The sequence below is a fragment of the Ambystoma mexicanum genome, chromosome 7q (genome assembly GCF_040938575.1).
Source record: "Ambystoma mexicanum isolate Mex_15411 chromosome 7q, UKY_AmexF1_1, whole genome shotgun sequence".
In the NCBI taxonomy this organism is placed as follows: domain Eukaryota; kingdom Metazoa; phylum Chordata; class Amphibia; order Caudata; family Ambystomatidae; genus Ambystoma; species Ambystoma mexicanum.
This window is the reverse complement of record NC_090941.1, coordinates 506928577-508082009: the sequence shown is the minus strand read 5'-3', so window position 1 is coordinate 508082009 and position 1153433 is coordinate 506928577. Positions and strand designations below refer to the sequence as shown.

Genomic DNA, 1153433 nt, shown 5'->3' with positions numbered 1-1153433 from the left:
CTCCCCCACCCTATTCCACTGACAACACCATTGAGTGTGAGAAAGGTCAGGGAGCAGACCAACCTGCCTCCAATTTTGGTATTGGATTGGAGGTTATAAGGAGTTTACAATAAGCCAGTGGGCAATCCAATGACGATGGAAAGGAGCAGGGGTCAGAACCTCTCCATGATCTTGGTGATAGGGAAGACGTTTAGGAAGTACAGGGATTCTCTTCAAATAAAGAAGAATCATGTACAGGGGCCTGAAGAAAATGCCCAGACACCTGTAAGACTGTCCCCACACCCTGCAGCCCTGAATGCACAGGATTTTCACCCCAATCAGCATTGCCCCAGCTAAGGAACAATCAGAACTGGATAAGAAAGACAATCCAAATTGGGCATGGGAAACTAATTGCTAAGGTCCAGCTGCAACAGGCGGCACTGTCTACTATTGATTTACAATTAGAATATATCATTGAGGAGGCGGTGCTGTTGGGCAGCCTACAAGATGGCTCATCTCCTTGAGCTCTGCACTCCAACGCAGCGCCAAAGCGGCCATGCCTGGAATCCTGTTTGTCCAACTCCTGAATTAAAACTGATGTTGGGACGTGTGGGGAGCGATCGGGTCGACTTTTGTGAACATAGACCCCTTACAGCCGTTGATAGCAATGTGGAAAGGAGCACATCGCCAAGAAGGAGTTCAGAGGCGGCTGCCCCTGCAATGTCTGTGAGGGTGGGCGGAACACAGCCTGGTGCTCTGGGCAGTCACTGCACTGTAGAGAATGGTGTGGGTGGCCCCCCTGTGGTGGGTTGGGCCACCGTTGGTTGCTGGAGGCGGTGGGAGCTTGAGGCGGGCCCCTCGGCCCGATTGTGAAGGCAGTGATCTGGGAGCCCGGAGGCTGGGAGGAGACTCTCGAGGGAGCCCAGAGGCATGTTTGCCCCCTTGATCCTGCGTACAGCACTGATCTCCTTAAAGTGGGGTGAGTGAGGAGCGGACCGCCTTCCAATGGTTTGGTAATGATGGGTGCAGCCGGTGGAGACTGTGGCAGCATCAGTGGTGAGATGACTCCTCCCCCCTTGCAGCAGTGCGATCGTAAGCACCCTAGGAGGGGACAGGGGCTTCCAGCCTGGTGGGATGCGAGAAGAGGCAGCAGGCCCCTCTCCGCCTTATACTTGTTGGATGTTGGCAGTGCTGCTGGGGGATTGGCACTAGGTGGCCTTCTGGAACGTTATGGTACTTCTGGCTAGTGGACTGGGCTCATATATATCCCTGAGACCTTGGCATCGAGACATTTGGCTGACTTTACAATTTAGGGCACCCCACCTTGGTTGGTATTTTTCATTTTTGGCATGCTGGTGAGTGCGAGCAGGCCTTGGACAGTGAGGCTGTGGGTGGATAATACCTTCTCTTCTTCCCCACTGCAGATTCCATAGGGCGATTACACCCTCTTCGGCTGGACTGGTAAGGGCCACCATTGAGATCATGTGCCTATACCTGGTGCAACAATGATGAAGGGGAGTGGAGGCCAAAAGAAGCAGAGCAATATTGACTCCTTTGCTAGACAGGCAATCAAAGCATGTTGAGACACTGGGGGTGAGCAGACAGAGGTCTTCGCCTCCGACATGCCGGACCTGCAACAGATCATGGACAGTATGCAATCTGCCTTTGCTGCAGTGAGTGGTAAACTTAATGATATCACCACTTCAATCCCCACCATTAATGCTAAGCTGGAACGTGAAAGTGCACGGGTGACAGAGGAGGAATCTTGCATTGGGACGGTGGATGACAACGTGTCAAGAGATCTCAAAGGGGCTCTTCAGCAATGTGATGATTTGGAATCATGGTCCAGGCACAACAATATAAGAGTGGTGGAGCTGCGGGAGAGCTTTGGCAGGAGCCCCATGGATCAAGCTGTCGAGAACCTCCTTAAGGACTTGCTCAGCGACCTGCCATTTTCAACCTCCTTTGTAGTGGAAAGAGCTCATTGGTCGCCGACATTGCGCCCCAAGCACGGCAAGCCAGGATGATATCTGTACCTTCTTTAACCATAACAACCCAGAGTCTACATCACAGGACATGCTGTGGCAAGTAATTAAGGCAGATATTAGGAGGATGCCATCTCCACAGAATTTGGGGTTCTCAGGTCGATTAGATGTGATCTTGAGGCCTGTGAAAAGTATTGTACGTTTTGACCGTATCTAAACGGTTGCACGTACAAAAAGGTCTAAAAATGGTAAAACCAAAAATGTGTACACCAAAAGTTCAAACGTTTGATGGTAGCATTGCAGGTAAGTAAAATAAAAAAGACTGCGTGGGCTGTGGAGGTGTCCCCCGCAACACCCTGCTCACTATACTGTGTGGTATAGTGAGTGGGGTGTTGCGGGGGACACCCCCGAAGCCCACCTGCCAAAAAGAAAAATACATTTTTAAAAACGGGGCTGTAGGGGTGTCCCCCGCAACACCCCGCTCACTATGTGGTATAGTGAGTGCGGTGTTGCAGGGGAAACCCCTGAAGCCCCCATAAAAAAAAAGAAAAGGACCCTGCAGCGCTGGTTCCCGATCACAGAAGTGAAAGGGAACTGGTGCCACAGGGACTCAGCGTGAAGAAAAAGGTAAGTGGGGTTTGTTTATGTTCGGGGTGTGGGTGGAGGTGTGTTGAGGGTGTAGGTGGGGGGTGTGTCATGGGTGTGTTGTGGGGGTGTGGGTATGAACGTGTGTTCACATGAGAAAGGTGCAAACTTTTGGTGGTTCGCACCTTTCTCATGCAAACTTTCCGGCTGCGGGCAAATCAGCTGCGGTCGGATCACGTAGACCCCGTCGGTCTTGCCGGAAGTTCTGGTTAAACTTGATGTTTTTTGAGGCCCATACTCAGCTGGAAACTGCATATTTTGCAAAGGCGATGCAGCGTTACGGGTTAGGTGATCTGTCAGGTAGGATGCTGGCTCGACTGCTCTGGGTGGAACATGGCCCCCCACAAGTGGATGAGATCTTGGATGATAGGGGGAGCTCAGGCACTCGGATCGCTAGATCCTCGGCGTTTTTGAGTGCTTCTATGAAACCTTATATCGGGCGAGCTCGATGCATGGGGAGCCGGCTATCCATTCCATGCTGGAGGGTATACCAATGTCCAGACTGTCAGCCAGTGCTAGGGATTGGATCAATATGCCATTCACTATAGAGAAAATCTTGGGTGTAATCAGGGATCTCCCCAGTGGCAAGGCTCCTGGTCCCGATGGGCTGACCGCTAAGTTCTATGCAACATACAGGACGATACTGTCTCATCTCTAGCGGGTGTGGAAAGATGCCCTAGACACTACTATCCTACCTGCATCACTCCGAGAGGCCACCATTACCATCCTGCTCAAGCCAGGCAAGTGGCTAACGACTGTGGATCGTACAGATCACTGTCATTAATAAAAGTAGATACCAAAATATTCGCTCAAATCATAGCAAACAGACTGCTCCACTTGATGCCGCATCTGGTACATTGTGACCTAGAGGGATTCATCCCTGGAAGGTCCACGACACATTGAAGGGACCTCAGGTCAACCCAGAGGGACCCAGAGGGACGGTATGTTGTATTGCATGGGTGTCACGATTCAACCCGCCTTCCACCCAGCACTGTTACATGTGCCCATAATTGCGCAGTTAAAACCTACAAACTGACTCTGCAATCATTTACTTGTTTTACCGCTGCAGTTTTGGACCAATCTAATTTCATGTTTCATTTGGGGTTTTCGATTAAACCAGCAGATGCATTGTGGTACATGTAGACTCCAAGACACTTAACAACATTTAAAACACGATCCAAGCCTGCATGGCAGCCAATGGGCTTCGCCTTAATTTGGACAAGACAGAACTACTAATGGTTGGTTAAAAGGAAACCCTTAAGAACCTTGACCTGAAATTCTGCCACTTTATGATCGACAGCATTAAAATCCACATAGCCAGCTCAGTAAAACACTGGGTGTCTATCTCGACTCCAACCTAACAATGACAAGACAAGTCAATGCCATTGCCTCATCAGCGGCATACCATGCCAAGCTCCTGACAGCAGCCAGAACCTTCCTATCCAAGGACAACTGCATCACCATTGCCAGAGCTATCACAGGATCAAGATTAGACTACTGCAATGCACTGTTCTTAGGTACTTCCACTAAAAACATGAACAAGCTGCAGATAATACAAAACAACGCTCTATGTGCAGCTACAGGAATCCCCAAAAAGTAACACATCACAGCCACCAGGATACAGGCACATTGGCTCCCATGTCGAGAAAGCATCCTCTTCAAAGCGCTTGCCCTCACTCACAAATGTATCCACCATACCTCTCTGAAAGAATCCACTTATCAGTCTCCACAAGACCAACCAGAACACAATACGCAAACATGCTCACAGTTCCCAAAGTTAAGAGGCCCCGAGCCGGGGGTGTTAGCTTCCCTTACCTTTCAGCTCTGCAATGGAACGCACTACCACCACCCTTAAGAGGAGAAATCTCCCACCTAGCATTCCGCAAAGCCATGACAACTGTGCTCTTCACTTAATTCCTGCCCAAACGTAATGCTTTGAAAGAAAATTGCACTAAATCCCTACATATAGGGAGGATGTCAGAAAGGATGTATCCTGTATTATGATCTGTTCGAGTATGCTATGCAACTTGTATTGTACACCCTGTATTGTACGTAACTAAGTCTGCCACAAGTAACAGTGCTGCGATGCCCCTGGGCTGTATGTGCGCCATAAAAATGCAAAAATAAATAAATAAATACTGTCCAAGAGGCAGAGGGCTGGAGGAGGCATACTGAGTACATTTGTTTGCAGCAAGCTACTAGGAGGTGGAGAGGCCCTGATTGCATTCAACTGTTGCAAGCTACTGCAGGTTAGGCTAGGCTACCAAGAAAGGGTGAGACTTTAATTGCACACCACTGCTGTAAACTACTGAAGCCTGGACTGGGCTTGATTGGACACAGCTGCCTCAGGCTGCAATCAACGTCACCCTGTTGGGCTGTTGGCTGGGACAGCCATTATTAGCTCACTTCGAACAGAAGCAGCTGTTCAGTCAACTGCTTCCACGGGGAGTTGACTTCTGAAACCCTTTCCTGTTTTGCTGTTAAAGACATTCAGTGCTTTACTGTTATCTTTTCTGCCTTTCTGACTTTCCCTAAACACCCTGTTTTCTGTGAGCATTTTTGCTTTACAGACTGTTTCTGCCCAGTGTTTCTCTTGTTTGTTCCTTGCCTGTGATATTACCAGACTTCAGTCCATAGTTCTAGTGCCTGTTCTTAGTGCTCTGAGTTTCCTGAACCTCTCATATTCGTTATGTTGGCAACTGTGAGAAACCAAAGGGTGTCTCACCATCTAGACCCCCGGTATCTCTTGCTCAGGTGGCCAGGGCATGGCCATCGCCTTTGGATCCAGACCCTGGGTGTGGACAAGTGTGGGAGGATCACCTGAGTGAGAGCGTACGCTTGGAGTGGGGGTGAGACATCCGATGGCAAGACGCGGTATCCCCCTCTTCACAACACACCTCTACCCAACACTTCCTCCACCTTTATAGTTTGTTGTAGGTCGTGTCCTGTTGCTCCCTCCCCAATTCCAACAGGTACCCATGTCAAAGGGAGGCATAGGAGAACAAACACAACACCCTATATCTCACAACAGAATCAATCCCCTTCTGATGAATCATTCCCACCTGAAAACTGTTAAGCCTCCCAGTCAGTATAAAAGGTAGAGCACACAGACAGACTTTGAGCAAGCTGACGATGCTGGATGGTGCCGGAGGCGGAGAGGAGAGAATTCGAGCTGGAGAGACCTTGGAAGGCCTGGAGAAAGAAGGACTGCTTAATTGATGGGCCTGTGAGTACAGGGGAGGCTGCAGTGTGGTGAGGAAGTTCAAACTCCAGGGGCAGTTGAGGGTTACCTGGCGGTGCCCATACCAGAGCTCTTCCCCTGGGCAAAACGGGAAAGCCTAGGCCTTTGAGGGACAGGTGGCGAGACCCTGACCTCAACAAGTTATCCTCTTTACCTCATGCAGCTCCCCAAACCCCGGAATGCTGTATAGGGGAGCTGACGAAGTGGGAGCAAAATAAGAAAAGTGCATTCTGGGACATGAAGTCCAAAGACTTTAAAACTTTTCAAATCAAGACGGGTCTGAGCCCAACTGAGCAAGACCCATGAGAGGACAGAGCAAAAGAGAACAGAGCCTCCAACATTGCATTCTAAAGATAGCAGAAGCCCTACTTGGTGAAGGGCTGAGTTGGGGAGGTGAAGCCGCAGCTGTGGTATCGTCTTTGGCTCCCAAATCAAGGATATGTACAAAGAAACCAACACAGCCAGTGAGTTGAAGCGAGCAAGTGATGAATAACAAAGATACAGTATAACAGAGTGGTCCGGCATAGCGACAGTGCCTAGTCGAAAGGGTCTGTTGAGCGAGCACTGATGTGAGCCTAAAGGATATGAACTGTGTTTGGTTTCAAGTCAAGAGAAGCCTAAGGAAAGAGAGTCACATTGAGTTGCAAAGTGAGAGGCCCAAGCCCAACTGACGAGACCTGTGATGAACTGAGTAATTGAGAGTACCGAGCCCAGCAGAAGCAGACCAGCAGCAAACTATGATACACTGTAAAGTGGAAGGTCCGTGCCCAGCAGAGGGAGACCTATAGCGAGACCTATAGCGAACTGTGAGAAATTTCAAATGGAAGGTCTGAGCCTGACCGAGGGAGACCTTTTGTGAATTGTGAATCCTGGAAATGGTTAATTGTGAGTGAAGGTCTGAGCCTGACCGAGGGAGACCGATTGTGAATTGTGAAACCTGGAAGTTATGAACTGACAAAACCTGAAGGAAAGTGATTATATGGGACTTTCAAAGGAACTTTTATTTGTTGAATAAGATCAAGGCATCCTGCGAATAAGAGACTTAGTACGAAAAAGAGACCTTTTTGTGGAAAGCCCTGGCTGTGTCATGAGCTGTATCCCCGTGCCAGAAATCCAGACTGTGTTCTTAAGACCAGAGGGTGCCACCTTGTCCTGTGCTAAAAATGTGGTGAAGGGAGTTTGTTTGCTCAGCCACTTTGACATATTATTATTTAACGCTGTTTTCCTTTCCATTCACCTTTTTCCATGCACCCATTTATTGTACTAGCGTAAGGGCAGGCCATATGTTTATTTAGTATAGGCCACTTTTGTTTTGACAGACATGGCTAGGGCTGTGCTCTTTATTATTTGATGGTAGAGTGTGCTCCCATCTTTAGATATAGGGCCAGATAGGAGTTTTTTCAACCCTTGTTCATCGCCTATGGATCCAGATCCTGTGGGTGGACCATTACGGGCATATCACCTGGGTGAGGGGTCTTCAGGGAGTGGGGGTGAGATAGCCGATGGTGAGATGCGGTATCCCCTGTTTTTTGTTCATCGACCCCATTCTATTTTGTAGGATTTTCAAAAGTTCCAACCCCCCCTTTTTACACAAACATTGGGCCGAGGAAGAGGGTAACAGAGTAACCAGACTAACTCTCTCACATCCTACTGGACATGTCCCGTTAATCGGGTCTGGCAAAGTCAGGCACTTTACACAAAGGGCATACACCTGACAAATTAATTCTCCGCACACAAATAAAAGGCAACACCTAAAGACACACTGTGAGCAAGATGGAACACAAGTATGAGCAGAACTTCCGGGACGAAGCACACCTACTGTAGCAGAGTAACGGACCAAGGGACGAGAGTAGAGGGCCGAAAACCCCAAAGGTTCCCTACTGCAGGTTGTTGCCTCCGACAGACCCTGAAAGACATGTGGAGAAAGCCAGAGCCCACAAGTGAAGATTGCACTGTGTTTCAAGGACGCCAGCGACCCTTCCGTGTGAACGGCAGAGTTGGGGAGGCGAGGCCATGCCTGTGGTACTAACCTTGGCTCGTGAATTGGAAATAGCCAAACAAGAAAAAAGCAAATACAGCCGGTGAGTTGGCAAGCGACCTGAGAGACTGGTGTGTGTTAAAGTGAATGTAGCAACATTATATCACAAGTAAAGGCTGCACGTGTGTGGATGAGATGTGAAGAAAGCAAAACCTGTGAATGAACTTTGAAGTAAAAGGCAGCTGTGAGATCAACGATACTAGGTAACGGAATGGTCCGTCGAAATGAAGTACCCCATTCGAAAGTCTCTGTGAAAGGTACATTGTTTGAAGCTATAAAGCGAACAAACAGCAAAAGTGAATTAAGCGAGAGTAAACGTGAACTTTGTGTCAAAGTATGCCTGCAGTGGTCTGTAAAGAGAACCACGCACATTTGAAAGTCTTTGCCATCCGACTGGCGGCCAAGCCCGATTGAGGGCAACCTGAAGTACAATAAGCTTGGGAAGGGAGCTCCCTGCAAGTTTGTGTTGAACTGTGACGTGAGAGGTCTGAGCACGACAGAGGGGGACCTCCGTGATGTGTTCGCTGTAAGGTCTGAGCCTGGCAGAGGGGGACCTTTGTGAACTTTATGTTCTGATACAATTTTGGAAGTCAAGAAAGAGACTTTAACGTGGAAGGCCAGGCGTGCCTCAATCCACGGTTTGGAACTGCTTAGAGTGTCGGAACCTGAGCCAGAGTGTGTCATCCTGCATAAAAGGAGAGCCTTACTATGTGAGATTTACGGTGATGAGGAGAACTGGTTCAGCTACCTTTATTCTTTTGAACACTGATTTTTCCTCTGCATACATTTCTCATTGTTAGCCTTTTTGTACAAGAGATAGAGCAGGCATTAGGTTTTGTTAGCATAGGCTATTTTGATTTGACAGACACTACTAGGACTGTTTTGTTTATCGTTTGATGGCCGAGACTACCACCATCTTAGTTTTAGGGCAATATAGGAGTTTCTATAACCCCAACATTTTCAATAAACGTTTTACAAATTGTATCCATTGTGTCAGTGTCATAATTGTGATGCCATGCCTTCCCTACACTATGCAGGAATCGACCAGTTAGCATGGTGGTAAACACTGATCCACAGGTCTGTGGCAGAACATACTGGATAGCTTTATGGTTGGAGGGAGATGCGCTAACAGTGTTTAACAGTTTGGCACACTTCCTGCAACACCCCATATACTCCGAAGTTCTAATGGAGTATGTGCAAAGCATCACAAAGTATTGACATTATACCACTGTGCCGGTCTAAGACTCTAAAGCCATTACCTGCAGTCAGCACTGTATATTCTTTATCAGTCAAATGTCGGGATGGAGATCTCTGTTGGCTGTTTTGAAAATGTATGCAAACAATCGCAAGCAAAATGATCAAATGGTGACCAGATTAATTAACAAGACGTTATCTAAGCTATGTAGATCTTGCAAAATGTTGACAGTATGCCAAAAATGTAAATGTGTGTCGTCTATCTAGTGATACATGTATCAATAAAATTACTTTTTAAGAATCAAGAAGCGCTGTGTGTTATTATACATTATAAAAAAGACAACGTAATAAAGAACAAGTCCACTTTATGATTTGAAAACAAAATGTATTTATAAAAATAAAGACATATTTAATACAGAAAGGAAAAAAGTTATACCATAAACATTTCAATACAAAAAGAAAATAAATGTTTACATTCAGACAATGGATGGCTAGCATTAGTCATACGCTTTGGAGGTATGAGTGTTGGGGGTGTCATAGATTTGTGAGAGGGTGGGTAAAGACACCATCAGGTATACCACCCCTCTTCGGGGCTTGGGGAATGAGATCTGTTTACTGGGATGACTGCTCCAGGTGGATGTAGAAGGCTGTGTTGTTGGCATAGGGTAGTGGGGCACCAGTTTTTAGCTGCTCCAAAATGCATTGCTGGGTGACATTACCGACAACGGATGTTGGGATATTTAAATCAGTGACTGCTTGCATGAACTCTTTCCAGCCGATGGGGGCATTTATTATAGAAGTAGGCTATGGATTTGTAACATCTCGTACTAGATTGTGCAGGTTTGAGCCCCTTACATCCCTAGCTCCATAGATAAACTCCCCGCTATCGGTCCATGTGGCCACATCAGTCCAAGTTCCAGCTTATGTATCAATAGGTCTGCACTAGGTTTATCGGATTGTCTAAGGGTATTCACCACTTCGACCACAACCGTGTCTTCGATTTGTTTTTTTATGCATTGCCATACTGGGCGTGTTTTACGTTTTTATGCAGAAGGGCCATATATAAGTCCACTTTATCATGCGCCGGTAAATCTGGTCTGTTTAAAACATCCTTAATTTCCGAGTTGAGCCGCATGATGGCAACCTTCCGTATATCCCAATCCGCAGGGAGTCGCCAGATTATCTAACTGCTGCATGTCTACCAAACACATTTTATGGGTGTGCACCATCACTGCCCCCAATCAAGTTGGTGATTTATGCCTGTGAGAGATCCTAAGAATCCACCAACCTGAGGGGCCAGTTATCTTTTAGCCCCTAGGGAAATCTGCCTATTGGCCCGTTTCTTGATGACACACTTTTTATTTTTCAACCCGCTTACTTGACGGTGTGTTAGGAGGACGTGTCCCTTTAAAGTGTTCTGCACGGTCTCCGAAATAGCGGCCACCAGATCGTCAGAGGCCGTGGCTAGAATGGCCTTGCGTTCTTGAGGGGTGGCATCTACAAGCATTTTCGTACAGTGCAATGTTTCTCAGTATGCTTGTCGACATGGTGCAAGCACGGCCAGCTACTGACGAGGTATTGTGATTCATGTTTTTAGATGTCTTTTTAGGAGTATAAACCGTGGGTAGCGCTGGCAGGAATATATCGGTGCACAATCTATAATCCTCTAGAGTGGCTGTTTTTAAATAAACCAGCAGATATCTGAAGGGTTAACTGGTCGTGTCTTCAAAAGCATACATAAACACGGCTAGTTGTTGTTTATCCTAGGTGTTTTCAAAAAACACTATATAACTAGAGTTTAGCATTATAGATCTGTTGCACTTGCCCTTGTTGAATAAGTTCTCCACGATATAACAAATGCTTAGATTGCCATGATACGAATATTGAGTGAAGGCTTTTTCTAGCTCAGCACTCTGGCCAAACTCAGTCATCATATCGTCCATGATGATCATATTCACCATGCTCGGCAGCAGTAAACTATCGTTATTGAGACTGTCACGCATACCCTCAACAAAACGAAGATGATTAAACTGTTGTTGAAAGGTAGTATAAAGAGGTTGCCAATAACTATATAACCGAACAATATTATTGGGAATTTGTCTCATCATGCAGTGGGCATTTTCAAGATGTTTTCTGACAAAGTAACTCTTGCAGCAGCTGGCAGGCCCTGCCAGCACACACGCAAACGGATGTTGTAGACTGGTATCTATGACAACGTTTACAAATCATTAATCACCTCTTTGAAATATTCGGATATGATTCCTCATCTGCAGTAATACATAACATACTGCAGTGTACCGCCCACAAGTCCAATGCCACACCATAGCACTTGCCCCCCTTAAAAAATCAACATTTAAATCAGTTTGTGTGAAGGAATCTCAAATACACTGCTTCATGTGTGATCTTTGACAAAAACTCTAATACCACTGTGCATGGCCTGTCGGGAATTGCTAGTTTACAAAGCCCTGTAGCTTGGGGCGTATCAGTATTGTGTGAGAAAGGGCTGTAGTTAAAACTGTATTTTAAAAAGGCTATCCCATGCAATCTCACTTCTATCTCAAAGCTCTGAGCTTCCCTTGCACACAGACGCTAGGCACAAAAGCTGCATAAGCTTTTTACCACTTTGCTTGCGCTGAACAAAAAATGTAAAATGTACCACTTTGCGCACACAAAGCAATCTAAATTGTAACGCATACTTGAAAATACAAATTGAGTCCAACAGCATCCTTTGGACATAAACTGAAACATTAACTGATACAGTCATTGCAACTTGAAAGAAGCCAGCTTTTACACATCACCAGCAACCTCTTTGAAATGTTCAAATACAATTTTCCACCCACCGCAATACATAACAGGCTGCGGAGTAAGCCCTTGCATCTTAACTCCGATGTAACACCTTAGCACTTGATCCCTTACAAAATGTCGACAATTCAGATTGTGTGAAAGAATCTTGGCTACAGTGCTTCATCAAAACGTGTAATCTTTGACAAAAACTCGAACCCCACTGTGCACAGCCTGCCAAAATTTGGAGTTCACAAAACCCCTGCATCTTTCATAGATAGCAACCCCAAGGGTGTCAAATCAGGTCATAATCAGTCGGATTAATGAGGGAGCAGCCACTTTGAATATTTAAACACTTAAAATATTTTACAATCACTAGCACCATGCGAGAAAAAAGAAGCAAATATGCAAGAATATGTTGTGCGCATATGTGTGCGATGCATGACCTTATTCCTTGATTTGGGGAGGTTTGGACCCCTGCAAAGATTACATTTTTCTCTAAAATGTAATCTCTACAAGGGTGCAGAGATATATTGTGTGAAGGGCCTGAATTTGCAAAGAGTTTGCATTATTTGAAATAAGACCTCCCCCGCCCCAATTTGTACAGGTAAATCTGTGTAGGCTTAAACAATTGCAAAGCATCACACACTTTGGGTGAACAGTGAAGCAGGGATTTTACCCCCTGTTTAAATTCCACCTAATACTTTCCAAGCTTTAATATCTAAGTTTTGGATTTCAGATTGAGGGCGTGCTCATTTTAGATATCTCTCAATTAAAGAGAAAGCCTGTGTGTAGAAGCTTATCAATTTGTAGACCACCTTCCTCTTAAATCAATTATATCATTTAAAATGCACATTGACTCATGTTTAATTGCAGAGCCTGTTTATTTCTATTTACTAGGCCTGTCTTGCTATTTTAGAATTGCATATGTGTGAATTTAATTGTTTTAAAATCTACAATGTTTGGCCATCTTTTAAAGGCAGTCTTAACACGTTAAGTAAAATTTGCTTGCTTAAATGCTTGATTGATTGTGTGACCATCCCATAACCACTTTCAAAAACCTTTACACAATTCCAGCCTGGTCCCAAGTGCTGTAGTCAAAATCTCAAAACAGTTCTAGAACATAAGCTCTGCACCCATTAGTACCACTTCTCTCACGCACTACAATACAAAGATACAATCCATCTCTGCCAGAGACGCCTTTTGCAGACCCATTTTTCTCTGCACCTGTTCATCACCTATGAGTTATCCTAGCAGAAATGAAACTCCATCGGCTGAACACAGGGTAGCTAGCGCCTGTGACCAACTTCTAAAATCACTATAAACATATTTAACCAGACTGCCTCAGAAATTATATGGAGTACCAGTAATTGTAGTAACAAAGGTGTCTTTGCACTCCACAATAAATGTATTCTAAATATTTCAAAAGTCAAAACACCCACCTCCTCAACATCTGAAACTGTACAATTTTAAAAATACAAAACCCAATATAGTGAAACACAGGTCTTAAAATACCCCCTAAAATCATATACATGTTTAGTTTGAAAATAAAAAGCAGCTCACCCGAAGCTCTGCCAGCTAGGTTTTTGAAGTCAGCTGTTATCCGATTAGTAAATACAGGGCTGGCTTCCAATCAATGCCCGGCAGGTGGTCGCAGTCCTCTGCCCTGATGTCCCTGAGCTGCGACAGATCAACTTAACTCCAGATAGGCCAGATTCCTCACCGGTCCTTCCAGCAGATCTAAGAAATTAGTCACCCAGCATGAGACTCCACACAGGGTATTTTCCAGCTGTCAGAAATTTCAACTTCAGGTAAAAATCCACACGTGTCCAAAGAGATGGCCCTGCACTGGTCAGAATTGCACCTTTTAAGGGTTAAAGACACATAGCTCACACCCGTCCCCCTACTGCTTCCTGGGTCACATACGCATGATGCATCTACACTTGTCCGCAAACCCTAGATTTCCTGCCCCCATATATTTCCTGCTTGCATTGCAGAAAAATGCCCTCTGGCTTCCTGTGTCACTATAGAAGAATCTGAAGTTAGACTGTGTCCCTCAGGGCTGGTGTTTCCTGTCTCTTTCATATCACTCCCATCATCATTTTATCATAAACTGAAAATTGCCCTCCCATCACTGCTGGGGTCTGAAGAATGCAGAAATACCTATGTGAATCATCAGAATTCCTGTCATTCCAGAAACCACGAATCACTGTATTGCGTCAACTGGTCTCTCAGCTTTGCTGAGCCCAAAAAATCTGCGCCACAGCAGCAACCCCTGATTATCTCAGCTGCACCTACAGTTCAGTCATTTATATTTGCCTGTTGCATGGGGCATGGGTCTTGAGCTGCGCTTGCCACTAGAAAGTAGCATGGGGTTTCTGCAGGCTGCGGAGGGGTGGTGTAGAGCCAACTAGCTAGCCGCAAACAGGTCTGGGTCTCTACAACAGCCCTTTCCCTCGAGGCTATGCATTGTTTTAAATTAAAAGAAACAAGCACTGCCCAAGGCAATAGATTTGGTCTTTTGTATTGACACTGGGAAAGTGAATTCAAATAGGGTTATTTTGGCTGCCATCAAAAGGTCTGGGGTTGCCATGACGGCATCTATTTATACTCTACACACAAAGTATATCAAAGTTTGATGTTACTAGGTAATGGGCAAACTCAACTGTCTAGGGTTATTTGTAGATGCCGTCAAACGTCTGGAATGCCATGACGTCATATGTACTATATAGAGATTTTCCATCCAGTTATTATTACATTTAAAAGTTGCCACTTTTCACTTCTTTAGCCTTTCCTTATCGGTTCCTGTTCTCCCTCACCATTTACTAATTTATAGCAATTTTCACCCGTACTCATTCACTCCTTTGCAGTTTCCACCCCCCTAGTCAGGGCAGTCTTTGCTCTACCCTACTATAGCTCTACTTGCTTTTCCATTTTGGCCACTCTCTGCTTTCTGACTAAAAAGGATACTTCTGTCCAACCCCAAAATCTGGTGGAACGTGACTGATAGAAAGTGTTTGTCCATCAGTTTTTACAGTTTACTGTGCGAGGGTCCAGCGCAGGCATGGGCCAGCTTTACCCGCTGCATTCTGCGTATGCAAAGCTGCTTGCATTGTTGAGCTAGAGCCCAGAGTGAAGTGGCACACAGTTCTAGGGAAGTTCAAGAAAGTAATTAAAACAGATCTCCACACAAGGGCGGCAAGTTTTAAATATTTATATCCAAGCTAAGAGCAGAAAGAGGGTATTTTTCTAAGCAGGTTTCTTGTTCCTTGCTGTACTCGTCAGGGACCGTAGCTTTTAACAATTGTTACCAGTCGGAAGCGGTGGCGGAGAGGTATGGATGATTGTTATTTATTTCATGTAGGTTAAAAGAAAAGGGAAAATACCCAACAGTGTCTTTGTGATCCTGCAGTCATCTCGACATACACACAGAGAGTCCTAGAACTACAAAGCACCAAATATGCTATTAGTCGCAACAAGAGGTTCTATCGCAGAATTTGCAATATATGACACCTAAATTACTCCTTATTGCTGCCTTACTCTAAAACTGGCCCCGCATTTCTTTCTGTTCTTCAGGTTGAGAATGGGATTGCGAAATTCAGAGGAATCAGAGAAAACTTCTCTGACGATTCAAGCATGCATGGATCTGCTGAAGAGAGCCAAGAGAAGGGGTAGTCATTTGCAGCCTAACCGTGTCAATCCGAGGGGCGCACCTAGCAGAGTTAGAGTTTGAAAACCTAAGAAACTCAGAACTATTATGGTGTTAAGCACCCGTTCCAAGGGCTGAAACATGTGGCAACGAACCGGCGGCCTGAGTTAAAGGCCCGAGCAAAGCAATGACATTTAACGAGGGCCGCAGGATGTTACACCCATTCCAGCCCTTCTAATGGGTGTTTAATGCTATTAGCACCCGTCCCAGGAGCTGGGACGGGGCTTGCAGGAAAGTATTTTCTTTCTGTGAACGGGGCGCCTCGTTCAGGGAAAATAAATATTATACAAAGGTGGCCACCATGGAATTGGAAGGCGGGGCTCTGTACGGACGCCATGGAAAGCCATGGTGGCCAAACGGCACAAGGAGAGAAGCTGCAGGAGCTGCTGCAGCAGCAAACAGGTAAGTGGAGATTGGGGGGTCAAAATGACTGCAGCATCAGAGGAGAAATATGGCGGGCTGGAGAGCCGGCGATCATGGTGCTTGGAACGCAGGCTAGATCGGGAGTATCAGCCCACATTTCTAGCCTACTGATTGGCTGGGTCCCACCCACAGGGTGCTAATTAAAGTTTGTTACTGAAGCTAGAAACGCTTCCTCCAAGGAAACACATGGCAACAAATAAGGACCGTCCTGCATTGGGTGATTGCTTCATCATTCTTTGTGCAAAAGCAAAAGAGATACTTTAAATACGTTTTGTTTTTTCTTAGTTAAATCAGATCTTCAGCACAGCTGATGTTCCTTTGTGTGCCATTTTAGGACATAGAAAACGGTCCGGGAGAAATCAATGTGTTATATCAGTCGATGTTAAAGAAAGTTTCACGAAAGCCTTAAACACCATCTGCGGCTTCTGAAGTTCCATCTCCAGTGCAGAACTTGAAGCTAATTCTAGTAGTCATTACACAACCTCTTGTCAGGCTTTGAAAAACATCAATACAGGGTCTTAGAACACCTTTGAGCTTGAAAATTATCCTTTGAAGTGACAATTAAATCTACCAGGAGAGTCTGTGAAATGCAGCAATTTCGCCCGATGTTCTTTCTAAAACTTGGCTTAATATTTTCCTTGATCAACATCAGAATTTAACCTGCGATTTATGAACTGAGGTGCAGGAAACCACGTTAATGTCCTGGGGCCCGAGGCATCAAAGAATCCCGAATTCAACACTCTCTCACAGCCAGGTTAGTGTTGGGTGCAGTTTACGGAATTTTTGGGGGCAGTTTGTCCCTTCAGAAGTCTGTTTACCTAAGGCTGGGCAAAACTGTCAAATCCACCTGTGGTTTCAGCATGACTCAATAACCTCCAACTGTACTGTTTGTATGCACATTCATAACATGCATACTCATTAAGAATATTCTGAGAACACGCCTGATTTTTAAAACGTATTTTGTGGCTTTCTGCTGACTGCAGGATAAAAAGAGGCCGTAGGCACAATCATGACCCACCATGTCAATGTGCGTACACACACCTAAGCCCAAGAGCTAGGGGGAACACAGCGGAGAGATAGAAGTAGATGATTCCTGGGAATGCTTATCACCTAGCTGTTAAGATAGCTTAGTGGGTTGAGTGCTTGCGGTTTCCGTTTGTGTTTGAATTACAGGTCGCAGGTTCGAATCATGCCAATGCCAACTCAGCCGTTCCTATTTGCGGAGTGAATAAATGCGTACCAACTTAGATTGGGTTATATTGCATGTACATATGTTCTATGTAAAACGCTTTGGCGACAACGCTATATAAATAACACACCATTGTCATTGCCAATTTGTATTTCCTGGTTGCACATTGCCTTCCCCTGGAAAGCAGACTGCCACGTGTGGAGATGTGAAGGGTTAACTGCTCTATGTGAAATCCGAAGAACGTTTCATGATCACCAACGCAGCCTCGTTCTGAGGAAGATGAAAGCAACACTTGGGTGAAGATCAGGGCCACGAGCGCATTACCACTGCTGGTCGTTACGCCACGAGTCTCAATAATGTAAATGCCCATCGAGGTCATAGCAATCAACGTGTGCAACATGTCCACTCGCAGCTCGAATGACAACCTGTCAACTGAGGGTCAGGCAGCTCAATAAGGGGACATTGCTTCTGCAGAGATGCTGCAGGCCTTGGGGGCGCGCGGGGGCACCTCCTCGCCGTTCTATCTATAATGACATCTTCGCACTGAGATGAGACAATGCCCTTCTAGCCATATTTCTAATAGCTTCAGGTGGGTTGCCTTCAGCCAGCACATGTCATTTAAATGTGAGATTAAAGGCGCGTTAGCTACTGAAATGTTCATGCAGCGTGTTTACAGGAAGAACTTCTAACCCCCCACGCCCTCTGGAAACCCCTTTGCGGGTCTCCGGAGTAATTATTTGGCACTCCCATAATGAACATCTATTGTACCCTAGTGCTTATGCTTCATTACATTTATATTGCAATCACTGTCACTTTGCACCTTTTCATTAAACAGGCCTCTTTAGGCTGAATTAAAGAAACGTTTTGTGTCACTCAAAAAGGTTAACCATTCGTTCCCTTTTGCAGGGACTACTCCTTCATTGTCTCAAGTTGTGTTCTCTCTCCGTTTATTTAACATGTGTTGGCCTAGATCCCTGTGATACCTTAGACAGTGGCAGAGCCAGGCAGGGTCGGACTGGGACAAGAAATAGGCCTGGACACCCAAAAAAAAATGTCCCACCCCTCGCCTCACGACCCTTGACCTCTGATGACATCACCGGAAGTGATGTCATTTGACCCCATCCCAAATTGACATCCCAGGAAGCGATGAAACACGACCTTTCACCCCTTGACAAAACAGGAAGTGGCATCAAATAGCATTGTTCCTAAATGCACTACGAAAAATATGGTTATGATTTCACTAATGTGATATACATTTCACACAAGAATGGATCACCATATGTATCATTGATATATGTGTGTACAGATCCATATTGTCAAATTACTGGATTGCAAGCAGACGTCCAAGGCCAAATGATAATGTTATTGGATAGCACTTACGCTTAAGCTCTTTTTTATAGAACAAATATGCATACAATATGACCCAGCCTGTGTTGGTACTCATTTATCGACCTAAGGAGGATGAAAGGCTGAGATGGCCTTGCTGGGATTTGAACATGCAGATCACACACACATTGCAGCAGTGAGCGCTCAACCCACTGAGCTATCATATTGGATATGGTAAAATGAGCAATTATTCTGTAGTGGATGCCATTAAACTGGTAACTGAGATTTAACAGCAGACCAGTTAAGTTCATCTACAGGTCTGGTGCAAAGTTGGCCGCATGTCAAGCCTGCATGCATCTACTTTCAGGCTTCAGAGGTTGGTAAAATAGGGAAAGCAGCGCATCTCACAGGACATCCCATAGTCAGAGCATGCGTTTCCTCATACATGCAAACAGACATCCTGAACAGCATGCCAGTGAGATGGGAAAGATAGACACATTACAACAAAGCATTCACTGTGGCACAAGGAAGTCAATGGCCACTTGATGTGCTATGGTCAAATATTTCTACACTGTACAGAAGCTTTTAGGCACAAGGATTTTGTCAAGTGACCAAGGACACCAAGATGGAATGTCTTGTGATGATCGTAACAGAGACAATGGCAGAAAAAAAACATGCTATTACTGCAACTTGCGAAAGGCAAAATACATAGTGCGAAACAGAGTCTTATTCTAATCTAAAATTGGTTGTTTATCACTAATATCACTAATACATATTTATCACTAATACAACGGCACAGCAACTTCAAGGGGCACCGTGCCCCCTGGAGTGGCAGCACAGTGACAGACGCTGGCCCGGAAGCAGCCCCTCAACTTTGCATGCTGCAGCAGCATGTGAATGATGAATGCTTCACAATTTATGATGCACACATCACGAATGCAAATAAATAATCAAAGCAAGGTAACATTTGTTACCTTGCTTTGATGAATTGTGCTATTGCAGGTATTTTATTTCTCCAAAAAGATATTATTTTTTCAAAATGATTTTTTAAAAAATATTTGTTTTGTCCAAACCGCCCCAGGCATGGCCAGAAACTGGCCCCTACTCCCCATGGACGATTTCGGCCCGGCCACGGGCCGAAAGGTCGATGGGCGAATCCAACCCTGGAGCCAGGGAGGCTGGATCACCCTTCCCCCAGCTCCCCCATGGTGCCCAATGCTCTCCAAAGCCTTCCGCTGGCACCCAATTAGCTGCCCCAGGCACCAAAAGCTACCTCTGCCACTGCCTTACCATGGACGATACTGATTAGTATGTATGGCAGTTGTAGGCCAAAGCATATGAAGATGTACAGGTTGCCTAAACCTGCCATACACCCTGTGCCACAGAACCACACACATACTTGTATTTGCTTTTGTATTACCCTTCTTGGCTAAAATGCAGACTACACCTGTGTCTCGGCAACCAACGTGTCTCACCTGTAAAATGGACCATGGCCTGTCCATTTACTTGGAGGATGGATCCCATGCTGGGACGACTAGCTGTTCATGCTTCTGAAGAGCACCAGAGTCTTGTAGATCAAGGGAGTGGCCAAGAGCAACCTTTCGGTGGTAGCTGTTAGGGAGAATTCTCAGAAATGTGCTAATTCCTGTCTAACTTAGAGACCCCCAGCAACTGGATTTTAGGACTCTTAATTTTTAACCTGGAGACAGTGAGACCCTTTTTCCCACTCTGTCATGTATTTTTAATGTGATTTGAACTCTGTGTTTCTTTGTTAAGTATGGAGTCTGACAAACTCCATAGGCATCATCATTACACTGTGTGACACAGCACCTTCGGTGCAGTGGCATGGGGAATTCTTTCAGATTTCCCAAAGGTTTAAATACCTTCTCTTGGATAAACTACTGTTTGCAAGAGCAGTGAAGTGAAATTGACTTTACTTACATTTGTAACTTTCTAGACCCAGCACACACTATCTTACAATAGGGGCTGGATGAGTTACTTAGTATCCCATTTGTCTAGCTTCTCATGTAACATTTTCATGTTAACCTTTCCTTGATAAATGGCTGGTGGCAGTGGTTTACTTTTAACTACCGTGGTGTGCTTTTACCACGGGCTGCGTTCGCAGCTACAGTAAAGCACCCAAGGGTGCCATATTTGTCAAAATGGCCCTGTTCTTCTTTTTCCCCCCCCATTTCTTTGTGGAAAGTTCATTCTTGAGATTGACTCTGCGTGCCAAACCAGGTTTGGTACATTTGTTCATTTTGTCTTTGGTGGGATTAACGAGTGAAGCCTGCCTATGGCTCCTGGATTTCTGAAGGGGGCAGGGAGCGAGGGCGGTGCCCGGAACCCCCTGTGCTTAGTCTCCTTGGACAGAGGAATGCACTACTAGGTGATTGACCAGCTGTCTGTCCAGAAAGGACAGCCACCCCGCTGGGTGACTGACAGTTAGGCTGGCATGGATGGGAGAAACCTGCAAAAAAGGTGAGGCTTTTTGGCTTGGAAGGCAGAGTCGACCACTGGACAAAGGAATCTGAACAAGAACTGGGAAGAGACACCTGCTGCAACTCCTGGACCATTGGTTTGCCCGGTGAAGCCCTGCTGCTATGCTAAAGCTCCGAATCCGTCTGAACTAGAGAAGCCCTGCAAGGACGACTTCTCCCCTTTAGTTGGTGGGACCAATCAACTCCAAAGTAAGCCACCTGGACATCCTCTCGAAGCTGATTGAATTTGCACTGCAGTTGCTGCTGGAAACCAAAGAGCCAGGGAGAGGAACACCAGTTTGCGTGTGTTGCTTTTAAGTTGGCCAAGAGCTCCAGGAAGATGCTCTGGACCCCCAGGAAGCAGGACTGACCGAGCCTGAGGCCCTCAACAGAGTGCTGGACCCCAGATGCAAGGAAAGCCCATCTCAACAGCCAAGAGTCTGCAGTGGTGCTATTTGCTGAGACGCAAGGAGATGAAACTGCAAAGTGCCACTGAATAGAAGTTGGTCCTTTTCTGTCGCTAACCTTCCTATTGCAGTGCAGGAGTCCTCCATACGTCCTCCCTCTTGTCCCCATGACTGATGCCCAGGAACACAGGATCTGCAGAGCTGCACAGGAACAGAAGCCAGCTGGAACCATTTCTTCTAACCAAAGGTACTGTACAGTCTATGAGAATTTACCTCTTGTTGTGTAACCTCACTTGTTCTCAATTGAGACTTGTCTTGGTTGCTTCTCTAGAGTTGCTAACAGCTTCTTTACCTCACAAGCCTAATGAGCTTGTGCCCCTGCATTGAGTTCTTCTTTTCTACAAAGACGTCTAAAACATTGTGCAAGACTTTTACCTTCAGCTCAAATAGAATTTTGTCCAATTGACTTTGGCCTGGCCTGGCTCCATGAATGACTCTTCTTCCCTCTGACAGTGGCCCTCATTACGACCCTGGCGGAAAGCAACTGACCTGACCGCCATAGCGTAAATAGCGTTTCCGCCATTGCACGACAGAGTAAAGTGCGGCTAATTCGGACCCATCGGGCACGAGCACTACGCCTTGGCGGAAGTGCAAAGTCCGCGATGGCGGAAATGTCCCCAAAACGCCCCTCACCGCCGTCGTACGGCGACCTAGGTGCAATTCCGCCACCGGACATAGCGGTCACCGTAATGAGCGGCAATCGGAAAATACGGTGACCGTAAATATACGGAAACGGAAGCAAAAACATGGTCCCGGAACGGGAAACAGCACGCCGTACACCTATAAAATCAGAATATTCACACAACCATTAAAAATACTACCCTGAGAGACATCCCAACCCGTCATCCACCCTAGTGAAACCAAAACAATGGGAAAAGTAGCGAAAAAAGCGTGCGACCGCAAGCGGCAGGTCCACTTCTCACGTGAGGAACTCACGGTGCTCACAGAGACCCTCCAGGAGAATGCTGGCGTCGTCTTCTCGACGCAAATGACCAGGACGGCACTTGCGAACAAGAAGGCCATATGGGCCCTGGTGGCACAGCGGGTAAGTGCGGTGGGGACCGCACCCCGCAACCCACAGCAATGCAGAAAGCGATGGGACGACTTGCGGATACGCGTACGGAGCATACTATCCGCCAACCGTAACATTGCCACAGCTACCGGGGGAGGATCGGAATCACCCATCAAGTTGACCCCCTGGGAAGAAATCTGTGCCTCCACCATTGGAATGGAGACCATAGAGGGAGTCGGAGGGATGGAGAAAGGAGTGCAGACATCCGAAGAATCAGGTAGGTGGGCCAAATAAAACTATGCTAAAACCACAATGTCCAATCATGTGAAGTACCATGTGTCCACATAGTGCAACAGAAACACATGTCCAGGAGAACGTCCACTTACATTGGCCTGATAGCGGACATTAAAAGTCAAATTAAATAAATAAATAATTAAAATTCCTAAAAACACCCTCTACACGTGCAGCAGGCACCCCCTGACTGCAGGCTGCAATACAACTGCACCCTCAATCCACACAAAAATGAAACCACCTCCAAGGCCCTGACCCAAATCACCCTCAGGTACCACCCCAATGCATGTGATACATTGCCATTCCAATTTCCACAGACCCATTAATAACGCTCGCCCTCCTTTACTCCACCACAGGGTCCGATTCAAACGACGAGCTCCAGGACACCCCTACCAGCACACCTGCAAAGAGAGCCAAGACCAACGGCCAAAGACCCTCCACCTCAGCTGCACGGATCAAGACACGGCAGCAGCACAAATCAAGTGGCAGCACACAGGAGGGGACTTCAACAGGCACCCCAGCAGCCAGCATGGCCACAACACCACCACCACCACAGGCCCCCCCAATGGATGCCACAGAAGGCACTGCTTCTGGTGGCAGCAGCACCATAGGTGACACTGCATTAATGGCAGCATGCTCCGACACAGAAAACGGTGATGTCGATGTACGATCCATCCATGACCTGTCTCAATCCCCCTGTTTGTTTCATCCCGTACACCATGAGGATACCACGCAGGGGCACTCACAAGACGACGACTGGCCATCCCCCACAAGCCCTGTGTCAAGGCAACATGAGGTGATCAGCCCCTCTGTGACACCACCGCAAATGGCCATGGCCCAGCAGAGGCAACAGTCCCTGGACCAGGTGATCGTGCAACAGCAGCAACTGGCCACGCTCCTCAAGGACCATGCTGATGAATGTGGGGGTACCAAGGCAGCCATAGAAACATGTACAGAGACACTAAGGGCAGAAATGGAGAGAAGCACCGAGAGCCTGAGAGTACAAATGGAGAGAAGCACCGAGAGCCTGAGGAGGGAACTGCATGCGACGTCCAAAGACGTATGTGCTGAACTTGCCGCTGTGCGCCGTGTGCTCACTGAGCTCTCACAAACCCTTAGGGACATGCATGGACGTGAGCAGGCAGAGACATCATCCGTTGCAAGTTCCGTCCAGGGCAGCCCCCAACGTAGATCTGGGAGGAACCTGCGCTCCACAGGCAGGGGTGCCCCTGATACCCAGAGAGGGGGCTTGCAATAGCGTCTGCCCACTGACAATGAGCATCCTTGGACACTGGTGTTCGGGGGGGAGGTAGGAGGGTGGAGGGGGTGTGTTGGGCTTACTTGGGTGGCGGGTCGATGGGGTGTGTAACACAATTTCACATATGCTATAAACATTTCACAATCATCCAATGAGATGTGTGGACATTGATCTTTGTGTACGAGGCCATCATAGGCGTACAGTCCATATTGTGCATGTTCCAGACACACACAGTGCCACAAGTCCCATGTCCATGTATCAGCCACCAGGCGTGAGTGCTAGAAGCATGAATCTATGATAATCTGACGAATTTCACGGCCCTCCTGTGCCTCGCGGACTCCTTGAGGTTCTGCCACATCCCCACCCACATCATGACCATATTCAGGTGCTTGCAGTTCTGCGTCAGGGGGCATGGGCACATTTCTACGTATGCACATGTTGTGTAGCATGACACATGCCATGACCATCTTTGCAACCTTCTCATGGCGGTACAGGAGTGCCCCGCCAGACCTGCTGAGGCAGCGGAAACGACCCTTCAGTAGGCCGAATGCCTGTTCTATGACTACACGGGTACGTGAGTGGGCATGGTTGTAGTCCTCCTCATGCTGGTTCTGTGGGTTCCGGAGTGGTGTAAGGAGCCATCTCTTCAGTGGATACCCGGCATCACCTGTATGTGGACAATAAAGGATGTTTGAGGAATTACATTGCTACGTAAGCACCCCCCCCCTTCCTGCCAGGTCATTGCCGCATCACATACCCCACATTATCATGCATGAAATGAGACTCACCGAGTAGCCAGGATCTGTTCCCTGCATGTCGCTCCATGTAGCGTGGTATTGTAGAGTTCCGTAAGACCATGGAATCATGGGTTGATCCAGGAAATCGGGCACAACAATGTGTAATGATCCTGTTTGAGTCACACACCATTTGTACATTAAGAGAATGATATTGTTTTCGGTTGCGGTACTGGGCCTCCATGGCATGTGGGACAACCAATTCCACATGGGTGCAGTCGAAGGCACCAATGCAACCCGGTATGCCGGCAAGTGCATGGAATCCCACTTTTGTGTCCGTAATTTCCTGCTCCGAGCGTGGTAGAGAGATGTAGTCGTCTGCGTGCTTTAGGAGGGCATCAAGCACTTGCAATAGTGTCCGTGACAACAGTGGCTGTGAAATGCCATGCAACTGTCCGACTGTGTGCTGGTAGGTGCCTGTGGCCAGGAAGTGGAGTACAGACACCACCTTCAGTAGGGGTGGGATGGCGGTTGGGCTATCTATCATGCTGACAAGGTCAGCGTGTGTCATGTCCACAATGGCGGTTATGGTGTCCCGGTCCAAACGGTAGAGGGTGTGGATCTGCTCATCAGTGAGGTTGAACGGATGTGCTCGGAGGCGTGGGATTGCGGGCTGCCTGCGTGGTGGTAGTGGCTGTGCTGGTGGGCCTTGCTGGCCCTGCCTTGCCCTCCTCCTCCTCCTGCGTCTCCTCTGTGCGGCCGGTTGTTGTAGTAGTTGGTGTTCGTCTTCTTCTTGAAGTTGGAGTACTTGCAGTGCTATCAGGTCCCCCAGGGCCAACATCGCTAGTCCTGCCGGTAGCATTTTGGAGTGGGTTTGGTTGTGGGAGGGGGTTGGGTGTGCAATTTATGTGTTTTCAAGCTGTATAGCCTCCACCTGTGGTGATTCATTCCACCTGTGCAAGCTGCAATCCCCTTTGGGCGAGCACGTCCCGCACACAACGCTGCAAATCGACGCATGGCATCTTGCTATTACAATCATGTATTTCATCCCGATGGCAGTGAGATATTGCTTCATATGTTAATTCTGCTATGGTCCCATTGTTTCACATACTATCTTTGCAGTCGGGAACAAACTTGTGAAGGGTCAGTGGAATGTAGTACTCGATTAACGGTGGACCCTCATGCAGCGCTGTACCGCGGTTCACCGACGGGCGGGGCGTCCCATTTGTGAGTGAAGCCAGTTGCCATTTTCACACACTGCCGCACTAAATGGATGGATTTGTGATTTCAAGCGGTCACAGATGCCTTTTCGACGTGATGTTGCAAATGAGGAATTCGAAGGACAGCGCTTTCGGTTTCCAGCTAGCGGCGAGGAGACGCCCACAGGTCTGACTGCAGATAGAAAGTTCTATTGTTTAATGTCCTTGGGACAGGGGCCATGCCGAGAATGCAATGATTGATATGAATAGTATGGGATGCGCAATAGCGTAGTGGAGGATAAGGCAGGACGTTCCCAAATACATGTTACTTCACAACACTAGAATTCCGGCCTGGAGCACAGTGGATTTTGCAGACTGCATTAAGCACAGATTCAATGGAAATTTCAAATGTTATGTGAGTAAATAATGAGGCGTTTTTATACCGGGGTGAGGGAATGATGTATGGATGCATGGACAGATGATTTAATAGAGAGTCTGCCATGTACATGGCTTTTTGGAATCTATCAACTTCCTCTGCGCTATGTGATGCAGGGCTGCCATAGTGGGACCATCGTCTATCTGCCCTTGTTGAACCCTCCCTGTCTCGACGCGCCTTCAAACACTTGTGTCTATGCACGTTACTAATCCCATCTAATGGATTCTGTTTTAACAGACGCATGCACACAAACACTCGTTTGTAATAGTGTTTTCACCTCGATTTATATAGTTATGATTCGCAAGTGATTTTTGGGTGCGAATAATCCTTTTGAGTGGGCTAGCATGCATATGGCTGTGGATTTAGTGTGATCTTTGAAGTGAGTAATTCAAATGGAGTTCAGATGCCCATACTATTCTTTTTCGTTTCATTTGGGTGACAGGTATCTCCTCCCCTTTTGCCGCTGCCATCTGTATGCCACTCCTGCAGATGGCTTTTACTCCCGACACCTGCTGCTTCGTGTTAATCAGTGGAGCACCATTACGATCTTATGGGACGATCGCCAATGGCCCACATGCCCTTACGCAGTACTAGTGGCTAGGAGCAACATTTCGAGCTTTCAGCTGGACTAGTGCCTACCTAATGGGACGGCCCTGCGGTTCTAGGCGCTTCCATGTTGCCTTTTTGAACGTGAATGTAGCCCCTGTGTACCATGGAGGAACAGGGCGTCACACAAGAAGAAGCTGGTCATTTATTGCGGATGCAGCCCACAATTATGAGATATGATTTGGAGTTCATGACCTAATAGCTGTATGGCCCGGGTGATTTTGTTGTGCATTAAATTTTGATTATGATATTGACCGTGTAGCGTTATTCTTTGCAAGTAATGTAGCATATTCCTATTTGTGGAGCGATGTATTGTGAGGAGATCTGCTTTGGGTTCGGCCTTCTGAGTATAGTTGCGTGGTACTGTACTGGGCGCGTTTGCCTACGAAGGCCAGTAAGGTCAGGGATAGGGGATGCAATTATGTCTGTTTTGATGATGTCATGCTCATGGGAGGGGGATTAGCTTTTGTGTAACAGATGCCGGTCAGCCAGGTGGATTGGTGGAATGATGTGATTTTCAGAATATGGCTGGTCACAGGTGCCTGTGTTTGCGTGCGTTTCTTGGAGGGAGACTGAGGTCATGTCCATTGGCATAGCTTCTGTATTCGTGCCATCTGTGCCCTGCTGCTCCCATTGGCCCCTCTTGAGATGTGCCTGGCTGCTCAGTCACTCTGCCAACTTGTGTGGTACATGCTTATGCTGATGGTTGGTTTGTTTACTGGCAGGAGTACAGGGCTGGTGCAGTCTCACTCAGGATATTGCTTTGTATGTTGCCTTACACTGGTGTCAAGCGATGGGGGGCCTGTTTTTGTTTGTCTCAGTTTTCAGTTCATGTTGCTGTACTTGAAGCTTCACATGCCTGTGCTGCATCAGTACGGCAATGGTGCCATGGCTAATATGGATGGCCACTCACAAGGCACTTGGAGCCCCTACATTCATTTGTTCGTTGGCATGCATGGGTGACTTGTACATTTCACTGGTTGCATTGTGTGACTTCATTGCACCTACAAGGAGTTGTGCAATGTGGCCGGGGAGTGGTGTACAGGCACTCAGTAGGGCCTTTTACGGTTGGTTTGCGATGCCGTACTTCTCACCATGGCGGAATGGTACTTTCCGCCATGCTTGATGGCGTTAGGTACATGTCCGCTAGGGTCAGAATTCCCGTACCGTTGCGCCATGGTGGTAATTACGGTTTCGCAGTGCGCGCGTGCGCGTACTTGGTGCAGTTAGCGTTGGCGTTCACTACGGTGTCGCTAATGGCATCGTACTTTACGGTGACGGGTCATAATCGCACCGAGCGGTATTCGATGGCGGTATTGCATTTCCGCCATCGTTTTTCGATTTCCGCCAGGGTCGTAATGAGGGCCAGTGTGTTTTGTCTTCTTCCAGGAAGGGGTTAACTTACTTTGCATTTGGGGTTACCAAAAGTACTTTATTAATGTCCACAGTGTCCAAGCTATTTAAGTCACGTGATGGTGTAGGAAGTGTTTGTGTGCCATCCCAAATGGGTACTTGCTAATTTAGAGAAACTAAGAGTGTGTATTTTTGGAGTGTATTTGTGTGTTACTATTATATTGCCCCTTTTGAAGAAGGCTTACTCAAACTGACTGTTAAATAAATTAATAATTGTTTAATCGAGAAACCTTGTGTGTAAGAGTTTGTTTGAATACTTGTCACTGTGAGTCTCTGTGTAACTCCCCTACTGCTCACATTGACCCCTCTTGAGATAAGCCTGGCTGCTCAACACGCTACCAACTTGCTTAGTTCAGACTTATACCAAAGGTTGGGTTCCTATTGCCACGAGGTCAGGGTTGTTGTAGTGCATCCAAAGGGTACTGCATACAATTTTGCCTAACAGTAGCATAATCTTGTAGATCAAGGGAGGGGTCAAGAGCACCCTTTCATTGGTAACACAGTCTGGTAGATCAAGGGAGGGATCAAGAGCATCATTTCGTTGGTAGCATAGTCTTGTAGATCAAGGGAGGGGCCATTACTGCGGGGTAGTGCCCTGCCCCAAGTTATTGCATGAGGTATAGCTATCAGCTATAAATGGGATGAGGGGAAATATCTCAATTGATAATTACCTCTTCCCAAGTCTATGCCACTATAAGCACGGTGTAAATGCACTGTACGTTTAGTAATTTGTAACACTCACCTGGCATCCACGGGGACGTCACTCAGCCTGTTCTGACCTCTTACGACCTCAAACCCTTCCCTGGAGTCTACTCGACTGGAGACTGGGCCTTGTTTTCTGGGAAAGTGTGCTCTCCGTCCTGCTTTCAGCACAGGGGCGCGTTGATTGATGCGGGCTCGTTGCTGCCTAGTTACTTCACTGGCAAGAGTCCGACAGGTAAGTATAATGAGTCTTTTGAACAGTTCTCCAACTTCGTTCCTTTCCTTCCTTAGATGATGGCCGGAGTCCGGGGATGGCGATGTGCTGCTGAGATGAGTAGCGCTGAAGGTGAGTGAGGGCGCGATGCTCGATGCGACCCTTTCGTATTTGTATTGAACGGAGTTCTTTTTCTGTGTCTTTTAGGTGCCGTGACGTTTTCAGCGTGGATGCCAGTTATGAAGAAGAAATGCGGTGAGTAAGCACGGTATGCAGCGCCTCCGGATGTTTCCACACTAACCTGGAGTGTCTTTTCCCTCTTGCAGATGGATGAGAAGTTCCGGAGACAGAGTTCCCCCAGAGCGGCTCAGATTCAGGTAAGCGTTTGAAGCTCGCACAGTCTTTAAAAATAATCGAAGATTTGCTGAATGCTTACTAATGCCTTTTTCTGTTCTTTTCTCTTTTCCTTAGGAAGCGGCGTGCCGGGATGGGAATGACACCGCCGAAGATGCCCGCAGAACAGAAGAAGCGATGAATGATGGGCAGAAGCGCCGCAAGGTAAGGCTGTTCCTAACGGTGTTCTTGTTCTTGCAGGAGCTGAGCGCAGAAGAAAGATGCAGGCCTACTGGAGACCGATCCGAACACGGTGAGTGTCACGCTGCAGGTGCAGAAAACACAAAGCATGTTTCTTAGCCTGGGCGTGGCTTAAATAGTCTCTGGGTATCCCAGGTGTCTCTGGGCTGAACCACACCCAAAAGACTAGACTGCACATGCAATTCTGGGAACCGAAATATGTGGGGGCATCCATCTTGTCCCCATCAATGCACTACAAGTCCAATCCCCAATGTTATCCTATGGGAGTGAGTGAGTCGGGTGCCACAAGCGCCAAGTCTGACTCCAAGTGGGTCTTTGGAGGGATGGAGAGGCCCTTGAGGGCCATGTAGGTGATTGTGGCCTGGCTCCAGCCTGACATCTTGGAGGGCTGGGGACATGAGGGGCAGGAATCATGACAGCACTCCCACCCAAGGCCCCTCTCAAGGTGGCTCTTCTGTCTGGTCCTGGTTTGTTTGGATGGTTTTGATGAAATCGTCTAAGCAAGCGAGGTGCATGGATGTACTCACAAGGCTCCCATGTCCTGTCTTGTGGACCATACCCGTTCCAGTCTACTAAGTAGTATAATTTGGATCTGATGTACTTTGAATCCAGGATGTCCTTGAGTTTGAATTCTGGCTCCCCGGCGACTACTACTGGCTGCGATGGCATTGCTACCCAGGTCCCAAGTTTAATAGGTTTAAGGAGAGACACGTGGAACAAAGGATGAATCTGCATGTTTGATGGCAAAGCTAGTCTGACCGCCACAGGATTTATCACGGAGGTGATGGTGAATGAACCCAGGTATCTTGGACGGAAAGTTTGGGTTCCTTTAATGGACACGTGTTTAGACGCCAGCCAGACTTTGTCTCCCACTTGGTAGTTGGGGGCCTTTGCTCGGTGTTGATCAGCAAACTTCTTTTGGCGCTTCTTAGCTTGAAGTAGGTGTTCAGCTGCCCTTTTAAAGGTTTGAGAAATGGTCGTGTGCAAGGTTTTGACTGCTGGCATTTCCAGGGTTGTAGGAACGTCCAACTCAAAAGTACGTGGGTGCCTGCCATACATAGTATAAAAGGGTGTCTGCCCAATGCTGGTGTGTAGGGAATTATTATAAGCATATTCAGCTATCCATAATAGGTCGAACCCGCTTCCTTCAGCTTGGTGTAACATGCAACGCAGATACTGCTCGAGCGTCTGATTTGTCCTCTCAGTTTGACCATCCATTTGGGAATGGTGACTGGTGGATAGCCAGATGTCGATCTGGACCATAGAGCAGCATTTTCTCCAGAAGTTAGATACGAATTGAGTACCTCGGTCAGAGACTAAAACTGAAGGAAACCCATGGAGCCATATGATGCCTTCAAGAAATACCTTTGCCAGAGTGGAAGCATTTGGGAGCCCCTTAAGAGGAATGAAATGTGCCATTTTTGAAAATAGGTCCACGACCACAAGAATAGTGTTAAACCCTTGACTGGGTGGTAAGTCAGTAATAAAATTGAGGGACAACGTGTGCCAGGGTGCTGGTGGGATTTCCAATGGTTGTAATAGCCCAGCCGGTTTCTGTTTGGATGACTTGTTTTGAGCACACACTCCACAAGATAGGATGAATTGGATAATGTCTTTACGCCACGTGGGCCACCAATAATTTCGTTTTACCTTGGCTAGGGTTTTAGCGATTCCGGGGTGGCCCTCGATCAAGGAATCATGATAACCGGACATGACTTGTTCTCATGGTTCTTGGTTTGGTAAGAATAAACAATTCCTGAAGTAGGGCAACTGATCTTTTATCATGTAATGTTCTCCTTGTGCACTATACGCCTGTAATTGCTTCGGACTCATCAGGTTTTGGATTTCCTCTTGTAATTCTTTCTAAGTTATGGTTGCTGTGATTCCTAGGAGCTTGTCACTCGGGATGATTGATATTGGGTCAGGGGTCTAATACCCTTGCTCTTCCACCCCCATACGGGAAAGGGCATTGGCCTTCCTGTTTTTCACCCCTGGTCGAAATGTAAGCACATAGTCATATTCAGCAAAAAAAAGAGCCCAAGGTAGTTGTCGTGAGGATTGGGCCTTTGCTGTTTTTAGGTACTGGAGGTTCCGGTGGTCAGTTATTACGGTGATTGTGTGTCTGGCGCCCAAGAGGTAGTGCTGCCAGGCCTTAAAGGCTGACTTTATGGCCAGGAGTTCTTTGTCTGTGATAGCGTAATTGAGTTTAGGGGGTGTGAATTTATGCGACCAGAAGGCAACAGGGTGTAACTGGCCCGTTTCGGGGTCTTTTTGTGAGAGGACGGCTCCCATAGCCATGCTTGAGGCGTCCGTTTCCACCAGGTATGGGAGATCAGGGCGAGGGTGGCGTAAGATTGGGGCAGATGTGAATCTTGCTTTGAGTTCCTGGAAAGCTTCCTCGGCTTCTGTTGTCCACTGGAACTTTTTGTTGCTTTTCCTTAGCAATGACGTGATGGGATGCACGATTTGCGAAAATCCTGGGATGAACCGGCGGTAGAAGTTTGCAAAACCCAGCATACTTTGAACCCCCTTGAATGAATTTGGGGATGGCCAGTTCAGGATAGCATCTACCTTGTGTACATCCATTCGGATTCCATTCGGGCTGAGAATAAAGCCCAGAAATTCCACCTCGGAGACGTGGAATGAGCACTTTTCGAGCTTGGCATAGAGCTGGTGTTGACGGAGTTTCTCCAACACGGATTGGACGTGTTTAACATGGTCCTGCTTTGATGCGGAATATACTAGAATATTGTCGATGTACACTAGAGCACAGGCATCAATCAATTCCCGTAGGACATCGTTCATGAAGTATTGAAATGCTGCAGGTGCGTTGCAAAGACCAAAGGGCATTACTTGATATTCGTACAAGCCGTATTTGGTGCAAAAAAGCGGTTTTCCATTCGTCCCCCTGTTTTACGCGAACAAGGTGATATGCCCCCCTCAGGTCTAGTTTTGTATACATTTGGGCATCTTTGATTTGATCAAGCAATTCAGGGATCAGTGGCAGGGGGTAGCGGGTTTTTACGGTAATCTGGTTCAGTGCGTGATAGTCAATGCATGTTCTCAAGTCCCCCTCCTTTTTCGGTACGAAGAATAGAGGACTGACTGCTGGAGACTTCAAGGGACGGATGAACCCGTTGGCCAGGTATTGGTCAAGATAGGCCTTCAGGTGCTGGTTTTCTGGTTCCGCGAGTGCGTACATTCGCCCACAAGGGATTTGTGCACCGGGTATCAGGTCGATTTGGCAATCGTATGGTCTATGCGGTGGCAGGGTATTAGCCTGTTCTTCCTGAAAGACATCTTGAAAGTCCTGGTATTCACTTGGTAGGGTGCCGATTGCCACAGTCGAAAGCGTGGAGGTTCTGGTGTCTATTGGTTGTTTCTCTTGGCGATAACATGTGTGGGCGCAAGTCTCGGGAAAGGCCAATTCTTTTGCTCGCCAATCAATTCGAGAATTGTGAGCTACCAACCATGGTATTCCCAAAATCAACTGGAACTGTGGTGCCTTAATGAGGTCAAAAACGATAGATTCTTGGTGTCCGTCCTGGCACAGAAGGGTTAAAGCTGCAGTGCATTGGGATACTGGACCAGAAGCTATTTCGGTGCAGTCGACAGTAGTAACAGTGTCGGCGGTTGATTTAGGGCGTAACGGAAGCCCCATCTTTGCCGCAAGATGCTGGCCGATGTAATTCCCAACGGCTCCACTGTCAATGTACGCTCTTACTGCGTGCATCCGAGATGGTTGTTGGTGATTGATCAAGACCACAGATGCAAAATGGGAGGTCTGTAGTTCACTTTCTTAGCTCGACAAGTGGACCCCTTCACTTGCCGGGCTGGGGAGTTTTCCGATTCCTTGATGGTATCTTCCTTGTCCATGTCCCCTACCGTCCTCCTTGGTGGCTTCACAGGGCACTCTTTAAGGAAATGACCTGACCTTCCACAGCACAGACATAACTGCTGCTGTCTCCTTTTATCCCTTTTCGCTTTAGTCAAGGGGGATCTGACCCCCCCCCCCCGATTTGCATTGGTTCGCCTGAACTTTCCGTTGTGCGGGAAATAGTGTCCTTTGAACGCACATACATAGGGCGAGGGTCCGGTCTGGTTCGATCTGCTCTTCGGTCCTGCAACCTGTGATCCAGTTGAACAACAAGGACAATGAATTCTGAGCAGTCTTTCGGGGGTTCACCACTTGGGCGAGAACATCCTTGAGCTCCCCCCGCAACCACTGATGAAATAATGTGGTTCTCTTCTCCACTGGCCATTCTGCTTCAACTACGAGTCTATTGAACGTGGCTATATATATTAATAGGTCTTCATTCCCTTGGCATAGGGACAGAAGTTTGTTGTCTAATGCCTGCCCATGAGTACGACGGGCGAACAGCTTTTCCATCTCCTGCTGAAAGCCCCTGAAGTCATGCAGCAAAGGATCGTCTTGGGCCACAAAGGGTACAGACCAGTCCGCGGCGCTACCACTCAGGTAGGATAGCACAAAAGCGACCCGTGATTGGTCATTCAGAAAGGCCCCTGGTCTACAAAGGAAGTGCAGGCGGCACTGGTTCATGAATGTTGCAAACCTCTTGGGATCCCCGTAAATCGCTTGGGCGGGGCCAAGGGAACTGCCCCAGGAAGGGTTATCTGAACGGGATTGGCTGATGGTGCTGGCATCGAGGTGCATGCCCTGCTTGTGACTGGAGAAGTTGCAGGCTTAAATCATCAGTGCGTTCTTTGGCTACTATCAGCTCTCTCCTCAGGGTGTTGGTCTCCCGCCTAGCTGCATGTACTTCAGAACGTAGCTGCCCCAACATGTGAGCTAACTGGTCGGTTTCTGACGTTTCCATGACGCCCAGGTGGATTTTGATGTGAGGCTTTGTGTTCTGTAACTCTCACCTGGTATCCACGGGGACGTCACTCAGCATGTTCTGACCTCTTACGACCTGAAACCCTTCCCTGGAGTCTACTCGACTGGAGACTGGGCCTTGTATTCTTGGAAAGTGTGCTCTCCGTCCTGCTTTCAGTGCAGGTGCGCGTTGATTGATGCGGGCTCATTGCTGCCTAGTTACTTCACTGGCAAGAGTCCGACAGGTAAGTATAATGAGTCTTTTGAACAGTTCTCCAACTTCGTTCCTTTCCTTCCTTAGATGATGGCCGGCGTCCGGGGATGGCGACGTGCTGCTGAGATGAGTAGCGCTGAAGGTGAGTGAGAGCACAATGGGCGATGCGACCCTTTCGTATTTGTATCTTTTTTTGTGTCTTTTAGGTGCCACAACGTTTTCAGCGTGGATGCCAGTTATGAAGAAGAAATGCGGTGAGTAAGCGCAGTATGCAGCACCTCTAGATGTTTCCACGCTAACCTGGAGTGTCTTTTCCCTCTTGCAGATGGATGAGAAGTTCCGGAGACAGAGTTCCCCCAGAGCGGCTCGGATTCAGGTAAGCATTTGAAGCTCGTACAGTCTTTAAAAATAAGCAAAGATTTGCTGAATGCTTACTAATGCCTTTTTTTCTGTTCTTTTCCCTTTTCCTTAGGAAGCGGTGTGCCGGGATGGGAATGACAGCGCCAAAGATGCCCGCAGAACAGAAGAAGCGATGAATGATGGGCAGAAGAGCCGCACAGTAAGGCTGTTCCTAACAGTGTTCTTGTTCTTGCAGGAGCTGAGCGCAGAAGAAAGATGCAGGCCCATTGGAGACCGATCTGAACACGGTGAGTGTCACGCTGCAGGTGCAGAAAACACAAATCATGTTTCTCAGCCTGGGCGTGGCTTAAATAGTCTCTGGGTATCCCAGGTGTCTCTGGGCTGAACCCCACCCAAAAGACTAGACTGCACATGCAGTTCTGGGAACCGAAATATGTGGGGGCATCCATCTTGTCCCCATCAATGCACTACAAGTCCAATCCCCAAGGTTATCCTACGGGAGGGAGTGAGTCTGGTGCCACAAGCGCCAAGTCTGACTCCAAGTGGGTATTTGGAGGAATGGAGAGGCCCTTGAGTGCCATGTAGGTGATCGTGGCCTGGATCGAGCCTGACATCTTGGAGGGCTGGGGACATGATGGGCAGGAATCATGACAGAATTGTGATTTTGAAGTACAACATTAGTTTAATAGTGAGTAAAGTAAATACAAAAACAAGTGTTAGCAAAGTAAATTAAATACAAGTTTATTATGTAATGTTTAAATCACAAGGATGTCTTTTATTCATTTTAAGCTTGGTTAAACTTGTAGCTGTCATGGACCTTCATGTGTGTCCCGGCAGAGATTTTAGGGATATGACACACAGGTTGAGAACCACCTGCCTCTGGGAGGACTGCTGTGTCCTATTGTCTAGCTTCAAGGGCAGTCCCTCAGTGGTCCTTTAGGAAGTGGCAGGGATAGACCCTACTGATCTCAGAGTGGATACCACCCTGAAAAAGAATGTTGCAATTGCTCATCCAGCTAAGAGACGATGCACCTACACATCCTATACAGTGAAATCCCTCTTGAAGATTTCCAGCTCATATACGATTTGATGGAGGCAGTGGGCTATCCTCCCCTGCCTCCTGATTGGGCTGATTGAATCTAATCACCTGTAAAGAGATTTTCTAACAGATCCCGCCTTTAATGGGGCACGAGTGGAAGCCATAATGATGGGATCTTCAATCTCAGCAAGTAGGCAGGTTCATGTTAGAGATGAGAAGATGGAAAATGCCCAACATTCAGTTGTTGTATGACTACCCTTCCAACTGGCAAAACTGTTTAGGGATAATTTGAAGAAGAAGATCCAAAAGAAGGCAAATATGGAGACACTCTGAGGGAAAGCTTCCTCTCATCCCCAAAAGTCTCATCTAGAGCATAGCAAAAACACCTTGCTTGCGCTCTATGGCAGGTCAAGGCCGCCCCATCTTCAAGTGTAGGCACCAACTTCCTCCACCTTAGACCAAGACAGGCATATACTAGTTATCTCTGAACCTTAATAGGTGGCGCATAGAGTCCCATCATGGTATATTTCAACACAGAAGCATCGAAGACAAGAGTGCATTTCCATGGATGTAGGTAACTGTAAATGTATGTAGCGTATATGGACTAGTGTAGCATGGTTTGAGTTTTAGTGTGCCAGCACATTTATGTTCTGGGTGGAAAACCTGAGCTGATTGTCCACAAAATCTTAGGGTGCTACTCGACGATCTTGGTCTGTGTATGTCTTATACCTCTCTTTTGCCTCCTTTAGATTTTTTGTGGTATAATGTAAAGCTGTTTTTGTGCACACTAATCTTCCCAGAACTGCTGATGTGGTTGATGAACTCGCTGATTGTATCATATGTGGGTAGTAGCTATATTTGATAACTAAAATGCTTAGAGTTTGGTGGACCTGTATACATCATAGTTGTAGGCAAGTTGTATTAATACATTGCATGAAGGATCAGCGGTATTGACCAATGACCTGTCTGACTCTATGTCTAACCTTAAGAATGTGGAGAGATGCTGATAGACAGAGGAAGGATAGCTCAAGTGCAACACGTTTGTCTTGGAAGCAAGACAACGATGCGCAACACAGGTTAAAATCCCAATCCTGCGCTTAGAAACCACCCAGCTGGTGTTAAGCACATCATAAAAGAACAATTATAATAATAACTGCATTTGCATTCCTATTCCTTTGCAGAAATTGGTCCAGAAGTGAGTATAGGACCAATTGGTCCAGATAACTCAGGGGCAACGTACTTGCCTTGGAAGCGAGACGACGTGGAGCAACACAGGTTCGATCTTGGAAGCAAGACGAGGTGGAGCAACACAGGTTTGATCCCTGGGTCTGCGCTTAGAATAAGAGTGTTATAAATAACCAATTATTATTATAAAACTTTAAAGTGAACTGTGGCCATCTATACAATTTTATGCACTGCAGGATTCTGTGCAGGCAAATCACATGTTGCAGGAATAATTCTGCTGGGTAGCGAGTACTCTGAGAACTTTGCAGGGCACAAAGTTACCCATTGTGGTCAGTAGATCTACTAGCACCAGTGGAGTGTTGAAAACCTAGGCTACAAACGATTCCACCATGAAATCTAAGGTCACAGTGTCCTAAACCACTGATGATGTTGCGGAAGCATCTTGCCAACAGGTTTTGCCCAATCTGTTTTTGGTTTTGCACATACCCTGCAAGTCGTGAGATAGTTACCCACTGAAATACTAATTCCTGGACACTAAAAGTGCTAGGCCTCATTAGGGGTTGGGCGGAGTGTTACAAATGTGGCTGTAATAGCATTACTGCCGCATTACGGCTCCGACCAATCCTGGGTTTGGGCGGAAAGTTGGAGAATTACCTCCAGCTTTGATCTGGAAGTAAATCTTGCTACTTTCCGCCTATTTTTGGAGCAAATACCTCGGTGCAAGTTGCACCAGACTGAGTTATGGTAACGCTATTAGCATTGGGCAGTATTCCGCCGCATTTACAGCCGGATACCACCTAACTTCTGATGATCCCCTTAATGTTTTTACTGCCCTGGGTGTCCTGCTTGGCATCAATGAAAAGCAAAGCTTCCTGCCCTAGTCCTTTTGTAGACTGGAATGAAGCTGTTCTAAGATAGGCTAGGCTGTCAAGTACTGTCCTGGCATGGTAAACCCACCTGCCACTCAGCCAGGTCCTGTGCTGTGAGTTCCTTTCCTACCTGCTTTTGCACGGCATCAAATATCTAAAATATGAGTGCCAGAGGTATGATATGCCGGTATTGTACGATTAGACCAACAAAAAGGTCCGACTGTACAATACGACCGTAAAATGCTACCAACAAAGGTTCGAACACCAAAAGTTCGAACCTTTGGTGGTAGCATTACAAGTAAGTAAAAAAAACAAAAAAGACTGTGGGGCTGCGGCGGTGTGTGGTATAGTGAGTGGGGGTGTTGCGGGGGAAACCCCTGCAGCCCCCGTAGCATGTAAGTGTGTTCATATGAGAAAGGTGCAAACTGTTGGAAGTTCGTACCTTTCTCATTCAATCTTTCCGACCGCGGCAAAATCAGCCACGGTCGGTGTTATGCTGGAAATTCATCGGAGGGACAGGGCCTCCATATCCTAGTCCTTTACTGCTTTTTATTGTGTGTTCTGTTGTGTTTTCCACGCAGGATTTCATGTGGGACTCCTGGCGGTGCAGCTCTCTCTTTTGGTTTTGGTGAACAGACCCATGGGATACCCTTATGGGACCCATGGATAGGGGTGCAACCCTGTGCCCCTAGTGTATGTTTTTGGGCACCTGTGTGTGACCCACAGAGCAGAGTATGTGCTGGTGGCAGCTCTGTGCTGAATTGACTGGTGCCCTGAGCGTCCTCAATTTTGGGATGCCCAGGCCCTGTCATTGGAATCGGTAGATTCCTGATGGAGACAAGATGGCCCCCATGGCCCCTTGCCTTCCATTGCCTGTTACCTTGATCTTCCCAAAGTCCGGGAAGCCCTGACTCTGTCCCTTCCCCCTGACTGGCTGTTGGGTGGAAGTTCCAAATAAGGTAGTGTGGGGAAGTGCTGACCAGACTGGCTGGAGCCTTCTCAACGACCGTATGTTGTGGGTACGTCTGTGGGTGGGACCTGGGTGAATGGAGTGTGTGACGAATACGCATTCTATGTTGTGGGTGTCTAGTATCTGGTGTTTGACACAATGACTGGGACAGCCCTGCCCGAAACCGGTATGAATGCAGTGTGGCGTGTTGAATGGCTGGGTACTTGTCCCAATACACATAACTTGTTGTGAGTGTCTGGAGAGAAGTGAATGGTCTGAATGCACTGTGTGCCTGATTGGCTGCCTGCATGCATGAATGCCCTTCGCCGTGATTGGATGCTTGAGTATGACCCGGCAGAATGAATGGGGGATCAACAGTATATCTGGGGGCCTCTCACTGCTAGAATTCGTGTTCAGAAGCTGAAGTCCACTACGACGAGTAACTGGAGTAACTGAAGCTTGAACCTGAAGCCCTGCTGGACAAGAAGAATTGCTGTTGCTCTCCTTTACAATCTGAAAGCTGCTGTGTCTCCAAGGACTGACCCAGAGAGGACCTGGTAAGGCGCCCTCTTCCCGAGCTATGAGGGACCATCGTGCACCAGCTGATCTTTGCCAAAGCTCCCTGGTAGACAGACCTTCGACAGGCTGCCGACCCGAGACAGGGACCGGCGCGGAATCACCAGGAGAAGCGCCCAGACTGTTGTCCGCCACTGTCGCCCACCGCCATCGCCGACCGGAGCGCCATGCTCCCGATTGCCTAAGAACTTTCGAATCCAAGGACGCTCTCGTCCGCATCGTCGCTGATGTATCCTGCTGGAGAAGGCCTGACTGTCGACGTGCCGGGGAGCATCCACCGGTGGGTTTCCCGCCACCCAAGGACCACAGAGACGCCGACGACTCAACGCCCTTGCTGGGCCACAGTTCTTCAAACTCTTTGCGGTCCAGAACTATCGACACAGGTGCCCCGCACGCCTCTTCCTTGCAGGACGTTTACGCTTCCCCGTCAACGAGCACCGCTAGGAACAAAGCTGCCACTTCACCGTCGTAGCTCACCCTGTTCTCTGCCGGGCGTTCGATGACCCGTGACTCCTGCCTTAAAGGGAGGGCACTCAAGAAGGGCTGTCGATTCCCCGCCGAGGAACGCTACAACGCCAGGTACTTTGGGGTTGCAGAACTATTGGGAAGTCTAGTGGGAACAATATATGGACTGGGCTTGTATCTTTATTCTACAGGTTGCCCAGGTGGGGGGATCTCCACATAGAGCTGTGTTTAACAGTAGTGACCAGTATTCTGCCAATTGTTCAACCATCTTGCTTTCCTTCCTCTCTCTACTGCTGGTTTCCTCTTTATTGATCTGTGTGACATTTTGACAGTATAGTTGATGCACTTTAATGAGATCTGATAATAGTTGTGGTACCACTGTAGAATTGTATATATTTACCATTGTTGATTTTCTGAGCACAAAGTGAGTTATCGTGATAGTGTACATAACCTTGAATATTAATTGTATAAAGACTGTGTTTTAACTGATACAGTGTGCGGACATTCCTTTGTGGGTGCTTGTGGACTACACTGTACTTAAGAACCAGACTGCATCACCTCCTGAGAAGCTATGCCTTGATTGCTCAACCACGTACCAATAATAGAGAATCTTGGCTGGGGTCCTCTGTGCCTCTCCTCTACCATATAGATAGCAGAAGTACAGACAACCCCTTCCAGTCTTTACACTGGTGGCAGCGGTGGAATGCTTATGGTTTTAAGAATCAGTGTATAACCGTGCCACTTACGAAGGATATCTGCACTTTGTTAAATTAAAGTTTAGTTGTGTACAAGATAACTGCATTACAAGCAATGGAATCTATTGCGAATGGTAAATTCACTCGGATGAGCTAAGAGGCTCTCCAGAGTGCTTGTGAAGCCAGGGAGTAGACTTTGTGGATAAGTCTAGGGCTGAGCTGATAGCTGCCCTGGTGGACTACCAGACTGATTGTGAAGCTCTTGAAGGGGGGATGCAACCAATGAGGACTCTACCCCGAGGGTTGTCACCGAATCTGATTCTGGGAATGCCACCATTCCTGCTGCCTCTGTTCCAAACCCCAGCACTTCCTTGGAGCTTGAGTTATTAAGGATGAAATTGCCCTTTGAATATCGCAAGTTGGCAATAGATGCTGACCTTAAGAAGGAGGAGTTGGCACAGCAAGTGGAACTCAAGAATAGGGATCTTGAACTCAAAGACAAGGTCACTGAATGTCAGCGAATCCAGTTAGAGAAAGCTTGAGTGGAGACTTCAGCCAAACCAGTCGAGAGTGTCAAGTCCCCAGCAAGTTTATGAAAGATTTGGTTGGTGTGTATGCAGAGGGTTCTGATATCCTCCAATGGATTGAAGCGTTTGAAATGGCTTGTGCAATTCACAATGTTGATAAGAGAGATTGGGCTAAGTGTTTGTTAAGCAGGGTTCCTCAAACTGGATACGACTGTATTCTGAAACTGAGTGTGGAAGAAAGGGGTCAGTATGAGTGCATGAAGTCTGCTTTAATTGCCAAGTTCGGCAAGACGCCTACCCAATACCTTAAACGGTTCAGGGATTTTAAGAAACGAGAGAATGTGTCTTGGATTGACTGGGTGAGTGCTGCGCACATGAACATGATGGGTTGTATTGATGGTTACAAAGTGAAAACGTTTGTTGAATTGTCCCACCTTTTTGAGCATTTTCTGGAAGCCTGTTCACCAGAGCTGCATCAGTATGTTGCTGACCAGAACATTTTGGACCCCTTTAAGCTGGCTAGGTTGGCTGACAAGTGGGTCTCCCACCGGGTGTCCCCTAATGACTCCAGTGTGAAGGACATGGACAAAGAAAAGGGGGCCTCTCAGAAAGCTGAGGATTCCCAAAAGCAGTCACAGTCGGGTAAACCAAAACCTTCCTCTCTGAAGACCCAACAACCTAGTGGGGATAAGTCTGTTGTGGGTGGGAGTAAGAGTAGTGGTCTGCCTGCTGCAAAGCAGGCTCCCAGTGGTTCCAGTAACGTACCCTGCACTCCTGGCACTTGTTGGGATTGTGGGGCTCTGGACCACCGAAGGGGTGACCCCAAGTGTAAGGGTAAGGGACTTGGAGTACAGGCTGTCAGCCTGACCTATCCCTACTCCATACCTGAGGTGGAGGCCACTGTCCTCCCCTCCTCTACTGGGATAACCTTCAGTGCTCCCATAGAGATTTCCTTAGTGTCCCTTGGGGCCTGGGACCAGTACGCAAAAGTACTGCTGACTATCCCACAGAACACTCGTAGGTTTTTGAGAAGTGTCCTCTTGAATGGCCAGCCTTCTACTGGTTTGAGAGATACTGGGGCAAACATGACAGTGGTGGACAGGACCCTGCTCAAGCCAGAGGACTATGTAGGTGCTCCTCTGAGAACCACCAGGTTAGCTGGTGGGCCTCCCAAATTATCGCCTGTAGCCTTAGTCAACCTTACGATTGGAGACAAGAAAGCGAAGCTTCCGGTCGTGGTTCAGGACAACGTGCCTGCGAACATTTTGTTGGGAAACGATTTGGTCGAGTTGGGGATGATCACGGATGGTCTACCCATGGCTGCTGTGGTTGTCACCCGATCGCAGGTCACGCAGGGTCCGGCTGCGAGCCCGGTACCCTCACCGATGGGGAAACCCATGGCGCGAAGGAAACGGCAGAGTAAGAAGGCCACCTCTGTGGAGGGAGTCCCTGCTCTTCCTGCTGTCCCGAGAGCAGACATTGGGATCCATGCTCCGGACGGGCTGGGTCCAGTGGAAAACCCAAACTCAACTCCCGAGGGAGAAGAGGCAGAAGACTCTCCTGTGGGAGAAGTTCTCAACCTGGAGGATCATTCCGACCTTCAATGCTTGTTAGCTGAAGGGGGATCCTCCCGGGCAGACTTCTGAAAGGGACAGAGAAAGTGCCACTCTCTCGAGGGTCTGAGGAAACAGGCCCTGTCCCAGGCAGGCACAAGGAGAAGTGCCTAGGACCTTCCCAAACTACTGGGAGGGTGAGCTCCTTGTTAATGAGCCCACTAAGCCTGAATCCGGTGCCCTCAAGAGGTTGGCTGTACCCCAGGTTTACAGGCCCTTCCTGCTGCAGTTGGCACATGAGGTGCCCTTAGCTGGTCATATTGGTACCAAGAAGACTAAGCAGAGGCTCTCTGCCCATTTCTACTGGCCCCGGATCGGAGTAGAAGTGGAGTCCCACTGCAGGACCTGCCCAACTGGTGAGTTGTCTGGCAAGACTGGAGGCAGTGTCATTGCCCTGCTGCAGCCAGTGCCAGGGGTTGGCACACCGTTTGGGAGGCTGGGCATCGACATCTTCGGTCCCCTTGACCCTCCCACTTCAGGTGGACATTGGTTCATCCTGGTCTTGGTAGATCATGCCACCAGGTACCCTGAGGCTATGCCCCTTTGGACTGTAACTGCCAAGGTGGTTGCCAGGGCTCTCCTAGGCATTTTCACCTGTGTTGGATTCCCTAAGGAGGTTGTCACTGACAGAGGATCCAACTTCATGTCTAGTTACATGAAAACCATGTGGAAAGAGTGCGGGGTAACCTATAAATGATCCTCCTCTTACCACTTCTAGACCAATGGTTTGGTTGAGCGATTTAATAAAACTCTCAAGGACATGATAGGTGCTTTGGAAGAGCCCCTAAGGAGGAAATGGGATCTCCTCCTGCCATGCCTGGTGTTTGCTTACAGAGAGGTACCTCAAGAGGGTGTTGGTTTCAGCCCCTTTGAGTTGCTCTTTGGACATCCCATGAGGGGCCCCCTTGCCTTGATCAGAGAAGCTTTGGAGGCCACCCCTCCAGGGCCAACCAAGCAAGTGGGGGACTATGTGTTAGGCCTCAGACGGAGAATGACACAGATGATGGGTCAGGCAACAGCGAATATCAAGGGCAGCCTGGAATTGAACAAGTACTGGCATGACCTTAAAGCATCACAAGTGGATTGGACTTCGGGACAGGAGGTCCTCGTGATGGAGCCTACCAAGCCTCGAGCTTTGGCAGATAAATGGACTGGACTCTTCAGGATCATCTCCAAGATGGGCGAAGTAAATTATATGGTTGACATGGGAATCCCAGGGGTAGCTCCTTAGGTATTCCATGTTAACAGGCTCAAGCCTTTCCACAGGCGAGCAGAAGTCTCATGTCTCTTGCTAGCTTCAGAGCAAGAAGAGGATGAGAGTGAGCCCCTTCCTGATTTGCTGCATAGTAACCCTCAGGATGGCTCAGTGGAGGGAGTACCTCTCTCTCCCGATCTGACAAGAGAGCAGCAGAAGGCCTGCAGAGCTTTGCTCCGGCATTATGCCTCTCTGTTTTCACTGACGCCAGGCCTTACACCGTGGTGTAGGCACGAAATTGACACTGGTGACTGTGTGCCTGTCAAAAGCAGGTGCTACCGTATGTCAGATACAGTTAAGAACCACATCCAGGCTGAGGTCGCCAAGATGTTGGATCTGGGTGTTATTGAACCCTCAATCAGTCCCTGGTCCAGTCCAGTGGTCCTTGTCCCCAAGGCAAGTTCCCAGGCAGGTACCAAGGATTGGAGGTTCTGTGTGGACTACCGAGGAGTCAATGCCGTCACCAAAACTGGCGCGCACCCATTGCCCAGGGCTGATGAGCTCGTGGACACCATAGGTGCTGCCAAATTTGTGAGCACCTTTGACCTTACCTCAGGCTATTGGCAAATAGCTCTGACGGACCATGCCAAGGAAAAGACGGCGTTCTGAACACCACAGGGACTCTACCACTTTAGGGTCATGCCTTTTGGGTTGAAGAATGCACCTGCCACCTTCGAGAGATTGGTCAATCATGCACTCAGTGGGCTGGAGGCCTTTTGTGTGGCCTACCTAGACGATATTGCTGTCTACAGTTCCACCTGGGAAGAGCATTTGACACACCTGGATAAGGTGTTGCAGGCCTTGAAAAGGGCCAACCTCACTATCAAGGCCACCAAGTGCCAGATAGCTCAGGGGAAAGTCACGTATCTTGGTCATGAGGTAGGAGGGTGTCAAATCCAACCTCTCCCCAGTAAGGTACAGGATGTACATGACTGGGGACTCCCACTACTCAAACCCAGGTGAGAGCCTTTTTTGGGCCTCACAGGGTACTATCGCAATTTCATGGCAGACTATGGAACCATAGCTGCACCCCTGACAGCTCTGACTTCACCCAAACAACCTAGGAAGGTTAATTGGACTGAAGACTGTCAGAGGGCCTTTGATGGCTTGAAAGAACATCTGTGTAGGGCACCTGTGTTGTGTGCGCCTGACTACAGCCAACCCTTTATCGTCCAGACGGATGCCTGCGACACCGGAATTGGAGCTGTCTTGTCACAGTTAGATGACAAAGGAAGGGAACATCCTATCATATTCATCAGTAGACAACTCAAGGATAGGAAACTCAAGGGTAGGTGGGCTACTGTTGAAAATGAATGTTTTTGTTACACTCACCTGGTATCCACAGGGACGCCACCCAGCCAGGTTACTCGCTGGTATGCTTCTCAGCTTTGCCCTGATGTGGTCTGCGGGGAAGGTTCTGCCTGAAAATACAGGAGGACTGTGTTCAAGACTGACCGACTGGGGTAAGTATCCTCCCTCCACCCCCATATGATTTCAGTCCCTCTGGCGCCCTCTTCTCACCTTGTGGTATAATTAGGCGTGCTCTCCGTCCTGCCTTCTTTGCATGGGAGCGTTGTCTTTCATGGGCGAGTGCGGTCCAGTTACTTCACTGACGCCAGCCCGTTTGATATTGTTCATGTAGGTCTTATTGCTGTTCTTTAGTTTTGTTGCTATCCTGCATGCCTTTCTTTGTTTAAAATGTCTCTTTTTTCTCCCTTAGGTATGCAGAGCTTCAGCGTGGCGAACTGGCTTGGTTGAGGCCCGCTGGTAAATGTTGGCGCATTAAGAGCGCTATGATTGGGTAAATAAGCGCTATGCGAAGTGCTGCGAAGTTTTGCCTTTGCTAACCTGTGTTTTCTTTCCTTGTAGGTCGCGGTGTTCTTCAGTGCGAGTGGAATGTCCTGAGTGTTGCCAGCCGAGAGGCAACCAGCCAGGTAAGCCTTTTGAGCAGTTCGTAATTTGTAAATGTCTCTACTGCTTTCTTTAATGTTGCCTATATCTTCCTCTTTCAGGTCGTTCTGTCTGGGAGGCGTGCATTTCTCAGTAGCTGCAAGTGTTTAAAGATGAAGACTGCAGGTGAGATGCTGCTGCTAATGATGTTCCTTTTGTCTCCTTGCAGGTTCTGCTTCTCCGAGGTTCGAGGGAATAGCTGGACACGGTGAGCGTCATGTTGCAAGCTGCAAAGTAACGCGAAGCGTGTTGTCTTGATCGGGTGTGGTTTAAATAGCCCCAGTAAAATAGTCCAGGAAAAGTAGTCCCTAGGCTACCACACCCAAAACACTAGACTGCATAGCTTGGGTATTAGGAACCAAGCTATGTGGATGCATCCATGTTGGCTGAAAATAATAAAGTAGCTCCCAAGCACATTGTTCATTCATGGTGTATGAGCCTGGCCCCTTGAGGGCTTTTGAAGAGGATGCCAGGCTCTAGAGGCCCGAGTCCTGACTCCACCTGGCCTATGGGTTTGCCAGAGGGGGTTTTGGGCGAGGGTCGTGACAGCACTCCCCCCTAAGGCCCCTCCCATGGTGTTCCTTCTGTCTGGCCCAGGTTTGGTTGGGAAGTTCCGATGAAATTTCCTGATTAGACGTGGTGCGTGGATATTCTCACTGGGCTCCCAGGATCTATCTTGTGGTCCAAATCCTTTCCAATCGAGGAGATCATATAGCTTGGACCTAGAGTATTTAGAGTCCAAAATATCTTTGACTTCGAATTCTGGTTCTCCGTCAACAAGTAGGGGTTTAGGTGGTGTCCAAATCCGTGTGCCGGTTTGCATTGGTTTCAGGAGGGACACATGGAATACCGGGTGAATGTGTAGATTAGATGGTGAATCCAGTTTCACGGCTGCTGGGTTGAAAATTGCGTTAATGGTAGGGTCCTAAGAATCTGGGATGAAAGGTCCGGGTTCCTTTGATGGGTATCAAATCCGCCTGGAGGCACTACCTTCTGGGGACCAGACACACCATTACAGTCATCACAGACCACCGAAACCTGCAATATCTCAAAACAGCCCAGGCCCAGTCCTCGCGCAATTACGGTGGGCCCTTTTCTTTACCGAATATGATTATGTAATCACATTTTGACCAGGAGTCAGAAATGGCAAGGCGGATGCCTTATCTCGCATGGGCATAGATGAAATAGTATATACAACTCCAGACCCAGTACCTATTATACCTGAAGACAAACTCTTGGGTATCACGACAGCCTTAACACAAGCAGAACTACGAAAAGAAATCCAACAGACAATGAATCCTGATGCTTTAAAGGCTGATTTGATAGCCAGGAGTTCCTTGTCCGTGATGGCATAATTAATCTCTGGAGGTGAGAACTTTTTTGACCAGAAGGCCACAGGATGCAGCTGGCTGGTTTCCGGGTCTCTCTGTGAAAGGACAGCCCCCATTGCGAGACTGGACGCATCAGTTTCAACAACATAAGGGAGGTCTGGACGAGGATGTCGCAGGATTGGAGCAGAGGTAAACCTTCGTTTAAGTTCCTGAAAGGCTTCTTCTGCTTCTTCGGTCCAAACAAACTTTTTATTGTTTTTTCGTAATAGTACTGTGATTGGGTGCACAACCTGAGAGAAGTCTGGGATGAACCGGCAGTAGAGGTTCGCAAAGCCCAGCATGCTTTGTACCCCTTTCAGAGACGTCGGTGAAGGCCATTTCAGAATGGCATCTACCTTGTGCACATCCATTCTGATGCCTCCTGGAGTAAGGATAAAACCAAGAAATTCTACTTCGGTGACGTGAAAAAAACATTTTTCAAGCTTTGCAAACAAGCGATGTTGACGGAGCTTGGGGAGGACTGAACGAACGTGCCTGACATGATCTTGTTCCGAGGCCGAGTATACTAAGATGTCATCTATGTACACTAAGGCGCCCACCTCAATTAACTCCCTTAAAACGTCATTCATGAAATACTGAAATGCCGCAGGAGCGTTGCATAACCTGAAGGGCCTGACCTGATATTCAAACAAGCCGTACTTAGTACGGAAGGCGGTTTTCCATTCATCTCCTTTTCTGACTCCGACCAGGTGGTACGCTCCTCGAAGGGCCAATTTTCTATAAATCTGGGCATCTTTAACTTGGTCTAGCATCTCAGGGATAAGTGGCAAGGGGTAGCGGTTCTTCACGGTGATCTGGTTCAATGCGCGGTAGACAATACAGGTTCTCAAGTCTCCTTCCTTTTTCGGTACGAAGAACAAAGGACTGGCTGCGGGGGACTTCGAAGGACAGATAAATCTGTTTGCAAGGTACTGGTCTAAATAGGATTTCAAATTAAGGTTTTCTGGTTCTGTGAGAGCGTAGATCCTGCCGCAAGGAATTTGTGCACCAGGAACAAGGTCGATCTGACAGTCATTGGGCTTGTGCGGCGGCAATGTATTGGCTTGGTCCTTTCGGAAAAAACATCCTGGAAATCATGGTATTCACTTGGCAAGGTATTAGTTGCTCCCAGGGTTGATACTGTCGCTCCGGGAGTCATGGGGATACATTCACGGCTGCTGGGTTGAAAATTGCGTTAATGGTATAGGGTCCTAAGAATCTGGGATGAAAGGTCCGGGTTCCTTTGATGGGTATCAAATCTGCCTGGAGGCACTACCTTCTGGGGGCCAGACACACCATTACAGTCATCACAGACCACCGAAACCTGCAATATCTCAAAACAGCCAACAGACGTCGGGTTTCTCCTCTTGGTAATAGCAGGCAGGGGAGCAGTCACCGGGGAAGGTTAATTTTCGTGCCCGCCAGTCTATCAAAGGGATGTGAGCAACCAACCATGGCATCCCTAGTATTAGCCTGCACTGAGGTGCCTTGATGAGATCGAATGAAATAGACTCCCGATGTCCGTCCTGGCACTGCAAGGTTACCCTGGATGTACACTGGGTTACTGGTCCGGAAGCGATTTCTGTCCCATCCACGGTGGTTACCTTGTCCATAGTTGGCTTAGAACACAAAGGAAGCCCCATCTCTGCTGCCAGTTCTTGATCAATATAATTTCCAACTGCTCTGCTATCGATGTATACTTCAACGGCAGGCATTCTTGATGACTGTTGGTGGTTAATTAAGATCAATGGTATTGCAAAGTGCGAGGTCAGCAACTCTTTCTTCTCACTCGACAAACTGACCTCTACATTTGTCGAGCTTGGTAGTTTTCTGAATCCTTAGCTTCATCGTTCTCTGTGGCCCCGACTGTTCTTTTTGGGGGTTTTACTGGACAGTCCTTCAGGAAATGTCCTGGTTTCCCACAATACAAACAAAGCTGTTGTTGTCTTCTTTTGTCCCACTCTTGTTTTGTTAATGGATGTCGTATCCCTCCAATCTGCATGGGTTCTACAGCATTTTCAGGTACACGGGGTGTGTTTTCCCTTGGTCGAACATACACGGTCTGAGGGTCCGTCTTAGATCGGTCTGCCTTTCGGTCCTGCAACCGGTGGTCTAGCTGCACGACCAGATTTATGAATTCTGCAGTCTCTGGATGGATCAACCATCCGGGCTAACACGTCCTTTAATTCGCCTCGTAAACCTGGATGGAGTAACGTGGTTCTTTTGTTTTCTGGCCACCTAGCTTCGGCAACCAGTCTGTTGTAGGTAGCAATGAACGTTAACAAGTCCTGATTCCCCTGTCGGAGGGACAAGAGTTCATTGTCTACTGCTTGTTCCTGGGTAAGGCGAGCAAAATGTTTTTCCATTTCTCTCTGGAACCTCCCAAAGTCATGTAATAGAGGATCGTCATGGGTTAGCAATGGCACCGACCAATCTGCTGCACTACCACTCAGGTATGATAAGACAAAAGCTACCAGAGCTTGGTTGTGTGGAAATGCTCCAGGCCTACAAAGAAAATGAAGGCGGCACTGATTGATGAATGCTGCATACTTCCATGGGTCGCCTGAGAACCTTTCTGGTGTTGCCAGGGGCACTGTTCCAGGTATCGTGATCTGTACCGGAGTGGGTGGTATGGCAGGGTTTTGCATCGTTGGATTGCTTCCAGGTAGAGGCGTCTGTCCTGCCTGTGATTGCAAGTATTGCCTGCTAATCTCTTCAGTGCATTCTTTGGTCACTATTAGGTCTCTCCGGAGGGCATTAGTCTCTTGTCGGGCAGAATGAACCTCAGCACAAAGCTCTCCTAGTAATTGGGCCAATTGCTCCATTTCTGATGTCTCCATGGCGCCCAGGTGGATTTGTTATGGGAGGCTTTGCGTTCTGTTATGCTCACCTGGTATCCACAGGGACGCCACCCAGCTGGGTTACTCACAGGTATGTTTCTCAGCTTTGCCCTGATGTGGTCTGCAGGGAAGGTTCTGCCTGAAAATACAGCAGGACTGTGTTCAAGACTGACCGACTGGGGTAAGTATCCTCCCTCCACCCCCGTATGATTTCAGTCCCTCTGGCGCCCTCTACTCACCTTGTGGTAGAATTAGGTGTGCTCTCCGTCCTGCCTTCTTTGCAGGGGCGTGTTGTCTTTCATGGGCGAGTGCGGTCCAGTAACTTCACTCACGCCGGCCCGTTTGATATTGTTCAGGTAGGTCTTATTGCTGTTCTTTAGTTTTGTTGCTATCCTGCATGCCTTTCTTTGTTTAAAATGTCTCTTTTTTCTCCCTTAGGTATGCGGAGCTTCAGCGCCGCGAACTGGCTTGGTTGAGCCCCGCTGATAAATGTTGGCGAATTAAGAGCACTATTATGCGGTAAGTAAGCGCTATGCGCAGCGCTGCGAAGTCTTGCCTTTGCTAACCTGTGTTTTCCTTCCTTGTAGGTCGCGGTGTTCTTCAGCACGAATGGAATGTCCAGAGTCGTGCCAGCTGAGAGGCGACTAGCCAGGTAAGCCTTTTGAGCAGTTTGTAATTTGTAAATGTCTCTACTGCTTTCTTTAATGTTGCCTCTATCTTCCTCTTTCAGGTCGTTCTGTCCCGGAGGCGTGCAGATTCGAGGAAGCTGTTCTCAGTAGCCGCAAGTGTTTAAAGATGAAGACTGCAGGTGAGATGCTGCTGCTAATGATGTTCCTTTTGTCTCCTTGCAGGTTCTGCTTCTCCGAGGTTCGAGGGAATAGCTGGACACGGTGAGCGTCACGTTGCAAGCTGCAAAGTAACACGAAGCGTGTTGTCTTGCTTGGGTGTGGTTTAAATAGCCCCAATAAAATAGTCCAGGAAAAGTAGTCCCTAGGCTACCACACCCAAAACACTAGACTGCATAGCTTGGTTCTTAGGAACCAAGCTATGTGGTTGCCTTCATGTTGGCTGACAATAATAAAGTAGTTCCCAAGCACATTGTTTATTCATGGTGTATGAGCCTGCCGCCATAGGCACCAGGACTGGCCCCATGAGGGCTTTTGAAGAGGATGCCAGGCTCTAGAGGCCCGAGTCCTGACTCCACCTGGCCAATGGGTTTGCCAGAGGGGGTTTTGGGCGAGGGTCGTGACAGTTTAGGTATAGTTTGGAGCCTTAGGCGTTTTAGGCCCTACCTTACAGGGTCTACCTTCAAGGTCCAAACAGATCATAAGCCCCTGAAGTGGCTTATGCAGATGAAGGGTGGGAACCCGAAACTGCTCAGGTGGTCCATTAGCCTGCAAGGGCTAGACTTCACCATAGAGCACAGACGAGGGAAGAATCACGATAATGCAGATGGACTTTCCAGAAGGTATGTTGACCGTCTGGATGAGGGTGTCTATCTCGTGGGAGATTAGGCACCCTAACCTCAGTCTGGGGGGGCGACTGTGAAGCTGGAAATGCATCGGGGGACAGGGCCTCTGTATCCTTGCCCTTTACTGCCTTTTATCGTGTGTTCTTCCGTGTTTTCCGCACAGGAGTTCGTGTGGGACTCCTGTCGGTGCAGCTCTCTCTTTTGGTTTTGGTGAATAGACCCATGGGATACCCTTATGGCACCCATGGGTAGGGGTGCAACCCTGTGCCCCTAGTGTATGTTTTTGGGCACCTGTGTGTGACCCACAGAGCAGGGTATGGGCTGGTGTCAGCTCCATGCTGAATTGACTGGTGCCCTGAGCGTCCTCCATTTTGGGATGCCCAGGCCCTGTCATTGGAATCGGTAGATTCCTGATGGAGACAAGATGGCCCCCATGGCCCCTTGCCCTCCTTCGCCTGTTACCTTGATCTTCCCAAAGTCCCGGGAAGCCCTGACTCTGTCCCTTCCCCCTGAGTGGCTGTTGGGTGGAAGTTCCAAATAAGGTAGTGTGGGGAAGTGCTGACCAGACTGGCTGGAGCCTTCTCAACGACCGTATGTTGTGGGTACATCTGTGGGTGGGACCTGGGTGAATGGAGTGTGTGACGAATACGTATTCTATGTTGTGGGTGTCTAGTATCTGGTGTTTGACACAATGATTAAGACAGCCCTGCCCGAAACCGGTATGAATGCAGTGTGGAGTGTTGAATGGCTGGATACTTGTCTAAATACACATAACTTGTTGTGAGTGTCTGGAGAGAAGTGAATGGCCTGAATGCACTGTGTGCCTTATTGGCTGCCTGCCTGCATGAATGCCCTTCACCGTGATTGGATGCTTGAGTATGACCCAGCAGAATGAATGGGGGATCAACAGTATATCTGGGGGCCTCTCACTGCTAGAATTCGTGTTCAGAAGCTGAAGTACACTACGACGGGTAACTGGAGTAACTGAAGCTTGACCTTGAAGCCCTGCTAGACGAGAAGAATTGCTGAGATGGGGACTGGCACGGAATCACCAAGAGAAGTGCCCAGACTGTTGTCCACCACTGTCGATGACTGCCGTCGCCGACCGGAGCCGCCATGCTCCCGTTTGCCTAAGAACTTTCGAATCCAAGGATGCTCTTGTCCGCATCGTCGCCGCTGTATCCTGCTGGAGAAGGCCGGACCGTCGACGCGCTGAGGAGCATCCACTGGTGGGTTTCCTGCCACCCAAGGACCACAGAGACGCTCACGACTCGACGCCCTTGCTGGGCCACAGTTCTTCAAACTCTTTGTGGTCCAGAACTATCGACACTGAGGTGCCCCGCATGCCTCTTCCTTGCAGGACGTTTACACTTCCCCGACAACGAGCACCGCTAGGAACGAAGCTGCCACTTCACTGTCGTAGCTCACCCTGTTCTCCGTCGGACGTTCGACGACCCGTGACTCTTGCCTTAAAGGGAGGGCACTCAAGAAGGGCCGTTGATTCCCCGCCGAGGAACGCTACAACGCCAGGTACTTTGGGGTTGCAGAACTATTGGGAAGTCTAGTGGGAACAATATATGGACTGGGCTTGTATCTTTATTCCACAGGTTGCCCAGGTGGGGGGATCTCCACACAGAGCTGTGTTTAACAGTAGTGACCAGCATTCTGCGAATTGTTCAACCATCTTGTGTTCCTTCCTCTCTCTACTGCTGGTTTCCTCTTTATTGATCTGTGTGACATTTTGACAGTATAGTTGATGCACTTTAATGAGATCTGATAATAGTTGGGGTACCACTGTAGAACTGTACATATTTACCATTGTTGATTTTCTGAGTACAAAGTGAGTTATCATGATAGTGTACATAACCTTGAATATTAATTATATAAAGACTGTGTTTTAACCGATACAGTGTGCGGACATTCCTTTGTGGGTGCTTGGGGACTACACTGTACTTAAGAACCAGCTTGCATCACCTCCTGAGAAGCTATGCCTTGATTGCTCAACCACGTACCAATAATAGAGAATCTTGACTGGGGTCCTCTGTGCCTCTCCTCTACCATATAGATAGCAGAAGTACAGACAACCCCTTCCAGTCTTTACAGTCGGATCACTTAGAATCGATATGACTACCTAGAGCGTTCTGGTGATTCACCTTTCCAGGCTTTTCTTGGATTCACATGTGGCAAGATAATATTGATGGATACTTTATAATATAAGACCATGGTTTTTAACATCCACAATGAGACCAGTCAGTATACAAAACTATCCAGAGATCCACCACCAGGGAATCGATAACCTTTTATAGACCATATCTCATGTACGATAGAGAAAAATGAAATTCCTAGGAAAGAATTGGACTACCTTAACTCCAACAACCCAAATACACCTTCAATGTATGCACTGCCTAAATTATGGAAGGATTCCCAGATCCTTCCAGGAAGAACAATAGTGTCCTGGTCTGTCTCCATCGTGGAGCCCATCGGCTAGTATTTGGATATATTGCTGTAACGCTTGAGCCAGAAAACCTAGGAGACACCCCCTCCATCATCCAAATGTTGGAAGGTGTTCCATTTGTTCCTGAGACATGACTTTTGGGCACTTTATATATTTCACCATTACATGCTGATATTTCACAGGTTGTAGCTATTGACTGTATTAATATGCCTTAAATAACACAAGGTGAGAGCAGGACATCCAAATAAATGTGTTCTCCATCTTATGTGTATTATTATTATTATTATGGTATTTATTAAGCGCGGACCTAGCTTAGAGAAGCAGCAAAGCACTTTTCAGAGGTATACAACAGAACAGATATACAGCAGGAGTTGGATACAGAGGGGTAGCGAGGAGGGGTACAGCTGTACAGGGTGGCAGGGAGTAGAGGATTGAACAGCGATTTCAAGTCTGCACATTTCCTGGCTTTTGGTGGTGCGCTGTCTGCCAGAGATGCTGAGTATCTCTGCGGCGTTGCTGGGTGACTTGAGGTCGACTGCCTTTTAGATGATGCAGCAGGACTTGAAGGTGATTTGTGCATGCAGTGGGAGCCATTGAAGGTCAGTGAGGTCCAGGGTGATGCCATCATATCTGTGTAGACCCTTGATGAGGCATGCGTTTGTGTATAGGACACTTCTCAGAGACACAACGGAGGCCTTTGAGGAGGGCATTGCCCCCACCCAGGTGAGATACAACCAGACCCAATGGCATCCATAGAAAATAAGGAGTGGCATGTGGCGGAGAGCCCACAGTTTGAAGTAATGAAGATTATCCTATAGAAGAACAATAATGAGGGTCAAAGGAAATGTGAGCGGCCCCTGGCGGACCGGAAAGGGAGGATGAACAAATGATGCCATATATCAATGCAGAAAAAGAGCAGGACAATGGGTTTCGGTGGCCAACAGAGATGGCCTTTTGCCCCATGAGCAAAGAGGGCTGGACGGAGCAGGTGGACATGTCTGTGCCTTGGAAAAGAAATTGATAGAGGAACCAAAGAAAGGGCAGTTCAGCCAGATGGATGTGAAAGGCATGATTGGCTGTCATTTGTTCTCCATGGCCTACTGAGAGAGCGGCCAGTGACCAGGTATTCACCATGCAAGATGCTATTTGGGAGAAATATGACAAGCATTGACAAGTTGTTGACACTGCCTGTGGTGCACCTAGGGACTGGGAGGTACTAGAGGCTGACTATATACTGGAAAGTAAGAGAAGAATGGACTTTGACTAGCGCACACAAACACAACAGACACATGAAGGAGGTGTTGCTGGATGTTAGAGTGACAGGGATGCTCAGAGCTAGAAAGGGAGGGACATGTAGTTATGACTTCATAGATAATGGCTGATGCTAATAAGTGGGGGGGTGTTTATACAGTACAGTGAAATAATGGCTTTAAAGGATTTATGACATAAATTACTTGTCTTATTGTGATCATATTTTTAATGTTTTGCTTCCTTATTGAGTATGTATATATCTGAATAGTTTTATTGCAGTGTGTTTTAAGAAGAAGTAGTGCAAGGTTTTGGACAGCTATTATAGTGGTTCATAGATAAAATTAGAAGAGAAAAAAGTGGGCACATGTTACCATCTCTGACACTGAACTTTCTTTTGGTTTCTTTGAGGTACATCGAATGCAATGGGACTGGCCTAGAGACTTGCCTAAGAGACTGGCCTAACACCTGAATACCCATGTCAAGCGAGGTTGCAGAGCAGAGCTGAGCTGTGGAATGCGTGATGCCTGAGGCTGATGAGGCCAGTTCAGGGCCCAGCTGAGAATGTCCACAGCAACGCTGCTGGCTCAAATCCCAAGGCCAGAGGCTGCTTTGCAGTTATGACCATGCCTTTTGCAACTGCAGGCTGGTCGGTGAAATTGACCTTTTTGTTATATGCCTACTGTATCATGGGTGGGGAATGGATTTAGCCACTCCGTTTGTATGAGCCAGCACCTGGGAGGGGCAGAGCAGTGTACTCCCTCCCATGCACCGGTGTGTGTTTGCATTACAGCCCATTTCTCTCTACTTCTGGTCTCCTCTGTATTATTTGTGACCAAGTGCCGAGTGCCTGCTGTGCCTAAGGTGTGGGGGCACACTGGTATTGTGGGGAGCAGGACGAGCCCGTAACACCCTCTTACTCGAGTAACAGTTCGATCTGTAGGCTGAAATCGCCCATGACAAATATGTGCACACTGGACGGGCCTGACCCAACTTCCTAGAGAGTTTTAGATCGTGGATCCTATTTAGCACCATCACTGTCTTAGGTCTATTGTACACATTAAACGTCAGAACACAATGTCCATCAATAGTATGTGCTAGCACATTTTGAAGAAAGGCCAGGTCTGTTGTACTGGCTCTACGCGGCAGTTTAAGATGGAATCAACCCAAATAAGCAAGCCCTCACTAAGGCGTCCCCCTTGCACTTTTTTGAGCCATGATCTGAAAAGACTGGTACCCCTGCATGACCACCTGATGCATGGCCCACGTCACCTGAATTAAAATTAATCAGTGTTCCCTAACAAAGACACGCAAGGATTTCGTAAAAATCATGGCACTAATTTGAATGGGTTTATTCTTAGATCAGTTCAGTCACTTGCTTGGAGTGGAAGGATCAGGGCACTTTATGTCGCTACCATCGATATGTCAGCAGCGTTTGATAAAGTGAATAGAAGACACTTGTGGAGCAAGCTGTCCAGATGTGGATCCCGCAAGGCCTTCGAAGTCTCATTAACGCACTGCACACACATTCAAATATCAGAGTTAGACTAAACTATCAAGGTCCCCTGGCAAAGAAAATAACAACATATACAGGGGTCAAGCAGGGGGGCATTTTAGCCCCCTGCCTGTTCAATCTATATGTGTCAGGCGTACAAGAGACGTTGGATAATGTGGCATTTACGCCACCAAAATTTAACAAGCAAAAATGTACGTGGCTCTCCTGTGCTGATGATGTCCTGTTGTTCGATATAACGTCCCTAGGGCTACCAAAGGTAACTGATGGCTTTGGGGAATAAGTGTCAATAAATATGAAGAAAACCCAAGTAATTCAATGGGCGATGACAAGAAAGGTGAAGAGTTTCATATGGCGAAGTGACGAGAATAAGCTGGAGATGGTGAACCACTTTATCTACCTGGGATTTCCTACCTTTAGTAGGTCGAATAAAGCCAAACAAAGGAATACATCTGGGTTCAGGCAAGGGGTTTGATTTATCACATTTGTAAGGTAGACAGGACATTTGGCAAATGTTCTATTATACCAGCACTGAAATATTTTGAGGGGATGGCCTGTGCGCTTTGCCACCTCAGACACATTAAGAGGATCCTTGACACTCACACTAGCAGAACGTGCTTTGCCCTGCACAGCCCCCTCAGGAGCAATACAATTGCAAACAACTCCAACAACCACAGAACCACACAATTGGCCCCTGCAGCAACACTGAATGTTATTTTCTTGTGCTTAGCCAAATGTTCATGTTCCTTACTCCCTTTCCCCACCTCAGGGCCTCTATCCTCTAGGTCATGGATGTCTCTGTTAAAATCTCTCATTTCTAAAATGAGAACATTAACTTCCTTATTTGGCAAAAACATTTACAAAGAAATGTTTGGCCGGTCTTTAGGTGAAATAGAAGTTATAACTTTCCTTTAAGAAATGTTTTGCAAGCACCACAAAACTGAATGCAACAATTAGCCAGAGGAAAAGAGCACAAAGCTTCTCCAGGGTTTTATCAACAGCAGCAGAATATGTGCTTGGGGATTATCAGCAGAGGCACCAAGCTGTTACCAAGCACTCCAGCAAAGCACAGTACAGAGCGAGGAACGCCCGATAGCTTAGAGGGCTGTCCGACTCCCTCCCCTCGCTCCCGAACTGGGATGGTGGACTTGCTAACCTACTATCAGCAGCACTGTGTCAGAATGTGAAAGCAATGAAGCAGCACTTGGGTGCACTTGGATGCACTAACATAACAATGTCACAGCTCCTCTCGCAGAGCATCACGGGTATTAGTGTAATAATGTAAGCAGGCTGAGCCCGAGAGCTACACACACACTCCAGTCAATCAGCAGAGCCGTGGCAAAGGGCAAGTCCCAAAGAAAATCGACTAGCATCCAGGGCCAGTGCAAGGAATGTTCCCACTTTAGGCAAACTGTCAGATTTTTGCCCTCTACTCCAGGTTGTGATTGACCTCTGAAAAAAGGGGCAGACGCTGTCCACCCACCTGTATTCTCGACATGTGCCCTGAAAATCAACACAGGACCAGAACCAGCTAAAGTAACCTATCCAGTCTCCAGGATTGCAACCTCTCTTGACATATCCTGGGAAAATAGTGAATACTCACTTTCTCGCTCGTCTTTTCCCCTCTAATCCCATGTTTGGCTTTCAACAAGACTCCATTTTATAAAGCTAACATGACAAGTGCCCAAACCATAGTAAAGTACTCAAACAAACATATAAATCCTTAAAAAGAAATGCTAGGTAAAACGTTTTCAACAGTGGCATTATCCTCTCCCCCCTCACTTTGAATGAAAGACTACAAATACCAGAATGCAATTCAGCAGAAGGCAAAATATGGCCTGTTGATTTTGAACGTGTTCTTTCAAGACATAAAGGGGGTAATTCATAGAATTCAGCGCACAAGTGGCGCACGTGGCTGGCGCACAATGTGCGCGTGCGAATCCATGCGCCAGCCGCGTGCGCTAAAATCCATTTCCGCGCACAGCGTATTCATGGATTCCAGCCACCAAAACCAGCCGTGGCGCACAGTGGCGCAGCGACCCTGCAGCAGCGCCAGTTACGCCCCCAAGAACGCCTCTCGCGCAGGGAAAAGCCATCAAAATCCCCAATCCAGCGCAAAGGGCTGCGCTAACCCTGTACCAGCACGGCAAGCGGGCTACATGTATCACTGGGGTGCGCGGGAAGTACCTCACGCGATTGGCCCTGTGCGAGCAGGGTACGCGTATTTCAGGGGTGCGCGGGAAGTTCCACACACGATTTCAGCAGGGTACGTGTATTTCAGTGGTGCGCGGGAAGTTCCACACGCGAATGGCCCCGTGCAAGCAGGGTACGCGTATTTCAGGGGTGCGCGGGAAGTGCCACACGCAATTTCAGCAGGGTACGTGTATTTCAGGGATGCGCGGGAAGTTCCACACGCGATTTCAGCAGGGTACGTGTATTTTGGCATGCGGGGGAAGTTTCACACGCGACATCAGCAGGGTACGTGTATTTCAGGGGTGCGCGGGAAGTTCCACACGCGATTTCATCAGGGTACGTGTATTTCAGGGTGCGGGGGAAGTTTCACACGCGACATCAGCAGGGTACGTGTATTCCAGGGGTGCGCGGGAAGTTCCACACGCGATTCCATCAGGGTACGTGTATTTCAGGGGTGCGCGGGAAGTTCCACACGCGATTGGCCCCGTGCGAGCAGGGTACGCGTATTTCAGGGGTGCGCGGGAAGTGCCACACGCAATTTCAGCAGGGTACGTGTATATCAGGGGTGCGCGGGAAGTTCCACACGCGATTTCAGCACGGTACGTGTATTTCAGGGTGCGGAGGAAGTTTCACACGCAACATCAGCAGGGTACGTGTATTCCAGGGGTGCGCGGGAAGTTCCACACGTGAATTGCACGTGTGGGTCCTCCCAGGTGTTCCCTCTACACCCTCAACGGCCCCTACAGGTGGCTCACACCACAGGGGCCTACCCTGCACATGTCCTGCAGGCACCCCATCCACCATGGCCATGCCCCCCAGCCAACCCACATGTCAACCTGCACTACTGACCACCAACGCATGTCCCCCTGCACCCCCAGCCACCAGGGGCACCCTCCACCAGGCCCCCACCCATGTCCAACTCATGTTCCCCACCCCCCCACCCCCCAGCACTGTGGGGCACCTGCCAGCCGGCCCCCACCCATGTCCAACTCATGTTCCCCACCTCCCCCACCCCCCAGCACTGTGGGGCACCTGCCAGCAGGCCCCCACCCATGTCTCCCACCCCCCACCCCCCAGCACTGTGGGGCACCCTCCACCAGGCCCCCACCCATGTCTCCCACCCCCCCACCCCCCAGCACTGTGGGGCACCCTCCACCAGGCCCCCACCCATGTCTCCCACCACCCCCACCCCCCAGCAGTGCAGGGTCACCCTCCACCAGGCCCCCACCCTTGTCTCCCACCCCCCACCCCCCAGCACTGTGGGGCACCCCCCACCAGGCCCCCACCCATGTTTCCCACCACCCCCACCCCCACCCCCCAGCAGTGCAGGGTCACCCTCCACCAGGCCCCTACCCATGTCCAACTCATGTTCCCCACCACCTCCACCCCCCAGCACTGTGGGGCACCTGCCAGCAGGCCCCCACCCATGTCTCCCACCCCCCCACCCCTAGCACTGTCGGGCACCTGCCAGCAGGCCCCCACCCATGTCCAACTCATGTTCCCCACCCCCACCCCCAGCACTGTGGGGCACCTGCCAGCAGGCCCCCACCCATGTCCAACTCATGTTCCCCACCACCCCCACCCCCCAGCACTGTGGGGCACCTGCCAGCAGGCCCCCACCCATGTCCAACTCATGTTCCCCACCCCCACCACCCCCCAGCACTGTGGGGCACCTGCCAGCAGGCCCCCACCCATGTCCAACTCATGTTCTCCACCACCCCCACCCCCCAGCACTGTGGGGCACCTGCCAGCAGGCCCCCACCCATGTCTCCCACCACCCCCACACCCCAGCAGTGCAGGGCACCCTCTACCAGGCCCCCACCCATGTCTCCCACCCCCCACCCCCCAGCACTGTGGGGCACCTGCCAGCAGGCCCCCACCCATGTCTCCCACCACCCGCACCCCCCAGCAGTGCAGGGTCACCCTCCACCAGGCCCCCACCCATGTCTCCCACCACCCCCACCCCCCAGCAGTGCAGGGTCACCCTCCACCAGGCCCCCACCCATGTCTCCCACCACCCCCACCCCCCAGCAGTGCAGGGTCACCCTCCACCGGGCCCCCGCCCATGTCTCCAACCCCCCCACCCCCCAGCACTGTGGGGCACCTGCCAGCAGGCCCCCACCCATGTCCAACTCATGTTCCCCACCACCCCCACCCCCCAGCACTGTGGGGCACCTGCCAGCAGGCCCCCACCCATGTCCAACTCATGTTCCCCACCCCCCTCCCCCCAGCACTGTGGGGCACCTGCCAGCAGGCCCCCACCCATGTCTCCCACCATCCCCACCCCCAGCAGTGCAGGGTCACCCTCCACCAGGCCCCCACCCATGTCTCCCACCCCCCCACCCCCTAGCACTGTGGGACACCTGCCAGCAGGCCCCCACCCATCTCTCCCACCACCCCCACCCCCCAGCAGTGCAGGGTCACCCTCCACCAGGCCCCCACCCATGTCTCCCACCACCCCCACCCCCCAGCAGTGCAGGGTCACCCTCCACCAGGCCCCAGCCAATGTCTCCCACCCCCCCACCCCCCAGCACTGTGGGGCACCTGCCAGCAGGCCCCCACCCATGTCCAACTCATGTTCCCCACCACCCCCACCCCCCAGCACTGTGGGGCACCTGCCAGCAGGCCCCCACCCATGTCTCCCACCCCCCCGCCCCCCAGCACTGTGGGGCACCTGCCAGCAGGCCCCCACCCATGTCCAACTCATGTTCCCCACCCCCCCACCCCCCAGCACTGTGGGGCACCTGCCAGGAGGCCCCCACCCATGTCCAACTCATGTTCCCCACCACCCCCACCCCTCAGCACTGTGGGGCACCTGCCAGCAGGCCCCCACCCATGTCTCCCACCACCCCCACCCCCCAGCAGTGCAGGGTCACCCTCCACCAGGCCCCCACCCATGTCTTCCACCCCCCCACCACCCAGCACTGTGGGGCACCCTCCACCAGGCCCCCACCCATGTCTCCCACCACCCCCACCCCCCAGAAGTGCAGGGGCACCCTCCACCAGGCCCCCACCCATGTCTTCCACCCCCCCGCCCCTCAGCAGTGCAGGGTCATCCTCCACCAGGCCCCCACTCATGTCTCCCACCCCCCCCCACCCTCCAGCACTGTGGGGCACCCTCCACCAGGCCCCCACCCATGTCTCCCACCCCCCCACCCCCCAGCACTGTGGGGCACCTGCCAGCAGGCCCCCACCCATGTCCAACTCATGTTCGACACCCCCCACCCCCAGCACTGTGGGGCACCCTCCACCAGGCCCCGACCCATGTTTCCCACCACCCCCACCCCCCAGCAGTGCAGGGTCACCCTCCACCAGGCCCCCACCCATGTCTCCCACCACCCCCACCCACCAGCAGTGCAGGGTCACCCTCCACCAGGCCCCCACCCATGTCCAATTTAAGTCCCCACCACCGCCACCCCCCAGCACTGTGGGGCACCTGCCAGCAGGCCCCCACCCATGTCCAACTCATGTCCCCACCGCCCCCCCGACCCCCAGCACTGTGGGGCACCTGCCAGCAGGCCCCCACCCATGTCTAACTCATGTTCCCCAGCCAACATGTCATCACAATCTAGATCCCTGGTCCCTATGGTCAGCCTCCAAATGCAAAACACCCACCCGAGTATTGCATCCACCCACTCATAATTGGCAATTACATGACAGAACACCAATTGCAAGTTCCGAAACAAACACATTTCCCTCACATACACCCAATGGGTGTCAGTGAATCTCAAAACCCATATCCTGATATGCATGAAACCAATGAGATACTACACATTGAAGTTCACCAAAAAAATATGTATTAAAGGAAACATAAATAGAATCAAAAATAAAGAAACAGAAATGGGAATGTACAAAAATGAAAAGAAGCATGTCCGTGAAAAAAAGCAAAACCAAAAATCATAATCCAAAGTAATGGTGTCCAAAGTCACTGTCACAAAACAAAATCCAATGGGAAATAAAATTGAAAGCCATTGCTCCATGGTTAAAATGTGAAAGAAAAATACAATCCAAAAGTGAACTATGCACATACGAACAAGCCAGGGTCCATTATCCCAACCAAAGAAATGAAACCTATCTAACTACACTAACTAATAAAATAAACTATATACAAAAATGTGGCCAATGTCCAAAAGGTCCAAAATAAATCCAAAAAAAAGGAAACCTAACACTACCTACATAACTATGTACAGGGGCAGCGGGCTAGTTTGACGGCTCACTTTTGGATGTCCCGGGCCAGGGCATCATCGAACTCCTGCTCAATGTCCCGGAGGAGGTCCTCCTCCATGGCCCCGAGGGTCCGCAGGGCCGTCGACGTGTCCACCTCCAAACCCCTGCGGATTGCCTTGAGGCACTCGGCCCGCCTCAGGGCCCTCCGCATGGAGTTCTCCGCCTTGACCATTGTGAGCCGTGCCTCTTCCGCCCGCTGCCGCTCCGCATCTATGGCGTGGCCCAACCGCTGCCACACGGAAGACACTGTCTGTCCTCGGTCCTCCTGCCCTCCGGCCGATGCCTGCCCCTCCGATGTTGAAGGCCCCGAGCCTTCATGGCTCCCACCACGTTGCTGCTGCTGCTGTGCCTTTGCCCGTGCACTGCCTCCTGCTGCCTGCACATCCTGCGCCGGCTGGGGTGCAGTCGTTGATGTGGCCACCCCTGCTGGACGTCCGACTCCCGACTGTGGCAGGGATGCCTCCTCCACCAGCCTGGCCGCACCGTCAGAGGCAGCTCCACAGGGCACCCAGGTGACTGATGGGTGGGAAGATGGCACGGAGGACGACTGGCGCGTAGGGGGTTCAGTTGAGGAGGGGGTCGTAGCAAGCCCCATCATACGGAGGAATCCGGCCTGGGTGACCTGTCCCAGCAGGCTGACGTGGTCAACGAGCCATTCGAGATGACGTGCAGTCTCCTCATGAAAAGACTGCAGGTCACCTCGCATGGCCCGTTGACGCAACGCCACACCAGTCAGAACAGGCTCAACCCGGACCGGATAGCCACGTCCGCAGGCAGAGGAAGGCCATTTGTCGTGAGCTCATCCCCTGCCTGAAAACGGGTCTGGACGTAGGCATCCCTGCTGGTGCAAGATGATGCAGGGACAGGATCAGGGACAGGATTGCACACAGGCACCTCCGCGGCGGCCTGTGCTGCCTACTGTCCCTGGTCCTGCACTGCACCACTAGCACCAGTGGGATCCCCACCTCCAGACCCCGTCTCTGTTGCTTGCACGGCCTCCTCCTCCACCAAACCCCCCACCAACCTGGATGACTCCGTGCCATCTTCCCCCGTTGGGCCCTGTGGGGTCCCAGCTGCCCCTTCTGCTGCCGAGGAGTCCAACTCCAACCTCCGCCTCTTGGACCTCCCCCCGGCATCTGCGGCCTGGGACGCGGCACCAGACTCCTCACTCCCCGACGAGATGACAACATGGGAGGGGAGCCGGGCCTTGCGTCTCTGGCTGGTGGTGGGATCCCCGCAGCTGTGCTCCACAGCACCTTCTCCGCCCTCTTCATCAGTTGACGCTGCAGACAGGGAGAAATAAAACACAGGCATCAGGACACTGTACAATGGGCACATACACACATGACAGTTGTACATGAGTGGCATTGGCAAACCTCAGACATGTCATCACAATCCCCAACACACATGTCATTTCAACTCGCACACATGAGCCATACCACAGCCATATCGCAACTGCCAGCACCATCCATACACATACAACAGCATGAGCAGGCAAAGGTGAGCCAGACATCACATGCAACACAGGAAGTGCACCACACATGTACACACACCACCACACTTGCTTGCATGTGTACACCTCTGCCAAGTGTCGCAGTGTTCAGATGGGCATCCATGTCACATCTGCCGATCAGGCTTCGACATACCGCTGTCACATGCATCCATGTTGCATCACTGTTGCACCCTTGTCAAATACACACAAATGCACATGTACACAGTGCTGATACATGCAGCTGAAAACAACATACATGCGTGACATCACGGACATGTCTACTTACATACACATTCATCCAAACATGTGTGCCCACACAACTGCATTTGGCATGCAAGCCTACACACACAAGCACCATCCATGTCTCACACATTCCAGCCCTTGCATGTCTTAGCCCCACGGCCCTGTACACCCCCACCCATACTCGACCCCATACAAACAGATGTGCAACCTGCACACTACTGAAAAATCACCACACGCACAGCTCACAATCAAGATGCATGTACACTTACCGCTCTTACTGCCTCTCAAGGACCTGGACGTGGAGCGCTGGGGATATGCGTTCCAGGACCCTCATCTGTTCTTCCGACAAGTGGCACCGGCGCCCCTTGGCATCCGCTGCCTTCAAGAGGCGCCGGGCCTTGTTCAGGGTCCTGGACCTGAAGTCCTCCCAGCGCTTCTTGACATGTTGGAAGTCGCGGACTGCCACCCCCTCCGCGTTGATGGCAGTCACGATGTCAGTCCAGATCCGAGTCCATCCTTCCTTGTCAGTGCGGGAACTTCCGAAGAGGGCATCATACTGCCCCAGGACTTGCTCCACCAGGACACCAACTTCGGTGGCACTGAAGCTGGTGCCCCTCTGCCTCTCTGGCCGGGGGTTGTCAGTGGTCTCAGATGGTCTTTGCCCCGACATGACAACCCCAGAGGCAGGAGTGGGTGGGCAACTGGGTCCTGGGGCTGGGCTGTGGAGCGATGGAATACCAGTCGGGAGTCTTCGGTTCCAGCAGGGGTGGTCACAGCAACAGCATCCCTGGCTGATGTGCAGGCAGCAAATGGCAGGGCACGTGGGCAGCAGGCAGTCAGGCAGCAGCAGATGGCAGGTGGGAGCGTGCTCGGAGCTCTGGGGGGCAGTAGTTCGGCCTTCTGGGCAGGAGCGTGGTCTTCCGTGTGCTTATGCGTGGCCAGCTTGATACGGAGTGATTTGGCACGTGAAAATTCGGCACGTCAGCGTATAATTCGAGGAAAGGCCCTTAGCGCGTAAGCGCGTCTGCATGCATACGCAATTTCATTGGACAGAAGGCCCCTCAAGCGCAAGCGCCCCTGTGATGTGACGCGTACAGGCGTGCATGGGCATTTCAGCACGCGTGAAAAAATTCACGTCCGCGTGTAATACGAGGAAAGGGCCCATGCGCGTAAGTGACGTGACACGCGCGTGCGTTTCCCTCAGCACGGGTTAAAGGTGAGCGGGCCCAGCAGTTCGCTGTACGTGCCTTTCGTGAAGACCGACGTGTGTTGCTGCTTCCTGTTGTTTCGCGCGCCATCACAACTTCACAGCTATCAAGGACGTATCTCTTCTTTTGGTGGGGGTATTGGCTACGCGTGTTTTTCTGCATCGCGCTAGTCAGACGGTGAGTCGCACACGCTTTTTTTCCACTGCGGGTGCCCCTGTGTATCGCACCCATTTTCGATGTCATAGTAGCCTGCATGTCCCACGCGTACGCGTTATTCGTGTTACTGGGTGCCACCGTGTATTGCGTGAGGTTGAATCCACGCACGTAGGCTGCAGGGTTGCGTGCACGGTTTTACTGCAGTTTTGGGGTGCCTGAGCGTTGCGTGAACCGTCACCACATCACCGGGGTCACATACAGCCTTGCAGGTGCAGGGGGGCTGTTAACATCTTGCTTCCCACCCCCTTTACCCCAATTGCCCAGGTCAATTGTGGTGTACACCTCCCATTGGCACCACTCCATCTGTGCCAGCACTACTACATCAGTGCCATGGTTGGGAGGCCACCAAAGGTGAGGGGCGCCTCAGCTGGGCATCCTCCTCGTGGCGGGCGTGGTCGGGGACATGGCCGTGGTGACCAGGGAGTAGGGGGACTCCAGGGTCTCCAGGGCGGCCACAGAGGGGGAAGAGGCAGGGGTGCGCCACTTGAGCACAATGTTGTGCCATGTGTCGGTGCAGTCATGCCACCACCCCCTGTGGTTCCGGGGGATGCAGCTCCTGCATCTGGCACTGGCACCCATTCGACCCGGCAGTCCGTTCCATCGACTGCCACGGGCCCAAGGGTAGTGGTAGCCGCAGGTGCAGCTGTGGACACCGCCACCCAGGCTCAGGGTTTGCCAGCGCAGGCTGCGTTGGCACTTGAAGAGCCCTTGGTAGATCTCCAACAGGCCAGGGGGGAAACCATAGGGGCAGGCCGGGCTGCTCAGACCAAGACACGTGTCCCTCGGGCAGTCATGTCATCTGCTCATGTCAGAGGCAGCAGGCAGAGGAGAGGTTTGCACAGCTTGAGCGTACGATCTCGGCTGAGCTACAGGCTTGCCGGCAGGTGCAGCGGTTGTCCAGCCAGGCCTTGCAGGAGGAACTCCGTGTTACATGTGCTACCTTGCAAGAGGAAGCACGTGTATCACGTGAGGTTCTGCATGCAGGCCTACGTCACATCGCCACACAGAACCAGGCTCACCCGTCCGGCAGACTTGCTGCTGACGAGGGGCAATCTGCGGCTAGGCGTGGCAAAGCTACTGTGCCACGTCCTCCTTTCCAGGATGAGCCAGACTCGGACGACCATCTATCTCCCACATAGGTCAGGCTGTGCAGGCGTTGAGCCCATGGAGGTTTTTTTTTTGGCTCAGCATCATCGCATGTGGATGTTGAGCAGCACCTCCCCCCTCCTGGGTGCCTCCCCTCCCCCCCGGGTCATATGTGGCCATTTTTGATTTTTCTTTTATTTTAGTTAGTTAAGTTTCTGTTTGATAGTTAGTTTAATTAGGTAATGTAGGTTTTCCATTGTTAGTGTAATTAGTTAATAGTTGATTTAGTTTAAAATTGCTAGTCTATTGTGCTTTCATGTGACGGTGCGGTGCTTTGTGGCTTTTGAAGGCATCCACTGTCTGTTCCAGCTGGGCCCTTCAGGCTTGTCTTGTGTATGTGTTTGCTGCTTGGGGTCCTTGACTCACATATGCCACTCCTGCCTCCCTTATCCATGGGCTCGCAAGGATGGTTCGGTGTTACAGAATTTTACACAAGTGCTTTGGACTGTCATATCTGTGGCATGTCTGGTGCTGTGTGACTTGTGTTGACACCCCTAGTGGGGATGATTTTGGTGTTATTGTCCACTGTTCAGCTTTTGCTAGATGGGGTGTGTCATGATTAATGTATACATTAATTGCTATGCATTGTGTAGTATGTTTCATATCTTTACTGTTCACGTGCTTGTTGCAATTCATGCTGTAGATAGTGTTCCACACTTTGGATATGAAAGACGGACTGATGGTGTGATTTGTGATGTGACTCTCTGACATGGTGAAGTAATGAGATGCCTGATGAGACACACACAGATGACTTTGAAGCATTAATCATGTGTTTCATGCCCTTTCTGCAGGGGGATGAGCCTCCAGAGCACCTTTGCCAGCAGACATGGCCCATTGGACGACGGAATTCTGGACACGTTTGTTGGTGCCCACATGCACATGTGTGCACAAGCAGAGGCACAGGGATTGCAGACCCACATCCTAGAACTGCTGACATGTTCCAAGGAACTCCAGGCAAGGTGAGCAGCACAGGGGGGCCACGACACAGCAAAGCTTGCACCAGGCGAGTTGCACATGCAGGCTTAGTCACAGCACTGAGGGTGAGCTTAGACGAATATTGGTGTTGAAGCACACAATGCAGCTCAGATGTGTTGGTGGACTGATGGCTGTTGATAGTAGGGTTGTCTGGGACACATGCAGGGGCAGTGGCACATACCCTCCGGTACACCAAGGTCCATTGAGGCACTTGTATCAACCATGTAGCCTTCCGAGACATGGAAAGGGGCAGCTCACAGGGACATACAGCAAGGGACATACTCGGGTGCAGTGCATGTCTTTTCCATGTACTTTATGATAAATGCACTGCCAACTTTGTTTCGGTCATGGTGGTACGCAACTTGCTCAGAAGTCATGGCTTGCTATATGGGTCTGTCTGCTTACCCAGGGAACATTGCATGTTGTGTGAATTGTGACACATTGGTGTTCCATTTGCCACGCACCCACCGGCGGCTGACTTACTGCATTGACTGTGTATGACCCGTCACAGGGGTGATGTTATATATGGGTACGAAGCATCTACACCAGATTGTCTGTTTGTAGAGTAGTTTGTTGCTATGGGGCATGTTTGGTGTTGTGTTTTTGTGTAATTGGCACGTACAGGTTGTTGACTGTGGCTCTCTTTGCAGCATTGCAGTGCTCCTGTAACCGGACCTGAGAGTCCGCAGGCAGGAGGCCAGCACTCAAAACCAGAGCTAAGTGTCTTGTTGTTTTTCTTTCGAACTGCTCTGCATAGGCTTGCTGGGGAGTGTACTAATGCATGGATGTATGTGTGGTTCAATTTGGTATGTTTTTTCTCCCTAATCACCCGTAATCCTATGCAATTTTGAACCCTGTACCCTCTACCCGGTGTTCCTGCTTCCCGTACCTATCCAAGAAATGTTCCCTGACCCTCTTTCCCCGCTGGGGTTGCGGATGCCTGTGTAAGCCCCGAACTTGCAGGCGCCAAAACCCTAGAGGGGGTGGTTGGTTCGTACCACTCCTGAGCCTGGACTACAGAAGGCCATGACAATGATGTCCAAGTTTGTTTGGATTGTATATGTGTTCATGCAGGTAGTACATTTTCGTGCATTCCCTAGTTTCATGTGTCATTCCTCCTCCCCTCTCCTGCCACTCATTCCAGTCATCCAGTGTGTCAACACCTGTCCCGACTGCATATCCCTGAACCTCCTTCCCCACCAGGGTCTCAGGGGCCTGTGTGAGTTTGACCTTGCAGGCACCCGGGACATGGTGGGGGTGGTTGTTTTGTGACACTCCCGCGCCTGTACAGGGGACCTGTGACAGTACACATCCGTTCATGGTGCATCATCCTATGTCATGTACCACACATGTTTCACATCCTGTTGTGACATTGTTTTACTGTGCTACCTTGGTTGTTGCATCATTGTGGCAGTACTTGGCCTTTGTGAGGTACTGCTACGTCAGGTCATGTACTGGAGGGTGTTCTGGTTCGTTTTTTTCTGGCTTGGATTTTGTGATTTTGGACATGAGTGTGGATTATGAGGGTGCCGGCACCTTTTTGACGAAGGGTAAATGTGATCCTGTGGCCAGGTGGAATTGAGGTTTGAAGGCTCCATGACCCAGGTGCAGTTGTTCAGTGGGTCATGGTCATTTGTGAGGGAGGGGGGGTTGTTGTTGATAGTTGCCTTGCCCTGCAGTGTGATGGGAACCCTGACATTGTAATGGTGGTATCCTATGTACATGTTGTGTTCTGCTGATCAATGCCTGTTCATGTGTTGTGTTTACCTTTCAGGTGCGAGGGGATAGTTGTGGTTTCACATGCTGGGGTGTACACATGGTGAATGTTCACATGTGATGTGTAGAGAACACTAATGGTCACTTGAGTGCACATGCATATGTGGAGTGCATGTCCTTGCAGAACCACACACTTGCACTCTGATGCACTACATGTACTCCCACCCTTGCATATCCACGTGTACACTGTTTGCCTTCTGGTGCCCACTGTGTCCCTGCAGCACATGTTCTGTGACCGATTATGGATCCTGTACATGCATAATTTGCTGTTTGATGTGGTCTGTCACTTAGATGTGATGCTCAGGGTGTGCATCACACACAATGGCTGTTCACTGTGATGTGCACTGAGCAGTGTGTTGCAGGAGTAGGACACAGCACACATGAGCTGCAGTGTTGATTTTGCAATGCACAATGTGCATGTAGACAAGCATTCATTGTTATGTTACGTCTACGACTCTTGTAATGCATTTGGAAATGATTTATTTTGGGTGGGAGATTTTGTTGGTCTGTCATTTCATCTGATTCCGGGTCAGGCATCATTGTCTGATGCCACTGTACATTTAGGACATGGCAATGTGTACCTTATCGTTACTGTGTTGGTGTATGGGTATTGCTTGCCATGTCATGTTGTGGTTTGGGAGGGTTTGAGTGACATGACAGTGATGGCCATGGCCTGTTTTGCAGGTGTGTGTGATGCACACCTTGCATGTCAGGGTCATCCGCTTCTCAGAGCAACTAGCTGGGGGTAGATTTCTCTCCGCGGCAGGGCCCTCCCTCTGGAACAGCCTTCCTGCCTCACTTGAACTTGAGGGGAACCATCTCCAGTTCTGGAAGCACCTCAAGACCTTCCTCTTTGCTTCTGCTTTCTCTCTGCCTCTCCCTTGCAGAATTCTTCACTGGAACTGCACTGGAGCTGCAACTGGGCCACTCTCACCGACCTCAGTCCCTGGCCCAGCCACTCTCCACTTGCACTGCCTCCCTGGCAACCCCTGCACTGTGGTACTGTCTCTCTATCCCTACAGCCCACCCTTCCCAGCACTTGTCTGCACTTACCTTTGCAGTTGCCACCAGCCGACCTATGTATTTTTTTTTTGGTCTACTTCCCCTGTACTGCACCCCCCCCTTCCCCTTGCACTTTTCCCTTCCCCCTACCCCTGCACTTGCACAATCTCAAGAACACCTGGCCTAGTAGTACCGTTGTCTGTCTTCCCTTGTTCCCCCCTTCCTGCCTCATCGCACCTTGAAATACTTGTGTATAGGCCATATCATGTCATATGTCATATGTGTGCCTTTTGGTCACACGGGATAGCTTGTCTTTAAGTAGCTAGGGATGCAGACGATGTGGCACTTCCATGGAAACTATCTCAGGGTGGTAGGGTTGTGACAGTTGACTGTCTCTTTGTCATCATCGATTGTCACCTGGCATGTGCCAGGCCTGTGTGCACTCTGCAGGGGTGGGAGTTTAGGTGAAAAATGTGGCCACAAGCTGGGTCCAGGCTTCCTCGCCACGTGCCCTGTCCCCTCCCATGGGCAGCGCCTGTGCCTGTGGTTGGAGGTGTGGGGGCACCACCATGTCCACCGGGACGCCCTGCCGTGTTGCAACATTGTGCAGGACACATGCTGCCACAATGATCCTGCACACTACTGGTGGTGCATAGAGTAGTTTCCCACCAGAGCGGTCAAGGGAGCGGAAACGTGATTTGAGCATGCCGAATGTGCGCTCCACTATGCCCCTGGTTGCAATATGGGCGGCGTTGTATCCTACCTGGGGTGGTGTGGTGGGGTACCGGATTGGCGTCATCATGTGGTTGCTCAGAGGGTAGGCACTGTCCCCTGTGGAAGTGATAATAGTTGGGATTATTAGGGCTTGGATATTTGTCTGTGTGTGACTTGCATGCATGTGCAAGGGCATTTGTACTGACCTAGGAGCCATGTGTCGCCATGCTGCCCAGCTTCCAGGGCCCGGCTCATGGGTGGAGCCAGGGTAGTTTGCATAGACAGAGGTGATGATTCCCTTTGCATCGCATACCACCTGTACATTGATGGAATGCCAGTGCTTGCGGTTTCGGTAGATGTGCTCAGTGGCCCTAGGTGGACGTAGGGCCACATGGGTGCAATCTATGGCACCGAGCACTTTGGGGAAGTGTGCCACCCTGAAAAAATCCAGGACCATGGCCTGCCTGCCTTTCTGCGGGTGTTCTGGGCATGTATATGTGCCTGCGGACTGAGGGGCGCGCTGTCATGATTGCCAGTACCTGGTGTAGGCAGCGTGACTGCGTGGCCTGTGAGACCCCCCCCCCCCACTATGGCAGTGGTCCGCTGAAATGACCCAGTGGCCAAAAAATGCAGGACATTGAGCAGCTTCTCCAAGGGGCTCAATGCTTGGGAGCAAAGGGTGGGGGATGTAAGGTCATCTTCCCACTCCCTGACCAGGTCTAGGATGATATGGGGTGGAAACCTATACCTGCCATAGACCTGGTCGTCAGGCATCCCAAAAAGGCTTGTCTGTGGTGCGAAAATGCGTGCCCTGGCTATTCTCCTCCTCCTGCGGTGTCCCACGATCAGTGCTGCGACAAATGGGGCATTCATCGTAGCTGTATATACGCGTTTGTTGTTTGCGTGCACTTTTATGCTGTGCGCGGGGACGCTTCCGTCTGCCTTCGTGTGGCCTTCGGCGGACGCGTTGACGCCTGTGCGCGTCTTTTGCCGTGCGCGGGTTTCCCGTATTCGGATCCATGAATACGGGTTGTTCACGTGCGTGTGGGCGTTCCGTGTAGTTCCCTGCAGTACTTCCCCAGTTACGCCTTCTTTTTCACGCGTTGTTCCCCATTCCCGTGTTACGCCCACTGTTCTGCCCACTTTGGTTGTGTGCACTGCGCTATGTGCGCTTTTGCTGTGCGAGTAGCGCATGCCGTGTATGCCTGCGTGCGCCATGGCTGGATTGGGCGCACGGACAGCGGGAAACACGCGCAGCGTCTTCCTTGAATCGCACACGTGCGCTGCGTTTCTCACGCTTGCGCTCCCTTGCGCCTGCTTGCGCATGGATTTTCGGCGCACGTTTGTTCCATGAATCGGCCCCAAAGACTCCTAACAAAATGTAATGTGTGAAAAGGTTACCTGTTTGTGTTTCAATGTTTGACAAAGGCATGCTTCATTCATAATATGAGGAAAATCTTAAATTGTACCTAAAATAATCGCTTTTTGGTGTTATAAATATGAGCATGTGCAAATAAGGCAGATCATTTAAACCGTTTTAGGGGTATGTTTAATTGTGCTGGAGGAGTGGGAAGAAGGGACTTATTGCCCAGATTCATCACACCTCTCAGGCTCATGCTAGGGATCTAAAGTGGCCATTCCTGGAATAGGTTGTGGCCGCAGCCCCATGAAAATGGTAAAGAATGCTCCTGTGCAGTGTACTGTACACATACACATACCCCAGCCGCACCTTGTTGAGACCGAACTGGGCTTTGTTATCGGGCCCTTTTTGTCCCGTCAGTTGTCGCTGCGTATCAGAGGGCGAGGAGGGCTTGGAGCTGGGCATGTAGATGGAGCTCTCCGCTTATGCAGCCATTTTCATCGTGCCCACGGGTTAACCCCCCTAAACACATTTGTTAAAACATTTTCCAGGTGGGGATTTCTCACCCGCTAACGACTGGAACCTAATTATTTTGGGCTCACGTGCTATGTGCAGTTGCTCACGCTAATTTGAGAAAACATTTAGTTCCTTCCACTGAAAATATTCACCAGACATGACTGGCGTAAATCTTGGAATTTACTGGATTGTTTTATCTTGTGATTTCCCTATAGAATGAATTGTAAATGATATGCTTTTGTAAAAATCCAAAACTTGTGCTACAAAATGCATCATTAAGCACATTACTTTAGGAAAAAATCGGAACTTTACTCCAATCAAGAGAACTATTCAGGCCCCTTCACTGAAACCATTCACCACTCATGAGGGCAAATCTATAAATCATTTGGAAACCTGGTATCCACTCATGAGCAATACCCATGTGTGCCCCTTTGCAAAAGCTGCCTCCTCTCCAGGTGCTTCTATCTGACCACTTCCTTGACGTCGATGATGGATCAGAAATGGCCAGGTGTTGGCTACGTCTCCTTGGTTCAATGCGTTCCTGTATCAGCGTTTTGCCCATTAAATTAGAGGGGATTGCAGGCCCCCAAAATGTATGTTGCTCTTTCCACCTGTAGCTCTTTTATTTTAATTGTTCTGAATCTTTTGAAGAGTGCCACTCAATGGAAACGGAAGTGTGGCCTAGTCCGCTTAGTGGAAAGGCCTGGGAGGGATGATTCAGTTTCCGTTCCTTCCTGCTCCGGAGGTATGATGGCACATGCGGAGGCAGCGCCAGCTGCATTAGCCACTCAGAGTCACGCCGCCTGCAGCTGATGGATCTTTCCTCACAGGAACGGGACTGTTGCAGCAGATTATTGTGAAGACGAGAACTATTCTATTCAGATCTGGTGGTGCTTTCTTTTAACACGAAAGAAAGACTGCCCAGACGATTGTGCCTCTTCCCGCTAGGTGAGCCAAGCAAGGATATGCCTGCATACTGTTTACTGCATGGGCAAAGGCCATTAACCGATTTAACTATACTATGTACGTATTGAATTGAATTTAATTGATTATTTATATAGCGCCAATACACAATGTGTTTCAAAGCGCTTCAAGGCAGGGAGGGAACAAGGGAGAATACAGTGACATTCTTACTAGTCCTTGATACATTAAGAATGAGAAAATAACTACCATACTCGGCCTAGCGACATTTCTGATAGTGCAAGAGAGTTTGACAATGATAAGGAGAGTAGGGGGGGTGGGAAGGAGAATGAGACAGACAAGCAGCTATCTTACTAGGCCTGACAACAATTGAGGTAGTGCCGGAATTTAACAAGAGGTGGGGTTGGGGGGGAGCAGGGAGAAGGAGAAGAGCAAAAGAAACTATCGTACCAGGCCTGATGACAATTCAGATAGTTCGGGAGAGGGAGGAAGAACAAATGAGGGAGGGGAGGAGGAGACAAACAAGCTGCTATCATACAGGTCAGGTGATATTTCTGATGGGAGAAGTGCAAAGGATGATACCGAGAAGGGAGGGGGAGAGGAGAGAGGAGGGGACCACAGGAGGAGGGAGACAGACAACCCAAGAAAGCAGCAGGTGGGAGAGATAAACCAGGCAAGCGAACAGGCGACAGGGGGGGGGTTAGAGAAAAGGAAAGAAGAGAGGTAAGGGTGGGTATAAGATGATTGCAACTAAGCTAAGTGCATCGAGACACAGAAAAATTAGATATATGCTAAATGCATCAACACAGCAAACATGAAATCTAATAGGGGCATCAGCACGGCAAAATTGAAGTATGCTAAATGCAACAAAACACAGTCACAACTGAGAAGCACCCAGATACAGAAGATAGCAGTGGGAGTGAACAAGTATTGTAATCAGAGGTGCAAACATAGGGGAGCAAGCAGAGAAGGGGGCTGAGGCAAGAAAGGGTAAAAGTGTGACCAGAGCTGGGAATGTACCCAATGTTATGGAGCAGTGTTTTGGGAGTCTAGAATTCAAACAGAGTGAGGTTTGCGGCTTCAGGACGTTAGGGTGCAGGGGTGGAAAGAATCTCCAGTCCCGGTCTGGTAGCAGACAGGGGCTTTCGTTGTGTGCCTTGTTTGAATGGGCCGGCTCCTGCCTCCCGGTTGCAAGGATTGGCTTAACAAGCCAGGAGCAGCCAATGTGAGGGGGAGCAGGGCAGGCCAGGCCTGGCAGAGCAGGACAGATGGAAAACAGAGTGGCCATGTTGGAAGGCAGGAGCAATGAGGAAAAGCCAGCAAGAATACTGGCAAAGATGAGTAATCACCAGTGAGGACACGCACCGTCCTGCAAAATCAATCCTCGCCATGTGCTTTAAAAGTTGGCAAATAATACAGCGATTTCACAAATTTTGTTTTCTTCTTTTTTTCATTTTCCCCCAAAAGTCACAACATCAATATGTGCTCACAAGCAGACCAACAGGCTTGGGGACCCACTCTTCAGTGGAACTGGTCACAAGGTTTGCTGGGGAGAACAGTGGTCGGTGCTTTGCAGAAGCATATCCGCACAGACTTGTGAAACCCACAGCAGCAAATGGGGCCATCCATATCTGCCAATGCCAGAGGCAAGAGGCACTGGAGATGATACCCTGCATTCTGTGTGGATTGGGCCCCCTATCCCTTCAGATCCACATCTTCCTTCCCACAGCAACCTGCAGTGGATTATTATTAAGAACAGTGAACAATTTCTGGCGTAGAGTACCAGTGTCCGTACACCATGCTTGGCTTTATTGCTGAAGGGTAATTGCACAAATCAGCTTCTAAACCAGAAACTGGTATTGAAGTCGATTTTTTCTTTTACTTCTGCATGTTTTGGTGACTTAACAGCCTCCCCGCCACCACTTCTACTCCTGTGCACCCATTCACCCACTTATAGTTGTTACAGTACAAACCCACACTGTCATTACATTATGTCATGCTGTGACCTGGCTGACTGACCTGTTGGCTGCTACTGTCACTGCGTGCTAATACTAGCCTGGCCCTGGGCTTCATATCACAGACAGTGTACTTTCCTTGCAGCTCTCAATTTCTAGCTGGGCTTCTTGAATGAGCTGTCCAGCCAGGCCTGTCCTCCTCCTGTCTGTCTCAGGCAGGATCGCCGAGCTACAGAAGGCTGCAGCCAGTGTGTGGAGGGCCTGGTAATATGGTCAATAAGTTAGGAGGAGAACGTTCGCATGAGTGTCCCAGGCAGTGCACGTCCGTGAATGAGGCCCGTCCTGTGCATGGCATGCCCCCTGTTTGTGTTGGAAAAGGGGGGCAGTGTTTTAGAATGTTCTACGTGAGAGGATGGGGAAAAGGTGTTGAAAGAAGGGGGATATTGCATCTCATCCATCAGTGTCCCACTGCCACTTCCCGAGGACCCCCCATCCAGGTGATCCTCCCTCACTGGTCCACGCCCAGGAACTGGATCCAATAGCGATGGCCGTGTCCTGGCCACAAAGATGACACATCCCCAGGGACCACCTTCAGGTTTCTCACATACCCTTCCCCTATGCGAGGTGGATAGGCTTGTTCTTTGGTCAGGTTTCTTGTTGTTACAACCTGGTAGACAACAGGGATGGGAGATGTTGACTATTCCACTGATCAGTTTTAGTAGGTGGAGTGGTTTCATCAGTCTCTTTACAATAACCTATGAATTGGGTTTCAAGAGTTATCTTGGGTTTTATTGGCTCTGTGTTTTCCCAGTCCCATACTGGAGAGCTGTGGGAGTCCTAGTCTGCCTGCCAGGATCTCTGGGGTAGAAAATCCCTGAAAGGATGTGGAGATTCCTGTAGCAGAATAGAGAAGATGGGGAAGTCTTGCCCCAAAATAACTTCTTCAGGGAGTCTGGGAATTACAGCTGATATCTCACAGGGCTCACCCCGGATTTCGAGCTGTACTGGTATTTTAGGGTAGACTTCGTTGTCTCCATGTACACATGTCACTCTGACTAGGGCCACGTGGTCTACGTCTTTTGTTGTAACTAAATCGTTCTGTATAGTGGTTTGTTTACTACCGGAGTCGATTAAGGCCATTACCTGTTTCTCGTTTACCCAAGCTTTTTCATAGATGAACTCAGTAGGAGTTTGACACAAACAGATGCTAAAGGCCCTAGTTCTTCCTTGTGTTCTTCCCACTCGCCACCCTTTAAACAACCTATTTCCACAGGTTTATCTTCAATATTCTTTGGTCATCGTCTAACTAGATGTCCTGTTTCTCTACAGGAAAAACAGACTGGAGGAGGTGGTCTGCTTCCTTTTAATTCCTCCCTTCTGCTCTCATCCTTAGCCTCTGGATCAGTTTTCCTAATTTCCACCGTTTCTCGTGGTATCCCGTCCTTGACCCTATATGTTCCCCCTTGTTTATCTATTCCCTGGGGTTGACGTCGGTGGATGGGTTTATGATCCCTCCATTCTTCCCATCGACGGGTTATGTGGAAATGTTTAGCTGCTTCCAAGTGGTTCTGCGCAGTCTCAATGGTCATAATTAGGGTAGGCCGATTTAACTGAAAGACAGATTTTTGCTAAAAAGGGTGTAAAGGAAATTGTAAATTGTTCTAGGGTAATCATCTCTGTCAAAACTTCCAAAGTTGTATTATTAATCCATAGGGACACCGTGTTTTTGACCCTTTCCCCCAGCTCTAAAGGAGTTTATCCCGGGTTCAGCCTGATGGCTCATAATTTTTGCTGATAAAAATTACAGGTTTGCCCTATTCATTTTAATAATCCTTCCTTGATGGATAGGAAGGAGGCTCCCTGTGCGAGGTTGAGAAGCTGATAGGAAGTTTGGAGTTCACCTTTCAGCAAGGCACCCAAATGGCATCTCTTAAGGTTCTCTTCCCATCCTAGTTGTTCAGCCAAGCGTTCAAAGTTTAGGGACACAATTCCCAAATCTTCGCCTTAGAGATATGGTTGAAATACATCTTGTGGTAGTAAAGGCATTGGTTTTAAGTCAATTTTTAAGTCAATAGTTACGTTTTCTTGGAGGTGGTTTTAAGCCTGTATCTGATGGGCCGCCAATTGGACGATCATATCAGCTTGGCCATTTCTTTTGGGGGTGTAAGGGTTCGCTCTGTGGTGTTTGGATCAGAAAAGAACAACTTTTGACTCCTTTGGACAAGGTTTCAAAATCCTCTGAGTCTTCTGAGTCTGATGAAGGAGTAGACTGGGGTAGATTAATGTTTAACCCTAGGCTCTCACATCCTGTCTCAGCAGGTTAACCTCTATTCCTACTGCATCAATCTTTGTTTCCAGTGCCGCCTTCAGATCTGCCATTGCAGTCCCCCATGAGGATTTGAGTTCTGTGATAGCTGCGAGGATCAGATTATCATCCCTTGGCGAAGTCGTCTCTCTCTGTGTAGTGGCCATAGCTTGTGCAGGTCTGGTTGGGGACTGCTGCGCTTTCGTGAAAATATCCATTGGCGGCTGTTTGCCTTTGGCTTTGCCCCCTTTGAGAGCCATTGCTATGGGCTTCCTTGGTGCAGTCCGTCCACTGGTGTCCACTTGGTGCAGATGCGTCACATCTATGGTATGTTTATCCCAGTGTCAGTCCGCAATCCTAACCATGCAAGTGCTGGCTTCCCTGTGGCGCTGCCTCCTCTGTACTCCTGTTCTTTGGTGTGCGGGTTCGCCACATGTGGTATCTTTGGTTCTCATCCGCTGGCCTTCCAGTCGATGCTGGTGCAGAATGCACAAGCAGCCTGGAGAGCGCAGTGAAAACAAACACTGAAGTCAACACAACCAATGCCAAGGAGGTCCACATACTGAAACAAGTGGCAAATCTGGAAAACCGAGGAGAGGAGGCGGAAGTACGAGCGAGACGCAATAACATATGCGTAGTGGGCCTACCGGAAGGAGAAGAAGAAGGCTTGGATCCCACGGATAATGTGGAGAATATAATCCAAGAAATAGGGGCTAGCAAGCTCTCCCAGGGGTTTGCGATTGAACGGACGCACAGGGCCCTAACAAGAAGGCCTCAACCTGGGGCCCCTCCCCGTGCAATCATATCAAAGATATTGAGCTACAGAGACAGGGAAAAGATCCTGGAATTTTTCCAGAAAGGAGGAACAATAACTTGGCCATCTGCGACGATCACTGCATACCCGGATTACACGATGCTGGTGCAGAGACAGCGTTACAGCTATGTGGCAGTGAAAAGAAGACTGCGAACAGCCAGACTTAAATATATGCTTCTGTACCCTGCGAAGTTTAAGTCCTAAATAAAGACAAGGTACACTTCTTTGAAGCTCCGGAGGAGGTGATACACTGGCTGGCTGCCCATGGTTGCCCAGAGCCAGGAGACGGCCAAGAGCAAGACAGACAGGATAAGTGAACCGGCTCCATGATTATTACTGCTGCGGGCGGGCGATATTGCAGCAACAGGGCCTGAGTGGGGCGTAATGGGCATGTTAGAAAAGTGCAAACGCTAATTAACTTGCGCACGCATCAGATGGACTAGATGGACTGGAATATAGAAGTGTGCAATCTGTGCAAATCTGATATGAGCTGTAAGTGCGCTGCGATATACAAACCAATATAGGAGGCACAGGATGCAAGTGACCCATCCCCAGTAGTTAGAGAAGGTGAAGCGCCGGTAGGGTGATAACTCCCTGCTGTGTCCCGCGTACTGGCAATAGCCAAGAAAAGGGCTAGATGCAGGGGTGCCTGAGATCCAGGGATGGAGCTGGGCATCAGTTGGGGATTATGTTGGGGCTGGGAAGGGAGGAGGGAGTTGGGAGGGAGGGGAGTTTGGGGAGTTGCAGTGGGGTTGGGTAGGGGTAGATTAAGATGGGGAACGAGCTTACATACACGAGCGCTGACGCTTCAGGAGGAGGCTAAGGAAATACCAAGGGGGGAGGGATAAGGCTGAAATATGGGAGACCTTAAGGTCATTTCCTAGAATGTCAGGGGGCTCAACAGCTACCTAAAAAGAAACAAGGTCATAATGTACTTAAGAAGGCAAAAAATAGATATTGCCCTAATTCAGGAGGCTCACCTCACAAAAGAAAAGCTAGTGATAATCCAGAAGAAGTGGAAGGGGACTGTCATTGGTGCAACATATTCGGTTTATGCCAGAGGAATGATCTCTTGGGTGGCACTGCATGTCCCATTCCAATTACTGCAGTCCACAGTTGATGCGGATGGGAGGATGGCAGCAATAAAAGGGCTGATGGAAAATAAAGAAATATGCATTATAAACACATATGCCCCGAATGAGGACACAGTGACATACTTCAAGACCCTATATAATAAAATGAGCTCGTACCTAGGAGGGGAAGTGATCTGAGGGGGGGGCGATTTCAATTGCACATTAAACCCAAAGGTAGACAGGTCAGACAATAAACTAGACAGACCTGCCCCTGCTGCCAGAGCCCTGCAGGCTCTGTTGACGGACTTTCAGTTAGAGGATATATGGAGGGTGCAACACCCACAAGACAGACAGTATTTGCATTATACCGCTCCACAGAACTTATACAAAAGGCTAGATTATATGTTTACCACAAAGGAGATGATGGCAGAAATAGCACAGACAGAGTACAAAGCAAGGATCTTATCAGATCACTCGCCATTGATCCTAACATGGCAATACCGACCCCCATGGCCAGGATTCCAACGTGGCGACTTAGAGCTGAAGCAATGAAAAATACAATGTTCAGGGAGGACCTGAGAGAAGAGATAATAAGCCATTTTGAAACCAATACTGAGAGTGTTGAATCAGCCGGTACGCTATGGGAAGCTTTTAAAGTTATAGTGAGTGGGATAGCTATGGCCAAGTCTAAAAGGCTGCAGGGAGAAATATTAAGGGAGTTACATAAGGCAGAAACCAAGCTAGAGACAATTTTGGGTAGGGGTGGTAGCACCAGGGAGGAAGCTGAAGCGATAAACCAACTGCGACAGGAGTGTCAAGGACACTGGAGAGATTGTGCAATCTAAACTATAAAAAGTATATAGAGAGGCAACATGCGGGTGGAGACAAACCAGGGAGGATGCTGGCTTGGTTGTACAAAAGTGAGACCCCCAGAACCACGATCAGAGCAATAGCAGGGGAGAATGGCCAATTAGTGGATACCCAAGAAGGCGTAAATCGGGAGTTCCTTGAATATTATAAACAATTGTATGAGGACAAAGAAAGGAGTGAGGACAAGGAAATAATGGAACCCTGGAGGACATAGGCTTGCCACGAATTAGCACAGAAAAATGTGAAGACCTAGATGCCCCAATCATTCTAGAAGAACTAGTAAAACTCCGGGGGCTGATGGACTCCCCAGCAAGTTCTATAAAATGTATAAAAATGAAGTGCTTCCCCCGTTGCTAGCAACGTTAAACGAGGCATTCGAAACTGGGAAACTACCAGAATCCCTGAGAGAAGCGATCATTATTCCACTCCCCAAGCCCAATAAACCAGGCAAAGATTGCAGATCATTCAGACCACTATCGATGCTGAATCTAGATAGTAAAATGCTTACAGCGGTGCTAGCAAATAGAATGAAACGAATCAAAAATAAGTTAATACACCCCGATCAGACCGGATACGTCTCGAATAGGAACATATCCGATAACCTTCGAAGACTTCACCGGGTTATTGAACACACAAAAGGAGACCTGGGCAAAATTGCAATTGTATCGCTGGATGCAATAAAAGCCTCTGACTCTGTCAAATGGCCCTGACTGATTGCAGCTCAGGCTAACTATGGGATAGGGCCTCGCTACCTCAAATGGGTCAAATTATTGTATAGTGCGCCGCTAGCCAGGGTCAAAACAGGAGCGATCATTTCGGAAAGGTGGCAACTCAGTAGGGGTACTAGACAGGGATGCCTGTGGTCCCCGATGTTGTATATCTTAGCACTGGAGCCCCTGGCGATATACCTGAGGCAACAATACGGGGTAATAGGGATTAGCATAAAAGGGGAACCACATTAAGTCTTGCTATATGCAGATGACATGCTGTCGTACTTAAGATATCCTGAGGAAAACCTCCAATATATCCTGGAAATGATGGAGCGATTCGGGTCGCTATCTGGCATAGCGGTGAACCCCAGGAAATCATGCATATTTCCTTTGGGGAGGTATGTGGGGGTCCCACATGATCGATTACCAATCTTACAAATACCATGAGAGATTAACATGTTCAGATACCTGGGTATAGACATTTATCATACAGTGGAGGCAGAACACCAGCACAACACTGAGAAGGCGGTGGAAAATCTGGACTAAACTCCCCCTGACGATGATGGGAAGAGGGGTGCTGCTGAAGATGGTGGTGTTGCCAAGATTATTACATTTCTTTGGGAACATACCATACCTGATACCAAGGCGATTTTTCACCAAGTTACAGAGCATATGTAGGGGATTCCTATGGCATGGGACTAGAAACAGAATTGCCCTTTGGAAGTTGCAGAATACATACGATAAAGGGGGTATAAAGCTACTATGAGATCTATTACTTAGCTAGCCAATTACAATATGTGGCTAAATGGTTATCAGAAGACCCGACCTCTGAATCGGTATTGCTAGGACTCGAGTGTGCCCAGTTCTTCTTGAAAGAAGTGGTATGGCTGCCCAAATCAGAGTTGAAAGAGCATCCAAAGATGATGGTACTGGGATGGAAAGTATGGCATAAAGACTGCCAGGTCATGGGAAACCCAACCCTGTGTTCCCCGCAGGTGCCGCTGGTTACATTGACGGGAGGTGATGGGCAACTAATGAAGATGATTCGGAAGCACTGGGAATCAGTGGGGATTACAACAGTGGGTGACATATGGCATGAGGGGGAGATATTTGGAACGCTGGTGGAGGAAACCGGGTTACATGTGGGGCAATATATCACATATAATAGAGTGATACAGCGGATCAGAGAGACATGGTCGGAAATAACACTGGAGGAGCAGCCTGATGAGGCAATAGAAACGATATATGATATAGTGGAGGGAGGGCACGAGATTTCCAGACTATATGAGATATTGATGTCCAGAGTGGGAAAGGAAGTGGCAAATCTGAGACATGATTAGGAGGAAGAAGTCGGGGTACCCATGAGTGACGGGATGTGGGAATGGGCCCAGGGGTCACAAGAAAGTGTCTAGAAATGCAAGACTTCAGCCATACAATTATATATAACCCATAGAGAATATATGACTCCCCAGAAAATAGCAAAATCCAAGAACGCAGGGCAGCAAACGTGCCCCAAATGCGGAGAAGAAAACGCTGGGATGTCACACATGTTCTGGGCATGTCCAGAAATCGGGAAGTTCTGGGAAGAAGTAGCCCAACGGCTAGAGAAAGGGGTCAAGATAAATGTTGGGCATGTCTGATAGGAGGGTTCCCTAGACCACGTAAATTAAAACATATGAGTAAATTAAAGGACTTAGCATACATACTTGCCAAGCGTAGAATTGCTATGGGATGGAAGGCATGTAATAGACCAAGGATAGTAGTATGGTGGAGAGATTTACAGAAATGGACTGAAGCCGAAACAGCAATGTGGCAGGAAACAGGTAATAAAGATGGGGAAGAAGAAGCAGAAACCCTGACGGCCTGGAAACACTTAGTGGTTACACTGTACGGGCCCACCCATGACTGGTCGAGCGACCAGGACTCTGCTGAGAACGCAGAAAGGGATACCCCTCAAGAAGAACTAGATGCTGATCGCGAAGTGGAGTAGGCTCAAGTTGGGGGGAGGGAAAGGGGTAGGCAGTAGACATTGAATGATATATGTAAACCTTGGAATAATTATGACATGTACTGCAAGTTTATTGTTTGTTTGTGATAAAATTAATAAAACAGTTTTTATTAAAAAAAAATAATAATAAATAATGTGGGATAGTATTCAGGAGAAAGAATGAAGTGTTCACAAATAATATGTCAGGATGCGGTAGCCTGGGTCACCCTTCCCCATGTTTTGAGCTAGGGCAAGGTGGGATCTTGGAGCAAAGCACACTCTCGAGCTCACCCAGCATGAGATCACAGTTCCGTTTTCAGCTATCAGGGCCATCGATGGCCAAGTCTCATTTCTCTTGAAAGTCTCTTGCGTTCATGGACCTGATGTACTTAAAATAACAAAATAAATGTTCCTTTAACAAATAAAAGTTTGTTTCATTATGGTTCTTAAGGTGCAGATTCTTCACCCCTGGGTCCCCCTCTTCCAGACGCAGACCCCTCTGCACTTTCCGCCACCCTCCACCGGATTCACTATGGCCTTTTCAGCATTTACAAATCTTAATGTCTCTTTAAACAGTTCTCCGTGAGCCATCCCTCTGCCGCGTTCACTTTTGTCAAAAAAACTTTGTTGGGACTTTAGACTTTGTCCCCCTTTTCTGGCATTCCTCCGCTGGGTTCACCCTTGCCACATCACAATTCTTTTGCTTTCAATGATTGTGGGATTCACTTCCCTTGCTTTCTCTTCTTTTTAATTAATCTGTTTATTGTTTACATAGCAGAACAAACAATGCACAACAATAGTACGACTTATGCGCATTATATTAGAATCCATACATATTATTTATTAGTGATGCCATGTGAGCGCCACCTGCCAGGGCACCGGTGAGGTGAGTTCATAGGATGAGTGTTCAATGTCTGGGCAGCCCATCCTGTCGGGCCACTTAACTGACACCTTCCCACTTCCCCCATATCTTCCTGAATTTCCCTGGGCAACCCCATGCTCTGCATACTAGTATTTCTAGGGCCATACAGCGGCCCAGTTCCGCAGACCACTGACTTAATCTTGAGCGCTCTGCTGAGCCCCAGGATGTTGCAATCAGTCTTTTAGCAAGTCCCATTACTACAGCCAGGAAGGTTTTCTCGTGTTTCATGGAATCCTTGTCCTTCCATATTCCCAGTAGTCAGTTTCGGCTCCAAGGGGATCCAGGCGCCCATCACGGTGGACAGTTTTTGTGTGCATTTAGCCCAAAAGATTCTGATTTGTGTACATTTCCAGAGTGTGTGGCAAAAAGTACCCCTTCCCTACCACACCTGAGGCATGCGTCACTGTCTATCTTGACCCATTTGAAGAGCATTGTGCGGGAGTAGTATACCCTATGAATGATTTAAAATTGTATTAGGCGAATCAGTGCCGCCATTCCCACCTCTCTCAAGAACATCAGGGCCTCCACCCATTCCTCTGGTTCCATCCTTCCGAGGTCCTGCTCCCACTTCTCTCTCAGGCTGGTGAGTTCTACAGCCCCAAATGCCGTAAGCACTTGGTATAAAGTGGACGTGACCTTAGCAGAAATTCCCACTATGAATAGGGTTAGCCTCGAGCAGGGAACTATTTGGGACTTCTCCCAGGGAGGGGAATTGGGCTGGGATGGAGTGAGATATTTGCATGTTCTGAATCTCTCCCCTGTTGATAGGTCGTATTGCCTCTGTAGCTCCTCAAACGACCGGAGGCGTCCGTCTTGTATGATGTGCGTGAAGGTGTCTATTCCGCTCACCGCCCAGCTCTCAAAGTACCCTATCTTCATCAGTTCCCTTAGGTGCACGTAAAACCATATGGGCTGGTCAAGAGTCGGTTTCCGGCCCCATCCCATGTCTTGGTGAGCCTCCACCCACACCTGGCACATGTGTCTCATTGGCCATGGCAGGGTCCTCATGTATCTCTTCCTCCCATATAGGGCTTGTCTGGGCGTCCGGCCCCTCAAACTTTTCCACTCCACCACAATGTGCGGGAGTGATTGGTCTCTGTGTAGCCAGTCACTTACCATCCCTAGCTGGGTTGCTCAGTAATATTTGCGCAGGTTGGACAGACCTATTCCTCCTTCCCACACTGACCGCTGGAGTGTCTTTATTGATATGATATGATAGTTTATTTATATAGTGCCTATACACAATGTGTTTCAAAGCGCTTCAAGGCAAGGGAGGGAACAAGGGAAAATACAATGACATTCTTACAGGCCATGAACAGTAAGGATGTGAAATTAACTATCGTACTCGGCCTGACGACATTTCAGATAGTGTAAGAGCTAAGGCATAGATAAGGAAGGGAGGGGGAGAGTGGGAAGGAAATGGAAACAGACAAGCGACTACCGTACTAGGCCTGATGACATTACTGGTAGAGCCGGAAAAAACAAAAATTGAGGGAGAGGGGTGCAGAAAGGGAGGGGAGGAACAAAACAAGCGACTATGGTACTAGGCCTGACAACATTTCAGATAGTGCTGGAGGGAGGGGGGATGGGGGAGCGACAGACGAGTTTGCTATCATACTAGGTCCAGGGACAATTCTGATAGAGTAAGTGCATAGAAGAAAGTAAGGGGAGAAGGGGAGGAGGGGAGGAGATAGGAAAAGGGAAAGGGGAGGGGAGGAGAGAACAGAGAGTAAGCAGTCAAAAAGAGTGGAGAAGCAAGAGGGGAGAGCGAATACAATGGCAGAAGTCAGTAGTAACACACTTACACCTGCTCCCCAGCTGCAAAGGAAAAGAGGCTGGAGGACTCCTTAAGTAGGGAAAAGAGTGGCAAGCAGGAAGGCACCAGGTGGGCGGGCTTGCTAAGTGGTGAAAAAGAGCGGCAACCAGGAAGGTACCAGGTGGGCGGGGCTTAGGCTAGGTGACCTAGATCCACTTACACCTGCTCCCCAGCTGCCGCTCATGGTTGTTTCCCCATATAGAAGCCCCCTTAGGGATCCCTCAATTTCCACAAAAACCTTCTTTGGGATTGGGAGTGGGGCGTTCTGTAGGGCATGTAAGAATTTGGGTAGCGTAAGCATCTTAAACAGAGCCGCCTGTTACGCTCACCTGATATCCCCGGGGCGTTTGGAAGGCTCTGAGATCTGGAACCCTGGATGTGCAGTTGCCCAGTGCTGAATAATGAATCTGCAATTACAGAAGGGAGGATTTGTGATAACTGTCTCTAAAGGGTGAATCTCCCACCTACCTCAGACCAATTCCCTTCCCACTAGGTTCTTTTCTCACCTTAGTTATTTGTAGGGTGAGCTATCCGTCCTGTGTTTCTTGTGCAGGGGCGCTTGATGTTTGTTGGCGAGCTGCCCGAGTTGCTTCACTGGTACAGTACGCCTTCCTTGGGCCCAGGCCTGTTGTGACCCCGAATCTGCTGATAGGCAGGTAGGTTTGTTAATTGTACATTTTTGTTCTGTTTATGGTGGGAATTTGTTAATGTCTTTATCTCCTTCTTTTCAGGTGTGAAGGTGTTGATGCTGGCATGCCGGATGGAGAGGCACGTTTCTAGGTGAGAAAGCACGAAGCGTAGTGCCTTTGTCTTTTAAAGCTAACCTGTGTTTTCTTCTTCTTTTCCTCAGAGGCCGCTGTGGTGCTGCGAGTGTATGAGAGCGTGATGAAAAACAGGCCCCCGGAATCCGTTAAGGTAAGTACATCGCTGTGCGGTTGTTTAATATTGAAAGCGAAACTTAATATTTCTCTTTTTCCTTTGCAGATGTTGCTGTGGTGCTCCGGATGGAAGCGCAACGTAGCGTGATGGAATTCAGGTAAGACTGATGGAATTCGATGTTTTGGAAGCGTGCACATTCTAATATTGTTTTTCCTTTTCTCGTTATTGCAGGTCGCAATGTTCGAGCAGCAGCTGTGATAGCGGTTCACCGGAAGTCCTTAAGCTAGTACTCACAGGTGAGTGATGTTTCTTCTTCTCTCGGTTTCCACAGATTGCAGCCCGGTTGAGATGCTGAGTGCTGGATGGTGTTTTCTCAGGAAAGACAGAATAATCTTGTTCTTGTTCTTGCAGGACTGCAGAAGGATGCTGAAGACCAGGAGCTGGACATGGTGAGCATCATGCTGCTGGTTGCAGAATAACACGAAGTGTCTTCTGCAGTCAGGGTCTGGTTTCTATAGCCCAGTTAAAGTAGTACCAGGGAAAGTAGTTCCAGGCCTGCCACACCCAAAACACTAGACTGCATGGCTTGGTTCTTAGAACTAGGCTGTGTGGGTGCTTCCATGTTGGATTTAAAGGCCCATGTACATAAATGGGACCTAGTTTGAACAGCCCTTCCTTCCTACATATGAGCCTGGTGCCAAAGGCACCAGGACTGGCTCCATGAGCCCTTTTGCAGTGGTTTTAAGGCCCTCAGGGTTTTGGTGGGAGCCTGTGTGTGGCACAACGTGTGCCCCCTCACAGTGGTCATGACAGCACTCCCCCCCAATGCCTCTCTCATGGTATCCTTCCTGTCCGGTCCGGGTTTGGTGGGGTTATCCAGGTGAAACCTCTTAATCAGACGTGGTGCGTGAATATGTTCACTTGGTTCCCAAGTTCTGTCTTGAGGCCCGTACCCTTTCCAGTCCACTAAATAGTGTAGCTTAGATCTGGTACGTTTCGAATCCAGGATGTTTTTAACTTCAAATGCAGGCTCTCCATCAACTAGCATAGGTTTTGGTAGTGTTAAGACTCTGGTTCCTGGTTGTACAGGTTTTATAAGTGACACATGGAACACTGGATGAATTTGCATGCTTGGTGGTAAGGCTAACTTGACGGCCACAGGATTTATCACTGATTCGATGGTATAGGGTCCTAGATATCTTGGACGAAAGGTCTGGGTACCTTTTTGTCGGCACATGTTTTGATGCCAACCAGACTTCGTCTCCAACTTGGTAATCGGGAGCTTTCTTTCGATGCCGGTCCTTTTTTTGTCTGTCTTTGGCTTCCAGTAAATGTTCACTTGCCCTTTTGAAGGCTTGGGTTATGCTTTTGTGTAGAGTCTTTACCGCTGGCATTTCCAAGTTTGTGGGGGAGTCTAGTTCAGAGGTACGTGGCTGTCTTCCATGTATTATGTAGAACGGGCTTTTTCCAGTGCTGGTGTGTATGGAGTTATTGTATGCATATTCCGCTATCCATAACAGGTCTTTCAATTTCTCTTCCACTTGCAGCATGCAACAAGATACTGTTTTAATGTCTAGTTTGTTCTTTCTGTTTGCCCATCTGTTTGGGGGTGACGGCCAGTGGATAATCAAACATCAATTTGTGCCATGGTACAACATTTCATCCAGAAGTTGGATACAAATTGGCTTCCACGATCTGATATTAGGACTGAGGGGAAACCATGCAGTTTTATAATCTGTTCAAGAAATGCTTTTGCCAGACCGGTAGCTTTAGAAAGTCCTTTGAATGGAATGAAATGTGCCATTTTAGAGAACAGGTCTACAACCACCAGAATGGTATTAAAACCTTGACAGGGAGGTAAGTCCGTAATAAAATCAAGAGAAAGAGTATGCCAGGGAGCAGGTAGAATATCCAGTGGTTGTAGGAGGCCAGCTGGTTTCTGTTTATGTGATTTATTCTGTGCACATATCCCACAGGATAGAACAAATCGAGCAATGTCCTTATGCCAGGTGGGCCACCAATAATTCCGCTTAACCTTGGCTAGAGTCTTAGCAATTCTGGGATGGCCTTCGATCAGGGAATCGTGATAACCTGACATGACCAATTCTTGCAGATCTTTACTTGGTAGATATAGTCGTTCCCTGAAGTAGGGTAATCCGTCCGGAACCGTGTGATGTTCATTTTGGGAATTCCCTTTCTGCAAGATCTCGGGGTTCGAATCTTATCTTGAAGTTCACTCAGAGTCAATGTGGTTGTGAGTCCTAGTAGTTTATCACTTGGGATGACGGCAGCAGGGTCCAGGGTACTGTTCATTTTCTCTTCAACACCCATACGAGACACGGCATCGGCCTTCCCATTCCGAACTCCCGGTCGGTATGTTATTACGTAATCGTATTCTGCGAAGAATAAAGCCCACCACAACTGTAGTGATGATTGGGCTTTTGCTGACTTTAGGTATTGAAGGTTTCGGTGATCTGTGATTACTGTGATGGTATGTCTGGCACCTAATAGATACTGCTGCCAGGCTTTGAAGGATGATTTTATTGCCAACAATTCTTTGTCTGTAATTGCATAGTTAAGTTCTGGTGGTGAGAATTTACGTGACCAAAAGGCCACGGGGTGTAATTGGCCTGTCTCTGGATCTCTTTGAGAGAGAACTGCTCCCATGGCTACGCTGGAAGCATCAGTTTCCACTACATAGGGGAGATCTGGGCGAGGATGTTGTAAAATTGGCATGGAGGTGAATCTTTTCTTGAGTTCTTGAAAGGCCTGTTCCGCCTCTTCAGTCCATTGGAATTTTTTGTTGTGTTTTTCTCAGTAACTATGTGATTGGGTGGACTATCCGTGAGAAATCTGGAATAAATCGGCGATAAAAATTCACAAAGCCGAGCATGCTTTGGGTTCCTTTAAGTGAAGAAGGTAATGGCCAATTAAGGATGGCATATACTTTGTGTAAATCCATCTTGACTCCCTTTGTCGAGAGAACAAAACTGAGGAACTCAACTTCGGTGACATGGAAGGAGCATTTCTCGAGTTTAGCGTACAGTTTGTGCTGGCGAAGTTTTGCAAGGGCTGAGCGAACATGTTCCACATTATCTCTTTCAGAGGGGCAATACGCCAGGATGTCGTCAATATAGACCAGGGCACAGACATCGATTAATTCCCATAATACATCATTCATGAAGTATTGGAACGCTGCGGGAGCATTGCACAGCCCGAAAGGCATTACCTGATATTCATACAGGCCATACTTGGTGCGAAATGCGGTTTTCCATTCATCCCCTTTTTTTACACGTACAAGGTGGCATGCTCCTCTGAGGTCTAGTTTGGTGTAGATTCGGGCATCCTTGACTTGGTCCAACAGTTCTGGGATAAGGGGGAAAGGGTAGCGGTTTTTTCTGTGATTCGATTAAGTGCGCGGCAATCGATGTAAGTCCTCAAATCTCCTTCCTTCTTGGGTACGAAGAATAAGGGACAGGCTTCCGGTGACTTTGACGGGCAGATAAACCCATTAGCCAGGTATTGATCCAGATAGGACTTCAAGTGGAGATTTTTGGTTTCCGTAAGTGCATATATTCGACCACAAGGAACCTGTGCGCCATGTATCAGGTCGATCTGACAGTCATAGGGCCTATGTTGTGGTAATGTGTTAGCCTGTTCCTTCTGAAAAACATCTTGATAATCCTGATATTCTTTTGGTAGGGTGTCCATTGGTTCCACGATCCCCAAAGCTATTCCTTGAAAAGATTTCAGGTTTGGCTGTGGTATAGATTTCGGGTAGCAAGCGTGTGTGCATTCGTCGGAAAAGGTCAGTCTCTTTGTACGCCAGTCTATGTGGGGATTGTGAGTTACTAACCATGGCATCCCTAAGATCAACCGGAACTGAGGTGCTTTGATGAGGTCAAACGTGATTGCTTCTTGATGTCTATCCTGACACAGAAGGGTTAATTCTGTTGTGCATTGTGTTACTGGTCCCGAAGCGATTTCTGTACCATCAACAGTATTTACCTTTTCAGTTGTTGGTTTTGTGCATAAGGGAAGTCCCATTTCTGTTGCCAGATCTCGATCTATGTAATTACCAACTGCTCCGCTGTCCATATACGCCTCTATGGCATGCATCCGCAACAGTCGATGATTGATCAAGATTACTGGTAGGGTGAAATGTGAGGTCTGTTACTCATCCTTCTCGCTCGACAGGCGGACCTCTACGCTTGCCGGGCCTGGTAGTTTTCCGATTCCTTTTCATCATCATCTTTCTCTGTAGCGCCTACTACCTTCCTTGGGGGTTTCACTGGGCATTCTTTGAGGAAGTGACCTGATTTACCACAATACAGGCATAACTGTAGCTGTCTCCTCTTGTCTCTTTCAAACTTGGTTAAAGGGGGGTCGTACTCCTCCAATCTGCATGGGTTCTGTAGTATTTGCTGATGGACGTTGAACATTGTCCTTTGAACGTACGTACATGGCACGGTTTTCGAGTCTACTTCGGTCTGTTCTTCGATCCTGTAATCTGTGGTCCAACTGCACTACAAGGTTGATAAACTCTGCACAGTCTTTAGGTGGGTCTACCACTTCAGCAAGGACATCCTTCAGGTCTCCTCTTAGGCCCTGATGAAACAATGTGGTTCTTTTGTCTTCAGGCCACCCCGCTTCCACGACCAGTCTATTAAAGGCAACAATATAAGTCAGCAAATCTTGATTTCCTTGGCGGAGGGACAGGAATTTGTTATCAAGAGCTTGTCCATGCAAGTGTCGAGCAAATAGCTTTTCCATCTCCTGTTGAAAACCCCAGAAGTCCTGCAGTAACGGGTCATCCCAGCTCACTAAAGGTACCGACCAGTCTGCGGCACTTCCACTCAAATATGATAACACGAAGGCCACCGTCGCCTGGTCATTTGGGAAAGCCCCAGGTCTACAAAGAAAATGGAGACGGCACTGGTTCATGAATGTTGCGTACCTTCTGGGGTCTCCATTAAATCGTTCTGGTGGTGACAGAGGTACTGCTCCCGGCAACGTTATCTTTACTGGGTTGACTGATGACGGTGTAGGGACGGATGGGGCGAATCCAGGCAATGGAGCTTGCCCCGCCTGTGTTTGTAGTAGCTGTTTGCTTAGTTCATCAGTACGGTCTTTCGTGACTATTCATTCTCATCTTAAGGCATTGGTTTCTTGCCGGGCTGCGTGTACCTCGGTGAGTAATTGTCCCAAAAGCTGAGCTAACTGGTCAGTTTCAGATGTCTCCATGATGCCCAGGTGGATAAGGTTTAAAGGCGTTGTGTTCTGTTACGCTCACCTGATATACCCGGGGGCGTCTGGAAAGCTCTGAGATCTAGAACCCTGGATGCGTAGTTGCCCAGTGCTGAATAATGAATCTGCAATTACAGAAGGGAGGATTTGTGATAACTGTCTCTAATGGGTGAATCTCCCACCTCCCTCAGACCGATTCCCTTCCCACTGGGTTCTTTTCTCACCTTAGTTATTTGTAGGGTGAGCTTTTCGTCCTGCGTTTCTTGTGCAGGGGCGCTTGACATTTCTTGGCGAGCTGCCCGAGTTGCTTCACTGGTGCAATACGCCTTCCTTGGGCCCAGGCCTGCTGTGACCCCGAATCTGCCGGTAGGCATGTAGGTTTGTTAATTGTACGTCTTTGTTCTGTTTATGGTGGGAATTTGTTAATGTCTTTATCTCCTTCTTTTCAGGTGTCAAGGTCTTGATGCTGGCGTGCCGGATGGAGAGGCACGTTGCTAGGTAAGAGAAAGTGCGAAGCGCAGCGCCTTTATTAGCTTTTAAAGCTAACCTGTGTTTTCTTCTTCTTTTCCTCACAAGCCGCTGTGGTGCTGCAAGTGGATGAGAGCGCGATGAAAAAAAGGCCCCGGAATCCGTTAAGGTAAGTACAGCGCTGTGCAGTTGTTTAATATTGAAAGCGAACCTGAATATGTCTCTTTTTCCTTTGCAGATGTTGCTGTGGTGCTCCGGATGGAAGTGTGGCGTATCGCGATGGAATTCAGGTAAGACTGATGGAATTCAATGTTTTGGAAGCGCGCGCGTTCTAATATTGATTTTCCTTTTCTCGTTATTGCAGGTCGCGATGTTCGAGCAGCAGCTGTGGTAGCAGTTTGCCGGAAGTCCTTAAGCTAGTACTCACAGGTGAGTGATGTTTCCTCTTCTCTCTGTTTCCACAGATTGCAGCTCGGTTGAGATGCTGAGTGCTGGATGGTGTTTTCTCAGGTAAAACAGAATAATCTTGTTCTTGTAGGACTACAGGAGTATGCTGAAGGCCAGGAGCTGGACATGGTGAGCATCACATTGCTGGTTGCAGAATAACATGAAGCGTGTTCTGCAGTTAGGGTGTGGTTTATATAGCCCAGGTAAAGTAGTACCAGGGAAAGTAGTTCCAGGCCTGCCACACCCAAAACACTAGACCGCATGGCTTGGTTCTTAGAACTAGGCTGTGTGGGTGCTCCCATGTTAGATTTAAAGGCCCATGTACATAAATGGGACCTAGTTTGAACAGCCCTTCCTTCCTACATATGAGCCTGGTGTCAAAGGTACTAGGACTGGCTCCAAGAGCCCTTTTGTAGTGGTTTTAAGGTCCTCAGGGTTCTGGTGGGAGCCTGCTTGTGGCACAACTTGTGCCCCCACACAGTGGTCATGACACTGCCTTGCCCAGTTAAGCTAATGGGAGGGATTGTCAATGGGTAATATCTTGTGCGAATGTGTTCACTACAGGGGTTAGGTTGAGCCGGATATAGTCCTCTAAGCAAGAGTTAAGGTGGATTCCCAGGTATTTAAAGCCTGTTTCTGCTATCATGTATGCGCATTCCTGGGGAAGCCATACTATCTCTCCCTGCAGTGGGAAAAGGACAGATTTTTGCCTGTTTCTTTTGAGCCCACTAAAGCTGTGGTATTCCTGCAGTATTCCCGCCACGACTGGGCACAAGGCCTTGGAGTTGCTCATGTATATTAATAGTTCATCCGCATAGAGCGAGACTCTGGGGGTCATTACGAGGTTGGAGGTAAGGGAAAAACGATGCCGGTAATGGATTACCGGCATCGCTTACCGCTCCGCACGATTATGACACACCAACCCGCTATTAGCGGAACCGTAATTAACAGTGCCGCTAATAGCGGCAGGGGCGCGGGCACACGACCCTTCATGCCGGCAATACCGGCACGGCGTAAACAGGAGAACATCACGAGTCAGGCGGACATGCAAATAACGGCCTACTGAAGCCCGAAAAGTACCTTACCGGCATGGAGCAAATACCAGCATCGCGGACTACCCGTAAACGGCCATGTGCAGTGTTTCCAACTTCCACAGGTGCACACAATCAGCACAGGTGGAGGCAATATAGACTGGGCCAGCACAAAAGGAGCACACCCCAACCCTTCCCACACCCAGTCACACACTAAAATGTTTCCCATACTACTAGCAATGCTGGGGCTGGAGGACATGATTGCAGTGGAACTCCAGCAACAACAACAACAACATCAACAACAGGCAGCACAGAGGAGACGCAGGAGGAGAATGAGGGTTAGGCAGGGCCAGCAACCCCCACCAGTGCAGCCAGTGGTACCACACAGGCAGCCCCCAATCCCTTGCATCAGAGCTAGTCCATTCAACCTAACCCCTGATCAGATCCACACCCTGTACCGTCTGGACCGGGACACCATCACCACCATTGTGGACATGATACATGACAACATTGTCAGCCTGACTGAAATACGCACCGCCATCCCACCCCTACTGAAGGTAGTGTCTGTGCTCCACTTCCTGGCTACAGGCACCTACCAGCACACAGTGGGGCATATGCATAGCATATCACAACCATTATTTTCACATACGCTGAACCAAGTGCTTGATGCCCTCCTGAAGCACACAGGCGACCACATTTTCCTACCACGGACAGCCCAGGAGATCTCCAACACCAAAGTTGGTTTCCATTCACTGGCCGGCATCCCTGGTTGCATTGGCGCCATCGACTGCACCCATGTGGAATTGGTGGTCCCACATGCCATGGAGGTAGTGTACCGCAACTGTAAGTTATACCACTCCATCAACGTGCAAATGGTATGTGACTCAAACAAGATCATCACACATTGTTGTGCCCGATTCTCCGGATCAACCCATGATTCAATGGTCATGCGAAACTCCACGATACCACACTACATGGAGCGACATGCAGGGCAGAGATCCTGGCTTCTTGGTGATTTGCATGTGAGGCTCAGGAAATGCAATGTTGGTAGGTGATGGGGGAAGAGATGCATACCTCACCTGGCTGAGATGGGGGGGAGAGAGATGCATACTTCACCTGGCTGAGATGGGGGGAGAGATGCATACCTCACCTGGCTGAGATGGGGGGAGAGATGCATACCTCACCTGGCTGAGATGGGGGGGGGGGGTGCATACTTCACCTGGTTGAGATGGGGGGGGAGAGATGCATACCTCACCTGGCTAAGATGGAGGGGGAGAGATGCATACTTCACCTGGCTGAGAGAATGGACCATGCTCATACCCCAAAGCAGGCCAGAGTGGACCTGACACCTGAACCCAAAATGCAAGACGTAAACTGCCATACCATGAAAATGATGCAGTGTTACAACCATTCCATAGCCATCAACATGTGCACTGTACATAATCAGAGCGTATCCCCCACAAACACAATGCAGCTACAAGCAATTAGTATGGCCAATGCACAGCACCAAATACCATCAACAGAAAGGGCAGTCCTCCATTACTGCGTACAAAGGAGTCACATGAGGGCCAAATACATTAAAACACCACTACACTAACACAGAGGTCCACCAAAACTGCATGTCACCATTTGTCGTGCATAGTGAGATCATCATGAGGCTGCCATCAACGGTGACAGGATGAAAGCATGGAAATGACAGCACATCAGCCAGATCAGGGGAACAACCAGTGTGGATTTAGTGCATGAGCACTCACAAGGAATAGGGCCCCCCTGCACCCACTAGACGATGGCACGCACACCTGTCCATAAGAGGAGTACACACATAGCAGTCACATCGTGTGTCTCTATTCATGCATGCATATGTGTTGCAAACAGGAAATAAATGCATGCTATGGTGTCATTGATACTGGTCCCATATGATGTGATGACTTACACATAAACATTGTTGCCCACATGCAGGTGATGCAGGCTATCCCTTGAAGAGGTGGCTCCTTACCCCAGTCCGGAACCCGCAGAACAGGCACAAGGAAGACTACAATCGTGCACATACTCGTACCCGTGTGGTGATAGAGCAGACATTTGGCCTCTTGAAGGCACAGTTTCGCTGCCTCAGCAGCTGGTGGGACACTCCTGTACGGCCATGAGAAGGTGGGCAGATCGTCATCGCATGTGTCATGCTACACAATATGTGCATCAGACGGAATGTGCCTCTGCCCCCTGACGCTGAACTGCAACCACCTGATGATGAGGATGAGGAGGGTGGAGATGGGGCTGCACTTCAGGGAGGCAGCGATGCACAGGAGGGACATGCGTCTGACTCTGATTAACCAAGGTTTCTAGCACACATGGATGAGGAGTTTGATATGGAGGTGGGACTCAGGGCACTGGGTGTGTCAGTGACATGGACACTGTAGACTGTTCACCAATAAAGCACACGTACACAATAAGCAATGTCCGCATATGTGAATTATAATTTTCCAACAGGTGTATTAAAGAAACATAACAAAGTGCACAAGCCCTCCACCCCACACACCCTCTCCCCCCACCACCTTCAACTACCCCACACACCCTCTCCCCCTGCCCCCTCAACTCCCCCACACACCCTCTCCCCCCCTCAACTCCCCCACACACCCTCTACCCCCTCCCCCCTCAACTTCCCCACACATGGTGTGCACTCGCATGCACCGTAAGTCAACATGAGTTCAGGATGCCTGCCAGAACCTACACCCCTTCCCCTCTTCTGGCATCAGGTGGACCCTTGGCCGACCTGCGCAGGTTCCGCCCAGACCTACGCAGGGGGCTGGACCTCGTGGAGCTGGCATTCGACGATGTGGCAGGTTGTTCAGCCACCTGTGCCGGAACCAATGCCTGCATTGCTGCCACCATTTGGGATAGGACCTGCCTCATTGCTGCCAATTCGCTACAAATGTCTTTGGAGCTTGTCTCAATAGCAGATTTGATGGAAGAGGCACATTCCCTCATCTCATCCCTTGCATGTCCACATTCTGTGATATGCTGGGTTAACAGCCCTGCCAGCTCCTCCTGCTGCTGTTGAATTGCCCTCATCCTCTCTTGGCTGTTTGGGGCACTGGTGGAGCTTTGAGGTGCTACTGCCATTGTTGCTTACTCATACAGGCTTTGCGGGGGGCTGAAACTGGCAGCCCATGACTCCCCGGGAGACAGCTCATGGCTGTTGATGTTATCAATGCTGGTTGGTGAGAGTTGTGGCGAATGCAGTAGTCCTGTAGCAGCAGTTGTGCCTTGTGTGAGACTTTCTGCCTCATCGTCGGACACGGCTGCTGTGGCAGCTGTCTCCCCAACAATACTGCTGGCACCCGAAACAGTGCCTTCAGCCACTGGCTCCTGGGGGTTGGTGGCTGGTGTGGGTGCTGTGGTGTTGGCCGTAATGGACATTGGTGCTGGAGGTAGTGGGGTTGTCTTGCCCTTGTGCAATACTGCAGGTTGCCCTCTTCCCCTTGATGTAGAGGGGCAGTTTGGTCCCTCCATGCCCCTGGCCTTCTTGTGGGCGGTTGAGGCATCCTCCGTGGTGTCCTGGTCATCGGTGTCTGATTGCGTGCCTGTGGGGGAGCAAGAGAGGGAGGGCATTAGTGATGGGTCAATGTGCATCAGGCATGCATTGGGGTTGCTCGTTTTTTATGGAATGGCAGGAGATTGCCATTGGGGTAGTGACATACGGGTTGCTTGGCTTTTGGGTGGGTAATGAAGGGATGCGTCTGGGAAGAGACATATATGGGGTGCATCATGCATGTGGACGAGTTGGTGCTGTGCACTGCCTGTAGGCAGTCTTGCAAAAATGGATCTGGTGGACCCTGCCTTCCATCATTGCACTGTCAGTTCAGGGGAACATCATCATGTTGTACTTTAGAGTGTTTATTTTGTGACACCTACCTGCATCTGCCGATGACGGGGCTCCTCGCTGCATGTCCCCCACTCCTTCTATGGCCTCCATCCCAATTGTGCTTGCGCAGATCTCCTCCCACGGTTGCAACTTGATGGGGGAGTCCACACCACCACCTGTAGCCATCTCCTGTTTCCGGTTGTCTGCGAGGATGTTGCGCACGCGCAAGCGCAGGTCGTCCCAGCGCTTCCGGACGTCTTTCGGTGTGTGCGGGGTGGTGCCAATGGCACTCACTTTCTGCGCCACCTCCGCCCATATGGTCTTCTTGCACAGCAATGCGGGTCAGGACATGTTGGTTGAAAAAACAACATCTGCATGTTCCTGCAGCGTCTCGGCGAGCATGTTAAGCTCCTCCTGTGAGAAGCACTCCTTGTGCAGGCGGTCTGCGCTTTTTTAAAGTGATTTTGGCATTCTTATATGCTGCAGGTAGTGGTACAGGTGTGCTAGAGGTGTGGTCGGGATTTGGGTCCTGGTTACAGAGGATGGCAATGGATTGTGTTTTTAAAGATGGCTGCCGTGCTATTTCCCGTTCCTGTGCGATGACGCTATTTCTGGTTCCGCTTATTAGCGGTCACCGCTAATAGCGGTCACCGCTAATACAGATGGCTTGGATGGCGGTGGAGCTATCTACACTTTGCGCAATGCCGGTAAGGGTGAATTTTCGTGATTTTCCGGCAGGGCGGTATGGTCGGTACCGGCATGGCGCAAAGCTTGTGCCCGCGAAGTCGCAATAGGCCGCTTTTAGCGGTCTACTACCAGCACAGTCACAGTATTTGCTCCATGCCGGTAATGACCGGTACTTACCTCCAACCTCGTAATGTTGATCCAGAAAAACAGACACCCTTCGATCGTGGGGAAATGTACTATGTTGGCCGAAGACCAACCGTCTCATGCTCTTAGTGTTAGTAATACATAATCCTAAACTTGACCGAAGTGCGGCCATTTTAAGGTGACAGAAATCGCCATCTTGTTTTCTCTAACGTTTGCTTATTGCTTTCTGTTCTAAATGCTTCGCTGACATGATATTCTGCTTTACCAGTGTGCAATGCAAGGCCAAGGGAAATATGCTGAAACATAACGTAGCAACCCTGATAGAAATACCCAGTCTCCTCCCGCGCGCTATCCTTGAAAGAGGGCAGCGAGGCATCCTCATCAGCCCACAGATGCCAGTGTGTCTCGAAAACACAGTGAAAATACTCAGAATGAACATTAAATTGCTTGAATTATGTTCTTCTTTGCGGCCCCCCTTCTCGAGCCCTGTAGAGTCCTGGAGAGCGAGTTGACCCCCAGGACCCAAATAGAAACTAGGAGATAGGAAGGCCTGGAATGTGGCTCTCCCCCCACATGCAGCTTGCTAGCGAGAACAGAAGCATTCTGTTCTTTTCAACAAAGACTTATATCTGCAGCCTTACAAAATTGCAAACTGTTGCTAAAACAAATGTTTGAGGTGTCATACTCGTCACGATTGTCAATCATCGTGCTCAGTTCAAAGGAGATGTGCAAGGGGCGGTTTTTGATGTGACACTACTGATTGTAAGATGTTAGTTTCGTATACATGTAACTGATGTTTGTGTCTCGCTCTCTTGCGTCTCCCGAGGTCTGTTAGACACACGTCGTGGGGCGTAAAACCAGTTGGCCAACTGAGACTATTTACTTTGCAATAAACCCTTTTGGGAATACAACCTTGTGTCTGGCGTATTAGTTAGTGTGTGGTGACTGTGCCTTGTTTCCACATTCGAGGGTCCCTCAGGGGCACCTTCAGTAATGAGGCCCTCTGTCTTCTCCCCCTAGGGCCACCTGAATCCCCCCCAGTTTGGGCTTTCCCTGAGTCATATAACTAGGGGTTCTATTGCGAGGATGAATAGCAGCTGCAAGGTCCCTTTCTTTCTCTTGATGCAGGATTCACTTCCCTTGCTTTCTCAACAGTTTGTCGGTCAAAGTCTTTCGACTGTACAGGGATTTTGCTAGACCTCCTCTATGACCACTTTGATCTGTCTTGGCAGCTTTCCTACAGCCTTCAGGTATCAGTAGTTTCAATCAACATGGGATCAACCTTTAACAATTTACTCTTTTTTTAACTTTTCTCAATATGCCACTTTGTGACTTTCATTCAACACAGTTTGGTTCTTATCGGTTTTCCCTCTGACTCACCGGCTGTGATGAACAGCTTGGCTTTCTTTGTATCTGGAGTCAAGGCTGCTACCATGGTAGCAGGAGTTTCCCTTGCACCTGCATATCAGCGTAGGCACGCACCATGTACCGTTGACATCTGCTGCAACACACTTGGGCTTTTGTCCCCGGCCTTACGATTCCTTCTTCTGAGGTTTTGCGGGTCTGAGTCGAAAATAGCAAAGTCATGTCTCTCCTTGTCTGCCTCTCGATATTCGCCGTCTTTCTCCTCCTCTTGAACTGCCGTGCTTGGATAGCTGTCTTATCTTGCGGTCTGCCTTGCTCGTACTGTGCTCTTGTGTTCCACCTTTTATCCTTTGTTATGCTCACCTGATATCCAGAGGGAAGCCACCCAGCCGGGTTACTCACTGGTATGCTTCTCAGCTTTTCCCTGATGTGGTCTGCGGGGAAGGTTCTGCCTGAAAATACAGGAGGACTGTGTTCAAGACTGACCGACTGGGGTAAGTATCCTCCCTCCACCCCGGTATGCTTTCAGTCCCTCTGGCGCCCTCTCCTCACCTTGTGGTAGAATTAGGCGTGCTCTCCATCCTGCCTTCTTTGCAGGGGCGGGTTGTTTTTCATGGGCGAGTGCGTTCCAGTTACTTCACTGACGCCGGCCCGTTTGATATTGTTCAGGTAGGTCTTATTGCTGTTCTTTAGTTTTGTTGCTATCCTGCATGCCTTTCTTTGTTTAAAATGCCTCTTTTTTCTCCCTTAGGTATGCTGAGCTTTAGCGCGGCGAACTGGCTTGGTTGAGCCCCGCTGGTAAATGATGGCGCATTAAAAGCACTATGATGCGGTAAGTAAGCGCTACGTGCAGCGCTGCAAAGTCTTGCCTTTGCTAACCTGTGTTTTCCTTCCTTGTAGGTCGCGTTGTTCTTCAGCGCAAGTGGAATGTCCAGAGTGGTGCCAGCCGATAGGCGACCAGCCAGGTAAGCCTTTTTAGCAGTTCGTAATTTGTAAATGTCTCTACAGCTTTCTTTAATGTTGCCTCTATCTTCCTCTTTCAGGTCGTTCTGTCCGGGAGGCGTGCAGATTCGAGGAAGCTGTTCTCAGTAGCTGCGAGTGTTTAAAGATGAAGACTGCAGGTAAGATGCCGCTGCTAATGATGTTCCTTTTGTCTTCTTGCAGGTTCTGCTTCTCCGAGGTTCGAGGGAATAGCTGGACACGGTGAGCGTCACGTTCCAAGCTGCAAAGTAACACGAGTCAGGGTGTGGTTTATATAGCCCAGGTAAAGTAGTACCAGGGAAAGTAGTTCCAGGCCTGCCACACCCAAAACACTAGACCGCATAGCTTGGTTCTTAGGGAACCAAGCTATGTGGATGTCTCCATGTTGGCTGACAATACAATAAAGTAGTTCCCAAGCACATTGTTGTTCATGGTGTATGAGCCTGGCGCCATAGGCACCTGGACTGGCCCCATGGGGGCTTTTGAAGAGGATGCCAGGCTCTAGAAGCCCGAGTCCTGACTACACCTGGCCAATGGGTTTGCCAGAGGGGGTTTTGGGCGAGGGTTGTGACATCCTTGTGGGGAAGGGAAAGGGCAGTCAGGTGTGTGTGTGATTCTGGTTCATTGCCTGGCTTTGCCTGACCCTTGTATTGGGACATGTCACGTAAATGGCTCTGGTGTTAGGCTGCTGTCTTTCGTGTTGTGCAAAAGTGTTTGTGTCGGCAAAGGGGGCAGTGTTTTTGAATGTCCTATGTGAGAGGATGGGGAAAAGGTGTTCAAAGAAGGGGGATTGCCACGCCCCACTCCCACTCCCTGAGGTTCCCCCAACCAGGTGATCCTCCCTCACTGGTCCACCTCAAGGAACTGGATCCAATAATGATGGCTGTGTCCTGGCCACCTGTATGACAGATCCCCAGGGACCAGCTAGGGAGACACCTTCAGGTTTCTCACACCCATGCATCAGGCAAATGCAAATGACTGAACTGTGGGTGCAGCTGATATAACCAGGGGTTGTTGTGGGGAGGATTTGGCTCTGCGAATCTCAGGGATCAGCTGATGCAATACATTGCCTCATGGTCTCTGGAATGACAGGAATTCTGATGATTTGCATGGGTATTTCTGTATTCTGCTGACCTCAGCAGGGAAGGGATGGCAATTTTCAACTCATGATAGAATGATGACAGGGTGATATGAAAGAGACAGGAAACACCAGCATTGAGGGACACAGGCTAACCTTAGATTCTGCTACAGTGACACAGGAAGCCAGAGGGCATTTTTCTGCAAGGCAAGCAGGAGATACACAGGGGCAGGAAATCTGGGGGGTTTGAGACAAGTGTAGATGCATCATGCCTAGGTGACCCAGGAAGCAGTAGGGGTAGGGGTGGAGGCTACGTGCCTCTAACCCTTGAAAGGTGCACTTATAAATAGTGCAGGGCCATCTCTTTGGACACATGTAGATTTTTACCTGAAGTTGAAATGTAGAGGTATTTGAAAATTGGTTATGGGGTGGTCACACAATAAATCAAGCATTTAAGCAAATTGTACTTATCGTGTTAAAATACTGCCCTTAAAAGATGGCCAATCATTTTACATTTTAAAACAATTAAATTCACACATATGCAATTCTAGAATAACAAGACAGGCCTAGTAAATAGAAAAAAACAGGCTCTACAATTCAACACAGGTCAATGTGCATTCTAAATGATATAATTGACTTAAGAGGAAAGTGTTATACAAATGGACAAGCTTCTACACACATGCTTTCTCTTTAATTGAGAGAAATCTAAACCGAGCACGCCCTCAATCTGAAATCCAAAACTTAGCTATTAAAGCTTGGAAAGTATGAGGGCAAATTCATAGAGGGGGTAAAAACCCTGTTTCACTGTTCACCCAAAGAGTGTGATCCTGTGCAATTATTTACACAGATTTAACTGTACATATTAGGGGTCTTATTTCAAATAAAGTAAACTCTTTGCAAATGCAGTCCTTCCAACCCTATAAATGTGCACCCTGGTAGAGATTACATTTTAGAGCAAAATGTTATCTTTGCAGAGGTCCAAACCTCCCCAAATCAAGGAGTAAGTTCATGCATCGCACACACATGCGCACAACTTAGTCTTGCAAATATGCTTCCTTTAGCTTGCGTGGTGCTACTGATTGTAAAATATTTTAAGTGTGTAATTATTCAAGCAGAAGCCCACTCATTAACCAGACTGATTATGACCCAATTTGACACTCTTGAGGTTGCTATCCATGAAATATGCAGGGGTTTGTGAGCGCCACTTTTTGGGCAGGTCATGCACGGTGGGATTTAAGCTTTTGTCAAAGATCAAACATTGTGATGAAGCGGCGTAGCCAAGATTCTTTCACACAAGCTGAATTGTTGACATTTTGTAAGGGATCAAGTGCTAGGGTGTTACAATGGACTTAAGATGCAAGGGCTTATCCCGAAGTATGTTATTTATTTATTTATTACATTTGTTATACGCCCAGACCCTCGGGTATCACGGCGAGATTGCAGGGGCTTTATTCAAAAGATTACAAGGCAATTAATCACAAAGTTACACATTGGGAATGAGCTGCTGGGATAGGGCAGTCATAAAAGCAGTGGAGAAATCAGAACAAAGTTAAACGTTTTATACATCATGAGAGCAGATACAGTTATATTTACAGTCGCTCAAGGTTTTGGCCTTCCAAATTAGTTGAAAAGCCATGTTTTCAGTGATTTTTTGAAGCCTGAAAAGGAGCCCTCTTCTTTGATATTCTTGGGCAGGGAATTCCAATGTTTGGGGGCTAAGTATTTGAAACTACTGCCGCCTGCTTTGATATTCTTGTAGCAAGAAATCTAGAGTAGTTGTTGGTTGTGGGATCTAAGTATTCTTAGGAAGGTTTTTTTTCCAGTACTTTGTTAAGGTAGTTGGGATCTGAGCCCTGTTGGCATTTGTAGGAAATGCGCAGGGTTTTGAAGATGATCCTTTCTACAACTGGTAGCCAGTGGTGATCTCTTCTAGTCCTAGAGATGTGGTCTGATTTCCTGATGCTGAGGGCTGCTCTAAGGGCTTTATTTTGTATGAGTTGCAATTTTTTCAAATTGGCTTTAGAGGTGCCTAATAGTAGTACATTACAATAATCAAGTCGTGATAGAATAAGGACTCTGGACAGAGGCAGTTTGCAGGGGTGAGGAATTGTCTGCTTAATTAAATCAATTTCGCTGTGTAGGAGGTGTTAGATGAAAGGCTGCTGACAGGTTCATAGACAGGTTGGCATCTAAGTAAACTCCTAGAGTTTTTACTTGTTTCAGGACAGGTATCAGTGTGCCATCAATGTTGATCGACCCATAGTCAGAGTGCAGGGCATTGATTTTGGTCTGCGAGCCCACTATGAGTATTTCGGTCTTCTCGTCGTTAAGACAGAGACTGTTTAGGGCCATCCAATTTTGGATGATCGCATATATTCTGTTGATGAGTAGAGGATCTGGGTGTCATCCGCAAAGTTGGTGTAGATGACACCCATACCATCTAGCGCTGCAAAGAGGAGCTTTGTGTATGCGTTGTACAGTGTGGGAGAGAGGCAAGAGCCTTGGGGCGCTCCTATGGGGATGGGGTTGGGGTCTGCAGCTTCCTTGCCTAGGGAGACTCTGGAGGTGCGGTCAGCTAGGAAGGATTTGATCCACATGGTGGCATCCATAGAGAATTTAAAGTCTTTAGTTAGCGTGTTACATAGTTAATCATGGTCAACGAGGTCAAAGGCTGCAGAAAGGTCTAATAATAGTAGGATGCATAGTTTGCCTGTATCTCTAATGATGTCCATCTGAATTTTGAGATCCAATAGTGCTGTTTCTGTACTATGGTTTGGCCGGAATCCAGATTGTCTTGAGCCGAGGAGTTGGTAGGTTTCTGGATGAGATTGGACTTGGTTGTACGCTATTTTGTCAATGATTTTAAGTAAGAAAGGAACTGTTGTTATTGGACGGTAGTTGGTGGGTACGGTTGGGTCAAGCGTGGGTTTTTTTAATAGTGGGGTAACCCATGCTTCTTTGATACTAGTTGGGACCAGATTGGCTTTGAACGAGGGGTTCATGAAGTTGGTGATGATAGGTGTGAGAGAGTGGGTGCAGGATTTAACTATTTGTGCTGGGACAGTGTCTCCTTTTCAGTTTGATGCTTTGAGTTTGGAGATAGGGTCACGGACGAAATCTTGGGAGACTGGAGTGAAGGCAAAGGCTGGTGGTACCAGAGGTGTTGATATCATTTTTATCACTGGATGGTTTGCTTGCTAGTGCAGTCATTTTAGTGGTGATTTTAGATTGTAGCAGTTTTATTTTTGTTGGCTAGAGCATTTTGAATGGTGGTACACCAGTCTTTGCTTGTTAGGTTGCATAGGGTTGGCGATTGGGATTGGGTTTTCCAATTCTCTCAGTATAGAGAATAGTTCTTTTGAGTCAGATTCAGCGTTGCTAATCCGTGTATTGTAGGCATTAGCTTTGGTGAGATTATGGCTGCTTTGTAGGTTTTGTTTGACTGGAGGAATGCATTTTTTGATTCAGGTGAGGTGTTTTTCCTATAGTTATGTTCAAGTGCATGCTTCCTTCTTCTGAGGGCAACCAGATCCTCATTAAACCAGAAGCATGAGCGTTTGTCAGAGCGTTTTGTTTTAGTGGTTAGTGGTGCTACTATGTTGATTGTGGAGGTGAGACAATTTTTGTAGATATCCGCTAAGAGGCATGGGTTGTCACTGGTGATTGTTGCAGTATTTAAAGCTTTGTTGAGCAAGGTATTGATGTTATCGGGTGTGAGCTTCTGGAGGTTTCTGACTTCATGGGTGTGTGTACATTTCTGTTCAGCGGGGTGGGGTTCTGCAGTGGTAATGGTGAACTGAATGATAGAGTGGTCCGTCCAGCTGAGTGGGGAGATAGAGTCAATGTCGATGGTCAGATTATGTGTGAGAATCCAATCTAGGATTCTACCCTTAATATGGGTGGGCGCATTGATGTGTTGTTTAAAGTTCATGTCCTTAAGAGCTGCGTGGAGGGCTTCGGCTTTGGTGTCACTGCTATCATTGAAACCTAAATGTATGTCTCCAAGGATGACACATTTGGTGTTAGGTTTGATAAGTGGGGCGAGTACAAGGGGGATGTCTGATTCGGGCTGGCTGTTTATGTTTTGCGCTCTATATATTACTATAAAGTTAAAGGTGGTTTTATCACTGATAGGTAGTTTGGTGTGGAGGAGTTCATAGACATCAGGACTGTCGATTGGGCAAGCTCTCAGATGAAGGTTGTTCTTAGTAATGATAGCAACTCCGCCTCCCTGCAAATGGGGTGGGTGGAAAATTGTATTTGAACATTTCAAAGAGGTGATGAAGATGTGTAAAAGATGTGTAAAAGCCGGCTCTTTCAAGTTCCAATGACTGTAACAGTTAATGTGTTAGTTCATGTCCAATGGGGCTATTGAACTAATTTTGTATTTTCAAGTATACATTACAATTTACATTGTTTTCTTTGTGTGTGCAAAGTGACACATTTTAAATGTTTTTTTTGGCATGAGCATAGTGGTGAAAAACTTCTGCAGCTTTTGTGCCTTGCTTCTTCATGCAAGGGAAGCTCAGAGCTGTGAGATAGCCTTTTTAATATACAGTTTAAACTCCAGCCCTGTCTCACACAATACTGACACGCCCCAAGCTACAGGGCTTTGTAAACCACCAATTCCGGCAGGCCATTTACGGTGGGATTTGAGTTTTTGTCAAAGGGCACACATTTTGATGAAGCAGTGCATCTGAGATTCTATCACACAAAGTGATTGAAATTTTGATTTTTTAAGGGGGACAAGTGCTATGGTGTTACATTGGATTTAAGATACAGGTGCTTATCCCGCAGTATGTTATGCATTACTGCGGGTAGGGAATTGTATCCGAATCTTTCAAAGAGGTGATTGGCGATGTGTAAAAGTTGTTATGGATACCAGGCTACAACACTTGTTCGTGTGTGTGCTGGCAGGGCCTTCCAGCTGCGGCAAGAGTTATTTTGTCAGAAAACCTCTAGAAAATGCCCACACTGTGCAAGTCAAATCCCAGTAATATTGTTTGTTTATTTAGCTGTTGGAAAACTCTTTATACCACATTACAAAAACAGTTTAAGCCCCTTCATTTTGTAGAGGGTATGCCTGACAGTCTCAACGACAATCGTTTACTGCTGAATATTATCATCGTGGATGATATGATGACCAATGGGGGCCAGAGCACCCCACTAGAAAAAGCCTTTACTCAATATGCCCATCACCGCAATCTAAGCATTTGTTATATTGTGCGGAACTTGTTCAACAAGGGCAAGAGCAACAGATCTATAATGCTAAACTCTGGTTATATAGTGTTTTTAAAAAAAAACTAGGATAAACAACAACTAGCCGTTATAGCTAAACAGATGAATACATCCACAATGCATTTTTTTTATGCATGCCTTAGAAGACGCGACCAGTAAGCCCTATGGATATCTGCTGGTTGATTTAAAAACAACTACTCTAGAGGATTATACATTGCGAACCGATATATTCCTGCTGTTTATACTCCTAAAAAGACATCTAAAAAACACTTTTAATTGCAATATCTCCTCAGTAGCTAGCCGTGCTTTCACAAGCATATGGAGAAACATGGCACTGCTCAAAATGCTTACATACGCTACCCCTGAACAACGCAAGGCCATTCTAGCCATGGACTCTGACGATCTGCTGGCCACTATATCAGAGATTGCCCAGAACTCTTTAACGGGACACAGCCTCCTAACAAACCGTAAAGTAAGCTTGTTGAAAAAGAAAAAGGGCGTCACCAAGAAGCTGGTCAATAGACCGATATCGCTAGGGGCTAAAAGAAAACTGGTCTCTCAGGCTGGAGGATTCATAGGATCTCTCATAGGTATAGCCCTACCGCTAATCACCAGCTTGCTCCAGGGAAAGGGTTGGCGCACACCCATAAAATGTATTTGGTAGACCTACAGCAGTTAGAAAGTCTGGCGACCCCCTGCAGATTGTGATATATACGGAAGGTTGCCACCATGCAGCTCCACTCGGAAATGTAGGATGTTTTAAACAGACCAGATTTAACGGCGCACGATAAAGCGGCCTTATATACGGACATTGTGCATAAATACTTAAAACACGCCTGGCACAGCAATGCAGAAATAAACCTAACCTTATATAACGCTGCTTGAACAATCTAGTGGTGTAAAGACCTTGTTGTGGTGGATGTGGTGAATACCCTTAGCAAGCGCTGTAAACTTAGTGCAGAACTATTGATACACAAGCTGAAACTTGGACAGGATGTAGCCGCATGGACTGATAGGGGGGAATTTATCTACAGGTGTAGGGATTTAAGGGGCTAAAACCTGCACAATCTAGTATGGGGTGTTACAAATCGACAGCCCACTATTATAATAAATGCACCTATCAGCTAGAAGGAGTTCATGCAAGCGGTCGCTGATTTAAATATCCTGGCATCCGTTGCGGGTAATGTTTCCCAGCAACGCATTCTGGAGTGGCTAAAAACTGGAACCCCACTACCCTGCCCCCACAATACAGCCCTCTAGATCCATCTGGAACAGTCACCCCTGTAAACATATTCCGTTCCCCCAGCCCCGAAGAGGGGTGGAATACCTGATGGTTTGAAGAATCTTTACCCACCCCCTCACAAAAACCCTGAAAGCCACGTCTTAACTGCACCCTGTGGCACCTTCTCGCCGTCGGTTCGCAGTTTACGACACAGGCAGTCAACACCTCCGTAACTAACAACACCCACTTAATCATAATATTTTTTGGACAGCTTCACACCCATAACCACTGAACATAAAGACGCAACCAGGTTTTATAAACAACAGATTTTTATTAACATTTAAGACATGCTTTTTTATTCAAAATGTATCCACATTAAATAGTTTGGATTTGTCAGCTGCTGTGCGAAGATAAATCAGGCTATAGATTCCTTAGCTTTTACTTCACAGACACACTGCATTCCACCACGTTGATAAGTAAACATGACGACATTACATTAAGTGTTCATTTTTTATATCCTTTAAGTAAGCGTAAATACATGACAAATATCTACAGTCTCAATCTCTGTGGGACAGTTTCCTCAATCATGAATTATCCACTTCTACTTGCGAGCTGTTTTCTCAATAATGCTTCTAACAACCATTGCACACATACATCTAAATTGCTTCATTTTTAGAAGGGTTTATTTGCCGATTCTATAGCCCATAATGTTTTAGACACCCATTGTTCAGTCCCTCTTCCAAGCCTTATCTGTATTTAACGGCTGCATCAACTGCATCAATTCCAAAAGGTGTTTAGGGCTCAAGACTTAGCATATTTCATGTCGTGAATTATCCACGTAAGATATTTATTTCCAAACATTTGTGAGCATCCTGTTGGGGATTATCAATTTAATGTCCGTAGCACCATCTGTAAAAGTGCTGTTTTAAACACGCTCCCACCACTATGGCCATAAACACTGTGAATAGCCCTGATATCTGCGTGGGGGAGAACCGTTGTGTCCATATCAGTCTCTATTAGAGAGATGCTTTAGTACACAGGCTGGTATTACGATCCCCTGGGTTTTCAATTTGGTTTGAACAGCAAGCACAATAAATAATAACATGGTCTGTAATGCTATCAGTCTCCATTAGCAAAATACAATTCTTGCCTACGTTATTAGCATGATCCTCCAGGTTTTCAAGTTGATTGAACAGTAAACACAGTAAGGGCCTAATCACGACTTGGGCGGTAACGCCGGCGCTATTAGCACCGGCGCTATCTGCCCTACGGCCGAACTCCCCGGCGCTAATAGCGCCGGATCATGAGTTCGGCGGTAATGTTAATCCCCACTCCCCATTGAGCCCATTCGGGAATGCCCCATTCCCCATTGGGCTCAATGGGGAAATTTCGCGCTAATACCGCCGGCGGATTTCCCGCCGGCGGTATGAGCGCGAATTTTCGGTGGATTTCCCCCCAGCTCAGAGCTGGGGCGAAATCTGCCATAGTTCTGATTTGGCGGACCCTTAAATCCGGCGGTAATAGCGCAAATGCCGGATTTAAGCGTTACCGCCAAAGTCGTGATGAGGCCCTAAATATTGATTTGAAATAGGGAATTGTATCCGAATCTTTCAAAGAGGTGATTGGCGATGTAAAAGTTGTTATGGATACCAGGCTACAACACTTGTTCGTGTGTGTGCTGGCAGGGCCTTCCAGCTGCGGCAAGAGTTATTTTGTCAGAAAACCTCTAGAAAATGCCCACACTGTGCGAGTCAAATCCCAATAATATTGTTTGTTTATTTAGCTGTTGGAAAACTCTTTATACCACATTGCAAAAACAGTTTAAGCCCCTTCATTTTGTAGAGGGTCTGCCTGACAGTCTCAACGACAATCGTTTACTGCTGAATATTATCATCGTGGATGATATGATGACCGATGGGGGCCAGAGCACCCCACTAGAAAAAGCCTTTACTCAATATGCCCATCACCGCAATCTAAGCATTTGTTATATTGTGCGGAACTTGTTCAACAAGGGCAAGAGCAACAGATCTATAATGCTAAACTCTGGTTGTATAGTGTTTTTAAAAAAAACCTAGGATAAACAACAACTACCCGTTATAGCTAAACAGATGAATACATCTACAATGCATTATTTTTATGCATGCCTTAGAAGACGCGACCAGTAAGCCCTACGGATATCTGCTGGTTGATTTAAAAACAACTACTCTAGAGGATTATACATTGCAAACCGATATATTCCTGCTGTTTATACTCCTAAAAAGACATCTAAAAAACACTTTTAATTGCAATATCTCCTCAGTAGCTAGCCGTGCTTTCACAAGCATATGGAGAAACATGGCACTGCTCAAAATGCTTACATACGCTACCCCTGAACAACGCAAGGCCATTCTAGCCATGGACTCTGACGATCTGCTGGCCACTATATCAGAGATTGCCCAGAACTCTTTAAAGGGACACAGCCTCCTAACACACCGTAAAGTAAGCTTGTTGAAAAAGAAAAAGGGTGTCACCAAGAAGCTGGTCAATAGACCGATATCGCTAGGGGCTAAAAGAAAACTGGTCTCTCAGGCTGGAGGATTCATAGGATCTCTCATAGGTATAGCCCTACCGCTAATCACCAGCTTGCTCCAGGGAAAGGGTTGGCGCACACCTATAAAATGTATTTGGTAGACCTACAGCAGTTAGAAAGTCTGGCGACCCCCTGTAGATTGTGATATATACGGAAGGTTGCCACCATGCAGCTCCACTCGGAAATGTAGGATGTTTTAAACAGACCAGATTTAACGGCGCATGATAAAGCGGCCTTATATACGGACATTGTGCATAAATACTTAAAACACGCCTGGCACAGCAATGCAGAAATAAACCTAACCTTATATAACGCTGCTTGAACAATCTAGTGGTGTAAAGACCTTGTTGTGGTGGATGTGGTGAATACCCTTAGCAAGCGCTGTAAACTTAGTGCAGAACTATTGATACACAAGCTGAAACTTGGACAGGATGTAGCCGCATGGACTGATAGGGGGGAATTTATCTACAGGTGTAGGGATTTAAGGGGCTAAAACCTGCACAATATAGTATGGGGTGTTACAAATCGACAGCCCACTATTATAATAAATGCACCTATCAGCTAGAAGGAGTTCATGCAAGCGGTCGCTGATTTAAATATCCTGACATCCGTTGCGGGTAATGTTGCCCAGCAACGCATTCTGGAGTGGCTAAAAACTGGTACCCCACTACCGTGCCCCCACAATACAGCCCTCCAGATCCATCTGGAACAGTCACCCCTGTAAACATATTCCGTTCCCCCAGCCCCGAAGAGGGGTGGAATACCTGATGGTTTGAAGAATCTTTACCCACCCCCTCACAAAAACCCTGAAAGCCACGTCTTGACTGCACCCTGTGGCACCTTCTCGCCGTCGGTTCGCAGTTTACGACACAGGCAGTCAACACCTCCGTAACTAACAACACCCACTTAATCATAATATTTTTTGGACAGCTTCACACCGGACACGTTCACCCATAACCGCTGAACATAAAGACGCAACCAGGTTTTATAAACAACAGATTTTTATTAACATTTAAAACATGCTTTTTTATTCAAAATGTATCCACATTAAATAGTTTGGATTTGTCAGCTGCTGTGCGAAGATAAATCAGGCTATAGATTCCGTAGCTTTTACTTCACAGACACACTGCATTCCACCACGTTGATAAGTAAACATGACGACATTTCATTAAGTGTTCATTTTTTATATCCTTTAAGTAAGCGTAAATACATGACAAATATCTACAGTCTCAATCTCTGTGGGACAGTTTCCTCAATCATGAATTATCCACTTCTACTTGCGAGCTGTTTTCTCAATAATGCTTCTAACAACCATTGCACACATGCATCTAAATTGCTTCATTTTTAGAAGGGTTTATTTGCCGATTCTATAGCCCATAATGTTTTAGACACCCATTGTTCAGTCCCTCTTCCAAGCCTTATCTGTATTTAACGGCTGCATCAACTGCATCAATTCTAAAAGGTGTTTAGGGCTCAAGACTTAGCATATTTCATGTCGTGAATTAACCACGTAAGATATTTATTTCCAAACATTTGTGAGCATCCTGTTGGGGATTATCAATTTAATGTCCGTAGCACCATCTGTAAAAGTGCTGTTTTAAACACGCTCCCACCACTATGGCCATAAACACTGTGAATAGCCCTGATATCAGCGTGGGGGAGAACCGTTGTGTCCATATCAGTCTCTATTAGAGAGATACTTTAGTACACAGGCTGTTATTACGATCCCCTGGGTTTTCAATTTGGTTTGGACAGCAAGCACAATAAATAATAACATGGTCTGTAATGTTATCAGTCTCCATTAGCAAAATACAATTCTTGCCTACGTTATTAGCATGATCATCCAGGTTTTCAAGTTGATTGAACAGTAAACACAGTAAGGGCTTCATCACGACTTGGGCGGTAACGCCGGCGCTATTAGCACCGGCGCTATCTGCCCTACCGCCGAACTCCCCAGCGCTAATAGCGCCGGATCACGAGTTCGGCGGTAATGTTAATCCCCACTCCCCATTGAGCCCATTCGGGAATGCCCCATTGGGCTCAATGGGGAAATTTCGCGCTAATACCGCCGGCGGATTTCCCGCCGGCGGTATGAGCGTGAATTTTCGGTGGATTTCCCCACAGCTCAGAGCTGGGGCGAAATCCGCCGTAGTCCTGATTTGGCGGACCCTTAAATCCGGCGGTAATAGCACTACCGCCGGATTTAAGCGTTACCGCCAAAGTCGGGATGAGGCCCTAAATATTGATAGTCTGTGCTACAGCTTGGCGCTCCTCACGCACCGGCATCATAGCCACACTTGCCTGCAAAACCATAGATTGATAGATTCATAGTCATTTTCTTCAGAGTTCACTTTGCCCTCAGATATTGTTGTGGTCCTAGGACTCTTCGGCTTCATAGTCAGCCATCAAATCCTGAGCATCTTCCATCCCATCATACACTGTAAGACAATCAGTGGTATAGCTATTGTTGGAGTCCCCGGAGATGTTTTCCCCTCATCGTAACTATAGCGGTTTATAATTGTCATTTTTCTTGGATACCACGCCTGTTAGCCCTTGGGAAGCTGGAAGAGCGCACATGTTTCCCAGGCCTACCAGAAAGCTATATAGCAGCATTATAAGTCTGTCCCAGAGCGTCATCATAGCCTTAGAACTGCCCATACCTATTTATAGTTTGATCAATTTATATCAAATTTATATCAAAATTATATACATTTGATATCAACATTTATATTAAAACATATAACATTGTAAATAAAATTGATAAGAAATTTATTGTGGGTCTTGTCAAATGTATATACAAATTATTGGGGTTCTCATCATAAATAATAAAATTAGGCTTCCAAGATGGCCACCTTTAGTTGAGCACAGTGATCGGTGTGCTCTCGCCTACCGGCACCTAATGCATTGATGAAATAGAACATTAGCCCTCCCCAGGTAGTGATAATAAGAAACAAGCAGCAGGGGTCGATGAGCAGAACCTGGTGGGAGTGAGAGCTGACTGCATGTTACTATAACGAAGTTCATAGGAGCCCCCCATCCACTGCAGCAAAAGTGGTGCAGAGCTCGGGCAACCCACGCTGTGGACCCTGAGCGGACCACAGCAGTGATAAGAGGAAGCACCGTCGGAGGCGTGGAAAGTGGCATGCCACTGGGGTAGCTACCAAGCAGATCAGGACCAGATTTTGCCCGCAGCCTTTGGCAGTGACAAGGAGCTGGGCCAACGGACGTAGCACCGGGGAAGCGAGAGAGTAAGAAAAATCGGGGGTATCCCGTTGGCTAGAGATGAGCAAAGGTGCAGCTACACTTCCCTGCGGCCTGGGAGCAACATTGGAGTTATTGGAGGCTGCCGGGCAGATGCTCTGACACTTTCCTCAGCCGTCTCCGGGTGACACCATGTGTTCCCTGTGGAGGTGAGAAGTGGGGTGGGGAAAGGTGATCTAGTCCCAGAAAAAAGGGGCGAAGACAGCCGGGTTCAGATTCACTGCCTGCACGGTGTGTGGATGATCAGGAGCCGAGAAGCACCATCCCCACCTAAGTCCAGCGCATTGAGAAATGGAGGTGGAGACCCAAAGCCAAGGGCCCGTCTGGATCGCCTTTAGAGGCATGGGAAGCGCACCTGTATCCAGCACATCATGGTGGGAGCCTGGGAAGTCGGGTTCCGCTACGGACCACCAGAGGATAGAGGGGTGAGCAGAAGAGGAAGCAGCAGAGTTATCTGGCAAGTGTGGGCTCCGTAGAGAGGCTGGGGCCAGAAGCAGAAACTTACCACTCCACAAAGGCCCGCTATCAGCACAACCAGGAAACAAAAGCACAGTACTTACAGTGCCACACACCCGGGTTGCAAGGGTAGAGACGCAAAGGCAAGCAAGAAGGAGAGGCGCAGACCCTGAGTCAGGAGGGAGTGCAAGGTGCCCATCACCCTACCAGAGGAAAAGTAGACAAAGGAGGTTTGGCTGGGTCCAGAAAAGAAAAAGCAGCCCAGGGACCCCCTGGAAGAGTGCTGCAATGGACCACTTTGAAGGAAAGAATGGAGCTCCCACAAGAAAGCGCAGAGGGGTTGGGCCGTGACAAGTGAAGAAGAGCCTGGCATGGGTGGACCCCAGGACTCTAGCAAAGTGGCCCATGGGAAGAAGAAGTAGGTACGGGATCTCAAAGACCCAGCATCAGCGAAGAGGGGAGGGGGTCCACCTGATTAAGCAAGGAAGATCTCTTGCTGTCAAAAAGCAAAAACAAAGACATGCAATCTGGGACCAAGTCCTCAAGAAAGGCACAGGAGGGCAACTTGCAGAAGCTCTGGAGGAAAGATGGCGAGGGTGGTAGTCCCCCATGGAGAGAGAGTTGGATGGATTGGCAGCTCCGGCAAGGGAGCAGGTGGTCACCAAGAAGTCCTGAAGCAGTGTTTTCAGGACATACGTGACAAAATTACTGAAACACTTCAGTCGCAGCTGAGCAGCATGCAGGTGGATCTCTCCTATGCATTGCAGGAGATAAAAGGGGATATAGCGAATTTGGAAGAACACGCTCTCTTCTAGCAAGTTAAGAATTACCCTGAACGATTTGTTTTACCATGTATGTTTGTAAATGTTTGTTTTGTTTGTTGGTGCCCTCATGCCTCAGGGTCAATGGTGCGCAGTACAAATAAAATAAAATAAAATTTAAAAAAATCAAGGACTCTCGACCTCAGATCTCCAAGTCGACATCAGCAATCACTAAGACTGCATCGCTACAGGATCCCCAATTTGCTGCCTAACCTTAGGGAATAGCCCGACCATGTTGCTGAACACCTCCATTAAGCAGTCGCTATACCAATCCAAATCACCCCCTACCAACGGCATACCTATTATTATGCCACCACCCGTTCAGCTGCTGCCCCCACCAACAACTCCTGACTGCCGCCTATCCTATTTCTCACTGCCCTCAGGCCAATGGGTTTATACAAAGATGCCCACAATGCCTCCCGTTGCAATACCCACAAACGTGCTCCCGCTACATCTCTCGAGCTACAACTTACCCACTAATTTGGCCACCAACACTTCCGCTGCCACCCTAAGTCATCCGATTACTGCTGACGTTGATGCGACTAACACATGATTGGCAACACAACCGTCGATGAACAGAATGGCCTCACTGTACACCTGTCTATCTGCCTAAATGACTTGCATGCCGCTCATTGCATTGGCCCCACTGGCCTTGTTACTAAGTGAGCCCACTCCACCAAATGTCTGCCTGTATACCCTGATGCTAATGTCATGTATTATAGAAAATGCGTGCTTTTGTTTGGTGACCCAGCCACTGTTAGCATTCCCATAGCCCCGTTTTCTGTTCAACATTCATTTACTCACCTCCTAACATCAGATGTCTGCATCACCTCCATGCCTAGCTATCCGAATTGGATAATACTTCTACCAATATACCCTAGCACGCACAACTTTGACCTAGATGAAAGCCCCAGCGCTTCTCCCTCCACCTCGAATAATGCATCCCGCAAACACCCTTCACGCCCATCACCACCTTCTGCATAGACGGTGCCCATATGCTCGCCTGCTCACTGTAGGAACGCAATAGCACTATCAGACATACACATACGTGCATGCATGGACCACCTGGCAGCCACAATGGACAGCTGCCACTACTCCACTAGCCCAATGACCATGGCACCCATCAGCCCCCCCACTCACACAAGGCCCAATGAAGACACCACATCTCCAGTATTAACCTTACGCTCAACTGTTCTGTGTACTGTCCCTGCAAACAGCTTGCACATCAACCCCTCACCCACAAATGACAGCACAAGGACAAACCTTCTCACACCATGAAGGCTTCTGAGCAGACCAGCGGCCTGGTGAAACCCAAACCCACATGCACAATGACCACCCACAACTACCATCCACGCATACCAAACCAGCCCAATACCACCCCAGTCCCCTTGCCCACACCGTTCCTGCCTCCCCTCCAAATCACCTCACACAATTGCCACACCTCTCTGCTCAATACTTCCACACCAGAAACCTTACCCTACACAAGGATATCCCGTCTGGCAAGGCTTGGAAATAGAAGATTCCTACAGCCCCGCACACTGTATCCACTCCTCCTGCTTGGTATTCAAGGCACTCCGCAACCATGCCTTGGTGAATCATGACCAGCTCGACTCAGATCCAGAACATCCCCCATCCACCCCACCCATCCCACAAACTTCAAAGAGGACACCTAAGCCCTCTCTCCCATTCCTCCTGCACCAAACTGCCACACTAAAGTCACAACCAGCACTCAAACAACTCAATGGCCTCAAAGGTGACCTACTGAACGCCCGCTCACTGGGAGCCTACGCCATAGACATCAATGACCTAATACTCGAACACCAACTCAAATTGTTTATTGTTTACCATCACAGAATCTTGGCTCCATGAAGCATCCGGCCTACTTCTCTCCATGGCCATCCCGCCTAACTACACCATCCTCTGGGCTGATCGCCTCAAGACCTCCAGCAGCAAAGTAGTGATCATCACTAGATCCTCACTCCAGTTTAGAGCTTGCCCCATCCCGGAGACACCAGGCCATGAAATACTACTAACTAAATTGTCCATCAACCCTAAAACCAACATCATCATATTCCTTATCTACCGTCAATATAACAATTCCAGTCATCCCAACCTAGACATTCCTTTACTTATCACCCCATTCCTTAAACCTGCTACCAGATGTATCATCTTAGGTGATATCAACTTGGGATTCAAGGACATGGCCGACCGGAGAGCAAGGGCACGTACCCTTGTGCTGGATCACACAACTAATTGATGCCCCACCCATAACAAATGCCAGACACTCGACTGGCTGCTCACATCTAGTGTCACTGTTGACATCACTGCCATACATGCAATCACATGGTCTGACCACTTCCTGATCCTCTTTGACCTTGCTACTGCTGCACCTATCACCACCCAGACCGCCAAGCCAAAATCTATATTGGTTAGGAACATTAGGAACCTATCACACGAGTCCCTGAAACCCACCTTGACAGCTCTTCTGCAAGTGGACCCCCACTTAGACAACCTGAATCCTACCAACATCGCAAACCATTACCATAATTGTCTCCTCACCACCATGGACAACCATGCCCCCTGTTGGGAAAAAAACCTTAAACCCATAAGACAATCAACACTTTGTTTACCCTTGACTCCCTGCACAGAAGAAAAAGAGCCCTAAAACACCTCCACAAAAAAAGCCCTCCTCCGGCACCAAACCCACTCTTGCCACTGCTAATTTCTATTACAAATCAACCGTCATCACCACCAAAGCTAATACCTTTAATGAGCACATTAATAATGCAAGCTCATATACCAAAGAACTCATCATCCTGAGAGAGCTCGAAAGCCCCACCGCCCACCCTTGCTGATAAATCCTGGTGTACCACTATCCAAGATGCACTAACGCACAAATTCACCACCCTATCCACTAAGGCACCCGCCACTGCCTCACCAATATTGCCTCCTAATGCCAACCCTGCCAATATTCCCCATTCAAGTTCTACACTGTCTCACTAGATTAAGTACTTTCAGCTATCTGCTCCATCAAACCCTCCAATTGCAAAGGAGACGCCTGCCCAGCCCATGTAGTCAAACTCTGTGCGCCCACCCTGGCCCTTACCATCACAAGCTTTATCAATGCCTCCTTCCTAACTAATGAAGTACTGCTCAACATTAAAATCGCATGGATGACCCCTCTCCTAAAAAAAAAAAAAAACACAACTCTACCATCCAAACTAGCTACCGTCCAATCACCACTGTGCCTTTTCTCCTCAAAATCCTTGACCAGATGGCCAACTTTCAAATGCAAAATTTCCTTGAACATAACCACCTACTTGGTAAAAGATAATCAGGCTTCCGGCCCAAACACAGCAACGAGACCGCTCTCCTAAACCTCAAAAATCAAATAGACAACTCCTCCTAGACCATTCCATTGCCTTCGAGGTCGACCACATTACACTCTGCCGACATCTAAAACAGCATTTCCACTTCACCTCTGAGGCTGCCACCTGGATACGCACTTTTCTTAGCGACTGGACCACTAGAGTCTTCACAGGGGAAGCATCTGCCGATCTCTTAGGTGTTCCACAGGGATCCTGTCTCTCGCCCACAAACTACAATGCCTTTACTAAGCCGCTTTTGGACCTCCTGGACTCCATCAGTGTCATCTACACCATCTTTGCAGATGACACCCAAATACGTATTCCCATCTCAGGCAACTTTTATCAAAACTCCATCACCATAAATTCTGTGTACAGCACCATTCAAAACTGGATCACCACACACAATCTATGCTTGAACAATTAGAAAACCGAGCTTCTCGTTGGCGGCTCCCCCCACCGCCTCAAACACCTTGACCCTTCCTTCTCATTCACATACATAGATGGCACTGCCATCCCTGTCTTAAAGAATGTAAAGACTCTAGGAGTCTATTTTGATTGAGTGATTTCGGTCAAAGTTAGGTCTTATTCCTGGGCGAGTCCTATCTTTTAGTTATTTTTTCCGTTGTCAGCACGCTTGGACCCCATTAATTGTGACCAATGCAATAATATACAGTATTCTTTTCTCCAAACTGAGCCCTGTTGCAGTGCACCAACTGTAAATATTTATGACATCTTAGAAATGAGTTTCACTGGTACATGATTACTTTGATAACCAAAAGGAAACAGATGTATTCCTTTGTTTTTTTCCAATACTTTTTTCTTCATATAATTTTATTCTGAATGCACCTTTCACAAGTCAATTGTATCTTCATTGATTGTTTTCACATTCATATGATTATATTCACTAATCCACCTTTCACAAATTAATTATTACTTAATTGATTATTTTCACATAAAAAATCCTCCATGTGATTAGATTTTAAGTAATCCCAAATGTATCTCTTCTCTCAACACGTGTTTCTCCATGGACTGGTTTCCATGGTTCTTCAGGAGAGACTCTCACTGGGAAAGAATTCAGCATTACCAATGTATACCTCATTTTCCGCTTTATTCTCTTCTTTCTTTCTTACCTTTTGTTCCTATATATTTTCTTTATATTAGTAGTGTTTCTAATGCCTGAGTGAGCGCACCCTTGGGTTAGATTATCCAAGCAGCGTCCATTCCGCGCCTGGCGTCTATCTTAAAGCTGAACTGACCAATGCAAAACCTGTGACTGCATTATCCTTCTCCACGGCCTACAACTTCTGCACATCTCACTGAGCACACAATTTCTGACACCAGCTAACTGCCTCGTCCTACCACATGCATTAATCCTCTCAAAACTGGACCATTGCAACATACTCCTCATGGGCACCTCTGCAACTAACCCAGCTAAATTGCAGCTTCTGCAGAATAAAGAGTTCCGTGCCACACTAGGAATCAAGCACACAGACCACATTTCCATTATAAGAGAGGTACACTGGCTTCCTTTAAAAGCCTGGATTGACTTCAAAACCATATCCCTCACAGACAAATGTGTTTATCAAGTAGCACTCTCCTACCTCAATGACTCGCTTAACAAAAAACACAGATTCAGAACCCTTAGGTCAAACGCTGGCCTTTCTCTGGTCACCCCCGTTTCAGAAACAAAAGGGCAGGTATCTGCAGCTTTGGGGTCACTGCACCCACTCTCCTGAACACCCTCCCAATGAACATCAGAAACAAACAATCTTACAATGTCTTAAAAAAAAACGTGTAAAAACATGGCTTTTCAACAAGTATGACTAACATTGTATGTATGTAACCAAAATTCCTTAATGAAATTAACGCTGTGATACCTCAGTGTTTGGGTGTTATATAAATACCAAAATAAAAAACATTTTTTAAAAAAATGGGGAATAGGGGAGGTTATGCTGGTATAAGGTGACTCCCTTGGAGACCTCCCGACGAAAGCCCAAAGGAAAGCTTGCGTGATGCTTCATATAGCAGCCTTGCTATGAGTGCCTCAAAAGTGGAAGCAGAAAGTTGCCCCAATGGAAGACGAGTGGATCACTAAGATCTGGAATGGGTGACTTATTCGATTCAGGGGGAGCATCTGAAATTCCGGGCGGAATGGGCCTTGATTCTGTCATTCCTTCAAGATGACTTTCATGTGGTTTAGTGCCCACAGAGACTTTGAGTGTTGGGTTTGACTTCATAGGATCTCGTATGAGAAAGGGGGTAACAGCAGGCTGTCCACGGGGTAGGTTTGTTGTGTCGGAGGGGGAATGGGTAGGGTAGAAGGGAGGAGGGGTAGTTTATCTTTGTTGAAATGTCAATAAAACACATGAAAGAAAATAATAACATGTTTATAAAATTGATATAAAATGCATATAAAAATGATTGGGTTCAGTAAATTTGATATAAAAAAATGCTGAGGGTCTTATCAAATTTATATAAAATGTATATTAACTTCATATCAACTTGATGTCAAAGAAGCAGGAGTGGGAAAAGGGGCAGGGCCAAGACCGAAATGGGGCAGGCCACCTGTCAAAATTTAACATTGAAAGAAAATGGAGAACAGGAAGTGCTGCAGAACAGCAAATGAGACGAGCAGGACAGTCTGATGGGAAAGCAGTTGAGACTGGAGTTGCTGGGACACTTGCAAATACTGCTGTTTGAGAGGGGGAAAGGGCAACGTAGGGCAGGCAACAAATGCTATACGGTGAGAGAGAGGGAGGGTGAGGGCAGGAATGGAAGGGACAGTGCAGGGACTTGTTCCTGACCATGACGCAGTCACATGAAATCATCACGGAGAATGGCACAGGGGCAATAAGAGAGGGACTCGGAGAGTGAAATGGGAAGGCAGATGGAGAGAACATTTTCTGCTGGGAACTGCTGCGTTAACCTCCCTCTACAAATAAACTAAATTTAGAACACGCAACTGTGTTTCAAGTGGGTCAGTTAATCTCCACAATAACAATGAAGATTAGATGAATTACAGCGTGCGATAAACCAACCACTAGAGAGAAAAGTGCTTACAGAAAGAAGCGTGCAGTCAGTGTTGGGAGGTGCATAATGAGGGCGGCGCCAAACATGTCACAACAAGTTACAGCACCTCCAGCATTTTAGCCACTCCACATGCACACTAAACATTCCCCGCAAACCAATTAAGATATTCGGCGTATTCCTACACGATACTAATTGCAAGAAGCAGCAGCAAAGTGAATGGCAGACACTCCAATAAATGCATTGGGCATAGAAGGACAAAAGGTATTCTCGACACTTCCAGAAAAAAGGACGAGGATGGTGCAGCCATAAACAAGTAAGAAAAGGCACTGACAAGGAAAGCTAGGAAATTGTATGTGAAAAGAGGAATGCTGCACAAAGGCTGAGCTCCTACAACAGACTTCCAGGTTAAAGTGAATCTGCAGAAAACGTCTTAACAACCAGAAGGGAACTGGCCAGCCTTTGCCAATCCTGGAACACCCAAGTCATCATGCTAAGAGTCTTGATGGCAGGGTCGAACTGGGACAAGAAATAGGCCCCTAGATTAGAAAAAAGGGGCCCTCAAACCATCATCTGTGAATCGCGTCAATTCACAATGTGCTCTAGAACCTTGAAACGTCTCATGTGCTTGATGGATTTATCAATAATCATCTCAGACCCTAATAACCGGATGGACTCAAAGAATATGGCAAAGTACTACTTTATTGTCAGCATGAATAAAGTAGGGAAATCGGGTGAACAAAAAGTTCACGCACTCACACTTCGCTTTTAGTTACACAAAGGTTTTATACCAAAATGTACGTCAGCTATGACTTCATCCTATGTGGCACACTTTAAAAACCTATTAAGGGATTAGTTAAGGGAACATATATACCTATATATCATATAATTATTAGTACTTCCCCTGGATGCCCTTTATCTGATAGGCACACCTTGAACCACCTCTAAATACGTATAGTACTGATTATAGCAGAATAATAGCAGTGGATTAGCCCTTGCAATATTGTATAGCATGTTGCTACATAGACCTTATTGGTTGGCATTCTCTCCCATCCTTGGACCTTCGGCTTGTTAGCAGCATGTCAGCAAAACGAAACTTGGGTGCAGAGAACAATGTCAGACTACTACCCACTTGCCCAATTAGTCCATCATCTCTCATCGGTCAGACCCTGAGCCGAGGCTTCTTCTTTATAGTTGACCTTGTACCCTGCTCTCTGTTCTGGGGCATTCAAGGGAGTGTAGGTACATCATTATCTTCATCTGAAGCTTAATGAATAGTCCTTGTTTTTGACTTCTGAATCACGTGCATGTTTTTAATGTTGCTCTATTGAATACTAGGTCACTGGGGAAATCAGCTTTTGATATCCATGATTTTATCCTGGACAATGATATAGACATTCTAGTTCTTACTGAAACTTGGCTTAAGGACTCCAGTGGCCCCATCATTGAGGCAGCCACTCCCAGAGGCTTCTACTTTTTTTGGGCAAAATAGAGAATGCGGTACTGGTGGTGGCATAGCACTTTTTGCTAGGGATGAAATTAATTTCTCACAGGCATCCACAACCTGTGAGGGTTGAGAACTGCTTCACCTGAAAATTCATTCCTCTCCTGATCCTGTTCACTGAATTAATTTTCTTGTGATCTACCGCCCCCCAAATGAGAAGCCAAACTTTAACGAGGATCTCATGGCTATCCTAACTAACTTCAATACTCCTAATTCATCCACCTTACTCAAGGTACATTTTAATAGCTGGAAGGGAAACCCCGCTGATAAAGAAGCGATCTCCCTTGAATTGGATTTAAAGAGCATCAATATTTTAATCCACAACAATGAACGGACACATGGGTAACATTCTGGATTACTTTGCAACAAGAAATATGAAGGTCTACTTGATTCAAACCATCCCCTGTGTCTGGTCAGACCATTTCTCTGTGGTTTTTTTAAATAACTTTTCCTGAAAAATGTATTTCTCCACTGAAACCCTTCAGAAAGGAACATGAACAGTGTGACATCAAAATATACATTCTTAATAACATTGGAACACACATCAGATCTTGATCCAATGGACCAGCTACTTGCAAAATATGATTCTGCCATGAGCGATATGTTGGATAGGATAGCTCCTGTTAAAACAAAGGTGCTTAGAGATAGGCAAAATCACCTGAGTTGGTTTTCCCCTCAGCTTATTAAATTAAAACAGGAAAAACGACGAGCAGAACGCAAATGGAACAAAGCCCAGATGGACGAAAAAAAACTATCTGGAAAAATAGGAGCATAGGGAAAATATTTTTTATCCTAAAAAAAACTTTTATATGGCTGAAATTGAGGGATCTTCCAAAAGTACAAGAAAACTTTTTCAAATCTTGAGAACCCTGGAAAATCCCCACCTTTAATCAGATTTAGCTTCACCCACTAAGGAAGATTGCTGCAAGGTTCAACAAGCCTTCTGAGACAAGATTACCACAGCTCATGTGAAAATGTTGGCAGATTCAGCTTCAATCTCTGAACCTGTCCACATAAAGGCCACCTTAGGTGAGGATACAATATTTTTCAATTTCTCCACTTTCTCTGTGCAAACCATGGAGGAAGTCCTTAAGAAAATGTGCCCCACTTGCTGTAATGGTGATGCTCTTCCAGTCAAAATGATTTTACACAATATTAGCATCTTTTCTCCTTTCTTAACCCACTTTCCTGATGCCACTTTTCGACACTGCACGATTCCTAAAGAGGTTAAGAAAGTTGTAGCCTCCCCATTATTGAAGAAGACAGGTAAAGACCCTACAAATCTCAATAACTATAGACCTATTATGAATGTGCCTTTCCTCCTGAAAGTCATGGATCGAGTAGCCACTTTGCAGCTACAAAAACATCTCGAAGAGGCTAATATCCTTCATTCTAGGCAATCTGGCTTCAGAAAGCACCATGGCATGGAAAGCGCGCTACTTGATCTTCAGAGCTAGATGATGGAATGTATGGAGAAGAGTAAAGCAGGAATATTGATGCTTCTCGACCTACCTGTGGGTTTTGTCCTACTGGACCACAAGACACTTTTATCCACACTGTCCTCAGTAGGTCATTGCTCTCCATCAGCTGTGAAATGGCTGAAGTCTTTTCTGTCTACCTGTGGAGTGCTGCAGGGAGCTTGTTTATCCCCTACACTCTTTAACATCTATTTACGCCCCCTGTGTAATATCTTGGATAAAGCAGGGGTGAATTTACTAACTATGCTGACGATACTCAGTTGTTGGTAGAACTAAGTGGAAATTATAGTGAAGACTTGAAAACTATACAGAATATCTATCGAATCATCAAGGATTGGATGACTCAACTTTGGCTATGTCTCAATAGTGGAAAGACTGAGCTGCTGGTTTTTGGATCTTCCCAAGCAAGGTCAAAATTGGGGCTGTTAAATACAGAACTTAACATTGATGGCCATTCCATTAGGGTCTTAGACCAGCTCAAGAAGTTGGGAGTGATAGTGGATCAGTCACTGGGTGCAGATTCTCATGTAGCAAATGTTGTAAAAAAAAATCCCAGTACCACCTGAGGTACCACCTGAGGCTCCTTAGGTTGGTCAAACCATATGCTATCAGTCAAAACTGCAAGACCTTGGTTAGAGCCATAATAATGCCACGCATTAATTATTGTAATGCCTTACTTGAGGGGGGCCAGTAAAAACTGGATACAGAAACTCCAGGTCTTTCAGAATGATGCGGTCCATATTGTAAAAGGTGTCTCCAAATGGGAGCATATAACCTCGGCCAGGAGGGAACTTCATGGGCTCCCTGTTGCCTTGAGGATTACCTTCAAGATTTTGACTCTGACACATAAATGCCTCTATGGGCTTGCCCCTATCTATCTGAAGACTTGCCTCACCCATCAAACACAGGGTAGGTCAACCAGATCAAGCAACACCAATCGTCTTGTCTGCCCCAGGATTAAGAGAAGCAGAGGCAAAGGTCGCTCTTTTTCAGTAACAGCCACTCTTGCTTGGAATGATCTTGCAGCCAAGATGCGGATAGAGGAGAGCCTATTAATCTTTCGAAAAAAGGCTGAAGACCCTTTTATTTAACTAAGTAAATCCGACTCCACCCAATGACTGCTTCTTGTCCAGAACTCTCTTTTTCTGTAACCCCTTGGCTGCTTGTGTCCTTGTCTGTGATCTGGTTTTTGTCTAATGTTATATGTGCGCCCTGATGCCTGCGGGCTCTGGTGCACTATAAACATAACATAACATAAGAGGAGACCACAGATTTGTCCATTTCGTTCTTCTATTTACTACTATTTGATCTCATTAAGCTGAGTGTCATTACCCTCCTTGGCCTCGGAAGTCTTGCTCACTCCACATTGCATAGGCTTTTAGCATCCTTAATTGTCCTATACGTGGCTCTCACAGATGTTTTCATCTGCGCTTAATCTAAAGGAAATATGTCTTATGCACATGGGCTATCCTTGTGACTCCCTTTGTGCTTTCCAATTATTCCTTGATATGGCATCTTTGGTCCTAGGCCAATAGACTCACACAAATCTGTTTTTTCAGCGCCTCTTGATTCTGCAGCCCTGGTCTGTCTTAAAGGTAGCTTGAATGGTTTTAATACAAGTCCAGTGTCCATCTTTCTGTCATGGCCACTTTGGCCACACTATACTTTCTTCTGCAGCAAGCTTCTATATGTCTCAGCTACCTTGCGTTTTCTGCATGTGTACATTCACTTCATGTCTTCTCACTTACTACTCTAGTGCATATCATTTCTTTGTCTTCAGATAGCACAGTGAGTAGAGCGCTCGCTCTGACATCCGTGCAGAGCCTGCTGAAGCAGGTTTGAATCCTGGCAGGGCCAAAGTCAGCCTTACAGCCTTCCGAGGTCAATAAATGGGCACCACACCATGGGAAATAAGCAGCGCTCAGATACCTGAGTGTTGGTAGCGCTATATAAATGCACAAACAAAACAAACAAATATTTCTCTTATTACTTTGTTACATCGTCATCCTGTAAGGATTTGCATATCATGTCAGTGTGTGTCACTTATTGCTCTTCGATACCCAATGGTGTGTGCAGACATCCTTACACCCTTTCAGTGCGAGGGCCCATTCGATATGGTTGTCTGAGTGCATATCGTCTCTCATACACTCAATGCAGTAATAGGATGATACCTGGGGTCCCACATAGAGCCATTCTCCTAGTATTCCAGTATGACAGAGGTGAGGGGTGGGAGCTACTGATGACGTGTCTACCTTCTCCTCTACATTCCCCCTCTGGTTGATTCCACGACCACCTCTTCTTCTTCAATCTTCTTTATCTTCTCTTCCTAATTTTATTTCTTTGGGATGCATACTTTTGTCACCCCCCTCATGTCACCTAGATTGTCTATATGCTCATTCACACTCCAGGTCATGTGAAAGCATTCCTCAGTCGATTGACAGAATACCCAACGCCCAATATAGTTCTTATGATCCTTTCGGTAGTAAAACCTCTTCCCTGGGTGTGCCAACCAACTGTTCTTTATATTCTCACGAGTGATGTCTTCTGTCTGCTGTGTATGGTCACCATTCACATCTATCATGATCTTCGTTCCAACAGCTTTCTTAGCAATCTTCTTGCATTGCCCTAATATTATCCTCATGAGGCAGAATTCTAGCAGTACCAATACTAGTATTGCTCCAAGTATCCTGAAGGCATTCCCCAGCCAGGTCAGGTCCATGAAAACAGAGACAAGAACCAGTCATCATCATCTGGCTCATCAGCTTCATCTTCCATCTTTGTATGCTGGGTTGTCAGGAAACATATTGCTTCTGTCAAAGCTCCATTTCCTCAATCATGGGCAGGTGTAAATGTACAACAGGAAGGCCCAATCATGGTGCACACGCCTCCTTCCATTGCTGTAATTAAGTCCAGTACATACCTGTTCTGGAGGATCAACAGTCTGATTGCCCTAAATTCTTCCTTGCTTGCTTTAAATCCTTCTATTGTCGCATCGATAATTTGTAGCAGATCCCATCTGGTTATTTGTAATCACTTGGCATTCACTGCAGTCTGGAGTCATGGCATAAATATGGATGTAAATAGCATTGCTGTTCTGCTGAACAATCTATGTTCCTCTTGAATGTCGTCATATGTTTTTATTGACTTTGATGAGAAGTTGTTCTCCCTCTTCAGCCAGTGGAGATTGAGCAACATCATTTTCCTCTGTTACTCATTTATTTTTGGGAACTCATCAATATGAAGATCACTTTGGAGAATCACTAATGCAGGAACATGTATGACCACGATAGACCATATTCCTCCCCAATTCTTAGGCAGCTGCATGCTCTGAATCCACAGGCCCAATATTGATCCATCAGCACAACAGTTCCTTCATTCATTCCTGGTACCTCAAGTATCTGCTTACATCCTTTATTTTCTCCAACTAGAACAAGGCCTTTGTTTCTGAAGCATGTTGTCACATTAGTTACTGGTTTTATAGACATTGGTCCTGCTTCCTTATCAACCATGTTAGCAGCTTCAAATACGTTGCCCATGACTTTAGGCATATATTCACTATTTGCACTATGCTCACTGGTTCCTTCTTTAGTAAGTGTTCAGTATAAGATAACATTCCTTCTTCCCATCCTGTACTAGTGGCAACTTGTCCATATACCAATAGCTGAGGTCTCTCGCAGCATGCTGGTACTCCTGCTCTTTCCACTATGTCTGAACATTCCATCCTCTTAATTTCAGCAACCTTTATTTGTTCTCCAACCTGGGATGGGTATATAAGAATCTTGCTTGTCCAACCTATCTCCATTTCCATCTTCTGTGTTTTCACATAGGCATCTTGATATCAGAATGTTCTCCTTGATCGCCATCATAGGTTTGCCCATCTTCCTTCGAATTGTGCATGCTGCTAGATGTCTGAGGCACTTCGCATCATGTGCTGTTATTTCTCTTGCAATAAATGTTCTGGCTGCATTCATAGCATAGGGGATGAGAGCACACACGTAGCAGCCTTCATCTGATGTACTCTCTCCCACCTCCTTCATGTGCTGATACCGCGTGTTACTCTTCAAATGGGCCAAATTATCAAGATATGTAGTTATTTTATAGCTTCATTATCTTCAACTGCATCGCTTTTAAATAAGAAAATGTATTTAATAACATCAGGGAATATGCTACACATGTTTTTATTAAGGATTACAGGAAATGTGTCATTGTCAACCACTGCATCTGCATTTCTAATCATTATGTGCCTAAATGGCATAATAATAAGGAAGAGAAGACAAATCATAAGGCAGAATGAAATCATAATCACCTTTCCAGAAAAACTCATTGACATTGATGGTAGTGCACCTCTCATATTTGGAAACCTTCCCATTTTGTTTTAATTCAATATGTAGCTTTGTTGCTCTTTTTTTAAAATCACACTTTTATACCAAAAACTGCAAAATAATAGCCACTATAATTCTTAAAATAAGATAATTGTTTTTGGGATTGCTAAGAAATGTCACAATGTCCACGTGTCGTCTTATCAGAGCTAGGTAAAACCGTAATATGTAAGTAAAAACAGCATAAAAGAATGTGTATAATGTTATTACAATGGGTAGCATAGGAAATGCAGTGTGCTCTGTTTCTTTCAGCTCCGGTACTTTAACGCATTGTTCCTTGTACCTACCTAAAAAAGTGCCAGGATTGCTGCAAGTCCATTAATCCTTTATGAAATTCAAGAAACACCAGTGTTTATTCCGAAGTGTTTTTAAACTACATAAATTCCCTTTCTTTAATCCTAGTAACCGATCTGGTCTGCATGCGCTGAACTTCTTCTCTTGCTTCACTGTCAGCAGATGCAGGAAGGGTCGATATGTCTCCTTTGTACAATTTGATGTCGTGTAGGTGCAGCCAGGCTCATCTTCTTTGTAGCTTGACAGCTGTGGAAGTTACTTCTTTTACTTCATAGCGTCCCTCGAAATAGGGTTTATTCCAAGCGCAGACAAATTTGCGTACCAGCACCTGGTCCCCTGGATATAAACTGTGTGACTTTAGTAGATTATCAGGATTTATTTTATTTTATTTTGGTATTGTTTTATAACATGCCGGTAACTCTACAAGCATCAGGGCATAGATCACAAACACTCGAGACCAAAAACACGGGACAATGGCGATGGTCCTAACGGAAAGGGAACTTTGTGTTGTTATTCAAATAGATGAATTTTCAGATCCTTTGCAAAAAGCAAAAGGTTGCTTTCTAAGCACAATTCTAGTGGAAGGGTGTTGCATGCCAGAGAGGCTATATGAGACTGATATAAGGTAATTTTCTCTTTCAAATAGCCAGGAGCATTGCCATATATTGTTTTGTGCACAAATACAAGCATCTTAAAAAGTATTCTAGCTTTGTTTGGCAGGCAACCAGTGGAGGGATTTTCAATGTTCCATGATGTGTTCTCCTCGTTGCACTTGTTTTATGATACAATTTGAAGGGCATGCAGGTCTTTTCCTGAAGACCCACCCAGAAGGGCATTACAGTAACCCATCCTAAATAGGATGGTAGCTCTCACCAGTGTTTCACAATTTAGGTCTGATTTTCTTAAAGGTAATCCATGTAAGTCTCAGTGTTTTTACTTTAGATAACGTTTTTATAATAGTTCCATCAAGCTGGGAGTTTTCATACCTGGAATCTAGTTTAGTTCTCATATGAGTGGAGCCAAAGATCAGCAGCTCTGTTTTTGCATCATTGAGACACATCTAGTGATTTCATATCCATTGCTTTACTGTCTTCAAAACTGCCTTCAAAACTGCATTTAACATGGAGCTATCCTGTTCATAGTCTCCAGACAGTTCTAACAGTAACTGAGTATTGTCAGCATAGTTCATAAACGTGACGTTTGCATCCTCCAGCAGTTCACAAAGTGGTTCCACGTAAAGATTAAACAAAGTTGATGACAGGCAGGCTCCCTGTGGGACTCCACATGGGATGGATTCAAAAATCCGATGACATGTCACCCCAATGGATGGCGGATACTCTGTCCGCCAGGAAAGATTTAATCCACTCTATTGCTCCAACTTTCTCCAAAGCAGCCAGTAAAATATGATCTAGTAAGTCGAAAGCTGCTGATAAGTCCAATAAGACCAGCATACCACCTCTCCCCGAGTCAACTAAATCTTGCATATTTCATTGCAGATCTAATAAAGCACTTTCCGTGCTATGTTGTGTTCTGAAACCAGATTGTTTAGGCTAGAAACCTTTATTTTGTTCTAGAAAGTTCTGCAATTCTTTGGTCGCCATTTTGTCTAATACTTTCAGTAAAAATTGTGTATTAGTGTTTGGACGTAAATTGGCACCATCATCAGGACTGTTATCTATGTTATCTATTTTTTTTACGTTTTTGATGCTTTTCAGTACCTAGTTGTGGTTGAAGGAGGCATTTATAAAAACGGAACAGAAAGGGACCAAAGATGTTCTTATGAGTGAGGATCATCTTAGATGGGATACTATCTCCTAAACAGGAGGTTGGGTGCATGCAATTAATTGATTGCATAAGTTGTGCAAGACATATTTCTAAATGAGAAAAATAGTTATTTTGTTTATGTATTTGGACATTTAAAGAGTTATCAAAGAGAGATGTTCTAATTTTATCACAAGCATTTAGAACTTTGTCCCCAAATGCCTTTTGGACTCTGATACAGTCCTCCACAGAAGGGATAAAGGAGCAAGGTTGTTGACATGGTTATTCAATTTTGTTTGAGATGCTAAATATGTGCTTAGTTTCATTTCTTGCATTTGCTATTTGCTGCTAGAAATACTTTTTCTTGGTTTCTAGTATTTCGCATGTGTACGTCTTAATGTCGTTTTCTGTGTGAGGACTGCTGTCATAACTTCTCAATTTGAATGAGAAAATAGGTAAAATACTTTATGATAGTCTGGAATCCCTAGCACAGGGGCTGTACTGATTACTGTTTTTAATTCTTTAAATCCTTCAGACATTTCATCTGTCCATCTTATATTACTTTTGTCTACCTGTGCTTCTTTCAGTTGCTTTAAAAGTGGTCCAGTATATGTACTGTAATCGATAACCCAGGCCCTGAAAAATTACATAGGCCTAATAAGTGTTGCATTTCTCTCCCTGTTTTAGGTTCTGAAGTTTTCATAACTGCTTCTGCTCTATCAAGTGTCTCTTCTCTCCATTCTTGATGGATCTACTGTCCTATATACAGGACCTCTTCCTGGCAGTATTGTAATTTTTCTTTGTCTACTTTATATCCCTTTTCTACTAATATGGTCATAAATCGAACTGAGTCTTCTCTACATCTTTCTTCTGTCTCATTGCATATTAATATGTCGTCTACATACTGAACTATTACACTTTCAAGTTGTACATTACCTAGGTCCATCTGATGCACCCTGTTAAAGATTGAGGGGGACTCACAGTACCCCTGGGGCAAATAAGTGTGTTTCAGACGCATATTTCTATACGAAAAGGACGTCAAATCTTCTGAGTCCTCATGAAGGGGTATTCAGAAGAACACATTTTTCATATCTACAACTGGAAAATATTTAGCCTCGGATGCGATAGTAAATAATATTGTAGCAGGATTTGGAACTAAAGGAAACTGCTTCGACAATATTGCTTAGGGGCGGGTATCCTGAATAAATCTCCATGACTCCCCAGTTGATTTCTTCACAGGGTATACACAGCCATGTTACATGGAGACTCAGATGGCACCAATATTCCCTACTTCATTAAAGCGGAAATGGTCTCAAATATGCCTTCATCCGCTTCTCTGGACATGGGATATTGCTTTGCTCGTGGTAAGATTGCTCTGGGTTTAAGCTTAATTTTAACTGCTACTACTCCTTTCAATAAACCCACGTCATATGGAATAGTAGTCCATAAAATATTAGGAACCTTTTCGAAAACCTTCCTGGAAAAATTATGGTTTCTTCTTTACCATCACCATTCTCTGTGGTATTTCTTTATTCTCTAATTTAATCCAATAATGGGATTTATGAAAAATACCAACTCATCTGAATAATCATCTCTAAAAAACTAATCTGTCAAATCTGTCAAATCTGTCAACCTATATCCTTTACGAGGGCTCTCTCACTTCTCTCCATCCTCTTGCCTCATCCTCTGTCCCATGGACAACTACCCTTTCATCTCTGACCACTGCTGCTTCCAATTCCAAGGGAATAATCTGTCCATCATCCATAGGTATTTCTGGTCTAAACAAAAACTCTTCGGGTATCCTCTATATTTTACCTACAAACCTGGGTAACCACATCAATAAAACAGTCTTCGTTCCAACAGCTTTCTTAGCAATCTTCTTGCATTGCACTAATATTATCCTCATGAGGCAGAATTCTAGCAGTACCAATACTAGTATTGCTCCAAGTATCCTGAAGGCATTCCCCAGCCAGGTCAGGTCCATGAAAACAGAGACAAGAACCAGTCATCATCATCTGGCTCATCAGCTTCATCTTCCATCTTTGTATGCTGGGTTGTCAGGAAACATATTGCTTCTGTCAAAGCTCCATTTCCTCAATCATGGGCAGGTGTAAATGTACAACAGGAAGGCCCAATCATGGTGCACACGCCTCCTTCCATTGCTGTAATTAAGTCCAGTACATACTTGTTCTGGAGGGTCAACAGTCTGATTGCCCTAAATTCTTCCTTGCTTGCTTTAAATCCTTCTATTGTCGCATCGATAATTTGTAGCAGATCCCATCTGGTTATTTGTAATCACTTGGCATTCACTGCAGTCTGGAGTCATGGCATAAATATGGATGTAAATAGCATTGCTGTTCTGCTGAACAATCTATGTTCCTCTTGAATGTCGTCATATGTTTTTATTGACTTTGATGAGAAGTTGTTCTCCCTCTTCAGCCAGTGGAGATTGAGCAACATCATTTTCCTCTGTTACTCATTTATTTTTGGGAACTCATCAATATGAAGATCACTTTGGAGAATCACTAATGCAGGAACATGTATGACCACGATAGACCATATTCCTCCCCAATTCTTAGGCAGCTGCATGCTCTGAATCCACAGGCCCAATATTGATCCATCAGCACAACAGTTCCTTCATTCATTCCTGGTACCTCAAGTATCTGCTTACATCCTTTATTTTCTCCAACTAGAACAAGGCCTTTGTTTCTGAAGCATGTTGTCACATTAGTTACTGGTCTTATAGACATTGGTCCTGCTTCCTTATCAACCATGTTAGCAGCTTCAAATACGTTGCCCATGACTTTAGGCATATATTCACTATTTGCACTATGCTCACTGGTTCCTTCTTTAGTAAGTGTTCAGTATAAGATAACATTCCTTCTTCCCATCCTGTACTAGTGGCAACTTGTCCATATACCAATAGCTGAGGTCTCTCGCAGCATGCTGGTACTCCTGCTCTTTCCACTATGTCTGAACATTCCATCCTCTTAATTTCAGCAACCTTTATTTGTTCTCCAACCTGGGATGGGTATATAAGAATCTTGCTTGTCCAACCTATCTCCATTTCCATCTTCTGTGTTTTCACATAGGCATCTTGATATCAGAATGTTCTCCTTGATCGCCATCATAGGTTTGCCCATCTTCCTTCGAATTGTGCATGCTGCTAGATGACTGAGGCACTTCGCATCATGTGCTGTTATTTCTCTTGCAATAAATGTTCTGGCTGCATTCATAGCATAGGGGATGAGAGCACACACGTAGCAGCCTTCATCTGATGTACTCTCTCCCACCTCCTTCATGTGCTGATACCGCGTGTTACTCTTCAAATGGGCCAAATTATCAAGATATGTAGTTATTTTATAGCTTCATTATCTTCAACTGCATCGCTTTTAAATAAGAAAATGTATTTAATAACATCAGGGAATATGCTACACATGTTTTTATTAAGGATTACAGGAAATGTGTCATTGTCAACCACTGCATCTGCATTTCTAATCATTATGTGCCTAAATGGCATAATAATAAGGAAGAGAAGACAAATCATAAGGCAGAATGAAATCATAATCACCTTTCCAGAAAAACTCATTGACATTGATGGTAGTGCACCTCTCATATTTGGAAACCTTCCCATTTTGTTTTAATTCAATATGTAGCTTTGTTGCACTTTTTTTAAAATCACACTTTTATACCAAAAACTGCAAAATAATAGCCACTATAATTCTTAAAATAAGATAATTGTTTTTGGGATTGCTAAGAAATGTCACAATGTCCACGTGTCGTCTTATCAGAGCTAGGTAAAACCGTAATATGTAAGTAAAAACAGCATAAAAGAATGTGTATAATGTTATTACAATGGGTAGCATAGGAAATGCAGTGTGCTCTGTTTCTTTCAGCTCCGGTACTTCAACGCATTGTTCCTTGTACCTACCTAAAAAAGTGCCAGGATTGCTGCAAGTCCATTAATCCTTTATGAAATTCAAGAAACACCAGTGTTTATTCCGAAGTGTTTTTAAACTACATAAATTCCCTTTCTTTAATCCTAGTAACCGATCTGGTCTGCATGCGCTGAACTTCTTCTCTTGCTTCACTGTCAGCAGATGCAGGAAGGGTCGATATGTCTCCTTTGTACAATTTGATGTCGTGTAGGTGCAGCCAGGCTCATCTTCTTTGTAGCTTGACAGCTGTGGAAGTTACTTCTTTTACTTCATAGCGTCCCTCGAAATAGGGTTTATTCCAAGCGCAGACAAATTTGCGTACCAGCACCTGGTCCCCTGGATATAAACTGTGTGACTTTAGTAGATTATCAGGATTTATTTTATTTTATTTTGGTATTGTTTTATAACATGCCGGTAACTCTACAAGCATCAGGGCATAGATCACAAACACTCGAGACCAAAAACACGGGACAATGGCGATGGTCCTAACGGAAAGGGAACTTTGTGTTGTTATTCAAATAGATGAATTTTCAGATCCTTTGCAAAAAGCAAAAGGTTGCTTTCTAAGCACAATTCTAGTGGAAGGGTGTTGCATGCCAGAGAGGCTATATGAGACTGATATAAGGTAATTTTCTCTTTCAAATAGCCAGGAGCATTGCCATATATTGTTTTGTGCACAAATACAAGCATCTTAAAAAGTATTCTAGCTTTGTTTGGCAGGCAACCAGTGGAGGGATTTTCAATGTTCCATGATGTGTTCTCCTCGTTGCACTTGTTTTATGATACAATTTGAAGGGCAGGCAGGTCTTTTCCTGAAGACCCACCCAGAAGGGCATTACAGTAACCCATCCTAAATAGGATGGTAGCTCTCACCAGTGTTTCACAATTTAGGTCTGATTTTCTTAAAGGTAATCCATGTAAGTCTCAGTGTTTTTACTTTAGATAACGTTTTTATAATAGTTCCATCAAGCTGGGAGTTTTCATACCTGGAATCTAGTTTAGTTCTCATATGAGTGGAGCCAAAGATCAGCAGCTCTGTTTTTGCATCATTGAGACACATCTAGTGATTTCATATCCATTGCTTTACTGTCTTCAAAACTGCCTTCAAAACTGCATTTAACATGGAGCTATCCTGTTCATAGTCTCCAGACAGTTCTAACAGTAACTGAGTATTGTCAGCATAGTTCATAAACGTGATGTTTGCATCCTCCAGCAGTTCACAAAGTGGTTCCACGTAAAGATTAAACAAAGTTGATGACAGGCAGGCTCCCTGTGGGACTCCACATGGGATGGATTCAAAAATCCGATGACATGTCACCCCAATGGATGGCGGATACTCTGTCCGCCAGGAAAGATTTAATCCACTCTATTGCTCCAACTTTCTCCAAAGCAGCCAGTAAAATATGATCTAGTAAGTCGAAAGCTGCTGATAAGTCCAATAAGACCAGCATACCACCTCTCCCCGAGTCAACTAAATCTTGCATATTTCATTGCAGATCTAATAAAGCACTTTCCGTGCTATGTTGTGTTCTGAAACCAGATTGTTTAGGCTAGAAACCTTTATTTTGTTCTAGAAAGTTCTGCAATTCTTTGGTCGCCATTTTGTCTAATACTTTCAGTAAAAATTGTGTATTAGTGTTTGGACGTAAATTGGCACCATCATCAGGACTGTTATCTATGTTATCTATTTTTTTTTCGTTTTTGATGCTTTTCAGTACCTAGTTGTGGTTGAAGGAGGCATTTATAAAAACGGAACAGAAAGGGACCAAAGATGTTCTTATGAGTGAGGATCATCTTAGATGGGATACTATCTCCTAAACAGGAGGTTGGGTGCATGCAATTAATTGATTGCATAAGTTGTGCAAGACATATTTCTAAATGAGAAAAATAGTTATTTTGTTTATGTATTTGGACATTTAAAGAGTTATCAAAGAGAGATGTTCTAATTTTATCACAAGCATTTAGAACTTTGTCCCCAAATGCCTTTTGGACTCTGATACAGTCCTCCACAGAAGGGATAAAGGAGCAAGGTTGTTGACATGGTTATTCAATTTTGTATGAGATGCTAAATATGTGCTTAGTTTCATTTCTTGCATTTGCTATTTGCTGCTAGAAATACTTTTTCTTGGTTTCTAGTATTTCGCATGTGTACGTCTTAATGTCGTTTTCTGTGTGAGGACTGCTGTCATAACTTCTCAATTTGAATGAGAAAATAGGTAAAATACTTTATGATAGTCTGGAATCCCTAGCACAGGGGCTGTACTGATTACTGTTTTTAATTCTTTAAATCCTTCAGACATTTCATCTGTCCATCTTATATTACTTTTGTCTACCTGTGCTTCTTTCAGTTGCTTTAAAAGTGGTCCAGTATATGTACTGTAATCGATAACCCAGGCCCTGAAAAATTACATAGGCCTAATAAGTGTTGCATTTCTCTCCCTGTTTTAGGTTCTGAAGTTTTCATAACTGCTTCTGCTCTATCAAGTGTCACTTCTCTCCCTTCTTGATGGATCAACTGTCCTATATACAGGACCTCTTCCTGGCAGTATTGTAATTTTTCTTTGTCTACTTTATATCCCTTTTCTACTAATATGGTCATAAATCGAACTGAGTCTTCTCTACATCTTTCTTCTGTCTCATTGCATATTAATATGTCGTCTACATACTGAACTATTACACTTTCAAGTTGTACATTACCTAGGTCCATCTGATGCACCCTGTTAAAGATTGAGGGGGACTCACAGTACCCCTGGGGCAAATAAGTGTGTTTCAGATGCATATTTCTATACGAAAAGGACGTCAAATCTTCTGAGTCCTCATGAAGGGGTATTCAGAAGAACACATTTTTCATATCTACAACTGGAAAATATTTAGCCTTGGATGCGATAGTAAATAATATTGTAGCAGGATTTGGAACTAAAGGAAACTGCTTTGACAATATTGCTTAGGGGCGGGTATCCTGAATAAATCTCCATGACTCCCCAGTTGATTTCTTCACAGGGTATACACAGCCATGTTACATGGAGACTCAGATGGCACCAATATTCCCTACTTCATTAAAGCGGAAATGGTCTCAAATATGCCTTCATCCGCTTCTCTGGACATGGGATATTGCTTTGCTCGGGGTAAGATTGCTCTGGGTTTAAGCTTAATTTTAACTGCTACTACTCCTTTCAATAAACCCACGTCATATGGAATAGTAGTCCATAAAATATTAGGAACCTTTTCGAAAACCTTCCTGGAAAAATTATGGTTTCTTCTTTACCATCACCATTCTCTGTGGTATTTCTTTATTCTCTAATTTAATCCAATAATGGGACTTATGAAAAATACCAACTCATCTGAATAATCATCTCTAAAAAACTAATCTGTCAAATCTGTCAAATCTGTCAACCTATATCCTTTACGAGGGCTCTCTCACTTCTCTCCATCCTCTTGCCTCATCCTCTGTCCCATGGACAACTACCGTTTCATCTCTGACCACTGCTGCTTCCAATTCCAAGGGAATAATCTGTCCATCATCCATAGGTATTTCTGGTCTAAACAAAAACTCTTCGGGTATCCTCTATATTTTACCTACAAACCTGGGTAACCACATCAATAAAACAGTCTTCGTTCCAACAGCTTTCTTAGCAATCTTCTTGCATTGCCCTAATATTATCCTCATGAGGCAGAATTCTAGCAGTACCAATACTAGTATTGCTCCAAGTATCCTGAAGGCATTCCCCAGCCAGGTCAGGTCCATGAAAACAGAGACAAGAACCAGTCATCATCATCTGGCTCATCAGCTTCATCTTCCATCTTTGTATGCTGGGTTGTCAGGAAACATATTGCTTCTGTCAAAGCTCCATTTCCTCAATCATGGGCAGGTGTAAATGTACAACAGGAAGGCCCAATCATGGTGCACACGCCTCCTTCCATTGCTGTAATTAAGTCCAGTACATACCTGTTCTGGAGGGTCAACAGTCTGATTGCCCTAAATTCTTCCTTGCTTGCTTTAAATCCTTCTATTGTCGCATCGATAATTTGTAGCAGATCCCATCTGGTTATTTGTAATCACTTGGCATTCACTGCAGTTTGGAGTCATGGCATAAATATGGATGTAAATAGCATTGCTGTTCTGCTGAACAATCTATGTTCCTCTTGAATGTCGTCATATGTTTTTATTGACTTTGATGAGAAGTTGTTCTCCCTCTTCAGCCAGTGGAGATTGAGCAACATCATTTTCCTCTGTTACTCATTTATTTTTGGGAACTCATCAATATGAAGGTCACTTTGGAGAATCACTAATGCAGGAACATGTATGACCACGATAGACCATATTCCTCCCCAATTCTTAGGCAGCTGCATGCTCTGAATCCACAGGCCCAATATTGATCCATCAGCACAACAGTTCCTTCATTCATTCCTGGTACCTCAAGTATCTGCTTACATCCTTTATTTTCTCCAACTAGAACAAGGCCTTTGTTTCTGAAGCATGTTGTCACATTAGTTACTGGTCTTATAGACATTGGTCCTGCTTCCTTATCAACCATGTTAGCAGCTTCAAATACGTTGCCCATGACTTTAGGCATATATTCACTATTTGCACTATGCTCACTGGTTCCTTCTTTAGTAAGTGTTCAGTATAAGATAACATTCCTTCTTCCCATCCTGTACTAGTGGCAACTTGTCCATATACCAATAGCTGAGGTCTCTCGCAGCATGCTGGTACTCCTGCTCTTTCCACTATGTCTGAACATTCCATCCTCTTAATTTCAGCAACCTTTATTTGTTCTCCAACCTGGGATGGGTATATAAGAATCTTGCTTGTCCAACCTATCTCCATTTCCATCTTCTGTGTTTTCACATAGGCATCTTGATATCAGAATGTTCTCCTTGATCGCCATCATAGGTTTGCCCATCTTCCTTCGAATTGTGCATGCTGCTAGATGACTGAGGCACTTCGCATCATTTGCTGTTATTTCTCTTGCAATAAATGTTCTGGCTGCATTCATAGCATAGGGGATGAGAGCACACACGTAGCAGCCTTCATCTGATGTACTCTCTCCCACCTCCTTCATGTGCTGATACCGCGTGTTACTCTTCAAATGGGCCAAATTATCAAGATATGTAGTTATTTTATAGCTTTATTATCTTCAACTGCATCGCTTTTAAATAAGAAAATGTATTTAATAACATCAGGGAATATGCTACACATGTTTTTATTAAGGATTACAGGAAATGTGTCATTGTCAACCACTGCATCTGCATTTCTAATCATTATGTGCCTAAATGGCATAATAATAAGGAAGAGAAGACAAATCATAAGGCAGAATGAAATCATAATCACCTTTCCAGAAAAACTCATTGACATTGATGGTAGTGCACCTCTCATATTTGGAAACCTTCCCATTTTGTTTTAATTCAATATGTAGCTTTGTTGCTCTTTTTTTAAAATCACACTTTTATACCAAAAACTGCAAAATAATAGCCACTATAATTCTTAAAATAAGATAATTGTTTTTGGGATTGCTAAGAAATTTCACAATGTCCACGTGTCGTCTTATCAGAGCTAGGTAAAACCGTAATATGTAAGTAAAAACAGCATAAAAGAATGTGTATAATGTTATTACAATGGGTAGCATAGGAAATGCAGTGTGCTCTGTTTCTTTCAGCTCCGGTACTTCAACGCATTGTTCCTTGTACCTACCTAAAAAAGTGCCAGGATTGCTGCAAGTCCATTAATCCTTTATGAAATTCAAGAAACACCAGTGTTTATTCCGAAGTGTTTTTAAACTACAGAAATTCCCTTTCTTTAATCCTAGTAACCGATCTGGTCTGCATGCGCTGAACTTCTTCTCTTGCTTCACTGTCAGCAGATGCAGGAAGGGTCGATATGTCTCCTTTGTACAATTTGATGTCGTGTAGGTGCAGCCAGGCTCATCTTCTTTGTAGCTTGACAGCTGTGGAAGTTACTTCTTTTACTTCATAGCGTCCCTCGAAATAGGGTTTATTCCAAGCGCAGACAAATTTGCGTACCAGCACCTGGTCCCCTGGATATAAACTGTGTGACTTTAGTAGATTATCAGGATTTATTTTATTTTATTTTGGTATTGTTTTATAACATGCCGGTAACTCTACAAGCATCAGGGCATAGATCACAAACACTCGAGACCAAAAACACGGGACAATGGCGATGGTCCTAACGGAAAGGGAACTTTGTGTTGTTATTCAAATAGATGAATTTTCAGATCCTTTGCAAAAAGCAAAAGGTTGCTTTCTAAGCACAATTCTAGTGGAAGGGTGTTGCATGCCAGAGAGGCTATATGAGACTGATATAAGGTAATTTTCTGTTTCAAATAGCCAGGAGCATTGCCATATATTGTTTTGTGCACAAATACAAGCATCTTAAAAAGTATTCTAGCTTTGTTTGGCAGGCAACCAGTGGAGGGATTTTCAATGTTCCATGATGTGTTCTCCTCGTTGCACTTGTTTTATGATACAATTTGAAGGGCATGCAGGTCTTTTCCTGAAGACCCACCCAGAAGGGCATTACAGTAACCCATCCTAAATAGGATGGTAGCTCTCACCAGTGTTTCACAATTTAGGTCTGATTTTCTTAAAGGTAATCCATGTAAGTCTCAGTGTTTTTACTTTAGATAACGTTTTTATAATAGTTCCATCAAGCTGGGAGTTTTCATACCTGGAATCTAGTTTAGTTCTCATATGAGTGGAGCCAAAGATCAGCAGCTCTGTTTTTGCATCATTGAGACACATCTAGTGATTTCATATCCATTGCTTTACTGTCTTCAAAACTGCCTTCAAAACTGCATTTAACATGGAGCTATCCTGTTCATAGTCTCCAGACAGTTCTAACAGTAACTGAGTATTGTCAGCATAGTTCATAAACGTGACGTTTGCATCCTCCAGCAGTTCACAAAGTGGTTCCACGTAAAGATTAAACAAAGTTGATGACAGGCAGGCTCCCTGTGGGACTCCACATGGGATGGATTCAAAAATCCGATGACATGTCACCCCAATGGATGGCGGATACTCTGTCCGCCAGGAAAGATTTAATCCACTCTATTGCTCCAACTTTCTCCAAAGCAGCCAGTAAAATATGATCTAGTAAGTCGAAAGCTGCTGATAAGTCCAATAAGACCAGCATACCACCTCTCCCCGAGTCAACTAAATCTTGCATATTTCATTGCAGATCTAATAAAGCACTTTCCGTGCTATGTTGTGTTCTGAAACCAGATTGTTTAGGCTAGAAACCTTTATTTTGTTCTAGAAAGTTCTGCAATTCTTTGGTCGCCATTTTTTCTAATACTTTCAGTAAAAATTGTGTATTAGTGTTTGGACGTAAATTGGCACCATCATCAGGACTGTTATCTATGTTATCTATTTTTTTTACGTTTTTGATGCTTTTCAGTACCTAGTTGTGGTTGAAGGAGGCATTTATAAAAACGGAACAGAAAGGGACCAAAGATGTTCTTATGAGTGAGGATCATCTTAGATGGGATACTATCTCCTAAACAGGAGGTTGGGTGCATGCAATTAATTGATTGCATAAGTTGTGCAAGACATATTTCTAAATGAGAAAAATAGTTATTTTGTTTATGTATTTGGACATTTAAAGAGTTATCAAAGAGAGATGTTCTAATTTTATCACAAGCATTTAGAACTTTGTCCCCAAATGCCTTTTGGACTCTGATACAGTCCTCCACAGAAGGGATAAAGGAGCAAGGTTGTTGACATGGTTATTCAATTTTGTATGAGATGCTAAATATGTGCTTAGTTTCATTTCTTGCATTTGCTATTTGCTGCTAGAAATACTTTTTCTTGGTTTCTAGTATTTCGCATGTGTACGTCTTAATGTCGTTTTCTGTGTGAGGACTGCTGTCATAACTTCTCAATTTGAATGAGAAAATAGGTAAAATACTTTATGATAGTCTGGAATCCCTAGCACAGGGGCTGTACTGATTACTGTTTTTAATTCTTTAAATCCTTCAGACATTTCATCTGTCCATCTTATATTACTTTTGTCTACCTGTGCTTCTTTCAGTTGCTTTAAAAGTGGTCCAGTATATGTACTGTAATCGATAACCCAGGCCCTGAAAAATTACATAGGCCTAATAAGTGTTGCATTTCTCTCCCTGTTTTAGGTTCTGAAGTTTTCATAACTGCTTCTGCTCTATCAAGTGTCACTTCTCTCCATTCTTGATGGATCTACTGTCCTATATACAGGACCTCTTCCTGGCAGTATTGTAATTTTTCTTTGTCTACTTTATATCCCTTTTCTACTAATATGGTCATAAATCGAACTGAGTCTTCTCTACATCTTTCTTCTGTCTCATTGCATATTAATATGTCGTCTACATACTGAACTATTACACTTTCAAGTTGTACATTACCTAGGTCCATCTGATGCACCCTGTTAAAGATTGAGGGGGACTCACAGTACCCCTGGGGCAAATAAGTGTGTTTCAGACGCATATTTCTATACGAAAAGGACGTCAAATCTTCTGAGTCCTCATGAAGGGGTATTCAGAAGAACACATTTTTCATATCTACAACTGGAAAATATTTAGCCTTGGATGCGATAGTAAATAATATTGTAGCAGGATTTGGAACTAAAGGAAACTGCTTCGACAATATTGCTTAGGGGCGGGTATCCTGAATAAATCTCCATGACTCCCCAGTTGATTTCTTCACAGGGTATACACAGCCATGTTACATGGAGACTCAGATGGCACCAATATTCCCTACTTCATTAAAGCGGAAATGGTCTCAAATATGCCTTCATCCGCTTCTCTGGACATGGGATATTGCTTTGCTCGTGGTAAGATTGCTCTGGGTTTAAGCTTAATTTTAACTGCTACTACTCCTTTCAATAAACCCACGTCATATGGAATAGTAGTCCATAAAATATTAGGAACCTTTTCGAAAACCTTCCTGGAAAAATTATGGTTTCTTCTTTACCATCACCATTCTCTGTGGTATTTCTTTATTCTCTAATTTAATCCAATAATGGGACTTATGAAAAATACCAACTCATCTGAATAATCATCTCTAAAAAACTAATCTGTCAAATCTGTCAAATCTGTCAAATCTGTCAAATCTGTCAACCTATATCCTTTACGAGGGCTCTCTCACTTCTCTCCATCCTCTTGCCTCATCCTCTGTCCCATGGACAACTACCCTTTCATCTCTGACCACTGCTGCTTCCAATTCCAAGGGAATAATCTGTCCATCATCCATAGGTATTTCTGGTCTAAACAAAAACTCTTCGGGTATCCTCTATATTTTACCTACAAACCTGGGTAACCACATCAATAAAACAGTCACTCCATCCAAAAATACTTTTGATCCAAAAGGAACTTCTCGTTATGCCTTCTGGCCTGTAAAGGCTAATATTAACTCCTTCACATTCACATAATGTATTCCTGGAATAGAGCACACTATCCCTTTGTCAGTAAAAAATATGGACATGTTAAGTTTTGTCATGAAGTCGCGCCCTAATATGTTAACTGGTGTCTGCCAGAATATATAATAATGGCATGGACACCTCATGTTCTTTCTATAGAGATTGGTAATTCATCTGTAAAAGGAACTAAGCTCATCACCCTAGAGAATCCCCATGCATTCATGGCTATGCCTGACATTGGGTATTTTCCCTCCGGACACAGGAACGAGTTACTCCAGTGTCTACAAGAAACAAGAATGTCTTTGCCTCCTATCCTCACCTTGACACTTGGTTCCTCTTGGGGATCCGTTGTCACTGATAGTACTGAACACACCAGGTCGCTCTGTGGACTGTACTATTGTGGATATAAATGCATTCCTGTACCCATGAAAGGATTTCCTCCTACCACGGTCACAATCCTTATTTTAGGTGTGAATGTTTGCGATACTCCTGTATTCATATTCCATTGTTGTACCATGGCCTGTTGTGTTTGCGCTTGCTGGTTTTGTAACTGCTGTCTTTGCATAGGCACTCGCTATGGTTGCCCTTGTGGCACTGGTGTTTGTTGTATTTGTGGCACCTATATCTGATTCTGTGTGTGATCTTAGGCATAATATTCCTGTGGTTCTGTATTGAAGAACGTAACCCACCCCCTTCTTGGAGCTTGCCAGTTTTGCTGCATACCCCCTCTACTTCTACATGTTCTGGCTATGTGTCCCATCCTCCCATGACACCAACATTGTTGTGGCTGTCCGCCATAAAATCCTCCGCCTCCCTGAGGGTTTAGAAATCCACCTTGTCTGCCTCTAGACCGTCCCCTCTTCATCTAGAGAACAAATTGCACCCGCTCTGATCCTAACGGTGTACTACATTGCTTTGCTGCACTGGTCGCAGTTCTTGTGTCCTCACACTTTCACTTTTTGTCAATACTGCTCCCTTTATAGCTAGTTTTGAAACAAATTTCCAAACTAACTTCACTTCCTCCTGCTTTCTACGCTCAGCTGTCTTCTTATTATTCTCCTGCAACAATCAGCACTGATGTACGATAGCCCATTGTATTTCTGACCATGGCTTCACTTCCATCCCTACCTGTTTCTTCATCTGCCATTGCACTGGCTCGGGCAATCCCTGACATAAAATGTGGTAAAATAATGCCACCATATTATCCCACAGTTCTCATCTCCAGACGCCATCTCTCTTTGTGAAAACAAAACCAAAATATCGAGGCTGAGTACCCCAAAAGGAAATACACCGAACACGGGTTACAAAGGAACATACAGAGATCTTTAATTTATACTGAATCAGTTACAAAGAAAAAAACAAGATCAGATAGCTATCGGCCCTCAGTGCAACACAGCGAACTCCAGCGTGATTCGGTGTATTCAGTGAGAGACGCTGTACATTAGAATTCGTTGCTCTTTTATACCATTTGCGAACACGATGTCCAACCCTATTTCGGGTTAATATTCCTCTAATACATTACTGATCTAGGGTTCATGCCGAGTTCGCATATCCACATGTAGCTAGTTTGCCTTTAATACATACGTCAAGAAGCCTACACGGCAACTGTGTGTTTTGGGATTTCCCATACAGGTCTTCTCAAACATAAATACAATGTAGATAAACAAGTGTTCTCATTTCAGTATTTGAATACATTGTTCTTAACATATGCTCGCAGATTAGTTTCATTGACGCAAGTAATCCTTTACACACAGGTCAACGAAGGACAAGGTCCCAGTTCACGACCTCAACAAGTGGCCTGCAGGCAAGTTACATATTAGCTACACACAGAGGTCAAAACGGCCATGTTGTATTTCAGAATGACATCGTCCACCATTTTAACTCACAGGGTGACTTTACAAAGCAAACCTAAAATGGCAGATTGACCTAAAATGGCGGCTTACATTGATTCTAAGGTCAGGACCTTGCAACACGGATTTCTTCGGAAGCGGCTTACAAGCAGCTTGGCATAGGCCAATATACATATATTCATTGCAATAGGAGGCACAATATAATTTCTCATTTGACAAACCCTCCTTTTGGCCTATGCCAAGTGCTAAACTACTTCTGATCTCCTTGCAAATAACTCCATGCATTATCGTCCATGCACCCTGAATCGCTGTCAGAAATATCTATTGCCATCAGGTAATTCGCTAAAATGTCTTTTAACACGTATTCCTTGGAAGTTTTATCCGGGGCATACACTTTATGTCCTATCGTACCTATCGCTTGTGCTAAACATCCACCTAGCATCGAACATATACTAGGTAGACACTGAATACAACAACAAAGGAACAACAGAATTCCCAAAATGATCAGTAAGACCAAAAGTACCTTCCAACCCCAAGATCGCAAGAAGTCCCAGAACCAAGCGCTAAGATCCCAGTTTCCCTCGGGAACATGCACTTCTGAACTAAGGACGTGCAGATTCTGTATTGCCTTGAAGATAGTTGGGGAGGAATCTGGCACAAAAACACAGCAAGCGAACCCAACTAATTTACACACTCCACCACGTTCAGCCAGAATGACATCTAATGCCATTCGGTTCTGAAGCGCTACTAATCTTATCGCTTTTTGTTCTAATGTCATATTATAGAGTATGTCCGTGGTCCGGTTGATGGTTCTCTCCAGTACTCTCGCTAGTCTTCTGATATCCTCGGAATTCGCTATTTGTCCCCAAAATGGCACACCTGATTTTGCTATATCTCCCAAGATTTGTGCTGGCGTGTCACCGTTCTCATCCCGCCGTGGACGAGCCTTTGAAACTTCTATTGTACTAGCTATAAACACCCCAGGTAACAGAATCCCTAAATAACAGGTTCCCTGCCAGTCCCTGGGCAACCATGGAAATGCTACATTACCGCAAACAAAGTAGACAGGTTCGCCAACATACAAAGGTCTGTCTTCCTCAGTCAAATTAGCAACGTTGGCACAACCTTTAAAATCTCCCATTGACTGAGTACCATTCCTCTGTATGCAAAAAGAAACTAAATCAGGGCTATGGTTAACAGTGTAAGAAGGAGGCATGGCATCCTTATTGCCTATCGGAGCCATCTTAAAGGAAATCAAATATTGGAAAGGACGAGACAGTCTATCAGAAGGCCTAATAGAAGCAATGTTAGGCTTACTCCTATTTTTGAAAAGCGAGCATCCCAGAGGAGTCAGAACACGTTTCTCAAAGCTATTCAAATTAGTGCCATCAAAGTTCCCCGAGATGCTATCGTTCCAACGGCCAAAGAACAATGCTCTAAGAGAAGCATAACAAGCAGTTGTCAAAGGTAAAGGATGAATATACCAACCTACCCCATTATCCCCGTGTTGCGGTAAATGTGAGCAGACCCAACAGTTAGACTTATTAAAAATGGCATGCGTAGCATTCATGATAAGTAGCAGAGTATTATTGTGGTACCTTTTTCTATGCTGGGAGTCCCTAGGGGACAAAGTATGCAAATGTACAAAGGGAGTAGGAACAATGGGTGCATTTTCAGTCGAAACAAGGACTCTAAAGAATACGTTTCTTCAAGGTACCATAAGCCTAGGACAGTGACTATTATAAAACCAAATATCATTATAGAAACACAGCAATATGTTTTTCGGGGCCCAGGTGCATTGTCCATTGTCCCGGCTGGTCACACAATCATTTACAAGTCCCATACGAGCGGTAGCGGTGGCAGGCATTGTAGTTTTCAAACGGAAACCCCAGTGTTTTTAGCTGGCGACTTCCTGGCCGTGCGACTTCTTAGTCCTTCCACAACCCTAACCAACAGAATCCCCTTTCTCAAATTTGGGCAAAAACAAGCCCTCGATGATCCTTTCCTTCTCTGAAAGCACAGCCGAACCGTGCCGTAAGTCTATCAGATGCACAGCAAAAACGTGCCGTAAGTCTATTTTCTTGGACGCAGATTGTACCTTGCTTTTCCCGGTACTGATTGATCCGGAAACAATGTGTCATCACTTCCTATTGGAAGCAACGTATCAGAAACAAGTGAAGATGCCGAATTTGAAACAGCAGTTTCCGGAAGCAAAACCTTTGGAGAGTGTGTAGACGAAATGGCTGGTTTCCCAAGCCTCACAGGCTCAGAAAGATTCTCTGATACACTCTCAGTGCTATCTACTGCTTTGGGATCGTTGGTTGCAGCGTTAGTGAAGGGTTCTGTTTCTTCTGTATCGTGTGGCACTGGGTGAGGAAGTTTCTTGACGTGCGACGCGTGGATCCAATTCTTTCTTCCAGAAACCCGCACCGCCGTTTGCGTGACCAACAGGACCCGGAATGGGCCCCGCCAGCAAGGTGCAAGGCAGGAAGAGCGCTCAAATGCCTTGATGAGCACCCAGTTTCCAGGCTGTATGCTGTGGCCCGGGACCTCGTATCGCACAGGTAAAGCCTTTTGCACCTGGTGATAAATCAAATACAGGTTTTTAGTCAATTGGCTGCAATAATCTGAAACTAATACATTTTCAACATTTCTCAAGTATCTACATTTAGGAAGGTTCCAGATATTGGCAGGTCTCTCCATTACCACCTCAAATGGAGAGAGCCAAGTCTTAGTTTGAGGGGTTGTGCGCATGGATAATAACACGATCGGTAAGGCGTCCGGCCATTTTAATTTAGTGCCGGCACACATCTTAGTGAGCTTTGTTCTTGATGATACCATTGTGTCTTTCTACTAGTCCGGCGCTCTGAGCGTGTCTGGCCGAATGGAACCGTTTGTCTATCTGTAATGCCGCACATATCTGCAGAATTACAGCAGCGACAAAATGTGGACCATTGTCCGACCAGATGAATCTTATTAGCCCGAACCGTGGGAAGTACTCTTTTAACATGGTTTTTGCCGTAGTCATGGCTGTAGCATCTTTGACAGGGAAAGCCTCAACCCATTTACTAAAAGCACAGATGACCACTAATATGTACTTCATATTATTACAGCGTTCCATTTCAATAAAATCAAAGTGGATGACTTCAAAGGGGACAGAGGGTGGCCCAAAACTTCCCCTTGGAGTTGCTGTCCCCTTTCCCACATTGTGCTGTAGGCAAATCATGCAATCCTGAACATAGCGTTGGGCAGTTTTCGAAATTTTGTCATTTACCCAAACTTTCTCTAACATGTTCGTTACTTTCTGGGCACATACATGCGTGGGACCATGGGCCATGATGACCATCATCATTACATACGCGTCAGGGAGTAGCCATTTCCCTTCAACTGTGTCCACCCAACACCCGTCATCATCAAGTTTCCCCAAGCCTTCAGCCCACCTCTTGGATTCTTCTAACGTGGCATCAGCTTGGATATCCCGTACCGACCCAACACCCTCGTCCATTGCATAAGTATTTACAGTCTCCCTTGAAACATGCATCTCCATAAAGAGATCGGTAGCAGTTTGTCTAGCTATCTGATCAGCGAAAGCATTCCCTTTTCCTATGTTATCTGTAATCTTTCAATGTGCTGCACATTTCATAATGGCTAACTGAGTAGGGAGCACAAGCGCTGAGAGCAGTTGTACTATTAGGGAGCCATGTTGGATCTTAGTGCCATGTGAAGTTAAGAACCCTCTCTCTGACCAAAGTCTCCCAAAGTTGTGAAGCAACCCAAAGGCATACTGACTATCAGTATATATGTTTACTGCAAGCCCTTCGGAAAGTTCACAAGCTCGGGTCTATGCTATAATCTCTGCGGCCTGCGCAGAGTTATGCGTGATTCTCTTGGTCTCCACGACCGTGCTTAATGTGGTGATTGCATAAGCAGCTGTGGATGTACCATCTGGACGTTTGAAGCAGGAGCCATCACAAAACAGCTCTCCTTGCAGATTATCCAAAGGAGTGTCTTTCAAATCAATTCTACCCTTTGTCTCTTGTTCGGTAGTAATCAGACAGTCATGTGACTCTTCATCGCTGCAAGTAGTACCTTGTGTGAAAGGTAGGAGTTCAGCCAGATTAAGAACACAACACCTCTTAATTTGGATGTGAGGAGCAAACAAGATAAATTCATATCTCACCAACCGTGTGGAAGTGAGGTATTGCGTTTGGGTTTGATTCAGTAGAACATCTACAGAGTGAGGCACCATCAGGGTTAGTTCATGGCCTAAGACCATTCCCTCACTCTGTTTTACAGATGCAGCAGCAGCAGAGACAGCGCGCAAACATCTTGGCAAAGCGCATGCTACAGGATCAAGGGCGGAAGAAAAGTAACCGCACGGCCTATTCTTCCCTCCATGTTCCTGCGTTAATACAGCCAAAGCACATCCATCACATTCATGCACAAACAACACAAAGGCCTTTTCATAGTTTGGTGTGCCCAAAACTGGTGCAGAGCATAATGCAGTCTTGAGCAAATCAAACGATTGCTGGTGTTCCGCGTTCCATGGCAATGGCGAAGAAATGCCCTACTTTGTCAAAGCCAACATCGGTTTGATCACTAGTGAAACATTCGGGATCCACAACCTACAGTAAGAAGCCATACCTATCAAGGCTCTAACTTCCTTCTGTGTATTTGGGACAGACATGCCAGAATGTGTTTTATTTTTTCAGGTGTTAATCTTCTTCCCTCCTTTGACAGGAGATAGCCTAACTAGGCGACCTCCTGGCAACAATATTGAAACTTTTTGTGACCATGCTTAGCTAGGTGAATAAGCAATAACACAGTGCCCTCCTTACAGGCGCTCTCAGAATCAGCAGCTAAAAGCAAGTCATCAACATACTGAAGCAATGTACAAGTAGAGGGCAATTCAAGGGTATCAAGCTGCTCTTTCAAAGCCCTACCATAGATGCCAGGACTCTCTGTGTACCCTTGAGGTGCACAAATAAATGTCAACGAGCGTCCCCCTAAGGTGAACGCGAACAAGTATGTACTATCCTTGTGTATAGGAATACTAAAGAAAGCATTCTTTAGACCCACAACACTAAAGTAAGTAGCTGTATCTGAATCATGGTCAATATTGTCGTCCCATCAGGTACAATTGGAAATTGCAGAGCAACAACTTTATTAATGGCACGTAAATCAATTATGAAACGGAATGGAATTGCATTATCGCCTTTCTTGTACACGGGTAAAATCGGACTGTTGCACAAACTTCCTGAAATCTCTTCATTCAACCCGCGATGCACAAAATCGGAAACAATGCATTTCAAAGCTTGCTCACCCTCAACTGAAATCTTATACTGGGGAATGCGTGGCAGCGCAATCCCATGCTTCAAAACTATCTTAACAGGCTCAATCTTCAAAACACCGACATCGTTGTCGTCAACAGCCCATAAGCTCTCTGGTACATCAATGAATTCTGGAGGCAAAGGCCTAGTCAAGAATTGCCAGACAGAAAATTGCTGTGGTGAAATCGTCAAGTGCACTCCATCAGAAGAACAATAAATCATTGCATTTAATTCTTTTAACAGTTTCAACCCCAGAAAATTCTCTCCACAATTCAAAGTCAAAAGGAATGGACAGTGGTCCATAAAGGGACCCAAAGAAATAGGTACCGGCCAAGAAACTGGACAAACAACTGGTGTGCCAGGAAACCCTACAGAAACATTGGTTTGCCCTGCCAGTGGAATGTTTGGAACCCGTGAATGATCAATGGGACACTTCTGTGCTCCAGTATCTATCAAAAACTGATGTTTCCTACTTCCCACCACCATTTCAACGTAGGGACCTTTCTGATTGAAGGAAATAAGTGTAGGTTCCAAACCCTGCTTCGGGTGAACGAAACAGAATATCATCAAAAGGAAGCTCTTCAGATAGATATGCAGCAGAAGGATGATCAAATATGTTCCTAGTGTCCGCACTCGAAGTCTGATTATCCTGTGAAAAAGGTTGCTGAGGATCCTGTGCAAACTGACCTCTACCAGGGCCCCCTACACCTGGGTGACCTCTGGATCGTCTACCCATATTCCCAAATGTGTTATTCGACCTCTGTCGAAGGACGGGGAATTGTGCACGCCAATGACCCTCTTGTCGACAATAGGCACACTGGTTAATGTTCACAGGACCCAAGGGCGCATTCCCCTGTGGAACATACTGACCTCTAATCTGCGAACTACCCCCTCTGGGGCCACTAACAATTTGCTGTAATAGTACTTTAGTCTTTAAATCACCTTTTCGTTTTTCAACTATATCTTTTTCATTATTGACACGATTTCGTAGTAATGAGCCATATGCAGTACTTCTGATTGGGACTTCGCCTGCCAAGCACTCTCAGAAGACATCATTTGTGATTGGATGTCAGGCAGCAATCCACGCACAAATATGTCCACAAATAACCTTTTCCCAGACTCTGTGCCTAAGTCTTGTCCGGTAAAATCCGAGAATACCTGTTCGAACCGATTAAAGAACTCGGTAGCACCCTCAGACTTCCCTTGGACACAGGCTGTAAGTTTGTCCCAAATAATTATTTTCTCAGGGATTATGGTTTTCAATGTTGCAATGATTCTATCAGGCAAAGTTAGTATCACCTGGGGCGGTCTTTCACCAGCTGGCCTTTCTCCATCGAATCTAGTTATGTTCGCCCATGTATCTCCCAACCCTGGTATGTCGTCTATAGTCCTAACTTGCTTCCACACATCTACGGGCAGGAGTACTGGAAATAACAAATCAATATCGCCTAAGGTGAACACTGAGGACTGCAAAACGGACTCTATTTCTTTATAGAATCCTGTCGGATTTTTCCTAATATCAGGAATAGATTGTCTGATAGTATTCACTTCTTGTCTAGAGAACGGGACGTGAACAAACTGTGATATATAATGGGCAGGAATGTTCACAGCGACTATACCCTGTGCAGCATCGGCCACAAACTCGACCTTCGGGACAAATGTCGGAGGAACCTCTCTCATACGCAAGTGAGAAGTAGGTGACTTACTAAGCAACAGAGCTAAATCGAGCGCTAAGGCAGTCGAAGAAATGTCAAGTGAAAAAGCTCTCTTATAAATACTCAATAACTCTGTGGGACAACTAATCTTTCTTTTTACACAATCATCCTGTAGGTACTCTATCATTACCTGTATCACTTTCCTCTGCATTTCTGGCGTCTCTGCTCATTTACTTTCTCCACAGTGTCTCTTGAAAAGGCTAAAGTGTTTAGATCCCTTAACCCTTGCGGGAGATCTGTATTATTTAATTTTCCCCACATTACACATAAATGAATCCCTTAACCTTCAATAAAAACATTTTTCTCAGGAAAATTATCCATATTATAAAGTGTGGCAAAAACATTAACAGTGTCTCTTGAAAAGGCTAAAGTGTTTAGATCCCTTAACCCTTGCGGGAGATCTGTATTATTTAATTTTCCCCACATTACACATAAATGAATCCCTTAACCTTCAATAAAAACATTTTTCTCAGGAAAATTATCCATATTATAAAGTGTGGCAAAAACATTAGCTTGATCGTCCCTCTCCATACAATGCTTAGTCCCACACCTTGATCGACTACAAGCGGCACAAGACCACTTGGAAGAGAGGGAGCAGGCAAATTCAATGGAGGTACTGTTACTGGTTCGATAGGAAGGGGTGGAGGAATAGGAGGAGGAACAGTAACTGGAGGAAAAGGAGCATTAGGAGGAGCAGGAACAACAGGAACAACAGCAGGTAGAGCAGGAATAGCAGCAGGAAGAGGCAAAGCAGCAGGAAGAGGAACATACGGAGGTGGCGCAGAGGCACCAGGCCTTCATTCATTTAACACTTTGTCTATGAATTCGTCGGAAACACGAAGGTCTTTAGAAGGATAGATTTTCTGAATTCCAAGTGAGAAAGCCCTATCCATATTCCTAGTCGACTCAGAATCTTTATCTTGGTCATACAATAATGCTTTAAGGCGTTCGTCTTATGATGGCGTGCATGTTTTTCTCTACTTTTAAGTTGTTGCAACGCTTCTTTTTTCCAATTCTGTAAAACATCAAATGCTGCAGGTCTAGCCTTTTTTTTTAATAGAATTGACTCTAAATACTCAATACAAGGGATTTCAAAACTACCATTGATTGGCCACTAAAGTTCGGAGACATGTCTGGTTTGTCTGTGCCAAATATCATTAAACACTATACTTCCAATGCCATGCTTACAGTACATAGTACACGCCGGCGACCCTTCCTGTGGTGCCGGACGGCTAAATTCCAAAGATTGTCTATCACTGCGGAATAACGCCCTGAAGCAGGTAGACAATTTCCCAGGCATATCAAATTATTGGTGTTACCTGGTCAATAATTGTGTCTGCAGATATAATACGCCAAAATCAAATTATCAGGATATTTTAAGAGTCGGGTCACGACTCACCTGATCGATTTCCTAAGGAGGTCCGATCGGATTTCAAAGAATCTTACCTAACTAATCTTACCTCATGTGTGGTGATTTTGGCAAATCTGCCCGCCTCGATAAGTGGACCCTCGTCAAGATGCCATTCTCGGACCACAAGCTAATCGTCCAGGGATCGGGTCATGCAGCGCTGCTGAGGTGTCGCGTCTCATTCAGTGGGGCCCCTTTTTGTCACACCGTCCGATCCCGGTCCGATAGCGAGGGTCAACCTTTGATAATCCGGCATCAATCTTGAGGGTCCCTATTCAGGCGCCAACTGTGAAAACAAAATCAAAATATTGAGGCTGAGTACCCCAAAAGGAAATACACCGAACACGGGTTATAAAGGAACATACAAAGATCTTTAATTTATAGTGAATCAGTTACAAAGAACAAATCAAGATCAGATAGCTATCGGCCCTCAGTGCAACACAGCGAACTCCAGCGTGGTTCGGTGTATTCAGTGAGAGACACTGTACATTAGAATTTGTTGCTCTTTTATACCATTTGCGAACACGATGTCCAACCCTACTTCGGGTTAATATTCCTCTAATACATTACTGATCTAGGGTTCATGCCGAGTTTGCATATCCACATGTAACTAGTTTGCCTTTAATACATACGTCAACAAGCCTACACGGCAACTGTGTGTTTTGGTATTTCCCATAGAGGTCTTCTCAAACATTAATACAATGTAGTTAAACAAGTGTTCTCAGTTCAGTATTTGAATACATTGTTCTTAACATATGCTCGTGGATTAGGTTCATTGACGCGAGTAATCCTTTACACATAGGTCAACTAAGGACAAGGTCCCAGTTCATGACCTCAACAAGTGGCCTGCAGGCAAGTTACATATTAGCTACACACAGAGGTCAAGATGGCCATGTTGTATTTTGGAATGACATCGTCCACCATTTTAACTCACAGGGTGACTTTACAAAGCGAACCTAAAATGGCGGATTGACCTAAAATGGCGGCTTACATTGATTCTAAGGTCAGGACCTTGCAACACAAATTTGTTCGCAAGCGGCTTACAAGCAGCTTGGCGTAGGCCAATATACATATATTCATTGCAATAGGAGGCACAATATACTTTCTCATTTGACATCTTGATTACCTTGAATAAAGGCAACAGGATCTTCATCCTCGTCATAATCACACCCATGTCTGATGTATCGGGATATTGCACTTTGAGCACTCGCCATACAACTGTTCTACAATGGTTAAATGGTGCTCTATTGTGTGTCGTGTTTTGTACAGTCACATCCGCATACCCTGCTCACTTCCAAATGTCATCAGCTCTCTCCGCTAGAAAGGCTCCCAGTAGGCCTTTAATGTCACCTATTGCTAACATCATTCCTGATGTCATTCTCCCTAACTAGTAAATCCATTTTCCCGCACCTGAAGTCAAGCTAGGTAATTTACATTTCAAATGATCTTTATCCATTTGTGGCCACGGTACATATTTTTGTCGTCCCCCCTTTCACTAATAATGGGAATTATGAAAATCCTGGTCCGTAATCATATCCACCTACGCTTAGTATTTTCCAGGTGTGGCTAGTTTTGCCCATTAGTCTCCATCCTGATAGTGACCTTAATCTGCTTACATAAGGTGGGGATATGTCCCCCGCACTTTACGATCGTGCTTGAGATAGCTCAGTGTATGGGTCAGGTTTTTTTCTTTAGCGTCCTCAAAGTCTGACCATGTTACCCCTTTCTCTAGACTTGAGTCTTTCGAAAAACTGCATGTGCCCTTTCTCCATGCACTGATTCTGTTTCCTTTCTTCATCTGACATAATTATTCCCCAGCTTGTATGGCTATCGTCCCTTTCCACATCATCAAGATCTAACCTACTTAAAGACAACGCTCTATGTTCGACTGTTAATACATGGTATCAGGTATTAATATCGCCACATATATGGTCGCCGTAAATAATATCGCCGGGAAAATGTTGTGGCAATATTATTTGGGTGACCATATATGTGGCGATAGGGGCAGAAAGGGAAACAGAATGAAGGTCAGCTGATGTATTAGGTTCCATGCAATAATGTCGCCACAAAAAATGACCATTTTTCGGCGATATTTTTGTATGGCGATATTTTGTGGTGACAGTATTACATGGAATCTAATACATCAGCTGACCGTCATTCTGTTTCCCTCAATAAAGATCCTTCCACATTCGCTTTTATTTTATACCCATCCTTATCCCTCATTTGTCTATATAAATCCCCAATCCTTTTCCCTATGTTTTCTGTTTCATACTCGTCAGCCCATGTCTCTATTCTCGGTATACCCTTGCAGCTCCCGATGGGGCTGTTGTGGAATAGATGATCTATTTCATCATTCCCTTTGTCCTCTACTCCAGTTCATCTCTTCTGCCCTTATCCTCATCTCTCTAATCTCTTCTTCCTCTTGCCTTCTTTGCAACCTACATACTTGCATTCTCTCTATTTCTATTTCTTCCTGTTTCTTCTCTTCTAGTCTCTGCTTTTCTTTCCTTGCCTTCTTCGTTCTTCCTTTCTCTTCCTCTCCCTTTCCTTCTCTTCCTTATATACATTCTCTTGTTCTCTTTCTTTCTTTTCCTGCTCTTCTCTTTCTCTAACCCCATCAATACCTTTGTCATCTAATTTGAGTAATTTCTGTCCTCCTATCGATTAGTTCTGTACTATTGTCACTTCCTTAACTTTGTCTTTTACTTCTCTTTGTTTCTTTGCTTCTTCCTCTATCTCTGTTTGTCTGTTCAGTCTGTCCTTTCTCTCATCATGCCATTTACTTTCATCGCATGTTGACGTACATTTGCTCATATGTCAGATTAACATACCCTTCTGCTGCTTTCAATTCCTTTAAAGGATAAAATCCCTGTTTCCTGTATCTGTGCCCTTGTTCTCTTTATGCTGATTAAGCATCCACTCCTTCTCAGGCGGATCTTCCTTATGGCTCAGGTACATTTTTCACAACTCTAAAACTATCAACTTTTTGTGTAACTTTTTCCCCTTATAGGTGGCATGCAAATATGTTGTCATATGTCGCAATACTGTTTTTGACAACAAACCGTCTTGGGGCCACGGCACAAGTGTTTTATTAGTCGTTCCCTTCACCCACTCAGCATGATACTACCTAATTTAGATGTATATCTCGGCAGTGTCCTGCATAGATGTAAAAGAGGAGTGTCCCCCATGGTGACAAGTCAATTTTGACTACCAATACTTACCAGATCTTTTATTTACTTTATCAACTACCCCATCCTGATTCATTTGAGCAGGCACCATCAATCGCCGCCCAGTACCAAAAAAACTAATCTTTTAGCAAATTTTAAAAATCTATACAATAATGTTGTTTTTACTCCTTCGTTTACACTTTATATCAATATTTACTGTCTTGTTGTTTTATTATTGTACTTTAAGAATCTCTTTATTTCATAATTTTCCTTGGATTTTCCTCCTAATTGACTTCAATCTCTTCATTTAAAACTCTGACTGCAAGAAGCTCCACAATCCCTGGCTAATGGCAAAAGCAGTCTATCATCCGAGAGTCTGGATCTAGGCCCAGGTCAACTGGACCAGCACCATTTGCAACACTACCAAGATGTGATCTAGCAACTTGAAGCATCTCATGTGCTAGCCTGAATTATTAATAATGATCTCAGACCCAAATAACCGAACAGACTCAAAGAATACGGCAAAGTACTACTTTATTGTCAGCATGAATAAAGTAGGGCAATCTGGCGAACAACAAGTAGTAGTTCACACACCAACACTTCACTTTTTGTTACATAAAGGTTGTACACGGCAATGTACATCAGCTATGACATCATACTATGTGGCAAATGTAGAAACCTATTGAGAGGAGGGATTGGTTAAGGGAAAATATGTACCTACATAGCATAAGTATAAGTACTTTCACTAGATGCCCCTTATCTGGTAGGCACGCCTTGAACCACCTCTAAATACATATAATACTTATTATGGCAGAATAATAGCAGCGGATTGGCCCTTGCAACATTGCATAGCATAGCATATTGCTACACAACATGTTGCTACATAGACCACCTTATTCTCTCCCAATCTTGGACTTTCGCTCGTTACCAGCACGTAAGCAAAACGAAACTCAGATGTAGAGGACAATGGCAGAGTACTGCCCACTTGCCCAATTAGTCCATCATCTCTCATCAGTCAGACCCTGAGCCAAGGCTTCTTCTTTATAGTTGACCTTGCAGCCTGCCCTCTGTTCTGGGACATTTAATGGAGTGGAGTGATTATCTTTATCTAGAGCTTAATGAATAGCCCTTGTTTTCGACTTCTGAATCACGTGTGAGGAGACCACGGTTTTGTCCATTACGTTCTTCTATTTACTATTTAATTTAATTAAGCTGAGTGTCATGACTCTCCTTGGACTCTGGATACTTGCTCACTTCACCTTGCATAGGCTTTTGGCATCCTTCATTGTACAATACTTGGCTCTCGCAGAGGTTTTCTACTTCGCTTGATCCAAGAGAAATATGTTGTATGTACATGGCCTATCTTCTTGACTCCCTTTGTGCTTTGCAATTATCCCTTGATATGGCATCTTTGTTCCTAGGCCAATAGAATCCTCTGTGTTACTCACACAAAACTGTTTTTTCCAGCGCCTCTTGATTCTGCAGCCCTGGTCTGTCTTTGAGGTAGCTTGAATGGTTTGAATACAGGTCCGGCGTCCATCTGTCTGTCATGGCTGCTTTGGCCAGGCTATACTTTCTTCTGCGGAAAGCTTCTATATGTCTCAGCTATCTTGCATTTTCTTGCACACAGGTGTAAATTCACTTCACCTCTTCTCGCTTACTGCTCTAGTGCATATGATGTCTTCGCCTTCGATTACCTATTTCGATTACTTCAGTTACATCTTCATCCTTGTAAGGAATTGCATATCATTTCAATGCGTCTACTTGTCTTTCTTTCCCAACGTCACTATGCTCTTGTTAGATTTCACTCACAGCTCTTCAATATCGAATGGTGTGTGCAGACAATTTTCTACCCTTTCAGTGCAAGGGCACATTCAACACGGTTTTCTGAGTTTATATCATCTCTCATACACTCTATGCAGTATTGGGATGATACGTGGGGTTCGACATAGAGCTCTTCTCCTACTATTCCAGTATGATGGAGGTGAGGGGTTTGGAGCTATTGAGGACATGCCTACCCGCTCCTCTACAATGACTTTACAGAAAATGCCTCTGATAGTTCAGTACTTCAGCAAGTACTCCAGTCAGCACCCATTAGGAGCCAATGCTTGCATGACACCTCAACCCTGGAGTGGTCAGAGATTGCATAGGTCCACAGGAAAGGCTTATAAGTAGCCAAGCCCTCTATACTGACTACTCGCCTCACAAGGCCCACACACCTAAAACCTTCAGTCTCCAGACAGGTGGGTATATGGGTAACTGACGCCCCCTCTGGCCTGACAGCAAGCATCAATCAGGTCTCACACAGGCACACATGTACTACCTCAGATAACCAGACAGCATTGCCATTGTAAGTCATCTTTATGCAGCTGTGCCAATTATATACTGCATCATTGTCAGTCTTAATCATATCATGAAACTGACTTCATAATAAATGCCAGCATTCATACTATCTATGCCATTATGCTCAATGTAATTAACTTATGAAGCTGTGAACACAATCTAGGCTTGTATGGGCACGGTAAACCATGTGGATGAAGCTGCAGCCACGATCTACTCCAGAATTCTCAACACAGCAGATTGAACGATGTTGCACAAGCACTAATAGGTACCATTGTCAATATCAGTAATGTATGTGATGCAGCTCCTTGCCGCCAATCACATGGATGCAATGCGCAACCCACACAACCACCCCCCGCCCCATAAACATCACTTGCACAATAAATCGGATGCAAGAAACAGGGATATGTGCAGACTTGTACTCAGTCAGTGTAGGAAGGAAAGCATCAGAAATCAGGCCTTCACCGGCTATGTACCCAGACTCTGGAACCTCCTCCCTGTCAACATCAGACGCCCCCACTTCCCTTTTACATTTCAGTACGAGCTCAAGAACCTTCTCTGCAAGGAATGGCTTCTACTTAAATCCTAGGTCCACACGCCCTCCACTCTCCAAATAACCTGAGACTGGGCTATCTGCTCTCCCCTCTGGCAACTCACCTGGTTACCTGTAGATCCCTTAGGGCCAAATTGCCCCCCTCCAACTCCTCCATTGTTAGTTCCTCACTCCCTTGCATTGATCCCTTGCGATTGTCTTCCCTCCGCGTGTACTTCGCCATATGACTTGAAAAGCGCTCTTCTGCTTCCCGAAGCTAGGTCCATGTTCAATAAATACCCTAATAACAATAGTAATAATAATGAGACACTGCAAACATGTATTTTGGGTCACTCAGCATGATCTCAGGTGGGCTTGTTTGAATCCAGTCTGCATATTGTAAATACATTTCTCTGGCTCAGTTTGTAAAACAATGGCTGTTTATAAATAAAATATTCTCTCACTTTATAAAGAAATTAATAAGTGAATAAATCTCCCTCTTTCTGTGAATAAATCTCTAATGGGAAAGGGTATAGGGATAAATGCCACAATAGTTTCTGGCTGCTTTGCATAAAAACAGAGCATTTTGGGACCATACAAATGGACATACATTTTTATATTTAACACACAGACTGTGATAATGATGTGACCATGCAAATATTTTGAACGCACAATGGGCCTGGTTTGCATTTGTCACAGTACTCACCCCAAAAGTAAAACGTCTGCAAAATATGAGTCAAATATATCAATGTGGAGGGGGCGTGGCAAGCAAGCCATGTAGGAGTAAGAGCGGATCTGGAGCTCCCGAGGATGCGGAAAACATCCTGACAAAGCCTGCCTTCTAATCTGCTGAAAACTGGACAAAAACCCAGGCAAATGCATGCAAAGTGATACGGCACAGAATGGTAGGCTCGGCTGCTGCAACAGTGTGACACCGGAGGAACCGCAAACATTGAGACGAATGACCCGTAACGAAATAAGGAAACAAAATGGCCGCCCTGGACAACAAAGGATTTGAAGGGCCGGAACTGGTGATTTGGTGCGGTCACTAACGCACAGCAGAGCCGCCACGAACCATTCCCTGGGAGAAGGGGGAGCAGGAAGCATAAAACAGGGCACGAGGACAACCAGGAGGTGCCTGCCCCGTATTCGAGCAGAAGGGGGCCCAACATGTGGCTGCCCTGTCCCAGGGCGCCCGACCCCCAACACCAAGCGAGCCGTGGCACCGGAGCAGGGACGTGCCGGGCGGTGACCCAACACAAGGGGCCGGGACATTAACTGCCCCCACCACCCCCAGAGCTGTGTGTGATGCTCACGTGAGCCGGTGAAAGGGCTGACCGCACACGCTGTGTGTGGACCCCCGCCCGAACGCTGAAAGGAACTGGGACCATAAGAGGGGCTCCGTGGGGCCTCGCGAGGAGGATCTCGGACCAACACTGGGGCACACATCCTCTGACAATCCGGGAGGCGTCGGCCCTTTGAGGGAGTGGACCGGGGAACCATAAGTGGGGGCTCTGAGGCTTGCACACTTACTCCCAGTTGCCAGAAGAGCTGCAGTGCTGCAGCGAGGGCGCAGAGTGCGGCAACCACATACGGAGGCCGGGACCCTCCCACCCCTCCCCCCTTTTTGGGCACATAAGGCAACACAAGCAAGAGCCGGGAAGAGGACCGGCTGAGAGCCCGCGGTGTGGGAAGCACCCGCCTAGCTCCAGGTAGCGGACTGCGGCATGCCGGGGGGGGCCCTGCGGGGCAGGTTAAACAAAGCACAAGCGGGGCGGGTGAAACAAAGCACAAGCGGGGCTGGGAGCGCAGCCCCAGAAGACCCACGGGGGCTGCCGCAGCACTTTACAACCCGCACCCCACTAGTCCAGGATTTAAGACCCTTTCAGAAACACAACGTAGACCCACTAATTAAGGATTGAAACAGGAAAGAGGGGCCACAACAACAAAGGGCACGACACCTGGTGGGGCGCCTACATATGCAAATATAGCCCGGCCACAGACACATGAGTGCAAGGCTGGAGCCTGATTCCATGTTAAGGCAAGCAATCTATACGAAAGCCCAGGGCTGGGGCACCAGTAAAAGGCACTGTGTGGGGAGTGGCGGGAGCAGACTCACCCACAGACGAGACACCGCCTGAGGCCCTCGCGGACAGGGGACCAGGCTGGGGTGGGATAGCAATTGAGAAATAAGGGGAACATCAGCGCTAGAACAATACACAAGACGCTATACAACGAAACGCCCTAATCAATCTGGGACCCACCACTCTTATGAGCAGGAAAGTCTGCGATGCCAAGGGAGCAAGAGACACAAATGGGAAGGACCTCAAACTACTAAAGCTTGGGACACAGCCAGCAAAGCTGGAACATTGGTAGGGACAGCAATAATCCTATACATGCAAGGCTGAGTCTCTGATAGCGGCAACACACCGCAACATCTGGAGCAGGGAGCCCGCTCACTTGGCGCAGCCGAAGACATGGCAACCAAGTGCAACAAAAAAAAAGGGAAACAACCGACGATGGAGGACTACGCAAAGACCCCGCAATCAACGGAAGGTGCCAGAAGCAAGGATAAAAGCGCCAAGTTGGACGCATCCCCAACGCGAGAAGACAGGCAAATCCTGGAAGCTATTGCAGACCTGAAAGCGGTGTGGGAAACGAAACTGGAAACCGCCAGGACCACATTGAAGGTGGCGCTGGAATCCAAAATAGACGCAGTACAAATAGACCTAAATCTCCTGAGACAAGATGTAAGGGCAATAGCGGACCGCACGGGAGAATTAGAAAAAGAAGTGGGGGCCAACACAGCGGCATGCGCCTCGCACACCTCAGAGATCCACACGCTGCGCCAGCAGGTAGGCAACCTGGAGAGCAGGGCTGAAGAAGCCGTGGGACGGGCATGAAGGAACAATATACGCACTGTGGGGCTTCCCGAGGGAGAAGTGGGATCGAACCCCACGGAGTACATTGAATCCAAGTTGTTGCAAGAAATAGAAGGGGGAACACTTACTTAGGGATTTGCAGTGGAATGAGCGCATAGAGCCCTGGCAAGGAGGCCCCCCCGGGGGCTCCCACAAGACCCATTATAGCCAAAATATTAAATTATCGTGACAGGGAAAGGATCATGGAACACATTCGCAAGGGAGGCATGATCCAAAGGGCGTCCGCCTCAGTTACAGCGTACCCTGACTACACACTCCAGTTGCAACGGCGGTGACTCAATTTCAGGGCAGTAAAGAGGAGACTACGGGAGTGGGTCACAGATACATGCTGATGTACCCGGCGAGACTGAAGGTATTCCGCAGGAACAGGACACTTTTTTTTGACACCCCGGAGGAGGTATTGGATTGGCTAGATGCACAGAACTGCCCGGAAGGGAAGGAAGACCAGAAGGGAAGCGGTGCGGAGAAATGATGCAGAGATACCAGAGAGCGAGAGGCTGTATAAAATGCAAAAATGGGACTTGATTATGGTCATTTTATATAATGGGAAGGCAGCGTAATGTGGCACATAACAGGGAGATACAGAGGACCCGAACTCACATCCCCTTGAATAGGTTAGTTGAGTTACCAGTAGAGCGATAACCCCCTGCTGGGTTCTCGGTATCGGCTTAGCTGGACGGGACCAAATGCTGGAACGCCTGAGATCCAGGGATGGAGCTGGGCAACAGTTGGGGTTGGAAAGGAGGGTGAGGGAGGGGAGTTGGGGAGTTTGAAGTGATAGTAGTTAGAGAACGAGCAAGCACCTGCGCGCCTCTGCGCAGAACCCACACTAAGGATTCTCGGGTTAAAGAACATGTGGGGAGGGATGGGACCGGAAGGGTAATGGGTGATCTCAGAATAATGACCTGGAACGTCAGGGGGCTTAACACCTACCTGAAGAGAAATAAGGTGATGATGTACTTGAGGAGGCAAAAAGTAGACATAGCTTTGCTGCAGGAAACTCACCTCACCAAGGAGAAACTGGAGGTAATTAAAAAAAAAAGTGGAGAGGCACTACCATAGGAGCAACATATTCAGCATACGCTAGGGGGGTGATCATTTGGGTGGCACCACAGGTGCCTTTCCAGATATTACAGACCATGGTGGAATCAGATGGTAGGATGGTAGTGCTCCAGGAACAGGGAACTAAGCATTATAAACACATATGCCCCCAACCAAGACACAGCGACCTACTATAAAACGTTATATAGAAAGATCAGCCCTCTCACAGTCGGAGCGATAATATGGGGGTCGGGGGACCTCAATTGTACACTAGACCCTAAACTAGACAGATCTGATACGAAATTAGGAAAACCCACCCCGGCAGTGAAGGCGGAATGGGCTCTGCTGAGAGATTTTGGGCTTGAAGACATTTGGAGGCGGCAACACCCGACGGCAAGACACTACTCACACTACACGGCCCCATATAATCTGTATACGAGGCTGGACTATGTGTTCACTACTCCCGACATAGCGGGGGAATGGTGAGCTCAGAATACAGAGCCAGAATACTATCAGACCATTCCCCTTTGGTTTTGGAGTGGCGACACCAGCCCCCAAGAGCCAGAATTCCAACATGGAGGCTTAGGGCCGAAGCACTGAGAGACACCACATTCCGAGAGGACCCAAGGGAAGAGATAATAAGCTTTTTTGAGAACAATACTGGAAGTGTCTAATCGGAGGGAAGCCTATGGGAGGCCTTCAAGGTGGTAATAAGGGGGGCGTCCATATCCAAACCTAAAGAGTTTCAGGGGGGTATAGAGTGAGAGCTACAGGATATAGAGAAGAGGCTAGAAACTATAATGAATAAAGATGGGACCTCACAGGAGCAGGCAGAATGTGCGAGCCAGTTGCAATTGGCTGGAGGGGAGCTATCGGAGAGGCTAAGCAACCTGAATTACAAGAAATATATCGAACGGCAACATGCGGGAGGTGACAAACCAGGGAGGCTTCTGGCATGGCTATACAAAAACGAGGCACCAAGGCCTGCAATTAGAGATAGTGGGAGAGGTGGGACAAGCCTGGAATACTCAGGAAATGGTGAACAAGAGCTTCCTCAGATTTTACAAACACTTCTATGCAGACATGGGGGAGAATATGGAGAGGGAGACGCAGGAGATCCTGGAGGACATAGGATTGCCCAAATTAAGCGTGGAAGATAGAGAGAACCTAGAAGCCCCAGTTACACTGGAGGAACTAGAAGCAGTGGTGATGCATCTACCCACGTGCAAAGCCCCAGGTACGGATGGGCTCCCCAGCGAGTTTTATAAAACATACAGACAAGAGATCCTTCCCCTGCTACTGGCAATGCTAAATGAGGCATATGAGAAAGAGAGACTGCCGGAATCTCTGAGAGAGGCAGTAATCATACCCCTCCTTAAACCAGACAAGCCGAGCGCAGATTGTGGGTCGTATAGACAATTATCCATCTTAAACCAAGATTAAAAATCCTCAGGTCAGTACTCGCGAACAGACTTAAGCTGGTGATAAACAAACTAATACACCACGACCAAACAGGGTACGTCCGGGGCAGAAGCATATCTGATAACCACAGGAGGCTCCACCACATCATACAGCAGACAGAGGGCGACCCAAACGAAATAGCAGTGGTCTTGTTAGATGCAGTCAAGGCCTTTGACTCGGTTCGGTGGCTGATGGTGGCTTTAAAGGAATATGGGGTGGGACCTGGGTACCTGCGGTGGGTGAAAATGTTGTATAGATCCCCCACATCCAGGGTAAAACGGGAGCGATAATCTCAGAAGGGTGGCAACTGGGCAGAGGCACGAGACAGGGCTGCCCATGGTCCCTAATGCTATACATCCTTGCAATTGAGCCACTGGCAATCTATTTGAGACAGCAATACAGCGAGGTGGAGGTGCGCACTAAAGGGGCACCGCGTTTGATATCACTGTATGCAGACGATATGCTCCTATACCTGCGTTACCCGGTGTCAAGACTTGGCTCCTCTTCCCTTAGCTCCTCCTCACCTGATTCTTCTAGTATCTCCTCCAACCTTGCTGCTTTCTTTTTATTCTTAGTCTTTGTGCTTTCTACTGGCTTTTTCTCCTTCTTCTGACGTAAGTAGGGACGCACTCCCTCAGTGGCCACCTTGATCTGGATGTTTTACAGATCTTGGGGGTCCCCGAGGAGCATGCCCTTCGTGCTGGGAAAAAGCCCAAAGGCAAAAAACCCTGATAGGTGTTTACTGTCCGTCTTCAGATATGGTTGATAGTATTTTCCAATAGTCCTTGAGATAGGATAATCAGCAAGTGTCCAATGTACCCTCCGGTACGATACTGGAAGAGCAGAACCTCGAAAATCCAAGGATTCCAGATATTATCACAAAAACAAGCAGGAACCGGAACACAGGTAAGGGAAGAAGGAGGAAAGAATACATGCTAGATGACGAGGAAAAAAGATAGAGTAAAGTGAAAAGACTCACGATACCTAGAAAGACGGTAATAGATTAAAGCGAGAGAGGCTGAGTGAGATAGCCGAGACAGACACATACACGGAGATAGCGTCAGCCGCAAAGATAGTTAACGCTACATGCATGAAAGAACAGTGAAAGGAACCAACCGTTACCTTACCTGAAAACCTGTAAGTACCCTGCGTGAGGAAAAGTTTGTAGATTAAACATAGACAGGAGGGAAGGAAAGGGAACACGGAGAAAGGCTCTGTAAGGCGAGTCACTTTGGGAAAGAGACTGGCAGCGAACTTAACAAAGTTGATACAACACGCCGAGCGCCAGAATGCATTGCTGTTTATAGGTTCCGGCGGCCATGTTGGATACAAACTAGCCGTCAACCTGGAACAATCGGCACCATGTTAGTAGTATTTCCACTGGTGCAAGATCTTCCAGGGCTGGTGCATGACACCTGGGAGGAGAACCTGCAATACATCCTAGAAGTGATGGAACGCTATTCGGTTCCATCGGGGATAGCGGTCAACCCCAAAAAATCAAGCATGTTCCCCTTGGGCAGATACAAAGGCATACCACAAAAAACCTACCCACCCTGCAGATAGCTTGGCAGACCAAAACGTTCAGATACCTGGGGATCAATATTTACCATACGGTGGAAGAGGAGCACAGGCCATCCAGGGGATGTAGCTCCCCTTGGCCATCGTGGGGAGGGCGGCCTTGCTGAAAATGGTGGTCCTACCTAGGCTGCTGCACTTTTTCACAAACATCCCGCACATGCTGGCCAGGCGCTTTTTCACTAAATTACACAGCCTGTGCACGAGAAACAGAGTGGCCCTGTGGAAACTACAGAATGCGTACTACAGAGGGGGGATAAATCTACCGAACCTTGGGATATACCACTTAGCAGCACAACTAAAATACATAGCCAGGTGGCTGGTAGAAGATGAGACAGTAGAATTCAGGCTGCTGAGGGATGAGAGTTCCCCATACTTCCTACGAGAACTAATATGGCTACCCAAGTCAGAGATGCAGGGTAGACCGATATTGCTAACACTGGGCTGGGAGATCTGGCATAAAGCGTGCCGGGCCATGGGAGGCTCGACCCTGTGCTCCCCGCAGGCGCCACTTGTGGCGCTGTGCGGTGCAGATGACCAATTAAGAAAAGGGATCCGAAAATATTGGGAGCCAGTGGGCCTAGCTACCCTAGGGGATATCTGGCAAGAGGGGGAGGCTTTGGATTTTCAAACAATAATGGATGGAACTGGGGTACATGCGGGACATCTTATTACATATAGCAGAATAGTCAAGAGGGTGAAAGAAACGTGGTCGGAAATAGCGCTACCAGAGCAACCGGATACAGCCATTGAAATGATGTATGACATCTCGGAGAGAGGGCATGAAATATCCAGGATATACGAATTAACGATGTCAGGAGTGGGAAAAGAGCCGCTTCAAACTGCGGCAGGACTAGGAGGAGGAAGCGGGAGAGGCCATGCAGGATGGGCAATGGGAGAGGGCCCAAAGATACCATAAGAAGGTGTCTAGAAATGCCAGATTACAACAGATCCAACTATACGTTACCCACAGAGCATACATGACCTCCCAAATGATAGCAAAATTCGGGAACAAAGAAGCACAAAAATGCCCCAAGTGCGGGGAGGAGGGAGCAGGGATGATCCACATGTTCTGGGCATGCCCGGAGGTGGTGAAGTTCTGGAGGGAAATTAAACTCAAGCTATCTGAAAAGGGAATTAATTTAGACGTGGAATCTATATAGGCATGCATATTGGGGGGGGATTCACCAGGTCACGGAACTTGAGACATGTAAGTAAACTTAAAGACTTAGCATGCATCCTGGGCAAAAGGAGAATTGCCATGAGCTGGAAGGCCGCCCATAGAACCAGACTAGAGATATTGTGGAAGGACCTCCTAAAATGGGCAGACGCCGAGCAAGTTACATGGTATGAAGCGGCTAGCAGAGGGGAGGGTAAAGAAGTGGGACCACTGATAGAATGGAGACAAATGATAGCCTCGTTGCATGGGCACACCCAAGGTGACCACAGTGATGACGACACACCCGAGAACCAGGAAAAGAACTAAGCCTGAGCAATGGGAGCCAGGGGCACAGAGGGGAGAGCTTGAGTTTAAGGGGAAAGGAGGGGGGAAGACAAACAAGGAAAAAACGTGTATTGTAAGCTATGATATTTGTAACTGAAAATGTCGGGAGTGCAAGTTATGTCTTGTTCGTTGGAAAATTAATAAAAAAATGTTTATATATATATATATATATATATATATATACATATATATGTATGTATGTATGTATATATATATATATATATATCAATTTGGATATGCTTTTCATTTAGTGTGAGGTTTGCCCTGAGCAGTAACCATTTCTTGCTTTGCTCATTGAATTTGTTGTGGTGACCATTATTTCGGGGAAGCTCTAGTCTCTTTTAGCCCACGTGTCGCACCCAATTAAAATTGACATAACAGCTTTGAGCTGGTGAAGGATCGGCTGTGGTTATGCGCCAAACAAAACATAACAACTTTTCTTAGGTGCATGGCTGCGTTTCTGTGTTCTGCTGTGCAAAAGACAAACATTCCCATGATAATCTAGACGCCTCCCACCCCCTTTTCGTTTATCTAGGACTTTCCACAGAATCAAGGAACAAGATCACAGCCTCATCAGTTCACACAATGATGCTATTGGTGCACACATGTTCACCAAGGAAGCCACATTCTTTGCATCATTGCTCTAAGAGACGGCTAATCCATAAAAAAAGATGCTAAACATGTTGTCATGTATCAGTGAGAAAGCAAATCATTTTAGACCCTCCTATTCCTTATAATATATGGCCGTGTTAGCAGGTATGTGCATGGCCCAAAAAAACATAGATAGCATCCTTCCTTTGTCCGTTTAGTGTTGTACAGCTTAGTATACACCAAAACAATGCTTTTTCTTCCTAACATATGCAGGTGCTGGGCTTTCACAGTTGAACGTGGTGGGGGAGCAGATCATTTTTTAATGGGCCCCGCGCCTCTTCAGTCAGTCCAATGTACTACCGTCTTTTAAATTTCCAAACAAAATCTCAGGTAATCTAAAACCAGTGCCATGTTGTGTTTTAGTAGTGTCCCAGAACCACAGGTTGGTCTGGAACACTAGAGCGTTGAAAGGAGAGGCTGGTGGAGGTGCTAACTGTTATCTGCGCTCTCCTGCCCAATAAATACTTACCTCTGCAACCACTTGCGTCCGTGTGTTCATTGACGCCAACATTGGCGACGAGGATCGGCAGGCAGGGAGAGCGCAGAGGTAAAGTGGCGAATCCCAGAAGGGACGGCTTCAGAGGACCGATCTCCCGACTACCGCAACCCCAGGTGAGAAGGGGGGTGTGCCGCTGCTCTGCAGAGGGCGGCAGCTGTGGCAGTGCTAAGTAGGGTGGTGCCAGCCCTCCCAAAAAAAAAAGGAAAAAAAAGAGAAGAGGCAAAAGCACCAACACAAGCACAGGAAGTTACGCTCAGGGTTACGCTCAGTAGCGCCTCCCTTGCATCAACAACACCAACGTGAGCGTTGACAGGACAACGCCATGCATTAAGCACTCAAGTGCCCCCTCCCTTCACAGGATGCCCGGACAAATGTTGCCAAGGCTCTGCAGAGAGCGCAGGGAAGAAGGCAACAGCTCAGTAAAGCTGAACCTTCCAGACAAAATACAAGGATTCAACAAGGAACACTGCAGCAAACAGAAAGAAAAAAAAAAGGACAGTGCACAGCAACTCACTAAGGAATAGTGTCCAGAATATTAAGACCAAGCCAACTCTGCAAACATGGCCACTGCAACAATACCACCTCCACCCCTGTTCCTGGCTGAACCAGGAACACCTCCAATAAGGTGGGAAAGTTGGAAGATGTTTGAGACATACATTGTGGCCATGGGTGGAGATAAATGTAATGCTGAAAGGAAACAATCACTCTTACTCCATAATTTGGACCCAGAGGGCCACAGTGTCTTTGATGGACTGACAGAATCGCAGGGAGAAGAAGCAGGGTATCTTGATGAATTTACCTTGGCTATCAAAAAAATCAAAGAACATTTTGAACCAAAAAAGAATGTGACATTCGAAAGACAAATTCTTTCAAAGAACACAAGATCCTTCGGAACCGGTGGAAGGGTATGTAGCTATACTAAGGACAGTGAGTCACCCATGTTAATTCGGCACTTTGACAAATTACCTAATCCGGAATCAACTGGTGAGGTATACCAACAACCCAAGGGTGCATGAAAAGTTACTGGCAAAAGACATGACCTTAGAACAAGCTGTAGAGCTCACCAGAAGTATTGAACAAACAATGCAGTATATGAAAGAAATGAAGGGAGAAAAGTACAGCCAAGAAGTATGTGCAATGAGGGAAAAAGGGGTGCTGGCACAAAGAGGTAGTGGCCCAAGTACAAGTGCTTCAGATGTGGAAACGCGAGACATGCATCGACGAGTGTGTTTTGCCCGGTGAAGAATGTGGAGTGCAGACGTAAGGGCTACTTTGCACGCATGTGCAATCAAAGTCAACAGGAATAAGAAATAAGAGGAACCCCTCAAGGCGAGGACGGGAAGCCCCGGAACATATTTGAGATAGCGGCAGTGTCTGGGTGGATGGAAGGTCCGGTGGACGCCTTTCACATTGATGGATCCAGTGTCTCAATGAAAGTAGATAGCGCTTCGCCATGACAATTATTTCAAGGGAGACCTTCACAGGGACACTGTCAAGAGGAGTGCAAGAGTTAGCACCACCTGAAGTACAACCGTGTGGTTATGCCAAGACACAGATCGAACAAGTAGGGAAGTTCCAAGGATGTGCTGGGATGGGAGGAGCAAAAGAACCAAGGGGTTTGAATACAGGCGAATGCACCCATTCCGGTAACGATAGCAGAAGAAGCAGACAGTTGGGCCTTTGAACATTGTATCAAAGTGAAAGCAAGAGCGCAACCAATGGTACACAAAGTACGATTTTTCTTGATACCCAAGGAACAGCTACATAAGGAACTTGATGGACTTTCACAGAGCGGAGCAATAGAGCGAGTACATGGCATGGAGTGGTTATCGCCCGTAGTGCTTGTAGCAAAGAGCAATGGGAAGATTTGCTTATGTGTTGACTTGAAATAACTTAATAACAATATTTTAGTAGAGAGGCACACCTTGCCAGTAATATCCAAAGTGTTGGGAGAAGCAGGTTGGTTTAAAGTGATGGATTTGTCCGCTGTCTATCCCCAAGTACCTCTATCACAAGAGTGTCAAGATGTTACAGCATTCATCATATCAGAAGGGGCCTTTTAAATACCTTAAATTGACGTTTGGGTTAGCGTCAGCCGCGGCTGTGTTTCAGCGTGTGATGGAGAAGGTCTTGGAGGGCGTCAGTAATGGGATTGTGTTTCAGGATGACATTCTCATTTTTGCCAATTTTGTTGAACAGCATGACAGAGCATTGAGGAATGTGTTGGGAAGGTTGAGTGAGGCAGGGCTCACAGTGCAGTGCAGTGCAGCAAATATAAGATTTGGTGCGTGAAGTGGAGTATCTGGGGCATAGAGTTATAGCTCAATGAGTTTCACCCAAAAATAAATTTAGTGGAAGCAATTAGTAAGGCTCGAGCTCCGCAAACTAAAGATCAGTTGAGGTCATTCATGGAAATGGCAGAGTTTTACCACAAATTTTTCAACAATTTCGCTGTCATCTCGGCTCCTTTGAGAGCATTATTCAAGAAAGGTGTGAATTTAGTGTGGTCGAATGAGTGTATGGAAGCGTTTCAGGAGATCAAGGAAATGATTTCCAATGCACCCTCTTTAGGGGGGTTTGTGAGTGGTCGCAAAACAGTGTTGACTGTAGATGCCAGTTTAATGGTCCTGGGAGCGTCTTTGTAACAGTTAGACTGTGGAAAAGAAGAAAATGTTATAGCTTTTCCAGCTAGGCCATTGAGGGGTGCTGAAAAAAACGATTCAGTCATGGAGAGAGAAGCCTTGGCAGTACTTTGGGCTGTCATATATTTTAAATCATTTCAGTGGGGCCAACATTTTACGGTTAAAACTGATCACAGACCATTGGTACAGATGTTAAATGGTGGAAATTCGTCTAAGGGCTCACCCAGAATTTCGAAATTGGTACTAGGATTACAAGGATACGATTTTCAAGTGTGCTATTTTCCGGACAAGGAAAATGTAGTGGCGGATTGCAAATTGCCTCTCTCGTCTGCTGGTGGGCTGTGGCAGCGAAAGCGTTCAGGGAGAAAAAAAGGATGAAGAAATGATTGTGGGCAGTATTGAACAGGGTTCTTTAAATGAGGAAGAATGGAGGTCGGCTGAGGGAGACGACGTGGTGCTTATCAAAGTGATAGAACGGACAATGGAAGCATGGCCTTGCAGGAATGAGGTGGACAAGAGGTTTGATCGTTTTTTTTAAAGTGATGGAGGAGTTATCATTATCTGGAGGGAATCTCAGGAGAGTAAATAAAGTGATTCCTCCTGAGGGTGTTAGGAAAAAGCTGATAGATATAGCTCATCAAGGGAATTGCAGAATTAATTGCACAAAAAGGATGTTAAGACAGAGTTACTGGTGGCCAGCAATGGATAGTCGAGTTGAAAGGCAGTTGTGGAGTTTGTTTGGCAAGTGATAAATGCAGAGTGGTATGAAACACCACTTCGCCCTGTGCAAGTAACTGGGGATCCTTGAAAAAAGGTTGCAGTGGATTTACTAGGTCCCATCCAAGGGTTGGGTGATGGATTCAAGTTCATAGTAGTTTTAGTGGACTATCACTCGAAGTGGATATAGTGGGAAGGACTGAGAGAAAGATCCACGGTGGAGTTGGTGATGTTTTTTGAAGAAGTGTTTTTCCATGAAGGTTTCCCCACAGAGATTGTAACAAATAATGGTGTGCAGTTCTGTTCAGGTACGATGAAGGAGTTTTTGGCACAATTTGGCATCCAGCACACACGCGCGGCCATGTATCATCCTAGAGCTAATGGGATGGTGGAACAAGCAAAAAGGTTTCTTAACGGGCATTCAACTGGCCATTAGGTTGGGGTTGGCTTGGAGTAATGTGTTGAGACACATGGTATGGAGTTATTGCATTACACCTCACTCAGTAACAAAGATGTCTCCCTTTGTGTCACTAAAGGGGAGGCAACAGGCGACAAAGTTATGCCCCGGTTGGCTAGGGCTGGTGTGCAGTGTGAATGTCAATTGGAAGGAAGTGATGAGGATAGTGGAAGAGGCACAATGTCAGTATAAAGAAGTGTTTGATAAACACTTCAAAGTGAAGGAAAGAAAATGGAGAGTTGGGGATTGGGTACTGATTAAAAAACCCAGGTATGGGCTCAAGTGTCTAGAGAGCACATTTTTGGGACCAAAAAGTATTGCTGTTGTGAGGACTAGTGTGGTGGTGGTTGATGGGGGAGAAGTATGGTCCGGCAGGTTGGCATAAAGTGAGGAGGCGTCAGGTGAAGAAGGATTGGAACCTTGTATGGAAGGAGATAATGCAATGAAGTGTAGAGGTGAGGAGGTGGAAGTAAGGAGTGCAGAAGTGGAAATAAAAAGTGTTGGTGAGGAGGTGAAGAGTGCGGGTGGACGTGTCAGTGGAAGAGTTAAAAAAGTCCCAATTAAGTTGACACATTTTCTTTGTGGTTGATTATAAATATATTATTGCATATTGGTTTCTTCGGATAGTAGTTCTTTAGTTTAGTTTTAAAGTTCAGTCATGTTTGGGGGTATATGTATTTGTGGTTATTTTCTTGCTAAGGGGAAAGATGCGTTGTGTTTTGGTAGTGTTCCAGAACCATTGGTGCTTCTGGAACACTAGAGCGTTGAAAGGAGAAGCCGTCAAAGGTGCTTACCGTTATCTGGGCTCTCCTGCCAATAAATACTTACCTCTGCAACCACTCACGTCTGTATCTTCATTGACTCCAACATGCCACTTTTGCAGTTGTGCGATAATGAAAGGCACCTCTGAAACGTGATCAACAGTCAAAGACACATAGGGCCCATCATGCATCCCTGCCCCCACAGACCTTATAAACATCTCGGTAAGCAGGGGCAACCGCCTGTACTCCTGCATCGAGAATCTCCCTGGCAATCCACCTTGTGAATACTCCCAAACGTTTGCTACCATTACTGCCATAGGTTATGAGTTAAGTTATGATCACTCTCCATTTAGAATCCCTATGTGAGTTCAGTTGGGATTGGAGAGTTTACTGACAGAGGTAAATCCACCAGTAGCAAGTTGGTGGACTGGAATAACAGGAGGCAATCCAGTTTCTGCCTGTTTTGTTCCACCAAACTCGTCATGAGACTTAAAAGTCTGACGCAGCAAGCACGAGCGCCTAGAAACCCTAATGTTGCTCAGTGGAGCTCTGCAAGCTCTAGAACAATGATATGTACCTAAAGCGCCTCCCTTCTCACTCACTGGGTGGAGTGAGTCTCGCACTTTTACAAGCAGTCTCGCTTTTAGTAGCCTCGACAGCTTTACAGAGTTTAACCAACGCAGGAGAACATGGTACATTTTCCATGAAAATCACAGTTCGTTCCAACATACAAAGCACCTCACATCTCTTAATTTGGGCACACTCCATGTGACAGAGGAAAGCTGCACAAAACAAATGGACCGTAAAGGGGACGAGTAAAGACTTACTGAACCAAGGGAAAGGAAAGGGAAGACAAGGAGATGCTGGCACCGCTGCATGTTGCTCCTGGGTCCTCTTCCCGCCCTGGCCTCATGCCAAGGCCAAGCTACCCCTTCCCTGCTGCTGCAGTCTGCAAACACAGTGCACTATCTGCAGAGAGAGAATGGTCACACAGATATGGATCAGGCTGGCCTTCCCTGGTGCCTCCTGGCTGCCACGCCCTGCTGGAGTCTGGTGCCCAGACCCAGCAGAAGGGGAAACAAAACCAAATGTGTGACCCCGGCCTGCCACGTGCCATGATGCCAAATGGTTGCTTCTCTCTCTGCACGGCAGGCTGCCTGGGAGGGATGGTGATGTTGGCGCCAAGGTGGCGGGCAGGGCAGAGGAAAGAGGACAGAACAGAGAGAGGAGCAAATCACAGGGATCGGTGGGGCGGCCGGCCTGTAACTGTTATTTTGGTACTAAGCAGTAACCCAGGCCCAGGTTACTTAACAGTACGATCACAACAAAAGATAAACACACCAACCGGCTGCACGCCAGCGCAGACAACCAGCCCCATCAGGTTGAGGCAGCTGAGCCTGAGGAAAACGTTGTGTATATAACAGTGCCACTAAGCACCGATATATGGTGTGCATTTCTTCAGCCCCCACGCTCCTTGTACAAAAACGGTCCACACACAACATCTCAATCGGCCCGGGCTGAATAGCCCAGTGGCCAATCCACCCCTGCTTAATGGCAGTGCAATGTCATAGGGGCTAGGGTGTTGGAATTGCAAGTAAAAATACCACCGTGCAGAGCCGGGAATGGGCTACACCGCAGAGACAGAAAGAGTGGAAACATAACACTAAGAAAGACTACCAGAGGAAACCACAAGAAAGAGACAGGAAGAAGAAAAACACAGACTATGAAGAATAAAAAAACAAAGATGGAGTGTTTTAGATGTGAAGTGCATTTACATACAGTCAGATTGTCCTGCGCAAGGCAAAAGGTGTGCAAAATGAAAGAAGATAGGACACTTGGACAAAAAGCACAACAGCAGATTGTTTGATTAAATTGTATTAGAAAGTAGCGACAGTGAATGGACAGAGGAGGACATTCAGTGCATGGAGAACCATGACAGACAAGAGGAAAAACAAGAGTCAGACTTTTTGTGAATTTGAACCAGATGGGAAGAAAGTCAGAAATATGGCAGATTCTCGAGCAGATTTCACCTTAATTTCCAAAGACAGGTTCAACCTATTCTGGTGAAGAGAGCAATGCATGTTCAACCAAGCAGGGTGCTATGGAAGGAGCATGATACAATTATAGGCTATACCAAAAGCAAAATCGCATTTAATGTCAAAATAACAGAAATAGTTTACATCTTGAACAAAGGGGATTTTCTCTTGTGGTGGTCGCCGCACCAGTGGTGATTGAACTTAAAAGTATACCCTCATGGTTATGAACAAGTAATGACAGTAACAAGCAACACAGCACATGAGGTATTCAGACCATCCGTAGGTACAACAAAGGACAAGGTCCATGAAATGAAACTCAGAGAAGAAGCAGTCCCCGTGATGCAAAAGGTGAGACCTATCCTACTTACAGAACCAGAAGAAGTGCAAGAATTATTTAACACTATTATGGCAGAAGGCATGCTAAATATAGTAGAAGCCACCAAGTGGCTACCTCCGGTAGAGATAACCAGAAGAAACAATAATAGTAAACTACACTATGTATAGACTGAAAAAGTTTGAATCAAGAAATTGTAATGATGGCTTTGCACCAAATTAGAAACAAAGAAATAAGCATGTCGCCATATGTTATTATTAATATTATGGCTTTTATTGAGCGCAGACCTAGCTTTGAGAATCAACGGAGTGCTTTACAGAGGTATACATCAATACAGATACATAACCGAGCGCTTTACAGAGGTGTACAATATTACAGATGCATAACAGAGCGCTTTCAGTGGTAATAAACATAACAGATATACATCGGGGGATAGGATACAGAGGGGAACAGAGGAGGGGTACAGCTGTACCACGTGGTGGGGAGGAGAGGAGCAGGTGGTGTCTAGCAAGTCAGGTGGCGCAAAGGGCAAAATGATGGTGTAGCTGTTGAGGAGAGACTCCTTGAAGTGGTGAGTTGAGTTCTTTTCTGAATTGTAGGAGTGTGAGGCCGATTCTGATGCAGACAGGGAAGAGGTTCCATAGTCTTGGGGCATAGACAGAGAAGGTTTGTTTTCTGGTACTTTCCTTTTTGCGGTGGTGGATTTCAAGTCTGCACGTTTCCTGGCTTCTGGTGGTGTGCTGTCTGCCGGAGATGCAGTGTGTCTCCGTGAGGTAGCTGGGTGACTTGAGAGCGACTGCCTTATAGATGATCCAGCAAGACTTGAAGGTGATTTGTGCGTGCAGTGGGAGTCAGTGAAGGTTGATGAGGGCCGGGGTGATGTGGTCGTATCTGTGTAGACCCTTAATGAGGCATTTGGCCACATGTAGGACACTTCTCAGGGGCAAAAGAGAGGTTGACGGGAGGCCTTCAAGGAGTGCATTGCCTCCATCCAGGTGGGATAGGACCAGTGCTTGAATGGTGAATCTAAAGCTGTCTGGAGGGAGGAAAAGCTTGACTTTCCACAGTAGGGATAGGGGATGTGAGCTGTCTGAGTTTTCTTAGCTATGTATGTCTTGAAGGAGAGGTGTTTTTCAATGTGGAACCCGAGGAACTTGGTGCAGGAGGTGAGCTCAGGTGCGACGCCTTCACAATTCATGGTTGATAGCCAGGCCTGTATGTCTGGGTGTTCGGTGATGTTGTTGAGGAGTAGGAATTCGGTCTTGGAGGGATTGAATTTATGCAATGGACATTCAAGAATGGATCAGTGATGTTCTTGATGGAGTAGATTTCGAGATATAGCTGTGTCATTGGCGTATTGATGAATGTGGATTTTGTGTGTGTCTAGGATGGCTCCCAGCAGCTCCATGTATAAATTGAGGATCACTGGGGAGAAGATGGATCCCTGCGGGACTTTTATAATTGTTCTTATATAATAATTGTTCTTTTATAACATGCTTAACCACCAAGTGGTTTGTAAGCGTGGGATCAGGATTCGAACCTGTGTGGTACTGTGTTGTCTTGCTTCCAAGACAAAAGTGTTGCCCCTGGGCTATGCTCCCTCCCTGGTGATGGGTAGCATTGGTGAGCTAAAGGAGTCCATCTGAACAAACTGCTTGCGATTGGTGAGGTAGGACTTGAAAAAGCTTAGGACAAGGTTGGTGATCCCCATGCGCGATGTAGGGTGTCCGTAAGCACCTGGCGGTCTACTGTGTCAAAAGTGGCCAAGAGGTCAAGTAGAACCAGGAGGCAGGGGTGGCCGTCATCAAGGATGTTGAGGGTGTCATCGACCACCTGTATGGTTACTGTCCCTGTGCTGCATCTGACTCTTAATCCGGATCGGTAGGTTTGGAGGAGATTGTTGGTGTTGATGTGTCGCCACAGTTGCATGGCTACCACTTTCTCGATGATCTTACCTGGTGGGTGATGGCTCGATAGTTACCTAGGTTGTCAGGATCCAGAGTGGGTTTCTTTAGTAAAGGGAGGAATTGTCCTGTTTTTAGGGCCGATGTGAAGGTGCCTTGAGTTAGGGAGCTGTTGATGATCTCTAGGTGGGGAAGGAGAGCTTCTGCAGGGAGTGTCTTGAAGATGGATGCTGGGAGGATGTCATCTGTATATGATATAATACATCATATATCCACGCTCCTCACTGCTTCTGAAACTCATTTTGGACTCAGTAGTACACACAAATGGCTCAGCTGCATCCGTTTTCCAAAGGCTGTTGGCAAGATAATGCATATTCCAAAATTACAATATTTTTAAGGTGGTATTTTAGGATCTGGCTTAATAATATTGGAAGACTTGTTAACCAGATGAGACAAAGCCTCAAGGGTTAATCCACTGGGTTGACAGGGGATCTGGGGTGTATGGATGCTAAACCACCATGTGAAGAAATACCTTGAGGCTGTATATGGAAGATTCGCAGACTCCCTCTTCAGCACCTCAATTATACTGAATGAGACGATCCCAGATTGAAGTGATTCAGTTCTCCCGGATCCCCGGGTAGGGAAAATATGTCACCTGCTGAATATTACAAATCATTCAGTCTAAAGTGGGCAGGAAATGAGTTTACACTGCCTCTGAGCATCTGACCAAGAGGTAAGGACATCACTTTAGTTAGTAACAAACAATATCCTATGAGAGTATCCCTCATCCCGCCTGTCACCCAGAACATACTTTAATGTACTTGCTGGAGGGATGACTTTGCTTCTAGGTTTGACATGCAAGATTACATTTTCCCTACCCAGGGATTGGGGATTTTGGTTGAACTGCAGAGCATTTTTCTAATTAGGCCTCAACCAGGCCGAACAGAGTGCAGAGGAGGGGCATAGTAGGATCCTCTGTGAACTGCCTCGAGATAGCTTTCAATATGGTATGCTGGAATCCCTGGTCCCCAGAAACTGTCAATGCCCCGAATGAGGATTATCGCATGTAACTGGCACATACCTCTACCTTACTTCCTAGCCCGACAAAGCATCAGAAAACACAAACTGTGCTGACAAGCCAGAGCACAGACTGTTGCTCTAAATTCAACTGCACAGGAAATGGAAAAACACACACGGTAGGTACAAGCAGTTGTCAACACATGCAAAGGCACCAGGGAGACGTCAATCCTCAATGCAAAGCCACATACTTTGAAAGCCACTTCTTCCTGATTTCAAACTGGCTGCAAAGCCCACAAAGCTCTTAATCACTGCCACTCAAAGTTCTATGAATGCCAATTACTTAAAAGAGAGCATTAGCAAGCCCAAACTCAGAACCATTATCAATTTAGAGATAACAGTTGGTCAGTGAATATTGCAAAGGGGGAGTAACTGATCCCAAGCAGTGTGACACAGGAGGAAGAGGCACTGGCTATCAGGAGGATTATTAGGCAATCGAAGAAATCCAGAGCACAGTAAAAGAGTCAAGGGATCAGAACTTGTGTCACAGACAAGATTACTAACTGAGGAGAGTAGTACTAGAGAGGAAGCCTGACACTGCAAGAGGTCACACACAGAGAGTGGAGAGTGCAACATGATAACCGGCTACATCTAATGCAATACAAATACATACTGCAAACTACGCACTAGCCTAGTCAAAAATAACAGACCTGCCTGTCCCTCGCCACCAAAACTGAACACTCGCCTTAAAGGAGCACTTATTAATGTCAGGTCATTAATAGCCCATGGCACTGAAATTGCTGATATCATTCAAACAGGTAACTATGACTTCTTAGCTATTACCGAAACTTGGCTACACCAAGCGGCTGGCCCGGACTTGATGCTTGCTATGCCCCCCCAATTACACTACCTTCAGAGAAGATAGAACTAAATCCAGAGGAGGAGGCATAGCCGTTATTGCTAAAAATAACCTAACCATAAAAGTAGAAACACACCTGCACACTAAATCATGCGAGTCCTTAACTGCCAAACTCCTAACATCTACTTCTCAAACTATTAACATACACCTTATCTATAGGCCACCAGGCCCTATTGGATCATTCGATGAGGCCATCTCTACGATCCTTTCAAACAACCTAAAACATTCATCACAAGCCCGCCTATTAGGAGATTTGAACTTAGGATTCAATGACCATAAAGATTTGCTGGCGACTAACATAGCCAATGTCGTTTCAGAGCTTAGTTTTACCCAAAGAGTATTACAGCCTACCCACGAGAAAGGTCCAACACTCGACTGTGTAGCTGACCACAAATGGAACATAACCATTACCTCTATCAGCCCACAAGTGTGGAGAGATCATGCTCTTATAGCCTTCTCTATAGACGCTAAAAGTATCCAACCTCAGGAAAATACACTAGCACCACCCATGCCAACAAGAAATTAAAAAAATATAACTACTGACAGGCTATTACAACTGATCCTCCCTACCTTAAACGTGCTACCTGACACACTAGATCCAACATCTCTAGTTAACGAATTCAACTCAGCCATGGCCAACGCCCTGGACACTATTGCCCCTCTGAAAATGAGAAATAGCAAGCCTAGAGCACATCTAAATGTCTGGTTCACCCCATACCTCAAATCACTAAGGAAAGAAAAACGCAGGTGTGAATCCTCTTGGAGATCGACACCATCAGAGGTAAATATAGCAGAACCTCATCAGCGCTTCCACTAAATACAAAACTGAAATATGGAAAGCCAAAAAATAAAGTTTTGACAACAGAATAATGCAAGCAAAATCTGGTACTAAGGAGTTATTCACAATACTAAAGGAACTAGAGAACCCTATCCCGGTAACTGATAACTGTGTCAAAAATAAAATGTGGTGCTCCAACATACAGAAAGCTCTTAACGATAAAATTGCTACCCTCCAACTCAAAATTGACAAGAAAAAACGAAATATACCTCCCGCTACCAACCATAGGGACGCACCACTCACTACCTCAAAACCTGAGCTAAGATTTAACTTCACAAAAGTATCCAACTTAGAGGTTGAGAAAATAATACTCTCGCTCAAACCGCCAAACTGCCGAGGTGACAACTGCCCAGCACAATTAATAAAAGATGCGGCTAGAGATCTATCACCATTTATCTCCAAACTCATCAATGCCTCATTTTCCTCAGTATAGCATTGTGTCGAAGAAAAGTGACTGTGGCCCAAGAGGGCAACCCCTGGCTGGTGGGTTAAAATAACAGATCCTGACAAAACCCCTCAGCAAGAAGGAAGAAATAATTCCTGGTAGGAGTGTGTCAAAGGTATTGTTATTCTCCCAGGAGGGCAACTCACAACCAAAAGTGGATGGCGTAAGAGTCTGTACTGAACCCTAAAGCAAGGGGTGGGAAGCGGAATATACTTGCTGGTAGGCAAAGTCAGGAAGTGAGCTGGGTGGTATAACTCTGAGGCTGTAAGTTGTAGCTGTGTATCTTGCTAGGTGCTCTATACCCTGGGACTGCTATGGAATCTTCAGGAAGATACTTATTCCCATTACACAGGTAGTATGGCTCAGTGGCAACATGCTTGTCTTGGAAGCAAGATGATGCAAAGAAACACAGGTTCGAATCCCGGATCCCCGCTTAGAAACCTCTTTGGTATTAAGCGTGTTATAAATAACCAAGTATAATTATAATTATAGGTAAGCCCTTGAATCAAGTTTTGTGAACCCACCCCACTTCCCCTAGATCTTCCAGGAGTTAACCCCACCCAGTCATATATGTCTATTGATCTTCACTGATGACACCTGTGTTTGCCAATGCTTTGACACACAAACTAGAAACAATTTTGTCTCACCTGAGAAAGGACTAATATGTGTTTTTGCAGGACATGCTAGACTCCTAAAATATACATTATTGGCAAAAGAAATTGAACCAAAGGAAAGTCTTGTGAATTACATAAGTGAAGCACCAGAACCCAGAGATAAGGCCCATCTCAAACCCTTCATTGGCATGGCAGAATACTACGCAACGCATGTACCGGATTTTTTGACTAAAACCGAATGCATGAAACAAGTAATAAGGATAGGGAAAACAATATCAGTGGACTGAAACATGCAGGAAATTATTTGAAATTATAAAACAGAAAATAGCAGAAGTTACACGTCTACGACCGTTCAACAGAGAATGTAAAACAGTCATAGTAGTCAATACCAATACATATTACTGTCATGAACCACCGATTCCGGCCCTTCTGGACTTCGTGGTCCATGATGCACCGCAACATCAGGTCGGCGATCCTCCCAACAAGCTCGATCTTTAGGGTGCCCATCACCTCATTCGGATAAGGGAAGGTGATGAGTGGAAGACAGCCTTCAGAACCCCTTTTGGCCATTTCAAATATCTAGTGATGCCCTTCGGTCTCGCCAACACCCCTGCGGTCTTTCAGCGGTTCATGGATAGAGTCTTTTCAGATATGCTGTTCCTTTTTGTCATTGTATACCTAAATGATATACTGATCTATTCCAATGACCCCCAAGTCCATCAGGAACATGTAAATGGAGTTTTACAACGATTACGAGAAAACAAACTCCTAGCCAAACCTGAAAAATGTCTGTTCCATGTCCAGACCGTTCATTACCTCGGATTTGTGCTGAGTTTCAAAGGAATCGGAATGGATCCTGCCAAGGTTGCCTCCATACTCTCTGGGCCAGTGCCTACTACAGTAAAACAGATTCAATCCTTCCTGGGACTTGCCCATTTCTACAGAAAATGTATCCCTACATTTTCAGACATTGTGCATCCCATAGTCGCACTCTTAAAAAAAGACACACCGTTTAATTGGTTACTATCCAGACGTGGACCCCTTGCTCATTATTCTTAGAGAGGCACAGATCCACCCTACTGATGAGGTCCAACCAGACCGAAACACGTGTCTGGGGTTTCTGTTGGTACTCTTGTTCAGAGGAGAATTGCCTAGCATTTCGGTGCTGGACTGCCCCAGGGCAGGACAAAGACTGATATGTTTGGGATATTTCTTCTTTGTGAAAGATAGTGAGCTAAAGACTCTGGGTAAGTCTCTCGTAACCAGGACTAATGTCTGGCAGAGGGACTCCCAGGACCCCCCTTGTTAATCTGCATATTTAAGTAACTTTGGGTCTCACCCTAAGTTACTAGGGGAATCCAGACGTGGACCCCTTACTCACTATTCTTAGAGAGGCACAGATCCACCCTACTGATGAGGTCCAACCAGACCGAAACACGTGTCTGGGGTTTCTGTTGGTACTCTTGTTCAGAGGAGAATTGCCTAGCATTTCGGTGCTGGACTGCCCCAGGGCAGGACAAAGACTGATATGTTTGGGATATTTCTTCTTTGTGAAAGATAGTGAGCTAAAGACTCTGGGTAAGTCTCTCGTAACCAGGACTTATGTCTGGCAGAGGGACTCCCAGGACCCCCCTTGTTAATCTGCTGCTCAAGAGACAGCCTTCCAGGAACTAAAACGAAGATTCACTCAAGGTCCCATCCTGGTTCAGCCTGACATAAATAGGCCCTTCCTGGTAGAAACAGATGCCTCAAACTACGCCATTGGGGCGGTCTTAAAACAAGAATTCAAAGACAAGAGGGAACATCCTATTGCCTACCTATCCCGCACCTTGACTCCCAGTGAGACCCACTACTCTGCCCTGGGAAAGGAATTACTGGCCATACGACAAGCCTTTACCGACTGGCGCCATCTACACTTGGGCGCCAAACATCCTGTGCAAGTGCAGACCGATCATAGAAACTTGCAAGTCCTACAGTCCCTGGAATGCAGAAATAGTCATCAAGCCCGTTGGGCCTTCTTTTTTGCCCAGTACCAGTTCCGCATTCACCACTTTCCTGGAACCAACAACATTATAACAGATGCCTTATCCAGGCGTCCTGACTATGAGCCTGTCGAAGCACGTGCCTTCCCGAAGATGTTTCCTAATACAGTGTTTGTCGCCCAGGCCAATTCCTTCCTGGAAGACGTCCGTGCCGAAACACCTTCTTCAGATCTCTGAGAGGACTACATCAAGACAAATTAATGGAGCCTGGTTTCTAAGGATGGCTATCTCTTCAAGGATAAGAGATTGGTGGTACCCACACAAAGACTGAGAGGCAAGATCATAAGCCTTTGTCATGGCCGAGGATGATCGATGGTGTAAGAACTTACATCCGAACCTGCGCTATTTGTAATCAAAACAAGTTTGATAACAGAAAACCTGCAGGTCACCTACACCAACCCGCGTTACCAACACGCCCTTGGGAGACAATCGCCATAGACTTCATTGTGGAATTGCCCCATCCAGGGGATATACTACTATAATGGTTGCTATAGATCTGTTCCCCCATATGGCTCACTTCACACGCTTGTACAAGCTACCATCTTCACTTGAATTGGCAGGGATATTCTTAAAACATATATTCAGGCTTCATGGATTACCTACCAAGATCATTTCCGACCAAGGACCTCAGTATATATCCCAGTTCTGGAAACATATATACCAAATGTTAGGCATCCAGCGTGCATTGTCCTCGGGGTATCATCCTCAGACTAACGGAGCAAATGAACGTGTAAACCAGACCCTGGAAAAATACCTAAGCTGTTTTGCTACTAAGGTCCAGGATGGTCACTTTTGATTCCGGTAGCTGAATTCGCTTACAACAACTCTGATCATTCGGCTATCAAGACTAGTCCCTTCTTTTGCAGTCACGGGTTTCACCCTTCGGTTCTGCCATCTGTTCTACCACATCCGACCCTGGTTCCTTCAGTTGATTCCTGGATCGAAAGACTGGTAAACGTACATAGGGACACCAAAGATCACCTGGAGAAAGCCAGGATAGAAGTCCAGAGATATGCAGATACCAAGCGGAGACCCAGCCCTCCATATGAAGTTGGGGACAAAGTCTGGTTATCCTCGAAACTCCTACCTCGACATCTACGGCCAAACAAACGGGCTCCAAGGTATTATGGACCTTTCTCCATTAAGGAAATCATCAATCCAGTGGCCTTTCAAATTCAGCTCCCAGAAACCCGGAAGAAGATACATCCGGTCTTCCACACTTCCTTGTTGAAACCGTATGTACAGTCCACCAGATCAACTCCTAAGCCTAGCCCTGTGCTTGTCAATAACCAGATTGAATTCGAAGTCTCCAGGATATGTGATTCTAGATACAGACAGGGTCGACTCCAATACTTAGTGGACTGAAAAGGATACCCTCCCAGAGAACGCACCTGGTAACCAGTCTCCAACATGAATTCCCCCCGTCTAGTGCAAAAGTTCCATCGAATCCATCCAGGCAAACCCGGTGGATCAAGATTTAAGAGGGGGCATGCTGTCATGAACCACGGATTCCGGCCCTTCTGGACTTCGTGGTCCATGATGCACCGCAACATCAGGTCGGCGATCCTCCCAACATGGTCGACAGCACGGAGATGCTGTTCTCTAGTGTCCATGCGCAACGCATTGCTTCCTAGAAAATAGGCACGCCCCCGCGGCACTGCACATCTCAATGCTACTGATCCGACTTGTTCGGCATGTGTATTGTTCCCATCAATCTTCCAGTTACCTACCCTATCCTCCTTCATGGAATCCCTTCTTTTTCCTGCCTTGCTTCGGTAAGGCCATTCTCCCTTTCATCCCGGAATCCGTGTCGTGCTCGGTGCTGCGGGCTCCCCCCGGCACCCGCTGAGCATTGGACATCAGTTTTCCTTCCTTCCTGGATTCCTCAGCGATAAATTCCCTGGATACTGAACGCAACCTCCTTGAGGCAGTCAGCACTTCTCACACTGGAACCCGAAGACTCACTTCCCTTCCTGTACAAGTCCCAATCAGTGAGGAAGAAGGAAGGAGTGCCCAAGAAGACTGCAATCAAGGACAAACAGGTGAGAAAGAGGGAAGGGTGTGACAATTACGGACTAGGAACAGCATTGATGCAAAAGAGAAAATAGATCATCCATGCAGGAGCATGTGCATCCAAACCACTGACAGAAACAGAGCAGCATTACTGAGTAACAGAGTGTGACATTTCTTGGGTAGAAAATTATGGATACGTCGAGATCACAAAAAATCTAATGAGTATTGTTAGACACTGTAACATAGAAATTCAAATGGCCAGAATAGCAAATCTAATTTACAAGATCAAAGAATATAACTAGATTATAGAACGCATTCCTGACTGCCAAAACCTTCAAGCAGATTGCTCTTTTTGAGTTTCTAGAGGCAGTTTGGAAAGACAAACGTATCTCAGTGAAAAACCTAGCAGCCATTGTGACAGACCTACAATCCCAATTATAAGGCCGGGTCTCACTAGAAGAATGCGAGGCTGGTATGAGAACAGATTACACACTGAAACTGATGAACAAATATGCCACAAAATGATGCCTGGAGGAAAGAAGACTGAGCCAAGGGCTACAGACCTACAAGAAACTAACATCTGAACTACACAAACATGGACACCTGCTTATGATAAAAGCAATATTTTTCACATACGCAGCAGGGGGAGCAGATTATGTTGGGACATTAGTGGCACATATGCACAATGCTCATTAAGAGAAGGATCAGAGAACAATAGTGGTGGCTGCAATTGGACACAGAAGTGGAACGACAAGTAAGTTCATGTAATTTCAGAAAAGAAAATGTCAAAAGGTTAGTGACCAAACCTCCTCCACTTCACAAAATAGAATATGTCTAAGATACGGACATGGGTAGGAGGATATTTTATACTCCTAGCGAAGCACTTAGGACCAGAACAAATGTGTGCCATAGTAATGTTAGACCAAACATCGAAATGGGTTGAAGCAAAATTTACTGACGAAAGTCCAGATCAACAATGTTATGTTTTACCCATGTGTTCAGAAGAGAACTGTATCCCCTCCCATCATTGTGACAGACAAACCAAGTGCCGTTTATGACTGAACAATTAGACTATTTCTGGAACAGAATGGCATTATTCACATAAAAGGAGATCCCTATCATCCCCAAGGCAATGGACAAGACGAGAGAGCAAATAAGTACCTAGGTCCTCATTATGATTTTTGGAGTAATTCATGATAAATTACCTCTAAACTTGATCACTGATGTTAATTACTGATACTGCCGCTCAGTCAGGTGAAATTACTGCCGGATTACAAATGGTGGTTTGTCAGTGTTAGTCCCCATTTCTAGAAGTTACCATGGGCAATATTTTGCACTTAATAACTCGTCTTGTTTTGGATGTTAAAGTAGAGGATTTACCTCCAGCATTTGGCTGTGGGGTAACTCCTCCACTTAAATGCTGAACTCAAACTTCAACTGCATCTCTCCAGTCCTTAAATCTCTCCACTGGCTCCTGGTTGCTGTGAGGATCAAATTCAAGACCATCTGCATCATCCACAAGGCATTCTGGGGCCTGGGACCACACTATATCTAAATACGTCCCCACTAGAACACTTCGCTCACCAGGTTCGAACTCTGCAAATCAGACTTTTTTCCATCAGAGTGGGGGGGGGGGGTTAGATCTCTCTCTTCCGCAGGTGCCTCCCTCTGGAATGGCCTACCCACCTCTCTAATACTTGAACCGGATCACCTTAAGTTCTGTAATCTTTTCTTTTCTCTTCTTCCTTTCCCCTCACTTAATGTCCCAGCTGTCTGTGACTGGTGGCCTGGATCCTTCAGAATCTTACTGGGTGCCAGGCGCTTAACTTCCCAGTCTACCTCTGCACTTATTCTCATGTCCCTGCCCCTCATCCTGCACTTGCCCTCAAGGTCCCAGTCCTGCGAACACTTAGTTGGTTTGCTTGCACCCCTTGGAGCCTTCCAGACCCTCATTTTAACTTAGTTGTGGACCCCCCCTTACTCTCTTCTTCCAGCTTAGGAAGGTCAGTTCCTGCACTTATCCACCTCCCTTCCCCATGCATTTCTCATTACTGCACTTGCATGATCTGAATGTCGCAAGGTCTATTATGAGTGCTACTTTACCCCGTCCTGTTCCAACACCCCCCCTCCGCACCCTGCCTTGCTGCACCTAAAAACACTTGTGAAGAGGAGCATTACAACTGAAAAATAAATAAATAGTTTGGTGGCGTGGCAAAACTGGCAGTCATTTTGTTATTACCAAAAAAAGTGGTAGCTGGTAATGGAATTACTACCAGATATTTATCACACTACCAAAATCTGGCAGCAATTCTCTCGCTGCCAAAAAAATACTGTTACCAGGAAATCCAACATATTTTTGCTGCCTTGCCTATAGAATGGATTATTCAAGGAGCACTTGCCAGAAAACTAGATTGTGCTGAAAAAGTACAAAAAGTAATAGCAGATCATAGTGTTCTCAGAATTAGCATGACAGAATTAACACCATTCTATATGACGAGGAAGAGAGAAGCAGATGCCTCCCTGGATTACGGAATTCTGTACAGTTGCAGAAACAGATATTGGAGAAGTGCAAAGCAGAGTTAATAAAGTACAGATCGGGGAGAAAAGAAAACACAATGCTTGCAAGGCCACTACATCACACAAACTAAAGGTTCCATGCAATAACGTCCCCTCAAAAATATCCTAAACTGTAATAAAATATTCCTACAGTTAATGTGTTCTATATCCATATGGAGTTTGACTTCTTTTATATATCTATCATTTACTTAATGCAATCCAGACCTGATGTTCCATATCTTTTTCACTCAGTATGCATTCAAATTTAATAATTCATCCTGATTTTCAGTCATTAATTACGACTCGTCTCTTGAACAGTACCAAAAGGGTATAATTCATCGTTATACAAATAAATCACATTTTTCAAAAAACATTAATTTTCATTAAATTGTGGAAATGACAATAGTGTCAGAAATGGCGGTTGCTCAATGTACCACCACTTATTCTTCTAGTTAGAAACGTTTGTTTTCGCATTCACTCCCATTTCTCAAAAAAGTGCCTTTTTTGTGGGGACATTATTTCATGGATCATGCGTGGGACACCCCTGCAACTCCCAAACCCTTTTTTTCATGTGGAGCGGGGGACACCCCTGCTCCCCCTTTCCCTATATATATGGTCACCTATATAATGTCACCACAACCGTTTCCCGGCGACATTATATACGGCAACAATAGGGATATTATTACCTGATACCAAACTAAATGTCTGCGTGAAGATAAGACTTAAAAGGGCATCTCCAAGGTATCTGCAAGAAATATATAAAGAGAGAGAAAGCTGCATAAAAACAACTGAACACAGGCAACAGAAAGCGTCGAACTTTACAAGAGAAGAGAAACAAATAAAGAAGCAGAAGATGGAGAAAGGACTCGAGGGAAGAGTGAAAAATAAGCACAATGGTTCAGAAACACCACATGGGACCAACATAAGCCATGAATAAGACTTGTGAGAGAGCTCTTGGAGGAGAGTAAAGAACCATGTGACAAGCCAAAATGCAGGAAACCAACACAGAGAGAGTCCCAGCTGCTTACAGAAACGCTAAAGATCAACAGCAAGGCACCACGACATAATTACGGGTTGACTAACATTCCCACAAATGGGGGCAATATGGAGACTTGTTCATGATTCTGAAGCCAGATTCATGACATAATAAAGGAGTGTGGTGCAGTGGAAGGAATAAGAGGAAGGGTGAGGAAATGTATCAGGAAAGTGCGGGAATGCAGATGGAAAGAAAGACTTCTGCCATTAGCTCTTATGATGAGCACATTTTATTCTTAATTAATACGTAGCAATTTTACAGAAACGTGTTTGAAGTGGGTCATTTCGCCTCCACAGACAGAGCAGGAGTAGGGTCTAAGAAAGAAGAAAGGTACCTGCAAGGAAAGCAGAAAAAAGACAAGAGATGGGAAAAGCTGCTGTAAATAGATGTTTATGATTTAAAGAGAGGGATAAGTCGAACTTTCTCATTGTTTTAAGAATACAGAGGAGGCTTGTAAGGTCTTTGTGGGCAGACCCCTCGGTCAGGGATTACACAGGGCACCCAGGTAGTTGTTGGGTGGCTGTGCTGATGTAAGGAAAGAGTCAAGCGCATACAGCAGGAGGCTAAACAAGAAGCAAGAATAGACAAGGTAATTCAGAACAACGGAACAGGAAGAAAGGGCAGACCTCAATAGTAAACAAGAAGGCAAAATGTTTGTGGCGCAATTGACTGTTGTAAATTTCACTGCAAATGCAAATTTACTGCGGCCAAACTCTGCAAATCTCTGTCCCTCCACCCCCCAAACGATCCCCTCATACCCCTCCAATAGATCCCCCCTCACACCCTCCACTTAACTTTTCCTGGGCTGCTGCCTCTCCTGCCCCTGCAGCGTCAGTTCCGTCCTTCTAACGCGGGTCTGATCCGACGCCGCAGGGCCCCCTTTACTCCCCCGCCTCCAATCTTCAGGAAGCAATGGACACCACTGCAACCCCACCCAAGGACAAAAGTGCCAAACATGGGGAGCCGGGGAAACCCCTGCACTCCATGTTCTGCATTTATTACCCAATTTGATCAAATGTTATCCATCAAATGGTACTGGCCGAATTCGGTCGGATGTACCATTCGATCAATAAAATTTGATCAAATTGGATAGTACCTCCTTAGGTATGCCGTTCTCCAAATTGACTTTTCTTTAGGCCTGCAGCTCAGGCTCAGTGACTAGCATTTCCTTATGACCCCAGTACAAGAGGTCCCACACGTCATAACAGAAGGTAACTGTAGCCTCACACACACACTAAGCCAGACACCAGACAGAGATCATAAACATATGTAGTATAACTAGGAACAGAGGCAAGAACCCCCTCTAGAGTAGCAGGCCAGTACAACAAAGTAGCAAGGTAAAGCCTCTCTGATCTGGAGCTCACATGCTAGATCATTTATATTAGCCCAAATACCAAAGGAAATTGCAGCAGCCAGCACATTAAGAACACTGGTCCATCCTCTTCTACACCACAGCAGCCAGTCTGAGTTGGTGTCCATTCTTTGTATAATTACCAGATCCATTCTCTGTGTAGTGTTTCATCAGCCCAACTTCACAGTGCCCAAAAGCTATAAAAGCTAAGCGCTGGAGGTAAGGACAGGGTGTAAGTTTAAAGCATAGGATGATCTTGACTGCCTGCTCATCTTCCTTTTCTTCGTGAACCTTTCTGGCATTCATCCTTGGCACAAGCCAAGGTTGCCGTAGTTGAGTTTCTTTAGGTAGAACTTGCTGCTACTGCACCCAGCACCAACAAACAAAAAAAACGTTTTATTCAGGCACAGAAGAGGGATAACAAACCCGAGACATTTTGTAGATTGGAGACTGTCCTGCATAGTTCCCCACTAACAAGGCTACAGGGGCATCATGAGGAGTTACTAGCGCTCCCAAATACAAACCTTGTATTCCACCATTATGAACACTCTACCATGACCTGACATGCAGTCAAACATGTTTGGGGATGCTTGTGGTCTCGTGCAGAAGGAATGTGACCAAGCGGTTCGGGCTGGACTGCCCCTTTCGGGGTGGGACCACCTGATTTGCATATGGTCTTTCCCCTTTTGTAATGGCTTGGCAGGCTGAAAAACAATGGTCTGGAGGGTTGCACAGAGCAATGCCAGAGGTTAGGATACATTCTAAACCTTCCAGCCATCATCCCTTTTGTTTTGCTATTGATAAGCAGTCTGCCATTATTCCCATTATTCCAGAAAAGGGGCCAGAAATGTGCATTTAATGGCTATATCCACTCGCTTCAGAAGCCATTTTCACATTTTGTCCTACCCTTAAGCTTGCCTAACTGCCCCCATTTGAAAGCACTTGATAGATATGTGGGACAAGAGGCAGGAATGGGTTCTCCCGTCTTGCCACACTGGGAGGCAGAGCAGCACCTGGTGTAGAAGAACAATAAGGCAAAGTATGCACTTTGTGTCCCCTCTGCCACTTTTCAAAACCTTTTTGAGGTATGGTGGGATATTGTTTGCCAAACCCTACTTAGAGTTGTTTTGCTAATTTTGTTCACTCGTCAGTGACCTGATCACTCTGCAAGCCCTGTAATGTTGGAAAAATGATATCAATAGATAAAGGTTGGCAGTTGAGGGGAAACATTCCTGTCATTTCAGATTGCTATTTTTGTACTCTGAGCATTTCACTCCTGGATCCCTACAGCAGCCCAAGATTCCTTATAGCAAGCAAGCAATCCACTGTGCTGCCCTTTGACAGAGGTCTGCTTCTTTTGCCCACCTGATCCTCATGGTGGACCGATCAGGAAAAAATGGCACCCCCAGAGACCATGCATCAAAAATATATGCATCATCCTAAAAGCATAACCGTGCATCTTGCTATTGACATCCCTTACCAAGTCCTTACATGATTAAAGCACCGGCCTCTCCCACAGACACCATCTATGAACTCAAATCCTCAACCCCTAATCAAAATTTCCCCTATAAGGTCCACCCAGCATCTCAAGCGGCCTATGAACTACCCCTTCCCACAAGACTTCCTGTATGTTTGCCTGTCCTTCGGACATTCATTGAAGACCACGGTGGTCCTGAGTTTTCTCCTTTCAATTTTTCATTTTTTTCTCATTTTAAATAAGAGGCTTTGATCACTGTATGGCTTGGACCCAGGCTCTGGGGAAGGATGCTTCTACCTGTCGGTAAATGAAGAGCACTATCAGTGCCATGCTCAAGGGAGGGTCGTTGTGATTAATTACCATCTGGCAAGGTTTTGAAAGCCCTCGCCCTTTTATTGTTATTACTTAATAAAATGATGTAGGTAATTCTATCTCTGAAAGGTTAATCTGCTGATCAGATGCACATTTCATAAACTCCATGCCAAAATCATAGTGTGTATATGTGTCCTGCTTCATCAATATCCTGATTAGCAGCACCTGCTCTACCAGTGGCACAGAGCAGGCTCAGAGGCCACAGTTGCCCATTTGACAGCTGCAGTGAGAGTCAGGTTTCTGCAGCACAGGGGCTGCATTTAGGATATGCCCTGCACCAAAACTATAATGATCATAAGCAGCCCATGGTGTTGGCAGGGTAGTCTCTAAATATAAGCTATGCCTGAGTTAAGGCATGGTACATGGCACTACTCATGATCATGGCAGTCGCATCCAATTTGATATCAATAGGTGTCAGCTACTGTGAGCCAGCTCAGTTTGGGAAGGTGATGTGGTCTGGACAGGCTGATCCTGCCAAATGACAGAACAGAAACCTGAATGGCCATGCCCCTTGTTTGATCTCTTTGTGAGGGCAGGTAACGCCCTCCTTCACAGCTGCACAACATGCAGCTGTCCTGGTCCCAGGCAACAAAGGAGCACACCCATTCAGAGGGAGTAGTCTCCAATAAGGGTGCTGCATTTCTAAAGTCCATTGTTCCTGGTGAGAAGGGAAGGGAGCTGGCTTAGAGTAGACAGGGGGGCTCTGTACAATGGAGGCAGACGTCCACCATCTTGTTTCTCTCTGCCTCTCTCTCCTTCCTGTCCCTTCCACTTCCTCTAGGACCAAAGCATGTTGGTGCTATGTCAGAAGAGCAAAGTCCACTTCTTTCAAGTACAGAGATTGGACCACTAAGGCAGGCTAGCTTTAGTCCAATTACCTGTGGACATTTACCTTTAAAAGGAGAGGTCTCACACCACTTCTTTGAACTATCTTGGAATAATATTTCGGACTCCAACCCTTAAAGAAGATTTCATTTGGACCCTGCTGGGACAGCCTTCCTTTCCAGTGTCCTCCAGTTGTGAGGTGAAGACAGGTGTTCCTAGGCAGTGGCAAGATCTGTACCCTAACCACCCCCAGGGACCATTGGGGATTAACCTTCTGCTGGGACAAGGCCTGTCTTTCTGCCAGCCACAGCCGTGTCTAGGACCTCACTGTGTTGAAGGACCCCTGCAGTTGTGTGTCAGTCTCCCCTGGAATAGGACTCACAGCAACCGGAGGAGTCAACTGATGTGAGAGCAAGACCTGACTCTCTGCCAGCCACAGCAGGACCCAGAACCTCACCATATTGAATGATGCCGTTGTGTGCCAGCCTCCCCCATGTTTGGTAGGCAGAGAACAATGACCCATCTTGTCCCTGAGTCCCGGGAGTGGGACTCACAGCAACCTGAGAAGTGACTTCCTGCAGGAGCAAGACCTGCCTCTCTACCAGCCACATTGGTACCCAACACCTCACTGTGTTGAAGTACCCCTTCAGTTGTGCGACAGCCTTCCATATTTATGGGAGCCAGAGAAAAAGCCTCATCTTGCCCCGAGCCCAGGAATTGGGACTCGCATCACCCTGAGTGCCAAGAGAGCCAGCAGCCTAGTGTTTTTTATTGTTGAACCGCTTAGGCCTGTGTTTCAAGAACTGTTCAACGCATTTGAACCCCTAGGACCGTCCAATGCTGCCTTTTGCACTCTCCCAATGTTTGAATTGCTCGCACAGCACCAAGAAGTCTGATTCGGTGCTGTCGAACCACCAGAAAACGCAAAAGTTACTATTGATTGCTAACTGTCCCCATTGGTCCATTTTTGGGATGCGTACTTTCCAATCTTGGGTTTCAGAAGCTTGGCGCACAGAGGAAGCATTTTCCGTTCAGGCTTCTCCCATTTGGGCTAAAGTGAGCTTCCAGAGTATTTGAATTAACAATCTTGTATGGCGCAGGCCTGGCTCAGAGGCATCAGAGTGCTGTACAACCATAAAAGTAATCTACAATACAGGACAAATTACAATTTGAAAAAATAAAAGAAATGGTCATTAAAACTAACTAAAAGGTAGATGAAAACTCAAAGCGATCTTGAAAGAACGGCGAGTATAAACAAATGAGTTTGAAGTGCCCTTGTGAACTCAATACAGTGGGGAGCAAACAGATAGAGGGGCACAGCATTTCAGGCATGGGTGGAAGCTGCCATAAAAGCCTGTGCCAAGAAGCACAAGGTCAACACTTGTGATGGTTTGTGATACCTCAGAGATATTCAATTTGGATTCAAGGTAGGAGGATTAGCCCAACACTACTATCTTATAAGTCATGCAGCAGATCTTGAAAAGTGATCAGAGGCGATTTAGGAGGCAATGAAAAGAAATTAAGAGAGGAGTAATGTGTTCTAACTTTCACAAACCGGGAATCAACTGCACAGCCGAGTGAAACACAGTCTTCAGTGAGGTCCAGTTGGAAGAAGGAAGGCAAAGAAAGTCCATAAAATGGCATTTCCACCATTCAAGCAAGAAATAACTGAGGCCTGGATGGTGGTATGAAAGTCCAAAAGGAAGAATGCAAGGTTTACTTTTTCAAAGAACAATAACTGAAACAAACAAGATGGTGGCAAGCAAGGAATATGCTAAGAAGAGAAAAAAGTCCAAGTCCAAAGATTATACAGAGGCCACAAGGACAAATGTGATACAGCGTAAGGAAGAGGAATGACCCACTCCTGAAATTGTGAAAGGGAGGAGGAAGAAAAGGACACAGTAAAAATTAAGTTTTAGTAGGGTTTAGCGCGGCCATGTATCATCCTAGAGCTAATGGGATGGTGGAACAAGCAAAAAGGTTTCTTAACGGGCATTCAACTGGCCATTAGGTTGGGGTTGGCTTGGAGTAATGTGTTGAGACACATGGTATGGAGTTATTGCATTACACCTCACTCAGTAACAAAGATGTCTCCCTTTGTGTCACTAAAGGGGAGGCAACAGGCGACAAAGTTATGCCCCGGTTGGCTAGGGCTGGTGTGCAGTGTGAATGTCAATTGGAAGGAAGTGATGAGGATAGTGGAAGAGGCACAATGTCAGTATAAAGAAGTGTTTGATAAACACTTCAAAGTGAAGGAAAGAAAATGGAGAGTTGGGGATTGGGTACTGATTAAAAAACCCAGGTATGGGCTCAAGTGTCTAGAGAGCACATTTTTGGGACCAAAAAGTATTGCTGTTGTGAGGACTAGTGTGGTGGTGGTTGATGGGGGAGAAGTATGGTCCGGCAGGTTGGCATAAAGTGAGGAGGCGTCAGGTGAAGAAGGATTGGAACCTTGTATGGAAGGAGATAATGCAATGAAGTGTAGAGGTGAGGAGGTGGAAGTAAGGAGTGCAGAAGTGGAAATAAAAAGTGTTGGTGAGGAGGTGAAGAGTGCGGGTGGACGTGTCAGTGGAAGAGTTAAAAAAGTCCCAATTAAGTTGACACATTTTCTTTGTGGTTGATTATAAATATATTATTGCATATTGGTTTCTTCGGATAGTAGTTCTTTAGTTTAGTTTTAAAGTTCAGTCATGTTTGGGGGTATATGTATTTGTGGTTATTTTCTTGCTAAGGGGAAAGATGCGTTGTGTTTTGGTAGTGTTCCAGAACCATTGGTGCTTCTGGAACACTAGAGCGTTGAAAGGAGAAGCCGTCAAAGGTGCTTACCGTTATCTGGGCTCTCCTGCCAATAAATACTTACCTCTGCAACCACTCACGTCTGTATCTTCATTGACTCCAACATGCCACTTTTGCAGTTGTGCGATAATGAAAGGCACCTCTGAAACGTGATCAACAGTCAAAGACACATAGGGCCCATCATGCATCCCTGCCCCCACAGACCTTATAAACATCTCGGTAAGCAAGGGCAACCGCCTGTACTCCTGCATCGAGAATCTCCCTGGCAATCCACCTTGTGAATACTCCCAAACGTTTGCTACCATTACTGCCATAGGTTATGAGTTAAGTTATGATCACTCTCCATTTAGAATCCCTATGTGAGTTCAGTTGGGATTGGAGAGTTTACTGACAGAGGTAAATCCACCAGTAGCAAGTTGGTGGACTGGAATAACAGGAGGCAATCCAGTTTCTGCCTGTTTTGTTCCACCAAACTCGTCATGAGACTTAAAAGTCTGACGCAGCAAGCACGAGCGCCTAGAAACCCTAATGTTGCTCAGTGGAGCTCTGCAAGCTCTAGAACAATGATATGTACCTAAAGCGCCTCCCTTCTCACTCACTGGGTGGAGTGAGTCTCGCACTTTTACAAGCAGTCTCGCTTTTAGTAGCCTCGACAGCTTTACAGAGTTTAACCAACGCAGGAGAACATGGTACATTTTCCATGAAAATCACAGTTCGTTCCAACATACAAAGCACCTCACATCTCTTAATTTGGGCACACTCCATGTGACAGAGGAAAGCTGCACAAAACAAATGGACCGTAAAGGGGACGAGTAAAGACTTACTGAACCAAGGGAAAGGAAAGGGAAGACAAGGAGATGCTGGCACCGCTGCATGTTGCTCCTGGGGCCTCTTCCCGCCCTGGCCTCATGCCAAGGCCAAGCTACCCCTTCCCTGCTGCTGCAGTCTTCAAACACAGTGCACTATCTGCAGAGAGAGAATGGTCACACAGATATGGATCAGGCTGGCCTTCCCTGGTGCCTCCTGGCTGCCACGCCCTGCTGGAGTCTGGTGCCCAGACCCAGCAGAAGGGGAAACAAAACCAAATGTGTGACCCCGGCCTGCCACGTGCCATGATGCCAAATGGTTGCTTCTCTCTCTGCACGGCAGGCTGCCTGGGAGGGATGGTGATGTTGGCGCCAAGGTGGCGGGCAGGGCAGAGGAAAGAGGACAGAACAGAGAGAGGAGCAAATCACAGGGATCGGTGGGGCGGCCGGCCTGTAACTGTTATTTTGGTACTAAGCAGTAACCCAGGCCCAGGTTACTTAACAGTACGATCACAACAAAAGATAAACACACCAACCGGCTGCACGCCAGCGCAGACAACCAGCCCCATCAGGTTGAGGCAGCTGAGCCTGAGGAAAACGTTGTGTATATAACAGTGCCACTAAGCACCGATATATGGTGTGCATTTCTTCAGCCCCCACGCTCCTTGTACAAAAACGGTCCACACACAACATCTCAATCGGCCCGGGCTGAATAGCCCAGTGGCCAATCCACCCCTGCTTAATGGCAGTGCAATGTCATAGGGGCTAGGTTGTTGGAATTGCAAGTAAAAATACCACCGTGCAGAGCCGGGAATGGGCTACACCGCAGAGACAGAAAGAGTGGAAACATAACACTAAGAAAGACTACCAGAGGAAACCACAAGAAAGAGACAGGAAGAAGAAAAACACAGACTATGAAGAATAAAAAAACAAAGATGGAGTGTTTTAGATGTGAAGTGCATTTACATACAGTCAGATTGTCCTGCGCAAGGCAAAAGGTGTGCAAAATGAAAGAAGATAGGACACTTGGACAAAAAGCACAACAGCAGATTGTTTGATTAAATTGTATTAGAAAGTAGCGACAGTGAATGGACAGAGGAGGACATTCAGTGCATGGAGAACCATGACAGACAAGAGGAAAAACAAGAGTCAGACTTTTTGTGAATTTGAACCAGATGGGAAGAAAGTCAGAAATATGGCAGATTCTCGAGCAGATTTCACCTTAATTTCCAAAGACAGGTTCAACCTATTCTGGTGAAGAGAGCAATGCATGTTCAACCAAGCAGGGTGCTATGGAAGGAGCATGATACAATTATAGGCTATACCAAAAGCAAAATCGCATTTAATGTCAAAATAACAGAAATAGTTTACATCTTGAACAAAGGGGATTTTCTCTTGTGGTGGTCGCCGCACCAGTGGTGATTGAACTTAAAAGTATACCCTCATGGTTATGAACAAGTAATGACAGTAACAAGCAACACAGCACATGAGGTATTCAGACCATCCGTAGGTACAACAAAGGACAAGGTCCATGAAATGAAACTCAGAGAAGAAGCAGTCCCCGTGATGCAAAAGGTGAGACCTATCCTACTTACAGAACCAGAAGAAGTGCAAGAATTATTTAACACTATTATGGCAGAAGGCATGCTAAATATAGTAGAAGCCACCAAGTGGCTACCTCCGGTAGAGATAACCAGAAGAAACAATAATAGTAAACTACACTATGTATAGACTGAAAAAGTTTGAATCAAGAAATTGTAATGATGGCTTTGCACCAAATTAGAAACAAAGAAATAAGCATGTCGCCATATGTTATTATTAATATTATGGCTTTTATTGAGCGCAGACCTAGCTTTGAGAATCAACGGAGTGCTTTACAGAGGTATACATCAATACAGATACATAACCGAGCGCTTTACAGAGGTGTACAATATTACAGATGCATAACAGAGCGCTTTCAGTGGTAATAAACATAACAGATATACATCGGGGGATAGGATACAGAGGGGAACAGAGGAGGGGTACAGCTGTACCACGTGGTGGGGAGGAGAGGAGCAGGTGGTGTCTAGCAAGTCAGGTGGCGCAAAGGGCAAAATGATGGTGTAGCTGTTGAGGAGAGACTCCTTGAAGTGGTGAGTTGAGTTCTTTTCTGAATTGTAGGAGTGTGAGGCCGATTCTGATGCAGACAGGGAAGAGGTTCCATAGTCTTGGGGCGTAGACAGAGAAGGTTTGTTTTCTGGTACTTTCCTTTTTGCGGTGGTGGATTTCAAGTCTGCACGTTTCCTGGCTTCTGGTGGTGTGCTGTCTGCCGGAGATGCAGTGTGTCTCCGTGAGGTAGCTGGGTGACTTGAGAGCGACTGCCTTATAGATGATCCAGCAAGACTTGAAGGTGATTTGTGCGTGCAGTGGGAGTCAGTGAAGGTTGATGAGGGCCGGGGTGATGTGGTCGTATCTGTGTAGACCCTTAATGAGGCATTTGGCCACATGTAGGACACTTCTCAGGGGCAAAAGAGAGGTTGACGGGAGGCCTTCGAGGAGTGCATTGCCTCCATCCAGGTGGGATAGGACCAGTGCTTGAATGGTGAATCTAAAGCTGTCTGGAGGGAGGAAAAGCTTGACTTTCCACAGTAGGGATAGGGGATGTGAGCTGTCTGAGTTTTCTTAGCTATGTATGTCTTGAAGGAGAGGTGTTTTTCAATGTGGAACCCGAGGAACTTGGTGCAGGAGGTGAGCTCAGGTGCGACGCCTTCACAATTCATGGTTGATAGCCAGGCCTGTATGTCTGGGTGTTCGGTGATGTTGTTGAGGAGTAGGAATTCGGTCTTGGAGGGATTGAATTTATGCAATGGACATTCAAGAATGGATCAGTGATGTTCTTGATGGAGTAGATTTCGAGATATAGCTGTGTCATTGGCGTATTGATGAATGTGGATTTTGTGTGTGTCTAGGATGGCTCCCAGCAGCTCCATGTATAAATTGAGGATCACTGGGGAGAAGATGGATCCCTGCGGGACTTTTATAATTGTTCTTATATAATAATTGTTCTTTTATAACATGCTTAACCACCAAGTGGTTTGTAAGCGTGGGATCAGGATTCGAACCTGTGTGGTACTGTGTTGTCTTGCTTCCAAGACAAAAGTGTTGCCCCTGGGCTATGCTCCCTCCCTGGTGATGGGTAGCATTGGTGAGCTAAAGGAGTCCATCTGAACAAACTGCTTGCGATTGGTGAGGTAGGACTTGAAAAAGCTTAGGACAAGGTTGGTGATCCCCATGCGCGATGTAGGGTGTCCGTAAGCACCTGGCGGTCTACTGTGTCAAAAGTGGCCAAGAGGTCAAGTAGAACCAGGAGGCAGGGGTGGCCGTCATCAAGGATGTTGAGGGTGTCATCGACCACCTGTATGGTTACTGTCCCTGTGCTGCATCTGACTCTTAATCCGGATCGGTAGGTTTGGAGGAGATTGTTGGTGTTGATGTGTCGCCACAGTTGCATGGCTACCACTTTCTCGATGATCTTACCTGGTGGGTGATGGCTCGATAGTTACCTAGGTTGTCAGGATCCAGAGTGGGTTTCTTTAGTAAAGGGAGGAATTGTCCTGTTTTTAGGGCCGATGTGAAGGTGCCTTGAGTTAGGGAGCTGTTGATGATCTCTAGGTGGGGAAGGAGAGCTTCTGCAGGGAGTGTCTTGAAGATGGATGCTGGGAGGATGTCATCTGTATATGATATAATACATCATATATCCACGCTCCTCACTGCTTCTGAAACTCATTTTGGACTCAGTAGTACACACAAATGGCTCAGCTGCATCCGTTTTCCAAAGGCTGTTGGCAAGATAATGCATATTCCAAAATTACAATATTTTTAAGGTGGTATTTTAGGATCTGGCTTAATAATATTGGAAGACTTGTTAACCAGATGAGACAAAGCCTCAAGGGTTAATCCACTGGGTTGACAGGGGATCTGGGGTGTATGGATGCTAAACCACCATGTGAAGAAATACCTTGAGGCTGTATATGGAAGATTCGCAGACTCCCTCTTCAGCACCTCAATTATACTGAATGAGACGATCCCAGATTGAAGTGATTCAGTTCTCCCGGATCCCCGGGTAGGGAAAATATGTCACCTGCTGAATATTACAAATCATTCAGTCTAAAGTGGGCAGGAAATGAGTTTACACTGCCTCTGAGCATCTGACCAAGAGGTAAGGACATCACTTTAGTTAGTAACAAACAATATCCTATGAGAGTATCCCTCATCCCGCCTGTCACCCAGAACATACTTTAATGTACTTGCTGGAGGGATGACTTTGCTTCTAGGTTTGACATGCAAGATTACATTTTCCCTACCCAGGGATTGGGGATTTTGGTTGAACTGCAGAGCATTTTTCTAATTAGGCCTCAACCAGGCCGAACAGAGTGCAGAGGAGGGGCATAGTAGGATCCTCTGTGAACTGCCTCGAGATAGCTTTCAATATGGTATGCTGGAATCCCTGGTCCCCAGAAACTGTCAATGCCCCGAATGAGGATTATCGCATGTAACTGGCACATACCTCTACCTTACTTCCTAGCCCGACAAAGCATCAGAAAACACAAACTGTGCTGACAAGCCAGAGCACAGACTGTTGCTCTAAATTCAACTGCACAGGAAATGGAAAAACACACACGGTAGGTACAAGCAGTTGTCAACACATGCAAAGGCACCAGGGAGACGTCAATCCTCAATGCAAAGCCACATACTTTGAAAGCCACTTCTTCCTGATTTCAAACTGGCTGCAAAGCCCACAAAGCTCTTAATCACTGCCACTCAAAGTTCTATGAATGCCAATTACTTAAAAGAGAGCATTAGCAAGCCCAAACTCAGAACCATTATCAATTTAGAGATAACAGTTGGTCAGTGAATATTGCAAAGGGGGAGTAACTGATCCCAAGCAGTGTGACACAGGAGGAAGAGGCACTGGCTATCAGGAGGATTATTAGGCAATCAAAGAAATCCAGAGCACAGTAAAAGAGTCAAGGGATCAGAACTTGTGTCACAGACAAGATTACTAACTGAGGAGAGTAGTACTAGAGAGGAAGCCTGACACTGCAAGAGGTCACACACAGAGAGTGGAGAGTGCAACATGATAACCGGCTACATCTAATGCAATACAAATACATACTGCAAACTACGCACTAGCCTAGTCAAAAATAACAGACCTGCCTGTCCCTCGCCACCAAAACTGAACACTCGCCTTAAAGGAGCACTTATTAATGTCAGGTCATTAATAGCCCATGGCACTGAAATTGCTGATATCATTCAAACAGGTAACTATGACTTCTTAGCTATTACCGAAACTTGGCTACACCAAGCGGCTGGCCCGGACTTGATGCTTGCTATGCCCCCCCAATTACACTACCTTCAGAGAAGATAGAACTAAATCCAGAGGAGGAGGCATAGCCGTTATTGCTAAAAATAACCTAACCATAAAAGTAGAAACACACCTGCACACTAAATCATGCGAGTCCTTAACTGCCAAACTCCTAACATCTACTTCTCAAACTATTAACATACACCTTATCTATAGGCCACCAGGCCCTATTGGATCATTCGATGAGGCCATCTCTACGATCCTTTCAAACAACCTAAAACATTCATCACAAGCCCGCCTATTAGGAGATTTGAACTTAGGATTCAATGACCATAAAGATTTGCTGGCGACTAACATAGCCAATGTCGTTTCAGAGCTTAGTTTTACCCAAAGAGTATTACAGCCTACCCACGAGAAAGGTCCAACACTCGACTGGGTAGCTGACCACAAATGGAACATAACCATTACCTCTATCAGCCCACAAGTGTGGAGAGATCATGCTCTTATAGCCTTCTCTATAGACGCTAAAAGTATCCAACCTCAGGAAAATACACTAGCACCACCCATGCCAACAAGAAATTAAAAAAATATAACTACTGACAGGCTATTACAACTGATCCTCCCTACCTTAAACGTGCTACCTGACACACTAGATCCAACATCTCTAGTTAACGAATTCAACTCAGCCATGGCCAACGCCCAGGACACTATTGCCCCTCTGAAACTGAGAAATAGCAAGCCTAGAGCACATCTAAATGTCTGGTTCACCCCATACCTCAAATCACTAAGGAAAGAAAAACGCAGGTGTGAATCCTCTTGGAGATCGACACCATCAGAGGTAAATATAGCAGAACCTCATCAGCGCTTCCACTAAATACAAAACTGAAATATGGAAAGCCAAAAAATAAAGTTTTGACAACAGAATAATGCAAGCAAAATCTGGTACTAAGGAGTTATTCACAATACTAAAGGAACTAGAGAACCCTATCCCGGTAACTGATAACTGTGTCAAAAATAAAATGTGGTGCTCCAACATACAGAAAGCTCTTAACGATAAAATTGCTACCCTCCAACTCAAAATTGACAAGAAAAAACGAAATATACCTCCCGCTACCAACCATAGGGACGAACCACTCACTACCTCAAAACCTGAGCTAAGATTTAACTTCACAAAAGTATCCAACTTAGAGGTTGAGAAAATAATACTCTCGCTCAAACCGCCAAACTGCCGAGGTGACAACTGCCCAGCACAATTAATAAAAGATGCGGCTAGAGATCTATCACCATTTATCTCCAAACTCATCAATGCCTCATTTTCCTCAGTATAGCATTGTGTCGAAGAAAAGTGACTGTGGCCCAAGAGGGCAACCCCTGGCTGGTGGGTTAAAATAACAGATCCTGACAAAACCCCTCAGCAAGAAGGAAGAAATAATTCCTGGTAGGAGTGTGTCAAAGGTATTGTTATTCTCCCAGGAGGGCAACTCACAACCAAAAGTGGATGGCGTAAGAGTCTGTACTGAACCCTAAAGCAAGGGGTGGGAAGCGGAATATACTTGCTGGTAGGCAAAGTCAGGAAGTGAGCTGGGTGGTATAACTCTGAGGCTGTAAGTTGTAGCTGTGTATCTTGCTAGGTGCTCTATACCCTGGGACTGCTATGGAATCTTCAGGAAGATACTTATTCCCATTACACAGGTAGTATGGCTCAGTGGCAACATGCTTGTCTTGGAAGCAAGATGATGCAAAGAAACACAGGTTCGAATCCCGGATCCCCGCTTAGAAACCTCTTTGGTATTAAGCGTGTTATAAATAACCAAGTATAATTATAATTATAGGTAAGCCCTTGAATCAAGTTTTGTGAACCCACCCCACTTCCCCTAGATCTTCCAGGAGTTAACCCCACCCAGTCATATATGTCTATTGATCTTCACTGATGACACCTGTGTTTGCCAATGCTTTGACACACAAACTAGAAACAATTTTGTCTCACCTGAGAAAGGACTAATATGTGTTTTTGCAGGACATGCTAGACTCCTAAAATATACATTATTGGCAAAAGAAATTGAACCAAAGGAAAGTCTTGTGAATTACATAAGTGAAGCACCAGAACCCATCTCAAACCCTTCATTGGCATGGCAGAATACTACGCAACGCATGTACCGGATTTTTTGACTAAAACCGAATGCATGAAACAAGTAATAAGGATAGGGAAAACAATATCAGTGGACTGAAACATGCAGGAAATTATTTGAAATTATAAAACAGAAAATAGCAGAAGTTACACGTCTACGACCGTTCAACAGAGAATGTAAAACAGTCATAGTAGTCAATACCAATACATATTACTGTCATGAACCACCGATTCCGGCCCTTCTGGACTTCGTGGTCCATGATGCACCGCAACATCAGGTCGGCGATCCTCCCAACAAGCTCGATCTTTAGGGTGCCCATCACCTCATTCGGATAAGGGAAGGTGATGAGTGGAAGACAGCCTTCAGAACCCCTTTTGGCCATTTCAAATATCTAGTGATGCCCTTCGGTCTCGCCAACACCCCTGCGGTCTTTCAGCGGTTCATGGATAGAGTCTTTTCAGATATGCTGTTCCTTTTTGTCATTGTATACCTAAATGATATACTGATCTATTCCAATGACCCCCAAGTCCATCAGGAACATGTAAATGGAGTTTTACAACGATTACGAGAAAACAAACTCCTAGCCAAACCTGAAAAATGTCTGTTCCATGTCCAGACCGTTCATTACCTCGGATTTGTGCTGAGTTTCAAAGGAATCGGAATGGATCCTGCCAAGGTTGCCTCCATACTCTCTGGGCCAGTGCCTACTACAGTAAAACAGATTCAATCCTTCCTGGGACTTGCCCATTTCTACAGAAAATGTATCCCTACATTTTCAGACATTGTGCATCCCATAGTCGCACTCTTAAAAAAAGACACACCGTTTAATTGGTTACTATCCAGACGTGGACCCCTTGCTCATTATTCTTAGAGAGGCACAGATCCACCCTACTGATGAGGTCCAACCAGACCGAAACACGTGTCTGGGGTTTCTGTTGGTACTCTTGTTCAGAGGAGAATTGCCTAGCATTTCGGTGCTGGACTGCCCCAGGGCAGGACAAAGACTGATATGTTTGGGATATTTCTTCTTTGTGAAAGATAGTGAGCTAAAGACTCTGGGTAAGTCTCTCGTAACCAGCACTAATGTCTGGCAGAGGGACTCCCAGGACCCCCCTTGTTAATCTGCATATTTAAGTAACTTTGGGTCTCACCCTAAGTTACTAGGGGAATCCAGACGTGGACCCCTTACTCACTATTCTTAGAGAGGCACAGATCCACCCTACTGATGAGGTCCAACCAGACCGAAACACGTGTCTGGGGTTTCTGTTGGTACTCTTGTTCAGAGGAGAATTGCCTAGCATTTCGGTGCTGGACTGCCCCAGGGCAGGACAAAGACTGATATGTTTGGGATATTTCTTCTTTGTGAAAGATAGTGAGCTAAAGACTCTGGGTAAGTCTCTCGTAACCAGGACTTATGTCTGGCAGAGGGACTCCCAGGACCCCCCTTGTTAATCTGCTGCTCAAGAGACAGCCTTCCAGGAACTAAAACGAAGATTCACTCAAGGTCCCATCCTGGTTCAGCCTGACATAAATAGGCCCTTCCTGGTAGAAACAGATGCCTCAAACTACGCCATTGGGGCGGTCTTAAAACAAGAATTCAAAGACAAGAGGGAACATCCTATTGCCTACCTATCCCGCACCTTGACTCCCAGTGAGACCCACTACTCTGCCCTGGGAAAGGAATTACTGGCCATACGACAAGCCTTTACCGACTGGCGCCATCTACACTTGGGCGCCAAACATCCTGTGCAAGTGCAGACCGATCATAGAAACTTGCAAGTCCTACAGTCCCTGGAATGCAGAAATAGTCATCAAGCCCGTTGGGCCTTCTTTTTTGCCCAGTACCAGTTCCGCATTCACCACTTTCCTGGAACCAACAACATTATAACAGATGCCTTATCCAGGCGTCCTGACTATGAGCCTGTCGAAGCACGTGCCTTCCCGAAGATGTTTCCTAATACAGTGTTTGTCGCCCAGGCCAATTCCTTCCTGGAAGACGTCCGTGCCGAAACACCTTCTTCAGATCTCTGAGAGGACTACATCAAGACAAATTAATGGAGCCTGGTTTCTAAGGATGGCTATCTCTTCAAGGATAAGAGATTGGTGGTACCCACACAAAGACTGAGAGGCAAGATCATAAGCCTTTGTCATGGCCGAGGATGATCGATGGTGTAAGAACTTACATCCGAACCTGCGCTATTTGTAATCAAAACAAGTTTGATAACAGAAAACCTGCAGGTCACCTACACCAACCCGCGTTACCAACACGCCCTTGGGAGACAATCGCCATAGACTTCATTGTGGAATTGCCCCATCCAGGGGATATACTACTATAATGGTTGCTATAGATCTGTTCCCCCATATGGCTCACTTCACACGCTTGTACAAGCTACCATCTTCACTTGAATTGGCAGGGATATTCTTAAAACATATATTCAGGCTTCATGGATTACCTACCAAGATCATTTCCGACCGAGGACCTCAGTATATATCCCAGTTCTGGAAACATATATACCAAATGTTAGGCATCCAGCGTGCATTGTCCTCGGGGTATCATCCTCAGACTAACGGAGCAAATAAACGTGTAAACCAGACCCTGGAAAAATACCTAAGCTGTTTTGCTACTAAGGTCCAGGATGGTCACTTTTGATTCCGGTAGCTGAATTCGCTTACAACAACTCTGATCATTCGGCTATCAAGACTAGTCCCTTCTTTTGCAGTCACGGGTTTCACCCTTCGGTTCTGCCATCTGTTCTACCACATCCGACCCTGGTTCCTTCAGTTGATTCCTGGATCGAAAGACTGGTAAACGTACATAGGGACACCAAAGATCACCTGGAGAAAGCCAGGATAGAAGTCCAGAGATATGCAGATACCAAGCGGAGACCCAGCCCTCCATATGAAGTTGGGGACAAAGTCTGGTTATCCTCGAAACTCCTACCTCGACATCTACGGCCAAACAAACGGGCTCCAAGGTATTATGGACCTTTCTCCATTAAGGAAATCATCAATCCAGTGGCCTTTCAAATTCAGCTCCCAGAAACCCGGAAGAAGATACATTCGGTCTTCCACACTTCCTTGTTGAAACCGTATGTACAGTCCACCAGATCAACTCCTAAGCCTAGCCCTGTGCTTGTCAATAACCAGATTGAATTCGAAGTCTCCAGGATATGTGATTCTAGATACAGACAGGGTCGACTCCAATACTTAGTGGACTGAAAAGGATACCCCCCCAGAGAACGCACCTGGTAACCAGTCTCCAACATGAATTCCCCCCGTCTAGTGCAAAAGTTCCATCGAATCCATCCAGGCAAACCCGGTGGATCAAGATTTAAGAGGGGGCATGCTGTCATGAACCACGGATTCCGGCCCTTCTGGACTTCGTGGTCCATGATGCACCGCAACATCAGGTCGGCGATCCTCCCAACATGGTCGACAGCACGGAGATGCTGTTCTCTAGTGTCCATGCGCAACGCATTGCTTCCTAGAAAATAGGCACGCCCCCGCGGCACTGCACATCTCAATGCTACTGATCCGACTTGTTCGGCATGTGTATTGTTCCCATCAATCTTCCAGTTACCTACCCTATCCTCCTTCATGGAATCCCTTCTTTTTCCTGCCTTGCTTCGGTAAGGCCATTCTCCCTTTCATCCCGGAATCCGTGTCGTGCTCGGTGCTGCGGGCTCCCCCCGGCACCCGCTGAGCATTGGACATCAGTTTTCCTTCCTTCCTGGATTCCTCAGCGATAAATTCCCTGGATACTGAACGCAACCTCCTTGAGGCAGTCAGCACTTCTCACACTGGAACCCGAAGACTCACTTCCCTTCCTGTACAAGTCCCAATCAGTGAGGAAGAAGGAAGGAGTGCCCAAGAAGACTGCAATCAAGGACAAACAGGTGAGAAAGAGGGAAGGGTGTGACAATTACGGACTAGGAACAGCATTGATGCAAAAGAGAAAATAGATCATCCATGCAGGAGCATGTGCATCCAAACCACTGACAGAAACAGAGCAGCATTACTGAGTAACAGAGTGTGACATTTCTTGGGTAGAAAATTATGGATACGTCGAGATCACAAAAAATCTAATGAGTATTGTTAGACACTGTAACATAGAAATTCAAATGGCCAGAATAGCAAATCTAATTTACAAGATCAAAGAATATAACTAGATTATAGAACGCATTCCTGACTGCCAAAACCTTCAAGCAGATTGCTCTTTTTGAGTTTCTAGAGGCAGTTTGGAAAGACAAACGTATCTCAGTGAAAAACCTAGCAGCCATTGTGACAGACCTACAATCCCAATTATAAGGCCGGGTCTCACTAGAAGAATGCGAGGCTGGTATGAGAACAGATTACACACTGAAACTGATGAACAAATATGCCACAAAATGATGCCTGGAGGAAAGAAGACTGAGCCAAGGGCTACAGACCTACAAGAAACTAACATCTGAACTACACAAACATGGACACCTGCTTATGATAAAAGCAATATTTTTCACATACGCAGCAGGGGGAGCAGATTATGTTGGGACATTAGTGGCACATATGCACAATGCTCATTAAGAGAAGGATCAGAGAACAATAGTGGTGGCTGCAATTGGACACAGAAGTGGAACGACAAGTAAGTTCATGTAATTTCAGAAAAGAAAATGTCAAAAGGTTAGTGACCAAACCTCCTCCACTTCACAAAATAGAATATGTCTAAGATACGGACATGGGTAGGAGGATATTTTATACTCCTAGCGAAGCACTTAGGACCAGAACAAATGTGTGCCATAGTAATGTTAGACCAAACATCGAAATGGGTTGAAGCAAAATTTACTGACGAAAGTCCAGATCAACAATGTTATGTTTTACCCATGTGTTCAGAAGAGAACTGTATCCCCTCCCATCATTGTGACAGACAAACCAAGTGCCGTTTATGACTGAACAATTAGACTATTTCTGGAACAGAATGGCATTATTCACATAAAAGGAGATCCCTATCATCCCCAAGGCAATGGACAAGACGAGAGAGCAAATAAGTACCTAGGTCCTCATTATGATTTTTGGAGTAATTCATGATAAATTACCTCTAAACTTGATCACTGATGTTAATTACTGATACTGCCGCTCAGTCAGGTGAAATTACTGCCGGATTACAAATGGTGGTTTGTCAGTGTTAGTCCCCATTTCTAGAAGTTACCATGGGCAATATTTTGCACTTAATAACTCGTCTTGTTTTGGATGTTAAAGTAGAGGATTTACCTCCAGCATTTGGCTGTGGGGTAACTCCTCCACTTAAATGCTGAACTCAAACTTCAACTGCATCTCTCCAGTCCTTAAATCTCTCCTCTGGCTCCTGGTTGCTGTGAGGATCAAATCCAAGACCATCTGCATCATCCACAAGGCATTCTGGGGCCTGGGACCACACTATATCTAAATACGTCCCCACTAGAACACTTCGCTCACCAGGTTCGAACTCTGCAAATCAGACTTTTTTCCATCAGAGTGGGGGGGGGGGTTAGATCTCTCTCTTCCGCAGGTGCCTCCCTCTGGAATGGCCTACCCACCTCTCTAATACTTGAACCGGATCACCTTAAGTTCTGTAATCTTTTCTTTTCTCTTCTTCCTTTCCCCTCACTTAATGTCCCAGCTGTCTGTGACTGGTGGCCTGGATCCTTCAGAATCTTACTGGGTGCCAGGCGCTTAACTTCCCAGTCTACCTCTGCACTTATTCTCATGTCCCTGCCCCTCATCCTGCACTTGCCCTCAAGGTCCCAGTCCTGCGAACACTTAGTTGGTTTGCTTGCACCCCTTGGAGCCTTCCAGACCCTCATTTTAACTTAGTTGTGGACCCCCCCTTACTCTCTTCTTCCAGCTTAGGAAGGTCAGTTCCTGCACTTATCCACCTCCCTTCCCCATGCATTTCTCATTACTGCACTTGCATGATCTGAATGTCGCAAGGTCTATTATGAGTGCTACTTTACCCCGTCCTGTTCCAACACCCCCCCTCCGCACCCTGCCTTGCTGCACCTAAAAACACTTGTGAAGAGGAGCATTACAACTGAAAAATAAATAAATAGTTTGGTGGCGTGGCAAAACTGGCAGTCATTTTGTTATTACCAAAAAAAGTGGTAGCTGGTAATGGAATTACTACCAGATATTTATCACACTACCAAAATCTGGCAGCAATTCTCTCGCTGCCAAAAAAATACTGTTACCAGGAAATCCAACATATTTTTGCTGCCTTGCCTATAGAATGGATTATTCAAGGAGCACTTGCCAGAAAACTAGATTGTGCTGAAAAAGTACAAAAAGTAATAGCAGATCATAGTGTTCTCAGAATTAGCATGACAGAATTAACACCATTCTATATGACGAGGAAGAGAGAAGCAGATGCCTCCCTGGATTACGGAATTCTGTACAGTTGCAGAAACAGATATTGGAGAAGTGCAAAGCAGAGTTAATAAAGTACAGATCGGGGAGAAAAGAAAACACAATGCTTGCAAGGCCACTACATCACACAAACTAAAGGTTCCATGCAATAACGTCCCCTCAAAAATATCCTAAACTGTAATAAAATATTCCTACAGTTAATGTGTTCTATATCCATATGGAGTTTGACTTCTTTTATATATCTATCATTTACTTAATGCAATCCAGACCTGATGTTCCATATCTTTTTCACTCAGTATGCATTCAAATTTAATAATTCATCCTGATTTTCAGTCATTAATTACGACTCGTCTCTTGAACAGTACCAAAAGGGTATAATTCATCGTTATACAAATAAATCACATTTTTCAAAAAACATTAATTTTCATTAAATTGTGGAAATGACAATAGTGTCAGAAATGGCGGTTGCTCAATGTACCACCACTTATTCTTCTAGTTAGAAACGTTTGTTTTCGCATTCACTCCCATTTCTCAAAAAAGTGCCTTTTTTGTGGGGACATTATTTCATGGATCATGCGTGGGACACCCCTGCAACTCCCAAACCCTTTTTTTCATGTGGAGCGGGGGACACCCCTGCTCCCCCTTTCCCTATATATATGGTCACCTATATAATGTCACCACAACCGTTTCCCGGCGACATTATATACGGCAACAATAGGGATATTATTACCTGATACCAAACTAAATGTCTGCGTGAAGATAAGACTTAAAAGGGCATCTCCAAGGTATCTGCAAGAAATATATAAAGAGAGAGAAAGCTGCATAAAAACAACTGAACACAGGCAACAGAAAGCGTCGAACTTTACAAGAGAAGAGAAACAAATAAAGAAGCAGAAGATGGAGAAAGGACTCGAGGGAAGAGTGAAAAATAAGCACAATGGTTCAGAAACACCACATGGGACCAACATAAGCCATGAATAAGACTTGTGAGAGAGCTCTTGGAGGAGAGTAAAGAACCATGTGACAAGCCAAAATGCAGGAAACCAACACAGAGAGAGTCCCAGCTGCTTACAGAAACGCTAAAGATCAACAGCAAGGCACCACGACATAATTACGGGTTGACTAACATTCCCACAAATGGGGGCAATATGGAGACTTGCTCATGATTCTGAAGCCAGCTTCATGACATAATAAAGGAGTGTGGTGCAGTGGAAGGAATAAGAGGAAGGGTGAGGAAATGTATCAGGAAAGTGCGGGAATGCAGATGGAAAGAAAGACTTCTGCCATTAGCTCTTATGATGAGCACATTTTATTCTTAATTAATACGTAGCAATTTTACAGAAACGTGTTTGAAGTGGGTCATTTCGCCTCCACAGACAGAGCAGGAGTAGGGTCTAAGAAAGAAGAAAGGTACCTGCAAGGAAAGCAGAAAAAAGACAAGAGATGGGAAAAGCTGCTGTAAATAGATGTTTATGATTTAAAGAGAGGGATAAGTCGAACTTTCTCATTGTTTTAAGAATACAGAGGAGGCTTGTAAGGTCTTTGTGGGCAGACCCCTCGGTCAGGGATTACACAGGGCACCCAGGTAGTTGTTGGGTGGCTGTGCTGATGTAAGGAAAGAGTCAAGCGCATACAGCAGGAGGCTAAACAAGAAGCAAGAATAGACAAGGTAATTCAGAACAACGGAACAGGAAGAAAGGGCAGACCTCAATAGTAAACAAGAAGGCAAAATGTTTGTGGCGCAATTGACTGTTGTAAATTTCACTGCAAATGCAAATTTACTGCGGCCAAACTCTGCAAATCTCTGTCCCTCCACCCCCCAAACGATCCCCTCATACCCCTCCAATAGATCCCCCCTCACACCCTCCACTTAACTTTTCCTGGGCTGCTGCCTCTCCTGCCCCTGCAGCGTCAGTTCCGTCCTTCTAACGCGGGTCTGATCCGACGCCGCAGGGTCCCCTTTACTCCCCCGCCTCCAATCTTCAGGAAGCAATGGACACCACTGCAACCCCACCCAAGGACAAAAGTGCCAAACATGGGGAGCCGGGGAAACCCCTGCACTCCATGTTCTGCATTTATTACCCAATTTGATCAAATGTTATCCATCAAATGGTACTGGCCGAATTCGGTCGGATGTACCATTCGATCAATAAAATTTGATCAAATTGGATAGTACCTCCTTAGGTATGCCGTTCTCCAAATTGACTTTTCTTTAGGCCTGCAGCTCAGGCTCAGTGACTAGCATTTCCTTATGACCCCAGTACAAGAGGTCCCACACGTCATAACAGAAGGTAACTGTAGCCTCACACACACACTAAGCCAGACACCAGACAGAGATCATAAACATATGTAGTATAACTAGGAACAGAGGCAAGAACCCCCTCTAGAGTAGCAGGCCAGTACAACAAAGTAGCAAGGTAAAGCCTCTCTGATCTGGAGCTCACATGCTAGATCATTTATATTAGCCCAAATACCAAAGGAAATTGCAGCAGCCAGCACATTAAGAACACTGGTCCATCCTCTTCTACACCACAGCAGCCAGTCTGAGTTGGTGTCCATTCTTTGTATAATTACCAGATCCATTCTCTGTGTAGTGTTTCATCAGCCCAACTTCACAGTGCCCAAAAGCTATAAAAGCTAAGCGCTGGAGGTAAGGACAGGGTGTAAGTTTAAAGCATAGGATGATCTTGACTGCCTGCTCATCTTCCTTTTCTTCGTGAACCTTTCTGGCATTCATCCTTGGCACAAGCCAAGGTTGCCGTAGTTGAGTTTCTTTAGGTAGAACTTGCTGCTACTGCACCCAGCACCAACAAACAAAAAAAACGTTTTATTCAGGCACAGAAGAGGGATAACAAACCCGAGACATTTTGTAGATTGGAGACTGTCCTGCATAGTTCCCCACTAACAAGGCTACAGGGGCATCATGAGGAGTTACTAGCGCTCCCAAATACAAACCTTGTATTCCACCATTATGAACACTCTACCATGACCTGACATGCAGTCAAACATGTTTGGGGATGCTTGTGGTCTCGTGCAGAAGGAATGTGACCAAGCGGTTCGGGCTGGACTGCCCCTTTCGGGGTGGGACCACCTGATTTGCATATGGTCTTTCCCCTTTTGTAATGGCTTGGCAGGCTGAAAAACAATGGTCTGGAGGGTTGCACAGAGCAATGCCAGAGGTTAGGATACATTCTAAACCTTCCAGCCATCATCCCTTTTGTTTTGCTATTGATAAGCAGTCTGCCATTATTCCCATTATTCCAGAAAAGGGGCCAGAAATGTGCATTTAATGGCTATATCCACTCGCTTCAGAAGCCATTTTCACATTTTGTCCTACCCTTAAGCTTGCCTAACTGCCCCCATTTGAAAGCACTTGATAGATATGTGGGACAAGAGGCAGGAATGGGTTCTCCCGTCTTGCCACACTGGGAGGCAGAGCAGCACCTGGTGTAGAAGAACAATAAGGCAAAGTATGCACTTTGTGTCCCCTCTGCCACTTTTCAAAACCTTTTTGAGGTATGGTGGGATATTGTTTGCCAAACCCTACTTAGAGTTGTTTTGCTAATTTTGTTCACTCGTCAGTGACCTGATCACTCTGCAAGCCCTGTAATGTTGGAAAAATGATATCAATAGATAAAGGTTGGCAGTTGAGGGGAAACATTCCTGTCATTTCAGATTGCTATTTTTGTACTCTGAGCATTTCACTCCTGGATCCCTACAGCAGCCCAAGATTCCTTATAGCAAGCAAGCAATCCACTGTGCTGCCCTTTGACAGAGGTCTGCTTCTTTTGCCCACCTGATCCTCATGGTGGACCGATCAGGAAAAAATGGCACCCCCAGAGACCATGCATCAAAAATATATGCATCATCCTAAAAGCATAACCGTGCATCTTGCTATTGACATCCCTTACCAAGTCCTTACATGATTAAAGCACCGGCCTCTCCCACAGACACCATCTATGAACTCAAATCCTCAACCCCTAATCAAAATTTCCCCTATAAGGTCCACCCAGCATCTCAAGCGGCCTATGAACTACCCTTGTCCCACAAGACTTCCTGTATGTTTGCCTGTCCTTCGGACATTCATTGAAGACCACGGTGGTCCTGAGTTTTCTCCTTTCAATTTTTCATTTTTTTCTCATTTTAAATAAGAGGCTTTGATCACTGTATGGCTTGGACCCAGGCTCTGGGGAAGGATGCTTCTACCTGTCGGTAAATGAAGAGCACTATCAGTGCCATGCTCAAGGGAGGGTCGTTGTGATTAATTACCATCTGGCAAGGTTTTGAAAGCCCTCGCCCTTTTATTGTTATTACTTAATAAAATGATGTAGGTAATTCTATCTCTGAAAGGTTAATCTGCTGATCAGATGCACATTTCATAAACTCCATGCCAAAATCATAGTGTGTATATGTGTCCTGCTTCATCAATATCCTGATTAGCAGCACCTGCTCTACCAGTGGCACAGAGCAGGCTCAGAGGCCACAGTTGCCCATTTGACAGCTGCAGTGAGAGTCAGGTTTCTGCAGCACAGGGGCTGCATTTAGGATATGCCCTGCACCAAAACTATAATGATCATAAGCAGCCCATGGTGTTGGCAGGGTAGTCTCTAAATATAAGCTATGCCTGAGTTAAGGCATGGTACATGGCACTACTCATGATCATGGCAGTCGCATCCAATTTGATATCAATAGGTGTCAGCTACTGTGAGCCAGCTCAGTTTGGGAAGGTGATGTGGTCTGGACAGGCTGATCCTGCCAAATGACAGAACAGAAACCTGAATGGCCATGCCCCTTGTTTGATCTCTTTGTGAGGGCAGGTAACGCCCTCCTTCACAGCTGCACAACATGCAGCTGTCCTGGTCCCAGGCAACAAAGGAGCACACCCATTCAGAGGGAGTAGTCTCCAACAAGGGTGCTGCATTTCTAAAGTCCATTGTTCCTGGTGAGAAGGGAAGGGAGCTGGCTTAGAGTAGACAGGGGGGCTCTGTACAATGGAGGCAGACGTCCACCATCTTGTTTCTCTCTGCCTCTCTCTCCTTCCTGTCCCTTCCACTTCCTCTAGGACCAAAGCATGTTGGTGCTATGTCAGAAGAGCAAAGTCCACTTCTTTCAAGTACAGAGATTGGACCACTAAGGCAGGCTAGCTTTAGTCCAATTACCTGTGGACATTTACCTTTAAAAGGAGAGGTCTCACACCACTTCTTTGAACTATCTTGGAATAATATTTCGGACTCCAACCCTTAAAGAAGATTTCATTTGGACCCTGCTGGGACAGCCTTCCTTTCCAGTGTCCTCCAGTTGTGAGGTGAAGACAGGTGTTCCTAGGCAGTGGCAAGATCTGTACCCTAACCACCCCCAGGGACCATTGGGGATTAACCTTCTGCTGGGACAAGGCCTGTCTTTCTGCCAGCCACAGCCGTGTCTAGGACCTCACTGTGTTGAAGGACCCCTGCAGTTGTGTGTCAGTCTCCCCTGGAATAGGACTCACAGCAACCGGAGGAGTCAACTGATGTGAGAGCAAGACCTGACTCTCTGCCAGCCACAGCAGGACCCAGAACCTCACCATATTGAATGATGCCGTTGTGTGCCAGCCTCCCCCATGTTTGGTAGGCAGAGAACAATGACCCATCTTGTCCCTGAGTCCCGGGAGTGGGACTCACAGCAACCTGAGAAGTGACTTCCTGCAGGAGCAAGACCTGCCTCTCTACCAGCCACATTGGTACCCAACACCTCACTGTGTTGAAGTACCCCTTCAGTTGTGCGACAGCCTTCCATATTTATGGGAGCCAGAGAAAAAGCCTCATCTTGCCCCGAGCCCAGGAATTGGGACTCGCATCACCCTGAGTGCCAAGAGAGCCAGCAGCCTAGTGTTTTTTATTGTTGAACCGCTTAGGCCTGTGTTTCAAGAACTGTTCAACGCATTTGAACCCCTAGGACCGTCCAATGCTGCCTTTTGCACTCTCCCAATGTTTGAATTGCTCGCACAGCACCAAGAAGTCTGATTCGGTGCTGTCGAACCACCAGAAAACGCAAAAGTTACTATTGATTGCTAACTGTCCCCATTGGTCCATTTTTGGGATGCGTACTTTCCAATCTTGGGTTTCAGAAGCTTGGCGCACAGAGGAAGCATTTTCCGTTCAGGCTTCTCCCATTTGGGCTAAAGTGAGCTTCCAGAGTATTTGAATTAACAATCTTGTATGGCGCAGGCCTGGCTCAGAGGCATCAGAGTGCTGTACAACCATAAAAGTAATCTACAATACAGGACAAATTACAATTTGAAAAAATAAAAGAAATGGTCATTAAAACTAACTAAAAGGTAGATGAAAACTCAAAGCGATCTTGAAAGAACGGCGAGTATAAACAAATGAGTTTGAAGTGCCCTTGTGAACTCAATACAGTGGGGAGCAAACAGATAGAGGGACACAGCATTTCAGGCATGGGTGGAAGCTGCCATAAAAGCCTGTGCCAAGAAGCACAAGGTCAACACTTGTGATGGTTTGTGATACCTCAGAGATATTCAATTTGGATTCAAGGTAGGAGGATTAGCCCAACACTACTATCTTATAAGTCATGCAGCAGATCTTGAAAAGTGATCAGAGGCGATTTAGGAGGCAATGAAAAGAAATTAAGAGAGGAGTAATGTGTTCTAACTTTCACAAACCGGGAATCAACTGCACAGCCGAGTGAAACACAGTCTTCAGTGAGGTCCAGTTGGAAGAAGGAAGGCAAAGAAAGTCCATAAAATGGCATTTCCACCATTCAAGCAAGAAATAACTGAGGCCTGGATGGTGGTATGAAAGTCCAAAAGGAAGAATGCAAGGTTTACTTTTTCAAAGAACAATAACTGAAACAAACAAGATGGTGGCAAGCAAGGAATATGCTAAGATTAGAAAAAAGTCCAAGTCCAAAGATTATACAGAGGCCACAAGGACAAATGTGATACAGCGTAAGGAAGAGGAATGACCCACTCCTGAAATTGTGAAAGGGAGGAGGAAGAAAAGGAGACAGTAAAAATTAAGTTTTAGTAGGGTTGATTTTCAAACACAGTAAGTGCATCAAGTCCTCGATGGCACAGAGATAGTCTGTGAGTTGGATATCAACCACAGAGGCTGCTCTAGGGTAGAGGAAAGTCATCTGCATACTCTGTAGCTGTTGAACAACTTTGGGGGTCGGATTGAACCATGAGGGACTCCACAACACATGAGCAGGGCAGCAGATCTCTACTTAATCCAACCTTAATAATTGTGAACAATTCTGCAAGAACAGGGTGAACAAGGACAGAAACCGGACCGCCAAAACATTGCAGGAGAATTACATGGTAATCAGCACTCTGTGGCTGACCTTAGCAGACACAGCTCAGAGATCCAGCAGAACAAGCAAACAGATCCCACTGAAATACAGCATGTGCATGACATTTTCTATCACCTGTGGGGTCACTGTCTTGGTGCTACATTAAGGATGGAAGCATGATTGATTTGATAGTGCTGCAAAAGAGAGTTACCATATGTGATGAGAAAGCTGAACTGATGCTAAGAAATATTCCTTAAATAAGCGAGGTGGTGATCCAACGATAATTGACATTATCAAGCAGATCAAGGCCAGACTTTTTTTTATAAATTTTTTTAGTGACTCGGGAAAGCTCTTTTGTTTAGAAGAAGCATTGACTAAAGACAAGCAGAGAAATGAAAGGAATGAGGAATAGATATGATGACATAAGCAGGAAGAGAATCATAAGAATAAGCTGATCCTTTCATCGAGAATAGCAGAGTAATAAAGTCAGAATCAGAGAGAGGGGAAACAGTATCCTAGACAGTAACAGAATGTGAGATGACTAATCCAATAAAAATAGTAGAGTTTGAAATCTTTGAGGCAATATGATCTTGGATGCTATGGATCTTATCAATAGTGTCGGGATTGAAAATACAAGATCTTCCTGTGTATAAAACAAAGAAGGCTGAATAGGGATGGGATTCCCACAATCTTTTATAACCTTAAATAATTCACATGGACTGATAACAGTGTTCATAAGTCGAGTATGAAAATGTACAGATTTTACCTCCATCATTTATGCTTTATAAGATAAATGTTAAGTGCAAAGATGATGGAGGAGATCGGAATTTGATGTTTTACGCAAGCCTAATGTGTTGTTGTTCTGATCCGAGCTATGTCAAAAGGGCAGAAGGGTGCAGTTTAGCTTTCAATAAACATTTGGGTGCACCCTGGCCAGCAAAAGAGGAAACAAGAGAATAATATTCAGGAGCTAATACAGTAACATTGTTAAACTCAGAAAGAGAAAATTCAGAGCATAATGAAGAAAAGGATTCTGACAGTGAGGCAGATATAATGTTTGTGAAGGAGCGAACAAATAAGGATTGTGTCGAGATGGAGGAAGCAGACACAAAAACAGGAAAGATATGAGAAAAAGAAAAGGCCAGATGATCTGACCAATCGACAGTGATAGGAGAATCCCTGGAAACTTGGTTTATCAGATTTGAGCAAGTAAAAAATATTGCCATGACAATGTGTGGCCGATTGAAAAAAACGGATGAAGATTAAGACCAGTAAAATAATCAAGAAGTAGAGAATTTAAGGCATAAACAGCCAAATTCCAGTGTAAATTAAGGTCACCTAAACATATAGTAATAGAATGAGTAGTAGACTTACTAGCCACAAAGTCACAAATAGCTTCAACATAAATTTGGATACATGGTGAAGCATATGCAAAAGATGGTAATATAAACAAGAAATTGACTGTTGATGCTAAGAAAATGAGAAATACCAAAGTAGAAGCTCCGATATGCAAGAGGGCTGTCCTGCTGCACCCATATTTGGCCAATTGGTTTCTGCATGGCCCCTTCAGACAGAAGGTGGGAGATTTTGCAACTCTTCGGGATCTCACTAGCACCTGATTAAGGAATCCCAACTCAAATAAATCCTGGATATATAATTTATTGGAGCCTTTTTCAGAACAGATGTAAGAACCATCTTCCTCCCGGGACCCTGAGTAATCAACCTGAGGGATCAGCTGTCATGTTTGGTTCTCAGGGACAAATCATCAGGCAGAAATTGGCTTTGAGTGAACAAAGACATGGCAGAATGTCTCAGCATTGCACCATCACCATGGCTTCACCTGGCATTCTTGGTCTGGCATCTCTTAAATCATTGAGATCAGGTGGCTCAGAGATTCAAGGGTTTGTCCGAGTTTCACAACAGATTAAGATGGAAATACAGTGATGGATGGGTCATCAGAATCTGTGAAGTGGGGTTCCAACCTGTTAACTTCCCCCATAAGCATTATTGCAGATGCCAGCAGGTATGGTGGGGGCCACTCTGGGATCTCTTATGGAACAGTTTCTCTGGCTGGAGGAGAAATTGCCTCACTCTTCCAACTGGAAAGAAACAGAGGCAGTGAGTTTGTCCCTTCTGGAGTTTTTGCATCTCATCTCAGGACAGGTGGTGGTGGTGAAATAACATACACTACCATGACTAATGCCTTCTTGAACATACAGGGGATCTGTCATTGGCTTATCTGTGACAAGAATATCATCTTGGACAGAGTTTCAAATCCTCTGTATATCTGTAATTCATCTCACAGGGGTAGACAACAAGAGAGTAGACAAATTGGAAACATTTTTTCCGCATTCCAGGAGTTCTGCTTCTCAGTGGAGGTGTTCTGGTTGATATTTAAGAAGTTCAAGCACACAAGCTGGATTTGTTTGAAGGTTCTCCAAATGCTCTTCTTCCTTGTTTCCTTGTCAGGTTTCTGACAAAGGACGCCTAGTCTTTGGATGCAGTGTTATCCTCCTGGCCTCGCAGTTTGCCGTATGCAATCCTCCCTCTCTTCCTCGTTATTGCCAAGACTTAGCTTGTTTTCAGCGAGAGGGAGCTCAAGCGATAGAAGTGGGTCCATCCTTGCAACCATTGGCATGAGTTTGCTTTCTGAGACTGATGACTAACTCGGAAATTGATATTTTGGATTCTTCTCTGACTCATTGCCCTCCAAGGAGCTCACTGCTGTTAATCAAGTCAACATTGGAGACTGTCAGTTTGGAAATGTCCAGGTTGGGCCTTCAGCCATTAGGCTTTGAGTGACCTACTGAAGCTAAATAAATATAGACCTTTTTTAAGATCATATTCCAATAAACTTTCAAAGCCCTTGCACAACATGCCTAGATAACCTTAAATGCAGAGGATTGAAAGCCACTTATGGTCCTACAGTTTCCTGTGAAATGGCTTTGACAAGTCTTTCCATTTTTATGCTTCACTTCGAATGATCAGTCATAAAACCTTTCCAAGATGCATGGGTGGACTTCAATCTATTTGCATTTTTGTTTGGAAACTGCTGGCAGTGTTCTCCTTTTCCAGATCGAACACTAAGTTGAGGCCCCCTTCATAAGAATGGTCCTTTGGTTCTGGCTGCTTAACAGGATGTCAGAAGGTGGAGAGTTCTCTTCAATTGAACCTGCAGATGATGTAGCAATAAGGTTCCTCTCCCCTGAGATATTTTCTGATGGCCATCTCAATACCCAAATGTCTGGGGAACTAGGGGCCTTGATATCATGACCCCATACCTGAAGGTTTTTAATGACCGGATGATTCTCCAAGCAGGTTGGGGTTTTAGCCTTAAAAATGTATCTACCTTTTATTCCTAACATGGGGTCACGCTATGCTACATTTTCACCTTGCCTGAGGAGGCTAAGAGACATTTATTAGACTTACCCATTGCAGTGACTATCTACTTTAAATGTTAGTTCCGCTTTTAGGAAATGCAATTTGTATTTTGTAAATTTTGCTGTGGCTGGTAAGAGGTAGAAGACTTCTTTTGATTTTCTGGAGTAACTGATCAATTCCTACGGCAGAGACGAGTTTGGAAATTCTTGAAAGGGTCCAAGGAAGATCCAGCATAGGTTTGTTAGCCTCTTCGGTGCAGTCAGGGAGTGCTTTCCTTCCAGACATTAGCAGAGCAAATATCAGGTGTATTCCCTCATCTTTTGTCTCCCAGAGCACTTTGGAGGTGGTATATTCTGCACCTTTGGATTTTTGAACTGCTGTACTGCCTGCATTACAAAATTGTAGTTGTGATGTACAGTATTAATTTCCATAGATCATTAAATACTAGATGTATTGCAATGACTGTTGATGGTGTGTTTTCATTCATCTTCTTGGGTGGATGCAGAGGCATGCCATTTAGTTATCTCCTCAACTACGGAAGGACGTGGACAAGGTAGGAGGTAATAAGGTACCAGTATATCCTCATTACTCTGATTCAGCCTACCTCATCCTAGTACAACCCTCACACCTGGAACCAGGTAGCATCTGTGTACATCACAAATCTGTACGAGGTGTCTGCGAGGGCAGGCTAATGCCTCAATTGTGTAAGGACTGTAAAGGGTAAGGATGAGTCAGAATAATCAGAACTACTGTGACAAATCAGAGCATTGTAACACCCAACATCAGGAGATCCTCAGACTAAAGTAATCAGACATTGCTTTACTAGAACCCCTGTTCTTGTGCTGGCCTAGCAATGTGGTTGGACACTAGATCCTACGTTTAGCATCTGGAGCATTCTCGTGTTCACAACCAAGATACAGGTTGATGAGGATTATTTGGGGTGCATAGGCTCTAAATATAAACAAATTGTGAAAAATGAACTAACTGAAGCCAGCCCTTTCTTAAACTGCACATGGTTACTCCATTTATTTCATCTTATGGAAGATATACGTGGTATTACCTCGAAGGACATTGTGAGTTTAGAATTACCTGCCTTGTTAAACCGTAATCATATAGTGCCTCCTTATTATGAATATTGGCCTAAGCCCATTCGCGTTATACGGAAAACCGCGTTGCAAAGTTCCAATTTTGGGTTAACTTCGCCGCCATTTTAAGACTCATCCGCCATTTTGATTTCAACTCATGTTCCAGGTTCAAAAATGGTGGACTGTGTTTTCGTCTTGCAGTCGAGCTGAACAACCTTTGAGTTCTGTTAATGTTTAGGCTGTCCGGAAGCCGACTGTTCAAAGAGAACTTGCGCCTCATACGAACTGTCATTTAAGTATTGTCTGCGCTCACAAGCCTCATCCTTGTATAAACATCGAAACAATGAAGAGTAAACGTCGATCGTACGTCTTAGCTGAACTACATTGTAGTGACTCTTGAAACAAGGTTTACCGCAGATCCAAGAACCTACAGCACCATTATATTTTTATGAAAATGCAAATCTGTGTAATCCTTTGCATAATATTGTAACATCTGTCATGTGAACTAGGCACGAACTCTAGCCCGTGAAACATTAACGTGAAGAGAGGCTGGACAATATTGTAGACATTTTATAAATATGCTTGTGTTTAGATGTCCAGCACTGTCTCTCTCCTCACTGTGTCGGCTGGTACACACTGCAAGATGTTGGGAGCCAGATAGCCATCTGTTTTGCTTTGTAACCTGTACAGTAATAAAAGATACTTGTATCTTCTCAGCCCGGTATTGGTGTATTTCATTCGTGCTACTCAGCCTCGATATTTCTTTGTTCTTTCAGCCTATCATAGTAATGTTAATTGGGCGTTGATCTCTCTGGTTTCTCCTTTGATAGCCGAGCGGATTTGTAACAATGCAAATCTTTTTTAAGATCTGGGTTTTGATGTGTTCTCCTTTTATCCTTTCTCTGCATATCCAGCTCCCAAGTACAAGGCCTGCCTACATTATGATGGTGTTTACTGTTCTATTGCGCAAGATATGGTGGTGCGGCAGATGGGCTCAAACCAAGAGCAAAAGAGAGCTGCTGGCTCTTGGATGAGGGTAATTGATGACATGGGTTGAATTGAAGACCCCCCACCCCCAAAGAGAAATGTCTTATGTTACTTCTTGGAACATTCATGGTCACTATTTTTCTTCTGCTAACTTTTATGATTGCAATGAACTCGTGCATAGTGACCATGCCATATTGAGGACGTATTGTAACAAGTTAAACCCTGATGTTCCGCACAGAATGAGATATACATCCATGGTAAATATGCAGAGTAAAAGACCTTTGCGGCCACCATCTATTACAATCCAAAAAGGCCATGCACCAAATCGCATGAACGGGGCACAAATTACAAGTGCAAACGGCAGAGCAAACATTAGCTATTGTTAGTTGGAACATAGCCGACGCTGTATCTAAATTTAAGGACTCAGATAGAGTGGCCTAATTGAAACAATATGATATTGTTTTATTACAAGAAACCTGGCCTTTGGAGGATTTGTTATTAGATGGGTTTGTTTCTTTTCTTGTAAAGGCCTCTAAGAAGAAAAGAGGTTGTTGCTACGGGGGTCTGGCAATTCTGATAAGGTCTTCTTTGAACTATCGAACTAAGGAAACAATAACCAATTCTGAATATATACAATATGTGACCTTGCTTCCCGAGCGTGGAGACAAATTATTAATTATTCATTTCTATCATAGTCCCCAGGCTCCGGACACCAACAGGCATGAGATATTGAAAAGGCTAGTAGAGGGTACCATTTTGGATTTCCTTGATTGCCATACAGTGCTGGTTTTGGGGGGTTATTTTAATGTTAAATTGGGCAATGGGATACCGGCAGACCCGTATGATATGAGTGAGGATAATGCTTATGGCATTGCTGAACTGCAGCTGTTGGATAATAGGATATGCTCCAAAGGTTTACAAATGGGTACGTGGCTGTTGGATTGAGGAGTGGGTTCCTTAACTGGTGGTTTTAAATCCAACGCAGGGGGTGCATTGCTATTTAAAAACACACATGGGTCACCCACCATTGTCTATTTTTTTATGCACGTGCTTTCGTTGAAAGTTGACATTGGAGTTTAAGGTGGTACAAGACATTTTTAGTGACTACTTTCCATCAAGGTTGATCCTCGAGTGGGAATGTCTCCAGGTGACCCCAATATTTAATCCTCAGCTGTATTTGTGTGAAAGTAATCCTCACTGCAAATGCAGGTTGAAATGGGCAAAATGTGATCCTATGATCCTTCAGCAAATAGCGGTGTCATCGAACGTACACCTTGTCGCATCAATGCTTGATTTAAATACACCCCCAGACCACGTTTTATAGATGTTCACAGACCCGATGAGGTCTCTGACCGATTTTTGGAGTGCCAAAACAAAGCTACTGAAGGTGTTAAAGGACCCAGCTAGCTCCAGAGGAGTAGTTATTGGAGCAAGGGCTGAGTACAAATCAGCTATACAAATCAGAAAAGGTTGATTGGATAGTCAGGCTTGGGAAGTTTTCCTAATTGCAGTATCCTCTTGAAACTCAAAACCATTCTGGGGAATTGTGGCAGGAAGCCCTGCATACAGGAGAGCACAGACATCTAAGGAAAATGATGTGGTGGCCAAAGCCTGGGTTGATAATATTTGGTCTCTGTATGAGGGCCCTGATATTGTGGAGGAGGGTGGGACCTCCGATTCATCTGTCAATAGGGAAGGTGAAGGAGGCAATTTGTTAGCAGGCACCAAATCGAGCACCAGGCCCGGATGCAGTGCCTGTCGCTTTGTATACGGGAGAGACTGATTTATGGGCTCCACTGTTGACCATTTGTTTTAACTCATTCCTTCCAACTGGGAACTTTCCTCAATCCTGGAAAAGGGTCATCATACAGCCAATATTTTAAAAAGGTGATTGCAAGAGTCCCTTAGCTTATAGGCCAAAATCTTTATTGGATACGTCCTTTGAGATATTTGGGTACATTATACTGAGGCATGTTGAGGAATGGATATCTACTCACAGAATCCTCACAGATATTCAATATGGCTTCAGACCAGGTTTGGGGACCCAAGAACAGGGACTCAATTTATATTTGGTGGGGGCGCACTCTGTATTTGTTAGGTGGGAACCCATTTACTTGGCATTCATGGACCTCAGCACTGCGTTTGATAAAGTTAATAGAAGGAAATTATGGCAGGTGCTGGAGTCCATGAGTTGCCCCATTGAGTTACTGAGGATTCCATCGCTAACTCCTGAGGGTAACAGTGCTTGTGTGCATTTTGGCGACCAGGGGCAATGCACCAGATATTTTGGCATTAGGAGTTTGCCAAGGCTGTGTTTTTGCCCCTGTTCTATTTACATTGTATATCAATGGCCTTTATAAGGCATTGGTTGACTCAGGGGCAGACTTTCTGCAGATTGGTAACAAACCATCCAGCTCTTGGCTTACACTGATGACACTGGCATTCTTGCTCGTACACCCAATGCTCTACAGAAACGTGTTAAATTCTATACTGACCATGCCAAATTTAGACCTAAAAATAAACATAGCTAAGTCAGCGATAATGGCATGTACAACGGGGAGTGCTAAAAAGTTGAAGATGCGAAGTATACACAGCAATGGTTCTGCTATCCCGCAAGTAATAGAATTTGATTACCTGGGTATTTGCTTCTCTGAAAATTGGAAGGGGTCAGCACATATACGTGAACAACACATTAAAATGAGACACGCACTGCAAAGTGTATTTCGTTTTTATAAGAATGTGCCAAGGGCAGCCACTTGGAATGATCTTGGAAGTTTATCAGTCACAGACCAAAACAGCAACCAACTATGGTGCCTCAATGTGGGGCTTTGAAAATGTATCTGTTTTCGAGTCTACAGAAAATAGCTTTCTTAAGAAATTGCTGGGTTTGCCTTGCTCAGCACCAAATTATGCAGTGTATGTGGAGCTTGGGGCCCCACATGTTGGGGATGAATGGCGTGGGGCCCCACTCATGCACTGGCTGAGTATTTGGTTGAACCCGAGAGCCTCTGTGACTCAAGAATTGTTAAGAAATGTAATGTGTGGTGCCTTTTGGAGGAGGATATTGTGGCTGAAATATATATATATATGACAGCTTAAATCAAGTTAACATTACTAACCTCCAGTGGCCTGTGAATTTTCAGACTATGGAAGTGAGGAAGTTTTATAAAAGGTTTATACAAGACTTTATTTATTAAAGGTAGGCGTGAATCAAGGGGGTGGTTGTTAGGCTGAAACAGGAAACGCACTATTATATCAAAAATAGATGTGCTACTGCCTTATTTTATTTGACATTTAGTAATAACCTTGCAGACCGCAGGATTTTGACCAGCGCCCGCTTTGATTTATTGTTGTTGTGGGAAACCACAAAGAATTGGCAAGGGTCTGTACAGAATTATGTCTGCCCGTGTTGCGAGGCCGCAATTGAGGATCTTCTGCACTTTGCTATATTTTGGCCTCGTTATGTGAAAATCCAGAAGAGGGCAATTATGCCTTCATTAATTCTTGCCAGATTCACTCAATGCCGTCCGGCCCTCACTTTTTTGATTCAGGCTGACTCGGTTATCCTTGCTTGGAGTTTTCTTATATATTTGAGGAGGGCCTGGAATCTGAGAAAACGCACTATGAATATATGATATGAAATGATATGATATGATATGATATGGCATTTATAACGCGCCTATACACAAGTGTTTCAACTTGCATTTATGCATTGGTGTAGTATCACAGTGTATTATGGATATCTTGTATATGAAGTAGTTTTATTTTTTAGGGAAGCAATGTAGTTGTCTAGTCTAACTTTACAGTATGTTTTAACCCGCATAGCCAATTTGAAGTATTTTATGTGTTTTATATGCCGATTTGCACGAAAACGTTGCTCTGTATACGAATTGCAGTAAGATTTTAGTCATGGTATTTTTCTTACCGAAATAAAGTTGATATGATGACATACATAAAAGCCCTTAAGATTTCCAGTGAATCACTGATCTTGCAGTTGACTCCAACTCTAACTCTTAGTGAATTGGAAAACCTACACCCCAGGACTTGAGACACATTGTTTCACTCTTATCTGTCACTGCAAAATAACGACTGCTCACCCATATACCTCCTATATAGAATATTCAAGCCATATCCTTTCAGGCCATTCATTGTAGTCACTACAGTGTTGCCCTTTACTATTGATCCACTGTGTGCATTGCATGGTGCCCTGCCCCTCCTCTCTCCCCTCAGCCCCGACAAAGGGACCACAGGACCGTCCACAACCACTCCACATATGCTCCCATCCAGTGTGTAGCCTGTTATTCTTATATGTGCAAACCACAACTGCAAGGCAATAACTAACTCGCTAAGGTGGAATGTGCGTCACAGAGATGAACAGTAAAAGAGCACGTGAATAAAAGCAAGAGAGATAGGACACAAGCTAAGAATCCAAGAAGGATATTGGTATGGCGCGACAGTTTCATCGCATCAGAGTTTCACAGCGGTATCGGCGAAATAACAAGCAGATGTTTAGATATGAGCAGGGCCGTCATCACAGCCGCAGCAGCGTGCGATTCCCAAACAATTACAGCGACGGAAAACGGATTGATGCAGTGCCTGCTCGCGCTGGGTATTAAGCAACAGGGGGGCGCCTCATTACCTCGAAAATTACCTCGTAAAATGCAAATGATCTATCGCCACAATAGGCATAGGCGAGGCGCGTACTCAACTCGGCAGGAACAATAATCCGGACTCGGAATTTTAATATTGAAATGTTGGAAGAAACAATGATTTTAAGACTTTGTGGGGGGAAAAATGCACAGTGATTCAGAAACATAAAATCAAGACAGAGGATTCGAATAAAAATGGAAATCCTTCATGCATTTGCCATAAATAGCAGAACAAAATGTCTATGCTTGAAAATCCGAAATATTCTTTTAGTTTGCGATTATTTTCTTGGCTCGTTTGCATTTCTCTATTCTGTTGGGAATCATGAAATATTAGGGTAATTACCCCAAAACGTGCAACTTTGCTGTCCTAACTCCTAAATATAACTGCATAGTGAATGAGTAGCAGCAGGTGGTTAGTAGGTTGATATAATGGTGAGAAGGCATCTGCTGCATGATGGACATCAAACCTAGAGTTAACTGAGAAGCAAGAAGTCAACAGCGTGAACTGCTGAACCCCACCCTCCCAGGTCCAACTGCTAGAAAGCAGCACCACAGTGCACCACACACCTATTCTCTTGCACAAGAAGAAGATACACTGGAGAACACCCTAACAACTCCAAAAGGTGGCCCTCTACTAGACGCAGGAGAGGTACCAGCAGGGCCAGTGCAAGCGCTAGGCCCACTAGGTCACTGCCTAGGGTGCTGGCCAGCAAGGGGCTCCGAAGAGCAGGGGGCTCCCTCTGCTTTCATGAAGCACAAAAGATATATAAACCAATCAGAGTTAAAGTATCGTCATAATGTCCTCCTGCAAATCTCGGTGCCCACATTTCTAGGGTTCTCTAACATGGTAGTGGTAGCAGGGCTGTTGCCTATTGGCAAGTTTTGAACATCACAGTACAGGATCTTCTAGCTCAAATAAAAACACCACCTAGGCCTAGCAGAAGGAAATATTGAGAAAACGTGGTCAGAACCGGAGGAATCACACTAGGTAATTCCGGAGTCAGGATAGAACCCTCCTGGGACTTCGGGTGGCAGGACATGGTTCAGGTGCAGTAAGCCAATCTACTTAACATTGTTGACCTGGGCCAACCCGCAATATTGATGCATTTAGATCTCTCTTCCACCTTTGATCTTGTTGATCATGCTATCTTGGTAGAAAGATTACAATCTCTAGTGGGATGCTCCAGTTTGGCTTCACTGTGGATCTCCTCTTTTCTTGGGCCACGACTTGCCAGAGTTTCCTGCGGGGAAGCCCACTCTATGCCCACTCCTATTACCTGTGGCGTGCCGCAGGGGCCGTGTATCTCACCATCCCTGTTTAATGTTTACATTATCCCCCTTTTTAGACAGTTAACCTTAACAAAATTTACATTGCCATTCACAAGTGGATGGCCATCAATTTTGTAGCACTAAACTCAAAGAAAACCGAAGTTCTCATTGTGGCCACCGCCTCAAAGCTCAAAACCCTACCTCTGGAGTATGGCAGCTTTACTATTCTCAATGGTGTCAATCCCGTGGCTAAAAAGGTGAAAACTATTGGTGTTAATCTTAACTCTGAGCTAACAATGAAGCAGCATGCCGCACAGGCCAGGGCTCCTGCGGTCTTGTCAATAAACTTCTTGGCAATATCCAGCCTTGTGTGCCTCACGGCTATGACACCCCCTTGCAACGGGTTCTCGTAAAATTCTCACCTGGATTAAATTTAATAGCTTTCGGAGTGGTTGCTCCCAGACCATTATATCGTCTCACCAGGTTACTCAGAATGGTGCAGTTTGTGTCATCTGCGGCCTGTCCAAACGTGTTCATGTTACAGCCGCAAGACGGGACCTATACTGGCTTCCCATCAAGCACAGAGTGACCCATAAGCTTCTTACCCTGACTCACAAGTGTATTTTAAACACAGCCCCAAATATCTCTTTGTTCGTCTTCAACACTACACTCCAGCGTGCACCCTCAGATTCAAGAATCAACTTAGGCTCATACAGCCCCGTTTCAAGCTTGCCAAAGCAGGCGTCACTAGCTTTGATGTGCTAGGCCCTACTGCTTCAAACTCACTCCCATTAACCCTTAGAGCCACCAACATGACCATTGACTTTAAAAAAGGGCTGTAGACCCTGCTTTTTAATGGTCCGCCCGATTAAGTACCTGGCTGACCTTCTCTGTATGATGCCACCTTCTGAGGTAATCCTGTTCTGATCCTTTGTGTTATCCAAATTAGTTTTTCATGCTCCTGTTTTGTGTGCGCCCTGAGGCCTGCGGGCGTGTGGCGCGATATATACACATTCAAATAAATAAATAAGTAGTTCACAAGTTGGAACCGGAGGGAGATCGGCTGAGTGTAGGGGCCTAATGGAAGTTCGCAAACAATAAGTTAAACGGTCTTAACCATATAATCTCAGGATAGATCAAAGTGTGCGGTGCTTGCCTCACGTTTAATCTGAAACATTTTCTTTTGCATGAACAACCTGATAGATATAACTTTAGGCAATTCAGGAAGGGCTAACTCAGAGTACTGCCCCCTGTGGTGGGTCAGGAGGAGGACACAGACACTGTGATGACCTTTCCACTAGTTATTAAGGCAGCCTATCTTTCCCTATTGCTATGTTATGTAATGTTAAAGGTTCTTATACCACGCACTGTTGCCACATGCGTGGTTTCTTGGCGCTTTGGCGTGGAATACGTTTAAATTACTGAATAAAAAAAGTGAATGGGATATTTATTCGAATTTCAGTTGTATGAAAAATACAAATAGCCGAAAATGTGGAATAGATATCCCATTCGGCGCTATTATAGTAAACAAGGAGAGCAGGGGTTGCGGTGGTGTCCCCCGCACCATTGTTCACTATCGCACCGGGGGTTGCAGGAGTGTGCCCGCAACCTAAACAGTAAAGTAATTTAAAAAAAAGAAGAAAAAAAAGGACCCTGCAGCGTCGATTCCCATGCACGTAAGTGAAGGGAACAGACGTTGCAGAGGAATGGAGGAGTCTGCGGCACACAGTGAAGTTTGTCGCCATAAAGTAAGTAACGGGTGAGAGGGGTGCCGGTTACCAGAAATGTCAGCGGGAGAAAATAAACGAAAGTCATTTTCTTTTAAATGACTTGTTTTTTCTCCCTCTGACATTTCTCATTTGATCTAATCATGGACAACCCTCTGGCGTATCTGAAAGGCAAGGAGGGAGGTGGGTAAGTTAATAGGACTGAGCAGGGAAAAAGAGCAAGAGAGCTGTGATGTGCTGTTGCCAGCTTCACTTCGGTGACACTGTTCACTGAGCGTGAGTGTGCTTTTCAGTTGGTAGCCGCCATGTGGTGTTTGGAGAGAATATGTGTGGGTTGTATTGTTGTTGTGGTGGTGTTGTGAAGTGTGTGTGGTTTGTTGTGCTTTAGAGGTATGGTTGCATTTAGTTCAGAGTTTCAGAGGTGTACGCAGAAGGGTGAGTTTTAGTAGGGTTAGTTAATGACAGTACCTTTTCTACCCCTGCTGTTCCAACTAAAGGCCACCCATATCCCTTCTGCTTTAGTACATTCAGGTGTGCCGCAGTTGCTAATCCCACGGGTTCCTCCAGGGTGGGGGGGTGTTCCTTGTCCCCCGGTGGTCCATCCGTGCAAGAGCGAGATGCCTCTCTCTCTTCCCCTGTTTCCATCTTAGGCCCCCTATCAGTAGTTCAATTAAGTCGGACCCCATCTTGCTCCCCTGTTTCCCCTTTGGCCCTCTATCAGGATGGGCACATCCTAGGTCTCAAAACAACCCCTTCCATTCAGGTGCCTCTCTTATCCCCTGCCCTTCACTCATATCCACCCTACTCCCCACTGCTTCTCAAGTTATGTATTCACTTCATGGTGTGTGGATGTTGTTCAATCGTTTACATCCCATTCGTAGCTAGAGAGACAGGTTTTTAGAAGTTTTCAGAATTTTAGGTGGTCCTTCATAGTAAATATTTCTCTGTGGCGGGAGTTCCATAGTTTTGTGGCAAAGATGAAGAATGCTTATCCACCATGTTTTTTCCTCGTGTATGGTTTAGGTTCTAAGCGGATGTCGTTGCTGGATCTGAGTGTTCTAGTCAGCTGGTAGATGGTGATTTTCTTTTGTATGATTTCCGCTCCTAGGCCGTGGATCGCCCTGCGTGTTATGCACATTGTTTTGAAATAGATTTGTTTTTTGATTGGGAGCCAGTGTAGCATCCTTAGCACTGGTGTGATGTGGTCCCTTCGTGAGATGGGGAGATATTTGGTGGCTGCGTTCTGTATTTGTTGCAGTTTCCTCAGCAAATAGTCCGGCACTATCCCATTTACTTGTGGTTCAAGGGTTAACTCGTTGTCCAATATGATTCCAGGGTTTTTGACAACTTTGGATGGTGTGGGTGGTGTTTCCAGTTCTGTGGGTCATGGGATGTATTGGTTGCTTCCTTGGTTGTTGGATGTAATCATGACTTCTGTCTTGTCTCGGTTAATTTTGAGGTTTAGTATTCATCCATTGGCAGAGTTCTTTGAGACAGTCTATTAGCATTGTGTTCTCCTCGTATTTATCACCAATTTTGTAGATGATTTGTGTATCATCTGCCTAGTTGTAGAAGGTGAAGCTGTGTCTTTTGATGAGGTTGATTAGTCGCGTCAGATAGATGTTGAATAGAAGCCGGAATAACAAGGATCCTTGTGGTACTCCAAAGATGTCGTCCCGCGATGCGGATTTGAATAGTTTTATCCATACCGTTTCTGTTCTTTCAGAAAAGAAATATTTAATCCAGAGCAGCGCTGCGTCAGTGATCCCTATTTCTTCCAGTCTCTTGATGAGGATGTTATGGTTGACTGTGTACGAGTGTTCCCAGCCCATATAAATAACTAAGGTGCTCGTCAGTAAGTCTCAAATTAATCAGTTTGACATCCCAAGTTGGTTCTAGATGGCCCTACCACTATTCTAACCAACTTAAATGTTATGTTATTGTGATTTATACCACGCACCGCTGCCATTTTCATAGTCTCCAGGCGCTCTGGAGGATCTGAAAAGGAAGGAGGGCTGGGAGGTCTTGGTTATAAGTTCAGGTGGACACCTCCTTCATCTTGATTATGTTATGGCAATTTCTCTCCTTTTCAGGACTCCTTGTTAGTGGGCTATTTTTAAATACTCTCTTGTCACGTTCTGTATCAGCTCTTGCCACTCATTCACAATGTCTTTGGGTCTTCCTTCTCTTCTTTAGGGATACTTTTCCAATATCACGCTTATACTCTCTTGCTTCTTCTCAGGTTCCAGTTGATATACCCTTTTGAGTTCAGTAACATATAGCTTATTAGCTGGGATATACTGTTTTAGCTCTCAGGGTTCCCCCTTTCCTTGGGCCGTTGACAATGAGTATCTTTTCACTTAAGTGGTTCCCTTAACTTCTTTTGATATTCATATAAGTCTCTCTCTGATATTCTCCACTCTTTACTTCTTGGGTTATGGGGTATTTTCCCCTCTTCCCTGGGTATTTGTACCCCTTTTGTAATGCTCTCTCTTTCAGGTTTATTTGCGAACCTCTTTCTTACATTAATATAGTTCCACTTTATCGACTTCAACTTCAATGTGTCGCCAATTTCACTGGGACGAGTTTCTCTTGCTTAATTATTCCCTGATGGCCGCCCCATTCTCCCGTTACCTCTGAGTCTACAGGAGAAAGTTGCCAGAGCATGCAGTTGCTCAGGTTCGATTTGTTTGCTCCAGTTCTCCATCTTGTCAACTCCTTCGGCATCCCGCTCTAGGTCCCCTTTCTCCCTAGGACCAGGATTGGCTGCAGGTAAGCGGACGTCTCATTGCCTCATTGGCATAGTGATTCTGGCGTCGTTGGAAGGGCACACTGTCCACCACGAAGTCTTTGTGGTCATGCCACCACAAGGATTTGGATTCCTGTCTCCCTCTCTCCTCAATGAATGTTGCTGTTTGGCCTCCAGCATCTTGCTCTCCCATTTAGGCCACTTCTGAAAGTCATGGGCTCTGCAGCCCTCCCTCTAGCATGTGTCACAGTGTCAGGGTGTTTCCCCCTGCTTGCGCTCTCCGTTCCCTCTCTGGACTTTGTTACATCTCGACAAATACTGTTCCTCTTCCTTTTTTATCATTCTACTTGTCTTGGTTATATGGTGGTCTCTCCTTAAAGAGACAGATCTTCTTTCGTCTTTGCAGATGTCTATTTCAGTTTTTGCTCTTGGCCAATCTCTGGCTTCAATAGTGTTCTGCATATCTGATAGTCACATATATGCCACCATGGACAATGGCTTAGGGAGTTCCTCACAGGAACGGGAATCCTTGTCCCCAAATGGGGAGTCTTGCCCGGTGAGGTCCCACTTGCCTCAGTCCCTAGGAATGTTGCTGCAGAGCAGGCTCACCTCCCTAGCCTCACAGGGGAGGGTTACCCTTGGGGAGAAGGGATGACTTCCTTCGATTTGTCACACCCTACAATTGATTTGTTGCTGCATTTTCTCTCAAGTAGAAAACATGCATATTAATTCATGAATGAGAGAGTTTATTTTGGGCACAAGCTATTTGAATGTTGAAATTCTTTGTATCTTGGTGGATTCACAACTGCATGCATTATCTAACATTTATTAACCTTTAAATGGTAATTTGTCTGCGGCGTGTTATCTCCACAACCAATCGCCTCATGTCTCCTTAATAGAGCACAGATGTAGTCCTGTCACGATGAATAATCCTTCTCTATCATGCGAGTGTCATGATGCCCGCTCCCGGGGAGCCGGTTCAAGCCCTGCGTCCCCGAAAGCGGACATCCAGTCCCCAAGGAAGGACCCAGCAACCCCATATAGGGGCCCTTTGGACAGTGTCCTGGCGCCTATGGCGCCAGGCTCATAAAAGACATTAGTCCTGGCGCCATAGGCGCCAGGCTCATTATGGAAGTGCTTGGGTGCACTTACCTGATGCTGACCATGCTGCAGGATCCCGGCCTCCTTGAGGCCTGAAAGGAACTACTTTACCTGTGGGACTAATTTACCATCCGGGCGTGGTCGGGGAAGGATACATACCTGATTGGAGGAAGGATACATACCTGGAACTTCTTCCAATGCTATTTAAACCCCACCCGAACAGCCACACATGCTTCGCGTTGTTCTGCATCTAGCAGCTGGACGCTCACCGTGTCTGCTCCTGCATCCTGACTTCTGCCACGCCTGCCAGCATCCTGGATCACCTGCAAAGGAAGAGAAGAAAACAGAAGAAGGAAAAGTCCTTACCTGCTAAATCCGCATCCCGGAGACATCTCGCCGACAATCCTGAAAAGGAAGACTTTTATTTAAAAGCTCATCGCGTCGATCGCTGCAGCGCCGCATTCCACTCACCTTAACAGGGCGCCTCCATGTTCAGCAGCGATCATCCGGATTTGCAGTCACGCCCCAGCGCCTAGGGAGAAAAAGACCAGAACAAAAGGTGAGAGAGAGAAGGGAATAAGGAAAGCTAAATCTCCATGTTAAGACTTACCTGTTGATTCATTCCCTCTTCATTTCGGGTCCGCGCCGCATCCTGGCATTTCCGGACCCCGGCCCCTAAGGGGAAAAAAAGACATCAGCGTTAAAGAGCAAATGAAAAGACATTACCAAAAAAATGCTCATTAAAGACTTACCTGATTTCTACAAGGATTTCACCTCTCATCTCGGGTCGGTGCCTGTTCCCCGGCATTCCGTACCCTGGCCCCTATGGGGAAAAAGACACTAGCATTAGTACATTAATGCATGGACACAAGGGGAACCTCTTATCAAAAAACTTACCTGGAAGCTAAGCAAGTTTGGCTCTCACCAATCCGAAAATCCAGTGAAGTAACTGGATACCAACGCGCCCCTGCATCAGAAGCAGGATGGAGAGCTCGTCCTTCCAGACCCTAAGGTGAGACGCTACGAGGAATCACAGAAGGGTTTCGAGGAGGGTGAGAGGGGAAAGTGGGAGGCTGATTGCATTACCCCACAGACAGTTAAGCCCCTATTTTCGCCTACAGAAGGATACTTCTGCGAGCCAGACAAGCCAGATTTGGGGGCCCGGTCCAGTCCGTCTTCCGAACCCTGCACATCACCTTAGAAGAGGTCACAGCAGCGCGAACCAGGCCAGCGCCTCCGTGGGAGTCAGGTGAGCGTTACAACTGTCAACACCCTACTATTTCTCGCTCCTTACGATCGGGCATCGCTATCCCAATGGTCGTCGCAGCTTAATCGACGCTCAATGTCTCTCTTCGTCTGACTGCACCATGTCGGGGCTTGGTTATCCAGTTTTCCACGTTTTCTGAGCTGACTCTGAAACCGTTGGCTATACGATAGCTTGTGGGATCTACATCCGTGCTCTATTAAGGACACATGAGGCGATTTGTTGTGGAGATAACACGCCGCAGACAAATTACCATTTGAAAGTTAATCCATTTAGCAATTGTGTTGCACACCAACCCTGATCACATAGTGTTGAAAAATAATTTTTAAAGAGAAACTACACTGAAGAATGTTCATGCATTCACAGCAAAGAAGAACTGAAACATGTTGGGAAATTGTTTTTGTAGACACTTTTAGAGTGCCTAATTGCGTATGTTTATGTCATTAGTGTCTGCAAGTTGGTATATGTGGGTGAAGAGAAGGGTCTATTTGATATGATTTTTTTTCTATTTTCTGAATTAAATTAAACCAATGAGTATTATTTGTATGAGATGTGCACTGTGTTCATTTTTTTCAGGACGTTCAGTGTCAGAACAATCTAGCACCTGTGTACTGTAGATGAGAATATTGTTTGTGTAATTGCATATATTTCTCCTTTATGTACGATTGGAAATAAAGGTGCGACATTCCCAAGTGATGCCACTTAAAAGCAGGGCCAGAGAAACGAAAAATCCACTGGGGGTACTATTGAACATTAAGGGATGCTTTGCACTTGCAGAGCACTTGCACTCCAAAGGGCCACCTATGCTCCAACCAAGCTGCACTGCCCTGTAGTCTTAGGACTTGCTCCCTCCCTACCACTTCATTGGACAGCCTGAGATTGGCTAGTGGGCAGACTTGGCAGATGACACATTTTGCAATGGGCAAGTGTATGTGCGTGGGTGCCTGTTATGCATTCCAGCAACAGCTGTGCTTACCACCCAATCTTCTTCACCTGGCCCTTCCACCCCACACAAGTAAGTATGACTTTGTGCGATTGATGAGACAGAGTGCAGAAAGCAGACATGCTTGCACAGTGCATCCACTGTACCTGCCCACTCCCCAACCGGCACAGGGTCACTGGTAAAAGTTGCTGATTGGGTCAGTGGGTCATATGAAAGCAGAGCTCTCCACAGGCATGGAAGCTAGCAGGCTGCATACATCTAGGGCTCATGCTTCACATGTTTCTTGCAAGTGAACCTTGCACTATCACAGCCTATGTTGTGTATGTTGTCTTTTGAGGGTGCTTGCCCTGGCTCTGGCAAAGCTGTACCAGTACTAGTCCAGGAGGAAAACCTGCACAGGCCTTGCACAGGCTGCACCAGTGTGGGAGGGATGCAATGCTGTACTTGTGCATATTTGTGAGGGAAACGTATACTGGCCCTAGCATTCTGTGCCAATACCTGTTTGCACAGAACTTGCATTGACCACGCCCATGCTGTAGTGACCCTTCTCACACTGTATCTGTTTGTGAAGAAAGCTTGTCTGGCCTGACATGTGCTGTCCACTTAGACATTTGATATGAAAACATGTAATAGACTTGTCGATACTATACCTATAGCCACTTGTGAGGGAAACATGCCCTGGCCTATCCACTCTATACCTGTACTTGTTTGAGAGGGACGCTTGCATTGACTTCTGTGCAGCTCTTCAACTTCACCATGCTGAATGTTTATGAGAGATGTTTTCTCTTGTATAAATGCTGTATCTGTTTGAGTGGAATCTTGCACTAGCCCTGTCCATGCTGTATGTATACTTGGTTATTCTGGAAGCTTGTGGCGACCCTGCACATCCTGTACCTGTTTGTTGAAAACATCCACTGGAAAGCTTGCAATAGACTGGTCTATGTTGTAACCGTTTGAGGAAAGCCTGTGCTGGTCCTGTCTATGCTGTTCCTGTGCCGGTTCTGTTTGTGAGGGAAGCGTGTGCTGGTTCTATGCACATAGCAACTGGATGTGCTGTATTTATAAGGAAAGCGTGTACTTTTGGAAGCTTTGCAGCACTGCTACCTAGACTGTGGCATATGGATGCATGTTTGGGAATTCAGGCCTCCTGCTTCCCATGCGATACCTTTATGGTTTGTGATAGTAGCTTGCAGTGTTACTGACCATGATGTATCTGTCCAGTGTGAAATTGAAGCTTTCAATTCTCCTCCCTATGCAGTTCCTGTTCTTTGAGGGTCACTTGCACCCATATGGCAACTTTCTTGTTTGTCGGGGAAGTTTTAACTTCTGCAGCATGTGTTGTCTTTGCTACATGTGAATACTGTGTGTGCTGATATATATTTAGCGAGTTAAAGAAGCAGTGTAGAACACATTCATGAAACACAACAAATGACTTTACACAGAAAAGAGTTCTACCAGGAGGACCTTTTACAGAAGTGGGACATTTTTTATTTTTTTATTTTTTATTTTATACGGTTTATACAAACCTTTAAAATCTTTTACAAACACATTAACAAGACAACATGAATCATGTGTCAGTTTACATCTTATCACAAGTTCCTCCCAACTTCCTCCTCCCTCCATCATCCGATTCGCCCTGCTCTCCTTCTGGCCATTTCTTGTTTGTTAAGCGGCATCAACCAGACTTAGACGCTCTTCGATTATTCTTAAGAAGAGGGTCAGAGGGATTAACAATTTGAAATCAGTTCCATTGAACATGTGGTTCCACCAGTCATCCGCCTCCAATGAGGGTTGTTTATCCCGCCAGGGGGCCCAGATGTAACGTTCTTTCATTGCGGAAATTAGTACAAAACAGAACCAGATGCTTCAATGTTTCCGGTTTACTTGTACAAAATCTGCAAGTGAGATTCATGTTACTGCTCCCTTTCCACCTCTGTATTCGCTCTTTAGTTTTGAATAAATTCATGCAAAATAACATAAAACGTCCACGTGCCTCAGGGTCTGGAAAAAGATTGATGTAGCGTTGTGCCTTGGCAAATGCACGAGCTTCGGCTGGGACGTCTATCATCAGTTTCGCTGCTGATCTTTCTGCGCATGTTCGCTCCCAATCAATATGCCATAGTTTTGTTTTTGCAGCGGTCGGGTTTTCATGTAATGTGAGTATCTTAATGTCGAATTCAGTTAATAGGCTCTCACATCTCTGCATCCACATGGACACTAGATTCTGACCGTTTTCCGATGCGCTGTGGAGGATTTAAAACTGCGGAATGTTTTCTTGTACTCTGGTCTTATGGAACAAGGATAGTACATTCCAAGTGATTCGAGCCTGAAGTGAAATGAGAGAAAGTTCATATCTGATACAAGCCGTCTTTGTTCCTCTTGGGAGTCCCAAAACTTTCGTCCAGAATTGATTCTCTAAAGAGGACCATAGTTCGTGTGTGCACCCCAGCGCATTTCCGGACCCATAGATCAATACTGGAACGACCTTCTATTGATAAAACAGCATTAAAGGTTCAAGAGAGAACTTCCCGAATTTCTTTTTCATGATTACTGCTTGGCTGGATAGTTGGACGCATTTCCTCTTCGTGTCCGTTATCCAGGGACCATCATTAATGCAGGAACTTAGTGTCATTCCCAAGTATTTCACACTTTTCGATATCTTTAGAGGAATTCCACCCAAAGTCCAACTGCACTTTTTACTTGATTTCAAGGAACCTCCTTTCAAGTTCTTAAATACCAGGATTTCACTTTTATTTGAGTTAATCAACAGCCAATTCTTTTTTACATAGCTCTGGACGGCATCTAGTTTCTTTGTAGTACAATAGGCGTTAAGTCCATCACAACAAGATCATCAGCATAAAGCAACCAACTTATGTGAGATCCATTTATTTTCTGCGGAAAAGAACGTATTGCGCCTATTGAGGTGCCAATATCCACTATAAACAGGCTAAAGATGTCTGCGGCAAGCGGGCAACCCTGCTTTACACCATTGCTTGTAGCTGTTGCCGATGATAGCCTTCCGGCTTGGTCATTGGGACATTTTAAAGAACATAGTGCCTGTAAAATGGGTTAAAACTCCCAGCTGCACTGTACACTGAAGGCCATATTTAGAAAACCTGGAAGTAGACCGTTCACCTCATCTCCTCTCCATGTCATGGTGGACTGACCAGGAGGCAGAACCAGTGTCCCATTTTTATATCTGTCCCTAATGGCAGCCCATTGGCAGGCATCTGCTGTTAAAGAAGGTTCACCTGGTGCATTCCCTGAAACAACAGATGGTGCTTTGAGTAGTGTACTACCTACTTGGGGATGGCGGAGGATGGCTCACCCCTGTTCTGATCTCCATCTCTGAGATGCCAAAGGAATTCCCTGCACTCACCTGTGAATGTCAATCAAAGGGTATTTTTCTCTGTTATCCAAGACACCTGGAAAGAGGATGTGAGTGGGCTACCACCACCCAGAGCTAGCGGTTGTGGGAGCAAAACTACTGTGAGCCACTAGCAGCCTCTCACTTACAGTGACTCGAGCAGCGGTTTCTGCCACTCTCTTTAGTGGAGGCTTAATGGCTGCAGGTGGAGGCAGGGCAGAAATATGGCAAATAAAGCAAGTGGCAGTTCCACCTCCAAATTGGGTGTGCTTGCAGACAGCCGGTGGGGTTAGTGGAAGTGGTAGCCTTCTTACAACCACCTTTAAATAGACGTCTACTGTATGCAATTAAAGTGGCTCACAATAGCACAGAGAACACAATAGCACAGAAGCGCGTTTGCGTGCGTGTGTATATATATATATATATATATATATAGAGAGAGAGAGTTGGAAGGGGACATACGAGTATCATTTTCAATTCTACTGATGTCAGATATTTTGTGAGTCTGCCTATTTGTATTGCTAATCCTTCCTGATCTGATCAAAGTTTCTAATCTAGCCTGTATGTTATATATTGGGTGTATAAGAGGGATTGATGTCATTTTACCTTGTTATGAAAAGGTCTAAAACATTATGGAGAAACTGCAGCTTGTGAACTTTGTGGGAAAGACATGTATGTGAAGTGGTGAGGAAACATCTGGAAGGAGGGTGTTGTTTAATCAGGACACATGGGGTTGGTAGTGGGGGCAGGAAAATGAACTCTTCAGGGCCCCACTAATTCCGATAGACACCAGGGTGCGACTACAGAATGCTTCAACCCTGCATGAGTCACTATCTCGCATGGGTGCTACAGCACACTCACAGAAAGGGGTAACTCCGGGCAACCAAGGAGGGGGCTACATTTGTTGTGTTTTTGCAAACTAGAGGCGGCTTAGAGAGTGTGCTTTTGCAGTCCATGCAGCCTAACCAGAAACCCTGGAAACAAAGGGGTCTTTGAGATGCCGGGTATTTGTTTCCAAGGGGGAACTATGCACCCTTTGACAATACAAGACATATACTCAGTGATCAAAGTGGGTGGGTGGGAGCGAGTGATGCTCCTCTACTTAAAAAAAAAATCAAAAACAAATAAAAGGCGGTTTACTGTTCCTATACTTTTATTTGAATGGTTCATTTTTAAAATAAAAGTGTAGGAAAAAGTTTCAACTTGCACTTCAGTGCACTGCACCGTACAATCGCCTTAAACAGCAGGGGTGTTTGTGAGTTTGGATTGCACGTGGGAGGGGGCGTAGAGGTTTGTGGGGAGCGAGGGCAGGCTTTACTCTCAGGTAGATGTAATCAATGCCATTTAGTTGGATAATAGTAACACTATTTATAGTGGAAGGGTGCAGATGAAAACACTACATATGGAAATGAGTAACTATTGCGTGCCACACACTGGCTGCACCGCTCAAAACCAGGTCTTTGCCAGTCTCATCTACCCTCATCAAGGGTCTGCCTACAAGCTAGAGCCTGTCAGATGGCTGCACCGCTCAAAACCAGGTCTTTGCCAGTCTCATCTACCCTCATCAAGGGTCTGCCTACAAGCTAGAGCCTGTCAGATGGCTGCACCGCTCAAAACCAGGTCTTTGCCAGTCTCATCTACCCTCATCAAGGGTCTGCCTACAAGCTAGAGCCTGTCAGATGGTGTGCCTTGGAATGGACAGCTTGGCTGCGCCGGTTACTATTTATGTTTGTCTCTTTTTGCTGTTTTATTTTCGAACTCATCCCAAGTATTCAATGTAATGTAATTCTTTTAAGAATGCATGTATATTTCTTAGTGGCACTGGAGTATACAGCTGTTATAATTATGCAGTTTTAAGTTTCAAATTTTTGGGCGGGATTTAACTTCAGCCTTTTTCCGTCATTAACATTGTTCGGGCTCTTGATTCTTTGAAAACATCGTCACTTATGGTTAAGAAGCCGGGGTACTTCTAAGTCCAGTTGCTCTGTTGTTGCTGAGTGTTCTGTTGAGTCAACCAGGGAGATGTGGCAAAGGTGAGGACCAATCTGCACTAAGCTGCGTCAAGCAATCACACTCAGTTCAGCTCATAATAGTTAGCTCACTCTACCTGAAAGCCACAATGAATTCCATCTGCAATGAATGTACTCTAAAAGCCAATGACATATCAAAACACAATATGTATAATTAATGGAAGCGTAAAAGTGGAGCACCATTTAAGTCAATGTCGTAGGCCTTGCAGTTTGGGGGAAGGGTTGGCATACTTGGCACTGCACTCAATAAGTAACGCCTAATGGTGGTTGGCATTTTTGGGTATAATGTGCAGAAAGTGGCCCAATGACTGTCGATAATGACGAAATAGTGTAGTGTCGTAATGTAACGCTGGAATGCTGGCTCGCGTTGCTATGCGGTCAGCATTACAGGCCTCATTCTTGATGGTTGGATGGGGGCTGAGTGGCAGTGCAGCCACCGGGTCTGTATCGGCAATAAACAAACTTACCTTACTACATACCACCTCCACCATTACTTCACTGGCGATGAGGTTTGATATGGTAAGGTACAGACCCCATTTCACAGAGATGGCTGGGTCATCGCTGTTGTCCCTCTGCCTTCTGGTGACAGCGGTAGCAGAAAGAGGAAGCACTGCGGCCCACACGGGAACAATGGGGGCCAAAATCCAGGACACATCAAGCCCTGAGTATCGGAGCTGGGGAAACTTTGGTGTCGATGACACGACACTAGAGGAAATGAGATAGCGACGTCGATTCACCCAGCGGCCATCATTTGTTGCCTAGCAATGCCCAGGAAAGCATTGTTATGGCAGTTACTGGTAGTGCAGCTCAGGAGAACGGCATGCGTAAATAAAGAACAAGGTTACTAAAACGTTTTAGCAGCCAGCATTGGAGTTTGCCAGACCAGAAGTGTCAAGTAAAGGTACTGTTATAAGAGAAAGCACTGTGCTATTGTGTCACATCAAGTGATATGGCAACACATCAATCTAATAAACTATATTCTGTACTTTAAGGGGGCACATGAAGTGAGGGAGCACAAAAGTCAGTGATCAGCAAGACATGCCATGCACTTTTGTGCAAGTTGCACAAGCATAGTGGCTGGAGCGACCTCACCCAATTGTGCAGCACAGCAACGCCAGGCCTCCCTCAGTGTTTTTAATGTCCCCAAGCGAACCCCCAGTCTTGTGGGATCTATGGGTGGACGCATTCAAAGTGTATATGAGAGCAGCTGGAAGAGTGAGGTACAGTGATGATGAAAAGGAGGCGGCATTATTGAATTGTCTTGGAAATGAAGGACTTTGAGTGTTCAGGCATCTTCCAGGTGAAGAAATGTACATCCCTGGCAGTAAAGAGGGGGAGAGAGTAGTGAGTGCGTATGAAACAGCTCTCAAGAACTTAGGACGACAATTTGGGAAGAGACCCAATGTGGTACTTGAACATTACCAGAGCACAAGGGGTTGGGGAAGGTATTGATGCGTATGTCACTGCCCTGCGTACTCTCATGGCCATGTGCAAGTTTACAGGTGTACAGGAGGAGTACATCAGATACCAGATCATGATAAAGGCGAGCAATTCCAAGGTCAATGGATGGTTATGGATAGACAAAGACCCACCTTTGGACAACGTAATAGACATTGTGAGAGCCATTGACGAGTCACGTGCCAGTGTTCAGGTTGTCACTGAGAAGACTGACAGGAATGGTCAAGGGGGGTTAATCCAGGCAGTGTTGCCACCATTCAAGAAGTGCAGCAGCGATGTCAGGAAAAAGTCAGGGAAGGTTGAGGGGCAGTCTAACAGACCTAGTAGAGTGAGCCATGGGGGTGAGATGAGGAAGGCATGCAAGAAGTGCTGTTGGTTGGGTCATCCAACTGGGGCGAAGGAGTGCCCTGCATGGGCTGTGGGACTCTAGGCGTTGTAAGACTAAAGGGCGATGTGCAGGATGAATGGTGAGGATGGTGGTGGCCATGGGAGATAAAATGTGAGGATTATTGAAGCTGACAGTGTTGCAGGAATCACTAGGACCCTTGACAGCAGTGTGATGAGGGAAGGGGTGATACTGCACGTCATGGGGGGTCAAGAGAAGACTGAGACATGTTGACAGTGAATGGTGTGCGACTGGAAATGTTGTTGGACTCAGGTTCTCCTAATACCATGATCTGTCCAGAAGTATACAGAGAGAACTTTGGCAAGGAGGTGTCTCCTCTCAAAGCTCCGGACATTAATCCCAGTGCATATGGTCAAGTGCCCATAAGAGTTTTGGGGGTATGAATGGGTGGAAATTGAATTCAAGGGACGCAGCATGGAAGGAAAACTGTATGTGGCACATAAAAGTGCGAGTGTGTTGAGGTGGGATGAACAAGCAGCCCTTGACAGAGAGACATCTGGGAAAGAGTGTGCCCGTGTTTAGTGTGGAGGAAGTGTCTGATGACATGTCTGCACAACTTTTATGTAGCAAGTATCCTACAGTGTTTGTTTGCAGAGCGACTAGGTATGTTGCAGGGATTCGCACAAGACTGTACTCAGGCAGTGTCTAAGGTACACAAAGTCAGGAATGTTCCGGTGTTGGCCAGGGAAGGGTTGAAGTTGGAATTGGAAAAATTGAAGGAGGTGGGAATCATAGAGGAAATTGAGAGTTCAGCGTGGTTGTCCCCTGTGGTGTTAGCGTGCAAACAGGACAGAGAATTAAGGATGTGTGTGTGGACTTTAGGGAGCTGAACTCCAATATTTGGGTTGATCGCCATCGTCTCCCCAATATCAATGAATTATTGTTGACAATGGGACATGTAAAGTGGTTTTAAACCTTTGATCTTTCATCGGTGTATCACCAGATTAATCTGCATGAGGAGTTACAGTCTTTGACTTTGTTTGTGACACCTTTTGGTGCGTACAGGTTTTGTCGTATGTCATTTTGTTTGCCATCTGAATCTGCAGTGTTTCCGCGTTTGATGCAGGAATTATTTGGGGGTGTGCCAGCAGTGAGTTACTTTCAGGACGATATTTTGGTGTGGGGTGAGAACAAACGTGAACATGACAAGAGGGTACATCAGGTCATGCAGATTATGTGGCAGAGTGGTTTGACGGTGTAGTCCTCAAAGTCTCAGGTGGGGGTGCCCTGCGTGACATATTTAGGTCACATCCTTGATGCTAGTGGCATAAAACTTAGGGAAGGGTTGGGTAGAGTAATGAGGGAGGATCCTTCCGCAGTGAATAAGGACCAACTCAGGTAGTTATTGGGAATGGCGGAGTATTACGTCAAGTTCATATCTTTGTATGCAGAGAAAACCGTATGCATGCATGCATTATTGAAAAAGAATGCTACGTTTGAGTGGTCTCAGGAGTTTGTACAATTGCAAGAGGATGTGGATAGGGCGCCATGGTTGAGTTCGTTTTTACCCAAAGAATAAAACGGTGTTCACAGAGGATGCTTGTGAGGTTGGTATAGGTGCAGTTTTGGAGCAATGGCAGGATGGAGTGTGTGGGCCAATTGCATTTGCATCTGGGGCGCTTAGGGATGCTGAGAGGCGGTATGCAGTTATTGAGAGGGAGGCATTTGCTGCTTCTTGGTCTTCAAAGCATTTTAGGACATTTCTGTGGGGAATTCCGTATGTCATCAGGACAGACCACAAACCACTTGTATATGTCCTCACAACCAAGGCTGTGGGATCAGTGTCCCTCAGTATTGCGAGGTGGATTTGCAGGAATTCAATTTCAGGGTGGAGTATTTACCAAGCATAAGGAATGTGGTGGCAGATTGTTTATCGTGATTGCTGGTGGAGGCAACAGAGATGCAAGGGGAGTGTGATGTGGGCACCCAGGTGGCGTGTGTGCTTCCTGCTGTGGATAAGAACGAGTGGGAAAAAGAATCAGTCAAAAATTCTGAGTTTGCATGGACCAGAGATGCTCTGCGCGTTGTCTGGGAGGCAGTCGATGGCAGGGAGGAAGGAAGGGGTTACATGCATGTTTTGAGTGAACTGGCAGAGGGACTGTGGGGTGTCACGAGAGGAGATAGGCTGGTGCCTCTTGTGAGTTTGAGAGCAAGGCTTGTCAAGCTGGCACACAAGGGGCATTTGGGTAGAACCCTAATGAAAAGGAAGTTGCGGGTGTCATATTGGGCGCTGGGTATGGATGATGAGTGTGTGGCATGTGTCACAAGTGACAAGAGCAGAGTTGTGTGCCCGCAACCAGTGTACCCGGTTGATGTTCTCAATGATATATGGTCCTCGGTGGCGTTTGACATCATGGGTCCCGCGGAGTGCTTTGAAGGTGGTTTGAAATTTGTGGTGGTATTGGTCGACTATAGATGGCGGTGGGTCGAGGCTGCTACTTTCAAAACGGTAACCACGGATAAGGTGATTGGTTTCCTCAAAAGGATATTTGACAGGGAAGGAGTGCCTGTAAGTTTGGTCACCGACAATGGGGTGCAATTTGTTTCACATCGTATGCAGGAGTTTCTGACAAACAATGGTATTAGTCCTCATAGGACAGCTTTATATAATCTGTGTGTCAATGGGTTGGTGGAAAGGATTCATGGTTTTGTGAAGGGGCCATTCAGTTGGCCATCGCCAACGGTTTGTGTTGGCAGGAGGTAGTTTCAGAGGCTTTGACTGCGTATAGGCGGACACCTTCAACATTTACTGGCAAATCACCATTTGAGCTCATGAGGGGTAGGAAAGCCGGGTCAAGGTTAAGGACAGCTGCCCTTGGTAGGGGAGATATCACGAAGGTGAACATGTCGGAGGTGTTGGAAAGAGTGCGTGAACACCAGGATCGCCTGAGGGCACAGCAGAGTGAGAGGAAACCCATTGAAGACAAGGTTGGGGATCGTGTATGCGTAAAAAAACCCTAGGTTTGTCCCAAAAGGGAGGAGTACATTCATTTCGCCCCACGTTGAGGGTAGGGACAGGTTATGTGGTTGTGGATAATGGGACAAGGTGGAGCAAGATAAGAATAGTTGTGTTTAGGGGTGCTACAGTGGTGCCAGAAGTACAGGGTGGTTCTGTTTTGGAACCTCATTTAAGCATTTTTTCAGTGGAACAGCAAGTGGGTGGATCCGCTGGAGACTTGGAACTGGGATCCAGTGAAGTGCCCACTGGTGATGGTTGTGGAGTGAGTGTGGCATCTGAGGAGTGTGTTGTTCTTGCATCAGGTGGTAGTGATGGGGGGGTTGTCCTTTGAGGGTTCCAGTATCTCCTTTTAGAATGAAAGAAGGGTGGGTGTGAGTAGTGCGTGCGTGTGTAGTGCATGCGTGTTGTTGGGTGTCCTGACCCAAGTTTGAGCTATCATGCTGCAACATTTGGTGCTGTGGGCTTAGAAAATCCAAGATGGCCAAAAAGCCCACAAGTGCGCCAGAATCCAGGAGAACCACGCAGTTTGTGCGTACACCAAAATGGTTACCTAACTTGCCACCCACCAGTGTAAAGAAAGATCTTTGTTAACAAAATCCACTGTTACTGATGTCAAAAAGTTGCTGAAATCGTGACTCATTGGACCACTTTAAAGATTCAACCCTTTTGTGGGGTTCCACATAACCATCTTACTGTAAGGAGCCCCATCAAAACAATGTTAAGCAAGGATTATTTACTGCCATGTAAGAACCATTCCTGTTTAGAATGCATTAATCCAAGAAAGATCCCAAAATTGCATGCAGTACCAACAAAATCCTCAAGGCGGCGCTAGCGGTCTAAACTCTGACAGGAGAACTGAGTGCAGTTGCTGACAAAGGGATTTGACTCAGCTGACTTCAAAGGCTGCATTTTAATTAGAAATTACCCACATGCTGTTCCCAGAGGCCTGAAGCCTGGGAAACCCTCTCACCTCCAGAGATTCACACCAGGAGTTAGAATCTCACATGACCTCTTGATTGATAGAAGGCAGACTGGCTGGGAGCCTCCTGGAGACCACACAATAGGCTCTTGCAATTGAATAGGATATGTTGATTTTGACTGTTTCCTGTCAACAAAGGCCTGCCTGCCAGAAGACACATGTGACTGACCCACCCAAGTCTTGGAGGCGGACTCCAACACTCTGAGAACTGAATTGAAAGCAAAATATATATTTTACAGAAACACTGATAACTCTTTGTAATCAAATGACAGAAATTTATAACTTTGAGAGCCTTAATTTAAAAAATGTACCTTCAATTCAAGCCCAAACTCCAATTTGTGTGATGTTCTTGGGCAAAACCCTGCTATTTATGTATACTACAGACTCTGTGTTTAAGCTAGAGACATGTTAATTTACTGGAGTATGTATGGACAGGCCGTGTACATGTGTACAAATCTGGAGAAAAATCTGATGTTGCAAAACCACTCAAAAGCACAAAATATTGCCATTTCTGAATGCAAGCCCCCAGGAAGAGCAGAGTTTGAACAGGGGCTACCATCAGTAAATGCATGATGGATGCATGTAATTTCAAACCACTGTGTAGCCATGAAATATGTCTTTTTGATCAAATATAGATTGTGTGTAAAGTTGAAAGGGGTGGGTTCTCTGTATCATAAACAGACCTCATCATGATGACACTTCATTTCATTCCCCCAATCAAGGGGAAGAGGATGAAGTGGCCAATGACAAGTGGAGAGGGGTAGGGCCTAGGAAGCTAGCCTTTCCACCCATTTTCAAAACACATAAAAGCAGACAGTCAGGACAGATAGGGACATTCAATTCCATTTGCTGCGGAGCATGCTGCCGGACCATACCACATCCAGAGATCCAGACTTCAAATCCATCAATCTCCAGAGAAAGCTGTGCAGAAAGATCCAGAAGCAATGCTGTACCCAGAGAGAGCAGAGCTGACCCAGACCACTGTTAGCAGAACCAGAGAGCTGACCCAGATCACTGTGAAGTGCCGAGACCAGACCAGAGTCCAGTCTAAAACCTGACCAGATCCGTGTCGAGGCCCATTCTATTTCTAAATATATTGTGAGTACCTAGCAGAACTGTGCAGAACAAATCTCTTAGTTAAAATAATATAATTCAATCTATTTTCATCTAAGTAGAACTGCCTCCTACCTGTCACCTGTCATGTCTAGTTGCTAGCTGTCAATTGTCACTTTGAACTTTAAAATTTCAAATCTGAAAAACGACCTTTACCATATCGCTCATATCTCCGTGACCGTTTGTCTTAGAGACTTGCAGTAACATTCCTCTGAAAGCTGGGAATCTTGGCTTTTCAACAAACCTAGAACCGCATTCCTATTCCATACACTACTGCCGCAATTGCGAAAAACGCACTCGCGAATTTTGCCGCGATTTGCAAATTTCTCCACATGTGAAAACAACAGTTTCCTTGCTTTCCTTGCTAAAAATTTGTTTGCCTCTTAAGAACCATCCCTGAATCATTGCTAGAGTGAGCCTGGACTAATATTAACTAGATACCACTCACCCTGAACCTCTAGAGGGAATTAAAAGCATTTTAACATATTTTTCATTTCATTGCCAGCACATATAAAAGCATTGTGGGCCTGTGTTTCAAACTTCTGTAGTCTAAGCTTGCTGGGGTGAACTGAATTACATTTGATTGCATTTCTGAGAACTGTGTGCTTTCCTTCCATTTCCTTGCATTGCATAAAGGGGGGAGGGGTTTGCCAGAGAAAAGTGATTACATTGTTTTGTTGAAATCATATTGAGTATTTTCTGTATTGCATTTTCATTCAACATTACATCCATCTGAACCCTATAAAGCATTCTCTACCACATTATTCTTCTGTCCCTATTTACCAGTGTTGCTATCTTATCCATCCTATAACCACTCATCATTGATTATAAAGAAGTGTGCTAGTGCCGGACTATCCATTATTGATTACTGCTCAGATTAAGTGTGATATTCAATTATTAATTTATTATAAAGTGTGATATATTTATCTATTGTTTAAATTATCAAATAAACCTTTTAACTTGCAAAACAGAGCTACTTCCTGGCTCAGTGGGGTCAGAGGGATTCCAAGAGAGGGGTGTTATATAGGGGTAGTCATCCAGAACGCATGAACTGGACATAAAGATATATCAATAAGGGTTTTCATTCAGTATTCTAGACTAGGTGTTGACTTAGCTGTAGTGTTGAATTGGATCCTCTTACAGTGTGAGTTCACTAAATTGATGTATGGTCACAAAATTGCATTATGTTCTCATGGTATATCGTATGGTATATTGTTATGCATCTTGTTTGTTCTCATTTTGTGGGTGTTTCCACAGTATGTTGCATTTCGTGGGTTTTTATGATTCTTTGGTGCTTCCTGCCACCAGGAAGTATTTTTTCAGTTCTATTCAATGTTTCACAAATGGTGTCCTCATTTTGTTCTTGTGGTTATTGCACTTTCTTCTCCTTCTGTTATTGGCCAATTTGGTATTTTGTTAAGGGAGGAGAAGTGTTGTAATGTAACGCTGGAATGCTGGCTCACATTGCTACGCGGTCAGCATTCCAGACCACATTATTGACGGTTGGAGGAAGGCTGAGTTGCGGTGTGGCCTGGGGTCTGTATCAGCAATAAACAGACTTACCTTACCACATACCACCTCCACCATTACTTCATGTGCCTCACAAAATGTGGAACCTACTAGGTTTGAATGCCAACATGATGAACATGTGCTGTAAACCAGGCTTCAATGGAAGTCTGTGCTGATTGGAAGTTGTGGTCACAGCAAGAAACACATCTCAGCACTGGAGCCGGTATGATTCTGTATGTTCTGTGCCTTCTGTCCCACTTTAAGTGGAATCACTGCATGCGTACAGAGTGCTAGTTTAGTTTAAAATTGGTCATAGACGTTCATAGAGCAATGATTTTATGTCCAGAGCTGACGCAAGCAGGTAGAGATGGGAATACACCATTTGACTAGAATGTATTCAGGATCTGGTCATAAAGGCGTACATGTGATGAATTGACTCCTGCTTGCAGGAGAACAAGGATGAATAGAGGCTAAAGCACCTACTTATTCCTCACACTTGTACAAACCAAGAGTCAACACCATCAAAGATAAAACAGGCACAGTTAAGAGATGTACTTTCTTCACCTTTTGTTGTAACAGGGGCCGAGGGGTGGCTACACTCTCAACAGGGGTGTGAATGTGGTTCGGTAGCAACTCAAAATGTGAAGTATAACAGTCCACAACACCAAAATGTTCAATCAAGGTTGTATAAAAAAATCTCAACTTCAATTAAACACGCCATATGTAAAAATAACTAATAGAAACACCACAAAAACCCAGCCCTGTAGAAGAAAGACAGAATATGCAAGATATCATGATACGACACTCTGGGTAATAAGACAGGGGGAGAAAAGGCAATAAAAAAAACACAATGTTCAAAAAGGATATGTTCTTGATTTGCAAAAAGTAATGAATGTTACTGAGCCAGTCTCCAGGGCCCAAAATGGACCAGGGGGCAGTCGTCAGGCAATACTACCTTTTACAGTGTCTTGGCGGTTCGGCAACAGCAAAATCAAGCTTCTCAGTGCTACTTCGGAGTTTGAACCAGTTTGAGATGTGGCATACGTGGTCCTCCAGCAGTATCTCGGGCAGGGGTCGAATTGAAGCAAACTTCAGTTCAAAGCATTATCCAAGTGATGCAGATTTGGGGGGTCACCAGGTTCCGTTCGGTGTTCGAGGATCGATGGCAGTCAAGCTGGAGACGGGATGCACAGGTGAGTTGGTTTGATGCGAGGGCTCGAAGGATGCGGTTCAGGGAAACAGCCAGGGCACCACTTTGTTTGAGAAGGGGGAACGACATGCTTAATTTGGTGCAGTGTGGTAGTGAACAGGAGTAACTGCAATTGAAATGTCATAGAATGCCAAAAGGCAGCTCCAGAGAATCCTGTGGTTCAAACTGGGTCGAACATGCTCAAATCATAGCTCGAATCCTGGCTGTCTTGGCTCTCAGAAGCTGCGAGTCACGCTGCAGGGTCTCAAGGACAAGATGGGTCTTTTTGTCCGTCTCCCAAAACCGGATGACGCTGGCACATACCTTCAACACTGTACAGGCCTTATTGCAGCAGCGGTTCACCTCTTATGGTCCCTCATGATGGTTAGGGGACAGAACTTGCCTCTGCCTTAAAGCATCTGCCTTGACCAGGCAACTGGAAGACTTTGGAATGGCCTGCCCTCTCAACAGGGTCCAACAAAATCTTCTTGAAGGTTTGAAATCCAGAGACGACTCAATAAAGTGATGGGAGCCCTCAGGTGATTAGACTAAAGTTAGCCTGCTTTAGGGGGTCAATCCCTGTTCTTGGAACAAGCTGACTTTGCCTTCTGACATCACACACAGAGTGTTTTGTGACACAAAAGTGCAGGGGACAGGAAAGAAAGCTAGAGGCAGAGAGAAACATGATGGTGGAACCTTCCTCCAGCAGTACAAATCTCCCTCTGTCTTCACTGACCCACCCATTCCCTTCGCAATAAAATTAAAGGCCTTTTGAAATGCAGCACCCTGGGGTGTGGCTACTCCTTTTGAGGATGGGTGTGCCCTTTGATTTCTGTTCCCAGGACTGCTTCCTTTGGAGTGGATGTCTCTCCCGAGAGGGTGTTACCTGCCCTCACTAAGGAACAAAGAGAGGCAATCTCCAAGGCTACAGTCTTGCTAGCAGCAGCAAAGACAAGCGGTCGGGGGAGAATACACATAATCCGTCCACAGCTGAACTGGGCGACACATGTGATATCAAAGTGATGTGGCTTGAATAACTTGGAGACATGCTAGCCACCATACCATAAACTCAGGTATGGCTTATATTTACAGTTGTGTGTGCCACCAGGACAGAAATCTCACAATGATGTCGTTTTTGGAACAGGTGTGCATATCTTAAATGCAGCACCCGCGAAGCAGAGACTTGATTATCACTGCAGCTATTAAATGGACCAGTGACCTCTGAACCTGCTCTGTGCAACTGGAGAGCTGGTGATAAAGAGCTGGCTACTGCTGCAGGGGGGCACATGTGTACACTAAGCTTTTGGCATTGAGGTTTCAAAAGTGGACTCTGATTAGCAGATTGCCCTTTCAGAGGTGGAATTACCTGCATCATTTTATTAATAAAAATTAAAAAAAGCCAGGGTTTCTACACCCTGGCCAGATGGAAATTCCTCACAGTACACTTTTGGACAATCAAAGCCCTAACAATGATCAGGACTTGATGTTTACACAAACCTTAATGCAATGACCTCCCAGAACCTAAAATTGTACAGGCAATCATGTTAGGTTTCATTTTATACCTGTGCCGCTCCTTACCTGCTTCTACTTTAGCAAGGCAGGCCCACAAGATATAAAAGAGCTGTACATCTGTGTACAGGTGGATCATCAAATTATGAGTTCTAATGAAGCACCGCAGTGGAATCGCTTACAGAGGCAATGCAACAAATAGTCCTGAAACTGCCTCGGACTTACCTATTTGAGCATGAATGCACTCAAGGAAAAGCCCAGACAAAAAGGCATTACAAAATGCATGAGCCACCCTGACTGGCAACAGGTGCATTGGAAGCCCCTTCCCTTTGGTTAGTGTCAGCATAGGCAACACAAGATTAGTTTGTGATTTAAAACACTCTGTGGTCAAAGTAGAAATTGCGAGCCATCCAGATTGTGCACAATTCTGTTAGGAGTCAGAACTATTTGAGAAAGCATTTGACCAGACGTGTTTCTGACCGTCAGCAAAAATTACTAAATCTGAAAACCAAATATAAATATTGTTTATTCAGGGAGCTTGTAGCAGGTCCAACAGGTGTCATAGCACTGTGCAGAGACTTCTTAATAACAGAAAATGTCTTACTAAACCTTCTAGCAGAAATAACAGAAATTCCAATATGTATATTGTCATTAGTCCTGCTCAAACCTAGGCAAAAGTAATCCATAAATAACATGGAGTACCTTGACAGATCAACTGAGGCGCCACACTCCAGATCTCAACATCTAACAGTGGCTCAGGCAGGTCAAAGACCCTCATCTTTAAAGGCCATAAACGTACCACGAACCACGGAATAAGGGACCAAGAGTGTGAAGGTTGTTCAGAGCAGAGAAGTGGCGAGAACGGATGAGCTGTTGCACAAGAACAAACCTAACACACTAAAGACACAGAGGAGGTCCCACTGATTTATTACAATACTACACCGACAACAAAGGGAACGTCTGGTCATCAGGGAAGACTGTTTGAGGTGCAGAATCATAGGTTACTATGGATAGGTCTGCCACAAGGCAAGGGGCAAAAGAAGCAAAACAAGAGAGCCTGATAGTCAAGACTGCAGAATCATGTGATTCAAACTATCTATTAACCATAGGAACCAACTGGAAGCAAGGGCCCTCAAGTGATCTACACATAGATGGGAAACCGTTGCGATTTTACTAGACTCAGGCTCACCCTGCACTATAGTTGATACTGAGATGTTCAAGCCCAAGTTCGGTAGGAAGGGCAGGTGAACTGCTGGAGTCTATGATCAATAACCTATTCTCATTTTGAGTAACACGTGGGTAACTTTGAGGTTCAGAGACAGAGCTATTGTGTGCAGGATGTAGGTCGCGCAGAACGGCTCAGCGGTGGTAGGCAGGGATGAGCAAGGGGCTCTCCAAGTAAAACTCCACCCAGGTAAAGCGTTTCAATTCACAGTTTCAGAGCACAGGACATGTGACTTTAAACGTCTTTAAGAACAATAACCAGTGGTATTTAATAGCATTAGACTGTTCATCAGATTTAAGAACAGGATAGTGTTAAAGAGAGTGCGTCCTGTGATGCATAAAGCGAGATCTGTGCCTGTTGGTGTGATGGAAGGTTGAGCAGGGACAATGTGATCAAACCTGTAGAATCATCAGAATGGATGGAACGCATAGAAATTATGAAGAAACTCAACAACACAATATGCATGTGAATAGACCTCAACACAAACATCTGAATGTACCACCAACCTCTACCCATGATCAGCCAAATATTGTTAACCATGGAGTCTGCAACATTCTTCATGATGCTAAACTTTTAATCTGCCTAACATTCATCTGAACATTCACGACTCCCCCCATCATTTGTAGCCCCTTTGGGTGGGGAATACAAGGTGCCAGTGGATGCAATTTGGACCTTAGAATATCTTTTTGAAAAACTATTTGGCAGGATGAAAAGTGTCTATATCTTTCAAGATGAGATCTTGGTAACAGGAAAGTGTAATGAAGAACCCAGTACTCGCTTGCAGGCAATTCTGAGCACCATCAGGGCTACAGGAAAATAGACAAGTGCAGCACTGGAGTAAAAACGGTCTGTCTTGCCAAAACAATGTGCCGCAAGGGATAAAGCCACTCAGCAAGAACCTGGTGGATACCATGGTGGGGGTTCTTTCTGCTTTAGAAAAGGATGGGTTGACGCCATTCCTCGGGATGGCAAAGCACTACCCTAAGCTCACTGCACATTTTACACAAAGATAGAACACATGACATGGGGAGAAATGCAAATTCGTCTGGTCAGAAGCACGTCAGAAAGAATTGAGGGGGAAAACATGGACATCAAAAGGGACCTGCACTGAAAAACGTTGACAAAGCATTGTATACAATAACTGTTGATGCTGATGGCAGCCTCCACCTTGCTGCAGGAGAGAAGGTACCCCTCATCTTCATCATGGGTCATCTTCTACTGACGCCTCTTTGGGGCTCTCCACTGCTCCCCCTCCCTCCTGAATTGGACGGTCAGCGCTGTAAGGGCAATGACAAGGGTCTGCTGACAGTCTGCTTGCAGTCCTTGGGGTTTCCCACTTATGGGCATGCTCGTTGAAGGGTATCTCTATTTAAGGGCACAGTTCTACCCCATTGGTGCTTGTATTGACTGGTCACCCAACAACTTCGAAAAGGTTCTCTCCATGCTCCAAACATCTACCACTGCACAAATTCTATGATGTTTCTTTTTCATCAGGCACCTTTTTCCCCTGGGCACTGCCGACCATCTTCATTAATCGCTTTGTGCACAAGTCTTTTGTCTCCTTTGGGTTTATTTCTTTCAGCTGTTTTGTTCTCCTCTACCTCCCTTTTCTCTCTTAATTATCTTTGACTCTTAACAACATGTCTACACATATATTCCAAAACTGTAACTCCAACAGATGTTCTCCCCCCTTGTTTCGTACACAGGATGTATCCAACCTTTCTCCCACTCCCTCTCCTCTTTCCTCTTTCCCACCCTCTTTGGTCTCTACTGTACTATAGAAGGAATGTTCAGTCTGCAATACATTTCATTCTATTTTTGATCTCGTACACATATTTAATATTCACTGAGCAATGAATTACCTGCTCCAAAACTGTTACCCTGCCTGTCTCTCCTTCACCATTACTAAGTTCTCACATTCCTCCAGCGTTACTTGCAAAGGCGACAGAGTAGGCATCCTATTTCAATCTCTCTAGTCCCCTTTCCCCCCCTCCTCCTCCTCCCAAGCTACTGTTTTACAATACCATCAAGCATCATTTTTCCTCTTTTTCAAAACCTCACCCTCTGGCTTTTCATATTATATATATGCCTCCTGGCCCTCTTCTCACTTTTTGCAAGGAATTGACACTATCCTTTAATTTCTTTAAGTGTTCAAAGTCAACTTCTTTTTCTTGGCGAGTTCAATGTCCAACTTAACAATTCCAACTCTACCTTTCCTGTTCTCTCCCTCCTTGATTAACAGCATCTTAATTATACTCCTTCTCCACCCTCTCACATATCCGACTCTTCACTTGATCTCACCTTCTGTTACTTCCCCTTTGATGTTCCAGATTCCACTTACCCGGTATACTCCTCTGACCACCATCTGCTTTCTTTGTCCCTCTTGATCGGTTCCTCTCCCATTTCTACCTCTCTACCTCCATCTTAGCCTAGGCACTTTTAGGGCACTGTTGTTTTTCCCCTACAACACAAAAGGCATGGCAGACTAAAAATAGCTCCTACAGGCAGTATTTTACAACTCTGGACCCAGTTTACACAGTAGCCTAGGCTTTTACAAAATGGCGTAATCTTTTCCGGAGAGATGCCATTTTTCTCAGTTGCCGGGGTCCTACAAGCTTCATCTTTGTGTTTTGTGAATGTATATACATGTCTATACATTGGACAGGGTAGACTAAAAGAGCTCTTACAGGCAACATTCTACAACCCTAGAGTCAACTTACACAGTGGCCCAGGCAAAATGGCTCATCCTATCTTGACAGATGCTGTTTTGCTCAATTTTCAAGGATTTACAAGACTCTCGTTTGTATTGCACACCCACAGTTTACATTTCTCTGCTGTTTTAGCATCAGACTGAGGGAGGGCAATGCACTATTGATTTTGTGGTCAGTAAGGGCACATACAGCCGCTGCACAGTGCACTAGCGAGTAGGGGATACTTCCCTCAGACATCTTATCAACTTATGTTCAAGTTGTAAATGCAAGCGCACAATTCAGTCTTTCCCCCCAAATACTACAAAGAGACGGCATGACAGCCTCTTGCCTCCTTCCTAACTTCTGTAGTGTAAATAACTGTTAAGGGGTGAGGGGTTAGCTTCCCTGGCTCCAGGGACCACCTGTGGGGGACAACTCACCCATTGTGCATATGGCAATCCGGGACAGGCCCTCCCTACCATTGGCAGTGCAGCCCTTAAACTCTGGATGAATAAAGCATGGCTGTTTTTCCCTGCTTCCGTAATTTAGCTGTGGCACAAGTAAGAAAAAACCCTGAGACCATAAGCCAGGGAGACTGAAAACTCGAATTTGCAGTCTTATTGGAAAGTCCATCAGAGCCCTCCACCAAAACCCACTGTCTGTCACTGCCAAACCACTGCTCTTCCCCATCCTGCAGCTGTAACACTCCCGATTCACTTTTTTAGATCAAGGTACTGCACAGTGGTTTGAGGAATCCTTCCATCTTTTTTGCTCCTCATTTCATCGTGAAGAACCCTGTGCAGAGTTGTAGCATCACAGACGGCCTAGTGCTGCATCAAAACCAGGTGGCTTGTGGCTGTTCTTGGTGGGGGATTGGAGAAGGGACAGCGCAAGAAGAGTTTGGGGTTTGTGGTAGACACCAGGGTAGACCTCTGGGCATACCTATCAGTGATTATGGCACCTGCCCCAACCAATGAGAGCAGGGTAGACCTCTGTGGAAAAAAGAGCCAGGATTATGTGCCCCTGCCCTGACCATTGGCTGATGAACGCCAGACACATGCCTTGGCCTTGAGGGACAAATGTCCCAGCAGGCCACTGAGAATGTTAGAGCAAGGTTTGAGGCATCTCTCAGTCTGACAAAGGCAGGTGAAATGGGTGAATGCAGCCCTTACATTCCAAGCTGCCATTCCACAAAGACTTTAGGTTCCTCCCTCCCATAACACACAACATGTAGCTTATGGTAAGGACTGAGTTTTTACACCGTCACTTTCCCTCATCTGCCAACTAGCAGATGCTTGTATTATTTGTCATGGGGTACAACGCATCTATTTGAAACAGAAAGAGTTGCCATTGGAAGATCGAGAAATGGGACCTGTGTGCAAATGGGCATGGATAATGTTGCAGGTTGTTTTGCCTTGTAAGTCCTACTCAACCGTCCCCAACTAACCAACTCCCCTCTGAGATCTAACATCTTACACTATCCAAACCCCCAAAGATTTTCACCAAAGGCCTAGCCATTAGCACATATAGACTAACCGAGCCATGACTAAGCTCTCCTCTTTAGCTCCATCACACTCTCCCACATCTGCAGCATACCATATCCAAAGCACATCAGTCCATCAGATCTTGGGCTCTTCCCTATGGATAACATACGCCCACATTTCTATGCTAAACCCAAAGAAAGCAGATTGGCATTTAAGAAGTGGGTACTTATGGCCTGCCCCACCAACAGGTTTCACATCTGCCACTCCGTCTAATGAAGCAAGGCCATCAATATTGGCAGAAGGGTGCCTTAAAAGACCACCTATATTACATATTTTCTTATTGTGACCTGTGACTCTTCGACCCACCTCTGTTCATCTGTTCTCGTCACTCTTCTCTCCAGTGCCTAATAACCTTTCGCTTCTGTCTGCTGATCAAGCCGCCTCCACTCTACTCTTGACTCACTCGTTCCTTCTCAGCCTTTTTCCTCCTCCCAGAAAACTCCCCAACCATGGCTGTCCCCTAATCCTCTCACCCTTAGGACTTCCATTTGCTGTGCTGAAAGGTGGTGGAAAAAGACTCTCCACTGTTAATCTTGATCTCTTTTTATTTCTCCAACCACTCAATCTCCGATCTCAGACAATAGATGCCTACCCAACTTCTTCCATGATGTATCTGCTATCCTTTTCTCTGGTCGCATAAGTCTATCCTTTACATCCCCATATCTAGCATTCCTTTCCTATCTTTTGCTCTCCATCTCTTCCTTCCCATCTCCTTTCAAGCAAGCACTTATGCTGCCTATTCAAAACCCCTCCAATGATCCTACTCATTCAGTTAATTTTCACCACATTTCACTACTTTCTTTTCTCTCTAAAGTACTTGAGCACATTGTCAAGTTTATTCCTTCCTGGACCAATACTATTCTTCTTCCCTTCCAGTCTGTTGTCCACCCTTCTCATTCTATGGAAAGTTACCTTCTTCACGTCACCAACTCTTTATTTGCTACTACTCATGCCAAACTTTCTTCTACTCTTATTCTCCTAGATCTACTTACTGCTTTTGACAGTTGTCAACATCCTAGCGTAATAAACACAATCCTCCCTTGGGTTCTTAGGCTCGTCGCACTCCTACCTCACAAATAGGACCTATTCTACCTGCTGGACCTGAAGCATCTCCACCCAAAACCTCTCAAATTCAGGGTTACCGTAGGTTCCGGCCTAGTCACCCGCCTTTCTTCTGTGAGAAACCAGAAGGTGTCTCAACCACTAGTCCCCAGGGATCTGTCATCGAGGTGGCCAGGACACAGCCAACACTTTTGGATTCAATTCCTGGGGGTGGACCAGTGAGGGAGGATCACCTGGGTGAGGGGTCTTCACGGAGCAGGACACCGGATGGTGAAATGCTGTATCCCCTTCCTTATAACACCTTTACCCCATCCTACCAAGTAGGATATTTAGGAACACCAACCCCCGCCCCCTTTACAACACAAACACTTTCTCACGGACAGCCTGCTATGAGAGAAAACGGACTAAAACCCGAGCCGTATACCTGCATTATCCCAATGCAATCGTCAGGCAAGGTCAGGCAATTACTGACCATCACTCACACCAGACTTCCTTTAACCTTCTCCGCATGGATAAAAGGCAGAGCACAAGAGCACGGCAAAGCACACGAGGAAACAGCAGTTCCAAGATGGCAAGTTAACAAGAGAAAAAGATGGCAAAACAGAAGGGGATTGCAAGGAGGTAAGTTCCCTGGACATTTTCGACAAGGAATCGTTACTTTCATGAGCCCTCCAGGTTGGAAAGCGTAAGGCAAGGAAAACAGGTTGGAGAGTCCTGTATTGTGTGTCAGAGATATCCGGTGCCCTCCCGCGTCAAGAATCAAGGCGGGGAGAATTACCAGCTGCCGTGGTGCTGTCCTTGGCTCCAAGAACAAGGCAGCATCAGTGAAATCGACACAGCCGGTGAGTTGGGGATACCAATGCAAGACCGGTCTGTGTTGAGGCCCGGATTGCAAGCAGCAGCATTGTATGGCGAGCGCTGGAATGAACATTGTTTGAAATACATGTGACAAAGGACGCAAGTAAAGATGAACTGCTGATGAGTGATTGAACATAGATACAATACCTTTGACAGAGTGGTCTGGCACCACATAGGTGCTCAGTTGAAGGTCTCGGTAGGGTATCGAGTTGAAAAGTGAAAGAGTTGTAGAGAATTGTGAATCGAAGTGATCCTGCAACGGGTCAAGCAAAGCCCTGCGCACAATCAAAAGCCTTCGATGTTGATACAGTAAAGAACATTTGTGGCGAAGTTGATAAAGTTGGTCCGAGCCCGGCAGAGGGAGATCAATTGAAAGCTTTGTGTTAAGAAGGTGGGTTTGAGCCCGCTGGAGTGGGATCCAGGGTGAACAGATAATCACCCTAGAATGTGTATGTGTGAAATCCCAAGAAGGTGAGTCTGAGCCCTGTGGAGGGGCACCTAGGGTGAACAGATAATAGCCAGAGAATTTGTACGTGTGAAACCCTTAGGAGAAAGGAACTTTGTTGTTTGTCGTGTTGCATCAGGCCCTCTGAAAAAGAGACTTTGAATGTCAAAGAGACTTTGGCACAGAAGGCCATGATGTTGAAGTTTTGAACTGCACCCTCAAGCTAGAGAAGCCAGAGACTGTGATAAGCTTGAGTGTGCCGCCTTGTCCCGTGCTGAAAACATGGGGAAGGGAAGCCAACAGCTTGAATACCCTGACATATCATTTATTGAACACTTTTCTTTTGCATCACATTGTTTCCCACCCCATTTGAATTTAGAAGGATTGGCAATAGGTTTATTAGTATAGGCCCTTTTATTTTGACAAGACACCACTAGGACTGCATTATTTTTATTCGATGGTCGTAGCTTGCTCCCATCTTTAGAGTTAGGTTTAGATGGGCATTTTCAAACCCAATTGACGTTCAATGAACACCCTTGAACTGTGATCACTTGTGTCTCTTACTGTTTGATACCATGCCTTCCTTACACTTCTCTCCATGCCATTGCTTTCTGCTCGTATTGCCTCATTTAATATCTTGTGCTACTTGTATGCTGAATCTTAGATCTTTCTTTCCTTTTCTTCCTTCTTTGTCGCTCTCCCCACTATTTATACCCGTCTCTCTGCAATCCAATCATTTTCTCCACCTCAATCTGGCCAACACCTAAGAACTGTTCTTTCCTGCCACATCCCTTCCCCCTTCTTTGCCTCTCGGTGCTCTCCCATTCCCACCCTCATCCATACTTCTTTCTACATCTGCCTGTAAACTTGATGTCTTTTTCAACTCCTTTCTTTTTCTCTGTACATTTCTAATATCGCTCAGACATCTTGCTTCCATCCTCATAATAAGCCCAACCCTTCCTTTCAAGCTAGTAATCTCTTTTCTGATTTTCTCAATTCTTGACTATTGTTCCACTCTCTTTATAGGGGAGTTCCTGCCTCTCAAATAAACCCTCTTTGCTCAGTCTTTAACTCTGTTCATCTTCTCTCCCTTTCTCCTGTTCCTCTATTAATCCTTCTTTTCTATTTCTCTACTTCCCTTTGACTCTCCCGTACTATTCCAACTCCTCTGCAAAGTATACAAATGCATGCATGATCTTGCTCTATTTTACCTTTCCTCTCTTATTTCCCCTTGCCTACTCTCTTTGCTTCCAATCACTACACCACCTTTCTTTCCCCAAACCTTCCTGTGAGCTTTCCTGATTCAACCCTTTTTCTCTCCTCACCGCTAAACACTAGACTTCAGTGCCTCTTTGTATCTGCTCTTCTACATCTTTCCACATCTTCTGCACTTGCCTAAAAGCTCATCTTCTCGCTTCCTTCGTTATATAGTAGCCACCAATCTTGGTTTTATGGACCATCACTACATATTTATTGTAGAGTTTGTTACTAATTGTACAGGTGAAAGCATTATATAAATCCCAATAAAATACAAAAACAAAATACAACACCAGATAAGGAAAGAAAGGAGGTGACCACAGCATTTGCAGTCTGTGCCCTCAGAGGGCCGAAATGAACAATTCCACTTGTAGAGTGGGACGTCATTGACGTGTGTTGGTGCCTGAAACATTTTAAAACCTTATTATGGGGCTTCCCGGCAACCAACATGATGGATCCTAACCCCTTTCTTGATATGTTCATCTCCCCAGCTAATCTGAGAATGTGTCATTGAAGAATGGAAATCATAGTATACCACGCCAAAGTGGTACATGTGCATGGAAAAGAAAACCGGGTGGTGGATTGTTTGTCTATGCTGCCAGACAAGCCCATCCAATCTGCAACTAGTAGACAACCGGAAGGGCAAGTGGGAAATTAATGTTTGGTGTGACAAAGTTCCCTGAATGGTACTTCATTTGATGACCATGAGCCTGGCAACTCAGGGAGCGGAATATTTAGCCAAACCAGATACCAAAAGGTACATTTCCTAGAATGACTCAATTGAACAGAATCAAAACCTGGAAAGTATCCAGTGAATGGAATTTGGGACTTGGCACAGTCAAGTAAGCCAGGTTTACATTAGCCCAGTCGGGTCAGGCAAGCCAGGGAAGACATCAAGGAGACCAGTCTCAGGGCCAATTGCACAGGGAAATTACCCTCAGTTGGACTACATCTCCTTAAACATCGCTTTTCTCCCAACTGGAAAACCAGCAACTGATAAGGAACATTAAATTATGCCTCCAACAACAGGGAGAACTTAGATAAACCCTTCAAGAACAGGAAGACCATGGGGGAAACCGGACCACTCAAAGCCCCCCTCACCCTCCCGACAAACTTCCCTTCCAAACAGCTATGTAGCAGGATATCTTCAACACAGCCATCTTGCCTATCCTCTCCATGCACACACAGTTTCAAAAAGGCCACCAGGGCTCTTAGATTTAGCCCATCCTCCACAGCCTCATTCTGACCAGCAGTAAGTGAGAGTCTAACCAATCCCAACTCTCATCCCCATTTGGCTCACAGCTGCATACCATCATCTCTAGTTCCAATCAGAGGGGGTGGCGGGACGTGGGCATGTTACTACATAGGCCAGGCAGCCCAGTTCAGTGTGGTAGGTGACAGGAGCAGACAGATTTTTCTTGCAGAACATTGGACAAGGATAACTCCTGGAGAGGCGATGTGGAGACATGCTACAGAGACTTTGGAGCATAGAGGAGACAGGACAGTACTGCAGAGGAGAGCTGCACAGGTGGCAGGAGGATAGAGGATGTGACCTCTACAGGAGACTGGTAAGAGTTAAGGGGATGGAAGAGGGGGGAGAAAATATCACATCGAACGAAGGAGGAAGGCAAATCAGGAGTCGAGTATAAGGTGTTGGTAGGAACAGTGGAAAAGGGGGTATAAGTAAAAACAGGAGTAGGGTGGCAGAAGGAGAAAAAGGGAGAGGGAAGGAGGGAGGAAATAAAACATGGAGTGGAGTTGGAAGAAGTAACATTTGAAGCCTGGAAGACGTAAGCCCCGAATAAAAGTGGAAGGTGGAAACAGTAACTAAAGAAGTGGAGGTAATCAGAGACAAAGAGAAGGTGGTAGAAGAGAGGGTTCGGCTATAGTGGAATAAGGCTGTAAGATCAAGCGATAAGGAAGTGACTTCAGGAACAGGCCATGGTGGTAGTAAGGTGACAGTGAAGGATCAGCTGGAGGAGGAAGTAGGTGAGAGAGAGGAGACTGAGGATGAGAAGTCTTCAGATGAGGAGAATGAAGAGCAATGGCCAGGGGTTGATGATGAATGGAAGAGAAAAAGAAAAGAACTAGGGATAAGAAATCAGGATTTAATCAAGATATTGAAAAGAGAGGCAAAGGGAGAGAAGCCAGTTGGTCAGCTAGAGCTAGGATGTTCTGGAGAATCTAGAGAGAAGGTGATGATAACTAGAGTCCGAAAGGAAGACTAGTAGGGATTGGTCCTTTTGCCTCTATCCTGGCTGACCCAATGACATCTAAGAGAAACCTGAGGGCCCTACCGAACATCACATGCTGGCTTACTCTAGAGGTAAGGGTCCTCCAGAAAGCCTGCACCTAGGCTCAAAGGAGCAGTAGAAGGGCTCAGGATATCCTGGAGCCTGTATTATGAGAGATGAGTGAGGTGACTCTTTGGAACTGTGATGAATAAGATTCGAAAGCCTGACCACTTAACGCTGAGAAGGGAAAAGATGGCATAAGAGACATCTTTTATAAGAAGGCAATCCTAGGTTTTGTCATTTCTTTGGTGAGGATCCCAATTATATTTAGGTGGTTCCACCCCTGCATACAGTCCCTAATACAAATCTTGAACTTTGAGCATCTTGTCTTTGAGTACTTCTTGGTCCCACATGTCCAATCTGTGACATTGGTTGCAGCAATTTTGAAGTGCATCACCCAGGTAGAGTGCTAACCAGCTACATAAAGGCATTAAGGAGAGACGGAAGGGTGTCAAGTGCCCAAGTCTCTCCCGATACTTTGGGTGGTCACTGGATATCATGAGAGGTGATCACCTCATTCCTCCTATATGTTTCCATTACAAGGCAATGGTGTCTCAAAGTGTATTTGGGCAGAGACATAGCAAAATGTTGCAATCGAGAGAATAATTGATGGCCTGTCATGTTCCCGGAAGTGTTGTATGTACTGGGTGTGTCCCATTTTTGTGTTACCGGGTGGCCTGTCTCATCAGGGAATAGAGGAACCAACTAACATACAGAGGAGACAAACATCCCTGCCATTCCTCACATAAGTGGATGGATACAGACTATGGAAAAACTGATGTTTACCACTCATCAGAAGGGCTACAGAACAAAGCACCATTACCTGTGTGACCACCTTCAGCCCGGACACCACCAAGATTAAACATATAATCCAACAGTTTTGGCCGTTGGTCCAATTTATCTACCTGACGAACCTAGCCCCAGGATGGCGTTAAACCGTTTGAGAAACCTAAAAGAATATCTCACCCATGCCAGGCTGACCAAAACTACAACTCGAACTGGACCCTGGAGCCTCAGAGACATCACAGGACACTTCCCCTGCGGATCATGCACCGCCTGCAGATTTACCAGCAAAACTAAGACGTTAAGGTGGCAGGCAAAGATTGGATTTTAAGACATTTCTCAAACTGTAAGACCATGAACGCCATCTACGTCATAGAATACCCTTGTGGTATTAGGATGTGAGTCAGACAGCAAGGAAAGTCAACAAGAGAAATGGTGAGCACCGCTCAAGAATCTGCTGCAAAACCCAAAATGCGCCCCTGGTTTCTCACTTTATTGAGTACCAGCATAGCCTAGATGACATCAGATGGCAGGTGATCGACAGAGTCCTCAATAACACCAATGTCAGCAATGCCCTTAACTATAAGGAATCATGGTGGATGTTTAAACTTCAATCCATTACTTTAGGACTGAACGAGGTGAGACCAGCATGCCCGTAAAGTTGAACTGCACCCATTCATTGCTACATTTCTTTAATCCAGCACTTGAGGACTTGATGAGGCTATATCAGAATATACCAGCATGTCCCCACAGCTGAATTGAGCCTCTTTTCATTGCATTTTTCTGTGTGGGCCCCAACAGCATGAGGGTTCCCAGTTAGGCTGAGGCGCTCTCCTCTAGCCCTCCTGCAACCCTATTTCGAACATGTTAGAGTTTTGCTTCTTTTCCTCCTCCTTCAGGGCCCGATTGAGTTCAATGACACAGCAGGGTTCACAGTAATTTGGGAGCCACAACAGTACTGCCGCCATTACACTCCTTCACAACGCCATAGCGCAATTTACCTGACTTTAATTTAGTTACCTTTACTTACAACTTAAAGCACAGCTTGGTTTCCATAGCACCCTTCCTAACAGGGGCGTCCACACCAGTAACATATTTCAAACTATGTATGCTGAGTAAGGTTCTCCCGTGTATCCTGGCTAAACTCCATGCACCTGTTGTATCTTCCTTAGTCATTAGCAACATCGACTACTGTAACACCCTCTATTTGGCTCACCCGAAATATCTCTTGCGTCGTCTCCAGCTCTTACAGAATGCAGCTGCTAGGGCTATTCTTCATCCTACCTGGGGAGCTCACATGACCCTGCTGCTGCGACAACTCCATTAGCTCCCTGTTGAGTAACGCATCAGGTTCAAAGCACTCTGTATTGTACATAGGGCTGTTTATGGGTTGGGTGCAGAATATCTTCAGAAGAAATGTGTTTTGTATACTCCTGCTCGACCCCTTCGGTCTCAGGATCTTAGGTCCTTACAACCCCCGAGGTTCAGGCTCTCCCGTACGGGGGGCTATGCATTCTCAGTGTCAGCAGCTAAAGCCTGGAATCAACTCCCCTTTTCGCTGTGCTCTTAAGACTTTTCTGTTCTAATTCTGTGTTCCGTAGTAACACCGAACCACTGAAAATGTTTTGCGTCGACAGATTGACTACCAGCCCACCGCCCAGCAGGAATTGGGACTTACTCACTAGGCGCAACAACCCCTATACAAGACCATCAACCAATGCACTGCCTTGACAAAGACTACAGTCGAAACACGTGTTGGCTCCCCTCTCACATGAACCCAGCATCTTCTGCTAGGGCATGTGGATTATTTGTGTAACAACATTAAAACCTTCACTGATGACAAGTCAGAAGTTGCTCCATTATTTCAACAACCAAGAATCAAGTAATCCATGGCTACAACCATTGGTTAAAACCATCCAACAGCGCCTCCACTTAACAAGGTTTGCCAAATAAACCGTCTCAGTACAGGCAATACTTACGTTTCCCTTCCGCAAAACAAACGTTGTGAACAAACTGCATGTGAATTTTTGGAGGCAGCGATCTCTTGACCACATACGTGTGATTGCAAACGGTATAGCTGAAAATGGCAGTCAGCAATATCAGTGCCCAATGGGATAGCCGTTCAGAGGTGGTATATTAACAGTCATGAGGCAACCCATACACTGCAATGAGGGTAGGCTAGCACAGGTAACAACTAGTTCTGCCTTCCTAACTAATGGTTTGAATGAGCCATCAGTAGCAGACACTAATAAGGAGCGATTTTTGCTTCACTTCATACAGACGCTCACGCAAAAGCCTTGCTATGAGACAACACAGACTGGGTAGAAAGATGGAGAATAACAGGATCTAGTGCTAGGTGTAAAGACTCTGGATGGAAGCGGGTCCTTAGCACCGGTTACTACAAATAGTAAGGTAACTTTTTCACAATTTGAAATCGTATTATGGGATGAGTGACCACCTGAACAGTAAGAGAATAATACCTCCTTTTTGATTCTCAGTAAGAAACGACTGAACACACAAAATGATGTTGTGCCAAGAAGTGACTTGCCCAAGAGACGCAACAGAAACAAAAAGGTGGGTGGTCAGATACGGTTCATAGAAGTGGGTTCGATACACAGTGTAACACCCTATGGTCAGGATTTTAAATCTATGTTTTTTGTTTTAGTGTTTAATTGAAGGGGTTCTTCATCATTGGGGAACTTCATCTGCATCGGTTTCTAGTTGGGTGTCTCAAGGAAGGCTTGTGGGGATCAAATATTTTGCGAACTGATGAAAGACACAATCGTCGCCCTAGCCAGAAATACAATGTGTCGACATTGATGGTGGAACTTCTGTGACCCTTTTACTAACCTCACTTAGATGTATGAAACATGTGCAGCAATTGGCTCACACATGTAATAGGTGAATGGGTTTTTACCACAGCTGTTTCCAACGGTTGTTGATGTGAAAATATTGATTGACGTCTCTACTCTGTGATAAAATAGTGTAATGAATTATGTATATATGTTTTTGATATTGAGAAAAGTGTTTTGTATAAATAAATTGTTTTTACTTTTCTGACCATGTGTACTGATAAGGGGTAAACATGTATTCCATAGTGTATATCAACCCCCTTACATGAGGAAGGGCGAGGAAGTTTGTCTCCACTGTACTTTAGTGTGTTCCCGGAAGTGAAAGATCTACTAAGGGACTGTCAGCCATGCGAGGTGATTGACAAGACTATGAAACGACGGCCAACCACACCTCTACAGCATGTCAAAGTTCCCCATGCAGTATGCGGGAAGGTAGCACTGATATCAAAAGGCCCTTTCGAAAACCTTAGGGTCTGTGACATTTTGCATATTGATAATTATGGATTACACTACTAAGCCGGTGAGGTCCAAGACCGTGTACCCACAGATACGGTTACTTAGTTATTAGCCAAAATCTTGGACAGGGAAGTAATTCCCGAAGAGGTTATAACTGAAGATGGGGTACAGTTTGTGTCTGAAGAAAGGCCACTTGCATGAAGCACTTTCACAGGGTGAAAGAAACTTAAGACCTTTTGCATATTCGCTCCCCAGAATGAGCTACCAGTGACAGCCAGGGTGGCATGTCAGCTTGGAAAGTGCAGGCAAACGGTCTTATAAAATAGAATGAAGAAGGTAACAGCATGGCAGGCAGGTCCCTTCTTTTCCAGACACCGCAGGAACAAAAGAGAAAGGCTGCCCCCGATGTGGACGTGGCAGTCCAAGAAGACCCCATCAAGAGGCAGACGCCTGTTCCCAGCAAGAACAGTGACTTTATATACCAGTCTGCTTTGTGTCTTTCTCTGCAGGCCCTTTTTTGCCCACATCTGCCTTCTACTTCCTGTATTTCTCTTTCCCACACACTAACACCTAGCCTGGTGTTTTATTTTGTGTTCTCTGTTCCTTTCATAGGGAGAGATGTATGGTATTGAGAATGTTGTTGTACAGTGGTTCCACATTCTGGCCAGCACAACATGATGCAGAATGTTTTCCTTACAAGTGGAAATTGGAGAAAGCCAGTTGCTTTAAGGGCCATTTGAATAAACACTGTATTCAAAACCTAAGCATCATAAATTACATATCACCGATTCAATACAGCACCACCACTAGTCTGAACCATCTACTGCAATTCCCTTGCCATCCAAAGCAGGCACCGTTTATAGTACCTGCAAACGTCTGACCATTCCGCGAGCCCTTCTGAGTTTATTTAGCTACATAGTTACAGAACCGGTTATCGAAATGTATACGTTTCACTTTATTTTCCTTGGCTGAAATATTGGTCTCCAAAAGTAGTTCCTAATGAAGATGGTGACCTTGAAAAGGCTCGTTGTCCCAGATTTTGGGTGCTCGACAACAAGAAGCTAGCAGTCCAGATCCAGAGCACGAAGTAATGAGAAAACAAACTAATGCCTTCCTCCTTTTTCCGAATCAGAATCCTGCATTCCCGTGGTCCTTCACACATTGAAACAAGCATTGTGAAACCTAACCGTTTGGGCTTTTGGGTAATGTGACAGAGATGTGCTAGGCACTGATATTATGGTACTACCTGGCCATAAAATGACAACAGCAGCAACGATAAGTGATTACTGGCATAGATTGCCAGTACCTGCCAAATATAAATGTCTATTTAAAAAAAACAAGCCACAACTGTTGGCTTTGTCAGTGCTTGTTTTTTAACAGGACTTCACTTCATGGAATAGAGAGAAATCAAGTGGCTGAAGGCAAACTTGGTTTAGACCTTTGTTTATTACACCAGTATCAATTTACAGCTGCAATTAAAACCTTGATGTTCAGCAGACCGCTTACGAATAAGAATTGGAGGTTAAAGTTTGATGTTAATTCTTGACAGATTGAGCTGAAAGAGATCCCAAGAAGATGTGTTTTGGGGAGGCTAGTGGGTGGGAATATTCAGCGGGACTAGCATGGACCCTGGCAGTCAATGGGTGGTTAAATAATCTAACACCCATAAGGTGGGCATCCCTCCAAACATGTCATTGCCCTCCTTCCTGTACTCCAATGGTGCTTACTGTTACAGGCTCGTCCTGCTCCCCACAATACCAGTGCTCATCCAGCTCCCACACACCACCTCAGGCACAGCAGATACTCGGCACCTGGACACAAATCATACACAGGAGACCAGAAGTAGAGAGAAAAGGGCTGAAATGGAAAAACACACCAGTGCATAGGAGGCCTGTATTCTGCTCTGCCAGGCCTGGCCCATCCTTATGTACATTGGAGAAGCTAAAACTATTCACCCATAAAACAGCGCATATAATGCATGTATGATAACAAACAGGTCATTTTGACTAACAGGGGAAAGAAAGTACATTTCACAACTGCAGGCTGTTTCTACGAGGTAGGCTCTGGCAGCCTCCGGATTTGAGCCAGCAGCTTCTTCGCGGTGTACTTCTCAGGAGGGCAATAGCCATTCATGCCCGGGGATCTGAGGCATCACATCATTCCACAGCTCCGCTGTGCTGTGCTCTGTGACATCACTTGGCATGGGTGGTCAGCTGCTAGGCCAGTCTCTTAAGCAAGCCTTTAGGCCAGTCCCTTTGCATACGATGAATCTCAAAGAAACCAAAAGAAAGTGCAGAATCAGAAAGGTAGCATGTGCCCAGCTTTTTTCCCCTCTCTTCATTTCATCTATGAATTGCTGACCAAAGCCTTGCACTACTTCAACACAAGGCACACTGCAATAAAACTATTCTGATACTATTCTGATATTCTCAATAAGAAAACAAAAAATAAAATGATCAAACCAAGGCAAAGCCGTTAGTTTCAATATTGCACTGCATAAACACTGCCCCGCCAATTAGTATCAGCCATATTCTTGGGTGCATCTAAAACAAAAACAGTAATTAATGCATGTCCCTCCCATTCTAGCTCTGAGCATCCCTGTCACTCTAACATTCAGCACCACCTACCTCATGTGTCCGTCATGTTTGTGTGCACTGTACACGCAGTCAATGTTTCTCTTACTGTCTAGTATATAGTCAGCCTCTAGTACCTCCCAGCCCCTAGGTTCACCAGCAGTCAGTGTCAGCAACAACCTGTCAGTGCGTGTCATATTTCTCCGAAATAGCATCTAGCATGGTGAATAGCTGGTCACTGACCGCTCTCTCAGTAGTCCATGGAGAACAAACGGCAGACAATCTTCCCACTGTGTGCCTTTCACATTTATCTGATTGAACTGCTCCTTCATTTCTCATCTTTCTGTTTTTTCTTCCAAGTCACACAAATGTCCATGCGCTCCTGCCAGCCTTCTTTTGCCATGGGCCACCAGGCCATCTCTGTCGGGCACTGAAACACATTCAGCCTCATTATGAGGTGGGCGGTAAGGGATTACAGGCACCAGTAAGGGCATCAGTGCCAGTAATCCCTTACCGCCCTACTACGAGTTCCCTTTGCGGGTCCTTCCTTAACGCCTGGTTTTTTCAGGCATTAAGGACGGAACCCGCAAAGGGACTCTAGAGCTAATAACAGTACCGCAATTTGCGGTACCATTATTAGCGCCTTGCCCATTCCCATTGAGCTCTATGGGGGCTCAAATGGGAATGGGGAATGGCCATGGGGAATTACCGGTCCCGCCAACCTTGGAACAGACCGGTAATTGCTCCATTCACCAGGGCGGAGTCGGAACGAGTTTGGAGGCAGCCATGGCGCTAACAGCGCCATGGCTGCCTCCAACCTCGTAATGAGGCCCATTGTTTTGCTCTTTCTCTGCATTGATATATGGCATCATTTGTTCATCCTCCCCTTTCCGATCAGCCAGGAGCCAGTCACTCACATTTCCTTTGGCCCACCTTCTTTCCCTTCTGTAGGATAATCTTCATCACTTCAAGCTGTGGGCCCTCCATCACAGGCCAATCCTTATCTTCTATGGGTGCCATTAGCTGTGGCTGTAGGTCATTGGCGGGTGTTATGGGCCACTCTCACTTAGATGGAATTATCTTCTTTCTTCTTAGAACCAAAACCTGTGGTTGTAATTCACCATACTGTGTACTTTCCCCCCCAAACACTATTGAGTCATGCTGACACTGACCACCTTCTTTATATGTGGGCCTGTCAATGTCCCTCTCTGGTGCACATGCCCTTAAAGTGTCCTGTTGTGTTTTGACAATCTCTGACATGAATTCGCCTGACACTACCCCTTCCACTGGCATTTTGTTCACTGCCCCGTCTAAGGTGCACACTGCACAGTCACCGATCCTTCCGACATCCACTTTATTTCTTGCCCCTTCGTCCAGGCATGTCTCCCTCCATGCTGTCAGGACCCTGTTTTTGTGTGTCAGAATGTGGGTGGTACTCCTAGTAGCTGCCGTCACCACATCCATTGGGACTACCGGTATCCCTCCCCCCTCTTCCTGCAGGCCGCTATTTGCCAAATCCATCAATGCAACCCTTTTTTCCAGAATGTCCTCCCTTCCCTCTGTTGCACACAGTTGCCTCCCCTAGAGGCTGTTTCTGTGAGGCAGGCTCTGGCAGTCTTGGGATTTAAGCCAGCAGCTTCATCACTGTGTACTTCTCAGGAGGGGCTATTCATGCCCGGCAGTCTGAGGCATCACAGCATTGCACAGCTCAGCTGTGTTGTGCTGTGCTCTGCGACATCGCTTGGCAGGGTTGTTCAGCTGCTAGGCCAGTCTCTTAGGCAAGTCCTTAGGCCAGTCCCTTTGCATCCGATGAATGTCAAAGAAACCAAAAGAAAGTGCAGAATCAGAAAGGTAACACACGCCATCTAGTAGCCCAAACTAAAAAACACATTACGAAGGTAAGAATGCAAGTGGTTCCTGACTATCAAGCTACGTACTGTAGCACATTCGAACATTTGTTACACAGTGCAGATTCTTAAATACAAATTGGGAGATGCTTTCTCAGGGGAAAAAAACGAAATTCAAAATCACTATAAAACAAAACAGTGCTGAAACAATCATTCAAAGGTGGGGGACACTTTTCTGCAGTCGTTCTAGTCTGTAATTGGCCGAGCAGCATTGAAGAAAAGAACATGAGTGTGCTCCGAGCAATATACTACTGATCGCATTGCAGCCAAGGGCACATTAAATGTTGGCTAGTATTACAACTGTCAATGACATGTTCTGCAATAGGTACTTTTCAATTCTTGGTTTCATACCAAAAATGTCTTTAGCAGGCTTACCAGTGTTTACTTGGGAATGTGAATCTGCAGAAATTGAAAAACAAAGGACCCTAGGAAGTACTCAATTTGAGGAATGCCATTCTTCCAAGAGTCAAGGCTTCTAAGGATCCCAGTTAAATCTATTCTGCTTTAATCTGACAGTAATGGGCGTACATTTGCATTGTACAAAAAAATCGAAGGAATATGGAGCATAAGATACATTATCTTTTTTTTATTTATTGTGATTTTAGTCAACATTTTGACTTTTTCCACAACACATATTCAAATAGTACCTTCTAAAATGCAAACCAAAATATCAATCCAAAATAAAAATAGAAATACATACTAGTAACAAGAATAATAATTCTAATTATACTGTAACATTTCTTTCATTAACGAAACAGTAAGACCATTCTTAGATGCTAAAAAAAGGGAATAAACCCATTTCAAAACAATCTATAACAGATGTAAATATCAACCTTTACAATATATTACAAGGAAAGACATTTCATTTAAGTTGCACTACCAATTAATTTTAGTTCTTTTAGAAGACATGTCACTTTTGAGGTGAGAAAGGTTTCATGACCTTGCGTCAATCTTCGCCAAGACATTGTCATGTTTAACATTTTAGGCTCATGAATAAATCTTCAAAATCTTTTCAGTCTAGTGGTCCAAGTCCCCAAACACTCTGATAACAAATGAGCAACAGTTTGTTTTACCCCATCTTCACATTTAGTAACAGGATCTCTAATATGTTGTATTTCCAAAGAAAGTATCAAATTTAACGTGAATCTTAAAAAGTTCATTCTGGCCCCTGGGTTTGATGATTTCATCAGGTAAGCCGGAAGAGAGGACCTAGGTTGATCAATTTCAGTCCATGACGCAGATATTTTTGCGGCTCTCATCTTTTCTATTGTTCTAATCCAATCCATACGTTTAACAGATTCTTTTACCTTCAATGGATTCTGGATTAAGATTTCTATCGATGTATCTGCAGCCTCTAATAAATTGTTACAATTTAATTTTAAGGTATTTTAAAAGAGATTATTATTCAAATTCATTTGTTGTGCAACTTCTACATATAAAGATGCTTTTGGTGGCAGCAAAATCAGCAGATATAAACTCAACCACTTCCATTCCATTACTGACAACATTGAGCCAAGGTCCAGTTCCTATCGAACACATGAGATTGGAATTGAATCTGGTAAAACTAATACATCTTTCCATATCTTACCTTATATCTTTTCCCAGTTAATATTGAAAGCCTGCAGGTTACATTCTAGACCATAAGTGATAGATGGAAACACCTTAATATTTGATAAGTGGCAACAAAAAGAATCTACAATGTTTAGAGTACACTCTCTTCATTTGGGCGCCCAGGTGGATCATAGTGGGATAGGCCGCAATCTGGCAGCCCAAATAGGTTACTTCTTTGTCTGTTGGGATGATCAAATATGTAGAAATGGGAGGGGGTTTCTCCTGGATATCTTGCTTTTTTACTTTGAAGAAATTACTTTTCCACGCTATTTGTTGCGTTTTTATCATTTTTCACGTGTTTCGACCCGTAGGTCCTTATCAAGGCTATTGGTTCTGGTACGTGCCCCCTGTGGGGTCCTAGTGGTGAGAGTTCTGTTGGTTGTCCTGACTAACAGCAACATAAACGGACCATGCAACATGCAGATCCAGGGCCCAACAGGAGCCACTCTATATACGGGACAATCGACAGAACTCTCACCCCTAGCACCCCACAGAGGGCACCGTACCAGAACCAATAGCCTACGGGTCGAAACACGTGTCGGCTGACCATATGGGGATTTAAGAGCCCCGGAAGTACTGTAATGTGTACCATAAATTCAAGACAAACAAACCATTTTTCACGAATAAAAACGATATAAAACGCAACAAATAGCATGGAAAAGTAATTTCTTCAACAAAAAAAGCAAGATATCCAGGAGAAACCCCTCCCATTTCTACCTAAAAAACGAGGTTATGGCTAGACCTCAAACAGTAACCTGTGATCTTGCGACCAATTACTCCTAACCTGATGAACCACGAATAACAGAGCTTAGCAAGGTCATTTCCAACTCTAGAGCCAAACCTGCCACCTTGATCAAATATGTAGATGCCGTGCATAATATTTAGTTATTCTATATGTATGTTTAAAAATAACAATTTTCGACTTGTCAGGATTGATTAACAAGTCATTCAAGCAAGCATATTCAGCTGGAGCTGTTAATAGTCGCTGTAGGCCGACTTGAGTGTGGTCCATAACCACAATATCATCGGCATATGCCAACAAGGTAATTTTTTCATTTCCGATTTTTCGAGCCGCCACACCCTTTTCCAACAACCACTGAGACAAATCTGCCATAAACAGAATAAACAAGAAAGGGGCCAACAAACAGCTTTGACAGACACCCCTCTCTATCTTTGAGCTGGAGAGATGTCCCGATTTTGTCAATCTTACTCTGAGTGCTGAACCTTGGTGCAGATGAATAAGAATATTTAACAGGCAGTCTGGTAAACCCCAGTTATTTAGTTTATACCATAGTTTGTTCCTATTTATGGTGTTGAGGCCTGGGAGAAGTCAACCCATGCAGCAAAGAGCGGAGGACCGGCCTTTGCCAATGAGCATGAAGTAATGCATCTGAAAATCAATATATTCAATGAAGTGGATATCCCTCTCCTAAAACCAGTCTGTTCCCTTGGTAATATATCCTTGGACTCTGCCCAACTTTCTAACTCCCCAGAATTAATCCACAGAAGATTTTACCATCTGCATAAAGCAATGATATGGGACGGTCACCTTTTTTGTATATCAGGATGATAATTGCATCTCTCCACAAGTCCAGGATTGTTTGCGAATCAAGGATATTATCAAATCATATCTTAAGAACTGTTGCCCAAATAGTTGGATTTTTCTTCAAAATTGAGTTTGCCATACCATTTGGGCCTGGTGCCCTCGAGTTGGAAGATTTCTTTATAAGACGCTCAATATCATCTATCGCAAAGTATAGAGACCATTTTGACTCTCTGTGACGATAGAGGACTTGAGAATTAGCCAGAGCGTAAACCTTCAAAAAATGGTCCACCCAAGTTTTTTCATCAATAACTGACATTTGTGGAGAGTCAATTACAGAACGTACTGAGTTCACAATTGTCCAGGAATTCTTTGAATTTCGCAAAGATAGAACTTTCAGCATTTCTTCTCCATCTCTGTGGGACAGCATGAACCTACACATTCTTACCCAGTTTATATAAGCATTGTTAATCTGTTTTATTTGAGCTGTGTAATTCTTAATGTCTTTTACTGTTTTTTTAATTCTATATTTTTCAGCTCTTATTTGCCTCTTTTTTTCGTAGATCTGATTATCGAAAAAGTGTTTGTTTTTTAGGAGGCTTACCGCTCCCTATTTTAGGGGCATTCAAGGCCCACAGGAAGTTAATATAATTGCTCGGTTTGCACTGCCCTATCAGTTGATAATTCGATAAGTTCATGATTGCCTTTCCCAGATTATCATTAAGGGTTTGACCCCCCTTTTTCAAACTTCACAACTCGATTACCCTCTATATTAACTTCAAATGGTTGAATATACTGAGAAATTCGTGAGGTGTCCTCAATTCTAAGAACAAAATCCAACATTGCATGGTCGCTAGCTTCAGTTTGTACAATATTGAGAGTTAAACAATTGTTACAAATATTCCTTGAAACATACACATAGTCAATTGTCGAAAAAGCACTGCCTCGCCTCCAAGGAGGTGCACAAGGGATATCTGTTACGCTCACCTGGTCTCTGTGGAGCCATTGGGGCACGGTTGCAGCCCTCCCGGGGCTGAGGTCGCTCGGGTAAGACTTCACCCTCTGCGCTTATGTGGGGACTGGTGGTAATAGGTGATGCTGCTCGGGACTGCTCCTGCGGGAAAATAGAGGGTGTGAGTATGCCAGCTTGTGCGCCTGATCCCCTTCCCCCAAACTGTGGTACCCGTGGGATGCACTGTCCCTGGAAAGCTCACCTGTTGATTAGTTTTGGCAAGCACTCTGTCCTGCTGCTTCTGGCAGGGGCGCTTGTATGATCTGGACCGAGTTCCTTCACTGGTCCGTTGCACGTGGTAGTCCAGTCCTGCTGCGACTAAGCCACTATACTTCAGGTAAGAGTTCCTGTTTGTCTTTGTCTTTCCTCGTCTGTTTTTGTTGTATTGTAAAGTTTGTTGTCTTGTATTGCTGTCCATTCCACTTTTGATGTTTGCTCTTTTGCTTTCTTCCCTTGCAGGTGATGTTGCCAGCCCGGCAGAAGCTGCAGAGCTCGAGGTGGCAGCTGGAGGGAATGAAGAACGAAGCTGCAGCGGTACAGTAGCTGGTAAATTGTTAACTAGGGGGCGCGCGGGGTTCAAATGCGGCACGGCCCTAGGACGGATGTTCTAACCTTGTCTTTCTTCTTCTTAACAGGGTCCGAGTTCGTGGATGCGGAGTGCGGTGCTGCGGCTTTCTGCAGATCACTGGATGTCGGGAAATGAGTCTGCAGATGAAGCACCGGTTTCCTGGAGGTGAGTATGCAGGAGAACGCCTGGTTTCAAAGGTAAGTAAACTGGTCCAAGCGGCGGTGAGCGTCACGTTGCACGCGAATACACAGTACCACGAAGCACCGGCCTTAAGGATGGAGCAGCTTATATAGCAGAGCTTCTGAAGCCACGCCCAACAGATGCAGCCTGCCTGCCACACCCGATGAGTCAGCACATGAAGACCAGGCCTAGGGAGCCACACCCGGTGAGTCAGCACATGAGGATGTTCTCTGGAATAAAGGCTTTCAGCTCCTGGAAAGTTCTTGTAAAATAAAAGCACTCCTGCACTGAAATAAAGTAAAAGCACTCCTGCACTGAAATAAAATGTTCCTGCTCACATCTCTATATGAGCCTGGCGCCAAAGGCGCCAGGACTGAGTCCAGCCAGGCCCCTGTGTTTATGGGTGCCAAAGGGACATAAGTGAGTCATGTGACCCATTGCCCCCATCACTAGATGGTATGGTTTTTGGGTTCTGGGGCCTGTGGCCTTGAGTGCACTCCCCCTCAAGGCCCCTCTCATGGGTGGTTCCCCCCTGGCCCTGGTTTAGTGGGGTTATTGCGGTGGAACTGCCTGATTAATAGTAGAGCGTTGACATGCTCACTGGGTTCCCAGGTCAGATCTTGGGGTCCATAACCTTTCCAGTCTATAAGGTAGTCTAGACCTGGTGGAGTATCGATCTCAATGGTTTTAGGAGGGAGACATGAAACACTGCGTGGATCCGCATGTGGGCCGGTAATTCTAATTTCATTACCACAGGGTTGATCATAGCCTTGATAGTGTAGGGACCCAGATATCTGGGACGGAACGCCCATGGTCCTTTCAGGGGAATGTTTTTGGATGCTAACCAAACCTTGTCTCCGACTTGGTAGTTGGGAGCTTCTCTTCGGTGCCGATCCGCAAACTGCTTCTGTTTCTTTTAGCTCTGGCAAGATGCTCTGCTGCTTCCTTAAGAACCTGGGTGATGGTTTTGTGTAAGGTCGTTACAGCGTGCATTTCGAATGATTTGAGTGCGTCGAAAACGGATGTCCGTGGATGTCGACCGTACCCTATGCAGAATGGGCTTTGTCCCGTACTGGTGTGAATGGAGTTGTTATATGCATTTTCTGCTAACCAAAGTATGTCCTTCCAGGTATCCTCGGTTTGTTGCAGTATACACCTTATGTATTGCTCAAGGGTCTGGTTAGTCCGTTCGGTCTGGCCGTCGGTTTGGCGGTGATGGCTTGTAGATAACCGGAGGTTGATTTTGGCAATTTTACAACACCTTTTCCAGAATGCAGAGACAAACTGAGTTCCTCGGTCTGATATCAATATTGATGGGAACCTGTGTAGCCGGACGATCTGTTTGAAAAAAACACACCAGCAAGAGTAGAAGCAGTTGGGAGACCTTTCAGGGGAATAAAGTGGGCCATTTTGGAAAACAGATCTACGATGACTAAGATGGTATTGTATCCATTACAAGAGGGAAGGTCTGTAATAAAATCCATTTATAGCGTATGCCAAAGTGCTGGGGGTACTTCTAAAGGACGTAGCAGACCTGCAGGACTTTGTTTTTGGGACTTGTGTGGTGCACAGGTGCTATAGGTTGCTACGAACTGTACAATGTCCTTTCGCCAAGTTGGCCACCAGTAATTTTTCTTTATTTTAGCTTGGGATTTGGATATTCACGGATGCCTTTCTACTAATGAATTGTGATAGTTTGCGATGATTTGATTCTGTAATTTCTTACCCGGGATGTACAATCGTCATTGGTAGAATGGTAGGTTAGCCAAGATCGTATACCGGTCTCCATTCCCTAGCCATTCCTGTTGCGCTGGTGGACTCATCAAGTGTTGCAGGTCAGATTTTAAGTTGTGTAGAGTGGTGGTTGTGGCAATAATGCCTTGGATTCGTTCTTCAGGGATGATGGTGTAGTGAATGCCTCTTCTCCCTCACTTATGCGAGACAGGGCGTCCGCTTTTCCATTGCGTGCTCCGGGTCTATAGGTGGTGACAAAGTCGTATTCCGCAGAGAGCCCAGCGGAGTTGGCGTGATGATTGCGCTTTAGCGGTCTTCAGATATTGTAGATTGCGATGATCTGTGACGACGGTGACTGTATGTCTAGCTACAAAAAGATAATGTCTCCAGGCTTTGAACGCTGCCTTAATTGCTAGCAGTTCTTTATCAGTGATTGCATAATTCAATTCAGGGGATGAAAACTTGCGAGACCAGAATGCCACAGGATGCAACTGACCTGTTTCAGGGTCTCATTGTGACAGCACTGCTCCCATTGCTATGTTGGAAGCATCAGTTTCGACCAGGTATGGTATTTCTGGTCGAGGATGCCGTAGAATTGGTGCTGTGATAAATGCTTGTTTTAGCTCCTGGAAGGCTTTCTTTGCCTCTGAGAACCAATTAAATTGTTTATTTTTCTGTGGTAAAGAGGTGATTGGGTGGACAATCTGGGAGAACCCGGGAATGAACTGGTGATAAAAGTTGGCGAACCCGAGTACACTCTGCACTCCCTTGATGAATGACGGTAAGGGCCAGTTAAGGATAGCGTCTACCTTGCGCGTGTCCATGCGTATGCCCCGTGGTGTGAGAACAAAGCCGAGGAATTCTACCTCTGTCACATGAAAGAAGAATTTCTCCAATTTGGCATATGGCTGGTGTTGCCGCAGTTTCGCCAAAACTGCCCGGACATGGTTGATGTGGTCCTCCTTGGTGGTCGAATAGATAAGAATGTCATCAATATAGACAAGAGCGCCGTCGTCCAACAGTTCGCGGAGCACGTCATTCATGAAAAATTGGAACGCCGCCAGGGCATTACATAGTCCAACCTGATATTCATAAAGGCCATATTTCATGCGAAAGGCCGTCTTCCACTCGTCTCCTTTTTTTACTTTTACTAGATGGTAGGCCCCTCGTAAGTCTAGTTTTGTATATATCTGAGCGTTTTTGACTTGATCCACGAGCTCGGGGATAAGCGGTAACGGGTACCGTTTTTTTACCGTGATCTGGTTAAGTGCTCTGTAGTCAATGCAAGTTCTCAGATCTCCCTCCTTTTTAGGCACAAAAAAAGAGGGGCGAGGATGCAGGGGACTTGGACGGACGAATGAAGCCATTTGCCAGATACTGATCGAGGTAGGTTTTTAGATGTTGGTTTTCCTGTTCTGTTAGGGCGTAAATCCTGCTGCTGGGAACTTGAGCTCCAGGTACCAGATCAATTTGGCAGTCATACAGTCTGTGCCGAGGTAGGGTGTTTGCTTGCTCTTTTTGAAAGACATCTTGGTAATCCAGGTATTCAGGTGGTAGTGAACTGGTGAGGCCCAGTATGGTTTCTTTCTTCGACGAACCTGGGTTGGTAAGACCTTTTAATGAGAATCCCTTGCTATAACAGGTGTCTGCACAGTCTTGGGGAAAGGTCAGAACTCGTTTACGCCAGTCAATCCTGGGATTTTGGGTATCCAGCCAGGGCATTCCCAATATCATCTGGAATGGAGGAGCGCTGATGAGATCGAAGGTGATGTCCTCTTGGTGACCCTCCTGACACAGAATAGTGACCTTCTTGATGTAATGCGTTACTGGGCCGGATGATAACTGAGATCCATCAACTGCTGTGATGTTTTCTGAAAACCTGCTTCTGTCAGAGAGGAAGGCCTATTCAGGTCGCCAGATTTTGGTCCATGTAATTTCCCACAGCTCCACTGTCAATGTATGCCTCCAAAGCATGTATTTTCAATGGTTGCTTGTGGTTTACCAGGAGCACAGGGATGACTAGATGTGAGGTCTGTATAGGTTCCTTTTCACCGCTCGACAAGTGGACCCCTACGCTTGCTGGGCGTTTGAGTTTCCCCAAGTCCTGTTCTTCTTCTTCACCCTTGTCAGTTGCTCCAACTGCTTTCCTGGGTGCTTTCACCGGGCATTCTCGGAGATAGTGACCTGCCTTTCCACAGTACAAACAAAGCTGCTGCTGTCTCCTTTTCTCCCTTTCTGCCTTGGTGAGTGGGCTCTGCATGCCTCCGATTTGCATTGGTTTGAACTGGTCGTGTGATTTGGTTTGATTCTCACAGGGTCGCACGTAGACCGACCGCCCCTCGGCCTTGGCCCGATCCATCTTCCGATCCTTCAATCTGTGATCAATCTGCACTGTCAGGTCGATGTATTCAGCACATCTTTCCGGGGGATTTACTACTTGGGCTAATACGTCGTTAAGTTCCCCTCGCAAGCCTCAGTAAAAGAGTGTAGTTCTTTTCTCCTCTGGCCAGTTAGTTTGTGCTATCAGACGATTGAAGGAAGTGATATATGTTAGTAAGTCTTGATTACCCTGCCGTAGTGATAACAGTTCATTGTCCAGAGCCCGCCCTTGAGTATGCTGTGCAAATAGTTTCTCCATTTCACACTGGAAACCTCTGAAGTCTCGAAGCAAAGGATCATCCTGGTTTACCAAGGGTATTGACCAGTTCGCTGCACTACCTCCCAAATATAAGAGTACAAATGCCACTCTCGCTTAATAATTGGGGAATGCCCCAGGTCTGCACAAGAAATGTAGGCGATTCATAAAGATGCTGTACGGATTCAGATCGCCTGTGAAGCATTCTGGTGGGGCCAGGGGAACCCCCCCTGGAAGAACCACCTTTACTGGCATGGGCTGTGGGGGCGTGGCAGGAGGGGCATACCCCGGCAGTGGGACCTGGCCTGCCTGTGCCTGGAGCATTTGCCTTGCTAGTTCATCTGTCCGCTCCCGGTTCACAATTTCATCCCTCCTTAGGGCATTGGTTTCCTGTCTTGAGGCATGAACTTCAGGTCGTAACTCTCCCAGTAATCGGGCCAACTTGTCCGTTTCAGAAGTTTCCGTAATGCCCAGGCAGAGATTCGAAGAGGCTTTGTGTTCTGTTACGCTCACCTGATCTCTGCAGAGGCAGAGGTCCCGGGGGTGAGGTCACTCGGGTCAGACTTTGCCCTCTGTGCTTATGTGGTGACTGGTGGTAATAGGTGATGCTGCTCGGGACTGGTCCTGCGTGGAGAATAGGGGGTGTGAGTATGCCAGCTTGTGCGCCTGATCCCCTTCCAGAACCCTTCTCCCAAACGTGGCACCCTTCTCCCAAACAGTGGTACCCGTGGGATGCACTGTCCCTGGAATGCTCACCTGTAGATTAGTTTTAGTGAGCACTCCGTCCTGCTGCTCCTGGCAGGGGCGATTGTATGAACTGGACCGAGTTCCTTCACTGGTCCCTTGCACGTGGTAGTCCAGTCCTGCTAAGCCACTATACTTCAGGTAAGTGTTCCTGTTTGCCTTTGTCTTTCCTTGTCTGTTTTTGTTGTACTGTAAAGTTTGTTGTCTTGTATTGCTGTCCATTCCACTATTGATGTTTGCTCTTTTGCTTTCTTCCCTAGCAGTTGATGTTGCCGGCCCGGCAGAAGCTGCGGAGCTCGAGGCGGCAGCCGAAGGGAATGAGGAACAAAGCTGCAGTGGTACAGTAGCTGGTAAATTGTTAACTAGGGTGCGCTCGGAGTTCAAATGCAGCGTTGTGCTAGGACGGATGTTCTAACCTTGTCTTTCTTCTTCTTCACAGGGTCTGAGTTCGTGGATGCGGAGTGCGGTGCTGCGGCTTCGGGATCAAGATCACTGGATGTCAGGAGATGAGTCTGCAGATGAAGCGATGAAGCACCTGTTTCCTGGAGGTAAGTAGACTGGTCCAAGCGGCGGTGAGCGTCACGTTGCACGCGAGTGCACATAACACGAGGCACCGGCCTTAAGGATGGAGCAGCCTATATAGCTGAGCTTCTGAAGCCACGCCCACCAGGTGCAGCCTGCCTGCCACACCTGATGAGTCAGCACATGAAGACCAGGCCTAGGAAGCCACACCCGATTAGTCAGCACATGAGGATGTTCTCTGGAATAAAGGCTTTCAGCTCCTGGAAAATTCTTGTAAAATAAAAGCACTCCTGCACTGAAATAAAGTAAAAGCACTCCTGCACTGAAATAGTGTTCCTGCTCACATCTCTATATGAGCCTGGCGCCAAAGGCACCAGGACGGAGTCCAGCCAGGGCCCCTGTGTTTATGGGTCCCAAAGGGACATAAGTGAGTCAAGTGACCCATTGCCCCCATCACTAGATGGTGTGGTTTTTGTGTTCTGGGGCCTGTGGCCATGACAAGATCACCCTTCACGTTACCATTTAACATTGTCAGATCCCATTCAGCCATAAAATCATCCCAAATATAGCCATTTTGTGTTTTCTTTTTTGGGGGAAAAGACAATAGTTTTGTATTCATGCATTGCATGTTCAAATCACACAGGAGTGTCAATTCATCGGACAGAAATTGAGAAACAACAACCTGTTACACTCACCTGGTTCCCACAGAGGCGTCGATTGGACCCGGAAAGCTGCGGTCTCCACCAACGTGATGCGTAGTGCCCAGAAGACTGTCTGGACTGGCCCGCCTAATCTCGTCTGCTTGATCCGTAGAAGTATTCTCCTGCAAGTGGAGAAAGGGATTTAGCCACCCGTGGGTATGAGTGATAGCTCCCTCCCACTGTTCTCGTTCTCCCTTCTTGTCACCTCCGATATCCTCTTTTAGGAACCTCACCTTATGTATTTAAATGATGAGCTCTCCATCCTGCGTGGATTGCAGGGGCGCGTTGATGCCAGTTACTTCATTGGTTTGAAGGCGTATGAGAGTTCCGGAGAGTATTGACTCTGAGGTTTCCTGGCAAAGTTCGGTAAGTATCAAGTTCATAGAGTTCAATATGTCCGATGATTCACTCTTGTCCCCCCTTCCTTCCTTGCCTTGCAACTAAGATCATGAGAAGATACCCCTCATGGCAGTTGGTGGCGCTCAGGTAAGAGTCTGTATTACCTGACGCCGTCCGGTAAATGTTGCCGGTGTTTAACATGTTGTTTTCTCTCCCTTTGCAGGTGCTGCACATGAAGATGTGGAGAGTAATAGAATAATGCCTCCGGTGGTAATCAGGTAAGTCTATGATGATAAGTGTTTTATTTGTTGGTTTTCTCGGCTCACCTTGTTGTTTTCTTTTGTCCCTCAGATGCCAGTGTTCGGTGAAGCAATGATGGAGGCAGTACCGAATCGAAAGATGCTGCGAGGACTGGTGAGTATGGCACAGCGCTGCAGCTGGAGATGCGACGCGTACAGAAATGATGTTCTTTCCAGGTCCGGAGGCGAGATGGAATCCGAAATCAGGTGAGGAATTCGAAATAGTTCGTTTTCTAATCTTGTCCTTTTCTTTCCTCATGGTTTTAGGAGCTCCGGATTCGAGGCGGGCGTGGCAGAAGACTGGATGCAGACTGCAGGCACGGTGAGCGTTACGCTGCTGGATGCAGAATAACGCGAAGCGTGTGCTGTTGTTCGGGTGTGGTTTAAATAGCCTCCAAAGTAGTTCCAGGTAAGAGGTTCCCTAGAACCACGCCCAAGTAAAAAGTTGTCCCAGTAGAAAAATAGTTCCATCCAGGCCTCACATTGGCTTGGACTCACTAGCAGCATGGTCTGCATCAGGTAAGTAAAGTCTATGAGCCTTGTGCCTATGGCGCCAGGACTGATTTCCATGATGAGCCTGGCGCCTAAGGCACCAGGACTGAACCCAAACAGCCCCCAGCCGGGGCTGTTGGGGTTTTAATAAGTATCTGGATGCCTGCTCCCGGAGCTGATGGGCTTGTGTCATGATGCCCGCTCCCGGGGAGTCGGTTCAAGCCCTGTGTCCCCGAAAGCGGACATCCAGTCCCCAAGGAAGGACCCATCAACCCCATATAGGGGCCCTTTGGACAGTGTCCTGGCGTCTATGGCGCCAGGCTCATAAAAAACATCAGTCCTGGCGCCAGGCTCATTATGGGAGTGCTTGGGTGCACTTACCTGATGCAGACCATGCTGCAGGATCCCGGCCTCCTTGAGGCCTGAAAGGAACTACTTTACCTGTGGGACTAATTAACCATCCGGGCGTGGTCGGGGAAGGATACATACCTGATTGGAGGAAGGATACATACCTGGAACTTCTTCCAAGGCTATTTAAACCCCACCCGAACAGCCACACGTGCTTCGCGTTGTTCTGCATCTAGCAGCTGGACGCTCACCGTGTCTGCTCCTGCATCCTGACTTCTGCCACGCCTGCCAGCATCCTGGATCACCTGCAAAGGAAGAGAAGAGGAGAACAGAAGAAGGAAAAGTCCTTACCTGCTAAAACCGCATCCCGGAGACATCTCGCTGGCAATCCTGAAAAGGAAGACTTTTAATTAAAAGCTCATCGCGTCGATCGCTGCAGCGCCGCATTCCACTCACCTTTACTGGGCGCCTCCATGTTCAGCAGCGATCATCCGGATTCGCAGTCACGCCCCAGCGCCTAGGGAGAAAAAGACCAGAACAAAAGGTGAGAGAGAGAAGGGAATAAGGAAAGCTAAATCTCCATGTTAAGACTTACCTGTTGATTCATTCCCTCTTCATTTCGGGTCCGCGCCGCATCCTGGCATTTCCGGACCCCGGCCCCTAAGGGGAAAAAGAGACATCAGCGTTAATGAGCGAATGAAAAGACATTACCAAAACACGCTCATTAAAGACTTACCTGATTTCTACAAGGATTTCACCTCTCATCTCGGGTCGGTGCCTGTTCCCCGGCATTCCGTACCCCGGCCCCTATGGGGAAAAAGACACTAGCATTAGTACATTAATGCATGGACACAAGGGCAACCTCTTATCAAAAAACGTACCTGGAAGCCAAGCAAATTTGGTTCTCACCAATCCGAAAATCCAGTGAAGTAACTGGATACCAACGCGCCCCTGCATCAGAAGCAGGATGGAGAGCTCGTCCTTCCAGACCCTAAGGTGAGACGCTACGAGAAATCACAGAATGGTTTCGAGGAGGGTGAGAGGGGAAAGTGGGAAGCCGATTGCATTACCCCGCAGACAGTTAATCCCCTATTTTCGCCTACAGAAGGATACTTCTGCGAGCCAGAGCCAGATTTGGGGGCCCGGTCCAGTCCGTTTTACAAACCCTGCGTATCACCTTAGAAGAGGTCACAGCAGCGCGAACCAGGCCAGCGCCTCCGTGGGAGTCAGGTGAGCGTAACAGCTTGGTCCTGATGCCCGGAGGTAGGCATCATGACACAACCACCAATAAATCAGTCAGAGACTGTAAAAAGTTTGTCAAAGAAATAACCATTGGGTTCCAATATATTATTATCACGACCCATTATGAGATATTCCTGTTTTCTCTAATCTGCACTCTTACCACCAAGGAGCCCTGGACTGTATTTGATATCAGAGTACACTCATAGAAAAAAACCTCTCTTCTACGCCAATAGCAAACCTCCACTTGGGCGTCCACACCCTCTATATTCAGTAAGTTGTTAAAAGACAAAAAAGCCCTCAATGCCCAATGCCTCAATGAGCCAAGTTTCTTGTAATGAGATCAAATCAAAATTCTGAAAAATTAAACGTCTCTAAGTATCTTTAGAAAAAGAGTTATACCCTCTTGAATTCCCGGAGAGGCACCTTAGCTCCTGTTTGGCTAGAGCTTCTGTTCAGGTGTTCAGGCAGACCCATTTTCTGAAACACTTGTGCTATGATTTCGGGCACCATTTCCCATAGATTCAGTGAACCCCCCAGACAAGAGGACTCATTCAAAATGTTTGGGTTTTTCTCCGCAAAGCCCCTATTTGAAGCATTTATATCAATAATGGGCGGGTTTCTTTTTTTTTTTTCAATACGTTTTTATTAAGGCTTTTCAGAGAACAAAAACAAACAAACAATGCCCCATTGCCCAACGACCCCCCCTAATGCCCCCACCCCATCTCCCCCCGATCCAAAGGGTCCTTTGAAAGCTCTTAAACATATATAAACAAAATAGTAACACGTTGCATGATTGACCGGCCGGGCTAGTTAACTAGTTCGTTGAGCTACTTTCTTAAGACACCTTCTTGGGAGAATCGCTGCGATAGTGTTCACAAGTCTGACTCATCCTGGGGGCTAATTATGCCCAGTAGCTCCATGGCCTTGGGGCACCAGGCTCGGCGGGCTCCCATTCTTAGGTATGTTAGTAAGTTGGAAAAAGTCTGAGATGAACCGCAAATGGTCCCCTTGGATTGAGTAGGTGAGCCACTCCAGCACCACCAACAACCAGATTTTAGCACTCTATTCATGTTCTAGCGGTGGGGACTTTGATTTCCACTTTCGGGCCAGGACCTGGGATGCTGACAGCATCATAATCACACAGAGCTTGCGGTTCGCCTTGTTAGCGAGGGATGCCAGAGTCCTGTTAAGGTCCAGTATGTCAAGCCCTCTATTTTGACCCAGCCTGACTCCCAACACCTGGGGGACCGCCTGCTGAACCTGAGTCCAGAACTGGTCAATTTATGGACACTTCCACCAAATATGAGCCCAGGAGCCCACTGCACCGCACTCCCTACAGCACCACCTTGAGACATTAGGGTATATTTTATTTAGCTTGACTGGAGTTAGGTGCCGCCGTAGCATCAGTTTCAGCCACATCTCCCGGATCTGGACTTATCTTGTGAGTTTCGGCATCTGAGACCACAGCCTCACCCATGCCTGTTCCTCTATGGCCGCCCCCACGTCCTGCTTCCATTTAACCATATCATTTCTGGGTGGCAGGGTTTCCCCCATTTTGATAAATTTATAAATGGAAGCCAAAACACCCTTGTCGCCCGTGTCCGTGTCTAGGTACTTTTCAAACATGGTTAGAGGACGAGACCCCCCCTGCCTAACCTCTGGCTGGGAAACCCAATGCCTAATCTGGAGGTAAGAAAACCTCTGCTTCTCCCTTATACTGAAGTCTTTCTTGCACTGCTCAAAATGTTTAAGTTCAACTCCAACCAACATGTCCCGCACCATCCAGCAACCCCCTTGGAAACACGGGTCGAAAGCCCACGCATTGGTAATTGCTGGGGTAAATTGTGGATTACCATGCAGGGGAGTATACGGAGAAGGGAAAGAGGTAGTGTTCGCCCTTTTCACAGCTTGGTCCCAAGCCTCCCCTGTAGTCGCTTTTATAACACTGCAGTACATTTGGGAAGGTCTGTCCGGCCTTGGCAACCACAGAACCACCTCTAAATTCCCTTCCGCCACCGCCCTATCCTTCGGTCTCCACACTTTGCCTCTGTCATTCATTTGCCAGTCCCTGATAACACGGATCTGGGCCGCCAGATAGTAAACTCTAAAGTCCGGCAACCCCACCCCCCTGTCTGGGAGCGCTTTCATGAGGGAAGCTGACACCCTCGGGCGTTTACCCTTCCAGCCAAAACAATTTACTAGTCTCTGCATGGCCTTGAAGAAGGTTGTCGGGACTGGCACAGGGAGCGCTGAAAAATGATATAGGAGCAGGGGCAAGATCGTCATCTTCAAGGCATTAATTCGACCCAGCCAAGAAATCTCGAGGGGTCCCCAGTCCACCAATTTGGATTTAATCTTCTGAAGAAGCAGAGGGTAATTTGCCTTGTAGAGGTCCCCAATGACCTTAGTCAATTGAATACCCAGATACTTTAGCGAAGTGTCGACCCATCTGTACCTATAGGCCCTCTTGAGGTCTTGCTCGGCTCTGGATGTCAGAGAGAGAGGTAACACTTTGGATTTGTGAACGTTGATTTTTAGCCCTGCCACCTGGCCAAACTTATCCAGTTCCCTAGCTACTGCCCGCAAGGAGGTGACCGGGTGAGTCAGCGACAGAATCATGTCATCAGCGAAGGCCGCCACCTTGTGGACATGACCCCCGAACAGGACCCCCTCTATATCTTCGCCGCTTTTACTGCCGCGAGGAATGGTTCTAGGTGAAGCGCATAGAGGAGGGGTGACATTGGGCATCCCTGTTTTGTGCCTCTTCCTACCTGCACCGGGGCTGAGATTTGGCCATTTATTGCTAGTCGAATTAATGGATTCTGGTAATTCGCCCCAACTCGGGTGATAAATCCTGGGCCAAAACCCATCTTGCTCATAGCAGTAAACAGATATCCCAACTCGACCCGATCAAATGCCTTCTCAGCATCGATCGCCAACAGTAGGGCCGGGATATTTCTTCTCTGTGCCTTTTTGATCAGGTGGGCCAATCTTCTGATATTATCAGATGTTTGCCTGCCACTAATAAAACCCGACTGACCGTGGTGAATTAATTTAGGAAGGATTGCCTCAAGGCGATTGGCGAAAACATGTGAATTTTTGCATCCACATTTATTAAAGCTATTGGGCAGTAGGACCCACAGTCGGTCTGGTCTTTGCCCTGCTTGTGAATCAGGATCACTTTGGCTTCGTTCATAGAGTTGGGGAGTACCCCGGTGGACCCTATACAATTAAATAATTTGGTAAGGATGGGAATTAAGATTTCCTTATGTGTCTTGTAGAATTTAGATACAAACCCATCCGGGCCAGGGGCTTTACTGGAGGGTAGGTTATTAATTACCCTTCTAACCTCGTCGGTAGTAATGTCGACCTCCAGAGCCTCCCTTTCATCCTGTGAGATCTGTCGACCGACTGTTTCATTTAGCTAGGCCTCCTGATCCGCGGATGTAGGGTCGCCAGACCTATAGAGGTCAGCATAGAATTTGTGAAATTCCCCTTCTATATCCGAGTTCTTAGTGTAGAGGACCCCACCCTCCCCTTTTATTTTCAAGATTGTCTTGTCACCTGCCTCTTTCCTTAGCTTTCTGGCCAGAAGGTGATCCATTTTGTTAGCTTTAATATAGTACCTTTGACGCAGCCAGAGTAGATTCCGCTCGACCGCCCTATATTCTATTTTGGTTGCTGCTGACATTTTACTGCCCATACAGACCATGATGTCTTTGAGTCTGGCTTCTAGCTGTTGTTCCTCCAATCTCAACTCCCTTCTGGCCCTGATAACTATAATCCTCCCTCTGATTGTCGCCTTGAGGGCATCCCACCAAAGTTGTGGGGCGGTATCGTCCCAGTTGTTGTGGTTGGCATATTCTATTACTTCCCCCTCTAATTCTTTAACAAGAGTTGGTTCTTTGAATAGCGATAGCGGATATCTCCATTTCCATAACCCTGGGGGTTCCTTTGGTCTAGCTATCGAAAGGGTAAGTGGAGCATGGTCTGCCAGGGCGATTGCCCCCAAGTCCAAGGCCATGGCTCTCCCCAGCAGAGGTTTTGAAAGCCAAATGTAATCGATACGTGAGTGTGACCTGTGTGCGTGAGAATAGAAGGTGTCGCCCTCCTCAACGCTGTGGAGTTCCCGCCACGCATCCACCAAGGCCAAATCCTGCATCTTCTTGATCAGGTCCCCGGATGGTCCCCCCTACGCGTTCCATGAGGTAGATCTTCTGTCCTTCGAGGGGTCCCAGGCTAAATTAAAGTCTCCCGTAAGCAGGATATTAGCCTTGGCAAAATTCCCTAGCCGGGTAAGAATATTTTGTATAAAGGAGTCCTGAACCTGATTGGATGCATACAGTGTAACTACCGTGAAGGACTCAGCCCTCCCCTCCAGGATCACCGCCAGGTACCTCCCCTGACTGTCCTTCTGCATGTCCCTAATGGCCAGGTCGAGTCCATCCTTCAGCGTAACCAACACTCCCCCCTTTTTGCTTGCTTGTGTGGCCTGAAGCACTCTCGAGTACCCCCGGAATTTTATCCTGTGAGTGTCTTTAGTATGGACATGGGTCTCCTCCAGGGTTACTACATGGGGTTGTTCCCTCCCAAGAAACCTCTCCACCTTCTTCCTTTTAATTGGTGAGTTATGCCCATTCACATTTAATGAAAGCAACTTTAAAGGTTCCATGCTAGCCATCTGAAGAGCTAGTGAGGCTCCGTTTTAGCCCAACGTGCGGCCATCGCCCCCCGGTCAACTGGTCCTAAACTTGGGATTCTATTCTGTGACCCACTGGCCGAGCCTCCACCACTTGGACCTTGGATCCTCCCTCCCCCTCCAGCCTCCCAACCCCCTCCCGCCCCTTCCAGGCGAATCCGGCTGGCACCACGCCCCCCTTGTATTATCCAACCGAGAGCCGGACTCAATAACTGACCCAGAAACACCCCACGCAGGATTTCCCAATCCGTTCCAAGACCCCAGGCCTTCCCCCCTCTCTGCTGCTCACTACTGCCTCTAATGAACCTCCTGCACCCAATTACACTACGTCTGTGGCTGGCGCCCTCCTCGGACTCAGACTTCGGCCACAAGCCTCTCCCTAGATCCTCAAGATCTGCTTGGGGGACTGCTCGCTGTCGCCAGGGATTCCACATCAGGGTTGTTGATAGCTTTCCTGGGTGCGAGGCCCCCCCGCTCTTCCTTGCTCGCTTGGGCCTGACCGCAGACCATTCCCATGGTTTGCGACCTACTGCATGTGTCCCCGCCACCTCCGGGGGGTCTGGGGTCTGTTCCTCCAAGCCCAACAGGGCCATCCCCTGGTCGCAAGTTGTGATCTTGCGGCGGGAGCCCTGCCAAACAAAGGTCAGACCGAATGGGTGGGACCATCTGTAGCGGATTTGCTGAGAACGGAAATATGACAATACTGGGCCCATCCGTGGCCATTGTAGGTAATGCTCGTGGCTCTTCTAGCCTTTTCTAGAACCTTCTCCTTTACTGCATACTTGTGAAAAGCCACCAAACCGTCCCGCGGCCTTGATCCTTGCTCCTATCTTGGCGGGCCCACCCTGTGAACTCTGTCGAATTGCATCTCTGAGTCAGAGTCCGAACTTAGTAGATCTGCAAATATCCCTTTTAGTGTTCAGGACAGGTCTTGATCTTGAACGTCCTCGGGTAGGGATTTAACTCTAATATTTGCCCTTCTTGACCTGTTCACCAAATCCTCAGCCTACAGCTCCAGGTTTTGTGTGGCCACAGCCAGGGTTTCCAGCAAATTGTCGACATTCCTAGCGTCCTCTGTCAATTCTTGGATGGCCCGCTCATTAATGTCCACTCTCTCTTCCACCTTGTTGATGTCCCTTTTGATTTCTCTTAAGCCTTCCGCCAGGTCTTCTCGCAACTTGTCCATTTGCTTCTGACCTGCTGCTGTGATCTTCTCGACCAGCTCCCCCATGAACTGCGATAACATTGCCTGAGAGACCGGCCTATCTTGTTCGTCCCGGGAGACTGGTGCCTCATTATCCTACGAGGGGTGTCCCTTGCGTCTCGGAATCTTTTGCCAAGTATTTCATGAGGGAGCCGTCCATCCCTTTTCTGGGGGCTTTCCCTGGAGCAGACATGTCTTTTGCCTTGTTTCTTGACATCTCAATGTGGAGAGCTTAGAAGTGGTGGTAGCTGGGTTGTAGGAGGACCATTCAACTGGTGGAGCGTCTTCCGCTGAGGTGGGGAAAACCACCCCCCGCCACGAAGGGGCACCCCGGCCCGCAGGGCAGCTGTCAGACCACTAATCGGGGGGCCAGGGCTCTCTCACACTGTTTTACTGGCTACTGCTTCCTTCCCGTGAAGTTCTGATGTTTGGGGCAGTCAGAGCCTCGCAGCGAGCGCTCCGCCAAGTCCGCCAGGAGCCTGGGTCGCCGACTCTTCCACCCCCACTGGGTGTCCCCCAGATCTCCAGGCCGGAGCAGAGGGCCTCTCTGGGATTCCAAGGCCAGCCCCCGGGGAGCTAGGCCAATCTATGGCCCCGGACGGCGCTCACCCCGAGTTGTCTCTCCCTGGGGCTGCGCCACTCGTACTGCGCACCCAGGGCCTGGACCGATTGGTGAAATAGGATACTGGACCAGATGCTTTGATTGTCCAATGGCAGCCTAGGGTTCAACATTAAAAGATAGGAATCTTGCGTCAGATTGTTTTGTTAGTTCCAGACTAGTCTTTGCAGTTTCTAGCCCTCCAGAAATCATCAGTTTTCAGACGTCCGATGTTTGCGAAACTCAGAATTCGGGTGGCAGCTCCAGTGATGCAGATGGTCTCCAAATACTATATCAAAGAAGATTAAAAGATGGTAAAAATGAAGAAAAGGAATTTGACGCTGCTGGGGAGAACGGGGACCTCTGCATTAGAGGTAAACACCACATCAATATGACCAACAGTTCCAATGGTTGGCAGTGCGATGATGTTCCAGTGACCGCAGCAGGCAAGCAGATTTCCCTTTAAAGACCACCCTTATAAAGTTTGTTGTATCAGTGTATCGGAGTCAAGGGGTTGATGGGGCAAGTGAGTTGGTTGGCACCCTTGAGCTAAGATAACTCTCCCGTACTGCAGGAGGCTACAGTGTCTGCAGACACTGGCAAAGCTTCACCGCCAGGAATAGTTTATAGCGGGATGAAAAACCAGCAAAGCTTCCAGACAGTCCTTCCAGGGTCGAGGTGTCCCTTTTTGTGCACCACGGACTTGTCCCAGTATTGAATTAGGTAATGGGGCGAACCTGTCCTCTTTCTGGGTACTGAAGAGGAACTCTGTCGTCATTCACAATGCTGCATTCTTTCAAGTGGTCCCGGCACCTTGACCGCCGTCAAGTAGGCTGCAGGGTTTGGGGGATTCCCACTCCCCAGGACACCAGCGGGTGGGGAGAACTACCGGCGGGGGCGCCTCCCCTGACCCCCACCGGGGCCTCCTCCTTACCTTCTGTGGGGGCGTACCCACCGATGGATGCTGCCTCTCCTGGGTGCCCCCCTCACCAGGGGTGCAGGGCAGACCGCACTCTCTCCTTTTCGGGCCACGGGGGGCTCCGCAGACCCAGCAGTGTTCCCCAGCCCGGGGGCTGCCGACTCGCCCACCGCACAGCTAACTCCCACCGCCGCACGGCTATCCCGGGGAGCGCCCCGCACGCCCGGCCTCAGTGCAGACATTCAGGGCCCGGCCCACTGCAGCGGAATCGACAGTGCTCCCGCGCCACGACCCGCTCTGCTTTCCCCAGGGCCGCCGCTGGGATCCAGACGGCTCTACCCGCTCCCGAGGTCCCGCTCCGCCCGACCCAGGTGCCAGGGAGGGCTGCAGCTGCTGCAGGCAGTGTGTTATTGTCTAGCAGGACAGGAGCCTGGGACGCGACGTCTTCAGCAGAGCGCGGCCATCTTGGAATCTCAATGGGCGAGTTTCTTGATATCATATATCCCCTTTTTTGCCATTCATCCTTAGATCCTAGCATTGTCTCAGAAGCAAGTCTTGATTTCATCAGAAGTTCATTGATGTTTGTATTCGGATAAGCCGGAAAGCCAACTCGATCTATATTAGTTGATGTCAAGTATTTCAACAAGTTCATTGATTTCATTTCTCCCAGTATAACTGGCCGATTAATAGGGTTTTGATGCTTGTTGCTTTCAGATTTGCATAAAAAGATCTTCAGGCTTGAAGCGTTACTGGGGCCATTAATTTCCGCTAGGGAGAAAGCTGAGGCCTTCAACATCACAGGTACCCATACAGGAAAGATGGACTTCAGATTTGTAGAATCACCTTTCTCCCTCTGTATCTTTTCATTAAAACCTTCGTCTATCAGCCTACTATTTTCCGTTAATTCATCTCATTTATCAGAATCAACTTCTTGCGGAATTTCTGAATCGCTTCCCACACTTTGCCCTTTAAGCCCTTGCAGCGCTTGAGAATTTTATTTCAGAAAAATTGGCGCAATTTTCATCAAGGTCAAATTGGATTTTGTTTTTTGTTTAGGAGGTAGGAAGATTGGCGCAATTTTCTTGGGAGGAACCAGAAAATCGGTTTAGCGGCTCACAGTCACTTTAATAATAACTGGAGTGACCTCCTCCATGTTCTTAGTTGTTTCCACCTCAGCAGAATTAGTTTTCTGATTTTTAGTATAGCCCGGCCTAGGGCTTTTCGAGTTCCGTTTTTCTGTTTGATCTGTTGATCCAGATAATTTTTTTTTCAAATTTCGAATAAAATGCTTACTATTCACAGGCTGATGCTCTATAGCCTTTTCCCTTCCAGGAAGCTTATTGTTTTGCGCTAATTTTAGCTCTTCCTCCATCCTTTTCCTCCTTTTTTTTGTTTTTACATTAGGTTTCTTTGTTACTTTATCCAAATTTTCATTCGATGAAATGGCTTCCTTAGTTATGTCATTATTTGGAGTCTGAGATGCTTCATCTTCAGCCAGTTGGGCGAGGCGCATGATTTCTTCCATAACAGAAGCTGATAGTGGCGTGTCTTCCCACTCACTATCCGTTCGCACAGACTCAGAGCTTTTTGGGAGAACAGCTCACCCAGGACTTTTCGGGGCCTGTTCCCATTTTTTGTTCATCATAAACAAGTTCCGCTTTAAATCCGCACCTTGGGTAAACAACATATCCAATTTGTCCAATTAGACTTCCTGTAAAGATTTAAAAAAATTAATTGATGTTTATTTCTCCTCGTTTACGACTGATTTTAATGCCACCATATTTAGATCAACTGATTCCATGTCCTTTGTCAGCTCCAACAAAATTCTTGAATGTTGTTCAACTTCCAATTTATTATTTTCAAAAACCTTCACCAAAGAGATCAATATAAATTTTAGGGGCCAATTATTTCCCACTATTGGTTATTTGATTTAAGTCTTTTTCCAAGTGGCCAGTTTCACCCACGGAATGTTGCTGTGCCGTAATATTTTCTTCCTTTAAGGCTGGCCACAATTCCGATACAGGATTTAGCTCGTAGGAAAGGTCGATATGAGGAACATAAGAGGCATCTTCAGCATTCCTAGTTGTGGAATGCAAACTTTGAGAGCTCTGGTTATTTATTATAGCCAATGGCCGCTGACAGTCTGGAATTTCTTCTGTTGAAAAAGGACTGAGATCTTTTGTTAGGGCAGAAGAGGGTATGTGAAAATGATCTTCATTCGTATTTTTGATAGTGACAGCAGTAACCGTGTAATTCAAATTTGACATTAATAGGGTTTTTGCTGCCAAGTTCATCAGAGTGAATTGAGTTGTATCTTTCACATTATTTATCATTGGGGCACACAATCCTGAGCTTGTGGTGACTTGAGTATCAGAGGGAAAGGTACTCTTCAGTGCTAGGAATCTGCCCCAAGCCGTTTTGTAGGGGTGAAAATATAGCTTTCCAGACATATCTAGCAGATCCACAGAGGCGGGATTTTAGGGAAGCTCAGATTGTGCCACTTTATCCCCCATTAGGCCGCTTCGCAAATTATACGTTTTTGACATTGCCCCTTGCACCTCAAAGTCAGACAGAATAAAAGCTACAGTTGAAGGCGAGGTTATAGGTAAGCAATTAGATACAAAACAGCCGATCAAGTCAAAGGTATGTAACCTGCAGTCCTCAATCAGCTTTTCAATATGAAACCAGTACCGCCAGCCCCAAACAGGAGTCAGCTTACTTTAATAGGTCCTCACCTCCTGGCCTCCCCGCCGACCACCGCCACACACTTTCGCCTCGCTTCTGCTCAGAGCGGATGTTTTATAGAGTGGGCGAGTGCTTCGGTGTTAAAGGTGCCACTCCCAATTTGGCTCACAATAGTCAAAGGTTGCAACGTGATGAGGGTCGTAGCAATTAGTTAAGCACCACTCGTTCCAGGAAAGTATCAGCAGGTAAAGCACAAAACGAAACGCAGCGTCGCCAAACACTTTCGCCTCACTTCCGCATTGTCAACACTGTTGCCAATTGAAAATTTGCCATTTTCTTTAACCTCTATGTCGTCTTCTGAAGAGGAGATTTCTAAACCCTCAGATTAAAAAAAAAATGCATATGATTTACGCCACCCATTTCAAATATTTAAGTTCCTCCAACAATGGGAGCACAAACAGATGGCTCAACCAACACTGCCAGAAAGACTATCATCTGAAAACAAATAAGCTCAATGGATCCCCTAGCAAAGCAATGCCTTCAATCGTAGGAGTTTTTCTGCATGTACACAAAAACTGCTCTGTTGGAAAGGAGAAGGGAAGCACGTGAAAGTGAGCACCCTTGTTGAATCCCTATTCCCACTTCACGTTTAACCCTACTCATTAGCACTTTCTGTTCAGACATATCAAAAAGAATAATGTTTACGCCAGCGAAACATTCAATAAAAGCTTCTTTCAAAAACCCAGGCTATATGGTCAAAAGCTATTTCAGGATATAATGCAAGGAGGATGTTCGCCAGTGCGTAGTCACCAACATAAGATTGGCTATCAAAAGGAATAACAACTGTCGAGAGTTTGGAGGATAAATCGCAACAAATGTATGTAATATTCTACCTGCACCCTCCCCCAATCTTGACATAGCTTCCCTTTAGGTCAGCACTAAAGTCTGTGCAACTGAATGGGACTTGCTTACTAACCAGAATGGCTAGTTGCCTGTTTATAGACTTTGAGGTGAGATATTGGTACAGTAAAATATTGCTCTGGAAACACCCTACGCGTTGCTTAAATTGGCCTTTTTTTTAGATAGTTTAAATGCATTTCCTCAGGACCAGAACTCTTATTGGGAGAGATCAAGCCTTTCACATTAAAAAGTAAGAACTCTGACTATATCTGATCCAATGATTTGAGACTGTGAAACGCCACCTGTGTACACAAACCCCTAAATCACTGCAATAATCTACACCTTGTATCCATTACCCTCGCACGCTTCTTTAAAAAATGACGTGATTAATGACTTCCAAGTCTTCACAGTATTTTACAGAACATCCCTGTTGTTTATTGCCTGCTTAGGCAAGAAGGAAGGCTGTGATGTTGTGTGTAGTGTTGTCCAGTGAATGATAGCATGCATGGGTGAGGGTTCTAGCCCAGGCAGTTAGGAATCATCCTGCCTGGGTGATGGGAGCCAGTGTTTGTCCTACTCCATGTATCTTACTTATAGCCATGTTTGTTTATTGATTTGTAATGCGCGCCGAACCCATAGGTATCTGGGTGCAGAAATTCACAAGAAAGCATGTATACCTTAAGCTTATGTTACAGTCAGCAATAAAGGTAACAAGATACAGAAATTGACAAATCCAGGATACATAGTGAGGATACAAGTCATAGTGCATTACAAAAAAGCGATAAGAGATAGGGTAGCATAATATGTGTGTAACAAATATAAGGCTACAGTAAAGGTAAGTATAGAGGCAGGGGGAAAGTGCCTGGTAGGAATGAGAATCGTGCACCTCAGGAGGCTGCTATTTCAGTCATGGTAAGCAGTGATGGTCGTGGGAGGGGGACAAGTGAAGTGTCTTTGGCGACAAGCCAGTTAATAGTGTTGCGCCTGAAGTGTGGGAAGGGTTGATCCACTCTCAGTGACAGAGGGAGGTCGTTCCACAGTTGTGTCAACAGGACAGGGAAGCTACTACCTCCTGCCTTTTTTTATTTGAATCTCGGCACGATCAGTTTGGCAGAGTTGGCTGTTCTGGTGGGTCGAGAGTTAGCTTTCTTGATAATTTTGTCAGATAGGTAACGTGGGCCCGCACTGTTCAGACATTTCTGGGTAAGGGAGAGAGTTTTAAGGGTGATTTTATCATTGGTAGAGAGCCATTTGTTCTGTCTTCTTACATGTGAAGTGTGCCCTCTTCGAGCAATCCCACAAGCAGATCGCCACGCATTGTTTTGTAAAATCTGGATTTTCTTGATGACACCCTTATTGGCACCTAAATAAAGTGCATTGCAGTAATCCAGTTTTGACAAAACAAGGGCCCTTGCCAGAATCAAGCAGATATTTTTGGAGAGAAAGCGTTTACATGCTCTAATCAGTTTACAGGTGTAAGCTGTAGAGGAAGATATGGGGCTTACTTGTTTGTTTAGAGAGAAAGTTGAGTCGAGGTGGAAACCTAGTGTCTTGACCTCCTTTGCCACCTGGATAATATTTCCATCAATATTGAATGGGGAATAAAATGGGTCAAGTTTGCTTAAGTTGGCTGTCCACTCAAGTATGAGAAGCTCCGTTTTATCATCATTCAGGCATAGGCCATGGGCCGCCATCCATGCCTGAATGATTAGATACATTTTGTTCACCAGAGCCAAGTCCACGCTGTAGTCGCCATTGAGTGGAATGAGGATCTGGGTGTCATCTGCATAGTTAGTGTAGGTGACACCCAGATGGTCCAGCTTATCGAACAGAGGTTTCGTAAAGACATTATACAGTGTGGGCGAGACACATGAGCCTTGTGGCACACCACAGGTAATGGGAATGGAGTTAGCAGCGTCAGTGGTGGAGAAGACTCTCATAGTCCTGTTATTCAAGAAGGATGTAATCCATGTGATAGCATCCTTAGAGAAGAGGGCAGCGCTAGCCAGATGACACAGTACATTGTGGTTGACCAGGTCAAAGGCGGCCGACAGGATAAGGAAAAGTAAGAGGGCTGTATTTCCAGAGTCTTTAAGGGTGTCAATTTGGGTCTTAAGGTCTAATAGGGCTGTTTCTGTGCCATGTTGTGGCCTGAAACCTGATTGGCGGACGCCTAGTAGGTGGTTAGACTCAAGGTGTTTCTGAATCTGGATGTATCTACTATTTTGAGGAGAAACTGTACAGTGGTGATGGAGCAGTAATTGGTGGGTATAGTAGGGTCCAGGGATTGCTTTTTTAGAAGGGGAAGTACTCATGATTCTTTTAAATTCCTAGGGGCAGTCCCTGATGAAAAAGAGGCATTGATTAATTTAGCTATGAATGGGGATAGGTCTCTGGGGGCATCTTTGATAAGTTGGGCAGGGTAGCTATCTCCCTTTCCATTGGAAGGTTTGAGTGAGATGATAGTTTTTTCAACCTCTATAATGGAGACTTTAAAGAGAATGTGAAACTTTGAGCAGATTCATTAGCACGCTCTGGGGGGGACAACATTGTTGTCAGCGGTGGATAAGGATGTTTTTTTGTTTTCAATCTTTTTCTGTAAAAGGGAGATTTTGTTGGAGAGGGCATTTTGGATGCAAGTACACCAATGTTTGTCTTTTATGCAGTGCAATGGGTGCTTCTAGTTCTCTTAGGATTGTGAAAAGTTCCTTTGAACTAGAGCTGGCTTGCTGAATCCTGTTGTTGTAGGTTTCTTGTTTAGATAGCATTTCTTTTTTATAGTGTGCAATACAGTTGACCAGGTTTGTTTTGTTATCTGCTGTAGGGAGGAGTCTCCAAGTGGATACTAGCTTCCTTTTTTCTGCTCTTATTGATTTAAGGTGAGGCGTGAACCAAGAGTTCAGGTGTGCTCTTGGTTTACTTTTACGCAGTTTGAGGGCCGCTACTGTATCCAGTGCATTTGTCATAGCAGAGTTACATGCTTTAACTAAGGTATCAGGGTCGGAGTATTCTGGTAAAGCATTAAGGGCAGGGATCATAATCGGTAGTATCCTGTCTACTGTGATATTCGTTTTGTTACGGGTGGGGATGGGGGGCCCATTGTGTTAAGTTTTGTACTGAGAATATTGCTTGAGAGAGAGAAGGTTAAGAGGAAATGTTCTGTCTACGTTTGAGGTCTTATGGATAAGATAGTTGCGTTACAATTTAGGTCAGCCACACAATCATGTAACTTGCTTGTAAAGTACCTTGAGAACCTGGTAATAAACCTTACAAGTAAACCTAAGAAGGCTGAAGGTCACTTTGTAACAATCCCTAACCCAATAGGTAGCATTTAGCCATTTGTTCACACAAGTGTAAATCCACAGTGTCAGGAAATCACCCTGCAAAGAAAAGAAACACACTCCTGTGCCTGTTCATATTTTATTCTTAGCATGATTGCCATTGCCTCAGAATATTTCATTATTTAAACAATATTGTAGGATTTTATGATGAACCCTTTCCTGAAGCAGAGCAGAACCAGGACACCTGGCTTTCTCACCAAACACCCTCATGGTCAATTAAACAATGTTGATAACATCGCCAAACACAAATCGATCACCTGCACATCTACAGCAACAGGATATAATGTTTGTCGTTCTTCTGTCCTAAACATCCTATCACAACCTACCCTCCTTGTTTCACCACAGATGGTCTGCCTATGACAAGCTAATGATCCAGGAAATTGTTGGGCCTCTTAACTGGTACCTGTAGGATTTCAATTTACAAGATTGTTATTTCCTTTAGTGCGGTCACGTGGTGCTGAAGAGGTCAGAAAGCAACCCTGAAAGGGAATGTTAATTTGATACATTAATATTTGTTCAATCAATTTCACAGCAATTTGGTTCAACATGCTTCAAAAGACGAAAAATATTTTAACATTCTGCAGGAGAATCCCTGTGTCCAGAGCAGGTCTTACATGGACATCATAAGCAAGTGGAAAAAGGAAGGGATGCCAAGCATCAGGAGAAGAAAACACAGGGGGAGATACATCCTTTGAACAGTTGAAATACTACACAGGAGGAAACAAATCAATGGGCAGGGGGCAGCCTTCATGTATTGGTTAAAAGCTGGGCAGGTTCACACACAACCACATCAGGAGCAGAGGTTTAGAAAGGGGAGGTCAGAACAGATGACTCAGAGATGAAGAACACCTGCAGAGTGAACAGGATCACAGCAACACGAAACAGAATGATTGCATCCAGAGGAACGTCTGGATACCAGGCCTGATAAACGTATACAGGTGCTTTGTGTTACCCTTGCGGAAAGGAAGAAAGGTCCTTTTATTCATGCCGGCTGACACAAGCAACAAAAAAACGAAAGCAGAAGTCAGCCATCTTGAATGAGGCTAATCTCTTTGCAAAATGTGAAAGTTACAAGCCTGTATACAGGAAGAAAAGGCATTGACAGCACCCGAGATTCAGGGAAGCAGGGGTGACACAGATGACAGGACACGAGTCTCTATGCCCAGTAATTAATGAATGTTTGCGTGTCGCACATGTTCTGTCACAAGGTCTGTAACGTTTCTAATCAAAGAAAAAGTATGGATGATCTCATCAAAATATGTTGTCACAAATCTGTTGTACCACAAATTCTGCCTCCCCATGGAAAAATGCCAGAAATGCTGGTGACTGAACTTCTGGGAAACTTGTTGGAAATGTAGGGCTTCAAAGGCAAATTATGACAAATTGGGACACACAACCAATGGGTTTACCTCTTAATTATTGGAAAAGGCCCAAAATATTTTGGCGAGATTGGATGGCACCAAATGTTACAGGTGTTGTGGAGGTTAATTGATTGTATTTACTCCCGTTGCACAGTACTGCATTATGATATTGAATAGATATTGCAAACTGGCATGTTTAAAAACTGTTTCTTGATCATGCGAGCCAAAGACTGTAGATTGCAACCAACATGTCTTTGCAATGAAGGCCTCTTGCCTAACTTGTTGGCATGCTCGCCTTCACATCTCTTGCTTCTGACAGGTCTCCCTTCTTGCATATGCAAGCGTGTTTTAGGCTCTCCCTTTCTTAAGAAAAGTGGCACTAGTGGGCAGAAGTTGCCATATTGCAAGCACTCTCACCTGCTTGAAAGCATGAGTGAATCTTTAAGGAGTATATTCACCTTAACTAACTGAATTACGACAGGTTGACCTCTCTGATAAAACTAGCTAACATGAAAGAACGCAGGTGGTGTCAAAGGCTTTGTTCTCTGCAAGAGGAGTTCAGTATGCAAACTTAACCTATTCGGACCACCCCTTTGATTGGAGAGCATGTGTTCCATTGGGTATAAAAACAGAGCCCCTAGGTAAGGGGGAACTTGAATCTGGGTCTTGTTTTGCTGCTGGTCTGTCCTTTTGTTGCTTTTTACTAATAAACTGTTCCGTAATCCACCAGAATCATGAGTGGTAATTTTTTCTGCCAGAAGATTGGTGCCGTGACTCGGATTCCCGCTACTCTGCGACAAGGTCGAAGGGCTGCCGGGCGCACTTCCCGGTGATTCCCGTGGGCCCAGGAGAGACTATTTCTTCAGAGGAGACAGCTGCCCAGAGACTCGAGGAGGGAAAACAGAGCGTTGTGACTGAAAGAGTGGACACGAAAACTGTGGGTCGGTGAACACAGCTAATTGTGTCAACGTATTGTTATGTCCTGTATTGCGTTGTCTGAAATGGGTTGGGGTCAGTGTTCGTCTTTAAAAACTGAAGTCTGAAACCTGTTGCGATTATATGAGGATACAGGAGGGAAAGCAACCGGTCTATAGGACTGCTTATTTGAATAGTGGAAAAGTAAGAGCGGTTGGCCACTGAAATTTAGAAGCAGCGCATCCATGCTCCCCACTGATATAAGACAACATTAAACTGTTGTGCAGGTCAGGGTAGTGTAGTATCGATTATGGATTAGGAATAATGTGTTCTGTATAAGTGAGAAGAAAATATTTTGGATGAGAGCCCTATGATTGTTTTGTCTTAACCGGTACCTTGAAATCCTAAATGTGCGACTCAATTGCAACCCCACCTTATATTTAATACTCTTCTCTATCCTAGTACGGGAGCTGTAATAGGCTTTGTTTCTACCGATTATGTGTCTTGTCTTTGACCCTTACCTACCCATGTTTCTCAAAAGTTGAATACCGCTCTGCATTGTGGGTAGATCAATGGGAGATCTAGGCTGTGAACCCGCAGTCATCTGAATCTAGCCAACACCTGTGGATGTTCCGGAAATGTCTGTAACGAGGAGGAACAGAGGCTGGGTGCGATTCTTGAGTCTCTGAGTAGACGTAGCAGAGCAGTTAAGCTAATGGGCCGTACCCACGTTGCCAGCCACAGGACTAGATAGCGTCCCGAAGCAGACAGAGTTAGGAACGGGCCAGGATCTGTAATAAGCTATACTTTGTCTTACCCAGTGAGAATAGGTTCAGGGCAGTCTAGACAAGTGCCACCTCCTCCTAAAGGAAGACCGACACACTTCATGTTTACTCACTACTTTCCAAAAGCATGCATGTACCTGGAAAAATGGCACGAGAATACACAAAATGAGTAACCTGAACCTTTTCCCCAGAAAGGTACATTCGATTTAGACAGGATAATTAATTTACGTAACATGTACACCAGCGCCAATGGGATAGTTATCTCGACTGGTATAAAAAAGCTACTAAAAGACGGACTGAATCCGGCATTGAAGGACACTCAAAAAAAGCTCCAGGAGCAAGTCATATTTTCTTAAAACAAAGTATTCAAACCTGCAGTTACCGGCTCATAGAGCTGGGTACAAACAATTATACCCTGTACTCCCAGAGCCCAGTTAAAAGAAAGTCATGAGAATATTTTGGGCACTTATAATCCGGCTATTTTTAATGTCATACCCGATCAACAACTGACTAGCCCAGACTCTACGCAACCACCGACCTATCTTCAGTCTACCACAATATATCCTATGGCCGGCCGTTTACTCCAGCAATGCAAGATAAGTTTTCTAGACTCTTTTTGACATACTCAGGAACATTTGAAGGGTTTCCAAATACAACGCTTAATACCAGTACTGGTGCATTTCCGCTGAGACAACTCCCAGGGAGGTGACACTTTAGTTACTGTACATCTCCCCTGGAGCGCTACTGGGTTGTTTAACATTGTTCAGAGATTTCCAAAGATATGAGAATATCCTGTTAAGTTCCAGGAGGAACTTCAGGTCATCATTGACTGCTATCACCCCACTTGTGCTGATCCGAGTCACTTGTAACAAGCAGTACTGCCCACAGATACATTTACTTTGCTTAAGATGCATGTCAATTGGTCAGCTGAAGAACCTGCTACTGCTAGGGATTTGAAAGCATTTACTGCCAGACTGGGGCAAACAACTGCCCCCATTTGCCCTCGAAAGACAGATTGGTCTAAAATAAATGCATTAAAAAGCAAGCAAAGTGAGAACAAAATCGGTCAGATTATCTCAAACATTTGAAAAGGTGCTTTGAACAGTATTTTGGGATTGTGGATGCTACGCTTACAGCACCTCTTGCATTGGTGGCCCAGTTTGTCATGGGATTGCAACCAAAAGTGTCTGAAGGAATTAGGGCAGTGTTGATAAGTTGGGAAGGGAAGGGTTTAGTGGAAGTATTTCTAACTGCACAGCACTTCCTCTTTCATGAGAAGGTCGAGAGACAAAAGGAAACTACTGAAGCCAAAATGATGGTGTTACAGATACAGAGTTTATAACCTCTGCAGGGAACAGGAGGGTTCTTCCCTACTCTGGGTGGGCGGAGACGGTGAAGAGGAGCACCGCAGTCATTTGGACCAGGGATAACTGCTGCAAGGTATTACACAAATGCGTACAGCGATCAGTGTAATTATTGTAAAGAGTTTGGGCACTAGAAAGCGGAGTGCTCACCCAGCACCAGTATGACTGTTGAGGCGGACAGCACCCAACCGCACATAGCGAAATGGCGAGGCTTGCGCCCCACACCACCATTACTAGTAACTGATTTGTAGGATTGCCAAGGGGTCTCTGAACGCGATGCACCACCTATTCCGATTGATCCTACTACCCCTTATGTTGACTGCATTGCTGCAGGTCAAATGACTTCATGTATAGACTTCAGTCTGGCTGGGACCAAGCTAGCTGCCTGCTAGGGGAGCTCGTCTGATCCCAGGCACGGATCACCTACGAGCGGACAGGCCCCCATCGGTCGCGACATGAGCAACGGTCCCTGATGACTGCCTGACCTCAATAAGTACTGGGTTGCAGAGCGTGGGTATGTCGGCAACTCCATGGAGCATGGCACGTCGGCCCTGTGAGAGTGTGCAGGAGGAAACCGAAGAGCCACGGGACGAGGGCAAACCTACTGCTAGAAGAACGATGCAGAGAGAGTGGGTCGCTGCAGTGACGTGAGGAGCCCAGTGCCACTCTTGCAGTGTCTCACTGCGGCCCTGGGGAGCTGCCGTGAGGGGCAGAGGGCCTGTTAACAGCCCCATGGGAGAGTGCTGTAAATCGTGGGGCAAGGCCGGCAGCCCCAGCGGATTGAGCACTCCTCCAAGCTTGGTGCTACCTCGACCACACCAGGGGCTAGAGGAGTGGCGAGAAGCCCATATCCCAGATTTCGAAGAGCTTCGTTAACACAGTAGTATGCAAAAGTGTGGAGGAGTGCAACAAGGGTCCTTCGATCCCACCGCAGCAAGGAACATACTGCACAGTGGAAGAAACGAGGGGAGACATCCATCAGCTGTGCTTTGTCTGTCCTTACCAGTCCAAGGCCAGCTTTGCAGTGCAGGAATGCCGGAGATGCGGTGAGCAGAAACGGCGTCGGAGATGCAGCAAGCTAACTGTCATAATCTGTTCTGGGCCTGATTATGGCTATTAGTGTTGGGTTGGTTGAAGAGTGGGACATATGTCATAATCTGTGCTGGGATTGATTATGGCTATGAGTGTGTGATGGTGGTGATGTCACTAACATTCTAGGTGGAGTGTTGGTGTGGTGATGTCACTGGGACTCTAGGTGGAATGTTGATGTATGTTTGGTGTACAGGGTTCTACTGTGGCAGTTGGACCTAAGGTGCTGGGCTAGATGGATGTCCCATTGCTTTCTCTACTTTATATCTAAGAGAATAAACCTACATGTAAGCTACTTACCTTCTGGTGTTCCTGATTGGTGAAGGAGGCTTAGTGTAAACTAAAGTTTACCCAACCAACCCAACCCAACACTAATAGCCATAATCAGGCCCAGAACAGATTATGACATATCTCCCTCCCTTCCACTGACACATCACAACACCCATAACACCGCCCACCACAAAGATGAACGAACCCCCCAATCATCACACAGAACTAAATAACTCATAACAGCTCAGAAACAGCTCCCAACTGAGTGCTTGTGCTACACCACAATCTAGCCCAAAATCTTAATTGGAAACACACTGTCTATGTTTTGGCCAAGGGGCAGTTAGGTGCTATCTGGTCATTTTAAGGGGAACTGTTTGGTGGTTTCAAGGGGCAGTGTGGTGCTGCTGGTGTTTCTAGGGACAGTGAGGTGCTGTCTGGTTGTTTTTAGGTGCTGTGTGGTGTTTTTAGGACAGTGAGGTGCTGTCTGGTTGCTTCAAGGGGCTGTGAGGTGCTGTCTAGTGTTTTTAGGGACAGTGAGGTGCTGTCTGGTTGTTTGTAGGGGCTGTGAGGTGTTTTCGGGGGCAGTGAGGTGCTGCTGGTGTTTTAGGGGCAGTGAGGTGCTGTCTGGTGTGTTAGGGACAGTGAGGTGATCTCTGGTGGTTTCAAGGGTTAGGTGTTTTTGGAGGACAGTGAGGTGCTGTCTGGTTGTTTTTAGGGGCAGTGATATGCTGTCTGGTCATTTTCGGGGGGCAGTGAGGTGCTGTCTGGTGTTTTAAGGGCAGTGAGGTGATGTCTAGCAGGAAGTGAGGCGCTGCCTGGGTCATGTTAGGGGGCAGTGAGGTTCTGTCTGGTGTTTTTAAGGGTAGTGAGATGCTGCCTGGATTTTAAGGGGGCATTGAAATGCTCCAGTGTGATGTTAAGGGGTAGTGAGGTGCTGCCTGGGATTGTAGAGGTTTAGTGAGGTGCTTGTGTTTTGTTGTTTTAGGAAAGGCAGGAGTTGCATATATTCATTTTAGGGAGTGATTTTGGGGTGGCATAGTGAGGTGCTGCCGTCTTGTTGTTTTAGGTATAAGAGGCAGTTAGTGCTGTCTATTTTTGTGGTTAAGGGGCGGTGAGGTGCTGTTTTTGTTTTGGATTAAGGGGCAGCGAGGTGCTGTCCGGTTATTTTCTGGTGTTTTTAGTGACAGTGAGGTGCTGTTTGGTTGTTTTAGGGGCAGTTAGGTGCTGTCTGATCATTTAAGGGGTAGAGAGGTGCTTCCTGGTGGGTCCAAGGGGCAGTGTGGTGCTGTCTATGTTTTGAGTTAAGAGTTTGTGCTGTCTATATGCTGTTAGGTGGGGTAGCGAGCTGTTGTTGTTGATTTAAGGGCAGTTAGGTGCTGTCTAGGGTCCGGTTCGGGGTAGTTAGTGCTGTCTATATGCCGTGTGGAATTGTGGTGCTGTGTGTTGTTTCAGGAGGTGATGTTTGTGGTTACTAGTGGTGCAGTGTGATGATGCAGTTGCAAAGGCAGTAAGGGGTTGTTTGTTGTTTCAGGAGGTGCAGTGTGGCGATGCAGTTGTTGTCATGATGCCTACCTCCAAGGAGCCAGGCCGGGCCCAGCAACCCCAGAGGCAGACATCATTTTCCCCAGGGAAGTCTCAGCGGGCCCAAGTCGGGGCCCTTTGGACTCAGTCCTGGCGCCTTAGGCGCCAGGCTCATAGCGGGCGCCAGGCTCATAGAAGAGGATATGTGTTTAAGTGCTTGGGTGCACACTTACCTGATGCAGACCTTGCTGCTTCATCCAGGCCCTCTTGAGGCCTGAATGGGACTACTTTACCTGTAGGACTACTTCACCACCCGGGTGTGGTCGGGGAAGGATACATACCTGATTGGTGGAAGGATACATACCAGGAACTTCTTCCAAGGCTATTTAAACCCCACCCAAACAGCCACACATGCTTCGCGTTGTTCTGCACCTAGCAGCTGGACGCTCACCGTGTCAGCTCCTGCATCCTGACTTCAGCCACGCCTGCCAGCACCTTGGAACACCTGCAAGGGGAGAAAGGAAGAGAATAGGAGAAGAAAAGCCCTTACCTGCTAAATCTGCATCCCGGAGTCATTTCTCCAATGGCCCTGAAAAGGAAGACATCATTTTAAAGGCATTTTGTTTCGATCGCTGCAGTGCTGCATTTTACTCACCTTTGCAAGGCGCTTCCATCTTCAGCAGCGATCTTCCGGATTCAGCTACGCCCCGTCGCCTAGAGGAAAAAAAGACAAGAACAAAGGTGAGAGGGAGAAAAGGAATAAGGAAAGCTCAGTTTCCTTTTAAGTCTTACCTGTTGGATTATTCCCACTGCATTTCGGGTCCTGCCGCTTCCTGGCATCTCCGGACCCCGGCCCCTATGGGGAAAAAGACATAAGCATTAGCGCTTGCTGCAATTAGACAACGAACATTATTATTAAGCTTGAACTTTTGAACAGAACTTTTACAGCGCCTTACCTGAACAGTCAAGCTTACCTGAACTCCCATCAATCCTCAATCCAGTGAAGTAACTGGGTTTCAACGCGCCCCTGCATCAGAAGCAGGACGGAGAGCTCATCCTTCCAAACCCTAAGGTGAGGCTTCACGGGGAATCGTGGAGGAGGTATCGTGGAGGGTTGGAAGGGAGTGGGAGGCTTGAGCATTGTTCCACAGTTGGTAATACTCCCTTTTCACGCACAGGAGGGTATCCAACGAGCCGGGGAAGCCAGAATAGAGGGGCCCTTCCTGTCCATCTTCAGAGTTCTGCGCCTTCGACGCCGCGCCTCTGTGGGAACCAGGTGAGCGTTACAGTTGTAAGGGCAGTAAGGTGCTGTTGGTTGTTAGGTGGGGCAGCAAGGTGCTGTTGTTGATTTAAGGGCAGTGAGGTGCTGTCTAGGGCCCGGTTAGGCGTGGTTAGGGCTACCTATATGCTGTACTTAAGGGGTTTTGAGGTGCTGTCTATGTTTTGGTTGAGGGGCAGTTAGGTGCTGTCTGGTCATTTTTAAGGGGCAGTTAGGTGCTGTTTGGTGGTTTCAAGGGGCAGTGTGGTGCTGCTTAAATGCTGTGGTTAAGGGGCAGTCAGGTGCTGTCTATGTTTTGGTCAAGGGGCAGTTAGGTGCTATCTGGTCATTTTAAGGGGTACTGTTTGGTGTTTTCAAGGGGCAGTGTGGTGCTGCTTATATGCTGTGGTTAAGGGGGCAGTTAGGTGCTGTCTATGCCTGGTGTTTTAGGGGCAGTTAGGTGCTGTCTGGTCATTTTAAGGGGTTGAGAGGTGCTGCCTGGTAGTTCCAAGGGGCAGTTAGGTGCTGTCTGGTCAATTCAAGGGGCAATGAAGAGTTGTTTGGTTCTTTTAAGGGGCAGTGTGGTGCTGCCTGTGTTAGGTTAAAGGGCAGCTAGATGCTGTCTGGTCATAGGATTTATTTTTGGGTTCCTTCCACTCTTGTTCTTCAACGGGTTGATAGCGCAGTGGGTGCAGGCTTTGGGGAGGGCCTGTGGTTGGGTTTTAGTTTTGTGTGTTTTCAATTAAGATTTTGGGCTAGATTGTGGTGTAGCACAAGCGCTCAGTTGGGAGCTGTTTCTGAGCTGGTATGCGTTATTTAGTTCTGTGTGATGATTGGGGGTGTTCGTTCATCTTTGTGGTGGGCGGTGTTATGGGTGTTGTGATGTGTCAGTGGAAGGGAGGGTCATATGTCATAATCTGTTCTGGGTCTGATTATGGCTATTAGTGTTGGGTTGGTTGAAGAGAGGGACATATGTCATAATCTGTGCTGGGATTGATTATGGCTATGAGCGTGCAATGGTGGTGATGTCACTAACATTCTAGGTGGAGTGTTGGTGTGGTGATGTCACTGGGACTCTAGGTGGAATGTTGATGTATGTTTGGTGTACAGGGTTCTACTGTGGCAGTTGGACCTAAGGTGCATGGCTAGATGGATGTCCCAGTGCTTTCTCTACTTTATATCTAAGAGAATAAACCTACATGTAAACTACTTACCTTCTGGTGTTCCTGATTGGTGAAGGAGGCTTAGTCTACATCACTAACCCAAGGGCACACAAAGGGAGGCCCACCTGGACCCTCCCCAGATAAGGTGGCTAAAGCACCCAGGAGGTGGGGCCCCCTCCTGAGCCACGCTTTGACCGTAGACCTGTCCAGAGTGTGGTGCATCTACCCCCTCTCCATAAGGTAAGCCTGCCAAGTAGATTTGGGACCCAGTGGACTCAGGGACCCCCCCATGCTTAGGGGAGGGGGGAGAAAGGAATGCCAGCAGAGGAGAAGAGTCAGGGTGGAAAACAACCCGATAGGGGCTTACTGCCATATATGCCACGACACAAAGCCTCAAAGAAGCAGAAATCAGTGACTGTACTGTGGGGCATGGCGGGGGGGCTGAAACATCGAAAGGGAGAGCCAACAACCGGGGGTAGGATGTACAATTGGAGTGCTTATAAAAGCAAACCTGCTTCAATGCATGGCTTCGCTGGAGGAGAAGCTAACCTCATTGGTTAGGAAAGAAATCACAATGGCAACAGAGGGACTTCATAAATCCCTGGATGTCCTAACCAAAGACATGAAGCAGGTCAACACCAGCATACAGGACGCCAAAAAGTCCATTCACTCCCTGCACGAGGATGTGCTCCACTTGCAAGGGGAATTGGCTGGACCAATGCAGGGAATGGAGGAGTTACTATCCACCATTGAGGATTTAGGGAATAGGCATAAGCGTGAGAACATAAGGATCTGAGGTCTGGAGGAGGGGATCAAACAATCCAATCTGAAGGCGTGGGTGCTAAAGTTCTTCTGGGATACCTTTTCAGCAGAATCTTCAGACCCCATCCTGTTGGACAGAGTGTACAGGGTGGGCCAGCTGCGGAGGGGGCCTTGTGTCCAACCTAGGGATATTATGAAATTTCACGCCTATACTGTGAAGGAAGAAACCTTTAAAGCCTCCAGGTCCTGGGGCAAGATTGTCTACGGCAAGCACATACTTTTGATTTTTCAGGACTTGGCTGCTCTTACCCTCCAGAAATGACTAATTTAGACCCGTGACTGGGAAACTTAAACGGGAACAGATTCCATACAGATGGAATTTCCCATTTGGCCTAATATTCAACTGGGAGGGGAGGCAGAGGTGGTTGCAAAGGTCTTGGGGATCTCACTTGAGCAACCCAGGGAAGAGGATGAAGAAAAGAGATGGAGGAGAGCTCAGGCTAGAGGCACCGGGGAGAGGGGACCATAGCGGGGACCAGGAGAGGGGGGAGGTGACGCCCACAGGCTCAGAACAGGATTGTCTGGGGCAGTCCCCCCAGTTGGTGGCTGGGCGTGGAGTGATGGGGGAAACAAGGACAGCATAAGCCAGATGTAGGAAATTGACAGATGTCCCCCACGCGGGAGATGGGGGGTGGCCGGATTCTTCCAGGGAGAAGAGATTTCCTGGAGGATGTTTCCACCTCTACACAATGGTGAGTGGAGGAAGGTTTTGGGTCTTTAGTTGAAGATTTTACAAGTTGGGGATTGTTATTTGGGGTTGATGCATTGCCATAGAGAGGATGAACCAGTAATACCGGGGAGGAGAATGGAGTCACTTAACTTAGCCTGGGACCTTGTTGTGTCTGAAGGAAGGAGGAGGAGGAAAGGGTACAACGCAAGCAGAACCCTCATAATGCGATGGGGGTGCGCTGCCTAACCTATTATTCTAAGGGAGCTGAATTCCCCACAGGTTGAACAGGGCATATATAGATGCATGGTTTCTCCAGGACACCAATTTACGGCGATGTGATGTGAATAGACTTAATACGAGAGACTAATTGGGAGGACGCTGGCTTTTCAGGCTCACAAAATTAGGGATGATAAAGAAGGAAGTTTCTTTTTATGAAGGGGCTGCTGGGAGGTATCAAAGTCACTCGGGCAGTGGTCCATGGGCCTAACACAGGCCAGAACGAGTTTTATTTTTTGGAAGGAAAAATTCAGAGGACACAAATTACAAAAGTAGAAAAGTATTTTTTTAATGAATAAGAATATTGACTACATCAAGAACAAATCAAAAGACCATAATTCAATGCAGGAAAACGAAGAAAAAAAATGTATAATCAATTATTACTCACATTCACACTGGGCAATGTGCCTCCGTCTTAACAAGCATATACATATCCACATTCATTCTATACAAACACACTCCTAAATGACTAACCATCACAAAATGATTGACAATTTTTGGAAAAGTTATAATTTCTCTACTGGAATGGATATTAATACATTTTCGTAGTCTCATTTCCAAGCATTTGAACAGGACCAGCCGGTTTCGAAGTATTTGGCACAATTAAACCACATCTTCATCAGGGGACAGACAGTAATCATAGCATGTTAGCCAACTGGTCTTGCCTCATAGGGCTTAGCTGGAGCATTGAATCTACAGCCACCACAAGCTAATTATTTGTGGCATTGTGGCATAAATATTGTCTTGAAGTAGCCAAGGAATGCATCTGTGTTTTCCTCTGCTCTGTAAAATCACTGTACCACTGCTAGACGTCGCGTGCGGTAGATAACAAGTTTAAACGCCATACTCTCAGGAATCATTCCAGTGCTGCGCTGTTTTACCATTCAACCAGGGCTTCAGTGCCTACAAATAATTACGGATTACTGATGTCGCTTTGACCACGTCCTGCACAGTCAACATTAGTTTCACCCCTGAGCTTCAACAATGGAACAATGTGTAGTGACATACACGGTTTCTTAGCACAATGCTGGGGGATTTTCTGGTGTACCCGGAGGGTCACATTATCGTAAGGGTGATTTTAATCTGCCTATGGACGCCAACTGGGAAAAATCCAAGAGGGACTACTGAGAGGCTACACAGCCCATGGATGCACTTTGGGAGCTTTTGAGGGACTCTTGACCTGGTGGATGCATGGCAGGTTTCCCACCCCAAGGAGAGGAAAAATACCTTATTGTCTCATTCCCATTGCGTCTACTCCAGGATCGACTACTTCTGGGTTGGGGAGAATTTGACCCCCCCAAAACAAATCTGTTGAAATAGGTAACATTCATTACTCCGACCATGCCCCTGTTACCATGCATCTCTCTCTCCCTACGGATAGTGGGGTCCACAGGGGCTGGAGGCTTAACCATACACTACTGAATGATAAGGTGGTAACTGAGGAGGTTGCAGAGGCAATTGCTGAATATTTTCAGATGAATCAGGTGGGCCAGATTCCAGAGGAGGATCGCTGGGGTGCCTTTGAGGCATATATTAGAGGGGTTCTCATTTCTAAAGGCGTCGGGGTGAATCCCTGCAGGAAAGAACAGGCAGCTCTTAGTGAACAGGATATTAAGGACCGGGAAAAGGAATACAGAAATACTGGTTCGTGGGAGGCATTTTGAGCTCTACAGGCAACACAGATGCAAGTGAATATGATGAAGGCTTCTAGGACATATTTGGCTTTATTGAAGGCAAAACAAAAATACTTCAAGGAAGGGAACAGGGCGGGGAAGATACTAGCATGGAAACTGAAGCAGAGGTGTTGGGGTAGTCTTCCAGGGTATACTAGAGGTCATCTGGGGGTCTGCCTGACATTCAAGGGCCCAATTCCCTTCCCCAGAATAAATGGAGGACTCAGTCAATGGCAAGCTAGAACTGCGGTTATTTAAAAAAACCAACAGGGATCATACAAGACAAGATTCTCCAGTACTTCTCAATATCCCATGATGTGCCACACATGATTGGGTATCGAGAGTGGTAACACGTATGGAAGTACCCTATATAGGTTTTTCTACTGGTTCTTGCATGTCAAGTGGCTGCCCTGTGCCGTCCCCAAGAAACAAACTATTACATTGTTGCAGAGAAATGGGTTTACCATTGGTTCTTGCCCATTGCCATCCACCACTGGTTTTCTGTGCTGTGATTGGTTAGAGATGATCTCTCCAGGTCTGGAATTCTATTTGGTTCTCAGCCCTCTGTGCACCTCTTAAAGGTGATGTGAACGATAAAGTGTCTGTATTGCACATTGTACGGCTTGGCTGTATGATGTGCTTGGAGACCACAAATTCAAGCTCTTGAGCTTGCATTTATGAGGATTTATTCAACTTCTCTGTGGCTGGTCCCCTGTTATCTAATGTTAAGAATGCAGCTGTGTAGCTCTGACCTTGGCTGTGCGCCTGCTTTGCTCTTCATGCAGCCTGAATCAGCTCCTCTAGTCAGAGGCTCTGTGGCTTGAGGCCTTCTGTAATTTTCATCAGACTTATATGATTTCTAAATGCTCGCGTTATGCTAGGTAACCTATAAGTTAGTCATACATTGTCCTACCAGTCTCCATATATACTCCTTTAGTTCCATAGGGTTAATGGCCTTAAGCATCTGCAAGCTTGCTCAGGATCTCTTGTTGCCTTGCGTTTCTGCGTTACTGCATTTGGCTACTGATAAAAATAATAAAAGCTTTGACAGTATGTACATGTATCCATCTTCTAGCTATAGAACTGTGTAAGCCTGTTCTTCATGTATGCGTCTGTGTAATGCGATGCAGGACTGCAAGTGCGCTTTATGACTAATGCAGCTATGTCGTGGTGTCACTAGTGATGTGAGCATTGTGGCTTCTTGGTGCTTTAATCAAGACTGTCCATTAGGGTGTTCTCATCCACAATCTCCATTGTCTCCCCTATACCTGCAAGAACGTGCACTGGATTGTTTCTTTATGGTTGATTGAGGGGATATCTTTCCATGTGCATGTCAGCAAACAGCGCACTTGGGTTTCGTCCGAAATAAGATGCGTGTCTGTGAGCATTCCTGGCTCATCGTCCCATCATGCTTCTGGGGGTGAAGAGGGGCATTCTTGGGGCCCTCTCTTCAGTCCACTCTCTGGTTGACCTGTCAACCACATCCTCATATGGTACAACCTTTATCCCGGGTGGACAAATTGTTGTCAGCCCTCCAAGGTGTCCATAGGAGTTGGCATGATCGCAGAAATACCATGTCATGTAACTGCATACTCCTTCTGGGTTGCACCATACACATCTTCCTGCATACTTTTTACCATCATATGGATTATCTAGCTTCATCGTATTGTGTGGGAATATTGGACATTCTCTTATTCTCTTTCTGTTTGTCTCTTTCCTCCACTATCTTGTCCTTTGTCCCTCCGACATTCAAATCCATAATTACCTTCATCCCTATCGATTTCTCTGTTGTCTTGCGGCATTAAGTGATACAGATCTTGATCACACACACAGTGCAACTAGTACCAATATTAGTGCCCCTAGTAATACTTTCAGTCCATTTGCCAGCCATGAAGGCATCCATGACCAGAGGTACGCTATCCAGCTTTGGTCTTTTCCAGTCCCCTTGGCTTCTTCCTCCATTTTGGCATGCATCTTTGAAAGTTTGGTCACTGCTTCTGTCAGAGTGCCATTCTCTGCATCATTGGCAGGTACGAATGTGCAACAGGAACTCCCAATATTTGCGCAAACTCCTCCTTCCATTTCTGTGAGCAGGTCCAGAACATATCTATTCTGGAGTGCCATCAACCTTACTGCTCGGAACTCTTCCTTTATTGTGTTGAATCCATTCACTGTAGAGTTTGTCAGCATCAGCTCCCACCTTGTAATCTGCAGCCATTTTGCATTTATGTATGTCTGTACTGCTGGAACTATTGATGCGAAAAACATTTCAGTTCTGCTAAATAACCTATGTTCTGGTGGCACGTCATCTAGCGTGGTTTCCGATGCATCTGAGAAATAGTTGCTTCTTTTCACTCTACTGACTCCCTCAGACCTGATCTTAATTCCCTTTGCTTCGGTTTTCACTGACCTCTTCTTTCTTGAGTTGGTGTCGACCTTTGGGAAATCATCAAGCTTTATGTCTTTCTGGGGCACTACCAGTGATAGCATATTGATGTGGATCAACGAGCAAATGCCTCCCCAGTTGGGTGGCAGCTTCTCATATGCCTTGGATCCACATGCCCAGTAGTGGTCCATCAGTACTGCGGTGCCCATCTTCATTGCTGGGTGCTTTACGGTGTACTGACATTGTTTTATCTCCAACTTTCACTTGTGCCTCATTCTTGTAGCACAATGCTGGCTTCTTCAGGGGTATTATAGGCATTGTTCCAGGTTCATTTTCTGCCCAAGTGTTCAGCTTTGCACTTGCACCCCATTCCTTCAGGCACTTGTCATTTTCTCCTTGTACTGTATTCACTGGTGATTGTATTAGGTTGTGTGCTTTGCTTCCTACTACTCTGCCTTTCCACCCTTCTTCTGTGTATACTTGGCCATACACAAACATCTGCTGTCTCTCCTAGCATCCTGGTTCTCGACCTATCTCCTTCACCCGCCTCTTCGGGCAGGGCTACTCCTTCAATGTTATTGTTTTCATGTTGCCTTTCTGAGGCCCGTCAGTTATTTACTGATTGGCTTAATCTAACTGCCAATAATTGTTCATCATATCAAGAGTCTTATGTAGCCGTCTTCATACGGGAATGTCGCTTGAGACATCCACCTCAATGTTGCTATTTTCCCTTGAGATCTTCCTCGAGTTGTTTACATAGACAGGTACATCAGGCATTGGGCTTTTGCTGCTGGTATTTCAGTTGCCATGAACAATCTGGAGGCACTCATTGTGTAGGGGATTAATGAGCAGACATGACAGCTCTCCTCAGTGGTTTCCTTACCTACGTTGGTCATGTGCTTGTACCACATGTTATTAGACACTCAAGCAGTGTCAGTGAGATAGAGATCCACCCCCCTTATGTCTGTGTCAGCACTGCACGTACCTCTTATTACCATGCTTTCAGTGTTCCCCTGTCCACTTGACATGGTCGTTCCACCTGCTAGGGTTGGGGTAATGTTAGAAGATACAGCAGTTTTACTAGATATGAGCGATATTCTCCAAAATATGAATGCAAATACCGCACTTGGAAATGAAGCACATTTTTGTATTATTTCACTCGTCTTTACATGTGCTGCTGGATCCTTGTGCAGCTTGAAGATATCAGTTGCCCACTTGAAATGTGCAAAAGTGAGCGTTATTGTGTTTTTATTTGTTTTATTTGTATAGCACTCCAGGCTCAAAGGCATTCAGGCACGTATCTTATAACAACATAGGTGCAGATAAAACAGTGGTTACAGTTACACTGGGATTCATAGCATTATTCATGAATGTAGTGCCTAGAGCGCAGTGAACAGTACACAGTACTCAGTACATAATAAAAGCAGGATAAATAAAGTACATAGAAGGTGCAATAAACAGGTAGTTAATGGAACTGTGGATGATGAACACAAATGGACTATTATGTTGAGAGCAGTTTGTATAATACGGCAGTGTCCAATAGTAAGAAGATGATTGTTAAGCAAGTGTCAGTTAGTCATGTGTGGCAGATAGCCATAGCTTAGTTTTTAGTTTGAATAAAGTTGGGGAGGATAGAGATCTGATGGTTAGTGGGAGTGAGTTCCATAGTTTAGAGGCTAGGACTGGGAAACTTACAGCCCCAGCTTTCTGAAGTTTGTAACTGGGGATTGTTAGGCAATATGCTTGGGCTGATCTGAGTGACCGGGTGGGCACATACTGAGAGAAGCGAGAGGATAGGTAGATAGGGGCCTGATTGTTTACACATTTGTGTGTGAGGACGAGGGATTTCAGTGATATCCTTTGTGCAATTGAGAACCAGTGTCGAGTCTTCCTTGTTTCAGAAATGTGTGCAGATCTGGTGATGTTGAGGGCCGCTCTGAAAGCATTATTTCGGGTGACCCGGAGTTTATTGAGGTTGCGTTGGTTGGTCCCTTGATATAGCACATTGCAGTAATCGAGTTTAGAAAAAACCAATGTCCTGGCCAGTGTAATGCACTGAGTTCGGGCAGAGTTCAGTCTGCGGCAGACTCTGGTGGAGTGTGGAGTGAGGAGCTGCAGCGACGTGTCTTCAACTGATTGCTTCTTTACGAGGGTGTGGCTGGCGGTGTATTACACCTTTAACAAAATCAAGCCCTACCGACTTTAAAAACCTGCCTCAAGCGCGGAGCGCACGCGGAGTTCGGGCAGAGTTCAGTCTGCGGCAGTCCGCGGCTGAACGGAGGCTGCTTGCTGCCCATCATCAACTTTGCTTCAACTGACTGTCGACCCAGGCCCTCGACCGGTGAAGGTAAGAAAAGTATACTCTACCCTGTTTTGGATGGCCGAAAATGGGCCTTTGACCCGAGCTATGGCAAAGCAAACGCTACATCACAGAGACAATTCGGTAAATATGATTCTTGCCGACCTGCCCGGAAAGTCTGGAGCTGGCCTATTAGCCCCTCTGGAGGGCGGGCCAGCTACTGCAGATAATGAAACTCTTACCCAAGGGTGCTCGCTCCCGACGATGGCCTCACTGAGGGGCTATGATTGGGAAAGACAGAGCGAGCCCTGTACGAATGTCCCCCTTTTGCCCGCTGCAATAGTTGAAATGGTCACACTGACAAATCCTTCTGTAGTGAAAGAACTAACAGAGCAACTCTTGAGCAATTCCCTGAAGATAAACCCGTCCCAATCTCCGTCATCAGTAGGACATAACATGGACGGTCTCTCCCAGACAGGGGTGAGGTGTGCACAGGCTTTGGACTCAAACTCGCCCATAAGTGAAGCCACCGCAACAATCGCGCAGAGCCCTGTGCCCGAATCGTTGCTACCACCTCTAACAAATGAAACAAAGCATGCGTGTAGGGGAAGGCCGGTGAGGAGCTCGGAGGTGGAAAGCTTGCCTCTGGCCTATAGTGCATCAAGAGAGATTGTGAACGATAATATTCGTGCTACAAATGGCGTTCAACCGCCAAAAATAGACTTAACAAGCACTGCGGGAATCTTCTCTTTCGATGTCACCGATACCGAACTGCTGGAGTTTGAGATTCGGTCCTCGCAGAGCGGACATGAAATATCTAAATTGAAGTCCCTAGGCACAAAGCACAATGTTATACAAGCGGCGGCGGACCCGCAAACTGGGACAATAGAAGCCGCAAACAATGGTGGGCAAGCGAGCGTTCATGTACAACAAAAAAATGTTGCTCTAGGTCAGAGCCTTATGCATGCAAGCTCTGAAGTTGAGACTGACAAATTGAGTTTAATAAATATGCCACCGACTCCCCTGATGGTGTTGGGTGGAGGGACAATACCACCTTTGACAGCAGTGTGTGGTATTGATGTAAACAACAGTTCACCACAGCCTTGCTCCAATAATGCACTGCATTTGTTCGATCTGGCTGGGCGAGAGGCGCGTCTAACTCAACGTCTGAAGGATGACTTCGAGCAAATTAAGGTTCGGCTGTCGAGCAACCCTAGACCGGTACCAGTGTCTAGTGTTGCGTGTACACCTAACTCCATTCCTGTAAATCAAGAAAAGTCCGGCCTTGCTCATGTACATACAATAGCCGGACCTGGAGCACATGAAATATTGGACAGCTCCTCTGGCTCCCCTTACCTCCCGATGTGTGGTCCATTACGGACCAGGGGCAGAAGCGGGTCCCTCATGCTGAACAAACCGCAAAAGTCTACTCCGAGTATGGCTATGCACTGTTCCACCCCAAAGGTGATGGCGGCCCCGCTCGTCTTGCCTAAAAAATTGGTGGATTGTGATGTTGCCGGTATATGTGCAAATAAGGATACAAGTAAACAAAACTTGATGAATGAATCGACGAAAGAGGCCGCGGCAGCCCTTAAATCAAATTTGTCTGCTGCTGCGGCCCTACAAATACATAACAATGTGATGGCTGCGACATCAGTTGCTCTCATTCCCTTCACCAAATTATACGAGAGCATAAATGACTCAGTGCAATCAAATGGTGGTCGTCTGGAACACATCATGGAACGGCTAGTAAAGCAAGACCAGATCATTTCACTGCCCCAACAAAACCTTGAAAGTGAAAGATCTTCATCTCTTTCCCTGCAAAAGTTAGTGAATGATTTGACAACAAACGAGATCAATGAAAAAAAAGAATTGATGACAGCTTTTTCGTCTTGCTTAAAGCAAATAACCCTGATGATGAACCAGATAGCCCCAAGAGCAAACAGCCTAGATGTTCTACCGCAGGTGCTGGTTGGTCCAGTGGCTGATATTAGTGTCCAGTCAAGGCCAACCTTAATAGACACCGCAGGTAATGTAAATGCGAATGAGAATAGTGAACCCAATCTACCGGTGGTTGAAAAGTCTTCAAAAGGGTTGGCGTTGCCATTGAAATTTACTGTTGCTCAACCGGTTGAGGTTGCTGAAAAGCGTCCAAATTCCTCTATTGAACCGGAGAAAGAAAAATTGACGACTGAACAAAAAAAGGAAACTCTAACGTCTTTGCCTTGTACTATCTCAGTAGCATCCTTTGGCATTTTCAGTGGCCTGGCAAAAAACCTAAATATGGCAAAGGAAAACACTACGAAAGAAAAATCCAAACAACTGACAAATGCCCAGCCAAAAAAAAGGACTGAAAAGTTAAAGAATTGCGACTCCCGAAAAAGGGCTGGCAACGCAAAGAAATGTATACGTAATCTAACGACACCAGTAAAATCGACCCCCTTCTTTAGACTTTCGAAAGAACATTTGACACAGCACACTAAAGGGTCAAAAAGGGCTGTTGTGAAGGGGCCGGCAATTACAGGTGAAAGGGATAACCCAAAAAAACGACAAAGACTTGATTCAGATGATCTGATCAGCGTGGTTGAGAATACATCCATTGACTTATGTAACTTATCTACATACTCTCACGATGATGAGTTTGGAGACCCTAAGATCGATACCTCGAATAGTTCAATGAGTACTCTCGACTCATCTGAGTCACATGAGCCCGAGGAAAGACGGCTGATAAATCCATGGGCTATAAGTAAAAAGGCATGTTTCAAACAAATAGTCCCACTGAGTAAAATTAGTCGGTCTCCAAAACCCGCGCCATCTACATCGAAGTGTAATGCTGGGCCATCCACTAAAGTGGCAAGTTCTGGTGGGGCTTCCTTGACTCAACATGGTAGCACTAAAAAAACGATGGGGCTAAATCTGAAGTTAACAACGGCTCAGCTACTAAAGGAGTCCTTGAAACATAATTATGAATTGCAAGATCCAGGCAAACAGACCGATATCCGAATCGCAATTGTGAATATTTTGAAAGAGGATCGTGACGTGAACAGGAGAAATGTACTGTGCTTACTACACAGTCCCTGCCTTAAGAACGGTAACCTCCGATGATATTGCAATCATCGAATATATGTCGGAGGACTATGCAGACCAGGTGTACCTCCATATAAAATCTCATGCAGTAAGAAAGGTCATCTTGGCATCCAAAGTCGAATTATTGCAACTCGAATTCGACGTTAGTGAGCATAAATCTGTTCCGCAAACAGCTTGCAAACCTTTTCGTGAATCGGAAAAAAGATTAGCACCTCATGAACAAAGAAAAAATAACATAAGAAACCAACTGCGAACAGGATCATATGCAAAATCAATTACGAAGAGAAACACGCACGGTGCCCGGATACACTAGCTGGGGGCTATGAAGGACAAAGATGTGGTTTCCCTGGTCTCGTGGAACACGAGGGGGTTCTCCCATCTGTCTGAGGAATTTCCAATTGATCTAGAGAACAACTTCGTAATTTGCCTACAAGAGACGTGGTTAAGGTCCGTGCCTGTTAAAGATGGATATGTCACCTTGTTAAACTCAGCAGGCAAAAATGTGCATGGACGTCCTTTCTCGGGCCTATTAACCATGATTAGAATTGGGTTTGGATGGACAGTAGTTAAAAGTGTAAATCCTAACATCTTTATACAAAGTACACTACTCCAGTGCAAACCAAGCAGCCCTGGCCTACACCAACATATCTTATTATTAAATGTATACTGGAACCCAGTGATGATAACAACGAAGAATTTCATAGCTGCGGTAACCACAATTCTAGATAAAAATTTGCAGGCCAGAAGCAATATCATGATTATTATAGTTGGCGACATGAACTTAACTTGGTTTGACATAAAAGGTAACAAGTTGCTTAGTAAGGGAGAGATGGAATCCCTACATCATGATAGACGTAAGCACTGGGACAACATCATGAAGACCTACGATTGTGTCATGGTAAATGGGCAAATTGATGGAGACATACCACCAAACACTACTTGGCATAATATGGGCCACGCAAAGGTAATCTGTTTTCACAGATCATTTGTCGGATCCTCTAGAGCCCTGCAGGAAAGCACTTCCTACTCCATGGCTGCCCAAGCCACGCCTGCATCTTTTTTTGTTTCTTGTGGGAATAGAAGGTGCCATATTCGGTGTGGGGCATTGGCTGGTATGCTAAAGATGATAATATGGTGGTCGGACCATGCGCCGGCGGAGATGGAACTTATCAACATGTTGCAGTTTAGGTCAGCAATCCAATCGAGCATTCTTCCCTTGTTATGCGTGGGTTCGAGTATGCGATGTGAGAATCCTAGGTTGGAGATGTTACTGGCAACCCCATTGGCCTGGAGGTTGCTAACTAGTAAGACTTGGGAGTTTCGTTTAGTGTGGTCAGTAAGGATGGAAGTGATATCATCCGAGAAGGAGGTGAGAGGGCTTGGGGGTCTGTAAATGAGGTGCAATGATGCAGTGTTGGTGTGTGAGAGAGTTTGACTGATAGAGATTCGGCAGAGCTAAGTTGTGTGTTAGGGAAAAGTCTAATGTGGATGTTGTCTCTGTGTATAAACGCAATGCCACCACCTTTGGAAAGGTTCGAGTGGCAGTCGTTTCTGATAATGGAGTATCCGTCAGGGATAGCTAGGGCCAGTAGCGGGCCTGAAGCAGCATGTAGCCAAGTTTCCGTGATGGCGATGAAGTCAAGGTTTTTGGAAGTGATGAGGTCTGCGAAATCAAGAGCATGAGCCCGGAGGGATCTAGCATTGATAAGAGCTCCCTTTACCTCTTTATTAGGGGGTGGTCGGGCTGCACCTGCATGGAAGGGAGCAGGTTAATGGTGTGGCATAGGTGAGTGTTGCGCTGAGAGCAAGGTATGTGAGGAAGTCTGGATCTTAATCTATGGTTCCTCATGGGGAGTGAGCAAGGTTGATTAGGTGTAGGTTTGGTTGCGTAATGCTGTAGCCACAAGGCGGGCGAATTCAGGTAGGGATTGGTAGAGTAGTCGAGGTTAGTGTTGGTCGTGTTGCTGTGAGTGGGCATGATGGATGAAGTAAGGTGGTGAACCAAGGGTATAGTGGCATGGTTCATGGTGGAGAAGGGTGTGATGAGATGGTGAGAGGTGGTCCTGGGTGTGGGGATGTGTGTGTGATGCACGGCGTGAGCAGGCTGAAGGAGTGATTGTATGTAGGTGTGCAAGGAGGAGGTATGTGAGGAGATGCAGCAGCATCTCTAGACACAACGGCACTGTAAGTTTATTGGGCATAGGCAGGCTGATAAGGGAGCGGAAATATCACTATTGGTAGTTGTACAAGAAAGTGGGATGCAGAGCCTAAAACATACTGTAAAGAGCTAGCACAGTTGCATGTATGGGTGAGATGGAGGTGTGCAGGCTGTGGCAGTCATACACAAAGTACTAATGCAATGTAGACTGGCGATATAGATAGCAGGGGTTCTTGACATAGCAGAATTATGGCAGTGCAACATCTCTACGGCAGCTGGTTATAAGCGGTACAAATCACTTCTTTGATGTAATACAGTACATGATTCCGCGGTTTAGGTGCCACGTAGTAGTGCTGACAACAGGCGAATGCAGAGGTACAGTCATGTGACAATAAATGTAGTAGACGTGTATCATAAGACAATACAGTATGCAAAATACGTTTTGCGGTAGAGCAAGTTACTGACAATGGGTATTGATAGTGACTGGTGGATACATTGGGGATGGATACATTTGCAGGCCTGGTATACTGCGGGGCTTGATTACACAGTGATCGCAGTAGATAGAGGTATGCAGCGTATACAAATAACAGGGTGATCGATACTCGTTCAATCTGTTAGTATGAAATTCATTTTTTAAGCCCCGTAGACCATGTAGTCATTTATTGCGAAAGCGAATAGCTGCTCCCACACATTCTAATTCCAGGGTCTCTTAGCATTGCAAGAACTGAAGGGTTTCCTCGTTCTAGTTGTGGGTAACCTTGGGCCAAATGTGCAATGAAAACAAGAAAATATACTCTAGTTGAACATGCTCAAAATCGGCTGGGTCTTCTAATAAAATGGACAAATTGTCCCGAAAAGATATCAGGTTGGAAATCATGGGGCAACAAAAACAATCAAATATCACAGTCGGCTTTCACAACGAATGTGTGGACAGAATAAAATAACAGACAGTGTATCCTTACTCTGTATGTGTAGGAAGTCCCTGCCCTAACTCTGCTGCCCTTGAGAGAGTAACCATAGGGTGTCCTACACTCAGCAGTGTAAGTTCAGAACTATCGTTTTGTTCCTCTTGCTGCTGATCGTTGGCTCTGTCAATCTTGTTGCCAGGTGAGGCCACAGCTTTGTAGGGCTTGACGTCCGAGAGGTGGTTCCAAACTGATTTTCCTTCCAACTTTACAGCTCCATGGGCCACCACCTCAACAATATACGGACTAGTGAATCTGGGTACGTCCCACCGTCGGACGAAATTCCTCAAAAGTACACCAGGACAAACAAGTCATTCTGTCAGAGTCCTTTGGTTCATTGACACTGTTGCTTTCTCCACTGTCTTCAGGGCCTCCCTAGTGTCGTATCTGGGGAGAGATAAGAGGCACTAGCAAGCAAGGAACTGATGTAGGTGAACATTTCCTGGCCTACCACAACTGCACTACTCTCTGCATATTTTTGCACCCTATTTGGAGGAGCCTGGGGAAGTCACATGTGCCATCCTGTCACCACCTCGTGTGGAGATAAATGGTGGTCGCACCCGGGCTTATTACGCAATGCAAAGAATGCCATGGGTAAGCAATGGAGCCAATTCTTATTCATACACTTCTTGGTTTTGGCAATACTTTCCTTCAGAAGGCTTTTGAGGCGTTCACACACCCCATTTGCTTGCACGTGATAAGCGCAGGAGAATTTATGTTGAATGCCCAGCAACGTTGTGTTAGGGAGAATTCTCATAAATGTGCTAATTCCCTTCCCCTGAGAGACCCCCAGCAACTTTGCTGGATTTTGAGGACTTGATTTTTTTACCTGGAAAGAGTGCGAGCCTTTTTATCCCACTCTTTCATGTATCTTGATGTGTTTTACTCTTGTGTTCTTTGATTATGGGACCAATCAACTCGTAAGCCACCTGGATACCATTTTCAGAGCTGGTTAGGATTAACCAGGGGGAAGGACACCAGCTTGTGTGCTTGACGACAGCTACTCTAACCGAATATTTTCCATTTTGCCAGCTTGTTTGGCCCATCCCCGTGCAGTGTAGGAGTCCTCCTATGTCCTCCCTCTTGTCCCCACAACTGAGGCTGAGGAACAGCGAGATCTGCAGGAACTGCCAGGAACCAACGTCTTCAGCTGTATCTTTTCTTCCATTTAAGGTACTGTGACAACCCGATTGAGAGAACTTACCTCTCGCGGTGAAGGTTCGTGAAACTTTCCCAACTTGCAGGCCTAATCAGCTTGTGACCCAACATATGATTCTTTTTCATACAATCTACTTCTGAGAACTTTGGCAAAGACTTTACCGTTTACTACAAGAACTGCTGTTTCCTATTCAAGACACTAGCCCATTGACTTTGGCCTAGCCCTATTGAACTGAATCGAGTCCTCTAGTGAACTGAAACTATTTGAACTGACTAAGAAAGTATTTGTGATCTATTCTATTAACTTGTGCCTTTTTACTCCCATTGAAAGTAACTGAAATGCCATTTTGCTCTTCTTTCAGGGGAGCCTAATTTACTCAGAAACATATTGGTTTGGTATTGAAGTATATTTGTGTATATTAGTAAGTAGCATCCTTCTAGTGAATGTTTTCTAAATGACTGTGTAATACATTAATATGTGTTTTACCAAGAAACCTTGAGAGTGTCTACTTGAACCACTGTGATTGTAAAACCCTCTGTGTAACCTCTTTAACTGCTCACATTCCCTCTTGAGATAAGCCTGGCTGCTCAGCTCGCTACCATAAACTGTGTAGTACAGACTTATACCAAAGGTTGGTTTTGCTTACACCTGTAGTTCTAATTTTATGTGCTGGTCCCAGATGGTACTGCGTGCAATTCTGCCTAACACTGGTGGCAAGCGGTGAGGATAAAGTATACTTGTTACGTTGAGAGTGCTGCTCTTACTTTTGTTAAAAATAACCTTCACAAGGCTAAGCACCACTAGAACAGCAATTGTTTTAAAAATGCCCAATATGGATAGCTTCAAACAGGAAGCCCTGATCATTCTAACAGTAGATCAACTGAAAGATATGTGTACGGTCAGGTCTCTCTCTGTTAAAGGCAAGAAAAATGAAGTGATTGAGAAATTGTTAAATCATCAAAGACTGGTAGGTAGAGCTATAACCCCTACCCCCTCAGCAAACGTGGATAGCGTTGATGAGGATGATAATGATTCAGAGTCAAACTCTAATGTTATTGATGAGCTAGAAGAGTCAGAGGAGTCTCAGGATGTGAGACCCACTGCACATCTTCCTGCTTTTAAGCCCTCAATCTATAGCCACAGGGACCCTACAAGGTCCAGTACTGAGTCCAGAATGTGTGTCTCTAGAAAAAATGAGACTTGAGTTAGAGTTTAAAAGGCTCCAAATGCAAACTGAAAGTAAACATCAAGAAATCAAACTCAGAGAAATGGAAATGCATCATGCTCTTGAAATGATGAAATTGTCTCTTGAAAATGGTTCTATCCCAGAGTCTTCTAGGTCTTCCAGTCCTGAGAGACCTTGCATGTCTAAAGAAGCTGCGAGTATGTATGAGGTGAGACTTGATATTATGGATTGGTTGGCTGCTTTTGAATATAACTATGGGATTCAGGGTTTTACAGGGAATCAGTTGATTCCTTGGCTTCTGTCTAGGCGCCCAGGTTGCAACTGATGCCGGGTGCGGGGGGGGGGGGACTTGAAAGATTGGAGTATGAAAATGTGAAGCTAGCTTTGATAGCTAGATTTGGGAAACTATTTCGCAGTACTTTAAGAGGTTTAAGACCCTCAAAAAGCATGTTGGTACCCCTTGGGCTACCTGGGTGTGTTTATGTTTGAAGAACTTAGAAGGTTGGGTAAAGGGTTACAGAGTTAACACTTTTGAAGGAATGAGAAATCTATTTTTGTTGGAATCTATTTTTGATGCCTGCTCTCCTGAGCGGAGACAGCACTTGGCTGACTAAGGAAATTGATCCAAAGAAGTTAGCAAAGGCTGCTGACTTGTGGGTTGCCAACAGGGCTACTCACAAGACTTCTGGGGCAACTCAGAAGAAGGATGATGGGAAGCAGCAAAAGAAAGATGGCAAAGAGACTTCTAATACCTCCAATCCAAAAGAGGGCCCCAAACAGAAAAAGGGTAAGCCACAAGGGAAACCGAATCAGGCTAGTGAAACCCCTGGTGCCAAACCAGAGGGAGGTCAGCAGAAACCCCCATTTGTCAAAACATTTGGAAAATGTTATGCTTGTGGGTCTACTGACCATGTGAAAGGGGATCCCAGGTGCAAGGGTAAACCTTCAGGGGTCCACACTGTCTCCTTAGCCTTTTCCCCAGAGGGAGAAGTACAAAAGGCAAGTGGAAACTTTCCATTACTGGCTGAATACCCCATTGGAGTCTCTGCCAGTGTTTCTTTAGTGTCCTTGGGTCTGTGGGAACAGCAGAATTTAGATGTCTATAATTCAATTCCAAATAACACAAAAGAATATTACAAGGACAGTGTACTTGTGAATGGTCAGGAGACCCCTGCCATTAGAGACACTGGGGCCGGCAGTACAGTGGTGGATGGATATTTTTTCAAACCTGAAGATGTTGCTAAGGCACCCAAATTCCTCCCTAAGCTTGCTGGAGGCCCTGTCCAAATGCTTCCTAGACTACCAGCTCTCATCCAGTGCAACAACATGACTGTCAAGATACCTGGTAGTGTACAAAGTGAGGTGCCTGGGAGAGTCCTGTTGGGAAAGACTTAAAAGCTCTTGGAGTTGTATCAAGCCCCCCCAGTCCTCCCAGTAAAAGGAAACAGGAGCAGACAAGGAAGGCCAGAGAGAGTACCTTAACTGACTCTCAGGGGATGTTACAGAGGAATCTATAACACCCAGTTCACAGGAATTACTGACTGCTATTTATAAGAAGAATGAGACAAAGGGGAAACCCAAGATCTCAAAGAAAAAAACAGAACGCACTCCTGTGCTACCAACAAGGACATCCCCAAGAGGACTGTCCAAAGTCACACCTGTGACTACTCCACCAGCTGAGTGTGAGGAACAACCAGGAAAGGTTGAATCAGCTGCTGAGGATTCAGAGCTGGAAGAAGACCTTAACCCTGTTGGAGATCTGGATCCTAAAGACCATCCTGAGCCGCAGTCATTACTGGCAGAAGGTGGCCCCTGTAGGGCAGACTTCAACAAAAGTGCCCTACTCTTGAAGGAATTCGCCAACAGGCAGCTTCCCAGCTGGACGGGCAAGGGCCGGGGAAGCATAGGTTGTACTGGGAAGATGGCCTCTTCTACAGTGAACCAACCGAGTCTATCCGAGGGGACTACAGAAGACTTGTAGTGTCTCTAGAGACAAGACACCAGTTCCTACAGTTAGCCTATGAGATTCCTTTGGCTGGTCACTTGAGCTTCAAGAAGACCAAGGAAAGGCGTTCTCTGTATTTCTACTGGCCTAGGTTGGGGTCTGATGTAGATACATTCTGAAGGAGCGGTCACACTTGACAGATCTCTGGCAAGAGTGGAGCCAAGAATGTGGCACCTTTTGTGCCTCTCGCAGTGGTGGGAGTCCCTTTTGAGAGGGTAGGATTCGACATTGTGGGTCCCTTAGACCCTCCAACCTCTTCAGGCAATCAATTTATATTGGTTGTAGTAAACCATGCTAATAGGTATCCTGAAGCTATACCTATGAGGGCTGTTACAGCTCAGGCTGTTGCTAAGGTCCTACTTGGTATTTTTACCAGGGTAGGTTTTCCTAAGGCTGTCATCTCTTACAGGGGATCAAGTTATATGTCCCACTACATGCTACATGCAGGCCATGTGGAAGAACTGTGGAGCGACTTACAAGTTCTCAACTGTCTACCATCCTCAGACGAATGGGTTGGTAGAGAGGTTTAACCGAACTATGAAGAGCATGATAGGTGCTTTAGAAGAACCCCTTAGAAAAAAGTGGGACCTTCTACTGCCATGCCTTCTATTTGCTTATAGAGAAGTCCCACAGGAGGGAGTTGGATTTAGTCCCTTTGAGCTTCTCTATGGTCATCCAGTTAGAGGTCCATTGGCCCTAATTAATGAGGGGTTGGAGAGTGTTCCTTCTCCCAAGCCAGTGAGAGTCACGGACTATGTGTTAGGTCTCCGGAGGAGAATGACACACATGATGACAGAAGCATCAGATAACTTAAAAGCAGGTCAGGCTCTGGTGAAGCATTGGCATGACCAGAAGGCCAACATGGTTTACTCAAGACCATCAAGTTTTAATTATGGTACCTACAAGGCAGAGGGCCTTACAGGACAAATGGATTGGACCCTTCAAGGTTGTGGCAAAACATGGAGAGGTCAATTATCTGGTGGATTTAGGCAATCCTAAGGAGGCCCTCAGGGTCTTTCACACCAACCGTCTAAAAGCCTATGGGCCTCATTACGAGTCAGGCGTTAAGGGGTTAACGGCACCGTAAACGGCGCCGACCCTTAACGCCTGATTCCGAGGTCCCTTTGCGCCATGATGACTTTAACGCCTGCTTTTTGCAGGCGTTAAAATCCATGGCGCTAAGGGACCATGGTGCTAATTACGTCACCGTAATTTACGTTGGCGTAATTAGCGCCTTCCCCAATCCCATTATGCCCTATGGGGCAAAAATGGGAATGGGGAAGGGTAAATGGGAAATGGGGATTTACCGCCCCACTCACCTTGGAATGGGGCGGTAAATCCGCCATCCACCATAGTGTAAACGTAGTTTACACCATGGTGGTAAGGGTACGACCCAGGCGGTAACTTACCGCCTGGGTCGTAATGAGGCCCTATGTCTCAAGACCAGAAGTGGGAGCTTTGCTTCTAGCTTCAGCTCAAGAGGAGGAAGAGAGTGAACCTCTACCCGACCTCCTCAGTGGACAACCTTTAGACGAGAAAATAGGAGTTAATCTCTCTTCTAATCTGACACTTGGGGCCAGCATGATATTCTCACTGGTGACTGTTTACCTGCTAAAACCAGAGGTTACAGGATGTCACATCATCTAAGAACCCACATAAAGGAAGAGGTCAACAAGATGCTTGTTCTCGGGGTAACAGAACCCTCTATCAGTCCACGGTCTAGTCCAGTTGTACTAGTGCCAAAGGCAGGATCCAAGGAGTTGAGATTCTGTGTGGACTATAGAGCTCTAAATGCAACCACTAAGACTGATGCTCATCCTTTACCTAGGACAGATGAGTTTGTGGACAAACCTGGTTCAGCCAAGTAGCTCAGTCCATTTGACCCAACATCAGGCTATTGGCAAATAGCTCTGACAGACCATGCCAAGGAGAAAACTGCATTTCAACCCCAGCAGGCATCTACCTATTTAAGGTAACACCTTTTGGATTAAAGAATGCACCTGCAAAATTCCAAAGGATGGTTAATCAAGTTCTGAATGGGATGGAGGACTTCTGCATGGCATACTTGGATGACATTGCAGTGTTCAGCCCTACTTGGAAAGAAGATGTTGACCACTTAGGATATGTTTTGCAGGCTCTTGAGCAGGCCCATCTAACCATAAAGGCAAGTAAATGTCATATTGGTCAGAGCAAAGTGGTCTACCTTGCCCATGAGGTAGGAGGAAGTGAAATAAAGCCATTGCCTAGCAAAGTACAAGCTGTACAAGAATGGGCCATCCCTACTACTCAAACCCAAGTGAGAGCCTTCTTTGGTCTCACTGATTATTATAGGAACTTCTTAGAGAACTATGGGTCCATAGCTTCTCCCTTGAATGTGGTCTCCTCACTCAAATTTCCTAAAAAGGTCAGGTGGAATGAGGAGTGCAACAAGCCATTTGAAGGACTTAAGAAGGCCCTTTGTCAAGCTCCAGTCTGAAGAGCTCCTGACTACAGCCAAACCTTCATTATGCAAACAGATGCTTCCAATACAGGTATAGGTGAAGTTTTGAGTCAGCTGGATGAGAAAGGTAGGGAGCACCCCATCTGCTTCGTCAGCAGAAAGCTGAAGGAACCAGAAACAAGGAACAAGGTGGGCAACCATTGAAAGATAATGTTTTGCTATTGTGTGGTCACTGAAGACGTTTAGACCATACTTCTACGGATCTACTTTTGTGATTTGGACTGACCACAAACCTGTGAGATGGTTAATGCAGATGAAGGGGGAAAATCCTAAATTGTTAAGATGGTCAATCAGCCTACAGGGGTTTGATTTTACCATTGAACACAGGTCAGGCTGTAATCACCAAAATGCTGATGATCTCTCCAGAAGGTTTGACCGACTGGAATAAGGAGATTCATTCAGGGGTGGATTAAATCCTCCTGTCCCTTAGTCTGGGGGGATGAGCGTTAGGGAGAATTCTCATAAATGTGCTAATTTCCTTCAACTTAGAGACCCCCTTCAACTTTGCTGGATTTTGAGGACTTGATTTGTTTTACTCTGTCATATATTTTGATGTGTGTTTTAAATTGATAAGTGTTTTACCAAGACACCTTGAGAGTGTCTACTTGAACCACTGTGATTTTAAGACCTCTGTCTCACCTCTTGTACTGCTCACATTCCCTCTTGAGATAAGCCTGGCTGCTCAGCTCGCTACCACAAAATGTGTAGTACAGACTTATACCAAAGGTTGGTTTTGCTTACACTTGTAGTCCTAATTGTATGTGGTGGTCCCAGAGGGTACTGCATGCAATTCTGCCCAACACGTTGCAATGTGCTTGAACGAAGTGTGGGCCATTGTCAGACCGCAGGACCTCACACACGCCCCATCGTAGGGATTACTTCCCGGGAACAGGAATTTTGCTGCCATGTGGGCATCAGGATGGAAACAGGGGCTTGCCTCAATACACCAAGAGAATAGGCAAACAACCATTCTTATTTAGCGATATCCTTCGCAAACATGGATAATGTCAACATAGTCGACGTGGAGATGTTGGCATGGACCAGCTGGGCGAGGTATGGCTCCTCTCCCAACTTTCAATGTAGGTCCTGCAGTAAACGGTTTACAAGTTAGGCAATTGGTCATAGATTCAGCCACGTGTTCTGCCAAATTAGGACAGAACCATGTTTCTCCAATATAGGCGGCAAACACTTCCTTCCCGGTCTGTTCGATAATGTATGTTCGATAAAGTAACTGAGTCAATGCTGTGTGTAATAATTCTAGTAGCATAACCACTTTCCCTGTATTATTCTGCCGCCATAGGGTGTCTGTTGGAGATACTATACACCCTCTCCTAGTCCACAAGTCTTCTCTTCCCTGGGTGCAGCTCCCTGCAACTCCATTAGTTGTGTTTCTGGCAATACATTGTACCCCTCTTTTAGTACCATTGTCCTTGCATAGTAATGGGCATGTGACGAAGCATCCATTTCTAGGAGCTCTCCAAAACATGCGGCACATTTTGCTTCTGCGTCTGCTGCATCATTTCCCCTTGAGGCAGGGTCCTCCCCCTGCATGTGTGCTTGGCATTTCACTATGGCTATTTGCTCAGGATACTGTATAACTTCTACTGGCCTGCCCAACAAAAGTGCATGTTGTACTGGAGACCCGTCTGCTGTTCTAAAGCCCCGCCTCATCCATCGTGACAGTCCTGAATGTACTGTGGACGTCAAGTATGCGGAGTGAGTAAATTGTCACCTCCTTCCTTCTGCTGTGCTCCAATGCCAATATTAATGCCACTAGTTCTGCTGCCTGTGCTGAATAATGTGAGGGCAATCACGCACTGACAACTACCTCACTTGCTCCATCCTCTTTTAGCCTCACCACTGCTGTTCCTGTATGTCTGACCCCATCTGTCTGGTCAATTGTCGAGGACCTGTCAATGTAATGCAAGTCTCCCCCGTCAAGTGCATCCTCATGTAGCTTGCAGGTATCACTGAATTCTTATATGTTTTCTGTGCCGTCCTGCAAAATGTTGGCAAGAAAAGTCACTGGGTTGATGAGTCTGCACCTCACTACCTTTAGTGGATAGTAACACCTCGTACCCTGAAGTTCTCTGTGTTGTCAGTGTGCCGTTTGGTTTCTCCAGTATTGCAAAGAGGGCGTGCTCCACATAAAGAGTGGTGGTGTACCCCATGGTGATACTTGCCAATTTGTCCACTGCAAATGCTGCAGCAGCCAAAGCTTGTTTGCAAGGATAGTGTCCTCTCATTACTAGTTTCCCACTGTAGTATGTTCGTGGCTTGTGCCCTAAGCTTGTCTTCTGTGTCAGTACTGCTGTCATCACTACCCCATCAGAGTGAGAGAATAAGAATAATTCATTTTTGTAGTCTGGGATCCCTAACACTGGAGCTGTGCATATTGCTTCTTTCAGCTCATCAAATGCCTCAGTAATTTCTGTTGTCCATCTTATTTTCTTGTGTCCTTTTTGTGCTTCCTTCAGAGCACCCATAAGAGGTCTGCTGTAAGAGCTGTAGTCAAAATCCCATGCCCTGCAGTAATTACACAACCCAAAAATTGCTGCCTCCTTCTCATGGTTGTGGGTTTTGCTGTCCTGCGTATTGCCTCCACCCGTTCTGGTGTCACCTGTCGGCCGGTATGTAAGATCATATGTCCAATGTCTAGCACTTCTTTCTAACAGTATTGTAGTTTGTCTTTGTCCACCTTGTCTGCTAACACTGTCAACATGTGTACTGAGTCACTCCTACATTGTTCTTCTGTCATGCTGCAAATCAAAATGCCGTCTACGTACTGTATAATTGTGCTCTCCATCTGTACATTGGGTCCATGTGGAAGACCCTATTGAGTATGAAGGGCGACTCACAGTACCCTTGGAGAAGTCTTATATGTTTCAACTTCTTGTTTCTGTACATAAAGGAAGTCCAGTCTTGTGAGTCTGGGTGTAGTGGTATAGAGAAAAAGGTGTTTTTCAAGTCTATGAGCGTGAAGCAGGCAGCTCCCGCTGGAATACTGCATAGAATTGTCACTGGATTTGGAACCAAAGGATACTCTGCTTCTACAATATGATTAAGAGGACAGCTCCTGGATACAACACCATGACCCCCCCCCCCTTTTGCTTTCTTGACTGGTTACACAGCAGTGTTGCATGGCGATTCTGATTGTATTAGAATGCCCCTCTCCACTAAAGCTGCAATTGTCTTGTGAATGCCCTCGTCTGACTCCTTTGATAGTGGGTATTGCTTGACTCTGGGTAAAATTGCTCCCGCTTTCAGTTTGATCTTTACTCGCCCCACTCCTTTGAAAAGTCCCACCTCCCAGGGACTAGTGGTCCATAAGATGCTGGGCACCTTGGCCAAGTCCTCCTCGAAGGATAGTGGTGCTTTCATCGCCATCCTCTGTGGTACCTCTCTGTAGTGTATCTTCAACCAATATGTGTCACTCAATTCGAACACCATCTCGGGGTCTGATCTTTCATCTCTGAATAGTACTTTATCCGTCACTGTGGTTAACCTGTACCCTTCTGCTACAGTGATCACTGCACGCCATGATCTTCCTGTGATATCCATCCCATGTACCGCTATCCATTCGTCTCTCACAATCACTGCCTCGATCTCCAATGGTATAATTGGCCCTTCTTCCTCATGCAATGGTATCTCTGGTCTGAACAAATACTCATTTGGAACACACCACTTGAATCCCTGGGAACCATGCAAATGCAATCTCAGTCCCGTATTGGAACAGCTCTTCGTCCACTGGCACCCCGCTATGTACCTTCCGTCCACAATAGGCTTGAAAGATTTCCCTTACGTTGAGGAAGGCTAATCCTGGTGTAGAGCACACTATCCCCTTGTCTGTGAATGAGATGGTCATGTTTAGTCTGCTCATAATGTCTCATCCCAGTACGTTTACAGGGGTCTGTCGAGAGTAAAGCAAAGGTAAAGATAAATCGTGTTCTTAGAAAGGGCAATATGGTCTGTAAAAGGAACCACTTCCATAGCCCCAGAGAATCCTTGATTATTCATGGCATTGCCTGACAACATATATGTTCCCTCTTGAATGCAGGACCTAGTCACCCCTGTGTCTACAAGAAAGGAAAATGTTTTGTCACCTATCGCCAACCCTATGCGAGGTTCCTCTGCAGGGATGGGTGTGATCAACAGGATGGAACACATCAAGTCTGCCTGTGGGCTGTCTTATTGAGGGTATAAGGACATCCCATTCCTAGAAAATGGATTGTTCCCTACCATGGTGACCCCCCCCCACACTCCTAATAGGGGTTGTTGCCATGGAGTCTATCTGAGACACTGTCCCGTTGAATGGCTGCACGCTGTTCTGCATCTGCAGCACCTGCTGTATGCGGCCTCGAGTCTGGGGTGATTGCAAATACTGTGGTATGGGTGCTTGCATCTGTGGTAACTGTGTCATGGGCGGGTGTGCGTTTGGTGTCGATCCTTGGTGTTGCGGAGGTTGGTCCTGTGTGTAATAGTCATCCTGATCCCCTTGGTATACCTGCTGATGCTGTGTGCCCACCATTCTGTTGTATCCCCCTGCTTCTGCAAACTCTCAAAATGTGTCCTATCTGCCCATACCACCAGCACTGTAGTGGCTCCCTCCCATGCCCCTGAAACCCCCCTGCATAATCCACTGGGCCTTGCTGCACCTGTTGCCCATATACTCTAACCCCTCCGGGGAAACCCCCTTGGTTGTGATGTATTTGTGGTCCATATCCACAAATGATGGCCCCCTCTTCCTCAAAACCCATGTGGCATGTTCCCCTGCCCCATGAATCATCCCCCCACAGGCGGCGGCGCATGCTGCTGCTGCTGCTGCTGCTGTATCCCTTGTGCTCCTACGCTTGTCAGTACCGCCCCTTCCAAGGCATACTTTGGTAGTTTTCTCTGCACCAATTTAGCTTCCTTTCCTCAGCCTTCTTCCTAATTTTCTCCTGTAACAGCCTGCAATGATGTATTATCGGGAGCTGTATTTCTGGCCAAGGTTTTGCCTCCATGTCTACTAACTTTTTGAGCTGCTTCTGTAAAGGCTCTGGCATACTATGTGGTAAAATAAAGCTACTGTTTTGTCCCACGTTTCTCACATTTCAAGGCGCCAAAGCTCTTGGATCGCCTGAATGTAGTATAAGGGGTCTTCGTCTGGCCCCATCTTGTGGCCCATAATAGCACTAATGTCTGATGTGTCTGGGTATTGTGTCCTTAAAGCTTGCCATACAGCAGCTCTGCAATTTGAAAATGGTGAACCATTGTGCACCGTGTCCAGGATGGTCACTCCTGGGAACCCCACCCTTTTCTACACATCATCAGCAGCCTCTCTAAGGATTGCCATTAGTAGTCCCTTTACGCCCCCCACACCTATCCTCTGTCCCACTGTCATTCTTTCCATTTTGTACATCCATTTCCCTGCACCCGCGGTCAACAAAGGTAATCTACATCTCACGTTTTCCTTATCAATGTGTTTCCATGGTACATATTGAGGTTGCCCCCCTCCCTTTTCCAGTAGGGGCATTTGTGTGAACCCTACCTCTGCACTTGCTCCTCTAGTTAGTCTGATCTCCCTGTCAGCATTTCTAATGTTGGTGTACACATCTATTGGTGCTTCTACGAGCACAGTTGTCAGATCCCCCCATGATCCTTTCTCTAGAACATGCTATAACTGTCTCCCCTTCCTTCGTCCTGGGAGATCTCTCAATGTTTCAACGTATGGTACTCGGTCATCGATATTGCGCAACTTGTTCACTGATCGTGGTGGTCAGCCATGCTTGTCACCCTTAGTTCCCCCTGCACCGGACCCCCTCTCCAATGTCACACATTTGTCTGCACCTTCCCTGTGGAATGAGGCTTGAATCGTTCACTCCCCTCATCCCCACTATCCCTTGCTTCGTTGTCGGAACCAGAGCCCATATTACTGCAAAGTTGGCCACAAAGCTCAGTCTCCTAGTAGTGGTGTCTGTGTTAGGCTTCATGGTAAAGTCAATTTCTGACAAGTCATGTCTACTCCCTCCTCCGCAGGACCCTAGGCCTGTTCTGCCTAATACAGTGGTAGTCCTACACTGTGTAGTTGTGCAGTCTGGGCTCTGCTCGTCTGCCTCCTCCGACTTTGTCATTTCCTGTGCTCACTGTCCATTGTGTCTTTATGTCCCTGATTGCACGCTCCTCCTCCTCTGCCTTGTGTGTGCGCTCTCTTGCTATTCTCTCTACATGAAACCTCCTTTGTTCCTGGTCTTTTAACATTCGTTTTTCCTTCTCATTTGCTTCCCTCTGTCTCTCCATCTATTCTTGCTCCCTTCTCCTCCATTCCCGCTGCTTCCGCTCTTTCTCTTCCTCCGTTCTCTCTGCGCTCCTTCTCTAGTCTCTCTTCTCTTTCCCTCACCCTTCTGTCCGTCTCCTCCATTTTCTCTGCCCAGTCAATTTCTTCACTGCTTTCTTGAAGGCCTTCTATTGCTTTGGCTGCTCCCTCTGCCTCTCCATGAGTCTTTCCTTCTAGCTTGAGGAGGATCTGTCCCCCTACCCACTCATTCGTGGCTATACCTTGTACCCCCCCTCCTTTGTGCTCTTCTGTGCCTCACTGCTTGTTCCCTTTTCACTGGTTTGTTGGCCTATACCTTTCATTTCCTCTTCCTTAGTATATGGTGCTGGTTTATATATCGGGCTTGAATACCAATCTGCTGCTTTTAGCTCTCGTAATGGGTACATCCCCTGCTCGTCAGTGTCCTACGTGTGTTCACTTGCAGGAGCGGGTGGGGGAGTGGAGGGTGGGAGCACGGGCCCCTGTACCTGCTGGCTCAGCATTCACTGACCCCTTGCTGTGTCCTCCGTAACCCCTCCTGAAATATGTTCCACAACTCAAATATTGCCGTTCGCTAGCTTCTTCCCCTTATAGGTACTGTGTAAGTGCGTCAGTAGTAATTGCTGCACATCTTTGGACAATCTTCCGAAAGGTGGCCATGGTTTGGTTAATTTCTCCCTTTGCTTTTAGTCCATTCTATGCTGTATTTGCAAATCTTCTCTTTGTACATTGGGAGGGTCTTACACAGGTGTTGTAGCGGCATGTCACCCCTGCACTTCCCTTGATTCATTGTTTTTGCTCTTACCTGACCTCAAATTGAGGGTTTCAATCATCCGCTTTTAAGGGAAAAAATACAGTGTAATCACAAAGGCTTTTTTAATTCACTACGAGCCTCGCTGGCTCCACAACCTGCCAGGTGTGCTCCATCCACCGCCCTGACAATCACTGTCTCCTCAGGCACACCCACAACTCTTGTGCATGCGCCTTCCGCGCACTGCCACTGGATGCCCTTGTCTGTCAATCTCAAGCCTTCCAATACTAGCTCCTCACCATCTTGTGTTCTCCAAGTCCTATGTGCAAACCTATGTGTGACGTCAGCAGTTTACTGAAGGCAATACTAAGAAGTCAATTACAGCACGCACAATGCTATAATCCTGTTGCCCAAAAATAAACACAATCCGAACACAAACCCCACAGCTGTCTTCCTGCCACCTAGGAGAGTATACAAATATTCTTCTTGTGCTCAATCTGTACCTGCAGCATCGCCTTGCAAATAATACGCCTCCTCAAGACTTAACCAGTCGAATCACCTGTCATGATGCCGACCTCCAGGCATCCAGACCAAGCCCATCAGCCCTGGGAGCAGGCATCTAGACATTTAGTAAAACCTCAGCACCCCCGGCTAGGGGCTATCTGGGTTCAGTCCTGGCGCCTTGGGCGCCAGGCTCATAGTAGGAATCAGTCCTGGCGCCTAAGGCGCCAGGCTCATAGTCATTACTTACCTCAGGCAGACCACGCTGCAAATCACTCCAATCCAACATGAAGCCTGAAAGGGACTTTTTTTTCTACAGGGACTATTTTTTACTCGGGTGTGGTTCTAGGGACTTCTTACCTGGGACTACTTTTGAGGCTATTTAAACCACGCCCGACCAGCAACACACGCTTCGCGTTATTCTGCATCCAGCAGCGTAACACTCACCGTGCCCGCAGCCTGCATCCAGTCTTCTGCCACGCCCGCCTCGAATCCGGAGCTCCTAAAATAAAGAGGAAAGAAAGGGACAAGGTTAGAAAACAAACTTATTTCTATTCCACACCTGATTCTGGATCCATCTTGTCTCCGGACCTGTAAAGAACATCATTTCTGCATGCGCCGCACCTCCAGCTGCAGCGCCACGCCATACTCACCAGTCTTCACAGCATCCTTCGGGTCGACGCTGCCTCCTTCATTTCTTCACCGAACTTCGGCACCTAGGAGACAAAAGAAAACCACAAGGTGAGCCGAGGGAACCAACAAATATAATTCTTACCACCATAAACTTACCTGATTTACCACCGGAGGCACCCTTTTGTGACTCCATATTTTCACGTGCCGCATCTGTAAAGAGAGACAAAACAACACGTTTTCCTCGTGCAACATTCACCGGACAGCGCCGGGTAATTCAGACTCTTACCTGAGCGCCACCAGCTGCCACAAGAGCATCTTTTCATGAGCCAGCTGCAAGACAAGAAAGGAAGGGGGAAACAAGAGTGAACATCGGACATATTGAACTCTATGAACTTAATACTTACTGGTCCTCACCAGGAACCTCAGAGTGAATACTCTCCGGAACTCTCCAGAGCCTTCAAACCAGTGAAGTAACTGGAATCGACGCGCCCCTGCAAATCCACGCAGGATGGAGAGCTCATCTTACAAGAATATAAGGTGAGATTGCTGTGAGGGCATTTCGGATGTGATTAGTTGGGGAGGACTGTGGGGGTGCCATCACGTGAATCCACAAGTGGCTAAATCCATCTCTCCAATTGCAGGAGAATATTTCTACTGGTTAGGCAGATAAGATTAGGAGGGCAGATCCAGTCAGTCATCGCTGCACTACGCATCACGTGGGTGGAGACCGCAGCTGTCCGGATCTGACCGACGCCCCTGTGGGAGCCAGGTGAGCGTAACAGGACGCGAAGCATATCTACAAATCCCCACCCGGGTGTTATGGAAACCTCAGAAACCGACCAACTAGCCCTATTGTTAGGGGAACATAGGGCAGAAGTGCACTCCACGCGCCAAGAGGCTAATGCCCTCAGGAGAGAACTGATTCTGTCAAAGAAGCGCACTGATGATCTTGCTAGACAATTAATGCAAAACCAAGCTGGGCAAACACCATTACCTGGACTCGGGGGGGACTCCAACTCCTGTTTCATCGAGCAATCCTGTGCAAGTGGTTCTACCACGGAGCATTCCTTTAGCTCCACCCAAACGTTTTGCTGGGGACCCAAAAAAAGTTTGCTGTGTTTATGAACCAATGCCGCTTGCACTTTTTATGCAGACATGGAGCTTTTCCAAACTACCAAACCAAAGTAGCCTTTGTACTATCATATCTTAGTGGCAGCGCAGCGGATTGGTCAATTCCATTAGTTAACCAGGATGACCCTCTTCTTCGGGATTTTCAAGGTTTTCAATTGAGCATGGAAAGACTATTTGCCAGACATTCACAGGGACAGGCCCTGGATAATGAACTTTTTTCATTACGACAAGGTAACCAGGATCTACTAACCTATATCGCCACTTTCAATAGGTTAGTGGTGGAAACCGGATGGCCAGAAGTAAAACGAATTACATTATTTCATCGTGGACTTCGGGGTGAACTCAAAGACGTTTTGACCCAAGTTGTGAACCCACCTCAGGATTGTGCAGAATATATAGACTTAGTGGTCCAGTTAGATCACCGACTTCAGAATGGAAAGGCTGAGCTAAGTTCGAGAATCGGGTATTGGTTAAACCCAATGTTACCCTCAAAGGAACAGATGTATCAGAACCGATGCGGATCGGGGGGGCGGTCAAGGGACCCTTAACTCAAAAGGAAAGAGAAAGAAGACGGCAGATGCAATTGTGTCTGTACTGTGGGGCCTCAGGACATTTTCTACGGGATTGCCCTATAAAAACATCTAAAAAAGTAGTCGGAGTTGCTGATAAAAATCAAACAGAGCCTGATTCGGGAAACGACCACGCCCGAAAAGCGTAGAGGTCCGCTTGCCGAGCTTGAAGAAGGATACTCAGACCTCGCACTTCATCATACCAATGGTCCTTATAGATCCAAGGCAGCCATCATGTATGCACGCAGTGAGGGCATACATTGATAGCGGAGCCATAGGAAACTATGTGGACCACAAGTTGGCTTCTAGGATGAATCTCTCTCTCTGCAAACAGACCACTTCGAATGTCATCACCACAGTCGATGGAACTGAAATTGCCTCTGGGCCTGTAACTCATTCCACCGCAGAGATGACACTATTGTGTCAGGATGGGCAATCGAGAGACTATTGTGTGATTTAATCAAAGCCCCGCAGTTCCAAATAATACTGGGGATACCTTGGTTGGAAACACATAATCCTTGTATTGATTGGCGAGAGAAGAGAATAACCTTCCCGGATTGTGCACATACTTGTTACCCAAAAAAACCTTGAACCAAGGCCTGGCCACAGTCGCTACTCCAGTTGTGCAGTTACCTCAGGAATATCAAGAATTCCAGGATGTTTTCCAAAAGGAACAGGCAAACACCCTACCACCTCACAGATCATACGATTGTCAAATCGATCTCACACCCGGTGCACAACCTCCATGTAGTAGGATCTACGCCCTTACGGAACCCGAAAACCTTCACCTACGACAATACTTGGACCAATACCTTGCTAATGGCTTCATTCGTCCATCCAAGTCCCCTGCATCTTCAGCTTTGTACTTCGTGCCTAAAAAGGAAGGTGACCTCAGAACGTGCATAGACTACTGCGCATTAAATCAGATCACGGTTAAGAACCGATACCCATTGCCTCTGATCCCCGAATTACTAGACCAAGTAAAGGACGCTTGCATCTACACTAAATTAGATCTCCGAGGGTCATATCATCTGGTACGTGTAAAGAAAGGTGACGAATGGAAGACTGCTTTTCGCACTAAGTACGGGTTATTCGAATACCAGGGGATGCCCTTCGGGTTGTGCAATGCACCAGCAGCCTTCCAGTATTTTATGAACGATGTCCTTCGTGAACTCATTGACGTCTGTGTTGTTGTATACATAGACGATATTCTAGTGTACTCTTCTTCAGAATCAGACCATAGACGTTCGTGCAGTCCTTGAGAAACTATGCCAGCACAAGTTATATGCAAAATTGGAAAAATGCATTTTTCATGCTACAGAAGTTGAATTCCTTGGATTTATCCTGACTCCAAAAGGAGTCCGAATGGACTCTCGAAAGGTGGACGCAATCCTCAAGTGGCCATCACCCAGTTCAGTTAAAGGGGTACAAAGCATGCTCGGATTTGCTATTTTCTACCGCAGATTCATTCCGGATTTCTCACATGTTGTACACCCAATCACAGCACTTTTGCGAAAAAACAAACGCTTCTTGTGGACCGAAGAAGCTGAAAAGGCCTTCCAAGAGCTGAAAGCTAAATTCACGTCGGCACCGGTCGTAAAGCATCCACGCCCCGAACTTCCATACATAGTTGAAAGTGATGCATCCAGTTTAGCCATGGGAGCTGTCCTGTCCCAGAAGGATCCTGAAACCGGTCAACTTCACCCAGTAGCATTTTGGTCCAGAAAGTTCTCGGCACCAGAGTTAAACTATGCGGTTACCGATAAAGAATTATTAGCCATCAAATCCGTCTTCAAGGCTTGGCGGCATTATCTCCTCGGTGCCAGGCATACCATTACGGTAATCACCGATCACCGGAACTTGCAGTATTTAAAAACAGCCAAGGCCCAATCGTCGCATCAAATTCGATGGGCATTGTTCTTTGCCGAGTTCGATTTTGTGATCACTTATCGACCAGGTTGTAAAAATGGCAAGGCAGATGCCTTATCCCGAATAAGGATGGGAGAAGCATATGCGAACCCGGAACCGGTGCCTATAATTTCAGAACAAAGAATTCTTGGCATAACCACTCTACAGACACTAGAGGATATTCAAGTAAAGATCCAACAACTCTTCGATCCAACAGCCCTGCAGGACTGGGTGAAGAAAGTTCCGGACTACTCAGTCATCAATGACCTACCTTATTATCAAGGGCGACTATTTCTACCACGCAAGGAACTACAAGAACTTGTCATCTCCAATTATCATCACACCCTGATGGAAGGACACCCAGGTATCGCAAAAACTGAAGCTAAAATTAAGAGACAATTCTGGTGGCCCACCTGGCGAAAAGACGTAAAGTCATTTGTAATGTCTTGTGGCATCTGTGCCCAAAACAAAAGTCAGAAGAAAAAAAAACAGCTGGCCTCTTACAACCTTTGGATATTCCACCTACACCATGGCACACCTTATCGTTAGACTTTAATACAGATCTACCTCCATTTAATGGATTTAACACCATTCTAGTTATTGTGGATCTTTTTTCCAAGATGGCCCACTTTATTCCTCTAAAAGGATTACCTTCTGCTTCAATTCTGGCCAAGGAGTTCCTCGTAAACATTGTTCGAATACACAGATTTCCTTCCGTATTGGTCTCTGACCGAGGTAGTCAATTCATTTCACATTTTTGGAAGAAATGTTGCCAACTGGCGCAAATCGACGTGAGGTTATCAACCAGTCACCATCCCCAGACGGATGGTCAGACGGAGAGGACGAACCAGACCCTTGAACAGTACCTACGTTGCATGCTACACCAGACCGAAAGTAATTGGAAAGATATTTATGGATTTCCGAATATGCATACAATAACTACATTCAGGAACCGGACAAAGCCCCTTTTATGACCTATATGGACATCACCCTCGAACCTCAGAACTAGATTCGCCTGAGCATTTAGAAATGCCTGCAGTTAGTCATTTGCATTCTACTATTACACAAGCCTTTAAAGAGGCAACAGAACATTTGAAACAAGCAAAAGAGAAATATAAGAAAAATGCTGATCAACATAGAAGTGAAACTCCACAATACCAGATTGGGGATCAAGTTTGGCTGGCAACAAAACACATACCTCTGAAGGAACTCAGACTTTTAACCCTAGATATTTGGGACCTTACACTATTAAGGCCATTATCAACCCGGTAGCCGTCAAATTGGAATTACCCTCTAATATGCGCATTCATCCTGTCTTTCATGTTTCACTTTTAAAACCAGTTCAACCAGGAACAAGATTAACCAAACCACCCGACCCCATCTTGATAGATGGAGAACCTGGATTTTGAGGTAAAAAAAATATCCTGGACTCCAAGATGGTTAAATCAAACTGTTTTATTTAATCGATTGGAAGGGCTACGGACCACAAGAAAGGTCATGGGAACCTAGTGACCACGTCCATGCACCTCGGTTGGTGAAAAGATTCCATCGGAACTTCCCAGACAAACCAGAGCCCAGGGGAAGAACAACTTTAGGAGGGGCCTTGGGGGGGGGGGAGGGGAGTGCTGTCATGATGCCTACCCCCAGGCATCCGGACCAAGCCCATCATCCCCGGGAGCAGGCATCTAGACATTTAGTAAAACCTCAGCAGCCCCGGCTAGGGGCTATCTGGGTTCAGTCCTGCCACCTTAGGCGCCAGGCTCATAGTAGGAATCAGTCCTGGCGCCAGGCTCATAGCCATTACTTACCTCAGGCAGACCATGCTGCTAATGACTCCAATCCAACATGAAGCCTGAAAGGGACTATTTTTCTACAGGGACTATTTTTTACTCAGGTGTGGTTCTAGGGACGTCTTACCTGGGACTACTTCTGAGGCTATTTAAACCACGCCCGACCAGCAACACACGCTTCGCGTTATTCTGCATCCAGCAGCGTAACACTCTGTGCTTCCAGCCTGCATCCAGTCTTCTGCCACGCCCGCCTCAAATCCGAAGCTCCTAAAACAAAGAGGAAAGAAAGGGACAAGGTTAGAAAACAAACTTATTTCTATTCCACACCTGATTCTGGATCCATCTCGTCTCCGGACCTGTAAAGAACATCATTTCTGCGGTGCCGCACCTCCAGCTGCAGCGCCGCGCCATAATCGCCAGTCTTCACAGCATCCTTCGGGTCGGCGCTGCCTCCATTTCTTCGCCGAACTTCTGCACCTAGGAGACAAAAGAAAACCACAAGGTGAGCCGAGGGAACCAACAAATACAATTCTTACCACCATAGACTTACCTGATTTACCACCAGAGGCATCCTTTTGTGACTCTCCATATTTTCACATGCTGCATCTGTAAAGTGAGACAAAACAACACGTTTTCCTCGTGCAACATTTACCGGACAGCGCCGGGTAATACAGACTCTTACCTGAGAGCCACCAGCTGCCACAAGAGCATCTTTTCACGAGCCAGCTGCAAGACAAGAAAGCAAGGGGGAAACAAGAGTGAACATCGGACATATTGAACTATATGAACTTAATACTTACTGGTCCTCACCAGGAACCTCAGAGTCAATACTCTCCAGAACTCTCCCGAGCCTTCAAACCAGTGAAGTAACTGGAATCGACGCGCCCCTGCAAATCCACGCAGGATGGAGAGCTCATCTTTCAAGAATATAAGGTGAGATTGCTGTGAGGGCATTTCGGAGGTGATTAGTTGGGGAGGACTGTGGGGGTGCCATCACTTGAATCTTCGAAGGGATTGGTTCCTCCGATGTATTCCACATCTTTGACAGACTCCCAAAGCAATACCAACATAAGGAGGTGGGAAAAGAATTTAGAACATTTAGAATGCCCAATCAAATTGCAGAATAGAGGACTGTATTGCCAAAGACCAAATCTTGCCCATGGATAGAGTCCAGGGAATAATGTTTCACAAAAGTATGGACAGAGGACCATGTGGCCGCTTGGCAAATATTGCAAATCGGAACATCCCTGTGCAGTGCAGTGGAGGCAGCCATACCCCTAGTAGAATGGGCCCGTAAACCTACAGGAGGGTCCTTCCCCGCCAAACAATAACGTTCAGAAATCGTCAATAATAACATTCAGAGATCGTCAAGATGATCCACCTAGACAAGGTCTGCTTAGAAACAGCCTGACCTAAACGCCTTCCAGCGTAACCAATAAAGAGCTGATCGTCCACTCTGACCCGGGACATCCGTGAGAGATAGAAACTCAAAGCTCTCCTAGGATCCAATCTATGGAGCCTCTCCTCTTCCTTACCAGGATGTGGAGGAGCATAGAACGCTGGAAGAATTACCTTCTGGCTCAGATGGAATTCCGAGACAACCTTCGGAAGAAAGGAAGGCCGTACCCTAAGGACAACCCTGTCCTTATGGAACACAGTGATGGGTGGTTTGGCGGAAAATGCCTGCAACTCACACACACTGCGTGCAGAAGTAACCGCAACTAAAAATACAGTTTTAAAGGACAACAGTCTCAATGGACAAGAATGCAAGGGCTCAAACGGAGCTCCCATCAACTTTAAAACCATATTCAAATTCCATCCCGGCACCTGGAATGGCGACGGTGCATACACAAGAGTTAGTCCTTTCAAGAACTGAGAAATCAAAAGAATTTTGAAATAACATTCCTCAGACGAGCGCTTAAATATGGATAGCGCCGCCAGGTAACCCTTAATGGTACCTACTTGCAGGCCCTTGCGGGCTAACAAAAGCAAAAAAGACAAAACCAAAGGAATGGAACATTGGAAAGGATCCACCTTCAGTACCCTGCACCAGTCGTAGAACTTCTTCCAACGGCAACGGTACAAGGATTTCCTTGCGGGCCTTCTGGCCGAAAGCAACACCACCATCACTCTTCAGGGAGGTCCCAATCCTTATATCTCAGCCTTTCGGATACCAAGCATGAAGGCTGAGAGACTTGACCTCTGGATGGAGAACTCGACCCCCCTCCCGTGAGAGCAGATCGTCTCGGTAGGAAAGAAGACGTGGAGGGCAGATGGACATGTTTAGAAGGTCCGGGTACCACGCTCTCCTGGCCCATGCCGGAGCAATGAGGATCATCCGGGAACAGAACCTCCGCAACACCTGCGGAATGATGGGGACTGGAGGGAACGCGTACAGCAGTGGGAAGGACCACTCCACTACGAACGCGTCCCCTAAGGCTCCTCTTGGAGGAAATTCCCGTGAGCAGAACCTTTCACACTTCCGGTTGACACTGGTGGCAAAGAGATCCACCTGTGGGGTTCCCCAAAGGGCGAAGAACTCCAAAAGAACTTCCTGAGCCAGCTCCCACTCGTGAAAGACCATGCTCTGCCTGCTTAGAGCATCTGCTGCTGCGTTTTTTCGTCTCCGGCCAGATGAACTGCCGAGATCAAAATTTCCTGCTGGATGGCCCAGAACCAGAGCTGCATCACCTCCCTGCACAGTGGGAGTGACCCTGCCCCCGCCCTTTTTGTTGAGGTAGTGCATGGCCACTGTATTGTCCGGCATAATCCGGACATTCTTCCCCCGCACAGACGGCAGAAAAGCCTTCAGGGCTAGCCTGACAGCCCACAGCTCTAACAGATTGATGTGGAGTCTGGATTCCGACAGAGGCCAACGAACGCCGATGGTCAGCTCACTGGCATGAGCTCCCCAACCCGTGAGGGATGCGTCCGTCACGATCGTCACCTCCGGCCAAGGTTGCCAAAACGGAGCCCCTTTGAACAGATTTCGTTCGATGGCCCACCACAGAAGGTCCTGGGTGACTGAGGGCAGAATCTGAACTGGGTCTGACATCCTGCCACTGAGACCACTGCATCTTGAGAGCCCACTGCAAAGATCTCATCCGCAGCCTGGCCTCTGGCACCAGTAGAATGTAGGATGCCATGAGGCCGAGCAATCTCAAGAACTCGAATGCCGGGAAACTCTGGGCATGTTGGAATGTGTCCATCTGCAGAATGTGGTGAGCCCTCACCTGGGGAGGCGAACACTGCCCCAGGGACGTGTCGAGCACTGCTCCGATGTACTGGAGCCGCTGGGTAGGTGTCAAATGAGACTTCTTTAAGTTGAGGGAGAAGCCCAACCTGTGAAGGGAGTGGCAGGTGACGGACAGATCCAGGGCTTGCTCGGGAGAACGTGCCCTAATCAACCAATCGTCCAGGTAGGGTAGACATGAATCCCCCCTTTCCTGAGATACGCTGCCACCACCACCATCAGCTTGGTGAAGACCCTTGGGGCAGAGGTCAATCCGAACGGCAGGACCCGAAACTGAAAATGTGAGTCACCAACCGCGAACCTCAGTGCTTGGGATGAATTGGCACATGAAAGTAACCGTCCTTGAGGTCGAGAGACACCAACCAATCCTGAAGCTGAAGGGCCTGGAGGATTTGAGAGTAACCATCTTGAACTTTTCCTTCCTGAGGAGCTTGTTCAAACCACGGGAGTCCATGATGGGTCTCAAGCCCCCGTCCTTTTTCGGGATAAAAAAATATGGGGAATACCATCCCTTGTTCCTTTCTGCTACAGGCACCAGTTCTACGGCGCCTTTCTCCAGCAGGGATTTGATTTCCTGCGCAAGGAGCGGATCCAGACTTTTCAAAGAGAGCTTCCCCGGTGGATTGACGTGAGGCCTCTGCCGGAAAGGAAGACAGTAGCCATGGGCTATGATCTCCAGAACCCACACATCGGAAGTAATAGCACGCCATTCTACATGATGCTGCGCCAGCCTCCCCCCCCAACCGGCGAACCATGGGACATGGCCTCATGACTGAGCGGAAGCGGCTGCGGCAATGCCTGAGGGCAAAGAGGCAACTGCCCGAGCAGCTTTGGCGCCTCTAGTACCTTGTTGTCCACCTCTGGTACTCCTACGTTGGCCCCTTTGACTGGCAGCCCCCCTCGAACTACGAAAGGAAAAGTAGTATCGAAAGGAACCTCCCCTCCATTGCTGTCCCCTAGGATGAAAAGGCAGAGGTTGAAATACTGCAGCGCTCACCGACTTCACTGCAGCTTTGGAGGTCTGCAACGTCTCAAGGCTCTCGTCAGCCTTGCTGCCAAAAAGATGGACACCATCAAAGGGCACGTTGAGAAGCCGGGACTGTACATCAGGAGCAAACCCCGACTTCCACAACCACGCAAATCTGCGCATCACGGTGCTCGCCGCCATGGACCGGCTGACACAGTCTGCCACGTCCAGACCCGACTGAACGGATTCAAACAGGGCATCCTTGCCATCCTGAACGAGGGCAAGAAAACCATCCCGTTTGGGAATATGTTCAGCCACCAAAGATATGCAATTCCACAGAGTGTGCGTGATTCTTACAAGGGGACAAACGGAGTTGGCTGCTTGTAAAGCCATACCCCCAGAAGAAAATGCCTTCTTCGCCCAACCGTCAAAGCGTTTGTCGTCCCTATCAGGAGGGATTGTAGGGTACGCCGCCTGCTTCGCTTGTGAAAACAGAAAAAGGATATTGAAGCCGAGTACCCCAAAAGGAAATACACCGAACAGGGGTTACAAAGGAACATACAAAGTACTTTATTTTATACTGAATCCAGTTACAAAAACAGAGCAAAATCAGATAGCTATCGGCCCTCAGTACAACACAACGAACTCCAGCGTGGTTCAGTGTGTTCAGTGAGAGACGCTGTACATTAGAATCCATTCACTTTTTATACATTTACTGGGCGCGATGTCCGGCCCCACTTCGGGTTAATAATCCTTTTAATACATCACCAATCTAGGGTTCGTGCCAAGTCTCAAATAACCGCATATAACTAGTTTGCCTTTAATACATGTATCAACAAGCATATGCAATAACTGTATATTCTAAAGTTTTCCAGGCAGGCCTTCTTAAACATTAATACAATGTAGTTAAACAGATGTTCTTCGTTCAGTATTTGAATACATTGTCTCAACATATGCTCGTGGATTAGTTTCATTGCACGACTAATCCTTCTACACATAGATCAATGAAGGACAAGGTCTCAGTTCATGACCTCAACAAGTGGCCTGCAGGCAAATTACACATTAGCTATGAACAAAGGTCATGACGGCCATGTTGTATTCTGCAATGACATCGTCCACCATTTTAGCTCACAGGGTGACTTTTACACAACGAATCCTAAAATGGCGGTTTGACCTAAAATGGCATCTTACATGGATTTAAGGTCAGGGCCTTGCAACACAGATTTCTTTTGCAAGCGACTTTCGAGCAGCTTCGCGTCAGCCAATATTAATATATTCATTACAATAGTAGGCACGATATACTTTCTATTTCCACACGCTTGGGCCGTAGCCGCCTGCACCACCAAACTCTCCGGAGTGGGGTGAGTAGTCAAGTAGCAGGGGTGGCCACTAGCTGGACGGTATTTATTTGGCAACGACTTACTCACTGCCGGGAGACTCTCCGGAGCAGTCCAAGTCGCTGCCACCCTTCTCTGTAAGGCCATATGAAATGGCAGCACCGAGTCAGTGGGTGGACCTTGGTCAAGGATATCTGTCAGGTCATCCTGCAGAAAATCCACAGGTGTCGGTCGAGAGTCCAGCGGACTTCAACTTACGGGGTTTGGAAACCCTACCCGCCGACAGCTTCTTCTTCCGCTCCCGCAAGGCCTTTGACATCAAAGACTGGCATTCCTCGCAGTCATCCGTGGCGTGGTTCTCACTGAGGCACCAAAGGCAGAGGTCGTGCAGATCCGTCAGACATCATGGAACCGCAGTCCCGACACTTCTTAAAGCCCGACTTCGGGGTAGTAGAAGACAAAGACATACCTGCGTATTAACGCAACGAGATTCAAAGAAACGATTCACAAGTAGAGAACCGAGGCACGCTGAGATTTCGAAGCGAACACGTTCGCGGAAAAAACGGAACTGAGGCTATGGGCGTCATGCGTCCTACTTATAACATCTGGTGCCGTCGGAGGAGGTCCTCGAGGGAGCATATCGACGTAAGACGCGTTCGCCGAAAAAAGTTTTCCGAAGCAGCACAGCTGTGGTAATTACTGTCAAAGATGTGGAATACGTCAGAGGAACCAATCCCTTCGAAAGAAATATATTCCAGTATTGGCACATTTGGCATTGGGCAATGCAAACTCTTAACTGGCAGGAAGCGATTAGACCGCTCATGAGTTTTGAGACGCTAATATTTTCCAGGAGGGTGGATTGCTTTCCAATCTCTATAGATGCTTGAGGGATAAAAAGGATGCAGAATTGCCAGCATATGTGGAAGCCTGGCATAAGGGTTTAGGGTTTGAATTATCATCGAAAGACTGGGCTAGGATTTGCCTGGGGCTTAAGGCAGCATCTGGAAGCGATATAGGCGGAGCGTGGCTTAGGCTTTATTGCTAGGGGCTATCTCAGACCTGATAGAATGAAGAATGTGAGGGGTCAAAGTAATAATGGGCTGTGTTGGAGGGGCTGCAGGGCAGATGGAACATATATGCACATATGGTGGAGGTGCCCGAAGCTCTGTAAGTACTGGACAGAGGTGTTGGATTCCATTAATGGTATTACGGGATCCACTTGCCCGAGAGAGCCGGGGCTGTCTCTATTGGGATTGCCCAGGGGCCGGCCCTTTTCTAGGGTGCATGTGGGCTATTGCATACGCTGCTTCTAGTAGTGAGAACCACAATAGCATGCTTTTGAAGATCTGGCAGGCCCCCCCAAGCAAAAAAGACTGGTGGCCGAACTTCTGGACAATGGTGGCTACCGAGAATGTGCTGTATTATATGGAGAACCAGACTAAATCGTTCTATCAGAAGTGGGGACAGTTTTTGACTTGCGCACAAACCCACAATAGAGACTAACTGTCTTGCTCATTGGCATTTGATGGGCTTGTTGGAAAGCCCTTAGGAACAGGAGGGTATATAGGATTCTAGTAGTGTGCAAGCTTCCCTGTCAGATAGGGATGTACACGTTATTGCCACAGTATTAGCTGGAGGTTACTGCATAAGGGGTGGGAGGGCTTGGGGTGTGTGGGTGTGGCAGTCTGTTGGGGGTTAGGCATGTTGTGTATTATTTTGTGTGTGTCCAGATTTTGCATTTGCTCCTTCCAGCATAGGAGGTACTACAGTGGCTTGAATTATAACCAACTTTGAATGTGCTATACATTTCAAATGCTAATAAAAACTTTTTGAAAACAAAAGATTCTCATGTATGGTTGGCACTGGAGCATCACTCTCCACACTAAAAGCGCCTGGGTTTCCGCAAACAATGCATTCTGATGTGATAAACGCTGTAGGTATAGTGGGAACTCCAATACCTCATGCTGTGTGCACTCCGCTTATAGTTACGATAGGTCGGTCCAACATGACATTTTGCTGAGCCCTTGTTTCCATGTGAATTTGTTTTGATTACATTTATTATGCATGCTAAAATGCTCCATTTACTGTTCCTCTGATGGTGTGCATCTTGATATTCCAGTTCACAAAGAGCACAAGGTGCTGGCAGTATTACAAGAGATTACCCATTTGAATTCTGGGGACAAGGATGAAAGCTCCTGTCCGCGGCATGGGCTGTTAGACCAAGTCCCTGTCAAATTATGGTAACCCATGCAACTGGTACTGGATATATAGTTAATGCTTAGCCAGTCAAAATTACTTTGAATCCTGGCAAGCCCTTGCCATGTATACCTCAATATCCTATTTCCAGGCAGGGTGAAGAAGGTATTCATCCTATGATGGAATCCCTCCTCCAACGAGGCATTATTGTACCAACCCGCTGCCCCTGTAACACTCCTATTTTGCCTAAGAATTCAGGTAAAGAGGTTTATTGTTTTGTTCAGATTTGCGCAAGGTTAATGCAGCAGCACCACCGGCCTTTCCGGTTGTTCCCAATCCAGCTATGATTTTGTTGTGTATTCCTGACACAGCCAAATATTTCACTGTCGTAGATTTGTGTTCAGTATTTTTCTCAAACCCCATACATCCTAACAGTCAGTGCCGTTTCAGTTACACATAAATCAACTAAATACATGTTCACTAAGCTCCCAAGGGGGTATGCAGAAAGCCCTAGCCTGATTTCCCAAAGTTTAAAGAAAGATCTTGATTCTGGACAGTTTCCAGGAGGGTCGATGCTGATGCACTATGTAGATGATCAGCTCCTAGCCTCCACTCCTTAGAATCATGTGAGAAAGATACGCTGGTTCTGTTGAAAGCGCTTGCTGAAAAAGGTCACAAGGCATCCAAAGACAAATTACTTCTGTCTACCCTGTGTGCAGTACCAGAGCCATGAGATTTCTGCAGGAGAAACACTTGTCTGAGGATCGGATTGCAGCGATCCAGAAAGTCCCCAAACCCCAGAGCAAGAAGCACATGAGGGGGTTCCTCAGGATGGTAAGTTTCTGTAGGAAATGGATCCTGAGATATGTATCCATAGTTAAGCTCCTTCAAACCTCATGCATGATTTGATTCCCCAAACTCCTGGCATGGTCTCAGGAAAGAGGATGTCTGTCACCATTAAGCAGGCACTTGCAATGGCTCCGGTGTTAAGTTTGCCAGATTATAGCAAGCTCTTTGTCCTGTTTTGTGATGAGTGAAAAGGGTTTGCTTAAGGTGTGTTGACTCAGTTACATGGTAATAAGCACCGCCTGTTATATCAGTCTAGCTCTAGATCCAGTAGTCGCAGGACTCCAAGCTTGTCTGTGAACCGTCACTGCTGCTGCACTGTTAGAGAAAACAGACTCCTTGGTACAATGATATCCAGTCAAAATTTCTGTCCTCGTGCAGGATTGTCCCTATTGCTTAAGGGAAAGACAATATTTGTCAAACTCTCACCTTACTCAATATAAAAAGTTGCTCATCTCTGCTGCCAATGTAACACTGAATCGTTGTTTGGTTCTGAACCCTGCTTGCATGTTACCAACCGAGGGTGGGGAGCGCCCCACGACTGCCAGGCTGTTGTGGAGACACTCTTGCCCTCCCCCCGTGTTGATTTGTCCAATGTACCCTTGCTGAATCCCGATTTAATTCTTTTAATTGACTGATCTTGTATTCGTGTTCCAGGATATTCTGCATGCATCCCTCATGCTGTCCCAGAAAGAAGCACACCGATTACCGTTGGGAAAATCAGCCCAGGTTGCCAATCTCGTTTTTCTCACCCAGACGTGTACTCTGGCCCGAGCTAGATCAGCCACGATCTAGAACGACTCCAGGTATGCCCACAGGGTGGTCCATGACTTCAGAGTTTTATGGAAGCAACAAACAAGTTACTTTCTTACCTGGTAACGTTCTTTCGATGGGATGGTCCTCCGACGTATTCCACATCTCTGACAGTAATGTCCACAGCTGTGCTGCTTCGGAAAAATGTTCGGCCGTGGTGTCCTGCGTCAATGACGTCGATACGATGTCCCACGAGGGCCTTCGTTGAGCTGACGTCACCGGATGTTATAAGTAGGACGCACAACGCCCTTAGCCTCAGTTGTAGTTTTTTTCCCAGAACGTGTGGCACCAATCTTCTGCCAGTATGACTACAGAAAGCCTTGCGGAAACGTAAGCTGCAATCGCATAAGAAATTCTGTAGAGGGGCAGGCTGGGAGGGTTCGATGTGGAATACGTCGGAACATCCCATCGAAAGAACGTTACCAGGTAAGAAAATAACTTGTTCTTCGAGGGGATTGGTTCCTCCGACGTATTCCACATCTCTGACAGACTCCCAAAGCAGTACCAATGCCTGGAGGTGGGAAAAGAATTTAGAATTTTAGAATGCCCAATCAAATTGCTGAATAGAGGACCGCCTTACCAAAGGCCAAATCCTGCCCATGGATGGAATCCAGGGAATAGTGTCTCACAAAAGTATGGACAGAGGCCCATGTGGCTGCTTCACAGATATTACAAATGGGAACACCCCACTGCAGAGCAGTGGAGGCAGCCACACCCCTAGTGGAATGAGCCCGTAAGCCTACCGGAGGGTCCCTACCCGCCAAACGGTAACATTCAGAGATTGTCAAAATGATCCATCTGGACAAGGTCTGCTTAGAAACAGCTTGACCTAAACGCCTTCCAGCGTTTCCAACAAAGAGCTGATCGTCCACTCTGACCCGGGACATCCGTGAGAGATAGAAACTCAAAGCTCTCCTAGGATCAAACCTATGGAGCGTCTCCTCTTCCTTACCAAGATGCGGAGGAGGATAAAACCCGGAAGAATTACCTTCTGGCTCAAATGAAATTCCGACACAACCTTCAGAAGAAAAGAAGGATGAACCCTAAGTACAACGCTGTCCTTATGGAACACAGTGAAAGGTGGCTTGGCAGAAAGTGCCTGCAACTCATTCTGCGAGCGTAAGTAACCGTAACTAAAAATCCACTCTTAAAGCACAACAGTCTCAATGGACAAGAATGCAAGGGCTTAAACGGAGCTCCCATTAGGAACTTTAGAACTAAATTCAAGTCCCATCCCGGCACCTGGAAAGGTGACGGTGGAAACAGATCAGTCAGCCCTTTTAGAAACTGAGAAATCAAAGAAATCTTAAAATAAGAACATTCCTCAGACGAGCGCTTAAATATGGACAGCGACACCAGGTAACCCTTAATGGTACCCCACTTGCAGGCCCTTGTGGGCTAACGAAAGCAAAAAAGACAGAACCACAGGAATTGAACATTGAACAGGATCCACATTCTGTACTCTGCACCAGTCGCAGACCTTTCTACAACGGCAACGGTACAGGGACTTCGTTGCGGGCCTTCTGGCCGAAAGCAACACCGCCAACACGTCTTCAGGGAGGTCCCAATCCTTATACCTCAAGCTTTCAGATACCAAGCATGAAGGCTGAGGGACTTGAACCGAACCTCCGTAACCTCTGCAACACTTGCGGAATGACGGGGACTGGAGGAAACGCATACAGCAGTGGGAAGGACTACTTCACTATGAACGCGTCCCCCAAGGCTCCTCTTGGAGGAAATTTCCGTGAGCAGAATCTTTCGCACTTCCGGTTGACACTGGTTGTGAAGAGATCCACTTGTGGGGTCCCCCAAAGGGCGAAGATTTCCAACAGAACTTCCTGAGCCAGCTCCCACTCGTGAGAGACTGTGCTCTGCCTGCTCAAAGCGTCCGCCGCCATGTTTTCGTTTCCGGCCAGATGAACTGCCGAGATCGAAATTTCCTGCTGGATGGCCCAGAACCAGAGCTGCATCGCCTCTCTGCACAGTGGGAGTGACCCTGTCCAACCTTTTTGTTGAGGTAGTGCATTGTCTCTCTATTGTCCGTCATAATCAGGACATTTTTCACCCGAACAGACGGCAGAAAAGCCTTCAGAGCTAGCCTGACAGCCTGCAGCTCTAACAGATTGATGTGGAGTCTGGACTCTGATGGAGACCAACGACCGTGGACTGTCAACTCGTTGGCATGAGCTCCCCATCCCGTGAGGGATGCATCCATCACGATCATCACCGCCGGCCAGGGGAGCCAAAATGGTGCACCCCTCATCAGATTGCCTTCGATGGCCCACCACAGAATATCCTGGGCGACCGAGGGCGGCACCTGAACGGGATCTGACATCCTGCCGGAGGACTGCGACCATTGCATCTTGAGAGCCCACTGCAGAGATCTCATCCCCAGCCTGGCCACTGGCACCAGTAGAATGCAAGATGCCTTGAGGCCGAGCAACCTCAAGAACTCAAACGCCGGGAGACTCTGGGTATGTTGAAACTTGTACAACATCTGCAGAATGTGATGCGCCCTCACCTGGGGAGGCGAACACCGCCCCAGGGATGTGTCGAGCACTGCTCCGATGTACTAGAGCCGCTTGGTAGGTGTCAAATGAGACTTCTTTAAGTTGAGGGAGAAGCCCAGCTTGAGAAGGGAGTGGCAGGTGATGGACAGATGATCCAGGGCTTGCTCGGCAGAGCGTGCCCTGATCAACCAATCCTCCAGGTAGGGGTAGACGTGAATCCCCCTTTCCTGAGAAACGCTGCCACCAACATCATTATCTTTGTAAAGACACTTGGGCGGAGGTCAATCCTAACGGCAGGACCCGAAACTGAAAGTGCGAGTCACCAATCACGAACCTCAAGTACTTCCTCTGCTTGGGATGAATCGGCACATGAAAGTAAGCATCCTTGAGGTCGAGAGACACCAACCAATCCTGAAGTTGAAGGGCCTGGAGGACTTGAGAAAGAGTAACCATCTTGAACTTGTCCTTCCTGAGGAGCTTGTTCAAACCACACAAGTCCATGATGGGTCTCAATCCCCAGTCTTTTTTCGGGATCCAAAAATATGGGGAATACCATCCCTTGTTCCTCTCCGCTACAGGCACCAGTTCCATGGTGCCTTTCTCCAGCAGGGATAGGAGTTTCTGCGCAAGGAGCGGATCCGGACGCTTCAAAGAGCTTCCCCGGTGGATTGCCATGAGGCCTCTGCCGAAAAGGAAGACCGCAGCCGTGGGCTATGATGTCCAGAACCCACACATCTGAAGTAATGGCACACCATTCTACAAGATGCTGCGCCAGCTTCCCCCCCAACCGGCGAACCATGGGCCATGGCCTCATGACTGAGCGGAAGCGGCAGTGCCTGAGGGCAAGGAGGCAACTGCTTGAGCGGCTTTGGCACCTCGAGTACCTTGTTTACCACCTCTGGTACTTCTACGTTGGCCCCTTTGACTGGCAGCTCCTCTCGACCTACGAAAGGAAGAGTAGTATCAAAAGTAACCTCCCCTACATTGCTGTCCCCTAGGACGAAAAGGCAAAGGTTGACGTACTGCAGCGCTCAAGGACTTTGCTGCAGCTTTGGAGGTCTGCAACCTCTCAAGGCTCTCATCAGCCTTGCTGCCAAAAAGATGGACACCATCAAAGGGCATGTTGAGAAGTCAGGACTGTACATCATGAGCAAACCCAACGTTCGCAACCATGCAAACCTGCACATTACAGTGCTTGCCGCCATGGACCGGCTGACACAGTCTGCCATGTCCAGACCCGACTGAACAGATTCACACATGGCATCCTTGCCATCTAGAACGAGGGCTAGAAAACCATCCCGTTCCTCCCCTTCAGGAATATGTTCAGCCGCCAAAGATATACAATTCCACAGAGTGTGATTGAATCTTGCCAAGGCACAAATGGAGTTGGCTGCCTGTAAAGCTATACCCCCAGATGAAAATACTTTCTTCGCCCAACCATCAAAGCGCTAGTCGTCCCTATCCGGAGGGAGGGTATGGTACGCAGCCTGCTTCGCTGGGGCCGTAGCTGCCTGCACCACCAAACTCTCCGGAGTGGGGTGCGTAGTCAAGTAGCAGGGGTCGCCACTGGCTGGACGGTATTTTTTCGGTAACAACTTACTCACTGCCGGGAGACTCTCCCGAGCAGTGCAAGCCGCCGCCACCCTTCTCTGTAAAGCCATATGAAATGGCAGCACCGGGTCAGTGGGTGGACCGTGGCCCAATATATCTGTCAGGTCATCCTGCAGAAAATCCACAGGTGGGGCAGACCACCCCAAGTTCTCAGTTACCCTCGACATTAGGTGCCTGTACAATGACTCAGCATGTGTACCAGGCTCAGGCCTGCCAAACTCAACCTCCGGAGAGGTCTCCAGACCACTGGCGTCATGTAAGGACTGACACAGGTCCTCCAACTGGCTGTGACCAGACAACAGGTCATCAGGAACCTCAGGAGGTACAAACCCCATCTCATCTGACCCTTCTTCCACCTCTGAAATGTAATCCAAAGGATGGAATAAATCCTTGGATGAGGGCACAGAAAAAGGCTCAAAAACTGGCCTTACCGATTTACTGAGGGCCTTCCTCATAGTTTCCACCCTCCGGGGCACCTCCGGTAAATCCTCCTCAAAAGGCGTCAAGGGCGCCGATAGAATAGGTGTCTACGTCGACCTAGGCGCTGACGACATCGACAACGGCTTCGAGGCCGGAGCCCCGAGCATGTCCTTCGACGGCCTCAGTGCAAATGGCATCGACTTCCTCGGAGCCGGAGCCTCGAGAGAGTCCCTCAACGGACATGGCGCCGACGGCATCGATACCTTCTTAGAAGGCCTCACAGGCTCCAACAGTCTCAAGGGCGCCGAAGACCGGGACCTGCAACAGGCACGTTTGCTATGGCGATCCACCTTGTCCGATCAGGGCCTCTACGGCTCCCGATGATCGCACGACTGCCCGAGCCCAAAGGCGTGCGAGCGGTGGCCCTAGCTCGCTCCGTACCAGCTTCTCTCGAAGGCGCGGACGGAACAGTGCCCTGCGATTGGAAAATCGCCATCATCTCCTTGCTGAAGGCGTCCCATTCCGCCGGTGATGAATGCTTGGTGGGACAAGCAACCCACCGTCTGGCGGAGGCCTCCGATGAGGACGGGGAAGGTGACCGGTGACAGCACTTCCACGAATGTCAGAAGAGGCAGAGGAATGGCGGGAACCAAACCGGGACCAAGACCCCCTGGATTTAGGCCGATGCTGAGAGTCGCCCCTCGAATCGTCGGTCGAGAGTCCAGCGGATTTCGAATTACGGGGTTTGTCTTTGGAAACCCTACCTACAGACGTCTGCTCCCGCAAGCTCTGAGCATCCCACGGCACTCACATTTCCAGCTTCAGACAAGATGCCCATTGGCTCCCGGTACGAGACAGAAACACCCTCAGATCCCTTGTCATTGTCCACAAATGCCTATCTAACGAAGCCCCCAAATACTTGGGAGACAAGTTCAACAAACACCTCAATCAGACCAACCAGAACGCTGTACTCGCACTGTCTCTCCATACTCAAATTATCACTTATAATAAAAGTAGACGGATCCAGCTTCCCGGTCCTAGCCGCCAAACAATGGAATGTCATGCCACTGAACCTTTAGAGCAGAACCCTCCTTCTGGACCTTCAGAGCAAAAGCGAAGGCCTGGCTCTCCAACAAGATCTCCACCTCGGTCTGACTCACCAACCAATGTACTTATCCTGTGTCTGCATATCGACCACTATGTAACCTGGTCTTCTGCACTAACTGCCATTATCTTGTTTGTCTATTTTCTGCCTGTATTTACTCTGCTGTAACCGCCTCTAAGTCTCCGGTGCCCAGTTACCCTAGGGTTCGGCGTGTAGTAAAAATAAAGAAACTAAACTAAGGCCTTAGATGTCAAAGACTGGCATTCGTCGCAGTCATCAGTGGCGTGGCTCTCGCCGAGGCACCAAAGGCAGACATCGTGCGGGTCCGTAAGTGACATCTTGGAACCGCAGTCCCGACACTTCTTGAAGCCCGACTTCGGGGTAGAAGACGACGAAGACATATTCTCAACAACACGTAGAAGAACTGATTCAACAGGAGAAGAACCGAGGCCGCCGAGATTCCGAAGCGAACACGTTCGTGGAAAAAACGGAACTGAGGCTACGGGCGTCGTGCGTCCTACTTATAACATCCGGTGACGTCGGCTCGAGGGAGGCCCTCGAGGGACAATGTATCGACATCGACGCAGGACATCGACCCCGAAAAAATTCCCGAAGCAGCACAGCTGTTGACATTACTGTCAGAGATGTGGAATAGGTCGGAGGAACCAATCCCCTCGAAGAGGGTATTTAACAGGAGCACCTGTACCCCAATATTAAATGGAAAATATCTATCAGCTTTATTGGAAGCATTGTTGCTTTCCGCAGCAGTAGCCATCATAAAATGTCAGTCCAAGGAAATGATTTAGCTGATGGTGAAGCTTGCTCAGCGGCCTTGAGAGGGCCCTGGGCTTCTAATTACTGTCTTTTCTTATGTTGCAGTTCCACTGTCACCTATCCCATCCCTGTCTAGTCTGGCGATACTCCAAGACCAAGCTCCAGAAGCTGAAAAATTACCTGAATTCAACATAAGTGCAGACTGGGAGAAGACTCCCTGTGGCATTCCCCAGACAGCCACCTGGTTGCACCCAAGGTTCTTCTCATCTACCTGTTCCGTGAAGCACACAGCATAGCCCATTTAGGTAAAAATGCCATGCTCATATTGCTACAACAAGTTTGGATGGCTCAGAGTTACTTTGAAAATTGGATATTTTTAACGTGCAATGTTGGGAGAGTGGCACCCACGAAGCTGTTTGCACATCCTCTTCCATAAGGTCAATTTTTACATGTGCAGACATACTTCATACAGCCTTCCACCTGCGCGTCCTATCTTTATTGCCTATTCGTAGTGGATGTGTTTTCTGGGTGGGTGAAGGCATCACTCTGCAAAAAAGCAGATGCTGTCACTGTGGACAAAAGGAGTTGTTACGAGTTTACAGAGGTACACACTTCACTGGTCAGGCTATTAGAGGTGTGTAAAGTTTTAGTAATAACAGTTCCAATGCGCCTATCACCAGCGCTCAAGCGCACACGTGAATCACCAGAACTGCGACCGCAAGTTAAGGCTGACCAAGGCATGTAAAGAGACCGGGCTGAAATAGCCCAAGCCTTGCCCCTGGTTTTGTTTACCATGAGAAATAACCACCAGCATACACACACGGTTGGCTCATGAGATTCTTATTGGTCGCACTACGAGAATGCAAGCTGCACCCTCAGAAGTTCCCCATATGCAAAGTCTGTCACTGAAGGATGACACCTTGATGAAGTATTATTGCACGTTGATTAAAACTGTTCGATCTCTTCATACCCAGGTTTGTGAAGCCCTACCTGAACTGGCTACAGGACCTTGCCATCCTTGGCTACCAGGACACTGGGTCTTGGCGAAAGTCCGTCAAAGGTGCAGTCCCTTCCAGGTCTTATTCACCACCAACTAGGCAGTGAAGCGTGTCAGAATCCCGGCCTGGATTCACATGGCACATTGCCACAAAGTTGCTGCCTCAACCAATGGCATCTCCTCAGCAGCCACCGATCGTCCTCTGGTTGGCTCCAGTTTCTTAGCGACCACCGACATCACACTCAGTGACGTCTCCGAGTGTTTGCTGATGTCAGTCTCTTCCAGAGTTCCTGGAACAGAGAGACTAGCATCAGGGGCAAGGGCACAACCCTCAATCAGTCATTAAGTCCATGTGTTGAATGAGGATCCACAGCTTCTGAGTCTTTTTTTATGCAGTGAGGGATCAACGGGAGCTGCTGCTAATGCTCCTTCACCAGGCAGTCCAAGTCCCGGAAGGGACAACTCCAAGGCCCCACTGTTTGCATACCACCTCCAGCGTCTGACCCCTCTGGATCTCACAACGCAACCTGCAACAAGTATGCTCTGTGATCCCATGGAAAGATACCAGAGTCAGTCGTTTTGAACAAAGTGGCAATTGGCCGAGTCACTCTCCTCTGTATTTGTCCCACCAACAATGAGTCCCCCTGCTGTTGATTCACTAGCATATGCAGGCTATGGCCCTTGCTACCATAATTTGCTGATTATTCTTTTTGTTAAAATTACCCTCATCTTCTTTTGGCTCTGGTATCTCCAGCATTTGAAATTTTAGACTCTTGGAACATTGATGCATACTTTGTTGAAGCATCGCGGAACCTGAAAAAGTTTAACTGGAAGTTTCGTCTAGCAAATTCCTTTCACCGGACCCTGTATATTACTAGCTGGGATAAACCAAAGTGGACCTTGTCAGCAAGCCACAAACTGTTGTCCTGAGGGAACAAGTTGATTTCAGATGTTGGAAAGTCGAGGAATGGACCAGATGGGAAGAATGTCCAACTTTATTTCTGTTATTGTTGCCGTCATTAGAATATTCATATATTATTGATTTACAGTGACATATATACGTTCTTTACTATGTAATGATGGTCCCTCTGCACCTCCCTGGTATAAAGTGAAAATGCTTACACCTCTCTTGGCAGTATGCCTGTATTTTTAAAAAGACTAATTGCTGGGTATGTGCTCATTTGCCACAATTTATCCTCCAGGTTTCCTATTGCACCCATCCCCTTCCAGTGGGGGTGGAGGGGATGTCGATCTGTATCTCATGCTGGTTACTCAGTCCCAGAACTTGTAGGGAGGTCTTGCTCACTTGTGTTGTACTTGTCCTCCATATATATCCCGACTGTGAACCAAGTACGCATTAAACCAGCAACACTTCACCTTTCCTCCCCAACAGTTTGTCTATTACGTTATACTAACTAAGGGTCTTTGTTCCTGGGAACTAGCAAATATCAGTATGACCTGTCCACTAAATCTAGTTTAGTTATTAATAACATCACATTTGCCTTCAAACAAGATGTTTCATTTTCCCGGGATGGATACACAACATATTCCAGAACTTACTTCATCAGTGGGGACAATGTTTACCCCTGGATTGGGGAGGGAGTTGCTAGATGGGCTATACTCTGCCCGCAGTGCGTCATACCCCTATTTTTCCTGCTCAGTCACGATCTAAGAGAAGCATGGCCTGGGAAAAATGTGTTGCAGGGATGGGATACCAGCTCTTTGGGTCAAGAAAAACAGAGGCCGGTTGACCCAGCTGTCGCAGTTATTGGAGGACATCGCAAATGCCACTGCTTCCTCCTGGACTTTTTTGTCCCACGAACAAGTAGCCACCTAAACTATGGTGCTCCAGAATTGTATGGCTCAAGATATTGTACTGGCCTCACAATGAGCCATCTCTGCAGTCGTAAAGAGCGAATGCTGCACTTTCATACCAGAGTAAGTACACAAGCAATATTACTGACATTACCCACATTTGTCATACTGTAAGTCTCCTTTATACGGATTCGGAGGCTTCCTGGACTTTTTGGTCATGTATCATATGTCTATTGGAACACTTGGGTGTGACTATTGGTCACATCTCGTTTATAGCAGTTGTTATAATCCTAAGCCTAACCTGTCGATCAATGTTTTGCAAGTGCCTTGATTGCCAATTGTGTAATAACTGTTCTGAAGTTTCCAAACTGCTCAAGTGCTTTACTATCATGTTACTGAAGATGTACTGTGTTACGATATGCTGGAATGTGATGCTGTTCTCCCAAAGATGTGTGCAATGAGACTGGAGAGAAGGTCTCATAAGGGGGGGATTGTGGAGGAAAATATATGTTATGTTTTCCCCTTGCACAGTACTGCATTATGATATTGAATAGATACAGCAAACTGCCATGTTTAAACAAGTTTTCTTGCTTATGCGAAGTAGAGACTGTAGATTGCAATGCCCATATCTTTGCAATTAAGGCCTCTCACCTAGCTTGTTGGAATTCTCACCGTCACATCTCTTGCTTCTGATGAGTTTCCCTTTTGGCATATGCAAGCGTGTTTCAGGCTCTCATTTTCTTAAGAAAAGCGGCATGTGTGGGAAGAAGTCATATTGCAAGAACTCTTGCCTGCTTAAAAGCGTGTATGAATCTTTAAGGAGTATATTCACTTTGACTAACGGAACAACAACAGGTGCCTTTCTGATAACACTAACCTGAAAGAACACAGCTGGTTTCAAAGGATTGTATAATGAGGCTGTGTCCTCCATTAGCAAGAGGAGTTCAGTATGCACCCTTGAGCCATTGGGACCACCCCTTCCATTGGAGAGCATGTGTTCCGTTTTTTTCTGCCAGAGGGTTATGAAGAAATGTCCACCTTGTCTAGGACTACCTTATTCAGAAGGTTCTTGGCCGTCTCTATCCAGTCTAGCTTATACTAGGTTCTCACTCACGTTCTTGTGGGCTCCTTGATGGACTGGGAGATGCTCAATGGATGGCATCCAATAGATGGATGGGTAGGAAATACTTTAGGGTGCATCTGAAAGGAACAGAATATGCAGATATCAGTTGCATAATGTGTGGTGTTTTAGGACAATTCTGCATTAGTTAGCAGAGGACAATTTGGGTTCCTATGAAAACAAAGCAATTTCTTATAGGTTGACTTCAGCCATTCTCTCTGCCCACAGGTTTCTGTATTGTATTGTGAGGATAATGCCAGATCCACTACAAGATGTTTTCAGAGTATTTTCCAAATATCATATACATTTTGAGCACCACAATCTGTGAGAGTTGCATTCAGTAGTCTGTATAAAGAGAGAATTTCCTTGAAAAATTCCTTAGGCATTTCATTTTTGGAGTGGAAAAAAAAATCCTTGAAACGGTGTGAAGTCTCATTCTGTAATTTCCTGTTAACTGGGACTACACTGTGCCCCACAGCTTAATTTGTCATAGCATTTGAAGATACTTTTTTAATGTAGCTATATAATGGAAAATAATCAGGTATCATAAAAACGAAAATACTTCATTTTCTTTCAGAAGAGAACAATATGCCGCTGAATGACTTGTTAACAAACAAAGAATTGGTGGGTCTTTGTCATTCAACCCTGTAAATCTTCTGAATAGAGCATGTGCCACAATGAAATCATAATGGGCAAAGAAATGTTGACATTTAGCTGGACAGCTGTTTCTCCAATCCATTTGTTGGAGCACCTGCAAATTGTGATCATCGGTTCTGATCTAGAATGGTTGTTTGGATGTAGCTAAGTGTTCATTCAGTACAACCAAGTTCCATGGTCAAACGTTCTTCCTTCAATACAGTATAGTTGTGCTCGCTATCAGTTAATGTTTTTTGAGAGATTGGCTATTGGATGTTCCACTTGGTCCTTTTTATTGTGCTGCAGGGATGCCCTTGCCGCTCTGAGGCATCACTTTGCAACAATAAAAAGGACATTGGTATCTGGGTGACTGAGAAAAAGTGCTTGGAATGCTACCTCAGCTAGTTTAGTGTATTGAAATTGTATGCTATTCTTTAATAACCGAGTGATAGGTGCAGTAGTATGTGAGTAACAAGGCATAACATTGTATAGGAAGTTTTTCAGTCCAAGGAAGCTTCAAGTCTCCTTGACAGAAGTGGAAGAAGGCTTTCCTAGGATAGCATAGATCTTACATAGGAGGGGTGGTGGGTGGTCAAACCACAGGACATTCTATACCTGTGCTCACATTGAGTTGTAAATGCAGTTTTCCATTCTTCCATTTCCTTGACCGTGATCAGGTGGTAGGCTCGACATAGATTGAATTAAGTGACTAGCCTAGCCTCCTGAACTTCTTCCAAAATGCCAAAAAAGAAAGACAAGGGACCTTTGCCTTTAATGGTGATTATATTCAACCCATGGATTCACAGATAAAGCCTCAACTCTCCTATGCCTTTTCAGGCACAAAATTAAAGATGCACCAACATAGAATTAAGTTTTGTAAAGAGGGAACATACGACCAGAGTGTCAGGTAGGAGGTCTAGGGCACAATCATACTCCCAATGGAGAGGCATAATTTTTCTTTTTGAGATCAGAGAACACATCAAATACTCCTTGAATTTCTGGAGAACAGTAGACAGAGGTTTTAAGGAGTTGCCAGGGACTGAATGATGGTAAACATCCAGAGTAGAAAGAGCCCTGAGGCATGTTTAGAGACAAAACTGAGGGTCCGGCACCAGGGTAAATTCTAACCATTGGATTTACAGTTTGCAGCCAAGGCAATACGAGAACAGGGAAATGGGCTAAGATCAACATATATTGGTGTTTGCGATTATCATAAGACGAGGAGGCAAATGCTCAGTCACCATTTCCAATACCAGGGGTTGTCCATTGATCCGCACAGTTGCCTGTTGCCGTAGCCACCCACTGAAATTCCATGAATAAACAAGCAGCACCACAAACAAGAAGGGCATTGGTTTCAATAATGTTTTAGAATGTTTGGACTGGCCCAAGTAAGCTGAAAACTTAAATGGCAAATAATCCAACTTTTGTTGTCTTTTCTGGGGCATGGATGGCTAGTATGGAGATGCCTGGTCAACTTCTGATCATCTGTCCTCTGTAGAATCGGGACGGCTGTATCCAGCTGTTCCCTTTGTGGCTGGCAGACATTCTCGCATCGGGTGGTCAATGTACAAATTCCTTGGGACAGTCTGTGGTTTCTGTTTTTTCACCATAAATGATCCCTGGGTTGCCCAACTTGCATTGTTCCACGTTCTTTGGAAGAACACACAGAACCTTCAGGTAGATCTCAGAGAGGAGACTATAGCCAAGCTGTAGTACTGGGGTAACAAATTCTGAAAAAGCAGTGGACCGAGGAACTCTGCCCCGTTAGTCGGTCATATCTTCATTTAGCCGCCCTGGTGAAAGCGTGCACCTTCTGGCCACCCAATCTCATTCCCCAATTGTGTAGCACTAGTCGAATAAGCCAATATCTTGAGGTTTCCTTGATGAAAAACAGTCTTTATGAGGAGTATATGCAAGATCTGGTCAATGAAATATTTCCTTCACACCACTTTGAATTCTTCAGAACATCTTCATATGATATGTCAAGTCATTTTTAATGCACCTGTATGCAAGTGTTTCTAGGCGCGACAAGGGAGGGAAGACAGAGGGAGGACAAGGCAAAATATCTTACTAGGCCTTGTGTCATTCAGATCATGCAAGTGCGAGAAGGGGAAAGGGAGGGGAGAAGTGCAAGGGAGAAGGGAGGGGAAAACAGGGCAGCAAAGCTCTGAGTAAGTGCTAGCAGAGCAGCGCAGCTCTGGGTATTGCAAGGAGAACAAGGAACTCCAGAGTTACAGTTACAGCCCCTAAAAGCATGGTAGGCCCAGAGGCAGTGCAAGGGTGACTGATCAAGAAAAAGCCTGGTACCCAGTAAGACTGAGGGTAGCCAAGCAACCAGTTAGGTCTACAGGGGAGGGAGAGAGAGAAAGCAGAGGAGAAGAGAAACGTTTTGAGCTGGTTACGGAACTTCAGATGGTCTGGCTCAAGTTTGACAGGGCCAGGGAGGCCATTCCAGAGGGAGGTACCTGTAGAGGAGAGAGAGATCTACCCCCACTCTCTGCCTGGAGAAGCGTCCAACCCATAGAGAGTAGGAGGTAGCTGAGTGAAGGGCTCGAGAAGGAAGGTATTTTAGAAGAGCGTTGGATGTAGTGCGGGCCGCGGCCCCAGAAAGCCTTGTGGACAAAGCAAAGGGTCTTGAACTTGATCCTTGCAGCCACCGGCAGCCAGTGGAGAGATTTCTGGGCTGGAGAGATACCGTCCCTGGGCTCGAGGCCAAGGGTAAATCTTGCAGTTCTGTTCTGGATTAGTTCCAGAGGGCAGAGAGTAGTGGAAGGCAGATTGCTAAAAAGACTGTTTTAGTAGATCATCCTAGAGAGAACTAGAGCTCTGGAGACAGTGAGCTTCTGGGACAAAGTGAGAAAGGGAAGAGTCCCTTTGAGGGGGTGCAGCTGGTAGTGGGACTTATTGGCAACGTGCGAGATGTGAGGAGAGAAAGGAGCGCAGTCAGAGATAACACCAAGGTTTTTTGCCTCGCAGGAAGGCTAAGGAAAAGGGCCCAAAGCAGGCGGCCAAAGTGAGAGGGAAAGCAGGGGCAAGGGTCCCAATGAGAAGGATCTTCGTCTTACTGGCATTAAGGCAGAGATGGTTGGAGGTGCACCAATCCTAAATCGCGGACAGTCAGGAATGAGCAAGAGAGGAGAGGAGGCTGAGGGGAGTCTGAAGGAAAGCGGAGTCTTATCCGCATAACACTGAAAGTTAGAGGCAAAGGCAGAGATCTGGTGGGCCAAAGGGGCCAAGTAGAGGTTGAAAAACCAGGATGAGATGATAGAGCCCTGGGGAACACCATGGGTAGAGAGTGGTAACAGAGAGAAAGGGACCAAGTTGGAGCTGGGAGGGGTGGCCCAAGAGGAAGGTCGTCAGCCACTCCAGGGCCTGATCCGCGATGCCCAGGTTCTCACTGAGTCAATTGATCAGGATGGCAAGGTTGACCGTGTCGAAAGCAGAGGAAAGATCAAGGACGATGAGAACAGATGGTAGGCTGGAATCAAGGTTAGAGAGCAGATCTTCACAGGTGTTCAGGAAGACAGTTTCCGTGCCTCTGGCAGCTCTGAAGCCAGACTGATGGTCATGGAGACAACCAACAGATTCAGTGTTGAGTAAGTTGGGAGATGGGCAGTTTTTCCAACAGTTTGCCCAGGAAAGAGGTGATGGAGATCGGGCAATAGTTTGCCGGGAAGGCAGGATCAGCAAACGGCTTAAGGGAGTGCTTAAAGGGAGAGGGGAAGTTCCAGTGGCAAAAGAGTGATAACAGAAATCAGCCAGGGCTGGAGCCAGGGCGTCAATATGGTTCTGGAGGAGCAGGGGAGCATCTGTTTGGATGACACTTTCATAGATCCGACTAGTGTAGAAACCTTGTCAGGTGTTGTTAGAGAAAGGAGGAGAGGGAGACATGGCCAAAGGGGGGCAGAGAGAGGAAGAGAAGATAGAGGACAGGATGTCCTGAGTTTTAGCAGAGAAGTGAGAGGTCAGTGCCGTACAGAGGGCCTGAGAGGTAACAGGGAGGTAGAGAGTGCAATAGGAATGGCCAGTTCATTGCAGATTTTAAAGAGTTCAGTCGTATTGTTAGAGGCCGCAGAGACATGGGCTTGAATGTGTGCTCTCTTCTTGGCCAGGACAGCAAGTTTACTGCCTTTGGTGTAGGCAGCAGACCAGTTTGTCAGAGGATGCGCCCAAAGCCCTCCACTTCCTCTCAGCCACCCTGCCCTTGCGTTTCAAGACGGCGAGGTCGGAATCATACCAAGAGTTGCACTTGGAGGTAGGCTTCAGCCAGATTCTCATGACAGGGTGTTGGAAATGGAAAGATGCAGATTAGAAAGGGCTGTGTCAGGAGGCGAGTCAGCCGCAGGAGTAGGAAGAGCAGAGAAAGTAGAGGCAAAGGCATCCACTGAAACATGCTTCATGGGCCGAATGACTGAGAAGGTATTGGCAGTGCTGGGGGCGGGGCTTTGCCTGAGGGATAGTGAGTTTCAGATGAGAGAAGAGTAGAAAGTGGTCAGTCCAAGAGAGGCGATTAGAGAAAGGGCCGACAGCTGCAACAAGTGAAGAACGCTAGATTAAGACATGTACTGACTTGTACTTAATGGTACAGGAGATTTAATGAGTATTTTATTGTTTAAAACACTAACCTAGATCCAGAGCAGCGAAGCACTGTACTGGGTGCGTGTGTAGCAAGCTTTTGGCCTAGCATCTTTAAATAGTAGTGTAGTACTGCGATTTAAGGTATGTGCATCAGTATGTGTATCCATTGGGGTTATTTGTTGGCCAGGTGTGGTTGAAAAAGCCATTTTTGCGAGATTTGCGAAATTGGAGAAAGGTGGGGCCATTTCAAGCAGATACTGCACTCTAGTTCTAGAAGGTGGGTGCATGACAAGAGAAGGATTCTTTGCAAGTTCTCTCTTTGTGGAGAAGAACAAGTTACTTACCAACTGTAACGTTCTTTCGACTGGATGTTCCTCCCATGTATTCCTCATCTTGTGATAAATCGTTATCTCCAGCTTCGCTGCTTCGGAAAAAAAAATTCTCGGCAGAGGGCGCTATGCTCGAGGTCGTGGTGTCGATTGTCCCTCGACGTACTCCGTACTCTGTCGACGTCACTGATGGTATAAGTAGCTCGAGCCGCGCCCGTTGCTTCAGTTCTGTTTTTAAGATGAAATATATATAGGAGGAACACCCAGGCGTGTCCCATGACCGATACATTCTTCGTGAGAGGAAAGTGTAAGAACACGTAAACTGTACTGCGGGGTTGAATGGGAGGGTCGATGAGGAATACGCGGGAGGAACATCCAGTCGAAAGAACGTTACGGTTGGTAAGTAACTTTTTCTTCGAATGGATTGTGTCCTCCCACGTATTCCTCATCTTGTGATAGGCTCCCATAGCAGTATCAATTTTTGGAGGGGGGAGTACCATTTCAGTTTTCGTGGACCGAATGCAGAACTGCCTTTGCAAATAAACCCTCGTTAGAGGAGGCAGTGTCCAAACAATAATGTTTAACAAAGGTATGTATTGTTTTCCAGGTTGCAGCTGCACAAATGTCTGCTGCCGGGACGCCCCTCTTTAGAGCCGCAGAAGTAGCCATTCCATTGTAGAATGGGCACGAAGCCCATCTGGTGGTTCTTTTCCTGCTAATCTGTAGCATTCAACAATGGCTAATATGATCCAGCGGGAAATGGTCTCTTTTGTTACAGAGAAGCCTAATTTCTGACCAGTGTAACCCACAAACAGTTGGTCATCTTGTCTCAATTTAGCCATCCTAGAGATGTAAAAACTAAGAGCCCTCTTGGGATTTAATCTATGTAACCTCTCCTCTTCTTTGCCCAGGTGAAGAGGAGGATAAAACGTAGGAAGTACTATTTTTTGTGACAAATGGAAGTCCGAGACTACTTTTGGCAAAAATGAAGGTTTAACTTTAAGGACTACCATATCTTTATAAAAAATAGTATATGGTGGTTTGCATGAGAGAGCCTGAAGTTCGCTAACCCTGCGGGCTGATGATAGGGCCACAGGGAGGACAGTTTTTAGAGTTAAAAGCCTCAATGGACAGGAGTGCTGAGGCTCAAAAGGTATGCAAGTCAAGAATTTTAATACTAAATTTAAGTCACAGGCTGGTACATGAAAGGGGACTGGAGGGTATACATTAGTGAGCCCCTTTAAGAATTGAATTAACGGTATTTTGAAATATGAAACCTCTTCCGAGGAGCGCTTGAAAATGGACAGCGCAGCAAGGTATCCTTTTATTGTTCCTATCTGGAGCCCCAGATTAGCTAGATGTAGCAGAAAGGAAAGCACTATTGGGGTGCCACACTGAAAAGGGTCCACATCCTTGTCTTTGCACCAGTTACTAAACCTATTCCAGCGACATCGGTACAAAGACTTTGTTGCTGGTCTTCTGGCCGAAAGCAAGATTTCCATTAAGTCATCCGGAAGATCCCAATCCTTGTATCTCAACCTCTCAGAAACCATGCATGAAGGTTGAGTGTCTTGACCTCTGGATGGAGAACCTGACCTTCCTCTTGCGTGAGAAGATCCTCTCTTTGCGGAAGACGTATTGGAGGGCAGATGGACCTGTCTAGAAGGTACGGGTACCACGTCCTCCTGGCCCAATCCGGGGCAATTAGGATCATGGTTTTCCTGAACTTTCTCAACCTCCTGATTACTTGAGGAATCACAGGGACGGGGGAAATGCGTACAGCAGTGGAAACTTCCACTCCACTACAAATGCGTCTCCCAGGGCTCCTCTTTGGGGAAATTCCCTTGAGCAGTACTGATCGCACTTCCGGTTGATCGCGGTGGCGAACAGATCCACTTGAGGGGTTCCCCAAAGGGCGAAGATCTCCAGAAGGACTTCCTGAGCAAGCTCCCACTTGTGAGAGACCGTGCTCTGCCTGCTCAGAGCGTCTGCTGCCGTGTTCTTCTCTCCGGCTAGGTGAATTGCTGACAGAGAGATTCCTTCTTGTATTGCCCAGAACCAGAGCTGCATTGCCTCTCTGCACAGTGGCAGTGACCCTACACCCCCTCTCTTGTTGAGATAGTACATTGCCACTGTGTTGTCCGTCACTATCAGAACATTCTTTCCCTGTACAGAGGGCAGAAAGGCCTTCAGAGCTAGTCTGATTGCCCTCAGCTCTAATAGGTTGATGTGTAGTTTGGACTCCGATGGAGACCAACGACCGCTGATTGTCAGATCGTTGGTGTGTGCTCCCCACCCCGTGAGTGAGGCGTCCGTCACTACCGTTATCTCCGGCCATGGTTGCCAAAAAGACTCTCCCTTGAGAATGTTGTCGTTGCAAGCCCACCATAGAAGATCCTGAGCAACTGCGCTCGGGACTTGCAGAAGATCCGACATATTCCCTGAGAACTGGGACCACTGAGTTCTGAGTGCCCATTGAAGGGATCTCATTCTCAACCTGGCCTCTGGTACTAGAAAAATGCAGGATGCCATGAGGCCGAGCAACCTGAAGGCCAGTAGACGTTGGGCATTCTGGAATTCTGTTACCATCTGCTGGATGTGGAGAGCTCTCACTTCGGGAGGCGAGGCTTTTGCCGATGAAGTGTCCAAGACCGCTCCGATAAACTGGAGTTTCTGGGATGGTATCATGTGGGACTGCTTGAAACAGAGAGAAGCCCAGTTTGTGGAGGAAGTGGCAGGTGATCGAAAGATGTTCCTGAGCTTGTTCTGGAGAACTTGCTCTGATCAACCAGTCGTCCAGGTAGGGATATATGTGAATACCTCCTTTCCTGAAACTTGCTGCCACAACCGCCAACAGTTTGTTGAAAACCCTCGGGGCGGAGGTCAACCCGAATGGCAGAACTCGAAACTGATAATGAGAATTGCCAATCGCGAACCTCAGGTACTTTCTGTGCTTTGGATGGATTGGCACATGAAAGTAAGCATCCTGAAGGTCCAATGATACCAACCAATCTTGGAGTTGGAGAGCCTGAAGGATCTGAGAAAGAGTCACCATCTTGAACTTGTCCTTCCTGAGGAACTTGTTCAAGTTTCTCAAGTCCAAGTTGGGTCTCAGTCCTCCGTCCTTTTTTAGGATTAGGAAATATGGGGAGTACCAACCCCTGTTCCTCTCCGCTACAGGTACCAGTTCTATGGCACCTTTCTCTAGCAGGGTTAAAATTTCCTGCAACAGGAGCGGATCCGGAATTTTGATGGAATTGGCTCCCGGTGGATGATTCTGAGGCCTTTTTAGAAAGGGGAGACAGTAACCTTGGGCTACTGTTTCCAGTGCCCAAGCATCTGAGGTAATGCCCCGCCATTCCTACAGATGTTGAGAGATCCTGCCTCCCACTGGTGTTTTGTGTAACATAGTCTCCGAGGGATTTGCTCACGGCTGCAGGAGTGGCTGAGGGTACAGATGCCGCTCCTGAGGCTGATTTTGCACCTCTTGCCCGTGTTCCACGAGGGAAGTTCCTTTTGCCCCTTTGAGAGGCCTGTCCTCTTCCTCTACCAAAAGAGGAGTAGTATCGAAAAGAACGACCCCTCCAGGAAGATGAGCCGGAATAGGGTTTTAGAGGCTGGCGCAAAGAGGCGCCAAGTGATTTAGCTGCCGCTTTCGAGGTCTGAAGTTTTTCAAGGCTTTCATCAGCCTTTCTGCCAAAGAGCCTCGAGCCATCAAAGGGCATGTTGAGGAGTCTAGCTTGCACATCCGGTGCAAATCCCGACTTCCTCAACCACGCAAATCTGCGTAGCACAACACTTGCAGCCATGGATCTGCTGATACTATCAGCAGTATCCAGTCCAGACTGGAGGCATTCCCCCCATTGCCTCCTTCCCGTCTTTGACTATATTCAGGAAGCCTTCCCTTTCCTCGCCTTCAGGAATATGATCAGCCGCTGCCGAAATACAGTCCCCACAGGGTATGGGTAAACCTGGCTAGGGTACAGGTGACATTTGCAGACTTAAGTGCCATACTGCCTGACGTGAAAACTTTACATGCCCAGGCGTCAATTTTTTTATCCTCTCTATCTGGAGGGATAGTTGGATAAGCAGTTTGTTTTGAAGTGGATGCTGCTTGAATGACTAAGCTCTCTGGAGTCGGATGTTTATTCAAATATTCAGGATCCGATCCAGCTGGTCTGTATTTTCTTGCATACGTGCTGTCTGCAGCAGCAATGGTTTCTGGTTTCTCTCCACAGTCCTTTGAAGGGCCCTGTGAAAAGGGAGAACAGGATCCTTCTGAGGTCCCTTGACGATAATATCCGTCATGTCATCTTGTTCAAAAATGGGTGAAGTATTACCCCAACCCATGTATTCAACTACCCTGGTCATAAGACCCCTGTACCCAGCATCTGCATGCTCTGCAGGATCAGGTTTGGCAAACTCTAATTCTGGGGATGTGTCAACTCCACTGGCAGAATGTAGAGTATGACTCAGGTCTCTCATTCTGGATTCTTGGTCAATAAGTTCTTCAGAAACTTGTCTTGTACCGTAAGTAACTCCCAAAGGAGTAACTTCGTCTTCTTCTGAAGCAGACTCTTCATAAATTGCAGACATAGATTTGAAAAAGTCTGATCTGGGCAAAGGAGTGAATCTCCTTTCTTCCTCTTCCATCTGCTTCGAAGGAAATGGCAAATCCCTCAAAGTTTTCGAGGGTGTCTTCGAAGTTTTCGAAGATGACTTCGATAATGGCGTCGATGACGCATGTGGTTTTGGTGTCGAAATTATCGACGTCGAGGGCGTTGACGAAATCGTCGAAGTCTTCGACGATTTGTGTTTCTTGGCCGGCACTGGAGAGGTGCTCGACTCTCGAAGTTTCTTCGACGGTTTTACGTCGACTCGAGGTTTTTTGTATTCCTCGACGCTACTGGTCTTAGCCATAGTAGCCTTTGACTTCCCTTTGTCGTCCAATGGAGCGACCCTGGGGGTATGGCTTTTTCGAGGTTCTTTCGAGGGGGTCGAGGCCGCATTCTCGAAAACCTCCATCATCTTTTTGCAGAATTCTTCCCACTTACTGGGAGAATCCGATTTAGTCGGGCAACGAATTTCTTCGGTCGACTCTGAAGAGGAAGATGATGAGGGAGATCTATGTCTCCTCTTCATTTTTTTCGATGACGAAGAATGTCTTGATCTACTTCTAGATCGAGATCTCTTCGAGTGCCTATGGCGATACGATCCCTTAGAATCGGTCGCTTTCTTATGTTTTTTTGACAAAACCTTTTTTGAGGCCTCCCTCCCCACCGACAGTTTACCTGCCCCTCACAAAGAGCTTTTTCGGTCATCGATTGGCAGGAGCCGCAGTCGTCGGTTCGGTGGAACCGAGACACCAGAGACAAATCCGGTGGGGATCGGTAATCGACATCTTAGACCTACAATCTGACACCAAGAACTGGTTTTAAAAAGTGTGCAAAGGTGTCGAAGATGATGACATTTTCTTCACAGAAAATAGAAGCGCGCCGTTCTCGATAGCGAAGCGATCGGAAAAACGGGACTAAAGCAACAGGCGCGGCTTGAGCTACTTATACCATCAGTGACGTCGACAGAGTACGGAGTACGTCGAGGGACAATCGACGCCACGACCTCGAGCACAGCGCCCTCTGCTGAGAATTTTTTTTTCCAAAGCAGCGAAGCTGGAGATAACGATTTATCACAAGATGAGGAATACGTAGGAGGACACAATTCATTCGAAGTTGTGTCAAGCAGAGTGGTAAATTTGTTGTGCGAGGAATGTGTTCCACCAAGTAAGTGGAGCTTAGCTGCCAGGTACACTGGTGTGCTATTCGTGACTGCTTTGTAGATGATACATGCAGTCTTGAGCAGTATTCGTAGTAAGACATGCTGCAGCATGGTGGACTACTTTTACGGGAGGTCAGTAAGCAGATTGGAATCCCCATCAGGAGGGCTTTTCCCCCCCATCAATGTGCAAGACCACAAGGGCCTGATCTAAGTCTTGCGGTGAGATGAATGGTTTGATTTTGCGAAGTCTAATGTCTTTACTGGGACATGGATGCCTAATATGGAGATGTCTTGGTCAACTCCTGGTCCTCTGTAGAATCGGGGACAGTTGTTTCCAGCTCTTCCTTTTGGGGCTGGCAGACATTCTAGCAGGGTGGAAATTTGGGGCCAGGCCATTTGGGACTTCTTGGCTATGTGTTCCAGGAGGGACAGGCTGTGGTCATTGGTGAAGCCTAAGGATTTTGCTGAATTAGAGAGTTGCAGATCAAATATTTCTAGGTGCATATCTTGAATGTTGTTCGACAAGTAGTTGTTTAGCAGGGTGACCGATGAGGATTAATTCAGTCTTGCTACGATCTTCACCTTCTTGCCCCTCCTAAAGAGAGAAAGTAGGGCATGTTTTGAAGTCTTCATACTTTTCCAGACCTTGTAATTGTAGGCCACATCTTTCTTTCATAATCAGCTGTGCTGACCCTTTCACTAGGAAATGTTTTTGTAATAAGCCAATTAAGTGCACAATGTGTACACAGTATGTGCTTGAGGGGTTGGAGTCCCATCTCATGGCCATATTTGCTTCACTTCTCTCCTGCTAAAGTTCCTTCTACTTCCTGTTGCAGTAGAAAAGGGTGTGGATTTTCTTCTCTGTTACCTTTCAGTGTCTAAAGTAGGTCACACTCGTCTTCAGTCATGCAACATTGTGTGCTCAAGTCTGAAATAAGACACCAATGGGACCATGTCTGTATGCCATACCACAGGTGCCAAATTCCAAAAGGACACCACCTACCGGGGAACCCTTTTCCTTAAATCAGTCTGATTGTGAAGGACAAACATGCAGTGTCTCGGGGGTGTCCCCTCTAGTGATCTTCCAGTCACTAAATTCCCATATATATTGAAATAACACTAAACATCTCTCCCACACAAGGAATTAATGCAAAAAATAAAACTTCTGTGAGCTAGCTCAGTATTCACAAGAAAAGGTAAAAAGGGAAAGTCAATTAAGCTTTGTACAGTCCCAAATTACCACTATAGTGAACAGGATATTGTGCCCCTGCCAGAGGTAACCAGTCTGAGTAAAAGTATAGGGAGGGGCATAGAGGAGGGGAAAAATGAGGACAGATTTAACAAATGTTGGGAGAGATAGAAGGCCAGGTAATAGAAAGGGCTGGTGTTTGTGACATTTTGGATACTCTTGAATCAACATAGATGGCTTACAAGAGGAGTTCTGATAAACAGGGCAATTCTATGCTGATTTTAATAAAAGGCAATATTGATGTGAAAGCAGGTTTAGTACCCAGTAAGTATCACTAGTAGTGGTAGGTGAGTGGGTTTGCGGTGGGCTTTCGACATGCCCAATGGTCCCTTTGAAGCACAGAGACATGCTTACCATTGTACTGTCTCAGGACAAACCCCAGGATCTTAATCCTGAGACTGGCATACATCCTTGGCCATGTACCGAGTGGTGGCTTAATGTAAACATATGCGAGGATTGTATAGGATGGCAGTTGGGCACATCATTTAATACCTTGGAAGACCGTAATGTGCAGATATTCAGGACAAGAAATTTAAAGAACTGACAGTTTAATTACAGAATAAGCTATTTAAGACCAAAGCTTTACACAGCATTATTTCTGATGTGCTTTGTGATAATGGCTGCAACTAATCCAAAATTAGCATTCTAGCAGGTTGAAATAATTTGCAAAAATCAATCATTCCAAAGTAATGTACAGTAACATTGTTCAAACATCTTAGAATACAAGTATTAATGCCTCTTTTTTCAGTTTTCTATAGTGCCTTTTTTTGTTTCCATGTCCAGTGCTCAATTAACTGGTCCCCACAATGGCTCTTACTTCCCCAGCACACGTAATGGCTAGAAGTGCTCTTCATTGTGTCTGTACCTGGCCAGGCTCTTGACTGATGCCTCTAATGCGCTGCCTGGAGGTGGGGAATGGGGGCACTTCACTCCCTGCTTTGCTGCCCTCAAGTGCCCTAGAAGCACTCTTTGCTCCAGTGGTAGCCTGCGATTCTGAAGCTGGTTCACATGTATGCAGTCTCTCTCTCGTCTCGGGGTAATTGAAAACACTCACCTCGGTATCTACTGTTTCTACTTACACATATTTATTTTCACAACCATGCTGCAAAGTACAATTTGCACTGTACAAGATTTTGCTTCTTAGAGCTACAAATGCTATATTTACTGATGCTCTGACTGTCCTCAAATCAAAGGTCATCCTGAACCTTTAGTTGTCAAAGAGAAAGGAACAAGTTACTTACCTGCAACTGTTGTTCTCCAGCATGGGTCTGGCATGGATTCACATGCTCATGAATATTCCCCGTCATCAGGCTGGGAATCCTCGGTAAAGAAAAAATCGGTATCAGTTTTGTTTCTGATCTGTCTTTCGTAGTAGTGACCAATCACTGATCTCTGCGTCATACTGACCACAGCCAATGACTGCCCTCTACCTAAGCCCCGCCTCTGGCAGCCATCTTCAGATTTGGTAGCACGTGAAGTGGCAGTATGACCAAGTGAAGAGCCGCAGAGGGGTAGGCGGGAGGGTTCGCATGTGAATCCATGCCAGACCCATGCTGGAGAACAACAGTTACAGGTAAGTAACTTGTTCCTTCTCCAGCATGGGGTCTGGCATGGATTCACATTCTCATGAATAAAGAATACATAGCAGTACACACATGCACAACCACGGGAGGTGGCAAAGGCTCAACATTAAGCATTACATCAAACTCAACATTAAGCAATTCTTACCTCCTCACCAGGCTCACCTTGGGCGAACAGGTTGCGCAGCACTGCTTGGCCGACCCTGGACTCCTCCCTGGAATCCCGATCGACGCAGTAGAATTTCGTGAAGGTGTGCGTCGACCTCCACGTAGCAGCCCTGCAGATGTCCAGCAAGGGCACACCAGATAGGAACGCCGTGGAAGCTGCGATCGCTCTGGTGGAATGGGCTCTCGGACGGCCAGGCAGCGGTCGGTTTGCCAACCGATGACAGTACATGATACAGCCGGAGAGCCATCTGAAAATGGAGGCCTTTGAGAGAGCCTTCCCCTGATTGACAGGTCCAAAGTTCACAAAAAGTTGTGACGTCTTCCGAAAACACTTTGTGCGGTCCACGTAAAACTTCAGCGCTCTAGCCACATCCAGCGAGTGCAAAGTCCTTTCGGCAGGCGACAAAGGCGACAGGAAGAAAACAGGCAACACCAAGGGTTCGTTGAGGTGGAAGTCCGACGGCACCTTGGGCATGAAGGAGGGGTGTGTCCTGAGCACTACCCTCGTGTCGTGAAAAGTCAAGTACGGGGGCTTGAAGGAAAGGGCCTGGATCTCTCCCACTCTTCATGCGGAGGTGATGGCCACAAGAAACGCCGTTTTCCACGACAAGAACTTCAACGGAGCCGAGTGCAGAGGCTCGAACGGAGGTCCCATGAGCTTGGTCAGCACCACGTTGAGCTCCCACGCCGGGGCCGGAGCCTTCACCGGCGGGAACGATCTGAACAGTCCCTTCATGAATTCTTTCACCAGACGATGAGACCACAAAGACGTCCGCCCCGTGGTTCTGGTGTATCGGGAGATCGCAGCAAGATGAATCTTGATGGACGCGTGCGCCTGTCCAGCCTTGGCCAGCGTCAGAAGGTACGGCAGTACCTGGGGAGCCGTAATCCGTAGAGGGTTAATCTTCTGTGCGTGGCACCAGACAGAGAACCTCTTCCATTTGTGTCCATAGCATTTAAGAGTTGAGGACGCCCTGGCCTTTGCAAGAACCTCTCTGCAGTCGGCCGGTATGTCGTAACCTCCAAACTCTAACGCTGCAGGAGCCAGGCCTGCAAGTTCAGCGACTTCGGGTCGTGATGGAGGATGGCGCCTCCTTCACTGGAGAGAAGATCCGCGTCCACTGGCAGCTTGATTGACGGGGGCGCTGACAAGTCCAGAAGGTCTGGGAACCATATCTGCCTCGGCCACACAGGTGCGACGAGGATCATCCTGCACCGTGACCTCTTGAGCTGGTTGATGAGCCGGATCAGCAATGGCAATGGAGGGAACGCGTATAGAAACAGGCCCTCCCAGGGGAACGAGAAAGCATCGCCCATGCTCCTCGGCTGAGGAAACCTGCTGGCGAACCTCCGCAACTTGGAGTTCATCGCCGTCGCGAACAGATCGATCTGGGGTGTGCCCCACCGTCGGAAGAGGCGGTCCACTAGATCCCGACGTAGTTCCCACTCGTGGCACGAGCGCAGCTCTCTGCTGAGCGACTCGGCGATGGTGTTTTTTTTATCCCTGCCAGATGAAACGGCACCAGAAACATCCCTTGGGCGACGGCCCAATGCCACAGATCCTGCGCCTCCTTGGACAGGGCTGGGGACCTGGTTCCGCCCTGCTTCTTGATGTAGTACATGGTGGTGGTGTTGTCGGTGAAGATCCTCACCACCTTGCCCTTGAGGGACGGAAGAAAAGACCTGAGGGCCTAAAACACTGCACGGAGCTCCAGGACGATGATATGGAGGGCCTTCTCCGTCGGAAGCCAAAGGCCTCTCGCGTGCAGATTTTCGGTGTGCGCTCCCCACCCTTCCAGGGAGGCATCCGTGGTCACTGTCTCCTGGTGGCCGGGGATCTGGAAGTCCATGCCCGCCATCAGATGCGCGCGGGTGCCCCACCACCGGATCGCTTGTCGGAAACTATCGTTGAGTGTGATCCTCTCCTCGAAGCTGCCCGTCGTCTCGATCCAGCGCGCGTCCAGGAACTCCTGCAACGGGCGCATCCGGAGCCTGCACAGGCGGATGAGATAAATGCAAGAAGACATCATTCCGAGGAGGGACTTGATGGACCTCACCCTGGCCGCGTCCGCAACCAGCATCCGCTGCACCTTGCCCAAGATGGCCCTCGTCCTTTCCTCCGACGGAGAGGCCAGAAGCGACACTGTGTCGAGCTTCGCTCCCAGAAACAGTGCGTCTTGCGCAGGCACCAGGTGGGACTTGGCGTAGTTTATGGAGAATCCCAGGTCCATGAGTAGTTGGACGGTCCTTGCCGTGCGCTCCACGGCGAGCTCCTTCGTCTTTGCTCGGATGAGCCAGTCGTCCAGGTAGGTGAACACCCTGGGTGCCGACCTCAATCCGAAGGGAAGGGCTCTGAACTGGTAGTCACGCCCTTGGAGCACGAACCTGAGAAACTTTCGGTGTCCCTTTAGGATGGGAATATGGAAGTAAGCATCCTCCAAATCCAACGACGACAGGAAATCGCCCTCCTCCAGTTGACCCAGGACGTGTTGGAGGGTGACCATCCGGAACTTCTGTGCCTTGATGAATTTGTTCAGTCGTCGTAGGTCCAGGATGGGACTCCATCCTCCCGTCTTCTTCTTCACGAGGAAGTATCTTGAGTAAACTCCGGACCCCCGAAGCCTCTTTGGGACGAGCTCGATGGCGCCCTTCTTGAGCATCGCCTTTACCTCCAAGAGAAGTTGAGGGACGTGATGTTCTTTCCCGGCCACAGGGGGGACTCGCGGGCACCTCTTTAGAAACTCGAGCGCGTGACCCTGAGCTAGGGCATCCAGCACCAAACGGCCGGTGGAGATGGACTCCCACACGCTGACGAAGCTCGCCAGCCGGCCTCCCACCGGGGTGCTTCGGTGGGGGCCCGACCCCACGGCCGGTTCAGTCCTGCTTCGACGAGGCTTTGCCGCCTTGTCCTCCTTGGCGACGACGGCGGGGTCCGCCTGACCTGCCTCGTCCCCTGTAAGCTTCCTGTGAGGACGAACGGGCCGCTTGACGGTAGGTGGAAAATCCGCCGCTGGAACCTTTGGAGGCACCCCGTTTGCCTCCGCCGCTCCGAAAGGGCGGCCGCCGTTGCTGGAGAACCCCAAGAGCCCGGGCCGCCTCTGTGTCCGCCTTGATGGCTTGAAGGGAATCGTCCACTGTTTTCCCAAACAGGTTGTTTCCGTCGAATGGCATGTCCAAGACTCTGGTCTGCACGTCCTGACGGAAGTCAGTAGCCTTGAGCCATCCACGCCGCCTAAGGCACACGCCGTTGCCCAACTGGCGAAATCCAGTGTCAGCGATGTCCGTCGCAATCGTAATGGCGTGGTCCGATGCCACCTCTCCTTCCTGCAAGATCTCTAGGGCTTCCGCCCTCTTGTCGTCTGGTAGGAAGTCCAGCAGGGGGGCCAGTTTGTACCACAACTCCCTGTCGTAGCGGGCTACGATAGCCAAGGCGTTGGCCGCCTTAATCGTCGTCACTGCCGACGAGATGACTCTGCGTCCCATCGTGTCTAATTTCTTTCCCTCGCCGTCCGGCGGGGAGGTTGACGTAGAGGCCGCGCCCCCCCCCCCCGCTTTCTTCCTGGCCGCCGCGGAGACGACCGAGTCCGGGGTCGGCTGTGCCCGAAGGCACAAGGGGGCCGCGTCCGGGACCCGGTACTTCTTCTCGTACCGATCCCTTCTAGCCGGCGTCGTGGATGGGTTCTTGAGGAGGGCGAGGCCCTCATCCCAAATATCGTCTAGTAGAGGTACAGCGAGGACCGTCTTCCTCTTGGCCTTTGATAAAGGAAACCTTCCTTCTTCTCTTCCGGGCAGAGCTGGAAAAGCTCGGATGCCCTGGCGATCATGGAGTGAAACGATCCAATCTCGTCGGGCGGGGAAGCCCGGGTGGGAGGTGACGACGGGAGATCATCCTCGTAAACCTCGTCGTCTGTACCCGTCGCGGCCGTGTCAGTCCCCGTATCATCCCCATGTGTCGTGGATGGGGAGGAGGGCTGAACAGGGCACGATGGCTGAAAAGGAGGTGGAGGATGAATCCTCCTTCTCTTAGGGGGAGGTCCATTTTAATGCGGGCCATTTTGTTTTCTCCGTCAGGAGATGGGCTTGCTTATCTGGAGGAATAGAACAAAGTGTGTTAAAACCATAGTATGTTGAATTTACATATTTTTTTAAAAAAGACAGCCTCCTTAAACTCTGCTAATTCATCACCTCCATATCAGCAGCAGCCAGTAGTGACCTAGAAAACACCTGTGAAATGTTCCTCTCCCTCACTTCTTCCTCTTCTAGAACCATGATCTCAACTGTGGTCATCAACAGGCTTAAATACTGATCAAGTCTCCTTGTCAGAATTCCCCTCTACCCCTAGGCCCCTTACTTAAGAACTCAATTTTGCAACTATTACTGGTCAATAGTTTTCTTTCTACCCATACCTTAATCCAAAAGCCCCAACGTGGGCTGGCTCTCTAAGCAGCACCAGTGCCTCCAAGTTATTTCTTCTTTCTTTAAATCAATCAGTGGGATGCCCCCCCACCCCAATGTCCCATTACATTCCGACGATTTCAAGCAATTCTCAAACCCTCTGATCAATGTCCACTCATTGCTGAATCTTGCATCTTATCTTCACTCTGCTGGTTAACTACCAATGAAACATGCTCTCTCCAGAAATGTAAAACATAACCATTATTCAGAGCTTCAAGATCACCTTAGAAAAACACTGATCACGTGTAGTTCCGTCACCCCACCACTGAAGTAATCTTTACTGTCCCCAACTGTACATAATTGTTAAATAATGTATATAATGAAAGTGTTAGTGTGTTGATGTACATGCTGTATCCATACAGTTAGTGTGTCCTGTCCCCCCCTTCTCAGATTTCCAACTCCTCTTTACCAACAATTTGGTGTCTCATCCATATTCCACAACCCTTCTATTACAAACCACCTTGAATATGGATTGCTCTGCCTTCTGCTGTCCCCTTATCAGTGTGTTTCTCTGGTTGTGTCACCATGTCACCAACTAAACACAAATACCCAATAAATACTTGCATGTTTGAGTAATCTTTTACTGCAGAGCCCAACCTTCTCAGGTGGGATATATTAAAAGCGTGCCAATCTGCACTTATTTCATGAAAGATATGGTGAAGAGGAGAAAGTGCTCAGAGGTCCGCTCCCTAATGCCAGGCTATAATCAACAGCATTTGACTATTCAGAATCACGTGATGGAGAAAAATAAAGTGCATGCTCCATGGGTCTGTATAAAAAGAATGTGAAATATTCTGTTAACATTATAATTGTATATTGTATTATTTGTACTATGCAAGCAGTGAGTTACTTTGGGGGTGCTAGGAGGCAAAATGGTGGATGGGAAGATGAAGGGTGAAACAACTTAGGAAAGCTCAGGATATACAAAATGTAAGACTTGTGCACCCATGCAGAGTGTGGTACTTCAGTGGCTGAACAATAAATATAATTTATGGTTAGCAAATGTTACTTTATGTTATGGGGATGATTTCTACTGCACATTGCTGCCATTTTCAAGGTCTCCAGGCACATTAGTGAATCTGAGGCATGAGCGGAAATGAGTTGGGTTAGTGTGAAGAGTGAATTACATACAAGACTGCTTTGGTGTTGTGGAGCTACATGCAGACCAGAAGTACCCTGAGATCTGCTCTCAGGTCTATTTCTATGTATTCTTTGACAGGAGCATAATGGCATTTGTTACAAGAAGGGAGGCTTTTGTGCCTGTGGTGTTAGGCAGCATTAGCCGAGGTTGTGGCATGTAAATTGGTTATAGACTTGAATTCTGCTGATGGATGTCTGATGGGCGAGCTCTTTAGAATGTAAGTGACAAAGTTGGTCTGCATTCAGTGCTTTTGAGCGTACAAGTTGAGAATGTTAGTGGGGGGAAGGTTAGGGGTATAGAGTTTAGAGCATTCATCCAATGTGTCCATGATGATGCCTCAGTGGAGGTGCCCCTTAGTTAAGGAGATTCTGGCAACATATCGTATGGCATCCTGGTGTGGGCTTCTACCTCTGGTGGTGTGCAGCAAATGGTTCTGGGAGAGTATGTATAACACAGTAAGGGACAAAACAAGAGATCATGCAGCAGTTGATACCATACTTATACAACATACATTCTCTGATTTATAGCTATTCTTTGAACAAATGTATATTAAGATACAAAAAGAACAGTACTGATATTGATGGGATTGTTTTATGTTCATGTGTGATCATTTATGTTTCATTTTTTGTGAAATAGATGAGATTTTTGGTATATGTGAAAGTATGTAAGAGGAGAGACTGATGTCAAGGAATGTATGTTGTATAAGTATGTTTTGAACAAAGAACATTGAAAGTGTGTGAAAATAAAATGCATGTTGTTTCTATTGTTAAAAACCTTTTTTGCAATTTTGAAAGTATTTTCTCTAGCCTCACTCAGATCTAGGTCCATTGCTTACTTTCTATATATTTTACCTGGAGGACCTATGGTATTTACAGGTACCCTTCTATTTATCCTGCAGTTGATACCAAGACAGATCGAGGCTGAGTCCTGTGGAGAGTGTGGAATAATAATTCTGGAGGGAGCAGCGTCCAGGTGGGCTTTCTACAAGGAACTCTGCATGCTTTGATGTTTCAGATGCAATACATACCAACTGTTTAGGTGACTGTCCAGCTCATCCCTGCAGAATGCCGACTGTGCAGAGTGTAGAGTCTGGGTGACTCACAGAAGATTAGAAAATCTCAGGATATCTAGCCGCTAACACATGGGGCACTATTATTACTGGGCACCCTGGAGCAAATACAGTGGGCGCCAGTCGGAATGGGAATCTTGGGGCAGATCACAGTAGGGGTTTTGGTGCGACATAGTGGGCAATTGCCGGGGAGCCTTGGCTAGCAGAACGAGCTGAAAACCCAGGTCTTTAGGCTTGTCCTAAATACAACGCACTGGGCCTCCCGCACCAACTCTCACATGCAAAACACTCACAGATGCCGGTTTGTCCTGGTTCTGAACCCATCCTATCCTCACTAACCCTAGCCACCCCGCCCTCTCTTGCAGAGCCACACGTGCACCTGTAGACTACCTGTGGGTGGTAGCGGTGCACGGTATAAATCAACATAACCTAAGGAGATACTGGATTTTGTCAATTCCTTTGGGAGCAGGTTCCAGAGTTTACCTGAATAGCTCTATGGGCGATGCAGAGTACTTTGAGTCTGTTCTTGACAGCGAGTCAATAGAGTAATCTTTAATGTGTAGTTAACTTGTTGTCGTGTTCTTGATGCGCTGAAGGTTCTTTGTAAATTAATCTGGCATGCCGATATATATGCTGTTGGCAAACTCAGTTCAGGAGTGGTTAGAGCGAGGTCTGACACCCCCTGCAGGCTTTGTGAGTTTAGCACAGGAAGTCCTGCAAGACTAAAATGTTTAGGGTCTTGATGAATTTCCAATGCTGTTCTAGGAGTCATAGCTTTTTTCCACAGGTCTGCTTGAGTCACCACTTTGTCCATTATTTATTTTCCTGAATTAAGTTGGGTCAAGCATTTCTGATGCCCTGATCTCCGGTTCCTATTTTGGGTGGTGTGAATGGCCAGGGCCACCAGGTCTTGGGGGCATGTACCACAGTATGCTCAGAGGATGCACGGTGTTTAAGCATATTCTTTATTAGCCAGGAAGCTTGCACTGGGACTTTGCGATAAATAACACCAAATTTAAAAGAACAAGCAATAGAAGCTCAAAACAAAAACAATATTAAAAAAGCACACAATCAACAACCAACAAGCGCCACACCTGACATTGTCTTGTAATGGACATTAAAAGGATTAGATAACAAAGCTGCATTTATTAGTTTAGAATTGTCATCAAAGCAATGGGTGTGCTAGAAAGCTTAAAGTTAAAATAACATTGCATTTGGTAATTTATCATCAAAACAAAATCCTCCAACAGCAAGACCCATGTCTTAAAATATCTTTAACAACTTTTATTTGAAGTACTTAATATATATATATATCTATATACACAAGGGCAGCATACAACCAACTGAGTTCAATAGAAGCGGCAGCTTGTGTCCTTTCCTCATACAGTACACTTTAAAAAAAGAACCTGCATGCATTGACATTGTGTTTTTGTATATTATTTATGAAAAAAGAACTATTATGGAAAACAGCTTGCATACTACGATCGTTGAAATATTTTAAATGACTGCCCATAAAAAAGATCCTGTTGAAAAGGTATTGTGGGTTTGTTAATTAAGAAGGGTTCAGTCGCTTTAACATCAAGAAAAGATAAACATTGGGTTTTAAAACCAACTTTAAGTTACTGTATTTATCTAATGAAACCATCCAGTAACAAAACTATTCTTTAAAGTGCCCTGTTCATTTAAATATCTACTGGAACGCTATCAGTCTTATACGGAAGGCTACCAGGTGCCTGCCTATTTACAAATGGCAACTTGTGAAGTGCTAACTTGTATTTTAAATCTAAATCAACAACAAATCTAAATTCAGTCTGCAAATTAAGAGAATGGTGTGTGCCGCTGAATGCAACTGGCTGGTATCTCGAAATGACTCATCATAGGGAACGCTATAAGCCGAAATCCTTCCAATGAAAATCAGGGAATTTCTGCAGGAGTCCTTTGGATGGTGTCTTCAAGGATGTACATACAATGCGATTTCCAGATTATGTGGAGTTAAACGTGTCTATGGCTAGGAGTGTTGAAAAGCATCTTTCAAAAATACTAATTTTTGCTCATGGATACCTAAAGATATCGAAATCACCAAATAAGACTTTTTAACATTAAACACTTGTAATTACTGATGTATATGGAATATGTATTAGGTTTTCGTGCCAATAAGAAAATGCACATTTTCAAATATTTTTGTAAATAACTATTTTGACATTAATGAACACATCCTAGTTTTATCCCGCAGCAGAAGCTTGGTGTATTAATATGTAGCAACACTCAGATTAAAGGTTAAAAACACTAGCATAACATCTCAGAGTGCGGTGTCTGGCAATTGTGTGACAAGAATATACAATTTCAACACCAGGTGGTAAGGTACAGTTTTTACCCGCTTGCAAGACAATTAAAAAAAAACAGTATTTAGATAGTATACCACATAATTAAACAGTTTCAAACAGTCAATCGGTGATCAGATTGGCAACTGAAACTTCACATCCACTTGGGCTTGTCTCGCTAACGTTACTATTTCGGAAAGTTTCACAACCTGGTGGAAAGCACAGAGACTAGTTAAAATCATTTGTTTTATAACAAAAGAATTTTGCATTTTAAAAATATCCTACAATGATAACCATAAAAGACAATTAACAATCCTGACATGGCAAACGTTTATGCAAATTCATATTTCAAAAGTTCGAGTTGCTGTAGTGAATGAACGACACAGGTGAACATGCAGGACCTGATTGTAAGATACCTTCACTGGAGCAAATCACAGAAGCTGCGAGAATCTCAGATTTGCATCTCCTACCTTGTAGCCGATTCTCAAATCCTAAAACTGGAGAATCTCTGAAAGGCCCTCGAGCAACTCTGTGAGAGTCTCCTTTGAAGATTGGCAACCCAAGGTACTACGCATGTCCATATTTCTTCAACTTTATGCTTTGAGAATCAGGTATAAGGAGTAAGGTGCCAATCTAAGATGATCATAAGCAGTGCAAATCTTTGCAAATGAGGCCCATTTAGGTTTTAAATGACATTGCCCACCGTCTGCCAATAGACTATCTGCCCTTGCATCTACGAGGTAAAGCTACTTACCTTTGCATATGCTCGTTTCGTATCTGTGGGACACTATGTTGAGAGATGAGGGACGGCCCCTGATTTGGAGCGTCCCCTCACCGCAAATATAATATGAAACAGAAGGGCATGGTCCAAATTGAAGGCCTACCAAGCACTGTGGTAAAACAAAGTTACACCTAAAAAATGCAGGGTACAAAGAACATATCGAAAAATCAACCATTTCCCAATTTTCTTCATATTGATATTTTTAGTATGTAAAGGTTAGGGTAGTTCAAATGAAAAATATACTTTTACTTGGATTTTTCCACTAAGTGTTGCGGTCCCTTCAATAAAGACAACTGTGCATACTGAAAATAAAGGCTTTGTGTAGAATTGGTTCTTTGTGATCACATGTATACAACAAACGCAACAAGCAGTGGCAAAGCCAATAGTTTTGGCTTTTGTATAGAGATTCTGCAGGCACTATCATAATGGTACCACCTGGTCATAAGACTGCAACAGCTGGCAAATGGCATCAGTACCTGGGAATATTATGTCTGTGGACTGTGGTTTCATTGACAAATTCCAGAGTGGTGATTTATTTTGCGATATGTTAGTCCATGGAGGTAAAACAGGTATACGAAGAAGAATGGGGCAGAGGTTCGACAGGGGGGGTGATAAGTGGGACATAAGGGTTCCCATCCATTAAAAGAAAAGTAAAAATGTCACAAAGAAACCTACTACTCATTGATTTCCATCAATGAAATCACGTATATTCGGACTTCAGCGCAAGGAACAGATGCAAGGGCACACATGCTGCCAATAAATCAAGCGGCTGAAGGCACAGTTGGTTAAGACAATCTTATTACTCTAGGAACTGGTTGATTGTTGCGAGGCTATTTCAAAAAGATCCCCGGGAAATGTGTTTTGAGAAAGGGGGAGTAGGTAATGTGTGGTAATGGCCGTAAGAACTAGCAGGCTGATGGGCAGTTAATGGATGGGTAAACACCAAACACCCACAACACTGTGTGTCCCCCCCCTCATATCTTCTCTCTCTCCAGTTTTTACTTCCGATGACAATAGTTTCAGCTTAAAGGCAGGGCTTACAGCTTACAAAAAAGCAACAGAGGCACCCGAAAATAAGATAAAGTAGGCAGACTGAGGTAGACCGAAAACAGCCAAGCAGGGATGGTCGAGGCAGTCAGACCGACCGAGAGCGGAATCCCCTAGACAGGCAGGCCGAGAGCAGCATTTCCAAAGCTGACAAGGGCCAGTAACCTTGACTCCAAGGCAGACCAAGAGAGTCACAAAGTGGATCCTAGACTAGTAGATATGAAAGTAGATTGATGATTTAAAAGCAGAGAATGAGAGACACATGCGCAACAGGGACAAGAGCATATTTGACAACATAGGGATCCCTGAAAGAGAATATGTACCACAATTAAGTACCATATAAATAACATTGGGCTTTTACATTCAAATCTTGTAGATCGGTAACCTGGATAATCAATACAAGACTAAAGTTCTGGAACAGGAAAGAATGTTAAAGAGAACCATGTAAAGAAAGGGAGTCAAAAAGGCTGACAAAGAGGATCAGGCATGAATATCGTCTTCCTGCACCAGCCCAACAAAATGTGTGCTAATAATCCTCTTCAAATCCTGCATGGAGAGGTTCTGATGCTCTCCCAACAGTCAGATAGAGCTCTTGAACTCCAACGAGCCGAAGAATTGGAGAATTTTGAGCTAGGATGTGTTGTTGAAGAGGATACATTTGGTTTTGTCTGGTAGAGCGCACGTTGCAAGAGCAGAGGAGTGGACAGGCCATGGGCAGCACAGATTGCATTGAGGAGTGGTACAATGGGGGAATGGATAGTAATGGTTTTAGCTGGGACTAGGTCTGGCAGTCAATGAATAGGCAGCACTGGCAAGTCTGGGCGATGGGGTGGGTGGGGGAATATCTACAATAATGTTGGGATGCATGGCCAGAGTTCTAGCAGGGCAAAAAGGTAAATCCTTGAAAAAGCTATTAGCCCGAACCATCGCAGGAGCAGATTGAAGGCAGTGCGTTAAGAAGCACACTCACATATCTTAGACACTCACATATTGCAGCACCGAAAGAGCAACAAAATGTATCATTGTTGTGGTTGCAGAGGTCATAGATAGCAGCATATAGGCCCGGTAGTCATTTGTAGTAATGTGGTATAGTGTGATGTGTGGGAAGAACAAGTTACTTTCTTACCTGGTAACGTTCTTTCGATGCAATGGTCCGACGACGTATTCCACATCTATGACAGGTAATCACCACAGCTGTGCTGCTTCGGGAAACTTTTGGCATCTGTGTCCTGCGTTGATGACGTCGATACGCTGTCCTCGAAGGCCTCCGTCAAGCCGACGTCACCGGATGTTATAAGTAGGACGCACAACGCCCGTAGCCTCAGTTGTTTTTCCGCCAAAATGTGTGGCACCAATCTTCTGCCAGAATGACCTTGCGGAAACGTAAGCTGCAATTGCAAAAGAAATCTGCAGAGGGGCAGGTAGGAAGCGCTGTGGAATACATCGTCGGATTATCCCATCAAAAGAACGTTACCAGGTAAGAAAGTAACTTGTTCTTCGAAGGGATTGGGTCCTCTGACGTATTCCACATCTATGACAGACTCCCAAAGCAGTACCAACGTATGGAGGTGAGAAAAGAATTTAGAATTTTAGAATGCCCAATTAAATTGCAGAATAGAGGACCGCCTTGCCAAAGGCCAAATCTTGCCCATGGATAACATCCAGGGAGTAGTGTTTGACAAAAGTATGGACAGAGGCCCATGTGGCTGCTTCGCAAATGTTACGAATGGGAACACCCCTCTGCAGAGCAGTAGAGGCAGCTACACCTCTAGTGGAATAGGCCCGTAAGCCCACCGGAGGGTCCTTACCCGCCAATCGGTAACATTCAGAAATTGTCAAGATAATCCATCTAGACAAAGTCTGTTTAGTAACAGCTTGTCCCAAACCCCTTCCAGCGTATCCTAAAAAGAGCTGATCATCCACTCGGACCCGGGACATGCGTGAGATGTAGAAACTTAAAGCTCTCCTAGGATCCAACCTGTGGAGCCTCTCCTCTGCCTTCCCAGGATGCGGTGGAGGATAGAACGCTGGAAGAACCACCTTCTGGCTTAAATGAAATTCTGACAACTTTCAGAAGAAAAGAAGGACGAACCCTAAGCACAACCCTGTCCTTATGAAACACAGTGAAGGGTGGATTAACGGAAAGTGCCTGCAACTCACTCGCTCTGCGAGCGGAAGTGACCGCAACTAACCACAACTAAAAATACAGTTTTCAAAGGACAAGAATGTAAAGGCTCAAATGAAGCTCATATTAGGAATTTTAGAACCAGGTTCAAATCCCAACCGGGCCCTGGAAAGGTGACGGTGGGAACACATTAGTGAGCCCTTTGAGAAACTGCAAAATCAAAAGGAATTATAAAATAAGAACACTCCTCAGACGAGCACTTAAAGATGGACAGCGCCCTCCAGGTAACCTTTAATGGTACCCACTTGCAGGACCTTGTGGGCTAACGAAAGCAAAAAAGACAGAACAGGAATGGCACATGAAAAAGGATCCACATTCTTGACCCTGCACCAGTCGCAGAACTTTCTCCAACGGCAACGGTACAAGGACTTTGTTGCAGGCCTTCTGGCCGAAATCAACACCTCCATCACATCTTCAGGGAGGTCCCAATCCTTATACCTCAACCTTTCAGAAACCAAGCATGAAGGTTGAGGGACTTGACCTCTGGATGGAGAACCTGACCCCCGCCCCCTCCCGTGAGAGCAGATCGTCTCGGTAGGGAAGACAGCTTGGAGGGCAGATGGACATGTCTAGAAGGTCCGGGTACCACGTTCTCCAGGCCCATGCCGGAGCAATGAGGATTCTCCGCGAACAGAACCTCTGCAACCTCCGTAGCACTTGCGGAATGACGGGGACTGGAGGAAACGCGTACAGCAGTGGCAAGGACCACACCACTACGAACTCTAAGGCTCCTCTTGGAGGACATTTCCGTGAGCAGAATCTTTCGCACTTCCAGTTGACACTGGTGGCGAAGAGATCCACTTGAGGGGTCCCTCAAAGGGCGAAGATCTCCAGGAGAAACTCCTGAGCCAGCTCCCACTCGTGAGAGACAGCACTCTGCCTGCTCAGAGCGTCCGCCGCCTCGTTTTCGTCTCGGGCCAGATGAACTGCCGAGATCGAAATTTCCTGCTGGATGGCCCAGAGCTGCATAGCCTCTCTGGACAGAGAAAGTGAACCTGCCCCCTCCCCTTTTTTGTTGAGGTAGTGCATGGCCACTGTGTTGTCTGTCAGAATCAGGAGATTCTTCCCTCGCACAGTCGGCAGAAAAGCCTTCAGGACTAGCCTGATGGCCCTCAGCTCCAACAGATTGATGTGGAGTCTGGACTCCGACGGAGACCAACGACCGCTGACTGTCAACTCGTTGGCATGAGCTCCCCATCCCGTGAGGGACATGTCCGTCACAATCGTTACCTCCGGCCAGGGTAGCCAAAATGGAGACCCCCTCATCAGATTGCCTTTGACGGCCCACCACAGAAGATCCTGGGCGACCGAGGGCGGCACCTGAACGGGGTCCGACATCCTGCCGGAGGACTGCGACCACTGGAGCTTGAGAGCCATTTGCAGAGATCTCATCCGCAACCTGGCCTCTGGCACCAGAAGAATGCAGGATGCAATGAGGCCGAGTAATCTCAAGAACTCGAATGCCGGGAGACTCTGGGCATGTTGAAACTTGTGCACCATCTGCAGAATGTGATGAGCCCTCACCTGGGAAGGGAAACACTGCCCCAGGGATGTGTCGAGCACTGCCCCAATGTACTGGAGTGTAACGCTCACCTGGCTCCCACGGAGGCGCGGGCGTGGCTGGGACTGCTGTGACCTCTTCTGCAGAGATGCGTAAGACCCGGAAGATGGACTGGACTGGATTCCCCAACCTGGCTTTTCTGGCTCGGAGGAATATGCCACTGTGTGTGAAAAGGAAGGGTTAATAGTCTGCGGGTGATGTTCTGACCTCCCACTTCCCTTCTCTCCCTCCGTGAAACCCTTTTGGGATTCCCTGCGAAGACTCACCTTAGGGACCAAAATGACGAGCTCTCCATCCTGCTTCTGATGCAGGGGCGCGTTGTGATTCCAGTTACTTCACTGGATTGATGAGTTTAAACTAGTTTGTCCATTCTGTCGTACAGCAAATGTTTATGGCAAGTTTGGGTTTATATTCACTCATCTGTTCTTTTCTTTCGCAGGTGCTGGAGAAGATTCCGGGCTGCAGGCGATTTGGATGAAGCCAAATTCTGGTAAGAATTCCGATATGAGATTCCTTTGCAGTTTTAAGTATCTCCTTTAATGTCCAATGTCTTTTTTCCCATAGGGGACGGGGTATGGCAATGCCGGAGGTAAGGCGCCGACCCGAAAAGAGCTGCTGTCTCTCTCTTGCAAATGGTTAAGTCTTGAGTGAGCGTATTGCTAATGTTTTCACATGCACTAATACAATGTCTGTTTCTTTTCCCCTTAGGGGCCGGGGTGCTGAGATGCCGAAGGTATGGCACAAACCCGAAGGCGGAGAGGGAATTGAACCACAGGTAAGTTCTACTTCGATTCGTGTTTCCCTTCTCACCTCTCTTTCTCCTTCCTTCCAATAGGTGCTGGATGGCGGTGGAAGCTCCGGATGGACGTCACAGGACTCGAAAACGCCACGTGCAGGTGAGTGAAATGCAGCGTGCTGCGCGCGATGCGCGTTTAAAATGTTGGTCTTCTTTGCAGGATCGTCGGCGTGCAGAAACCAGAGTGCAGATGTATCAGGTACGGTTCTTGTTTTCACCTGTTCTCTTCCCTTTTCTTCTTTAGGTGTTTCCAGGATGTTGGCAGGCGTGATGGAGGACCAAGGCCGGAGCAGGCACGGTGAGCGTCCAGCTGCTGAGTGCAGAACAACGCGAAGCGTGGTCTGCTGCTTGGGTGTGGCTTAAATAGCCTTTCAAGTAGTTCCAGGTATGTATTCTTCCCCCAGGAATATGTATTCCTCCACCGGTCACACCCTAGAGATCAAGTAGTCCCTAGAAAAATAGTTCCTTCCAGTCTTGGAAGTTGCAGCATGGTCTGCACAGGTAAGTTTACACCAAGCACTACTCCCAACCTACTTCTGTATGAGCCTGGCGCCGATGGCGCCAGGACTGATGTCCCCTATGAGCCTGACGCCAACGGCGCCAGGACTGAGTCCAAAGGGCCCCCATCTGGGGCTACTGGGACTTCCCTTGAATGCATGGTGTCTGTCTCTGAGGGTGCCGGGCCTGGTTTGGCTCCTTGGAGGCAGGCATCATGACATGGAGCCGCTGGGTTGGCGTCAAGTGGGACTTCTTTAAATTGAGGGAGATGCCCAGCCTGTGAAGGGAGTGGCAGGTGATGGACAGATGATCCAGGACTTGCTCGGGAGAGCGCGCCCTGATCAAACAATCGTCCAGGTAGGGGTAGACGTGAATCCCCCTTTCCTGAGATACGCTGCCAACACCACCATGAGCTTGGTGAAAACCCTCGGGCGGAGGTCAATCTGAACGGCAGGACGCGAAACTGAAAATGCAAGTCGCCAACCACAAACGTCAGGAACTTCTTGTGCTTGGGTTGAATCGGCACATGAAAGTAAGCGTCCTTGAGGTCAAGAGACACCAACCAGTCCTGAAGTTGAAGGGCCTGGAGGACTTGAGAGATAGTAACCATCTTGAACTTGCCCTTCCTGAGGAGTTTGTTCAAACCACGCAAGTCCATGATGGGTCTCAATCCCCCGTCCTTTTTTGGAATAAAAAAATAAGGTGAATACCATTCCTTGTTCGTCTCCGCTACAGGCACCAATTCTATAGAGCCTTTCTCCAGGAGGGATTTGATTTCCTGCGCAAGGAGCGGATCCAGACTCTTCAAAGAGAGATTCCCTGGTGGACTGTCGTGAGGCCTTTGCTGGAAAGGAAGACAGTAGCCATGAGCTATGATCTCCAGAACCCACACGTCTGAAGTAATGGCACGCCATTCTAAAAGATGCTGCGCCAGCCTTCCCCCAACCGGCGAACCATGGGACATGGCCTCATGACTGAGCTGGAGCGGCTGCGGCAGTGCCTGATGGCAAAGAGGCAACTGCCCAAGCGGCCTTGGCACCTCGAGTACCTTGTTTTCCACCTCTGGGACTCCTACGGTTGCCCCTTTGACTTGCAGCTCCCCTCGATCTACCATAGGAAGAGTAGTACCGAAAGGAACCTTCCCTCAATTGCTGTCCCCTAGGATGAAAAGGTGGAGGTTGGCGAACTGCAGCGCATAACTATTTCGCTGCAGCTTTAGAGGTCTGCAACGTCTCAAGGCTCTCGTCAGCCTTGCTGCCAAAAAGATGTTCACCATCAAAGGGCATGTTGAGGAGCCGGGCTTGTACGTCAGGAGTAAACCCTGACTTCCGCAAACACGCAAATCTGCGCATTACGGTGCTCGCCGCCATGGACCAGCTGACACAATCTGCCATATCCAGACCCAACTGAACGGATTCACACATGGCATCCTTGCCATCTTGAATGAGGGCAAGAAAACCATCCCGTTCCTCCCCTTCGGGAATATGTTCAGCCGCTAATGAAACAATTCCACAAAGTGTGAGTGAAACGTGCTAAGGCACACAACGGAGTTGGCTGCCTGTAAAGCCATACCCCCGAAGAAAACACTTTCTTCGCCCAGCGATCAAAATGCTTGTCGTCCCTATCATGATGGATGGTATGGTACGATGCCTGCTTTGCTGGGGCCGTAGCCGCCTGCACCACCAAACTCTCCAGAGTGGGGTGCGTAGTCAAGTACCCGGGGTCACTACTGGCTGGACGGTATTTTTTCGGCAAAGACTTGCTCACTGCCGGGAGACTCTCCAGAGCAGTCCAAGCCGCCGCCACCCTTCTTTGCAAGGCCATATGGAATAGCAGTACCGGGTCAGTGGGTGGACCTTGGTCAAGGATATCTGTCAGGTCATCCTGGAGAAAATCCACTGGTGGCACAGACCACCCCAAGTATTCAGTCACCCTCGACATAAGGTGCCAGTACGAGGACTTGCGCGTCAGGCTCAGGCCTACCGAACCCAACCTCCGGAGAGGTGTCCAGACCACTGGCGTCATGCAAAGACTGACGCAGGTCTTCTAGCTGGCTATGACCAGACAAGAGTTCGCCAGGAACCTCTGCAGGAACCATACCTTCATCAGACCCTTCATCTACCTTTGAGATGTAGTCCAGAGGCTGGAACAAATCCCTGGATGAGGGCAGAGAAAAAGGCTCGAAAACATGCCTATCAGACTGCTGCAGGGCCTTCCTTGGAGTTTCCACCAATACACGGGGTACCTCTGGTAAAGCCTCCACAAAAGGCGTTGAGGGCTTCGATGGAATCGGCGTCGAGTGTGGCGCTGATGACTTCAACACAGGCCTCGAGGGCGGTGCCTCGAGCGTATCCTTCGACGGCCTTGGCGCCGATTGCGTTGATGAATTCCTCAGAGGCGGAGCCTCGAGAGAGTCCCTCGACGGACATGGTGCCGATGGCGTCTACGTCTTCTTAGAATACCTCACAGGCTCCGATGGTCTTGAGGGCGTCGAGGACCGGGACCTGGAGCGGGCTTGTCTAGAGTGATCCACCTTGTCGGACCGGGACCTCGAAGGTTCCCGGTGATCGCGCTGACCTTCCGAGCCCGAAGGCCTGCAAGCGGCGGCTCTAGCATGTTCCCTGCCGGCGTCTTTCGAAGGCAAGGATGGAACGGAGCCCTGCGACTGAAATATTGCCATCATCTCCCTGCGAAATTAATCCCATTCCGCAGTAGAGGAATGCTTGTTGGGACAAGCAACCCGCTGACGGGCAGAGTTCTCGGACGAGGAAGGCGACTGGTGACAGTGCTTCCGAGAGTGCCTCGAAGAGGGAGAGGAATGGCGGGACCCACTCCGGACCGAGACCCCCCGGACTTACACCGACGATGCGGAGATTCGCCTCTCGAGTCGTCGGTCGAAAGCCCAGCAGATTTTGACTTTCGGGGCTTGGACACCCTACCGCCAGAAAGCTTCTTCTTACGCTCCCGCAAGGCCTTCGATGTTAACGAACTGGCAATCATCACAATCATCTATGGCGTGGTCCTCACCAAGGCACCAGAGGCAGGCGTCGTGGGGTCTGTCAGCGACATCTTGGAACTGCAGTCCCGACACTTCTTGAAACCCAGCCGCGGGGTAGAAGACGACGAAGACATCTCAGAAAACTTCACAAACAAACAAGTTCAAAGAACCGAGAGAATAACTCAGAAGAACCGATGCGCGCCGAGATCTCCAAAGCGAACACGTTCGCGGAAAAAACGGAACTGAGGCTATGGGCGTCGTGCATCCTACTTATAACATCCGGTGACGTCGGCTCGGCGGAGGCCCTCGAGGACAGCGTATCAACGTCATCGACGCAGAAAATTTTCCGAAGCAGCACAGCTGTGGTGATTACCTGTCATAGATGTGGAATACGTCGAGGACCCAATCCCTTCGAAAGGCCAAATCTGGTGAAAAATTGAGTCTGCAAGATATCGTGGTAGAAGCAAGGTCAATGTTAACATGGCAGGAGTATCGCCCTTTTGGGTGCTAAGGCCGATGAATAAAATGGACTGCAGCCTGTGATGTGGAGCTGTGGCTCTGTTAGTTCAGCTCTGAAAGCAAATTCCCTTTCTCGTTCCTCAGGAGAGAAGCCAAGGTCAGAAGCACCCATGATACACAGATAGCTGCTAATTGTATCCAGCCGTGGGGCCTGAACGTGGTGGGAATGGAATGTGAGTGGGTAGGGATGATCCCTGTGAAGGACACATTTATGAGAACTGGGCATAAGGTTCTGTGATGCCAAGAGACTAAGTAAAGATTTAAGAGAACTACTACCCTCCCCAAAAGTGGTCATCCCATATGAATTAGACCAAGATACACAACAGAAGCAAATAAATCCCTAAAAGTCTGATCCAAAAGCAGTGCTACAGGCACTTCGTGACTGGGCACCTCGGGCCTGAAAGAGATAAAGGGGGAGGGGTACCTGGGGCCTGAAGGAGATAAAGGGGGAGTTGTGTCTGGAACGCCTTGTGATTTCAGATCGGAGGAGCAAAGGTAATTCCAGTAAACTAAGCACAAGGTTGGGGAGGCAACTTGTGTGCACCACTGCATCTGGTATAATGAGAGAGCCTATTGCTGTATCAAAGTGGAGTTGGTGTTGCCAGTTTAGGGGTGCACATCATATGACAGTCTTGAATTATCAAAACATTATACTTGAGTAACCAATCCGTACCTGGATCCAGAAGTGACAATGTAGAGGGACCATGAAATGAATGGGTTTAAATCGTGTGGCCAATCGTTCCAGGGACTATAGGGGGGCATTAAGACCTTCTGTAGGTGGTAGACAATGAGGGTGTTGGGATAATATTGTAACCTATAGAACCACATTTTGAGGTTTCCCACTGTAAAATATGTAAACTTGTGGGATGTGACAAGCTCCATGTCAGTTTGGTTCTATGGGACCGTCAGACCTTTTTGCATGTAATTAACCTTGTTTTCCCCTTGCAAAGAGTTGCAGTGCTTATTTGGCCTTCTTGGGCTATTTTTACAAGCGGTTTTTGGGTTGTTTTTCCTTTCAATCTCCTGGTGGCAGGCGAGCATGTCCCATTGAAGTGGTGGGAAGACCACAGATCCCATGCTGGAGGACAGAGCAATTATTAAGGATTGGAGCAATTCTGTCATGGCCCCTTCCCAGAGGGAGGAGGAACAACTAAAGTGGCAAAGGTTGTTCAGCTGAACAGAAACTGAAAATGAAAAAGAAAAAACACTGCAAGTGGCCATAATGGATGTGTGCAAAACACACATTCTAACAAACTAAATGCTAAATAAGTCAGATGTTTGAAGTCAAAGGTCACCGACTGACATTTAACGAAGGGATCAAGGGATGCAAAAGGCAGCACAAGCTCTAAGAGACCAGGGGAAGACTATGTGAAAAGGTATGACAGACATACTCAAGGATCCAAAAAAAAAATCCATCTGTAAGAGAAACCCTGAAAGGGAAAGTCGAGAGAGCTGGGTTGGACGATATTTCCTATGTCCCAATGTGCAGTAAGGGACAGGAGTCAGAGGAAGAGAGCAGCACGAATGACCTAGAGACCGATGACAGAGCTGAGGCAGAGGGTTATGAAGCTCTCTTACAAGACACAAAATCTGAAACTACATTTATAGTATGCATAGAGACACACCTCCAGGACTAGCATTTATTTTGTGAGTCGTCCCACAAAAATGAAGAAATGCAGTGCATAGAACATTATCTAGAGAATTGGATTAAAGGAAAATGTATGCCAGGAGAACTGTTACATTTGCTTCAAATAGAAAGAGGTTGTCAATTCCTTGGACTGAGATCACTAATTGGCACCCTGCCCATAGCAACTGTAGCCAAGAACCTCAAGTACAGGGGTGATGAGATTCTTCAAGCCAACGAGCTCAGGAGGACCAGATATATTGATATTTCCAGATTATATATTTGGCATTACAGCAACCAGGAAAGTCCTCTGATGCATCAAGAAAATGCTCAGATACCTGAACATTAGGTCGAAGGTAATATTTCCATCCAAATTGCAGGCCATGAGGGAGGGCAGGACATAGTTCTTCTCAGACTCACAGGAAAGGCAGGAGTGGACACAAAGGATAGAGAAATCCATGAAAAGCCAGTCACAGAGAATTATGTGCAGCCTGAGGATCAAAACATGAAAACAGAGAAGAAAGACAACCTCAAAACGTTCGGATAGTTCATGGAAGATGTTAATCGGGCGCAAAGGATTGATTGAATTGACTGATTTTTTTATTTGTATTGTTCATGTCCTCTCAGAGCCAAGCAGGGACCTGCATTGAGGTGCAGTTGTTCAATTACTACACAGCACTTCGAGCCAAACCAGCAGTGATTATTGAAACAAATAGGACTTCACAATTATTTTCGGAAGAGAGCGAGAGATTATATTTTCCAGAGTTCAGCAGGTAGTGCATTCCAGAGACAGGAGCCCTTAATTGAAAAGCATTGGACACACGGCAAAACAAAGTGGGATGGCTGCACAACCAACAGGTTTTTCCCGATCCAACGAAGAGAATGGGACGGGTAGTAAAGCCTGATTTTAGAAAGCAGGTAACTACGTGCCATACTGTGGACACATTATTAGACAAATGGTTCTAAACTCAATTAGTTTGTAGACAGGTAACCAGTGTAACTTTCTTTTGTGCAAAGACACAGATGCCGTGTTGGTAAGTTTATGAACAAGGCTAACTGCAGCATTATGGGCCATTTGGAGTTGATGCAACTGTAAATTAAAAAATAAAAGAACAAATATTTTTTAAAAAAGAGTGCCGCAGTAATCCAATCTAGAGTTAACCATCTTTGCCTGAACCATGCCACTATCCGGTTCGGAGAGGAATGGCAGAACAGGTTTCAGTAGTCCGAGTTTGTAATAGACAGATCGAATGGCTTCAGTAACATGGTCATTACAAGCCAAAGATGCCTGCCATAGACAGCCCAGATTCTTTACCTTATAAAAGAGGTAGTTGTGGTATCAAAAATGGCAGGGCATCGATTTGTACTATGGAAGTCAGTTAGTGGATTTTTTGGGCCAAAAACAATGACATCGGTTTTAGAGGGATTACGTTGGAGCTTACTTTGAAGCATCCAGCTTTTTATTGCATTGGAACAGGCCAAAATACGTTTGATGACTTCTGGTAAGGATTTTAATCCGACATAGATATGTTTATCGTCCGCATATGAATGATAATTCAATTGAAACCTAGCGAAGATGTCCATTAGAGGCCTAGGGTAGATAATGAAAATATCGGGGACAAAGATGACCCCCATGGGGCACTCCACATAGAACAGGAACCAAAAAGAGCAGATAGAGAATGGAGACGGAAGGTGTAGACTCAGAAACATCAAGGATTGGAGAATGACTGTTGGCAGTAGTGTAGGGGGAGTTAAGCTCCAGAGTTGTTAGGGAAGGATGAGAGGAGTTTTGGTTTTAGGAAGGATGGAGAGGTCAGTGGGGTCATATCTGTTGGTAGGTTTATCTGGAAAATGCATATAGACCATTAAGTTAGGTCATAAGATCTTTGAGGAAGGGATGTGTTATAATAAATGCAAATCAAGATACATGTAGCCTTTAGACCATGCTTGGGGTTGGGATAGAGCTGCAAGTATCACGACTTGGAATGTGAATAGATTACATGATAAAGGGAAATATGGGCATGTAACTCATTATCTAAAGAGGCATGGCCAGACTTTCTGATGCTACTTGAAGACACTTACGGGCACAAAGTGTTGGCTTCTGGGTGGGAACCAATATGATAATGTAGTAAAGACTTGATTTTACTGAAAGGAGGGACGTGGGGCCATCTTAGTGAAAAGATCTTTGACATTTCAGATTCAAGGAATCTGGTGTGACTAGAATGCAGGATAAATGCTAAGGGGCTGACTATGGTACAACTAACAGCATAGAGTATGTGCCACTGATGACTTAGTGGTTTCTAAAGACACTCAGACTTACAGATGGAGGTACCAGAGGGGTAGCTGGTGCTGTGGGGGAATTCATACATGGCAAAAAAAATTGACCACATTAAGGACCGGTTCTTGGCAACACCTGGAATGAGACCTGGAAAATTGGCAAAGGTTTTATCAGCACAGTGGGTGTGTGATTTGTGTAGGGATAAGCATACAGAAAAGCTTTGAGTATCTGCTCTTTTATGCCAAATACATCACCTTCTCGCATATTTATAACTTTTTAATGCCTAAACAGGTTGATAGAGTAGAAAAAAAATATCACTAGTGCTGCTGCTAGATCGTGGGATGAACAGTGGCAGTCTACAAGAGACATGGAAACTAGATGCTAGAAATTGTTAGACCAGGATCAGCAAATGTGCCAAATATGCATCAAAATAATACTTTGAACTCTGGTCAGGTTGCTCAAACATAACATGCAAGGCCTTCAGACCACTCAGGGGTAAGTGCTGAAATGTCTAAATTTGAGGAGAAAACTCATGGAGAAATCACTAGTGAAAGTCAAGGTAAAAGATGGGAAAGGGACTAATTCTTTAAACCTGGGGAAGATACACTATGGATATCGGAAGAGCAAAAGAACGGACAAGGGACCTTGGGACAAGCACTGCGGAAACACAAGTGCTGGTCTCACAAAGAAGGATGCAAGAGTTCAGAGAAAAGGCAAGAAAATGATACACAGAGCAGAAGGATCAGAGCTGGCTGGGCACACTAGGGTAGTAAAGGACAGGGGAGGGCAGATTGTGATAAACTTTCAACGGTTATATATTGCCAGAAGGGAATTATAGGATGACAAGATTGATGGGTTTCTTTGGGATCTATCACTTCCTTAAATTAATGCAGGGTGTTAATGTTTTGGACTGCCATAACATTCATTGTGGAGACGGTAGTGGATCAAATAAAGATCCCAGGTCTGGGGAAGTCCAAAACTGCATCAAACTACATGTCTCGGATTCATGAAAAGACAAAGCAGGAATTCCACCAAAGGAATGGAGAGTGGCCTCATTCCAAAGTAGGGTGAGGTACAAACCAACATGTCATACAGAGATTAAAAAGATAGTGAAGATCTTGGCAAACAAATTGGGCAGGGTGAAATCGGGACAGGTCCATCCCAACCAAAGCATTTTTATACCTCAATGGTCAACTAGATTAAACCGTTGCACAATTATCATGATATTGGACATGGCTGACAAGCAAAGGGATGCTCGCAATTCATTTGTTGGAAGGGGGGTTTATGTACAGAGTATTTGTGGAAACACAACTGGGACAGGATTGCTTGTAATGAGTCGTCTTGCTTGGTTTTTCTTCCCGCTCTCTTTTTCTACCTCGCAGACCCTGCCTCCAGTGGGGGTGTGGGGTGAGCATCACATTTCTCTATGCCAGGGGCCGCCAACCTGTGGCTCTCCAGATGTTCTTGACTATGTCTCCCATGATGCCACACCATGTACTGTGCTGGTTAGGGCTTATGGGAAATGCAGTCAAACATTTGACGAGCCAAAGGTTGCAGACCACTGCTCTGCACTCAGACGAGAGCTAGTAAAATGAAGGGGATCCCAGTTGTCAGAGATTTCAGGATAATATATATGAAGTGGAAATAGGGCAATAATCCTGATTTCTTAATTAAAAAAGCATAAGTCTGTCTTCTTCCCAGTCATAGGTGTGAGGAACGTGGGGTGGAAGGATGTTCCAGAGGTTTTAAGGAGATCTCTGAAAACTATTACAGAATAAAAGCACACCTAAAATAACACGCGTTACTCTATAGATCAATATATGTGGAGGGGTTTGGGATGCCTGACCTATTTAGGTATTTTATGGGCTTCCCATGTTCTGTTGCTCAACTAATACCTATAAATGATGAATCTAGAGCCGTTAATAAGGGTGCAAAGTGCACTGATGGGGTACACTCCCTGTACTCACTTGCACTGCTCAGGAACTGGAACAAGGAACAGAAGAGTTAAAGTGGAAGGCGACAGGGAAAACTACAGTGCCCCAGACTCTCTCTGGACTGGAGAAGTACTAATAGTTAGCACCTTGGAGGAATTCTGAGTTATGGACATGATAGGAATCTGTAGACTGGGAGATGTGCTGAGAGAAAGAGCCCATGAAGTCATTTGAGGAACTTAAAAGGAACATTGTCTTAATTTCCATTTCTATAGATTATTGCTGTTTAGGCATGCTTTGGTGAAATGTAATGTAGTGGTCTTATAGAGCACCCCTCTGCCAATAATGTTGGCTTCGCTGGGCATGGCTCTGTAAGAAAGGAGGCCAGGGTGTGCTAGACTGATAGAGGGAAGGCAGATGCAGACACCTTTGGGGTTAATGGATGCAGGTCGGAAGTACCTGTTACCTGTGTGTCGATATAAAAATCTATGTTCTTTGTGTTGGGTACCTACCAGGCAGGTTTAGTCATATAAGCCACCCCCAAATTGTGGAGTGCAAAAATGAACAGCATGGTTGTTGATGGAAGATGGATAGGGTTTATCTGTAGGAGTGTGGGAGGTGTAAGGATGCAAGATTTTAGTAGTTAGGAGTTAGTTGAGGGATGAGGGGGGTGGAGAGTGGAGTGAGGGTGTTGTCACTGCCTTGCTCTTGGTGGGAGATTTCAATGAGATTAAAAGATGCGGACCAGTGCCACACTGGAGAGGTTTCATGAGTCTGCTTAGTTTCCCGCAGATGGTAGTGCGAAGAGTTTTGAAAAATGCTTGTAGTACATTAGCCCAAGTTTCTGGTGCAGAGTTTTTCGTCACTTGCTATTATTTTTCTTTTCTTTCAAAGTGGTTGGTTGAAAAGGCAAATCTTGAGCGGGTTTCCTGAAAGTCAGGTGGTTCTCCTCCAGGCAAGAGGTTTGGGAAATTAGTTTCTCAGTCTCGTGGCCAGAACTGAAAAAGAGGATCCTCCTTGCTGTTTTTTGTAGAAGTTGGGTCTAGTTCTAGTGGAGCATTTCTGCACCAAAGAGTGTAGTGTTAAAACATACTTTTGAAGGAGGGCCGCCCCCCATGGTATGAACGATGGGCGAGGCACAAGGTTTTGAAATTAACCCTTTTTGATCAATATTGAGTAGAGTACGTAATGCTGGTGTAATATTATCAAATCTCTTAAATCTGGGTTGTCGGACTGGGGGAGGGCTCAGGTGACTCCTAGACCTATTAGACGCATGGATTTCTTAAAGGATTTGTGGGAGGGGAAAGCAAAATGGCTCCTTGCAAAGTGAACTCTGCTGTTTCAAAGGCTAAAAGAAAATGGGGAAAATACCAATCGAGCTGAAAGTACACAAAGGGTTTTTCTGAAAGGCTGAAAAAGGGAGGGAACATCGGAACTCAAGCTAAAACCAATGAAAAAATACCTCAAGCCGGGCACAAAGGGCTTTTTGAAATGCTTAAAAAATAAAGGGAAAATTGGATTTAAGGTAAAAATGAATAAAAACATCTCAAGCAGGACACTCTGCTCCTCTCCACAGACCAACACTGCTCTCCACACAAAAGCCAGTGTTCGGTCGTTCCTGCCTCTGCTTCACAGGACTGGGGGTGGGTTTAGGTGACTTCCGGGGCCTATTGGATGCCTGGATTTAGAGGGAAAAATGCCAATCCAGCTAAATTCAAGCTAAAAACTGAAAAAATACCTCAATGAGGACACTCGCTCCTTCCATGGAAGGAATTCCTGACTGCTCCTCACTAAAGACATGTATATTACAAAATAGGTTAGAAATGAAAGGTATCATTTAATATTCCCCTGGATTGTCATATACTCTTTACGCTCAACTTTATCGATCCAGGGGGGTTTCAAACAATTTGAAGGCACAGTAGAGGCACGAAACAGAATATACTTTCCCATGCTGCTCTCCCTCTACGGCTTCAAATTGCACTATGGTTTTCCACCGGCACATATTTTCATGGAAGCCCTAAGGAATTCCTCTGGAATCCACCTGATTTTTACACCTGCTAAAATCAGGCAGATTCCATAGTAATCTATTGTAAATTATGTCTGCAAAGTGTTATTGCCAGGCATCATTTACATTTTTTCCAAAAGGGATCGGAAAAGTTAAGAGTAAAGCCTGTATTTTAAGATTAACATTTCCACTCTTTTGGAAATGAAAACCATTTCAAATGATTTGGACCTTCCATGCAAATAAGTAAGTCTGTTAAAACAGGTTTTAAACTTTTTTCAAGTGCTTGCAGTGCCTTAGCAGGGCTAACCCTGATGCTTTGAAGTCCATCACAGTGTAGTGGGATGAAGGCAAAGCGATCGTAGAAGCAAAGGGTTTGAGGGAGAGAAATGCCACTAAAGGCTAGTCTCAGAATGATACAACAAAAGTACCTGCACAGTGCAAATTAATAAGATTGAGATCCAATTAGATCGGCATAAGACTGGAAAGTGCAGGCCACTCAAATTTATTGGGTATAGTACAGGGGAGGATTCTTTCATGCACACAACGTGAAGCTGTAAAGTAATACCATCTTACTTGAAGAAACTTTAACAACATTAGAAAGGACAGACCAATGGGAACCAGTCAAAAGGTTATCAGGAAAGTTGATGACTGGAATTCTCGTAAGCACACCAACTGATGGTAGGTGGCTGGCCAAAAATAAAGAGAACCAATCTAGACGCTGAGCTCCTTCCAATGCAAATGTGCTTAGACTGCATCAGATGCCAGAGCAAGTTCCAACATAAGCAGCAAACAGGCACCCTCATCACAAATTAACTGAAACATTGTGTAAGATCTGGAAGCAGCTGTGTCAGCACTGCAGCAAGGAAGGAAATCATAACGGCAGAGTCAAGAGATTGCTCACAATCACAAAGTTGTTTTAGTGAACTGGTGCCACTTCTTCCAATATATTGTCAATAAATGGCAGGGCAGCAACAGGCTGTGACGAACCTGGGTAATTCGTTCCTCCTCCTTAACCCCCCCAATGGGAGCCATCCCCATTGAGGCAAACCCCCTATGCAAGACCCTCCCCTAGGGTTTTGGGCAAGAGGGAACTCACTGGGAGTGACTCACCCCTTAGGGGATGAGAGCTTCCAATCTAAAGCGAGATCTCCCATATAGAAAACTCTGTCTGTATGGAGGCCCAAGAAGTTGTAAAGGTAGCAAGGCCTTTTTTTTCGGTCTGACCTCTTTGCTGAACCCTCCACAGACTCACTACCAAATAATCAACGAGACAGTGCACATAAAACCAGCAAAACCCTCGCCTGGACAAGCAGATTCCCTGATGCCAATCCGAACGGCAGTGCAGCGCGGACGCTGCAACGCAGAATCCAGGAAGCCTGGAGCCAGGACAATCGAGAAGTTGTGGTTAGCCAGGAGCCCGAGAAACTCTGGGAAATCCAGGAACACAGGGGGCGAAAGCCCTGAACACCGACGAGGCCACACGAAGGCAGCAGAGACAAGAAGCACTAGCAGGAAAGGTAGAGGCAAACGCTGCCACTATCAGAAGCACCAATCCTCCCCCACCCTCACCCCTGGCAGAAGCGCTGCGAGAGCAAGTACGCGGGCTGCCCAGGAAGGAGGGAGGTGGGTGGTAGAATGCTACTGGGAAGCAAATCATTCACTGGATAGTGAGCTTCTGAACAACCTGAGCAGGGGCAGACGTGTCCAGAGTGAAAAGAGAACGGCTAAGATTATTCAAAGCCACGAAAGCCACATGGACCCATCCCACAAGGAGGAAGGGACGCAAACTCCAATTGAGATAAACCAGAGAAGCCCAGGGTTTGGAGAACATGTGAATAGCCTGCACAAGGGCTGAGGTGTCTTGGGAGACACAAGGAAATATATCAATATTGAAGGCCAAGATAGCCATAAAACAGAATTGAAAAGTGTAATTCCCATGCTACCCTGGAGGTCGAAGGATCGAGTGAGTGAGTTGGGCATTAAGATACATCATTGCTAGAAGGGAGAGGTTGAGTACCCCATTGGATACAACGTTGAGACCTCTTTTGAACTGAATTAGTCTTTGTGAGCACTTGAAAACCTTTCACGAACTGAGTGACTTTTTAACCAGGTAAGATAGTAATGCTTTGGATTTTGAACTTTACATTGCAAACTTGTGGTTTCTTCTTTTGAAAGACACCACAGTGTCCTGGGATGAACATTTGTATTTGAAATGGTCAGCAGTGGAGGTGGTCAGCATTGAGACGTTGAAAACCTCCAGTGTGGAAGCACTTTCTCTCATTTTGTTTCCTTTTTGTCTAGAGGTAGGGCCAGTTAGTTGGACAGGTTAGGACACAGGACTGATTTTGTGTGATTTGACATCCTCAGGAGCGCCTTGGTTTACATTTTTAGGAAGGGAATCCCCTTTTAGCTATGAGCTATTTCCTTTAATTTCAATAAAGGTTTGCCATTGAACCATGTCCTCTGGTTAGAGCCATCTGGTTTGCCACAAGGCGCAAAATTGGATAAACAATTTAAATGCGTGCAACCCTTCTTCAGTAAGGGGGAACAACCCTAATCTTCAGAGAAAAATACAAACACTTATCAAAAATACTAAAAGACACCCCTGCAATAGACGACATAGAATATGCACCATTTGTAAATCCCCCTCTCCCTTTTTCTCTGATCCCATCCATCTCTGCTACCAAGGTCCACCTGTGGGACCGTGGCACTCCACCCACCTGAATATGACAAGCTGGTGAGGTTATGACATTGTCCACGAGTCATGTCCACTTTAACTATCTACCTCATCTACAGACCTCCTGGCACTCTGGGAACATTTGAGGAAGATAAACAGTCTACTGTCTAATAATCTTAAAATATCCACACAATTGCTCATTCTGGGGGATTTTAATCTGGGATATAATGACCCACTAGACAAATAACAAATATGCCATCACTATGGCCAACACCCTCACTAAATTAGGTCCAACGGAAAAAATCCTAGAACCCACCCACTCTAAAGGGAGAATTCTGGATTGGCTAGCGGATTAGAACTGCACCGCCAACATCACTTCCATCTCCCCGCAACTGTGGACGGACCACTTTGTGTCCTTTGATCTTTCCACCTCTAGACCACCCGCTTCAGTCCCTATCATGGCCCTGCCATGTCCAACTAGGAACAAAAAGTGCATCACAAAAGACGGTGATTCCTGCCATCTTACCCACTTCTCAACCAATTAAAGGAACACTTAGACCCGGAAATGCTTGTTGAAGAGTACAACAAAATTATGTTAACAACCCTTGACAACATTGCCCTCAAACTCAGCCCGAGTAAACCTAAAACCCATCTCAATAAATGGTTCATCCCTGAATTAAAGGATCTACGACAACTTAAGAGGAGCTGCGAATCCACATGGAGGCTAACCCCCTCAGAAGACCATAAAAACAAACTGCTAGAAATCTCCTCCCATTACAAAAAGGAAATCCTCCTGGCCAAACGCAATTCATACAATAAACGCATCTCTAATGCTAATTCGAGCATGAGGGAACAGTTCTCCATCCTTAAGGAACTAGAGTCCACTATTCTGATCCCAGATACATGCTGTAAAGATAAAACGTGGTGCACAGAGATACAAGCACTATCAAACAAAATAGCCTTGTTCCAAAAGAAAAGAGCTATAAAGCAAGCTTCACTTAATCACCCCAGGCCAATACCAACCCACAGCCTAAGGAACAAAACTCAGCTATTCAAGTTAGGTTCGCCAAGACTTCCATCCTGGAGGTAGAGAAAGGCATCCTTTCCCTCAAGCCCACCAACTGTCAAGGAGACTCCTGCCCATCCCAACTCAAAAGATGCTGCCAGAAAACTCTCCCCCTTCATATCCAAACTTGTCAATGCTTCATTCACCTCGGGTTCTGTGCCGACCAATTTGAAACAATCCTGGGTACTGCCTCTGCTTAAAAAACAAAATCTAGACCCCCTCATCCCCACTAACTACTGCCCCATCACGACAGTCCCATTCCTGTTAAAAATTCTGGACAAGATCGCATACATACAAATTCAAAAATTCATAGAACAAACTTTTGGGAGCATGTCAATCAGGTTTCCGACCCCAACATGGCACCGAGACAGCCCTCATCGACTTGAAGGCGCAAATAGATGAGTTACGAGATAAAGGTAAAACAGCCCTCCTCTTACTATTAGATCTTTCGGCTGCATTCGACCTCGTTAGACAAGGTCCTTTGCAGCCACCTTAACTCAGCTGCTCACTTTTCCAAAGAAGCTATAACTTGGTTAGAATCCTTCCTCAGCGATAGGACTGTGAGAGTATTCTCTCCGTCAGCTTCGGCAGACCCAATCCCCATTCTTTGCGGAGTTCCCCAGGGATCCTGCATATCCCCCACCTTATACAACATAATTTACCAAGCCACTTTTTGATGATCTGGACCTTCTTGGTATCACCTACACCAACTTTGCAGATGATACCCAGATTCTCCTCCCACTTTCAGGGGATTACAACAAGGATTCGGCCTTGCTAAATAGGGTGTATCTCATCATCCATGATGATAAAACTGAATTAATCATCCCTAGCACCCATTCAAATCTCAAGAAACTATGCCAAGACTACTCTTCCTTCGAGATTGATGGGAATATGATTAAGGTAGCCAAGGAGGTGAATCCACTTGGTTTTTATCTGGATGCCACCCTTTCCTTAAAAAAACAGGTGAATTCCCTAGCATCAGCTACAGCTTACACATGTAAGCTCATTAGAGCAGGTAAACACTATCTCAGATGATAATTGCATTATCCTAGCTAGAGCACTTATATTGTCAAGGCTCGAATATTGCAATGCCTTATACAATCGGTGCTAACAAATCTGTCCCCCATAGAATCCAAATCCTACAAAATAATGCTTTGAGAGCAGCTCTCGGCATACCTAAAAGATCACATATATCAAAGATAAGGCGTAAACACAATTGGCTGCCTACCCAAAATAAAAGTTGCTTCCCTCACAAAGCTATGAATAATGCTGCACCCTCCTATTTTACAGACAGATTCCTAAAGAGAAGCTCTACCAGACCCTCTAGAATCCATAATGCCAATAGCCTCATCATCCCTAGATTCAAACTAACCAAGGCTGGTGGCGCCAGCTTCCCTGTCCGAGCGGCACAAATTTGGAATTCATTGCCACACCCTCTACGCATCGAGCCAGCCTACCTCAGATTTAGATCCGGCTATATTAACCTTCTGAAGTCTAACAACTAGCTGCTCGCTAGCTCATACCAGTTCCTCCTACCCGGTTTGTACATAACTCCCAACCCCGGCCATCCTCATCCTTACTTTTGATGCCCGTTTTGTGTAACTGCTATTGCCTGTATATTATTACCTGTATTTTTTATCTGTAACCATGTAACTTAAGTTTTGCATATCCTGTACTGCTGCGCCCTGTTACCCTCGGGTTTGGTGCGCATTACAAATGAATAAAACAATCATTTACACGTGGTTCAGTGGCTCTTCTCACTTACTGTGATCAGAGCTCACAAAGTGGTGTTGGCATACATTACACAGAAAAAACATTTGATTGTGAAATGTAGAAGAAATGGTGCATAGCTACCCCGATCACTTTCCTAAACAGTACATCCCAGCATGCCCCTAATATTTTACAAACATTCCATAAACAATATGGTTGCCAGAATTAGAACAGTGAACAATTATTCAGCAACAAAACCAAAGTTTTAAAAATCTGACATTCGTGGCTGCCTGTATAATATATAAATGGGACCCAAGTGTTAAAATATTTAGCACATTGGTTAACTGTTTAACTGTGTTTAGCAGGTGCACGATCAGTTACGTCGAATGCCTCGACATTGGCCATATTTTTATGAGTCAGACAAAACTTGCACCAGTGGCACGGCTGGAACTGTAAATCCAAGTTGAATTTCTTTGTTGCCCAAGCTTGGGTATCTGTGCTGCTGGACACTGCCACGACGTATATGCCACTGTTATCACTTGAAACCATTGTGCCAACATAACTGAGAATTTTGTTAGTCTTTGGGGAAGAGGGTGTCATACCATCTCAAAGAACAAGTTACTTACCCCTGGTAACGTTCTTTCGATTGGATGTTCCTCCCACGTATTATTTATTTTATTTATTTGTATAGCGCAACCAAACCCTGAGGTAACTGGGCGCATTAGGCTTGAGGAACAGCATGAGTTACTGAAGGTTGCACAACAGGGAAGGATACAATACAAAAATATAAGGGACCGGTTTACATATAGGTCCATGTCAGTAGGGCAGTTAAAGATTACAACACGACCGGGTTACAGATCGGTCCACAGCGACGGATAACAGCGAGTTAACAGAGGCGAGTAATAGGCTATCGCTGATTAGAGAGCAGCTCCTTCACCTTGGCTCTGAATGACCAGTATGAGGTGTCAGCTTTGGTAATCACAGGAAGAGCGTTCCAGTATTTTGCTGCCAACACAGGGAAGCTTGCTCCTCCAGCTGTTTTCAAGATAAACTTCGGGATGATAAGTTGGTGCAGATATGGAGACCTAGTTGGTCTAGAAGTCCTTTGTCTGGAGAATTTATCTGATAAGTAGAGTGGGGCTGTTCGAGAGAGGCGTTTATGTGTGATGACGAGAGACTAATTTGATTCTATCGCGGATGGGTAGCCAGTGAACTTCCTTCCAGAAAGTGGAGATGTTGGCCCTGCGAGGGGGTTAAGCGCACATCTGTAGAATCTGTAGTCTGTTCAGGTTGTGGCTAGTGAACCTATGAAGAGTGTACTGCAGTAATCCGATCTGGACAGTATCAGGGCCCTGGCCAGTGTGAGGCAGCGGTTAGTAGATTAAGGTTTACAGGCGTTAATAAGTTTGTTTGTGTAGGCCGTGGATGAGATAGTAGAGTTGATGTTTTTGAGTGCGAGTGTCAAGATACACACCCAACGTTTGGACTTCTTTTGGGACTTTTATGATGTTGCCATCGATGGTGAAGGATTGGTACCTAGGGTCGAGTTTGTTGAGATGGGTCTGGGAGCTGACGATGAGCAGTTCCGTCTTGTCGCAGTTTAAGCAAAGGCTATGGATAACCACCCATGCTTGGATTTCGAGGTAAATTTAATTTAGTTTTGCAGCATCTTCACCATAGCTCCCGGTGAGCGTGATGAGGACATGGGTGTCGCCAGCATAGTTTGCATATGTGACACCCAAATCATCAAGAAAGTCGAAGAGGAGCTTGGTGAAGATGTTGTAAAGCGTGAGGGAGATGCAAGATCCTTGGGGAACTCCACATTGGATAGGCGCAGTGTCGCCGCTGCTGAGGGGGAGAAGACCCTGGTTGTTCTGTCTGACAGGAAGGAACGAATCCAGTTGGTGGTATTCTTGGAGAATGCAGGAGCCGAGAAGTGTTTGGTCAGAACGTGATGGTCGACTAGGTCGAAGGCTGCAGACGGATCGAACAAGAGCAGCATGGCCAATTTGCCCTCATCTCTGGTTTCATCGATTTGAATTTTTAGGCCAACGGTGTCGAAGACTGCTTTGGAAATGTCGCCGTTTACTCAGCACTGCATTCGACTTTGGCGTCGACAGGTTTGACTCTGATGGAGTTGACAAAGTCGTTGAGGTCTTTGACGATTTATGCTTTTTGGTGGTACCAAAGAAGCACTGGGTTTCCGAGTCGACACTCTCGACGACTTCTCGTCGGGTCGAGAAGTCTCTCGATGTAATGCCGGCTTAGTGCACGGCTTTGAAGTTGTAACCTTAGACTTCCCTTTGTCGTTACTGGGAGCGACCGGGACATGGCTCTTGTGCGTTTCTTTCGAGGGGGCATCCCACTTGGCTGGGGAGTCGGATTTTGTCAGGCATCAGATTACCTCACTAGAGGAATCAAATGGTGAAGAGGGAGACCTATGACGTCTCTTCTTCGCCTTCTTTGAGGAAGAAGATGACTGCTGCAACGGACTCTTCAATCGGGACTGCTTCGATTTTTTTACGCCGGGAGTCTCTAGACTGACCAGACTTTTTCTCTCTCTTCGAAGGCGACTTCGAAGCCACCCTCCCCACTGCCAGTTTACGTCTATGCTCCCTGAGAGTTTTCTCCGTCATGGCCTGAAAGGACCCACAGTCGTCGGTATGGTGCCCGGAGCCCAGACACCACAGGCAGACGCAGTGAGGATCTGTAATTGACATCTTCGATCCGCAGTCATGGAATTTTTTAAAACCAGACTTTGGTGTCGAAGGTGTCAAAGAAGAAGAAAAAATTCCTGCGAAAAACTGAAGCGTGCTGTTAATGACTTGAAGCGTTAAGCTCGGAAAAACGGAACTGAAGCCAACAGGCGCTGCATGCGCCATTTATGCCGCTGAAGTCGTTGCTGATCGACGGAGGCCCTCGAGGGACATCGACATGACGACACAGCATACAGCGCCAACTGTTGAGAATTTTTTTTCAAAAGCAGCAAAGCTAGAGATATATAATATGAGGAATACGTGAGAGGACACAATCCATTCGAATATATATCTTAGCTGGCTTTCAAATCAAGCACAAAATGAAAATTATCTACTAGTTTTCTGTCACTGTGAGCTGTTGTAAAACATCCAGTCTCAGTCATCCAATGTAAGTCTAGGATTGGATACATGCCTGCTTAATACCTACAAGGCAAGGCCCTGTTTTTTTAATTATATATCCGAAAAATCTCTACACCGATGCAACAGTGTAGTCCTGAGCCACACTCACAAAGTAAAGAGTAAAAGTTCTGTTATGCCAAGAAGACAGCACCTTAGTCCAGTACGTTAAGATTTCCTTTAATGTTGCACATCATTTTTATAATTTGATTGCTTGAAGCCTGCGCCCAACCAACGAACAACAGAGAGCCAGCAATGTATGACGCGTTTCGCTACACCTCGTAGCTTGGTCCCATGATCTTGTTCACGCAATGGACACACATTTTATTTACTCCAGTCTGATGCCCATACAAATAGAAAGAAGAGTTTCTCTATTTCCCATTCACTATATGTGGGGACAGAATTACGGCCATCCATTGATGTAAACACTCCATATTGTTCTGCCCCAACATACTCAAAACAAATTGTCCACCAATGATGATTTGGTAAATACCATCTATGCATATTATTTCAACACATGTTTAAAATTCCTAATTCGATATCATAAAGTGCAATCTAATGTGCGCATTGCGTCCATATTTTACGTGGGCATAATAAAGTGCACTGTGCAATCCTCAGTACCATGTCGGTATCCAAGTCATATCATAACATCATAAAGTGCATAATGCAGTTACATGTGCAAAGTTCAATATCTGTCTCATGCAATCCTAGTCCAAAGTGTGCAGTTGTATCAAATTACATAATCTCATTTTTGCTATTCCGCTATAACAATTACATGATCATTTGGAACCAAAGCGGATCTCAGTTTCTAGGGTTTCCCTACTGTGAGATGAAACATGCTCGAGACTTATAGACATTTGTGGCAGTACTGGCTTCTTCTATGACTTTCAGCAACAAGATATGCAATAAGTGCTTAACGCGAATAACAACCGTGCAAGGACCATCATGTGTAGTGTCAATAATTCAAACCATTGAAAAGTGCATAGTGCATGACCATATTCTCATGCTTTACAAGGAATTAACAATCTGATAAAATGCCTGATGCAAGTACCAAACCCCTCAAGGGTCATCGTATATATTGTCAACTTGCATCCAAAATGCATAGTGCATCTCCATGGCTTCATGCTTTATCTATGGAATTGAAAGGATGTATTGTATACTATCCTGATCTTGATGTATGTTACATGCTGCACAACAAAACTTTGATGGGCTATCCCCTTATACACATTCTGTTAAATGATATCAACATCTTGCTTCGCATAAAACTTTGTGGACTGTCACTTTAAATTGTCGAGTTTCGGACAACAGCTGACTATATGCTGAATTGTATCTGGAGGAACTGGAGGAAGGTTATACTGTCTATACTGAAAATAGACAGCAGGGGCGGGGTGGTGGGGTGGCAATTATTGCAAAGGATAACCTTGAATTTTTTAAGGTAAACTTCTGCTGCAGTGGGTGTGAAGTTATGCACCTGAAACTGGTTTTCTCGCCCAATAATTGTTTTAATTTAATAGTTATTTACAGACCACCTGCGTTGGTCTCGGACTTTACCTTGGAACTTTGCTCACACTTGACCACATGAAGATCCATAAATGTGTCTACCATGGTGGTAGGTGATCTTAATTTCTGGCGTGGGAACAAGAATAAGGGAGCCACCGAATTAGAAAAAGCACTTAATCCCGATTTCCAGGTTGTAAACGAGGAACCTACTTCTCCTCAAGGGAATCAGCTGGATTGGATGTGTGGGTATAACACACTAATCCAAGATTGTAAAACCACGCCATGTATTTGGAGTGATCATTATTTGGTGTCTTTGACTCTAAAACTGCTAATACCTCCACCTCAACATAATCCTCATGTCCAAGTAGACAGCAGAAATTTTAAAAACTTGAATAATGTACAACTCCAGCCTTGCCTTGACAAAATTATGTGCTCTTTTCTGGAGCAAGATAATTGTGCGACCCTGTTAGATACATACAATAAGCACATCCTAGAGCTGGTGGAGTCAGAGGCCCCTCTTACGACTAAATTAGTCAGGAAAAATAATAACAATCAAAAGTGGTTCACCAGAGAGCTCCTTATAATCAAGAGGGGAAAAAAGGGCTCTGGAGAGAAAGTGGATCCAAGATAAATCAGAGGAAAACAAGATCAACTGTAAAACTAAGGACAAGGAGCATAGAGAAAAGATTAGGGTAGCGAAAGCTAATTTCTTCAATGTAGAAATTGAAAACGCAGCTAATAAAACTAAAACTTGTCGACATATTGAAGAGCATAGAAAAACCTAAGAACCTAACCCCCCCCGTTTATGCCTAGAGACGCTGATTGTAATATTGTACAGAAGGCTTTTCTAACCAAAACAGAAAAAGCCAGACAAAATATTATTAACACTAGAGTATCCTTGAAGAAGACTATGCCGCTAATGGAAGACGATGTCGGTACTGGAGTACAGCCCTTCAAATTTGAGACCGTCACAGAAGCGGAGCTGTTAGAGGTGCTGAGCCATATGAAACCCACAACCTGCGCAGAAAATGTCTTACCACCTAGCGTTATCCTGCAACACAAGGAAATCTTTGCACCCATCCTTTTGAAAATTGTGAATGCCTCCTTTAAGGAGGGCTCAGTTCCTAAGGAGCTAAAAAGGGTCACAATCACCCCGCTAGTAAAAAAAGCGGGCTTGGATCCCAAGGACCCGGCTAATCTTCTTCCCATAACTAATTCAAATTTTGTCCTTAAAAATCTTGGACAAAATAGCCACGCAGCAATTACAATGCTATGTAGAGAACCACTCGGCTTTACATCAGCAACAATCGGGCTTAAGAGCGTCTCACAGCACAGAGACAGCCATGCTGGATCTTCAGAACCAGATGCTGAGTATGGTGGACAAGAACAAAGTAGGGATGCTGATGCTCCTGGATCTAAGTGCGGCCTTCGATCTGGTGGACCATCAACTCCTCATCAAAGCGCTCAGGGAAAATGTGGGTTGTTCTGAAAAGGCAATAGAGTGGCTGGTGTCTTTTTTATCTGACCGCCAAGCCAGAGTTCATTGGGGAAGTAGCTTCTCTGACTCTTGCCCCATTCTTTTCGGTGTCCCTCAGGGTGCTAGTCTGTCACCTATGCTGTTCAATATATATATGCGCACTCTGTGTAGCATCCTGGTTAAGGCCGGGGTGTTTTTTAGGAACTACGCAGACACGCAGCTCATTTTGGAGCTTGAGGGAAATCATTATGCTGCAGACAGTATCATAATAGGAAAAGTCTATAGGATAATAGACAAATGGATGCAGGCCAATTGGATGTGTCTGAATGACACAAAGACCGAATTGATGTTGTTCGGATCCAGTCGCCACTTCGCTAAACTCGGGGCGGAATATAAATCCTTTCAGATTAAAGACGCCAAAATTCTAGTGGCTCCCCAAGTTAAAACCCTGGGCATGATGGTTAACTCAGCGGTTAAGTTAATTCTGACGCCCAGACCAACTATCTACAGAAAAACATGGCTTATTACCTCAGGCTATTGAAATCTATCAAGCCTTTCCTAAATGAATGTAACCTGGCCACCAGAGCCATTGTGCTATCAACGCTCCACTATGGAAATGCTCTTCTGATAGGGGCATCTGTCAAGGATTTAGCTAGATGCCAAGTGATTCAGAATGATGCGGTCAAGCTAGTCAGAAATTTAAAGAAGAGAGATCATGTTACGAGTGAAAGAGTGTCCCTCCATTGGCTCAGAGTTGAGGAATGAATAAAGTTTAAATCCCTCTAGTTGGTGCATAAGTGCCTTTACGGCAAAGCCCCAGATTACCTTAAGAACAGTTTAGTGCCATACACCCCTCTGAGATGGTTACGATCTGTAGGCAAGAGTCTCCCGTCTGTTCCCAATTTCAAATTGAAATCTGGTCTGGGTAGATCCTTTCTGGTTCTGGCTCCACAACTGTGGAACAATCTTCCCGAAGCATTAATGATTGAAAACAACCGCCTGGCGTTCAGGAAACGTCTCAAGACACACCTTTTCAGATAAGGAATTCAATTTGCGAAGCTCATAAGGCTACCTTTCTGGTATAGGAAGCGGTCAGGTCTTAGGCCTGGTTTTTTGTGTTGTACTGTCCATGCGCCCCGATGCCTGTGGGCTACCGGCGCTTTACAAGTATAAATACATACATACAGGATAGTGCCATATGCTGAGTCTAAAAGGCTCACATCAATTAAACTTCAATGATGGGAGCTATTAAAATAACAAGAAGAAAGAAGGAGAGAAAAAGAAATGCTTCATAGGTATAGACAACAAAAGGCCTTACCATACAAATCACCCACAAACAATACTGAGTGAGAAAATGTGTCATCAAGATGATTGGAAAACAACGTGAATTTAAATGTAGAATCACCATGAACGGACTCAAAATCACATGTCAAAGTCACAATCTATGGGACTGATCTCATTGTTCACCCAGAAAGGTATAAAGTTCCTCATCAATGTTATGTCCCGACAGGGATTTACTCTCAAAATCAATGATGTAACGGGTCTCCTATTGCCTCAAATGTTTCTCCCTATTACCTCCCCTTGGTCCAATGTTGACTTGTTGTAATCCAGAAAAAGATAGGTCACGTAACTTGCCCTCATGTTTCTCCCAAATATGCTTGGCTATGAGGTATGCAAAATCTTTATTTTTGATTGCTCTGACATTTTGTTGAATCCGTATTTTTAGTTTGCATTTGGTGCTCCCTATGTACCATTTATTACATGTACATTTGAGTGCATAAACAATGTACTCTGATTCACAAGTAATTCTTTCCATGATGGTAATAGCCTTATGGAGTACAGGATGTTGGTAGAGGGAGCAGTTGTCTGCAAATTTGCATATCTTGCACTTTGTGCACTTACAAAATAAATAAACCTATTTCTTTGTTTCAGCCAAGTCTGTTGATTGGGAATCACTTTGGGTGCCATAAAGCTGCTCACTAGTTTGTCTTTAATGGACTGACATTTTCGAAATGAGATGTTGGGATAAGAGCCTAGTAGTTGTTTAAGATCATTGTCCACCATGAGTGACTTCCAATGTCTCCAAATGATGTTTTTAACTGTCTTAGTTGATTGTCCATACGTTAATACCAGGCGTGTTTCTTTATTTCCTCCATTCCTTTTCATGTTTTTTTGGTCGAGTAGTAATGACAATCTGTCACATTGGCGTGCCTTCAAATACGCCCGTTCTATGATTTATTTGGGGTAGCATTGTTACTTAAAACCCCAGACTGAGATTTTACTTTCTTTGTCATACATCTTGATCTCAGAGCAATTCCTACGTAGGCGAATAAATTCGCTGTATGGAATGCTCCAAATCAGGTTGTTGCAATGTGCACTCTTTGCATGTAATGGAGCATGACTCCTGTGGGTTTGGAAAAGTTGGGTTTTGATTTTACCATCTTCCATGAGGACCGGCACATCCAAGAAAACCACCTTTTTTGGACTATGTGTCTGTGAATTTTAGATTATAATTATTGATGTTCAGATGTTTTACAACGGCGGTCCATTCCCTGGGGGTCCCTTTCCATATAATGAATAAGTCGTCAATGTAATGATGCCACATTACAACTTTGTTAGTGAACCTCTTGTTTTCTTCTTTCCAGGCCTCATACTTTTCCCAGTACCCCATCGTGAGGTTGGCGTAGAGGGGCAAAAGTTGTGCCCAACGCAGTCCCTTGTTTCTTTTTGAAGTATTTTTGATTGAATAAAAATAAGTTGTTTGTCAAACAAAGATGAATCATAGCCAAAATCATTTCTGAGTGTCCGGTATAATTCAATGATCTGGTGTTCAAATAGTGTGCACATGCCTTCATGCCCTGCTCATGGTTTATTGAAGTATATAGTGACACTACGTCCATCGTAGTCAAAATATAATTAGGATCACCTGGCAATTCATTGATTTTTGACAAAAAATCTTTAGTGTCCCTTACGTACGATGGCAATGCGAGTACAAAAAGAAAAAGTGATTCAGCGATGTATTTAGACATATTCTCTAAAAGAGATCCTGTAAGAGTAACAATGGGTCTTCCAGGAGGGTCAGGTGATGCATTTGTGGACTTTGGGAAGAAAATATATCGTTGGCACTGTTGAGTGTGATTTGTAGACGAACATGATGTCCTAATCTTCCAACATTCCCTTTTCTGTCCATTCATTAAGAAAATCTTTAACTTTGAGCTCTAGATTTTTCATTGGATTCTCAATCAGCTTCTCATAACAGGCCCTGTAATTTAGTTGTCTGTTTGCCTCGTGAATGTACTGATCTCTATCCATAAGTACAATATTTTGGCCTTTATCAGATGCCTTGATAATGCATTTTGGCAAGAGACTTCATTCCTTGAGAGCTTTAGTATATTCATTTGCCATATTCGGTTATTATTTTTTTTTTAGCTCTTTAGGTCTTAGTTTCTTCAGATCTTTTATGACAAGGCTTTGAAAGGTCTCGATCGAACTTCCCGTTATGATGGGTGGATTAAATTTAGATTTTCCCTCGAGTTTGCTCGGTTTGTAGCATTCCATATTTATTTCCAAGTCTTCCGGATCAATCTCGATGTCATCGAAGGTGGCTTCTCCACCGTCTTGAAGGAAAATGAGGGTAGATGGTGTGCCCAGATCTTCCTTGGTCCTTTCTGTCCTTCCTCCTTGTTTCAATTTAGGTTTTTCTTTGGTGGTATTTGTGGCAAAGAATTTGGTTAGTTTGATTTTACGAACATATTGGTCCAAATCTATCCTGGTTTGTGGATAATCAAATTGCAGAGCTGGGCAAAAATTGAGGCCTAAACTTAATAGTTGATGTTGCACATCGTTGAGGGTGTGTTACGATAGGTTGATAATCGACATAATCAAACTGGCTTGTAAAGTCTCATTTACTTCCCAGAGCGCAGCTATCTCCCTGAGATGTTCTTTGCCGAGTTGTTTGCCCTTATACCCCACCTCGTTTTTGTCTTCCTCCTCGTCCACATGCGTTTCCTCCTCTGGTCTGCTTGCTCTTCTTCCCGTCTTGACAGAGCAAGCGCATTTCTTCTAAAAAATTTAACCGAATAGTAGGTTCTTCACTTTCGTTTTTTCCGTGACATCGGATTCTGAGGCTGAAGATTCTTCATTGGGGGTTTCAGCAGTTGTGCCAATAGGGGGCATTTTACATGTTTTGGTTTGAATCCTCATTTGATCAACCATCTCGCAAACGTGTAAACCCGGCCATTCTCGTAGTCCTCTTTATCCCTCAAGAATTTCCGTTGTTTCCTCTGTTGTATTTCTTCTTCAAAGGTTTTTAGATTGCTTTCGATGTGTGTTTTTAATTTCAACCCATCCTCAATAAGTTTCAATGTTTCCAATTTCCTCTCAATCCCTGCAATTTAGATAAGATATTTTCCCTATCATTTCCTGCATATCTCACCAGTATCTCAAGTAATTTTTTTTTAACAATAGTTCGTTGCAGCTCCCCACTCCTCCAGCATTGCGGGATCTTGTTCCTCGAAGGAGGGTGTGGTCAATATTATTAAGCCTCTTGGAATTCTTTTGACATCGATGTAATTCTGGAGCAAATGCTCCTCCCACCATTTACTGATTTCTTTTTTGGAGGATTTTTCATATTCCTTCAATAATGTGATTTCATTGCCCTCAATCAGTGGTGGTGTTTTGTTTTTAGTTATGTCTATCATGTTTTTTAATGTTTCATTAAACAAATTCAAAGCTAATTCTCTTCTTGTGGCTTCCTTTGTGGCTTGGGCGCTCATAGTAATGGGATAGAAGCTGCTGGACTGATATAGCAAAAAACAGTTGGCAGAGTAAATCGCCACATATATCTAATTCTTCAGGTGCAAAGTGCCTGTACCCAGTGCTCCAGATAAGATTTTGAGGTGGGAGTATTTTACGCATGCTTTTTCAAATTAGAGAGTAAATGCAATATCAAGAGGGTAAAAATTAGCTTTCTCCTCTGCAAGAGAGTAAAACGTATCCAACACATACTATCGAATAGTATATTTTAAAGCGCAATATGCAGAGAGGTGATGCAAGTCTTTCTTGAAAGTAACAGCTTCAAAGTTTTACTGCATTTGTTCCAAGTACATTTCTCTGAACAAATACAGTAAAACTTTAACACTGCCTGTTTCGGGGAAAGGCTTCCCTTCAAATGTTGGGAGGGGCACCAACTTCAGAGACGGTGGAGGAGTGGCAAACTTACTTGTGTAGGGGCATTTAACTACATTACTCATTGTAATGAGACTATTCCAGTGCAGCTTCAATGTTACAATCAGTTAACTCTCTCAATTTAAGTCTGAAACACCCACTTCTTGCAGATCCTGAAGGTCCTAAAAAGTGTGAAAATGGCAGATGGAGTACAATGAAAAATTCAATATCATAGCATAACAGGACATTGCAAGGTGTGGGGCAGTTCTCTGGACGGCCCAAGCAACTTCAGTGGCTGGGAGCAACAGGGGATAAATGTAATGTTGGTTCTACCACAGTCCGCTATACTAGAATCTCTGGTGCACTGACTGGCTGGTGAGACTGTCTGCCTGACAAATCAGTGTTATGAGACTGGGGAAGGGCCAGTGCAGCAATAATGCAATTCTATATGCCCCATATATAATTGCATTATTGCTGCACTGTGATGTGCCTGTGTTTAACAGTTAACCGCTCACACACGTTTACTGGAAGATTGGCTCTGCCTATAGGAAGGAGGGGCTCAGGGAGAAACTGTCACAGTGGTTGAATACACCTGTTAATGATGTTAAAGCCTCTGCATCACCTGGACGATTTGCAGATTCCACTTGTGAGGCTGCTAGGTCAGACTCTTTGTAATTGCCCGACCTTTGAAGAGATTTACTGCACTGTTAAAGTCAGCTGTAAATGCACAGGAATGTGTGACTAATTGTGCTGCGCTGTGTTGTAGAGCTATGAATAGGTTTGCTAGGGTCACACTTAGCTGTCTGGTTAAAGGCCCTGCTTCTATCAGTGAAGATGGATAAATCATATTCAAATCCATGTTAAAGGCTATTTATACTGTGCACTGTCACGACTGGAGTGTTCCCCTGGCGCTCTGGGGATCTGTTTGGAAAGAAAATTGGGGGATGATCCCGTTAAAGAGTACCCGAAAGATTGGGCTTTTGTCGAGGCAAAATTAACATACCACATCCAAAATAAAAACATGTTATGTCCCTTCTCCATGGATCGAACATGAGAGGTAACAGAAACCCTAAAGCATTCATCTCCAGCCGTATAAAAATTGAGGGACTTGATCCCCTTAAGACCATTTTTAAATAAAATTGCTCTATGGCTTTTGAATAATCCTTGAAGCAGCAGAATATGACCTTTGTTCATTTTTAAAGGAAAAGATAATTCGATTTTGGTAACCACTGATGTAAGGTTAAGGATCCATACCACTGGACACCTTTTGCATTCCTCTTTTCAATTTTCTGCATCAGAGGTATCACTGTCAAGTGTACTTTTATTTCAAAACATGTTTAAGAAGCTTCATTTTTTTTTCAAGAATTTTCTTTTTCAATAATAACTTGTTTTTTATTTTACAACAAAGGTTGTGTCAAATCAGAGTACAAGTGCATTTAAGGCTTAATAGTGTGAGACAATATAGAATAGGACAATATATTTGCAGGGTTTAGTATATTGCACAGTTCCATCGTCAGTGGTCGGCTGCAAGGTATGAGTTTATAAGCGTTAAATGTCTTGTACACCATCAAACTACTGGTAGTTGTCATACTATACTCAGGAATTGTTCGGTCAAGAAAGGGCGACCAGGTGCTGTTAAATCTCCCCATAACTCCCATTCGGGAGGCCGTTATTTTCTCTGCCACCACTGTGTCCATTTCCCCCACTACATGGGGATTGCCAAGCTGTCAGGTTGATTCCATAGCCGGGCGATCGTGATCTTAGCCGCGGTGTGGAGATGGGTAATCAAGTTCGCCAAGTGTCCAGTGAGTGGGAACATCCCCCCCCAGCAACACAATCCCCGGATCCTGTGATTCGCTTAATCGGGTTCAGGACCTCCGCTCAAAATAGCATTGACTTTGGGCAAGACCATAAAAAATGGAACAATGATCTTGTTACTGTACATCCGCTCCAACAAAGTAGGGACAGCTCTGGATTGCATTTGTCTGGATTTCTGGGGTGATACCACCTATAGCATACCTTCACCGCCCCTTCCTTATTCATAACACATTTTGAGGTTTTGTGCATGCGGGTCCACATTTGCCCCATTCTTCCATTTCCAGTTCTCTCCCTAGGTCCCTCTCCCAACTGAGCACTGGTAGATCAGCCTTGGGACCAAGTTAATTTTCAGTGCTACAATTCTCCCCAGCCATGATCCCTCTAGTTTATGCCATCACTCCAGGTCCTTTAGTAGGTTTCGGAGCAGCTGAGGGAAGTTGTCCTGGTATACTCTTTCAGTTTTGTTTGGAATGTTAACCCCTAGGTAGGCGATTTGTGTTTTAGCCCATAGGATGGGGCTAATGTTTGCTAATGCTACCCTGTGCTCCTGGGTAAGGTTTATTCCCAAGACTGCGACTTCCCGTAATTAAACCTAAAGCCCGAGAACTCCCCAAATGCTGAGACCTTTTGTCAAAGTGCTTTGAGCGAGCTCTCAATCTGTGTTAGGGATAGGAGGACGCCATCAGCGTACATGGAGACCTTGTACTGGTTTCCCATCCAGCTGTATCCCCTGAATCCATGCGTGATTTTGAATATTTGTTGCAAGTAGTTCCATGGAGAGAGTGAATATTAGGGGAGATAGGGGGCAGCTCTGGCGGGTGCCTCGGAAGAGGTGTAGCATAGGGGTTTGTATCCAGTTGATTCTTAGTGAGGTGAAGGGATGCTGATAGTTTGCCATGACCCATTTAATTCATTTTGGGCCAAATCCAAAGCGGGTTAGTGTCTTCTGTATGTAGCACCAGTCTAATAGGTCGAATGCCTTGTGAGCATTCGAGTGAGATCACAGCCATTTCTATTTTAATTCTTGAGGCGCTTTCAACCAGGTTGAGGGTACGTCTGATGCTGTCATGGGTACTGCGGCCCGGGATAAAACCTGTTTGGTCCGGATGAATTAGGTCTGGGAGGACCCCAGCGAGTCTAGATGCCAAGATCTTGGAGAAGACCTTTCCGTCATTATTCATTATTGTTATGGGTTGATAGGATTCACAGTCCTCTGGGTCCTTTTCTGGTTTGGGGAGCAGTATAGTGAGGGATTCCTCCATAGATGGAGTGACGCTCCCTGTGGCTAAGAAGGAGTTAAAGAGGGTCGTGAGATGGGGAGCTAGAATTTGACCATACACCCTATAGAACATGGCGGAGAATCCATCAGGGCCTTTCACTTCCAACATTGTTATGAGGAGTTCAAGGGGCTCTAGCTGTCTTAGCTCAGCCTTTCCTGAGGGGGGTGGCTAGATAGTTAGCTTGCAGTAGTTCATCAAACGGGCTCCCCGTCATTACCTCACTATGATAGTTCATCATTGCGCTCCTTTTGTCATCCTCTGAGGTCAGCAAAGACGCATCTTTACCTCTCAGAGTGGGATTATTATTACGAGTGTGGACCTTTTTAAATTTGTATACTAACAACATATTGGCCTTATTGCTCTCTATATAATAGAACTGTTTGGTGTACGCCAATGCTTTGGCGGATTTGTCCGACAGATGCATTTCCAGTGGATTGGTTCTTTTTAAGTGCCCCTTCCATGGCCACACCCCTCTTTTCCAGCCTAGACTGCTGCAGTTGTCCCACACTTTTTTGCGCAATGGCGCAATTTATTATCACTCCCGATTACATGCTTCATGGCGTCCCAGATTACCGCTTACGAGCATCCCACTGAGGAGTTTTCCCCAAAGTAACAAGTAAGTGCATTGGATATTTCCTACATGAGAGTAGAATGTATAGTCGCATTCGCCCTCGTTGGAGAGTCGCCAAACATCGGCTGGCCCGGTCTTCCTCAAAAATTCTGCAAAACCTATTGCTCGTGAGAAATCCTCTCTTGATGGAGGCAGAGTTTTATCGCTTTTCGGGTTGGGAACCAAGTTGAAGTCTCCTCCTATGAGGAGGCATCCTTCCGTGAATGAGATGATGTCCTGTAGGATAGTGTGGAGAAACCGGTTTTGGGCGCTATTTGGGCAGTAGATGGATACAAAAGTTAGGGCTTGCTCAAGAAAGTAGCCCTTTACCAGTAAGACTCTTCCACATAGGGTCTCTATTCACCGTAACCTGTGTCAGTGGTATTTCCAGCTAAAAAGCAGCGCCACTCCCTATTTTTTCTCCCCAGTGGTACCAAAATAGCATTTGTTGAATCGCCTAAAGAGGATGCGCTTCTCATCTTTTGCTAAAAGGTGTGTTTCCTGCAGGTTGACTACGCTGGGGCAGAGTTTGGTTAATTTGCGCTCCACCGATTTTCGTTTTCCTGGAGAGTTAAGGCCCTGCACATTCCAGGTTACCATGCAAAGTTCCCTAGTTGAGTCTACTGCCATATTTGTGCCATTGCCAACCGGCTTTTAGCTTCCGACCTCTGTCCCGTGTGCCAGGGGCCCCCATGCTATTTCTCCTCCTGAGATGCTGTCTGTTTTGAACCCTTATCCAACAAGACTACCTTTCCCCCCCAACTAGTGTAACCCCAAGAAACATGCCTCCGCTCCACCCACCCCCCAAAAAAAACAAGTGACGAGCCACTGAGGCCAGCCCAACGATGATAGGGGCAACCGGCTCAGGTCCTGACAACCAACCTTTTGTGGACAAACAGTGACCATTGGTTAATGCCTGAAAACACAACAGTGGCTTCAGAAGTGTTGTTTACAGTTACAGCTTTCGGTCTCCGACGCTCTTCTCGCTCTCAACCCCGGTCACCTCAATTCCTTCGTTGGGTGCGTTAGTTCTTCCTTTCAGAGATCCTTTTGCCCATTTTCGGTGTGCGTGCTGCCTTTGTTCAGATAGAAGCACCCGAGGCGCCTGCAGGGGTTCAGAGTGGGTAGATCTACTTTGTCAGTGGAATGATCCCTCTCAGGGCTTGGCCCCTTTCTTGCCCGTTTGCGTTGGGCCTTTGAGACGCCTTCTCCTGGTCCAGTCGTGTCCAGGTCTGTGCAACCTCCTTCGATAAATCCTGACGTGTCATCCTTGTTGTTTGCTTCTGCCGGGATCAATTTTTCAGCCTCTTTCATTGTGCGTATTTGCCATTGCGTACCCTCCAGGTTGAACACAATAGTGCAGTAGGGAAACTACAGTGGTAGAGCACCTTTTCGTCTCACAGCCATTCCATTAGAGGTTTTAAAGATTTGTTTTTCAGTAATGTGGCTACCGCGAGTTCTTCATATAGGGAGATTGAGGCGTGTCTGAATTGTATACGTGCAGAGTTCCAGGCTTCTTGCCTGATCTTCTCCTTAACCCTGTAGAAGTGAACTCTTGCCCAGACGTCAGTAGGAGTGGATTGCGCGGATGATGATTGTTTAGCCCTGGTTTGGTGTACTCTGTCCAGCTCCAGCATGGCGATATCTGGGAGCGTTAGGATGAACCTGAAGAGGTCCCGGGTGAAGTTACCCAGTACTGTGTCCGTAATAAAAGTTGGGATTCCGCATAAATGGATGTTATTATGGCGGGAGCGTTTTTCGGAGTCCTCTTGCTTAGATTCCAGGGCTTCACAGCTAACTTCCAGTGCAGTGGTTCTGTCTGCTCCCTCCCCTATTTCGTAAGATTGCTCACATAGTGTTGACTATCTCTGCAGTTCTGTTTCCACTTGGTCCATATGCTTGTCTAGGCCTGAGATTCTTTTCATGAGCTCTTCCATGCCTCTGCTAGGAGGTCCTGCAGCTCTGTCTTGGTGACCCCTTGAGTTGGCAGCCGGAGGTGGGGGGCATCTGAGGGTCCTTTTCTTGCAGCATTGCTTTGTTACGTTCCCCTTTTCTCCCTTTATCTCTGGTTGGCGCTGAAAGCAGCATAGAAATGTCAATTTCTTTAGTTGTTTTGGGAGTTTTTGCCATTGCACCCCTTGTGACTCGGAGAGGAAGACCTTCGTTCACGTGGCTTTGTGTATTTAGGTGCGTTTGTCTCTGTAAGGCCTTAAGTCCCTTGCGAAGGGGTAGGGTTTGTGGGGCCGGGTGCCACGATGTGCTTCTTGTGCTTTCTTCCCCTGTGTATTCCTGTCTTAAACCGGCTGCTTGGCTAGAGACCTGTTGAGGCAGGGGCTAGATTATGGTGTGCTGCCAGACACCAGACTCCTTCACGTGGGTGTAGGTTGATGTCCCCGTCGCCCCAATCCTCAGTGGGGGGGGAGCCCCTTCCTCCTGCGACACAGACCCGCTCCCATGCAGCAGTTGTGGGGGAAAAAGGCAGGACCCCTGGTTAATTGGTGAAAGGAGGGATTACCTTAATGCTGCTCCGGTCCCAGAGCCTGTTGTCCTCCTGGGTTTTTGGGGTGGATTTGTATCTGGGATGTAGCATGGTGAGTGTTCCCCCTTAAACTGCTGAGCAGTGGAGCTGGGGAGGTTTTGCAGGCGTTGCCGGTGCCACCTCTAGAGGGCTGTCTGCTATCAGGATCAGAAGCTGTTAATTTATGGGTTTAGTGGTTGTCCCTCATTCCGTTGACAAAGTGCCATCTGTGAGACACGGAGATTGTATGGTCTGCTTCCAGGGAGCTCCGCTTGGTGCTTGTTCTAGTATGCATGTCAACTCGCTCTGTGGAAAATGGGAATTATCACAGCACAGGAGGCGCTGTTCCGGGAGGTATTCCTGTGCCCGGAGCCGGCGTGGAGAGGTGCACAGGGCTCCACACACCCCCAGGGCCGCCATCTTGCTTTCCCTTTAGGTTATGCCACACTTTGGTGCTGAGGACCCCTCATCAGCGATCCGGGATGTGGGAGCTGAATCACTCCCAAGATGACTGGTGACAAAATATTTACGAGTGCTTTTTGTAAAATGGTGCATGTCGCGTGAAGCACACTTCATATTTGGTGCAATGCTGTCAAGCATGCACAGTGAAATTTTTATTTGCCATTCACTGCAAACAAAGCGTCTTTACAGTAAATGAATAATCCGTTTCTAACATCCCCATACTTGCCAGCAAATGGTACTCGTCCTGCATAAAAACTACTCACCAATGCAAGTGGGCTAGTAGATTTTGCAAGCCCTGTAATAGCAGTAAATATAGGGTTATACAATAATTAATGCTTTGCGCCAATATGCACTTTCCTTACCATTTTAGCAGCTTCGTCTAAGTCATCACAAGCAAGGATTTTCAGGCCACTGTCTGTTATTAGGGCTTTAGCATCATCAACTCTTGTACCTTGAGATTTAAGGAAACAAATAATGAGATTGCTAGAATCTATACATTAAAGTTTATATGCCAACATTAAGTGCCTTACAAGGTACCAATTACAGATATTACATTTCCGGAAAAAAGTTAAAATGATCAAGGACGCAGATAATTATGTTGGCGTATGAAAACTTTTTCAGCTAATTATGTTAACCCAAAAATATCTGGCATAAAATAAAAAACAAAAATGGTACTACATTGCAATCATGTTAACAGACAAAAGAGAACAGCAAGGGAGGATAGTCTGCATGTTCCCCTTCCCACAAGTACAACCCAACACTAAACATTTAACCCCTCTCCTTCTGCCTCACACTACTCTACTCTTCAAGTATGGCACTCAAACCAAACATTTTGCTGACGTTCACACCACACACTGATCAACATGCCAATTACCTTTCTACGGTTACACCAAGACAGACTGCGAGGGTCCCTCTGGCTGCCATCTAGCATGATGCAACTCTACTTAACCTGAGATCTCACCATGCAACACACACATCACCACATTTCTCAATATGTAGATGCTTACCCACGCCAAAGCATGGGTTCCCTGATCTGACTTGCACCATTTTAGCAACAGCAAACATTCCTCACCTGTCTCTGCCCTAATTAACCGCTGCCCACCCTTTGCCAGACTCAAAGTTCCAACAGGTCATGAACATCGCAGGAGATCAGCTACATAACACTTAATAACATAACTGCAAAAGAATAGCATGATGGATGAAACCAGAGAACTATGCTATGTCAAATTAAATTTATAAAGAGTTATATGTTATATGTTTTTGAAGGATCCATTTCAATTTAACGTTTTCAGCAAATGCCCGTCATGCTAGACTCATATATGTATTGATAACATATGCACACTACTAGTTATATAACATTAAACTAGAAATATAAAAGTACATACCAATTTTAAAAAAAGACTAATCCATGAGACCAGGTACTGACTATTAAAGGCAAGCAGGTAAAGAGGCAGAAGAAAGGAAAAGAAAAAAGACCAGAGTGTTTGGACAAAAGTATTAAAGGTTTGACTCCTGTTTCATATCTCAGGATATTCTTCTTGTCTGAGTTGCAACAATTTTTTAAGCCCTATTCAGTCTCACTTAGTTCCCTTTGTGTGGCTTAGCGGTTATTTTTATTTATTTTATTTTAATATTTATATTGCGCCGGTAGCTCGCAAGCCTCGGGGCGCAGAAACACGGACACAAAGGACAAACAGTAACAGGAATTATACAATGAGGACGGGACGGCTACATAAGTTTACTCTGGCTGGGGTTGTTCGCTCTTAGTTCCCTTCCCATGAGGCTTGTTATTTCTTAATCATCTTTTTTGCCTTAGATGCCATACTTTGAATAACAATGCAGCCACTGTAAAGGTAGTTTCCTCGTGTATGTCAATAAGGAGGTAGACCACCATTTCATTCACTGATCCAATGCCTGTCTGTCATCATTGATCAAAGCCTTTTTTCTAATCTGTGTGTAAAGGGGACAAATTCGGACCACACAGGGTTTCTTTGCATCCTAGGCTAGAGCGAAAGTGCTGTTTGTACCTTTGTACCATCCGTTCAAAACTGCCTCCCCTTTAAGTGCATTAGCGCTGGCACCTAATGTTAATGGAGATCTCTTTATGGCACTGCTGTGATAACTTGATTTCTCAGCGTTCATGGTCAGTGAGTCAAAATAAAATGATCTAAAGACTAAAAGCCTTCATTGCCAGGCATCGTCTATCGTGTATTTTACAGTTTTCATTAAACTTATTTGGCAGAATGGAGGTTACGAATGAGAAGTTACAATTGAAATGATCAGCACAAAGATCCAGGTTTGCTGCTTCCAGTAAACTCAAAGTCCAAGCTTGAAACAAAACTGAAAACTGCATTAGTAGCTGGCTCAAGCTCATAAATCAGGCTTAATACGGTCTCTGTGACCCAATGGCCAACACATTTCAGCTGTATGGTTCCAGACTATCTGTACTCGTCAAAGCACTTGGCCAATCACATCGCACAGTGTGTTAATGCTCTTGCACTGTATATCTCGGTCTGATCTACTGTCATGGGTTATATTTTGGCATGGCCAACTCAGCCCCCCATACTTTTAAGGTCAATGAATTGAGCACCAATACATTGGGAAATAATTTCAATAATTAAAGCGCTCAGTATCAGGGCAAATCCAGCATTAAGTTTTATCTAAACCTAATAATAATAATAATGCCCAGGTAAAGGGTAGTGTTATTTTATTGAGCCATGATCTGGGAATAGCCAGACTGACTGCATGTTTATAGTTAGAGGCATATAGTGACAGCTTCTTCAGCTGTCTGCTAATAAAGGCTTGGATGTGGATCCCTTGCTCACTGTTACTAGAAAACCAACTACACCTCACTGATTATGCCCAGAAACGTGTGTGGTGTTGCTGTTAGTACTCTAGCTCAACAGAGAATTGCCTGATCATTTGGAAGGGATTGTCCCTAAAGGTAGGATCAGACTGATGGCCACATATTTTCTGATTTGGTATGGCAGAGAGTTCTTAACATGATTGGGATCCTTCTAAGGGTCAATGCCCATAGCACCTTTTTTTTAAACGTTTGTTTATCCTCAGTGGAGGATTGCTTATATTGCTAGCTAATAATTCTGAATCATTTGAGGGTTCAGAGGTGAGATGGGAGCCCAGAAGTGGACCACTTGCTTCTGAAGCTAAGAGAAGCAGCTGCACACCTCAGCCACACCTCACCGAAGACGCCCAAAGAAGCAACATGTGTCTGGGATTGCTATTAGTACTCGTGCTCAGTGGAGATTTTCCTGGAATTTTGTGCTGGACTGTCCCCATGGGCGGGATCCGACTGACGTGCAAACCCTTGGGAATGACACAGAAAACATAAATGTGGCCGAGATCCTCTGAGAGGGTCACATCGCATTGAACAAGCTATTCCAGTTTGTGTTCATTGGTAGTAGTGAATTGCTTGCATTGTTGACTAATGATACAGGCTCCGTTTTACAAAATTAACTTACTTAGGCCACAGAAAGATAAAGGTACATTAAATCGTCAAAGTGTCCCTCCTTAGATCATGATTTGAAATAAAAGGAAGAGAAAAGGGCTTACTTGATACTACAAAAACTATGTTAGTTTTTGCTCAATGAAGGCAAGACCAGATAGAGCTCATCCAGAAGTTAATATGCTTAGGCCATTCATTCTATGATTTTGAAAATGTTTTCAGTGTTGGGTGTATGTAGAACAATGTAGCTAGATTTCAATGGTATATATACACATTATTTGAAAAAAATATATTACAAAAAAGTAAGGTCTACAAACATTCGAAATAATAAAGTTAAGGTAACAAAATAAAAATAAATAGTGAAAGTAATGCTATGTGCTGTGCAAATATGTGTTTAATAAAACCTAGTGTTTATTTACTAATGTTTTTAATGTGTAGTACATTTGTGGGAATCCTACAAATCCTGCGACTCCAAAATGTCACTTATGCAGAGTACAGCGCCTTTGTGCCATACTAATAACCCGAGCCCCATTACTCCGCCTAATGGAAGCAGGGATTGTGAGGGTGCCCCCGCACCCATTACATGGTAGCGGGGGGACAGGAAATGGTAAACAAAAACGAAAAAAAGAAAACAAAAAAAGGACCCTGCAGCGCCAGCGGCGACCCGTGTAAGTGGGTGGGAATTAACGCTGCAGGGATCGAGGAAAGTCGCCAGCACTCTTCGTGTGTGCCAATGTTAATGTAAGTGGCAAGGGGGCTGGAGGTGTGGGGGAGGGAATGCGGGCCACAGTGGTCTATTTGATCATTGCGCCATACTGTATTGCGGTCATCAACATTTTCTTTTTGTCTTCGGAATTACGGGCAGCGCAGTGATCACATAGATCCCATTTGTGCTGCTTTTGCTATTTACATTTTGTCTTTTGTAGTACATTTAATTTAGCACACATTACATGTTTGCATTTTCTATGCACAGAAGGACTGCACTTTAAATGGTACTAACTGTAAATTATAAATGTATATAAAATGATGTTCATTTTTGGAATAAATGTTACTAAGTTTTTACTGTATATACTATATTTTTTAGTTTAGTGTATCTTATTTTTGTTTTATGTTTGTTTACTAAATTACATATTTGCAATTACATGTACTTTGTCAATTGATATTAAAATACGATATTGAAATGTTTATGCATATTTTGTTATTGTAAATGTATGGTTAATTTACGTTTAATATTTAAAAAATGTTCTCTGCATTTCATTTTTTACATTTTCTTTGAGTATGTATGCTTGGGTATATAAATTAAGTTTGTTATATAGTCATTTTGTATTACGAAAATATGTTATACTTAATTGTTTTAATAGGTGGACATTATACTTTAATAGTTTTGCATTTTATACAATTCCTTACTTCTATGTGCATAATTGTTATTTAATGATAATATTGCATGCTTTCAAGTTTGTGGGTGAGTTAAGTTTACCATGATATTTCATTTGAATACAATATATATTTTTAATTTATTGATAATGTTTATTATGTTGTTGCCTTAAGGTTATTATTTGTAATATGGGTAGATTAGGTTTTTGTTGGTTTAACCAATTATTTTGTAAAATGTTGCTTTGTCAAATAATTTCAACTTTATTTACGGTTATGTGATTGTTTTTGTATTTGTAGTGGTATGAGTGAGTGTTTATACTTCCAGTTTCATTGTTGAATTTGTAGTGGTATACAGTGAGTGTTGATACTTAAATGTTAATCCCACTGTGTTATAATAACCTTAATGTGGCTATTCCCACTGTTTGTACACTATCTTTTTTATTAACCTTAATGTTTGATTTAAAAAGGTTTGTTTTATTTATAATTACATGTTTTTTGTGGGAAGTACGGTGTACAGTGTGTGCATATGTAGTATGAATGTTTACTATATGTCTTGACATACAGCATATGAACAATATGCTTTACATTTACTAAATCTATTCAAAACATTTAAAATGTATAGTAGCATTTATGTATGAAAAGGACTTCTACATGTAGCTGGCCAGACGGAAGGTCATACACCACAGTTTACTCAACACTTATGGTATGTCTCTGTATACACCTTTTATGTTTTTGAACAAGGGTATCACTATTATATTTATTGAGCGCGGACCTAAATTTGAGCAGCAACAGAGCGCTTTACAGAGGTACACAACAGTAAAGATAGTTATGAAAAGCGCTCCTTTATATAACGACAGAACAGCTATACGGCAGGGGGTAAGATACAGAGGGGTACAGAGGAGGGGTAACCGCTGTACAGGGTTGCAGGGAAGAGAGGGGCCGGAGGCATCTAAAGAGGCAGGTGGCACGAGGGGCGACATAATGGCCTAGGTGTTGAGGAGGAGAGACTCCTTGAAGATGTGGGTCTTTAGTTCTTTTCTGAATTGTAGGAGCGTGGGGGCAAGTCTGAGGCTGATGGGGAGGAGGTTCCATAGTCTTGGGACATAGGTAGAGGCGGCTTGTTTTCTTGGCCTTTCCTTTTTGCAGTGGCAGATTTCAAGTCTGCACCTGTAAGGGCTTCTGGTGGTGCATTGTCCACTGGAGATGCTGTGTTTCTCCGAGAGGTAGCTGGGTGACTTGAGGGTGACTGCCTTATAGATGATGCAGCAGGACTTGAAAGTGATCATGCAGTTGAAGCCAGTGAAGGTCGGTGAGGGCTGGTGTAATGTGGTTGTATCTCTGTAGACCCATGATGAGGTGTGCAGCCGCATGTAAGACACTTCCCAGGGGCACGGGGGGCGACGGAAGGTCTTAGAGGAGTGCATTACCCCCATCCAGGAGGGATAGGACCTGTGCTTGAATGGTGGTTCTAAAGCTGTCTGGAGGGAATAAGGGCTTGACTTTCCGCAAGAGGAAGAGCCGATGCCAAGCCATCTGACTTTTCTTAGCTATGTATGTCTTGAAGGAGAGGTGTTTGTCAATGTGGAACCCGAGGGACTTGGCACAGTAGGTGAGCTTGGGTGTGAAGCTGTTGATAGCCAGGTCTGTAAGTCTGGGTGTTTGTGTTGTTGATGAGGAGTAGGAATTTGTTCTTTGAGGGGTTGAGCTTCAATTATGCACTGGACATCCAAGAGTGGATCAGAGAGAGGCAGGTTTTGAGCCTATGGATGTCGATGGAGTTGATTCCGAGATATAGCTGTGTGTCATTGGCGTATTGGTGGATGGAGATGTTGTGTGTGGCTAGGAGGGCTCCCAGTGGGTCCATGTGTAGATTGAAGATCATTGGGGAGAGAATGGAAACCCTGCAGAAATTGACAGGTGACGAGTAGCATTGGTGATCTAGAGGACTCCATCTGAACAAACTGCTCATTGTTGGTGAAATGTGACTTGACCCAGCGTTGGACACGGTTGCTGATCCCCATGTGCCAATGTAGGGTGTCTAAGCACTGGTTGGTCTACTGTGTTGAAAGCAGCAGAGATGTGGAGTAGAACCAGGAGTGGCCGTTGTAAAGGATGTTGAGGGTGTCATCTACCACCTGTAGGGTTGCTGTCTATGTGCTGCATCTGGGTCTGAACCCGGATTAGTAGTGTTGGAAGAGATTGTTGGTGTTGATATGTTGCTGCAGTTGTGCAGCTATTGTTTTCTCGATGGTCTTACCTAGGAAGGGAAGATGGGTGATGGCGCGCTAGTTACCTAGGTATGAACTGAGACTCATACGTCTCTTAGCACAGTTCATATGTTAAGTTATGTTACTTGCCATTTATATAGAGCCTTATGTATCATTCGTAAGATCTCAAAGCGCTTCTAGGTTGAACACCCTCGGGAACCGTAGTTCTAGTCTTCTTGTGGTGTATTGGAGCATCGGATATGTGTGCAGCTGGTGTAGTTGTTGGATGGTAGCTGCTTCTTAGCGATAGGTGTGGTGCTGAGGAAATCAGTTGGATGTGTTCAGTCTGGTGGGTGGACACCCAGACTGGGTTCTGGCTGGGTTAGGCCTGAGGAACACCTAAGCTAGCTGGAATTTGCTTCAGCTAGCTGTGTTTTTATTAGGGTGATGAGGTGATCATGGAGTCGTGTTCGTATGTGAACAGCTAGGCCGTGCAATCCATCCACTCCATCTGCGTGATCCGTTCCATCCATTCCATCCGTTCTATCCGCTTCATCTGTTCCATCCACCCCATCCGCTCCATTTGTTCCATTCAGTCTATCCGTTTTAGTCACTATCCATTCCTTCTACTCCATTTAATACTTTAAAAAAAATATTTTTTTTATTTTGTGACTATTCACTCCGTTTACTCCATCCTTCGTCTCTATTTACTCCATCAGTCCCTCTGAACCATCCATTTTGTCCTATCATATGGGTGTGCACCAGGTAGGATGGTTTGTAGTGAATATGTCGAATGATATTTTTTCGAATGCCATTTTTTCAAGGAAAAAAATTCAGAAAAAAATGATTTCGAATTTTTTTAATGGGGGGGGGGGGTTCCCCCCAACCCTGTTTTTTTTATTTACACTTTATTTTTACTAGCTAAACCAAAACAAACCATACAAATTAAAAAAAAAAACATTGTTCGCCATAATTTTTTTAGACGAAATGGCATTCGAAATTTTTTTTGACATTTGAACTGGCTACCAGGTACGACAGCTTTGTTGTGCGTTTCGTCAGTCGGTTGCTGGGGGATTTGGACACATCTTCGGAGGTCAATTGTGTTATGGGAAGAGCCATGTTTTCAGTAGTTTGCGGAATGACAAGTAGTCTTCGGTGAGTCGACTGGGGTGGAAGCGAGTTCCATAGAGTGGGGGGCCAAGGCTGAGAACTAGGATCCCCCTATCCTGACTGAGTTGGTGTTTGGTATCACTAAAACGAGGGCAGAGCTTGATCTTAGAGTGCATGGTGGGTGGTATGGTTTAAGCTGGTCTTGCAGGTAAATCGGGCCAGTTTTGTGGACTGCTCGGTGAGGGATGCATAGGGTTTTCAAAGTGGTCCTTTGTTCAACTGGGAGCCAGTGGAGAGTTCTGAGAGCTGGAGAGGTGTGGTCTCTTGGGCCCAGTGCTAGAAACATTTTGGCCGCAGCGTTTTGTGCTCTTTGTAATTTAATGAGGTGATATGCACGGACTCCGAGCTAGAGAGTTAGCGTAGTCCAGTCTCGACATTACAATAGACTGAATAGCGGCAAGTCTGTTAGGAAAGGAGAGGTAGGGAAAAATGCGTCTGAGAATTTTGAGGTGGAAATGACAAGACTTGTTGATTTGACAAGAGAGGGTTAGGTCAGAGTCGAAAGTGCACCCAAGTTTTTTTTTTTTTTTTTTTACTGTGGCCGAGGTGGTGGGTGGATTGCCCATGGATGTGGGCCAAGGTAACGGGTGGGGAAGAATCTGAGTATTGCTGCACACCATGATTTCGGTTTTGGTGGGGTTTAGGAGGAGGCGGTTTGTAGTCATCCAACGATCAATGTCAAGGAGGCAGGCTGCAAGGTCGGGCTGAGAGTTGGAGTCTGAGTTGAGGAGTTTTAAGATTATTTGGGCGTCATCAGCGTAGTTATAGCATAGGATATTGTGTGGGCAAATTATTCCAGGGTAGGTGGTCATGTAGAGGTTGAACAGGAGGGCTGATAGGCATGCTCCTTGTGGTACTCCAGTATTGACTGGTCGGGCGACGGAAGTGAAGGTGGAGAGGAGGGTTATTTGTTTCCTGTTGTTGAGGAAGGAGGCTATCCATTTGAGAGCGGTTGCACGGATTCCTAGGGAGTGGAGGCGGTCCAGTAGGATTGAGTGGTTAATTGTGTCTAAGGCGGCAGAGAGGTCTAGGGGGATAAGTGTAGCGCATCCTGCAGAGTCCGCAGTGATCTTAAGGTCGTCCCAGATTGAGGCCAGAGTGGTTTCGGTTCTGTGTCATGGTCTGAAGCCTGATTAGGCGGGGTCCAGGAGGTTGTTGGATTTGACAAAGGCGTTTAGTTGGGAGTATGCAATTGGATCGATGAGTTTAGTAAGGAACCTGGTGTTTGAGATGGGGCAGTAGTTTTTGGGTTGATGGAAGTTTTTTTTTTTTTTTAGAAGAGGCTTGAAATGTGCAGTTTTGAGGGCGTCGGGGAAGATTCCCGAGCTGAGGGAGTCATTTAGTATGGTTCTTGAGTACTCTCCTGCGCAGGTGGATGAGAATATTTCTTTGAGAACTGAGGCGCGGCAGGGGTCAAGGGGAGAGCCAGATGGTTTCCGAGCAGAGAGAAGGTCAAGAAATGTGTCTCTCGAGATTGGTGTGAAAGAGTCGAAGGTGGGTGGAGTTGTTGCTGTGGTGGGCAGGGGGATGATTGATAGGGTGGACGGATTAGGTGGTGGTGAGAGGAGGGCCAGTTTGTAGCCGAGGGAGGTTGTTCTGTCGAGAGCAGTGGTGCAGAAGTGGAGAGAGAGAGCGAGTCGCTTAGTGATTGAGATGGGGTGGATTGGGCTGAGGTACAGGTCGGTTTGATGAATTCAAAAATTTTGTGGAGTTCCTTGCTCGGGTTTCCACAGTTGAGAATTCGAGAGTTGTAGTGGGCTTTTTTTAGCTTTTTGGATTTCAGCTTTGTAGTGGCAATGGTGCAGGGCTAGGGTGGATCTACTCAGGTTGGTTTTACTTTTTCGCCATTTGCGTTTGAGGGATTTATTCAGTTGTTTCGCGATCTTCAGTTCTGGTGTAAACCATCTGGGATTAGGACCACTGCGAGCAGAGGATTGGCAAATGGGGGTGAACGGGATTAGTGAGGTATTGAGCCAGGAATCAAAGGAGTCAATGGTTAAGGGTTCATTTCGTGGGATGGTTGAGGGAGGTCTTTGAAGCAGAGCTTCGGCTGGGTCAGGGAGGATCTTTAGTTTCTTCAAGCATTTGTGGTGCCGGGGGGCAGCTGGTGCAGGGATGGTCATGGAGGCAGGGGAGTGGATGGTGAAAGGGACAATGAAGTGATCGACCAGAGGACAGGCACAGGGGGCCGCGGGGGGCTAGATGTATCTGGTCATAGGAGCTAAAGATGGCATCAAGGGTGTGTCCTTTAGAGTGAGATGGGCCGTTCATGTGGCGGCAAAGGTTAAGCGCATCAAAGCAGTCAACTAGTGAGTGGGTCATGGGGTTGGTGGGAATGTCTAGCCCGATATTGAAGTCCCCTAGAACAGTGAGAGAGGGTGGTTTACTTGGATGGTGGCTATAGTGTCACAGAGGTTGGTTGTGAAATGTCTGTCATAGCCGGGGGGTCTGTAGGTGATTAGGAAGCTGTGGGAGAACGTTGGTGGGAGTGATAGTTTGACGAGAAGCGAGTGATTGTCTGGCAGTCGACGAGTGAGATGGAGAAGTGTGATTTGAAAACGACTGCTACTGGATTATGGGAGGCGAGGTGGTCAAAGATGCTGTGTCTGTTTTTTGCTACAGAGCGGGCGTTAAAAAGGATGCATCTAACTGTCACGGCTCGCTCCCTTCGCTCCCGTTCCCGCCACTTGGGGGCATGTTTTGGGGTTTCTTCCCTACTGGACATTTCCTCCGAACCTTATGCTACAGTGTCCTGATGAATTGGGAGCGCTAAAACCTTATTTCCCAAATTACTTCCCTTCCGGATCCATTCCAGGTTTTTGGCAGCCAGCATGCTACTGCTACTTTAATCAAATGACTATGCTTCCCAGAATGCCTGGCTCACTGCCTCACCTCCTCCCTTGCAGGACAAGGCTGGGTGGAGGATAGGCAACACCTGTGGCTGCAGGTGCAGCAGGCGACACGCCTGAGGGGTGTGCTCGTTAAGCAGCTTTAAAAGCCTCAGTTTGCTTCAGTCCAGCGCTGGTCATTGTTGCAGCGTTCCTGTCGTGACTGGTCCCTTGTTCCTGGTTCCTAGTTTTTGTGCCCAGTTTCTAGTTAGTGTTTCTTGTTCCTTGTCCTGGAATTTGTAATTGTATGCCTAATTGATTTCTGCCTTTTGGAAATCCCTTTCTCCCTTTCGCTGTCTGCAGGCAGCCTTTCTCTGAGCTTTCCTTTTGCTGTAGTCCAATTGCCTGTGTTCACTGTTTCCTAGAAATTGTCCTTTGCTACTGATAGACTTGTTGCATTAATCTTTCCTTTACAGGTTTAGTTTCCTGCCTTCTCACCTTGGATGGGTGGGAAAGTTTCCCTTTTGATATCGTTTTCACTGCTCCTGATCCTTGCCTTCTATTGGGATCCATGCCATGTTTTCCTTTACACTTTTACATTTATTTCCTATTTTATTATTAGGTGTGGGAAGCTGTTTGTAACTAGCTCCTGTGTGATTATCTTTTGTTTTCCACACTGTACTATTCCTTCTTGCCTCTTGACTTGGGTTTAGGTATTTAGTCATCCTCACTCTTTGCCTTTACTGCCTTCTGGGTTCTTGTTTGATTTACAGGGTTGTGGGTTAGTACTGACTTATGAGTGGTCTTTCCGGTCCTCGTGAATACGGACATCCAAGTGGTCTTTCCGGTTTTCGTGAGTACTGGCATTCATGTGGTCATTCCGGTCCTTGTGAGTACTGTTTCCAAATTCTTTATTCAGTACCGTCTAAAGTGTCAGCTTACAGATTCTGTCCCTGCTTGCCCTCTACATGGGCTTAGCGCTGTCAGTATCTGTAATAGCATAGTGGGTAAGGAGTTTGCCGACTTTCCTTTCAGTCATAAGGAGGTTCTAAGTGCTTACCCTACATTCCTTTTCATATAGTGGTATACACGAGTCTTGGGTATTGAATGCACGTTGTTATATTCAAGGTTGTTTACTGTGTATTTTGTGCACATTTCCCCTGCCATATCCATCGCCTTCTTCCTTTCCTAACAGAATGACCAGCCGTTGTTCCCGTTTGAACATGGCCAGATTACGAAGGAAAGGCAGCAAGGCCTCTAACAAGCTTATACAGAAAGCTTCCCTTACAATTACCCGTGAAAATCGAATCTCTGCTCCGGACTTAAATGAACTCCTTGACACGAATGGGTATTTACGTGCAAAGTATTTTACCCACTGGGTGGCCCATCCTACATTGCCTGATCCTAGCCCTGTCTTTAATTTTGATCCAGAGTCTATGTCCGCACAAGCCTTAGCAGTGGAAAACAACACACTGCTAGAATTTATACACACAAGTACCTCTGTTATTGAACCCCATGACTCTGGTTGTGCTTTACCTCAGATTGAACAGTTTCATGATTCAAGCATGAAGAATGGAGGGGTTCCTTGCATATCTTCTGTTTTCTGCCCTCAGTCTACAGCTTACTCCTCTGCACAGGTTCTTACTGTGGTCTCTAATGCCAAGGGGTCTGATGCCAATAGTCTGCTTAAAAGAAACACAGACCACGTTGGTAAGAGAGAGTATAGATCACAAGACCTGCAAGCAGTAGATGACAATATACAATCAGTGCACTTCCAGATGGCTAGGGCAGGATCCAGCCCTGATGCCACCATGCCTTCCCCTGTGCCTACTGATAGGGATGTACAGTTAATGCGGGACATGCTAAAAACAGAATTTGAGGAGTTAAAACAAGAATACATTTCCTTAAAAGAGGAGAATAAGATGTTATAGTCTTTTCTGAATACACCTCCAACTTTATCCGTTGATGAAGTGAATACTGTTCAGTCCCTGAGTGCGGAGACTTTTGTAAATCATGATACTTGTCAATATGTAAGATCTATGAGTGAAAGTCTTTTTTCAAGCACAGCGCTTATTCAGGGCACAGGTTCTGACAACTGTCCTACCGTTTGTCAGGAATTGCTGTTAGCTGAAGATTCACAAGCCACTCCTTTACCTGAGGCTTCCTGTGTAGCAGTTTGTCATAACTCTGAGCTTGAACACATACATGCTTCTGATTTCCAAACACAATCCACAATGGTGGCATACACAGAATCAGTCACAACTGTAGGCTTAGGTTCTGCCCTTGATCTAGCTGCTGAGACTGAAGTAGACATTCAAGCTGATGTGGAAAACGATGCTACCTCTGTGTTCGCTCTTCCTTCTGCCAATTTCGGTCACTACGAGCAGTCAAAAACAGTGCAGAATTCATGTTTTGATGGACTCATTCCACAGATTACTGAACCAAAAACCCGGCAGGCGATCCCTGAACTGTTGATTGTTAATCAGCCATTTTCAGAAGCTAAGACAGAGGAATGGTCAATTGACGAAATCCTGATTAACAGAGACTTTACTATGGTGATTCCTCTGGTTGATTTTGACTTCTACAAAGGAAGAGACTCTGTCATCCACTAAGGAGAGGGACGGCAGGGGTACAGCTCAGACTTTGGTTACTGGTGCCAAGGGGTCAACTGCCTTAAAGGGGCTTTCCATTCCTGAACCACAAGTGTGTCTGTCGACTTCTGGGACTTCAGACTGTCCTCCTACTACCATTGACTCTTCAATAATCCTGTCCACAGCTCTGCAGTCATCGTTGGCACACGTATCTTCGATCAATAAAAAAGTGCTATGTCTGCCAGTCACCCAAGAGCCTTCACCATGTACGCAGTCAGAGCCAAAGACCTTGACAAGTTTGTCTTCAGCTAACAAGACGGCTCCAGCTTGCATGCCCTCAGCCTCAGAATTTCCTCTGGCATGTCTGTCTTCGGCTACAGTGACTCATCCAGCAGATTATCCTTCAGCCATGGAGCCTCCGGTAGTACATTCTAAGTGCATGTCTTCGGTCCCAGAGCCTACTGCTACTTTGGCTTCAGTTCATGAGAGACCTGTATCCTGCTCAGCCTCGCTGCCAATATCGGAGGTGTACCTGTCTACACTGTCAGATCCTGCTGCATATTCTTCTGCTCCAGAGATTCCTCCTGAATCCCAACCATTTACTGATGAACGTCCATCTTGCCCTTCTTATGCTTCAGGGGGATCACCAGAATGTCTGCCTTGTACACAAAACAATTCTCCCAACTACTTGACTGTAGCATCAACGCCTCCCGAATATGCAACATCTGAGCCTGAGACTTCTGCCAGCTCTCTCTTCAAAAACATCAAGCCGGCTCACGACTCGGGAGGGCCTTACATGCGAGGCCGCTGGACTTGCCTGGAGTATTACGAGAGAGAAACGGATGCCATCCGCCACGGCCCAGTCACCGAACGAGTAGCTGACCAGGATAGCAGGCTGGACGGTCCGCGTTTGGAGTCCGGTTTGGATCAACCGCTTGACAACCCTTTTGTTGCCGGATCCCACATGAGCCTGAGGGAAGGGACGGGCACGGCCTTCCAGCTGCAGCGCCAGTTGGGTGCTAGTAGCCAAAGGAGGGGAATGTCTGCTGCAGTTCAAGATGTGCCTGTTTTTGCTCCCGCTGCTAGTATGCCTGATGTTCCGAGTACTGTGTCTAACACTCCTATCAGTATGCCAAACGTTCCTGCGGTTGTATCCCACGTGCAACAAGGTGGCTACATGACACTCAACGGGAGTGCCAGCCTCGTACAACCCATTGGATCTCCAGACCTCCAAGGCATGGAACTTATGCAGGCGAATCTTTGTCACTTTCAACCACAAACCTTTACCCAGATGGATGAGAGAGTATCCGAACCTCTACCTCAGCCGCCACCTTCCTCTTCCGAACATAAACATTTCCTGAAACCTGCTGTTTCCCCACCCCCTGTGTGTCCACTCTCGGCAGTGAGGCTAACAGAACTTCTATCGTTGTCTAAGGCATGTAGCACCAGCCTGCCTCTCTCCTCAAAGATGTATGCATATCCTCTTCCAGTGACTAAGCTTCCTGGACCTTCCAACTCTGCTTCGGGTCCTGCAAGTCCTTCATGCCTTTCTTCGACCCATGAGCCTCTTCCTCACCGAAAACCCACCTATGGCTCTTATAGACTGCAGCCTGATTCTATTCATTCCAGTCCTTCTGCTTCTGCCCGTGGGTCATCGTTTCCGTCAGTGCCACTTCTGAAGACAAAGCGCTCCTGTCATGGAAAGAAGATGTTTTGTGCGAGTAACGGCCGCCTGGAGTCGGCCGTGGGAGGAGGTATAGTGTCACGGCTTGCTCCCTTCGCTCCCGTTCCCGCCACTTAGGGGCATGTTTTGGGGTTTCTTCCCTACTGGACATTTCCTCCGAACCTTATGCTACAGTGTCCTGATGAATTGGGAGCGCTAAAACCTTATTTCCCAAATTACTTCCCTTCCGGATCCATTCCAGGTTTTTGGCAGCCAGCATGCTACTGCTACTTTAATCAAATGACTATGCTTCCCAGAATGCCTGGCTCACTGCCTCACCTCCTCCCTTGCAGGACAAGGCTGGGTGGAGGATAGGCAACACCTGTGGCTGCAGGTGCAGCAGGCGACACGCCTGAGGGGTGTGCTCGTTAAGCAGCTTTAAAAGCCTCAGTTTGCTTCAGTCCAGCGCTGGTCATTGTTGCAGCGTTCCTGTCGTGACTGGTCCCTTGTTCCTGGTTCCTAGTTTTTGTGCCCAGTTTCTAGTTAGTGTTTCTTGTTCCTTGTCCTGGAATTTGTAATTGTATGCCTAATTGATTTCTGCCTTTTGGAAATCCCTTTCTCCCTTTCGCTGTCTGCAGGCAGCCTTTCTCTGAGCTTTCCTTTTGCTGTAGCCCAATTGCCTGTGTTCACTGTTTCCTAGAAATTGTCCTTTGCTACTGATAGACGTGTTGCATTAATCTTTCCTTTACAGGTTTAGTTTCCTGCCTTCTCACCTTGGATGGGTGGGAAAGTTTCCCTTTTGATATCGTTTTCACTGCTCCTGATCCTTGCCTTCTATTGGGATCCATGCCATGTTTTCCTTTACACTTTTACATTTATTTCCTATTTTATTATTAGGTGTGGGAAGCTGTTTGTAACTAGCTCCTGTGTGATTATCTTTTGTTTTCCACACTGTACTATTCCTTCTTGCCTCTTGACTTGGGTTTAGGTATTTAGTCATCCTCACTCTTTGCCTTTACTGCCTTCTGGGTTCTTGTTTGATTTACAGGGTTGTGGGTTAGTACTGACTTTTGAGTGGTCTTTCCGGTCCTCGTGAATACGGACATCCAAGTGGTCTTTCCGGTCTTCGTGAGTACTGGCATTCATGTGGTCATTCCGGTCCTTGTGAGTACTGTTTCCAAATTCTTTATTCAGTACCGTCTAGAGTGTCAGCTTACAGATTCTGTCCCTGCTTGCCCTCTACGTGGGCTTAGCGCTGTCAGTATCTGTAATAGCATAGTGGGTAAGGAGTTTGCCGACTTTCCTTTCAGTCATAAGGAGGTTCTAAGTGCTTACCCTACATTCCTTTTCATATAGTGGTATACACGAGTCTTGGGTATTGAATGCACGTTGTTATATTCAAGGTTGTTTACTGTGTATTTTGTGCACATTTCCCCTGCCATATCCATCGCCTTCTTCCTTTCCTAACACCAACTTCGGAATTGGGGTTTGTCCTGGAGGTTGTAGCGGTGGTTGTGGGGGGAATTGGAATATGAAAGATGTACATTCATTCTGTGCCAGGGACGTCAATTTAGGGGGTCGCAAATGCAATCCCTGGCTCTGCGAGCCCTGTGGGTTGCTGAGGCAGTGAGAACCGAAAGTAAAGAGGGCGCTCAGACAAGACCCCTCTTTACATTAATTTCTTTTTAAGTGAGTCCTACTTCCCAAAAATGATTTCTATAACGTAAAAAATAGCTTTTTTTAAATATAACAATTGTATTGTTTTTAAAGACAACAATATAACCGGCATAGAAATGACATTGCTTGGTTTCATTACAGCAGGATACAGTCTACAGCATCCCTGGCACAGCAGTTAAAGCAATAGTTTGGTACACCATAGTTCATCCACATATCGTGTCCGAGTGGAGGCAGGACCTGCCGAAATACCCCATGCGTCCCTGCCCTTACGGGTTGACCATCGGCTTCTTGCCCCCTAAACGCGTGTAGTACCCTGTGGCTCTCAACCCAAAGACCATGGTGTAATTGCTACAGCCTCGACAAAGCAGACAACAGCCAGAAGAGGCAGCACAGATAGCAGCACCAAAGCCCAACAAGATCAACCCAAACTCATGCCTCACCCCGCCCCCTCCCACACACCTCATACTTTTTGGAACTTTTGGGGGCAACCCCCGGCATTGTATATTCACCTTTCTAAGGACATGCATCTCTCTATTTCGGCAGACCTCAGGCTTAATCGTGGATAGGTCGGTGAACCCCATAGTGTTGCAATACGCCTTTTAGCTAGCCCCAGTGAGGTCGATATAATTTTGTTTTCAGATTTAGTAAACCCTGTCTCACCACATATACCCAATAGTGCCAGTTTGACACTTACCCCAAAATGCTTGTATTTGTGCACATTTCCACCATGTGTGAACAAAGGTGCCCCCTCCAACTCACACCATAGGCAATTGTCCTAATGTATTACTTCCCACCGATCTAAGGCTGTTCTAGAATGGTATACCCGGTGTAGTACCTTGTATTGGATAAGAAAATAATTGCTTTTTGAAGTCAGAACGACTTCAAAAAGATCCCCCACAGGACATGTAATGCTCTGGTTCCCTGCTCTGCGCATGACAGGTCTTGCATGTGTGGAGCATGGGAGACAGAGAAGACAGCCTGCAGTCAGAGGAGTTCCTCAGAGCAGCAATAGACTTTGAAAGCGTTAAGGTTTTTTTTGTTGTATATGTGTGTGCATGCATGAAAGGGTGTGTATGCATGTGTGTATTATATGTAATGGGTGAGCACATGATGTTTGGGCAGCTGGGTATGTGAATGAATGGTCGATGGGTGCACTGTAAATGAATATGTGAATGGTATGCTTATGTTCAATACCTAGATTGCTTGCCAGTAATCTTCATTACGTCTAGTCCAATTCTTCCTTGTCCCAGTGCTTGCCAATAAAGCACCTTGCCGCATATGCAAGTATTGGGATGAAGAAGAGCAACGTGGAGGTAATGTGGGGCCAAGGCGCCGATTTTGAGGTTGGAGCGGCTGGGAGAGGGGATGTGTCAGGAAGGTTGGGCAAGAGGAGAATGAGCATCCAGGATAAAGCAGGCATGATGTGTGTCATTAGTGGCTAGACTCACATTTTGGTACAGCGAGTCTAGTCATTTCTTAATATGCATGACATTGTTACAGGGCATCTATAATAAACTAAGCATGAAAAGTGTTAATACTGGATAAATTGGCATTTGGGTGCAGCCAGTCTATTAATTTCTTACTGCGTCAAGGCATATTTTTCAGGGCATCTATAAATTAAAGTTGCTCACTGTAGTGACTAGAGTACTCATTCAATAGTCCCATTACCTCCATCCTTGTGGGAATACCCCAACATGGGGAAGGTACTGGACCCTTTGGCAGTGAAAAAATGAGCTTCCCCTTTAAATTAAGTATAGCGCGTGAGGGTGCGGCCTTGGGTGTGGGACTGCCCCGCGGAAGCCCCATTCTCCAGCGCTTCACTTCAGTTCCCTTTGAACACATCTGACGCTTAGATACCTGGCTAGTCATTACCTATAAGCCATTGCCATAATAGCGGGGAGGAAGGTGGGTGGGGCATATGGAGGAAAGGGGACTATGAATACTCTAGTCACTACAGTGACTAACTTTAATTACTCATGCGTCCCGTCCCCTTTAATCCATTCTTGTAGGTGATTCCACTGAACAAGAACATAGGGTGGAGCTTTGACAACCTGCCCAATATCTGGGAAGCGAAAATATTCTTCAGAGCCGCCTGACCAAACTCTGCATCACGCCTCGAGCTGGTATCCAGGGAATAGTGTTTACAGAAGGCCGACAGAGTGGTTGCCTTGCTGATGATATCCAAAGAAGCATGTCTCTGAAATGCGACAGCCATGGCCTTAGGTCTGATGGCATGGGCATGAATTCCCTCAAGAACAGGTTTGCCCATGGCCGTGTTGGCCCCTGAAGTGTCTTACACCATCCAACGGGCGATGAAAGCCTTGGACCCCTGAGAGCCAGGGGAGTAGCCTCTAAACGTCAAACAGTGCCTCAGACTTCCTGAAGGATTTTGTCAGAGAGAGATAAAACTTGAGAACCCTCAAGGTCGAAGGAATGTAGGACCCTCTCTGAAATCCGACTGTGGGTTCGGGAAGAACACCAAAAGGCAGATCTCTTGATTCAGATGAAACGGAGAGACCACCTTGGGCAAGAAGTTAGGGCGAGTGCGCAAGATGACCTTGTCGTGGTGAAGGGCTTGCACGAAGACAACGCCTGCAGCTCACTAATCCTGCTCGCAGAGGTGAGAGCCACCAATAAAACCGTCTTCAGCATCACCAAGCGGATGTCCAGAGGCCATTGGCTCAAAAGGCCTGCGCTGCAATGCTGCCAAAACCGCATTGAGGTCCCAGACCGGGGCGACCTATGCATCAGAAGAAAAAGCCCAGGAAACCCGTTAAGAAGTGCCTTAACCACCAGGTTGGCTGCTGAAAACACATGCTCGGAGGAATTCTTGTAAACCCCGATGGCTGCCAAATATGAGCGGCAAGTATCCACCTGAACTCCAGAACGAGCCAGGGGCATTGAAAAAACCAGAACTTCATCCAGAGGACAGGTGTCAGGGTCCAGACACTTGTCAGGAGCCCAATGGCAGAACATAGTCCATTTGCTTTTATACTGGGACTGAGTTGAGGACCTCCTGAATAATGTCCCAGTTGTCATCTTAAATTTGAGCAGGCTGAAGCCTCAGCTGATCAGGAGCCAGGCCTTTAGTGCCATGCACATCCTTCTGGAGGGGAATGCCGGACCAGACTGGTGCGCTTCCTCAACACTTCCTGAGGGACTTCCTCCGGGAGGGGAACCCTCATGAACCCCGACATGCCCTGAAGGTGGTCATGAAAGGCCTTCACGGAAGCCGAGGGTTCGTCGTACTGGGTGTTGTCACCATCATTGTCCACCCCCCCTTTCTCCACAGGCTGAAGGGAATCCAGGCCCTGGGACACAGGGGCCACAGGAGTCCCCCACCCCCAGGTCCGGAGCCGAGGAAAAGACCAGCTGTTGTTGAGGGGGGAGGCGTTGGTGGTACAGGAGGGGGGGTGGGGAGGGCCAGTACAACCAGATGTCCTTTAGGAGCCCCTTCATCTGAGAGGACCGCATGAGGAAGAAGAAGTGTTCAATGAAGCAGTCCTCAAGCCGCTGTGTAACTAGGGGCCCTGCCCTGCCCCCCGAGGGGCTGGGCCTCTGCTCCTAGTCTAAGCGCTGAAGCGCCAGTTGTGCATAGCTGTACGGCTGTGATGGTAGATGTACCAGTGAGGAGACCAGAACCCTGTGCCATAGGATCCACTTCCCGAGGGAAGGGGGCTGGAATCGTCCTGCAGGGCCCACTCAATGGGCGAAAGGCCTGGCGGGCCCTGAGCCGGAGTCAAAATGCCCACCTGCCTGGCAGGCTCTGCCCCATGCTGCTTCGGCCTTTCTAAGCCTTGCGCCACACCCTGGATGGGAAGGCCCTGAGCTAGGAGATGCCTAAGACATGGGAGTATACAGCTTGGGTCTTGCACCTGAAGCAGAGGCGTCGACCTCAGAAAGCCCTCTGGTAGGTGCAGAGCCCTCAGCGAGATGGCAGGAAGTCGAAACGCCCTGGACGACGCCCTCGGAGTGAACTCTGTTAGGCTGGGAGCCCGCGGCACCTGCGCCGGTAGCCGTGCTGGATCTAGCCGAGGAATGCCTCTTGGAGGAGGACCTCGACATTCCCTGGGGTAGAAGAGGGTGAGCCTGATCGTCCTTCCGAGTACTGCCTGGTAGGGTCCCTGGACCCCTCAGCTTGGCAGCCGATATCCTGGAACACCTCTTGTCTGCACCCCGACTGCCTGGAAGAGCCCCTGGGCCCCTCGGCTTGGGTGCCGGTAGCCTTAGAGGCCTTGAGTCTGCCGGAACCTGAATGTGAGGAACCCCGGGGAAGGGGTTCCTGTGCTGGGGAGCCGTGCTGAACAGAGGTCCTACCTTGTCTTGACGAGAGGTTCCGGAGACTAAGTCCTTAAGATGGGGAGGAGGAGAAATGCCAGCGGTGGTCAGGGGCCCAAGCACTCCAGACAAAGTGCGTGGAGGTCCGGGTATGGGAACGAGCAGTTGCACGAGGCACATCTCGTGAATCCTCCTGGGGCCGACTTGTGCCAGGGAGTTGAGGCACCGAAGAGAAGTTAAAAAAGATTGAAAAAATAAATGGGGAGCAAGTGGAAAGCTAAAAAAACCTCTATGCTGGCTGCTAAGTCCGACACCTTCCGTGCGGGGAAAGGGACTCGGGTGAGGCACTGCAGGGTGGGGCATTGGCGGGACGTTCCAACGCCTTAGGCTGCACGCTAAATTTAAAGGGGAAGCTCATGTTTTACCTTCCAAAGGTTCCGGCACTGTCCCTGTGTTGGGGGACGCCAACAAGGATGGAATTAAGGGCCCGGGACATAGCAGTATGAAGTAGGCATCATAAGTGTTTTTTACATGTCTAGACTAGCATTTTGCTGCAGCTAGACTAGCCATTTTCTACTGGGCATCTGTTAAAGCAATCTTGATAAATGTAATTACCTGGCTAGAATGGTATTTGGGTCCTGCAGCCCTTACTGTGGTATTGTATATTGTTTGGGCAGCTATGATAAAGTAATCATAAGTGTTTTTACGTGATTAGATCGGCATTTTGGTGCTGCCAGTCGAGCTATCTCTTACTGTGGGAAGGCATTTTTACTGTGGATCATCAAGGCTACAGCAAACATAAGTGTTATTAGATATCTGGCCTACATTGTGCAGTCAGTTCTGGCATGCTTTCTTATGGTGGCATTGCATTTTTTATAGCAAAGAGTTAAGATAGCTCAGCGGGTTGAGAGAGCTTGCAGCTGTGATCTGGTGTGATCTGCAGGTTACAGGTTCAAAACCTGGCAAGGCCAACTCAACATTTCATGCTTCGAGGTTGATAAATGAGACCAACTTTGGTTGGGATGATAATTATATGTAAATAACAAATTATTATCATTACTTTAAAGCATTAATGCTCCTGTGCACTGAAAGTAACTCGCATCCATTGGATTTATGAACACCATTATCTTAGCAACTGGTAATGTAGAGATATCTACTTTTCATGTAATGACAATACCGGACATGCAGCTAAAATTGCCATAATCAGGAAGTAGTTGGCCATACAATGCTCAAGTGGCATATCTATGGCAGTGCTTCTGCCTATTTTTGTGTGTGTTTATAGTTTATTAAAAACGTACTTCACACCTCTTAGTTCATTACAAATGGCAATAAATTACTTCAGACAGCATTCTAAAACAAACATTACAGACATTAATTCATTCAACACAATACAATTTAATACCATGTACTATATACCTATTGGGGCCTCCCTTTCTAGCCCCCAAGATTACATTTTCCACCTATCTGACAAATTAGTCCCTTCCCTACTTCATTAGGTGGACAAATCGAGAAAACGTTTTCCCCCCAACCTTTTGTGTATCGCTATTAAAATATTCACTAAGGCAATGAGTATCCAAAGAAGAGCTTAGCCCACATGACTCAACTGTTTTAATCCTCTAATCTGCTTATGAACTGTCCCAACCACATTTTCTTCGGCCCTAGTGTTGCGCTATAGCCAATTAGCCAATGTTTTAGTGTTTCTGCCTCCACCGGCTTTTTACAGAGCGGACAATTTCTTTCTTGCCGAGGGATCCCTCTTATGGGACCCACCTTTGCAAAGAGCCGAGTAAGTTAAGATGAAAGAGCATTTAAATGTAACAGTATTTTGGCCCTAGTAATCTCACCACAGAGGTCTGTATCTATTTCTATTTCCTCAGATGAGTGGTTAGCTCCCTTTGCAGTTTATACAAGGACATTCTCTGTCCATTTCAGCAAGAATTGTGCCACAGCACTCGCCAAAATTGGTCCATGCATGGTCATAAGTATTGCTTAAAGAGATGTTCAAATCTTCAAACAGCGAACCCGATGGTGGAACCAATATTGCCTCGGCCTATATTGTACTATTGGGTCTAACCCTATCATATCATGACCCCTTCCATGGCATATGAAGGCTACACCCTTGTTAAAATATTGTTGTATCTAAAATATTGTTGACTGCTTCAGTATGTATTTGGTATTTTAAAAAGTTTACGTTTATGTACTTTTTTACACCCACAAGCCACTTCCGGTAATGTCACCACGGTTAAAGAGGAATTGATGCCACCTGGGCTAAAGGTTAAGGGACATCACTTCCTGTGATGTCATCGGGTCTCTGATGTCACTTCCGCTACTCATGGTATTTTGATGAACTGACGTCCCTGATCTGGGAATGCACCAAATAGATAAATCATAAAATGTTAATATTTCAAAATTGCCAAGTTCGATTCTCAACATTTCTTTCATTGCACCAATTCCTGATGAAATCTAGGTGCATGCCAAAAGGGAGTAGTTTCTTACCTGTAACTCAATTTCTCCAGCGTTGGTATCTTTCATGGATTCGCATGCTGTGAATATTTCCTGTCAGGCTGGGAAACCACAGTAACTTTAACTTAACTTTTTCTTATGGAAAACTACAACAATTTACTGTCCCATCGACGTTCTTTTTGGGTGCTTTAGGCCACGCCAATAGGACGTCTGCTATAAATAGCCCCCCCCCCCGCAGCTTCCCTTCAGATGTTAACCTCCAAAGTAGAGGGAACCAGAACCCTAGGTTTGCCTGCAGGAGCAGCCAGCGGGCGCATGTGAATCCATGAAAGATACCAACGCTGGAGAAATGGAGTTACAGGTAAGAATCTACTCCCTTCTCCAGCATTGGATCTTTCATGCTGTGAATAGATTAAATAGCAGTACAACCAATGTGTGGTGGTGTATCACAGGCAAACCCACCAATAGCATCTTATCACATACATGAGACAACAAACCCAGCAAATGAGTAAAATAGAAAAACCCCGAAGCTGCAGGGCCTACCTTACTGAAATAGGCGTTGGAGGACCGCCCATCCCACCTGCACATCTTCCACATGTTGCTGGCCCAGACAGTAATGCCTGGTGAAGGTATGCGGCACCGCCCAGAAATGTCCACCAGCGGTATCCCACACCATAGCACTGCCGTGGACCGCGTAGAATGAGCCGTCGAAGCACTCCTCAAAGGCTTGCCAGCTTTTGTGTGTCAAAACGAAATTGTAGATGAAACCCAACGGGAAAGTCCCTGTTTGGAAATAGACTGCCCCTTTTTGGAGGGCCCAAATGCCACAAACAGCTGCTTTGACTTCCTGAAGTCCTGTGTATGGTTCAGATAAAATTTGAGTGCCCTTTTAACGTCCAGAGAATGAAGGACCTTTTCTGCCGGTGTGGATGCATTAGCAAAGAACGAGTGTAAGGCAATAGAGGCAAGTTTGTTAAACGCTGTCGGCACTTTCGGGATAACGTGTGTGTTAGTAGCCAAGAGAACCTTGTCCTTCATGAACCTCAGGTAAGGCGGGTTAATGACCAATGCCTGCAATTCGGACACCCGTCTGGCGGAGGTAATTGCCATCAAAAACGCCACCTTCCGCGAGAGGAGCTTCAAAGAAGCCATCAACATGGGTTCATCAAAGCCGAAAGCACAACATTGAGGCTCCACAATGGTGCAAAACGCTTTTCCGGGGGAAATATACGAAATAGACCTTTCAGAAAATGTTTTACCAAACGATCACTAAACAGAGGAGCAGCATGGTGCCTTTTCGTGAACCTAGAAATTGCTGCCAAATGCACCTTGATAGAGGATAATCCCAGGCCCCCTTTCTCAAGGTGTAACAAGTACGGGAGAACCTGAGCCGGGAAGACATCCAACGGTTTTATCTCAGGGTGACCCTCTCACCAGACATAGAATCCCGCCTATTTATGACCATACGAGACATTGGTAGTATCGGCCCTTGCTGCCTCCAAGATCCGGTGACACTCCTGGGAAATCCCTAGATGACCGAACTCTGAGTGGTCAGGAGACACGCTGAGAGAAGCCGGATCGTGATGCCACACCCTGCCGTTGTCCTGAGACAGAAGAACCGGATCTGCTCCTAACCCCAACGGCTCTTCCACCGCTAGATGAAGGAGATCTGAAAACCACATCTGCCTGTTCCAGAACGGGGCTACCAGAATCACCCTGCACCGGTACTTACACACCCACTGGATGGTCCTACGAATCAGTGGAAACTGGGGAAAACGCATACACGAAGAGGCCCGTCCACGGGAATGAGAACGTGTACCCCATTGACTCTGGATGAGCCCCTCTGCTGGCAAACTCCAGACACCATTTGTTTTCCATCGAAGCGAACCAGTCTATCGGGGGAGACCCCTATCGCCGGAAGATTCTTGCCACCTGCTGTGCCTTCAGCCTCCTCTCGTGCAGCTGACTGGCGTCTCTGCTGAGCGCATCCGCTTTAACATTCAGAACCCCCAGCAGATGGAAGAATACTGATCACTTGAGCCAGAGACTAATGCCAAACGTCCTGCGCCTCCTTTGACAGGACTCGGGAATGTGTGCAGCTCTGCTTCCTTAAATAGGACATTGTGGTGGTATTGTCCATCAACACCCTCAAAACCCTCACCACGCTCAGCAGATGCGCGGAAGAAACTACCTCAGGGCTCAGTGCACCGCCCTCAACTCGAGTACATTGATAGGCAATGAAGTCTCCTCTCGAGACCATAGGCCCTGTACGCGTGAGTTGTCGAGGTGTGCCCCCCACTAACTGGGAAGCGTCTGCCACAATCGTGAATTGGAACACTGACTCCAGCAAGGGCATGCCCCTTGCAAGATTGGGCATGCAAATCCACCACCGAAGGGAGTCCACTAAGCCCTCGTCAACCACCAGCTTGTCTGACCATAATCCTCAACTCTGCGACCACCTGTCTGCGAGGAACTCCTGCACCAGCCCATGAACAGATGGCAATTGGGAAGGAGAAGGATACACGACGCCATGGCCCCAAACAGCGACATGTAACCTCGGACCGAGACCCCTATACCCCTTCTCCTCTCGCCTGCCTTGAATCGCAACTTGTCCACTCACTCACTGGAAGGTTTTACCAGATTGTCCTGTGTAAGAAACTGTGCCCCGAGAAACACCAACTCCCTGGAAGGCGTCAAATATGATTTGTCAAAGATGACCGCGAATCCCAGCCATTGCAAAAAGGCCCATGGTCACCATGAGAGACTCCCTTGCCCGTTCCTGCGACAAACACCTTACCAACCAATCGTCCAGGTAGGGGTACACATGATGGCCCTCCCTCCAGAGGAAGGCCGCCACCGGAGCCAGACACTTAACATCCTGGGGGATGACTTCAGGCCAAACTGGAGGACCCGGAACTGATGGTGATCGTCTCTGACCAGGAAATGCAGGAACTTGCTGTGTTTTTCCCTCATCGGGATGTGAAAATAGGCATCCTGCAGATCTAATGACGCTAGGAACTCGCCCGGTTGCATCGAGCGGATGACATCTTGAAGGGTGGGCATCTTGAACTTCAGGCATTGCAGATTCGTGTTCAATGCCCGAAGATCTAGAATAGGCCTCCATTTGCCATTGGGTTTCTTCACGACGAAGTACCGGGAGTACACTCCCTGGCCTCGCTCCGTGACCGCAAGTGGTTCTATCGCCCCTTCCTCGAGCATGAGAACCACCTTCTGCCGCACGATTGGAAGATGCGTCTGCACCACATACAACTGCAGAATAGGGCACGGAGGCCGCCGAAACTCAGAGTGGCCGAGACACACGGTGTCCAGCACCCAGCGATCTGAGGTTATCCGCTGCCACTATTCGACATGGTTCGCCATCCTGCCCCCCAGTAGATTGTCCATAGGGCAGTCATTGTTAAGCTTTTGACTGCCTTCCTTTAGCAGCCGAGGCCTGTGAACCTTTCTTTCACTGAGCTTGAAAGTCCCTGCTCTTCTGAGGTGACTGCACTGATCACCGTTAACCTTGAGACAAGTAGCTGGAGCGCCCATAACTTCGATCTCGATAGGAGGCAAACTGGGCATTACCCGAGGCTCCACGAAAAGCTCGAAAGGAGCGACCACCTTGCAGGGAATCCAAAGACTTTGTAGTCTTGGTATCCTCTTTCATACCCTTTAGGACCTCATCAAACTTTTCGCCGACTAAGTGTTCACCCTCACAGGGCATATCGATGACCTTATACTGGCTTATATCTGTACACTTCAACCAGGCCTACCGTCGGAGCACCACCCAGTTATTAATTTGCTTAATCCCCAACTCTGCCTGGTCCACTGCAATATTGATGCTGTGGTTGGAGGCCTCCTCCTGCTCCTGAACCAACAGCACTGCCTTCTTACGGTGTTGCTCCAGAAGATGGTCAAGAATCAGGGCTAGCCGGTACCACATTTCCCGATCATATATGGCCATAATTGCCAAGGAATTTGCAGACTTCACAGTCGTAGCCCCCACCGTCAGGACCTTCTTCCCAAACGCGTCCCATTTCATGGCCTCACTGTCCGGGGGTGTAACACATTTGTGTTGGCTTCTGGCCTTATGGCTAGCTGCCACTGACACCACAGAATCAGGCGCGGGTTGGGACAAGACATCTAGGGGTAGACTTAGGCACCTTGAATTTCTTTTCCAACCGACCCTTCACCGCAGGATCAGAAAACAGGTGGCGCATCGTGCACAGGCCCTCCTGCCACATGTGGTTGAGAATCGCAACCGAAAAGACCGCCTTCCATCGCTTTCCCATATGGTCGAAGAGAAAGCAATCCTTATGTTCCTCTTCAGGCGCCAGCCCAAACTCCTGACACGCCTTTGCCATTATGGAGTGGAATGCCCCAATATCATCCAGAGGAGATGGTTGTCCTGGACTACTGGGCTGCTCCACCTCAGGGTCTGTGTCCAGGTGTCATCCCTCGTCGGCGACAGACACCGTCAACATGGTGTCACGCGGAGCACTCTCCTGGTCTGAATCAGGTAATTCCCCCTCCTCAGGATGACTCAGTGGACGGCCCAACCCCATCTGCAATAGAAACCTTGCTGGAGGTGACTTCCTAGGGGACTCACAAAGCAAACTGCCGACCACAGGCACCGCCAGACTCTGAGGCGGTGGCAGCCTGGCGTCCAGTTGCCCTAACAAAGACAGGAGCGTATTCAATACTTGTAAAGACAGCAGAGATTGCTGATTGGCCAATGGGTAAAGGGGCGGGCCAGCCCCCACCTCACTCGAAGGCCTCGCACTCTGCAGACCTCAAGCCGACAGATCAAAAAGCAGCTCTTGTTCCTCCTCCATCCCCGAGGAAACTGAATATGTAGCTGGATCTTTCTGCAAAATGTCCACAGGAAGCATGGGCCCAAAGCCGGCGGACTGCCAAGGCCCACCCATCGGCAACAAGCCTTCTGACTCCATCTGCGTTGACGACAAAAGCAGCAGTGGCCCACTGTCCGTCAGAGTCGTGGACGGCGCGAATGACCACCGTCGACAATGGAACCGCACACTGTACCGCCAGAGTCGACGAGGGAATATCCGCCGATCTCTTCGTCGGAGCTGCGGCTTCCACGGGCTTAGCCTTCACCGGAGACCCGGCTTTCTTGGAAGATGAACCAGAACGGTGCTTAGCAGACTCACGGCTGGACGAAAGACTTCTGTTGATCTCTGGACGACTAGTGCTTCAAGGACTCCTCCTTCGGCTCTGCCTGTCCTTTGGCCGACACCTTTGATTTCTCGGGAATACCACCAGACCCCTTGGGACTTGTCAGGCCGATCTGACTTGGAAAGCGAGGAACCACTCGCACCTTTGAATGATGTGACCTGGACATAGATGAATTGCTACCTCTCCCAACCTCGGACGTAGGCAACTCTGTTGCTTTTTAGCAGGGTTTCTGCTGACGCTGCTCGGCGGTGCTCAGAGGCCTTTTCCGCTCTCCCTGAAGACTGGCTCCCCCGGGCCGAACCCACTTCCGAAGCCGGGTAAGTGCTGTCATTTAGCCAACATATGAGCCGACGTTTACGGTCTTTCAAAGTCTTCTGCAAAAACTCCTGGCATATCTCGCAGGCATCCACCAAGTGATGGGAGTAGAGACAGTCTGTATGGCCATCTCCTTCGAACACCTTAAGGCCGCAGGTAGCACAAGGCCAAAAGAGATTTTTTCTGGGCCACAGATGACATACTGGCCAATACAAAAAAGCACTTGCAAACACGAAGAAACACGAGGTGATCCCAGAAGTTTGGAGACGGTTGAAATCTGAAGAGAAGCCGCAGGAGCGGGGCTATTTATAGCAAACCTCGTATTGGCTTAAAGCACCGAAAAAGAACGTCGCTAGGACACTAAAGTGTCATAGTTTTCCATAGGAAAACGCCAAGTTAAAGTTACTGAGGTTTTCCAGCCTGGCAACTGGAAATATTCCATGAAAGATCCAATGCTGGAGAAACTGGGAAAATCCAAGTGGCCAATTGTAAAATATTTGGGACTTCGCCTATAGGAAACCTCATGTTAAAAGCTGTTCAACACTGACCGCCCCTTTCGAGAGATTTCCAATTTCCCAGGAAGGATCAATAGGGTTGATTTTTAATATATAGTGGGCATCTATGAATAGCTGGGAGAAAAGGTGGGGACGAAGATACCGTTAGGACAGTGGGAAAGATTATGGGGTAATATCCCCAACCTAACAAAAGCAGTTCAAATATGTGAGATGTGGAATAAAATGATGTTTCAATGGCATTTTACCTTGTTCAGACTCCAAAAAATGTTCCCGCAAGCGTCACCAAGGTGTTCAATGGAATTTGGTCAAAAGGGTACATGGATTCACATTTGGTGGGAATGCCTGAAATTACACGGTTTTTAGGGAGAAGTGCGAGCGTCAATTTGATCTGTTTTCAAGGTGGATTATGGGAAAGCTCCCCTGAGCGTGTTATTGGGGATTTGGTAGTTTTCAGCAAGAACCAAAATCTAAAGCAGTAAGATAGACCTCTGACAATACAGATTATTGCATCGATGTTGCTTATATAGCCGAAAAGCGGAAGGGGAGGAGCTACTAACTATCCAGAAATTGATTTGAAAAAATTGGAATTTGTAGCATCAGAAAGGATGACTCACTCTATACAAAAGCAACAGACACTATTTAGAAATGAGTGGAAAGAAGTGTTGGGGTTTCTTAAAGATGAATTTAGGTTCTCAGTTTGCCCAAAAAGTCTCAAACTGTTGGACATTGACTGTAAAGATGTTCTTGTCTAATTCTGTTTATTCTAATGTGTGCTGCTCAGAGAGAGGGATGGGAGGAGTTAGGGTGAGTCATCAAAAAAATACCAAGCTGCATTACTTGTATTTGTTTGTGTAATGGTTCGAAATTCAATACAAAGATGGTAAAAAAAAGCTGTTCAAAACACAAACAATTTTTTTTAAAGTTTGAAGGCATTCATGAAAAATTCTGAAATTCTGCATGCACGGGGCGGCTACCTCAAAATTTTACTGCGCAATTTTTCAGGCAAGTGTTCACAAGGCATTACGAAAAGTAATTTTATGAAACTCCATAGAGACTTTGTCTTAACCAGGCCTCTCAATAAGAGTCGTAAAAGGTTTTTTTACGCATTAAAATCTTGTAAATACAGCGCCTTTTATTTTTAAATTCAAAACATTTACGCACAGTTTGAGAGTAGAGGTCAGTGCAAAGAGCAGGTGACTTGATAGAAACCACAACACCTCTCAGCGTCTGAAAACAGATTTATTCTTTGAGCTGTGTGCATTTAGTCAGAAAGAAAGGGTATCTAGTGAATTTATCGCTAAAACAACATCGAGGGGCAATTGATATTTTTTTAGACCCACTAGCCAACACTTTCATCAAATATTCGAGGAATGGAAGTTTATAGAATTGCACTAGATCAGGACTACGTAGTAAAATGGGAATATCGCAGGATTAACCCCTTAAGTGCCAAGGGCGAGGTATTTCGTCCTTGGGATTACTTCCAGGTTGCAAAGGACAAGATAGCTCATCCTTTTTGGCACTTTGTTTTGAGCGATCCCTGCTAACCCCTGGATTACCTTCAGTTTCACGTTGGCATGCGTAATGCATGCTGACATGAAAGTGAAAGCATTTTCACCGCAGCAGCCATTTTCGGCTGCCGCGGTGAAAACACAAGATGAGTGTCCACCTTGCTCTGCCTTGATCGCAGGCTGTATTTCAATCCGGAGATCAAGGCAGATGTCGTTGGAAAGGGGAGATTCTCCCCTTTACAAACGTCACCATGTGTGACAGCATTGCTGGTCACGGATTGGGCGCAGAGTGCTGGATCCGTGGCTAGCAATGCCACTAGACCACCAGTGATGTCTTTTCAATACGGGGGAGGGCTGTATTTCAAATCGGAGATTAAGGCAGGTGTCGTTGGAAAGGGGAGATTCTCCCCTTTACAACGTCACCTTGTGTGACAGCATTGCTGGTTACGGATTGGGCGCAGAGCGCTGGACCCATGGCTAGCAATGCCACTAGACCACCAGGGATGTCTTTTCAATATGGGGGAGGGCTGTATTTCAAGTCGGAGATCAAGGCAGATGTCGTTGGAAAGGGGAGATTCTCCCCTTTACAAACATCACCTTGTGTGACAGCATTGCTGGTCACGGATTGGGCGCAGAGTGCTGGATCCGTGGCTAGCAATGCCACTAGACCACCAGTGATGTCTTTTCAATATGGGGAGGGCTGCATTTCAAACCGGAGATCAAGCAGGTGTCGTTGGAAAGGGGAGATTCTCCCCTTTACAACGTCACCTTGTGTGACAGCATTGCTGGTTACGGATTGGGCACAGAGCGCTGGATCCGTGGCTAGCAATGCCACTAGACCACCAGGGATGTCTTTTCAATATGGGGGAGGGGGGCTGCTTACTATGTAAGCGCCCCCCCCAGGCCCCAAAGCATGGGGCCACATGTATAGAGACCCCTGGGGGCAGATGGGTGACCATCTGTCCCCAGGGGTGGGGGACAATTGAAAAAAATAAAACCGGCTGAAATGGGCAGGGGATTGGGGACCACTAGCCACCAGGGAATTGTTTTGGGACATGAAAGGATGGTGTTGTTGGAAAGGGGAGATTCTCCCCTTTCCAACGGCACCTTGTGTAAATCATTGCTGGTCACAGGTCGGGCGCAGAGCGCTCGATCCGTGGCTAGACCCCTGGGGGCAGATGAGTGATTATCTGCCCCCAGGGAAGGGGACAAATGAAAAAATATAAATATAAATTTAAAAAATGTAAAAAAAGGGGAACCGAACGGGGATGCGGGTGGGCTTTTTTCTTTGTTTACAAAACTTCCCTTGGCGCAGATGGGCACATTGGTGTGCCAATCTGCTCCCACGGTGCCCAAACCTTACTGCCCCGCCCACTGGGGGGCCTGTCCCATATTTTTTGGTGGCCCTCTCCCCCTCACCCCAAATGGAGGGGGGTGTACCTCACGCAGTTGTTAGTAGGAGGCCAAGGGAGGCCTGCATGAGGTGCCCCCACCAACCATTTGAGGTGCGGGTGGAGAGGGCAACCACAAAATGTCGGACAGGCCCCGCAATGGGTGGGACAGTAGGTTTAGGGCACCCTGGGGGCAGAATTGCACACTATTGTGCCCATCTGCGCCAAGGGGAGTTGCGTAAACAAAGCAAAAAAGTGAAAATGGTAGACAGCATTTTAGGGGGGGCTGTGGGGCACCCCAAAGCTCCGGGGAATTTTGTAATGGGAAGGGGTGGTGGTCCTCTGCCCCCCCACCCAAAATGGAGTGGGGCCATGTCGTGCAGCCCTCCCTGGGGGCATATATCTGCTCCTAGGAAGGGACACCTGACCCCAGGGAGGAGTGCATGACAGTCCCCCTTGTTTCCCCCCAGGGAGGGCTACATGAGATGCCCCGCCCCTCCATTTGGGGTGTGGTGGAGAGGTGCACCCCCCTTCACATTACAAAATTGCCCAGCGGTTTAGGGTGCCCCTCAGCCCCCCCTGAAGTGCAGCCTACCATTTTCAGGGTTTTTTTTTGTTTACCAAACTTCTCTTGGCACAGATGGGCACATTGGTGTGCCAATCTGCCCTCAGGGTGCCCAAATCCTACTGCCCCATCCATTGGGGAGGCCTGTCCGACATTTTGGGGTGGCCCTCTCCCCCACCCCTCATGCAGCCCTCCCTGGGGGTGAGTTCTGCCCGTAGGAAGGGGCAAATGTGTTTTTACTGGGGGGGGGGGTACAGTAGACCACCAGGGATGGCTTGCAAGGGGTGCGGGGGGGCACGATTGGAAAGTAGGAGTGTAGATTGGTTTTTGCTGGGGTGACCATAGGTAATATGTTTTTTGTTTCGCTTACAGCTTTTGCTATGCGAGCAGCTGCAACGTTATGCAAGTACTGTTTTTTATTATTCTATGGTTAGGGCCCACTGTCAGTGAGTGGGTGAGACTGGGGCTATATTATTGGTTGTGTGGGTGGGAATGGGCCCGCTGGGCAGATATTTTGGTGGCCTGGGACACAATTGCAGGGGCAGGCCACAAATTGCCCCTTATGCCAGCAGAACATTGGTGTTTCCCTGGGAGCGGAGGTCTCCCATGTGGGTTGTCCGTCTGCAAGCCCAGGTTGCACCTCTGGCTGTGCTACGTTACAGATGACACCTGCGGGGAGGAATGGGGATCCTGTCGGGGTTCCCTGGAGCTGCCGCTGTGCTTAGGGAACGGTACACCCACATGGTACATGGATGTCCAAGGCCGGGGACATCACCTCCAACCGTCCTGGAGTTGCGGCTGGGCTGCATTACAGCTTTTCCCTTTGGGGAGGTATTGGCATACTGCCGGGACTCCCTGGTGGAGAGAAGCTGTAACGCAGGCCAGCTCCAGCAAAGTCGGCGGTAATGTCCCTGGCCTTGGGCACCCTTCTCCCATGTGGGTTTTTGGCAGTGCTTGCGGGATTTGCGCAAAGACATCTTTGGATTCCCACGGGTATCTTCTTTTCAGAAATGCATGGGGTTCCCTGTTTTCCTTGGTGGCTTGAACACCCTAGGCCCATATCTGTATGGTGTGCGCTTCAGATAAAATCCTGAAATTCAGCTGTCGGAAAAGACTTGGGGTTAGCCTTGTTTTAGGCTTTCCCCTTTGCGCCCTGGTAGGTGCACCCACACACATGAGGTACCGACCATCATCGGGACACGTGTGAGGACACGGGAAGGTAGCTCATGTGTTGTTGGCGGCGTGTTTCGGTGGGTGGCCAGAGCAAAATGTCTGAGAATTGTGTTCATTTCCAGCCAATTTCAGAGATATTTCCCTCTGTCCACTCACCGAAACACATCGCCAACAACAGATGTCATACCTTCCCGCGTTCCTACAGGTGTCCCGACGAAAACGGTACCTCACATGTGTGGGTGCACCTACCTGGGAGCAAAAGTAAAAGGCTAACCCACTGGTAACCCCAAGCCTTTCGGCACAGCACATTTTGTTCATGTGGGAAACCTACAGATTTGGGCCTAGGGTGTCTATGCCAGCAAGGAAAACAGGGAACCCCATGCATTTCCCAAAAGATGACACCTGTGGGAATCTACAGAGGTCTGACTTGTGCAAATAGACCCAGAATTTACTACCCAGAATCCCTGGCAAAGTCCAAATTGGGGGGGGTGGGACACACAATTTCCGCACATTTTACTCTGGTCACCCACCAAAACACCGCCAACACCACATGGCCTACCGTCCTGTATTCCCAAAGATGTCCCGATGAAAACGGTACCACACATGTGTGGGTGCACCTACCGGGGCGCAAAGGGCAAAGCAGAAAACACAGGTAACTCCAACTCTTTTCACACAGCAGGATTGCAGGATTTGGACTCATGTGCACACCATACAGATTTGGGCCTAGGGTGTCCAAGCTACCAAAGAAAACTGGGAACCCCATGCATTTCTGAAAAGAGGACACTCGTGGGAATGCACAGAGGTCTGACTTGCGTGAATCGGCCCAGAATTTATTTCCCACAATCCCCGACAAAGTGTGATATTTGGTGGGGAAAAAACACAATGTTCACTTTGTCGGGGGTTCAGGGTAATAAATTCTGGGCCGCTTCACGCAAGTCAGACTGTATGATGTGTGCTTCTGAAAAAATCCTGAAATTCAGATGTCGGAAAAGACTTCGGGTTAGCTGAGTTTTCGGCTTTCCCCTTTGTGCCCAGATAGGTGCACCCACACATGTGAGGTACAGTTTTCGTCGGGACATCTGTGGGAACGCAGGAAGGTATGACATTTGTGTTTGCGTGGCTTTCATAACGTTTCGACCCATTTGCTGGTGCCCTTTGTCACACAATCCTTTCATTTCCCAAATCTGCTTTAAACACCATACACTTTTGTAACCTGCACAAGTCACCTACCCTTGAAAAGGTCTGCCTGTGCTTTTTCAAAAAAATGTATGCTTGCCGTTCCTCACCACATTGGTTTTCCTGATTTACACATGCTAAGTACGTCTGTTCAGGCCGTAAGCATAAAACTCCTGTGTACCACGGCTCAGTTTTTGGCTTGTGGTTTTGCTTGTTTTGTGAAACACTACAAAAAATGTGTGATTTCCTAACTGCAAGAGTCGGGGGGAATGTAGCAGAGCTTTTTCCCCAAACTATGGAATTTTCCCCTACCTAGTTGTTGCCTGACCTGCGCAAATCACCCCTTCCTAAACTTGGAATTTTGTCTACTTTTCAGAAATGTATGTTTTTCTGTCCTCCTATTTGGCTTTCCTACCTTTTTTTCAATTCTGTCCACGCATGTCTAATTTGTAAAAATTGCCAAAATCACCTACCTCTAACAAAACAGTTGATAACCACATACAAATGTTTTTTTTTCGTTTCCACTAAACCTGTTCCTGAAAGCCAGGAAATTGGGGAATTCAGCCCAGTAAACCATTTGTTCCTAGCTCTTACAAGGAAAAAACCACAGGCTTCTTTGTACATCATTCCATTGGCATGCCCCCCCTTTTTTGGTTATTTTCTCTCACCCTCCTACAGCAACCTAGGAATACTACTGCCTACATGTGTAATTTCATGGAGTACTATTGTGTGTCTGCAGGAAGCATGGTCCCTGGAAGAGATTAGGATACAGGGATATCGGTTCTTCTCCATCCCTGCCCGTCAATAAATTAGGGGGGGGAGACCATATGGGGTCCTTCTGGTCTGGGTGGAGGCATATCTGAACTGGGTGGTCGACCAACTATATACCGGCTCTCTGGATTTGCATCAACTTAGTATAAAAACTCCAGCTGGGTCGAGAATGTTATTATTCAATCTTTATAATAAGCCGACTAAGTAAAGCCACGGCCACTATTATTTTATTACGGGAGTGTGTGCTCAGCTGGGAGGTAGAAAAATCCAGGCCCGTACCAGCTTGTCTGGGGTTGCTGCTGGGACTCTTGTTCAGAGGAGAATTGCCTAGCATTTCGGTGGTGGACTGCCCTTGGGCAGGACAAAGACTGATATGTTGTGAATATTTCTCTTCTGTGAAAGGGATAGTGAGCCAGAATAATCTAGCTAAAGAATCTGGTTGAGACCCACCCCATGACTGAGGCCAGTAGAGAGACTCCCAGAACCCCCTTTTTCCATACAAGTATGTCATGGGGGAACTTTAATTTACAGCTAGAACCCCTCAGAGCTGGTGGGGCTTTAGTCCGACCACGATGAAGCATGGGGCATTCATAGTCTTGACCAGAGGGCTTGTATTTGCCGCCTAAGAAAAAAACAGCCAGCAAATTTCACAAATTATGGCCCAAATGGCAGGTAAAGGATTATGTACTGATCCAGGTAAGTGAATGGACTTTAAGGTCCTCGAAAGATATGACCGTGACCATAGACCACTAGTACTATTGCTTAAATCAACCTGTCTTAAAAGCAGCATGATCCACCACGACCAGTGATATAACGATTGCAGGCAATGCGTGTATGTCAGTAAAATGGAGGACCTTAGAATCGAAAGACTGTATGCCTAGTGTATATGTAGAGAGGTTATTGCATACATAGAACATCTTGCTTCTAATGATTGTAAAGATAAAGAAGTAATTTAGCTTTTCAATAAGTTGATTCATAGTATCTAGCCGTTGGTAGTTAGTTCTAAATCCACCATCAAGGAGGCCAATCTGAAGAGGGAGAAATGGTTTGATGGTGCATGCAGTGAAGCTAAAAAAGCCATGGTAAAATGCATCAAGTTGAACCAGGAGATAGACCAAGTTAATTTACAGGAATTAAGAAACAATTATAAAACCATATTGAGTAATAAGAAAAAAAGACTTCCTGGTGAACAAGTGGGGAGAAATGTTAAATGCTATTAAGCAGGGGGACTAGCGGTGGTTTTCGAAAGCGGTCACAGATAAGGATCTAGATGATGACACCGCAATACATGGCTGCCTAATTCAGGGTCATTTCGAGGCATTGTATAAAGAAGCTGAAGGCAGGATGACTTATTGCGAGACAGAAGACATGGCAGTTGGGGGGCCAATTCAACGCCTTCAGCTTTCTTTAAAGGATGTTGAGAATGCAATTAGTTCCCAAACGGGTGGGAAAGCGGCATGCCCAGATACAATCCCAGCAGATTATTACAAAGGGGAAGTGAGAATATGGGGGGTGTATTTTAATGAGGCTTTTTAATGCTTTTCTTAAATAAACGAGGTCCCCAGATTATGGTAGATGACGCTAATGTATGAAAAGGGGGAGGTATAAGCCTGAAAATCATCGTCCAATATCCCTTCTGGATAGTTCTGGCAAAATCTAACCGAAGGCACTTTTGCTGCACATACAGGCTTTGGCCGACTCTGAGGGATTGCTAAATCACATGCAGGAAGGTTTCCAATCCGCTGGAACAGGGATTGCGCCTGTATCTGATTGTACAGCAGTATTCTGTATTGTTGAAGGCAAGGTTATATGTAGCCTTCGTTGATTTACAGACTGCCATCACAGTGTCCCTATGGGGCTGATGGCCACAAATATCCCTGATAAACGCCTGGAACCGCTCCAGCATCTTTACAGTAATGACAGAGCAGTGGTACTCTGGAGCGTTGCAGATGATGTGACTAATCCACTGGATCTAGTTAGAGAGGTCAAGCAGGGTTGCCCCTCTACTCATATTAATTGCATTATAGATGAACTTGCTGCTTCTGCCCATGACACACCTCGCCTTGGTGATGATAGGATTCCGGTGTTGTTTTATGCATACGACGCTGTACTCCTGTCAACTACCCCGGTAGGCTTGCGCACATCCCTTCAGTGTTTTAAAAATAAACGTGGTGACCTGGGCCTAGAGATTAATATCACCAAACTAAAGTTATGGTATTTGTTCGCCACATGGGGGAAAAAAACAACCCTTCATGTCAAAGTGAGCAGCGGGAACTAGAACAGGTCCCTCGGTATGATTACCTTGGGATCCGGTTTACAGGTAATACTAGTTGGGGTCCCAACTGATCAAGACTGTATCTAGCTTAGAGAGGTACAGTGGCTCCGTTAAAATGTGTTTCATTACGCACTGGGGTGGCCCCTTCAGACCAGCATTTGAAGTTTAGACGGGACAGGCCAAGGCATCCGCCCACCATGGATCTGTGATATGGCGATATTGACCGCGAGGGGCTATTGACGCAGCCAATAGTGACCAATATTGGATTAAAACAGGGCTGTGCACTTGCCCCTACTCTGTATAATTTGTATACCTCAGATATAGTGCAGGCTATTTGTAGGGTTCAACATGTTCCACCGTCTGTTGATGGAGAACGCATCCCATGGCTATGCTATGCAGATGACTCGATGCTTATGGACCGGACCCTGATTGGCCTGCAGCGTTCTATCAATGCATTGAGGCTTTACGCCAGCCAAAATGATTTAATAATAACTATCAGTAAAACTAAATTCATGCAAATTAGGCCTGGTGTCAAATCTGAGGCTATTTGGAGACTTGATTCCAACCCTATAGAGGTGGTGAGTAACTATCTCTATTTTGGGCTGCCCTATCACACTTCCCTCTAGTAGTCGGTTCTAGGTTGATTTCTTCCTCCCCCAAGATTATGAGTAAGTGTTTCTTGCTACTGGGAAGGTGCTTTCACTAACTTGAACACTTGTTCCTGTGTTATTCGAGTTTTCACTTCAAGCAGCACTGCGAGCCTTGCTCTTGCTGCTGGCCGCTTCCTCAAGGGGGCGGAGCTTTGGCGGAACACGTGACCAATCACGTGACAGGAATCGCATTGAAAACCAGCGCCCAGCCGCCCGAGCGGCGTGTTTCTTGCTACTGGGAAGGTGCTTTCACTAACTTGAACACTTGTTCCTGTGTTATTCGAGTTTTCACTTCAAGCAGCACTGCGAGCCTTGCTCTTGCTGCTGGCCGCTTCCTCAAGGGGGCGGAGCTTTGGCGGAACACGTGACCAATCACGTGACAGGAATCGCATTGAAAACCAGCGCCCAGCCGCCCGAGCGGCGTGTTTCTTGCTACTGGGAAGGTGCTTTCACTAACTTGAACACTTGTTCCTGTGTTATTCGAGTTTTCACTTCAAGCAGCACTGCGAGCCTTGCTCTTGCTGCTGGCCGCTTCCTCAAGGGGGCGGAGCTTTGGCGGAACACGTGACCAATCACGTGACAGGAATCGCATTGAAAACCAGCGCCCAGCCGCCCGAGCGGCGTGTTTCTTGCTACTGGGAAGGTGCTTTCACTAACTTGAACACTTGTTCCTGTGTTATTCGAGTTTTCACTTCAAGCAGCACTGCGAGCCTTGCTCTTGCTGCTGGCCGCTTCCTCAAGGGGGCGGAGCTTTGGCGGAACACGTGACCAATCACGTGACAGGAATCGCATTGAAAACCAGCGCCCAGCCGCCCGAGCGGCGTGTTTCTTGCTACTGGGAAGGTGCTTTCACTAACTTGAACACTTGTTCCTGTGTTATTCGAGTTTTCACTTCAAGCAGCACTGCGAGCCTTGCTCTTGCTGCTGGCCGCTTCCTCAAGGGGGCGGAGCTTTGGCGGAACACGTGACCAATCACGTGACAGGAATCGCATTGAAAACCAGCGCCCAGCCACCCTTGCGGCGTTAAGCCCTGGAGGCAGTAAGGGCTGGAGATGCTGTTTTGCTGTTCGGCTGTGATCTGTGAGTAACCTGAACTCGGATCTTGCTGCACAGTACATATCACTTAATCAGCTCTAAGGGTCTGGGGTGGAGAGTCGGACTCTGGCAGCTCCACAAGCTGTCGGGCGTTCCCTACCCTGAGACTGAGCGCTCCTCTTAGATCCTCAGACAATTGTGGTTTCTGCTAAAATTAATCCTCTTTGATTACGTATGGACTAAGATCATTTATCCTTAGTTCACAATACATCTGTTTTTATTATTCTGTTTTGGGGCGGGGGGGGCTGCATAGATCCATTTCTTTCTGTATTTTTAATCTAAGAGTGTTCTTGGGACAATTGCTATTATTTTCTTTCTTTTTTGTTGGCTGAGGTTGCCTTGGTCTTCAGTGTAACATTTATTAATTATTAGATTGCTGTGCTCATATTTTTTATTGACTGTGGTGTATATAATAGGTATCATTGCAATCTCAGTCCACTTTTAGCTTAACCTTTCGCTGCTATATTCTTAAAGTCCCCTGTTTTTAACTACTGGGCTCTGGTTCTCTCTGAATGACACGCAAGGGACTGCGAAGTCAGACAGCTATGGAGGCCTCCCTGGCCTCGACTCCGTCTGCTACTGGTAAATTACCCTCTGTCTCATCAGTTACTACTGTCAGTCCCTCCCCGGTCACAATGGGGAATTTACAGCATGTTCCACCAGATGCCCCTTATAACCCTTTACTCCTTAAAACCCTAGCCCGGGCTCAAATCCATGTCAGCGATAGGTCCGAGGTACTTAATGCTATGGGTAGTTTACCCCGCAATGCAGCCTACAATAGCTGCATTTTTAATGGAACTCATGACATCTCGATAGACACACAGGAAGAACGCCTAGCAGCTACCTTAGCCTCTAATCTTGCAAAAGGGGCTACCCCTCAAAAAGATAAGGGCCATCTGGATTACTCCAATAACAATGTGGTTAATTCCGTTCTTTCAACATCTGCCAACTCCGACTCCAGGATGCCTACCCTATCTGTTAGGGCGGCTGACTCTGTAGCTACTGCCTCCGCACTACCAAGGATAACGGTTAATGGGAACTCTGCTCTTCCCTCCACTGAACCTCCACTCGAGGTTAACTCTGCAATTAGGGCCATTAATCATACTTCGACTCTACATGTTAATCTGTCTACTAATGTGGCTGGTACTCCATATACGCCTAAAGGGAAATCGACACCTACCATGTTCAAAACTCCATTTAACAAATCCCATAATCCCTCCCTTAAAACAAAATCCAATCTGGGTATCCAAGGGAAACCAATTCAAGGGAAAAACATTTCACACTTCTTTGGAAAGAGGTCTTCTTCTAGTACCCTTGTTAAATCCTTACACTCACTTCCTACAGTTTCTTCATTAGATCATACTAATCTAGTTGATGTAGTTAAGAAATTGGTGATTGAAGATCCTTTAGCTCAGGATATTGACGATATCAGCATCATAGAATGTGCAGACAGGGCAATTGCTGATAGTCACCAGGCCCCTAATTGCAATAATACTAATAATGTCACCCAGCAAATTTGTGATGATTCTTTTGTAGGCTCTCCTTCTGATCTCATCAATTTTATTGATGAGTACACAGAGAAACAAAATTGGTTGAAAGAAAGGGGTTTACTCCCAGACTCAAAAAAGGATCAGGGTAGCGAATCGATCTTACATCACACTCTTAAGGAGGCAGATGAAAGAATTAAACTTTCCCAACCTACTATTTCGGCTCTGAATATGGTTCTGAGTTCCTTTGTGAGTCTGTATGACAATATATGGTCTGAGGTCAGATCGCACTCTCTCCTCTTATCTGAAATTTATTCTAGGTTAGAGGGCCTTGACAGATTTGAAGAGCTAGTTAAAATTATAAAGGAAGAACATCCACTTTTGCCTACACACGGTCATGACCCTACTCCTCTTAATCAACTACCCTCTGCAGCCCATACCGTACATAAAGGACTTACCGTGATCACGCCAAGTATGCAGGAGGTAGTTTTAGTTCAGGGCCAGAGTCCTACGGTCCCTCAAGGTCCAGTTTTGAATTCTTGTACCCAACCCGCTAAGATGTCGATAACTACCTCTGAGGGTCGGCGAAAGTTTACTGGATCGAAGCCACTACTAACTACCCCTCATACCAAACTTACGATGGTATCAATGGAGGAGAAAGTCCAAGAGGAAGCGGCTGGTCAGCTTCCTAATCCTATTGTTCAAGGTCCTCCCCTTATGGGAGGGTCTTTAGAACTGGCAGATCTCTCCAAGGGTCCCCCCCTATCGCCTCCTCCCTGGAGTTCATATCTATTTCGACTTCAGAGAATCCATCTATTTCCATTGAACCCATCAAAGAAATCCTACACCAAAAAGTTGTGCCCTGTATAGGAAGGAAAAGGAAAATCACTCAGCAAATGAAGAAAACTAAAAATCAGAAAAACGTGAAACATCTAAATTCTTATACGAATCAATTTTTTAAAAATCTCTTCTTGGCGAATACTGTGGCTTCCTCATCTACTACTCTCGTTCCGAAGGGGACTGAGAACCATGCTGATTCAGTGGCTTCTAGGACCCCCATTCCGACTAGGGTGGCTAATACAGCCACAGCTGACCTACTTCCCATTACAGCAGTTCTATCTCCCTTACCGGATGGTGTGGTTGATGGTCTCTCGATTAATAACATTCCTTCTCTAGTAGTGGGACCCAATATCGAGGGGGTTGTGGACTCTGTGGCTTCTGGTACCCTGACAACAACCTCAACTTTATCAAAGCCGACCTCCGTTAATGCCTTGACTGTGCCTACTACTTATGCTACTGTTAAAGCAAAGGATTTCTCTACTGATGCAGTATCCCAGACTATTTTATCTAACTGTATATCAGGGTCAGTTCAGAGTCACTCAGAGACTACTCGGCCAATGACTACAGCAAACCTGGTTAACATTGATATGGTCAAACATCTTTTCCGGGAGATACTGGCTCCTAAAACTGTATGTGGGGCAGTGCCTAAATCTAATGTATGCCTGTCCCTAGATGGGGCTTCTTCCACCCCGCCCCTATCTCTGGAGCCAACGCTCACTGCTGTCACTGAGGGTTTCCCTGTGACTACTGAGCTTATAACGAGGGACGGGGATATGGGAGCCTTACTAGAGAGGGATTCTTCTGCCCCTCTCCCTTCTAACCCAGCTTTTCTAAGTTTACCTATTGCTGCCCCGATTATGGACCGTGAAGGTGCTCCCTTTGGGCTCGATTCTGTTCGCTACAATACTTCTCTCAATTTCTGTGAAAGACTCCCAGTGGGTCCAAATGCTATTCAAAATAGGACTATACTAAGAGGTGCTAGGGGTCCCGACTTGGCGGTTGATTCTTTATCTCAGTTTACCAAAAAGATCTCTGACTCCCTTCCCAATATGTCAGAATCAAAAGTTCCTCAGGATATTATACAACTTACTAGCCTTTGGGGCCAAGATACGCCAATTTGCTTAAACCGTGGAAATATTTTAAAGATCTTCCATCAACTTCCCTCGCTCTCACTCATCTCTAGCTATGACTTGGATAGCATTATTTTCCCCATTCATGACCGGGTAGATGTAAGTAATATCATCCTTAAATCAAGAGTGGTTTTGGATTTGATCATGGGACATAAGGAAGGGTTAAAGCAACTTGGCTTTGAAGCAAATTTACTGAAATTCACCCAGCCCTCCACTAACAATGAAGGGGATCCAAAATATAGGGATAATCTCACTATGGTATATTACCCGGAAAGAACCTCACAGCCCCATGGGAGGCAATTCATGCCCAAATCAAATGGACACTTTCGCAATTGGGCACAGGTCACTGCAGGTCTGTGGAAATGAGTCCCTCCTGATAAATCCAGAACTACCTCCAGATGCTCTTCCTGTGAATTCCTTTGGGTTTCTCTCTTGGAATTCTAGAGGTAACTCTCACCTCTTTACGAACTTAGACACTGTTACTGTGATCAGGGCTTCACACTGCTTCTTTCTTCAAGAAACCTGGATGCTCTCAACTCCCATTCTAGATGGGTTTAATATCTTTTCTCAAAATGCTAGACCCAGCCTGGGAGGAAGGCCATCGGGGGGTCTTCTCATGGGATTAAGAACTTCCTTGGGTTATAGGTCTAAGGTGCTTTTGGATACGCCTTTTGGTATCCTGGCCCTGGAGGTGTTCTCTCTTGATCTTACGGTTACTCTACTTCTGGTTAATGTATATTGGCACAAGGGAATCTCTCCTCTTGAGCCGTTTTTGCAAAAGTTAACGGATATGCTTCTTTCTTGGAGATCTGTGCATCCCAGGGGTAAACTGATCCTGGCAGGTGATCTTAATTCGGATTGCTCTATCTTTTCCGAATCCAAATATGACGACTTGGGACTAGCAATGGAGGATGACTCCCGCCTAGGCATGAAATTTGCACGTGGTCGTTGTTGGAATCTCGCCATGGATTCAGTGGGTCTTACTTGTCTCAATGGTTACTACGACGCTTCCAATCTATCTCGACCCACATGGCGTAGATCTTCATTAACATCTACCTTAGACTACGTGTTTGTAGATCACTCTCTCACTCCTTTCTCGTCTAATGTCGAGGTTTCCTTCAATTCATGGAGTGACCATGGTATTCTTCGGGTCTCATTTCTTTGTTTCCTTCCAACTAAGTCTTTGCCCGTGGGGGGACCTACCCATCTCCAAACTGTGGGACAAGGGACAGGGGTTCGTTGGACTCCTCTCAATATCAGCCTACTGAATCGTAAACTGATCTCTTCTTTCAACCATACCTCTTTGTTGGAAATTGGCAGTTTTCAATACAGCTCATTTCGATAGCTTTCTCACTGCCTTACAGCGCAGTATTCACGGCCAGCTTAGGAAAGGTGTTATTAAAATATCTCACCCTCATAGATTTGATCAAGAACTGGCTAACGAAAAGGGTCTCACTAAGAAACTTATTAGAGATGTACAAGCCCTAGACATGGAATGGGCCGACAAAAATAAAAAAATTAAAACCATCCGCCAAAAATATAAAAACTATTGTAAGTTTAGAAAAGCTTCTATGCTACAAAATGATGCAGATCATATGCTTGCAGTGCTCATAAAACGAGATCTGAGGGCATTTTGGGTTACAGTAGCTAGCCTAGATAATGCGGCGGTCGCCGACCAGCTAAATGCCATTCCTGAGGTTCAATGGGTTGAGCACTACACCAAACTCTTTGACATTGGGGGCGAGGGATCAGTTCCCTGTCTTCTGGGGAACAACCCCTCTAAGGACTCATGGAAACCTCTGACTGATTCCGAGACAATACTTGGACTCATCTCCAAAGCCAAGAAATCTAGGGCTCCTGGGCCTAACGGCCTTACTAACAACACATTCAAAGCTGAGCCAGTTCTCTGGGCTAACCTCCTTTCTCTGCTCTTTGAAGATGTCGTTAACTCCAGAAAGGTACCCACTAGTTGGCAAACTGCTCACATTGTCCCAATTTTCAAAAGAGGCCTGCGTAACGAGGTCAAAAATTATAGACCTATCTCACTTATAGATGCGGATTGTAAGCTTTTTGCCTCCTTGTTGCTCTCGCACCTTAATGTCTGGATCAGGGAAAATCATATTCTCCCCAAACTACAAACAGGCTTTAGGGCAGGCCACTCAACTAATCTCAATGGTCTTATTCTCAGTGCCCTACAATCCGCTTCTTGGGGTAAATATGATGGTCCTCTCTATGTTGCATCTATTGACCTGTCAAATGCTTTTGACCTGGTTATCAGGTCAAGACTATGGGGAAAACTAACCAAATGGGGCATTCCGGCAGGGCTTTTATCTCTTATCATGGCCATGTATGAAAATTCAGGGGTCCATATCAGGCTCGACTTGGCAGGAACCCTCTCCAGAAGGATTAGGACACGTATTGGGGTGAGACAAGGTTGCTCGTTAGCTCCCTGTCTCTTTATCCTTTATATGGCCGATGTGGATGACTTCCTGAGAAATGCAGGCATGGTGAGTGCTAAACTAGGGGATCTGAGGCTTTCATGGTTGGCTTATGCCGACGACTTTCTCCTTTTTGACAAAACTAAAGTGGGCCTGCAGAGACTCATATGTAAATTTGAAGAATATGGTATTCTTAATGGCCTTAAGATTAACCCGAGCAAAACCCGTACTATGGTCTTTTCAAAGGGGAGAATGGGGAATAATAAGGTATGGAAAATAGGTGGCGAAAATATAATTAGAGCAAACAAAATCGTCTATCTTGGTTATCTGATTTTGGCTAGACCCTCGGCGATCGAACTTAGACGATTTCTCAGACACAAATTGCTCCCTCTCATCTCCCAATCCCTCAAATTAGATAATAAATATGGTATGTTCTCCCTTAAGCCTGTAGTAGATTTTTTTAAGGGTAAGGTTACTCCCAAACTTTTGTATGGAATGGAATTTCACTACTTGGCACTTTTGACTTTTTGGGACTCTCTTGAGGGTATCTATTGGAGGAAAATTCTAAAACTACCAAATTCCATTCCAATAGCGGCTATTAGGTATGACTTAGGGTTAGTCTCATTTCGAGCCAGGATTCTCTGGAGGATTCTCTCACTTTTTTCAGCTTTGCTTTCTCCTAAACCTGACACTCTTTATGCTGATGTGGGCCATATGATTTCTTCTCAGGGACATTTAGTCAAGAATCTATATCTCAACGCTTTTAGTGATCTCTGTGACAGGACCCTGTTGGATATTTCCTCCGATAGGGACACCCTACTAACGAATCCGAATAAGGTCAAGGAGAGTCTCTTTTCTCATGACTGGAGTAATACTATTGAAAAATTACACTCGTACCCCTCTCTGAGAGATTTACAATTTGATCATAAAAAAAGAGGCCTGTTGTCTTTTATTTTGAACCAATTCCCCAACAGATATTATCGCTCCCTTCTCACTAAACTCAGATGGAATCTCCTCCCTACTTGGGAAGTTCTACATAAAAGGAAGGAGTTCTCTGATTTAGATCCTAGTTGCCGTTTCTGCAAAACTATGGGGGTGATTGAAACCGCTCGGCATCTCTTTTTAGACTGTACTGCTTTGACAGCTTTAAGGGACAAATATCTAGGACGTTTTAATGTAATGGGGCAAATGGGGGAGGCCCATTTGATCTGGTCTCAGTGTCTCAATATTTCAAACACTAAGGATGGACTTGCTGTGGCTGGATTTATCAAAGCTTTAGATTTATACGCCCCGCTGTTATGATTATGCTTGTTATGACTATGCCTGACTCTATGAAATTTCTCTTTATTCTCTGCAGGCTTCTTTTCTACTTTAGAATTTTGTAAATTTTAAAGTTTAGTGTCGGTATAATTTTAATGCTGCAGTGTATTTTGCACCGAACTCTTTAAAATTTAAATTTAAATTTGTCCCATATTCTCTGGAAATCTTAACTGGAAATTGGATCTATGTTTTAACGCTTGTTTGTATAGTTGAAATTTAAATGTAATGAATGCTTTTCTACCTTTTAAAGACAATTTTTTTTTGTAAAGGTTTCTTGTAAACCATATACAATAATAAAGAAAAAAAAAAAAATAAAGAGTAAGTGGCAGGTGTTAAAATGTATTCATATGCACGGAGGGGGGCAATATGGAGGGTATGATTACTGTGTACCGTACCTCAATTATTCCTTGAATTTTATATGGCACTGTCTTTCTATCTGAGGATAAGAACCCTTAGTTAGAGGTATCAGAGGGTAAAATATTGAGATCAATTTTGGGAGTCCCCCAGTCTGTACCATTAGAGCCTCTTAGATTGGAATTGGGGGTCCAATCTCTTCGTTCACTATGGCTAATCTCCAGGTGCAAACTTTGGCGTACCATATTGTCTGCAAAAGTGGGCTCCCTTTTATCTATGGTGGCCAAACCATCCCTGACTGCGACTTACGCCTTTATGACACGTCTTAACGGCACCACTCATTGTCATCTGGCTGCAATCGGCATGACCATTAATTAATTGTTGAACAGCCCCCATGCCTTACAGTCCTTAAAAAGTATAAAACTGCAGTATTGCATGCAGATTATAGTCCGTCTAAGCTACGGTTAAAAAAAAAAATTATTTCATATATGCAGGGCAGAATGTTACATCCAACTTGCCTTGTTCATACTTGACGAAAGCTGTTAATTCACAACTATGGCATTTCATCATCTATTTAGGATTTGATATCCTTATCCTTCCCACTAAAGAACATTTGGGTAGATGGAGGGTGATTCCCCATGAAGAAAGGGTATGTAGGCTATGTAAAGGCTCCATTGAAACTCATATGCTTACTTGTTGTCCACATTTGACTAAGTGATATTTTAAGGGGTACACCTTGGACAAACATCACAAGTATTTTCTGACAAATTTGGAGCAATATCTATTGTGCTAGGTCAACAGCGGCAACGGCGGAGGCTTTTTATATCTGGAAAGAGATGATTAAGCGGGTAGAGGATATTACATTACACGTTGATTGACCGGTGTTGTATGAATTCAATGTCATATTAACTTGATGAGACATAGCTCTTTTTTTATGGTGTTAATGCATTTTGACACCCAGTGTTTATGATGAAATAATTGTCTTAGTTGTCTTTTTAAATAATATTTATGCGTTTAATAGAACTGTATGAAATGTATGATGCAGAAAATTGATTTGTTAACCATAGCATACATTTAAAAAAAATTAAAAAAAGATATGGGGATGTACTAACAAAAAACCCCTGTGCAATGTCAAAAATAAATTCCTGAAGTCCATTTTGCAGCTCCCCTCAAAGTGCCCCTAACGCACTTCTGCGCTCCAAATGTGAAACGTTGCCAATTGATGGGGCAGCAGAGTACAGACCTGTTTTTTATTGGCTTTGGATTTGGCCCACTCCGCAGCTTAATAAATACTGTGATGCCTTGAGGCATGTAATGACACTAGATAGTGGTCACTGTATCCCCTCGCTGGCCCCTGTTAAACAGCATTTGATAGCTCTAGGCTTGAGACACTATTGAGATGACCCGCAGGCAATCACAAGGGAGGCTAAAATGAGGGTAACACTGGCTATTAACCATCCAAATTGCGATAATTTGCAAAACTCGTGTCAGTCTCCAAAACCTAATCTGGCGCAGGGATGGGTATGCAATGTCGTTTGTACTCGGCAAACAAGGGCATCTCTGAATATAAGGGCTACCTCAATTTCCAGACACTCCCGCGCCCACCTGTATGCGTGGGCTCTATTTATAGAGTTCCGCCTGGGCTGTCTAAAAGTTCCGAAATGTACACAGCACTGGGCTCATATGCATGATATTAAATGTCCTGTCTGTGAGGTTGAAGAAGAATCAGTGATGCACTTTATGTTTTTATTGGATGGCTTAAACCGCTTGAAGATTATGCATCTCAAGCCATTGTTCAGTTTCCATGGGATTCGCATGACCTTCTGTAAATCAACATGTAACTGGGATGGTGTGTATTTTGTTTATGAATACATTCATAAGGCTTGGTTAAGGAGGTCTTAGCTGGCCAAACACCTGATTAAATGTGTAATTCCAGTTGTTGCTGGCAAGAACATCAATGTGGTATTTGTTTTGAAAACTGGCATGATGATTGATCGAAGATAACTGCTAATTTGTGTGTAATCCGGGTATGTTTTAATTGGTTTAACAGGATAGGCCCTAAAAGGTATCATTGGAAATAAAACGTGTATTGTTTTATCTTAATATCTGTTTATTTATTTTATTGGTGTTGGAATTTTAGGATGCAATTTTAAATTGTATTGTAATTTGTTTATATTGTATGTTACCTAAAGTCGAATAAAGGTTTACACCAGCCCTAACAAATGTTGGAAAGGGTGCTTAGTGGGTTAAAAAAATATTTCGATTGCCCCTCGATGCTGTTTCCCAGCGATGAAGTCACAAATAACCGAAAGAATGAAGCACAATGCGAGATAAGGAATGGTTTCTTTCTGTTCAACTTCTGGGGTTTCGTGTCTGCACGTGTTCATGGAGAGGAGAATGCAAGTATATTCATTACCATTTTAGGATGTAAGTAATACGATGGAAAAAGTAGTTCCGGTTGGGAAGGGAAAGTATCTTGTATAATAAATAAATTATGCTTTTTGCAGTGAATGTATACTTGCATTGCGCACACATTTTTCAGAGTTCCAGTGTAGTGTGCATTTATCACCAAGATGCATCATCTATGTGTTGTTTACACATATCAATGGTAAATCATTTTACTTTTACATTTTCACTTGAATCATAAAAACAGTGTGTAAAATACTTCCACCTCAAAACCTAATCTGGGGCAGGGATGGGTATGCAATGTCGTTTGTATATTTATTCAACCTTAACTTGGAGTCAATGTGGTAAATCTTTCAAACTTCCAAAACTACAATTAAACCATTCACCACCTGACTCTCCAGCAAGTGCTGTTGCAAAACAAACAAAACAAACAAAAATAAATGGGTTACATTTGCAACTGAAATAGAGACACTACCAAACCTACCTCTGCAGTGGTAATCCAGATATGAATTTAACGTTTTTATGCAGTGCTTCATGCAGAGTTCTACCAACTTATAAGCACTGTATTCATTATTCGCTTTAACAGATAGTTTACCAACCTCTGAAGGATACAAGTTTTACGCTGTCAAGCCAACATTTGATCATGACATTAGATATAGATTTTATCACTGCACACTGACCTCTGCACTTTTGTATCACAACAAGGGCATACCATGAAGTAGCACTAGTTGTACGAAATGAGGACATTTTCATTATTCATTAAAAAAAACTATTCTGATGTCAAACCGTAAAACAAAATACAAGCCCTATTTGCTTTACCATGCAAGTGATTTGTTTGGGTCTTAAACATTTTATTTATAAGTGATTGGTTTATAAAAAAACATTTCATTTCACAGAGTTAAAACAGTTAACAGATCCACAAGCGCAAATCATCCTTTGCTTGAGCAATTAAAAATGTAATTCTCAGTTCGTCAAACAAAAGATACACACTAGCAGTACACAAATTAAAAGATACAAACATTCTAGAAACAACACATTCTTAAAAATCATGATTACTCCTTACAAATTAGGTTGTGGTGTTTCACATGTTGTATAGCCGAGGCACCTTCCACCTTTTACCTACAGGCCGCGTATGATGCAGTATTCAGAGTTAGGGGCTTTCTAAAAGGGTGATTGTTCTGCTCTAGAGTTTATTTTCTTTTTTCATTCAGCTATAACTAGCTGCTAAAATGGGCCCATTAGGATGTCGTCCATAAACCTTATTAAGGCAATGGTTTGATTCAGGTTTTAACCCCTTATAAGTCTGAGCCACCAATCGTCCACAGACAGTGAAACAAAGTTGTTAATTATTTTTCTCTTCACATTACAGTGTTAGATGGTAGTGTGTTTCTTTGGTGTCCGTTTTATTACAAAATCTGCAGTTACTATCCAACTCTTGCCATTGGCTCCTGTTTATCAAGACCTCTTTTGTGAGAAGAAGGTTGAAATCTAAATATTAGCAGTTTTATTTGCATAAGTGGACCTGGGAAACTGTCTAAGATCAGCCGGGACAGAGTTCCTCTGCCTACATTCGACCTTTAAGTTCTAATAAGATTTGTACTGATCTCTTGCTACATCGCGTCTACCCAGTCTTGCGTCCATAGCTCAGTTTTAATAGCATCTGGCTTGTGCAGTAGCTCTGATTCAGAGGAGCCTAGAGTATTCAGCATCTCAGTACATGCTAAGAACCAGGTGTTTAGAATAGGTTCAGTGGAACTATCAAGACCTCTTTCAGGATCTTGAACCCTCAGACTGGGGGCCCGGTAAGGCAATTCCTGTACAATCACAGTGTGTTCCATTCCATCATTGCACGTAGAGGTTAGACCCAGTTCATATCCGATTGCAGGCATTGGTGTACTCATTGGTAGATCGAACACTCTTCCAAAACCTACCTTCAAGAGTTATCCACCAGGAGCGGTCCGTAGCCAAGAGGACTTCTGCACCAGAGCTGGCTATAGCCATGTAGAATTGAATAACTAGGAGCAAAGAGAAGTTGCCAAATCTCTTTAGCAGAATTTGTGCTTTTGAAGCCAAATGGCTAATTCTTGTTTAGAGTCGTGCAATTCGTGGGGCATCATTCAGACTGGTGTTTATCAACATCCCCAGGTACACGAAGGTGGCAACTACCTCGATGCGTTCTTTATTTAAATGTCAGGCTGGTCTGGGTTTTTTCCTCCCAAGAGCAGGTTCTAAAATTAGATTTTTCGTTTTTGGTACTTTCATTCTAAGTTTATTTATTTTAACGTACTCCTGAAGTTGTTTAATTGTCATTGGAGTCTGATAGGGGTTTGGTCAACTAGGACCAAGTCATCTGCATAGAGCAGATGACCTAGACGCCACTTGCCAATTTTCGGTCAGAAAGATCTCAAGTTAGTGAGATTCCCAAATCCAAAATGCAAAAGTTAAACAACTCTGCTGCTATGGAGCAGCCTTGTTTGAGGTCAAGTCTCGTCTCAATGTTTTCAGAGAGTAGGCCTCTATTATCAAGTCGAACTCTCAGGCTAGTACCAAAATAGAAAGATTTTATGGCTGAGTGTAGAACCCCAGGGCATCCACGTACTCTCAGTTTATTTCAGAGCAACTGCCGATCAACCGAGTCGAACGCCTGTTCGGGATCGACAAATGCAGGGCAGATGTATTTTTTGCTCTCGAATACCCTAGATTTCAAGATGTTCAATAGGAATATGTTCAAAGAAGTCCCGACTTGTTTGACAAAACCGGCTTGATGGAGGTTGAAACTTGCTGAGTATGAAATCCACTGCTTCAGGCTCTTCAGAACCAGTGATGCATATATTTCTCCAATGGTATCGAGCAAAGCGATGGGACTGTAATTAAAAGGGTTATCAGGAAATCCTTCCTTAAAAATCGGTACGATTATAGATTTTTTCCAGGAATCTGGCACCCTTCCTCGTTTCTGGATTTTGTTAAACAGGACATACCTACAGGTTTGCTTTAAGCATTATGTTGGTAAGATCATCAGGCCCCGGGCTCTAGAATTGCTTGCTTTAAAGAATGTCATCTTTATCAAACTCAAACACCCATGGGTTTACTTTAGAGGTTTGAGCTGGATCTCCCTCTTCTTTCTGTTTCCCGAAAAGATCAGAGTAGTGCTTCACCCATAGATGTTCGGGGACTGCATTAGTTTGAATTGCTCTTGGGTCAGACCCCGTTGAGTTAATTGGCTTCCACATATCTGCCACATTTTTGTTTGTCATTTGAGCTAGCATGAGTTCGGAATTGGCTAAGTCCAACCTCCATGTATACCTTTTCCACCAGCTACAGTAGTTCCAATGACGTCTCCTTAAGGCTTCTTTCATTACAGGACCTCTGGCTTTACAGATGACTCATGTCCACTCTCAAGAGCCTCTTTTCGTTTTTGATGGCCCAATTAAAGCAGTGCTTTGAGAGGAAGTCAATTCTGGATGAGCGACCGCCTATTGAGGAAAAATCTAACAGGAGTCTAGGATAATCAAGGTCCTCTTTTCCTAACAAGTTGTTAGTTTCTGCCCTAGGGCCCCATAGTCTTTTATGAAGGCTCAGAATGTCCTCGCAGGACATCTGCAGTCTGTTGCGCCCTGGATTAACCTCCAATCCGTTTCCTTTTAGTGGGGAGAGCTTGGTTGACCAATAAGTGTATAGAATGTTATGGTCGCTACTAGCAGTCTCTCTCACTTCGAACCTTCTGACAAACTTCAGGAGCTTCTCAATGACAAAGACGTAGTTGAGTGTACTAGACTTCCCCCCGCATTTCCACGTGTGTCCCCCTGGGATATCTCCTGAAACATGACTAGTTTGTGCAGATTCCTGTCGCAGATTTCCAGGGTCCACAACCTCCTCTTGGAGTGATCGCTCGCATTTTTACCTTCAAGCACTTCTACATCAGGCAAGTTAAGATCTCCACAGATAATCTCAGCCTGGATATGCTTCAGGACATGTGTTTAGGGTATCTAAAAATGTGTCCATGAACAAATCAACCCCCTCAACACGTGGCTTCCAATAGACGTTACAGACAATATAGGAGTCACTCCCCAGGTTATGAACATCTAGCAGAACTACCAACTGGATGTAGGGATCAGGGTGTTTGCACCTTATTACACTCAGGTTGCTACTCATGTCCACGGCCAAGAGCAACCCAGAAGAGGGCCTACCTTTAGGGCCTGTGATTGCTGGATTCAAAACTACAGAAAAATCCATCCTTTATTGGCAGTGAACACAGCCATGTTTCTTGCAGAAAAATGATGTTTGCCTTGTCTGCATAAGGAATACCTATACAAAATAAATGATTAAAACCCCTAGTGTTCCACGAGATTAGAGTAATACCCTCCACTCCAACCACAGTATCATGCTAGTTCTTGGGTTTTGGGATGAGCAGAGCCTCAGGGAGCCAGGTCCAAGAAGTTATTTGCTCAAGTCCCCCCATTTTCACTGTAGGCATTTTCCTCTGATAAATCCAGCTATCACCCACTGTTACAGTAAATGCAGGAGGGAACGGCTCGTTGACACTCTGCGCTTTAAAAAAGGGGTTCGGCTGTAGAGCTGGCTTGGGAGTGAGGGTGCTCACACCCATAAGGGAAGGAGGGCCTCCGAGAATAGGCTTGGGGGGGACTTCCATCCTCCCTTACCTCATGGCCCGTTGTTCCCATACCACCCACTTGTGTAACCGTTATATCATTCAAATTAGAACCCTAGAGAAAGCAAGGCGACAGCCTTGTCCAATAGTAGACATTTTGCGTGATTAGTTGCCAGACGTATGTGCACTCTGTCCACACAATTGTCGTAGGGGAAATCAACAAGATCAATGTCCCAGGTTTCAAGTGTTCTTAATTTTGGGATACAATGGAGGAGTCTCAGAATGTTGTGTCTATTCAGGATGAGGCCAACTGGCATCCTGAACAAGCGTTCCAAGCAGACCCTGTGTTTAAGAACTCTACGGGATTTGAGCTGGCCATCATTCAGGCCCACTTGTTGGTTGCGATGAAGTTGATCTATACCTCCGACAAGCGTCACACTTGCAGCTGGTACAAGAGAAAGGCTTTGGGTATCGTTGTTCAGAATGCATGTGGGGGGCTTTCATGGCTGGAACTAGGTTGATGGACACCACAGGAGGTTCAGATAGCTCAATTCTCTTCGTTACTGGGTTTTGGTTTACTGTAGCTTCAGCAAAAGTAGTGTCTGAACCCAGTGCTTTCGGGGATTCGGTGCGTGATTTTATCAAGGCGTGGCATTTCTGCACCAATGTCATAAAAGGTTTGAGAGGTAAAGGAATAGTAAGTTGATGGACCACCACCGCAGATTTTCCCTCAGAATGTACCATCTTTTGGTTTAAGGTTTCGGTTCAATATGGCACTCTCAGTACTTGCTTTGAGGCGGCTACGGGGTTTATCCACCAAAGACTTTGCCTCCACAACAGACCTACCCTTGCTGGTCACAAGGGCTGAGACAGGTGTGGGTGGCAGGACACGATCAGAAGGGCCACACATCTTCTTGAGCCATGGAAGCACAGGGTGTGTGTGCGAGGTTTAGGAACAGCTTAATTGAATCTGTTGGTGATGGTTCAGCATTAATTGATGTTTCCGGTTGGTCTGCTGCAAGCTCAATGAGGGGCAGTCCACCAATGTTCACACCCACCTCTCCTTTGCCAGATGTGTTCTTCTGAGTCGGCTCAGAGGAGCTGGGTAAGGATACATTCCTCAAGAATTTTCTGGCTATGTTAGATCTTTTCTTCCTATCTGGGATTTCATTTTTTGATTTCTTTCTTGGAAGGGGCAGAGGGCGTTTCAAAGGTTGTTTTTTCGTCTTTTGTGGCCAAATATTGAATAAGCTCTCTGAGGTAAGTACTTGAAACTTCGGTGAGATCAACAGATTCACATACAATTGGCTTTGCAACTGGGGCAGGGACTGTGCAGCTTTTGGACCGGCTTTTAGTTCTTGAGGACTCTTCAGGCCTTTCCTCTTCAAATTAAAATATGCACAGAAGAGATCAAAGGTGCAGACCTTTGTAAAAAGAATAATGAAAAGGCATACTGAGTGACCTATCTTCTTGTAATAACACCCTCTTCCATAACATGGTTTAGGAAGCAGAGCAGCTGTAGAGTGGCTGGGAATTGGTATCCAAATCATGTGTTGTTCTAATGTTGAATTCCTCCTTATTAGTGTTTACTAAATTCCTACTAGGTGGATATTGTCTTATGCCAGAAGCAGAGTTACCCTACATATTTGAGCTAGTTGCTATCAATGCTTTATTTGTTCCATCTGTAAGGAGTTTGCACTGCAAATGCAATTAACTGTTTCAGTTCTATGTGGACGATGCTTCCACTGCTGTGGTTATGCTGTACCCATTAAATGTGAGGGGGGCTTGGATAGCCGAGGCCAAGGCTGGGCATGTTATTTGTGATAAATTGGACTGCAGACACCCTTCATTTACCTATTCAGTATGTGGGTATTTGCCCTGCTCCATCGCATGCAGTTTGTTCTCTATGCGAGCGGAACTACTACTGTTGTGGCCCACGCCTTATCTATTCTATATGTGGTATCTTGCACTGTTGAGACCCACAACGTACCTGTCCTATGTGAGGAAAGCATTATGGACTGAGTGGCCTGGCATACTTGCCATATTAGGAGGGGTAAATGCACTCCTGAACCCTACATTACACCTATTCTATGTGAGGGAGCTTCTACTGCGAAGACCTATTCCTTATCTGTTCTCCTTGTGAGAATCTTCTACCCTTGCTTTACCTTGCACTCATCCACTCCACCTGTTCTGTTCTACAAGATGAACGCTTGGTTTGCTGTTGTCATGAATCGCCTGTTCTGTTTGAGGAAATGCTGCATGGCTCATACTCAAGTTGACTTGTTATGTGTGAGCGAAGCGATAAAAAGCATACGCTGCTTTTGTGTCTACTTTTTGCATGCAAGGGAAGCTCAGAGTGTTAGAGCGCATTATTTCCATCTGCAGGAGGGTGCTTGTGCTACTGTGAGAAACATACTTTTTGATTACAAAGAAGAGGACTGCTGCAGGATAATTATATAAAATACAGTTTTACCTTTTTTCCCACGTCGGCTGGACATCACATACTTTTTACTTTCTTGCAAAGGAGAAAACTTCTTTTGACTCCCTTGAAATACCATTTACTCTCAACGTTTAAAAATAGGGAGCAAAATACTCAAAATGTTATCGGGCGCACTGACCTTAACTATGCCGTGCGCTAGCTTAATATTTATAGTGCGGCAGGAGTTGCACTATAGTTCAGGTGTGTATCAAGTTCCATAGGAAACCCGAAAAATGTAATTGCTAATAACTTTTGATTTACAGGACGGATTTGGCTGATATTTGGGCACAACACGTTGACTTAATTTCCTTGACTGGTTTGGGGTAAATCCATCGAGTAGTTTTTAAAGTATATGACAGAGAACATGGTACCACCCCCTGCACCTTAAAACCGGTCGTTCTTGGTGCTTTTCAACAGAGAGGCTGAGAGAGGCTTCTGAATGAACTCCCCCATGACCTGCCCATGACCTTTCAGAATCTAATAATGTTCTCGACAATAGAAAAAGAATGAAAACTCTTATGTAGTCACTCCTAGGGGCACACATTGTTTTGAACAACAGCGCTTAGATGGCGTGGTCATAGGTGCTATGTAAACACCAAGGCTCAATATCAATCACATCAGGCTAGAGGTCAGGAGTGAGCAAGAAGACAGTGTGAAGTTGAGGATTTGGGGGTGGGTTGGAGAGCCAGTTATGGGTAGAAAATATTCAGTTAATCAGGGGAAGACTGAATCTTACGAGATTACAGCGACAATGACGCAAGACTCACTCATTAAAGAAAGTGTGTCACACAAAGTGATGAGTAATAGGAGTAAAGGAAGAGGGTGAGGAAGGGAAAAAGCAATTATGTCAAGTGAGGGGACGTGAAAAAAAAAAAAAAAAAGGTATACATGTCGAGTGCCTGTAAGGACGCGGAAGACTAATTCCGAGAAATTGTTCCCGTTACCGCAGGAAGCAGCAAACTGCCACTATACCGCAGGAATTTCTGTTATTGGAAATGATTCCTGTGAAATGATCACAGGAATAAGGAGTTCGAAAAAAAGTGTTCTAATCTACAGTGCTGCAATGGGTGCTGGGTAACAAATTAATGGTGTTAAATGGCCAGTAGGCACAAAATAAAGATATTGGTGCAACACGTACACAGGCCACCGACAAAGGCCATAGCTAGTGAGACCTCAAGAAATTATGCAACATCGGCTGTGGCCACTGGCCAATGCTAATGGGCCCAACAGAAAACTATTGGTACAACATGTAAAGTGGCCACAGCAAGAGGCCATGGCAAGTGGGCCCTGAGGAAACAAAGATATAGCAAAACGCTTTAAATTCAGTGAAAAACCATTGGTTGAGTGTTAAGGTGATCAGATTTAACGCAACAAACCCCCTATAATTCAGCATTTGCACTTCAATCAAGTCCACCTCAGAGAAGAAAATGCATCACACAAAACAAACCATGATAGGGGGTAAAGGCCAGGGATGAAAAAAGCAATTGAAGGGATTGAGGGTGGGGGTGTGCTATGGAAAGATGAGATGGGCACTTTTTGAATGCCTTTCAGGACAGGGAAGAGTTTTGGATTATCGAGCGTTATCGGGGAAATCACGCGGGTTTGGGTAGTTCAATGCCGCTGTATGTGTAGTTCGTTGCCATTATCAGGGGAATGCCACAGGATTAAATGGGGCAATGGGTCTCTGTGCCAAAGGTCATGGCTAGTGGAGCCCAAAGAAACCTATTGGTGCAACATGTACAGAGGCCACAGTCAAAGGCCATGGCTAGTGGGCCCTAAAGAAATCTATTTGTTTAACATGTACAGTGTACACGGCTGAAGGCTGTGGCTGCTTGCCACGGCTAGTAAGCCCCAAAGAAACCCATTAGTGCAACATGTACAGGATCTCTGTGCCAAAGGTCATGGCTAGTGGGCCCCAAAGAAACCTACTGGTGCAACACATACAGTGTCCACAGCTAGAGGCGATGGCTAGTGGGCTCATAAGAAACCTATTGGTGTAAACTGTACTGTGTCCATGGCCGAAGCCATAGCTAGTGGGCCCCAAAGAAACCTACTGGTGCAACATGTACAGTGGCCAGGGCCGAATGCCATGGCTTGTCGGCCCGAAGCAACCAATTGGTGCAGCATGTACAATGGCCATGGCTGAAAGCAGAGAACACTGGCCATGGCTAGTGGCCCCCAAAGAAACATATGGGGGGAAGAGGGGGGGTGGGACGGGACTGATCTATATTGTTTCATCTGAAAATTGAGACTGGCCAAATTTTATGCTAACTGTGACCATGTTGGCAAACCCTATATTGCTCCAATTCCATCTGGACTTAGTATTCAAGACCTGCCGACAACGATTTGAATTTGTTGGGCAAAGAGGAGCTAGTGCCCAACACAGATCTTGAAGATCAAGATGAATGCAAAACAGTGTTACCTGGAAACATCAACACGAATATGCCAGCACAAAGTAATTTGCGGAATGAGTCAAGATTCAACCCATCCAACATCAACAGCCCGACAATAGTTCTATTTGAAGATCTTATAACTGACAAATTTAAAACTCTAGCAGTCAAATCTAACACTATTAAATCCAATTTCAATCTAAGAAAGGCGCAGCAGTTGGCAATGGAGAGTCTACGAATTGATAAGTCAATTATGGTAAAATCTTCTGACAAAGGTGGCAATGTGGTCTTAAACACTATAGACTATCAAAGGGAGGCAATGATACAACTGAGAGACACCCACAGTTATGCCAAACTACCATATGATCCATACCTTTAGTATAAAGAAGAGTGTGATGGCAAATTAACACTTTGGTATGAACAAGGCCTATTCAATATGAAGGAAAAGCAATATTTGACTAAAGACTAGCCTATTACTCCGATAATCAATTTTAGCACTGAAATACACAAATCCATGTCCAAACTACCACGTCGGCCAATAGTTGCATTAATTGATTCACTATTGGAAAATACATTGAAATTTGTGGATCTATTCCCATTTGTGGAGATACTACCGTCCTATAGAAAAGACACTACGGCCTTCCTCAATCAGATAGCCCATATTCCCTGGCATCACAATTTTCTCTTCATGACATTAGATGTGGTCTCATTATACACATGCATTTCACATTCTCAAGGTCTTGCAGCGGTGAAAAGGTACCTGTCGACCAGGTCCCTCAGTTATCGTGACCATTCACAGACGTTATTAGAAATGCTACTTTTCATTATAACTCGCAATACATTTACATTTAACCAGGTGTTTTACAATCAAATCTGTGGAACTACCATGGGCACTGCAGTGGCCCCAACCTTTGCCAACTTGTACATGGGGGCATGTGAAGGAAGTATTTTCCAATGAAGAGAAAAAAAAAAAAAAAAAAAGAGGTATACTGATAGAGGTCATCAATTTACCTTTGCCAAAGAATGACCTTATCATATGGAACGGTACGGAGGAGGAATGGATGGAGTTATTCCATATGCTAAATCAGGAACATTTGAACCTAAAGTTCACTGAACATCATGATCGATCCAAAGTGGTCTACTTGGATATCAAAGTGAAAATTGTGAAGGACACCATCACTACAGAACTATACAGGAAAGATACAAGTACTAATGCGGTTTTACATGCTACAAGTGCACATCCCACCTGCCTCAAGAATTGCATTCCGTACGGCGAGTTCCTCCAAATAAAAAGGAATTGTAGTGAAAAGGCGATTTGGGAAAGCAATGCCAAAAAGGCTGCTGCAAGATTCCTGGCAAGAGGAGATTGGAAAATGTACCATCAATAAAGCATATGATCGAAGTTGCAGTAAAACCAGGGAAGATCTACTTGTCAAATAACAGACACGATTCAAAAATTCCCAAGATAAAGGTGATATCATCAGATTCATTACATCATACAACCTAGGTGCAAAAGCAACAAGGCACATTTTGGGTAAACATTGGCACCTAATAAAGAGGGACAAAGATATCAGTCTTCTTCAAGCAAACAGAACAGTTACATATAGGAAACCTGACTCCATACAAACAAAACTATCACCAAGTATGTTCCAACCTTTCAATGCCCGACTACGGGTAGTTGGCTCCCCAATCAAATGCCCGTTTTTTCCACCAGTGCAGAATGTAAAGCATGTCGTTTTGGGTTGAATACAAGAAAGTATATCCATCCACGAACAAAGTGAGGTTCTAATTAAGAAAGAAATCAAATGTTTCACACAATTTGTAATTTACATCATCACCTGTGAATGTAACCTGTGGTATATAGGCAGCACCAAATTAAACGTAAGGTTGCGCATTCTACAACATCTGCAAGCTATTAAAAATCGGGACATGACATACCCCCTTGCTAAGCATTGAGGACAAACATCAGGGCAACCTCTCCTCTTTTAAATATTTTGGGATTGATACCGTTGCCGTACATTTTAGAGGCGGAGACAGATTAAGGAAGCTCAGACAAATGGAATCTCGTTATATAGTGGATTGTAATACCAAATTACCAGCAGGCCATAATCGAGATGAAGAACTCTATACTTTTGTGGGTGACTAAAATAGTCTGAGCCAGATGCAAGGTGCATAATTTCAAGAGGACACTGATAAAATGTAAGTGGACATTTTTGAGAATCCCAGGACTATGCATTCCTGGAATGTCTATTAATATTGGTAGTCTGTGGTTTTGAATGTGTTTGAACTCTCACTGATGTTTTTAACTTTTCTCTCCTCTTTCTTTGCATTCTGTGTATTTTTTCACTTTTTTGTACAAAAAATGTATTATTGTAAGAGGATTTGGTGCAATATTTGAAAGCATGTAACAAAAAGTTTGCAAAGTGTTGATATAGTAGTAGCGATATACCAATTGGGTCATGCAAAACACAGCATGATAACATCACCCAAGGCTTTTTGAGTGCAATACAGTATCTCTGACCATTATTCTTAGTCTGGACAACATAAATGGCACTTTCTTAATTTGGTATTTACACAATGCCTGGTGAACATACTGTACACAGTTACATTGTTGGTGCATGCAATAATTGTACAGTTATCAAACCACATTTACAGCAGTAAGACAATGCATTATTAACCGTAAAAGCATTTCTGATGGTTGTATCTGCTTAGATTCACATGCTGTGCATAGTCCGACATCCAGTGGTCACTGCGGAGTATTGCATTTTGTTTTCCATAGTCGAAAAGGGGACGCCGACAAGTTATGTCTGTAACACTAGCCCTATAGTGACGTACAGTGTACCCACAATCCCTCACGTGTCGAGGTCCCTCTGTTTGTATTTTTTCTGCCCTGAGCGAGCCTATTAGATGTGAGTGAGTACAGAAAAGAGCAAGATAAGGATGTCTATGTTCCTTCCATCTGAGCCGGAAGGAAGGGTGGGTGCATGTGAATCTAAGCAGATACAACCATCAGAAATGCTTTTATGGTAAGTAATGCATTGTCTTCTGATGTTTGTTAATCTGCTTAGAATCACATGCTGTGCATAGACTAGCGAGCAGTACCCGGAGTTGGAGGTGGGTTGTGAGAAGGAACAGTAGAAAAAAGATGTCTTAACACTGCTGTAAATGTGTGTACAGAACTCCAGGTTGTCCCTTTGCAAATGTACTCCAGAGGGACAATTGAAATGAATGCTATGGAAGCCCCAGTGCCTCGAGTAGAACGTGCTCTTGGCTTGAAGGGTAGTTCTCTCTTTGCAAGAGTGTAACAGAGAGTGATGCATTGGACAATCCATCTAGATATAGTGGATTTTGAAACTGCATCTCCTCCTCTTCCTGCTGCCACCGAGTCAAGGAACGGATTAGTCTTTCTCAGAGGTCTAGTTCTTTCCATATAAAACATGACAGCCCTGCGCACATCTAGTGTATGCAGGCTCTTTTCTGCCAAATTTGAAGGGTTCTGAAAGAACATTGGTAGTTCTATTGATTGGTTGACATGGAATTTAGAAATACATTTTGGTGCAAACCTAGGATGTGTGCGTAGAACCACCTTATCCTTGTGAACTGTTACATAGGGGTCTAGTATAGAGAGCGCTTGTAGTTCACTCACTCTCCTAATGGAGGCGATAGCTATTAAGAAAGCAGTTTTAAGAGTGAGGTTCTTAAGGGATGCTTTGTGCATGGGTTCAAAGGGTGAGCCCATAAGCCTGGTAAGTATCACATTTAGGTTCCATCCGGGAGCGGGGTTAGCTATAGGAGGGTGTATTCTCTTTACTTTCTCCATGAAGGCCTTAATAACTGGGACTTTCCACCATGATACTGTGTTGAGAAGTGGTGTATGCAGAAAGTGCAGCTAGATGAACTTTAATGGAATTAAAGACCAAACCTGAGTCTAATAAGCGAGTCAGGTAAATAACAATCTGTGTGGGAGAGCAGTCAACTGGGTTGATGCCTTATCTATAAACCAGATGACAAATCTTTTCCATTTACTGGAATAGCAGTAACGAGTGTTAGGTTTTCTAGAGTCCCTAAGAATGTCCATGCATCTTTGAGGGAGTTGTAAATGTTCAAATTCTATGACCTCAGGAGCCAGGCTGCTAAATTCAGGGTCTGTGGGCATGGGTGTAGTGTTCTGCCCTTGTCCTGTGACAGCATGTTGTACGGGTAGGGAAGTTTCACTGGAGGAGATGGAGACATTTCCATCAAGTGAGCGAACCATGGCTGCCGGGCCCACATAGGGGCCACTAGTATCATGGTAACTGGTTCCTGGTGCATCTTGTTGAGAAGGGGAGTCGGGGGAAAAGCGTAAACAAATTTCCCTGCCCATGGTATCGATAGACCGTTCCCCTTGGATTGGTTCTGGGGGTACCTGGAGGCGTAATCTTGGCATTGGGAGTTCTCCAGAGTTGCGAACAAATCTATTTCTGGGAATCCCCATTGTGTGAAAACATCAAAGACTATGTCTTCTTGTAACCGCCATTCGTACTCTGCAGGCAGAGGGAAGTCTCTGCTGAGTTCGTCTGCCAGCAGATTGAGTTCCCCTGGTACATGTTGTGACAACAGGAACATGTGTTTGAGAGCCCACTTCCAGATGTTCTGGGACAGCTTGGACAGTCCTGGAGAGTAAGTGCCCCCTTTGCTTGTGCAGATAGTACATGGCTGTGGTGCTGTCTGTGAGGACCATCACGGTCTTCCCTTGCAGGTGTGCCTGGAAAGCCTTCAGTGCTTTGAAGACCGCTAGCAGTTCCACCAAGTTTATGTGTTTGGACGCTACACTCGGAGTCCAAACTCCGTGTGCAGTCTGATGGGATAGGTGAGCCCCCCATGCTGTGAGGGATGAGTCTGTGGTTAGAGTGGCCTCCACTGCGGGGTGGCGAATGGTTTCTCCATTACAAGGTTTTCCTTCAACCACCACTGTAGCGAGAAAACCAAGGCCTGCGAGACCACCACTAGATCGTCCCATTGTCCGCTGGGCTGACACCACTGGCTGTTGAGCCACTCTTGCATTGGGCGCATGCGCAGTCGCGCGTGAGGTAACAAATATATACATGACACCATCATTCCTAGCAAACGCATAGCTTTGCGCACCGTCACCTCTCAACCAGCCACATATTGAGGGATCTGAAACAGCATATTTTGGACCCTCTCGTTGGAGGGGAAGACGAGGCCGTCCTTTGTTCGAATTAGAGCCCCTAGGAATTGTTTGATCTGGCTGGGGTCTAGGCTGGACTTCTTCTCGTTAATGGAGAAGCCCAGCTGGAACAAAAGGTCTACAGTCTTTTGGGTATTTGAGAAGAACGTTTCGTAAGAATCCCCTGTTATGAGCCAATCGTCGAGGTAAGGGTATACTGGGATGGACAACCTGCGCAGGTGGGCCGCTGCCACTGCCAGTACTTTTGTGAATACCCTCGGCGCTGACGCTATGCCGAAGGGTAGCACTCTGAACTGGAAGTGTTTGCCCTCTATCATGAACCCGAGGTATTTTCTGTGCGCTGGCAACATTAAAATATGAAAGTATGCATCTTTCATGTCCAGTGTTGTCATGTAATCTCCCAGCGAAAGTAGGGGGATTACTTTCTGTAGGGTCACCATGCAAAATTCTTGAGGTTTGACAAATTTGTTCGCTGGGCGCGGGTCTAGTACAGGGCGCATGGTTAAGTCCTTTTTAGGTACAAGGAAGTACACTGAATAAATACCTTCCGTTCCCTGTGATAGAGGCACGACCTCTATTGCTCCTTTTAGTAGCAGTAGTTCCACTTCTTGAAGAAGAATGGCGAGGTGTTCCGGTGACAGGCGTCGTCCTCTTGGGGGTCTGTACGTGGGGGACCGACTGAATTCTACACAGTACCCGTGTGCTATAGTTGACAATACCCATCGGTCTGATGTTATTCCCTCCCATGCTGGTAGGAAAGGTGTTAACCGGCCCCCGACCCGGTGATGCATGGGAGGGGAGCCGAATCTTCAGCTCATTTGGTGTTAGCAGCTGGGGAACCTCTGGGAGTGGGGCCCCGACCTCTGCCCTTGCCACGGCGCGGTCCTCTTTGTGTGTACTGGCCACTGGTTCCCTGAGTAGAGGACCAGTTGCCTGCAGTGTACTGCTGCTGTTGTTGGCGTTGGCCTCGAAAAAAAGCATTTGTTGCCGAATCCTCGCTTATTGGGAGGCCTTGAGATTTGGTCTAAGGTCTTGAGGGTGTCAAACTCCTTCGCAGTCTCCAGTGCGTCGTCCGCTGCCTTCCCAAAGAGGTTAGACTCCTCGATTGGTTTATTAATGAGGGACGCCTGGGTTTCTGGCTTGAAACCGGAATTGCGGAGCCAGACATGATGCTTCAGAAGAATTCCCTGCACTAAAGAACGGCCAGCCGTTTCTGCAGCATCAAGAGTGTTTTTAATGATGCTCTGGTTAACCAGAGTTCCTTCTGTTATTGTGGCCAATAAGCGAGTTCTTAAGGGCTCAGCGACTTCCTCGAGGTCTTGCCGTAATTTTCCCCATTGGGCATCAGCATAACTTGCCAGTAGTGTATTATTATTGGCAATTCTGGTTGAAAAAGCTGCCGAGGCTGTAATTCTATTACCCAGGGCATAGAGCTTCTTTGCTTCTTTGTCTGGGGGTGCTTCGCTGGTTGACCACCAAGGAGTCTGGAATTGAGTGACCCCTAATGTATAATGGGTCTGAATGAGAGGGAGTAAACAATATTTCAATTCTGGGATTGACCCCCCTCTTACCAGTGCAGGTGTGGACAGCGATGGAGTAATTAGTCTCTTAACTGAGGCGAGGAGGGGAATGGTTTGACTAGTGGGAGGGTTTTCTTTAATGATTCTTTCTACAAAATCAGTATCAGGGGTAATTTCACCAGTTTCAATCTCAAAATGCGCTGCTGCCTTCCGAAGTAGCGCGTTGAAGGTGGGTTGATCATCTATTGGTGATGGATTCCTGACCGGTGTGGTCTGAGGAAAGGGAAGGTTTATGAGGACAGGGTCTGTAGACTCTGTTGGTGACTGCCAGGGCTGTGAGCCACCTTCATCTGGGTCTTCCTCGAAGCCACACCCCCCACCACCCATGTCAGTGTTTTCATGAAAACCTATTCCGAGGTCTTGTTGGTCTTCACCATTTAAGAACTCCTCATCTTCCTGGAAGTGAAGGATATTTAGCCTGGGGTCCTCCTGAAGTGCCTCCCTTGGTCTCTTGGGTGTTTTATTTTCATGAGTGGACATGAATCTGTCCAGCTTGTCCATACATGACTGGAATCTCTCAACAGTCCAGTATGGTAAACCAGAACGGTCTGGAGGCGAAAAAGGAGGTTCCTTTGCCTGTAGCCGTCTAGGTCTGTCCCATAACGTCATGGATAAGGTCCCTTCGCCTTCTGAGAAACCTTCTTGCAGGCTAGGGTCTTCTTTCGACGGCAGGAGCGGTCCCTGCCTTCCTTCTGGCATCCTCAGCGCTTCCCTGGCCTTGTGAGCGGTTTTCGGCGTGTCACTCGCCGTCCATCTCTGGCGTCTGCAGTGGTGGGGAGGGCTTGCGACCCTTACGGTCGGTGGAGGTCGCCGGTAGGCCCGGCGTCTCAGTTGGCGCTAGGGCTGTCTTCGTCTTTGACTAAGACGTGCCGTGGGTTGTGTGCTTATGTTTGTGTTTTCTGTGTTCGTCAGGGTCGCTGGGGTGTTCATCCCCATAAGCAGGGCGTGAACCGAGCTCGTCGGGGCCGGGGACAGACGAGGAGCGGGAACGCTCCCTAGAGAGGTCTACAACCTCCGAAGCGGAGGTCGGGTTATCACTATCCTCGTCGCACGTGGCGGCGGCGGGTGAGGAATCAGACAGACATAGCGTAGGGTGTCCACCTCTTGACCCTGCGGTCCTTTAAAGTCTTTGGCTTAAGAAGCTTACAGGCCGCTCAGCCATCCTCTTTGTGGTCGAGGGGTAAGCAACGGTTACACCATTTGTGCTCGTCTTTCAAAAGTGAATTTGCCCTTGCAGCGCGGGCAAAATCTACAGGGAGTCCTCTCCATAGCTGAGGAAACAGTTAAACGTGATAATGACCCCGAAGGAAAGGGAGGGGAAAGAGAAAGGCATTCTCAGAAAGAACAAGAAATGTCCCACGACCCCACTCTCCCTACTGTTTTAGGCCGGCGAGGCCAGGCCACATGTTCGGCAGCGGCTAAGGATTTCCTCCGTCTAAGTCACTGCCGAAGTTCTTATTCGGCAGTGAAACAGCTTCGCAGCTATGACATCGAAGGAGGGATCTAAAGTAATGTAATCTTAAATAACGACCAAAGGGTCGAGTAAATGTTTTTGCAATTTCTCTCGAGGAGATCCACGTAAAGGCGACCAATATCTGGGCGGAAAAAAACAATCTGAGGGACCTCGACACGTGAGGGATTGTGGGTACACTGCACGTCCCTATAGGGATAGTGTTAGACACACCTTGTCGACGTCCCCTTTTCGACTACGAAAAACAAAATGCAATACTCTGCTGTGACCACTGGATGTCGGACTATGCACATCATGTGATTCTAAGCAGATTAACAAACATCAGAATATTAGTTTACATAGCACATTGCACTTTATGAACATAGAAGGCACTAACACCCTCAAGGGAAAACTTGACAGTGACCGCTTGTATAATGTCAGTTACAATCTTTGCATAGTTTACCAAATGTGAGCTATGCGATAACTTTATATCAGTATATTGCACCTTACACACTTCGATGGTATGAGAACTCATTAGGAAGTACCTGTCTAGTGCTAGTCCATAATTAGTTCATAATGCACTCATGAACACAGCAGACACTGGCGCTGAAAGGGATAACTGCCAGTGATCTACTGTACAATGCCCAAGTTTATCATTCTACAGCAGCATAGTGCACTTTATACACGGAGACAGCTAGAAAACCCACTAGGGTAGTGTCTGTCCAGTGACAGTATGTTATTATCAACTTATACAGCACATTGCCCTTTGTGTTGATAAAGTGCACTAGCACCCGCAAGGGATAACTATTAGTAACCCTCTGTACACTGTCTGAGGCATTTGATGACTTCACATTTGCACATTGCACATGTATGAATACAGCAGACCCTGGCGCCTGAAAGGGATACTGACAGTGATCTGCTGTATAATACCCAAGGCATGTGATGACTCTACAGTAGCATAGTGCACTTTATATACTGAGACGGCTAGAGAACCCTCTAGGGCAGTACCTGTCCAGTGTCAGTATATTACTACCAACCTATACAGCACATTGCACTTTATGGACACAAAGGGCTCTGGCACCCGCAAGGGTTAACTGCTAGTTGAGACCAGGGTTGGCGCGACGGAAGATGAGGTTGCTGTGCTCAGATCCGACCTTACCACGCTCACCAAACAGGTACAGGAGACCGGGCGGAAGAATGAGGATTTAGAGTCAAGGTCCAGGCGTAATAAACACCCCTGGCGCCATGGAAGACTTTATGGAACAGACTCTTTCATTACTTGACGGGGGCGTTATCAAGGTTCAGAAAATGCTGGACACAGGTGGCAGGGGCATCAGACGACTACAATAGTACATGGCACTACAATTAGGGCAACGACACTCTGACCAATGTTGGTCCGGGCTCTCTCAACTACTGGGATTGGAATATAGCCAACACTAACATTTTTAAATTGGAATATAAGGGGACTGGGTAATTATTCCAAGATGCACAGACTACAGCTACATGCAGAGCAACACAAGGCACGTATACTCTATTTGCAAGTGACACATGCACAGGCATTTGGGTGTGAGAGATTTGCCAAAAGCTGGGGCCACCAGCGATTCTACACAAAATACTCAACCCAGAGCCGTGGGGTTATGATCCTAATCTATTGATCACTCCAATATATTCCCAAAGACACCCACATTGATCCATTGGGGCGATACATGCTGCTGTACGGAACGCTCGTAGGTCGGGAGGTGCTATTACTTAACATATATGAGCCCAATATGGACAAACCAGAGTTCTACGTGCAATTGATCAACATGCTGGGCAGATATCCCTTGATCCTGATCCTTTAGGGATTTCAACACCATTCTTGATCTCCAATTAGATAGATCCGGTAGCAAGGCCCAACTTATGTCTAGAGCGGCATGCACGGTTCTGGATGGGCTAGCGGGTCTTGGGACGGTGGATGCATGGCGGCTGCTGCATTGGCAGGCTCAAGGCTATATGTTCTATTCCACTGTGCAGGATGCTCACTCCAGGATAGACCTGTGTGGCTGGTATCTGGGTGGCTGATTAATTGCATCGCTGACACGGACATACTCCCGAGGACATAGTCGGACCACTCTCCAATCACCCTCTGCCTAGCGTGGATGGAACGGCCACCCATCGGCCGATCCTGGAAATTTAAACCCCACTCTCTTCTTGACCCAGTGTATAAGGCGGAACTGGGTGAATGCGTATAAGAATATTTTGATATCAACACTGGCACAGTAGACTCTCTGGCTGCTCCTGACTTTGAGCTATACTGGCTCGCAGCTCAGGGACATTACACGGCATACTGGTCAGCTGTGGGCAATCCTCTTCCGCATGTGAAGATCGAACGACTGGAGGTCGGACCAAGGGAGCTGTGCATGCTCTTCTAACCCCCGCCCGCTGAGGGGCGAGGCTGATGTTTCCAGCCCAGCATACATTACTGCTCTGGGACAAAATAAGGAGACAAATTGATAGGCCCCACCCGTTCTATCAAAACGTAACTCTATGGAACTATGAGCCAGAATTTCCGAAAATTCGCAAGACAACGGTTGCGCATGGGCGGAGAGGGGCTTCTCTACACTGGGTGATATATATACAAGCAGGGCATATTCAGTGGGTGGGCGGACATTTGTGTAAAACTGGGGGGCTCCCATCTGGATGGCTGCAATATGCTAGCCTGTGGGGGGCTGTTAAGAAGCGATGGCCTGGGTTCCCCACACAGCACCCAGACAACCCTCTGCTTGCGACTGTGACCGAAGTGACTGACCCTTCCAGCATGGTATCTAGGTTGTACCGTGCAGTCCAAGAACTATGTTATAAGCCCCTAACTAAACTCCGAGACCTGGGGGAGAGACTTTAGTATGGAACTGACTGAGGAGAGATGGAATGCTATCTGGGGTCAAGCCCGCACAGTATCCTTGAATGCCAAATATCGACTGATTCACTTTAAGTTACTGCACATGTATCACTATACTCCTTACAGGTTGCACATTATGTCTAAGGATCATTTGCCTCACTGCCCGTGATGTCACTCAAAAAGTGCTGGATATCACCACATGGTCTGGGCGTGCCCTAAAAACTGATTATTGGACAGTTTGTGCAGCTTTGGAGTGCCTCACTGTAGGCGACCCCCCCCCCCACCTTTCCCCACTGGGGGATTGGGTGTGAGCTTGTTCCTTGCAAACCTGATGACTACAGCTACCAGAAGTCCTTGCAGCAGAATCATCATTGTCAACACCTGCACTTGCTGTGAGCTGCAAGTTAAGACTGCCTCCCTGACGTTGTGAAGAGCACAGAAACCGGTAGGAAGAGAACACCAGTGGCTGAGAAGGTTTGCTGTGCAGGGAACTTGAGTGCGCCCCTCTCCGCTTTCATACTAGTATGGGTCCCTGTTAGTCTCATATTTTTGCTGATAGCTCCATGAATTAAGAGTGTCAAGTTCCCACCATACTTATCTCCATCTCTCTGTACAGTGCAGACTTACTGATTGCTCAACCTCCAACCAAAGGAGGGAATACTTTGCCTATTTTAACAGGCAGAATGCACTGGGTGCTTACTAACTTGAAATCTGGACCAAATTCATAGTAGAATTTCTAAATTAGTTTTATTATATCCTTGTACATAAAGGCAAAATAATACATAAGCCTGCTGCCATAGCTCAATCATATATCCATTAAAAAAACGTAAACACAAAACCAAATGCTGACACAAGCCTATTGCTGTATGTGCATTGAGTGCCCCCGCCCCAGGGGTTCGTCAAGGCTAGTTCCTGGCTAGCTCCGATGCTTATATCCAATACAAGAATTTAACCAACACATTTCTCTAAACATCCATTTGTTGTTTTATTGTAACGGGATAAAGAATGATAACAAAAGAGGATTGTCAGATACAAATTCAAAGCATGTTCCAGATCATAATAGTCAACTATACACTAAACATGTCTTACCCTATTCTAGGTCTCTATATCTTAAAGTTATCCCAATCAATTTCTGTCCTTAAGTGGATCTTCAAAGGTATGTAATTTATATTACAATGGTCCAATAATCCAAAAGGTATCAGACAAAATGTTTTAGTTTGTTGTGGAAATTCTAAAATAGATTCCAGTAATACACCAGAGTCTTAAAGAATTTATCTGCACCCTAAATGTGTTAGCTCCCGATTGTAGATCGTGATATCAGTCAATATGGTACTCCAAAATGATATCCTATTAGTTTATGGCTGCAAACACATGCCTATATAGACTAAATAAACACAAAAGTTTTATTGAAGTTATTAGGCTATTAAATTTGAAATACAGTATTCCTAAATTGAATCTAGTTTGTCCCCTAAGGTTCCATGACCAACCTTTAGATTTGCAGAGTAACTGAATTCCGGATTTATTTCAATCTAGCAGCGTTCTGCATGTGCGTGTCCCTTTATTACTGTGACGTGATAACGTGATGACATGTGCATTGCGCCGTAGTGACGTTTGTTTACAAAACCGAGTTCACATTTTTACGATCATATACTGTTTTGAGGGGAACACGTGTACTAGCTTTTAGAAAGTGTCCATTATCTGATAACTAATATCCCTAAATATTTGAGACATTGTTTACCAAATGGAGATGGTTAGGCCAAACATCATTACAGCACAATACACATGACATCATCACATGAATACGTGACGTTACAGTAATGAGTATTCTTCCAGAATGGCGTATGCACACGCGGAAAGCTGCTAGATTGAAATAAACCTGTGATGCAGTAACTTTGCAAATTTAAAAGGTTGGTTACAAGGTTCTTAAAATTACTTCCATTAGAAGTATTGAATTGGCACCAACAAAGATGATCTCCATTTTTATTGCCATTATTGAAAGACATAAGATATGTTGATATTGGTCTTGGTTTCAATTAACCATCAATAATACATTACAACACCCTCATAATTAATAATTTTGAATTATTTACTCCGATATCCCCTGCAAAGGTGATCAAGTTATGTTCAAGGCAATAGCTAAACTTCTGACGAACAGCGACCAAAACCAGGTGATTCTCATAATCAGAGACAATGCACCCAGTTCTATCCCAATTGAGAAAAAACACAATTTGAGTGATTCATATGTATATAAGAGATGGTTGGGCAAACGTTGCAAATATTTACAGATATTAGTTACCAGATAATAGACACTTCATAAAAGTCAGTACACGTGTTTAGGTATTAAAAAGTATAAAATATATATATATGATACATTACTCACTGTAATCGTATTTCTGATGCTTGTATCTGCTTAGATCACATGCTGTGCATAGGCCGACATCTAGTGGACGCTGCAGAGTATTACAGTTTGTTTTTCGAAACTCAAAAATGGGCGTCGACACAGGGCGTGCCAGTAATACTATCCCTAGTGTGACGTCCACTGTACCCAAGATCCCTCACGCGTCTAGGATCCTCAGATTGTATTTTTTTTTGTTTTCCTGACATGAGGTAGCATGAGGAGTAGCGTGAGTACAGATAATCCAAGCAGATAGACAGAAGTACCAGAAGAAGGTGGTGGGATGTGAGAAGGGTCATGAGCAAATAAGTGTCTTAGAACCGCTTGTCCCTCTTGTGTATCTGCCTTGGAATGGGTGTCAATGCAGTAATGCTGAGTAAAAGTGTGAATAGAGCTCCAAGTAGCTGCTTTGCAAATGGTGTCAAGGGGTACATTTGCAATGAAAGCCAGAGTGGCCCCAATGCCTCTAGTAGAGTGGGCCCTTTGCGTAAAAGGCAGAGTCTTTTCAGAGAGTGAGTAACACAGCTGGACAGTTAATAATCCACTTCGAGATGGCACCTTTAGAGACGCGATCCCCCTCTCTGCCTGTAGCTACGGAGACAAACAGTTGATCTGTTTTCCTTAGCGGTCTGGTTTTATTTACATAGTAGAGGACCGCCCTACGCACATCTAGGGTGCGTAGTTTCACCTCAGCTGAGCTTTGCGGGTTCTGGAAGAAAGCCGGAAGCTCGATGGACTGGTTTACATGGAATTTTGATATAAATTTAGGCGAGAACCTAGGGTGTGTGCGTAAAACCAGTTTGTCTTTATGGATAGTAAAGAAGGGATCCTGCACTGACGGAGCCTGAATTTCACTGACCCTTCTATAGAAGTAATAGCTACTAAGAAGGCCGTTTTATAAGTCAGGTATTTGAGACTGCTTTTATGCATGGGTTCGAAAGGGGGGGCCCATGAGCTTGGCTAGCACCACATTAAGGTCCCACCCTGGTGGTGGGTTTGAAATAGGAGGGTGAAGTCTCTGTACTCCTTCCATGAAGGCTTTAACTACTGGTACTTTCCACCACGAAACCTTGCTATGGGAAGTGGCGTAAGCCGAGAGGGCTGCCAGGTGTACTTTTAGTGAGTTAAAAACCAATCCTGCATCTAGCAGGTGGAGCATGTATGTAACAATAGTGGAAGGAGTGCAATCAACTGGGTTCATTTGTCTACTCTGGCACCAGATAACGAACCTCTTCGACTTGTCAAAGTAACAGTGCCTTGTGTTTGGTTTCCTAGATTCCTTTAGGATGTCCATACACCTCTGTGGTAAATTGAGGTGTCCAAACTCTATGACCTCAGGAGCCATGCTGCCAGGTTCATTGAGTTGGGTTGCTGGTGCACTTTTTGACCTTGGTGCTGGGACAGTAGGTTGTACCAGGCTGGAAGTTTGATGGGCTCGCACACCGCCATCCTGCGTAGGTGTGGGAACCACGGTTGTCTTGCCCACATGGGAGCAACTAGGACGAGCGTCATCGACTCCCTGTTCATCTTGTTCACCACTTTCCTGATGAGGAGTTGGTGGAAAAGCGTACGCAAACATCCCTGACCAGTTCATCCACAGGGCGTTCCCCTGGGAGTCTGGTTGGGGGAACCTGGATGCAAATCCTGGGCATTGTCTGTTTTCGCTTGTGGCGAATAAGTCTATAGTGGGGAAACCCCACTGAGAGAAGAGATCTTCTACGACCTCTCTGTGAAGAACCCATTCGTGTTCCTCTGGGAGGGAGTCTCTGCTCAGAGCATCCGCTAGGGAATTGAGCTCCCCTGGAACATGTTGTGATGACAGGAAGATGTTCCGTCTGAGTGCCCATATCCAGATTTTCTGGGCAAGCTTGGACAGATTTGGCGAGCGAGTCCCTCCTTGCTTGTTTAAGTAGAACATGGCTGTAGTGCTGTCCGTCCAGATTTGCACTGACAGGTTTAGTAGGTGGGGCTCGATCGCCTGAAGCGCTCTGAATACTGCCAGAAGCTCTAGCAGGTTGATGTGGTTCTTGGCCACTGAGTGAGACCAGAGACCCTGAGCTGTGTGGTGGAGATGGTGAGCTCCCCACCCCGTCAGACATGCATCTGTACTGACCACTGCCTGTACTTCGGGATCGTAAAAGGGTTTCCCCTGTGCAAGATTTTCTCTTGTCCACCAGTGAAGGCTTTGTACCAGTGTTGGCGAAACGACCACTAGATCGTCCCACTGACCACTTGCCTGAGACCACTGTTTCGCCAACCATTCCTGCATGGGACGCATGCGCAGGCGCGCGTGGGGGACCAGGTAAATGCATGACGCCATCATGCCCAGTAAACGCATTGCTTTGCGTACCGTTATTTGTTGACCGGACTGATAATGCGGAATTTGCAGCAGTATATTCCGAATTCTTTCTTCTGAAGGAAAGGTCAACCCCTCCTGGGTATCCAGGATTGCTCCTAGGAATTGTTTTGAGGTGCTTGGCACCAGGCTTGACTTCTTCTCATTGATTGAGAAGCCTAACTCGTGGAGGAGGTCGATAGTCCTTTGAATGTTTGTCCTGCAAATTCCTGGGGTTTCCCCCGTTATGAGCCAGTCGTCCAGATAAGGGTACACTGGGATTGCCTCCCTGCGTAGGTGTGCAGCCGCCACCGCCAGTACCTTGGTGAATACCCTTGGTGCTGAAGCTATCCCGAAGGGCAGTACCTTGAATTGGTAGTGGCGACTGTCCACCTTGAAGCGCAAGTACTTTCTGTGCGCTGGGAACATGGAAATATGAAAATAAGCATCTTTCATATCCAAGGTTGCCATGTAATCCCGCTTCTTTAGGAGGGGGATTACCTCTTGTAGCGTGGTCATATGAAATTTTTGGGGCTTGACATACTTGTTGGCAGGCCGTAAGTCCAATACTGGGCGCATTGTCAAGTCTTTCTTTGGCACAAGAAAGTAAGTTGAATAAATACCCTTGTTTACCTGGTGTCCCGGGACGAGTTCTATCGCGTCCTTTTGTAGAAGAATGGCGATCTCCTCGAGGAGAATCTTCTGCTGTTCTAAGGAGTGTACTCTTTGTCGTGGAGGATGGTTCCGGGGACGCTGCAGTAGCTCTATACAATATCCCGTGGATACTGTTGACAGCACCCATCTGTCTGATGTGATCCCTTCCCAAGCCTGGGTGAAGTTTGAAATGCGTCCCCCTACTGGGGTTGCGTGAGAAGGGACCCTGAACTGAGCGTCACTGCTTTGGTGGAGGCGTGCCGCCTCCCTTGCTGGGGCTGCCTCTGCCTTTACCACGACCTCTCCTATTACCTCTGCCGTAACCCTGGGTAGCCTGTTGGTGGTTGTTCCACTGTGTACCCTGCCCCTGGGAATAGTTAGATCCTCTCTGGGAATTTTGGTCGCGTGGGCGACGAAAATTACTATTCCCTCTCTGGTTAGGGGGTTTATTGGTTAACTGGCCAAGGGATTTGAGTGTCTCGTATTCGTCCTTGGCATTTTTTAGTGCGTCTTCGACCGCCTTACCAAACAACAGATCGGCTTCCACCGGTTTGTCTAACAATGATGCCTGAGTTTCTGCCTTAAAACCAGACTGCCGTAACCACGCATGTCTCTTGATAACAGTACCTTCTGCTATCAATCTGCCTGCGTTGTCCGCGGCGTCGAAGGTTGCTTTCAAAATGCAACCAGACACGGCTCTACCCTCTGCGGAAATCCCAGCTAATTGGCTTTTTAGCGGTTCAGGAGCAGAGGCTATGAGAGCCGCGACTTCTTCCCACTGATGGCAGTTGTAGCTGGCCAACAGGGTGGTGGAGTTAGCAATCCTTGCTTGATAGGCGGACGTTGAGGCTAACTTCCTGCCGAAACCGTATAGTTTTTTGCTCTCCTTGTCGGGAGGAGCTTCTGACGAAGACGAGGGTGTCCCAGCCCTCTTACGAGTGTTGGTGACAACTAGGGAGTCTGGCTTCAGATGTCCTCTTATATAGAGAGGGTCAGACTGTGCTGCCCTGAAAAGTTTTTCAACCCTGGGATTGACTGCTCTGGTGAGGTTTGGGTTCACCAGGGACGGATATATTCTCCGCTGAATGATTTAAGGATAGGGATGGTCTGGGCAACAGGCCTCCTTTCTCCCACTAACTCTTCTGCAAAGTCCCTTTCCTCCTGTACACTGTGGGTGTCAATGTGGAAATGTTCTGCTGCGCGAGCGAGAACCTCATTTAGGAGGGGTTGGTTATCGACCGGGGAGTCGGTAACCGGGGCTTCGTACTCTACCGGGGAATCTACTCTGTATGTTTCCGGGTCATTCTCTTCTTCCTCCTGGTCCTCATCATCCCCATAGTAGCCCGTCCCGGTTTGCTCTTCTATCAACCCAAATTCTTGGTCTTCACAAAAGGAAGCCTCTCCTTGATACCGTGAGTATGGTCTTGCGTAAGGTAGTACCTCGAAGGGTTCGGACCTCATTGGAGTTTCAAACCGGGCCCTCTTACTCGGAGGGGATAGGATCAGTAGAGCCTGAGGGTGTGGGCCCTTGTGGATCATACGAGAGGAAATGTTCTGGATTTTTATCATAAAAATCAGCCAAAGAAGACATTCTTGACATGACCCTATCTATGTCTTCACTGGACCATTTTTTGGAACTGGGAATGACTCTCAGCAAGTCTATGGGATTTATCTTGAGTAGCTTTGCTGGTTGTGGACCTATAAGCAGACCTGGGCCTGTCTGTCTGTTTAGGTGTTTAGGGGGGGTGGAGTGTTTCACAGGTGTGGAAGAATGTACAGGTAGTTTCTTCTGCTGTTTTCCCCCCTCCCCATGCGTAGAAAAATGTTTTCCCTGTCCCTTAGTGGCTCCGGAGTTTTTCGACGCCTGGCGTCGAGGAACGGGAGAGGTGTCCCTGTCCTTCGAGGGTGGGGCCTCCCTGGGTTTAATTGCGGGCTCCGACTCATTGAGCGCGGCCTGGGGGTGGAAGTCGTCTTCCGACGATCGAACTTCTGTTAGCCTAGGGAGCGAGGCACTCTTGGCAAGCGTGGATGATTGCCTGAAGTCATGCGGCGATCTTGATCGAGAGCGCCCAGAGGACACCGAAACGGACCGTTCTGTCTGAGCCTCTTTCCGAGAACTCGACGTTGTCGAGTCTCGGTTGGACTTAGTGTGTTTAGTGTGTGTAGTATGTGAAGCGCTTGTGTCGCCGGGGGTCTTCCCCATAGTCGCCCTGCCGGACGACCTTCCGAGGTCGGGGACCTGCGCTCGGCTGTCTTTCGACGCCGTAATGCCCTCGCCGTCCGAAAGTACAGCGTCGCTGCCATCGCTGAAGGCGCCCTCCGCTGCCATGGCCGCCTGCCTGGCGTGGTGGGCCCAACGCTTCGTCGAACGGTCCTTAAGTGTCTTAGGTTTAAACCTACTACACGCTCTGCAGTTCGCTTCGGGGTGGTCCCTCGGCAAGCAGAGATTGCACATGGCGTGCCTGTCGACCCAAGGGTATTTGCGATTGCACTTGGGGCAGAATTGAAATGGGGTACCCTCCATACGCACCTTGAGGCAGCGGGCTCTTAAGTGTAGGAAATGTATAAGGTGTACCTATATACCAAGAGTGTAGAGTATGTACCACCCCCCACTCTCCCTACTTGCAGGGCCGAGGCCAGCGGCCTGCCCGGGCCGAGGCCAGCAGCCTTCCGAGGCCCAAATCCGTCGTGCAGCAGCCGCCGGTCGATTTCTTCTCCAGCCGGTGTCGAGTGTCGAAGTTCGACGTTGGGGTGGGAAAGGATGTCAATAGATTATTATTTTAAATTCTAGCAAAAGTATAGCTAAGGCCAGGGGACTCCGCAAAATGCTTCCGACCAGTATGGCGGAAAAAAACAATCTGAGGATCCTAGACGCGTGAGGGATCTTGGGTACAGTGGACGTCACACTAGGGATAGTATTACTGGCACGCCATGTGTCGACGCCCATTTTCGAGTTTCGAAAAAGAAACTGTAATGCTCCGCAGCTTCCACTAGATGTCGGCCTATGCACAGCATGTGATCTAAGCAGATTCCACAAGCCTCAGAAATATATATATACACATATACATATATATACACACACACACACACACACACACACACACACACACACACACACACACACACGGCGCAATCACGTGACATCACAGTAAAAAATATTCTTCTAAAATGGTGCCCACACTTGTACATGCAGAACGCTGCTAGATCACAATAAATGTGGGATGCAGTAACTTTGAAAATCTAAAGGTTGGTCATGGACCTTAGGGGACACACTTCGATTTAGGTATACTGTAGTTCAAATGTAATAGCCTAATAACGTCCATTCAACTTTGCTGTTTATTTAGTCTAGATTTCCATTTGTATGCAGCCATGAACGAATAGGATATCATTTTGCAGTAACATATTGACCGATACCACAATCTACAATCAGGAGCTAACATATTTTGGGAGCATGTACTTTCTTTAAGACTCTGGTATATTCTAGCAATCTATTTTAGAATTTCCACAACAAAACATTTATTTTTGTCCGATACATTTGAATTATAGGACCATTGCAATATAAATTGAACACTTCTAATGAGGATCCACTTAAGGACAGCAATTGATTGGGATAACCTGAAGATATAGAGACCCAGAATTAGGTAAGACATGTTTAGTGTATGGAACAAGTTACTTACCTGTAACTGTTGTTCTCCAGCATGGGTCTGGCATGGATTCACATGCTCATGAATATTCCCCGTCGTCAGGCTGGGAATCCTCGGTAAAGAAAAAACCAGTATCAGTTTCGTTTCTGATCTGTCTTTCGTAGTAATAACCAATCACTGGTCTCTGCGTCATACTGACCACAGCCAATGACTGCCCTCTACCTAAGCACCGCCTCTGGCAGCCATCTTCAGATTTGGAAGCACGTGAAGTGGCAGTATGACCAAGTGAAGAGCCGCAGAGGGGTAGGCGGGAGGGTTCGCATGTGAATCCATGCCAGACCCATGCTGGAGAACAACAGTTACAGGTAAGTAACTTGTTCCTTCTCCAGCATGGGGTCTGGCATGGATTCACATGCTCATGAATAAAGAATACATAGCAGTACACACATGCACAACCACGGGAGGTGGCAAAGGCTCAACATTAAGCATCACATCAACTCAACATTAAGCATCTTACCTCCTCACCAGGCTCACCTCAGGCGAACAGGTTGCGCAGCACTGCTTGGCCGACCCTGGACTCCTCCCTGGAATCCCGGTCGACGCAGTAGAATTTCGTGAAGGTGTGCGTCGACCTCCACGTAGCAGCCCTGCATATGTCCAGCAGGGGCACACCAGATAGGAACGCCGTGGTAGCTGCGATCGCTCTGGTGGAATGGGCTCTCGGACGGCCAGGCAGCGGTCGGTTTGCCAACCGGTGACAGTACATGATACAGCCGGAGAGCCATCTGGAGATGGAAGCCTTCGAGAGAGCCTTCCCCTGATTGACAGGTCCAAAGTTCACAAAGAGTTGTGACGTCTTCCGAAAACCTTTCGTGCGGTCCACGTAGAACTTCAGCGCTCTAGCTACATCCAGCGAGTGCAAAGTCCTCTCAGCCGGCGACGAAGGCGACGGGAAGAACACAGGTAACACCAAGGGTTCGTTGAGATGAAAGTCCGACGGTACCTTGGGCATGAAGGAGGGGTGCGTCCTGAGCACTACCCTCGTGTCGTGGAAAGTCAAGTACGGGGCCTTGCAGGAAAGGGCCTGGATCTCTCCCACTCGTCGTGCGGAGGTGATGGCCACGAGAAAAGCTGTTTTCCACGATAGAAACTTCAACGGGGCCGAGTGCAGAGGCTCGAACGGAGGTCCCATAAGTTTGGTCAGCACCACGTTGAGCTCCCACGCCGGGGCCGGAGCCTTCACCGGCGGGAACGATCTGAACAGTCCCTTCATGAACTCTTTCACCAGACGATGAGACCACAAGGACGTCCGGCCCGTGGTTCTGGTGTATCGGGAGATCGCAGCAAGATGAATCTTGATGGACGCGTGTGCCAGACCAGCTTTGGCCAGCGTCAGCAGGTACGGCAGCACTTGGGGAGCCGTAATCCGTAGAGGGTTAATCTTCTGTGCGTGGCACCAGACAGAAAACCTCTTCCATTTGTGTCCGTAGCATTTAAGAGTCGAGGACGCCCTGGCCTTTGCAAGAACCTCTCTGCAATCGGCCGGTATGTCGTATCCTCCAAACTCTAGCGCTGCAGGAGCCAGGCCTGCAAGTTCAGCGACTTCGGGTCGTGGTGGAGGATGGCGCCTCCTTCCCTGGAGAGTAGATCCGCGTCCGCCGGCAGCTTGATTGGCGGGGACGCCGACAAGTCCAGAAGGTCCGGGAACCATATCTGCCTCGGCCACGCAGGTGCGACGAGGATCATCCTGCACCGTGACCTCTTGAGCTGGTTGACGAGCCGGATTAGCAGAGGCAAGGGAGGGAACGCGTAGAGGAACAGGCCCTCCCAGGGGAACGAGAAAGCATCGCCCATGCTCCTCGTCTGGGGAAACCTGCTGGCGAACCTCCGGCACTTGGTGTTCGTCGCCGTCGCGAACAGGTCGATCTGGGGTGTGCCCCACCGTCGGAAGAGGCGATCCACCAGATCCTGCCGTAGTTCCCACTCGTGGCACGAGCGCAGCTCCCTGCTGAGTGAGTCGGCGATGGTGTTTTTTATCCCTGCCAGATGAAACGGCACCAGAAGAATCCCTTGGGCGACGGCCCAATGCCACAGGTCCTGCGCCTCCTTGGACAGCGCTGGGGACCTGGTTCCGCCCTGTTTCCTGATGTAAAACATGGTGGTGGTGTTGTCGGTGAAGATCCTCACCACCTTGCCCTTGAGGGACGGAAGGAAGGACCTGAGGGCCCAAAACACTGCACGGAGCTCCAGGACGTTGATATGCAGGGACTTCTCCGTCGGGAGCCAGAGTCCCCTTGCGTGCAGGTTTTCGGTGTGCGCTCCCCACCCTTCTAGGGAGGCATCCGTGGTCACAGTCACCTGGTGGGCTGGGGTCTGGAAGTCCATGCCCGCCGTCAGATGCGCGCGGGTGCCCCACCACCGTATCGCTCGTCGGAAACTCTCGTCGAGCTTGATCCTTTCCTCGAAGCTGCCCGTCGTCTGGATCCAGCGCGCATCCAGGAACTCTTGCAACGGGCGCATCCGGAGCCTGCACATGGGAATGAGGTAGATGCAGGAAGACATCATCCCGAGGAGGGACTTGATGGACCTCACCTTGGCCGCGTCGGCCACCAACATCCGTTGCACCTTGCCCAGGATGGTCCTGGTCCTCTCCTCCGACGGGGAGGCCAGAAGGGACACTGTGTCGAGCCTCGCTCCCAGAAACAGTGCGACTTGCGCGGGCACCAGGTGGGATTTGGCGTAGTTCACGGAGAATCCCAGGTCCGTGAGGAGTTGGACGGTCCTTGCCGTGTGGACCACGGCGAGCTCCCTCGTCTTGGCGCGGATGAGCCAGTCGTCCAGGTAGGGGTAGACGTGAATCCCCTCGCGGCGCAGCTGCGCCGCCACCGGTGCGAGGCACTTGGTGAAAACCCTGGGTGCCGACCGCAGTCCGAAGGGAAGGGCTTTGAACTGGTAATGACGCCCTTGGACCACGAATCTGAGGAATTTTCGGTGCCCCTTTAGGATGGGAATGTGGAAGTAGGCATCCTCCAAATCCAACGACGATAGGAAGTCTCCTTCCTCCAGCTGACCCAGGACGTGCTGGAGGGTGACCATCCGGAACTTCTGCGCCTTGATGAACTTGTTCAGGCGTCGCAGGTCCAGGATGGGGCGCCATCCTCCCGTCTTCTTCTTCACGAGGAAGTAACGCGAGTAGACTCCGGAGCCCCGAAGCCTCTTTGGGACGAGTTCGATGGCGCCCTTTCTGAGCATCGCCTTTACCTCCAGGAGAAGTTGAGGGACGTGAAGTTCTTTCCTGGCCACGGGGGGGACGCGCGGGCACCTTCTTTGAAACTCGAGCGCGTGGCCCCGGGCCAGGGAGTCCAGCACCCAACGGTCGGTGGAGATGGACTCCCACACGCTGACGAAGCCCGCCAGCCGGCCTCCCACCGGGGTGCTTCGGTGGGGGCCCGACCCCACGGCCGGTTCAATCCTGCTTGGACGCGGCCTTGCCGCCTTGGCCTCCTTGGCGACGACGGCGGGGTCCGCCAGACTTGCCTCGTCCTCTGTAGGCCTCTTGCGACGACGAGCGGGCCGCTTGACGGTAGGAAGCGAAACCGCCGCCGGAACCTTTGGAGGCGCCCTTGCCTCCGCCGCTCCGAAAGGGCGTCCGCCGTTGCTGCAGTACTCCAAGGGCCCGGGCCGTCTCAGTATCCGCCTTGATGGCCTGAAGGGAATCGTCCACTGTCTTCCCAAACAGGTTGTTCCCGTCGAAGGGCATGTCCAGGACCCTGGTCTGGACGTCCTGCCGAAAGTCCGTAGCCTTGAGCCATCCGCGACGTCGAAGGCAAACGCCGTTGCCCATCTGGCGGAACCCAGTGTCGGCGATGTCCGTCGCCACGGTGATGGCGTGGTCCGAGGCCACCTCACCTTCCTGCAGGATCTCAAGGGCCTCCGCCCTCTTGTCGTCCGGCAGAAAATCCAGCAGGGGAGCTATCTTGTACCAGAGTTCCCTGTCGTAGCGGGCCACGATAGCCAAGGCGTTGGCCGCTTTAATCGTCGTCGCCGCCGACGAGATGACTCTGCGCCCCATGGCATCCAATTTCTTTCCCTCGCCGTCCGGCGGGGAAGTCGACGTGGAGGCCGCACCCCCCCCCGCTTTCTTCCTGGCTGCCGCGGAGACGACGGAGTCCGGGGTAGGCTGCGCCCGGAGGCATAGGGGGGCCGAGTCCGGGACCCGGTACTTTTTCTCGTACCGGTCTCTTTTCGCTGGCGTCGTGGAAGGGTTCTTGAGGAGGGAAAGGCCCTCATCCCAAATGTCGTCCAACAGAGGCACTGCGAGGACCGTCTTCCTCTTGGTCTCGCGCCGTTGGTAAAGGAAGCCTTCCTTTTTCTTCTCCTCAGGGCAGAGTTGGAAAAGCTCGGATGCCCTGGCGATCATTGAGTGGAACGATCCAATCTCGTCGGGCGGAGAAGCCCTGGTGGGAGGCGACGACGGAAAATCCTCGTCGTATGCCTCGTCGTCCGTACCCGTCGCTGCCGTGTCAGTCCCCGTATCATCCCCTCGGGTGGACGGGGAGGAGGGCTGGACGGGGCGCGACGGTTGAAAAGGAGGCGGTGGATGAATCCTTCTTTTCTTGGTAGGGGGAACACCAGAAGGTCCCGGTTCTGGATCCCCCGACGGGAGAGGTTCCTCCGTCGGTAACGGTAGTCTCGTCCTTATCTCGGAGCATAAGGACTGTATAGCCAACAAAATGGCCGCTGAGTTGTCTTGCGGCGCTGGCAGAGGGGAATCCGACGGGCGAGCAGGGGCCCCGTCGGTATCCTCGACGATGTCGTCGTCACCTGCGTCGGGGCCCATTCCGACGGGCTGGTCTTGTTCCACGCCTAGGCCGTGGCTTAAGACCTCGATCAGTTCCTCTTCTGAGGTTGAGGCCGAATCTACGCCGACGCCCTGCCCCCCCTTCTTCCCCGCGGAGGGTTTCACGGGGGTCCTATCGATGGGCACGAAAGAAGACTCCCTCCGAGGAGGCAGGGAGATTCTGGGCCCCGAGGCCGCCACCACTGGTGCAGCCTCCACAGGCTGGGCCAGGGCCGCCGCGACCGTTTCGATAGAGGGCTTGGTCGAATGGATCAAGGCCTTCACCACCTTAGGTGCGCTCACCGCCTTATCCTTGAGGGAGGGGGCACTGCCACGCTCCTCCTCTGCCTTAGAGCTCGACCGGGGTCTCTCCAGGAGCTTCGCCGGGTGCTCGGCCTTCCTCTTACCCGACCCAGAGCGTTGGCTCGTGGTTGATGGTGCCGGGGAGGGTGCGCCCTGCCTGGCGCCCGTAGAGCCCGACCGTTCGGCGCTCCCGGTGCCAGCGGACTCGCGGTGCTTGGCCTTATGTTGGGCCCCCGTCGCCGGGGCGCCCTCAAAGGTCTTAGAAGACCGCTCAGATTTCTTCTTCTTCTCGCCAGACGGGCTCTTACCCTCCAGCCAGCTGGCGAGACGTTGATGGCGGTCCTTCATGGTCCGTTCCGACATGTTGCCGCAAAACGCACAGTCCTTCTCCACGTGCGTCTTGTCCCCATGAAGGCAGTAAAGGCAGAAAGAGTGTTCGTCCTCCTTGAAGACGTTCTGCAGCTGGCATCCAGGGCAGGCCCTGAACAGCTTTCCGGGCGTCGAGCTTCCCTTCTCCTGGGCCATCTCCGAGACCGGGCCTGAGAAGCTTCTGGAGTCCTCCGAAGCGTAGCTCGACGAAATCTTCACCCTTGAGGGGCACAGATGAATCCGACACGGGTCCCCGTTGATCGGATGTAGGATCGGTGGAGCTTGAGGCTCTTTTGACCGAAAGAATCGAAGTTTTTGTGAAAAAGCGCGAAAAAATAGCACTAACGCTCGAGAGCAATAGCACGAGGATCCCAACACATGAACGTGCGGTAAAAATCTGAAGATGGCTGCCAGAGGCGGTGCTTAGGTAGAGGGCAGTCATTGGCTGTGGTCAGTATGACGCAGAGACCAGTGATTGGTTATTACTACGAAAGACAGATCAGAAACGAAACTGATACTGGTTTTTTCTTTACCGAGGATTCCCAGCCTGACGACGGGGAATATTCATGAGCATGTGAATCCATGCCAGACCCCATGCTGGAGAAAGTTGACTTTCATGAACTGGAATATGCTTTGAATTTGTATCTGAAAATCCTCTTTTGTCCTCCTGTTACAACCGCACAACTAACAGATGTTTAGAGAAAAGTGCTGGTTAAATTATTGTATTCGATATAAGCATCAGAGCTAGGAACTGTAGCCTTGACAAAACCCCAGGGGTTTGAAACAATGCACGTGCATCAATAGGCTTGTGTGGGCATTTGGTTTCTGTGTACATATTTTTGCTGGCAGCAAGCAAATATATAACTTTGCCTTTATATATGAGGATAAAATCAAACTCATTTTGAAATGTAACTTTGAATTTGGTCCAGATTTCAGCACATTCTGCCCAATTGGTTCTGTAACTGTTGTGTCATAGCTGAATGGTGAACAGCAGCTTCTCAGGCTATTGTTGCAGGGATGAAATTTAAAATTCAAGGGTATTTTGCAACAATATTTAAAATAAATTTCTGGGTAGGCACACTATTAAAAATTCACGATTCACTAATGTATTCCCTCCTTAATGCCTGTAATGTAAAATGAGTGCATCGTACCATTTTCAACTGGACTTTCACATTTCAAAGCTTATACAGTCGCTTTCTCTGTATCCAGTTCAGTAGCAACTCCATCTCCTGGGTGCTCTGCGCCACTCTCTCAATTTAATTTTCAGATGTTTATATGCTGCATTTGGATTCTAAGGTGCCACACATTTTAGGTCACAATTTCTATCTCTGAAACATTTGTATTCATCTTCCTTCAACAACAACCATCCATGTGCAGATCTATTGTACATAATCAGTTGTACATTTCCACAATTTTTCATGTCACGCATTGTAAACCAAGAATGCTTTTTCTCAACCGAAATAAAGGACACATTTATGAATCAAAAACTTCAAATATTCTACATAAATTAAGAAATTAGGTTTTAGGCATTTCCTTGAATTTTCAATACGCACCTTGCAGTCGTACAACAATGGGTATCCTCAGCTCCAAATCTTTTACAGCAATAATAATACCTTGTGCAATAACATCGCACCGCATGATGCCCCCAAAAATATTCACCAGAATTGCCTGGACCTAGGATTAAAAAAGTAGTTTTTAGAGCCAACAAATACGTTAACGTTTTTTCTGCTTCACCATATCACATGAGCTGTGCTGTTGGATGGGAACAAAGTGCTCTTCAGCATTTGTCATATTCATTAAGATTTCACAGGCTAAGCGATGTGCTGCTTTTTCAACGTATACAGTTGACCAGATATAGTCAATGTGCATGTTCATTATTTTTCCCCAAGTGCAATGGATTGCTGTAAAAAAATGAAAACCATAAAACCTTCCAAGGCATCAATTCATATAACATGAACTGTTCTATTGGATGTGAACATAAAATGCGCTTTAGCATTTGTCATTTTTATTAAGATGTCACAGGCTAAGTGAGGAACAAATTACTTGCCTCTCGATAATGTTCTTTGTGATGGATGTTCCACCATGGAATTCCTCATCCATGTTAATCTTATACCCAGGGCAGCTGTTCTCGTAAAACATTTCTCAACGAGACGGACATGATATGAGGGCGAGTAAATATCGAGGCACTGTGCCCCGTGACCTAAATACCACCCTTTTTCTTTAGCACTCTGGCATGGAGGGACTGCAGAACTGATGGTGTACTAGCTTTCTGCCAAGAGTGATGAGGAATCCGTGGGAGGAACATTCATCAGACAGAACATTACAGAGGCAAGTAATTTTTTTATAATGGATTCTTACCTCGCACGGATTCCCCATCTATGATAGACTCCCAAAGCAGTAGGTAAATCTGGATGAGGGAGGAAACAGGGACACCACCTAATCTAGAGCACTCTCTCTCTCGAGGACTGCCCTACCAAAGCAGGTGCCCTGTCCTGAAAGGGAATCCAAACAGTAACGCTTAGCGAACAAGTGCAAAGATGCCCATGTTGCTGCCTGGCAAATGTACAGGACCGGGACTCTTCTCTGCAGGGCAGCACTGACAGCCACACCACTGTTAGAATTCACCCGGACATCCTCAGAGACATCTTTGCCAGCCAGGTGATAGCATTCTGAAATGCAGAGATTGATCCACCTCGACAGGGTCTATTTGGTGGGAGCCCTGCCAGCATGAGCCCCAGCGCAACCCAGGAAAAGCTGATCATCTTTCTTAGTCTCTAATAAGAGAGATGTAGAACCTGAGGGGCTGAACCGGGACCAGCCGATGGAATCATACATCTGCCTTGGAAGGGTGAGGCGGAGGGCACAACACAGGAAGATAGATCTTCTGAGAGATATGGAAATTCGAGACCACTTTTCAACAGAAAGGAGGGCCTCGCTCCCAAAATCTTTGGAAAAAACTGATAGGGGAAGTAAAACAGACAAAGCATGGGCTCACTCGCATGTCTCACGGAAGTGATGGCAACTAGAAAATTCCCTTAAGAGTGAGCAATCTAATAGAATAGGTAAAACAGGAATGGAGGGGCTTCAATTGAGCAGCCATCAGGAATGCCAAAACTATATTTAAGTCCCACGCCTTAACCACAAACTGGCACAGAGGATACTGGTTACACAAATGCTGCAAGAACTGCATAAAAGTGGGGATTGCAAAAAAAACGAGCCCTGTTCTGGAGAACTCTTGAAAACCGAATTAAGCGGGGAGATATCCCTTAAACAGTGCTAATCTGCAGGCCTGCTTAGGCCAACGATTGCAGAAAATCCAACACAAGGAATAGCGGACAGAATAAAGGACCAAGGTCCCCTTCCCAGCATCAAATAGAAAATGAACGCCACAAGCAGACATAAATGTCCTAGCTGAAAGGAGCACATCGAGGACGCAGTTTGACAAATCCCACTCCTTTCATCTCAGACTCTCAGTAGCCAAACATGAAGGTGCAGGCTGCTGAGGTTCGGGTGGAGGACCCGCCCCTCTGACGGGGAGATCAAGCAGACTCTCCTCAGAAGGCGCCAGGGAATGCAGATAGCCATGTCCAGCAACTCGGGATACCACGTTCTCAGGGTTAAATCTGGAGCAATCAGGATCAACGTGGTTTTTAACAGGACAGGGCTCACAAAATAAACCTTGCAATGCTTCAGTCTGGGACCCAGTACGTTCTTGCGACCCCTCGACCCAAAGGCTGGTAGCTCTTGCAGCCTTTGGCCCCTGACTGGTGCCAGGATTGGAATGATCTGTCCCACTTGGGTATTCCCAGGAAAGGACTCCCTGTTGCGGGTTGCCTTGGTGAACAGGGTACTTACCTTAGGCTTTGTCTTCCTACGCACGTATTCCTTTAAGTGCTCCAGCCCCGAACTGAACAAAAGCTCTGTCCACCTGGCCAGACGATTAAGTGACCACGGGGTAAGCGCATTACACACGGAGCAGCCTTCCCAACAGTGATCCTAACCCAGGCACTGGGACCAGAGCGCATGGGGATCCTATGCCAGGAACGGCACGTCGCACGATGGGCACCTACTGAAGCCCGCCTGGACAGACATGCGCCCGGGAGAATAGAAGAAAAATGGATAATAAACCGGTGTGCAGTGATTTGAACGAAAAAAAAATAACGAATGAAAAAATAACAAAGAATAAATATAGGGGGTAAGGGGATTAAAACTTGTGGGTGGTGGTTCAGGGTGGGGTTAGGAGCATTAGAAAATAGGGTGTTTGGTGGGGCGGTTCCCCCGCACCCACAAAATAAAAATGATATTTCTTTTCATTCATTTTTATTTCATTAGTAATAGTAACCAATCAACCTTCCTGGGGAATTTCTGGCACATAGAATTACGAAGGAAAAGGTCTCAATCAGTAGCGCAGTGAAGTAGGTCCTCTCCAGTCGATGCAGAAAATAGTACTGAGGTGAGGCACTGCAGGGCAGAGCCATCGGAGCGTACGCGCCTGTGACCCTGTGAACATGTACCTTAAAATTTAAAGCAGCAATGCTATTTATTTATTTATTTTTTTAAGTGAAAAAAGGTCCTGTTCCTGTCCCTAGCGAGGGATGCCCCTGGAGTATGGAGGAAAGGGGACAGGACATAGGTGTACGAACATTACTGAGAGGTAAGTAATTTGTTTTTCTAATGGACTCCTTCCCATGGATTCCTAACCTTTGATAGACTAACAAAGCAGTACAATGACCTGGAGGAGAGAGGGTAGCAAGGACAGCACCATAACCAGAAAACTTTGAAGGATAGCTCTGCCAAAACAAGCTTCCTGACCAGATATAGAATCTAAGCAGTAATGATTAGCAAATGTTTGCTAAGAGATCCACATAGCTGCTTGGTAAATATTCAGAATAAGGGCTCCATGCTGCAGAGTAGATGTGGTGGCCAGCACTCTGGTAGCGTGAGCCTTGAGACCCTACAGGACCTCCTTGCCAGACAGATCATAGCATTTCAAGATCGAGAGAATGATCCATTGAGATAGGGTCTGTTTGATCACTGCCAGTTCAGGCACCAGCGTAACCAAAGAAAAGCTGGTCCTCAGTTCTGGCCTCACTTGTCTAAGAGATGTAGAACTTGAGGGCACGGTGCAGATCCAGCCGATGGAAATGTGTCTCTGCCTTGGAAGGATAAGGAAGAGGAAAGAAGAGACAGACTGATATTTTGAGAGACATGGAAGTCCGACACCACCTTTGGAAAGAAAGAGGGTCGAACTCTCAACGCCACCTTTTCCTTGGAGAAAACCGAATAGGGAGGATCAACTGACAACGCCTGGACCTCACTCACCCATCTAAAGGAAGTGATAGCAACCAGGAAAATTCCTTAAGGGTGAGCAGCCTTAACGAACAGCAAAGAAGGGCTCAAATGGAGCATCCACTAAAAACATTAACACTACATTTAAATTCCATGCTGGGACAACAAACTGGCATGGGAGAAACATGTTCGAAAGAACCCTCAGGAATTGCATGAACTTGGGGATAGTTAAAAAAGAAGCATTGCTCTGCTGTCCTCTTGACCAATCTGCAGGCCTTTCCGGGCCAATACAGAATTTCCAACACAGAGGATGTAGTGCAAGTAAAGGGGTCCAGATCTCTCTCCCGGCACAAAGCCAGACGTGGCGGGCTCCCCCCAAGGTCTTGGAGGTGATCACCCCAGTGTTTCAGGCATGCATCAGTGACAAGAGTGGCCAAGATTGACGAAACAATGATCCCCCTTCAAGAGGTTGTCCTTTATGGGCCACCAATGCAGGTCTCTGGACTGAGACCAGTAGAAGGTCTGATGTTCGTCCCTGAAACTGCAACCACTGTGAGCTCAGAAACCAATGCAGCAACTTCATGAGCAGTAGGGCCTCTGGACCATAAGGATGCAGGACAGGAAACTAAGACCCAACAAGCACAGGAAAACTGAGTCTGCAACTTTTGTCGAAAACCTGTACTATCTTGTAATGTTCGCCACTCTTGTCAGGTGGGAATCCTCTGCCCAGGCGAGTGTCCAGACCATTTTGATAAATCGGAGGGACTGGGACGGCCAAATCTGAGACTGCCTAAAGTTCAGGGAGAAGCCCAAGCTGTGCAACAGGCTACACTTCCGAACAGGTATGCTGATGCTAGTACTGGGCAACAGGCTCAGGCAAGCTAATCGTCCAGACAGGGAAAACCATTAATGCTTTCCCTTATGAAGCGAGTCACAAAAATTGCTAGCAGCTTGGTTCTAAAAAACCCTGGGTGCCAGATCACTGCTCAAGAATCAGCAAATTTCTTAATTGAAGACCCCATTATCCATGTGATATACTTACTACCCAAGATACATAAAGGTTTTGAGAACCCACCTGGAAAACGCATTGTCTTAGGGATAGGCTCAATATTCAAGCCTTTATCCAACTTTGTGGACCATTTTCTTCAGCCTTTTGTCCAATTGATCCTATCCTATAGTAAGGATATCGCACACTTCATCAATATTATGGAGGGTTCTGACTTGATGCATCTAAACAATTGTTGGTCACTCTTGACGTAGAACCTTTGTATACCAATATTCCACAATTGGAAGTCGTAGATCTAGTCAAATATGCCCTAAACCAGAGGGCTGAACCACAGAGAACCCCAAAAGGGTTTCCAGTAGAATTAACTGAAATTGCTACGACCAAAAATATTTTTATTTTCAAGAAGGGCCTCTATCATCGGATAAAGCGAAGTATAGAGGCTCCCATCCCTCTCAGTGCAGCAAATCTATATATGGACTTGTATGAGAAATCCTTTGTTTGCTCTATGAACAATCTATACAGAGGTCATATTGAACTAAGGAAAAGGTGCATAGATGTCCTCCTGATTTGGGAGTGAACATCCGATAAACTTTTCAGCTTTGTCAATTAGCTCAACACATGTACGCCACATACTCGTTTTACCATGCATTTTGATAAACATATCTCATTCTTAAACTTGAGTAGTTGGAACAATATGCCGAAAAGCAAAAGTTTCTCGAATCCAACAGACAGAAACACACTATTACATTGGGAACGTTTTCTCCCAGATAGCTTAGGCTAATCCTTACCATATGACCAGGTTTTACGGCAGAAGCATAACTGAACAAACCACAATGATTTCACACATGTATAAAATAAATTGAGATGCAGGGAATACCCCAAGAGGATTGTATGAGATGCCTATAAGAGGGTCAGAAAAACCCACACACACTATTATAGGACCAGGAATGAAAGGATCTGACAAAATAGCATGCGTAACCACACACAACCTCACAACAGTCTCTTGAGACAAATCATTAAGAAAAAGTGGTCAATTATTCATGAAAATGTACACAGACAAAAAGCCCCGATTTGTTTTCAGGAAAGGGAGAAGTTTACAATAGAGACTTGCCAAAACATATGCAGAAACACATGAGACCAACCCAACAGAACTATGTGGTTTACTGCAAATCTGGGGACATCTGGTCACCCCACGAGCAACACCATATCTTTTTAGTATAACACAACCAAATTGGAACTCCGATTCCACTCCAATTGCAACTCTAAGAACATGGTTCACGTCCTCCTTTACCCAGACAACCTAATCTATATAGGGCATACCACCCAAAAATATCCACATGTCTAAATGAACATCGCTGCTGCATAAGAGCAGGTACAGCATCAAGTAAAATTCATGGACCATTCAACGAAAAAGAGCACTAAGCAGAGGAATTACGGTGGACCATTATTGAGGAATTGACACAACCATGGAGAAAGGGCGATATAACTGTGAAGCTGAAAAAGAAGATATATTGGATGGCAATTGCTAATTCGATTAAAGAAGTCTCACAAGTGTGTGAAATAGAGAGGATGAGTCAAACTTGTATAAGAATTTAACACCATTTTGATAAAGGCTAGTTGACGATCAGTAAAAATATCATCTACTTCAAGCCTGGTCTAATTTCTTGTAATTCCTTTGGAGTAATATCCAATTTCCCCAAACTATAGTAACACACGAGGGTTTTGACTCACTGTTATCATCCAGTACCCCTAATTTTATAGTTACACACAAGAGGGACACAACCCACGGTCTGCCTGTAGACTGGTCAAAATTGCCTACTGGTACCAGTCATAATGTCATTCACTGGTCATATTCGCCCGCATACTGGGACAGTCCTACCTTGGCTTCAGCCCCCTCTCTGAACCTGGAGTATAACCATCAACATGCATGCAATGCACACTCTAATGCGACACAATCGCATTAGAACGTGATAACGTCATCATATTCACTTCATGGCGCCCCTATGGGTTCACATGCCACTCTCAGGATGGCATCACACCGTCTACTGTTCCCGAAGACACCGGGACCATCGAAGCGGGATTACAGCTACCAAACAAGTAAGTGAGGGAAGCCAGTATCCCTTTTTAGGCTACTAGTCACACATTCTTTATATCTTCAAATCCCACACTATAGAGATTTACCATGGATTAAAGGGTGGGGGGTTGTTTTTCTCTTTCTTTTCCATTTCCTTTCCATTCCAGATAGGGGGCCCGCTAACGCGACTTAAGAAAACTACAGAATTTCAAAATTGAAAAAGAAACGGAGAGGCACATAGACAACCACTATTCCTTGCAACATTGCCAGAGATCGGCAAGAGTTGGGGACACCACACCATAATATGGAATTATCCAGCATTGGTATCTTTCAGAGAATCATATGCTGTATGAATATTCCGTTGTCAAGCTGGGAATAATCTGTAACATTGAGCAGCTTATTTTAAAAAACAAACTTTAGTGCTCTAGTACAGTCATTCTGGGTCATATTGCCCACAGCCAATAGAAAGCAATTCCTTAGTAGATCCACCCCTGGAGGCCATCTTCAGATTTGGCATAATGTGCGTAAAATGGCAATATGAGCCAAGAAAGAGCCAAGCGGGGTAGGGTTGCATGTGAATCTATGAAAGATACCAATGTTGGAGAACAGGCGTTACAGGTAAGTAATGTATTCCTGCTCCAGCACAGCATCTATCATATATTCACATGCTGTATAATTACAATGCAGTACCACATAACCAAAAAGGGGCAGAGGCAAGCCACTTGTAGAAACACTTACCACAGGAAACATTGACCTTACGCAAGCAGATAACGCAGAAAGGCCTGGCTGACCCTGGACTCTGCCTTGGAATCTTGGTCGACACAGTAAAACCTTGTGAAGGTGTCAAAAGATCTCCAGGTTGTGGCCCTGCAGATATCCAGCAGGGGAACTCCGAGGAAAGCTGCTATGGCATTAACAGCCCTTGTAGAATGTGCCCGGGGCTTGCCAGGGATAGGCCTTACAGCCTGCTGATGAAAGGAGGAGATGCAGGAGGAAATCCACCTGGCAATTGATGATCTGGAAAGTGTGTTTCCCATTCCAGAGACACTAAAAGTCACAGATAGCTGAGAGGGCTTCAGGAACAACTGTGTGGGAGACTTCATATTTCAAAGCATGCACTACATCCAGAGAATGCAGAGAGCATTCAGCGGGTGAAAAAGGCGAGCCAAGGAAGACAGGTACCACCACTGGCTCCTTTAGGTGAAATGCTGAAGGAACCTTCGACACAAATGACTGGTTAGTGTGCAGCGCCACCTTGGACTTGTGGAAAACCAGGTAGAGGGCTAGCAGGAAAAAGCATGCATCTCACCCAAACTTAAAGTTGACTTGATTCTGGCCAGTAGAGCAGTTTTCCAGGACAGGAACTTGAGAGAAACCTTATGCATAGGATTGAAGGAAGGTCTCATGAGTCTGGAGAGACCGACAATGATCTCCCGTTCCAGGGCCGGGCCGCTGGATCCCTGGCAAGGAACAGAACAGTCCTCTGATGAATTCTTTGACCAACATCTGGGACCACAGAGACAGTGTGAAAGAGAAGCAAGTATAGCGTGATAGCTGAAAGGTGTACTCTGATGGAGGAATACAGAAGGTCTGGCTTAGCAGATATGGCAAGACCTTCTTAGGTTGAATGCTAAAAGGGTCAAGGCCCTGTGTGGTACACCAGTGGGAAAAACATGCCCATTTACTCCTGTAACAGGCAAGCATGAAAGAAATGAGTGCCTAATTAGAATGTCTTTGCAGTCATGCAGCAGAGGGACATCACCAAACTCTAGCAAAAACTCAACCAAAGCCCTGCGTCTGTCCCTTCCCCCTGACTGGCTGTTGGGTGGAAGTTCCGTATATGGTAGTGTGGGGAAGTGCCGACCAGACTGGCTGGAGCCTTCTCAACGACCGTATGTTGTGGGTAACCTGTTAGTGGGACCTGGGTGAATGGAGTGTGTGACGAATATGCATTCTATGTTGTAACCGTCTAGCATCTGGTGTTTGACACAATGGTTGAGACAGCCCTGCCCGAAACCGGTATGAATGCAGCTTGGAGTGTTGAATGGCTTGGTACTTGTCCCAATACACATATCTTGTTGTGAGTGTCTGGAGAGAAGTGAATGGCCTGAATACCTTGTGTGCCTGATTGGCTGCCTGCCTGCATGCATGCATGCATGAATGAATGCCCATAGTCGTGATTGGATGCTTGAGTATGACCCAGCGGAATGAATGGGAGATCAACTCTCACTGCTAGGAATCGTTTTCAGAAGCTGAAGTCCACTATGATGAGTAACTGGAGTAACTGAAGCTTAACCTTGAGCCCTGCTGGATGAGAAGAATTGCTGTTGCTCTCCTTCGCAATCTGAAAGCTGCTGTGCCTCAAGAACTGACCCAGAGAGGACCTGGTAAGGCGCCCTCTTCCCGAGCTACGAGGGAGCATCGTGCACAGCTGATCTTTGCCTAAGCTCCCTGGTAGACAGTCCTTCGACAGGCTGCCGACCCGATATGGGGATTGCTGCAGAACTCCAAGTAGAAGCGCCCGGACTGTTGTCCACCACTGACGCCGACTCCCATCGCCGACTGGAGCCGCCATGCTCCCGTTGCCCAAGAACTTCATTGAACCAAGGACGCTCTCGTCCGCATCGTCGCCGCTGTATCCTGCTGGAGAAGGCCTGACCGTCGACGCGCCAAGGAGCATCCGCCGGTGGGTTTCCCGCCACCCAAAGACCACAGAGACGCTGACTACTCAACGCCCTTGCTGGGCCACATTTCTTCAACTCTTTGCGGTCCCGAACTATCGACACTGAGGTTACCCGCACGCCTATTCCTTGCAGAACGTTTATGCTTCTCCGTCAACGAGCACCGCTAAGAACGACGCGGCCACTTCACCGTCGTAGCTCGACTTGTTCTCCGTCGGACGTTCGAAGACCCGTGACACCTGCCTTAAAGGGAGGGCACTCAAGAAGGGTTGTCGATTTCCCCGACGAGGAATGCTACAACGCCATGGTACTTTGGGGTTGCAGAACTTGTCATGATCTCTGCTTCCAAAAGATCAGGACTTGCCCGACTCCCTTGGAAGCAGACCCATAACCCCGGTTCCGAGTGCCAGCCAGTCCCAATTGGGACCTATTGGACCCTGTCCTGGCGCCAGTGGCACCAGGCTCATAAAGATGCCCAGTCCCAGCGCTGGAAGCGCCGGGCTCATAATGCTTGGGTGGACTTACCTGCAGCAGACCATGCTGCTTACTTACCTGCCAGTTGAACCCCTGATCCTCTTCTGTTTGGGACTACTTTTCCTGTTGGGTGGGGCAGGAGCCACTCCCTAGGTTCAGAACACTGGAACTCTTCTGGAAAGCAGGAACTCTTTTCTTACCTAGGCGTGGCTGTGGAAGGAGACACCTAAGCACTACAGGAGGCTATTTAAACCACACTCGATCGATGAATCTTGCTTTGCGTTATTCTGCATTCTCTGCAGCAGAACGCTCATCGTGTCTTCTGCTTCTGATCCTGGGCCTAAGGGAACAAAGGCTTACCATCCTGGAATCCAGTCTTCAGCAGCACCTGTAAAGACAAAGAAAGAACAGGTTAGCACTACGGTCTTCAGTGGCAGCGCATCTCTTACCTGGTCCATCGGCTGTCACCAACGCCTCGCGCTGCATTCCGGCATCTGAAAGACAAAGGCTTACCTACTCTTCGCATGCTCCGGAGGTCTTCGCACTGCATTCCGGCATCTGAAAGACAAAAGCTTACCAGCTCTTCGCACGCTCCAGAGGCCTTCGGCGCTGCATCCCGCATCTGAAAGACAAAAGAAGGTGCGTTTAAAGACATTGGGCAACTTTATTACTCACGTGCCATTACTCCTTCCCACGCCGAATCCAGTGGGTATTCCAGCACCCTTCAGCTTCTCTAAAGCTCCGAACTTGTACCTGCAAGATAAAAGGGACAGTCAGTGCGCATCGTGAAGCAGGCTACAAGCGCTTACTTTTGTGCTTCCAGGCGCTTCTATTCCTCACGCGGGTTTGATCCTCAACCCTCATCAGCCCGCCATCCGCCATCGCCGGAACCCTGCAAAACAAGAGATATCATTACAAAAGACTTTTAAGACATTTGAAGTGCCCAGAACTTACCGTTCGTGCAGTTAACGACGGACAGCAGTCCTCTGAGGTCAAGAGGCCTGCACCCTTATCCAGTGAAGGAACTGGTTACAGCACCCTGCCCCGAGGCAGATGGAGAGCTCGGCGTTCACTTACCTAAGACATCTTACTCTTCGAGTCAGACATACAGTGCACAGAGGTCCAGCCCAAAGAGCCAACCGTGTGTTACACATCACCTTTGAAGATACAGCATTCACCCAGTCAAGACCGGCGCCTCTGCGGGAATCAGGTGAGCGTTACAGAACTATTGGAAAGGCTAGTGTGAACAATATATGGACTGGGCTTGTATCTTTCTTCTACAGGTTGCCCAGGTTGGGGGGGGTGTGTGGGGGGGGGAAATCTCCACACAAAACTGTGTCTAGTGGTACGGGGCCAGTATTCTGCCAATTGCTCAACCATCTTGCTTTCCTTCCCTCCTCTACTGCTGGTTACCTCTTTATTTTGATCTGTGTGTCACTCCGACCATATGCACTTTAATGAGATCTAATATCGTTAGTGGTACCACTTTAGAATTGTACATATTTACCATTGTTGATTTCCGGAGTACAGAGTGAGTTATCATGTATATGACTTTGAATATTAATTATATAAAGACTGTTTTAACCGATACAGTGTGTGGACATTCCTTCGGGGGTGATCGGGGACTACACTGTACTTAAGAACCAGCTCCATTACCTCCCGAGAAGCTAGGCCTTGATTGCTCGTCCATTGCTACCTTAATAGAGAATCCTGGCAGGGGTCTCTGTGTCTCTCCTCTACCAAATAGAGAGCAGAAGTACAGACCCCCACCCCTCCGGTATTTACAACCGTTACCTTTGGCAGCGAGAAATTGAGTTTCCCCTTTAAATTCAGTACAGCGTGGGGGGAGGGAGGGCCTCAGGCGTGGGAACACCCCTCCGAGGCCCCACTATCCGGTGCCTCACCTCAGTCCCCTTTGAACACATCGGACGCTTAGATACCTGGCTACACTCATTACATTTTAGCCCTTGACATACAAGCAGGGGAAGGTGGGTGGGACGTATGGAGGAAATAAGACTGAGTACTCTAGTCACTACAGCGTGAAACTTGCACATCCCGTCCCCTTTCCTCAACTCTTGTGGGTGATTCCACCGTACAAAACCATACGGTGGAGCCGTGACAACTGGCGTCATCTCTAGGAAGAAGCAAAAGGGTTCTTCCAAACCACCTGAACAAACTCTTCATCGTGCTTGGAGCTGCTATCCAGGGAATAGTGTTTGCAGAAGGCCGACGGAGTGGCCCAAATACCCGCCTTGCTGATGACATCCCAAGAAGCATATCTCTGAAACGCGACGGCCTTGGGATTGGCTCTGACCGCATGGGTGTAACGCTCACCTGAATCCCTCGGAGGCGCAGGTCTGGGCTGGGGGTTCTCGGAGTCTTCTAGGGTCACGCGCAGTCCTCGAATGCCACCCTGGAAAGGCCCTTTCCTCACTGAGATCTTGATCTGAAGGGTGAGGTGTCTGCAATTATGAGAGCAAGGGGTTAATATGGATATATAAGCCTGACTGGGTAAGCTGCCTCCCCTTCCTGGTACTCCAAAGTAGTTCGTAAGCTAAATGTGCTCACCTTATGTAGGTGAAAGCGGAGCTCTCCATCCTGCGTCTGTGCAGGGGCGCCGAAGCCAGTTACTTCACTGGTTAATTGTCCAGCCCCTTGGTTGCAGAGGATGAAGATTTGGAGCTAGGCCGTTGTTAGCAGCACGAACGGCGGTTGCTTGAATATGGAGGTCCGGAGAGCTATGGAATGGCGAAGGTATTGCAGGCAAGTAAGTAGAAAATGTCAATTCGAAGTTAAAAGCGCTTCTTAATGTCTCTTTTCCTTTTTCAGGTCGCAGAAGCAGCTGGGTAGAAAAATGGATGTCGAGGAATGCACCGAGGAGTCAGAAAGATGAGCGCTGCCCAAAACACGTGCGTATAGATGGGAGTTTTGTATTTCTTAATGATGTCCTTTTGTTTTGCAGATGCGAGTAGCAGTGTCGGCGGAGGCGAGAAGAATGCAGCGCAGGTAAGGAAAGTTTCACGGAGGTTTACTAACCAATGTCTTTACTTCCACAGGGTGCCGAAAAAAATGGAAAGCTGCAGCCCGTGGCTTGAGATGCACCGATGGATTGGGTAAGTGCTGCGCTGGTTTTTATCTCGTGCTAACCTGGTGTTCTTTTCCCTTTTCAGATGCTGCTGAAGACGAAGATGGTATTTCGGAAGGTAAGATTGGGGATTTCTCTTCCCCAGATGCAGAAGTTGAAGATTCTCTGGAGCTGACACGGTGAGCGTCCTGCTGCTATTGCAGAATAACGCAAAGCCCGTTGCTCTGATCGGGCGTGGTTTAAATAGCTTACTGGAGTGCTTAGGTGTCTCCTTCCACAGCAGCCTCGCCCAGGTAAGAAGTCCCAGCTTCCATAATAGTTCCAGTATCCAGTCCCAGGGAGTGGTGCTGGCCACACCCAAAAGGTAAAGTAGTTCCAGCCATGGATGGATGAGGATTTCATCCTGCAGGTGAGTGAGCAGCATGGTCTGCAGCAGGTAGGTCCACCCAAGCACCATTCCTTACATCATGAGCCCGGCACGTCCTGTGCCGGGACTGGGTCCCCTTATGAGCCTGGCGCCACTGGCGCCAGGACAAGGTCCATAAGGCCCCTATAGGAGCCGATGGGTGCCTGGAAATGAAGTTGTGACCCAGCTTCCGAGGCAGTTGGGCTAAACCTGACTCCTTGGAGGCTGCGGTCATGACAGCACCTCCCCTCAAGGCCCCTCCCAAGCTTGTCTTTTCCGGAGGTTTTGGCTTGTTGGGAAAAGCCCGATGAAATTTTCGGACTAGACGAGGTGCATGTACATATTCTGAGGGTTCCCAAGATCTCTCCTGGGGTCCATATCCTTTCCAATCAATCAAGTAGTATAGTTTTGATTTGGAAATTTTGGAGTCCAAGATGTCTCGAATTTCAATTTCAGATTCTCCGTCAACTTGGATTGGCTCAGGAGGTTTAGTCAAACGGGTTCCGGGTTGCACAGGTTTCAGGAGAGAAACATGGAAGATAGGATGTATCTTCATTCGAGTAGGTAATTCTAGTTTGACAGCCACTGGGTTAATCATGGCCGTGATCGAGTAGGGTCCTAAATATCTTGGGTTGAAGGTGCGTGGCCCTTTTAAAGATAAATGTTTAGTGGACAGCCAGACTTGATCTCCTTTTTGATATTGAGGAGCCTCTTTTCGATGTTGGTCTTCTCCTTTTTTGTATGATTCTTTAGCTCATTGAAGATGAGCTGTGGCTTCTTTAAATGCTTGAGTTATCGTCGAATGCAGATGGTCAACAGCAGGTGTTCCGAGAGCTTGAGGTGGGTCCAGATTTGAGGTTCGGGGATGACTTCCATACAGCAGGAAAAAAGGGGTTTTTCCCGTCCCAGAATGGATTTAATTATTGTAAGCGTATTCAGCAATCCAAAGGACATCCTTTCAAGTACCCTCGGATTGATGCAACATGCAGAGCAGATATTGTTCTAAAGTTTGGTTAGTTCTCTCAGTCTGTCCGTCGGTTTGAGGGTGATGGCTGGTGGAAAGTCGTACATCAATTTGTGCTAAACGACAACAACTCCGCCAAAAATGGGAAATATATTGGCTCCCTCGGTCAGAGATTAGTACTGAAGGGAAACCGTGCAACCGGACAATGTTTTCAAGAAATTCTCGGGCTAGAATGGAAGCTGTAGGTAAACCCTTCAGTGGGATAAAATGAGCCATTTTTGAAAAAAGGTCCACGATCACTAGAATTGTGTTGTATCTGGAGCAAGGGGGTAAATCCGTGATAAAATCCATCGAGAGCGTGTGCCAAGGGCCTGGTGGAATGTCTATTGGACGTAGTAATCCTGCTGGTTTTTCCTTCTGACTCTTGTTTTGTGCGCAGATACCACAAGAAGCCACAAACTTTTTAACATCTTTCCTCCAAGATGGCCACCAAAAATGCCTTTTAATTTTCTCTGAGGTTTTGGCAACTCCAGGATGTCCTTCCATTAGAGAATCATGGTAGCAGGTGATGACCTGTTTTTGTAAGTCAACGCATGGTAAGAATAGTCTTCCTTGGAAATACAATAGGTTCTGATCTATTGTAAAATCCTTTCCTTTCAATTGCCAATTCAATGAATCTTCGGGAGTTATGAGTTGATTGACCCTTGCTTTAATCTCTTCGAGGCATAGTGTGTTGATTGCTCCTAGTATCTTTTGTTCAGGAATTATTGGCACCGGCTCCGGATTAGCTGTAAGTTCGTCTACCCCTATCCGGGAAAGGGCGTCTGCTTTTCCGTTCCTAACGCCTGGTCGATATGTGATTACAAAATCGAATTCTGCGAAGAATAAAGCCCAGCGTAGTTGCCTCGAAGATTGAGCTTTAGCTGACTTCAGGTACTGGAGGTTACGGTGATCCGTGATTACAGTTACTGTGTGCCGGGCTCCCAATAGATAATGCCGCCAGGCCTTAAAGGCGGACTTAATTGCCAAGAGTTCTTTGTCCGTAATTGTGTAGTTGATCTCAGGAGCCGAAAATTTGCGAGACCAAAAGGCTACAGGGTGTAACTGGTGCGTTTCGGGGTCTCTTTGTGACAGCACCGCCCCCATTGCAAGACTGGAAGCGTCTGTCTCGACGATGTAGGGAAGTTCTGGACGGGGATGCCTTAAGACTGGAGCAGAGATAAATTTGGCTTTTAATTCTTGGAAGGCTTGTTCGGCTTCTGGAGTCCACTCGAATTTTTTATTCTTTTTCAGAAGAGCCGTGATAGGTTGGACTACCCGAGAGAATTCAGGAATGAACCTTCGGTAAAAATTAGCGAAGCCCAGCATGCTCTGTACACCTTTCACGGAAGTTGGGGAAGGCCATTTGGTCATAGCATCCACTTTTCTTGAGTCCATGTGAACTCCGTTGGGTGACAAGATGAACCCTAAAAATTCCACTTCCTTTGCGTGAAAGGTACACTTCTCCAGTTTAGCAAACAAGTGGTGTTGGCGAAGTCTCTGTAAAACCGCTGTGACGTGTCTACGATGATCAGTTTCTGAGGCCGAGTATACCAGGATGTCGTCAATATAAACGACTACGCACACATCAATAAGTTCTCTGAGGACATCATTCATGAAAAACTGGAAAGCGGCTGGTGCGTTACATAGTCCGAAGGGCATTGCTTGATACTCAAATAATCAATATTTAGTGCGAAAGGCCGTCTTCCATTCGTCGCCCTCCTTAATGCGTACCAAATGGTAAGCTCCTCTGAGGTCTAACTTTGTGTATATGCAGGCGCCTTTTACCTGGTACAATAATTCAGGAATCAAGGGCAACGGGTATCGGTTTTTGACTGTAATCTGGTTCAGGGCGCGATGATCGATACAAGTTCTTAGGTCACCTTCCTTTTTCGGGACGAAGAACAAAGCTGAGGAAGCCGGGGATTTCGAGGGGCGGATGAATCCGTTAGCCAAGTACTGGTCCAAGTATTGCCTGAGATGGAGGTTTTCTGGTTCAGTGAGGGCATATATTCTACTGCACGGAGGGGTGGACCCAGGTATTAGGTCTATCTGGCAGTCGTATGACCGATGCGGAGGCAGGGTGTTGGCTTGATCTTTCTGAAAGACGTCGCTGAACTCTTGGTATTCCAGAGGTAATCGGGGGTCCTCGGAAGTGATGGCTGCTAGCTTGATTTCGGGCTGAGGATAACAGGTTGAAGCGCATTCTGGAAACCGAATTACCTTGGCTCGCCAGTCTATTAAAGGACGCTATGTAAGCCAGGAGATCCTGATTACCTTGTCTGAGTGACAGGAGTTCATTGTCCAAGGCCTGCCCCTGTGAATGTCTTGCGAACAACTTTTCCATACTGGTCTGAAAGTCTTGAAAGTTATAGAGGAGCGGGTCATCCTGTGTCACGAGAGGAATGGACCAATCTGCAGCACTACCGCTAAGATAGGAAAGTACAAACGCTACCTTGGCTTGGTCCGTTGGGAATGCGGCGGGTCTACACAAAGTGCAAGCGGCATTGACTGATTAATACTGCATATCGCTTTGGATCACCGGAAAAACGTTCGGGCGGGGCCAAAGGCACATTCCCTGGCAGATTAATTTGCACCGGATTACTTGAGGTTGTAGGAGTACCGCCCCCTCCATAGGGAGGCAGTGGCGTCTGTCCCGCTTGAGCCTGTAGCAACTGTCTGGCCAGATCATCCATCCGTTCCTTGGCAATGATCAACTCCCTTCGTAAAGCGTTTGTTTCTTGGCGAGATGCGTGTACTTCTGCCCTTAGTTCCCCAAGCAATTGAGCCAGTTGATCTGTGTCCGAGGTTTCCACTGCGCCTGGGTGGGAAAATTGCGGTAGGCTTCGCGTTCTGTAACGCTCACCTGAATCCCTCGGAGGCGCAGGTCTGGGCTGGGGGTTCTCAGAGTCTTCTAGGGTCACGCGCAGGCCTCGAATGCCACCCTGGAAAGGCCCTTTCCTCACTGAGATCTTGATCTGAAGGGTGAGGTGTCTGCAATTATGAGAGCAAGGGGTTAATATGGATATATAAGCCTGACTGGGTAAGCTGCCTCCCCTTCCTGGTACTCCAAAGTAGTTTGTAGGCTAAATGTGCTCACCTTATGTAGGTGAAAGCGGACTCTCCATCCTGCGTCTGTGCAGGGGCGCCGAAGCCAGTTACTTCACTGGTTAATTGTCCAGCCTCTTGGTTGCAGAGGATGAAGATTTGGAGCTAGGCCGTTGTTAGCAGCACGAACGGCGGTTGCTTGAATATGGAGGTCCGGAGAGCTATGGAATGGCGAAGGTATTGCAGGCAAGTAAGTAGAAAATGTCAATTCGAAGTTAAAAGCACTTCTTAATGTCTCTTTTCCTTTTTCAGGTCGCAGAAGCAGCTGGGTAGAAAAATGGATGTCGAGGAATGCACCGAGGAGTGAGAAAGATGAGCGCTGCCCAAAACACGTGCGTATAGATGGAGTTTTGTATTTCTTAATGATGTCCTTTTGTTTTGCAGATGCGAGTAGCAGCGTCGGCGGAGGCGAGAAGAATGCAGTGCAGGTAAGGAAAGTTTCACAGAGGTTTACTAACCAATGTCTTTACTTCCACAGGGTGCCGAAAAAAATGGAAAGCTGCAGCCCGTGGCTTGAGATGCACTGATGGATTGGGTCAGTGCTGCGCTGGTTTTATCTCGTGCTAACCTGGTGTTCTTTTCCCTTTTCAGATGCTGCTGAAGACGAAGATGGTATTTCGGAAGGTAAGATTGCGGATTTCTCTTCCCCAGATGCAGAAGTTGAAGATTCTCTGGAGCTGACACAGTGAGCGTCCTGCTGCTATTGCAGAATAACGCGAAGCACGTTGCTCTAATCGGGCGTGGTTTAAATAGCTTACTGGAGTGCTTAGGTGTCTCCTTCCACAGCAGCCTCGCCCAGGTAAGAAGTCCCAGCTTCCAGAATAGTTCCAGTATCCAGTCCCAGGGAGTGGTGCTGGCCACACCCAGAAGGTAAAGTAGTTCCAGCCATGGATGGATGAGGATTTCATCCTGCAGGTGAGTGAGCATGGTCTGCAGCAGGTAGGTCCACCCAAGCACCATTCCTTACATCATGAGCCCGGCACGTCCTGTGCCAGGACTGGGTCCCCTTATGAGCCTGGCGCCACTGGCGCCAGGACAAGGTTCATAAGGCCCCTATGGGAGCCGATGGGTGCCTGGAAATGAAGTTGTGACCCAGCTTCCGGGGCAGTTGGGCTAAACCTGACTCCTTGGAGGCTGCGGTCATGACAGCGGGCATGGATACCCTCAGGGGCTGGTTTGCCCATGACAGTGGATGCCTCCGAAATGGCCTAGACCATCCAACCGGCGATGGAAGCCTTGGAAGCCTGAGAGCCGGAGGAGGAATCAGCAAAAGTGACAAACCCTCTTGAGGTCCAAGGAATGAAGGGTCCTCTCTGCCTCAGACTGCAGGTTCGGGTAGAACACTGGCAGGCAGATCACTTGATTCAGATGAAACGGGGAGACCACCTTGAGCAAGAAGTTTGGGTGCATGCGCAAGATGATCATGTCTTTTTGATACGTGAAGGGCTCGCACTAAGACAACGCCTGCAGCTCAACGCCCCTGCGTGCAGAGGTGAAAGCTACCAGTAGAGCCGTCTGTAGCGTTAACAGCAAAATGCCTCACAAGACCATCGGCTCAAAGGGTTTGCGCTGCAAAGCTGCAAGAACCACATTGAGGTCCAAGTCCGGAAGCAGCCTATACACCAGAGGGAAATGCATAGACAAGCCCTTGAGGTGGGCCTTATGCACCCGTTTGGCAGCTGAAAACACATGCTCTGGGGAATTCTTGTACACTGTAAGTGCAGCCAGTATCCATCTGAACTCCCGAACAGGCAAGGTGTGCTGAAAAAAACCAGTACGTCATCCAGAAGAGAGGTAACAGGATCCAGACCCTTGTCACTAGCCCAATGGAAGAACCTAGTCCATTTACTCTTATACTGGGACTGAGTAGCGGGCCTCCTGGCCTGTTGAATGATGTCCCAATTGTTATCTGAAAATTGCACATGCTGAAGTCTAAGATTGTCAGGAACAAGGCCACCAGCGCCAGCCTGGCCTGGCCCGGATGTTCCACTGCCCCGTCCTGCTGTGTCAGGAAGCCCCTGCTGGTGATCAGGAGGTGGGTGGGACACTGGGAACACAACTGCAGCAGTTCTGAAAAACAGGTTCTTGAAGGCCAGTGGGAGGGGGGAATTAGGATGAGTCTGCAGCCTACCGAGGCCCTGAACCAACAGAGGGTCAGCTGGAGCAGAGGGGGAGGCAGGAGTACATAACACCTGCGGCCGTGCCATCAGATGTGGAAGGTGTCTCCCAGAGACCCACCGACCCTGTCCTGCCCACGAAGCAAACTGGAGGCACTTGGAATTCAGAAGAGATGCAAACAAGTCCAGGTCCACAAACCCCTAATGCTGGAACAGGGGCAACAAGGAGTCAGTGTGCAACTCCCACTCGTAGGCGTTGAACCCAAGTGACTCAGGTGGTCTGCTTCTGCAATGCTGTCCCCCGGGAGGTGGACTGATGAAATCCAAATCGCCACCGTCAGGACCCATTCACAGATTGATACCGCCTCCATGCAGAGGAGGGGGTAAGGGGTGCCACCCTGCTTGTTCAGGTAAAACATTGTGGTAGAATGGTCTGTCCTGACTAGAACAGACCTGTCCCTGATGAGGGGCAGAAATGCCTTGAGGGCCAGGCTCACTGCCCTGAGCTCGAGCAGATTAGTATGCAGGAGGGCTTCCGCCTTAGACCATGCAACATGAATCGCGTAGTCTCCAAGGTAGCCCCCCCAACTCCCCCAGCATGAAAGAGGAGTCAGTCGTCACCACCAGGGTAGGCTCTGGTTGGGTGAAGGGGGTAGGCTCCGGTGGGGTGAAGGGGGAAGGCTCCGGTGGGGTGAAGGGGGTGAAGTGGGCTCCATCAGCCACCAGTGAAGATCGGGTAGAAGGAGCGGGGGTATTGAGATCCTGTCAGACTGCGACCCCGTCTCTTGATCCCAATTGGTCGCCAGGTGAAGCTGGAGGCACCTCATATTGAGGCGAGCATGCTATACTGTGAGCACGAAGGAGGCCATCAGCCCCAGGAGGTGTTTGAACCACCATGCCGAGGTGGTCGAGTTGGTCAGAAAGTGTCCTACCGCCTTGCAAAGGGAGAGCCGCCTCTCTGGCGTGGGGAACGCCCGTGTCCCAACGCACCCCTAGGATGACCAGATCCTGGGAGGGGCACAACTGGGACTTCCTCTAGTTGAAGGAGAATCCCAGCTGATGTAGAATATCCACAAATCTCTGGCAGGAGCGCATCACCCCCTCGGGTGACCCCCCCCTCACCAGCCAGTCATCCAGATAGGGGTATAGGTGATGGCCCTCCAAGCAGAGGAGAGCCGCCACTGCGGTCATCAACTTTGTGAAGACACGCAGGGCCAAGTTCAAGCCAAAAGGCAACACCTTGTAGTGGAAATGGCGAGAATTGTGAACTGCAGGAACTTGCGATGTGGGTGGTAGATGGGCACATGTAGGTACGCATCCTTGAGGTCTAGGGAACACATCCAGTCCCCTGCACACAGCGACTCTGCTATGTGTGCGGGAGTAACCATCTTGAAGCGTTGTAGAGGTAAAGACAGATTGACTAATGACAGGTCCAGGACAACCCTCAGGCCAGCCTGGTTGTTCTTGGGTACCGCAAAAATCCTGGAGTAGAAACCGGAGCCCCTGCCTGATTGAGGAACTGGTTGAACCGCCTGCATCTCCAAGAGTGAAAGGACCTCCTGTAAAAGAGCCGGGGACCCGATCGGACGGAGGAGAGGATGGTAGAGGGAAAGGACGAGGAAGACTGAAACCCGTGGAGACTATGGAAAGGATCCAAGGGTTCTTGAAAAGACACTTCCAATTGTCCTGGAAAAGAGCCAGACGCCCCCCCCCCCCCACCACTGGAGATCTGTGTTCCCAGACCCAGACGTCACTTTTTCTTGGTATCAGAGGCTGGGGCAGAGGAGGGGGCAGCGGAAAAGCCCACACAAAGTCCTCTGCTGCTTCCTCCGGTTATCGCTCAGTGACCGGTCAGGCCTCTGCGTACCATGTTCCCGGAACCGCTTGAAGCCGGTGAAAGTGCAGGGTTTGAATTTGGTCCGGCCCAGCGACTGCAGGAAGGCATTCTGGCATGGCTTTATCAGGATGGCCAAGGACCTTTAACATATCTGCACCGTTTAACATAAAAATAACTCCTAATAGGGCTGGTGCAGGGTCACTTAGCAACGCCCACACACCCCAACAATTCTCTTTGCCTGGAAGCCTGGTGCCCCGGTTCTCCCTGTAAGGACATATGGTGCCACACTCTTCACACATTGCGTATGTTAGCACCTACCTGCATCAAATGGCCCCTCCTGGCACCTCTACATCTGTTGGCCATGGTATCGGGGGTACTGCAGGTTGCATGGTGCTGCAGGGATGCCACATCTTTCAATGGAACACTAGGTTGTCCATAGAGCTGGTCCACGCATGCAGAGTGCCGCCATTTTGAGTTCATCATGCATAGGCAAAGCCCCAATTCCTAAGTTGCATGCAAGCACAGTTTGGGAGACTTCTGTTTGAGTGGAGGTTTTCTTGTTTGTCAACTGAATGAAAGAGGTCCACGACCTCAACGGGCAGATCGAAGATGCGAATACTTAGTGGCATGCATCCACGCCGTCCTTCTCATCTCGGCACCCAGGAACAGCCCTCTGCTGGCTGCGTCGATGTGGAAGACCGAAGACTCCATGAGGTCCTGCGCGATGGCCCGGGCATCCGCCAAACAGGCCTTGAAGGAGATTTGCCCTTCCAAAAGGAGGTCAAACAAACTCCCTGAGCGTTAGCGTTGGCATGCTGCAGTCCTGAAATGGCATAGCAGCGTTTGCCCAAAGACTCAAGGACCTTGTCCTCCTTAGAAAGACAAGTGGAGGTAGCTCTGGTGGAGAAAGACGACAAAGACTATGGTTTAGAATATAGTGCAGCCGCAGCCACCACTGAGGAATGAGGATGCAGGTGGGAGGCCAGGAGGATTAGCTCCCCGTCCATCAGCCTGAACTTGCTGTCCAACTGTTTGTCCATCTGGGATTTGGCCTGGGCTTCTCCCAGACCTTTCTCATCACCTACAGGACATCCTTCTGAAGAGGGATGCCAGACCGCTGCTAGCACTCCTGACTCCTGAGGGGCTTCCTCGGGCAGAGGCCTCCAATAACTCCTCCAGGCCCTGAAGGTGGTCATGAAAGGCCTTTACAGATGCTGAGGGCTCGTCATCCTGGGAGCTATCGCTGTCATTGTCGCCCCCCCCCTTTTTTTTTTACAGACAGAAGGGAGTCTGGGCTCTGGGACACAGTTGTCTGCGGGGTACCCCCTAGGTCTGGAGCCGAAGATGGATCTAACGGCTGTTGAAGGGGAGGCGTCAGTGGTACAGGAGGAGGTGGAGGGGTGTGAACAACCGGCAGGGCTTGGACCATGGGAGGGACTGGTAGTGCTGGAGGAACAGGTGGAGGGCCCAGAGGAGAGGGCCCAGAGAGGCACAACCTGAGGGATTACCTCCTTCACTATATCCTTCAGGAGCCCGGTCATCTGAGGGGAACACATGAGTAGGAAGCGCTCTAAGAAGCGGTCCTCACTAGTCACAGAATCCCTAGGGGCCCGGCATTTTGAGGCGCTGAGCCTCAGCTCATGGTCAAAGTGCCTGAAGCATCTAGCGTAAGGCTGTGATGGGTAGATGTACCCCTGAGGAGACTAGATGCCTGTACCATAGGGGGGGAAGGGGACAGGAACGTTGTTGCAAGGCCCATTCAATGGGCCAGAGCACGGGCAGGCCCTGCATCGAATCCAAAATGGCTGCCAGCCTAGCAGACTCCGCCACATGCCTATCCACCATTTTGGAACCCTGAGACAGGCCCTGGGCAGGAAGGTGTGAAGGACCTGAGACACGAGAGGTCTCGGACATGGGAGGATACAGCTTGGGCTTTGCACCCAAAGCAGAGGCACCTACCTCAGATCACTGCAGTAGGCACCGAGCCCTCTGCCTGCTGGCCGGTAGTCGTAACGCACTGCCTCACGACCTTCGAGCGAATTCCGGCAGGCTGTACGCCCTCGGCATCTATGGCGGTAGTCGCGCTAGATTGTGTCGAGGACAGACTCTTGGAGGTGGCACCCGATGATCGCTTGGGGGTCGAAGAGGACAAACTTGATTGCCCTTCCTAGGACAGCCCGTTAGGAAGCCTGAGCCCCTCGGCTTGGGAGCCGGTAGCCTTGACGGCCTCAGGTCTGCCCCCGGAACACCCAAAGTGCCCGCAGGCCCCTCGGCTTGGGAACCGGTGGCCTTCGAGGACTAGGGCCTGTCAGAACCTGAATCCGAGGAACCGTTGCCTGTGGGACACCCCAGAAGGAGTCGCTGCGCTGAGGAGCCCTGCTGAACAAAGGGCCTACCATGTCTTTACGAGAGAACCTGGAGACAGAAAGTCCTTGAGGTGCACTGGAGGAGAGGTGTGGAATATCTCCCGCCAACACGACAACAGATTCTTCAATGCCCTGTGACAGGGCGCTGCAGGCCGCACACTCGTCCCAGCGGTGTTTGGGCACTAGGCACTCAAGACAGAGTGCATGAGGGTCCGAGGCTGGGAACGAGCGGGCGCATGAAGCACATCTTGTGAATCCTCCTGCATCCAACATGCGCCGAGGGAGGAGAGGCGCTGAAGGGAGGTTAAATAAGATTGAAAAAGAAAGAAGAGGAGCAAGCAGAAAGCTAAAGCAGTCTCTGCGCTGGGTGTCAGGTCCGACACTCTCGGACGGGGAAAAAGGGGGTGAGGTGCTGGGGGCGGGCCTCTGCAGGGCTTTCCCACACGCTATACTAAATTTAAAGAGGATGCTCAATTTTTAGCTGCCAAAGTTTCCGGTACCGTCCCCATTTTGGATCCACAAGGATGGTGGAAAGGGGACGGGACACATGAGTATATGTTCTCCTTTAGTGCCGCTGCATCTGTGCTTCCATAGACAGAGACTTGGTGCCCCCCTGCTTGCAGATATAAGCATAGTGGTGGTGGTGTCTGTGAAGACCCTGACCATCTGACTGCTGAATTGAGGGAGGAAGGAATTGAGGGACCAAAACACTGCACAGAGCTCTAGAACAGTGTGTCCAGAGACCCCGTTATGTAGATCTCCTGTATGCATGCCCCAGCCCTCCAAGGAGGCGTCTGTTGTGACGGTGACTTTATGTACAGGTAGTCGGAATAAAGGGCCTTGGATGAGTTGTGCTCAGGCAGACCACCAGTGCAAAGCATACTTCAATTGTTGCGATAGAGGGATCTTGTCCTCCCAGGAACCCGAGGACTGTCGCCAGCGTGTATCGAGAAATCCCTGAAGATGCGGCATGCCAAGCCGGCAGTGCTGAAGTACAGGAATCCACAAGGACATCATCCCTAACAAGGACTTCAGGAGATGGACTGAGGCCCTCGACATCCCTGAGTGTAACATGACTTTGGCAAAAAGGGCTCAAGCCTTCGCCTCCGAGGGAGTGGACATGCAAGCACGTGTGTCCAGTTGCAATACCAAATAGAGCGCTCGAAGACAAGGTCAGACAGGATTTCAGAAAGTTTACTGGGAATACTAGAGACTGTAGGCATTGGATAGTCCTTGCGGTATGGCGAGTAGTCCAGGTAAAGGACTCCCCCCGTACTACCCAGTCGTCGCGGTACAGCTAGACGTGGGCACCTGAGCGACTAATGTGTGCAACCACTAAGGATAGGCCTTTTGTGAATACCCTCAGGGCTGATCAAGCACCAAATGGTAGCACCTTGAACTGGAAATGGCGACCCACCACTGTGAAGCGAAGGTAGCGGCGGTGTCTCCGATGAACAGAGATGGGGAAAAAAAGCAGCCTCTAGATCCAACGATGCCAGAAAATCCCCTTTTTGCAGCCGCACTACGAATTACTGCAGAATTTGTTTAGGAACCGTAGCTAGATGATGGGCCACCAACCTCAGAGCTCTTTTTCAATAAAAAGTACCTTGAGTACAACCTTGTCCCCACCAACTGGCTGTGACTCTTTCAATGGCTGCCTTTGGCTTGAGCTTCTGCACTTCTTGCAGTAGTAGAGGTATGTGCTGTTAGGACAGTTTTTCTGAAGTCCAGTTAAGGGCCTAGCAAAACCATTCTACTGAGGCAGTAGAAGACTCCACTCTTAGTATAAGGCTGTATCACCTGAGTTCGGGGTAACGTAGATAGAGCAGCCAGGTTTATCTTAGGCGGGAGAGAGGCCAGTAGATACAGTACAAGTGAACATTGTAATACAAATGATCCAAAGAAACACTGAAACACTATATATTGTAAAAATAAAGGATTTATTTAAATACAGGTAGGCCCAGATAAATCTAGGGGTTAAGTAAGTACCAACACATTATATGAAATCACAATATAAAACACAACACTATATTTGAAAGCACACAGGCCCAAGTATGAACCTTATTTGGAACACCTAACAGTAGTTCTAAGGAAGTCAAAACCTGGTTATACACATTTAGTATAGGCCAAGCCTATTCTTTGGGAGTAAAAGACCAATGGTTACTTTTAGATTACTTTTGGTAATACAAGGACAGTAGGCCCTTCCAATTGTACAGTGACTCTTGGAACAAATCACAACTAGTCAGCTGGACAATATACTTTAGGTGAATAGAGAAACACTTATTCTAGGTGCAGTAAAAACCTATAACTATTGTCATAACACACAGTTATCCCAGGTGAATAAAACCTAAGGATGTAATGTACAATTACAGATGCTTTGGAAATTAGGGAACCCCAGATTGAGGTAAGCAATAACTCTGGTAACTTGTTTTGGATGGCACACAGCTAACACAAGGTAAGTAAAACCCACTTACTTTAACTTCACAATGAAGGGGAAAGTAAAACCCAATGTCACACTTTACTGAATAATTATTCTAGGTAGGCAACAACCTAATGTAGACTTAAGGACAGGCTAGCAGCAAGTCAGGGGAAGCAAGACCCAGTTGGGGGACACTCATACAGTTATCCTAACAGGACTAACCTGGTGATACCAACAGTTTGAGGACACTCCTACAATTACCCTACAGGAATATTCTGGTGAAACCAACACATTACTTTTGTAAAGAGGCACAACCTAATCACAGGAGAGTAAAATACCTTCACATCTACTTTTAGACTGGTAAACCAGTGGCTAAGGAAGAAAAGATATTAACCATACTTTTAAGAATAGTGCATCACACCTTCAAGATCAGTAAGAACTTTTGTAACTGTTCACTCTTAGAATTACAGTTACCAACCAACCAACTCTTTACAAGTAAGTAAAACACTTGATTTCTTTTCACGGCAGAAGTCCTAATCCCTTCAAAGTCTTTCCCTTAGAGCATGAGTGTTCTCAGTGGCAGAAGGGGGGTCACTAGGACTAGTGACCAACAGGCAGTTTTAGAATAAGTTCTTTAGTACCAAAAGTCAAGAGTTTCCTTAGGAAAAATGGCAAACAAGTGAGTACTTTACTTCTAGGGTTAGAAGAGGGTCCAGGGGCTTCACAGAAGACACCCCAGCAGGATTCTAGCAGTGGGACTGGGTGTACTGGACGAGGGACCTCCCAATCACAGAAAACACCCCAGGACTACACAGGAATCCCAACAGGCTTAAGGTAAGTATATACCTAAGCCAACACAGTACCTCAGCAATGAAGAAGAGATTGCAGCAGGAGAGCTTTAGGGACTGCAGCCAAATACCAGGTCAGTGGATTCCTTGTCCTGGAGACTGAACACAAGACCTCAGAAGGGACTTTGCAGCAGGGATCGATGAAGAAGGCTCTAGGCAAGATTTCTCTCGCGGCTGAATGCGGTTCTGCGGGTTTGGCGCCTTTTCAAGGAGCACAGACGAAGACAGAAAATCGCGGTTGAATTCTCGTCATTTAAAAAGGTCCAGCACTCTTGTGAGGGGACTTTTTGGACTCGATTCGTGTCTCTGGAGGTAGACCAGGATGCCCACGAAGTTTCAGCGAGATTCGGAAGACCGTGCACCGCACAGTGGCTGGAGGTCCCAGGATATTGGGGTATTGCAAGAACGCAAGGTCGCAGCAACCTGTGGGATGGCTCAAAATGCAGGTCGTCTTTAGTCTAGTGGGTCTCACCAGGCTATGGGTTCGGGTCGTTGTTTTCGGAGACCCCAGGTTGATCGGAAGGAAGGGCTGCAGCAGGCTCCGGTTAGACAGCAGGCTCTCCGGTCGCTCGAAATCATTCCCACAGCTTTTCCTTCGTCATCCTCTTCGGTTTTCTGTTCCAGTGGTCGACATGACTTCAGCTTCCAGGTTTCCAGTATTTATCAGGAACTGCAACACAACCTCTGCATTCTCTCGCCGCATTTTACAAGAAAGGGGCATCTGGCTGTCCAATCAGGACAGCCAACCCCCCACTGGGATTTGGCCCAGTTGAAGGAAGGCCTAAAACAAAGGAGGGGGAAGTTTTGGACTCCTCCCCACTTCCTTTGCTTGCAGACTGACTGGAGCCTGGGCAGGGTGTCCAGGGGACTCCCGCCAAAGACAAAAATCAAACAAAGGAATTTCCTGCCCTGGATGTCAGGGGAAGGAACAAGAAACAACAAGAAACACTAAAATGGCAGAAAAAGAAGACAGGGGCCATTTTGGTAAAATGAGCACCCTTAAGTACCTTTACTGCAGCTGTGATCACAGCCCGCGGTAAAGGTGCACCAAATTAGTAAAAGGTATCACTGCCACCAGCCATTAAAGGTTAGCTTGTCACTGTAACAGAATTGTTACAGTTTTAATGTGAAAGGGGATACATTGTATCTCCCCAGCACTCCACATAGGGTGGGGTGTGCTGGTTTCACAGAATAAAATGTAAAAGGGGTCCAAAGATCCTTTCCACCCTTGGGAACTGTAGTTCACACAAGGTTAGCACAAGAAAGTTAAATGGGGAGCCCCTAGGGCAACCCAGCAACAACAGGCACTAATTGCCAATAAGTTGTTAGACATGATAACTTTAAAAAGACACTACGGAGAGTCTTAAAAATGACACCCATAAAAAGAGTTAAAGATTAGGTGAGTGTGGAAAAAGGTTCCCACTCACGGAGGTATTAATGAAAAATATCCCACTAGAAAAGCAAAATGTTCTGGAGTTGAACCAGGAAAGGAAGATTTACCAGCTCTGTGGAAATCTTACCTAACACGTGCTTATCTACCTTCTGCAAGAGCAGAATCGTGGGTGGTCTTTTGACACACTCTAGTGTGTGGCTCTACTAGATGAGGGATAACACCCACAGGTCTGTGGTAATGGCCTTCGACTGGTTTACAAATTGGGAAAGCCTCCCTCCCACTGGGGTGTGAAAGTGCAGGGATTGCACTCAGGTTAGTTGGGTGGTTTCGATCCTAGTGTGCGAGAACCCAAGGCGGCGCAGGGCTCCTCAGTAAGATTGGGCCTTTGATTTATTATTGTCCACAGTCTAGTCTGATGTGGAGTAATAGGAGGGCAGTAGGGTAGTCCGTTGATGTTCTGGAGAAGTGGGATTTCCCCAATCGAAAGGAATGGAGTCGTTACTCCAGAGTGCCAAGAGAATGTGCTGTCTCTGTGTCGGGCTTGATGGCATTAAAGGGCATTTCAACCACCTTCACTTGGACTTCTTGCTGGAAGTTTGTGGCCTTGAGCCAACCCTGTCTGCACCAGACAGCACCACGTTCTCTGAAGCCAGTGTTGGCGATGTCCACTGATATGGAAATCACATGGTCTGATGCAGTCTCTCCCTCGCAAAGAAGGGCAAACGCCTCCTCCAAATCAAGAATCAGGCCCATCTTGAACCAAAGTTCTGTCGTATCTGGACAGAATGCCATTGCATTAGCCACCTAGATGGTTGTACTGGCTGTCGAAATGATGAGTTCTACTTTATCGAACCTCTGTTTTATGGGGGGTGTAGAGGATCGGTGGTCATGGTTAACAGACCATCCTCCCATATGTCTTCTAACAAAGAATTGCCACAAACAAATTTCGGGGCTGTTCACAACACTGGTAGAGGAAATGTTTTTTCTGTTCCTCTGTAACCAAGCTAAACATCTTTGTGGCCCTTGACAGAGCATGGAAAGACCGGATTTCATCCAAAGCAGAATCAGAGAGGATCATCATCTGGTTTGCCATCCTCCGGCACCAGATTGTTGAACTCATCCATGCCGGTGGTGTGCGTGGAGGCACATCTCTTATGACTCGTTATCGTCGGATTCCGTGTCCGTAAGGTCGTGCACTCCAGCAGGCGGTAGGTGGTCCCTGGGCGGAGGGGAAGAACAGCAAGTGACCCACTCAGGCCTTGTTGCGATGTGGCTGGGCCAGGCAGCCTTTGTTGCAGCTCCAACACTAAGGACTGCAAGGTGGTGAGAATGTCCATGGAGCGGTCTCTAGGAGGCTCCACCGTAGGAGGTGGGGTGGCCGGAATGGTAGGTGGAACCACCACCGGCGCAGGAACTTCCTTTTGGGTGATGGAGGAGCATGGCCAATTTAGGGGTCAGACTACACCACCTCCATCATGTCGTTGGAGAAGACTCATACAGGGCCCTCAAGGTGCGAGTAAAGGGTGCGTTGAGGAATTTCTTCAGGAGGGATAGCCGATGAGATTGCTGTAGTCGGAGTGACCCCCCCAGGGTCAGTGGAAAAGGAGGTTGTGGGCTGAGTAAGACAGCCTGAGCTGATGGCCGTCGACAATATAACAGGCTTAGTGGCTAGTTGACAGGGTCATTGTTGACGACTTGTGCATTTATCCTCGATGGGGTCGTGGTCGACTGTTTGTGAACGGTTGTCAACAGGGATTTCACTTGCTTTGCCATCGAGCACTTGGCTTGACCCGTAGACAAAGACTTGGCTCCCTGGATTATCGATTTTCCATGTGTCGTTGGAGGAGTAGTGGATGAGGAAGCAGACTCGTCTTGTTTAGTCGCTGATGCTGTCGACGAATAGTGTTTGTTCAATGAAGATGCAGGGCGATGTTAAGGCTATCGGCGAAAGAGACACTTCCTTTGACTGGGTCTTCCAAGACTTCCTACCAAGCAAAGCATCTACATATGATCTGGACCTCTTGGAAGAGCAAGTACGCTAGACAGGTCTGCTCTGCCTGAGTGAGGCATGACTCCGGACTGAGGCCAAGTCAGAGGGTGCCCCCCCTCCCCCGAAGTCATTGAGCCACACCACTAACCTGCAGTGGCGGTCTCGAAGCATTTTGTTGAAAACAACTGGCCTATGGAACAGTCTTGAATGCTCTGTGCTGGGTACAGGCAGCAGAGGCAAGCATTGTGGAGATCCTCCACGTATACACTGAGCCGCACCTAGCACAGTCCTTGAAGACGCTCTTCCTAGTGGCCTGCGCCATCACTGGATGTAGGCCTCACGGTCGAGAACGAAAATCCACCCAAACAGGTAACCAGTCACCAGACCAGCAGTAACCCTAGATGGCACCGGAGTCAAGGATTCAACAAACTTCTTTAAAACGAGAATCTCGTAGGAAAAAAAAATAAGAAAACTTAAAATTATTCTGAGAGAGACTTCTGAGTACTCCCAACACAGAATGTCATAACGAACAGTAACATATCTGAAGATGGCCTCCGGGTGTGGAGCTAAGGGAACCCTTTCTATGGGAAATATGACCCAAAATGACTATACTAGTGCACTTAAGTGATTGAAGTTTCAGCTTTTTTTTTTTTTAAAATAAACTGCTCTATGTACCGAGGATTCCCAGCCTGGTGACTGGGAATATTCATACAGCATGTTAATCTAGGAAAGATCCAATGCTGGAGAAAAAGGAATATGCAACTGCTGCTAGCACTTTTAAAACAGCACTTTGGGATTGTATACATGAGACTCATGCTAGATTTAACATTACTTACAGGTATGAACAATACATGATGGAATGTGTGTTGAGCACTATTGAAGCTAGGTCAGTTTCTGTCTACTGCAGAAAGGCTGTCTGTTCGTTGTTGGAGGGACTATGTATTAACATTAAGAAGTTTGGCCCTTTGCAATGAGGAATAACTTACTGTAAAAATTGTACATGAGCAATATCTATAACACCACTATTCAGGCTCTCATGATTTGGAGTGTCACAGGAATTGATATGGCAACTTTCCTTTGTTTTAGAATTTGCCATGTGTATGTTTGCAACCCTGTGGAAGATGTGGGGAGGGATGGCACTAAGTTCAAGACTACATTTATGATTTCGGCAATTTATGATTTGGTACTTGTGCCCATGCTACCATCATTTCCCAGACATTGAAGCACCCGCCGGTTAGTCATTTCACTTGTTCACCATACGCCATGGGAACCAAATTAGTTTTTTCTTGACTATACGTTACAAGCCTGGTTGAAAACAATTTGCTATGAATGTTAACGTGTCAAAAAACAAATGATTCTATGAATTACTAAGTGTTATCAGTTTGATCCAAACAGAGCTACTAAGGTGAAATTAGGATAACAAAGGATTTAGAATGTATACAGTGATTCAACCTTCAATTTTCTTATGCCATCATTATGTGCTCAGCACCATCTTGGGATGGCAGAAAATGAAATATGTTGTGTATGGTAAAAGATTGTGAGTGTGCTATGGTGCAGTTTGTGTCTAGCGCTACACCGTAGAGCGGTGTAGTTAGTGCGTAATTATGCCAATCAGTTGTTCAGTGGTAGGGAACAAAGAAATAAACGTGTGGGAGTTCATAACCACGATGCAGGGTCCGATATTACAGTAACTGGTACATCACGTGTCGCCTGATGTAAAACGTCGATGACAATGTTCCAGATCATACACATAACATATTGGTTTCTTATCAGAATAAAATAAAGGAGACCTCATTAATACTTCTGCTTAAAAGAGTGGATATCGTGCAAGACTAACTCCATAACATACTATCAGAATAAAAACCATTTCTGGTACACGGCGCAGCAGATTACGGACACATCTATTAGCAAAAGCCTGGAAATAAACACCAATACCATATCTACCTGGAAAGGCATTGAGATGTCTGAAGGGGTAGTGAGAGAAAATATGCTAGGTATTCAGTATAGCTCGTGTCTTGTGAATAGCTCTACTCGATACTGTTAAACAAAAAGAAAGAAAACTAACTACAAAAATATTTACATGGACAATGTAAAATCTGTTTAATTATACAAGCCCACCCTATCTAGCACTTACAAAGAAAAATGTAATGCTTACACCCAACCCTGCGCCACCAATAACAATTTAAATGCAATCTAGTAACATCACTCAGTTGCAATGCATACATAATTGACTAGCAGCATATCTTGCTTTCATCTGAAATCCACTTATTTTACAAGGTATGTACTGTTTCAATGCGAACAATGTTCAGACATGTAATTGTGTAGGCGCTATGCATGCTGAGGATGTAAAAAAAAAAGAGTCCTCAGGTGTTTAGTTAGCTGCAATTCAAAGCAACTAAAGCAATGCAATGATTATTGCTTATAGAGTGAACAAAACAGTTGCATTGCCATACTATTTTACTGGTGTAAAGTTGGAGGAACAAGCAAAACATTTAGCCGCCTCAATATGTCCAGGAATATATGAACGTTTACCTTTTTATCAGAATTTATCAGCCTAAACGCTTCAGTCACTTGCTGAGCAGTTGCCCCACCTCCGACATCAAGGAAATTTGCAGGCGTACCGCCATGAAGCTTGATAATGTCCATTGTGGCCATAGCTAAGCCAGCACCATTTACTGAAAAATAAAGTAAAAGATGTTTAACTCTTGAGGAACCCAGATCTACAGTGAACAATGTGCACAAACGCAAATATACTGTACACTGAAAAAAGAGTAATGGAAAGTGATTATATAGTGCTTCACACCAGATTCCGGACACTGCTAAACATGTCTAATCTGAGTTACTGCCTAAAACAAGCGTCCTGCTATTTGACTGATGTCCAACTTTACATAAAGTATGATAAGGTGTGTAATAAACAAAATGTTATGTGTAAAGATGTGTACTCTTTTATAGGGTTAGAAGAACACGTTACTTTCTTACCTGGTAACGTTCTTTCGATGGGATGGTCCGACGACGTATTCGATATCTATGAGCGGTAATGTCCACAGCTGTGCTGCTCTGGAAAATCTTTGGCGTCTGCGTCCTGCGTCGATGACGTCGATGCGCCGTCCCCGAGGACCTCCTCCGACAGCCGACGTCACCCGATGTGATAAGTAGGACGCACGACGCCCATAGCCTCAGTTATAGTTTTTTCCCAGAACGTGTGCCACCAGTTTTCTGCCTGTCAGACACACAAGGCCTTGCGGAACGCAAGCTGCAATCGCAACAGAAATTCTGCAGCGGGGAAGGCAGTGAGGGAGCGATATGGAATACGTCGTCGGACCATCCCATCGAAAGAACGTTACCAGGTAAGAAAGTAACTTGTTCTTCGAGGGGATTGGGTCCTCCGACGTATTCCATATTTATGACTGACTAAAGGAATCTTAAAATAAGAACACTCTTCAGATGAGCGCTTAAATATGGACAGCGCCGCCAGGTAACCTTTAATGGTCCCCACTTGCAAGCCCCTGTGGGCCCAGGAAAGCAAAAAAGACAGAACCATGGGAATGTCACATTCAAAAGGATCCACATTCTTAACTCTGCACCAGTCGCAGAACTTTCTCCAACGGCAACGGTACAGAGACTTTGTTGCCGGCCGCCTGGCCGAGAGCAACACCTCCATCACGTCTTCAGGGAGGTCCCAACCTTATACCTCAACCTTTCAGAAGCCAAGCATGAAGGTTGAGGGATCTGACCTCTGGATGGAGAACCTGCCCCCTCCCGTGAGAGCAGATCGTCTCGGTTGGGAAGACGACGTGGAGGGCAGATGGACAAGTCGAGAAGGTCCGGGTACCACGTCCTCCGGGCCCACGCCGGAGCAATGAGGATCATGTGGGAACCGAACCTCCGTAACCTCCACAGCACGTGCGGGATGACGGGGACTGGAGGAAACGCGTACAGCAGTGGGAATGACCACTCCACCACAAACGCGTCTCCTAAGGATCCTTTTGGAGGAAATTCCCGCAAGCAACATTTTTTGCACTTCCGGTTGACACTGGAGGCGAAGAGATCCACTTGAGGGGTCCCCCAAAGGGCGAAGATCTCCAGGAGAATCTCCTGAGCCAGCTCCCACTCGTGAGAGATCGTGCTCTGCCTGCTCAGAGCGTCCGCCGTCTCGTTGTCATCTCCGGCCAGATGAACAGCCGAGATCGAAACTTCCTGCTGGATGGCCCAGAACTCGAGCTGCATCGCCTCCCTGCACAGCGGGAGGGACCCTGCCCCCGCCCCTTTTGTTGAGGTAGTGCATGGCCACCGTGTTGTCCGTTAGAATCAGGACACTCTTTCCACGCACAGTCGGCAGAAAAGCCTTCAGGGCTAGCCTGACGGCCCTCAGTTCCAACAGATTGATATGGAGTCTGGACTCCGATGGAGACCAACGACCGCTGACTGTCAACTCGTTGGCATGAGTTCCCCATCCCGTGAGGAATGCGTCCGTCACGATCGTCACCTCCGGCCAGGGCATCCAAAATGGGGCACCCTTCATCAGATTGCCCTCGACGGCCCACCACCGAAGGTCCCGGGCTACCGAGGGTGGCACCTGAACAGGGTCCGACAGCCTGCCGGAGGACTGAGACCACTGGAGCTTGAGTGCCCACTGCAAAGATCTCATCCGCAGACAAGCCTCTGGCACCAGAAGAATGCAGGATGCCATAAGGCCGAGCAGTCTCAAGAACTCGGACGCTGGGAGATCCTGGGCAAATTGAAACTTGTTCACCATCTGCTGAATGTGAAGAGCCCTCACCTGAGGAGGAAAACACTGCCCCAGGGACGTGTCTAGCACTGCTCCGATGTACTGGAGCCGCTGTGTTGGTGTCAAATGGGACTTCTTTAAATTGAGGGAGAAGCCCAGCCTGTGAAGGGAGTGGCAGGTGACCGACAGATGATCCAGGACTTGCTCGGGAGCGCTCCCCCTGATCAACCAATCGTCCAGTTAGGGGTAGACGTGAATCCCCCCCTTTCCTGAGATGCGCTGCCACCACCACCATGAGCTTGGTGAAAACCCTCGGGGCGGAGGTCAATCCGAACGGCAGGACCCGAAAGTGAAAGTGAGTCGCCAACCTGCGAACCTCAGGTACTTCTTGTGCTTGGGATGGATCGGCACATGGAAGTAAGCATCCTTGAGGTCGAGAGATACCAACCAGTCCTGAAGTTGAAGGGCCTGGAGGACTTGAGAGTCACCATCTTGAACTTGTCCTTCCTGAGGAGTTTGTTCAAACCGCACAAGTCCATGATGGGTCTCAATCCCCAGTCTTTCTTCAAAATCAAAAAATAAGGGGAATACCATCCCTTGTTCCTCTCCGCTACAGGCACCAGTTCTATGGCGCCTTTCTCCAGCAGGGCTTGAATTTCCTGCGCAAGGAGCGGATCCAGACACTTCAAAGAGAGGTTCCCTGGTGGTTTGTCGTGAGGCTTCTGCCGAAAAGGAAGACAGTAGCCGTGGGTTATGATCTCCAGAACCCACACATCCGAAGTAATGGCTTGCCACTCTACAAGATGCTGCGCCAGCCTTCCCCCAACCGGCGAACCATGGGACCTGGCCTCATGACTGAGTGGTAGCGGCTGCGGCGTTGCCCGAGAGCAAAGAGGCAACTGCCCGAGCGGCCTTGGCACCTCGAGTACCTTTGTTTCCACCTCTGACACTCTTACGATGGCCTCTTTGACTGCTAGCTCCCCTCACTTTACTGAAGGACGAGTAATAGCAAAAGGAACCTCCCCTCCATTGCTGTCCCCTAGGACGAAAAGGCGGAGGTTGGCGAACTGCAGCGCCCAACAACTTCGCTGCAGCTTTGGAGGTCTGCAACCTCTCAAGGCTCTCGTCAGCCTTGCTGCCAAAAAGGTGTTCACCGTCAAAGGGCATGTTGAGGAGCCGGGACTGCACATCAGGAGCAAACCCAGACTTCCGCAACCACGCAAACCTGCGCATTACGGTGCTCGCCGCCATGGACCGGCTGACACAATCTGCCAAGTCCAAACCCGACTGAACGGCCTCACACATGGCATCCTTGCCATCCTGAACCATAGCAAGGAAACCATCCCGTTCGTCCCCTTCGGGAATATGTTCAGCCGCTAATGCAATACAGTTCCACAGAGTGTGTGTGAAACGAGACAAAGCACATATGGAGTTGGCCGTCTGAAGCGCCATACCCCCCGAAGAAAACACTTTCTTCGCCCAGCCGTCAAAACGTTTGTCGTCCCTATCCGGAGGGATGGTAGGATACGACGCCTGCTTTGCCGGGGCCGTAGCCGCCTGCACCACCAAACTCTCCGGAGTGGGGTGCCTGGACAAGTAGCAGGGGTCGCTACTAGCTGGACGGTATTTTCGCGATAAAGACTTGCTCACTGCCGGGAGACTCTCCGGAGCAGTCCAAGCCGCCGCCACCCTTCTCTGCAGAGCCATATGAAATGGCAAAACCGTGTCAGTGGGGGGACGAGATCAAGGATGTCCGTGAGATCATCCTGAACGAACTCCCCTGGGGGAGCTGACCAACCCAAATACTCGGTGACCCGAGACATAAGGCGCCGATATGAAGAATCGACATGAGTGCCAGGCTCCGGCCTACAAAACTCCACCTCTGGAGAGGTGTCCAATCCACTGGCATCATACAGTGACTGCCTCAGGTCATCAAACTGGCTATGGCCCGAGATAAGCTCATCTGGAGCCGCAACCAGAACCAAGCCGACATCAGAGCCTTCATCACCCTCTGAAATGTACTGCAGGCGTGGCGAGGAAGACCTCTGGGGACCAAAGCAGTGCCTGACCTTAGCCAGAGCCTTTCTAGGGGCAAACCCCGTCCCACGGGGCCCCTCCGACACCACCGCCTCGAAAGGCGTTGAGGGTGCCGAACGAGTCAGCGCCGGCATCGACAGAAAAGGCGTCGACGTCGAGCGAATCGGCGTCGACGTCAGCTGCAGCGCCGCTGTAACGCTCACCTGATTCCCACGGAGGCGCTGGTCTTGGCAGGAAGGTGTCTGTGACTCGAAAAGTGATGTGCAGATTGGCTTCTGGGGTCGAACCTCTTCGCACTGTGTGTCGAACTCGTAGGGTGAGGTTTCTGCAGGTGAAAGAATATGGGGGTTAATTGTCTGGGTTGTTGAATGTCCCTCTCTCTCTCTTCCTAGCTTCTCCGTAGAGCCCCCCCAGGTCAACGTGCTCACACCTTAGATAGGTGAATGCTGGACTCTCCATCTGCATCTGGTGCAGGGTGCCGTTGCCAGTTCCTTCACTGGTGAAACGTAGGCCTCTTGAACTCAGAGGATCGTTACCGTCGTTAACTGCACGAGCTGTGAGTTTCCAGACACCTTTTTAGTCTTTATAGTCTTTAGGGGCGTGGCACGTTAATATTGAACAGAACTCTGTATAATGCTTTGCTCTTTTTGTCTTGCAGGACTCTTGAGATGGAGGATGGAGTGAAGCGCCTGGAAATGCGTAAGTAAATGCAAGCGCTCTAACTGTCTTTTTCCCTTGCAGCTTAGTTCGGAGTATTTGCAGGCGTTCTATTGCGACGAGCGCGATGGGCGTAAGTAAATACCTGACTAATGTCTCTTTTGTCTTTCAGAAGTTGGGTTGCAGCGCCGGAGTCCGCAGAATGCCCGTAAGTAATAACAATGCTTTTGTCTTCACAGGCGGAGGTGCAGCGTGAAGAAATGGCCGCAGCCGATGGATCAGGTGAGTAAGCACTGCGAGTAAAGGTTGCCTTGCTAACCTGCTGTTTCTTGTCTTTGCAGGTGCTGCTGTTGACTGGATACAGGAATGGTAAGTATAATTCTTGCAGATTCAGGATCGAAAGAAGAAAGGCTGGAACAGACTCGGTGAGTGTTCTGCTGCAGATGCAGAATAACGCGAAGCACGTTTCATCTATCGGGTGTGGTTTAAATAGCCTTGGAGTGATGAGGCGTCTTCCTCCACGGCCCCGCCTAGGTAAGAAAAGAGTTCCAGTTCCAGAAGAGTTCCAGTGCTGTATCCAGGGAGTGGAGCTTGCCCCACCCAGGTAAGAAAGTAGTTCCTGTTCACAGAGGACTTCTAAGTGGCTGGTAAGTAAGCAGCATGGTCTGCTGCAGGTAAGTCCACCCAAGCATCTTCACACATATTATGAGCCCGGCGGTTCCAGTGCCGGGACCGATGGTTTTGATGAGCCTGGTGCCACCGGCGCCGGACAAGGTCCAAAAGGTCCCAGTGGGGACCGGCTGGTGCCTAGGATTAGGGTTAGGGGCCTGCTTCCCAGGACGTTGGGCTGGTCCTGGCTCCTTGGAAGCAGTGATCATGACAGCCGCCAGCATCGACACAGGCCTCGATACCAGAGCTCTGAGCGTGTCTCGACGACCTAGGCGCCGACGGCGTCGACGACCCCCTCGACCCCCTCGGAGGCGGAGCCTCGAGAGAAACCGTCGACGACCTCGCCGCCACAGGCGTCGACGTCTTCTTCGAAGACGGCACAGGATCACGCAGTCTCGAGCGCGTCGAGGACCGGGACCTGGAACGGGCATGGTGAGAACAACTACCCTGGTCCGAGCGGGACCTCTCCCGCGAGCCGTGCCGACCACCCGAGCCCGAAGCCGTACGAGCAGTGTCTCTCGACCGGTGCCAACCGACCCCACTCGGAGGCGCGGACGGACCGGTGCCCTGCGATTCAAGAATCGCTAGAATCTGCTTCCCGAAGGAAGCCCATTCCTCTGGTGTCGCTTGCATGGAGGGATAAGCGACCCGCCGACGGGCGGAGTCCTCGGAAGAGGACGGGGAATGCAACCTATGCCGGCGCTTCTGGGAATGCCTCGAAGAGGCAGAGGAGTGGCAAGACCGACTCCTGGAAGGAGACCCACTGGACTTCCGACGATGACGCGGAAAGTCGCCCCTCGAGTCATCCGTCGAAAGCCCCGCAGACCTCGACTTCCGGGGCTTAGACACCTGGCCTACCGACAGCTTCTTCTTGCGTTCCCGCAAGGCCTTTGCCGTGAGCGACTGGCAATCGACACATTCTTCTGTATCGTGGGCCTCCCCGAGGCACCAGAGGCAGGCGTTGTGCGAGTCCGTGACCGACATCTTGGACCCACATTCCCCGCATTTCTTGAAGCCCGGACGCGGGTTTGAAGACGAAGTAGACATTGCCACAAGCAGGTTTCTTCACAAAAAACCGAACAGGTTCAACAAACCGAGAATTCAAAAACAGCAAACTCCAACGTGTCGAGACGTACCAAGATTCACGAAGCGAACACGTTCGCGGAAAAAACGGAACTAAGGCTATGGGCGTTGTGCATCCTACTTATCACATCGGGTGACGTCGGCTGTCGGAGGAGGTCCTCGGGGACGGCGCATCGACGCAGACGCCAAAGATTTTCCGGAGCAGCACAGCTGTGGACATTACCTGTCATAGATATGGAATACGTCGGAGGACCCAATCCCCTCGAAGTTATATTTAAGCAATAACCCGCAATGTGGGCATATAATGGCCAAGTGGGCAAGTTTCAGGGCAGAGCGAAGCAAGGGCCTTAATGAAGGCCCCTGTGCCATTACATGCTGATAAGGATCTCCAAACCCCAACCAAGGAGGGAGGTGATGGCAATTAGCACCTTGGCATGATTTATGAGGTGCAAACAGCTTTGTTAAGTTGAGAAATGGTACAGTGGCACTTTCTCAAGGTAAACAGAAAATACAATAAAAAATGGGCACCACGGACCAAGTGAGTAGGAAACTACTAGTGCCTTTCCATGACATTCATTGCTGTGGCAGGGAAGGGGCAGGACAGAACAAGAGGGGACATTGCTGGATGCTGGTAGTAAGTGTGCGTAGGGGAGATAGAGGGCGGAAGCACCAGGAAGAGGGGAAGACATGAGGAACAGGCCGACAGGAGGCAGCGGGCACCGAAAGATCGTGGCCTCCCCTTCTCAGAGGGACACAAAAAGCACAGAAGGCAGGAAATACTGCATGGTAATGCCTGACTTCTGAGGTCCCGGATTGTCTGGCAAGCCATGGGACTTCACCTCCCTAGTGCAAATTAGCATTATCACATTATGGAAAAACTAAGGTTGAACATAGGGTTGTGCATTCTGAACCATTTTTGTCTCAGGTGGCAAAGGCAGCGTTTACTTCTTACCTAGACACCCTATGTTTCCATCAAGTCCAATATAGTTTAGATCTGCTGTCGCTGCCTGTCTGTCTCTCTCATCTTCTTGGGACCAGTCACGCAGGTCAAAGACGTCCTTCTGGCGATAAACAGCATTACTATCAAAGTTTATCTTGGCATCCATGCACATCACTGGAGAGACAATAATATATGCTTTAGAACTCAATTGTGAATGTAGAAAACCTTATATTCTTTAGTTTATACATACCATATTTCACAAAGTACCCAAACAATAAAAAAGCAATGGATTCACACAAATTCATTTACTTCACATTCTTTTTTAAAAATGTTTTATATATTTTTATCATGATTTACATATTCATCAGCCGAAAGGCTATCGGCGATTAGTAATGTCAACGGTAGCAATCACAGAAGTACATTTTGAGGTAAAAGAGTATCAAGTAGAAAAGAGACGGGCCCCCTCCACATAAAAGATCGGAAGTAAAGCACGGGAGGGAGGCTAGCGGAACGAGATAGGAGAACAACAGAAAAGACAGAACCCTATTCCCCCCCACCTCCCCACTCCCTCCGGGTCTGATCGCCATGAGCTGGCTTGTTACATATGGGATGCCGTGGTGTATACTGTGTGCTTAAGACATTGCAGGGTGGGCCTATATTCTACCACTGGGGTACCAGGCGAGTGCTCACTCTGCGGTTTTCTGCGTTTCCCGGAGATATTGCAAAAATGGGAGCCATTGCTGGTCAATGTGGGTATGTGTCACCATTAAAAGTGCAGTTAGCCTTTCCATGTCGTAAATTTCTTTCGCTTGTCTCAGCCATTCATCTTTTGTGGGTGGCAAAGAAGCTTTACATTTAATGGTGACAGACACGAGCTGCCATTAGCAAATTTCTGGGCATGTGGGGGAGGAGTAGGTACCGGTCCTCAATAAACTCCACTCCAAAAAGCACAAGGAGAAGGGAGAGTTCTCTCTGGATACCCTCAATACCATGGATCCACCCCAGTATCTCCTTCCAGAATCGCCCTTTTTGTGTGCAGCCCCACAATTGGTGCCATTATGTGCACATTTGCCCACACCCTCTCCAGCAGTAGGGGGAGATACCCTCGTACATTTTTGCTAACCGTTGTGGGGTCAGGTGCCATTGTGTATGGATTCTGCAGTTGTGCATTTTGTATTGCGATGGAAGATTTCCATACTGCTCTGTATATAGCATCCCAGCCTGCTGGATTGTTATCCCAGCCCAGTTCTGTGTCCCATCGCGTCTTACTGTTTGGTAGTGGAAGATGGCCCCTATCCATTAGTGCGCTATACATGCTCGATATAAGACCCTTAGTACTCATGTGCATATCTAATATTTTTTTCAAAGGAGGTGAGGGAGCACAGCAGCTGACTGTTCCATTTACGGTCCGGAAGGACTCCTTTTAGCGGTAAATATGGCAAGGGTTTAATGCTTAGGCCCTGCTGTGTGCTTTCGAGTTCGTCTTTTGTCAGAAGGGATCCTTCCCTCCAAAATTGGCCCGGTCCAACCAAACCCTGTTCATACTGTGGTTGGAATCGGAGGGGTTTTGAGATGGAGTCCCTTATTGGGGGGGCCCACATGCGGCTGAGCGGCAATGGCTATGCCGTCACTCCGGTCATGCCTGGGTTTCTGTTGTTCCATATCACCCAGAACGCTTTTAGTACCGGGTGTTCCCTCGCTCTATGCGGGATGGTGTTCCGAGGGGCCTATAGCCATTCGCCCAGAGTTACTGGGGCAAAGAGAACGTTTTTCAGGGCTACCCACTGTTTCCATTTAGATTCTTAAATGTGGTCCACTAGAATGCGCAGCTAGGTGGCTGCGTAGTATTCGTGGATGTCTGGGTATGCAAGGCCACCCTTCTTTGCCAGGATCAGAGTTTTGTAAGCGATGAGTGGTTTTCCATTGTCCCAGAGGAAAGCTATTAGGGTCTGCTTTGCTGTGTTCAAGAAAGTGCTTGGGAGCTGGACTGGAAGGGATTGAAAAAGGAAGGGGAGTCGTGGCAGAATATTCATCTTGATTGCGGTAAGCCTGCCCGCCCAGGAGAGTTTGAGCTTGCTCCATCTGCCGAGGTCCTGCTGGAATGCTGACAAAAGAGGTGTATAATTAGCTTGGTACATCGCCTGGAGGTTTGTTGTAATGGTGACCTCCCCCCCCCACCAAGTACCTTATGCCTGATTGCGCGACCTGGAGGCCCAGGAGGGTGCAGGTGTGACAGGGGTGGGGGGGTGTCTTGGGCTCCTTAAGTGGGAGAACTGTTTTACTTTTTTTATATACGGAACCCCGATTGTGCACCATATTCCTCTATTTCTTGCAGGAGAGCAGGGATTGATTGCTCGGACTGCGTGACGTACGCTAATACGTCATCTGCGAACAGAGTGAGTTTGTATTCTTTGCCATATCTGTTAAACCCTTTAATCCTGGTGTTCAGTCTAATATTTTGTGTTAGCGGTTCCATGACCAGAACATAGACTAGTTGATTGAGGGTGCATCCCTGCCTGGTCCCTCTTGTGAGCTGAAACGGTTTAGAGGCGACTCCGTTGACGACTTTAGCTTGGGTGTTCTGGTACAACGCCTGGGCTCCCCTGATCCAGTTAGGCCCTAAACCTGCTTTGTGCAGTACCTCGGACATGAACCTCTATTCTACTCGGTCCAAAGCTTTTTCAGCATCGACCGAGATCATCGTGGGCACTGGCTCTGATGCTGGGATGGATGCAATAAGGTTTAGTGTCTTGGGTACATTGTCCGCATCATGCCTTTCTGTGACATATCCAGCTTGGTCGCTGTGGATCATCCGGGGAAGAACTTTACCCAGACGGTTGGCTAAAATGCTTGCATACATTTTGGCGTCAACATTCAGTAAAGAAATCGGTCTTATGACCCACAATCCAGTCTGTTTTTCCCTTCTTTAGGTATTACTATGATCCTTGCCTCTAAAGGAGGGAGGGGCTGTGCGGGCTTCCATTATGTTATTGAAAAGGAGAGCAAGAAACGGCACCAAAGCGCCCTTGCATCGCTTGTAGTAGGCAGGGGTGAACCCATCTGGGCCTATGGCCGAACCTGCCTTAAGGTGCGAGATGGCTTGATCGATCTCTTCTGTGGTTACTGGGCAATTAAGCTGGTGGAGGTCTGCTTCTGGCAGTGACAGTAATGTGACTTTGGACATGAATGCAGCAGTGCTCTCTGTAGTGGGAGGCATGTTCAAGCTGTAGAGCTGCTCATAATACTCTGTGAATCGGGCCGTGATTTCTGTTGGGTTCACAAGAATTGTGTCTAGGTGGGACCGGATCTTTAGAACCGCTCTCTCCTTTCGGAGCCTGGCTGCTAAGAGTGTATGTGCCTTATCTCCTCTTTCAAAGTATCTTTGCTTGACAAATCTCAAGCTGGTTAGGGCTTTCCCTTCCCATATTTCTTTTAGTTCTTGTCTGAGGTCCTTGATTTCTACTCTGTCATTTGTTTAGTCCCCTTCGTCTCTGGTGAGGGATTTTTCTTCCATTGCTCGTTTGACCTGGATTTCTCTTAAGAGCTTTAGTCTTTTAACTGAGGAACCCTGGGCTATGATTAGACCCCTTATTGTGGCTTTAGCTGCCTCTCAGACGTGGAGAAGGGAGATTTCCCCAGTATTGTTTCTCGTCAAGAAATCACGTATTTCTGCGTCTATGTTTTCTCTGAAGAGCCTATCCTTAAACAGCATGTCGTTGCACGTCCATCGCTTGTCGATCAATACGTTGCGCCCTAAGTCAATTTTGACTGTGACCATCTCATGGTCTGACCATCCCAGGTGCTCCAACTGATCTTCCATGAGTATGTAATCTATGCAAGAGTACGTTTGGTGTGGCGGGGAGTAGAATGTGTAGGCTTTGTCTAGTGGGTGTACTGCCCTCCATGCGTCTATAAGGCAGTGTGATGAGATGCAATGCCAGAAAGTGTTAGTGGTCAGGGGGGGCGGGGGGTATTTGGCACCCGGGCAGTGCGATTTCCAGTCTAGTGTTGGGTCAGTTATCGGATTAAAGTCTCCCCCACAGATCAGGGGTCCTACTCTTTCCCCTTCCAAAGTAGCCATGAGTTCTTCACAAAAGGGTGTTTGTTGGGTATTTGGAGCGTAGAATGCGCATAGCGTGCCTGTTGTGGATCTGATGGTGCCTTGTACCTTGGGTCTTTGCGGACACGTGATATTTGGAGTCCCAATGATGAACGATATAGAGTGCCTACTCCCCCTTTCCTTTTGGGCCCGAGGCCCATATAGTACCCTGTAGGTTGCCCCCTTTTAAGTCAAATTTCCCTGTCTGTTTAAAATTTAGTTTCCTGGAGAAAAAGAATATCGAGATTTGCTTGTTTGAAAGTGCATCGTAGCATGGACCTTTCTTGCGGAGAGTTTAACCCCTTAACATTGAGGGATCCAATCCTAATTGCATCAACCCCCATCATGGCTTGTCTTCATGCCTGCTCCTAGTAGCTGAGTATACCATATGTGTCTTTGTTGTTTTGCTTCTCTAACTTCTCTGCTTTTCTGCCGCCCGGGGACTGAGGGTCGTCGCGTGGGTTCCGATGAAGACGGCACTTCCTCACCTTTGATTGTATTTATTCGCGATTGCAGATGTTTAAGCACCCCATTGGCTTCTTCTCCAGAAGTCACCCTGTATTCCTCACCTTTGTAACTAAAGACCAGGGCAAATGGGCGATTCCACCTGTATCTTACACCTTTCTCTCAGCCACAGGGTGAGGGGCGGCATGCTTTTCTCTGGGCCAGGGTGGCGGCTGAACGATCCTGGAAAATTCTAACCTTAGAGTCATCGAAGTCTATTGAGTCTAGTTCTCTCGCCATTCGGAGAAGGTCTACTTTATACTTGTAATGATGGCATCTTGCTAAGATTGATCTAGGACCGCCTGCCCGATGGACCCTCTCGAATTCCAGTGACGTTGTAATTAGAGAGGGGAGAATGGAGGCTATCGGATCTTTAACTCTCATCTCCAGTGATGTAGGTGTCTCGTTGGGAATTTCCTTAAGGCCTTGAATCCTAATATAAGCCCTCCTCTCCCTGTTTTCTAGGTAGTCTACTTTTGCTTCCAGGTCATGATTTCTCTGTTCAAGTTCTTGGAATCGACCCTCCGTTCTCAACTCTGTTATATCAGCAGACTGTTGGTGGTTTTCTAGAGCCTCTACTCTGTCCTCTACTTTATGTATTTTGTCTTGGAGCACGCTGACTGTGGCTGTCATGCTAGTTCTGAATGCTCGAATTTTGCCAAATAGGAGACGGATGTCTGCTTTGGTTGATACCTCTTGATCTCCCCCTAGGATTGGGGGTCCTCCTGGGGCGTGGGAGAGGCCAGGATTGTGTTGCCTCTGTGGAACTTCTGCAGTTTTTGTATAGTTGCAGGGGCAACCTCGTCGTGCACGCGGCGGGTGGTTCCTGTGGTATCTCTGGGGTGCGACGGCTGTGTTATCGGTGTACTGCTCATCTGCTCTTGCTTGCTTCCTTCCCTCTTCACGAGATCCCAGACCTGTATTGTCCTGGTAGGTCACCAAGGCAGCTTTGTGGGGTTGTTACTGTGGGTCTCTCTGTGATTCCTGGGGAAGATGAGGTTCGTTTGTGACCTCTGAAGTTGTTAGGTTACGGCTGGCTTTTTCTCCAGGATGCACGGTGAGGATCTGGGAGGCCGTTAGACTATCATTTTTCCTGTATGCTTGAGGCACTGCGATGCCTGGTATTCCGTGTGGGTCACTTGTTGAGTGAGGCACGTGCTGAGTGCCGGCCGGCTGTGTAACCTTCGAGCACGTCTCAGTCCGGGATTCCACCCCTCAGCTCTGGCCCATTGGGGGGTAGGGTGGAAAGAGCCGGAGACTTGATTCTATGGAGCTCGTGCAGGTGAGGGTGGATTGTTCACTAACTGGTTTCTGCTCTGGCGCACCCTGAGTATCTGATTTTCTGTAGTGGCTTCGCGGTCCCTGGAGCTCAAGGGCAAGACCTGTGTTGGCAGCAACGACGCTGAGTTTTAGCATTGGGGGGGGGGGTTCGCTGGGGAGAAAGGATGGCTGGCGAGTGGAGTGAGTGGTGGGGATGGTCTTTGCCTGCCAAATGTTCTGATGGCAAAAGGACAGTATTGGCAGCTCCTATGGGTGGTAGAAGGTTGGCAGGAGTCTTTGTTGGGCCCACGGTCAAGGATGATCCTCCCTCTCTCTTTACCTTATGTTGCTTCTGTAGGATACTGGAGCGGGTAGGGTGGTTGGGAGGCCCTTTAAGCGTTCCTCATTGCCTCGGAGCTCACTTCAGGTCTCTTGTCCAGAGCAACACCTGGCACACCTGCGGCTGCGTCCCATGCTCCGTTGGTATTGGGGCTGTGGGGCGCGTCTCCTTATACCCCTTTCACTGCTGTCCGTGCGGGTTCAGGGAAACCTCAGTCTAGGCGGGGGCTTCTTCTTCCTTGGTGTGGTGTCTGCGCAGAGCTCCGGAAGATAGGAGGGAAGAGAGGTGTGCTGGGCCGCTTAAATCGCAGTCTTGCTACCGCCTCGGTAGCTGCTGCAGTGTTCGCTTCTGGGGGGTGCTCCGGACTACGGGTGCACACTTTTGCTGGGGCCACGTCCTCCTGGATTGGGCCCGCGGAGCACTCCGTTCCTTACCGGGGGGTGCCGCCCTGACTCACGGGAGCAATGGAAGCCGTCTCTACGGCAAGCGCTGCCCGGGCTCACAAAAGGGAAAGGAAGCAGCAGTGTTTATAGGGGTCCGCTCCAGGGTTGATCAACGTTATCGGGTGTTACTGTCCGGTGTTCAGTGTAGTCCGTGGCTCGGCAAGCGCAACGACTGGGCTGCCTATGCTCCCTCTCCATGGAGCAGAACGCCTTCTACCGTCTCAAGGTGGACACCACGCTCCTGCATCGGAGTTGGCGTTCGTAGTGAAGGTCAGTTTGGTTCTGGACCAAACTTAGGTTGATTGGTCTTGACCCTTCCTTCTTGGCCGGTGGTGAGTTTCAGGGGTGTGCGGGCTGGGCAAGCATTGGAAATTCGCTTTTCGGCAGAGGTTCACAGGGAGCTGAGTCTTCAGGCTTCCATGCTGCCTGTGCCCCCTGGTGGTCTCCTCTACTTCACATTATTAAGGGACAATCCTTGTATATTCACACCACTGCAAGGGATCTGAAAGATCGACAGTGATCTAAAAGCTATGCTCTTTCTTGAAGATCCATGGTGTAGCAGTTATCTTCAATAGGACCTGTTCCGACAGGGTTAACCTGGTGTGCTGCTCCTCTTCACTCAATCAATTTACACTGGTCCTTGACCGCTGTCCATACGTCACCACATTGAACCCAATTGTGAACAACTTTTTGTCTCTTGCTTCGTTAAGTCTTGCTCCAGTAGCTTTGCTTGGTCACTGAAATTGACATTTCCTGTGTGTGAAGAAGTCTGCAGATCCCTCACTGAAATCCTGCCTAAAGTCTCATCACAGGACGCCAGGAGAATGCGACATTTCCTGATCCCAACCCTGGGGGTGGTGTACTGCGGGAGGATCGCCTAGGTGGAGACCGGGCTCAGAGTAGTGAGGAGATTCTGTGGGATGAGACAGTTTCTTTCCTCTGATGGGGAGATCCTTACAACTGTGCCAAAAGGTGATGGAATCCAAGGTGAACCCTAAGGTTGTAACATCAAAGCACAAGATACCGAAAAAAAGACTTTTTGGTAAACGCCCTCCTCAATTCCAAAAGTACACTACAAAGGATTGTGGAAATGTTGTCTTCTCCCCTCTTAATAATATTAAGGGAATCAAATCTACCCTTATAAATAATCAAGAAACAGAAAAAACTGTTAAAGCAAACTACATGTCCCAGAATCCTAGAGGGATTGATACGAGGAAGAGGGCTGAAGAGGTATATAAATGTAGTGGTCAGGCAAGTAAGCCCAATAAACATTGCAGGAGTCTGGCAATTGAATCTAATGGCTCACTCACATCTGAAGCCTATTGTCAAACCTGCGAGGCATAAAATACCCAAGCAGGAAAGCAGAAGGAGCAAGAGTTGGAAGGCTGGCAGTAGTAGTAGCAGCAGGGGAGAAGCACAAGGCTGGCAATTCACAAGGAAGTGGGAGCACAGAAGGGACGCAGGAACGTGGAGACAGGTTTTGCTGCAAGTTCTGAGAGGGTCACGTATTGCAGGGGGTGCACAGAGGAAGACGTGCTGGAAGTGAAGTTTTCCCTATGCGAGCCGAGTTGATGTGATTGCAGAGCCAACACTGTGCACAAGCACAAGGTCAGAAGCAGAAGGCAAGCTGAGGGTCTTGGGAGTGAAAGACTCCCAATTAAGATGGCTGGGCCGGAGACACCCATGCTGGAGAAGGGCGTGGGTCCCAAGTGAGCCAGAAGTAGTAGCAGTAGTCAAAGAAGCCAGGAAACAGGAACCACAACCGCAGTGTACCTGAATCCGGTGAGTGAAGCACAGCATTCAGATTCAGTTCACAAGCCTGGTCTGTAACTGTAGCCAGCTCAGAGGTAACTGGCGTAACATAGAAAGCAAATAAAAGTGGTGCAGTATCTTTTAAACTGTTGTTCATAATGGAATTGGGACACTTTTGTTTATTCAGAAAGCCCAGTCAGTCACATGAGGAAAGAAAACCATTACATCCATTGTTGAACTCTTGAATTACCAGAGTGGTCGCGTGTCCTTAATTGTGAAGAGAGAATGCTTGTTGAATCCATTCCGGAAGTATAACCCGCACATGGTACAAGAGTTACAAGCAATAAGCAGTGAAAACGACAAGAAAGAAAGGTTGCGTGTGATCAATTGTGATTCCCAGAGGAAGTTATAAGTTGCCACTGATACCGCAGGGGAATACAATTATATACATCACTTTAAGTTTAAAAATTGACCTTACAGAGTGGTCGCGTGTGCCCCATTATGTTTTCACTGTAAAGACTGAACCTTGTATTGTATCCAGAACTGAAATCCTTTATTATTCCAAAAAGTTGCAATACTGAAGAGAAGAACGAGCATTACCCAAGCCAAGAGTCAATTCCTTTTCATAGTGAAACCAGTCATGTTTAAACCCGGTTCTATGTTCTTTCATCAACACGTTTTTTCAATGTTTTTTTTCCCGAAACTTTTCTTTCAAAAACAATCATATTTTTTTTATTTTTGGGGGTTTCCCCATCAAATCCCCCCTTCCCTATTTTTTTGTATGCATTCCCGATTATCCCTACCCCTCATAGGAAGAGTGACTTGCCTACCTGAAGAAGTAGAAGTTTACCTGATAATTAAGAAGTACAAAGCAGTGGTAGAAGTACAAGAACTGTGGTGGTTTACAAAGTTGTCAGCAGATGCCACATTGGAGTGGTTTGAAGTAGTGGCATCTATGGACAAATAGTAATAACAGTAGAAGAGTGGTTGTTAAAAGAGAAGCACAACCCAAAGATAAGCATCCTGACAAATCTATAAAATGTACGGCAGAAATTCTAACCAACTAATAACTATTCTTTTGAAATGTGGAAAATCATTTTGAAGAAAAGACAACCAGGATTACCAATGGTGCAATTTTCTTTGCTGGAATTGGAAGGGGATTTTTTCAACCAAAAACCAGAGTATTGTTACCAGCGGATTTTTGTTTGAATAACTTTTGTTTTAACTTGGAACTGAACATTTTGAAGCCGCCTTTAAAAGTTGGGGAAAAGGAACTTGCCCACGACAGGTGAAGGTCATTCAATTATTAGACAGATTAAGAGCTGTTCAGATTAAGAGAATACAAAAGCGAATAGGTGGATGAGTGAGCAAATGAGCGAGCAGAGAGTTGAGTAAGTGGATGAATGGCTGAATTAATGAATGGGCGCAAGGGTGTGTGGACTGTACAGTCACATCACAGTTTCAGGGTACAGTCCAAAACCACTCTTACATGGCGGGCTGTAGTCATGACCTTAACCTATTAATTGAATTGTACCTAATAACAGTTTTGCAGGGGAAAAAAATCCCTAAAACAGATAATCGTGCACCACATACACATGCTAACCATACACATGTCCCAGCTCTTGGTTCAAGCACTTGGTAAAATTTTGGAAGCAGTCTGGTTCACTGCAGAGCACTGCCCCTCCCGCATCACTGCACTTACCTTAGTCATTGCTCCCTACTCATGTCGATCCAGCATTGCCTAATTGACAGTTCTATGGATCAGACACAGCCTATGCAGTGTCAGGTGCCCTCCATGGCTCAGGCAGCAGACCCTTGCAACATCAACTCGAGGCATGAGGGTAGTTAAAGAGCAGGTCAAAAAGGAGCTATCTTGCAGGTCCATAACTACAGAGGCAGTTTGTGAGATAAAAGAGTGGTGCAGTGGATTTGTTTCATGAAGGGTCAGCTGGTGGTGCTTATGATGTCTGGGGAGAAGTTAGTAGGCAAGTACCCAAAAGCTTGGGACAAGCTAGACCCTTATGGGTCAGTGTTTCAGGTGACCATTTTGGCCAGCATCCAGCACTCACTAGGCAGCTCCTCGGATCCCCACGAAGGCTGTGGAAATCTACACTGCACCCATTTTGAGCTCTTTTCCCTTGACTAGAACCGTGTCCCTCCGTTTTAGTGTTGGCTCCAGGTATCCAGTTTTCAGCCGAACCCCACTTTTTTTTTTTAACTCGCCCTATGGACCGGAAAAACAGATACTGCAGTTTAAGCTGTTAAACACAAAACGTAATAGCAATTAGAAGGCAAGTGAATTGAGATACAAGAGGGGAAGGAATTAAAAGAGGAGTGGGTGCGTAGGCAGTTGACCTTGGGACAAAAGGATACATCGGGATGAGTGGATGAGTATATAGGTGAAAATAAATTAAGGATCCAAGAGTGCGGCGCAGAGTGGGGAAGGAGGCTTGAGAGAGGATTTAAATCTAGAAAAGGGGGTGAAATCAGTGTGTAAAGAAAGAGGAAGAGAAACGTTAGGCGGGGCATAGGAGACAGGAATCGAAAGAGAAACGGTAAGTAAGGTAGGAGGAGCGAGATTAGGGAAATGAGGATGAAAAGGGGAGAATGGGAAAAATGTGACAGCAAACAAAGGGTGAGAAGAAGCAGGGTGATAGGCGGAGAAGAGGTATAAAGAGGGGCAGTTGTAGTAAAAGTTATAGAAGGGAAAGCAGTGTGCACAAAAAGACAGACTGAAAAGTGGGAAGGAAAAGGAAAAGTGAAAGAAGGATTGAAGGGAGACATAGGAAGACTGAAAGTGAAAGGGAATAAAGAAAAGAGACAAGTGAAGAGATAACCTCAGAAAGCAAGGAGCGAAAATAATCAGTGTCAGAGTACAAAGGGAAACCGTAGGAAAAGGAGGAAAGGAAATGTACAGAGGTGGTATTCGAAGTGACTAACACTTAATAATTTACTAAAAAAGGTACTACAAGAAGAGGTGTCCATTTTAAACGGGCAGGCTTAATAGCCTGTTTTTAATCTAAGCAAAGATGGCAACCCTTCTTTTATTCCGCATTACTTTGCATTCTGGTAGGTGCCACGCATATACTGTCAAAATAAAAGTACTGTAAAAGTACAAAAGCACACAGTGACAACGGAACTGCAGAATATTGCAAACCTGACAGGAGACAACTGAAGTACTTTGCAAAAATGTGCATTAGTATGCAACTCTTTTCCTTTACAGTACTGGGTGAATTTTGGATCCTGTCTAAAGTGTTGCGATGGTGTCCCATTACTGTAGCTCTCTTTCAGGGAGTCAATCAAAGACATGAGAATAGGTCCTCCCTTCCCCCTTAATATGCACATGTTCTGAGCCATGATTCAAAGTACTTCTGACTGTCCCATCACAGGGCAGTGGCAGTAGCTGCACTATACATCCTTGTATTACACCACATGGTTAGTACAGCTTGAGGCTGTTGTGGAATAGAAAAGAAAAATCCAAGTTTCAATGAATTGTCATTTTAAAGCCATCCTCCAGGAATTTAAGCACAAGGGAAAATGCAGAAAATCAGAAATCCTCTTGAGACTGCATCAAAAAACTGCCTCCTGGAGTGAGTCTCTGGCAGTCCAGCAGGATTAGGAGCTCTTGAGGCGAAGAGCCAGCCTAAAACAAAGTGCAAAGCCTGAGCTGTAGAAGAGACACCAGAGAAAAGACGAACTCTCAGCATCAGAATTATCTTGCTGGCACACTGCATTTGTGTAGCGCACATATTCCTTTTAAATGACCTTGTAGTGCTGTGAAGGAGGATGTTACTCGAAGAGAAAAAGATGCTGAGGGATAGAGGCCGGTTGATTCTATGCAGCGTGGTAGAAAGAGTACAGGGCACGGTTGCTCTTTACTGCATGCAATAAAATACAGAAAAATAACAGACGGGTTTACTTGTTAATTAATTGCAGTTCAACATAGAGAGATGCTGGGGAGCTTTAGATCATTCAGTCAGACAGGATGGAAGCAACTTTAGGAGGTATTCGATCATCAAAGCAATGAGACAGAACAACAAGTTACTTACCCCTGGTAACGTTCTTTCGACTAGATGTTCCTCCCACGTATTCTTATCTTTAGATGTCGCCCTTCCAGCGTCAGCTGCCTCAGGAAATAATTTGGCAGAATTTGCCGTGCATCCTTGTGTTAGATTATGTCCCTTGATGGCCTCTGTCTCGAGGTTGACTTAATCAATGGTATAAATGGCATGACTGCGCCCATTGGTTCAGTTCAGTTTGTTTGACTTCTTGCCACTGGATAACCGGCATTAGTGTATCAAATAGGAAAGACGCTCAAGGAACGCAAGGTGTAATGCACAGAAATTCTACTGTGGGGCAAACTGTGAGGGGCCATGAGGAATTTGTGGGAGGAACATCAAGTCGAAAGAACGTTACCAGGGGTAGGTAAGGAACAAGTTACTTACCTGTAACTATTGTTCTGTGGCATGGGTCTGGCATGGATTCACATGCTCATGAATATTCCCCCGTCAGGACGGGAATCCTCGGTAAAAGAAAAAATAGTTTCACTTTCAAACTGCATTTCTCCTCAAAACCAAATCACTGAGCTCTGATTCATACTGCCCCCATCCAATGATTGCCCTCTACCTAAGCCCTTCCTCTGGCAGCCATCTTCAGATTTGGTATGCATGTAAAGTGGCAGCATGACCAGGAAGAGCCGCAGAGGGGCAGGAGGGAGGGTTGACATGTGAATCCATGCCAGACCCATGCTGGAGAATAATAGTTACAAGTAAGTAACTTGCTCCTTCTCCAGCTAGGGGTCTGGCATAGATTCACATGCTCATGAATAAAGAATACACAGCAGTACAATATAATACAACCACGGGAGGTGGCAAGGCTCAACAGAAGCAATTACACTTACCTCTGGAACAGGCTCACCTTCAAGCAAACAGGTTGCGTAGCACTGCTTGGTCAACCCTGGACTCCTCCCTGGAATCCCTGTCGACGCAGTAGAATCTTGTGAAGGTGTATGTAGACCTCCACGTAGCAGTCCTGCAGATGTCCTCCAGGGGCACACCAGACAGGAACGCCGTTGTCGCAGCGATAGCTCTGGTGGAATGAGCTCTCGGACAGCCGGGCAATGGTCGGTTTGCCAACAGGTGACACTGTGTGATACAGCCAGAGAGCCACATAGAAATGGAAGCCTTGGACAAGGCCTTCCCATGGTTCACAGGACCAAAGTTCACAAAAAGTTAAGACGTCTTCTGGAAACTGTTCGTGCATGCGACATAAAACTTCAGAGCACGAGCCACATTCAGTGAGTGCAAAGTCCTTTCAGCCGGCGACAAAGTTTTCATAAAAAACATAGGCAACACCAACGGCTCGTTGAGGTGGAATTCCGCCGGAACCTTTGGCATGAAGGAGGGGTGAGTCTGCAGCACCACCCTCGTGTCGTGATAAGGCTGCTTGCAGGATAGGGCCTCGATCTCACCTACCCTCTTGGCAGAGGTGATGGCCACAATGCAAGACGTCTTCCATGAGAGGAACCTGAGAGGGGCCTGATGCATAGGCTTGAAGGCCCCCCCCACCCTCCAGTTAGCTTTGTCAGTACCATGTTGAGTTCCCATGCTGGGTCAGGAATCTTCACCGGCAGGAACGATCGAAACAGTCCTTTGAGGAACTCCTTGACGAGACAGTGGGACCAAAGGGAAAACCGTCCCGGAGATATGGTGTAGCAGAGGATAGCTGCCAGATGCACCTCTATAGAAGCGTGCGCCAGCCCCGCCTTGGACAAGGACAACAGGTACGGCAGAATCTGCAGGGCTGTGACCCTAAGAGGATTGAACTTCTGCATCCGGCACCACGTCGCGAAATGCTTCCACTTGTGGCCGTAGAACTTAATAGTCGACGACGCTCTAGCAAGGACCTCCCGGCAATACGCTAGCAACTCGTACCTTCTGAACTCTAAGGCTGCAGGTTCAGCGACCCTGGGACATGATGTAGGACTGCGCCGCCTCCTCTAGCGAGCAGATCCGCGACCACTGGCAGCTTGACCGGGGGTGACATTGACAGTCTGAGAAGATCCGGGTACTAAATCTGCCTCGGCCACGCCAGGGCAACGAGGATCATCCTGCATCGGCACAGTTTGAGTTGATTGATGACTTGCAGCAGGAGAGGCAACGGAGGGAACGCGTACAAGAATAGGCCTCCCATGGTAAGGAAAACACGTCCCCCATGCTGGTGGAACCTGCTGGTGAATTTCTGGCATTTGGAATTTGTCGCCAACAGATCGATCTGGGGTCTGCCCCATTTGAGGAAGAGGCAGTTCACTTGATCCTGTCGAAGTTCCCACTCATGGCAGGAACGCAGCTCCCTGCTGAGGGAGTCTGCGATGGTGTTCCTGACTCCCGCCAGGTGAAAAGGGATGAGTAACATCTCTTGGTGACGGACCAGTGCCACCAGTCCGGCGCCTCTCTGGAGAGCGCTGGGGATCAGGTGCTCCCCTGCTTCCTGATGTAGAACATTGTGGTGGTATTGTCTGTGAAGACCCTCACCACCTTGCCCTTGGGGGACAGAAGGAACGACTTGAGGGCCCAGAACAATGCCCGCAGCTCCAGGACATTGAGGTGGAGATCCCTCTCCTCCCGCAGCCACAGGCCTCTGGCCTCTGGCGTGTAGATGTCCGGTGTGGGCTCCCCAGCCCTCCAAGGAAGCGTCCGTGATGACCGTCTCCTGGTATGGGGGCTGTGGAAACCTGTGCCCACGGTGATGTTGGAGCGCTCGCCCCACCACCTTATTGCTCGACGGAACCCCTCGTCGAGGGTAATCTTGTCTGTGAAGCTTCCGGACATCTGGATCCACCAAGCATCCAGGAATTCTTGAAGAGGTTGCATCTGCAACCTGCAGAGTCGCATCAGGTAGATGTACGATGACATGCCGAGCAGCGACTTGATGGACCGCACTGTGGCGGTTTTCAGGGCCAACAGCCGTTGCACTTTGCCCAGAATGGCTGGTACCCTCTCTTCCGAGGGGGGCCGCCAGGCAGGAGACCGTGTTGAGTCTGGCCCCCAGGAACAGCGCCTTCTGCGATGGTATCAAGCAGGACTTTGGATAGTTGGAGAACCTCAGATCCGTCAGCAGCCGGAATGTCCTCTGTGTGTTCGACGGCTACCTCCCTTGACTTGGCAGGATGAGCCAGTGGTCGAGGTACGGGTACACGTGTATCCCCTGTAGACGCAGATGGCCAGTCACTGGTGCCAGGCACTTCGTAAAAACACTGGTCACTGACATCAGTAAGAAGGGGAGGGCCTTGAATTGGTAGTGCCTTCCCTGTACTATGAAGCACAGGAACTTCCGATGCTTCTCGTGAATGGGGACGTAGAAGTATGCGTCCTCCAGATCCACCAACGTTATGAAGTCTCCTTCCTCCAGTTGTCAGAGTACGTGCTGCAACGTGACCATCCTGAATTTTTGAGACTTGAGGTATTTGTTGAGACGCCGCAGGTCCAGAACGGGCCTCCAGCCCTCGGTCGTTTTCTTTACCAAGAAGTATCTGGTTTAGACTCCAGAGCCCCAGAATCGATTTGGAACCAGCTCTATCACCCCTTTTCTTAACATGGCCTGTACTTCCTGCAGGAGCAGAGGGATGTCCTGCTCCTGCCGGGCCACCGGTGGTATCCGCGGACACTTCTGATGGAACTCTAGAGTGTGTCCGTTGGTGAGAGCGTCCAGCACCCATTGGTCGGTGGAGATGATCTTCCACTCACTGACGAAGCCCGCCAGCCAGCCTCCCACTGGGGTGTATGGGTGTGACGACGTCCAACGACCTGGCCGGTTCAATCTTGCTTCAGGGCCTGCATGCTGCCTTGGGAGAGACGAAGGCCACCTCCACCAAATGTCTTGGAACGGCCTCTGTAGGCCACCTGGGTCGTGGACCTGGATGGTGGCGGTACAAAGAGGACCCTCGCCAATACCCTTCAACGATCTGCCAGACTTCCCGCCGGAGGCACCAAAGACCAGGAGCTGTTGAAGATTGCCCAAGGCACGGGCCATCTCAGTGTCAATCTTAATGGCCTGCAACGACTCGTTGACGGCCTTCCCAAAGAGGCTGTCCTCGTCTGGTCTTCCTGATGAAAGTTGGTGGCCTTCAGCCAGCCACGACGACGGAGGCAGACACTGTTACCCATCGGTCAGAACCCTGTGTCCGGGATGTCCAGGGCCACCGTGATGGCATGGTCCGATGCCACCACCCCCTCCTGGAGGATGGAAAGTGCTTTGATCCGGTTGTCCTCGGGTAGGAACTTCAGCAGTGGGGCCATCTTATACCACAGATCCCTGTCGTATCTGGCCAGGATAGCAAGGGCGTTGGCCGCCTTGACTGTTGACGCCGCCGACAAGATTACATTTCTTCCAATAGCATCCAACTTCTTCCCCCTCGCTATCCGGAGGGGCAGAGGATGAAGATGAGGGGTTAGGTGACTTCCTTCCTTGCCGCCGCCGAGACCACCGAGTCCGGGGAAGGCTATGAACGTAGGCATTTGGGTGCAGACTCAGGCACCCAGTATTTCTTCTCCAGCCGATCCCTCTTGGCTGGGCCCGTGGCCGGGTTCCTCATCAAAGCCAGGCCTTCCTCCCAAACGTTGTCCAGGAGAGGCACCACCAAGATAGTTTTTCTCTTGGCCTTGTGTCGTTGATATAAGAAACCTTCCTTCCTGGTCTCCTCCAGCGTCAGTTGGAAGAGTTCTGACGCTCTGGCATGGCATGGAACAACCCCACATTGTCCGGGGGATACCCCTGTGGCTGAAGAGAACCACCCGCTGTTGTTAGGCAAAGTTTGAATGCAGTACCCAATGGGAACACTACAAACAGCTATGACTACAGGTATAGGCAACCCAACCTTTGAACAGCCAGGCTTATCTCAAGAGGGGAAATGTGAGCTGTAGTGGAGTTACAAAGATTTACAGTTACATGTATTCAAATAAACTCTTACACTCAGGGTTTCTTGCATAAACAATTAGTAATTTATCAGTCAGTTATAAAGCCTTCTTCAGAAGGGAGCAATAAAATATTAACACACAAATATACTTCAATACTGTACACTTTGAGTTCCTGAATCAGACAAGGCCCTTTTGGGATGGCCCACAGACACAACCTACACCCACAGGTGACTTCAGTAAGAAGGGTTCTGGGGACATTAATACCTTACTGTTGGCATTCAGAATACTCTTTAAAAGTTGGTAATAGGCAAAGGGTATTAGAACACAAGATACCACAAATATTACTTAAGCAGTGCAGATACATTTAGAGTTCACTAGAAGAGTCATTCAATTCAATAGGCTAAGCTAAAGTCAATGAGCAAAAGTCTTGGATAGGATAAACTACCTCTGGTACGCAATGGAAAAGTCTTTGCACAAGTTCTTAGGATTCTTTGACGAAAAGAAGAATCAAATGTAGGGTCATAAACTGATAAGACTTGTGAGTTGTGGAAGTTACAAGCACTTCTACAGTAAGAGGCAAGTTCTCAGACTGGTTTTACAGTAGCTTGGTAAAGAAGAAAAGATGCAGCTGGTGACTTCTGTTCCTTTGCAGCTATGCAGATCTCACTGTTCCTGGGCCTCAGTCGTGGGGACAAGAGGGAAGACATCGGTGGACTCCTGCACTGCACCGGCACTGACAAAACTGGCAACCGGCAAACTTTACTTTCAGTGGCTGTTTCGCGTTTCAGCTCCTTGTGGTACAGCAAATAACAATAAGCGCAGTTCCTGGCTATCAAGGTGGACTGTCCTCACTTCTGGGGTCCCACACTCTGCTGAGGGGGCTCAGGCTTGGGCAATCCTGCTTCGTGGGAGTCCAGAGGATCTTCCAAAAGCTTTAGGCCAGCTCAAAAGTAACGTACACAATCTGGTGTGCCTCTCCCTGGCTATACGGTTCCTGCAGCAACTCCGAGGAAATTCAACCAGCTCCGAGATGGGTGTCCAGGTGGTTTACTTTGGAGTTGATTGGTCCCACCAACTCAAAGGGAGAAGTCGTCCTTGCAGGGGCTTCTCCGTCAATGCGAACTTCGCAAGTAGTCACTGCAGCAGGGCTTCACCGGGCATAGCAATAGTCCAGGAGTTGCAGAAGGTGTCCTCTTCAAGCTCTTCTTTGGTTCCTTCGTCCAGTGGTCGACTGCCTTCCAAGCCTAAAGACTCGCCTTTTATTCAATTCTCACCCATTCATTCCAGCCTAGCTGTCACTCACCCAGCAGGGTGGCTGTCCTTGCCGGACTGTCAGCCAGACAATCACCACAGAGTGCATTTGGGTCCCCTAGGAGGCTAAGCACAGGGAGTTTCGGGCACCTCGCTCACTTCCTACCTACCCCAGAGACTCGGGCGCCAGAGGCGGGTTTCTTCCAGAAACCCCGCCAAAGGCCGAAATGAACAAAGATCAAACCTGGTTTGGCGCGCAGAGAAACTCTCTAGAAGAACCTTTCCACAAAGACCTGGCGAAAAAAGAAGCTGGCTGGGTGCCATTTTGAAAAAAAGAGGGCTCCCGCGGTTGATTTACTGATGTGTGGGATATATTGACCCACTCAACGGCATTGCCCCACATCACTAAGATGCATTTGCGTAGAAACAACCACAAAAGGGTTGTGCTGGCTCCTGTGAGCGCCATGGCTCAAAACTGCGTTTTGCAACACTAAAAATGGCTGCACCGTCCTGCCAAGCACACATCGGACAGGATGGAACCAGGGACCACATTAAAGGAGATTTCCTTTTGTTTATGTGGGAACCCACTGGCAGAGTGGAAAAAGCATTGTTGCTTTGCTGCAAAAGCCCAAATATCCATTAAAAAGAAACCCGTTTTCACCTTTTAAAAAAAAATGCAGCTTTGATGCCAATTCCCTCTGTTCCTTAAAACCACTGATTAATAAGCCCTACCAAGCCCTGTGTGTTTCACTGTGCCTCAGCAAAAAACAGGCATGATTCTGAATTGACATGCCCAATCAAACCAACTCTAAAAATAAACAAATAAACCAGGACCCTTACTTTTACTCACATGGGAAACACAGTCATTTTCTTTGCAAAAGTATCCAAAACTCAGCTGTTCAGAGAGAGACTAACTAGCAGGGCATGCCTGCTTCAATGTATCTGTACTTCGGACCAACTCCAGCATTTCAAGAAAATAATTACAGCTGCAGACAGTGTGTGAAGCTGCTGGAGACGAAAAGTTGTATTCAAGAAGGAAAGCCCATCTGCACCATGTGTAAAAAAATGGGCGTTTGCAAACTAAAGAAAAACAAATGCCTGTGTGTTGGAACAGTACACTGGTGAATGAAAGCCTGCCAGTCTTTCGCATTATGAAGGGGTTTGTTGCTGGTGAGACTATATAACATGGGTTATTTTAGGCAACTGGCTTGCTTTAATTCTGGATCTATGATCTGAAACTATGGTGCCTGGCGCTGCAAGTTAAAAACAGGTTTTCTGCTTGGAGGGGTAGCAACAAAAGGAGAGATCTCTCACAGCAGATACTGACAACCCCCTGATAATTACGGGGTTGAGCAGATTTTTGCCTCTGCTGGGACCTAAATAATGAAGCTCCCAGAGAAGGAAGTCTGAAGGGGCAATTTAACTTCAATCAAGGGAGAAACCCCCACCAGGCTCTAAAGGAAATGACAGTTGACAGTATTAAAGGACAGAAAAAAATGGACTCAGGAACAGACTGCCATTTGGTCCCAAAGACTATTTCAGGAATAAACTTTAAAGACTTTGAAAAATTGTAAAAATGTCACAGTTTAATAATGATTTTTTTGTGCTTTCTTTTGAGACATGGTAGAAGTTACTGACACATTGGAGGCACGGGGGGGGCAAAGTAGTGAGGATAAATCGAAAAGTATCAATGTTGCAAACATCAAATTTGGTACATACATCCCTGGAGATTATTCGCATCTGTGTAGAAAGTTAAGGAATTTTAGGCCAATCTTTAATGCCAAAAATGTATCAGAATGGCAAAACAAGGTCCTACAGACTTGAGGATTGGACTGATATGTGCAGCACATTATATGTAACCTGTGTATATAATTTACTAAGATATTGCAATTGTATAAATGTATTTTTGGCAAAATAGGATTTTAAGTAAAGTAAATGTGGGAGTTTTTGGACATTGTAAAACTCACCTCAAATCTGACATTCCATTGGAAATCCAACCAGTTGAGAGCAACGCGGAGACTAGCACCCCTGCTCAATCCCACGGTTTAGGGGCTTATTTAGTTAACCATGCCTATCCTATACTTTGATGTCATTATGTACTATAAATAAGGGTCCCTGACAAGGCTCTAGACACACACTTCCTGATTTCATGTGCTGCATTCCTGTTCCCGTCCTGTTCCAGTCATCTTCCTGATCCAGACTCCAAATACAAGGCCAAGCATTGCTGATCCTACTCTAGGGCCCACTGCAAAACCCAAGCAGTGCTGATGCCATTCCCAGCCAGGCCTCCAATATAAAAAGAAAAACCACTAAATTTCCTATTAACAAGGGGAAAACTGTGGTACCTTTGGCATCCTGATCCAGCTGGGCTTGCTGCCACTCACTACATGCTGCTGCAATCCTGCTACCCTGATGACCTATATTACCCAATATCCAGTGACCAGAATTGCCTGTCCAGAAGTGCTACCCGGTAACCAGAACTGCCCAGCTGTTTGCCAGGCACCCTGCCGTGTAGTGACCAGAACCGTTGACTGTCCAAAATCCAAAAACTAAAAAGTGGATTTCACAAGACAAAATTACTAAAGAGATGGCGCTAGCACTAGAAATAAATGGCAGGGTTGCAAGAATGATTGACAGTTTGAGCAAAGTATCAGGATAAGGATAGGGTTAGTACCAATTGCCACCCCAGCTAAACCCATAGCCTATCTTGTCTTTGTTCTCATCCCACTCTCTAAGTCACCCTATCCTTATCCTGATACTTTGCTCAAACTGTCAATCATTCTTGCAACCCTGCCATTTATTTCTAGTGCTAGCGCCATCTCTTTAGTAATTTTGTCTTGTGAAATCCTAAGGTTTAATCCTATTTCGAGTGATCTAACTGGTACCGCCAGGGTGGGCCTGGGGCACGGGGGATGAACTCGCGAATCAACCCTGGAGCTTACTGTGTGTCCCTCTTTGGTGGCCTCGCCTGAATACTCTAGTGTAGAGTAAAACTATTCTTGCCACAACCTGATTTCCTTTCCTTTTTCGTGCCTTCATTTACTCAAAGTGCACCTTCTTAGATCTTGCATAACTCATTCAATTTATCAGCTAGAGACTTACTTTCACTTCCATAGTATACCTGTGATATATGTCTATGTCCCTACCTAAAAACCGCATATTTCACCAATGTTTCAAAGAAACCGTTTTAGTAAATTTACACGGAAAACAGAAATATTTGCAAAGTTTCCAACATGTCATTTTGATTGTAAACTTTTTTAAATCTTCCATTCATTTTCCAAACTGTATGCTCTTGCTAATCCATTGCTTGTGATTGTTAATACCTTTACATTGTTGCTTTAGTGAAGAACTGTATTTGTTTCAAGGTTTTTGCACACATTCATTATTCTATTCATCCATCTCAGAGTGTCCTTTTAAACATTGCAAGGGTTCTAAATCCGTTTTTCACTCTTATTTGGGGAGGGAAGGTCGGATTTGGATTCCGTTTTCAGCTTCTTATCCCTAATCACCTGCTGCTTCCTCATATCCATTCAGAATTGATTGGTGGGTTGAGGGAAATCTGCAGGGGAAATCCTAACTTGAATGCTATCTGTCCTAAATTAAAAGTGCTCCTATTCTGCTGTGCTGTGTATGTACTCCACTAAAAAGTCAAACCCAGGGCATTGCTCACATTCTCATTTGTAACCATCACTCCATTGGTGATTGCTGCCCTATATTAAAAGTGTGATTTTTTTTAGTTTTAAATAAATATTGCATTTGACCAACAGGCATGGTTCATTGTGACCCGGGTATTTGAAAAGGGGTGTGATATGAGTGCTGTACCATGCCAAAATTGAATCCACATAAATAAGGAGACAAGCACCTCAGTTAGGCGCTACATACTAGGCCAAGACCACGGTGTGTGTGTCGCCTGATTGAAATTCTTAACAGAAGCAGCAACGGTCGCAGTAAATGCAAACCAAGGTAGATCCAAACAAAACTACTGCCACCAGCCAGTCAATTGAGGAAAGGGTAACATAAAATGTTTTACATGAGCATTTAGACACAGGGGATACTAAGTAACCCCTCCGGCACTCTATTGTAAGATAGCATTGTACTTGCTAGACCCAGCACAATCTAAGTAAAGTCAATTTCACTTTACTGCTCTGGGAAACAGTTGATCCCAGAGAAGGTATTTAAACCTTGGGAAATCTGGAAGACTTCCCTGTGCACTGCAGTGAAGGTGCTTTGTGACACATTTGTAAAAGACGATGCCTATGGAGTTGTTTAGACTACATAACCAAAAGAAACAGTGTATAAAATCACAATAAAATACATGAGAGAGTGGGAAAAGGGGTCTCACTCTCTCCAGGTAAAAAAGAAACCAAGTCCTCAAAATCCAGATAAGTTGCTGGAGGTCTCTAAGGTGGAGGGAATTAGCACATTTTTGAGAATTCTCCCTAAAAGCCGTCCCCATGTCGTTCGTATCCATCGTCATGGACCTTGGGGAAGGGGGGGGGGGCATGTGTGGAGGTTGATGCAGCGGCATAGGGTACTGCTTCCTCTTTTTCGCTGGAGGTTGGTCCAGGGCCACCGTGGTCGGCATCAGTTTCTGAATCTTTTAGGGTCTAGTCTGGGCAGTCTTTCTTCCTCCTTAATAAGGTGAGGAGGAGGGTAGAATGGTGGCAAACAAAATTCTGAGCGATATGAAAGTCAGAAACTACTTCGGTAGAAAGGTAGGTTTAACTCGCAAGGCAACTTTGTCCTTGAAAAAGGTTTTTAATGGTGGCTTACATGAGGACGCTTGTAATTCGATCACTGCGGGGAAGGGGGGTGATAAAGCAGTTAATAGGACGGTCTTCAGTGTCACTAGCCTCAACGGACAAGAGTGAAGAGGCTCAAAAGGAACACACATGAGGAATTTTATTACTAGATTTAAATCCCAAACAGGGACCAGAAATGGGACTGGAGGGAACACATTTGTGCGTCCCTTTAAAACTTGAATAACCAGCGGCATCTTAAAGTAAGAAGTTTCTTCAGATGTGTGCTTCAAAATTGAAAGCATCGCCAAGTACCCCTTAACGGTTCCACTCTCGAGCCCCAGATTAGCTAGATGCAGTAGAAATTACATCATCGTAGGTGTGGCGCATTGAAAAGGATCCACATTCTTCTCCTTGCACCAGCTTCAGAACATACAGCTGCAGTGATAGAGACACTGTTGCTGGCCTTCTGGCCGAAAGCAAAATCTCCATCACATTCTCTGAGAGGTCCCAATCCTTATGTCTCAACCTCTCAGAAACCGTGTGTGACGGTTGAGTGTCTTGACCTCTCGATGGAGAAACATACCTTTAAGAACTCTTGAAGGACTTGCTGAACTAGTTCCACTAGAGGGAGACTGAGTTCTGCCTGCTCAGAGCATCTGCCACTGTGTTCTCCTCTCTGGCTAAGTGAACTGCTGCTAGACCGATTCCTTCTTGAATTAGGCAGAACCAGAGCTGCATTGCCTCCCTGCACAGTCGTAGTGACCCTACACCACCTCTTTTGTTGAGGTAGTACATGGCCACTGTGTTATCCATCATCATCAGGACATTCTCTCCCCACAAAGAGGGCGGAAAGGCCTTCAGCACTTTTCAGATTGCCCTCCGCTCCAAAAGGTTGATGTGTAGTTTGGACTCCGATGGAGGGCTTTCCCACCCTGGGAGTGAGGTCCGTAACCACCGTCATCTCCGGACATAGCTGCCAAAAAGGTTCCCCTTCAGAATGTTGTGCTCGCAGCCCACAACAGGAGATCCTGTGGGGCCCTGCTCGGAACCTGAAGCTGATCTGACTTCTTGCCTGAAAACCGAGACCACTGGGTACTGATGGCCCACTGGCGGGATCTCATCCTCAGGTGAGCCTCTGGTACTAGGAAAATGCAGGATGCCATGAGGACGAGGAACCTCAAAAAGTAAAAGGCTGGAAGACACTGGGCATTCTGGAATTTGGTGACCATATGCAGAATCTGTTGAGCCCTCCTCTCAGGTGGCGAGTCTCCCCGCCCCCCCCTCCCAACCCGCCCCCCCAAGGACGCATCCAGGACCACTAAGATGAACTGGAGCTTTTGAGATGCTATCACGTGGGACTTCTTGAAATTGAGGGAGAAGCCAAGTCTGTGGAGAGAGTGGCGTGTTATGCTGAGATGTTGCAGGGCCTGTTAGGGAGAACAAGCCTGGATCAGCCAATCGTCTATGTAAGGGTAGACGGGAATCCCCCTCTCCTGAGACTCGCTGCCACCACCACCATCAGCTTGGTGAAAACCCTCGGGCTGACGTAAGCCCAAATGGCAGAACTCGAAACCGATAATGAGAACCGCCAACGGTGAACCTCAGGTATTATATGTATTTGTGATGGATAGGCACACTAAAGCAAGCACCCTGAAGGTCCCATGACCCCATCCAATCCTGAAGCTGGAGGGCCTGAAGGATCTGAGAAAGGGAAACCATTTTGAACTTGTCCTTCCTGAGGAACTTGTCCAAGCATCTCAAGTTCAAAATGGGTCTCAATCCTCGGTCCTTCTTGGGAATCAAAAAGGGGAGTACCACCCTTTGTTCCTCTCCGTCACAGGTACTAGTTCTCTAGCAGACTCAAAATTTCCTGCAAGAGGAAACTGATCCAGAGTTTTTTTTTTACGAGTGGCTCCCCGGTGGATGATCCAGAGGCCTTGTTAAAAAAGGGAGGCAGTAACCCTGGGCTACTGTTTCCAAAGCCCAAGCATCTGAAGTAGTGTCCCACCATTCTTGCAGATGCTGAGTGAGACTGCCTCCCACCAGGGTCTTGTGGATTAAGGTCTCAGAATGCAGCGGCCGAGGCTAAAGAAGCCGTTGCTTGGGAGGACTTGGCACCTCTTCCTCATCCACCACGAGGAAATGTGCTTTGACCTTGGACTGGCCAGTCCTCTCACTTTTCCAAAGGAGTAGTAACGAAAGGACCTACCCATCCAAGCCGGTGCATTGGGGTGCGAAGGTTGATGGTTCTCTGATGGCGGCGGCAAGTGACTTGGCTACCGCTTTTGAGGTCTGCAAGTTTTCTAGGCTCGCGTCAGCCTTGCTGCCAAATAGTTGTGTGCAATCGAAGGGTATGCTGGGAAGTCTAGACTGCACATCAGGTGCAAAACCAGACGTACTCAACAGCGCAAATATGCGTATGAAAGAGTCCAAACCTGATTGGAGGGGCTCACACATTGCATCTTTCCCATCATTCACAATATTAAGAAAGCCTTCTCTCTCCTCCAGGAATATGTTCAGCCGCCATAGAGATAGAATCCCATAAGGTGTAGGAGAATTTAGCAAGGGCACAAGTGGCGATGACCGACAAAGGCCATACTCCTGGCTGAAAATACTTTTTTATCATAGCGTTCAAACACTTGTCATCTCTGTCTGGTGGTATTATGGGATATGCTGCCTGTCTAGAGGTGGAAGTTACAGTTTGAACCACCAAGCTTTCCGGTCTTTGGTGTCTGGATAGATAATCTGGGTCAATACTTGAAGGCCTGTACTTTTGTAAGTTTTCTGTTTACAGCCAGACTCGTCCCCGGCGCTTCCCAATTAGCTTTGACCCTCTTTTGAAGGGCTATATAGGAAGGTAACACAGGCTCTTTTTGAGGACCTTTGTCTAAAGATGTTCGTAGGTCAACTTGCTGAAAAGGTGGGCCTGGCCTGCCCCATCCCAGAAACTCTTTGCCCATGAGCTGCCTGTAAGATGCCTCAGCATGTTCTGAAGGATCAGGATTTCCAAAGTCTAACTCTGGCGAAGTGTCAAGGCCACTTGCTGATTGCAGGTTATATAAATCCCCTCATTCTAGATTCCTCTGATATGAGGGCCTCAGGGACATTGGATGTGCCATACGCTAACCCAAAAGGTGGTGTGTCCGGATCAGAGGGCTTGTGTTCTTCGAAAATCAAACACAGGGACTTGAAAAAAATCCTTCTTATGAAGAGCCTTGAATGTGTTTTCAATTTCCCTCAAAGGCAAACAAGGGCCTTGACGCTATCAGCGTCGATGGAATCCTTGAAGGACTCATCCCATGACTAAGAGGAGTCTTAGACGAGGGCTGGGCCTGTTGTTGACTCGAGGCCTCTTGATGGTCGGAGGCTTCTCACCCAGGCTCAAGGGCATGCAGGCTTTAGCCTTGCTTTTCTACTTGCCGACATTGAAGGCGCGAAAGGGGCATGGCTCTTTGCCTTTTCTCTTGAGGGGCATGGGTGGGGCGGGACCAGTGCCGCCTTCTTGAAAATGTTGAACATCTCCTGCCTAAAAGCATCCCACTCGGCTGGAGTCACTGACTTACCCAGGCGGGATACTTTGCATTCAGGCGAGGTGTGCGAGGACGGGAATCTGTGGCATCTTTTCTTCATTTTCTTCGACGATGAGGAATAGTGAGAACCGCTTCATGACGGGGAGCGCTTCTTCGACCGTTTCCTCAGCGGAGAGTCACCTCTCGACTCATCAGAAGAATGCCTTTTTGACACAGTTGTGGACAGGGATTTTCCCCTTGCATTCCTTCAACGTCTTACCCATCATGGATTGGCAAGATCCACAGTCGACCATTCTGTGGTGGTCCCCAAGACACCACAGACCCGATGTGGGTAGCTTATCGACATCTTAGCACCACAGTCGATGCATTTCACAAACCCGGTCTTCGGGGTAGAAATTGATGAAGAAGCCATATTGAAGTTAATACACAGTTTCATGAGAAACCAGACGTGCTGTATCAGAAGCGAAAGCCAGCACGGAAAAACGGAACTATAGTAACGGGCGCAGTGCATGCTTGTCATACCATCGATGATGTTGACCTCCAGACTGAGGCCGACACAGCACCTTCTGCTGAAACTGATTTTTTCCGAAGCAGCTGATGCAGGAATGACAATATCTAAAAATGAGGAATACAATCCATTCCAAAGAGCACATGTCCTCTACACCAAGCAGGGAGATAGAAGGAACAGAAAGGCCATGGTGCTCTTTACACCAAGCAGAGGAAAATAAGCAGTAGAACCGCGATTAGCAGCACTGGAAGGGATAGAAACGAGCAGGACATGTTCTTCATTCCATTCAGTGCAGTGTTGAAGATAGAGGTACAGAAATGCCTGCTTGTTTTTTACTCCATGCAGTGAGAGCCTGGCTTTCTATCAATGGATATGATATTCATTCTATGCAGCGACACTGAGAAAGCACGGATAGAAATACCTGGGGATGCTCTTTATTCCATCAAGTGTTTGTTACAAAAGGTCCCACCTAAGATATTTATCTCCTGTAGTGTTACAGAGCGATAGGAAGATAGACGTGCCTGGGATACTTGGCATGGCATGGCATACTGTGTGATACAGTAGCAGCAGTGCTCCATTTGTGGGGGTGGGAGGGTGTGGGCATGTCAGGGCTCAGCCCTGAAACTGATTTCTGTGCTCATGCACTTATTGCCGATTCCAGCTTGATTATGGTGTGGTGTTTTGGCAACTTTATTATTTTAACTGGCAGTCAGTCATAGTAATAGAACAATACAAGGTTCGAAATTGCTGGGAGCTATTTAGCTCCTACCTCAACCCTAGGAGAGCCTGGTTACCTTGAAACCAATAGCTACCAGAAACTACTTTTGGCTCCCCAGTTCAAGTGGTGCCTTACAAACATGCAAACGTGGCCTAAACTTTAAGTGTTTGAAAATGTTAATATAGAAGAACTACGACACATTTAAACATAATGGATCATACATAATTGGCAAAAAGTTACTGTCCATCTCATGCGGACGTTAGATTGGTTGTGCACTGTGCAACTGCTCCTAGTTACCTAGCCTCAGCTCCTGCTTACTGGGTGATGGCCAGACACCCAGGAACTGGTCTTGGCCAGACACCCAGGAACTGGTCTTGGCTCCTGCTCATTGAACCTTAATTTCGTGCAGTGTGCACTGGCCAGAGCTCTGCATGGGCTAGCTCATTGTTTTTCATGAACCTGATGACCCAGGTTGGCAGGGCTATTCATCCATTTTAATGAACAATGAGTTGGAAGGTGAAAATGCTGGGCACTGATTCCGGCCATGTCCGCACACTGCTTCTCTCAGCCCGCATGACATTGCTACAAATTCTCTACTGTAATAACCATCAAGGTGGGTTGACAACAGAACAGTCACCAGCCACCCAAAACAGGGCCAAGGTCAGTGAAAAGCCCAATATCGAAGAGAAGTTCCTGTGATGAGTGACAACCTATAAAAGGCAATCTTGCTGCAGTGTTTGGTATGAAAGTTCATCATTTAAGTAATGATTTTGGCCTGCATTTGTCCATCAATTTACTGTAGGAGGAAAGCATGCTTGCTCTTTTTTATGTGGGCAGATGGTTAACAAGTTCCACTTGTCACCGATAGGATCAAAATGTTAACAATGGATGCCTTTTAAAGAAACAAACACATTTAGTTTATTTCAAGGCACAATATGCTATGTCGATTGATATCTGTAAATTGCACAGTGGATCCATTACACTCATTTAACCAGTGGGAGTTACAGCTTGAACCACAAATATGTTGACACAGTATGGAGCAGCCGTGGGTAGTCAGCGGGGAGTTGGCCACCTCAATGTGCAACAGGCATGCTAGGAAATATTTGGGCCAGAGACGTTTTTCTTACACAGTGATAACAACGGCATGCTATGTTTATCTATGCAGCAACAGAGTAACTTACAAGGTATAGACACAACGCAAGATATGTTTATGATACAGAGAAGCACAACGATTAAAAAGAGGGAAATGCGTCGCACTTCGCTTTAGTTTTTCCACTTTGATACAAGGAGGAGTAATGTGTGCCAATCCCGGAGTAAGCGTCCAAGATATTAGTCCTAAAAATTGCCTATAAATTGCTCTTCTTTGCTTAGTGACATAGGAGGGATAGAACATGATCGCTAAGTTTGTGTTACATATACAGTGATTAAATCTTTTAGAATTTTGATCGAGTTGCTGTTTTTTTTTGGTTACGCCTTTAGTCCCTAGTAGGGAGCTTTGGAAGTTAAGACATGTCCAGATTGATGCAAATCTACTTGATTTGTTCTTGGGGGATGTGGTCGCTGGTGCCAATCCAGGTTTCCCCACATTACATGACCCTAAGCAAACCCATTTCTCACTCTCTAGTTCAGTTCCCATACAAACAAATATAAGGAACGCTTAAAAAATGGCGCACAATACTTTTACATGCAATATAAAAATAAAAATAGCTAAATGACAAAAGTGGAACCGAACACGTCTGCATAGAATAGCTACATAGAATGTTACCTCCATGAACAGGGCACCGTGAACGGCCGCGGATGAGTCATATAGCAAACTGGTACTCAAGAAGTTCTGTAACAAATTGGCTGCCGTAGAGTAATGTGCACTCCCTTTCAAGTAGAGAAGGGGAGTGTATGTTGTGTCCCAGAGGAGGGGGTGAGGCAAAATGGCAGTCACATGGGCTCGGGCTGTACTGAGAAAGGAGCAGGTGGTAGCAAAAGACAGCCAATGACGGGACTGAGCAGAGCAGCAGGCATGGAAAGGATCACTGCACAGAGCTCCACAATAAAAGCATGTGATTTCAAAGGCACTTCTTGATTGTCAAAATGAATGAAAAACCAGGGCTCATTGGTTTGAATAAGTCCAAAAAAATGAAATCATGCGGTTTCAATTTCTTGCCACAAAGGGGCCAAATTAAACTCCAGGGCCTCTGAATGAAGTTAGTTGACATAAAAACAAATTCTGCAGGATTCTTAAAGACCATGAATGTGCTGTCCCCGACCATGCATTCTGCTACTTTTCTAATTTCTATCAGGAATTTCGTGGAAACACTGCAACATAGTTTAGGCCTGGCTGGGAATCATTATCTCTTCCGAATCTAAAGCATATCCATCTCACATGGACTCCAATCAGTCAGCAGATTGACAAAGTATAAAGTGCCTTTGATTGGTCCATTACATTTTAGCTGTGCAGTGTATGCATCCTCAAGAACAAAGGGTACCTCCAATGAGGTGGACCAAGTGCGGCAAGAAACATTCTAATCTACTCTTTCGGGATCCAATACAGGGCCATGAGTGGGTCCTCAAAGCGCTAATAAGCCTAGAAACAGAGCGGGTAAGGGGTGTTACAGAAGGTATCAGGAGTTGGGACTTGGCAGATTGCAGGGAATGGCATGTACAGGGCGTGGACAGGAAGGCTCCACATTCCCTATAAGCCTGCTCCCCCACCAACCAGGCACACTATGCCAGGCGACAGAGATGGAAGTTCCCGTCTGTACAGAAACACGAGCAATCTCCGACATGTACTGGCCCTGGTCAGCAAAGTGCAGATGATTCATTCTCAAGTATCAGCAAGCGCAGTACATGTCTGTTATTCCTGGCTTCCTCGACTCAGCACCACAAAAACTACATACAGAGGTGGCATTGCCAAGCAATTCGAGCTGTACTTCTCTTATTGGGGGAGCAGCAACATCAGCTTTCATATGGTCGGTCCCCTCCTTTAATGGAATATGTATGCTAAAAATGATGGAATGAAAAGCACCTAAGTGGAAATTCCGGTGGTTATGATTAATTCAATGTTTTACATCCATCACTCTGGTGAGTGCACAACACAGGTCCCAACATTTATAAGTTAACACAATCATTTAATGAATCAGATTTGCAATTCTGTATGAAACTGTAGGCCACTGGTTCCAATACTAGTAGTATAGCATAATTAATCTGCTCCAGGGATCTCTATTTGTCGTGACTATAGTTTTCATTAATAATAAATTAAATGGAAAATAATAGACTTACAGTGTTGGAAAATATCTTATCAAGATTACCTCGTATGTATCTCAAGCCTTTTTAGCTTGCCGATATGAATGCACTACAAAGACTAGAATGCATCCTGGGCAAGGAGTCAAACCATAGTCCTAAAATAGAGCTAAGTGATCTGTCTATACCAAAGCACAGATGGATCAAGTTACATTTGTATTATTCAATGATCTCATTCAATCTTGCCAGTGATATTGAACATAAAAAATATAAACAATACAAATGTTTGTACTGTGAGTTGGTTTGCGGATGAGCCCTCTTTGGATATCCTTTTCCGGCTACCTTCTTTTAAACAATACTTTTTGAAGGAGGCATTGTGGGTACACGAGGCCAGATTTTCTTATTTGCCCCATCTATTAGCATAAGGTAAGACTTTGTGGAGTAGAGCCATGAGACTAATAGTAATTGCTGATGCCTATCCCTCCCCTCCCACCCCCAACATCCCCCTGATAGGGATACTAGAAACAAACCTCAAACCTGTACATGGAATTAGAAGGTAATGGGAGGCTAATGGAGTGGGTGATAGTTGCAGGAAGGGAAAGTATTGGACTTTGAGTCCTTGGTACGGACTTCAGTGATGCATAGAGGTACATTTTCTGCACGTGGCCTGGCTTAAATCGATAGCAAACAAATGGCCGGAATTTCAAGAAACCATTGCGAGTGATCCAATACTCAAAGCCATGTATGACATGTCGGAAGGATGCCATGTTGTGTCCAGGGTATACGAGTTACTCTAAAAAAAAAAAAAAAAAAAAGGAGTGAGACCGTCCTGAAAGTGCTTGCAATGGGAAACAGAATTGGTAGAACCTTCACGGATGTGGAATGGGCCTGGACCTTGATTTATATAAAAAAGGTCTCTATTCAAGTTAACACAATGCTACGTCACACATAGGGCATACATGACCCCACACAAAATATCCCATTTCCATGGGGCAGGTCAGCGGGAGTGCCCTAGATGTGCGCAGACGACAAGGCGGACCTTATGCATATGTGGTTAGAAGTTTCTGGTTGGCAATTGCAGATAAGGGAAGAAGCATGCAACACACCTTTCCAGGATGAAAGATTTGATTTGTGTGCTTGCGAAACGTACGACTGCAATGGCCTGGAAATGAAAAGAGGGATCCATCATTGAAGAATGGTGGAGGGATTTACAAAGATGGGCGATTGCGGAAACCTCTATCTGGCACAGAGCAGTGCATAGAGGAATGAGAGCGGCGACTGACGTGAATGCATGGGAATGCCTTGACGCAGGCAATGTTTGCCCCTTCAGATGACATGCCCCCATAGATTACGAATAATGGACGGTGTATGATCTTGGATATTTACTTCATCAATCCGAACCTGCCTGGAACAAAGGCATGCCACGCTTGAAGGTTTAAGGAGATGCAGGACCGGAACTGTACAAGCAGGAGTTATTGTAAGTTTCCTTTGGTTATTTTTTGATTTCATTGTTCGGATGGCCTTCTGAGTATCACATTGATCACTGACTAACAAGCAAGCACACTGTAAGGTCACTGGTTGTATTGGTTCTATTTTGAAACGAAAGGAAAACATGTTTAAAAATAATAACTTCTGTACAGGAAGAGAAAGAAACAGGTAAATTCTGAGGTGTGTCTCTAGCATCATAAAACAATATACTAGTTTTCATTAAAACGCAGTCTTGTATCTTGGCTCCACGTATAAGTAGGAGGGGCTAGCTTCCCATACATACCAGCGATGCACTGGAATGTCCTACCAGCACCCTTGCGAGCAGAAGTCTCCCACTTAGCATTCCGTAAAGCGGTGAAAAGTATGCTCTTCACCGAGGAAGAGTTGAGGCAACTGCATAATATGTTTAAGCAGCCCCTAGCTGAAATCTGTTTCTGAATTGATAGTATAATGTTGACATAATATACTCGAACTGTGAAACTGTACCTCTGAACCAATACTTCTGTATTCCTGAATTATATCACTCCTATGCCCTTATATTCGTATGTATGCAACTCCTCTGTAACTAAAACTGACACGTAACAGTGCCACGATGCCTTCGGGCTGTATGTGCGCTATACAAATGCAAAAATAAAGGGTATCTCAAAAGTGGCCCGTTTCTGAATCAATACAGTGCTGATCAGTTTTTATCCATACATATAGCTTAGTCCGCTTTCAATGGTAAGAATGTACCCCATGTCAGCATAAACCGAGCTTATATATCCTGAACTCTGTAAATAAGCCTTTCATATACATCACTGTTTTCACCATTTCTTCTTCCCAGAGTTGCACTCTGAGATAAACCTGACGTGATGTGTCGTGTGGAAAGCACATTTTTTGTCTCTCGATCGCTGCTTCTCTAAAATGGTTTGAATCGAGTCAGTATGGTAGATCAATAATGTAAATCCCAACAGAACGGGATATGATAAATATAACAGGACGGGCCATGACATCTCCAACAAGCTGCGTGTTGCCTTGGTTCCAAGCATTTTTACTGAGGGTCTAATACCAACCCCTCTAGCAGTTTAGAATGCTATAACTTTAATCTCGACTCCCTGGATCCTTTCTCATAGTTCTCTACGATGCTGTCCAAGGAATCCCCTTTTAGTGGCCTAGTAGCTTTCCTCATCTATCTGTTAGTCCCCCGATACTTTGCTCCGCGTACAGTGACTCTGCCAGGGTAGGGTACAGAACTCTAACCGTCCACACCCTTACCTTGGTTACTGGAGAGCTACCCTTTTGGAATGTATGCAGTCTGTGGGCCTGCAGCCAGTGCAACATCTGTAAAGGTTTCCAGTGTCCTCTAACTCCGGTTGAATTTAGCTTTTAGATTGTCAAAGCATGTGGGCGTTATCTTTTTCCCCCTATCTCGATTTACTGGTTATTCCAAACGGGGCCTCTCTGTCAGCGTCCATCCTCAAAAGTATGAAAAGTATGAACTTGTTTTCAGGAGGAAACGTCGGTTCGTAAAATGGGATGCGCCCCGTCTGATACGCCATCATTGAAGATCATAGTAGTTCCTTCCTTCAGCCACATTTCTTGCTCTAGATGGAACCACGTGGTTCTCTATCCATCTTGTTCTCTAAAGAAAGCTGCTAGTTGAAAAACTTGTCGAGCAAGGAAATATAATTCAACTCTAGGGAGTCTAAATCCACCTGCCGACGTTGGTGCAAAGAACTGTGTGAATGGGCGTCTCGGGCGTAGGCTTCCTCAAACAAAGTCCTTAATTTCCTTGGATATCTTTTTCATAAGTAGGGATGGCACTTAAAAAGGGCAGCATTTATTTATTTTTCCATTTATAAAGTGCACTAAACCTAAGAGCATCAAGCCGCTGTTACAAGCCAGTTACTCACAAAACATGTACAGAAAGTCAGTATAAAAGGCAGTTACAGGTTCAGCGTTTATGCAAACAAATGTATTTAGTGATCTCCAGAAGGTCAAAAATTATTACTCGGCTTGTAAGGCCGGGGGAGTAAGTTACATTGTTTGCCGGCAATAGTCGTGAAGCTTGATCCTCCTGCCTTGGACCATTTATATTTGGGTTGGAGGAGACAGTGAGCATAGGGCGATCTAGTGGGTCTTTTAAATAAAATCTGTTCGCGAACGGTGGGTAGGGGGCAGTGGGCCTGTCTTCTAGCCGAGGTGATATGTTCTTGTTTGAGGAAGTTGAGAGCTGCTTGCAGTGCGATATCCTGGATAGCCTGCATCTTCCGGATGTTGTGCTCAGAGGTGCCTGTAAAGAGTGTGCTCCGGTAGTCGAGTCTCGACCCAATGATAGCTCAGGCAATTGTAAGGCAGCTATCGGGGGGAAAGGAAAGGTCTGGATGCATTGATCCATTTAATAGTGTAAGTGGCTGAGCAAAGGCAATGGCACTCACTTGCCGAGTGAGCGAGTATCATCCAAGTAGACTCCCAGTGTCTTCACCGAGGCAGAGACAGGGATTTGAATGGCATGAATATTGAAAGAGGTATATTGGGCATCGGCCTTCTTTATCACCGCTGACAGATCTAGCAGAAGGATCTCTGTCTTTTTGTCACTGAGGCAAAGACAGTGACTGGCCACCCAGGCTTGTAGAGTAAGCAGAATTTAGAGATTAGTCGTCTTCAAGGTAGTTGCCAGGAAAGGGAAAGTAACATTTGGGTGTCACTGGCATAGTTGGTATAGGATATCCTGATGGAGTCAAGTAGGTCAAATAGCGGTTTCGTGAAGATATTGTAGAGGGTCAGGGATACACATGAGCATTGTGGTAAGCCACAAGGGATAGGTGCTGGGTGGGGGGAAAAGGCAGGTGGGACACCTGCATTCTCTGCAAATACTCTGATGGATCTTTCCTCCAGAAAGGAGGCAATTCACGTCGAGGCCTCAGGCTGCAGAGGTTAAGTGGTGACAAAAGATCTTGTGGTTGACCAAATCGAATGCCGACGATAGATCGAGGAGTAGCAATAGGGTAAGACTTGCCCTCGTCCCTGATCGCATCGAGCTGGTTCTTCAGATCAAGCCAAGCAGTGCTGATTCTATGCCATGGCCAGGGCAGAACCCCAACTGACGCATACCGAAGATGTGGTTAGTTTCCCAATAATGCTGAATTTGCATATAAGCTACTCTGTCCAAGTTTTTCAGTAGGAAAGGGACAGTTGTGATTGGTCGGTAGTCGTTGGGGACCATGGGGTCTAGAGAAGGTTTTTTGATGAGTGGGAGTACCCAGGCTTCCTTGAGGCTAGTGGGGACCAAGAAGTGGAAAAGGAGGCGGTGTAGGAGGTGATGAAGGGTGCCAGTGCCTCTGAGCAGTCCTTAATGAGGGCTGCATGACATATGTCCCCTTTTCATCTTGAGGGTTTCAGATCCATTAGGATGGTTCTGACTTCAGCCTCAGAGACATTGGTGAAGTGAAACATACAAAGGTCTTGATGGGAGCGGGGGGGGGTGGCCTCTGAAGGTTGCTGACAGGATTTGAGGGTTGATTGCTTGAGGTCTACTTTTTTGTAAAGAGTGTCAATTTAGGTGAGCGTGGCGTTCTGAATATTAGTGCAGCATGTGTAAGACAGGCATGGTATCAAGAGATGACAAAGACAACAGAGTGTGAATTCAACAAATGCATCTTTATTAAGTATTAAGATGGGGGTAATGCCTAACCTGCCCAATAGCTTTGGTGGGGATTGCCCTACCTAAAGAAACTAAGGAAAGTCTGTGTCCGTAAGTCCAAATCAAGAGTCTGTGTCAAAACCTGTGCTTGTCCTTACGTCTAATACAGAACTGTAGTGTAGAGTTATTCTAACTCAAATAGTATTTTAAATAAAGTCTGGAGAAATCTCGGACTCCTTTCGCCAGTTTAGGATACAGTTTCAACAAATATAGGTTTTGAATGTTATTTCAGGACTTGGGTTTCTCTTCCCCCAACTTTCAAGAACACTTGGTTTCAGTATACAAGGTTCAGAAGGAGCTTAAGTTTCCCATCGCCAAGCTTAAAGTACTGGTTCACAAAACAATATTCCAAAGGAGCCCAGGGTTCCCTTCCCCTAGCTTCAAGTACTGGTTCACAAAACAAAGTTCCAAAGGAGCTCAGGGTTCCCAAAACAATGTTCCACTGTACAGCTTTATCTTGTTTCAGGTTGCTTTATCATTTCGCCCTGGATTTGTTGTGGCTCACTCAGTCTAGGAGCAGTTCACAGGCCGCTTGGCCCACCAATTACAGACGACTCAACCAGTTGCCCTTGTTCAGCGTTCGGACACCTTGGTGATTCATCAAGACTCATAAGTTCATAGAATAATGATTTGCCTTTCTTGAGACTTCCATGGCTCTCTTTTCCACAATGTACTTTGTTGGCTTTCATTTACAGACTTTATTTGTTGAGTTTTACTTTTGCCCGTTCTGCATTTTGCTTACACGTCACTGGCTCCCCTCGGCTGCTCATCCACAGCTTTCATTCTCTTATTCATAGTATTCACACTTCATGTTACTTTCCCAAACTTCTTGGTTATTCAGAGACTTTGGAATATGTACCACTCAAACCTGACTACTCTGATATAGTTTTCAGCAAAAAATCAATTACAAATATTTAATTTGTTTCAGTTCATTCTTCCGCTTTGATTTCTGGCTTTCAAGGGTGTGCAGATTGCATGCGACCACTCCGATACAATGTAATTCAGTCTCTTTCATATGCGCATCAGGTTTCTCACATTCCTCTGAAACTCACCGGTCGCAGTGTTCTTTTCCTCGGTACGATGTCCTTTCATCGCAGGATGTTTTTTCCTGCGATTTTTTGTTGAAAAAACCCATCGACATTTTTAGAAAATAATTACAAAAAAATTAGATTGATTGTTTTTTTTCGTAAAAAAAACCATGCTGTAAAAAAAAAAAACCTGCAGTAAAAAAAACACGAAAAAACAACCCGTGATGAAATGACATGGAACCCTTTTACACAGCTTCCTCGTTAAGATGGTTTCTGGGACTTGAGGTCAGGGTCTCACCGCTTGCCCCTCAGACACCTCTGAATTGATACTTCCATTCAAGGGAACAAACATTTCTAAGCCACAGTGAAGGGACCAACACTTTCCACAGCTCCCTTCTCTGGCTCTCTGGAGACATGGCATCCTCGCAGCACAATGACACTCTGCTTTGGTCTGCAGTCATTCAGCTTCTCAGTGTCCCGTTCTCCTCTGGCTTCTCGTGGGTTGGGCTGGCCTTCCTGCTGCTCTCTCCTCCAGTTCACTTGTGCTCCACCTCTTATAGACCTGGGCCCCATCAAAGGGTTTCAGGTGTGATTCACTTGCCTGGTTTGCCTGATTCCAATTAGGCCAATTACTGCGACAGGCCTGAATTTTTAAGTCTGTAGCTTTCAGGATCCCTCTTCTTCGTCTCAGTACTATAGTGGTGTTTCCTATAGGTAATCTGCATTACTCTTTGAGGCATCTTCTCAGTAATTTAGGGGAATTTGAGGGTGGACATTAAGATATGGACAACAATATCCTACAAAGGCTGAGGGAGGGTAGGGTATGTCAGCGGCTGTTGTCTTACTGCTTTATTACATCATGCTTGTGGTGTGGGAAGTTACGATCAACGTTAAAGTTGCGGGTCATCTAATGCAATCCTCTTTCTGTGACCATATGCTGAGCGGAATAAAATAACATATATTCAATTTTTCAGTCTGCAGCATCTGCATACTCAGTGTCTGGAGCTGTAGCCTCAAAGTGTTTTTTACGAGCCGTCTGGCGAAGGCTTACTTTCCCCTCCACTAGCGGGCATACCTCACAGGTCTCAGTGTCCGCAATGATGTCAGCTCGGGCTCTTTCTGGCGTCTTCTTTCCACGTGGTCAGCTGGCGCACCAAGCCGGCTTCTCCAATGCTTCCAACAGGGACGTATGGATAATTCCAACCAGAATACCTACTCTTCTGCAGATGGTCAGTCGCTTTTTATGGCGTGAAGCATTCATCTTTTACATTTGGGGTTTGGAGTTGCCGGCTCCTGAACTGGGACTCTTTTGCGGTCCAATCTTCGCAGGTTTTACTCTGTGGGAATGTTGGTGAGGGAAAGGAGTCTGGATTAAGCAGCCATCTTGCGGGCTGCTGGCAACAGCCCCCAGGTATCTCTATTTAAACTAAGGGTCACAGGTCAAGATCTTCCCTGATTAGAATCAAACTATTAAACATATCTGCTACCTTCTCTGCCAATACTGAACGAGACCTTACAAGTAGACCGTATTGTATATGTTGGTAGTAAGTGAAAACTCAACAGGATCCCAACACACTGGCCATTAGCTTGAACTTGCAACACTCAGACACAGTGTTCACCCCGTTTCCAGATGTGGTGTGGGTATGTTGTCTCCCTTCGCACTTGACCAGCTTGTGTCATCTCAGTCAAAGCACTAAGAGCTTTTTAGATTAACCAAATTATATTATCCTATGCAAATTACTTTAAAGTGAAAGTGTTCAGAAATGCGCTAAATGCTAGTAAGTAAAGCGGAAACAAGGTGCTCCACTGTACAAGCCAATTTCACTACTCATCCTGACCAAAAAACAGTGCACTTCCTCTCCCTTCACACAGAGGTTTATAAAAATATTGCACAACATATATTCATGGCTGTGACAATACCTTTAACTAATAACTGTGTTAGGCAGAAACCTGTGCAGTTCCCTTAGGGACCACTGCAAAAGATTTAAGACTACAGGTGTTGGCAGTAAACCCACTTGGTAGCAGTCTGTACCACCCAGATTTACCTGGTAACTGTGGCTGAGAAGTCAGACTTCCCTCAAGAAGAGTTAGGCAGTATGCAAAGTATACTCAATAGGTACTCGGATACAATAATACAAGCAAACACTGACCAGATCTTTGGTATCAAAGTATATAATTATTTATTTAAAAACACGCAGTTGAAACACTCCAGACTCTTATTGTAAAATATTCTGAACACAGTTACTATTATGATATATACACCCCTTTTTCCCTATTAGAAAATCACAGTAAAACACCACTTATTTTCATACATGGGTGAGCGCTTAACTAGATTGCACTCTAATAAGTTTGTGGAAAAGGGGGGGAAAAAGACAGAATAGGAAAAGGTACACCACTCTACGATTCCAGAACACTGTTAGCAAGGCAGAGAGCAAAAAGTCACTGGTGAGCCAAAGTCCAAAGGCTGGGCCCACTCTTGGAGAGAGCAGAGCACAAATGCGCCCAAGATCACACAGTTACACTAGGCTTAGAAAGTCTTGCAGAGGGTTCAGAAAAGCATTTAGAGAGACTTAGAAAAGTTTAGCCAAGGTGTCCCAGGCTAACCCAGGTTCGAAAGCCGGGGGCTAAATCTACCCTGTACAGTCAAGGGAAGCCAGGCGGGGCACGGTACCTTAAGTGGGAAGGATCCTCCAGTGGTGGCAGTTGTTCCTGGTAGTGGGTGCAAGTTGCGTCGTCGTCCAGGGGAAGAGAAGATCTCGACTTGGAGGAAAGATGAAGGTTGTTGCACTACCGGGGCAGAAACCAGCCATGGAGTTTTCCGGTTAAAGGTGGTACCTTTGTCTCGCGGTCGTGGTTAAACGTGGTATCCCGGTTGCCGGGGTGCTTGGCACGGGCAAGGCGGCCACGAGATACGTCGGGAAAGCGAAAAGACGGTGAAACTGGTTATCCCCACCAATTAAAGGAAGAAGACTCTCCGGTGGGTGATCTCCGTCGTTGGGAAAAAGTGGTGAGACAGTCCAGCAGGGCTCCACCGGTAGTGGTGTCGTGGCAGGTCGGCTCAGCTTCTACCTCGTCGGATTCTTAGGTCCTGTGGTGACTTCTGAAGTTCCAGTCCACAAAGCCCTGCTTTTATGCAGCAAACCCCCATTCACTCAGCCTAGCTGTCACTCAAACATGCTAAGTGGTGAGCCGGCCGGCTCACCACTTGGGCCAGTCAGGACGGAGTGCGACTTGAGTTGCCTAGGCAACTCAGTCCAGGGTGCCTAAATTCCCCTCCACCCCTCCTAAGTACCCCAGACATAGTGGCACCACTTTGGAGGGCTTCTGTGGAGAAGCCCGCCAAAAAGTGGAACAAAGGGCTCGACTTGGGTTGGAGTCACAGAAGAGAACACAAACGCCATTTTAGAATCAAGTTTTGGCAAAAAATACCAACCGGAGAATTAATATTAATTAAATAAACCGGCGGTATGTTCGAGGCTACCGTAAATAATTAAATAAAGATAGTAGCCTAAAACAATGGGAAATCCCATAGGAAAATATTCGCAGTTGAATATAAATAGTATCCACTGCCACCAGCCAAAACTCAATCAGGGTGGACGGAGACGTGCCAGCTCGACTAACAGACCCTGGGGCAATCTAATTGCCCAAGCCAGTACGTCCACAATATGATGGTTGGTACTGGTTCTGCTCAGAATTTAAGACAGTAGTCGGTCCCAGGGTATGGAGTCTATACTGGGGGGTCACTATGACACCCCTGTGTTACTGCACTGAGGGTGCTGTGTAACATCACAAAAACACATGAAACCCTATGGAGTAAAAGACCCCATAGCCCATTAAACACTTCTAGATCCAAAGAAACACACTCAAATCATGTCCAAGAGTGAGGGTAAAAGAGTCTCACTCTTGGCAGGAGAAAAAAATAAACCCCAAAAATCCAGCAAAGCTGCTGGGGGACTCACTAGGTTAGGAAATTCAGCCTAAACAGAGAATTCTGCCTAACAAACTGGTAACTCCTTTCTCTTTATGCACTGCAGTCAGAATGTCTTGTCAGCAATTGTGCAGGCATACTTTACGATCATGAAAATTCAATGCAGGTCCAGTATCTGAAGCCACCAGTGCAACAAATTTTGAGAACATTGAATATCCTAAAGGACTTCAGGTGATCGCTTCTGGTGAGAAATTCTCCTAGTCACCGCCAAAGTTCACATTGCGAGACAACACTGATCAAGAGGTTAATGAGAAGATTTCAATTGGTGCAAATGTCATTAAAAGGTAAGAATGACATGCGTTTGCAGGGTTACAATAGGTTTATATAACGTTGTCACTTGAAGTTAAGCAATTGCTATTCTACTAAAACTCTAACCTTCTCTCACAAGTAATTAGCAGACTAGCTAAGACTACCCACAGTATCCTTACACCTCTTCACAAGGGTCTTAACTTGGTAATTGGCACTTAGTCATTGGCATCTTCTCTAATCTTACTGGAGCCTCACCTGTCGCTCTGCTCAATACTTCCAGAAAGGCACACTCTCCATGCGCAATTGCTATCTATGTAAATTCTTTTATCTGGTCTTTAAATCTCCCCATGGGCTTGACCCCCCCCACAAAACCTAGCTGACTATTGCTTGCTATACTCACTGACAAACTCCACACCCAAGCACTCAAGCTTAATTTCCCTCGACTCCTCTGCACCGGTACTGCTCCTTCGCCCTACTGGGCCTTCACCACCGACATATACATCCATCACTGTGCATACGTTTACTGTGAATGCAAACATTGAAATCCTAATTTCACCCCATATATATATGTGGGGGGTAAAGTAAATAATGCATTTGGAGGGGGTTGTTGAGGGGGCTGTGAATTTCATCGACCCAGTAAAATATTCAGTGATCACATACATCCCACCACTGAAACCCTACTGCTAGAGATTTCAAAAAGTTAAAAATCGCTAGTGTCAGGTTTCGAAATCTCTCTCATTTAGCTATTAATTACTCTCTTGGTTGAATCTCCCCATCACACCCACAGTGTAATTAAATCCCAATGATGAAGAACCCCAACTGTAACTGTGTAATTATTGTAACGGTTCCGAGTAACATTGCGAGATTCACACTTTTTTACGCCTTTTCCTGTTGCACAGATTACCACTTGTGAAGTTGGCATCATGGAAGGAAACACAACACAAAGTTTGACAATAATATTTTATTAAGGAAATGTCAGGATGGAGAACTATCGTGCCCTAAGCTAAGGTGGGATGCCCTACCTAAAGAAACTAAGGAAAGTCTATGTCAGAATGTTCAACTGAAAAGTGTGTGTCCAAAACCTATTCATTCCCTCACAACTAATACAAAACAATGAGTAGGCATGTCAACCATAAGCTAAGCAGTGATTCAAAAACGTTCTGAGCTTTTTGCAGCTCGGGCTTATTCTTCCGCTTCTTTTCGCCCAGTGTTAACAAGTTCACCACAAAGTTCAATTTATCGTACTTTAGACTTTAAGAAATACTGCTCCACACTTTTGCAAAGATCAGGGACTCCCTTCCCCCAGTACAATAAAGTTGTGGGTTTCCTTCCCTAAATTCAGTATTCAAATGTAACACAAAAGTATCTTGAATCTTTTCCATCTATTGGTTTTCGACAAGACTTTACATCTCAGGGCTCCCTAACCCAAATCTGGTATCACCCATTTGTTGATTTCCTTCTTTCGACACAGCAAACTTCCTTGTTAGCTTACAGGGGTTCCCTGGCCGCGGCGCAATTTTAGGCCACACGGCCCACCCATTACAGGCCACGAAACCAGGAACATAGCATTCGCTTTCAAAAGTTCTTAATTTAACATGTAGTAGTTCTCTGGTTTTGGCGCAGTTTTCAGACCATACGGTCCACCCATTACAGGTCACACAATCAGGAACTTCCAGGCTTCATTGAGAAACAAGTAGTTTCTCAAATGCAGCTTCACAACTTTAACATACGACTGATTTCTCAATCTTGGTCTCTCTTTGTTTTCATAGTTGTTCATTCAACTCAGCAGTTCATTTGTTTTCAATTCGTTGTTCATTCCTTCATAAATGCAGCTTTTCTCATTTCATTCAGTCATTCACTTCATTATTCCATTAATAATGCTTTGCGTGTTTCACTTAAAATAAATACACTTGTTTGTTTCTTTCAATTTGGCTTTCAATAAAGTTAACTGCTTGTTTTATTCAGTTCGGTATTCAATCAAGGCAACTTTGCTTGTTTTACTCGGTATTCAATAAGGGCATTTAGATATTCGGAACAATGCCACTTCATGGACCACTACTTCATTCACGGTCTCCTGGAGTGCCCGAGTGATTAAAGAGCCGTGACACTTACCCAGACTCAGCAGCTCCTTCACACGGCTTCTCCCTCCTTTCGGGAAAGCCTGTTTTGCTGGGCGCCTCTCAGCTGCGCACGAGGGTCTTGTGTGCAGTTTTGGCCCTCTGCTCGCCAACTTCTACTGGGCGCCTTCCCCTCTGTGGGATCTCCGTCCTGCACTTTCACTCCAGCAGGGCTCCCAGTGTCTCATTCAGCATCTTGGCTTTTCGGCTTCTCTCGCTCCTGCACTGCTCCTTCTGCTTCCTCTTTCCAGACTCTTTCTCCTTCAGTGTCATGCTTTTTATACACCTGTGGTCCGGTAACAGGCTGCAGGTGTATTCCATCAATTAATGTTGCCTGGCTGTCATTACCAGGACATGCCTGACCTTCATGAATCTTTATCCCTGTACCAAAGTGGTGAGATTAAGAGGTGTTTATTACTGTCGGTTGCTTCTTCCTCATCTCAGTACTTGGAATAGGTAAACAGTGCAATATTAGTAACTTGCAAGTGTTTCGTCCTCATCTCAGTACTGTTATGAATTCTAGGAGGGTAATGAAGGGGATATGTTTTATAATGAACCCTAATGTACTTTTATCCCCAATCTTTCTCCTTCTCTGTTTAACCCTTCTGGTCTGGAATGATATCTCCTATCCTTCTCCAAGGCAAGGAATCCAGGTGAACAATATCCCATAACCACTTCTGCGATAGGGGTTCCTTTCTGAAAGGAAGATGCAGAATACTATATCTCACCTCATGGCATCCCATCTCCAATCCCCAAGGACCCTCTATCCAGGTGATCCTCCCTCGCTTGTCCACCACCAGAGTTCGGATCCAAAAGCTATGGCCTTTCCCTGGTCACCTACATAGAGGATCGAAGGGGAGTAGGCATGAGAATACCCTCAGGGGTCTCACACACTGCATCAACCGGTTTACTTTCATCCATTGCATCTTAGTAAATCACCCAGTTGTGGCACTGCTATTGCAACAAATATGAACTTTTTGCAAAGTTTCAGAGCAAAACACTTCACTCATCTAATAAATAGAAATACTGATACAGCCTGAGTCAGCAAGGATTTGTGGTTACTTTGCAGCTTGTGACCCATCTAAAACAGTAAGGGCGTCTTCATTCTTATATTTGATTCCCATAAAAGAAAGGACAAAGTTCCCTAATAGGGAACTCGCGTCCCCTGCACACTTTTTTACTACCTAGAAAAGGCAAGTAGTTAATAGTAAGTGATAAGTAGTTCCTACAGAGGAGCCTTGCTTACCACTTATTGCTTTAATAAATTTCACTCAATTCGCAAATCATGCAAGGTTAAGAAATCAATTGCTTAGAAATTTTTCAAATAACCATTCGATAGTCAATTCATTCATGAATTTAATGCATAAATTGACCAACATGTTTCGAGTTATACTCTTCATCAGCGGCTTCTAATCACAAGATTTTTACAAAACAATATAAACAAAGTTAACATGTTTTTTTTAGAAAACCATCAATGTAAAACTTATTAGCAAAGGTAATGTTCACAAGCGATACACAATAGTTTATTACATTTCCCATGTTCATATTCTCCACCAGTGGTGGCAACTCTTACATCTAAGTTATAGCATGATTGTTAATCTATTGTGTGATGAGATGGAGTTCAAGACAACCTCTATTTATAAATCACATGTTATGCTGATGTCGATCTACGTTTATGAACATCTTGATAAGAAAAAAGTTCAAACCTCAAATGTTTCCATGGTGTTCCATGCAACAAAATACCATATTTTCTTGTTAGGAATCGCCAACAAGTCTGCTATAGCCAGCAGCTATTCTGTGTGTTCTGTGTAAAAAAATTAATTGAGGCTAAGTGACCCTATCGAAGGTTATACGAAGACCAAGTTAAGTAAAAGTTGTAAACCGTCCGATGATTAAAAAATTTGTCTTACCAGGCAATTCTCCTGCTGGTGGGGATGCTAAAACGCATATGGTAAATGCCACAAACAAGGTTATATCACTCCCTCATCTGACACTTGGTAAAAATTGCTGTTCACTAAAAAATGAATGGATCAGGAATTGACTAAGTAATCTATGTGACAGAGATAAAGTGAAACAGGTACTTCAAAGATTTGTAGAAAATCGGATGTCTAATTGCACAAAGTTACAACTGTTGGAACTTCATGTAATGAACAGCATATAGGTACGTGAAACTGACAAGCTTCGGAGCTTGCGAACGGGATGGAATATGCGCTCGGCGAGTCTTCAACTCCTAATGGAGAGTGACGTCACGATCAGACGCCACTTCTTTACAGTGGCAATTTTGAAAAATCAAGTGAACACATTCCTTAACAGTTCTACCGTTATCGGAAGGATCTGTCTACACTAACACAATTGGTAAGTGGCACCTACTATCCTTGGCTTAGCGTACCTTTTTCTAGAATTATAGGCTGAAGGGAGATTACTTTAGTCACTCTTCATTAGAAGATGAAGACTCGCCGAGCGCACATTTCACCCCGTACAGAGCCTTGGGTTTTGACATTCCTTTGAGGCAGCTACCATCTAGCTGGCCACGGCATTTTCCTGAATTAAAATGTATTTGTTCACATAGCATGCTTAACTGGGTCCTCTCTTACAGCTGCATTGTTTAATTCTCTGCTGTGTTTGGTGCAGTTGTAAAATGGCAGCTGCTTGTCGCGTTGTGTTCCTCTGCAGGACACATTTGTTTTCTATCTACTGAGTTCCTGATGCATGCCTGTCGCATTATATTTCTCCCTACCTATGGGTATCAGCAACCTTATCTGCCTTACAATTTCCTGCCATTCTTGTGTAGGGAGCCCCTATCTTGGGTACACACCTTCCTGTCACCTAATCTATTTTAAAACACAGCAATTGTGCAAGCTAATGCCTTATCTGTCCCCTACTTGTGTGGCGAAACTAACTATTCTTTGTGCCAGCTCCACTTCCAGGAGAATTTAAAATGCAGTTTCAAATGTGTCGTTCCTTATCTTATAATTTCGTTTCTTCTGAGGATTGCGGGGTGGGGTTGGGTTGGTAGTGGAGAGCTTGAACATGTTCTGTAGACAATATTTTCCCCACTATATAACCCCCTCTGGTCGTGTCATCGACCACTCCTTCATTTTGTCTCATATTATAGCCATCTTTGGGCAGCCTCACCCTGGTGACCCCCGCAAGTTACGTCCTTGTGCTACGTATTCTGCTGGACTGCATGTCATAGGCCAGCACTCGCCCATTGTAGTCACATTTCATCCAGTGCTCATTGCAGTTATGAGTATGTTTTGGTCATGTAAACAATGCTCCAGGTTGTCTAGCTGGCTGACCCAATGGGTACATGGCACAGTAAACTTCACCATCAGTTTCAGTGTACTGATGTACGGTGTCAGCCACATTAACCAATACTGTCATTTGAAGTGCCTTCTTGCCAGTCTTTTTACATTGGTTATTGCTATTCTCAAGATGCAAAAATCCATTAGGATGTAACGCTCACCTGATTCTCGCAGAGGCGCCGGTCTTGACTGGGCGACTACCGTATCTTCAAAGGTGATGTGTAGCACCCGGTTGGCTCTTTGGGCTGGACCTCTGTGCACTGTATGCCTGACGTGTAGAGTAAGATGTCTGCAGATAGAAAATATGGGGTTAATGAACTGGGGTTATTGGGGTGTCCCTATCTCTTTCCTCTTCTCCTCTCCTGTAGACCCCCAAAGGTTAACGCTCTCACCTTAGGTAAGTGAATGCCGAGCTCTCCATCTGCCTCGGGGCAGGGTGCTGTAACCAGTTTCTTCACTGGATAGGTAGCGCAGGCCTCTTGACTTCAGAGGACTGCTGTCCGTCGTTTACTGCACGAACGGTAAGTTTCGAGTCATTCAAATGTCTTTAAAGTCTTTAGTAATGATGTCTCTTGTTTTGCAGGGTTCCGGCGATGGCGGATGACGGGCTGAAGTGAGTTGAAGATGGAGCCCGTGTGATGAATAGAAGCGCCTGGAAGCACGTAAGTAAGCGCTTGTTGCCTGCTTCACTATGCGCTCTAACTGTCTTTTTATTTTTCAGGTACGAGTTCGGAGCGGCTGCAGGGTGCCGGAATACCCACTGGATTAGATGTGGAAAGGAGTCATGGCACGTGAGTATTAAAGTTCCCCAATGTCTTTAAACGCACCTTGTTTTGTCTTTCAGATGCGGGATGCAGCGCCGAAGAGTAGGTAAGCCTTTGCCTTTCAGATGCCGGAATGCTAACCTGTTCTTTCTTGTCTTTATAGGTGTTGCTGAAGACTGGATTCAGGATGGTAAGCCTTTGCCTTTCAGATGCCGGAATGCTAACCTGTTCTTTCTTGTCTTTATAGGTGTTGCTGAAGACTGGATTCAGGATGGTAAGCCTTTTTCCTTAGGCCCAGGACCGGATGCAGAAGACACGATGAGGGTTTTGCTGCAGAGGTTGCAGAATAACGCAAAGCAAGATTCATCCACCGGGTGTGGTTTAAATAGCCTCCTGTAGTGCTTAGGTGTCTCCTTCCACAGCCACGCCTAAGTAAGAAAAGAGTTCCTGGTAAGAAAAGAGTTCCTGCCTTCCAGAAGAGTTCCAGTGTTCTGAATCTAGGGAGTGGCTCCAGCCCCACCCAACAGGAAAAGTAGTTCCAAACAGAAGAGGATCAGAGGCTCAACTGGCAGGCAAGTAAGCAGCATGGTCTGCTGAAGGTAAGTCCACCAAAGCATTATGAGCCCGGCGCTTCCAGCGCTGGGACTGGGCATATTTATGAGCCTGGTGCCACTGGCGCCAGGACTGGGTCCAAAAGGTCCCAATTGGGACTGGTTGGCACTCGGAACCTGGGTTATGGATCTGCTTCCAAGGGTGTTGGGAAAACCCTGACCTTTTGGAAGCAGAGATCATGACATAGGACGAGTACCAAAATTGCCAACAGGAATTTGAATGAATCTGTCAGCCAGGTAGGCATCCAGGAGAATAGATAACAACCAGCTATCGTCCTCGATGTCATCCACTTCCTCCTCCATTTCATCATGCAGCTCTTTCAGGGAGTATATGTGTCTGTCAAGGTCCCATTTGCCTCATGTCTGGATACATATGTAGAGCAACGTGGCCCTATCTTTGCGCAAACTCCTCCCTCCATGGCTGTGAGGAGGTCCAGAACATAACTGTTCTGTAGTGTCATCAATCTGACCACTCAACTCCTCAATGTCATTAATAGTTTGCAACAGTTCCCACCTAGTTATCTGTATCCAGTGTGCATTTGCTGCTGCTTGCAGGCCCGGCTTTAGAAAGGATGTGAAGAACGTTGTTCTTACCCAACAACTTATGACTCTCAAGTTTTACTTCAAATGCAGCATTGGCTTCTTTGGAAAAATAGTTTGTGCGTTTTAGGCCTAGGGATCTTTTCTTCCTGTTGTGGGACACTGAAGGAAAAGTCCCAATGTCAACCTCACTTTGTGGTATTACCAGTGCTGGTGCATTTAGTAGCACTATTGTACCTATGCCACCCCAGTTGGGTGGAAGCTGTCTATAAGCTCTTGTATCGCAGGCCCAGTAATGGTACAGCTATGTCAACTTTCATACCTGTTAAATCCATAATCCGTTTGCACCCTTCATTGTTACCAAACTTTACTGAACATTTATTTCTAAAGCATAATGTCTGTGCTTGTAGTTTGGTTACGGTAGTGGTCCTGCTTCATCTTCCACCCATGTTAAACATTTTGCAGTTTCTTTCCATTCCTCACGGCACAGTCCGTCTGCGATTTTTATCACTTCTATTGGTGCAGTCCATACTGCCTCTGCTTTGCATCCCATTATTCCATCAACCCATCCTCCGGAGGAATATACTTTCCCTTTCATTTGCAATTGTGGTCTGCGGCACAATGAGGTATCAAATTAAACTGGGCATCTGTACACCTTAATATTTGGTGATACACTGCTTTGACATCTCCTCTTTTTGGACCGGATAGTATATACTTGAGCACCTTACTTTTCATTCTTATATTATGCATCATGTGTGCCTCTTTTACATAGTTGTCTACCCATAGGAATTCTGATCCTGTGAGATACTTCATCATGGCCGATTGTCCCTGAAATTGTCCTCTGGACTGACATACTGCGAGATGTACCAAGCCATGTGCTCTGGACTCTGGTACTTCTTGAGGTATAAATACTCTAGATGCTAACATGGCATAGGGGATAATTGAGCAAACAGCAGATTTCCCTTGATCTCTCTCTTCCCACCTTCCCCACTGACTTCTTCCATGAGTTTCGTTCAATATTAATGGAATTATCAAAGTACCTTCTCATGTAATATTCATCATCTGCAATATTTCTCCTAGCCCTTACTGTCTCCACAACTGGGCCGAATACCATTTCCTGCTATAACTGGAAATGTACTTGTTTTTTTAAACTTCTTTAGTAACATTATGCCATATGGACACATTTATCTTATCATATTCAGTCAAATGCAGGACCGCAATAGCCATAATGTCTGTCGTCAGTAGATGTGTGCTGTGGTGTATTGATCAGGGTATTATGAAGAGATCAGGCACATAAGGATATGAAAACATTAATACAGTTTACTTAGTACAGGGCAATAGTAGGTTATTATTTTTCAATGGTGAGTCAGTGAGCTGTATATACCTTTTTCAAAACATTTTACAACCACATAACGACAATAATAAAAGATTTGATCGATGATTTTCAAACCACTTCCGCTATTATGTTGTTCATTGAAAAATATAAAAATATAAAAAATAGTGCTGATAAAAAACAAATTAAAAAATGTGGAAGATGGAACTAGTCCCCATAAAAATGTGAAGATTGAAAAGTAGAAAAAACAGTGTTATAGTGAAAAAATAGTATAAAAATACTCTCAATACAAATGTAAAGATAGAAGAGAAGAAAAAAATGTCTGTTCTAGATCTATGTTCTCGTGAAAAATAGTCCTTAATGCTGTGCTGGTGATGTATTCAAAAAGTCTTCAGCATCAACTCCTTTCTTACTGTTCAAGTGATAGTTCAGCATCAGTGTTCCTCAAGTGTGCAACATGATTTATATCTTCTTTATTCTCAAGTTCCTTATTCCTTTTAGCTTCTTTCTCAGCATGAACTTGTCCTGGGTCCATTTTCGTTCTCTTCTCCCTCGGGATCCTAGTAGGTGGGCAGGGAGGTGGCACTCTTATTGTCTTATGTTGGCTTTGTTAACCCACAGAAAAAAGTTGACAACTGCAGTAGTATTCAATTCTATTTTGTCTGTTGCGATGCCTTTAGCGATACCTCCCCGCCTTTCCTGTTAAGTAATATAAGAGAGGCATTTAGTCATGAACATCAAATAGTCATGTAACTCATTTACAAACAGTCCCAGTGCTTTGGGCATCTGTCTGCGTGCGCATGGGCGAGGTAATGGACATGCATGCTGCAACCGGTCACCAACTCATAAGGAGTCAGGTGATCGTCTGAGCCTTGCTTATTGCGCAAGACAAAAGCGGAAGGCAATACATCCAGTTCTTATGCAGTGTGTCACGCAATCTTGCTAATTCATGAAGCCCAAGAGTTTTGTGCATTTTATAAATGTAAAATAAGTCTTCACGACCCTCCCTGAGATTATTTCACTATGTATACAGCAGTGTTGCAAGGGCATTCTGATGGCACTATCACTCCCTGCTTCATGAGCGCATTTATTGTTTTATAAATACCCTCACCTGCTTCTTTGGACATTGGATACTGTTTTACTAGAGGTAGAATTGCCCCTTTCTTTGATTTTATTTTTACTGCTCCAATCACTTTAAACAACCCCACATCATATGGACTCGTTGTCCATAATGTGCCGGGTACCCTTGCCAAATCTTCCATAAATGATGGTACTTTTTAGCTAGCATTATTTGTTGTGGCACCTCTGTATACTCTAATCTCAATTGACATGGCATATTTATATCGACTTCCTCATCATCACTGTAGTCCGTCTGTGTGATGCGTCAAGTGCTATTACTGTGTGCGTCAACTCACCCCTTCCTCATCAGTGTTGTGTAAAATAACTATCCTCCCTCACTACAGCAATCTCTAGTTCAATTGTACCCATCTGTAGGTATCTGTGTTCTGAAAAAAAAGTCTGTGGGTAGTCTCAATGGTTCCATGTCATTTCATCGCGGGATGTTTTTTTTTTTTTTGCGGGGTTTTTTACCGTGATTTTTTTTCTCGAAAAAACCCATTGAATTTATTTTTGGGGGTCCACCCCCCCCCCAACCACCCATTTTCTAAAAAATTCAATGTTTTTTTAGAAAAAAAATGTGCACTAAAAAACCCTGCGAAAAAACATCCCGCGACGAAAGGACGTCGTACCATCTCAATAACTGTCCCTCAATGCGGGGAAGCCATGCCAACATCACTTGTACTCCATAGAAAAAAACTTCAGGATCCACTGGTACTCCCCTCTGTACTTTCTTCCCATGAAAAGCTTGTATGTATTCTTTTGCTGTCTGGAAAAGCATGTCTGGTATAGAGAATATTATGCTGTCCTCTGAATGATATTGACATTGAGTTTGGCCATAAGATCTCTTCCCAAGGTTAACAGGCGTCTTCCTGGAATACAGGATCGGGATAGCTACAGTCTGATCTACTACTGTCACAGTATTGTGTTGTCCCAGTGTCAACTAAGAAAGAAAGTCTGGTCGCCTATAGATACCTCCACCCTCTGTTCCTGTTCAGTGTTTTTGGTTACTGATAGGATAGGTCACATCAAGCTATTCTGTGGGCTGTCCTATTGGGGATACATGTTCAGTTCTGTCCCTGTAAAAGGGTCCCCCCCCCCCAACAGCTGTCACTCCTCCTATCCGGGGTGTCTGTGGCAGAATATTGGTATCCCACTGTGTCACTGCTTGTTGCGATTGCTCTGCACTCTGTGGTTGCTGTGTCAATGGCTGATGTAGTTTTTGTGGCTCTATCTGTGGCTGTATCTGTGGCCCTTGGGTTGCTGCACCTGCTGTGCTTGTGTCTGATCTGGTGAATATTGTGTGTAGTCATAATAACCATAGCCTTGCTGTGGTGCACCATATGGTGCTGGATATGCCATCCCTCCTCTTGGCCATACTGCATTTCACCTTACTGCATTGCTCCTCTATTTTTACACACATGAAATATGTCCTACTTTCCCACATGTCCAACATGTTGCTCCAGTGCCCCCGGTACCTCAATGAGAGACTGTCGCCCAACAAACCCAAATCCTCTCCCTCTGAACAAATCCTCTTGCTTGTCCGAGGTAAGAACTACTCTCCTCTCTTCCTGCAAAATAACCACCCATGCCCTGCTGTGGCATGACAGCTCCTTGTCCATTATTCTCCATCTCCTGTATTTATCAATATCGCTCCTTCTACCACGATTTTGGATAATTTCTTCTGCACCAATGTTGCCACTTCCTTTTGCCTTTCCTCTATTTTCTTTTGATCCTTCTCCTGCTTTAACCGACACTGATGGACCATAGTCAGCTGTATCTCTGGCCATGGTATTATTTCAATCCCCAAAATCTTTTTTAACTGTCTCTGTACTTCTTGAGGTAAGCTCTGGCAAAGATAAAACACTAGTATATTTTTATCCCAATGGTCTTTAGTTTCCAAACACCAACATTCTTTAATGTCTTGAATATAGGCAGCAGGGTCCTCAGTAGGCCCCCATCTTCCTAGTCATTATGGCTGTCATGTCATATTGATCTGGAAATGGCACCCTCAGTGCCTTCCACATACATTAGCTCTCCAATTATTAAATGGTGACTCGTCATATTTTGTGGTATTATGTTCTGTCACTGCACAATCGCCTGCTCGCTTCCAGTCATCTGCCTGGTCACCCAAAATGGATGCAAATAGGCTTTTCATGTCACCTATAGCTAATGCTATCCCAGCTGTCTCTCGCTCTAGCTTGAAGATTCACTGGCCCGCCCCTGCTGTCAGTGATGGCAGCTTATCCATCAACTTATTTTTGTCTGTCTGGTTCAATGGAGTATAGTGGGGCTGCCCTAATCCCCTGTGGAGCAGTGGGAATTGTATTACCCCTTTCTTGCGCAAAGGTGATGCTGCACAATTTCTCCTTTTCAATGTCTCAGCTACACACTAACTGGCGTTCTGGCAAGTTTCTTAAGAAATATGGTGATTTATGGTCTTCATTTATGGGTAGTACTAATGTAAAGGGTGATATAGGCTTAAGTTTGGCCCCAGAAAATCTGCTCTCTCCTACGCCTGGTCCTGTGGTATCCATTTTTGGGGCTTGTGCTGCCTCAACCCAATCTGTTTCTCTGTCACTTTCTCCACTCTCAGCATCAAGTACGAGATCAAAACTCACTCCCGTAACAGGATCCCTTACATATGGTCCACTCATTATCTCTGGCAACACATCTCTGCCCCTGGTCTCTGGGGTTATTGTCCCACTCCTCTCCACATCTGACATATTTCTGCTCATCTCCTTCCTCATTTTTTCAATTTCTTCCTTTTCTCTTGCCATTCTCCTGTTCTTCTCATTTAACCTCTTTACATCATACTCATCCCTTTCTCCTATCTCCCGTTTCCTTCTTGGTCTTTCCTGTTCCTCTCTCTGCACCTTCTCTGCTGCTTCTCTCCGTTCCCTCTCCTTCTCCCTTTGTGCATTTTGCTCCATCTCTTCCTGTGTCTCCCCTCCTGACTTCCTCCCTCGCTGCTTCCTTCATTTCTTCATACTCCACAATTATTTTCTGTGCCTTTCCCATCGAGTTTCAACAATATTTGTCATCCTATCCATTTCTCTGGTTCCATCATAGTCTCTCCACTATCCCCATTACCTATGGGTACCCTTCTTGCCCTGTTGACCATCTATCTGCATGCCTCTCGCTTCCGGAGCTCTTCTCTAGCTGCTTTTCTAAGCTATCTAGCCTCTATACTCTTCCTCATCCCTTAACTGTCTGAGTTGCACCATGCTTCATTCTCCATTTGCACTAATGGCGCCTTTCCTTTTACCAATTTCACCCTTCTACCATCATCACTTTCACCATACCCTACAGCTGCTGCTTTTACCGGGTATATTCCTGGGATGGTCGAGGCTGGTGTGCTCTCCTCATACGGAGGCAGTACTGTGAATTGTGTGTGGATGCCTGCCTCAGCTGGTGATGGCGGAGCTGTTGGCTGTGTGTAAGTTCTTTCCTCAGAGGGAGGAGGCAGCAGCGCTGTGGGCTGCTCGCGCTCCCCCGACACTTTAAGCATCCAATCCTTCTTAGGCCCCACTGTCTCTTCCTCAAAGGCCTTCCAGAGTTCTAATACACCTAGCCTGTTATTTAGCTTCCTGCCCTTGTGTGTGGCGTTTTTAATTATGTGGACATGTGTTGGAGTACATTTTTACAGTGACTGCCCTCTTGTGGCCAAGACAGGTACATCTTCCCAGCAGTCCCTTTCACCCACTCGGCATACTACTTAATGATTATGGCACTATATCTAGGGAATGCTTTTTTGCATAGGTGAATTATTGGGGTATCTGACATGGTGACAACTTTTAAGCAGCACGCAGCTTGGCACTTACACAGAACAAACAATGCACAATAGTGGTCAGCTGATCAATAATTAAAACCAAAATAGTCTTCGCAATTCTCTCACTTTTCCCTTACTCGGACCTCCTCCCCACTTCATGAAAACAGATTTAATAGGTGGTGTATATTTGGTCTAGGGCCACGCCCCTTTATCCAAATCCTACCTCTGGGTCACAACAAAATCCGCACACAATCTAAATGTTCATACTTACCCCATCAACCTCAACCAAACAATACTATCTGCTACTCTCACAACACAAAGAAAAACACACCTCTACAGGACCTGTATGACGACAACACAATGCCGGCAATCAACAATAACACAATAAAGTACAGCTGTGTTCCGGTTTCTTTCTTTTGCCCTGGGGTATCGTTATCTCTATATCTCTTAATTCTACTCTCAAAAGAAGGTTGGGCCCTACTGCAGAGCCTTCCAAGACCTTGTCTAGGGCTATCCTTAATCAACTTCAGTTTCTTAAATATCATACAACACATTTCCCATCCCCCATCATCTGTTATCATGCACATAGCATACTCACTTTTCCGTGGACCTTTGAAGGTTTTGGGTCCTGGAGTACCCTCAATTTGCAGCAGCTCCTGTTCCTTCCAGCGGGCGGTGGGAGACCAGGTGGGTTTCCACTCCAAAGTCGGCCCCTGATGTCCTTCCTGTTAAGTTGTGCACAACCAGAAAAGAAATCTCTTCTCCTGAGCGATGCGCTGTTCAAAAAGGATGGTGGCAAGGCACCCCAAAGTCCACAAACGCCAACCCTACTCTGCTACCCGATGAAACCGAGGTCAAAAAGCCAAATACCCATCTAACTGGTATTTGCCGAACAAGAGACACCACAGAGTGGATTGTGTTATGCCAAATGCAAGGTAACCCAGTTTTATTGCAATATAAACTGGGGGGAAAACAGGATTAACAGCCAAGCTCTCACTCAAGCTTTTCTCCACATCTCAGCAGGAAACGGCAGTTTCTATCGACATTTTGATGTGACAGTTATGAAAACCTATCGATCCTGGTCATTGGCTCCCCCTCTACTAAGCTACATATATAATTCTGTATGTCCAATAAAGACTGGACAATCCTTTATCTAAGAACCCACCCATAAACCATCCCATAAAAATGTGCTACCACATCATGCTTGAATATCATTGGAGGGCTCTAAATTACTTTTGCAGTGAAAAAAGACATGTGCTTATTAGTTAACATGTGGTCAAACACTCCATAAACTGGCTGCATGATGGCATGTTTTATGTAGATGGGAGGAGAAGACAAGCGTATTGCGTTTGTTCTTAATTAAATGAAACAGCCCATATTATCCCGGCCATGATGTCTCGAGTCTCAAGGACCAATTCTTTCCACAGTAATCACGCCATCCTGTTCTTGACACATTTATGAATAACTATTATGATGAATCATTCTGCTTTCACCACGTGCGCAGTAATTACTTGTCTTTTTAGTCGCATCACGTTTCTCTGTCATGCCTAGCCGATCGATGAGACATTAATCTGCCAACTACTTTTGAACTTCCTGGGATGTTCAGTTCATCTCAGACTTCAAATAGTCTGCCGTGTTATCGTAACTTGATTCACCTTGACAGTTGGATGCACACAATGGTATCTTGTTCCGCCATGCAACCCCGCCCTACGAAGCCTTGGGTTTTGACATTCCTTTGAGGCAGCTACCATCTCAGGCCAATTTTCCAGAATTAAATGTATTTGTTCACATAGCGTGCTTAATTGGGTCCTCACTTAAAGCAGCAGTGTTTAATTCTCTGCTGTGTTTGATGCAGTTTTAAAATGGCAGCTGGTCACGTTATTTTCCCTTTGCAGGACACATTTATTTTCTATCTACTGAGTTCCTGATGCATGCTTGTAACATTGTATTTCTCCCTTCCGATGTGCATCAGCAACCTTATCTGCCTAACAATTTCCTACCAGACTAGTGTAGTGAACCTGTATCTTGGGTACACGCCTTCCTGTCACCTAATCTATTCTAAAAAACACTAATTCTGCAAGCTAATGCCTCATCTGTCCCCTACTTCTGTGGTGAAACTAACTATTCTTTGTGCCAGCTGCATTTCCAGGAGAATTTAAAATGCAGTTTCAAATGTGTCCGTTCTTATCTTATAGTTTTGCTTCTTCTGAGGAAGTCAGAGGGCCAAAGCTTGAACATGCTCTCTAGTCAATAATTGCCCCACTACAGGGCCGTGTCATTCCTCTTTGGTTTTTGAGTTCAAGTAGAATCCAGCATTACTTGAAGCCAAAGAGATATAAGCAATGTCACTATTTGTTGCATTTAGAACAGAAGTAACATCAGTATTTTCTATTTCCATACATGCAGACAGTGTATTCTTCTTAGGGAGTTCCTTATAGAAATGGGAGTCATTGTCCCTCAGAGGGGAGCTGCTCCCAGTGAGGTCCCACTTTCCCAGACCCCTAAGGTGGGTCATGTTTAGTGGGCTCACCTCCCTAGCCTCAAAGGGGGTGGCTCTCCCCAGGCCTGCTCCAGCTACATCATGGCTCATCCTGGAACCAATGGCTGAATGCTCCGTTTTGCCTGCTGAGCTGAGCGAATTACCCAAATCAGGTTCCAACATCCTCCTGGTGCCTTCCTTGTCACTGTTTTGACTTCTTGCTGGTGGTTTGTAATTCAGGGTACAAAGACTTATTTCTTTGCTTCATCCTAGTCATTGCTGGACCAAGATTCAGTGTCCTGAGTGCCGAATTCAGTCACTAGCTCTGTGGACGAAGCTCAGTACTTGTAGGGGTCTCCTGTCTCGAGGTCCTGAGATATTCTTCAGAATCTTCAGTGGTGTGCTGGGACCAAGAGTCATGGATGTTTGCGAGATCCCTGTAACACTGTGTCATTGACTTACATTGGCTCAAATCCTGCTCTTTCTTCTCTGCCTTGCTGGATCTCAAACCTTGGATTAGAGGTTTTAAAGTGGGTCTCCATTTGCATCCCTTGGGGTTGCTTCCTTCTTTGTATTCAACTGTGCAGGGGAGGGGGACAAGTATCTGCTTGGCTTTTTCCTATACCCATGGTGCTACCCATGCACCTTGTCCCCTCTATGGGGAAAGATGTACTTCAACTTTAAAACTTTTCCAAATTGAGGAAAAAATGTACTTAGCTGAACTTTGATATTTTTCACAGGTCCTCATTGGGTCCCTGGAATTTTAGCATTTACCCTTGCTTTATTACAAATGTAAATGTAATAAAACATTGCACAGCAGTACTGCCTATTGAAATGTATTAAGTTACTGTGTCTAACTAGTATTACATCTACCATTTGTTGATGCAAGTGCAACGTGGAATTCAGGAAGTTGGTTGTGCTATTTCGAAATAGTCATTTGACACAATAGTGGAACTGTGGAATACCTGCTTTGAAACAGTCTGCTTAAAATAGTCAAGACAACATTTGGGAGCATAATGGTTTGATTACATTTGAGTGTGCTTGCAAGCCGCTGTGTCTATTTCTTGCCTTTGGTGGCGCGTTGGTGAGCCTGCCTGTGCCAGTCCGCTTTGGATCCGGTGACGCTAGTGTTAGAATCTTTGTGCGATCACCATAGTCTGGGGTTATATCCAGAAGGACCCTTTAAATGTTTGTTCCTATGGAGGTGGTAGGGTGGCTGAAACAATATAGTGTCCTTTGGTGTATATTCTGCCCGGTTGTGACAGAGGCGATGTGTTGCCGGTGTGCCCCGCACTCTTGGGTGAAGAGCAATCTGGCTGCAGATCCATTTCTGGGGAACGCAATTAGTATTGTTTTTTATTGACAGCTTTTTGTCTTTTGTTTGTTTTGATGATGGGTCATCATCCTGAACTCATCTTGTTATTAGCTGCGCAAAGAGCAGCCCGTCAGGCAATTGTTATATATTAACTCCAAATATTCAGACTCTAGGTCTAGCTTTGTGGAAATGCTGCTTACACAGCAGGTGTGTCACAGTTGGACAGTCCCGGGGCTACTAGTCAAGCAGACTTTATTGCATGAAGCACCTTGCCTACTGAATCTTTAATTCCATCAAGGACCCTTACTAAGGGTGCTGTAGACCCTAGTATTATCGCTACTGAAGACCTGGTTATCTCCTGAGATGTTTCCATCTCAATCCTCAGCGATATGTTATACTATAGATCATGGTAATTTAGGGACTTCATCTTCCCTTGAAATAGCAAATGATTTATTTTCATAATAAGGGTTGCCGTCATAACTAGGAAAGAATGTTGCTTCTTTGAATCACCTAGTGTCTGTGTGGGTTGTGAAATGATACACCTTAAACGAACTCCTAGCACTAACAAATGTGTTAATGTCACCCTCTTGTATCCCACCACCCCTGGGGATGATATGCCTGGGTTTAAATGATGACATAATTCACTCATTTGCATTGCGAAATAAACCAAAATGTTCAACTGTGTTACAAGGCGATTTGAATCGGTGGCATGGAGATGCCTCTGATAAGGAAGAAATAACTTTGGAGCAAAACCTTAATAAAATTGAAATCTTAGTGCATAATAGTAAGGCTAACCATATTAAAGGAAACACTCTGGATCAGGTTGCACCTCGGAATATAAATATAAAAACTATTAACACTAAACCATGAATTTGGTCAGGTAACTTTTATGTTGCATTTCAGATTGATCTTCCTAAGAAGCCGACTCATAAAGCCAGTAAACATAAGAGTCGCTAGTAAAAATTTAAAAAATGAAAAGTCTGAGGTTCTTACAGGCTGTATGAATACGTTTATGAACTCCACTACGGATTTAGATACTCTGTTCTTGCTGCCTCATACAGTGCATGTTTAGTAAATATGCTGAATCAGGCAGCTCCTATGAAGCTTAAAACTGTACGAGATGGGCTGAACCATGATAGCTGGTTTATACCCACTTTAAATGACCTTAAAAAGATGAAAAGGCAGGCGGAGCATATCTCGCTTAAAACTAAGACCGATACAAATAAAGCAATATGGACGTCTTTGGAAAAAGCCCATAGGCTGGCAATTTATGAAACGGAAAAAATTGAAAATGTTTAACACTAAAAAGCTTTTGGAAGTCCTAAAAAAGTTGGAGAACGCCAAGATGCAACCTCAATCTTTTATTCCTACTAAGGAAGGTAACATCAGAGCTCAACAGGCTTTTGCAGACAAGGCTAGCTAAACCCATATGGAGAGTGCAAGTAATCGGTGTATAGACAAACATGACAAATCATTGGAAGTTGAGGGAAGCCCTGCTCAAACAAACATTTAGTTTAAATGCGTCACTGTGGTTGAGATGGAAAAGGTACTTGGGGAATAGGTTTGGTGACAACATTCCATCCAAACCTGTTTTAGGGGATGTCAAAATGTTTGCCCGCTTCCTCACACAGTTCGTGAATGATACTTTGGCTCATTATACTGTTCCAGACAGCACTAAGGAAGTTACTTACAGTGACCCCTTTGTTAAAAAATCAGGTTTAAATCCCAGAGAGGCTGTGAATTTGAGACGGATTACAAATGCTTTATTTATCTTAAGTGTGGTTGATAGGATTGCAGCTGTGTTGTAATTATGCCAATGACAGATAGGTTTACTTCCATCTACAGATCTGTTAAACACAATGTCTACACTGTGGATGTGTCTGAACAGTTCAAAAACAGGACAAGATTTTTGGATCAACTCATGCTAGCGCTAAGCTCAATCCAAGATATTCCACCTTTAGTATTTAGGATAGTGGTATGTCAGTTTTGAATAAAGTGAAGACAGTTGGTGTTTATTTTGAGCCTTCTCTTGGTGCAGAGGTGCACACTGATGGCATTGACAAAAACTTGGAATACCATCCGAGACTTTTTAGACAAATCAAACTTGCTGTCTCTAATAAGAACTGTGAAACTTTGCCTAGAGCTACAATCATGCCCAGGATTGATTATTGTAATGGACTTCTGAATGGTGCCAGTATTGTATTTATAAGATTCAGGTGGTGCAGAACGAAGCAGTCTGGATTGTCAAAAATGTCCCCCACATAGCTCATATTTTTTATTTCAGGAAAGATCTGCAGTGGCTGCTTATAGCTTCCACGGTGCAGTTTAAGATAAACACCTTGATACACAACTGCCTTTATGGTGTGGCTCCTTCTTACCTTAAACAAAGCCTAGTGCAATACTAGCCAAGGACAGTTCTGCGTTCTAGTAACCCCAATCATCTGGTATGTCCTAGACCGAAGTGTGTGAGGGGAAACGGGTGGTATTTTTTCCGGATCAGGCTGTCGATGCTGGGAACTCCTTACCTATTGACTTACAGCAGGAAAGGAATCTTTCTTCCTTTTGGAAACATCTAAAAACCTTTTTATTTGAATAACCGAGTTTCCCCCTGCCCTTCCTTTGCATCCTGTCTTTTATTGCATCTTTTTGTATTGGTGTGCGCCCTGATGCCTGCGGGTTTCGGCACGAGATAAGTAAATAAATACATTTCTAGGAGTGTATGGAGACCATATAGGTCTGGTATTTAGTATTTATTTATTTATTTATATAGCGCACCAGGCCCAAGGGCAACGGGCGCATCACTTAGTTACAGGCATAGTACAGATAATGCATGGAGATAGAATGTACAAGAAATATACAAAATTATACAGGAAATATACAGTGTACAATGTACAGGCGCAGATAATAGTGATGTTGCTATTGTGATGCAAGGGACATGGTTAGGAGTCACTGCAAGTCTTGGGCAGAGAGCCAAGCTGAGGCTTTGCGCAGGATTCAGCACTGAGCGGATTGGGTAGCGAGTTCCAAAGTTTTGCTGCGAGGACTGGGAAGCTGCGCCCACCAGATCTCTGCAGGTTGAAGCGCGGGATTGGTTTGGGCACTTCTAAGTGGCCTCGTAGTGGTGTGTAATGAGAATCTGCTGGCTAGGTAGCTAGGGGCTTGATTGGCCAGAAGTTTCTGCGTGAGCGCGAGTGCTTTGAGGGAGACTCTTTGGGAGACTGAGAGCCAGTGAAGGCTTCGTCTGGTGTCAGAAATGTGGAAGTTCTTGGGGGTTTAAGCGCCATCTAATGGCGTGGTTTTGGATGATTTGAAGTTTTTTTAATATTGCATTGGTTGGTGCCTAAGCATAGGGAATTGCAATAATCAATTTTGGAAAGGACTAAGGTCCTGGCAAGTGTGGTGCAGTTGGCTGTTGAGAGGAAGGGGTGGCATGCAGTGATAAGCTTGCAGGTGTATGCTGCTGCAGATGATACTGCATTGATTTGCCTGGAAAGTGATAGGGTGGAGTCAGTGTAGATACCAAGTGTTTTTGTGTCCTTCACCACTTTGATGGAGTTGCCATCAATGGTGAAGGATTTGAATGATGAGTCAAGTTTGCTAAGTCGTTGGTGGGAGCCGAAGATAATGAGCTCTGTCTTTTCATCACTGAGGCATAAATCATGCTGAGCCATCCAGGCCTGGATGACATGATAAATGGTGTTGATGGCTAGAGAGTCAGTTTTGTGGTTGCCAGTGATGGGGATAAGTATCTGGGTGTCATCTGCGTAGTTGGTATACGTAACACCCAGGCGGTCCAAGATATCAAAGAGGGGTTTTGTAAACACATTGTAGAGTGTCGGGGATACACATGATCCTTATGGGACTCCGCAAGTAACTGGAGAAGGTTCAGCAGTGGCAGTGGGGGAGAACACCCTCATAGATCTGTTTTCCAGGAAGGAGGTGATCCAGGTTGTAGCTGTGTCCGAGAAGTGGGCGGCAGTTTTAAGGTGGCGGCAAAGGATTTGATGATTCACTAGATTGAAAGCCGCAGAGAGATCTAAGAGAAGTAGGAGGGCCAGTTTGCCCTTATCTTTTAGGTCTTCAATCTGTGTTTTAAGGTCTAGGAGGGCCATTTCAGTGCTGTAGCGTGGGCGGAAAACGGATTGCCGTAGACCCAGGAGATTATTGGTTTCCAGGTAATCTTGGATTTTTAAGTATGCAGCACGATCAAGTATTTTTAAGAGGAAAGGGGCGTAGTGATCCGTCAGTAGTTAGTGGGTATGTTGGCATCCAAGGTGGGTTTTTTCAGGAGGGGGATAACCCAAGCATCCTTGAGGTTGTCGGGTACAATCCCAGTGCTAAAAGAGGAGTTTATGAGTGTGGTGACGAAAGGAGCTAGATTGTGTGCAGCTTCCTTGATAATGGCAGCAGGGCATGAGTCCCCCTGACAGTTCGAGGGTTTGAGGTTATTGATTATGTGTTCAACTTCGATGATGGAGAGGGGTGAGAAGCTGAAAGGTTTGGGGGATTCGGTATTGGAGTTGGTATTCACCTGGGGCGTTAAGTGTTGCAGGCTGGGCAGCAGGCTATTCTTTTTGCCATTGATTTTGGTTTGGAGGGTGACGATTTTTCCAAGGAGGGCCTGTTGCATATTGGCACACCAGGTGCTGTCTTTGGAGCAGGTGTCACGGGTGGTGGCAGGGGATTCCAATTCCTTTAAGAGTCTGAATAACTCCTTAGTATTAGATTGGGCAAGTTCAATGCGTTTAGTGTAAGTCTCTTTTTTGGCCAGGAGTATGGCTTCTTTGTAATTTAAAGTAGCTAAGGCTATACTAGCTTTGTTAGCTTCCACTGGATTGCTTTTCCAACCTGCCTCGAGTGTCCTTTTTTCTTTTCATAGGGTTCTCAATTGAGGTGTGAACCAAGAATTGAGGTGGGCCCGGGGTTTAGGTTTTCTAAGTTTGGATGGTGCGATGAGATCAAGCGCTTTCCGCATAGTGCGATTGTACGTGTCTACCAAGACTGTGGGGTCAGTGCAAGAGGATGCAAGCTCATTGAGGGTGGGGAGGATGAGCGGGAGTAGTTTACCGCTGGTTATATTGCGCTTGTTTCTAGTAATGGTGGCGGGCGCTATATTGGGATTCAAGTGGGTGATTTTAGTAGGGATGCTGAAGGTGATTAGATGGTGGTCGGTCCAAGCGCATGGTTGGATGGATTCAACATTAATGTCACAGTTTAAGTCAGCTATCCAATCGAGAGTTCTGCCCTTAGGATGAGTAGGCATAGTGACCTGTTGTGAGAAGCCTAGGTTAAGAAGTAGGCTGTTGACGTCCTGGGCAGGGGCGTCATTAGGGTTAAGGTAGCCTAGATTGAAATCGCCTAGTACAATAATTTGGGATTTGGTCTTGGTGTTGTCAGCAAGGATGTGGGAGAGGTCTTCAGCAAATGTGGTTAATGGGCCAGGAGGCCTGTATATAATGTGGAGTGTAATAGTCCAGTTATAGTTAGTTTGGCTGTGAGTAATTCTGCTGAGGTGATTTGGCAGGAGCGGTGAGGCAGAGATTAATCAAGGTTTTGTCAATAATGGCAACACCACCTCCTTTTTGGTCAGTATTACGATCACTTCGAATAATAGTGTAGCCTTCAGGTATAGCTAAGGATAGCAGAGTTCCGGAGGCAGCGTGGAGCCAAGTTACAGTAATGGCTATGAAATCTAGGTCATGAGTTGTGATGAGGTCAGCCATGTCAAGTGCGTGGGCAGTGAGAGATCTAGTGTTGATCAATGCCGCCTTGAGACAAGTGGTAGGGCTGAGCAGTTGGATATTAGAGTCAGGCGGGATGTTCAGGATGGGTATAGGTGCAAGAGGTTGGGCAGAGGCTGTGAGTACGATGCGGGATGGTTTGGCTGGCAAGTTGGAGCTGGTAGGATGGTGGGAGGTGTGGAGGAGTCTAGCTCCTAGTCTGCAATTTCTAGTGGGCACAGTGCAAGGTTGGTTAGGAGTGGGCTTCATGGCAAAGTGTTCGAGCCAGGGGGACAGCGAATTAAGGTAAGGGTTGGCGGGAGGGACGACCATGGTCACTAGAGTTGGGTGTAGCTGCAGTGTGCTTACAGAGGTGCCACAGGGGCATATGTGTGTGGTAGGATGCAAGTTGGGTAAAGGTTGTGGTGCACAAGCAATGGAGAAGTGGATGTGTGGGCAGAGCCGTAGTGGGGCTGCGATGGGGGAGTTGAGGCTGGTTGATGGGTGTTCCAATAATGATGCGAGTTTAAAGGTGAGACATAAAGCAAGGTGAATACATATAAAGGTGTAGTGCTGAGCCAGCATAGTGGCAGATATTACAGTATTGTAAGTCTAACCAGATACACACTTTTCATGGGCCGGGCTTGATTTGAAGTGTTACACCCCCCCCCCCTCCCTCCAGGTACTATATTGTGCATAAAGTTTACATGTAGGAGCATGGTTTTACTATGCATTAGTGGTTGCGAGTAATAATTGGAAGGTTCATATAGTGCACTGTGGACATGACAAACTAATATGTATTGGTTGTGTCTAGGGTTCCCTTTCCCCCCCCAGCCCCTAGCATTATAATGTACTGGGTAGATCATACATTTAACAAAATGGGTCTGCTTAGGCCCTTTACTGTTTTGAGATGTACACACACACACACTGCTCCAATGTATCACAACTGAAGGACTTGTCTGAACCTTGTTTATTTTTATGTGTAACACTGCAATAGAGCGGATCTATTTCTCAGTAGATCTATGCAGTATTCTCTAGGGGTGCTTATTGGGGGACTCACTGCACATTCTCTCCAGCCTCCTTTCCTCCCTTGAATGAAGCCTGACTGCTCTGCCATGTCTATCAATAAGAGAGCTTGGTATAACTTCTGGTTGAAACCCTGCCCGACTATTAGGATAAATGGTTTCACACCCTTAACTAGAGAACAGTGGAAAAACCTCCTTAAAACCGGGCAACGTCTTTGTTGTTCTGACGCACCTACGCGTAATATGTAGGGATAAGCCATTCTCGATAAATATACATGCTATGGCAGATGATACAGGATTATCGTCCCATTGTAATCAGTGTTGGTGCAGTGTTTAATGGATGACTAGTACATTGAGGTCTGGTGACTCCTTTTGCAGATACATATTTAGAGGGACCATGGGTGCTCCGTCAAGCATAGGTACGGTCAGGTGAAACCACAGTTTGTGGCCATATTTTAAGAGCTAGTGGAGCTGTGTAAGAAGTGGCGAGGTTTGTGAATCATGCTTTTAAACGCATGTTTTGTTTTCCTGCTGCTTGGCAATGTGGGAACAAATGTGCTTCTTTTCACAGTTCTAATCTGTCAAAGTGTGCATCCAAAATATGTGCTTAAAAACCCTTGTAACCTTTGCTTTTCAGCTAATATTGATGGCCTCTATTGTAATTATGGATTTAGTAGTGTATAGCATGTTTCCTTGTTTTCAATTCTTTTCTTTCTGGGACTATTTGCATTGTTTAATCAGAACGTGAAAGCTCCTAATCCAGCCCTTATGTGTGGAAGACACCATCAGTATTGTGTAATGTGGATTAGTGCAAACTGGGGACTCGTACAGGTACTGATGGAAAATATTGACACACAGTCTTTCAAGCAGCAGTCTTTCAGAAGGAACAAGGACATGTGACCAACAAGGAGAATACATCTGTGTCGATAACAGACTTACCAGTCCCCCAGTATGATTTAGCAGAAGAGGGAGGCTACCTTCCTGGGACGTCATTGTGTTTAGTTGGTTTAAGGATCTTCTGTGGTTATGGTAGTGTCACGAGGGCTTGACCTATAAAAGGTGGGGCTCTGGATGGTGGGGCAGGTTGTTACGGTATCGTTTCGGTAGAGTAAACATGTAGGTAGCTCTGTGACTCTCTTGCAAAATCAAGCTGCCCTTGTCTTGGATACTTTCAGAGAATTATTTCATGAACTCTTGTTTCTCAGACAGTACATTAATGTATTTTCCACTTCGCTGATAGATTACATTGTACTTTTGTTATTGTTGCTTGTAGCAGCTTCAAAATTAGCTGTGGATCTGGTTAGGCAGGAATTGATGTAGTAACCCCCTAGTTAAAATAAATGTATTTAACGGTTGTTAAATACATAACTGGGTGCATGCAGGCATTCCTAAAGACAAAGGACGGGGGAGTTTTGGAACCTTCCTCACTACCTGCCCTTCCAGACACACTGGAGCCAGAGCAGGCTTTCAGTCCTGAAGCCCTCCAAAGGCAAAATGAACAAAGGGCTCAAACCTGGTTTGGCGAGCAGAGTAAAACCCAAGAAAGACCACACCAACAGAAAATGGAAAGGAAAAAAAAAAAAGGCATCCGGGGCCATTTTGCAAAAATTGTCACCCATGGGTGCTATACTGCAGCTGAGGATTCAGCCTGCGGTAGAAAAGCACAATGGTAGGAAAATTAAACCACTGCCACCAGCCATTTAAAGTAGTGAGGGTAACATAAAAATGTTACATGAGTAAGTACGAAAAGGGGCTACAAAGTATAGCCCCTCCCCCCAGCACTCCCCATAAGATGGGGTGTGCTGGACCTACAAAGAGAAAAGGTAAGTGAAGTCAATTTCACTTTACTATTCTTGGGAACAGTAGTTCTCACAAGAAAACGTATTTAAACCTTATGAGAAATCTAAAGGCTTTCTCTGTGACACTGCACTGAAGGTGGTGTGTCTCACCATAATAAAAGTAGATGCCTATGGAAATTGACAGACTCCAAAAACAAAAGAGAAACAACCCAAATCAGAACAACACAATGAGAGAGTGAGAAAAAGGGCTCATCCACTCCAGGGTTAAAATTCGAAAGTCCAGCAAAAGAGCTGGGGGTCTCTAAGGTTGAAGGGAATTAGCACATAAATGAGAATTCTCCCTAACATATCTACATACAACTAAGACCCCAATCCATCAATTCATAATGGCCTTCATAGGCTAAGCAAATTCTGCAGTCTTTTCTATACTACGGTTATGGTGACCATGCAGCTTACTGTGATCGAGAAGAGTAGCACAGCAGACACGTTAAGGAGGACATTCAGGATGGTTGGACTGGTTGCTGGATGTTTCCAGTGTGACCCCTGTGGTAGCGGCAACAGAGGCAACAACAACCCCACATCTGCCCCATTCATGCACACAGACTTGTCTTTCATGTGCAGCTTGCTTTTTCTCACGTTCATAGCTTTGCCCACCTTGAAGTCACTCTCCCATCACTGCCTCTGTGTTTGTCTTGACATATGTATGGCTTTGCTCATCACTTAAACTCATGATTAATCACGATTGTGTTACCACTGCCACACCACATTCCTTTCTATAGCTCATTTTTTGCCCTACATTTATGTTCCTTTTCCACTCAACTCTTGCTCACTTTACCTCATCTCCATCCAACATGTGCCACTCTTTCCCAAGGTCTGTTCCTTTCTCCATTCTATCACCGTTTTGCTCATCTCCATTATTAGTCCTCTCTTTTGACCGCACTGTTTTGCTGAGCCAGCGTTTCTTACTCCAATCTCGCAGACTAAATCTCTCTCCCTCTTCTCGTTCTTCTTGGTCTATCTCTGCCCTTAATTTATACTCCCCTAAGCTACCCTTTCCTCTCCTTTACCGCTTGTGTCGGCCCGTATTTGACTTTCCATCTGTCCTGCCTCTCCTCTCCAACCCGGTGCCCCCAACCTTTTCTGTATTGCGCTACAGCACGGTTCCCTCTGTGTGGGGCCCCTATAGCGTATGCCTCCTCCTGCCCTCAGCTACCCTTGAACTGAATAGTGGCTTGCACCAATTCCCCCTCCTTCACATCCAGGGCTCCCTCTACCTCAAGCATCCAGCACCATCTTCTTAAAACCTCACCTGTCCCCTCAATGAAACGGCAAGCACACCACGATTTCTCACACTACAGGAGCAGGTGGATTCAACTCAAGATAGGCAAGATGTGCTACACAGGGCTCTAGCCCAGACATCAGCTCCGAGAACCAATGTACCTACTACATATGAGAAATGACACCCAACAAGACAGGTTCAAGTCTGAATCCCAGCATCAGAGCAAAGTATGTTATCGTTTCCAAAACAGACAGTTTTGTGACCTGAACATTATAAATTCCAGCCAAAGTTAAATGGCTCAATGGCTAATGCAATCACTGCCAAGGGCGTGTGTGATCAGCCCTTCATCATTTCAAAGGTAGTTCTAACAAGCACAAATTAGTTGCCATGTACATAAAGCACAAATATCGGCAAGTACTTGTGGTGATAAACCAGAGCATAAAAAGTCAAAAACTACAAGTGTTTTATACTTGCCTTGCTTTGAATTAAGCAACAATGTAAGCGCTACAGAGTGATCTGAGTAAATTAGGAAGCACAAAGCGCAAAGCCAATTATCTCTTGCCACTTTTAGGAATAAGATGTATTGTAATGACCCCATGTCATCAGCATCGAGAGCATGAAGTGTGCCAGGAGTTGCCTGCTTTTGTTGAGATACTGAGCATTATCAGCACATGCGAAGAGGAAATATTTTCAACAGGGTTGTCAAGTTCCCCCAGCCATATGTGAGCAGGCCATAAACGTTTTGATTCACTGCTACTGGGAGGTGTAGTTTTGCTGTCCCATTTCAGAAGTTGTCACAGAACAGAAAAAAAGTGACCGAAGATCTACATACAAAGTTTAGTGTGCCGAGAAGCTCTTGGAGATACTTGTGCATGACCATATTGTGGATGATCTTGTAATGCTGCTGATCTTAAAGAGTGAAGATCGCATTCCAGCCATGCTCCCTGGCCACTAACAGCTAGATGACCAACTCCAGCATGGTAATCTTGTATTGCAATTGCAGTCCTGTGGCTTCCATGTCTGCCAACATGTCCCATGTCATGCAGCAGATAATCCATTTCATTTCCTTCACATTTTTTAACTTGCTTTTCTGGATTTTATATGGGAAAGACAATTAAAAGTCTCGTAAAGCAACAAAAAAAGCGTTGAAAAAGTCAATTGGCCTAGCTTTGAAAATGTAGATGGCATTTCTTTGTCCTTCATAGGCTTTACAAAAAAAGTTGCAGAGGCATTTTACAGGGCAGCCAGAGGCCAACCAGTCTTACTGCCGTGCTTCAGAACTTATTTTTTTTGTTTTTTTCCATTTGTACTGGGCAATTTGCCTAAGATATGAGAACAGTGTCAAGAAGCCAACTTTTCAAAATGCAGTGATACATAACACACCTGGCTTAACGTGGTATGATAACCCCGGCCTCCTTGCTGCAAGGTTGCAAGAGACAATATCAAAGACAAGAATAATGTGGTTAGACAGATTTCATCTCAACTATGTCCTGGAGCTTACTGTAGAAGAGGAAATAATTCCAAGTTGACCTCAGTTAAGCATGAGGCAGGTGAACTGTTAACACAGTAGTAGTTCGCCTCAGCAAAGAAATGTAGATTTGAGACTTTGTTTGATATCACAGGCAGTCTTATTTAAATTAATAGGTTTTAACTCACTGCTATTAAAACAGACTAAGAAATAACCTACACTAAAAGGATAGCATTTGAATCGTAGTGTACATACACAATTTAAAAAAAGGTTATTTTTGACAGCGTGCAAATAAACTTTTTTTTTTTTTTTAATTTAATCAAGAGTGCAACCTAACAAGTGCGCACCTGTTTAAGAGTGTTTGGTCTAGTCATTCAATCTTTTGGTTTCTGGCCAGTCACATTTGCGTTCAATTAATACAGAAAATGCATTTTAAAAAACATGCACTCTTTACAAGAAGAGCACACTGAGTTTTTGAGAACATTCCTTGAAGCTCCTTTAAGGGAGGTGAAAGTCATGGGGGTAAGGAGGAGGTGTGGGGAAACTAAAATCTTGGTTTGCACATTTATTTCTCAAAGTGGTCCCTTATCTACAGCCGAACAGCTGTATGGATTTTGCTCATATCTTTTGCAGGGAGCAACCGTCTGGTTTCAAACAGCTTGCTTTTGTAAATCTAGCACACATCTGCCCAGATGTGTGTTGCAAATCTGCTAACAGTGGACAAAAACTTGTAAGTGATATCTGGGTCCACATGGAACAATCAGTGGACACACATCAGATTCAAGGCATGCCATTGGCTTATTCTGTATGTGTCTGTTGTCTGGCCTGGATCTGCAGGTTACAGTAAGGGCCTACCAGATTGGCTAATTATTTTGGATGTTGTGGGGTTGGGAGGGGGGGGGGCACAGAAGGGGTGTGGGGTGAGGTGCGGGTGTGTGGGGTGAGGGGCGGGTGTGAGGGTTGAGCGTGAGGGGTGGGCGTGGGGGTGAGGGGCGGGGAGATGGGGGCATGTGGGGTGAGATGAGGTGCGTGTGGGGTGAGTTGGGGTGCATGAGGAGGGTGCCTTTGGGGTGAGGTGGGTGAGGGGGTGTGTATGGGGTGAGGGGGGTGGGAAGGGTGTGAGGAGGTTGGGGGTGTGTGTGGGATGTGCATGAGTAGGATGTGCCTCAGAATCCAAAAAGGCAGGGGGCTTGCTCATTTGTCCATATAAGCTATCATCTTTCAAAAGACAAGAGACTGTCTATGCAGGACTAGAACACCTAGTCTGATTGGGCACCAGAGGAAGATAAAATCATTCAATTTCTTCACCAGGGATGGGTGACTGTTTCCCAGACGATTAATACAGGGCACTCTGTGTATTGTGGCACTTAAGAGATATTTCTATAAACACGAACCTAGTTGTTTAGGATGTACCTTGAAAGAGGAACACTTGTTCATCAACATCACACAACATTGGCAGGGCTACATTTGGGCCAAACATCCTGATCGCAGTACCTAGTGTGACAGAGATTTTATAATTCTTCTCATTCCAGCTTTCCAGTATTCACTATAAAAGCTATAATAATTCTGTAGGACCATTTCAACCAGTCCTTATTGCGGACGAACCACCCTTGCTAGTGCATACTTAAGTCCCCTTAATCTTCACTTTAATTCCACTTCCTGAACATGGTACACTGTATTCTCCCTACTCACTTGGTTTTTGTAGAAAGTTGGCTAAACCATGGGTTTTACATTTTTGGGCGCTAGGAGCTCCTGCTTGTACCCTGGGAGAGCCTGGTTAGTTTGAAACCAACAGCTACCAGGAGCTACTTTTGGATCTGCCGGCCAAGTGGCATCTTACAAACATGCATCTGTGACATTAACTTTCAGTATATGAGAATATTAATAAAGATGAATTAGGACACATTGATGTATAAGGAATTTTCCATGATGGTTGAAAAGTCATTAAATTGTGAACTTCACGAGAAACTCCGATTTGTGGTGCACTGTGTACTCACTTCTGGTTCCGCAACAGTAGCTCCTTACTGGGTGATGCTCGACACTTGGGAGCTGGTTTTAGCTCCTCCACATCAAACCTTTTGAGATACAGGATCGAACCTGCACTGTGCCTGACTGTAAAAGACATCCAAGTCTTCAACAACGGAACGCTCAATATTTGGCAATATGAGGGTGAAGTGAATAGGATAGCTAAAAAAGAAAATGATGTCCCGGTTAGATTCTGTGACCAAGTCCTATGACTGGCTCTCAGGTGGATTTTAGGATGGCCTTGGGTGCCAATGCCAATCATGTGATCGAGGTGGGTCCCGGGAGGGGTGTTGCGAGGAACCCCCTACCCATCACTCAATGCTCAGGTTGTTTAAAAATGGCATACCAAATTAACTGATCATATGTCCCTAAGCTCTATAAGATCACAAACAAAAGTAGACTTAGCCTCTCACCTGAAAATCTGTGGCATAATTACCCCCAAGAGTCGACCCCACGGAGAAGGGACGAGAACCCCTACCTCCTGGGAGGCATATTAGCAGAAAAGGTTACAATATGGATGATACAATACTAGGTCTGCTAAGGAGGGAGAGTTCAGTCTTTCAAAATTACAAAGAAATGTCCCATGGCGAATGTTAAAATTAAGAGATCTTGTGCTTTCTCTCTGCACTGCCGCAGCCAGCACAGGGTGCAGCGCACCAGGAAATGTACATTCTTCAAAACAAGGGAACCACAGAAAGTTGTAAAGGTAATTCCACGCCATGTGAATGCTGATTCAACATTTCAGCCAGCCTTAAAAAAGGCTTATGCCGTGTTTCAATTGGTCTAAAGGCAAGACAGTGGGTGCAGTAAAAAATCAAACGAACGAGAACTAGACAACCAATCAAAAACCCTGTTTAATTACAAGTTCTTATATACCAGGAAATAGGAGGGAACAGTGGGAATGATTTGGGATGGTAGCATAGTGCTAGAAAAAGTTGCTGGAGGTGGAGCAAGAAAGCAGACAGGAGAGAGGTGACCAGGAGAAGAAAGGGGAGGTGGAGAATAAGGAAGAGGTGAGAAAAGGGCACATCGGTTGGAGATACAGAGGGAGGTTGAAAGCAGGAAGAAGGTGGTAACAAGAAACACCAGGAGAGATGTAGCAAGAGGAGGAGCCAAGGAACAAAACACCAATAAGTATATTGGAGGTCGCGTAAGGTAACATCAGGCATAAGAAGGTGGAAAGCATTGAGGAGAAAGATACCAGGGTGGAGTTTGAAGGTATATAAGGAGATGAAGGGGAGAAGGGGGAAAAAAGAAGAGTGAGAATAGAGTGAAGGTTAATCTAAGCAAGGAACAGATAAACCATCCACCTGGAAAGACTGAGGGGGAAAAAGGGGTTGGAGGTGCAAGCACATGGCGAAGCATCAAGGAGGTTCAGGAGGAGGTGAATTGGAAGGACAGTGGAGAGAAGGTAGGCAGTGCAGGAGAAGTTCCCTTAGGCACAAGACAATTGCGACTAGTCAAAGGGGTAGAGAACCAGAGGCTGACAACTGTAGCCAGGGGCCTGGGTGAAGTAGGTGCAGTAGTAATACTCCACCATCACCATTGAGGCTTGCTGGACTGTCCTATGATCTCGGAAGAAGAACCAAGAAAGAAATGTTGAACACTAAAGCTTTGATTGCTTGAGAGACTTGCTGGGCAATGGTTTATCCCCTTTTTTGGATTGCGAACCGAAAACCCAGAGGTTACCTTGTTGGCAAAAACGGTTAGAATTAGGGACTTGGATATCTACCAGAGAACATGTATTTTTGTTATTAGATTCTGGGCAAGAGAATGGACCTGAGCGTCCAGCTAAAGAACAAGTTACTTACCAACTGTAACGACTTTCGACTGGATGTTCCTCCCACGTATTCCTCACCTTATGATAATTTGTTATCGAAAGCTTCGCAAAAAAAGTTTTGGCATAGGGCGCTGTGCTCGAGGTCGTGGCGTTGATTGTCCCTCGACGGGCTCCATACCTTGTCGACGTCACTTATGGTATAAATAGCTCGAGCCACGCCTGTTGGCTTCAGTCCTGTTTTTTTGTCGAAATATTGGAGGAACACCCAGGCGGGCCTCATGACTGATGCACTCTTCTTGAGAGGAAAGAGTAAGAAAACGCAAACTGTACTGTGGGGTAGGGTGGGAGGGTCGATGAGGAATACGTCGGAGGAACATCCAGTCGAAAGAACGTTACAGTTGGTAAGTAACTTGTTCTTCGAATGGATTGTGTCCTCCCATGTATTCCTCAACTTAGGATAGACTCCCATAAAAGTGGCAATTTTTGGAGGTGGGAGTACAAGATACTCTTTTCATGGACGGAATGAAGTACCGCCTTGGCAAATAACCCCTCATTGGAGAAGGAAGCATCCAAGCAATAATGCTTGATGAAAGTATGCATCAATTTCCATGTTGCAACTGAACAAATATCCACTGCAGGAACTCCCCACTTCAGAGCCGCAGAAGTAGCCATCCCCCTAGTGGAATGGGCTCGAAGCCCATAGGGGGGTCCTTTCCCACCAATCTGTAGCATTCAATTATAGCCAGAATGATCCAGCGGTATATGGTTTGTTTTGTCACAGATAATCCCAATTTATGACCTGTATAACCTACAAAGAGTTGGTCATCTTGACGTAATTTTGACATTCTGCAAATGTAATAACAGAGCCCTTTTGGGGTCCAGTCTATTCACTCTCTCCTCTTCTTTGCCCAAATGAGGAGAATAGAATGTTGGCAATATGATTTTTTGTGACAAATGGAAATCAGAAACTACTTTTGGTAAAAAGGAAGGTTTCACTTTAAGAACTACCTAGTCCTTGTAAAAAGTAGTATATGGAGGTTTACATGAGAGCCTGTAGTTCACTAACCCTGCGGGCTGATGTTAAGGCCACAAGAAGGACAGTTTTTAATGTTAGAAGCCTCAAGGGACAAGAGTGCAAAGGCTCAAAAGGTATACAAGTTAGAAACTTAAGTACTAGATTTAAATCCCAAATTGGGACATGAAAAGGTACTGAAGGGTATACGTTAGTAATTGAATGATTAATGGAATTTTGAAGTAGGCAACCTCATCCGAGGAGCGCTTGAAAATGGACAGCGCAGCAAGATAACCTTTAATTGTTCCGATCTGGAGCCCCAGATTGACTAGATGTAATAGGAAACAAAGCACCATTGGGGTGCCACATTGAAAAGGGTCCACACCCTTATCTTTGCACCAGTTACTGAACTTGTTCCAACGACATCGGTACAAAGATTTCAATACTGGCCTTCTGGCTGAAAGCAAAATCTCCATAACGTCATCTGGAAGATCCCAATCCTTGTATCTCAACTTCTCAGAAACCATGCGTGAAGGTTGAGTGTCTTGACCTCTGGATGGAGAACCCGACCTTTCTCTTGCGAGAGAAGATCCTCTCTTTGCGGAAGACGTATTGGAGGACAGGTGGACATGTCCAGAAGGTCTGAGTACCACGTCCTCATGGCCCAATCCGGGGCAATTAGGATCATGGTTTTCCTGAACTTTCTCAACCTCCTGATTACTTGAGGAATCACGGGGACTGGAGGAAACGCGTACAGAAGTGGGAACTTCCACTCCACTACGAACGCGTCTCCTAGAGCTCCTCTCGGAGGAAATTCCCTTGAGCAGTACTGTTCGCACTTCTTGTTGATCGCGGTAGCGAACAGATCCACTTGAGGGGTTCCCCAAAGGGCGAAGATCTCCAGAAGGACTTCCTGAGCTAGTTCCCACTAGTGGGAGCCTGTGCTCTGCCTGCTCAGAGCGTCTGCCGCTGTGTTCTGCTCTCCGACATATTCCCTGAGAACTGGGACCACTGAGTTCTGAGTGCCCATTGAAGGGACCACTGAGTTCTGAGTGCCCATTGAAGGGATCTAATTCTCAATCTGGCCTGTGGCACTAGGAATGCAGGATGCCATGAGGCTGAGCAACCTCAGAAAATCGAAGGCTGGTAGATGCTGGGCATTCTGGAACTTTGTTACCATCTGCAGAATGTGGAGAGCTCTCACCTCGGGAGGGGAGGCTTCTCCTGAGGAAGTATCCAAGACTGCTCCGATAAACTGGAGCTTTTGGGATGGTACCATGTGGGACTTCTTAAAATTGAGGGAGAAGCCCAATTTGTGAAGGAAGTGGCAGGTGATCGAAAGATGTTCCTGTGCTTGTTCAGGAGAACGTGCTGTGATCAACCAATCGTCCAGATGCCACCACCGCCATTAATTTGGCAAAAACCCTTGGGGCGGAGGTCAACCCGAATGGCAGAACTCGAAAACGATTGTGAGAATTGCCAATCGCAAACCTCAGGTACTTTCTGTGCTTGAGATGGATTAGCACATGAAAGTAAGCATCCTGAAGGTCCAATGATACCAACCAGTCTTGGAGTTGGAGAGCCTGAAGGATCTGAGAAAGGGTCACCATCTTGAACTTGTCCTTCCTGAGGAACTTGTTCAAGTTTCTTAAGTCCAAGATGGGTCTCAATCCTCTGTCCTTTTTTTGGATGAGAAAGTATGGGGAGTACCAACCCTTGTTCCTCTCCGCTACAGGTACTTGTTCTATATCACCTTTCTCCAGCAAGGTTAAAATTTCCTGAAACAGGAGCGGATCTGGAATTTTGACAGAGTTCGTTCCCGGTGGATGGTTCTGAGGCCTTTTTAGGAAGGGCAGACAGTAACCTTGAGATACTGTTTCCAGTGTCCAAGCATCTGAGGTAATGCCCCGCCATTCCTTTAGATGCTGAGAGATCCTGCCTCCCACTGGCGTTTTGTGTAACAAGGTCTCAGAGTGATTTAGAGGCGGCTGCAGGAGCGACTGAGGGCAAAGATGCCGTTCCTGACGCTGGTTTCACACCTCTTCCTCGTCCACCACGATGGACATTTCTTTTGTCTCTTTGAAAAGCCTGTGCTCTTACTCTACCAAAAGAGGAGTAGTATCGAAAAGAAGAACCCCTCCAGGAAGATGAGCCCGAATAGGGTTTCTGAGGCTGTCGCATGGAGGTGCTAAGAGATTTAGCTGCCGCTTTTGAGGTCTGAAGTTTTTCTAGGCTTTCATGAGCCTTACTACCAAACAGCCTCAAGCCATCAAAAGGCATGTTGAGAAGTCTGGCCTGCACATCTGGTGCAAACCCCGACTTCCTCAACCACTCTAATCTGCATAGTACAGGGCTTGCAGCCGTGGATCTGCTGATCCAATAAGCAGTATCCAGTCCAGACTGGAGGCATTCCCCCATTGCCTCCTTCCAGTCTTTGATAATATTCCGGAAGCCTTCCCTTTCCTCGCCTTCCGGAATATGATCAGCCGCCGCTGAAATGCAGTCCCACAGGGTATGGGTAAACCTGGCCAGGGTACAGGTGACATTGGTTGACTTAAGAGCCATACTACCCGAAGTAAAAACTTTACGGGCCCAAGCATCGACTTTCTTATCCTCTCTACCCGGGGGAATAGTAGGATATGCAGTCTGTCTTGAAGTAGTTGCTGCTTGAATAACCAGAGTTTCTGGAGTGGGATGTCTTTAAATATTCAGGATCAGAACTAGACGGTCTATATTTTTTTGGAAAATTACTGTTTACAGCAGCAATATTTTCAGGAATTTCCCAGTTCTTTTCCACTGTTCTCTGAAGTGCCCTATGGAAGGGGAGAACTGGATCCTTCTGAGGGCCCCGAACAATGTGTCTGTCATATCGTCCTGTTCAAAAGTGAGTGAGGTTCTACCCCAACCCATACATTCTATCACTCTATTCATCAGACTCCTGTACCCTGAATCAGCATGTTCTGCAGGATCAAGCCTAGCAAACTCCAATTCAGGTGGTGTGTCAATGCCACTAGCAGAATGCAGAGTCTCGCACAGGTCTCTCATCTTAGATTTTGGGTCTATAAGTTCTTCTGGAACTTGTCTAGTGCCATATTGCACTCCAAAAGGAGAGATTTCCTCATCCTCAGAGCCAGATTCTTCAAGAACCAAAGACAGACTTAAAAAAGTCTGACTTTTGGTAATGGAGTAAATCTCCACTCTTCCTTCTGAGTTTTCGTCGAAGGAATGGAAAGATTCTTCGAAGGTGTCGAAGGAATCTTCGACGACCCTGATGAAGTCTTCGACACAGGCGTCGAAGACACTTTTGGCTTCGATGTCGAAGCTGCCGGCGCCAATGGCGTTGACGAAGTTGTGGAAGTTTTCGTCGACTTATGTTTCTTATGTGGTATCAGAGAAATACTCTACTCCCGATGAGTCTTCGACGACTTGGCGTCGACTTGAGTTTTTCGAGTTTCATCCATACTACCGGGTTTTAACACAGTAGTTCCCGACTTCCCTATGTCGTCCGATGGGGTACGGCTCTTCTGAGGTTTCTTTGAAGGGGTCGAGGACGCATTCTCAAATACCTCCATCATCTTCTTTCGAAATTCCTCCCATTTTCTAGGGGAATCCGACTTAGTCGGGCATCGTACCACTTCGGTCGATGAATCGGAAGATGACGAAGGAGATCTATGTCTCCTTTTCACTTTCTTAGAAGAGGAAGATGAAGAACGCCTCGATCTACGACGAGATCGAGATCTCTTAGAGTGTCTATAACGATCTGATTCTTTCGAATCGCTAAATTTTTTATATGTTTTTTAGACAAATCTTTCGAGGCTTTAGAAGCTTCCCTCCCCACCGCCAGTTTACCTTTCCTCTCACAAAGGGCCTTCTCCGTCATTGACGGACAGGAGCCACAGTCGCTGGTTCGATGACTTGAACCGAGGCTCCAGAGACAAACGCGGTGAGGATCTGTGATCGACATCTTCGATCCGCAGTTGATACACTTTTTAAACCCAGTCTTGGGTGTTGAAGAAGACGACATTTTCAGTAGAAAATTTCGAAGTGTGCCGTTCTCGAGAGCGAAGCAATCGGAAAAACAGACCTGAAGCCAACAGGCGCGGCTCGAGCTATTTGTATCATCAGTGACAACGACAAGGTACGGAGCCCGTCGAGGGACAATCGACGCCACGACCTCGAGCACAGCTCCCTCTGCTGAAAAAATGTTCCGAAGCAGCGAAGCTGGCGATAACGAATTTTCATAAGATGAGGAATACGTGGGAGGACACAATCCATTCAAAATGGCAGCTCTCTGAGCTGAGCTCCACAGCAACCAGCACTTCCTGACGGACCGAGGGGTCAATCATGCAAAAATAATGTAAAAGGGTGTAAAATAATGCAAAAGGTGGTGTGTGATGAAGCTGGCAAATCTTTGCATTGCAGGCCGTGCAAGAGCTGGTTTTGCTGGATGAGCAGTCCACCAGTCCACGAAGAGCAAGAAGGCGCTTGGCAGCAGACTCAAGCCTGACAAGGAGAGGTGGGTGGAAGGGTAGTCTCATTGCTGAGGGGGCACAGGGAGCCAGTATTTTACTAATACCTGGCGGTGGCCGATAGAAGGGCACCCGCCGAGGAGGTAAGGTAGCCGCTTCGCTAGAGACCCTACTGGATGGGCGGTGTTGTGGAGGGCTGGTGTCAACGTTGGAGCAGCTTGCATGATCCCCTAAGTGAAGAAGAAACCGAGAAGAGCCCTGCAGGGAAAGACACAGGCACAAGAGCGTGGTGTGGTGATCAGGCGACCCGAGAACACTCTGGGTGATAACATACCCTTGACATGGGCAAGCGATAGGAGGAGGGAAGCCACGCAGAGAATGGTGATGGCCATACTACAGACGTTTAGAATCGTAACAGCCACACGCGAGGCTGATCCGGTGAGGCAGCAATTGGAGAGCGGACCCTGGGAGGAGGCCTGGCTATGGCTGATTAAGTCAGCGAGCACTGCACAGGTAATGCTTTAAGAGGTTAAGATGTGAGCTGAGGGAAGCTACAGCTCTATGGAGTTTAATGACCAACTGTGACCAGCCATGTATATATGGAACAGCAGCAAGATGTACTAAATAGTGGAATCTTTTGCGGACACTGGGATGAGTTTTGGAAGAGACATCACAGTACTGAGTGTATACATCAAGGGAGAATACCATGGGGAAACGTGACAAGCGACAGAGGTCCATAATCCTGCTAAAAAGAACAAAAACATGGAAACTACAGAGGAGGGACCACCAGAGGGGAGCACCCCTGGTATAAAAGAGCTGTACGCCTCCTTTAAAATAAAAGGAACGCTGATGCAATTTAAGGCAGGCATGGGAACTCCTAGATTCCAAACTGGATAGTCTCACATGAAAGGTGGATCATCGCAAGGCTAGACTAGACTGGATAAGGGCTAGTCAGTCGTTGGAGCTTGCTGTGTCGAGTTAACCTGTATTCATATAAGTAGACATGCACGTTTCAATTTATTTATTGTATTGTTCATGTCTTTTGCTTCTTGGTTTGTTGCTATGCCAACGTTTTCTAGAAGGTTGTTTTCAGGTCAATGTTTAGAATTGCTATTGCTTTTTAACTTTTGCATCACACCATTTCTGCCCCGCCCCCTCCTTTTTTTTCCAATATATTTTTCATTATTATTGTATGGATAACTGTCTATTGTATCTCTTTGTTATATTGATTTCTTCTGTTAATATTTAATAAGGAACAAGTTACTTACCTGTAACTGTTGTTCTCCATCATGGGTCTGGCATGGATTCACATGCTCATGAATATTCCCCATCGTCAGGCTGGGAATCCTCGGTAAAGAAAAATCTGTATCAGTTTCGTTTCTGATCTGTCTTTCGTAGTAGTAACCAATCACTGATCTCTGTGTCATACTGACCACAGCCAATGACTGCCCTCTCCCTAAGCCCCGCCTCTGGCAGCCATCCTCAGATTTGGTAGCACGTAAAGTGGCAATATGACCAAGTGAAGAGCCGCAGAGGGGTAGGCGGGAGGGTTCGCATGTGAATCCATGCCAGACCCATGCTGGAGAACAACAGTTACAGGTAAGAAACTTGTTCCTTCCCCAGCATGGGGTCTGGCATGGGTTCACATGCTCATGAATATAAGAATACATAGCAGTACACACGTGCACAACCACGGGAGGTGGCAAAAGTCTCAACATTAAGCAATACAACAACTCAACATTAAGCGTCTCTTACCTCCTCACCAGGCTCACCTTAAGCGAACAGGTTGCGCAGCACTGCTTAGCCGACCCTGGACTCCTCCCTGGAATCCCGATCGACGCAGTAGAGTCTCGTGAAGGTGTGCGTCGACCTCCACGTAGCAACCCGGCAGATGTCCAGCAGGGGTACACCAGATAGGAACGCCGTAGTAGCAGCGATCGCTCTGGTCGAATGGGCTCTCGGACGGCCTGGCAGCGGTCGGTTAGCCAACCGGTGGCAGTGCATGATGCAGCAGGAGAGCCATCTGGAAATAGAAGACTTCGAGAGAGCCTTCCCTTGATTCACTGGTCCGAAGTTCATAAACAGCTGTGATGTCCTCCGAAAACTCTTTGTGCGGTCCAAGTAGAACTTCAGCGCTCTAGCCACATCCAGCGAGTGCAAAGTCCTCTCGGCCGCCGACAAAGGAGACGGGAAGAAAACAGGTAACACAAGGGGCTCGTTAAGATGGAAGTCAGACGGCACCTTGGGCATAAAGGAGGGGTGCGTCCTAAGCACCACCCTCGAGGTATGGAAAGTCAAGTACGGTGCTTTGCAGGATAGGGCCTGGATCTCTCCCACTCGTCGTGCGGAGGTAATGGCCACCAGGAATGCAGTCTTCCACGACACAAACTTCATCGGTGCCGAGTGCATCGGCTCGAATGGGGGCCCCATGAGCCTGGTCAGCACCACGTTAAGCTCCCACGCCGGGGCCGGGGCCTTCACCGGCGGGAACGACCGGAACAGACCTTTCATAAACTCTTACCAGTCGATGGGACCACAGGGACGTCCGTCCTGTGGTTCTGGTATATCTGGAGATCGCCGCCAGATGAATCTTAATGGAGGCATGGGCCAGCCCAGTCTTTGCCAGCGATAGCAGGTACGGCAGCACTTGAGGGGCCGTAATCCGTAGGGGGTTCATCTTCTGTGCTCGGCACCAGATAGAGAACCTCTTCCACTTGTGACCGTAGCATTCGAGAGTCGAGGACGCCCTGGCCTTTGCAAGAACCTCTCTGCAGTCGGCCGGTATATCGTACCCTCCAAACTCTAGCGCTGCAGGAGCCAAGCCTGCAGGTTCAGCGACGCCAGGTCGTGGTGGAAGATGGCGCCTCCTTCTCTGGAGAGAAGATCCGGGTCCGCCGACAGCTTGATGGATGGGGACGTTGACAAGTCCAGAAGGTCCGGGAACCAGATCTGCCTCAGCCACGCCGGTGCGACGAGGATCATCCTGCACCGTGACCTCTTGAGCTGGTTGATGAGTTGAAGCAGCAACGGCAATGGGTGGAACGCATACAGGTATAGGCCGTCCCAGGGGAACGAGAACGCATTGCCCATGCTTCTCGGCTGGGGAAACCTGCTGGCGAAGCTCTGGCAGTTCGCGTTCGTCGCTGTTGCGAACAGGTCGATTTGGGGTTTGCCCCATCGTCGGAAGAGTTGATCCACCTGATCCTGGCGCAGCTCCCACCCGTGACACGCGCGCAGCTCCCTGCTGAGCGAGTCGGCGATGGTGTTTCTTTCTCCTGCCAGGTGGAAGGGAACCAGGAACATCCCCTGGGCAACCGCCCAGTGCCACAGATCCTGTGCCTCCTTGGATAGGGCTGGGGATCTGGTGCCTCCCTGCTTCCATATGTAAAACTTTGTCGTGGTGTTGTCCGTGAAGATCCGCACCACCTTGCCCTTGAGCGACGGGAGGAACGATTTGAGAGCCCAGAACAGGGCTCGGAGTTCCAGGATGTTGATGTGTGGGAGCTTCTCCTCCGGGAGCCAGAGGCCCCTTGCGTGGAGATCTCCGGTGTGGGCGCCCCAACCTTCCAGGGAAGCGTCCGTCATCACCGTCTCCTGGTACGCCGGCGTCTGAAAGCCTGTGCCCGCCGTGAGGTGCGCTCGAACGCCCCACCATTGAATCGCCCGCCGGGACGTCTCGTTGAGGGGGACCCTGTCTTCGAAGGTGCCCGTCGCCTGCATCCAACGGGCGTCGACAAATTCTTGAAGAGGGCGCATCCGTAGTCTGCAGAGGCGCACCAGGTAGATGCAAGAGCACATCATCCCCAGGAGGGACTTGATGGACCTCACCCTGGCCACGTCTGTGGCTAGCAGGCGCTGCACTTTGCCCAGAATGGTCTTCGTCCGTTCTTCCGACGGTGCCGCCAGGCGCCTCACTGTATCGAGCTTCGCTCCCAGAAACAGGGACTTTGGGTAATTTATGGCGAATCCCAGGTCTGTGAGTAGCTGGACGGTCATCGCAGTGTGTTCGACGGCGAGTTCCCTCGTCCTTGAGCGGATGAGCCAGTCGTCCAGGTAGGGGTAGACGTGAATCCCCTGCAGGCACAGCCACGCCGCCACAGGTGCTAGGCACTTGGTAAAGACCCTGGGGGCCGACTTCAATCCGAACGGCAGTGCTCTGAATTGGTAGTGGCGTCCCTGGACGACGAACCTGAGGAACTTTCGGTGACTTCTGAGGATGGGAACGTGGAAGTATGCATCCTCTAGGTCCAGCGACGAGAGAAAGTCGCCTTCCTCCAGCTGTCCCAGCACATGCTGGAGGGTGACCATCCTGAACTTTTGTGACCTGATGTATTTGTTCAAACGAATAAGGTCCAGGATGGGGCGCCAGCCGTCCGTCTTCTTCCTGACGAGGAAGTACCTTGAGTACACCCCGGAGCCTCTTCGGAACAAGCTCGATGGCGCCTTTTCTGAGCATCGCCCGTACTTCCAAAAGCAGTTGCGGGACGTGATTTTCCTTCCTGGCCACAGGTGGAACGTGAGGGCACTTCTTCAGGAATTCGATAGTGTCTCCTCTTGCCAGGGTATCCAGCACCCAACGGTCGGTGGAGATGGACTTCCACACGCCGACGAACTTCGTCAGCCGGCCTCCCACCGGGGTGCTTCGGTGGGGGCCAGACGCCACAGCCGGTTCAGTCCTGCTTGGAGGTGGTGGCCTTGCCACCCTGGCCACCTTGCTGACGGCGAGGCCCTCCCTGCTTGCCGCGACCCCTTTAGGCCTCCTGAGACGAGGAGTGTGCCACCTGGCGGTAGGACGGCGAGCCACCGCTGGATCCCTTGGAGGCACCCTGTCTGCCTCTGGAGCTCCGAAAAGGCTGTCGTTGCTGAAGGGCTCCTAGGGCGCGGGCCGTCTCCGTGTCCGTCTTCATGGCTTGGAGGGATTCATCCACCGCCTTCCCGAACAAGTTGCTGCCGTCGAACGGCATGTCCAACACCCTGGTCTGGACGTCCTGACGGAAGTCGGTCGCCCGGAGCCAACCCCGTCGTCGTAGGCAAACTCTGTTGCTCTGCTGGCGGAACCCGGTATCGGCAATATCGGTTGCCACCGTTCTGCCGTGGTCCGACGCCACCTCGCCCTCTTGCAGTATCTCCAGGGCCTCGGACCTCTTGTCGTCCGGTAGGAAGTCCAATATGGGGGCCAGCTTAAACCAGAGCTCTCTGTCGTAACGGGCCACGATCGCCAGGGCGTTGGCCGCTTTGATCGTCATCGCCGCCGACGAAATGACCCATCGCCCGATGGCGTCCAACTTCTTTCCCTCGCCGTCCGGCGGGGAATTTGACGTTGAGGCTCCTGACCCTGCCGCTTTCTTCTTCGCCGCCGCCGAGACGACCGAGTCTGGCGTTGGCTGGGCCCTGAGGGACATGGGAGCGATGTCGGGGACCCGGTACTTCTTCTCGTACCGGTCCCGTTTGGCTGGTGCCGTGGAGGGGTTCTTGAGTACCGACAGGCCCTCCTCCCAGATGTCATCGATTAGAGGCACCGCAATGACAGTCTTCCTCTTGGCCTCCTGGCGCTGATAGAGGAAACCTTCCTTTTTCTGCTCCTCCGGGCAATGCTGGAAAAATTTGGACGCCCTGGCGATCATGGCGTGGAACGAGCCAATCTCGTCGGGCGGAGAGGCCCGTGCGACGGGAGACGGGAGACCCGTTCCTTCGTCGTCGCCGTCAGAACCCGTCGTCGAGCCCACCGCACCGTCCTCTCCCGACTCGTGGGAAGATGAGGAGGGAACTGCAGGCCTTACGGGGGCGAGCGGAGGAGAGGGTTGGGTCCTCTGTCGTTTGTTCTGAGGACTTCCCGACGGGCCAGGTTGCGGGTCCTCCGGCCTGGGCCGTGGTAATCTCGTCCTTATCTCAAAGCATAAGGACTGGATCGCAAACAAAATGGCAGCCGAGCTATCCTGAGGCCTAGGTTCCGGCTGCGCCGGAAGGGAAGGCTGCTCTTCCTCGCCGTCTTCCTCGGTTATCTCCCGAGGATCTTCCTTGCGGGATCGAACCCTCTCGAATTGGACTTCGAGATTCCTCACGATCTCGGTCAGTTCCCCCTCCGAGGCTGACTCCGAGCTCGAGGAGGCTACTGTGTCCCCCCCCTTTTTCCATCACGGGGGCCTTGACAATGGGCTGAAAAGAGGATTCCATCCTTGGCGGCAGGGAAACTCTAGTCCCGGAGGCAGTCTCCGCTGGCGGGGTCTCTGCCGGCTTGGCCAGAGTCGCCGCGATCGCCTCGATAGAGTTCTTTGCCTGCTGGGTAGGGGCCTTCACCACCTTAGGTGCTTCCTGGGCCTTCTCCTTAGGGGGAGGGGCGGCGCCTTGCTCCCCCTCTCCCAAGACCGGACGGGCTTCTCCCAAAGCTTACCCGGGGTCTCGGACTTCCTTTTCCCTGAACCGGAGCGTTGGCTCGTGGTTGACGGTGCCGGGGAAGGTGCGCCCTGCCTGGCGACCGAAGAGCCCGACCTTTCGGCGCTCCCGGAGCCAGCAGACTCACGGCGCTTGGCCTGGTGTTGGGCCCGGGGCGCCCGCACAGGACTTAGAAGCCCGCTCGGACCCTTTCTTCTTCTTCTCACCCGTTGAGCCCTTCACCAACCAGCTGGCGAGACGGGATTGACGGTCCCTCATGGTCCGCTCCGACAAGTTCTTGCAGAACTGGCAGTCCTTCTCTACATGAGTCTTGTCCCCATGGAGACAGTAGAGGCATCGCAAATGTTCGTCCTCCTTAAACACATCCTGCAACCCGGGCAGCTGCGAAACAGCTTGGGACCGGGTGACGAACTCGCGTCCTGGGCCATCTCGAAGTAGGCCGCGAATCTTCTGGAATCCTCCAAGAAGTTGACTCGACGAAATCTTCACCCTTGAGCGGCGTAGGAAAATCTTGCAACGGGTCCCCGTTAACGGGAGTAGAAACGGTGGAGCTGGAGGCTCGATTAACCGAAAAAATGTGAAAATTCACCTGAAAAAGCGTGAAACACGCAGCAAAAGCTCGAGAGCTAAGCACGAGGACTCCCAACACTTGAACGTGCGGTAAAAATCTGAGGATGGCTGCCAGAGGCGGGGCTTAGGGAGAGGGCAGTCATTGGCTGTGGTCAGTATGACACAGAGATCAGTGATTGGTTAATACTACGAAAGACAGATCAGAAACGAAACTGATACTGATTTTTCTTTACCGAGGATTCCCAGCCTGACGACGGGGAATATTCATGAGCATGTGAATCCATGCCAGACCCCATGCTGGAGAAATTAGTTTAAACAATGAAAACGAGGCTAGATGAAGTCTTGCAAACCGAAGACGGTGGCAAAAGCCTTCAATGAGGTAGCAGAAATGAGAGGACTCATTAAGAGTGTTATGGCCAAGAATATTTGCAAAGTTGTTTGCGCAAGAGTAATGTTTGCATTTTAGGGCTCAGAGTCCAACAATCTAGGTCCCTTAGAGCTATATGTAGAGCAACTCTTTGGAATTCTTAATCCCCAAAAAATGTTACACAATGTTCATTATTGAGAGAGCACAGAGTTCCAACCAGAAGACCTTTCACAGGTATGCCTTCGAGTCCCACAAAAGGAGATCTAAAAAACAACGCAAATCAGTTTCATGTGTTTGTGGATATTTCAACAGCTGTACAGGCAAAGCGAAAGCAATTCTACAACCTAAAGTATGCACTGAGAGAGGGGAACATTAAGTACTCTCTCTTTCCTGCTTAACTGCAGGCTTTGCATGAAGGAAATGTGCACTTTTTCAAAAAACCTAAATTAGCTGACCACTTTCTGGACTCTCTAAAGCCGATCCGGAGGAGGAAAACATTGACTGTGAATACGGAAGAGAATCGAGATGCCTCCATGTCCATAGAATCCTGAACACAATATCTGACCGATAGGGAGGCAGAACTGAAGTTCAATAGACCAGGAGGGCATGGAATGCATTGGATTGAATCCATTAGGAGATAAACACAAGTCGGGGCATGAGCGCATAACTCACAGCTCATGGAGACACCACTATACATGGATAAATAGGTCCTGTCCAGTTGTGTTTCTATCCATTCCTGAACCGCAATAATGGAAGGACAGTGTTGGTTGGCTGGGCTAAGTGGCTCCTGTGTGTATTCTAGGAAGGGGCTGGTTGGGATATGTCCACTGACAATTTGGGGTCGCCAGTGAGGGTGGTGGGTGTGCCTATTCAGTTGTAGGTTAAGCAACAACAACAAAAAATAAATAGGGGAAGTTAATCTAACGCACAAAGTATTCAGCAGGAAGGTCAAATGATATGGAGAAGCATGAAAAAAAAACGACATAGCAAGGTGATTTCTGAGGGAAACAGTGGGAATCCATCCAAGCAATTGGGAGTATGTGGGGTACATTTACCCACTCAGCAGAATTCCCCTAAATCTCCAAGCTGCATTTCAACAGTTACAAGCAGAATGGCAGCGCTGGCTCCTTTGAGCACCATTGCCTTGCAACAAAACTGCGTTTTGCAACTACAAAATGATGGCGGCACTGTCTTGCCAAACACCTATTGGGCAAGATGGAACCGGGAGCACACAGAGAGGCTGCTAGTGTGTTGTCTTCCATGCACAAAGGAAGAGAATTGAAAAGCAGCGCTGCTTTATTGCTTGCTCAAAATTTCCCATTGGGGGGGGGGTGTGGCCAACTGCGCGATGCAGTAGACGAACAAGTTACTTTCTTACCTGGTAACGTTCTTTCGATGGGATGGTCCGACGACGTATTCCATATCTGACATGTAATCACCACAGCTGTGCTGCTTCGGAAACTTTTTTCGGCGTCTGAGTCCTGCATCGATTACGTCGATGCGCCGTCGTCGAGGACCACGTCCGACGTCATCCGATGTGATAAGTAGGACGCACGACGCCCGTAGCCTCAGTTGTAGTTTTTTCCCCCCAGAACGTGTGACTTTAGTCAACTGCCAGTCAGACACAAAGCCTTGCGGAACGTAAGCTGCAATCGCAAAAGAAATTCTGCAGCGGGGAAGGCAGGGCGGGAGCGATATGGATATACGTCATCGGACCATCCCATCGAAAGAACGTTACCAGGTAAGAAAGTAACTTGTTCTTCGAGGGGATTGGGTCCTCCGACATATTCCATATCTATGACAGACTCCCAAAGCAGTACCATAGCAAGGAGGAGGGAAATAATTTAGAATCAAAATTTAGAATAGCCAATCAAATAGCAGAGCAAAGGACCGCCTTGCCAAAGGCCAGATCCTGTCCTCGGATGGAATCGAGGGAATAGTGACGTACAAATGTATGTACTGAAGCCCAGGTGGCTGCATCACAGATATTGCGAATAGGAACACCCCTCTGCAGGGCAGTAGATGCAGCCATACCCCTGGTAGAATGGGCCCGCAAGCCAGCCGGTGGGTCCTTACCCGCCAAGCGGTAACACTCTGAGATGGCTAAAATAATCCAGCGAGACAAAGTCTGTTTCGTCACAGCTTGCCCCAAACGCTTTCCAGCGTAACCAATAAAGAGTTGATCGTCCACTCTGACCCGGGACATGCGTGAAACATAAAAGCTTAAAGCTCTCCTAGGATCAAGCCTATGGAGCCTCTCCTCTTCCTTACCAGGATGCGGAGGAGGATAGAATGCCGGAAGAACAACCCTCTGGGTCAAATGAAATTCCGTCACTACCTTCGGAAGAAAAGAGGGACGAACTCTAAGGACAACTCTGTCCTTGTGAAATACAGTGAAGGGTGGCTTAACTGAAAGTGCCTGTAACTCACTCACTCTGCGAGCGGAAGTAACCGCAACTAAAAACACAGTTTTCAGAGTTAACAGCCTCAAAGGGCAAGAATGTAAAGGCTCAAACAGAGCACCCATAAGAAACTTAAGAACAAGGTTTAAATCTCAACCGGGCACCAGGAAAGGTGACGGAGGGAACACATTAGTGAGCCCTTTCAGAAACTGTGAAATTAAAGGGATTTTAAAGTAAGAACACTCTTCAGACGAGCGCTTAAAGATGGACAGCGCCGCCAGGTAACCTTTAATGGTACCCACTTGCAAGCCCCTGTGGGCCAAAGAAAGTAAAAAGGACAGAACCATGGGGATGTCACATGCAAAAGGATCCACATTCTGAACTCTGCACCAGTCGCAGAACTTACGCAAACGGCAACGGTACAGAGTCTTTGTTGCTGGCCTTCGGGCCGAAAGCAACACCTCCATCACGTCTTCAGGGAGGTCCCAATCCTTACACCTCAACCTTTCAGAAGCCAAGCGTGAAGGTTGAGGGATCTGACCTCTGGATGGAGAACCTGACCCCCCTCCCGTGAGAGCAGATCGTCTCGGTAGGGAAGACGACGTGGAGGGCAGATGGACAAGCCGAGAAGGTCCGAGTACCACGTCTCTGAGCCCACGCCGGAGCAATGAGGATCATCCGGGAACCGAACTTCCGTAACCTCTGCAGCACTTGCGGGATGACGGGGACTGGAGGAAACGCGTACAGCAGCGGGAATGACCACTCCACCACAAACGCGTCTCCTAAGGCTCCTTTTGGAGGAAATTCCTGCGAGCAAAACCTTTCGCACTTCCGGTTGACACTGGAGGCGTGTGATGCTGGAAATGCATCTGAGGGACAGGGCTTCTGAATCCTTGTCCTTTTTCTGTTTTTACCGTGTGTTCTGTTATGTTTTCTGCCCCAGAGTCCATGTGGGACTCCTGGCAGTGCCGCTCTCTCTTTTGGTTTGGTGAACAGACCCATGGGATACCCTTCTGGCACCCATGGGTAGGGGTACAACCCTGTGCCCCTAGTGTATGTTTTTGGGCACCTGTGGGTGGCCCCAGAGCAGGGTATGGGCTGGTGGCAGCTCCGTGCTGAAATTGACAGGTGCTCTGGGTGTCCTCCATTTTGGGATACCCAGGCCCTGCCATTGGGATCTGTTGATTCCTGATAGGAAACAAGATGGCCCCTGTGGCCTCTTGCTTTCTATTGCCTGTTATCTTGTTTTCCCAAAGTCCTGGGAAGCCCTGTCTCTGTCCCTTCCCCCTGACTGGCTGTTGGGTGGAAGTTCCATGAATGGTATTGTTGTGAAGGCCCAGCTAGACTGACTGGAGCCTTCCCAGTGACTGTATGTTGTGGGTACCTCCTGTGGGTGGGACCTGGGTGAATGGAGTGTGTGACCAATATACACTTCTTGTTGTGGTTGTCTGGTTTCTGGCATGAGAGACAAAGACTGAGACAACCCTGCCCGAAACTTGCCTGAATACAGTGTGTAGTGTTGAATGGCTTGGTACTTGTCCCAATCCACATTTCTTGTTGTGAGTGTCTGGAAGGGAGGAGTGTGGCCTGAATGCACTATGTGCCTGATTGGCTGACTGACTGCATGAATGCCCTGCAGTATGATTGGCTGCTGAGTGTGTGCCAGCAGCATGGATGAGAGAGAGGATAGTATATCTGGGGACCTCTCACCACTGGAAAAGTGTTCAGAAGGGACCTTTGGTTGAGAAGCGACCATTGTGCTCCTAAGCAGCCAGGGAGCTGAGTCTCCACTCTACGAGTAACTGGAACTGCTGATCCTCGACGTCCGGCTGGAAGAAGAAGACTTGCTGTGGCATTTGCTTCGACCGATCTGAAGGCTGACGAGATCGTCGAGGGCTGACCCGAGAGAGGACCTGGTAAGGCGCCCTCTTCCCGTGCTCCGAGGGACCATCGAGCACCGCTCCATCTTCACCGAAGCGCCCTGGAAGACAGACCCTCGAAAGGCTGTCGACCCGAGACGGGACCGCTGAGGAGATCGAAGTGAAGCACCCGGACATCGACGCCGTCGAAGTCCATTGCCGTCGACCAGGGTTCGCAGGTTTGTGTAACCGCTGGAGGCCCATCGAAGTTGTGTTGCCCAGCCGTGGGAACCACTTGACGCCGTGCCGCCGACGACCAGTGCCGTCCGCTCCTTTGCCTAAGAACATTCAATCGAAGGACTCTCTCGACCGCATCGTCGACCGCTTATCCTGCCGGAGAAAGTCGAGGCCGACCAACGCGCCGAGGAGAAACCTGCCGGTGGGTTTCCCGCCACCCGACGACCTCAAAGACTCGGACGACTCGACGCCCTTGCTGGGCTCCCGTCTCTACAATCTTTGCGGTCCAGAACTATTGTCATCGAGGTGCCCCGCACACCTCCGCCTTGCAGGACGCCGACGCCCCGACGCCGACGAGCACCGCTCGGACGAAGCTGCCGCCTCTTCGACATCGTTCTACCTCGTTTGTCGACGGACGTTCGACGCCCCGTGCCTCCCGCTTGAAAGGGAAGGCATTCAAGAAGGGCCGTCGATTCCCCGTCGCCGAACAGCGAGTTCCTCGACGGTTGTCGACGCCTCTTCGAGGAGCTCGACTCCACCAGGTACATTGGGGGGGTAAAAACATTATAGGAGAGAATAAGACTTGCAGAGCAATATATGGACTGGGCTTGTGCTATATCTTTCTTTACAGGTTGCCCAGGTGGGGGGATCTCCACACAGAACTATGCCCAGTGGTAGGGGCCAGTATTCTGCCTATTGCTCAACCATCTTATTTTCTCTCCTCTCTCTATTGCTGGTTTCACTCTATTGGTCTGTGTGACATTGTACAGTATTGTTCATGCACTTCAATGAGATCTAGGGTGGTACCACTTTAGGATTGTAAATATTTGTCATTGTAGATTTTGCCGGAGTACAAAGTGAGTTATGATGAATGTACATAACCTTAACTATTGATTATATAAAGACTGTGTTCTAACCAATACAGAGTGTGGAGATTCCTTTGTGGGGGCTTGGGGATACACTGTACTTAAGAACCAGCCTGCATCACCTCCTGAGAAGCTAGGCCTTGATTGCTCGACCATTGCTACCGAATAGAGAATCTTGGCTGGGGTCTCCTGTGCCTCTCCTCCACCATATAGGGAGCGGAAGTACAGACACCCCCCGCCGGTCGTTGAGGCCCGTCTCTCACAAGGCGAAGAGATCCACTTGAGGGGTCCCCCACAGGGCGAAGATCTCCAGGAGAATCTCCTGAGCCAACTTCCACTCGTGAGAGATCGCGCTCTGCCTGCTCAGAGCATCCGCCGTCACGTTTTTGTCTCCAGCCAGATGAACTGCTGAGATCGAAACTTCCTGCTGGATGGCCCAGAACTCGAGCTGCATCGCCTCCCTGCACAGAGGAAGTGACCCTGCCCCCCCCCCTTTTTGTTGAGGTAGTGCATGGCCACTGTGTTGTCCGTCAGGATCAGGACACTCTTTCCTCGCACAGTCGGCAGAAAAGCCTTCAGGGCTAGCCTGACGGCCCTCAGCTCCAACAGATTGATATGGAGTCTGGACTCCGATGGAGACCAACGACCGCTGACTGTCAGCCCGTTGGCATGAGCTCCCCATCCCGCGAGGGATGCATCCGTCACGATCGTCACCTCCGGCCAGGGAAGCCAAAATGGAGCCCCCTTCATCAAGTTGCCTTCGACGGCCCACCACAGAAGGTCCCGGGCGACCGAGGGCGGCACCTGAACCGGGTCCGACATCCTGCCGGAGGACTGTGACCATTGCATCTTGAGCCCACTGCAAAGATCTCATCCGCAGGCGAGCCTCTGGCACCAGAAGAATGCAGGATGCCATGAGGCCGAGCAACCTCAAGAAATCGAACGCTGGGAGCGTCTGGGCATGCTGAAACTTGTGCACCATCTGCTGAATGTGAAGAGCCCTCACCTGGGGAGGAAAACACTGCCCCAGGGAAGCGTCGAGCACTGCTCCGATGTACTGGAGCCGCTGTGTTGGCGTCAAATGGGACTTCTTTAAATTGAGGGAGAAGCCCAGCCTGTGAAGGGAGTGGCAGGTGACGGACAGATGATCCAGGACTTGCTTGGGAGAGCTCCCCCTGATCAACCAATCGTCAAGGTAGGGGTAGACGTGAATCCCCCCTTGCCTGAGATGCGCTGCCACCACCACCATGAGCTTGGTGAAAACCCTCGGGGCGGAGGTCAATCCGAACGGCAGGATCCGAAACTGAAAGTGCGAGTCGCCAACCGCAAACCTCAGGTACTTCTTGTGCTTGGGATGGATCGGCACATGGAAGTAAGCATCCTTGAGGTCGAGTGACATCAACCAGTCCTGAAGCTGAAGGGCCTGAAGGACTTGAGAGAGAGTAACCATCTTGAACTTGTCCTTCCTGAGGAGTTTGTTCAAACCGCGCAAGTCCATGATGGGTCTCAATCCCCCGTCTTTCTTAGAAATCAAAAAATAAGGGGAATACCATCCCTTGTTCCTCTCCGCTACAGGCACCAGTTCTATGGCGCCTTTCTCCAGCAGGGCTTGAATTTCCTGGGCAAGGAGCGGATCCGGACTCTGCAAAGAGAGGTTCCCCGGTGGATTGTCGTGAGGCCTGTGCCGAAAGGGAAGACAGTAGCCGTGGGTTATGATCTCCAGAACCCACACATCTGAAGTAATGGCTTGCCACTCTACAAGATGCTGCGCCAGCCTTCCCCCAACCGGCGAACCATGGGACATGGCCTCATGACTGAGTGGGAGCGGCTGCAGCGTTACCTGAGGGCAAAGAGGCAACTGCCCGAGCGGCCTTGGCACCACGGGTACCCTGTCGTCCACCTCTGGTACCCCTGCGTTGGCCTCTTTGACTGCCAGCTCCTCTCGCTTTACTGAAGGAGTAATAGCGAAAGGAACCACCCCTCCACTGCTGTCCCCTAGGACGAAAAGGCGGAGGTTGGCGAACTGCAGCGCCCAACGACTTTGCTGCAGCTTTTGAGGTCTGCAACCTCTCAAGGCTCTCGTCAGCCTTGCTGACAAAAAGGTGTTCACCGTCAAAGGGCATGTTGAGGAGCCGGGACTGCACATCAGGAGAAAACCCCGACTTCCGCAACCACGCAAACCTGCGTATCACGGTGCTCGCCGCCATGGACCTACTGACGCATTCAGCTAAGTCCAAACCCGACTGAACGGACTCACACATGGCATCCTTACCATCCTGGACCATAGCAAGGAAACCATCCCGTTCGTCCCCTTCGGGAATATGTTCAGCCGCTAACGCAACACAGTTCCACAGAGTGTGTGTGAAACGAGACAAGGCACAAATGGAGTTGGCCGCCTGAAGCGCCATACCACCAGAAGAAAACACTTTCTTCGCTCAGCCATCAAAACGTTTGTCGTCCCTATCAGGAGGGATGGTAGGGTACGACGCCTGCTTTGCCGGTGCCATGGCCGCCTGCACCACCAAACTCTCCAGAGTGGGGTGCCTGGTCAAGTAGCAGGGGTCGCTACTGGCTGGACGGTATTTCCGCGACAAGGATCTGCCCACCGCCGGGAGACTCTCCGGAGCAGTCCAAGCCACCGCCACCCTTCTCTGTAAAGCCATATGGAACGGCAGTACCGGGTCAGTTGAGGGACCAACATCAAGGATGTCCGTTAGATCATCCTGCACAAACTCCCCTGGGGGAGCAGACCATCCCAAGTACTCAGAAACCCTAGCCATAAGGCGCCGGTACGAGGAATCGGCATGAGAGCCAGGCTCAGGCCTACAAAACTCCACCTCCGGAGAGGTGTCCAGTCCACTGGCATCATGCAGTGACTGCCTCAAATCGTCAAACTGATTATGGCCCGAGACAATTTCATCTGGAACTTGACAAGGAACCAGGCCATCAGAATCCTCATCCACCTCCGAAATATATTCCAGGTGGCGAAAAGAAGGCACACGAGAGTGCTTGCTCTTAAACAAAGCCTTCCTAGAGGGTTCCCCCGTGCCACGGGGTACCTTCGACACGAAAGGCGTTGATGGCGTCGAGCGAATCGGCGCCGGCGTCGAGAGAACAAGCATCGGCGTCGACGAAATCGGCGTCGACGTCAGATGCAGCGCCGCCAGCATCGGCGGCGTCGACACAGCCCTCGAAGCCGGAGCCCCGAGCGTGCCCTTCGACGACCTGAGCGTCGACCGCCTCGACGACTTCCTCGGAGCTGGAGCCTCGAGAAAGCCTGTCGACGCCCTCAACGCCTCAGACGTCGATGTCTTCCTCGAAGACCTCACAGGTGCACACGGTCTCGAACGCGTCGAGGACCGGGACCTGGAACTGGTACGTCGAGAACGAGTCTCCTTGTCCGAACGGGACCTCTCCCGTGACTCGTGCCGACCACTCTTGCGAGCGGTGTCTCTCGAACTCTCACGACCGACCCCACTCGGGGGCGCGGACGGCTTAGTACCCTGCGATTCAAGAATCGCCAGCATTTTCTTCCTGAAGGAAGCCCATTCCTCCGGCGTCGCACGGCTGGTGGGGTAAGCGACGTGCCGGGCAGAGTCCTCCGAAGAGGACCTGGAAGACGACCGGTGTCGGCGCTTCCGAGAATGCCTCGAAGAGGCTGAGGAGTGGCGAGACCGACTCCTAGAAGGAGACCCACGAGACTTCCGACGATGACGCGGAGAGTCACCCCTCAAATCATCCGTCGAAAGCCCCACAGACTTCGACTTCTGGGGCTTGGACACCCGACCTACCGACAACTTCTTCTTACGTTCGCGTAAGGCTTTGGACGTGAGCAACTGGCAGTCGATACAGTCATCCGTGTCATGGGCCTCCCCAAGGCACCAGATGCAGGCGTCGTGCAAGTCCGTCACCGACATCTTGGACCCACACTCCCCGCACTTCTTGAAACCCGGACGCGGGGTCGAAGACGAAGTAGAAGACATCTTCACACAAAGGATTTTCACAAAAACGAACAGGTTTCGAAGAACCGAGAAGAACAGAACTCCAAAGAGTCGAGGCGTTAACCGAGATTCACGAAGCAACACGTTCGTGGAAAAAACGGAACTGAGGCTACGGGCGTCGTGCATCCTACTTATCACATCGGATGACGTCGGAGGAGGAGGTGCTTGACGACGGCGCATCGACGCAGGCGCCGAAAAAAGTTTCTGAAGCATCACAGCTGTGGTGATTACATGTCATAGATATGGAATACGTCGGAGGACCCAATCCCCTCGAAGTGTGCCTTCGGAGCTCCTGCGGCCTAACATCCTGTTACAGACCACCTGGAAGTATCTGGTGACCCCCCAAAGCAAGACCCCCGGTAGCTGACACCCAGGGGCACATCTGGGGCGAATCCCAGCCCGAAACGCGCAGGGGCTTCAGGACCAGGAGCGAGGGAAAGTTACGCCGTTGCGGCTCAAGGACAAACCAAGAAGGCCGCCGGACCATCAGGCGCACACTAAGTGGGGAGCGGAGCACCCACACATCCAGCGGTGACCACAATGGAGGCGGAGCTCCGGTGCACTGGCGGGAGCTGCGAGCGAGGCTCCTGGAGGAATCAGAGAAGGGACCGCCGGCCCTGCTCCGCCCGGACGAGGACAGAACAGTGCGCCGCTACGGAGACCCGTGCGCTGCGAAGGCGGCCCCGCCGGTGAGTGACCCCCCCCCGCCCCCCGAGTGACCACTTCAGGGGCTGTTGGACCACTGAAAGTACAACAGGTGTTAGAACTGGCGAACACCCCCGGCACACCACAGCAAAACTCCCAGCGTCTGTGGCTGGGCCTACACACCCACTATCACGAGCTCACCATCCGGCTCTGTGCCCTCCTTTTCCCCGCCGGCTGGGGGGGTGCCTAAACCCACAGGGTGTTGGCAACACTTACCGACTTGTGCGACTCTTTGGTGAGGCTGGGCCGGTGTGTAACAGGACAGTACCCAAGATACAAGGGGCGCCCGGGGGGCCCCGCGGCGGCCATGGGGAAAGACAAAACTAGAAGGCCCACCATGCAAAACAGAATCGACCAGTACACAATGCCTCCATCGCAATCTCCTGATACTCAACCGTTGCCATTGGTAGAAGTGGACTCTGCATCTGGGCTCTCCCTAAGAGACGTCATGGCAGCCATAGCGGATTCCCGCTCGTCGGTGGAGCAGAAGATGGACGGAATCAGCCTGGATATGTCCCTCCTCCGACAAGATCTCCAGAAACTGTCAGCACGAACGGGTGAGACAGAACAGCGTATTTCCAACACGGAGGATGGGTTGCACGCAATGCAACAACAACTTCAAGGAGTCTCCGCCAAACTTAAAACTCTGGAAGCCAGAGTCGAGGAGGGGGAGGGCAGGTCCAGGCGCAATAACATTCGAATTCTCGGTATCCCTGAGAAGGCCGAAGGTCCTTGTATGGAACCTTTCCTGGAGCAGTGGCTGATGGACCTCTTCGATCAGCGATCCTTTTCCAAATTCTTCTCGATAGAGAGGGCATACCGAATGCCTACTGGCAGACCAGTGCCTGGTGCTCCGCCGCGCACGGTGATAGCAAGGCTACTAAACTATCGGGACCGAGACACGCTGCTGCACCTAGCACGAACCACCTTTAATGGCTCCAAGATAACCTTCTTCCCGGACTATACGCGGGAGGTCCAGAAGGAAAGGCAATCCTTTGAAAGACTTAAAAGACAGCTCCAAGCGATGGGAGTCAAGTACGGCCTGCTCTTCCCGGCCAAGCTGAAAATATATCACAAGGGCACAACGGTCCACTTCAACGACCCGAAGGAGGCTTGGCGATGGGCAGAGCAACACATTGAGGGGGACTGGTCGGCGCCTCGAACCAACAGGGGCAGAAATCCTAGACCGTCGCCGGACCATCCTCTGGAGCCGGACAGGCCACCCTCACCGAACCAGCCGGCAGAGGCTGGAGATTGAACATGACTGTTTTCTGCGGATGGGTCTGTCCCCACGAGCGGGGGCACGACCAAACTGTTGCCACAGATGGCGCGGGTGTGCCACCAAGCTACTCTAAGTCGTCTATGTCATTAATAATGTGGCTTGCGGGGGCATATCTCCATCGCACCTGGTAAAGGCAACAGGCCCCCCCTCCAATTTCCAATTTCTAATCTCTTTAGCTTTAATGTGAATAAGGGTTTGTAAGGCTAACACCTTACACTTGTTGAGGCTCAAGATGTTGGGGCTACAGGTACTTCGTGTTGGGGTGGAGTATGGGGAGGGGGAGGGAAGAGAAAGTTCTAATAAGTTCTTTGTTACCCTAGGAGCAACGCGTCCCCGCGGGCTCCGAAATATGTTGAGGTTCAGGGTAGGACAAGGCTACAGATGGTCCAAGCAACACAATACTTGGCACTTCAGACACACACTGCAATACAACACCATTGGCAGAGACACCTTCCTCGTAAAACACCTGTCCAACTATTTACTACAATCTCTGGATGGCACCCTCACAACCCCAGTCGATCCCGACTGAACGTCCCAAGTCTCTCAAGGTGCTCACCTGGAATGTAAACGGGATGGGCTCTGCGATCAAGAGGCGCTTGATTAAACAAATACTCAGTAGACACTCCCCCGATGTGGCCCTGCTATCCGAAACACACCTAGCGGGCTCGAACTGTTCTTACTTCCAACGCACTAACTACAGGGCTGCTTTCCACGCGGGATACACGATGGGATCTAGGGGTACTCTCATTCTCATACACAAACGTGTTCCTTTCACCCTCCAATGCTCGGAACAAGACCCACGAGGCCGTTACATACTGATCCTTGGTACGTTGTGGAATGAGAAGGTCGCCTTCGTCTCGGTGTACTCCCCGCCCGGACTGGACGAGTTGACTGCCCTCATAGGTAAACACCAACCTGACAAGCTGTTTCTGGGGGGAGACTTTAATGATGTCACATGCAATTCCACTGACCGAACACATCTCAGACAACGCAACCCGGACACCCCCACGAAACTATCTAACTTTGCGTCAGCCTTGGGTTTGGGTGATGTATGGCGAGAGTTGCACCCGGACGCTAGGGGGTACTCCTTCCACTCTGGTGCCCACGGCTCCCTTTCCAGGATCGACTATCTTTTTGTCCCACACACGGACCTCTACAGGGCACTTGCGGCGGATTTTCTCCCCCGGGGCATCTCAGACCATTCGCCTCTACTCGTGGAGATTTGCGCACAAGGCGCTTCCCCCCCCTAGGACATGGAGACTAAACACTTACTATCTGGGTTTCCCTGAGCTTGTTGACCACCTCACTGAAGTCTCTACCGAGTACTTCGAAATTAACGATAACGGAGAACAAGATCCGGTGGTGATCTGGGAGGCCTATAAGACCGTTTTGCGGGGCGCCTTAATCTCCTGGGTGGCAAATAGAAGGAGGGAGAGACTCCAAGATATAACGAAGGCGGAAGACGAACTGGCCCAATGTGAGAACGAGCACATCCTTGACCCATCCCCGCAGACCCAACTCTCCCTTAAACGTGCTACTCAGCGGCTCCGAAACCTCTTATTAGACAATGGCAAACAAGCCCACTGGGACTCCAGAGCCATAATTTATGAGCATGGGGACAAGGCTGGTCGATTGCTATCTTGGTTGGAGAGGAGGGATAAGGGTCAACGATGTGTTCGAGAGATTGTCACCCGACGGGGTGAGAGGTTCCAGTCGGACGCAGAGAAGCCTTTGCCCAATTTTATGAAGCACTTTACCGGGGCCCGACCTCGCGGCTGAACCCATCCCTCCTGAACGACATAATATTCCCAACTCTATCAGTGCAACAAAAAACGTGCTTGGACTCTTACCTCTCGGAGACCGAGGTGGCTGAAGCACTAGCCCAGCTACAGACCGGGAAAACGCCAGGCCCGAACGGGTTCCCAGTCGAAACATGGCAGAAGGTGGGGTGGGGGGGGTCAACATAGCATCTTCCCTCCACAAAATGTTACTGACGGCCCGGGAACAAGGCGCTCTCCCGCAAGACCTGTGTAAGGCTACCATCGTAGTCATCCCTAAACCTGACAAACCTCAGGAGCAGTGTGCCTCCTATAGGCCAATCTCGCTAATCAATGGCGAGGCTAAAGTCCTCGCCAAGGTCCTGGCCAACAGGTTACAACCGGTGGCTGATACCCTAATACACCCGGACCAATGCGGCTTTATGCCACACAAATCGACCCGGATGAACTTGCGCCGACTTCACTTAGCGTTAGAGAGGGCCCCTACTGTTGACAATCTGCTTGCCCTTCTGGCAATCGACTTCGAGAAGGCTTTCGACTCGGTCCGATGGGATGGCCTCTGGGAGATCATGGCACGGATGGGCTTTGGGGAGGTGTTCCTGGGATGGGTGAAGCTGCTATACACAAACATTTGGGCGGAAGTCAAGGTGAATGGATGGACATCTCGCTCCTTCCGACTGGGCAGGGGCACACGGCAGGGATGCCCCCTCTCCCCCCTTCTCTTCGCTCTGGCAATAGAGCCATTGGCCATATGGTTTCGTCAGAGCACATCCTGGGTGGGATTCAAATGGCCAGAGGGTCACGAAGATCGGATATCCCTATACGCTGACGACCTCCTGATATACCTGGGAGAGCCTAGCCGAACCTGCCCCATAGTGACCCAGATTCTTGTCCATTACGGGGAATTTAGCGGTCTAAGGATCAACTGGAAGAAATCTGTTTTCTTCCCGGTGAAGGGAGGGGGACAGCCCGACCCAAGGGAATGCCCATACCAAATAGAACAACTTGCCTTCCGATATCTCGGGATCTGGATAACAACGGATCTAACTAGTTATAGCAAGCACAATCTCAAACCAATCCTGGACCGATTCTCTAACGACGTACAACACTGGAAGCTTCTCCCCCTGCCCCTCATGGGCAGAGCCGCTCTCTTCAAAATGTTGGCCCTCCCGCGATTCCTCTACGTCCTTCAAAACGCTCCTTTGCAGATCTCGGGGGCTGAATTTGGCCGGGTGGAAACCCTCCTTAGGCAGCTCTTGTGGGGCGGAGGGCAGGCGCGTATAGCACTGGCCACATTTCAAAGGTCGGTATGGGAGGGTGGGATCGGAGTGCCCCGCCTTCAGACCTACATGGCCTCACAACTTGTGGTGATCAATGACCTACTACACGGGGACCGGGAACTACCCCATATCAAAGCCGATGTGGCTGCCATGCACGACACCGATCCAATACAGTTATTGTACCAAGCCCCTCCTAGACCATCCCCACCAACAACAAGGGCACAGATTACCACCACTTGGAAGAACGTACACAAGTTTGTGGGATGGGGGAACAAGATATCAGCGGCGCAGCCCCTATAGCGAAACACCAACCTGAGAGAAATTGCGAGGTTTGAACCTTCGCCATCCTGGGTAAGAGCTGGGATTCAGAAAGTGGGGGATGTCCTGAAAGACTGGAATCTTGCCCTGTTTGCGGACCTACAACACAGATTTCGGCTCCCGGACACCGAGAGATACCATCATATGCAAATGTCCCACGCCCTAAGAGTCCACATAGCGACAGAAGACAACATCCCGGAGTACTCACCTATAGAACGTAACATTTTCCCTGAATATATCCCCTCCAAATGCACATCCATCCTTTATAATGCCATCACATCCTTCGCGACCCCTGAATTGACCAGTTTAAAAGCCAAGTGGGAAACAGATGTAGGGGGATATCGACCCCGAGGACTGGATACGGGTATTAATGCACCCACGGGAAACTGCCATCTCCTCGAGACTCAGACTGGTGCAACTTAAAATACTGCACAGAGTGTACTACCCTAGAACTGCACTGTTTGGGTGGAAGAAAGCAACAAACCCGAACTGTCTCAGGTGTGGGGACGAGGAGGGGATCTTCTTCCATATTCTGTGGTCCTGCCCCCGCATCCAAACGTTCTGGGAGGCCTGCTGTCGCGAACTGGCCCGGGTACTCTCCAAAACAATAGAACTTGACCCGAAGGTCCTACTCCTGGGAGTACCAGGGGAGTACGAACTGAATAAATGTGAAGAACTGTTACTGCACACGGCGGTCGCCCTAATGAAGTGAAACATTGCACAGAAATGGGGAGTCCTGGAGGCTCCGACAATGGAGCAGTTGGCGCTGGACATGGACACATGTGCTATGTTCGAAAGACGGATCTATAACGCAAGAGGCTGTCCTAACAAGGCCTCTAAAATATGGGCGGCATGGGAGGAGGGAGGGCCCTGAAGGATAGGGACTCGGGGGACGCTGGTTTGAACATTTACACTGTGAATTGTAGTTGTGTCCCACAAGAATGGTGATCTAAGACTTACTATTACTATTGCTTAACGGGCTGTGTCAGCCTCATTTGATGTAGCTGCCTCTTTCTTTTGTTCCTCTCCCTTGGTTTTGGTTGTTTTGTCTATGTTATGACTAATTGATAAATAAATGTCTTACCAAAAAAAAAAAAATTCCCATTGGACAAGGAAATATTTTACATTTAAAATTATGCCGTTCTGATGCTCTTTTCATTTGTTCAACATTACACTGCTTTTATCCAGTGAGACCCTGCTATGCCCATCCATATTCAGATTGTGCTCCAGCAGAAGAGAGAAGTATCACTGAATGACAGGCTGTTGCAGGCACCAGAAACTTTACTCTCAGCCTTACGCAAAAACGTTTGACTTTTGCTAGAAGTGTCAAAAATAAACCCTTCAAAAGAAACCCTAGCTCTCTGTGCACATGTCAATTTCAGGGGACATTTGCCTTGAACATACTGCTGGGTAAGAGAAACTGACTATGGCTACAAACAATATTTGGAATCCATATCGGAGAAAAAACCCGAATTTTAAAAGGGACATCCCAGCAGAATTTGCGTGTCAAATGTGCTTTCGCAAAAGAGAAAAATGCCTGTTTTAAAAGTACAATGTGATTAAGGCCCTGTCCTTGCCCAGAAGTGTAAGAGGGGTTTGGGTAAAATCTAGATAATGTTTTATTTTAGCAGACGTGCTTCAGATTCAGCACAAAATAAAATGAAATAAATAATTAAATGCATTGGCTGTACTGGGGAACCAGTCAAACAGGTTTCCTGCTCAGTTTACATGGACATTTGTGTGCTGACAACAGGAGTGGCCTCTCCCCAAAAGGAGGCACAAAGAGATTCTGGGACACATACGTGTTACTTGCTGCCCTTGAAAACTTTGAATGGCCAAGAGGAAGAATATCACACCCCCATCAGACTTCTGTCTGGGCTTCAGCTTGAGACAATAGATTCTGGGACACCTATGTGTTACTTTTGGAAGTGACACCTACCAGTCACCCAAATTGGGGAAACTCCAGGGCAGCCCAGGGCTAAACTGACATTTGGCTGGAAGAAAAAAATAATGGTCCCAGTTGGAGACAGAGGCCAGCCCATTTTGGCTCAAAGATTTAGGAATAAACTTTAAAGACTGTTAATTCTATAACCGGACAATGCAGTAATGCAAGTTTAAAGGTTGTTTTCGTGGCTTTCAAACAAGATATCGTGGCTGTCCATAGCATTTATGGGACGTAAACGCCAGGAGAATGTGAATCATGGGGAAAGTACATATTGTGGAACGTTAAAAACTTACAGAAATGTGCCCTATTATAATATGTATATATGCCTAACATTGTGGGATTTTGGGTGAAGCGGTTCCCACAAAAAAACGCGAAAAACGAATAGAAGGCAAAATAACGTACAGACCTGGGAGTGGGAACACCATGCTCTGTATGAAATATACAATTTGCCTATATATTTTGCAAAAGTGCCACACCTGTATAAATGTGTGATTTATGTTAAGATTGATTTTAGGCAAAAATGACTGTGGGATGGCTTTGCACCTCATAAAACACAACCCCATAAACTGAGTACCCTCCTGGAGGAGGCAACCAACATATGCTGACCTATCCGATTCTTCGGGGTAGGTCTAGCTTAGTCCTGCCCAATAATAAATCTGGTGAATCACCCGCCTTATAAAAAGAGGAAGCTGACAGAGACAGGGACACTCTTCTGAATTTTCCAGCGCCTGCGTATCCAGACATTCCAGATCCACCCTGCAGATTCCAGACTCCACTGCCAGAAAAGGGATAGTTGGTTCAGGCCCTCCTTTCCAGGCACAACCACCCTTCATAACTAAACCCTGTAACAAATTCCCACTAACTCAGGGAGAAGGGGGGAAAAGATGTGGCACCCTTTTGGGAATATCCTGTGACCAGACCGGCTTTTCGCCCACTACCTGCACGCCAGCTGTACCCTTGTAATCCAGTAACCAGACAGGCCCAGCTGTTGTTCTGCTAGGACAGTGCGCAACCTTGCTGTGACCAGAGCCTTTTGAGTCCAGAACACGGTTGACTGTCCCAAATCCCAAACTCAAGTGCGGATTGATTTCCCCATCGCATAGCAACACATAGCCTACCCCATCTTGATACTTAGTATTTGTCCTACTCTCCAAGTAATCCTATCCATACCCCGATATCTTGTTTAAAACTGTCAGAATTCTTTGTGCATCCTGTCCATGATTTCTAAGCATTAGCGCCAGTCTTCTACTCTACTCTGTCTTGCATAGATCCTTAGTCATATTTTGAATAAATTAAGTAATTCCCACATAGAGCTGAACGCGGGGTGAAATGGTTACGTTGCAATGAACCTTGGAGCGTACTGTGTCTTTCTTTAACAATCTAGTCTTGATAATCTAGTTTAAGTACAACTTGTTCTTTCCTTTTTGAACCGATTTTCTCTTTTAACTGCTTTATTTTACCGAATCTTTCCACATTGAACATCTCATCCAGGGATTTAGCTATAGTCACTCTTTCACTTCCCTATTGTCCCTGTGATGTGCATCTATCACCCATCCGAAAAACCGCATTCCGATTCTATGTATTTCAACCGTTTAAAAAAAAAGTTTTGACATTCAAAACTGAAAAGTGTAAAATGCTACTTTTTAACGTGTGATTTGGCTGCACTGTGGTTTTACTTTCAAGTTGCGCTCTGAACTGTATACCCTTTGTTGATACCTTGCCTTGTAGTTGCTAGTGATATTATATCCCTGATACTGTGATAAATCATATTTACCTCCTTGATTCAAATGCACATTAATTTAATTGTCAATTCCGAGTGTCATTTTATGCAATTGCAAAGGGTTTTAAAATCATTTTTTTCCTCTTATTTTTTGAGGTCGGATTTTGATTCTGTTTGCTGCATAGTATCCCTGAATCCTTGATGCTCCTTCCCATCCACTCAAAATTCGATTAATTGGGGTTTAAGGGAACATTGCAGGGGGAAATCTTAACTCGGGTGCTATCTACCCAAAAGAAAAAGCTCCTATTCATTTGTGCTTTGGTTATGCACTTGTAAGAGGTCAACCAAGTGTATTTCATTAGTTTACATTGTAATTAGCACCCCATTGGTAATTGCTGCCCAATATTCAAACTGTGATTTTCTTTGAACTTAAAATAAATAAATATTGTGTTTCCACCAACCGGCCTGGTTCATGGTCCATTGTGACCCGGGGTATTTGAAAAAGAGGGTGTGATACAGGTTGGGTGCCAGCCCAATTCGAATTCGTTGAAAATAAAGAAAAAGTATTCTAATTGAGCGCTACATTTTAGGCTAAGGGCAAGAGTCCTGGTCCGGTGTGACACCCGATTGGAATCCTTTACAAGTAGAATCTATGGAATTAGCATTTATGATAGGAGTAGAGATATGACAATTGGACAGTACAATGGGGAATGGCAAGACGCTTAAGGAAACGACTAAGAACAATGCACTCACCTGGAATGTCAGGGAGTAGTGAATCAGATGAAGGCAAGGTTTTGCTTTATAAAGACTTTCTACAAGAGATGCTCTTGACGGAGGTAACAGAGGCTGGGTTTTCTACGAAGAGGAGATGCCACAGATTGATCCTCGTTTTCATAGTATGCCAGGGGGTATCCATATTAGTTCATTGCTCATTAAACTTTAAACTACCTGATATGAATCAAGACGTGGAAGGTCAATTTCTCATGGTGATGGGAGAAGTCAGTGGATGTTACATTACCTCTAATGCAAGTTATGCACCAAATACAAACTTATTATGACTGGGTTGCAGAGCAATTGAATGAGTTACGCGACAGTACAGTTATTTTGGGAGGGTTGGGGCGATTTTAATACTATTTTTGGTCCAGATATGGACAGTCTCTCCCCGGTCCAATGCCCCATTCTCTAGATAGGCATTAGACTTAGTCAGATATGTCAGACATTTGGGTTAGTTGATGTTTTGAGAATCAGGCACCTTAAATTAAGAGACATTACCTTTTACTCCACGGCTCATGCATCGTCATCCAGGAAAGATTTAATTTTGGTAATGGGCAAGGCAGCACAGTGGGTTGATCAGTCTGAGGTGCTGTAACATACATTATAAGATCCTGCTCCAGTTCAGATAACAATGCACTTGCCGATAAGTATGTTTTATACGACAGGATGAAGATGCAAGACGCTCTAGACAGTGTTTTTTAATGAATCTACAAAGAAATCGACTTTCTACAATAAATGAAGGGTTTGTAGTCTTCCAAAATACACTATGCGAAAGCGTTACATCAGAGGAATCTGTACCTCTAAAGAACTGGAGATCCCACTGACCATAAGAGCAGAGTGGAGCAAACATGAGGAACGCTTGAAAGAACTGGCGCGTCTTTATGTAGATTTCTAGGACCCCTCCGTACTAGCCGACATAAGCTCTGCAGGATTTTCATGGGGCCGCAACTAGGGAGGTGAAATATTGTAACCACTGGATGGTTGTTCGGCAATATGGGAACATATATATATATATACATATATGGGATACATTACTCACCATAATCGTATTTCTCATGCTTGTATCTGCTTAGATTCAAATGCTGTGCAAAGGCCGACATCTAGTGGAAGCTGCAGAGTATTACAGTTTGTTTTTCGAAACTCAAAAATGGGCGTCGACATAGGGCGTGCCAGTAATACTATCCCTATTGTGACGTCCACTGTACCCATGATCCCTCACGCGTGTAGGACCCTCAGATTGTATTTTTTCTGACATGAGGTAGCATGAGGAGTAGCGCGAGTACAGATTATCCAAGCAGATAGATAGATAAGACTACAAGCATCCATGCGCCTTCTCTCAGAGGGGAGGAAGGGCGGGCGCATGTGAATCTAAGCAGATACAAGCATCAGAAATACGATTACAGTGAGTAATGTATCCCTTCTGAGGCTTGTGGAATCTGCTTAGATCACATGCTGTGCATATTAGCAAGCAGTGTTAGAAGAAGGAGGTGGGATGTGAGAAGGGTCATGAGCGAACAGATGTCTTCGAACGGCTTGTCCCACTTGAGTATCTGTCTTGGAATGATTGTCAATGCAGTAGTGCTGAATAAAGGTGTGAATAGAGCTCCATGTAGCTGCTTTGCAAATGGTGTCAAGGGGTACATTTACAATGAAAGCCAGAGTGGCCGCAGTGCCTCTAGTAGAGTGGGCTCTTGGCGTAAAAGGCAGAGTTTTTTCTGAAAGGGAGTAACACAGCTGGATACATTTGACTATCCATTTCGAGATGGCACCTTTAGAGACGCGATCTCCCTCTCTGCCTGTAGCTACGGAGACGAACAGTTGGTCTGTCTTTCTTAGCGGTCTGGTCTTGTCTACATAGTAGAGGACCGCTCTTTGCACATCTAGAGTGTGTAGTTTCACCTCAGCAGAGCTTTTGGGCTCTTGGAATAAGGCTGGTAGCTCAATGGACTGGTTAACGTGGAATTTTGAAATGAACTTAGGTGAGAACCTAGGGTGTGTTTGTATAACCAGTTTATCCTTATGAACAGTAAAGAAAGGATCCTGCACTGACGGAGCCTGAATTTCACTGACCCTTCTTATGGATGTAATGGCTACTAAGAAGGCAGTCTTATAGGCGAGGTGTTTGAGACTAGCTTTATACATGGGTTCAAATGGGGGGCCCATGAGTTTAGCAAGCACCACATTAAGGTCCCATCCTGGTGGTGGGTTAGGAATTGGAGGGTGGAGTCTCTTAACCCCTTCCATGAATGCTTTAACCACTGGTACTTTCCACCACGACACCTTGTTATGGGAGGTGGTGTAGGCTGATAACGCTGCGAGGTGTACCTTGAGTGAATTAAATACCAACCCTGCGTCCAGCAGGTGGAGCATGTAGGTGACAATATTGGAAGGACTGCAATCAACTGGGTTGATCTGTTTATTCTGGTACCAAATAACAAATCTCTTCCATTTATCAAAGTAACAGTGTCTTGTGTTTGGTTTCCTAGATATCCATGCATCTCTGTGGTAGACAGATGGCCAAACACTGACTTCAGGAGCCATGCTGCAAGTTCATGGAGCTGGGTTGAGGATGCACCGTTTGTCCTTGGTGCTGGGATAGTAGGTTGTGCCAGTACAGGAGTTTGATGGGTTTGCACGCTGCCAGTCTGCGCAGGTGTGGGAACCACGGTTGCCTCGCCCAGATGGGAGCAACTAGGATGAGCGTCATCGATTCCCTGTGCATCTTGTTGACCAACTTCCTGATCAGAGGAGTGGGTGGAAAAGTGTAGGCAAACATCCCTGACCAGTTCATCTACAGGGCGTTCCCCTTGGAGCCTGGTTAGGGGAACCTGGATGCAAATCGTGGGCATTGTCTGTTTTCGCTTATGGCGAATAGGTCTATAATGGGGAAACCCCACTGTGAGAAGAGGTCTATTACGACTTTTTCGTGTAGACACCATTCGTGTTCTCCTGGGAGGGGATCTCTGCTCAAGGCGTCCGCTGGTGAATTGAGATCCCCTGGAACATGTTGAGATGACAGGTAAATGTTCCGTCTGAGTGCCCATTTCCAAATTTTCTGGGCAAGCTTGGACAGATTTGGCGAACAAGTCTGTTAGGGAGAATTCTCGGTTTATGCTGAATTTCCTAACCTAGTGAGTCCCCCAGCAGCTTTGCTGGATTTTTGGGGTTTATTTTCTTCTCCTGCCAAGAGTGGGACTCTTTTTACCCTCACTCTTGGACATGATTTGAGTGTATTCCTGTGACTTGTAATGTGCTATGGGCTTTGGGGTATTTTTCCCCATAGGCTATCATTGGTTTTTGTATGTGTGTTACACAGCACCCTCAGTGCAGTAACACAGGGGTGTCATAGTGAACCCCAAACATAGACTCCATACCCTGGGACTGACTACTGTCTCCCTGGGCATGTAAAGTCACCATTGACTTTACTAGTCTTAAATTGTGAACAGAACCAGTACAAACCATGATACTGTGGAAGTACTGGTAGGGGCAATTAGATTGCCCCTGGGTCTGTTTGCCGAGGGGCTACTGTCCCATCCCCCCTCGCCGAGTTTCTGGCTGGTGGCAGTGGATACCACGGAAATATTCCACCGGAATATTTCCCAATGGGATTTCCCATTGATTTTAATGCACCACTTTTTGGTGCAATGTTAAAGATACCGCCGGTTTATTCAGTATTAATTCACCGGTTGGGATTTTTTGCCAGAACTCGCCGCCAAAATGGCATCTGGGTTCACTTGAGTAACCCCGAACCCGAGTTGAGCCTTTGTTCCACTTTTGGCGGGCTTCTGCACAGAAGCCCTCCAAAGTGGTGGACTGTGTCTGGGTCTACAGGATGTGTGGGAGGGGGATTTAGGCACCCTGGACTGAGTTGCCTTGGCAACTCAAGTCGCACTCTTGTGTGATTGGCCCAGTGGTGAGCCCCCCGGCTCACCACTTAGCATGTTTGAGTGACAGCTAGGACTGGTGAATGGGGGTTTGCTGCATAAAAGCAGGGCTTTGGGGACTGGAACTTCAGAAGTCGCCACAGGACCTAAGAAGCCGAAGAGGGAGAAGCTGAGCCGACCTGCCACAACGACACCACCGGTGGAGCCCTGCGGAACCGTCTCACCACTTTCCATCGACAGAGGAGATCTCCAGTCCGGAGAGTCTTCTTCCCTTGACTGGTGGGCACAACCAGTTTTTGCCTTCTTTTCGCCTCCCTTGAGCACTTCGTGGCAGCCTTGCTGTGCCAAGCACCCCGGCAAACGGAATACCACTTTTTACCTCTACCGCGAAAGAGGGGTAACATCCTTTTAACCGGAAAACTCCACGGCTGGTTTCTTCCCTGGTAGTGCAACGACCTTCAGCCTTCCTCCACATCGAGATCTGCTCTTCCTCTGGACGACGCCGCGACTTGCACCCACTACCAGGAACAACTGCCACCGCTGGAGGATCCTTTCCATTTTGAAGGTACTGTGTTCCGCCCGGCTTCCCTTGCCACCGATTGTACGGGGTAGATTTAGCCCTCGGCTCTCGAACCTGGGTTAGCCTGGGACACCCTAACTAAACTTTTCTAAGCTTAACAGAACTTTTCTACTCACCTGTAAAGATTTGAGACTTCGTGACATTGTGTGATCTTGGGCATATTTGGCCTGGCTCCCCCCAAAGTGGGCCTGGCACTGAACTTCCTTGCTCCTCAATAGACTGCCTTCTCTAATACTTACTGTGGTTCTCTGAAAAGTGTTTTGCTGTATTGCTTTCTTAATTCTGCCTTTTCCCTCCCTTTTTAAACAATTTGTTGGAGTGCCATCTAACGTTAAGCGCTCACCTCTGTCTGGAAATAAGTGGTGTTAACTAAGACTTGTCCAACAAATAACTAGGGATGTACATATAGTAATTAGGACTGTGTTTTGAACTTACTTACCTTTTTCTGTGCTAGTGTAATTTTACAAGTGTTTTAAATAAATAATCATATACTTTTACACAAGCTCTGGTCAGTGTTTGCTTGTACTACTGTGCCTCTGTACCTATTTTGTATGCTCTGTATACTGCCTAACTCTTCTTGAGGGAAGTCTGACTGCTCAGCCACAGCTACCAAGTGAATCTGTGTGGTACAGACTGCTACCAAGTGGGTTTACTGCCAAACACCTATAGTCTTAAATCTGTTGCAGTGGTCCCAGAGGGAACTGCACAAGTTTCTGCCTAACAAAGTCCCTCTCTGTTTGTTTATGTAAAACATAGCCGTCGTGCTGTCTTTTAAGATCGGCATTGACAGGTTCAACAGGTGGGGTTCGAACGCTCTAAGCGCTCTGAAGACTGGCAGAAGCTCTAGCAGATTTAAGTGATACTTGGTCACTGTGTGGGACCAGAGACCCTGAGGTGTTTGGTGAAGGAGGTGTGCTCCCCACCCCGACAGGGACGCGGCTGTAGTGACTATGGCCTGTATCTCCAGGTCGTAAAAGGGTTTCCCCTTTGACAGGTTCACTCTTGTCCACCAGTGAATACTCTGAACTAGTGTTGGCGAAACGACCACTAGATCGTCCGACTGACCACTTGCCAGAGACCACTGTTTCGCCAACCATTCCTGCATGGGTCGCATGGGCAAGCGCGCGTTGGGAACCAGGTAAATACATGACGCCATCATGCCTAGCAAACACACCGCTTTGCGCACCCTTATCTGTCGCCCAGGCTGATATTGAGGAATTTGCAGTAGTAGATTCCGAATTCTTTCATCTGATGGAAAGGCGAACACCTCTTGCGTGTTTAGGACAGCTCCTAGGAACTGTTTGGAGGTGCTTGGCACCAAGCTTGATTTTTTCTTGTTGATTGAGAATCCCAATTCGAGGAGGAGGTTGATTGTTCTTTTGATGTTGGAACTGCAAATTACTGGGGTTTCCCCCGTGATGAACCAGTCGTCCAGGTAAGGGTACACTGGGATTGCCTCCCTGCATAGGTGTGCCGCCACCACCGCCAGTACCTTGGTGAACACCTTTGGAGCCGAGGCTACACTGAAGGGCAGCACCTTGAACTGGTAGTGCCGACTGTCCACCTTGAAGCGCAAGAATCTTCTGTGCACTGGGAACATGGAAATATGAAATTAGGCATCTTTCAATGTTGCCATGTAATCCCCCTTTTTTAGGAGGGGGGGGGGATTACCTCTTGGAGCGTAGTCATGCAAAATTTTTGGGGCTTGACATACTTGTTTGCAGGGCGTAAGTCTAATACTGGGCGCATTGTCAAATCTTTTTTTGGCACAAGGAAGTAAGTCGAATAAATACCCTTGTTTACATGGTTGCCCGGGACGAGTTCTATCGCGTCCTTTGCGAGAAGATTGACGATTTCCTCGAGGAGGATCTTTTGGTGGTCCAGGGAGTGTATTTTTTTTGTCTTGCAGGGTAGTTGCGGGGGCGCTCCAGCAGTTCGATGCAGTATCCCACGGACACTGTGGACAGCACCCATCTGTCCGAGGTGATCCCTTCACATGTTTGGGTGAAGTTGGAAATGCGCCCCCCCCCTTACTGGGGATGCGTGGGAAGGGATCCTGAGCAGAGTGTCACTGTTTTCTGGGAGGCGTACCGCCTCTGCCTGGGCGGCTTCCCTCTACCGTGGCCCCTTTTGTTACCTCTACCGTAACTCTGGGTACCTTGTTGGTTGCCACCCCACAAGGTACACTGCCCCTGTGAGTAATTGGAACCCACTTTGGGAATTTTGTCCGCATGAGCGACAAAAATTATTATTCCCTCTTTGGTTCGTGGGTTTGTTAGTCAATTGTCCCAGGGACTTTAGGGTATCGTATTCATCTTTGGCAGTTTTGAGTGCCTCCTCCACTGCTTTGCCAAACAAGACATTCGGTTCCACTGGCATGTCGATAAGAGTAGCCTGGGTCTCAGGTTTAAACCCTGATTGTCTGAGCCAAGCGTGTCTCTTGAGGACAGTGCTCTCTGCGATGAGCCGGCCTGCATTATCTGCGGTGTCAAAGGTCGCCTTTAGAATGCACCCGGAAACCAATCTACCCTCCGACGCTAACTGGCCCTTTAGTGAATCAGGTGCGGAGGCGATGAGGGCAGCTACCTGCTCCCACTGGTGGCAATTATAGCTTGCCAGCAGAGTGGTGGTATTGGCGATTCTTGCCTGGTAAGCGGAAGTGGAGGCCAATTTTCTTCCTAGCCCATAAATCCTCTTGCTCTACTTGTCTGGGCAGCTCCAGATGATGATAGAGCTGTCCCCGCTCTTTTCCTGGTGGTAGTGACTACCAACGAGTCGGGCTTAAGTTGGCCCCTTATATAAAGTGGGTCTGACTGGGCGGCCCTGAACAATTTTTCAATTCTGGGGTTCACAGCCCTAGTGAGATCAGAGGTGAGGAGGGAAGGGTCAATTCTGCGTTGGATGGACTTCAGAATTGGTATGGCTTGGGCAAACGGTTTCTTATCCCCCATGATCTCTTCAGCAAAGTCCCTCTCTTCTTGAGCCCCTTGAGTGTATGTTGTGGGATGTTTATACCCATGCATCCAAGCCCTACCACAGAACGGTGCATTACTGGCATTGAAAACATCATGATGGCCAGAACTCCCCAGAAAAGGCACAGGGTAAACATGAAAAATAGGTTGCCATCCATTTTCGCCTCTTTAATGTTAATACAGGAGACCATTGCCAGGCCCTATCCTTTGGCTACACACAGAGCAAAAACCAGTGCAAAGAAATATGGTGCTGTTCAAAATCTGAAATGTATTAATTAATTCAAGACAGCTCCCAAAAAAGGGTGCAGTACCGCCGCTCGACACTAACCGGCACTAGCGGTCTAAACTCCGACAGGAGGCCCGTCTTTCACGAGCTGACAAGGAACCAGAGTTAGCTGGAAACTTCAAAGCCTTGCTGGTTAATGAGAATTCTTAACACCTACTGTTCCCAGGCTCCACATCAGAAGGCAGTCTGATCTAATTAAAAGTTCAAGAGGCCTCTGTCCATGGGAAGCATTCACACCTGCCCTTACCAGCAACAGCACAAGGAAATCACAGGTTTCTGTTAACCATATGCAGAGTGGCACCCTGCTCTGCTGACCTCAGTCAACACAATAGACTCTTCAGCTCAATAGGATATGCTGATTTGAGGTGTAATTGGCAATAGTTTCTCTGGGGGAAGGAAGACATTTGATCTCTGAGTCAAGCCAAGCTCCTCTGGGAGGACCCAGACTCAGATGTGAATTCCATTAAGGGCAAATGTATGTTTTGTTTAATTGCTTATAAAATATTGTATGAAGCTTACAGAAATGTACAATTTGGAGATTCTTTATATGAAAAATGTACCTACAATTTGAGACTACGCTCAACTCTGTGTGATGTTCTGAGACCGAACCCTGCGATTTATTAATCTTGCAGACACTGGGTTTATGCTAGAGACAAGATAACCTATATTAATATGCGCAGGGAGAGGGCGCAGGTCTGTGTACATTTTGAGGAAAAACCAATATGGCGAAAGTCACTAAAAAGCGCAAAATGTTGTTGTTTCTAAACCCAAGCTCGTAGAAACATGTGCCTTGAACCAAACTGTACCTTAAGCAATCTGTGACGTGTACATGTAGTTCCAACGTCGCGTGTATCTGGGAAACCTGTTAGTTATGAAAAATTAATTTTCTAAGTAAATACAAAGGGGCATTTCTTCAATAGATTGTAAATTGGTAGCACTGGATGACTCACAACTCTGTTCCCCAGTCAGGCGACAGAGAATCCTATAGCCTATCAGGATCCTCAGAGGGTTGGGCATAGAAAGTCAGCCTTCCCACCAACTTTCAAAAGACATAAAAAGAGCCACTGAGACCCAGGTAGAGACATTCACTTTCCACTTCAAACTGATTTCCTGCGAAGCGCTTTGCCAGAAGACTCCAGAACCAGAACTTAGAATCCAGACTTCAGAACTTGTAGCAGAGAGGCCTAGTCCACAAGCTGAATCCTTCAGAGGCCTCAGAATCCAGCAACCTAACCAAACTATTCAACAGCCGGGCGAGCTATTTGATTCTGGCCTAGAACCCTGTGTCAGACCCAGAAAGCAGAGCTATATCCCGACCGACCAGACCAGACTGCTGTGCCAAGAACTTTTGCCAGAACCAGAGATCCAGACCAGCAGAGCAGAGAGAACCGCAGCTAAACCTGTTGACCAGATCTGTGACGAGGCCCATTCCTTCCAAAATTAGGAGTGAGTATCCAGCCAGAGCTGTGCAAAGCAATCGCTTAGTTTAAAATAATCTAATTCAAACCATTTCCACCTATTTAGAACTGCATAGAAATCGTGTGTCCATTCTGTGATTTCAAACCTGTGAAAGTGTCATTTGTCGTTTGAATCTTACTTTATCTTACTTTATTTCTGAGAATCTACCTCCACTAAATTGTCTGTATCTTTTGAACCTCACGTCCTAGGAGCGAGATTTAACTTTCATTTTGAAGCTAAGAATCTAAGCTTTCCAACAGCCTTCTACATATATTCCTTATAGTTTTTCCATAATTGCGCTTTACGCACTCGGAAAAAGTGTTGCGAATTGAAAACTAGCGCAATCTCACCACATGTTAAAAAAAATAGCTGTTTCTTGCTTGCATTGCTGAAATTCGTTTTCAACCTGACAATCCCTCATGAATCATTGCTAGTGTTGACCTGAACTAATTCAAAGTAGCTGTCACCTACCCTGAATCTCCTATAGGGAATTAAAATCATTTTTAGCATATGTTTCACTTCTTTGCTAATCACATGTAAAGGTATTTTTGTCTGTTTAAAAGCATACCGGTTGCTCTAAGCTTGCTATGGGGGAAATTAACTGCTTTTGATTGTATTCCTGAAAACCTGTGTGCTCTCCTTCCATCTCCTTATATTGCATAGGGGGAGGGAGTGAATTGTCAAAAGAAAAAGTGATCATATTATCTGTTGTTGAAACCATATCAGTTTATTTCTGTGCTGCATTCTGTTCCATTATTGCATTTCCTTGAAACCATAAAGTATTCTCAGCTACCTTATCCTTTCTATACTAACTCCTTACTGATTGAAAAAAGTGTGCTAGTGTAACACTATCCATTGTTGATCACCGTCATATTCATAAGTGTGCTATCAAATATTAATTTATTTATAAAAGTGTGATATATGGGATACATTACTCACCGTAATCGTATTTCTGATGCTTGTATCTGCTTAGATTCACATGCTGTGCATAGGCCGACATCTAGTGGAAGCTGCGGAGTATTACAGTTTGTTTTTCGAAACTCGAAAATGGGCGTCAACACAGGGCGTGCCAGTAATACTATCCCTAGTGTGACGTCCACTGTACCCAAGATCCCTCACGCGTCTACGATCCTCAGATTGTATTTTTTCTGACATGAGGTAGCATGAGGAGTAGCGTGAGTACAGATAATCCAAGCAGATAGATAGAAAGGTAAGACTACAAGCAATCATGCGCCTTCTCTCGGAGGGGAGGAAGGGTGGGTCGCATGTGAATCTAAGCAGATACAAGCATCAGAAATACGATTACGGTGAGTAATGTATCCCTTCTGAGGCTTGTGGAATCTGCTTAGATCACATGCTGTGCATAGATTAGCGAGCAGTACCAGAAGAAGGAGGTGGGATGTGAGAAAGGTCATGAGCAAATAAGTGTCTTAGAACCGCTTGTCCCAATTGTGTATCTGCCTTGGAATGGGTGTCAATGCAGTAATGCTGAGTAAAAGTGTGAATAGAGCTCCAAGTAGCTGCTTTGCAAATGGTGTCAAGGGGTACATTTGCAATGAAAGCCAGAGTGGCCCCAATGCCTCTAGTAGAGTGGGCCCTTGGCGTAAAAGGCAGAGTCTTTTCAGAGAGTGAGTAACACAGCTGGATACAGTTAATAATCCACTTCGAGATGGCACCTTTAGAGACGCGATCCCCCTCTCTGCCTGTAGCTACGGAGACAAACAGTTGATCTGTTTTCCTTAGCGGTCTGGTTTTATTTACATAGTAGAGGACTGCCCTACGCACATCTAGGGTGTGTAGTTTCACCTCAGCCGAGCTTTGCGGGTTCTGGAAGAAAGCCGGAAGCTCGATGGACTGGTTTACATGGAATTTTGATATAAATTTAGGTGAGAACCTAGGGTGTGTGCGTAAAACCAGTTTGTCTTTATGGATAGTAAAGATGGGATCCTGCACTGACAGAGCCTGAATTTCACTGACCCTTCTTATAGAAGTAACAGCTACTAAGAAGGCCGTTTTATAAGTCAGGTGTTTGAGACTGCTTTTATGCATGGGTTCGAAAGGGGGGCCCATGAGCTTGGCTAGCACCACATTAAGGTCCCACCCTGGTGGTGGGTTTGAAATAGGAGGGTGAAGTCTCTTTACTCCTTCCATGAAGGCTTTAACTACTGGTACTTTTCACCACAAAACCTTGCTATAGGAAGTGGTGTAAGCCGAGAGGGCTGCCAGGTGTACTTTCAGTGAGTTAAAAACCAATCCTGCATCTAGCAGGTGGAGCATGTATGTAACAATAGTGGAAGGAGTGCAATCAACTGGGTTGATTTGTCTACTCTGGCACCAGATAACGAACCTCTTCCACTTGTCAAAGTAACAGTGCCTTGTGTTTGGTTTCCTAGATTCCTTTAGGATGTCCATACACCTCTGTGGTAAATTGAGGTGTCCAAACTCTATGACCTCAGGAGCCATGCTGCCAGGTTCATTGAGTTGGGTTGTTGGTGCACTGTTTGACCTTGGTGCTTGGGACAGTAGGTTGTACCAGGCTGGAAGTTTGATGGGCTCGCACACCGCCATCCTGCGTAGGTGTGGGAACCACGGTTGTCTTGCCCACATGGGAGCAACTAGGACGAGCGTCATCGACTCCCTGTTCATCTTGTTCACCACTTTCCTGATGAGAGGAGTTGGTGGAAAAGCGTACGCAAACATCCCTGACCAGTTCATCCACAGGGCGTTCCCCTGGGAGTCTGGTTGGGGGAACCTGGATGCAAATCCTGGGCATTGTCTGTTTTCGCTTGTGGCGAATAAGTCTATAGTGGGGAAACCCCACTGAGAGAAGATATCTTCTACGACCTCTCTGTGTAGAACCCATTCGTGTTCCTCTGGGAGGGAGTCTCTGCTCAGAGCATCCGCTAGGGAATTGAGCTCCCCTGGAACATGTTGTGATGACAGGAAGATGTTCCGTCTGAGTGCCCATATCCAGATTTTCTGGGCAAGCTTGGACAGATTTGGCGAGCGAGTCCCTCCTTGCTTGTTTAGGTAGAACATGGCTGTAGTGCTGTCCATCCGGATTTGCACTGACAGGTTTAGTAGGTGGGGCTCGAACGCCTGAAGCGCTCCGAATACTGCCAGAAGCTCTAGCACGTTGATGTGGATCTTGGCCACTGAGTGAGACCAGAGACCCTGAGCTGTGTGGTGGAGATGGTGAGCTCCCCACCCCGTCAGACATGCATCTGTAGTGACTACTGCCTGTACTTCGGGATCGTAAAAGGGTTTCCCCTTTGCGAGATTTTCTCTTGTCCACCAGTGAAGGCTTTGTACCAGTGTTGGCGAAACGACCACTAGATCGTCCCACTGACCATTTGCCTGAGACCACTGTTTCGCCAACCATTTCTGCATGGGACGCATGTGCAGGTGCGCGTGGGGGACCAGGTAAATGCATGACGCCATCATGCCCAGTAAACGCATTGCTTTGCGTACCGTTATTTGTTGACCGGACTGATAATGCGGAATTTGCTTTAGTATATTCCGAATTCTTTCTTCTGAAGGAAAGGTCAACCCCTCCTGGGTAACCAGGATTGCTCCTAGGAATTGTTTTGAGGTGCTTGGCACCAGGCTAGACTTCTTCGCGTTGATTGAGAAGCCTAACTCGTGGAGGAGGTTGATAGTCCTTTGAATGTTTGTCCAGCAAATTCCTGGGGTTTCCCCCGTTATGAGCCAGTCGTCCAGATAAGAGTACACTGGGATTGCCTCCCTGCGTAGGTGTGCAGCCGCCACCGCCAGTACCTTGGTAAATACCCTTGGTGCTGAAGCTATCCCGAAGGGCAGTACCTTGAATTGGTAGTGGCGACTGTCCACCTTGAAGCGCAAGTATTTTCTGTGCGCTGGGAACATGGAAATATGAAAATAAGCATCTTTCATATCCAAGGTTGCCATGTAATCCCCCTTTTTTAGGAGGGGGATTACCTCTTGTAGCATGGTCATACGAAATTTTTGGGGCTTGACATACTTGTTGGCAGGCCGCAAGTCCAATACTGGGCGCATTGTCAAGTCTTTCTTTGGCACAAGGAAGTAAGTTGAATAAATACCCTTGTTTACCTGGTGTCCTGGGACGAGTTCTATTGCGTCCTTTTGTAGAAGAATGGCGATCTCCTCGAGGAGAATCTTCTGATGTTCTAAGGAGTGTACTCTTTGTCGTGGAGGATGGTTCCGGGGACGCTGCAGTAGCTCTATACAATATCCCGTGGATACTGTTGACAGCACCCATCTGTCTGATGTGATCCCTTCCCAAGCCTGGGTGAAGTTTGAAATGCGTCCCCCTACTGGGGTTGCGTGAGAAGGGACCCTGAACTGAGCGTCACTGCTTTGGTGGAGGTGTGCCGCCTCCCTTGCTGGGGCTGCCTCTGCCTTTACCACGACCTCTCCTATTACCTCTGCCGTAACCCTGCGTAGCCTTTTGGTTGTTGTTCCACTGTGTACCCTGCCCCTGGGAATAGTTAGATCCTCTCTGGGAATTTTGGCCGTGTGGGCGACGAAAATTACTATTCCCTCTCTGGTTAGGGGGTTTATTGGTTAACTGGCCAAGGAATTTGAGTGTCTCGTATTCGTCCTTGGCATTTTTTAGTGCATCTTCGACCGCCTTACCAAACAACAGATCGGCTTCCACCAGTTTGTCTAACAATGATGCCTGAGTTTCTGCCTTAAAACCAGACTGCCGTAACCACGCATGTCTCTTGATAACAGTACCTTCTGCTATCAATCTGCCTGCGTTGTCCGCGGCGTCGAAGGTTGCTTTCAAAATGCAACCAGACACGGCTCTACCCTCTGCGGAAATCAGAGCTAATTGGATTTTTAACGGTTCAGGAGCAGAGGAAATGAGAGCCACAACTTCTACCCACTGATGGCAGTTGTAGCTGGCCAACAGGGTGGTGGAGTTAGCAATCCTTGCTTGATAGGCGGACGTTGAGGCTACCTTCCTGCCGAAACCGTATAGTTTTTTGTTCTCCTTGTCGGGAGGAGCTTCTGACGAAGACAAGGGTGTCCCAGCCCTCTTACGAGTGTTGGTGACAACTAGGGAGTCTGGCTTCAGATGTCCTCTTATATAGAGAGGGTCAGACTGTACTGCCCTGAAAAGTTTTTCAACCCTGGGATTGACTGCTCTGGTGAGGTTTGGGTTCAGGGACGGATCTATTCTCCGCTGAATGGATTTAAGGATAGGGATGGTCTGGGCAACAGGGCTCCTTTCTCCCACTAACTCTTCTGCAAAGTCCCTTTGCTCCTGTACACCGGGGGTGTCAATGTGGAAATGTTCTGCTGCGCGAGCGAGAACCTCATTTAGGAGGGGTTGGTTATCGACCGGGGAGTTGGTAACCGGGGCTTCGTTCTCTACCGGGGAATCTACTCTGTATGTTTCCGGGACATCCTCTTCTTCCTCCTGGTCCTCATCATCCCCATAGTAGCCCCTCCCGGTTTGCTCTTCTATCAACCCAAATTCTTGGTCTTCACAAAAGGAAGCCTCTCCTTGATACCGTGAGTATGGTCTTGCGTAAGGTTGTACCTCGAAGGATTCTGACCTCATTGGAATTTCAAACCAGGCCTTCTTACTCGGGGGGATAGGATCAGTAGAGCCTGAGGGTTTGGGCCCTTGTGGATCATACGAGAGGAAATGTTCTGGATTTTTATCATAAAAATCAGCCAAAGAAGACATTCTTGACATGACCCTATCTATGTCTTCACTGGACCAATTTTTGGAACTGGGAATGACTCTCAGCAAGTCTATGGGATTTATTTTGAGTAGCTTTGCTGGTTGTGGACCTATCAGCAGACCTGGGCTTGTCTGTCTGTTTAGGGGGGGTGGAGTGTTTCACAGGTGTGGAAGAATGTACAGGTAGTTTCTTCTGCTGTTTTCCCCCCTCCCCGTGCGTACAAAAATGTTTTCCCTGTCCTTTAGTGGCTCCGGAGTTTTTCGACGCCTGTCGTCGAGGATCGGGAGAGGTGTCCCTGTCCTTCGAGCGTGGGGCCTCACTGGGTTTAATTGCGGGCTCTGACTCCTGGAGCGGTGCCTGGGGGTGGAAGTCGTCTTCGTCTTCCGACGATCTAACTTCTGTTAGCCTAGGGAGCTAGGCACACTTGGCAAGAGTGGATGATTGCCTGGAGTCATGCGGCAATCTTGATCGAGAGCGCCCAGAGGACACCAAATCGGACCATTCTGTCTGTGCCTCTCTCCGAGAACTCGACGTCGTCGAGTCTCGATTGGACTTAGTGTGTTTAGTGAGTGAAGTATGTGAAGCGCATGTGTCGCCGGGGGTCTTCCCCATAGCCGCCCTGCCGGACGACCTTCCGAGGTCGGGGACCTGCGCTCGGCTGTCTTTCGACGCCGTAATTCCCTCGCCGTCCGAAAGTACGGCGTCGCTGCCATCACTGAAGGCGCCCTCCGCTGCCATGGCCGCCTGCCTGGCGTGGTGGGCCCAACGCTTCGTCGAACGGTCCTTAAGTGTCTTAGGTTTAAACCTACTACACGCTCTGCAGTTCGCTTCTGGGTGGTCCCTCGGCAAGCAGAGATTGCACGTGGCGTGCCTGTCGACCCAAGGGTATTTGCGATTGCACTTGGGGCAGAATTGAAAAGGGGTACCCTCCATACGCACCTTGAGGCAGCGGGCTGTTAAGTGTAGGAAATGTATAAGGTGTACCTATATGCCAAGAGTGTAGAGTATGTACCACCCCCCACTCTCCCTACTTGCAGGGCCGAAGCCAGCGGCCTACCAGGCCTGGGCCGAGGCCAGCGGCCTTCCGAGGCCCAAATCTGTCGTGCAGCAGCCGACGGTCGATTTCTTCTCCAGCCGGCATCGAGTGTCGAAGTTCGACGTTGGGGTGGGAAAGGATGTCAATAGATTATTATTTTAAATTCTAGCAAAAGTATGGCTAAGGCCAGGGGACTCCGCAAAATGCTTCTGACCAGAATGGCGGAAAAAAACAATCTGAGGATCCTAGACGCGTGAGGGATCTTGGGTACAGTTGACGTCACACTAGGGATAGTATTACTGGCACGCCCCTTTGTCGACGCCCATTTTCGAGTTTCGAAAAACAAACTGTAATACTCCGCAGCTTCCACTAGATGTCGGCCTATGCACAGCATGTGATCTAAGCAGATTCCACAAGCCTCAGAAATATATATATTTAATTTTTCAAATAAATCTTTTTAATTTGCAAAACAAACCTACTTCTTGGCTCAGTGAGGTCAGGGGGATTCAAAGAGAGGGGCGTTATACAAGGGTTTATCATCCAGATCTATGAACTCGTCATAAAAATACATAATAAGGGCTTTCATTGGGCATCCCAGACTAGACACTGACTTAGTTGGAGTACTGAATTGAAGTCACTTAACTGAGTTGGGGCTCGAGCCGGGACGTCTGGATTAGATCTACCACTTGTGCAGCTTAATGCAGTGTGCTAACTGACAGGATACATAAATCCTGTTGGATCACCACGCCGTGTTACACTGTAAAAGCATCCCTCAAAAGAAGGATGCTCTAAGGAGACGGTCTGTTTTGCAAAATAAAATACAAACTTCTGTACGTCAGGAAGGAAATCAATTTCCAGCATGACGACCTTGGTAGATATCAAAATAGCCAGAGAGCACCTCTTACATAAGCTATTTGTGAGAGGCGAATGGACGGAACAGGACCAGACGGTGTGGTTGCAGGCAATCGCGCAAAAGGTCACTGTAACTGGGTCAGACATATGGAGAGATCAGGGTCCATTACATGTGGCCCTGAGTGAACTATATATGGCCCCTAAAGCCAAAGATGAGCACGACAAGATTGTCAGAATAGCAGCATATTTATATATGGGAGCCATACAGGAAAGGTCAAGATCTGGCGAATAGGCAACAGATGGCATTAGAGAAGGCCCAATCTGACCTGCTCTCTTCCGAGCAGAGGCTGCAGAGGAGCCAGGAGTATGAAAATGATAGTAGGAAGTATATAATTAAAGTAAAAGAGAATATGGGTATCCTGCAACAGGAAAAGTCTGACCAGCATACCAGATTTCTGGCTTGCAGAAGGAGTACCAAGAAGGTCTGGACTCCCTACTGCAGGGCCAGAAAAAGCAGGAGCAAAAACTAGACTTCCAATAGAGCGTGCACAGAGGAGGTAGCCACCCTGCAAAGTCATCTAGATAGAGTGAAGGCAGAGAGCAACAAAATGATTCTGAAAGACCTGGATACCCAGACAGAATTTGAGGAGGAACGCCAGAACGCTGGTGCCTTTCAAAGGCAGAGGGACAACCTGGCGGCACAGATGCAGGCTCTTAGTCAGGAAAGGGACACCTTAGGCCAGGAAGTCTGCCGATTAAAAGAAAAAATTGAAGAAAATCACTTGGCCCTCCTGGGACTGGGTGACCTCCAAAAAGAGCATCAGAACTTGTTAGAGCACACCAGGAGGGTGGAAGATGCTCTGGCAAGAAATGAGCAGGTCAGTAGGGATGGGACTCAGGAGGTAACCCACCTGCAGCAAAGACTGGCCCAGTATTCCAGGACAAACCAGGAAGCACAGAGAGAGAATGAGGCTCTCAGCCTGGACAATGATAGGCTCCAGCAACAGGTAGCCATGCAGGAGAGACCGATAGAGTCTAGTAAGGCCTTGACCGAGGAACTGAAAGCACAGGCTCTTGCATGGCAACAGGTAGCAGGGGCTGATAGAGATGAGGTTGGCTGGGAAAGGGAAACACCCGAGCATAACCTCAGGGGCCCTAGTACCAGAGGCCTTCACCTCCCCCAGTCCCTGGACTCCGCCACCCCCATGTCATCTGGCGCACATGAGCACAGGGCGACAGGGATGGCAGATTACTATCCAGCCAAAAGTATGGGGCTCATAGGCCAGTACCACCCAGGAATGGATGGGCAGGCATCCAGGTATGGGCACCTAAGTACAGTGCAATTTAGTGGGGAACCCAGGGCGAGTAGGCCCTCAAAGGGCATTCGGAAAACCTCTGCCCAGTTAGGTCAGTGGGGGTGGGGTGTACCCATCAAATCCTGGCAGCAAGGAGGAATCTGAAGACTCCTCTGAAAGTCACAGGACACAGGAGACCAGGTCCCCACATTCTGCCAACCATTCCCAGGCTCGCAGAATCCAGGAAAACCTGGAAGATCAGACGGGCACCTCTGGGAGCAGTGCTTCGGAGTCAGAGGATGAATGGACCAGGGTTACCCGAACCAAAAAGGCCAATAAGGCAAAAAGGGCCTTGCTTAAGGACCCCTTAAACAGATTAAGGCAATAAGGAATGTCATCACCCCTTATCACAAGAACGCCAAGTATTCTGTTTGGGAACACTTGGAGCTCTATGAGCAAATGGAGACTTTCCATTTGAAAGACAGCAGGAGCTGCATTCAGTATGTAAAATGGACATTCTCCCCAGAATACTCCAGTTTCTTTGCAGGGCCGGAGGACCAAAACCATTCAAGATGGTCCACATATAGGGTGGCCATCTTGAAACATTTTTCTGTTCACAAAAATCCCCAAGAGGCTCGCAATGTGGGGAGGATCAGGCCCCACAAGAATTTGTGCAGGAATTGAAGCGTGCTTTTGCGCAGACTACCAGAAGGGTGCGCACGGACAGTAAAGAGTTTGTAATTACGTTTTTCCATGCTTTGCCCAAATACATCATGACCCAGCTAGTGGGAGATTTTCACAAGAAAAGATCACTAGACTGGGTCATTGAACAGGCTACCCAGATCTATGAGGTGCAGAAGCCCATAGAAAATAAAAATAACGCCCAGAAAAGCCCCAAATCAACCAGCACCCCTGCTGCTGCCAAGGTGGCCCCCATTTTAGATTTGGAGATGGGGGGGGCCTAAAACCCTGCGTGCACCGAATAATTCTCAGCCCAGAAGCCCCTCAGGCCAGTCACAGACAGGGAGTCAAGGAGGTAGTCCCACATTCCCCTGATTATGTAAGTCCCCGTTACAAGGAAAACCGACCCATCCTGGGTTATGTGTGGACTCCTCTGGCCCAAGGGCGGGGGGGGGGGGGGGAGGGGAATCCAGCCAAGCACCTAACCCAGGGAACTCCCCTCCTAACTTCCCACAGGAGGGCAGAAATTCACCAAACTCTGGGCAGAACTTTTTCCCCCAGGTATCCACCCAACTTCCAGCCCCAAAATCATCCATCCTTCTTTCCCCAATTCCCTGAGCCCAGACAACCTAATCCGGGAGAGGGGAGGGCAAGGGTGGAGGGGTACCCAAATCTTCCCAACCCGGGGTACTACCAGAGAAGGGATAGCTACCCTTCCCGGGATCAGCCCAGAGGAGAAAACCGAACCCCGTATCAGCCTGAGCGGGTTTCACAGTTAGAGCGCCAGGTCCAAAATCTGGCCCAGGAGCTGGGTCGCGTGCTGAGGGCTCAGAAGAACCCTCAGATAGGCATGCCGGCGCAGAATGTCCTAAACTCTGGGCCTGGTGCTCCAGAACAATGACGGGGGCAGCACCCCGATAACCCACCGGTTCCCAGGGAGGAGGCACAAGGGGAAGGGGGGTGTAAAGCCTTGGAGGAAGCTTCCTTCCCCACTTGTAAGCAGCCCTTGGAAACCGAGGAACCGGAAACAAAATCTCCTACCCCTGAAAGTCTGCCACCCAAGGAGCAGAGAGGAGGTAGGAGAAACAAAGGACCCAAACAGACCCATTTTGTGGAGGAGGTACAGATCTTCCAATTTGAGGGAGAGGGATCCTCAGAGGATTCTGGGAAACGTATCTTCTCCTTCAGAGATGGGGGAACTACTCCCAAAGAAAAATGGGTCCCAAGGGATCCAAATCCAGACTGGGTAAATGTGGGGACTGAGCTAGCGCCGTCCATCATCTCATCCCAGAACCAACAGCATCAAAATCCCCTGGTTCAAACCCATCCTGGTGACTGCCTCCAAAAAGTGGGGGGGTGCGGGGGCGACCCAGAACTGGAACCAGGGGAACCCACAGCGGCTCCGATTTCCAGTTGCCAACTTTTTCTTGCAGATTCCCATGACTCTCCACAGAATTCCGCCCAGATCTCTCTCGCAATGTCTAAAACTAAAAAATTAGCCCACCAGTTGTCCAAAAATGTGCATTATCCGTGCCCCCTTGAGGAGAAGGAGGGAAGATACTATGCCCCGGTTCAAGTACAGGGGCAGTGTACAATTTTGGCACTGGTAGACACTGGATCCCAATCTACCCTTCTATCCAAAAGAGCCTTTGACAAACTAAATGCAGGAAGGAGGGAGAATTACCGTATTCCTCACACCTCTCTTCCTGGACAACTTCAGAACCTTGACAGGAAGGAAATTCCCGTCGAGGGGACTGCAGATTTGGACATTAAAATTGGGCACACAAGGTGAAACACCCGGTCATAGTAGTGACTCCAGAGGGCACCCCTTGTTTACTAGGGAATAACCTCCTGAGAAGGTTGTCACCCCGAATAGATTGCGTAAACAAGGTCCTCTGGACCCAGACTAGCCGACCAATAAAATTAAAACAGAGTGTCAACTATGTTAGTTTAAACGGCACATGCCACATGGTTGAACAAAAATCTGATCAAGTAGAATTTCACTTCCAGAACAACCAAATTCCCGACGTGACAGTAATAGCAGTAGGACAACAGACTGGTGCTGGGGGGTCCTCTCTATTTCTGAAAATCAACCTTCCCTCCAGTTTAAGGTGGTATTCCACACTGGAAGGAAACACTCAGAAATTCTTTACTAATCCACAATCAGACATTCCCACTCCAATAGTCCAGAAAGATGTGAAATCAGCTCAGAGCCTGGCTGATATTCAGCAAATTGGAGAGCAGTTGTTTATCCCTGATCAGTTAAATGAGAAGGACTCTGTTCTCGCCCGAGTGTGCGTGAACAACAGTATGTTTCGCCAACTCCCAAAAGATCCAGCCACTCCCACATTCAAATTGATAGACAAATGGGAAATGGATCTGGAAACACCCAATTCCAAACATCTCCTGCCAAGCAGGTGTATGCTCAAAATCTCCATTGGCAACAAGAGCATAGTCCATAATTGTTGGGTCGTGCGAGAAGTCCCTGCCGCCTTTTACTTAGGCAGTGATATTCTCAATCGCTTTGCCATTAGTTTGGACCTAAAAAACTTCAAAGCTTGGTCCCAATTAGCGGATAATCCCATGGGCTTTGATGATCCAGAAAAAGCATTTAGGTCGGTTCAATTGCTACCTTATGCAGTTGAAATTCAGATTAAAGAGGAAGTCACCATCCCAGCAAGGACCCAACAATTCTCCCTGGAAGTGAAAGTTAAAAGAGGACAAAAATTGAAAAACCCTGATGCTTATATTCATCTAAATGCTTGTCTTCGACAGCAAGGGTTGGGGGTAAACCCAACACCATTAGTCAACATAGAACATGACACCATTCCAAAAGAGGTTGATAACAGCGACCTAAAGAGTATTACTCTAGCCGCAGGCACCATTACTGGAATGGCGGTTGATGACCGACATTTTTCCATTGATTTAGGAAATGAACTGTTAGGACCAATCCCCAAGGACTGTTTTGACAGTGATGACAACACCAGACAAGATCTTTACCCGGCATGGGGGGGAACTTCCTGCCCTTATGGTAAGGAAGATGTGACTTGTGACTTCAGAAGGGAAGAGGTGATTTTCCAGGTCCATGAGGGCTGTCTTTCCCACCTGAAGCCTCCAGTCCAAACCAGCACCCTGACCAGGGACTTCTCCACCCAGCTGGAGGAGGCCTCTTTCTTTGTTCATCAGCCCTGCTCTCTGCCTCACTTTCATCCCGATCCTGGCACTTATGTGCTGGTTCAGTCGAAGGCGCGCTTAAGGCAAGCCCGTCTGTGCCTGTCCGTGCCGGGAAGGGGCCTCTAGATAAAGGTTTTCTGCTTTCTCTCGCGCCCTGTGATACTAAGTGGCTCCCTAGGCTGGAGTTCTCACACATCCAAGGTAGATCTCCCTCCCACCATTACGCAGTCTATGAAGGCCACACATACTTTATGCCTATTAAATAACAGGTCTCTCCCGGCTCACGCTGGTGAGATCTGGGATTTGCTAGAACATAGGCAATCAGACTTTTTATGTCTGACTGAAACCTGGCTTACACTGAGCTCGGCACCTGCTATAGTCCAAGCTCTCCCCTCTAACTATCGCATTCTACACCAGGACCGTCCACCACCTAAGAGCGGTAGAGGCATTGCAGTTATCTTCAAAGATATATATATATGGTTACCCAGATACCTTGTCCACATACACCAAGTATGGAAACCCTCCTGTGTCGGTGCATACTTTCGCCTTCAAGTGTTGTTCACCTCCTGCTCATTTACCGTCCTCCAGGCCCTATAGGTCGTTTTGGGATAGACTTAGTCGATCTCGTAGCTGATTTAAATTTACATCATACCAATCTTGTGATACTAGGTGATTTTAACTTACATTTCAATCTACCTAGATCAGATGAACTCAATTCCTTCTTTGATAGCCTTTCTGACGTTCATTTCGGTCAACTGATTCAAGCCCCTACCCACCTCCATGGTAATATCCTTGACCTGGTATTTGCCAAAGATATACTGCTTGCCCCGGCCCGATTGAGCCAGTGACCTGGTCTGATCACTATCTGGTCACGTGCTCATTTCAGTCAGCCCCCCTTCCCCCACCTGCAAGATTCTCCCCTCTAAGACGCTCCTTTGCTCTTGGCGTTCTGTAGATCCTAAGGCACACAGTGCTCAAATAGTCTCCAATTGTACTTCTCTGAGACCTTTATCGCTATCTACACTTTCACAGTCATTGACGGCTGCCGCCAACTGCCTTGCTCCACTGAAACTTATCCAAGGCCGCAGACTTCCGTCCCAGCCCTGGTTTTCTGATCTACTAAAGAATGCTCGTCTCCAACTTAGACAAGCCGAACGTAAGTGGCGGATTAACTACAATCCGGCACTTAGAGGCCTATACAAGATCAGGCTCTCCATCTAGCTAATGTTAAACTTGCTAAATCCATGTTTTTTGCTCAGAAAAATGAAAATGCTCTACTTAAGCCGAAAGCTCTATTCTCTATTGTTCACTCTTGCTTCCTCTGAATCGCTTACCTCTATGGTTAAGCCATTGCAGGAATTGTGCAATGATCTTGCATCCTTTTTCACCACTAAAATTGATGCGATTAGATCTAACATTGCTAAATCTCTGCTGACACTGCCTCCTGACACTACCAGCTATGTGACACCCCCCCCCCTACTGATTTTTCTTCCAGCTGGTCCACTTTCCCTCGGTTTACTGAGGTAGAAGTTTTGGCAGCTATATTAAAGATTAAATCTTCCTCCCCCGAGGATGCCATTCCTGCTACCATCATGAAAACGATCACGTCTGATATTTTGATTGAAATTACTGCAGCTATTAATAACTCCTGCAAATCCGGACTGGTCCCCCCCGAACTGAAATCCACAAGAGTTATCCCTCTCCTCAAGAAGCCCTCTCTTGATACTACTGTTCCTGCTAACTTCCGCCCTATCTCTTTACTCCCATTCCTGGCTAAACTTCTTGTATCTCTGGTCACGACTCTTCTGTCTTCCTTCTTGGAATCCTCGAATATTTTCAACCATGCACATGCAGGTTTTAGACCAAGGAGAGGGACGGAAAGTGTGCTTGTCTCAGTGCAAGATGATATGTCCAGACTAGTCGATGCGGGCGAAGTAGGGGCCTTGCCTTGATCCTACTAGATTTGTCTGCTGCATTTGACACAGTGGACCACCCTATCCTTCTGTCACATCTTTCACAGATTGGGATCTCCGGTCCGGTTCTTGCCTGGTTTACTTCTTTTCTTTCAGATCGTACTCAGACTCTTGCTATGCCTCCCTTTCTCTCCGCTCCTTGTGCCCTTACCTGTGGTGTTCCCCAGGGATCCTCTCTCTCCCAGATTTTATTCAACATTTATATCTGGGCACTGGTTTGCCTTATTCGCTCTTATGGACTTACCTGTTATTCCTACGCTGATGACACCCAAATCCTGATCCGGCTTGATCAGGATCAATTGGTGGTCTCAGCCTGTCTACATGACTGCCTTAAAGCAGTCGGCACCAGGATGGACCAAAACTGGCTTAAGCTCAACGGCGACAAAACGGAAGCAATGCTGGTGGGCTGTCCCCCTAACCCTTCACTATGGACCCCCGCCTTTTGGCCTACATCGTTGGGTCCACTACCTTGTCCTGTTAACAAGGTAAAGAACCTGGGGGTTATTCTTTCTGCCTCCCTATCTATGTCAAATCAGGTCTCGGTGGTTTGCTAGTCCGCCCATCATCAAATCAGGGTTTTAAAAGAGGGTCCTGCCCATGATCCCAGAAGCCATGCGCCCCCCCGTGGTGGCAGCGCTGGTCCTCTCACAGCTGGACTACTGTAACTCCCTGTACTTCTCCCAACCAACGGGCCTGCTCCAACGGCTCCAGCGTATGCAAAATCTGGCAGCCAGATTAGCCTCTGGCTCCCCCTATGGTGCCCATATCTCACCGGTGCTTCGCCAATTCCACTGGCTCCCTGTGGCACAGCAAGTTAAGTGTAAGTCACTGTGTATTGATCACCGGGCAATCCATGGCTTAGGAGCGGAGTTCCTTCAATCCAAATTTTCCCGATATATTCCGGACCGTAACCTCTGCACTTCTACAACCAATCTACTTACGGTCCCCAGGTTTCACCGGGAAAGACTTGGCGGCAGAGCCTTTTCTATTGCCGCGGCCAAGCTTTGGAACACCCTTCCATCATCGCTAAAATCTTCTGCTAATCATCTGGCTTTCAGGAAAGCTTTGAAAACCATTCTGTTCTAGCTTTCTGCCTATATTTTTTTCCTTAGGTCGCAGCTTACACACCAGTGCCATGCCGCCTCTGGGCGACCGTGCGCTTTACAAATGTATATAACATAACATAGCAAAACCAGAAGTCTTTCCAGGCTTCAGGAAAATTGTTGAAGAAAGAGTCAACCTAGCTGATGCCTGTGTGACTCTGGAGCAGAAGCAAAAGTTGAAACAAGTTTTCTTGGCTTTCCAAGATCTCTTTGTGGTGGACTCATGACTGTGGTCGCACTGACATCCACACAACAACAATCCCACGGACCCTGGCATGACTCCAGTGTTTGTGAAGCAATATCGCTTGCCTCTCGCATCCATGGAGTCCCTTACTGAATTAAGAACCTTGAGTCCCGGGGAATAATCCGTTCAGTACACAGCACCTTCAATAATCCGGTGCTGGGAATATTGAAGCCAAACGGCCAGTGGAGACTCTGCGCCGACCTTAGGGAGCTCAACAAACAGGTCCATACTTCCCGATGGCCTCTTCCCTACATTGACCAAGGGCTGGCCCAGATCCAGGGGTCACAGGTATTCACTGCAATAGACCTGACCAATGGGTACTGGACTGTGCCCGTCAGTAGGGAGGACCAATACAAACTGGCTTTTACCTTTGGGGGTCAGCAGTACACATGGACCCGGACTCCCTTTGGATACCTTAACTCTGGCAATGAATTCAACATTTTCCTACATAAGGCCATGCCCGACCTGGGTGCGAGGGGTAACCTGGCTTCTGTAGATGAGGTCCTCATCAAAAGTTCATCTGTGGAGGAACACATAGCGGAGATCTGTTATGTTCTGACACAGTTGAGGGCCCCGGAGCAAAACCTTCCTTTCAGAAAGCACAGTGGTGTAGAACCCGTGTTAATTTCTTGGGGCATGAGATTACTCCTCAGGGGCTCTGTCCCCAGGAAAAGAAAGTGGAAGCACTTCAGAAACTGAAAGACCCCACAACTCTGCGAGAACTAAGGAGCCTCCTTGGACTGACTAATTATAGCAGAAAGTTCATTGAGGGCTACGCAGAGATCACTAGACCCCTGATCCATCTCTTGAAGAGGGTGGGGGGGGAAAGGGGTCAAGTGGGAATGGGGTCCAGAACAATCCGAGGCAGTAAGACAGCTCAAAAGAAGCCTCTCACAAGCGCCCTGCCTAGCTTACCCTGTCAGAAACGAGGAGTTTTTCTTGGAGACAGGGTTCTCTAATACATGCTTGACTGCAGTATTATATCAAAAGTATGACAAGGTCAATAAGGTTATCTCCTATGCGAGCAAAACTTTATCCTCGGTGGAGGAAAAATTCAACGATTGTGAGAAGGCACTCCTGGCAACGGTGTGGGCATTGAAGAAATACCGCCCGTTTATCCAGGGGGAACACATCATAGTGGAGACTCCACACCAGCCTCTGCAATATCTCCAAAGTGACCGAATCCGGGCCGGAAATGTGAGTAATTCCCCGAATTACTTCCTGGATTCTGTCAATACAAGGCTTTCCTGTGGAGGTCAGATATGGCCAAAACAAGAAGAGTCCCCTCGCGCAAGGTCGGGCTGACTTGCATGATTGTGCCAGAGAAAACTGTCTCGAGGACGAAGGTCTTAAAATCAAGGACAACATGGAGGCATACCTTAATTCCCCACACAAAGTCTATGAAGACAAGTGTGAGGGAATGCCCACTGTCTATGTGGACGGATGCTCTTACCATGTTGACAACAACGGGGAGAAAGACTTGGTGGCCGGCGTAGGGAATGCATGGGTGAATGAGTCCCCAGAACCCTCCGCTGGATACAAGATTGGTCCCCGAAGTAGTCAGGTGGCAGAGTTGATGGCTGTGTATCAAGCCATCCTCACTTCTGTCCAACATCAACTCCACAAACTGGTCATAATCACAGATTCAGACTATGTATGGAACGGGTTCGTGGAGCACCTGGTTAATTGGAAAACCAGAGGCATGTTATGTGCTAATAACAAACCCTTGAAACAGGGGAAGTTAATCCAAAATATTGATGATCTGGTCACCTCGAATGGGATGACCGTCTACTGGAAAAAGATCAAGGGTCATTCCAAAGTAGAGGGATCAGACAAAACTGGAAATGACAGCTGATCAGCTGGCCAAAACCGGGGCCATCAAAGTGGATCTAATAGAGATTGATCCCTGTTGGGGGAAATTCAGGTCACTGCTATCACTAGGTCCCAGACAAATGCTCACAATCTTTCAACTGCGCAATGGAGTAAGGAGACCCCAGATGCTTATTTGATTACGGCTCAGAAGGAAGATCCAATAATTGGTAAGTTTTACCAACACATTGAGAACCCTGAGAAATTTCCACTGACGGATACCGATTACATTGGGAAAGAGGACCTTAGAGTGTTGATGAAATGTCCAAAAATGTTCCGAATCCAAGACAGATTGTTGGTAAGGAAATCCCAAGCTGGCCATGATCAGTGGGTGGTCCCTACCTCATTCTGAAGCCTGATGTTAAGTCACGCCCATGCTGCGGCCACCGCCGGTCATAGGGGGTTTCATACAACACTTGAGATCTTGAGAGATTGCATACTGGCCACACATGGCGCAGGACCTCGACCAATACTTGAAGGGGTGTCTTGTGTGTGCACAATTTCAGCCAACATCCCTCACACACCGTGCGCCTCTCCAAAAGAGGTGGATGACACTGCCATGGTTAGATTTGCAAGTCGACTACATAGGGCCCGTGATTCGCTCCTCTAGGGGGAATAAGTACATGTTGACGGTGACAAGCTTATTTACTAAATGGGTGGAATGTCTCCGGGCCCCAAACTGCAAGGCAGAAACAGCAGCTGCCCTGATGATCAACCACATCTTTTCGCATTTTGGTCTACCCCAAAGGATTGAGTCAGACCAAGGTAGCCATTTTACCAGCGGAGTAATGACTAAGATGTGGGAGATATTGGGGGTTAAAAGGAAGCTACACATTGCTTACCGACCAGCTTCTTCTGGGGCAGTAGAACGTTACAACCGTACCATTGTGAGCATATTAAAAAAGTTTGTGGCAGATTCTGGGCCAAGTTGGGATATCCGATTACCTCTGGTCCTAATGGCCATCAGATCTACCCCTTCATCTGCAACTAAAAGGTCACCGTTTGAGCCGATGACTGGAAGCAGGATGGTGCTTCCCCAGCATTTGCTCTACAGGACCCAAGAGCAAACCTTGATCAATGCCTCCACAACGCATGAGTATGTTGAAAGTTTAAGGAAACACCTCCAACGTGCTTTTGCCTATGCTCAGCTAAACCTAGAAAGATCAGCCGATAGCATGAAGACTCACTATGATTTGACGACTCCTAGGAAAGAATACAACGTCCGGGACCGGGTTTATCTATACAATTTCCAAAGGAACCGGGCCAAACAGCGGAAATTTCTGCCTACATGGAAGGGACCCTTTTGAAATTGTAGACAAGATCTCCCCAGTCATCTACAAGATCTGCATCCCCAAGGGTAGTTTGGCGGAAGGGGAAAACAAGTGGGTCTATATAAATCAGCTAAAGTGTTGCCATCCCAGGCGCACACTGCAGCAACTGGAGGAGTCCTCTGCAATAACAGAGGGGGCCGCTCCAGAGTAATACAAGTCCAACCCTAAAATATCCCACATACAGCCTATAAAATTCTATGAATCTGGAATGCAAATGTTTCCTGTTGTATAAAATATAAATGTTCGTCCCACCATTAATAGTGGTGGGGAAATGTCTACGAATATGTTTCTGCTGCTTTGTCATCCTAGGAGAGATAAACAATGGAGACTGACCAAGGAGGATGACCCAGGGACCGAGGGCAAAGACCTGAGGGGCCCGGGGTACCTCCCAATACTCCCATCAGGACTGGCAAGGAGAACTGATCGATCAATCCTGATGGAGGAAAAGATGCTGAACTTTGCCATCGGCGGAATCGGAAGAAGATGAGCCGAACATCCCAGATCTTGCGAGTTCCATCAGTGAAAAACCAGAATGGCCATCGCAAGAGGGGGGGCTTGTGTGATGTTTTTACCCATGCATCCAAGCCCTACCACAGAACGGTGCATTACTGGCATTGAAAACATCACTATGGCCAGAACACCCCAGAAAATGCACAGGGAAAACATGAAAAATAGGTTGCCATCCATTTTTGCCTCTGTTAATGTTAATACAAGAGACCATTGCCAGGCCCTATCCTTTGGCAACACACAGAGCAAAAACCAGTGCAAAGAAATATGTTGCTGTTCTAAATCTGAAATGTATTGATTCAAGACAGCTCCCAAAAAAGGGTGCAGTACCGCCGCTCGACACTAACCGGCATTAGCGGTCTAAACTCCGACAGGAGGCCTGTCTTTCAGGAGCTGACAAGGAACCTGAGTTAGCTGGAAACTTCAAAGCCTTGCTGGTTAATGAGAATTCTTAACACCTACTGTTCCCAGGCCCCACATCAGAAGGCAGTCTGATCTAATTAAAAGTGGAAGAGGCCTCTGTCCATGGGAAGCACTCACACCTGCCCTTACCAGCAACAGCACAAGGAGATCACAGGTTTCTGTTAAGAATATGCAGAGTGGCACCCTGCTCTGCTGACCTCAGTCAACACAATAGACTCTTCAGCTGAATAGGATATGCTGATTTGAGGTGTAATTGGTAACAGTTGCTCTGGGGGAAGGAAGACATTTGATCTCCGAGTCAAGCCAAGCTCCTGGGGCGGACCCAGACTCAGATGTGAATTCAATTAAGGGCAAAAGTAAGTTTTGTTTAATTTCTTATAAAATATTGTATGAAGCTTACAGAAATGTACAATTTGGAGATTCTTTATATGAAAAATGTACCTACAATTTGAGACTAAGCTCAATTCTGTGTGATGTTCTGAGACCGAACCCTGCGAATTATTAATCTTGAAGACACTGGGTTTATGCTAGAGACACAATAACTTATATTAATATGCTCAGGGAGAGGGTGCAGGCCTGTATACATTTTGAGGAAAAACCAATATGGCGAAAGTCACTTAAAAGCGCAAAATGTTGTCGTTTCTAAACCCAAGCTCGTAGAAACATGTGCCTTGAACCAAACTGTACCTTAAGCAATCTGTGACATGTACATGTAATTTCAACGACGTGTGTATCTGGGAAACCTGTTGGTTATGAAAAATTCATTTTCTAAGTAAAAGCAAAGGGGTGTTTCTTCAATAGATTGTAAATTGGTAGCACTGGATGACTCACAACTCTGTTCCCCAGTCAGGTGACAGAGAATCCTATAGCCTATCATGATCTTCAGAGGGTCGGGCATAGAAAGTCAGCCTTCCCACCCACTTTCAAAAGACATAAAAAGAGCCACTGAGACCCAGGTAGAGACATTCACTTTCCACTTCAAACTGATTTCCTGCGAAGCGCTTTGCCAGAAGACTCCAGAACCAGAACTTAGAATCCAGACTTCAAATCCAGAAGACTCCAGAACCAGAACTTAGAATCCAGACTTCAGAACTTGTAGCAGAGAGGCCTAGTCTACAAGCTGAATCCTTCAGAGGCCTCAGAATCCAGTAACCAAACCAAACTATTCAACAGCCGGGCGAGCGGTTTGACTCTGGCCTAGAACCCTGTGCCAAACCCAGAAAGCAGAGCTGTATCCCGACCGACCAGACCAGACCGATGTGCCAAGAACTTTTGCCAGAACCAGAGATCCAGACCAGCAGAGCAGAGAGAACCGCAGCTAAACCGGTTGACCAGATCTGTGACGAGGCCCATTCGTTCCAAAATTAGGAGTGAGTATCCAGCCAGAGCTGTGCAAACCAATCTCTTAGTTTAAAATAATCTAATTCAAACTATTTCCACCTATTTAGAACCGCATAGAAATCGTGTGTCCATTCTGTGATTTGAATCTTACTTTATTTCTGAGAATCTACCTCCACTAAATTGTCTATCTTTTTAACCGCACGTCCTAGGAGATTTAACTTTCATTTTAAAGCTAAGAATCTAAGCTTTCCAACAAGCCAAAAACCAACGTAATCGCGCTTTACGCACTCGGAAAAAGTGCAGCGAATTGAAAACTAGCTCAATCTCACCACACGTTAAAAAAATGGCTGTCTCTTGCTTGCATTGCTGAAATTCGTTTTCAACCTGACAATCCCTCATGAATCATTGCTAGTGCTGACCTGAACTAATTCAAAGTAGCTGTAACCTACCCTGAATCTCCTATAGGGAATTAAAATCATTTTTAGCATATTTTTCACTTCTTTGCTAATCACGTATTTTTGCCGGTTTAAAAGCATACCGGTTGCTCTAAGCTTGCTGGGGGGGGGGGACTGAACTGCTTTCGATTGTATTCCTGAAAACCTGTGTGCTCTCCTTCCATCTCCTTAAGTTGCACAGGGGGGAGTGAATTGTCAAAAGAAAAAGTGATCATATTATCTCTTGTTGAAACTATATCAGTTTATTTCAGTGCTGCATTCTGTTCCATCATTGCATTTCCTTGAAACCATAAAGTATTCTCAGCTACCTTATCCTTTCTATACTAACTCCTTACTGATTGAAAAAAAGTGTGCTAGTGAAACACTATCCATTGTTGATCACTGTCATATTCATAAGTGTGCTATCAAATATTAATTTATTTATAAAAGTGTGATATATGTGATATATATATATATTTAATTTTTCAAATAAATCTTTTTAATTTGCAAAACAAACCTACTTCTTGGCTCAGTGAGGTCAGGGGGATTCAAAAAGAGGGGCGTTATAGAAGGGTTTATCATCCAGATCTATAAACTTGTCATAAAAATACATGAATAAGGGCTTTCATTGGGCATCCCAGACTAGGCACTGACTTAGTTGGAGTACTGAATTGAAGTCACTATGTGAAAGTGCTCTGCACTAGCTAGCTAAGACCTCATTCAGTAGGGGCTGATTATCCACAGGTGAGTCAGTGACCGGTGGTTCCTTGTTAAGAGGCGAGTCTAGATTATAGACCTATGCCTCGTCTTCCTCCTCCTTATCCTGGTCCTTGTTGTCTCCGTAATAATCGACCCCCACTTGGTCATCCAGCATTTGTATGTGTCTTCAGCATACTGGTGGTAAGGTTGTATAGAGAAAGGGTCTGAAATGAGGCCCTGAGCTGGAGTTTCATTACAAGGTCTCTTACTAGGAGGCTGAGGGTCTTTGGATCCTGAAGGAGTAGAGTTGTCAGGGGTACTCTGATAGCTCAGAAAATGATCAGGATTTTTTATCATAGAAATTAGCTAAAGAAGACATTCTTCTCATCACCCTGTCGATGTCATCCAAGCTCCGTTCCCTGGAACTGGGAATGACAACCTCCTGCTGAGGTTCCTCTCCTATTCCCATATCCTGTAGAGTGGGAGGGATAACTTTAGGCTTAGTGACAGGGGTCTTAAATATATCCTCATCTGAGGATCTGTCTTTGTCCTTCTGGACCTGGGGTGCAGATGTCGATCTGAAGACTTTTTCTGCTGTGTATCCCCTTTACCATGGGTAGAGGAGTGTTTCCCTGATGGTATGACTCCTCCTGAATCTTTTGATGCCTGGCGCCGCGATTCGTGGGTGTGTTGGCTAGGTTCTGTGTTTTTAGAGTGTGTGCATCGAGACTCGGAGGCAAACGTGGAAAGTGCTGCTGGAGCCGACTAAGCATGCTGCTTGGGGGTGGAGGTCGGATTCGTCTTCAGACGACCATACCTCGGTGACTTTGGGGAGCGAGGCACCCTTGGCAATCGTGGACGGTTGCCGTGTGTGTCTGTCGTGAGGCGATCTCGACCTGGAATGCCCAGAGGACACTGATTCTGTGGACCGCTCTCTACGTGCCTCGTTCCTCGGAGCGCTCGACACACGTGTCAAGTCTCGGCCGGGGTTAGTGTTCTTAGGTGCAGTAGTGTGGGTAGCGCTCGTGTCGCTGGGTGTGGACCCCATAACTGCCCCGCCGGACAATCCTCCGAGGCCGGGGACTCGCGCTTGTGTGTGTATCGCCGTCCGAAAAGGCGGCGTTGCTGCCATCACTGAAGGAACCCACCACCTCCATGGCCTCGAGCTACCTGGCGTAATGGGCCCAACTTTTAGTGGAGCAGTCCTTTAGTGTTTTAGCCTTAAAGAGCTTACACACTCTGCAGGTAGCTTCAGGGTGATCGCTAGGCAAACAGATTGCAGGTGTTATGCTTGTCAACCCAAGGAAACTTGCAGTTGCACTTGGGGCAGAATTTAAATGGAGTACTCTCCATATGTCACCTTATGGCAGCGGGCGAGTGTATGTAGGAAATAGAGGGAGTGTGATTATGTCCACCCCCCATTCTCCCTACTTGCAGGGCCCAGGCCAGAGGCCTTCCGAGGCCCAAAGTCTGTCGAGTCTCGACGATTGTTCGTTCTTCGGACCGGGGTCAATCTTCCATCTCTCGACGTGGGATGGGAAGAACGGGGATTTTTAGATGAATAATGACAAAATGGCTGAAAGCCAGGGAACTCCTCAACAATGCTTCCGACAAGTATGGCGGAAAAAAACAATCTGAGGGTCCTACACGCGTGAGGGATCATGGGTACAGTGGACGTCACACTAGGGATAGTATTACTGGCACGCCCTATGTCGACGCCCATTTTCGAGTTTCAAAAAACAAACTAATAATCCGCAGCTTCCACTAGATGTCAGCCTATGCACAGCATGTGATCTAACCAGATTCCACAAGCCTAAGAAATATATATATACAGTATTAATACAGATACTATTTGCCATGGGGGCTCTGATATACTTGAAGCATTGAGTATTATCAAAAAAGATAAGTCCCCAGATGCAAGAGATCCTCTCAACAAATAAATAACTACTTGAGCAATACTGTTCTATATTGGCAGGAGCAAGGTAACACAAACCTGGATGTTTTGTCCCTTCTTCCCTGGGGGTACCACCCCATTCGAGGCTAGGCAGGTGAGCCCACTCAGCAAACCTCTCCCTAGGGGTTTAAATAAGTGGGACCTCGCACGGAGTGACTCCTTCAAGGAAACAAGGACTCATATTCCCATGGGAAACCTAATACCTAAGGCAGTATCAGCATATATGGGAATCCAGGAAACTGAAGTTACATTCAGCTGTGAGACTCAAAATAATATTGAAAGTGACTTTGGATGTTTGGCTCCAGACAATGCTGATCTCTCTGTGGGCTTGACCGCTAAGCATAAACACACCCCTTTTTTGTCACTGAGCAAGAATAAAGCACGATCACCCTTGAACGGAGAAGAAGCAATAGGCAAAGATGAGTCTCCGACGGGACCATGTCGCTGAGGGGCGGAGCTGCACTAGACCGGGGAGCTGGTTTAGGCACAGGAGAAGGAGAGAGAGCAGAGCCGGCGTTACCTGGAGGCATGACCACACAAAGGATGTGGTGGGCCCGGTGCCTGAGAAACGACGCTGAACCCAGAATGCGAGGGAGGAACAAATCCTCCGCTCAAACACGAGAGCAGAAGATCAGAGAAACTATGGGATGAGCAAAATACAAAACTTGCTCATGTCCAGACAAAATGTCAGAATGCTGTGGAGAACGCCACCACTACCGAGCAGACGCTACCTCACTGGAGCAAACCCTGTGACATTGAAGATAGCCAGGTTGCTCATAGTAGAGAGATCAGAGAGCGAAAGAAGAAGGATTACCCGAACCCCATACCAGGGACATAAAGGCCCGGGGATAGAGGGGAAAAAACAAGTAACAAGGGTTACAGGAAACCCGAATATGTAAACAGCCAAACAGCTCATAAAAACTACAGAGAACCAAGAGAGGCATATGGAGAGAGCCGTTAACAATACCCCTGGAAGATAAGTGAGACATTGGGACTTAGAAATCCAAGGGAGTCAGAGGAGCCCAATTAGGCAACTGAAGAACCAATTCAAAGGGAACGCAGATAACGAAGTAAACCTAGTGGGAAGAAACCAAGCTAAGTGGTGGAGAGGAATTAGGGAGGTATCCCTCCACCTACAACTTGGACATTTGATATTTTCAGGAACTTGAGAAACTTTTGGAACTTTGACAGATGGTCAAGAACTGTTGCTTTCTACAGCCAAGCATTTGGATCTGAAACCAGAAAGGATTCCTGGAATCCCTGAGAGAGAGCAGGGTGAACAATTCTTAAGGCAGGACACTCTGCCTACTTTTTCTTCTAAGTGGTAGGGCCAGTTTAGAGGACAGGACCGATTTGGTTTGTTTGTTTTATTATTTGTAATGCGCACCAGACCCGTAGGTATCAGGGCACAACAGTTACAAGAATATGCAAAGCTTAGTTACAATATTTGTTATTTTTACTATTGACAAGCACCTTAGTATGGTTTGTTAGGAAGGGAACACCCTTGTAGCAATAGGGCTGGAAAGGCGTTTTCTTTTAAGTTAAACCTTCTGGCATGCCATACAGGGGGCAGAGAACATCTGAACAAACCCATTTCCATAGAGAAAATTAAACATGCCATAAAAGGCATTGCAGGGGGAAAATCACCAGGGTGCAAGAGACTGCCAGCAGAGTTTTGACGAATCCTTTATAGATTCTGGCACCACGACTACTTGAATTATATCGGGAAATCATTGCACGATCGATCTATGAACAGAAATGAAATAGGCAGTTTTAACACTTTTACTCAAAGCCGATAAAGACCAGACGAAATGTACTTCCTATAGCCCAATTTCTTCGATCAATGTTGACAGCAAAATATAACCTGGGGTGCTTGCAAATAGATTACCGCCATTTTTGACAAAGTGTGTAATGGCAGATCAGTCTGGCATTATGCCGGGCAGGATGATGGTTTATCGACTACACAGTTGGTTTGGGGTATTTAGTTTATTTGAGCCAGACATATCGTTTGGATACTGCTTGTTGCCAAGAAGGCCTTAGATTCTGGTAAGTGGCCACTTCTTTTTTCTGTGCTTAGAAGAATTGGCATGGAGCGGAGTTCCTTGCGATGGTTGGCTTACTTTATATGCCTCTCCAATCACCTAAATAAAGGTAAATGGTCAGTTAACCAAAGGTTTTCCACACTGCAAACTTATTGTTCGCTATTACGACAGAGCCCCTAGCAACATAATTTAGAGAGCATCATATGCATCGCAAGCTACCATTTTATACTCATAGGCTTATCGTTACGCTGTATGCAGATATGAAATTAATTTGTTAATCTTTGAGTGAAGATTGTCCCTAAAATGAAGGCTGTTGAGGACTTCAGGAGCTATTCAGTTCTTCATATTAATTTAACTAAATCAGTGATCTTTCTCCTGATCGAAAATACAGTAGAATTTGAAGATGGACTTGTGTTTAGATGGGACATGGACAATACACGTTATTTGGGAATAGAAATATCACGTGACCCTGACATTGTTTAGAGAAAACTATGGGAAAGTGGTGGACTGACTGAAGATCCTGGTGACTTCCCCTGTTCTTGAAGGGAAGGATTGCACTTATCAAAATGGTGGTTTTACCTAGGTTCCAATATTTTTTTTTAAACATTGCTTTGGTGCTCTCAAACATGTTTTTTAAAAATATGAGTATATCGACAGAGTATATACGGCTGGTAGAACCAAGTGTGGGGTGGAAAACATTTGTGGCAACTATTAAAAAAGGGAGGGCTTGCAATGCTGTACATTGGAGTTCTATTACATATCTGTAAACTAGTTGTGGGATGGTTGAAAAGGATCTTAACGCGACACAATCCATGTGCCACGAAGTACTTAGTTAATTATCTCAATTGTTAGCACCTGTCACAGCACGTGTGGGCAAAGAGTTAACCCACTTAAACTCTGTTTCAATATGAACAAATGCCACCACGCTGTCTGTGCCAGTTTTCATGCATAGTTTTAATCACAGGTCCAGTACCCAGTCACAATCACTGGTCTGAGTAATTTGTTCCAAGAAATTCAAATGTGATCATAACTGGTGTCCAATACACTGGTGTGTAATTAGTTTTTAAAAAATCCAATGTTAAATCATATCAAGTGTACAGTACATTGACACGTGTTTCGGCATATAGCTTTCTTCAGAAGTGGTCCATACATAGTTCAAACATTGTCCACCTTATGTGCAGAAATAATAATCACACTGCATGAGTTGTCACAATAAAGGTAGTCAAATAACATTGTTGGTATGTTTTATTTTAAATTAATAAACAGAAATTAAAAAAAGTATTCTATGCAAGGACAGCAATATTTTCTTCTAAGCTGACCTGCTATTAAGTAAAAGAGGGCCTGGGGAGAAAAGTAATTTGGAAGGGTACATTTACTTAATTTTTTCTTCTATTTCGAGTTGGTTTAGGGTTTAGCTAGGATGATCCCTCTCAGATTTATGACCATTCCCAACCACAGATCCACCCTTAAAGTCACTGAAAACAAAACCTTGCGGACGCAAAGTAAACGGAAATAGGCAGCCATCCAAAAACATGACCCTGCTTGTTCCTCCACCACTAAACAGTCGTAAAACTAACCCAAAGGGCAACACCAGTATGCTTGGAAATCAGATAAAAAAAACTTCTGACTTACATTTTCATTCTTTAAATTATGCCAGCTTACTATGATACTATGAATTGTAGCTGACAATTCCTGCAATTCATAAATCCTTCAGACCAAAAACATCTTCCAAATGAGGCTGTTTCAGCCCTTCACCCAACCTCAGAAGAAAAGCATGTCCCTTTACCAGAGCCATACATGGCTCAGAAGAAAGCAGGATACACTGGAAAAGACATGCAACAAGAGTGAACAGACCAGGAGAAAAATGGAAAGGTCTAGAGTTAAACGAGAGGTACTGTTAAAAGTTAAGGTATTTGTAGCGTGCACCATCACCGCTGGATTGGACCCCAAGCACTTTGGCAGATCTGAAATGGAGAGTGTGAAGAAAAGGGGTTGTGGGGGGGCTAGTAGAGTGTAGTGGGAATAGGAAAGTGAGAGTTGTGATGTCATGTTGGCAGCTTCAGTTCGGTTTGCACCGTTCGCTGAGCATACGTGCGGTTTTCGGGTTGGTGGGAATTCCCATGTGCTGTTGTACCGGGTTATGTGTTGTTTTGCTGTTGCAATGTGGTGAAGTGTGTGCGGATTGCTGTGCCGTGTGGTGGTTGTGCGAGTTTCTGTACGAGAAGTGTATGCGGAAAGTTGAAAATTGGGTTAGCAGGTTTTCCTTACCGCTTTGTCTTTGCATTTCTGTGCTAAACATCCATCATTATCCTGTGTGTTTGGTATTGTGGTTTGACTGCGTAGTTGGCAGGCCTGCCGAGGAGTGGCAGTTTTCCTGCTTTACTCTAGTGGTATGTTACCTGGCTTATGCTGGCGTATTCCCCATCCTGGGGTTGGGTGGTGAGGAGATCTGGAGTGAACATACACAGAGATTGCGTCAAAAAAGGAGTAAAGTGTTACAATGCACCTCATTACATCAGCAATGGCTTACAAAGAAAGCAAACAGCCAATAAAAGGAGGAGGATGCAGGCAAGATTACAGCCATACTGCTGTACCCTAAGTCGGTATGTTGGTCCCAAAGCCTCAGAGTTGTCTGAAGAAGAATCTACGTTATTTCCTGCAGCCATTTGTCTGCACAGTGCACCTTTTTACTAAGTGCTTTGCCTCTGGTGCATTTTTTTTTATTAACCACAAACTACACCATTACATTTTTTCCCTTGAGTCGATTTCACTTTCCTTGTGACGCTGAGATTCGGGATCTAAAGACTTGCAATGTGGCCCACAATGTACAAACCTGCACAACAGATTGGCACATATGCAAACAAGTGTGGACTTCCTCTAACTGATCATCAAGGGCACGCTAGATAGCATTGGCAGTGAGAAAAGGTGTTCACCAATTCTCCTGCAGCAGAGCTTCATTACCTGCCATGGAGTTGAAGTGTAGAGAATTGCAGGGGTATGGTATGGGACCAGAAATTGCCAGGAGAAAAACAAGATGCTGGCATCAGGGTATGTAACATATTGTGGAAACTCACCAGCACAGAGGGAGTAAAACCGATTCATTTAGGAACAGTCAATCCCTGCTAATAGTTGGGGCAGAAGATGACCAATACCAAAAGGAGTAGTAGATTATGGGAAGAGTTTAGGGCACTAAAAAAGCTTCCCAACTTCGAGTCATTGGATGTATTAAGAAAAAGGAGGTTCAAAGAGGCACTGTGGAAGACTGACTGGGAAGTGTTTGAAGCTTCAATGAATTGAAGATGAGAGTTGCTGAGGCCCACAAAACACGAACAAGGGAGGGACTAAACTTCAGATAGCACTTCTGTGTGAAAGGTGCTGTGAATCTAAGCCCATTTGAACTGGAATTTTCTGAGAATACTTGGAGGTGCTAAGAGCACATGAGAACACTTGAACATGATCTAAAAACACTCATTCTGAAAAGTGCTAGGAAGATAAACCAGTTGAACCCTGAGAAGTGGTAAAAGGCCAAACACATCTTAAATGTGCAAGGCCCCGAAAAGAGAAGACCACTTTTATCCTGAGAGGTAATAAGTGAAATATACGGCATAATCAAAGGGTTTAGTGGCTCAGTTGCAATATGTTGAAGAATGTGTTATAGGGAGGGTAGAATCCAGAGTACTCTATAACACTATTAAATTTCATAGTTGCCTTTTGGACAAACATTTTTTTTAACATTATTAGGACATCCATGGCCTTTACCTTGAACCCCACCCCTAATGCTTGACTTTTCACAACTAACCCTTTAATCATTACCATTCACAGCTAAACCCTGTGATGAATTGCCAGGTCTCCTCACTTCTCTTTCCTATGAGGCTAGGGAGGTCAGGCCACTACCCAATAGTCCCCTTAGGAGTAGTAATATGCAGGAGGAAATCATAGGGAGGGACTCTCTCCTGGGGATAGGGATATCCACCTGGGGAAATGTCTCCCTAAATCCCTGTCACATAATAGCCTCGTGGTCACCTTTTTCTCCCACTATTGATAGTGCAACCATGTCATATATATTGTAAAGCTGTGAGTGTGCCAAATGTAAAACATACTGCGACCAAGACGAAGATGGGAAGCATATGGAGTCACCATATGCAAAGTCAGCCAAGTACTGTAACGAGGTGACTCACTGGAGGCATGAAGAGTGCCAAAGAGACTTTCCAAGATGGTGTTGACTTTATGCAAGGGCAGAGCCAACAGTATAGAGAAGAAAGCAAGAATGGACTAAAGACATCTCACAGCGGAAGCCAGGGGTACGATTTCAAACTTGGAAGGCTGCAGCTGAGGCAGTCGAGTCTCTTCAGGAGGGGGACCACAAGAAGAACAAGTTACTTTCTTACCTGGTAACGTTCTTTCGATGGGATGGTCCGACGACGTGTTCCATATCTATGACATGTAATCACCACAGCTGTGCTGCTTCGGAAACTTTTTTCGGCGTCTGCATCCTGCGTCGATGACGTCGATGCGCCGTCGTCGAGGACCTCCTCCGACGTCATCCGATGAGATAAGTAGGACGCACGACGCCCGTAGCCTCAGTTGTAGTTTTTCCCCCAGAACGTGTGACAGTCAACTGCCAGTCAGACACAAAGCCTTGCGGAACGTAAGCTGCAATCGCAAAAGAAATTCTGCAGCGGGGAAGGCAGGGCGGGAGCGATATGGAATACGTCGTCGGACCATCCCATCGAAAGAACATTACCAGGTAAGAAAGTAACTTGTTCTTCGAGGGGATTGGGTCCTCCGACGTATTCCATATCTATGACAGACTCCAAAAGCAGTACCAGAGCAAGGAGGAGGGAAAGAATTTAGAATCAAAATTTAGAATAGCCAATCAAATAGCAGAGCAAAGGACCGCCTTGCCAAAGGCCAGATCCTGTCCTCGGATGGAATCGAAGGAATAGTGACGTACAAATGTATGTACTGAAGCCCAGGTGGCTGCATCACAGATGTTGCGAATAGGAACACCCCTCTGCAGGGCAGTAGATGCAGCCATGCCCCTGGTAGAATGGGCCTGCAACAGCCGGTGGGTCCTTACCCGCCAAGCGGTAACACTCCGAGATGGCCAAAATAATCCAGCGAGACAGTCTGTTTCGTCACAGCTTGCCCCAAACGGTTTTCAGCGTAACCAATAAAGAGTTGATCGTCCACTCTGACCCGGGACATGCGTGAAACATAAAAGCTTAAAGCTCTCCTAGGATCAAGCCTATGGAGCCTCTCCTCTTCCTTACCAGGATGCGGAGGAGGATAGACTGCCTGAAGAACAACCTTCTGGGCCAAATAAAATTCCGTCACTACCTTCGGAAGAAAAGAAGGACAAACTCTAAGGACAACCCTGTCCTTGTGAAATACAGTGAAGGGTGGCTTAACTGAAAGTGCCTGTAACTCACTCACTCTGCGAGCGGAAGTAACCGCAACTAAAAACACAGTTTTCAGAGTTAACAGCCTCAAAGGGCAAGAATGTAAAGGCTCAAACGGAGCACCCATAAGAAACTTAAGAACAAGGTTTAAATCCTAACCGGGCACCAGGAAAGGTGACGGAGGGAACACATTAGTGAGCCCTTTCAGAAACTGTGAAATTAAAGGGATTTTAAAGTAAGAACACTCTTCAGACGAGCGCTTAAAGATGGACAGCGCCGCCAGGTAACCTTTAATGGTACCCACTTGCAAGCCCCTGTGGGCCAAAAAAAAGTAAAAAGGACAGAACCATGGGGATGTCACATGCAAAAGGATCCACATTCTGAACTCTGCACCAGTCGCAGGACCAACGGCAACGGTACAGAGACTTTGTTGCTGGCCTTCGGGCCGAAAGCAACACCTCCATCACGTCTTCAGGGAGGTCCCAATCCTTATACCTCAACCTTTCAGAAGCCAAGCGTGAAGGTTGAGGGATCGGACCTCTGGATGGAGAACCTGACCCCCCCCCTCCCGTGAGAGCAGATCGTCTCGGTAGGGAAGACGACGTGGAGGGCAGATGGACAAGTCGAGAAGGTCCGGGTACCACATCCTCCGAGCCCACGCCGGGGCAATGAGGATCATCCGGGAACCGAACTTCCATAACCTCCGCAGCACTTGTGGGATGACGGGGACTGGAGGAAACGCGTACAGCAGCAAGAATGACCACTCCACCACAAACGCGTCTCCTAAGGATCCTTTTGGAGGAAATTCCCGCGAGTAAAACCTTTTGCACTTCCGGTTGACACTGGAGGCAAAGAGATCCACTTGAGGGGTCCCCCAAAGGGCGAAGATCTCCAGGAGAATCTCCTGAGCCAACTCCCACTCGTGAGAGATCGCGCTCTGCCTGCTCAGAGCGTCCGCCGTCACGTTTTCGTCTCCGGCCAGATGAACTGCCGAGATCGAAACTTCCTGCTGGATGGCCCAGAACTCGAGCTGCATCGCCTCCCTGCACAGAGGAAGTGACCCTGCCCCCCCCTTTTTGTTGAGGTAGTGCATGGCCACTGTGTTGTCTGTCAGGATCAGGACACTCTTTCCTCGCACAGTCGGCAGAAAAGCCTTCAGGGCTAGCCTGACGGCCCTCAGCTCCAACAGATTGATATGGAGTCTGGACTCCGACGGAGACCAACGACCGCTGACTGTCAGCCCGTTGGCATGAGCTCCCCATCCCGTGAGGGATGCATCCGTCACGATCGTCACATCCGGCCAGGGAAGCCAAAATGGAGCCCCCTTCATCAAGTTGCCTTCGACGGCCCACCACAGAAGGACCCGGGCGACCGAGGGCGGCACCTGAACCGGGTCCGATATCCTGCCGGAGGACTGCGACCATTGCGTCTTGAGTGCCCACTGCAAAGATCTCATCCGCAGGCGAGCCTCTGGCACCATAAGAATGCAGGATGCCATGAGGCCGAGCAACCTCAAGAACTCGAACGCTGGGAGCGTCTGGGCATGCTGAAACTTGTGCACCATCTGCTGAATGTGAAGAGCCCTCACCTGGGGAGGAAAACACTGCCCCAGGGAAGTGTCGAGCACTGCTCCGATGTTTACTGGAGCCGGTGTGTTGGCGTCAAATGGGACTTCTTTAAATTGAGGGAGAAGCCCAGCCTGTGAAGGGAGTGGCAGGTGACGGACAGATGATCCAGGACTTGCTCGGGAGAGCTCCCCCTGATCAACCAATCGTCCAGGTAGGGGTAGACGTGAATCCTCCCTTGCCTGAGATGCGCTGCCACCACCACCATGAGCTTGGTGTAAAACCTCGGGCGGAGGTCAATCCGAACGGCAGGACCCGAAACAAAGTGCGAGTCGCCAACCGCGAACCTCAGGTACTTCTTGTGCTTGGGATGGATCAGCACATGGAAGTAAGCATCCTTGAGGTCGAGTGACACCAACCAGTCCTGAAGCTGAAGGGCCTGGAGGACTTGAGAGTAAGCATCTTGAACTTGTCCTTCCTGAGGAGTTTGTTCAAACCACGCAAGTCCATGATGGGTCTCAATCCCCCCGTCTTTCTTCGAAATCAAAAAATAAGGGGAATACCATCCCTTGTTCCTCTCCGCTACAGGCACCAGTTCTATGGTGCCTTTCTCCAGCGGGGCTTGAATTTCCTGCGCAAGGAGCGGATCTGGACTCTGCAAAGAGAGGTTCCCCGGTGGATTGTCGCGAGGCCTGTGCCGAAAGGGAAGACAGTAGCCGTGGGTTATGATCTCCAGAACCCACACATCTGAAGTAATGGCTTGCCACTCTACAAGATGCTGCGCCAGCCTTCCCCCAACCGGCGAACCATGGGACATGGCCTCATGACTGAGTGGGAGCGGCTGCAGCGTTACCTGAGGGCAAAGAGGCAACTGCCCGAGCGGCCTTGGCACCTCGAGTAACTTTGTTTCCACCTCTGGCACTCTTACGATGGCCTCTTTGACTGACAGCTCCCCTCGCTTTACTGAAGGTCGAGTAATAGCGAAAGGAACCTCCCCTCCATTGCTGTCCCCTAGGACGAAAAAGCGGAGGTTGGCGAACTGCAGCGCCCAACGACTTCGCTGCAGCTTTTGAGGTCTGCAACCTCTCAAGGCTCTCGTCAGCCTTGCTGCCAAAAAGGTGTTCACCGTCAAAGGGTACCCTGTCGTCCATCTCTGGTACCCCTGCATTGGCCTCTGACTGCCAGCTCCTCTCGCTTTACTGAAGGACGAGCAATAGCGAAAGGAACCACCCCTCCACTGCTGTCCCCTAGGCGAAAAAGCGGAGGTTGGCGAACTGCAGCGCCCAACAACTTCGCTGCAGCTTTTGAGGTCTGCAATCTCTCGAGGCTCTCGTCAGCTTTGCTGCCAAAAAGGTGTTCACCGTCAAAGGGCATGTTGAGGAGCCGGGACTGCACATCAGGAGCAAACCCCGACTTCCGCAACCACGCAAACCTGCGTATCACGGTGCTCGCCGCCATGGACCTACTGATGCATTCAGCTAAGTCCAAACCCGACTGAACGGACTCACACAAGGCATCCTTACCATCCTGGACCATAGCAAGGAAACCATCCCGTTCGTCCCCTTCGGGAATATGTTCAGCCGCTAACGCAACACAGTTCCACAGAGTGTGTGTGAAACGAGACAAGGCACAAATGGAGTTGGCCGCCTGAAGCGCCATACCACCAGAAGAAAACACTTTCTTCACCCAGCCATCAAAACGTTTGTCGTCCCTATCAGGAGGGATGGTAGGGTACGACGCCTGCTTTGCCGGGGCCGTGGCTGCCTGCACCACCAAACTCTCCGGAGTGGGGTGCCTGGTCAAGTAGCAGGGGTCGCTACTGGCTGGACGGTATTTTCGCGACAAGGATCTGCCCACCGCCGGGAGACTCTCCCGAGCAGTCCAAGCCGCCGCCACCCTTCTCTGTAAAGTCATATGGAACGGCAGTACCGGGTCAGTTGGCGGACCAACATCAAGGATGTCCGTTAGATCATCCTGCACAAACTCCCCTGGTGGAGCAGACCATCCCAAGTAGTCAGAAACCCTAGCCATAAGGCGCCGGTACGAGGAGTCGGCATGAGAGCCAGGCTCAGGCCTACAAAACTCCACCTCCGGAGAGGTGTCCAGTCCACTGGCATCATGCAGTGACTGCCTCAAATCGTCAAACTGATTATGGCCCGAGACAATTTCATCTGGAACCCGACTAGGAACCAGGCCATCAGAATCCTCATCCGCCTCTGAAATATAATCCAGGTGGCGAAAAGAAGGCACCCGAGAGTGCTTGCTCTTAACAAGAGCCTTCCTAGGGGGTTCCCCCGTGCCACGGGGTACCTCCGACACGAAAGGAGTAGATGGCGTCGAGCGAATCGGTGCCGAGAGAACAGGCATCGGCGCCGAGAGGATCGACGAGGAAATCGGCGTTGACGTCAGATGCAGCGCCGCCAGCATCGACACAGCCCTCGAAGCCGGAGCCCCGAGCGTGTCCTTCGACGACCTGAGCGTCGACGACTTCCTCAGAGCCGGAGCCTCGAGAAAGCCTGTCGACGCCTCAGACGTTGATGTCTTCCTCGAAGACCTCACAGGTGCACACGGTCTCGAACGCGTCAAGGACCGGGACCTGGAACGGGTACGTCGAGAACGAGTCTCCTTGTCCGAACGGGACCTCTCCCGTGACTCGTGCCGACCACTCTTGCGAACGGTGTCTCTCGACCTCTCACGACCGACCCCACTGAGGGGCGCGGACGGCTTAGTACCCTGCGACTCAAGAATCGCCAGCATTTTCTTCCCGAAGGAAGCCCATTCTTCCGGCGTCGCACGGCTGGTGGGGTAAGCGACGTGCCGGGCAGAGTCCTCCGAAGAGGACCTGGAAGACGACCGGTGTTGGCGCTTCCGAGAATGCCTCGAAGAGGCTGAGGAGTAGCGAGACCGACTCCAAGAAGGAGACCCACAAGACTTCCGACGATGACGCGGAGAGTCACCCCTCGAACCATCCGTCGAAAGCCCCGCAGACTTCGACTTCCGGGGCTTGGACACATGACCTACCGACAACTTCTTCTTACGTTCACGTAAGGCTTTGGACGTGAGCGACTGGCAGTCGATATAGTTATCCATGTCGTGGGCCTCCCCGAGGCACCAGAGGCAGGCGTCGTGCGAGTCCGTCACCGACATATTGGACCCACACTCCCCGCACTTCTTGAAGCCCGGACGCGGGGTCGAAAACGTCTTCACACGAAGGATTTTCACAAAAACGAACAGGTTCGAAGAACCGAGAAGAACAGAACTCCAAAGAGTCGAGGCGTTAACCTAGATTCACGAAGCAACATGTTCGCGGAAAAAACAGAACTGAGGCTACGGGCGTCGTGCGTCCTACTTATCACATCGGATGACGTCAGACGTCGGAGGAGGTCCTCGACGACGGCGCATCGACGTCATCGACGCAGGAGCCGAAAAAAGTTTCCGAAGCAGCACAGCTCTGGTGATTACATGTCATAGATATGGAATACGTCGGAGGACCCAATCCCCTCGAACAGGACGTTTTGCTGGAGCATCCTGGGAGCCTGCGGAGAACCGAATCACTTGTTGGTGGCATGACTGCAGAAAGGTGGACCGTCTGGTCCAGAAACTATGCTGAGACCACCAGACGGCCGCAGAGCCGCCCAGGAAGCAAGTAGGAGGAGGAGAGTCCCCCGTGGCAGGAAGAACAAGTGGGTTTGGGAAGAGGCCCAACTCAAACAGAGGGCATCAGGAGTCCTCTCCCTCTTTGCAGTGGTGAGCCGAATACCACTGCCCAAGCAGAGTGCATCAGGAGTCCTCTCCATCGTCAAAGGGTTTTATCCTACACCACTGATCAAGCAGACTATCCGTTGTCATCTCCATCATTGCGCTGGTCTCCCCAATACTGTTTCCCCATCAGACTGGAATGGGAGCCATCTCCCATATCGCACTGATTAACCAAATACCTCTGTCGAAATAAATGTCATATGGGGTTGTTTCCCTCATCGTTGTGGCCCAACAAACATTGAAAAATCTGAGAGCTTTGGGAAACAATCCTCATTATGATATAGCAACCAGAAGAGAGATACTAGAAAGAGATAGAGAACCCTAGAAATTGTATCCATCATCAGAGTGTTAAATGGAAGCCAAATAAGGCTATGAGGGTTTCGACTTCCCGGAAGGAATTAAAGAGACTAATCCATGTTTTCTGCAAGAGTGCTGTGGAGAACTGTTATGAAGGGACCAGAAGAAGGGAATCATTCTCCTGGTCGCTTGTGATGGGGCATTGAAAGGGTCACAAACCCTAGAGGGGAATGAAGCTCCAGTTTCAACTAAACAGGTTTTGCCTGAGATAATATTCAGTAACACGAGAAATTAAGGCAGGCAAACCCAACTATTGAGTGAGGGCGACGATCGCACTCACTATATAAACTGTGTGGATAACCAACAGTGCAAGGTGAGACAAACCATGAATGTGATCAAATTCAGTACGTTAGTGGAGAATTGCGTGGGAGGGCCATCATGTGTTTTTCAAAAATCTCAACCTCAATTGTTACACTTAATCCAACCGATTCTCCAAGAGAAAGAACAGGGAAAAAAGTGCTAGTTGGCCCTAGCTAAGTTGTCGGCTATCCTTAGTCTGCACTGGTGGGCCGCCTGTATATCAGGGGATACAAGAGGACAAAATCCATGCTGGCAGGGTAAATATACATTTATACTGCAAATACCTAATAGAACACATCAATCAAATTAAAGATTCCCTGCAGACCATATCCAAATTAGGGAAATGTTAGAAGTCTTGTCTCAGAACAGGGACTCTGCATAGAGTAGCAACCGATGCACATATTCATGTGACACTAAGAAAATGTAAGCAAAAGGAACAGCTAGTGACTTCACAACCGGACACAACCTTTTGACCTTTTTGAAAAACATTGTAACTAAGCACCTTAACACTGAATGAGACACTAAAGCAGATTAACTGTATTCAGTAAATTAGCCCTAATGTTGATCTGATTGAAATCCATTGCTTGGATGTATTTATATTTATTTATATAGCGCCTTACGCCAAGACCAGCAGTGTGGAGATACTCCATGTGGTATACACTGCCTGCTTGACGCACAGAGGACTATGGAACAACGTCATTCAAAATTGCATAGGTACAAGCAGAGTGAACATAGAAAGTGAAAAAGAAATGATGCAAAAAGAGTTTTAGTGAGAGCTCCAATGCAACTTCAATAGATACCAAGGATAACAATTTTAGTTACACACCTCATTTTTCCCCACTGTTCCCTTATAAATGGCAGTGGAATAAGATTGGGCATACAAGAAATTATTTGATTCCCTGTGAATGCTTTTAAGGTACAGGACAAAGAAAAATTGGGAACCTAAAAAAAGAAAAAAAGAAAAAGGTAAATATAAAACTGAAGGATGAACCATGATAGAGATAGAATTGAAGCAGGAGAGGAATTTAGGGTAGAGGTGAATTCTGGTAGGGTTGGTCAACAACAACCTATTAGGGTTGCAGATGCTAAAGAAAATTTAAGCATAGAAAAACTGTGGTGCAAGCAATATTTTTTTTTTAGCAATTGTGACGATTCGAGGGAATTCGTCCCTTGTCCCCGAGGGGGATCCTCCCCCTTTAAGGTTAGAGAGGTGAGTCCACGCTGCAAGACCCTACCTAAGGGTCTGGCAAGTGGGAACTCACTGGGAGAGGCTCACCCTTAGGGCTAAAGGACTCCCGTGCCTGTAAAGAACTCCGTAAACCATCTCCCATGATGGTGTACATGGGACTGCGAGATGCTTAACCGCAATAAAAACCAGGACTGGGCTTAAGACGTTCACATGCACTGAGCATCAGAGAAAATAAGCTCTCTCTATAAGGACAAACCTCGACTTCACTGATGAGGACGTTCAAGCAGGAGAACATGCTGAGATTGGAGACACATACGGCAGCAGGGGAGGACCCCTGGTAGCATAACGCAAGTGGGAGGTGGAGCCAACGAGAGCCACGGACACCGTGAAATTCAAAATGACTGACTACAGTATCAGATGCTAGGGATAGGGAGACAGCGTACCGAATCAGTGAGAAACTGAGGGTCTGAGAACCTGAAAACAGTTGGTGGCGCAACCACAAGTACTTTGTGGTGGGCAGGGAACCCAACCAACTACGTTGACACCAACGCTTAGAGGTATCTGTTAGGGAGAATTTTCTGTTTAGGCTGAATTTCCTAACCTAGTGAGTCCCCCAGCAGCTTTGTTGGATTTTTTGGGGTTTATTTTTTTCTCCTTCCAAGAGTGAGACTCTTTTACCCTCACTCTTGGGCATGATTTGAATGTGTTTCTTTGAATCTAGATGTGTTTAATGGGCTATGGGGTCTTTTACTCCATAGGGCTTCATGTGTTTTTGTGATGTGTGTTACACAGCACCCTCCGTGCAGTAACACAGGGGTGTCATAGTGACCCCCCAGAATAGACTCCATACCCTGGGACTGACTACGGTCTCCCAGGGCATGTAAAGTCACCATTGACTTTACTAGTATTAAATTCTGAACAGAACCAGTACAAACCATCATATTGTGGACGTACTGGCTGGGGCAATTCAACTGCCCCGGGGTCTGTTAGTCGAGGGGGCACGTCTCCGTCCCCCCCTGATCGAGTTTTGGCTGGTGGCAGTGGATACTACTTTTTATATTCAACCGCAAATATTTTCCTATGGGATTTCCCATTGTTTTAGGCTACTATCTTTATTTAATTATTTACGGTAGCCTCAAACATACCGCCGGTTTATTTAATTAATATTAATTCTCCGGTTGGTATTTTTTTTGCCAAAACTTGATTCTAAAATGGCGTTTGTGTTCTCTTCTGTGACTCCAACCCAAGTCGAGCCCTTTGTTACACTTTTTGGCGGGCTTCTCCACAGAAGCCCTCCAAAGTGGTGCCACTCTGTCTGGGGTACTTAAGAGGGGTGGAGGGAAATTTAGGCACCCTGGACTGAGTTGCCTAGGCAACTCACGTCGCACTCCATCCTGATTGGCCCAAGTGGTGAGCCGGCCGGCTCACCACTTAGCATGTTTGAGTGACAGCTAGGCTGAGTGAATGGGGGTTTGCTGCATAAAAGCAGGGCTTTGGGGACTGGAACTTCAGAAGTCGCCACAGGACCTAAGAATCGGACGAGGGAGAAGCTGAGCAGACCTACCACGACACCACCACAGGTGGAGCCCTGCTGGACTGCCTCACCACTTTTGCCAACGACAGAGGAGATCTCCCGCCGGAGAGTCTTCTTCCTTTGACTAGTGGGGATAACCAGTTTCACCGTCTTTTCGCTTTCCCGACGTACCTCGTGGCCGCCTTGCCCGTGCCAAGCACCCCGGCAACCGGGATACCACGTTTTACCACGATCGCGAAACAAAGGTACCACCTTTAACCAGAAAACTCTGCGGCTGGTTTCTGCCCTGGTAGTGCAACGACCTTCATCTTTCCTCCAAGTCGAGATCTTCTCTTCCCCTGGACGACGATGCAACTTGCACCCACTACCAGGAACAACTGCCACCGCTGGAGGATCCTTCCCACTTAAGGTACCGTGTCCGCCTGGCTTCCCTTGCTACCGACTGTACGGGGTAGATTTAGCCCCCGGCTTTCGGACCTGGGTTAGCCTGGGACACCCTGGCTAAACTTTCCTAAGCCTCTCTAAACTCTTTTTGAACCCTCTGCAAGACTTTATAAGCCTAGTGTAACTGTGTGATCTTGGGCGCATTTGTGCTCTGCTCTCTCTAAGAGTGGGCCCAGCCTTTGGACTTTGGCTCACCAGTGACTTTTGCTCTTCTGCCTTGCTAATAGTGTTCCTGAATCTTAGAGTGGTGTACCTTTCCATATTCTGTCTTTTTCCCTCCCTTTCTCACAAACGTATAGGAGTGCCATCTAGTTAAGCGCTCACCTCTGTATGAAAATAAGTGGTGTTTTACAATGGCTTATCCGATAAGGAAAAAGGGGTGTATATATTACAATAGTAAATGTATTTAGAATATTTTACAATAAGAGTGCTAGAGTGTTTCAAACTGTGTGTTTTTAAATAAATAATTATATACTTTGATACCAAAGCTCTGGTCAGCGTTTGCTTGTATTGTTGTATCTGAGTGCCTATTGTGTATACTTTGCATACTGCCTAACTCTTCTTGAGGGAAGTCTGACTGCTCAGCCACAGCTACCAGGTAAATCTGGGTGGTGCAGACTGCTACCAAGTGGGTTTACTGCCAACACCTGTAGTCTTAAATCTTTTGCAGTGTTCCCTAAGGGAACTGCACAGGTTTCTGCCTAACAGTATCCACAACGGTACCAGTTGCCAGGAGGGACGCCAGACCTTACGGCGAAGGGGAAGTTAGAAACTGGCAAAGAGAACCCAACGACGAAGACAATAGAGAACGAGAAACCAACCAGCAAAAGAAGGTCCTGATCGACCACGAGCCCCCAGAGATGTTCCCCCATGAAGATGGAGGTAACGGGGAGAAGAACAAGTTACTTTCTTACCTGGTAACGTTCTTTCGATGGGATGGTCCGACGACGTATTCCATATCTATGACATGTAATCACCACAGCTGTGCTGCTTCGGAAACTTTTCGGCGTCTGCGTCCTGCGTCGATGACGTCGATGCGCCGTCGTCGAGGACCTCCTCCGACGTGATGTGATAAGTAGGACGCACGACGCCCATAGCCTCAGTTGTAGTTTTTTCCCCCAGAACGTGTGACATAAGTCAACTGCCAGTCAGACACAAAGACTTGCGGAACGTAAGCTGCAATCGCAAAAGAAACTCTGCAGCGGGGAAGGCAGGGCGGGAGCGATATGGAATACGTCGTCGGACCATCCCATCGAAAGAACGTTACCAGGTAAGAAAGTAACTTGTTCTTCGAGGGGATTGGGTCCTCCGACGTATTCCATATCTATGACAGACTCCCAAAGCAGTACCAAAGCAAGGAGGAGGGAAAGAATTTAGAATCAAAATTTAGAATAGCCAATCAAATAGCAGAGCAAAGGACCGCCTTGCCAAAGGCCAGATCCTGTGCTCGGATGGAATCGAGGGAATAGTGACGTACAAATGTATGTACTGAAGCCCAGGTGGCTGCATCACAGATGTTGCGAATAGGAACACCCCTCTGCAGGGCAGTAGACGCAGCCATACCCCTGGTAGAATGGGCCCGCAAGCCAGCCGGTGGATCCTTACCCGCCAAGCGGTAGCACTCCGAGATGGCCAAAATAATCCAGCGAGACAAAGTCTGTTTCGTCACAGCTTGCCCCAAACGCTTACCAGCGTAACCAATAAAGAGTTGATCATCCACTCTGACCCGGGACATGCGTCAAACATAAAAGCTTAAAGCTCTCCTAGGATCAAGCCTATGGAGCCTCTCCTCTTCCTCACCAGGATGCGGAGGAGGATAGAATGCCGGAACAACCACCTTCTGGGCCAAATGAAATTCCGTCACTACCTTCGGAAGAAAAGAAGGACGAACTCTAAGGACAACCCTGTCCTTGTGAAATACAGTGAAGGGAGGCTTAACTGAAAGTGCCTGTAACTCACTCACTCTGCGAGCGGAAGTAACTGCAACTAAAAACACAGTTTTCAGAGTTAACAGCCTCAAAGGGCAAGAATGTAAAGGCTCAAACGGAGCACCCATAAGAAACTTAAGAACAAGGTTTAAATCCCAACCGGGCACCAGGAAAGGTGACGGAGGGAACACATTAGTGAGCCTTTTCAGGAACTGTGAAATCAAAGGGATTTTAAAGTAAGAACACTCTTCAGACGAGCGCTTAAAGATGGACAGCGCCGCCAGGTAACCCTTAACGGTACCCACTTGCAAGCCCCTGTGGGCCAAAGAAAGTAAAAAGGACAGAACCATGGGGATGTCACATGCAAAAGGATCCACATTCTGAACTCTGCACCAGTCGCAGAACTTACGCCAACGGCAACGGTACAGAGACTTTGTTGCTGGCCTTCGGGCCGAAAGCAACACCTCCATCACGTCCTCAGGGAGGTCCCAATCCTTATAAATCAACCTTTCAGAAGCCAAGCGTGAAGGTTGAGGGATCTGGCCTCTGGATGGAGAACCTGACCCCCCCCTCCCGTGAGAGCAGATCGTCTCGGTAGGGAAGACGACGTGGAGGGCAGGTGGATAAGTCGAGAAGGTCCGGGTACCATGTCCTCCGAGCCCACGCCGGGGCAATGAGGATCATCCGGGAACCGAACTTCCGTAACCTCCGCAGCACTTGCGGGATGGCGGGGACTGGAGGAAACGCGTACAGCAGTGGGAAGGACCACTCCACCACGAACGCGTCTCCTAAGGCTCCTTTTGGAGGAAATTCCCGCGAGCAAAACCTTTCGCACTTCTGGTTGACACTGGAGGCAAAGAGATCCACTTGAGGGGTCCCCCAAAGGGCGAAGATCTTCAGGAGAATCTCTTGAGCCAGATCCCACTCGTGAGAGATCGCGCTCTGCCTGCTCAGAGCGTCCGCCGTCACGTTTTCTGCTCCGGCCAGATGAACTGCCGAGATCGAAACTTCCTGCTGGATGGCCCAGAACTCGAGCTGCATCGCCTCCCTGTACAGAGGAAGTGACCCTGCCCCCCCCTTTTTGTTGAGGTAGTGCATGGCCACTGTGTTGTCCGTCAGGATCAGGACATTCTTCCCTCGCACAGACGGCAGAAAAGCCTTCAGGGCTAGCCTGACGGCCCTCAGCTCCAACAGATTGATATGGAGTCTGGACTCCGACGGAGACCAACGACCGCTGTCAGCCCGTTGGCATGAGCTCCCCATCCCGTGAGGGATGCATCCGTCACGATCGTCACTTCCGGCCAGGGAAGCCAAAATGGAGCCCCCCTCATCAAGTTGCCTTTGACGGCCCACCACAGAAGGTCCCGGGCGACCGAGGACGGCACCTGAAACGAGTCCGACATCCTGCCAGAGGACTGCGACCATTGCGTCTTGAGTGCCCACTGCAAAGATCTCATCCGCAGGCGAGCCTCTGGCACCAGAAGAATGTAGGATGCCATGAGGCCGAGCAACCTCAAGAACTCTAACGCTGGGAGCGTCTGGGCATGCTGAAACTTGTGCACCATCTGCTGAATGTGAAGAGCCCTCACCTGGGGAGGAAAACACAGCCCCAGGGAAGTGTCGAGCACTGCTCCGATGTACTGGAGCCGCTGTGTTGGCGTCAAATGGGACTTCTTTAAATTGAGGGAGAAGCCCAGCCTGTGAAGGGAGCGACAGGTGACCGACAGATGATCCAGGACTTGCTCGGGAGAGCTCCCCCTGATCAACCAATTGTCCAGGTAGGGGTAGACGTGAATCCCCCCCCTTGCCTGAGATGCGCTGCCACCACCACCATGAGCTTGGTGAAAACCCTCGGGGCGGAGGTCAATCCGAACGGCAGGACCCGAAACTGAAAGTGCGAGTCGCCAACCGCGAACCTCAGGTACTTCTTGTGCTTGGGATGGATCGGCACATGGAAGTAAGCATCCTTAAGGTCGAGTGACACCAACCAGTCCTGAAGCTGAAGGGCCTGGAGGACTTGAGAGAGAGTAACCATCTTGAACTTGTCCTTCCTGAGGTGTTTGTTCAAACCGCGCAAGTCCATGACGGGTCTCAATCCCCCGTCTTTCTTCAAAACCAAAAAATAAGGGGAATACCATCCCTTGTACCTCTCCGCTACAGGCACCAGTTCTATGGCGCCTTTCTCCAGCAGGGCTTGAATTTCCTGCGCAAGGAGCGGATCCGGACTCTGCAAAGAGAGGTTCCCCGGTGGATTGTCGCGAGGCCTGTGCCGAAAGGGAAGACAGTAGCCGTGGGTTATGATCTCCAGAACCCACACATCTGAAGTAATGGCTTGCTACTCTACAAGATGCTGCGCCAGCCTTCCCCCAACCGGCGAACCATGGGACATGGCCTCACGACTGAGTGGGAGCGGCTGCGGCGTTACCGCAGGGCAAAGAGGCAACTGCCCGAGCGGCCTTGGCACCACGGGTACCCTGTCGTCCACCTCTGGTACCCCTGCATTGGCCTCTGACTGCCAGCTCCTCTCGCTTTACTGAAGGATGAGTAATAGCGAAAGGAACCACCCCTCCACTGCTGTCCCCTAGGACGAAAAGGCGGAGGTTGGCGAACTGCAGCGCCCAACGACTTCGCTGCAGCTTTTGAGGTCTGCAACCTCTCAAGGCTCTCGTCAGCCTTGCTGCCAAAAAGGTGTTCACCGTCAAAGGGTATGTTGAGGAGCCGGGACTGCACATCAGGAGCAAACCCCGACTTCCGCAACCACGCAAACCTGCGTATCACGGTGCTCGCCGCCATGGACCTACTGACGCATTCAGCTAAATCCAAACCCGACTGAACGGACTCACACATGGCATCCTTACCATCCTGGACCATAGCAAGGAAACCATCCCCTTCGTCCCCTTCGGGCATATGTTCAGCCGCTAACGCAACACAGTTCCACAGAGTGTGCGTGAAACGCGACAAGGCACAAATGGAGTTGGCCGCCTGAAGCGCCATACCACCAGAAGAAAACACTTTCTTCGCCCAGCCATCAAAAAGTTTGTCGTCCCCATCAGGAGGGATGGTAGGGTACGACGCCTGCTTCGCCGGGGCCGTGGCCGCCTGCACCACCAAACTCTCCGGAGTGGGGTGCCTGGTCAAGTAGCAGGGGTCGCCACTGGCTGGACGGTATTTTCGCGACAAGGATCTGCCCACCGCCGGGAGACTCTCCGGAGCAGTCCAAGCCGCCGCCACCCTTCTCTGTAAAGCCATATGGAACGGCAGAACCGGGTCAGTTGGGGGACCAACATCAAGGATGTCTGTCAGATCATCCTGCACAAATTCCCCTGGGGGAGCAGACCATCCCAAGTACTCAGAAACCCTAGCCATAAGGCGCCGGTACGAGGAATCAGTATGAGAGCCAGGCTCAGGCCTACAAAACTCCACCTCCGGAGAGGTGTCCAGTCCACTGGCATCATGCAGTGACTGTCTCAACTCGTCAAACTGACTATGGCCCGAGACAATTTAATCCGGAACCTGACTAGGAACCAGGCCATCAGAATCCTCATCCGCCTCTGAAATATAGTCCAGGTGGCGAAAAGAAGGCACTCGAGAGTGCTTGCTCTTAACCAGAGCCTTCCTAGGGGGTCCACCCGTGCCCTGGGGTACCTCCGACACGAAAGGCATCGATGGCGTCGAGCAAATCGGCGTCAGCGTCGAGAGAACCGGCATCGGCGCCGAGAGGATCGGCGTCGAGGAAATCGGCGTCGACGTCAGATGCAGCGCCTCCAGAATCGGCGGCGTCGACACAGCCCTCGAGGCCGGAGCCCCGAGCATGTCCCTCGACGACCTGAGCATCGACTACTTCCTCGGAGCCAGAGCCTCGAGAAAGCCTGTCGACGCCCTCGACGCCACAGACGTCGATGCCTTCTTCGAAGACCTCACAGGTGCACACGGTCTCGAACGCGTCGAGGACCGGGACCTGGAACGGGTACGTCGAGAACGAGTCCCCTTGTCCGAACGGGACCTCTCCCGTGACTCGTGCCGACCACTCTTGCGAGCGGTGTCTCTCGACCTCACACGACCGACCCCACTCGGGGGCGCGGACGGCTGAGTACCCTGCGACTCAAGAATCGCCAGCATCTTCTTCCCGAAGGAAGCCCAATCCTCCGGCGTCGCATGGCTGGAGGGGTAAGCGACGCGCCGGGCACAGCCCTCCGAAGAGGACCTGGAAGACGACCGGTGTCGGCGCTTCCGAGAATGCCTCGAAGAGGCTGAGGAGTGGCGAGACCGACTCCTAGAAGGAGACCCACGAGACTTCCGACGATGACACGGAGAATCACCCCTCGAATCATCCGTCGAAAGCCCCGCAGACTTCGACTTCCGGGGCTTGGACACCCGACCTACCGACAACTACTTCTTACGTTTGCGTAAGGCTTTGGACGTGAGCGACTGGCAGTCGATACAGTCATCCGTGTCGTGGGCCTCCCCGAGGCACCAGAGGCAGGCGTCGTGCGAGTCCGTCACCGACATCTTGGACCCACACTCCCCGCACTTCTTGAAACCCGGACGCGGGGTCGAAGACGAAGTAGACATCTTCAGAAGGATTTTCACAAACGAACAGGTTCGAAGAACCGAGAAGAACAGAACTCCAAAGAGTCGAGGCGTTTAAACCGAGAAACACGAAGCAACACGTTCGCGGAAAAAACGGAACTGAGGCTATGGGCGTCGTGCGTCCTACTTATCACATCGGATGACGTCGGAGGAGGTCCTCGACGACGGCGCATCGACGTCATCGACGCAGACGCCGAAAAGTTTCCGAAGCAGCACAGCTGTGGTGATTACATGTCATAGATATGGAATACGTCGGAGGACCCAATCCCCTCGAACGGAAAGACAAAAAGGAATCCTTACACGAGGGGAGAAACACATCCCAGTGGAATTGTGGAAACTCGAACTACAACGTTGACAAATCTGAACTGTAACAATATCAGAAGAAACGTCCCATTTACACCCGAGAACAAGAATATTAATACCCCGAGAAGACCACCTGGGGAAGTGCAGAGAATATCTCAACATTCAAGAGTTACAAAAGCAAGCCTATTAAAGTGGGAACATTACAAGATGTCACAGTGAAAGGGACAGGAACAAACAACGCTAGAAAATTTAAAACAACCCAGAGGAGAGAAAGAAGGTTAGGAGAAGCCCATGAAATGGGTTCACTCCAACACAATTAACATATACCAGGAAAGGGAGGAACCCCTGGTGTCCCAGAAGCTACAGTTGGAGTCAGTTAGAAAGAATACTATGCAGTAACCACAAAGGAAGTGAATCAAATAAAAAGGGCAAACTAATACTATAAAGGGGGAGCAAGAAGGGACACCCCAACTAAGTAGATATCACACAAGGTTGTGCACAGGAAAACTATGTGGATTTAAGGATCAAACAAACTTCACAAAAGAGCCCCTGGAAATGAGGAATGACCCAGAGACCTTATCCAAGAATTGCAAGCCCTGGTTCAGAAAGTGGCTAGAGACTATTCGAAAATAAGATATAAAAAAACTCTAAAGCAAAGAAGAACCATGCTTCACCATGAGAAGGGAGTAATTCTCGAGACATTAGTTTGTTTTGAATAGTGGCCGGGTCAGATAGGGTTCTTTTTTTGTACAATGCACTTTTTTTACTTTGGACGTTTACAAGCGGCTGGCGAGCACCTTGGTTAATTATAAAGGTAGGGAACATCCCATAGTCAGAGGGAGAGATAGACCGCCTTCATATTATGTCTTCAAAGTGTTTGTGTACTTCTGACCCGCCACACAATGTATCGTTGAACTCAATGACATAGGAAAGCATGTAGGATATCCGTTGAGGATGTAGATGGAATCGACATTTACAGAATTTCTGCCTACTCCACAGAATAAAGTTATGCAAGCATTTCATAATGCATCATGCCGGATACTCCTTACTACTCTGGACATTGAAGTGGATGAATTTACTGACAATTAGGTTATCACCCAGGTTACGCTTCATTTTAGGTTCCAAATTATTATTCAGCCTGTGCTCTCTGAAATGAACCATTATCATTATGTGTTGGGTTATAAAGCAAACATTGATAAATCTCCACTGCTAGATCGACCTGCGAATGATCAGAAGAATAGTGGAGAAGGATTTCATAAAACTGTCAGGACTGAAAGTTCTGAAGAGAATTGTAAAGAACAAAATATACACATTAAATGTAACTGTAGGACAGGGATAAGGCAGTAGGAAGTTCGTTTTTGGCTTAGCAGGAATAGCAACCCCAACTTGATTGGGCTTGGCTTTCCTGGTTGCTCTAACCTGGGCTGATTCATGACCCCTGGTGAACCACTGAGGCAGATACGACTGATCTGGCATTTTAGAAGCCATAACATTGTTTTATTACATGGGCCTCATGTATACACACATGATGTTGTACTGCTACAAGATGTGTCGCTTAGAGACATTTCATTCTTAAGTGGGTATTTTGTATCTTTCAAAAGAATTAAAGGCCATCAAAAGCCAACCAAGAGGTGGCCTACTTTCGACAATTAAGACATCAGTTCCAATTAAGATCCTGGGATGGGAGAGAAAAGGTGCCGACATGTTGGCTGTGCAACTTTTTGGAACCTCTGGTCTGACAAACTAACAATAGTTAATAATCAACATGCAGAACTCTCTGGCGAAGATAATTATCTTTTGTTAAGTGTATATTATCAGAAGAATGGTCAGGCCAAGTTGCACCAGAGTGTACACTGGTCACCAGGAACTATCTCCTAATGCCCAGATATTTACAAGACAGGTTTTACCAGAGGGGAAATGTATGAAAAATGTGACAGATGTAGGTCTCATACAAAGAAATATGAATCAGAAGACTCATATGGGCAAAATTGCTACATGAGTGGGGACTGCTCATGTTAAATGAAAGACTAAATGGGAACATCAAGTAATTACACTTGGACAAATGCAAAAGTGAAATCAACTAGACTATATATTTCCTACATGTGAAGTATACTTGAATGTCAGTGACTGGAGTATGAAGAATATGGATACTAGCAACAATGTTCTACTGTCATTAAATATGCAAAGAATGCATATCCAAATTTCGCACCGTGCTCATTTGCGGGGTTCCGCACTGAGTAAGGGATTAAATATAACACTAAGGTGGGAAAAATATTGTAAATATGACAAATTGGTTGTCAACTCTGGTAAAGTAAGCTAAATATGAAAACCTGACCATAGTTCCTTGGAGGACGCCTGATGGTTTTCCGTAAAAAATGAAAAGCTGGATGTCTTCTACAGCATCAATATATTTAAAAGGAAATGCTGCGTTGTAGTTACTAGAGAATTTATTGTTTTAAATTTCATTTATTTTTTAATGTAACATAACTAGAACCAAATCAATAAAACAGAACACAACAGAACGCATCAGTATAGCTTCAGTAACAAATGTCCAGCACATCCTCGTCCCGTACCCCTATTGAACCGTTATTGCCCCCTCAGTACTTCTGCACATTGTATATCCCCGGCCCACCCACCCCTCATCTACACAAATCAAAAAAGAAAAATATACTGAGAATGCTAACATCACAAGCATGGTTGGCATGCAGCCGTAGGTTCACATTGAAATGTATTACTCATCCCCCATCCTCTGAGCCAACCGTTTCTCTCACCATATGAGCCCTGAAGGGAGCCCAATAGCCACACAGTCTGCTCCGACTAGGTAGCATCAATGCATATTGATTTTCACGTCTCAAAATTAGTCAAGCATTTCAGCCATTCGTGAACCCTCCGCGCTCTTTGTTTTCCCCAGACCTTTGCAATCAGTTGCCACGCCTCAACAGATGCAAAACCAAACTGTTCTCTCGCCCCTGGGCCCAGTCTCGAACAATGGCAATAACCACATTTCGGGGGGAGTCTAGTGATTAGCTAGGAACCATGTGGCCCATGATAGATCTGACCTCCGAAAGGGCATATATATATGTATGGGCATTCCCATGCCACATTTACAAAATCAGTGGGGTCCCTGGGACATAGACTTAACGGGGTAATACTTCTGCAACTGAACTTTTGTGTAAAGATCTGGCGCAGAAACTTAAAGTGGGTCAAGCGGAACCTATTCAATGCAATTCTCAGTGTTTGCATGCATATCCTTTTCCATTGTGAGTCAGGAAGTACCTTCCCCAGCGATTTCTCCAATTTTTCTCTGAACGTAATTGTCTTTTCCACTTTCTGTAATTTAATCATCTTGTACGAAAAGGTTGGCAGTTTAGTATATCTGGGGGGATTTATGACAAACTGAAATAGGTGGGACACTTGTGGCCCCTCCGTAGCTGGATTAGGACTATGTGAGATCAAAACCTCAGGGCCCCCCCTGGGACCCGGATTCTACGCTGCCTCTATCTCACCTTCACAGTAGGATTGCAAGCAGGGCTCCAGCCACACGTATCGCATTTTTCACCTCAGACTTTCCTGCGGTTTCAGTGTACCATGTTCTATCAATACTTTTTCCTCTTGCAAGTGCGAGCTGGGCCCAGACTATGCTTCACCCCAAGGTACCAGGCTAAAACACTCCCGAGTAAGGCTCCTCTCATCCGCATCTCGGGCAGGTATGAATTAAGGGGATGCAGGGCATATGTCACCCCCCAGGAATCTTCCAAGGGAACATCCTCATAGCAGGGCCAGCACTCCAGTACACAATCAGCGGGACTGTCGACGGGCAGTGCAGAATTTTGCCGTTGATTTGCGTCGTACAGGGCGGATGCCTATTCACGGCTGGATGCCCAGCAGGCCGCCCACTCGGGGACCTGGCAACTGGGGGTCGAACCAGCATCACCCCAAATGCCTGATGCAGTGTGGGTACTGCCCCCACCCCCGGCTCGCCGAACTAACACCTGCACAGGCGCTGCCGGGAGCAGTCCGCTGTCAGATGTATTACCATTGAGCCTCCTTGCGGCACAAGCGGGTTTCCCCCTGAATCCTGGGCCACAAATGTCCTTTGTGCTGCCAGTGCAGGCCATGTAGAGCCACTGGCATGGATTCACATGCGCATGAACATTCCCAGTCATCAGGCTGGGAATCCTCAGTAAAAGAAAAAGCGGTTTCACTTTCACTTACAAACTGTATTTCTCCTTTAAACCAATCACTGTCCTCTGGGTCATACTGCCCCCATCAATGACAGTCCCCTCCCTAAACCCCTCCTCTGGCCAACCATCTTCAGATTTGGCAAACACCTAAAGTGGCAGTGTGGCCAAGAAGAGCAGCCGAGGGGACGGAGGGAGGGTTCGCATTTGAATCCATGCCAGACCCAAGCTGGAGAACAATAGTTGCAGGTAAGTAACAAACCTTCTCCAGCATGGGGTCTGGAATTGATTCACATGCTCATGAATAACAAATACATAGCAGTACAACATTACACAACCACAGGAGGTGGTAATGCTCAACAGAAGCAATTACACTTACACCTGGAACACACTCACCTCAAGCAAACAGGTTGCATAGCACTGCCTGGCCGTCTCAGGACTCCTTTCTGGAATCCCTGTCGACGCAGTAGAATTTTGTGAAGGTGTGCATGGACCTACACCTAGCAGCCCTGCAGATTTTGAGCAGGGGCACAATAAGCAGGAACGCCGTCGTTGCATCTATCACTCTGGTGAAGTGGGCTCTCGGACGGCCGGGCAGCCGTCGGTTCGCCAACCGATAACAGTGCGTGATGCAGCCGGAGAGCCATTTTGAAATGGAAGCCTTGGACAAGGACTCCCATGGTTCACAGGACCAAAGGTCATGAACAGCTGTAAAGTCTTCCAAAAACTCTTTGTGCACGTGCAGAACTTCATGGCACAAGCAACTTCCAGCAAGTGCAAGGTCCTTTCCGCCGGAGACCAAGGCTTTGGAAAATAAAAAAGGCAACACCAAAGGCTTGTTGAGGTGGAATTCCAATGGAACCTTCGGCATGAAAGAGGGGTGCGTACGCAGCACCACCCTCGATTTGTGGAAAGTCAGGTATCAGGATAGGGCCTGGATCTCACCTACCCTTCTGGCAGAGGTGATGGTAACAAGGAAAGCCGTTTTCCACTAGAGGAACCTGAGCAGGGGCTGATGCAGAGGCTCGAAGGCCCCGCCCCCCCCATGAACCTCATCAGAACCACGTTTAGATCCCACGCCGGGGCGGGAGCCTTCACCGGCAGGAAAGATCTGAAAAGTCCTTTGAGAAAATCCTTGATGAGTCGGTGGGACTAAAGTGAAGAGCTTCCAGGTGACCTGGATTAGCGGGAGATAGCCGCCAGATGTACCTTGATGAAGGCGTGCACCAGTCCGGCCTTGGCCAAGGATATCAAGTACGGCAGGATCTGAGGGGGCGTGACCCTGAGAGGGGTAATCTTCTGTGACCAGCACCATGTAGCAAAACGCTTCCAGTTGTGACCGTAGCACTTCAAGGTTAACAACGCACTGGCTTTGGCAAGGACCTCCCTGTAGTCTGCTGGCAACTCATCTTCTAAACTCTAGGGCTAATGGAGCCACGCCCTCAGGTTCACTGAGAAGATCTGTAACCACTGGCAGCTTGACTGGAGGCGATGTCGACAGGCTGAGCAGATCCAGGTACCAAATTTACCTCGGCCAAGCCGGGCCGGTGAGTATCATCCTGAGTGTGTTGATGACTTGTAGCAGGAAAGGGAACAGAGGCAACACGTACAGAGACCGCCCTTCCCACAGGAAGGAGAATGTGTCCCCCAGGCTCCTTGGCTGGTGGAATCTGCTGGCAAACATCTGGCATTTGGAGTTTGCAGCCTTCGCAAACAGATCAATCTGGGGCCTGCCCCTCTTTAAGGTGCGGTCCACCTGGTTCTGACGAAGTTCCCACTCGCGGCAGGAGCACAATTCCCTGCTGACTGAGTCTGCGAGGGACGAGCAACATCCCTTGTCTGACGACCCAGTGACACAAATCCTGCGCTTCCTTGGGGAGCGCTGGGGATCAAGTGCCCCCCGTTTCTTGATGTAGAACATTGTGGTGTTGTCCGTGAAGATCCTCACCACCTTGCCCTTCAGAGACTGAAGGAATGACTTGGGGGTCCAGAACACTGCCCATATGTTGATATGGAGATCCTTCTCCGGCAGCCATGGGCCTCTGGCATGCAGATGTCCGGTGTGGGCTCCCCAGCCTTCCAGGGGAGCGTACATGGTGACCGTCTCCTAGTATGGAGGGTTCAGACACCCCACCATCGTCGTCGTCGTCGTCGTTGAGGTATCTTGTCCAGCAAAGCTTCCAGACTCCTGTATCCAGCGAGCGTCCAGGAACTCCTGAGGGGTCGCATTTGGAACCTGCATTGCCGGATGAGGTAGATGCAGGATGACATCATGCTGAGTAACGACTTAATGGCCCGCAGTGTGGCGGTCTTCACATATTACAGTCGCTGCACCTTCCCTTGAATGGCTATTACCCTCTCCTCCGAGGGTGACAGCAGGCAAGACACAGTATTGAGTCTGGCGCCTAGGTACAGCGCGTTCTGCGATGGTGTTGAGCAGGACTTCGGATAGATGGAGAATCCCAGATCTGCCAGTAGCTGGACAGTCGTCTCCGTGTGTCTGACAGCAAACCCCCGCGAGTGGCCAGGCATGAATGAGCCAGTAGTCCAGGTACACACGTATGCCTTTTAGACGTAGAGGGGCAACCACCGGCGCCATTCATTTTGTGAACACTCTGGGGATAAACATTTCGATATTTCTTGTGAATGGGTACATGGAAGTAGGCGTCTTCCAGGTGCAATGACGTCACAAAGTCCTTTTTCCAGCTGGCCAAGTACATGCTGCCACGTGACCATCCTGAACTTCTGGGACTTAAGGTATTTGTTCAGACGTCGAAGGTCCAGGTCCAGGTTGGTCTCCAGCCCCTTGTCTCCTTTCTGACCAGAAAGTATCTGGAATAGACTCGAGGCCCGGAGCCATTGGGGAACTAGCTCCATTGCCCCTTTTTGCAGCATGGCCTGTACCTCTTCCAGGAGCTGAGAGACATGCTGCTCCTGACGGGTTATCAGAGGGATCCGCGGACACCTGCCTTGAAACTGCAGGGTGTGCCTGTGGGAGAGAGTGTCCAGCACCCATCTGTCGGTGGTGATCTTCATCCACTCGAATAAAGAAATGCGTCAGCTGGCCTCCCACCGGGGTGCACGCATCAGGGCCTAACGACCAGACCGGTTCAGGCCTGCTTCAGCACCGGTGACCTGCCTTGCGGGCGACCGTAACGCTGTCCTCCACTAATGTAGGCCTGGGAACGGCCTCTTTAGGCTTCTCGAGTCGTGGATCTGGAGGGATGACGGTACGAAGAGGAGAAACCTTTGGAAGACCTGCTCGACTTTCCCCTGGAGGAGCGAAAAGAAGAGTGCTGCTAGTGGAGAGTGCCCAGGGGACGGGCCATCTCCGCCTTCATAGCCTGCAGGGACTTGTTGACCTTCCTAAACAAGTTCGCTCTGTCTAAGGGCATGGCCAACACCTTCGCCTGGACCTCATGCCGGAAAAACGGCCTTCATCCAGCCCGGTCAACGAAAGCAGACACCATTCCTCATCTGTCAGAACCCTGTGTCGGCCACGTCCAACGCCACTATGATGGTGTGATCAGACTCTACTTCCCCCTCCTGGAAAAGAGCAATTGCCTTCATCCTCTTCTCGTCAGGGAGGAACTCCAGAACAGCCCCCAGCTTGTGCCACAGCTCCCTGTTGTACCTGGCTAGGATCGCCAGTGTGTTGGCCACCTTGACAGTGGACGCTGCATTGTAAATCATCTTCCTTCCCATGGTGTCCATCCTCTTCCCCTCACTGTCTGGGGGACCGAGGACAGGTTGGCCGACCGTTTCCTCGCGACCGCTGATACCACCGAATCTGGCAATGGTTGCAACCTCAGGCACTTGGGTGCGAAGTCCGGCACCCGATACTTCTTCTCCAGCCTATCCTGTTTGGCTGAAGCCGTGCAAGGGTTCTTCATGAGGGCCAGGTTCTGTTCCCACCTGTGGTCCAGAAGATGGTTTTCATCTTGGACTCACGCCTCTGGTACAAGAAGCCCTCCTTTGGGGTTCCTCAGGCACAAGTTGGAATAGCTCAGAGGCTATGGAGATCATGGAGTGGAACAATCCCACCTCATCCAGTGGGGACTCCCCATGTGGAGCATCGAAATGCGGAGACTCGGAGTCCGCTGCAACGATATCTTAGTCACAATTCGTAGTCGTGGCCGTATCAGTCCCTGTGTCCGGGTCTGCTGGGGGAGAAGGGGCCGGAGGTGGAGGCTGAAATGGGGGCGTCGGATGACGCTTCACCTCCATCATTTGAGGCAGGACGGGAACCTGCGGGACCACCGGAGTCAGGTCCTGGGACATCCTCCTCTGGATCTCCGTCACCAACGAGTGCAGGGTCGACAGAATGTATAGAGAAACGTCCATCGGCTGCGCTGGTGGGATTGGAAAACTAGGCCCTGCGCCATCGTTGTCACTGCCCTCCTCTTCCACGTCCTCGTGGACCATGGGTAAGGACTCCTGGTGATCATCATCATCCATGGACAAGACATCCATGGCTTGGGCCATGATCTGGGAGGGCTGTTTCGTGGCCTCCTCGCTCCCTCCCCCCCCCCGGCAGGGCTTGAACCGGGGCCTGAGTCAGTTTCCTCCCTTCTGGCGTGCCAGCAGACTTTGCCAAAGTCACTGCAGTGGTGGCGTGCCTTGGGAGCAGGGATAACTTTGGCGCTGCAGGGGCTTCCTTCGCAGGGTCAGCACCCTTAGCGTCGTGGTAGTAACCATCGCCATCTCCATCGTCGACAAAGTCTTAGCCTGTGCCTGCCTGGGCGGTTCAGCCTTTTCCGTCCGCCGTTTCTCTGACTTCTCCCGCAGTTTAACTGGGGTAGATTTCCTTTTCGAGGCGGAGCTTGATTGCCGACAGGCAATGGAGGCAGAGGGTGATGTCAATCCCGCTCTATCCACCTTGGGACGAGTTACGGAAGCGAACCCGGTGGACTCGGACTTGCGGTTCTTGGCCTTGTCTTGGGCCCCTACGGATGAGGCACCCTCAAAGGACTTAGAAGACCGTAGTTCGGACCGGCTGTTCCTGAGGGAGGCATGACCCTGCTCGGAGCACGGTTCAGAGGCCCTGCCGTTAAGCCACGCCGCCAGTCTGCTCGGCCTGTCCATCGTCGTCTTCTTGGAGAACCTGAGGAATATCTTGCACTCCACCTCCCTATGGTCCGGATGCAGGCAGTAGTGGCATTGCAGGTGCTTGTCTTCTACAAACACATTCCGTAGCCTGCATTTGGTGCAGGGCTTGAAGAGGGACCTTCCCTCCTCCGTCATGGTCAGAGGGTGCAAGGTAGGGCTGATGGCCTTCTAGAATCTTTGACGATCTTCGACCTTGAGGGGCGCTGAAATTCACCGACAACGGATCCCCGCTGTCGGCAGATGGATAAGAGAGCACACAGGCTCTTTTGGAACAAAAATAAAACCTTTTTCCGTCAAAAACATGAGAAAACATAGAAGTAGCTTGCAGAGCACACTGGAGGACGGACTGCCAACACTAAAGCATGCAGTAAAAAATCAGAAAATGCCTTCCAGAGAAGGGGCTTAGGGAGAGGACTGGCATTGGGTGGGTGCAGTATGACCCAGAGAACAGTGATTGGTTTAAAGGAGAAATACAGTTTGTAAATGAAAGTGAAACCGTTTTTTCTGTTACTGAGGATTCCCAGCCAGACGACAGGGAATATTTATGAGCATGTGAATCCATGCCAGACCCCATGCTGGAGAATAAGACATGATTTATTGGTCGTCTGTCGGAGCCGTCTCGGGCTAAAGCCATTTTGCAGCTGCGCAACATGGCCACCGAGAATTGACATTCCAGGATCCCTGTATCCAGGGAAAAAAGGATACTGGGTAGTGAGATCCGAAGGCTGAATTAGTTATGTATTGCTTCTTGGGAAGAATGCAACACATTTAACAAATAGATTAGGCAGCATTACAAAAAATGGTATACATCTTATAAAGAAAATAATTGATCAAATTAATTGCAACAAATGATCAGTATCATTAAAGTTACACACTGTAGTGACTAGAGTACTAAGTCCATAGTTTCCTTTCCTCCATCCTTGTGGGTGTCCACCAACACGGGGACGGTACCGGCACCTTTGGCAGTGAAAAATTGAGCTTCCCCTTTAAATACCTGAAAGCGCTGTTTGATGTTGTGCGATAAACATACCATTTTGTCCACTTGGAGGCAGTCCGTGCTTGTTGCAGTCTATAAGAGGGGTGATGGGAAAAAGCCAGAAAATGACAGGCTGCCTTCCATGTTGGACGTGAATGGTAAGCTATTCTCGGGCATGGTATTCAAGGAGCTCCAGGATTGGGTTAAATCTGAAGACATCTTACATGATTTGCAGACGACTTCCGGACAGGCTCCTCCACCGTACATAATATACGTATGCTCGATTCGCTGATCTTCTAGGCCTTTCGGAGGGATGCCCCGGTGCTTTTTGTAGCGTTTATTAACTTCAGGTCGGCCTCCGACCTAGTAAACTGAGATAGACTCTGGAAAGAAACTGACGCTGTTGGGTTGTCTGCTGACCCTGCTTAGAAAGTTGCATGAGTAGACGAGTGCACCTTGAAAACGATTGGGGTGCGACTGCGCCATTGGTACTCGGCAGGGGAATCAGGCAAGGATGGCACCTCTGCTGTTCAACCTCTATGTGTCAGACCTATTGAAGAGAATGTTGGACAGTTCCAACTGCCCACCAGGGATAGGATGGACAAAGATTGTCGATATGTTATATGCCGACGATCTTGTAATCTTTGATCATTCTCTCTCTGGATGAAGAGCCATGTTGGAGGAACTGGCAGTCTACACCAGTGAGAATGATCTTGTGGTGAACATTGCTAAACCAAAATATTGCTTGTGGCAGGAAAGAAAAATAAAGTGAAAGTTGCTAGGGGGATATCGAGTATGTTGACCACTATCCCTACCTTGGGCTGGAGATGAGTCAAATAACAGCTACTCCCACATTGTTGCCATTAAAACGAGGAAGACTATTTTCTTTGGGCCACCAGGCGGAGCATGGCGAGCAGTTGCTAGCTGCGTCAGCTCGAGCCTGGGGCTGCAAAGGAACACTGAGCCCCCCATTCTTTGCCCCCCCGGCAGTAACGAAGATTGGCCCCAAGGGAGGAAAGCATGGGGCACCCCCGCCCCAGGTTTGGTGAAGATTCGAGGTCAGGCAGCCGGGTTAGCCGGCCTGACAGCTGGAGCAGGGCCAGAGATGACACTGAGGAGCAGCAGACCGCGGGAGGCGGACTTCGAGAGTCCCACGCAGGCCCCACAGGAAGGAGGAGAGGGGCAGAGCTGAAAATGTCACTGTAGGACGACGCCTCCTGAGGGACAAGTGGAGCTGAGGGGAGAGAAGTCTAGGAGCAAGAGAAGGAGCGGGTGGCTGGAAAATCCCCAGTGGAGGCCCACGAGGTCCCCCCTGTGGAGTGGACCAAGCGGGGTCTGTGTCCATTGGAGCTGGAGGAGCACCCCTGGGCCAAGGACCTAGTGAAGGAGGTCCAATGAGAGGGCGCAGCGCTGATAACGGAAGAGGCGGCTACCCTGACAAGCAAAGCTGGCATGGGCACAGTACGCAAATCGCTAGGGGTGAGGTGTACAAAGAAGCGAGAACCATGCTCATCCCCAGTCAAAACACATTTTAAAGCACATGTTGCTGCAGGACTAGGAAAAAAAGCCCTATGATTTACAGGAAGGTAAAAACATATCTCAGCAACTTTCAGCTAACTTAGCAAATTGCCTTTGAAAAATTCTGCTGTAGGATCCCCTGATATTCCTGCACCCGGCAAACAGTTCGGCCCTCCAATCAAGGCACAGGGGTTACATTTACGAGATTCCCTTCTCATTGTGCAGTGAGCGGCACTTGATAAACAGTTATCTGCTTGGAGTTTATTTCTTTTAAAAGTCAAAATAATCCTCATCTCCACCAAAGTGAGTGCTCCCGGGCAAATCCTTTTATCACACTATCCCTTATCTGCAAAATGTAAAAGTCTCTACAATGTGGAAAGGTCGTTTTCACAAACCAACGTCTTCATGGTAAGAAATGAAAGGGAAAGGATAGGTAAAGAGTGCAAGTATTGCATGATTTACTACAATCATTTTGACTTTTAGAAATGCTTCAGATTACTGTATTAACGTGAAACTGTTTATAACACCTTCCGCTGAGAGATTAGATTACCCTACCTATGCATGCAATGAAACAATAAAACAATATTGCTGTGTTTACACTGGAAAAAACATTCCGCTGCGATCTTTTGAAAGGGGCAAACAGGAAAACACTGATAAAACACAAATTCAGAAATGTTTTGAAACCACTGGAAGTTAAAAAAAAATAAACAAACCCCTAAAACAGGAAACCCCAAACATGATATATAGAACAAAAATAGTAAATCAGAAGTTTAAGAAGGAGTTAAAGTGATGCCCACATTTCTATCACACAACCAATGTGCTCTATTGACCAAGATGGTCTAGAATGGTAAAGAGGTGGAGGGTGGCGATGAACTGTACCACCCCAGCAAAGCCTGCATTGCTTGTTGAGCTTCTGGAACACCTCAACAGAAAAAACCAGTGTCAAATTAAAGCGTGCTCCAGACTGAGATCATGGCTAAACAAGTTGTTCTTAGTGCAGGGCTATTCCATAGCTCCCTTTTTACATTTAAACAGTAAGATACAAATACACAAATAGTTACAAAAATAATATAATTAGGATGGGAGGGTTCTACCAAAGCAGCTGGATCACGTTAATATAGTTCTAGATGCCCTCTTTGATATTTGCTTAAACATCCTTCCTAAGAGAGCTTTGACAGTACTACACAAACCATATCCAAACAAAAGCATGCCAGAAGATTTGGAATGATCACATTATTTTAACCACTTAGGAAACAAGAATCATTACCAATCCCAGAAGAATCTTCGACCATCGGGTTTATTTCCACCATGGTGGCATCATACTTCATGAAGAGATTGTAGATCTTAATCATGGTCTCTGCCGCTTCATCCACTATAGAGGGCTCAAATCCCATTTTCTGTGCAAGCTGGAAAGGGAAAAGAGTACAGTGTTAGAATCTTGTGAAAAAATATGCACTTCTGTGAAAGATCTTTTTCCTAGCACAATTTTGGACCCAATTAAATCCAGCATTTAAGGACCAGGGGCATGATCTAGAAAGTTCAAACTAGTAGTGCTGAGGAAATTAAAATGCCTCTTTCACGGATTAGGAATACACAGAAATGTACATACTGTAGCAGCATAGTATATATCAGCAGCTGCCGGACTGGCAATAGTGGGAGAGTGTAGTGTGTTTAACACGGACTGTGAAAAAGTTGTAGCATTTACACCTGGTTAAATCTTAACACACTAATCCATTAACACACAAAGCACAAGTGGTAAGTTACATGTAGTGGTAAAATAAGCCTAATTTCAATATAAACTGCTGCATGCCCCCTTAACGCATTGAAAGTATACAAGTGTACCAGTGTTCATTATATAACCGAAACAATTCTGGATGTTAATCGTATCTAAATTACATGTCTAACCATTAGTACAAGGGTCAGCTCATACTTTCCTAACCTACTACATGGGCAAGCACACAAAGATATTACATACTTAACCATTTTGGATGAACATTAAACAAATATGTTTGTCAGAATATAATTTAACAGGTTGTAGATCATATAACTCTACTGCCTTGACATTTTTTAGGAACCTTGAAGTACAAGCCATACAACACCACTTTATATTAGGTTTCATACTTTCTCCATTTGAATTACCTGCCTGCCATCACTATTCTCTTTTTGACACCCTGTTCTATGCACCGCTGTTAAACAATCAGATTTTTTTTTTCACTTCACTAGCAATCAGAAATTATCCTGTCAGAATGCATCACAGCTTGTATTCCCACAGCACTCTCCATAGAGTGGTCTGCTGACCTTCAGACGTATACCCCTAATATTGTTGACCTAGATTATATACTCCAAAGTCCATCAACTATCACACAATAAAACTGCATTTTCTTTACCCTCCACAATTCTTTCAAGTGTATAAAGGGGGATCAATCCTTCCGAAGCATGAAGAGGTTCAGCACAGATATCCTGTCAACCCCACATTTCGTTTACCAACCACACTTAACTTATTTTGGTTTACCCTTTTTTATATCAATTAAGCGTGCTCACCCTTCCATTATTTCATCCATTTTGGTCTCTGCTAGAATCTGATCAAATGAGCAAGCAAGGGTACGTTTATTATGCAATTAATCTCTCAAAGGTCTAACTTCTTGAGCGATGGATAAGAATCACGCAATAAGTGATGATGAAAATACTTTGTCATGCTTTCATTTATTCATCTTCAATATCGAAAAAAAATATTCAATATTCTTAATACAAATTTGAAGCAGCCATTAGGAGGTTGCTGGCAATGACCTGTACATGTTTCAGTCCTTAGTAGATCATCCTCAGGTGCCTATATAAATTGCATTAACATCATTCATTTAATACAGTCGACCTGCAGTCCATATTTACAACTTGGTTATAAGAAAAAATACTTTGTATACCGTACGAAAAATCGTGTCCATAAAACAAAAAGTTCAAAGTGTGCCTTAACTAGTTTCTTCATGCGGTTTGTACTAGCATGCTGCTCTGACCCAGTATCATATTCCAGTACTTGTGTCAAGCTAAATCATCGAAGTACATAACCGAGTTTCCAAGTAAAAACCAGACTCGCAATCTTACAACTCATTTGTTTTTCATTAACATCCAAGTTCAGCAAACCACATTGTTGGACATGCTGCAAATTTTCCATTACAGAACGCCTGTGTTCTGTGCTACAAGTGAGATTTAACCAACGGACTGATATGTCATGCCATGCAGTTAGAAATAGCGGCCTCTTGCTCTTACAATTAATCAATCCACATAAACAGTACTTCTACTACAATCTTAATTGTGTGATCACATTAATAAAGATGCAAACAGATGTTTATGAAGTATGTGGATAAACAAAATTGTTACAATAAAGAGCTGGTCCAATTTTAACGACACCCTGTATCCCCACAATACATTTCCAACCCACTGTCTCTGATGGATGTTTGTGGCAGTAAATGTGAATCCAACGTCTCCCATTAATGTTCTAGAACCGTTTAGTTTCAAACTGTGAAAAGACCATGTCGTTATGAAATCTTGCAAGTAGGATAACCTGCTCTAATTAATACATTGTGAATTACCCGTCTAAGGTTGCTACTGAAATGTAAATGTATGCTATTTCATAGGAAAGAACTTAGATTCGATTCTTTATGCATGTCTGAGGGGAAAACATACTGAAGTCTGTGGACCCAGAATTATTCTCTTCAAGTCTTTTCTCATGGTCTCCACTGCGTGGATGTCTTGAAAGTACATGAGTGATTTGAAATGTTAGCTGCAGCACGATGGTGATGTTCCATAAAATGTCTTGCTACAAAGGATTTAGAATTCTTATGATGAATGTTTCTCAGTCGTTTTCCAATATGTTCCTTAGTTAGTCGGATTGTTTCCCCAACATAGATTTTGCCACATGGACATTTCAGGCACTACAGTGTATATGGTGTTTTGCAAGTTGCATGATACTTTAGTGTCAATTGCCCCCCCCGCCCCCAAACAATGGATAGTGGAGAAGGTTTCCAGAGATTACATCATTACAGTGTATACAATTCAAACAAGGACACGTGCCCGTTTTTGATTGTTGAAGATATATTTATATGTAATTTATCATCCAGTACAAGATGTTCTCACAGCTCACTGTCTTATATGCTACTTTACGTAAATCCAAGAATACTTTCTGTGCATTGGGTTCTGTGTGCAATATCAGAAATTGGGTTCGGATTAAAATGACTTTATGTGCCACTGGTCCATATGTGATTGGAAAAACTACTTGTGATGTGGTGAGATCTAGGTTTTGATTTGTATGGCAATAGGTCTTCTCTTGGTTTCAGTGTGGTCTTTGAATATGCTTGTTCCAATATTGAAGCTGGATATCCAGGGACCAATATTTTAGACTTCAACATGGTAGACTCCACCTCATATTCATAGATGTCAGGAGAAATTATCCATGGCTGCAAGAAGTGAGAATAAGGCAGGTTGTTAACCACATTTCTGGCATGGAACAGGGCACACCTTAATAATGAATTTCAATCAGTCTTTTTGTGATTAACAGTACATCATAACTTCTGATCCACTTCTAAATGTACATATGTGTCCAAAAATGTTACCTCAATGTCAGTACATTTTGATGTGAATTTTAAATTGCTATGAATAGTGTTTACAAATTGAAGAAAGTTCTGTAGGTTGACTTCTGATCTAGCCATAATATCCCTCTTCGTAGTCAATTGTGGAAGAATAAGAGCACATCTTCCACCAATTTTGCGCATGAATAGGTTAGTGTGCGAAGGGTAAATTGTGTCCCCAGTGATATATCTTTACGGTGCAGAAGAAATTGGGTATTGAATCTAAAATAGCTATAGTTGAGGACAAATCATAAATGTTCACATAAAAATCCATGATGCATGTCTGATACCTGTTGTTTCTGTAGTGCTTCTTGAATAAAGTAAGTCCCACAAGAAAGGACTTACTCTGTTCAAGAAGCACTACAGAAACATCAGGTCTCGGACATCCATCATGGATTTTTATGTGAACCTATTCATGCAAATGTTGGAGGAATATTTGATCTTACTCTCCCACAAACCTGGCAAAGAGGAGGGTTACCAAGATAACATGTATTGCAAAACAAATCAAAACTAGCTTGCTCCACATCATAGCTAGTTTTTCCAATCACATTTAGACCAGTGGCACAGCAAGTCATCAAACTAATCTGAAACCATTAGCCGATATTACACACAATACCATCTGCAGAAAGTATGCAAAGATTTCCCTAAAATAGCATTCAAAAGATAGAGGAATTGACAGGGAACATATGGTACACAGGGATACATCTATATATATATTAGCTGAACTACCCAGCTTCACCCGAGATTTCAATTCTCAGATTTTTAAATCTCTGATCGTTAAGTCTTACTTCAGTTCCTTCAGCAGTTTCGTTGCTTTTTTAGCAGCACAAATTCTCTGTCTCAAAGCATGTGGAATTCTATCAGCTTTATGGTCTTGAGATCTTCCTTCTTCAGAATATTGATCATGTTTCAGTTTCCATGCGCTATTATGAGCACTTTCTACAAATGACTTGTAGATGGCGGTGTAGCACCACAAACCGTAATGCCGAAAAACAAAGCCGAAAAACCAAAAAGGTTAATTAACTCGGGGACGGGATGACCCATCGAACCCGAAATAGTTGCATTAATTTCAGCAATGAAATTAAGAATATTCCATGCAAAATTCATGACACCAGACCTCACCGATCATGGGGAGTTACGTCCCCAAGAACGCCATATACAAAACAAGATTTTGTTTTATATATAGATAAAAGAGAACATTTGTGGGTTTGTGGCACAGTGTATGTTCCCTATACAATTCCACACTGTTTCACCAATCTGCACCAAATTTTTCAGAGTAGCTGGTACCTATGAGGGAATGATGGGTATATTAGCTAGATGCATATAAATGATAATACAACATATCTTCAACAACCAAAAACTGTCACCCTTCCTTGTTTGAATTGTATACACTGTAATAATGTCATCTCCGGAAACATTCTCCACCATCCATTGACGGGTGACGAAAAACAAAATTCACACTAAAGTATTATTCAACTTGCATTACAAAATACACAGTGTAGTGTCTGAAAGTCCATGTGACAAGATCTGGTAGGGGAACCCAAACCCATCAGACCAACTAAGGAACATATTTGAGAACATAAGTGCTTCATAATAAGAATTCAAAATCCCTGTGAAAAGAAATTTTATAGAACAAACATCAAGTGTCGTAGTTGACATTTCAAATCAGATGTAGTTTCAAGACCTACATGTGGTGGAGACCATGAGAAAAGACTTGTGCAAAAAGAATCACTCTGGATCCACAGACTAGTGTAATTTCCCCCTCATGGATGAACAGTGGACGTTGTTTACTATAAAATAGCATAGGTTTAACATTTCATTTGCAACCTTAGACAGGTTATTCACAATGGATTAATTAGAGCAATTTTTGGCACTTGCAAGATTATTCCAGAATGACATAGTATTTCCACAGTTAAAAAGTGTTCCAGATCATTTATGGGAGCCGTTGGACTCCCATTTACTGACAAAAACATCTATTACAGATAGTGGGTTGGGAATTTATTATGGGGACACAGTGTAGTTAAAATTGAACAAGCTCCTTCTTAAAGCATTATAACATGTTTGTGTGTCTCCATACGTTATAAGCATCTGTTGCATCGTTATCTATGTGATCACATGCTCGTTAAATGATTGCAGAATAACTTGTTTATAAGAGGATTAATTGCAAGAGCAAAATGGCACTGTTTGTAGCCGCTATACACGGCATGAAATAGAGTATGTTTTTTTACTTTGTTGGTTAAACCTCACTTGTAACGCTGAACACAGGCGTTCCATAATGAAATAGAAGAAGCGTCTCCAACAACACGGTTTCATCAAACTTAAATGTTCCTGAAAAACAAATTAACAGTAAGATTCAGATTCTGGTGTTTACTTGAACTGTTTTGTACTGGCGTAATGTAGCTTTACACATATACTCGGATATGATATTGGGTCAGAGAGCTGCATGCTGGAGGGTTCGAAATTGAGAGGAGCTGGGAGCCATTTAGCTCCTGCTTGAAGCCTAGAAGAGCACGGTTAGCTTGATGCAAACAGCTACCAGGAGCTACATTTGACACCCCAGGCCAAATGATGCAGAACAAACACACCTATGCAAAATTAACTCAGTGTTTGGGACAACTTATAAACAATCATTGGGAGACATCTATATGACATTTAAAGTATAAGCGGTCATAAATAGGCAAAATTATACATTTCCATCTTACATGGAAGTTCAATTTGCAGAACTCTACTTGTACTAGCTGCTCATTCCCCAGTGGTAGCTCCTGGTAACTGGTTAATGCTGCATACCCAGGAGCTGTCTTTAGCTCCCGCTTATAGAAAATTGATTTTTGAACACTAATACTAGTATAACGGCACATGAAAAACTGCATTATGGCACACTTTGAACTTTCCTTACGGTTTATGGACAAGATGGTTCATATTGTTTCAAAAGTCATTTTGGGTCCTGTGACGACTCAAAGCCTCCCCCATTTGAGGTTAGGGGGTGTATCTGCCTTGCAAGACCCTCCATTGGAGTCTGGGCAAGTGGACATGACTAGTAGAGACTCCCTTGTAGGGGACAAGGACGCCTGTTCCTATTCCTGCGCCACATATGGGACCATCTGCCACGAAGAATAATGGGAGCTCTGTATATTTAGCTGAAGGCAATGCTGAAACAAACCAGCCTGGAAGAGGAAAAGAAGATATCTCTTTAAGAAGAGACTTGTACTTAACTGAAGAGGGTACTGTATGCGGGGGAAGCCCCCTTAAATGATCACGCCTCCGACTCTGTGACTTTCAAGCAGGCAAAGAACACCAGTCCGATACGCAGGAGGCCCGAAACATCCAACAACAAATAAATCATTCTGAGGCCGGAGAGAACGGAACCCTGTCCCAGGCTGTGGCGGGACCATGTCGATATTGTGGTGGGCAGGACACCCAATGAAGCACGCTAAGACCATTAGAGGAGGGAGCACAAAACAGCTTCCCAACACCAGCTCCGTATACAGCAACAGCCAGAAGGGAAGCCGAGAATGGGAAACCGAGAAAAGAGAAGACAAGCCCCGAAGAGGAACACCCAAGCGAATTCCAGGAACCTGCCACGTTCCCCTGCATACAGAGAGGCAACAGGGAGAAGGGGAGAAGTGGGAGGCAATGGGGCAACATTACATGGAGAAAGAAACTCATTCCAGTAATAATGACGAGATGCTAAATATAAAACTGTTGTGCAAAGCAGATAAAGAGAAGAATGAATAACCCTGTGTGGGAAGTAGATACAATCTGGGAAGAAAGACTAGTGAAAGAATGCAAATTACCCTTTGAGTTCAGAGGTGAAGAGTGGAGAAAGTATGACAAAGTCCTGTAATAACGAGGAGGAGTTAAGACTATCAAGTGAACAATAAAGTTGCAGAGAGAAACCAGGCAAGGAGAAATGCCAAATTGGTTCAAACCACATACAAGCTGAGAAAGCCTAGATTAACACACTGAGAGGTCCACAAGCACAGAACAAACTGAGAAATATCACAAGGGAAGGTGTCACACGGACAAATAAGGAGAGAAAAACACCCAAGAATAGTGTGGAAGAGCTGCAAGAACTGATCAGATAGCCAGAGTTTATAGAAGATTGTGTTAGGAAACGAACACAAGAAAGAGAAATGCTGATCTAAGTAGACTATCCCAAGATAACAGAATACCAGGGAAATTAAGTAATTCATCTGGCCCGTTATAGTGGTAGGTCAGGTAGAATAAAATTTGGGCGGGGGCATTCTTTTCTTTGGGGCTTCTTGACGACAGATGAGCACCTTTAATTCCTTCAGATAGGTAGAGAACCCCTCTAGTACTAGGGAAAGCTAGGCTGCTTTCTTATACATTTATTAGCAGCAAGTCAGAATTTCCTTAATTTGTGCTGCGACTCCTTCCCACTTGCCACAGTACTTCTAGCCAAGAGATTTTCTAAATATTGACAGCAGGACTAATGTATGAAATTAATGGATGGTAATTGTTTATAGCCCCCGAGGATGACCCACTAAGGATCGAAACATGTACATGTTGTGGCCAGCAACCTCCTAATGGCTGCCTTAATATTGGAATATAAAATATTTAATCTTTTGTTTGAATATTGAAAATGAATTCATGGAAAAATGTAAAGTGGTAATCACTTATTATGCGACTCATCGCTTAAGAAGTGAGATAGTAATCACATAATAAGCATGCCCTGGAGTGGTTGCTCGTTTGTTCAGATTCTGGCAAAATGCAAAACAAATTATCAAAAAATGAAAGGTTGAGCATGCTTAATTGATATAAAAAAGTGTGGTTGGTAAAGAAGTTAGACCTTTGAGATACTGATCATATATTTAATCATCCTTAAACAGGATAGACGACAAAGACAGGACAATAGATATAAAACTTGAGCACAAGTGATTCAACCGTTTCTCAAATTTTTAATTAAGGGCACGTTTTTGCAGCTTTTAGTCATAGGGACAACTACAATGGATTTAGCACAGTCATATAATTTGGATATGTCCTATAGAACCACAGCATTGCCTGCACTTTTGTTGGATTTTCCATCAACTTCACATCTAGCCATTTCAAGTGGTGATTTCACTATACAGGTCACGTAGGTCCCCCTCTATCGTGCTCAGACCTCACGCCGGTCCCACTCTCTCGGGCTCAGACCTTTCACAAGTTCAACAGACATGCAAGGGGGCTCCCTTCCCTAAGCTGCTTATACTTCGGGTTTCCCCTCGATCGGGCTCGGACCGCTTTAGGATGTCCAAGACTTTCAAATGTGTGTGGCTTTTATTACAGACCACCGCAGGACCACTTTGACTCAAAGTTCAGTTTCAATTTCACTTTCCCCTTCTCTGAGAATGAATCTTCTATATTAGAAGATTTTACTTTTGCTGCTCATTCGCTTTATCGCTTCAATCAATATACCTTTCACAGAGACTTTCGAGTGAGCTACTACTGGACCACTCCGTTACTTAGTATCGCTGATTTCGCAGCTGTCTTTACTTTAACAGTTAATTCATAGGTCTGCCTTTCTTTGTGTCTCACCCAAACACGCGCAACCTTCACTTGTGATATGATATTGCTAATTCAAACTTTAACACACCAGTCTATCAGGTCGCTTGCCAACTCACCGGCTGTGTGCGTCTTTTGCTTGGTTTTGTGATTTTCAATTCATGATGCAAGGTTAATACCACAGGCTTGGCCTCGCCAACGCTGCCGTTCACCCGGGAGGGTCGCTGGTGTCATTGAAACACAATGCAGTCTTAACTTGAGGGATCTGGCCGTCTACATGTGTCTTTTGCAGCCGGTTGGAGGCAACAACCTTCAGTAGGGAACTTTTGTTTTTTGACCCGCTGCTCTCGTCCCTTGGTCCGTCGCTCTGCTCCAGTATGTTTGCCTTCGCCCCGAAAGTCTGCTCGTAATCATGTTCTGCCTTGCTCAGACTGTGTCTTTAGGTGTTGCCTTTCATCCATGTGTGAAGAGCCAATTGATATCATGTCAATTGCCTGACTTTGCCTTACCCAGTTAATGGGACATGTCCAGTACGATGTAGGAGAGTTAGTCTTGTTACTCTCAGTCACTCTCTTGCTCTGCCCAGTGTTTTTGTAAAACGGAGGGTTGGGGGATTGGGACCTCAGCATATCCTAAGAAATAGTATAGGGATGAACAAAAAAGGGGGGGAATACTGTGTCTCACCATCGGCTGCCTCACCCCAATCCCCACAGACCCCTCACCCAGGGGCTACCCTCATCCAGAATGACTCCCTTCCCCAGGCCTTCCTTAGCTTTTTTCTGACATTGCCTTGTTCCCAACACTAGGTGGAATATATATATATATATATATATATATATATATATATATATATATATATATATATATATATATATATATATATATATATATATATATATATATATATATATCTTCCCCTGACCTTTTCTCAGTCTTACTTTACAATTCACAACATCAGGGGGAATGTCTCCCTTACTCTGGCTTATTCTCATTCATGTACTGCCACAAATGGCTTGCAAAGGCTCCAGTGTTTGGCTTTGGCAGACCTAGTTTACTCTGCTGCCAGGTACTGCCACGAACTTGATGACTTGGATGTCTCTCCTTTTTTCGGTGTGGCTCACAGACCTTCTCGCCCCTGCTCAGTAATTTGGGAGCTTACCCCAGCTCCCTTACGCCCTCACCAATCTTCCCAGCAACCCAGATACCTTTTGTGTTTCTGTTGGCTCCCTTTGGTTGGTCTGGGCTTTTCCAAGCTTCAGCCTTCCCAATGGGCTGTGGAGTGGCCACAGTGTGCCTCTTCCTTCCGCCTGCCAGGTGCTTCTTGCGTCTGAACCTTCTCCTGCCCAGGCTTCCGTCCAGTTCCCCATCGCTGGCGTGAACAGGGATGTCTCGGTTCCCTCACTATTGCTGCACTCACTGGCTTCTTCCCGGTGCTCTGCCTAACTGCTTGCTCAGTTGCGGTTCCAACAGCAAGGGCTTTTCCCTGCGTATAAGTGCTTTGTCGGTTTTTATTTTGAAAATGGCATAACAACTGGAACGTATATGAAACTTCTCTTGAGGACTTTATTGAACCCACAGGAACACTTCCATTCTGTGTTCAATTGTCAGGTAAAACATGGAGTAACTTTACATTGATAGGTTTACTGCAATAAAGCCATATCAAGCCACCACCACATTTTGTTTCATCTCCTACTGAACAACTTTACTCAAGTATGTTCCCAGTGAGCTAGGATAAATAACTTTGGTCTCAGATCTGTTGGAAGCAGACTTGCACACCTTGACCAACACACACATTGCCATCAATAATCCTTCTGCAATGTTGACCTAGATTTGAATTATGTGCCAACCATTAATAATTATTTGTGCCAGCATTTACAGACTTGCTCCAAAACCTCTTAAGCCATTCAGCCTTCACAGTTTCCTACCACTCTACCGGAGATGCACATGGCACCACTTTTAGTGGGGTCATTTTTTTAAAAAACTGAAGTGGTTGATGCTCTGCGGGTCAATAAGGAAAGATGTAGGTAGTATCGATCTGAGGTGCTAAAACTCTAGAGAAGGGTGCTCGACTTTTCACAGCTTACTGTAATTGAGTAGATTATTTAAGTGATGAGAATTAAGCAATTATACGTGCTGCAGTTTAATTCAAGCATCAGCTCATTTTTTCAATGTACTACACGTCTATGTGAAGTAGTGGTCATGCTAACATGTTGTGACAATAACAATGTAAAGCTCCTTACATCTTTGTGCAAACCACATCCTTCTACTCTTCAGCTGCAAGACCATAGTGCCACATTCTAAGTTTCAGCACTTCATAACAAACCGACCAGCTGCCTTTTCTTTGCTAATGGGTGTGCTAGAAAGCGTCACTTGGAAAAATTATGGATTTGGTAATATATGTATCTATTTTTTCTACTTTTTCTCAGTATAGCTGAAGTATTTAAATGCACGTCTCGGTCATAGATGCAAGTATGTTATCTATGGAAGGCCCTACGTTTGATTTTCAGGTATAAAGCCACAAGATTTGATTAACTAAGATTTTGTAACAGCTTTACATGCAGTGCTGTATTAATTCCAAAGTATGTCTCTATTTGGAATATTTGTCAGTTATCAAATATAAAACAGCATGCGGTCACTGTGTGCCATAATTAATTCATTTAGGCCACAGACTGACGAGTCTTGTTTTGGTGAATATTTGTGTCGGAAGCCACAAATTTGACAAAACCATTGTTACAAAAGAGAGGGAAATGGGGCTCTGAACTGAGAATATCCGGTTGGCATAGCAACCAGCAATGCCACAGAATTAAATGACTAACACAGCAACATTTATTTTTTCCAAACTCCTCTGCTGTATTACCCAATGAGGCGCTCCCTAGCAAGATTACCTCGAATCAGCAGCGTTGTAAGTCGTCAGCAGGCCGGCCATTTTCCAGCCTCGTAGTCATTTGCCTAACTGGGCTATTTCCGCGTTGTTCATCTTTTTATTCCTATGGAGGTTGGCCATCTTGCATTCTGCAGTAGCTAGCAAGTATGGTGCGATCTATAAGGATGGGTGCAGTCTGTTGTGAAGAGTCTCTTTTCTCTTTCCAAAATGTCACAGCTTGCTGAGTCATTGAACGAGAACATGGAGAGAGCAGGAGTTGAGATGTGCGGACTCGTGCTCTGTACATGAAGGACGGGATAGTTTGCTGCGGCGCATGAAAAAGGAATTGAGAAAGGGCTTGGGCTCACAGTCACACGGAGTAGAGCGAGTGCAGTCTAGAGTACTTTAAAGCTGGAGAACAGCAGGGTCGAAATAAGAACAACAGGAAGGGATGAGCAAGGTCCCGTACACTGTGAGTGACCCCTCACACTGGTTTTTGCTCAGCCCCGATAACTCTGTCTCGCGTGTCGCTGGTTACAGGAACATGACTTTTTCCTATTCAACGCACAGAGAGCAGTCAACTGGCATCCTCCTCCCACCTTGAGTTTTAAGATTTCTTGTTTCTGTTGTGCCCGTCTACCTAAGGGTTTGGTGCGCATTACCAAACAAATAAATAAAATAAACAAAACAAACCTCTGCCCTCCGCCCCTTTGACCGCTCTGTGCAGCACCAGCTCAGGTTCTGCCTCCTGACGTTTCACATCACACACGTCACACATCACACACAGGGAAGATGCAGTTTGATAAACTCAGGTCAGGACCCAGACACACAATGTGACCCGGCAGCAGTAATGCGAGCCCAAGCAAATCTACTGTGTTCCCTACACCCCAGCCTCGCGCTTCTGTGATACGATCCACGGGTTTCCCCTAGGAGGGCAGATGCTTTAACTCCCATCCGGTGATTATTTAGAAGGCAGTTTCGGGTCACTTGAGTGACAGCTCTCCTTTAGCTTCATGCCACATGCGCTTGGTATCCCCCATAGCCATGCAGCTACCCTATAGCCATGCAGTTTGTGCGTTTCAAGCTTGTGTTTACAACGTGAAAAGTGAAACTACAAGTTCCAGAATCCAAAGGGCAGCAAGCCGAAGAACAAGTTACTCTTACCTGGTAACGTTCTTTCGATGGGATGGTCCGACGGCGTATTCCACATCTATGACAGTAATCACCGCAGCTGTGCTGCTTCGTAAAATCTTCGGCGTCTGCGTCCTGCCTTGATGACGTCGATACGCCGCCCTCGAGGACATCCTCCAACGGCCGACGTCACTGGATGTTATAACAAGGACACACAACACCCATAGCCTCAGTTGTAGTTTGTTCCCCAGAACGTGTGCCACCAGTCTCCTGCCAGTCCGACACACAAAGCCTTGCGGAAACGTAAGCTGCAATCGCATAAGAAATTCAGTAGCGCGGAAGGTAGGGAGGGAGCGATATGGAATACGTCGTCGGACCATCCCATCGAAAGAACGTTACCAGGTAAGAGTAACTTGTTCTTCGAGGGGATTGGGTCCTCCGACGTATTCCATATCTATGAGACTACCAAAGCAGTACCAATGCAAGGAGGTGGGAAAAGAATTTAGAAAACAGAAATTTAGCTTGCCCAATCAAATTGCAGATTAAAGGACCGCCTTGCCAAAGGCCAGATCCTGCCCCCGGATGGAATCGAGGGAATAGTGACGTAAAAAAGTATGTACCGAAGCCCAGGTGGCTGCATCACAGATGGTCCGAATAGGAACACCCCTCTGCAGGGCAGTAGAGGCAGCCATACCCCTGGTAGAATGGGCCCGTAAGCCGACCAGTGGGTCCTTACCCACCAAGCGGTAACATTCAGAGATAGCCAAAATAATCCAGCGAGACAAAGTCTGTTTCGTCACAGCCTGTCCCAAACGCTTTCAAGCGTAACCAATGAAGAGCTGATCGTCCACTCTGACCCGGAACATGTGTGAAATATAAAAGCTTAACGCTCTCCTAGGTTCAAGCCTATGGAGCCTCTCCTCTTCCTTACCAGGATGTGGAGGAGGATAAAATGCCGGAACAACCACCTTCTGGCCTAAATGAAATTCCGACACCACCTTCGGAAGAAAAGGAGGACAAACTCTAAGGACAATCCTGTCCTTATGAAACACAGTGAAGGGTGGCTTAACAGAAAGTGCCTGTAACTCACTCACTCTGCAAGCGGAAGTGACCGCAACTAAAAATACAGTTTTAAGAGTTAACAGTCTCAAAGGGCATGAATGCAAAGGCTGAAACGGAGCACCCATCAGAAACTTGAGAACAGGGTTCAAATCCCAACCGGGCACCTGGAAAGGCGACGGAAGGAACACATTAGTGAGCCCTTTCAGAAACGGAGAAATTAAAGGAATTTTAAAATAGGAACACTTCAGACGAGCGCTTAAATATGGACAGCGTCGTCAGGTAACCTTTAATGGTATCCACTTGAAGGCCCCCTGTGGGCCAAAGAAAGCAAAAAAGACAGAACCATGAGAATTTCACATTCAAAAGGATCCATATTCTTAACCCTGCACCAGTCGCAGAACTTTCTCCAACGGTACAGGGACTTTGTTGCGGGCCTTCTGGCCGAAAGCAACACCTCCATCACGTCTTCAGGGAGGTCCCAATCCTTATACCTCAACCTTTCAGAAACCAAGCGTGAAGGTTGAGGGACCTGACCTCTGGATGGAGAACCTGACCCCTCCTCCCGTGAGAGCAGATCGTCTCGGTAGGGAAGACCAAGTGGAGGGCAGATGGACAAGTCGAGAAGGTCCAGGTACCACGTCGGAGCAATGAGGATGATCCGGGAACCGAACCTCCGTAACCTCCGCAGTACTTGCGGGATGACGGGGACTGGAGGAAACGCGTACAGCAGTGGGAATGACCACTCCACCAGGAACGCGTCTCCTAAGGCTCTGTTTGGAGTAAATTCCCGCGAGCAGAACCTCTCGCACTTCTGGTTGACACTGGAGGCGAAGAGATCCACTTTAGGGGTCCCCCAAAGGGTGAATATCTCCAGGAGAATCTCCTGAGCCAACTCCCACTCGTGAGAGATCGCGCTCTGCCTGTTCAGAGCGTCCGCCGTCTCGTTTTCGTCTCCTGACAGATGAACTGCTGAGATCGAAACTTCCTGCTGGATTGCCCAGAACCAGAGCTGCATCGCCTCCCTGAACAGAGGAAGTGACCCTGCCCCCCCCCTTTTTGTTGAGGTAGTGCATGGCCACTGTGTTGTCCGTCAGGATCAGGACACTCTTTCCTCGCACAGTCGGCAGAAAAGCCTTCAGGGCTAGCCTGACGGCCCTCAGCTCCAACAGATTGATAGGGAGTCTGGACTCCGACGGAGACCAACGACCGCTGTCAACTCGTTGGCATGAGCTCCCCATCCCGTGAGGGATGCGTCCGTCACAATCGTCACCTCCGGCCAGGGCAGCTAAAATGGAGCCCCCCTCATCAGATTGCCTTTGTCGGCCCACCACAGAAGGTCCTGAGTGACCGAAGACGGCACCTGAACAGGGTCCGACATCCTGCCGGAGGACAGAGCACTGGAGCTTGAGTGCCCATTGCAAAGATCTCATCCGCAACCTGGCCTCTGGCACCAGAAGAATGCAGGATGCCATGAGGCCGAGCAGTCTCAAGAACTCGAACGCTGGTAGAGTCTGGGCAAGTTGAAACTTGTGCACCATCTGCTGAATGTGATGAGCCCTCACCTGGGTAGGAAAACACTGCCCCAGGGACGTGTCGAGCACTGCTCCGATGTACTGGAGCCTCTGAGTTGGTGTCAAATGGGACTTCTTTTAAGTTGAGGGAGAAGCCCAGCTTGTGGTGGGAGTGGCAGGTGACAGATGATCCAGGACTTGCTCAGGGGGAGCGTGCTCTGATCTACCAATCGTCCAGGTAGGGGTAGACGTGAATCCCCCCTTTCCTGAGGTGCGCTGCCACCACTACCATGAGCTTGGTGAAGACCCTTGGGGCGGAAGTCAATCCGAACGGCAGGACCCGAAAATGAAAGTGTGAGTCGCCAACCGCGAGCCTCAGGTACTTCTTGTGCTTTGGATGGATCGGCACATGAAAATAAGCGTCCTTGAGGTCGAGAGACACCAACCAGTCCTGAAGTTGAAGGGCCTGGAGGACTTGAGAGAGTGTAACCATCTTGAACTTGTCCTTCCTGAGGTGTTTATTCAAACCGCGCAAGTCCATGATGGGTCTCAATCCCCCGTCTTTCTTGGAAAACAAAAAATAAGGGGAATACCATCCCTTGTTCCTCTCCGCTACAAGCACCAGTTCTTTGGCACAGGGATTGAATTTCCTGCGCAAGGAGCGGAACCGGACTCTTCCGGTTCGAGGTTCCCCAGTGGATTGTCTTGAGGCCTCTGCCTGAAAGAAAGACAGTAGCCGTGGGTTATGATCTCCAGAACCCACACATCTGAAGTAATGGCGCGGCACTCTGCAAGATGCTACGCCAGCCTTCCCCCAACCAGCTAACCATGGGACATGGCCGCATGACTGAGCTGAAGCGGCTGCGGCGTTGCCTGATGGCAAAGAGGCAACAGCCCGAGCAGCCTTGGCACCTCGAGTACCTTGTTTTCCACCTCTACCACTCCTACGGTGGCCCCTTTGACTGGCAGCTCCTCCTGCTTTACCAAAGGATGAGTAATATCGAAAGGAACCTCCCCTCCAATGCTGTCCCCTAGGACGAAAAGGCAGAGGTTGTTGAACTGCAGCACCCAACAACTTCGCTGCAGCCTTTGAGGTCTGCAACCTCTCAAGGCTCTAGTCAGCCTTGCTGCCAAAAAGATGTTCCCCGTCAAAGGGCATGTTGAGGAGCCGGGCCTGCACATCAGGAGCAAACCCTGACTTCCGCAACCACGGAAACCTGTGTATCACGGTGCTCGCCGCCATGGACTGGCTGACTCAATCTGCCATGTCCAAACCCGACTGAACGGCCACACACATGGCATCCTTGCCATCCTGAACCATGGCAAGGAAACCACCCCGTTCGTCCCCTTCGGAAATATGTTCAGCCGCCAAGGAAACAGTTCCACAGAGTGTGCGTGAAACGTGACAAGGCACATATGGAGTTGGCCACCTGAATCGCCATACCACCTGCAGAAAATACTTTCTTCGCCCAGCCGTCAAAACGCTTGATGTCCCTATCAGGAGGGATGGAACAAGTTACTTACCTGTAACTGTTGTTCTCCAGCATGGGTCTGGCATGGATTCACATGCTCATGAATATTCCCTGTCGTCAGGCTGGGAATCCTCGGTAAAGAAAAAACCAGTATCAGTTTCGTTTCTGATCTGTCTTTCGTAGTAGTAACCAATCACTGATCTCTGCGTCATACTGACCACAGCCAATGACTGCCCTCTACCTAAGCCCCGCCTCTGGCAGCCATCTTCAGATTTGGTAGCACGTGAAGTGGCAATATGACCAAGTGAAGAGCCGCAGAGGGGTAGGCGGGAGGGTTCGCATGTGAATCCATGCCAGACCCATGCTGGAGAACAACAATTACAGGTAAGTAACTTGTTCCTTCTCCAGCATGGGGTCTGGCATGGATTCACATGCTCATGAATAAAGAATACATAGCAGTACACACATGCACAACCACGGGAGGTGGCAAAGGCTCAACATTAAGCATTACATCAAACTCAACATTAAGCAATTCTTACCTCCTCACCAAGCTCACCTTAGGCAAACAGGTTGCGCAGCACTGCTTGGCCGACCCTGAACTCCTCCCTGGAATCCCGATCGACGCAGTAGAATTTCGTGAAGGTGTGCGTCGACCTCCACGTAGCAGCCCTGCAGATGTCCAGCAAGGGCACACCAGATGGGAACGCCATGGTAGCTGCGATCGCTCTGGTGGAATGGGCTCTCAGACGGCCAGGCAGCGGTCGGTTTGGCAACCGATGACAGTACATGATACAGCCAGAGAGCCATCTGGAAATGGAAGCCTTCGAGGGAGCCTTCCCCTGATTGACAGGTCCAAAGTTCACAAAGAGTTGTGACGTCTTCCGAAAACCCTTTGTGCGGTCCACGTAGAACTTCAGCGCTCTAGCCACATCCAGCGAATGCAGAGTCCTCTCAGCCGGCGACGAAGGCGACGGGAAGAAAACAGGCAACACCAACGGTTCGTTGAGGTGGAAGTCTGACGGCACCTTGGGCATGAAGGAGGGGTGCGTCCTGAGCACTACCCTCGTGTCGTGAAAAGTCAAGTACGGGGCCTTGCAGGAAAGGGCCTGGATCTCTCCCACCCGTCGTGCGGAGGTGATGGCCAAAAGAGGCTCGAACGGAGGTCCCATGAGCTTGGTCAGCACCACGTTGAGCTCCCACGCCGGGGCCGGAGCCTTCACCGGCGGGAACGATCTGAACAGTCCCTTCATGAACTCTTTCACCAGACGATGAGACCACAAGGACGTCCGCCCCGTAGTTCTGGTGTATCGGGAGATCGCAGCAAGATGAATCTTGATGGACGCGTGCGCCAGTCCAGCTTTGGCCAGCGTCAGTAGGTACGGCAGTACTTGGGGAGCCGTAATCCGCAGAGGGTTAATCTTCTGTGCGTGGCACCAGACAGAGAACCTCTTCCATTTGTGTCCGTAGCATTTACGAGTCGAGGACGCCCTGGCCTTTGCAAGAACCTCTCTGCAGTCGGCCAGTATGTCGTATCCTCGAAACTCTAACGCTGCAGGAGCCAGGCCTGCAAGTTCAGCGACTTCGGGTCGTGAAGGAGGATGGCGCCTCCTTCCCTGGAGAGCAGATCCGCGTCCACTGGCAGCTTGATTGACGGGGACGCTGACAAATCCAGAAGGTCCGGGAACCATATCTGCCTCGGCCACGCAGGTGCGACGAGGATCATCCTGCACCGGGACCTCTTGAGCTGGTTGATGAGCCTGATCAGCAATGGCAATGGAGGGAAGGCGTATAGGAACAGGCCCTCCCAGGGGAACGAGAAATCATCGCCCATGCTCCTCGGCTGGGGAAACCTGCTGGCGAACCTCCGGCACTTGGAGTTCGTCGCCGTCGCGAACAGATCGATCTGGGGTGTGCCCCACCGTCGGAAGAGGCGGTCCACTAGATCCTGTCGTAGTTCCCACTCGTGGCACGAGCGCAGCTCCCTGCTGAGTGAGTCGGCGATGGTGTTTTTTATCCCTACCAGATGAAACAGCACCAGAAACATCCCTTGGGCGACGGCAATGCCACAGGTCCTGGGCCTCCCTGGACAGGGCTGGGGACCTGGTTCCGCCCCGTTTCCTGATGTAGAACATGGTGGTGTTGTCGGTGAAGATCCTCACCACCTTGCCCTTGAGGGAGGGAAGGAAGGACCTGAGGGCCCAAAATACTGCACGGAGCTCCAGGACGTTGATATGGAGGGACTTCTCCGTCGGGAGCCAAAGGCCTCTTGCGTGCAGATTTTCGGTGTGTGCTCCCCACCCTTCCAGGGAGGCATCCGTGGTCACTGTCTCCTGGTGGTCGGGGGTCTGGAAGTCCATGCCTGCCGTCAGATGTGCGCGGGTGCCCCACCAACGGATCGCTCGTCGGAAACTCTCGTCGAGTGTGATCCTCTCCTCGAAGCTGCCCGTCGTCTGAATCCAGTGCGCGTCCAGGAACTCCTGCAACGGGCGCATCCGGAGCCTGCACAGGGGGATGAGGTAGGTGCAAGAAGACATCATTCCGAGGAGGGACTTGATGGACCTCACTTTGGCCGCGTCCGCAACCAGCATCCGCTGCAACTTGCCCAGAATGGCCCTCGTCCTTTCCTCCGACGGGGAGGCCAGAAGCGACACTGTGTCGAGCTTCGCTCCCAGAACAGTGTGTCTTGCGCGGGCACCAGGTGGGACTTGGCGTAGTTTACGGAGAATCCCAGGTCCGTGAGAAGTTGGACGGTCCTTGCCGTGTGATCCACGGCGAGCTCCCTCGACTTGGCTCGGATGAGCCAGTCATCCAGGTAGGGGTAGACGTGGATCCCCTCTCGGCGCAGCTGCGCCGCCACCGGTGCGAGGCACTTGGTGAACACCCTGGGTGCCGACCTTAGTCCGAAGGGAAGGGCTCTGAACTGATAGTGACGCCCTTGGACCACGAACCTGAGAAACTTTCGGTGTCCCTTTAGGATGGGAATATGGAAGTAGGCATCCTCCAAATCCAACGATGACAGGAAATCGCCCTCCTCCAGCTGACCCAGGACATGTTGGAGGGTGACCATCCGGAACTTCTGTGCCTTGATGAATTTGTTCAGTCGTCGTAGGTCCAGGATGGGACGCCATCCTCCAGTCTTCTTCACGAGGAAGTATCTTGAGTAAACTCCGGAGCCCCGAAGCCTCTTTGGGACGAGTTTGATGGCGCCCTTCCTGAGCATCGCCTTCACCTCTAAGAGAAGTTGAGGGACGTGCAGTTCTTTCCTGGCCACAGGGGGGACGCGCGGGCACCTTCTTTGAAACTCGAGCGCGTGGCCCTGGGCTAGGGCGTCCAGCACCCAACGGTCGGTGGAGATGGACTCCCACACGCTGACGAAGCTCGCCAGCCGGCCTCCCACCGGGGTGCTTGGGTGGGGGCCCGACCCCACGGCCGGTTCAGTCCTGCTTCGACAAGGCTTTGCCGCCTTGACCTCCTTGGCGACGACGGCGGGCTCCGCCTGACTTGCCTCGTCCCCTGTAAGCTTCCTGCGACGATGAACGGGCCGCTTGACGGTAGGTGGAAAATCCGCCGCCGGAACCTTTGGAGGCGCCCTTGCCTCCGCCGCTCTGAAAGGGCGGCCGCAGTTGCTAGAGAACCCCGAGAGCTCGGGCCGTCTCCGTGTCCGCTTTGATGGCTTGAAGGGAATCGTCCACTGTTTTCCCAAACAGGTTGTTTCCATCAAACGGCATGTCCAAGACTCTGGTCTGCACGTCTTGACGGAAGTCAGTAGCCTTGAGCCATCCACGCCGCCTACGGCACACGCCTTGCCCAACTGGCGAAATCCAGTGTCGGCGATGTCTGTCGCAATCGTAATGGCGTGGTCCGACGCCACCTCACCTTCCTGCAAGATCTCTAGGGCATCCGCCCTCTTGTCATCCGGTAGGAAGTCCAGCAGGGGGGCCAGTTTGTACCACAGCTCCCTGTCGTAGCGGGCTACTATAGCCAAGGGCTTTGGCCGCCTTAATCGTCGACGCTGCAGACGAGATGAACCTGCGCCCCATCGGAAGTCGACGTGGAGGCCGCACCCCCTCTCCCCCCGCTTTGTTCCTGGCCGCCGCGGAGACGATGGAGTCCGGGGTCGGCTGTGCCCGGAGGCACAAGGGGGCCGCGTCCGGGACCCGGTACTTCTTCTCGTACCGATCCCTTCTAGCCGGCGTCTTGGATGGGTTCTTGATGAGGGCGAGGCCCTCATCCCAAATATCGTCCAGTAGAGGCACGGAGAGGACCGTCTTCCTCTTGGCCTCGCGCCGTTGATAAAGGAAACCTTCCTTCTTCTCCTCCGGGCAGAGCTGGAAGAGCTCGGATGCCTTGGCGATCATGGAGTGAAACGATCCAATCTCGTTGGGCGGGGAAGCCCGGGTGGGAGGTGACGACGGCAGATCCTCCTCGTCTGTACCCATCGCGGCCGTGTCAGTCCCTGTATCATCCCCACGAGTCGTGGACGGGGAGGAGGGCTGAACAGGGCGCGACGGCTGAAAAGGAGGTGGAGGGTGAATCCTCCTTCTCTTAGGGGGGGGGCTCCCAGAAGGGCCTGGCTCCGGGTCCCCCGTCGGGAGCGGTTCCTCCGCTGGTGGTAACGGCAGTCTCGTCCTTATCTCCGAGCATAAGGACTGTATAGCCAACAAAATGGCCGCCGAGTTGTCTTGCGGCGCCGGTTGAGGGGAGTCCGACGGGCGGTCAGGGGCCCCGTCGGCACCCTCGACGATATCGTCGTCTCCTGCGTCGTGATCCCTCCCGACGGGCTGGTCTTCTTCCATGCCAACGCCGTGGCTTAAGACCTCGATCAGCTCTTCCTCAGAGGTTGAGGCCGAATCCACGACGACCTCCTGCCCCCCCTTTTTCTTCTCCGCCAGAGGTTTCACGGGGGTCCTGTCGATGGGCATAAAAGAAGACTCCCTCCGCGGTGGCAGCGATACTCTGAGCCCCGACGTCGCCACCACTGGTGTAGCCTCCACAGGCTGAGCCAGGGCCGCCGCAACTGTCTCGATAGAGGCCTTGGCCGGATGGATTAAGGCTTTCACCACCCTAGGTGCGCTCACCGCCTTCTCCTTGTGGGGGGGGAACACTGCCTCGCTCCCCCTCCGATGGGGCCTTCGAGCTCGACCGGGGCCTCTCCAGGAGCTTCGCCGGGTGCTCGGCCTTCCTCTTACCCGAACCAGAGCGTTGGCTCGTGGTTGATGGTGCCGGGGAGGATGCGCCCTTCCTGGCGCCCGTAGAGCCAGACCGTTCAGCGCTCCCGGTGCCAGCGGACTCGCGGTGCTTGGCCTTGTGTTGGACCCCCGTCGCCGGGGCGTCCTCAAAGGTCTTAGAAGACCGCTCGGATTTCTTCCTCTTCTTCTCGCCTGACGGGCTCTTCCCTTCCAGCCAGTTGGCGAGACGTTGATGGCGGTCCTTCATGGTCCGCACCGACATGTTGCCGCAAAACGCACAGTCCTTCTCCATGTGCGTCTTGTCCTCATGTAGGCAGTAAAGACAAAAGAAGTGTTCGTCCTCCTTAAAGACATTCTGCAGCTGGCATCCAGGGCAGACCCTGAACAGCTTTCCGGGCGTCGAGCTTCCCTTCTCCTGGGCCATGTCCGAGATGGGCCTGAGAAACTTCTGGAGTCCTCCAAAAGCGTAGCTCGACGAAATCTTCACCCTTGAGGGGCATAGACAAATCCGACACGGGTCCCCGTTGATCGGATGAAGAGTCGGTGGAGCTTGAGGCTCTTTTTTGACCAAAAAACGTGAAAAAATAGCACTAACGCTCGAGAGCAATAGCACGAGGATCCCAACACTTGAACGTGCGGTAAAAATCTGAAGATGGCTGCCAGAGGCGGGTTTAGGTAGAGGGCAGTCATTGGCTGTGGTCAGTATGACGCAGAGATCAGTGATTGGTTACTACTACGAAAGACAGATCAGAAACGAAACTGATACTGTTTTTTTCTTTACCGAGGATTCCCAGCCTGACGACGGGGAATATTCATGAGCATGTGAATCCATGCCAGACCCCATGCTGGAGAAGGTAGGGTACGACGCCTGCTTTGCCGGGCCGTAGCTGCCTGCACCACCAAACTCTCCGGAGTAGGGTGCTTGGACAAGTAACAGGGGTCACTTCTGGCTGGGCGGTACATTCGCGGCAATGACTTGCCCACTGCCGGGATACTCTCCGCAGCAGTCCAAGCCACGGCCACCCTCCTCTGTAGAGCCATATGAATCGGCAGTACCAGGTCAGTTGGTGGACCAATGTCGAGGATATCCTTAAGGTCATCCTGAACAAACTCCCCCAGGGGAGCAGACCATCCTAAGTACTAGGTGACCCTTGACATAATGCGCCGGTACGAAGAATCGGCATGAGTGCCAGGCTCAGGCCTACAAAACTCCACCTCCGGAGAGGTGGTCCAGCCCACTAGCATCATGCAGGGACTGCCTCAAGTCCTCAAACTGGCTATGACCCGAGAGAATCTCGTCTGGCACAGTGTCGGGCACCATACCATCATCAGAGCCCTCATCCACCTCTGAAATGAACTCCAGATGGTGGTAAGAAGGCACAGAACTTGAACCAAAGCCATGCTTGACCTTGGCCAAAGCCTTTCTAGGTGGTTCCACTGAGCCACGGGGTACCCCCATCGACACAGCCTCGAAAGGCGTTGAGGGAATCGGCGTTGACGCTGAGCGCGGCGTCGACAGCAATGGACGGCGCCAACACAGTCCTCGAGGACCTGGGCCCCGAGCGTGTCCCCTCGACGGCTGGGACGCTGATGGCATCGACTTCTTCAAAGGCAAGCCCTCGAAAGAGTCCGTCGAAGACCTTGGCGTCGACGTCTTCTGTGAAGACACCACAGGTTCACACGGTCTCGAGCGCGTCGAGGACCGGGACCTGGACGGGGCATGCCGAGCACGATTCCCCTTGTCCGAGTGGGACCTTTCCTGCGAATCGTGACGACCACCCGAGCCCGAAGGCGTGCGAGTGGTGTCTCTCGGCTGATCACGACCGACCCCACTCGAAGGCGTGGACGGACCAGTGCCCTGTGATCGAGAATCGCCAACATTTTCTTCCCGAAGAAAGCCCATTCCTCCGGGGTTGCATGCTTGGTGGGGTAAGAGACCCGCCGATGGGCGGAGTCCTCGGATGAGGACGGGGAAGGCGACCGATGACGGTGCTTCCGGGAGTGCCTCGAAGAAGCAGAGGAGTAGCAAGACCGACTACGGGACCGAGACCCACTGGACGTCCGACGACGGCGCAGAGAGTCACCCCTCGAGTCGTCCGTCGAAAGCCCTGCAGACCTCTACTTCCGGGGCTTGGACACCTTACCTACCGATAACTTCTTCTTGCGCTCCCGCAAGGCTTTCGACGTGAGCGACTGGCAGTCGACACAGTCATCCGTGTCATGGGCCTCCCCGAGGCACCAGAGGCAGGCGTCGTGCAAGTCCGTAACCGACATCTTGGACCCACAGTCCCCGCACTTCTTAAAGCCCGGACGCGGTGTGGAAGACGGGGTAGACATCTTCACGAAGAAATACTTCACAAACACCAAACAGATTCGAAGAACCGAGAAACAACAAACTCGAAAGAGTCGAGGCGCGCCGAGATTCCCAAAGCGAACAAGTTAGCGGAAAAACCGGAACTGAGGCTACGGGCGTCGTGCGTCCTACTTATAACATCCATGACGTCGGCCGTCGGAGGAGGTCCTCGAGGGTGGCGTATCAGTGTCATCGACGCAGGACGCAGACGATTTTTCGAAGCAGCACAGCTGTGGTGATTACTGTCATAGATATGGAATACGTCGGAGGATCCCAATCCCCTCGAACAAACACTTCTACATCTTATTTTAGTATTGTAATTGAATTACACAGAAAACAAAACAAACAAAAAAGATTGGGAAATGGGGCTCTGAACTAGAATATATGGTTTGCATAGCAGCCAGCAATGCCACGCATGCATCCCACTCTCAAAGCCAAACTACCCATCCTACTTTCACCCAGCTTACCTCTACTCTCTCTAGCCCCACCCATCCTAACTCCAGTCTCTTGCACTACCCACCCTACCAACAGCCTAGCCGACCCCCTCTACCCACACTCTCTCTACCCATATCCACCCCCCTACTCCCACTCTCTCCCAATCCTCCCACCCAACCCCCACTCTCAGGCCACAAAACCCTCCCACCCAACCCCCACTCTGCCCCCAAACCCTCCTACCCACTCACACCCCCCACTCTGCCCACAAACCCTCCTACCCACTCACACCCCCCACTTTCAACTGCCACCCACCCAACCCCCACTCTTTCTACACCCACCCCCGCCCTACCACCAGAATTTCTACCCCCACCCAACCTTCACTGCTTCTACACCCACCCCCACTCTCTACCACCCACCCTAACCCCACGCTCTTTAAATCCACTCGCCCAGCCTACCCCCAATCTTTCTACCCATATCCATCCACCCTACCCACTCTCTACCCATAACCACCCTACTCTTGCCCCCACCCATCCTACCACCACTCACACCACCAACCCTACCACAACTTTCAAAAACCATCCCACCCACCCCAGCAACACTATCTTGCCCCACCCAACCACCCTAGCACCACTTTCTAACACCCCCTTTTATCCCATCCACTCTCTACCCCAACTTTCTACCCTCACCCACCCAACCGCCACTCTCTACCCCCACCCACTTTACCCCACTCTCTACCATTCCCCAACCTACCCCAACTCTCCACATACCCACCCTACACCCTGTATTTCTACCCCACCCACCCTAGTCCTTCTACACCCACCCCACCCAAAGTTTCTAACCCCACCCTACCCCCTCACCAACCTTACCCCCACTCTCTACCCTCTCCCACCCAACCCCCTCACCCACTCTCTAACCCATCCACCTTACCCAACACTACCCTCACCCACCTTCCCCAACTCTCTAACCCATCCACAGCCTAGCAATTCTCCCTATCCCCACACCCCCTACCAACTTTCTTTACACCCACCCAACCCCCAGTAGTTCTACCCCCACCCACTCTTTCTATCCCCACACACCCTACCCCCACTTTTTCTACCCCTAGCCAACCAACCCACACTCTATCCTCACCCATCCTACCCACACTCTCATCACCCCCCACCCATCCCATCAACTCCCTCGACCCCCACCATATCCACACTCTACCCCACCCACCCTACACTGACCCTTTCTTCCACCACCAAACACACACCACCCCTCTCTCTACCCCATCCACCTGCCCTACAATAATTGGCTCTATCCGCACCTACCCCGTCTCTACCACCACCCATCATACCCCCTCTTTCTCTACTCAACTTGACCATCTCTCTCTTTATCCCCACCATCAAACCTACACCCTTTATTCCCCCACCCACCCTACCCCTCTCCCTATCCTCTCATCCTTCCTCTCACACTCTTGCTTTATTTCTTACCCTCTCACCCTTTCTCGCTCATATTTCCTCATGCTCATGATGGCACGCTAAATCAAAGGCTTCCTCCCTTGCTCTATTGCCCTTCTCATTATATTGCACACCTGCACCCCATATTGCACCCCCCTTTGAAACGTTGCACTCTCCTTGCACCCTGGTGCCTATAAATGCACAATTCAAATAGCAGTAAATGCCAAACCTATTGGCACTGCCAATGCTTGTTTAAAAGAGGAAGTATAGGGGATTCAAGATGGCCGTCGGCAGCGAGTAGACGTGCTGACGGCCGCTCCCGCATCCCGAGGCCCTCGATCGGGACCCACCACCCCCCGAGGGCAATCGGCAGCTGCTGAGGAGCGGTGCTGCGTTGGGCGAGGCTGTGCGGCGTGAGACACCAGGGGCCGCGGATCCGGATCCTGTACAACGGCGGCGGCGTGTGCTGGCAGCCGCGGGCGAGTGTCTCTGCCTGCGGCGAAGAGAGCCGGCGACCAGTCCTTGGCGGGCGAGAGTGACCCCGGCGTGGGGGGAGGGGTGGGCCTGCCCCCGGTGTCTGCCCCCCCCGGAGGGCAGTAGCGGCGACCAGAGGACGTCCCCGTGCGAGAGGGGCAGCCCGATGCGGTCCGGCGGCCCGGGAGCACTCGGAGAGAGTGGGCTCCCTACGGTGAGGAGTGCTGCCGGATTCCCCCACAACGGCTCAGAGGCGCGGCGACGTGAAGAGGCGCCGGAGTGGAGTGCCGGACTCCCGAGTAGGTGGGGAGCGGGCGAGCCTTCGGGGGGGGTGTGGATTGGAGGTGAACCCCCCCCTTGGCCCGCTCTGGACGGTAGGGGGCGGCCTGACTGGTTCAGCCGCCCTCAGGAGAGAAACCAAGGCGGGAGAACGGACTTCTGCGGGCCCTGACCCGGTGCGTGACTTGAGGGGGGGGGGGTCCCGGGAGAGCTGTATAACGGGCTCCTTCCCCACCCTGACGGCTGCGGAGTTCCCCTGGAGATAGCTGCTTTGGCGGAGGAGCTGAGCTGGGGTTTGGGACCCCCTGGCTGAGACAACCACAGGAGGGGGGGGACCCCACTGACGCCGCTTGCTGTAATTACTGCCCCAACTGGGGGGTTGGCTGTGGAGGGGAGGCGCTCACAGCGCTTTGAGAGGGACTTGGGGTGTGCAGCGATCTGCCTGGGAGGGGGCAGACTTCCTTCTCCCGCATCGACGGGCCCCCCAGAAGTGCGAAGGAGCGGATGCCCTCCAAGCCTAGGAGTAGAGCGTTGCGCTCCAGCCAGCGGTCGGGGGACCCCCCCGGGTACCCTCCCCTCCATGTGGTCGGCGATGGAAGGCACAGGCAATGATGGAGCGGCTAATGGGCATTATAACATGCACGCGGCTCATGAAGAGGCTGGGAGCCGGGAACCTCTGACGAGGGGGGACCTCAAGGGTGAGATGCATGCCCTAGGCAAGATTTAGCCAAAACCTTTCAGGATCAGTTTCAGCTGCTGCGATCCGATTTGAATATGGCCCTGGAGGAGCTGAAACAGGGGGTGGCCCACCTGGGGGAAAGAACGGACACACTGGAGAGGGGCCTGCAGGAAGTGGAAAAGGATGGAACGGCCAACGGGGAGGCTATTGATCGCCTGGACCTAGCGACTCGCAACCTAGAAATTCAACTGGAGGACCTCGAAAATAGGTCGAGACGGATCAATATTAGAGTTAAACTCTTGCCGGAGTCGGTGGCGGACAGGGACCTGAAGGGAGAAGTTCAGAGAATTTTCATGGACTTGCTGGGCGAAGAGGACCCCGAGGCAATAGAGCTGGACAGGGTGCACAGAGTGGGCCGGCTCGTTCGCGGCCCTGACGCTAGACCCTGGGATGTTCTGGCTGCGTTTGCGCGCTACGCCCAAAGGGAGGTGGTGCTGCGTGCTGCAAGGCGCCGTGAACCGGTCCAATATAAGGGCCAGGAGATCACTCTGTTTCAGGATCTGGCAAACAGTACCCTACTGAAAAGGAGGGCCATGCGACCTGTCCTCAGAGAACCCGCTAGGAAAAACGTCAGGTACAGGTGGACTTTCCCATTCGGGCTGGTGTTCGAGTGGGAGGGTGTTCAAAGGAGGGCCACTTCTCTGCAGGAGGCGGCTGCTGTCATCCACCTTGATCTAGAAGGAGAGGGGGGCGCTGGGGGAGCCCACTCGACCCAGTCGATTCAAGGAGACAGGGTCAGACCTTGGGCTTGATCGACCTTAGGGGATAAAGCAAGGAAGAAAAGGGCCCGAAGGCGGCCGCAGGAGGGAGGAGGGGTGGCCGCTCGAGGAGGGGAAGAGGAGAGGGAATCCGGCCCAGGATGATTCTGGAGATATGAACTAGGATGAAATACTAAAAGGGGGTGGTGGGATGTTGGCTATTAGTGGAGTCGGGAGGGGAGCGGAGGAGCACTTCTTGGATCGTGCAAGGACAAGTGAGTCCGGGGGTGTGTGGGGGGGTTTTCGGTCCGCCCTCCAAGTTGGGGTTGGGAGGGCGAAGGGTTGGGAAGGGGAAGGCTATTCTTTGGGCGGAGGGGGGGTGGGAAGGGGGGGGAGGTTTGAATGGTGGTCACAGCACCCAACAGGGAAGCGATGCCCAGCGGTTCCGGTAGCAGGGGCAAGTGTGGAGGAGTAGGGGTGGGACCGGGGTCCCGTTCCAGACAGGAAGCTGGGGATGGTGGCCAGATGCCATCCTGAGCCTCTGGGAGGTCAGCCGGTAACGGCACAATATGCCCGCTTGATACCTTTAAGTGGCAAACACATAATGTGAGGGGGCTTAACTCCCCCCTTAAGAGCATGAAGCTGGAACAATTTGTTAGGTCTCATAAACCAGATGTGTTGGCATTGCAGGAGACTCACCTGAGGAAGCGGGATCAGGCGCGGCTGCATCTTAAGGGTTTTCCCCTGATATGGTTCGCGTCTGGCCCTACGAAGAGGGGGGGTGGTGTAGCCCTTGCCTTTGGAAGGAGTATTGAATTTAAGCTGCAGGAGGTTCTCAGGGATAGGACTAAACGATTGAGGGAGCTGGAGATCCAGCTAGAACGGGAGGTGGAGGCGGCTGGAGCCCAACTGTGGGAAACCCCCACAAGGAAGGTCTTTAAGGCGTATAGGTTGGCAGAGGGACAACTAGGGATTCTGAGAAATAGGAAGGCGGAAGAAGCCATGCTGAGGGTGAGGCAAACCTTTTACGCTAAAGCCAATAAAGCAGGCTTTCTTCTAGCCCGCCTCTTGAGGGGACAAAGGGAACAGAGGGTAATCATGGCCCTTAGAGACCAAGGGGGTGGGTGACTTACCCGTGCTGAAGAGATAAAGGAGAGAGTAGTCGAGTTTTATGAGGCCCTTTACTCCTCTCAGGGATCGGCCCCTCTCCCGCAGAGGGAGTTCTTGGGGAACTTGCCCCTTCCGCGGGTTTCCAGGGAGGTTGCAGAGGAGCTGGGCCGCCCTATCACTGAGGATGAAGTGAGATCAATTATTGTCTCTCTCCCCCGGAATAAGGCTCAGGGCCCGGATGGCTACCCTGCTTAATTTTATAAAGCATTTTCCCACCTTTTGGTCCCGCAACGGACGCAGTTATTCAACTTGTTTTGCGCCGAGGGCGGAATCACCCCGACAATGGAGGAGGCTAAGATCACCCTTATTCACAAGGTTGGGAAGGACCCGGAGGAATGTACCTCTTATCGCCCTATTGCCCTCATCAATACAGAGGCAAAAATCTTCACAAAGATCTTGGCGAGGCGCCTAGAGAAGCATCTTCCCTCTCTGATTCACCAAGATCAGTCGGGTTTTGTAGTGGGACGGCAAACCGCTGATAACATTAGGAGGCTGGCACATTTAGTAGAGAAGTCCCATAAGACACCCACCCCGGCAATCCTCTTGGCGCTAGATGCCGAGAAGGCATTTGACCGGGTGGAGTGGTCGTTCCTATTCCAGGTGATGGAGAAAATGGGGTTTGGGGAGGGATTCATTAACCTGGTTGCTGCAAACCATAAAAATCCCACTTCCCGCATCCTAATTAATGGGGGGATGTCCCGGTCTTTTTAGGCTTCGGAGGGGGACAAAACAGGGGTGCCCCCTTTCCCCGTTACTCTACGCTATTTACTTAGAACCACTTCTATTGGCGATACGCCAGACAGCGGAAATCACTGGGATTCCCTTCGGAGGGGGGCAGCACAAAGTAGCGGCCTTCGCCGATGATATGCTGCTCACACTGACCAAGCCGAGAGAATCTCTCCCAGCCTGCGTAGCGCTGCTAAGTACTTTTGGAGACGTTTCGGGCTTGCGGGTTAATTTCCAGAAGTCTGAGCTGATGAATCTCTCGCTGGGTGGAGAGGAGGCGAGGGAGTTGTCCCCATTCAAGTGGAGCCCCTCTGGGTTACGGTACTTAGGAGTGAGGATCACCCCCTCACTGGCCGGTTGGTAGAGCACAAATTACGAGCCGGTACTCTTAGCCATTAAAAAAGATCTACGGCGGTGGGGTGCTCTCCCTATTTCATGGCTGGGTAGGGGGGCTGTTCGTAGGCTGGTGATACTCCCCCGGCTGCTCTACCTTTTCCAGGCCATCCCGTTGAGGGTCCCGGAGAGCTTCTTTAAGAGGCTGGATCGGTTGACCAGGGGTTTTGTGTGGAGGGAGAGGGTATCGCGACTATCCAGACAGCTTTTAATGACTTTCAGGGAGAGAGGGGGCCTGGCCTTCCCCGATTTTCGTCGCTACCATGACACGGCACAGCTCAGGATAATCAAAGAATGGTTTTCGAAAGATTACTTGAAGCATTGGGTGAAGATGGACAGAGCGGTGGCTCGGCATCATCTGGGGGAAGTTCTCTGGCTCCCGCGACGGTTGCGACCTCCGCACCTCTATTTGAGCGATATTACGAAAAGCGTAGCGGATAGCTGGGATCGGGCTGTAGGGAAGTGGGGGACCACGACCTTTCCATCGCTGTTCACCCCTATTTTTCAGAATGGGGATTTCACTCCGGGAATGGAGGGTGGAGCGTTTCGGGTCTGGGAGGAGGGGGGGATGCAAGACCATGAGGGACATGTTCATTGGAGATAGAGTGAAAACATTTGAGGAATGCAAAAAAGAGTTTAGTTTGGGAGAGAGGGAGAGGCATCGGTATTTCCAAATTAGGCATTGGGTGATGTCTCCGGTCATAAGGCGGGCGGCGACTAGGGATCTAACCCACTTTGAAAAGTTCCTAACATCCCATGAGGGCTCTAAGGGCCTTATCTCAGCCTTGTATAAGCAGTTAGAGAAAGGCTGCCCGTGCACGGGTTGGCTTATATGGCTGACTGGGAGCGGCATTCGGGGGTCCGAATGGACCAGACTGACTGGGAGAGACTGTGGGCACGGATCCCCAGGATCGCGAAGGCCAACCAGGTGCGGGAGGTTTGGTATAAGTGCATGATGGGTTGGCATTACACCCCCGCCCGTCTTCATGCAATGTACCCTGCTACCTCGGGGGAGTGTTGGAGGGGGTGCGGGGAGAGGGGTACGGCCCCACATATATGGTGGGATTGTCCCGTCATCCAATCTTTCTGGGACGGAATCAAACGGGCCACAGCCCAGGCAATGGAGGGGGGGGCCATTTGGGATCCTCAGGAGATTCTGCTGGGGAAGAGTGGGTTGGAGGGGGAGGGCATAGGAAACGGGCGCACTAAGGCGTCAGTGATATTCACCTTGGCGGCGATTACGCTCATTGCGCAGAGGTGGAAGGGGGCCGCGATCCCTACGGAGCAAGACTGGCTGAGGAAAATGTGGGACATCGTTGCGCTAGAGTGGGCTGCAGATAATAAACTGGAGTCCTTCCGCGCAGACTGGGGAGAGACCTTGGAATACTTAAAGGGGGACTTCCGAAAACAATGGTGCCCGCAAAGACTTAAACTCCTGGACATCTTCGGTTGAGAACTCAAGGGAGAAAGGCGGCTGCGAAGTGAGGCTCTTGGGTGCTGTGATACGGGGGTTTGTTCGACTCTTTCCTCTCTTTATGTTTATCTTCTTGTCATTGTTGACCTTTATTTGCTTTTCGTAGCTAACGCAATAATAATAAAAAGGAAGTTTAAAAAAAAAAGAGGAAGTATATTTGTATACCATCTTGTCCTTTGGACAAGCACATTTATAAAAAAATATTCCACATTCCTAACTAAATATAACCACAGTCTTTATGCTAACCTAGCCAAAAGTGCCAAAGTCTTACAAGCCTTGCCACTTAGTAACATAAGAGGCGCATAAACTGTAAATGCACATCTCTATACAAAGACCCTATCAAAAGCTTCTTGGCCAATGGCATTATGCTACACACAAGGACTAGGAAGCACATGCCACTATGTTCTTTTCACGAACCACAGTGAGTCAACACTGCTACCGAACCTTATGGGCGGGTATCTATACTTGTTATACAATATACCAGATCTTAGTAAGCTTCTATAGGTGGTGCATCATCTTTACATTTCTAAAGCAAACATCCCTCTCCAGTCCCACTAGAAAGCAGGACCGTTTACCAACACCTTTCACAGCAGTTAGGTTTTTGATGCATAGCTATGTGCAAATTGGTCCCAATATTTGCAGAAATTAAATCCCCAATGGACGATTATTGCTCTTTGTTTACTGGCGTTAGTTAACCTTAAATAGCCACATGTTCTCCTGCGTGCACAATCAGTTATCAGTGAGTTTGTGTGCTGCTTATATCTTGTTGCCAATGAAATAAACAGCATGCAAATGTATATTTATTAAAACCGAAATGAGCTACAAGCAAAACAACCACCCGTTACAACACAAGCTCTAGCAATTTAAACAAGTCAATGTCAGTATGCCACATCTTGTACATACATATGTGCATACATGTATTCATTCTACTAGTACTTGTGCGCACACCTCTGCAACTTTGCACAGGCGCGCACGCTCAATCAACAGGGCATGACACACACTGTGGACCTTTTAGTGTTCATCCCAGTGTTAAGGTAAAAGGAAAAGACCTAGGTTTACAAATAGTAAGTGAAAAGTGTCCACTTTTGTCTCTGGCAGCTAAAGGCAGACATTGAGCACAGTAACATTTACTTCAAGCTGCTCCCTAGACTGAGAAACCAGCGGGAGACAGCACGTTGGAAAACACAAATATGGCCCTTCACAAGAAGACTGTTAAACATCTACCTAAAATCAAGTTTGTATTAGGCTTTCAGGGGTTTAACAAACTGGAAGCAGGAAAGATATGCGCGATCAGTGAAATGCACACTGGATTTAATCCATAACTTGTATTTACTATTCAGAGAAAAAGAAAGGCAGTACCCGTAGTGCTTGCTCCTTTTTGATGCCGTCAACAATGTCAATGGGTTCCTTAATAATGGCGTCTGGATTCTCTGCTGCAATATCTTCAATATTTACACCACCTTGAGCGCTTCCTATTAGTACAGGCCCCTAAGGAAGGAAGACAACACTTTCAAAATACACGTCACAGTGCTTCATCAAACTACAAGGTTACAGTGAAACTGTTGTTCACCTTGCCTCAAAGAACTTTCTCGCAGTCTTGAATACAAATGCGTTTGGAGACAATTATCGCAACACACATTACTTTTGTGGTGAGGCTCAAGTACAAGCAGATGACTTTTCAACAACTTTTTTAAAAGTACTTATTGAAATGGATGGAAAGATTATGAGATATGCCACACGCAGGATCACTGCTACCATCAAACTTGTAGCAACAGCAATGCTAATAAATTGCCTTTCGGCATAGCAAACCCAAGTATCATCCTACATTATGTGCATTCAATGTTCTCCTTTTCTTGATTAGTGGTTTTGCCTTAAAGTAGAAGTTTGTGAATCTACGTGACTTGTCGGGCCTATTGCAGGTATTAAAGCGGCCAGAGGATACACTGATCTACAATAATCCAAGTGGCTGGGACGATTAATCTCAGTATTAAACCTCTGACAGAGGCAACCGTGCACTGCCCCCAAGAAGGATGATGGGTGAAAAGGTTTCAGTTACTCACCCCAGTGACTAATGTACTCATAGTTCATAGCAGCATGATGCAAAGCAGCAGGTTTAAAAAAACAAACAGTGCCATGGAGCGTTCGCTGCCAAGCTACGCGAGAGAGTGCACCACGAGGAGTGGCCACCCACACACGCTCCTGTCCTGCCACCAAAGGATGCGACATCCCATGAGTAGTGCAGTCCAAAGGAGTCACTTTAAGGGGGTGGCTGTGTCTGCTGAATGGAGAAAACGGGACTCTGTACTGTGGGCATAGCAGTCACTAGGTTGAGTTACACTCACTCATCATCCCATCCCCTTTCCTCATTGATGTATGTAGTTTCACACATTCTAGTGCATTCATGTCCAATCCGGGGACAAAGAAATCCAGCCGGAGCTGCCCAAGTTGTAATAGTGTTGTATTTGGATCTGGTTTGCTTTCGATGAGGTTCCAGAACCTATCCAGGTTCTAGAACCAAACAGTGGTTAAAGTGGGGCCGGGCTGTGTGCATGTTGCTCGCTCCTTCTGAATTTAACACATTTACCTTGTTCACACTTAATGCGCATGTGGTCTTGATCTCAATAAATAGTCAGCAGAGAAATAGAATGGTGTTGAATTTGAAGACTAGTTTTAAGGAAAGACATGCTTATGCCTGTTGGACTTAGACCTTGGAGATGGCGGTGCTCACTTCTCTTATACCATGCAACTGCTGGGCTGGTGAGCCCTTTGAACCAGTGAGTTTCTACCATTCCCTCCAGCTATCAATCAGCCGATGCACCGAAGTGGCGCAAAAGCGACCCGTGCACAAAGCGCGTTACCCTCACAATTTCAAATCGGCCTCCGACTCTTGCTGTGGAATCTGGCAGGTCATGTGGCATAGGTCGATATAAGCAAGATTAGCGTAGAGCACTTGAGCCCTGAATCGGCGAGTTGCATCGAAGGTAAAACGAGTGATGTAACCAGTGCTGACACACCCTTACAATCTACGGGAAAACACTTTAACAAGGTCAACAGTCGGGAGAATTACGTGCGCTTTAGAGTAGTTTCGGAACGCAGCTTGCTCTCTGAAAAAAAAGTTCTGTTTTAAGCAATTTTGACCAGTTGGCACGAGCATAAACAAACAAGTATATGAAAGCATAAAAATTCAGGCACACTTGGGTGTAACAAATTCTAGCATGGTTCACATTTAAATTACGGTGACTGCGATACGTCTCTTAATGAGATGGCAATGTGCCCTTAGGCGGAAAGGGATTTGAATGGTCAATTTGAGACAAAGGATGCTAGGGAATCTTCATCTGATCAACTGGTTGGTTTTCTTAAATTGCATCACACCAAGTCAGTTTTGTGTGACGAAAATCTACTTCAATCTCCGGTGTTAGTTAACAATTCTACAGGCACTTCTCATTGTTAGAACTGCACGCGAGTCCCGTGCGTTCAGGCTTTTGGTGCTGCAGAATTAGTATACGCACAAACTCAGCCCAGAATTGTGCACAACACGCAATTATGCATTGGAGGTGTTATGAGAACACCTCCAATGCATTATTTCGTGTACTTGAATACTTCCTTACATCACTGGTGGAACTTTGTAACTCAATTTCCGAAGAATCTGTAAAGCATATGATCGTTTTAAATGCCATTGTGATGATCTTGCAGGTTAAAACTAATCAGTCAATTATAGCAACTGGCGACAGACATCACAACACAAAACGATCTAAAAGGTCTAGGTGATACTAACACACAACACAACCGTTTCCTCTCTAATCGATATGAGTAGCAACTCCTAACACTGAGCCACTATGGTCTCCTACTGAAGACTGTACTGCTTGATACCAATCTTCCCTTTGACCAAACCTCATCTCCCTCAACAACCACCACACTTCCTCTTACAGTCGTGATCCTTTTAGGACCCACTTGAGCCCATACCTGGGGTTTTTGGTAAGTACCAAGTCCCCAACAGCCCACTCTTGCTCCTTGACTTTAGACACTTCATCGAACGCATTCTTGTACTGAAAATGGGCCTCTTCTATCAGTTTCATTATCTCTTTGCGATCCACTTTAACAATGCAAGCTTACCCCATCCAACCTGGACATAACTTGGTGCCCGCTTGGCGCCCCTTCAGTGACACAAACAGGTAAACCTTAGTAACCGAAAGGGGCGTGGTACAATAGCTCCACACCATTTCCCCCCAAGCACTGCAGACCATGACAATCCCAATCTCATGGCCAATTGAACGCCACCCTTCAAGAACCTATTCGCCCTGGGATGGTACAGTGCTGTATAAGTGTGCACCATTCCAAAGTACAACCATTTTTTTTTCCATGTTTTCAGGTACGCCATAGTCCTTTACAATTTCTGAAGGGAAACCTGCCCTAAAAAACACTTCCTCAAAAAATGCCAGCAATTCCACTGTGGTAGCTTCTGTCAGACCATTCCATTCACTTCGAGTGGTAATCAATCAAGACCACAATGAACTAAAAACTATCACCCAATCCTTGAATGGGACCCATAGATCTACTGCCACTTTTTGCCAAGGCTCACCCAGTACATGTACCGGTAGAAGTGGAGTCTCTTACCACCTTGTGCTTGTCACATGCCACACACACTACACACTGTTACCCTCCTGGCCACTCCACTATCCATGGCTAGCCACCAATAATGTTGCATTAACAACATATTAGTCCCACTTATTCCACAGTGCACTTGATGGACAATATCAATGGGCCTCTCTCCGACTCCTTCAGGAGGAATCACCTTACTACCTCTCCAAAGTCTTCTGCCGGTCCCCGTCAAACAATTCATTTTTAATATCATAAAAACAATCGAATTTCCCTTCAATTTCCTTTTTATTCAGCCAACCTACCACTGTCCATTCGTTCACCTTGCTAAGAACGTCATCATTCTTCTCAACCACCATCCACTCTTGTTTCTCCACCGCCCCAAGTTCGATGCTGGCGACAATCATCTCATCTTGCAACTTCCCTCCAGCCTCCTAATTTTCCTCTACCGGAAGCCCCAAAAGACAATTAGCAACAACATTTTCCCTACCTGGTACAAAACACATGTGAAAACCGTACCCTTGCAGCCCCAACATCCACCTCAAGATTCTGGGCAACCCTTTTGACCAACCTTCACCAGCCAACATTTGTACCAAAGGCATATGGTCGGTTTTTACTGTGAAACTCCGATCCTACAAGAAAAAATGAAAATGCACAACAGCCCAAAACACAGCCAAAGCCCCTCTCTCTACAACCAAGTAATTCTTTTCCACACCCTTCAATGGTCTGGATGCAAAAGCAATTACATGGCTCCTCCTTCCCACTGTCCACTTCTGAAAGAGCTGCTCCCAAACCTAATAAACAGTCATCCACCGTCAGCAGTTTTCCTACCACTCACAAACCCTCCCAATGAAGGGGCACCAGCAATTCCCTCTTTAATTTTTTGAAAAGCATCCTGACATTCATCCGACCACAAAAACCCAACACCCTTCTTCAACAATTCTCTCAAAAGGAGCTGAAATGGTAGCAAAGTTATTAACAAATTCGTGGTAGAACTCAGCCATTCCCATAAATGACCTTAGCTGATCTTGGTCTCGTGGGGCTGGAGCTTTACCAATACTTTCTACAAGACTAAGCTTACACACACCTATCCTGCATTTGCTCCTCTGCAAAGTTTAACCAGCCTCTCTCAATTTCTCCAAAACACACCGCAAAATTGTGTCATGTTGCACCACATTCTCGGCAAACACAAGAACATCATCCTGAAATACGATCACATTGGAAACTCCTAGCACTTTCTCAATCACTCGTTGAAACACTGCCGCAGTCGATGCCAACCCAAACTGCATTCTTAAATATTTAAAAGTCCATTCCAGTGTAATAAATGCTGTGACATCCTGACATGCCTTGGACAATGGCACTTGATGGTATGCTGCCGATAGATCAATAACTGTAAACCAACTGGAATCTCCTAAAACAGATAAAGCTTCCGAGATGACCGGTAAGGGGTGTGTCTCCACCAGAATGTTCTTGTTCAGTTCTCTTAGGCCGATGCAAAGTCGCATCTTTCCATTGCTTTTCACCACCAGAACCACCGAAGATAGCCATTCAGTGCCGTGTACACGCTCTATAACCCCACGTTGCAACAGAAAATATAATTCTTCAGAAGTTGCTGCTTCATGTTGTGCGGAACAGGTCTCACCTTGTGCACACCAGGACGAGAGTTAGGTCTCATTTTAATATAATGTTCAAAATCCCTTAATTTCCCCATGCCTTCCGAAAACACCTCTGACTCTACAGCCCATTAATCATTCACTTCAGCCACTGAAATCAGTGTTGGAGCATTCGCTTGGATCCGAAATCCCAGACTCCTTGGTTCCTCCCAACCTAGTAAGGAGGATCCTTTCTTCGCCCCTAATATGTTTGCCATACAATCTCTGCCATTGTAGCTTACTAGACCTCGGAATCTCCCTAGAAGATCTATCTCACTCTCCCCATATCCACAAGGTTGCACGTGGGACGGCAACAGATCTTGCACATTTCTTAGCAGGGTATGTGTGAAAGTGTCTTCGGAAAATTGTCCATGGGGATGCCAAATCCACCTTCATTGAAAATTAAAGCACATCAATTTGGAACACATCCACTGGACCTTTCACCCCCTCAGATATTAAAGAGATCTCAAATATATGTCTAGGCTTGCTTTACACACTTACAAGCTTTGGATAGATGAGATGGTCTCCTGCTCGTTATGACCTTGCTTCTGTTCCACCACATTGATGGTTGACTCCTTGCACATGCGTGCAAAATGTCCTCTCTGTCTGCACCTAATGCATTCTGCATTCTTAGCCGGACAGAATACACCGTTAGCTGCATGTCTGGGATTTCCACAGCCAACACATTTATGCTCCCACCATTGTTTCTTCTGCACCAGTGGTCTCCTTTGGCCCATGGCACATACCTCTTGCCCCACGTGTTTCTCCACTTTCATTTCCTTCATATACTGAGTCGTTTGCTCGATGCTCCTAGTGAGCTCCACTGCCTGCTCCAAGGTCATATCCTTTGCTAATAGCTTCTCCTGCACCCTTGGGTTATTTGTGCACCTTACCAATTGATCTCGAATCAGGGAGTTTGTTAAAGCCCCAAATTCGCAAGTGTGACTCAGAGTCCTTAGCGCAGCCACATATCCCTCCACCAACTGAGGATTCTTGACCCCTTTGAAAACATGTAAGCCTCTCGAAGGTCACATTGTTCTTTGGTCCATAATGTTCTTCAATCTTCCTTACCGCATCCAAGTCCCCTGCTCCTACTTCCTGCAGTTCAGGAAGGCCATCCAAAACACTGCGCCCTTCTGGGCCTAAATTGTGGAGTAATAGCCCCGGTTTCCTGGAGGGGTTATATTTGCCCCCCACGGCCACCAAATATGTCGCAAACATTTTCTCCACCTTTCCCACCTAATCAGTGGTGTGCCTGGTTCTGCCAAAATTGGGGTTGGGGCGGTATAGCTGCTGCCATGGTTTCAGTAACTCATTGCAAAGTTCCACTAATTCATTCACTGCGGCTTGCCCCTTGCTAGTGTTAGCGTTAATGCAGCATTTCTAAATCTTGCTTTAAATGAGTTCACTGCATCCAAGGCTCTTCTATTTCCGTGTAGGCAATTGTTCAATGTGTTTACTGTTGCTATAGCAACTCTGCTGCTCATTCACACGCCGATCCGTATGAAGCCGTGATGCGTTGTGTGAGTCACAATGCTTTATTGATTTGAGAAAGCCGTGCTTGCCTGCTCGCGCAAACTCATTTAAAAAACAATCGGGGCCGGACGAGCTCCGTGCGCGCACGGCTTGGCCCTCTTGAATTGCAAGGTACATCCAGCCTGGATTCCGCATGGACTCTGCAGCGCATCCGCCCTCTTAGCTTCAGCGGGGTCACCCCCTCAGCTTCAGCGGGGTCACCCCCTCTTCACCTCCAGGTCTTCAGGCTGCGATGCCTGTTCTCACAACGGGGAACATCAGATCAATTTTGCAGCGCAACGACCTCAGACTCCTTCCTTTTCACCCGTGGTTCACTGGAAGCCACTCCTCGTCGCCACTGATTAAATGAGGTGCCAACTGTGAGTAAGTTATTACAACAAAGATTTATTCAGTATGGGAGAGAGCAACAGGCACCCAGCCTACCCAGTCTCCAACCACCTTGTGTTCCAGAGCCCAACAGGGTTCTGGAACACATCAGGACATAGCAAAGTGTAGAACATAAAATACAGAACACAACATAATACATAGTAAGATCCAAACTACTGCAAGGTTGCAATAGGTAAAACATTTAAGAATTACACATCACATATATAATCAAACAACACACAGCTAAACACACTGTCAACCTTACAATACCGTTTGTGGTCTGTAGACTCTGAACCTGGAAACCTGAGGCACAGAAGCATGATATGCTGTGCGAAGTGGACTACTCCCCTGCCCCTCCACAATCTTTGCGAAAGAGATCGGGAGAAGACCGGGAACAAAAGACAGACTGTGCTATAGTGCAGCCTTCTCTGCCTTTTATCTGCAAGGTCGTCCTTTCGTTCCCGGCCTTTGGACATCGATCCTGAAAACCATAAAGGAAAAGGGAAGAATAAGGCAATAGTAGTCTAGCATGCAGACATTCTGGTCTTAATTTAAAACAGCAAAGGTCTGTTTGATGTAGTGAGAAAAAAAGACAGCAAAAGTAACAGAGCCGCAAAGCTACAAAGTCTCCACAAATGTTAATAAGAACACATTGAAATGTAAAGACCTGCAATCACTGCGGCCTGTGATCAGCATGCAGAGCATGACTAACTCCAAGACTAGTACAGTGGACATGTCCAACAGGCAGCAAAGCCCTGTACAAATAAAAGTATCGGTCAAAGTAACACCAAATAAGAGACAAAGAGCCGAGACTATGAAGAAAAAGTGGCATTCTATGATACTTTAATAATTTATTTGCGATGGACATGGAGCCAACTAACACATACTAATTATCAGAAGACTATTGTCATGAATAACAATAATACATTAGGAGTCATAGTTGGCATTCATGGGGGACTGTTAAAAATGAGATTTTGAGGGCTGTCGAATAATCTCTGAATTTTAGGCAGAGGCAGAATCCTGCAGCTTATTTACACCTTACCTTTGTTGCGGTTAATTCGCTAGAAAGACCTTGACATTGTGGATATACTTTAATATGGGGAAAAGAGTAAATCAATTATTCATTTAAAACCATACATATGCCTAGCTACATTACTTCACAAATGGAGGCATTGCTTAAATTAGGCCACGATTGTCAAATTGAGTGATTACGTGAAGTTGATACACACATGTACGACAAAAGAGAATGTATTTAAACAGGAGGATTTTAGTCCAGCACGTCTGAGCTTATAGTTACTCAGTAGAAGGCACACAGTGCCTAGCTTGAATCCAAGTGGGAGAGCAAGCAACAAAGTCTTGTCCAGTAACGATGGGACTGCCTACCCGCCGCAGTGGAGCCAAAATGATTCACTTAACCCTAACCCTAAATACGCTGTACGAGTACTCTCTTGGAATACCTGAGGGCATGTCCACTTTTTGGGACCTGGTGGATCTACGAAGAGTTAGAGACTATGGACATCTTTGCATTACAGGAAACATGGTTGACAGAGTGCATTTTGACGGTAGGAGCATTATACAGTAATTACCACTTAAAGGGGATAAGAGATTGCCTAAAAGTGGTCTGATATTCAGTGTTAAAATCAATACATTATTAAAAAAATGTTTTACAGCAAGTTTAATCCACATGTGCCTGCAAGGGTCATTACACATTATTTTACCCTTGGGTCATGTAAGACTACTGGCAATTAACTGACATATATGGTCCACCATGAGCAGGGCGAACAGTTGAAAATCAAAAGGAAGTCAAGAACTGCCGGATTCACTGTTACATATGTTGTGGCATTGTGAAAGGGTGTTACGCTTTTGGAGGGAGGTTCTTGACAGGATTGACCAGATCTGGGACATTGTTTACCGGCGCAATCCCTTGGCTGTTATATTTTTGTCATATGGTGGTGGGCATACTGTAAATTGGGTGACATTGTGTGGAGTGCGTAAAGTTTTGTTGGTGGCGGCTAAACAGGTGTTGAAGGTTTGGAAGACGTGAAAAAAGCCAATGATGGATGAGTGGATTTTGGATGTTAGAGCTTTATCAAGATTTGAGAAAATGTTTCACAAACAGGACAAGGCAGACCTTTATGATGAAATGTGGGAGGGTTTTAATAACCTTTATGGATAAGGTTGGGTTGAGTTATGGAGTGGAGTGGAATGGTTTACTTTCAGGTGTCATACGTATGGGGGTGGGGGGATGCGTTTATGTGGTTGTTTTGTGTGGTCTTGTTTGTCTATTGTTAATTGTTTGGTGCATTTGGTTTGGTTTTTGGTTAATCTTACAGTTTGGTTTGGTGGGATATGGGGTTATGGTGTAGAATTCTGCTGTATTGCTTCCCACTGTTGTATATTATGCAGATGAATGACTTTTGATGATGCTCATGTGGTTTGTTGTCTAATGTTGAAAATAAGAAATAGTGTTAAAAAAAAAAAAAAGAACTGCCGGATTCAGAGACATAATAGTTTGAAAACCGCAATGGTGATATTAGGAGATTTCAGTACTAAACATCGTCCTCTGTCGTACATTGGAGATCATGATATAGTAAACAATTATGCGTGCTTGCCAGTTGAGATTTCACACAACTAAAGGCAAGAAGGATAAGTTGGAATAACATTTTAATATCTCAATCTCTGCCCGCCTAACGGATGTCTGGGTAAAGTATACTGGCACTATAGACGAGTCACAATTACTACTTCAAAAGATTTTATATTCAGTCTAGGGCAAGACTATAACTTTACAGAGTAATCACTTTTCTATGATGATTATTTGGTGGACTAGAAATACTGAAATAGCCCTGGATAACAGAGGTAATGGGGTAATAAAGAGCAGAACCGAATTAAACGGCAAATGCTTTGAATTGAAAACTTATTAAGACACATGTTCTTGCTCTGGATTTGAATGTTTGGGAAGTTTGATTATGACAGCCAAGTAAGATTAGACATTACAATTGAACTATTATGAAGCTTGTGGACCCTAAAGTAGTTTCTAAACCAAACAAATCTAGATAGCCTAAAGCAATAAAGTGCAAGCATAGACACAGCAGTGCAGTAACTGATGCCAAAAGAAAGCAAAAGAAAGAGCTGCGTTATATTTATTAGATAGTAATGATCTGCTTGAACAGGCTGCAGCCTGTAGAGAGTATAAAAGATTATATAACGTGGTAACTGCTTCATAATAAGAATAACTATACAGGGCAGTGGAAAGAAATGTAGACATCTTGCAACCCAATGCTTCCGGGCAATTCTGGAAAAAGGTTAATAGTGCCGATTCTCAGAGCACCATCGCCACCAGGGTCTCTAAGAAATCTTGGGAGGAGCATATAAATCAAGTCTATGGAAGAAACATTCGATCAGAATGCAATTATAATAGTGAAACAAACTATAAATAGTGTTTAAAAGGGAGTACTAATGATCTTGTTGCAATCATAAACTCTTTAAAAAGTGTTTAAAAAAATAAACTAATGCCCCTCCTGGGCCTGATGACCGGTGTAATGCTTTAATAAAAAAAGGCCGAGATATAATGGGGATATTTACTGCAGGTGCAGTTTTCTGCTATCAGTACCATTGGCTTGCTCCCTACGAAATTCAAGGCATAAATTAGTTTTTGAAAAAATGATTAGCAGAGTTTGCTAATTAAACATTTCTTAATGACCAAACAAGCTTATTTAGCAATTTTGTACCAGTATTTGTAATGTCACCAGAAGGTATTTGTACTCAAGACATAAAATGAGCAATAATACAGCATGTGTGTGTATTCGAGAGATGTGTGTCTTTAAAGTGTAAAGGTTAGCTACATGAATGGACACAAATAAATATGATAAAAAGGCTCTGAAAAGTTTTCAGTGCAAGTATATGTGCACATGATTTATTTTTATTTTATTTGACACTTCTATAGCGCACAAAACCCAGACGTATCTAGGCGCTTAAACTTAAGAATACGGTTACAGTAAGTGCTTCAGGTTACAAAAAAAGAAGCCTAAGAACGTGCACAAGGTTATACAACATACGCCAAGTGCAAAAGAGAAGTATATGGTGATGATATCCATTGGGCCTGACTCCATGTTGCCGGGCGGCAGCAGCACACAGATGCAAATCAAGTCAGTTGGCAAATACATGGAGGCTACCCCATGTAGCAGGGTGGCAGCAGCACACAGATGCGAAAGTCCAGCAATGGGCAAGTACATGATGCCTACACCATGTTGCAGGGCGGCAGCAGCAGACAGATGCGAAAGTCAATCAATGGGTAAGGTGGGGGCACACACAGCATCACAGGCGAGCAGGGGGGTGGTGGGGGCACACAGCATCACAGGCGAGCAGGAGGGGGGTCCCTAGAGTGGACAGGGAGCAGACCAGGGCCTCGTAGTGTGCCTTTGTACACTGGCCGACTCCTACCCTCCGGTTGCTGCGATTGGCCCTTCTGGAGCAGTGCAAACAATGGGAGGGGGAGACTGAGCCCAGCGCAAAACAGCTACAGTTGCAGTTTGTGTTGTATAGGGCAGTGCCCCACATAGTGTATGCTTGATCCATTATTTTCTGAGTAAGGAGAAGTTCAGAAGTTTTATAAATCAAATAGTTCCAATGTTACATCCATCCGCCTGTTTTTGTTTTGTGGTATGTTTTGCAGAAAATGTGTTGCCCAAAAAAACATCGGCAATTATGCAAGGGGGAGGGCATAAAAGGGGTAGGGCATAAATAATAGATATGGGGTATTTGGGAGGACACACCTCCCGCCCCCAAACTAAAAAACAAAAACATGCAATGCATTTTTTGGCAAAAAAGCTGTGAAAAGAAAAACTGGGGATGAATGAACATAGAACCGTTAAAGGAAAGTCATTGCCTAGTATGGTGCGGTGGAAGGCATGGTAATTGTCAGCTTCATATGGACAAGCAGGCCCTTGCCAATCATGGATATCAACTGTTTTCAATATAGTGTTCAATACCACTTTTGGGGGAGAGCAGTGCCGCTAAAGGTGCTCAAGCCCGAGCAAGGTAGGCCCGAGCGCAGCATTCCAGTCCTGTGCACACATGAAAGCATTACTCAACTCTATCAGCACTCAGACCCACCCTCTCGGGTGCCAATAATTATTTTTGTTCGTTAAGTGAACCAGACTTTGCGCAATTCATGATTTCCTTAAAAAGAAATTACACAGGTCTCTGATTGGAATTTCCAGGACCTGTAGGTGCGCCGCAGATGAGTGGGTGCGGAGGCCAAGGTGTTGTACACCTGGGGAGATTTGACTTGGGGCACAGCCTACAAGAACAGGGTGATGGCTGGGTAGAGGACCGCCATGGAATGTGGGTGGCTACTTGCAGATTCTGTTTGTTTTCCCGGCCTCTGGATTGGCAGCTCTCTTTCGCAGGTAGTAATATATAATGCAATCATAATTGTAAAAAGCAATGCGAGCTGTGGAGGCTTACTACAGCATATGGTATTGCAGTAGGTCTGTAGATGTACACATTGGAAGGAACTATTGATCACCAATCTGCTAGCTATCTGTGTGTATTCATTACAGAAGAGGAAAGAAAGTAAGAGACTAAGCAGAGTGGATGGCATAGCAGTCAGAGAACTGGGTAAACTCGACGGACTATTGTAGTTTGTGGCTGTTTCATTTTCAGGGTAGCTGGTATAAATCAACAGGGTGATTAGATGGAATGTCAAGGAGTTTGGGATCAGCTCATGGGTTGAGCACCTGTTGCATAGATGTATGCAACTGGAAATTCACAGGATTAGGTTTGCCATCAACAGTATTTGGACATGTGATCCCTCCTCCCCTCCCCTCACCCACTCCGCCCCCCCAAACTATGGCTCCTTTCCGTCTAGTCTGCTTGACATCTCATACCGCGGCCGTGTCCGCTTGCATTGGAGTCCCACGAGATTATGGGCCCTTACGGGCTGTCCCTTTATCCCTTATAACCAGATGCGTTCACCCTTTAACGTGTTATTTTTGCAATGGTGATCCCAGCACTTTCAGTCCAATTCTCCGGCAGTGTATCGGCTCAGTCTACCTCGGGTGACATTTATTAAACTCAGCCCATTCCAGTTCCAGGGATCCTTCAAACCTGCGGAGTCCCGCAGTTATTCGTTCCATTGCATACATATTTTTAGCCACACTGATCCATTCCTTTTTGCTTTGGGTGTGCACATTTTTCCATCGGGTCGTCAGACATGCCCTGGCTGCCAGTAGTAGGCCCGCTGTCATCAGGGAGAGTCTAGAGCACTCCCCCTCCACCTCTTCTAGTCCGAACAAGACCAACCAAGGCACCTACATTCTGGCGTACATCAATGGGGCGAAATTAGCCTAAAAAATCCTCCTCTTTAAGGTCCCTAGTTACATTGATCCCCAGGTACCCGAGGGGCCCCAGACTGAACTGCACTCCCAAGGGCCTGTATTTGGCCAAGTTCTGGTCTCCAGTCTAATCGAAGGGGAGGAGGACCAACTTCGACCCGATTAATCTTGAATCTTGATATGGTGCCGTATTGATCGATCAGTTGGATCGCCATTGGTACCGAGACCAGGAGGTTCACCACATGTAATAACATGTCATCCGCATATAATGCTACCTTATACTCCTGCCCCCACACACAGAGTTCCTCAACTCTGGGTTCCCCTCTGATCCTCTGTGCTAGTGGTTCTGGGAAAAGCGCGAAGAGGGTCAGTATAATGGGACACCCCCGTCTAGTTCCTCTCCCCAGGCTGAACCAACACGAATACCCACCGTTGACCCTGACACATGCCCTGGGCGATGAATACACTGCCATGATCCTCAAGAGCCCGTCCCCCCATGCCACATTTAACCAGGACCGCTTTCAAGAGATCCTACTCTACCCTGTCAAATGCCTTTTCGGTGTCCACTGAAAGAAAGGCAGGGCCCCCTACTGCCCCAGCTGCCCCGTATATTAAGTGCAGGGATTTCCTCATCATGTCTGCCTTTGATGAAGCCCATCTGATCCAGGTGTATCAATCTGGGCATGTGCTCCTCCAGCCTAGCAGTGAGAACCCTAGCATATATTTGGGCATCGATATTAAGGAGGGAGATGGGCCGATACGACCCACAGGACTTCGTATCGCTCCACTCATTGGGTATTACTGTAATGAGAGCTTGCGAGAACAAGTCGGGGGCAACCCCAGTACCGATTATGTCGTTGAAAAATTCTATCATGAAGGGCAGGAGAACTTCAAGGAATGATTTATAAAAAACTGCCGAAAACCCATCTTCACCAGGCGCCTTGTCCATGGGTATACGCGCCACTGCCCGGATGACCACCTCTCCTGTTATGGGGGCATCCAGTTGCCTGGACTGCGTTCTATATAGTGTGGGCAATTGGATATCTGCCAGATGTGTGTCAATTCTCCCTTCCTCCTCCGTGGACTCCACTTATACAGGGTCTCGTAAAAAAGGAGGCAAAAGGTCTCTACTACCAGTTCTGGCTATGCCACCAGCACCTTATCTGTCCCATTGACTTCAGAGACCCACCTCTCTGCCGTTGTCCCCGTAGCATGGCCGCCAGCACTGCGTCTGCATTTTCCCCCTCCTCATAGAAGTTTTTCTTGAGGAATTGGAAATTCCGGATTATTTTCCCTTCCTCAAGTAGTCTCAGCTCTTCCCTCTTACCCCCTCGCATCTGCGAGGTATCCTCCCTTTCCCTCTACTGTTGACTGTGCCCGTTTCTCCAGTCTGAGAATCTCCTACTGTAATTCCCGTTCAATAATGGTCTGCTCCCTTTTTTTCTGTACACCCTCTCTAATAAATATTCCACGCCAGGTTGCCGTCCCCGCTTCTCAGACCATTCTCTTTGTTACCTCCCATGTATTGTTTATGGTAAATAATTCCCTGATCTGTTTCCAGCCACTGGGTCTTTTATCAGGTATTTATTGCACCACCACCTTTCGCCCTTAGAATTAATTCCCAACCAGCCCAGGTCTGCTCGTGATCAGTCCAAGAAATTGGATGCATCTCTGATCCCTGGGCGACTTCCCACAGATCTCATGAGATGTATAGGTAATCTATCCTTGTGAAAGTTCCATGGGGATAGGGGGTGAGAAGAACGTGTAGCCCCTCTCCTGTGGCTGGAAGAGATGCCATATATCTCTCAGACCATGCAATTCTAAGGTATCCCCAATCTCCCCAGGGCCCGGCCTCGAGAGCCCATGTCCCCTTTCAGGCAGACGGCTGTCCATTACCAAATCGGCCCGGGTGCTCAATTCACCTTCCAGTACAAGGTGTCCTGAGCTCTCGCAAAGTATCTTGGGGAGTGTACCCTTCATAAAGGGCGGATAGCTCAGGTGCAACGTGCTTGCCTTGGAAGCAAGACACGGAGCACCACAGGTCCGATGCCCGGGTCTGCGCTTAGAAACCTCTGGGTATTAAGCGGGTTATAAATATCCTATCATATCATAAATCTCAGTTGTCCCTGGTTAGGTGTGTAAATCGTGGTAAATGTAAAGTTCACCTTCCAGATGCTTACTGTAACCAAAAGGTCCCCGTCCAGCCGCATCTGACCAAACCTTTGAGACCACCGTTCTGAGTATCTTGCGCACCAAGATACCAACTCCCGCTTCCCTGCAGGGGCCAGGTCCCAGATTTCGTGTCCCACCATACCATTCAGGCTTCTCTGCTCTTCCCCCTTAATGAATTTCGTCTCCTGCAAGAAGACGACGTCGAGCCCAGACGTATGGAATTCCCTTGCCACCAAGGGGAATTAAGGCCCTTTACATTCAGGGTACCAACCCTCAGGACGTCCATTTGCTGCCCATCAACAGGCGCTGTCCTCATGTTATCTCACTGCCAATGCCCCCTCTACTCCACTTGCTATGCCGCTGTATTGTGCGCACATCATCATGAACCAAACCACACTTCAACGTAACTAAAAGCCAAAGTCCCCCATTCCTCCTCTCTCTCCCAATCCCCCCCCCCACTCCCAATCCTCCTCCCAACCAAACCCCCTCCCAATCCCTTGGCGCTCGGACCGCCCCCCCCCCCCAAGATCCATCCTAGGATATGGCCGAACCACCTACCTGACCCGTCATGCAGGTTGTTTCCAATATCATCTTTAACACTTGGAGCCCCACCCCCCCCCCCCCAGATTTCTTGGTTTGATACCAACAGCATGCAGTTGCATCGACACTCCCACACTCCTTGTGTCTACCCACCATCCCCCCGGCACTCAGTCCCTCAGTATATAAATTGCGTTCAGACCCTTGGGCAGTTCCACCCCCCACCCTCTCCTGACCTAAGGTCTGATTAATAAATCTATGAGCCCGTTGCCCGGATAATTCAATTCCTGGCAGTCAGGGATGTACCCAGTTTCCTGCATTTCCAAGCTCTGGGTACACGCTTCCTTCTTGGGCCCTTAAGCTGCCACAGCCTTCCCTCTGCACCCGTCTCCAGCGAGGCAGAGGGAGCCTCAGCGTCCCCCAGGAGTTAGCCTTTGGCTCTGTTGATCTCCTCAGTAACCAATGTATGCCTATGTCTGTCGTTTTCAAAAGAAAATGGCTGGGCAACACAACTTCGACGGGCCTCCAGCGGTTACACAAACTTGCGAACCCTGGTCGACGGCAATGGACTTCGACGGCGGCGATGTCCGGGTGCTTCACTTCGATCTCCTCGGCGGTCCCGTCTCGGGTCGGCAGCCTTTCGAGGGTCTGTCATCCAGGGCGCTTCGGCGAAGATGGAGCGGTGCTCGATGGTCCCTCGGAGCATGGGAAGAGGGTGCCTTACCAGGTCCTCTCTCGGGTCAGTCTTCGACGATTTCGGCAGCCTTCGGATCGGTCGAAGCAAATGCAACAGCAAGTCGTCTTCTTCCAGCTGGACGTCGAGGATCAGCAGTTCCAGTTACTCTTAGAGTGGAGACAACTCCAGAACGCTTCTGAACCATTACCAGTGGAGAGAGGTCCCCAGATATACTATTCTGTCTCTCATCCACACTGCTGGCACACACTCAGCAGCCAATCATACAGAAGGGCATTCATGCAGTCAGTCAGCCAATCAGGTACACAGTGCATTCAGGCCACACTCCTCCCTTTCAGACACTCACAACAAGGAATGTGGATTGGGACAAGTACCCAGCCATTCAACACTACACACTGCATTCAGGCCAGTTTCGGGCAGGGCTGTCTCAATCTTTGTCTCTCATGCCAGAAACCAGACAACCACAACAAGGAGTGTATATTGGTCACACACTCCATTCACCCAGGTCCCACCCACAGGAGGTACCCACAACATACAGTCACTGGGAAGGCTCCAGTCAGTCTCGCTGGGCCTTCCCAACAACACCATATATGGAACTTCCACCCAACAGCCAGTCAGGGGGAAGGGACAGAGTCAGGGCTTCCCAGGACTTTGGGAAACAAGGTAACAGGCAATAGAAAGCAAGAGGCCACAGGGGCCATCTTGTTTCCTATCAGGAATCAACTGATCCCAATGGCAGGGCCTGGGTATCCCAAAATGGAGGACACCCAGAGCACCTGTCAAATTCAGCATGGAGCTGCCACCAGCCCATACCCTGCTCTGTGGGCCACCCACAGGTGCCCAAAAACATACACTAGGGGCACAGGGTTGTACCCCTACCCATGGGTGCCATAAGGGTATCCCATGGGTCTGTTCACCAAACCAAAAGAGAGAGCTGCACTGCCAGGAGTCCCACATGGACTCCTGGGCAGAAAACAGGACAGAACACACGATAAAAAGCAGTAAAGGACAAGGACTCAGAGGCCCTGTCCCTCTGATGCATTTCCAGCATCACAGGCAGCCCCCACCTTCTTTGCCCTTTCGGTAATTTTGACCATGTCTGGGTAATTGTGAACGAGGACCGATCTGGGCCCCCCCCCAGGGGTGCCACCAGCTATGAGTATTGTTTCGATCTTGGGTTCATCTATGGAGTCATTCCCCGAAATGAGTTTTATGATTTCGTACAGATTCCTTTTCAGGTTTCTCTCCTTCCTTGTCCAGTATCCCAAAGATCCTGAGATTGTTTCTCCTCCCTCTGTTCTCAAAATCGTCCATTTTCAGGGAGATCTCGGTGTCTGCATTCAATTTCAGTCAACCGCATGTCAATCTGGGTTTCCATTATGTCCAGCAAGGACTGGTTGTGCTCAACCTCGGCAGTCTGTCCTCTATCTTTATCAATCCTCTGGGTGACCTTATTCATCTTTCCACCTGTGTCTGCTCTCATGCTTCTGATCTCGTCCATTATAGAGGCCACGTCCTCCTTTGTTGCCATTGAGTATTCCTCTTTCCCTGCCATGATCTCTCTGCGTTCCTCTGTCCTTGGGTCAGCCCTCAAGATGTAGTTGTAGCCTGCAAGCCTCAACGTCCAGTCCATGCGACACCGCCACCCACGAGGTTTCACCTGTATGGGGCGTCTGAGATGCAGATAAGTCCCTGGGGCTTTCCGGGTCAGTTCCCGGTATGGAGGGCCTCTGCGCCCCCAGGCGCATTCTATGTGGCCTGCACCGATAAGGAGCCACTCTATCCGCAGCTGGGTTGTGGCTGTTCACGTTGGGCCACACTCCTCAGAAGGTGGGCACACGCCCCTGTCACAGGGGCCCGTTCCTTCTTGGGCCTTTGTACTTCCCCCAGACCGTGGTGGAGGAGGGGTGCCCGGCTGCTTAGGGGTCTCCCCATCTGCTTTAGATAGTATGGGAGGGCTGTCCGGTCCACCTCTTCCATCGCGCCAGGAGCCTGCTCTCACTCGCCTTTTGTTGTTCCGGTCCTCTAGGGCCCCCACAGCGCGTCCCTCTGTGCACTTTCTCTCTCAGCGTGGAGCTCCTTATTGTCCACTGTCTCCTCACAGAGGTAAAACGTTGTCTCGCCAACAGCAGACACCATACATTTTAACGGCCCTCACCCCAGCTGGGCAAGGAAACAAACTCCCCCTGGTTTCTCCCCTCAGTGAGGAAACCTGCAGTTCAATTTGGGCTATGGCACTCTGATGCCCAGGGGTTGCCCTTCTTTCTGAAGGGGGTAGACTGGTCTCCTTGGCTCTTCCAGTGCTCCCTAGCTCCCCACAGGCAGTTAGGGTGCAAGGGTTCCCCATTCCTTCTTGTGGCAGAGCAGTTCAATGCCATTCTCTCTGCAACACAGAATTCCTGCAGTCGGGTACTTCAGGGCGGTCCTCTCACTTCCTGAGTCTTTCCTTACTTTTATAGTGGTGGTGGACAAGAAGATTTGGGGGAAGGACTAAAATTCTGAGAGTGGTTCTGATGGGAAGTGATCATCCTTGCTCCTTGCCTCTTCCTTGTCTCAGTTGTTTGGTAAAGACTAGACCACAGAACGGTTCTCATGTGGAGTGATCATCATGGCTCCTTCACTCCTCTCCTTACCCGAGTACTGGGTAAGTGATTTTCATTGAGGTAATGTATTCGTCCTAGTCCCTGTACATTTTAGGGGATTGGTAAAAGGAGTACAAGTATGAGACTTTTATGGGAAGGATTGTTCTTAGGGTCGTAAGGAGGACGTTTTTGGTCCTTTGATTGGCAGAAATACTGTGCTCCATCTGGCAAGTCCTCTACTCTCACTAGGATAATCTCCCCCCGAACCTCCCAGATGGTCCTCCCTCGGGTAGCCATCCCCAGGGTCAGGATCAGGTAGCAGCCACCATTCCTTGGCCACATGGGGAGAAAGCCTCCCAGGGGAGACAGTGGTGACATCACCAGATTCATCACAGTAAATTCTAACAGGTTATAGAGGTTGTGCCTTTCAGACACCAAGGCTTGACTGTCTTCCTCTCACACTGTAATGTTCCCCTCCCTGTTGCTCGCTGCTGTCCTATACTTCACCCACTACTCTCCGCCTATCAACTTCACACACGTTCTCTCCTGCTAATTCCTCTTTCTGACCCTCCAATGTCTCTCTCGCTACGTCATACATCCACCCTCCAAATTTCCTCTTGCCTACTCCCTTCAACTCTATAATCTCATATTCTCCTCTCCACTACTATTCCCCTCACCTTTTCCTCAGTCACTCTCCCTTCACACTCCCAGTCACCTTCCACTCACTCTCTACACTTCTTCAAACACTCTCTCATGCCCACCTGACACGCACAACATAGTACTAACTTGCTCTCACCAACCATTACCTCTACCTGCTCTCCGAAATGCCTCCACACTGCAGTCGACTGTCTTTCCTACTTCAGGTTTCTTGATCTGCCACCGCCTCTTCACCTCACCATAACAATGCACACCTTGCTGTTTTCCGTCTCCCTCCTTATGCTCCCTCTCCTTCTCCAATCAGTCTTCGTTCCCTAACCAATCTCCTACTGGCTTCCACATTCGGGAGGTCTCACACTGAGGTACAACCATAAAAAGTGTCCAGTCCCACCACGTTCATCTATGACCCAGATTGGTTTGCATTAGGAAGGTGCACTGCAGCAGGGTCTCAGGTAAATCTAAAGAGTATTTAGTTTGAACACCGCTCAAAGGTGTTGTGGTGGGTCGGAAGGAGTCGTCCGACTTGGATATTTCCAAACTACGTTTACTTAAATGAGAAGCATGAGTAATGTTAGGGGGATGGAGGTGTTTGTTCCCTCCCCATCAACCTTTGTGATGCACCATTTTGTCCCCCTCATTTGGCAGGGGCCCCACCACCCCCAAGATTAGCAGCAAAGTTACTCCACTGATAAGAGAATGGCCTAGCTTTCCCGATTCTTTTCCCTACCTATCAAAAGGAACCAAAAGGTGCTCATCTGTCGTCCGGAGGTCCCAAAGAAATAAAAGTCCTCGATCCAAATCTAGATCTACCATGACCATACCACTAAGAAAGTAAACAAACAATTCCAGGAGATTGGCTTGATTCTCCAGATATACCAGCCTTTCCAACAGTTAATTTACATCTATGTCTTTATTTGGTTATTTACCTAGCAGAATCTTCAGTAATAGTGGCTCTTTATGTCTTGAATTGACTCTTGGAAGTCCTATACAACATTCTTGAGTTTGATATTCTCGTTAACAAAGTATTTAAGCCAATCTTCCTCATGATACTTTCTCCCTTGTTGGTTGGAAGGTTTTACACCTCCCACAGTCTATTGATCCAGAGTCTCTCTGCGTGGTTGTGGTTTCTTCCCACTTGATATTTACCCACTTATGGATCCTCTCTTTATCGCCACACTCTGTAGTTGACAAACGGGCTTACTTCTGCTACCAGACTATGTCATTGTTTTTCTTTGCAGCTTGCTTCTCATATTTTCCCTTTGTTATTAGGTGCTGGTTTGGAACCTTCATAGGCTTCCCATTGTAGAGTAACCCATCAACACAGAAATAATACACCCCACTAGGGAAAAAGGCCTAGCACACCTTTTGCAAGGAGAACAAGGTTTAATCTCACAAAAATACAATTATGTTCCAGCAAAGAACTCTGCTGCGACGGAGTGCTCTAGCAAAGACAGCTAGCAAAAACAGCAAGAGCAATGGGTTATGAAGATGAATAACGTCATGAGTGATGTACATTATATAGGTTACAAATCCATGTAGCTGGTTGGTGCGACCCTATACACAAAGCCTGTTCCATACAGGATGCCACGGGATTGGTCCCAGCATCTTCTTCCATGTGGGGATCTTCCTCTTCCGTCATCTGGTACAAGGGCTCTAATTGGCAAGTTAGTTATACAATTAATATGTTTCATAGCACTAACAGTGCACCTGTTACCAAGGACATGAGTGAGGCGAATACTTTGAAGGTCGTGATAACTTCTTCAGAATTACGTGAACACCCGCTCCAATCCCAGAAACGCCTCCACAACTTTCCCACCTCTCAGGCTCTTTGTAATGCCCTGGCTGCACACTTTGTCTCGAAAACCCAGGATATCTTGTCCACTCTCTCCTCCTCTCCCTTCTTCTCTGCTTTCTGACCCACCCTCAGCAAACCACCTTTCCTCTTTCTCCTCCTTTCCACTCTTCTCCACCGATGAGGTTGCAAGGCAAATCCGATCCATGAAAGCCTCATCAAAACAGGTCCATCCCTGTTCCTCTTAAACCATTAAGGACCACATCGATACCCTTGCTCCGGCCCTTGCTGATTTCTGGAACCTCTCCTTTGCCTCTGGGTCTTTCCCCTCCCATCTGAAGCACTCCCTTGTGCATCCTCTCCGCAAGAAACCCACAGCTGATCCTTCTTGCCCAGCTAACTATCGCCCAATTTCCATAACTCCCTTTTTGGGTAAGCTCCTGGAAAAGCTTGCCATCTCTCAGCTTAACCTTCATTCTGACTCTGCTGGCTCTCTCCACGACCACCAATCTGGCTTCAGATCAGCCAGAAGCACGAAAACTCCTCTCCTGAACATCCTTGAAGACCTGCTCTCCAACCTTGACTCCAACATTCCCTCTATCCTCATCATACTTTATCTCTCCTCTGCTTTCGACACAGTCAACCATACCACCCTGCTCAATCGTCTCAGTGACAACCTGGGTATCACTGATCAGGCCCTGGCCTGGCTGACCTCTTTTCTCTATGATCGACCCTCCCAGGTACAACTTGGGTCCTTCCTATCTTCCATCTCCCTCTCTACCTGTGGTGTTCCCCAGGGGTCTAACCTCTCGCCATGGCTTTTCAACTAATACCTGGCAACTCTCGCATACTGCATTTCCATCTTTTGCTCAAATTTCCAGTGCTATGCTGATGACACCCAACTCGCTTCCTTCAGCCACCTCATCTCCGACTGTCTCATCGCCATTCAAAATTGGTGTGCTGCCAACGATCTTTGTTTAAATGCTAACACTCTAATTATTTATGTACTATTTATTTTGTTTCTCTCCTACGCTCTGCACTTTCCCCCTTCTTCCCTTCCCCATGCACTTTGCCCCTTTTTCTCTTCCCCATGCACTTGCGCATTCTCAATGTCACTGGGCCTAGTAAGATTGTTGTTTTTGTTTCTCCCCTGTTCCCCTCCCTTTGCCTGGTCGCGCTCTGAAACACCTGTGTAAGAGCGCAATATAAATAAAATATATCATATCACCAGCAGTCCTGTTATCTTCTCCCCTTTCACCTCACAGCACAAATCACATGAACCAACGGTGGAAGCGGCCAGTCACTGTTTTCTGATCTTCCTGGTCGATTGCATATTCTTTAGTTTTATGGCCAAAGGTCTTGGGCTGGTCAGTGCACTCAAATTCATGCGTCTTGGACTCTGGGGAGGGCAGGGCTATATATATAAATGCTGGACTGGCAAAGGCCTGGAACCTTCGCCAGCCTTCCCGTGGGATAGCTCTTCAAAGATAGACTGCGCCCCTCTCTTGCCCTTGCAGGGTACATTCCTTCTGGGTTACATGCACTAATGATAAGACAAAATGTAGAACTGTGCATCTTCGATTTAATTAACCTACTGCAGGGCTACAAATAAGATATGTACATACACCCTTCTTACCATTAGGACGGAATTAAGCATACTGGCATAGCCATGGCACTAGGCCTAAATTCCAAAATGATGTCTAACTTCTAAAATTGAGACTTACTGCATATGTAATGTTAATACCGAAATCCACTATATTTCCACTACACTCCAGCTTCTACAAGGGACCCCATCCATTCTCCCAGTTCTCTAACAACATTTCCTTCTTAATTGTCTAGTCTGAAATTGCAGAGGGGCCTGGGACCTCTGCCCCTGCTCACCAACATTCCCCCCCTTCCGTTAATTCTATAACAAACTCCCTTACCATCCTCTGAGCCTCATACCTCCATTTTCCTTTCTGGGTACCAACACTCTACATACAGAGTGTAAACATTCTCCCATTTGGGCATACTGCTCTAGGGTGCAAGTAAGATATATAGAGCCCACCTAAATCAACCTAGTACTCATCATAGGTTGTGATCTGGTGGGGCCATAGGAACTGTTCCAATATGGGGGAGGTGGCTAATTCTTTGCTCTATTCTCACCATGCGGGCATATATGGGTCATCAGTTTGTACCGGCCCATCTTTTGTACCGTGATATGTACTGCTTACCCCAATTGAAACCATCATCATCGCGCTATTAGAGATCGCTTTACACAGCATCGAAGTCCCAAAAGACAAAGATCACCAGCATGAATACGACCACTGGCACCAGTATCTTCATGACTGCTCCCATCCACAACGGTGCCCACGAGAATATATCACACCAATCACTCTTATGAATCCCTGCTTCTGTTTGCATATGTTCCACGAGAGTATGCACTGCCTCTATTTGTGTGAGAGACCCATTTGCGGCATCGTTTGGGGATACGAAAGCACAGCAAGACTTTTTTTTTTTTAGAGCAGCCCCCCTCCATGGCTGTAAGCAGGTAGAGCGCATACCAGTTCTGCAACGTCATTATCTGGATGGCTCTCAGAACAACTTTGATTGCATTAAATCCTTGTTCGGTGTTCGCCAATTGTATCGAATTCCGTTTAACTATTTGCAGCTGTTTTGCATTGGCTGCCGCTGGTACTAAAAACAAAGAAGCAAAAAAAAAATCTTTAGTGTAGAGTCTATATTGATCTGGTTTTTCTTTAAGCAATTCAGCCGAGTTTTTTGACAGATAGTTCGACCTCTTTTTCCGCTTCAGAAGTAGGTTCTTTTTTTCTTGCAGGACCTGAAAAACAGGGTGTTCACGCAGAGGCAGTAGGCCCTGGTGATGGCATGGGGGTAACCAAGCTCCCTGGTCTCATGGTTAGGTGTGCTTCAGGGACCACGAGCAGTGCAGAGTGCAGCGTGGTCAGCGAGTCTATGCCCCTGCATGATGGTGGGAGGGGTATAAACGCCTGCTGGCCACAGACCCAATACATGTCCATTACTGCTGCTGTCCTTTCTTGAGATCTGGAATGGTTAATGTCACATTGCACTCGTCAATGGTACCCACAGAGACATTGCCTGCATTATAGAAGCACAGTTGGTATTCTTTTTGTTTCTGCAGCTTCAATGGCTGCTCCTCTGCTTCAATCCATGTTAGCTTTGCCACGTTTCCCTCAATACTCGACATGCTTCGTTTACCCTCCAAATCACTTTTCTGTGTCCCATAAGTCCCCCTGCCATACAGCTCATCAAAGTCTCTTCCCACCGATTGGCCACGAACCTCACTCCTAGCTGCATATATGGTCTTTGTAAGAACTTCAGATTTCTGGCATTACGGTCACATTGCTGTTCATCTGGATCCATCATCACAAGATGTATGCTGTGCGCTTGGAACATGCTTCACAACCTGCATAGTGCTAGATGGGCAAGACATTGAGCATCCAAAAGCGGAACCTCTTGCGTTATTAGTACCTTGAGGGCTCCCGACGCTTGTGGTCCTAAGGTGCAAATATTACAACTGCCATATACCCTCTATTTCCCCACCAAGCTCATGTCTGCGCACCAACTGTTACTCATTTCTGGGTGGTGACACATCTTCTATCATGTCAATACCTAATCCTCTATATTAGTCGTATTTTTTGTTCTTGGTCTGCCTTCTAAAACATTTTAATATGCTTACATATGGGCATCTAATAACATATTCACATTTCATTTCCGTGTCCTCACATTTCCATTTATTGGTGTATTAGTGTTGATGCCCAATACTGTTTTATTGTCCCCATTGTGATATTTACACCCGCCCATGGTACATCACCCTCGGCTAACAAGGCATACATTAGTTTTCAAAAACTGATTAGCATAGTTTGCTAATTAAAAATGTCTTGATTTGCAAACAAACCCATTTGATTAGCAATGTTGTACTAAAATGTTTAATGTCACCAGAAATTATTTGTACCCAAGACATAATGAGCAACAATACAGCATTTGTGTGTACTGATGAGGTGAAACAGTGAGATGGGTGTCTGTAAAATGTAAAGGTTAACTGCATAAATGGACACAGATAAATAGATATGATAAAAAAGGCTCTGAAAACAGGTTTTCAGTGCAAGGCACTGTGCAGCTGGGTTCCGTCGGTGATGTACAAGGCAGTGTCCCGTATATTGTATGATCCACATGCTTGACCCATTATTCGCTTTGCAAGGAGAAGTTCAGATTCAAAAAGTTCACAATGTGAAAGGAAAGTCATAGCCTGAGATTAAGTATATAGTATGGTGTTGCAGCAGGAAAGCAAATTGTCAACTTCAGGTGGACAAGATGGTCCTTACCGGTCATTGATATGATTGTCAATATAGCATTAAATATCATTTTTGGGTGAGGGCGGGGCTGATAACCTCAACACGAAGACAGGTAGGCCCAAGCACATCATTTCAGCTCTGTACAGCCATGAAGGTGGTATGTATCACCATTACTACTCAGCCACCATCTGTGGTACTGATACATTTTTGTGGCCATTGGCACTTGAAAGAGTGGAGGAGATTATTACTGTTGCACTCTCTCTCCATTAGCCCATCTGAACTTGCAGTGAGCAGGGAAAAGAGGGTGGAGCTATCGATGAGGGAAAGAGAGGAACGCAGGATGAGCTGTGTTTTCATTGAGCAAGTTAATTTAAAAAGCAAGCTGTGCTACGTGTCAGTTTAGTTAGCAAATCAAATTGCTATGCAACACTGCTTATTTTATTCCTTTCTATGCGCGAACCACATAAAATTACACCCTAAACATAGTACTAAACCGAATATAAAAATGCAAAATATCTTCAATGTAAAATGCATCTCACACATGTATATAAAATGCAATATCATGTGATTTTGTGATTTTGTTTAGTTTCATACCATACATTAGCAATAGGGGCATCGAAAGGCAACTTCATAATTTGTCCAAAACAATAAAAATGTACCATTACAGAAAAAATACGCAAATCAAAAATTGAACACAGGTCAAATACAGTTAAAATAACCAATTCGTAAAATTCTAAATGTGTTACATATGCATAAGTATAGCTGATAAATGGCTTTGTATTCGTGCTATTACTCATGTACTACTGTTGTATTCGCTAGTGGGGAATGCAGGATGTCTGAGTGCTATCCTTTGTCTTGGTCAGCTCTACATCTGTTGTAGTATGAAAGAGCTCCTTACCATCGAACGGAAGGTCCAACACCTTGTCTTGCACTTCTTTTGAGAATTTGGTTGCATGCAGCCACTCCTGTCGTGAGGTATCAACCCCCAGCATGATACCCCGAGCAGAGGTATCTACGTGGTGAGCCGCAGCCTCCAGGAGATCCTGGGCCAAGACCCTGGCGTCAGATAATCCCGCTTTTAAGTCTTCCAGCTTCTCGACCGGAATGAACTCCTCAAACTCCGACAGACCTTTCCACATCCGCATATTAGCCCCTGCTAACACCAGTTCGGCATTGGCCTGCCTGAGCTGCAAGGCCGGGTTGGCGAAAATCTTTCTCCCAAGGGAGTCAAGGAGCTTGCTTATCCTCCTTTCCCGGAACCTGAGTAGCCATCGTTGAAGAGGATGCTGCAGGCCTGGACTGCAAGGTGGCCGCAGCCACCACTGTGGAGGAGGGGGGCAGACCAGACAGGGCCACCTCTTCAGAAGAATGTAGCCTATATCGCGCGTCGATTTTCTTACTGACAAAAAGTCCAGAATGTGGCTTTTCCCAGGCCCTGCGGACCTCGGCCAGAACGTCCTTCTGCACGAACAGGCCAGTACGCTCCAAAGGAGACAGGGTGAACGCCCCAGAAAGCATGCCCTCTTGTGGAGCGGGTGCCTCGGGCACCGGAACATCCAAGAAGCACATGTCCAATACCCGGTCATGAAAAGCTCTAACAGAGCGGGGGAGGTCCTCGTCCTGATAGCCTTGCGCGTCATCCGACAGGTCAGGATCCTGCTGAACCGTGTCGGGCGCTGCCTTGACCACGGGGGACAATGGGGGCAAAGGCTGAAGAGCCGGGAAAGGCACTCTAGGCAAGGGCGGCAAGGGAAGCACCGGAGGAACGGCTGGATCCAGAGGTGAGGCCGGACACATCTCCCTAAACAACCCTTTGAAATATTCCCTCATGGGGTCGGTGCGCATGAGCGTCTGAAATTTGCCGAAAAAGGCATCCTCCGGGAACGGTTTTGGAACCAGAGGCGGCCAGGGACGTAACGGGGAAGGGTGCCACACAGGCCCCTCCACCGACATAGCCACATAAATCAAAGGTGCCATCCCCGCTGGCAACAAAACCTTGTGCGGAAGAGTCATCCGAGCATTCCAATCGTAAACTGGCCGATAAGGATGTGCACAAGGAACCCAATGTTCACCCACGGAACTGAGGCCGATGGCGTAGTTGTAGGGGTAGCACCCAAAATGGCCGCCGCGGTCGTGACGGGAACGGGCACCATTTTGTCATCAACCGGGGGGGAACTCCGGCACGTGAGGAAGTGAGGCAGGGGTCCCCATCGATGGATCAAGGGTCTTAACTTTAGCCTTATCATAAGGAACCTCGGCTGAGCCGGTACTATGTGGCCTGGAATTTTTCTGCGACATACCAGTCGCCAAACTAGCCTTCCCAGGAAGGACCTCGGCACTGCCGGTAAAAGAAGAACTTTCCTTCTTTGCCCCCTCAACAGATCTGGCGTTGCCACAAGAGCAGGAACGGTGAGAAAACAACCTTCACCGACAAGGCCTTGCCAGGCCTCTCAGAAATGTTGGTAACTTAATCCTCTGTGCGAGGGACATCGGACCCAGGTCGGGTAAAAGCCTTAATGGCGCAGGCCTCGAACATCCGCCAGGCAACACCAAGCCCCGCCGAGGCCTCGGGGCGAACCCCGGTCTTATTTTTGAGGGAAGCCGACAGAGGGGCCTCGGAGCAAGCTCTGGTACCACACAACTCAGTAGAACTGGGTCTTCAAGCAGCCCCCACAGGAGGGGCCTCGGAGTGTACTCCAGTATCCACAGGCCCCTTACGGAGACCCTCGGAGAAAACTCTGGTATATTTATTAGGCCCAACGGGCACCTCAGGGCAAACCCCGGTGACAGACCGATCAATGCCCCTCCCGGCCCAGGAGGAACCCGGAAAGGTGTCCCCGGCCGGGGTGCTCGAAAAGTAAAGAACTTACTCGTCGGAAAACCACCTCCCATCGTTCCAACCAACGCTGAAGAGCCCGGACCAAAATGGAATCACAGTAAAAACAGGATTCCCAACGGTGATCCAGACCCAAACACTCTAAACAAAGAGGATGAGGATCCGCCCTCGCGAAGCGTCGGTGACACGATGAACAATCTGGAAAGTCTATTTGAATGACAGACTAGTACACGATCGCTAGCGAGAGCCAGAGACGAAAAAAGGAAGAAAATCTTCTGCGGATGCAAGTGCGTCCAGTCCCAAACGAGCGGAGAAAAGGACTGATGGGCGATGCGCAAGAAAGAGAGGAAGGACACTTTTTTGCAAAATTTTGGATGCTTTTTACAAAGTGCTCCGGTCCCGTCCCACAGGACGGAGCAATGTCCTATAAGTATGGAGGAAAGGGGACGGGACGTAGGAGTAAACAAAATCCTTTTTCAAGATGGCCACAATCGAAAAGGAAGGCAGTTGTATACATGACCCCTCTTCGCTTTCCATGGCAGCCTGCAAAAAGGAAAAGTATGTGCCATGACGCAGAACCTGTACATAAACATACAGCTATTACAAAGTAAAATCCTTTTTCAAGATGGCCACCATAGAAAGGGAAGGCGGGTGTTCCATACATTGCCCCTCTTCGCTTTCCAGGACAGCCTCCAAAAACCTACAGTACGTGCTGTGACGCAGACCTGTACATAAACATACAGACGCGTACAACGTGTTACCTTACATTTTAAAATGATACACTGGATTTTAAAATAAAACTAACTTTTTAGAATTTGTAAAGTATTTTTTTTTTTTTTTTTTTTGATGCTGTAGTTTATTTGAAAACTTTTTCATCATTTGGTTAAGTTGGATTGGCTTTTTTTTTTTTTTTTAATTTTGTTTGTCTAGTTCGAGTATAGAAGATAGAAAGAGAGCAATTGTGTAAGTGTACTTGTTGTTGTGGCCGCTGAGGAGAGCGGTCCATCTTTCTTGCGTACACATTTGTATCGATGAGAGTTGGTAAAAGGCAATTCTTTGCGTTGTGACGCGAGTTTGTTACATTCCATGACGAGGTGGAATATGGTTTCCTCGATTTTTTGGTCTTTACAGAACCTGCAATAGTGGTCTTCCTGCTTGATCTGTCTTTTTGTAGCTAGGTATGCTTTTGTAGGAAGAATGTTTAGGCGAATTTTCAGAAATGTTGTTCGAATGGTTTGGTCTGGAAAGGTTTGCAGGTAGGCTGGTGGTTCGTGGATTCTCCTGTTGTCTTTTGTGCAGTGTAGATTCTGTTTGTAGGTATTTTTTTGTTGAATGGTCTTTATCCAGTCATTGTGCAGCAGTTTTGTTTTTGCGTGTTGTGGACGAAGTAGGAGTAGTTCTTCTGTGATATTTTCACTAACCATTTCTTTTCTCATTGTGTCTTTCCATTTTTGCAATATTGTCGTGTTGAAGGTGTTTTCTTTATGTCGCAGTATTTGAATTGCTGGAGTTTTCCCGTCTGTCAATATTTTGCGAAAAATGTCTAGTCTTTTCCATTGTACGACTGATTCAATTGATTGAGTTGCCAATTCGTAGCCTATTCTTGGCATTGGAAATGTTTGCGGGAGGCGAAGGACTTTGCGCCAGAAAGCGCTTCATATTTTGTCCAGTTGACTCTGAACGTTCAGCATTGCTTCAGTACCATAGGTGGGAATCGGAATGTACTTGTGTCTGTAGTAGGAGATAATTGGCTTGAAGGAGAATTTGCCGTATTTTCTGTGAAGGAGGCAGCCTTGTCTTGATAGCGTTTGGGATGTTTGTTCGATTTTGTCTAGCCACTGCTCTTCTGATTTAGACTGGTTTATTGTGATCCCAAGGTATTTAAACGAAGTAACATTTTCTATTTCAACATTGTCGATCGTAAAGATACGCTGGTTTGTTCTTTTTTTTAGTGGTTTGGTGAGAGTCAGTCTTTGTTTTTTCCGTATTGATCGTTAATTCATTTTTTTTCATGTACTGGCTTAGGTCTGCCAGTGTTGTTTGTAACCCAGTCGGTGTTTTGTCTAGTAACACGATGTCATCGGCGTATGCCATGACTGGGACTGGGATCGAGTTGATTTTAGGGGGATTGGTTTTGTGTGATTTTAGATGGTCTTCAATATCAGCAGTGAACAAGTTGTAGAGTGTCGCTGCAAGTGGACAGCCTTGTTTGAGTCAGTTTTCTGTTGGTATGGCAGGTGTTGTAGTTCCTTGTCTCGACAATCTAACTTTTATCGTGGTTTTTGAATACAGTAGAATAATCGGTTCTAGGATGTCAGATGGACAGTTCCATGTTCTAAGTTTCGACCATAGTTTTTCGCGCGAGATTGCGTCAAAAGCCATTTTTAGGTCAATGAATGCTGCGTAAATTGTCGAGTTGGAGTTGATAGCTTCATGTTTAATTACTTGTAGTAATATCAGGTTGAGGTTTGTTCCAACATTGGCCGTAAATCCTGTTTGTCTGGTCGAGAATTTGTTGTTTTTTATGGCCCACGCAGTGAGTTGGTTTAGAAGTACTGTTGCGAATAGTTTTCCTAGCGGATCGAGCAGGGCAATCGGACGGAAGTTTTGGGGGTCTTCTCTAGGGCCTTGTTTATGGATTGGTACGATTACTGCTGTTCTCCAGGAGTTAGGTATTCTATGCAGTTTATTGATCAGGTTTGTGATGTGGCATAGGAGGCTTGCCCAAGCGTTTGGATCTTCTTTGATTATGGCATTAGATAGTCCATCTGGGCCTGGTGCGCTAGAAGTATTGAGTTTGTTAATCAGGAAGATGAAATCTTCAAATTCTGCGTGTACTTTCCATGTTGGGTCTGTTGTAGTCTGTGTATTCTGTTGAGCTGTTTCTCGTGGTGCGTAAATGGTGGTAAAGTGCGTTATCCATTTTTCTTGGGTTACATTAGCTGTAAGCTTATGCTGTTTTTGTTGGTTGTCATTGAGTAGGTTCCAAAGTTCTTTTGTATTGTGGGATTTGTGGCTTTTCAGTATTTGTTCAGCATCTGCTTGTTGAATGAGACTGTTTTGTGATTTCGTCCAGTTTCGATGGTTGTTTTTCAGAATTTTGATCTGGTATGAAGTATCGAGAGCTGGAGTTTTCTTATTGTTCGGTTTAGGGCTTTTTTCCTTTCGGCAATTTCTTGGTTGTAGGAATGTCGATGGTCTTTCTGCGGGCGATTTTTACTGGTTTGTTGGAACGGAATTAGGATCCATTCGTAGTCGATTTTTATAGCATTTGTCAGTCTTGCCTGTAGGAATTTTTGCGGTAGTGAGGTTAAGGATGCTTGTGGGATTCTCAGTCTTGTTGTTGTTCCGTTTAGTTCTAATGGAGGAGGTGGTGGTGCTGTCACTGTTTTTTCTAGTGTCGCTTCAGAGTGTGCGGTAAGTTGGTTGTGGTCGCTCCTGTCCGTTAATATCGTCTGTACGTTTGTGACTGATTGGTGAAGTTTTTCAGATAGAAATATATAATCGATGATTGCATGGGACGAACCTCTGCTCCATGTTGGTGTATAGGATTTCGAAGTGTTCCCTTGACTTAGAAGGAGTAGGTTGCGTGTCGTGGTTTCTTTTATCCATCTCTTTGCATTTGGCGATAATTCTGAGTGCTTTAAGAGGCCACCATTTTTATCGTATAACTTGATATTCAGATCGCCACAGATTATTATTTCCGATATCGGGTATTTAGTTGTGGCCTCATCAATTGAGATGAACTCCGTCTAGGAACGTGTTTGTTGATATTGCTAGAAGTTTCCAATAGAGGTTTAGGATTAGGATTGTGTAGGGGAGGAATGGCCACGAGGCCCTCCTCACCTACAGCTCCCTCCCCAGGTGAGGACCATGGCTCGGTGGGAGCACCCTCATGCCACCCGGGCCCAGGTGGAGGGGGGTTCACCCGCCGACGACATTGCCCACACGCACCCTGTCTTTGCATTTACCGAAACTTAAGTTAGGCCTAGACGCCATCGTGCACAGCAAACATGGTGTGAGTTCAGCACACTGTAACGAGGCCCCCACCTTTGGAGGGCCTTTCATGCATCTCTGCCGCCTCAGCAGCACTGGCAGATCCGCTGCGAGCGCGTTCCCATGAGAAAGTCGGAGATGAGCTAAACCCGAGATGCCAACACGGCAATATTATATTAGTAACAATGTGATATTGCACCCCGTATGACCCAGACCGCAAGGCCGGGGCAACGGGGAAAAAAGCTGAAGCATCACTATCTGAAGAAGGTAGAAAATAGTTCAAGTATTGGTGTTAATGAACTACCTCTGTTTAAAATGTGAACGAACCATAAAAATGTAACGTTATATGATATCCCTCCAGGTCTGGACTAATGCTGCTATAACCACGGAGAAAGATGTTGACCAAACGTGTAACCTCTATTTGTAAAAGTGTTTTTCAATAGTATGTAGAAACTTGAACTCATATATGTTTTGAATCACCCAAAGCGGCGAGCATCAATCTCTGTAGGCCATAACCTAGATATCCCTCGTATAACGTCTAATGTACATACAATACGCACACAATGTAGTGAACATAATGTTAGGTAATGAAAAGGTACTGGAACCGACTGTATTAAAGAAATGTGTAACGAAAATGAAATATATATATATATATATGTGTGTCTGAATAACGTTAAAATGAGGCAGAACAGTATAAAACTTCTGCATTCACTGATCAGCAACGCACGAGGAAAATACCTTTGTGAGTATATGCAAGGTCATTCCCTCTCCCACCCCACCAAGCCTGCCAGATAAAAAAGCTAAGACTTGTGCTGCGCTCCCTCACCTCCCCCAACCAAGCTGGCGTTACTTCAGAGAGTCAGAGGCCCCGGCGCCGCAACCAAGGCCACAGCCCGCCACCTGTGTTATTTACAGCACGGTAATAAACCCACGGATGAACCCACTGATCTACCAGCACCCTCTCATAAATCCCCACGAACCCCCCCAAGAATCCTGACCCCGTGTAAGGACGACCCCCATCATTGGGACAAGACACAGAGACCCATCTATATAATAACTTCTAACGCAGCAGACAGACATGTATCACTCGGCCCAGGTCCCAGAGCCCCGTCCCGTGACCTAAAATACCGGTCAATAAGACTCAGGTAAATCTCACCCCAACCAACAACCACCAGACCTCTCACGAGGTGCATTCCTCATGTGTTGTGTTTATTTTATAAGATAAGCTACGGAACAATTTATTAGTGAACGTAAATGTCATTTTCTGAATAACTGCAGTGTGCATGGCCTAGGGCAACTAAGACAGGAAAGGTATTCATCATTGTCACAGGCTGCCCCAGCGCACCAACACCGCACGGATGACCTCAAGCCGGCCTGCCAGGCCCAACCCAACCCACGAGGCTGACCAGTGACGTCGTCTTGCCAAGACCAACCATGCTGCAGCAACACCTATAGTTAGTCGACGATACCCAATCCCAATTAACTTGTGCCCCCTATAGTGTTTAGGTGTTGATGACGTTTTCTGTATTAGAAATACGCCTGTCTTTGCTATTGTCAGACAGAGCGCTCTCGTAGGTTGCAGAGTTCTTTGCATGCCTTATCCTTGGATAAACTCCCACTTACGCTCACCCGCACTCTGTCTTGGTCTTATTCCCACTACGGGAGAGTCCCTTATTGTCTCTCATTGCGGGGAGGATCGTGCTGAATTGGGGGCGCTTCCCTTCAGTGGTGACCCCGATAGCGTGATATCTCCAAACTATTTTTCCTAACTCCTTCTTAAACGACCCCCTTGTGGCACGAGAATCTCCGGTCGAGAAGGGATACGCACGGTGAGCCGTCTCCGGGAGGCCGCCCGCCAACGGCGACCGGCACAATAAGAAGTGCGCACTCAATGAGAAAGGGTACGGGATCCCGATTGGAAAAAAATCCCCTTTGAGTGCCGCTCGCCGGAGCCAGGGGCTGACCGTTGAGTTACCGGTAACGCCGCCTGGACGGACCCAGTTTCGGAGAGTATCGGTTCAAGACGGGCACGTGAGTACCGAGTGCGAGTGATCGTCAAGGGGAAAAGAAAGGGAATTGGGAATAACAGAACGGGGACAGGTAGAGGAGAAGAATATCGGGGGTCTACTAAAGACGGGTCTTGAAACTTTCTTTATTCTTTCTTTCGCATATGGCCATTAGGAGTAAGAAATAAGTGACGTGGTAGAAGTGACGGAAACCTAGCTCCGAAAGGGGGTGGAAGGCGGCGCCGCATAGTACTATCTAAATTAGTACTGGGAATATATGAAGAAGTGAGAAATAAGTTATTGGTGTCTAGCAAAAGGAGACACCGGGAATATTTTTTAGTGATTGTGCTCTCTCTCTCTCTATTTCTTTTTTTCCATTTCCACGGGGTAGGGGGTGAAAATGAGAAGGGTATGAAGTAGTTAGAACATCTTAAAAAGTGGGGACTCAGTAGTGGCACGTACAGACGTGAACACAGTAACCTTAGTAGGGAAACAGGGACAGCTGGCTAGGGAGGAAAGGGAGGAAAAAGACAAAAGTGTGAGTGGGAAGTATTGTGAAGGGTGCGCGCACCGTACGAGTGTGAGAGACGAACGGGTGGCCGCGAGGTGGTGTCAGAGAGTGTGGCCATAACCAGTACTTGATCAATTACAAGTGAGATCACATAAGAGTGCCTGGGAATGGGAAGGAGATGAGATATGGTGAGTGAGAAGAGATTTGTGCAGTGAATAACGGTGGGTGATAATTTTAAGAGGTCCGCTCTTGTCTGTGCCATAAAGGAATACATACGCATATTTACAGCTAATAAAAGGTAACGAAAGCGAACAAGGTAGCGCTAGCGATTTAAAGGATGGGGGCTGAAACTCCCTTGTCACACATTTGCAAGAGCTTGCCGGGATATGCTGAACGCATAAATAAATATCATGATCAATGGTTAACAGAATTGAAAGGGGAGGGGTTGCCCCAGATTTGGCCAGAAGGAGGGTCTTTTGACAAAAGCGTTCTCGATATGGTATGTACCTGTATTCGCCTCAAGTATAAGGGGAAAAAATGGCAGAACAGGAAGGAGATATTAGATCTTTGGAGATTGTTTGAGGAAGTACCCCCACCCAAAGCTCCAGCTCCAAATATTGATTTACCCTCCACCACAGACAATCCACTAATGATCCCGCGAGAGGAAAAGGAACAGTTAAGTACAGAACAGCCTGCGGAAGTGGTTATGTTGTACCCAATATTACCTAAACCAGCCCCTGCAACAGGATATAGCGACCCGATTTATGTGCCTCCCCCTTCAACCAGCACGCCACAAAGACCAACTGCACCCCCACCATACGAAAACACTAGAGAGCACACCCAGGGAGGCACACAGAGAGTGGACATAGAGAAGTTAACGAGTGACTTAGAGTCGAGGCTTACAGTGGCACGAGATGAGCTCTCAAGAATAAAAGACATATGTGAACGCACAGCGTGCGCCCCCACACAATCTGGACGCACGTCTAGAGCGTCGAGCGAAAGTAGACAAATTGAGGAAGGATGGAAAAAGGGGGAAATACTGTTCAGAATTGAGGAAGAACCGACCAGGATAATAGAAGTAGGGACAGCAGAAGGAAGCATTGGTGATGTCTCGAGAGAGAGAGGGATCAGAGAGGATTTGTTATGTGATGTCAGAGGAGGGGGGGATGAGAGTGATAGATTGAGCATGGCAGTAGGAGGAGAAGGCGAGGAGCTAGATGGGGCATGTTCACTGGGGACTATAGAGGATGAATGGATAGGACGACTAAGAAATAGGGTGGGGAAGATGGCGTCATTAGAGTCAGCAGTGACTAAGGAAAAGGAAGCTGCAACGGCAAAAGGGAAATTACAACTACCATTACTCCACAGGGGAGGTGGGAGGCCGAACTATATACCGTGGGCTCAGATGGACAAGGCTAACTTAATGAAATTACTACCACAGCTGTCAGGAGGGGCAAGCAAGTGGATATATGCATTTGAAAAACATACCGCGGGTATACCGCTGGCAGTAGGCGATGTGAAAAGCCTACTAGTGTCCTCAGTAGGGGATCAGGCAGACAGAGTGTGGGCTAAAGCGGGTTTTCCAGCTGTAACTTTGGAGTGTGATCGCCATGATGGGGCTTCTTTTAACACCGTGCGAGCAAGGGTGTGGGACGCACTGCGGGAAACTTTCCCAGATACCCCTGATCTGCAGTCAGTAATGCAATGTACCATGAATGATGGGGAGGACGCTATGGATTACATTCTCCGGGTGCAGGAGATGTGGAGAGCGGAAACGGGTACGCCCTGGCACCAATCCACGTCTCTATTTTACTTCATCATTAAAAGAGGGCTCCCAAAGGAAGTGCAAAAGGCACTAGATAAAATAGCAGGTGTTGAGGCAAAAGGCTGGCCGGAGATCCAAAGCATAATAGTACACCATTGTAAACGGATCAAAGAAAGAGAGAGGGAAGTAACACAGAAAAGGTTGGCGGACGAGGCGAAGTTGGTGCAATCAAAATTGGTGAAGGTCGCAGCAGCGGTAGCGGGACTCCCACTCATACGGGAGGGAGAGGAAGGAGAGGAGGGGCAAATAGCAATACAAGGAAGAATAGCAGCGAATTGGGCAGGACAAGGGCAACGACAGTGGACAGAGCAGGAGCAGAACGGAGGTCCAACGTGGCAAGAGTGGGCCCCAAGAGGAGGAAGAGGTGGGTACAGGGGGCGAAGAGGAGGACAAGGGTATGGAGGAATGGGAGGAAATGGGTGGCAGGGTCCCAGAGGTCCACAGGGGAGCTGTTGGAATTGTGGGAGATGGGGGCATTACTCAAGGGAATGTAGGAGCAGACAAAACAACGGTTTCCAAGAGATAGAACAGTACGGACACCCCCATCCAGGAAGCCCCTACGGCCTCCCCATGGGACAATACCAGCAACCAGACAATGTAGTACAAAGGAGTAACGCACAACTACACGGACATCAATACCGAACACAAACCAGCCCACAGAATAATGACAATGTGCACTACACGCCTGGTAATACTTTCGCCACAGGAGCTAATGGGGCACCAGCCCCCGCACCTTACAGTGGAGTGTCAGTAGTTTCGGGGAATATTTTCGATCAAGGGGGGGCAATGAGACACCCCGCATAGGACAGCCCACAGAGAGCACTTGCGTGTCCAGTACTGTCTACGACCCACAATGCATCAGAGGAACCATTGATAGGAGCGCAGATAGGAGACAAGCAATTCATATTCATGGTGGATTCGGGAGCGGAGAAATCATGCATTAGAGAGGGCCGGTTCCCGTTATCTAATAGAACGTTAGAGACGCAGGGGTTCTCTGGGGCTGTAATTGAAGTTCCTTACACAGAGGTATTGGATGTGACAGTGGGGGGTAAAACAGTGAAAGCACCCTTACTGTACTATGAAAACTCTCCCATCAACTTACTGGGGAGAGATCTCTTGAGCAAACTAAACATGACCATATCATTCACAGGGAGCGGCATCGTATGTTCAACGCCAGGCATATGCCCCCTCCGTATATTAGCAGTAATACACGGCCACACAACAATAAAAGAGATCAGAGGGGTACCAAGAAATGAGGAGATGTTTGTTGAAGGCATGAGAACATTGGCTCTCATAGTACCAGAACTAAAAAGGGTGGAGTGGAGAATACCAGCAGAATTCCTTTTTCGTCCCATAGCAAGCCCTGACACTGCTCTTGGGGAAGTACTATCATTGGATTTGCATGCAATACATGTATCAGCAAACAGAATATGCGTGATTGGTATTGACATGGAAGGGTGTGAGTGGCGGACAGTATTGTGTACAAATGCAAATATCCCCCTGAGAGAGCTCTCGGACGAGGAGCTATTTTCTGACACTGAGGGAGATGGTGAAGTAGTGATGGAACTGGCAATGCCCTGCGACATCGTAGTTACAGCCAGACAAACTAAAGTTGAACTAATGGCGGTAGTAGGAGCACCGCATACATTTTTTGATGAAGACATGAGTTCAGTACCCGCTAACTTATGGACTAATGGCCCCCACGATGTAGGGTTGCTACATGAAGTTCAGCCTGTGGTGATAAAAGTAAAACAAGGAGCAATACTACCCCGGGTGAAACAATATCCACTGTCGCGAGAAGCAGAAGAAGGGATCAGAGAGACAATAGAAGCACTGCTAGCACAGGGTATAATAGTGCCCTCAAACTCCCCATGCAACACATGCATTTACCCAATCAAAAAAGCGAAGGGGGGTTCATGGAGGATGATACAAGATTTACGCCCATTGAACGATGTGGTAATGAAGGAGTTCCCTTTAGTCCCGAACCCGGCGACAATACTGTGCAACATTCCAAAAATAGCATCACACTTCACAGTAATTGACTTAAAAAATGCATTCTTTTCGATTCCCTTGGCAGAAGAGAGCAGGTACTTGACAGCATTTACATTGGGAGGAAGGAGGTTCGAACACTGCAGACTACCACAAGGATATTGCGAGAGCCCAAGCATATTTAACAGGGTACTACATGAAGATCTGGGGAATTTGTCTGTAGAAAGCACAGTGATTCAGTACGTTGATGATTTATTGGTTTGTGCACAGGCTGAGGAAGAATGCAGACAGGACTCGATAACACTCTTGACATTATTGGCAAATAAGGGGTACAAGGTGGACAAGGGGAAGTTACAATACTGTCTGACGGAGGTCCTATACTTGGGTCAGTTGATATCAAAGGATGGCAAGCGAATTATACCAGACAGGGCACAGGCGATTAGAACAATTGGGGAGCCCAAAACAGTAAAAGAGATGCAGAAATTTCTGGGTATGTGTAACTATTGCCGAGCATGGATATTGGACTATGCGGCGTACACAAGGCCCCTGCTACAGGCACTGAAAGAAGCACAACAAGAACACAAACACATAGAATGGACAGAGGTGACGAACACAGCATTTAACTCACTAAAAGAGCTGATATCAAGCGCTCCAGTACTAGCAAACCCAGATTATGGGCGCGAGTTCTTCTTATTTTCACACTGCAAAGGAACATTGATGACAGCAGTACTGACACAGAAAACATCCTTAGGGCACAAACCACTAGCTTACTACAGCGGCACCCTAGACGCAGTAATGCAAGGTCATTTCGCGTGCGAGCAATCCCTAGCTGCAGCCGCGTTCGCAATTGAAAAAAGTGCCACGATAGTAATGGGCTGCCCGGTGACACTGTTCGTGGAACACTCACTTTTTGCAATATTAGAGCGAACAAAGAGCACATTGACAACACAACGCGCCACAGCATATGAGATAATACTGTCCAGCGCTAACATCCATATAGTAAGATGTAAAACAGTGAACCCAGCCACATTCATCACAGAGGCATGCACCATAGAGGACATGCAAAACCACAACTGCGCCACGTACACAGGTGACGAAAGTAAGGATCAAGTAATTTTTGAAAATGCCCTGACCGAGGGTGAGGTGTATTTTGTGGACGGGTCAGCATCAATAGACATGGAGACAGGAGAAAAGCATGTGGGTATGGCAGTGGTACGATTAGAGGAAGATGAATATGAGATACTAGTACAACACCGCCTCCCATCACACTATTCAGCGCAAGCAGCAGAACTAATAGCGCTAATAGAAGCATTGCATGCCGCCAAGGGGTGCGCAGTGACCATATATACAGACTCAGCATACATGACAACAACAGTTCACGGCGGGTTGGCCCGGTGGGGGCGGAGAGGGTTCCGACGAGCAGACGGAACGCCAGTCCAGCATGCAGAATTATTGAAAGAACTGATTGAGGCCCTGCAAGACCCCACGGCAGTGGCCATCGTAAAATGTCAAGCTCATACCACCAATACAGATTTTGTATCTTTGGGGAACGCGGCAGCAGACGCCGCTGCCAAAGCAGCTTCATATCTACAAAAAGGTGAAATAGGAGAGTACATGTTGCACCACACAGCAAGCCAAGAAGTCCCCACAGGATACAACATGATGTCCACACAGGAGATAATAGAGCTGCAAGAGGGAGCTAGTGCAGAGGAAAAATTGCTGTGGACTAAGAGAGGATGCAGCAAATCACCGACTGATTTATTGTGGCGACAAGAGAGTTCAGGAAAAGTGGTAATGCCAATCACTCTGTTAGAAATAGCATTTCAACAACTACACTTTCCTGCACACAACACAAAGAAACACATAATGGCAGAGATACAAGAAGATTGGTTTACACCTTGCCTCCAGGAACACGTCACAAGGTTAGCTCTAGAATGCACGACATGTCAAATTTACAACTCAGGTATGACATTGCGTACACTAAGGGGTACGATACCAAAACCAAGTGGCCCATTCAGAGAGCTCCACATTGATTATGTAGACATGGGAGAAAGGTGTAACGGGGCTCGATACATGATTGTGGTTGTATGTCCATTTTCGAGGTGGGTGGAGGCAGGCCCTTGTGCCCGCCCTGACGCGAAGGGCGCCGCGAAGTTCCTAGTGCGGGAAGTGTTTCCGCGCTGGGGAATTTGCGACGTTATTCGCTCAGATAACGGGACGCATTTTGTTAATGAACTCTTTAAAGAAGTGACTACATTATTGGGAATAAAGCACAAATTATGTTCGATTTATCATCCTCAAAGTAATGGCGTCGTAGAAAAGATAAACGGCCTGTTAAAAAGCAGATTATCAAAACTTTGTTTTTCCCTTAAAAAGACTTGGATGTACTGCCTGCCTTTGGCCTTGTTTGAGCTACGAAACCAGCCAAGTAAGGATCACCATTTGTCCCCGCACGAGATCGTCACGGGAAGAAGAATGCACACAGCGCATTCGCCTCTCCGTGAGCGTTCTGATGCACACAGAAGCGCAGCCATATTGGGGGAGGAGTTCACAGAATACCTGCGAAAATTGACACGGGCAGCGCGCGTAATTTCAAAGCAACTAGCCCCCCCCTCGACAAGAGAGGAGGGGAACGCGACTGAACCAAACGGTTTGCCTGAAAAACCACTACAGCTAATGCCTGGGGACCTTATATATGTTAGAAGTTTTGTGCGGAGGTGGAACGCACCACGCTTCCATGGCCCCTATGAGGTAGTGTTTTGCACGCCTACAGCAGTAAAGGTTAAGGGCCTGCGATATTGGGTGCATTTGACAGATGTACGTAAAGCTTACAGCGCTGCGGAGAGTGAGGTGCAGGATGAGGCACAGGCAACAGCGGACGATGGAGTTGTGCGGAATGAATGATTTGAATTTTGTGTGCTTCATGAGATGAACAGTGAACACAATTAGCGCGCAACAAATGTCCTGGACTAAAACATGTACACATGTATATGTAAATTTTCTTTTTACAATTTTTGAAAGTTTTGCGTGGGGTTCTTTTTTTCCTTCCTGTACTATTTAAGATGTTTTTTATTATTGTTGTTTTTTAAAATGTCATGTTTTTTTATTATTTATATATATATATAGTAAGTTACGAATAATATTGACTGAAAGCTACCTTGTCTGTCAACAAACCCCCTTCCTCACCCAACCCTATATTTTATCACCGAAACGTTACAATGTGGAAATGCTTACATGTTTGTATTTAATGAACTTTTGTGTCTCAAACAGGATTTATCATGGCATCGAATGGGCAGCCTGCAACTAATAGATATGTTAGATTTAGAGAAATGTTAGTGGCTAGATTAACATATTCATTTGAATGTGGTTTATCAATGTGCGCTATCGTGTTCTTCATCTCAATGTTTTGTCTGGTGTTACACTGGATTATAGCGTTCATCTCTACCGAGATGAACGAGGGGGGAGGGGGGAACAACACCACCCTTGCTCCTGGAACGAAAACAATTCCGACTGTAGGTATCAAAGAAGGTGATTTCTTGATCTGGGATGGATCACACTTTGTGTGGGGATACTATACTACACCACCCACTGCTGTCCTCTCACAATGGAGAACCAAAAATGTAGATAATGACACAATGTCCCAACCTGGAACATACAACAACCACACGATCCCTCCCGCCCCAATTTCAAACAACGATCTCTTGTTTATTAATGAGGATGGAAAAGTGATTATGATGACAGAACACACGTCCCTATATGAAGAATTAGAAAAGGGGGGTGGGAGGGAGGAAGGGGGGCCTGGTTCTTCACCTCCTATAACGAGAAGGTACAGAAGAAGGGAGAAAAGTAGGCGGAGAAGAGAGACTGGTGGAAAAGGGTATGATGAGTATTATGGGCTAGGGCTAGACAAAATGGAAGACCCACGACACCCACACCAAGCAAATAAATGGTATGCAGATATGAGCACAACAGCCAAACAAACAACCAATGAGAGCTGTTATGTCTGCTCACTTATCCCCCATGCATCAGGCACACCTAAAGTATTGTTGCCACGAGAATTGCCCATTGTGGATGCCCAATGTCTCCTTCATCTCACGCTGTGTAGAATAAAGAACACTTTCCAAGCACACGATGTCTCTTTCAGAATGCTACAGAACAACAAAACGTGCTATTCGCAGGCGTCTGGAGTGATCTGTCTTAAAGAACCTTTCTTTGCAATACAAGGGACACTGTTTTCCGAAAACAAATGGAAAGACGAAGAAGTGCTGTGCAAGGCAGAAGCGCTGAAAGGTGTCCAACCGGACAAGTTGCGGTGGATGGAAAGAACGTGCTTGCCAATATGGAAAGAACACATCCCTAAACTAACATGGGTAACAGCGATGGAGAAACCCTTCAAGCTACAAAGTGAAATACAAAACGAACTATGTTTCAAGGGAGAAGGAAAAATGGCAATGGGAACGAACACGAACTGTAACAAAACTCTCACCATCCCAGATATGAAAAAAGGGACAGCAGCATTAATGGACACCTACTGGGTATGCGGAAACCAGGCGTACCTGCACCTTCCCCAATCATGGAGTGGTAGCTGCTCAATGGCCACCTTGCACTCGACACTAATGGTGATTCCAGAAAGCCATATTGACAGAAGTAACATGATGAAAGGAGGCTTGAACCAGAATGCAGCTTCTCCAACTACACAAGCGCACCTTTATGTCCTGTCCTCCGGGGGGAAGGAAGAAGAGCTCTCAAGAAACAAGCGAGTCTCGAACTACATATCACAAGCATCATCTGACTTATTGGCACAGATTCCAGACAAGTATCGCCTGTTCAGCTCCGTGGAAACATTCTTTGCTTCGCTAGTGTCCAGTGTCCAAGCAAGAGCAAATGCAAAATGGCTCCAGATCACACGGTGGGAACTGATCCAGTTGGCCAATGACACTGAAGAAGGGTTCAACATAATAAAGGTGGAACTACGAGCTCTGCGACTAATGACCATGCAGAACAGGTATGTTCTAGACCTGTTAACAGCTATCGATGGAGGTGTTTGCCGAAAAATAGGAAGTGCGTGCTGCACGTTCGTACCTTCTGAAGACGCAGAAAATGGGTCCCTGTCCCACGTTATTGAAGCAGTACATAACCTGGGCGAGAAGATGAAAATGGAAGGTGGAGCTGAGGATAGCTCGTGGTTCGACAATATCTTCTCCTGGGTTCCCTCATGGCTTGGAGTGACAATGAAGTTCCTGATACCAATAGTGGTGATCATCCTTGTGATGTTCTGCCTGTGCCAGGTGGGCCTCCGATGTTGTGCTAATGCAGTCCCTAACGGTGCAATGATGATGGTGACAATGGGCAACTCCGGTGGTACAATTAAAGCAACACAAGAAGTACATGTGCAGACAGGAACAGACAACACCCCCAGGTACCAGTTAGTGCCTATGTGCCGTGACAAGTACATAGTAGATAAGCTATGGCACACCACGATTAAAGAACCACGAGACGTAGAACTGGAATGGTATGAGGAGGTCTGGGTAGATCTGGAAGAGACCGGCGACTGTATATATTTGACATGTACACCAGACGAGTATGCTAGGAGAGGTGAGAGCTTAAGGGGGGTGTGCAGAGCATGGATGCCTATAAAAGGAACCCCTGCATGGGATGGTGCAGTGTTAGAAGAACAAGAATGTAGAAGATTAGAAGAGCTAAAGAAATTCGTTACTTTAAGTAACGAAAGGGGGGAAATGTAGGGGAGGAATGGCCACGAGGCCCTCCTCACCTACAGCTCCCTCCCCAGGTGAGGACCATGGCTCGGTGGGAGCACCCTCATGCCACCCGGGCCCAGGTGGAGGGGGGTTCACCCGCCGACGACATTGCCCACACGCACCCTGTCTTTGCATTTACCGAAACTTAAGTTAGGCCTAGACGCCATCGTGCACAGCAAACATGGTGTGAGTTCAGCACACTGTAACGAGGCCCCCACCTTTGGAGGGCCTTTCATGCATCTCTGCCGCCTCAGCAGCACTGGCAGATCCGCTGCGAGCGCGTTCCCATGAGAAAGTCGGAGATGAGCTAAACCCGAGATGCCAACACGGCAACATTATATTAGTAACAATGTGATATTGCACCCCGTATGACCCAGACCGCAAGGCCGGGGCAACGGGGAAAAAAGCTGAAGCATCACTATCTGAAGAAGGTAGAAAATAGTTCAAGTATTGGTGTTAATGAACTACCTCTGTTTAAAATGTGAACGAACCATAAAAATGTAACGTTATATGATATCCCTCCAGGTCTGGACTAATGCTGCTATAACCACGGAGAAAGATGTTGACCAAACGTGTAACCTCTATTTGTAAAAGTGTTTTTCAATAGTATGTAGAAACTTGAACTCATATATGTTTTGAATCACCCAAAGCGGCGAGCATCAATCTCTGTAGGCCATAACCTAGATATCCCTCGTATAACGTCTAATGTACATACAATACGCACACAATGTAGTGAACATAATGTTAGGTAATGAAAAGGTACTGGAACCGACTGTATTAAAGAAATGTGTAACGAAAATGAAATATATATATATATATATGTGTGTCTGAATAACGTTAAAATGAGGCAGAACAGTATAAAACTTCTGCATTCACTGATCAGCAACGCACGAGGAAAATACCTTTGTGAGTATATGCAAGGTCATTCCCTCTCCCACCCCACCAAGCCTGCCAGATAAAAAAGCTAAGACTTGTGCTGCGCTCCCTCACCTCCCCCAACCAAGCTGGCGTTACTTCAGAGAGTCAGAGGCCCCGGCGCCGCAACCAAGGCCACAGCCCGCCACCTGTGTTATTTACAGCACGGTAATAAACCCACGGATGAACCCACTGATCTACCAGCACCCTCTCATAAATCCCCACGAACCCCCCCAAGAATCCTGACCCCGTGTAAGGACGACCCCCATCATTGGGACAAGACACAGAGACCCATCTATATAATAACTTCTAACGCAGCAGACAGACATGTATCACTCGGCCCAGGTCCCAGAGCCCCGTCCCGTGACCTAAAATACCGGTCAATAAGACTCAGGTAAATCTCACCCCAACCAACAACCACCAGACCTCTCACGAGGTGCATTCCTCATGTGTTGTGTTTATTTTATAAGATAAGCTACGGAACAATTTATTAGTGAACGTAAATGTCATTTTCTGAATAACTGCAGTGTGCATGGCCTAGGGCAACTAAGACAGGAAAGGTATTCATCATTGTCACAGGCTGCCCCAGCGCACCAACACCGCACGGATGACCTCAAGCCGGCCTGCCAGGCCCAACCCAACCCACGAGGCTGACCAGTGACGTCGTCTTGCCAAGACCAACCATGCTGCAGCAACACCTATAGTTAGTCGACGATAACCAATCCCAATTAACTTGTGCCCCCTATAGTGTTTAGGTGTTGATGACGTTTTCTGTATTAGAAATACGCCTGTCTTTGCTATTGTCAGACAGAGCGCTCTCGTAGGTTGCAGAGTTCTTTGCATGCCTTATCCTTGGATAAACTCCCACTTACGCTCACCCGCACTCTGTCTTGGTCTTATTCCCACTACGGGAGAGTCCCTTATTGTCTCTCATTGCGGGGAGGATCGTGCTGAATTGGGGGCGCTTCCCTTCAATTGTTGAGTTGTTTTTGTCTTCTCGATTTTGCTGGTTTTTTGTAGATGTTATTATGGTCAGTTGCGTCCAAGGGTTTATATTCTCGGAGAGTATTGCTGTGCTGTGAGAGTTTATCTTGATTAGGGTGAGTAAGCCTGAAGCAGGTCTTCCTTGTTTTTGTACGATAGCTGGGTTTAGGAATGTGATAAAACCATCGCATGCCGGTGGGTCGCTGAGCCAGGTTTCTTGGAGACATATGAAATGGTATTGCTCTAGCTCAGCGGCTGTGTCCGTGAATAGATGTAGATTATCTCTGGTGTTCCACGAGCACAATGACCAATTAAATCCATAGTTCATTAATTGTATTTTTATTTCACAAACATTTGTCAGAGACCATCGGAGTAATCCCATTGTCTAGTAAATTGAGACAATGGTTCTAAGGGCGTCACTGAAAATGTTCATAGTGAGGCACACATACTTATTTTCCCCACACGCAAAACATGCGTTTCCGGTAAAACACCCGCTTGGTTTGCACAGTTATTTGCAAGACGCCGCCTTGACCTTTGGAGTGGCGGTGAGCTTTGCACTGCGTTGTTTTTTTTTTTTGTAAGATTATATAAAAAATAGAAAGATGATTCTTTTGAAACTCGGGGTGCAAACCCGCTGGAAAGAGTGCCTCTGTGATAAAGCACTATATAAATCGTGAAGGAAAGACCTTGGCCGTGAAGCCAGCGGTGCGGGCTGCACTCCTGTGTACCACTCTGGTGTGGTTTTAGTACAATACTTGAGGTACGACAAATGTTTGTTGTGGTTTTCAAAACAGATATGTTTTTATTTTATCACTTTCTGCTTATTATTTTCATAAGCTATAGTCCCTCCAAGGGAATTCAAATTATGAGGCTGAAATGTCACATTAAGGCCTATGCATTTCGGGTTGAAAACCCTTTTACACAAAGACCCAACAAACCTAAGCGCGATCAAAGTAGCTCAGAATCAGATAACGTAGAAACCACAGACGACCAAATAACAGAAAACCCAGCAGCAAGTACATCAGGAATCAATTTAAGACCTAGACAACTGGCGAATCCACCAAGGAAAGATTTTTTTAGGAGGAAGAGGACAAGAAGGGGAAGTAAGAAGAGGACAAGGAATGAAGACACGATTACAAACGAATCGGAACTAGTGGTCAATTTATCAACTCGGAATTTAACATCTAAAGAAATTAAAACGCTTGAAAAAGGTCTTAAATTTGTACCAATTTATAGCAACAATATGTTCAACACAAAGGTCGAGTTATACAAACTAGTTCGCAAACTTAAACTGAAAATGTTTTTCACAAAAACAGCTAATACCACTGAGACTCTTGAGTCGAGCAGAAATGGAATACATTGAATTTAAAGCCAAGAGTACATTTAATCCACTAGTGCACATACCTGCCATCGACATCTTTGACAGTATGGTGCTAAGTGATATTAAGAAAATACAATTTCATCAACCCAAGGGGAAAAACTTGGACCGAGTCGAATTGTCCATCATAAAGAATCCATTTACAGACAACTCTATAACCATCAGACCAGCGGATAAAGGAGGTGCTATAGTTATACAGGGCACCGAACAATACAATGCAGAATGTATGAGACAATTATCAGACACGGCGACATATCAAGCACTAACACACGATCCAACCAAAGACATCAAAGCCGAACTCACCAACATATTAGCCGCAACAGAGTATTTTGCAACCCTTAGGTACTTATATAGATTATGTTTTACAGCCTATCATTCAACAGACCTCAACATATGTAAAAGATACTACTCATTTCTTACAGATTTTGGAAAACAACGAACTCACAACATAAGACATTCTATTCACCATTGACTCTGCGAGCCCCTACACAAGCATCCCACATGATCTGGGGCAAAGAGCAGCCGAGAAGCTACTACTGGATGCAGGATCAATAGGAGCCAATAAGGAATTTTTAATGATTCTATTGAAATTCATTTCAGAAAATTCATGTCTCAAATATAAAGAAACGCATTACAAGCAATTAACTGGAACCGCCATGGGAGCCACCATCGCACCATCCTATGCGAACACATTGATGATGTGTCTGGTTTCGAAGTCAAACATGAATCATCCCCAATGGAGTAAACATCTGAAAAAATGGAATCGATATATCAACGACATATTTGGAATATGGGCAGGCAGTCGAGATGAATTAAAAATGTTCTTCTGTATTTGAACAACATCGACAACAGGTTGCGATTCACGATGGAAATTGGGAATCCAAATATTCACTATCTAGACGTACAAACAGCTATCAAAGGCTCAAGAATTTTGACAAAACTGTATTCCAAACCTACTGACAGAAACAACCTTCTTCATAGAATGAGCTTCCACCCAGCCAACATCTTACGCAACCTACCATTCGGCCAGATGATGCGAATTAAAAGAATTGTAAGCAATCCAGCGGAATGAGATCTGGAACTGAACAAATTACATATGAAACTTAAAGAAAGAGGATATGCAGACGATGATCTTACAGCAGCCAGGACCAAAATAGACACACAAGACCGCACCCAATAGTTGATAAAAAAACAAGAACGGCCAAAACCAGAATTGTTTTTTGTTACCAAATACTCGATTCAAAGACAACAAATTAGAGACCGCGTTCTAAAAAGATGGACCATCTTGCAGAATGATCAAAGAAACAAGAACTCTTTGCACAACCGCCAGTATTTGCGTATCAAAAGAGTAACAACCTACGGAATCTATTGGTCACACAACAGAAAATTGAAACAAAAAACAGTTGATAAACATCCGGGGACACACCCGTGCATGAGTTGCGGCAACATCATTAAAGGGCCTTATATATCACACCCGAGGACAGGAAAGAAAATCCAATTAAACCACGCCACTTGCTTGTCAGAAAATGTTATTTACGCAATTAAATGCCCATGCGCTATGTATTACGTTGGGGAGAACGCACGCAAAAGACGTGTGCGTATCAACAAGCATACATTTTGTATTAGAATGAACAAACGTCAGCTGTGGCGAGACATTTTCATCAAAATGGTCACACAGAGGCATAATTACGATTTACAGTACTTGAGGTGATCTCTACTAAAGGACAAAGTATGAAGACAAAGAAATTGAGATCCCAAAAAGAAGCACTAGGGATTAAGAGAATTGGGTCCCTGGCACCAGAAGGGATGAACGAAGAACTTGATTTAAGCTGTTTTTTATAATTATTTTACTTCCTTATCAATTTTGTATTTTTGTCATTTTTTTGATTCAGCGTTTTCATCATTCAATAATTCAGTTTTTTATTTTATTATTTGTTCAGACATTCATTAGCATTGTGAGCTACAGGCGCATTCTCTTACTAGAATTGTGAATTTCAGGCACATTCTTTTCATCATGTTTTTCCAACATGCGACTAATTAGGACCTACGATCATTAATTGTACATTACTTTTATTTATACTGCCCTTTTCTATCTCCATTCTTTCTTTAAATACTTTGTACATTTCTTCCTTAATTTCACATTATTCATGTCACACACCATTAGCATCCAGTTTGCCATTTGCTTCTCAAGCAACCTCTCGCTTTCATTATCAAACACATAGGCTATTAACACCATTCCAAGATGTCAGTTTCGTTTTCCACGCACGCATTACAGCGTAGACCAGACCACGTAGGCATCACCGTTTCCTAGGCAACCCACTTCAATTTACCAAGCCCGAGCCTGCACGCAACTCTTCACAGCGTTCTGTTAGTCATTTCCAGCAGGGCCAGCCGCTTTAGCGTTTGGAAATTTCTAGGTAACATACTTCGTCCACATAATTATATTGTTTACAAACTTTCACAAGAGCAATATATGACCAGGCTCTATTAACCTTGCAGATCAGCCATCACGATCACACAGACGATTGTTCTCCCTTCATGAGGCTTTTCATGGATTTCCATATATGCAAACAGCACGTCAGTCCCTTGACCTCTTCCTGAAGTTTAGCAATGTCAATAATTAACACTCCCCTTTTTTTTTGAAGTGCGCTCACTTGATTTTATTATTTTTCTTGAACTCTCTCTCTTTCTGATTCACTCATTCGTTCTGATTTACCTGAACTGATGAACCTTTTGGATGATGACCAAACCCTATGATATACTATTGGTAACGTATATGGAATTCTTTACTCATGCTCAACTGTTCAATTGTGCTTTTCTTCACAACTATTTTGCTGCCACTTGATGAATGGTTTGTTATCTAATTTTGGAAACTGTGGTTGTTTTGATAATTGTTGTAATTACTGTTAGGAGATTTGACCAGAAGGCAGATCTAAAATATACATGTTCACAGGCCCTGAGGAAGGGTTTTCAACCCGAAATGCATAGGCCTTTATGTGACATTTCAGCCTCATAATTTGAATTCCCTTGGAGGGACTATAGCTTATGAAAATAATAAGCAGAAAGGGATAAAATAAAAATGTATCGGTTTTGAAAACCACAACAAACACTTGTTGTACTTCAAGTATTGTACTAGAACCACACCAGAGTGGTACACAGGAGTGCAGCCCACACCGCTGGCTTCACGGCCAAGGTCTTTCCTCCGCCGCCATGACCTTTCCCTTACACGACCATAAATGATGGTATGTTACTCCTAATGGCTAGGTCAGCATAGGGACAAGTTGGTCCTAGCCAGTCATCCCACAACAATGTGATGGACAGGCAGCCGGTCACGACAAGTTGCATCTGGCGGTTGAAAAAGCTGTCACTCGGCAGCTGGAAACCATGGCACGTACAGTACGGCAAGGTGTAGCTAGGCGGAAAATGTAAGAGAATCTGTGTCAATACCCAACCTTTACCAAAAAAGTCAAAAACAAACACAAAGATTGTGGCTAGTAGTGCACATATTGAAGTGGGCAAACATGACATTTTAAGGAAATACTATCCTTCAACATGGGTACATATATCGTCAGCCTACAAATGGCGCGATTCAGCCCTAGCTGTAAGGTTTAAAAAAAGAGCATCTACACGGTGAGATGGCATATCAGTTATGAAGCCAAAATGAATGTACAAGCAAGAAAGAAAGAATTACATCTCTTGATTTTACACAAGACCAAAAGAACGTGCAAGCTGATACACAATACTATGTGGGCAGGCATATGATTTGAAAGAAGTAGTAATACCAGTCAACAAGGGTGAATAGTCATAGCTTGCAAACGTGGACAATTTGCACTCTCTATTATTCGAGGAAAAGTACAACTGCGTAAAAAGATAATACTTCAGTTATATTGTCACAATTTATGTTTTGGTAATATAAAATTAAAATGCGGTCAGGGCACAGTCTTCAAAATTAAACTTACATGATGCTTATAGCATCCATTGTTCCTGGGCAAGTTGGACACCAATGTGGTCGCACCAAAGAATCTTCGTGAACTGATATTTGATGTTCATTACAAAAATGTTTAAAACATAACCTTAGCAAATCGTACTTTTTTCCAGCCTTTCATTCCTTGCATAGCTTTTGAAGTTTCCCTTTCGCTCAAGGTAAAAAAACAATGGCCCCTTATGGATTCACTTGGATGCGTGGGCCTACTGAGCTCGCAACCAAAAAAGAAAATCAAGTGACCTTCACGCAGTAGGCAAACACATGCTCACTTTGCAACAACATAGGACAATCGAATCATGAGAACCGCTACTCCCATACACTTGCAAATGCGCTGTTTTCAGCAAACAGTGCATGTGGCCGCCTTAGATTTGAAAACGTAGGACACCAGTCTGACTCCAATATTAATCTGAAAACATTGTAACGCAGACATTGCTCGCCATACATTTAGCTGCAACTTCCACATCAGCGTGTGATTTTGATGGCAACAAAACACCACTTTTTGAATTTCCGCTCCACATTCCATCCCAACCTAATTAAAGCTCACCTTTGGAAAGTTATTGCATAAGTATAATAAGTGCATTGTGTATTCTTTTGTATGTGTTACCGTCAATGTCCGGGTACACCAGAACATAACCAAAAGATGGCGGGGGCAGCGTAGAAAACTGACGCACTTCACGCTGTTCCACAACCAATCAGTGAAAGGGCCACATGTCCGCGGACATGACGCTACTAATTAGCCAATCGTTTTCTTGTCCTCGGAGCGAACAGGGAAGTGTGACCGCGGAGCGGTCATAGATATCACAGATTTTTTTAGACCTACTTTTTGGTAGTTTTAAAGAAAACTACAGCACAGATTGCCACCAAATTTACAAAAGCACACTTTCGGGACCAAGCCCCTACCGCAAATTTGTTGAAAATCCGTCCAGCGTTTTGGCCTGTAGGCGTGCGCAAAGTTTTTCCCCCATTCAGTCTATGGGAAAAAAAAGACGTTTTGGGACCGCCCCTATAACTTTTCCCGCCCTGGACCAAACATCACCAAACTTTGTAAAACAATTCAGAGTGGCCCATATACTTTATTTGCAAAGTTATAGGCCGCCCAAAAAGTGCTCTTCCTATGGAAACAGCAACTTAACCATAACTACACAGGTATATACTGTAGGTATATTACACAGCCAACTACTGTGGCTGTGTAATATACCTACATATACATATATACACATATATATATATAGATATACATACACACACAGTTTTAGGTTCTTTGGTGTTCATAAAATCGAGACAGGACCAAGAGGAGGCGATAAATAAAAAATCCTGAGACAGAAAGAGACTCGCTACATATTGGACTTTGAAAGTAAATCTCCAAATGGACACATGGTCTTCACACCCTACTCAATCTCACAACATTCCACCAAACACTCTCGCCCTCTCTTCCTCAACACTCACAAACCCACTCACTTTTCTATTAATTCCCCTCTCAGCCTCCTCCCCCATTGTTATCGCCCGCAAGATGCGTACTTACATCTGCGTGTTCACCAGAACTCCTCCGTCACAGGACCCATATCGCCCTACACAATCAGAAGCTGGGCCCTGCTCCAAAGAGCAGACAGGAATTCTGTCAAAACAGCTTTTGTACACCACTATGAGTTGCACGAATGGGACTGGTCGCTGGAGGTGGGTGTGGCCCCATCCAGATGTGTGGCCTGGAATCCTCGGTCTCTTGTGGAAAATCTCGGATCACATTGGGGTCACCAAAATTGTAGAGTAACCCCTCGGCGTTCACACCACAAATACAACCCACTAGGGAAAAGGCCCAGCACACCTCTTGCAAGGAGAACAAGGTTCAATCCGACACAAATACAAGTACGTACCAAAAAATAACTCTGCTGCCAGAGCGCTCTGGCGAAAACAGCAAAAGCAGTGGGTTATAAAGATACATATCATCATGAGTCACATACACTACATAGGTTACAAATCCATGTAGCTGGCTGGTGCAACCGTATATACATATAGCCTGCTCCATATAGGAGGCCAGGCGATTAGTCCCAGCATCTTCTGCCCATCTTCTTCCACGTGGGGATCTTCCTCTTCCGTCATAGCATAGAAGGTCTAATTGGCAAGTTAGCTATGCAATTCATTATTTTCTTAGCTCTAGAGTGCACCTGGCACCAAGGACATGAGTGAGGCGGAAACTTTCGAGGTTGTGATAACTTCTTCAGAACTACATGAACCCCCTGCTCCAATCCAAGACACGTTGGCATCTCCACAGCTTTCCCACCTGCAGTCCTAAGTTTATTACCTTCTCCCCTGGCACCTTGCAGCACAAATCACATGAATCAATGGTGGGGGCAGCTGTCACCGCTTTCTGATCTTCCTGATCGATTGGCTATTTTATAGTTTTATGGCCAAGGGTCTTGGATGGTCAGTGCACTCAAATTCTTGTGTCTTGGACTCGGGGGATCCAGGCCGCTATAACTTAGAAATCTGGATTTTCAAAGGCCTAGAACCATCGCCCTCCTTCCCCTGGGATAGCTCTTCAAAGATCGACTGCAGCCTTCTCTTGGCCTTGCAGTGCACATTCCTTCTGGCTTAAATGCACCAATGATAAGATACAATGGAAAAATGTGCGTTTTATTGAATTAACCTGCCGAGGCTGCAAACAAGAGACGCACATACACCCTGCTAACCCTTGAGACGGATTTAAGCATACTGGCATAGCACAGCCATGACACTAGGCCTCAATTGCAAAATGGCATCTAACTTCTAAAATTCAGTCTTACTGCATACGTGATGGTAATACCAAAATTCACTATATTTCCACTACACATTTCCTTCTCCAATTACCTCATCCAAAATCACTGAGGGTCCTGGGACTTCCTTCCCTGCTCCCAAACACAATCCAGGATTATTCAATTCCCTCAGTTTCAGCTTTATACAGTGCCAATTCCATAGGTTTATATAAAGTAACTCTGTGAGAGTACTGGGACGAGTTCCTCTTCACGTATTCCGTTGCCCCGGCAACCGCACGCGTTTCCCCATTGCCTCTCTGCAGGCTGTGGAATGTTGTGTGATCTTGCATTTCGCTCCGGTAGTGCGTTTCTCTTTCCTCCTCTTCATCGCGCCCTGGTCTCTGGCTGCCCTCCTGCCATACGGAGAGTGGGAGATGGGGAAGCTGCCCATGTTCCCAATGACTCTCTCGTTCTCGGCTTCCCTTAGGCCGTACACTAGTTTTGCAGCTTGGAAGATGCTCACGCTTCCTGTTACCTTCTACGATGACCTTGGTGAGTTTAGGTGGCGTCTGGTAGAGAGGGGGTCTCACCAAAGAGTCCTACAGCAGGACTCTGCTTTCCTGCAGTAAAACGGTTTGCTTGTTGTTGGATATGCCGGGTCTCCAGCATACCACTCAGGCATTCAGCCACTCTCTGAAAGTCGCAGGCTATGTGACTGTGCTCTGGTCCGCCTCCTCCAGGCGCTCACCCCTAGGGAGCTTCCCCAGCATAGGATACTCTGTTTCTCCAGCTTCCTCCACTAATCCCAGTTAAATATGCATGACCTAATTTCCTTCTTTATGATAGTAGGTTCCAGCATTACCTTTGCCGAACAGGTATAGGGTACATTAGTCTTTGTGGCAATTAGTCCCATGTATGCTACAAGGCTGCGTGGCTTACAGAGTTCCTCACAGGAATGGGAATCCTGGTCCCCTAAGGGGGAACCTCTCCCAGTGCGGTCCCACTTGCACAGACCCATAGAGAGGGTTCTGGGCAGCAGGCTCACCTGCCTAGCCAGAAGGGGGGAGACTTCACCTTGGGGAGAAGGGACGCATACTGTTGATTCATAGTGTGTTCCAAACAGCCAGTGTTAGCAGGCTCTGTTGCAGCTGGTGGAACACAGCATGCGCTGGTAAGCTGTGCACAGCTTCCCTAGTGGCTGAACGAACATCCGGCTGCCTGGCTTAGCCATTCCTTACTCCTTGCTGGCTGCACCAATTTGATGACTGGAAGACCCTGGTGGGTTGCTGTCATGTGGGCCGCCTACCCAGACCTTATTTGTAGGTTGGTGTTCTCTGAATTGAGAATAAAAAACAGGCCAGCATTGGGTTCAGTAGATATGGGTGCTCCACAGGGAAACTGCTGATAGAAGTGCAGGCACTTGGGGAGGGAGGGGACAGGGACTGCGACCCTCCCAGCTGCTACCTTTTTCTTCTAGGAGTGTCTGGGAATGTCTCTGGCTTTCACCCGGATAGGCCACCCACCACAAACTGAAAGGGACCACAATCCCCTCTTTACAAGGTCAGAGTAATGACCTTGTCATACACCTCCACCCTTTCTCTTAAGTCCTCCACATCTCCTGGGCCACTCGCTATCTGGGGATACCGGTACAAGAAGTCGGCATTTTATGGTTTAATTCCAGCCTCATTTTCAACCAGAAAGTAGTAAGGTTGTAAACTCAAGAACCATCTCAGTATGAAGGGATTTGTGTCCTTACCATACAGATTAGTGCGACGTGGTCAGCAAGATGTTTAAAGTGTTGTTCTATTAGATAGTATATCAAACTAAACACAGCCCACTTCATAGCCAGACATTCTAGTTTAACAACTGAATAATTTATTTGTATTCCTCCCAACAAACATTATCTTTCTCCTTCCAGTGCCTGTGATAATACAGCCCAGAAACCAATGGACTAAGTATCTGCATGCAAGATTAACACTCGATTAAACTGGGCATGACCAACACAGGGCTCTTACAAAGAGCGTTTATTAGGTTGTCAAAGGTTTCTTGTGCCCTTGGATCCCATCAATTTTTTTTTACATTTTTTTAAAATTATTTTTCTTGGTTTGTTACAAACCTTTAAAAAAGAGATACAGAAAGGAGCAAAAAAGGAGAAAAGAAAAAGAAAAAAAAAAGAAAAAGGCAGAAACTAATATAGAGCCGTTATCTAACATGCAGTTGTCTAGCATTGAATTAAGTTTGTTAAGACTTTCGCCAAGAAACAAGAGAAAGTTGTCTGGCATATTTTCTTGAAACACATGGAGATAAGAAATGGCTTCAGCAGATGCTATGTTATCAAGCCATTTCTGGTAGCTTCGACTGTTTAAGTTCTAAATTAGCTTCTGCCTTTAATAGTTTTTCCACCATTAATTCTAGGAAGAAAGTTAGCTCAATTGTTAAGACTACAATCCGAGTCTTGAGAAAGTTGTCTCCACCACTCTTCGATGGACAACGATGGTTTTTCCAGTATAAACCTTCCAAAGTGCTTTATGCGTTCAGAGTAGAGCATGTTAGCGTTAGATGTTTCAAAGTTTCATCATCTTCTCCACAAAGTCGACACATTAGGGAACTTACGCCAACCGCTTCCCGTATGCTCATATTTTCTCAGGTGGGAAATTGATTGAGACGATATTTCATAAAGATCGCTCTACGATTTTTGTCTGGAAATGTTTGTAGTTATGGTTGAGTCTCATTCACTTTTCTCTCTCCATTTGGCATCAGCTTCATGATTGTGTTTTTTACATGTGTCACCAGTATCGATCCAATCTTGGGTCCAGAACAATGATTTAACCTTGTTTGGATTTTCTTGTAGCAGACGCTTGTCCACTCCTAAATCGCCAAGGATTTTTTCACAGCGTTGAACCCACATTTAGAGGACAGTGTCGCCAAGCTCTTTAGACGGATCTTTTAAGATGTTATATTGTAATTGTGGGTTCTCTGCGGATGCTTTGCGAAATTCATTTAACATGTTCCACGTAATCCTCCCATTAATGGATAGGAGACTGAGCTCAGATCTTATACAGGCAGTTGGCACGCCTGGAGGTAATCGCAATACTTTGGACCAAAAAGAATGTTCTAGTGAGGCCCACACTTCCAGAGGACTACCTAAGGCACAGCCGGCTCCATGGATTAAGGCCGGGATGACTCATTTTATAGAAGCTCAAAACAGGTTTTAATGAAGGTTTCCCATATTTCATGTTCACAATGCAGGCTTGCGCTGTCAATTGCTTGCATTTGGACTTGACTTTTTCCACACATGGGGCTTCATTGATGCTTGAGCTCAACAGCATGCCTAGATACATTGATTGTTTTTTTTGCTCAATCGTGCCTTTGCCCAATTTCCAAGTGAACTTTTTTTTCCCAGCAGGATCTTTGTTCTTTTGCAGATCTTGCAGGATTAAGATTTCTGATTTTTGCGTGTTCACATTTAAGCCGTTTAATTAGATGTATTGAGCTAGGATGCCAAGTTTGCGTTGCAGACCTATTGGAGTCAGGTCCAAGAGGACTAGGTCGTCCGCATACAGTAACCAGTGAACATCTTTTCCATTAACTTTTGGAGAGAAAACGTTTTTATATGCATCACCCAGGTCTGAGATGAATAGATTGAAGATAATCGAGGCCAGAGGGCAACCTTGTTTTACTCCTCGATATGTTTTTATTGGAACTGATAGTGCCCCTTTTATCCAACCTTATTTTTATCTCAGTTTTGGTGTATAATGCTTTTATTGCTAGAAGTAAGCTGTTTGGGCATTTCCAGTCGTACATTTTCTTCCAAAGTAGTTCTCTATCAATACTGTCAAATGCTTGTGACAGGTCCACAAATGCAAGAAAGATCTTTTTGTTTATTTTTATTGCATCCATTTTGAATATGTTCAACAGAAGAATGCTCAGGCCACAGCCTACACCCTTAACGAATCCTGCTTGGCGGCAGTCCAAATGGTTTGAGTCTGGGATCCATGCAAGTAGTTTCTGTAATTGGGTTGCGAATATTTTCCCCAGCACATCTAATAAGGCAATTGGCCGGTAGTTTTTAGGTTCTGCTCTGCTGCCTTTTTTGAAGATTGGGATAACAATCGCAGTTTTCCAGCTAGTTGGTATTTTTCCTTCATTGGCGATTGCAGCAAACAATTTTGATAGAAAGTTGGCCCATTCTTCAGGGTTTTGTTTGAGTATATGATTCGTTAGACCATCCAGTCCTGATGCCCTTGAAGAGAAGCTTAGTTGGATACTCAGTAGAATGTCTTCTCTGTCAAAATGAAGGTCCCATTTTGGCAGGTGAGGCAGAGGGGGGTCAATGGTCATGCTTTTTTTCTCGTACACTGTTATAGTGGTTGATCCAGTCTCTTTCACACACCATACTTAGTTTGATTGCGTCTTGGTTGCAATGAATGCTGTTTATTAACTTCCAGAACTCGGCAGAATTTTTGTTGTTGAGGCTGGCAAGCATCGATTCACTGTCGTTTTGGCACATGATTGCTTTATGGAAAATTTGCCAGTTTTTGTATTTTTGTTTGCTGTTTTTAATTGCCTGCTTTTGTTGTTCACCTTTGAGATTTCTATGTTGCCTCAGTTCTTTTCGAAGTTGTTGCTTTCTTTCGAGGACTTGTTTGTCAAAGTGATGTTTCGGTTGAAAGGATGGTCTTCTCATACCTTTATCTGTGATCATAAACTGCTGTAGAAGGCAGTTATATTCAACTCTCTTTTCTATTTCGTTAGTTACGTACTTATCATAAGACTCTGTTAAGATCTTAACTTCTTGGGGCTTTATTCTTAGCCGAGATCCATTAGGTTCAGCTGTAACTTGGATGTTCCATTGTTGAGGCTTCTTGGTATTTGCCATCTTTAGCGATAATTTTAGATGGCTGTGATCACTGCTTAGAGTCAGCTGTGATTTTCAGTGACACAGCTCGTTGTTGTAGACTATCTGATATGAAAAAGTAGTCTATAGTAGAGGACTGATTCATGCTTCTCCAAGTTTTCCCTGGAGGAATGTCGCCTGTGATGTTCCCGTTCACAATGTTGATGTTTCTTTCCTCAAGATTGGTATACCATTTTTTGGGCAATTTGTGTAATAGGTTTTTCAATCCAGTGGCCTTTGACGCATTCACACAGTCTAAATTAAGGTCGCCACAACAGATAATGTTCGCGTTTTGGTGGACACTAATTCATCGATCAGGTCACACACCATTTTTATAAATTTTTGTCTTCCCACGTTTTTGTGATGTCAATAAATATTGATAATGTGAATTTGATTTGTGCTGTTCGTCTCATTTTTTGCAGCGATCACAGAATACTGTATAAACGGAGAGTGGTTTGATGAGTTTACCAATTTCCAACCAGAATTTTTCCTGATCATGGTCAAGAGTCCAGCAGATGGGCCTCCCTTGGATCTTGTTATGGCAGGATTTATTGCAATCTCATATGCGTTTGACATCAGGCAATTAGCCATCCATGTTTCTTGGAAGCAGATGACCGTTAAGTCATCACTCCAATTTTTTGTATCATTAAACATATGTACGAAGCCTCTCATATTCCAAGATAAGATGTTTGTGGTAGGGCCAAGTGGCCCGTGTTGGCATTAGCTCGCTTTAACACCTAAAAAACCAGCCAGCCAATTTTTCTTAGGTAGATTCTCTGTATTTTGTGCTGCATTATTTTAATTTCTCATGGTATTGACGTTTCCATTTATCGTAATTTTGATTTGTTCACCAGGTGTGAATCAGGTTTGACTTTTAACACTACTTTCCCTTTCCGGCTGAGGCACCTCAGGCCGCTTGTCTATTAGATCCGTCGTCGTTGATGTGTGGGCAGCAACAGACTTCTCAACATTTTTTGCTTGATTTTTGTCTGCTTCAAATCCCTCTCTTGATGTATCTTCGGCAATTACTGCTGACTGAGATGCGGCGCCTTCTTGATGAATGTTAAACCCCAAAGACAACAAGAAGTGAATTGCATTAGTGAGGAGATCGCATATTAATCTCGAATCGATGTGAAGCCGGACTTTGTCGTTCTGATGATCATTGACAAATTCGACAGTCTGAATGTCATTTGATTCTATGGAGCGCAGACCAGGCACATGGTGCAAAAGGCGTAATACGTTGTTTCTGTTTAATGTTAGGCCATCCGTTGTGTCTAGGATTCGTTCAAGAATCAAAACGTGCCTTCTCAGTTTGCAGACTATTTTTTGGCTAGAATATCTCCTTGTTTCATCAGTTCTGGTGAAAGTTGTTTTTAATGTGAGATCCCTCGGGCAAGATTGTCTCGAAGAGTCATGAGATGGAATATGGAACCCATGGGATTCAATGGCATACTTCTTCACATCATCCAAGGAGTTTGTCGTATGTAGTTTTAACCACTCCACTTAAGGCTCCTTGCAGCTTTTTCTCATCCAGGGTCTCAAACTTAGCCTCTTGTTGTATTGTATTTGGGGCTTTAGTGACATCCATGGGGAGTATTAGATGGCAGATTCTTCCACCTTTTGTCAAATCTTGTGTGAATTTTGCCGTTTATCAGTCAGTACTACAGGGGGTTTCGCACACTTTTCTACAGCTTGCAATTTCTTCATAGCAAAATTCTTCTTCATTTGTGGATAAATTGAGAAGCTCACTCTAACCTTTCCACACTTCCATCCACAGTGATTGTTTTTTCTTTGATTATTGTCTTTTCCTTTGATTTTGGATTTGGCAGAACTTTATGATTTTCGCTAGTCTGTTCTGTGTTTTACGAAGACATTTACTGCCTTCAGATTTCTAAGGAATTTCCTTGAACCCATGTTATTTCGTTTCCTTTTACATTTTTGATTTTTTTTTTTTTCCAGGGCTTGGTTTGAGTTGGCCGTGTTTGGCTTTTGGAATATGTCATATGTTTTGTCCTTGCTTGGATTTATATCAGGTAAGTTTCCAAAGCTTGAGCCAAGATAGCCGCCTATTATCCAAGGATGGTGGAGGCGTGTTGATCCCGGTTGGTTCTTTGGGAGCGCTCACAATTTTTTCCTTTTCATGTTGGTCAAGAGGAGTTCGGTTGGCCTGAGGGCCCTGCAAAATGGCATCACCAGATCCTATGATGCCATCGGCGTTGGCAGATGTAGTTGGGAGCACCTCAATTGGACGTGTGTCGCAGGAGTCGATTGCAATCTTCATCTTTTCAAGTTGGTTAGAGGTATTTGGTTGCACCGGGACAGGATGAGCTGTGAGGTCATCATTTACAGAAGTAGGTGGTGGGCAGGATGCAGATGGCCAGTGTGTCGCAGTAGGACAAGGATCTTTTAAGTTGGACAGTTCATTGACTTCCACTTCCTCTGAGCTTGCACCACTTCCTTAGCTGTTTGTCGGATTGGTGATGGTATTGGGCTAGCAGTAGAACTCACAAGTTGTTGAGTCAGTCCATCGATCACTGGCTTTTTATTTCCAGTTGACTTCGGTGATGGGTGCAGTGTTGAATTTGCAGGTACTTCTGCTTCATCCCTTCTCAATTTTTGACTGTTTCAATAATCCCAAGGCTTCTCTTGTTACCTCAGCTAGAACTCTCTTGTCCTCGATATTGATTCTCTTTTGGTCTACTAAATCCTTCAAGGACTAATCTATTCTTTGGATATTTTCCCATAATTTGGCAGTTGCCAAGACTCCATGGGCATCGACCAAGGGCATTTTTAAGTTCATCAGGGCAGACAGAGTTGACAGATCTTTTATGCTCTTGTTGATTTGCTCACACATCTTGAGCATGGGAGCCATTGCTATTGTCAATGAGGACATAACAAAGGGTCTTAGGTCGTTTAGTGCATCCTTAATTAGTTTCTGAACGTGAGCGTCTTTCATAATATGTTTTGATGAGGCTCTATTTAGTGTACGTTTCCGTTTTAGATCGTTCCGTTGTTTCTCTGGTGAATTCGAAATAGATTCATCATTGCTGGATGACTCCGACCTCTCCTCTGTACTCAAAGTGGCAGTGTCCTTAAATGGAATACCACCCCCTGGTTGTTAGAATTAGATTTTGGGGGAGAGCTCTTGTTATTTGGCCTAGCTCTGTTCTGTGAGCATTCGAAGGGAGGTGACAAGCTTGAGCCGACACGTCTTCTTTTTCTGGCACCCACTGGCCAGTTATTCCAAGGAGTGGATTCTTTGACCGGAAACAATGGTGATTGTTTGGGTCTCCAGGGCTCAATTTAGGATCCTCCAAGTTAGATTTCAAGTCACTGGAGGCAGATGGTTTTGAGGCTAGTGATCAATTCAATTCTGTTAAATCCAACAACAGTTTGTTCACAATGGCCCGCAATTTCGCCTTTTGGCAGGAGATTGCGACGTTTCTCTCGGTGTGTGGTTCTTTAAGAGGAATGAAGGATCTGCGTTCTCCTGTGAGGTGAAGCTCACTGCCTCGTCTTGGCATGGGGCGTCATTGTGTTTCAGCGGATTTTTCAGCAATGATTTATTACTTTCAGTATTTGCATCTGGCACTTGAAGTGATGGGGTGTCTTCCATGACCTCATCATTGTTTTCAACTAGCTCTAGGATGTGTGTGGGAGAGGCTGTGTCTGGCCTATAGCAACTGTGAGCACTAGGGGGGGCCTCTTGTGGGAGCCATTGCACACTCCAACCAAGCACTTGTGCTCTCAGATGTCAGTCACCTCTCTCTGGGCACAGACACCCCAGATACCCCACTCTGTGCTTCCGCAACCGGACTGACCGCCTGCACAGCGTGTGCAGCCAGGGCTCGCAGAAGCGGGAGAAAAGTCACAGAATCAACTCCTTCAGGAGCCGTGGGGGGACTGTCTACCCTCCCCGGGGGAACTCTGTTCTCTTTGATCGATTTGATAATGGCCAGCTGAAGCAACAACCTCTGCCTCCGCTCCAACAAACCAACTGCCCGCCGCGGCAACGACACTCCCCTGCAGCGCTCATAACGCCCCGCCCCCACAGGTGAGATCTCATTCGAGAACATAGACTCACAGTTTTTTGGGGTAGGATGAGTTTGGATAAGTCGGCATTGCTGTGTGGCATGTATGCGGACTCCCCGCATTGGCAAACATGTCGGAATAGTTTACAGCGGATTTAAATGTTAAATGTTGTGGTAGGGAAATTATACGAGGGAAGGTGAAGCCCTGTTAGGGAGAATTCTCTGTTGAGGCTAATTTCCCAAACCTAGTGAGTCCCCCCAGCAGCTTTGCTGGATTTTTGGGGTTTATTTTTTTCTCCTGCTAAGAGTGAGACTCTTTTTCTCCCACTCTTAGACATGATTTGAGATATCCTTTGACTTTGTAATGTGTTTTATGGGCTATAGGGTCTTTTACTCCAGAGGGTTTCATGTGGTTTTTGGTAAGTGTGTTACACAGCACCCTCAGTGCAGTAACACAGGGGTGTCATAGTGACCCCCAAACATAGACTCCATACCCTGGGACTGACTACTGTCTGCCAGGACATGTAAAGTCACCATTGACTTTACTAGTCTTAAATTGGGAACAGAACCAGTACAAACCATCATATTGTGGAAGTAGGGGTAATTAGATTGCCCCTTGGTCTGTTTTTCAAGGGGGCACTGTGCAGCCCCCCCTCGTCGAGTTTCTGGCTGGTGGCAGTGGGTACCAGGCGAAATTCCTTAAGAATATTTACTATGGGATTTTCCCAATTACTTTAAACGCACCACTTTTTGGTGCAATGTTAAAGATACCGCCGGGTTATTTATTTTAATATTTATTCCCCGGTTGGGTCTTTTTGCCAGGACTTGGTTTTAAAATGGCGTTTGTGTTCGCCTCTGAAACTCCAAGTCGAGCCCTTTGTTCCACTTTTTGGCAGGCTTCTACACAGAAGCCTCCAAAAGTGGTGCCACTCTCTCTGGGTCTACAGGATGTGTGGGAGGGGGGTTTAGGCTCCCTGGACTGAGTTGCCTCGGCAACCCAAGTCGCACTCTTGTGTGATTGGCCCACCACTTAGCATGTTTGAGTGACAGCTAGGACTGATGAATGGGGGTTTTCTGCATAAAAGCAGGGCTTTGGGGACTGGAACTTCAGACGTTGCCACAGGACCTAAAGAATCCAAGGAGGGAGAAGCTGAGCCGACCTGCAACGACGACACCACCGGTGGAGCCCTGCTGAACAGTCTCACCACTTTTCCCGACGACAGAGAAGATCTTCATCCGAGGAGTCTTCTTCCTTTGACTGGTGGGGATAACCAGTTTGCCCGTCTTTTCACCTTCCCGGATCATCTCGTGGCCGCCTTGCCTGTGCCAAGCACCCCGGCAACCGGGATACCACGATTTACCACTACCGCAAATAAAAGGGTAGTACCTTTTAACCAGAGAACTCCGTGGCTGGTTTCTTACCTGGCAGTGCAACGACCTTCAGCTTTCCTCCACGTCGAGAACTTCTCTTCCTCTGGACGACGCCGCGACTTGCACCCGCTGCCAGGAACAACTGCCCCCGCTGGAGGATCCTCTCCATTTTAAAAAAGGCACTGTGTCCGCCTAGCCTCCCTTGCAACGGTCTGTACGGGGTGACAACTAAATCCTCGATTTGCCACCTGGGCTGACCCTAGGCTGGCTAACTGAACTTTTCTGAGCTGAACTAATTCCTTTTTGAACTCTCTGCAAGACTTTTTCAAAGCCTCTTAAACTGTGTGATCTTGGGCGCATTGGTGTTCTGTTCTCTCCAAGAGGGAGCCTGGCCTCTGAACTTTTTGCTCACTAGTAGACTTTGACTTTCCCGCCTTGCTGGGTGCTTCTAAAGTATTGTGTTGTGTGCTTTTCAAATTTCTGCTTTTTCCCTCCCTTTTTTGATAACTAAAGATGGCACTCCAATAAGTTAAGCGCTCACCTCTGTCTGAAAATAAGTGGTGTTAACTAAGAGTTGTCTAATAAGGAATAAGGGATGTATATATATTAATAGTGACTGATTTGAACTTGGTTACAATAATAGTGCTGGAGTGTTTCTATAAGTGTGTCTTTAAATAAATAATTATATACTTTGATACCAAAGCTCTGGTCAGCGTTTGCTTGTGCTACTGTATTTTGGTACCTATCTTGTATACTCTATATACTGTCTAACTCTTCTTGAGAGAAGTCTGGCTGCTCAGCCACAGCTACCAGGTAAATCTGGGTGGTACAGACTGCTACCAATTGGATTTACTGCCAACACCTGTAGTCTTAAGCCTTTTGCAGTGGTCCCTAAGGGAACTGCACAGGTTTCTGCCTAACAAGCCCCATGCTTTTCTTACTTGTGGAGCCCCAGAGGCCTCTTCTGGCCGGCTCATGATGTTAGGCGTTTTCATGATCTCTCCTCACTCAGTACGTCGGAGTTGTAGTCGCGTTAATGGGTGATGGATTATGCGTTGTGGATACTTCTCACGATTCATGCCAGGCATGCGCTGGGTCAAACGGGAAGGTGCCTCACAAGCATCGTGAGCCTCACGAGACTCTGCACCGACTCTGCTCCGCGGGTAGAAGGGGTTTTTATGGAATCCACACCCCTCACAAAATAGTGGAGATAGAAAGTGGACAAGCAAACCACTAGCAGGAACTCCAGGAAAACAAGAGTATCAGAGACTCACGAGGGTGACTCTTGATAAGCTTGTCGGTTAAGGGTCTGGTTTCCTACGAAAGATTCAGATGAACCTTCAGTAGTAGTCTACCAGGTCAAGGACGGCATTGACGTCCTTCATAGTGATATGTCTTGACACTCTTTGAACAGCCTCCACCATGGCCTGTTGTGGTAGCACTTAACTGTTGCCAACCTGCAATTCCAGTTAATTGACAAATGATTGGGCCAGGTGATACCTGACTGGAGGCGAGATGGGCCTTCTAACCTTGTGCACACATGGCTGGTAAGTGCTTGAGATGTTCATCCCATACTGTGCTGTATATGATTGTCATCCAAATATGTTCCAGCGAATGCTCGACATGTGACAAGTATCCAGTCTGTTAGTGTCTGAAATATGGGCTGAGCCCCATGAAGGCTAAATGACAATACAGAAAATTAGCTTTTAGAGTTGAGAAGCTGTGTTCGGTTTGGCTTTTTCTTCCAGGGGCACCGGCAGGTAGCCCTTAGTCAGGTCCAGGATGGAAATGAATCTTGCCTTTCCTATTGTCTCCACTAGTTCATCTATCCGAGGCATCGAAATTGGATATTTCATTGAGATGTCTCAAGCAATACAGAATCTCCAAGTACTGTCTGCATTGGTGACAAGTACTATTGGTGAAGACCATTTACTGTAGGGCCTCTTGATCATGCCGAGGTCCAACACTATTTTCAGGTCTTCTTTAATTATTTGTTGTCTCGCTTCCGATATTCGGCAAGGTTTTAATCAAATGACCCCAACCTGGAGGTGTCTGGTTTTATGGAAACACGTCTGGGCATCTCTCTATTAATTGGAGGTGTTTTTGATGGTTGGTTGTGGGCAGACCAACTGACAAGATGACCCCCATGGATTTTGATTGATAGTGGAGTCTCCCAGGTGTTGTCAGCATACAAAAGCAGGAGTCTTTGGTGACTAGCGTCCTCAAGATACGTTTCAAGGTCTGATTCAACCATGTAACAATGCCAACGGGCTGGGGATGATATATCGAGGGTCAGAGGTTCTTGATGTTCGTGATTTCCCTGTTCCTCATTAGAATGAAACTGCTCCCCTGGTCGGTTAAAATTTCATCTGAAAAGCCACTCAAGTGAAGTATGGCATGCTGGTGCTACTCCAATAAGGGGAAGTTTCAGTATAACGGGTTGTATAGCCTAGGATTACCAAGATTTACCCGTTGCCAGATTTGGAAGATTCCAGGGGTCTGACTTTGTCATGCCAATTCTGAAGTAGAGCACACCTATGATTGTTAACAGCTGCAGCAGGGTGCGGGCTACATCATCTCGGCACGTCTTTTGGGGGATGGGGCAGCTGGCACACAACTGCTTGGCCTACGCATGCACCCCTAGCCAGTAGGATCTGCATAATTGAGTCTTCTGTGTCTTCTCTAACCAGAGGTGCCCATGTATCAGGTTAGACTGTGCCAGCCCCACAACTGCCCTTCGGAACTGCAGTTGGTCTTAGCTGGTTCCCTTACCTCTCGAGTTCTATGAAGGCATCATGAGCAAGACACAGAAAACAGGTTCATGTTTGTTAAATCTTTTATTAACTTTAAAAGGCAGGGTGCAGTAATGCCCATCTTGCCCTATTCTAAGGCGGGATTACCCAAAAGAAAGAAAAGGTTAGGGGAGCGCTGTTGCGCACGTCAGAAATGGCCGCCTGATTCTAGAGCTCCCCCTCCACCACAACATCCTGAGCTATAACATCTGCTTTACCACGGCCTGTGTAGCCTACATGCTCTGAGACGGTAGCCCAGCCATCCGTGGTCCGCCGGCCGAACTCCTGGGATTCAGAGTCCAAAGACGCCGGAGATACAACCCCGGGAAGATTAGCCGGCACGCGCGGCTTACAATATCCGCTGCCGGGCTCCAAGAAAAATCCACGCGAATTCTGCTGCGCGGCTGAAGCTTCGAGGCCCCTGGAAGGGAGGAGCCTGAGCTGCGACCTAGACCCTGAGCTCTGCTGGTTCTGCGCTGGGTCGGCCGCGGAGCGGGGGGCTCCATCATACGACTCACATTCCAGTCCGGCCCTGGCATATGGGGACCTGTGGCCGTTGCCGCTGAGGTCCGGGAAAACTCTCCGCTGGTCCTACATTTCGGCGCGCGGTGGAGCGATCGGCAGACCCGCGTGGGGTCTGGAAACGAAAAGACATCGGGTAAGGAGATACGACTGGGCGGCGATTGAGGGGCCGAGATACACTTCCGTTCTTGGGGGTTAAGACTTGCAACCCCCTTGGGCCTCCCGATACCAGCCCCGATTTCCCGCCAGTGGCTGGAGCTGCTGGGCCGAGGCGGGCTCAGGCCCTGCACATCTACTCCGGCTCTCGGGCCGCCAGTCGCACGGGCCCGCACTCCTGAATTGGGGCCGCGGCCCTTGCGGGACCGGACTGGGCGGAGGCCTCATCATACGCAGCTGTAACTACGGACCAAAGCGGTTCAACAAATGAACTGTAGAACCCCTGGATCAACACAGAACTATTCCACACAGGTTATGCAATAAACGTTTATTGTTGTACGTGGGGGGACAGTCCATTCGGACCACCTGGTCTCTGATGGGGCCTATTATGTAACCATTTCGACTTCCTTCAGCCCCTTGTGTGGATCCATCCCCAGAGCCTAGACACTGCATATGGGGAACAGCGAATTAGAATTTGACCAACAGCATTCTGCACTGCCTCGGAGCGTGACTTCGACACTAGAATGGGGGAGCCACAGAAGTCTGGGAAAGGTGCCAAAACTTCTGGGAAACAGAAGAAAGGCCCGATGGATGCCTACACGGGCAGTCACAGCCAGGCCACGCAGGCTGACACCCACGTTGATGTTAACGAAGCCCCCACTGTTGAGCCTGGTGAGAATTTAGACAACCTGACCGCAATAGTGCAGAATGGTTTCCGCGCAGTCAACACGAAATTGGATGACAGTCTCCACTATCGGCTCCTTAAAAGCAACAGTGGAGAAAGAAAGCTCACGCATTACAGAAACCGAAACCAGGATAAGCACTAATGAGGACACTATCTCACATCACAGCCGTGACATCATCCAAATCAAATAAAACATGGCGAAATTGCAAAACAAATGCGAGGATTTGGAGTCGCGCTCCAGGAGAAATAATATCCATGTGGTGGGTGTGGCGGAATCTTTCAGCAAAGGCCAAATGAAGAAAACTCGAGACACTGCTTAGAACCCTGTTTGGAACGGAAGCATTCTCTGAACATTTCTTGGTGGAACGTGCTCACCGTACATTAGCTCCGGCCCCTAAGCCGGGTGCGCCACCGCGTACCATAATCGCACGGCTCCTCAACTATAGGGACAGAGACACAATCCTACGTAAGGCGAGAGAGGCAGGCACCCTACAATTCGAGGACAGTCGCATTCATATCTATCCGGACTTCTCTGCGGGAGTGCAGGCAAGCAGAAGATCCTATGAGCCAGTCAAGAGGCTCTTAAGGGAACGCCAGATCACATATGCTTTGATGTTTCCGGCAAAAATGAGGATTCAACATGCAGGAAGGGCCCATTTCTTTGAGCCTCCGGCTGAGGCCACGCAATATATTGAAACGTCCATACCCTTTCCTCCCAGAGGGGGCAGACCGGCCCAAAACAACAGACCCAGACCTGCAGACTAGGGAACACCCGCCTGTTCACTCTTTTTAAGGCTACAGTCAAGCTAAGCATTCAATCAAGCTACACCAGGCAATGTGGTCGGTGGAGTTGTTGGACCTGATTGGCCGCCATGTGGAGCAACATGGCTACCCGTGGAATATTCCATAAGTTTTGTTGGATACATCGTCAAGTTGGGGGTGATGAGGGTAGGGGGGTGGGAAGGGGTTTGGGACTTGGAGTCTTCAGCTCTTGTGTAGACCTAAGGTGGCATCTTGTTGGGGGTTGGTGCCACTCTGCGGAGCCCTGTTCAGAGGTAAAATGGTTTGAAGTATTTTGTTGGTTGAAAAGCAAAAGTTTGGCTGCACTGAGGCTGGCACTGAATATATTTCACGATTTCTGTACACTTGTGTCATTAGACAATGGCTAATGCTTCATTTCAGGGCCCTGGTCACGGACTTAAGGTTAAACTTCTGACATGGAATGTTCGGAGGCTAAATAATCAGGCTAAGGTCAAGAAGGTTTCTAACTATGTTGCCAGACATAATCCCCAGATCCTGATGCTACAAGAAACCCATATGGTGGGAACAAGTAATGCCCACATACTGCCCAGGTGGGGTCCTCTGAGGTTCTACACTGATTATTCATCCCAGTCCAGATGGGTGATTACCCTTATTCATCCAGGCCTTGGATTCAGGGTGAGCGGCCACAGGGTTGATCCTCTGGGCAGATATGTCATGGTCTGGGGGGAGGTGGCTACTCAACAAATACTCCTGGTTAACATGTACGGGCCCAACATCGATGACCCTGCGTTCTATATGGATGTATATCAGATAATTTGCACTGGATGTTCCGGGCGTGCTGTGGGGAGGGGGGGGGGGGTGATTTCAATTTGGCTCTGGACCAGGTCCTTGATAGGTCCTCGAAGGTTACCAGAACTCCTAGTAGGGCAGCGTTGAACCTGAAACATGTTTTGTCACAACTTTTGCTGGTTGATGCATGGCGTGAAGTTCATCCTGATGGCAGGAGATACACATTTTATTCCTCGGTGCACGACCCGGAATCTAGGATTGACTATTGGTTTGTCTCCATGTCTCTGATGGCTGGGGTGGAGGGGTGCGAAATCTTCCCTCGGACGCTATCTGACCATTCCCCAGTACTGTTGGAACTAATGTTCCTGAAGGCCCCTTGTCCGGCTAGAAGGTGGAGGATGCCGAGTGGAATACTGGGAGACCCGGGGACAGTAGATGCGCTCCATGTTGAGATTGAAGAGTTTTTTTCCAATAATGTGGGATCAGTGGACAAATGCTCAACAGTGTGGGAGTCCAAGGTTTGGGTAAGGGGTGTTCTGATGTCCAGGACTGCGGTATGCTGAAGGCTGTGAGAGCAGAATTGTCCACTATCGAAGGCAAACTAGATGTTCTAGAGAAAACATACACGAACACGCGAGACAAGGCAGTGTTGGCCGATATACACACACCTTCAGGAGTTTGGTAAGCTTGCCACAAGTGAAGTTCGGTATATGGCGGCCCCCATACGCGCACGCAGATACGGGGAGGGTAACAAAGCTGGCAGAACACTTTCCAACCTGCTCAAACACGATAGGCAACCCACACAGATCACAAGTACACCACAGGGAAGGATACTGCTAAGCGATGAAGATATCAATGGGGAATTTATGAAATTCTACCAAAATTTGTATTCTAATAAAGATAAGAAAACACTCGCTGAAATTAAGATGTACCTTGAGGCTCTCTCCCTGCCTAAACTCCCCGATGAAGAGGGCTTAGCGTTGGATCAACCGGTAACTGCAGAAGAAATTGTAGAGGCAGTCAAAGCACTAGCTTCTGGCAAGGCACCGGGGTCGGACGGTTTGGGTGCTAAATTCTATAAAGAGTTTCATGAGGAACTCGTTCCGATCCTATTACAGGTATGGGAGGAGGCACTTGAGTGCGGCAGGCTACCCTGACCACGAGAGAGGCTATCATAACCGTACTCCATAAGCCTAGACGGCCACCACAGGACGTTTCGTCCTATAGACCCCTATCACTCATAAATACAGATGCTAAAATATTTGCAAAGGTCCTCGCAAATCGGCTTCTACCGGCGGTTCCTGCCCTAGTCCATCCCGATCAGAGCAGGTTTATCCCCACACGATCTACGGCCCTAAACCTCCGAAGACTTTTTGGCATAATGGCGAAGATAGATCCCACTAGAAGTGCGGCGGCCATATCCCTCTACGCCGAAAAGGCGTTTGATTCGGTCTCGTGGGTCTATCTGCTTGCAGTTCTGGAGGCGTTTGGGATGGGACCCAACTTCATAAGATATGTGAAATTACTGTCACAGAACCTGGGGCTCGTGTCCTGACCAATAAGGCCATTTCCCAGATGTTCCAGCTGGGGAGGGGAACCAGACAGGGATGTCCGTTTTCCCCCTTGCTGTTCGCATTGACCATCGAGCCAATGGCGGCTGCGGTCCGCCTCATGCACTCTGATGAAGGGATCCATCCAACTAATATCGCTCTATGCGGACGACACTTTGTTATATGTCAATGAGCCTGAACTCAATATACCACCCATTATGGCAGAGATTCAGGACTATGCTGAGTACTCCGGTTACACGATAAACAGGGCCAAGTCGGAGATATTTCCGCTTACACCTGCCACCCAGTGCCCCGCAGCTACGGGTGGACTCAAGTGGTCTGATAATCATATCAGATACCTGGGAATTCTAGTCTCCAGGGATAAGCTCACATTATACTCAGACAACTACGACAGTGCCCTGTAAACTTTGACCGCCAAGCTCCAAATGTGGGGGCGACTCCCGATCTCCTTGGCTGGACGAGTCGCTATTCTCAAAATGGTCATCCTGCCTAAACTTCTCTAATTTGTCAACATCCATATATAGCCTGGCAGAGCCTTCTTCACCAGACTCAGATCCATGGCGGTAACATTTCTTTGGAACGGCAAGACACCGAGAATCAGCTGGGAAAAAATGACAAAACCATATTCTTCGGGAGGTGTGGCAGCCCCTGATTTCAAGCTTTACTACTATGTGGCACAGGCTCACTTTGCTAAATATTGGTATAATGATGAGAACAACACGCCCCACGCTTGGATAGAGGAGTTCACTACACATCCCACCAACATACAATCAGTTATTTTTGACCCACGCTATAAAGACACCTGTGAATACAATCCAGTTAGCTGCACAGTCCGGGCATGGGAAGCCATATTCAAAAGGCTTAGATTGGAGGCCCCCTACAGCCCTGAGATACCTCTCTGGAACTTCCCGGGAATCCCCCCCCACGCACGATACGAGCATACAGGAGGCTTGGGACCCTAATTGTGAAATGAAACTTGGGGACATATTTGTCAATGGTGTTTTTTTGGACCTGGGTCTGTTGTTGAGGGCGCTGGGGGATGGGCCGCTGAAAACGCTTCAATATTACCGTATGCGATCTGCATTTCAGAAAAGGTGGCCTCTCTTCCCAGATGAACCTACACCACATCCATGTGTACAATTGGTGACAGCTAAGAGCGGTCTGGGAATCTATAAGCTATACAATGAGGTTCAGACCCACACCCCCACACTGAGTCAGATAAGGGAACGGTGGGAGGCACACTTCCACTTTTCCATTGATGAGAAGAGATGGGCCAGATATTGTTCACTTACTAAGAAGGTTTCGCTTATTTCCGGCCTGAGGTTGATACAATTCAAAATATTAAACAGATTACATTACACACCTGCCAGGATTGATAAATTCGCACCAGACTCCTCGGATGCATGCCCTAAATGTAATGCACCTCAGGCCGGCTCCTTCCATATGTAATGGGACTGCCCGGCGATCAAGGGGTTCTGGAGGTCAGTGGCAGGAGTGTTGGAGGACATAACGCAGATCCCCCCTGATCTGACCCCCAAAATTATCTGTTTGGGGATATAGGCAAGCACTCAGAGAAAATCAGAAGACTATTCAACATTTCTTGTGCGGTTGCAAAAAAATGTATTTTATTAAAATGGAAAAGCGCCCTGCCGCCCAGCTTGAACCAATTCCTGCAAGAACTGACACGTCAATGAGTCGGAGGAACAGTTTGTTTTGACTCAATCCTCGAATTGCAGACCCAAGGACATTTGGGGCCCGTTTAGAGCTTACCTATGTAATATGATTGCTGATGATGATTTGTCACCATAATACTGTTTTGTAAAACTGTATTGACCAATGTACTCCCGTTTTATTTTTTAAATGAACTGTGCAATGGTGCTGTTGACCTCTCTGTTGCCACTAATAAAAAAAGTTTAAAAAAAAAAAGAAAACAAAGGTTAGTCTTCATCAGGAAGTCCAACAACTAAAATGTATGTCTGTGTCCAAAAACCTATACTTGCCCTCACAACTAATTGTAAACAATGTGTAGGGATGTCAGCATCAACATTAATAGTTTACAAAACAAAGTTCAGAGCTTCTTCCAGCTCTGGGCTTACAATCAGGTTCCGACTTCCGCAAATTTAAAGTAGTTCATGCAATGCAGGGGTTCCCTTCCCCAAGAGTTCAACTCTTACAGCTTTCAATGAAACAGCATTCCTTGAGACACTTTCCAGCTCTTAACATCAGTACTTTTCACTGGCTGACGCGGATAGTTTGCTTTCTCAATAAGTGGCTGTTGCGAAACAAGCTTCTTTATGGATACTTTCCTTAGCTTCTCCATACAAGGGGCACTCTGTCTAGGCGCTGTTGTCAGGCCACACGGTCCACCCATGACAAGTCAGGCAACCGATGCCCCTTCTTGACTATTTTCCACCAACAATTGGCCACTACCTTCCTTTGACAGTGAAGCTTTGTTCGTGGATCAGTGTCACACTCTTCTAACACTGTTCCGTGGCTTGTGGGGTCACACTGCACTTTGCTACCCTTGTTCTGTATTCCTCTGATGCTTGCCAATACAGGTTTCCTCTAAACTTGCAATTAATTGAACTCTTTAAGCTTTGTCCAATACTTGGTTTCTCATCTCATACCCTTCTTGGTATTCTCTTGACTTTTGCCCGTGCTTGGATCTCAAACATATTCTGTGGTATCTCCCACATGTACCACCATTCTTTCATTCCACTCATGAGAGCTCACAACTTGCTTTTGCTCTGGGTGGCATTCCAAAATACTTTTTACTGTCTTTCATTTCCTTCTGTATTTAAAGTACTTGTTTCAGCATTCACAATTGCCTGCAATACCTTTCAGTTAGCTCAGTATTCACAAGTACTTGGTTGGGCATACACAATTTCCTTTCGGACGTTCTCCGTTCAAAGGTTTCATGAATATATTGCACATATGGACAAAACCGCACCCCCCTTCACGTATCCGGGTCCCCTTCCTCCGACTGACTCACTGGATGTCTTTCATGGCACTTCTGCGAGGTCCCAGGCAGCGCCACAGTTGCTTTCCCTCCGGGCATCTTGCTGGAGCAATGCAGTGGCATTCCGTGGCTTCGCTCCCACAGTCTGCGTGTTCGCAGTTCACCCCGGACCTCTGCCGTCCAGCAGCCTCGCTTTCTGCGGCTTACCCTCTGCACATGGTCTTGGTTCCCCAGCGATTCTTGTGAAACAGCACTCTTGCTCTACTCCGGTTAAAGAAATTGCTTTGCCTTCTCCGCTTTCCTCTCCTCTTTAAATATCCTGCCCTGCGGCTTCGGAACATTAGAGTTAGTCTGCTCACATCAAGTCACATGTAGTCTGCATTGACTCCGGACTACTCTTTGTCCCAGTACGGAAAGGGTGTTTGGGGAAGTTTGTTTTAATAAAGGAACTGTGCATAGCGCTGTGTTGTCTCCTCCTCATCTTGGTACCCGACTGATGTGTGTCTGTATTAACAATATAGGGGTATGTGTTTTTCTCACCCAAATTAGGATTGGTCTTCCTAGTTGGTCTCTTCCTCAACCCAATGTCGAGGTGGTGTTTCTGGGGACATTTTGGGGGGAGAAAAGGGAAAAGGCTGACAACAGCCTACGAAGGCTTGAGAGATAGAGGGTGAATTATGAAAAGGGAATGGGGGATACCATATGTGCTATGATAGATGTCAATTATAACGCACCTATACACAAATGTTTCTAGGCGCAATAAGACAAGACAGGGAAGATGAAAAGAGGACGAGACAAACTATGCCTTGTGTCATTCAGATTGTGCAAATGCGACGACGTGAAGTGGAAGGGAGGAGGGGAAATCCCAGGGAGAGGAAGGGGAAAATGCAATCAGGGCGGCTTCGCTCTGAGTAAGTGCAGCCAAGGAAGCGGGGCTATGGGTAAGTGCAAAGAGGAAGGGGACTGTGGGTAACATGAACAGCCCCAAAGTGCACGGTAGGCCGGGAGGCAGTGCAAGGGGGTCTGATCATGGAGGAGCCTGTTACCCGGTGGACTTTGACAGTAGCCAAGCAACCAGTCGGCGCAGGAGACAGATAGGTCAGCAGGGGTGAGCGAGAAAGCAGAGGAAAAATGTAAAGTCTTGAGCGGCATCCGGCACTTCAGGTGGTCTGGCTCAAGTTTGAGCATGGTAGGGAGGCCATTCCAGAGGGAGGCTCCTGCAGAGAACAGAGATCTACCCCCACTCTCTGCCTGGAGAAGCGTCTGACCCTCAGAGTTCAAGGTAGCTGAGCGAATGGCTCGAAAAGGAAGGTATTTTGGAAGAGAAAGTTGGATGTAGAGCAGGCCCTGGCCCGAGAAAGCCTTGCGGACGATACAGAGGGTATTGTACTTGATCCTTGCAGCCACCGGGAGCCAGTGGAAAGATTTCAGGGCTGGAGAAATACAGTCCCTGGGCTTTGGAGACAGTGAGCTTCTGGGGGGGAAGTGAGAAAAGGAATACCACCTCTGAGGAGGTTCAGTTGGTAGTGGGCCTTCTTGGCAAGGTCCGTGATGTGAGGAGAGAAGGAGAGAGTGGAGTCGAAGATGACACCAAGGTTTCTTTGCATCACAGGAAGGCAAAGGAAGAGGGCCCAAGGAGGGTGGCCACAGTGCGAGAGGGAAAGCAGCAGGAGGGGTCTCAATTAGAAGGATCTCCACCTTACTGGCATCAAGGCAGATATCATTGGAGGCACACCACTCCTGGATCGTTAATAGACAGTCAGGATTGAGCGAGAGAGAAGAGGCGGCTGAGGGAAGCCTGAAAGAAAGCAGAGTGTCATCAGCATAACACAAAGTTAGAGCAGAGGTAGAGATCAGGGGAGCAAAGTAGACATTGAAGAGTCAGGGTGAGAGGAGGGTGGAGAGAAAGGACCCAAGTTGGACCTGGGAGGGAGGGTCCAGAAGGAAGGCCAACCACTCCAGGTACTGATCCATGATGCCCAGGTTCTCAGTCATTTGATCAGGATGGCGTGATGGACGGTGTGAAAGGCAGAGGAAAGGTCAAGTAGGATGAGGACAAAAGGAAGGCTACAGTCAAGATTAGTGAGATCTTCACAGGGGTTCAGGAGAGCAGTTTCCATGCCTTTGGGTAATCTGAAGCCAGGCGGATGGTCATGGAGATAACCAACAGATTCAGTGTGGAGAGTTTCGCTTTATTTAACTTTTAAGGAACAATTAAATAACAACAAAGTTATATTTCAAGGTAACAAATCATTTCAATGCAACAAAATAATGGATAGGTAATCAGCATGAAACTTCTAATAAAATCAAAAACAGATTGCATAAACAATAAGAGTTTGCCCAGGAAAGGAGTAAGAGATCGGGCAATAGTTTGGCAGACTGGTAGGATCGGCAGAAGGCTTTCTAAGGAGAAAGTGTACACATGAGTGCTTGAGGAGAGAGGGGGGAAGGATCTAGTGGTGAAAGAGTGATTGCAGAAATCGGTCAACGCTGGAGCAAGGGTGTCAATGTGGTCCTTGATGGTCCTGGAGCGGGGCGGGGGGGCACCTGTGTGAACAACCCTTTCATAGATTTGACTTGTCTACAAACATTGTTGGGTGTTGTCGAGGAGAGGGAGAGGCAGCCACAGGGGAGCTGAGAGAGGGAGAGGCAGAGGACAGGGAGGGCAGGAAGTGCTGAGTTCTAGTGATGAAGTGAGAAGCCAGAGTTGTACAGACAGCCTGGGAGGGAACAGGAGAGGCACTGACTGCAGAAGGGTTGGCTGGCTCCTTGCAGATTGTATGTTTCACATAAGGAAGTCCTCGCCCCATCCCTCAAGTTCCCCCCACCCAGGTGATCCTCCCTTGCATATCCACCCCCAGGGTCAGGATCCAAAAGAGATAGCCTTTCCCTGGCCACCTGAGAGGAGGATCCCGGAAAAAAAGAAGTGAGGACAACCTCAAGTTCCTCACCTTTCACATCGACTCAGTAGAGAAGTCCCCTCTCGTAAATAAAAAATGGGCCATTTTTAGGGTTCAGCTCTCAGCTTCTGACCCAAAGTTCTTCTGAGCATGTTCAAGAAGTGGATCCATCATCTTTGTCTCTGCGATTTTTCACAGGTGCAGGGCCTGGGAATTTTTGGGATGGAGCTTACTCTTCTTGTACTGCCATCATCACCCCAAACCTGGCATTTAATCGTTTAGTGTCGTTTAACGTTTCAACCTCTTCTATCTCTGGCATAAAGATCTTTTCACATTTCAGTTGGGCTATGTGTTGACCTGGGAGGAAAATGTAGGATAGGTTCACCAGGTTAAAGAGGTTTTATCTTCGCTTCTCTGCAATAATCTCCATCGACCACACCAGCTCCGACATCTATAGCATTCTTATGGGCCGATCTGGACTCTGGGGCGATTCTCCCATAGGTCCCCTCTGGTATTTCTACTCGTAAGCAGTCCACATTCGGGCCTTTCCACTTGGTGAAATAACTACTACTTCATCCCCATACAAGTCACAACCAGCTACTCTGGGTGTTACTCTGGTGCGGACTCAGGCCATTTTAGTTAAACGTACTACCCTCAACATTCTGGATGACAGTGGGTGACCTCTGTATCAGGGTCTGCAGGATGCCACAATGGCAGTTGTCACAGATGGCCTAAAGAACATGGCAACTGCAAGAGAAGGTTCAGATTATTTAACTTGTCACAGTACGTAGTATATTCTCCTGTTGTAGGATTAGGTGGCACATTTGCCCACAATGTAATATTTCCCACACACTGGTGTTTTTGGAGCTTGGGTCAAGACCCCACAATTAGTAAGGAAATGTACATAGAATATGTGGGATTTATCTTAACATTGAGATAATGAAGCACTTACTACATTACCCTGACTTGAAGCATTTACGTACTAGCTATTTTGGAAAATGTGATCTTGTAAACCATAGATCAGTGTGTGAAATATAGAAGGCTTTAATGATAAGCGAGGATGTGGCTATTATTGTACCTGGCAAGTGCTGCGCTGCTGAGAATGTACTCGATAATATGGCAACATTTGATAGTGATAAATAATATATTGATAAATGTTTTTAAAGTGATGTAAGCAATGTTAAACAAGTTCTGACATTGTAAAAAAGCTTATGCTTTTAAATGAAGAATATAAATTAAAAAATAAGACTGTTTCAAACAAACAATCCTTAGCCACTTTATCTCATCTGTACTAACAATATTTTAGTGAGTCCTTTTAACTCTAAAGAAGCTTTTTGTAGGTAGTAGTTTTATTTACAAGTTCTGCATCTTCCATTAATTGAAGGAAATAATGCAAGTCTAATCACTCTCGACTAGCATGCATTCCTACACCTAGCCCTTTCATTTGGACAAGGCAACTACACTAAACATGTTTTGATATAGATATATATGGGATACATTACTCACCGTAATCGTATTTCTGATGCTTATATCTGCTTAGATTCACATGCTGTGCATAGGCTGACATCTAGTGGAAGCTGCAGAGTATTACAGTTGTTGTTTTCCAAACTCGAAAAGGGACGTCAACAGGGCGTGCCAGTAATACTATCCCTAGTGTGACGTCCACTGTATCCATGATCCCTCATGCATCGAGGTCCCTCAGATTGTTATTTTTCTGACATGAGGTAGCATATGGTGTAGCGCTAGTACAGTTGTATCCAAGCAGATCTGTATCAGACAAGCTCATAAGCATCCATGCACCTTCTCTCCGAGGGGAGCAAGGGTGGGTCGCATGTGAATCTAAGCAGATACAAGCATCAGAAATACGATTACAGTGACTAATGTATCCCTGCTGAGGCTTGTGGAATCTGCTTAGATCACATGCTGTACATAGATTAGTGAGCAGTGCAAGGAGGTGGGAAGTGAGAAGGTTCATGAGCGAATAAGTGTCTTAGAACCGCTTGTCCCACTTGTGTATCTGTCTTGGAATGATTGTCAATGCAGTAGTGCTAAGTGAAAGTATGTATAGAGCTCCATGTAGCTGCTTTGCAAATACTGTCTAACGGGACATTTGCAATGAAAGCCAGAGTGGCTCCAGTACCTTTTGTGGATTGGGCACTTGGCGTAAAAGCAAGTGTCTTATTTGATAGGGAATACCACAGTTGGATACATCCGACTATCCACCTAGAGATGGCATTCTTAGAGATGCAATCTCCTTCTCTGCCTGGCGCTATGGAGACAACCTGTTGATCTGTCTTTCTTAGCGGTTTGGTCTTGTCTACGTAGTAGAGGACCGCTCTCCTCACATCTAGTGTGTGGAGTTTTTCCTCAGTAGAGCTCTTGGGTTCCTGGAAGAAGGCCGCTAGCTCAATAGACTGGTTTACATGGAATTTGGAGATGAATTTAGATGAGAACCTAGGGTGAGTGCGTAAAACCAGTTTGTCCTTAGGTATAGTAAAGAAAGGATCCTGCCCTGACAGAGCTTGGATTTCACTGACCCTTCTTATGGAAGTGATTGCTACTAAGAAGGCAGTCTTATAAGTCGGGTGTTTGAGACTAGACTTGTGCATAGGCTCGAAGGGGGGTCCCATGAGCTTAGCGAGTACCACATTAAGGTGGCAACCTGGCGGTGGGTTAGAAATTGGAGGGTGGAGTCTCTTTACCCCTTGCATAAATGCTTTGATGACTGGTACCTTCCACCATGAGACCTTGTTATGGGAAGTGATGTAGGCTGACAAGGCCACCAGGTGGACTTTTAGGAAGTTCAGCACTAACCCTGCATCTAGTAAGTGGAGCATATAGGTTAAAATGTTGGAAGGAGTACAATCAATGGGGTTGATTTGCTTATTCTGGTACCAAATTACGAATCCTTTCCATTTATCATAGTAACAGTGCCTAGTGTTCGGTTTTCTTGATTCCTTCAAGATATTCATACATCTAAGTGGTAGATTGAGATGTCCGAACTCTGACTTCAGTAGCCATGCTGCCAAGTTCATAGTGTGTGGTTGTGGGTGCACTGGTAGTCCTCCGTGCTGGCTGAGTAGGTTGTACTGGCGGAGGAGTTTGATGGGATCGCACATCGCCAATATGCGCAGATGTGGATACCACGGTTGTCTTGCCCACATAGGAACAACAAGGAAACAACAAAGATCAGCGTCATCGGTTCCTTGTGTAACTTGTTCACCACCTTCCTCATGAGAGGAGTTTGGGGGGAGGAGGCGTAAGCAAACTTCCAACACCAATTCATCCATAGGGCGTTCCCCTTGGAGCCTGGCTGGGGGAACCTGGACGCGAAGTCTGGGCATTGACTATTTTCACTTGTGGCAAAGAAGTCTATAGTTGGGGAAACCCCATTGAGACAAGAGGTGTTCTAAGACTTCTTCGTGTAAACGCCACTTGTGTTCCTCTGGTAGGGGATACCTGCTCAATGAGTCTGCTAGAGCGTGGAGTTCCCCTGGAACATGTTGTGGTGACAGGAACATTTTCCATCTGAGTGCTCATTTTCAGATTTTCTGTGCAAGTCTGGATCGACAGAGCGTGTACCCCCCTGTTTGTTGATATAAAACATCGCTGTGCTGCTGTCCGTCGGAATCTGCATTGACCGGTTTGTTAAATGGGGTTTGAACGCCTGAAGGGCTTTCAATACTGCCAGAAGTTCCAGCACATTGATGTGGTTCTGAGCTGCAGTGTGAGACCACAGACCCTAGGCTGTGTGGTGAAGGTAGTGAGCCCCCCCACCCTGCCAGTGAGGTGTCCGTTGTGATCACTGCCTTTATCTGTGGGTCGTAGAAGTGTTACCCCAGCGTCAGATTTTCTCTCGTCCACCAGCAAAGATTTTGTACCAGTGTCTGCGAAATGACCACTAGATCGTCCCACTGACTGCTTGCCTGAGACCATTGTTTCGCCAAACCACTCCTGTATGGGAAGCATGCGCAAGCGAGGAACCAGGTATATGCAAGATGCCATCATGCCCATTAAACGCATTGCTTTGCGCACCCTTATCTGGCGGCCGGCCTGATAATGAGGTATTTGCAGTAACACATTTCTTATTCTCTCCTCTGAGGGAAAGGCCAATCCTTCATCTGTGTTTAGGATAGCTCCTAGGAACTGTTTGGAGGTGCTTGGCACCAGGCTTGATTTTTCTCGTTGATTGAGAAGCCCAATTGAAAGAGGAGGTTGATAGTTTATTGGATGTTTTATCTGCAAATTAGAGGCGATTCCCTGTTATGAGCCAGTCATCCAAGTAAGGGTACACTGGGGATTGCCTCGCTGCGCAGGTGCGCTGCCACCATCGCCAGTACCTTGGTGAATACCCTTGGAGCCGAGGCTATTCCGAAGGGCAGCAGCTTGAATTGATAGTGCTGGTGCGCTATCTTGAAAAGCAAGAATCTTCTGGGCGCTGGGAACATTGAAATATGAAAATAGGCATCTTTCCTATCCAGTGTTGCCATGGAATCCCCCTTTTTTAGAAGCAGCATTACCTCTTGTAGCGTAGTCATGCAGAACTTTTGTGGCTTGACATACTTGTTTGCAGGCCGCAAATCTAATACACACATAGTTCGATTTTGTTTGGCACAAGGAAGTAAGTTGAATAAATACCCCCGTTTACCTGGTTGGCTGGGACCACTTCTATGGCGTCCTTTAATAGAAGCACTGTTATTTCTTCTAGAAGGATCCGCTGATGTTCCTCTGAGTGGACTTTTTGTCTTGGTGGTTGGTCGCGAGGACGTTGAAGTAGTTCTATGCAGTAGCACTCTGCTACCGTGGACAGCACCCATCTGTCCGAGATGATACCCTCCCATGCGTGGGTGAAGTTGGAAATGAGTCATCCTACTGGAGATGCATGGGAGGGTACCTGGAGAGGAATGTCACTTGCTCTGAGGTGGGGTGCCACCTTGAGCTGGGCCCTGCCCCGATTACCAGAGCCTTAGGTTGTCCTCGTGGATAGCCTTGAAAGGCTTGTCCTTGGTTGTTGTCATAGGAACCTTGGCCCTGGTTTTATCCTGATCCCCTCTGAGAATTTTGGCCCTGAAAGCGGCGAAAATTGCTGTTACCTCTTCGCCCCGTGGGCTTGTTTGTGAGCTGACCTAAAGATTTTAGAGCGTCATCATACTCCTTTGCTGTCTTAAGTGCGTCTTCTACAGCTTTGCTGAAGAGCACATCAGGTTCCACTGGCATATTTATTAGGTTGGCCTGTGTTTCTGGCCTGAAGCCTGACTGGCAAAGCCATGCGTGCCTCTTAATAATAGTGCCCTCTGCAATGACTCTCCCTGCATTGTAAGCCGAGTCAAAATTTCACTTTAGGAGACAAGTAGCTACAGCTCTTCCGTCTGCTGCCACCTGAGCTAGTTGTGATTTAAGTGGCTCAGATGCGGATGAGAGTAACGCGGAAACCTCCTCCCACTTATGCCAGTTATAACTTGCCAAAAGTGTAGCATTGTTAGCAATTCGTGTTTGGTAGGCTGCAGAAGAGGCAACTTTTCTGCACATTGCTTATATCTTCTTGCTCTCCTTATCTGGTGGAGCCTCGGAGGAAGCAAGGGGTGAGCCTGCTCTTTTTCTTGTGGTGGTAACAACCAAAGAGTCTGGTTTTAACTGGCCTATTATGTAGAAGGGGTCTGAAGGTGCAGGCCTTAACTGTTTTTCCACATGCAGGTGAATGGCCCGTGTGAGATTAGGTGCCTCAAAAGAAGGTTGAATTCTACGTTGCACCGATTTTAACAGTGGGATAAACTGCCCTACTGTCTTTTTGTCTCCCAATAATTGTTCAGCGAAGTCTCCGTCTTCCTGTACCTCCTGTGTGTCAATACAGAAGTGTTACGCCGCTTTGGCTAAGACTTTGTTGAGGAGGGGTCGATTGTCTACAGGGGAATCTACCACTGAGGGTCCCGATTAATAGGATAATCTATGGAATACATGTTCGCCTTCTGGTCTGCATCTGGGTCCTCATCGTCCCCATAATAAAGTTTGTCTCTGTCCTCATCAATAAGTTGAGGGTCAGATGTTTCCACAAATGAAAGAACGTCCTGGTCTTCTGGATCTATTTCAGGGTCATATAGATCTACAATTCTGCCCTGTGCAGGGATATCAGAGCGAGCCCTCTTGGCAGGGGGTTGAGAGGCATAGGGTTGAGAGCCAGAAGGGGCTGAGGTGGGAGGAGTGGATTGAAATCTTTGAAGGTAATCTGGATTTTTCTCAAATAAATTTGCCATAAAGGTCATTCTTCACATAACTATCAATATCTTGTGAAGACCATTCCTTTGAACTTGGGATTACAATGTTGGGAATACCCATATCTTCATTAGTAGGAGGTATAAGCTTTGGCCTAGAGTCCTTGGGTTTCTCTATGGGCTGCGACAAAATTCCCTTTTGTGAAGACCTGTCCCTAGAGGGGCTCTTGTCGCTATGAGGGGTCTTAGAGAATTTTGGTGGTGTTTTTCCCCACCCTGGGGCCCAGAGGAGTGTTTAACAGACTTTGAGGCCTGACGTTTTACCAGATGAACGTCAAACTTAGTAGGGGCCGAGGCTTCGTCCGAGGACGAAATACCTTCGGAAGGTGTTTTCGTGCGACACCCTTGCCTTCTTGAGACGTCTTAACCCTGTCATGTGGCGATCTTGAACGAGATTGTCCAGAGGACCGGAATTCAGTGGACCGTTCACAGGGTGTTGAACGTTGTGGAGTATTCGACTCATCTGTCGAATGTCGAGTAGGGCTTATGTGTTTTGTGGTGTGTGCTTTTGTAGCCCTGCCGCCGCCAGGTATAATCCCCAGAACATGGCCGCCAGCTTGTCCTACCGGGTCGGGGGCCTGCGCTTGAGTAGCTAAAGTTACCCTCACCGTCCGAAGGTGCGGCGTCGCTGCCATCCCTGAAGGCTCCCTCTACCTCCATGGCCTTGAGTGGCCTGACGTAGTGGGCCCAGTGCTTAATGGAACGGTCCTTCAACGTCTTAGGCTTGAAGAGCCGGCACGCTTGACAAGACATTTCGACGTGGTCTCTAGGGAAACACAAGTTGCAAACTAAATGTTTGTCCACCCAGGGGAATTTACGGTTACACTTGGGGCAAAACTTAAATGGTGTGTTTGCCATAATTCTGGGTCAAGGAGCTGGCAGCCGGGCGAACAAAGTGTAGGAAGGGGAGAATATGCATTCTAAAATGGCCTAACAAGGCCTCCACCCTCTCTCCCTACTGTCTGGGCCGAGGCCCAGGGCTGTCTTACAAGGCCGTACCGTCCGTCTCAATGGTCTCCGACGGCAGTATTCTTTTGCGTTCCTCAGCGTCATGCTACGGCAGTCGATGAAAGGATAGAAAGAAAAACTATTGTAACTATACAAAGTCAATGGCTTATCACCGAAAGCAACTTCCCTGTACGCATCCATCTAGCATGGTGGAAAAAAACAATCTGAGGGACCTCGACGTGTGAGGGATCATGGGTACAGTGGACGTCACACATGGGATAGTATTACTGGCACGCCGTGTCGATGTCAGTTTTTCGAGTTTCGAAAACAACTGGAATACTCTGCAGCTTCCACTAGATGTCAGCCTATGCACAGCATGTATCTAAGCAGATTCCACAAGCCTCCGAAATATATATATATCTTTCCTCAAACCTCAACAGGCTTGAAAAGGCTTCTACCTGGTTATCCTAAAAGGTCAGTTCTTTATTTACAATACAAATAAAGTTCTATGTGCTAAACTAGTCCAGCTAGAAGCATATTTTAATGTAACGCAAACTTTGAAAAGTTACTAATTAGCAATTACTAATGACGAATTTCTAATGTAAAATGAAGCAGCTGCAAAAATGAGTAAAAATACTTGTGCATTCCTTCATTCAACAAAAGTAAAAATACATTGCAATATACGGTCAGGCTTCACCTGATTGGTGGTGTTTGCCGACATCTGCATTACCTTGCCACTCTGTGTGCTGCCAATCTATGTCGAAGGTTTGCAGCTTCCAGCCCATCATTCCTTCCCATATTCTCATATCTCCACGTCACCCACAGTCCGATTATGGGTATCCTTATATAAAGCTTCATTATCAAGCATGAACCATCTACATACAGACAGTTTTACAAGTGTCGATTCTCGTGAAAGGGCAGTCTGGAACTTTTTAATGTAACACCACTTCCTGATATTCATTGTAGTCTGAGGTAGCGGTTTTGTAAGTGGCTGCCTCGACCGCTGCTCGTATTTGGCAGTCAAATGTGGTAAAATGTTATCTAATGTAGCAAACATCACTTTAGTTCTTCATTTGTATTACCCCTTTCAAATATGGAGGGTTCATACATAAACAGTTTCAATTTTACTGGATTCATATCTATTGTGGATGGCTTGTCCATCTCATACATATGGCATATTGTGACTTATTTTGCGCATTGTCCCATTCATGCTCTCAACTCAGGTCTGTGGGTCTCAAATGCTTCCCTTTCAAGAGAACATTTGATATTTTTCACCATTTCTTAAACTTTTTCCAGAAAGCAAAAAAAAAATTTAAAAAAGTCGCTGCGAGCAGGGCATCTAATTGCGAGTGGCTTAAATGAAACCTGGAGACGCTATGCAATATAAAAACTAAATACTCATACTATCTGTGTGACATTACATTCTAATCAGCCCCAATCCCAAGTGTGTTTAAGCAACCACTTTCAACAAATATGCAGAGTACACAAGACAAGTCGAATGATTGTAATAGGAGTTTTATTTAAGCAATAAGGCCCAAGCTAGAGGCTTCAGGTAATGCCCTGGGGCCCATAGTTACAGGCCTGAGCAAAGCGAGGGTCTTAACGCAGGTAGTATGATAGTAGGAGTATCTCGTTTTTATAGTGCAGAGCTGCAATACCCCCCACCACCTTCCAGCGAGGGGCTTATTGCTATTAGTACCCTGGCACGTTGTACAAGGATACTAATAATTTGGAAGTTGCGTTTCGCAACTTTAAAATAAAAGCACAAATAAAACATGCCTGTCATGGATCGGGGGAAGGGACTATATGTAGTCGCATCTCCCTTTTCATGGCAGCCTTGCTGATGTCGGAGCTGCGCTGGATACACTAATATTCCCAGCGCAGTCAATGGACATGCACGCCGAAGGAAAGTCGGGATGGGATTCGGGGTGCCTTGTTGAGTGGAAAAGGGGGTGAGGGATGGGACATAGGGGTGCAGGGAAGGGCACTCACCTAAAGAACCCAGCAAGGGAAGATGACTGCCTCCCGCTCCGAGGAGACTCAGAGTGGGGGCTGTACCATGTTGTAAAGCCTCTGTTACACTCATTGGCTGGGAGGCCATCACCCTGAGCCCCTGCCAGGGGTACAAATAAAAAAAATAAAAAAATGATACTATGGTTCGGTAGAAGTCAGTGGTGGGAGTGGCTATGTGCTATGGGGAAAACAATCACTAACTTGGGCTTCCTTGCAGCAAAGGTTTTTTCAGGTCCTCCCCACTGCTCTCCTGGGTACAGAAAGGCCTCTCAACCATAAAGGTTAGCCAACTGGGAACTGAAAGTGCCTTCAAGGGTTCCAAAATAAAAGTGTACACAATAAGATGGTGTACAAATGAAAGAAAGTCTTACAAGGTTCTTGATTTGGGTTCTCACTGACTTCAATTCAGTGTCCAGTAAACTCCCCTCATCTTTGCAGGTTTCCAGGTTTCCAGAACACACTTCTCTGTGCCCGTGGTATAGGCAATCCAAGGCAAAGATGTCCCAAACTGTAACAGTGTAAATAGTCTTCTCCAAAAGATCAAGGTACTGTTGGATCTTTTTCCACAGTGTAGCACTCTTATAGAATCGGAGGAACAGGCTCAGGAATCCGCTCTTACCCGACCACCACCAAGAACCGGGTCTCTGGTCACTTCCCTCTTCAAAGTCCCTGATTTAATCCCCTGATCCTCGATGAGCCTGCACTGTCTTATCTCCTCCTCCTCTGAATTCTGCACTGGTCCGCCAGAATTTCCCTACTCAATATCTATGGGGGTTGCCTGATCGCCACCTGCCTCATGCTCAGTGAGTTGATCTCTGCATGCCCCATTCACCCCAGATGTGAATGGTTCTATTCTCCTCCAACCTTCTTGAATCCTTCACCTCCTGGATGTTTGGGGTTTGGTGGGGTTCTGCCCCCTGCCTCAGTATAGGACCCAGGTGGAAAGGGCTAGAGCTTCCCCCACATACCTCTTCCGGGTCCAACATCCACTAACTCGGTGCACTACACAGCCCCATTGACCACCCCACTGCCAGTCCTCAAGGTCAGGCAGCAGACTGTCACAGTATTGAAATATATCAGCTTTACAAACAATACATTGAGTTATACAATTCATCCAGGCGCATGAGAAATTCTAAAGAATCCATAAATTAGAAGGATGGAATATCTCATCTTGATTGCTGAAGTGTACGGAAAGAATTTCTACCGAAAATACTGGTAAAACCTCTTGACGCATTTGTAGTTGGCCCTAGAGCTGAAATCCTTTGAGTAGTACTTACAAATGAAATGGGGCAAGGGCCACTTCACTGCATTGCATGTATACTCTGGAGGTACAAGCTCTTAGTAGGCAATGGACTACGCCTTGGCTCTAACCCTGTGAGCATGCAGACCCTTAGGGGCAGGGTCACCCTTTTTAATGTATAGAAATCCAGAATGCACAAGACAACCCACTGTGCTATTGTCTACTTTGCTGCCTTGGTGCCTGGTGACAGGCCACCAGAGGTAAAAAAAAAAAATGATCAGAAGACTGGGTATATTTTGTTAGCTTAAAATAGAACTTAAGAGTCATTGATCACCCAATTGCGGTGAAACTCGGGGACCATACTGGGCAAGAAACGTTGGTGTGTGCAGAACGCCTTTACTTTAAGAATCAGGAAAAGAGGCCCCAGAGCACAAGTCCTGCACTTTGTGGGTTTTACAAGCTGAGGTCAGCACAGAAAGGCAGTCTTCCAAGGAATCTACTTGATGTCAGTTGAGGTCATTCATTTGAAGGGTGTAGGGACAAGGATCACAAGAATGACTGAAAGGTCCCATGATGGATGTGGTTTTACTTGTGAAAAGAGCCTCTTTAGCACATTGAAATGTCTCTTAATCACCTAAGTGCTCTAGGCAGTTAAGTGAGTCCTGCATGAGTAACTTGATTGCAGTCACTTCCAACTCCAATACAGTTTGTCTAGAGATCTTTTTTGTGGTTTGATGTCCTTATCACACACCAGTGGCAGCATAAAGTCCACTTTCTACTGTATTTTCATGTTGACTCTTTTCTTGCCACTTTGAGGATTGCTTTGAAATAGAACATAGCAGCCGTTGTTACCTTTAAGTATTAACAATCTGGCACGTATGTTAAAGTTTTTTTGCTTCACGATTTCAAAAAGGATGGACTTACATTTCTAAAACATCTGTGCATTTTACGATCCAGAGGGGACCATAGTTTGTGAACTTGTGAACCTATAATTATCACATGGCAGCCCCCTTAACCTATCATGGATGACGATGTTGCAATTGTGACCCAGGGGTTCTCGTCCAAAAATGAGGGCTTTACATGTATAAAGGCTGTACCCACAACCACCACATGATCTTTCTTTGCTGTTTATGACACTGATATTGGCGCTGTCTAAGGTTGCTTCTCTTGGTCCCAGCTAGTCACTAGATGTCTCAGTCTTCCTCGTGTGTAGTACTGAAAAGGGTACCAATGCACACAAGAGAACACCAGTCCCAGAAGCTTCCGTCTGCCTAAAAACTCTGCCTTGATCGGAGTCCCAATGAACCCTATGAACTTTAATGACAGCGCAGGGATAAAGGTTGATTTCTTTGACGGACTGCCCCAAGTAGTACAACAATTCTATTGCCCTACCTGATGTAGGTATGTTTAGTAAGTGAGCTACCAGTTGAGAGCAGGCTGCTGAAATCAGCCAATTGTACAGACAGGAAGTAAATATTTATCCCTATCAGGTGACAAAGGCTGTCACTATGGACATCACCTTCTGGAAAACTGTGGGTGCAAATTGCAGCACCTTAAATTGAAGGCAGTGTGACGAACCGAGAGTATTTGTTTTGTTTGTTTATTTATTTGATATAGCGCTAGTCCAAATCCTCAGGTAGCTGGGCGCAAGCAATACAAGAATACTTAAGAACGTGGTTACTGGACCGTACAAGTATACTTAGGAGCTTGGTTACAGAGAATACAAGAGGAGCTTGGTTACAGAGAATACAAGAGGAGCTTGGTTACAGAGAATACAAGAATACTTAGGAGCTTGGCTACAGCATTGGTATGCATGGTATACTTAATTGCAGAGCAGTAGAAGAATACTTAGAAATTTAATTCAGGAAGATAGTCATTTACTATCTTTGTCCCTTCTCCACAGGGGAAAACCACCCCCTTTGAGGCAAGGGAGGTGAGCCTGATTAGCAAGACCCTCCACTAGGGGTCTGAGCAAGTGGAACCTCACTGGGAGCGACTCCCCTCTAGGGGACAAGGACTCTCACTCCCACAAGGAACTCCCTACACAAGCAACATTATCTACCTGTATTGGATTGCCTTCAATCAGAAGTAATGTAGTTCCTTTTGTTTGGCTTCAGGTAATGCTGGATCCAATACGACACCTGAAGATAAACAGAACGCCCCTTTGAACGTGAACTTGTATGCAACATGGACAAACCAATCGAAAAGAGGGAGAGATAGCCATACGCAGGGGAAGCCCTCTGACATAGCTATGTCTTGAAGGGGGAGTGGAGCTGCAGAGTCCACGAAAGATTCAACTATAAAGGAAGATGCCAGAGACATAGCACAACAGACTGTAGGGAAACTGCTGTTAGGATGGAATACTGGAGACTGTCCCGGGACTGGTGGCCTCATACCCCCAGGGCAGGACAAAGACTGATATGTTTGGGATATTTCTTCTCTGTGACAGATAGTGAGCTAAAGACTCTGGGTAAGTCTCTCGTAACCAGGACTAATGTCTGGCAGAGGGACTCCCAGGACCCCCCTTGTTAATTTGCATATTTAAGTAACTTTGGGTCTCACCCTAAGTTAGTAGGGGAATCCAGAAGTGGACCCCTTGCTCACTATTCGTAGAGAGGCACAGCTCCACCCTACTGATGAGTTCCAACCAGACCGAAACACGTTTCTGGGGTTGCTGTTGGTACTCTTGTTCAGATGAGAATTGCCTAATATTTCGGTCCTGGACTGCCCCAGGGCAGGACAAAGACTGATATGTTCGGGATATTTCTTCTCTGGGAAAGCTAGTGAGCTAAAGACAATGGGTAGGTCTCTCGTAACCAGGACTAATGTCTGGCAGAGGGACTCCCAGGACCCCCCCCTTGTTAATTTGCTTATGTAAATTAACTCCCATAAGCGCTCAGCCTAAGCAGATTCCTGCCTCGCACACCAATATATCCATTAGCTTAAAGGAACTATCTTCTGCTCCCAAGGAAGATGTGGTCGAAATCCTACCCTCAGTTAAATGTGCCCATATTTCCTTCCAGCTTTCCCAATCTATAGAACGTGGCCGTTCGGGGCTTAGGGGAGAAGGTAGAGGAGCAGCACACACACTGGGTTTTCTTGGGCATGGTTTATACATGCCTTGGTCTCAAAAGTCTGGGCATAGACAGTCTGTGTCCTTAAGCACAAGTCTAGGGTTTTGGGAAAGCATGACAAAAATGAGGAAACCAAAAAAGGTGAGGTTTTTGCTTGCTTTTTGGTGAGATTTTACGAATTTAGCAAATTTGCATTTCTGACATAAAACCCCCTCCCAAATGTTGTTGGGGGTCTAGGGAAGTAAGTGGAAAGGTTTTGCTGCTCGTGTTTTTTGGGCATGGCTTCAACATGCCCAGGCTCACCATGCAGCGAGTACATTCCAGACAACTCTCTGGTGCAGCAAACACCTTCTCCACCTCTCTCTCCTCTTGGAGAACTTCTCCATCGCTTTTCTCTGGTTATCTTTGGAACTGTAGGAGATAACCCACAGTCAAAGGGGGCTGGGATGGAGCATGGTACACAGCTACCTCTGCTCATTCCCCACAACAGCAATCAACTCTAGGTGCAGAATAGAACAGAAGATGAGACAAAACACCAAGTAACAAGGCCTCAGAGAATGGTCAATCTCCAAGCACAAGTGGGTGCAGGAATAGACATTCTGGAAGAGGGACTGGAAAGCACAGAGTGACACAACAGGATTGCATGGAAGGGGCAAGAGAGGTGTGCTAAACCATGACATGGCTCAGCTTTTCAAGGGTTTGGGATGATACCAAGGACAGGAACGGGCTAGTTCAGGAAGGATGCACCCAGTCCCAAAACCAGGGTGAGATTTCAATAACTATACATTTTCAACACGAAGTATGTTACTGGAAAGCCAGTGAGACAGACCGGAATATGATGTAAATATCAAACATGGATAACAGAGAGTCACAAAATGTTCTTTGATAAAGTGAATACATTAATTAAAAACTTCACACATGCCAGGTGCACCTCCAAGGCAGATCAGGTCAAAGGAGGGGGGGGACCTACTCCGTTTCCAGGGGCCAGGAAGTCTTCAAAACAACTCAAATTTAATTATAGAGCAACAGTTGGCAGTAGAAATGGTTTGCAACAGGAGGATTCAATTTGAGCTTGCAAACTAGCAAATACAGGGCAAAGGTGCGGGGGCGAGAAGACTTGTTCGCTCTGGTGGCGGCTAGGAGGGTCAGAGTTCTGAGCGGAGGACAGTTCCACTTCTGCCGAGTGACTGTACTTTGAAACACATTACAGTCCATTCAAAGACATGAAGTCCATCAATGTACATTTAAAGGACACTATTTCTCATCACTCTTCCAATGTGATGACAGCTATTATGCCCACATAAACGGTTCCTTTGTCACCTGCTCTTACGGTAGACCTTGTTTCGACTGTCTGTACTGGCACATCACAGTATGACCAGCATGCAGAGTCGAGGCCCACAGCCTGTGTTCCAGACGTACTGATCCAATTTCCACGCCCCGGCCAGCAATAGTGCAGCAGCATTGAAAGCAGACCTCAAAGGAGCCTGTGAAGAACGTGATAGGCCAGAAGAGATAGAATTTCCATAATCAATGCAGGATAGCACTAAGGCTTGTACTAAAGTATGAAAGTGAAATAACAGGCGTTAACTGCCCGCAACGCAAACAGGTGGAAGTTAGCCAATTTCACTAAGGCATTAATACGAGGAATCGAGGCAAGTCGTGATTCTAACATAAAACCCAACAATTTCACCAGCTGGGAAACAAGGAAACAACAGATTGAGAACCTGGCTGGAATTGTCGCATGAAAAAAACAATTTAAAATGATTGGCTGACCATTGAAACGGGACACTAAAAGAAATGTCCTTGCCTGGTTCAATTTAAAAAAAAAAACGCCATCCAGGCTTCGATCCAAATGAGACACTCACCTATACGTGACATCTGCCTCTGAAGAGATTCTCAGATCCAATTTTGTATGTTGACATATTGGTGCATATCAAAGTCAAATTTAGCAACCAAATTACCCGATGGCACCATATAACGGTTAAACAGCACAGGCAAAAGAATTGAACACTGATGGACCCCAAATGTAGTCCTAAACGGTTCAGAGCGATTCTGTCCCATTACCACCAACTACTGTCTGGTATACAGAAATGTCTGAAACCACTACAAGACTTTTCCTCCAATTCCCATCAGATTCATTACAGTATCAAGCAAGATATTATAAGCAATGGTATTGAATTCCACGGATAAATCTAAAAGACAACCAGAACCACCAGCATCCAGAATTGTGTACACATCAAGAATGTGTACAGTAGCTGTTTCTGTACTGGACATAGTGCGAAAAACAGATTGGGGCTAATAACTGTTGATTGGTTATCCACTCAATCAGTTGGTCAAGCACTGCTGCTCAATACATTTCCTTAGAAATGGCAAATCAGAAGCAGGTCTGTAGTTGGCCATAGCTTCCATTTCCAAACGGTTTAAACAAAAAAAAAAAATATATATATATATATATATATATATATGTGACACATGCCTAATTTTTTGAGAATTGGGAAAACTGGTCTCAATCGAAAGGTGGGCCAGTTGTTTAGAAAGTGCAAGAACGGTCAAAAAATTATAAGTTACTCACCATAGTGACTAACGTACTCTTAGTCCATAGTCTCCTTTCCTCCATACTGTATGGGCATCCCTTCCAAGGGACGGGAGACGAAACCTTTTTCACCAGAAAAAACCTTCTTCCTCTTTAAATTTAGAGGCGCGCAGGGTTGCGGCCCAGGGAGCATGCGCTGCCCTGACTTCGCCCTCCAGCACCACACCTCAGTCCCCATTGACACGTCGACAATAGATTTAACATTGCCTAATGACACCAACATTATTAGGGGGGAGGTTGGTGGGACGTATGGAGGAAAGGGGACTATGGACTAAGAGTACGTTGGTCACTACGGTGACTAACTTATCATTACTCTTACGTCCCGTCCCCTTTCCTCCATACTGTATGGGCGATTGCAACTGATTGTAGCCCCTAGGGTGGAGAGGAGACCCTCCTTAAGCAAATAGGTTCCTGAGAACCGCCTGTCCGAAAGCCGCATCAGATCTAGAGCCGGCATCCAAACAGTAATGCTTGCAGAAAGCCAAGGGAGAGGCCCAAGTGGCCGCCCTGCTTATGACTTGCCAAGGGACATGGTGTTGGAATGCGATGGCCGTTGTCTTGGCCCTGACTGCGTGGGCCTGCATGTTGGATCGGCTTTTGCTGGCCCTCATACGCTTCTTTGATGGCAGAGACCATCCAGTGGGATATGGAAGCCTTAGAGACTTGATGGCCTGGTCTTGAGCCTCCGAAAATGACAAACATGGCGTCCGATTTACGAAGCCCTTGGTAGTGTCCAAGTAGAATTTCAGGGCACGCCTGACATCCAGGCAGTGCAGCACGCTGTGCTTCATCCTCGTGGAAAAAACGTAGGAAGGACTATATCCTCGTTCGATTGGAAAGCAGACTGAACCTTGGTCAGAAATGCCGGGTGTGTCTGCAGGACTAACTTGACCTAGTGAAAGGTAGTATACGGTTCCGAGGCGACCAGTGCCTGTATTTCGCTCACTCTACTAGCCAAGGTGAGGCCAACTAGTAAGGCAGTCTTGATGGTGACCAGCCTGATGTCCACTGACGCAATTGGCTCAAACGGTTTGCGCACGAGGGCGCCCAAGACTATGTTGAGGTCCCACACAGGGTGCGGTCTCTTGACTGGCGAGTAGAGCCTTGCGAGTCCCGACAGATGTTTGACTATAGGGTTGGAGGAGAAAATGCCTTCCTCTTAGTTCCTGTAAGCCCCAATGGCTGTGAGGTATGTGCGGCAGGTGTCCACTTGCACGCCTGAGTGGGCTAGGTGCGCAGAAAAGGAGAGCACATTGTCCAGAGTGCATTTCAGAGGGTTGATTTCTTTGAAGTCTGCCCAGAGGCAAAATCTGATCCATTTGCTCTTGTACTGGTCCCTGGTAGCTTTGCTCCTGGCTCCCTGTACGATCTCCAGATTGGCCTGTGAGAGGCTAAGGCGCTGAAGCGTTACCTGCTCAGGTACCGCACTGTGAGTGCTAGTTTCTCTGGCGCAGGGTGGATGACCCTGCCCCCCTGCTGTGCCAGCAGATGTGCTGGGCCCGTCGGGAGGTGTATCAGGGGCACATCCAAGAGGCTGAGGAGCTCCGAAACACCATGGCCTGGCCTGCCACCATGGAGCTATTAGAATGATGAGGAGTTGGCGAGACTCCTTGATTTTGCAAATCACCCTGTGTATCAGGGGAGTTGGCGGAAAGGCGTAGGTTTTCATGCCGGTCCACTGGATGTAAAATGCGTCGCCCAGAGAGCCGGGGCCCTGGCCTTTCTAGTATGCGAACTGGAGACACTTCTTGCTGCGCCAGGTGGCAAAGAGATCCACCTGGGGGTGACCCCACCTGTTGAAAATCTCCCGAATAACTAGGTTGTTTAGCTGCCACTCGTAATTGCCCACTCCCAGTCCGCTGAGCCTGTCCGCTTCCAGGTTGGATTCCCCCGGGAGATGGACTGCCGTGAGGTAAATGTTTTCCAGGGCCCACTCCCACATGCTGATCGCCAGTCTGAACAGCAGAGGGGATCTCGTGCCTCCCTGCTTGTTGACGTAGTACATGCTGGTCGAGTTGTCCGTCTGGATGAGGACACCCTTGCCCCTGAGAAGTGGTAGGAATGCCCTGAGCGCCAGCCAGATGACGTTCAGCTCCAGCCAATTGATGTGTTATTCCTGCTCCAGTAACTATGGACCGAGAGCTCATCCAGGGTGGCTCCCCAGCCCTTGAGCGAGGAATCTGTGTTGATGGTGGCGTGCAGAGAGGGCAGCCAGAAGGGCTTGCCCGTCCATAGGTTGCAGTCTCTGGACCACCAAGTCAGGTCCGGGTGGAGAGATGGAGGTTGATGGTTGTTGATCTTCTCGGATTGAGAGCCAAGCTCCTTGTTCCATGAGGCCGCGAAATGCAGCTGAACTCATCCTTAGTCTCGTGTGCGGAATGGCTAATAGGACCACTGAAAGAAGACCCAAGCGATGTTGGTACCACCATGCCGAGGTCACCTCTCTGCTGAGGAAGTGGATGGTGTCATGATTCCTGCCCCTCATGTTCCCAGCCCGCCAAGATGTCAGGCTGGAGCCAGGCCACGATCACCTACATGGCCCTCAAGGGCCTCTCCATCCCTCCAAAGACCCACTTGGAGTCGGACTTGGCGCGTGTGGCACCAGACTCACTCACTCCCATAGGATAACATTGGGGATTGGACTTGTAGTGCATTGATGGGGACAAGATGGATGCCCCCACATATTTCGGTTCTCTGAACTGCATGTGCAGTCTAGTCTTTTGGGTGTGGTTCAGCCCAGAGACACCTGGGATACCCAGAGACTATTTAAGCCACGCCCAGGCTGAGAAACATGCATTGTGTTTTCTGCACCTGCAGCGTGACACTCACCGTGTTCGGATCGGTCTCCAGTAGGCCTGCATCTTTCTTCTGTGCTCAGCTCCTGCAAGAACAAGAACACAGTTAGGAACAGCCTTACCTTGCGGCGCTTCAGCCCATCATTCATCGCTTCTTCTGTTCTGTGGGCATCTTCGACGGTGTCATTCCCATCCTGGCACGCCGCTTCCTAAGGAAAAGGGAAAAGAACAGAAAAAGGCATTAGTAAGCATTCAGCAAATCTTTGCTTATTTTTAAAGGCTGTACGAGCTTCAAACGCTTACCTGAATCCCAGCCGCTCTGGGGAAACTCTTGTCTCCGGAACTTCTCATCCATCTCCAAGAGGGAAAGGACACTCCAGGTTAGCGTGGAAACATCTAGAGGCGCCGCATACCGCGCTTACTCACTGCATTTCTTCTTCATAACCGGCATCCACGCTGAAAATGTCGCGGCACCTAAGAGACAGAAAAAGAACTCCGTTCAAAACAAATACGAAAGGGTCGCATCGCGCATCGCACTCACTCACCTTCAGCGCTACTCATCTCAGCAGCACTTCGCCATCCCCGGACGCCGGCCATCATCTAAGGAAAGAAAGGAACGAAGTTAGAGAACTGTTCAAAAGACTCATACTTACCTGTCGGACTCTTGCCAGTGAAGTAACTAGGCAGCAACGAGCCCGCATCAATCAACACGCGCCTGCGCTGAAAGCAGGACGGAGAGCACACTTTCCAAGAAAACAAGGCCCAGTCTCTAGTCAAGTAGACTCCAGGGAAGGGTTCCAGGTCGTAAGAGGTCAGAACAGGCTGAGTGACATCTCTGTGGATACCAGATGAGCGTTACAATGGTGGCCCTCGATGGCAGAGATTTTGTCCTCTGAAGGGAAGGCCTTCTCGGAGCACACATCCCAGATAAGGCCCAAGAATGTCAGATTCTGTGTGGGCTGCAGCTTCGACTTCTTAAGATTGAGCAAGAAGCCCAGTTTGTGTAGTGTGTTCATAAGGGCATGGTTAGAGTGGTGAACCGCTTCCGGATATGTAGCCCTGACTAGCCAGTCATTGGGTAGATGTGTAGGCCCTGCGCTCTGCGGAGGACCGCATTCATGAGTCTGGTAAAGACCCTGGGGGCCGAGTTGAGGCCAAAAGGAAGGACCTTTTATTGAAAATGGTAGCCCATGATCCTGAACCGTAGGAAAGAATGATGGGGCTGCCAAATCGGGACGTGTAGGTACGCGTCCTTCAGATCCAGGGAGCACATCCAGTCTCCCTTGTCCAATGTCTCCGCTATAAAAGCTGGCTTAACCATCTTGAATTTTTGCAGGGGTAAGTAGAGGTTGAGGGTGGAAAGGTCCAGCACAACTCTCAGGCCCACCTGGTTCTTCTGAATGGCGAAAATCCTGGAGTAAAAGCCAAAGCCTTGCTGGGAGGCTGGGACTTCCTCCACTGCCTGGCTCTCTACGAGCGACCGGATCTCCGCCAAAAGAGTTGCTTTCCCAACCTGCGGGAGTGGAGGGGAAGAGGGAGGAGAGGCTGGGATAGGAAGGCGGTACACCGTGGATACTACGGATAGGATCCAGGGGTCCGCAAAATTCTGGTGCCAGAAATGTGCATGAGAGCAAGCCTGCCCCCACCAGAGACAAGTGGACCCGAAGGAGTGCGTCATGCCTTCTTTCCCTCAGAGTGTTGCTGAGGAGAGGGACTGGAAAAAGCCCTTACTCCCCTGCCCCCTTTTTGTTGCTGCTTGCGCTGGTTCTGAGGTGGCGAGCGGTCCGGCTGCCTGGATCTGCGTTCCTGAAAGCCGCTGAACCCTCCGTACGTATGACCCCTGTCCGAGAGCTGCTGAGATGGAGTGTACGAGGTGGGCATAATCTTTGTAAGGGTGGATAAAGACTTAGCTCTTTGTGAGCTTTTTGTTCTTCTTGTCCAGCTCTTCATCCATGGAGGAGTGGAAGAGGACCCCCCCCGGAACGGTAGATCTAGCATGCGTTCCTGGACATCCGGGTTGAATTTTGTTGCCCGGAGCCAGCCTGTCCTTCTCATGTCCGTGGCAATACAGATGGCATGGCCTGAGGTGTCAATATGGGCCACTGTAAATTCCATGAGGTCAGGCGCCACCAGCTTGGCCTTAGCTAGCCCCGCCTTAAAGCATGATTGGCTGGGGAGTTTTGGGAGGAAGTCTGCAATTTCCCACCATAATCTCTGGTTGGCGGCTGCCAGCATGGCATCAGCATTGGCCTGACGCAGGTGTAAAGAGGCATTGGAATAGAGTTTCTTGCAATACGCCTCAGAGATCTTCTCCTCCTTGCCTAGCAGCGCCTCAGAGGAGGCGGCTGAGGATGACTGAGGCTTGGAGAACAGTGATGCTACAGCGATCACCGAGAAGTGTGGCTGAGGGTGGGCCGACAGCAAGAGTGTATCCCCCTCCATCTGCCTGTACTTGGCGTCCAGGCGACGATTGACCAGCAGGGCTGAGTGGGGTTTGAGCCAGTATGGAAACATTTTTAAATAAATGGGAATAGTTTACTCAAATGCGCCAACCTAACAAGTAAAATACTCACAGGTGAGTCAATTGCGGTTTGTTGTAAATCTTCTTTATTGTCCAATTTAGATTCAATTCTCTGATCGGATCATATTGAGTTAACTTCACTCAATATGTTGATACTTCAATAAAAATGAATAAATCAAGTTCAGAGTTATTTTTGCTCTTTGTAGCAGTTCTATCCTTGTTTTTGTTGCTTAATGTTTCTTAACTCACTCAGTAAATCAGGTTCAGAGTTACTTTTACACCATGTAACAGTTCTATCCTTGTTTTATTGCTTAATGGTTCCTAGCTCTCGACACGCGTTTCCCCACTGAAATTTACAGTGGTTCTTCAGGAGATGGAACTAGTTTTGTAACCAGATTGGTGATTCCATTTACAGGTAATGATTATGGGTGTTATCCTGTTCCTTTTTTTGAGAAAATAGTAATTTATTTAGAACATGTCTTATCTTTTTATCCTTCTAATCTTCTTTAGTCTTATGCCATGATAAGCGTGCACAGAATGTCCTGAGCGAGTGAGGGGTTTGAGCCAGCCCTTCTTAGCCAGGGAGACTAGATCGGTCTGCATAGGAATCCATGATCTGGCAGAGGGGTGTTGTGTGAGGACTTCAGCCAGAAACCCCTCTGCCGGCTGCTGGACCTCGGTTTGGGGTAGGCCCAGATACTCCGCCAGACCAGCAAGACGTTCGTGGAAGGCCCTGGCTGAGGATGGCGAGTCCGGATCCTCCTCCTCATCCATATCCTGCGGATCTGGATGATGCTGTGGAGGAAGTGTAGTTGGTGCCGGAGGCTGGGGTACAGGGACTGCGGCCAGAGGCTGAGGAGGCAGCAGAGGTTGAAGATTCGGCTGTGGCGCCGGAGGAGGCAGCTGCGCCAGTGCCTGGGGCACCCACGAAGGCGTCTGTGGTAATGCTAGCATGGCAGGAATGACTTCCCTGATGGCGTCTTCGAGGATAACGCCCATCCGAGGTGACTTCATGAGGCCGAGGAACCTCTCGAAGAAAACCTCCTCACAGACTGAAGCGGTGGCAGGGGGTGCTGACGGGGTAGCAGGAACATACCCTGTCCATACGGATGCAAAGGAAAGCTGCCGTGTGCTTAAAAGGGGTAGACTGTAGTCCCACCTTGACACTCCTTCGCCGAATTCCTGGAATGGCGTCGGACGGGTGTCTCTCGCACAGCAGCCATTTTGTCGGGCTGCATGCCACGTGCCTGCGACATGTTGCTTGGCCTGCTGGGCCCGGCCTCCTCCAGGACTCTTGCGTGTGGATCACGAGGCCTACCCTGCTCCTCGGGCCTAGGCCCGGTAGGTGTGACAACCTCGACCCAGGGGTCGGTAGAGCTGCATTTAGGCGCCGCCTCTGACGTATTGCCGGTATTAGGGTATAGCCCTTCGACCATGGTGCCGGTATAAGGGTGGAGCCCCTCAGGTGAAGACCAGGTAAAAGAACCTTTTGGTCCCTCAACACCAGCACCGGGAGGATCCACGGATCCCTCGGCCAGGGAGCCAGTAGCTGCAGCAGCCTCAGTGCACGTGCTGGTAGAAGGGCCTGAGCGGTCCCTCCCGCGCAGGAGAGTCCCTGGGAAGGAGTCTCCCTTGTAGGGTGCGATGGAGAAAATCGGCTCTACTTTAGGCCTGTTCCGATGTTTCACAAAGTTCTTGAAGTCCTCTGGAGGTGACCTCTGGAAAAGTTCCCTCCACTGGGCTAGTCTGTTCTTCAGCGATTTTGAGGACAGATTGCCAACCGTGGTCTGCGCCAAGGCAACGTAGGCAGAGGGCGTGGGGGTCTGAAGTAGTAAAGAGCCAGTTGCAGGATGGACACCTGCTAAACTCTGTAGATGTCGGCATGCGCCGGGGAGGAGCGTGAGGAGCCTGAGGACCGAGTAACAGAATGAAAAAAAGTCAAAAAAGAAGACAAAAAGAAGAAGTAGCCACGCGTGCAATTACATGGCCGAAGCCAAACTCCGGAGCACTGGTGAATTTGGCCTGTTCCCGTCGATGTTGAAAAGGGGACTGAGGTGTAGCGCCGGAGGACAGAGTTAGGGCAGCGCATGCTCCCTAGGCCGCACTCCCACGCGCCTCTTAATTTAAAGGGGAAGAAGGTTTTTTCTGGTGAAAAAGGTTCTGTCTCCTGTCCCTTGGAAGGGATGCCCATACAGTATGGAGGAAAGGGGACGGGATGTAAGAGTATGTCTATTATCTTAGATGTCGAGCAGACAGCACCCAAATAAAAAGTTGTAATTGTATAGTTTATAATTGGGCTAATTTCTGTAAAAGTTACACAAGACTCGGAGCAGGAATTCCACTGGTGCCCTATGCTAGGATGAATTGCTGTGTCGTGTGGACGTGAGCAGTGACGCTAAACAAACAGGTGTGATGCCAGCGACTCATGCTTTGCTATGCAAGGTATGCAACTCTAAAATGTAACTAACACGCAACTCCACCAAAGAGAAACCAACAAACTCTACAATAGCACCCTTTACAACTGCTCTACTATTCTCACACATCACGTCGCACATCGACCACATTTCTTTACTCTATCAGCCACCGTACCACAGCCCAACACTAAATCACACAAAGGCAACTGCCTCCAGTGTGCTGAATAGCTGAGACCTGCCTCGTAAAGTTGCTCTAAGAACAATTTCTGCTCGGCTCCCACAAATCATTCTATGCCGCTGCCACCTATTTAACTTGCCGGTTCCTAAAGTACAAAGAGACCATATAGCAAAACCAAACTACTAAGTACCGGATCGGTAGAAATCTTTCGTAAATAACTAAGATCCACATGTTGGTAAATACTAGCTAGCTAAGCAGCATATGTTTAGAGAAAAAAAAAAGATGTTCTGTTTGATTCATAAAAGTGGTAGAAAAAAGGTTAAATCAACAGTGTGCCGATAAAAAAAAATAAGACTTGCGGGGTGCAAAATCTTCCTTGCACATCACTTCCATGGGCCATCTGGCCCGTATGCTGCATCAACTTGGCGCCAGCATATATCAATCACCTCTGCACACATTTAAAGAGCACACATGTCAAGATGTGGACAGCAAAGCTACCATTTGATAGGGTTAGCTACACTGTCTTCACCTAGAATGTGCCCAAATTCTGTACCAAGCCTTTATGTAAGATCCTCAGCCAGAGATACGACGTTCTTGCAGGTGATTAAGTTGGGTATGAGCAGGGCTTTAAGTGGGCCGGGACTAGCCAGAGCCAAGCCCCTGCAGGCTCAGAAATCTTGTTCTGAGGCAGGGCCCTGCCGGGGCTCACTAATCTCTCCCGGCCGTTAGAGGACAGGGCATTTTTTCTAATGACTGAAGCTCTCGCTCATGTGCGAGAGCTTCAGATTTAAGAAAAAAATGCCTTTCATCCATAATGGTGGCGCCTGCACCTGCAAGGCATCCCTTCAAGCAAGAGAGGCCCATGGGCCGGTGCCACCATTATGAAGAGAAACGTGAAGCCGCTGGAAGCAGAGGCCGTTTTTTTCAAAATATTAACGCTCCGGCAAATGAGCGGGAGCTTTAAGATTTTGAAAAAAAAGGCCTCTGCTTCCAGTGGCCTCACCTTTTCAGCATTAATGGTGACGGTGCCTCTCCCCAGCTGGCGAGGGGCAGCGCCACCATTAAGGCTGAAAAGACGAGACACTGTCCCCTGCCAGGCAAGCCTTTAGAAAACAAATGCAGAGAGGGTGCTGATCTCTACAAAAGGCTGCCTGGTATGTAACCCATTTAGCCAGCGGTCTCAAGGGGGCGTGGCCTAACAAGACTGCATGCGGCCCCCACCGTTAGGCCACAACCCCTGGATGAGCCCAGCTCATTTTTCAGTCCCACTTAAGGCACTGGGTATGAGGAACAAGGAGCTGTAGATTTCGCCCCCCCCCCCAGTGGCCTGGACTGTAGATGGCCAGCCTTTTTGAAGTACTGCCTCTTAGGAAAGAGGCAAAGTTAACTGAATGGAAAAATAGTGTTGAATGTACTTGAAAGCTTAATCTGCACTCTAGCGTTGCTTGGGTATAGGCGACGAACAGAGATGGGCATTGCCGCCATCAAAATCTTGAGTTACAAAGTTGACGGATGATCCAACCAGTTATCTGACGACCACACCCACTCACGAGAACGAAAATAATAAGTGCTTATTGTTGCAAATAATCAATTAATTTACACATGTAACAGACATCCTAACCTTCGCGTTTATCATTGATTTTTTAAAGAGTTAGCATCTGCCACGTGTCCATATTCACGGAAAGACAAAATACAAATTAGGAATTTCAGCCAGCTCGAAAAAGAAAAGTGAGAGTATTCCCAGCTTTCATCGCCGCATCTGCAGGCTCAGTGGAAAAGGTTAAACATGGAGAGGGGGAGAGAGATTGATTTTGGGGGGAGACAGTAGAGATAAACTCGGGACACCATCATCCGAGGCAAAGTCTTTAGCGATTGTCAATAAACAATTGTGTCCTCCTTTAAAGATTTAGTTTTGTGTTGCGGTACTTCACTGCCACCAAGTGGTCTTTGCAGGGAAGGGGAAACAATCGTAGATGACAAACGAATAAAACGTAATATCAGATTCACAAAGTAAACTTGGGTTGTGCAAATTAATGCTGCTGTTTTAAAGTGCAAGTCAGTGTTTTTTTCAGCTGTGAATTAACACCAGGGGTATCACTATACCGTGTGTCAGACTATGAAGAGGAGGTCAGGACATATTGTCTTGGCCACCATGTTCACAAGCTGCAGTTTCTCCATCATGTTTTAGACCTTTTCAAAACAAGGTAAAATTAAATCACTCTAATAAATAACAATACAATAATAAACAGGCTGGATTAGAAACTATGTCCAGATCAAGCAGACTTAGCAATACAAATATGAAAAACCAATATACGTGTGTGCCTGTGTGGCAGTTTTCTATGCTATTATGAGCCACTTCATTTACATAATAGTAGGGCCCCATTTAAAGGTTGTTGGAAAGAAGCTGTTGCTTTCTTCCACCAACCCCACTAGCTCTCTGCGAGCACACCTGTTTTGGAGGTGGAGCTACCACTGGCTATGCTTGCCACATCTCTGCCCCTGCCTCCACCTGCATGTATTAAGCCTCCATTAAATAGAGTGGCAGAAAGTGCTGCTCAAGTCACTAAAAGTGAGATGGTATTGGTGGCGGTCAGTTTTGCTACCAACACTTCTGGCTCTGTTTGGTAGCCCCCCTCACATTATCTTGCCTGATATCAGGGATAGCAGAAAAATACCTTTTGCTTGATTGCATTTGTGGGACAGTGGAGGGAATTCTTTGGGTGTTTCAGAGATGGAGAGGAGAACAGGAGCGAACCATCCACCAGCATCTCCAAGCAGACCGAAAGTACCATCTTGTGTTTCAAGAAATCCACCTGGTGAACATTCTTTCAGCAGACCCAGGACCGCCAATGGGCTGTCATTAGAGTCGGATACAAAAATGTGACAGTGTTTCTGCCTTCATGACTGGCTTCCATGAGATGGAGTTAAGATGTGGTTTTACTGGCCCAACGGTCTTTAAAATGTCCCATTTCTCACAAACAGGTACTCCTGGTACTACTCTGTTTTCTGCGTACAGGACATGGCACAAACAGTGCAAAAGTTATTCACACACAGAAAATACAAGAAATCACATGCAGCAGAAGTTGAAACTTCCCTGACAGAGGAAAAGTACAATCTGGCTATCGGAAAAAGTACTTGTACACAAAGAACAGGAATCACAAAAGGATCAGAACTGATGGCTTCCGTCACACAATGGACAGATACGTCATGGTCAGCAACAGTGCAAGTTATAGGACGCAGCAAGTCCTAATTCCCTCACGGGCACCCATAAATCACAGTCTAGGTAGCAGTGCTGCAAAGATTCCAAAAGTACACAATATCCTCATAAATGCAGCACATACCGTTACTATATGCATAATACAAGCAGAGGCTTCTCCCTCAAACAGAACAGGCACAGGAACATAATAGGCAGGAACCAACACAGGCTTCCCTCAAAGAGGTACAACATAGACCAGGGTATTGCAAGCTTTCCACAATATGCATCAGGAACCAGTGGACACTTTGCACAAACAGGTAAATAACAGTACGTCATTTCAGCCTCATCAATTGATAAATAATACCTTACTGGTGTCTTAGATTCTTACATGTGGTAATTGGATAATAGAAGTGTTTTACAATAAAGTGGATGTAAATACATCCCGCCATGTCGGGCATGTTGTGGAGTTACTTGTGTTACTCTCATTTATTATTAAAAAATGCTATTATCCGATTACCACTGTAAGAACGTAGGACAGATGAATGAGATATTATTCATCAATTGATGCGGCTGAAATTACATACCGCCATAATGGAAACTGCGACTTAAATTGGGCACAAACAGCCAAGACGGCTAAAGAAATGTATTTTTCAATAGAATCTCAGGGTCATGCTTACCTGGGATTTTATTAGACATGGGATATTATTGAAGTTGTTATCATAGAGTAAGAAGCCTTGACAAAGGCGTTTGGCGAAAACACATGGCAATAGTGCCGGCAATAAGGGTTATTTAACACAGGTTTACAACTTCCTTTACAAATCATGACAATAATTATTATTAAACAAATGTTTACAACTACAGGCTATATAATTCATTGAGTGCTAATAAAATTTACAAAAAAGAAGGTTTGCAGCAATTTTGCAATTCAACGAGTGTACCAGGGAACACGGACAAGGGAACTATTTGCATTACAGTATTTCGTTTTTTGGCAGTTGGGTTGTAACATGAGGCAAGAATCACCAATATCTAAATAAGATTAAGACTTAGAAGATCAGTAGCACAGATATTTTTGACTGGCAACCCATTGCCTCTGGTTTTGCTTGGAAAGCAAGCACAGAAAATTACAAATTAATTAAGCATTGTTAACGATCCAAGACATGCTAGATAATGCGTACAGCTGTGAATTATAGATAAATAAATTCAAATTTCAAATAGCGTGTGGGCCTAAAAGAAAGCCTATTTAGTCATGAAGTCGTTTTAAAGTTGCATGAATAAGTATGCATAACTTCCACTTGAGAGCAAATGCTGAAACAAGTTAATTGTGGGGGTCAGTTCACAGAGCAAACCCTTCCAGTATTACTTAAAACGTGGTATATATCAGGTTGTTCATGCTAATGAAAATGTTAGAAATGTGCTGCAAGAACAGCACTCTTTGACCTGTTCTGAGATTATGTGGATAAAGGCTCTTTATTCCTTTTTTGCTGAATTTACACAAGGCCCCGCCTGCACCCAACCCACCTCCTTCCTTGCTTGCTTGCTTGCTTGCTTGCTTGCTTCTACCTGCGAGTTATATTTCACCTAGCCCATGCTCTGCCACCAGACATTCCAGGAGGGTTCTACCAGGACTCTTGACTTTCCTGGTGTGAATGCCCTGGACCCGACATTGTTTTTATCAAAAAATGTTCCTGCTAGGCCACTGTGCTGGTCTTTGAGACAGACTATGTATTGTGCTGCTCAAAACATGCGTCAATAGGCAAAGGCCATGCTTCCACTCCTTGTTAGTGACTCCTAGAAACTTGAGCATTGCAATTCTCAGCAGGGCACCTCCTAATTTGAGGAAGACATTATGCAGCTACTTTAATGCAGATCGGTTTCCAGATCTTTTGTAATTCTTGAAAGCAGAGGTAGAACCCGGGTATTCGGCGCACCCTGCTGGCCAGCACCATAGGCAGCTGCCTAGTTTGCCTAATGCTTGCACCAGTCCTGGGTGAGGCGTACTCGAACGTCAAATACACTTTAAACAAACACAAACACGAGGTGTGGAAAAGGTACCTGTTGCAATTTACAGTACATCTGAAATGGTCAACATTTCACTGTACAGTATCAACATTCGAGCAAAATAACACAAATCTAATTAATCTGTACCACCAAATGTGGTTCCATGTGTTAATATCCCCGCAAAAATATCGCCATACAAAAATATCGCTATATTTTTGCGGCGATATTAAGGCATGGAACCTGTGAAGGGTGTGGGGGCGAGGGGGAGGGGAGACACCCCAGCAACCCCTGCATTATTTTTAAAAGGAGCGGGGAACACCCCCGGAACCCCTGCTCCCAAAAACTCCAAAAATGATCCCTCCAAAAATATCACCTATGGCCGTTCCAGACGACCATGTATCCGGCGATATTTTTGCTGGAGATAATATGTAGTGATACCCCAAATGTCATCCCAGGTGTATCCATGATCTGGGCTAGCGTTTTTTTATTTTATTTTTTAAATAGATGGTCTGTTAGTAACACACTTGTATCATTTACACGTCTTCAGATGGGCGGGTTTGGGTTAGTAGGTAGAGAGAGAAAATGCAAGACAGGTTAGCTATTGTGTTGATGCTTGCAGACTACAAGCACCCTGAGCGATGCACACTGCTGCTTTTAGGTGTTGTGTGTCGAGGGCACAGGGGCTCTGGTGCCCAGAGGGAAGCCTCTGCCCTGTTGATGCTTGGATGCCTGAATGGCCAGGCTTATAAGGCTTATTAAGATAGTTTGTCTTGTCATGCCTCGGTCTTCCCTCCGTTTTTTCGCACCTAGAAATACTTGTGTACAGGCGCGTTACAAATGACATGACATATCTTATCATGCCTTAGTAAGTTGGCTCTAGAGGTGCAGTATGCCAGTGTCCGAGGTCTGCTGGGGTGGGGGATATTACATTGGTCCGGGGGAGGCTTGGTCAGTGTGAATGTGATCTGATTGAGGGTGGAAGTTGTGTGTTAGTGGATATGGTAATCCATCATGTGGTGTACGATTGATGCAGTGTGCATGACACATGACTTTTCAGGTTAGCGAATGACAATATTTGGTAGTTAATCACATATGTGCGTTTTGAGAATATAATTTCCTAGTATGAAAAGTTTGTTTGAAACCATGCCATACTTCTAAATAAATGAAAAGCATCTATAATCTATTATTAAATGATGTATCGAATTGTAAACTGCGGATCCATCCATACTGATTTCAATAGGCCGAGCTGTGCGGCCAAGACAAGCTGCCGTCTAGGCTCACCAAAGCATCTGCCCTCTGAAGGTTCCAAGCTTTACGCTCTGCCCCAACCCTCGGTGAGCCGGGTTATTTAGGGGTGTCGCACTCAAATGGAAGGCCACATTTCTGCGCGTACTCACGTTGTATGCCCTTTCCATAGTGATGGCGAAGTAGTACTCCCTCCTGGGGTATCTGCGCTCGCAGATAAACACGTGATTGCATATCCTGCCCTTTTCTCCAGTCTGCTTGGTGAACAGCTTCTTGCCGATCATTTTAGAGGCAATGTCCTTCACTTCTTCTGGTCTGTAAAACAATCAGTGATAGGATATAGCATTGAGAGCAAAGTCGAATTAAAACAAGCACATCAGCTATAAAAAGTGGCACTATCTCAATGTCTTAAACACTTGCAGCATGGGTTGCCCAGATTTTCGGAACCAAAACCCTAGTCCATTTTTAAATAACAGGCCTTGAAAAAAAAGGAGCTCAAGGCTGAGAACTGAAAAATATATACACAAATCTGAACGTTAAGCCTACAGGAGGACTGGTTAATCAGAGTGCTTTAGGGTTATTGAAACCATTTCAAAGGCAAATTGTGTACTTGAGGGCACTAATGAGGATACATTCTGATGGTTGCACACTCGGAACAATATTGGGGCACTGAGTGTATGTTAAAAGGATGCTTCCTTAACAGAGGACACTGCAATCTGGGGTGAGTTAGTAAACGTGTTCACTTCAGGATCAGGAAACAAGTCATCAGGATTGCAGGTATTGGGTAAGTACATTAGGTTAAAGGTGCACGGAGACATTCACGGCACCCTTTATCTCAGGCAGCTCACTTCCAACTGACAATCACAGAACACTCAAAGGAAAAAAAAACATACAGCAGTCTATACCCAATATTACCATAGCTCACAGCACAGACCCAAGGGGAAAAGCACATTACAACACATCTCCCTCCTTTAAACCATAAAGCAAACAGAGCAAACGCAAGATGAACTTACTGAATTTCTAAATTCACTAAGACCAAAGTCTCTGAAACGGTCGTCTCTATTCAACTCCATTCCATCACCACAACAAGGAGAAAAACTCCCACTCAAGCACAACCCCTCCCCGTCCTTACACGTGGAGCACCTCTGGACAAACCACACTAAACCACTCCACAGTCTTCGCATGTTGGCCAAAGACCAAGACACTCAAACGAGGGAATCAGCCCTAAACACTGAGAACTGCTACCACCTACCCACTTGCAACCAACTACCATCAGCCTTCGACCATTAGTGCACAAAAATCGCGCACCTTGTGTCTGACACCAATCCAACCACAACTCCTCCGCGACATATACACGAGTTGATAGTGCTCAAATCCACGCTGGTTGTCATAAAAGTTCAAACCAAATCGCAATGTGACAATGCCACACCAAGAACACAGACACGGAAGCACATCCAGTGTGAGGCCATAGGGTGGCATAACCCAATTTAGCTATAAGGGCAAACTTCCCCAGTGGCCGCAACCATGGCATAAACACTCAAACAATTTAGGTCTCCGAAGCTCCAAAATCAACTACTGGGGGTCCAACACCCAACTGCTACTGCTGGGTGCCCAACACCTCAACACATTCGGCATCCAACACCTACCGCCCAGTGAGTGTCCAACTGTCCCATAACTTTAGTATTGCAAATGTGGTTAGAAAATTAACCTTTAGCACATATTAAACCATCATCAAAATTAATTACATTAAATTGCAGTTCAAAGCACCTGCTATACTAGTATATATTTTTTTAAGCTATTAGCTCTAAAAAGATACACGTGATGCAAACATACAATTATTACAACCATTCATCTAAAAACAGTAGTAGAAAAAAAACAAGATAGCCTTTCAATACTAAAATGCATCTATTATTAAAGGACTGCATCACCTTCCCTAAAATAAGCATGCGGCATACACTTATTACAGATCATTCATCTAAAAAAAAAGAGAAAGAAGAAATCAAGACAGCCTATCAATACTAAATTGAATCCATTATAAAAAAGGACCACCACATTTCCTAAAATGAGCACCTAACGGGATCCCCATCACCTAGAGCTTATATTTGATAATTGATTAAAGTGCAACGAGTCTCAGTGCCTGCCTCTAGATATTAAATGCAGCTGCCGTAATTACCAAATTACCAAAGATTCATCCCCATATAAACTATTCCAAAATTGTCACTCAAAATGAATTCCTCCTTAGTTATAATCAGGCCTCCAGATAAGGTGCGTACCAGGCCTTTTTACGCATGAAAATCTTGCAAATACGACAGCTTTTTTATTTTCCTGCTACATTTACACACAGGTTTAGAGCAGAGGGCAGTGCAAAGGTCAGGTTACTTGACAGAAACCAGAAGGCTTCTTTTGATTTTTATCTACATGGATGTAATTGAAAGCCACCTCTGAAACAGAATGTATTTCTCTGAAGCCAGCTAGGTTTTTGTGATTGCAACATTTAAATATATACAGGAGAGATCAAATGGCCAGACCATAGAGAAATAATAAAAGGTGTATTCTGTCACAATGCAGAAAGCTTCGTTACGGTAAGGATTTCCATACAGTTTGTGCATGCGTCGCTGGATTTCACATACATTTTACTCTCTTGCAAAAGAGAAAAGTCATTTTTACTCTCTTAAAATCACATTTACTCTCAAAGTTTAAAAACAGGGAGTAAAATACTCCCACCTCAAAATCTTATCTGGAGCACTGGTTATAATAGCCCTTTAGATAATAGACTTTCATTTCTGGGCATGAAGTGAGGACGTGGCGACTGGTCTCTCGATAGCTTGCATAATCAGCATATTCTTTCTTTATGTGGGTGGTTCGACCAGCTTCCAATATATTCTCATGTGGGGAGGATATTAAATCAAAGATGGGTAATAAATCATCGGACACAATTTGGGGAAATAGGAGCAGGTTATATTCAGCCAAAAGCCTTGTGCACAATATTCCTTATATCTCTTCTTAGCCGATAATGTATCTATGTTATCAGCTTTGTCCAAAGCTCTTGTTTTATTTTTTAAGTATACATGTGCATTAGGAGAGTTCAAAGTCTGTTCCAATGAGACACCTTTATTGCTGAAATTAGTCAAAGCGGTCAGTTGCAGTTCACAGAGAAATGGATTAGAACCCTCCTTAGAATAGTGGGAAGCAACAAGCCTCAATAAGGAGTGTGGTGCATGCTGTAGAGATTGTTAGGTAAGAAACAGCTTGCAATGCTGAAGCAGCCACAAGGAGCTTATCAAGGGCAAGTCAAGTTCGCATCTCAATGCCTCTACCGGCACTGCACTTGGCACACCCAACAGAGTGCAATATCTTTCCCTCCATTTTTCAAGCCATGATAATGACGTGATGACAGTGCCACTAGGCCATAGAGCACTTCAGGAATGATGCTGGTAAGATAAATGTTAATAATACCCTCAACGTTATATCCACCTTTATTGGCTACAAACCTTGTTATGAGAAGCCACTTTTTAAGAACTTTAGGAATCAATAAGTGACTGTAGGACTAGATTTGATCGGCCCGCCCAGATAGATATAACTATCTACGATTGAAGGGCAACACTATTTTCAAATTGAATGGGATGAGGTTCTGCCCCCTATGATTACGATTTTAGTTTTATAATTGTTAATTTTCATATTATTGGTGGAGTTATAATTGGAGAGTGCATCAATGGAGTGCTGCAGGCCTATGGCGGTGTAATCCAGCAACACCGTATCATCGCCGTAGCCTATCCAGGGAACACGATCTCCTCTCATTAAGGGGGGGCGGGGAGAGGAGAACACACATTTCGAGCAGACCTTATTTCCTCATATATACATTAAAAACCCTGATTCGTGACAATGGCCTGGGTAATGGCACCATCCGGATTCCCCAATGACTCAGTTTGCTCCACAATAAAGGCTGCAAAACTTAATCGAATGCCTTTGAGAAGTCAAATAAAACAGTTTGTTTGCTCGATTCGGAACCTCTGCCATGGCGTAGTGAAGTGCACAGATGTTATGAATGGTGCTGTGTTCTTTTCTGAATCCTGTCTGGAAGTCTTAATATACCATTTCCTTCTGCCCATTTACAAAGTTTTTTCAAAATAGAGAAAAAGATTTTTAAACTGGTATCCTGCATGACCAGGAGCCTGTAACTGGAGGGATCAAGCCTGTCCCCCTTTTTAAACACAGGAATCAGAATTAACTCCCTCCAACTAGCAGGCATGAAATCACTTACTAAAATGTGTTGAAAAAGCTGTTCTAGTATGGACGCCCAAAACATTTGGTTAGTTTTTATAACTATGCTAGAGATGCGGTCAGGTGCCCGAGAACTGTCCAATTTCTTTATGACTTCTAGGATATCACTTTCAAACCCAGACATCGTTACACCCAATTGGCCTATAACTCCAATGACACAGGTTCACCCAACCCCACAACATTCGGGGCGTCCAACACCCCTAAAGCGGCACATAGGAAGGCCTGAACCCCAACCAAACAACTGGCAATACTCTACCACCCCACATTTTCATTGGCCGCCCCAACTTAACTAGTGGTTTGCTAGGCCACAAGCCAAGTTTACCACACAGGAGGCACAACACGCATCCTCAGCCCACACTGCACGCAGTAATCTGACAACAAAGGAACACAGTAAATGAAGGCATCATTATCCTTAACCAGTCTGTGCCCTCTCCTAAAGTCCACATTGTGCTGTTGGTTTCCTGTGGAGGTAAATCATTACACATAAAACATGAAAATGCCGAATTGTTCACATTTGTTAGCTAACAGAGGCCACGTCATGCTCATATCACACCATCCATACTACTCCAGTGTCAACTATGTGCACACCAAACGGCTCTCAAATCAACAGGCCTCACATTACAACTGAGCTCTAGTTGACTAAAAACTACTCAAATCCCAAAACGAACATAAATGCCAAAAATGCCTCGTCGCACCAATCCCCTGCAAAATTAATGGGTCCTCACCCACAGCACGCCATGGTCAGCTGGCCCCATAACAGTACTGACAGAGCGCACACACGCACACTCTGACACCTCACCAGGACTGGTGACTGGATCCATAACCGGATGCTCACCAAACAGACATCCAAGACCAGTGCCACAGCAATGAAAATTCCTCACAACAAGAAACGAACACGAGCACTGCTTTAGACAGGTGGGCCGCCACCACGTCTGGTGACCGCCGCCTTGTATCCATAGAAAACTGCACCCAACGACAGGTGCACGCTACAATCCAATTGGAGCAGTTGCTCAAGAATGCCCACATCACATTTTGACTCAAGCCGCCGGCCCGAAACAAACTCTGCAAGAGAAACACAACAGACCTCAGGGCCCACTTAACTTTTCCAGTCAACGCTCACACGGCTCCCTGCTGCATCGGCCCTGCTACTGCCTGGGCCCACAACCCAGGTAAGTATCCATCAAATGATTTCACCATGCACTCGGAGGTAAGTGATCATCCACTCCCCTGGGTTGTCCCGAGCCCAACGCTATTCGAGAGACTAGCACACTGTCACTTTGCTCGACAGTTCGTCGCACAATGCTGCAGCACAGATTCCTCTAGACCATGGATCAGCTCCTCATTCCTATTTTTCACTTTACTATTTCAGCCCCTTGCTGAAACGGCTCTCCTGCACCCTGTAGAAATTATTCTCTTTACGCTCACAGGAACGACTGGTCTTCTGACCACAGATGCCTCTGGTAGTGTCGCATCTTACCAGATGCTGCACTACTCTTCCACCCTCTGACTCCTCTTGACTGGCTGCCTGCCACTTGACCGGAGAGAGTGCCTTCTCTTTGGCAGGGGGAGGGGAGCCGTTGGGGGAAGGTCCGGTGGATTCCTCTCACAGGTGACCGCTGTCTCTTCTTCTGCTGTCCCCCTTGAACAGCAGACACTGATTTTCTGACATCTTCTCTCCGGTCCTTTCAGGTCCCCTGGGTTCTTCAACCAGCTCGTCGCCAATGTTAAAAGGATGCTTCCTTCACATAAGACACTGTAGCCTCAGGTAAGTTGGTTAACCTTTTGACTTCAGATTCAGGTAACCAGTAATCAGGATTGCAGGTATCAGGTAAGCACATTAGGTCAAAGGGACAGACATCCACCAGCATCCTCGCACTCTCAGGCACGCTACAATCCAACTGGAGCTGTTGCTCACAGCACAGACCCAAGGGGAGAAGCACATTACAACAGTATACTCATCTTTCCTATCACTTTTAGGGACCCCTCTGCTTCACACCCATCATTCATTGTATTCACCCACTATTGGATCCCCCATTACGTTATACTTGTTCTCCTTAATAGATCAACCCATCATTTCTCTGCAATCTTTCACCTGTGCCTCTATTTTCTGATCTTCTGGCAGCAATAAGATGCCTACATTTCCACTGTTTTGACCTCGGACCTGGCAGTCCTTGCAACTGTAACTTGACCTGCATTCACCCTTTTCTAGAGAACCGATACAATAAAGATCTAGCTTCAAAGCCTAACCTAGCCTAAAAACGTTGCCAAAGTTTACTGGGACATGGTGTGAAAAACTAGGACCTTTCACCCTGAAACAACCATGTCTGCTCATCCTAGCACAGCACCAAAGCGAAGTCAATGTATTCACGCACCTGACCTAAAATATAGCTTTGTGGGGCAGACCTTAAGATGAGGCATGAAAAAGTGATGAAAGAAAACATCAGCTACTCAATTTGAAAGATACTATATTCGTAAACTATATGCGGAGGGCCAATTTAAACCTTACTAACCTTTGTCATATCTAGTCAATTAAGCAATGCAATCCAAATTAAACTAACTACAGGGTTTGTCTGGCCTATCCATTTGAAAGCATTTGTAGATAACAGTACGTACTGTCACTGCCATTTCCGTCTAAAGGTTCCTAGAGTTAAAAATCAGAGCTATCCCCTCTGAGATACTGGATGAGCATCAAGGTGTAAACCGACCCATCAGAATATTGGGTTATCTCAACAGGTCAGTGTATCTAAAAAGCTTGGAGCACTGTAGGAGTGATAGCCACATGACCGGCTCCGTTTCGATTTGATCAACTGAGTCACAGCTGTTTTTCAGAGGCACGCAACTGGCTTGGAAGCTCAACATAGCCCTACAGAATAGAGCGCCTATGCCAGCATTCTTGCCACGTCTCCTGTAACACCAGCTAAGGAATGCTGTAAGGTCAACTTTAGGAGTTCCTGCTTCTGTACCCAATACTCACCCCCCCACCTGACCGCCTCCCGTTCTCTGGCTGAAAAGGGCCAGAGTACAGAGAAAGCCAAGGATAGGTTTGTAATATTTTAAATAATTACCACCTGTGCTGAAAGAGCTACTGACCCTGGTAAATAAAAATGGAAAGTGCACAGTCACGTGTGTGACTATGTTTTGGATTAAAGTAGCTGAGCAAAATTGTAACCTACTTTGACTGAGGCTGATTCAACAGTGTGATAGAATTGATAAACATAAATTCCCATAGTAACACATTAGGGTCCTCCCTCCGATACACCACAGGCAAATACAGTTTAATGAGGAAAAAAAGGTAAATAATAAATGCAGGGCCTTAAACACTCTGCCAGTGGTCTTTCATGCAGAACTAGTGCTATGTCAGAATCAGGACTCTGAAAAAAGGAATTGTTCAAGTGTTTTATTTTTCTTTCAAAATCCAAACTACTCTCTCCCCAAGTCTACAAATCAAATCCCCATCCTATAAAAAAAGAAAGTCAAAAGGGTGCTCGTTAGGAGGTCAAAACAAATAGAATTCAGTCCTCTATCCAGAATCCTAACCAAACCATGGCTGCTGGCTTCTGAACCACAACCCGGTCTGCCTTTCAGTGAAGACTTGTTACCCATAGTTCCTGCCCCAAATAGATAGTTCTTAAGGTGATGGAATGCTATCCAGCTGTTCCAGTCCATGTCGGTCTGTGTACCTCCTATTTCGCCCCCACCTTCTTGCCCTGCCCCCCCCAAACTACCCTCCTCAGTCTTTTTTCCTACCCACTTTGGAGTTTTTAGTTGCTCTCCTCTCGTTCACTCCCCACTGAGTTTTATTTCAGCTTCTGGGTTTCTTTTCCGGTTTCTTACCCACTGTGGGGTTCTATCACCACTCTGGGGCCTTTCTCCTTCTCACTCCCTCCTCTGGAGCATTTTCGCTCTGGGTATCCTCGGGGACTCTTCCCTTTCTCACTCCCCTCCTCAGGGTTATTCTTAGGCTTTCCCCACTCTGGGTTCTTTTCCCTCTTTCTTTTTGTTTCGCCTGCCTCTCTTTCCACTTGAGCCACTGCGTACCCGACTGCCTCAGGAGCGGTGTTGAGCCTGGAAGGCTCTCCTGTTGGTACGGAGCTTCTTATGCGACTTTTCAATTGGTCTCCATATCTGCCTTCTGGGACTCTTCTCCCAGGTTCTTGCAGCTTCTCCGTCAGTATAGAGTCGCTCACTTGATGTTTTGGGTGGGCTTTGCATCGGCCATCCGAGGCTCTTCAACCTCCATTTTGCAGCTCAGTCTGTGCTTAGTGTCTTTCGTGTCTTTCAGTTGGGCTCCGCGACAGCCTTCCAAGGATCTTCCTCCTCCCTACGGGGTGTTAAACATAGCAGGGCTCACCTCCCTAGTCCCAAAGATGGAGGATCCCACTAGAGGAGAGGTGACTATCTGCCTTGAATCATCACCCCCTAACCCTCCCATTGTACATCGGCCATAGATGTTCAAAATGGAAATATGATCCGACCCAATCAGGAGTTGAACCCATGCCCAACGCCCATTAGTGTCTGCATATTGGCCCAAATCTTAAATTACATTTTTTTTAAAGAAGTATCGCAACTCAATTTTTCTTACCCACAGCAGGACTCGCAATAGCATCTCGGGAGGATAGCTCAGGGTCAAGGTGCTCACCTTGGAAGCAAGACAACACAGAGCACCACAGGTTCGATCCCCGGGTCCGCGCTTAGGAACCTCTGGGTATTAAGCGTGTTATAAATAACAAATATCATTGGCATTGCCTGTCAACGCTGACTCACAGCAAAGACCTGCTGTTCCCACACAGAACACCACAATTCTATGTCAATCCTAATCTGCAACATCTGTGTATTCAGGTCTTCTATGGTACAAACCAAATGAGAAGCAACTGAGTGCTGCACAATAGAGGGGAAAAAATACAAAACGAGAATAGAGGAAGAATCAGGTTTGTGTCTTAAACTTGCTCCTAGAATATTGCGATCAGCAGTTGATTAGATGTTTTTAAACAGTAGTCTTACAGATATTTCATGCAAGTATCACCTTACACACATTAAGTACAAATGACAACAGAAATTCAAGTGTTTTTCAGACACAGAAAAGCTCAAGTACAGATCGAAGCAACAGACCAAGCATGTTCGAAGTGGTCTGTGACACTTGAAGCTTTACTAACAAGTAGATACAGCAGGGACAGTGGTAGTGAAAGCTTCATTGACAAACTAGGTACAGCGGGAACAGCAGCAATGTGACCAAGCAAATAGAACAAGTACAGCTCAGGATGGTAAATGTGAGGGGTCAGAAATATGAGGCGGACAAATGGATGATTTTTCAACATACGCCATTTTATTAAATTATAAATGTCAAACACCTCACTATCCCTACTCCGATGAAGATTTCCCTGCCTATCAAAACTAAAGGAAAACACTAACAAAAGATGTCTGGCCCTCACACTTAAACATCAAATACATTAAGAAATATATGCCAATTAATTATAACATTAACAAAGATATTCACAGTCTCTCTTGGTAATCTTTGTGAACTCCCCTTCCACAGGTTTCAAGGTAATTCAGGTCAATGTTCAACTAAAGAGAAAGGAAACAAGGAAATCCGTATTCTGTGATAGTCTTCATTGAGTTCCTAGCTACTTCAATATTAAGTTCTGTTAACCAAAGTTCCAACAACAACAAAGCTTTTCTTCTTGGTGAAATAAGGACTTTCCACTTCTTCAAAATAGAATCAATGTTATTCCCAGCCACAAGTGCCTGTCCCTGGGTGGCGTGTGGTGTATCGCCTACTAAAAAGATATAGAGGAGAGTACTATCCCTCAGCCTTCTATACTAGTGGCAGTGTCTGGAAACAGACACGGGTCGTCCAACAAAAACGTCTAAAACAGTGGTAAACTCCAGAGGGTTGAGCAGCGTACAACAAGACAATGAATTAGGTCTTGAGGCTGCTTGATCTTGAACGTGGATCCAACCTGCGAATCAGGTCAACTGCTTACGTTCCATCCAGAGTGTGCAACTTTAATGGTACCCATAGGTCACTGTGGTAGGGGTATGTAAGAGTACTGGTGGAGTGACCACTGGTGGGTAGGTAAAATAACAGCCAGGGGGCTGGAGGGCTAAAGAAGGCTCTTATAAGAATGTGTAGCTCACTCAGTAGTAATGAGTGTGCTACAGTGGATGGTTTTTAGAGGATTGCGTCTCTTTTGTAGGTGTAGAAGAGATCAAATGTGGGTCATGAGAGCCCTCATGACCGAAAGGGGTCGACCAGTTTCAATGGCGTAGGAGATTCAAGCCATCTTCTTCAGGACCGTGATTTGGAATGCAAACAGGTTTGCCAAGTGTTCAGTTAGATGCTGAAGGGGAAGGAAGATGCTGGTGTCTTCTGGGGAGAGACAAAAGAGGGGGTGGGGGGAGAAATGGAAAACAATCAATGGGGGGGGCAGAAAAAAAGGGGGGGTAGTTGCACCAGGGGACTGGTGCAACACTTAGGGGTGGTGCTTTAAACATGCATTGAATGGAGCATGTAGGAGCAAGACCATCAATTGGTCAAAGTTTGCAGGAAATGTGTGGGTGCCTGTGCACCAGAGGTGGGACTCATCGCCAAAAGGTGAGGGAAGGGAAGGGGGTGCCAGACAGAGTCTCTAAGGGTGACAGGTGAGCTGCTACCAGGGGGTGAGAGAGAGGCAAGTGTGCACTCAATTGGATAGAATATGTGCACTACAGGGCGGTAAGACTGTCTCCTCCACTGGGGACAAGGCCCTGTGCGGTACCCACACAGTTCGCGCTCCAGTGCCTGACCCCTCCTGAGCTCGAGCGCGCTCTGCCTTTGTTTCCAGAGGCGCTCGAGCTCCTTTCGCTGCCTCCCGACGCTCGAGGCGCACAGGGAGCCAGCCACGTCACGCAGACGCCAGCGTGAGCGCGTTGCTCGCTGTTTTTTATAGGCAATGGGCCTTTTTCAATAAACCACCAGTCTCGAGCTGTACAGCGCGATACAGCTCCCAGACACCACGGAGGAGAGCATCTGCCCCCTTACAGGTACAGACCACACTCAGGCACTATGGCCTTTTCGTTATGTTACCTCTGCCATGTGCCCTGCACAAACTCTTATACCCGATATGGGTTTGTTTGCTTTCCACAGGTACATTTTACCTGCCGTGTAGAGGTGCTCCCACAGCAGCTCGGTGATCTGAGTAACCCTTATTCACCGTTCATATTCCAGCTAGTACGCTGGTTTAGAGGTATGTTCAGCCTGCCTCCCCACTACTCAGGCACCCCTCTTGCACCTGGTTGGGAGCTGGTTGTCCCCACTTCCCCCATTTTGCTCACGAGTTAGGGGCTCACCATTACCGCCCTGTAGTGCACATATTCTATCCAATTGAGTGCACACTTGCCTCTCTCTCACCCCCTGGTAGCAGCTCACCTGTCACCTTTAGAGACTGTCTGGCACCCCCTTCCCTTCCCTCACCTTTTGGCGATGAGTCCCACCACTGGTGCACAGGCACCCACACATTTCCTGAAAACTTTGACCAATTGATGGTCTTGCTCCTACATGCTCCATTCAATGCATGTTTAAAGCACCACTCCTAAGTGTTGCACCAATCCCCTGGTGCCACTACCCCCCCTTTTTTGTGCCCCCCCCCCATTGATTGTTTTCCATTTCTCCCCCCCCCTTTTTTGTCTCCCCCCAGGAGACACCAGCATCTTTCTTCCCGTTCATCATCTAACTGAACACTTGGCAAACCTGTTTGCATTCCAAATCACGGTCCTGAAGAAGATGGCTTGAATCTCCTACGCCATTGAAACCGGTCGACCCCTTTCGGTCATGAGGGCTCTCATGACCCACATTTGATCTCTTCTACACCTACAAAAGAGACGCAATCCTCTAAAAACCATCCACTGTAGCACACTCATTACTACTGAGTGAGCTACACATTCTTATAAGAGCCTTTTTTAGCCCTCCAGCCCCCTGGCTGTTATTTTACCTACCCACCAGTGGTCACTCCACCAGTACTCTTACATACCCCAACCACAGTGACCTATGGGTACCATTAAAGTTGCACACTCTGGATGGAACGTAAGCAGTTGACCTGATTCGCAGGTTGGATCCACGTTCAAGATCAAGCATCCTCAAGACCTAATTCATTGTCTTGTTGTACGCTGCTCAACCCTCTGGAGTTTACCACTGTTTTAGACGTTTTTGTTGGACGACCCGTGTCTGTTTCCAGACACTGCCACTAGTATAGAAGGCTGAGGGATAGTACTCTCGTCTATATCTTTTTAGTAGGCGATACACCACACGCCACCCAGGGACAGGCACCCCCGCCAGGGTCAGGGTGTTCTTCCTTAGGGTTAGGTACGCTGAGTCGGGTGGTCCTCCCCCTTTTCATGTGTTTTGAGTGTGAGCACTCTAATTGATTCATTTGTTTTGCAATCCTTTGATGCACCTTGAATACCTACCTTCCTACAAAACCGTTGTTGTTGTGTTACCATACGTTACCTTGTTAACGGTTAAAGGATGAGCAAAGTGTACCGTGCACCTTAGCTGTATAAGCTTTCCCTGTTTTCTAGAATTCCCAGCCACAATGCATTTCCACCACTTCCAGTTAACCAAGAAAAATTGCCACAGTTCAAAAGAAATATAACTTCTGTAAAAGTTAATGAAAAACAGTTCTTGGTTAACGCTTAATATGTCTCTCTTTACAAGATTAGGAGTCACAATAGGTATCTTTGTCAGGGTGACTTCACAACACTTCTACAAGATATTACCATGAGGACATACTCCCTGGCCTCATAGTATTCCACCTTCATTTGTGCTACTCAAGTCTTGAATCTACTGACAACCAAATACACCACTACAGCTTCAGTACTTTGTGACTTCAAACAGGCTTTGATTATAACAAGATTCACTTTCGGGTACTTCAACACCTTCAAGTAGACAAGGCACTCTTCCACTAAACATTCACCTTTCAAGGGCAACCTTTTTGCAACTCTCGTCTTTCTGCCACAATTGTAACCCAAAGACTTTAAAATACACAACTCAGTCTTTTCCCCCTCTTGGCTTTGGCAATGTATGATTTAACATTGGCTTCAATTGTAAGGAACAGTCACCAGTAACAAGCTTCACCTTTAATTCACTTGCATAAGACCTTTCCTTCTTATTGGCCACTTGCTGTTAATCTCTTGGCTTTGGGTAATGCTTGCAATGTTTGTGATATGGACAATGCTTGCTTGTTCCTCTGAAACTCATAACCAAAGTTCATTCACTTGGGTACACGGTTAGAATGTTTTTAACTTGCTGTATTTTTTATTCTTAAGTTAACCTCCACTTAAGAATCGCTTGTATGTGACTGTCAATTCTGTTTTTTTCATCAATTCGGTATTCAATATGTGTTAGGAGAGCATTTCCACTATGTTACTTGTTACCGGGATTGTTTAAACTTCAATCTATAGCAATGAAATAACTTGACTCTTACACAAGTGATTCTTCTGCCGTACTGTTGCCTACCTGAACCACACAAAAGGGATTTGAGCTTTCAGCAACACTCACCGGCTTCGTTCTGGGCCTTTCATCCAGTCTTTCACTGCAGGACTTCCACTTCTTCAGCGTTCCTGAACAGACACTTCCTCATCAAAGTTGTCCTTGTTCACGCCACTGCTGAAAGGAGCTTTGCTGGCTACTAAGACTCTTGAATGCACGCCAAACCCCAACCTAGGTCTCCAGCACACTTTCCGCTCTGCAGTCTCTGCAATTAGGTTCACATAGGGGGAAGGCTTCTCTCACTCACGCTATCTGCTGCGCAATCTCTGCACATCATTCTTGGGGGAAAGGGACCCTCACAGGACCGGCAGGTGAAATCTGCTTTTTAGTGGTCACTGCGTCTAGGTAGCTCTCCACCAACTTCTGCGACCACCAACAACGTGCTCTCCTGCCAACACTGCTTCTTCAACTACTCTGCCTGCTGAAACTGCAACTAACGGTCTGCACCTGAGGGAGCCTTGTAGCCCTCTCTGATCTTCTCAGGTGTGGGCTGTTAGAGTTAATTGCCTGACTACTCCTGCAACATTGCTCTGGGGCCCTCTTCGTTGTCCCACTACCTAGGGAATTCAGGGAATTAGTAAGGTTTTCTAGTCAGCTTCTTATTTTTAAATACATTTGTATTGTCCTTAAATGCATTTGAGGAGCAATCACACGAGTTTACTTAAAAAGAGGAAGGCAGTTTGTTCAAACAATATTTCTTTCACTATACCTTTGGGAGTTAAAGTGCTTTTTAGCTTTAAAGGTTGGAACGGGATTTCCTTATTCCCGTTTTTTTGGGACTTTATATTTCATTATCCACATTAGGGTGTTCAGTCTCTGGGTCAGTTAAATCATGACAATAAGACATTACATGCTCTGGTACTGACAGTTTTTTTCCTCCTCTTTGATACTGCGCCTCATCCCATGGAATCCCCGCACTACCTTCGGCCTCGTCTTCTCTCAGTTGATCCTCCTACAGAACACCCCCCACCCTTTGCCCCCAAGGTCAGGATCACAAAGCGTCTGCCTTTCCCTGGCCATCTGGGAGAGACTTTAGACAGGGGTTTTGTGAGGGATCCATAGGATTCACCACACAAGGCGCGCGCACACACAGACTGCAGAAACAGTGCAACCTGCCGCCCAACAAACATACACAATTGGTACAACGGAAGCGCAAGCTTCCCATTCATACACAAAATGGGTAAAGTAACGAGAGTCCCTTCTCTTAGGGTCCAATTTTCTTCTAGTCCCTCCTCTTGCTTCTCCTCCTTGTCTCTCACCCTGCAGGCAATTTAAGATGTACAAATATAATTTTGACAAATCTGTCTGCTTCTCTCATCTTCACCACCATTCACACTTGTGTTTACAAGTCTCTTCTCTCACATCTAGTGCTCCCTCTTTCACCGTCATCTATGTTCTTTTCTATCTGCCACCTCCATCTCAGGTTCTTTTTTTCTCACCTTCATCTCACCCAACACTTTTGACCTCTATCACATCCTTATGCATTCCCCCTTCCTTTAGCGTTCTATTCCCCTTCTCCTTTCCATATCCATATTTGCCCTTCCTTCATCACTTCCACCTTCCATTCCTTGCTGCTTCCCACATTAGTCCTTCCTCTTCTTGTAAGTCATCTTTCTTTCTGCTAGTTTTCCGATCCCTCCAACATCACTTCCTTCCTTGCTTCTTCAGTGCCTTATTTAGATTATCTCCCTTTTTCTTATCGTTTGTATTTCATACATTTTTTTATTATGGCATCACAATTTAAAATAAAAATCATATGCATTTAAAACACGTTTCATGGGGGCGTGGCCTGGAGCGCCACTGATGAGGCTGTTCTGTTGATGGCCTCCATAGGGACCCGCGGCCTCAACTAAGATTTAGCCGGCTCCAGCAACGCTGCTGCTGTTCCTCTGGTGGGGGGAGGCTGGCAGAACCACTCCCGCATCCATCGCTCCAATTCTGAAGCTTAACGCTGCAGGAACTACGAAAACGCGGCTGGGAAACTTGGTGCGGGTGTCTCACTACAGCGAGCCAAGATGGCGGCCGTGACCCAGGCCCCTCATCTCCTCCGGTGCCCAGGGTCTGAACGCCTATAGTGCCTCCTGCTCCCTCCCTCCGCTCCGGCCCCTGGTCTCGCTGTCAGAGGCTGCTGAGGAGGCGGCCGCTCCGGACCCCGAGGCCCTCCTGCCTGGAACCTGGGCGCAGGTCAGGGACCTCTCCACCCGCCCCTCCCCCCCCCTCCTCGGCTGTGTCCGCTGGAGCGGAGTCTGGAGACGGCACCGTCTCCCTCCTTCCCCCGGAGGAGGATGCTTTCTTTAATTTCTCCGCCTGCAGCTTGAGCCCCAGCGGAGCCACCTCTAGCCTTCCGACTCTCCTGCCTGCCGGACCCGACAAGCACACATCGGAGGGAGGCCCTCCTGGAGGAGAGCCTCCGGAGCTCCCCAACCCTCATCTGCTCGGTGGCCCGGCTCCCTGGAGGGACGTCCGGGCCCCCGGAGCCCTCCGGCTTCCAGACTGGGTACGGGGGCGAGGGCTCTTCATAAGCCCCCCAATCCCCACCTCCCTCACCAGCAACTGTCGGCGCCTGAGGCCCCCATCTGCCTCCCGGGACCCACCCCCCCCCCCCTTCTGTCCCTGGCTCTGCGGCCTGGCTCTCTGGAGGTGGTGTCGGGGGCCTGGCCGGGTGGGTGCCCGCCCCCTCTCTCCATTGAAGGATACACGCTACGTTCTCCCCTGATACGGATCCTGCTCTGCCTTCCGCCTGCCCTGAAGTGCGGCCTCCCCAGCCCTCCGCGGCTCAGCCTGCTACTTACCCTCCCTGGGTAGATCTCTACTCTCTGCGGGCCAAATTCCTAGGAGCCCCCCCTACGGTCACGCCGGCGCTGGATCTAGTACCTCCCTCCAGCTTCCTGGGGCGCCCCTGCCCACCAGATACCTCGCCAGCTGAGGAAAGTGGCCTCTACCATCTGGGATCCTGGTCGCCCTGAGCGGGCCACGTATCGCTCCTACCCTCCCTGGCTTCACACCACCATTCCTCGACCTCCTTCTGAAGGCATTCCTATGTCTCCTGCCTCCATAATCTCCTGGGGCGCCCCTGCCCACTCCACCCACCACACCCATCATCCTGGATAGCTGCAGCTCCATTGTAAGGAGGGCAACCGCCTCAAGCTGAACCAACCCCCCTACAAAATTCAAAAGTGGCAATACCTGGATATAAACACAGCAACTTTAAAATAAATACGGCTGGCAAATCAACCTCTCTCCCGAAAGACATCGCTTGGGGGGGGGGGGTCTTCATCCCTCACCCTCCCAGGAGACCCTGTCTATAGCAGATCCGGCCGTGATTTATCCTCCCCTCTCCCCCAAGCGTCCCCAGGTGCTCCCGGACAAAGATCGCCACGTCTCGACTACCCCCAGCGACCCAGCCAGAGGAGGATCCCCAGGGTCTCAGCCCTAGCAAAATGTCGACTCACCAAACCAGCCAAAACCACGGACATTTCCACCATGCTCCTAGCAACAGACAAGACAAGGAAACCGGACCCCCTGCCTAAACTCACCCCGCAGAAGCCCCTGGAAGAGCAAGGTAATCTCGCCACCAGAGATGACTTGGTGGCCTTCATGCGGGACATTAAAGCCGAGTTCCGGTCCTGCATGACCGAACTCACCACATGACTAGAACAGACGGACCAACGACTCACTGTAGCGGAACAGAGGATAGGAGAGGTCGAAGACTTGACCCAGAGCCACGACGCAACAATAATAGAAATGCGACGTGAGATCCAAGTGCTCCAGTCCAGTAATGAGATCCTCGCATTCAAGCAAGAGGACTTAGAAAACAGGGCTCGACGAAATAATCTGCGCATCCGTGGGGTCCCATCAACTATTCAAGACAAAAAGCTCCCGGAATATATAAGCAACTTTTTCCAAGCTCTCCTCCCGCTTATGGACAAAACCCAACTCGTCCTGGACCGAACTCACAGATTGCACCCGAGACGAGGAGCAGATTCGGACGGCCCTCCGGATGTGATCACTAGAGTCCACTTCTATGCTACCAAGGAGGCCATCTCGGCGATAAGCCGCACCAAAGATGAACTTTCATTCATGAGCACCCCCCTGCAGATATCCCAAGATCTCTCCCCGATCACCATACAGAAAAGGAGAGCTCTCAAGCCCTTGACCCTGTTCCTCCAGAGCCAGCAGATCCGCTACCGATGGCTCTTCCCCGCTACTTTACAATTCTCGTACCAGGGAACCCTGCGTAAAATCAGCCAGCTGGAGGACGCAAAATCTATTTTACACCCGAGCTCTCCAGAGACCTCACCCACCTCCAGTCCACACCTCCCGCCAGAGGAACCAGATCAATCACCCCAAAGACAGCAGAAACAACCCTGTTCTAAAGCACAGAGACGCCTGAAGATGAAATGATCCAGATGTCTGCTCCTATTGTGCTAAGATCGACCCTGGAGCCAAAACAAAGCATGGCAACGCCGCGGGCCCCGAACGGCCCGGTCCCCACTCCGAGGAGTATGTCACCAACCCACCCTTGGAGCCGAGCCGATCTCAATGGTTCGACCCCCGCCCAGTTGGCGAGGAAACCTGTTTGGGCCCCGTTGGCCGTGGTGGTGGCCGCGCAGAAAATCCCGGCCCCCCAAACATTCGGGAGTTCTCCCTCTCGTTTAAGTTCGCCCGCCCGTTGGCTGGCCTACGCAGATAAAAGGTTACCCTCCCGTTGGAGGATACAGAAAACCCGGCCGCAGGAAGACTTAGCTAACTCTGAGTCACGAAATGAAGACTGAATACCCCCAGCCCCCCCACGAGGAACAGTATCCCACCCCAGAGGGCTCCCCCGCCGATCCAGAAACTAAGGTTTCTAACGTTGAATGTTAGAGGCCTCAACGCCCCACAGAAGCGGAAAGCGATCCTAAAACGCATCCAGAATGACAAGGCCTCCATTGTCTTCCTACAAGAGACACCCGATTCCGGCGGACTTCACAAGGCTCAGAGATCGGCAATTCCCACTGCAGTTCCTGGCATCGAATGGAGCAAAGAGGGGTGGCACAGCAATCTTAATCGCCAAAGATTTGAAGCCACAAATCCTGGACTCTAAGCTGGGCCCCGATGGCCGCTTCGTGGCTGTGAAGTGCCGAACGCTCGGCCAACTATATACGTTGATCTCAGTATATGCCCCGAATGAAGAGCAGGAAGCATTCTACTCGGCCCTGGAAAGCACCCTCCTACCATTTGTTGAAGGTCAGACCATCATCGGGGGAGATTTCAACGGAGTCCCCAACCCATTAGTAGACAGATCACACCCCCCAGCCCGCGGAGACTTTGGCTTGGCAATTGCTCTGCTTAAATTGTTCCGAACCCTCGACGTGGTGGATACCTGGAGGATCCTCCACCCAGAGGAGCGTGACTACTCATGCTTCTCTTATGTGCATAGAACTTACTCACGCATCGACCTCCTGTTGGCATCTCCGCAGATCCTGTCATACACAGAAAATGTCCTCATAGGCCCCAGAATCCATTCAGACCATGCACCTATAATGTTAACGCTAAGAGCTCATAATCCGGACCCCGTCCCCAAGACGCAGATGGTCTCTTTATGACCCGATCCTGAATGACATGGCCACCCAGAGACGTAGTAGCTAAAACAATAAAGCAGTTCTTCGAAGATAATAAAAACGAAGATACCTCCCCTGCGAATACATGGGACGCAATGAAGGCCGTGCTGAGAGGGGTACTGATCTCCCGGGGAGCGGCCCAGCAACAGGTCTGCCGCATCCTAGAAGACAAGGGTCCTGGAGGCAGAGACGGCGTGTAAGGCCAGAAACTGGTCCCCGAGAACCTACCGAGCCTTGCAGACGGCCCGGAAGAAACTAGAGGCTCATTACGCAGAGGACACAGCCCAGCTGCTAACCAAAACTAAGCAAAGCTACTACGCCAGAGGAAAAAAGGCGAATAAATTCCTGGTGGAAAAACTGGCAAGAATCAAGAGAAGGAACACTATAATGGGCCTCCGAGACCCTCAGGGTGCAGTCCAATTTGCAGATCGGGATAAGCTGAGAATTGCAGAGGCTGACGTGACCGAAACTATGTCAGCTAGCCAAAAACCCCATGGAGAGCAGCAGTCCTACCTGCGGGAAGCCGCCTTACCCAAGCTCTCAACTGCGAGTAGAGAAGAGTTGGAGGCCCCGATTACCAGCGAAGAGATCGACGAGGCTATTAAAAGCTTAAGAACTAGAGCCCCGGGCCCTGATGGTTTCTCGTCCCGATTTTTCAAACTCTTTCGGCCCCAGCTACTAACCCCAATGACAACCCTCTTCAACTCCTTCGCCACTTCTGGATCAACAACCCCATCGATGAAAGAGTCGACAACAGTATTAGCGCTGAAACCAGGAAAAGACCCCAGAGATATAGCAGCTTATCGACCCATCTCTTTATTAAACCTGGACGCGAATATTTATTCGTGAGGTCTTGGCAAACCGATTAGCGAAGCTTCTTCCGGACATCATAGACCCAGACCAGACGGGATTATTCTAAACGGAGCCACCACGGATAATACACGCAGAGTCCTCAACTTGATCGAGATAGCTAGGCAAGGCTCGAAGAAACTCGCCCTGCTAGCCTTGGATGCGACCAAGGCTTTCGACAAAGTGGACTGGACGTTCCTCCGCCTCACCCTGGAATCGTTCGGCTTTGGGCCCACCTTCTTAAAGCTAATCTTAGCGAACTATCAAACCCCGACCACCCTCCTCCGAGTGAACGGCCTGCTAACTAACCCGATCTCCCTAACATGCGGCACCAGACAGGGCTGGCCCCTCTCCCCCCTACTGTTTGCTATGGTTATGGAATCTCTGGCCCAGCGGATCTGCCTCAACACCAGAATCAAAGGCCTTCAAGTGGGCCCCACCCAGCACAAGATCGCACTCTACGCTGATGACGTGATGCTAACCATTACAGACACCTCTCAGTCCTTAAGAGCCGCCCTAGCGGAAATCCTGTCATGATCACGGCAAAGGTTCCTAAAATTGCTTCCAAAAAGAATTGGTCTTCGATCTACCATTCGTGGATGTTAGGAAAAGGCAACTCAGGGAAGTGTTCGGCATGGGTAGTACATCTTGACACTCAACAGGGCTGCCTGGTTTATGCTGGTTGCGTGCGCAGTGTAGGTCTAGTTTTCTCTCTCCTCCTATTTAAGCCCCTCCCCTCGATCATTCCCTGCTTCGCGTTCGGAAAGAATCCAGTCAACGCTTACCGCTGTCCAGCTTTAGGTCCTGTCACGTTTCAGTGCCACTAGTCATCCTTCCTTTTCTGTCATTTTGGTTCCCTCTGCTCCCGTTATTTGTTTCCCCGGAGTTCCCTGTAATTCCTACAATTCCAGTCACAGAAATTTCCACAATAGGGTCTTGGAACTCTAGTTACGGAATTCTTCCTGTCACTCAGTTAGCCCCGTCACTTTCCAGACACAGAGCGGCTTCCATGGTTCAAGGTTTTCAGTCAGGATATTCGCAAGTATCTTTTATTTTCCCTGAAGTGTCATGGTTTCCCATGGTATTGTGAAGTTCTGTGTTACGTTGTAATATTTATCTAAACACATGTTGCGCGCAATGTAATGGAGCCGGTTTTACGCTTCATTAGTTATTGAGCTTCTTAGCTTTTGGTTTTAGTTGGTATGTGTTCTTCACACATTGTTTGCAACAAGCTTTTGATGACGCATTTTGCTATTTTGAAAGGCTTGCACGCTCAGTGGTTGTGAGCGTTTTCCTGAGGTAAATTCGTTTTCCTGTGGTGGTTCCACGTAAGCGTGTGTGTAGAAATGTTCCTCACATCCATGGTACTCCCAACTCAGCAATCTTTCCCAGTCCTATTCACCTGTGGGGGTCCCTTGGATTGACCACTAGTTTCAGCTACTTCAGTTTAGGCACAGTCGTCTAGGGTTCACACTCTTTATCAATCCGTGTGAACATCTGTTCGAAGTACCTTCCCAGTTCATTTGAACATTAGTAATAACGTCCTTCCTTGCCACTATAGTTGGCGCCATTTCCCTTCTTCAGAACTAGCGCCCCTGCACCGATGCAGGATGGAGAGCTAACAACATAAATTCCCAAGGTAATGAGAAAAGCTGAAGAATGACATTAGTGTTTGGATAAGTTTAACTTCATTGAAGCGCTAGTCAAAATTCTTATAATTCTCTTGTGTTTGTTCTAGGAACCTTTTATGGGATGTTGAAGGGAGGTTTGGAAGCACACTAATTGAGAAAAGCTGTGTTACGTAGTTCCATCGTGAGTGTCCCCGCAGAGTCCAGGTAAGCGTTACAGAACGCGAAGCCAACTGAAACATACTCTGCCTGGACATCATGGGAACTCCTGAGGTTGATCAGTTGGTCCAATTGTTGGGGGAATTGAGAGCGGAAGTGCATGCAGCACGTTCCGAAACTAATGCTCTGAGGAAGAATTGGTGGTAAACAGGGATAGAACTGAGGAATTGGCCCGCCAAGTATTACAGTCACAAGCTGGTCAGGTTCCGTTGCCTTCTGGGAACCCCCAAGTTTCAGCCCCAATTGCACCATCAGTACCTGTCCAAGTAATCGTGCCAGGAAATATTCCCTTGGCCCCCCCAGAGCGCTTTTTTGGGGATCCAAAAAGGTTCGCAGTGTTTCTAAATCAGTGCAGGCTACATTTCTTATGCAGGCCGGGAACGTTTCCCACAGACCAATCTAAAGTGGCCTTTGTGTTGTCTTACCTTGGGGGGTACGCGGCTAACTGGGCAGTTCCTCTAGTCAATAGAGATGATCCGGTGTTGAGAAATTTTCAAGACTTCCAACGTGAACTGGAAAAGCTTTTAGCTCGCCACACCCAAGGTCAAGCATTAGATAATGAATTGTTGTCACTTCGACAAGGTAACCAAGATTTGCTAGCATGTGTAGCCACCTTCAATAGACTAGTTGCAGAAACCAATTGGCCTTCAGAGAAAAGAACCACCTTATTTTACCGTGGGTTGCGGAGTGAACTGAAGGATGTCCTAGCACAAGTGGTGAACCCACCAGAAGGAATTGCCGAATTCATAGACTTAACCATCCAGTTGGATCACCGACTTCAAGATCGAAGAATGGATCGAGGTCGCCCAGAGAGTCTAGCATATTTTGTTCGCCCCAATGAAACCTCTGGAAGGGTGTTGTCAGAAAACCATGCCGAACCTATGCAACTGGGTGTCATTCGTGGTCCTATCTCCCAAGCTGAAAGGGAAAAGAGGCGGCAGCAGCAGCTCTGTTTGTACTGCGGAAAAGCTGGTCATTTCCTGAAGGACTGTCCTGTGAAACCTTCACGAAAACCCCTGGGCGGTGTTAGTCATGAGAAGAAGGAGCAAACTCCGGAAAACTTAAGTGCCCGACAAGCATAGAGGTCAGCTTGTCGAGTGTGAAGAAGGTTTCGGCGACCTCACACTTTGTGATTCCAGTCATCCTATTCAGTCGGGATTGTCCTACAAAAAAATTCACGCTAAAAGCTTACATTGATTGTGGGGCCATCGGCAACTATATGGATTTAAACCTGGCAAGCAGATTGGGCATTCCGTTAACTGATAAGTTGGAAGCAGAAAATGTTTCTGGAGTGGATGGTACTCCCCTTGTGTCAGGTCCAGTTACACAACGCACTAACGATATCGTAATGCTCTGCCAGTGGGGAACACAAGGAGGAGATTTCCTTTGACCTTATTCAGGCGCCACAATTCCAGATCATCCTAGGAATTCCCTGGCTAGAAAGACATAATCCTGTCATTGATTGGCGTGCAAGGACTGTGGTGTTTAGTTCAGAGTGTCAAGAAACTTGTGATGGGACAGAACATGTTAAGGAAAAGGAACTACCGCCGAACACTCCAGAAATCACATTGGGTCTCATCGGTTTGTTGCCCTATGAATATCAACGATTCCAGGATGCTTTTCAGGAGGAGAAGCAAGCTGAAGTCCTGCCCCCTCATAGACCTTATGATTGCCAAATAGATCTGGTTCCAGGAGCCCAACTCCCGTGTCATCGAATCTATGCATTAACCGAAAAGGAAAACCTCCATTTGAGAACGTATCTGGACCAGTATTTAGCCAATGGATTTATTCGACCATCCAAGTCCCCAGCAGCATCGCCTTTGTTCTTTGTGCCCAAAAAGGAAGGGGACCTGAGAACCTGCATCGATTACAGGGCCCTAAATCAAATCACTATAAAGAACCAATACCCCTTGCCTCTAATTTCCACGTTGCTGGACCAGGTGAAAGGAGCCAGGATCTTCACCAAACTTGAGCTTCGTGGGGCATATCATCTCGTTCGCATTAAACCTGGAGATGAATGGAAGACTGCCTTTCGCACACGTTATGGGCTCTTCGAATATCAGGTTATGCCTTTTGGATTATGTAATGCTCCAGCAGCGTTTCAGTCATTCATGAATGACATTTTTCGGGAGCTTCTGGATATATGTGTTGTGATATATGTTGATGACATCCTGATTTTTTCTGCCGACCCCCGGGAACATGTCAAACATGTAACTTCAGTTCTTCAAATCCTCAAGGAAAACTTCTTGTATGTAAAATTGGAAAAATGTCACTTTCATGTTCCAGAGGTAGAATTTTTGGGATTCATATTGTCATCGGAAGGGGTGAAAATGGACAACAGAAAGGTTGACGCAATTCTATCCTGGCCAGCTCCAACATCAGTTAAAGGAGTCCAAAGTTTTTTGGGGTTCGCTAACTTTTACCGACGATTTGTGTCTGATTTTTCTCAGCTGGTTCATCCTATCACGTCGTTGCTGCGAAAGAATAAGACCTTTGCTTGGACAAATGAGGCTGGTGAGGCCTTCCAGAAACTGAAAGAGAAATTCACTGCAGCCCCGGTCCTTCGACATCCTAAGTTGGATCTTCCCTTTGCGGTAGAGACCGATGCATCTAACGTCGCCATGGGCGCAGTCTTGTCGCAGCGCGATCCTATCTCGCACGAATTACATCCTGTGGCCTTTTGGTCAAAAAAGTTCTCAGCAGCGGAATTGTATTATACAGTCACCGATAAGGAATTGTTGGCGATAAAGTGTGCACTGAAGGAATGGAGACATTATCTGCTGGGGGCTAGACACACCGTTACCATTTTCACAGATCATCGGAATCTGCAGTACTTGCGTTCGGCAAAGGCACAATCTTTGTGACAGTTGAGATGGGCTCTTTTCTTTGCCGAGTACGATTTTGTTATCACATTTCGGCCTGGTATCCGTAATGGAAAGGCCGATGCTCTGTCCCGAATTGGTAAAGGAGAAGAAGCTTACAGTGCCACAACTCCGGTGGAGATAATTCCAGTGGAAAAGGTGCTTGGAGTCATGGATGTTACAGATTCTTTATTTGAAGAATTGAGGGTTGAAATCAAAGCCAATATCAGTGCTGCAGAGTTGCAAAAATGGGCATCTGAGAAGCAACATTGTTATGTGCAGGAAGAATTGCCCTTTTAGAAGGGGCGACTTTTCTTGCCAACTCAAAAGCTACGAGAGCAAGTTATTGCAGACTACCACAGTGCACTAATGGAAGGACACTAAAACCTTAGGAAGAGTCAAGAGATCGTATTGGTGGCCAACTTGGCGTAAGGATGTAATTCAATTCATCAAGACCTGTGGAGTTTGTGCTCAAAATAAATCGCAGAAAAAGAAACCTGCTGGTCTTCTCAAACCATTGGAGATTCCGCCTCTTCCTTGGCACACACTCTCCCTAGATTTTATTACAGACTTACCCAATAGTGAAGGATTTGACACCATCCTGGTGGTGGTGGATCTATTTTCCAAAATGGCACACTTTGTGGCATTGAAAGGATTGCCTACTGCGTCGGTCCTAGCCAAGGTATTTTTGGAAAACATCGTACGGCTGCATGGCTTTCCTTCCATTGTGGTGTCTGATCGGGGAAGCCAATTTGTCTCTGAATTCTGGAAAAGATGTTGCAAGATGGTTCAGATGGAGATGTTATCACCCACAAACGGGACAAACAGAACGCACAAATCAAACGTTGGAACAGTACCTCCGGTGCATGCTTCACCAAACTGACGACTCTTGGCAAAAAATATTGTGGATTGCAGAATATGCCTACAATAATTCCGTACACTCCTCGACTGGATTAAGCCCATTATTCACTGTATATGGTAGACATCCACGAACCTCGGTTCATGATCCAGCTGAATCTCTGGAAATGCCAGCTATAAGGACTCTGCATGACAATTTAGCAACCGCTGTTCACCTAGCCAGAAAACAGTTGTACTTGGCGAAGACTGCTCAGAAGAAGTTCGCTGATCAAAAGCGAAGAGACTCCCCAGAATACAAGGTGGGAGACTCAGTGTGGTTGGCTACAAGGAATCTGAGGTTGAAGGGATCCAGGAAATTTCTTCCTAGATTTTTGGGTCCTTTTACCATTGAGAAGGTCATCAACCCGGTGGCTATGAAATTGACACTCCCTAAACACATGAAAATTCATTCGGTATTCCATGTGTCCTTATTGAAAGCTGTAAATCCAAATACTCGAATTCAGGGTCCACCGGCTCCTGTAATTGTGGAAGGTGACCAACCAGAGTACGAGGTTAAGGCTATCTTGGACTCTAAGATGGTTCGCAGAAAATTGTATTACCTGGTGGACTGGAAGGGTTATGGGCCGCAGGATAGAACCTGGGAACCCCTTGAAAACATTCACGCTCCCCGATTAATTAAATCCTTCCATTTGAATAATCCTAGAAAACCAAAGGGAGAAGGTTTCACCTTAGGAGGGGCCTTGGGGGGGAATACTGTAATGATCACAGCAAAGGTTCCTAAAATTGCTTCCAAAAAGAATTGGTCTTCGATCTACCATTCGTGGATGTTAGGAAAAGGCAATTCAGGGAAGTGTTAGGCATGGGTAGTACATCTTGACACTCAACAGGGCTGCCTGTTTTATGCTGGTTGCGTGCGCAGTGTAGGTCTAGTTGTTTTCTCTCTCCTCCTATTTAAGCCCCTCCCCTCGATCATTCCCTGCTTCGCGTTCGGAAAGAATCCAGTCAACGCTTACCGCTGTCCAGCTTTAGGTCCTGTCATGTTTCAGCGCCACTAGTCATCCTTCCTTTTCTGTCATTTTGGTTCCCTCTGCTCCCGTTATTTGTTTCCCCGGAGTTCCCTGTAATTCCTACAATTCCAGTCACAGAAATTTCTACAATAGGATCTTGGAACTCTAGTTACGAAATTCTTCCCCGTCACTCAGTTAGCCCCGTCACTTTCCAGACACAGAGCGGCTTCCATGGTTCAAGGTTTTCAGTCAGGATATTCGCAAGTATCTTTTATTTTCCCTGAAGTGTCATAGTTTTCCATGGTATTGTGAAGTTCTGTGTTACGTTGTAATATTTATCTAAACACATGTTGCGCGCAATTTAATGGAGCCGGTTTTACGCTTCATTAGTTATTGAGCTTCTTAGCTTTTGGTTTTAGTTGGTATGTGTTCTTCACACATTGTTTGCAACAAGCTTTTGATGACGCATTTTGCTATTTTCAAAGGCTTGCACGCTCAGTGGTTGGGAGCGTTTTCCTGAGGTAAATTAGTTTTCCTGTGGTGGTTCCACGTAAGCGTGTGTGTAGAAATGTTCCTCACATCCATGGTACTCCCAACACAGCAATCTTTCCCAGTCCTATTCACCTGTGGGGGTCCCTTGGATTGACCACTAGTTTCAGCTACTTCAGTTTAGGCACAGTCGTCTAGGGTTCACACTCTTTATCAATCCGTGTGAACATCTGTTCGAAGTACCTTCCCAGTGAATTTGAACATTAGTAATAACGTCCTTCCTTGCCACTATAGTTAGCGCCATTTCCCTTCTTCAGAACTAGCGCCCCTGCACCGATGCAGGATGGAGAGCTAACAACATAAATTCCCAAGGTAATGAGAAAAGCTGAAGAATGACATTAGTGTTTGGATTAGTTTAACTTCATTGAAGCGCTAGTCAAAATTCTTATAATTCTCTTGTGTTTGCTCTAGGAACCTTTTATGGGATGTTGAAGGGAGGTTTGGAAGCACACTAATTGAGAAAAGCTGTGTTACGTAGTTCCATCGTGAGTGTCCCCGCAGAGTCCAGGTAAGCGTTACAAATCCACAGATTTGGGAAGGTGTCCTGATTTGCCATTAATTTTGTGAAATCAACAGCGCTGGGGATAGGCTTAGATCAGAGAGACAAGGCATCCTTCAGCTCCCAGTGCACGATCCCACTAAGTGACACATCCATCCCCTACCTCGGGGTGCGGATCCCCGCTAACCCTGGAGACATCTATCGGATAAACTTCCCGCCCCTGATGAAAACTTTGGAAAAAGACCTAGCCGCCTGGCTCAAGCAGGAAATATCCCCAATAGGTCATATCACAGCCTGCAAGATGAATTTGTTGCCACGATTCCTATATGCCTGCTGAGCTCTTCCCATCATAGTCCCTCGCCCCCAACTACAGAGACTTCAGAGGAAGATATTTGGATTCATATGGAGGGGGAAGAAAGCTCGCATTCCACGGAGGACCATGCTATGTGCCCCGGACCAGGGAGGCCTGGGGGTCCCTGACCTCCAAAAATACCAAATGGCGGCACAGATAGCTCACACCCGGGCTTGGACTATAGCGTCAGGGTGCCCCAAATGGATGGACATAGAGCAATCCCGATTACCCCTCTCCCTGCGCTTTCTTTTGCACCTGCCAACCTCACTGCGGCGGGCATGGCCAGCTATTTTGTCCTCGACTAAGCAAACGTTGAAGGCATGGGATTGAGCCCGCAAATCAAGAGGTATCCCGAGAGACCTGGGCCCCTCAGCTCCGGTCTTCCACAATCCGGCGTTCTCAAAGGGAGCTTCCCCCTCGAACTTTAAAAACTGGATCGCCGGAGGCCTCAGCTCCCTATGCCAACTGTTCGAAGGAACCCAGCCGCTGACATTCGCCCAATGCAAAAGTGTGCTTAATCTCTCAGAGTCAGACAGGTTTTCATACTGCCAAATCAGGCACTGGTGCTCACACCCCCAGACGTGAGAGGCGGCCACCCGGAACCTGGATGCCTTGGAATTAATGGTGGCAGACCCTCCAGCCCGAGGGCAGATCTCGACGCTGCATCGATTACTCCAAGTGAACCTATTATCAATTAGAGCGACATATATGTCGCAGTGGGAAAAAGACCTAGGACATCCAATCCAGGATCAAGACTGGACCGATATCTGGTACCGCACGCACTCATCTTCTTTCTGCATCACCAACCGAGAATGCGCACTAAACTGCTCTTGAGATGGTATTTCCCACCGCTTCAACTACACCACTTCAATCAGTCGCTGGACCCACAGTGCTGGCGTCGGTGTGGCTCGCCAGGCTCCTATCTACACATGTGGTGGTCATGCCCGGTGGTGAACGTCTTTTGGGCCCAATGTATAGCTAGCATCACAGACATAACCCAGATCTCGCTGCCATTGGAACTGGAGCCACTTCTGCTGGGGACCCCGATTCCAGACACCTACCCAAAATCGGGCGTGCTCGCGGCCCTCATCACACAATTGCTCTTGGCCGCTAAAATCACAATAGCTCGGACATGGAAGGCTCCGGAAGGCCCCTTTACGGTGTTGTGGTGGTTGAAAATCTGGGACATCTTCATTGCTGAGAAAATCATGGCAGCAAATAGAGGCCGCCTCCACCGTTTCACAAACATTTGGTCGCCGGTGATAGACTATGAGCTGCGCTTCCCGGCGCCGACATACAAACCACGCCTAGTGAAATATGCCCAGCGGGCGGCAGACAGGGAACAGACTCAATCGATAAGAGGAGCAGGCCCCGGAGGATAGCCAGAATCAGGATTTGATAACGTGAGCTCGGAGAGGGGGGGGGAGGAGGAAGACGAAGCGATGTAGGGGGAGACAGGAGCGAAGGAGTCAGGAATTGGACTTAATGGGCAAACAGACAGTCCACAGAAAACTGACTGGAGTAAAAAGTGGGAGCGGGTGTCGGGGGATATACAACTGTATATTAATGCTGTGATAAAGTGTTAAACTGATATGCTAATTTGTTCTCCTGTGTGCTAACCAAAAATAAACAAGTTTAAAAAAATAAATAAATAAAAAACATCTAAACATTACACAATTCCTAAAATACAAACGAATACTCAACTTCCCCATTCAACAAATGCAGCGTTTCCGTTCGCAACACAGTAACGTGAACATGAAGTTATATTTGCAAGTCAACGGAGAGAAATGAACTGAAAAGTGTACATCGCGTCTGTGCAGGTTTTTACACTCAGTAAGTCTAGCAACGCGACTTTGAATGATACTTGGTGACTGTCACATAATCTACCCTTCCTCTGTACTTCATCTATGTTCAATCTGGGGCCCAATATGGCCATTGCTTCCCAAAGACAAACTGAATTTCATGAACGTCATGAACACCCTTCGTATGGCCCCGTCAAGCAACAGGAAAATCTATGGCCGAGCCTTGGTACGTCCATTGAAAATGATAATATTCTGTTAACACTTTTCCCTCTTCACACCTCTGGTTCAGTCCCACATCGCGGCTGTGAAGTTTTGCGCGGGACCTCAAACCGGCAGGAGGAAGTATCACGCGGGAGCCAGGATAGGGTTCAACCGTTCTTGATTTTAACATGGCAGGATCCGCCGAACAAACCCCTGGTCCCCACCCTCGCCCAACGTCACTTCTCTTCACTGGGAAATAGGACCGCAACGGCAGTCCGCCCACACAACGATGCGGGCGGGCTGTATGCCCCGAGGGACGACCTGACATCTCCCTCCTTTTTAACATGTAAGACACTTGCCGCTCCTCACTCCATCTCTTCTATAAGTCGGTGGGGTTTTATGCGGCTTCTCTGGGGTCGCGCGCAGTTGCGCGGTATCCTCTCCGTCAGTTCATGTGACATCAGATTGTCCTCACTTTCCGGGGCCTCACTCTCTCCTAGGTAGTGGGTGTCTCGGCTTAGGTCATTGTCACTGTATACGTCTGTCCGGCGCATTCTCCGTGTGGCTTCTCCAGGGTTTGAAGTACAACACAGAGTGACGGAGGATTGATCTGTTCTCTGAGCCGTGACCATCGTCCCTTTTCTTTGTGCAACAATCAGCGGTTCTTTTACGAACGTGGCGTCCTCCTTTCTTTGTTTAGGTTTTCGCATCCGCACTTGGTCTCCGGGTTCAATGTTTGACTCCTGTGCTTTCTTTTTGTGGTCCGCGGTTTCTTTCATCTTCGCCTTCGCCGTGTCATCTTTGTCTCTGGCCTCCTGTTCAAGTGGCGTTGCCTCTGCCGAGTGTGCGTCTTCCAGCAGTCGTGTTTGAATCGGAGTTCGGAACATCAGGTCGGCTGGGCATATGCCCGTCGTGCTGTGAGGGGTGTGTCGATAGTCCCTGAGGAACTGATACAGTGCTTGTTCGAAAGGTTTGTTGAGTATGGCCGCTATTTGTAATGTTCTTTTGAGGTTGGCCATGAATCTCTCGACCATGCCGTTTGCCTGCGGCCATCTAGGTGCTATTCTTCGGTGCTGGAACCCCATGTATTTCAAAAAGTTCTCCAAGTCTCTACTCATGAATGGTGCTCCGTTGTCGGACTTTATGATCCGAGATATTCCTTATGTGGACAGCATGCGGTCCAGTGCTGGGATGACGCTGGAGGCTGCGGTGCTGTCAACGATTTGTGCCTCTAGAAATCTTGATTGCTCATCTATTAGCACCAACACATATGTGCCATCTCTCAGGGGTCCAAAGAAATGTACCGCAAGTACCTCCCACACATGTCCCGGTAGCGGTGACATGTGAAGTGGGTTTGGTTGTGGGGGTGGTGCTACTTGCGCGCATGTCGGGCATTGGCCTACCATCTCTTCCACCATCGCGTCCAACCTGGGGAACCACACCTTTTGTCGCAGTAGTCGCTTGGTGACGACGACCCCTCGGTGGCTTTCATGTGCTACTTGGATCGTTCTGGTGCGTAGTGATTTCAGGAGTACCACCTTGCACCCTTTTAGTACTACATGTTCGTCGACTATGGAGAGTTAGTCTCGGACCTGGTCTATGTGTTTGATGTCTTCTTGCACATCCTCCGGTTCTTGTCTCTCTTGTTGACGCATGTGTGCTCTTCTGTCTTCTTGCATGCAGTGACGTACGATTCGTAGTGCCGGGTCCTGCTCTGATTGTGTGATTATGTCCGCCCACCCCACGGGCAAGGGTTGTAGGTGGTGGACGTCATAGTTGAGGTATTCATCCGCGATGGATGGTTGAGGGTTGGCAGGGCCGGTAGGGTGACGAGATAGTTGGCTGGGTTGTCTTCTTTTCCCGGGTGGTGCTTGATGATAATTTTGTAGTCCTGCAGCCGCAGATCCCAACGGGCTAAACTCGGTGGCATTCTTGATTTGGGGTCCCCGTATATTGTGAGTAAGGCCTGATGATCCGTTATGATGGTGAACTCCTTACCGTAGAACAGCAGGTGGAAGTACTTGCATGCCCATACCACCGCCAGGCTTTCCTTTTCTGCTTGGGAGTACACTTGTTACGTGGGGGTTAGGCTTCTGCTGGCATACGCCACTATGTATACGTTAGTGGGTTCATGAGGATCAATTTGCGTTAGTATGGCACCCAGACCGACGGGACTAGCATCAACAATTACTTCAGTGTGTCGTTTGGCATCGAAGTAGGCCATGTCCTCCGCTTTTGTAATGGCGTCACGTATCGCCTCAAATGCCCTCTGGCAGTCTGTGGACCACATGTAGGGTTGATCTTTGCGTGTTAGTAGGCGCAGGGAGTTGCTGATTGTTGCATAGTCCTTTAGGTATCGGGAGCAGTAGCTGGCCAGCCCTAGGAAGGACCAGAGCTCCGTCGTGGTCGTTGGGGGTGTGGCTGAGTTGAACGCTGCCACTTTGTCCGGGTCGGGCCGCATTCCTTTGCTGGAGAAGATGTGGCCGAAGAACCGTGATGAGCCTTTCCCGAATTTGCATTTTGACTTGGTCAGTGTTAATCCAGCCGCTTGTAATGCTTCGCACACTCTGCGAAGGGCTGTGTCGTGCTCTTCCTTAGTCTTCCAAAATACCAGGACATCATCTGAATAGTTCAGGCAGTTTGGCACATGCCTGATAACTCTGTATTTCAACTTGAAAAATTTCGGCTGAGGAGGATATCCCGAAGCTGAGCCTCTTATATTGGAATAGGCCCAGGTGTGTGACGAATGCCGTGATGTACCTGAACTCGGGTGCGATCTCAATTTGATGATAGCCTTTTGTGAGGTCCAATTTGGAGAAAACTTGCGCCCCGTGGAGGAGGTGGATCATATCGGTGATCCGGGGCGCCTGATGTCTCTACTTTTGATTGCGGCATTAGCTCTCCTCATGTCTACGCACAGGCGTATTGATCCGTCGGGTGACTTTTTGGGGACGGGGACAATCGGGGATACCCATGGGGTGGGCCCTGAGACTGGTTCGATGACGTTGAGTTTGATGAGCTTGTCTTGTTCCTCAACTTGATGTTGTATGTTCACCGGTATCCCGTGATAGTGTTGAGCGACTGGCGGTATGTCCGGGTTTATGTGCAGCTGTACCTTCCTGTGTTTCAGGTTTCCCAGACCTTTGAACAGATTCGGAAAGGTTTGTTCTATCGCGTCCGGTCTGGCGAAGTATTTGTGGGCCATGAGTTGATACAGTATGTGCACCAAACCCATCTCGACGGCGGTCTTAAAGCTGAGGATGCACCCGCTGTTGGCTTCTGTCTTCAGAATATGTGGGGGAATCTTTGCAACATGTGATTTATGCACGCACCATGCAGAGATGGTCCCTTTGCAGGGTAGTGGGGTGGTAGCTCCGTAAGGGTATATGTCCAATACTGCCTTTCGGATTTTTGGTGGGTTGGAGAGTGAGTTGTAAGCTTGTTCGCTTATTATGTTAACTGTCGTCCCTGTGTCAATGAGGAACTCAAGCGGTTTGTTGTTGACTTGTAGTGTGAGCCTAGGACTGTGTTGAGGGGCCGTGGCGTTATTGAGTGCCCACACATACCCTTTTTTCCGTTGGTCATCCTCTGATGACTGGGATTCGCTGCCTGATGGGGATCGCATTTCGATGTATCGGACGAATCTCCTCCTTTGAGATCGTCTGGAGCCGTCGGTTGGCTTCCTGTCTTCCCTGGCATACGAGCTCCTCCGGGTTCTGTCCTCTCTCCATGGTCCCATCTGTTCTTCTCCTCTCCCGGCGGGAGGCCTGTGTCGCGAGCCTCTCCTTCTTTCCCGTTGTCTCGGTCTGCTGGGCCTGGGTCCCAGCGCATTCTTGCAGCTGGCTCTGTAATGATCCATTCCGCCGCAGGCGGTGCACTTTTGTCCAACTGCCGGGCAGTCGCCCACGTGTGGATATTCGTACCCGCATCGGTAGCACATGGCGTCTGTGTGTTTCCCGCCTTGTGAGAGAGCAGCATATAGTTTGTTGATTGTGTCCGAGTTGGGTGTCTGGTGTTGAATGGTGACCTTGCCTAGACTGTCCAGCTGCAACTCGACTGCAGCTTCCATTCTGGCTAGAGCGAGGATTTCCTCGAGGGACCTTTGCTTTTGGGGCAATTGTTTTCTGAATGGTTGTGATATGCAGCCAGCTATGACCTGAGATCTCAATGCTTCCTCGTTGGGAGTATTTGTGGAATTCACAGTACTTCAGCTTGATGCGTAGGCGCATCACGAAATTGTCTAGTGGCGACTCTTTTTCCTGTCTCGTGGTATGGAATACATGGCGCTCTTAGTCAATATTTGTGTGGGGGGTGAAGTATTCCGAGAGTTTCCCATGAAGTTCTCCCTAAGTAACGGTGTCTACATTCATTAGTACATTCATTAGTTCGCCTGCTATGTCCCTGACAGCGGGGCCTACTGTCATGAATAATGTGTTTTTTAGCCTTGCGTCATCGGTTAGTCCGATTGCACACGAAGTCCCTTAACCATATGACCCATCTGGGTCCCAGATTAGAGGTGCCTCTAACATCGAATGGACCAGGTATGGGCATGTTCTGGGAGGCGTTACCTGATCCTTGTGCCTGTTGAGGATCATCCGCCATGGCTCCCGATCCACCTGATGAGGATGCTGCTGGGCTTGCTGGGGACATGTCAGCAATGGCGTGTGTGCTCTGGTCCGGGCCTGCTGTTTCTGTAGGGCCTTATGCTGTTGCTGTTTTGCGACCTCGCTGCACGTGCTGTTTCCACGTGGAGCACGTGCTTTGTAGGGGCCGCGAGAGCTCTGCGTCGCCGTGGCAGGCTGTGGTGTATCCCCCAGACCCTCGTGGGGTTTGTCCTCGGGTCCCCTGTTCCCTGTGGTGCTTCCCGTGGCCTGAGGAGGGGGGAGGGGTTGCCACCTGCGACGACCTGTGGGCCTGCTGAGCCCGCCGCGCGGTTCACGCGTACACCCGACGTGGTGTGAAGGGAAAATGGCCTGCATCCGCGGTGCTCGCGGTGCTGGGTGAGCCTCCCTCTTGTGGCGGGTCTGCTCTCCTGGAGAGGAGCGCCGACGCGCCACGCCTCTCGAACGCGGTCCTCTGCGTGCCTTCAGGGCCTCAGGAGCGGAGGTGCGCCGACGCGCTGTGACCGCGGGCCTCCTTCTGACACGGGCGGGTGTCGAACACCCCTCGTCGCCAATTGTGAGGTTTTGCACGGGCCCTCAAACCGGCAGGGGGAAGTATCACGCGGGAGCCAGGATATGGTTCAACTGTTCTTTATTTTAACATGGCAGGAACCGCCGAACAAACCCCTGGCCCCCACCCTCGCCCAACATCACTTCCCTTCACTGGGAAATAGGACCGCAACGGCGGTCCGCCCACAGAACGACGTGGGCGGGCTGCATGCCCTGACGGACGACCTGACAGTTGCCTTCTGCTTGAGAGCCTGAATATGAAGAGTAGCCTCAGTCTAATTGGTCGACATACAGCTGGTCAACAGTCGAAAAGCGTTCATTGCGCTTTACAAACGCTACCATATGACAAATGGACGCACTTCCAAATCTCTAAGCAGGACCTTCATTCCTTGAGCTTTCAGATATCAGATTTGAATGCACTTTCGAAATTGGCCAATGAGTCTATGGCTACAGGTCCCAGCTAGAGTGTTAATGCAGCCATGGTGGTGCACTGTAGCATGCCCAAGATTGTATGTCAAATTACATACCACCTATAGCCCCCGAGTAATCTGGGAAGGGGAAACCTAAAATCACAAAAATAACACTGACCAGTTTCTGCATATAGGCCTGAATAATTGGCTTCAGTGTATATCTCATATTTGTTGTCAAAAGAGCTCGCCACCGTGTTTAGATAGGACCCTGTCATTCAATGCCCTTAGGCTACGATTGCAGTGAATTAAAGAACCCAAGTAGCAGTATTCGCTGATAATCTCTAAGTGGTTATTGTAAAATTACCACTTGAAAGTGTCCTTAACTTTTAACTGTACAGAAAATTATTTTTGTTTTCATGGAGTTAATTTCCATCTTGTTTTATGATTAACAAAAGGGCAATGTGGTTGACACTCAGTTGTAACCCCGTTTTTTTCTTTGTTGTCGCTTTCTCCGACACCCATCGATTTCAATATTTTGATCCCTGCAGCCCTTTTTAGTTTCTCTTATTAGCTCTCACACTATGGTTCTTCACTTAACCTTGTTTTTCCTTCGCCAACTTATTCCATTCCACTTTTTCCAGATTTCTTCTTGCTTTGTTTTTTCTGTTCATGCCCATTTCCTTGCAGGGCCATTTGCTCAAAGCCCATTTGTTCACAATTCTTTTACACATTTCCTTGCAAATATATTTGGGGGTTGGGTTTTCACAGTTTTACAAACACAGCTACAATCAAAATGAGGGTCACTCTGTTTTCACGTTATGCAATCTGTAAACAATACTTTAAACAATTTCATGTTTTCAAGTGTTATTTAATTTTAGTCAAGACATGATTTATTGAATTTTTGTACTGCGCTAGTTCCTCACTATAGTGTTCTCAAAGGTCGTTCACTGCAAAAATACTGCTCTCCAATCAATCACATTAGGGAACTGAAACGAACCGCACAAAGTTTCTCGTGCTATTGCACAAACCTAGTACATATCGAAAAAAGCTGAACTTACCACAAATTGAACAAAATCTTTAGTGAAGTTTCTCGTATCACTGTGCAAACTTAGCCCGGTTGAAAAAAAGTGCAGTTTCTTGAGCCGCAATGCAAAACTAGTAAGCCATCGCAAAGTTTCTTGTGTCACTGGGTGAAACAAGCACGGATCGTGGGACACTGCAAGAAGTTTCACGTGGCACAGCACAAAACTACCATGGATCGGAAAAATGGCCTGCACAAAATTTCTCGTACCGCTGCACATAACTAGTATAGATCGAAAAAAATACCCACACAAATTTTCTCTGGTCACAAACCTAGCATGGATCAAAGAAAGACCTGCACAAACATTCTCGTTTCGCTGCACGAAAGTAGCACGGATAAAAAAAGTTTCTCATCGCACTACATGGAACTAACATGGGAAGAACACCACGAAATCGAACAAAATTGGGCAAAATGTCAGTGGCGTTGGAATCGTAATGCTGATGTCTCGAAAAGGGCTAATGTAGATTCCTTTGCAGATTCCACACTTTGATTTATTCGAACAGAGAAACCCAAGGGAGCCAGAGGGGTCCAATAAGCAAAGCAAAGAAGAGATATGATGCGAGCACGGAAGCATCCAATATCTGAACCAAGTGGGGAGTGTGATGATTCACCAAGTCCCATCACTTCTCCCCAAGGTGGATACCTTACTTATGAGGCTAGGGTGGCGAGACCACTTCCCAATAATCCCCCTAGGCGTGGTAATATGTGGGATGACCTCATAAGGAGGGACTCCAGTCTTGGTGATAAGGACGGCCATTTGGGAAAACACCCACACAACACTGGGTCACAAAATATCTCACCCCACAACACCTTACCCTTGTCTCTTCCCTCCTCAATTGACAGTAATACGATCTGTTATTGTAATGTGACTGCAATACCCAGGATTGATAGTACTGGAATGAAGAAGAATGAAACAAACATGTGGAGCTACAACCTGCAAAACCACTTGGGCACTGGGACGAGGTGGCTATCAAGAAACATGAATATCACTCCATCGATAGCATGGAAAGACTTGAGGATCTTTTCATGAACAAAGAACAGACTTAAACAATCCACTGGGGAGCAACCAACTGTTAGGATAAAAAGCGACAAAGTACTACAAGAAAAGAGAATCAGGTGCACAGCATTAAGAAAGGGAGATCCTGAAAGAGAATGTGCAAGCCAGCAGTATGCAAGTCCTGCCTGGGAAATTCAAACCAGGACCACCAGAGAAGCTGTTCCTCCAGGCAGACACCATAAAGAATGGGTCCTTGCTACAACATCCTAGGAGCCAATTCGCCAGAAGGAAAAAGCAATGAAGGTATTGGTTTGACTGCAGAAAGGTGGAGCGTTGAGGTCTGAAAACAGTGCCGAGACCACCAGCTGGAGCCTGCTACTGAGCAGGAAAGGCGACGTAAATTGCAGAGGAAGGAACCGCGACTCCGGGAATAACCAGAGCTGTGTCTCAACAGAGAACAAGGTAACAGGAATGGCTGGAAGACCAGGAGTGGTCCACAAAGCCAAAGCAAGAAGCCAGAGTGCATCAGGAGTTATCTCCTTCAACAAAGTGGTGACAACCCAAACAATACCATTGAGCCAGAGTCAGAAGAAATACATTGGACAACCTAGGAGTAGCAAGCAAGTCGACTCTTCCCTTACTACCTTAATGAATGAAATCAGACTCTTTGGACTGGCCTCGGGATATAGATTGAATTACGCTAAATCTAGCACCATGGGGTTGAGTATCTCAAAATAGTGCCTACTGGAATTAACAAAAATTAGACCTATACCTTGGGGCAAGTCCAGTATCACTTAATAAGGTGTACAAATTCCTCGAAGGACGAGGAGAGGGAGGAAACCCGGGGTGGGGGGGGGGGGGGAATAAGAGGCTGGGGATCAATATGCCTAAAGAATCACTGCTGATATTTTTTGTAATTATCATTCTGCCTTGATTTAAAATAAACAAAGTTAAAAAAAAAATAAGGTGTACAAATTCCAAACACCACCATGCAAATATATCAACGCAACCTCCAGTGGTAATTTGAAGAACTTGATTGCTGGCACAAACGGGAGGTCTTGTATTTTGGCAGGATCACCGCTCTCAAAATGAACCTCGTCCACAGACTCCTTTATCACTGTCTCACCTTACCAGTCCGAATTCCTGATGCAAAGCTGGGAAAGTTACAGAAGGGGCATCATGGCATGTGTATGAGTTAAGAAACAACCCTGTATTTCCAGGAGAGTGATACTTAGGGGTGTTCAAAGCACGGTCTGTGTCCCTGACATTTTCAGGTATAATCTTGCTGCCCAGCTAGCTCATGTTCGTGTGCAAAGCACTAGAGTACCCTCCTAAGTGGCCCCTCCATCCCTCCTAACCCACCTGAAGACTGCCCCACAGGTTACTGGTGCTGGGCCGCTCACATCTACTATAACCACCATTCACTATTGGAGAAGGGTGCCACGTAAATGGAGCATTAGCATTCTGGGTCCTCTCACACCAGTCTGGAGCAACCCTTATTTTCTCCCTCGGTGCAATCGACTCGGATTCCGTAGATGGCAGGAGGGAAGCCCAACTTCTCTTTCGAATTTTTCTGACAATGGGAATCCACTATGTTTCAAGGAACGGAAGACCAAACTCCAGGTCCCTAAAGGGGAGAGCTTTCGATATGCCCAACTCAAACATTGGATGTCACACATGGCCACGAGAACACATGGGGCAGGGTACTCTAACAGCGACTGCACCCAGGGGGAAGTTATAGGCCCTGTACAAAATACTCGATAGATTTGGCCCTACAATCAAGGAGGGCTATGGGAATAAATGGGAGGGGGATATAGCAAGAGAACCAAGATAAGATGAATGGAACCGAATATGGATCTGCACCTTTGGCAGTTCCAGATGTGCGACAAACGAGGGGGAGGCAAAGGTGTGCTATAAATGGTATGTCACCCTGGAAGCATTGCACAAAAGCAACCCCTCTATCTGACCATCATGCTTGAGAGGCTGCTTGGCTGTGGGCTCCCTCTTTCACCTACTCTGGGCCTGTCGGAAATTCTCACTATTTTGGAAGGAAGTGCTGGCGCAAATTAGAAATATCACTTGACTAACCATTCCCTGGGATGGTTCTATTGTTGGATACTGGAAATTGAGTGTACACTATGCCAGGCCCCATGGCAGAACTAATTAGTCACCTTTTAATTGCCAAAAAAAACAAACAAAAAACAGCCCCAGTTTATGATGTGGTGGGTCAAATGCGGGGACATAGCCGTAGCAAAAACAAACTCACTGATGAGCCTGGGCCAACTAGGCAAATTCCAGTGTATATTGACTCCCTAGCTTGTTTGATAACCACCTGCCCTACGCTGATTCTCCAACGATTGACTTGCTTATGGACACTGTTTTGCAATGACCGATTCACCTGTGCGTAGTGCACTGTACATTGTCACCCCTACGCACTCCGCACCTGTAACCAGACTCTGCTGAGGTTTGATTCATACTATGCTGTAGCGATGCAGACAGCATCTATATACTTTGTGGCTGTTTTTCATGTGGACTTTTTCCTCAATAAAAAGATTTGATTGGAAAAATAAAAGGGATGTTCAGCAAAATGGCAAAGACTCTAAAAACAGTAACAGGTGAGATTACCTGCTCCTCAAATAGTTTGTACCAGTATATCAAGCACAAATGTGTGTTAACTAATGGCTGATGGTTCTAGCTAAAAGAAGAAAATAATGTTTGTCCCTATGCGTCAATGATCACTAAGGGTTGGATTTGGCGGAGAAATTGATAAGGGAAAATAGACATGAAGTACATGTATTAAACTGACAAAATGGTGATTTCAACCCGTGGTGGATGATACTGCCAGGAAGAGATACTGCATCGGCCAAACACATTTACAAATCTGCTTGGAACATGTAAGAACTGGCAGGGCCTTTGGGAGATCAGGAATCTGGTTTTGTCAATAGCAAAGTCTCTTACCAGCAGGTGAGCTGTATTCAGCCGAGGTCTGGCCCTTCAGCGTGCCTTTCATTCATGTGGGCAACATTTTGGTAAGGGCATTAATAGTCACCAATGGCATCACACGTAATGCGTGTAACATGGCAAACAAGGAACGGAGCCGGCAATAGAACGAGATGCCAAAGCATGTTAACCAAACAGATTAGAAACTGGTTTAGAAAAGCACATTACAATCCAAATTAGAATAATATCAATAACCAGTTGGGAAAGAGACAACTCAGCTACAAATAGCAAGCGGTTCCCAATTATGAATGTAAGTCATTTGTGTGGGTGTGTATTCCAATAGAACAGCAATGTGGAACCAAAAAAAACAAGAAACAATATGATGGTTTTGAAGGGCCTGCGTGTGGTACTGTTCAGGGAATTGGAATGTATACGATTGGTGGTTCGTGCGGTGAAAACACATTGCTCAACTATGCTAAAAAATGTTATCACTACTGTGGAAAGGCAATTTTAGTACTGATGATCCCCACTGAAATGAGACTGAATTCATAAGAACACATTCAAATCTTGGTAGGTGTAAGTCCATTAGTTCCACAGCAGAATTTGCAAATAAGTTTGGCTTATTGCTGCTGTAGTTTTAATTCCTGATTGCCTCCTCTGATGCCACAGGAAGCAGTCTCTAGTCCAACAAATCGAATATCGTTATTAATGTGTAGTTGGTGTTTCTCTTGACAGTGTGTTTCTAGTGGTATTTTGCATCCGAGTTCCCAGCATGTTCAGATGTTCGTGAATTCTCTTTCTCTTATGATACTGCCAATAAAAACGCATTCACATACAAAGATAATGGCATAGAACCCATATTTCGTGAAACAGTTAATCTGTTCTTTGATAGAGTACACACCTAATGTATTGAAGTCTAAAGAATGGGTATTCTTTGCATACAAACACAGAACAGGAACCACATTTGCAAAAGCCCATGTGTCCTGTGCATTGTAGCCAATTGGAGTTTGTACTAGGGGCTTGTGGCATATATGACGGGCTAATAAGAATCCTTCCTGAATGAGAAGGTGGGAGTTTCATTGATGATGCCCTTAAACATCTTGATCCATTAGGAGCCAATGCCAGTGTATTAAAAATGCTTAGGACCATATGGCTGTCAGTATTGTATGTTATTAAACTTGTGTCCTGTATGGTGCGTCACAGATTTCGTCTGCAGAGTAAGCAGGATGTTCCGGTTGGCGATATGTGCTGATTTCTCAGCATGACCAAGTATTAGCCACGGGTAGCCACTGCTGAGCCGCCTTTGGTTCAGCAGGTGACACTCCTTGGTGAAAGACGCCTCATTATTACAATTCCTGTGAGCTCAGAGATATTCCCCTTTTGATATGTACTGTATGACTGATCTTCTGTGGCAACTGGATGCATGTAGTATGGAGTTCACTTCGGTGAGAATTCTATAGAAGTGTGTAAGGAGTCCCTCAGAATATATGGATACGCGTAGATCCAAAAAGTCAAAGTGTGTGCAGCTTACATGAATATTAAGTTCAATTCCGAATTGGAGTTGAGATATGAGACTAATTCTTGAAGATGTGTTATCTACCATATCATAATGTTGTTTATGTACCTATAGCAGTGTTTGATACAGGTCTGATATGGAGTGCTGGTCAAGGCGCGCATGGCTGCATATTGTTTCATAAATAGGTTGCCTAAGCCAGAGGGCATAGTGTGCATCCGTGGCGATGCCTTCCGCTTTGGCGATAATATTGCTCATCAAACAAGAAGACATTGTTGGACAATGAGAAGATAAGAAGTTGTTTAATCATCTCAAGATGAGTATAAAAAGGTTCTGATTCAATGCAGTAGGTTAAACCGATGCTATCTAAAGCCACGGAATGAGGTATATAAGGCTGACATCAAAGGTCACTAATAATGTTGCCAAATTACACTCAAGGATTTTTAGACTATGCATAGTATCTCTTATTTTGTCCGAACTCTCATAACATCATGTCAGGACCGCACTCCGAGGTACCACCATTCAATGAAGCACTCAAGCGCTGTGTTAGTGCATATTCACAACATTTATTTCAAAAGAAGGCACAGCAGGGAGCTGGAAAAAAAGCAACACCTGTCGCACCACAAGGTCCTTGATCAGACAACAGAAAAACTAAATTCACGCTAAATACAGAAGTCCTTTGTCCATTTCAGATGCATGCAGTGTTGCTCATACTGCTTCGGAAGAGCAAAAGCAGCAGCCATCTTATGTTGTATAGTTGAACAGTACAAATATCCCACATACATTGAAAATGATTGAATGAAACTGTACATTAAAAACAGTGCAAAGAGCAAAATGCATGTGACTGAAAAAGAGTATTTAAGCATTGCAATTATGCACCTGCTTAGCATAATAAAAGCAAAATGTGTTTATATAAATGCACAACAAAAACTCTCATTGATCCTGCAAAAAATAGCTGCAGTGTATAAGGCGCAAATTGCATGTTAAAAAGACCAAACAGAACAAATGGTACTCTAAGAATGCAAATGAGCAATGTACAAATAAGTAAATGCATACATACATTACCAAACACAGCAGCCACAACCAGAAATAAAGTGCATCGTGTCTGGAAAACTACATATAAAATACAGCTATAGATAATACATTGCTAACGTTACCACTGGATGATCCAGCATAACCAAAAGGATAGACCATGCCAATATTTAACCACCAAAGAAAAAAACTAAGACTAAATTAGATACTAGAGCAATTTAAAATTAAGAGATCATGTAAACAATCATAGTGCCGCAGTCGTACAAAACCTACATATTTAATACATGTATCAAGACTGCCTGGACGATGTCCCCAAGCATACAAGGACAAAGACACAATACAAATACAGATAAAAAATGTTTTCAAAAAAGCCAAAGATGTCAAACAGATCCAAACCCAGCAATATTACAAATTCAAGTACCAAAAAAAATATATAACTCCTCATCAATGTTATGTCCATTTGGAGTTTACGTGTCAAGATCCAAAATGAATTTAATCTCCAATTCACAGTTTCAAAGTTCTATTACCTCCATGAGGATGTATGGGAACATGACTTCTGCCAAAAAGAGAAAGATCCTTTACAATGTTAGCATGACAGTCTTGAAAATGTTTTGCCCTCGGGTATGAAGGGTCTACGGTTCCGATGGCCCGAGATATTGAAGGATCATTTTTAGTTTACAAGTGGTACTACCCACATAATATTTGTTACAAGGACAACTCCATACATAAACCACAAACGTGGTATCTCAAGTAATATATTACTGTATGGTACGTTCACAACCTAAAACAAGATGGACATAAATACTAGTAGTCACAGCATGTGAACAGACTTTACATTTAAAACATTTATGAAAGCCATTATTCTGTTGGGTCAACCAAGAACTGGCAGCCTGTTTCTTAGTGCTAGGTGGTAAAAAACTAGAAATCAATGTATCCTTAAGTGAAGCAGACTTCTAAAAAATAAGACATGGATGACAAGGCAAAATAGGAGATAAATTCCCATTCATCCTAACGACACGGCAGTGTTTCTGGATGATAGCCTGTTATGTTGGGATTCAAACCAAAATGTAAGTATGAGGCAAACCTGTTCATTTTCTATTGACTGGAATGGTTTGTTAAGCAAGTGGTCCCGTTGTAAACTTCTAGCTTTCTTATAAGCATTTTCAAATACAACTTTGGAGTACCCAAGGATTAAAAATGATTAGCTGCTCTAAAACATTGATCAAACCTCACTATATCAGAGCAGTTATGTCGATAATTCACAAATTCACGATAGGGATACTATTCTTGGAGCTGGCAGGATGACTGCTGGTGGTATGTACAATAGATTGTAACTGGTAGGCTTTTTATACACAGTAGTATAAATACCATCATGATCAAGTTTCACTTTAACACTAAAATAGACAATTTCAGATTCACTATGCGTCTCAGTAAAACAGATTAATCGTATTATGAAGTTTTGCAAAATAATCCAACAACTCCATCACTCCCTTTCAAGATAATGAAAAGATCAATAAAACACAATAAAACACCACCAAGCTACCACAAGCTCAGTGTAAATGACATGGCAGTGAGTACAAGCAATGGATTCATCCCACCACCCCATTGTCAAATTGGCATACATGGAGCAAAAGTACACCCCATTGCCATTCCTTTTATTGAATGGAAAAATGAACTCTCAAAAAGAATAGATTTTTCTTCAGACAAAAAGTCAACATGTCCAGAATAATTTCTGTGTGCGATAGGAAATTGAGAGACTGTGTATCAAAGAAATATCTGCAGGCAGCAATACCAACTGTGTGGTCTATGGAATTACACAAAGAAACCACCTCGAGTGCAGCTAACTTGATACCAGTTTCCCAGGGAATATAATGGATGTGTTTCAAGAAATATTTAGTATCATGTAGGAAAGAAGGCAACACAGATAAAAGAAATCAATCTCTTATCAATAAATTGGATCCGAGCACCAACCTCTAAAGTAAGTGTTGCACGGGTGGGGACTAGAGCAATCACTCTACTCCAGAAAGCCCTGCCATTCCACATTAACTTACCTCTGAACTGTGAATGGTTGCATATGCCACACTTAAGCAGACCTGTGAATATTAGCATGCACCACACCTCAATGTAGTCAGGAATATTAGTCTGCATCTAAGCTGCATTTAGATGGAATTGTAAAGTTTGGCCTTCATCAGACCCAAACGCAATAGTTAATGATAGCAACTGCCTCTTAGGACTGTCACTTCTGGATGGTGCACTGAACGACTACTGTGTTGTGCTCTGCCTCTTAAGACTGTCACATCTAGACAGTGCGCTCGAAGATTACTGCCTCATAAAACGGTCACTTCACTTCTAGATAGCGTGCACAAAGATTACTGTGCTGTACTCTCTCTTAAGATTGTCACATCCAGATAGTACATTGAATGTTCATTGTGTTGTACTCCGCCTCTTAAAACTGTCACGTCTAGATTGTGCGCTGAATGTTTACTGTGATTTACTCTGCCTCTTAAGATTGTCACATCTAGATAGTGCACAGAAAGACTACTGTGTTGTACTTCGTCTTTTAAGACTTTGCGCTTAAGACTCTGCCACCTCTAGATAGTGCACTCTAAGATTACTGCCTCTCAAGAGTGTCACATCTAGACATTGTGACTAAGAGATGGGATACATTACTCACTGTAATCGTATTTCTGATGCTTGTATCTGCTTAGATTCACATGCTGTGCATAGGCCGACATCTAGTAGAAGCTGCGGAGTATTACAGTTGTTGTTTTCGAAACTCGAAAATCTACATCGACAGGGCGTGACAATATTACTATCCCTATTATGACGCCCACTGTACCCATGATCCCTCACAAGTCGAGGTCCCTCAGATTGTTATTTTTCTGACTAAGGTAGCATGAGGTGTAGCGCGAGTACAGTGCTATCCAAGCAGATACGTATCAGACAAGCTCATAAGCATCCACACGCCTTCTCTCCAAGGGGAGGAAGGGTGGGTCGCATGTGAATCTAAGCAGATACAAGCATCATAAATACGATTACGGTGAGTAATGTATGCTTCTGAGGCTTGTAGAATCTGCTTAGATCACATGCTGTGCATAGATTAGCGAGCAGTGGAAGAAGGAGATGGTATGTGAGAAGGTTCATGAGCGAATAAATGTCTTAGAACCGCTTGTCCCACTTGTGCATCTGTTTTGGAATGAGTGTCAATGCAGTAGTGCTGAGTGAAAGTATGTATTGAGCTCCATGTAGCTGCTTTGCAAATACTATCTAAGGGGACATTTGCAATGAAAGCCAGAGTGGCTCCAGTACCTCTTGTGGAGTGGGCCCTTGGCGTAAAAGGCAGTGCCTTATTTGATGTGGAATAGCACAGTTGGATACATCCTACTATCCACCTAGAGATCGCATCTCTAAGAATGCCATCTCCTTCTCTGCCTGGCGCTATGGAGACAGTTGATCTGTCTTTCTTAGCGGTCTGGTCTTGTCTACATAGTAGAGGACTGCTCTCCTCACATCTAGTGTGTGGAGTTTTACCTCAGCAGAGCTTTTGGGTTCCTGGAAGAAAGCCAATAGCTCAATAGACTGGTTTACATGGAATTTGGAGATGAGTTTAGGCGAGAACCTAGGGTGAGTGCGTAAAACCAGTTTGTCCTTATGTATAGTAAACAAAGGATCCTGCACTAAGAGCTTGGATTTCACTGACCGTCCTTATGGAAGGGATGGCTACGAAGAAGGCAGTCTAATAAGTCAGGTGTTTGACACTAGACTTGTGAATAGGCTCGAATGGGGGTGCCATAAGCTTAGAGAGTACCACATTAAGGTCCCAACCTGGCGGTGGGTTAGAGATTGGAGGGTGGAGTCTCTTTAACCCTTCCATAAATGCTTTGATGACTGGTACCTTCCACCATGAGACCTTGTTGTGGGAAGTGGTGTAGGCTGACAAAAACCGCCAGGTGGACTTTTAGGGAGTTGAACACCAACCCTGCATCTAGTAAGTGGAGCATATAGGTTAGAATGTTAGATGGAGTAAAATCAATGGGGTTGATTTGTTTATTCTGGCACCAAATTACGAATCGTTTCCATTTATCATTATAACAGTGACTACCGTTTGGTTTTCTTGATTCTTTCAAGATATCCACGCATCTCTGTGGTAGATTGAGATGTCCGAACTCTGACTTCATGAGCCATGCTGCCAAGTTCATCGAGTGTGGCTGTTGGTGCACTGTTAGTCCCCCGCGCTGGGTGAGTAGGTTGTACTGGCACGGGAGTTTGATTGGATTGCACATCGCCAGTTTGCGCAGATGTGGATACCACGGTTGTCTTGCCCACATAGGAGCAACTAGGATTAGCGTCATCAATTACTAGTGTAACTTGTTCACCACCTTCCTCATGAGAGGAGTCGGGGGTGGGGAGGTGGAGGGGAGCAAACTTCCCTGACCAGTTCATCCCTCAGGCATTCCCCTTGGAGCGAAGTCTGGGCATTGACGATTTTCGCTTGTGGCGAATAAGTCTATAGTTGGGAAACCCCATTGAGAGAAGAGGTGTTCTACGACTTCTTCATGTAGACGCCACTCGTGTTCCTCTGGTAGGGGATCTCTGCTAAATGAGTCTGCTAGAGCGTCGAGTTCCCCTGGAACATGTTGTTATAACAGGAACATTTTCTGTCTGAGAGCCCATTTCCAGATTATCTGTGCAAGTCTGGACAGATTTGGAGAGCGTGTACCCCCCTGTTTGTTTATATAAAACATTGCTGTGTTGCTGTCAGTTAGGATCTGCACCGACAGGTTTGTTAAATGGGGCTTGAATGCCTGAAAGGCTTTCAATACTGCCAGAAGTTCCATCGCATTGATGTGGTTTTGAGTTGCAGTGTGAGACCACATACCCTGAGCTGTGTGGTGAAGGTAGTAAGCCCCACCCCCAACCCTGCCAGTGAGGTGTCCGTTGAGGCCACTGCCTGTATCTGTGGGTCATAGAAGGGTTTCCCTCTCGTCAGGTTTTCTCTCGTCCACCAGCGAAGATTTTGTACAAGTGTTGGCGAAACGACCACTAGATCGTCCCACTGACCGCTTACCTGAGACCATTGTTTCGCCAACCACTCTTGTATGGGATGCATGCGCAGACGCGCGTGAGGAACCAGGTATATGCAAGGTGCCATTATGCCAATTAATCGCATTGCTTTACGCACCCTTATCTGGTGGCCAGCCGGATAATGTGGTATTTGCAGCAACACATTCTTTTAACTCTTTCCTCTGAGGGAAAGACCAATCCTTCCTCTGTTTTTAGGATAGCTCCTAAGAACTGTTTGGAAGTGCTTGGCACAAGGCTTGATTTTTTTCTCGTTGATTGAGAAACCCAATTGAAAGAGGAGGTTGATTGTTGTTTGGATGTTTTGTCTCCAAATCAGTGGCGATTCCCCTGTTATGAGCCAGTCATCCAAGTAAGGGTACACTGGGATTTCTCCAGTGCGCAGGTGCGCTGCCACTACCGCCAGTACCTTTGTGAATACCCTTGTAGCCGAGGATATTCCAAAGGGCAGCACCTTGAATTGGTAGCGCTTGTTCGCTATCTTGAAATGCAAGAATCTTCTGTGCGCTGGGAACATTGAAATATGAAAAATAGGCATCCTTCATATCCAGTGTTGCCATCTAATCACCCTTTTTTAGTAGCGGGATTACCTCTTGTAGCGTAGTCATTCTGGACTTTTGTGACTTGACGTACTTGTTTGCAGGGCACAAATCTAATACAGGGCGCATTGTTAGATCTTTTTTTGGCACAAGGAAGTAAGTTGAATAAATATCCCTGTTTACCTGGTTGATTGAGACCACTTCAATGGCGTCCTTTAATAGAAGCATTGTGATTTCTTCTAGAAGGGTCCGCTGATGTTCCTCCGAGTGGACTTTTTGTCCTGGGGGGTGGTCGTGAGGACAGAGTAGTTCTATGCAGTAGCCCCCTGCTACCGTGGACAGCACCCATCTGTCCGAGGTGATACTCTCACAGGCGTGGGTGAAGTTGGAAATGCGTCCTACTGAACATGCATGGCAGGGTACCTGGAGCGGAATGTCACTTGCTCTGAGGTGGGTGACACCTCGAGCTGGGCCTCTGCCACGACCACCACGACCTCTGCGTTCTCCTCGTGGATAGCCTTGGAAGGCTTGCCCTTAATTGTTGCCATAGGAACTTTAACCTTGGCTGTAGCCGGATCCTCTGAATTTTGGCCCAGAAAACAACGAAAATTACTGTTACACCTTTGACCAGTAGGCTTGTTTGTGAGCTGACCTAAAGATTTTAGAGTGTCATACTCATCCTTTGCTGTCTTGAGTGCATCTTCTACCGCCTTGCCGAAGAGCACATTAGGTTTTACTGGCATATTTATCAGAGTGGCTTGTGTTTCTGGCCTAAAGCCTGACTGGCGAAGCCATGCATGCCTCTTTATAATAGTCGCCTCTGCAATGACTGTCCCGGCATTGTTAGCTGCATCGAAATTTGACTTGGAGACAAGTAGACACAGCCCTTCCGTCTGCTGCCACTTGAGCTAATTGTGATTTAAGTGGCTCCGGGGCGGACGAAAGTAACGCAGAAACCTCCTCCCACTTATGGCAGTTATAACTTGCCAAAAGTGTAGCGTTGTTGGCTATTCTCGTCTGGTAGGCCGCAGAAGAGGCGACCTTTCTACCCATTGCATATATCTTCTTGCTTTAGCCTGTGGTGCCTCTGAGGGAGCAAGGGCATGTCTGCTCTTGCTTGTGCTGGTGACAACCAATGAGCCCGGTTTCAATTGGCCTCTTATGTATAAGGGGTCTGAAGGTACAGGCCTAAACATTTTTTCCACACGTAGGTTAACGGCCCGTGTGAGATTTGGAGCCTTTAAGGAATGTTGTATTCTGCGTTGTACCGATTTTAGCGTGGAATAAACTGACCTACTGTCTTTTTGTCCCCCAATATTTGTTCAGCAAAGTTTCTATCTTCCTGTACCTCCTGTGTTTCAATACGGGACTGTTCCACCGCTTTGGCTAAGACTTCATTGAGGGGTTGATAGTCGACAGGAGAATCTACCACGGGGGGGTCTTGATTAATAGTAGAACCTATGGAGTACATGTTCGCCTCCTGGTCTTCGTCTGGGTCTTCATCATTCCCATAATAAAGTTAATCTGTTTCCTCTTCAATAAATTGAGGGTCAGATGTTTACACAAATGAAAGGTCATCTTGAGCTTCTGGATCTATTTCAGGGTGATATAGACCTATACCCTTGCTTTGCGCAGGGACATTAGAGCGAGACCTCTTAGCAGGGGGTTGAGAGGGTAAGACAGAGGCTTGAGAGCAGGAAGGCGCTGAGGTGGGAGGAGAAGAGTCAGTGCTTTAAGTGGGGTAAGAAATTAACGGGGGCCCCTCGTTTGGGGGAGTGGCCTCCACTGTGGGCGTGGCCTAAAAGTGCGCAAATCATAGTAGGATGCACAAATATATAAATGTATGTGAGCATTTATATATTTGTATGTGTACTACTATGGTTTGTGTGTTTTTCAAGCCTTCTTTTATAAACATAGCAATGTTACATATTTCTAGGTTTATAAAAGGTGGCTTGAAAGTGTACAAACCATAGTAAGTTCCGCACACTTGTGTGCTTACCTTACTATGGTTTATGTACTTTTCAAACCACCTTTTATAAACAGACATTTGTAACATAGTTCTATGTTCATAAAAGATGGCTTGAAACGTACACAATTCAAGCCATTTTTATAAAGCGTTGAGGACGGACAAAACCCAAGGTGGCTTTGTCCGTCAACAAAGCTTTATAAAAGATGCCTTGAATTGTGTACATTTCAAGCTGTCTGTTATAAACGTAGAAATATTTCTACATTTATAAAAGATGGCTTGAAACGTACACAGTTCAAGGCATCTTTTATAAAGATTTGCCAAAGGAGACGGGCACCTCGGGCTCAGGGATCGCTGCTCTGAGCAGAGATCACATCCCAAGGCGTCTTTCACCCTATGGGAACCCGCAGGCTCCGTGATCTAATCTACATATTAGATCATGGAGCCTGCGGGTTCACAGAGGGTCAGTGACCTGGCGAGGGCAAACAAAGGAACTAACTTACTTCCCTGATGACCCCTCAGATGGGGGGTCATCAGGGAAGTTACAGTGACTGACAGAAGTGCCAGCCAGCCTCAGCGACACTGTGGCTGACTGACACTTCTGTCCACTTGCCTCACGTTAAACTGGCGTGGCGCATCTCCCGTTGCAGCCGTGTCGGGATAATGCGTCCTGCCATGGCGTGGTGGGACCGGGGGCCCCGGCAGGGCCCCGGCTCAGCCCCACTGTTTGGAGACCCACTTAAAGCACTGAGTAGAGTGAAAACTTTTAAGTAATCTAGGTTCTTTTCATACAAATTTGCCATAAAGGTCATTCTTCGCATAACCCTATCGATATCTTGCGAAGACCATTCCTTTGAACTCGGGATTACAATGGGTTGAGTGGAAATACCCATATCCTCATTAGTGGGAGGTATAGCTCTTGGAGTCTAAGTTTCTGTATGGGCTTGAACAGTATACCCTTATGTGATGAATTCTCCCTATTAGGACTCTTGTCCCCATGAGGGGTTTTAGATTACTTTTTATGATGTTTTTCCCCATCCTGCGGCCCAGATGAGTGTTTAACAGACTTCTTGGGGCCTGTCGTTTTATCAGACGATGACCGTCGAACTTCAGGTGTGGGAGCAGAGGCTTAGTGCGCGGACGATCGGCATTCAGAAGGAGTTTTTCCAGCAACCCCCTTGTCATCTTTCAACAGTTGAACCCTGTCGTGTGGCGATCTTGAACGAGATTGCCCAGAGGACTGGGACTCAGTGGACCTTTCACGGGGTGTCGAACGTTGTCGAGTATTCGACTCATCTGCTGAATGTCGACTAGGGCTTATGCGCTTTGTGGCGAGTGCTTTTGTAGCGCTGCCACCGCCGGGTGTAGTCCCCACAACATGGCCACCGGCCTGTCCTACGTGGTCTGAGGTCTGCGCTTGAGTAGCCGAAGCTGCTCTGATGCCCTCGCCGTCCGGAAGTGCGGCGTCGCTGCCATCGCTAAAGGCTCCCTCTACTTCCATGGCCTCAAGTTGCCTGGCGTAGTGGGCCCAGCGTTTGGTTGAGCAGTCCTTCAACGTCTTAGGCTTGAAGAGCCTGCACGCTCGACAAGAGGTTTCAACATGATCTCTCGGGAGACAAAAATTGCAAACTAAGTGTTTGTAGACCATGGGGAATTTGCAATTACACTTAGGGCAATATTTAAATGGTGTATTTTCCATAATTATGGGTTAAGGAAATGGCAGCAAGGTGAACAAAGTGTAGGAAGGGGAGAATATGCATTCTAAAATGAGCTCCTAATATGCCTCCACCCTCTCTCCCTACTGCCTGGGCTGAGGCCCGGACAGCCTTCCAAGGCCGTACGTTCTGTCGCGATGGTCTCCAACAGGCAGTTTACTTTCCCTTTCCTCAGCGTGGTGGTACGGCAGTCAAAAGGATAGAAAGAAAAACTATTGTAATTATATAAAGTCAATAGCGAATTCTACCTTGTAAGACTAACATCTGAATGGCAACCCCATCTCGCAAATATCCACCTCCCACACCCTTCCATATTCCTAGAACCCCGCGCTCCCTCCCTCCCGTCCTCACTCAACCCCCACGGCTCACCACCCACTCACTCACTAGCTCCCACCTTCTCTAGCCCCACATCCAATCCTCCCCTGAGCACACCTGTAGAAATCCCCTTGTCCAGCTCACTCCAACTCCCAAACCAGAGGAGTTTGCTAGCGCGCCAAACACCCCAAACCCTCACCTCCCCTCTACCGTACCCCTACCCCTACATCCCCCTACATCCCACCCAACTCGATCATCCCCACCCCTCCTAACCCCCCATTCCTCAGAGCCTCTATCCAACCTCAAATGCGCAGTCCCCACCTACAACCCCCTCCACCTTCTCCAACCCACCCCCTCCTTAACCTTTCCTTGATACCTGCCAACAACCCCCGACCATATCCCTTCCCCTCTCTAAAAGCAGCTTGTCGCTCCCTCCAAAGAACAATAGCTGCATCTCCATTGCCCTCCGACCCTTCTACCCTCCCACACCCCCACTGCACAAAAACTCTTGAAATGTAGAAAACTATCCTGGTCCGCCTCCATGACTGCCTCCTGCCCGCCTCCCAATATCTCCCTCCCCATCCCCGCTCCACTCACCCTTGCCCTGCTTACACCCCATCTCTCGACTTCTCACCCTGCAAACCTGACCACCCCAATCCTTCAAGACTCACCCAAGACTCTCCCTCCCAATGTCCCCTCGACCAACGTCCATACGCCCACTCGCTCGTACCCCCTAATCTCTACCCACACCCCTCATACCCTCCTCCGCTCGCCTACTCTTCCCAGCCACCACTGACTTTTCACCCTCCACCCCACCCATCCTTAATCCCCTCCCACCACCCCCCACGCACCTCTCACTCACACCCCAACTACCCCCATGACCACACCCCTCTCCGAAGGCAAGTGCATCCTCTTTAACGCACGCTCTGTAGCGAAAAACAGACACTGCATCTTCAACCTCCTCTCCTCTGACAAACCTGACCTAGTCTTTATCACTGAAACCTGGTTCTCGGACGACTTTGCCAATGTTGCACATGAAGCATTCCCCCCCCAGCTACTCCCTCATCCCACTCAATAGACCCTCAAGAGGCGGCGGCGTGGCAGTCCTCTCCAAATCTCACTTCTCTGTCTCACTCGTAGATTCTCAGTCATGCATTCCATCATGCGAATCCCTCCTTGTTAAACTCTCACTACCTCTGACCTTCTCCCACAGCTTCCTAATCTACAGACCCCCTTGGTCAAAACAGACATTTCACAACCAACTTGTGACTCTATAGCCACCATAAAAGTAAATCACCCCTCCCTGACTCTCCTAGGAGACTTCAATATCTAAGGGGACATCTCCCACCAACCCTATGACCCATTCACTGGTCGATAGTCTTGATGCACTCAACCTCTCCCTTCATATGAACGGTCCAACTCATTCCAAAGGGCACACCCTGAATGCTATCTTCAGCTCCCATGACCTGATACTTATAGACCCCAACCCTCCCCTTACCACTCATCTGGTCCGACCATTTTGTCGTCCCTTTCTGCATCCTCTACCCTGCCACCAACCTGCTGCCCCCCTTCACCGCAAATGCTGGAAAAACTAAAGATCTTCCCTGACCTAGCCGAAGCCCTGCTTTTCAAACCCCCCACAACACCAACGCCCCCCATGGATCTTTAACCATAGACTCTTTCGACTCCTGTCTCGATGACTCAATAATTCCACTCACCCCCTCATGCCCCTCCTCACACCTTGGACCATTTCCCAAATGGTTTACTCCTGAACTGAGGAATGGCAAAAAAATTAAATCCTTGGAACGCAAATGGTGAGCAGAAAAAAACAGTCTCAGTAGATCCACCTTCGCTTTGCACCATCGCAACTACAAAGCAGAATCCGAAAAGCCAAAAAAGCCCACTACAACAATTGGATTCTCAACTGTGGAAACCGCAGCAAAGAACTCCACAGAATCATATCTGAATTTGTCAAACCCGCTTGTACCTCTGCCCAATCTACCCATCACAATCACACTCTCACCCTTCCACTTCCATACAACTGCTCTCGACAGAACGACTTTCCTTAACAATAAACTGTCCCTCCCAGCCGGCCCCAAATACCAACAACCACCCCGACCCACCGCACCCCCCTCCCTACCCACCTTTGACTCCTTCAAACTAATCACCAGAGAAGAATTTGACCTTATATCTGCTCGCAAACCCTCTGGTTCCCCCCCTAGACCTCTGCCCTGCCTCGAAGAAATATTCTCATCCACTTGCGCAGGAGAGCATGCAAGAACCATCCTAAATGACTCCCTGAGCTCTGGAATCTTTCCCGATGCCTTCAAAATTGCACATGTCAAGCCCCTTCTTAAAAAACCATCCCTTGACCCCCTCGACCCCAAAGGTTACCGGCCCATCTCGAACAACAGGTTCCTTGCAAAAATCGACCCAACTGCATACTTCCAACTAAACGCTTTTGTCGAATCTAACAACCTCCTTGACCCCACCCAATTAGGCTTCAGACGTGGCATGGAACCGAAACCACTCTGGCCTCAATCTGGGGCTACCCTAAGATCGCTGCAGACACTGCAGGATGCGCTGCACTAATTCTCCTCCACCTGTCTGTGGCCTTCGACACAACCATTCAATCCTCCTTGACCGCTTCCACTCACTAGGAATCTGTGGAACCACTCTCAAATGGATCGCCTCCTTCCTCAACAACAGGAAACAAAACACTCCTCTGCCCTTTTGTCTCGGCTGCTCGCTCAGTTAATACTGGAGTACCGCAAGGCGCTCATCTATCAGCTCTCCTTTTCAACCTCTATATGTCTACCCTCCCTGGGATCATCCGCCTGCACAATATCCTGTGTTACAACTACGCCGACGATACCCAAATCATCCTTAAACTCCACAACTCGGACTCCAACTCTCAGCCCGACCCCGCAGCCTGCCGCCTAGATATAGACCGATGGATGACTACAAACCACCTCCTAAACCAAACTAAAACTGAAATCATGGTGTGAGGCAACACAGAGCTTCTCCCTCGTCCACTCCCTTGGCCCCAGTCCATGGGCCAACCGCCTATCCCCTTAGTTTCAGTAAAAAACCTTGGATACACCATTGGCTCTGACCTAAACCTCTCCTGACAGATCAACAACGTATCTAAATCGTGTCACTGCCATCTCAAAATTCTCAGGTGCATTTTTCCCTACCTCTTCTTCCCGAACAGACTTGCCGCTGTTATGTCCATTGTAATGTCGAGACTGGACTATGCCAACTCCCTTTAACTAGGAGTCCCAGCATACCACCTTAATAAACTCCAAAGAGCGCAAAACGCTGCTGCTAAAATGCCACTAGCCCTGGGTCCAAGAGCCCACACCTCAAGCTCTCAGAACACTCCACTGGCTCCCAGTTGGACAATGGGCCACTTTGAAGACCCTGTGCATCACTCATCGTGCAGTGCACAAGACCGGCCCTCTATACCTGCAAGATAAGCAAAAATCTTACCTACCATCCTGCACCCTAAGATCAAGCTCTGCCCTCCTTTTAGTGATCCCAACCACCAACTCCGTCTGCATCCTCTTTCTCAGCATTGGCACCGACTCTGTGGAACTTGCTTCCACCTCACATCTGACACACCCAAGACTATATGACGTTCCGCAAATTACTACAAACATGGCTCTTTCCTTAACACCAATGACAACCCAAAGATACTCTGAACTCCCAATGAACCAAATACACAAGGAGACTCTCTACCATTTGTTCAATGACCTCTGATCCTACCCAAAGGTTAGGAAGGATCGATGGAATGGAGTAAGATAATGGATCGAGTAAATAGATGGATGTACGATGAGGGAACAGATCTTTGAAATGGATGAATGGAATGGAATGGAATTGATGTTGTGGATGCATGTATTGAGTGACGGACCGAGCAAATGGATGTAGAGGATGGAGTGGATGGAGAGGATTGATGGAATGGATGCTGGATGGAATGGATGAACGCAATAGGTATAGAAAGACGGATAGAAGGGCTAGATGATATGGATGGAGTGGATGGATGCACGTAGGGCAAGTGGATGGAACGGATGGCGTGAATGCATGAACTAGAGAATATAGACTAAATCAATAGAACCGATGGATGGAGTGGATGGGTGGATAGAGTGGATGGATCAATTGAGGAGATTGATGGGATGGATGCTGAATGGAATGGATGAACGCAAGAGATACAGACGGACGAATAGATGACATGGATGGAGAGAATGGAGTGGATGGATGCATGTGGGGCAAGTGGATGGAATGTATGGCGTGGATGCATGCCGAATGCTTGGAAGATATGCACAGAGAATTGACAGAGGATGAAGTGGGAGGAGCGGATGGAATGGGTGAAGTGGAGTGGATGGGATGGGGTGGGTGAAATGGATAGATTGGATGGAATAAATGAAGTGGATGGAGTAGATGAACTGGGTGGAGTGGATGGAATGGATGAGAGGGTGGATGGAGCGGATGGGGTGCTTAGAATGGTTGGAATGGATGAAATGGATGGAGTGGATGAAATGGATAGAGTTGATGGAATGGATTAAAAAGGATAGAGTTGTTGGCATGGATTAAAAAGGATAGAGTTAATGGAACGAATGAAAAAGGAAGAGTAGAAGGAACGAATGAAAAGGATAGAGTGGATTGAATGGATAAAATGGACAGAATGGATGAAACGGACGGAATGGAAGTAATGGATAGTGTGGACGGAATGGATGAAATGCATAGTGTGGACGGAATGGATGAAATGGATTGTGTGAATGGAATGGAGAGAATAGATGGAATGGATGGAATGGGTAGTGTGGATAGAGTGGATGAAATGGATAGAGTGGATGAAATGGATTAAATGAATAGAATGGACAAAGTGGACAGAATGAATGGGGCGGATGGAGTGGATGGAGCCGTTGAAGTGGATAGAGTGGATGGAATGAATAGGGCAGATGGAATGGATGGAGTGGACGGAGTGGATGAACTGAGCATTGGGCTGCACCATTCTAAACGTTGCCCTGAGTCGCCTCTGGATGAAAGTTCAGATGTTGGCATGTCCCACACTTGGAGCTGTGAACATTAGCGTGAATCGCATCTGGAAACAAATGCAAATGTTAACATGCCCACACGTGTATCACCGTGTACCCTGCCCTCCTGTTCCCCATGTTGTTGCTATATGTCCGTATCCCCCCCACTGTCGCTGTAATCCCATCCCCGGTCTGTATTTGTCCGTGTGTCGCTATGTTCCCTGCCATCCTGTTCACGTGCCTGGTCTTGGGCGCTCTAAAGATAACCACCATATCACATCACTACGCTTACTCTACTTTACAACATCATTCAACTAGAACACAGCTATACCCATGATTAATTTGGCCTAGCTGTTCACATACGAATACGACCCCACAATCACCTCATCACCCTAATAAAACGTAGCTAGCCAAGCACATTCCGGGCAAGATGCTCACATATGCATCCTTCAGGCTTAACGCAGCCAGAGCCCAGTCTAGGTGTCTACCCACCAGACTGCACACATACAACTGATATCTCCAGCCCCACACCTAACACTAGGATGACTCCCTAGGATGCAGCTACCACCCGGCAATTACATCAGCTGCACACACATCCAGTGCACCCACGCACCATGCAACACTATCTCTCTCTACTGACCAGAACTACGGTTCCCGAGGGCATTCAACCTACCAGCGCTTTGAGGTCATACCAATGATATATAAAGCGCTATATAAGTGCCAAGTAACATAACATACAGTTTCGAACAAATATCCTGATAAAGTAACAAAAGGTCTACCTGGAGGCCTTTCAAGAGACGTGTGGACCTTTGGTAAAAAATAAATTTGGAATCACATAAGAAGTATGCGACAAAAATGTACAAACCTCTAAATCAAAGATCCTTTTATCACATTGTTTATTTACCAAAGCCGTAAATTGACACTGAATATCTGGCAATGGATTATCCGATAATTTGCGATAACAAGGAGGATTGTGAAGTTGACTAGTTGCCTCAGCAAGATAGTCATTGTGATTCTGATGCACAATATTTGACGCCTTGTCAGAGGGTTTGATAGTTCTGTCAATGATTGTTGTCATGACATGGTTAAATTATATCTGGCATCCCTTCGACTAGTCAATATCAACCTATGTAAATCTGCAATTAAGTTCTGGAAGGTTTCAACACAACCCCCTATAGGCATGGGAGGACAGAATTTGGATTTAGACCTCAAACGAATCGAGCAAGACCAATCGGGATCAATATCGAAATCAGAAAGATTCAATCCTTCCTGATCACAGGTAATATCAGAAAGATTAGCTAAATCAATCAATGTTCGTAAAATCTTGAGATCAGTTCTACCATATCGTTGAGTTGTACAATTAGTTTCCTTGGATTGATTGCATACATTTTATTTTTTTTTAATCTTTCTGATAAATTGGTCAAAATCCAATCTTGTCTGGACATAATCGTAATTAAAAAAAAAAAGAAATTGGGAGGCCACCAGGGTGCACGTTCATGTGCACACCTTAAATCAAAGCTCCTGGACGTCTGGGAGTAAAGGGGTCCTGAGGGCCCCCCCCCCTTATGTACCCACAGAGGCGATTCGACTTGCTCACCCACTGCCTCCCTGGGTGGGGCACCCTGTGGCGAACGTGAGCAAATTGAGTGAGGCAGGCAGGAGAAACCCAGAGGGACATCTGGCTCGGGGGAAGCTTGTTGCAGGCCCCAAGACGGAGTTCCAGCACTCCAGGAACAGAGGTCTGCTGAGTGTGGCAGAGTTAGCCAGCCTTGGGGCTGCCATGGTCAGAAGCCCCATCTGAAAGAGGGGACTAACTGAGACATTGGGGGGGGCTCGGCCATAACCAGCTCGCCGGACGCCTGCAGTGCCTTGTGGAGTCGACCCGGAGGGGCAGCCTCAGGTGGGTGGAGCGGCCTCCCCCCGTGAAGAAGTGGGCCACGGAGGATGCACTGGTCTGGGAGGTGGTGGTGCTCCGGTGAAGGCTGCGCAGTTATACTTGCACTGTAGGGGGGAATAGAGACTTGTGCACACAGAGGGCCCCCGCGGTGCTGGTCTGCTAATTGTGAAAGCAGTTCCGCCAGGCCCAGGGTGAGTGGTGCCATGTTAGGTGGACGTCTCCTCTGACGGGATTCCCCCGCCCCTCTACAATAAGGATGAACTAAATATTTGTTTCACAAATCTGTGTAGGGGTTCTTAGCTGACCTACTTGTGGGGCAATTTCTGTGAGGCGGGGAAGGGAAGGGGGGGGGCGCTGTCCATCTTCCCTAGTACCTGCACCGGGTTTCATTGTTACAGCGATTGACACCCCCACAGTGAAGAGCTTGGCATTTTAAGAGCATTGGCCGGGGTGCCCCAGTGGCCTACACGGTAGACTAACTGTCCAGGTACCTGGCGCTGCGCACCATCCTAGAGGAACAGCAGAAGGGGAGTGAAAGTGACTGAGTCCGCTTTGAGGAAGTAAGCGAAGAAACAGTATACCATCTACATTAATACGGCAGCGGGTCGGTACATGACCCCCATCTGTCCATTGGCACCTGGACTTGTGAATACAAAGTACATTAAGGTGACAGAGCCACTGGAACTGTACTACGCTCCCACAGTGAGGAGTGACCTGGCCCCACATGGACTGAGGTTCTCCCTACAACAGATCCATTATACTCTGTACCTATCCTCGCCTCTGGCTGTCCGCGGTATAATCATGGAAGAGGAAGCATGCAATCAAATGCCACCAAGAGAGACATTGCCTCTTTAATTGAAGAAATAAGATAAATGAGAGCATATATAGGAGGCAAACTTCACAAACTGAACCAACGAATAGATTAGATGGACGAGAGGATACAAGTCGAGAATTACCAATCCTCCTTGGACACCCTAGAAACACATATGGACATGAGATTATTGGAATTGGAAAGGAGAGAGACAGAAATAACCTTAAAGATGGATGATTTCAAATATAGGGAAAGGAGAAATAACCTACCCTTCTTCGGTATGCCGGAAATGGCGACAGAGAGAGCCACCTGAGAGACTATCCACGAAGTGGCGAAAACCCCGTTTGGCGAGGACTCCACTGATGAGTCCATAGAGCCAAGGGTGCGACCAGGGGTCGAAAGTCAGTGCTCGCTCGCTTTCACCACTACCGAGAAAATGAAAATCTTGGAAAAGGCACGACAGAAGGGTGTGGTGCATCAGGGTTAGGCCAAGATCACCATCTTTCAGGACTTGTCATAAACCCTGGTGAGGCGCAGGCTGTGTGGTCCACTGATCAAGTGGTTCAATGAAAGGGGTGTCTGGTGCAGATGGGGCTTCCCTTTCTCGATAACATTTGAGAAGCATCAACATAAATATCAGTTAATTACCGAAGATGAAAAACGAAGGTTTATAGAGGAGTTGGTGGGAACTCAAGGGAGTGGGCCCAGGGGGAAGGAGGGCTAAGCCAAGGAAGAGCCATGGCACATTTAAACAGTCAAATAAGCGTTGCATGCCGGGCTCACAGAAGTTAAAAAAATGTAACACTCCTCTGAAAGGGGCTGCCTAAATGAAGTGGTGACTTGCTTGGTCTAAACTGTTTCTGCGGATTAAGGTGAATACAATCTTAGCTAACGGGAGGATGATATGTCTTTATAGTGAACTTCCTATTTTGGGCTGAGAGAAAGAGGTGTCTGGATGAAGGGGGTGGGGGACTCTGTGGTTGGAATAACGCTGGAAGTAACAATGGGAGGTAGCATAGAGGCAAAGACAGTTTGGGGGGTGGGGAGTTCTGCAGGGCGCTGTGCTGGGCGGTTGATTTCGGAAGTGTATTGCAAAAATGTTTTCGCTTTTCTTGTTGATTAGGCGGGCTAAGAACTAGTGAAGAGTTATCGAGACGGGGGCAGCTAGGAAGGCCGCTGGTTGTCCTGTCGGAGATCACACGGATGGTCGATCCAGACTGGGCGCTTTACGGGGGTGGTGTAGTAGCGGGGGCAGGAAATATGGTAAATGTTCAGGGAAGTTATTTTCAAATGTCTCAAGCATTGAGGTTGGGTTTATGGGGTATGTGTTGTTGATGAAGGGGTACATGGCACTGTTGGTTAGGGATAACGAGTGGAGCTGTCAGAGGATGAACAAGCAACAAAATAGTGATGGGGATTGATAGAACGATAGGCTCCCTGAATGCGAGGGGGCTAACTCACCGAAAAGGGAATTCCGAAGGGCGCAGTTATATGTTATGTTGATCCAGGAAACACATTGGGTACTAGTAGAGGAACCGTTGTTGAAGGCGAACATAGTGGGAAGTGTCTATAGAGCTTCGGCCAAAACAAAATAAAAGGGGTGTTTCAAATATAATCTCCAACCACCTTAACTTCAAAGTGGTGGCACAGATGGCAGATTTGGAGGGGAGATTCACGTTTATAAAGGGTAAACTTGCAGGGGCCCCCGCTGACGTTGGGGGTCGGTCTACTGCCCAAATGTGGGACAACTACAGTTCTGGGAGGGGGTCAGGTATAAGCTGAAGGTCTTTGCAGACAGACCTATAGTGGTGAGAGGCGATTTCAACATGGTCCCCACCAAAGAACATCTTAGAGTGCGATGGTGGGGGTCCCGGGTTAATGACAAGGTCTCCGAGGGATTCCGGAAAGTGAACAAGAGCTTGGGATATCGGATTCCCTGAGGGAACCAGAGGGGTGGGGGCAGACCTTTTACTTAGTACGCCCAGATCCATAACTCCTATTCAAGAATCAATATAATACGATTGACGACACACTTAAGGGACAGACCTAGAACTCCCAGGTGGAACCGGTTCCATGGTCCGATCACAACCTAATGAAAGTGGTGGTGGAAACGTCGGCGGCACTGAGACCAAGGGGTAGATGGATGTGCAACAACACCTTCCTAAATGATCAAGAAATAGCACAAGCCCCAATTACTGAGGTCAAAGTATTTTGAACACAATGACAACAGTGAAGTTGGGGTCCAAATTCTTTGGGAGGGTTTCAATGCCACCATACAGGGGGTATTGATTAAACTAGGCTCCCGTAAGAAGAGAGAGGAGGCGGCAGGAAGAGGAACTAATGGAGAAGATAGCAGGAATCCGGTCAGGATCTCTGAGGGGATCCCTCAAGGACTCAGCCAAACTCCTCTCTATTTTTAATCAGTTTGAGTTATGGATGACTGAGCTGGATGTGCACCAATGGGGGAAAACCGAGCGACTCATCATCGTCACCCACCAAGCCAGGAATAAGCTCAGTACCACGATACCCAGCCAGACAAAGTAAAACCCTGGGAGTTACCCTGGAAGTCTCCCTAAATTCGGAAGAACACACAAAAACAGTTATCAGAAATTGTAACTACGGCCTTCGTCTTCTAAGGACTATTCAACCTTTCCTCGCCGAAGAAAGAGCAGCCACAACAGCCCTGGCCATCATACCTAGGCTGGACAACTGCAATGCACTGCTTCTCGGGGCTAGCATTTCTAGCCAAAAGATGCCAGCGCATCCAACATGATGCAATAAGCATACTTAAAAGGGTCCCCTGGAAGGAGCAAATAGCCAAACACTGAAAAGACCTGCACTGGCTGTCCATAGTGGACCGCATCACTTTTTAAACGCGCACCATCGTCCATCACTGCCTCTATGATATGATATGGCATTTGTAACGCACCTATACACAAGTGTTTCAAGGCGCGACGAGGCCGGGAGGGGGGAACAAAGGGAAGACAGACAATGATCCTACTAGGCCAGGTGTCATTCAGATCGCGCAAGTGCATGGGTAGAGGGGAAGGGAAAAGTGCAAGAGGAAAGGGAGAGTGGAAAGTGCAGTACAGGGGTAGTAGAATAACAAGATAAATAATAAGGGCCAGCTGGTGGCAAGTGCAAGGTAAGGGCAAACAAAGGCTCGAAGGGGGCCTGTAGGGATACAGAGACAGTCCCGCAGTGCAGGGGTTGCCAGGGAGGCAGTGCAAGGGGAGAGTGGCTGGGCCAAGGACCAAGATCGGTGAGAGTGGCCCAGTTGCAGATTCAGTGCAGTCAGGAATTTAGCAGGGTAGAGGGGGAGAGAAAGCAGAAGCAAAGAGGAAGGTTTTGAGGTGCTTCCGAACCGGAGATGGTTCTCCTCAAATTTCAGGGAGGCAGGAAGGCTGTTCCAGAGGGAGGCCCCTGCCGCGGAGAGATCTACCCCCAACTTGTTGCTTGGAGAAGCAGCTGACCCTGAGGGAGTTGGAGGCAGATGAGCGAAGAGCTGGAGAAGGAAGATATTTAGCAATAGAGAGTTGAAGGTATTTTGGCCCCAGGCCCCAGAAGGCCTTGTGGACAATGCAGAGGGTTTTGAACTTAATCCTCGCAGCCACTCGGACCCAGTGTAGAGATTTCAGTCCTGGAGTGATACGGTCCCTGGGCTTGAGGCCAAGGACAAGTCTTGCAGTCCTGTTCTGGATGAGTTGCAGAGGGCGGAGAGTGGAGGCAGGCAGATTTAGATAGAGGCTGTTACAGTAGTCCAGCTTAGAGAGAACCAGGGCTCTGAAGACAGTGAGCTTCTGGGGGAAGGAGAGGAAAGGAAGAATACCTCTGAGGAGGTGCAGCTGGTAGTGTGACTTCTTAGAGACGTCCGATATGTGAGGAGAGAAGGAGAGTGTGGAGTCGAAGATGAACCCGAGGTTTTTTGCCTTGCAGGTAGGAGCAGGAAGAGGGCCAAGGGAGGCCAGCCAGAGAGCTGCAGGGAAGGAGGGAGTGGGTGTGCCGATAAGTAGAATCTCAGTCTTACTGGCATTAAGGCAGAGGTCATTGGCAGCACACCATTCCTGGATGGCAGACAGACAGTCAGAGATGAGGGAAGGAGAGGAGGCCGCCGAGGGTAGCCTGAAAATGAGCTGGGTATATCCGCATAGCACTGAAAGTTGGGGCAGAGAGCGGCGATGGGGTGGGCAAGGAGTGCCAGATGCTGGTTGAACAGCCAGGGAGAGAGGTTATATCCCTGGGGGACACCACAGGTAGAGAAAAAGATGTCAGAGAGGAAGGACCCCAGTTGGACCTGGGAGGGTCGATTGGAGAGGAAAGAGGTGAGCCACGCCAGAGCTTGACCAGTGATACCCAGGTTATCAAGGAGACTGTTGAGCAGGATGGCATGGTTGACAGTATCAAAGGCAGAAGAGAGATCGAGCAAAATGAGAACACACAGAGTGTTAGAGTCAAGGTTCGAGAGCAGTTCTTCACGGATGTTCAGGAGAGCAGTTTCCGTGCTTCTGGCAGCTCTGAAGCCAGACTGATGGTCATGAAGACTACCAACAGATTCAGTATGGGGATTAAGCTGGGAGATGACCAGTTTCTCCAGAAGCTTGCCCAGGAAGGGAGTGATGGAGACTGGGCGATGGTTAGCTGGGCAGGAGGGGTCAGAAGAGGGTTTAAGAAGAGAGTGCACAAGGGAGTGCTTAAGGGGGGATGGGAAGACTCCAGAGGCGAAGGAGTGAGATGTGGTCCTTGATAGTTTTGGAGGAACAGGGGTGAACTTGTTTTGACGAGACTTTCATAGATCGGACTTGTCTGGAAACCTCATCAGCAGAGAAAAGGGGAAAGGCAGAGAAGCAATGGCAACGCGTACTCCTACCTGAAAACAGCAATAACTCACTACACCCCTGGCAGATGCTTACGCTCCACAGACAAGGCCCTAGCTCCGCCTGTCCTGTTTTCAAACAGACAAGAGGCATTGGTAGATCATTCCCAGTCTGTGCAGTCCAGCTGTGGAACTCCCTTCCAGGGAAGCTGAGACAGGAAAAGAATCTCCTACGTTTCAGGAAGAATTTAAAGACTGCACTATTTAGCTAATTCCCACACATAAACCCACCCCTTGGCCTCTTGTCCCATCCTCATTTGTTGTTCCTTGTGTTCATTGTGCCCTGATGCCTGCGGGCTACTTCTATAAATAAACATACATCCCAGGGAAATTAGAATGCTCAGGAGATATGAAGCCCAACTGAAAACACTACTAGTCCGGGACACAAAGGAAATTATTATTTCTCAAACAGAAATACTATGAGAAAGGTGATAAGGCTAACACAATGGTGGCCAGGAAACTAGGCGAGGAACAGAAGAGAAAAATGGTGACCAGTATTAAGGCTACTGGGGGCTCTAGGGTGTATGACACGGGAGGGATTGGGGAACAATTTAGAATCTTCTTTGACCATTTATATACCTTGGAATATATGGGAGATGGCTTTCATATAACGAGTATCTGAACCGATTGCCCATTCCGGGACTCCCGGGGGAGGTGGCCGCTATCCTAGAAGACCCAGTAGAGGAGGAGGTGGTGAGAACGATTATGAAAGGGTGCACGACCCCGGGGAGTGATAGCTTTTCGGCAAGGTTTTTTAAACAATATAGATTGCCTCTGCACTGTATCTGGCGAGGGTGTTTAATGCAGTCCTACAGGGTGTGGGCCTTCCGGAGGCTATGATTGAGGCAATCATTATGGTGCTTCCAAAAGAGGGTAGGGACCCTGCATTGTGTGCCTCCTATAGGCCAATCTCCCTTTTGAATGTGGATGTAAAAATCCTGGTCAAGTCATTTGGGAAATAGAGCTGAAGGGGTGTTACCAACCTTACTCCATGGGGACCAAGTGGACTTTATAAGGGGTAGCCAGGACACGGACATCATCAGGAAAACCATACACTTAATGCATGGCGCAGGAGAGGGAGATGGTGAACCGGGTCTGATCAACATCGACTCTCATAGCCTTTGACCGGGTAGAATTGCAGTACATAATGGAGGTTTTAAAGAAAGATGGGATTTTGAGTGAATTATAGAAATTGGGTTGCGGCCCTTTGTATAGCCCCATCAGCTCTTACACAGGTTAATGGGATGCTGACTGACTCCGACTATCTAGGGGCACTCGCCAGGGCTGTCCTCTATCCCCAATGTTGTACACTTTGGCTACGGAGCCAATGGCCATCTCCATCAAATCCAACCCGAAAATAAAAGGGATAACCCGTGGGGGAACGGAATTTAAACTCACACACTGCAGATGATATCTTAGCATGTCTGATATTCAAACTTCTCTCCTGGAATTGGTCTCGCAGATCATCCTTTTTGGAGTATTCTCTGATCTCAAGATTAATGTGGACAAATCTAGGGTGATGCCGATGGGTAAGGGCAGTCACATCTAGATCTAGAGGTAAGGCTATGTTGGATGAAAGTAGAAAGGACAAGCATTACATATTTGGGGTGAATATGACTAGAGACTTGTCAAACGTAGTTCAGACTAATTTCACTCCGATGATGGATAAAATCAGAGCAGACCTGAAACAGTGGGAACCAGCAGTTTTGTCGTGGAATGGACGAATTACTTCGGTGAAAATTAATATATTGCCCTGCCTTCTTTACCTTTTTATGTCACCTTCGGTAGTGCTTGCAGAGGAGTTTTTCACTTTACTTAATGCAGTAGTGTCCAAGTTCATCTGGGGAAATAGAAAAGCGAGAATACAAAAAGAAAATCGACTCCAACATTCCCAAGGGAGCAGCGTGGATTTGGCCTCTCTGACTTCCAGGCCTACTATCAGGCTTCACAGCTGAGGGTTATGTTTGTGCACATGAGGGAGGATCAGAGGACCTACTGGTAATTCCTGAAGACCTAGAGGCACACCCAAGAAAGGTAAGGGATTACCTGTGGGTGCCACAAAAGGACATCCCACCCAACGTGAAAACCCACCCGAGCCTGGGGGTGTTGTGGGCAATATGGCAGCGAGGAACGGCAACTGCCAATCTATGTGGCCTTCGCCCCTGACCTCGGTCTGGGGGTCCACAGATTGGCTTCGAAAGGCAGAATTTTAAGTATTGCCAACAATGGTCTGATGGGGTGATTGGAGCGTACTGGTCAGCTTTTCTGCCAGGGTCGCTTCAGGACCATAGAGGAGCTGCAGGAGGATATGCCCCAGGTAGAAATCCCACTCTGACTACTTAAGACTGAAGGGGATATTTACAGCCCCCACCCCCCCCCAAGCAGATTAACTAGGCATCTCATGGCATTTGACACAGCACTGAACCTGGTGATGAAAAGAAAAGGGAGGTTATCACGGTTATATAAGGTGCTAATCACGGCAGACCTGGTGGGGAGGAAGAATTTGTAAAGAATTTGGGGAGGACTGGCAGACAGGGAAATAACAGGGGAAGAATGCGATCTATAAGATAGACTTAAACTTGTTCACGGTCATGATGGAACATAACTTTAAAATACTCCAGGGATGGTATATGGATCCCATCAGACTGCCAAAGACGTACCTTTCCCAGGTGTCCTAGAGCGTGTGGCCAGGTGGGGTCCTTTACACATATGGGGTGGGGATTTCCAAAGGTGAAGCTGTTCTGAGTTGGATCAAAGATGTGACCGGGGAACAGCTAGAGCTGGACCCCCTTCAGATGCTCCTGGGTCTCCTGCCCACTGACAAGCCAGATTGACTACACTTTTAGAGGCAATGCCGAGAGCTGTGCGGATTGCAATAGCTCAGGGGTAAAAGCTCCTCCCGAAGAAAGCGGATTGGGAGGAAAAACAAACTCCACAACACGAATATGGAGAAATTGACGGCCATAGTGAATGACCGGCTTGGTGCCTTTCAGGAGGAATGGGGCCTTCAATGGCTAAATGGGAGGAGGAAGGAAAAGAGGATATTGTGGGGTGGGGGATAGGATTTGGGTAGCGAGGGACAGATTGGATGTGCAGGGCCACTCAAACTCTCTGAGTCCCAAGTCGTGTTGGGACTGCAGCTCCCTGTGTGAATCTGATTAACAAAGATGTGAAACTGATAGGTGATGTACTCCCGACAGTTAAATCTAAAAGAATGTGTACATTAAAAACAGTGCTACGAGACGTTGAATGGGGCGGGGGTTTGATTGTGGTTATTGTGGAAATGTGTGGAATGTTGTAAGTGAATTTAAAAATGCCAATAAAAAGTACAGTTTTTTTAAAAAAAAAAGACAAAAATTAAGCCCCAGGTTAAGGAGATCAGTTTTTTGCTTCGTCAGTTGATGCAACAAGAGCTTGATGACTTATATTTCCTGGGCTGATATTTCTTCCTGTGGTCGCCAAAGCATGTGAATCGCCCTTGAGCAGTCGTGTTCTGCTAAAAAATTATATTTCGTAAATGGTTCCTCATTCTCACTATTTGTAACATCAGATTCTGATGACGTCGAAGCTGCGGTAGAAGACTGAGTCACTGCTTGATTGACAAGATATGATTTCCTTAAATTATCGAACCGTTCTAATGTGAAGCAAATGAGTGTGTGTTAGGTTTTCAATTGTGATATTACTAGGAGGTGGTCTCGGAGTGTGTCTAGCTCTGGGTGTCGGTTTCTTGTAAAATAATTCTTTTAGCAGCCATTTGCAAATAAACTTGAACAGATCAATCTGTAAATCCATACAGTTTGTGTGGCACGGCGAAAAGAAAATGCCTTATTGAGCACTGATTCTTTGCCAAGAAACTGACACCTAGACCTAACAGCATGTTAGCATGTCCCAGTCCCACACCTAGACGCAGTTGTTAATGGTAGCACACTTAGATGAACCTGTGAACATTACCTTGGGGTGCATCTAGAAAGAAATGTGATTGTTAGCATGTCCCACACTTAGCTAAATCATGAGCATTAGCCTGAGTCGAATGTGGATAGAAATGTGAATGTTAGCATGTCCCTCACCTGGATGGTAATTCAAGATCTTGATACATTTTTGCTACAGAAAGGAACTTCTTACTGATGAACAAAGCTACCTCACAGTGGATCACCCGATAATGTTTACCCTATATTTCCTACTTAAAATACATACTGTACTGTGGGATTGGATGGATGACCAAATCCTTGGCCAAAAATATATATAATATCATTCAAAAGAAAATCAACAAAACACCCACATGTACAAGAGAAATTATGCATATTCTGAAAATCCAAGAGTGTCATTTGGCAACCTGACTTCTTATTAGTGACCCTTGATGACAAAGCTTGATATTCCTGAAATGACAATTTCCTGGCTTTAGATAGCATAGATTTAACCTACTCCAGTGAATCAGCATCTTTTTATACTCGCCTTGAGATGAACAATTTAACTTCTGATTATCCAACAATGTCTCCTTGTCCAATGGCCATATTGCCAAAGGAAAGGCATCGCCATGGGTGCAAACTATGTATCTGCCTTGGCCCAACCTATTTATGAACCAATATGAGGCCATGCACGCCTTGACCAACACTCTAGATCAGACCTGTATCAAACACTAGTATAGATACATTGACTCCATATGATATGGCAGGGAACACAAGAGCATCTCCAAGAATTAGTATTGTATCCAAATATTCTGAGGGACTACTTACACAGAACTATAGAAAACCTACCCAAGTCAACTCAGTACAACATGCATCCAGTTGCCACAGAAGATTAATACCGAAAGAGGAATATCTTCGAACTTGCAGGAATTGTAATAACGAGGCAGCTTTCACCAAGGATTGTCACCTGCTGAGCCAAAGGTTCACCAGCAGGGGCTTCTCAGGGTTAATACTAGATCAGGCTGAGAAATCAGCACACATCACCAACAGGCTTACTCCCAAGACTAAATCTGTGACACCCCATACAGAACACTTGATATTTATAACAAGATACAATACTGACAGCCATAAGGTGCAAAGAATGTTTATGAGAGACTGGCACTTGCTGCTAATGTATCAAGCTATTAAGGGCGTCAATGAAACATCCACCTTCTCATTCAGGAAGACACCGACTGAGGAGTCTTCTTAGCCCTTTCACATATGCCACATGCCCCTAGTGCGAACTCCAATTGGCTACAATGCAGAAGCCACATGGGCTTTTACAAATGTGGTTCCTGTTTTATGTATGCAAAGAATACCCATTCTTTAGACTTAATACATTTGGTGTGTACTTTATCAAATAACACATTAACTGTTGCATGAAATACTTGGTCCATGCCATTATCTGTGTATGTGAATTAGTTCATATTGGCAGTATCATAAGAGAATTGAGAATGAAAATGTGCGAACATCTGAACATGCTGGGAGCTCAGGGTGCAAAATATCCCTGAGCAACAACACTGGCAAGAGAAACACCCCCTCACCACAGTAATAACATTTTTTAGCATGGTTGAGCAATATGTTTTCACCTGAACCATAAAGACCTGCCATTCACGTACAATCCAATCCTCCAAACAGAACCACACTAAGGCCCTTCACAACCATCATTTTGTTTTTTGGTTCCACATTCCTGTTCTATTGGAACACAGACATGCACAAATGACTTCCATTCATTCATTCATTCATAACTGGGAACCACTTGTCACTTGTAGCTGCCTTGTCTCTTTACCAATTGTTTAATATTCGTCTGATTTGAATTGTAATGTGTTTTCTTTAACCAGTTTCTAATCTTTTTGGTTAACATGCTTCAGCATCTCATACTGCCCACTCTGTACCTTGTTTACCATGACATCACACGCATTGTGTCTGATGTCATCAGTGACTATTAATAAGCTTGCCAAAATGGTGCCCACATGAACACGAGGCACACCGAAAGGCTGGACCTTAGCTGAATCCAGCTCCTCTGCTGGTCAGATACTTTGCTATTGAGGAAATCAGATCCCTGATCTCCCAACGGCCTGGTCAGTTCTTCCATAGTCTAAGCAGATTTTTAAATTTGTTTCACAAATAAAATAATTCTTCCCAGCAGTCTCACCCACTGTGTCTTGAAATCAGCATTTTGTCAGTTTAATCAACATGCTTCAGGTAATATGTCCTGATCAGTATCTCTGCCAAAACCAACCCTTAGTGATCATTAGCGACTCGTAGGCACAAACTTTATTGTTGTCTTTTAAACAGAACCATCAGACATTCGTTAAAGCACATTTGTGCTGGTCCAAACTATTTGCATAGCAGGTAATCTCTATCACATGTTACAGTTTTTAGAATCTTCGACATTTTACTCAACATCCGCTTTCTACATTAAACTCAATCTGCCCTCGAAGAAACACTAATTGGAGTTATGTCACTATAACAGGATCCCTTGTTTTTCATCACAACTACCGGACCTTTAAAACGACCCAAACTGGGTCAAAAAACACATGTTGGTTGTAGTATTGCAGACATTTTCAAAATGGAGGCTGTGACATTGTAGAAATTGATTTGAAAATGGACATCGCTGTCGCATCATAAGACCAATGATTAAACATTCTATATATTTACCAATAATTAAGTACAATCATTTATAACTATACTTACCAGCATGATAGTGCTCAGGGAACATTTATTTACATGAAAAATGAGGAATTTGTGGGAGGAAGGAGTCCATTAGAAACATGCCCGTTTCTCAAGCATTCCCTCACAACTCGTTGCACCCCCAAACTCCCACATGCAACTAACCAGGTCTGCCCTTCTGAACTGCCTTTTATTACTATCATGTAAGCAGGACTTTATATAGTGCTTGGGTTGAATGAAACCTTATGGATTGGCTGGATGCTACTGTTATGTGCCCGAGCATGCTCAGTCACAGTGGTTCCTTGTTATTCTGACTCTCAGGAGGAAGACTCCATCTTGAACCACTTTCCAGAATATTGTTTGCTGCTTTAAGTCCAGAAAACTGTTCCCCTTGTGTGTGGTTTGCGGTCTGTGTTTCTCCTGCTAATTTTAGAAAGGTGACGGGCTGCAGGGGATAAGGTCTCCCCATGGTGTTTGCGGGTGTGAGAGAGACATAAGCTTTCTTTATTTTGTGTGGAGTTTTATTTATCATTGTCAATCCATCAAATACAAGCTTTCTTTGCCTGCAAATTTCCTTTTAACGTGGGAAAGAAGTTGCGTTCTTTCTGGGTTCCCGGTTACTGCACTTCCTTTAACACCCTTGGGTTTTCAAAATGGAATTGGTGCGATAGTTCCCCAGGACTGTCCTTTTTGAGGGGTTGAAAGCAATTGCATAAGGTGTTCAGGCTCTCATTGTCTTTCTGCCAACAAATCTTAAAACTGTTAACGGCTTTAAGAACAACCACACTTAATGTTCATAAAACGGTGTGCTCCGAAAACACCCATCTGTACATAGCATCGCAGATGCACTGGAAGAGTCAGAAACCAGTATATAAGGTACATCCAACTGTGACAAGGCTAACACCTTGGCCCTGTCAAATTAAGATGAGTGATCCTCTCGAGAAGAGGAAAAAAATCAGAGCCGGTATGTATCTTGAGGGTAGCTCTGATAGTTGAGAACTTAAATTCCTGTACCCGCACGTGGCAGCTTATTGCTGAGAAATCCACCTGTACCTTGTGCTATGCCCCCTAGATAAAGTTGCCAGTGTTGTTCTGCTTGTTCTAGAGATACATCACCTAGAAGCAGTAGGAAACATCAAAGTGAGGGTCACTCTCTAGCACCCTACATCAGCTGCAGAAGAAAGATGACCACCAGCAACCAAAAACCCCAGTCTTCTGTGTACAGGCACTGAGAGGAAGATCAGCAGAGATGACACTGCAGCATTCCTACGTGGTGGGCAGTGGAACTGCGCGGTGCTACTGAGTGACAGTGGTAAGCAAATGCAGCAGTTAGCAAGGCCGAAGACCACAAAGCACTGTGTTGGGATACCTGGGGGTGGGGGTGGACACAAACCCCGCCAACATAGGACATACCTTGGGGCCACCCGGAACAGGTCCTGTGAACACAAACAGGAACAACTGCCTTCTTTGGCCACCATTGTTCTGCAGCAAGCAGGGTTTAGCTCACTGCTTATAGCTTTTGGTTTCTGCAACATGCCCTGGTTGGGAAAGACTGGGCCAGATTGGCCAAGGACACAGACCAAATGTAGAGAGAGTGGGAGATATAAGGAGGCCACAGGAAGGAGGGAGTGAGTGTGGATTATTTGGGTGAGATCAGAGTAGTTGGAGAACCAAAACCCCAGCAGGAGAAAGGAAGGAGCAGTGGAGTGTGGAAGCAATAACTGGAGAAGGCAAGGTATTGGCTAGGGAGTGAAAGTGGTACTGTAGGTGTGTGTTAATAATAATAATAATTTGGCATTTATATAGCGCTACGAACCCTCAGGTATCTGAGCGCTGCTTATTGTTACCCACGGTGTGTGGTGCTCATTTATCGACCTCGGAAGGATGAAAGGCAGAGTTTGGCCTTGCCGGGATTCGAACCTGCGTTAGCAGGCTCTGCACGGATGTCAAAGCGAGCGCTCTACTCGCTGTGCCACTTGACCGGCTTAGTATGGGAAGTATGGTAAAGAGTTGGTGTAAGGAGTGACTGAAGTGCTAACTGAGGGTATCTGTGTCGAAGTGATGTGGAGGAGGGAGCAGCAGCATGGACAAGGGAGCAGCAGTGTGGAAGAGAATAGTGGAGGCAAGTAAGAGATGTCACAATGTCAGGAAGTGGAGGGAGGTTTGAGAAGAGCGGGTAGAGTCAAGAGAGGGGAGCAGAAGGGAGGAGACAGTGAGCAGGATAGAAAAAGTCAATCAAGCTAGGCATCTGCAAAGCACAATTCCTTATCCCAGTTGTACACAAACCACTGGCTAGAGTAGCAAAAGTTAGGTAGTCCTTGAGGGAGTCTAGTAAGAAGGCCAAGGGCATTTAGGTTAACATCTTAATTGATTTATCTTACTGAGGGAGAAACATTTGCTATACATTAACCTGAGACTAGGGACGTCTGGGCAAGGGAGGCAGTGCTTTGAGACGAGAGAGGGGTGAACATTGGGCTCAATACGTTTTCCACCTCCAAGAGTTGGAGTGATTTTTGTGCCATCTTTGAAGGATTACCGAGATATTACTGAATTCGAAATTGTCTAGAGTTCTTGCAACTAAAATGACTTTCGGTTTCGCCCGCCCAGAACATTTCTGTCAACCCACTGCACCCCACCCCCTTACCTCTTGGCAGCACACCTCCTTGTGTGCCATCGTGTCCTGCATCCCTCTGCAACGCCGGCTCCCTTCCCTTGCATAAATGGGAGCCGGCACCACTGGGCACTTTAAAAAATATATATTTTGGCTAGGGAGTGGGGGTCGCCCTGATGGCATTATAGTGAACAAGGGTGCGGGTACACCCCTGCAGCCCAGTGGCCCTTGTTCACTATAATGACAGAACAGTGGATTTATTCAAAATATTCAGCTGTAGTAATTTTCGTACAGCCGATTTTCAAAAAAATCTCCCATTCGTTTTTTGATTCGAAATAATGTACGGAGTCCATTTTTGACACCACTTTTAGTTTAGAAAACAAAATCATGCTGCCAACAACTACCAATAGTTTGCACATTTATTGAAAAGCTGAGAGGGGCAGCCAATCCAATCTCTTAATTGTTTTGTTAAATTTGGTTTTTATTAGGTTTTAACACATTACAATTTTTCAATGTAAAAGAAACGAAATAGGAACTGGAATGTGGATTCATAGGCGTTAGGTGGAAATATAAACCAGAATACATTGCACAATTTCATTACCATGAACCAAACTGAATAACAGTGAAACGTTTACTTAGATTCCTCGTTTTCTTAATTCTCTTACGCTTTCCCCCCACCCCTGTGGACTAGGAAGTCGTGTTGCCCAGGAGTCGTGCTTGTATGGTCCTGCGGTCATTGTCACAGCTTGAAACTTTTTCGATGTCATGTGTGCAGGGGTTCTCCATAGGGAGGGCTTCGTATTCTATCTTGATTTGGATGTCGTCTGGTCGGTAGTATGGGAACAGGATCAAAGCGGAGGGGTGACAGCATCAGGCGGGGAGGGACCCATTCGGGCCACACGAGCATTGGACCTTGTCCCACTAGGGTGGATGTCCGTTTGATGTAGGTTTGGATAAAATATCAGACCACAGGGTCTCACACTGTGTTGCTCTGCCGTGGAGTGAGGATGTGATTTTTTCCATGGTGCATATGTTTATTACAACTTTTATCCATTCAGTCTCGGTTGGGGTCATAGCTGATTTCCACTTGGTGGCTATTAAGGCTCGGGCTGCAAGCAAGAGATGGGGGGCCAAGCCTTGCACTCTCTTCCACTCATTGTCTATTTTCTCTACACCGAAAATGACTAGGTGAGGGTCTGCTGTTCTCTGAATCCCATCCAGGTGTCTAATCCACCCCAAAACCTCATCCCAATAGATCTTAATCTTAGGGCATCCTCACCACATGTGCCAGTAGTCCGCAACTTGTCCACATTCACGCCAACAGAGGGGGGGGGGGGGGGGGGGGGGGGGGGATGACGGATACATTTTGGATAGTCTGTAGGGGTCATACTGGCAGCGATGCAAAAGTTTGATGGAATGGAGCTTGTAGTGGCACGATATGGATGTGCGCGTTGCCATGCAGCACATAGTATCCCACATGTCATCTATTTCTAGGCCCATGTCTTTCCCCCAACGCGTCCTGAGATTAAGTGCGTTCCCTCCACCCGCTTCTACGAGTAGTTTATACATGGCGGAAATCAGGCCTTTCCTGTCAGTTTTGGAGTCCAAGAGCTTTTCGAAGGGGGTGAGTTCTCTACTAGGTTTGGCCTTCCATGCCGCCTTGGTTAGGACCCCTTTGATCTGTAGATAATGGAAGGTGGATAGTACGCCTATATGAAGGGCCTCTGTCAGTTCTGGGAGAGTGATGAAGGAATCACATTGGAGGAGCTGTCCTACCCTCTCTAGTCCCGCCTCATACCACGCCTGGAATCTTTCAACATTGGGAATGTAGTTATTAATGCCCTGGGACCACAGGTGACTCAAGGGGGACGGCCACGTCGTGATTTCTCTCATCTCTGGACCCTCTCTCCATATTTCCCATAAGGTGGCAAAAAGGGGATGCTCCCTTGTCTTCCTCAAGACTCTTTCTTGGGGACCATAGCCACTCAGAGTGTCGCTGGTTCTAAATAGTGGTTGTCCATAGCTATCCACTGAGGCTCTTTATGGTTGCGTAAGTGAGGGATGAGCACTCGAAGTTGAGCCGCGACATAATACTTCTTAAGATCGGGAAGGCCTATTCCTCCTTTGTCTTTGGGCAGTGTCAATATGCGGTAGGCGATTCTGGCTTTCTTCCCCTGCCACAAAAACTTTAGGGTCGCTTTTCGGACCTCGGCGTTCCGGAATTTTAATGGGGAGCATCTGAAAGGGATAGAGGAACCTCGGGAGGCATGTCATTTTTATAGCATTAAGTCTGCCAAGCCATGAGATGGTTAGTTAGTCCCACCTGGCTAGGTCTGCATGGAATCTCGCAAGGAGTTTTGGGAAATTTGCCTCATATAGGGCGTCTATTCGTTTCGTAATATGAATCCCCAAATATTGCATAGCGTCATGTTCTAACATCAATCCAAGGGAGGAATATTTTGTTTCATTCGCCTCTGGTGTGCCCTGGAGAGGGAACAGTATGGATTTAGATCGATTGACCTTAAACCATGATAACTGGCCATATTCTTCGAGGAGAGATATAACTCGTGGGATGGATCTGGAGGGATTGACCACATGCAGGAGTAGATCGTCAGCATATAATGCCAGTTTGTGTTCAGTATGACCCAGGTGTACCCCTTCTATGCTGGGGTCCGATCGTATTTTATGCGCCAGGGGTTCAAGCGATAGGGCAAACAAGATGGCCGATAATGGACATCCCTGTCGGGTTCCTCGCTTCAGTCGGAACCACCTAGAACATGTCCAATTTACAAATACCGAAGCTGTGGGCATCGAGTAAACTGCCTGGATTCCCTTTCTAAGTGTAGGGCCCATACCAATCTTGCGAAGGACTCCCATCAGGAAGTCCCAGTCAACCCTATCGAACGCTTTTTCTGCATCGATGGAAAATAATGAAGGATCAGTATCCAGGTTGTGGGAGGCATGTATCAGGTGCAGGGTCTTACGCATGGTGTCTGCACCCTGGCGGCCCAATATAAAAACAACTTGGTCGGGGTGGATGAGGCGGGGCATGAATGACTCAATTCTAGCAGCCAGGACCCTTGTGTATATCTTCGCGTCTAGATTGATCAGGGAAATGGGGCGATCTGATCCACATTTTTTGGTATCTCTCCCCTCTTTCGGGATGACAGTTAGGAGTGCTTTAACGAATGAGTCTGGAGGTTTCCCAGTCTCTAGGATTTCATTAAATAATTCTGCAAGGAAGAGCGTAAACTGGGTGACAAATGTCTTGTAAAAACCTGCAGTGTACCCATCTTCGCCCGGGGATTTACCCAGTGTTAATCGTTTTATGGCCTCCTGGATGATCTCCTCAGTTAAGGGGGCGTCCAGGGCCCCTGATTCAGTGGGCGACAGTTTGGGTACATCGATGTCAGTCAGGTAGGAGCGTATACTGGACGAATCCGGTACCGTCTCTGGGGTATACAGAGCTTCATAAAAGTCTGCAAAGGCTTCGGAAATGGTGGTGCTAGTTATCGGGGTGTTGGGGCCTTCATCAACTATTTCCTGCACTTTTCATTCTGCCTGTTGTGCTGGCAGCCTGGCCGCCAGCAACGCATCCGCCTTGTCCCCTTTCTCGTCAAACTTTTGTTTAAGGAAGAGGAGTTTGCGAGTTATTTTATCATGTTCCAGGTGACGGAGTTCCTCTCTTTTTGTCTGCGCTTGGCAGGTTTTTTCATGGTGTAGCACATCCCCGTCCCTCACCTCATTTTCTAGTTGGGTGATTTCCTTGCGGAGTCTGTTTTCGATCAAAGCCCTCTCGCTTTACTTTTTGGCTCCCTCCCTTATAAGGATTCCCCTCCAGGTCGCCTTGACCACATCCCAGACCCCTTGTCTAGAAACATCCCCAATATCATTCATTCGAAAGTATTCGGTGATCTCAGTTTCCATTTCCAGTTTAAAGACAGGGTCTTTCCATAGGGTTTCATTGCATCTCCAATTCCCACCTATAACTGGCAAGGACTCCCATACCAAGTCAGCGATCACCATGTCATGATCAGACCATGTGATTGGTGTGATTTCTGTGTGTGAGGTCGTACCGAATATGTCCCTTGAGAAATAGAGGTGGTCGATGCGGGTGTAGGTCTTGTGTGGGGCTGAATAAAAAAAAAGTGTAGGCTTTCTCTGTAGGGTGCATTTGTCTCCATACATCAGTCAGTCCATAGAGTTCCATCATTGACCTGAATTGAGCGTGATCTCCTCCAAGTTTTTTGCGCGTTTCTGGATTACCAGGTTTCCAATCAAGCGTGGGATCTGCCCATATATTAAAATCTCCCCCAAGGATGACATGACCTGTTGACACTAACATAATCTTGCGAATTGTTTTGGAGAGAAATCTAATTTGCCCTACATTGTGGGAATAAATGGTGGCAATCGTAGTGGACACATTCCCAATGGTCCCCGAAACCAGTAGGGCACGGCCCTCAACATCCAACCAGACCTTTGGGACCTTGAAGTCCAGCCCCTTCCTAACGAGGATTCCCACTCCCCCCTAACCCCTCCTCAACGGTCCCGAGCCCCAGAATTCCATCCCGGAACGCCTCCCCAAGACCACCCTCTCCCTCTCCTTTCATATATTTAGTCTCCTGCAATAGAAGGATGTCAATATTTGATCTGCGAGTTAGCTTCACTCGCCCTGAACCGAACCACCAGTGGAGACCGTTAACTCACTGTCCCCTTGTAGAGTAAACATGAAAATAAATAATGAGCCCCCAAGAACCTCCCCCCCAGAGTGAGTTCAATACCGCAACATGAGTGGAAGTCTCTATCACATTTCACCCAAACAAAAAGCAACCATGTTGTCCTTATATCAAATGTCAGTTCAAGCAAAGAGTACTATACTTATCGAGGCTTAGCTGCCCCCCTCCGGCGAACCCTTCCCTCTGCGGTATTTCTTCGAACCTTTCACCTTCCTCCTCTTCGGGCCCTGTGTCTGCCATTCCGACCCATCCCTGGGAGGACGGTCGCTGGATTCCTCGCAGTCCTGAGGGCCCAGTAAGTCAGCGATGCAATCCTTGATCTGCCGTTCGGAGCTCAGCCTGATCTTCGTGCCTTCATGTTCGAAGGAGAGAGAAAAGGGATATCCCCACGGGTAGCGCGTGTCCCGAGACTTTAGCCACGTCGTGAGTGGTTTGCACATTTTCCTCAGGGCTAGTGTCAGGGCGGAGAGGACCTGGTATATTGTTATTTGGGCCCCACTTAGGGTAATGGTGCCCCCACTCCGTGCCTTTTCCAGCACTCTCGACCTATCTTGATAAGGGTGGAATCTTGCCAGCACCGACCTCGGGCCTCCTGCTCTATGAATGCGTTCCGTTTTGGGTTCATCAATGTTGTCGTCCGCAACGAGTAACTTGATGTCGTGAAGAGTCGTTTTTAGGTCCTCCTCTGTCTCTCCTTCCTTCTCAGGAATCCCCAAAAAGCCTAGATTGTTTCGCCTTTCGCGATTCTCCAACTCGTCCATCTTGAGTTTAAATTCTTGCTCCCTCCGTTCTAATTCGGTTATTCTGTGTGAGAGCTGCGTTTCTAGGACATCAATTGAGGCCTGATTGTTCTCAATGCCCTCAACCCTGTCCTCTATGTTATCAAGGCGCTGCGTGAGTTTATCAATTTTTCCTCCTATGCTGGCACCCATATTTCTTATTTCCACCAGTAAATCCGCAATATCTCCTTTTGTCGCGGCAGTTTCTGCGCCAACAATGGATAATGTGGCCATTGTGGGTGCGACGTCAATTTGGGGTGCTAATCCGTATGCGTATATGGCAAGTTTCTGGCGGGCGTTCATGCGCCTGGTGTTGCAGATTCAACGTGTTGCAGATGCAAAAGCTCAAGTACTTAGAACCACAAAGGAGGCACACGCCCCTAGACCAATTTCCCCCTTCTATTATTTTGGTGTCTGGCCCAGACAGACCGTTGTAAGGGTGTCGCCGGGGGCCTTACCCTCTGTGGGGGAGATGTGTTGGTTGTTACCGTCCAAGCAAGGGCCTTATCTTGAGGGAGCAGGGTTGTTCGTAGTCTCTCAACGTCCCGCGGACACCTCCACATGGGGACCCGCGAATCAGTCGCAAAGTGCATCCATCGTGTGCCCGCTTCTTCGTTATCTTCGAACCCCAAGGCACCACACGGCTGGAAGGCAGCGCGTTGCCTATATCCGGTTTTGCGGGTTTCCGGGCGAGGGGCGCCGGCAAGGCCACAATCAGTTGTGTCGCAGTTTCGGGCTGAGAGCTTTGTGCGCTACCGCCAAGCGATGGAGGGGTCAGGGGGAGTCACTCACTTCTCTTGGGTCATGCTCCTTGCAGAGGGGGGTGAAGTAATCCTTCCACGGGAGTACGACACAGCAGAAGAGGGAGCACAGGGCCCGTGCCTCTGTCATCTCCGCGGGGCGACTGGCTTCGCTCCATCTAGCTCGTTTCAGGCTCTTTCCCCACTACTGCATCCCATCGACTGTTCCGTGGGGTCCTTGCTTCCAAAAGTGAAGTCGCGTAGATGTGAGGGCTCAACCTTTGGTGGGCACTCCTCTTGGTGCCAGCGTAGTAATCGCTCCCGGCAGGCACGAGGTTCCGAGTCGCCTCAAGGACGCATCAAGTTTCGTTTTCACCGCCACGGATTCTTGGCAATATTTACTGGAAGCCTGGGCCGTTTTCACCCGGGGTTTCTCCCGTGTATGGTCGATACCTTCATAAACCTTCATCTCGAGTTTTAGCTCCGGGGGGGGTCCAAAAGTGGGGGCTCATTCCACTTTTCAGGAGCTCACGCAAGAGAGGAGCTCATCCGCGTGCCCCCTGGTGGCCACCAGAATATTAATTTATAAACACTTGCGGTGCAGAGCATCCCATTTGGGGGATGGTTCACAAGACAATTGCATTTGCCAACGACATGCTGCTACGTCTCTCAAGGCAGTGACCACGGAAATAGTGTCCTTCAGGGTATTTAGGGGGGGGGGGTGTTCAGGTTAAAAATAAACCTGCACAAGTCAGAGGGCTAAACCTCACGCTACCGAGGGAGGCCCTGTGGGAAGTACATGGGCGTTCCCATTTCAATGGGCGACCGACAGAAATAAATACCCATGCATCCATATAACGAAATCCCAGACCTGACGCGCTGGAACCCTCTTCATATGTCCTGGGTGGGGTGGATAGCTTCGATTAGGATGGTGAGTCTTCTGCGTTTCCTCTACTATTTCCAGCACCTACCAGTTCCTCACCCCCGGGGGTTCTTTCGATCGCTCAACCAACTCCTCTCCGTCTTTATTTGGAGTAACAAAAAGCCAAGGGTGTTGATGCAGGTACTTATGGCTTTGAGAATAAAGGTGGGGGGGGGGGACTGGCGGTTCCAGACTTCAGACTATACTACCAGGGTGCCCAGCTTCGGTGGTTAAAGTAGTGACTAACGGTAGTAGACAGTTAGGTGTGGATGCGTATGGGCAGGGCGGTGGTGGGTGTCCCCCCCCCCCCTGCAGAGGTGTTGTGGCTGGCTACGGCAGACCGACCAGCTAGTATGCGGGCATCCCAGATGATGGCATTTGTGGGGGGGGGAAGTATGGGATGACCTAATAAAACGAGGAGGGATACCGACCTTACCGGGTCAGTTCACGCCACTGTTTGGGATTCCACCATTTTTGCCAGGGATTCAAGTAGTGGCATTTGGGAAGTGGAGAGCGACGGGGTGTACGCGACTCAGATGTTATGCAGGGACAAGAAATCAAATCTTTGGAGCAATGCAAGCAGTCCTTCAACCTGTCTAAGGGGGGCAGGCTTCAGTATTACCAGCTCCAGCACTGGTTGATGCACCGAGCTAATAAAATAGCAGCAGGCAGACATTTTGCTGCGTTTAAGAAGCATATCACATCCCACTCAGGGGACTCGCATCCGATTTCTTCATTATACGCCATCATCACAGAGGGGGCTGCAGAAGAGTCCTGGCCCTACATGGGGAAATGGGAGAGAACGATGGGACGGCAAATATCCCTGGAGGAGTTGGAATTCCTGTGGGGCAACATACCCAAGCGCACCCGGTCAATACAGCCAAGAGAGATGTGGCATAAGGTGCTCATTAATTGGCACTATACCTCAGAAAAGCTTCGATCCATGTACCAGGGGGCATCGCTGGACTGCAGCAGAGACTGCGAGGCGTAGGGAGATTGGGCACACATATGTGCCGGTTGGCAGAATGTCTGAGATTCCGCTCTGAAAACAGACTTGGGGTTACTTGTGTTTTAGGCTTTCCCCTTGGCGGCCAGGTAGGTGCACCCACACGTGTGAGGTACCGTTTTCATCGGGACACCTGTGGGAACGCGGGACGGTAGGCCATGTGTTGTGTTTTTGTGGTTTTCATAACATTTTGACCCATTTGCTGGTGCCCTTTGTCTCACAACCCTTTCATTTCCCAAATGTGACCAACATTTAGTCGCTGCTTTAGCCACCATACACTTTTGTAACCTGCACAAGTCACCTACCCTTGAAAAGGTCTGCCTGTGGTCTTTCGAAAAATGGATGTTTGCCTTTCCTCACCACATTGGTTTTCCCAATTTACACATGCTAAATGCGTCTGGTCAGGCCGTGAGCGTAAAACTCCTGTGTACCTTGGCTCAGTGTTTGGCTTGTGGTATTGCTTGTTTTGTAAAACACTACAAAAAATGTGTGCTCTCCTAACTGCAAGAGTCGGGGGAATGTAGCGGAGCATTGCTTTTCTCAAAATTCATAGAAGCCATTGCCGTACCAAGTCAACCATGTCCAACACATACCTTTTTTTCGGTCATTTTCCCGCTTTTCCCCCAATCGATGGCAGTTTCCCCTACCTAGTTGTTGCCTGACCTACGCAAATCACCCCTTCCTAAACTTGGAATGTTGTCTACTTTTCAGAAATGTATGCCTTTCTGTCCTCCAATTTAGCTTTCCTGCCCTTTTCTTCCATTCCATCCATGCATCTTCAATTGGCAAAAATTCCCAAAATCGCCTACCTCTCACAAAACGGTTGATAACCACATCAAAATATTTTTTTTCCATTTCCACTCAACCTGTTCCTGAAAGCCAGGAAATTGGGGAACTCAGCACAGCAAACCATTTGTTCCTAGCTCTTACAAGGAAAAAACCACAGGCTTCTTTGTACATCATTTTATTGGCATTTTTTGAAGAAAAATTTAAAAAAAATAAATAAAAACAAAATAAAAAAATAAAAAAAAAAATAAAAAAAAATCGCCCTTTTTGCTTATTTTCTCTCACCCCTTACAGAAACCTTGGATTCCTGGGTGGCGTTACGACCGCCTACATGTGGGGAAAAAAAAGGAGCCACATTTGGCCAAGATATCTAATGTAACAAAAAAGTTACAAGCCATTGAATGGCCACATACCGAAATCACCAAAAAAGGCCCTGGCACTGGGGAGCAATACCCATGGCACTTAAAGGGTTAAAATAAAAAAAAAAGATTAGGATATGTTGCTGAGCTTTAAGAATGCACGGTCGCCAAGTAGAAGTCCTCGTAAAATGCAATGTATTATGTTCTGCTGTATTTTTCCCTGTGGACTGTCTCTCGGAACACAGTTCATCCAATTAACGATGATGAACGCAGCTAGGCAAAAAGCCACACAGTATGCCTAATGACATCTAAGAAAGTCCACCAGCAAAAAATGTAAGGGCTAAAGCTGGTACATCAGAGCCACAAATAAAGAGAACTTACGAATAAACAATCTTTACTCCTCCTTTCAGGCCACCTTCAAATGTCCCTTTTCCTCTGCCACCAGCAAGCACCTGCGCTTTAACCACAAGATCCTTGGAACCTTTAAAAGGATAAAGAAAAGAAGCTGCATGATTTGCAATCCACTGAGAAATAAAAACATCCAGCAGGAGCTTTTAAAGTAGAAAAAAACAAGTCACTTCACATTGACCTTTTCGAGGCAAACTACACATGTCAAATGAAGCACAAGTGCTCCATGAACTGAAGATTATAGAAACATTGACCACAGCAATTACTCATCTTCAGTTGGCGGATTGGGGCAAGGCCCACTGATTTGCAATAAAGACAGATCCCAGCTTCGCCACTTACCTTTGAAATGTACTAACGGTGCCAACATGCCCATGTCTGGGGTAATCTCATATTATGATTAAGTTACAGTGCCCATTCATTTAAGGCTTATTCTAAACGAGAGTTTTTTTTGCGTGCAACAATGACATTTTTTTGCATTTACAATGATATGAAGAAGAAGAAGAAGAAGAAGAAGAAGAAATAATCCTCCTCACAGGTACCAAGTCAGAAACAGGGTGCTGGAACAGTGTGGCATACTCAAGAGTATGCATTTTGCAGTGAAAAGAGGTGAGGAAGGAAGACTGGTTAACCTAGCTTCGTTTCGACTCACAGCATCATTACATGTACCCAGTGATTTTGTACAGTCTGCAAGACCACAAATCTACAGTCACTAGCACTGTATCAGAAACCATGTATGACATGCATTACTTACCGTAAAAGCATTTCTGATGATTTTATCTGCTTAGATTCACATGCTGTACATACGGTCCGACATCCAGTGTTAACCGCAGAGTATTGCATCTTGTCTTAAGGGGACGTCGGCATAGGTGTGTCTGAAACACTATCCCTATCGTGACGTGTGTAGTACCCAAAATCCCTCACGCGCCGAGGTCCCTCCGATTGTATTTTTTCTGCCATGAAGGAGCCCAAGGCTATAGTGAGCGAGTACATGAAGAGAGAAAGTAGTAAGATGTCTATGTTCCTTCCACCCCGAGCGGGGAGGCAGGGAGGGCGCATGTGAATCTAAGCAGATACAATCATCAGAAATGCTTTTACGGTAAGTAATGCATGTCTTCTGACGCTTGTTAATCTGCTTATAATCACATGCTGTGCATAGACTAGCAATCAGTACCCGGAGTTGGATGTGGGTTGCGAGAAGGAACAGTAGAAAAAAGATGTCTTAGTACTGCTTGTCCCATCTGAGAATCAGACCTAGAATGGGGGTCTAGGCAATAGTGTTTTTTTAAAGGTGTACAGAACTCCAGGTTGCCGCTTTGCAAATGGACTCTAGGGGAACATTTGCAATGAATGCTATGGATGCCCCAGTGCCTCGAGTAGAATGTGCTCTAGGCTTGAAGGGCAGTTCTCTCTTTGCAAGAGTGTAACATAGTGTGATGCATTTGACAATCCACCTTGATATTGCTGATTTAGAGACAGGGTCCCCTTCTCTACCAGCTGCCACTGAAACAAAGAATTGTTTAGTTTTCCTCAGTGGTTTAGTTCTATGCATGTAGAACATGACTGCCCTGCGCACATCTAGTGTGTGAAGGCTTCTTTCAGCCATGTTAGTAGGTCTCTGGAAGAACGTGGGTAGTTCGATTGACTGGTTCACATGGAACTTCAAAATACATTTTTGGCGCAAATATGGGATGTGTGCGCAGAACTACCTTATCTTTGTGGACTGTAACAAAGGGGTCCAAAACCGAGCGTGCCTGTAGTTCGCTAACTCTTCTGATAGATGTGATAGCTACTAGATAGGCGGTCTTGTAAGTCAGGTCTTTCAGACTAGCTTTATGCATAGGCTCAAAAGGGGGTCCCATGAGCCTAGATAAAACCACATTTAAATCCCACCCAGGGGCTGGGTGAGTGATGGGGGGATAAATTCTTTTAACCCCTTCCATAAAGGCTTTAATCACAGGTATTTTCCACCACGACACCTTCTGCTGTGACGTGGTGTAGGCTGACAACGCCGCTAGGTAAACCTTTAAGGAATTGAAGACTAACCCAGAGTCCAACAGATGGGTTAGATATAACACAATGTGTGAAGGCGAGCAATCGGTGGAATTGACGCCTTTGGAACTGCACCAGACGACAAAACGTTTCCATTTGCTGGCATAGCAATAACGTGTGTTAGGCTTTCTTGCCTCCCTCAGCATGTCCATGCATCTTTGAGGGAGTTGCAGATGTCCAAACTAGGACCTCAGGTGCCAGGCTGCCAAGTTCAGAGTTTGTGGGCATGGGTGCAGAGTCTCCTCACTGTCTGAGACAACATGTTGTACGGGCAGGACAGGCTTGACTGGTGGGGATAGGGACATTTCCATCAGGTGCGCGTACCAAATTTGGCGGGCCCACATGGGAGCCACCAGAATCATGGTGACTGGTTCCTGGTGCATCTTGTGTATTATCTTGTTCAGAAGGGGAGTCGGAGGTGGGGTTGGGGGGGGGGGGGGGGGGGGGAGCGTAGACAATTTCCCCGACCAAGTTATCCACAGACCGTTCCCCTTGGATCAGTTCTGGGGGTACCTGGAGGCGTAATCTTGGCATTGGGCGTTCTCCTGAGTAGCTGTTAGGCAGAAACCTGTGCAGTTCCCTTAGGGACCACTGCAAAAGATTTAGGACTACAGATGGTTGGCAGTAAACCCAATTGGTAGCAGTCTGTACCACCCAGATTTACCTGGTAGCTGTGGCTGAGCAGTCAGACGTCTCTCAAGAGGAGTTAGGCAGTATATAGAGAATATACAATAGGTACAGAGATACAGTAGCACAAGCAAACACTGACCAGAGCTTTGGTGTAAAAGTATATAATTATGTATTTAAAGACACTTGTAAATTACACTAGCACAAAGAGAGGTAAATAAATTCAACACACAGTCACTATTATATATATATATATATATATATATATATACACCCCTAATTTATTAGACAAGTCTTAATGAGAAACACCACTTATTTTCAGACAGAGGTGAGCGCTTAACATAAGATGGCACTCTCATAAATTATTAAAAAAGGGAGGGAAAAAGGCAGAGTTATGAAAGCACACAAATTTCAATACTTTTCAAAACAACCACAGTGAGGCAGGTTAGGCAAAGTCTACTGGACAGCAAGGAAGTGCAAACGCCAGGCCCACTCTTAGAGAGAGCAAGCAAAATGTGTCCAGGATCACACAGTGGGGTTATGCCCAAAGAGTCTTTGTAGAAAGTTCACAAAAGATTGAGATCAAGTCAGGAAAAGTTAGTTAACAGGTCCCAGGTTAGCCCAGGTTAGAAAGTCGAGGATTTACCGTCACACCAAACGCTCTGTCGCAAGGGAAGCCAGGCGGGACACTGTACCTGAAAGTGGGAAGAACGCTCCAGCGGGGGCAGTTGTTCCTGGCAGCGGGTGCAAGTCGGTGTTTTGTCCAGAGGAAGAGGAGGTCTCGACGTGGAGGAAAGCTGAAGGTCGTTGCGCTGCCAGGGAAGAAACCAGCCGCAGAGTTTCCCGGTTACAAGGTACCACCCTTTTCTTCGCGGTAGTGGTAAACCGTGGTATTCCGGTTGGCGGGGTGCTTGGCACAGGCAAGGCAGCCACAAGATGGTCCAGGAAGGCGAAAAGACGGGCAAACTGGTTATCCCCACCAGTCAAAAGGAAGAAGACTCTCCGGACTGTTGTCGGGAAAGTGGTGAGACGGTTCAGCAGGGCTCCACCGGTGTTGTCGTCGTTACAGGTCGGCTCGGCTTCTCCCTCCTCGGATTCTTTAGGTCCTGTGGCGACTTCTGAAGTTCCAGTCCCCAAAGCCCTGCTTTTATGCAGAAAACCCACATTCATTCAGCCTAGTTGTCACTCAAACATGCCAAGTGGTGAGCCGGGCGGCTCACCACTTGGGCCAATCACACAAGGGTGCGACTTGAGTTGCCGAGGCAACTCAGTCCAGGGTGCCTAAACCCCCCCTCCCACACCCCCTGTGGTACCCAGAGAGTGGCACCACTTTTGGAGGCTTCTGTGGAGAAGCCCGCCAAAAAGTGGAACAAAGGGCTCGACTTGGGTTGGAGTCACAGAAGCGGACAAACGCCATTTTGGAACCAAGTTTCGGCAAAAAATACCAACCAGTGAATTTATATTAATTTAATAAACCGGCGGAATGTTCGAGGCTGTGTTAAAAAGTGGTAGCCTTGAACAATGGGAAAATCCCATAGGAATATTTTTGCGGTCGAATATAAAAAGTAGTATCCACTGCCACCAGCCAAAACTCGGTCGGGGGGCACTGGACAGTGCCCCCTCGAACAACAGAACCCGGGGCAATTGAATTGCCCCGACCAGTACGTCCACAATAGGATGCTTTGTACTGGTTCTGTTCACAATTTGAGACTAGTAAAGCCACTGGTGACTTTACATGCCCCGGGAGACAGTAGTCAGTCCCAGGGTATGGAGTCTATGTTTGGGGGTCGCTACGACACCCCTGGGTTACGGCACGGAGGGTGCTGTGTAACCCACATACCAAAAACACATGAAGCCCTATGGGGTAAAGGACCCCATAGCTCATAAAACACATACAAAGTCAAAGGAACACCTCAAATCATGTCTAAGAGTGGGAGGAAGAGAGTCTCACTCTTAGCAGGAGAAAAAAATAAACTCCAAAAATCCAGCAAAACTGCTGGGGGACTCACTAGGTTTGGGAAATTAGCCTTTACATAGAATTCTCCCTAACAGTAGCGAACAGGTCGATCTCTGGAAACCCCCATTCTGCGAAGACGTTGGATACAAAGTCTTCATGCAGTCGCCATTCATACTCTTCTGGCAGAGGAAAATCTCTGCTGAGTACGTCTGCCAGAAGATTGAGTTCCCCTGGAACATTTTGGGATATCGGGAACATCTGGTGTTTGAGAGCCCATATCCAGATGTTTTGGGACAGCTCGGATAGCCCTGGAGAGTGAGTGCCCCCCTGTTTGTTCAGGTAATAAATTGCTGTTGTGCTGTCAGTTAGGACCACCACTGTCTTCCCTTGCAGTTGCTCCTGAAAGGCTTTCAATGCTTTGAACACTGCTAGTAGCTCCAGTAGGTTTATATGGTTGGACGCTACCCGAGGGGACCACACTCTGTGCGTTGTCTGTTGAAGCAGGTGAGCCCCCCACCCCGTGAGAGATGTGTCGGTCGTGAGAGTGGCTTCCACTGCAGGAGTGGTGAAGGTTTTCCCCTTCAAGAGGTTCTCCCTCGACCACCACTGCAGAGAGATAACGAGGGCTGGCGAGACAACTAACAGATCTTCCCATTGTCCGCTGGCCTGACGCCACTGGCTGTTGAGCCACTCTTGCATGGGACGCATGCGCAGCCGCGCTTGGAGAATCAAGTATATGCATGACGCCATCATTGCTAGCAAACGCATAGCTTTGCGTACCGTCACCTCTCGACTGGCTACATACTGAGGAACCTGAGAGAGCATGTTCTGAACCCTCTCGCTGGAAGGGAAGACTAGACCGTCTTCCGTACGAATTAGAGCCCCCAGGAACTGTTTTACTTGGCTGGGGACTAAGCTGGATTTCTTTTCGTTGATAGAAAATCCCAGGCTGAACAGTAGGTCTACTGTTTTTTGGGTGTTCGAAAAACAAATGTCGAACGAGTCCTCCGTGATGAGCCAATCGTCGAGGTAAGGGTAAACTGGAACTGAAAGTCTGTGCAGGTGTGCCGCTGCCACTGCCAGCACCTTGGTAAACACCCTTGGCGCCGAGGCTATGCCGAAGGGGAGTACCTTGAACTGGTAGTGGTTGTCCTGAATCATAAACCTTAGGAATTTTCTGTGCGCTGGCAGCATTGAAATATGAAAGTATGCATCTTTCATATCCAATGTTGTCATGAAGTCCCCCTGTTTTAGCAATGGGATCACCTCTTGCAGTGTTACCATGCTAAACCTCTGGAGCTTTATGAACTTGTTCGCTGGGCGCAGGTCTAGAACAGGACGCATGGTGAGATCCTTTTTTGGGTACAAGGAAGTACACTGAATAGATATCCTCATTCACCTGAAGAATCGGGACGGCTTCTATGGTGTCCTTTCCCAGCAGCGCTTCCACCTCTTGGATCAGGATCTGCAGATGTTTCGGTGAAAGGAGTAGATGTTTCAGCGGTCTGATCTGTGGAGGTCGGGCGAATTCCATGCAGTAACCGTGGGCGACCGTCTTTAAGACCCACTGGTCTGAAGTTATCCCCTCTCATGCCTTGAGGAAAGATGTTAATCGCCCCCCGACCGGGGAGACATGGGAGGGGACCTGGACTTGGTGGTCATTTTTGACCCGAAGTTGACGCTCCTCTGGAATTGGAGCCTCTGCCTCTATTCTTTCCGCGCTTCTGACCCCTCTGGGGGTAGTAAGTGGGGCTTGCAGTCGGTTGACTTGAGTTGAAGTTGCCCGTGCCAAAATTGTTTTGAGCGGCGCGGGCTTGTCCTCGAAAGGACCGCCGAGAATTACTGCCCCTCTGTGAAGAGGGTTTCTGGGAAATTTGGTGCAGCGACTTAATAGTCTCGTGCTCCTTCTTGGCTGTCTCCAACGCATCGTCTACCGCCTTCCTCGAAGAGGTTGGCCTCTTCGATGGGTTTGTTGATAATGGATGCCTGGGTCCCAGACCTGAAGCCCGAAGTGCGCAGCCACGCGTGCCTATTTAGGAGAGTACCCTGTGCGAGAGACCTGCCTGCTGTCTCTGCGGTGTCCAGGGTATTCTTTACCACATTCTGATTGGCAAGTTTGCCCTCTGAGACAATGTCGAGAAGCTTGGCTCTGGTTGGTTTCCGGAACCTCTCGAAGGCCTTCCTGGAGTAGGTTACATTGGGCGTCGACGTAGCTTGCTAGTAACATTGTGTTATTGGCAATCCGGACGGTGTAGGCCGCCGCCGGCGTAACCCGTTTGCCTAAGGCATACAACCTTTTGGACTCCTTGTCTGGGGGTGACTCTCCCGTGGCAAGGGGAACCCCTGCTCTCTTGCGAGTGTTGGTCACCACCAGCGAGTCGGATTGCGTGTCCTTTGATATAAAGCGGGTCGGTGGGGGAGGGTCGGAAAAGTTTTTCAACCCTTCGGTTCATAGCCCTAGTCTGAGCGGGTGTGAGTAAGGAAGGGGCCAGCCGTCTCTTTACAGAGCTCAAGAGAGGGATAGACTAGCTTGCCAGAGGCTTTTCATTAATAATGTCCTCTGCAAAATCTTGTTCGGGCAAGGCTTCAAGCTTGACAATTTTAAAGAATTTTGCTGCTTTTTTCAACATGTTGTTAAACTATTTGATCATCCACCGGGGAAGCTTGTCGAATCGGGTGGATGGGAGAGAGTCGAGGCAAACAATATCAGAGTTGTGATCGTCCTGCTGGGTATCCTCCCAGTTGTCCGTTGCTCCTTGATCTTCCCCATAGTTGTCCAGAAAAGAGGACTCCTCATCTGTATAGATGTCTCTATACTTGTCCATCTGGACATCTTCTTGATAGTCGACTTGGTGTTGGACATCTAGGTGTTGGACTTCTTGTGTTTGAGGGTTAGGGTCTACCCAAGCTTTTTTCGGCGGAGGTTGATAGGAAACCCTGAAAAACTGCTCCAGCCGATCCATACACCCCTCGAATTGCGCTGTGGTCCACTTAGATGACCCAAATGGACCTAGATGAGTAGGAACCGTGTTCTCCGCCCTAAGGCGTTGAGAGGATCTCCTCAGGATGCTTGAGAGGGGTACCTGGCTTTCTTCGTAAGAGTCTTCGGGATCGTCTTCCAAATCCGAGGAAAACTTTTCGGCAGATTGGCCCATAACTGTAAGTGGAACCTGAACTAGGCCCACCGCCGTAGCAATCCTATTGATGCTCTTACGGATAGTCACCGTATCTTCGGGAGACAACGCTTCCGATGATGTGTCGGCAGTGAAAATGTCTTCCACTGCTCCAGAAGGGCCAGCGGATGGCTTCTCGGCTAGAGGCCTACTCTTAGTTTTCGGGCCTGTACGGGCCTTGGAAACAGTCCAAGTTTCTTGTACGAAAAACTTCGGCGCGTGTAATTTGGGGAGTAGCGCCCTTGTTATGTTTGCTATGCCCAGTCGTCATGCGCTGCTGCGGATGCGGGGAAGGCTTCGGATCAAACCGTTCCGTAGGCACCGCCGAAGTTTCCGGCGGACCAGTTGGCGCTTTCGCCTTCTTCGATGAAGTCGTTGAGGAGGGCGCTTGGGTTGTGTGCTTTGTGCGGTGCGATTGTACGCCCCTGTCACCATGTGTGGTCCCTGTAGCAAGACCGGAGTCGAGCCTGGAAGGGTCGGGGACGGACGTGTCAGCCCTAGAATAGTCCGCCTCAAGGTCTATAATGTCTTGAGTTGGACGTTTGGTCATCCAATGTACCCCCGTCACTTTCGGCTGGTGTCGCGGCAGTGGAGGGAGGCTCCACGCGTGACATTCCGTACGTGGCCCACCGCTTCAACTGGCGCTCCTTAAGGGTTTTAGGTTTAAGGAGTTTACACACCGAACACCACTTTTCGTCGTGCTCTAGGGGGAGACAAGCGTTACACGACGTATGCTTGTCTTTCCACGGATATCTGACCCTAAACACAGGGCAGAATCTAAATGGAGCCCTTTCCATAGCAGAAGGGAAGGGTGACCAGACCAAAAAGGAAAGCAGTGGAAAAGAGGAAAGACATAATAACAGTATGGCAAACCTGGAGCCCACTCTCACTACTGTGTAGGCTGGCCAGAAGGCCCAACCACGTGGAAGTCCGAACGCCGGATCTTAGGCGCCGGAACCCACAGCCGTAGACAATTCCCCCGTAGTCTTTGTCGAAGATGTTCTTGATGGGCGAAGTGACTTAACGGGGAATAAAACCGACAATACAGTAAGATAAACAATGTCTCATGAAGAGCTCCGCTATAGGGCGACCAGTTATCTGTGCGGAAAAAAACAATCTGAGGGACCTCGGCGCGTGAGGGATTTTGGGTACTATACACGTCACGATAGGGATAGTGTTTCAGACACGCCTATGCCGACGTCCCCTTTCGGTCCCCGAAAGACAAGATGCAATACTCTGAGGTTACCACTGGATGTCGGACCATATGCACAGCATGCGTTTCTAAGCTGATTAACAAGCATCAGAAAATTCGTATCACTGGCGGACTCCTACATGATTTCGACATGTCTGGGTAATCAATAGCAAATAAATTCCAGGAGGATGAAAATTCAACCACCTTAGAATGGTTCTGCCATGCCCTAGGCGAAGGGAATTGGCAGTCTAATGTAAATGTTCATGACTAGGGTGCAATAACACCTGGGATACAAAACGTTGGTTGCAAATAGGTCAAAAGGTCACAGTGTTGGCATGAGGGTAGAATTGTTCATTCACTTAAGACTGCATGCAGCCAAAATGAGAGTTCCACTTTTCCCGCACTCATGCCCACACATTTCATTTGAAACTAGCACCTTTTTCCTTGAGACGCATTCTTGCATTTGAAGTAGTCGTCTGTAGTTTTAATTACATTTTACCAACCCTCCAAGCATATGTGAATGTTATTTCAGCGCATTTCCCATTTCTCTGTCGAGATAGGTCAGAAGCTTAAGTTAATTATTTTCAGAGATCAAACATTCTTTTGTCAAAAATATTTATTCAACCTACGCATGCCTAAACCGGAAACCCCCAGTTCAATCACGCCTTATCACCAGTGCTGTACTCCATGAATTTGATTTCACAATTTTGGAGACAAGATAAGTGTGGCCTGGGTGGGGAGTACAGCGATTGCTGTATTCCAAAAGCCCTGCCACCACTCTTGCATACATAACATAGCATACCAAATACATTCATCTAGTAAATATTATTTCCATCACTGTGTACCAACCTCTAGGTGGTTTTATTTTACTGTTGTGTCCCAGACGTAGGCATTCTCCCTCTATCCAGATCTCTCAAATATATGTGTTTTGCATTTACTGTTGTGCCTCCAATTTAGGAGTTCACTCTCTGGCCAGGTGAAGTTTAGCCATGTGTCACACTTAGACAGAATTGGGACGATTGACCATGTGTCACACTAAGAATTATGGAGATTAGTCCTTTGTCACAACAGATGGGACACTGCAGATTAGGCACACAAGAAATTAGCAAGTAGCCAAAGCACTAATACCCCGCTTCTACTTCCTCAAACACACCAAACAAACACTATACACACACACTGGGCTAGCCAATCTATACCCTAATACAGAACCAACACAAGCAACACACACTTATAACAAACCTGGGCACAGGACATTATCGTTACGGACACAACAAGCCAGTGCATGCAACCTACCATCTGCAAGCCAACACACAGATGCCAGTTTCTCCTGGTTCTGGACCTATCCTATCATTCTTCCCTCACTAACCAACCCCGTCCTCTTTCTCGCAGAGCCACGTGAGCGCCTGGAGACTGCCCTTGGGTGGTATTGGTGTGTGGTATAAATCAACATAACGTAACATATGCGAGTCTGACGTACTGATTTAGAACAGCTTGTTGTATGGTGGACATATATTTATCAAAGATGGTGCACAATCACAGATGTGTTTTTCCTGGACTTCAAAAGTCAAACGTAACACTTCCCCCACCCCCACTTTATTTAATGTGACAAGAATTGGATTTTTCTGAGAATTAATCACCATCTCTTGCCTATGAATTCCATATTCCACTAAGCACGCATCACCGTACATTTAAAACGCACACCAATATAATCTAGTTCACTACAGTGTGAAATAAAATGACGGGTATTTGAATTACTTTAACGGAAATTTCCTGGCCCCCACTACATACAATTAAAAGAGGAAGAAGCGGCATACTATGATAACAATGTTCCAATTAAAGGCTTCATGATTCCATACTTTAAGACCAAGTATTTAAAGACTAAATTCAAATTCCAACATCTCAAGTATGCGTATTAAATTCTCATGCAATACGTACATTGTGCTGATGCTCTGCATTGACAGAAGGTTGATAACGTAACATGGCACACATGGACTTCTTTTGCCTTTTTGTGCACGCCTAATTGAATTCTATACATATCGAACTTCTTTGAGATTTTCTTTCTTCAGTTAGGTTAATTCATTCTGCCCAACGCAAGGAAAAAAATATTTGCTATCCAACACCCCAACTATTTCTTACAATCAGCCTGCAGTTAACAAAATAAATGCTCCTCGTCATTTCATGCTCGAAGCGAAAGGGATCACTGATCGCATGACACGTGTAGAAGGCAGGGCTTATAAATCACTCAAAGATGCTTAGTAAGCCATCAGTTCGTTTTACATTCATCAGAGGATACAACTAGCCTGCGGTTTAATGCTTGAAAAGCAATTGGCGTGATTCATTGGAAATAAATGAATTCGGAATCCCCCTGGCTGATAGTGTCAGGCCTCCCCCATAGCTGCCCTCCTGAAACAGCATTCTTGATGCTGTCTGCCACTGTCACCTCCATAGTGGTTAATTATTAGACAGTAGAGAGAGTAAATGAAAGCCCAGGAATACAAGTAAACGGTATGGGGATCTGTTCTATCGCCCATGAGTACGGGAAGCTGGATAGCCACCTGTATGAGGAAAAAGTACTGGCATTTGTGGGCAGATGGCCTCATTTGGACTGCAGTCTTTAACCGTCTAAACAATTCTCCGCTCTTCGCCATGCTCACTTCTGTGCTGCTGCACGGGGTTGGAGAATGCATTGTTGCAAGTGTTAAGCAATTTAACAGAATATGCCAGTTTGGGATTTCTGCCATCCCCACCGAACGAGGTTCCTGGGCAGCACTAGGCCCATAATAGTGGATGCCTTTCTTCGAAAAAAAACTCTGGTACAAATAAAAAAGTTACTCATGGTGTGGACTGGAGTAGGATAAAGTAGTCATTAGCCACAATACAAGAGCACACCTCGCATGTAAGCGCTGCAATGCAAACTAAAAAGCGAGAGGAAGGGGTATACATGTAACGAGTGAAAATGTACCAGGTGGGTTTTAATTAGCCTAATAATGAAGCGCACACAAATGCTGGGAGGGGGCCATGCACAGCAAGGATGGATGAAGATTATGGGCACATCACAGAAGACCATTTTTCATAGATGCCACTTCACATGGTCTCTCCATTACTGTATGTGCAAAATCAGACACTGGCTGACTACTGTGATATACAAGGTTTAATTTCTAATGGTACAATGGGGAGAGGGTGTTTTGGGGAAATCATTTTTTTATTCAAACACCAGTTTAAAACGTATCTCTGCCCTATTGCCATTATGCATTTTTACCATCAGAAAATTCTGCAGCATTGGTCTTTAAAACACTTGAAATATGGTACTCTGTATCTAGTTTGGGAGATAAATGGTGCTAAATATATGTGCATTCATTACCCAGATATAGTTCAAATTGGGATTAACGCCCAAACAATTAGGACAACTGGACACGTCAATGGTGGGGAAGAAATGGGAAGAGAGATGAGGGAAGCAAACTGGCATGGCTTGGTGGCGTCAAGAGGTCTTTGCATACTTGCAGTTTGTGGTGAAGAACTTGCCCATAACAGGGGAGGGGGAAATCAGAGTGGATACCAGAGGAAAACAACTGGAGCTAAGTAAGGTATAACGCAAAGTGGTACAGGTGCAACGTTTCTGGCGGGTCCAGGGCTTATCAATTCGGACAGTTCTTACTGCCTGCTAATGTTCTATGCCACACGTCATTTTATCCATGATGGAAGACGATGATTAAGTTAATTGCCACAGCACAGCAGCCAAGAACCTGACCCTACAAGTAAACACCAATGGGCTACTGCTTCAAGTAGACTCAGAACAGGCTCTAGCAGTACTACCAGCATGGGAAGCAATCTCCAATGAGCTTTTCGTATATTTTATAAAAGTGCCACTAGGAAACCTTGCTTTGTTTCCTGAATTGCTTTCTATCACAGAACGCCTCTCAATAGCCAGGGTCTTTATGAGTGTCCACTGTCCGCTACTATCTACGTCTGTAATGCTTTCACTTGGATTGGACGTTGCAATGCTCGCAATAGGGTGGGTCTTTATAAGACTGTCCAAAGCGTTATTTACCAGAGATTTTTTAAGATGGATTGGATGCCGCAGGGAAAACAACCACTGTGATAAATCCTTGTGAGGTGCCATCAAAAAAGCAAAGACTGTCAACAGAAAGAACAAGAAAGAGTGTCTAACATTTGTTATTCTATGACAAGACAGGAGGCTCGCATTATACTTTATCTTTCTTTATTCGCTGCCATAACACTACTTCAAAACTTAAACTTTAATACTGAACACTTGTGGTTTTCCAATCCATACATGGAAAATCAAAATGGTAGAAGTTTAAAGTTCCTACTGAGAAAACAACTACATCTACAGTCCATATACCCAGGAACAACCAGCCCCATGATTCCCTGGGCTCTAGTAGTCCTGACCTCAACTTTCTCAACCTGCACATTCTTTTCTCCAACCCTCCACTTTCGTGCTTTTTCTATTCTGCAATCCACCGCTTGCTTGCCCTTTCTTTCCTCCATTCCTCTATTTTCCCGCTCATTTCTCAGCTTTCCAATTAGCCCCCCAACCCCCCATCGCTGTAACGGTCTCTGCCGCACCTGTACAACCCCACCCTCCCTCCACCCTGTATTGGCTGTTCCACTCCAGGAGGTAGGCTCTTAACAACCCCCCCACCCCCCAACATGGCAGCTTCTCTACAGGTAGCCCTTCACTTAGGGCCCCAAGGCAAAGGGCAGCCCCTTAAGAGGCAGCTCCAGCCAGTGTTTGCCCATGAAGCCAGCCATCAACCATCAGTGACAGATGAGGCAAGTGTGGTCTGTGTGGGGAGTACAGCAATTACTGTATTCCAGAAAATCTCTGCCACTCTTCTTACCTACATAACATAGCACACCAAGGTCAGCCAGCTAGTACGTAGAATTCCAATCAATGCTGTGTACCAATTTCTAGGTGGTTTTCAATTTACTGTTGTGTTTCCAATGTAGGCGTTTCCCCTCTTTCCCCAGGTATCTCAAATCACAGGGTCTCTACCACTGCAACGGTTAGCCACGTAGAGCAACCCTCCCTGCCTGCAGCAATGCACAACTAGAGTGATCAGGGAAGAGGCTGTCCAATCAACAGACATATTTAGGGAAAACACCCATGTGCAATTTATACACCAAGGAAAACTCAGACAGGTAAAGCATTAAAATCTAGGCATCACTCCAAATAACATACACACAACCAGGGCTGACCAGATGAGCACCACTTCCTCAATTTATGATAACACCAGCATTGCACCCATTCAGCAGCCGACTGCACAACAGGTCTCCACCCAACTTCCACAACTAACCCAGATGAGTAACCAGGAACACACTAGGTACAGCCAACCCTCTGCCACCAAACCCACAGGGGAAGTCAGCCTCCAGGCCTGGAGTGGAGGCAAGATTGGCTGATGAACCACAACCAAGAACGTTGGTAGGTACCATTGAGCGGCAACCAGACTCACGCCAGATGCATCGCCAAACCGACCGACTTACTAACCCATTTCCCCCATTCCTGCTCATCCAACATAAACACCACTACACGTGACTAGGCGCTAGCCACACTACACAAACACTGATAATTAATCTAATGTTTGCACCCTACCTACTCTCTGAAACTCTGGCGACACTAGAGGGAACATCCCTGCACATAGTCCATAAATTCACAACAGTACAAAAATGCACACCAACGATATATTCATACCCCCAACAGCCCTCCATGACTCTAGACCCCTTATGGATACAACCAACGAGCATGGACAACCACAAACCCCATCCTAACATCACATGACGCACACACCCAAAACACACACTAGCACATATCTGAGGCACTGAGTCCTACCCATGCGGTTACAACTTACGTGACCTTCCGAAACAACTCCCACACGCAAGACAAAGTTCAGACTCAAGTTCCTCCTGGTTCTTTCTGAACCTATAGTATCATATAATCCTATACCGACTAACAAACCCAGCCCTCTTCTCTTAGAGCAACGCGAGCACCTGGAGACTGCCCTTGGGTAGTAGTGGTGTGCAGTATAAAACATGTTTTCTCTCTCCCCCGTCAGTTCTACCGAATAGTAACCCCTACTGTCTAATGGCTACCTTCAACTATTTTATTTATTGGGTATTTATAGTGCGCCTATACAGCGCCTGTATAATGCGCCTATACAGCAAATGTTGTTTGAAGGCGCAACATGACACCTACAGTGTCTTCCTAAGTGCTCTAAACTTCCTCAAGGGCTGACTAGCCATTGTCACTCTAACCAGTTATTAGTTTTCTAAGGAGTTGGGAATACTCAATTATATTCATGCTAAATCATGTATTCGCTTACGTATCCCATCTACTCTTACTGTCTCCAACTCCACCCACCACTCTTCTGTCCATCCGATGTTGCACCCCTAATTTGCACCTCCACCCTTAGATGTTATCCCTCCTCCAAGTCTACTTCTCTTCCTCATCCCACCACTACGTTTCACATTCACTCCTTACACTAGCCATTCTATCCATTCAACCCACAAAAACACACGCACGCTGCAGTACCCCGACACAAACTAAACCAATGCCTCACTTTTCCAAACAATAGCCGCCACACTCCGATTCCTCATGTTTGTATCTTGGTCGGCCTCGGTCTACTCTGACCTTACTCTCGCAACCCACACTTCCTGTTTACTGTCTCCTGCTTACATTTCCCTCTCTGTGTACCTATTGGTCAGCTTTCCCTAGCCAATCGTGTCACATCTTCCCGTCCTGGGAGGTGTATGTGCAAAGGGAATTCTTTAACAGGGGGCTAAATCCTGCACACTCTTTCCGCGTGTTCAGGCTGCAGAGCATCCTTTGCGGCCCTCTTGGGACAGTCTGCAGCTGGGATTTGGTACTCCTGGCCCCTGAAGGTAGATGTTAGGGATAAGAGGGTTCTAGCTCCAATAATGTTTCCCTAAACCAAGGAAACGACAGCAACCCCTCATTGCACTGCAGCAAACCGCTCCATGCACAGCCGCCTTGAAGGTCCTGCAGCGCCACTTCTCCTGCCATGTATTTTGGTTCGGTGCTCTCGAGGGTTCGATATTCAGTGGATTGTCTATTTCATCGTCCCTAGGAAACATAGAAAGAGGCTGGCAAGTATCTGAGGCATGTGTGATCGAGTTACTACAAACTTGTAGGCAGGCACCGGGAGAAAGGGGTGAGGGCTGGGTCCTCCCGAGTTGTCTTTACCCTTAGGGCTAGGACGGGCTCCAGATGACTTTTTGGTGGCTCATCTACTCCCAATATTGTCAAGGACAGAAAACTGGCCTTGTCACACCATTTGTATTATTTTGATGAAACTGCGACTGACTTAAGATTTCTTTTACCATCCCTTTGTTCCTTGCTAAAGAGCAGAAAATAGTTGTCTCATGGCACGATCAGTTTGTAACTCCACATAAGCGGTGTAACCACCAATGTTTGCTGGTTTCAAGTTAAAAAAGAAAATGTAATCCTTTCTGATAAGGCTATATAGGTTTTACCATATTTTCTACAACACTATATATTTGTTTGAAAATAGCATTTCAACACTAATACCAATAAAAAATAATTCAAGGTGGCATGTTTTCTCAGATTGGAGCACGAACAAAGAGTAGCTCTTTCAAATCAAACATACAGTATTTGTGTTCCACAAAACAAGTATCTATTCCTCACTTAAATAAACTTATGCAAGAATACATTATTCATTTTTTTGGTATTGTTCTAGGCAAAAATAAATTATGGCTGAACAATTTATATGTGCATACATATTACCTATAACCTCCTAGCGTGCCTTGAGTCAATGTTTGCAGCACACACTTATGTACATTCTTGACATGTTATGCGATTGGAAAACTCCACTTCTGCCTTCAAAAACAACATCTGCCTGAGCTATTACAGCTTATCATGCAGCCAGTGGTCTGAATAAACATTTCTTAAGTGCACCATCAGCCTATTTCTAAGCAATACAGCATCCCAGCACAAATAGCTAAATTAATCTATTTTTTCTTCCTTTTGCGTAGAAAATGAAGACTAATCATACACATGTTATTGTTTTGTTTGTAAAGACCAGTAGAATCATGTTTATAATCTCATTTGAAAAATATTTTAAAATAAGTTGTAATGTTAAAAGAAATCTTAATAAGGGAACTGCCCTACACATAAGCGACATGCCAGCCCCTTCAATTCACTAAACAGAGGTACATACTGTGCTCCAAACAACAAAAAATAGCAAATAAAACCACTCCCAATAAAGTATAGGAAAAAAGGACACATGAGACAGCACATGCTTCCACTTGCACTACTCCATGGAAAGATGTTAAGATCAGTGGTAACAACAGAGCAGTACCAAAGGAATGAGCTATAATAATATGATTGCATATTATGAAAATTAAAGTTAAGGTAAAAATGCACCTTTTAACATTCATGCCTTACTAAATACAAAAAAATATGGATTGCAAAAACTTTTTTAAAAAAATCTCATTGCCTAAAAAAAACTTTTTACTCCATAAAAAACAATTTTACTCCCACCTTCAAAAAACATGAAGTAACATACTCCCAATTAAAAATCTTACGTGAATCCCTGCAGGGAATATGCCTGCCTATAGAAAGGACAACAATGCTGGTTTTGACAGTGCTCAATTGTGTTTAACTATGGAATTTTGACCCAAGCCGATACCTTGCAACTCGCCACCCTAAGACCTCTGCATTATGTATAACCTTGATTTATAAAGCATTTATTTATATACACCCTACGTGCAGGAAATGGATGAGAGGGAATGATTTGGGATGACGGGTGGTGGGGTGAGTGGGAGGGAGGGAGGGTTGAGTAGGAAAGGCCTCCCTTCCCACAATCCTGACCTTGCAGGAGGAACACAGAGGATACCATGGGCCTCTCCCCCACTCCTGACCTTTGCAGCTTCTCTCAGACTTAGTCTGTAGAATCGCTGGCCAACTATTAATGATTCAGTCAGAATGTGGCTGTTTGCAAATGAAAAAACTATGTGGAGATGTGCAGAGAAAGCGAGGAGTAGAATAGAGGAAGGAGGCATTGGAAAAGGGAAATATCAAGGAGGACCAAGGAAAGATTGCACTGGAAAGGTTGATTCAGGAAAAGGGAAATATCAAGGAGGAGTAGTGAGGACATTTAGAGAAGAGATTGGCATTTTAGGGGGAGGGGGAACAGAGCACAATGAAGGAGATAAAACAGTGTTACCAGAGGAGGTTGGAGGGAAGGGAGGTGACGAGAGCAAGAACGAGAAAATCTGAGGCAAGGGGAGGCTGTAGATAGATTAGATTCAGAGAACATGGGCAGTGAGGAAGAAAGAGCAACCATTTGCCAAGCTATGAGGGCCAAAGACTAGAGCAGGTACGGAGAGGCATGTGGCCAAACCAGTGGGCCTGAGCCCAGGGGCAGCCAAGGAACATGGACTAGAGGAGTGGCCAAAAGTTGTTTTACAAGTCTGGACCATTGAAAACATGACAATCGCAGAGGACTGTCCAAATTACAATTTTCAACAATGCTATACAGTCACTTTCAATAATAATTTCTAGTGCAATTAACTGCAGTTAGTGCTTGAAACCAAACATTTTGAAACCTTAATTCCTTTTTGCGTAGATTTAAACCCCGTTATCCTAATGAATTAACCCTTCCTTATTACGGCTGGAGTTTTATCCAGGTAGCTGATCATCAAACTATTCTTTTTTCTGTAATTTCCTTTGTATAAACATTCAATTTTTGGGCCTTAAGCTATAATAAACTGTTATATATATTACACCCACCATTAGCTTTTGCCGGATTGAAGACTTTATCCAAAGTGAGAGACAGGGGTACCTTGTGCTTCATATCGATCCAAAAGTAATTGTGGAAAGATGATGTAAACCTCAGGTAGAGTATATTAAGTCTTAAATATCACTCCCACCCCTACTATTCCAGTGGCTCTCACACTAACAGTTAACCAATGGAAATGCAAATGGCTCAAACAAAAGGTTTGATATATCAGTGAGATATTGCACCTCTGAAATGTTTTGTTTAATTCCCCTTTTTGAAAGGTATCCTAAGAGCATAGGCTTTAAGATACACCTAAAAATATACTTCAAACGAGCCCTGCACAGCCAAATAAAAAGAATATATATGTACTTTTATTATTAATTGATTTTATAAAAAGCTTCTTCCATTAAACTTGGATATGACTGGAACCTTTTTATTGCAAGATGATGAGAGGATGTGGGGAAAGTAGATCAGATGGGATAGAGAGAAGAGTGTGGAAAGGGCCATCATGTCTGCATGAGAAGTGAATCGTTGCAAGGCCTTGTGGGACATGTTTATGAGTAGACTTTTCATGCAAGGGAAGAGATCCAATCTTTTCAAAGTAGTGGATGAAGCAGATTGTTTACATTCTTACTGAAGGGCAGTAGGGAAGAGCGAGCTACAATTTCCAATGATTTGATTAAGAGCTTGTGCACAAGTTTATTTGATTGTGAATTTAGAAGTATTCTATCTTAAGATGTAACATCTCCTGAGACATCTGGAGATGTCGGGAAAACTAAAGCTTTTCTGCAAAGTAGGAGCAAGTTTGCAGATGCAGCTCTTTGTAGATTTTCATTAGAAGATTATACTGGATTAGAAGATTATACTGGAAGATTTGATAAATGGCTTTACATGTAAGATTAGGGAAAACTGGAAATGGAACTTGAGGCTGCAATATTTTCCTTGGTATAATAGAGATGATGTTGTCCAAGTTGCTAAATTCAACCTGTATGTGGCTGGTTGCAGAGGATGCATATTATAAGCAATTTTAGTTCAACAGCAATATCTGTCGCTCATATGGCTGTACTTGTACACGCATTCTATGAGGAGGTGCATGTAAAAAGTTAGAGTATACCGATAGTTGGGGATTATCTACATAGTTAAGGGATTGAGAAATGTAGGATTCATCATCAATATTCTGTTACGTTCACCTGGTCTCCACGGGGGCGTCACACGAAGCTGAGCGATTAATGTCTGTACGTGCTTCGCACAAAGCTGAGTGATGAATGCCTGCACGTGTCTTCTGTCTCACTACTTCTTTCACCAGTGGGAGTTTGCCCAGAATGTTGAAAAGAGAGGTTAACCAGCCGTGAGGGGTGGGCTAGACTCCCACCTCCCGTAACCTCCTACTGCTCCCCTCTGCTTATGCCTCACCTTAGGTGTTTTAATGGCGGATTCTCCATTCTGCGACTGAATGCAAGGACGTGTTAATGTCCATAAGTCTCTCTTCTGGATCTAGTTGCATCACTGATCCTATGGGCTGTAGCGGAGTCCTGAACAACTGCGACTCTGTAGGTAAGTCTCTATTCCAATAGATTCTTGGTATCGTTTTTGCTTAAATGTTCTTAGTTGCCAAAGTTCTCACTATTGTTAGGGAGAATTCTCTGTTTAGGCATAATTTCCTAACCTAGTGAGTCCCCCAGCAGCTTTGCTGGATTTTTGGGTTTTATTTTTTTCTCCTGCCAAGAGTGAGACTCTTTCACTCTCACTCTTGGGCATGATTTGAGTGTGTTTCTTTGAATGTAGATGTGTTTAATGGGCTATGGGGTCTTTTACTCCATAGGGCTTCATGTGTTTTTGTGCTGTGTGTTACACAGCACCCTCCGTGCAGTAACACAGGGGTGTCATAGTGACCCCCCAGTATAGACTCCATACCCTGGGACTGACTACTGTCTCCCAGGGCATGTAAAGTCACCATTGACTTTACTAGTCTTAAATTCTGAACAGAACCAGTACAAACCATCATATTGTGGACGTACTGGCTGGGGCAATTCAATTGCCCCGGGGTCTGTTAGTCGAGGGGGCACGTCTCCGTCCCCCCTGATCGAGTTTTGGCTGGTGGCAGTGGATACTACTTTTTATATTCAACCGCGAATATTTTCCTATGGGATTTCCCATTGTTTTAGGCTACTATCTTTTTTTAATTATTTACGGTAGCCTCGAACATACCGCCGGTTTATTTAATTAATATTAATTCTCCGGTTGGTGCTTTTTGCCAAAACTTGATTCTAAAATGGCGTTTGTGTTCTCTTCTGTGACTCCAACCCAAGTCGAGCCCTTTGTTCCACTTTTTGGCGGGCTTCTCCACAGAAGCCCTCCAAAGTGGTGCCACTCTGTCTGGGGTACTTAGGAGGGGTGGAGGGAAATTTAGGCAGCCTGGACTGAGTTGCCTAGGCAACTCAAGTCGCACTCCATCCTGATTGGCCCAAGTGGTGAGCCAGCCGGCTCACCACTTAGCATGTTTGAGTGACAGCTAGGCTGAGTGAAGGGGGGTTTGCTGCATAAAAGCAGGGCTTTGGGGACTGGAACTTCAGAAGTCGCCACAGGACCTAAGAATCCGACGAGGGAGAAGCTGAGCCGACCTGCCACGACACCACTACCGGTGGAGACCTGCTGGACTGCCTCACCACTTTTCCCAACGACAGAGGAGATCTCCCGCTGGAGAGTCTTCTTCCTTTGACTGGTGGGGAGAACCAGTTTCGCCGTCTTTTCGCTTTCCCGACGTACCTCGTGGCCGCCTTGCCCGTGCCAAGCACCCCGGCAACCGGGATACCACGTTTTACCACGACCGCGAAACAAAGGTACCACCTTTAACCGGAAAACTCTGCGGCAGGTTTCTGCCCTCGTAGTGCAACCACCTTCATCTTTCCTCCAAGTCGAGATCTTCTCTTCCCAAGGACAACGACGCAACTTGCACCCACTACCAGGAACTGCCACCGCTGGAGGATCCTTCCCACTTAAGGTACCGTGTCCCGTCTGGCTTCCCTTGCTACCGACTGTACGGGGTAGATTTAGCCCCCGGCTTTCGAACCTGGGTTAGCCTAGGACACCCTGGCTAAACTTTCCTAAAGCCTCTCTAAACTCTTTTTGAACCCTCTGCAAGACTTTCTAAGCCTAGTGTAACTGTGTGATCTTGGGCGTATTTGTGCTCTGCTCTCTCTAAGAGTGGGCCCAGTCTTTGGACTTTGGCTCACCAGTGACTTTTGCTCTTCTGCCATGCTTATAGTGTTCCTGAATCTTAGAGTGGTGTACCTTTCCATATTCTGTCTTTTTCCCTCCCTTTCTCACAAACTTACTGGAGTGCAATCTAGTTAAGCGCTCACCTCTGTATGAAAATAAGTGGTGTTTTACTGTGATTTATCTGATAAGGAAACAGGGGTGTATATATTACAATAGTAACTGTGTTTAGAATATTTTACAATAAGAGTGCTGGAGTGTTTCAAACTATGTTTTTAAGTAAATAATTATATACTTTGATACCAAAGCTCTGGTCAGTGTTTGCTTGTATTATTGTATCCGAGTGCCTATTGTGTATGCTTTGCATACTGCCTAACTCTTCTTGAGGGAAGTCTGACTGCTCAGCCACAGCTACTAGGTAAATCTGGGTGGTACAGACTGCTACCAAGTGGGTTTACTGCCAACACCTGTAGTCTTAAATCTTTTGCAGTGGTCCCTAAGGGAACTGCACAGGTTTCTGCCTAACAACTATTGTGCTTATTCATTTGCAGGTGCGGTTTTAGGGATGCCAGACCAAGGATTGACTCCTCTCTGCGACGCTGAGCAGAATTCCTGCAGGTGAGTATTAGCGCCAGAGCGCAGCGTCGAAATGTATTAGAAATGGTTCTTTCCCCCTTGCGCGACTAACCTGATGTTTTCTTTTCTGTTCTGCAGGTGCGGTGTAACTCCGGAGCGGCAATCGTGTGAACCGCTTCGATGGATTTCAGGAAGAGTGCAGCCTCCGGGTGAGTATTGGCTCTCTATGCTAGTGGTTCCTTTCTGCAGATGCGACGATTTCTGAGAGCGCAGAAGGGAAAGCCTTGCGTAAAGACTGCTTCTCAGGTAAGGACTCAACCGCTGTTCTTGCTCTCTCTTTCTTTCCTTTCTCAACAGGTACTGAAGGTTCGTGGTTCACAAGGCAGGCGTGGCTGAAGACCGGGTAAACTGGAGCTAAGCAGACACAGTGAACGTTTCACGCTGCACGAGTGCAGAATAAGGCGAAGCGTGTTCTGTCGTTAGGGTTTGGTTTATATAGCCTTGCACGAGTAGTCCCAGGTTAAGTAGTTCCTCCAGTCACACCCTAAACAAGTAGTCCCAGGTAAAGTAGTCCCTCCAGCCACAACCGAAGCAGACTGTATGGTTCAGTTCTTTCAGGCTGGGCTATGTGTGTCTCCATGCTCCCTGCAACCTTCCTTGCATGATGGAATGATATGAGCCTGGTGCCAACGGCGCCAGGACTGACTCCAGGAAGTCTTGAGGCAACCTTTTGGGGCCTTAAAAGTCCCCATGGGTGCCTGCAACTGGGGTAGGCTGGTCTGCTCCTGATGTCTGGGGGCATGCACCATGACATATTCTGACAGGTTACATGTACACATTGAATAGCAGCATTTACCTTTTGGAGCCATGTGTGTTTCAAGACTTGAAGGTGAAGGAAGAGGGTGGTGGTTGTTGAAGTAGCCGATTGGTCTCATGGCATTTATGACATACATGTTACTTATCTTAAACCTCCATCATAGCATTCTTAATATCTATGCAGAAACATGGAACTTTGAACACTAAAAGAGAAAACTCACTTTTTTCTTTAAAATAGCAGAAAAGCTTATATGGATTATCAGTTTACTTTGTCCATAAACAAATGTTACCCTTCAGAATGTACACTAGTGTTATTTTTAAAAAGTTCCTATAACTCACATTTTTCACGGATTCATAATGCAACAAAAATGATTTGTTGGTACAGACAGTACTGAAATAGTTGCCCCAACGTAATTTAGAGAGTGAATGACAACTAGAGTAAGATTTCCTTTTGAACAAAGCATGGACAATAAATGTCCATTTACCTTAAAATTCAAGGGGGAGCCATCACAGGCCACATCATATGGTTCTACGAGTCTCAGCGACTGCTGGCCCATGAGCTCATGATTAGCGTCTTGGGGGTGTGGCTTGACGGGGGATCAAAGCGGGTGCATGACCAGGTGGATCTGCAGAGCTTGACCTCTCTCACATGACTGAGAAGGCCTGAAACACTTAATGAATGTTACTGAATGCTGCTTACTGCAGGAGAAGTTGTGGGTCACTGGCTGCTGGTTCCCACAACTTCACACAACCCTAAATTCTCCAGATGGAGAGAGCTCTGTAAGGCCCTGCAAAATCCCAGCGCAGAAGCTAAGAGGGGAGCCGTCTTCATGCTGGACATTGAAATATGGCAAGTGTGACAGAAGGGGGGTGAACGTAGTTGGTAATCCAGAGGAGGGCAACGTAAGCAGTTAGAGGTCTTGCCAACAGTGGAGTTAGAGGAGGTAGACTTTGGTTTCATGTACATCATCCTAAAGTCCTCAGTCTCTCTTTACCCCCCTCCCCTACACTGCCTAGCACCATGTGGGCCACAGAGCATAGTGCCCGTCTGGTGCTCCATCAAATTTCCCGGCAGGGTGCAGCACAGAGGATGGGGCCTCTCCGATGGCCAGATGTGTGGAGCGGGCCACCCACTCCTTTGTAAAGAACACTGACTGAATGAAGAAAATTACCATAGCTGCTGCATTCACTGCAAGAGACTGGCAATGGCAGCAGCTGAGCCTCAGGCTATCCATAATACTGGCCTTTGCCATCCTTTGCCCCCTCTGCTGAATCTGGCACTGGGGCAAACTTAGAGGCCTGACCCCCTAACTGTAGAACCATGTGGATTCTAATTTGCATTTTAGATTTGTTGACAAATCATAAGGCATGGTGCTTTTTAGGGTGAGTCTCTCGCAGCATCCCCTTTCCTAGACAGGCACACCACTGCTGCCTTGGGATAGATACGTCACTGAGGGTCAATAGTGACCTTTTTCTGAGGTAGTTAGCACATAAAGGATCTTTTTTTATTTCTTGGAACGCTAGATAAGCCTATCCTGAGACAGATTTGGGCACTCATTCCTCCAACTGCTAAATGAGGAGAAGTAAAGGACTGAATGAAACAGAGGATTTTGGGCGCAGTTTGGTACAATATGTGAGAAGGGGCTTGTGGAACAAATGTATTTCAATTTCAAGACATTGGTGCTGTGCTCCGATGAGTTATTGGAGGATTTGACCAAATGTCAGAAAAAATGGTTATTCCGGGGTACAATGATTGGAAAGAAGTTAATTTTGACAAATTGGAAGTCTGCAGTGCCTGTGGAATTGGATGCTTGGATGAAAGGGATGCATTGTTTGGCGGATAAGGAGAAAGTGATTTATAGGAGGGAAAGAAAATTATCCCTTTATGAGAAGATCTGGGGGAGATTTTTGATGTTATTCTAGGTTCTGAAACAATTCTATGCACTGTGGCGGGGAGGAGGGTTTTTTAAATAGATTATGAGTTTGACAACTTGAATTTGTTTGACTACTAATAAGTATAGGATGCAATTGTAAGATTTTGGCCTGCACTTGTATATATATTTGTACTTGAAAATAAATAAAGAATTTAAAAAAAAGGAAATAAAGAATCCAGATTAGGCAAGTCTCTTGCTTTAGGTAAAGGCAACCGCTTTCTTTCCTTCATTGCACATCGAGATGGCCAAGCAGCCAAATGGCCCTATGACTGAGGACATACTACCTGGTATGCATTGATTTTAACACATTACAGAGAATGCTCTAATAAAAAAAATGTTATAACGAAAAAAAGATTGAATTTTTGTTTCAAATGTATTTGGAGGGCGGGGAGGGTTTAAAAGCATGGGGAAACAGGGGTTGGGGGGACAAAATAAAAATGAATAAATGTGATATTTTTCGTTATAACATTTTCGTTATTGCAGCATTCTCTAATTTAATTCATTAAAATCACATGTAACCATAATACCGATCATGAAAGCAGAGAAGTCGAAAACATGGATGTAGTGGTGATTGCCCAGGTTCAGTGACCCATCCGGTGCCGAGGTGCTGGCTATTTACCACTAAACTGGAATTGCAACAATTCTAGATTGACATCAAGAGAGAAATCCATGCTGGTGTCACCAAACTAGGCCAGAAGGACTAGGCATGCAGTTGTTGGAAGCAGACCAACGTAATAATGGAGAACTCCGCTTGCGACCAGGGCTTTGAACTTTTTCGAGTAGCCTAAGGCATTCGATGCATAATGTGCATCTCTGCAAGTCAAACAGGAAGATGCGGGGAATAGGCCAAGATGGAATAGTATGTGCTTTGAAAAACAACTCCTCTATGTGTAAGCGCCTTACAAAAGCACAATAAAATAAATAAAATGTATGAAGCACACCAAATCACATATTACACACTTGGAAGGTTTGTGCACTTGGTGACGATGCCAAGATGGTGCTTTACAGGGCCCACCATGTTTATTCATTTCTCCAACAGGAAAAGGGTCTCACGAAAGACTTCCTAACATGGGGCAGCATCTTTCAAGTAAAGGAGAGACGCTAGGGACAAGTAATTCAAAATCTTGTTCAGGGACACCAACATTAAACTTTCCTAGTACCAATAGTGTACCCTTCAGTATGGGGTACCAATGCCTCATATTGTGATATCAAGTACTATTGCAGCCTTCCTTGAGCACTATTCACCTAAATCATCGATCCTGGTCCATCTCCTCACCCAAAGGGGCAGTCGCTCCGTAATCCTGTTCGCCTAGTCAAGCTGGAGGAATCCTCTTTGGCTTCTGCCCTATTTTGGTGGCCCAATGGGTTGGTCAGAGCAGAGAAGAATAGGTGTGGGAGAAGACTCTGCACAGGCAGATCTGGTTCATAAAGATTAAACAGCATTCATAATCTAAAATGTGTCTCCTACCTTGTGCATGTTCAATTCCACAAGGTTGCTTTGGCATGGACTTAAAACTATTCATTCTCTGTATCAAGACCAGGTCGAACATGGGCCTTTCGCAACTGTGATACCCAGTGGCTGCTGAGTGGAGCATGTACTCTCAAGTTCTTAAATTAATTTGAAAACAAACTGCCATGGCTCTGCATTCCACTTGGACTGTCTGTGGAGGCCTGCTGTTTTATCCCAAGCTTCGTTTCACCACCATGGGGAGGGACTGCATGAGGCTTAATACGGTTATTCTTGGGAGGGAGTTTGAATTAGAATCATACTGAACATGTGCTTCCACTTCATTTTTTATTGAGGTTCTCAGATCTGTCTGGGGTTCCACATGGAATGGTCTTTGTTTCGATTGCCTTTGATTGTGCTATATTTCTCTATCTTGGGCTTTGCAAAGTCTATCTAGTGACTGGGAGGATAAGAGCTATGAGGTGTTCCTGGCTCTCAAAGTCTGTCTGGAACACAAAATAGGCCCAGTCAGCAGTAAAAAATAAATTAAAAAAAAAGTGTCCCCCCAACCGTGAACCAGTATGCGTTACTTTTTTCAAAAACTGCTCGAGTGCTACACAATGATCAAATAGTGGATTTTAATGCACTTTGGGTCAACGTTAGACAAACTAACCATTTGCACAATGCACTAGCTCACCTAACTGGTCCACACCGCCCCAAATAACTGCCCTAAACTAGCCAGTTAAGCAGTTATTGCTCCCATGAGCCTGTCCGAGCTTGCTGGCTCCCTGCACAGGCTTTGGGTTGTAGCCTTATGGGTGTTGTGGTCAGGGACACATTTTTTTTTCATTTTGTGGTATATGGATTTGACTTGGAATGGCTAATTCTATGCAACCCTTTTGGCACTTGCAAGTCTGATTTTGAGCCTATGCAGTGAGGTTATGGCTGAAACCAAAATCATTGCCATGAATGTCCAGAGACTGAACACCCCCATGGATGAATGGGTGTTTGGATTCGCCTAGGTCACATGCTCCAGGAAACTCACTTCTGCCCTTGGGATGAATACCATTTGTGCAGCAGACTAAACCCCTAACCAATCTTTGCTTCGGGGGAGGCGGTAATTCAAATTAAATTTGCTTAAGGACTTTGTCATTGACCAGAATGGAGGGTATGTTATGGTTAAAAGTGTGCTATTCTGCCATCTGACCACCCTTATCTTCACCTCACCCCCTGCCCCCCGAAGACCCATAGTCCAACTTCACGTCTATAACAGTGTCCAAAAAAACACCCAACATGTAAGAGAGCTTACAGGAGGTTGCATCCAGGTAGCAGGACAGACCACAGCCCCTTGAAATCCAAGATAGTGCTTCAAACTGATCCCTCAGGCCCGAATGATAAACAGGAAGCATATTCTTCAGGCCTTCTGTTGAAGGTAGCAACGTTCACTACTGGCTAGGTGATCTTCGGAGGGGATTTCACCACCTCGACCGAGTACATGATAAATCACTGGCCTACACTTCAAAATATTCTAGAAATGCAACTGCGCATGCAAGACTTGAGGCAGGGCTGATTGATTGGAAATTCTTTCACTCCAGTTATATAAAAAAAAAAAAAGAAAAAAAATGTTTTAAAAAGTCTACACATGGCTGTTGAATCCATCTGGACGCTTAGCCGGACCCAATTGAGACGACAACTTCAGCTACTGCATCTGTAACCCATGGACTTTCATTGACGGGACAGATGACAGAAGTAATTGTCCACAGCGATTCTCAGAGCACTTTCCTGTGCCTCTTGGCGCTCCCTTTGCCGAGTCCTTTCCCTCCTTTGCTGCGTCTAGACATGGCTCTTCTCTTCCTCACAAACGAGCTGAGACTGAATACAGTGATTCTGACTACCGAGGGGTCGACCCTCAGAAAACCAGATAAGGGTTGCGAGCGTAATTTTTGTGCACCCTTACAAACAGTCATTGTATAGATGTAAATTATTTACAAATAAGATCTGTATGGATTAAATATATAAAGGTGAAAGGTTTGATCTAAACCAAATGACCTAAATAAATAAAATAGAAAATAGGTGCAAAGTCCACTCCTTAACTCTCCCTTGCTTGGTCGTGATCATAGTTCTAGCTAAGGATGCCCATCAGGGTAAACCTTAGTGTGATGTGATACATGATATAGCATTTATAACACGCCTATACACAAGTGTTTAAAGCCACAACAAGACAGGGGGGGCGGAGGGGGAGGACAAAAACAAAGATCTTAGTAGGCCTTGTGACATTCAGATTGCACAAGTGCAGGGGGAGGGGAGAAGTGCCGGGAGGGTAGAGAAGTGCGAGACAAAGGAAACAGCAGAGAGTGCAGCCAAGCGGTGGCAAGTGCAGGTGTTCAGAAGTGCAGCCAAAAGGTGGCTAATAAGTGCAAGAGAGGGGGCTGTAGGGTTACAAATACAGACCACAAGTGCAGGGGGTGCCCAGAGGCATTGCAGCTTGCAACTGGGTAGGCAGGGACCTAGGCCCAAATTCAGAGGGTGGCCAGGTGACCAGTGTGTGGATCAGACAGGTGATCAGCAGGGGAGAGGAAGAGAGAAGGCAGAAACAAAGAGGAATGTTTTGAGGTGCTTACGGAACCGGAGATGGTTCTGCCCAAGGTTCAGAGAGGCTGTTCCGGAGGGAGGCACCAGCCGAAGAACTGGGAATGATGGGACTGAAAAAGGGTACCCATACCTTTAAAGGTCCTTTAATTCTGCAACTTCTACCAAACTATTGCCTTCACCAAAGCTTGGTCTAGCGGGACTTTTAAAACTTCTATCTCCCCTCCGAGGTACTTACCTGAACTTTGACTCGATTAAGGCACTAGAGGCCTGTTCAACTATAGTCTGTGTCTTTAACCTGTGGCTCTCCAGATGTTTTGGACTAAAGACCCTATGGCTCCCTCGCCATGGACTATGGAGGTAAAGGTTGGTGGGAGTTAAAGTCCTAAACATCTTGAAAGACGAAGGTTGCAGATCCCTAACCTACAGGGAAGGACAGCTGAAGCTGCATTATAGTTTACCTCTGTTTTAAAGGAATTCTTTCACTTTACCATTTACAGTTTCACTTGTTTCATTGATTTGAACTGCTTTGCTAAATTGAAGTGTATATAGTCTCATTTTGATATATACACATACACACATGATTAGGGATTACATTTTTTTCTTGAATTTTACCTGCGTAGTGTAATAAAGGCCTAATACGTTTTGAAAATGGTTGTACTTCTGTATGGACTCTAATATGTTCTTGCTTTGTGTGTGGTTAAATGTACTGTTACGCTGCCCCCCCCCCCCTATTTCTAGAACTCTGCTTTTTTGTTCAGCCTTCATTACCTTGATAGAGTTTGGCTAGGCAGTGTCAAATACTGGGCTCACCAACAAGGCTGGCTTCTCAGAACCCTCTTAAAGGGTTGGTTCTGAAAATCCATCTTAACAGCAACCAAGAATATTTGTGAGGTGGATGAGGTGGAATAACTCATGACTAAGGCTCCCTTGAAGGACCTCCCTTTTCTATGTAAACTTGCCCAGATATTGGAAAGTCAACCTTCTGGCTTCCACTTGGACCGCTTTTTAATTCTGGTACACAGCATTGAAACTACGGGGGATTATTGACGACTGCGACTGTTCTTACCAGTGGGCAACAACCCGGACAATTTCATGGCACAGGAAAAAGGCGATCTTAAATTAATATCACAATTCTATAATCAGACAATTTGCCCGACAGTGGAAGAATGCAAGCTCAAGTTTAAGGTTGGGGAGCCAGAGAGATTGTTATGTCCAGCAGTGTCATTCATTTTCAAATCCCCAAGTCCAGCCAGCTGAAGCTAGACAGTCCAAACCCCTCCAAACTTACCTTGGCTAAGGGCGCCAGCAAGGGCCATGTTAAGTTAAGGGAGCCAACAAAGGCCAGGTTTCTAGGCTGAACCTAATCTTTAACAGGGAGAATCCTAAAGAGAAGTCGCCCTACATGGCATAATTTGAAGAAAGCTGCCTGTATTTGGGTGAGAGCTCACAAATCCTTGGGATGGGGTGCACAAACACGGAAACCTGTGTCTACAAAGTTTGCTTCAGGTGGTAACTCCACCTGAAACAGCTAGATAAATACATTCTGGTCTATTCTCCGACATGCGGGCAGATATTTGGAACATGGGCACGATGGAAGATATTTGGTGGTCGCGTCCAAATGTACAACTTTACTCGAAGGAGATCCTTTATAGCATATGGGAGATTTGTGGCTTTTCAGCTACCTTTGAACTCACTGGTTCTGATCCTGGGTGGCTCAGTTGGATCTCCTGGCACATTTTCTCAATACAGCCAGGTAGATTGCGGCCCAATACTAAAGACTCCAGAGGGCCCTTTAGTGGGAATTTGGTGCAGCAAGATTTGGGAGATCTAAGCAATGGATACACTGTTGATTATACTGAACAATAAGTAACCGATAAAAAAAAGAAATTACAGACTTTGGTAATAACGAGTTTGCATGTTCAGTCGTGCACTGATCAAATATTTTTCTACTTTTTAAAGATCCTGGGGCAGGTTGTTGAATCAAGGGTGTCTGCAGGGCGGGTTTGGCTGGGTATTTACAGATTATGTGTAACTGGGCTGTGTTTTGAACAGCTCCCTTTGCATGAGGGGTCAGTTATGTAATGGCTGCTTTCTTATGCTTTCATCTAATGCTCCTCTCTGTACCTTTTTTTTAAAGATATGTTCATATTAAAATGAGAATCAAAGTTTACAAAAATAATAAAGTGCATCTTGTCCCCCACCAGGTGGTATAAACGTATACCTGCCCTCCAAATGATACCTCTTTACTCCTTCCCTCTACAAAACTCAAACCCTTCTTACCCAGCAGGAAATGTCTTCCCAGGAGTCTGTGACCCTTGTGATATGCGAACAAGCACTCAATGGGTTTCCTCCCTTTCATTACTTGTGACTATATTGAAAACCCACTCACAATAGCTGTGGGGTTAATTACTCATCCAAATAAAGAGGTACTCTATATTTAGCAAGAACCGTCACCTAATAATGAATCTAACTTGTAGAGGAGGGTGCCCAAAAGATCAACACAAAAGTGCCCACTGCGGGGCCAGCTCGTTCCCTTCACCCAGGATCTCACTGACATCACTCTCCTACCTGGCTGCAGAACATTGCATCACAGATCTTTCCTATACCAGATGGAAGGCAGCACATGACATGTCACAGCCCACTCATTTTGCGCAATACTCCTGATTGTAAACTAAATCAGGTTCGGAGTGAAGGAGGAACGTATCAAAACACAGTAGTGAATCATGCAGTATCCAACACTCAGTGCCACCATCTTGTTGAGTCCATATGCAGCCTGCCAACTATCACTGTAATTCCCTACTCTGCTTACCTCCTGTACGTAAACATCCACTAGTATTTACGTGAAAGAGTAAAATACATTTTAGTAACTAGTTTCCCCAACTCCAGACCCTTGCATGATAAAGGCGAGGATGGGGCAGGTTGTTGACTACACAGGGGACCCGAGATACGGTCTATAACTATGTGCTCCAGACAACATCTCTTAGCTGGGTGCACCGTAATAAATGTACAGCTGTGGAAGGGATGACCACCAACATCTCCTCAATGGTGGGTTATCTTCCCTCTTTGTACAAATCCCCAGATGTGGTAATATCTGTCAGGATCCATCGTTGAGAGTACCCATCTCTCCACCAAGCAACCCGGCAATGACTAATGCAGACTGTACGGGCATGGGACATCCACACCGTGCACCACTTACCTCCACATGCCCATGACCACCTCATGATAACTTCCTTTGCAGACCTGCTATCAGGATCACCATTGCTCCTGGAGACATACACCTTCTTCCAGTGGCCACCTGTAGCGCCTCCTCTCTCTCATTAACAAAGTCCACTACAGGCTGAAATTGAGCGACCAAGAAGTAGGTACATACAAATCGGGGATTTACCAACTCCAATTCCTATATGTCTTGTCTAATGCTTCAACAACAATCATCAGCATCTTAGCTTTCAAAGCTAGACTGGAGAGAAGTGAGATGCATCTAGTTAAAAAATCTGTCTGTGAAGTTAATGAACAGGTAAAGGCATTTGAGTACGAAAATTATTCTGGCAGAGGATATTTTGCCTTCAATTGCTATGAGAATTATATTCCAGAACTCACCCTCTTCAAGCCCTTCAGTTTTCAAACCATGCTATTTTGCAATTTCTCAGCGAGTTCTATACATCTTGACCCCCAGGTATTTGAACCCTCTCTGGCAATGAAGAAAATAGGGCAGGGACCCTCTTTTGTTGACGGTGGGTGGGGAGGGGCGCGCCTGACTCTAGAGGGTAAATCGATGAGAACAAAGGAACAGAGAGTCATAGGCTGCCCCTCTCTGACGCTAAGGAGGTGAAAGGCAAACCTACAGGGGGCTAGGAATTATTATGAGCAAGCCATTTGATCACACATAGGCAATAGAAAAGTACTGATAAAACCAAATGTTTTCATATTTATGAGGCTAAAAAAACACAAGCCTAGTTCATAGATCATCTACTAACAATAAAGCATACAATTCTGTACGTAGTAGGGTTTGTAGCACATTTGTGATTGTTTCTGTACCGTTACAACATAGCAGTATGTATCTACTGTCGACACCAAAGTAGGGTTTCTGGTTCAGAAAATGGATTTGCATCAGATTCTTTAAATGGTGTAGAATACACAATGCTCCAAACCGTCTTCAGGACCCTATTGAATGTTTTTGACAAGGGACATATAGAAGTAGATGTGCTTGTTCATCTGTAAAGACCAAGAGTAAAGTGTTGTTAAAAAAGGGGATGCTCTGTGATCAGAAAGAACATGGTGTCTATGGTAAAAAGGACTGTAGGTAGGCACCTACCTATCAACATTAGGGGCGTCTTTAGAAAAGGATGGTTGTTAGATGCTGTTTTATGCACGGTAGGATTTCTTGAGGGCTCTGATAATTACTGTAGAGCAAAGAGAGAGGCTATTGTTATGTCATGCATACATCTCAGAGACCTTGAGTGCACGTACATCAGTAAAGGACTTGTAAAATTCACACCCAATCCAATCTAGGGCTGGGGTTCCTCCCAAACTGAGGGCTTGTATAGCCCTCCCAACATCTTGCACCAATTTGTATTCTTCAAATGTCTATGCACCAGGCTCCATTACCTAGGGTACCTCAATCTGACCAAGGTAAAGACCCACCTACCTTGCCTCTGGAAATATCTGAGTGTACAACATTTTGTAAAAGGCTGTAAACACCTCAGCTCCACAGGTTGCTGGTGTTCACCCAGTCAGTCATCTGTACTTTAGCCACGCTGAATTTTTCCTTCTCTACAGTAATATCCCCACTTTCCATCAGTATGGCTTTACTGCACGATTCACTGAGATGGTGCTTTCCCCTTAATTTCCACTTCTATCGGAACCAGCTCTCTGAATTACTGTGTGGATACCAGTCTCCGAGGAAATGCAAATCCCTCTACTTAAAGGCAGACCCAGCTCCACCTTCCCTGTCCAACGTTGGGCCCTTTACAAGCCAATTCCCAATGAATGGAGCCAATTAAATGCTCTGTTCATTAATGAAACTTGCTTAAATCTACACCCTGGACTCCCCTTTAAACCTTACTGTGTGTAAAAATCTATCATTAGGTGACCTAGTCCTAGGGAGAATGTCAAATGCATGAACCCACCCAAGAACTCCCGACGTAATTTACGATGGACTGGTGAGCAGTACGTAAGTAAAAGGGTCTACGACAACAATGTAGTCCAAGGCATACATCCGTCAATTCAAAGAATTGCAATGTAGTCTTTTCATACAACAGACTATTTTGGCAAAACTTGTGTTTCCCTAGACTATCCATTCACCTCCAGGACCGGGTTCACACCCTCGCCATCATAAGCAGTAAGGAACAAGTTACTTACCTGTAACTGTTGTTCTCCAGCATGGTGTGAGAGAACGGGCCTCTACGACCGGTGGGGGGTGCCTGTACTTCCGCTCCCTATATGGTGGAGGAGAGGCACAGGAGACCCCAGCCAAGATTCTCTATTCGGTAGCAATGGTCGAGCAATCAAGGCCTAGCTTCTCAGGAGGTGATGCAGGCTGGTTCTTAAGTACAGTGTATCCCCAAGCCCCCACAAAAGAATATCCACACTCTGTATTGGTTAGAACACAGTCTTTATATAATCAATAGTTAAGGTTATGTACATTCATCATGATAACTCACTTTGTACTCCGGCAAAATCTACGACGACAAATATTTACAATCCTAAAGTGGTACCACCCTAGATCTCATTGAAGTGCATGAACAATACAGTACAATGACACACAGACCAATAGAGTGAAACCAGCAATAGAGAGAGGAGAGAAAATAAGATGGTTGAGCAATAGGCAGGATACTGGCCCCTACCACTGGGCACAGTTCTGTGTGGAGATCCCCCCACCTGGGCAACCTGTAAAGAAAGATATAGCACAAGCCCAGTCCATATATTGCTCGGTAAGTCTTATTCTCTCCTATAATGTTTTTACCCCCCCAATGTACCTGGTGGAGTCGAGTTCCTCGAAGAGGCGTCGACAAACGTCGAGGGACTCGCTGTTCGGCGACGGGGAATCGACGGCCCTTCTTGAATGCCTTCCCTTTCAACGGGAGGCACGGGGCGTCGAACGTCCGTCGAGGAACGAGGTAGAACGATGTCGAAGAGGCGGCAGCTTCGTCCGAGCGGTGCTCCTCGGCGTCGAGACGTCGGCGTCCTGCAAGGCGGAGGTGTGCGGGGCACCTCGATGACAATAGTTCTGGACCGCAAAGATTGTAGAGACGGAAACCCAGCAAGGGCGTTGAATCGTCCAAGTCTTTGAGGTCGTTGGGTGGCAGGAAACCCACCGGCAGGTTACTCCTCGGCGCGTTGGTCGTCCCCGACTTTCTCCGGCAGGATAAGCGGTCGACGAAGCGGTCGAGAGAGTCCTTCGATTGAATGTTCTTAGGCAAAGGAGCGGACGGCTCCGGTCGTCGGCGGCACGGCGTCAAGTGGTTCCCACGGCTGGGCAACACAACTTCGACGGGCCTCCAGCGGTTACACAAACCTGCGAACCCTGGTCGACGGCAATGGACTTCGACGGCGTCGATGTCCGGGTGCTTCACTTCGATCTCCTCAGCGGTCCCGTCTCGGGTCGACAACCTTTCGAGATTCTGTCTTCCAGGGCGCTTCGGCGAAGATGGAGCGGTGCTCGATGGTCCCTCGGAGCACGGGAAGAGGGCGCCTTACCAGGTCCTCTCTCGGGTCAGCCCTCGACGATCTAGTCAGCCTTCGGATCGGTCGAAGCAAATGCCACAGCAAGTCTTCTTCCAGCTGGACGTCGAGGATCAGCAGTTCCAGTTACTCGTAGAGTGGAGACTCAGCTCCCTGGCTGCTTTAGGAGCACAATGGTCGCTTCTCAACCAAAGGTCCCTTCTGAACACTTTTCCAGTGGTGAGAGGTCCCCAGATATACTATCCTCTCTCTCATCCACGCTACTGGCACACACTCAGCAGCCAATCATACTGCAAGGCATTCATGCAGTCAGTCAGCCAATCAGGCACACAGTGCATTCAGGCCACACTCCTCCCTTCCAGACACTCACAACAAGAAATGTGGATTGGGACAAGTACCCAGCCATTCAACACTACACACTGCATTCAGGCCAGTTTCGGGCAGGGTTGTCTCGGTCTTTGTCTCTCATGCCAGAAACCAGACAACCACAACAAGAAGTGTATATTGGTCACACACTCCATTCACCCAGGTCCCACCCACAGGAGGTACCCACAACACAGTCACTGGGAAGGCTCCAGTCAGTCTAGCTGGGCCTTCACAACAATACCATACATGGAACTTCCACCCAACAGCCAGTCAGGGGGAAGGGACAGAGACAGGGCTTCCCAGGACTTTGGGAAAACAAGATAACAGACAATAGAAAGCAAGAGGCCACAGGGGCCATCTTGTTTCCTATCAGGAATCAACAGATCCCAATGGCAGGGCCTGGGTATCCCAAAATGGAGGACACCCGGAGCACCTGTCAATTTCAGCACGGAGCTGCCACCAGCCCATACCCTGCTCTGGGGCCACCCACAGGTGCCCAAAAACATACACTAGGGGCACAGGGTTGCAACCCTACCCATGGGTGCCATAAGGGTATCCCGTGGGTCTGTTCACCAAACCAAAAGAGAGCTGCACTGCCAGGAGTCCCACAAGGACTCCGGGGCAGAAAACATAACAGAACACACGGTAAAAACAGAAAAAGGACAAGGATTCAGAGGCCCTGTCCCTCAGATGCATTTCCAGCATCACACATGGGTCTGGCATGGATTCACATGCTCATGAATATTCCCCGTCAGGCCAGGAATCCTCGGTATAGAAAAAATCAGTATCAGTTTCGTTTCTGATCTGTCTTTCTCAATAGTAACCAATCACTGGTCTCTGGGTCATACTGCCCCCAGCCAATGACTGCCCTCTCCCTAAGCCCCGCCCCTGGCAGCCATCCTCAGATTTGGTAGCACGTTAAGTGGCAGTATGACCAAGTGAAGAGCCGCAGAGGGGTAGTCGGGAGGGTTCGCATGTGAATCCATGCCAGACCCATGCTGGAGAACAACAGTTACAGGTAAGTAACTTGTTCCTTCTCTAGCATGGGGTCTGGCATGGATTCACATGCTCATGAATATAAGAATACATAGCAGTATACACATGCACAACCACGGGAGGTGGCAAAAGGCTCAATATCAAGCAATACAACAACTCAACATTAAGCAATTCTTACCTCCTCACCAGGCTCACCTTAGGCGAACAGGTTGCGCAGCACTGCCTGGCCGACTCTGGACTCCTCCCTGGAATCCCGGTCGACTCAGTACAATCTTGTGAAGGTGTGTGTCGACCTCCACGTAGCAGCCCTGCAGATGTCGAGCAGGGGCACACCAGACAGGAACGCCGTAGTAGCAGCGATCGCTCTGGTCGAATGGGCCCTCGGACATCCTGGCAACGGTCGGTTTGCCAACCGGTGACAGTGCATGATGCAGCCGGAGAGCCATCTGGAAATGGAAGTCTTCGAGAGAGCCTTCCCTTGATTCACAGGTCCAAAGTTCACAAACAGCTGTGATGTCTTCCGAAAACTCTTTGTGCGGTCCACGTAGAACTTCAGCGCTCTAGCTACATCCAGCGAGTGCAGAGTCCTCTCAGCCGGCGACAAAGGCGACAGGAAGAAAACTGGCAACACCAAGAGCTCGTTGACGTGGAAGTCCGACGGCACCTTCAGCATGAAGAAGGGGTGCGTCCTCAGCACCACCCTCGTGTCGTGAAAAGTCCAGTATGGAGGCTTGCAAGACAGGGCCTGGATCTCTCCCACTCGTCGTGCAGAGGTGATGGCCACGAGGAATGCTGTCTTCCACGACAGAAACTTCAACGGCACTGAATGCATAGGCTCGAATGGGGCCCCCCCCATGAGCGTAGTCAGCACCACGTTGAGCTCCCACGCCGGGGCAGGGGCCTTCACCGGCGGGAATGATCGGAACAGTCCTTTCATAAATTCCTTCACCAGTCGATGAGACCACAAGGACGCCCGTCCTGTAGTTCTGGTGTAACGTAACGGCAGCCAGATGTACCTTGAAGGAAGCGTGAGATAGGCCAGCCTTGCCCAAAGACAATAGGTACGGCAATACTAGAGGGGCCGTAATTCGCAGAAGGGTAATCTTCTGTGCACGGCACCAGACAGAGAACCTCTTCCATTTGTGTCCGTAGCACTTGAGAGTTGAGGATGCCCTGGCCTTCGCAAGAAGCTCTCTGCAGTCGGCCGGGATGTCGTATCCTCCAAACTCTAGTGCTGCAGGAGCCAGGCCTGCAAGTTCAGCGACTCTGGTTCGTGATGAAGAATGGCGCCGCCTCCTCTGGACAGAAGATCCGCGTCCGTCGGCAGCTTGACTGGTGTGGACGCTGACAAGTCCAGAAGGTCCGGGAACCAGATCTGCCTCGGCCACGCCGGTGCGACGAGGATCATCCTGCACCGGGACCTCTTGAGCTGGTTGACGAGCCAGAGTAGCAACGGCAACGCATAAAGGAACAGGCCGTCCCAGGGGAACGAGAAAGCATCGCCCATGCTCTTCGATTGGGGAAACCTGCTGGCGAACCTCTGGCACTTGGAGTTCGCCGCCGTCGCAAAGAGATCGATCTGGGGTTCGCCCCATCGTCGGAAGTTTCAGTCCACTTGATCCTGGCGCAGTTCCCACTCGTGGCACGAGCGCAGCTCTCTGCTGAGTGAGTCGGCAATGGTGTTTTTTATCCCTGCCAGATGAAAGGGTATCAGAAACATCCCTTGGGCGACGGCCCAATGCCACGGATCCTGGGCTTCCTTGGATGGGGCAGGGGATCTGGTTCCGCCCTGCTTCCGAATGTAAAACATTGTGGTGGTGTCGTCGGTGAAGATCCTCACTACCTTGCCCTTGAGGCACGGAAGGAAGGACCTGAGGGCCCAGAACACTGCACGGAGCTCCAAGATGTTGATGTGGAGAGTCTTCCCCTCCGGGAGCCAAAGGCCTCTCGCGTGGAGACCCCCGGTGTGCGCTCCCCAACCTACCAGGGAGGCATCCGTCGTCACCGTCACCTGGCGGGCCGGGGCTAGGAAACCTGTTCCCGCCGTCAGATGAGAGCGGACACCCCACCATCTTATCGCCTGACGGAACACTTTGTCGAGCGGGATCCTGTCCTCGAAGCTGCCCATCGTCTGGATCCAGTGGGCATCGAGGAATTCTTGCAAGGGTCGCATCCGAAGTCTGCAGTGGCGCACCAGATAAATGCAGGAGGACATCATTCCGAGGAGGGACTTGATAGACCTTACCTTGGCCACGTCCGTGGCCAGCAGACGTTGCACCTTTCCCAGGATGGTCCTTATCCTTTCCTCCGATGGGGAGGCCCGCCGTGCCACTGTGTCGAGCTGTGCTCCCAGAAACAGGGCGACTTGCGACGGGACCAGGTGGGATTTTGGAAAGTTGATGGAGAACCCCAGGTCCGTGAGCAGCTGGACGGTCTTCCAGTGTGTTCCACGGCGAGCTCCCTTGTCCTTGCCCATATGAGCCAGTCGTCCAGGTAGGGGTAGACGTGGATCCCCTGCAGGCGCAGCTGCGCCGCCACCGGTGCTAGGCACTTGGTGAACACCCTGGGCGCCGATTTTAATCATCCTAATGGGAGGGCCTTGAACTGGTAGTGCCGCCCTTTGACCACGATCCTGAGGAACTTTCGTGTCTCTTTAGAATAGGGATGTGGAAGTATGCATCCTCCAAGTCCAACGACGACAGTAAATCTCCCTCCTCCAGCTGTCCCAGCACGTGCTGGAGGGTGACCATCCGGAACTTCTGCGCCTTGATGTATTTGTTCAGTCGTCGCAGGTCCAGGATGGGACGCCATCCTCCTGTCTTCTTTACGAGTAAGTATCTTGAGTAAACTCCGGAGCCCCGAAGCCTCTTTGGAACAAGCTCGATGGCACCTTTCCTGAGCATCGCCCTTACTTCCAACAGCAGTTGAGGGACGCGATTTTCCTTCCTGGCCACGAGAGGAATGCGGGGGCAGCCCAGGGCGTCCAGCACCCAACGGTCGGAGGAGATGGACTCCCACACGCCTATGAACTTCGTCTGCCGGCCTCCCACCGGGGTGCTTCGGCGGGGGCCCGACCCGACGGTCGGTTCAATCTTCCTTGGAGGCCGCTTTGCCTCCTTGACCACCTTGGCGACTACGGCGGGATCCACCTGACTTGCCTGTAGGCCTCCTGCGACGAAGATCTTGCCGCTTGACGGTACGTAGAGGAGCTGCTGTCGGCTCCTTGGAGGCACTTTTTCTGCCTCCGGAGCTCCGAAAGGAGGGCCGTCGCTGTTGGAGCACACCCTGTGCACGGGCCGTCTCCGTGTCCGTCTTGATCGCCTGAAGGGACTCATCAACCGCCTTGCCAAAAAGGTTGTTCCCATCGGAGGGCATGTCCAAAACTTTGGTCTGTACGTCCTGGCGGAAATCCGTCACCTTGAGCCATCCTCGCTGTCTCAGGCAAACGCCGTTGCCCAACTGACGGAAACCGGTTTCGGCGATGTCCGCAGCCACCGTAATGGCGTGGTCCGAGGAAATCTCACCTTCCTGTAAGATTTCCAGGGCCTCAGCCCTCTTGGCGTCCGGAAGTCCGTCCAACAGAGGGGCGATCTTGAACCACAACTCCCTGTCGTAGCGGGCTACGATGGCCAGGGCGTTGGCCGCCTTGATGGTCATCGCTGCAGATGAGATGACCTGTCGTCCCATCGCATCCAGCTTCCTACCCTCGCCGTCCGGCGGGGAGGTTGAAGTCAAGGCCGATGCCCCCCCCCCCCGCTTTCTTCTTGGCCGCCGCCGAAACGACCGAATCCGGGGTAGGTTGCGCCCGAAGGCACAAGGGGGCAGCGTTGGGGACCCGGTACTTCTTCTCGTACCAGTCCCTCTTCGCAGGAGCCGTTGCAGGGTTCTTGAGGAGGGCGAGCCCCTCATCCCAGATGTCATCAAGAAGCGGTACGGCGAGGACCGTCTTCCTTTTAGCCTCGCGCCGTTGGTAAAGGAACCCTTCCTTATTTTCCTCGGGGCAGAGCTGGAAGAGCTCGGATGCCCTGGAAATCATAGCATGGAAGGATCCAATCTCGTCAGGCAGGGACGTCCGGGCAGGGGGCGATGGGGGACACGTCCCGTCGCCGCCTCTGTCGTCATCCGTACCCGTTGTAGTCGTGTCCATGCCTGTATCATCCCCGTGGGTAGTGGACCGGGGGGAAGGCAGAGAAGGCTGCAGAGGCGGGAGAGGAGGCCTAGGATGCATCGTCCTCCTCTTAAGTGGTGGGCTCTCCGAAGGTCCTGGCTCCGGTTCCCCCGTCGGGTCTGGCTCAGGAACCTCCGTCGGGGGAAGGGGCAACCTAGTCCTCATCTCCGAGCAGAAGGACTGGATGGCTGACAAAATGGCCGCCGAGGTGTCCTACGGCGCCGGAAACGACGGGAGCGAGGGCTCTTGAGGAGCCTCGTCTGCGACACCGTCGCCCCCCTCGTCGGGACCCCTCCCGATGGGCTGGGCCTCCTCCACGACTTGGATGAGCTCTTCTTCAGAGGTCGTGTCCGTATCCACGATGGCCAACAGCCCCTCCCCCACCCTTTCCAACGAGGACTTCGTGAGGGTCTTCTCGATGGGCCTGAAAGACGACTCACTCTGCGGTGGCAGGGAGACTCTGGTACCCGAGGGCGCCTCCACTGGTGTAGCCTCCACAGGCTGAGCCAGGGCCGCGGCGACATCCTCAATCGAGGTCTTAGCAGGGTGAATTAAGGCCAATGTGACCTTCTGTACGCCTGGGGCCTTCAACTTGGGGGGAGGGTCCGAGCCTCGCTCCCCCTCTGCCGGAATCTTCGAGATCAACCGGGGCCTCTCCAGAAGCTTCACCGGCTTCTTGGACTTCCTCTTACCCGAGCCAGAGTGTTGGCTTGTGGTTGATGGCGCCAGGGAGGATGCGCCCTGCCTGGCAGCCAAGGAGCCCGACCGTTCGGCGCTCCCGGTGCCCGCGGACTCGCGGTGCTTAGCCTTTTGTTGAGCCCCCGTCGCCGGGGCACCCTCACAGGACTTAGAAGACCGCTCAGACTTCTTTTTCTTCTTCTCGCCTTGCGGCCGCTTACCTTCCAGCCAGTTGACGAGACGGAGGTGGCGATCCTTCATGGTCCGCTCCGACATGTTCCCACAAAATGCGCAGTCCTTTTCCTTGTGCGTCTTGTCCTCATGGAGACAGTAGAGGCATAACGAATGCTCGTCCTCCTTGAAAACGTTCTGAAGCTGGCATCCAGAGCAGGTCCTGAACAGCTTCCCGGGCGTCAAGCTCCCTTTCTCCTGGGCCAGGGGTCTGCAACCTTTGGCTCCCAGATGTGTTTGGACTACCATTCCCATCCGGCCTGTACAGCATAGTCAATGTCAGGAGATCATGGGAATGGTAGTCCAAACACATCTGGGAGCCAAAGGTTGCAGAGCCATGTCCGGGGTAGGCCTCGGAACTTCTGGAATCCTCCAAAAGCGTAACTCGACGAAATCTTCACCCTTGAGGGGCGTAGAAACTCCGAAACGGATCCCCGTTGATCGGATGTAGAAACGGTGGAGCTTGAGGCTCTATTTAACCGAAAAAATGAGAAAATCTCCGGAAAAAAGCGCGAAAACGCAGCAAAAGCTCGAGAGCTACAGCACGAGGACTCCCAACACTTGAACATGTGAAAAATCTGATGGCGGCTGCCAGGGGCGGGGCTTAGGGAGAGGGCAGTCATCGGCTGGGGGCAGTATGACCCAGAGACCAGTGATTGGTTACTACTGAGAAAGACAGATTAGAAACGAAACTGATACTGATTTTTTCTATACCGAGGATTCCCGGCCTGACGACGGGGAATATTCATGAGCATGTGAATCCATGCCAGACCCCATGCTGGAGAATAACAGATATCGACCAGCCAGTCACAAAAATCCAGAACATCCAGATTTGGGCCACAGACATTGGCTACTTATATTTTCCTCCCTCCAGAAGCCCTTTAACTATCACCAGCCTGCCACACCCCCCCCCCCACAAGTCACCTGCTCACCGTTGAACACCAGACATCCATGCAACATGAGCATTACTCCCCTCAACCCTGAAGTGAAATCAACAGAAAATCTAGCTATGCCCCACCACATGGCACATTTCCGATTTTCCTCAGGGAGGTAGCTCACCTGAAGTACAGTAATGTTTATTTTATGCCTCCACAGAAGAGGCAGCATTTTACACTGTTTAATCTCATCAGTGGGACCCTGCACATTCAATCCAAGTATGCAGATTGTTTTCCTGTCAGGCGCCATGTCCCTTAGAGAAGAAGTCTACCGCTTGCACATTGGGCTAACTCCTATTTCTCTTCCACCTTCAGTCATAGGGTTTCTTGTCACAGAGTATAGCTTTTCTTCCTGTGCCTATACCTGGTTCGATAGTGCTGTGTGCGCCCAGTCTTAATCCCCCTGGTCTTTCCATCACACACTCATTAGTTCTCCAAACCAACAGAGGACTCAAAGTCCACCACCCCCAAGCCCATATAGGTGTTCTACAGTGCAACCCAGTGCGCAGCCAGGAACAAGACATTCAGCTGAAATGTCATGAACGTCCCACTGGGCTCCATTTTCCTACCACGTATAATAAGTGAACAGATCAACAACTTGTGTCTGTTGCTATATCCTGTGTACAAATCCGCATAAGGAGAAATTGTTACAATAGAGCCCAAACAATAGCAGAATCGCCCTTCCTAGAGTCCTCAGCAGTAGCACTCATCCATACACCCACTGGTACCATAACCCATTAGGAGACCCATCCTGTGATACTCCCACATAGGTAGCTGTGAGACAGGCATGGTATGGTATCAAGAAATGACACAAACATTATTAAGGATCAGGATGGGTGTGATGTCTAACTTGCCCTATAGCTATGGTGGGTATTTCCCTACCTAAAGGAACTTGGGAAAGTCTATGTCCGTAAGTCCAAATCAACAGTCTGCTGTATCAAAACCTATGCTTGCCCTCAAGTCCAATGGTCGATTTCACAATTCTCCTGGATTTGTTGGAGCTTCCTAGTCTAGGCAAAGTTGGCAGGCCACACGGCCAATCCATTAGAGGTCACGCAACCAGTTGTCCTTGCCCCAGCTTTCTGCCACCTTGACTTAGATTGGCAGTTCACGGCCAACTCAAAATGCTCACAAGTTCATATGTTAATCAATCTTTCCTGGCACTTCCTTGGCTCTCTTTTTGCAAATTCCACTTCATTGGCTTTCATTTACAGCCTTCCTTTCGACTTGTTGAGCTTAGATTTGCACGTTAGACATTTTGCTCACACTTCACTGGCTCCCCTCGGCTGATCTACAGCTTTCATTCCCTTTTCATATTACTTCTCAGTTGATCACAGACTTTTGAATAGTTTCCTCCGACGTGACCACTCCGATTTATTGTTTCCACAAAATCAATTTCTAACATTGGATTTGTTTGTTCTTCCGCTTTGATCAGAGGCTTTCGTGAGTGTGCCGATAGCAAGCGACCCCTCCGATACAATGTAACTCATCAACTTTCATACGCGGACAGGGTTTCTCCCATTCTGTGAAGATCACCGGCAGCGGCGCTCGTTTAGTTAGCTTCCTCGTTGAGATGATTTCTTGTATTTGAGGTCAGGGTCTCACCACCTGCCCCCTCAGACAGCACTGCACTGGTACTTCCATTCAGGGGAACGAGCACCGATTGGCCACAGCAAAGGGACAGGCACTCTCCACGGTTCCCTTCTCCTGCCTTCACCGGCTCCCTGGAGACACAGCTCCCTTGCCACGCATTTCCACTCCGCTTCACTGTGTAGTCCTTGAGCATCTCACCGTTCTGTACTCCGTTGGCATTTTGTGGGTTGGGTTGGGCTGGTCTGCCTGCTGCTCTGCCCCCACCGCCCTCCCCACCCCCAAGTTCTCTGGTGCTGCACCTTTTATACACCTGAGCCCCAACAAGGGTTTTCAGGTTTGATTCACTGCATGGTTTGCCTGATTCCAATTGGAACAATTACTGGGACATGCCCGGCCTCCAGCCCTGTAGTCTTGGGGATCCCTCTTCTTCGTCCCAGTACTTTAATGGGGTTTCCTATAGGTCATCTGTATTAGGAGGCATCTTCTTCTTCTCTGTACTTTGTGTAATTTCATGGAGGAAATTAGGATATGGACAACAATATCCTACAAAGGATAGGGGAGGTTAGGGTAAGTCAATGTCAGCAAAGTGGGGATAGGTTTCTTGCCCTCTGGCACCCTCTCCCCATTCCCCAAGGACCATCTGCTCAGGTGATCCTCTCTTGCTAGTCCACCTCCAGGGTCGGGATCCAAAAGCGATGACCCTTCCCTGTCCCCTGACAAGAAGATCCCTGGAGAGTAGTTGCAAGAGTGCCTCAGGTTTCTCACATAGCTCAGATTGAAGCAGCCAGGAACCAATACCTGTTTGGTCAAACAGTACAGCGTACATTTCTAGTGAAAAGATCGTCCCTCACCTTCTTGGACCTTTAGACCTGGACTCATCATTGCTGTAAGGTGGTGCTAAGAGTTCCAACAAGACAAGCTGAACAAGGGGGAGATCAAAAGGGAGCCTCCAACAGTGACCAAAGCACCAACTCTGCATCCTGCTACAAAGGCTGCACCATTTTCAGGCCAAACTTGACCTAAATTCAAAAGTCAAACAGAATCAATGACCATCATCACTAACCCCCCCCCCCCTCTGCCTGCCCAAAGCCTAACCAATAGACCAACTTCACTCCTATCACAGTGTCCAACAAAACACTCAATGTAAGAGTGAGCTGCTGGGAGGTTGAGCTGCTGGGAGGTTGCATCACGGTAGCACGACAGACCTCATCCCCTTGAAATGGCAGATAGCACTTCAAATTGATCCCCCAGTGCATTGACGCACCACTTCAACCAGCCTAGCCTGTCGTCTTGGCATACCTCACCTAATAAATCAATCTGAGGATCGCATACATCCCTCCTCATCGAACCATACATGTAATCACCATGAAGACCCGACTGCACACTATACGGTGGAGGAGTGAGAAAATTGCCACAACAGTGCCTGGACCCCTTCCCAGACCACCCCAACCCAGAGAACAATATAACTCCTCAACTCAACCGCTCAGGTGGAGAACTGTAGGACTGGGTGCACAATAATAGGGGGCTACAGTGCCTTATGATCAGGACACACCACTCGCACAAAGCAAACCCATCCTCAATCCCATTCTTCTCAATTAGAGAGGCGGGAGATTCACCCACGAGTCCCCTGGCTGCTGCCCCGTGAGCGAGGAGTGCGTGCTGGGTGGTGTATTTGTTCCATTAACAGCATGGCACAATCTTGCATGCTAATACACAATTTGGCTTGTTGCAACATGCTATATAAGATAACATGTATCCAGGTCTGCCTTTACATTAGTTATCTTATTTCTCACCAGCTTTACATCACGCAAGTATTCCAAGAACAGGATATCTCAGCGAGGCAAACCAGCATGTAGGTGTGAAGAGTATTTTACATACTTGTACTGTGTGGGGAAGGACGTGGTCACAATCAAAGGCATTGCGGAGTAGAGACCATATGAAAGAATCAAGGAGCAACGTATGGCATAATTGAAATTGGTACAGGTGGCAGGTTTAGGCAGGTCAACCAGAGCAGTTCTTACTGCCTGCTCTTATTCTATGCCACCCCCCACCTTGAGTCATTTAATTCATGATGCAAGAGGAGAGTTATTTTCCACAACATATTAGCTTAGAACCTAGCCCGAATACTAAGCAGCAACGTTAGTCTGCTGCGTCCATTGGAATTCGAACAACTCACAAGCTGAAGCTGTGCCACTAATAAAGCCATTGCAGGTCTAGTAATTTAATTTACCAACTCCACCCAAGAGAAATGCGCTAGACCTATAGAGACTGGTGATAGAATTGGGCTTTCGGTAAAAATGGTACATGTCCCATTAACCCACTTCATGTTTTGTGCACTGCTGCCACCCAGATTGAAAGTTTTTTTTTTTTAAATCGACTGCAAACTATTTGTTTGTAGTAAATGTCAAAAGTTTAAAACATCCCAGAATTTAAATTGTACTCACTAGCAAAGTCGAGTTCCTGGGAAATGGTACTCGACCTTCATAAATGCAAGTGGTTGATTACAATTTGCAAGGCATGCAATGTGTGAAACAATTTTCAATAGGCTCCTCATTTACTTCATAAAGGTGCCATTGGAAAACCTCACTGTGTCTACTTACCTCAACAGCGCCTTCCAATTAAAGCATTTCTTTCTATACCAGAGCTCTTAATATGCAGTGTCTTATGAGTGTGTCCGATGCTATATATACCTGCAATATTTTGTTGGATTGGTTGCCATCATGAAGGTGCAGCAAAAAAAAATAAAGACTGTCAATGGGCAGTACAACGTATCTCATGTGTCTTTTCATGTTGCACTGAACCTACGAATCCTACACCTGTGTGGCTAATTTGTGGTGAAAAAGTCTTGAACGAAAACTATGGTACGCAGCACAGTGCCATCATTATATGAAACACCATAAGTCATTGAAGAAGAGCATTAGTTATTAAAAACCACATTAAAAATAAAACTCAAAACAAAGTTAGTAATTTATGGCTTCAGAAAGTTTCAAACTGTGAATCAGACGCTAATTTAAGGTAGCTAAAATGGTTGTTAGAACCAAACAATTATCAGTGAAACATTCACATTTCCAGCATGCAAACAAATACCATGAGGCATAAAAGGAAAAGGCAAAGTATCTCTTTCTGATGAAGATATCAAACTGGGTATTCATGATCTTGTTAGCAATGCTTACAGAAAAGAGAAAGCAACTATTTAGTGTTTACAATGTGGATAGTGGCCAGGCAGCCATTCAGTATGACTTCTTCCTCGCGGCTCCTGCGAGATCCGACAAGATCCTGTTTAAGTTAGCAGATCCTGCTAACTATAAGTAAAAAAAAATCGTGTGGATTGGTCCCCTGAACAGTGAAGGGGTATGCAGCGAAATCTGGATGAAAATCGGAAGCAGCGTTGGTGAAACGGGACCGCCAGAATACACGTTGCAACGAGGGAACTAAGGCCCGTCATGGCAGAGGCCTCTGAGTTTGCAGCCCGGCCCGGGAAACGGGAACACAACACTGTCAGGGAGCCCGACGGGCCAACGAGGCATGAACCGGAGTAAGAAGATCCTTGAGCAGGGTGCGAGGCGAAAAAGGGACAATGGCGCGAGCCGGGCCACGGGCCACACCGTGTGCAGCAGCATAGTGGACAGACGGCACAGTGTTGGGAGGCAGGGTCACAGTTCCAACGGTACACGCTGTGTGTGAGCGGCAGACTGGGGGCCCTAGATGAAGCTAGCAGCCCAGACACAGTGAGGTCACAGAGGCGCGGGACACGAGAAATGAGGGGAACAGGATAACGGCTGCAGAATTGAAGCTCAATATGAAGACCGCAGTCCCGACCTAGCAGGCAAAACAGCAATGAAGCCATAGGTGAAGGAGGCAGAAGTGGCCAACACCAACAGTATGCAGGCACAAGCCTAGAAAGGAAGAGTGCGTAAGTGTAAATGCACAATGTCGCCAACACTGGGTCACTGCTTGCAAACAGGTCAGAGGAGTTATGACATACAACAGGACCGCTGATGCAGCCATGAGCATCAGTTCACGGAAGCCAGAGAAGGTGTAGCATACGCGCGCTGTGTCCTAGGCAGCCCCAGAAGCAGTGTGGTGACGCAGGAAAGAGGCCCCACAAGAAGGGAACTACCAGCTACAGGCCCGAGCGCCAGCTCAGAGACCGGCAGCACCAGCAACTGAGAACAAATAAAAGCACCAATAGGGAACAAGACCCCATAAAGGAACTGCCAAGAGCACGCGACACTGCGGAACAAGCAGGTGGTGCACGCTTGGTGGACAGAGACCCCACAGAGCTAAAAGAATTGATGCTGAGACTGTGCAGGGGTCCCAGTAACAGCGTAGTGGAGAGGCAAGCAGCAGAACCTCTCTGAATAGCCTGGGAACAAACAGGCTACCACCAGACTGGTGAAGGCACAATCAAAAGGGAGTAGACACACCTGGAGCCCGAGGCCAATTCAACCGCTGGAAGCTGCTGAGAAACACATCGGCTACGGCAGGAACAACCTACCAACAAGCGGGACAAAAGAAGGCAGCAGGTGCGGAGGCACGGCACACTTGGGGATGACACCAGGGGCCCAAACACCCTGCAGGCTACATCGGGTACAACAAGAGCCCAATTTTGCGATGGAGGCAGCTGTCGCTGTGGAGGTGCACCCAAGCCACAAAGCATTCCAAGAGCCTGGCCCAGGGTAGAAGATCAGTCGGAGCCCACAGTATATACTGAGGCACTACCAAGGGCAACGGGGAGCAGGACCACCGTGGGCTGACCGCAAGCCGACAGCGGAAGATCCACACATGCCTCCTAAGGCATCCAATAACAGAGCTAACCAAATGACACTGGACGCATTTGCTAAGACAGCATGCACAATAGAAGTTAAGATGCCGCCCAGTAGAGCAACAAGGAGCGATGGCACAAAGCAGCGGAGACCAGCAGGTCTTGGCAGTGATAGCTGCCTTGAAAACAGCATTAGAAACCAAGATGGATGCAATCAGTATAGACGTGAACCTATTGAGGCAAGATGTCAGAGCGCTAGCAGAAAGGACATTTACCTTGGAGAAAAAGTAGCGAAGAATGCAGGCGGCATTAAAGGCCACAAAAAAGACAGCACAACAACAGCAAGTGAGACACCTAGAGGGGCGAGTTGAAGACGCGGAAGGCCGAGCCAGGAGAACCAACATCAAGATTGTCGGTCTCCCGGAGGGAAAGGAAGGGACAAACCCCACCAACTTTGTCGAAAACATGCTGCTGCAGGAGATCGGCCCAGGTGCCCTCACCCAAGGTTTCACAGTGGAGCAGGCGCACAGGTCTCTGGCCCAAAAGCTGCCGCCAGGAGCCCCACCGTGGCCTATTCTAGCCCGCATACTGAACTATAAAGACAGAAAGAACATTTTACAACACTTTCGAAAAGGCGGCACAATACAAAGAGTGTTGGTGCACATCACAGCATACCCAGACTACACCCTGCAGGTGCAAAAAGATAATGCAATTTGCCTCGGTAAAGAGGAGGCTCTGCGAAACTGAACTTAGATACAAGTTGTATCCGGCGAAACTGAAGGTCATACGAAACGTCTGATCAATGTTTGATACACCGGAAGAAGCGCATAAGTGGATGGACTCTGAGAACCTGCCGGTAGGGACAGGAGAAAAAACACTGGGTAAACAAAGAGCACATTCCAAGGAAGCTGGCAACATGGGACGGAGCTTCGCCAAGAGCGCTTCAGGAAACAATGGAACTTTTCTCTACTTGTCTTGGGAGGATAGCACAGGGGCAACATGCTCCCCTTGGATTTCCCCAAACAGCCCCAAGTAGAAAAACACTAGGCTAGACTGTCAAACAAAAGGAAAGGCGGGCAAAGGAATGCCGATGTACAGTTCTTTTAGTTGTTTAGTTTCACTCATCCTTTCTTCCGGTACACCAGCAGGGTTTTCCATGGTTTTGTAAAAAAGGAAGGGGGGGGGCACAAGACACGGTTTACAGTAAATGATCCTAAGCAGCTGTGTGAGAAAACCTTAGAAAATGTTTTAAAGTCCAAAAATATAGAAAGTACTTAAAAATGTAAAAAGTCTTTAAAAAAATATACAAAAGTCCATACAGGGCACTGTACAAATATATAAATGCCTTACTTGGGAGACTGCATGGCCAGGACTGTCTGAAGGTACTTGCTGCTGCTTGATGATGTTCTCTGGGATGATGGCAACTTTTCATTTGATGCAAAGCCAGCAGCAGTGTGTGGGGGGCCCCAAAGTATTTGGTTTGGCTGGGCTGCTTATGCAATGTGTCCTGACGGACTTGAACCTGTGATCATGAAGTTAAACAGTCCCTCTAGTGGATACATCAGTCCACTGAGCCAAGGATGCACAACCTTTTTTCAAAAGGCAGAGGAGCCAAATGTGCAGATTAAATGCTGGCTCCTACACCTGGCATGTGGGCTGTTAAGAGTAGGACTAGGACATCTTTATAAAATTTCCTGAGCCACCAGCGATTTAATTGAGTGAAAATCACTATCCAGAGACTGCAGAGCTGTTCAGCAACAGACCCCAGCACCCCTGACGAAAATCAGCACCAGGAATCCCCCAAACGGCATAACGACCCAGCCGGAGGACAGACAGCGCCATTTTGGCAGTGCTGGTGCTTCGGGAAACACGTTGCTACCCCTCTGGTGGAGAGGACGGCTGGCGCACCGAACGCCCACCTTGAGACCAGGCCATAGCAGAAGTTGGTGGGACCAGCGTGGATCCGGCAAAGCCACCTGCAGGAAAACAACTCGAGTCTGAGAGGGATCAGAGCGGAGGTGGTTGCGTCCCAATCACACACACAGCATCCTTCTGCGCTTGTGTCCTGGGTACTCTCAAACCACCCCCTCCCTCACCAATGTTCCCTCTAAGCTGTGTGCATGTGCGCTTGCCCAGGTTCCTTCTGGGTGCCGCTCAGAATATTTTTAGCAGCGCACACAGACAATTCTCACCTCGTCAAAAACATTTAATAAGGCACAAGACAAAAAATACCTGACATTTTCATCTTAAAATAAGTGATTAGTCTCGATATTCTGCTCATTAGCCCTACCCTACTCACCTAAAAAACACACACATACACACACAAAAACTCATATGAAAAAGATGCTCTATGAATAAAAGAATCTAACCAAGACATACCTGCAAACATTAACCAAATAATGTCAGCCCCACCTATGTCTCCTAAACTTGACTCTACCAGGCTTTTACGACTAACTTCTGCCGCAGAACACATTTGAACACTACCAGACAACCTTAACTCTTCCTCTCTTGGCTCTGCAAAAGGTTACCAGACGTGTACCTACATTCACTTGTTTTATGTTTCTTGTAATATGAATAACGTTCATGCACCAGAATTTGTTACTCATGGTGCCTTAGCAAAGCGTCACCCACAATATGTAATCTAACTACCATCTCAAATATTGAATACTAAGTAAACAGGCTACGTGGATGTGTAGCCTTATCCCACGTTACTCTTCTTTGTACAAGTGCTTTGAAGCCGCTCCCTTGCAATTTAAAGCATTATAAAACTCAAATATTAATTTGCCCTTTAAGGATTTTAAACAAACGTGAGGCTTAGTGTTTCCAACAGCATTGCTAGCATTAAGTGGAGAGCAGCTTTGCAATACAATTTATATGGACAACAAGGGAAATGGGTATGGACTACGCCTGGCATTCCTCGTCTGCAGTATCAGGGTACCGGATATACAGAGAGTAGAATGTTTTTCATACAATCTGCATCCATTTCAGGGTTTCAGAATACCATTGGGCATAGACCTTCACACATTATATGATAACTCGCTATCATACAAAAACGGTTTCACTGAGCACTTCTGTAATACTACACAATGATATAAGGGTGGGATATGTTGCAAACATTCTTGTATGCACTGCAAAATTATTGTGAACATACAGAGTCATGCCATTCTTAAAATACGCATAAAATCACGTGGAGGCATTAAATATGCCTTACTTGCAAAGTATTGTGTCTGCAAATATTCCAGTGAGTGTTTACTGCTACAATCCCTCACTATCAACTAGTGTTGGAGGCTAGCACATGGGTCAGGGAAGGGTATGGAAGGAAGGGCACGTCAACACTCCTTGCGGGTGATGAACAAAGCAGCACATTTCAAAAACCAAATCAGACGTTTCGGCCATAGGGTGAATTAAATGTGTTGCTTTTTTGCTAAAGGACAGGACATTTTAGTACCATTCTAGACAACTGCACCTTTTTTCTTTCTAGGCTCAGCTGCTGAGGGCTTTTCAATATAACCATGTGCTCTGTGTATTGTCTCCAAGGCAGACCTGCATCCACTCATTTAGCAAAACAGTAGTACCTGTATATTGAAATTTGGACTGCCGATTCATTTTCTTAGGGTACTATACATGTGTTTGCATTTTTTCACAAGCAATGGTTTAATTATTGCTTGCCTTTATCTTCATGTCATAAAAGTGCACCGATTTGTCTCCGTTAGATTTTTCTCGTACTTGCAGTTCTACTTTTTATTGCTTTACTCTTATTCCAAACTGCATTTCCTACTTCCTGCATTTATTAACCTTATTCATTTGAGAACATAACAATAAATCTCTGTGAAAATAAGGAATGTTTTCTGTGTATAAATACTGTGGCTAAATAATATTTGTGATTTCCTTGTTCTAGGTCACACTATTAACGTTGATTAAACATATTTTTGCAAAATAACTCAGTTATATTCTAGCAGAGTGGATACTTTTTGGTATATAGATATTTCTTATATTAGTCCCAATCCACTTTCTGCTTTAAGGGACGATCTCGATATTTCTTTTTTATGAGCTGTGTATTGTCTCTAGCAGCTCACTGCATCTTACTTAACTGAAAGAATTACAGAAGAGGGATCCCTAGTTACAGAAGAAGGCACTCAATCTGTTTTATCTCTGAGAATTGATGCTATTAACATAAAAGGCATATAGATGTGATTTTCTTCAACAGGGCTCCATAATGAACCTCAATAAGGAGCTGGTTTAATTTTGTCAAGGATGTGGTGCGGAAGGGTGAGCAAAACTATAGACTACTATGTACCCTGTCATTTTACTTCCTATGCCAGGGTTACAGGTAAGACTCTGATCAGATTTTGCTTCCTATTTGGAGTAAAATGATTTTTCAGGTAGTGAAAAAGTAATTAGCTTTGCCAATAGAGATACTTTATGCTTACTGAAATTCCTCTTGTGATCGGCCATTATTGTTATTCGAGTTCCTTCCTATGCCACGGCTCTGCTAGTCACTAATTTGAAACAATATCAGTGGAGCTTTGTGGTTTGAATCAGGGTGGTATGCTCCTTTGTTAAATTGTTTTTCTTAGGCACATTTCCCTTTTTTAGGGAGTAAAAATGGATGGTGTATGTCTCAGCTGTAAGGCTATTAGCCCAACTTACAGGACAACGTAATGTGGATAGTACGCAGGCACAGGAATTTATCATTTTCAGAGGTGCAGCTCTGATGCAATTATCCTTACACAAATTATAAGAGGCATGTTCTACTGGCTCTTTGACATTGCTTTTAATTAAGCAATAGAACCTGCAGAGGGGCGATAGTTAGAAGCCCAAGCTAAGCGAGGGCTATTTAATGTAGCACAGGGGCATTATTCGACCGGTAATGCCACCCCCCACGAGGGTCCGATTGCAATCAGTTCCCCGGAACATCGTACCAGGGTATTAATAGCTATGTTTCTGTAGTTGAGAAATGGCGCTGCGATTTGAGGGGGAGAAAAGCACAAAAAATGGTAGCCTGACGGGAGAAAGAAAAGGAAATGCGAGGGATGCGACATGCATCACTCGTCAGGTATGTATTTCCTGGCCGAGTTACGACCCGGCAAGGGCCAACCAGAGTGATTGTTACAATCTGATTGACCCTCCCCGGGTACTAATTGCCATTAATCCATCCGCAAATGTTGTATTCTGTCTGAATTTTTTGACAGCCACATCAGTTATGACAAGCGATATTTGTTTTTTGTAATACACGCAAGTGTTTTTCCGGTGGCACCAAACCTTTTTTTCTCTACACAGAAGTACGTTTGCAAGGTACTGTGGCAGATGTTGAAGTCTTGGCCTGGCTCATAAATTCTCTTTATGATCACAAGTAAAATAATTTTCTCAGCTTATGTGTTTGGAAAAATCTTTGTAAGATGTACCTTTTCAACAGATTTGTAAACACTTGCAGTGACTGGGAAGAGGAAATTGCCTTCCAAACTCTCAGAGATTGCAGTTCACTAAATACACGTGCTCACAAAATGGCTTACCTCATTAGTCAGTTGCGCACGTGGAAAATAATGTGCGCATGACAGCCAAGCTGTTCCGCACAAAGAGAAAAATAATTAGAAGGAACATTGCCCCCAACCCCAGCGAGTGAAGAAAACCGGCAGACCCCTTTCTGGACCTGACCCACGCTGAAGCCCAAGACCACTTGTGCCCGGGACCCCGCCCATTCCCCTCGGTGCCGGCTCGGGGGCCACAACAAAATCTTCCCATGCTTTGTCGATGCAAGGAGCGACGGAGGAGGGGCACCCTGCGGGCGAGTGGCCCTGCCCGCACACATTACCCAGCGAGGCCCTCAACACGGACGACAGCAGAAAAGTGCTGCACTACGCAGCCAGGCACTACTGCTGACAACATATGACCCAGGGACTCGGGATCCGGTCGTGGCCCCGCCAGCCAGACTATAAAGGTAACCAGTGAGGACTGGATTCAGCAAACGAGGGACATAGCAGGCGAGAGCCCAGGGACCGGCAGCATTTACCCCCCCTGACCCCACCCTCAACGTAGAAAGCATAATGAGGTGCAAGGCCTGACTTGCACATACAAGGGGCAGGACCGGACAGGTGACTGATGACCAGAACCAAGGAGAAGCACTCCGGGCGGGGGGCAGGGCCCTGAGCTACACAAGACTTGTGCCCGGACAAGGGACTGAACCCCTCCACGCACCACAGGAAACACTGGGCTCAGGTGGGGGGGCAAAGAGTTATGGAGGGAGTGCAGAACTTGCTTGGTGAAGACTGATCCCTGCAACTGATCAGATTGGGATCACCAGTATCCGACATCATGCTCTTATTTACCCCCGCGGGTGGGGCTGGAGGAGTCCCACAGTGGGGGCCTCCCTACCATTGCAATCCGGGAAGGAGCACTGCAATAGCCAGTCAAGAAGGAACTCAGACTGAGAAGGAGATCTCGCTCCAACTATACAGGTCAGCAAATTCCCTCCACACGAGGACAAAGCGGAACAGGCCGCAGGGAGGTTGAGAACAGCAGAAGCGGGGGGAAAATCTGGTACGTGTCTCAACACGATACAGTGGAACCAGGGGGTGGTCAGACAGAGCCTGGCAGGAAAGGGCAAACTAGCCCCCCTGGATGTATGAAAGTCAACTTCAAACATGGCTGGAGACCAACAACGCAAATAGCGCTAGTGGACAAGTATTGGGTGCTGGTAACACAGGGTACACGAAAGGGCAAGCAACATCACTCTGGCAACAACCAGCAGCGTAATCAAAAGAAGGGACGAAAATCGGGCAACGCAGGAAATAGGACTGAGCAGAGGATAGGTTTTGGGCAATACTGGCCTCACACCGGAGCAAGAAGCCAGAGACAGGGGCAAACCATAAACACTGGGCTCATGACACAAGTGCTCCATCGCGGGGGGAACACAGCCCTGACCGGAGGCAAGCCCATTCCCAACAACAGAACAAGCTGCCCCCCCCCCACACCCAAGGACACAATCCCATTTCCTCACGGGGACTGGGGCAGGAGACAACTGGCCGTGGGTCCCCTCTTTGACCACCGGAAGGAGCATGCAATACCCCCCCCCCCAGGCCTCCCGCCTTCGCAGGCATCTCTATAGCTCCACTGGTGGACCGGAATCAGCACTGGGAGGCCCACCTGGTGACAGACTATGGTCAAAGACAAAGGCAAAAGACAGGCCCTCCAAAGCAGAATGGGCCCCTACACGGTGGGGGCTACCCAAAGGACCGTGGCCGCAAACTCCTGAAAATGGGTATACAGCGGAGGAGCACCAGGATCCAGCCATCACCCTCAATGATGTCATGAAAGCCATCAGGGAATCGAGATCGTCCTTAGAAGGGAAAATAGGAGGCCTATCCGCTGAGGTATCATTCCTCCGGCAAGATCTCCGGAAACATGTCTTCGAGGGGGAGGGAGACCGAGCAAAGGATCTCTAGCTTAGAGGACACTGTGCGGCAAATGGAGAAACAACTGGCCACAATCACCCAAAAGGTGACCCAACTGGAAAGTTGCGCAGAAGATGAGGGACGGGCAAAACGAAATAACATACAGATCCTCTGGATCCCTGAAAAGGAGGAGGGGCCCAGTGTCGAGCTCTTTCTTGAAGACTGGCTCACAGAGGCATTTTCCCCAAGAAATTCACCAAGTTCTTTCCCATTCAGCGCACCCACAGGATCCCGACAGGACACCCAGTCCTGGGCGCACCACCACGGACAATTATCGCAAAACTCCTGAATTTCTGTGTCAGGGACACCATTCTCCAGATGGCCCGTGCCACCGGCCCCATCACCTACAATTGCTACCGTATTGGCTTCTACCCAGACTATAATAGAGAAGTGCAGAAGGCCGACAATCCTTCAATTCTTTCAAAAAAGAGCCACAATTTCTGTCAATAAAATACACACTGTTCTATCCGGCGCTTCTGAAAGTACACCACGAATGGGTCACTCACCTCTTCTATTTGCCTAAAGAGGCCTGGAAATGGCTAGAGACCCAGATCCTGAACAGAGCTGAGCTGCAACGATCCCCAAGAGGACTACCAGGACGGAAGCCAAAGACGGATCATTCCCTGCTGCAACGGAACCCTCAAGACCCCGAATCGAGGGCACCGTTGACCAGCAGAGAGAGTGGAGTGAGGAACGGATGAATACTGCCACCACGTATCAGGTCACTGCACTGGATTGGCTGATCAAGGGGACACTGCATTGGCGGCCGGACGATGTGGGACTCTAATCGCAGTCGGGGTAAGCACAACATAATACCCACCAATGTTCAGTTTTAATATTCTGCGGACAGTTCGGGCTACTGGTGCTTCTGGTTGGGGGTTGGAGGGGGGTGGTGGGAGTACAGGTAGGGTTGTGGGGCCTGTTGGCCTCACAAGAAGCCACAACGCATGGTGGTCTATGTTAGGCCACATCTCAACAGGGGAGACCCCGAAGCTGTATTCGAGCTGCAGGAAACAGTCAGAAAAAGAGTCTGATTTTCAGGGACCTGGGGTTGTTGCTGTTTTTTCTTATTGTGCAACAAGAAGTTATAACAGGTCGCACTGGGTCGAGAAAGACGAGCGGGGAGGGGGGGGGGGGGAGAGATGTGGGATGCCTTAGCCCCAAGCTGCGAAAGGCCCCAGCTACATTAACTTGGGAGGAAAAAGCCGAAAACTATGCAATGAGATACAGAGGGGCCCCCTGGTGTACGGAACACTCAGTATGAATAGGCCCCCACAAATACACTGCCAACATACACTCCGGCACCAATGACGCATGAGGAATGCTTAACCTAGCTTACATGGAATGTCAATGGGCTAGGCTCTAGTATTCAGCGACGGCTGGTGCTCCAGTACCTGAATAGGTACTCAACCAATATTGCCCTACTTACAGAGACATCTTGTGGGTACGGAATGCAGGTTCTTTCGAAGATTTAATTACTCGACCGCCTTCCACGCAGGATTCTCCAGAGGGGCAAGAGGGACGTTAATATTCATACATAAAAGGGTCCCATTGCAACTGAGAGGGCTCCACACGGACCAAAGGGGGAGATTTGTGGTCATAACAGGGGACATCGGAAGGGAGTCGTGGGGGATAGTGACAGTGTACACCTCCCCTTCCTCCCCAGGCTCACCCTCGAACTTCTTAATCTCCAAGAAGCGATGATGGGCAAACACGCAGACAACTGGGTGTTGGGGGGTGATTTTAATGAGGTGATGGACGTGATACATGACGGAACGCACAGGGGCAATAGGAACCCAGACAAAACATAGCTCCTTCGCAACGGCGCTTGGGAGGGTTGATGCATGGCAGATTTTACACCCCACAGACCCAGATTTCTCCTCCTCCAGTGCACACAAGTCTCTGTCCTTTATAGATTAATTTTTCGTCCTGCAGGACATGACACATAGGCTGGAGACAGCTACATACTTAGCCAGGGGTATCTCGGACCACTCCCCTTTGATTATGACCTTTAAGCAGTCCCGTAATAAGCCCAGACCCGCCTGGAGAGGCTTATTACCTGGGGAACCCCGAAGCGGCAGAGGGACTCACCCAAAAAACATCGGAATACTTCCCCCTGAATAAAGACTCAGTAGATAGCCCGCTAATACTGTGGGAGGGGTAGAAAGCAGTGCTCCGGGGGGAGGCCCTTTCTCTGGTGTCGGCCCATCGCCGGCAACAGGCCAGGGAAATCTAAAAGAGGGAGGAGGAGGCTACGGCAAGAGCAGAGGAGGAATTCCTCAAGTCGGGTTCACCAGACTCTAGGGAAGCAATGACAACAGCCCAAGTGGCTTTAAAGAACCGGGCGCTAGAAAACGCCAGGACCGCCCACTGGACTGTGTGTAGTCAAATTCATGAGGCGGGGCACAAAGCTGGGAAAACCCTTGCCTGGCAGGAAAGGTGGGCAAGGAACAGAGGTCACATAAGAGCCATAAGAGGGACGGGGGGGGGGGGATCTGCTCCTTAAAGATGAAGAGATAGAGACACTCGCCACCTATTTTGAAAACCTGCACTCCCCCCGGGAAACCAGACAGAAAGGCAAAGGCCCATGCTATCTGGACTTCGTCACGCTTCCCAAGCTCTCGGAGGCCCAAATTGGTAAACTAGAGGCAGAGATCACTGAGAAGGAAGTCGCGGCAGCCCTATCCTAAATTCAAGCCGGGAAAAACCAAATGGCTTTGCGACAGAGACCTGGAAACGAGTGGGAGAACTAATTGTGGGTCACATGCACCGCATGTTGCAAAGTGCCATATCAGACGGAAGACTCCCTCAGGATCTAAGACAAGCGACCATTGTGGTGATCCTGAAGCCTGGGAAGCCGCCGGATCTCTGTGCCTCCTATAGGCCGGTCTCACTTATAAATGAGGCGGCTAAGGTTCTCGCCCGGATTCTGGCAAATGGATTGGGAGTTATTCACTCTTTGGTGCACGCGGACCAGTGCGGGTTTATGCAATCCAGGTCCACCAGGATGAATTTCCGGAGAGTGCACTTTGCGATCGACCAGGTGGCCGCTATCAAGGCCCCACTTGCCCTCCTAGCAGTAGACTTTGAAAAAGCCTTTGACTCGGTGGGATGGGCGGGTTTGTGGGAGATCATGGGTCGCATGAGATTTGGGGATAATTATATGTCCTGGATCAAATTGCTGTATGATTCCCCTGAGGTGGTGGTATACGTGAAGGGAATCTCCTCTAGATCTTTCACATTGGGAAGGGGAACCAGAGAAGGATGCCCCTTTTACCCTCTACTGTTTACGCTGGCCATAGAACCGCTGGCGATTGGACTTAGGATGTCCAGGGATTGGTCAGGTTTTGAGAGGCCCTGGGGTGGGGAGGACCGCGTTTAACTCTACGCAGATGACTTACTCATTTATCCGAGTAACCCCCAGAATTCATGCCCGGCAGTAACTGCATTCCTCAGAGTATGATCAGTTCTGCAGGCTTAAAGTGAACAAGCAGAAGGCAATCTTTTTCCCCCTCCAGGGAGGGGTAGATGTGATCCCGCAGCGCTGTCCCTACTCAGTCGCCATACAGAGGTTTGTCTAACTGGGAATTCACGTGGGCCCTAAACCCGACAAATTCCTCAAGCTTAACTTGCACCCTGTGGTGAACAGGTTTGAAGCTGATGTGACACACTGGTAATCCCTCCTAAAGAACCTGATGGGTAGGGCGGCCCTTTTTAAAATGTGTACTCTTCCAAAATACCTATATGTCCTGCAAAACGCACCGATTCACGTGCCTCAGTCAACCTTCACATCCATAGAAACTACCCTCCATAAATTGTTATGGGGAGGGAAACAGCCCCGAATAGCCCTCAAAACCCTTCAGCATTCGGTATGGGAAAGGTGTTTGGGGGGGGGGAGGTGGGAATAGGTCTACCCTGCCTCCGGGTATTTTACTGGCCCGCGCTGCTGCGGGTGGTAAATGACTGGATGCACAGGGATGCAAAGCTTCTACATATTGGGGAAGAGGTCAGGAGTAGGAGTAGGAGTGGATGGTCCCCCCTTAGGGTCCTGTATGGACCTGACAGTGAGATGTCCAATGCATCCGGGATGGTAAGTCAAGTCTGAACAGTCTGTGTAGAAGCTCTCCAGCATACCGGATGGGGCGGAAGGCAGACACTGGACCAACCCCTATGGTATAACAGCTACATCCCAGAAGTTTTAACAATGGGTCACTTCACCAGATGGGAGGCCCAAGGGATAAAAACCCTAGCCGATGTGATACAAGAGGGGCGACTATTGCCATTCAGGGAGATTCAGAAGAAATGTGCTCTGTCTTCCGAAGTGGTCTCCCCTAGAAGCAAATGTCCTCCAAGGCAAGATTATGACAAAGCCCAAATCAACACTTCATCAGGTGATTACAGCCTTCGGGCCCGCAAACTTTCTCAACTCCGAGAGAGGTGGGAAATGGTGGTGGGCCCGCTAGAATCGGAAGAATGGGTCGAGGCATTAATATTTCCACGGGAAATCGGCATAGATGCTAACCTTCACCTGATACAAGGCATAAAATAAGCAGTATCACATAGTTTGGTTTGCAATTCTGTAGGTTTGCTAATCAAATTGACACTTGTGTAGCAAAGCTAGCTATTTAAGTTACCCTGTTCAACTAGCACAGTTCACCCGCAATACTCTTGCACTTGGGACTCTTCACCCTCTTTTCTCTGTTCACTGCAAATGTAAAGGGGTTAATTGAGAGCGTACAGCAGTAATCATCTCATCAACTCTTAAGTACCAAAGGCGTGTTTAAATAATTGCAAATCAGAAGTAATTGGGATGATACTTTTATTAAGCCAACAATATCCTGTCCATCAAAGGCCAGTATGTGTTATCTACAGATTATCACTTTTTTTTTTAAGTCATTCAATTCCACTGCTAAAATAAATTACATAATGCATAATTACAGTATTGATACTTTACATGCTTTACAGTAAAGTGCTTTAGAGCAAAGTTGGGTCAGTATCTAAATCTCCATGTTGAACTATATTTCATTTTGTTGGGGAAGATGTATCATATTTACGAGTGAACACTTTTGAAATTGTACATGATCACATGTGCATTGGATGGCAAACCTATTTCTGTGACTTACTGGTGGAATTCATCTGTGCAACTGGTGCTCAACCAATGAGCTGATCCCATACTCCTTGACATTCGATCTTATCACTCTGTTGCTTTATACCAGCTACCGTGAAAGCGAGATGGCCGCAAACTACAATATTACCAAAGGTTTGACGAGTTATCTGCCTGCTGCACCACCCACTCTGCTTAGCATCTTACTTTCTTACCTCTTACATAAAGAATACAGAAAGCTAACTAGATGTTTTAAAGTAGTGATCAATAGTTCCATCCAGTCTGTACATCGACACAAATACTGCACTACCATAAACTGTAGTTAGCCTACCAAGCTCGCTTTGCTCTATAATTACAATTACATTATATACTAGCACCTTCACGAGAGAAAAGGCCAAACTGTTTTCAGAGTCTTTTCATCACATCTATTGGTGTCCATTCATGCAGCTAACCTTTTACATTTTACAGACACTCATTTGGGGCTCGCAAAGTCTTTTCGTCCACACGAATAGTCGAGTTGCTTCTATGATGGGTGAGTACCATTTGCAGGGGATGTTTGAAAATGTTATTTAGCATTTACTTTGTTTGCAGTAAATGTCAAATACACGTTTCACTGTGCAGCAGTGTGGCAAACAAAGTGGGTTTGTGGTAACATGCACCATGTTACAGAAAGCGCATTTAAATTTGTTGTCATCCCTTGCCAGGGGTCGAGTCCGTGTCTCTTAGGTCGAGTAGGTAAACTAAGTTACTCAACCTGCAGGTCTAGCAACATTTTAAGGAATGTTCAAGGTCCAACTCCTGTCACTAAGGTCTTACTTCAGCGGTACACAAGACTGCTGTAGTGTTGCTTATTTTATGGCTTAGGTATGAATACCTTCTGGTGACACTAAATCTAGTGGTGCAACATTGCTATTTGTTAAAGTGTAAATCTATATGGATTAAGTAACCAGGGCACAAAATGTGCTTTCACCACTAGCCATTGACAAGTGATAATTGAACTCTTGGCGAGTAAGACCTTGTTTTCTATGTATAGAATTGAGCTGGCAAGTGACTATTTATGGCTGGCTAGCAGCTTGCAACTAGAAATGTTGCACCCTGAAGCAATATTTTCTTATCATATTTTCTTATTGATTCGTTGATGGTTTTATGAGTTCCATTATTTTATAATCTTCTTTTAGACACTTGTTTTGAATTGTGCATTGTTGATATATTAAGAATTGCAATAAGATGATGCTCCTTTGCTTCTTTCTCCGTTGTCTTTGATGGGCTGCATTCCTTTTTTTCTTAACTTCCTTCTTTTTTTTTATAATCACAATTTGGTATTAACGTGTTGTGTAAGGTTTGTTTTAAACCAATTACAAATAAATGTACAAAACATTAAAACTGTTAATACAAAAAATTGGCTATTGAGGCTGCATGCCCCCATTTTATCACTAATACATCTTTAGTTGCGCTGGCCTGCCATTACCGAGAACGTCAGACAAAGATTTTTCAGCAGATAACATTTCAAAAATGTGAATGCCTTTAAACGTAAAACTCAGTAATGCCGCCAATTGCATTTTTCGTATCAGTCGTGCAACTCTTCCATAAAAATACATTCGTAATACATAGAACTGCAAAGGTAGCATTAGCCGAGTTTTACGTTTAAAGTAATTGGCATTTTTTTTAAAGTTATCTGCTGAAAAAGCTTTTTGTCTGACGTTCTCGGTGATGGCAGGCCAACGCAACTAAAGCTGTAGTAATAAAATGAGCCTCAAGAGACAGCCTATTTTTTCGTATTAACCTTTCAGCCATCAATGTGGTCTGTTTTGTGCCTTGATTTAACTTCTTGCCCTTCATTTTTTTTCTATATAAATGAGATGGGCCAATAACGCTTCTTCCTAAACGACGATGAAGCACAACGCACTGGGGACCAATCTGTGTGTTTTGCTTCTTATGGGCTTGAACAGTGTTTGGACGCCATGTGTGTGCAACCTTTGTAACATTATGTGCTTTCAAGCAAATGCACCATAAAATGAGTTCACTTGCAATGGCAAACTAGCCGCCCAACTCCACTTGGAAACCCCCCCCCCCACTCCCCTTCGTCCCACGCCCACTCCACTGATCACCTTCATGCACAACGGCCTAACTTGGAAAGAAAGGAAATTAGCTCTAAATGACCCCGTTTTTATGTACACAATTGCCTGCTGGTGGTTGTAATCATAAATAAATGTTAGGTATTTGTAACCAGGCATTAAAGGCGTTTGTTTTTTGTTAGGCACACCTAACAAACTGATCATGTTAAAGAAAACCTATACACAGAAATCAGTGCCCATGTCCAATAAGAAGTAATTCACTATTTACTGATCAGAAAATCAAGCATCCGTTATTGAGCAGATCAAAAAATCCAAATCATTGCCTGCAGTTGAATGTAGTCAACAACATCAATTATCTTCCACAACATTGGTTATGCGCCATTATTTAAAAATCATTACCATTGCATGATGCCAAGTTTATTTTCCCAACATTTGTTAATTATATCCTTTGATAAAGCCACTTAACATTGAATCAACATACCATTGCCTAGAGCCTTTATTGCCGGAAACCATTTGACATGAAAAACAACCACCGGAAAACAAGACATGAAATAAACATCACCAGAAAGCCAATATGTGTTACAATATTATTATGATCTTTATCAAGGCTCTTATGGCAATTGTGAGTTACGCTGCTCTGTTGAATGGAATACACACAGCTATTGTCCCAACTAATGATCTGCCAATAAGGCCATTGTATAATGAACAATTGTGACAAAAATGACATGAGAAGTGGCCTCAATGAAAATTGAGCTTGGTTCAACACAATCATAACTCAACAATTAGTCAATGAGAATTATCTTTGTAAGGTGACTAGATTCCTAAAGTTCAAACGGTAGCTTCCTATTGTCAATGTATGAGCGAATGCATTATTATTGCTCGCGCACCATTAATATTTTTTTTCTATTTCAATAATTGATCCCATAGACTGGATGTCTTGGTAAAGACAGCCCTGCCTGAGTCAGTGCACCCATATTTCCACCAACTAATTGGAGAGTTATGCTTCTACGTGCTCTAAATGAGTAGAGTCAGCACTGCAATGTTTTGAAAATGATTCCCACTTTATCCCGGGCTTCCAGACAGTATAGTTGGTTCGATATGGTTCAACGATGTGGTGCAGTCCTGTACCGGCAGTCGGCAGATCGAATTTGGAAAAAGAAACAAGACGGTGACCAGGTGGTGATTGGTCGAGTCGATGTCTCAAATCGGTCACGTTGTCTCGAAATGGTCCCACAATGAAGTGCAGTACAGCTCTTCAACGGCGATTCAGCTCAAATGCTGGATGGAGTGCAGTGAGGTGATGGGTTGATTCAGCGCATCGAAAAAGCAGTGAGTGTCAAAGGCAGCACCTGGAGCTGTAAAAACGGGCCAAGAGCTGGCACTGTACTTCTTGATATTAGGGGGAGGATCTCGTACAGGGTCTCCAGTGTCCTTTCTTCTGCGCTTCCCAACCAAGAAAGCTCAGAACACTTGCGAGGTCTCGTTACCTTCCGTGCGCAGTTCTTGGGTACCAGTGGTCTCGGCTCCAGTGGGCCTTGAACAGCCAGCTGGTCACCACAAATATCCCCTTAGGATAGTTAGGGGAAGAGCGTTCCTCTTTATTGGAGATGCACACTCGGGATCTAAAGGTCTTATTTCAAAGCTGTACACAGTGCTGGTGGAAGCGGTGAACCCTGAAATGCAAGAAACTAAAGTGCAATGGATACGTCATCTATGGCTTCCAGAGGGCAGAGATCCGTGGAAAGACATTTATAGATGCAGAACTATAGACTGCTTCAGTGCTGGCAATTGACTCCACAAAGATTAGCCAAGACGAAACCAGGGATCAGTGTGCACTGTTGATGGGGATGCGCAAACATTGGCACTTCCTGGCGCATTTGGTGGGATTGCCGGCAAGCACAGTTATATTGGAAGTAAGTACTGACTCGGTTGCAAGACAGACGGGACAGACACAATCCACTTATTGGGGCTAGAGGATGATGGAGAACACTATACATCACTAACCCACATGACAAGGAACCTGTTAGCAGCAAGGGTTTGCATGACAATTTTGGAAGAGACCACACTCCCCAGCATTAAAAGAAAGGCTCCAAAACACCTACAAAATCTAGGACATGAAGAGCCTGACTGCGACCCTTTTGGGGGTACACACCCATATTGACGCAGAATGGCTCCCATTTATCACATATCGGAGGCAACTGCTGACCACAATCCAATAAGCTCTAACACGCCCTGCGGCGGAAGCGATAGATTTACGGACGAGGCTCTACATTACTATACTTCTAAAGCTAACAGAGTTGTACTCGTCCCAGCTTCTCAATTGCCCGTGTCCTTGGCAGATATGCAATGCTAGCACAACCACTGTGCACCCAATAGATTATTCTGCAGGTCTTGAGACGACAGTCAGATGGAGGGTGGGGGAGAAAGGAAACAAGGATATTACCGTAATAGAACAATCTGGACACATGTTAAGATACCCGTACAGAATTGGAGTTTGTTAAAACCAGCTGGTATTCTTTGGTCGTCGCACGAATATGGCAAATGGGCCATGTTGAAATAAAGCATACGTATTATTGTTTTCGGTCTAGAACGTTGTTATGCTAGAACCAATATATGACTATTTTGCTTTGGTTGCGCCCAAAAATGTAATAAAGAGTACATTTAAAAGAAAAAAAGCTCAGTCTACTCCACCCTCACAGATCACATTCTTAATCCATCCTTCTACTGCCCCCCCCAAGCAGGTGACAAGAATCCAACAAGAAGATCTTAACGCACAAACTGCCACCCAGAGTGCCTCAAGCCAGGAAGGCGGCACAAGTACCATTAGGGGGAGCCTGAACCGGAAACGTCACAGGATCTTCCTGGTTATTTAACTCCATTCCGAGGTTTCACCCACAGGGGAAAATCACCTCGTCTTGAGAAAATTCTTCAAAAACAGATTATTCACAAGACTGCAATTGAGAGCCTAGCAGGGTACCCCTATAAACAAAATCAAAAATAGAAGCAAATCGGACCATACTCTACGTCCTGTTCCCTTTCCTCCATACTGTATGGGCGTCTCAGCCAAGGGATGGGAGACAAACTTTTTTACCAGAAAAAACCTTCCTTTTTAAATTTAGAGGCATGCAGGGGCACGGCCCAGGGAGCATGCACTGCCCTGACTCCGCCACCACACCTCGGTCACCTTTTGCGCATCGACGGGAACAGGCCGAATTCACCAGCGCTCCTGGGTTTGGCTTCGGCCACGTAATTCTACACGCGGATACTTATTCGCTTTGTCTCTTCTAGCATTCAGGTACTCTGTCCTCAGGCGTCACGCGTCTCCCCGACGCATGTCGACTTCTACAGGGTTCAGCAGGTGTCCATCCTGCAAAGGGCTCTTCCCAACTTCAGAACCCCGCCCCCCACCCACCCCTCTGCCTACGTTGCCTTGGCCCAGACCATGGTTGGCAATCATGTTCGGCTTGTGACTCGCTATCCTCGAAGGCGCTGAAGAAAAGACTAGCCAGGTGGAGGGAGCTCTTCCAGAAGTCGCGGCCAGAGGATCTCAAGAACTTCGTGAAGCATCGTCCTAGGTCCAAGGTATGATATGATATATATGATATGGCATTTGTAACGCGCCTATACACAAGTGTTTCAAGGCGTGACGAGGCAAGGAGAGGGGAACAGGGGGGAAAGACAGACAACGATCCTACTAAGCCAGGTGTCATTCAGATCGCGCAATTGCAGGGGTAGGGGGAAGGGAAAAAGTGCAAGGGGAAGGGGAGAGGGGGGGAAGTGCTGAACAGGGTAAGTAGAATAAAAAATAAATAATAAATAGGGCCAGCTGGTGGTAAGTGCAGACAAGTGCTGGGAGGGGGGGGCTGTAAGGGATGCAGAGACAGTCCCGCAGGGGTTGCCAGGGAGGCAGTGCAAGTGGAGAGTGGCTGGGCCAAGGACCGAGGTCGGTGAGAGTGGCCCAGGTGCAGGTTCAGTGCAGTTTCAATGAAGAATTAGCAGGGGAGAGGGAGAGAGAAAGCAGAAGCAAAGAGGAAGGTTTTGAGGTGCTTCCGGAACCGAAGATGGTTCTCCTCAAGTTTCAGGGAGGCAGGAAGGCTGTTCCAGAGGGAGGCCCCTGCCGCAGAGAGAGATCTACCCCCAGCTCGTTGCTTCGAGAAGCGGCTGACCCTGAGGGAGTTGGAGACAGATGAGCGAAGGGCTCGGGAAGGAAGATATTTAGGAAGAGAGAGTTGAAGGTATTTAGGCCCCAGGCCCCAGAAGGCCTTGTGGACAATGCAGAGGGTTTTGAACTTAATCCTCGTAGGTAGGGCTATGCCCTAACACCGGCAATATGTCTGAGGGGCTACGCCCTAATACTGGCAATATATCTGAGGGGGCGCCTAAACGCAGCTCTACCGACCCCCGGATCGAGGGTGTCACATCTACCGGGCCAGGCCTGAGGAGCAGGGTAGGCCTCGTGATCCACAAGCGAGAGTCTTGGACGAGGCCGGACCCAGCGGGTTGGGCAACACATTGCAGGAACGTGGCAGGCAGCTCGACAAAATGGCTGCTGCGCCAGACAGGAGCACCCATCTGACGCCATTCCACGAATTCGGCGAAGAACAAATGTCGAGGTGGGACTGGCCTCAACCAGGTACGTGGCCTAGTCTACCCTTCATATGCGCAGGGCAACTTTCCCATGCGTCCATACGGACTGGGTACGCAGCGGCTCCAGCAGTCCTCCGCTACCCTGTCGATACCCCCTGCCACCTCTTCGGCCAGTGAGGAGGTGCTCTTCAACAAATTCCATGCACATTTCTGGTGCCAGAATTTCGCAGACCCCTGGATCCTCTCTGTAGTATCCACGGGGTACCACCTACCCACGCCACGCCACAGGTTGGGAAGCAACGCTTTTAGCGGAGATCCGGTCGCTCGTAGAGAGCCAGGCAGTGGAGGAAGTCCCAGCCTCCCAGCGAGGCTTTGGCTTCTACTCCAGGATTTTCACCATTCAGAAGAACCAGGCGGGCATGAGAGTTGTGCTAGACCTTTCCACCCTCAGCCACTCCTTACCCCTGCAAAAATTCAAGATGGTTACGCCAGCTTTTATAGCGGAGACATTGGACAAGGGAGACTGGATGTGCTCCCTAGACCTGAAGGACGCGTACCTACATGTCTCAATTTGGCAGCCCCATCGTTCTTTCCTCTGGTTCAGAATCATAGACTACCATTTCCAACACAAAGTCCTTCCGTTTGGCCTCAACTCGGCCCCCAGGGTCTTTACCAGGCTCATTAATGCTGTAGCGCCCGGCCCTACTCAGAGCACAGGGCCTCCACATCTACCCATACCTCGATGACTGGCTCGTCGGGGCAACATCTCCTGAGGCGGTTCATCACTCGTCCCATGCCCTTATGAACAAAGTGCGCGACCTAGGCTTCTCGTTCAACCTCAGGAAGTCACAGCTGCTCCCTAAGCAAACTGACATTCCTGGGACTCATTTGGGACACATGCTCTGAGAGGGTTTTCCCGTCGGAAGACAAGATCTCGGCCATTAAGAGGGCCACCCCCCCTGCCCCACTTCCTCAGCAGAGAGGTGACCTCGGCATGATGGTACCAACATCTCCGGGGTCTACCAGCGGCGGTTCTGTTAGCCGTGCCGCACACAAGACTCAGGATGAGAAGGATTCAGCTGCACTTCGCGGCTTCATGGAATCAGGAGCGAGGCTCACAATCCGAGATGATCAACGTTCCTCCATCTCTCCACCCAGACCTAACTTGGTGGTCCATGGACTGCAACCTATGTGCGGACATACCTTTTCGGCCACCCTCTCCGCAGGCCACCATCACCAGACTCCTCGCTCGAGGGCTGGGGGGCCACCCTGGAAGATCTCTCGGTCAACGGCACCTGGGCTCGACAGGAGAAGGAATACCACATCAACTGGTTGGAGCTGAACGCCATCTGGTTAGCGCTCAGAGCATTCCTCCCACTTCTCAAGGGCAAGGCTGTCCTCAGCCAGACAGACAACTCGACCAGCATGTACTACGTCAACAAGCAGGGAGGCAGCAGATCCCCTCTTCTGTGCAGACTGGCGATCAGCATGCGGGAATGGGCCTTGGAAAACTAAATTTACCTCTCGGCAGTCCACCTCCCGGGGGAATCAAACCTGGAGGTGGACAGGCTCAGCAGGCTGGGAGCGGACAATTACAAGTGGCAGCTAAATGGCCTAATTACTCAGGAGATCTTCAACAGGTAGGGTCATCCCCACGTGGATCTCTTTGCCACCTGGCACAACAAGAAGTGTCCCCAGTTCGCATCCTGGAAAGGGCAGGGCCCCAGCTCGAGGGCGACACATTTCACCTACAGTGGACAGATAAACATATCAAGTGGGAAGAAGATGCAGGTTGCAGTCAGGCTGTAGGGCAAGGGAGGCAGGATTCACCAGGCAACCAGGTAGAGGTTTGTGGTCCAGGAGCATGTGATCCGGTGCAATGTAGTAGCACATTTACCATGGTCCCGAAATGCAGGGGCACAGTAAGTATGATCATTTGGCCGCTGTCAAATGAAAGTTGGTTAACAGGGCAACGATTATGCATCTGTTTGGGAGAAAAGAGGTCAATGGCAATTTCAAAGCATAGGAACGGAGAGACAAACTGCGATTCAAGAAGTCTAAAAGTGCTCAGGAGCAAAAGCACTTTTTTAAAAAATATATATATTTTATTGAATTTTGTTCATAACAAATTCCATTACATAGCTAAAGATTACAAGTTCATGGTTAAAGAGCGAGATCAGAGCTTTTAGTATTGTCATATGTGCATACATCATATACATGCTGCCATTCCCCGATACCCAGCTCATTTTCAGGCTACCCTCGGCCTCCTCCTCTCCTTCCCTCATCTCTGACTGTCTGTCTGCTATCCAGGAATGGCGTGCCGCCAATGACCTTTGCCTTAATGCCAGTAAGACTGAGATTCTACTTATCGGCACACCCACTCCCTCCTTCCCTGCAGCTCTCTGGCCAGCCTCCCTTGGCCCCCTTCCTGCTCCTACCTGCAAGGCAAAAAACCTTGGGGTCATCTTCGACTCCACACTCTCCTTCTCTCCTCATATATCAGACGTCTCTAAGAAGTCACACTACCAGCTGCACCTCCTCAGAGGTATTCTTCCCTTCCTCTCCTTCCCCCAGAAGCTCACTGTCTCCCGAGCCCTGGTTCTCTCAAAGCTGGACTACTGTAACAGCCTCTATCTTAATCTGCCTGCCTCCACTCTCCGCCCTCTGCAACTCATCCAGAACAGAACTGCGAGACTTGTCCTTGGCCTCAAGCCCAGGGACCGTATCTCTCCAGGACTGAAATCTCTACACTGGCTCCCAGTGGCTGCGAGGATTAAGTTCAAAACCCTCTGCATTGTCCACAAGGCCTTCTGGGGCCTGGGGCCCAAATACCTTCAACTCTCTCTTCCTAAATATCTTCCTTCCCGAGCCCTTCGCTCATCCGTCTCCAACTCCCTCAGGGTCAGCTGCTTCTCGAAGCAACGAGCTGGGGGTACATCTCTCTCTGCAGCAGAGGCCTCCCTCTGGAACAGCCTTCCTGCCTCCCTGAAACTTGAGGAGAACCACCTCCGGTTCCGGAAGCACCTCAAAACCTTCCTCTTTGCTTCTGTTTTCTCTCTCCCTCTCCCCTGCTGAACAGCTTTAATTCTTCACTGAATCTGCTCTGAATCTGCAACTGGGCCACTCTCAGTGACCTCGGTCCAGGGCCCAGCCACTCTCCACTTGCACTGCCTCCCTGGCACCCCCCTGCACTGCGGGACTGTCACTGTATCCTTACAGCCCCCCCTTCCCAGCACTTGTTCTGCATCTACCTTGCACTTGCCACCAGCTGGCCTTATTTATTATTTTTTACGCTACTTACCTTGCACTGCACTCCCCCCCTCCCCTTTCCCCTTCCCCCCCACCCCTCCACTTGCGCGATCTGAATGACACCTGGCCTAGTAGGATCGTTGTCTGTCTTCCCCTTGTTCCCCCCCCGCCTCGTCGCGCCTTGAAACACTTGTGTATAGGCGTGTTACAAATGCCATATCATATCATTCCTGGCCATAACATTCCGTCCCCCCTCCCTTCTCCTCCCCATTGGTCGAGCAAACATCTTAAGAACTTTTTCTGTGTGTGTCAATGGGTGGTCACAGTTTTTCAGTTGAAGGTATTTCCCCTTGAGCAGGCCTTCGTGTCCTCGGTTCATAACCTTTTTATTCCTTCTGGGTACATTACAACTCTGAGGGTTCATCAGATTGGAACTTTGATGTATTCGAAAGGTGTTTATTTGTAAAGTCCATCCATAGGGCCTCGCATTGCGATGCTCTACCGTGTAGCAATGCTGTAATAATTTCCAATGTGCATATCTTTTACTCTGGACCGTTGTGGATTTCCATTTTGTTACCAGCATGGCACGAACGGCTAGCAATAGATGGGGGACCAGCCCTTTAATCCTATTCCATTCGTCTTCATTTATTTCCAGCCCGAATAGTATAAGGTGAGGATCAGCCGCCCTATGGATACCATCTATGTCTTTGATACCACCCAGGACCTCTTCCCAAAATACCCTTATTCAGGAGCAACCCCACCACAAATGCCATTAGTCGGCCACCTTCCCACATTCCCTCAAGCATCTTGGATTGGCGGTTTGAAACATTTTGGAAAGTCTGAGCGGGTCGTACTACCATCTATGTAGGAGCTTGATAGCGTGCAGTTTGTACTGGCTCGATATGGATGTTTGGGATGCCGCATTACACATTCTTCCCCAGAAGTCTGGGGTTATCTGTTCTCCTCTGTCCCTTTCCCATCTCCCTTTCAACGGTTCTGTGGTCCCGTCTCCTGCTTCTATTCGTTCATTATACATTGCTGATATCGGGCCCTTCATTTCCGTCCTGAAGTCTAAAAGTTTTTCAAAGAGGGTAAGGTCTCTCTTCAGCTTATTCTTCCATGCCGGTTTCGTTAAGACACCTTTTATCTCTATGTATGTATTGGAAAGTAGACAACGGGCCTACTCCCAGGACCTCAGTCAGTTCTGGGAGTGAGATAAAAGTCCTTTTTCTGTAAATGCCCCACCCTTTCTAGACCTGCCTCATACTACAATTGGAATCTCCCTATGTGTTCGTTTATTCCGGGGGACCATAGATGGCTCAGCGGAGATGGCCATGTGGAGATTTTATGCATCCCTTTACCTTTTCGACATATATGCCCCACATGGTGCTCAGTATTGGATGGCCTTTGAGTCTGTGTTGGAGCTTTTTTTGGTGGGGCCCATAGCCACTCTGATACCGTGGCTGGTGATAAGTAATGATTGTCCATGTGGATCCATTGGGGATTTTTGTGGTTACGTAGGTGAGGGATTAGAATGCGTAATTGGGTTGCTTCATAATATTTTTTTTAAGTCAGGGAACCCTACGCCTTTGTCTTTGGGAAGTGTTAGGAGTATCATATGAAATTCTCGCTTTCTTCCCTAGCCAAAGGAATTTCCCAATAATGTGTTTTGTCTCGGAAAAAAACCTTGTTGTTATCTCAATGGGTAGCATTTGAAAGGGGTACATGACCCGGGTGAGGCATACCATTTTAATAGCACTGAGATGTCCTAACCAGGAAATCGTTAGCTTGTTCCATTTAGTTAGATCGGCAGAGAATCCTTGGAGGAGGGGTGGTGGGGGCGGGATGAGTTGGCCTCATATAGGTCAGCTAGGGCTTTGGTGATCTGTATGCCCAAGTATTTCAATTTGGAGTGCTCGATCTTGAGGCCCAGTGGAAGGAACCTGGTTTCATTTTCTTCTTTCAATCCCTGTAAGGAGAATAGTGTACATTTAGTTCGGTTCACCTTAAACCCGGAGAGTTGACCGTATTCTTCTAATAGGTGAAGGGCTCGGGGAATGGATACTGTAGGGTTAGTTATGTGCAGAAGTATATCGTCTGCGTAAAGTGCTACTTTTATTCCGTCACTCCCAGCCGAATGCCTTCCACCATGGGGTCAGTTCTCATTTTCTGAGCCAGGGGTTCTAGGGAAAGTGCGAAGAGGATTGCGGAGAGGGGGCATTCCTGTCGGGTTCCACGCTCTAATTTGAACCATCTGGAGTATTCTCCATTTACAAATATTGATGTTTTGGGGGATGTGTATACCGCCTGTATTCCTTTACTGAACCTCAGACCTATTCCCACCTTACGTATGACAGTCCTCAAGAATCCCCACTCTACCCCATCAAAAGATTTCTCTGCGTCGATTGATAGAAGGGCGGGATCATTGGACAGGGTCTGAGATGTATGGATGAGGTGAAGTGTTTTGCACATTGTGTCTGCCACCTGCCTCCCCAGTATGAATCCCACTTGGTCAGTGTGTATAAGCTGGGGCATTAGTGTCTCTAATCTAGCGGCCAGAACTCGTGTACATTTTTGCATCCAGGTTGAGTAGGAAGATGGGGCGATATGTGCCACATTTTTTGGAGTTTCTACCTTCATTGGGGATTACTGCGATTAGTACCCGTGTGAAGGAGTCTGGGGCTTTCCCTGTTTCTAATATCTCATTAAAGAGTTCCGTCATGAATGGCTTTAGCTGTGCGCTGAAGGATTTGTAAAACCCTGCCATGTAGCCATCTTCCCCCGGGGATTTGCCTATGCTTAACCTCTTTATTGCATCTTGGACTTCTTGTTCGGATATAGGGCATTCTAGCAGCTCCGAATCTGGACTTGATATCTTGGGCATATCGATTGAGGACAAATAGAACTCTGTATCTGATTGGTCAGGGTTTGTTTCAGAGGTTTCGTAGAAGTTGGCAAAACACTCTGGGATAGTGGGGAGAGTGCGGGTTGCGTCGGGGTTGTCCTCAATTATTTCTACTACTTTTCGCTCCGCTCTCTGAGTCTGGCAACTAGTAGTGCGTCAGCCTGGTCTCTCTTTTCATAAAATGTCTGTTTCAGGAGTCCAAGCTTCCACACTATCTGCTCATGTTCCAACAATTTCAGTTCCTCCCTTTTCCGCTTTGATTAATTAATTTTATCGGGATCAACCGCAGTATCCTTCCCGATGTCCCACTCCAACTGACAGATTTCAGTTCTGAGTCTGTGTTCAAGGATCTTTGACTCCCTTTTAAAATACCGCTCCAAGTGGCTTTCCCGGCTTCCCAGACTATTTGCTTGGATACCTCAACGGTATTGTTCATTTTGAGGTATTCGTTAATTTCAGTCTCCATTTCTGACTTAAAGACTGCATCTTCCAGAGACTCTCGTTACACCGCCATTTCCCTCCCATGACTGGTAAATTTTCCCACCCAATGTCCACCAGGACCATATTGTGGTCTTACCAAGCGATCGTGACTATCTCAGAGTGCGCTGTGGTATCGAAGAGGTCTTTGGATAGATATATATAGTCTATTTGGGTAAATGTATTGTGTGGGCTAGAGTAAAAAGTGTAACCTTGATCATCTGGCTGCGTGATCCTCCACACATCTCATTTCATATGTGTCCATCATTTCTGCTAGTTCTGCAAGTCGCCTCTGTTCTGGTTTCTCGTTTCGGGATTGCCAGGCTTCTAATCTTTGGCTGGGTCTGCCCACTGATTAAAGTCACCTCCTAAAATGACGTGCCCTGAGGCCTCTAACATTATTTTAGGAATTGTTTTCGCAAGAAATCTAGCCCGTCAACTGATGTGGGAGTAGATTGTGGCAATCGTAACATTTACTTTTGCAACTTTCCACGTTACCAGTAGGGCGCACCCTTCTACATCGGACCAAATCTTGTCCACCACAAAAACTATACCAGTCCTAATCAGGATTCCCACGCCTCCTTTCCTAAGTGGCCCGGAACCCCAGAACTCATTTCGTGTTAGTTTCCCAAGGATTTGTTGCTCCTCCGCCCTAGCATACTTTGTCTCCTGTAGTTGGAGGACATCCATTTTGGATCTACGGAACACTCTTGCTACCAATGACCTCTTGGTTGGTGAGTTAAGACCTTTTACAGTAAGAGTCCCTACCCTTGGGGAATCCCTTCCCCTTGGATCAGCATATGATGCCATCAATCGTTCTTATTGGGTGATAGCTTATGTTCCATGACCAATTTGCCCATTGAGTCTCACACTTTCGAGTGATTTGAACTGCTACAGATGTTGCTTTGACCTTTTCCCTTTACCTGCCCTCCCCCCGCCCCATTCGCTTCCCAAGTCAGTGGCGTTCGATCGAACCCGGTTGGTAGAACCGGTCCTGCATCGAAACACCTGTGGGGACCGTTAATTCACGCCCCTTAACTTAATATGACACCTCAGTCTTAATTGAGCCCCCTTTGTTTTCCCCCCTAATGTTCGTGGGAGGCGTTACCTCTTTGGTATTTCCTCAAGCGTTTTCTCTTGGGGCCCTGTATGCGCCATCCTCTGTCTTCTCGTCTTGGTTCTTCTCGATTGTCCTCTTCTGTGCGCGGCCCGATTAGTTCAGAGATGCCTTTCTTGATTTCTTCTTCCGATCTCAGTCTTATCTTATTGCCCTCATATTCAAAGGAGAGGGAGAAGGGATAGCCCCACCTGTATCGAATATTCTTTTCCTTAAGATGCTTTGTAAGAGGTCCGCACATCCGCCTGACAGTCAGTGTCAGAGGATAAATCTTGGTATATTGAGATCTGGGCACCTCCAAGAGTGATTGTCGCTGCCTCTGGCCTTTTCGAGGACCCTAGTTTTATCCTGAAAGTGTTGGAATCGAGCGAGTACCGATCTTGGTCCGCCCGGGGGGCGTCCGGCCCTGTGAATCCTCTCCATCTTGGGTTCATCTATTGCATCGTCAGCAACTAGGAGTTGTCTCTTTCCGTTTCACCTTCTCATTCCAGAATCCCAAAAATTCATAGGTTGTTCCATCTTTCTCGGTTTTCCAAGTCGTCAAGTTTGAGTTTAAAATCTTCTTCCCGTTGTTCCAGTTGCATCATCCTCTGATTAAGCTGTGCCTCCAGAGTATCTATGGAAGCTTGGTTGTTCTCTACACCATCAAGCCTTTCTTCCATGTTGTCCAGACGTTGTGTGATCTTATCTATTTTACCTCCTATGCTGGCCCCCATATTCTTTATTTCTCCTAATAGGGCTGCAATGTCCCCATTTGTGGCCGCTGATACGCTTGCTGTAGTGTCCGTGGTTGCCATGTTGGGGTCGCTGGTCCCGGTAGGTATGGAGGTGTAAGCGAATGGGGCTAGTTTCTGTCTTACGCTCATGTGACCTTGGGGGGTAGCATTGGTGATGCGTGGTGGACCCAATAAGTGTGGGCGGGACTGAACTACTAGTAAAGGTTCCGACGAGGTAGCTTCATGCATTCTTGCGTTCAGTGAGATTGGGCCCTTAGTTCTGCTCTCCTCTGCGGCACAGCAATGTTTTGGAAGGCATTTCGTTATGTACACGAGTGCCTGAAGTTAGGGATGGTTCTTCAATATCTCTTTGGTCTGTTATCATAGGGTCACACCCCCCCCCGCCTTTCCTTTTGCCTTTTGTTTGGCGAGTCCCGTTTTCTTCTTTCCCACCTGCACGGGGAGAAGATGAGCTGCGAGGTCATGTTGGGTGAACATAACAGGAGATTTCAGAATAATTCCGACCTGGTTATGGTACTGGTTCTTCGCCGGGACCCTGTCACATGAGTTTATGGCAGAATTAGTGTGTCTTTAATTTGTTGCCTGGCAGTATGCTTAGCTGAAGATTGCCCGGACTCCAAGAGCTGGTGCTGTCAGTGTGTTTAGGTTTCTTCTCTCTTCACGTGATTGGGTTGATGGCAGCTGGTTATTTGTACAATATGATTCCGCTCTATTTGTGTTTAAAAGAGCCTGCCCCACACTTGAATTTGTGAGGCTATTGTTTCCTCATTGGCCCTTCACTCCAATTGTTAACTTCTTATAGTCATGATGGTGGGTCTGGATTCTCTCCCATTTGTGGTGTGCTTCAGGGAGTTTAGTACAGTCAAGTGGGTTAATTATGGGGTAGGAGCTGTGGCAGAGAGACTGTCGGATCAACTAACTTAGCTTTAGGGTCCTCCACCCGCTCAGGCACGGCGCGCTCCACAGGGGTGTGCTCCGTTCTTTTCGGGACTGTTCAATTTAATTTGTAGCAGAGGCCGGCGAGCATGCAGAGGTGCTGAGGGCTCCACAGGGCCCTCGATCTTCATTAGGTGGGGGTGCCTTCCAATCAAACCACATGCGCAGTCTTTTTTGTTCTCGTGGGGCAGGAGGGCTTCCAAATTTCACCTGCTGCGCCGCTTGCACAGCGCTATGCACCACTGGCCTCAGCGGAGCTGGGGGCAGCCAGGTTCTTCCTTGCGGCGCTCTCTCTGCGCACAGTGCCAATCGTGGGAGCAGAGGGCCGGGTGCCACCCACTGCGCCGCTTCGCCTCACACCACGCACCACTGACCTCAGTGGAGCAGGGGGTGGCCAGATCCGCCTCACGGTGAACCTCCTGCGCACGGCGCCGGTCAGAGATGACGGAGGGCAATGTGCTCATCGATGAGCGACACCCTCCTCTTCAGGTCTAGCAGCTGCTGGATATTTCTCCGGTTCCTCCACTGCCGACGACCGCAGCAGTGTGTTGTTGCCTGTGGGCCCACAGGTGTCCGTCAGCACGCGTGTGCCGTATCAGTTTCGGTTTCGCTTTGCCGGGTCTGGCGGGCCGTAATTTTGCAAGTTGTTTTCTTGGGAATTCCCTTGATTTTTACCTGGATTTTTCCCACAAGGGGGTGTGGGGGGGGGACCTTCCAGCATCAGTCACCTGATTTTCTTCCACGGGGAGGCGGTCCACACGTGGGGGCTCAATCCACTTTGGGGGCCGTGGCAGAGAAGCTCAAGCAGAGAGCATGCTAGTCTATGCGCCCCCTGGTGGCCAGTCCTCAGCAAAAGCACTTATAATACCAAAGTCACTAAATCCTGTTCCTGCAGGTCCAGAAACAGAGTGAACCTTTTGAAGACTGGCCCATCCAGCAATAAACTGGTACTGATTGTACATTGGAACCTCAATACCAAAGATTTTGGAATGCATTTCAGAAAGTAGTCATCAACCATACCAAAGGAACAGCCACGGCTCAAGATTTTGAAGCAAGAGTATTTTACTCCCCACTTTTTAAATTTCGGAGTAAAAAGGTAAGTCCCATTCGGAACGGAAATATTTTAATAAGCAAGTAAAATAGAAATGTTTTGTAATAACTATTTGCACCAAATTATTACTGCAAATTCAAAATATACATTTGTACCTCTTCAGATCATGCAGCAAGACTAGAAGACTATTCCGGTGGCATCAAGTGTACTATTGGTCCAAACATACCCATGGAGTTGTGTGGATGAAAACAGTGGACAGCATCCTATCTGTCGGTTTTCCATTTTTGTTGGGATTATTTGTACTCATTTTTATTTTTGGGGATAATCGGCCTTTTTTAGGGAGTAAAAGTAGCAGACACACCCCTTATCTGTAGGACTCGCAACAGGATTAAAATGATGTGGCTTTCTAACATGTGCTAGATCTCCCAAAGACATGAGCATTGGACATACATCTGCAATAAGGTCCTAGAGGTGACAGTGAATCGTTACAACTGCAGTTCTCGACTATTTGCCTTTCGGGCATCATTACGGTCTCTGTGGTAATGGTAAAACAGGCAGCGTTTTCCGAATAAGGCCTGTTTACAATCTACTCCATCAAAGGAATGGAGATGTATACCTTTAAATATGGCAGGATTGTAAAATGTTCCCAGAAATATTTCAGAGTTCTGCTTCCTTTCTGTAAAGAATAAGATGTGTTCACTTCAATACGAGGAACATCTTTAATAGGGACATAAGGAGGAGAGGAAGGTGATGAAGAAGAGGGTAACTTATGATCACCAGTTTTCCCCATGTTATGCAATAAGGGTTTGAACAGACCGCTCTTAAAAATATACAGTGGTGCAAATGGGTATGCTTTTTTAAAATTAAACAAAAATACAGTAGATAATATTTCTGGAATACCGCTGGCAATAGTCAAGAAATGCCACTACTGTTACCCACTGTGGCCAATGTAATTTCTGTAATAGGGTAACATTTTGGAAATGCCTCCGTAGTGGGGGTAGAACCACCATCAGTAGTCCATCGAACAAATCCACAGACTGGACAAGGGCCCAGTACCACAATCTGTGCCTAGTCTGCAATACTTGGCACAGTTCTTCAACCTCGGGTCCTAACTCGTTTTTACACTGTGTGGAAAGTATCATCTCACAGAATGCATTTGAATATAGGGATAGCTAGGAAGCAACGGAGCACTGTACAGGTCATTGAGGGTAACAGGTTAAGGTAAGGAGTGGAGCGTTACAATATGCAGCATGGCATGAGCAGCAGGAACACAAGAAACCTGTGGATGCAGATTAACTCCAGCACTGAGTCGGAAGAACCTGTTGTGGGTGATCGGTGACTACGCAATGGGTGCAGCATCAGGACTGGCTTGTGTTTGGTTGGTTCTTTTCTGCAAATGGCACAGAATAACTCAAAAACTATGGAATAAAATGCAACCTAGCGGTAGTTAAGAAGCATTAGCTCAAGCATTTCCACGCTTTTCCTAAACAGATGAGCAAATCTCGGAACCAGCAAAATCTCCTCACAAAATGTGCAGTAGTTTACATGTATATGTTAGGCGACAAACTAAATGTCTAAAATAAAAGTTACAAATAAAAAAAGCTGTGTTTTTAAAAAAAATATCTTAAAATATGTATTGTTCCCTTCTGGAACCAGTTCAATTAGTCTGAAAGACAGCCAAATACCAACTTAGCATACTTTGACAGAAAAGCAACAAGAGTCCGATGGCAATTTCTTTGAAACAAATCAATTTATAGAAACTCATCTCATTTTCTCATCGGAAAAGAACATTGGAGTCCATTTAAATAAAATGGCTATGTATGTTACTTGCGACATCAACCATCAATGTGAGCATAGGTGAGACTGCATGGAGCTGTGCCACCTCTTTCAAGAGCCAGCTATTCGGTACTCTGCTGCACTGCCCTACAATTTCTATTCTTTGTCCTGGACATCTTCCAGTGCTCCACATGTAACAACTATCTGCACCCTCTGCCACTTTTTATGGTTAGGATCTAGGGACCAGTTATTAGCTCTTGCTTGGGCCCACAAGTTTATTCCAGAAACACTTTGTTCCTGGTGATGCTCCTGGCTATTCTATAGCCCTGCCCCCTTCCATTGGCCCGACGTCTTGGGAACCACTCGCAACCACTCTCCATGGTATGACTTGATTTTAAGACTGAATCTAAACTCTCCTGCTTCTCTGAGTAATGCAGTTGCATTCATGTGTTTCTATCACTGAATGTCTTGAAAAAAAATACAGTACAATTTCCTTTCAATTGCCAGTTTCCCATCTCACTCCTACAATTTCCTTCTTGCTGGGCTAGGACTACCACATCAGCACTACAGCTGTTTGATACTTTTAATTACCACTTTTCACCTCTGTTGCTCGTTGCAGAGCTTGAATTTTCCCTTACTCTGTTCCTAGCATTGGCTTCCTGCTTTTTAGTGCATCTCCATGAATACCTTTTTTGCCCTACACTACAGGCTGCAACTAACGCACTCCAAATCTGTATGAAAATCTCTGTCCATGCTCTAACTTGTCCTCTTCTGACTGAAAGTTTCGTATTTCATGTTGATTATACTATCAAGTAAACTTATGGGTGTATATAAGTTCATAATGCAAGCAGACATTATTGTGTGCCAATGCACTATCCAGTTTGTTTACTCTCTAATCAATTAAGAAATAAAGGAATTGAAGCTTAAGATAATAGTTGGACACCATGCTGTAAAGTAGGGTCTACAAAGAACCCCGTCACTGTGCGTGCTGCAAGGCCTACACGCAGAGATGTGTGGTCCTCACACCGAACTCCACAATTTGAGAAATAAATAATCCATAAGGGGGAAGAGTAGATATATATATATATATATATATGATGCAAGCATCAGAAATACAATTACAGCGAGTAATGTATCTGCTTATATTCACATGCTATGCATAGGCCGACATCTAGTGGAAGCGGCAGAGTATTACATTGTTTGTTTTCGAAACTCGAAAAGGGACGTTGACAGGGCGTTCCAGTAATACTATCCCTAGGCTAACGTAATGGAGTACATAAAAGAGAAAGTAGTAAGACGTCTATGTTCCTTCCATCCGAGTGGGGAGGCAGGGTGAGTGGATGTGAATCTAAGCAGATACAATAATCAGAAATGCTATTACGGTGAGTGATGCATGCCTTCTGATGCTTGTTAATCTACTTAGAGTCACATGCTATGCATAGACTAGCAAGCAGTACCCTAAGGTGGAGGTGGGTTGTGAGAAGGAACAGTAGTGAAAAGATGTCTTAATAATGCTTATCCCACCTGAGAATCAGATCTAGAATGAGTGCTTAGGCAATAGCGTTTTGTAAAGGTGTGTACAGAACTCCAGGTTGCCGCTTTGCAAATGGACTCTAGGGGAACATTTGCAATGAATGCTATGGATGCCCCAGTGCCCAGAGTACAGTGTGCTCTAGGCTTGAAGGGCAGTTCTCTCTTAGCAAGAGTATAGCAGTGTGATGCATTTGACAATCCACCTCGAGATAGCTGATTTAGAGACAAGATCCCCTTCTCTACCAGCTACATCTGAAACGAAAAACTGGTTTGTCTTCCTCAGTGGTTTCGTTCTTTTGAGGTAAAACAGGACTGCCCTGCGCACATCTAGTGTGTGTAGGCTTCTTACGGCCATGCTAGTGGGATTCTGGAAGAAAGTGGGTAGTTCAATTGATTGGTTCACATTGAACTTCGAAATGAATTTAGGCGCAAATCGGGGATGAGTGCGCAGAACCACCTTATCCCTGTGGACTGTAACAAAAGGGTCTAGAACTGAAAGGGCCTGAAGTTCACTAACCCTTCTAATAGAAGTGATAGCCACTAGGAAGGCCGTCTTGTAAGTAAGGTCTTTTAGACTTGCTTTATGCATTGGTTCAAAGGGAGACCCCATGGTGGTCAATACCACATTTAGATCCCATCCGGGAGCTGGGTTAGAAACGGGGGGGAATTAATTCTCTTAACCCCTTCCATAAAGGCCTTAATAACAGGTATTTTCCACCACGACACCTTCTGTTGTGACGTAGTGTAGGCTGAGAGAGCAGCTAAGTGAACCTTTAGGGAATTAAAAACCAGTCCTGAATCTAACAAGTGTGTCAGGTACAACACAATGTGGGTAGGAGAGCAGTCAATCGGGTTGATGCCCTTGGTATTGCATCAGATGATAAAGCGGTTCAATTCACTGGAATAGCAATACCAGGTGTTAGGTTTCCTAGCTTCCCTAAGTATGTCCATGCATTTCTGAGTGAGTTGAAGGTGTCCGAACTCTATGACCTCAGGAGCCAGGCCGCTAAGTTCGGAGTTTGGGGGCATGGGTACAGTGTTTCCCTTCTGTCCTGAGACAACATGTTGTACGGGCAGAGCAACTTCATAGGAGGTGAGAGGAACATCTCCATTAGATGAGAGTCAGGGTTGGTGAGCCCACAAGGGGCCACCAATATCATGGTGACTGGTTCCTGGTGCATCTTGTGCATGATCTTGTGGAGTAGGGGAGTCAGGGGGCTTGGTGGGGGGAAGCGTAAACAAATTTCCCTGATCATGTTATCCAGAGTCCGTTCCCCTTGGAGCGGTTCTGGGGATACCTGAGGCGTAGTCTAGTCATTGGGCGTCTCCTGACTGGCGAACAAGTCGATCTCTGGGAAGCCCCATTCTGCGAAGACGTTGGAGACAATGTCTTCGTGTAGACGCCATTCGTACTCTATGGGTAGTGCGAGATCTCTGCTGAGCACGTCCGCTAGAAGGTTGAGTTCACCTGGAACATGTTGGGACAGCAGGAACATCTTGTGTTTGAGAGCCCACATCCAAATGTTCTGGGACAGCTTGGATAGCCCTGGAGAGTGTGTGCCCCCCTGTTTGTTTAGGTAGTACATGTCTGTGGTGCTGTCTGTCAAGATCATAATTGTTTTCCCCTGTAGCTGTGTCTGAAAGTCTTTCAGTGCTTTGAATACTGTGATTAGCTCCAACAGGTTTATGTGGTTGGACACTACTTGTGGGGACCACACTCCATGCGCTGTCTGTTGTAGCAGATGAGCACCCACCCCGTGATATGCGTCTGTCATGAGAGTGGATTCTACTGCAGGGTTGGTGAAGGACTTCCCCTTCAAGAGGTTTTCCCTCGACCACCACTGCAGAGAGAGAACGAGGGTTGATGAGACAACTATCAGATCCTCCCATTGTCAGTTGGCCTGACACCACTGACTGTTGAGCCACTCTTGCATGGGACACATGCGCAGCCACGTGTGAGGAACTAAATAAATGCATGACGCTATCATTCCTAGCAGTGGCATGGCCTTGCATACCATCACTTCTCGACTGGCTACATATTGAGGGATCTGAAACAGTATCTTCTGAACCTTCTCGTTGGAGGGGAAGACGAGGCCGTCTTTGGTCCGAATTAGAGCCCCCAAAAACTGTTTGACTTGACTGGCGTCTAGGATGGATTTCTTCTCGATGGAGAATCCCAGACTGAACACGAGGTCTATTGTCTTCTGAGTGTTCAATAGGCATGTTTCATGGGAGTCCCCCGTTATGAGCCAGTCCGCGAGGTAATGGTAAACCGGGACGGATAGTCTGGGCAGGTGTGCTGCCGCTACTGCCAGAACCTTTGTAAACACCCTTGGCGCTGAGGCAATGCCGAAGGGGAGTACTTTGAATTGATAGTGGGGCCGTCCTCTATCGTGAACCTTAGATATTTTCTGTGCGCTGGCAACATTGAAATATGAAAGTATGCATCTTTCTTGTCCAGTTTCACCATGTAATCCCCCGTTTCAACAGTGGGATTACTTCCTGCAGAGTTATCATATGAAACTTTTGAGGTTTGACAAATGTGTTCGCTGGGCGCAAGTCTAGCACAGGGCGCATGGTGAGGTCCTTTTTGGGTACAAGGAAGTACAATTAATAAATACCCTCATTTACCTGAAGAATAGGGACGGCTTCTATGGCGTCCTTTTCCAGAAGTGCTTTCACCTCTTGTATCATGATTCGCAGGCGTCAGGCATCCGGCGTCGTGCTTTGGGAAGTCTGAATTGTGGTGGTCGGGCGAATGCCACACAGTACCCGTGGGCAACCGTCTTGAGAACCCACTGGTCTGACGTTATCCCCTCCCATGCCGAAAGGAAAGATGTTAAGCGCCTGCCGACCAGGGTGTCATGGGAGGGGACCTGGATCCGTAGATCATTTCTGGCCAGAGGCTGTGGCTCCCCCGAGTCGGGGCCTCTGCCTTTACTGCGCCGCTGTCCTCTGGGTGGATAGTTGGCGGGGGTGCTGGATGCCTGTCCTGAGGTCCAGGTATTGCCTGTATCATACAGGTTTTGTGTGAAATGGGATTGGCCCCGAAAGGACCTGCGGGTACCGATTCGCCTCGGGGCGGGCTTTTGTGATTTGCTGAAGGGACATCAGAGTCTCATGCTCCTTTTTGGCAGCCTCGAAGGCACCGTCGACTGCTTTACCAAAGAGATTCGTCTTCTCAACAGGCTCATTAATATGGGCTGCTTGGGTTTCTGGCTTGAAACCCGAGTTCCTGAGCCAAGCATGCCGTTTGAGCAGGGTGCCATCTTCCGCGAACTCCGCAGCACCCAGCGTGTTTTTCAGTACGTTCTGGTTGACCTGCCCTGCCCTCGGTCACAATGGCAAGTAATTTGGTTCTAGCGGGCTCAGGCACCTCCTGAAGACCTTCCTGCAGTAGATGCCACTGCACAACGGCATAACTAGCAAGCAATGTACTGTTTGCTATGCGCGTGGAAAAGGCAGCTGCCGTAGTGATTCGTTTTCCCAAGGCGTACAGCCTTTTCAACTCCTTATCGGGAGGCACCTCTCCTCTAGCAAGGGGTACCCCGACCCGTTGTCGGGTGGTGGTAACCACTAGTAAATCGGGTGTGGCATGGCCCTTAATGTATGTAGGGTCAGTAGGCAATGAGCGAAATAATTCTTCCACCTTTGGATTTGCTGCCCTAGTCTGGGCTGGTGTGATCAAGGAAGGAGCCAATCTCCTCTTGATGGAATTCAGAAAAGGTATGGCTTGGCTGGAGGGAGTCTTTCTTTGAGGATATCCTCCACAAAGTCCTGTTCAGGCAAAGCCGCCTGGGTGGCCATTTGAAAATATTCAGCCACCTTTCCCAAGATGGCATGGAACGCCATCTGATCGTCCACTGGGGAAGCCTGGCGGACCGGAATGGAGGGAGGGGAATCCAAACATAGGACATCAGGGTACTGGTCGTGGGTAGGGAGCACCCATGGTTCCGCCTCAACCTGGCAACTGTCCAACCAGTCTCCCGTGGGATCCGCCTGGTCACCCACAGCGTGGTTTTGTAGGAAGTTCATATCCTCATTATAAATGTCTTGATACGGGTCCATCTGGATCTCGTCTTCGGGGTGGATGGAAGTGTAATTTTCCTGAGAAGGTCCTAAATTACCTACAAAATTAGAAGCAGGCACAGAGGGAGGGTCCTCCCGAAGTCTCTTGGGGGTAGGTTGCTCAGAAAACGAGATACTTCTCCAACCTGTCCATACACCATTCAAATTTTTCTCTTGTCCCTTTAGATGAACCAGCAGGGTCCAAGGGTGGAAAATTTCATTTTCTTCCCTATGGCGCCAAAATTTGTCTCCAATAGAGCTAGACAAAGGCACAGGACTCTACGTAGTCCTCGCGAGCATCTGGGTGTTGTGGCGCATCTTTCGCCGTGTCTGCGGATCACTCCTTCCGCTTCGTCGCCTCTTTAGACCTCTACTTCAGCCCCACTGCCAAAGTAATCCTAGCGAGGCTTTCGGAGATATTAGGCGAAGAGGGGTTATGTGCTGGTTGACTAGGAGGCCTAGCGGTAGATTTTCCTCCTACCGGGGCCTTCAGAGCATCAGCTAAGCACGCTTCGACGGCCGGATGTGTTTTGGAAGTAGCGCCCTTTGGTTTGGAAGACCCAGTCGCAAGACGCTGCTGCGGATGTGGGGAAGGCTGTTCATCTTAAAGATCAAAGGATTCCTTGGAAATTTCGGCAGTCCTGTTGGTGCTTTCACCCGTTTCAAAACTGGGGTTGGGTTTGTGGGTTTAGTGTGGCTTCGATCTTGTACGCCCCCGTTGCCGGATCTTATCCCCATAGCGTGACTCGCATCAGGCTTAGCGGGGGTCAGGGACGGGCGTGGTGGACCTAGGAGTGTCCGTCGTGAGGTCGATGGCATCAGACACGGATGGCTGGTCATCACTAGCACCCCCATCACTTTCGGTGGGGAAAGAAGATCCAGCCATGCCGTAGGCCATCCACCGCTTAACGCGGCACTCCTTAAGTGATGTAGAGCACAGGAATTTACAGGCCGCGCACTGCGCTTCTTCGTGGTCAAGGGGTAGATAATTATTGCACTTAGTGCTCGTCCTTCCAAGGATATCTGGCCATGCAAGAGGGGCAAAACCTAAATGGTGTCCTTTCCATAGCGAAAGGCAATAAAAGCGATGACCAGACAGAGGGCAAAAGGGGGGGGGCAAAGAGGAGACACAGCTGAAAGGTTATGGCCACCCCGACAACACTCTCCCTTACTGTGTAGGACGGCCAGATGGCCCGGCCACATGGACGGCTCTGCCGCCGGATCATAGGCGTCAAAAGTCCACTGCGGCCTTCATTGTAGTGACTAAGGGAATAATCGACAAAGTCGATAACAAGGTGATAACAATGCCTCTTATGAAAGAGCTCTGCAATAGGGCGACCAGTAATCTGGGACGTTGGCGCCTGATGGACACGTCACGATAGGGATAGTGTTACAGACAGGCCTATGCAGAGGTCCCCTTTCGGTCACTGAAAGACAAGATGCAAGACTCTGCGGTTACCACTGGATGTCGGACCATATGCACAGTATGTGATTCTAAGCAGATTAACAAGCATCAGAAAAGTATGTATAGAGATCCATGTATCTGCTTTGCAAATGGCGTCCAGCGGGATGTTTGCAATAAAGGCCAAAGTAGCTCCTGTACTCCTGGTACAATGAGCTGTTGCTGTGAAAGGCAGAGTCTTGTTTGATGGAGAGTAGCAGACCTATATGCATTTCACTATCCACCTGGAGATGGTGCTCTTTGAAACATGATCACCTTCCCTCCCAGGTGCTATGGAGACGGTTGGTCTGTTTTTCGTAGCTGTTGTCTTGTTTACACAGTAAACCTCCAGTGTATGGAGGTTTTTCTCAGCTGAGCTTGAAGGGTTCTGAAAGAAAGCGGGTAGTTCAATGGGCTGGTTTACATGAAACCTAGGATGTGTTCTTATTACCAGCTTGTCTTTGTGGATAACAAAGAAAGGGTTTTTCATTGACAAAGCCTGTAGTTCGCCGACTCTTCTTATGGAGGTGATAGCCAACAAAAAAGACGTTTTTTATGTTGGGTGTTTAAGGCTGGATTTGTGCATAGGCTCAAAGTGGGGGACCTATGAGCTTAGATTCCCACCCTGGAGGCAAGTTTGAAATGGAGTGGTAAGGCCGTTTTACTCCTTCCATAAATGCCTTAATGACAGGGACTTTCCACCAGGACACCTTGCTTTGAGAAGTGGTGTACGTGGATAGAACAGATAGGTGAACCTTGATGGAGTTGAATACTAGACCAGAGATTAGTAAGTGGCACATATAGTGAAGAATGTGTGATGGAGTACATTCGATCGGGTTTACATTTTCTGACTGGCACCATATTACAAATCCTTTCCATTTGTTAAAATAACAGTTTCTGGTGTTTGGTTTGCGTGCCTCCTTGAGGATTTCCATACACCTTTGAGATAGTTTTAACTGGCCAAACTCTGACTTCAGGAGTCAAGCTGCGAAGTTCATGGATTGAGGATATGGGTGTAACGTTATCATCCCCGTGCTCGGTGAGCATGTGGGTGGTGGGGAGGCACAGGAGTTTGATTGGATCGCACATGTCCAGTTTGAACAGATGCAGAAACCAAGGTTGTCTTGCCCACGTAGGAGCAATCAGGATTAGCGTCACTTGTTCCTTGTGCATCTTGTTCACTATTATGCACAGTAGCTGTTTTGGGTGAAAAGTGTAGGCAAACTCACTGACCAGCTCCTCCACAGGGTGTTCCCCTTGGACCCGGGTTGGGGAAACCTGGATGTGAAGTTTGGGCATTGTGTGTTTTGGCTTGGGACAAACAAGTGTAAGGGAGAATAGACCCAGACGAAAAAAGAAATTGTCTGAAATTCTTTTGCTGAGCTGCCACTCTTGTTCTTCGCATAGAGGATCTCTGCTTAATGAGTCTGACAGAGAATTGAGATCTCCTGGAACATGTTGCGACACTAGGAACATGCTCTGCTCGAGTACCCACTTTCATGTGTTTTGTGCTAGCCTGGACAGACTTGGAGAGTGTGCCTGCCTGCTTGTTTTGAAAGATGTACTTGAAAATCTTGTAGGGCTTTGAGCACCGCTAGTAGCTCCAAAAGGTGTGTGTGGTTTTGGGCTGTGATATGGGGCCACAAGCCATGTGCTGTATGGTGAAGGTAATGGGCTCCCCACTGAGTGAGTGATGCGTCTATTGTAACAATCGCTTGCACTGTAGGGTTGTAAAAAGGTTTTCCCTTTAAAAGATTTTCTTTTGTCCACCAGCGTAGTGCTTAACTAGTGATAGCGAAACAACCACTAGATCGTCCCACTGACCGCTTGTCCGAGACTACCGTTTCCCAAACCATTCTTGCAATGGGCGCATGTGCAACAGTGCGTGTGGGAACAGGTAAATGCATGAAGCCATCATACGAGAAAAGCGCATTGCTTTGCATATGGTTATTTGGTGACCGGCTAGATACGGAGGTATTTGCAGCAGTATGTTTTGCACTCTTTCGTTTGACGGAAAGACTAGACCTTCTGTCTTAACGACAGCTCGTAAGAACGATTTTGTCTTGCTTGGAACGAGACTTGATTATTTCTCGTTGTTTGAGAATCCCAATTGGAACAAAAGATTGATTGTTCTTTGGGTATTTTGCTTGCAAATTTGAGGGGATTCCCTGTTATCAGCCAAAGGGTACACTGGGATTGATTCTCTGCGTAGGTATGCTGCCACTACTATTACCATGGTGAATACCCTTGGCACGAAGGCTATGCAGAAGAGTAGCACCTTGAATTGGTAGTGTTGGTTCGCCATTTTGAAGCGCAGACATTTTCTGTGCACTGAGCACATTGAAATATGAAATTATGCATCTTTCATATCCAAGATAGCCATGTAGTGCCCTCGTTTTAGAAGTGGGATTACCTCTTGTAGCGTCATGCAGAATTTTTGTGGCTTGACATAGGTGTTTGCAGGGAGCAGGTCTAGGACATGGCAAAGTGTTGGGTATTTTTTGGCACAAGCTAGTACATTGAATAAACACCCTTGTTTACCTTGTTTGCCGGGGCGATTTCCATGCCGTCCTTTAGTAGCAGTGCTTTGACCTCTTCTAACAGGATGCGTTGCTCTTCCTGTGTAGTTGGTCTTTGTCTTGGTGGGTGGTTGGCTAGTGTTTGCATTAGTTCTATGCAATAGCCCCCCCCAACCACGGGGGAAGTACCACTTGTCCAACGTGATCCCCCACCCATGTGTGGGTAAAGTGAAAAATATTTTGTCCTACTGGAGAGGCATGGGAGGGTACCTGTAGCGGATGGTCATTGCTTAGGAGGGGTGGAGCCCCCTCTTGAAGAGAAGGATCTGCCTCTAGTTTGGATCTTATGTGGCCTCTTTGAAAGTTCTGTTGGGATGACTGCAGAACCCCAGGACGATCTCTGCCTGCCCGGGTTGTAGTTGGAGTACCGCTGGAAATGTTGTCCTCTAAACGGCGTGTATTAGAACCTCCTCTCTACACAGAGGGATTGTTCGTGAGTTGTCCCAGGGATTTGAGTGCATCAAATTCCTCCGTAGCACTTTTTAGTGCGTCCTCAATGTGATGCTGGAAATGCATTGGAGGGACAGGGTCTCCATGTCCTTGTCCAGTACTCCCTTATGTGTGTTCTGTGTTGATTTCTGCACAGGAGTCCAGTTGGGACTCCTGGCAGTGCAATTCTTCCTCTTTTTGGTTGTGGTGAAGAGAGACCCTTGGGATACCCTTATGGCACACATGGGTAGGGGGAAAACCCTGTACCCCTAGTGTATGTTTTTGGGCACCTGTGTGTGGCCCACAGAGCAGGGTATGGGCTGGTAGCAGCTGAATTTAACAGGTGCTCTGAGTATACTCCCTTTTGGGATTGCGGGCCATGCCATTGGAATCAGTGGATTCTTGATAGAAGGCAAGATGGCCCCTGTGGCCTCAGTTTCTATTGCCCGTTACCTTGTTTTCCCAAAGCCATGTGAAGCCCTGACTCTGTCCCTTCACTGACGGGCTGTTGGGTGGCAGAAGCATATATGATATTGAGGTTAAGTTCAGGCCAGGCTGGCTGGAGCCTTCCCAGTGACTGTATGTTGTGGGTAAACCCTTGCGGTGGGGCCTGTGTGAGTGTCTGGTTTCTGTGTGTGTGCGACACTATGAATGATGAGACAGCACTGCCTGAAACTGACATGAATGCAGTGTGGTGTGCTGGAAGGCTCGGTGCTTGCCCCAATCCACATTCCTTGTTATGGGTGTCTGGGTCGAAGTGAATAGTCTCAATGCATGTGAGCCCGATTGGCTGTCTGCCTGCATGAATGAATGCCCGTCTGTGTGATTGGCTGACAGCCTGGCTCAGCCAGAATGAATAAGGGACAGAGGTGTATATTTGGGGACCTCTCACTTCCCAATTTGTTTAGAAGCTGAAACTTGAATCTGCTTATCCTTGAAGCCCAGCTGAAAGAAGAATTGCTACTGCTTTCCTTCTATGAAATCTGAAAGCTGTCAAGTCTAACTAGGACTAATCCGAGAGAGGACCTAGCTAGGAGACCTCACTCCGAGCTACGAGGGAACATCGTGCAAAAGCTCATCTTCATCGAGGTACCCTGGAAGCCAGTCCCGAGAGGCTGTCGACCAAAGAAGGGGTCCATTGAGAATCTAAGTAAAGCACCAGGACATCAAAGTCCATTGCCGTCAACCAGGGTTCTGAGGATTTCCGTAACCGCTGAAAGTTAGTTGAGTCATGTTTCCCAGAGGAGGGGACAGTTTGACGCTGTGCTGCCTGACTAACCAAGCCACAACGCTCCACCTTTGCCAAAGAACATTTGAACGAAGGGCTCCCTTGCCATCACCAACCGCTTTGTCCCGCCGGACAAAGTAGAGGTCGTCGGCTGCTAAGGAAAGTCCACCGGTGGGTTTCCCGCCACCCGAAGCCAACAGAGACACTGACCGTGAAAGTCCAGCCCGTAGTCCTGATCGCCGAAGCTATCCTGGAGGTACGTGATGTGGCTGCAGTACCGACAGGCCAGAGGACTACCGAAGCATCTCCTGACAGCCGACGCACACTGCTGGGCCTAAATCCATCAGCGAGACTTCTTTGCAGCACTGAACTCTCTGCACCAAAGTCGGCCGCACGCCTCATCTTCATAGGACTTCCACGATCGATCGTCCATGAGCACCACGAAGGTCGAGGCAAGTGTTTACCTTTCTTTGAGGAATCTCAACACATTGTGGCTCCTTCTTTAAAGGGAGTCCACTCACGAGGGATCCGTCGATGAACCATTGAAGAAACTCCCCTCTCTCTCAGGTACAATGGGGTGTATGAACATTTTGACAAGGAGACAAGACTATTTAAACATTAATGGACTGGGCTTGTTAATACTCTTTATTACAGGTTGCCCAGGTGGGTGAGTGGAGGGGGGAATCCTCACCCAGAGCTGTGTCTTAGTAGCTAAAGAACCATTCTGTCATTGTTTTATATCACTTGCCTTCCTTCCAATGAACTATGCTGTTGCACATTGCTGCATGATTTGTATGCCAGTATCATTGTCAGCAGTTGATGCATTTTAAAGGAATCAATAGCTAATACTGGTACCACATAGATATTGTATATATTTGCCATACAATTGCCAGAATACAAAGTGTGTCATAAATTGATGTATGCATCTTAAACCTTATTTTTATATAAAGAACTGTGTTAGCGTGCAGACATTCCTTTGTGGGGGCTTGGGGACTGCACTGTACTTAAGCGCCAGCCCGCATCTCCTCCTGAGAGCTTAAAACCTGATTGCTCGTCCACGTCTACCATATAGAGAACCTTGGATGGGGTGCTCCGTGCTTCTACTTTGCCATATAGAGGGCAGGAGTACAGATACCCCCCTCCAGTCTTTACACTGGTGGTAGCGGTGGGATACTAATGGTTTTAAGAATCAGTGTGTAACCTTGTCACCTACAAAATCTCCACACTTTGCCGATGTGAGGTTTTTGTTGTGTATACTAGGATAACTACATTACAAGCAATAGAATCTATTGCAAATGGCAAATTCACCCGGATGAGCTTCGAGGCTCTCCAGTGCACTTGTGAAGCCAGAGAGTTAGACTCTGAAGAGAAGTCTAGGGCTGAGCTGATAGCTGCCGTTGTGGACTACCAGATGGATTGTGATTCTCTTGATGAAAAGGGAGTGAGGAACCTACCCCTGGGGTTATTATTGAATCTAATGCTGGGATTGCCACCTCTCCCGTCACCTCTATTCCAAAACCCAGCACTGTTTCTTCAGGGGTTACCTTGGAACTTGAATTTAGAAACTGAAGCTAAATTGAAGGAGGAGTTGGCACAGCAAGTGATACTCAAATATAGGGATCTTGAACTTAAATCCAAGGACACTGAATGTCAGAGAATCCAGCTACAGAAAGCTAGAGTGGAGACTTCAGTCAAACCAGTTGAGTGTGTGTCAGGTCCCCTGAAAGATTTGATTGGTGTGTACATGGAGATTTCCGATATCCTCCAATGGACAGAAGCGTTTGAAATGGCTTTTGGAATCCATGATGTTGATAAAAGAGATTGGGCTAAGTGTTAAGTAGAGTGCCTCAGACTGGTCATGACTGTATTCTGAAACGTAGTGTGCTATAAAGCGGTCAGTATGAGTGCATGGCAACTGCTTTGATTACAAAGTTTGGCAAGACACCTACCCAATACCTTAAAAGGCTCAGGGAATATAAGAAAAGTGAGAATGTGTCTTGTGTTGACTGGGTGAGTGCAGCACATATGAACATGATGGGGCGGACTGATTGATAAAAGGTGAAAACTTTTGTTTAATTATCACTTTTGATTTTTGAGCATTTTTCTGAAGGCTGTTCACCAGAGCTGCATCAGTACGTTGCGGACCAGAACATTTTGCATCCCTTTAAACTGGCCAGGCTGGCTGACAAGTGGGTCTCCCACTGGGTATGACTTAAGGAACACAGTGGGAAGGACAAAGAAAGAGACCTCTCAGGAGTCCCATAAGCAATCACAGTCGACTAAACCTCCCTCTCCTAAGAACCAAAAGCCTAGTGGGGATAACTCATGGTGGTGGTAGCAAGAATAGCGGTTCTCCTGCTGTAAAGCAGGCTCGCAGTGAACCCAGTACCGTACCTCGCATTCCTGGCACTTGTTGGGACTGTGCGGCTCTGGACCAAAAGAAGGGTGACCCGAAGTGTAAAAAGTAAGGCACTTGGAGTCCAGGCTGTAAGCCTGACTTACCCTTGCTTCATGCCCAAGGCGGAGGCCACTGTCCTTCCCTCCTCTACAGGAATCACATTTGGTGCTCCTGCAGAGATCTCCATAGTGTCCCTCGGGGCCTGGGACCAGTACGCAGAAGTACTGGCTACTATCCCACAGAATACCCGCAGATTTGTGAAAAGTGTCCTCATGAATGGCCAGCCTTGCACTGGTTTGAGAGACAATGGGGCAAGTATGACAGTGGCGGACAGGACCCTGCTCATGCCAGAGGACTATGTAGGTGCTCCTCTGAGCACTACGAGGTTAGCTGGTGGTCCTCCTAAATGATCTCCTGTAGCCCTAGCCACCATCACGATTGCGGACAAACAGCAAATCTTCCCATCCTGGTTCAGGACAATGTACCTGCCCACATATTGTTGGGGAATGATCTAGTAAAGTTGGGGTTGATCTCGGATGGACTACCCCCGACTGCTGATGTCACGAGGTCTCAGGTCGCACAAGGTCTGACTGCTAGTCAGTTACCCAAGCCAAAGGGGCAACCCAATGCGAGAAGGAAAAGCAAGAGGACTACCTCTACTGGTATCCAGGCTCCGGACCGGCTGGGTCCAGTGGTAACTCGAGACTCCTGCGGGAGAGTTACTCAACCCAGAGGATCACCCTGACCTTCAATGCCTGCTGGCTGAAGGGGGGCCCTATAGGGGAGACTTCTGCAAGGGTCAGAGAGAGTGTCACTCTCTAGAGGGGCTAAGAAAAGAGCCCCAGGCCCAAGGTTAAGTGCCTAGGTCATTAAAGATTTATTGGGAGGGTGGGCTCTTTTGTAGTGAACTCACTACGCCTGAACCTGGTGCCCTCAAAAGGTTGGTGGTACCCCAGGTTTACAGGCCCTTTCTATTGCAGTTGGCGCATGAGGTGCCCTTAGCTGGTCATTTTGGTACTGAGACCACCAAGCAAAGGCTCTCTGTACATTTCTACTGGTCCCGGATGGGAGTAGAAGTGGAGTCCCACTGTCGGTCCTGTCCCACTTGTCAGTTGTCTGGCAAGACTGGAGGCAGTGTTATTGCCCCAATGCAGTCTTTACTAGTAATTGGCACTATTTGAGAGGGTAGGCATCAACATTGTCGGTCCCTTAGACCCTCCCACATCAGGTGGACACCGGTTCATCATAGTATTGGTTGATCATGCCACCAGGTACCCTAAGGCTATACCCCCTTCGGACCATTACGGCCAAAGTGCTTGCCAGGGCTCTCCAGGCATTTTCCCCCAGAGTTGGAGTTGGTTTCCCCAATGAGGTGGTTTCTGAGTATCCAACTTCATGTTTAGTTACATGCAAGCAATGTGGAAGAAATACAGAGTAACACAAGTTCTCCCCCTCCTACCATCCCCAGACCAATGGTCTGGTTGAGAGGTTTAGGCATGCTGGGTGCTTTGGAAGAGCACCTAAGGAGGAAATGGGATCTCCTCCTACCATTCCTGCTGTTTGCCTTTAGAGAAGTGCCTCAAGAGGGTGTTGGTTTCAGTCCTTTTGAACTTCTCTTTGGACATCCCGTGAGGGGGCCTCTTGCCTTAATCAGAGAAGGTTTGAAAGCCACCCTTCCTGGTCCTGCCAAGCAAGTGGGGGACTATGTGTTAGGCCTCAGAAGGAGGATGGCACAGATGATGGGCCAAGCATCAATGAATCTTAGGGAAAGCCAAGAATTAAACAAGTGGCATGACCTGAAGGCCTCACAAGTGGATTGATCTCCAGGACAGGAGATCTTTGTAATGGAGCCTACCAAGCCTAGCGCTCTTGCAGATAAGTGGACTGGACCCTTCAGCATAATCTCCAAGATGGGCGAAGTGAACTATCTGGCTGACATGGGAGTCTCTGGGGTAGCCCCTCAGGTATTCCACATCAACAGGCTCAAGCCTTTCCACAGGGGAGAGGAAGCCATGTCTTCTGCCAGCTTCAGAGCAAAAGGAGGTTTAGAGTGAGTCCCTTCCCGATTTGCTGTATAGCAACCCTCAGGATGGCTCAGTGGAGGGAGTACATCTCTCTCCAGATCTGACATTAGATCAGCAGAGGGCCTGCAGGGCTTTGCTCCGGCAGTATGCCACTCTGTTCTCACCAACACCAGGCCTCACCCTGTGGTGCAGTCACAAAATTGGCACTGGTGACAATATACCTATCAAAAGCAGATGCGATCGGATGTCAGATACTGTTAAGAACCACATCCAGGCCGAGGTCGCCAAGATGTTGGATTTGGGTGTAATTGAACCCTCAACCTCTCCCTGGTCCAGTCCTGTAGTCCTTGTCCTCAAGGTAAGTTCAAGGATTGGAGGTTCTGTGTGGACTACCGAGGCGTCAATGCCGTAACCAAAACTGATGCGTACCCATTGCCCAGGGCTGATGAGCTTGTATACACCATAGGTGCTGCCAAATGTGTAAGCACCTTTTACCTCACCTTAGGCTATTGGCAAATAGCTCTGATGGACCGGGCCAAGGAAAAAAACTGCTTTCTCAACACCCAAGGGGCTCTACCACCAGTTTAGCGTCATGCATTTTAGGTTGAAGAATGCACCTGCCACCTTCCAAAGGTTGGTCAATCATGCACTCAGTGGGCTGGAGGCCTTGTGTGGCCTATCTAGACGACATTGCTCTCTGCAGTGCCACCTGGGAAGCGCATTTGACTCATTTGGATCGGATGTTGCAGGCCTTGCGAAGGGCTAACCTCGCCATCAAGGCCACCAAGGGCCAGATAGCTCAGGTGAAAGTCACTTACCTTGGTCATGAGGTAGGAGGGTGTGGGGAGGGGGGGGGTCGAATCCAACCCACCCCCATAAGGTACAGGATGTACATGATTGGCAGACTCCCACTACTCAAACCCAGGTGAGAGTTGTTTTGGGCCTTACTGGAAATTATTTCAGCAAGTGCTTCTGACAAGTGCTGTTTGGCTGGCTGCTACGCTGCTTGAATACTGCCTGGAAGGTTAAGGACTTGTTACAACTGTGATTTTCACTTTGGCTGCACCTACCCAGCATTCCATATTACCTCCAGGCCACGCGCATTCTTGCACACGCGCTTCTCAGCAAGTGCTTTTGTGGAGTGCAGGTGTGGGTGTGTGCCTATTTATTTGCTTGTTTGCAGTAACTTACTGTTTAAAAACAACGTAGCCCAGATACATGGGGCCCGACAGTTGCTTGCCAACCCCCATTGTAATTGGCATTGGCGGCATCGAAAAGTGTAACTGTCAATACTAAGGTTCCTCAAGAGGTAAGAACAACCCCCCCCCTTCTATCCCCATTATTGAATCCGTAACCACCCCCACTATGACTTAGAATGAGCAGAACTGCAAGCATGTACAGAATCCATTGCCCAAACCTGCATCCAGAGATGTATCCCAATCGCCTAAGTTTTCTCCTTCTGCACAAAATACTTTTGTTTTGATCTCTTTTACTCAGCCCACCCCCAGGCGTCCAAGTTTCTGCTGGTTGTGAGCGGCCGAAACTTTGCCGCTTGATCCTTCTTTACAGTCAACATTACAGTACTTGATAAAAAGATACAGAACCAATCAGATTTGCTACAGCTAGTTGATACAAAACTAGAGACACAAGTTTGTCATCTTGCATATACAAACATGCAGTGCACACAAAGCGAATTCCATGATACTTCAAACTAGAGCCCGTTTCAACCCTCTGACACCAATGCCTCTGCTCTAAATGCTTTGACCCAAGAAAATAACTGTATTGTAGACAGTATACCAAACAAAATCATTAACAAAAGAAAATCCAAAAAGAATAAATCCAAATCATCTAGACTGAGTTCTCAACGACAAACCCTGTCAATTCAAACTGCGATACTACCATTGGCTAAACCAAACCTAGCAACCTCATCTGTTGAAATCGCACTATGAAAGGTTTTCAAAAACGAAAACAATTGCTCCCAAAACCTTGATTAAAAAAAAGCAAGAACTGAAATAAAAAAAAACTCTAGTACGCATCATTTCTTAAACACCTTGACGCTCCCTAAGCATAGTTCTCAATCAGCTAGCTCTGCTGTCACAAAGGAATATGCAAAAATGGATCGACGTAAGAATGTACTTAAAACTACACATGAGCAAGAAGGCCATCAGCTAGCATATGAACCTTTAGACACGCTAATAAAAATAGCCAATCAAACGCAACACATCGATGTTGCATCATCTGTCATTAAACCTGTCTCTAATGTAACTACAATCCACCCAAGCCAGGGAGAGGTGTTTAATTATCCTGCTGATAATGAATTTTCAAACCTTCGAGCAAAGAAAAGAGGACATAGCTAAACCAATCCATCTCTTTTTTGCGCAAACACAAGCCTCAAATCTCACAGCTCGCACTCAATTGATTCCAGCTAAATCAGACAATCATGCTGGGGCCATCATTAATTTGGACACGGAGCAGAATGTGCAACCCCAAAATCCTTTGGGACTCCCATTCAGATTCTAATAAAGACCCACGATTTACCAAACTTTTCTTTCACCAGTTTATTCTACAAAGCAGAAGCCATCCGTTTTCAACCTTAGAGTTAAACAGAACAAGGGTTCTCAATATTCTAGGTGACATTCCATCTTTGGAAGATATCTGCTCAAGGGACACGGAACAAGTTGAATTCCTGGATGATCGCGACTCATCCATAGTCAAACTTTGGCTGCAGTCAGGAATCGTCTTAAATTTGATATAGCAAGCAAGTCAAGAGCTCTATAGTTTAGGCTTCCTCCTTTCTACACAATCCTCTAAGCTCGACGTCCCAACTACAGCCAAGCATGTCAATTTCAATTAAACCCAAACAACAACAAAAACAACCCACCGTGAACTTAACGTGCTCTCAAACAGTACCAGATCACAATGCCACTTCAGTAGCCCAGGCCATCCGAGCACCTGTGCCCTCTAGATAACAATCCGTTCAAACCGAGATCATATCGTGCTCTCTGGTGTCATGTAATACCAGAGGACACAAACATTTGACTAATATGAATATAAATCCATTAAATGATTTTGATATCATTGTACTTCAAGAAGTTTGGCTAACCACAGCCCCTGTGTGTGAAAATCAATCTCTAGTCTCTGCCAAACTGCCAGTAAGAGGGAGACCCATGTCAGGTCTGGTTGCAGTAAAATCTACCTCCAATCTACAATTGGAACCTTGGGATTCCTCCAACATGTTCCAATAATTGGTCAAGATCAAATCTATTTGTTACACCATCGCTCTAATAAACATACATATTGGAATCATGAAGGAATTAGCGATGAACAATCTTTTTTAAGATCTTGGAATTTTATTACATTTTATCTCCTCTGATACCATAGTTGATTATTATACTTTTTATTTATAAAGCGCATTAGCAGCCCAAAGGCATCGAGGCACTGTTCCAAGGAAATTGTCTTAGTTACATCGTACAAAGAAAGCTACTGTTCACAAAAAGCGTAGCAGTTAGGAGCAGACAGTAAATACGTTATTTTAATTACATGGGTTATTTATAGATATAGGTTTTTTTATAGATACAGTGAGCAGACATTGAACACCCGGTCATAAAGTGTTGGCAAGTTCGTACGAAAACAATGGTCTTAATCGCTTTGCAGAATGCTAGGTGGGAGGTTATTCCTCTGAGGTGTGGTGGTAGCGAGTTCCAGGGGGAGGCAGTAATGAGGGGGAAGCTGGATCCTCCAGCACGTGTTATCATGACCTTAGGTACTGCAATGTGGTTGGTTTAGGGTATATGATAGGATATGGCATTTATAACGCGCCTATACACAAGTGTTTGGCAGTGTGTGCTTTTGAAATTCTTTGAGAGAGATACAGGGGGGCTGTGTTGTGTAGGCATGTGTGTGTGAGGGCTAAGGCTTTGAAGACAACCCTTTCTTTGATAGGGAGCCAGTGGCCTTGTTTCCTAGCGGCTGTTATGTGTCGTCTCTTCTGGGGGTTGTATACGAATTGTTCGAGTCACAATTGCTCGAATGACAATTGACCGAATTGTGAAGGTCAATTGTTATATATGTGCAGGGGGAAACCCCCTGCAACCCCCCACCAAAATAAACACACACACACATATATATATATATATATATATATATATATCTCCACATATATATATCCACATATATACATATACGCATATACATATACGCATTTTTTGTTTTCGGTCAATTGTGAAAAGGTCAATTTGGACCCTTGAAAATAGATCAATTGTTCATTCGAACAATGGTGTTCAAACAATTCAAATAATTTGGGTAATACCGTTCTTGGGATGCCAATGGCCGCCCTGAGCGCGTTGTTTTGGGCAACCTGGAGGTTTTCAATGTTTTCAGCGGACGCCGTTACAATAGTCAAGGTGGGATCCGAATTTGGCTCTGGCTATGGTTAGGCAGGTTTGCTCAGAGAGGAAGGGTGTGGCTGTGGTAAGTAGTTTGAAGTGGTAGGTCGCTGCCGATGCTACGGCCTTGGCCTGTCTTGAGATGGATAGGATTGAGTCAAGGTAGACTCAAAGTGTTTTGACGGCTTGGGAGACAGATTTGAACATTGTCAATGGTGAAGGTATTGGTCATTGAGTTGCCTTAAAGTTTCAGAGGAACCAATTAAAAAGTTCTGTTTCTTCCCATTCAGACAAAGCCAGTTTTCTGCCATCCATTTTTGGATAGTGGCGTAGATGGAGGACCAGCGTGTCATCCGCATAGTTTGTGTAGGTGATACCTAGGGCGTCAAGGATGAGGAATAATGGCCTGGTGAATATGTTGTACAGGGTGTGGGAAATGCAGGAACCCTGCAAGACACCGGACTTGATGTTGGGGTGTGTGCAAGCTTGGTCAGAGAAGACCTTCATGACTTTGAGGAATGGGGTGATCCATGCTGTGGATTTGGGGGGAGAAGTTGGCAGCAGAGGATGAGTGGTGGTATAGGGTGTCATGGTCAACGAAATCGAACGCTGCCGGCAGGTAATGGAGGAGGAGGGTGGCTGGTTTGCCCGCGTCTCACGTCATCCATTTGATTCTTGAGGTGTAACAAGGCTGTTTTGGTCCCATGGCCTGGGTGGAAGCCAGACTGGCAGAGACCGAGAAGGTTATTAGCTTCTTGGAACTTTTGTACTTTGAGATATTCTGCTTTGTCCAAGATCTTTAATAGAAAGGGCACTGTGGTGATGGGCCTGTAATTCCCTTGGTTAGCTGGGTCAAGCGCAAGTTTCTTTAGGAGTGGGCGCACACAAGCTTCCTTAAGACTGGTTGGAACATGCCCGGTGGCAAAAGAGGCATTGATGAATGTGGCGAGAAAGGGGGCAAGAGCAAGTGAGCATTCCTTGATGAGATGGAAGGGGCAGATATCCCTTTTGCAGTTGGATGGTTTAATTGAATTAAAGAGATCAATGACTTCCTTTTCTGTGACGTCCTGAAAGGAGAAAAGGGGAGAGTCAGTTCCATTGAGGTTTGTGAGGGTTTGTGGTTCAGGGATTTGGTGGTTCAGAGATGGTTGGGGAGCTTGGATTTTGTTCTAAAGGGTGACTAGTTTGCCCACCATGGCCGATTGGATGCTGTTGCACGAGGCTTCGTCTTTGGCAAAGGATTGAGGGGGGTAGAAGGGGATTCTAACTCTCTGAATATAAAGAAGATCTCTTGGGTGTCCGACTTGGCTGCACAAACTACCAGTGACCATGACTTATTATGACTTACGTGGTCCTGGAACATCATGCACGTTCAAAAAACTTTATGCCCAAGATCTCACTCTTTCGGATAGAAATCATCGATTCAAATGAACCTCCACTCTATTGAAATATCTCAACATTTACTTGAGATATGTATCTAATGTCTTGTTCCCTGAATTAAACAGATCGCAGGGCCTTTATGTTGCAGCGCTACACGTGTTCAAAATAAAAAAACCCTCAGCTTAATGTCACTATGAGTCATATACATGTCTACGATTAAGAACTTATTGCTAGGAGAGCCAGTTATAGAGCAAACAGAAGGACCCTAGACATCCTGCCTTATACAGGCAAAGAACAACAGTTAAACACTCTAAAATCTCAAAACAAGAACTGGATTAGGGCAACAAAAGCACTCAAGGAAAGTATCAACATGATGCGGAATACATGCTACTAGCAGTAGCATCCAAGTGCTCTTCTCTCATGTGGGGGCTATTGAATAAAGCCAGTGGAAGCACCCAAATAGGAGCCCAAATAAATGCAGTACCAGAAGAAGTGTGGGTGAACTATTATAAAACTTTATACGCGACCACTCCGCTCTCTTCAACCTCTAACAGCTGTTGAATGGTTCTAATATAATCAACTTTACCATAGAAGACATTATATAATGAAATTAAATTCCTCTCAGGCACCAGGGACTGATGGCCTCTCCAACAGAGGGGTCAAGCTGCACACCTTAACGTGGGCCAAAATACTACTGACCATCTTTAAACAGACAATTTGTAGCAATCAGATTCCGGCATCTTGGCGACAATTGTGATCCCTATTTATAAAAAAAAAGGGTTATCGCCAAGCGCCAGAAAACTTGTTAGATGTTCCTGGCAAACTATTTGCCAAGCTCCTACTTTGAGATCTTAATTCATGGATACAAGACCCAGACTTTCAAGATCCATATTAAATTGGCTTTGTGTCAGGCCTAGGCACATCTATAAATCAACAAACTATACAGGCCACAAAATTGCAAGAACTACAGAGAAAACTGGTGGTCTGTATGGCCTTTATAGATTTTCAGGCTGCTTTTGATTTGGTCACTAGAGAGTTACTCATTGAGAAATTCATCAAATGAAAATGCCCTAGTTCTCTACTACACTGGATAGTCCAACTACATTCTGAAACTATAAAAGTATGCAATTGTCAGCCTTGAAGAAACTTAAGAGTGATACCTTGCTAAATTAGACTAATTTGAAAAGTGAAAAGGTAAAGGTTACAAGGCTGCACTCTGATCTCCTAATGCGAAGGCTGATCAGTATCAAAATATTTTAACACTTAGAAAGAAAAGGGGAGATCAAGAAAGTTGCTCCAATGAAATGTTTAATGACGACAATTTTTATAGATTTGCAATAGTTGTATTTGTGTATACAATTTCTTCGGTTTTCACTGCGTAGTAAACAGAGTTCCTTTTGATTCCCTCTATTAGGTTGCATAGAGGAAAGGTTTAATGGAATTGCTTAGTTTTTTTGTTGCACTTTTGCACTATCTTTTAAGTTCCCGTTCACTAAAGTTCTCACAGTGTCCTCAGTAGTTTGGCAATATTATGCCCTTTTAAGTTTACAGAGTCCTCACAGAGTCCTCATTGCACTGTTGTGCTATCTTTTAAGTTCATAAGGTCCTCACAGTATCCTCCGTAGTTTGGCAATGTTGTGCCCTTTTTGATTTACAGAGTACTCACAAAGTCTTTTTCCGCTGAGGATTGCAGCGGTTCTTTAGGAGGGTGATAAGATTTAAATCCCTGAGCTCTGTAGATCTGATAAACAAAAGAAAGGTCGGACTAGCAATTGTAGTCCTAAACATAGTTTGTTTAATGCATTTACATTTGAGTCTCAGAGAAATTAAGTGTGGTCTACTTAGTTGAAACATATTCACTAAAAGTTAGTGCTATGTGTGTTGAAAGGAAAATAGCCCCAATTGCATTGAAGCCGGTCCTGTTTTTTCAGGTTGTACATCTTAAAAATGAATGGTAAATAGGCATGGGTTACCGTTTCATTTTAGAAAGCAGAAAAAGAGGGTTTTAAATCTAGACTATTTTGTTGTCCAGGCTAAAGATTTATTAGTATAGAAGCATCTATAAATGATTTACTTACCAAATGTTTTTTTAATTTGCTGTCTATCCGTTTATCCGCATTGAAGTGGAGTAGGCATGATAACCAGGAAGTGAGTTGGATTAAGATGGCCACCTTATTTATAGTAACGTGATGTCATTGCGTTGTTAGTCATGATGACATCACGTGGCGGCCATCTTGGATTGGGCAATTACTGCTAGTTTGGGCTGGCAAAGTTACAAGAGTTGTTTTTTTATTATTTTTTTGCATTTTCTATGCAGGAAAAATCGCTAGTTAAGCGAAATATTGTTCATTTTGCTTTTCAGTGTACTTTAATAAAAATAAGGGAAAAAGAAAAAAAGAAAATAAAAGAAACCGAATTAATACATTCAAAATGTTCTCCAAGTTCAGAAGATGTTTGCTTATATGATGCAAATTATTCCAAGAAAGGGAGGCGGGATCTTCGGTTTTTGCTAGATTTGTTCAAATGTCGGCCCAATGAGATGGTGAAAGGCTTACATTGTCTTGTGGTAATTTTGTGGAAGATAGAGTAGATTTCAAAATCTTCAATGAGCCCCTGCATGTTTAAAGTCTATAGAGTGTTTGACAGTTCTGTGTCTACGTTCAGGCCAGTGTAGCAGCAGTCCAGAAGGCAAATCCATTTTGCCCTCTTAGATCTGAGAATTTTTTCTATATTTCCTCCTCGTGGTGGCGGTAAGACTTTATATTCCATATAATCTGATGGCTTCTTTAGACTGTCCTCGATGGTTCTGTTGTGCATGGAATCCTAGTGGGAATTTGATATCTTCCTGTTTTATATTGCGCAGGTGTTCTTGGATACGCTGTTTCAGTGGTCTCGTGATGCTTCCCACAGTTTTTTACATATACATTGTATTGCGTACACAACATTTCTTGAGTTGCAGTTGATGAAATCTACTATTGGTAAGGTTTTTCCATTTGGTAGAGAGATTTCCTTTTTGCCATTGATAGAGTATTGACATATTGAACATTTCTACATTTGTGGTTTCCCTTAAGTTTGGGGAGGTTCCACAGTTGAGGAAGGCCTGGTTCATTTCGTTGTCTTGTAAAATGCGCGCGACAAGTAGGTCTTTGAGGTTTTTGAAAGGTTAGGCTTCCTTTTTTTGTCCAAAAAAGGGATGAGGTCATCATCTGATAACAGGAGATGCAAATCTTTTGTTAGAATTCTCTTTAATAGTTTGACGTTTAAGCTGAAGTCCGTAATGAAGCGTATTTTCAATGGGTTTAGAGATGCACTCTGAGTTGTTTTATTGATCAGTAGTTCAGTTCTTGGTCTCGATTGGTAAATGCGAATTAGAATATCCTCTCTTGAATTTTTCTATTGAAATTTGTGGACGTTTGTCAAATTCCTCTTTTTCCGTGCAGTTTCTTTTAATTCGCAGCAGTTCTTCAAAAGGAATACTATGAATGACACGTGCCGGGTGGTTGCTTGTTGCATGTAGTATAGAATTGACTGCTGTAGGTTTGACATGAAGTGTAGTATGGATAGTATCATTCTTGTGTATAGTTGAAGATCCAAGAAGTTGATAGAGGAGATGCTCTCTGTCAGAGTGAATTTGAGATTGTAATCATTTTGGTTGAGATAAGTGAAGTATTCTTTGAGTTGTTGTTTATTTCCTCTCCAGATGAGCACATCATCTATGTACCTCCCCCAATGGATAATTCAGTTTTCAGTTGTGAATGCTTTGTGTCTCCAAGCATATTCGAGTTCCAGATGTCCTACATATAGGTTTGCATATGTTGGGCGTACTTTGCACCCACTGCAGTGCCTTGGTTTTGTCTGTAAATCTGTTCATTGAAGGGGAAAATGTTATTATGGAGTGTGAATTGAAGCATTTCCAGTAGGATGTCGTTGTGTTGCAGATATGAAACAGACCTTGTTTTAAGAAAGTATTGTGTGGTCTCCAATCCTTTATTATGCAGGATGCTAGTGTATAGCGATGTGACATCTAATGTCACTAGTCTAAATTCATCCTCCCAGGTAACTGTTTCAAGCTGTTGTATAACATGCATAGTATCTTAGATATAAGATGCCAAGCCAGTGACGAGCGGTTGAAGAGGAGTATCAATGAATTCTGATATGGGTTCCGTTAGTGAACCGATACTGTTAATGATAGGTCTGCATTAAGGAAACTTGTCAAAATGTGTGTGGATTTTAGGTATGAAGTAGATGGTACCTAGTATTGGATATGGAACGTAAAGGTAGTCATATTCGTTTTCCGATATTAGTCCTTTGTTCAGCCAGTGGTCTGTCATTAGTCTCCAATCGTTGACTAATGATTTGAGTGGGTTTGTAGGTAACTTTTCGTAACATTCCGATTGTTGAAGATGAGAATTTGCTGATTCAAGATAGTCTGCGGTTCTCATAAGGACAAGATGTCCTCCCTTATTGGCTTTCTTTACCGTGATTTCACAGTTTTTTCTTAATTTTGCTAGTTCCATTTTTTCTGTCTCATCAGGTTTTGGCTCATTTTGTTCCGAGTTGTTATGTCTTAAATCTTGTATAGTGTGTTTTTGAAAGATGTCAATGGCATTGTCTGCTGGAAAGTGAGGGGTGAATTGTGACTTCGGTTTTAACTTGGTATCTTCCGACATGTCTGTCATAATATCCATATTGTCCGTTTTCTTCTGTGATGTTCATTAGGGTAGCTGTATTTTGTACAAGTACCACTGATAATTCCGAGGAAATATTTTTTTCTTTGATCTTTGTTGTGTACAGATTAGTTGCAAAATATTTCTTTAGTTTAAGTCTTCTGCAGAACTTGAAGAGATCCCACTCCCCTGTCCGAGTATTTGGCGGTTCGACACACGCTAGATTACTCACCATGACACACCTAATGGAGAGTCTTCTGTTTTTCTTATGTCACCCTACAGGTGTGATCCTGCGGACGCACCGCAATCTACACGCCATCACCCACCATTTAATTTGGTTTACCTATATTAGCTAACAGTTTGTGTTAACATTGTGTGGTATATTCTGACCCACTTCAATGTGCCGCACTACATCACTTTACTGAAATTGTGAAAGAAACAGCCCAAAATGACCACGCTGACTCCTGTGCACGCCAAAATCTTTAAAACTGTTTGTGTTACAACCAGAGAAAGGCTGTACACCCTGCCACACACAGTTCAGGTGGGGTGAAATCAGAGTCCTCACTGCAGGAGCATGCCAGTGGGCTCCGTCACATTCAACATGGAGCCAAGAAAAGCAGCAGCATTACTGTGCTGAAAACTCCAAAATGCCTCTTTTAAATGTAATTTTTCAACCTTCAAAGTGTTGTTTTGCGCCAAATCCATTCATTTCTCAGACCACCATGATCAAAAAGGCCCTGAAATGCTCAGGATCATCCATTGTGGCTCAGAGGAACCGGGCCTCATTTGAATGACAGCTCCTGGCAACAGTATCTTTGTAAAAGCAAACCAGGAACAGTGTTTTCATTTTTGCACGGGGGGGGGGGGGGGAACGTGGCTAAAACTTTGCAACAAGTATCAGAATCTGCTGTGCAGAGAGAGTCTTTAAACAAAGGCATGATACATGTATCCATGCTGCAAACCATTCCACCACTCAAGGGAAGGACTAGAGCTGACTAAAATGGGCATTTGCTGCAGAGGAAAACCGAATTTAAAAGAAATAAGTCAAATGGGCTTTTTCCTGACTGAAGGGGGAAAATCGCCCATTTTAAAAGTATATTATTGTGTCAAGGCTCGATTACTTAGAATTTTAAAAGGATTTGTAATGGTAAAGACACTTATAAACTGTTTTAATTTGATATGTTTAAATGAAAGATTTAAAAGGTGAAACTCAAAGCTAAATTCAGACAGAGTTAAATAAACTATATAAAAGAACTTGCTCTGTCAGTGCTGAAAGAAAGAATGACACCTCCACTGCTGGAACGAGAAATGCTAATTGTGAGCATGGGGGGCTTTGAATCCCAGGACAAAGACTTCATTAGACATTCATCTTTGCCCCAGGTCAAGACAATAGCAGGATAAGACACTCACCCTTTGTTATAATGTGTATCTGAGGTGAGGTGGTGACAACACTGTAACATGGAATGCGGTGATGTCAGCGTGAGTGGAGTGTTGAGGTGTTATTCTCTGAAGCTGGGTTCTAGGCTTGACAGAGTTATGCTGGCTTCAGGGGACATGCCAATGTTGTTCCTGGCAACTATACTACAATAAACCTACTTGTAACTTACCTGCTTTTCCGGGTGTTGCTTCAGGTACCTAGTTACTACACCCTTCAAGTGGGAGGGGCAGAAACTTAAATTAACAGAGGGAGGCCCCATCCTGTTCAAAGGAATTTGACAGCTGCTGCCAGTTGAAAGAAAAGGAAACTGACAAGTGACATTTGGTGGTTAAAAAGGCTATTTGTAATTGAACTTTGAAGACATGTAACTTTGCCACAAAAATGAAGAGAAATCTGAAAGTTGGTAGTGTTAACTAACTTTATGCTCTGTCTTTGAAGACGTGATTGAACCCTGTACTGCATAAAGAACAGAAGTTGTGAAGAATAACCATTTAAGGGGAAAGTACTGAATTTGCACCCATGACATTTTGTACACATATTCCAGGGGTAATTGCACATCTATGTACAAAAATGGGAAATTTTAGGCCAAATCTTTCATGGTTAAAATTGCTAAAAAGTCGCAGAAAGCCTAAACCAGGTCTCACAGATTTGGGACTTGGATTGAAATGTGATCCACGAGATATTTAACATGTGCATCTGATTTTCTTAGAGGTCATAACTACATAAATATGCATTTGTGGGGAAAGTTAGATTTTGGTCCCAATAGCTATGGGAGGTTTCCAGATCTCAAACATGACATCCCTTTCTGTCATCCAATCAGCGAAAAGCAAGGGGGAGATTATGCTTTTGCCCAATCCTAGCAGTAGGGGTGTGGACAGTAGGCTTGCCCTTGCCATATAATTTAGTGATGTCATTTGGCATGATAAATAAGGGAACCTCACAACACAACAGACGCACCGATTCCTGACTTCATCCTGATTTTTTGCGTGGCGCTCTGTTCCTGAATTCTCCATCCTTGTTTCTGATTTTACTTACCAAGCTAAGGCCTCAGCATTGCTGAACTCCTTTTTCAACTAGGCCCAAATTCTGAAGCAATCCCAAAAATCCAAGGGAACCATTTGACGCAGCTTGCTTGCTACTACTAAAGGCTTGCCTGCAGCAAACTCGCCATCCCACTGATATTCCGTCTCCAGTAACCAGTGCAGTCTCCAGTCCGAGGTGGCAGTCCAGGTGACCAGAACCGCCCAGCCGACCCTGTTCTGCCAGATGTGCCCTGCTGTCCTTGGTTAGACCGATTCGTGTGATGACCAGAACCCTTGACGGTCCAAAATCTTAAATTAAAGTGGACTAAAAGTATTAATAGGAAGCATAGAAAATCATAGCATACCTTGCCTTGTTTTGTTCCATCCCAATCTCTAAGACATCCTATCCTTTCCTTAAGAACTTGTAACATTGCCAGAACCATTCTTGAAACCTTGCCTTTGATTCTCTGCGTTAGTGCTAAACTAATTTAAATAATTTTGCCTTGTGAAATCCCAAACCCTTAAATCCTCCCTCGAGTAATCGGATTGAGTCAGCCAGGGCGGACATGGAGGTGCTGGGGTTGGTACCGCGGATTAACTCTAGAGCTTACTGTGTTTCAATCTGGTAACCGAGCCTGAATGCCCTACTGTAGAATAAAACGATCCTGGTAAAGACTGATTTCTGTGTTCTTTCTCGCACCTTTATTTTCCAAAAACGCCTCTCATTCAACATTGCATAACTCACTCAATATAATAGCTGGAGACTTCATTAAAACTCTGACTTATACACAAGACCCATAGCTACATCCCAACACAAAAACCACATACCAAACAGTTTAGTGAATTTTAGGTGGGAATTTGCATTTCTGCAAAGTTTTACACGTGTGATTTTCAATTTAAATTATTTTCAAACTTCCATTAAGATTCAAAGTGTTTAATTGGGCTCAAACTATAGCTTATGATTGTTAGCATCTTTTCAATGTTGCTCCCATAGAAATGTATACTGACTTAAGGATTTTTACACGCTTTTCATTGTTTTGCTAAGTCATTTTCGAATGTCTTTTTAAAAGTGTAAGATTGCAACCCGTGTTTATCTCTTATTTGGGGAAGGAAGGGTATATTTAAATTCTATTTCCTGTTCTTTATTCCTAGATACCTGCTGCTTACTCACATCTGTTTAGAATTGCTTACTTGGGGGTTAAGGAATTTTGCAGGGGGAAATCTTAACTCAAGTGCTATATTTCAAACAAGCCAAAACTTTTCTTTTCTCTGTGTTTTATATTCTGCGTTGCTAAAAGTGAATTTAACTGCCTTACATAGGTACCTATCTCTTATTGTCACCACATTAGTGATTGCTGCTCCCCATTACAAGGTATATGTTCAATTTGAGTTTAGCCCCTAGTTGGTCGGCATGGTCTCATGACACTAACTGTTCCGGGGTCCACTGGCAGGAGCTTAGTAACACTGAGGGGGGTAGGTGTAGGCAGAGGCTCTGGTGCAGGGGGCTGTTTGTGATGCATAGCCCCTGTCAGGGTGTCTTTAACAGTAGAATAATCCCTAACTTTTGAACCATGTGATTGTGACTTGGGGTGTCGAGGACTGAGTTTTTCGACATTCTTGCCTTGAGCAGGGTCTCAGGGTCGTGTTTCTTAATTAACTCACTCATTTTGGAATTTTTAGTAGGGGCCGTCGACGTGTCTTTCGACGCCTGTTCGCCGGACCCCAATGACTTCCCTGATTTGGTTGCGGTGTCAAAAACAAACTTTGGTGTCCATTTCAGGGGCTTAACATGGGGTGATCGCGACAGCGATGGCCCACAGGACAGGGACATTTCGGACCTCACCCTCAATACTGCATGTGGCCTATCAGTCGACAACGAGGTCGACTGACGGCCCTCAGAAATGTGCTTAGTCTGGCGTGTCATGGAAGTGCTTGAGCCGCCAGGTTGCATCTCCATAGCAGAATCGCTGACCTGCCTGTAGGGAGTCAGGGGCTCGCACGCGGGAATCCATCGGGTCGCGATCGCCCTCTGCGTCACTTAGGAGGCCAACGCTGCCATCGCTGGAGGCTCCCTCGACGTCCATGGCGGCCCTGAAGTTTTTGGCCTAAACAGTTTGCAAGACTTGCACTGTTTTCGGCATGGTCCATAGGGAGGCAAAGGTTACACACACTGTGCGAATCCTTCCAGGGAAACTTCCTGTTATACAGGAAGGGCAGAATTTAAAAAGGCGTATTTGCCATTGTATAGAAAGATGGTAGCCTGCGGAATACAAGGAAGTATAGGGGAATATACATTCCCTAAGTGAGATGTAATTTTACCTCCCGCCACTCTACCTACTGTACAGGGCTGAGGCCCGTTGGGGCCTAGGTCGGCCTCAGACAAAGTTCATCGAGACAGGAGTCGTTGTCGATGGATGGTCATGTCCTCAAAAGCCGTTGCCAGAGATCTTGCGGTGTACGGTCATCGAAAGGACAGAAAGAAAGTCTAACTTTAAACTTTTTCTAAGTAATGGCGTCAGCCAGAAGAAGGAACTCTGCTATATGCTTCCAACTACGATGGTGGCAAAAAAGAACCTGAGGGACCTTGACGCGTGAAGGACCATGGGTACAGTGGATGGCACACTAGAGATAGTATTACTGGCACACCCCGATATCCCTTTTCAAGTTTTGAAGACAAAAAACGCAATACTCTGCGGCTACCACTAGATGTCGGCCTATGCATAGCATGTGATCTAAGCAGATCCACAAGCCTCAGAAAGAATATGACAATGCATTACTTACCGTAAAAGCATTTCTGATGGTTGTATCTGCTTAGATTCACATGCTGTGCATAGGTCCGACATCCACTGGTCACTGCAGAGTATTGCATTTTGTTTTTCGTAGTCAAAAAGGGACGTCGACAAGGCGTGTCTGTAACACTATCCCTATAGTGACGTGCGTTGTACCCACAATCCCTCACGCGTCGAGGTCCCTCTGTTTGTATTTTTCTGCCCTGAGGGAGCCTTCTGAACATGAGTGAGTACAGAAAAGAGATATAAAAGGAAGTCTACGTTCCTTCCATCCGAGCGGGGAGGAAGGGTGGGCGCATGTGAATCTAAGCAGATACAACCATCAGAAATGCTTTTACGGTAAGTAATGCATTGTCTTCTGATGTTTGTTAATCTGCTTAGAATCACATGCTGTGCATAGACTAGCGGGCAGTACCCGGAGTTGGCGGTGGGTTATGAGAAGGAACAGTAGAGAAAAGATGTCTTAATACTGCCTGTCCCACCTGGGAGTCAGATCTCGAGTGTGCATCTAGACAGTAGTGTTTTGTAAAGGTGTGCACAGAACTCCAGGTAGCCGCTTTGCAGATGGACTCAAGGGGAACATTTGTAATGAATGCTATGGACTGCCTCGAGTAGAGTGTGCTCTTGGCTTAAAGGGCAGTTCTCTCTTAGCAAGAGTATAGCAGAGAGTGATGCATTGAACAATCCATCTAGAAATAGAGGACTTTGAAACTGCATCCCCTTCTCTTCCTGCTGCCACCGAGATGAAGAACTGATTAGTCTTCCTCAGTGGTCTGGTTTTTTCCATGTAGAACATGACCGCTCTGCGCACATCTAGTGTGTGCAGAGTTTTTTCTCCCAAGTTGGAAGGATTTTGAAAGAACGTTGGCAATTCTATAGACTGGTTTACGTGGAATTTCGAGATGAATTTCGGAGCAAACCTTGGGTGCGTGCGTAGAACCACCTTATCTCTGAACTGTAACGAAGGGGTCTAGAACAGAAAGAGCCTGTAGTTCACTTACTCTCCTGATGGAGGTGATAGCTATTAAAAAAGCAGTCTTAAGAGTGAGGTCTTTAAGAGATGCTTTGTGCATGGGTTCGAAAGGTGAGCCCATGAGTCTGGCAAGTACCACGTTAAGGTCCCATCCGGGAGCTGGGTCAGCTATCGGGGGGTGTATTCTATTTATTCCCTCCATGAAGGCCTTTATAACAGGGATCTTCCACCACGACACCTTGAGTTGGGAAGTGGTCTATGCAGAAAGTGCCGCTAGGTGGACTTTAATGGAATTGAACACTAGACCTGAATCCAATAAGTGGGTCAGGTATAGAAGAATGTGTGGGAGAGCAGTCAATCGGGTTGATGCTTTTTCCTCTGCACCAGATGACAAATCTGTTCCACTTGCTAGAATAGCAGTGGCGAGTGTTAGGTTTTCTGGCTTCCCTGAGGATGTCCATGCATCTCTGCGGGAGCTGTAGATGTCCGAATTCTATGATCTCAGGAGCCAAGCTGCTAAGTTCATGTTCTGGGGGCATGGATACAGAGTCCTGCCCTTGTCTTGTGACAGCATGTTGTACGGGCAGGGGAGTTTCACTGGGGGAGATAGAGACATCTCCATCAAGTGAGCGAACCATGGCTGTCGGGCCCACATTGGGGCCACCAGTATCATGGTCACTTGTTCCTTGTGCATCTTGTGCACCACCTTGTTGAGAAGGGGAGTCGGGGGGGAAAAGCGTAAACAAATTTCCCCGACCATTGCATCGACAGACCGTTCCCCTTAGATTGGTTTTGGGGGTACCTGGAGGCGTAACTTAGGCATTGTGAGTTCTCCAGGGTTGCGAATAGGTCCATTTCTGGGAATCCCCATTGTGTGAAGACGATGTCTTCGTGCAGTCGCCATTCGTACTCTTCGGGCAGGGGGAAATCTCTGCTGAGTTTGTCTGCCAGCAGATTGAGTTCCCCAGGTACATGTGACAGTAGGAACATGTTTTGTTTGAGAGCCCACTTCCATATATTTTGGGCCAGTTTGGAGAGTCCTGGAGAGTGGGTGCCCCCCTGCTTGTTGATGTAGTACATGGCTGTGGTGCTGTCTGTAAGGACCAACACAGTCTTGCCTTGTAGGTGTTCCTGGAAGGCTTTTAGCGCCTTGAACACAGCTAGTAGCTTCAGTAGATTTATGTGTTTGGATGCTACGTTCGGAGTCCACACTCCGTGAGCAGTCTGATGGGATAGGTGAGCCCCCCCATCCTGTGAGGGATGCGTCTGTGGTCAGAGTGGCTTCCGCCGCGGGTGTGGCAAAGGGTTTCCCTCCTTCCAGGTTTTCCTTTGTCCACCACCGTAGCGAGAGAACCAAGGCCTGCGAGACCACCACTAGATCGTCCCATAGTCCGCTGGCCTGACACCACTGGCTGTTGAGCCACTCTTGCATAGGGAGCAGGCGCGCGTGAGGTACCAAATAAATACACGACACCATCATGCCTAGCAAGCGCATTGCTTTGCGTACCGTCACCTCTCGACTGGTCACATAGAGGGATCTGAAACAGCATGTTTTGGACCCTCTCGTTGGAGGGGAAGACGAGGCCGTCCTTTGTTTGAATTAGAGCCCCTAGGAATTGTTTGATTTGGCTGGGGTCTAGGCTGGACTTCTTTTCGTTGATGGAGAAGCCCAACTGGAACAAAAGGTGTACAGTCTTTTGGGTATTGGAGAAGCATGTTGCGTAAGAATCCCCTGTTATGAGCCAGTCGTCGAGGAAAGGGTAAACTGGGATGGACAACCTGCGCAGGTGGGCCGTTGCCACTGCCAGTACCTTCGTGAATAGCCTTGGTGCTGATGCTATGCCGAAGGGTAGCACTCTGAACTGGTAGTGTTTGCCCTCTGTCATGAACCTGAGGTATCTTCTGTGCGCTGGCAACATTAGAATATGAAAGTATGCATCTTTCATGTCCAATGTTGTCATGTAATCTCCCTGTGATAGCAGTGGGATCACTTCCTGTAAGGTCACCATACGAAACTTCTGGAGTTTGATAAACTTGTTTGCTGGGCGCAGATCTAATACAGGGCGCATGGTTAGATCCTTTTTGGGTACAAGGAAGTACACTGAATAAATACCTTCCGTTACCTGAGATAGAGGCACAACCTCTATGGCTCCTTTTTCCAGCAGTAGTTGTACTTCTTGGAGAAGGATGGCAAGGTGTTCCGGTGTCATGCGTCGTCCCCTCGGGGGTCTGTATGTTGGGGAACTGTTGAATTCGATGCAGTATCCGTGGGTTACGGTGGAAAGTACACAGCGGTCTGACGTTATTCCCTCCCATGCTAGAAGAAAGGATGTTATCCGGCCCCCGACTGGTGTTGCATGGGAGGGGACGCGAATCTTCGCGTCACTTGGTGTTGTTGGGGGCTTGGGAGCCTCTGGGGGTGGACCCCCGACCTCTCCCTTTGCCCCGGCGCTGGCCTCTTTGGCTGTACTGCCCACTATTGGTCTGGTAATTGGTGGCAGGGTACTGTTGCTGCTGATTCTGCTGTTGGCGTTGGCCACGAAAAAAGCGTTTGTTGCCATAGCCGCATCTGGTAGTGGGCTTAGAGATCTGGTCAAGAGTTTTGATAGTATCGAACTCTTTTTTAGCCATCTCCAGAGCCTCATCCACCGCTTTCCCGAAGAGGTTTGAGTCTTCAACAGGTTTATTTATTAAAGACGCCTGTGTCTCCGGTTTGAACCCCGAGTTGTGCAGCCATACATGGCGTTTTAGGAGTATTCCCTGAACCAGGGAACGTCCCGCTGTCTCTGCAGCATCCAGATAGTTCTTTACAATACGCTGGTTGACCTGGGTTCCTTCGCCAATAGTTGATAGCAGGCGTGTATGTAGTGGTTCCGGCGCTTCTTCTGCGTCTTTACGCAGTTTGGCCCACTGCGCGTCCGCGTAGCTAGCTAGCAAAGAATTGTTGTTCGCAATTCTTGCCGAAATGGCAGCCGAGGATGTGACTCTCTTTGCAAGGGCATATAACCTCTTGCCCTCCTTGTCAGGTGGTGCCTCGCTGGTGGACAGCGGCACCCCTGCCCTCTTCCTTGCATTAGTTACTACAAGGGAATCCGGAATGGAATGTCCTCTGATGTACAGCGGGTCTAAGGGTGAAGGAGTGAAAAGTTTTTCAATTCTTGGATTAACTCCTCTGATTAGTGCGGGTGTGGATAGCGAAGGGATGATTCTTCTCTTCACTGAAGCGAGGAGGGGAATGGTCTGGCTGACCGGGGGTTTCTCCTTAATTACTCTTTCCACAAAGTCTATTTCAGGAGAGATCTCCCCAGTGTCCAGTTCGAAATGTGCTGCTGCTCTGCGCAACAGGGCATTAAATGTGGGCTGATCGTCAATGGGAGACGTGTTTCTAACAGGTGAATTGTCAGGAGGATTTAGGTTCAGGACATCAGTGTCCGAATATACTGATGGGGATTGCCAGGGATGAGAAGGTCCTTCTTCTGGATTTTCTCCGAAGCCTTCTCCTACCATGTCTGGGTTGTCTGCCAGACCTTCCTCCTGGTTCTGTCCCTCTTCATCGTCCACAAATTCATCCTCCTCCTCCAAGTATTGTTCCTCACCAGTGAGGTCATACACATTATGGAAATCTGAGGCTGTGTCCTGCTGGGGATTGAAGAGTCTCGGATATTTGGCCCTGGGGTCCTCCTGAGGCCCCTCTCTTGTTCTCTTGTGAGTAGGAGGGTTCTGGGTCTTCATAAACCTCTCCATGCAGAGATGGAGCCTTTCCATGGTTTCATGGGGTACCCCTGAGCGGTCCAGCGGGGGATAATTAGTGTCATCTAGCTGAAAACGGCTCGACCTCTCCCACAACGTCGAGGAAAGTGTCCCGTCGCCTTCCGAAAAGCCTTCCGGTGTGCTGGGGGTCCCCCCCGACTGAAGGGGGTAGTCCCTGTCTTTCTTCTGGCTTTTTCGGCGTGTCTTTCGACCTTTGCGTAGCGCTCGACGTGTCTTTCAGCGTACGCTTCTGGGCGTCGGCTACAACGATCCTTGCCAAGCTCTCTGTGACTCGTTTGTCAGCGGAGGGCTGTGGTTTCGACGTTACGGGTGTCGATCGTTCTACGGCGGCGTGCGCTCTCTGCTGGTGCGCGCCGGCCGATGGTTTGAGGGCGGCGCCCTTATTTGCCGAAAGCCCAGTCGCTGGTCGCGGCTGCGGTTGCGAGAGGGGCTTCGAACCTGAACGTTCCGAGGAGGCCGCCGGTGGAACCTGCGTCTCCTTGGGCGCTGATGCTTTCTTCGTCTTTGACGAAGAAGAGCCATGGGTTGTGTGCTTATGTGTGGTATCGTGTGCGTCTGTGTCGCCGGAGTGTTCATCCCCATAAGCAGGGCGTGAGCCGAGCCCGTCGGGGCCGGGGACAGACGACGAAGAGCGCGAGCGCACTTTAGAGGGGTGTACGACTTCCGTAGCGGAGGTCGTGTTATTACGTTCCTCGTCACTGTCGGTGGTAGCAGCGGCGGGCGAAGAATCGGCCTTCGACATAGCGTAGGCCGCCCACCTCTTGACCCTACGGTCTTTTAGAGTCTTTGGCTTAAGAAGCCGACAAGCCGTGCAACCCTCCTCTTTGTGATCGAGGGGCAAGCAGCGGTTACACCGTGAATGCTTGTCCTTCCAAGTAAACTTGCCCTTGCAAAGCGGGCAAAACCTAAAGGGTGTCCTCTCCATAGCCGAGGCAATAAATCGTGATAACGACCCCAAGGGAAAGGAAGGGGAAAAGGAAAGGCATTCTCAGAAAAGTGTAACGCTCACCTGATTCCCACAGAGGCGCTGGTCTTGGCAGGAAGGTGTCTGACTCGAAAAGTGATGTGCAGGACTCGATTGGCTTCTGGGGTCGAACCTCTTCGCACTGTGTGTCGAACTCGTAGGGTGAGGTTTCTGCAGGTGAAAGAATATGGGGGTTAATGGTCTGGGTTGTTGAATGTCTCTCTCTCTCTCTCTCTCTCTTCCTAGCTTCTCCGTAGAGCCCCCAGGTCAACGTGCTCACCTTAGATAGGTGAATGTTGGACTCTCCATCTGCGACTGGTGCAGGGTGCCGTTACCAGTTCCTTCACTGGTGAAACGTAGGCCTCTTGAACTCAGAGGATCGTTACCGTCGTTAACTGCACGAGCGGTGAGTTTCCAGACACCTTTTTAGTCTTTATAGTCTTTAGGGGCGTGGCACGTTAATATTGAACAGAACTCAGTATAATGCTTTGCTCTTTTTGTCTTGCAGGACTCTTGAGATGGAGGATGGAGTGAAGCGCCTGGAAATGCGTAAGTAAATGCAAGCGCTCTAACTGTCTTTTTCCCTTGCAGCTTAGTTCGTGCTGAAGAGACGCCGGAGTATTTGCAGGCGTTCTATTGCGACGAGCGCGATGGGCGTAAGTAAATACCTGTCTAATGTCTCTTCTTTTGTCTTTCAGAAGTTGGGTTGCAGCGCCGGAGTCCGCGGAATGCCCGTAAGTAATAACAATGCTTTTGTCTTCACAGGCGGCGATGCAGCGTGAAGAAATCCGGAATTCGCGGAGTGCCGATAAGTAATAACAATGCTTTTGTCTTCACATGCGGAGGTGCAGCGTGAAGAAATGGCCGCAGCCGATGGATCAGGTGAGTAAGCACTGCGAGTAAAGGTTGCCTTGCTAACCTGCTGTTTCTTGTCTTTGCAGGTGCTGCTGTTGACTGGATACAGGAATGGTAAGTATAATTCTTGCAGGTTCAGGATTGAAAGAAGAAAGGCTGAAACAGACTCGGTGAGCGTTCTGCTGCAGAACAACGCGAAGCACGTTTCATCTATCGGGTGTGGTTTAAATAGCCTTGGAGTGATGAGGCGTCTTCCACCACGGCCCCGCCTAGGTAAGAAAAGAGTTCCAGTGCTGTATCCAGGGAGTGGAGCTTGCCCCACCCAGGTAAGAAAGTAGTTCCTGTTCACAGAGGACTTCTAAGTGGCTGGTAACCACCCAAGCATCTTCACACATATTATGAGCCCGGCGCTTCCAGTGCCGGGACTGATGGTTTTGATGAGCCTGGTGCCACCGGCACCAGGACAAGGTCCAAAAGGTCCCAGTGGGGACCGGCTAGTGCCTAGGATTAGGGTTAGGGGCCTGCTTCCCAGGACGTTGGGCTGGTCCTGGCTCCTTGGAAGCAGTGATCATGACAAAAAGAACCAGAGATGTCCCACGACCCCACTCTCCCTACTGTATTTGGCCTGCGAGTCCAGGCCACGTGTTCGGCAACGCCGAAGGATCTCCTCCGCTCGTCCCCTCCGTCGAAGATCTTGCTCGGCGGAGACAGCTTCACAACTGCGTCGAGGGAGGGATCGATGTGTTATAATGAAATAGGAAAATGACCAAAGGTCGAGGAGATGAAATCTGCAATGTCTCTCGAGGAGCTCCGCGTAAAGGCGACCAGTAGCTGGGCGGAAAAAAACAATCTGAGGGACCTCGACGCTTGAGAGATTGTGGGTACAACGCACGTCACTATAGGGATAGTATTTCAGACACGCCTTGTTGACGTCCCTTTTCGACTACGAAAAACAAAATGCAATACTCCGCAGTGACCACTGGATGTCGGACCTATGCACAGCATGCGATTCTAAGCAGATTAACAAACATCAGAAATATATATTATATAATTACATACACCCCCTAGCCCTCCCCCCTAAGAAAGTTATGTTGGGTTTAAAAAGGTTTGAAGAAGAAAATTTCACCTGAAATGGGAAAGTAGGAAAGTCCATTTCAGCCAAGTCACACATTCCACAACGCCACCTAGTAGCCATCTAGAAGTTCACCTCCAGTGCCAAGCCACAGCAGCAAGGCATCGTGGGTATGCAAATGAGCTCAAATGCAAACCTTTTTCTCCAATAAATTGCCTTTGTCTAAGATGGCAGTGCTATACATAGCTTAATCAGACCAAGACAGATATTTGCAAGGCTGCCAGGACAAACAAACTGGATAGCAATTTTATTTTGCCTTTCCGATTAAATGTACAGTTTGACAAGTTAGTCCAAGAAAGATGATTTTCTGTCTTGGCTAGTCCTAACACGAGCGTCCGGTTTCACAATGGATGCAGTGCACATTGTGTACCTCACATCCAAACGATTGCCAACGTTCAACCTTATGAAATTATTAGGCCAATTACGACCTTGTCAGACTTGTTAATAGTGGTTCCGTTCCATATTGTATCCCACGTTTTCTCAGGCTAATGTCAGGCCTGCCCAAGGTCTCACCCACACGTTCCACCAACGCTGTGGTGCATCGACAGGCTGACTCACTACCTTCCGTATTGCAATTAAAGCTATTTTAGCCACTTTTGTTTGGTTTACGCGCAGTGTCCCTGCTGTCCGCTGTGCTTAGATTTGTTTGGTGACGGTGGTATGATGGGCACTGCCTTGGGAACTACTGGGCAACTGGCAAAAGGTGCCACCTGCAACAGTAAAACAGTGAGTAGTGTAACCGACAATCACAAACCAGTGAGGGGTGCCATATGTAATGGAAAAACAGCAGATGGGCTACAACTCCTACCATAAAGTAGTCAAACTGTGTTGGTGCTCTGAGGCGTAGTATGGTGCAGCATCTATAAAAAAGCATGCACACAAATGGCTGATTAAGTTTCAGAAGCAAACTACCGGAACCACCAGCAAATAAAAGCGTTACCAAGCAATGTGCAAATAAAGCAGTAACATCAAATTACATTACTGGGGTACATACAAACACACCAGGTTTGTTTAGGACCATATGCTGTGCTTTTCTTGTATTTTAAACACACAGAAACAAAAATTCAAGCTCCTCATATTACACATGTGGCTTCCATAAATAAAATATAGGGCTAAATGTCCTCCACAAAATAAGTAGCACCGTTAAGCAGTTCAAGCTTTTAAATTATAACTATAAATAGGTATCTTATTTCAACAAAGACCTTTGCCACTTTTCTCTCAAGGGATACAATACCTTTTTCCAGCTCTGAAACAGCAAAAAAAAGCCAGAAACCTTAAAGGCAGGCTAGGGGTGTCAGCGGCTCTATGGAGATTTTTATTTTCCTTCAGCACCAGAGCAGCAGGAGATCGGCAGCATTGTTTGGTCCCCTCATGTGATGTCGAAAGAGATGGGAGGCGGTCAAGGTTGGCTTTTCCTCCTCCCGAGGAGTGTCGGGGACCACCAGCAAGGGTGTAAAGTCAACGGGGCAAATCCAGGCATCGGGAGCACCTTGGAAACACCGGATAGGACGGACTGGTAACCAGGTCCCTTTCACAACCCCCCCTTGCCCCCAACAGCACATCCTATTCCTTCACACGAAATGGCTATTTAAGCCCATGACGGGGCCACACCATAGTCTGTCACCTGCAAGCGTGACCGTCATCTGACGGGGCATGAAACGTTTCACCTGGACAGAACTTTCCAAATCCCTCAATTTTCTGATTAGTGCCATAGTAAAGCACACAAAATATACCCATTGAAGACCTTTCCCCATTCACAATTCAAAGGTCGTTTTAAATTAATAAAAAGCACAGCAACACAACATTCATTAATGCAACAATGACAAAAATATACATTTGTTTTCAAGTTGAACATTATGTACAAAAAAACACAAACAGTTTTCCCACAAATTAAATCATTAGATAACTTTTTTTGTTTAATTATAGTGCAATTGGTTAATTAAAACCTTATATACTTTGTAAAATATATATATTAAAATGTACAATATCAAAAAATAATAAGATTACAATATTATTAAATTCATACAATTACAACATTCATACAATATCCATTACATGTCATTACAGACCAGTCTACCATAAAACCTATTTACCAATATGTATTATGTAATATCTTGGTACCTGAAGAATACCGGACCAGCAGGTAAGATATTAAGTAGGTTTATTGTAAGATAGTTTCCAGGAACAATATTGGCATGTCCCCTCAAGCCAGCATATCTCAACTGTAAAACATAGAACCCCAGCTTCAGAGCAAAACATCCCAACACTCCACTCACTCTGACCTCACCACATTCCATGTACAGTGATGTCATCACCTCACCCAAGGTACACATTACAACACTTCTCCCTCCTTTCCTTTATTCAACTAAGTGAAATTGCACAAACACCACCACCAGACAAACCCCTACATACACGTGTGGCCAGCACGTAATGCACCAACTTAAACTCCACTGGCGACAAGAAACTGCCACCCGGAGAACACCTATAACCCTGAACACTCCAAGGACACTCCAGATCTATGAAACTAGGGAAAGTGCTCAACCATAAAACCATGGGACACAACAATACCTACGTGGCAGCCCAAGAAATGCTATCTAACTGTGCCATAACTAATTGGACAGCATTACAACCCGTGTCAACCCAGACTCCCCACTCCAACTACAATTCCACTCCTCCATCTATAAACAAAACAGTGAGGAACCCAACACAATCTAATAAAGGGCTAACTTCTCCCCTAAACAGAACTGAAAAATACCCTTGAGAAACGAAAACAATACACTAAGCACATCCACCTGTTCCAAGCTCCCCAAGGAACATAGGTCCTGCCACGACCCAGCGTCCACACAGAATAAACTACCTAACACGCCTAACCCTCCGTGCACAAACATCCTTCTGTCCTAGTCTGCCCCCTAGGACACCAGGGCTGCCACCCCCAGGCACGAAGCCAGCTTAAAAAGAGCAACAACAAGCACAACAACCGTAGAACAGTTCACCAAAGCACCCCTACAGGGCGCCCCAACACCACAAGAACACCTAAGAACCCAATCCCAAAGGATTGCAGAAACATAACCACCCTGAACCAACACAATACAATTGTATCTCAACCTGGGACCCCTGGTCCAGTCAACTGCAAAACAGCAGGACACCCACTAACACCACGGACCCCAGGTCCAGCCTACTGCAACGACGCAGCACACTCCACCCACCTTGGACCCTAGGTCCAGCCAACAGCTCAACCGCTGCACACCCACCAACACCGTGGACCCCAGGTCCAGCCTGCTGCACCACTGCAGCACACACACTAAACCATGGACCGCCTGGTCCAGCCTACTGCAACAGCGCAGCACACCCACACCACTCACCTAGGACCCCTGGTCCAGCCAACTGCAAAACAGCAGGACACACACCACCATAGGACGCCACTCTATGGCCCTAACTAATAGACTGCTATTCAGCAATAGCACACAAACCACACACACACACACACACACACACACACACACACACACACACACAGAAGATAGAAATCCCCCACACACCACATGCACCACTGCTAAAGTCACAGGGCATACAAGGGAAACCTTGTACATAAACAGAAACCTTGGATTACATATGCCGATAAACAGCTACACAGAACACTAGCATAACCGGTCACATAACAGGAGACATGTCTTAGCGCACCATTGGTTTGAATCACTGCCTTAAAGACAGAGGATAACACTGCCATTCATAAATTACAACCACCTGCGGGCACCCACACCCACAAGTCCATACAAACCCAAAATGGAACCAACCTGTAATAAAAAAAAAACACTTTTTAACATTAGCACATAAATTAAAACATCACCACTTCATAAATGTGAGTACCCCACCCACAAGTTCAAATTCCCAAAGATTGTTGAGTCCCACCTGCAAGAAAAATGCAGTTAAATAGACAACGGAATTTTAGGCATGTTAAATGCAACCACACTAAAACTCACAGGCACTGAATATGCATTTACTAAACACAACCCTGAACGCACACCCACATACACATCATACACAACATTCAGCGCGCGCATCCACTCTCAGTCACACGCACACAAACCACACCCCAAACACAGCCGTCCAACTAAACATATTAATTCCACTAGTGATTAATGTTCTCATAAACAGAAACGTTCTCCTCCTCGCAGCAGACCGCAGTGATCCAAATCTCGACTGCTTCCCAGTCCGCGCAGCACACAACATAAGTCACAGGGCACAGGCAATTTCTCCACTGTACCTGCCCAGACGGACCTGCAGGAATCCAATTCCATACTGCACCAAACCCGACCCTGCAGCTCCAAACAGCGTTCGCCCATGCAGGTAGGTCCGCCTGTCTAACAAACCGCATCGTCCTTGATGCACAAATTTCCATGTCAGTGCTCGGTGATCTCTATAGCCCACAAATCCATGAACGCTTGCAGGCACTGTTCCCGGATGTCCAACAAAACTTGCGCGTAACTGCGCGTGACGCATTTAAATTCCCTTCCGCGTTCCAGCTCTTCACGCTGGAATGCAGGATGATGACGGACCGACGTCGTCATTCTGCTCGGCACTCCGTAGGAGTCACATTGCGGCTCCCAGAAACACTGGGCGCAGACCCCCGAATCCCTGAGGACGTTGCATGAGGCTGTCCGAAACCCTCCGTTCTTGCTGGCGCTGCCGCCCGACAACAGCATGTCCGTTGCGGCTCGGACGCCACCGCACCATTTGGTCTCGCTGCCTCCAGCCACAGCACCTCCAAGGCAGACTAGACGCTGCCACTTCTCCTGCTGCTCCTCCTGGCAGTTCGGAAACGGCCGCAGCATGCTTCACTGGAGACTTGGCTGTACGGTACCTGGCACCTGGACGCCTCCAGGCTCCACCCGTACTATTCAGGGCTACATGGTTGGACCACACCTTTAAACCGCAACTCCTTTTTACTGCAGAGTCCTTACGCCAGACTCCTACTCGCACACCGAAACGGTGTGCCGACTCAAATCCTTGTTCAGCACCACCCGGCCTGCAGCAGAGGTATTAGCAGCCCAGATAAGCAACTCTGGGCTTACTTCTGCGGTCAGCCTCAAAATGGGACATGGATCACTGGAGGACAATGGTTCCTGGTTCAGAGCTGTCCCCTCCTCGACAACATCCCACCCTCGTTGCCAGTGTAATATCTTGGTACCTGAAGAACACCGGACCAGCAGGTAAGATATTAAGTAGGTTTACTGTAAGATAGTTTCCAGGAACAACATTGACATGTCCCCTCAAGCCAGCATATCTGTCAACTGTAAAACATAGAACCCCAGCTTCAGAGCAAAACATCCCAACACTCCACTCACTCTGACCTCACCACATTCCATGTACAGTGATGTCATCACCTCACCCAAGGTACACATTACAACATATTAGTAAACACTAAGCATATTATTACAAACAATATAATTAACCCTTTAAGTGCCATGGGTATTTCCCCCCAGTGCCAGTGCCTTTTTTGATGATTTCGGAATGTGGCCATTCAATGCCTTGTAACTTTTTTGTTACATGAGATCTCTGCCAAATATGGCTCCTTTTTTCCCCCACATGTAGGCGGTCCTAGGTCGCTGTAGGGGGGTGAGCGACAATAAGCAAAAAGGGTGAAAATGTTGGGTTTTTTCAAAACATTCCAATAAAATGATGTACAATAAAAGCCTGTAGTTTTTTCCTTGTAAGAGCTAGGAACAAATGGTTTGCTGTGCTGAGTTCCCCAATTTCCTGGCTTTCAAGAACAGGTTGAGTGGAAACGAAAACAAAATTATTTTGATGTGGTTATGAACAGTTTTGTGAGAGGTAGGCGATTTTGGCCATTATTGCCAATTGGACATGCATGGACAGAATGGAAGTAAAGGGTAGCAAAGCCGAATTGGAGGACAGAAAGCCATATATTTCTGAAAAGTAGACAATATTCCAAGTTTAGGAAGGGGTGATTTGCATAGGTCAGGCAACAACTAGGTAGGGGAAAATACCATAGATTGGGGCAAAAGACCGAAAAAAAAGTTATGTGTTGGACATGGTTTGCTTGGTACGGCAATGGCCTCTATGAATTTTGAGAAAAGCAATGCTCTGCTACATTCCCCCCGACTCTTGCAGTTAAGAAAGCACACATTTTTTGAAGTGTTTTACAAAACAAGCAATACCACAAGCCAAACGCTGAGCCATGGTACACAGGAGTCTTATGCTTACGGCCTGAACAGACGCACTTAGCATGTGTAAATCGGGAAAACCAATGTGGTGAGAAACGGCAAGCATCCATTTTTTGAAAGAGCACAGGCAGACCTTTTCAAGGGTAGGTGACTTGTGCAGGTTACAAAAGTGTATGGTGCCTAAAGCAGCGACTAAATGTAAGTCACATTTGGGAAATGAAAGGGTTGTGTGACAAAGGGCACCAGCAAATGAGTCAAAACGTTATGAAAACCACACAAACACAACAAATGTTATACCTTCCTGTGTTCCCACAGGTGTCCCGATGAAAACAGTACCTCACATGTGTGGGTGCACCTACCTGGGCGCCAAGGGGAAAGCATAAAACACAGGTAACCCCAAGTCTGTTTTGACACCTGAATTTGACACTTTCTCCAGACAAGCACAACATACAGATATGGGCCTCGGGTGTCCAAGCGACCAAGGAAAACAGGGAACCCCATGCATTTGCGAAAAGAGGACACCCGTGGGAATCCGCAGAGGTATGATTTGCGCAAATCGGCCCAGAATTTATTACCCAGACACCTCCTCAAAGTCGGAAATGTGGGAATGTGGGGGAAAAAATGCATTTTCCGCACATTTCACTCGGCGCACACATCGGAACACGCCGCCAACAACACATGGCCTACCGTCCCGCGTTCCCACAGGTGTCCCGATGAAAACGGTACCTCACATGTGTGGGTGCACCTACGGGTGTCCTCTTTTGGGGAATGCATGGGTTCCCCGTTTTCCTTGCTGGCTTCGACACCCTAGGCCCAAATCTGTAGGTTGCCCACATGAACAAATTGTGCTGTGGCGAAAGGCTTGGGGTTACAAGCGGGTTACCCTTTTCCTTTTGGGCCCCCGGTAGGTGCACCCACACATGTGAGGTACCTTTTACGTCGGGACACCTGTAGGAACGCGAGAAGGTATGACATCTGTTGTTGGCGACGTGTTTCGGTGAGAGGACACAGGGAAATGTCTCTGAAATTGGCTGGAAATGAAGCCAATTCTCAGACATTTCGCTCTGGCCACCCACCGAAACACACCGCCAACACCACATGGCCTACCTCCCGCGTCCCCACAGGTGCCCCGAATCAAACTGTAGTTCACATGTGTGGGTGCACCTACCGGGGGCGCAAAAGGAAATGGGTAACCCACTGGTAACCCCTAGCCTTTCGTCACTGTCCATTTTGTTCATGTGGGCAACCTACAGATTTGGGCCTAGGGCGTTGAAGCCAGCAAGGAAAACAGGGAACCCCATGCATTTCCCAAAAGAGGATACCCGTGGGAATCCACACATGGCCAAATTGGAGGGGTGGCCCATCTCATGTAGCCCTCCCCAGGGGCAGATAAGGGGGGGGGGGGGGGGGGGAACTGTCCTGCACTCCTCCCTGGGCTCAGGTGTCCGTTCCTAGGAGCAGATATCTGGTCCCAGGGAGGGCTGCATGACATGGCACCCACTCCATTGCAGCTGGGGGGGGGGGGGGTCAACGCCCCATCCCATTAGAAAATTCCCAGACCCTTTGGGGTGCCCCACAGCCCCCTCTAAAAAGCGTTCCACCATTTTCACTTTTTTCCTTTGGTAACCCAACACCCCTTGGTGCAGAGAGGCACATTGATGTGCCAATCTGGCCCCTGGGAGCCCAAACCTTACTGACCCACCCACCGGGGGGCCAGTCCCACCATTTATGGGGGCCCTCTCCCCCCTCACCCCAAATGGGTGGCTGGGGCACCTCATGCAGGCCTCCCTGGGCCTCCTACAAACAGCTGCGTGAGGTACACCCCTCTCCATTTGGGATGGAGGGAAGAGGGCCCCCAAACATGCTGGGACAGGCCCCCCATTGGGTGGGACAGTAAGGTTTGGGCACCCCGGCGCCACCAATGTGCCCCTCTGCGCCAAGGCAAGTTTCGTAAACAAAAAAAAAATGGAAAAGGTACACTACACTTTAGGGCGGGCTGAGGGGCACCCTAAACCGGCAGGTAATTTTCTAATGTACTGGGCGGGGGGTGACCCTCTACCGCCACACCAAATGCAGGGGGGACATCTCATTCAGCCCTCCCCGAGGGCAGATAAGAGGGGGGCATCTCATGCTGCCCTCCCTGGAGTCAGATGCCCCTTCCTAGGAGCAGATATCTGCCCCCAGGGAGGGCTACAAGGGGTGCCCCCATTTCCCCTTGGGGTGAGGGGGAGAGGGCCACGCCCCCATTTCTGTAAAATATATCCCTGTGGCTTGTGCCCCCCCCCCTCATCCCACACAAAATTCCCTTTTCTTATTTTCGTTTTTTTTTGTTTTGCCCCCTTCCCTGGGGGCAGACCATCCATCTGCCCCCAGGGGAGGGGCCTAACCTACAGGCCCCATCATTTGGGGGGCCTGCACACCAATTCCTGGTAGCCCTCCCCCCAATTGGATGGGGGGCACCTCATGTACTCCTGTCTGGGGCTATATATCTGCCTCCTGGGAGGGCTACAAAGGGTGGGCCCCCCTTTCCACTTGGTGTGGGAGGGAGAGGGCCACCAGCATTTCATGGGGCCAAAAAAATCCCAGTCCTCCGTTCCATTTTATTTTTTTTAATTTTTCCCCCCCTTCAGCCATCTGCCCTCAGGGTTGTGCACATATGTGCCCCCATGCTTTGGGGGCCGGGGGGGGCTGCTTACTTGAAGCAGCCCCCCTACCCCCCACGTCACAAATGTTTCCATGGTGGTCAAGTGGGTTGCTGGTCACTGATAGAGCGCTCTTCGCCGATCCGTGACCAGCAATGCGTCATATATGTGGTCCCCTTTCCAAGGACACCACTTTTTCCTATATCCCTGGTGGCCTAGTGGGCCCCAGGGCCCCAAACCCCCTCCCACCTCCCCTCGCCTTTTTTTTCTTCCCTTTTTCACCCCTGGGGCAGTGATCATCTGCCCTCAGGGGTCTCTAGCGCTGTGGCCCCATGCTTTGGGGCCACGGGGGGGGGGGGAGGGGGCCGCTTACCTAGTAAGCGGCCCCTCTCCCCCTGCATCACAAACGGATCTCTATTGATCCTGTGACATTGCTGCTCACGGATCGGGCGCCCCGCTCCCGATCTGTGAGCAGAAATGCCACACAATGGGTGTCGTTTGAAAGGGGGAGAATCTCCCCTTTCCAACAATACCCGCCTCGATCTCCGGCTTGAAATAAAGCCGGAGATCGAGGCTGACAAAGAAGGGCACTCACCTTCTATCTTCACTGCAGCAGGCGAAAAAGGCTGCTGCAGTGATTTTACTTTCAGTTTCACGCCGACGTGCTTTACACATGCCGACGTGAAACTGAAGGTAATCCAGCCCCCTGGCAGTGAGGGGGGACCTCCCCCTCACATAGCCCGGGGGTTGGATTACAGTTTTGAGCGATCCCTGCTTTGCAGGGATCGCTCAAAACAAGGTGCCAAAAAGGACGAGCTATCTCGTCCTTGGCACTGCACATGCACTTCCAAGGACGAGCTATCTCGTCCTTGGCACTGCACATGCACTTCCAAGGACGAGATATCTCGTCCTTTGGATTTAAGGGGTTAAAGGGATAGTTCACTCAAATATTATTGGTTTAAGAGAGATGGCCGATAATCAAAAATATATATAAAAAATACTTTTAAACAAAGTGCCTATGTAAAGTTTTGAGCAAATGAGTCAAACTCAAAAATGTCAAGCACTAGGAGGCATCCATTGTGTGAAATGGATGAGCCTCCTGTGCTTCTGTTAAGCTGTGCCCTTGGGGCACTAATAAAGCAAAAGCCAGCCAGCTGTAGTAAACAAAAGCTACCACTGGGTGGCTTTTGCTTCATTATTGCCGGAGAGCAAAGAATGCAGGCAGCAAGGCTGCATGCAGGTAAGTGCTCATTACTTTTTTCTTAACAAAACACTGCAAATATAAATACAACCTTGTTGTATTTATAAATGCTGCAGTTTTTCTTCTAAGATTCCCAGGCTCCCCCTGACTGGAGGGGGAAAAGAAAACTGCGTTGTATTTAGGAATGAAGCGGCTTTCGCTTTGAGTCTCCTGGGCTCCCCCAACCCGGGGCAGTCCAGGAGACTCAAAGCTGAAGCCATCGCAATCATAAATACAACATCGTTGTATTTATGATTTACGTGGTTTTCTAACTACGGCAATCATGAAAACAACAACGTTGTATGTATTTCTAATTGCCGTACATTCGCTTGTAGGCAATTCGCCGGCATCCGGCATTTTTCATAATTGTTGAAAATTTCTCGTCTAGTTTCCTGCATGGGAAACTAGAAAGGAAAGTGGCAGCAATTATGAAAACTTCGCCGGCAGCCGGCGAAGTATTTATAATTGCTCTGCCTTTCATTTTACGTTTTCTGTGCTTCCCTGAGCTTGGGTGCACCGAAAAGGTAAAACGAAAGTGAAGGCAGCCTCCTCCATGTTCAGCTCTGCTCTGGCTGCAGTAAGCAAAAGCTCCCAGTAGGGGGCTTTTGCTGCTTGATTAGTGCCGTCAGGGCAGAGCTCAACATGAACAGAGGAGGCTGACTGAAATGACAAAATGGATGCTCCCGTGTTAACACTTTGAGCCTTGTTTGCTCAAAGGTTTACATAGGAACTTTCTTTAAAAAGATGTTTAATATATGTTTATTATTGCCCATCTTTTGGGACAATAACCTTTAAAATATTACTAAGAAACCATTTTGTTAAAACTATACTCCACAGCGACTTTCAGAATCTACTATATAGCTCTTAACCATTTCCTCACAGTAACTTCGGCCCGGTTTTCTTACATCCGTTGATAGCTCTTTTCCCTATATAGTATGCTTCCCCTATGTATACCAATGTTTCGACCAAATAAATGGTTGACCAGAACTGATCAGTTATCTTTATGTCATAGACCAAGTCATAATACCATTTGTGTAGGTTTTGGCAGGCAGTTAGTAAATGTCTAATTGTCTCAATCTCTGTATGACAATGCCTACACAATCTTTTTTTCTCTGGGTACCCCAGTCTAAGCTCCTACATATTCATTACATGGTAAAATGTGGAATCGCAACAAGTTTATAAGTCTGGAGAATTCCTTGTTTTTAATCTTCCATAGATAGCTGCCACGATGGGCAGGTAGGATCCCCTGAAGGCCGTATGTAACATACTGTTTCTTTCTGGGCAGAATGGTAAGATTTTCACTTACATCCCATTCTATGGCTTTTATTTTCAAAAGCTTATACAGATGTTTGATCTCACCTACTTCCCTCGGTAGACTCAAATTCATTTCATTTAGGAAGGTAAGAGCTGTATTTTCCAAATTCTTCATCTTCTCCCTCTTAACCATACTCCTCCCAATCACACTCATTAGGCCTTCATCAGTGTTGTCCACTAACATGATTATAGTATATAACCTGCAGCATCTTATCTTCCACAATGTGGTTAATGAGGTCAGGCTCAATTCGCATTGTATGGCCTCCAACGGTGTTGATCTGGCCAACCTCATAACTGGTCCCCACAACCTCCCCTCTATTTTTTCCAGGCCATCTATATATCTTGCTACCACAGATTCTGATGCATATAGTGCACCCGGTACAATACAACTCTATAGATCTACACAGAGTGAGCCCTTTTTTGGCCATGTATGCTCTTATCACGCTCCACTTTTTAATCACTTTGGTTTCTATAATTTCCTGATAAAAGTTTCGGAGAGGGTTATTCATAATTGACATGCCTAGGCATGGATAAATATCCACCACCTTAATAGTTCCCACTTTATTACTATCCCCCTCCCTTTTCGTTCCCGCAAACACTATGATCTTTGTCTTTTTCTACATTGACATATAGGTTATCTTTTGCATAAAGATGTACTGCACTTAAAACCCCAATACATTTACAGAGGATGTTATCTAAAATGACGGTATCATCAGCATACATCATCCAGCTGAGGGCTCTCTCGCCAACTTTTGGTGGGTGGTTATTTATTCTTTTGAATCTTTCCCACATGTCTGCCACAAAGATTGTACAGGACTGGAGATGTTGCACAGCCTGTTTCAACCCCATATTTGTTTTGATAGACGGTGAAATGTTGGCTCCTTCATCTAAACAAATTGTTACTGTGGTCTCCAAATACATTTCTCTCAGGAAATGCAATATAAATCAGGCAGATCTTCCAATCTACTAATTTGCTTTAAAGTTTATCTCAATCGACACAGTCGAATGCTCTCGAGTAGTCGATAAAGCATACATATAATTTAGTGGTCTTTTTGTTCATTGTATCAGAAACAATGTGATGTCAACATTATCATATTGGCTAGGGTATGATGCTCCTGCCCAAAGCCTGTTTGTTGTGGTGATAATAACTTTCTCCATTTATTAATAGTTTCCAATAGCAGCAAACATAATATTTTGCAGCTAGTATCTGCCATAGCTGAAAGGCAGTAATTCTTTTCCCCTTTTTAAAGATGGGAACAAATATGGCTTTGTGCCAGCTGGCAGGTATAATACCCTTTTGCCATATTAAGGTGAATAGTTCAAGCAGAATACATGCCCAATTTTCCAGGTTCCGTTTAATGACTATATTTGCCAGCCCATCAATCGCTGACGCTCTTGATTTCATTTTATTCATCATTTTCAAGATGTCTACCATGCCAAATAAAAATGTCATTTTATCACTATCCCAGCTCATTCTAATTATTCTATTTGTCGTCTTCTTCACATAATATAGCTGCGAAATGTATTTTATCCATTCTTCTAATGTTATGACATTTACATCTATATTCTCATCTTCAATCAGATGCAGTCTATATAAATACCAACATTTTTGGGAATCATGCGCTTTACATAGAATGACAATCATTCTCCAATTGGCATTATGGACATCTTGTTCAGGAGCTTGTAGCTAATTTTTTTTAACTTTGTCTGTATGGCTGTCATTCTCTGACTCTTCTCACCATCTTTCATCCCCATATCCTTCTTAAATTTGTTCGTTTTCCCCTCAACCCCCTTTTTTTCTCATTAATTTGGTGTCATAAGTTATTATACTTTTTCCCCGTTCTGTGTGTTATGGCGACTCTACTACTGGTTTTCAGTATCATACCCAGTAGATCCCCTATCACCTGAAAACCATGTGGGCAATCTCTTGTTCATCTATAGGGAGTATTTTGAACATTTTATAAAACGTATACAAAATATTTTCCGTCCAACATATCCTATTTCCCCCTGCTGAGCACTGTATAGTCATTGTGTCCTCCATTCGACCTCTATCTTGGTGTGGCTAGGACAATTTGCATTTTAATACTTTGTGATCACTAAGAGCTGTCGATATATGTTCAAAGCACTTTATATGTTTGCAAGTAAAGATATACAAAAACATATGATCTAGACAATAACTCACTTTTCCGTTTGTCCAAGTACTATGTCTTTCTCCTGGGGTACCTGGCTCCAAGTAAAACAATCCCCAGCTCTGAAACTTTTTTTTTTAAAACTGTTATTATTATCTTTTACAATGCAATTCATACAATTTAACAAAGCCCCCTCATGGGGGACTAACACCCCTCCCCCCATCCCAATCCCTTCCAGGTCCTGCATGCATATCAAAATAACGCGTCAGCGTACTCATGTCATAACTAGAGCTTCAAAAAAAAGAAAACCTAAAGTGCTCTATTGCTATAAGGGATATAGCCCAAAGACAGACCTACACCAAAACAAAGTGACTGTTCCGACTCAGTGGTCTAAATCCTTCAATGCGTTGTCGGAGTAGCCTCCAGAGTGCCCTGCGACAACGAGGCGCTCTCAGTGTTCAATCCATCAGATATGTAGCTCCTGAAGGCCAACCAATAGTCCCTGGGCCTGCTGTTGAGGGGGAGCGTTTGATTGTACTGCGTCTCTCTCCTTTCACACATCGACAGAGTTCACACAATGGTGTAAGGTAGGGGCTGTAGCTGCCCCCCCATGTGCGCGCCACCAATGACCTAGCAACCACGGAGGCCATGGCAACCAAACCTTTATCGCTACATGATTGCAATTCCACCAATGCCAGCAACCAGGTTTCGGGAGTAAATGGGATCGGATCTAAAAATTCTCCATAACTTCTGCAATGGCCACCCAAAAGGTTTGAATTTGAGGACAGAGCCAGGCAACATGGTAGAAATCGGCTGGGGCCTGTTGACATCTCTTGCAGTTCGGGGACCTAAGTGGGAACAATTTATGCAAAGAGAGAAGGGAGTAATACAGTTGATATAGGAACTTAAAATAGATCAAGCTAAATCTATTATTGATGGAGATCGATTTGGTCTGAGCAAGTATAAAACCCCATTGAGTGTCTGACACAGAACGTGACATACTGTCTTCCCATTTAGTCTTATATTGGGATGAGGGGGACACCAACAATCGAGCCATACCATACAGGGATGAGACCACCCCTCTAGAGGATATCGGGTTTGTAACGTACTCCAAAATTGGGGAAACCTCAGGAGCAAATCGAGAAATCGGGCCATCTTAATTTCAACACTTCACAGAGGCGAAAATACAGTAGCATAGTGATCGGGGACCAGTCGCCCATGGACTTCAGCTCCTCCCAAGTTATAAATTTGCCATGCGGTGCAACATCCCCCAACGTGTGGATATGCAGGTTCTGGAAGTGCTGAATAAAAATGTGCTCGAATGTAAGAGGAATCCTGCGGACCCTAAATATGGCCATCATTGGGGAGTACCACGGTCCCAACCCTGCCCATTTCGCCAGCTGATCCCAAGCCTTCAGCAGGACCTCCAGGGGTTGAACCTCCACCCTCACGTGGTGCTCCCGGGCGGCCCAAAGGAAGCCTCTTAAGTCGTCGGTCTGAGCGATTTCCCTTTCGAGGTGTGAATGGGCCAATTATTCGTAGGGGACCACCACCAGGTGGAATATTGGATCTGAGCTTTAAGGTAATAAAGTAAAAGATTGGGGACCTCCAGCCCACCTTGAACATACGAACAGCACAATGTGTGTAGGGATACGCAAGGACCTTTCCCCGCCCAGATCAGGTTATACATCAGTGATTTTACGCAATTCCAGAAGAATATAGGAGGCCATACCGGGACGTTATTGAAAATGTATAGTAGTTGTTTCGGTAGGATAACCATTTTAGAGATGCGGGCCGCTTGGGAAAGGGGGAGTCGTGTCCAAGTATCTACTCTGCATTCCAAGTGTTGCAGGGCTGTGATGTAGTTCTCCTCGAAAAGGTTTGTAGGGAAAGTGGACACTCTTATACCCAGGTACCAAATTCCCTGTGGGCACCAAGCAAAGGCCTCCCCAGCAACTTGCAAGGCAACCCCTGTTGTGAGCGGAAGGACCTCGGATTTAGACCAATTTATTTGTAGGCCGGAAATGGCACCGAATGCGGATATCTCCTCCATCATGGGCTGTAAGTTGGTCTGAGGGTGTTTTATGTATTATATCGTCCGCATAGTGGGAGAGAATAGATAAATGTGAGCGGATTGTCACTCCGCAGTGGGAGTGAAACTCTCTCAGGGCGCAAGCCACCGGTTCAATAGCCAGGGCAAATTAGAGGGGGGGCTGGGAAGGGGCACCCCTCCCTAGTACCTCGATTAGGATAAATAGGAGTGGATTGAATTCCATTTGTGTATACCAGGGCACGCAGGGCAGAGTACAGGAGCTGGATCCAATGAAGAAACGTGGTACCTACGCCCGTGCGTCGGAGGACTTCAAACAGAAAAGGCCATTCAACAGAATCAAACGCCTTCTCCGCGTCCAAAGCCACTGCAGCAATAGGAACGTCCGGGTTCACATCATGTATTAGAGTGAATAATCTATGCAGATTGTTCTGTGTAGATCGTCCTGGGATAAATCCTGCTTGATCTGGGAGGATCAGGGTGGGCATGTGGAGAAGGAGCCGGTCCGCAAGCAGTTTCGGCAGGATTTTGTTGTCTGTATTTTTCAGTGACAAGGGGCGATGGGATGAACATTTTCTAGGGTCTTTGTTGGGTTTTAGCAGTACCGTGATCAAAGCTGTCTAAGTGGATTCCGGGAGCACCCCGAATGCCCAGCTCTGAAACATTTACCCAGCAGATATTTGTAAAGAGGGGTTCTGATTGGTTCCAAACTTTCCTAAATCAGATGGAGGGGCTGTCTCAAATTCCCCACACAAGTCATACCATTTTCCCATCTCCTCCAAGGCCTCATCACAGTAAGCATTGAAACCACCCACTACAAGAATGTCTGATATAGGGGATTCAATCAAGCAGGCTTCAATTGTATCAGTTATAACTTTTCCCACAGCTTCTATAAGAACCCTCCTCCCCCTGGGCGAGAATAAACATTAATAAAGGGGTGTTTTCCCAATATCACCAAGTCTCCCTATAATGACACACATAACAAAGGGGATAGGGGATTTGGGGGGGGGGACAACCAAATTCTTCATACTCTAATAGGTATAGAGCATTTGCCCCAATAGAGGCCCCCCCCCACTGGTCATCCCTTACCCCCACAAATATGTTTCATCAAGAGATTATGGCCATCTAAAAGTATTGTACCATTTACCCAGGTCTCCTTTAAGGCAAACATCACAATTTTCTACAAAGTTAATTCCATCTTTATGTAAGAAGGATCGGAACCCTCTACTATTCCAGGAAATAATTAGTTCCTGAGCAACCGCCTTCTCTCAACATTCTTCAAAATAATTCTTGTCCGGGATAAACCTCTCCATTTTCCTTCTACTCACCAAGCCTAAATCTATCTTCTCATTTTGCTTCAGTATATTATTTCTTTTCACAGTGAAATTCCCAATATTATTGCATATAATAATTTCAAATTCTTTATCCCATAATGCCATAGAGTGCTCCCTTATAAATTCCACAATCACTGCTGTCCCAAACTGAATAATTATCCAGTTATCCCAACTACAGAGTTCTGGAAGTATTACTCACTCAATATGTGTGGTTTTTATACATTGGAGTTGTTGAAGTTCTGTGTAAATTTTCAAGGAACCATGCCATATTTAAGAAGGGGCTTGCTTCCTCAGGGTTTGTCTCGATTATCTTAAATCTCTTACCCAAGCTGATTACCATCTCCTTGTTGTCCTTTACCCTTTGACTTTTTTTACTTTCATCTCCTCTATTTCTACTCATAGCTAATCTCTCAATTTCACCCAAATACACCTTTTTCTCTGGGATTAAGCAATTCAATATCCTTATTAATGAGGACATCCAAATAGCTCACCACCATTCCACTACTTTCCTCCTTTACACAAATGTATTAATTTTCAATTGGTAGTAACGCTCCTTCTGATCCCACTGGGATATTGTTCCCTTTTAGCCATTTTCAGATTTAACTGAATCTATTTCCTACCTCCACACACTCAATATACTTTATGGACGTCTCAGCCAGGGCTACACCATTCTTTTTTTGCTGTATTGTTCTTTGTTTTGCCCACCTTTCCCTTATTTATAACCCCTCTTTTGTTATTTCGTTTGCGATGTATCCGCCTTTTTTGTCCCTGTGAGCATTTTCTCCATCTGTATTAGTGTCTGTATTCATGGTACCCTCCACCCCTAATTCCTTTTCAGTAGCCTCTAGTGTTTTTATGTCCATCTCATTTGTGGCCCCACATTCATCATTCACAATCATACATAGCTCACTCAATTCACCTATGACCTCATCCCATCGTTTGCTGTAGTGTAGTCTATAGTGGCTTCACTTCTTATTGAGATCTTTTCGCTCATTCATTTCATATTCTCAGTTACTATTACTTGAAGGTTTTTAACAATTTGCTGCTCAGTCATGAGCTTAGTACATATACCCAGTAGTATATCCACTGTTAGGGAATCTATTTTACCCCCCCATATTCAGTGAGGTATCTGCTACACTTTCCGGGTTATTCCATGAATAATCCCCATCATCGTTGAAAGTATTATCTTGAACCAGTTTTTCTAGGTCTGGTGTCCCTAATAGGTTAGTTCCCATCACATTGTCCATGTTCTCCATATTCTCAATACTTTTTTCCACTTGAGTGGGAACCAAACCCACCGGTAACCCCATAGAATGTCATCTAAAAATCATGACATAGGTTTAATAAAGAGCGGTTTTCTGATAATGAGATTGCATTCAACAGATCTTTTACAATATCCTTTTTAGTTAGGAAGCTGGATATTTTAGGTTGTTCCATCCTTGACCCGTCTCAAAGATCTTTTCTCCCCTTTTGGGAGTGTTTAGCAGCTATTGCATGACTAATGCGTGACACACTGTTACACTTTTTTCTTTTCAGGTTTTGTGATCCGAGTTTGTGTCCTATAGTGCATCTCACTCCCACAACCATCCTGTGTAGAGGTACAATATTGGCAGTGTTTGCTGGATAATGCTATTTTATACACCTGAACACCCATCTCAATTAAATACCTAATTGGGAGAAGAACAAACTCCAATTCTCTGTGGTATGTTACAGTATCATACCATATTGCAATATTTCAGATTTCCGGCGATATGTCTGTATACTGCAAAGCTACTCCCTCACTTGTCCGCCAGCGAATATGCAGCAGTGTTTAGCGGGATTCGCCCGATTGCACCGGCACCTGCGCTATATCACAGGTCTGTTCACAGCGTACAACCAAATAAATTGCCAATTCAAATTACGATATATTTACTTTGAAGCCATATGGTCTGTGATGGAAAACCACTCCTGCAAGTATCCCCCAGTGCGTATCAAAAGACATCAGTAATCTTGTCCAACAATACAAGTGCCCTCTCTTTGCCGCTAGCCTCTAGCCTCTACACCAGTGGTCTCCAACCAGTAGATCGTGAGCCACTGGTAGCTCACCTGAGGCTTCCCAGTAGCTCTTTGATCAAACCCCAAAATGAGCACTGTGTGTTTATTATGGTGTCTGAAGTTCTTGTGACTTTTCCCCTGCCCCCTCCCACTCCTCTTCCTGTAAAGTAAACAGTCAAAAGATGTGTGCACAGTGAGAGGAGGGGCTGCATCTGTGTCATGACCCTTGCCCCTGGCCCTCACTGGCAAGTCAGCCTTCCAGTTAGGGCCAGGTCAAAGGCCTTAAAACCTCAGCCAAGACTCTCTTGGAGTCAGTCCTGGCGCCAGGCTCATAACCATCATGAAGATCAACATTAGAATAGAACTATTTACTTGGGACTATTTAACTTGTGGTTGGGGGGGGGGGGGGGGGGTTCAGCCCACATGGAGGCACACACATAGCTCAGTCACAAGGATCTGAGCTATGCGGTCTAGTCTTGGGAGTGGCAGGCCTGGGACTACTTTACCTGGACTACTTTGGGTGTGGCAGGCCTGGGATTATTTTACCTGGACTACTTCACCTGAGACTATTTAAACCACACTCAAACAGCAGAACATGCTTTGCGTTATTCTGCTGTGGCAGCGTAACGCTCACCGTGTCCAGTTTTTTGATGCCAGTTTACCTGAAACCAAGGACCTGCAGAGAGAGAAAGAACACTACGGAATTTACCTGGAACAGTATCCTGTCTTCAATCCATCACCGACTTCAGTTCCACTCACCTGAAGGTACAAACTCCATCATCTGGCACCGCATGCATCCTGGAATGCCATAACCTGGAAAGATGAGAAAGAAAAACAGCATTAAGTAAGCGTTTACTCATGTTTCCTCCCGAATGAAGAAAGCCACACAATTCTAACCTGGGTAGTCATCTCCTGGTCAGTATCATTGCTGGGACATTACAGCGCTCGGCGAGGAACATCGCAACCTGCAAGGAGAGAAAAGACACAGGTTAGCAATATAAAAGGCGAAACAGCGTCGCGCATCGCGCATTACTCACCGGACAGCATCGCGCACACCGCGCTTTTGCCTACCAACCCATGCTCATCTTCAAAATGCATGACAACACCAAAATACCTTTGCATACCTAAAAGGAAAGAAGCAAGACATTATTATTTGAACTAAGAGGAACATAAGAACTGCATATGAAGACTGTAAAGCAGCAAATTTACAGAGTCGCAGCAGGCCTGGATTCCCACAGGGGGGCTTGCACCAGTAAAGTAACTTGGTCGCTGCTCGCCCCCCACATCTATGCGCCCCTGCCATGAGGAGCAGGACGGAGAATCCACCTTTTACAATATTAAGGTGAGGAGAAGGCCAAAGGGGGAGGAAGGAGTTGAGGCCAAGGGAGGTGGGAAAACAAAGACAATCTGGTATTGAATCCAGCTCTCCTATATTGCAGACCCATCTTTAAACAGAGGCCTTACCAAGGGACCGGGAGAGGGTTCCAGAGTGCAAATCATCCAACCAGGGCTGGGTGGCGTCCCCGTGGATACCAGGTGAGCGTAACAATCTCGGCTTGAAGGGCTTAGGCAGTGTCCCAACATGGGGAAAACTATCAATAACAAAAGTAAATGGGAAATGTGTGTTGTGGCCATTGTCACCAAGAGATGCAAATGATGGTGGATTCGAAAGGGCCTGGGTGCATAAATCTGCATGCTGTGAAAAACAAAGCTGGGGCTGTGATTGTTTCAGTCTCACTGTATTTCTTTAGATTTATTTCAGCTAGCATTTCTTTGCGTGCTGGTAATTGTAGGCTTTAAATCAGAATGGGGGAAATAAAGATACAGCTGTAATCGTTTTCTCAGCATGCCGTGTGTGTGCATAGAAAAATAACAATCTGTGTGAGTCCCAGCTTGCAAGAAAAAAGGTACACCTTGCTTTGTGTGTTCATGGTAAAACTGAATTATTTATATTTTCAGATATGGAGTTCATGGTTTTAAAGCTCTGGCCCCCAAACTGTATTAAAGCTTAGGATGGAATATGGCACGATATGGAGGAGCCCACCTCTATGGATGTCCCAAAACAGAAATTCAAGTGATAACTGCAATTTTACATTTAAGTACACATGCAAAACTACTAGCTGCACTGTATTCTGGTGCTTGTCCACTTACATTTATAAAACTAAATAGGAATGTAAATTGACATGTCTATCAATACCAGCACTCAAATAATCAATGTGAGATGTTTTACAAAATAGTTGGAATTTGGTGGGAAATGTGAGCAGTGATAGATAGATATATATATATATATATTCGAAATACATAGGATTAATATAGCTAAAAACCTAGCTCCTAAGTAACAAGAGCACTATACACAATAGGGTGTTGACGGGGAGAGAACATAGAGGCGAGACATGGGATGGGAGAACAATTAACAGGGCTGATCCCCTTTGGCTATGTGCACAAATCGGGAGATCTATGGGGAACCTGTACACATGTTCAAATTCTGGCAAGGGATTCACTGTGCTGAAATGGTGCAATTTATGAGCACTGTTTTTGCTAAAATTCAGCAAACAGATAATCTACAAGGCATTCTCTAATACATGAACAACTCCAATATGTCGGAGAGTTGCATGTGCAAGCCAAGCACGGCCCATTGGTCATGCACCAGAACAACATGATTCCTGCAGGGAGAGGCAGCAATGCTGTGAGCTGTTCACTTTGATATTGCCTCCTTCGAAAAAGGGAGCAGGGTGGCATGTAGCCATCCATTCTGAATAAGTCTCCCCTTGTTACAACCATACTCTTTGCTCAAAATGTTAAAGACTCATATGTTGTCTCATGCTGTGCGTAAATAAATTACGGGTTAGAACCACAAGTGGGATCTAACCCATAATTTGTTTACACACAGCATTAATAAGCTTTTGAAAATGAAACTATGAGTGGCCCTGATTGAAAAAGGCATAGAATTTGCCGAAACACGTGTCTCACTAAGGGCAATTAGAATATTCCATCTAGGAAAGTGAGACCCTACATAATAAAAATTAGGAGAGGAAAATCACAATCATTGTTTGCATGAATTATTGTGGCGCTGTGCATAAAGTGAAGGAGTCGATTTCCTTTTTTCTGGTAAACAAAGTAGGCTTTGGCTTACTTTTCCTTGGCTGACTTCTGTGACCTAGTGAGCAATGATTATGAATGGGGATATGCTAAACTTGAAGTGGATTATATTTTTTGACAAAGCAGAATGTTGTGTATGCTGGATTTTGTTTTAAAGCTGTATACCACATTTAATGACAAACTAGTCAGATTGCAGACTCACCATCCAACAAAGGGCAAAAGTACCACCATTTCCATCCAGAGTGGGAAACCATTTATTTTGTTAAGAAGTTGAAAACGCTCCTTTTCAAATGAAGATAGTTTCCCTAGTTAAGTGACAGCTCCTCTCTCTGTCTTGCCTAGTGTCCCATCCACCTATGTCTTGTATTTCTGTTACATCTATCTATCTGTTATGTGGCGCCCCAATGCCTGCAGGCTTTCGGCACCTAACAAATAAATACATTTAATATTTTTACTTTGAAGTGTAAAAAGAAAATGTGCATCTTTAATCCCGGTGCCCAAGTTAAAGTGGGAATGAAGATAGCAATTTTGCAGTAATACACACAAAGTATGAAAATAATTTCCCAAAAATAATTTGTCTGCGATTCTAAATAGTAGGTAAATTAAATGTTGTAATCCAAGAGCCATCCTTCAAAAGGTGCTAATTATTTGATGAAAAACAAATGCTCTTTTACAGATGGTGCAGTTGTGCAGTGCACAGTGACTCCCTAGGCTGAGTCTGATAGCAAGTTTAAAAACTGTCCTGATTTTATGTTGCCATGACGGGTGTGCAATCACTATGGCTAAAAAGGTATCTGCACTATCAGCCAATGTGAGTGCCTGTCTCTGTGAATCTGCCTTTTTCAGACAAACTTCCTGAAATCAAAACGTTGGTCCCGTCTGACAGCAACCGAGTGCTTTTGCTGTTCAAGCTTTGCACCAGATTCTGAGCACTGGTGGATAGCATGCAGTATAAGCCTCCACACTGAATTCCCGTTTACTACTTCTGATATGCTTAACAATTTTTAGGAAACTTCATCTAATAAAAAAATCATAAAATAAACATGTACATACAGTATTCCTTTTTTATATGAAGAGCAAATCAACTGCCCAAAAACATCTTGGTCGAAATTCTCATACTCATGGATATTATTACCGTAGTAGCTCACGCCTATTGGCTATTAACTACAAGTAGCTCTTGCCAACGAAAAGGATGGAGACCCCTGCTCTACACGGTTTTTAACACAATATATGTGTGCTAAAGGTTTTATGCGAGATGTCTTCACGGGGCTCGTTCTGACAAATTGAGTGCTGCTTTTCTTAACAAGTTCTTTTCGTAGCCATCAAACACTGAACCTCCACAAGAAACTCTGAGGAACCAGAATCCTGTGAGAAGTGTGGCACCATCAATAAGTTCTTTGTCAACAAGATCAATAATATCAGGCTTCCCCTCAACCCTCAAGACCGGACATACCCTCGAGCTTCTCAGCACCTAGTGCCCCATCACATCTTCCCTTCCTAGGTAAGAGCCTCGAAAAAGCAATAGCCACCCAACTCCTCCAACAAATCAAAGCCAATAACCTCCAGTCAAACCAATTTGGCTCTGATCCAGATGCAGCTCAGAAATGGCCATCAAGATGATAAACGATGGCCTGAACATCCTCCATAATGGCAAACTTTGCCTTCTGGTCCTCCACGGCCTCAGCAGCATTCGACGCAGTGGACCAGCAGACACCCACTGACATTCCACATTGCTGCATGGGGATCAGCACGATTACCCTCTGCTGGTCCGAATCCTACCTGCTCATTTTTCCAAATGGATTCCTCCAGATCACCAACTCTACCCATCACCTGTGGAGTCCTGCAAGGGTCCTTCTTCTCCCCCATGATCTTCAACTTTAAAATGGAACTGCTCAGAACCCTTCTGGCTCGATAGAACATCCACATCCACAGCTCTACCTCAAGGTGTCTTTCAACTAATACATCCACAGGTTCAAAGGTCTGCCTCACATTTATCCAATCCTGGATGTCCAGTGCTCAATCGTAATTCAACCCCTCTACGACCAAATTCCTATTACTGTCCAACATCAACAAGCATTCAGACCTTGCCCTCCACTATGAACTTCAAGGGCTTCACAACCAAGCCGACCACTTGTGCAAAGTCTGTGGGGGTCGACATCGATAGACCTCTCTTTCAAGGAGCACATAGTATGATAGCAACCTCGTCTGTCTTCTCTCCCCTCCCCTCCCCTCCCCTCCCCTCCCCTTACTTGTTCCCCCCAGTCCCCCTCCAGCACAATCTGAAATGTCAGGCCTAGTACGATAGTCGCTTGTTTTGTACCTCCCCTCCCTTTCTGCGCCCCTCTCCCTCACCTTTTGTTTTTCTTCGGCTCTACCAGAAGGGTTGTCAGGCCTAGTACGTTAGTCAACCTGTCTGTTTCCATTTCCTTCCCAATCACCCCCTCCCTTCCTTATCTAGGTCTTAGTTCTTGGACTATCTGAAATATCGTCAGGCCGAGTACAATAGTTAATTTCACATCCTTACTGTTCATGGCCTGTAAGAATGCCATTGTATTTTCCCTTGTTCCCTCCCTTGCCTTGAAGCACTTTGAAGCACATTGCGTATAGGTGCTAAATAAACTATCATATCATATATCTCATAGCAAGTAAGACACAAACGACTTGGTACCAACTTTCCCCACTGCGGATAATGAAGCCCTTCACCCCGGCAAACTACCTCAGATCTGCAGTCCAAGCCTCCGTCCTCTCCCACCTGGATGGTGGGAATGACCTTTTGGAAGGCCATCCAATGACTCCGCTGGTGTCTTCTACATGCTGCAGCACAACTCAAAGGACTCTGCAAATTCTACCACATCCTCATCAAACTGCACTGGCTCCCGCAGCAGGCACATATCTCCAAATCCTGCTGCATCATCTACAAGTCTGTTGCCCTAAACTTCCAAACTTCTTCACAGAGAAACTCAGCATACAACCCTTCCCCCCCCCCCCAAACACCCTCAGGTCAGCCAGCCACCAGAATTAAGGACATGTGCTAGATAAACTCCCCTGAGCAGGAAGAAAGAACCAGAAGACAGGCCTTCTTTGTCTGTGCCCCAAGCTTCTAGAATCTCATCAACACCCGACTCGCGCCTTCATTGCTACATTTCAGGGAGGAGATAAAAACCCTCCTCTTGAAGCAATGGATCCTCCACGTCATCTACGTCCACACACACCCTCTACACTCAACATAACGAGAGTGGGTGATCTGCATCCGACTGTTTGCTACCCCGCTTGCTTGTAGATCCCTCGCTGACAAATTGCTTGCCCTTCCCCTCTTCTGTCAGATCCCTGCTCCCTTGCATCGCTGCTTCCCTCGTCATGTACATTCCCCTATTACTTGTAAGGCATCCATTGCTTCCCAAAACTAGGTCTGCAAACAATTAACACAAAATCAATAAAAAAACAGCCCAGCCCTTACTACTCTTCTAAGGATAGTCAACGCCTCCCTCAGTGAGTGCTAAAAACAGGGTCCCCAGCTATTTCTGCACTGTAGAACACCATATATGCATAGGATTCAAGTGGGGAGGAAACCTCCTAATTTATTTCCCCCCCAATTTCTTCTTAGTCACTCAGAAATGTGTTTTCCCCATTCCAGGAACCACTTGTATACATCACACTGCATAAAGAATCCCAACTTCCCACTGCCTGAGGCCTAGACATATTGGGGGACCAGGGTTTCAACCTCAGTTAGAAAAATAAAAACAGGCACCTCCATTCAAACCATTATATCATCCAATGAAGAAAACTGACCTTTGGTAACAAAACACTGACCCATGGCAACAGGTCTTTGTTGCCATGGTCCTCTGACTGAGTCACACTGTGTGTACAGACTGGTGTCAAACTGTTCCAGTTGATCAAAGCCAGAAACAAGAGCCGAATCTCCTGTTGGCGGTGGGAGGTGGGCACAGGAGAAGAAAGCATTGGTACCACAAATAATGGGCGCAAACTCTTTTGTATCAATGGGTTGCTTGGGTAAACCTCCTCAAAAAGGTTCATCATCTCTGAAGTCCTCATCATTGCAAGGACACCTTTCAAAATGACTTCCAACGAAGAGGTTTGTGCAGACACAGCAAGTGAGCCCAAGAAACATGAATGCCCAGCTGCACAGAAAATACCTACTGTGTCAAGAGGTGGCCTAAGGAAATAAGACCATGAATAGAAAGGGCACAAAAAGCCACGCGATACCCGGGGAAAGGGTCGCTTCAGAGATATTACAGGAAGTGGAAGCCTAATCCGTACCCAACATTTTTGGACACAGTACAGAGGGCACCTACATTTAGTGCTTGAGCCAATGCATGTCACTCTGAGCCTGCGCTAGAGGTCAGTTTCAAGCTCCCTAGGTTGAGGGTGTGACCAGTGGATCAATTAGACCCAAGGCAAACATCTCAAAACACTAGTGAAGCACTGGGATTTATCCCTCCAAGGCAGAATTGAGTAACAAAGCACTCTGTCATCTGTCAAAGTGGAGAGAAGGGACTAAAGTATTCAAGTCAAAGCATATGCAAAGAGGGCTGAACTGTACCAGAGCACAGGCTCCTGCATCTTTTTTAGCTTTAAAAGAAATGCTCTGCCTTTGGTCCCAGAGGTACAGATATACCCGGAGTCATGAGGAAATTAAACGGGTCATACTAGTATCAGTAATAAAGCTATTCTGTAAACACTCTGCTGTCAAGAGGTGGCGCTGAGCCTTCCTAATTTATTGCAGCCCAGTAAAGAAAGGCAAGAGCTGCATACCAAAAAATTCTCAGTTTCGTTCAAGCATATGACCAGCCACAACCGGAGTAAACGCATCCATGATGGTTTTGATTTGAAACCAACTAGTGTGAAGCTTGTTTTCTAACCAAACAGACTGACTAACTAACCTTCCCAAAGTAACCAGTAACCTTCTCAAATCAACCAAAGTCATATCAGATTTGAAATGAAAAATCACAATAACCTCAGTTATCTCATAATTGTCAATTACGAAGAGAAGGAAATTACCAGTTAGGGAAGAAACTGTTTCACTATTAGAAACTAAAGTAACAGATAAAGTAACTTGCCTATAAAATAGAACCATAAATAAAAATTAAGGCTAATGCTCATAGAAATAGCACATCAATTCACGGCCGTCAGGAAGGACGTATTATTCTGTACTAAGGGACTGAGATCTTGAACTCCTGGATAGGGTAGACTCCAGAATGGGTCTGAACCATTTCACTTCTGCTCAAAAACTCAGCTGACAAGCATCTGTTAACAGACAGAAGTCTTAAAATACAAAGAAATGCTTGCTATGAACAAAATTACCTTTGCTTGTTTTTTTAGTTATGATCAGTTGTAGCAGGCCAGACTTCAGGAATAATATTGTAACTGCAAGTTCTGCTAGATATTTCACATTGATGAGTTAAAACAATTACTGAATACATGCCTTCAAACATACAATTTAAACTACATACCAATTTCTTTGGCAACTGCAAAAGCTTCCTCTGGAGATGTGGCAACAATCCCTTTGGGGACAGCGATCCCGGCATCGTGCAGCAGCCCCATGCTGAGGTATTCGTGAAGAGACAGGTTCCTTTGCTGCTGCGCCTGGACACTACTGATGTTGAACAGTCCAGAACCTCCACCGAGCACCTACCAAATTCAAAAGAGCAAATGTCTTAATTGTAGAGATGAATGGGTAACATACAAAGATAACAATGTAGGAAACAGGTATAGCATTACACAAAGCAACATACAAACACAATCTACAATGACACATAATAAAGCATTTTCCAGTTATTAACATGACAAGACATCTAGATCTCATTTTGCTGTACATGGACAATGTATAACGTTCATGACATAATTAAAATAAAATAAATGTCTGCATGCACACCTCTTGCCAGCAACAACAGAAATTAACTTTTGGACATGTATGCGAAGACAGTTTCTGGGTTGTGGGAAGCAGGATATACATTTCTTTTAACCTTTCTATAACCAGTGCACACTTAAAGATTCATATTGTTTTTTTGTGGCTGCAGAGTTTTGATTATCTGTAGGTTTAACGACAGACTGATGACCCAGCAGGGACGTTACAATTTACTGTAGATCTGCTCCATTCATCTAATAACTCAAGGGCAATGACTGGGGGGAGGGGAAGGGACCGTTTCTCTGAATAGGTTATGCCAATGTGCTCTGTGGCAAACCAGACGGACTAGGACCAGAGGGCATATTGAACGTAGTTTTATTTAAATGAAAAGAAAACTGCTTCCTAAACCTATTACTAACGTGGAGTTTGTTCCCTTCCTAACAAAACTAAGGTGCACCTCAATAGTCCTCACTCCAAACCTATCCACTAAACTGTCCCTCCGACTTAGCAAAACGTAAGGGAAAATAGGTTTAGTGCCCTCCACAAGTATCTCTGGTTGCCCCAGGAATCGCTCCTGGGTCTGGATCAAATGCTGGGAAGAAAACAACAGTTCTGCTAAAAGAAAATAGTTCTTGGCAGTCTTATCAGTAGTTCCCCCCCAAGTTCGAACAAAAAGTCTGAAGTTCCTGGAAAAGCAAAACGTCCACATTTCTTTAGGTGAAGTATTATTTCCCTGATCCCTTGCCATCAACTTGGTTGATGTCTCCCTACTTTCAACTAACTGTTGGGTGCCTTTGTACTATCAGCTTTTTACTCTGCTTACCCTGACCCAATGTCTCACTTAGTTCTTTAGGGTCCATGTGTCCCCTCTCTATTTGTGGCTCTCAGTTTCATGAGTTCCTGGGACCCTTCTGGAGGTTTATGCTACTCGGGCTCCCCTAACCCTCCTCCTCCTCCTCCTCCTCTTCGTCGAGATTCCTGTGACCCCTATATGGGGCTGGGGTGGAACGAGAGTCCCCCACATCTCTCCCCTTCCCACCCCCTCCCCGCGCCCTGTATGTGGTTGCGCCTCTGGTTCGATCTGTCTCTGCAGTCGCACGCTTCCTTGTCTGCGGACAGCAACTCCCTCAGGCATACGCTTCGTTCCACGCTGCAGCAAGCTCTGCGTCTCTGCGCCGCTCCACATATTGGTGGCATCCCTACATCAGAGGCTCGTGTTGTGTTTCTCCTCCATTCAAGTTGTTGGCCCTTTATTCATGCTGCGATATTCAAAAGGTGCGAATTATTCCACACAGATTGTCAAGCATGGGTAAAGTTCAGCATTACCTTGAGCCAAACACAGTGAGGTAAAGTGAGTATTTCTTACTCCCATGTAGGTAAGATAATACCTTAGGTATAGGAAGTTCCCCATGGGAATGGGAGTCCTTGTCCCCTAAATGGGAGTCCATCCCAGCAAGGTCCCACTTTCTCAAACTGCTAGGGAGTGATTTGCTGAGTGGGCTCACCTCCTTGGAATCAAAGGGGGTGGCTCCCCCTAGAGAAGAAGAGACAAAGTCTCCAGATTTGTCACAGCTGACATTTGGCAAAGATCTTTTCAGTACCACATCATCAAGTGGGACAGGGGGCTGTCAGGGGGCAGATTGGTGATTGCAGGTGTGGGAGTGGCAACATGTTGCTCATTGGGGATCTCCAGAGGGGGCGAGCTTTGGTGTGGCTGGCACAGCTGCTTGGCGCGCAGTGCCTCCTGTGCCATCTGCAGAGCTGGTGATGGGGCCACTGGGCAAAGATATGGCGACAATGGGCGTCTCCATGCTCAGCATGGCTCACTCGGTGCTGGTGTCATGTGGCATTGGTGCCTCCCTTCTGCTCTTCCTCCTGCTACTCCCATGGCCGGCCTGTGCAGGGGTGGAGGTAAATGCACTGCCAGCGGTGCAGAGCCCTGCCTCTTCAGCCTGAGTCGACTCTGCACCTGCCAGGTGGATAATGCCATGCTGCAAGTCATCATGCATACTAGTAAGGGGGCAAGCAAGACACTCATGCAACATGAAGTATGATCTTCGGACCCACATTTTATATGATGGACTGGGTCGGTTTCAGGCCAATGAGTAAAACTAATGCTAGGTGAGAGCGGTATCTGCTGAGGGTGTACACGGCACATGCATGTGCACATTACCCGTTGGCCTTCCAATATGGGTTGTCGTCGTGGTGGCGCAGGAGGTTAACTTTGTAACATGGAGTGTTGCAACACACATGGGTGCTTTTCATGGTTCCATGGCGTCACATGCACATTTCCCTTACAGGGCATGTGCATTACAACAGTATCCCACCTTCCCTGGCATATGCATGTAGTCACTGTGATATGTGATATAATATATATTATATGGCATTTATAACGCGCCAGTACACAAGTGTTTCTAGGCGCGACAAGACAAGCAGGGGGAAACGAAGGGAGGACAAAACAGTCTTACTAAGCCTTGTGTCATTCAGATCGCGCAAGTGCAGGGAAGGGGAGAAGTGGTGGGGAGGGATGTGAGAAGTGCAGTTAGATCAATAAATTCAGCCAGCAAGTGGCTCATAAGTGCAGCAAGTAGGGACTGCAGGGTGGCACAGACCCTTAAGTGCTGGGGTGCCCAGAGGCAGTGGAAGGGAAACTGGACATGCAGGAGCATGGGCTAGAGTTCGGAGGGTAACCAGGTGACCAGTGAGCCGGGCAGTCAGGAACATTAGCAGGGGAGAGGATGAGAGAAAGCAGAAGCAAAGAGGAAGGTCTTGAGTTGCTTCCGGAACCGGTTCTGCTCAAGTTTGAGAGTGGCAGGGAGGCTGTTCCAAGTGGAGGCACCAGCCGAGGAAAGAGATCTGCCCCCAACTCTCAGCTTGGAGAAGCATCTGACTCTCAAAGAGTTGGAGGTGGATGAGCGGAGAGCTCGAGAAGGAAGATATTTTGGAAGATAAAGTTGGAGGTAGAATGGTCCCAGGCCCCAGAAAGCCTTGTGGATGATGCAGAGGGTCTTGAACTTGATCCTTACAGCCACGGGGAGCCTGTCAAGAGATTTCCGTTCTGGAGGGATACAATCCCTGGTCTGGAGGCCAAGGACAAGTCTTGCAGTCCTGTTCTGGATAAGTTGTAAAGGTCAAAGAGTAGAGGCCGTCAGATTTAGAAAGTGGCTGTTGGTTGTCCAGCCTAAAGAGGATCAGAGCTCCGGAGACAGTGCTCTTGTGGGGGAAAGTGCGAAAAGGAAAAATACATCCAAGGGGGTGCAGCTGATAATTTGACTTCTTAGAGACATCAGAGATGTGAGGATAGGGTGGAGTCGAAGATGACACAAAGGTTCTTGGCCTCACAGGAAGGACCAGGAAGTGGGCCCTGTGTGGGCAGCCAGAGAGAGGAAAGGAGGGAGCAGGTGTCCCAATGAGGAGGTTCTCAGTCTTACTGGCATTAAGGCAGAGATCATTGGCAGCACACCATTCCAGTGGTGGCCAGGAAGTCTGGTATGAGAAAAGGAGCAGAGGTGGCTGAGGGGAGCCTGAAAGAGAGCCTGTTGTCATCCACACAACACTGACAATTGGAGCAGAAAGTAGCGATGCAGTGGGCAAGAGGTGCCAGGTATTGCTTGAACAGCCAGAGAGAGAGGTTAGACCCCTGGGGAGCACCACAAATAGAGAGAGAGTGATAGAAGAGAGGAAAGACCACAGTTGGACATGAGAGGGTTGGTCAGTGAGAAAGGAGGTCAACCAGGCCAGGGCCTGAGCAGTGATACCCAGGTTGTCAAAGAGCCATTTGAGCAGGATGGCATGGTTTACTGTGTCAAGAGCAGATGACAGATCAAGGAGAATGAGAACAGAAGGGAAATTAGAATCAAGATTGGAGAGCAGGGCTTCAAAAGGTGTTCAGGAAAGCAGTTTCCTTCTCCTTGCAGCTCTGAAGCCAGATTGGTGGTCGTGAAGGCAACCAACAGATTCAGTATGCAGATTAAGCTGGGAGATGGCTAGCTTTTCCAGGTGTTTGCCCAAGAAAGGAGTGATGGAAATAGGGCAATAGCCGGAGAAGATGGATCATCCGATTGCTTCCTTAGAAGGGGGTGCACAAGGGAGTTCTTAAGGGGGGTGGGGGGGAGTGCCAGTGGCAAAGGATTGATTGCAGAAATCGGCAGAGCAAGGGTGTCGACGTGGTCCTGGATGAGTAGGAAAGAACCTGCTTTGACAAGACTTTCATAGATCGGACTTGTCTAGAAACATTGTCATGGGTGAACAGGGGAAAGAAGGAGGATAAAGGAGGAGGAGGAGAGACTGCCTCAGACAGGCCAGAAGTGGTAGAGGAGGCGGAAGAAGAGGTAGAGGAAGAGGAGGTGGACATGATGTCCTGTGTTGCAGCGGTGAAATGAGAAGCCAAGGCCGTGCAGAGGGCCTGGGAGGAAACAGGAGAGGTAGAGACTGCAGCAGGGTTGGCCAGCTCCTTGCAGATTTTGAAAAGTTTGGCCGAATTGTTAGATGCCACCGGCTTGGATGTAGTCTCTCTTCTTAGAGAGGACAGAGTCTGTACTGCCGTTTGAGCAAGTAGCAGGGCAGTTTGTCAGGGTGTGCGCCTTGGTTTATAGTCATAATGTCGACAACAAAAATGTCGACAGTCAAAAAGTCGAAAAAAAAATGTCGACTTTTTTTTCAATGCATTTTTTTTCGAAATGGGGGGGTTCCCCCCCAGCCCCCCTTTTTTTAATTTTTTTTTTATTTTTCCCTTTTTTTACTCCCGAACCCCTAAAATAAATATATAATTAAAAAAAACGAAAGTCGACATTTTTTTTTCGACATTATGACTCCCCACCGTGCGCCTTATGCCCTCCACTTCCTCTCTGCCTGCCCGACACCCACGTTTAAGGGTGGCGAGGTCGGAATCATACCAAGAGTTGCACTTGGATTTGGGCTTCGAGACGATCCTCATGACAGAGGCAAGGACATCCAGATCTGTGTCCGAGGTTTCCATTGCGCCTGGGTGGGAAAATTGCGGTAGGCTTCGCGTTCTGGAACGCTCACCTGAATCCCTCGGAGGCGCAGGTCTGGGCTGGGGGTTCTCGGAGTCTTCTAGGGTCACGCGCAGGCCTCGAATGCCACCCTGGAAAGGCCCTTTCCTCACTGAGATCTTGATCTGAAGGGTGAGGTGTCTGCAATTATGAGAGCAAGGGGTTAATATGGATATATAAGCCTGACTGGATAAGCTGCCTCCCCTTCCTGGTACTCCCAAGTAGTTCGTAGGCTAAATGTGCTCACCTTATGTAGGTGAAAGCGGTGCTCTCCATCCTGCGTCTGTGCAGGGGCGCCGAAGCCAGTTACTTCACTGGTTAATTGTCCAGCCTCTTGGTTGCAGAGGATGAAGATTTGGAGCTAGGCCGTTGTTAGCAGCACGAACGGCGGTTGCTTGAATATGGAGATCCGGAGAGCGATGGAATGGCGAAGGTATTGCAGGCAAGTAAGTAGAAAATGTCAATTCGAAGTTAAAAGCACTTCTTAATGTCTTTTCCTTTTTCAGGTCGCAGAAGCAGCTGGGTAGAAAAATGGATGTCGAGGAATGCACCGAGGAGTGAGAAAGAGGAGCGCTGCCCAAAACACGTGCGTATAGATGGAGTTTTGTATTTCTTAATGATGTCCTTTTGTTTTGCAGATGCGAGTAGCAGCGTCGGCGGAGGCGAGAAGAATGCAGCGCAGGTAAGGAAAGTTTCACAGAGGTTTACTAACCAAGGTCTTTGCTTCCACAGGGTGCCGGAAAAAATGGAAAGCTGCAGCCCGTGGCTTGAGATGCACCGATGGACTGGGTAAGTGCTGCGCTGGTTTTTATCTCGTGCTAACCTGGTGTTCTTTTCCCTTTTCAGATGCTGCTGGAGACGAAGATGGTATTTCGGAAGGTAAGATTGCGGATTTCTCTTCCCCAGATGCAGAAGTTGAAGATTCTCTGGAGCTGACACGGTGAGCGTCCTGCTGCAATTGCAGAATAACGCGAAGCACGTTGCTCTGATCGGGCGTGGTTTAAATAGCTTACTGGAGTGCTTAGGTGTCTCCTTCCACAGCAGCCTCGCCCAGGTAAGAAGTCCCAGCTTCCAGAATAGTTCCAGTATCCAGTCCCAGGGAGTGGTGCTGGCCACACCCAGAAGGTAAAGTAGTTCCAGCCATGGATGGATGAGGATTCCATTCTGCAGGTGAGTGAGCAGCATGGTCTGCAGCAGGTAGGTCCAACCAAGCACCATTCCTTACATCATGAGCCCGGCACGTCCTGTGCCGGGACTGGGTCCCCTTATGAGCCTGGCGCCACTGGCGCCAGGACAAGGTTCATAAGGCCCCTATGGGAGCCGATGGGTGCCTGGAAATGAAGTTGTGACCCAGCTTCCGAGGCAGTTGGGCTAAACCTGACTCCTTGGAGGCTGCGGTCATGACAGCACCCCCCCCTCAAGGCCCCTCCCAAGCTTGTCTTTTCCGGAGGTTTTGGCTTGTTGGGAAAAGCCCGATGAAATTTTCGGACTAGACGAGGTGCATGTACATATTCTGAGGGTTCGGAAGATCTCTCCTGGGGTCCATATCCCTTCCAATCAATCAAGTAGTATAGTTTTGATTTGGAAATTTTGGAGTCCAAGATGTCTCGAATTTCAAATTCGGATTCTCCGTCAACTTGGATTGGCTCAGGAGGTTTAGTCAAACGGGTTCCGGGTTGCACAGGTTTCAGGAGAGAAACATGGAAGACAGGATGTATCTTCATTTGAGTAGGTAATTCTAGTTTGACAGTCACTGGGTTAATCACGGCCGTGATCGAGTAGGGTCCTAAATATCTTGGGTTGAAGGTGCGTGGCCCTTTTAAAGATAAATGTTTAGTGGACAGCCAGACTTGATCTCCTTTTTGATATTGAGGAGCCTCTTTTCGATGTTGGTCTGCTCCTTTTTTGTATGATTCTTTAGCTCGTTGAAGATGAGCTGTGGCTTCTTTAAATGCTTGAGTTATTGTCGAATGCAGATGGTCAACAGCAGGTGTTCCGAGAGCTTGAGGTGGGTCCAGATTTGAGGTTCGAGGATGACTTCCATACAGCAGGAAAAAAGGGGTTTTTCCCGTCCCAGAATGGATTGAATTATTGTAAGCGTATTCAGCAATCCAAAGGACATCCTTCCAAGTACCCTCGGATTGATGCAACATGCAGCGCAGATATTGTTCTAAAGTTTGGTTAGTTCTCTAAGTCTGCCCGTCGGTTTGAGGGTGATGGCTGGTGGAAAGTCGTACATCAATTTGTGCTAAACGACAACTCCGCCAAAAATGGGAAATAAATTGGCTCCCTCGGTCAGAGATTAGTACTGAAGGGAAACCGTGCAACCGGACAATGTTTTCAAGAAATTCTCGGGCTAGAATGGAAGCTGTAGGTAAACCCTTCAGTGGGATAAAATGAGCCATTTTTGAAAAAAGGTCCACGATCACTAGAATTGGGTTGTATCCAGAGCAAGGGGGTAAATCCGTGATAAAATCCATCGAGAGCGTGTGCCAAGGGCCTGGTGGAATGTCTATTGGACGTAGTAATCCTGCTGATTTTTCCTTCCGACTCTTGTTTTGTGCGCAGATACCACAAGAAGCCACAAACTTTTTGTGGCCATCTTTCCTCCAAGATGGCCACCAAAAATGCCTTTTAATTTTCTCTGAGGTTTTGGCAACTCCAGGATGTCCTTCCATTAGAGAATCATGGTAGCAGGTGATGACCTGTTTTTGTAAGTCAACGCAGGGTAAGAATAGTCTTCCTTGGAAATACAATAAGTTCTGATCTATTGTAAAATCCTTTCCTTTCAATTGCCAATTCGATGAATCTTCGGGAGTAATGAGTTGATTGACCCTTGCTTTAATCTCTTCGAGGGATAGTGTGTTGATTGCTCCTAGTATCTTTTGTTCAGGAATTATTGGCACCGGCTCCGGATTAGCTGTAAGTTCGTCTACCCCCATCCGGGAAAGGGCGTCTGCTTTTCCGTTCCTAACGCCTGGTCGATATGTGATTACAAAATCGAATTCTGCGAAGAATAAAGCCCAGCGTAGTTGCCTCGAAGATTGAGCTTTAGCTGACTTCAGGTACTGGAGGTTACGGTGATCTGTGATTACAGTTACTGTGTGCCGGGCTCCCAAAAGATAATGCCGCCAGGCCTTAAAGGCGGACTTAATTGCCAAGAGTTCTTTGTCCGTAATTGTGTAATTGATCTCAGGAGCCGAAAATTTGCGAGACCAAAAGGCTACAGGGTGTAACTGGTGCGTTTCGGGGTCTCTTTGTGACAGCACCGCCCCCATTGCAAGACTGGAAGCGTCTGTCTCGACGATGTAGGGAAGTTCTGGACGGGGATGCCCTAAGACTGGAGCAGAGATAAATTTGGCTTTTAATTCTTGGAAGGCTTGTTCGGCTTCTGGAGTCCACTCGAATTTTTTATTCTTTTTCAGAAGAGCCGTGATAGGTTGGACTACCCGAGAGAATTCAGGAATGAACCTTCAGTAAAAATTAGCGAAGCCCAGCATGCTCTGTACACCTTTCACGGAAGTTGGGGAAGGCCATTTGGTGATAGCATCCACTTTTCTTGAGTCCATGTGAACTCCGTTGGGTGACAAGATGAACCCTAAAAATTCCACTTCCTTTGCGTGAAAGGTGCACTTCTCCAGTTTAGCAAACAAGCGGTGTTGGCGAAGTCTCTGTAAAACCGCTGTGACGTGTCTACGATGATCAGTGTCTGAGGCTGAGTATACCAGGATGTCGTCAATATAAACGACTACGCACACATCAATAAGTTCTCTGAGGACATCATTCATGAAAAACTGGAAAGCGGCCGGTGCGTTACCTAGTCCGAAGGGCATTACTTGATACTCAAATAATCCATATTTAGTGCGAAAGGCCGTCTTCCATTCGTCGCCCTCCTTAATGCGTACCAAATGGTAAGCTCCTCTGAGGTCTAACTTCGTGTATATGCAGGCGCCTTTTACCTGGTCCAATAATTCAGGAATCAAGGGCAACGGGTATCGGTTTTTGACTGTAATCTGGTTCAGGGCGCGATGATCGATACAAGTTCTTAGGTCACCTTCCTTTTTCGGGACGAAGAACAAAGCTGAGGAAGCCGGGGATTTCGAGGGGCGGATGAATCCGTTAGCCAAGTACTGGTCCAAGTATTGCCTGAGATGGAGGTTTTCTGGTTCAGTGAGGGCATATATTCTACTGCACGGAGGGGTGGACCCAGGTATTAGGTCTATCTGGCAGTCGTATGACCGATGCGGAGGCAGGGTGTTGGCTTGATCTTTCTGAAAGACGTCGCTGAACTCTTGGTATTCCAGAGGTAATCGGGGGTCCTCGGAAGTGATGGCTGCTAGCTTGATTTCGGGCTGAGGATAACAGGTTGAAGCGCATTCTGGAAACCGAATTACCTTGGCTCGCCAGTCTGAGGATTGTGCTTTTCCAACCAAGGCATTCCCAGAATCACCTGAAACTGCGGGGCCTTGATTACATCAAACACGATCTTCTCCCGATGTCCGTCTTGACATAACAACGTTACCTCCATGGTGGTATGAGAAAATGGTCCGGAAGCTATTTCAGTACCATCCACTGTAGTGATTACGTCCTTTACCATCTTGGGACGTATGGGAAGATCCATCCTGATAGCCAAGTCTTGGTCCACATAATTACCGATTGCTCCGCTATCAATGTATACTTTGATAGCATGCATGCGATCTGGTCTATTGGGACTTACGAGGACCATAGGCATTACCAAATGCGACGTCAAGGAACTGGTTTTAACGCTCGCAAGCGGACCTCTAAGCTTGTCGGGCGAGGTTGTTTCCCGATTCCAGTTTCTCAGCATTTTTATCAGAAACTCCTACGGTCTTCTTGACCGGTTTCACTGAGCAATCACGAAGGAAATGTCCAGAATTCCCACAGTATAGGCACAGCTGTAATTGCCTTCTTCTTTACCGTTCTTTCTGAGTTAATGGTCCTTTTACTACTCCTATTTGCATTGGTTCCACGGAGTCATTCCCTTTAGCGGAGCTCTGAGGTCTTGAAAGTACCCGGGTTTCAAATCTGGATTGATCGGTCTTCCTGTTCTGTAGCCGATGATCTAATTGGACTACTAGGTCGATATAATCTGAACAGTCTTGCCCCGGTTTAACCACCTGTGCTAAAACATCTTTAAGTTCCCCATGTAGACCTCTGTAGAAGAGCGTGATTCTCTTATCTTCAGGCCACCTGGTCTCAACCACCAGTCTATTAAAGGACGCTATGTAAGCTAGGAGATCCTGATTACCTTGTCTGAGTGACAGGAGTTCATTGTCCAAGGCCTGCCCCTGTGAATGTCTTGCGAACAACTTTTCCATACTGGTCTGAAAGTCTTGAAAGTTATAGAGGAGCGGGTCATCCTGTGTCACGAGAGGAATGGACCAATCTGCAGCACTACCGCTAAGGGAGGAAAGTGCAAACGCTACCTTGGCTTGGTCCGTTGGGAATGCGGCGGGTCTACACAGAAAGTGCAAGCGGCATTGATTGATGAATACTGCATATCGCTTTGGATCACCGGAAAAACGTTCGGGCGGGGCCAAAGGCACATTCCCTGGCAGATTAATTTGCACCGGATTACTTGAGGTTGTAGGAGTGCCGCCCCCAGTGGAGTCTGTCCCACTTGAGCCTGTAGCAACTGTCTGGCCAGATCATCCGTCCGTTCCTTGGCAATGATCAACTCCCTTCGTAAAGCGTTTGTTTCTTGGCGAGATGCGTGTACTTCTGCCCTTAGTTCCCCAAGCAATTGAGCCAGTTGATCTGTGTCCGAGGTTTCCATTGCGCCTGGGTGGGAAAATTGCGGTAGGCTTCGCGTTCTGTAACGCTCACCTGAATCCCTCGGAGGCGCAGGTCTGGGCTGGGGGTTCTCGGAGTCTTCTAGGGTCACGCGCAGGCCTCGAATGCCACCCTGGAAAGGCCCTTTCCTCACTGAGATCTTGATCTGAAGGGTGAGGTGTCTGCAATTATGAGAGCAAGGGGTTAATATGGATATATAAGCCTGACTGGATAAGCTGCCTCCCCCCCTTCCTGGTACTCCCAAGTAGTTCGTAGGCTAAATGTGCTCACCTTATGTAGGTGAAAGCGGAGCTCTCCATCCTGCGTCTGTGCAGGGGCGCCGAAGCCAGTTACTTCACTGGTTAATTGTCCAGCCTCTTGGTTGCAGAGGATGAAGATTTGGAGCTAGGCCGTTGTTAGCAGCACGAACGGCGGTTGCTTGAATATGGAGATCCGGAGAGCGATGGAATGGCGAAGGTATTGCAGGCAAGTAAGTAGAAAATGTCAATTCGAAGTTAAAAGCACTTCTTAATGTCTCTTTTCCTTTTTCAGGTCGCAGAAGCAGCTGGGTAGAAAAATGGATGTCGTGGAATGCACCGAGGAGTGAGAAAGAGGAGCGCTGCCCAAAACACGTGCGTATAGATGGAGTTTTGTATTTCTTAATGATGTCCTTTTGTTTTGCAGATGCGAGTAGCAGCGTCGGCAGAGGCGAGAAGAATGCAGCGCAGGTAAGGAAAGTTTCACGGAGGTTTACTAACCAATGTCTTTGCTTCCACAGGGTGCCGGAAAAAATGGAAAGCTGCAGCCCGTGGCTTGAGATGCACCGATGGACTGGGCAAGTGCTGCGCTGGTTTTTATCTCGTGCTAACCTGGTGTTCTTTTCCCTTTTCAGATGCTGCTGGAGACAAAGATGGTATTTCGGAAGGTAAGATTGCGGATTTCTCTTCCCCAGATGCAGAAGTTGAAGATTCTCTGGAGCTGACACGGTGAGCGTCCTGCTGCAATTGCAGAATAACGCGAAGCACGTTGCTCTGATCGGGCGTGGTTTAAATAGCTTACTGGAGTGCTTAGGTGTCTCCTTCCACAGCAGCCTCGCCCAGGTAAGAAGTCCCAGCTTCCAGAATAGTTCCAGTATCCAGTCCCAGGAGTGGTGCTGGCCACACCCAGAAGGTAAAGTAGTTCCAGCCATGGATGGATGAGGATTTCATCCTGCAGGTGAGTGAGCAGCATGGTCTGCAGCAGGTAGGTCCACCCAAGCACCATTCCTTACATCATGAGCCCGGCACGTCCTGTGCCGGGACTGGGTCCCCTTATGAGCCTGGCGCAGGACAAGGTCCGTAAGGCCCCTATGGGAGCCGATGGGTGCCTGGAAATGAAGTTGTGACCCAGCTTCCGAGGCAGTTGGGCTAAACCTGACTCCTTGGAGGCTGCGGTCATGACAGAGGCCAGGAGAGATGGAGAGCCTGCAGACCAGGCATTCAAAGGAGGAGTAATCCTGCATTGGAATGATAGAAGCTATGATCCACTCTGGGAAATTCAAGGCTATGCCCCCCACCGGGACAGTTAGTTCTGGGTTCAGAGGGGATCTTGTAGCCATCAGGAAAGAGAGTGTCATAACTCGTGACAGAGCTGGCCGTGAACAAAGTCTCAGTGAGACAGAGTACATCCAAATCAAGCTCTTCCAGGAGACAGCAGATGTCAGGAATGTTTGACAGCTGAACGAGAGTTGAGAGTAGCAATGTGGAACAGGTTGCCATATTTTCGGGGAGGGGTACATGCCAAAGGTAAGCCCGGCGAAAGTGTTGGAGGTGCCCTAGTGGGAAGGCAGGGTAGCCAGAGAGAAAGACGAAGGTACCAGAGAGGTGGCGGAGGTGGGAGGCAACAGGGTGGCCAGAGAAGCAGCAGGAGGGGCCAGAGAGGTGCCTGAGGAAGGAGGCAGCAGAGGAGCATGAGAGGGGTAGGAATGGATAGCAGGAAAGGAAGCTGTTAAGGCGCGGGAAGAGTATCAAAAAGGAGATTGGCCTGTGGGCCCTGGATTGAGAGGGTGCCATCTAGGTAGACATTAATGATCTCAGAGGAATGGAAGGGGGCCAGGAGAGCCTTCCAAAGGGTGCCACCATTAAGGAGAGAAGAGGAAAAAGGAGAGAGAACAGAGACCACATGGGGGTGCATAGGCTTGGAGACTGATTGAAATGTGGTTACCCATTCCCATGACAATTGAGCTCATCTATACTGGGGAAGCATGCTTTTAGCTAGTGCATTCACATGGGAGTCGGAACTGAAAGACTTGCTGACGTCCCCTTGGCTGCTTGCTCCAGCTTTCGCGCTGCCAATCCCCTCTATCCCTTCAATGTGGAGGATGGAGCTGGCCTTTTCGTCCCACTGAGTCAGGGAACGAGATACCCTGGTGCCACCTCCTTTGACTAAGGTCTCTCGCATGTGCCTGGCGAGGAGACTGCGGACCCGGACCTTCAGGCAATTACACCTCAATACACACAGTGGTGGCCCAGATGGCCGCCTTCCTCTGGCCAGAGGTCCTCTGTTGTCCGATTCCATACAGCACTTCAGCATGGCAGACAAGCTCATCCACCAGCACCTGCAGTTCAGCCTCTGTACATTTTTCTTTGTGCAACCTCATCCCTAGCACCTTTGCTTACCCCTTTTCGGGGGCATGATTCTGCCGAGTCCTGTCTCCGAACAGCAACAGGAAATGGGAGATTCAGAGTGGATTGTATGTTTAAAGATGCCCGCCGCCAGGCTCCCCGTTCCCGGGATGATATTTCTGCCGGCAGTGATTCTGCCTGCAGAATATGCCAGCAGTACCAGTAATTCCACCGAACCCAAGTGGAATTATCGCCCGAAACACATTTATTGCGGTAATTCCCCAGACGGAATTACCATTACAGCCAACGGGGTGTGCGTTCTCCTGACTACTTGTAATATACCGGTAATTCCGCCGGACACCACAGCAATAACTAATTCCGCTGGGGCGCAATTACCGACAAACTCACGATGAGGCCCTTGATATGGATTGGGACATGGGATGTTTTTGTAATACTACATGTAGATTTATTCTATTTTTAATTTTTTTTTATAATATTGCCTTACTATCTAGGAGTTAGTTACTGTTATTTGGAATTCTATAGAACATTTTTCTAAGAAACAGTTGTAAACATTTCTGTTAAATGTTACAATTAGTGTTATCATTTTGGAGTTAACAGTACTTATACTGACTTCTATTCACAAACATGGAGGCGCTTTTATGCCGTCCTTTAGAGACTAGTACCATTCTAGTCTTTCAGTGTGATGCCATGGGGCCTTATGCTTAAATAGAGAATGCAGGTTTTATCGCGGTTTGCACCATAGAATTAGATTGGGCCCCAACCATTGTCGAAAAGAACTGGACTTTCATGTTGACTGACATTAAATTGAAGGTAAGCGATTGAGGTTGGCTGACCTTTTAACGCGATTTTAGAATATTGGGTTAGTACCGATTGATGGATTTCTTTCTGCAGAAGCAACTACTACTCTGTGGCACTGGGACATTAGTTATTCAATAATTTAGAAGTTTGTATTTTTTAATCCTGTTGCATTATAGGTCAGTTTTACATTGCCGATTATTTAGAACAACATTATTATATATGAAGAGAGACATCTATTGCATTAGCATTTGTTTTTTTTATTTGGTTCATTTTTAACGTTGCAGGATTTTCGCACTGGGGCCAATATGATTCATCCAACATCGGTATATCTTTGACTTCTCTGGTCTGTAAAGCCAGTGTTTGCTACAATATCTTAATTATTTCCCTTCTCATTGAGAAATAATTAAGTCGAGGAAGTGTCTATGTATATTTTTTAATTCTGAAAGGAATTAGAATTCCGTCGCTCCTGCTGAAGGGTCCTTCCACCGACACCAGAAATACATTGAGCTTTTTAAATCTCAGAGAACAACATGATGGGACATCTAGCATAGATGTATACTTACATCCTTTGGAGGTTAATGGATTTCATGTGATTCTAATGTTTCTCTGTGTGGATATTTAAGGACCTCCAACGTTTGAGGAAGTTTATCATTTTTCGATATATGATCTATATCAGCATTAATATTATATTTTTGTTGAATATCAATAGGATTTTTCTGATTAGATGTTTTTTAGATTATTACATAATAATACAGTGCTAGTAACTTTAATAAGTGTTGGTTTACACATGATTAAATCTATTCTCGAATTATATATAATGAGTATGTATTTACTCAACTATGAGGTTTTTAAATCTGTGTAAATTGTTTTTTTTAATAGACTGGTCTGGTTCACACAAGTGTACTTAGTGTGACTTTATGATTTATTGAATAGGGTTTTAGCTGACATCAGCACCCATACTTGGTTGAATTGTTGACATTTTTGTGAGGTTTTTGAATAGCATTCCAATCGTCTTTAGTCTTTTCAGCTACACTATAGACCTGGACCTCATTAAGCATGTCTCTCCAGAATAGAGAATCTAGCTAACAAACATGCATTTTTCCACTGAAGAAGCATGCAGAATACTTTCTTTGATTCAAAGTACACATAATGAACTAGCATCTAAAGAAAGACCAGATGATATTGTGAGACAACTAGAGTATATAATATTCAAGTAAAGTAACATTACACACTAGTACTTTGGCTCAATACTATACATCACAGAGGATCCTTAGAGGTTTGAGGATTAATCTTTCCCATACACTGTAAGAACAGTCCGACTTTCATCAAAACGTGTTATAAAATTATAAACAAACGTTCATTAGATTTGATTCTTCCAATTATAGAAGAATTATCTAAATGTTTATCACAACTGGACAACAAAAATTATTAAAATCTAATGGTTTTTACTTCAACACCAAGATGTGGGGTCTAATATTTATTGGTAACTGGGGCATGGCCAACAGCGATGCGACGACGACGTGCTTCCACAGAGCTCCCAGCAGATCCTCTCATTGATTTGCTTCCCATGCAGGATTTGCTTTTTTTAAGAATGCCTCTGAGGTGCAGATTAATGGTGCAAACTTACCTGGATCTCTTCCAGACCCGATCTCGGAAGTTACGGGTGAATGGAGAGGGTGTGCAGAGTATGAGCAGTGAATCCTGTGTACTCAAGATGACGGCCGTGGCGTTCTTAGCCTGACGGTGCTGAGGTGGCGTGCTGCTGTTGGTGTCTTTGAGCTGTGCAAGGGGAGAGAGGGCTGGTCACCCAGAAACAGTCGATTTTGGTGGCTGGAATTGTGACAGGGAATGGAAGGGCCTGGCATCAACCAGAGGTGGAGCACAGCAGCCTGGGGCCAGAGTGATCTCTGCACCTGACAGGAGGCGAGAACGTCCCGTTGGCAATGTGCGAGCGCCAAGGGGGCCGTGAGCAACGTGTGACGGAGAACACCTAGGCTGCAGCAATAGAAGGCAGCAGAGCTCCCAGAGCTGAGAGTTAAGTACCAGGTTGACAATTGGGGTAGCGGGCCCAGAGGCATATTTCCATGCCTGCCTTGGGTCATGGCGCAGAGCTAGCAGCGGATTGTGACGCAGAGGGGCTGAAGCAGTACTTTTGCATGGGACTCCCGAGTCTGTCCTCTGGCTGCTGCGGCAGAGTGTGGAAGGGAAAGAGACCTGAATAATAAAGTGGTACAGGGCAGGGCACTGAAACCTCAACGCCACTCTCCCTGGGTAACGAAGATCCCCGTTGTACGGCGGTACATTAGATAGCAGTCTACATAAGCTCTGCCAAGATCATAAGTAGTCACTAAGGGGAATGTGTGTACAGATCTCAGGCTGCAGTGAATGCCAACCATTGAGGGAAACTTGACATTGAATTGTGTGGGATAGCCTTACGCCTGTGTTTAGTAAGTTACATGCCGGACACCACGAGACATCCAGCAAAATCAAAGCAAGCCAAAACTGATGAAAGAGGCAAAGAATGATCTAGAGGACACTGGTGAGCATCCTAAAGAAGGAGACAAGCAGGAACAGAAGGGAGCCAACACCAGGATTCTGGAAGCAAGGGTGGCTCCGAGAGCCTCCATGGAGTTGAGGATTGAGGAGATAAAGTGCAATGGGTGAGTCAGACGGAGGAACAGGTGAAAAGAATAGCAACGGATACAAAAGACCTAAAATTAAAAGTACAGGAAATCACAGTGAAAGTGCATATGCTGGAGGTGCGAGCCAAAGATGCATAAGGGAGAGCCAGGAGGAGTAACATTTGGATTTTGGAGCTGCCAGAGGGGGGCGAAAGCAGTGACACCACCACGTATGTGGAGAAAATGCTGCTCCATGAGATTGATCCTGAGAACTTGACACAGGGATTCAAGGTGGAGAGGCGTCATAGATAAATGAGCAAGCGATCCCCTCCACCCCCTGGTGCACAGCTAAGAACAATCATAGCGAAGATCCTGAATTTTAAAGTCAGGGAAAAGATCCTTGCTTTCTCTATAGAAGGGGGAGAAATACAGTGGGCATCAGCAGTACTGGGGGGGGGGGGGAAATCTACGCAGACTACACTATACACGTCCAGAGGAAGAGGAGTCAGTTTGTTCCAACAAAATATAGGCTACGGCAACAGGGCCTCAAATACATGATGCATATCCGGCCAAGACGAAAATCCTACAGAAATGGAAAGCTCTGTTCTTCAATACCCCTGAGGAGGTGGATCTATGGATGGATTCAAACAAAATGGTGCCTGTGATGGAGAAAAAGAATAATCATGGCAGATAGGAAGCCATGACCAGAGCCTAAAGGGGTGTTGTCGGACACAGATATATTGACCACATTGCATGGCTCCAGGGTTGTTTTGCTTGGGACTCAGAGCCCATAACGAAGGCATGACTCATCACTTCATTGAGGGACAGAAAGTAGAACCCTGACGGTGGGGTCAGCTAGGGTCTTTTGTGTAACCTTGAGATACCACGGTTGGTATCTAACTGTCAAGTCCCGCAGGGGTGGTGGGATGAAAGACAGCTGGACCTGAATAGTGATGGTGCTGTTGTGTCATTATGTTTTGTTCTTGTTTGAAATGTTTAGTTTACAAAACAGCTGGTTGAGGTATTGGAAGAGACGGAGGGATATCTTTCGCCATGCAGGGGGAAGGTGGGATTCCAAAAGAAGTACAAGTTACTTACCAACTGGTAACGTTCTTTGGATTGGATGTTCCTCCAACATATTCCACATCTTTGACATATAATGTCCACAGCTGTGTAAATCGGAAACTGTTTCGGCACAGGGCATCCTGCATCGATGGCGTCGGGTCAATGTCCTTTAAAGGCCTACATCGACGTCACCGGATGTTATAAATAGGACGCACGGGGCCCATAACCTCAGTTTATTTTTGTCCCCCCATAACGTATGGCACCAATCCAATGCCTGCTTGACTGCACATAGCCGTGCGGAAACGTACGCTGCAATCGCATAGGAAATTCTCCAGAAGGGCAGGCTAGGAAGGCGATGTGGAATACATTGGAGGAACATCCAATAGAAAAAACTTTACCAGTTGGTAAGTAACTTGTTCTTCAAATGGATTGTGTCCTCCAACGTATTCCACATCTTTGACAGACTCCCAAAGCAAAACCAGAAAATGGAGGAGGGAAAAGAATTTAGAGTACCCAATCAGATGGCGGAATAAAGAACCGCCTTACCAAAGGCCATATCTTGACCATGGATCATATCCAGGGAATAATGTTTAACAAAGATGTGGATAGAAGCCCATGTGGCTGCATCACAAATATTCCTAATAGGAACTCCCCGTTGTAGGGCTGTGGAAGTTGCCATGCCCCTAGTGGAATGAGCTTGCAACCCTTCAGGAGGGTCCCTACCCCCCCCAATCGGTAACACTCCGTAATGGTGAGGATAATCCACCTGGACATGGTCTGTTTGGTCCAGCATACCCCACCAAGAGTGATCATCCACTCTGACCCTGGACATCGTAGAAATATAAAAGCTCAGAGGCCTCCTAGGATCCAACCTATGCAGTCCCTCCTCTTCCTTGCCAGGATGAGGAGGAGGATAGAAAGCAGGAAGAAACACTTTCTGGCTCAAATGAAATTCAGATACTACCTCAGGTAGAAAGGAAGGACGTACCCTCAGTACAACTTGGTCCTTGTGGAACACAGTAAAGGGCAGCTTAGATGAAAGTGCCTGCAATTCACTCACTCTGCAAGCGGCTGTAACCGCAATCAAGAACACTGTCTTGAAGGACAATAATCTCAAAGGACAAGAGTGAAAAGGGTCAAACGGAGCACCCATTAGAAATTTCTAAACCAAATTCAAATCCCAAACCGGCACCTGGAAAGGGGACGCGGGAACACAGTCAGTCATTTAAGAAATTGAGAAATCAAAGGAATCTTAAAATAAGAACATTCTTCAGACAAGCACTTAAATATAAACAGTGCCGCCAGGTAACCTTTAATGGTACCTACTTGAAGGCCCCAGAAGGCCAAAGAAAGGCAGACAAAACCATAGGAATGTAACACTGAAAAAGGATCAACATTTGATCCTCTGCACCAGTCGCAAAACTTACGCCACCGGTACAGGGATTTTGTAGATGGCCTTCTGGCCAAAAGCAACACCATCACATCACATCATCCGGAGGTCCCAATCTTTATATCTCAACCTTTCGGATACCAAGCGTGAAGGTTGAGAGTCCTGGCCTCTGGATGGAGAACCTGACCCCGCCCCCTCTCACAAGAGCAGATCCTCTCGGTAGGGAAGACGACGTGGAGGGCAGATAGACATTTCTAGAAGGTCCAGGTGCCATGCGCTCCTGGCCCAATCCGGAGTGACGAGGATCACATGGGATCCAAACCTCCATAACACTTGAGGAATGACAGGGACTAGAGGATATGCGTACAGCAGTGGGAATGACCAATCCACTACGAATGCGTCTCCTAAGGCTCTTCTCAAGGGGAAATTCCCTCAAGCAGAATCTATTGCACTTCCGGTTGACACTGGTGGCAAAGAGATCCACTTGTGGGGTTCCCCAAAGAGCGAATATCTCCAGAAGGACTTCCTGAGCCAACTCCCACTCGTGAGAGATCCTGCTCTCCCTGCTCAGAGCGTCCGCTTTTGTGTTTTCGGCCCCCGTCCAGATGAACTGCTGAAAGCAAAATTCCCTGCTGGATGGCCCAGAACCAGAGCTGCATTGCCTCTCTGCACAACGGGAGTGACATCACCCCCCCCCTTTTTTGTTGATGAGGTAATGCATGGCCACTGTGTTGTTCGTCATGATTAGGACGCTCTTCCACTGCACAAACGGCAGAAAAGCCTTCAGGGCTGACCTGATGGCCCTCAGCTCTAACAGGGTGATGTGGAGTTTGGACTCCGACGGAGACCAACGACCGCTGGCAGTCAAGTCATCGGCATGAGCGCCCCATCCTGTGAGGGAAGCATGCGTCACTAGTCACCTTCGGCCATGGTTACCAAAACGGCTCCTCCTTCAGCAGGTTCCCTTCGGTGTCCCACCACAGAAGATCCTGGGAGACCGAGATTGGAATCTGAACGGGATCCAACATCTTGCCTGAGAACTGCGACCACTGAATCTTGAGGACCCATTGCAGGGATCTCATCCTCAGCCTGGCCTCTGGCACTAGAAAAATGCAGGATGCCATGAGGCCGAGCAACCTTAAGAATTCGAAAGCCGGGAGACACTGGGCATGTTGAAACTTGTCCACCATCTGCACAATGTGATGTGCCCTCAACCTTGGGAGGCGCGCACTTATCCCCCTCCCCGCCCCCCAAGGACGTGTCCAACACAACCCTATGTATATTTAATTCTAAATTTAAAAAAAGGACAACTAGAACAAAATGATAGCTAGTGCTAAGTCTAGTCAGAGAGAACGGTTTACCCTCATTAAAGAACTGAAAGGTAAAAGTGGCTGATGTTATGGGACAACAAAGTGATCCCTGGTGCATAAACATCCAGAAAGAATCGTCTAGGAAAATCGAGTTACAACAGGCTGCCATTAAGACCCATCAAACAGGCTTACACGCCCTTTTGACCTCTCCTCAATCAGATGACAAGGCACCAACAGTCTCCTGTCCTACTGCCCCATCTAAATTTCAATTACATTAAGTCACAGAAGTCGAGATTGTGCAGGGACAGAAACCATCTACCTGTGCTGGTGATACTTGTCCTGCGAGAATTAGTACCATAGACAGTGCTTGAGACTACACCCCCTCTGTGACAAATATATAGCCGTGAGGAAAATTACCATTTATGCCATCTTTATTGATTTAAAGACAGCATTTGATACAGTCCCTAGATCAATGCTATGGGCAACTCTGATGGACACGGGCATTCCTAATGAGTTACTGAATGCCATCAGATGCAAAACGTGGATAGTGGCACAAAGATCCATTGGAGATTAGATGGAGCACTGTCTGCCACAGTGAGAATATAAATGGGGGTCCGGCAGGCAGGGTTGAGTGCTGGCCCCACCTACTGTTCTGCCTCTTCATAAATGGAGCAATCAATGATCTGTTGGGGGTACCAACGGATGCGCCCTCGTTGGAATGTGACACGATCCCACTTCTTATGTTCGCAGACGGCGCAGTGCTATTAGCACTAATTCCAGTGGGACTGTGTCGCCAGCTAAGCGTCTGAAGGCTTTTGTCAGGAGAATGGCCTTTCTATTAGTATAGAAAAGACCAAGGCCATGATCCGCAGAGGGAGCAGGTGGTGGAAACATTCTAAAGTTAGACTTACCCTAGCGTATCCCTAAGGGGATGGTATGATGGAAGGATTTAGCAATACAATAGATCAAAAAGAGGGCGCGTGTATGTTAAGGGTAAGGGAAAACAGCTCATATTGAACAATATGACTCGAAGGAATTGTCGCTCCTCTCAATGTTTCTCGATCAGTTGTTGGTATACCTACTCTACACCTCATTGTTGTGATGTACTGAAATCATGTTTTCTACAGAACAGAAATGAATACCCTGCGCAAATGAATCATAGTTTATTCCATGCAAAGAATTCATTAGATCAGCCTTAGACAACCGCTGCGCTCTTTCATCTAAGCAGGCGTTATAAGTCAGGTCAAACTGTCGTAACTCAGTCAAAGTGATCATGCTCCTTAAAGATTCCCATACGCTTTGAGGCATGCAAAAGTGTTAGCAATATTACCCCCCCCCCCCCCCTCAGTTCCGCAGAAATTACATTTTCACTACCCGAATACTGTGGCCCAGCCTTGTTTACCATGGCCATCTTTAGTTAAGAGAAAGCCAAACCTGGGTGAGTTACCTTCGACTGCTCTTTAAGCACAACCTGTAGCACACACCCCTTCTTTTCTTAATTTAGGATAGAGCCTAGAACCCACTTGCAAATGTCAAAAAGGGAAACACATCAGAAGTGATAAATGAGAAAGAGAGCATTACAACGCACTAGAAGAGAGGCCTTCATTGCAAAGACATGCACAGTACATCCTACACTTCGAGATCCGATACAAACAGGCTTTATGGCTGGGCTAGGGAATGCCATTCACTTGATGACAATCAAAGCAATACAAAGTCAACACTATAAGAATGGCCAGCCCCTTTATATTACTTTCATCGACTTTCAGGCCGCATTTGACTCTGTCTCAAGGGAGCTCTTATTTAAAAAAAAAATGGAGAAAAGCAAATTGCCCTTCTACCATACTTGCTCTAATTCAAACCTTGCACACAGGCACAAAAATTCAAGTCTGAACTTCTATGAAGGGTGATTTAACACCACTTATTGATACCTATAGGCGGCTGAGGCAAGGATGTATACTTGCCTCAGTCCTGTTTAATTTTTTTTATAGCAGATATGAGCGAGGGTTTTCAAAATGTGGCTAGTGATGCCCCGAAACTTAATGGCCAACAAATATCGGCACTTTTTTACGCAGATGACCTTGTGTTAATGTCAAAGACATTAGCGCCGAGATACCTCTGGTGACAGCGCGCTTTATAAGTTCAATTAACAAAGACACCACAAGGTCTTCAACGCCTTTTAAACATCTTGACATATGCAGATAAAAATGTATCGACAATAAATACAAATAAAACAAAAGTGCTAATATGCAATGGGAAGAAAGGATCAAGATCTCAAAAACAAAAATGAGTATTGCAGAAAGCTGCATTAGATATTGTCCAACAGTATACCTATTTGTGTATAGTACTCAGCAATGAAAAAAACGACAAACCATATTTGTTGAATTTCGAAGCAAAGATGACTACATGGATCTCTCAATCCCTATTGATCCAGGCTAAGTTTGGAAAAAACATTTATAAACAAACAAAAAGTCACCGCCATGATACTATATCGTACAGAATCTAAATTGGAGCTACCCGAATTATTTTTACAAAAACTTGAAGGGCGCTACTGGAGACGCATATTAAATCTTGCAAAATGCATACCAGTGGTGTGGATTTGGTTTGAGCTGGGGTTGACTTCTTTATATTTTAGATATGTGGCAAGTACTTTCCTTGTTTCGAAAATGCTCGCTAGCTCCGAACTACAAAATGTTAAATTAGTGCACTGTCTCAATACAGGATCACGTCTACCCATATTTTTGTCAAGGCCTGGAGGAAACAGGTAATTGAAACCCCAGCACAAAGTGATATATCGATACAACAGTTGCTAGATAATCCAGATAAAACAAAAACAAAGTTGTTTCAACTGGACACGACCGCGGCACAAATGTATGAAATATAATAACTTCAAAAATAATTTGTTCCTAGATAAAAACACAGTACAATTGAGGCTTATTTGATACAAGCACCATCTCTATCATATAGGTTTGATGTCTTCCGCTTATGGTTTGATCTCTGGCCGACGAAGGAAGTATTGAGTAGGCGTGGACAGATACAGAAAAGTGAAAATGTTTGTCGATTTTGTCTGCAAAAAAAACACTAAAGAAACATTGTACCATCTAATTGTTAGATGTGAAGGACTTGCTGATTTGCGCTTGTTGCATTTTCAGAAATTACAATAAATATACCTGGCTATAACATATGATAAACTATGGCAGATCCTTTTTTCTGGATATAGAACCACAAATAGAATCGCAGTTCTTCAATTTTGATATGCCTTGAAACTAAGTGAATAGAAGATTTACACTGAGTATGTAACACAATTTCGAAAGTGAAGTGTGATATTCATTTGATTTTTATCAATTATCTTAAACTCTGAATTTCATGAAATGAATTATGCATTTTAGGAATACATAATTGTGAAATATTTTTTTATACATTTAACAAATGCAGAATTAGTAAATGTTTTTATATATTGAAAGTTTATAAATTGTAAAAGTTAATCAGCTAAAACAATTAAAAAATGTTTTTTCATTAACGAGTTGGCCATAACACTTGATTGAAGCTACCAAACTTGCAGTTACCCACCCTACCCTGCTACAACAATGCAGTATAACGAAGAAATCATGAAAAGTTTGTTTTGCCCAAACATTAGCCAATGTTACATTTTTATTTTGCTTTTTATTTTGCTTTTTGTAGTTTAATCATTTATTTCCTTTAGCAATTGCAACAGATGGTGTGACAGTGTGTGCCCTTAATTTAAACAAACGCACTAAATGCACGTTTTCCAGTGCCTGTCTGGTAAACTGTATAATGAGAACTTTTGACGTTTCTCGTCATTCGTGGATGGCTGGATGTGCAGTTGCTTCCCCTCCAGAGTTTTTATTGTGAACGCTTTGGTCATGGCAATTTGATCTCCACGAGACGTAGAAGGAGTAAGAAGGTGCCTCATTGTAACACAACCTTCCAAGACCAAAAAGTTCACTACAAAAAAAAGGTGGCGATTAAACCACTTAGAACCGCATGACTGTATAGAACACAAAGGGCTGCACTTTTTAAATAAGACAGAAGTTTCACAGAAGACTGTTGGCGTAGTCATGTTCATGTACGCATGATCAGGGATGCCAATCCACCAAAGTATCAGAGGTAGCGAAGTGCAAAAATCCCTCGAAGGCAAAACCAAGTGGCATTGCATGAAGCAGTTATGTCATGTGACCAGACGTTTGACCATCAAAACATCAAAGGAAGGAACATAAAAGGGTTAATTTATTTTTTGGTACTTTAGTTTCCAATACGCTATATCAATTAGGGTGCCGCCTTACACTAGGGGTACATCCAAGATATCCACTGAATAAACAGTACAGAATCTGTACTGTTTATGTAGTGTGTCTGTTACATACACATTGATTTAGGCCATAGTGGTAGAGTTAAAAGTAAATATCTCAACAATATAATCAACCATATCCAAAGTGAGGTTAGGAAGTCACCTACTACCTTAGATTCACTCTTGAAGCAGATGTGGCAAAACAAATAATGAAATAGAAAACCATGCCAAACAAAATGTCTATTTCCAAGTTCAAAAAGGGAATGACGCTAAGCAGGATAGAGAACAGTAAATCGATTTCTGGTATATATATATAATGGGTACACAATCAAGTATTCTCTGTACAACATGCTTTCAAGTTAAAATCTTAACACATCAACTCATTCATTTCATTGCTTGAATGTATCCAATGATTTCATGGTACTGTGTGGGAGGAAAGGTCTTAAAGACCCCCTCCCCTCCAGTCCAACCCACTTGCAGAATATGATTCGCCCACCGGCCACCCATGCGCCTGTGGCCAGGGATGCGGGGTGGCTGCAGGACGACCCATGTGGATGCATACCTCGGCCAGAAGGCTGATCCCAGACTCCATTTTGTACATGGTACCACAGGCCCCATGGACAAAGGTTGCCTGCAGAGCTGCAGCTCTCCACGCAAGATCGCGCACAGCGAGCCAGCCACCTCCCTCCCCCCTGTGTGCCTGCAGTAGGCTTGTTCCCACGGGAGACTAGGGGCGAACAAGCTACAAGACAAACACTGTCTTTCACCTTCCGCAGTTCCTCCCTGACCTGTGAATGACCGGGCAAAGGCTTGGGTTTGAGGAAAACAATTCAACTCCACAAACATGTCCCGTCCCCTTGCTGATCCCACATTTATGACATATGCTGTGGATAACCAGCTCCCCCCCCCCACCTTGCTCTCCTTTTGAAGTAACAGATACAGGCCCCACGGCCTGTGTGCCACTCTGTTTCATCCACACTGCTAATCCCTCTGTAAGGGTTACAAATACCCTCCTCTAGGTGTGTATTAAGGGGTGGATTCTAGGAAAAACAAGGAGATCTTTACCTATTTTACTGCGCATAAAGCTATTGGTTATATGTCTAGGCCATATACTGTTGGGTGAATCTTATTCTTTGCCACACACTCACACTAATGTATGATATGTTAATTTACTTGTTCGATATGATGCAAGGTACACGATCCAGATACTCACTGGTTCTCCAATATATGTATGTTCACAAACATGTTCAACTAGTATACGGTCCTAAATGTGTATAATGCAAAACGGTAAAGCCACAAGGCCATTGTAGATAGAATTTATGTTGTAACATGATGCTCATGATAAACATAAAAATGTAACCTATATTATAACCAGAGCTTGCATGTTATTTGATGTACCTGCACCCACACTGGCTTAGTTCTACCCTGCATCCTAATGATTCGTATGTAACCCCACAAAATGGACCAGCAGCAGGCCAAGGGCCTTCTCTCCCCTCTCCTGCAGCGCCACGCACTCAGCCCCCACCAACCTCCCCCTCACGCAGGGCTGACGGCTAAGGGCCCTTGTTTCACTGATGCTGTGATGCTACAAATGTAAACTCTAACCCTTCAGCTGAGCCTGCACCAAGTATCCACCCTCCCCTCAGCCCTTTGACACATGATGTTACCATGAACTCGCCTCGCACCCCCGGACTCTGGTCAAAGAAATATAGACAATAAACCCCCAACCCCAAAGCCTTTTTGAAGCAACGACTGCAGGCCCTTTATCAATGTACCACCCCAGCTCACCCCAGACCCCTGATCCCATGTGTGGCAATATATTCTCTTTACACTAACAAACAAACCATTCTCTCATCGCATCTGAGGGAATGTATAATGAATGTGTCAAAGTAATATGGTGAATTAATTAGGCACCTGGACCCAAGTAGTGTCACTTTTATTGTCTAGGTCAAACGTCTAGTGATATAACTCCTGTGTGCGAGGTATGTGTGGCCACAAGGGCAGACCATTAAGATGGGTATATCTTCATGATTTGGACATCTCGCCCGACCCTGCACCTCACCCAGATGAGCCCAGCTGACCCACGTGCTCCATGAAGTAACTAGCACTGTGCCAGCCAATCCGGAAGCACCGCCCCTACAGAATGGATACTGTCCTGTTCCCTTTGTCCAATGGCCGCAACTCAATGTATCCCCTATAGCACACGTCATAAATGATGTGATTTTGTAATATAATGTGCATTTTCTGATGTTTTGGCAGAGCACTCTGAGTTTGCAGAGTTCTCTGCTTGCCCCATTTTGGTTTTGTATAAACTTTACTTTTTATCTTCACCCGCACTTGGTCTTGGTCTCATTCCCTCCTGGGGTGTGTTCATTATTGACTCACTGGGGAGTTCTTATTGCATTTGGGGGACGCTCACTTTCAGTACAATGTATGAGCTCCCTTCTTTGTAACACAGTGGTCATATGAACCTGTGCATGGCATCAAGTGAGTAAATCCAAATAGTTACCCTTTATCTCTCTTGCCATCTGTCCCTTCCTGCGCTGCGACCCATAGAATATAGGAGTCCCCGATAAATTTGGTCCAACTGTAAACATAGCTTTTCTGTCTTCCTCTCGTGCCTTTCGAGAACCTATGTATGCTCCCTCTTATACCATCTATATATAGTGAGCTTGCTCCTCTCTACCACCTGTTGCTTACTCCTTTTCCCAGCCTTCGACTGCTCCGCAGCTTCATTCCACAATTTGCAATTTTTATGCAATGTCCTTCCGTTTACAGTTATTTCATTCCTGCACATACATGAGCACCGACATCCAACTCACCGAGCCGGCTTGCTCACTGAGCCCAGGTGTATCCACAACACCAACTGTCGAATTCAAAACGACGCGTACATTCACGTCCTTGTCTCCCTGGAGACCAGACAGCTGCGCCCGTGCGCATGCGCGAGGGACAGACGCTCACTCCACCCGCATGCATACTTCATATTGCTCGCACAGCTCCTTCTCTGAACGCGAGCACTGCTTCTGTGCGAATCCGCCGCACGCCAACTGAGCCATGCCTTTAGGTGAGTTCCACCCCACAAAGGGCACCAGCCGCCCATTCAGGGCTCCACCGCACAGCCTGCACCTTTCACTGACAGGCTGTTGCGGTCTCTTCATTTCCTTTTTTGTTTTTTTGTCTCTCCCCCTCCCCCCGCCCAGTAGCTTCGATCTCCTGACCGCCTAGATCTCACAGACAGGAACTGATCTCCTGCCACCAAGACTCCTTTCACACCGAGGGAGTTACGCAGCACCTCACCCTGGGGTACCCATTCTACCAGGTACCCCCCTCTTTTTGTTACTTTTACATCATTTCAGCAACCAATAGGCTCCCCAGCCACATGTGTCTTAATCCACTCCATATGTCTTTTTCAGGTCGCTCCTCAGTGATAACCCAGCGTCCCTCAGCTAGCGGGCCACCATCCTTTTACCATGAGCACTGCTACTATCATCTCATACACCCAAAAAACCTCCGAATGCAAGGTCATTGCATGAGTACGGAGGGCTTTCCCCAGTTTGTAGCGTCTCACGGGCGTTTTTAACATTTGCATACATGGTCCATGTTCTGGAACATCCAACAATATCTTATATATTGTATTTTAATCATAGGGAGACCTGCTTTTCCTGGCCCCAGAAGAAGGCTGCCACCCTTTCACAGCCGAAACGTCCCACGTCATTGTGTCTTGAACCTACATCATAGAGACCAATGACCTACATCATCCTTATCACCTTCAGTGTTGACGTCGCCTCTTAGCAGACCCTATTTTTAGGTTTCTTGAAGTAAAACATTGCACTGTACGAAGTACTGGTTGTAAAAGTGTTGACAAATATGAAGTAATATTTTGTAACACAACACACAGGCAACACAACAGAGTAACAGTATAGTATTGTGGAGATAACACACTATACTTATCTTACGAATGTGTTCTTTTTTGAAATGTTGGCAGAGTGCCTATAAAAAGTCACTTTAGAATTCTGTACGACTAAGTATAACAGGCTGCACTTTGTGACTTTTGTGTTAAACATTTGTGTCCTCGCTTTACAGAACTCAGCAAGCTGGTGACTATCTTTACTGCTTATTGTTTATATGCAAGTCTTTCAGCTAGCAAAATTGAATTATCCATGCTGAAATATGTGACCTAAATAAATAAACATCTCAATAATTGGTTTTCAAGTTCTTCCAGAATTTGGATTTGTACGTTTCCCTCCTATGATGCATACTTATGAAGATGTATTTTACTTAATATGGAGATGTGTTATAATTGTTTCTACAGCAAACCATTGTAGTTTAAATGTTTGAGGTCAGGACCACCCCCTGTACTAAATACTCCTTTTCTATGGACACGCACAGCGCTTTGAAGCCATGAATTATAGCAGGACACACTATACAAATGCAAGATCACATAACATTAAATCCTAATCTCCTCAGGGAAACTTCAGTTGTCATTTGGAACCGTTTGGTCACAGGTTGCAAAGTCTACAGCAACGTGCACCCAGCATTGTGCATTTGGGATATGGAGAAGCTATATTTTACATTTAAAAGGAGATTAGAACATGAAAGCAGTGCAGCTTCATAATTCTTTGAGATATTTAGTTGATTATCTCCATAGAACTGGCCCTACAGCCTAGGTTGTCACAAGAGAAATGCTAGAGGTAAGAAAGGGAAACTGTGGGGTTGCTCCCGAATGACGTTCAATGCACCACAACAACAAATCTGTTGCAACCCAGCTGGTCATCACTGCAAAGTTGACATCAATAGCAATGAGAAGGGGGTGGGGGGAGGAGGAATGATATGCAGTAGTACTTTCAGGAAGCCAAAAGATTACCTGTTGCGAATTCTCGTTCTACCTATACATTACCAGTTATTTAAATCTAGTTATGTATTGGGCACAACCCGAAGCCTATAGTGATAAACCCAGTCAGACATGCCTTTAAGGATGCCACAAACCTGGATTAGGAGGTGAAGATGCACAGGAAAAGATCAGATAAGCTCTTAACATAAGAATCTCAACAGGACTGATCTCAGATGAGTCGTAAGTGTCAAGATACGCTTTCAAGATCAGGAGATAATATCTCTATAACGTATTCCCAAGGTCGCGGCTTCTAAAGTAAATAAACTTAAGATGCCCCAAAACACATGAAAACAATGCTAAATAAATCTAGTTTAACTATAAAAGGTGACAAAACAAACATCGTATGTAATGTGGTTACATGAAACGAACTGTACAAAAAGAATTCACAAAGATGATAGAGCTAATGACAACGACAGCAGTGCGACATAATTGAGCTACTTCTGTCCCAAGGAACAAAAAAATAACTTATGCCAACTGGGTTCCCTTTTGAACCAGGGAATGTCGCAGTGTAGCCCTTTTGAACCAGGGAACGCCGCAGTGTAGCCGTGGAGGGCATGCGATCTGCGCGAGTGACACTCTTGACCTTTTCAGCTGCTTCCCCAAAAATGTAGCAAGAACTGTAAGCCGATCTAGAAGAACTTCTGACCTCTAGAAAGTTTTTTGTAATTGTGAATAGTCGTGTATCTAGAAAAACATACTGCAAAAGTCACTTTGGAATTGCTTTGGTGTTTTAATTATACGTGTTGACAGTTGCACTATAAAAGGAAGTCCGTGAAATCAAATGGATAGCAAACAACACCACAAATAGCACATTTAGTGGTTCTAAATAAAACCAAATATTTAGTATGATCGGCATCACGACTTGCAGAGGTTAGAAAGAAGGGGGCCGGCGAAAGGTATTAAACGCAAAGACACGACTGTTTTTTTTAACCAAGTTGTACCCCCCAACCTTGACAACGGAATGTCATCAACCAAAAAAATAATACCCGCCTGGCTAACGACACCGTGAAAACGGTCCCCGCTGTTAAATCCCAGTTCAATGTCGTAGTCCTGCTGGCTTGCATTCACCTGTCGTTATTATTTTCCAATTCCAACCACAAAACGCATAGTACTTGCCATTTTTTTTTCAAAATCATATGATGTGACACATTCTCCCAACATAAAACAAATACGATTGTCAGAAAAGGTCGCCTTCATGATAAATACACCACGGGAAGTATGCACCTTCCCGATTGCTGTCTCCAACTCAACAGAGTTTTAGCTGTTTCCCCACAATGCAGAGGCCGTTGTCTCTGCCGTATCAGGCTCCATCCGCACTGACCCCGTAACTCGGTCGACCTCCTAGGTAGAACAGGCAGCACACCCCACAAGCCTGAAGGACGCCTGTACAGAGGGCGACCCCGCAGCCTTGGCAATACTGGGGTGGGTAGCGCTCAGTACCCACTCCCGCCCGCCCGAGCGAGATATCGAGCGTCCTCCGTCCCTCCCAAATCTCTCCTTGGGTTACCTTGGCGGCAACCGCCTTCGTAGAAGGGCGTGCGCATTGCTTCCTTAGTCCCGCGGAGAGCCGGCTACACAGCATGGAGGCCGCCATCTCTGCTGTACTCTGGGCTGCTGTCACCGCGATGCGCATGCGCGAGGCCAGGAGCGGAAACAGCCTTACAGGACCCGAACATGTCATGAGGGACATACAACCTGTACCCGTGCCCTGTAGTTGACAAGCAATTTGCAAATTACTTTATCATTCTGCTCGCACATATCTCAGAGCCTAATTTTAAAATGAAAAAAACACCAGTTTCCAGCTAGTAATATTGATTCTAATCCTATACTTGTAAATGGAAAGCTCAAGTAAGGCCTGTCTGCGTTATCCCCATGCATGAGACTAGTGACGGGTTAAGCTGTTAGTTGGGCATACATGCCAACCCTTAATTTGTAGGAGCGAAGTCACCCCATTTTGTAGGCAAAAATGGTGCTCTTTTTTTACTGTCCCCTGTTATGTTCCGCCCTGCGTCCCGCTACGCGGTGATGCAGGGCGTGCCAAATAAAAGCCCCGCCCCCGCGCTCGGGAGGCAGTTCTGGGGCAGACCATCCACTCGTGTGCGAGTTATTGGGGCTCCCGCTGGAGCTGCGCCACAGGCCGTGCAGCCTTGCCTAACTCCTCCAGCCCTCGTGCGCGCACGCCGAGGGCTGGAACATAACAATGGCGACGAGGTGGTACGAGGACAAACACGCGCTCGGCGTTCACGGCGCCTAGATGGCCCGCAGCCATCGCGGCCAAATTTTTGGACACCCGGTGGGGGGGGATCGCACACGTGACCCACCCCACCCCCTACAAGTGATGGCTGGGCAGTGTGGAGCCATCTGACATCTGGCCTCCCACACCAGGGGCCCCAACACGACGTGGCATCGGAACCACATGGGAAAACCAGCACCTGAATTCTCCGCCCATAGCTCCCAACTCACACGCTTTTGGCGGGTGTCACCCGCCTTGTAAAGAGCGGACTCACCCGCCAAACCTCATGCATGCCCATTCATTTCAATGGGCCTCTCACCCGCCAAAAGTAAAATCGGGTGTTTTCACCCGCTTTTGCGACATAAATGTTTGAGAGCTATGTCTCCGCCACAGCGTTTGGACACCACAGCAACTCCAGGGAAGGCCCAACTTCACCGCGCTAGTGGTTGCCTGAAGAGATCACGCCAGCACTGAACAGGTACACGACGACATGGCGGCCGGCACGTCCACCCCTGGGCCCACCACGCCGTCCAGAATTGTGCAAACCTATCGCTGACGTCCCCACAGCCTCGCACACAAGGAGGCTCATCGACGCTGGTCCAGCCTTTTGACCCCTTTACCGACCCATCTTCGAGTGGACCCAGATGGCAGCTGTGGATCCAGAAATTCGAGATGGCGATGGAGTGCAAAGATGTGACGTCGGCCAGAAAGATGAAGGCGCACCTACTACTTAGTGTGGTTGACGAGGTACTGCGCATTTTCAACTCCTTGGATGTGGCCGATGGCCAAGATGCGTACCAAAGCGCAAAAGATGCCCTCACGGTTCATTTTCTCCCCCAACTGAACCCGGACTATGAGACTTTCATTTTCTGCACCACCATAGAGGCAGCAGACGAGACCCTGGATGCCTACCACACTCGGTTAAGAAAATTGGCCATATACTGCGAGTTCACTAATGTTGAGAGGGAGATCAGGAGGCAGATCATTAACGGCGTACAATCAGAAAAACTAAGGCGCCTAATACTCACCGAGAGAGGCATCCCCCTGCAACGAATCCTTGAATTAGGACGACAAAGGGAACTAGCCCACACCAGAGCGGCCAACATGGAGGCCACACTGCACAGACTGCAACCTGTCCTCAACACAGCCATGGTGGCCCAGATCACCAACAAACAATCCTCGAGGGATGAATACAGTGGGGGCTATGGCCAGAATAGGTGGCAACCGCGCATTCCTGGGCCCACAGAGTGTGGCTGGTGTGGTGGCCCACGACTTGGCCGCCGCAACTGTCCTGCGCAATGCACCACCTGAGGCGCCTGCGGCAGGAAGGATCATTATGCAAAGGTGTGCAGATCATCGGGCGCCTCCACGCTGCCCCCACAGAACATTTCAGACAAAAACGCGACCAAGAAAAAGAAGCAAGCCAGTGCAAGGAGGGTCGCAGTGGCCAACTCTTCCACGGAGGAAGAAGGGGATGATATCTCGACAGGGCAGCAGGATCCCGGCAAGGACAATGAGAGGAAAGGAAGAAAGATATACCTGGTGTCCGCATTAAGCCAAGGTCGAGAAACACAAAGAAAATCTGTCCCGAAGGCGCAAGTGCATGGTCACTGTCCAAGACCAGCGCATTCTCATGACCATTGACACCGGCGCTTCGGTGAATGTTATGCCCACAAGCATATTCCAGACTCTAAAGCCTCAACCAGTCCTGAAAAGCACAGACACGCTGTTGTATGCCTACGGCAGCCGGTAGCCCCTACCAGTCATGGACAGGTTCCGCACCACGCTGGAGCACGGCGAAAACAGACTATGGTCGAAAGTCTATGTCGTGAAGGCAGGAAGTGAAAGCCTCCTGAGTGGGGAGGCCGCAGAAGATCTGGGAGTGGTCAAATTCATCTGCCACATTGATGAGGCCTCAACACAGCCATGGTGGCCCAGATCACCAACAAACAATCCTCGAGGGATGAATACAGTGGGGGCTATGGCCAGAATAGGTGCCAACCGCGCATTCCTGGGCCCACAGAGTGTGGCTGGTGTGGTGGCCCACGACATGGCCGCCGCAACTGTCCTGCGCAAGGCACCACCTGCGGCGCCTGCGGCAGGAAGGATCATTATGCAAAGGTGTGCAGATCATCGGGCGCCTCCACGCAGCCCCCACAGAACATTTCAGACAAAAACGCGACCAAGAAAAAGAAGCAAGCCAGTGCAAGGAGGGTCGCAGTGGCCAACTCTTCCACGGAGGAAGAAGGGGATGATATCTCGACAGGGCAGCAGGATCCCGGCAAGGACAATGAGAGGAAAGGAAGAAAGATATACCTGGTGTCCGCATTAAGCCAAGGTCGAGAAACACAAAGAAAATCTGTCCCGAAGGCGCAAGTGCATGGTCACTGTCCAAGACCAGCGCATTCTCATGACCATTGACACCGGCGCTTCGGTGAATGTTATGCCCACAAGCATATTCCAGACTCTAAAGCCTCAACCAGTCCTAAAAAGCACAGACACGCTGTTGTATGCCTACGGCAGCCGGTAGCCCCTACCAGTCATGGACAGGTTCCGCACCACGCTGGAGCACGGCGAAAACAGACTATGGTCGAAAGTCTATGTCGTGAAGGCAGGAATTGAAAGCCTCCTGAGTGGGGAGGCCGCAGAAGATCTGGGAGTGGTCAAATTCATCTGCCACATTGATGAGGCCGAAGAGGTGGAGAAAATGCTAAGTCAATACCCTAAGCTGCAAGATGGAATAGGCTGCTTGAAGGGCAGAACCATCCGGCTGCACATTGACGAAAAAGTACAGCCAAAGGCCGTACGGCATCGGAGGACACCTTTCCACATGAGAGAACAAGTGGAGCAGGAACTCAAGGCTCTGGAGGAAGCTGGCATCATAGAGGCGGTTACAGGGCCCACACCATGGGTCTCCCCGATGGTCGTCACGCGAAAGCCTAAACTGCCCGGAAAGGTCCGGATTTGCATTGATATGCGTCTACCTAACACTGCCATCAAACGAGAACGCCACTGTCATGATCTCTGCTTCCAAAAGGTCAGGGTTTTCCCAACTCCCTTGGAAGCAGATCCATAACCCAGGTTCCGAGTGCCAACCAGTCCAAATTGGGACCTTTTGGACCCAGTCCTGGCGCCAGTGGCACCAGGCTCATAAATATGCCCAGTCCCAGCGCTGGAAGCGCCGGGCTCATAATGCTTGGGTGGACTTACCTTCAGCAGACCATGCTGCTTACTTGCCTGCCAGTTGAGCCTCTGATCCTCTTCTGTTTGGAACTACTTTTCCTGTTGGGTGGGGCTGGAGCCACTCCCTAGATTCAGAACACTGGAACTCTTCTGGAAGGCAGGAACTCTTTTCTTACCAGGAACTCTTTTCTTACTTAGGCGTGGCTGTGGAAGGAGACACCTAAGCACTACAGGAGGCTATTTAAACCACACCCGGTGGATGAATCTTGCTTTGCGTTATTCTGCAACCTCTGCAGCAGAACGCTCATCGTGTCTTCTGCATCCGGTCCTGGGCCTAAGGAAAAAGGCTTACCATCCTGAATCCAGTCTTCAGCAACACCTATAAAGACAAGAAAGAACAGGTTAGCATTCCGGCATCTGAAAGGCAAAGGCTTACCATCCTGAATCCAGTCTTCAGCAACACCTATAAAGACAAGAAAGAACAGGTTAGCATTCCGGCATCTGAAAGGCAAAGGCTTACCTACTCTTCGGCGCTGCATCCCGCATCTGAAAGACAAAACAAGGTGCGTTTAAAGACATTGGGGAACTTTAATACTCACGTGCCATGACTCCTTTCCACATCTAATCCAGTGGGTATTCCGGCACCCTGCAGCCGCTCCGAACTCGTACCTGCAAAATAAAAAGACAGTTAGAGCGCATAGTGAAGCAGGCAACAAGCGCTTACTTACGTGCTTCCAGGCGCTTCTATTCATCACACGGGCTCCATCTTCAACTCACTTCAGCCCGTCATCCGCCATCGCCGGAACCCTGCAAAACAAGAGACATCATTACTAAAGACATTTGAATGACTCGAAAGTTACCGTTCGTGCAGTAAACGACGGACAGCAGTCCTCTGAAGTCAAGAGGCCTGCGCTACCTATCCAGTGAAGAAACTGGTTACAGCACCCTGCCCCGAGGCAGATGGAGAGCTCGGCATTCACTTACCTAAGGTGAGAGCGTTAACCTTTGGGGGTCTACAGGAGAGGAGAAGAGGAAAGAGATAGGGACACCCCAATAACCCCAGTTCATTAACCCCATATTTTCTATCTGCAGACATCTTACTCTACACGTCAGGCATACAGTGCACAGAGGTCCAGCCCAAAGAGCCAACCGGGTGCTACACATCACCTTTGAAGATACGGTAGTCGCCCAGTCAAGACCGGCGCCTCTGCGAGAATCAGGTGAGCGTTACAGCCACATCACCCCAACGATCGACGAAATCGTGGCGGACCTCACAGGGTCTTGTGTTTTCTCGAAAGTTGACTTGAAAGCGGGGTATCATCAACTCAAACTCCACAGAGACTCGCGCTACATCACAACATTCTCGACGCATTTGGGGTTAAGGAGATACAAACGCCTGAGCTTCGGGATCTTGTCTGCTGCTGAAGTGTTCCAGCAAGCTATCCAGGAAGTCATCAGGGGCATCCCTGGGGTCCTCAATGTGAGCGACGACATTCTGATTCACGTCCCCGACAAGAAGGAGCACCTCAAGAGGCTTCATACCCTACTGGGCAGACTACAAGAGGCTGGACTGACCATACACAGGGAGAAGTGCGAGTTCCTCAGATCGGAAATCACTTTTTTTTATTACAAGTTTGGCAGCACGGGCATCTCCCCTGATCCCCAGAAGGTCGCAGACATCCAGGCGGCAAGCCCACCGATGACCCCCACAGAAGTACGCAGTTTCCTAGGGATGGCAACCTACTGCGGGAGGTTCATTCGAAACCTGGCCACCCTATCTGAGCCACTTCGGGAACTGACGAAAGCAAACGCCAAGTGGGACTGGGGGCAGAAGTGCCAAGACTCGTTTGAAAGTGTTAAAGAATCCCTGTCCGTCGACACCAAGATGGCGTATTATAACACTGAACTGCCCACAGAACTGTTCGTGGATGCAAGCCCCGTTGGGCTCGGTGCCATCCTAATGCAGGTGACGAGAGAAGGGGAGAAAAGACCGATAGCATACGCCTCGAGAGCCCTCACGGAAACCCAACAGAGGTACTCCCACATTGAGAAAGAGGCCATCGCAGTGCTGTCGGGGTGCAGGCACTTTCATCTGTACCTATATGGGCGGCGGTTCACAGCAGTCACCGACCACAAACCGCCACTACCCATCTTCATGGGAACGTCGTCACACCCTCCGGCACGGATCACCAAATGGCTACTACATCTCCAGCAATACGACTTTGATCTCATCTACCAACCAGGCAGTGGAAACCCCGCGGACTTCCTCTCGACGCACCCGCAAGCGGCAACCCAACAAGAGATCCAAGTGGTCGAAGAGACAGAGGAACATATATGCCAAGTGGTTCGCGCAATGAGACCAAAGGCGGTGAGCATCGAAGACATCGAGGCAGAAACCAACAAGGATCCCTGCTGCAATCTAGTGAAAGATGCCATAATCTCAGGGGACTGGAAAACCTTCATGAGACACACAACAGAACAGCGGAGGCAAAAGGATTTCTGTCCGGCATGTTTACCGTCCGGCAAGACTTGTCAATCACAGGAGGTGGAGTGATACTAAGGGGTAACCACATCGTAATCCCTCTCCGAATACAAGACAGGATAGTGGCCCTAGCGCATGAAGGACACCAAGGGCTGGCAAGGACAAAAGCCCGCATACGGCACAGGGTATGGTTTCCCCAGATCGAGGAACGGGTCAAGACACTCATCAGTACGTGCCTAGCCTGTCAGATAACAGGAGCCCGCCAGAACCAGAAACAATTCTATCGGCGGCACGCGGCCGTTCTCGGTGGGAGGCCATCAGTTTTGATTTCTACAAGCTACGGGAAGGCCTCCACCTCTTGGTAGCCGTTGATGACCACTCCCGATATCCGGAAGTTGAAATAGTCGAATCCACAGCAGCGGAAGTGGTCATTCCAGCCATAGAAAAAATGTTCGCAACTCACGGACTACCAACCTCCATCAAAAGTGACAATGGGCCACCGGTCACCGGGGAGGAATTCAAAAACTATCTGCAGGACCTTAATATAAAGTATCACCACATCATGCCGAGGTGACCCCAGGCCAACGGGGACGCCGAACGCTTCATGAGAGCCATTAACAAGGTGCTAAGGGTATCCAAGGCGAACGCCAGCCCATGGAAGGTCGACCTCTACTGATTCCTCAGGAACTATCGGGTTACCCCCCACAGCACAACCGGCATACCGGCGGCAGATCTCATGTTCGGTCCCGTCATCCGATCCTCGATTCCGCACCATCCAAGCAGGACCCCGGACGAGGTCAATGAAGGACGCACGGAAATGAGGAGAAGGAGTGCCAATGCCCACATGAGTGGCAAGAGGAGAGCGAGGCAGACCGATCACCAGGTGGGGGACCAAGTCGTCATGCTACGAAACCCACCAAATCAAAACTCGACACCAGATACGAGGAACTGCCATGGACCGTCAGCGATCGGCACGGAACCATGGTGACTGTGACCCGAGGACACCGTCAAGTGACGAGGAACTCGTCGTGGTTCAAGGCGGTGCCTCGCAACCTGTGGACTGACAGTGAGTGCCATCTGGAAGAGGAGGACGCTCAGCCCAGCGAAGACGAGCCTAGGTCCATCCCGGATGAGACAGGAGCGGCGGATGGAACCTGGGAACCGCTGGAGGCCCCCGGCCTCGAGGACCTGAACAGTGAAGGTGAGCCAGATCAGGAGCCGGGGGGGTGCAGGCCCCGAGAAGGGTGGTACGGTCTGAGAGCGGCCACGAGACCGCCGGCCAAGTTAAATGACTATGTGTGGTAGTTTGAGGTACCTGGACCACGGACACTATGGCCGGGCACTTATTGGTTAGGAGCGTGAGCAGATGTTTGCACTCACAGTTGATGCAAGTTAGTGTTATGTTTGTTTGTTTTATAATAAAGGAGGAATGTTATGTTCCGCCCTGCGTCCCGCTACGCGGTGACGCAGGGCGTGCAAATAAAAGCCCCACCACGCGCTCAGGAGGCAGTTCCGGGGCAGACCATCCACTCGTGTGCGTGTGAGTTATTGGGGCTCCCGCTGGAGCTGCGCCACAGGCCGTGCGGCCTTGCCTAACTCCTCC

At 46.9% G+C, this 1153433-nt stretch overlaps 1 protein-coding gene across 1 annotated transcript; it reads right to left on the bottom strand.

The window, feature by feature from the left end:
* Nucleotides 1–392246: 392246 nt before the first annotated feature.
* On the bottom strand, nt 392247–1145617 carry SUCLA2 (succinate-CoA ligase ADP-forming subunit beta). The gene is made up of 11 exons (XM_069640760.1): nt 1145440–1145617; nt 1113728–1113905; nt 965894–965993; nt 881502–881664; nt 772642–772770; nt 739024–739162; nt 562623–562784; nt 555028–555170; nt 521953–522073; nt 435326–435414; nt 392247–393513 (listed from the first exon to the last, which is right to left on the bottom strand). The coding sequence occupies exons 1-11, from the start codon at nt 1145611–1145613 to the stop codon at nt 393439–393441; spliced, it is 1473 nt and encodes a 490-aa protein (XP_069496861.1). The 5' UTR covers nt 1145614–1145617; the 3' UTR covers nt 392247–393438.
* Between the last annotated feature and the right edge of the window lie 7816 nt (nt 1145618–1153433).

Bases quoted from the DNA above. Each gene is read 5' to 3' on its own strand.
- SUCLA2 (XM_069640760.1), bottom strand. From the start codon at position 1,145,613: ATGACATGTTCGGGTCCTGTAAGGCTGTTTCCGCTCCTGGCCTCGCGC. The intron at 772,771-881,501 runs GTGAGTACGCGC...TTCCTTCCTTAG, and splicing joins CTATGGAAAGGGCATACAAC to GGGCCTGTACTAATAGGAAG. The intron at 739,163-772,641 runs GTACTGCCTTTC...TTCCCTTTCCAG, and splicing joins AAAAGGAGCAAGCACTACGG to CTTGCACAGAAAATGGGATT.